The 1,153,433-nt window shown below is 44.6% G+C and overlaps 4 protein-coding genes across 5 annotated transcripts; 2 read left to right on the top strand and 2 right to left on the bottom strand.

Annotated features, from left to right (window-relative positions):
• Positions 1-31,078: 31,078 nt before the first annotated feature.
• On the bottom strand, positions 31,079-52,676 carry TFPI2 (tissue factor pathway inhibitor 2). Its single transcript, XM_085630941.1, has 5 exons — positions 52,413-52,676; positions 50,933-51,112; positions 42,356-42,535; positions 37,246-37,419; positions 31,079-31,391 (listed from the first exon to the last, which is right to left on the bottom strand). The coding sequence occupies exons 1-5, from the start codon at positions 52,486-52,488 to the stop codon at positions 31,318-31,320; spliced, it is 684 nt and encodes a 227-aa protein (XP_085487067.1). The 5' UTR covers positions 52,489-52,676; the 3' UTR covers positions 31,079-31,317.
• A 73,705-nt stretch (positions 52,677-126,381) lies between these two features.
• Positions 126,382-135,821, top strand: LOC146789295 (guanine nucleotide-binding protein G(T) subunit gamma-T1-like). 2 transcript variants are annotated; one of them, XM_085630038.1, is made up of 3 exons: positions 126,382-126,492; positions 126,607-126,705; positions 135,369-135,821. In XM_085630038.1, the coding sequence occupies exons 2-3, from the start codon at positions 126,610-126,612 to the stop codon at positions 135,492-135,494; spliced, it is 222 nt and encodes a 73-aa protein (XP_085486164.1). In that variant the 5' UTR covers positions 126,382-126,492; positions 126,607-126,609; the 3' UTR covers positions 135,495-135,821. The 2 variants fall into 2 exon arrangements, with proteins under 2 accessions (XP_085486164.1, XP_085486163.1); XM_085630037.1 differs by lacking the exon at positions 126,382-126,492 and having other exon boundaries at positions 126,535-126,705.
• A 139,849-nt stretch (positions 135,822-275,670) lies between these two features.
• On the top strand, positions 275,671-859,731 carry LOC146789294 (putative acyl-CoA dehydrogenase 6). Its single transcript, XM_085630940.1, has 9 exons — positions 275,671-275,869; positions 404,274-404,394; positions 539,842-539,971; positions 568,092-568,198; positions 646,915-647,082; positions 754,188-754,361; positions 766,216-766,377; positions 768,593-768,743; positions 857,121-859,731. Exons 1-9 carry the CDS (start codon positions 275,690-275,692, stop codon positions 857,212-857,214), a joined length of 1,287 nt encoding a protein of 428 aa, XP_085487066.1. The 5' UTR covers positions 275,671-275,689; the 3' UTR covers positions 857,215-859,731.
• Positions 859,732-1,106,763: 247,032 nt separating this feature from the next.
• BET1 (Bet1 golgi vesicular membrane trafficking protein) lies at positions 1,106,764-1,134,081 on the bottom strand. Its single transcript, XM_085630939.1, has 3 exons — positions 1,133,827-1,134,081; positions 1,123,524-1,123,580; positions 1,106,764-1,106,927 (listed from the first exon to the last, which is right to left on the bottom strand). Exons 1-3 carry the CDS (start codon positions 1,133,947-1,133,949, stop codon positions 1,106,772-1,106,774), a joined length of 336 nt encoding a protein of 111 aa, XP_085487065.1. The 5' UTR covers positions 1,133,950-1,134,081; the 3' UTR covers positions 1,106,764-1,106,771.
• Between the last annotated feature and the right edge of the window lie 19,352 nt (positions 1,134,082-1,153,433).

Below are 1,153,433 nucleotides of genomic sequence, written 5' to 3'. Positions count from 1 at the left end.
ATGCAAACAAAAGACAAGAACTAGAGGGTCCTGATATTTGCATGATTAGAACACATCTGATCCCACCAAAAATTAAAGCAGCAGGAACAAAAGGGTAAAAACCACATTAAAAAATAGACATTGAAAATTCGTCATGTTAAAAAAAAAAGTAAACGTAAGTTATCTCCTATTGGGATGGAAAACTTGTCTTACTATAATATAATATACTTGACAGTCCGGCTGGAAAACATTGAATCAGGCCTAAGGACAATTTTTGAAAACCAGTCTGGCCATACAAAAGGGAATTATACATAAACATGCAGTCTGGAAGTGTGTACCTGAACAATACACCTACAATAATAAATGGGCTGACTGGTGAAAGGAATACGGAAAAGGGAATTGGAACTAGGACACAACTAAAATCCCCAATAACTAAGCATGATGTGACATTGGTCAGGGGAGAAGTACCAAAAGAAAAAAAAAATCTATAGGAAGACCAAAAATTATTTGGGTGATAGTCAGGCATGTGACACAACACCAAGAGTACGGGTGATACACAAAGGCCAAAGTTACATACATTTTAACTCTACTGCTGGCGGCTACACCATATACGGTAATCTTAGGTAATGTTCCAGTTCCTTCTTCAGGGAAAAATGAAAACCTAGTTTTCTTTTAAGGAACAAAAGCCATAGGCTACTTAGGAAGCAAAACATCATTAACTAATGTAATATAGAAATTAGGCCACCTTGAGTCACAGATCTATAATTTCATCCTTGGGTCCAATCAAGGATACATAAACGTAGGGCTGCCTGTTCCTTTAAGGGAAGGGGCAGTAACGTGACTAACTACAGGTGACAAACTTCGATCCTGTATATCTCTTTTATTTTCCTTACCATTATAGCCAAATAGACATGCACTGGTGAAGTGTTGTCTCTCATGTTCACAGCATGAAATATCATTAGCTGTGGAATTTAGTAACCAGAACAAGTTCAACCAACTGTTGCGTAGCGATGGGCAGCGTCATGACCATCCCCTCACAACACAGGTAAACTTGTAATAGTATCAAAAGCAGCAACAAAAACAACGAAAACATGCAAAAAATAATAAAAACGCACAAAAAGTCAAGCCATCAGATATACTTGCTGTATATCAAGCACAAAAAGCATGGACAAAACAATAGCATATGTAAATAAGCGGTGACACACAACACCATGTCATGTACTTTTATGCACTGTAAACCTGCAGCCCAAAACCCAATATACGGGCCTTTTTAATTTGTCAGGTTTAAAATCTTTACCCTCCTTTTGACAGCAGATCACCAGGCAATGGAAATCTGCTGTCAAATATAACTTTACTGTTTCTCTTCTAACGTACAGGACCAGCAAGAACAATTCATGATAGGACCAAATACACAAAAATAAATTTCCATTACTTAACTGTTACCCTCTTGTCAGTTACCTGGCAACATCAGCCACCGTAGTTTTACCTTTCTGAAAGTAAAAATCGTTACATGACACTCCATATTAATTTGGCACCTACAGTTTCTACTGTGAAAAAGAAGTCTTAATTGGCGATACGTTCTCACTTAGGCATGTAGCCTTAAAACTTTTAGAAGTGGGCTGCATCTTTAGAAGTGGGCTGCATCTTATTTTCTGTCTAAGACTTAATGCAACACTTCGTTTTCTGTTAAATAACACAAATGTATCTGTTCTGCAAAGCATTTAACATGATGTTTGGGCTTTCAAAGAAAACCCCTTTTCTATATTTTCCCTTTGGAATTAAGTTCTTTAGTTTTAGTGATGTTGTTATGGAGAAACAAGAAACCCCACCTTTAGAGGCCCATGTAGCAAGGTCATTCTGCATTCCACAGAGGCAAGGCCCTAATTTAAACGGTCATAAATGTCAGGAAAACTAAAGATAGTCTCAGCAGCGTAATGTGAGCCAGCCTCTGCAGCTCTCCTTAGCCCCCAGCTTCTGCCACTCTGAATTTGTCAAAGCCAGAAGGCCTTCCTAATTCCTCCTACCTTGCAATAATTCACTCTATTTTGTAAAATAATTTCTCCTTTTTAGGCACTAAAAAATTATCTCTATTCCCAGATTATTAAACTACATGTACTGTGAATAATTCACAAAACTTAATAACACCCATACCAGTTTTTAGAATGAATGCTCGTTGTAATCTTATGCAATGGTACACATTTAATCAACCTCAAATTAATGAACTTCTCAGTAGGCCCAGTTTAAGTTAGAACATTCAACCTTGATATTGAAACAAGCCGTTGTACTGGCACATTGACTCATTGAATCATAAGAAGGCACAACCTGTAAATATATATCAAACCTAAATGTATGTATTTACTGAAGCCTGAGACACTTTAAAAAGTACTCTGAATGAAAGAAAATGCAGTTTAAACAGTGTTTTTACCCAAATTCGACTTTGATATTTCAGGCATTAAAAAATGAATATCCTACAATTTTCTTGAATAATATGCATTACCAGAATGTCTATTACATAACCCATGAGTCAGGCATTGGAAATAATAACTTATACTTTATAAAAATGAGCTTGTTTGCGCCTGCGCCAAGGGAAAATTGTACACGCGAATGCTTGTCATTTTAGTGATGCAACACAACTTAAATCAAATTTTAATGCTAGGAGGTCATAGTATGAGTATTAAGCTTTATAAATATCAAAAAACGATTTTGAAAAGCACTTATTTTTTTAAAAATAATTTTTCCATCATTAATAATTTTCTTTAAAAAAAATCCCAATTATTCGTTTTTGTGATAATTCCATGTATAACAAGCAAGCTGCATCTCTTGCCTATCATTTTGGACACATTACCTCACAAGCCTAAGCGCATAAGCCCAACTTGAAACGCGTCACATTTTTGCGCCACTTTCATTTAAAAGAACGGTTATGCAAAATTCCACCCGTGTTCAACTGGGAAGGTGCTGGCTGAATGAACATTTCTATCAAATATACTGCAGCTGAAAAGTTTGCCTGTGAACATCTAATACAATGCATCTAAGGAAAGTGCTGTAAATTTATTTTTATTTTTTTTTGCAAAAATAGATAATTTCGTTTTTGGGGCCTTATTTACATCTACTGAATGTGTTTCTAATTTGATCCTTTAAGCATTTAACGGCAGTTTTGTATATGTTAACAAACGCTCATTCTATAAATTAAAGAGCACCATATAGCTATTTTAGCACATCACATGGTTCATTTCTGGATTTCTTTTCTAAGTTTCTACTTGATATTAATTAACCAGCAATTTACTTCACAGACTGAAAACATCAGAAGACCCACAAACACACATTGAGCTCATTTCAGACATAAACGGAAAGGGGGTCAAACAGACAATACAGCGCGCTTTAGCCATTTTTCATAAATAGCGCCGTCGCAATTTACTTACAGAAGTTGCACTAATGAGAAAACCACATAGACATTTAAACACACAGTTGACTTACAGATCAATACGCATGACAGAAAGAAAGAACAGCTCACAGACTATACTTGAACCAAACCATTTGCAAATACTAGTTGTACGTCATATTTACAAGAAACGCTTCTCAATAGTATTCCAAAAGGCCGCATAAACAGCCCAACAGACAGATGTATGTCCAAGAAGTAGTGAATGCGCTCAAGTCACTAGCTTTGCCTAGCAGAACACCACACAAAATCGTTCTGCATATCTTTATTCATAAAACTGCGCAGAACGAAGGATCCTAGTTTTGTATTATGTCATATTTTAATTCCCTGGGGGTACAAAATCACCAAGGAAGAAATATGTTTTCAAATCTAACCGATTTTAACTATGGTACCTTCCAAAAAGGCAACACATTTTTCCATGTGAGCTTACAAACAGGCATGTCAAAAATACTGCGGAAAACGCAAGTATTATAATCAAAATGGTGCTTAAGGTATTTTTCGTACGTGCACCGTTCAACTAAACCAAATGGAGAAATATCTCCTCATTACCTGCCTACACAAATTGCAATTCGCATATCCAAACCTATACAAATCAAAAGTTGGCCAACACAAATTTCACAGTTCCAAAGCTACATTTCAAACTTGCTAAGATCAGGCATCTTATAGCTCACTAATCTAGCTTCAAAACTTCAAGGGTTTATCTCTACCAATACACTCGCAAATATGCGAGACCCTTGGGTATGGTAATTGCAATGACCAAATCAACAAACCAAGAAACCAACCCCTCGGCTTTGGTAATTGCGATAACCAAATCAAAGACAAAGAACCAAAGCACTTAAACTTAATTCTTATTTTTACTAATCAAAAGGTTATCCAAATTCTAACTGTCAAGTTCTACATAACCAAACGTCTTTTATAATACTCACGCCAAAAAGGGTTCTAATCTGGAGTGACATCTTTTGGAGAGTCAAAGTCAGAAAGATCAGAGATATACTGGGCTGCAGAGACAAAGAATCCCCCAGAACCTCGGTGCTCAGAGTACCTGCTTAGTGGATTTCTGTCCTGTTCTTCCCAGTAGATTTCTGTCCTCTGACAAGATCGCTCCTCCAGATAGTCACTTGTATTGATGCCGTGCTGTCGGGCGCCAACTGAAGTACTGGGGATTTTAGGACCCCAGCGGTGCCAGGGGTAGCACCCTTTGACTTCGTTTTCCATGTTGGCGTAGTATTATAAAATTCCACTCTCATGGTAATATAACAAAGAACTTGGCAAAGAAGCTGAAATATGAAAAGACATCTTTATTAAACTCAAATGAGTGAGACTACGTCGCACAGAAGCCTTAGCAACTGAATGAGGCAGTCTCCAGAAAAAAAAACCCGTCTTCTCTTTTATACAGAATATTACGCTTTGGGCAACACCGCCCCTGTTTCACAAGTGGTCATTCACATATTTTGGCTTCAAAGAAAAGGCAGAGTCATGATGACAATCCCACATTCCAGTTCGTTCAGCCCACAATCTTTTAACCCAGCAAGGCTCAGAACCCTCATCAGATATCAGCAGACCCCAATAAAACGGGCACCTCCTGCTCGTAAAACAAGCCATAAAGAAGGAAACAGAGTCAGATGTGAAAGAGATTAGCCGGAGGCTTGTGTGGGATGAAAAGGCTTTATGGTGTGTCAAACCCTGATGCTAATCACAGGTGGCCGTAGGACGGGGAGCTCGTGAGACCGGACTGACCTGGGGCAGCGGAGCCAAGCTGCACAGGTCAAAGAGAAGTCAAACAGAAAGTACATGTGTTCTAAAGGCCAGTACTTGTTTTTAATGTGTAGCCTATGTGAGGGCAACCATAAGATGGCCACCGCTCTAAGATGGAACCCATGAAGTCAATGTATAATATCGTATACATAGTGCATTTATCGATGAAATGTAATGAAAAGCACTTGTACATAACGCATTGGCCATTCGCGGTTCACTAATACCCGAATAGACAGGGGTAGGGCCCTGCCTCCTACGCGGTCCCAAATTTCAAAGTACCACAATGTGGCAAATACAGAAAATTTATAATTGTGCGACAGTCGGTGTAGCCAAACAATTGCATAGTTCCAGTGGCCCTGCTCATACCTCTGACTAGGTCCAGAAGTGCTCCTCAGTGGTTCCTTCTTTTTTTCTCTCATTGAGTTTATAGTTTAGCTTCTATGGAAATGAGGAAGACTAAGCCTGGGGTTACCACTCCACAACATAGACTACCATACCACATAATTACTCTCCAAAACACATAATCCCACTCTACTTAATTCCTATACACGAAATACCAAATACTTTCTATCCACATAATTTCACTGCACAACATACCACACAATTCCATTACACACAACGTACATCCAATCCACGCCAAAAAACATTAGTAAAAAATGTTTACATTTACAAAACCAATAGCTCTTACTCTCGCAAATACGAACACTATTACATTGCAAATGCATCTTTAACTAGTAGTCGTGTTTGCAGAGTGGTGGAAAAGGGCGCTGGGCCTCCGACCAGCACTCAGGAATTCCGCTGCGTAGGACTTACAGGAGTTACCAGGAGGGCTTCTTGGCCCCCAAAGTCCCTCAGGAGTAAAGTAGACTTCATCTCCCAACCTGTAGTGTGCCAGGAGGCATGTTTGCAGAGTGGTGGAGAAAGGGGGTGTGGCCTCTGAAGCCCTCCAAGCAATCCCACTGTGTGGGATTTACTGGAGGTAACAGGAGGGGTAGTTGGCCCCCCAGGACATCTTTGGAGGCCAACTCCCCTCCTATTACCTCCAGTAAGGCTCATACAGCAGGATTGCTAAGTTCTCATAGCAGGCCATGCCCCCTTTGCCCACCACTCTACAAACTCACCTCCTGGCACACTCTTGGATGGGAATTAAAGTCCCCTTCGCTGCTGGGGGTCCTTAGGGGTCAAATAACCTACCTGATACCTCCAGTAAGCCCCAGATAGTGGAATTGCCGAGTGGTGTAAAAAGGGGCGCAGCCTCTGACTACCTCTCAGCAGTCCCACTGTGTGGGGCTTACTGGAGGTAAGCTTGTTGGCCCCTAAGGACCATCAGTAAGGAAGGGGACTTCACCCCCAACATAGAGTGTGCCAGGAGACACGTTTGCAGAGTAGCAGTAAAACGGGGTGGGGCTTCCACAAGTTGCGGGGCTTCTGTTATTTTTTTATTATTTTAGGAAGCGGAACCCTGTGGCCCCTCTTCCCCTGATCCTTTTGGGCCACAGGGACCCTATCCCCCGGGGCTTGGCCATTTAAAAAAAATACTCTCCTGGGCCATTTTTTGGCCCGGTACCCCATCCCGGGGCATGGCCATCTTTAAAAAGACTGCGGGGAGCCTGATGGCCCCCGCAATCCTGGACGGCTCCTGCCTTCTGCGGGGGCCGACATTGCTTTTTACCCCCAGGGAGCTGCTATCATGCTGCTCCCTGGGGGTAAAAAGCAAAGTGTACTCTCTATGAACAATCAAGATCAAAGTGCTCTGGCTTGTTCAAAGCAAGTACACTTTTTGCTATGAGAGGGCGGGAGCGATGCTCCCGCCCTCCCATAGCAAACTGCAATATCGCAAGGGTGGGCACCCCAGGACACCCTGGAGCCGGCCCTTGGGGGTGGCGGTCCCAGGGCCATGAAGGGCTCCTGGAGGAGGGCTGTGCAGCCCCCCTCTCATTGTGTTCAAAGCCACCCGGGGTCAGGGACCCTCAACTTTTCTTAATTAGTGCCCTGGGGAGGTGGTGGTCCCATGGGCTTGTGGGGGACTCAACCCCCACACGATACATACTTTTTAAAAGCAGAGCCATGAGGAGGTGGCGGCCCCCGGGGCTGCATGGGGGGGCTGGAGCCCCCTTGCATTTTTTCATTACAAAAAAGCACCGGGGAGGTGGCTGTCCCCGGGCTGCGGGGGGGGGGGCTCATGCTCCCCGCATTTAAATGAATATCGCCCCAGGGAAGTGGTGGTCCTCTGGGCAGAGTAGGGGGCAGGAGCCCGTGCTGTTTTTTTTTACAAGCCCTGGGGAGGTGGCAGTCCCTAGGGCTGCAGGGGGGCCACGTGCCCCCCATATTATTAATCATGCCCCAGTGAGGTGGGGGACTATCTCCTCTTCTGAATTATAAACAGCACATTTCAACAGATATCAACAGCATAAAATTCAGATAGTCAGTAATAATAAATAACTTTTCTTATATATATATGTAGTCAATTTATAAATATAAACTCTTTCATTTATTAAGCAACTCTCCTTTCTATTCATGAATGGTATACTCCACATTGAAATAGCTGAGCATAGCCCTACTCTTACCACCATCATAAAATTTTAACAAAATGGTGTGTTCTAATACACCAAATGTCCAACGTAAATCACAGGTCAAAAAATACAAAGGGTATAAATCTAACTGACTCAAAATGATAGACTTTGTGCTATGCCTTTTCCATGCTGCCGCGATTTCTTTTACTGTCATCATAATCCATATGTGCTTTTTTCTCGTCTCATAAAGTGCTGATGTACTACAATTGCACGTATCCTACAAAGTGCAAATGTGAGATAAAGTGCTATGTGTTTAATAAAATGCAATAAAATGTTTCCTTATCCTACACATATTTACATGAAGCCTCGTATTGATGACAAACCAAAATGCATACAGTAATTGTAACATATCCAGCACTTAACACAAAATTACTCTTGTGTTCATCTGTACAAATACATATTTTGTTTCTCATTTTATTCTAACTTGCCTTTATCATACTAAAGTGCCTCCGTGCCTGTGCAAAATACAAAAAGTGATTGCCAAATTATCCAGCGTACCTAGGAGTCATTCTAAATTGTACTGATACATCAAACTAACTGATCTCATTTCCATTCAATAATTATGAATTTGGATTCATATTTGGAGGTTATGGCAACCGGTCACCTTCTTGTATGGAGCTGTCAGAAGAAATCGCAATAAACTACAGGAAATTAAAAAGGTCTTCACTCATATTTAAACCGTTTGCCATTTTGGGATCTAATTTGATGATAAATTCAGATTCTAACTGCCTCAACAGTTTTTCCCTGTTACCTTCTCTTCATAGTATGAGGACAGCTCCAATCACAAAATTTTTAAGGTCCCTTAAACTGTTGTGATGTACCAGTTTGAAATGCCTTGCCACCGGGTAGCTGTGGTCGGAGTTTACAATAGCCCGGATATGTTGCAGGATTCTGTAATATACTTGTAGTTTAGTACGACCCACGTACTTCAGTCTGCAGGAGCATTCAAGTACATATACTGCAAAATAGCTCCTACATGTGTAGGGCCCTTTGATCTTTACTGGTTTGGCACTAAATGCCATAATATAACTTTGCTATACATATTAAGTGCAAATTTTCAGGCTCTGCATATATTTCATTGAAAAAAAATATTTTTCGGTGATAACCAATTTTGAGCAGAGCTGACTCCTGGGCTACTGCTTACTAATGAATCCCTCATCGAAGGTGCACATCTGAATGTCAAAGTAATTTTTATATATATATATATATGTATATATATATATATATACATGTATATATATATATATATATATATTCACTGAAAAAACCATAGGTTTCACACATGTTATAGTTAGCTGGACATTTTACTGATAAAAAACCAATGAAATTCCCCCGTTATAGTTACTGTAGGCAACTATAACTCACGCGACCGCAATCCTCTGCTGATGCTAATACTGTATTTAGACACTTATTTGCCCATATCTTCTTCCATTAAATTTTAGCTATACATATATTACAAATATTTTTTTTTCATAAAGACACATATGTCATCAGCAGAGGATTACGGTCGCGTGAGTTATAGTTGCCTACAGTAACTATAACGGGGGAATTTCATTGGTTTTTTATCAGTAAAATGTCCAGCTAACTATAACATGTGTGAAACCTATGGTTTTTTCAGTGAATTAGCAAGGTTTTTTAAATGCTATTTCCTAACTATAACGTGTGTGAAACCTATGGTTTTTTCAGTGAATTTGTACGGTTTTTTAAATGCTAAGTTACTTTACGCCATTTGTGGCGTGCGCGCCCACTTAACGCAGTTCGTTCCGTGCACGGTTTTTATCAACTTTAATAAGCCCTGTACATTTGGTGGCCTTCGGCCACCAAAAGCACAGGGGGTGAGGTCAATGTGGATAGTGTTTTTTTTATTTCGATTTTATAATTTCATGTTGCCAAAATTACGTTTTTTTTCTCTATTAATAAGCCCTGCACATTTGGTGGCCTGCGGCCACCAAAAGCACAGGGGGTGGGGTAAGTGTGGATAGTGTTTTTTTTATTTTTATTTTTTTACCGTAAGCGTACGGTAAGCTTACGGTAAGCGTACGGTAAGCGTACGGTAAGCGTACCCCGCGAAATTGCCGAAAAAAAAATAAAACCGTTTTTGCTCTTGGGGGATGTTTGGGGACTCCCTCAACATGACTATGTGGGAGGGAGTTGTCAAAACAGCCCCGTAACATGTTTTTGGCCATCATGTTTGATAAACAACACTCAGTGCGAGAGACAAAATGGCGGACGCCGCTTCCTGGTTTCGGCCGATTCGAATGTTTACTAAGATCTAAGAGCCAATCAGAATCGCGCTCGCGCACGCCACCGTAAGCTTACGGTAAGCGTACGGTAAGCGTACGGTAAGCGTACCGTAAGCGGGCTCAGATATATATATTGATTTAAAGGCTATTTTCTCAGAATCTACTGAACAGATTTACACCAAACCTACAAAAGGCACTTCCTTGACCTAGGGACTACCTCTCTGCCAAATTTCTAGTAATTCTGTTCAGCCGTTCGGGCTGTAGCTCGTTCTAAAGGTCCTATGGAAAAATGCATGGGAAAAACGCGTTTTGGGACCCCCCTTTTATCTCAGCCCCCGCTTGACGAATCCCCCCGAGACTTTCAGGGTAGGAGCGGAGCGTAGCGCCCCACCTATTTTGAGAAATTCGCGAGGATTCGTCGACCGGCGCCAAAGTTATTCAAAATAGAATGTTGAGGTTTTCCTATGGAAACGTGGTCCTAACTATAACTACCTACTGGCGACCGCCAGTAGGTAATATATATATACATATATATATATATCGCTCCCCCAACTCCGGTAAAGACTTCAGGGCTGTCGCGGGCGGTCCGAGTCAGGATACCGGAACTCCTCACGTAAACTCCACACTGTTCCCTTTGCGCCAAGGAAACACTCGGACACTCCATAGAAGGTAAATCCTTTAATTAAGCAAGCAGAACGACGCGTTTCACCATTACGGCTTTATCACGCTCGTAAGGTTAACACTACACCATGTTTAAATACACAAATGATCGTAAGTGTAACACTCAAAACAAAAAACGGACTTCTCATACAATCAATGTGAAATCAAGATGCAAATAGAATGGCCATTTTAAAGTGGTGAATATGTAAGAATATATATACACAAGTACGCTTATCCCGATCACTGCATATAAACAAACAGTAATCATACAAAGCAAAGAGTACATAATATTTCATACAAGTTAATAATTGAATACTCAAAATATGGAGAGATAACTTATGATGTGTTATAAACTCGTACACAGAATGTATTAAATACAAATACAACTGCAGAGACTGGAATATAGCGTTCTTCATTCACTTAATAAACTATTGGCGAGTAAAAACTATTCCCCCGTCATCGTCCAAGTGGACAATAATCACTCCATAATAAACATAACACATAAATGGCCTCATTGAGAATGTATATCGATCCAATGTATCTCGAAGATTATGCAAACAGTTACTAGCAAATATCGGACATCTCCCTGTGTAATAGTGATCATTACAACAGATATCAAGCAATATGAAATACATTTCAACTATATGACACCAGTAAGGCCCCAGTGGGCATGATAACTCAACACGAGTATACCAACGATATTTATAAATTTTTGACAATCTTCAAATACATGGTCCATTTGTTTAGAGAAGTTCCTAAAAAATAAGTAAAATATGATTAAAATCATGTAACCACATAAAGCAGACAATGCAAATTCATCTAATTGTGCAAATGCACAGCCAATTCTTCACTTAAATTCAGCCCCATAGGGGCCATACTGCCCAAATCAATAATATAACGGGATTCCAATTTTCTTAGAGACAATTCTCTATTACCACCCCTGACACCCAAATCTACTGAGTCTATTACCACCATACGGACAAGTGTGTTATCCTGCATATGTTTCTCAAAGAAATGCCTCGCTATGGGGTACTGTTTGTTGTTGTTGCGTATAGCACGGAGGTGTTCCAAAACTCTTTTTTTCGCTTCATGTTTTGTGCTCCCTATGTACCACATGTCACAAGGACAGATCAGAACATAAACACAGTATGTGGTGTTACAAGTAAGTTTCTTCCTGATTACAAACTCTCTCTTAGAGTTTGGTACTAGTAGTGAGTTGCAATCACTGCTGTTTTTGCATGCTTTGCATTTGCGACAGCATTTAAAACCAGGCGTTCCCTTTGGGGAATTGATCTCCCGTGCTGTGATGTGATTGTGACTAAGTACATCTCGCAGTGACCGTCCTCTTTTAAAAGTAATTTGAGGATTACTAGCCAGATCCTTTTTGAGATGATCATCAGTAAGCAACACATGCCAGTGTTTTTTGAGAATCTTACGTACATCTGAGGCCTGACCTGAAAATGTAGTGATAAATCTGAGACATTCTTCATGTTCTTCCTTCCGTTGGGGATATAGTAATTCAGTTCTAGATTTAGATTCTACTCTAGAAACCGCATCCTGGATGACCTTGTTACTATAACCCCGTTCTATGAACCTTTGGCACATAGTCTTCTCTTCCTCCTTATAAGCCTCCACAGAGCTGCAATTTCTTTTAGCCCTTAATAGCTCTCCATAAGGGATACTATGTATCAGGTTCCGTGGATGACTGCTATTGGCACTCAGTATGCTGTTGCCAGCAGTTTTTTTACGAAAAAGTTTGGTGCAGAGCTGGTTATCTTTCACTTCCAAAAGAACATCTAGAAATTCTAGTGACTTGTCACTGACATGTCCAGTGAACTGTAAATTTAGTTCATTATCATTGAGTTTATCAATAAAGTTTGTAACTGAACTCTCATCGCCACACCATATAAAAAAGATGTCATCAATATAGCGCAGCCACAGGGCCACCTTGCTGAATTCCGCCATTTCAGTAACAACCTGCTCCTCCCACCAGCCCATGAAAAGATTCGCATAGCTGGGGGTGAAGCAGGTTCCCATGGCCGTGCCCTGTGACTGTCTATATATGGTGTCATCAAAAATAAAAAAATTATTTTTGAGACAGATCTCAATCATTGTCAAAATCATCTGCGAGTGGTGTGTCAGTGAAATGGATCTAGACTTAAAGAAGTGACTGACAGCCCGCATTCCCAGGTCATGTTGGATGCTAGTATATAAACTGCTGACATCCAGGGAGACTAAGATGTAATCCATCTCCCAATGTATACCATCAACAGTCGTGAGAAAATGAGTGGTATCTTTCAAATAGGAAGGTAAAGCCACTACATACGGTCTAAGGAAGTAGTCAATAAATTTCGATGTATTCTCCAATAGTGACCCTATAGACGACACTATGGGCCGACCAGGGGGATTGCAGATATTCTTATGCAATTTGGGGAGAAGGTATAGGATGGGTATTCTGGGATGAGCACAATACAAATAGTTGAATTCTTCCCATTCAATCAACCCTCTCTCTCTCCAATCAACCAATGTTTCTCTGTACATGACATTGGACCTTAAAACCTCAGCCATATTGGTCTTACCATAGCAGGTGATGTCATTAAGTTGTCTCAGGCCCTCAGCCAAGTATTTCTGTTTATCTAAGACAACTACATTACCTCCTTTATCGGAGTGTCTGATAACAATACTCTTGTCTTCTATCAGATTATCAATGGAGGCAATTTGGGCAGCTGTGAGATTTTTCTTGCATGCCTGTAATTTCTTAAATCTTAATTTCCCCAAATCATGTAAGACACCCTTTTCAAAAATCTCTATGGCATCACACTGAATATTGGGTAGAAATACTGATTTAGGTTTAAACTGGCTCCCAGGATTATGGTCAAGATCGATACCCCAAGCTTCCAAATCAGGACTGGACATAACATTACTGGAATCAACATCTGTTGTAGTGTATAGTTCATGTAACAATTCAACATCATTCAGATTCAAGTTACACTCACTCTCTCTATGATCTGCGGTACATTGTATTGTAGGTTTAGTCCTAAACCATTTTTTCAATTTTAATTTTCTTGAGAACAGGAACAGGTCAATTCTAGTTTGTGCAAAATTCATATTAGATGAAGGACAGAAAGACATACCAAAGGAGAGAGTCTCAATTTCTTCATTTGAAAGAGACCGCTGGGAAAGGTTGATAACAGTCATACTTTCTGTCCTGCCCCTTGTCTCCATTCCCATTGGGGCTTTGTCTGCGTTTGTTCCTCCTCTTCTTGGCTTGTTGGTTCCTCCTGTTCTTCCTCTGTTTCCTCGTCCCCGTCCTCTGTACAAACCCCCCTCCTGTTGGAACTCTGTCCTGTTCTGATTGATCAGTTGAAACTGCAATAAAAAATGACTCGCTTTTTTCTGAGGATCTTGTGTTACTTCTTGGTTAGCCCCAGATGCCGAGACATCCGACAGATTACCGTCTGATACATCGCTTTCACTGATATCTTTTGATGTGTCAGTATAACTGGGTATTGAGACCATCATTGCTGTTTTCGTTTGACTCTTGTCAAACAGGCGATCGTATTTCTTTTGAAAGGTTAGTGTCCGCCCATTTTGATAGTCCTTGAAATCACGCAGGAATTTCCTTTGTTTTTTAGCAGTAATTTCCTCCTCTAGCTTATCTATTTTCAGCATCAGTTTCTTCATATGTTCTTCTAGGGCTTCCTTGGACATAAGTTGACTTATTTCCGCTATTATTTTATCAATTTCTTTCAGTAACTTAGCACGATCCTTCAGAGCATATTTCACTAAAATCCGCATCATTGTCATGGAGCAAGCTGAAGAATTGTCGGACCATTCTTCTAGCATCTCAGAATCAGGATCTTCATATGTGGGTATCGTAAAAATCCGCAGACCTCTAGGTACACGTTTCACCTCGATGTAGCGTTGTAGGGACTCAGCTTCCCACCATTTCGATAACTCCTTCCGGTGTAATTTCTCCAGGGTATTAAGCAGTGTTTGTAAATTGATCTCATCAGTGATGTTAGATGTGGAAATCGTTGTATCATTGTTGGGTCCAGCCTGCCCAAAGAATAATTTATCTGCTGTCTGCTTTCTACGAGCATCAAGACTGCTTGCCATATTCAGTTGTGCCTTCTACTGGTGCGCGGATAATAAGACATAATAGTCTCGTGTCGTTTCACGCTCCCTTGCCTCCTGGGTCGCACGTATCACACCGGTTGACCACCGTACTGCAAAGGCACCCCTACGTGAAAACAGGAACCTGCTATCACAAGAGAGTGCTTAAAGCGCCCGGCGGCGTTCCAGCGGAAGTGTCTTACTCGCAGGCATACACTGATGGTAATGATATTACGGTATCCGTATCCAAAAAGAATAATCCAAGATCAAACCAACAATGAATGATCTTTACATCAGCGTCACTACCCAGTGAGGGTCAGCCCAATGTCCATGTAAAATATCGCTCCCCCAACTCAGGTAAAGACTTCAGGGCTGTCGCGGGCGGTCCGAGTCAGGATACCGGAACTCCTCACGTAAACTCCACACTGTTCCCTTTGCGCCAAGGAAACACTCGGACACTCCATAGAAGGTAAATCCTTTAATTAAGCAAGCAGAACGACGCGTTTCACCATTACGGCTTTATCACGCTCGTAAGGTTAACACTACACCATGTTTAAATACACAAATGATCGTAAGTGTAACACTCAAAACAAAAAACGGACTTCTCATACAATCAATGTGAAATCAAGATGCAAATGGAGTGGCCATTTTAAAGTGGTGAATATGTAAGAATATATATACACAAGTACGCTTATCCCGATTACTGCATATAAACAAACAGTAATCATACAAAGCAAAGAGTACATAATATTTCATACAAGTTAATAATTGAATACTCAAAATATGGAGAGATAACTTATGATGTGTTATAAACTCGTACACAGAATGTATTAAATACAAATACAACTGCAGAGACTGGAATATAGCGTTCTTCATTCACTTAATAAACTATTGGCGAGTAAAAACTATGCCCCCGTCATCGTCCAAGTGGACAAATAATCACTCCATAATAAACATAACACATAAATGGCCTCATTGAGAATGTATATCGATCCAATGTATCTCGAAGATTATGCAAACAGTTACTAGCAAATATCGGACATCTCCCTGTGTAATAGTGATCATTACAACAGATATCAAGCAATATGAAATAAATTTCAACTATATGACACCAGTAACTCACTACTAGTACCAAACTCTAAGAGAGAGTTTGTAATCAGGAAGAAACTTACTTGTAACACCACATACTGTGTTTATGTTCTGATCTGTCCTTGTGACATGTGGTACATAGGGAGCACAAAACATGAAGCGAAAAAAAAGAGTTTTGGAACACCTCCGTGCTATACGCAACAACAACAAACAGTACCCCATAGCGAGGCATTTCTTTGAGAAACATATGCAGGATAACACACTTGTCCGTATGGTGGTAATAGACTCAGTAGATTTGGGTGTCAGGGGTGGTAATAGAGAATTGTCTCTAAGAAAATTGGAATCCCGTTATATTATTGATTTGGGCAGTATGGCCCCTATGGGGCTGAATTTAAGTGAAGAATTGGCTGTGCATTTGCACAATTAGATGAATTTGCATTGTCTGCTTTATGTGGTTACATGATTTTAATCATATTTTACTTATTTTTTAGGAACTTCTCTAAACAAATGGACCATGTATTTGAAGATTGTCAAAAATGTATAAATATCGTTGGTATACTCGTGTTGAGTTATCATGCCCACTGGGGCCTTACTGGTGTCATATAGTTGAAATTTATTTCATATTGCTTGATATCTGTTGTAATGATCACTATTACACAGGGAGATGTCCGATATTTGCTAGTAACTGTTTGCATAATCTTCGAGATACATTGGATCGATATACATTCTCAATGAGGCCATTTATGTGTTATGTTTATTATGGAGTGATTATTTGTCCACTTGGACGATGACGGGGGCATAGTTTTTACTCGCCAATAATTTATTAAGTGAATGAAGAACGCTATATTCCAGTCTCTGCAGTTGTATTTGTATTTAATACATTCTGTGTACGAGTTTATAACACATCATAAGTTAGCTCTCCATATTTTGAGTATTCAATTATTAACTTGTATGAAATATTATGTACTCTTTGCTTTGTATGATTACTGTTTGTTTATATGCAGTGATCGGGATAAGCGTACTTGTGTATATATATTCTTACATATTCTTACATATTCACCACTTTAAAATGGCCACTCCATTTGCATACATTGATTGTATGAGAAGTCCGTTTTTTGTTTTGAGTGTTACACTTACGATCATTTGTGTATTTAAACATGGTGTAGTGTTAACCTTACGAGCGTGATAAAGCCGTAATGGTGAAACGCGTCGTTCTGCTTGCTTAATTAAAGGATTTACCTTCTATGGAGTGTCCGAGTGTTTCCTTGGCGCAAAGGGAAGAGTGTGGAGTATATATATATATATATATATATATATATATATATATATATATATATATATATATATATATATATATATATCACCAAAAGTTGCCCTGCATCTGAGCCCGCACTCCACAACAGGTAAAATTGGAACACCAATATTTATTCAAAAGCAAAGCAGGCTTTTCAGTTTGAAGCTTTTCCAGTTCACTGCTAGTCTCTTGCCTCAGTTTGTAGCTTTTCCAGTTCACTGCTAGTCTCTTGCCTGACGCGTTTCAGAGAACCTTTCTCCGTTTTCAAAGGCATGTGAAGTTTTCAGCTTTCAAAGCACCACAGTTACCTTCCTGCTTTTATTCAATTAATGAGCACCTGGTGTGCTGCTGCCTCCGGTGTGCTTTTTTTTCCCAAAAGCCTGTTGGTCTCTGTAGTGCTTGCAAAATCGTTTTTTTTAAAACAGGGAAACACAGACTGAAAGTCCTGCTTTCACTTCACTTTTAAATTACCTGCTCGTCATTTTCTCCTGGCATAATTCCAAGAAAAATGCTCATTAATTGAATAAAAGCAGGAAGGTAACTGTGGTGCTTTGAAAGCTGAAAACTTCACATGCCTTTGAAAACGGAGAAAGGTTCTCTGAAACGCGTCAGGCAAGAGACTAGCAGTGAACTGGAAAAGCTTCAAACTGAAAAGCCTGCTTTGCTTTTGAATAAATATTGGTGTTCCAATTTTACCTGTTGTGGAGTGCGGGCTCAGATGCAGGGCAAACTTTGGGTGATTTATACACGGCAGGTCCAGCCGTGGGGCCGACGCACCTCCCTGAAATGTGAGAGGGATCTTATCTTGGAATTATGCCAGGAGAAAACGACGAGCAGGTAATTTAAAAGTGAAGTGAAAGCAGGACTTTCAGTCTGTGTTTCCCTGTTTAAAAAAATTTTTAAAAAAACGATTTTGCAAGCACTACAGAGACCAACAGGCCTTTGAAAAAAAGCACACCGGAGGCAGCAGCACACCAGATGCTCATTAATTGAATAAAAGCAGGAAGGTAACTGTGGTGCTTTGAAAGCTGAAAACTTCACATGCCTTTGAAAACAGAGAAAGGTTCTCTGAAACGCGTCAGGCAAGAGACTAGCAGTGAACTGGAAAAGCTTCAAACTGAAAAGCCTGCTTTGCTTTTGAATAAATATTGGTGTTCCAATTTTACCTGTTGTGGAGTGCGGGCTCAGATGCAGGGCAAACTTTGGGTGATTTATACACGGCAGGTCCAGCCGTGGGGCCGACGCACCTCCCTGAAATGTGAGAGGGATCTTATCTTGGAATTATGCCAGGAGAAAACGACGAGCAGGTAATTTAAAAGTGAAGTGAAAGCAGGACTTTCAGTCTGTGTTTCCCTGTTTAAAATTTTTTTTAAAAAAACGATTTTGCAAGCACTACAGAGACCAACAGGCCTTTGAAAAAAAGCACACCGGAGGCAGCAGCACACCAGATGCTCATTAATTGAATAAAAGCAGGAAGGTAACTGTGGTGCTTTGAAAGCTGAAAACTTCACATGCCTTTGAAAACGGAGAAAGGTTCTCTGAAACGCGTCAGGCAAGAGACTAGCAGTGAACTGGAAAAGCTTCAAACTGAAAAGCCTGCTTTGCTTTTGAATAAATATTGGTGTTCCAATTTTACCTATTGTGGAGTGCGGGCTCAGATGCAGGGCAAACTTTGGGTGATTTATACACGGCAGGTCCAGCCGTGGGGCCGACGCACCTCCCTGAAATGTGAGAGGGATCTTATCTTGGAATTATGCCAGGAGAAAACGACGAGCAGGTAATTTAAAAGTGAAGTGAAAGCAGGACTTTCAGTCTGTGTTTCCCTGTTTAAAAAAATTTTTAAAAAAACGATTTTGCAAGCACTACAGAGACCAACAGGCCTTTGAAAAAAAGCACACCGGAGGCAGCAGCACACCAGATGCTCATTAATTGAATAAAAGCAGGAAGGTAACTGTGGTGCTTTGAAAGCTGAAAACTTCACATGCCTTTGAAAACGGAGAAAGGTTCTCTGAAACGCGTCAGGCAAGAGACTAGCAGTGAACTGGAAAAGCTTCAAACTGAAAAGCCTGCTTTGCTTTTGAATAAATATTGGTGTTCCAATTTTACCTGTTGTGGTATGAAACCTATGGTATGAAACCTATGGTTTTTTCAGTGAATTTGCAAGGTTTTTTAAATGCTAATTCCTAACTATAACGTGTGTGAAACCTATGGTTTTTTCAGTGAATTTGTACGGTTTTTTAAATGCTAAGTTACTTTACGCCATTCGTGGCGTGCGCGCCCACTTCAGGCAGTTCGTCCCGTGCGCGCACGGTGCGTTTCGCGCACCGCGCGCCCACTTTACGCAGTTAGTGCCGTGCACGCACGGTGGGCACGCGGTGCGCTACGCGCACCGCGTGCCCATGTTACGCTAGATCGGCTATGTACGCACGATGCGCTTCGCGGCGTGCGCGCCCATTCGTGGCGTGCGCGCCCACTTAACGCAGTTCGTTCCGTGCGCGCACCGTGCGCGCACAGTGAGCACGCGGTGCGCTTCGCGCACCGCGCGCCCACTTTACGCAGTTAGTGCCGTGCACGCACGGTGGGCACGCGGTGCGCTACGCGCACCGCGTGCCCACGTTACGCTAGATGGGCCATGTACGCACGATGCGCATCGCGCAACGTGCGCACATGGAGGAAATATGATGCGCTTCGTTGTGAAAGGTAATATTTTAATTTTTCACATCTGTGATATGCCATGCACAAATGGTGCTCTTCGGGCACCATTTGCACATGGGGTGGGGAGAGTATGGATAATTTTTAAAAAAAAATAAAAAATTTTACCGTACGCGTACGGTAAGCGTAATCGGCGAAATTATCGAAAAAATTAAAATTCCGTTTTTGGCCTTGGGGGTTCTTTGGGGACTCCCCCAACATGGCTAGGTGCTTAGGAGCTGTCTAAACAGCCACTTTACATGTTTTGGTCCTTTGTTTTTTAATCCCCACTCAGAGTGCGAGAGAGAAAATGGCGGCCGCCGCTTCCTGGTTTCGACCGATTCGAATGTTTACTAAGATCTAACAGCCAATCAGAATCGCGCTCGCGCACGTCACCGTACGCGTACGGTAAGCGCACCGTAAGCGCACCGTAAGCTGGCTCAGATATATATATTGATTTAAAGGCTATTTTCTCAGAATCTACTGAACAGATTTACACCAAACCTACAAAAGGCACTTCCTTGACCTGTAGACTACCTCTCTGCCAAATTTCAAGGAACTCTGTTCAGCCGTTCGGGCTGTAGCTGTGTCTAAAGGTCCTATGGAAAAATGCATGGGAAAAACGTGTTTTGGGACCCCCTTTTATCTCAGCCCCCGCTTGACGAATCCCCCCGAGACTTTCAGGGTAGGAGCGGAGCGCAGCGCCCCACCTATTTTGAAAATTTCACGAGGATTCGTCGACCGGCGCCAAAGTTATTCAAAATAGAATGTTGCGGTTTTCCTATGGAAACAGGGTCCTAACTATAACTACCTACTGGCAACCGCCAGTAGGTAATATATATATATATATATATATATATATAATATATATATATATATATATATATATATATATATATATATATATATATATATATAAATGTATTACCTATATTACCATACGCCAGCAGGTATTTGTAGTAGGAATGCAGTTTGTATAGGGAGAGCGTTTGTTCATTTGACAATATCTTTAGCGTTGTTTGACAGAACTAATGAAACTTACAAAAACAGTTTGACACTCACTTTAGCTGCTGGCTTGCAAATTTTGGGGTGATCCATCAAGTGAGGACCGAAAAAAAGGGGGGTCCAAAAACGCTTTTTCTCCATGTTAATTTCCATATGAAACTTTAGACAGGGCTACAGCCTGAACTGCTGAACGGAATTAGACTAAATTTGGAAGAAAGGAAGATATTGTGCAAGAAAGAGCCTTTTTTGTTAAATGGTGTAAATCCGTTCAGTAGTTGCAGAGAAATGTAAAGAAATTCCCAGTTGTATATCTAGGGAGGCTGCGAAACCTCCCAATCTCGTTTCTGAGAACTGATTGGCTGCCAACACTTCAAACCAAAGTGTTGGCAGCCATCTTGTGACTCGGTTAAATCGAGTCAGAAGAAAAAACTTTAAAAAAAGAAAAGGGGGCAGGGTAGAAACACCCTGACCCTCATGGGGGGGGAGGGTTCCACAGGGACCCTCTAGGGCCAAAACAGCATTTAAAAAAAAAATCAACTGGTGTCGTGTTGAATTCCCGAATCCCCCTGAAAATTGAAAGAATGAAGCACGGGCTCCCATGCTTCATTTAATTCAGGCCCCCAGGTGGGCCAGGTCCTGGGGGCATTATGAAAATAATGATGGGGGCCCCCCTAGGGCCCAGGGGTTCCCCCACCTCCCCAAGACTGAAGACAAAGAAATGCGGGGGACCACACGGCCCACCCACAGCCCCAGGGACAACCACCTCCCTGGGGCTGTTATATAATAATGCATGGAGGGCTCATGCTACCCCCATGCAGCCCCAGGAACCGCCACCTCCCCGGGGCACTCTGTTTTTAACTTAAAAAAATGCGAGGGAGGCCGTAAAGCCTCCCCCACTGCCCCGGGGGCCCCACCTCCCCGGGGCACATAGATTATAAAAACAAAAGCAGCGGAGGGCCCTATGGCCTCCCTGGCAGGCATGGGGACTGCCACCTCCCTGGGGCACAAATTCAATATTTAAGGGGGTCATTGCATACCCCTGGGGACCACCACCTTCTCAGGGCTTAATTCACAAAGAAGGGGTCCTACATGGCCCTGGGGTCTTTTGAGATGTCATCAGTGATGTCACTGACCAGGACATGTTTGATGTAATATGTGAGGTCATAAACAGTGCATTCCAGGGGCGAGTTATAGTTAGCTCACTAACTGTACCAGATTAATTTCTCGGGTTTTGTATGAGTGAAATCTGACCCTAACTTCGAGGTCACTCAATGTCCAGCAGGACAGCCCCTTCCAGTCTTCGAGATGCTGATATACCCCAGAGGCTCCCTGCACTAATACTCGGGGTACCAGAGCCTGTTGCAAGCACCAAGGCTTGATTGTGATCAGTCTGAACACCACTGCCACCAAAATGTACCTGCATATCAAGGGACATCAGAAGAGGCCAGCTCCATGCCAGAAGTAATCTTACTGTGTTGCTTTTCCTTTTTCTACAGGTGCACCGAGAACTGTGTGAGTCTTAAACTCGCCGACCCGCCGAAAAAACACCTATGCACCTGAGCACCCCAACCTGAGTCCTTTGAAACCAACTGTGCCTCTGGGGTCGTAACATCCTCAAGAGCTGAGCTCCCCTTTGGGTTCACTGGACTGGTCCCCAATCCCCAATTGCAGCCTTTCTTCAGAAGTACTGTTCCCCATTGACTTCAATGTGCAGCGTTCGAGGCTACTACAGCTGAAAGCACCTCTGCACCCGGACACCCCAGGGCAGGTAACCTTGAACTCTTTGTACTTTCCTGGACCTCTGCCCCTATTTACCTTAAGACCGGAAGAACAGTCTGTAAGTTGTTTGCAAGTGACCCTATGCAGTGTATGTTCCTCCCATTGGATACCATTATAGCGTTTGAGGCTCATGCCTCAAATTTGACAGCTGCATTTTCTAGGTTTCTAAAAAACAGGAAAAGTGCTTACCTGGTCCTGAAGATCTTGGTGTCTAAAATGATGTAACAATCTGTGTTATTTTTACAAATTGGTGTTGAATTTTCTTATTAAGTGTGTGTGTTTCATTTCTGTTTGGAAGAAATGCCTAACACTGCCTTATGATAAGCCTAAGGCTGCTTGAACACACAGCTACAAATGGTGTTCAGACAAAATATATAGAAAACAATATTGAGATGGGAAATATCGATGTGTAAATATTGTAATGCACACATATTGAGTGAACAAATATTGTTGACAAGTTTATCAATTTTCAAAGGTAAGTAAAATCGTTGTTAAAAATATCTCAATTGTTAATATAATTTACAAAAACATTGTTGTTAATAATATCATTTTTGAATCATTGTATGTATTTTAGTATATATATTAATTGGACATGTCATAAGTTGTTTGTATAATTATTGTTAATGTTTTTTAAAATTGTTTGTACATTTGTAGCTGTTTTTGAATTTAATTCAATAGTTTATTGTCATTTTTTGTTGTAGTTGGTTGTGATGTTTATAGGGGTACAGGGTGGAAAGTAAATTAATTATAATTAGTTCACAATTATTTTTGTAGTACTATTAATTATTTAATTGATAATTTATTATGTAAATTATGCAATTACTTTTTTCAAGGTAGGTTTTAGCTCTGGGTTGTGGGGTCTGTAGGGGTATAGGGTGTGAAGTAATTTAAATATAATTAATTGATAATTCAATTTGTATTATTAATAATTATTTAATTGATTATTAACTATGCAAATTGTGTATTTAATTTAATTTTAAATTTATATTTTTGGTGCAGGTTGAGGTTTTTGTAGTGGTTAACGTTGGGAAGGAAATTAATTATAATAATTAATGTTAATTATTGGTAATTATTTCATTGATAATTAATTATGTAAATTGTGCAATTAAGATATTTTTTGAGTTATATATCAGGTGCTGGTGGCTGGGTTTGTAGGGATAAAGGCTTGGGATGTTAATTAAATAAAGGATGGGAAGTGATTTGAGTAATAATAAATGTAAAAATAGTTATTCATTCATTAAAAATTTTGTTATTTATTATCTTAAGTGTTAATTCTGTTATGCTTTTCAATTGTCAATTGTAAATAACATTATATTAGTTGGTTGTTATGATTGTGAGAATACAGTGCGGTATTTTAATTATATTAACACTATTTGTCTTAATTTATAATATGTATTAAACATAGTAATAAATATGTAATTGTTTATTTTTTTATATTTATATATATATATATATCTTATATCTAAATATTGATATTTCTTGTTATTTAATATAGCTGCTAAAATATTTTGTATGTTTGAAGTGAATTGCTCTCTCTCTACTCTCTCTCTACTTTTGCACAGAATGGAGCGGGAATAGTAAACTTTACCCCTCTGTAATCCAACACTTTCCCTACTGTTGGCACTGACTGGAGTGGGAATAGTAGTTTTTACTCTTCCTGGGTCCAATGCTTTCCTTACTGTTGTACAGACTGGAGTTGGTATAGTACATTTTACCCCTTGCAATCCAACACTTTCCCTACTGCTGCACTAACTGGAGTGGGAATAGGAAATGGTATCCCTCCGGAGTCCAACCCTTTCCCTACTGTAGCACTGACTGGAGTGAGAATAGTACATTGTATCCCTCCTGAGTCCAACCCTTTCCCTATTGTTGCACAGACTGGAGTGGGATGGTAATTTTTACCCCTCTGGAGTCCAGCACTTTCCCTACTGTTGTACAGACTGGAGTGGGAATAGCAAATTTTACCCCTCCGTAGTCCAACACTTTCCCTAATGTTGCACTTACTGAAGTGGGAATAGTAATTTGTACCCATCCTGAGTCCAACGCTTTCCGTACTGTTGCACAGACTGGATTGGGAATAATAAATGTATCCCCTCCTGAGTCCAACACATTCCGTACTGTTGCACAGACTGGAGTGGGAAGATTAATTCTTACCCCTCCTGAGTCCAACCTTTTCCCTACTGCTGCACTGACAGGAGTGGGAATAGTAAATGTTACCCCTCCAGAGTCCAACCCTTTCACTACTGTTGCACAGACTGGAGTGAGAATGGTAATTTTTACACCTCTGGAGTCCGGCGCTTTCCCTACTGTTATACAGACTGGAGTGGGAAAAGCGAGTTTTACCCCTATGCAGCTCAACACTTTCCCTACTGTTGCACCGACTGGAGTGAGAATAGTAATTTATACCCCTCCTGAGTCCAACCCTTTCCCCTACTGTTGCACAGACTGGATTTAGAATAGCAATGTGTAACCCTCTTGAGTGCAACTCTTTCACTACTGTTGCACAGACTGGATTTGGAATAGCATTGTGTACCCCTCCTGAGTCAAACGCTTTCCCTACTATTGAACAGTCTGGTTTGGGAATAGAAATGTGTACCCCTCCTGAGTCAAACCTTTTTCCTACTGTTGCATTGACTGGAATGCGAATAGGAATGTTCACCCCTCCTGAGTCGAATGTATTCCCTACTGTTGCACCGACTGGAGTGGGAATAGTAATTGTATCCCCTCCTGAGTCCTTTGCCTTCTATACTGTTGCACAGACTGAAGTGGGAATAGTACATTTTACCTCTCTGCATCCAACAATTTCCCTACTGTTGCAGTGACTGGTATGGGAATATTAATTTGTACCCCTCCTGAGTTCAACGCTTTCCCTACTGTTGCACTGACGGGTGTGGAAATTGTAATTTTTACCCCTTCTGAGTCTAACCCTTTCCTTTCTGTTGCACAGACAGGAGTGGGAAGAGTCATTTTATCCCTCTGTGTAAAACCCTTTCCCTACTGTTGTGCAGAGTGGAGTGGGATAAGGAAATTTCACCCCTACGCAATCCAACACTTTCCCTACTCTTGCACTGAATGGCGTGGCAATAGTAAATTGCACTTTTCCTAAGTCCAATGCCTTCCCCAGTGTTGCACCGACTGGAGTGGAATTAGTAAATTTTACCCCTCCTGAGTCCAACTCTTTCCCTACTGTTGGGAATAATACAATTTACACTTCTTGAGTCCAACTTTTTCCCTACTGTTGTACAGACAGGACTGGGAATAGTAGATTTATTATTTCTACAATTTTATAGTTTTGTTTATATTATTTCAATTTATATTGTTATGATTTTTCGTGTATTTAAAATTATATTATTTTTATTTAGTAATGTTTGTAATATGTAATATATTTTTTGTTGAAAAACTTTTTATATTGTTTACTTTTTTAGGTGAAATTAAAATGGCATGTTTTTTATATTTTTTCTAGTTCATTTGTTACGGTTTCTATTATATTTATAGCACGGTTACCCCAGATGGGTATTGAAAAAAGCAGCTCAAAACGTAGATACACGTACCAGAACTGAGATTCTGTATGGACCAGGCAGGGAAGTGGAGATTGACAGTGACAAAGGTATGAGTGACACCAGACTTATCACTAGGTACAATGCCAAATCAAGGAGCATACAGGAGATTCCTAATAGAAACTGGGATCTCCTACATTGTGACCCAATAATAGGTGACACAATTGGGGATAGGCCCAAGATCACATACCGAAGAACTAGATCCCTTAGAGACATGCTTGTGAAACCTGATGTCTACATGGAGGCTAACACATGGGATGTACTGGATAGACCCCAGCAGGATTTCCATATATGTGGGAAAAGCAAAGCCTGTGAACAATGAACCAACTGCAATGAAATCCTGATTTCAGGCCCCAATAAGGTAAAACCCATCACCAAGTGCATTACATACAGTACACCATATGCAATATAAATGCTTGCGGCCCCTTGTGGGCTCAGGTATGTGAGCAGTACCATACATCCGGTACACAAAAGAATCCTTCAACATACAAGAGCTATTACCAACTAGGATGAACATTACCTAGTTGCCAGGCACTTTGCCACACATCACTACAGTGATAGGAAACATTTAAGGTTTACTGGGATTGACCACATCACAGCAGACCCCAGGGGGAGATATTGTATCACCACACTCAGGAAATGGGAATCTAGACTGAACATTGAGCTTAATATGAAGGCTCCACATGTTTTGAACTAAGATGAAGAGTTACCTGTCCATTTAGACTAATTCAATCTATTTGATGTGACAACTGGTATAAGGATTGCTTGCTGGTTAAACTTAGTTTGCTGTGTATAGGATTTTAAAAGCTCCCTCTGAATTGTGTGTCATCTTTTTACGTCTTTTATTTTTCAGAGAGAAGAGGAAGGGACTCTCACCTGGCACGATGGGTTCGACAGGGGGCCCCGGCCGGGGCACCCTACTCTTTTCTTCCAGTGCATTTGGAACACATGGGTGCTATTTACACTTTTTCTGATTCGGATTTTATGGACTAGTAATGTTATTGTGCATTATAATTTGGTTCATTTGTTTGTCTCCACCTTGCTTGCGATACTCCTGAGGGCACTCCTTTAATTCATATCAGGACCACTTGGGCAAAATTGGACATTATTGGCCTCCATAAGGGACCAAACACTCACTTTCTTCAAGCCTGTATTCAGAGACATGTTCGAACGACCGATTACGATGCAAGGAAACTGTTCAGGCTGTCCGAATCGGTTCCGATCTGCATTTGGACGCACCAAGTCATTTCAGAGCTGAATCGTACAGCTCTATGGACACTGTTTCTGACCAAGTAATTACGATGTCCAATTCTGACAGCCGTTCTGAATTGGTTTGTCCGACATGAAACAGCTGTTGGATTCAGACTTTGGGGGCCCGTAGCAGGCCCCCCTTCACCTGTAGGCTTCCGGGTGGGGCCCATGGGGGTACCCATGGGACCCCTCTTTCCAACCAGGCAGCCTGGCAGGCACCATAGGGTGCCCGCCAAAGAGTGCAAGGTTTTCCCCAAAGACCCCTTTTTGCAATGGGAGCCTGTGTTCTCCTCTGGAGCACAGGCTCCCATTGAAGTCAATGCGAGCCCGACCGAACGATGTTCGGGAGCATCGTAATTGGTCGAACGGTCTCGCAGAATTCAATTTGGCCAGAAACAATTCCGAAACCGATTCGGTCGGAAGAGTTTCCGAACTACATCATAATCGGCCCCTTAATGATAACTATTTTTAAATATATATGTTAAAAAACAATCTTATGTAATAATAGATATCAGTCAATAAACAATATTTTTCTTCAAATATTTTTGTCATTTACATTATAGGTATAGGAAAACGATATTTTTGTGTTCAATATTTTTGACTCAATATTTATATACCAAGATATTTAAGGTTTTAATATTTTGTTAGTGAGCCTCCACAAATAGAGCACATTGGGACTATTAAAGAAAGCCCCTGTACACTAGTAAGGGATACCTGGACTCTCTATACAGTGCACCTCATTTTGGTACACTATATCAAAATCCATCTTGCTAAATTGGTGGTGCAGTGGTGGGATACAAGACTTTGGATTTGTTGTACCACTCTGTTAATAAGTGATTCAACTAAGGAACCCACAATTGCCTTTAGTCCAAAATATTTTTTTGATTTTATACTAGTAGTTAGGCTTCAAAAGACTCTTTTTACAATTGTTGTTGATTCTCTAAAAAGGTTCCTACTGTACTAAACATGTCACCTCAGAGGAGAGAGTCGAGGAACTCAGTCAGACTCCTTATCGGCAACTTAGTTTGAAGTAGTTAAAGAACCTCTGTATGGCTTGTAAATGTGCAGCTGGGCCTAAACCAACAAAGCACAAATCCAGGAGTTGCTGGCTACGTTTAATAGAGACCAGGAAAGAGAAGAAAACTCTGACAACACTGAAGATGACCTAGTCAGTGAAGATGACACTGAAAATTGTACTCATGGGGATAGCTCCCCTTCTGATACCCCAAAAGAAGAGAGCCCCTTCAGGCCCATAGACAAATTAGGAGATCCAGACCAAGAGCTGGAAGACTAGCCAGAAAAGTAGCCCTTGAGGCCACAATCTTGTTCAAAAAGAGAGAAAGGATTGAGATGGGTCTAACACCCATAAACGGTAGCAGAAATAAGGTAAATAGGGAGAGAGAGGAAACGTTTTACCCTTAAATCACAAAGAGGAATGTCCCTAAATATGTTGAGGGTGAAGATATCACAAAATGGTTTACAGCCAATGAAAAGGCTTGTAAAATGAGAAAGCTCAATCAAAAGTATTGGGGCTCTCTACTCTGAGAGCTTTTCTCAGGCAAGTGCAGGGCTAGACTCTTAACACAAAGGGGCCAATTACGATGTCGTTCGGAAAGGCCCCAAACAGAACTCGATTAGTTCGAATCTGATTCAGAAGCCTTGTTTCCGACTGACTCTGAAACATTTCCAAACAACCGATTTTGATTTTCAGAAACCGTTCAGATTGTCCGACTCGGTTCCGAACGGCATTCGGAGTAACTAAGTCGTTTGGAGCGTAATCGTAGCAGTCTACGAACCGTGTTTCCCAACGCGCGATTAGGATGTTGAATTCGGACAGCCTTTCCAAATCGGTTGCTCCGACACAGATCGGCTATCGGAATCTGACTTTGGGGGCCCGTAGCAGGCCCCCCTTCACCCGAGGCCCACCAAATGGAGCTTGTGGGGGTACCCATGGGACCCCTCTTTCCAGCCATGCACAGTGTGGCAGGCACCCCATGTGCCTGCCACAGGGTGCAAAATTTTCTACACCCACCTCTTTCTTCAATGAGAGCCTGTGCAGTCGGTCGGAACACAGGCTCCCATTGAAGTCAATTCGAGTCCGACCAGACAATATTCAGAAGCATCGCAATCGGTCAGTCCGACTCGCAGGACCAGATTCGGTTGGAAACGATTCCGAAACCGATTAGGTCCGAAGAGTTCCTGAACGACATCATAATTGACCCCTTAATGAGGAAGATGCTAAGTCCTATGACCACATGTAGGATAATGTGATTGAGGGCTTTGGACTCACCCCTGAAGAGTACAGGATTAGGTTAATGGAGACTCACAAAACCTCAAGTCAGTCCTGGGTTAATTTTGTAGACTTTTCAGTCAAAACACTAGGTGCCTGGTTGAAAGGCAGTAAGATGCAAGAATATGAAGGACTTTACAATCTGTTGATGAAGGAGTGCTTGTTAAGTAATTGTACATCAGAGAAACTGCATCACTACCTAGTAGATGTAGGGTTAGTCTCTCCCCAAGAGATGGGAAGAAGACTGGCCATTGGCCAAAACAAGGGTATCCAAGAAGACCCATGGTGGGGGTGACCAAAAGAAAGGGGTTGATAATTCCCCCTACAGGGAAAAATGAAGGACAGTATAAAGAAAAAGGTAAAGAGTCTGCTAAAGGCCCCCAAAAACCAGTTCAGAAGGGTGGGTCTAGAGGCACTTCACAATCAAAGGGCAGGGACCAGGATAAACACCGGGATCCAAAAGCTCAAAATGCATTCTCGCTCCCATTCTTGATGCAAGGAGACATTTTGTATTTAAAAAAGCACGAAACGCAGAATCACTCTTCTTGCATAACTATGCATAATCTCGCAGAATTTTTAGGTAATTCCACCTAATTACACTAGACTGCATTATGCGAGTTACAACCACCCCTAATTGTAGGTCATACACATTTCCAGTTAAAATAGCACCATCTGATTCTGAGATTAACGGTTCACGCCCTAAATTTGAAACAGATTATACACATTTATGACACATGGCATGGGAGTACTCTCAGAGAGACAAATTCAAAGGTTATGTTAGATGCTATTTCGGATGAATGTAAAATAAAGCAATTAATCAGTTAACTGGGCCTACTGTAGAACAGAAAAGTATAAATTATCACTACTGGGCAGATTTCTAACACTAGACTATGGGGGTCATTTAGATTTTGGCAAATGCTCAGCATCTGCCAAAAATTGGCGGATGTCCTGTCTGCAATATTTAAAGCGCATACCTGGTATATTAACCAAATAGGGCGGGGTTCTTAAGAGTTTGAAAGAGCCACATCCACCAAATTCCAAATAACCACTAAATGTATTTTTGACACATACAAAATCCCAAATCAATATTGACTGTAATTCAGCATTGCCATGGTGAACTATTGAGGACTAAAGAAATTATGATGTTCATTATAGCATTCTTAAAAATGATCGGCACACTTGATTTCCCATTATTTATTTTTTAACAACAAAAGGGACGTTTCTTATTGATTACCTCAGACGTTCTACCGACCATTTGATAAACATAATATTTTAATGATTCTATAGAGATTTTTTTGGGCTCCTTAGACCAGTGAATTATTTGTTTTCAAGTGTTTAAAAAAGAACCGGAAGGTTGGCGTATTGTGTCAGTCTCTTTAATAGCACATCGTCAAAAATAACACTGAAAGAGGAAACAATTGACACTAAAAATGTTTTCCAATAATGTGCCATATTAAAATGTACAAAATACTTTCAAAAATAAAAAACATTTTCATGTATAATATAAATTAGAAATACACATGAATCGTTATAAAAATAAATATTCAATAAAAAACTACACTGCAATTTACATATTTCTTTGAGAAAATCGTGTTTTTATCATTTAGACTCTTTCTGTGGCGTAGTCATCCTCAGACTTCTGAAAGTGTTCTTAATCTTTGGCTTTCTGGATCCTAGAAAGTGAAAAATCAAGTTCATGAATGGCATAGCTCTACGAAAAACATTTTCAACAGGTTGATAAAAAAAAAGTGAAATCGGTAATGTTTCAAAATACTAATTTAAAATGCACAGTTAAACTAGAATTCAACATTTTCCCAGAAGTATGTCACATCAATATCCCACTTCAAAACGTCCAAATACAGAAACCATCCTACTAAACTGATGAGCAATTTTCACAGAACAGATAATAATTGTTCTGGAATTGTCCTGTTTTCAATGAAAACATACAGAGTAGTAGTTTCTTATTGGAAGCCCTGCATCTCTTCCAAGATTAAGTAAGAAATGTAATAGGTAGTTGCTGTTACCATGGTTATGGAAGTGTTTATCCTAATGAATTGTCTTAAAGTTTTAAGAGTAGTCTACCACATTTTAGTCATTAAGGGTCGTTTTTATATTTTCAGATTAAGGAGCATTTTTAGATACTACGAAATATGCCTGCCTAGATAATTCGAGTTAAATATTAAACCACAGACCCACATTACCCACAGACCAGTGAACCAAACAAGCACCACTGGATGCCATGACTACACATACCACTGGATGAAAGAACATTTCTTCTGCCCAATGGGAGTGAAAACACAGATCCTGATGCTGGGACAGTCAAAGCATGGCAGGCCTCTTTTGATCTGGTTCACAAGCCGCAAACACCAACACTTCTAGTCACATTACACAATGCAAAAAAACTGGTACTCGAAGGAACTATTCAGTGGGATGGCTGCTTAAATAATGTACACGGGATCTAAAAACAAAAACTGAGCCTACAATCGATCCTGAGATCACACCACTTTGTCCCCCCTAGTAAATAATAATATTCAAACTCAAGACACCACCCACAAGCACTGGTTTCGTATGGAAATCCAGCTCCCCATCATACTGCCAGGCAGCTAGGTTCATCTATCTTGCATCTCATCCACCAACAAACCTCAAAGCAACAGAAGCACAGAGACGGATCACTGAAAGACCTGGGACCCACACTGTGGAATCCCTTAGGCCCTAACGTTAGAGCAGAACTAAAACACGTCTACTTCAGAAACCTGTAAAAGACTGAATCCTTAAGGCTGCCATCAAACTGAAATCTAGAAACACAAGGGCGAAGACTGAGAAATGTCAAGTAGACACAAATCTGTCATCTTGTTGGATCACCCGTAAACTGTTCATCGACTCCTGTACAGCTTGTTGTGCACCTTAGTGCACTGTAAAGACCACAAGCAACATTTGACCCTCTACAAACCTCTAAAATAAGTAAATAAATGCTTCATATTTGTGTTGCATCCTATCTACTGGAAAAAAGGTGATTTACGGAATGCATCAATATCCTCACAATATAATAATATACAGTATTGTTTTCATCTGGGTTCTGGTCTGGCCAAGGTCTAGAGACTGCTTTTACTTGCCATCAGCATAACGTGTTGCCACTCTTCATTCTTTGACAGATTTGATTGAGAGCCACTCCTGCTCAGAAGTGATACCCTGCTACGAAGGAAGTGCATTGGACTGGTTCCCACATAACATATTTAATACAACCCTTTTCCTACTGATCCTTCTTTCTAGCTCGTCAGATCAGTCACCTCCTCCCTTTTAAGGTGCAATGTTTACACACATCCATGGACTTGAAAGTTATTTTCATGCCTTTAAAATGGATGTGTACAACACACATGCCTACTTGCAATTAGACCATGTATATTAGTGGCTGACATCCAAGCAATTTGAGAGGGTATGTCTCTATACTACAACTATATGGCTCATGTATCAATTAATGCATACATTTAAAGGAGAGAGAAACTGTTCCATAAGTTTGGCTCCCACCATTGTGTTGATGTACTACCCTCATCTATTATGTTAAAAACGTTAATACCTCCCATTCTAGTCCAATATTAATCAAGCAGCAAAAACACCCCTTTTTCATAAAAGTAGAAAAATGGTGTAACCCTTAAATTAAATATATTAGAATGGTAACCCAGAGCTTTATGATTTTGTTAAATAGGCCTGGTCTTAACTACATATTGGTTGTTCAAGATTCAAACTGCTGCAGTGAGAGGAGTAGCAAGCAACTATAAACTCTGAGACAGTCCAGAACAGCTCAGACTAGAAACTAGAAACAAGAAATCTTATGCTTGTAACCCAAAATTAAGTAGATGGCACACCAGGAAAGAACGACTATACACAGTGGTGGCCAGCACAGATCGGGGGGACGGGGTGGGGGGTAAGTGGTTGTAAAGAAAAGTGTTTATAAAAAAACTAACCCCTTCGTCTCGCCTCATTTCTCCTCCATCATCACTCTGTCGTCTCTCCCGGACAGAAAGGAACAGGAAGCACCCACGCTGAGACTCCCCTGAACCAATCACGATGCTGCATTGCAGCGTTGTGATTGGTCTGAGCTCTGTGGTTCAGCACTCAGCCAGGGAATGGGAGCCTAAGCATGTTCTCCACCCAGACTGTAATGCAGCCCGGGTGGAGAACAAGCAAAGTGCGCTTTACTGTTTGGCCAGCCCCAGACAGCTGACCAAACAGTCATGCACACTTGCAGAGGGCCACCACACCTCCCCTGCTCCTGTCTCACCAGAGCAGCCTCACCCCGCTCCCAAAGCTGCTGCAGCAGGAACAAATAAAATGATAATAACCTCCAGTTATTATCCTTTTATTTTGCATTTATTTCACTTCTGCAAAGCAGTGGGCGAGGCTTCCTCCGCCTTAGCGGAGCAGCTGGGGAGACATTGTTTACCACGCATCCATTTCAACGTGGTACTATTACATTGTGGTTTTCACTACGCAAGTCGTTACATCGACTTGCACTGGAGGGCGCTGTAGACTAAGTAATAGTGTAAATTACTGTTTCCAACACCTTCCCTAGTGTATGTAGACTGGAGTTGGAATAGTAATTCACACTATTCCGAAGTCCAGCACCCCTCCAGCGCAAGTCGATGTAACGACTTGCGTTGTGAAAACCGCGATCGAACAGACCGCGATGAAATGGCCCGCGTTGTATTGTCATACATCCAGCAGCTGCCACTGACTGTACAGGAGGGTTATAATTCTAAACAAGAATTCTGAGAGTTTCGAAAATTGTACTACACCCCATAGCAAGACCTAACCGCACTCAACTAAGAAAAAAAAAATCTGAAAATATAGGACGAAAATGATATACCCTTGTGCCCTTGGAATAACCAAGTTCCCGCATAACCAGAGTTCTTAACACGCACATTCAAATGCAAGTAACTTGTTCAATGAACTCCACTCCCGCATTTATCCCGAGCTAAATTTGTCAACTTACAAAGTAGGTAGTAGTAGTACCTATCAGTGCAAGAGAATTGTAAATGCAAAAGTCAACGTGAAGAAGTTTATCGCAAAATACTGCTCGAGCTTTCCAGAAAAACGAACTCAGGACTGCTAAAAAAATGAAATATATCTTACTTAATCTATTCATTCCTTGACACGCTGCTTTACTTTTGACTCCTAATAACTCCCAAACTGCCTTGGAGCAAATGGGGCTGGTTCATATTATCCACTATAAATCAAACTAAATACATCAACTACATCAAGCTCTTCGAAGAACTGGTTTTATGAAGGTGAATAGGTCAGCGAATATCCAGGTCTCGACAACTTACTCCAAGGACCACAAAAAACTGCCCTAATGAAATTGTTTTCAAATATTAAAACTGGACCGTGGTGTGCCAGATACCGCGCCAGAGGACGAAGCCTGTGTCGGGAAGATGTGATTTCCCGTTTACAGAAAGGGCTTAAGGATCAAAGTTAAAATGTGTAGGTCTGCCCAGTGTGCTGGGGGCAGCCAGCCGCGCTCTTCTGAAATCCGGTTTAAGATTGCCTCATTTCCTAAACCCACAGTGGAGTGAGTCAGTCCATTTAATTTTGTCGGTGAAGGGCTAATTGAACCCCTGGGTCTTGGCATGCAGTCAGCTTCCGCAGTTCTGTCTTTAAAAGTTACAGCAGTTGTGTCACAAAATATAGGTACTGAGAGAACTGTGAAGCTTTGAGGCTTTTTTGCTTGAAAATGAGATCAGAAAGTTCAGACAACTGTATAAACGACGCCCCCAGAGCTACTGACGCAACGGCGCAAATAGACAGCGTAACTCTTTTATCAGAGAGTTAAGAGTTGGGTACATTTAATAAGGCATCAAATTGAACGGAGTGCTTAAAATTCAGATTATCTTCTCTGACACAGCATGGACATAGTGCCGGTACGAATGATCTAAAACACATGGCCTAGCAAATTACGCAATTTATTACATCGCTGACAGATATGACGTATACATTAGCTTCACTACAGACTTGGGGCCCATACACAGAGAAGGAAGTATTTCCAAACGTTGCCAAATCTTGATGTTTTAACATATGAGGCTAGTGTCTAATTTGTAAAACAAAATCGTACCAGGGCCCTTCTGAGAGACCACTGCAGCTTGCACCATCCATTTCCCATGCCAACAGTGCCAGTACCAACAAAACCATCCCACTCCTGTAAGAGTGACAATTTCAGCCCACCCAAAGTTATAAGAATGGCCCGGGCGGCGGGTATTACACATTTTTTATCAATAATGAATTATTAAACTCTGTTGTGCTCTTCTCAAAATTAGACAAACATCGCCACCATGTGGTGGACTGTCATGAGTGTGGATGGTGAGCATTAGGTGCTGGTGCTGAGCATGGACAACCACCGGCTCAAATTAAGCACTGCGTGGCTTCTTATCCCTTGCTACTTTTACTTAAAATACTGAGTACATTACAGCCTGCTCCTGGTGGGTCCTCATCTTCAAGAACTGAGCGCAGATGAAGCACATTCTTAACTTTGAACATTTAGCTACTGAACTGCAATAACAAAAGACTGTGTTCTCTCTTCTCTGTTCCCTAGAACTGCTCAAAAGGAACTACAGTGGAAAGTACGTGCCGAGTGCTTCTTCCAGTCAGCAACCTCAGTAGGAGACAGAGGACAGTGTGCACTCACACCTCTCCACAGTATCTATGACGTGTTCAAAGGAAAGGAGCTGGAGTAGTTTAGATGGAAGAAGCCGTGTGGCGTATCTATCAATAGTTTAGCGGGTGCAGTAGCACCAGGGCTCAGGGGTGCGAAGGATCCTCTGCACCCCAATTGTGGTTATCATTCACTTAACTAACGGGGTCTGGGGGGTCATTTTCTCTGCTTGCATTAGGGTCCATGGCACCATTGCTACTCCCCTGAATAGGCCTTAAGTCTCTAGATTCTTAAACATTTTTGTACACCTAGGCACAATTTATGCACATAAGAAGGCAGTTACGAGCCTTTATTACAAAGAGATCCGTATTGTCTGCCATATTTATTTCACATAAAACACTTCTACTACACTTCATTGACCAGTCCTAAACGGGCCCCTGTGCAGTTGTGGGTAAACCAGAAATCCTGTTTTTGCCGATATTAAGCTTATACACAACGATAAAATTCAGGAGCGCGTGATTATATGCGGCGGGCGGGGACTGACGGACTGACAAAGAAGTCAAAAGAGGAAGAAGTACTGTGGGAAATGAGCTTTCCACTATGGATTTCTTCAATAAATGATGGAATATGTTGTACAAACAGTTTTGCTCTTCAAATATTTAAACTTAGGGCATGCTTTTCAAACAGACTTGTAGACATTCCACATTTTGTCAACTGTTTTTCTGAATATTGAGAATGTGGCACACCACAATTTGTTTTAAAGTTCACACTTTGTTTATAAAACAGCTTTATTTTTAAATATTTTTAGATTGTCGGTCAACTTCTATTTGTAACATGACTAACCCGTGCCCCTTTGTGCACAGATGTTCAGTACAGGAGCTTACCTTTTTTGCACACACTGTTACAATCTTTCAAAGACACAAAGTTATTCGAATTTCCTCCACATCCTGTGTAAGCAAACTCTTCGCAGGCCTTACTTTGGGGGTTGTAGAAATACCGAGTAACCGAGGCGGAGCAAGATCCCTCCTCCTTTGGGCTGTGGCAAAAGGAGGGCGAATCTGAAAAAGAAATATCACCTAGGTAAACTAAAGGCACCTCTGATGGCAATGAATGAATGAATGTCAAGTGAAGCATTGCATGGATAAAGGCTGTGCTTTGCGGTGAAGTCCCTTGCAGCGCTTTAGGAGGCTTTGCAGCACACATGCAGCATTCCACATGATCATTCATTCACATACCTATGTCCCGGTGCAGGTAGAGGCTGCGCGTAAGCATCCTCATGCTCTGCGCAATCGATGGTCTGCGGAAAGGGCAGCGTGCTCGGAGGTGCCCGCTGCTCTGATTAATATTAATGGGGGAAGCGCACACGGTGCTCAGAGATTCCAGGAGAGGTCACTGTTACAATCAAAGATGTAGTCTCGCAGGTTACAAAAGATGTAGGTTTATTAGTGTTAGGTCAGGTTACAGGTGAATAAGGTAAAGCCCCACCAGGGGCAGCATCCTGCTGCTCGGCCCTTCTCAATCCAACTGTCCACTCACTCAAGCACAAGCACTCTCAACATTCCAACCATACCGTGAACTCACTCACTGGCTGAGCAGCGAACATCAAGACTGGGGAGAATGCCTCGGATAGCAAGAAGCCACAGTCATCTGCACAGGCGCACTGCTGGGGGCGTCAAGGGGAGGCGGGGGTGAAATACGCCTTTGCGCCCAGCTTTCCCTTGTAACGTGCACTGTATTTGCAATGGCAATCGTGAATTAGCACTTTGCATTCATTCACAAAGTCAGCTATGCTGACTCAAAGACTGCAAAGTGATTTCATGACGCATGAATACAGCACACTTACCTGGTGCTTTTCCAGGGTGGGTAATGAAGCACAAGGAACTGTGCAAGTGTGTGCAACTTATCGAAGAGGGCAGCATGCTTCTCCCTCCAAACATCTCTCTAGGACACATTCTGAAGTCGAGAAGCAGTGCCTTCAGCTATTCATTAATGAATATGTTCGTGCTCTCAAAGAATGATGGGAAATGACTTACACCCTGTCCCCATACAAAAGAAGGGTTGTGGAGTGTGTGTCAAGGTTTTTGCATATCTCTCCTTCTTCCCAAGCTACCATTTCTAGATTTTTCAGGATTTGGTCATGAATAGTGGTGTGGCAAAGGTTTCAACCACAACCAGTAATATCAAGCATGAAATATATCTGCAAGCACGCACTCACGCACTCACGCCCACACACACATACTATTAAAAATCACTTGACAAGAGCCTCTTCAGTACCCGAAGTGGTCATTTACATGAATCTTTCTATTGTGTTCCCGAATGTGTAATGCTGTGACAAACAGATGCTATTTTCTTCAAGGCTGAAATGTCACGCAGGCATAGGCAAGGGCATATTGTGCGTACTTCCTTTTATTCACTAATGTATATTTTTTCTGGTTCCCATTGTCTGCCCTTCCTTGTAAACAACTGCAAAACACATTACATTTTCCATGGCGGATATAACTGGTGTGTAGGAAACACACATGTAGCATTAAGATATCTGTGTGAACTCCTACCCACGAATATATATTTTTGAAAGCGCCTTACCCTCCACCCTCTGCCAGGCCTTTCTTTAAGACTTTCTCTGACTGGGAGGAGCTACCCAAGCTTAGAAATCAGCAGCATTTCGCCACTGTGTTGACCTCCCTACGACATCCTCTAGTGTGCGACAGTCTTGGCCAAGAATAACACAGGTTGCCTTCCAACTATGTAGAGAATACAATCTCTGCCCAGCATGATGGGGGCTGGTGGCACACATGGATCTCGTGTTCATTACTGGAAGAGAAAGAAGGTGGCACTGACTTGGCAACAGAATTTCAGATGGCAGCTCTTTTCTGCCAGACTCTGGGAAAGCATCTCCCAGATTAATCTGCTGTAATGGAGGGATATGCTGGAATATGTTTAATTTTAAACCACTTAAAGGAGCAATACAAAAAGGGGTGATTAGGAGTGAGGGCTTACTTTCTTGTATAACAGTACTCGAAAATGCACTGCGCGGACAGCTAATAATAGGGATACTTTTTGCTTCTCCTGAGGGAAGGGCACAATTACTTTCTTTCAGATGAAATTATATCTGGGATGCTTCTGAGAAAAAACATAATTCTGCATTGGCAAATCCACAATTCTATTGGGCCACCATACAGATGTCACAGACGATTTACACAATTCTGCAGGATGAGAACTTGCGCTGAGATAGAAAACCAGCTATAAAAAAAGAACTGGGCTAATGGTCAAAGACCTCTATATGTGAAGTAAGGAACAATTGTTTTATGTAGAGGTGGAATTACAGAAATAAAAATGTACTCCTGGACAACTTTCTGTTGGTGATAGGATAGGACAACTTGAAATATTACTAAGTGTCCTTCAGTTCATATGTCTGAGAGAGATTTATGTCATTACCGAGAGGCAAGACAGGGGACTGAATTGAAAACATTTTGTCAGTGAACCATCATGTGCAAATGCCTATAGGTCAAAGTTTTAGCAGTAGTCTATTAATACACCAAAATAAAAAAAATACATTAATGCTCATAGTGCTTGGGGTACAGACAAATTTGTGCTGGGCCAAGCCATTGCTTTAAAATTTGCTACCACTGGAACTGAGATCCCAAACAAAAACGTGTGTTGCCGAACTCAAAATCCATACGTTAAAATCCCATCTCATTCTTTAATGGCCTCATACGCAAGACAGCGACGCACAGCACTTAAAGGTGATTCAATCTGCAACACTGTATATTCCCGGGCTTTGTTTCTGATTTAATTCACTATGTTATGTTATGTCATGTTATGTTATGTTATGTCATGTTATTTTATGTTATGTCACGTTACGTTACGTTACGTTACGTTATGTTATGCTATGCTATGTTATGTTTTGTTATGTTCTTTTAAAGAAATTCTAGAGCATGCCAAATGACCACAGGGCAGCGTGGCACTAACTGAAGGGGAAAAGAAGCTAAACAGACCTCAGGAACCAGAGTCCTATTGGAGAAAGAGGATTTTTTATTTTTTTTCCCAGAATGCAGAATGCCAAGGTATGGAGTTCAAGGCAAGAAGGGGAGAATTCTAGAGCTTGGAAGCAAAGTGTGAGAAAGAGCAGCCGTAAGGCAAACTCAGTATTCGCCTCACTTTTTACTGCACATACCATTCTTCAGTGGAAATAACCCCATTTTTTCCCTTCAAAAACAAGCTGTAATGAAAGCTTGAGAGTTGGGGTTGGCTGTGTTTGCGGGCCCTCAACAATGATGTTTGCTGGCTGAACAGGAAGCAGGAAGCAGGGCATTGTAACTGAGTGGGATCGTGATCATTTTTTAAAAGGTGGCAGTCTGTCACTTGCCCCAGGTTTGAGGAGGGTTGAGGCAGATCAACAGTGAATATTTTGTGTTGGACAGGAAGCGGATAAAGCTCTTTTTTATATGTGTGCAGCCTCTCTGAATGACTTCCTGAAAGTGCAGACTGTAGGGATTTCTGCTGGCTCCCTTAGGACAACATGTGCAGAAAACACCTTATATGTGGGCAATCGCGATTCACTCCTTCTGAGACTGCCATTCAGGCCAGTGATTCTTGTTTGACTGTAGGGTTGGCCACCATAAGTCTTCCTCTCAGTTCAGCTCAGGCAGATTTCATCTGAGAGGGCGTGTCTTCATTGCACACGGCCAGGGCCGGCTTTAGCGCTGGTGGCGCCAGGTGCGACAATCATTTTTGGTGCCCCCACGCCCCATAACCGCCTCCCCAGATTCTCTCACTGCCACCGGGCAAACATGTCTATCATCCCTCCAATCATAAGTTATTGCTAAACACATCAACCCCCTGAGGTCAGCGCCCCTTCACAGGTCAGTACCCAGTGTGACCGCACCCGTCGCACTGCCCTAAAGCCGGCCCTGCACAAGGCCCTACTCTCTTTGTAGGGCAGTGTCTCAGGGGCACATGGACTAGCCTCAAACACAGAAATCATAGCCCCAGCACTCTAGCCCAAAACTCACATATTGGGCACCTTTTGCACCCATTCTGTATGTTGCTGAGCTGCACAATAATAGACCAGGACAAGCTGCCTTCCTCTAGTCCAAGATCTCTCTCCCGGTCGTGCAGTCTAACACGATATCAGTTTTCTTCCATGTGAAAGACTGTGAACAAGGCCTAACTTGTTTAGGGGCACTTTATTTGGAAGCAGGGATTGGATCTGATCAGCTGGGACACGAAGGAGCCATTTCCTGAGGCAAACTGAGTCAGAAAGAGGATGTTGTTCACACCTTCTCGTCTCTCCTCCCAAAAGCCAAGAGAAAACTCGTCCTACTTTCAAAACCGCGTCATCGTGTAACGTGCACAAACACACACACAGACACACACACACATATGTCTGCGTATCTTACCTGCTGGCCCTCTGGAACAACATAGTTATAAGAACTGCCCAATAATCCTGTGAAAACTTACCAAAAGGTGGCAGCACTGCGCATGCTGAGAGAGCAGTCTGCAGGATGCCTTTAGACAGGCGTATTGCAGCTTAAATGTCAAAGTTTTCGTTTTTTTATTTTAACCGATCCCATCCCTACCAAGAGTGCACACGAGATTTCGAATTTGCCTGTCTTGCCGGTTAGGGTACTAACATGGTCTGAGTCGAAATTTGAAACAGCTTTGCCATTAGATTCTCCTATCTAGCAACAACACGCGTGCTCCGGTCTGGTGGTGAGGAGGGCTTACTTCCAGTGCAGTGCCATCTCCTAAACCCGAGAGGACCCTTGTGAAATATTCTCAGGTGTCATTTGTGTAGCTCATTATTGCCCCTGGTATGGCCCCGAGGAGTCTAAACCTCAAAGACATGCAGGTTCATGCACGTGTGAACGTGCAGAATGATGTGTGCCAGCAGTACATAGGATGAGGGGCTCCCTAGCAGCTCAGCACCAATAGTCACAGCCTTCAACATTTACATTAATGGTAAACATAGAGGGTCTTCATTGAAATCCTTACTTCTTTTCGGAGCACAGTACTCCATGCAGGAGGCCTCATCTTCGAAGTTGTTGTCGTTCCCATAGCATCCCCCGTACGTGAATTCTTCACATTTCTGTGAATTGAGGTTGTAGAAATATCGTTTGAAATATCCTCGACAAGGGCCTTCATCAAAGTCCATCCGGCATTTTTTGGGAACTTCTACAGAGAAAAAACACATGTAAAATGTATCAACTATTGCAGACAGATGTTCATGAAAAACACTGTGCACTCTTTTTAGCATGTCCACTTACACGTGTTTTTAGAATTGTATATTGCTTTAGCACAGACGCCTAAATACCTGTGAATGAACAATATTGTTGCATAATTCTCAGCCTATGAAAAACACCTGTTGACAGACTGCAGCCGAAGTTACATTGTAAACTTGTGGTTGGGTTCCAGCCTACCGCAGTTCAGCAGTGGGTGCATGGACTAGAAGCAGAATCCTATAGGAACATATATTTTAGTTTTGAAAACTCTTCCATCGAATAGTGATGCTAGAATGGAGGGGTTGTGAACTGAGCATTATTGTCTCATAGTGTGGACAATATGCCACACAAGCTGCCATAGTCTTGCCCTGCATACAGTGTCCCCATTTCTTTCAAGCTCTTTTGTTCTCAGTGTCCTTTCTTCACTTTGTTCTTACCTGGTGCTTCCATCTATATGTATCTATATTTTACCTTTCTTTGCCTCTCTTCTTCAATCTGCGTCTCGTTTAGCTCCCTGCTGCCTACACACATACACCCTGCTCCTAACTGTGCATCTCTCCTCTGGCAGGCTCCCCCGCTTCCTGATTCAAGGCCAGACACAATCTCGTCTGCACCCGCTTGGGGGACAGCCAGATGGCCGGTGTTGCCCGTATGTTTCTGTCCATCCTGATCTGACACACTTTCCAACAGCAATTTTAATATAGAAAATGGCCGCAGGATTCCACAAACACTGGGGTCCAACTCAGACAAGCAATCTACTATAGGAGCAAAGCAATGCTATGTACAGAAAAAAATCCCAGGGAGACATGGATTTGAAGGACAGTAAGTAGGAATTGTGGACAGATGTAACGCCTTCTGGCGGGACAAAACCAGGAATTCGCCTACTGCCGGGCTTCATGATCGGAAGAAGGCAAGTCGCAATGAACTAAAGGTGCACTGCAAGTAAGAAAAGGATTTCCAACTCGCCACTTGCACTTGATGACTCGTTACAATTCAGAAGGTGCAGATGGCGTAAAAGAATGTCCCCAACCTTGTTCCAATTTGTAATTACATATATTAAAATTTTGCATCAGTAGTTGCAATAAATCATTGATTGGATATTAAAATGTATAATGTGGTGGTATCGTTTTGAAAAGTGCAAAGATAGACAGTTTCCACTCTGTGAATGTGAGCTGATGTATTTTGCGGGCTGGCCAGGGAGGCGTTAGAGGTTTGGAGGACTGCTGCATTCTTTCTTTCTTAAGTGCACTCACATAATTTGATTTTTTTTTTTCTGATTTTTTTTTTTTTTACAGAAACCATTTTCACATTAATCGACTGGGCCTGCTATTTCATTCTGCAAATGCAAGGATAAAAATCTGGAGCCTTTAAATAGGTGCGCCATGCGCAAACAGGGAAAGTGCACCCTATTAGCATTAATTTGCTGCCCCCACGGCAGCCACAACTTGTGCTGCCCTGGGGGCAGCGCATTCAAGTGAACTGTGGAGGGCCTGCTCTAAAGAGATCCCCTTGCAGGGGGGTGCAGTGAGTGATTGCACCCACCTGCAGGGGGATATCTTGGGGGTCCATGAGACCCCATTTCTCCCATACACAGGGCTGCCTTTGAGAGATGCAATGAAAGTGCTCCACCTTTTTGTGGCGCACTTTCAGTGCACCTCCTAAAGCCATGTATGCCTCTGCGCCCGCATCCATAATTGGGCGCAGACTCAGAGGTAAAGTGAATCCCTCATTTGAATGGGGTCCTGTACCCATGCAAATGAGGGAACACCCTCTAATAATAGCGCTGGCGCTCCCTGTGTGCCAGCTCTAACTGCACTACAGAAAGCATCTGTGGCCCCATCTGTAATACCAAAGTGACCCGGGGACACACAGAGCGGGCGCACAGTGTAATGCAGCCCCTGTTGTCTCTCAAGTCTCTTCATCCCCGAGTTTGCTTACTTATGGAAAGAGCAGTGATGCAAATCTCTGCCGCACTGATATTAATGGGTCGGGAGTTTTGCGAATCCCAGCATATGCCATTTTTGCACTATAAAGAATCAATGCGTAAATCACAGCACAAAAATAATCTGGGGTCACATAGCAGATGTTTCGCAAGGTGGTATCTACGATGCCACCCGGGCCTGAATATCTTTGATCATTTCAACAAACCCTACAGCACTGCATATTTATCGATGAACAAAATGTGTCCTCCAATTGTTTATGGCAGTTTCCCAAACTGCCGGTTGGAGCTAGATTTTGGTGGGTCATCAACTTCGAGGCAATAAATAAAGATGCCTCTAAATTCTGTAATTATTATGTCACATTTTCAACGCTTCAAAAACAAAGGTCAAATGTCAGGTTATGTCTTCTGCTGCTTATTTTGTAACACAGAGATTTGTGTTTATGAACTCCTCTCACTTTGCAGTCAGAAAGAAAAATAAAGGGAACTATGTGACAATCCTGCTGGGGTACAGGGAGTATGAAAGGACAACTGCAGGGTGTCATTTTTTTAACACACAGCAAAATGTCAATACCTGTAAAGGAACTGTACATTCAGCAGTCCGGAATGCAAAATGAAACATATCGTTTTTTATAATTCTGATGTGTGATGTAAACAAAGATTTTAGTAAGATCAGAACAAATCAAGATAATTTACTCCGTGATGCACAATTGATAAATATTCACTGAAACCCGATTCCCACACTTTACGATTTGTGTGCAATATATTTTATCAGTAAAACTGCATGTCTGTGCAAAAATAGTGGCTATTTCAGTGGAAAATTATTTGTCTACAAATAACAATATGCTACCACACGATGCTTTATTACACTAAAAAATCACCACCTCATGTCCATTAAAGCTAGGTGGGCCGCGAAAGCTTATTGTACTAAAACGTGGGTCGTGGTTCCAAATAATGTGGGCAGCACTGGCTTATACCGTAAGCAATGTATTCATTGTGTGAGCTCAAATGAAACTATAAATTAATTACCAGCAATATATAACTAACCATGTGAATAAGTGAAAGGCACATCAACACAATTCAAGCAAAGTGCACTCTTGTGTGTGCTGATTCAAAAAACTCTAAAGAGTTCTAGCCAGCTCTGTTCTGCAGTTAGACATTATATGTGCAAACACTTTCTAGCTTTTAGAGTAAACATCTCCTGTGTGGTGCACATGTGAGCATTAATCCGCCTCGGTTCTCTTGCTAAGCCACCCAATAAAACCCATAACAAGAACAGAGCAGAACGTGAGATCTATTCAATAATTACATCAATCAAATTATTAAGATATTTGTATCACAATGCGTTATAGCTACAAAGGGGTGGCAGATTAATTCTAAATTATAGTTTTAAAAATGATGCACAAAACTGAAGGGTCCAAAGAATATTGTGCAATCCTAAATGTAAACCAAAGGCCACACAAATTGAAATAAAAAGGCAAGATGGATCCGTGTTTTTTTGCAGATCTCATATGGTAGTCTTGTTATAAGCCTGGTAATTAGCAGCAATTTATAATGTAGCCTCTTTACAATCCTACCACTAGAAAAAACATTTGGGTACCAAACTTTCAGACATATGCACCACCGAGAGTCAATCAACAGGAAGGGAACGGGTAGCCAGAGAGCCTAGACCGAGAAGAAACTGAAGATTCTTCAAATGTGTTTCACTAAAAGCACTTGATAGTGGGTTTCTCAAAAGCGTCTATAACATATTGACAGAGTTCTTTGGAAACAGAAAGCTTGAGCAGACTCTATTTGACAATGATGCTGGTTCTTTAACTATCAGTTAAAGTAACATATATATTAGAGAGGATCCCAGCTGTGACGCGCCTCACCTTTGGAAAATACATGGATGAGTAACCCACTGTGCCAATGCTAGAATCCTAAATGCTGTCACTAATTAACAGAATGCATCCCAGCAGATAAGTGCTGCACCACCCTCTATTGATCCCTATAATCAGGAAAATGCTCTTGAAAGAAAAAACAGAGCTCGATGTGTGCCTCTGTTTGCAAGTGGTTCACATCAAAAATCATTGTTGGGAGCTGGGGCCGATTTTTCATCATTTTTCATCATCAACTGACCCAGAACAAAATCAAAAGACAGAAAAGAGAGCAAGGGGAGAAGATAGATATGAAAACGGTTTCGAAAGGAGATATGAAAAATAATATGCAAGAGTGAGATAAAGAGGAAGTGTGGGGCGGGAAGTGTGGAGCGGTGGACGAATGCGGCAGGTGAATCCAGATTATGTAACCAGTGGCGTAACAAAAGCCCTTGCAGCCCCTGCAGTGCGGGGGCCCCGGGAGCCCCCTCCAGCACTGGCAGGTCCCTGGCTGGAGAGCTCCGAACTAGATCTGGAGTCGGGGGGCCCCCTGCATGTATTTTCCAGGTGAGACCCCTCAAGTTTCGTTACGCCACTGCATGTAACCCTGTTATTCAGCAATCCTGGCATTCCACAGCACAAGCAACAAGCTCCATTATAGAATGTTGCTTTGTTTGATAATGTCGGGTTGGGTTCTGAGCTGTTTTGTGACATCATTCACAGGATGATTCAACCAAAGCATGGATTATAAAAAAAGAACTACCCACAGCCGCAGCCGGTGCAGGTAAGTGCGGTCTGGCGGAGGGGGCGGCGAGGGGGGGATGTCGACAGACAGTGGCATAGGATTTATTTATATAATTAATTTTCCCTATACCATCGTCTGTCGACTCCACCACTCCCGCTTCACTCCACCCTACCTCGCTTACCTGCACCGGCCGCCGCTGACTACCCATGGGTTAAAACAAAAAATGCATTTTCAGTTTTTTAACCTGCATAAGGGTCTCCTAACTGGACTGAGAATCACTTTCTGATTCCCTAAATAAGTATTTAATTTCCAACATCAAAAGTAAGGAAGAAAGTCCTACTTCAAAAGCCTATCTGGAACCCCGACATGAAGTTAATATTGTGGGATTTATATGATACGGTGTGCATTCTGTGCAGTGGACAAGTTGGAATTCTGTTTTCCCATCACCAATGAAGTTGTCCAATTGGAACGATGATGTCTTTCTGCGGCCTGATTGATGCAGACGCGTTCTAGTCCCAGTGCCCCGCGGCACAGCCTTCAACAGCACAGGCCTTGCAGAAGATAAACAGGCTTACCCTGTGGAGACTTGCCGAAGATCACACCTTAATGCTATTCAGTGGGAGGTATTACCCTTTGAGACACCGCGGCGGTGCTGGCAGCATCCTGCACCTACTAATGAAACAAGTATGAGCTTCCCTGGTAATCTGCCAATGATCAGGGGAAAATTCCTCACAGAATACGAACTATGCGCCCGGCATTTTGCTTGCTTCCAAAATAACTTTCTCTCAGCTAATCGGACTGCGGTTTGTGCTTCAAAACTCGGATGCACCAGCAGGCATCGCTCCATGTTAATGGAAAATTGCATAGCGCAACGTTAGACATTTCTTAGGCCTCTTGGCCCTTTATTAATGAAGGTGAGGCCGCTTTTCACAAAGCTCAGAGTGCTTGGGTGGCTCCCAGGAGCGCGGGCAGGACCAGGACGTGACGTACAGCGTGAACATCCGCTGACGAGGATGATGAGTCAGAGGTCATCTTTGCTCCAGAGTGCTTACTTTGTTCAATGCCAAATCAGCCGCATTAAGTCTCATGATTGATTATGCTGATCCTATGTGCAGAAGCGCATTTAGTTTTGTATTTGCATTGCAATGTCACGTCCCTTAGTCACGGGAAATGCAAGATTTCCTATGTGTGGTGCTTGAAAAGCAGTGCCTGCAAACGTGCATTTTTGAGCGAGAATTCGATAAATTAGTCAAATCTTACCGAGAAACCTTTAAATTGCTAGATTAAAAAGGCTATGACCTATATAAAAAGTATGGCTCCAGTTCACAAAGCCATTTTCAGTCATAGAAATTACAACCGAAAAAGTTTAATTTAGGCTATCAGTAATTCGTAGAATGATTCTGGGAAGGGCATATATATATACATATAGATTTTTTTTAGAGTTTTATATAGCGCGAACTTGACCCAAAGATATCAGGTATCCGGGCACTTTTCATGAGCAGAACACACTCATTTTTAGGTCTCGCCTGACCCAGGGCATGCGCTGGGCTGGCGAGACTTATTGAGAGGGCTCCAAAAAGTGCTACCAGGCCAGCCTAGAGCTACAGTGCATGTGCGCGGGTGCGCGCGCTTTACAGCAATTACTTTCACTTTCGCGGCCGCACAGCAGCTTTGATGTTTGATCGTGATCGCGATCACTTTCACTTTCGCCTTATAAGTATTTAGTTATGCAACTGTTGCATGGCTAAACACTTATAAGGTCCCAAAGGCGAGACCGATTGGCTATGCCAATGCTTGTTTTGTTAGGCACGGGGAGATTAAGTGATTTGCCCAGAATGTTGAGTGTGGTTGCCGAGACTCGAACCCAGTTCCCCAGCTTCAAAGTTGACCACTCTAGCTGTAAGGCCACATCCTATGGTTTTAGTACTGCAGAATTCACTGACATAATTACAAACCCTGTCCTGACTCCTTCCGGGTCAGGAGTGGGTACATCAAGGTGTGTTTTGCCTTCAGAATTTGCAAATGGGCATAAATATGTAAGTTTGTAGGCATTAGTTAATTCCAATATGAGCCTTTCCTACCCAGAAAATGGTCAATGTTTTACACCAGCAAACGGCTGGAGTAACTCCTTCACCACAGTTGGATGGGAAAAGGATCACCCCTGATCGTCCAGCTGATGGAAATGAAAGAGTTTCCCCACAAGGAAAAATAAAGAAAATAAATGTTCTTTTCTTTGTCTGTCCTGCAGCCCGCTAAGATTTTTTTCTCCATCCTGAAAGCTCTAAGAACCAATCCCTCATACTTCATCTTCAAGAAAGAAGCTAAAACCCCACTCTTTCATCGCCTCTTCCAATCATAATATGACTCTATTCTGCCGCGATTTAAGAAGTTGACTGCAAAAGTCGAGAAATTATTGCAATTGAAATGTGACTTTTGTGGCCACTTTTCATTAGCTTAGATCACATTGCAACTTAAGCTCCTAAGAAGAAGCTTTGTTCCATTTATCACCCCACTCGTGACTCCTATTACAAACTGTAGCATTCAAAATATACATGGACATTTACCCAAACCAGCTGTTAAACCCCTACATCTTGTGCAATCCAAATCTTTTCCTCTCTGGATTCTTTGCATACCTGTAACTTAACTATGTAAAGCACTCTGCTACCCTAGTGGTTCTGGCTAGGCCCGGAAGTAATTTTAATTACGCCAGAGTAATCGGGGTAATTTTGGTAATTCCGCTCTACTTTTTGACACAGAATTACCAGTAATTTGATTATACCTACTCACGAAATAAGGGAGGAACTTGGAGGAAAAATCTGACTGTAAGAGAGCATTGAGCAAGCTTGAGCAGTTGCTTGTGCTCGCTATTCGTTTTCTGTTGCATTTAGAGCTATTTCTTAGCACAAAAGGCATCCTCACGTCCATTTGGGATGGCATCTCAGTAATTTTGTGTCATTTCTCTGATTTTGTGGGGTAATTCCACATGATTATGCTACACAGAGTTTCGCATTACGCCCACCCCTAGTTATGGCTCGCACTACATAAGGCTGCACATAAATAAAAATAATTCTGCATTCAGGAAATGGATGGGAACTCATAGGCCATGTCAAAAGGCATTCCATGGGGTAGGCCTGAAAAGCTGCACTTGGCACTGATTTCTGCGTTTACGCCGAGAATGATGCATCCATTGGTAAGAGTCCAACTATGGGTGTAGATTCACTATTTTACGTTGTGAATCAGGCCCTTTCGGTCACGGAATAAAGTCATTCTCATTGAGGCCTCGATCAGCCTCAGCTCAGGGTCTGGTTCTCTTCTAGTTCTATGCGGGTCCTCGTTGGGCTTTGTATAGGCACAAAGCGACCACAGCATAGATGGTTCCTAAACAACTCTGGGAAAAAGAAAGCAAGAGATGCGGAAGAAAGACAGTGCAGGTGCTTTGCTGGGGCCCCTGCGCTCTTCTGGTGCAGTCTGAGGTCCCTCTCTTTCAGGTATCTTCTCAATTCAAAAGGACAACATTGTGCCAAGATGAATGATATGAACGTCAAGAGAACCAATATCCAGCAAAAGGGATGTGACATCATCTAGTACCAAGAGGTGGGACATCACCCACGTTTCTATGGTTCTTCTCGAACATATGTGCGAATAGATTTATTTGCAGCACCTGGCATCTAAGGTTACATGGATATCTCTGAGCATTCATCCCCGTGCTGTTGCAGACTAAGACCTGCAATGGGAAACTAGTAAAGCGCCTCCTTGCCCCAGTGAGGTTCTAGCGCTATATAAGGTAACAAGAAAATTGTGACTTACTCTTGATCATCCAGCAAGACTTTTCGCAGTCCTCGAGCGTCTCAAAATTGTTGTCATTCCCATCGCAGCCGCCGAAGGTGAACTCCTCGCAGCTCTGAGTGTGTCTGTTGTAATAGTATTGAGAAATGAGAGCCCTGCAGGGCCCCTCGTCCGGCGGGAGGAGGCACGTCGCTCTGTTGTCTGGAAATAAAGTCAAAAGTTGTTTATAGCCCGAGGTCTCGAAGAGAGGATGTTACAATCAGAGACAGTGAGACATTCTGAATACAGCCAAACCTCTCTGACTACCCACCTACCCTCCTGATGCAGGACCCACATCTGTACAAAAACACATGTATCTGACATGGACAGAAGTTTTTGCAACGAGTGATGTATATAAAGTAGGTTAAAAGAATCTGCCTTCGTGCTGGGTTACTATAATGCAACTTTACATTTCATTTGAAAGCTTGTTTAACATTGGGGCATGGTTCAGGCAGCCGAGCACTTGCGGCTGTCAAATGTGGCAATCTGCTGAGGACACTCGCCCTGTCATTCTTTTGAGGTCACTAAAGGTTTACAGCGCTTAGAAACCGCAAACGCGAGGCATGAATAGTTATTAGCATAATGATAGCGATTATTATGCAGTTTTTAAAATGTAAGCACGGTACGGAGTTTGAGCTTTACTCCCACAGCCTCCCATAGACATTTGGACAAAAAAATCATAAATGTGTAATTTCTTGTGTTAGATATTTTTTAAACGACAGTATTTAAAGCGCGCCGTAGTAACATTTCTAATATAGAACGTGTGGACCACAATACAGTGGCCATGTTCAATTAGAGGGCCGTGTTCAAATGGGAAAAAAATCATCAATGTGTTAGAAAAAAAGGATAGCGCCAAGAAAAACAGGGATATTTCTGTTCAGGGTGTATTCAAGCAATGTGAGTAAAATAAGGGTACAGAGAACTCCCTGCTTCGTCCCTCACATCCCTCTGACTGAAGCCTAAAAAACACTCGTCAGCTTTATGGAAGTTTCCCCTTGTTGTTCACCCCCGATGTCATTCACCCACATGTGTCTGACATGGAATCCGTTGACTCAAAACAGGCCCAGACGCAATTACAGGGACCTCACTTGTGCTGGCCTCACAATTTGACTTTTCTTATATTGTGAGGAACGCTTAGACTTATATTGTATTTTATTGTGTTTTGCATTTATATAGCGCTTACCAACTCTGAAAATGCGTACATATTATCTATGCCTAATAACGTAAGACATGTACTCTGTCACAGACAGGCTCAAGAACTCAAAATGTACCTTTCCCGTCTGGCAGACAGAGCGGTTGCACTTATCACAGGAAGACCTGTCTGTAAAGCGCCGTGCTCGTCGTCTGTGAAAGATGTACGTTCTAAAACCAGTGCTAAATTATTTATCTTTACTCTTACGCCGTGCTTCGCGCCGAACTCTTACGCGAGCCAGTGAGAGTCGCGTAAAGTGTCCTTCCTTACCTTTCACCGGTGTCCCGGACGCGGACAGCCAGAGGAGCAGGAGGCAGACGCCCACAGGAGCCAGTGCTGCGCACATCTTCGGGCCGACGGGAGATGCTGGCGGCGGGAGACTTGGGGTGCGCACACAAACCTCGCTGTCCGCCCGCTCTTATATCGAGGGAAAGGGCCCGGGAGAGCCCCGGCCGCACCTTCCCGTGTGCGCAATGTGTGGGAGGGCGCCCGTGACTCACTCTCACTTCTGGGCACTGCTGGCTCCCACTGAGTGAGTGAGCTGGAGGAATTTGTACAGAAATGGTCAGCGCGGGGGTCCTACGTGAGCACGCTGCACTCCCAAAGAGGCCACGCCTGCTAAGACACCGCGCGGTGGATGTGCGGGGCACTGGTCGCTCCATGACGTCTGGGTGTTAGCGCTGTGATACAACAGGGGCAACTCGGGAAGTACCCCAGCAGAGGACTGGTACGGCCGGCACGGGCTGCTGCTTGAGCACAACAAAGTAATGGAAAAACCTGCGCTAACCACCGGAAAATCCTGAAAACACAGGATTTCAAAATTTTCCAATACCCCTCACCTGTTTTCCTCCTCATAGTCCTTACTAATGGCTTACTCACTTCAGGGGTGAATACATCATTAGTGCAGCAGGTGTAGTGACACTGGAGCACAGGGGTTTGAAGGGCAAACTGTACCCAGCTACCACTGTCTATATCCAACCAGCAGGCGGCTTGCTGGCACATTTCCATGCTTGCAATAGGCCTCCTGGCGTTTACTACTCCATTGGCACATTTAATACTGACCTATCCGAATTCCCTTTCCATTTTTCACGTTGACAGTTTTTCAAAGGCAGGTGTCGAGGGAAAACTATATCTGGATTGCTTTCTCCCAAGATGTCCATTTTGTCCATAAACATAGGGAGCCCCCAAGTTGTACTGTAGCACTCAGGGCTGCCTTAACCGCTAGTGGCACCTGGTGCCACAATCATTTTTGGTGATGTCACAATTCCATGACCACCTCATCGAATTTTCTCACTACTACCAGGCTATAGTGCCCCTCAACTCTCCAATCATAAGTTATTGCTAAACACAACGCCCCCCCCCCCCAAAGTCATCGCCCCTCTACTTGTCAGCACCCAGTGCGGTCGCACTGGTTGCGCTGCCCTAGAGCCGGCCCTGGTAGCACTTGCACCTCACACCTTTGATAGGACTCTGAAGAGCTTTCAGTGGTTGAGTAGAAGGCTTCTACTTGCTGTGCATTGCTGGTCGAGTGTGTGTTTGTGTAGTGGCCTGTGTGGGAACAAGTTTGGTGTAAAGCATGCAGCTCAGAGAGATACGCCTGACATGTTGTAATGGACTAGTAACTGCTTTCATGCATGGCATGAAACATAAACATCTAACAGAGAGGGCCATATTTGTGTATTCTTACAATCTTCGAGTAAGAAGCTATTTCATTTGCGGTGCATGGCTTGTAGGTTGTGTGTTAGAACTGGGGGTCTCTAGTTGGCTGAGGTAGGTACCTTAGTCCAAATAGGGACCCTTGCTTCTAGTCAGGAAAGGAGGGACACCCTCTTAGATAACCCCTGCTCACCCCCCGGTAGCTTGGCACAAGCATCCAGGCTTAACTCCAAGGCAAGGTGTAAAGTATTTGCACCAACACTACCAGTAACACAGTGATAACACTAAAAATGGACACCACACTGTTTTTTATAACAAATAGGGACCCTTGCTTCTAGTCAGGAAAGGAGGGACACCCTCTTAGATAACCCCTGCTCACCCCCCGGTAGCTTGGCACAAGCATCCAGGCTTAACTCCAAGGCAAGGTGTAAAGTATTTGCACCAACACTACCAGTAACACAGTGATAACACTAAAAATGGACACCACACTGTTTTTTATAAAAATAGCGGTACCTTTATCAAAAGGAATACGATGAGATCAAACGATAGAAATCCAACATATGCGTATTCGTAATCTTTCACTTTGCCGGTTATTAGGCCAGCAATCACTTATAGGTTCTTGAGGTATTAATGAGCAGTTCACAATGATCTGTTGCGATCCTAATGCAAGGCTATGCAGTTCGTACTGCAGTTCCTAATGTAGTAATAACTCAGTCCTTAATGCACGCACTAATGCAGTTCGTAACGCAGGAATAATGTGATTCGTAATGCAAGAATAATGCGATTCGTAATGCAAGAATCAGGCAGTTCGTAAAGCAGGGAATAATGCAGAACGCCAATCTGCGGAGTCAACTCGGGCCTCCACTACGCTCCAACACCAGAGACAACGGTCATAAGCTTAACGGGATGGCCCCTGGTACTGCTGGGCAGGTATGGGCCGCTCAGGGACTCATCGCGTCTAACGCGGGGCAGCGAGAGAGAGCTCGGAGCACTCCTGTACTCCTCCTGCACGCATCCCCAGGCCACACACGCTTTCGGCTCCCGACCGGAGTCCAAGCCTTACCTGGGGGAGTGCGCTGCCTCGCTCTCTCTATCTGTCCCCGCTCGTCGGATATCCTGCTGGGCGGCCCCGATGACAGTGGAGCTCCGCTGTTAGGCGACGCTGTAGCCAGATGGGTTACAGCGCTGCCTTCTCCTTCATGACAATCTTGGGCAGATTCCTCTCGGTGAAAAACGATCACGATCCCTTTCACCTTGCAGCTTTCTTAGCTACAAGAAATCCTTTAGCCCGTTGAGGCTCGGGCCGGCGGCGGTGATCCTTACTCTCAGACTCAGTTACGATGATGGCTCGGGCCACAAACAGCAATACAGCAGTGTGGACGATGTTTCACGCTGTGGGGGCAATGTGATCATGGGGCACCTCATAATCAGTACCACGGACCACACGGCAGTCTTCCTGTAATCCTGTAGCACGTTGCGGCTCGGGCCGGCAGCGGTGATTCTTACTCACAGCCTCAGTTATGAGGACGGCTCGGGCCACAAACAGCGATACAGCAGCGTGGACGATGTTTCACGCTGCGGGGGCAATGCAATCACAGGGCACCTCGTAAACAGTACCACGGACCACACGGCAGACTTCCGGAAATCCTGTAGCATCTTGCGGCTCGGGCCAGGTGCGGTGATTCTTACTCACAGCCTCAGTTACGATGACGGCTCGGGCCACAAACAGCAATACAGCAGTGTGGACGATGTTTCATGCTGCAGGGGCAATGCGTACTCGGGTCACCTCGTAAACAGTACCACGGGCCACACATCAGTCTCACGCATGCACAAGCACCATGCACCAAGCGCCGCTGAGACACGGTTGGAAACTTTTATGTTCCTGAGTTTCCACAACAGGGGACCAGCTCTCCTTGGACCCTTGGAGACACACTACTTCAGGACACAGCACACAGCAAAGTCATCACAAGCAGGGGGACACAGCACACAGCAAAGTCCCTTGGCCTCTCCTTAGTCAAATCAGCAAACTGCAGGCCAGCCCCAGAACGCACAGCAAGGGTAGTTCTTCTCTTCAGTCTCTTCAGCTGTTCTTCTTTGGCAGAGGTTCCTCTTGATCACACAGTAGGTTCAATCCTTTTTCAGTCTGGATTTCAGTCTTGAGTTCAGGGGTTTCAGCTCTCACTTTGATACCCCTAAATGCATTTGAAGTCTTTGTGTTCAGGGGACTCTGAGCCCAGTCCAAACCAGACCTGGGTGTCTTCCTGCTAGTGCACACTCTCTTCCTTTGATAGTCAGGGTCTGGGGCCCAGACCCTAAGCAGGAGGTGGAGCCATCCTTTTGTGGCAGCAACACAGCCCTTGTCACATCCAGGGGGCTACTCCTCCCCCCACATCAAATGCAGGCCTGTTGCTGTCTCACCTTCTCCTCCCTGGGGTCAGGACACTTGCCAGACCCTGTCACATCCAAACCCAGATCGTCAATACACAAACAGGCAGCGGCACACAGGATGGTTTAAGACAAGAAACCAGCTACTTTTAAAACATGTTTTCTAAGCACACAATTCAAAAACTATCTTCACAAAAAGATTTGTTAATAAATTCTGAGCTTAGACACACTAAACTCCATTCCTCTATCTTATGCCTATGGGAAGATATGCTGGAAAGATGGGACACAGCATTCCCCATTCTGTCCTATGGGCAAGTTGGCCTTGCAACAGTGAAAAACAAATTTGGCAGTATTTCACTGTCAGGACATGGTACACACCTCAGTACATGTCCTACCTTTCACATATTTATTTATTTATTTATTTATTTATTTTTGCGATTTTTACAGCGCGCAAATACCCAGGGGTGTCTCGGCACTTTGATGATCAAACTGAACAGGTAAGGCAATTATTGTGCAAACAGCCACGTTTTGAGTTGTTTTCTGAAGCTAAGCAGTGTAGGGCGTGTCTTGATACTGAGGGGGAGTGAGTTCCACAGTTTGGCAGTGGCAACTGTGAAGCTTCTGTCACCCCAAGTGACCTTTTTTGTGCGTGGCACGTTGAAGAGGTGGGCTGATGAAGAACAAAGTGTTCTAGATGCTTCTAAAGGTCTAAAGGCGTGTTCCAGGAACAGAGGACCAGAGTTGTTAATGGCCTTGTATGCTATGCAGAGGGCCTTGAACTTAATGCGGCACCTCACAGGGAGCCAGTGGAGTTTGCGAATGGAGTGGGAGATAGAATTGTGTTTAGGGATGTTAAGCAGAAGCCTGGCTGCGGCATTCTGTACCAACTGAAGTTTTTTAAGCACCTTTTCCTGGGCGTTGAGGAATAGGGAGTTACAGTAGTCGGTTTTTGAAAATACCAGGGAGGTGATTAGGGTCTTTGCAGCTGAGGTTGGGATGAAGGGTAGGAGCTTTTTAATTTTCCTCAGGGTTTAGAAAGAGGCCGAGACAACATTATTAGCATGATGGTTAAAAAGAAGCCGATCATCAAAGATGACTCCAAGGTTTCTCACTTTAGTGACAGGTGTGGGAGGAGTGCCTAAATTGTTTGGCCACCACTGAGGGGACCAACAGGGCTCCAGTTTACCAAAGGTCATGATCTCAGTCTTGTTGGAATTCAGTTTGAGACAGTTGGCCGCTATCCAGGAACTGATGGCCAACATTCCCTCTTGGAAATTGGCGGCCACCCTGTCTCCGTCCTGGTGTATTGAAAGGACTAACTGAGTGTCATCAGCATAGGTAGTGAGGCCCAGGGGGGTACCTTGGGCCTACTATAGGGGTGTCTGATGTGCATAAAAAGGGAAGGTAAGGCCTGGCAAGTGAATGCACTTGTCAGGATAACAAGGCAGTTAAAAAACTGCACACAGACACTGCAGTGGCAGGCCTGAGATTTCTACTTCTGTGGGTGGCACAATTAGTGCTGCAGGCCCACTGGTAGCATTTGCATTACCAGCCCTGGCACACATAGTGCACTTTACTCGGGACGTTACTAGTAAGGCAACCATACCAATTATGGACAACCAATTACCATAGCACTTTATACAGGGAGCACTTGCACTTTGACACTGATCAGCAGTGGCAAAGTGCCCAAAGCATCTAAGTCGGCAACATAATGTCAGAAAAGGTCTAGGAGGAAGGCAATACGTTTAAGGAACTTTAGCCAAAAAGGGCCAAGTCCAACATTGTGTATAAAGAGTGGCCCTGTGGGAATGGATTTGGTGTCATGTGTGTGGTTTGGAGGGGTGCAGTGAACACATAACTGTACCTAAGCATGATGTAAGACAGAGAGATGTAAGATAGTGTGTCACATTTGCACATATGTACCATACCTACTAACTTTAGTGGATTGGCAAGGGGCTAGCCCTATGTTTGAGTGTGGATAGTTTGACATGTGTTTGCAGTATGGTCTGAATAGGAAGTATTCCGTGGAGTGCATATGAAGCTCCAGTCATCTACATGGTCCTGTTGTGTGGTGGGGAAGCAATTAAAAGAAAGTCCCATTTCTAAAACAGATGAAGAGTGAGACGCTTCTATGGGGACACTGGACTGATGCAGTCGCATAAATGTTTGTTTTAGCCAGTTTCAATTTGTTTTACAGATCTTGAGCTGTTAATTATAAACAGCTTTGTGCAATTCCCAATATACATTTGTGTCATTTCCTTTGACTAGCATTTTATTTTTCAATTAAACTTCTTCAAATTGTTAATTTTCCCACATGCACTGAAAAGCTGCAAATATTTGAACTCCTTCCAGCACTTTCTGCATTACATATGCCAGAATCGCTCAAGTCTAAGTGAAATGTACATCAGAGGGTGCATGCCTAGCATGCCTAGCACCAAAGGAAGATGGCGGCATTCGAGTGATCCTCCTCGAAACGGCGCAGACATCGGCAGCCTTGACAACACTTCTAATGCTTGCAGACCGCTGATAATCGGGTCGCAAGCTCTGTGGACAACAGAGATGGCACTGAAGTGAGTGTTTCGCGTCTCAGCACCTCACAAACCAACAACTTTGTTTTTCTTTGTACGCGCGGCTCTATCGAGTTAGCCGACCACCATCTTGAGGAGCTGCACAGCTGAATAAACAGATGTCAGCACGTCAGTACTTTCGTCTGGAAGTTTAGAAATTGGAAATGGAAGTTATTCTGTTGCATGTCATTCCCCAGAGATTAAGAGGAACGTGGCTTTCATTTTCGGTGTAACTTCTCAGACGCTGCATTTTATGAGGTAACGACCGCTTGCTAAATAGCAGCTTGAACCGACGACATTCCAAATTTCTGCTTGCTCACATCGACGCTGTTCAGATATATTCTATGTCGCACCTCCTCAAATCAAGTTCTGATATGTTGTTCTTCACTTATCTGAATAAGGGATTTCAGAGACTTTCTTTATGAAACTTAAATATATGCTGTGATATTTCAACTAAGTTACTACATGGATTATTATAAGGAGATATCTATTCTGAAAGTATTCTAACCTGCTTCTTACTTCCTCCTCATATGGGCAGACTGAAATAAACAAAAACTTTGCTGACGCCTTTTACTCACAAATTGAAAAATTGCCCACATTTTCTCACACATCTTGCCTCAATATAGCCTCTATGACCTCCTTGCCTAAAGGTGCTTCCTCATCCAATATTAATTAAGGCTTCCAGTTTTCAGTTTTTACTGATTTTTACAGATAAATACAGACAGAAAACAATCTATTTCCTGCCTGTACTTATTGTTAAAAGCGGAAAAATACAAAAATAAATTGCTTCTTGTGAGTGACTCTCCTTGTTGTCCCTCATAAATTCCAGACCAACTGCTAAGCAGATAGACACCATGGGGATTTAAAAACAGGATGAGATTTCCTTAAATACAGGCATATGTTAACATATATTTGTATATAATGCTAATATTCACGTGTCGGAGTAGTGTTTTGTTATATTTGGCTACTTACTTTGCTAAAACGCGATAGGCATCAAAGTATGAGTGCATGTTTATCAGTTAAATAAATGTGAAAATATAAAATTTTAGGACTCAATTTATTCTCAAAATATCAAATAAATATGGATAAATACCAATAAAATGGGCAAAATAGAAATATGGATAAATACAGACGCAAATGTTAATAAAATAAATACCATGAAACCAGGAGCCCTAATATTAATCTACCTCCTGCAGCTGGCAAGGCACCCACTAAACGCCTGAAAACAGATCCTCCTTATCCTCCAAAACAGTTCCCGACTGTCTCTATGGATCTTCTTTTGGAAGAGATTCGTGCTCTACGCCCCTTTGTAGAAGAGACCAAAACTAAATTACAAATTCTCACAGATAGATGGACACAGATGGAAGAAAGAATCAGTACAGCCGAACAAAACATTCAATCAATCAATCAGAGATTTGTGAAGCCTGCTGCTCACTCGTGAGGGTCTCAAGGGGCTGGGGGGAGGTGAGGGCATGTAGCTCTGAATCAGACAAAGAGCCAGGTCTTGAGGCTCTTCCTGAAAGTGTGCAGAGTAGGGGAACATCTGATGTTGAGCGGGAGCTCGTTCCAGGTCTTTGTCGCAAAGTAGGAGTAGGCTCTTCCACCTGCTCTGCTGGGTGATGTGGTCATGTCATGGAATGTGGAGCACGGATCTGGCAGCTGTGTTCTGTATGGTCCGGAGTTTTCAGAGCAGGGATTTGTTGATTCAGGCATAGAGGGCATTTCCGCAGTCCAATCTGCTTGTTATGAGTGCGTGGGTGATAGTCTTTCTGGATTCGAAGGATGCTAAGGGTGTTGAAGCACCTGGAGGGGACTGCGCTGATCTGACGGGTCATGGTGAGGCAATAGTCGAGTATGATGCCAAGGTCATTGGCATCGTCTGTGGTTGTGGGGGGGTTGCCGAGGGCAGTGGGTCACCAGGTGTTGTCCTATGCTGTTGGGGGGTCCGAGGATGAGGACTTCTGTCTTCTCCGAGTTGAGCTTCAGACTGCTGCTGCTCATCCAGAATGCAAAGTCCTTCATGCCTTCCTGGAAGCTGAGTCTGGTGGTGTCGGGTTCCTTTGTGAGGGAGAGGACGGGCTGGATGTCGTTGGCGTAGGATACTATCCTGAGTCCATGCGGTCTGACATTGGCAGCAAGGGGGGCCATGTAAATGTTGAAGAGCGTGGGGATGAGTGATGATCCTTGGGGTACTCCGCAGTTGATCTCTGTGGGTTCAAGGAGGAAAAGTGGGAGTCTGACTCTTTGGGTTAGGCCGGTGAGGATAGAACAGATCCAGTCAAGGGCGGTTGCCTGCATGCCTACGTCGCGGAGTCTGATGGTGAGAGTGCGGTGGGAGATGGCGTTGAAGGCTGCAGAGAGGTCCAGTAAGATGAGGGCCACCGTGTGGCCCTGGTCGAGGAGAGTGTAAATGTCATCAGTGGAGGCGAGGAGGGCGGTCTCGGTGCTGTGGTTGCTGCGAAATCCGGATTGGGAAGAGTCGAGGATGGACTTGGCTTCGATGAAGTTCATGAGCTGGATGTTGATGATCTTCTCTGTAACTTTATCAGTGAAGGGGAGGAGAGAGATGGGTCTGTAATTTAGGAGGTCCGTTGGGTCTGTGGAGGGCTTTTTGAGGAGTGGCTTGACTTCTGCGCATTTCCAGTCGTCGGGGAATGAGCCGGATTCAAAGGTGGCTTTGATGGTGCTTCGTAGCTCGGGTGCAATGGCGGCAGTGGCTCTGTGGGTGATGTGCAGTGGGCAGGGGTCCATGGGGGCTTCTAAGTGAATGCTCTTCATGTTTGTGGTGGTGTCTTCAGTGCTGACCGGGGTCCAGGTGGCGATGGTAGGCTGGCTGGCATTGCTGGAGGTAGGAGTGGTTTCAGTGTCTGGAGCCTGTTCATTGAAGTTTTTGTAGAGAGACTTGATCTCGAGATGGAAGAAGGTGTCGAGTTTGTTGCAGAGGTCTTGGGAAGGTGTGACTTCTAAGGCTTTGCTGGGGGGTTTGGTGAATTCCTGAGTGATGCTGAAGAATTCCTCCGAGTTGCTGGAGTTGGTGAGGAATTTGTCCTGGATGAAGGTCCTTTTGGTGGATCTGATGCATTTGTGGTATTCTGTCAAGGCGTTCTTGTAGGTGGTCCGAGCTTCCTGGGTTTTGCTGTTTCACCATACTTTCTTGAGATATCTGCAGGTGCGTCTGGATTCTCAGAGATTGGTGGTGAACCAGGTAGCTTTTATAGGGCGCTGTCTGTTGGAGTTACGGAGGGGGACAAGCTCTTCGGCGCAGTTGGTGATCCATCTGTGTAGTACGTTGGCTGCAGAGTTGATGTTGGTCATGGTGGGAGGGGGCTCATGGTTGAGGGTGGCGATGAGGTGCTCCTCGGTGAACATTGAGTCTTTGGGGTCAACAACTCTTAAGGTAAACGCCCTTCAATCTCAGGTTTCGTCTCTTCAGAAACAGGTCAAAAACCTTAAAAACAGGAACAGAAGGCACAATCTTAGAATATATGGCATAACAGAAGGCTCTGATTCCACTGCCTTTTTTAAATCATTCCTTCCAAAAGTTCTAAATTTACCAGAAGTTACTCTTCTTAATATTCAGCACGCCCACAGATTAGGTACTCTACAAGCAGCTGCTTTCAACGCGAGGAAACCGAGAGGGATCATAATGTACTTTCTAGAATATACTGACCTACTGAAAGTTTTGTCAACAGTCAGATCTATAAAATGGGTTACATGGTCGCACAATCCTTTATTCTTCTCACGGGATTATGCAAAGGATACGGCTGACAGACTCAGAGAGTTCCTAGCTATGAGACCGTATCTTCGCTCTACTGGTGCACGCTTTGGCCTCTTTCATTCCTGCTTGTTCAAAGTAACCTACAAGAACAAGACAACTACCTATGAAGACCCTATCAGACTAAGAAGCTTTCTCAACTCTTGCAGGATAGACACTATGGACACCTCTCTAGCACATACTAAATAGCTTGTATAATTATTCCTTATTTTCTCTTAAAGTCATATCTGATATCTTTCAACGATCCCTTATATAAGAATATTGAAAATGTTTTTAGTTACAAAACTTAGTAGGTGATAATAATCTTTTTCTCTCCTTACAGGTACCACCTCCTCGTTGTATGACTTTCCCTTTTTCATGTTGTATGTGCTGCAGTCCGTCCTGCCTTTCCCCATGGAGTCTGGATGTGTCATCTATTACATGTGGCCTCATCGCCCGACCCCTCTGTGTTTCTTAGTTTTTGTAGGTATGATCTACTTTCTTCTTTTAACTCTAACATCAATCTTTTCCTCTTCTAAATCTAATTTGTTTCTTTTTCTTGAGTCTTTTTCTACCCTATCTCTTACTATCATCTTTATATCTCTTATCCTCTTTCTTTTTCTTCTCTCAGTTTATTGTTTTTTAATGTTATTATATTCGTACTTGTATTCTGGATTATTCCGATATATCATTTCTAGGTTAATTTAAGTGCATTCTTTCTATGAGCATTTTATGTCTTCAAAATTTGTTTCATGTATTTTAGAGGCTTAAACTCCCTCATCAAAATTTTTTATCATATTTATCCAAATTGGAAGTCAATATAGGCTTATTGCAAGAACCACACCTTACAAAGTCTGAGTCACTAAAACTAAAAAGAAATTTGGTAGGTGAAGTCTTCTTTCCACCTGGTGATGGCAAAAGAAACAGTGTTATAACCTTATGTTGTAAGGCATTAAAAGGTAAGCTTATATCTCAAGAATTTGATGATGAAGGCAGATGGTGTTTCACTTACTTACTGATCAGGAGGAATCCAATCTCTTTATTCAATGTACATGCCCCTAGTAATGGTGATGCTCCTTTTTGGTCCCAAATTTCCCAGTTACTCACAAAATACTTGATTGCATAGGTGACTGCAATCAGGTAGTTGATCCATTTCTAGATTGAAAATCCAAGGTTTTTTTTACCCCTAATAAAGCACATAAATGTTTCCTACACACCATAAAGCAACAAAACCAAATGGACGCACAGAGGCTTTGCAACCCCTCTTCACAAGAATTCATTTATTTCTCCCCACCTCATCAGTCCCAGTCCAGATTTGACTACAATTTCATTTCACACAATGTCTCTCAATCTCTACGCACAGCTGATATAGGCCACATTCGCATATCTGATCATGCGCCTGTTTGGATTCAGCTGGATATTTTACCTCAACCTGCACTTCCCCAAAGGTGGCGTTTCAATAATTCCTTGCTTCTAGATCCTAATTTTAATTCTTCTTTTGTCTCCTTTTTTCATGAATATTTTCATTTTAATCAAACTGACAATATTCCCTTCCACATAATTTGGGATGCTTTTAAAGTTGCTGCGCATGATTTCATTATCAGATATGTTTCCAGCAAACGACAAAAGTCTTGAATATCCAACACTGAACTTCTAGCTAAAATAAAGAGATTGGAGCACTCCTTTTATACAGTCGAAGGAATGTCTGTCAGAACTTGTGAATGCTAAGATTCAATTTAATAAGGATTCCACGGATAACGCCTCTTCATATTTATGAAAACTAGTGCGAAATCTTACAGGGGTCAAAACAAGTTAGGTAAATTATTAGCTAATTACCTCAAGATTAAGCATAATTGACTTCAAATCAAGTCGATTACAGATGCAAATCAAGCTCCAAAACATAAAGACTCAGAAATTTTACAAGTATTTGTACTATTCTATAGGTCATTATGCACACCAGAGAACACACCTTCAGACACAGATATATCCCACTATATCTCTACCATCCAAAAATCAGCAGACTCCCTGACAAACTCAGACCTTTTAGAATCCGATTTAACACAGACAGAACTGCTTAATTCATTGAAGGTTCTCCGAAAAGAGAAAGTCCCAGGCCCAGATGGATTAACAATCGAATTTTATACACATTTTGTTCAAATACTCCTTCCACAACTACACACTCTCATAACCTCTTTTCTCAATTCACACAGGTCGTTCGGCTCCTTTTTAGAAGCTCTAATCTGTCTCATCCCAAAAGAGGGAAAAGATTTGCAATACTGCAAAAACTATAGACCCATTTCTCTATTGACTATAAAACTTTCTCCAAAGCTTTAGCCCTCCGACTGGAATCCTATCTTTGGGCTTTGTCAAAGGGCGTTACATCACTGACAACACACGTTTATTTTTTGATATTTTGTCCGAAACATCACATTACTAGGAATTCCCTACAGCAATTGCCTTGGATGCTGAAAAGGCTTTCGATCGAGTTTATTGGCCATTTAATTTTCACACACTTAAGAGGTTTGGATTTGGTCCAAAAATCATTTCGCTAATTGTTTTACTCTACACTGAACCCAAAGCTGCTATTTTCTCTGATGGCCTTACTTCCCCTCTATTTTACTTTACATAGAGGGGTGCACCAATGTTGTCCTCTATCCCCTTTTCTTTTTAATTTGGCACTGAAACCATTTTTCTCTAAAATACGACAAAATCAATCCATAACTGGATTCACATCTAACACCCATCAGATCAAGTTAGCAGCCTATGCCGACGATGTCCTACTGTTCCTTTCTCGACCTCATTCCATGCTCCCATAATTTTTGAAGGAGGTTGACTCCTATAAGGCGGTATTCAGTCATAAATTAAACAATTAAAAATGTGAAATACTCCCTCTGACCAGATACTTTTAAGGAGGAGTTTTTAATCTCTAATTTTACATGGAGCCCCCAACACATCAAATAGTTTGGCTTATGGTTCACCCCTTCTATGAAAACATCTATTTCCCTAAATGTTGACAAATGCTTGGAAAAAATAAACTACACTTACATCAAAATGACACCCTCTTTACTTGTCCTGGTGGGGTCGCCTGAACACTAGCAAAATTATGCTGGCCCCTATCATACTTTAAAACATATCTAATATCCCACTATCTATACCAACTAAGTACTTTCATAAGATTAATTCCATTCTTTTATCTTTTTTATGGAATAACAAAAAATCTAGAATGTATTTATTAAAATTGTCATGCCCAAAATCGAAGGAAGTGTAAATTTCCTTGATTTTCCTAAATATCATAATGCGTTCCTATTAAGACAATTATCCACATGGATGTCTGACCCCTCATTAGACTCCCCATTATGGGTTGACCTTGAGAACTCATTCCTTTGACCTTTCTCATTTCAAGAATACTTATCTTTCCCTCATAAACCACAAAAGATATCCACACCAGTTCCTAAACACACCTGTAAGCTATTTAATACTATCCTTCACTCTACACCGAAAGATCTTGATACTTTTCTCACTTCCACCATTTGGTATAACAAATGTATACTCATCAAACATAAGCCCATTTACTGGAAAACATGGAGAAATAAAGGATTACTTTGGGTACGTCAACTATTTGAACAAGGCACGTTTCTCACATTCTCACGGGTGCGCTCTCTTTTTCAAGTTACCCCTTTCTTTTCAACACAAGTTTTCCGTTTTACAAACTGCAGTACTTGAAGCACATACTCACTTTCAATCCCTTACCCCTTCATCCTCCCCGACTGACTCTAGGTGGTGTAATATTCTCCTTATAAATCCTAAAGCTTCTAGTATTTATTCTCGCCGGACACACTCTTTCATTGATAGGGATAAAACAAAAGTAGAACTCTCTTGGGAAGCTGATTTTGTCACAAAATGGTCCACAAAAATTAGGAAGTCATCTAGAGCAGCAAGCACTACACAAACACTTTTCTTCATTTATAACGAGCTCTTATTAACACCCTTGACCTTGCACAAAATGCATGCCAAAATTCCTGACACTTGTTGGTCGTGCTGACTTAAAACATTTACTTTTCACATTTCCATTTGTACTTAAGTTTTTGAAGCAAATCAGGACTCAACTCAACACAACTTTTCATACCTTAAACCATTTTCACTCAATAACATTTTTGCGGGGAGCCTATCTGCCGAATGAAATATGGGTCAATCTCAGGTGCAAATCATAGATTTGTTGTTAGCAGTTGCTTTTCAACAGATAACAAAGAATTGGAAGGATACGTCTCAGTTATCTTATCTAATTTGATAGTACGCTGTCTTTCATAACCACAGATTGGACGCCACATTTGTTTATCCTCTAGCTCTTGCTAAGAAACGTTTACATTTATGGTCTCCTGTTACACATTTTTAGATAGTAGCGCAAAACCGTCCTTTGCTCCTGTTCCCCTGCTACAAGAAATTGTTCAGCCCCCCTGACTTCCCTTTTATCAATGATAACAATGTTTAACATGTTATTTCTTGATTATTCACACAATTGCTTATTTATATTATATTAAGTATTTCTTTTTTCTTCGTTTCTTTTTACTGCTTACATGAACAAGCTTCTTGTTTTCCTTAAAGTATATTATTTCTCCTTCCCAGACGGAATACTTAATACTAAAGCTGTTCCTTATGTATTTGTTAATGTTTAATTGTACGAAGCATTGATGTTTTATTATATATATATTTGTTTCAATAAACTAACTTTTGTTTTAAGTCAGATGTACAGATATCTTTGAGAAGTTCAGTACTTTATATTTGTGGGTACAGACAAAGTTAACACTGTGGGGGTGTTCACTTCATTTACATCATGTTTCCCTAATCACTCCTTGAAACTGCGAACCCTCACAGATCTAAATGAATTTAAAATCTATGTGTGTAAACTTAACTCATCAGTTTAAACAAAACACAGGGCACAGATATAGAAGGCACACAATTAGACAGATTGCACAGTGACATGACACAAATATTCTGAGCTTCTTTTGTAAATACCTATGTTTGCATACATTAGCACACTATAGCTAGATCTTTTTGTGATGATGATGCTTGTTTTTAATGTGTTTGATGTTTCTCGATTTCACCATTGAACCAGGAATTTTTAATTTAGCATACAGTGTTTTTTAATTACCATTACATTTCCTAAGCATGTAAAAAATGTGTTATTGTGCAATTTTGTATGTGTTATCAAGATGAATTAGATGTGTAAATTGTTTGTCAATAAATACTGCCCAAGATCTTTAACGCTCTCAGTTCCCAAATGTTAGTGAGATTTCAGGTCTTTTTCATGTCTGGGGGAGGGTGAAGTGTGTAAATACTGGGATCGTGGGCTCAGCGCATCCCCAAGATATAACAATTAGCTGGGCAGCAAGTCTTTCTCGCTTACCAATCATGGAACGTGACACTAGAGAGTGGGGTATTGGGAAGGAATAGACAGAAGGAAGTTAAAAGGTACCATAAAAGAAGCAGAGGAGTCAAAGGGAACAAGCATTAGCAATGCACATAGGTCTCGCCTTTAGGCAGTATGGCTTTGCCAATGGTTTTTTCTGATGCTGTTCAGCAAGGCTAATAAACATGAACAAGCATTGGCATAGCCAATAGGTCTCACTTTTGGGACCCTATAAGTGTCTAGCCATGCAACAGTTGATGTTGTTGCACCAATGATACTGCATAACTAAATACTTATAAGGTCCCAAAGGCGAGGCCTATCGGCTATGCCGATGCTTGTTATACTTCTTAGTGTGCTCTCACCTAACAATTTTAAGATTTAACTAGGGAAAGCTCACCAACGTTTGGTTAGGATCTCAGCACAGTTCAGACTGACTCACTTCTGCATATGATTTTGGTATGAACCTTGGAATGATAAAATACAACCCAGTGATTGATCCAGATTGTGTAACCAGGCCCAGAACCAGTCCCCTCACAGGTCTGACTCTACCCCAGCCCTGCTTGAACTTTGCAGGCACCTGCTTGTTGGGAAAGACCCACTTTCCATTTGGGCCTGTCTGCCTCTGTCAAATATAAGGTTCTGGCCAATATTCTTGTACAGACGTCCAATGGTGTCATCATACGCAAGTCATCTAAAGGATTTAACACAGAAATTCCTTTGCTTCACAAATGAAACAAGTTGGTTTGTTAAGGCTAAGGAGCATAACAAAAACAAAACACCCACTAGGCGTACACAACAAACTTTTCAATGCTCTGACATCTAGGCTACTTACCTCGGGTGTGCCGTAAACCAGTGTTGTAATGCAAAACGATGCCCCCATGCAGAATGTGGAGAGGGGCCGCAGAGTTTCCCATATCTCACAGATATTTTTTGCCTTTCGCTGAATGGGGTCCCCTTGAAGGCTTGAGGAGCCACCTTGCAGTGCAGGGGCCTGCGTTCCATCCTTGTCAGTAATTCCTTGCACACTCATACAGCACTATTGCCAAATTAGAGCGTGGGACCTCTAGATCGGCATCAATAACAACTTTGCATTGTAAAGCTGCCTTCCATGGCATGTTTGGCAGACTTAGGACTCATTCATGGGGCAGCCATTGCGACCAAGGCCCGTGCCACATCTGAGGGCACAACCCGTGATCGTGCAGGTTAAATTAATCCTTAATACATATAATCCTGTTCAAGTCACTAGGTTCCCGAGGCTGCTGAGGAAATCCGAACAATAGTGATTGAAAACAACTCACGCTTGGCACACAGTGACTCTTTCTGGTGCATATCAACATCCGTAGAACATCAAGATAACCTCACCAAACATCAGTCACCACCATCAGCCAATCCTGGCTTACATTAACGGTACGTGACCCAAACAAACATCGCCAGACCATTGCACAAAACGGACTCTGATCGCAGTCTTAACAGATACCGCTGTAAGCCGGACCATCAGCTTTGCTAAAACTCTGTGATCCATTCAACCTCACCATGGCCCCAACCAATGAGAACACAATTGGAAGCATAGGTTGATTTTGTAATACTCATTGTGGCATAGAAAATAGAATTCTCATTTTGGCGACTTTCTCTTCATTTATAAAGTGCACAATTTTTTGCATAAGGGGCTTTTCAAAAAATCTGCGCTGATTTCTGTCAACATTGGTTGCGTTGGGGTTTACTCTGGTGGCAGGCCTTTTGCAATCTATTCTCATCAATCACCATATTATGTCAATCTTCTGCATATTTTTGTGTAGAATGTTTAAGGACTGCACTGCCTTTCTGTAAATATGTTTACGAATCCTGACCACGTTTATCCAAAACTTAAATAAAATAGAAAGCAAACCTAATATATATTGCATTTCTAGCAGTGACTAAAAAGTCAGAAATGCTGTGAAAATCTGAAGGTGCACTTGTGCAATATCCCAACAATATTACACGGCCCACAAAACTCTGCAGAAGAATAAAGTGGGCATTATAATACATAAGGTCATCTACAAATTGCTCTGCCTCAACCTCAAGCCTAAAAACAGCGAGTACCAACATTATGCACTTGAATGTACTGCATCATTTCATATTCTTCAGCAGGATCGAATGTGCATGGGCTGATTTGAATCGCTCTCCGCAGCAGGCATATTAACCCACGGTACTATACCACGAGCTCCAGAAGGGTGGTTGCTGGGAGAAATAAATGAAAACAAACTGCTGATGCTGCCTGCGGGTCACCGTAATGCAGGCTGATGGCTGATACGCTCTGCTGCAGCACCAGCAGAGTGCTCCGAGCAGGGCGGCCGCACCCGCTCCCGTGCACTGCCCCGCCCCTCCCTCCCACCTCTCAAGTAAAATAGGTCAATGTCAAAATTCTTTCTGACACTTCTCAACAGCTTGGTTTATGGATTTCCTGCTGATACAGGACTCGCCTGGTTTACGCTCTCCTCCCTCGTCGATGCAGTCCACTGCGCTCCCATGTCCAGCTCACAAGCAACGCCTCAAATCCCTAAAATGGCCTCCTCTGTTTCTTATTATTTGCCACCGCTTTCTTGCTCTTTTAAAACTAATTTTTGCATTTATTATGTCTGTATGGCAAGCTAACATAACAGTGGGTTAATGCGTATGCTGCAGAGAAGAACTGTGCGCAACCTGTGGGACGTGGGTGCAAGCGCCAGAAGGGCCTACCCAGGATTTAATTTGCCTGAGGTCGATGAAATGAAAGCTAACGCGAGACCCCTTTTTGAAGCATATTGCGCCATAACTCAGTGCTCTGCTCATTGGTGTGACTATGACATCATTGCATCTGGCAGCGCAAGACCGGTTTTCCTTGAAGCACGGTGCGTGCGCACTGCAGGAATGCGAGGTATGCAGCTGGCACCTGGCCACGCCGCTGCTCACTCCCGAGCTCCCTAGGCCAGGGGAGAGAGAAAGTGGCACGCTTTACCACCGGTATCTATGAAGTAAGTGTTCTTCGCCCACAGCGCTACAGAACCCAGCATGTCATTGCGCAGCGCGCATTCAACCAACACACGCAGTAATTTCCATTGCACTACCCAGTACCTTCACTCAGTCACTAAAACGTTAGCAAACACACCCGTTTTAGTTATTGTTGCACTTAGTCACATTAAGCACGTGTAAATCCAGGCGGTATACCCTCACTGACTCATCCCTCCCTCCCTTCCTCAACAGTGCTCCGTGACCAAGGGCGTCCCAGCCCGAAATGCATAGGAGATCAAGATTCATAGATCTGCTAGTATGGATTACAAATGAACATTTGATATGCCAAACAATATCGAATTGAACTAATTTGCTGAATAAAAGCATTTAAAAACACGCATCTTAAAAGGATTCACTTTTGCATGAATCAACTTAGTTTGATTACCCATTGGAGTGCCTACCCAGGGGATGTACTTGCAGATCTCTGCAAGACACTACTCAGCTGAGAGAGAAAGTGGGACATGCACCCACCTTTAGCCAATTGTGTGCTGTCTTTCTTAGAAAGACGCACGTAAAGGCCAATAGCGTGAAAGCAACAAAAAAAAGCACGCGCTCCGAGTTGAAAGTCCTTACTAGAAGCCCCGCAGAGCAGCGCATGCGCGCTGGCTCAGGCGAGACCCAAAAATGCCTATGCTACAAGTTTATTATATGCCCGGACCACGCAACAAACCAAAAAATAAGGGAACCTAATTGCAGTCAGTATCCAGTCTCATTTGGTGCCTAAGTCAGGGTAAACAGATCAACAGGATAAGAGGATGAGGTGAAAGTTTAGGGGCTATTTGGAACTAGTCAGTAATGGGGGCAGGGGGGGCCTAGGTAGAACACTCTGGGAATCTGGGCCTCCTGCACAGGGCACATCGTTGTAGGAATAGGATTAGTGGATATATTTTCTTCTCTGCACTATTATCTTTTTAGAAATTGCCAGGAGGTGTGACAGTAAAATTACACAATAACCATAATTGTCTAGTGTCCTCAGCGGCCTTTTGCTGCCAGAGTGGATGTGCAAAATGAAGACTGCTGGTAAGTACATTTATGAATCCTGTTGAATCGGTGTCCATTCCAACAACAAAAAAATAATTAAGGACAAAAAGTCTGCCTGACTAACACCACGAACTCCTTACCCTTTACTTGAACCCCAGCATTACCACAAGAGAGGCCCTGTGCATGCCAAAAGTCTGCAAGGCTAGAGAATTTTCCATGGTTTGTCTAGGTGAAAATCGACTTCTACTGGTATTTTTACTGAAGTGTGCCCTTACTAAACTAAATAGGAGAAGGAAGAGGAAGGCTGGGGTCCCATTACAAATGCATGTTATGCCTTATCCCGCGGTTGTGATATGGACGTGCTTCTAATGTGCAGCACTGACCTCCATTGTTGCTGGATGGTGTTGTGGGTTATTGTTTATAAACTGCCCAACTTCCTCTTTGTTGGTTGCAGTACAAGACAAAGAAATGTGAATGTACACATGGGGGGGGGGGGGGCATAGAGGTTGCGTCCACAACCCATGATTTTGTATAGGTTCGTCAGTTAATATCTTAGCCAGCTTCGCTAAAACACTTTATATGTCGAATGATCAGTTTTCATGTACAATACATGACACCCTTAAAACGCCAACATCAGCTGGCACGCAAGACCAAACCGGTGTCTAAACGCCTACTAGGGTTGACTGAGGATGGCCAGGGATGCGACTGATAGAACGTGCTTTTTGAAATATACTTTTGAATCTTTACAAAGAAAGGGGCAGACAAACATAAAAAAGGCCATGTATAGTAGAAATCGTGTCAGAAAGAAATGAACAGCGGAATGCAACACATAGGAGGAGGAATCCACAAGCCCTCACGCTGCAGTCCTCCGTAGTACCACGTGCAACTTTCGCATATGAACATCCTTAGTCCTTTATTTCATACACATACACGTCACTAGCGTGTGTAGCTACTTCTGAATAGTAATACATTGAATTTGATTTTACATTATAGTTACTCCATTTTTCTAAAAGTTTACTTGACGTCAGATCGAGCTATTATTTCTGGAGCAAAATACAGAACATGACAATCTTGTTAAACTTAAATAATGACGTGTGACCAAGTTAAGTCAGACATTTCTCTATTCCATATTAGTACTTTGTTGATGGTTCGACTTTTGCATTACAAACACAAAAAACACCTGTAACGCAAAATAACACTGTCTATTTTATATAGGTGGCAACGGTGTATGTAAAAGGCCAACAAACGAATGGCTGAAAGTTGACAAAAAAAAGCGCTATGGCTCGTTTCTGTGAGAACCGGGCACGCAGCGCTCTGAGATAGAAACTGGCCCGAGGTGTGCAGCGAGATGTCTTCAAATGCCCCAATGAGCTATAAAACCAGGGACATGCTTGCATGAGAATGTTCCCATTAGTGCCCCATGATGGATTGATCTGGTTCATAAATAGTACCTTCAACAAATACTCATTTTAATGATCGTTTCTGATGAATGCACATGAAAAACACAAATAGGTTGACTCAGAGAAACAACAATGTACACAGGAGGGCTTTGAAGTATTCTAGTCAACGCCCCTGTGGAGCAAAACAATACACGGGATACTCAAAGCTGAGTTCACTTCCTTTTGGAATCATTCTTGGTGGCTGCAGTCCCTCGGTTCTCTTCCTACCCCGGTATCGAAAGTAAGGAACTTGTGAATCATGTTTTAATCCAACTTCACTTTTATTGCTCAGACAAGTCCATTTAGGTCTCCATGTTTCTTCATTCTAAAAACTCTGAAGAAACTTCTCCCCTTCTTACCCCTTGATCTGCAGAAAACAGTAACCACTTCTCGTGCTATCAAGGCTGGACTACTGCAATGTCCTATACTCTGGTGCACAGCAAGGCATTTTTAAACAAGCATTTGCAATGCAACCGGTCTCGCATTTGTGAAAGCTAGAGCTCTTGGTGTTGAAAATGACAATGTTTTTTGCTTTTGTTTTGGTATGCAGTGGAGTGATGATATATGCATATCGCTATTGCCATTTATATGACCTCCCGGCACTGGAGAACCAGAAAATGGGAAATAGGTTATGACTCATGAGGGAGGGAAGACAAGAGTAATATGCTGGCTGAAAAAAAAAGTAACAACAATGGAATTATATACTCCTGAAGCTACAACATTTTAAACAAGACTATGTATTTCAGATACATGACACATAATCCACAACATAACGCATAATCTCAGATTAGAACAACAAACACATCATAGCTCGAGCGAAAGCAAAAAAGAAAAGCATGATACTTGGTGCTGGGCACTGGCATCTTCTCTCCAAAGTTTAATCTGTCACCGTACAGTTGCTGATTGTTGAATTCATGTACTAAACTGGTACTGATTAGGTACATTTTTTCCCTAGCCAGTATTTATTGTTACAGATATTGTTCTTAGTAAATCGATCTCACCCACCCACTGGTCCTTTTATGTGCACTTAAAAAAACTTACATTTAAACATAGATCCACAGATAGACACAGAAATGTGCAAGCACAGATACAAAGAAACACGCATGCACAGACGCACACACAGACATGCACACATCAACACAGCCACCTGCAGCCGCAAAAGACAAACAGATGCAACACACAAGCATACATACACACAGAGACTCATGTACACAAACACATGCAGGCATGAACACATACAAACACAGACACACACACACACATAGACATGCACATAAGCATGCATGCACAGACATATACAGCATTACCAAGAGGAGATACATTTACACACTCACAAACACATGCACATATACAAGCACACACACACAGACACAACTACAAACCTATGCAAATGTGCGCATGCAGACACACATGCATGCAGGCATGCACATGCACATATACACGCACACACTCTTGCGTCTCTTGTCTCACCCCTGCGAGGTGGCTTCAATCATTTGCGTTTGAAGTGTTCTGACTGGGGCAGGGGGCAGGTAAAAGCAGCCTCAACATGGGATGGTGTGGGTGGCAAGTGGAAGTAAGGACAAGGGGAGGAGGGGAGAGAGCTTGCTAAAATATGTACTCTAATGGAGAGCGACAACACTAAAAATGTAAATTAGTTAATCAGAGTCTGCAGTGATGCAACGTCAATTTTTTACATTGCATCATGTATTTTGTCTGAGCACCAAACTCAGATAAGATTACAGGCGCTACACAATTGTGCAGTTGGTTAAAGTAGGGTCAGGGGGAGGAGGGCGAAGATGGTAGCCGGGCTGAGGATGGAGCGCAGTGACCAGCATTACTAGGAGAAGGCTGCGGGTATCACAGAGCCCTCTTCATCCAAACTATGTAGAGGTCTTTTCTATTTCATGAACCACAGCTGTGAAGGTTCAGAAGACCCTGCCGTTCATTGGTCTGTAATGGGAGATTTGAAGCATCATGATGAGAAGAAACAAGAGATTTTAAGGACGGAGAGCAAGATGGGGCATCATGGGTGGATGGGTAAGGAGAGAGCGCAAGGGGAGAAAGAGAGATGAAGACACAGAGGTGAGTGGGTAAGGTCAGAGAGAAGGAGAGCAAGAGAGAGATTGGGCGACTTGGGTGAAGAAGTAAGATGAGGGAGGAAGAGAGAGAGGGGGATAGATAAGACAACAGGGTGGGTAAGATTAAAGATAAGGGAGAGAGATATTGTGTGACAAGAATGGGTGGGTTAAATAAGAGAGTTAGAGAGAGGGCTAGAGTCGACTGAAAAGACAAGCGGATGGGTAAGGTGAGAGAGGCAGAAAGAGGGGAAGAGAGAGATGAGGAGACACGGGATAGGGAAACGTGAGAGAGAAAGAGAAAGGGAGGAGAGAGAGATTGGGAGACATCGGTGGAGTGTAAATTGGGAGAGAAAGAGGGAGGATGGTAGAGCGAGATTTGGAGAGAGAGAGAGAGGGACACTTAAAAAGAGAGCACGATAAAGTGAATGAAAGACAGGGAAACAGTGTACTGAGCGATAGAAACACGGATCAGCTAGAATAAAATGTCTGCACAGAGCATGGGAGGTAGAGTGGGGAGCTTGAATGAGGTGTGACAAGTGAGAGTTGAAGGCGCAAAGCCACTGCGCGTTTCTCCCAAATACTGCACTGAGGCAGGATCTGAAGCTACGGCAGAGTTTTTTTTTCTCTTCTAGGTTTTTAACAGGCATGTACAGACAATGATATAGAAGTTCACCCCTTGTGTTTTGGGAGTGAATTTGTTGAAACTAATTGATGCATTGCAATTTTATCGATGCAGTTCTCTGGTGGGAGTTCCCACCTTTGTAGAAGGGCTCTCACGGATCATTACATGCACACAGAATATGATTAACAGCACATACAAACACACACCAACATGATACACACCACTCCCAGCACAAATGCAAGCGCAGTCAGGCATCACACACCACAGGCAGAAGCACGCACATAAAAATTCACAGAGGGGCACTCACATAACCCAAAAATACACCCTTCTGAAGTCAATAAAACATCAAAAAACAAATCAACCTCAAGCGCTTACACAGAGAAGGCAATAAATGCGTACAAACAAAGATGCACACACGCTGATTGTTTTGTAAAGTTGAGAAAGGCATACACATGGAGGGGATGGAGTGGAAGCAGCGACAGAGGCACTGGGAAGCCAGTGCATTGTATACCTTGGAAGCTATAATCTGTTCTCAGGCATTGCAAGAGCGACTCCGGGAAGCAAATCACAATGTGAGGGAAGCAGGGGAGGGTGGGGATGAGCAGAGGAGGAGGGGGCGGGCAGTGAGCTGAGGGCGGGGTATGGATAGCTAAATAATGAAGATCGAACATTGAGACCCATGACCCAAACTAAGAAGTTCCTACTAAAATAGAAACTTAGAAACCCTACTAGCAAGCCATCCATTCCCCAAGACTTCTAAGCTTTTCCTGTTTACCCTTTGGCACCTGTTAGAAATGGGGGTCTATAGTTGGCAGAGGTAGGTACATTTGACCAAATAGGGACCCTTGATTCTAGTCAGGGTAAGGGGGATACACACTTTAGATAACCCCTGCTCACCCCCTTGGTAGCTTGGCACGAGCAGAAAGGCTTTTCCCAAAGGCAATGTGTAAAGTATTTGTACCAACACTCACAGTGACAAAGTGAAAACACCACAAACGGACACCACACCAGTTTAGAAAAATAACATATCATTATCTAAACTAAACAAGACCAAAACGACAAACATCCAACATACAGATACTTAGTAGAATGTCTTTAAAAAGGGTTATTGCAAAAATAAACTTGTAGATGATAAATGCGACACTTTAGTCTCAAAGTATCTGGGATGCGTAACGCAAAACAAACAAAAGGGTTGCAGAGAAGGTGATGCGTCAATTCTTCCTGCGCTCTGGTTATGATGCGACAAGATGGCGTCTCGATGCGTTGCGATGATCCGTTGCGAGGCGTCAAAATGCGTCTTTGCTGCGATGCGACAACGTGGAGAAGATGCGTGCATGCCCAACGGCAGTGCGGCAAACTCGGTTGTTTTCTGAGCCGCGACAGGCCCTGCGACACGCTTCCCCGGTGATACGACGACACCCTCGGCGCTAGCTTCTCCGGTGTGGCGGCGGCGATCAGCAATAGGCACGCTTCGTCAGCGATGCGACGGCCTTGCGACCCACTTCTCCGGTGATGCGACGGCACCCTCTGTGGCGGCGGCACGCTTCCTCACTGATGCGGCTGCTGTGGCGGCGTTATGCTTCTCTCTCATTTCGTCGCGCTTCCAGCTCCCAACAGCAAAAAGGCCTCACACACAGTTACAGGCCCTCCTGGCAGACTGGAACTCCCAGCAAGGAAGTTCAGGGAAGCTGGGGGTGAAGTCCTTTTGTGCCTGAGACTTCAGAAACAGGAGGCCAGCTCTTCTCAGGCCCTTGGAGACTTTTCTTCAGATGTACACAGCACACAGCAAAGTCCTTCTTCATGCAGGGGACACAGCACCCAGCAAAGTCCCTTGGTCCACTCCTCAGTAGAAAGAGCAAACTGGAGGGCAACCCCAGACACTCAGCAATTTGATGATGAAGGCAGATGGTGTTTCACTTACTTACTGATCAGGAGGAATCCAATCTCTTTATTCAATGTACATGCCCCTAGTAATGGTGATGCTCCTTTTTGGTCCCAAATTTCCCAGTTACTCACAAAATACTTGATTGCATAGGTGACTGCAATCAGGTAGTTGATCCATTTCTAGATTGAAAATCCAAGGTTTTTTTTACCCCTAATAAAGCACATAAATGTTTCCTACACACCATAAAGCAACAAAACCAAATGGACGCACAGAGGCTTTGCAACCCCTCTTCACAAGAATTCATTTATTTCTCCCCACCTCATCAGTCCCAGTCCAGATTTGACTACAATTTCATTTCACACAATGTCTCTCAATCTCTACGCACAGCTGATATAGGCCACATTCGCATATCTGATCATGCGCCTGTTTGGATTCAGCTGGATATTTTACCTCAACCTGCACTTCCCCAAAGGTGGCGTTTCAATAATTCCTTGCTTCTAGATCCTAATTTTAATTCTTCTTTTGTCTCCTTTTTTCATGAATATTTTCATTTTAATCAAACTGACAATATTCCCTTCCACATAATTTGGGATGCTTTTAAAGTTGCTGCGCATGATTTCATTATCAGATATGTTTCCAGCAAACGACAAAAGTCTTGAATATCCAACACTGAACTTCTAGCTAAAATAAAGAGATTGGAGCACTCCTTTTATACAGTCGAAGGAATGTCTGTCAGAACTTGTGAATGCTAAGATTCAATTTAATAAGGATTCCACGGATAACGCCTCTTCATATTTATGAAAACTAGTGCGAAATCTTACAGGGGTCAAAACAAGTTAGGTAAATTATTAGCTAATTACCTCAAGATTAAGCATAATTGACTTCAAATCAAGTCGATTACAGATGCAAATCAAGCTCCAAAACATAAAGACTCAGAAATTTTACAAGTATTTGTACTATTCTATAGGTCATTATGCACACCAGAGAACACACCTTCAGACACAGATATATCCCACTATATCTCTACCATCCAAAAATCAGCAGACTCCCTGACAAACTCAGACCTTTTAGAATCCGATTTAACACAGACAGAACTGCTTAATTCATTGAAGGTTCTCCGAAAAGAGAAAGTCCCAGGCCCAGATGGATTAACAATCGAATTTTATACACATTTTGTTCAAATACTCCTTCCACAACTACACACTCTCATAACCTCTTTTCTCAATTCACACAGGTCGTTCGGCTCCTTTTTAGAAGCTCTAATCTGTCTCATCCCAAAAGAGGGAAAAGATTTGCAATACTGCAAAAACTATAGACCCATTTCTCTATTGACTATAAAACTTTCTCCAAAGCTTTAGCCCTCCGACTGGAATCCTATCTTTGGGCTTTGTCAAAGGGCGTTACATCACTGACAACACACGTTTATTTTTTGATATTTTGTCCGAAACATCACATTACCAGGAATTCCCTACAGCAATTGCCTTGGATGCTGAAAAGGCTTTCGATCGAGTTTATTGGCCATTTAATTTTCACACACTTAAGAGGTTTGGATTTGGTCCAAAAATCATTTCGCTAATTGTTTTACTCTACACTGAACCCAAAGCTGCTATTTTCTCTGATGGCCTTACTTCCCCTCTATTTTACTTTACATAGAGGGGTGCACCAATGTTGTCCTCTATCCCCTTTTCTTTTTAATTTGGCACTGAAACCATTTTTCTCTAAAATACGACAAAATCAATCCATAACTGGATTCACATCTAACACCCATCAGATCAAGTTAGCAGCCTATGCCGACGATGTCCTACTGTTCCTTTCTCGACCTCATTCCATGCTCCCATAATTTTTGAAGGAGGTTGACTCCTATAAGGCGGTATTCAGTCATAAATTAAACAATTAAAAATGTGAAATACTCCCTCTGACCAGATACTTTTAAGGAGGAGTTTTTAATCTCTAATTTTACATGGAGCCCCCAACACATCAAATAGTTTGGCTTATGGTTCACCCCTTCTATGAAAACATCTATTTCCCTAAATGTTGACAAATGCTTGGAAAAAATAAACTACACTTACATCAAAATGACACCCTCTTTACTTGTCCTGGTGGGGTCGCCTGAACACTAGCAAAATTATGCTGGCCCCTATCATACTTTAAAACATATCTAATATCCCACTATCTATACCAACTAAGTACTTTCATAAGATTAATTCCATTCTTTTATCTTTTTTATGGAATAACAAAAAATCTAGAATGTATTTATTAAAATTGTCATGCCCAAAATCGAAGGAAGTGTAAATTTCCTTGATTTTCCTAAATATCATAATGCGTTCCTATTAAGACAATTATCCACATGGATGTCTGACCCCTCATTAGACTCCCCATTATGGGTTGACCTTGAGAACTCATTCCTTTCACCTTTCTCATTTCAAGAATACTTATCTTTCCCTCATAAACCACAAAAGATATCCACACCAGTTCCTAAACACACCTGTAAGCTATTTAATACTATCCTTCACTCTACACCGAAAGATCTTGATACTTTTCTCACTTCCACCATTTGGTATAACAAATGTATACTCATCAAACATAAGCCCATTTACTGGAAAACATGGAGAAATAAAGGATTACTTTGGGTACGTCAACTATTTGAACAAGGCACGTTTCTCACATTCTCACGGGTGCGCTCTCTTTTTCAAGTTACCCCTTTCTTTTCAACACAAGTTTTCCGTTTTACAAACTGCAGTACTTGAAGCACATACTCACTTTCAATCCCTTACCCCTTCATCCTCCCCGACTGACTCTAGGTGGTGTAATATTCTCCTTATAAATCCTAAAGCTTCTAGTATTTATTCTCGCCGGACACACTCTTTCATTGATAGGGATAAAACAAAAGTAGAACTCTCTTGGGAAGCTGATTTTGTCACAAAATGGTCCACAAAAATTAGGAAGTCATCTAGAGCAGCAAGCACTACACAAACACTTTTCTTCATTTATAACGAGCTCTTATTAACACCCTTGACCTTGCACAAAATGCATGCCAAAATTCCTGACACTTGTTGGTCGTGCTGACTTAAAACATTTACTTTTCACATTTCCATTTGTACTTAAGTTTTTGAAGCAAATCAGGACTCAACTCAACACAACTTTTCATACCTTAAACCATTTTCACTCAATAACATTTTTGCGGGGAGCCTATCTGCCGAATTAAATATGGGTCAATCTCAGGTGCAAATCATAGATTTGTTGTTAGCAGTTGCTTTTCAACAGATAACAAAGAATTGGAAGGATACGTCTCAGTTATCTTATCTAATTTGATAGTACGCTGTCTTTCATAACCACAGATTGGACGCCACATTTGTTTATCCTCTAGCTCTTGCTAAGAAACGTTTACATTTATGGTCTCCTGTTACACATTTTTAGATAGTAGCGCAAAACCGTCCTTTGCTCCTGTTCCCCTGCTACAAGAAATTGTTCAGCCCCCCTGACTTCCCTTTTATCAATGATAACAATGTTTAACATGTTATTTCTTGATTATTCACACAATTGCTTATTTATATTATATTAAGTATTTCTTTTTTCTTCGTTTCTTTTTACTGCTTACATGAACAAGCTTCTTGTTTTCCTTAAAGTATATTATTTCTCCTTCCCAGACGGAATACTTAATACTAAAGCTGTTCCTTATGTATTTGTTAATGTTTAATTGTACGAAGCATTGATGTTTTATTATATATATATTTGTTTCAATAAACTAACTTTTGTTTTAAGTCAGATGTACAGATATCTTTGAGAAGTTCAGTACTTTATGTTTGTGGGTACAGACAAAGTTAACACTGTGGGGGTGTTCACTTCATTTACATCATGTTTCCCTAATCACTCCTTGAAACTGCGAACCCTCACAGATCTAAATGAATTTAAAATCTATGTGTGTAAACTTAACTCATCAGTTTAAACAAAACACAGGGCACAGATATAGAAGGCACACAATTAGACAGATTGCACAGTGACATGACACAAATATTCTGAGCTTCTTTTGTAAATACCTATGTTTGCATACATTAGCACACTATAGCTAGATCTTTTTGTGATGATGATGCTTGTTTTTAATGTGTTTGATGTTTCTCGATTTCACCATTGAACCAGGAATTTTTAATTTAGCATACAGTGTTTTTTAATTACCATTACATTTCCTAAGCATGTAAAAAATGTGTTATTGTGCAATTTTGTATGTGTTATCAAGATGAATTAGATGTGTAAATTGTTTGTCAATAAATACTGCCCAAGATCTTTAACGCTCTCAGTTCCCAAATGTTAGTGAGATTTCAGGTCTTTTTCATGTCTGGGGGAGGGTGAAGTGTGTAAATACTGGGATCGTGGGCTCAGCGCATCCCCAAGATATAACAATTAGCTGGGCAGCAAGTCTTTCTCGCTTACCAATCATGGAACGTGACACTAGAGAGTGGGGTATTGGGAAGGAATAGACAGAAGGAAGTTAAAAGGTACCATAAAAGAAGCAGAGGAGTCAAAGGGAACAAGCATTAGCAATGCACATAGGTCTCGCCTTTAGGCAGTATGGCTTTGCCAATGGTTTTTTCTGATGCTGTTCAGCAAGGCTAATAAACATGAACAAGCATTGGCATAGCCAATAGGTCTCACTTTTGGGACCCTATAAGTGTCTAGCCATGCAACAGTTGATGTTGTTGCACCAATGATACTGCATAACTAAATACTTATAAGGTCCCAAAGGCGAGGCCTATCGGCTATGCCGATGCTTGTTATACTTCTTAGTGTGCTCTCACCTAACAATTTTAAGATTTAACTAGGGAAAGCTCACCAACGTTTGGTTAGGATCTCAGCACAGTTCAGACTGACTCACTTCTGCATATGATTTTGGTATGAACCTTGGAATGATAAAATACAACCCAGTGATTGATCCAGATTGTGTAACCAGGCCCAGAACCAGTCCCCTCACAGGTCTGACTCTACCCCAGCCCTGCTTGAACTTTGCAGGCACCTGCTTGTTGGGAAAGACCCACTTTCCATTTGGGCCTGTCTGCCTCTGTCAAATATAAGGTTCTGGCCAATATTCTTGTACAGACGTCCAATGGTGTCATCATACGCAAGTCATCTAAAGGATTTAACACAGAAATTCCTTTGCTTCACAAATGAAACAAGTTGGTTTGTTAAGGCTAAGGAGCATAACAAAAACAAAACACCCACTAGGCGTACACAACAAACTTTTCAATGCTCTGACATCTAGGCTACTTACCTCGGGTGTGCCGTAAACCAGTGTTGTAATGCAAAACGATGCCCCCATGCAGAATGTGGAGAGGGGCCGCAGAGTTTCCCATATCTCACAGATATTTTTTGCCTTTCGCTGAATGGGGTCCCCTTGAAGGCTTGAGGAGCCACCTTGCAGTGCAGGGGCCTGCGTTCCATCCTTGTCAGTAATTCCTTGCACACTCATACAGCACTATTGCCAAATTAAAGCGTGGGACCTCTAGATCGGCATCAATAACAACTTTGCATTGTAAAGCTGCCTTCCATGGCATGTTTGGCAGACTTAGGACTCATTCATGGGGCAGCCATTGCGACCAAGGCCCGTGCCACATCTGAGGGCACAACCCGTGATCGTGCAGGTTAAATTAATCCTTAATACATATAATCCTGTTCAAGTCACTAGGTTCCCGAGGCTGCTGAGGAAATCCGAACAATAGTGATTGAAAACAACTCACGCTTGGCACACAGTGACTCTTTCTGGTGCATATCAACATCCGTAGAACATCAAGATAACCTCACCAAACATCAGTCACCACCATCAGCCAATCCTGGCTTACATTAACGGTACGTGACCCAAACAAACATCGCCAGACCATTGCACAAAACGGACTCTGATCGCAGTCTTAACAGATACCGCTGTAAGCCGGACCATCAGCTTTGCTAAAACTCTGTGATCCATTCAACCTCACCATGGCCCCAACCAATGAGAACACAATTGGAAGCATAGGTTGATTTTGTAATACTCATTGTGGCATAGAAAATAGAATTCTCATTTTGGCGACTTTCTCTTCATTTATAAAGTGCACAATTTTTTGCATAAGGGGCTTTTCAAAAAATCTGCGCTGATTTCTGTCAACATTGGTTGCGTTGGGGTTTACTCTGGTGGCAGGCCTTTTGCAATCTATTCTCATCAATCACCATATTATGTCAATCTTCTGCATATTTTTGTGTAGAATGTTTAAGGACTGCACTGCCTTTCTGTAAATATGTTTACGAATCCTGACCACGTTTATCCAAAACTTAAATAAAATAGAAAGCAAACCTAATATATATTGCATTTCTAGCAGTGACTAAAAAGTCAGAAATGCTGTGAAAATCTGAAGGTGCACTTGTGCAATATCCCAACAATATTACATGGCCCACAAAACTCTGCAGAAGAATAAAGTGGGCATTATAATACATAAGGTCATCTACAAATTGCTCTGCCTCAACCTCAAGCCTAAAAACAGCGAGTACCAACATTATGCACTTGAATGTACTGCATCATTTCATATTCTTCAGCAGGATCGAATGTGCATGGGCTGATTTGAATCGCTCTCCGCAGCAGGCATATTAACCCACGGTACTATACCACGAGCTCCAGAAGGGTGGTTGCTGGGAGAAATAAATGAAAACAAACTGCTGATGCTGCCTGCGGGTCACCGTAATGCAGGCTGATGGCTGATACGCTCTGCTGCAGCACCAGCAGAGTGCTCCGAGCAGGGCGGCCGCACCCGCTCCCGTGCACTGCCCCGCCCCTCCCTCCCACCTCTCAAGTAAAATAGGTCAATGTCAAAATTCTTTCTGACACTTCTCAACAGCTTGGTTTATGGATTTCCTGCTGATACAGGACTCGCCTGGTTTACGCTCTCCTCCCTCGTCGATGCAGTCCACTGCGCTCCCATGTCCAGCTCACAAGCAACGCCTCAAATCCCTAAAATGGCCTCCTCTGTTTCTTATTATTTGCCACCGCTTTCTTGCTCTTTTAAAACTAATTTTTGCATTTATTATGTCTGTATGGCAAGCTAACATAACAGTGGGTTAATGCGTATGCTGCAGAGAAGAACTGTGCGCAACCTGTGGGACGTGGGTGCAAGCGCCAGAAGGGCCTACCCAGGATTTAATTTGCCTGAGGTCGATGAAATGAAAGCTAACGCGAGACCCCTTTTTGAAGCATATTGCGCCATAACTCAGTGCTCTGCTCATTGGTGTGACTATGACATCATTGCATCTGGCAGCGCAAGACCGGTTTTCCTTGAAGCACGGTGCGTGCGCACTGCAGGAATGCGAGGTATGCAGCTGGCACCTGGCCACGCCGCTGCTCACTCCCGAGCTCCCTAGGCCAGGGGAGAGAGAAAGTGGCACGCTTTACCACCGGTATCTATGAAGTAAGTGTTCTTCGCCCACAGCGCTACAGAACCCAGCATGTCATTGCGCAGCGCGCATTCAACCAACACACGCAGTAATTTCCATTGCACTACCCAGTACCTTCACTCAGTCACTAAAACGTTAGCAAACACACCCATTTTAGTTATTGTTGCACTTAGTCACATTAAGCACGTGTAAATCCAGGCGGTATACCCTCACTGACTCATCCCTCCCTCCCTTCCTCAACAGTGCTCCGTGACCAAGGGCGTCCCAGCCCGAAATGCATAGGAGATCAAGATTCATAGATCTGCTAGTATGGATTACAAATGAACATTTGATATGCCAAACAATATCGAATTGAACTAATTTGCTGAATAAAAGCATTTAAAAACACGCATCTTAAAAGGATTCACTTTTGCATGAATCAACTTAGTTTGATTACCCATTGGAGTGCCTACCCAGGGGATGTACTTGCAGATCTCTGCAAGACACTACTCAGCTGAGAGAGAAAGTGGGACATGCACCCACCTTTAGCCAATTGTGTGCTGTCTTTCTTAGAAAGACGCACGTAAAGGCCAATAGCGTGAAAGCAACAAAAAAAAGCACGCGCTCCGAGTTGAAAGTCCTTACTAGAAGCCCCGCAGAGCAGCGCATGCGCGCTGGCTCAGGCGAGACCCAAAAATGCCTATGCTACAAGTTTATTATATGCCCGGACCACGCAACAAACCAAAAAATAAGGGAACCTAATTGCAGTCAGTATCCAGTCTCATTTGGTGCCTAAGTCAGGGTAAACAGATCAACAGGATAAGAGGATGAGGTGAAAGTTTAGGGGCTATTTGGAACTAGTCAGTAATGGGGGCAGGGGGGGGCCTAGGTAGAACACTCTGGGAATCTGGGCCTCCTGCACAGGGCACATCGTTGTAGGAATAGGATTAGTGGATATATTTTCTTCTCTGCACTATTATCTTTTTAGAAATTGCCAGGAGGTGTGACAGTAAAATTACACAATAACCATAATTGTCTAGTGTCCTCAGCGGCCTTTTGCTGCCAGAGTGGATGTGCAAAATGAAGACTGCTGGTAAGTACATTTATGAATCCTGTTGAATCGGTGTCCATTCCAACAACAAAAAAATAATTAAGGACAAAAAGTCTGCCTGACTAACACCACGAACTCCTTACCCTTTACTTGAACCCCAGCATTACCACAAGAGAGGCCCTGTGCATGCCAAAAGTCTGCAAGGCTAGAGAATTTTCCATGGTTTGTCTAGGTGAAAATCGACTTCTACTGGTATTTTTACTGAAGTGTGCCCTTACTAAACTAAATAGGAGAAGGAAGAGGAAGGCTGGGGTCCCATTACAAATGCATGTTATGCCTTATCCCGCGGTTGTGATATGGACGTGCTTCTAATGTGCAGCACTGACCTCCATTGTTGCTGGATGGTGTTGTGGGTTATTGTTTATAAACTGCCCAACTTCCTCTTTGTTGGTTGCAGTACACGACAAAGAACTGTGAATGTACACATGGGGGGGGGGGGCATAGAGGTTGCGTCCACAACCCATGATTTTGTATAGGTTCGTCAGTTAATATCTTAGCCAGCTTCGCTAAAACACTTTATATGTCGAATGATCAGTTTTCATGTACAATACATGACACCCTTAAAACGCCAACATCAGCTGGCACGCAAGACCAAACCGGTGTCTAAACGCCTACTAGGGTTGACTGAGGATGGCCAGGGATGCGACTGATAGAACGTGCTTTTTGAAATATACTTTTGAATCTTTACAAAGAAAGGGGCAGACAAACATAAAAAAGGCCATGTATAGTAGAAATCGTGTCAGAAAGAAATGAACAGCGGAATGCAACACATAGGAGGAGGAATCCACAAGCCCTCACGCTGCAGTCCTCCGTAGTACCACGTGCAACTTTCGCATATGAACATCCTTAGTCCTTTATTTCATACACATACACGTCACTAGCGTGTGTAGCTACTTCTGAATAGTAATACATTGAATTTGATTTTACATTATAGTTACTCCATTTTTCTAAAAGTTTACTTGACGTCAGATCGAGCTATTATTTCTGGAGCAAAATACAGAACATGACAATCTTGTTAAACTTAAATAATGACGTGTGACCAAGTTAAGTCAGACATTTCTCTATTCCATATTAGTACTTTGTTGATGGTTCGACTTTTGCATTACAAACACAAAAAACACCTGTAACGCAAAATAACACTGTCTATTTTATATAGGTGGCAACGGTGTATGTAAAAGGCCAACAAACGAATGGCTGAAAGTTGACAAAAAAAAGCGCTATGGCTCGTTTCTGTGAGAACCGGGCACGCAGCGCTCTGAGATAGAAACTGGCCCGAGGTGTGCAGCGAGATGTCTTCAAATGCCCCAATGAGCTATAAAACCAGGGACATGCTTGCATGAGAATGTTCCCATTAGTGCCCCATGATGGATTGATCTGGTTCATAAATAGTACCTTCAACAAATACTCATTTTAATGATCGTTTCTGATGAATGCACATGAAAAACACAAATAGGTTGACTCAGAGAAACAACAATGTACACAGGAGGGCTTTGAAGTATTCTAGTCAACGCCCCTGTGGAGCAAAACAATACACGGGATACTCAAAGCTGAGTTCACTTCCTTTTGGAATCATTCTTGGTGGCTGCAGTCCCTCGGTTCTCTTCCTACCCCGGTATCGAAAGTAAGGAACTTGTGAATCATGTTTTAATCCAACTTCACTTTTATTGCTCAGACAAGTCCATTTAGGTCTCCATGTTTCTTCATTCTAAAAACTCTGAAGAAACTTCTCCCCTTCTTACCCCTTGATCTGCAGAAAACAGTAACCACTTCTCGTGCTATCAAGGCTGGACTACTGCAATGTCCTATACTCTGGTGCACAGCAAGGCATTTTTAAACAAGCATTTGCAATGCAATCGGTCTCGCATTTGTGAAAGCTAGAGCTCTTGGTGTTGAAAATGACAATGTTTTTTGCTTTTGTTTTTGGTATGCAGTGGAGTGATGATATATGCATATCGCTATTGCCATTTATATGACCTCCCGGCACTGGAGAACCAGAAAATGGGAAATAGGTTATGACTCATGAGGGAGGGAAGACAAGAGTAATATGCTGGCTGAAAAAAAAAGTAACAACAATGGAATTATATACTCCTGAAGCTACAACATTTTAAACAAGACTATGTATTTCAGATACATGACACATAATCCACAACATAACGCATAATCTCAGATTAGAACAACAAACACATCATAGCTCGAGCGAAAGCAAAAAAGAAAAGCATGATACTTGGTGCTGGGCACTGGCATCTTCTCTCCAAAGTTTAATCTGTCACCGTACAGTTGCTGATTGTTGAATTCATGTACTAAACTGGTACTGATTAGGTACATTTTTTCCCTAGCCAGTATTTATTGTTACAGATATTGTTCTTAGTAAATCGATCTCACCCACCCACTGGTCCTTTTATGTGCACTTAAAAAAACTTACATTTAAACATAGATCCACAGATAGACACAGAAATGTGCAAGCACAGATACAAAGAAACACGCATGCACAGACGCACACACAGACATGCACACATCAACACAGCCACCTGCAGCCGCAAAAGACAAACAGATGCAACACACAAGCATACATACACACAGAGACTCATGTACACAAACACATGCAGGCATGAACACATACAAACACAGACACACACACACACATAGACATGCACATAAGCATGCATGCACAGACATATACAGCATTACCAAGAGGAGATACATTTACACACTCACAAACACATGCACATATACAAGCACACACACACAGACACAACTACAAACCTATGCAAATGTGCGCATGCAGACACACATGCATGCAGGCATGCACATGCACATATACACGCACACACTCTTGCGTCTCTTGTCTCACCCCTGCGAGGTGGCTTCAATCATTTGCGTTTGAAGTGTTCTGACTGGGGCAGGGGGCAGGTAAAAGCAGCCTCAACATGGGATGGTGTGGGTGGCAAGTGGAAGTAAGGACAAGGGGAGGAGGGGAGAGAGCTTGCTAAAATATGTACTCTAATGGAGAGCGACAACACTAAAAATGTAAATTAGTTAATCAGAGTCTGCAGTGATGCAACGTCAATTTTTTACATTGCATCATGTATTTTGTCTGAGCACCAAACTCAGATAAGATTACAGGCGCTACACAATTGTGCAGTTGGTTAAAGTAGGGTCAGGGGGAGGAGGGCGAAGATGGTAGCCGGGCTGAGGATGGAGCGCAGTGACCAGCATTACTAGGAGAAGGCTGCGGGTATCACAGAGCCCTCTTCATCCAAACTATGTAGAGGTCTTTTCTATTTCATGAACCACAGCTGTGAAGGTTCAGAAGACCCTGCCGTTCATTGGTCTGTAATGGGAGATTTGAAGCATCATGATGAGAAGAAACAAGAGATTTTAAGGACGGAGAGCAAGATGGGGCATCATGGGTGGATGGGTAAGGAGAGAGCGCAAGGGGAGAAAGAGAGATGAAGACACAGAGGTGAGTGGGTAAGGTCAGAGAGAAGGAGAGCAAGAGAGAGATTGGGCGACTTGGGTGAAGAAGTAAGATGAGGGAGGAAGAGAGAGAGGGGGATAGATAAGACAACAGGGTGGGTAAGATTAAAGATAAGGGAGAGAGATATTGTGTGACAAGAATGGGTGGGTTAAATAAGAGAGTTAGAGAGAGGGCTAGAGTCGACTGAAAAGACAAGCGGATGGGTAAGGTGAGAGAGGCAGAAAGAGGGGAAGAGAGAGATGAGGAGACACGGGATAGGGAAACGTGAGAGAGAAAGAGAAAGGGAGGAGAGAGAGATTGGGAGACATCGGTGGAGTGTAAATTGGGAGAGAAAGAGGGAGGATGGTAGAGCGAGATTTGGAGAGAGAGAGAGAGGGACACTTAAAAAGAGAGCACGATAAAGTGAATGAAAGACAGGGAAACAGTGTACTGAGCGATAGAAACACGGATCAGCTAGAATAAAATGTCTGCACAGAGCATGGGAGGTAGAGTGGGGAGCTTGAATGAGGTGTGACAAGTGAGAGTTGAAGGCGCAAAGCCACTGCGCGTTTCTCCCAAATACTGCACTGAGGCAGGATCTGAAGCTACGGCAGAGTTTTTTTTTCTCTTCTAGGTTTTTAACAGGCATGTACAGACAATGATATAGAAGTTCACCCCTTGTGTTTTGGGAGTGAATTTGTTGAAACTAATTGATGCATTGCAATTTTATCGATGCAGTTCTCTGGTGGGAGTTCCCACCTTTGTAGAAGGGCTCTCACGGATCATTACATGCACACAGAATATGATTAACAGCACATACAAACACACACCAACATGATACACACCACTCCCAGCACAAATGCAAGCGCAGTCAGGCATCACACACCACAGGCAGAAGCACGCACATAAAAATTCACAGAGGGGCACTCACATAACCCAAAAATACACCCTTCTGAAGTCAATAAAACATCAAAAAACAAATCAACCTCAAGCGCTTACACAGAGAAGGCAATAAATGCGTACAAACAAAGATGCACACACGCTGATTGTTTTGTAAAGTTGAGAAAGGCATACACATGGAGGGGATGGAGTGGAAGCAGCGACAGAGGCACTGGGAAGCCAGTGCATTGTATACCTTGGAAGCTATAATCTGTTCTCAGGCATTGCAAGAGCGACTCCGGGAAGCAAATCACAATGTGAGGGAAGCAGGGGAGGGTGGGGATGAGCAGAGGAGGAGGGGGCGGGCAGTGAGCTGAGGGCGGGGTATGGATAGCTAAATAATGAAGATCGAACATTGAGACCCATGACCCAAACTAAGAAGTTCCTACTAAAATAGAAACTTAGAAACCCTACTAGCAAGCCATCCATTCCCCAAGACTTCTAAGCTTTTCCTGTTTACCCTTTGGCACCTGTTAGAAATGGGGGTCTATAGTTGGCAGAGGTAGGTACATTTGACCAAATAGGGACCCTTGATTCTAGTCAGGGTAAGGGGGATACACACTTTAGATAACCCCTGCTCACCCCCTTGGTAGCTTGGCACGAGCAGAAAGGCTTTTCCCAAAGGCAATGTGTAAAGTATTTGTACCAACACTCACAGTGACAAAGTGAAAACACCACAAACGGACACCACACCAGTTTAGAAAAATAACATATCATTATCTAAACTAAACAAGACCAAAACGACAAAAATCCAACATACAGATACTTAGTAGAATGTCTTTAAAAAGGGTTATTGCAAAAATAAACTTGTAGATGATAAATGCGACACTTTAGTCTCAAAGTATCTGGGATGCGTAACGCAAAACAAACAAAAGGGTTGCAGAGAAGGTGATGCGTCAATTCTTCCTGCGCTCTGGTTATGATGCGACAAGATGGCGTCTCGATGCGTTGCGATGATCCGTTGCGAGGCGTCAAAATGCGTCTTTGCTGCGATGCGACAACGTGGAGAAGATGCGTGCATGCCCAACGGCAGTGCGGCAAACTCGGTTGTTTTCTGAGCCGCGACAGGCCCTGCGACACGCTTCCCCGGTGATACGACGACACCCTCGGCGCTAGCTTCTCCGGTGTGGCGGCGGCGATCAGCAATAGGCACGCTTCGTCAGCGATGCGACGGCCTTGCGACCCACTTCTCCGGTGATGCGACGGCACCCTCTGTGGCGGCGGCACGCTTCCTCACTGATGCGGCTGCTGTGGCGGCGTTATGCTTCTCTCTCATTTCGTCGCGCTTCCAGCTCCCAACAGCAAAAAGGCCTCACACACAGTTACAGGCCCTCCTGGCAGACTGGAACTCCCAGCAAGGAAGTTCAGGGAAGCTGGGGGTGAAGTCCTTTTGTGCCTGAGACTTCAGAAACAGGAGGCCAGCTCTTCTCAGGCCCTTGGAGACTTTTCTTCAGATGTACACAGCACACAGCAAAGTCCTTCTTCATGCAGGGGACACAGCACCCAGCAAAGTCCCTTGGTCCACTCCTCAGTAGAAAGAGCAAACTGGAGGGCAACCCCAGACACTCAGCAAGGACAGTACTTCTCCTCAGTCTCTTCAGCTGATCTTCTTTGGCAGGGATTCCTCTTGATCACAAAGTAGTCTAAAGTTCAGGGGTTTCAGCTCTCAAAAGTGTTCGTTCTCTATGTGTGAGGGGTCCTGGATCCAGTCCTAACCAGTTCTGGGGGCACTCTGCCAGTGCACATCTTATTTCTTTGTGAGTGTGGGCCAGGGCCATCAGACAAACCGCAGGAGGTGGAAGGCAGGCACAGCCCTATTCAGGCCCAGGTGCTACTGCTCCCACCACTCCAAATGCAGATAGGTCTATTCAGCCTAGTGCTGACTCACCCAGACTCCTGGAGCCACTCCTGGAGCCACCCCAGCCCCTGCCACTCTCAAACCAGACAGTAAATCCACAAACAGGCAGAGGCACACAAAAAGGTTGAACAAGAAAATAGCCACTTTCTAAAAGTGCTATTTTCAAACACAGAATTTAAAAACCATCCTTCCTACAAATTGTGTTATTAAATTCTGAGTTCAGGGATTCCAGACTCCAATTTTCAATCTTGCTCCTATGGGAAGATATGCAGGTAAACATGTTACACAGCATTCGCCATTCTGTCCTATGTGCAAGATAGCCTTTCAATAGGGAAAACCGAAATTGGCAGTATTTCACTATCAGGACATGATACCCACACGAGTACACATCCTACCTTTCACATACACTGCACCTTGTCCAGGGCGGGTACCTTGGGCCTACCATATGGATGTTCAATGTGTAAGAAAAGAGAAGGGTCAGGCCTGGCAAATGGGTACACTGGCCAGGTCAACATGGCAGTTAACAAACTGCGCACAGGCACTGCAGTGGCAGGCCTGAGACTTCTTTTAGGGCTACTCATGTGGGTGGTACAAACAGTGCTGCAAGCCCACAAGCAGCATTTGAATAACCCGCCCTGGCACACTTTGTGCTCTTTACTAGGGATCTACTGGTAAAACAAGTATGCCAATTCTGGATAACCAATCACAATAACAATTTACACAGAGAGCATATGCACCTTAGCACTGATCAGCAGTGGTAAAGTGCCCGGAGTCCTATAGCCAACAACCACAGGTCAGGAAAAACAAACGAGGAAGAAGCAAAAAGTTTGGGGATAACCCTGCAAAAAGGGCCATTTCCAACACAACCCCCTTTCAGTCTAAAGCCAGGGTAGACCAATCGATACCTCAATGGGATTCCCTGATTGGGGCGATAGATCACAGAACCTGGCCCGAACAGCAGGGGTCTATTCCTGTTCTACGCTTTCCTGAACCCAGTTGGATCCCTCTATCTATACTCTCAGGGCCCACCAGGCTAAACCACGGGGGACCCTTCTCCTCACCTGGGGACTCCATCTGTGCAGCGCCTAAGCATACTTTGCTCACAAATGTGACTTCACTGGTAGACAGTACCCACCTGGCCAACACAGCGGTGTGGCCCAGTCCACCCCCAGGGTGTGACTCCTGCCCCCCTCCCAGGGGCAACTCTGTCCACCAGGACAACCAGCCACAGTAGCCACTGACAGTGTCAGTGATGCGAGCCAGGCCTCATGCCTTTCAGGTTTCTCTAACCTCTGTGGCGTCAGAAAGTTGGGGGCAGTAGCCCCAGGTGCCTGGCACCTTTTCTCCACTCTCCCTCCTGCGAAGTCAGGTATGGCGTCCTGACACTAGCCTGCCAACCCAGGGTCTGTACCCTTAGACTGACCAGAGGTCACGGGCGAGGCTCTCCTCCCCCTACCTCTCCTTCTGGGGTCCCGCACTCTCCTCCCAGGAGAGGTGCCCTCAGAACACAACTCTCCCACCAGTTCAGGACCTTTCTCCTGCAACTGGTCTCCCAACCTAGGACCTAAGTCCTCTGGTAGGACCGGGGTCAGAGGCAAGAAATTCCTCCCTTCGCACCCCCTTCCAGAGTTCCACACCCTCCCACCTGGAGTGGTTCCCCTGGAAGACAAACCGGTCAGGACAGTCATCCTTCCCCCCAGGTCAGGCTGACCCTGAACCTGGCCTCCCAACTTGGGGCTGTACCCCGCAGCGGAACACTTGCCTGGCACACCAGGACTTCTGGGGATTTACACAGTATCCCCCGAGGGTAACACATGACTCATATGTCATGTGACAGTCGACCTGGCACAGATCTCCCGACTCCTGTCCATCTGACAGTGCCCGAAGATCCCCCCGGACAGAAGTGGTGTCACCATGGTCACTCCTAGGAGGCTCAGTCCTTCTGGTTGGCCCCTGACCCACTTGCTCTCCCACGGGGAACACATCCCCCTCTCACCCCTCAATCTGGACTTCTGCACCCTCCACTTAGGAGCAGCACTGCCAGACACCAGAACCACTGGAGCTCCATTTCCAGATGCTCCACGTTCTCCCGACACAAGGAGATCCCCCTCATATGGCCTACTAGTACAGCCTAGGCCCCCATCCTGGCGTTCCCTTAGAGAACCCACCAGGCCCTGAGACTGGGTTTCGGGCACCTTGGGACACAGCCCACTCTCACTCCTTCTCCACTTTGACAGGACGTGAGCCCCTACACCCCTCCCACTACACCGGGACCTAGCTGGGCTACTCTGAACCTCTCCCACCACACAGGGGTGGAAGATACCTGAGCCAATCCTTTTAGGATCACTCCCAAAAGATTCTTCAGACCCTCTGGAATCCACCAAAAGGTCTGCCTCCAACGCATGCTCCCTGGAATCAGAGAACTCACACTCCACCGGGTGTTGGCATAGCTCTGGAAAACAGGGACTTAAAATATGCTCTCCAACAAATGAATCACACAGCCCCCCACAGTTGTTAACCAAGCTACCCTTTGCCCCACCATCCAGTGCCTCACACAAGTACCCCACACCACTCTCCTGAGATTGGCAAGACAGTGTCTGCGTGTCGCTGTCACTCAACCCACACTCTTCTGGGCGGTCTTCACACTCACACACCAGGACTTCTACCATGGGGGAACCCCTCTCCCTGCACCTCTGATCTAGAGTCAGTAGAGTTTCCCTCCCACCACTAGGAATATGATCCCCTGTGTCAGTTCCCCAATCTACGTCAGGGACAATACACACCACTGGAGCTAACTCATAAACCTGAACCCCCTTGTGTATGTTAACCCCCTCTCTCAAGTCAGGCGCCACTTTTCTGGGTGTGTGTACTTCTCCCTCAGCACTAGATAACACAATCTTGCTGCCACCATCTGAGCTGGACTCCACCTCCAACTCAGCAAAGCTCACTTCCTGAGCTACACACATCTCTTTTTGCTGGGCTGAGACCCTCATGGCCTCAAGCCTCTCGAACTCTACATCAAGCTCCCTCTTTCTTAACTCATGTGCCAAGGTCAATTTCAATTCTTCCAAGGCTTAAATCTTCTCCTTGAGCCTCATGACCTCCAGCTCATGCTCTCCGATCCTCTGGCTCTCCTCCTGCTCCTCTCGGGAGAGACTTCCTGTGGAATGGACACTGGCAGCCCTTTAGGCTGCCATTGGCACAGGCAAATCCTGTGACCTGAACCCATCCCCTTGTGCTTGCTCATCCACTTCTATATCATTTCTCTCTTCATCTCCTTTGGCCTCCCACCAGGCTTTTAAGGCCTTCTGTAGCTCATCCTGCTTAGGCTTACTCCTCGTGGGACATCCCAAATCCTTGCAAAATTGTTTGGATTGATCTACCTCATAGGAATACAAATCCTCAATGTGAAACTCCAATTCTGCCTTCTCACTTGCTGCTTTACCATTTTGAGATATGATGCGTGGATGACTCAAGGATCAGATCAAAAATAGAACCAAAAAGAAAACACAGTATGTGGTTGCATAGTTGTCTGCACTAATCTAGTGATGTACACCAATCACTGTGGGTCAAGTACAAATACAAGTTCAAATTCTCACCGCTGACCACCAATGTTAGAAATGGGGGTCTCTAGTTGGCAGAGGTAGGTACCTTTGACCAAATAGGGACCCTTGCTTCTAGTCAGGGTAAGGGGGATACACACTTTAGATAACCCCTGCTCATCCCCTTGGTGGCTTGGCACGAGCAGACAGGCTTATCCCAAAGGCAATGTGTAAAGTATATGTACCAACACTCACAGTGACACAGTGTAAACACCACAAATGGACACCACACCAGTTTAAAAAAATAACATATCTTTATCGAAACTAAACAAGACCAAAAACAACAAAAATCCAACATACAGATACTTAGTAAAATGTCTTTAAAAAGGGTTGTTGCAAAAATAAAATTGTAGATGATAAATGTGACACTTTAGTCTCAAAGTACCTGGGATGCATAACGCAAAACAAACAAAAGGGTCGCGGAGAAGGTGATGCGTCGATTCTTCCTGCGCTCCGGTTATGATGCGACAAGAGGGCACCTCGATACGTTGCGGCGATCCGGTGCGATGCGAGAAAATGGCGTCTTTGCTGCGATGTGACAACGTGGAGGTGATGAGTGCACGCCCGACGGCCGTTTGGCGAACTCGGTGGTCTTCTGAGCCGTGACAGGCCCTGCAACATGCTTCCCCGGTGATGCAATGACACCCTCGGTGACGGCGACATGCTTCTCCGGTGTTGCGGCGGCGATCAGCGATGGCGCGCTTCCTCAGTGATGCGACGGCCCTGCGACTCGCTTCTCTGGTGATGCGATGGCACCCTCTGTGTGGCGGTGGCACGCTTCCTCGGTGATGTGACAGCAGCTGCTGCGGCGGCGTTACTCTCCTCTTTCATTGCGTCGCGCTTCCAGCTCCCAACAGCTTACACGTACCCAGAAGGAACCTCCGCTCCGCCGACCTTGCCCTGGCAGAGGTCCCCCGCATCCGCATCCGCAGAGCAGGTGGGAGAGCCTTCTCCTACATCGCGGCCAAGACTTGGAATGAGCTCCCTGCGAAAATCAGATGCTCCCCGACCTTGCACATGTTCAGGAAGGACCTCTAGACCTGGTTCTTCAACTGATCCGGAGCTGCTCCCTCCCAGGGCCTTGAGACCCTCACGGATGAGTAGCACGCTTTACAAACCCCTGATTGATTGATTGATTGATTGATTGATTGATTGATTGAACAGTAAAAAGTCCTCACACACAGTTAAAGGCCCTCCTGGCAGACTGGACCTCCCAGCAAGGAAGTTCAGGAAAGCTGGGGGTGAAGTCCTTTTGTGCCTGGCACTTCAGAAACGGGAGGCCAGCTCTTCTCAGGCCTTCGCAGATTTTTTGTCAGATGGACACAACACACAGCAAAGTCCTTCTTCAAGCAGGGGACACAGCACTCAGCAAAGTCTCTTGGTCCTCTCCTCAGTAGAAACAGCAAACTGCAGGCCAACCCAGACACACAGCAATCTCTTCAGCTGATCTTCTTTGGCAGGGATTCCTCTTGATCACGAAGTAGTCTAAAGTTCAGGGGTTTCAGCTCTCAAATGTATACCCCAAAAGTCTTTGTTCTCTATGTGTGAGGGGTCCTGGATCCAGTCCAAACCAGTTCTGGGGGCACTCTGCCAGTGCACATCTTCTTCCTTTGTGAGTGTGGGCCAGGGCCATCAGACACACTGCAGGAGGTGGAGCCAGCATTGTGGAAGGCAGGCACAGCCCTATTCAGGTCTATTCCTGTTCTACGCTTTCCTGAACCCAGTTGGATCCCTCTATCTATACTCTCAGGGCCCACCAGGCTAAACCACGGGGGACCCTTCTCCTCACCTGGGGACTCCATCTGTGCAGCGCCTAAGCATACTTTGCTCACAAATGTGACTTCACTGGTAGACAGTACCCACCTGGCCAACACAGCGGTGTGGCCCAGTCCACCCCCAGGGTGTGACTCCTGCCCCCCTCCCAGGGGCAACTCTGTCCACCAGGACAACCAGCCACAGTAGCCACTGACAGTGTCAGTGATGCGAGCCAGGCCTCATGCCTTTCAGGTTTCTCTAACCTCTGTGGCGTCAGAAAGTTGGGGGCAGTAGCCCCAGGTGCCTGGCACCTTTTCTCCACTCTCCCTCCTGCGAAGTCAGGTATGGCGTCCTGACACTAGCCTGCCAGCCCAGGGTCTGTACCCTTAGGCTGACCAGAGGTCACGGGCGAGGCTCTCCTCCCCCTACCTCTCCTTCTGGGGTCCCGCACTCTCCTCCCAGGAGAGGTGCCCTCAGAACACAACTCTCCCACCAGTTCAGGACCTTTCTCCTGCAACTGGTCTCCCAACCTAGGACCTAAGTCCGCTGGTAGGACCGGGGTCAGAGGCAAGAAATTCCTCCCTTCGCACCCCCTTCCAGAGTTCCACACCCTCCCACCTGGAGTGGTTCCCCTGGAAGACAAACCGGTCAGGACAGTCATCCTTCCCCCCAGGTCAGGCTGACCCTGAACCTGGCCTCCCAACTTGGGGCTGTACCCCGCAGCGGAACACTTGCCTGGCACACCAGGACTTCTGGGGATTTACACAGTATCCCCCGAGGGTAACACATGACTCATATGTCATGTGACAGTCGACCTGGCACAGATCTCCCGACTCCTGTCCATCTGACAGTGCCCGAAGATCCCCCCGGACAGAAGTGGTGTCACCATGGTCACTCCTAGGAGGCTCAGTCCTTCTGGTTGGCCCCTGACCCACTTGCTCTCCCACGGGGAACACATCCCCCTCTCACCCCTCAATCTGGACTTCTGCACCCTCCACTTAGGAGCAGCACTGCCAGACACCAGAACCACTGGAGCTCCATTTCCAGATGCTCCACGTTCTCCCGACACAAGGAGATCCCCCTCATATGGCCTACTAGTACAGCCTAGGCCCCCATCCTGGCGTTCCCTTAGAGAACCCACCAGGCCCTGAGACTGGGTTTCGGGCACCTTGGGACACAGCCCACTCTCACTCCTTCTCCACTTTGACAGGACTTGAGCCCCTACACCCCTCCCACTACACCGGGACCTAGCTGGGCTACTCTGAACCTCTCCCACCACACAGGGGTGGAAGATACCTGAGCCAATCCTTTTAGGATCACTCCCAAAAGATTCTTCAGACCCTCTGGAATCCACCAAAAGGTCTGCCTCCAACGCATGCTCCCTGGAATCAGAGAACTCACACTCCACCGGGTGTTGGCATAGCTCTGGAAAACAGGGACTTAAAATATGCTCTCCAACAAATGAATCACACAGCCCCCCACAGTTGTTAACCAAGCTACCCTTTGCCCCACCATCCAGTGCCTCACACAAGTACCCCACACCACTCTCCTGAGATTGGCAAGACAGTGTCTGCGTGTCGCTGTCACTCAACCCACACTCTTCTGGGCGGTCTTCACACTCACACACCAGGACTTCTACCATGGGGGAACCCCTCTCCCTGCACCTCTGATCTAGAGTCAGTAGAGTTTCCCTCCCACCACTAGGAATATGATCCCCTGTGTCAGTTCCCCAATCTACGTCAGGGACAATACACACCACTGGAGCTAACTCATAAACCTGAACCCCCTTGTGTATGTTAACCCCCTCCCTCAAGTCAGGCGCCACTTTTCTGGGTGTGTGTACTTCTCCCTCAGCACTAGATAACACAATCTTGCTGCCACCATCTGAGCTGGACTCCACCTCCAACTCAGCAAAGCTCACTTCCTGAGCTACACACATCTCTTTTTGCTGGGCTGAGACCCTCATGGCCTCAAGCCTCTCGAACTCTACATCAAGCTCCCTCTTTCTTAACTCATGTGCCAAGGTCAATTTCAATTCTTCCAAGGCTTAAATCTTCTCCTTGAGCCTCATGACCTCCAGCTCATGCTCTCCGATCCTCTGGCTCTCCTCCCGCTCCTCTCGGGAGAGACTTCCTGTGGAATGGACACTGGCAGCCCTTTAGGCTGCCATTGGCACAGGCAAATCCTGTGACCTGAACCCATCCCCTTGTGCTTCCTCATCCACTTCTATATCATTTCTCTCTTCATCTCCTTTGGCCTCCCACCAGGCTTTTACGGCCTTCTGTAGCTCATCCTGCTTAGGCTTACTCCTCGTGGGACATCCCAAATCCTTGCAAAATTGTTTGGATTGATCTACCTCATAGGAATACAAATCCTCAATGTGAAACTCCAATTCTGCCTTCTCACTTGCTGCTTTACCATTTTGAGATATGATGCGTGGATGACTCAAGGATCAGATCAAAAATAGAACCAAAAAGAAAACACAGTATGTGGTTGCATAGTGGTCTGCACTAATCTAGTGATGTACACCAATCACTGTGGGTCAAGTACAAATACAAGTTCAAATTCTCACCGCTGACCACCAATGTTAGAAATGGGGGTCTCTAGTTGGCAGAGGTAGGTACCTTTGACCAAATAGGGACCCTTGCTTCTAGTCAGGGTAAGGGGGATACACACTTTAGATAACCCCTGCTCATCCCCTTGGTGGCTTGGCACGAGCAGACAGGCTTATCCCAAAGGCAATGTGTAAAGTATATGTACCAACACTCACAGTGACACAGTGTAAACACCACAAATGGACACCACACCAGTTTAAAAAAATAACAAATCTTTATCGAAACTAAACAAGACCAAAAACAACAAAAATCCAACATACAGATACTTAGTAAAATGTCTTTAAAAAGGGTTGTTGCAAAAATAAAATTGTAGATGATAAATGTGACACTTTAGTCTCAAAGTACCTGGGATGCATAACGCAAAACAAACAAAAGGGTCGCGGAGAAGGTGATGCGTCGATTCTTCCTGCGCTCCGGTTATGATGCGACAAGAGGGCACCTCGATACGTTGCGGCGATCCGGTGCGATGCGAGAAAATGGCGTCTTTGCTGCGATGTGACAACGTGGAGGTGATGAGTGCACGCCCGACGGCCGTTTGGCGAACTCGGTGGTCTTCTGAGCCGTGACAGGCCCTGCAACATGCTTCCCCGGTGATGCAATGACACCCTCGGTGACGGCGACATGCTTCTCCGGTGTTGCGGCGGCGATCAGCGATGGCGCGCTTCCTCAGTGATGCGACGGCCCTGCGACTCGCTTCTCTGGTGATGCGATGGCACCCTCTGTGTGGCGGTGGCACGCTTCCTCGGTGATGTGACAGCAGCTGCTGCGGCGGCGTTACTCTCCTCTTTCATTGCGTCGCGCTTCCAGCTCCCAACAGCTTACACGTACCCAGAAGGAACCTCCGCTCCGCTGACCTTGCCCTGGCAGAGGTCCCCCGCATCCGCATCCGCAGAGCAGGTGGGAGAGCCTTCTCCTACATCGCGGCCAAGACTTGGAATGAGCTCCCTGCGAAAATCAGATGCTCCCCGACCTTGCACATGTTCAGGAAGGACCTCTAGACCTGGTTCTTCAACTGATCCGGAGCTGCTCCCTCCCAGGGCCTTGAGACCCTCACGGGTGAGTAGCACGCTTTACAAACCCCTGATTGATTGATTGATTGATTGATTGAACAGTAAAAAGTCCTCACACACAGTTAAAGGCCCTCCTGGCAGACTGGACCTCCCAGCAAGGAAGTTCAGGAAAGCTGGGGGTGAAGTCCTTTTGTGCCTGGCACTTCAGAAACGGGAGGCCAGCTCTTCTCAGGCCTTCGCAGATTTTTTTTCAGATGGACACAACACACAGCAAAGTCCTTCTTCAAGCAGGGACACAGCACTCAGCAAAGTCTCTTGGTCCTCTCCTCAGTAGAAACAGCAAACTGCAGGCCAACCCAGACACACAGCAATCTCTTCAGCTGATCTTCTTTGGCAGGGATTCCTCTTGATCACGAAGTAGTCTAAAGTTCAGGGGTTTCAGCTCTCAAATGTATACCCCAAAAGTCTTTGTTCTCTATGTGTGAGGGGTCCTGGATCCAGTCCAAACCAGTTCTGGGGGCACTCTGCCAGTGCACATCTTCTTCCTTTGTGAGTGTGGGCCAGGGCCATCAGACACACTGCAGGAGGTGGAGCCAGCATTGTGGAAGGCAGGCACAGCCCTATTCAGGTCTATTCCTGTTCTACGCTTTCCTGAACCCAGTTGGATCCCTCTATCTATACTCTCAGGGCCCACCAGGCTAAACCACGGGGGACCCTTCTCCTCACCTGGGGACTCCATCTGTGCAGCGCCTAAGCATACTTTGCTCACAAATGTGACTTCACTGGTAGACAGTACCCACCTGGCCAACACAGCGGTGTGGCCCAGTCCACCCCCAGGGTGTGACTCCTGCCCCCCTCCCAGGGGCAACTCTGTCCACCAGGACAACCAGCCACAGTAGCCACTGACAGTGTCAGTGATGCGAGCCAGGCCTCATGCCTTTCAGGTTTCTCTAACCTCTGTGGTGTCAGAAAGTTGGGGGCAGTAGCCCCAGGTGCCTGGCACCTTTTCTCCACTCTCCCTCCTGCAAAGTCAGGTATGGCGTCCTGACACTAGCCTGCCAGCCCAGGGTCTGTACCCTTAGGCTGACCAGAGGTCACGGGCGAGGCTCTCCTCCCCCTACCTCTCCTTCTGGGGTCCCGCACTCTCCTCCCAGGAGAGGTGCCCTCAGAACACAACTCTCCCACCAGTTCAGGACCTTTCTCCTGCAACTGGTCTCCCAACCTAGGACCTAAGTCCTCTGGTAGGACCGGGGTCAGAGGCAAGAAATTCCTCCCTTCGCACCCCCTTCCAGAGTTCCACACCCTCCCACCTGGAGTGGTTCCCCTGGAAGACAAACCGGTCAGGACAGTCATCCTTCCCCCCAGGACAGGCTGACCCTGAACCTGGCCTCCCAACTTGGGGCTGTACCCCGCAGCGGAACACTTGCCTGGCACACCAGGACTTCTGGGGATTTACACAGTATCCCCCGAGGGTAACACATGACTCATATGTCATGTGACAGTCGACCTGGCACAGATCTCCCGACTCCTGTCCATCTGACAGTGCCCGAAGATCCCCCCGGACAGAAGTGGTGTCACCATGGTCACTCCTAGGAGGCTCAGTCCTTCTGGTTGGCCCCTGACCCACTTGCTCTCCCACGGGGAACACATCCCCCTCTCACCCCTCAATCTGGACTTCTGCACCCTCCAATTAGGAGCAGCACTGCCAGACACCAGAACCACTGGAGCTCCATTTCCAGATGCTCCACGTTCTCCCGACACAAGGAGATCCCCCTCATATGGCCTACTAGTACAGCCTAGGCCCCCATCCTGGCGTTCCCTTAGAGAACCCACCAGGCCCTGAGACTGGGTTTCGGGCACCTTGGGACACAGCCCACTCTCACTCCTTCTCCACTTTGACAGGACGTGAGCCCCTACACCCCTCCCACTACACCGGGGCCTAGCTGGGCTACTCTGAACCTCTCCCACCACACAGGGGTGGAAGATACCTGAGCCAATCCTTTTAGGATCACTCCCAAAGGATTCTTCAGACCCTCTGGAATTCACCAAAAGGTCTGCCTCCAACGCATGCTCCCTGGAATCAGAGAACTCACACTCCACCGGGTGTTGGCATAGCTCTGGAAAACAGGGACTTAAAATATGCTCTCCAACAAATGAATCACACAGCCCCCCACAGTTGTTAACCAAGCTACCCTTTGCCCCACCATCCAGTGCCTCACACAAGTACCCCACACCACTCTCCTGAGATTGGCAAGACAGTGTCTGCGTGTCGCTGTCACTCAACCCACACTCTTCTGGGCGGTCTTCACACTCACACACCAGGACTTCTACCATGGGGGAACCCCTCTCCCTGCACCTCTGATCTAGAGTCAGTAGAGTTTCCCTCCCACCACTAGGAATATGATCCCCTGTGTCAGTTACCCAATCTACGTCAGGGACAATACACACCACTGGAGCTAACTCATAAACCAGAACCCCCTAGTGTATGTTAACCCCCTCCCTCAAGTCAGGCGCCACTTTTCTGGGTGTGTGTACTTCTCCCTCAGCACTAGATAACACAATCTTGCTGCCACCATCTGAGCTGGACTCCACCTCCAACTCAGCAAAGCTCACTTCCTGAGCTACACACATCTCTTTTTGCTGGGCTGAGACCCTCATGGCCTCAAGCCTCTCGAACTCTACATCAAGCTCCCTCTTTCTTAACTCATGTGCCAAGGTCAATTTCAATTCTTCCAAGGCTTAAATCTTCTCCTTGAGCCTCATGACCTCCAGCTCATGCTCTCCGATCCTCTGGCTCTCCTCCCGCTCCTCTCGGGAGAGACTTCCTGTGGAATGGACACTGGCAGCCCTTTAGGCTGCCATTGACACAGGCAAATCCTGTGACCTGAACCCATCCCCTTGTGCTTCCTCATCCACTTCTATATCATTTCTCTCTTCATCTCCTTTGGCCTCCCACCAGGCTTTTAAGGCCTTCTGTAGCTCATCCTGCTTAGGCTTACTCCTCGTGGGACATCCCAAATCCTTGCAAAATTGTTTGGATTGATCTACCTCATAGGAATACAAATCCTCAATGTGAAACTCCAATTCTGCCTTCTCACTTGCTGCTTTACCATTTTGAGATATGATGCGTGGATGACTCAAGGATCAGATCAAAAATAGAACCAAAAAGAAAACACAGTATGTGGTTGCATAGTGGTCTGCACTAATCTAGTGATGTACACCAATCACTGTGGGTCAAGTACAAATACAAGTTCAAATTCTCACCGCTGACCACCAATGTTAGAAATGGGGGTCTCTAGTTGGCAGAGGTAGGTACCTTTGACCAAATAGGGACCCTTGCTTCTAGTCAGGGTAAGGGGGATACACACTTTAGATAACCCCTGCTCATCCCCTTGGTGGCTTGGCACGAGCAGACAGGCTTATCCCAAAGGCAATGTGTAAAGTATATGTACCAACACTCACAGTGACACAGTGTAAACACCACAAATGGACACCACACCAGTTTAAAAAAATAACATATCTTTATCGAAACTAAACAAGACCAAAAACAACAAAAATCCAACATACAGATACTTAGTAAAATGTCTTTAAAAAGGGTTGTTGCAAAAATAAAATTGTAGATGATAAATGTGACACTTTAGTCTCAAAGTACCTGGGATGCATAACGCAAAACAAACAAAAGGGTCGCGGAGAAGGTGATGCGTCGATTCTTCCTGCGCTCCGGTTATGATGCGACAAGAGGGCACCTCGATACGTTGCGGCGATCCGGTGCGATGCGAGAAAATGGCGTCTTTGCTGCGATGTGACAACGTGGAGGTGATGAGTGCACGCCCGACGGCCGTTTGGCGAACTCGGTGGTCTTCTGAGCCGTGACAGGCCCTGCAACATGCTTCCCCGGTGATGCAATGACACCATCAGTGACGGCGACATGCTTCTCCGGTGTTGCGGCGGCGATCAGCGATGGCGCGCTTCCTCAGTGATGCGACGGCCCTGCGACTCGCTTCTCTGGTGATGCGATGGCACCCTCTGTGTGGCGGTGGCACGCTTCCTCGGTGATGTGACAGCAGCTGCTGCGGCGGCGTTGCTCTCCTCTTTCATTGCGTCGCGCTTCCAGCTCCCAACAGCTTACACGTACCCAGAAGGAACCTCCGCTCCGCCGACCTTGCCCTGGCAGAGGTCCCCCGCATCCGCATCCGCAGAGCAGGTGGGAGAGCCTTCTCCTACATCGCGGCCAAGACTTGGAATGAACTCCCTGCGAAAATCAGATGCTCCCCGACCTTGCACATGTTCAGGAAGGACCTCTAGACCTGGTTCTTCAACTGATCCGGAGCTGCTCCCTCCCAGGGCCTTGAGACCCTCACGGGTGAGTAGCACGCTTTACAAACCCCTGATTGATTGATTGATTGATTGATTGAACAGTAAAAAGTCCTCACACACAGTTAAAGGCCCTCCTGGCAGACTGGACCTCCCAGCAAGGAAGTTCAGGAAAGCTGGGGGTGAAGTCCTTTTGTGCCTGGCACTTCAGAAACGGGAGGCCAGCTCTTCTCAGGCCTTCGCAGATTTTTTTTCAGATGGACACAACACACAGCAAAGTCCTTCTTCAAGCAGGGGACACAGCACTCAGCAAAGTCTCTTGGTCCTCTCCTCAGTAGAAACAGCAAACTGCAGGCCAACCCAGACACACAGCAATCTCTTCAGCTGATCTTCTTTGGCAGGGATTCCTCTTGATCACGAAGTAGTCTAAAGTTCAGGGGTTTCAGCTCTCAAATGTATACCCCAAAAGTCTTTGTTCTCTATGTGTGAGGGGTCCTGGATCCAGTCCAAACCAGTTCTGGGGGCACTCTGCCAGTGCACATCTTCTTCCTTTGTGAGTGTGGGCCAGGGCCATCAGACACACTGCAGGAGGTGGAGCCAGCATTGTGGAAGGCAGGCACAGCCCTATTCAGGTCTATTCCTGTTCTACGCTTTCCTGAACCCAGTTGGATCCCTCTATCTATACTCTCAGGGCCCACCAGGCTAAACCACGGGGGACCCTTCTCCTCACCTGGGGACTCCATCTGTGAAGCGCCTAAGCATACTTTGCTCACAAATGTGACTTCACTGGTAGACAGTACCCACCTGGCCAACACAGCGGTGTGGCCCAGTCCACCCCCAGGGTGTGACTCCTGCCCCCCTCCCAGGGGCAACTCTGTCCACCAGGACAACCAGCCACAGTAGCCACTGACAGTGTCAGTGATGCGAGCCAGGCCTCATGCCTTTCAGGTTTCTCTAACCTCTGTGGCGTCAGAAAGTTGGGGGCAGTAGCCCCAGGTGCCTGGCACCTTTTCTCCACTCTCCCTCCTGCGAAGTCAGGTATGGCGTCCTGACACTAGCCTGCCAGCCCAGGGTCTGTACCCTTAGGCTGACCAGAGGTCACGGGCGAGGCTCTCCTCCCCCTACCTCTCTTTCTGGGGTCCCGCACTCTCCTCCCAGGAGAGGTGCCCTCAGAACACAACTCTCCCACCAGTTCAGGACCTTTCTCCTGCAACTGGTCTCCCAACCTAGGACCTAAGTCCTCTGGTAGGACCGGGGTCAGAGACAAGAAATTCCTCCCTTCGCACCCCCTTCCAGAGTTCCACACCCTCCCACCTGGAGTGGTTCCCCTGGAAGACAAACCGGTCAGGACAGTCATCCTTCCCCCCAGGTCAGGCTGACCCTGAACCTGGCCTCCCAACTTGGGGCTGTACCCCGCAGCGGAACACTTGCCTGGCACACCAGGACTTCTGGGGATTTACACAGTATCCCCCGAGGGTAACACATGACTCATATGTCATGTGACAGTCGACCTGGCACAGATCTCCCGACTCCTGTCCATCTGACAGTGCCCGAAGATCCCCCCGGACAGAAGTGGTGTCACCATGGTCACTCCTAGGAGGCTCAGTCCTTCTGGTTGGCCCCTGACCCACTTGCTCTCCCACGGGGAACACATCCCCCTCTCACCCCTCAATCTGGACTTCTGCACCCTCCACTTAGGAGCAGCACTGCCAGACATCAGAACCACTGGAGCTCCATTTCCAGATGCTCCACGTTCTCCCGACACAAGGAGATCCCCCTCATATGGCCTACTAGTACAGCCTAGGACCCCATCCTGGCGTTCCCTTAGAGAACCCACCAGGCCCTGAGACTGGGTTTCGGGCACCTTGGGACACAGCCCACTCTCACTCCTTCTCCACTTTGACAGGACGTGAGCCCCTACACCCCTCCCACTGCACCGGGACCTAGCTGGGCTACTCTGAACCTCTCCCACCACACAGGGGTGGAAGATACCTGAGCCAATCCTTTTAGGATCACTCCCAAAAGATTCTTCAGACCCTCTGGAATCCACCAAAAGGTCTGCCTCCAACGCATGCTCCCTGGAATCAGAGAACTCACACTCCACCGGGTGTTGGCATAGCTCTGGAAAACAGGGACTTAAAATATGCTCTCCAACAAATGAATCACACAGCCCCCCACAGTTGTTAACCAAGCTACCCTTTGCCCCACCATCCGGTGCCTCACACAAGTACCCCACACCACTCTCCTGAGATTGGCAAGACAGTGTCTGCGTGTCGCTGTCACTCAACCCACACTCTTCTGGGCGGTCTTCACACTCACACACCAGGACTTCTACCATGGGGGAACCCCTCTCCCTGCACCTCTGATCTAGAGTCAGTAGAGTTTCCCTCCCACCACTAGGAATATGATCCCCTGTGTCAGTTCCCCAATCTACGTCAGGGACAATACACACCACTGGAGCTAACTCATAAACCTGAACCCCCTTGTGTATGTTAACCCCCTCCCTCAAGTCAGGCGCCACTTTTCTGGGTGTGTGTACTTCTCCCTCAGCACTAGATAACACAATCTTGCTGCCACCATCTGAGCTGGACTCCACCTCCAACTCAGCAAAGCTCACTTCCTGAGCTACACACATCTCTTTTTGCTGGGCTGAGACCCTCATGGCCTCAAGCCTCTCGAACTCTACATCAAGCTCCCTCTTTCTTAACTCATGTGCCAAGGTCAATTTCAATTCTTCCAAGGCTTAAATCTTCTCCTTGAGCCTCGTGACCTCCAGCTCATGCTCTCCGATCCTCTGGCTCTCCTCCCGCTCCTCTCGGGAGAGACTTCCTGTGGAATGGACACTGGCAGCCCTTTAGGCTGCCATTGGCACAGGCAAATCCTGTGACCTGAACCCATCCCCTTGTGCTTCCTCATCCACTTCTATATCATTTCTCTCTTCATCTCCTTTGGCCTCCCACCAGGCTTTTAAGGCCTTCTGTAGCTCATCCTGCTTAGGCTTACTCCTCGTGGGACATCCCAAATCCTTGCAAAATTGTTTGGATTGATCTACCTCATAGGAATACAAATCCTCAATGTGAAACTCCAATTCTGCCTTCTCACTTGCTGCTTTACCATTTTGAGATATGATGCGTGGATGACTCAAAGATCAGATCAAAAATAGAACCAAAAAGAAAACACAGTATGTGGTTGCATAGTGGTCTGCACTAATCTAGTGATGTACACCAATCACTGTGGGTCAAGTACAAATACAAGTTCAAATTCTCACCGCTGACCACCAATGTTAGAAATGGGGGTCTCTAGTTGGCAGAGGTAGGTACCTTTGACCAAATAGGGACCCTTGCTTCTAGTCAGGGTAAGGGGGATACACACTTTAGATAACCCCTGCTCATCCCCTTGGTGGCTTGGCACGAGCAGACAGGCTTATCCCAAAGGCAATGTGTAAAGTATATGTACCAACACTCACAGTGACACAGTGTAAACACCACAAATGGACACCACACAAGTTTAAAAAAATAACATATCTTTATCGAAACTAAACAAGACCAAAAACAACAAAAATCCAACATACAGATACTTAGTAAAATGTCTTTAAAAAGGGTTGTTGCAAAAATAAAATTGTAGATGATAAATGTGACACTTTAGTCTCAAAGTACCTGGGATGCATAACGCAAAACAAACAAAAGGGTCGCGGAGAAGGTGATGCGTCGATTCTTCCTGCGCTCCGGTTATGATGCGACAAGAGGGCACCTCGATACGTTGCGGCGATCCGGTGCGATGCGAGAAAATGGCGACTTTGCTGCGATGTGACAACGTGGAGGTGATGAGTGCACGCCCGACGGCCGTTTGGCGAACTCGGTGGTCTTCTGAGCCGTGACAGGCCCTGCAACATGCTTCCCCGGTGATGCAATGACACCCTCGGTGACGGCGACATGCTTCTCCGGTGTTGGGGCGGCGATCAGCGATGGCGCGCTTCCTCAGTGATGCGACGGCCCTGCGACTCGCTTCTCTGGTGATGCGATGGCACCCTCTGTGTGGCGGTGGCACGCTTCCTCGGTGATGTGACAGCAGCTGCTGCGGTGGCGTTACTCTCCTCTTTCATTGCGTCGTGCTTCCAGCTCCCAACAGCTTACACGTACCCAGAAGGAACCTCCGCTCCGCCGACCTTGCCCTGGCAGAGGTCCCCCGCATCCGCATCCGCAGAGCAGGTGGGAGAGCCTTCTCCTACATCGCGGCCAAGACTTGGAATGAGCTCCCTGCGAAAATCAGATGCTCCCCGACCTTGCACATGTTCAGGAAGGACCTCTAGACCTGGTTCTTCAACTGATCCGGAGCTGCTCCCTCCCAGGGCCTTGAGACCCTCACGGGTGAGTAGCACGCTTTACAAACCCCTGATTGATTGATTGATTGATTGATTGAACAGTAAAAAGTCCTCACACACAGTTAAAGGCCCTCCTGGCAGACTGGACCTCCCAGCAAGGAAGTTCAGGAAAGCTGGGGGTGAAGTCCTTTTGTGCCTGGCACTTCAGAAACGGGAGGCCAGCTCTTCTCAGGCCTTCGCAGATTTTTTTTCAGATGGACACAACACACAGCAAAGTCCTTCTTCAAGCAGGGGACACAGCACTCAGCAAAGTCTCTTGGTCCTCTCCTCAGTAGAAACAGCAAACTGCAGGCCAACCCAGACACACAGCAATCTCTTCAGCTGATCTTCTTTGGCAGGGATTCCTCTTGATCACGAAGTAGTCTAAAGTTCAGGGGTTTCAGCTCTCAAATGTATTCCCCAAAAGTCTTTGTTCTCTATGTGTGAGGGGTCCTGGATCCAGTCCAAACCAGTTCTGGGGGCACTCTGCCAGTGCACATCTTCTTCCTTTGTGAGTGTGGGCCAGGGCCATCAGACACACTGCAGGAGGTGGAGCCAGCATTGTGGAAGGCAGGCACAGCCCTATTCAGGCTCAGGTGCTTCTCCTCCCACCATTTCAAATGCAGATAGGTCTATTCAGCCTAGTGCTGACTCGCCCAGACCCCTGGAGCCACCCCAGCTCCTGCCACTCTCAAACCTGACAGTCAATCCACAAACAGGCAGAGGCACACAGAAAGGTTGAACAAGAAAATAGCCACTTTCTAAAAGTGATATTTTCAAACACAGAACTTAAAAACCATCCTTCCTAAAAGATGTGTTATTAACCCTTTCCGTGCTCATGACGGAACCACTCCGTCATGAGCCACGGGTGCGCTGTGCTCATGACGGAGTGGTTCCGTCATGCTGCGGCCGTTGGCGGCCGCTCCGCCCACGCGGCGCTAATTCCCCGCCTGTGCGGGCGATTAGCGCAGTGGGCGGAGACGTGACGGAACCACTCTGTCATGAGCACAGCTCACCCGTGACTCGTGACGGAGTGGTTCCGTCACGAGCACAGCGACACCGCAACTGCCCCCAAACCCCCCCAGCGCCGCGGCGGAATTCCTGCCGCGGCGAAGGGGTTAAATTCTGAGTTCAGGAATTCTAGACTCCAATTTTCCATCTTGCTCCTATGGGAAGATGTGCAGGTAAACATGTTACACAGCATTCCCCATTCTGTCCTACGGGCAGGATAGCCTTTCAATAGTGAAAAACAAAATTGGCAGTACTTCATTATCAGGACATGTTACCTACACTAGTACATGTCCTACCTTTCACATACACTGCACCCTGCTCAGGGAGGTACCTAGGGCCTACCATAGGGGTGTCCAATGTGTACGAAAAGAGAAAGGTCAGGCCTAGCAAGTGGATACACTGGCCAGGTCAATATGGCAGTTAACAAACTGCGCACAGGCACTGCAGTGGCAGGACTGAGACTTCTTTTAGGGGTACACATGTGGGTAGCACAATCAGTGCTTCAAGCCCACTAATAGCATTTGAATTACAGGCCATGGCACACTTAGTGCACTTTACTATGGACCTACTGGTAAAACAAATATGCTAATCTTGGATAACCAATCAGAATAACAATTTACACAGAGGGTATATGCACTTTAGCACCCTTTAGCACTGATCAGCAGTGGTAAAATCCTATAGCGAACAACCACAGGTCAGGAAAAATAAAGGAGGATGAAGCAAAAAGTTTGAGGATAACCCTGCAAAAAGGGCCATTTCCAACAGTGCCCTACAGGGGAAGGAGCGCACGCTGCAGCTGCTGCCTCTGCAGTCTCCTGGGCCTAGGAGAAAGCATTAGTGGCAGGACCCACCTCACAGGCTTGCCTCTGATTACTGAAACAGAGAAGGGTAAATAAAGGCCTGCGGCCGCCATCACCTGGTACTCCGATGGAAAGAAAGACGCCAGGCCGCTACAGTTAAAGCGTGCCTTGCTGCCAAAAAAACAGAAAGAAAGGTGCACAGGCTCAATAGTTAACATGTGATGCGCTGCAAAAAAAATAAAGAAATTATATTGATGAGCGAGCTGCGCATTTGTAAACTATCACGCTCGACCGCCATTACTAATAAAAATATAAAAGTGGGCACCGTGCCAAAACCTAAAGCACGGTACCTAGAGTCAGGAGGGTGATAAGGAGCAGACAGTCAGCAGAGGAAAGGCGGGCACCATTACAGGAAAGCATGTTGTGTCTGCAATAGTAGAAAATCATTTAACAAAATAGTCCTCACAGACTGTAAATAAAACATACCGAGTAACAACACAAGTAAAAGGGCCAGTCCTCATGGGAGGTTACAAAAGTAGAAAAGGTGGTACTAAGGAGGGACTATTAAGCCTATTCGCAAATTATAAGTAAGCATAGGACAGTAACAATTACAAAGATGGGGGTAAGATGGGCTGAACTTCAAGTCCATACCTGAATACAGCATGTCTCAAAGAGACAGCACAAGCTCTGCTTAGGCGAGACCTAAAAACCTCTGAGACTGCAGCAATCTGGCTCCTTAGGAATGTCAGGAAATTCGAACCAGTCTGAAAAGCTATGGAAGAACTACTCTGGCTCCCCGTTAAAGAGAGAGTAGCTTTCAAGGCTCTCTGTATAGCACATAAAGCTCTCAATCACACTGTCCCAGTTTTTCTTAAGAACAAAATCTCATGGTATACCCCTAAAAAATGCGGTAGTTCAGCCACATATAAGAGAGTGTTAGTTCCAAAAATTCATTGAGCCTCTTAGGAAGGCAGAAGTCATCTACATTACCTCCCTTCTCTGGAATCAAATGCTGTGGCATTTGAGAAGTCAGCCAAAGCTGCAGATTTTCTGAAAACATCTAAAACTAGATTTAGACTACAGGCGGTCTCAGCCTTCAAGCAGATGGCAGTGCGAAGACTCCTATGGCACACGCAGCGCTTTACAAAATTTAAATCAAATCAAATCAATCAAACCATGTCAGGGAGATATTTTCTGTCCATGCCAGGGCAATATTTTCAGTGGTGTGTGTCAGTTTGAAAGCTAATAAGATATTTTCAGAAATTAGATGTTACTGTTGAGACCACAAACTGCACTAATTTAGCGAGCTTCAGAGACTTAATCATACAATCCACCGTTATCTATGTTATGTAGGACACCTACATAGTGATTGTGATACCTGATTGATTCTTAAGAACTGATGACTGGACACTGAAATACTACGGTAATCAGTCACAGCTAGTGGCTCATGCTGTGTTTCTGTGTCCTTATCTTCACCTGCAAAAGTTAATGGAGGGAAGGAAGATGTCTTTGCATATGGATTTTCAAGCATGTGCCTTTGCTTTAACATTCACCAAAGCCATGAAACACTGTGAGTTAGGCCGTTTTCAAAATCTTCCAAAGTTTAAAGTGAAGGAATATCAGAACCAGACAGAGAGATTAGATGATCCGCCCAGGATCACATAAAGAGGGGAAACTGGGACTATAACCAGGGCCATTGCAAATATGCGATAGGAGAAGACAAAATTATGTGACAAATAACTAAATTCTGCTCAAGAAAATGCTAATTAAGTGGCGTAATGCTGAGCAGTTTTACTTCACTACTTTGCTATTTGTAGATGTTAGAAATGCCTGGACAACAGACTTACCTCATTAGTATCCGTTTAACACCTAAATGCAGCAACCTACAACTGTGCAGCAGCATTTTCAGTAACTTTATATCTGTTTGATTTAGAAATAATGTTTGTTTTGTTACAAACTGCAAATTAGACAGATGATGGATAAAGTGGCAACTGAGTCAAATCCATACCTATGTGGAAAACACTGCAGTCTCAAATTTCCACTGGCCCCGACTACAACTCAATTCTCCTGGTTGGGAGTGTAGCACAAGAGTGCATGGGAAAACAGTTAATAGAAGATTCAGTAAGCACCTAGGTAATGCCAGCTTCTTGTGCCCCCACACACCCAGGAGAGGTGAGCTCTACTAGGGAGCGGTGGTGCTGATACCAAAGGAGTGATACAATCTGTTGCACTACTTCAGGGCATGTTGAGCAAAAATAACGATGGATTAAATCCCGAACTCTGACTGGGAGTGAGTGTTTGACATTGTTCAGCATTACATCCATCGATTGTTTTTTTTTCATCTGTTTACTTGGGTCACTCACAGTGGCACAACCAGTGCTTGAGGCCCTGGCCACCCCTTTAACTCTCATGCCTGTAGTACCCTTGGTACAGCTTACCAGGGAATTATGAGGGGTTTAACCTTCTTGCTAATTGGGATTACCAATTTACTTACATCGTTTTTCATGGAGAGAGCATTGGCACTTGGGCCTGGATAGCAAGCTCCAGTGCACTTTCAGAGTCATAACTACCAGCATTAGGGGAAAAGTGTGTGGGTGACCATACAAAAAGTTCACTTACTACACAGGTGCATCAGTAACTTTACAATTTTGACTGAACAGAAAAATGCACGTTCACATTTATTCTGCTTTTCCTTACTATTCATTCTATTTATTTTTACACTTTTGTTATTGGCATCAAAGTCAAAGTTTATATGATGTCACCTTCTTTGATGTCATCAGGGTCAAGGGGCATGAGATGTCACTTCAGCTACTCCTGGCATTTTTGTGAATCAACGTCTATGTTTTCAAGTGGATACAATGTCCAGATGGCAAGTTACCCTCAAAAATCAAAGAGAATTTGCGGTCGGTGGAAAACAGACACACAATGCATTGTGTAGAACTGGCTTGGTATTTATGTGTTGCTACTTCTTAAAGTTATCTGCATAAATGGATCAACTATTACATCCCAAAAACACACCACTTTATGAACATCACCTGGTGAAGTGGTTTGAGTATTGGCATATATCACATGTTCCTAATGTGGTACTTCAACATTATTATCACCAAAATCAAGCAATCCTCACATTTCCCAGAGCCCGATCCATTGTTTCATCTGAAAGAAATCAGGTGGGCAGTGTCACCACTCTGGCTAAACCTCACCATAACACCTTTGGTACAAGGATCTGCCCCAGCTTGCTTAACCATCGGAGCAGTCACTCCAATTCTAAACAAACATTGGCAAAATGTGAGAACATGCCACTTTTTGGATGGAATCACATATTTATTTGGACTGATGCTGTTGGTTTTTTCTCTGCACACTCGGGCACTGCTGTCCAGTTCCTAGTGTATAGGATCTGACCTCTAAAAAATGGTAAAATTGGCAAAATCGTAATTGGTATATAGAAGTTCCGAATAAGGCCACAATATATGGTGCAGGAAATACACAATTGGCATAGAAAAGTTAAAAGTCACCTGTGGACTGCAGCACATGTGGTGCCATCCACTAAGCTGACTAAGAAAACATCACTTCAGGCCTACCTGGGAAGCCTGATCCCTGCAGGTTTTTAACTGCAGGCAAACCCATTAAAATATCCCTTGTTGACAGGAATGAACCCTACTTTTAAATATTACAAACATTTAAAGTAGGCCTTTAAGGCCACAAGGTAAGGTGCCTAGTATTTAAAAGTGGTACATGCAAGAATTTAGTATTGGCATGTAACTACCATGTCTAGCCAAGTACTATTTCTAAAGTAGAGGGCTATAGCCATCATATGAGAAAAACTAGAGTTGAGAATAAAATCATAAGCCTGCTGTCTCTGGTTTCAGACAAGCTACTTAACTAATTCAAACCCTATTTTTAATGTCTATTAAAAATTCAATTCACTGGTGAAGTCAGATTTTTAATAAATGTTTAGGAAAAGTGGCTTTTAAAACATCAACCTTTGTGTGGAAATATTAAAATGTAGTTTTATCAAAGTGCCGCAGCTCTCTTTTGCAATGAGATTAAAGAGAGATTGGGTTTTAAAAATGTATGTCAAATTATGTGAGTGACTGTGAGAAAGTGCAATGCGCATAGTGCAGGTCCTGTTATTCATGCATCACGGGAGCAGTTGCCTGCCTTTAACTATTGAACGGTTCTCTCTGCAGCTTTGTCCATGGACTTTGAGAATCTCACTGTAAATCTAAAGTCTTTTCCCTGGAAGCAGTGCTGGATTGCCTCCTGTCAGGATTGAATGTTCAGTTCCTGGAATAGTGGTTTGAGCAACAACCTTCTTTCCAGGTCAAACATGGGGCAGGTGAACAGCACCTAGACCAAAGATTAGCATTAGCTTGTTGGCTTATTGCCCTGACAGTGCTTCCCCTTAATGAGAGCAGAAACTGTGGCCTAGGCCATTATCATAGGACGATCTGGATGTGAGGTATGTGACATATAAAAGCTCAGGAAGGGCATCTGGGGAGGTTCTGCTGAACCTCCCCAGATGCCCTTCCTGAGCTATAACTTGAAAGGAACCAGATTGAGGCATGTCCATTTACAGCTAAGTGTTAAGTGAGCCCTGGAGAAAATAAGCCTTTGGTTATGTAGGTCCCTCTGTTGCCAGTTTGGATCAGCCAGTGGGAGGGGGAGCTGGTCCTAGAACCAGTGTGATGTAGCTGAGGAGGAGGGAACTGCTCATTACCTAAAACACACTCCTGGCTGGCACACAAGCCACCCCCAAGGGCTTGTATTTTACTTAGAATAGAGCACTGAGAAATAGTTTGCAGTAAGATAAACAGGATGTGCTGCAAAAGTTGGGATGGTTGCAGCTGAGAACTTTTATCTCATTGGTTAATTGGTGCCCAGGAGTCACCCACTGGCAAGTGAAACTTACTAAGGTGGTACCTTACCCACAGCTTATCACAATGCTGTCTGGAGCTGAATAGAAAAGGACTGGACCTGCTGGTTGAGCCCTCTTTGATGGCCAGAAGGGCCGGACCTACCCCCAAATGTACCCGGGACAAGGAAATGGACTTCTAGGGTCAGTTGGCTGACTTCTTGCTTGGCAGGAGGGATGCAAAAACCTGCAATGGCCTTTTTTCATTAGTGCCCAGCTGACCAGTCGCAACTACACCTATATTGGACTCTGCTAGTGGCCTCTGCTATAGTCATTCCTGGACTTAAGTGATAATCTTGAGGTTCTGGGAGCATTAAAAGTGACCAAGAGGTGCAGCTCCATACAATTTCAGACTTCCAAGGTATCTGCACCATGAACTGGACTTCACTGAAAGGGCATCTGATTTGAAGGATCTTCATTGGTTACAGCTTTAGATTTTATTCACTAGATGGTTTTGAGGTTCATAAAAAATGACTTAGGGCCTCATTTATATCCTGGTTGCGGCCTGTTGCCCCGCCAGGGCAATTGAGTAAATTACTCTGTTCTCCTGGAAGTGGTACCGCCTGCCAGAATTAGAAATGACTGCCTAGCTGGAGGTTATTTATAAAGCGTGACAGTGGGTCCGGTCAATGCTTTTCGTAGTTCAGTGCAAGGCTCCAGCAACATTACAGATCCCTCATCAAACAGTTTTCTTTTTTATTTTCAAAACGAAAATCCAGGAGTTAGGCTTTCTTTTTGAAAATGAAAAAGTCAGTGCCCTCCTCGTCATTGGAGTCATCTCCAATGGCGAGGGGGGTATTATTTATTTTTTAGTGCCCCTTACTACCAGGGTTTGCCTGGTAGTTACGGAAAGTAAAAGAACTGCTATATATCCACTCCTACTATTTGGGCGGATGGACATGCATCAAATTCTTCAAGGTATAGTTGTCCCACATCTAAATCGGGAGAGCGGACTACCATGTTTGTGGGGAGGGAACTCCATTTCTATTGCGACGGAGTTCCCTCTTTGCCAGCATATAATTCATACCCTAAGTCTGACTGTAGTAAATTTGACCAGGCAAAGGCGGGAAAAGTATCTGTCCACTGCAAGGACCTTGGTAGCCTAAAGATTTTAATTTCTCCTGCTTTTCTCACCAAAACCAACAGCATTCAAGGGTCCTCATCAATTTGCTGACCAGCTCCAAGAGGACTTTGGCAGATACAGCTTGCAACCATGACCTCCTGAAGGATTTTGACTTCCACTGCAGAGACAAAGTGAGAAGGTATAATTTTTTACCTTCAGAAGCCCGCTTGGTGTATCCAAGTCGCACTCCATCTCTGTAAGCCTGAAATTTCACCTGCTTTACTTTACTTTTTCTTTGCTTTTTTTGTCTTATAATTTTAAAAAGTCATATCTCTTGATCCCCACATTGAACTTTTGTTGTTTTGGGGTCATTTTAGTCATATCTTTTTTCACTATTTTTCTATTTTTAGTTGTGACTTCTTAGCTGTTTTGTTACTGCTAAATACTTTATACATTTTTCTAAGTTTAGCCTGTCTGCTTTGTGCCATAGCTAGCAGGGGATGAAGCCGAGGTTTAAATTATCAAAACTGTGTTTTAGCCTAACAAGTATGTAGCATTATTCCTTGCGGTGGACTTCCATCCACCCCAAATGATTATTTACTTTCTTACAGAAAGCCAAAAGGTCTGGCATTGACTGCTAACCTTTTGACATTGTCATTGCTTGTTTTGTCAATGTCTTTGAAAAACCTATTTGTTGAAGAAGCTGCTGAGCCCTCATCAATCTAAAAAAAAACAGCTGCCATGGTAATCTCTGTCACTGAACAGAATTGCTTTGTGTATAGATGTGCTGCTTGTAAAAAGGCAGAATACCCTCATTCACAGTTACCTAATAGTGGAAGCTGTCTGACTCATTGCCCAATGATTTATGCTGTTGTGGGCAGAAGTGAAATGTGAATGACACAATAACAGACCAATGGATGAAGAGGGCTAGCTGAAAGCCTCTAGCTAATCCCAAGCCTACATAACAGGGAGTAGATCCCAAAGACTTTGAGAACTTTAGAAACTCACCGCAGTCTCTTCCTGCATGAAAATGAACAGTTAGATCATCTGTAGTACAGCTTTAGAACATGTTGCAGTACTGAAACTGCAACACTAAAAATAGTTGATGATGCCCTCCACATTTTATTTGATGATGACTCCTGCCTCAACATCCTACTAAATATTACAGTGGCATTCAACACAGTGAACTATTATTTCCTTTTAACAGTACTCAGTGCAAAAATGAGCTATGATGGCTCAGTCTTCAAATGGTTCTCATAAGTTCTGGAAAATCACAGCTAATGCTTCCATATCGCTAACACCATCTCCGATGCCTCAAACCTTCACCAAGGAGTTCCTCAGAGCTCAACAGTCCCACCCTAACTCTTCAGAATCTACATAGAGCTTCTTTCCTCTATCCTAAACAATTGTTTGTACCAATTACCGGAGGACATGCAGCTCTACTTAAAAATCCTATTTCCAAAAGACATACACATGCTGTCTCAACTACTCAGTGATGGTCAGCTCTAAATGTCTGACCACTGCCTAAAACACAATGTTCTAAAAACACAATGTATCCTCCTCTCACCCCCACCACCACCCCTCCCATTTGTTTTTTCCCAGTAGAATATTGGTAGTGGTACCAAAAAGATCAGCTCTTAACAGTAACAAAATGATTGAAAGACTCAGCAAAATGTGTGAGCTTCATTATGAACAAGCACCTGAACGTAGAAGCACACTCCAATAATATCACAAAAGGGGGCACATCTCCAAGTTAAACACATTAGAGCACAATATAGTTCATCTTACTACCTTATTTTATAGACCTCATTTAGGCCCTTGTGATAATATGACTGGGGTATGCTTTCGTCCATCAGACAGCAATTGCCAAAGGTTTCCTTGACCCCCCACAAAGCAACCCTTTAAAGCAGCCACCACTCAGGTCTCTAGGGCAACAGATATTCAACCATACATTTCCACCTTAATCTCATTGAGCAGGATCCCCATCGAAGTAAGGAATTCTTTCAGACTGATGTCTACTACTCAGAAGGCACCACCGTCACACCAGGAAACGACAGGTGTCATTAGGACAACAAATGAGGAGTCCTAAAACTTTCCTTCTCAAGAATCCAAATTTAAAGAAATGTAAAATGATAAACTTATCCTTCTCCAAAGCGCCCATGTAATTTGGAACTCCATCACTCCAGGTATAGTAATAATACCATCTTATGGCATATCCAAAAAGAACTGAAAGACCTGCTATTCAAACACCATTTCCACATAGAAATGGCATGGGCCTCTGAATCCTCCTCACCAGGCGTAGTCCTTCAGATGACCAAGTTAAAAGATATACTCTCTCCCAGCTTTAAATCGTTGGTACAATGATCCTGTACACCCTCAATTATAGAAGCCTGTACTTGCAGTCACGATGATCATTACCTACCTGTTATTGGCGGAAATGCCCAACCAATACAGAAGGTATTTTTGTACCTCTTACACTGACTGTAGGAAAGTTCCTTTTTTATATTGTCACCCCCACACTTTTTCCCCCAATGCTGATGGTTATGACTCTGAAAATGCACTAGAGCCTGCTATCTAGGCCCAAGTCAATCAATCAATCAGGATTTGCAGAGTGCAGTTGCATTACCCATGAGAGTCTTGAGGTGTTGGAAGATCATGCTACCTGTTCTCCGACTGGTTTAACATCCAGGTCTTGAGGTCCTTCCTAGACTGCTGGAGCAATGGCGATGCTCTGAGGTGCAAAGGGAGGTTGTTCCAGGCCTTAGCCAGCAGCTGGGAGAAGGAGTAGCTTCCGCTGTTTTTCCGGTGGTTGCTTTGGGTGGCTGCCAGGGAGATGGATTTCGGAACAGAGTTTCCTGGTGGGTTGGTGGAAATTCACTTGTTTGTTAAGGTACGCCGGTCCTTCGCTGTGTAGTGCCTTGTAAGTGTGGGTGAGCAGCTTAAACTGGCATCTCTGCATGACTGGTAGCCAGTGGAGTTTTCTGAGGCGAGAGGTGATATGTGTTCGTCTTGGGAGGTCGAGGAAGAGTCTGGCTGCTGTGTTTTGGCTAGTCTGGAATTTCCCCATTAGCTGGGTGGTGAATCCTGCTGTTGATGAGAGCCTGTCTGACTGTTCGTCTGGTGCTGGGTGGGAGCAATCTGAAGACCTTCCTGAGCATTCAGAGGGTGAGTAGCAAGCGGAGGAAATGGCACTGACCTGCTTCTTCATGGATAACTGGCTGTTGAGGATGATGCCGAGGTTGAAGGCATATTTGTTGGGTTTTGGGAGTTGGACCCAGCTCCAATGGCCACCATTCGTTGTTCCAGAGGGTGTCCTTGCCTTTCCTTAAGATAAGTACTTCTACCTTGTCGGAGTTGAGTTTGAGACAGTTGTTGTTCATCAAGGTGGAGACGTCTTTCATGGATCTTTGGAACATGTCCTTGGTGGTCGTTGGGTCATTTGTCAGGGATAGGATGAGTTGAGTGTCATCGGCATACAAGATGATGTTGAGTCCATGGCTCTTGACTATGTTGGCCAGATGTGTCATGTAAATGTAGAAAAGTGTTGGGCTTAGAGATGAGCTTTGAGGTACACCGCAGGTGATGTTCGCAGAGTAGGAGGGGAGGATGAACGTCTGTGTTATTCCGGTGAGGTATATGCGAACCACTTGAGGGCTGCTAATTGGATTCCGATCTGATGGAGTCTGTTGATCAGTGTGTGGTGGGATACAGTGTTGAAAGCTGCTGAGAGGTCGAAGAGGATGAGGGTTGCTGTTTCTCTGTGGTCTAGCAGCATTCTGATGTCGTCCGAGCTTGTGACTAGAGCTGTCTCGGTGCTGTGGTATGCTCTGAAGCTGGGTTGTGAGAGGTCCAGAAGGTTGTGGTTCTCCAGATGTCAGCTGAGCTGGATGGTGATAACTTTCTTGATGACCTTGGCTGGGAAAGGGAGCAGCGAGATGGGTCCATAGTTCTCAGGTTCTCTTGGGTTCGTGGATGGCTTCTTCAGCAACAACTTCACGTCAGCATGTTTCCATTTCTGGGGGGAAATGGGCCGTGATGATCAAGGAGTTGAGGAACTTGGTGAGTTCTCTGCTGATGGGTTGATTGCCAAGGTTGGATGTGTGGTGGGGACAGGAGTCTGTTGGTGCTCTGGAGCAGATGGATCTCATGATGGATGCTGTTTCCTTCTGCGTGAGGGTGTTCTACAAGGATGAGCTGGTGTGGGTGTGCATTATCGGCGTGATGCGTTTGATGCTGCCCTCAACCTGGGTTTGGGGTGCGAAGTCTTGGTAGATGATGATATTGTTGTGAAAAAAGTAAGCGAGGGTGTCACATAGGGCTTGCGAGGGTGTGATGTTCTTTTCGGTTGCCATGAGGTTGGTGATCCCCTTAACTATGTTGAAGAGTTACTTGCTGTTGTTGGAGCTGTCCTTGATGAGAGTGATTAGGGCAGTCTTCTTGGTATTCTTCAAGAGGTGGTGGTATCCATTGAGGGTGTCTTTGAAGTCTTCTTTTGGTCCTTGAGGGTCTTACTGGTGCGCCATCTTCTTTCCTTCTGTCTGCAGTTGCATTTCTGGGTATTCAGGTCTGCCGTAAACCAGTTGGGGTGTCATGTTCATTTCTTGGGGTTTGTGGGTTTCTTTGGTGCGACTATGTCAGCGCTTGCCGTAATCCAGTTAATGAAATTGTCCACTGCTTGTTCTGTGTTTTCAGTGATGGTAGGTTGAGGGATTTGGTCCATTGTTGCTCTGATTCCTTTGACCAGCTGCACCCTTTTTCACTGTTGGTGCAGGCAGGGGTGTTGGGGGGTTCCGAGATGATGAAGTGGACACAGTGGTGGTCGGTCTGGGTGAGCTCCTTAGGGTGGGTGTATTATACTCTGTTGCTGGCTGAGAAGATGGGGTCGAGCGTGTGGCCTGCAGTATTGGTGGGATCGATGACCAGCTGTTTGAGTCCGAGGCCAGTACTCTCTCCCTAAAAGACGATGTATGTGAATTGGTAATCCCATTTGGCAAGGACTTTAACCCCTTTATAACTTTCTGATAAGTGATACCAGGGCATGGGAGTTAAAGGGGTCACCAGGGATTGCAGCACTGATTGTGCCACCCTGAGTGACCCAAATTGAGAGATGACAGCAGGCTTGCAATTGCAGACTGCAGGACCAGTGCAAAGTGCTTCAACTAAACGTTGCCCTCACCCTGAGTGGCAAGGTCAAAGCACTATTTTTAAGATATGTAAGTCCTCCCGAAGGTAGGCGTCCTAAGCCCACGAGGAAGGGTGCTTTGTATTAAAGGTGTGGACACATATGTGCGAGCCTAGATATTGCTCTTGTAGCCTCTTTCTATTAAGGGCTAGTATAAGTGTTCAGGGGGTCATAGGATTACATAGGCTGGCACCCGGGCACCCTGAGGTTGCCAGATCTATTAAGGTCCCACTGAAAGTTGTCATGTTTGGTATCAAACAACTTGTCTCTTCAAGCCTGACATGTTCCCCATGTTGGATTTGATGTGGCATGCACCCAGGTGGCTACCTTAGAGGTTGCTCGCCTGGTTTCTCCAGCCTTTCAGGTGCCCTGACTGACAGCATGCAGCTGCTGTCACAAAAACAGGTATCTGACCTCCTGCCAGGAGGTGTGAACACTCCTAGGAGTCAGAAACAACAGCCTGCCTGGGCGGGAGGTGTCAACTCCCTCTTTGACAGGGTGGTTAGGGAAGTGGCACATCAAGGCGGTGTGCTTCAAAGCTCTCACTGCCTCTGATATGCAGCTAGGCTGCCTCTCAAGGGAGGAAATTGTCCCTCTCCTGCCCCCAGGCACAATTGAACCCGAGCAGGTGTGAAAATTAGGTAGTCAGGAGGAATACACCCCCAGAAACTTAGCCACATCCCTAGGGTGGGCGACCGGGTCTGTACAGCTGAGGATGGGTTCTGAAAATTTTAAGAGTGGCAGAATGGAGGGGTCTGTAAGAAAAGGTGGAATACACCCCCTGGATGTGGTCACCCCAGGGTCGGATTAGCTGTTGGGGCTAGTAGCCCATTGGCTACTTGCACCCACACCTCTAACACTCATAAATCTCGGACTTAAGGGGCACTCCTATCACCACAACCTCAAATCTGCTTGAATTACAACCAAGGACAAAGAGAGACCCGAGTCTGTGACTTCAGGACCTCCACAAAGCAAAGGCGCAATAACATGCACCTGTGGCCACCCTGCAACTGCACTACTGTGACTCGTCCCAGATTAGAGACCAGTTCTAAAAGAAAAGAGAACCATTCTGCAAGCCAAAGGCAACTTCAAAACTCCCTTGGACTAGAGGTACTAGTCCCCTGCAGCCCGCCAGTAAAATATGCTCCCGGAACCAAAGAATCATTTGCCATTGGACCCGCCAAAGGATCACCCTAAAGTAAATAGTCTACAGCATTGTGGGAAATGTGGTCCTGACCTTCAGCAAGTTTCAGGCAGCTACTGTTTTCCCCTTGACTCCAGGACGTTGTAGTAATCAAAAGCTGTGTTTGCTACTTCCAAGGCTTGTTGGTGGCCAGTCGGGCAACCCCTATCTTCGTTCGAGGCTGCACCTCGAGGGAATCCTCAGGCATCCTCAACCAGCCACCTCAGCAGCCCCGTCGTCGTGATTTTGCATCCTTTTCCTCACCCACACAATCCAAGCAGCAAAACTAGCAACGGTGGCTCCAGCTTTCAGCACCAGGGATAGTCAAGGAAAATCTGCACCCAGGCACTATGAGCCAAGTAAAATTGAACTGACTTTCAGAGCCTGGCCCTGACCCCCGCATCACCTTACCACCCAGCGGTTTCCACGGGACTCAGCCTGCAAGTGACCAAGTATTACTAGTGTGTTTTCCCATTGATGCAAAGTTATTGATTTGCAAAAGTTAAAAGCACTGATTTATTTTTCCCTTTAATATTCATAACTCCAGTTATACTCATCCGAATGTCTTTGTTTAGGTGTCTAAAATTATTTTAAAATCTGCTCTATTTTTATAAATTGGTGTTGGATTTCCTATGATTTGTGCCCATTACTTATTGTGCACATTGGTACTCTGAAATGCTTAACACGTGTTCCTCTTTTAAAGCCTGATTTCTCTGCGCCACACTACCAGGACTGAGCTAGAGATGTATTAGTGTGAATTCAAAGGACCTATTTGGGGTAACGTGAAGGTATTGCACAGGGAGGCCTAACCAGCCTCAGTGCCTACGCTGACTTAGGGTGAACATTGTATATTTTATACCTTCTATTGTCTACTACCTTGGACTATGTAAAGCTCTCCATCACCTGTGGTGTTCTCCGCTGTATTAAAAAAAATACTAAATAAATAAAGCTGCACTTGTTTCTCTTTTTTTGGCCCCACATAATTCTACTTGTACAGGCAACACACGTGTACATTCCTCTAGAGCGTTTGATATTGCTTTCTATGTGAACTCGTTATCCATTTACTTGTTTTTCATCCATCTTCACCTTTTTCTGCTTCATCGGTCACCCCATTTCATGAGCTATTGATTGCCACATTTCACTCTGTACCATTGCCGATCTTGAAGTGTCATATTAAGCTTATGTTTTGAAACTGGCCTCATTGTATTCCCTGCAGTGAAGTATATAATAAATTATCTATTGTACACACCTGAACATATATTCTAACGCCACCATACATTCTGTGACAACTGGTCTTTTAAACAAGATCGTTCATTGAACGCCTCCCTTATGCTTATATCCCTTCAATGAGGTAATAAATAATGTATGAAGTTGAACACAGGTACAAAGACTTCTAAAACAAGGGAAATGGCAACCCGAAAAGCAATTACATATTTTATAATGTCATTAAATATATTTGTATTAAAATACCTGATAGAATTACGTTTTGCCACAAGTCTGTTTTCTTCACACAGGTTTTTTAAGCCTACTAAAATATTGTAACTATGTAGCGTGATAGGGTTTTTTTGTTTGTCACTCACCTCTTATTTATATGGGACAATTAGGTATCAGTGTTAATACCAGATTAGCTGTGTCTGGTATTAATTGGATGAATCGGTAAAACTGATCTGACCTCAATTTTATTTGTATCGATTGGTGCATCAGGTATCACAGAAAGCACAAAGTACAGCTGCAGAAAAAGAGTTCCACTAAAAGTGCAAACTATATTGAATATGGCCCTTTATGGTTTGGTTTCTGCAGATAAAATAGAAATGCATTTGTAGAGCAGGGTCTTTGAGAAGTCGATCTAATCAGATTAGGCCAGATTAGAGGGATTACTTTAAAACACGGTGAGCGGCTATTGTGAGAGGCGGCTGGGAGGCAGGTGAGGCTGCTGCTGGTGGGGAACTTGCCACTCCAGGGAATCCGGACTCTGGGCCACTGAACCGACAGTAAGTCCATGTCCTTGGAGAATTTAATGGAGGGACTCTCCATATGTTGTCCTAGGCATGTCCGGTACCCGCAAAACTTCATCGGCATATGGTGTCCCTTTTTTTCCCCACCAGAGAATGCCGGTGATCAACATAGACGACCTCACGGACAAGGATAAGCTAAAGATGGAGGTGGAGCAGCTGAAGAAAGAGGTGAAGTTGGAGAGGGCGCTGGTGAGTGGATCCCAGTAGGGCAAAGATCTTAGGGAGTGTGTTATAGGGGTGGTCATCTCTCCCACACCTTTGTCCAGCCCTCCCACAATGCATTGTTAGCTACAGTTCAGTCCACTCACAATTCAAGTTATTTCGAATTGACTTTACTCGCCTTTTAAGATGAGGCAACATACCGTAAGTATTGTCATATAGCACAAGCCCTATATTTATTTAACGACCATTAAGGGAATAAGGATGTTTGTGTGTGCAAACTAAACGTGAATTGTGTTTTAAGGGCAGCAGCATCAGTCAATCTACCAAACTTGGAGCTATGTGGAATAATGCTGCACTTGTCTCACAGAAAATATCCGCCATTCCTAAAGACGGTGCTGTGCGCGCGGGCTTTACTGGACCCTAGGCCACCGCCTTCCATAAAGACAGGGCCGGCTTTAGGGCAGTGCAACTGGTGCGGTCGCACTGGGCGCTGACCTGGGAAGGGGGCGCTGACCTCAGAGGGGCACTGTGTTTGCAATAAATTATGATTGGAGAAATGAGGGGCACTTTTGCCCTGTGGTAGTGAGAGAATCCGAGGAGGTAATCATAGAGTGCGGGGGCGCCAAAAATGATTGTCGCAATGGGCGCCACCAGCTCTGAAGCCGGCCCTGCATAAGGATATTCATTTGGTTTGGTGGCAGCTAAAATATTAGGGGGCTTTGAAGACGTCATCTTGGCTCCCGTAGACACGAGTGGCTTCTGATATAGCATGTTGAGCATTTCTAGGTGGAAAACGTACATATGAGGTTTCTGAAACAACTGCATTTCTCTCTCAAAGCCAGCCGCAATCTGCACCTAGAATTGACTGTTAATTGTGAACGTTTTGAGCCATAGCATTTCTCAGCTCGTAGCGTCTTGAGGAATTGGAGGACATCTGAGAATTGCCTCTGGGCAGAAGGATGTAGTTGCATGCAGAGAAGTGACAAGTAGAAAGCCAGGCCGCCGAGCAGTAGTTTTTGTCACTAGCTGGTGCCTTTCCTCCCTGCCTAAGCAATTGTTAGTTGTAGGACAGGCGTGAACGCGTGCAGCACTCTGGCTAGCGTCACGAGAAGCAATTCCTCATCAGACATGGTGTCCTAGATTGCAATTATAGATTTGTATCCGTGATGAATACTCTCTTCATTGCGGTGCAGGCCTTTTTATATTTCAAATTCCACGTTGTCACAGACTTCGAATAACAGAGTGTCTGCGGGCGAAAGCGCAGGGAAAAATAGGAAGCTATTTACACAGCTTCTTGACTCAATACAGCTATTATTATATAATATCTACTGCAGAGCACGCCTGGAGGAGCGCCTAGGCAGATTGAACTGTGAAAAACGACGTTTGAATAGGAAACAGTCTTTCTCAATAAAACCATTCTACCCTAGAGGAATCGTCCTTAAAGCACGAAGTCTGGTTGAAATAACATATTTGTAAATAAAGTAGCACCTATCTGAAAATAAGAACACCGCAAAATAGCGCCAACCAGCACACAAGCACTTTATTATATATTAGTATTTATAAGCACGAATTTAGCTTGCTGTGGGTTGGTAAACACTCTACAAGATCGTGTACATGAAGCAGTGATTACACAAAAACATCTCACACATTACATGTCTCACTTTTAGGCACAGTGGGATTAAATGATATGACCGGAATCACACCATGTCGAGCCAAGCGCCAAGGCCGGGATTCATACCTACTGCCCCCGGTTCCCAGATCGCAGCTGTAACATCTTATGGCCTGATTCACAAAGGCAAACCTAGACTTTTGATGAAGTTTACTATTATGTGGTATTCACAAACTACGAGTTTAATTTTACTAATAGTAATTTCATGATTGTGCAGTCGGGGCGGAGAAATCCACATTAAAAAAATAGGCCTATCTTTGTATGCACAGAATCTACCCCATGAGTGTGGAGTCTCCGCAGTCGTAAAATTACTATTAGTAAAATTAAACGTGTGGTTTGTGAATAACAGAAAATAGTAAACTTACATCAATCAGGCCCTAGATCTTATACATGTTTCTCTTACTTTATTCCAATTTGAAAAGCAGCTCAATATATGGATATGCCCAGAAGCACACAATGTATTGGTAAGTTCTGAAGTCAAGATTAGTCAGCAACCACTAGACCACAGCTCTTAGTCAAAGATCTACTTACTAAGCCTGGTATATTTCCCTCCAGTGAACACCATGTTTACCTTTCACCTGAGTGCTGTGGTGATGCATTATGGGTACATCTGTAAGCCCTATTTACTTCCAACTAAATAATGTAATATCATTGTGACTCGTTTAAGAGTGATGAGTACACTTGGACTGAATGAGCCAAATGGAACCATCGAGAGGGAGCTCTTCTAAAGCTCCCGAGACTGAATGAGCTGCATCCGGGCACTGTTCCAGCTCCCTTACAAAGAAAGTGCACATTAGTGACAGAAAGTAGCCTGTTTCCTAAAAATGAACGACTTAGCTGTTTTGTTTTCTATTTGCATACAAATGAAAAGCATAGCCCTTTATTTAATCCTGAAAATGGGGGCTCCCAAATTTTGCTACAATTTTTGGACATCTGTTATATTGTGAAGTAATTTGCATAAATATTGTTTTGATGTATCCATTTGGCAATATGGCTGACACTTCAAACTTTTTAAAAAATAATAATTTTTTATTAAGTTTTCAAAAAAAGAGAACATACAGTAATCAAATGAACACATATCAAATAATATAAAAGAAGATATGAGTACGTAATTCATAAGAGGAAAAGATAAAGACGGGTAAGTAATTCAATAGAGGAAAAGCTAAAAAAAAAAAAAGATGTGAAGAAAAGAAAAAAGGATAGAGGAAAAGAAAAGGAAAGAAAGAGATATAGAGGAGAAGAAGAAGAGAAAGGACGAGATAGAAAAGAAGAAAACAAGGGGAGTTATAAATTAGGAGAAAATAAGAAATTAAGATGCAGGTGCATGTGAAGAAAGATAAGGTAGCCAAAGTAGGTAAGATTTAATATAAATATATAATAATACTTTATTCGGTATAAAAAAATACCAAAGTAGGTAAGATTTAATTTTCTGGGAAAGTGATAAAGAAGAAACAGTAGCAATTCTGTGTTTGTCACAAATATAGTTCCACCAAGTTAATAATGATAATTTAGAATTATCTTTCCAACAGGACAAAGTCACTTTAATGCTATAGCAATAAATAAATCAAACATCAAAGTAATATGATTAGGAACATCAAAATCAGGTGAGGAGGAACCTAGAAAAACATTTTGTATTGTTAATGGAATATTACATTGAAATATTGTCATACATTTAGACCACATAGATTGCCAAAACTTTAATACATTCAAACACTCTTAAAGTTGATGAACTAAAGTCCCAGTAGAGACAGAACAAGACCAACATAGGGTTGAGGAAGTAGGGGAAAACTTGGATATAGAAACAGGGGTAATAGCAGCTCTACTATAGATAAAGTAAAGGGATGGAGTAATACGTGCGGCACCAGAAGTTTTAAATAACTTGAGCCATAATGTATCCCAAGCAGGGATAGGGAGTGATAAAGATAAGTCTGCTTCCCACAGTAATTCGATATGGGATCTAGGACATTCAGTAACAGGGGATAACAAAATCTTATCAATAAAGGCAGCCTTAGGCCTATGCTCCTGAGAAACACTGTATAACAGTGAGGGTGAAGTGAGTACGGAAGAAGTTAAAGGGATATTAGTGGAAGATAGATAAGACTGCAAAGCTGTTAATATTAAAAGATACTCATTAAAAAATGAGTCAGGTAAACTATATTGTAATTGTAACTCATGGAAGGGAATAACAGACTTATGTTGCATTAATTGATGAATAAAAAGAATTCCCTTCTCCTTCCAATGTTTGTAATAAAATGATTTACGTTTATATTTGATGAATTTGTTATACCAAATAGTGGAAGACAAAAAACATTGAAATGAATCTAGACCATCAGAAAAAATATTATATAATAATTGTCTGGAGTATTTTAGAATGGGATTATCTGATATGAAGGTGCAGTTAGACATATATATTATGTCTCAAAAGGAAAAATCTTTTAGTAGGGAATGCTCCAAAACAATCCAACGAGGGATAGGGATATCAGCAAAATCATAAATTATAGCAAAAAATTGACTAATTAAAAATGCAGAGTGATAAACGTTAAACTCAGGAAAACGTACACCACCTTCTGTTTTGGGACGCTTATCTTTCATAAGAGCAATGCGGGGGTGTTTGTTATTCCATTAAAACTTTGTACAAATAGAATTAATCTGTGAAAAATGCGAAGCAAGAATCCGGAAAGGTAACATGGATAATGCATAAAGGACATGGGGTACAATCATCATTTTAATAGTATTAAGTCCACCCCACCAAGACAAATGAAGGGGAGACAAAGAAAGAAGTAGTGAATGTATTTTGGTAATTAGGACGTTAAACGTATAACTAATGGTAGTAGATAAGGTAGAGCAAAACCAAATACCAAGATATTTAATTTTTGTGGGACACCAGGTAAAATTAGTATTATTAAACATATATTGATAGCAAAGAGAGTTCAAGGGTAAGACCTCTGTCTTAGAAAAGTTCAACTTACATGCAGAGATGCTAGAATATAACCGAACTTCATCCAGAAAGGGAGGGAAGGAGGTATTAGGATCAGACATATATACCAGAATATCATCAGCATATGCTGACAATTTGGTTTCTATAGACTGATGTGAAAAGCCAGAAATACATGAATGAATTAAAATACATTCAAGGAAAGGTTTAAGACATAAAACAAATAACAAGGGCGAAAGGGGCGGGTGCCTCTATATAGTGGAAAAGATTTAGAAAAATGGTTATTAACAAAAATACTGGCACAAGGAAAAGAATATAGCAATTTAACACTAGAAACAAAATTTGGACCAAAACCAAACCATTTGAGTGTAGTGAACATGAATTGCCAGTTAATGCGATCAAAAGCTTTTTTGGCATCTAAGGACAATGCTGCAAGTGGGGATTTGAACTTTCTCCCGAAGGAGATAACATTAGCAAACATGCGAGCATTATCCGAGGCCAGTCTGCCCTTAACAAAACCAGTTTGATCTGTCTTAACCAATAGTGGGATAATACTCTCAAGGCGTGTGGCGAGGATTTTAGCAAATATCTTACAGTCATAATTGAATAAGGAAATGGGGCGATAATTTTTACAAAGGGAATGGTCCTTGTTAGGTTTGGGAATAAGGACAATTAAAGCCTCCATAAAAGAGCCAGATGCTTTGGAGTCACTAATGAATGAGTTAAAAAGGGTCAGAAGTTGGGGAACAAAAATAGAGGAGAAAGTGGAAAACAAATTCAACAGAAAGACCATCGGGACCTGGTGCCCGAAAAAAAGGTGTGTACGTTTTGAGCAGAAGGATTTGTATCATCAGAGTATAAGGATTGATAATAATCATGAAATGTAGTAGCAATATCTTCATTAGAAGATGCCAAATTATTAGTAAAGTCATTTAAAATAGGACCTATATTTTTATGTTCAGATTTAATTTTCAAATAATTGGCCAACATCTTGCCATCTTTATTTTGACCCCCGTGATATTTAGATTTAATTTTAAGAACAACATTACATGCATCAATTGTGGCAAGCTTGTTAAGAGCAGATTTAGAAGTAAAATAGTTATGTTCCAACAGTTTCAGTTGTTGTAATAACGTTGCATACTTGGATTTAGCTGTTTTCTTCTTTTTTGCTGAGTATGCAATAGCAAAAGCACGGAAGGAAGCATTAAAGGCATCCAAGTTATTAGTGATGGTGATGTCTAAAGGGTTGTTGATAGTAAAAAAAATGTTAATAAAGGTAGTAGTTTCAGTTACAAAAGCAGTGTCTGACAACAAAAAATTATTACGTTTTCCAACGACCAAATTTTGGAGAACTCAGGGAAAAATCAATAGCAGAAAAAACGGGGGCATGATCAGAAATAAAAATAGATCCAATTGACACTTCAAACTTAATTGTCTGTAGGCATTCTAGTTGCACTATGAAAACCAAATAGATTACAGCAACATATCAATGCATTTGCATAGTCCAGCTTTGAGTTTCTGGAGTTTTTTACATGCTTTCGTGATGCATTTGGCCAGCGAAAGGCAGGGGCTTCCCAAGCTGTCGCAGACGAAAAGCTGAACAATCCACTGATCCGATGTGTGGCTGGACCCTCTGAGACCACCACTGTCCTAGCACCATACTTCATCCATTTGGGTTCATTCAGGCTGCCGCCTCTTCCACCCTTGTTTATGGACAAAGAAGTCATCTCCTGGGTCTTTTACGTGCAGATCCTCCAGTGTGGCTTATACATACGAGTGAAATTGAAACACCTACCTCTTACAAGAGGACACAATGACTTAAAGAAACATTAAACAAAAGTAACAGTGGTGATATCTGAAGTAGGCCCCCACACTCAACCCTAATTTTAGATGCTTAAAACTTACCAGGCTCTAGACCCTGAGTTAGGCTAGTTAGAAACTAACCAAACCACAATTAAAATGCAAATCAAAAATTGTTTACTAGATTTTAAAAATCCACACTAAGGCATGGACGTGCTGTTTTACTCAACTTATTTTATCTGACAATTGTGCATTATTGTCAAGAAATAGAAAATCTGCTTAACATAATCATTCTAACAAATTGTCTGCTTTCAAATACGAAGAAAACATTTACATTAGCTAGCTATGGACTAGATTTGGTCCATCCGCCTTCTTTAGAGTCAACGTTATGCAATTCCACATCACTTTTAAATTTGGTCACATTTTTGCTAACATTTAAAGCTTGATAAATAGAATCTCTTCCCTAAAAGCAATGAAAAACAAAAGGTGCAATATAGTGTGGCCCAAATATTTAAAGCATTTATAGGGCATTTAACATAATAGTTTGACTGAAGTAATGTCTTAGAACAAATGCACCTTGTAAATAAACACCCTTTCAGCCAAAATGTTCTGTCCTGCAGATTAGGTACAGCACAGCAGAAAATAAATGTATTTCCCTAAGTAACCGAAACCCCAGAGCGTTTTAGTAAAACCATGGCAATTAAGTGTGCAACACAGTACCAATTCTACCTGGGGCCACAACAGCCTTAAAAAATGGCTGGCCTTGTTGGTGAAGGTAGGATGAACATAAAAATGTCCTCTCATCTATATACAGCAGGAGCATCTGGTTCCACCCCAGAATCACAGTATAAGGGTAAACCGTGAGTAGGCACCTTTTGGGAATGCCACCATTTGATAGTATAAAATTGGTGTCCAAAGTAGGCCAAGGAGGGCCAGATTCAAGCAAGCGCTACATATCTAGATAAAATAACATTTCACAAAATGAATTTGAACTTAAGAACTGAAGACCAGATCTACATAGACTTCCATTTGGGATTTCCTAATCGCAAACAGCTACATACAACAGTGTCTCAGACACTGTTTGCGATTCCCAATGGGTCGCAAATGAACCTGCCTCATCAATATTCATAAGGCAGGTCGCAAATTGCGTACCATTGGGAATGGCTAAAATCACAGGGATTGTGGCCTGCTGGGGTCAGCAGACCACCATGGTCTGTGACAGCTTTTTAAATAAAGCAATATTTTATTTGTAAGACAGCCCGTTTTCCTAGAAGGAAAACGAGCTGTATTACAAAAATAGAAATGAAAAGATTTCTTTTCATTTTAAAGAGTAGACAGTGGACCGTGGGACCACGGCCTGCTCTAAAATATTTTTCACCCACATTCACAAAAGAGAAGTGATCCATTGTGGGCCACTTCTTATTTGCAAATGGTTTACCGTCTCCTCTACTGATCAGTAAATTATTAATGTTTTGCAATCGCATTGCAGTCGCAAAACATTCATACATACCAGTGCTATTCAGTATTAGGAAGGGACGCCCTCAGGGTCGGACTGCCATAGCGGGCACCGGGCAATTCCCCGGTGTGCCGCAGGGGTGGGGGCCGGTTTTGGGCTCCTGGGGGCCATGTTACAGGGCCGTTTTTACAGCATAGCTGCAAAATCGGCCCTGTAACAAAATCGGCCCCAAACCGGCCCTGGCAAAGAGCTCGGCGGCACCCCTCAACCCCCGGGGTGGGGCGGCCGAGCACTTTGCCAGGGCCGGTTGTGGTTCCCAGTCCGGCCCTGGACGCCCTAACCATGCACCTTCCTAAAACCAAATTGCAAAAGCAAAATGCGATTCAGTAACAAGTTACTAAGTTGCAGTTTGTCTTTTGTACATGGCAAAATGCAGTTTACCGGTCGCAAACGGCACAATAGGCCGTTTGCGACCGGTTAAATGCTTCGTACATCTGGCCCATAATGTTTATCCTAAAAATTTGACATGGATCCTGCCCTCCTGGACACATTTCAAATACCCACTGTGAAAGTTTTCATACTATTTCCCAAAGTGATATAATAATCTAATCGTAGGCTTCCCAGTGTAATACATTGATTAATATCTGTATGAGCTGTGCATTTTTTAAATTTTATATTTTTGCTCTTTTTTCTATCACAATTGGGCCAATGATGGCCTTTGTCACTTTTGGTCTGTGTCATGGTAGTTTTATGATTTTAGGTTATTATTAGACACATCAATTATCACAGGATCTGATTAACCGAACATGTTTTTTTCATCCCTTATCCAGGTATCTAAAATGTGTGAAGAAATAAAGACATACATTGAGGGACAATCTGGAGAAGATCCACTGTTGAAAGGCATTCCCGAAGACAAGAACCCCTTCAAAGAGAAAGGAGGCTGCATCATTGCATAGATAACTTCCTGGACTAGCACCTGCTTCATCTTCATTGAACTAGATATTGTCAGTTCCAACAGATCCTACAAATCCCCAGAGTGGATTACGCAAGACCTGCATCAAACAAAACAAAAGCCAAAACCTAATGAAGAATCCCGAAGCTCTTGAATCCCGAAGCTCTTGGTACAAACTATGATACTTTGTAACAACATCCTACCTTCTGAAGCTCATTGTCGAAGAGGGCACGTTTTGCTAGTGAACAAGTCTTTCATTTTAGTATCCAAACAAATACTTTAGCTCCTTATGCTGTCCTTCAAAGTCTTTTAATAAAACATGTCTGTAAAACCCTCGCTTGCTATTACTTCACAAACAGAAATATTAACCATTGTTGTTGTGTTACTGCTTCCAGGGCCAGTCTTTGGCATGGCTGATGTGGAGAGTATCCCAAAATATATATACAGAGCTCACAAGCTATTGCGGTCCAGGCATGTGTATCTCACCCAATTCAGGTTTTTGAAGTGACCAGAACTACAAGTGCCTCCATGCGAAGGAAAAACGTAACTGGCTGCCGTAAATGAACCTGGAAAACTCAAGGGCTCCTAATATTGCAAACAATCATTTGTAATGCAATAGGTCTCGCATTTACGCAAGTTTGAGCTATTGGCATTGTAAATGACAATGCCTTTTATTTATGTTTTGGTTTTTAAAACATAAATAAAAGGCATTGTCATTTACAATGGTAATAGATTAAACTCTTGCAAATACGAGACCTATTGCATTCCAAATGCTTGTTTGTAAAAGCGCCCTATGCCGCACTTTCACTTTGATGGCGGACACGCCCCTTTCTTTAGACGACCCGCATCTAAAGAAAGGTGCGTGGCCACCATTAAAGTGAAAGCATGGTGTTATGCGCTTTTACAAAAAAAATCATTTTTCAAAGTTGTCAAACAAATGTTTCTTTTTGTAAAAGCGCCCCATGCCACGCTTTGACTTAAGAAGCGGACACACCCCTTTCGCAAGACGCAGCTCACGTAAAGAAAGTGTTGTACTCTTACATGAAGTACACACTGGTAGCCCTGATGTAGGTTTCAAAGTCTCCTTTATTGGTTCCAGTTCCAGGTAACATCAGACTAGATACAGCCATGTACCAGCTCCTGTTATAGTCCCTACTTAGGCCCTTGTTACAGCCCATATCACGGCCCCACCAGGAGCAGCCTGCCTAGCTGCTCAGCCCATCTCCAACTGTCATCACTCACCCACACAGGCACCCAGGCATTCCATTCATCACAGTCACACCAACATTCCGTTACCATCTCTCACTCTGGCTGAGCAGCTAGGAAGACCTAGGCTGATTACAATTAAATGTAATACTCAGGATATAACAGAAAGGTGCACAGTATGAGGCGCTTTTATAAAAAAATAAATTGTTTGTCAAGTTGACAAACAAATGTTTGTTTTTGTAAAAGCGCCCAATGCCGCGCTTTCACTTTAATGTCAGCCACGCTCCTTTCTTCAAGACACGGCTCGTCTAAAGAAAGGTGCTGTCACCATTGAAGTAAAAGCACTGTAGAGGGCGGTTTTTAAAATAAAAAGCATTTGTTAAGCAGCATTGCGTGTGTAGAAGTGCCGCGCTGTGCAGGGAGCATTTGTAAAAGATAAAAGCCCAGCGTCCATGATTGGGCGCCGCGCTGTCATGAAAATAGGGTGGGGTTAGGGAGAGCCTGATGTGCCTGCAAAACCAGCTAGATTAAAGACATTAAAGAAAATAGTGCTCATAGACTGTAGCTAAAACAAACTGTGTAACAAAACAAGTAAAATGTCCAGTCCTCATGGCAGGTTACAAATGCAGAGAAGGCATTAAAAAGGCGGGACTAACAAGCCTATTAACGAATCAGAAGCAACCATTTAGAAAGGACAGTAGCAGGAGCCAACTGAAAAGATGGGTGGAGAGTGGCCGGAGCTTCAAGTCCATACCTAAATACAGCATGCCTCGCAGAGCTCGACCTAAAATGGGCCGCTTAGGGGAGTCTGAGTGTAAAACAAAGTGCCAACTATACCTGGGGCCACAACTGCCCTCCTTAATGTCTTGTTAATGATTAGAGGCCCTTGGAATCCTTGCTAGACACCTAATGCGAAGAGTTAATGTTTATGAAAGATAACTCTGAAGATCGTTCAAAAAGATTAGTTGGTGTGGAAGACTAAATAACTAGATATTTGTAACAGTGGGATGCTGAGCATATTGATCTGTGTTAGCCTAAATCAGTGGTTTCCAAACTTTTTAGACCCATGGTTCAGTTTTTAGAGTAACAATTTTTCATGACCCACCTAGCTTCAATGTATATGAGATGTAACTAAAGCATCATGTGGTAGTGCACTGTCATTTACAGACAGCATATTTTCTATTGAAATGACCACTACATTTGCACAGACACACAGTGTTTTCTGCTAAAACTATATTGCACACAAATGATAATGTAGGGTAATCAGGTTTCAGGGAATATTTATCATTTGTGCATCGCCAGATCTCTTGATTTGTTTACCCGTTTACAATCCTTGCAGCCATCACACTTCAGAATTGCAAAGGAATATGCATCTTTGTTGCTTACCTAACTGCTGAATGTATACAGTTAATTTACAAGTATTTACATTTAGTTGTGTTACAAAGAATGACATCCTCCAGATTTTCCTTTCACACTCTGTGTACCCCAGCAAGATTGCCACATAATTCACTTTAGTTTTCTTTCTCTTACTGCAAAGTGGGAGGATTTTGTAAACACCAATCCCAATGTTAAAAAATAAGCAGCAATTTGACAGAAGACAAAGCCTGACATTTGACCTCTGTCTTAGAAGTCCAGCAAATGTGACAAGATAAAAGACATCTTTATTTATTGCTTGGACTTTTGTGACCCACCCAAAATAAGCTTGTGACCCATCCACAGTTTGGGAAATACTGGTCTAAATCGTTACAATAGTACGCAGAATACAGCTGGAGGGTAAAGGCTGTACCCTCTAGATGTACCTCAAGCGCAGAATGGAAGATTAAGTAAAGCTCTTTAACTCAATCAACTCATTGTCTCTTTCTCTTTTATCATATGCATGTTCAAAAGGGACTCTCCTTAAGAGTTTGCCTTGATGAGGGGCACACATAAAATCCCCCTCACCTTTCATAACACAGTAGCCACATACACAGCAGGAGCAAATCTTTACTTTCCGCAATAATCATTGGTTATACTTCTTTTAGTGCCATGTGGTGCTGCTGAGCATACCAGACAACATTGATGTTCCCTTTAACCATCAAGACTGTATGACTTGGGAGGAGCCTAGCGCTTGACCAAGATGGCCGCGTGAGCCTTGAGCTCCCGCTACCCTCGCGCCCTCCGGCAATCATCCTGTCATAAATCCTGATTTTCATGCACGGAATCCTGCAGATGAGTCACAGCTGGGGCGATTGACGTTGTCCGGGCTGAGATCGCCCACCGGGGACCGAAGTTGTGCATGGCGGAAGATTGCGGCCTACCTCCGAAGGATGCCAGGTGCTTGCGTTAGCAGGATGCCCGGCCACTAATTGAACAACAGCGGCCTAGGGAGGTGTGAACAGACGGACCGATGCCGCTGCACTTTCACTTTCGCTTTCTCGCCCCTTTGTTTGCGCTGGGTTGGGAGCGCTTCATGCAGATCCGCTGTTGTCTGGAAGACCTCCACTCGGTCCTGACTGGCTGCTGAAGTCCGAGTTGACCCTGTTTCCTCTAGCTGAGTGAGGGACGTCTATTTGCGACTGACCGTCCTGCAGTTCGGGATGTCGACCAAATCGGAGGCAGACAGGTCGAAGTCCAAGACTACCAGGCGGGGAGGCTATACCCAATCCAACAATATGGATCGTTATGCCCAGCAGAAAGGGTCACCTGGTGGATCAGGACAGTCGCTGGAGGCACAGAAGGCCGATTCGCCCCCAGCCTCGGAGTTATCATTGCAGGATATCAAGGGGGCGATAGATGGGATGCAAACATCGATTGGGCGACAGTTTGAGGCCCTGGCGCACAAGGTGGACACAATCTTGGTGGATGTTAACTTGATTCGCGCGGACCTGGGCAAAACCAATGAGCGGGTCAAGTCCCTGGACCTCAAGACTACTGGCCTTGCGGACGATGTCTCGGAACTCCAGGCTGAGGTTCGTAAGTTACGAACCGCGAATGACCTCTCCGCCCCCGCCGGCTTGAAGACTTTGAAGGTCGGGCCCGGCGCAACAATGTGCGCCTTATTGGGGTCCCGGAAACCTCAGAGGAGCACTCCGTGGATTTACTTGTCGAGGACTTGGTGGTGAATCATCTTGCGCCTAAGGGCCTCGGCAGGTTTTTTGCGGTGGAGCGGGCTCACCGAGTGCCTGGCGGACGGCCTAAGGTGGGAGCCCCCCCGCGGCCGATTGTAGCCCGGATCTTTAATTTCCGGGATCGAGACGCTATCCTGCAAGCATCGAGGGTGACAGGCCTGGTGCCTTTTCAGAATGCCTCCGTGAGCTTCTATCCTGACTTCACCCAGATGGTGCAGAAACAGAGGCAAAGTTTTTTGGGGGTAAAGCGGCGGCTTCGGGAGATGGACCTGAAGTATGCCATGCTTTTCCCCGCCAGGCTACGTGTGGTGTATGATCGGACTTTCTTCTTCGAATCACCGGACATGGCAGGGGACTGGTTGGACGCGCTCCCGCGGCGACAGCCTGGCCGGGACAGCGTGGATGGAGCGGAAGGAGACCGAGATGGCCAGAAGTGATATCTCCGGTGTCGGCTGGTTTTTGACTCAGCTCCGGACAGTGACTCGCACCTTACTGCAGTAATGGGAGGGCGGCGGGGGGAAGATAGGAGCTCTTTCCTCCCTTGGGATACTTTTCGTAGATTTGTTTTTGATAGGGCGACAGGCACACTGCAAGTTGGGGGGGCTTAGTAAGCTGACGCAGGGGTGCAGGGAGGGGGGGGGATTCGGGATGTGGGGGTTGTTGTTGGGGGTTGTTTTCTTTTCTTGCAAGGCGTAGCAATGGTTGTCAGTATTGTCCGATCGTGGTTCTCTGGGGGGGGTGGGGGTCTCTTTGTGTTCAGGGATGGGGGATAGGGGCTTAAACATAATTATCTGGAATGTTAATGGCTTAGGGGATCGTATTAAACGGGGGATAGTCCTGCAATTCTTGAAACGGACCTCGCCAGATGTGGTCCTCCTGCAGGAGACCCACCATATAGGGAATATGTGTTATGCACTTAACAGAAAGGGTTACAAATTCATTGCTCACTCGGGGTTCTCCACGGGCTCCAGGGGTGCGGGCATACTCGTCAGAGCTTCCCTACCATTTGAGGTTGACTCCACCATTGCTGATGACAGGGGGCGCTTTGTGGCTGTGGCGGGGAGGTGGGAGGGCAGAACGTTGGTATTGGTTTCTGTTTATGTCCCTCCAGCCCTGCAGGCCTCCACGTTTGCTGATCTGGGCAAGGCCTTGTTGGAACTCCCCGAAGGGCTGCTAGTGGTGGGAGGAGACTTCAATGCGGTTGGTTCTGGAACGCTCGATAGGCACCCGCCCAGAGACATCGGGGGTGCTCAGAAGTGGCTTCCCGACTTTATAGATACTTTTGGTCTGGTAGATTGATGGAGGCTACGGCACCCCACTCAGAGACAATATACCTTCCATTCCGGGGCCACGGGAGTCTCTCTCGGATTGATTACCTGCTCACTCTGGCTGCCCACGCCTCTTTGGTGTCTGAGGCTAGGCACATGGCACGGGGCATATCTGATCATTCACCGGTGTGGGCCCGTCTTGATAGTGGCCGGGTGGTGGGGGGCAGGGTGGCTCCCATTAACCCCTGGTACTTTCGTGACCCCAAGATGCGCAGTGCATTGCTGAAGACAGTTGACCACTATTTTCAAGAAAATCAGGGATCAGTTGAATTAGCGGTGTCCCTATGGGAAGCTTTTAAGACGGTATTGAGAGGGGAGGCCCTTTCCTTGGTAGTGGCCGCCAAGCGGCCGAGAGACGCTGAGGTGACGCAAGTAGAGGGCGAGATAGCGGCTTTAGAAGTGGCCTTGGGAGAGGATGTTGCAACTGCCACACTGCATAATTTGAGCTTGAAGCAATTGGAATATAGGGACCTGGTGACTAACGCTGCCAAGACCCTCAATAGAGAGCAGCAGGGTCGATTGTACGATGTTGGTGATAAGGCTGGGAAATTGCTGGCGTGGTTGGATAAAAAAGAGCGTGTTAATCGTGTGGTGCCGGAGTTATCGACGGATGGGGGAGAGGTTGTCACTGATCCCGACGGTATAGTTCAGTGTTTCTCGGACTATTTTCGTACGGTTTACACCTTGGTCTCGGACAGGCCCTCTGAGGACTCGTGTGACCTTCTGCGAGACATCACGCTGCCCTGCCTTTCTGCCATTGATAGGGATGACCTCGATGGGGATATAACGGTAGATGAAGTGGCGTGTGCTATCCGAGCGTTGCGCTCCGGTAAGGCTTCGGGCCCAAATGGTTTGCCGATTGAGCTGTACAAGCTCCATCCTGATAAGTTGGCTCCTCACCTGCGCGCCATGTACGTGGAGGCGCGGGTGAACGGGTTTCTTCCGCTCGATCAACGGCTGGCGACGATTGTGGTAATACACAAAGACGGTAAGCCCCGGGACAAGTGTGGCTCCTATCGGCCGATATCACTTCTCAACGCCGAGCCGAAAATCCTTGCTAAGATTCTTGCTAACCGCTTGGTCCGGGTGCTTGGCGACTTGATCCACCCGGATCAGTCGGGCTTTATCCCGCACCGTAACCCTGCACTGAATCTTAGACGCCTTCATGGATTGATTGCTAGGGCGGGCACGATACGAGAGCCGGCTATCGTGGCGTCCCTCGATGCCACGATGGCCTTCGATACGGTGGAGTGGGCATACCTATGGGCTGTGCTAGCCAAGTTCGGCTTTGGGCCTGGATTTGTAGGCTGGGTGAGGTTGCTCTATGAGGGGCCTCTTGCTAGCGTCGTGGTGAACGGGCGGGTGTCGACACCGTTCGAGCTCGGGAGAGGCACCCGGCAGGGCTGTCCCCTGTCGCCGTTGTTGTTTGCCCTTGCCCTTGAGCCGTTGGCGGCGTTGATACGATGGCACCCGGATATACGTGGGCTTCGTTGGTCGCCTGACCACGAGGACCGTATTTCACTCTACGCCGATGATATTCTGCTATACCTCGCCTCGCCTAAGAAATCTCTGATAGTGGTTTGTGACGTCTTGACTTCTTTTGGTAGGAACTCTGGTCTTGTCATCAATTGGGGGAAGTCATACTTGTATGTCCTGTGTGGGGATGTCCCACCTGTCCCGCGCACCTGCTCGATCCAGATAGCCCGGCAGGGCTTTTTGTATTTGGGGATCTATATTTCCACCGACCCCATTTTACGATACGAGAAGAACTTGCTCCCTCCCTTGGCACGTCTGCGACGGGACGTGGCGGGCTGGCGGCGGTTGCCGCTTTCCCCCCTTGGCCGTGCCGCCCTGTTTAAAATGATGTCTCTTCCCCGTTTCCTCTATGCCCTGCAGAATACCCTTGACTTGGTCCCCGTCAGTTATTTCCGTGAGGTCGAAAGCCACCAGCGCGCGCTATTGTGGGAAGGGCGTCCGCGCATAGCGATTGCTAAGTTGACGCTTCCGTGGTACGACGGCGGTATCACGCTTCCAGACATTCGACGTTATTACTGGGCCACCCAGTTGAGCGCGATTAACCATGGTGTGTATGGTCCGGCGCTGAGCCCTGGCTTCGCCATGGACCGCTGGTTGCTGCGTGGGGGCAATTACCACAGAGCGTTGTACTCGAAGTCGTCCGACTTAACCCTTACGGGGCCCACCAGGGTGGCCGTGCATGTATGGAAGGTGGCGACGGATTCACTGGGCTGGAAGGGTAAGCTTACCCTTGCCACCCCTCTGTTTGACTCCGATATTCTGGGAAAGCTTTGGCATACAAAAGGGTTTGCGAAGTGGGACCTGATCGGTATATCCAGGGTTGGAGACCTTTTGGTTAAGGGTAGGATAAAGTCATTCGAGGAGCTGCAGAAGGAATATGATCTAGGGAACTCGGAGTTCTTCCGCTACGCCCAAGTGTGCCACGCCTTGCGGTCAGTCCTGGTAGAAGGTGAGAAGGTGCCTGAGTCCTCCCCGTTGGAGGACCGGATCCTGGACGGCCATATGCCAGAGAGTACGATCTCGCTCATTTATAAGAAACTTATTAATGTTCGGGCGGATCTTCTTCTAGGGTTGCGCGACCAATGGATCAGGGATGGCCTTGAACTGGACGACGAGGATTGGCAGTATGCAGTTTCTTCTCCCAAAGAGGTCGCGATCCCCGCGCGCCTGCGGCTGGTGCAGCTTAAAATACTCCATAGGGTCTACGTGACGGGGCCTAGGCTGGTTCATATGGGTTTCTCTGAGGAGGGCTTATGTAAGAGAGGCTGTGGTATGGTGGGCACCTTCCTACATATTATTTGGGAATGCGGTGTGATCATGGAGTTTTGGAGGCTAGTACACGAGGTGATGGGGGAGGTGACGGGCATCGTCATGCAGCCTGAGGCGCGGTGCTGTCTCCTGAATGTTTGGGGTCCTACTGACCACGACGCGGCACAGACCCAATGGGTGACCCTAGGGAATATGGTAGCCAAGCGCGACATCACACGTCTGTGGGGCTCTAATAGGCCACCTACATTGACAGCGTGGATGGAAAACATGGATTGGAGCATGTTTAGGGAGAAGACAGTGTATTGTGCTCGAGGGCGCCCTCGGAAATGGCACTCTGTATGGGGGCAATGGAACCAGTACAGAGGGGGCATATGCCTGCCCCCAGACCCGGACCCGCCCGAGGAGCAGCTTTCCCCTTAGCCCCCTTTTTCCGGCTTAGACCTCTTTGCTGAATGTGTTTGTCCTCTTGAGTCCCTGAATTCCCCTCCTTTCCCTCACTATAAATCTGTGTCTGTTGGATGAAACGGGGCTCGCTCCCCCTGCTGGGAACCCTTTTGGTGCTTATGGTGATTACCGCCTTGCTTGTGTTCTGGTTTGGATTTGTGTTTATTTAAAACAGAACCTTTGCCTACCCTGTCAGTGAAATGTGGACACCCGTATGTGTTGTGTTTCTAAAGCTGCCGTACCTCCGGGTTGTCGGCTGAATAGCTGTGTCACTGATTTGCAAAATAAAGGTTTTGGAAAAAAAAAAAAAGTCTGTATGACTTCAGAAACATTAAATGATAACTGGGAAGATTTCCTCTTTTAAGAAGGCTGTTCTCCATGGATTGTTTTTAAATATTTTTTCAAGGAGATTGAAGAAATTCTAAACATGCAATGAATGCCACTGCTTGAGTCAGATTAGGAAGTATACGGCTATGTACTAATCCCATTTTAGGAGCAAGAATAATGGAATTCCTAATGGATGCCAATTCAATATCTGGAAATGGCATGTTGTAGGTATAACTTCCAAATAACAAATCATGGTCTTATCTATCAATGTATGACCAGAATCTCTTTTTGCATAACATTGAAAATTTTCCAATACCTCATAGAAGGTGGTAAAGCATTCCCTTGGGACGCTTTATCCTTTGTGAATGTAAAAAATACGTAGTTCCAAAATAAACTTTAAAAAAAGACAACGTTTTTTTAACATGCAGCAAGAAAACAGCATGCCTAAAAAAGGAAAACATGCTGTATTAAAAGAAAAAAGTTCCCTATTTTTAAAAGTAATCACAGACATGGTGGTCTGCTGATCCTAGTAGGCCACCGTTGCACTTGGGACTGCATTTCTCATACACCTAAACAGCAGCTAGATTGGTGGATAGTCTCATTTGAAAAGCTTACAATTAGTCTTTTCATATGTAGTGCATGCGTGAGAAGCTTAAAGGTGATTCTCTAGTTGATAGGTAGCCAGTGAAGGTCTCTCAGATGGCCGGTGATGTGGTTGTGGCATGGGATGTTCAGGATGAGTCTGGAGGAGACGTTCTGGATGGTCTGCAGATTCTATTGGAGTTTCTGGGTGGTGCCAGGGTAGAGTGCATTGCCGTAGTCGAGTCTGCTGCTGACTAGCGCATTGGGTGACCTTATTCCTGGACTCGTGGGGATCCACTTGAAGATTTTACGAAGGAGGCGAGGCATGTGGAAGCAGGCAGATGTGATGGCGTTGATTTGGTGATTCATTGAGAGCGAGGAGTCCAAGATGATGCCGAGGTTTTGTGTGTGGTCTGTGGGTGTGGGGGGATTCCAAGTGCTGCAGGCCACCAAGAGTCATCCCAGGCAGAGGGGTAGGTGCCGAGGATGAGGACTTCGGTCTTGTCTGAGTTAAGCTTGAGTTGAAAAGGCAAGGAACACCTTATAGTATTTCATGAATAGTTCTACAATAAGGAACACATGAAAAATTCAAACAACAGGATCATAAAGGTGTCAGAAGACTGAGATCATGGAAAAAGAAGAAGACAACCTTCAATTTGTAAAAACAATATAAACGTTTCAGCAGAGCTAGCTAATCAACACTTTCTTACTCCAGACACAAGGTGTGAAAGAGAGGCTCAGAAACGTCAGAGATGGGAATTTACTGTAGGCATTTGTTAGCATGAGCAGAAAAAACAACATGCCTGAAGCAAATTACAGGTATACTCTCGAAAGAAAAATGATTTCACACTGGGTTTGTGTGGCAAAGCTTAACCTAGAGTTCAACAAGTGCTGGAATGTTATCCTTTGTAGGTAGACTGAGTTTATTTCTAACCATTTCAGAGAGGTTTGTTGTCAGCATCTAATTAGCAGATTTTCAATCCCCCAAGTGACATTTCCTCAAGTTCATGGTGGTAACAAGCAGTCTTTGGTCTTCCAGAACTATTAAGCACAGTGTAGTCCCATTTCAAGGAGATTGGTAGGCACTTCTTATTTAGGACTGTTTTATCAATCAGGTTTCAGGTTGCACTCTTCAACCTTGGACAATATTTTAGCGCTGGCACACTTATCCACACAAGCGGTCAAGAAGAAGAGCCCACCAATATTCTGCTGCTTTATTGACTACAGCACCGCTTTGGACAAGATGGGCTGCATCAGACTGTGGGGGAAACTAACCACCTAGGGGATTTCACCTAAACTTCTGAAGACAATAACGTCGCTATATAACGGGACATGGGTCTGGGTCAAACAAGCCCTAACACAGTGCCCTCTAAAATTTCCACAAATAATGGACTCAAACAGGGCTGTGTATTGCCCCCCCTCCTCTTCAACCTCTACGCCACTGACTAGGGGGCCTGCCCTGCAAGGTGCCAGCTTAGTAGCTCCAAGGCTTGGTGGGGTAAGACTCCATGTCTTGCAGTATGCGGATGATACAGCAATGATGGATCACTTTAGGCTGGGCCTCCAGGCAGCCCACCACGTGCTGGATCGCTATAACCAGGATACTCATCTACTGGTGTCAAGTACCGAATCTTCACAGAAGCAGAACGGACGCTTAGTCCCAATGCCCGCCTACCGGTGCCACCGCACTAGATTGCACAGAGCAGTTTCACCGGCGAGGGGAAAGGGGAATGGGACAGAGAAGAGACAACTCCTTCTTCGGCTACTTCCCTCTACTGCTCCAAGGTAGTCTGCACTAGTTGTTCCCAGGAGGGGGGTGGGCAACTAATGCACAGAGAGACAAACGAGATGAAGCAAGCAATCAACCTCCCTACTTTACTACACTGCTGTGAATAAATGCTGCATACAGTTCTCCCTACCAGCTTTAGCAGGAGTATAAGCTTCTCTTCTGAATTTTTGCACAGTTACAGGAATGAGGATCTCAGTCATTAAGGATGCGCAACACCTGAAACTAAAAAGGACAGTATAAGTATGGCAACTATCAGGTGTCTCTACAGAGGTAATTAAAGTGTAACAGTAACGGTCTTTTAGCTATACCTCTATATCAGGTTTGGAATAATTTACATAACAACTCTATTTACAAATGTCCTTGCCCGGTAGGCAATAGTTCCCTTTTTGTATCCTTACGACTTAGTATGATGCTCCAACAATCCTGCTCCACATAGACTCTGAAGAGGGTTCGCCCAAAAAGGAACAAGGTAAGGAAAAAAGGGAGGAAAAGGAAAGGAAAGACGCAAGGAGGAAGGTGACAGGATATCAATCCTAGTACGTTAGTAGTCCTCAAGCGGTGGCTAATTCGATTTTGGTGCAGTCTATTAACAGGTTACACAGATAGATACGTCTTACTTTAAGGCGGTCTTCTATACTGTCATGCTTTTCTCAAAAAGCTGTGAAATACTGAATTCCACTCTGAACCTTATGCAGGAGAGTAGAACTCCAACGATAGACAGAACCACGGCTTGAACTCGTAGATAGTCTTTCCTGAAGAATGCGAGAGAGAAACTCCTCTCACGTTGGACTCTGAAATTCTCTGAACTGAACTCGATACTCCTAAACCGGCACAGAACTCGGAGATGAATATCCTCTATGCCGGAACAAAACTCTGAAACACCCGCTCTCTCACTCACAAGAGTTATGAGGAGAAGCGGCGAAAGCATGTGTACTCTGATTAGACTTCAGTTGAATTGCACAGCGGAATTGCGTGCACACCTCTTAACAATTAGTGGCATCACGGGAGTCCCTAGGAGTGCTTAAATTATGCTGCGAATGTGGCGGCCATTTTGTAATGTACAGAGATCCCTATGAAAGGTTTCTCCGGAGATTAACGAGGCAAGGTTTTACAATTACCGTAACCTTCCTCACTTTGCAGGGTTTATTCTGGCCCAATACAGTCGCACCAACGAGATTCCTGACAGTCCCCCCTCTCAAAGACCGATTTATCAGTCCTGGTTTGCGAGGATACTGTAAGTAAAATTGTCTCTTTAACTGAGGGGCGTGAATATCATGTGCTGGTTCCCACGATCAATCCTCAGGGCCATACCCCTTCCAGTCAATCAGATAGTAAAGTCTTCCTTTGGAGTATTTAGAATCTAAAATTCCCTTCACTTCATATCCTGGATGCCCATCTACCAACAGAGGGGCTGGGGGGTTTGACACTCTAGTGTGTGGTGTAGCTTTCTTGAAAAGAGAAACATGAAAGATGGGATGTATTCCTGAATTGGAAGGTAACTTCAACTTAACAGTGACGGGGTTGATATTTTCGGTCACCTTTTAAGTGAAGATCATGAGAGGACAACCAAACCTGACCTCCCACTCTGTACTCAGGTGCTAATCTTCGATGTTTATCTGCGTATTTCTTATAACAAATTTTGGCCTTTATTAAATTGTATTCTGCAGACTTGTGGATGAGGACCAAGTCTTTCATAAAACCCCAACTCCAGGTACCTCTAATTCTTCCAGTTTCTTGGGAAGCCCATTGAATCATTTCTTCTTGAGCTATACTCTTTTGCACTTCTTCTTGTAAATTGTTGAAAGAGATCGTACAAACAATCTTGGACTCTGGGATTATTGGCTTAGGGTCCACTGGATGTTCATGTATTTCTGTTTGGATTCTGGATAATGCGTCCACTTTTCCATTTTTGTTCCCAGGGCGAGACATAATTACAAAATCTAAATCAGTGAAGTAAAGGGACCAACAAAGTTGTCTGGGGGTTAAGGTCTTTGCTGTCTTCAAAAATTGAAGGTTCTTGTGGTGAGGGAATACAGTTACGGTATGTTTGGCCCCTAATAAGTAGTGTCTCCAGTCTTCAAACGCATCTTTAACTGCCAATAATTCCTTTTCGGCAATGGTGTAATTAATTTCTGCTGAAGACAGTTTTCAATCAATCAATCATTGGCATTTATAAAGCGCGCTACTCACCCGTAAGGGTCTCAAGGCGCTGGGGGGGAGGGGGTTATTGCTCGTACAGCCAGGTCTTGAGCTGCCTTCTGAAGGAGAGGTGGTCCTGTGTTAAGCGGAGATGGCTGGGGAGAGAGTTCCAGGTCTTCGCTGCAAGGTAGGAAAAAGATTTGCCTCCGGCGGTGGCTTTGCGGATACGGGGACGGCTGCCAGGGCTTGTCCGGTCGATCGCAGGGTGCGGGTGGGTATGTAGAAGGAGACGCGGTGGTTGATAAGTTTGTGTCCTTGGTTGTGAAGGGCTTTGTGTGCGTGGGTGAGGAGTCTGAACGTGATCCTCTTGCTGACTGGGAGCCAGTGAAGCTTTTCCAGGTGTCCGGAGATGTGGTGGTGGCTCGGGACGTCCAGGATGAGGCGTGCGGCGGCGTTCTGGATTCGTTGGAGTTTCTTCTGTAGTTTGATCGTGGTGCCGGCGTAGAGGGTGTTCCCGTAGTCCAGGCGGCGGGTGACGAGGGCGTGGGTGACGGTCTTCCTTGTGTCGGTGGGGATCCAGTGGAAGATCTTGCGGAGCATGCGAAGGGTGTTGAAGCATGCCGATGTGACTGCGTTGACTTGTCTGGTCATGGAGAGGGAGGAGTCCAGGATGAAGCCCAGGTTGCGGGCGTGGTCGGTGGGTTGGGGAGTGCTGCCTAGGGCGGGGAGCCACCAGGAGTCGTCCCATGCGGTGGGAGTAGGGCCTAGGATGAGGACTTCCGTCTTGTCGGTGTTAAGTTTAAGCCGGCTGTCCGTCATCCAGTCCGCTACTTCCTTCATTCCTTCGTGTAGTCTGGTTCTAGCAGAGGAAGGGTCGTTGGTGAGGGAGAGGATGAGTTGAGTGTCGTCTGCGTAGGAGATGAGGTTGAGTCCGTGTTTGTGTGCGATGTTTGCCAGGGGCGTCATGTAGATGTTGAAGAGGGTAGGGCTGAGGGAGGATCCTTGTGGGACGCCGCAGATGACCTTGGTCGCTGTTGATCTGAAAGGGGGGAGGCGAACTCTCTGAGTTCTTCCGGCGAGGAACGAGATGATCCAGTCCAAGGCCTTACCTCGGATGCCGGCGTTGTTGAGGCGCTGTATCAGGGTGCGGTGGCATACCATGTCGAAGGCTGCGGAGAGGTCAAGGAGTATGAGGACCACGGTCTCTCCCTTGTCGGTCAGGGATCTGATGTCGTCCGTGGCTGCGATGAGGGCGGTCTCGGTGCTGTGGCTGGCCCTGAAACCGAACTGCGAGGGGTCGAGTGATTCGTTGGTTTCGAGGAAGGTAGTCAGTTGAGTGTTGACGGTTTTCTCAATAACCTTTGCTGGGAACGGGAGGAGAGAGATGGGTCGGAAGTTCTTGAGGTCTGTGGAGTCTGCTGTCGGCTTCTTGAGGAGGGCGTTGAGTTTGGCGTGTTTCCAGCTCTCGGGGAAGGTGGCGGTGGTGAAGGATGTGTTGATGACGTCTCGGAGATGGGGGGCAATGATGTTGTCGGCTTTGTTGAAGATGTGGTGGGGGCATGGGTCGGCGGGTGATCCTGAGTGGATGGAGTTCATCGTGCGGGTGGTTTCCTCGGTGGTGATCGGGTTCCAGGCGTGGATGGTGGTGCTGTGGGGGGTGGGTTCTGGTGGTGGGTTCGCGTTTGTTGTGGTGAAGCTGTTGTAGATGTCGGTGATTTTGTGGTGGAAGAAGGCTGCGAGGGAGTCGCAGAGGTCTTGTGAGGGGGTGATGGCGTTGTTTTCAGCGTCGGGGTTGCAGAGTTCTCTGACGATGCTGAAAAGTTCTTTGCTGTTGTGGGAGTTGTTGTCAAGTCTGTCTTTGAAGGAAGATTTTCTTGCGGCGCGGAGGAGTTGGTGGTGTGTACGGGTGGCGTTTTTGAGGGCTGACATGTTCTTGTCGGTCTGGTCGAGGCGCCAGGTTTTCTCGAAGGTGCGGCATAGTTTTTTGGAGTCCTTGAGGGTGGAGTTAAACCAGGAGCTTCTTTTGTGGTTGGCTCCGTTCGCTTGGGTCTTCAGGGGAGCCAGGATGTTAGCGCAGTCGGAGATCCAGCTCGTGAGGTTGTTGGCTGCTTCGTTGGGGTCTGAGGTGATGGTGGGCGGGTTCTGGGAGAGAGCTGATGTGAGTTGGTCGGCGGTGATTCGGTTCCATTGTCTTCTCGGTGGTTGTTGAGCATGGTGGTGGGCTGTGGTTTTCCTGTAGCTGAAGTGGACGCAGCTGTGGTCCGTCCAGGAGAGTTTGGTGGTGTGGTTGAAGGAGATGTGTTTGCTGGAGGAGAAGATGGGGTCGAGCGTGTGTCCGGTGTAGTGGGTGGGGGTGTTGACCAGTTGCTTGAGTCCGAGGTTGGAGAGGTTGTCCAGTAGGGTGGTGGTGTTGTTGTCGTTGTAGTTCTCCAGGTGGAAGTTGAGGTCTCCCAGGAGGATGTAGTCGGCGGAGGGGAGGGCGTGTGGGCTGCCGAAGTCTGCGATGTCTTCGCTGAAATTGGTGCGTGGTCCGGGGGGTCTGTAGATGAGGGTTCCTCTGAGGGTGGTTTTGGGGTTGCTATGGATTTGGAAGTGGAGGTGTTCAGCGTCAGAGAGTGTGTGGTCGGTGTTGGTTGTGATGCGGATGGAGCTCTTGTGGACGATGGCGATGCCGCCTCCGGTGCGGTTGGTGCGGTCTTTCCTGATGATTTTGTATCCGTCAGGGATGGCTATGGCGATGTCGGGTCCCGAGGAGGGGTTCATCCAGGTCTCAGTGAGGAAGGCGATGTCCGGGGCTGTTGAGTCGATGAGGTTCCACAGTTCGATGGCGTGTCTGTGGACGGATCGCGTGTTGATCAGGATGCACTCTAGGTTGTGTCCGGGGATGTTGTTCTTGTGGGGTGCGTTGGGGGTCCGTAGGCAGGTGAATCAGCAATTGCGGCAGGTAAAAAGACCGTGGGTGCGACTCCAGGTGGTGCGGCAGCAGCCCGGCGCTCTGCCGGGGTTGAGTTTGGTCAGGGCGGCGGTGTCGTAGGTCAGGCGTGGGAGGTGTGGGTCACGGGGGTTAGGGGTCATGGCGCTGGGCGCGGTCCAGGCGCGGACGGGCGCAGACGGGCTTGCCTTAGGCGCGCCAGCTGCGCGCCCGCTGCGCACGTCAGCTGCGCGGTCTCGCAGCGGCCGCCATATATGGGGTAGCCGGGGAGGAGGGGTCAGCTGGGAGGCAGGCAGCGGGAGGGTAGGCGGGGGAAAAAACGGTGGGAAAAGCGGCGAGGGCAAAAAAGCGAAAAAAGACGGGAAGCGAGAGAAACGAAGCAAAAGGGGAGCCGGGCACTAAAAGGGGGGCACAACAACAACCGGGCACTCTGGGGGGCACGCACTCGGGAAACAAGGAAAAAAAGGGGGCAGCACTCACAACAAAAGCCGGGCACGCACTCGGGGAACAAGGAAAAAAAGGGGGCAGCACTCACAACAACAGCCGGGCACGCACTCGGGGAACAAGGAAAAAAGGGAGCAGCAGTCAGAATCACACAGAATCGCACAAAAGGAGGCAGGCAAGCACTGGTGGCGCTGCGGGGGCAGGGGAGCGACCTACCCTAAGGTCAAGGGTCGCTACCTCTGTCTTGCAGCGGCCGCCATATATGGGGTAGCCGGGGAGGAGGGGTCAGCTGGGAGGCGGGCGGCGGGCAGCGGGAGGGTAGGCGGGGGAAAAAACGTCGGGAAAAGCAGCGAGGGCAAAAAAGCGAAAAAAGACGAGAAGCGAGAGAAACTAAGCAAAAGGGGAACCGGGCACTAAAACGGGGGCACAACAACAACCGGGCACTCCGGGGGGCACGCACTCGGGAAACAAGGAAAAAAAGGGAGCAGCACTCACAACAACAGCCGGGCATGCACTCGGGGAACAAGGATCGATAAGCCACCGGATGGAGCTGGCCAGTGTTCCGATGACGTTGTGAAAGCACTCCCCCTTTTGCTTGGTCTGAAGTATCGGCTTCCACAAAGAAGGGTTCTGTGGGATCTGCATGCAACAAAATTGGAGCAGAGGTGAAACTCTTCTTTAAATACACAAAGGCTTGCTCAGCTTCTGTTGACCATTGGAATTTCACCCCTTTCTTTAGTAAACGAGTAATATGAATAATCAGTTGAGAGGAGCCTTAATGAAACGCCGGAAGAAATTGGCAAACCCCAGAAATCGCTGGACTTCTTTGACATCCTTTGGGGGTGGCCAGCTCTCCACAGCTTGCACTTTCTTTGGATCCATGGTAACTCCTTGGGGAGATAGGACAAATCCCCAAAATTCCACGATTGGAGTGCTGAACACACACATTTCTAATTTGACATAGAGGTGGTGCGTACAAAGACGATTCAGTACCAATCTAACATGCTCTGGATGTTCCTGAGGATATTGTGAGAAAATGAATATGTCATCCATCCAAGTAGATTACTGTGATTTTGTCAATCAAATCACCATTACATCATTGATGAAGTGCTGGAACACAGCTGGAGCATTACAGAGGCCAAAAGGCATCACTCGATACTCAAATAATCAAAATTTGGCCCTGAATGCTGTCTTCCACTCATTGCCCTCTTTCATGCGAACCAGATGGTAGGCCCCTCGCAGATCCAATTTGGTTAAAAATCTGAGCTTCCTTAATTTGATCTAAAAGAACGGAATTCAAGGGGAGGGGATAACGATTTTTGACTGTGACTCGGTTCAATGCGCGGTAGTCAATACACATTCTCAGAGTCCCTTCTTTCTTGGGGATGAAAAATAACGGGGAAGAGACCGGGGACTGTGAGCGTCTAATAAATACATTGGCAAGGTAACAATCCAAGTATTCCTTTAGATGGTTGTTTTCTGCTTCAGTCAATGCGTATATTCTGCTACATGGGCGCACCCCTCCAGGCTCATGATCGATGGCACAGTCGTAAGGACGATGTGGAGGCAGTTGTTCTGCTTCATGTTCACTAAATACTTCTTTAAAATCTTGGTAAGCAGTTGGGATTTCCATGGAGTTAATTACCCCAATAGATTCTCTTCCAAACGACAACAACGAGGCTTGGGAAGGTTCAGGAACTTCATCCGTAGTATGATAACAATGCTCTGAACAAAAGGTGGATTTCATTTCAATGGTTCGATTTTCCTAATCAATGGTGGGATTATGTATCAACAACCAAGGCAATCCCAGAATAAGCTGGAATTTAGGTGAATCGATAAGGTTGAAATGAAGTACTTCCCGATGACCATCGGATTGAATTAGTTTCAAGGGCTCAGTGTGGCTGGTGATAGGACCTGAGGAAAGATTGGTTCCATCCACTTAATCTTCATGTGTACAATCAAATGAGGAGCCAAAGTTTGTAATGTGTTCATTATCTGATGAGAGTCAGGGATCATTTTGTCTTCTTTCGCCATCAGAACGATCCCGTCTACTGATGGTTTTGGGCGTTTCCCTTCACTGGGAATTTAGGTCGTTTGGGACATTCTTTCAGGAAGTGTCCGGAAACACCACAATATAAGCACAATTTCTTTATCCGACGTAGTTCCTTGTCTTCTTTGCTCTATGGACCACGAACCGCTCCAATCTGCTTTGGCTCCACTTCAGAACTTGTCCCTGTAGTTCTTCCGCCTTCAGTTCTGGTTCGATCAAAGCGAGGAATGTACATCCTAAACTCTTTTCACCCTTCCGTTCAGAACAACGAAAGTCTATTTCCAACACCAAGTCCACTAAGGCAGATAACTCGGTTGGGCGATTGGGAATCTGAGCTAGCGTGTCTTTGATCTCTTCTCAAAATCCACAATAGAAGAGAGCAGCCCTCTTATCTTCTGGCCGGTTTGTCTTGACGATCAATTTATTAAATTGAGTCAAATAAGTGATCAGATCCTTTGAACCCTGACGGAGTTCTAACAATTCATTGTCTGTGGCCTGGGAGATTCGTCTTCTATCAAAACTTCTCGGGAATTCAGTCTTGAAAAAGTCTAAATCATAAAGAAAGTGGTCATCCCTAGATACCAAAGGCATTGCCCAATTGGCAGCGTCCCCACCCAAGTAGGACAGCACAAAGGCCACTCTGGACTGAGCATCGGGAAATAAAGTGGGTCAACACATAAAATGTAATGAACACTGTGTCAAGAAAAGTTGGGCCTTCTGTGGATCCCCATTAAATCTTTCTGGGGCAGCTAAGGGGATGAGTGGGGAGACTGAGTGAATTACCTGAGCTACTGTTCGTGGATTAGATTCTTTTGAAGAGTTTGCTGACGAGGACTAAGGAAGAGTGGGATCCCCATGGCCAACCCGTCTATTTTCTGTGATAATAACATTGTTTCTTGCCGTGAAGCAATTAATTTGTGCTTAAAATTTTTGTTTTCCTCCCTGACTGACACTATCTTTCTCTGGATACCCTCCAACATTTCTCCTAATGCTTTTAGATTGAACCCTTCCGTCATTCTGCTTGGGTGAAGAAACTTCGTGGGCATTTCAATCTGTCAAGTACCGAATCTTCACAGAGGCAGAACGGATGCTTAGTCCCAATGCCCGCCTACCGGTGCCATCACACTAGATTGCACAGAGCAGCTTCACCGGTGAGGGGGAAAGGGGAATGGGACAGAGAAGAGACAACTCCTTCTTCGGCTACTTCCCTCTACTGCTCCCAGGTAGTCTTCACTAGTTGTTCCCAGGAAGTGGGAGGGCACCTAATGCACACAGAGACAAACGAGATGAAGTAAGCAATCAGCCTCCCTACTATTCTACACTACTGTGAATAAATGCTGCATACAGTTCTCCCTACCAGCCTTAGCAGGAGTATAAACTTCTCTTCAGAATTTTTGCACAGTTACAGGTATGAGGATCTCAGGCATTAAGGGGGTGCAAAACCTGAAACTAAAAAGGACAGTATGAGTATGACAACTATCAGGTGTGTCTGCAGAGGTAATTAAAGTGTAACAGTAACGGTCTTTTAGCTATACCTCTATATCAGGTTCGGAATCATTTACATAACAACTCTATTTACAAATGTCCTTACCCGGTAGGCAATAGTTCCCTTTTTGTATCCTCACGACTTAGTATGGTGCTCCAACAATCCTGCCGCACATAGACTCTGAAGAGGGTTCGTGCAAAAAGGAACAAGGTAAGGGAAAAAAGGGAGGAAAAGGAAAGGAAAGACGCAAGGAGGAAGGTGACAGGATATCAATCCTATTATGAACGTTAGTAATCCTCAAGTGGTGGCTAATTAGTTTTTGGAGCAGTCTATTAACAGGTTACGCAGATAGATACGTCTTACTTTAAGGGGGTCTTCTATACTGTAGTGCTTTTCTCAAAAAGCTGTAAAATACTGAATTCCACTCTGAACCTTCTGCAGGAGAGTAGAACTCCAACGATAGACAGAACCATGGCTTGAACTCGAAGATGGTCTTTCCTGAAGAATGCGAGAGAGAAACTCCTCTCGCGCTCAACTCTGAAATCCTCTGTGCTGAACTCGAGACTCCTAAACCGGCACAGAACTTGGAGATGAATCTCCGCTATGCCGGAACAAAACTATGAAACACTCGCTGTCTCACTCACAAGAGTTATGAGGAAAAGCGGCGAAAGCATGTGTACTCTAACTAGACTTCAGTTGAAGTGTGCAGCGGAATCGCGTGCACACCTCTTAACAATTAGTGACATCACGGGAGTCCCTAGGAGTGCTTAAATTATGCTGCAAATGTGGCGGACATTTTGTAATGTACAGAGATCCCTCTGATAGGTTTCTCCAGAGATTAACGAGGCAAAGTTTTACAATTACCCTAACCTTCCTCACTTTGCGGGGTTTATTCTGGCCCAATACAGTCGCACCGACGAGATTCCTGACAACTGGTAACTCAGGGTAAGACCAAAGTAGTTGTGTTTGGGAAACATCCACATAAAAGACAAGCTCAACTGGGAGAACTGCAAATTGGAACAGTAATAGCCTACAATTACCTTGGGGTCTGATTTTCAGAAAGGGCCAAACACCCACCAAAAATATCTTAGCACCAAGACCAACAGTGTCATCCACTCCTTGAAACAACTGAGCCATCACCTGCTATGCCCATCCGCCGAGCCAATACTGGGAGTCCTAAAAGCAAAACTGATACCAGCCATCAGTTACGGCCATTTGGCCTTCCCAGGAGCACTGGATAGGCTCTTAATCACTACACAGACCAAGGTATACAACTCAGTGCTGCTCGTACTGTGGCAAGCCGGAAAAGCAAGGCTGAGATTAAAGCTCAGCCTTGGGAAGCTGGACCTGGCATCTTAGGAGGACCTAATAAAGCATTACAGCAGAATCCTGAGGGCACCAGCAGACTCACTTAAACATCAATTGAGGTTTGTTTTTGAGGAGGCACTTCAGTCTTGGCCAAGCCATTGACACCCTGAAGATTGATGCAGTTAGCCTACAACTACCTGACATTCCTCGATCCGCTTGGAAAAAAGCAGTGAACAAGCAGGTATTGGTAACATCGTTTGAAAAAGACGCTGCAACCCTCCATCCCAGCTCCATCACAGAGCCACTGGATAAAACATACATCCTGGGAAAGGCTCAACCCTATTTATGTGATGCTTTGACAACACAGGTCCGCAGGAAAATACTCTATATGAGACTTACCATGCTACGTAGCACAGATTTTAATCCAGCTTGGGCACGCAAGGGGGAAAATGCTTTGTGCAGCCTATGATCCTACTTTAAAGGATCTTGGCTCCACCTCCTTTGCTGTCACCCCAAACTGAACGATGAGGGATGGTGCCTACTTCAAGCCAATACTCAACGCAAAGCAATCCAGGACTTGCAGGGAGCATTTGGGCTTGTGCTTCAACGAATCCATGGCAAGCAATCTAGCCAGACTGGGGAATTTTATGCACCAAAACAGGACTGCTATTAATGAGGTGCGTTAGACCTGGCACCATTGGCATGGGTCTCCCCTGCATGTTTTGCCTTTGCCTTCTGTGTGTTTGCAGTATGTTGGACTTCGTTTTGCTGGTCTAAATGCTTTGGGCACTTAGCCCCTGCTGTGCAGTGCCAAATTGCAAGTGCTCTCTTTGTAAATTATTGGTATAGATTGGTGTTTTCCATAATTAACTATTTGATTTACTAGTCAGTCTCTAGTACAGTGCACTGTATATGCCCAGGGCCTGTAAATCAAATGCTGCTAGTGGGCTTGCAGCACTGATTGCGCCACCCACATAAGCAGCCTGTAAATGTAACTCAGATTTGCCATTGCAGTATCTGTGTGCAGTCTAGTACTGCCATGTCGACTTGGCAAGTGCACCCACTTGCCAGGCCCTACCCTTCCCTTTTCTTACATGTTAGTCACCCCTATGGTAGGCCCAAGTTACCCCTGGGGGCAGGGTACAGTGTATGTGAAAGGTTGGACATGCCCTGGTGTGTGTGGCATGTCCTGATAGTGAAATGCTGCCAATTTCGTTTTTCACTATTGCAAGGCTATCTGTTCCCATAGGATGGAATTAGGAGTTTGCTCACAACATCTTATAAGCATAACCACCCATGGGAACAAGATAAGAAAATAAAGTTTGATATCCCTGAACTCAAAATGTTAAAATACATCTTTTAGTGAGGGTGATTTTTACATTCTGAAAATACCACTTTTAGAAAGTAGGTATTTTCTTGCTTAGCCATCCAGAGTGCCTCTGATAGGTTTGTGTATTGCATGTCTGGCTTTGGAATGACAGGGGCTGGGGAGGAGCAGTGGCTCCAGAGAGTCTGATGAGTCAGGGCTGGGCTGAATAGACCTGGGCTGCATTTAAAGTAGGGGGAGGAGATTTACTTTCAGCTGAATGGGCCTGGCCTTTCAAAATGCTTTCTCCACCTCCTGCCAGGAAGATGCCCCAGAGAGGACAGAACTGGTTTTGACTGAGCACAGGGCTTCTCTGCCACCAGAGAACAAAGGATTTTACTGTATAAAAATAGAGACCCCAGACTTTGAGATCAGATCACTTCTGGGAAATCAAGAGGTACCTTTGCCAAGGAGAAGATCTGGAGAAATGAGGAGATGTAATGCCCCTGTGATGTTTGCTGTCTGGGGTAGGCCTGCAGTGGCTACTTTCTGCCAAGGAAAGGTAAAAGGACTTTGCTGTTTGCTGTGTCCCCTGCTTGAGTAAGATATCCAAGGGTTTGAAGAAGAACTTGCCTCCTGTTCTGAAGTCTCAGGGACACAAAGACTTCACCACCAGCTCCCGTGAACTTCCTTGCTGGGAGTGCTGTCCTGCTAAGAGGTGCCTGCTGTTTGTTTTGGAACTCTGAAGGCTGGTTGCCGCTGAGGAGCTGGAAAAGTAACCCAACTTTGAGAAGCGTGACGCATCCGCACCTGTTTCCGACACATCACCGAAGAAATCGTCACTGCACCTGCCCGAGGCTCGAATAATCGCCACACTCCGCATTGAGTGCACCGTTCGCCGAAGTACGAGATCACCGCGCAGATTCCGACGCAAGGCTTGCTGTGTGGCAGCAAGAATCCAAGCATCATCCCAGATCGTTGCATAGCATCGAGGCACCAAGTCTGTTGCATTGTTGGAGGATGCAGTAAGAAACCAATGCCTCACCTCCCCATGCAGTAAGAAACTGACTCATCACCTCCTCTCAGGTAAGGATCGACACATCACCTCCCCTGCATAGCAGTAAGGAACCAACGCATCACCTCCCCCGAAGCAAGGAACCAACGCATCACATTCCCTGAGTGTAAGGAACCGACGCATCACCATTCCCTGTGGCCCTTTTTGCTTTGTGAGTGACGCAGCCAAGGTAATTCGCGTGAAACTTGTCGCATCTGCAATTTGCTTTGAACTGAACTATTTCTACCATTTGAAAGTCATAATTTTATTACTGTATTGTGGATTTTGGTCGTTTTGGCCTTGTTTGGTTTAGATAAAGATGACTTATTTTTCTAAACTTTTGTAGTGTCCATTTGTAGTGTTTTCACTGTATTACTGTATGTATTCACAAATGCTTTACACACTGCCTCTGGGATAAGCCTGTCTGCTCCTGCCAAGCTACCAAGGGGGTGAGCAGGGGTTATTTTAGAAGTGCATCCTCCTTAACCTGACTAGGAAGAAGAGTCCCTACTTGGACAAAGGTACCTACCTCTGCCAACTAGAGACCCCCATTTCTAACAAGGCGCTACAAACTGAAGCTACTCCCCTGATAGGCTAACAATCACACATTTTTATTAGCATGGTGCACTTTGTTCCCTAACCTAAAGGGGGACCATCTTCTTTTATCCATAGTTCAACTCATTTATGTTGGTTTTTGTGCTTTTAGCACCCTTCCATCCGCATTTTTAGAGCTGGGATGAAATCTGAACAGGCCACATGGGGGTAAACAGTTTTTAAAAAAATTAAACCAGCGCTATTTGCACTTTATACTCTTCTAACATTCCTGCACAGTATATCTTTTTCTTGAGCAGATGAGATGATTGACAAGGGCCAATATGTTTTTCTGACCTCATTTTACTTGGGTCAGGAACTATTAGTCCCCCACAAATCTTTAGGACGTGGAAAGCCTCATGCAGGGAAGTATAGCACAGCCCAACTCGAGGAGGATCCTTTCTCACCAACAAAAGCCACACTTCTGATTCTCCACTTCCATAAGTAAATGCAATTAACTTTGAGTATTAGCACACAGGAGCCAGGAGACTATCGCTGATCCAAGGACATTGGAGGACATGGGGATGAGGGTAGGGTTGAACTGTTGTGAACATTTTCTTACTGTAATGATTTTAAATAATTGAACAATAAATAAAAAAAGAACGATGCCATATAGGACTATTTCACCAAACCAAGGAGACCTGTTTGGGTTCAGTGAAAGCAAGCTCTAAACCTATTGGGTAGATTAGGTGGGAGTCTATTTATTTCAGTGATATCTGTGGCTAAAACAACATTAGGGAATTTCAAGAAAATCAGGAAAAATCCTTTAATAACAGGACTATTTAGATTACTGCTGTTGAAAGGTGGTTTATAATTAGGTGTAGATAGGTACCTACCACTAGTAATAAGGCCCCAATAACAATACAAGGCCCAGTCAAGATCTCAATAAATTATTCCCTGCTCAAACCTTGGTAGCTGGCTGCGAGCAGGCAGGCTTAACTTAGCAGACAGGAGTGTAAAGCATTAAATAACACCAATATATTCAATAAGTAAGATACAACACACAATAAGAATCCTAAAACTAATTTATAAAATAGGAAATATTTTTATGATGGAAATGACACAAATACGACAGTAATCCAATGTAGGAAAACAGCGATATGATTTTCAAAGAATCTTCGCTTTCACGTGATTAAATAAAAAGCCAACTTGGGACATCTGGTCGTGGACAAAGTCAAAGTTTCAGGTCGACTGCAATGGAGAGTGGGTCAGATACAGTGAGCAGAAGGGCCCAGTCAACTTTTTACCTTCTGACTGTCACTTTTTGGAGCTTTTTCTTTTTTGTTCAAAATGCCCCAAATGATTTCAAATCTCTGGAGATGTCTCCAGAAGGTCTTTTTGAGGTTCCAAACTGTTCACAGCACCAATCCAAGGTTCCAGAACCTCTGAGTTGCACCTTGGGATGTTGGAGCTACATTTCCCACAATGCACGTCGTTATTTCCATTGAACTTCAGCTGAAGGTGGTCAGCTGGTTTCTTCTTGCTGGAGATGATGTAGGTCGAGGTCTTTTAAGCTGTTGCTGTCAGGAAGTCCACTCCTTAAGCTTTCAGTGCAAGGCAAAGAGCTTCTTTTCCTGCAGCTCCAAAGTGTTCAGCAGGTGCAGTCATTCAGAGTGCAGTCCTCTTGGTGTAGGCAAGGATTCCAGCAGGGCTGTCCTTCTTCTTATTATTTCTTCAGGCAGGAATCTGGGTTGCTGGGGCAGGTCTCACACATTTATCCAGGCTTCTGGGGTGACAATAAGGGGGGGCACCTTCTGGCCAATGGAATGCAGTGTGCCACTCTCAGGTATTACAACTTCCTCCAAAGTGTGGCATATTCTTGTCCCAGAAAGCACTGTTCTTTAAAATTCAAAATGGCAAAGATCTCTTTTGGAGTTTAAGGTCTGGCTAACCTAACCCAGTGGTGTGGCTAACTTTCCCGAACACTCCCCTTCCAGACCCTCTGCTAATTCAATTACAGGGGCTCCCAACTGTCTGGGGGTGCAGGAAGTGGGGGGTGGGCCTGTGTGTTTCCCTCTTTGAAGATCAGTTTGGCTACTCAGCCCCATTCTTGCCTTTTGCTCTACCACTGCAGATCTTCTTACACCAGTTATTGCTCATCAGAGCAGCTTGGCTCAGCCTGTCAAAAGCTGGTCAGTCAGGAGAGGCTACTCTAGAGGTGGATATAGGGATATCAGAAAAGAAAGTTCTATAACTTCTTTTCTGCCAGAGTTCCTGGTATTATTTTAGTTCACACATGTCAATAGGTAGACTTTAGTAAAGTTTAATAAAGCCTATCCATGTTAGCCTATGGAGGTAATATGCTAGAATGGAAAAACAAAACTGAGGTTTTTCCCTCACCAAAGCCTATAGAACATGTTTTATTATGTCCCTGCTTATAGTTACAAGGCACCCTACCCCTGGGGCACCTGGGGGAGACATTAGCAGGGACTTATATACAAAAATAAGGCAGTGTAAGACTTTGAAAGTACCTTTATTTCCAAAGTCAAATTTGCATATAATTGTTATTTAAAAGCAGGGCTGCCTTCAAAATGACAGCAGGCAACACAGCAGTGCACACTTACGTGCATTAAATCAACGGGGCCACTTAACCTACATGCTCTACCATATACTAGGGACTTACAGGTAGGTTGTTATACCAACTGTTATTACACCTAATTACCATATACCATTTACACAGAGCACCTGCCCTGGATCTGTTAGCAGAGCACAGGGCACGATTAGAGTCAGTTACCACCAGTATCAGTCAGAAAATGGGGATGATAAGGGCAAAAAGGATGACTTTCTCACAACTACTTATAATGTTTGGAAGAGTGAGCGCAGTTTCCGCTATTTCCTGGATCATGGTGTCAGAAACCAAAAAGCCACCATCTCGCCTGTGAGTTCTTTCAATTAAGGTAGATTTGGGTATATGTCGCTACTGTAAATATTTTCAGAGGAAATTGATGCAACTGTATCCAATAAATGCCCACTTGCTAAAACATGGTGAGTGGTGCAGATGGGTGACGGACGTGGGTGACGCTTCCAAATGAAGCTTTAAAGAGCACAGTTGCGTAAAAGACTTTCTCTGCATTTATCCAAATGGTTCATTATTTAATTCAGGGAAACTGGTAGGAAAGGTCAATGACTTAAAGGCTGGTGTTGAAAAGTTACTTCTTAAGATGAAGAAAGATGCTGAGGCTTGAAGTGGGAAGTCTTAGGTTTATTCTTAGTTGTAGGTACAAACAGCTCATCCACCCAACTATCAGCAGGTTAATGATCTCACTGCCCTCTAACATTCTACAGCTGGCTTGGTCCTGACATTCCAGAACACCAAGCATCCCAGAGTGAGATATACAGATACACCTTAGCACAGAAGAAGAAAGCCATTACAACACATCTCCCTCCTTTACACTACACAACAAAACATATAATACCCATAACAAATCTTCTATATATACATCTAACATTATGTGACATAATCCTTCAAATGAGAGGGAAGACGTGAAACCCTCTTGGGCCTCATGATGACTTCAAGAACCACTTTCCCCTCCGTGATGGTGTGACACAAACTTGTTCCAGCGTTTGTATTACATAGGGCAACACGACCCAGATTCCATACCCTATGATCACTTGTTCTAATAGCATTGTTGAAAACCCTAGTGACCCTCAAAGGTTCAGAAAATTTAGATCCAGAAACAGCAAAACCCGGCCTTTTAATTCGAACAAAATCACCCACCTTAACCTTTGTGGACCTAACAGCATGACGAACATCATAGTTCTCTTTACTTTTAGAATATCTCAAATCTTCCTTCTCTTGCCATGACATAGAATCAAAATCTTGAGACCTGCTAGAAAGAAACTTATTTACCCATGGTGGTTCTAAGAAGGTATCAGGGTCTCTTCCTCGAAACAAAAGAAAAGGAGACTTCCCTGTAGCGGTATGCGGAGCAAAACGATACACACACACCCTTTTTAAAACCTCATCCTGCCAATTGAGCCCATTTGCTTTTGCTAAAGATACAGTTTCCTTCCGGACTCTATTAAACCTTTCAAGCGTGCCATTGGATTCAGGGTGATACAAAGCACATCTTTTATGAATGATACCACAATCACTGATAAAGGTCTCCATGTCTCTAGAAACAAGTTGTACCCCATTATCTGTGAGTAAGGTCTCAGGAATACCTTCCCTGGCAATGATGTCTTTTAAGCAATTAATAACCGTATTGGTATTTATATTCTTTACAAAGAATATTTCTGGCCACCTTGAGAATAAATCCATGACAACAATAATAAATGTGTCTGAACCTTCTCCATGAATAGGCCCTAAGATATAAAGAGCAGTGTCCTTCCAGGGGCCACACGGACGAGTTCTTTTCTCCATGGGCTGTGTCCTGGTCTTCAAAACCTTCTCGCTAAGAGAACATTGAACGCACTCCCTAACCAAATGTTCAATCTGTGTATCAAGTCCCGGCCACCAATAGCTAGAGCGTACCCTCTCCTTGGTTTTGGATATTGTGGTAAATATTCTTTTACCTAGACTGAATTTCATACGGAATCTAAAATAAAGTAAAATAGCTCAGAATAATAAGAGGCAGAATCCGTGGTATAAGAGGTTTTCTGAATGAGCTTTATTCCAAAATGGCCGACTCGAGTGGCGGCCTTCAGGTTCCGTCACCACGAGGGTTCAGGAAGTGAAGTACAATACTTTATTGACAAGAAGTAACTTTTATAGGTCATACATTACAATGAAACGAATGTAGAGGGTGTAACAATTGATAAGAGAAATGACATAGTAAATACGTAATCGAAACTAGGCGTAATAATGAGCAAGAAGAAACATGATTGGCTCTGATTATCACACATAGGTGGATCTATAAGATAATACTTAACATAGATGCGCGCGCAGCAGCATGACGTGTAATTGACGTGCAACTAGGGGGTGAAGGGGACTTGACATTTAGCTCTACATGTGGAGACGAAAAGTCTGGGGGGTCAAGTCAACCTAATCCCAAATCATATCTAACATCCTATGTTTAGAGAACTATGTTATCCACAAGGAAGGACTCTCGGACAGAATCTATTCTATACTGACTGTGCGTGTGTGTACAAGCGTCTAAATGTCTACACTGAATGCGAGAGGATGGGAATATTCCATGGTGACAGGGCTATGAATTACTTGCATGAGGATGGAAAGGCCGAGTCCTTTGCTTGGAGCTAAAGGAAATGTTTGCCTAAATCACTAGACAGGAATGCATCGGCTGAAAAGCAAAGTAGATAATTCGAAGGTGAAATACAGCTTCTTGGCAGGCAGGCGAAACTGGCCGAGGCAGGCACCGTTAGCTGCACAGGGAGTAGGACAAAGTTCATGGATACAGATGCGAGCTCAAGCTGAAGCTGTCAGAGACAGAGAGCAGGGAAAGGCTTTGAGGACAGAATCGGGCCTATTCTGCCTGAACTGTAAAAATAGAGTAACTTAGCCATATAAAGTCGGTGGCCTTTCATACTTCATACTCGAATATCCAGCCCATTGATGGCGGATCTGACAGAGAACATGTTGATGGTGGACGCACATATGTTTGCGTCTTGGAAACTGGAACTGGAGGGAACATACATGTACTTGTAACATGCATATAGAATCGTTGGGGTCCAAGATAGGGGACATAACCGATCAGGAAAATCCACATTTCCACATTCCCTCCTTGTCCCCTACTTGCCCTTCAAGAGATATCAATCTTCATTATTCCATCGATTTGCTCATGGAGCATCATTTCTTCTTCCTTCTTCTTCCGGCATTTTGAACGAGAACCTTGATATGGAATGCACGATGTGGCACACAGACCACAAATCGCTGGTCCACATTGCAGGCATAAACAGCAACTGAAGAGCATAAGAAGGCCAATTCCTAGGAAGGATAGAACTCTCCATCCCCAGGCTGATATCACACTCCAAAACCACCCGGACCACGTCCAAGTGCCTGGATTCTCGTGTATCTGGCTCACAATCTTATGAAGGCGTGTTATAGCTTTATATACAGATGGCGAATTTTCTGGTATGAATATGCAGCAGCTGGATCCGATGACCCTGCAAGCTCCGCCCCTATCGGCCAGGATGACGTCAAGAACAAGACGATTCTGAAGAACAACAATTCTCATCGCTGATTGTTCCTCTGTCAGATTGCCTAGGGCGGCTATAGTCTCGTTTACTACAGCTTCAAGAGTCTTGGTTAGTCTACGTATCAGCTTACTATTTGATATTGTACCTATATAGGGAAAGATACCTTTATTGAAATCTACATACTTGTCCCATGCCGTCTCAGTATAATCGACAACTGGGAGATCTCTTCGCTTTCTATTGTGTACTAAATGAACATTTCGATAATAATCAGGAGGAGCTAGGAAAACAGGTGGCAAAAGGAATGCTATGTAACAGGTACCATCCCAATCTAGAGGCAGACGCATATATGCCGTCTGACCACATATAAAGTAAGAATGGCGAGAAGCTCTAAATGAAGATTTACCTCGATCACTATATTCTACTGTAGTAACGCATTGGCTATGGCCCATATATATGGAACCAACTTTTCTTACACATAATTCACCCTTAACTGGAAATACTGACATAGTGGGCAGAATTATTTCAACTTCGGATTTGACATTCAGAATCATAAGATTAGGTGTAAAATTACCTAATTTATACACTTCATTTTCTAGATCAGTTCCTGTTCTACTGGGGTGACCCTCCTTATTAGGGTGACAGACGTTGAATAAAACTAGATTCAGATTTCCCCATATCCAATGTTGTTGATAAACTGCTGTGTCTGGGTCTATGGAATTTAGTAAGCTAAACCATGCTCCACAGGAGCCATTATGTGTGAACGGATGTGGAAAGAAAGGCAGAACTCCTTTGTTATTCTGATAGGGAGGGAGTCGGCCACACACCCAACAATTGGTGGCATTACTAGTCTGATGGGAATGATGCAACATACTAATGAAAGTGTTATTGCGCAGCGCAAGTCTATAAGATAATTCATGTGGCGGTAGGTCACTAAAAGAATGTTCAGCAGCAACATTATAAACATGTCTAGAAATAGGATGATATATGTGCAAAATCACACTCGTAATAATTATTAAAAGACTCAATAAAAACAGAATTAATAATGTCCTCATACAGTAGCTACGCAGTGATTTACAATACGCCTGTCGTTTCAGCATTTCTCGGGTATTTTCTCTACTCAGGTCCAAGGGATACATGTCAGAGACAATTCAACCGCTTCACCTTGGAGAGGACTTAAACAATCAAATTGCTCGACTGTTTGGGCCTAAGCTTTAATTTATAGTTCTGAGAGTCATTCTGTTCAACAAAGGGAAGTTTTGAATCAGTCTGTGAGGGAGTGCAGGGCACAGTGTCTATATCCGAGGATAGTCCATGAAATTTCTTGATGTGGCTGGAATGTATCCAGCCCTTGCGGCCCTCAACTTTCACGGCTGTTCTTGTGGTCAACAGGACTAGCTTGGGTGCCTTCCACCTGGGCTCCAACTGGGTCTTGCGGTCGAAATTCCTCACAAACACCAGATCACCCGGAACAACGTCATGGGGTTTCACCTCAGTGTTGTCAGGAAAGGCTGCAGCCACCTGTGAACGACAAGATTGTAGTGCAGACATCAAGGAAGCCAAGTAATCTGTTAGCATATCACAATTAACATCAGTTATTTTACGTGGTATAGGCGTCCCCCACATATTTGGTGGTCTTCCGAAGATCACCTCATACGGGGATAGCCCTGTTCGAGAGTGTGCTACCATTCTTATGTAAAACAGTGCAACTGGTAAGGCTACTATCCAGTCAACACCTTTCTCCTTACATATTTTAGACAATCTGATTTTCAAAATTTGATTATGTCGTTCCACGAGACCTGCTGCCTCGGGGTGTCGGACACAGTGGAATTTCCACTGATATCCCAACAAAAGTGAGACATGTTTCATTAATTCGGATGAGAAAGGCTGGCCGTTATCTGAATATATAACACGTGGTAAACCGTACCGTGGGAAGAATTCTCGAACTAACTGTTTGGCAGTAGTCGGGGCCGTGTAATCTGATACTGGGTACGCCTCAGTCCATCGGGAGAGAGCGCAGACAACTACAAGAACATATTTAAATCCTCGACATCGTTCCATCTGGATATAATCCATTTGGAGTACTTCAAAAGGATGATCAGGAGTCTGAAATCCACCCTGTTCTACGGGAACACTTTTTCCTGGGTTGAACTGACAACATATCATACAGGTACGGACTTTTTGTTTAGCTGCTGCTCGTAAATGTTTATTGAACCAAATGTGTTGAATGCTATCTAGCATAGCTTTCTCCCCTAAATGCGCCGGACTGTGAATTGTAGCTATAATGGCTTGGACCATAGAGTCAGGAAGAAACCATACAGATTTCTCCTTCGTCATCCATCCTTGATCTGTCTGGATCCCTCCTAGTTCAGTCCATTTCTTTAATTCTTCTGCAGAAGCATGTGTCTGTATGTCAATTACGTCAAGTGCGGGATCCTTAATTGTCATACACTGTGTTGGTGTCTGAACTATTGGCTTTGTCATGTCGAATGTGCGAGTCTGAGCAGTCTGTTTAGCTGTTCTGTCAGCTAAATCATTGCCTTGAGAAATGATATCAGTAACCTTCGTGTGTGCTTTACATTTCATAATCGATATAGCAGTGGGTAGATGTATTGCGTCTAACAAGGCATGAATGAGGGGACCGTGCTGAATGTGGGCACCATGGGAAGTTAAATAACCTCTCTCTCGCCACAGCACGCCGAAGTCGTGTACAACTCCGAATGCATAACGTGAGTCAGTGTATACATTAACTTTCTTATTTGTGGCTTGAATACAGGCTTGTGTTAGAGCAATAAGTTCTGCTGCTTGGGCTGACAAAGTATCTATACAGTTTGTCTCAATAACTTCAGTGTCTGTTGTGACTGCATACGCGGCCACTAAATCTCCTGTACTTGTTCTCATGCACGATCCGTCTACATACAACGTCAGGTCTGGATCTAACAATGGAACGTCTGTCAAGTCTTGTCTAGGTTTCGTCTTTATTTCAATAATCTCAACACAATCATGAGCTAGTGGGTCTGTTCCAATTACAGGTAACAGTGTAGCAGGATTCAATGTATTACAACGTCGGATCTCTATGTGTGGCTGAAACAATGTCAGTTCATAACCGGTAAGTCTTGCTATGGTCAAGTGTTGTGTTTGCGTTCGGTTCACAAGAACCTCTACTGCATGTGGTACTTGTACTGTCAATGGATGTCCTAACACTATGGCATCGCTCTGTCTGATTGCTAAAGCTGTTGCTGCCACTGATTTCAGGCACGCAGGCAAAGCCTGAGCTACGGGATCTAATGTACTGGAAAAATAAGCGCATGGCTTGCGTGATCCTGCTTGTTCCTGAGTGAGTACTGACAAGGCAGTACCTTCGCGTTCTGTAACAAAGAGTGTAAAATGTTTGCTATAACATGGTGTTGCTAAAACAGGTGCTTGACATAAAGCTTTCTTTAAGCTTTCAAAAGCTTGTGTATGTTCCTGAGTCCAAGGGAGAACAGTCGATGTGGCTGCCTCCTGTGTGGTTAACTGAATGAGTGGTTTTGCTAGGAATGCATATTGAGGGATCCACTGCCTACAATATGAAGTGAGGCCTATGAAAGCCCGCACCTCCTTTTGTGTCTGGGGTATTGACATGTTAGCAATTAACTGGATGCGATCTGGTGTAAGCTGCCTTCCCTCCTTGGACAGCGAGTGACCAAGATAAATAACTCGCTGGACACAGAATTGCAGCTTAGAAGGAGACACCTTGTGCCCCTTGTCGGCTAGAAAATGTAAAACTGTCAGAGAAGCCTTTTCACATTCGGATTCGCTTCTCGCGGTGATCAGTAGATCATCGACATATTGAAGTAGTGCAGTATTGACTGGCATGTGGATACTGTCAAGTTCTCGTTTCAGTGCTTGGCTGTAGATGCTGGGACTTTCTGTGAATCCTTGGGGAGCGCGTGAGAATTTAAAACTGCGCCCATTTAAACTGAATCCGAACAAATATTGGCTTTCCGGATCTATGGGGACGCTGAAAAAGGCATTCTTGAGATCAATTACAGTAAAGAATGTTGCTTCGGAATCAATTGCTGTCAATAATGATGATATATCGGGGACCACAGGAAATTGTGGCACAATGCACTTGTTTAGTTCACGCAAATCAATAACCAATCGGTATACTGGCGGAGCAGTAGGATCAGTTCGTTTAAGAATCGGAATTATCGGTGAATTACATACATTGGAGTCTGTTTCTACAACTACTCCTTGGGCAATTAGCTCATCAATGATTTTCAGCAAAGCCACTACAGCATCTTGCGGTAACTTGTATTGTCGCATTCGTGGTAGTACCACTCCTGCCTTGAGTGTGACTCGATATGGTGTAATATTCATGCAACCAACATCAGTAGGGCCTTGTGCCCATAGATGTGTAGGTAAAGTCTGTAGTCGGGGATCCATGTCTCTAGACACATAGTGACCTTTAAAATCGCGTAAAAACAACCTTACTCCTTCCGGAGAACAACATATTATGGCTCCTAGGGCTTTCAGAGTTTTAATTCCTAACAGATTTTCTGGGCATGATTTAGTAAGCAATAAATCTGTAGTTCGTGTCAAAGGTCCTATCGTAAGTGGAAGAGGCTGTGATACTTCATTAACAATAGGTTTTCCTGAAAAACCAAGGGAGATATTCTGAGAGCCTGAGAGGGGTGCCCCTGGAACTTCACTACGTTTTATAGTTGTTCGACTTGCCCCTGTATCGAGTAAGAATTTTCTATCTTGACCTAACAATTCACTATGTACATAAGGTCCTTCTTGATCTACAGGAATCTCGATAAGGGGTAAGTCAACTTCCCTCTCTAGGCTGGCTCATGCGTAACGCTGATACTCAGGGTATTCATACTGTGCGGTCTGATACATTTGTCGTGTTGTGGTTTGTGTGGCAGTAGCAGGCAACGGTGGTGCAGCTGGCACAAACTGTATTGGCTGTTGTGCGGCTGGCATGGCCTGGGCGTGCTGCATAGCTCCTTGTTCATTCTGATCCTGTCTGAGTGGCCGTTGTCTTTCTTGTGTTTTACCTATGGCGATATTATGTTTTAAAACTGGACAATCGTGTACGTAATGACCTGGCTTTTTGCAATAATTGCATGTCCCTTTTACCGGTCCTGCTGAATCGGAATGTATCATACCCTTTTTATGTCCTTCCGCTGGTACTGTCTGAGACACTAGCATTTTCATTTTTGTATCTTTCATACGTCTTTGTTCGTGCTCTTGTTCATCTCTAATTCTATTGTGATGATACTGTAACATTTGTAGCATTTGTGACGGAGTGTTACTTTGCCAGGTACTCTCGAATTTCAATATTCTATTCTTTACTGGAGGGAATGCATTTTCTACTAATTTTGTCACAAATAAATGTGGATACGACTCGCTACTTGTTTTTATACCACTATTTATTCCAAAACATTTTTCAAATCGGGCATAATAATCACTTGTGTCTTCATCATGCTTTTGTTTACAGGCTGAGATTGCACCCCAATCTTCCTTTTTCGTAGTTAATAAACGTGGCAGTACTTGTACTAGTAAACCTGGTAATGCTTTAACTTTATCCCCGAGCCCTGAACCTGCAGTTCGGGCCTTTTCTTCCGTTTCTAATGCTGTCCAATCTATCTTTTGGTCGCCCACTTCCCACTCTTTTTCTTTCAGTTTTTCATAAATGCCAGCAGGCAAGAGCACCTTTAATATCGTCATAATATCAGGATAGGTATACTCTCCCATCAGTAACATGTCCTTAATTTCTCGGTGGAAACCCGCTGGGTCTTTGTCATGACTGGGTACTACTTTCTTCATTTCTAACAATTCAATTTTTGTTATGGGTGTGTATACAAATACACGGTGAAACTGATTGTCTTCGCCTTTTATTGGGTGCACTTCTCGTAAGGGATTTTGTCTATCCATATAATACGGCATTCTTTCTTTGCGGGACAGCGAGAATGAATCCGGACTTACAAAAAGGACATACTGTTTACGTGACACTAGTATTTCTTTAATTAACTTGTTACTAGAACCTCTCCATCTGTTCGCGAGTAGTTCCGTTAATATATTAGGTAAAGGACCAGGGTCAGCATGTTGGCTCTTATATAATATAAGGAGTTGCTGAATCATATAGATTCCAGCTAAACGTTGTTCATCTGCACTGAGGTTAAAAAACGTGTGTGCTACGGTCTCATCACCGTATTTTTCAGGACTGTCAATCCAGTGAACGGCTGATCTGGCTAATTCTTTCTCATCCATGGAATCGAGGAGGTGGTAACCCCTTCGTTCTCGTAGTATTTTATCTGCGGCTTGAAACAAATGTTCAGGAGACTTCAGATTTATTACAGGCGTCGGATACGTTCTGCTATTATTTGGACATACAGAGTGTATGGGATCAGAAAAGCATCTAGTATTATTACAGGATCTTCCTCTGCCTACGTAGGCTATGGTCTCTGACTGTCTTGCGGAATTCCCTGATTCGGACACTTCATCTTGCTCCAACTCGTCTGTTTCCAATCTTTCTTCATGAATACGTTCTATTTCTTTACGGATTTTTCGGCACATGGCTATTATACAGTTTTGCTTATCGTGTCTCCCTTCTGATATATTCTGGCTCCATCTTGTAAGAATAAGCATTACATTCGGGTCTACCCCTGGTCGGTCTTGATTTCTGATCATACAGTTTATGAGGAAACGTAACAGTTCCCCCTGTATCTCTACTTTCTGGAATTCCATAGCTCTGTTAATACATTCTGGATCTCGCCCTGTTTGAACAAAATGATATATTTTATCTAGATGCGCAGTCATTCCTGGTAACCTCGCTAAATACTCTGCGGCTCGTCTGATACGTAATGATGCCAGGACCATTTCGTCCTCTTTACCGACCACCGGGTCATATCTACAATCTATAAGGAGTTCCTTAAGCGTACGTTCACTTACGAATTTGGGTGTACGTGAATGCGCTGACTCTTGAAAAACAAGTTTATTTATTCTAGGTGGCGTAAAAGTATTGCTAGCACCTCCCGTGGCCCCATCTGGGGCGTCGGGTGTGAATGGATTCGTCGAACGTGACACAGCAACTATAGGTGTCGATACCACTGTAGAATCGATTGCGGAAACAGATGCGGAAACAGATGTGCTTGCCGGAGCTTGTGTCGGGACTTGCACAGGAACAGATACCTGATCCTGACGTTGAACCCCTCCGCCAGACGGTCTATGTGGTGCGGGGTTGGCATACTCGGGAGCTGCGTCGTCTAGATATGAGGAAAGAAAAACATCTTCTGCGGTTCTGGGATGCCCTTTAGGATGTACCTTAATTGGAAATAATGGGGGTGGCAAGTCTTTTGGCATTTCTGGAACAGCCTTAGGTAGTCCTTCGGCTAGAAGGGGATACATACCATTCATAAGAGCATTTCTTTGTCTATCTACTTGTTCTGATTTCATTCGGATACCCTCCTCAATTAATAGATTTTCTTGAACTTCCTTTGAACTTTCTTTACTCCTCTCTTCTTGTCTACGTGCTTTTTCTGTACGTCTATGAGATTCTTTACGCCATAACTCAACAGCGTCTTTCTGTGACTGTCTGACCTTTCTTTTCCATAACTCTTCCTCCACTTTCATGATGCACTCTGCATCCCAGGTTCCCGCTGCGGGCCACCTTTGACTTTCTGGCAATCCCTTGGTATAATCTACCCATAAATCAAGAAATAATATGGCATCTAAGCCATGCTTGTGATACATAAAATGCCCTGGAGTGTCCCTAGGAGGAATAGGAACTGCTTCTTCAAGCACCCCTTTTCTAGTAGTAATCTGTCTTAACTTTGAGAAGAGCGGCATATTGACAACTGATCTGATACTTACTCTTGAACCCACTTAATACGAAAAAACACAATAATGAACAGTGAACAATGAACAATCATTCATACCACAATATGCAAGACATTTAAACACTTTAAACATTAAACATTAAACATTTTAACCTTTAAAAATGACCAACAATGATGACAGTCTGCATAACTAATCACCAAGCAGAATTCTTGACAATAACTAGATACTTCGGAATACTTGATATACTGCTAAACAGTACATATACACTGCTAAACAGTGCAGACCGGATTTGTGTACCCAAATCCGTCTTGACCGGCACAACCTATGTGCGCGTCAACACGCCTCCCCGGCGATGGTACTCACCGAGTAGCTCCTTGAAACGGAAGGCCTCAGAGAATGGACGGGACTCGATGACTGCGGACAGCGGACCCTCTGGACATCGGGACTTCGAAAACCTGGTGGGCCTCTGTATACCTCGGATCTTGCTCTCTCAGCTAGGCTCTGGTCGGGATACTTCGCACTTCTCACCGCCTCGTCTGGGTTGATCGCAGCCTCAGTCGCCCCCGCTTGACCGGAGGGAGCTACAGGAAATCCTGTTGGTACGCGTTATGGTCCGTCCAGCTGTGGCAGGAGACCGGGCCTGCAACGCACCGCCGGCGCGTGAGATGAGAAAGTGTCCCTGTTCGGGCACCATTATGTGGTAAATATTCTTTTACCTAGACTGAATTTCATACGGAATCTAAAATAAAGTAAAATAGCTCAGAATAATAAGAGGCAGAATCCGTGGTATAAGAGGTTTTCTGAATGAGCTTTATTCCAAAATGGCCGACTCGAGTGGCGGCCTTCAGGTTCCGTCACCACGAGGGTTCAGGAAGTGAAGTACAATACTTTATTGACAAGAAGTAACTTTTATAGGTCATACATTACAATGAAACGAATGTAGAGGGTGTAACAATTGATAAGAGAAATGACATAGTAAATACGTAATCGAAACTAGGCGTAATAATGAGCAAGAAGAAACATGATTGGCTCTGATTATCACACATAGGTGGATCTATAAGATAATACTTAACATAGATGCGCGCGCAGCAGCATGACGTGTAATTGACGTGCAACTAGGGGGTGAAGGGGACTTGACATTTAGCTCTACATGTGGAGACGAAAAGTCTGGGGGGTCAAGTCAACCTAATCCCAAATCATATCTAACATCCTATGTTTAGAGAACTATGTTATCCACAAGGAAGGACTCTCGGACAGAATCTATTCTATACTGACTGTGCGTGTGTGTACAAGCGTCTAAATGTCTACACTGAATGCGAGAGGATGGGAATATTCCATGGTGACAGGGCTATGAATTACTTGCATGAGGATGGAAAGGCCGAGTCCTTTGCTTGGAGCTAAAGGAAATGTTTGCCTAAATCACTAGACAGGAATGCATCGGCTGAAAAGCAAAGTAGATAATTCGAAGGTGAAATACAGCTTCTTGGCAGGCAGGCGAAACTGGCCGAGGCAGGCACCGTTAGCTGCACAGGGAGTAGGACAAAGTTCATGGATACAGATGCGAGCTCAAGCTGAAGCTGTCAGAGACAGAGAGCAGGGAAAGGCTTTGAGGACAGAATCGGGCCTATTCTGCCTGAACTGTAAAAATAGAGTAACTTAGCCATATAAAGTCGGTGGCCTTTCATACTTCATACTCGAATATCCAGCCCATTGATGGCGGATCTGACAGAGAACATGTTGATGGTGGACGCACATATGTTTGCGTCTTGGAAACTGGAACTGGAGGGAACATACATGTACTTGTAACATGCATATAGAATCGTTGGGGTCCAAGATAGGGGACATAACCGATCAGGAAAATCCACATTTCCACAATATGCCTACATGTGCCTCATGTGCTAAATCCAAAATCTCCTTCCTTAAAGAAACCGGAGGTACTAGCCTGTGCCCTCTCAGCAAAAACCCGTCACAACTTGATAGTTGATCCTTAACTAACCAGAAATCCTTCACAGAATCACCACCTTGTCCTTTATGGTACCAACCTTCACAAATCAATTTAGAGACATCTTGAATGATAGAATCATTCTTGCAATCATCTAGCCAGCGCTCACGAGAAATCACCTTATAATCTACCCCACAAACAAAATCATGAGGATGATCAAAAGATGGATCTGAATTTGTCTCTACGTCTGGTTGATTAGCTGGAACTAATCTCGAAAGAGTATCTGCAACAATGTTATCTGAACCAGGAACATGTTTAACAATACAATTAAAACCCTGCAAACCAACTACCCACTTTGAGATTCTAGGAGATACAGAGTCAATGCCTTTATTAGTCAGTAACTCACAAAGAGGTTTGTGATCAGTTCTTATGACGAATGACGTGCCCCACAAGAACTTTTTAAATTTCTTGATAGCCCAATATACAGCAAGGGCTTCACGTTCAATTACAGAATATCGACATTCAGCACCTTTCAAGCACCTAGAAATAAACATAATGGTGTTATCAGGCAAGACACCCCCTTGATACAGGACCGCACCAATCCCCTTCAGACTTGCATCCATAGAAATGATAGAGCGTTTGCTCGGGTCAAAATTCTTGAGATTAGGTGCATTCTGTAATTTCAGTTTTATGTCATTAAATTCTCTGTCACACAAATGATCCCAAATAAATTTCTCTCCCTTCTTTATTAAATTTCTCATGTTGAACGTGACCTCAGCAAAATTCTTTATGAACTTATTGTAGTACTCAGCCATTCCTAAAAACCGCATGAGCTCCTCCTTGGAAGAGGGAACCACAAGGTCCTTGATAGTGTTCACAAGATCAACTTTAGGAACAACTCCATCAGCACTTACGGTATGACCCAGATAATCAATTTTACTGAGGCCAAATCTACATTTCTCTCTTTTTATAGTTAAATTGTGAGTAGTAAGCCTATCCAGCACTTGTCTAACCCTTGTTTCATGTTCAGCCACGCTAGGCCCATATATCAAAATGTCATCTTGGTACACACAAACCCCAGGGATGTTGATCAAACCTTTATCCATGACACGCTGAAAAACTGAGGCAGCAGAAACTAGCCCAAACGGGAGTCTAATGAATCGAAATGTTCCAAACGGCGTGACAAACGCAGTCAGATCCCTTGAGGACTCATCAAGCTAAATTTGGTGGTACGCTGATGTCAGATCAATAGTATTTAATATTTTTACATCCCCCACCATACTCAACAGCTCTGATATGTTTGGAAGAGGATACTTGTCCACTAGCACACATTTATTGAGCTGTCTGAGATCAACACAGAGCCTCAAAGAACCATCAGGCTTCCTCGCGGCCACCACCGGGGCGAGCCATGATGTTCCTTCTACCTCCTCAATGATTCCTTGAGACTTTAGTTTATTCAATTCTTTGAACATATCCTCTTTGACGGTGAACGGAACATTACGGACTTTACAGGATACTGGAATTGAACCAGGAGAAAGTTTAATCTTATGAGAGTAACCCTTAAGACAGCCTAGCTTATCGCCAAACACTTGTGGATATTCACTTATCAAAAGAGTTTGTAGCGAAGAACTATCCACCACAGACTCTACGCTTCCTCTTTCTTTAATAATGATAGGAGGAATATTATTTGGGTCTAACATGACACCAAGATCTTTTTGGTGCCACCAGCTGATAATGCTATCTCCTTTTTTAGAAACATAAACTTTCCCTGGAGTGAAACGCTCTCCATACTCAATTAGTCCATTGAAAAACCCCTTTAATTCGATTGGATCCCCACCATATGCAGTGGGACGAATGTCTGGTTTTAATAGTTTGACTTTCCCACACAAATTATCATCAAAGAATTTACTAGAAACAATGGTGATCTTAGCCCCAGAATCAAACAACACTTTAGTTTTATGACCTTCCACAAAAATGAAATCAAGAGGTCCCTCACCACCAACCTGGACCACAATTTGTCCACACTGGAAATCATGGTGATCAGATAAGTTACCATCAGAAACTTCACTCACATTTTTTTAAAGAGATTTGAACCTGCAAGCACTCACAAAATGACCCTTCTTTTTACAATGAGAGCATGTAACATTTAAAGCAGGACACAACTTGTCGTTGGCCCAGTGTGAAGTGCTATTGCACCTATAGCACTTGCCACTTTTATTAAGGTTGTTACGAGATTTACTAGCACTCCTAGACTCCTTTTTTGAATTAATATTGGTATTCATTACTGACACCTCTTTGTTGAGATCTTTTTTGATCACTTTCACACATTGAAGAGAGTGTTCTATTCTCTTTGCTACTACTAAAACCTCATCCAAAGATGGTTCGTCTTTCAGCCAGAGCTCATCACGTACTTTCTCAGATACACAACCAAGCATAAACTGATCTCGTATCCTTTCATCCATTAGAGCATCAAATTTACAAGTGGACGCCATGCGTCTAAGCTCTGTTATGTAATTCTCTATGCTTTCCTCCTCTTTTTGCATACGCTTGCCAAAATGATAACGCTCCAAAATCGTGCTAACCTTCGGCAAGTAATGAGCCTCCAGTTTAAAAATTCATTGTTCATACTCGTTCAGACCAGTACCGTTAGGGACATCAGGCAAATGGTCAAAGACGTCTTGTCCCTCAGGCCCAAGACAGTGCATCAATAAAGCTGTCTTCCTCTCAACACTTAGAGAGGTACCACAAACACGAGCATAGCGCTCGAAAACCGTCTTCCATTTGGACCATTTGATGGGAGGGTCACCTGGGGATTGTAGAAAGAAAGGAGCAGCCGTGACGTTTTGCATGGTAAAATGTTTGTAAAGATCAGTAAGAATAAGATCAAATCACAGAAAGAGTGCAATGAATTGCAGAAACAGCACCAAAATAGTATTAGAGTACAAAACATATAACTTATTAGGCTGACTGAGCGTATGTGCAATCAGGAAAACACACCTGAGTACTTCTGAATGTATTACCAGTGCAAACAATACATCCTATATTCCGTAAAAGTCCATCAAAGTAGAATATGTATAAGAAAATTGTACTTCGTTCAAAACTTTATGAAACAGCTGTGCGTGTCAGCACTGTGAAGTAAAGCACGGTTGACACACAAAGTTTATGGGGAAAGGCTGTGCATGTCAGCGTTGTAGCGCTAAGCTGTGCGTGTCAGCGCTGTAGAGTAATTGACATTCGACATGCAAAATTTTATGAGAAATGGCTGTGCATGTCAGCGTTGTAGCGCTGAGCTGTGCGTGTCAGCGCTGTAGAGTAATTGACATTTGACATGCAAAATTTTATGAGAAATGGCTGTGCATGTCAGCGTCGTAAGGTAGATGTCGATTGAGAATTTTTTTTTTTTCTAACTGTGTGTCAGCGATAGAACCACAATTAAACATGCAGCGTTGTATCACTTAAAAACAAAAGAATTGACACACTTGAGTAAGGAATTTTGGAAGGTTATTTCCAAAAGTGAATAGATATCCTTAAATATTTGACATCCCTGAACACGAAGTCCGAGCATGTCAGCGTTAAATGCCCTGAAAGATAACGTTATATGGAGCATTCAGGACTGTTTAGCCTTCAGAGACACTGCGAGGATTGTTGGGATAGTGTTGCCTAGCAACGGCCAAACTCTCTTATTGCCGCATTCAGCATGCGCTTCAGCGAATGAGAATGAAGTGTGTCACATAACTAAACTCCCAGCCAATCAGAGCCAAGCTTCCTTAGTATCCAATGAGGGACACGCACAGAAAACGTGCAGCGTTGCGTTCCAGGCCTAGTTGCAGTCACAATGCGTTCCAGATAATGCGGATCTTGGCAAGTGACAAGAGAGTTATTCTGAGCGTTAAAGCATCATGACAACAACATGTAGGAGATCGCCGGAGAGAAAACGAAGAAGCGCGCGTGGCAGCGCGAGGGCTAACATGAGTTTTCTTCTTCGCTCTCTTTCAAAAAAAAAACGTGAAGATGTTATAAAAAGAGAAACATGATACGCTACACGTTAAACTTCCTGCTATTCTCTGATAGGAAAAGAGAAAGTAAACAAAACAAAAAAACGTAAATGATGCTAAGTTGACTCGTGAAGCGCAAAAGGTTAATTTGAGAGTTTGGAGGAAGCAGTCTGATCAAAAGAGTCTTAGGGTTAGAATAGTAGCGCTATGTAGAGTGGAGGCAGCAATAGTAATAAATATCCTTCTGAGCGAAATTTAAGTAAGGAAAGTTCTTACTTGATGAAATTGTCCTCTTGAGGGTAAAGGATGAACTCTGTTGATTTCACCAGAGAAAATGAGAGTTGGAGTTGAGCTGATGATGATCCCAGTCGTCGCCAGTGTTGAAAAGTTACTTCTTAAGATGAAGAAAGATGCTGAGGCTTGAAGTGAGAAGTCTTAGGTTTATTCTTAGTTGTAGGTACAAACAGCTCATCCACCCAAATGTCAGCAGGTTAATGATCTCACTGCCCTCTAACATTCTACAGCTGGCTTGGTCCTGACATTCCAGAACACCAAGCATCCCAGAGTGAGATATACAGATACACCTTAGCACAGAAGAAGAAAGCCATTACAACAGCTGGTTACAGAAATATGTTTATCACAAATGTCAGCCCTGCAGGTGCAAAAATGAGTCTTGCCAATGTGGCTTTTAGAAACATCTGTTATGAAAAAGGATACGAAACAAAATGATATTGGTGTAAGTGCTATATAAAACAAGCATTGGCAAAGCCAATAGGTCTCGCCTTTGGGACCTTATAAGTGTTTAGCCAGAATTATTGGCTTTGCCAATGTCTTTAAGCTATGTTGTAGAGCAGCATGTTGAAAAGTTATAATAAAAGAGTGTTATAAGCATTTTCTTACCCTAGATATAACCAAGATGTTATGTACAACTGAATTACCCAATTAAAAAAAGAATGAACATACAAAATGTTTATTTTTTTTTGCCTGTGCAATTTCTTCCTGTCTGTACTAATGTTTGTTTGTTATCGCTTTTTTTGCTATGGGGTGGGGGAGAGACATAAACAACAGGAGAGTGGAGGTTGAGAAATTGTACCTGAATGGCAACATGAGCAGCGGACGGACACTAGGGGAGAACCAACAGAAGCCAGATTCCGAGAGCAGACTGAGGTGGTGCTGAGTGATGCTGAGGTGGTGGTGTGCTGGTGCAGAGGTGATACTCAGGCGATGCTGAATGATATTCAGGTGCTGCTCAGTGATGCTGAGGTGGTGGTGTTTTGGTGTGTAGGTAATGCTCAGGTGATGCTGAGTGACACTGAGATGGTGCTGAGTGATGTTTAGGTGGTGCTGAGTGATGCAGTGGTGCTGAGGTGGCGGTGCTGCACTGGTGCTCAGGTGGTGCTGAGCTAGTTCTCAGGTGGTGCTGACTGATGCTGAGTTGGTGTTGTGCTGAGATGATGCTGTGCTGATGCTGAAGTGGTGCTCTTTTGGTGCTGACGTGCTGCTGCGGTGGGGCTGTACTGGTGCTGAGGTGGTGCTATGCTGATGCTGAGTTGGTGCTGTGCTGATTCTGAGGTGGTGCTGTGCTGGTGCTCAGGTGGTGCTGAGTGATGCTGAGGTGGTGCACTAATGCTGAGGTGGTGCTGCTCTAATACTGAAACAGTGATGCATTTGTGCTAAGGTGTTGCTGAGCGATGCTGTGGTGGCGATGAGTGATACTGTGCTGATGCAGAATCATGCTGAGGTGGTGGTTCTGATTTGGTGCGCTGGCATTGCTTAGCTGGAGCTCTGGTGGTGTTGAGTGATGCTGAGTTGGTGCTGTGCTGAGGTGATGCTGTGCTGATGCTGAGGTGGGGCAGTGATAATGCTGAAGTGGTGCTGCATTGGTGCTGAGTTGCTGCAGAGGTGAGCCTGCGCTGGTGGTGGTGCACTGATGCAGAGGTGGTGCTGATGCTGAGATGGTGCTGTGCTGATGTTGAGGTGGTGCTGTGCTTGTGCTGAGGTGGTGCTGCACTAATGCTGAGTTGATGCTGCACTGGTGGTGGTGCACTAATGAGGAGGTGGTATTGTGCTGAGGCTAGGATAGTGTTGTGCTGAGGTGGTGCTCAGGTGGTGCTTTGCTGATGCTTAGGTGAGGCTGAGTGAAGATGAGGTGGTGCTGAGTGATGCTGTGGGGGTGCTGAGTGATGCTGTGGTGGTGTTGAATCATTCTGAGTTGGTGCTGCTGCTCTCTTTAAATTAATATGTTACATACATATGAAGTGTTAGGCTAAAATATTTTCTGGGATATGGCAAATGTGAGAAGAAAGGATTAAAACCAAAAATGGATGTTTCCAAGGGCCTGATTATAAGTTGCCTGGTACTGGTGAAATGTGAACTCTGCATGCAAAAGTTGTGCTCACAGACACTGTGCCGGTATGAGTTAAACCACAGGCTGGGGAATAACTGTGGAACCAGAATTACTAGGCATAAAACCATGTGGAATTCCTCATTCCCTGTGGTTTGACGCACACATTAACCAGCTGCTCTGGGAGGGTGGTGAATGCGTGTGGCAGATTCTGTTGTAGGTCATGGTGGAGTGAAAGCGAGAGGGGAGGGAAGAGGTAGATTACTTCAGGTGGGGGTCAAAAAATGCTACCCTGCCAGAAGGCAAAGTCAGGGGATGAAGTTTGGCTGCTGTTGCAGCTAAACCAGCGGTGTTACAGGGTGGAATTGCCACCTGGTAAAATCAGTTCTGGGATTCCCACACCTCGGAAAACTAGGTGTGACAACATCACCCCACTCGTGACCGGATACAGTGGGATTGTATATGGTAATTCCGTTCTTCCTGACTGGTAGTCTGGCCGTAAAACAGGTACTTGAAAGCACAGACGTTGTAATAATCTAAACTTTTGTAGCGTTATCTCAATATTCCATTTCTCAAAGCACTATAATAGGATGGTGGTTAGTGTCATCCAACTAAATGGCAGTCGAAGGGTCGACCTCGGGAAAATGAACGGGCGAGTCAGCCATGCTATTATTTCACCAAACAAGCCGAGCCACAAACGGTGAGGTCAATAACTCAATATAACCTTATAAAATAGGGGCATTAGGTGCATGAACTCACCTGGGATGAAGGCCAGCATTACATGAGTGGACATTGATGTGTTTCAGCTGGAGTCTCTTAATGCTGCCCACGAGGCCTTGGCAGTGAAGGTGTTCATCACAGAAAGCCTACCTCCTGCGAGGGCTTCAGTGCGCCTGGAAGCAGCAGAGGTGGTGGGGAGCCAGACTCCAGCTCAAAATCCAATGTTTATTTTTGAGTATTGGATTAAACAGCCCGATCCCGCAGTATGCTTGGCGTTTGTCCAGCAACCATTGTGAAGGTTGGTGGAGCTCTTGTCCACAGGAGGAAGTGCTCCGTTACGAAAACAGTATTTTTCATAGGAGGGCGGTGTCAGTGCGAACAGGACAAGGCGCAGAAAGCGGACATTGCAGCTGCTTCCTACTAATTGGATTCCAGAAAGAGACCCTGGGTACGGGCGCTATGCTTGCTGGACAGTTGTTCATGAGCACTGAAGGCATTAACTCTTTCAGCGCTCCTTCATTTATAATGACGGAGCAATGAAAGAGTTAATGACCGAGTAAAGAAGGGAGCCCCTTGGACTAAAAACAAACTTATTCAAAATTGAAATCTTCCTAAACTCCATCGTGTAGGCAACCATACTCTCAACAAGCATTGAAAATGCAATAGGTTTCGCCTTTCAGTAAGTTAAAGCCATTTGCTTTGCTATACAATACCATTAGGAAAGCAAATGGCTTTAACTTAATCAAAGGCGAGACCTATTGCATTTTCAATGCTTGTTATCTCTATGACTGTGGCCTAGTCATTAATTACATATTATTGGAAATCTCAAAGCACCCTGTTTTAAGGTTGGCTAAACAAAATTATCAGGGTTATTAATGTATGCAATTCAGACCAGGACTGAACTGACGTTTCTTGAAATGCAGCAAACTTTTGTTAGAACCTTTTTTGGGGTGTCATTTAATGGGTTCAGTTTTAGTCAATATATGTGAATTGAACTAAATGACATTTTGCCACCTGTTCTGCAGGGGAAACAGCGTTTATAACGCTATCTTCACAATGCGGTACCATTACAACGTGATTGTTACAACGACCACATTGTTACCACGCATACATTTGCATCGCAAGTCATTGCTACGACTTGCTGTAGGGGGCGCACTGGTGTTGGATCTAGAATCCAACACCTTCCCTGCTGTTGCACAAACTGGAGTAGGGATAGTAAATAATACTATTCCTAAGTCCAGCGCACCCCCTACAGCAAGTTGTAGTAATGACTTGCGATGTAATTGTATATGTGGTAACAACGCGGTCATTCTAACGACTGTGTTGTAATGGCATGCGATGTATCCGCATGTGTAGTAACAGTTTATATTCCTACTGCAGCGCGCTTAGGTATAGAATGCCTATAGACGCATTGAGGAGGGCAGCAGGAACATGGGGCGGGGGAGGGGGTTACAACTGTGGGTTAATTGACATTAGAAACTTCCCTTGAGTAGTAGAGAGTAGTAGAGAGTGAGTAGTAGAGAGTAGCAGAGTGAGAGTAGTAGAGAGTAGAGAGTAGTAGAGTGAGTAGTAGAGAGTGAGTATAGAGTGAGTCCTCCAGAGTAGTAGAGAGTGAGTAGTAGAGAGTGAGTAGTAGAGATTGAGTAGAGAGTAGTGAGTAGTAGAGAGTGAGTAGTAGAGAGTGAGTAGTAGAGAGTAGTAGAGAGTAGTGAGTAGTAGAGAGTGAGTAGCATAGAGTGAGTAGTAGAGAGAGAGTAGAGAGTAGTAGAGAGTAGAGAGTGAGTAGTAGAGTAGAGAGTAGTAGAGAGTAGTGAGTAGTAAAGAATGAGTAGTAGAGAGTGAGTAGAAGAGAGTAGTAGAGAGTGAGTAGTAGAGAATAGAGAGTAGTAGAGTGAGTAGTAGAGAGTACTAGAGAGTGAGTAGGAGAGTAGTAGAGAGTAGTAGAGTAGTAGAGAGTAGTAGAGAGTGAGTAGTAGAGTAGTAGAGAGTAGTAGAGTAGTAGTGAGTAGTAGAGAGTGAGTAGTAGAGAGTATTAGAGAGTAAGTAGTAGAGAAAGAGCAGTAGAGAGTAGTAGAGAAGCAGAGAGTAGTAGAGAGTGAGTATTAGAGAGTGAGTAGTAGAGAGAGAGTAGTAGAGTAGTAGAGAGTGGGTAGTAGTGAGTGAGTAGTAGAGAGAAAGTAGTAGAGAGAGAGTAGTAGAGAGTAGTAGAGTGAGTAGTAGAGAGTGAAGAGTAGAGAGTAGTAGAGAGTGAGTAGTAGAGAGTAGTAGAGTGAGTAATAGAGAGTGAGTAGTAGAGAGTGAGTAGTAGAGAGTGTATAGTAGAGAGTAGTAAAAGGGAGTAGTAGAGTGAGTAATAGAGAGTAGTAGAGATGGAGTAGTAGAGTAGAGAGTAGTAGAGAGTAGTAGAGTAGTAGAGAGTAGTAGAGAGTAGTAGAAAGTGAGTAGCAGAGAGTAGTAGAGAGTGAGTATTAGAGAGTAGAGAGTAGTAGAGTGAGTAGTAGAGAGTAGTAGAGAGTAGAGAGTAGTAGAGAGTAGTAGAGTAGTAGAGGGTGAGTAGTAGAGAGTGAGTAATAGAGAGTAGAGAGTAGTAGAGAGTGAGTAGGTGTGAGTAGTAGAGAGTGAGTAGTAGAGAGAGTAGTAGAGAGTAGTAGAGTAGTAGAGAGTGAGTAGTAGAGAGAGAGTAGTAGACTGTGAGTAGTAGAGAGTGAGTAGGAGAGAGAGTAATAGAGAGAGAGTAGAGAGTAGTAGAGAGGCAGAGACCACTAGGACCCTGCACTAGGGTGAAGGGAGGGGCCAGCCACCAGACACCACTTCCGGTCAGGGAAGGGGGACGGGGCAAGATTGGGGAGACAAGGGAAGAACCAGGACGTGCCTGCGAGCACGCGACAAGGAGTGCAAATAAAGTAGGAGACAATCCCTACCTGTATCCCGGTGTGTTCCTTGGGGTCTGGGGCAGACGCAGGACATGACATTGTGCACTATCCATTAAGCATAATGGGGGCAAAAGAGACTGCATAGCTACACAAATTGGCACCTTGCTGTGCTCCAATCAGAGCCCTTCAATCAATAGCAGCACATCGGATCACCCAGTGATCATTCAAGAGAGAGACGCATGGAGGAAGATGATTGGGTAAATAAGATTCTAGACTCTGGTGCGCCTTTGCCTTGATTTAGCAGTTTGAACCCTACAAAATTCAATTCCTAAAACGTTAGAAAGCTGAACTGTTCAGAGCTGCCTTTAACCAAACTCAGTACTGATAGTGATCGTTATTGGAGAATTTCAGACACTGTTAATCACCTGTCCTCCTGGAATCTAACTCCCTGCCATTAGATTGCTTTTCTTCGAGTAGTCAAAAGAAGTCACTTGGTATTTAGTGCTTTATAAAACTTTTTAGTAAATAAAAATGTGTCTGTGTGCACTTTTCTGTTTGAGTCAGTGTTTGTGTGTCTGTGTGTGTGTGTGCCTGCTGTCAAGTAGTTAACATGTGAAAAGTATTTAACGTATCATGAAGATTATGGTTCATTAAGCACTAAAATACGTATTTTCATCCCCAAAAACTCAGAATAGGCATCCGATAAATAGCGTACCTGGGGCATTGTTTTTTATGAGGTGCCATAAACCCGGCCGATGAACTCGGAATCGGGGCCTTTGTATGCCGGGTGTCAATGTGAATACAGCAGTATTTGGATTCCTGGACAGCTTACAAACGTTCAGTGAGTGGGCATTGTGTAGACACGCCTGTGCCTCCTCACTCCCGGAGTGAGTGCCTTCCTTGAGCAGCTACAAATAAAATGACGCAGACAAAGGCCGCGGAACACATTATAAAACGAAATCCATTCTCCTCTATGCGGGCGTGAGCTCGGGCCCACACAGCCGACGCTGCAGCAAAGAATCATGGAATTCAGGAAGCTGAACTATCTTTCTCTACAGGGTGGCTGGCCCGGTATTAAAGAGGGTTCTCGGGTTCAGCCCAGGCAGGTGGAGTGTGTGAGATCTGCCTGCTGGTCGACGCCCAGGGGCATCCCTTAGAGTCGGAACCCTCTGCCTCCTCCCAAGGGGGTGGCTTCTGTGTATCGTGTCCCATGTGGCATCGCCCACTTGTCCGTGCATCTGCATCGATAATGGGGCGCAAGAACAAAGGCTTTCCCTCATCTGCATTCATGGATGTTCCTTTGTCATGGAGTGGGCGCAGAAGGTGCTGTCGTGTCTTTGGTGTCACAAAGAAGCAGGAGACAGGTAAGGATCTTCTTTACTTTATTTTCATTCACTCTGCTGAGCTGTACCCGCGCACATCTGCCCATGCTCTTCTCTCGATCTGTACTGTCCCCTCCCACACCGTTGACCGGATGTGGTGTCCGGTTCCCTATGTGTCCTTACTGTCCCTTGCAGGGTCCTAATGCCCTGCCCCAGGTCACTACAGGTGCCCCCCTAACAGTCAGTATCACAGAAGGGGGTGTACAAGCTTCTGCTGAACCATCTGTAATACGTAGTGCCCCGAGGGCATTTATGTAATATAGTCCAGGGAGACCTGTGGCATTCCCAGCCAAGAATCATGCCCACCCCTCAAAAAAAGCACTTTAACGAAACCCACCCTGTTCCATTGGTCACCATATCATAGTTTGCAGACTGGAACCCTTAGCAACGCCTTCTTAAAAAGGTCACCCGAAACGAAAATATTTTATTACAGCATTAAAACAACAGGGATAAAGTATTACTCTGCATACAAAACGCGTAGGCTTTGTTCAGCCAGCGTATCACACCCATCTCAATAGCTATTTGTATAGTGGAACTGCAGTGTGAAAGTCAATGGGCTATAATTCTAATATTAAAGGCAAACAACACAAATGCATTATTGCTAGCAACACGCAAATATCTTATTCTAATTACCTGTCTAGCGATTACAAGCAAGGAAAGTGAAAAGGAGCCAAATTGAAAACTGTTAACCTGTCTCAACGCGGCGTGAGTTGTGGTATTAACAGCCCGCGTAAAACAAGTTGATCTTAAACAGAGCCAAATCCGTCAGTGAGAGAGTTGGTTCAAATGTTAACAAGCGCTCGCCAGGCAGCCACGGTTTATTTTTGCATCTCGCTTTCACTTTAAGCGAGATGCAAAAATAAACACGCGGCGGAGCTTGTCTTTATGGGGCCATGTGTTTGAAACCAAACACATGGCCCCATAAAGATAAGAAACCTTTTGCGACGCACTGAAGGCAGATGAGCCAGTCCAAGTGGGACGGCTCAAAAAGCCAAAAGTGAACATCACAGAGAGCTCTTTCCAAATGGCTGGCCACCTTTTAGCATAAACGGTGACGCCGGCCAATGGGAAAGAGGGGCGGGGCTTAAAGCCCTTTACAGAAAATACCCAAAAACGTTAAATCTCGCCAGTGAGACTGCGCATGTGCCCAGCCCACGCCAGCAAAGACCAAAAAGGCAACATTTTAATAGAATATCCTGGCGTTTCGGGCCCTGACCAGAGAAGACAGCACTGGCATTGAGCCTGTTACAACAGGTACTTCGCTCTCTCACTGAGAAAATGCAGCGTATATTCTTGAGCTCAAAATGCAGAGAAAACGGATGTGCGTTTAAATGTATACTTACCGTTCTTTTGAACTTCGTAAAGGATGATGCATATAAAACCAGGGCATGTAAAGAATAGCGGAGTTTATCTTCAATTGCGATCTGAAGTATCCCTTAGGGGGAAATGCAAAACAAAGAAGCACTCATCGACTGCACATAGGGACTGCGTGCGCGTCCCTGCTCGTGCCCAAGGCAATACTCCATGGGAGTGAATTTCCCAGAAATGGTGGGACATGCACCCACGATTAGCCGTTTGCAGGCTACCATTTCAAGATGACACACTCAAAAGCCAATTCAAAGCATGGGAGGAGTCCGGCCCCACAAAGGAGAGATAACAGATCGCCTAACAGCGCAAGCACTGTATAGGCTCGACCTAAATAAAGGTTGTCATTGTAGTAGATGGTGCTCCGAGCTAATAATCTACTGTACATTAAAGCAAAGCAGCATTAATTAAGGTTTTAAAAGTGCATAAAGGTGCTGCAGCAAAGAAAATTCTTGTTGCTGACTGGAAAGTGAGTTAGCCATTAGTTTATATATTAGCCTAATCCATATTACTGTCTTCTGTTTATGTTGACATTATGAGCACACTTTGCAAAGCAAGTGAGGGTTTAATGACTAGAGACAAAACAATTGCGAAATTCGTAGATTTTATTTTACCTGTCTCTCTGAGAAATGAAGCCAATTACATCCCGTTTCCAAACGAAAATAAAGTATTCACGGTATTGCGTGTTGATATTTTTATTTCACTTGCCTGAAGGCAGGAAAAACTAACCAACATAGGCTGCAGGAGCAGAAGCTACTGAGCACGTACACCCTACTACATTTATTGCATGTCTTATAGCATCCACAAGTGCATTATTGTTGAATAAACATTCATCAATATATAATAAATGTGCATAGTTTTAAAGAATCATTAGAAGTTCACCACACCTTTTGTCTGCTTATAACGAATCTCTGAGCATATGTTTTGCTATCATTTTCATCACTAGAATTGTCCATTGCACAAATTTAATGTTCTCCTGAGGATTATGTCCTGGTAAAAATAGTCAAATATCTCCATGCATTCCAAAAATAAATCTGGCCCTTTCATCGCCATAAATAGCGATGAACTAGGATGGCGACGAGCGCCCCATCCACCCAGTCCTGGAAACTCGTACTCCTGGAATGAGCAATGATCAAAGAGAGGGTCACCAGGAGGTTGCTCTTCAGGATGGATGGGGTCCCACTGATTACTGGGTGGGACACAAAACATTTGGCTCTGGTGCCAGGCTCTCACCTCAAGCCTTCATAGACGAGGATACAGATCACACCTTCTGCGTGACACAGGGTCCAACATGAGCACGACCCCACGCCTCCTCACCGTTCACTTCATATTCCCACAGGGGCGGCTCCTCCATTTGAGTGGAGGAGTGTCTCCCCACAAGCCCCAGAGCTGAAAAATAAAATGATAATAACGTTTATTTATTAACATTGTATTTTTCAGTAACCCATCCCGAACTGTCTGTCAGGACAGGGCAGGGCCATTGCTCTCGAGTGGCAGCAGGGAGCTGTGCACTAATGTTTGAAATGCACATTTCTCTTTGGCCGGCTCTCTTGCGATGGCCAGCCAGACATGCACATTTTAAGCCTCTCTAACTCAGCGGCCTTACACAGCTGGGTTAGAGAAAGCCAGGCCTCCAGTGCTCCTGAGAGCGCAGAGTGAGGCCGCTCCCTCCAATCCTGGTGCTTCTCTCATGCTGGTGAGAGCAGCACCAGGATTAGCTAGGGTAACTGTCTGGGTCCTGCGTTGGAGCCTGCCTCAGGAGAGAAGACCCAAGCGAGGAGGACTTCATGCAGCAAGCCCGGATAGTACGTCTTTTTTTTGTGCCCTCACCCTCATTACATGCCATCCACCACTGTGTTCCCCCACATGGAAGGGGTACCCACACAGTGAGTAACTTGGGAATGAACAGAGCCCCCCTTCCCTGATGGATGTGAAATTGCCTACACCTACCATGCACCCACCCTCCTTGACAGCTGTTTTGGATCTAAGAAGAAAGCTGGGATGTCACGCTGTTGAGAACTGCTGTTATGTCCCACATGTTTATGTGTCGCCTGCAAAGATACATATGTGTTTCACAATATAATTGAAATTGTTCTCTAGAATCCTTGACAAATGAGTATAATGACTTGGCCATGCGGCAAGAGCAAGGTAAGTGGTTTTATTTCTTTTTTTATTTTATTTTTCTATTCCATCATCTGTCGACTCCCTCCGCCCCCCTTTTTCCTGGCTCTGCCCCACCCCACCACTCTTACCTGCACCTGCTGCGCCTGCTGGTAACGCTAGAGCTAAAGAATAAACAGATGAGTTTTTTACAGTTTTCAAAAGGCAGTCGCATTGTCATGTTTCTGACTTGAAAAGGGAGGGGATTCCAGATCTTGGTAACATGGACTGAAAAGGAACATCCTCATCTTCCTGATCTTTTAAAACGAGAAACCCCTATCAACCATTTAAACAGTTTTCGTATACATTTTTTCGTAACATATATTTTAAATCCAATTCTTACTCTGAAATATGAGCAGCTGCTGAAACTCGGTAATACACAGATTTCCCTCAGCTAATATCTCAGAGAAAAGAACATCTCATTAACCATATATGTTATGTTATATAGTTTTATAACGCACACGGCTACTCCAAGGAGTGTCCCGGCATAAAACCAAGAGGAGTAACCTAACTGACACTAGGCAAAGAGATATGTTTTTAGATGTTCTTGAAAGCCAGAGGCTCTTGAGTGTCACGAAGTGCAAAAGGAAGAGCATTCCAAGCAAGACTGGGCACTTGCACAGCAAGGGAACGTCCGCCCAGTCTATGGCGAAAAAAGCGGGGCACTTTAGCTGAAAGAAGTGCTGATGAGCGTAGTTGTCTCACCGGGACGTAGAAAGAAAACCGCTTCTGTATTTATGCAGGGCCATGACTATAGAGGGCATGATGGGCAATGACAAGGGATTTAAATTTGACCCATTCGGCTACAGGAAGCCAGTGCAGTGTGCATAAATGTTCGCGCACGCTACTCCTTTTGGAAATTCCAAGGAGGAGCCTGGCAGCCACATTTTGGACGACCTGGAGTTTATTCAAAGCATAACCGGGGATGCCTACATACAGAGCATTGGAGTAATCCAAGGGGGAGAGTATCAAGGCACGGATGACCGTCTCTTTAGCAGGCTTGGGAAGAAGGGGGAGGAATCTCCTAAAGGTTTTAAGGAGGCCAAAGCAGCTGCCTGCGAGCTTCTTAACCTGGGTGGAAAAGGATAAGTTATCCTCGAACCATACCCCCAAATTCTTAGCGGCTGTGCCATTGGAAGTTGGCAGGGGAAACCCAGAAGGCCAGATCGTGTCCCTGAAGCCAGGGGGGACCTTGCCATAAAGGAGAATTTCCGACTTGTCTTCATTACACTTGAGTTGCACGGCGGCAAACCACTTGAAAACCAAAGACAAGCAGTGATGGACATATGATACACAGTCGGCATCCTTTTCCCGGGTAAAGAGGAGCTGGGTGTCATCCACATAGGCAATCACCTTAGCCCCCAGGTCCTATGCCAAATAGAGCAGAGGGGTGACATAGATGTTAAAGAGGAGGGGGCTAAGGGAAGAACCCTGCGGGAACTCTGTGGCGACCAGCTGCGGAGCTGACACATCCGGCGGCATCCAGACCTGTTGCACCCACCCTTTCAGGAAGGACCTAAGCCAGCCCCAGGCAGAGCTGGAGATGCCAACCTCAGTGAGCCAGGCAAGTAGCAGTGAGTGTGGGACATTATACAGCTCAAAGGTTCTAATTAAATACAATGGTAAGAAAACACTTTCTAGGCATACACACTACAAAATGAGGAACTCAACATTAGTACATTGTTTACACATTGGAAGACACTATTATTTTTAGCCATGACTGCCTACCCCCCGCAATATAAAATGTTGCAATAAATAGATGCCAAGATATCTTATTGCGTCTATGTCTGTCACTCTTTCTATAGCATTATAGCCACCTATTGAAGAGTGAATGTTCTAAATTAAACAGGGAGAGGAAGAAAGATAAACATTAGAATGTTGGAGCAAAAGGTGTGTACCAGCCATAATGGAGCCTCAGCCACTCTGTTGTCTTCACTGGAGCTTCTACTATTCCAATATGCAATAGAAACACACTTGCAGCTTTGAAATGAGAGCATGCCTCAAACATTAACGTTTTGAGTAAGAAGCTACAGAAATTATTAGAATCAACTATTTCCCCTGGCAAAAGACAGGACTATCTAAAAATATATGATTTATTAGGTATATTTAACAGAAAGGTCAGGGCTTTAAGTGGGATGAAAAAACTGGGGGGTGGGTCTCTCAAAGGGGCGTGGCCAATGTCATTAAGGGCGTGGCTTAAGACCAGGTAAGCAAAAAATCAGTGCTTATCATAGTGTGCCGCCCGACTTGTATTTTGCTGTTTCTGTCATTGCATCCACATATATGATACAACAAGTAACATCATACCTACAACAAGTCAGGACTATTGGCTTTGTCAATGGTTGTTAGTTGCAGGCGTGCAACGCCCATTCGGCTCAAAAGGCTTCAGCCTCCCCCCACCATTGTGTTTGTCAGCCTGGGCTGAGACAGCTTCCCGGGCACACGTACAGCCACACCCGAGTACTTCACAGGTCTTTAAAAGACCATTTACTTGTTAATACGGCTTTGTTGTGTTTTCACCCCTTCTTAGAGCCCCTGCATCTCCACTCCGCCTATTGCTGGAAGAATCAGCCCCCCCCAAATTTGTATAGCTCCCCCCCCGAAATGTGGCTCTAGTTGCACCTCTGTGCTTAGTTGCAAAAGATAAATAAGCAGCAACTATGGCTTGTTATATAAAATATTGGGAAAGCTTCCTCTTAACGCCCTGGTGACACCACAACAATGTTGCTGCTCCCGAGTTTCAAAAAGAGATGGGAAATCCAGACAGAAATGACTTTTCCCTTCCCCTACAACACTCCCCTGGCATGACGTCATGCCATAACTTCCCCAGTAGTGAGAAGTGAGCAGTGTGAGCAGCGCACATCATTGTGCCTGCTGTCACTGCAGTCCGGGAAAATACGGACCGCCTGTGCACAAAACAGAGACCGAGAGAGAACTGTTTCGAGGCCTCCATAAAAAAACTGTCGGTGCTCAGACCCGGTGAGACCCAGCCCACTTAAAGCCCTGAGAAAGGTCAATTAAAAAGATCTGCATTTCAATGCTAACATGCTATTTGCATATCTATAGGTATTCTGAAGTAAGAGATGTAGCACTTTACAAACACTCAAATCAATGACAAGGAGTCTAAAATTACAATTACACCGCAGTGGGCTTTGCCCTACCAGATCGACATTCCTCTAAAACCTCACACAGAGATGGGCCTAGCATGTGGAAATTAGTGAACCAATCCAGCTCCTAAAACTTGGGGTGACAATTGCAAAAACAGCAGTTGATGGACAGAATGTAGAACAATGTCATACATTCACCCCAGTACAGAGATCTGGGCCTAAAGCCTGAACCGCCAAGCCAGGTCCTCCCTGTACTGGAAAGTTTCGGGGTTTCACCCTCTTCAGCCAGGATAGCTGAATTCTAGTGGCATGGAGAGCACGGGATCCACGTCTGGGCATTCCCGTCCCACTCGGGGTGACAAATGCAAAAACAACAGTTGATGGACAGAATGCAGAACAATGTCATACATTCACCCCAGTACAGAGATCTGGGCCTAAATCCATTGTTCTTTTGCTCACCATGCCTTTCCAGTTTGAAACCAGCCATATGCAAATCAGTCTTGACCCTGTGACTCATGGGACCAGTCAAGCAGTTGGCAGTTCGGGCTGGACTGTTCCCATGAGGCACAGGGTCAAGACTGATTTGCATATGGCCAGTTCTAAACTGGGGTGGCATGGTGAGCAAAAGAATGATGGATTCAACCCAGATCTCTTAACTGGGGGTGAATGTTTTGATTTGTTCTGCATTCCGTCCATTAATTGTGTGTCTTTTGCTTTCTCGCCCTTAAACTTGGAGCATGGTTAAAGGTCAGAAACCAATTAGTGAGGTTGGATTTCTATGGAGTATCCAGAGTTAGTGGAGAAGTTGTAATCTCTTTAGTTGCTTGGCAGCTAAGTATGTTCTAGACATGCACTCAGCACCTCACTGAGGTGCTAAGAATGTGTTCAGTCTATCCTTACATCCACCCTCAGGGGAAACACTGCTGCTCCTCCCTCGGGGCTACCACATTTGCCCCACTGGGGATGGCAGCAGAAGTTCTCTCACTGACACCCCGAACCTCCCTTGGCGAGATCATGACCTCAGTGTGCCATTTTGCTTCCAGCACATCTCCAGCCAGGACCTCAATTTGGTAAGAAAAGTCACAATGGGGAAAAGTAAGAGTTTCTTCTTTCCCTTGGTGATTCTCTTTTGTGCAGTCCTGTGCAGGGTCGGGACCTCTATTCCGCAGCAGGAATGTCCCACTGGATCACCAGGGCACCTTTGTTGATGGAGGAACAGCCCAGTGGCTAAAATCAATCATATGATAGGTCAACTACTTACGTTTTGTTTCTGACCCCCCAGGGGAGATAGGCCATTTTTTTATGCTGACTTGCCCTTTTTGGGTGTGGGTTAGTGGGGGGGCGGCTGAAAGCCTACTAGACACCAGGGATTTCGTTCTTTGCTTGGGGGGAGCGGCCGTGTGGCTAAGGGTCCCTCTCCAGAGGGGGCAACTATTTCATTTTTATTCCCGCCCTGAAGATCGGCTGTTTTTTTAGGTCAATCTGCCCCAAAGTGGTGGTGGAAAATCCACTATAGACCAGAAATCGTTTAGTTGTGGGTGCAACTATTTTGATTTTTGCCCCGAAGACAATCAGCCATTTTTTAGGCCTTTCTGCTCAGGAGAGGATGAAAACCCACTATACACCAAGGATACATTTCATTGTGTGGTGGAGCGACCCTGGCTAAGGGTCGCTCCAGCCAATATTTCTTTTCAGTTTAAACCAGCAACTCCCCCCTCTGGGTGCAGACCAGCCGTTTTTTGAGGACTATCTGCCCCGAGGGCCACTAGACCACCAGGTTGTACTTCATGGACATGAAATGCAGTCTCCAGCATAGGTTTTCTCCATGCTAATAATGTTTCAGGGGCATGGGTTCTAGCACCACCAGATCACCAGACAGGGGTGAATAATGCTAGTAATTCACTAGGTATTGTGATGCGTACTTTGTTTCCGCAGCATGTTTCTCAGTGTTGAATTTATAATCTGCTTATTTTTGGAATGTAGTAGTTTTGAAGGGGAGACCAGGACTACATTATCCAGATTGCAAAGGAAGCAATGTAGAGTAGATGGACCACGTTTGAGCGGGAACAAAGGCTGGAGTCAGGTAGTATGTAATCCTTGCTTAGCCCATCAGAGCTGTACTGTTGTTTTTTCAAAAAAGTGAAAAGAACCGTTTCCAGTTTCCTGGTACATTTTCACCTTACTTTCCTTATTAGAGATAGTTATTTGTCCCTCTCCTCTCTCGTTCTCTCTGTAGCTAGGTGTGTGGAGCAAATGTTTTTTCGTTATATTGTATGTTTGGGCTTCACTTTGTTCGGATTGTGCCACAGTAGACTTTGATATACTGCATTCCTTTTCCTCTGATGCCTTTGTGGATTTCGGTATTGTGCTTATCGGTCACGCTTGCCTGTGTTTTTGTGTTCCCTGTCTCCTTTGTTTCCTGCAAATGTGTGCTTGTAAATTGGTTGTAAAACTGAGTTACATTTTTTTCAGAATCTTTTGGAGCGTGTTTTGTTTTGAAAATGTTTCCTTTCTGTTCTGTCCCATCATTTGCATTTCTTTGAAAACTTAGTATTATTTACCTTTTTATTGTAGTGCAAAGCATTTAATATCCCTGGTGGCGAATACTGCCCTTGGTTTCTTCATTGGTAGATCTGAAGTTAGTGTAGTTGCATGTGTTTGGTAATTAATTGTTTTTGTAATGTTTACTTCAAATGATCATAGATAAAGTAGATCAAGGGATGGAGTCTTCTACTGCTAGTCAAAAGTCATACATCTGTTACAAGAAGATGGCGGCTCATTTGCCTCATTAATCATCCCTCAATGATTATGTTGTTTGAAATAATCTTCTCCAGATACCAAGAAGTCTTTTGTTCAGTTTCAGCAATCTGTAATAGTGAGCATTGTTGCAGCTTTATGTTGTTTTTGAATAACCTTGTTCAGGTACCAAGATGTCTTTTGTACTGTTTCAGAAGTCTGTAATACGCAGCCTTTTTGCAGTGATGTATTTAGCTGTTCCAAGAATCAGAGTTATTGAGGATGTAGCTAGATTAAATGATCCCCGAGCCAGTGTGCAAAAAAGAAGACATTTTGAAAAATGACCTCTGAATCAAATGATAGTATGGATAACTACAAATTCAATGGTATGCAAATAACCATTATTCTTATACTCAGTCTCTTGTGAACATTTCATAAATACATAGGTCTGCTTCATAGCCATCTTTCTTTAATTATATTTTACCATATGAATTGTTTTATGATCAATATACACTCCAAAATCATTATAAACTGCGGTTCATTCATGGGGCATGGCCAAGATGGAGGCCAGTGCAGGCACATGTGACTGAGCTCTGTGCCTAGCCTCATTGCATCCTGCCATTATCTTGTGCCTGGTGACCGGGGAGCCCAGCCCAACCCATGAGCTGGGGTTCCCACCCAGATTGATGTTGAATTGCCGAACTGGCGATTTGGCAGTTGCAGGGCTGTGTAGGAGTGGCGGCGGCTTGCTGCACATTAGGGCCCTGAGAGTGTGGTACCAGCTCTGGGTGTGGCCTTGCCCTGGCAGCCACGACCGGCCTAGACGGTGTGCTGACGGGCCTGAAGAACTGTGGCGGTTAGTGTTGATCGCCACCCTCCTGGAGCCCGCGACTATCCTTGGCTGAAGGGGCCTGAAGCAGAGGTGAGAGACTGTGGATGTGAGGCTGCAGTGCAACTGGGGGTTGCCAGCGCTGCCCAGATATTACAGCGCCCAAGGGGCCCACTGCAGAATGACAGGGTCAGGACTGGGCACAGATGTACGCCTCCTAACTCAGGGCCCTGATGCTTGGCAGGGCCATTTGGCAGAGCCACATTTGCTCCACTGAATGAGCCTTCTACATCTGGAAGCAGAACACCCTGTGGGCTGAATGTGGGTGCACCCGTGGCTGAGCTTTGTACTCTATGCTTCCTTCAAAGGCTCATCTGACTTCTCGGGCTGCCCACAGGCAGCGCAACCACTTGTGGCGCAAGTGGGTCACTGGAGCTTGGTCATTACAGACACATGTACTTATGGGAGTGGAACCCCGGCGGAGCTGCATCATTAGGAGTGATCAACCATTGTGGGTCCCGTGAGAGACGGGCCCTATGGATGCTAGCAGCAGACCTGAGGAGCCGACACTCTAGTTAGCTGATCTGCCTACACATCAAGGGCTCCTAGGGGCAGATGACTTGAGCCCCTTGCTGCAAAGGTGCGCGGCAGCATGAGTGGAGGCCTGATGTGAGAGGTGTGGTTAAACCTGGAGGGAGGGTCCAACCCCGCCCCGCCCCAAGGATTGGACTCAATGGACTGACATTGTCTGCTCCTTTTCTTCTTGTGGGGGTCTGTCTGAGTGCCCCCCTGGGACTGCCTCCTTGTTGAGACGTGTGATCTCTTGCAGAAGACATACTTGGTTGCTGGGGAGCTGCGCAAAGTGCAGGCACAGTGGAGGCGAAATGTATATGGGACGGCTTACATGGCCGTCTTCTGAGAGGTGCTGATCTGAATTGCTCCTGTGATCCCTTTTGTGGTGCAGTCCCATAGAAATGACCAGGAGGGCCCGTACATGGTACTGCAAGAGCTGTTGAATGGAGACCCCTTCACAATGGTGGCGATATCTGCCCCTAATGTACAACATTCAGATTTTCTAGCCCATCTGTCCCCAGCTCTACTGCTAAACCACATGGCAATATGTTTATGGGCGGGGATTATAATCATCTACCAGATGTTTCACTGGACTGAACTATTCTCCCCATGCGTGGGGGGCATGTCACCATGTGACCCGTCACTTTCAGGGGAGGATGGACAACATGTTGTTGCATGATGTGGGGGAGGCTACAACACCCTGACACCAGGGAATACCCATTTTATTCCCCATTGCATGATCTGCTAACACCCCTGAATCTCTTCCATTGTAGCGATGAGGTGTGCAGGCGCACAGTGACTATTGACTATTTGGTGTGCACTGTTTCCAACCACTGGCCGTTGTTGTTGATGATCGGCTGGGGTCTGGACTGAGCTGAGCAGGGATGGATGGTTTCCTGGTAGAGTATTGCGCATCTTTAAGCACGCTCCTCACTCCACACCTGCTAAGAGTTTAGGAGGAGGCAGCAGAGATGAGTGTGCTGACACCCACCCTCAAAGAAGCTTTGATTGTGATACTTTCCAAGCCTGGGAGGGACCCACAAGTCGATCGGTCATACAAGCCACTCTCTCTGCTAAACCTTGATTATAAGATACTGGGGAAGCTCCTGCCAAACAGCCTGCTGCCAGTTATTGGCAAAGTAGTCCATCCGGACCAGAATGGGTTTATACCAGAACATAACAAGTTTATGAATATCTGCCAACTGTTGAGCCTGATGGGGAAGTGTGATGGCGACCCTGAGGACTGCATAGCAGGGTCTCTTGTTATAGAAAAAGTTTTTGACACACTTAGTTGGTGATACCTGTTTGCAGTGTTGGAGTGCTTGGTGGATGGGCCCAGGCTTCCTGGGGTGGGTAAAGCCCTTATACAGTAATCCAATGGCACGAGTTAAAGCTGGCACGATTATATTTGACAGCATAGAAATACGTTGAGGCACTAGACAGGTTTGCCTGATGCAGATGCTTGTCTTTGCGCTCTCCATGGAGCCCCTGGCAGATTGGCTCCGCACTAAGGCCAGGACCTGAGGAGTGCTTTCCTCCAAGGAATCACATATAGTGGCACTGTATGCAGATGGTGCCCTGCTCTACTTGTGAGATGCCGACACGTTCTTGAGGCCAATCATGTCAAGGCTGGAAAGGTTTGGGGATGTACCTGGCCTGTGTATCAACTAGGAAGAATCCTATTGGTTCTCACTTCGGTGGGTGGCAGAGCACAGATAAAAGGCTGTGATTCCTACTACACTGGAGTGGAGCTTTGACACCCTTAATTATCTACGGGTATATGTCTATCATTCTAACTCAGATTTGGTGGGCAGGACCGTGGACAGGGCAGTCACCTCCACTTGTTGTTCCCTCCCTTTCTGATTTTCACTTCCAATGTCTCCAATTAGATGGGTGGTGTTAGAAATGGGATCTCTGGTTGGCTAAGGCTTGCGCCAAAGCCAGACAGAGACCACCACTCAAGTCAGGGCAAGGGAGTTACACACCAAAAATAACCCCTGCTCACCCCCTTGGTAGCTTGGCATGAGCAGCCAGGCTTATCGCCGGAGGCCATGTGTAAAGCATTTGCGCATGCACACAGCGACAACATCCCAGGCACACTACAAAAGGAACTCCACACAAGGTTATATCAAAAATAGCCTGTGTATTCTCATAATACATTAGAATAGTAAACACATAATATACATGGTGCCACCAGGCCCTAGGTCATATTTACAAGGGATTATATACACCTGACAGGTCCCCCTGGACCACTCTCAGAACCATCACAAAGCGAACTTAGTAAAAGTAATACATCTCATAAACGTGCAACCAGTATTCACTGGTAACCACTGTACTCAGCATCAGCCTGTAACATAAACCACATTATGCACAGTATCACATTTAGGCGTGAAATACATTCTGCGCCAACCTCAACAGCATAAACACATTATGCAACCCTCTCATAAGTCTAAATGCATTAGACCGTAACCTCCTAAGTATAATGCACATTAGGAAATAATCTCACTGGCATGAACACATTATGCAATAATCTCATAAGTCTAAACGCATTAGACAATAACCTCACACATAAACGCATTATGCATAAAACAGGGTGCGTAAATCATAGTACATGAATCACATTTCTTAGCACCTCATAAATCACATTAGGGCCTGGCACCCGACAAACCTCCCCGTCCCCCTGGTCAACTGGCCATCTCCAAAGGGGCTCAAACGCCCTGTGTCCAGAATGTCTGGGCTGCTGCCTAGCAGCTGAATTCAAAGAGCACCACTACACAAACCTAAATGTAGCAGCTGCCCACTACTTGCTGGGCAGCTGGGAAAACTCACTGGCACCTCTGTGCCTCTGGTCCCACTCAGGGACTCTCTCTCACTTGGGCCCAATCCTTTGCATAACGGGGGCCCGGCACCTCGGTGCCCTCTGGACCCCACGTGGCACAGAAACATATGGCCCTATCGTTGGGGCGGCCCGCTTTCTGGCGGGACCACCCAGGCACCGACAATGTGCCTCAATATGCCCCCAAAGACATGGGGCCCTCTGGGGCTCTTTCCTTTTATTGTGCCCAAGTCATGGTACTTTCCGAAAAGGGGGGCCCGGCACCTCTGTGCCTCCTGGGCCCCCATGTGGCATACAACATATATCACCCTCTTTGGGGCGGACCGCTCTCTTGCGGGACCACCCAGGCGCCGACAATGCGCCTCGCTCTACCCCCCGAGACTCTGGGGCCCACGGGGGCTCTCTCATCAAAGGAACATGCCCCCAAACATTGGAGCGGCCCACTGCCAGCCGGGGCCACTCAGACTCATAGCACTCACAAGGACAGGCGAAGGCAGGGCTCTGCTTTCTTCGCTGAGGACCGGCAGCACTTCGCTTGTTCTCCGGTCGCGGCGTGGGGCCTCCCTTCCCTCCGGGGAGTCCCGCGCTGCCATCGGCGCCCTCTGCCGCTTTTCTCTTCACCCGGGCCCCCTCCTGGGACCCGGGACTGTACCACGGTGCGTGTGGAGGCGGGGTAGGCTCTCGTCCTCCTTTCCTTGCCGGGGCTCCCATCGGCTCACAGGAGCCCCGGGCTGCAGCGCTCACATCACTCTGCCTGCCCCTCTAACCAGCGGTGTGTGCGGAACTTCCCTCGAAAAACCAGAAGTCCCGCCCGCCATCAGGCACCATGTTGCCTGACTTCCTCCCGGCTGCGGCGGTGATCGTTTTCCTGGCTCAGATGCGGGCTGGGCACCCGCGAACGCCGAAAACACGGAGTGGGCACCCACAGCATTATTCAACAGCAAAAGCGGCCATGTAGGGTGGGCACCCACCACCCAAAACAAATAATAAGCAAGGTGGGCACCCGCAACCACAGATCACGAGGGAGTCCCTATGCTGGGGACTCCCTCTCTCTCCCTCCAGGCAGCACGGCGCTGCAAAGCCGGCTCGCTCCTCCTCTGGGCAAAATGGGAATCCAGCACAGCGCTCATGAGGTACTTAGAGCCCCAGAAGAGTCCTTTTCCAAGATAAAGGGGCAATGCAGGGCCCAGGGAGGCAAGCCCTCCTGGCAGCCTCCCCCTGGACCCCAGCAGCAGCATGCCCCAGCAGGGACAGCACAAATACAGCACACTGAAAATTTTCATGGGGTCACAGCCCCTATATTTATATCAGACAATCCCTTTGTGTCACAGCACAGGGCTGAGGGGATACCAGTCAGAACTGCTTTAGAGGGGATTTGGAGCACTTTGTTCTGTCCAGCTCCTCTCCTTTGTCAGGTGGGGGCGCAGTGATCAGACATACCACAGGGGGCGGAGCCAGCATTGTGGAGGGAAGGCACAGCCCTATTGAGGTCCCAGGTGCAACTCCTCCCTCCCATCTAGATGCAGATCTCTCTATTCACCACTGGGCTGACTCACCCTGTCTCCTGGAGCCACCCACACCCTTCAGCTTCTGTCAATCACAAGCCAGACATGCAATTCACATCAGGCAGGCAGACACACAGCACACAGAAATGCAGACTTCTAAATGTGGCATTTCTCCACCAGTCGCCATAAATCTGCGCACACCATTGCGCAGCATTTATTCTCATGAGTTCATAAATACTAAACTCGCCCCTGCACTCCTCTCCTACCAGGAATTTCCATGGACACACATATCCCCCATGCATTCCTATGGGAGGGCAGGCCAATCTCACCACACACACTCAGAGCACGCACGCACTTTACACTTTACACTGTGGCTTACAATGGATGTCACAATTATGTTTGTGATGAAACAGATTTGTTCCCCCTGGTAGGGAGTAACGTCCCCTAATTTCATTCCTCAGAATAAATCAATCTTGGTATAGCTGAGTAAACCTGTTTTTCGTACAATTCTTGCAATGTATAATCAAGTGTTTGAAATAATATTCTTTTAATTTTCCATCAACATACAGAAATCTTCCTTCAAGGATATATAGTGTTGTGTCCTCACACTATGTCATTTTGGTATCCCATACATTTAATTATCCCAATGCATTTCGAGCCTAGCCCTTCTTCAGAGTGTATTTTCTGTGGGTGGTAAAAAAAAGAGTGACCAACTGGTTTTAAAATGGAGAATACAAGCAATCAACTAAAATGCAGTCTTTCCTCATAGGGGTGCTTAGTGAGCAGTGCTGTTGGTTTAAATCAGGTGCAATATTCATAAAAAAGGCATTCAAACTGCAAGCTAAATGGCCTGTAGACCCATGTTATACCATGTTAAGAGTCGGATGGCCAAGTTGAATGTGGCTTAATAAAGTGAATCGCTCTATGTGAAAAACAGAAGCAAGTCATTCATCTGATCAATCATGCGTTCATCTCAGTGCGCTTTCTATTCATATTGTGAAACGCTGCCCGTGAAACGGAGCGTTTATCAATTGCTGAGAGGATATCGCCGAAACAAACGTCACAATACACCTGGGGCTCATGCTTGATGATCTGTGTAGGAGAAACACAATTAAAAAGAGAGACGTGCCACTCATGTTGTGAAACGCTTATTGACAATAAACAGAGAGTGTGTCAATTGCAGTTATGACATGACATTGATCTGGTCGATCGTACTTAATGATCAATATGCAGTAACAAGGAAAAGCATGCCAGTCACATATTCAATCCAACATCCTACTTAAAACCACTGAAAGCTATCGCATGCGGTGTTAAATGCTGTGCCATAAGCAGTGTAACCCACAACTATAGGATTAGCCATGAAAGCCTTCTTACCTCACTACAATGTGTACCGGCTTCTACAAAGTCTCCAATGGCGTTCGTGTTCCTTTAAATGCAGTTGGTGTGCATAGAAGAAGGATGACCAGTTGGGCGTGATTACAATTAGCAAACAACATATTGGAACGATTTGATTCACTAAACTTGAAGTGACCAGTGAGGAAGAGGGGGAGCAACACAGAACACTGTCATCAGGATTGTGTGAAAAAGGCTGTTTTATTGAAACAGATGCACATCACAAAACAACCTAGGCCTTTGCTTCACAAAACTAAAACCTCACTATACAAGATAACTCACCTATTTTAAGCTACCCCCTCCCCTAAAATCTCCCACCCTCCACAACAACTTAATGCAGTAATATTGTACCAGCTCCAGATCTGCTTAACTGTAACTGTGGCCTTTAAACTCACCAACCCTTTACTACAACTATTATCCCTTACTCAAGTAGAGTTCCTACATAACCTTGAACTTCCTGTGACATCCAGGCGTGAACTAGTCTACCTGTTCCCTTTCAGCCTGAAATAGCGCTGTCGACAAGAATAAACTTTGTTATGCGATGACAACTTCTCTGCCAACCGCCTATGCTCCTGCTCCAAAGCGACAACCCTAATGAACAACAATAACCCCTGCTCACCTGTTCTAATAAAGACATCAATGTAGTATGTCACATTGACATGGCCCGTCTATTTGGTAAACAGCCAGTGCTAAAGGGTGCTAAAGCATTTAAACAGGGCTCACAATATGGAGCAGTCCATGGATAGTGCTTTATCCACATAACATTTACCTTCAAACTGTATCCCCAACATCTGAAAGTTGGTGGGGTGTACTGATAGCAAACAAAAACCAGACTCAATGTAGCTGTTCGCCATCAGCACCCCCATCCTACTTTCTCCACTAGAGATATGGCAACATCTACCGATGGGTACTTGACAGTCACCTGCTCCTCAAGAATAAAAATTAACTGACTAGCCCTCCAGCCAAGACAAGTGCTGAATAAGTAGAAATTGGTCTTCTTAGGAACCACCCCGATAGGGGACTCAATCAAGTCCTCCATTCTTCAAAAGACCTGCCATCCTAGCTTCTTGTTTTTCTTTACCTAGATTGTCCCTCTCTACCTGTTTGTGCTCACTGGCTGACTTCAAGTTATCTGCCCAACATCTCACTCTTGGCCCCTAGTACCCCAGTTTGAAACCCCATGTAAACCCTTGCAGTAAAACCTGAGCCTCATTGTGTCTGTCATATAAGGCAAGCTAAAAACCCAGTCTGCCTAGTTTAATGGGCACACCAGCCCTTCCTCGCAGGTCCCTGTTCTCTCCACCCTGACCTGTAGCCCCCTGCCTGTCCCTGCTGGCCCCTGCTATATCCCTGCTGCTATCCCATCCATGTTGAGGCCTGACCCCCCCCTGCACCAAACCAGTTAACCAAGGCGTGTCTGCCTGCACACTTGGAGCAACTCACAAAGGAATTTGCAATATTCCCTTGGGCTGCTCCCTTTGTTGTAATCCTAGCAGGTGCCAAAAGTGTTGGCCTGGCCTTTACCTGCTCCCCCCAACCCACCCTCTGGTGGATCGCCCATGAAAGGGCTGATACACAATTGGCAAACCGCTTGCTGTTAATTTTTTTTATCAAACTTAGCAGAGCCCATTGTATGCTGCCATAGGTACATGTCAATTTCTCCCCATTAAGCTTCTGTATCAAATGCAATGGGGGCCCTAAACTCCTTATCGTACTGTACCCATGCATACCCTCCATAATTGAATTGCGCCTTTCTAATCATCTCCATATATGTAAACATTGCGACCGACCTCTCCAGGTACTTTTTGCAGTATACACTACCATAAATAAGAAAGGCTGCCGTCCACTTCTCAATAGTGACCGGGACTTTGGGCCAATTGGACATTTCAAATTATCCCTCTTTGGGCTCTTCTTTTGACTGTAGCTCCCTGTGCAGCAATTTCATAATTTCAACGTATTCGCCTTTTCATATTTTCTTTACTGGCCTCCAGGAAATGTGCTCCCAAAGGCTTTGACGTCCCCATATAAATGAGTTTCTTCATTTTCAGCTCCTTACTCTCTAGCTTATCTGTCTCCTCCCCCTTTTTGTCTTGCTTTCCTTTGTGGCATCCTTCTACTCATCTACGTCTATGCTGGACCCTGCTTTTTCCTTACCTGACTCTACTAACACTACCTCACCGGAACTACTCTGGTATTTGACCCCTGTGCATGCAACACCTGTATCCCATGTGTGATTGTGTGTCCCCACACCTGTATCCATCACATATCGACCTTTGCTCAACCGGGCCTCCATGCCATCCTGAGGCACATTCGCTTCCACTCCCACTGATACCATTGCAGGGGTGTTTGTACTGTAACACGTCTTACCTGGCGCCAAAGTCGATGCCTTCATGGGCCCGCCGTTTCACCAATTAGGTCTCCGCCGGGTTCTACCAGTTCCGCCTTGAGTGCGTCAGGAACCTGCCGCTTGCAAGACACTACAGCCAGAACTATTAGTGGCACCTACACTCACTTCCTGTTGCTGCCTACCCTCCTCCTCTACTACTTGCACCTCATCATCATCATGTACTTCACCCTTGCCAAGACTCTCTTCATCAAAATCCAGTACACTTATATCAGGTTGCACTCCTGCATTTTGTGACCACATCCCCTGAGGGGTTGTATAAGGCCTTCCCAGCCAATTTGCTGACACAGACCTACCCCTCTTTAGAGTAGCACAGTCGGGGGTTGTACTCCACCCTCCTGCCCATTCCACCACTGAGGACGTGGCAGACTTTCCTGGGGCGGTGATCTTGCGGTCCACTGACACCTTCCCACTAGCCACACGTGCCAGAGCCTTCTCTTCACCTCGGGCCACTGAGCCCTACAAAACTCCCCTGAGTCCGCTACCACCGGCTCCACAACGACCTGTGAGCGATAATGTAGGCCCAGTGTGCTGGTACGTTCCCACAAATGACAACCACAGCCCCCACCTGAACCCCTCCTCCACATTATTTTCCTCCCTGCCAAATACCAAGTCTCCTACCTCACCTCTCACTGGCCCAAGGGTTTCCATCCAAATGAAGGTCCAGTTACAATTCCAAAATGAGGCAAACGCTGCAGTGTCGATAGTCAGGTTTTTCACACCCCTAAAATCAGGATGTCCTCAAAACAAAGCACCCACATGACCCCCAGTCCGTAGGGAAGAGTCCATCAAATTCATTAGGACTGCCTGCATCGGACCGATCACGAAGAGTCCCAACCGCACACCTGACTCTCGTCTAACACACAGCAAACAGGCACAATCCCAGTCATGCCCTGCAGAGCCATACAGGGGCCACAAACGACTTCCCCACTATGTCTGGTAGACACACACACATTTAACGAAAGCAGGCTACAGAGGAAATTACTCCCACCCCCATAAGATGGAGAGGGGGTATCAAAAGTACCCACAAAATAACACTAAAACAACTTAAACTCACCATTCCCTAAAATTCCTACCGCCTCCTTCCAGTACCACACTAGGAAGTCTCAAGCACAGTGAAGCTATAATGTTTACACCTAAAAAGGAAACACAGGATTTTTCCGAAAACTGTCTAATTATGTGTTTTTTCCAAGCTAACGTACAATCCACAGCTCTTATTAAATAGGTCTGCAATCGAGCAGCATGTGGACCATCTTACAGGAGCCCACCATCCCTTCAATTGAATCCCCAAAAGGACTTCAACAAGGCCAACGACTAAAGAACACAGGCTGCTATTTGACTTGATGGACATTTTTTTTTTTTACAAACATACTCTCTTTGCACTGTACCAAGACAAGACACCCCTGGGCGCCCAGATGACAGACATCTCCCCAGAAGTTTATCCCAAGACCTACAAATGTTCTTCAAATTATGTATTTTTGTATTCTTGTATCCTCTCCATTTGCCTAGTTTCATGGAATCTACTCCGACTTTCTTGCAATGCTTGAATTGAGACCACTTCCACCTCACTTACACCTTTGCTGAACCAAACACTAGCATTCCTCATGCACTACACAGCACACTCCTACACAACACATACTATCAACACATGACTGCCGTGAGCACTCAAACCATGAACAGGTCATGCTACATATGTTCACTGATACCCCACACCATAGGCACAGGTAGGCTTTACTTATCCGAAGTGATAGCTCCTGAGATACAAAACGTCTCATCTACCTGTACCAATGTAGGTTTAGAGCCAAGATTACACCCAATAGAGTCGAACACCTTTGAGCAGTAGTGAACATAACCCGGTATGAGACCAACGCCACAGAACTGTAGCTTTTTACCGAACCTAGCGACATTCAAGCCAAGCTGGACAGGATGGGCAGAAAAGGCACTATAAGGGAGGACATCTTTTTGGCCCGAAACTTCATAGAAAAGAGGTTTTTGGAGGAAGCAAGACCACTGCACCAATGCACAATTACATTCGCTCTCGTCTGCGGTCCAAGGGTGGCCTTTAACATATTTGGGGCTGCCTTTTTTAATAACAAGTGTACCCCACATATGGAATTCCAGTGGGAGGGGGTCAAATGCCAGCATAGACACTTCATGGAAATCTGGAATACTGAGATTAATAAATACACATTGTTGGAAGGAAAGGGGCGACCCTTGTAAGGAAACTTACACTGAATTATTTATGTTTCAGAGGCAAAAGAACCATACCGCTTGATTCAAATGAGAAATGTGAAGCACAATTGCATACACCAGATCTGCAATGGGGCACCTCCACGTTATTGGATATATACTGGCAATGTGGCAAGGTTGCCTATACCCAGCTCTTCCCCGGATAGCAAGACATCTGCACCCTCGTGAGCATACACCACCCAACCCTGGTCATTCCCTAGGAAGAACTGTCTGAGGTGTAGCAACATCTGTTACAGAAAAAAATAACTCTGTTGCATCAGGCTCAAAAAAGAAGAACTGCTGCTTAATTCTGGCTGGGCTTAGTACAAGAACATCCTAGAAAAATATTAAACTGTTTTCTGAGACTCGTAGGAAATGCTGAAGCTGATCAACAGCACTAAGCTCAGCCTAAACGCTATCAAGGAAGAACTAAGAGCCACCCACCTGGAGGGTGGGGTGTGTGCCAATATCGGTGCTTCCTGTTGTACGTTTCTCCCTGGAAATGATCTCAAAAATTGAATTCTCACTCTTGCCATCCCAGCACTGCATCGTCTACAAGCTGACAAGACGAATGAGGGAGGTGACCCTGACCAGGACTGGTTTCATAGTATTTTTTCCTGGATCTCCCTATGGGTATCCAAACTGTGGATGTCATTGCTTTCAGTTGTCATTGTTGTACTAATGTTGTGAGGTTTCCGACAAGTGGGGGTTTTCTGCTATAACAACACAGTCCTCAACTTAGGTAGTATGCAGATAGCCAATGGAAAGGATAACAGACACTACAAAAACACACACTCCTTCGAATAATGTAACTGTCATGACATATGAGACAAATTAAGTAGTTGAAAATTCATTTAGAGTGGGGAATGTTAATATCAGTGAATGTGATGTCAATGTACACCACAAAATATGCATGCTTAACAACATCAGTTCCAGTAAATTCAATATTGATGCAAGCCATAATCTATGCACGCAAAACAATGTCAATACCAGTAAAAACAATGTTGATGTATGCTATGACAAATGTACACATATTAATGAGAATGTCAGTAAAATGTATATCAATGACAGCCATGTTATATGTACAAGTAATAACAATCATTGCTATCAAATTCACCCAAGATGACCTCCCCATAAACTCTGAGTCATAGATTCAGCCAGGCCCTGTGACCCAACCTCAAACTTACCAATTGATAGGTCACAGGTGGGGTTACACTTAGCCTGAAGACAAACATGCAAACAAGGAAAACCCTGATCGATCCCAAAGATAGGCAGTTGCATCACTAACAGGTCTGAGAAGATTGGCACCAATGAAACATGCCTGGCCAGAAAACGCACGTTCCCAAAAAACAACAAAGTCAGATTCCACGTGTAGTTAAGAACACTCAGCCAATCAGGACACAGCATGCACACCACAAGTAGTTATCACACGCTCCCCATGCCGGACATCTGGACACATACAAACTGGCCCACACAAGCTCTCCCCGAGGTCGAGAGCCACCTGATGGTTATATTTATGGTTTATGACCAGGCCCAGATCTACATGCTTTCTAAGAATGTGAAATAGTTTTTTTGTACCTCATGATCTGTTTTTGTTTCTGAACAAAACTTCTGTACATTGAGAAGCTGCGCATAGTAGGAGCTGTGTAAGGAGACATGTACTTGGTCCATGCACTATGGGTGGGCCAAACACAAGAAGAGGGCATGACATCCTCATACCATGACTAATGGCATCAAAGAAAATGAGAGAGACGCTGAATTTTACCAATGGAGGAGGATGGGCAGCCTGCAAGCCCACAGATAGAATACAGCACGTCTCTTCGAGACAACACCCTGCACTATCTATCCGAGACCTAAAAACAATAGATTTCGCGCAGGCGAAACCTACTGGCTTTGCCAATGCTTGTTAAAAGCAACTGGTGGCAATGTAAAGTGCTCCAATATCTTCGGGTGGTGTATGGCACTATATAAACTGCAAAAAAGAGTCAAGAGACGAGGGGACCAGAGAGAAAAGGGCATCTGTGCAACGGGAGTTCAACGTGGGCAAGCAGCGAGGGGCGGGAGGTTGACAGGCAACCAACAGCAAATGCTGGCTGGCATGGGGAGATTAAGTGATTTGAGTTAGTTTTGTCTGTCCTTGTGAAAAGCAACTGGAGTTAATGTAAAGTGCTCTAATATCTTTGAGTTGTGTTGGCGCTCTAAAAAACGGCACAAAAAAGTAAATGGTGCTAATGCAAAGCACTCCAATACCATCAGGTGATGTTGATACTATATAAAACTGCACGCAAAAAATATTAAAACCAGAGTGGGGGAGGAGGGCATCTGTGCAATGGAGTTCAGCAGGGCAAGCAGCGACAGGCTGGAGGTGTACAGGCAACCAACAGCTAATGTGGGTAGCCATGGGGAGATTGAGTGATTTGGCCGTAATCACAAAATGTGGAATTGAAGCCAAGGCTAGGGAGACGATGTGGCATAAGGTTCACAGCTGCCGACTATGGAGCTAGGAAACCAGGTTTGAGCTTCAACGTGGCTTAACATCTTTGATTCTGGGCAAGTCATTTAATTCCACCTGCCTACAAAAATGTATGTGTCCTTGTGTAAAGGAATTGGTGCTAATGTAAAGTGCTCCAATACCTTTAGGTGGTGTTGGGCCTATACAAAACTGCACAGAAAATTAATTGGTGCGAATGTAAAAAATTACAGGCTGGTTAACAGTAGTGAACATGAGGAAATCGTATCGGCAACAACATTAAGAGGACTGCTTTTGCAATTGACAGTGTGGGGCAGGTAGACCTTGATGACATCAAGACTCAGCCTGGCTCCTTTGAAGAGAATTCAAGTTAAGCAACAATGGCCCATGGAAACACTTCACCAGTGAATGCAAAAAAGGAAAGAAAGTGACCCGACATTAGAAATTTGAGGAAATAGAGTCCCACCTATGAAATGAGGGGCAATAAGGTGAAACACAAACAGTTCAATCTTTTCACACAGGAAACATTTGGCTATGGAGTTACAGCAGAAGACACACATACTTTAGAAGCTCAGACATGCCCTCAACGCATAGCTGATTCACTTGAGGCCTTATTTTCCAGCTATAAACACCACTGCTGAACTACCACAAATGATCTAACACGCCCACACCTAGTACCCACAAGCACGTAAAATAAACAGAGTCTACAAATGTGCCAAGTAATTGCAGTCGTGCACAGATGCTCTAATTAGCACGTCAGCTATACTTAGGCTGACCGGAATTCGGTTTAAACCGATTGTGCCTGACAATACCCTCCCGGACGAAATTGAGCTGACTCGGTTTAAACCGAGTATCACTGAGTTTTCACATTTGCACAACTTGGCCACTTGAGGGAGCCAAAGCAGTACAAAACAGAACTGCACTGGAAGCAAACTGCAGGGAATAATATGTCACTCCCCATTTAATTAGGCAAGGTTGGGGGCGGGGTTCAGGTCCTATTTTAATTAATGTGCGACTATGTTGGTCCCCCCACACCTCACACTGCAGACGGCGACCGCCAGTGCTCCAAGATCGAGCAGATAAGTTCTGCAAGGGAGCTGTTTTAACCTGAGGAGAGTTCTTCCGCAGTGCCAGCATGTTTGGCCACTAAGATATCTCGGCGACTGGATGAGCCTCCTATGTAGATCTGGGTGCGCACTGCGGACACAGCGAATCCGCTAGCAGAGGAGGACTGGCCAATGTTGTGGTTGTGATTCAGGTCACTGCCTCTACAGTCCGTCAGAGTTGTGGCCTTGTCAGTCACTTCAGTTACTGTCAGACAACAGTGCCCCATTTTACAGGTGCATGAAAATTGCCTAGAAGCAGGCGCACAAAGCCCATTGGACTCACAGGGCTTCAGCTCCCCCGTTGTGTGTGACGCCTGGCCTGAGACAGCTTCCCGGGTGCACACACACACACAGACAGTTTTTGAGCTGCTGTGGGCTGGCGTCCGTTTTCTTGCAGCCGCACCCGAGCACTTCACAGGTCTTTAAAAGACCATTCACTTGCTAACGAGGCTTTGTTGTTTTTCACCCCCTCTTAGAGCCCCTGTATCTCCACTCTGCATATTGTTGGAAGAGTCAGTCCCCCTCCCTACCCCCCCTTTCGATATGTAGCTCTAGTTGCGCCTCTGCCTAGATGCCGTTAGTATACAAAATCTAACATATTTCCCAAGAGGCCAGTATATCGATGACAGACAGGGTCTACTCTGCTTTTCACCATTCCGAGATCGATAAAATGACTGCTATTTAGGTGAGTGTCCTTTCATTCTTTAAGCACTATTAGTATCATTTTAAGTATTGTAACGGAGATGGGGGTCGTAATGATTATCAATAATAAAATGTATGTTGTTAATCGACCAGATGCACTCACCTGATGCGATGCCACAGTAAGAAGGCCACACGTGCACCTGAATATAAATTGAGAAGAATCGCAGGTAGGACAGCAGTGCTGCGGGCTTCGCCACATTTCGAGAATGGGCAATGCCTATCATTTTAAAACATCTTCTCCTGTTCCCTCTGCACGCATTGCCCTTTCTGCTCGCACGCGGCCCTCTCTGCCCTTGCCCCACCTGCTCACCAGTTGCTGCTTGTGATCGTAGAAAATGGTGTGGTATAAAGGTTGTCTGGAATTCCAGCAAGCAAGTGAGTTAGATTTGTACGGGGGTTTGCTGTGAAAAATTAAAAAATATGGCAAAACCGTACATTTTAAAACACGATTTCTACGAAAATTTGCCAAAAAGTCATATTTCGTCAAGGAGCACTCCTGATATATTTAACTTTAATATTCGACTTGAAGGTATGGGAGCGCTTTACATGAGCAACAGTTACATTACACAGTGTACCCCCGACTCCAACTCTCTCCTCCAGTGCCATATTGCAAACCTTCTTTGGTGCCCGTTTTCCCTGAGTGTGTGCACAGGGCAGGCTTCCTTTGCAAGGTGTGTGGGTACTACCTGGCCAGGATCGCATGCTGCGTCCCAAGTGTATTTTCCTTGCAAACATCTCCTCCATATAAGCGGGCACCTGGATTCCCCAGTGTTTTGCCAGGTAGGCCGCAAGTGTGCGTGCTTGCTGCGAGTGGCACTTCCAGGGAAATCAATAGTAAAAACAGCTGGCTCGTGCCACGGAGTACATACTGTAACCCACGCCGCCCCAACAAAGCTTAAACCTCAAACTCGAACCAGACAGCCAGTTCACCCACCCTTCTCCAATCCTTGAGAGAAGTCCTCTTACACTAGCGAATCAGCCCATGCAATTACTCCTGCCACACCGCCTTTACATTCAATACAGGGATAATTTACATAATTTGTTGTTCTCTGACAGCAGCACAGATAGGAGAAGGGCAGACATGACGATTTGTAATTGTGTGTGTGTATGTATATATATATATATATATATGTTAATTGTAAATATATATATAGTGTATTTATATAGCGCCTACAACCCCTGATGAGGCATTGAGTTGGTGTTTTCCAGTTCCAAAAACCATCCCCTTCCCAACATTAAGCTACATAGTGCAGTTGTATGTTTAGGGGTGTAAACCGTAAATGCCATCACTAGGTGGTAACAAATTTCTAAATGTAATATGCCTACCATTGTTACAGAAATACACAGTACTCCCTTCATAACCCACTATAATACAAGGCCCAACAGTAGAGACTGTGCTAGACATTATAATAGCCGAGTATTTAGCATTACAGTCAAAGAATATTTTAGTAATAAAGCATTGGCAAAATCAAATGTCAGTTACCACAGCGAGCATCAGGCATTTCCAGGTCCCAAGATAAGATTAGATAACGCCCCCAAGACTAACGCCTATGAGCTACTATCTTAACACTTTACATAAAAATGCACTTCAAGGAAAACTCCAATACAAGTTACAGTTAGTATGCAAGGTCAGTCTCAAAGAATGATACCATGTGGGTCCCATGTTAGAATGCTTGCCATGCAAAGAAATGTTGAGGAGCAATTCAGGAAATGTTAGTTTACAATGCATGAGAAATAGCTTGCAATGATGCATAGGAATGTCCCTTCACCAGCCCTCCATGACGTACTCTGCACAAGTTCTAGATCCCTTCCGTAAAGGGAAATTTCTCAGGACTTTGAAAAGTACTGCTTCATTTTTGACCGCTTCAATAACTCTGAGGGCATATGCACCCAGTTCAACGCATATGTTGCAGAACTTGTCCCAGAGAATGTCAACCTTCTAGTGCACCAGTATTGTCATGGAAAGCTATGTCAGTGGCCAGAGTTGGCAAATTGTGTACTGGCTGTTTTGGCGTTGCCAGTCTCAAGTGCCAATTTCGAGAGGGCCTTTTCACAAATAAAAGTTTACATGGGAAGGAAAGAGAGAGCACGAATGACCAAAGACTCACTGAAGAAATATTGTATGGTGTACTACAATAAGTTCGACTTGTAAGATTGTATTTGGACCTCATATACACTGTACGTACACTGTCTATATACCATGCATCATTGAAGAAAGCAAGCAATTATAAAAGCAAAGCGTTCCATAAACACCGGTAAAACACTTTTTCAGTTGTTTTTTATGGCGCAAAAATGAGTAACCACTGAAAAGCACTGTTTTTTTGAGGTATTGAAATCACTGGAAAACACTGAAAAAGCACCACCAGAATTTACCAAAAATAGAAACTGAAAACAGGAAAGCCTAGCTATACTCTAGCAGGACATAAAAAGGCAGAACACCACCACTCACTAGAACAATATAGACTACAATGAGGGTTTAAAGCAGTGACTGGGTCGGGTAGTAGGATGTTTCTGACCTGGGGAAACACTGGGATGTGCGAGGGAGCAAGCAGCGATGGAAGTTAGGAGATGGGGGATTCAAAAAGCAGCTACAAAGGGAAAAGCAGTGACCGGGTAGGGGTTGATTAGTGAATGGGGCAAGTACTGAGAGGTGCGAGGGAGCAAGCAGCAATGGAAGGGAGGAGGTGGGGAAACGAAAAGCAACAACAAAGGGAAAAGCAGTGACGAGGAGCGGGTGATTTGTGGGCGGGGCAAGCACTGGGAGGCGCAATTGGAGCAAGCAGTGTTGGAAGGGAGGGGGTGGTGGGAAAAGAAAGCAGCAACAAAGGGAAAACAGTCATGGGGCAAGGGGTATGAGTAGTCTGTGGACAGGTCAAGCACCAGGAAGCGTGAGGGAACAAGCAGCGACAGAAGCGAGGAGGTGGGTGAAACTAAAAGCAGCAACAATAGGAGAAGCAGTGACGGGGAGGAAGTGATCTGTGGATAGGGCCTGAGAGTGGATGGGAGACAGAGCTGGTGAAAGCATGAGCAATGTGTAGAGTGCTGAAAAACAAAGAAATGGTTGCAAAAACGGGAGCAGGGGATGTTTGCAAGTACTTGGTCCATGCTCTGGGGGGAGGGATAAACACCAGAAGAGGCATGACCATGCATGCCAGGGACAAATGGTGACAAAGATATGAGACAGATGATGGAGCAAGCAAATGTAAAGCCTGGGGGTGGGATGATGTCTAGAGATTATACAAAACATGTCACTTCAAGACAGCGCATGCGCGGTCTAGCCAAGACCTAATGAGGCTAGGTGGGAAAAACTTGATTCATAATCTTGCAAATTATCTGAAGCCATTGTAAAATGATTATCTTACAAAATACTCAGGCTCAGCCTTGATGGTGTACACCTTAGCAATTATTAGTGCGATGACTCCAGGTTGGTTGTCAAATTGCCCTGCCTCAGTCAAGAACACAGGAACAGACAGTCCCATTTCATATAGGTAATAGGTTTGGCGATAGAGAGTGTGTTAGCTATTACAGATCTAACACAAAGGTAAATATCATATAAACGGTAAAAGGGGGTAGGAGCACACTGTCATCACGTCTCAGTGTCATTACCTCTGGGCATCTTGGTCGATGTAGTGCATCATTTTCAGTTCAGTTCAAAGTTTGTAGTTAATAATAAGCTAATGCCTTAATTTGTTATCGCGTATCCCTAGACACGTGTTTCTGGATTCCTCCGTCATCAGTAGGGAAAAGGTCGTAGGTTGCTGGACATGCTGCCGCTTAATTTTCACAGGCATTATTCCACTGAGGGCATGCAGGCGCTCCCAAGCTCGTCAGCTCAGGCGGCTCGAGGGAGCCTTTTAAACAGTAAAAGGGGGTAGGAGCACACTGTCATCACATCTCAGCGTCATTACCTCTGGGCATTTTGGTCGATGTAGTGCATCATTTTAAGTTCAGTACAAAGGGATACGCGATAACAAATTAAAGCATTGGCCTATTATTACTATGAACTTTGGACTCGGTTTTGGCTGCCATAAAACACTCATGTGTTTCTGTGGAAACTTGTCTGGGCGCTCTAGCCACTGAACCTCATTTTCTCCACGATGATCATCGCAAGCTTTCTAATAAAGTGTCGGATGGAGAGAAGCAATTGGCAAACCTACACCTTCTTACTATGGATAATCAAAGAGCCATTCGAGACCTGCAGGAACAAATTTGTCACCTGGAAGACAGAGCAGAAGATATTAAAGGCAGGTCACGATGGAGCAACATCTCCAAATTATGCCTACCAGATGGGGTTGAGGGCCAAGATCCCATTCAATACCTTGAAACCTAGTTCAAGTCCTTCACACCCCCTTCAGAACTCACGCCTTTTTTCAAACTAGAGGTCCCCACCTGCTGCTCTTCTCTAGGGTCCCCCCTCGACCTATGTTAGCAAAACTCCTTCACTTTAAGGATCGGGATGTCCCTCACTGAGCAGCATGACGAGCCGGCCCCCTCTGCATAGAGAACAAAGTGTTCATACTCTTTTCTGACTACACCAGAGAAGTCCAGCAACAGCAGACCTCCTTCCTAGAGGTCAAACGCTGACTACGCCAACATGGGGTCTAATACTCCCTCATGTTCCTGGCCCACCTGAAGGGCATCATTGATGACACCACGTTTTGCTTCAGTGATCCAAAGGAAGCTTGGGATTGGGTGGATCAACACTAAGGGACCACAACAACAAATCGCTCTTGAACCCCTCAACCCCGGCCCCAGCCCTGATGGAAATAGCATAAAAGACCCCGCACTGGAGACGCCCTGTGTCCGGCCCCAACATCTCATCCGAACCTTGTCCGAAGTCTTTCAGGAAGAATAAAGCACCCATATTCATCATTACTTCACAGAGAACCACAGTACTCCCCCACAAGATTGGTGAAATGCGACGTGACATTCGGCCTCGATGTACAACAAGTCGTAGTTGTTTCGCAAAACTTTAGACAAAGAAATAGCAGGGTCTGCGAAGCATCTCTCAGCTCTGCTGAGCAAGGAGTCAGATCGTGACTCTATGAAGATCCAACAAATTGCGACTGTGAAAACATTGTGGTAGTATAATTTACTATTCCAACACCTTCCCTACTGTTGCACAGAGTGGAATTGCAATAGTAAATTATACTATTCCTAAGGTTAAAGCACCATCTAGAGCAAGTCGATCTAATGACATGCGTTGTACAGGTATCGCGTTCTAACAACGTGGTCGTTGTAACGACTGCGTTGTAATTGAATGCGATGTAAAAGCATGCATTGTAGCATGCTATATTCCTTTTAGAGAGCCTCTGCCGCTTTAACTTCACAGCGCATGCAGCTAAAGTCCACAGGGAAAGGGACAAGACAGGCAGGCTCCTTGCATGGCTGCGTGGCAGGAACACGCAACAGCCTCAATATCAGAACTGATCACTCCCACCAGCACCTACATTCATACACAGGAAGACCTACTACAACTCTTTCACACCAATTATTCCACACTGTACCAAGCCCCACCTGACTCTTCCAAGGAGCACATCTACACTTTCCTCTTGGACATCACTTTACCACTTCTACTAGGCTTGCCGTCGATACCACAATAACCACAGATGACATCACACAAACTATAAGGCACCTGGACGCAACAAAACACTGAGATTTGACGGCTTACATCTCGAATACTACACCACCTGGCAGCCATGTATGAGGCAGCATTGAGCGTGGGCGAACTTCTCCAATCACTCCTGGAATCACTACTGTTGTCGATCCATAAACCTGGCAGAAACCCAATACAATCATCACTGTACCGACCCATTGCAATCTTAAGAACTGATTTCAAAATTCTGGTTAAAATACTGACGGACAGCTACGTCCGTGATCTCCTGGACCTTATTCACCTATATCAAAACGGGTTCATCCCCCGTGACAGCACCTCTCAAAACATTCACTGATTTTTTATATTCAAGACCGCATTTAGGGTTGTTTCCCCATGGCAGCCTATTTGATTTAGGACTTGGATTAGGCATTTGATACACTGACATGGCATTATCTTTTTCAGTTCCTAGCTCGAATGGGAATTGGTCCACGACTCCTTGCATATACTCGACTTCTCAACACCAACCCAAAATCTCAAGTGCACTTGGGTTGTCTGGTCTCAGCTCCAGTCTCACTGGGCAGAGGAACTAGACAGGGGTGTCCCCTCTCACAACTACTTTTTGCTCCCAAAATGGAACCCTTAGCTATATGTCTTCAGCTTGAGGGCCGTGAGTGAGGAATACCCTTGGAAGACAGAACTTACACGGTGTCCCTGTACTCTGATGACCTGCTCAGTGACTTAAATGGTATCACATCAGACCTTTCCCCATTGACAACATACTCAAGACATTTGCTGGAGTTGCTGGACTTCGAGTTAACTGGGGCAAATCGGCCATACACCGGCTCCAACTCAACTAACTGCTGAGCTATGTGTGCCTGGGCGAGCATCCACCTTCCCTGGCAGGGAGAGCCAACTCGTTACTTGGGAATGCGCCTTTATCATACCCCTACAGATATCTTCAATGGGAAACTTTGGGTGGTGCTGATGGGCATTAAACCGGAAATGCAGTATTGGCAGTCATACCGCTTTCCCTTATTGGCAAAATAGCACTGGCAAAAATGATTCTACTACCCCGCCTACTTTACTATTTCACTAATCTCCGTACATTTCTACCACATTCCTTTTTTGCAGAACTTGACTCCATACTGGGCACTTTTTTTGGGGGAAATGGACAGCGTCTTGGTTCCTCTGAAAACTGCAGCTACCTATCCATCTGTGGGGGAACTGGGTGCCTATTCTTTCGAGGCATATTTTCTGGTGGCACAGTTACAATGGCTTTCCCACTGGAAGAGAGGGAGGTATATGGGGGAGAACTGCAATGAACATGGTATTCTTCCACTGCCTGCACTCCACCACCTCTTGCTTCCAGGAACCACAACCCATTCTCACGACCCCTGAGGTGGCTATTAACCGGAGGTGCATAACAAGAATAAACCATATGGCACCGATATCACCGACTTATGGTCCTGCACTCACCCTGGTTGGCCTCTCTAAATTCCCTAGTTTTTTTACACATCGAGATCTAGCCCCTTGGCTGGAACACTATATCCAAATGACTTTCTTTGATTTTCTTAAACAGCCAGCTCTTCCCATTTGACAAACTCAAAACGGATTGTGACCTACCCCAAGGGAATTCATACTACACCATCAACTTACACACACATGCCGTACACCTCAGGAATGTCAGAGAAGTAGAACCAGTGACTCACCCAGAACTGCAAACTATAGTTACATTTGGCGCCGGCCATCACCTCATCACCTGAATCAATAAAGTCACTCACGATGTTACGATGCCTCCCTTAGATGCACCCCCACATTTATACACAAATAGGAGGACGAGTTTGGGTGCGCATTCCATGGCAAGGAGTGGGCCACAGACTTAGAGTTCTCTGAACAGGTGTTCCACAACCCGTGTTTCAAAAATCTTCAGGTCTTTATGCTACACCGAGAATACCTCACCCCAGCCCAAATAAATACCTTTTTTCCCCAAGCAGGTGCATGCTGACCACGTTGCCGAGTTCTCGGTGTGGTTTGGACCATATGCTTTGGTCCTGCCCTGCCCTCCACTATTAATGAGAAAAAGTACACGCCATACTACAACAGGTCATGGAACTCCCAGACATTGACACTTTGAAGACGTGCTCTCTTGGCTTCTTCAAATGACACAAACAGTACGAACAGTGGTGGCTTCTCCGCTAAGGTGGAGGAGTCTCGCCCCACTGCTCCAAAAGAAAACTACAATGCTAATAACGTATCATTATTATCATTTTATTTTTCGTATGGAAGTCAGTGGTTCGCGGGGCGGCTGGGCCTCGCAGAGGGAGGAGTGGTTTGCACTCCCTAAGTGCGCATGATTGCTTCGCCGGCCCTCTTGAGGCACTTTGCATGTTCCCCATAAGGCTGCATTACACAGCCTGGTGAGAAACATGCAAAGACTCCCTGTACCCATCTGAACACCGAACCACGGTGCTCAGACCAATCACAGCTCTGCATTGCAGCATTGTGATTGGCCCAGGAGAGCCTGCTGCCCAGGTGCTTCCTGCTGCCGGCCGGGACTGGGACCAGAAGATGAAGAGGACGAAGGAGAGGTGGCCGTCGGTCCGTTTCAGAATGTCGTTTTTTTCCTCCATTCGATCCCGCCCCCCCGCCTCACCACCCCATCCCACAGCAGCCGCTACTGAAAATACTTACCGGCTTTGTCTCCCTTGCACTATGTCTTGCCAAATGCACCCTCACCCTCCACTAGCGCACCCTGACTGGCTGCTTGGTATGGAGTAGTCCGCAAATGGGGGGTGGCAGAGGAGGACCCCCTTCCATACTAAAAGGTACGAAACCTCCACAAGCAACCCATTTCCTCTCACTGGGTTACCCTCCTCTTGCAGTTTGTGCAACATACTGGGAACGACGATCTACCCTCATGATATGTTCACGACAACACTGTTACTCGCTGCTGCTTCAACTACAACCCTCTATTTTTATCTGCGTCCAGCACACTCCATTCCTTTTTCTTTACCCAGGGCTTTAAATGGGCCGGTACTCACCAGTACTGAGTACCGGCACTTTCTAAATTTACCGAGCCGAGTACCGGCACTTCTCCACTGTCAAGGAGAGTACCGGTACTCAGGGTCGGATTAGATAAGGTGGGCACTGGACTGGTGTCCGAGGGCCAACTGCGTGACGTTTTTTCGGGCAGCATGTTGGCCGTTGCTGCCTGTCTTTATTATGCAGCTGTGGCAAGCTGCCTGATGCGGCCTTAACGTCTTATTGGTAGGCCTGTTGCACGGACAAGAAGGCCTCTGCTTCCTTCCTACCCAGATGGAACCTCTGCTTGTCCTCACTGTCCCCCTGCCAGGCACGATGCTGGGTCCGTGGAGGAACACAGGTACACAGGGCCATTTTCACCCCTTTGCCTCCCACTGGGGTCTGACTGTCTTTCTCCTGACTCACTTGTCCCTATGAATATCCCCCCCACCCGGCCCGCCTGCTGGGACATTGAGTCCATGATGGTGGTGAAGATGGCCTAAGCAGCCTCCCTGGTGCCCAGGTGAGGTGGGTGGAGGTCAACTGATCTTCCTACTGCAGGCCAGTATTGTTCTTCCCCTGACCTCTACCCTGCTGGACTCTGCATGTGCTCGGGACAATGCAGTGCTAACTGTCTGCCACTGCAGGCTCTCCGGCCATGGGGCCTTCTGCCAGGGGGACAGGAGGGAAAATGGGGGTGACGGAAGGTGAATAGTAAGGGGGAAGGAGCAGTGAGTTTAAAGTAGGAAAAGCTAGAGAGGCAGAAGGGCTAAGCGCAGATAGAGATAAGGAAGAGATCCAGACATCTATGGAAAGAGGTAGAGAGGCGGGTAGATGGCAGATTAGAAATAGGAGTGATGGTAGAGAGCGTGATAGGATACAATTGGGGTAAAGAGTTGAACAGTTGTGTGTGTGTGTGCTCTTGAATATTTAAGGATTGCACCAAATGCAAGCAAGTAAGAACATTAGAATTGTGCTGATATTAGGAAGCTGCAAATATTTTTTAAAAACAAGGAAGCATTAACATTTGGTGTTTGGCCTTCATTTTGTTTAACGAATTAACACGTTTTGTTTAGATTGATACATTTCTCACATGTTTTGTTCTGTTCTGCAACCATTGTAAGTGCCAGAGTCCCTCTCCTCCTAGAGCACATTGATTATTAGCCTGAAAGTGCAAAAACTACTGTTGATGGCTGGGCTCATTCAGGGTTTTAGCTGTTAATGTACACATATGGAGAGTTTGACACCACTATCCAGGGCTATGCAAATGAATGCTTAATAGAAGTGTTTTTGTATCATTATGTCTCACTTCGCCTCTAACCCCGCCTACTAGCCACGCCCCTAGCTCAATTTAATGAGTACCTGCACTTATTTTTTCCCATTTAAAGCACTGTCTTCACCACCAGACTTTAGCCACCTGAACAATGTTCACATGCCTCAGCCCTCGACATATAGCTCCCACCTTACCCCCACTACCTTGCACCGTCATGACAAAATACCCTTTACCTATTATTGTATGTATTCCTTGATACCCTGTACAGGGCATATTTTTCTAAATAATATATGTGCTGTTCCTTTATTTGCGTTCCTCACCCGAACGATCAGTACGAACGAACATGCACACTCGAGTGTTTCAATGTTGTGGACTGTATTTGTTGCCATGCTTATATACCTAATTTTTTTTAAATGCAGGTATCTAGTCATTAGTTAAAGGAATGTTTTTAGGAGGAAAAGAAATTGGCCTCAATACTAAGAAATATGTTTGTACCACTGGGGGTTCTGTGTACCCTACGGGAATTTAATGGGGAAAAAACAGCAAACCTCATACACATATCTATTACTTTGAATCTAATTATTTGAGTTAAATGGTGATGAGAACAGTAATTCCTAATGTTCACACACCGCTGGTCAGCAAATGCTCCGAGGGGCTTTTTAAATGTATTTTTTTCATTTACTTATGCGGTTTTATATAGCGCGAACAGGACCCAAAGACGGTAGAACAACATGAAATACATCCGATTATATTGTGACAGAAGCAATATAAGTTTATGACATGGCTACTGCTGGTGACATGAAAGTCAACACGCTGGCTGCATCAGCCATCTACCAAAACGTCGTTTATTGGTCGATTCTTTTCCCGTAATTAAAAAGCCTTTGGTAATTTCGGAGCGTGTTAAGGTTGTAGCTGGGAGAACGATCACAGTGTGTCAACTGAAATAGTTCCGCTTCGGTCTTTCGTTTGCAGCATCGGGCCACTGGCAGGGGTGTTTCTTGAAATGAATTTCACAGATGCCACAGACAAGCATGTTCACTCATGAGCCACCACTGGGGAGATCAATCATAATCGAAGTAGCATCTCATCTCCATATCGGTCCAAATATATTGGTTTGACCCTGAGAGTCGATATTTAACGTTTAGGGCTCTTGATTGCTTCAGAGGGGTAAATTAGCTCTATTCAAGTGAACAATGTTCTAACTAAGGGAAGTGATTTAGATTAACACTACACTAGTGAGCACGTTCCATGTGTTCACTTGCACCACTCTCTCTCGTTTCTGAGTCTGCAAGGCTTCCTCTCAAAGCATACCAAAGGGAAGAGGGGCTGGTGAACAACGCTAAGCAGGGATGGACTGGCCTATAGGGCAATCAGGCAGTGCCAGGAGGGCTAGTTTGACAGGTCAGGGTGTGGGCTTTTTGGATGCTTGTGGCTCTGTTTTATTTTCTTGTGCGCCGGTTTTTACGTCTCGCCTGACCCAGCGCATGCGCTGATCTGGCGAGACTTTTAGTAAGGGCTTCAAAAAATGCTACCATGGCCGGCCTACAGCTTGCGTGCATGTGCGCGGGCGCGCACTTATGAGCAGAGGCGCCATATGGCTTTCCTCGTCATGCTCATTAAGTACATCGCTCGCCGCGCTTGATCACGATCACTTTTGCGGCCGCGCGGCCAATGCTTGTTTTATATGTTGAATTCATTCCATTCAAAGGCTCAGTCGAGTCTGCCGACCGGCAGCCATTCATCATTATGGAAATGTGCTTGTACGCTTTCCTATTGGCTGCTCCAGGAGTAAGAGCATTCTGTGCTCTGCAGCTCTTTACCAAGGACATGACAACATTGGCCTTCTGTTTGTCAGTTTCAGGCGTAATCTTTTGCACATCATTTATGTTACACCACCTCCACTTTGATTACAGGAGATTGATGCGTGTGTGATTTAAAAACCATTCAGACATATGACAGCAGTGATGCTTTGTAGATCACACTCGTGTAATAAATAGTATGCATAGCTAAACACAGAACAATCATTTCCCCAAAAATGTTATTGGCTCAGCGTGGTACTTGGTTTTTTAGTCGGGCCATCGTTCATACTCTCTAGATAATGTACATTAATTAAAAATTTGACAGCCCTTTTCTCGAACACTGTCTTGAACTGTTTCATTAATAATAATATTAGTGAAATTGTCCTTTTCTGGCATGCCAAGGTAGGCAAAGCTTGCCAAAGGAAGCAGATTATTTACACAGAGTAGCAGCACAAGGTGTTCATTCATTATAGGCAGTGTTTGGCGTAGAATCTTCTGTTTCAGGGAGCAGTTTAATCTAGAGCACGCCAATAGATTTGCAATGCTCTTCACTGTTTCCCCAAGACTGAAATATAACCTCCTCTGCCGAGTAAGACACGTCTTCATCTTTTTCTCAGAATACACAATCACAGATTGCTGTGTATTGCGGCAGCGGCGGGGAAAGGCCTCTGCTTTCCAATTCATGCACACTCCACTCACCTTGGCTTTCCACATCGATCCTCTCATTTTTGCTAGCATCTGTTTTCTGTTCTGTAATCACTCAACAAGTAACTTGCAAAATGTATTTTGTGGGTCATAACATTTATCTATAGAGAGATGGTCCCGCCTGCTTTAATTTTGCTTTGATTTTTTTTTAACCCATCTGTTTCATAAACCAGCTCAGACCTCACACTGAACTTTGTCTGCTTCATTGCCCCTTCTTCAAAGGTATTGAAGGGGCAGGTAAACATTGTTGCATATGAAAATCATAGTTGCACATTGCGCAACCGCTAATTATCGAGTTGACAGTGTGGTACAAGTGGGTGTGCCATTTGCTCCTGATTCCAGGTTGGAGCTACTGAAATGGGAATTGCTAGCCATTCGTCGTTTCTATCCCTCACCTTTGTTATTTTCACACTTTATGGTTCCTCAGTATTCTGACCTCATTTGCATGTTACTGTGCACTTGCTCGAAGATTTCAGTTTTAGCATTTGCTTATCCTGTCATTTCAATTTATGGTTCCTTAACCTCCCTGCCTGTTATGGCGACCTTGCTCTCTGGACTCCCTTTTGACTTTGTCATAGTGCTGTGTTTTCCTCTTTTCCTTTCCCTTCACTGAGTTTGGGACCAAAGACACAATATAAGAAAGAGTGGTTCTACAGAAACTCTCTCTCTCTTGCCTCATTTGCAGAGGGGACAGACCCTCCAACTGTCTGTAATTCAGGGTATGGTGTATCCTGAATAACATTTGGCACTATGGAAACACATGTAGGCGGTGGTGGAGGTGCGTTTAGAGTGCTCCTCACTGGTGGAGGAATCCGTTGTTGGGGTGGTGGGGAAGCAGGTTGTCGAGCCATATTATACGGGGTGGCTTATATAAAAGGTCTGCTAACAAGCATTGGCATAGCCAATAGGTCTCGCCTTTGGGACCTTATAAGTGTTTAGCCATGCAACAGTTGATGTTGTTGCACCAAGGATATTGCGCTGGATAACTAAACACTTATAAGGTCCCAAAGGCGAGACGGTGACCTATTGGCTATGCCAATGCTTGTTATTGTTTCTTTCCCTGATATTACCACAAACATTGCCTGCAGAAAGCAAAAATGCACGCAGTCTCCCGTATCTTTCAAAACACATGCGCAGCTTGTCTTTGGAAGTTCAGAACTGCCCAGATTTGAAGACATGGGCAACTTTTTGTAGCTATCTAATGCACGTTTATTTTGGTGCCTGTGTCTATTTTGTGTCCCAGTCCGACCCTGACACCAAGGCTGTGCACATTGTGTCAGACAGTAATGACCATCGATTTTCCCAAACAGTAATGTATCAGCGACTCCCTAATGACAACACGACATAGTAGAGCCAGGCAATAATATTCATCAGTGGCCCCAGAGAATGTACACATCTGTGGTCGTTGGCCAGTTGTGCATCAATTAACTCAGATCCCCAGTTGCCGAAGCAGGGAATGCGTGGCTCTGGGCGTGAAATCTGCATCCACAGTCACGAGAGCAAAGTGAGCACAAAGAGGCAACAGTTATAAGCAAGCCCAGTTCAACTCTATAGAATGGTCCAAGGCACTTTTTTAGTGGTTGAGGGGTAATTGAAGACAGGCCACTCATTGGGTGTAACACACGCCATGAGGATGCTCTGCAGTTATTTCCATGCGAACAGCACATCATGATAGTGGTATTTGGCTTTTAAAATTTATTTTTTAAGAGTTTTATATAGCACGAACTAGAGCACTTTACATGAGCACCAGTTTCATTACAGATGGACACATTCATTTTTTTAGGACCGGGGAGATTTCGTGATTTGCCCAGAATCACAGGATCTTGAGCGTCGTTGCCGAGACTCGAACACGGTTCCCCAGCTTCGAGGTCGACCACTCTAGCCGTAAGGATACATCCTCTCCCATTTACAAACCATTATCAGGTATACTATTAGAGTTAGTTCAACTGAAGTAGAAGTTACAGGTTCCCTGAATGCACTTGAGAACCAGAAGCACAACAATGGAAATATTTTTGTTCTACTTTCAGAAATCCAGCTGGAAAGTAAACCATAAATGTTCTTTGTGCAGCACAAGCAATTATCAAAGCTGCTACTTTGGGGCGTTCACAATAACCCATTCTTGTTTGAATTACTGTCAGAATTGTATGGAAGCATTTGGCAGATGTCATGGCCATAACAGAATAACTGGATATAACTCTGCCTGGGTGTGGTGGCAAACTGGGCAATGGAAGTTAGACACAAGAAGGAGAACAGAAGCTCTGCTGTACACCCTCCGGGTTGGGCCGACCAGTCCCATGGTAGTGACAGTCTATGCAGTGAAAGTATGTAGGCGTGAGGTTAGCATAGAGAAGCTGCTTGGCAGTTTCCCGCTGTGTGCTTCCAAATTCGACCAGTTAAGCACTGTATTCTTTTGCTCTCACCTTTCTTCACATTCCCTTTTTCTGGTTCTCTTGTGTTAGTGGGGTAGACAGGGTTCTTGTTGTTTTGCTTGTTTATTCTGTTTGTTCACCCTTCATTTTGGAAGTACTGGCTCTCTTAGCATCCTGAGGTTCCATGCCTCTACCCTGTTTGGTGTGTGACTCAATAAAGGGTACTCTGCCAAGACGTTCAGTCAGGAAAGTTCAAAGCTAAATTGTTAATTGGTTATGGTAGCATCCTCCCCAGACCAGTAACATGTAAATGAATTACGCCACACACGGAGCTCGGCATTACACGTCTTTATTTCTAAATGTGCAACCCTTAACTGGCATGTACTGCATTATTATAAACAACCGCAATGGACCGCACTCCGCTAGCCCCTCCTCCGGGTCGCCCCAAGGGAAGCTGGTACATGAAGTTCTTGAGTGGTTCACCCCAATGGGTGCAAGTAAGTACTTGTTGAACTGATGATCTCTGATGGAGTTCTTGAGTGGTTCACCCCAGTGGGTGCAAGTAAGTACTTGTTGAACTGATGATCTCTAGACCCGATACATGTCCCGGGTTTTAAAATATCGCCCGAGACATGGCTCGGGTTTCGGGATAACTTCCCTCCTCAGTAGAGAAAATAGTTAGGGGTGGAAGAAAGGGCCGCCAAGCAACCGTCAAGGGCCTCAATGCCCGCACAGGCACGCAGGTGCGTCGTCCAGGAGCTCGTCAGCTCAAAGCTCGAGGGAGCCATTTTTATAAACAACCGCAATGGACCGCACTCCGCTAGCCCCTCCTCCGGGTCGCCCCAAGGGAAGCTGGTACATGAAGTTCTTGAGTGGTTCACCCCAATGGGTGCAAGTAAGTACTTGTTGAACTGATGATCTCTGATGGAGTTCTTGAGTGGTTCACCCCAGTGGGTGCAAGTAAGTACTTGTTGAACTGATGATCTCTAGACCCGATACATGTCCCGGGTTTTAAAATATCGCCCGAGACATGGCTCGGGTTTCGGGATAACTTCCCTCCTCAGTAGAGAAAATAGTTAGGGGTGGAAGAGAGGGCCGCCAAGCAACCGTCAAGGGCCTCAATGCCCGCACAGGCACGCAGGTGCGTCGTCCAGGAGCTCGTCAGCTCAAAGCTCGAGGGAGCCATTTTTATAAACAACCGCAATGGACCGCACTCCGCTAGCCCCTCCTCTGGGTCGCCCCAAGGGAAGCTGGTACATGAAGTTCTTGAGTGGTTCACCCCAATGGGTGCAAGTAAGTACTTGTTGAACTGATGATCTCTGATGGAGTTCTTGAGTGGTTCACCCCAGTGGGTGCAAGTAAGTACTTGTTGAACTGATGATCTCTAGACCCGATACATGTCCCGGGTTTTAAAATATCGCCCGAGACATGGCTCGGGTTTCGGGATAACTTCCCTCCTCAGTAGAGAAAATAGTTAGGGGTGGAAGAGAATCCTATGGGGCTACTTGCTAGTATGACGAGCGGTGTGCGACCCACTTAATGGTTGACTTTAAAGCTCCCTCGAGCTAAACGGCTGACGAGTCAGGATCCCGCACCCGCGCGCCGTGAAAGGTATTTAACCTTGTATATTTGGCAGTCTACCGGCACCCCACATACAGACCTGCTCCCTGCTGACGAGAGGCAACTACCTCGAAACACGTGTCCAGGGATGGCACTTATTTAACACTCGTAGCATAGGTGTACTCGCCGCTGCTACTTCATTGTCCAGAATCCTATGGGGCTACTTGCTAGTATGACGAGCGGTGTGCGACCCACTTAATGGTTGACTTTAAAGCTCCCTCGAGCTAAACGGCTGACGAGTCAGGATCCCGCACCCGCGCGCCGTGAAAGGTATTTAACCTTGTATATTTGGCAGTCTACCGGCACCCCACATACAGACCTGCTCCCTGCTGACGAGAGGCAACTACCTCGAAACACGTGTCCAGGGATGGCACTTATTTAACACTCGTAGCATAGGTGTACTCGCCGCTGCTACTTCATTGTCCAGAATCCTATGGGGCTACTTGCTAGTATGACGAGCGGTGTGCGACCCACTTAATGGTTGACTTTAAAGCTCCCTCGAGCTAAACGGCTGACGAGTCAGGATCCCGCACCCGCGCGCCGTGAAAGGTATTTAACCTTGTATATTTGGCAGTCTACCGGCACCCCACATACAGACCTGCTCCCTGCTGACGAGAGGCAACTACCTCGAAACACGTGTCCAGGGATGGCACTTATTTAACACTCGTAGCATAGGTGTACTCGCCGCTGCTACTTCATTGTCCAGAATCCTATGGGGCTACTTGCTAGTATGACGAGCGGTGTGCGACCCACTTAATGGTTGACTTTAAAGCTCCCTCGAGCTAAACGGCTGACGAGTCAGGATCCCGCACCCGCGCGCCGTGAAAGGTATTTAACCTTGTATATTTGGCAGTCTACCGGCACCCCACATACAGACCTGCTCCCTGCTGACGAGAGGCAACTACCTCGAAACACGTGTCCAGGGATGGCACTTATTTAACACTCGTAGCATAGGTGTACTCGCCGCTGCTACTTCATTGTCCAGAATCCTATGGGGCTACTTGCTAGTATGACGAGCGGTGTGCGACCCACTTAATGGTTGACTTTAAAGCTCCCTCGAGCTAAATGGCTGACGAGTGAGGATCGCGCACCCGCGCGCCGTGAAAGGTATTTAACCTTGTATATTTGGCAGTCTACCGGCACCCCACATACAGACCTGCTCCCTGCTGACGAGAGGCAACTACCTCGAAACACGTGTCCAGGGATGGCACTTATTTAACACTCGTAGCATAGGTGTACTCGCCGCTGCTACTTCATTGTCCAGAATCCTATGGGGCTACTTGCTAGTATGACGAGCGGTGTGCGACCCACTTAATGGTTGACTTTAAAGCTCCCTCGAGCTAAATGGCTGACGAGTCAGGATCGCGCACCCGCGCGCCGTGAAAGGTATTTAACCTTGTATATTTGGCAGTCTACCGGCACCCCACATACAGACCTGCTCCCTGCTGACGAGAGGCAACTACCTCGAAACACGTGTCCAGGGATGGCACTTATTTAACACTCATAGCATAGGTGTACTCGCCGCTGCTACTTCATTGTCCAGAATCCTATGGGGCTACTTGCTAGTATGACGAGCGGTGTGCGACCCACTTAATGGTTGACTTTAAAGCTCCCTCGAGCTAAACGGCTGACGAGTCAGGATCCCGCACCCGCACGCCGTGAAAGGTATTTAACCTTGTATATTTGGCAGTCTACCGGCACCCCACATACAGACCTGCTCCCTGCTGACGAGAGGCAACTACCTCGAAACACGTGTCCAGGGATGGCACTTATTTAACACTCGTAGCATAGGTGTACTCGCCGCTGCTACTTCATTGTCCAGAATCCTATGGGGCTACTTGCTAGTATGACGAGCGGTGTGCGACCCACTTAATGGTTGACTTTAAAGCTCCCTCGAGCTAAACGGCTGACGAGTCAGGATCCCGCACCCGCGCGCCGTGAAAGGTATTTAACCTTGTATATTTGGCAGTCTACCGGCACCCCACATACAGACCTGCTCCCTGCTGACGAGAGGCAACTACCTCGAAACACGTGTCCAGGGATGGCACTTATTTAACACTCGTAGCATAGGTGTACTCGCCGCTGCTACTTCATTGTCCAGAATCCTATGGGGCTACTTGCTAGTATGACGAGCGGTGTGCGACCCACTTAATGGTTGACTTTAAAGCTCCCTCGAGCTAAACAGCTGACGAGTCAGGATCCCGCACCCGCGCGCCGTGAAAGGTATTTAACCTTGTATATTTGGCAGTCTACCGGCACCCCACATACAGACCTGCTCCCTGCTGACGAGAGGCAACTACCTCGAAACACGTGTCCAGGGATGGCACTTATTTAACACTCGTAGCATAGGTGTACTCGCCGCTGCTACTTCATTGTCCAGAATCCTATGGGGCTACTTGCTAGTATGACGAGCGGTGTGCGACACACTTAATGGTTGACTTTAAAGCTCCCTCGAGCTAAACGGCTGACGAGTCAGGATCCCGCACCCGCGCGCCGTGAAAGGTATTTAACCTTGTATATTTGGCAGTCTACCGGCACCCCACATACAGACCTGCTCCCTGCTGACGAGAGGCAACTACCTCGAAACACGTGTCCAGGGATGGCACTTATTTAACACTCGTAGCATAGGTGTACTCGCCGCTGCTACTTCATTGTCCAGAATCCTATGGGGCTACTTGCTAGTATGACGAGCGGTGTGCGACCCACTTAATGGTTGACTTTAAAGCTCCCTCGAGCTAAACGGCTGACGAGTCAGGATCCCGCACCCGCGCGCCGTGAAAGGTATTTAACCTTGTATATTTGGCAGTCTACCGGCACCCCACATACAGACCTGCTCCCTGCTGACGAGAGGCAACTACCTCGAAACACGTGTCCAGGGATGGCACTTATTTAACACTCGTAGCATAGGTGTACTCGCCGCTGCTACTTCATTGTCCAGAATCCTATGGGGCTACTTGCTAGTATGACGAGCGGTGTGCGACCCACGTAATGGTTGACTTTAAAGCTCCCTCGAGCTAAACGGCTGACGAGTCAGGATCCCGCACCCGCGCGCCGTGAAAGGTATTTAACCTTGTATATTTGGCAGTCTACCGGCACCCCACATACAGACCTGCTCCCTGCTGACGAGAGGCAACTACCTCGAAACACGTGTCCAGGGATGGCACTTATTTAACACTTGTAGCATAGGTGTACTCGCCGCTGCTACTTCATTGTCCAGAATCCTATGGGGCTACTTGCTAGTATGACGAGCGGTGTGCGACCCACTTAATGGTTGACTTTAAAGCTCCCTCGAGCTAAACGGCTGACGAGTCAGGATCCCGCACCCGCGCGCCGTGAAAGGTATTTAACCTTGTATATTTGGCAGTCTAACGGCACCCCACATACAGACCTGCTCCCTGCTGACGAGAGGCAACTACCTCGAAACACGTGTCCAGGGATGGCACTTATTTAACACTCGTAGCATAGGTGTACTCGCCGCTGCTACTTCATTGTCCAGAATCCTATGGGGCTACTTGCTAGTATGACGAGCGGTGTGCGACCCACTTAATGGTTGACTTTAAAGCTCCCTCGAGCTAAACGGCTGACGAGTCAGGATCCCGCACCCGCGCGCCGTGAAAGGTATTTAACCTTGTATATTTGGCAGTCTACCGGCACCCCACATACAGACCTGCTCCCTGCTGACGAGAGGCAACTACCTCGAAACACGTGTCCAGGGATGGCACTTATTTAACACTCGTAGCATAGGTGTACTCGCCGCTGCTACTTCATTGTCCAGAATCCTATGGGGCTACTTGCTAGTATGACGAGCGGTGTGCGACCCACTTAATGGTTGACTTTAAAGCTCCCTCGAGCTAAACGGCTGACGAGTCAGGATCCCGCACCCGCGCGCCGTGAAAGGTATTTAACCTTGTATATTTGGCAGTCCACCGGCACCCCACATACAGACCTGCTCCCTGCTGACGAGAGGCAACTACCTCGAAACACGTGTCCAGGGATGGCACTTATTTAACACTCGTAGCATAGGTGTACTCGCCGCTGCTACTTCATTGTCCAGAATCCTATGGGGCTACTTGCTAGTATGACGAGCGGTGTGCGACCCACTTAATGGTTGACTTTAAAGCTCCCTCGAGCTAAACGGCTGACGAGTCAGGATCCCGCACCCGCGCGCCGTGAAAGGTATTTAACCTTGTATATTTGGCAGTCTACCGGCACCCCACATACAGACCTGCTCCCTGCTGACGAGAGGCAACTACCTCGAAACACGTGTCCAGGGATGGCACTTATTTAACACTCGTAGCATAGGTGTACTCGCCGCTGCTACTTCATTGTCCAGAATCCTATGGGGCTACTTGCTAGTATGACGAGCGGTGTGCGACCCACTTAATGGTTGACTTTAAAGCTCCCTCGAGCAAAACGGCTGACGAGTCAGGATTCCGCACCCGCGCGCCGTGAAAGGTATTTAACCTTGTATATTTGGCAGTCTACCGGCACCCCACATACAGACCTGCTCCCTGCTGACGAGAGGCAACTACCTCGAAACACGTGTCCAGGGATGGCACTTATTTAACACTCGTAGCATAGGTGTACTCGCCGCTGCTACTTCATTGTCCAGAATCCTATGGGGCTACTTGCTAGTATGACGAGCGGTGTGCGACCCACTTAATGGTTGACTTTAAAGCTCCCTCGAGCTAAATGGCTGAGGAGTCAGGATCGCGCTCCCGCGCGCCGTGAAAGGTATTTAACCTTGTATATTTGGCAGTCTACCGGCACCCCACATACAGACCTGCTCCCTGCTGACGAGAGGCAACTACCTCGAAACACGTGTCCAGGGATGGCACTTATTTAACACTCGTAGCATAGGTGTATTCGCCGCTGCTACTTCATTGTCCAGAATCCTATGGGGCTACTTGCTAGTATGACGAGCGGTGTGCGACCCACTTAATGGTGTACTGCATTATTAATTTTATTAATCACACACAATCACCTATGCCACTAAACTATGGAGTCATTAGGGAGCAGAGAGGGTCCCGTGCTCTATAATACACAAGACACTACATCCCACCCATTGTTAAATAAAAAATACAAACATTATATATACATTATAGTTCCTCAATGAGTTTTTGAGGCACTCAAACCACTCTTCCAAATCTTGTGGTGTGAGGCTGAGGGGACACAGTATAAACAACTGCAGCAGGCACTGGTGAGCTAGCCACTGAGGTAGTCCTGTTGCTCTCCTGGCCCTCTGATGACAGAGGCTCACTCTAGATGTTCGACAAACTCCGAGGCAGGTGCTCGAAATGTGAGGAATCCCATGTAATGGACTTTCCAGGATGGTGAGCAGTCACAATGTGTCCCTTATTAGTCACAACTTGCAATGGATCGGCATAAAATGGAGCATCAGATTTGAATTTTCGCCTGTGTCTGACAAGGACATGATCCCCTTTCTGAAACGTAATGTCCTGAGCCCATCAATGCTTGCCAGCATAAGTATTCATTCTGGACTTGTGAGATGAATCAGTGAGTCGAATTTTCTTTGCATTACTTGTTCTTTCAGTGGTCCACTGGGGCAGTTTGGTACCCATGGCTCTCCCGAACATCAGGGTGGCCGAGCTTTCAGCAGTAGTAGAATGAGGGGTAGATCTGTAGGCACGAAGAGTAGAATGTTCCTCTAGCACAGGGTGCTGGACAGCCTTTTTAAGAGTGCTCATAAAACGTTCAACCACGCCATTAGTCTATGGCCATAAAGGTGTGCTTTTCCGATGCCTCATATTCAAATGAGTAAGAAAGTCTTGAATTCCCAACCACTGAATGGAAGGACATTGTCAGATTTTAGAATGGATGGAACACCCCAGGTTGCAAATATGCCTTCTAGTCTTTCAACTACTCGATTATGAGTGATTAATGAAAGGTCTTCCACTAGAGGAAACCGGGAGTATTCATCTATGGCCATTTTCAAGGGGTGCAAAGAAGTCAACTGCAATTTTCTCCCAGGCCTGTTTTGGAAGATCCGACATGTTCAAAGTATGCTGTGTTGTTTTGGAAGATAAACAGCTTCCAAAATGACAAGCCTGGAGCTTTCTCTCAACTCACTCATCAAAATGAGGGAGCCAAACACGGTGACGGGCGGCTCACTGTCTGGCGACAATTCCACAATAACCCTCATGTGCCACTTCAATGACTTGCTATTGTAGACTTTCAGGAATGACAATTCTCGACCCTCGTAAGATAATCCCTTCTTATGTAATTGAGAGTTCATCATGCACTTTCCTGATTTTCGGATATTCACTGTTGTTTCAAGAGGCCGATCATGTGTTCTCCAGGACTGATGCATAATAATGTCTGTGAGGATAAGAATATTCCTACCTGCATTGGTGGCAGCACTAATTTCCCCCACGGACACAGCTGCAGGAGTGCGGGATCTCACAATGAAGTTAATGTAGTCCTTGAACACTTTAGAAGGGGTACACTGACACTGTATGGGCACTCGAGAAAAGTATTTGGCAGGGTTTTGGTCTTTTACCGGCAGGTGCACAATGGTGTAGTCATACTCTTGCAGTCGCAGCCCCCACCTCTCCATGCAAGGGACATATTGGCCTTTAGATTGCCAAAAATAGTGAGTAGTGCTTGGTGGGCAGTAATAAGTGTAAAATGTTTCCAATACAGAAACACTTGAAAGTGTTTGCAAGCCCACACAACAGCTAGGTTTTCATTTTCGGGCTGCGAGTAAGCTCGTTCAGTCTAAGACAAACTTCGGCAAGCATAAGATACAATACAACTTCATGCATTTGTATGTGCACTATGTTGGGCAAGACTCATGTACAAATCCACAGGGCTGGCACCCACAACAATCTTTGAAGGCAATTTCGGTTCAAAGTAAGCCATTTCAGTAGCATTTTCAATTGCATGTCTAATCGTCTTGAACATTTGAACACACTCCTGTGACCACTAAAATGAAACATTCCGTTTTGTTAACTCTTTCAAAGTCACAAATGTACCTGGAGCAGTAGCTGTCCATTTAAAGAAAGGAACGCAGCATGATTGCATCTCATGGAGGGAGGTAGATGATAAAGCCTGAACCTTGGGTGGATCTGGACTCATTGCCTCACCTGAGAAAATGTGCCCCAAAAATGTCAGTTTTTTTTTGTGAAACTCGCAATTTTCAGCATTCAACGTGACACCCACATCAGCAAGCAGACGTCACACTTGTGTAAGTGCTCTATCATGTTCTTTTCGTGTGGCCCCAGATGCCATTATATCATCACTGTGATTGAAAGCATGTGTGACAGTGTGTATAATAGAAAGAATGACATCTCAGAAGAGTTTGGCAGCTGAAGACACTCCAAAACTCTAACTTTTGGATCTGAACAAACCAACATGAGTTGAAAAGGTAGTTTTGTATTTGCAATATTCTTCCAATTCGAGCTGATGATATCCTTTTTACAGATCAAGGTTGGAAAACACTTTGGCACCTTTCAACTCGGTAATCATATTGGCAATGTGTGGACCTGTCTTGTTTGCATGACACATATCAACACAAATTCGCCCAGATCCTCCAGTGTCCTTTTTAGTTACCTCCACTATTGGCGACACCCATGGTGTTGGAACAGTAGACCACTCAATAATATCATGTTTTAGCAAAGTCTCATTTTCTTTTTCAACAGCCTCTCGTAGATGAAATGCAATTCGACATTGTCGTTGAGCAACAGGACAACTGTCCTCATTAATGTGGAGCTATGTCATGATGAGCATTGATATTGTTATTCACAGATATTAGTCCCATGTCAGCAGCAGTGCTGAAACTGCATGGGCAGGCACTTGATGAAGTGCCCTGAAAGACATGAATTGGGGCTTGTACTTTTGCCTTTTCATGTTTCTTAGTCGCCATAAATAAACCTTGACTTTGCAATGGTGGCGAGGCTGCCCACATGTATACTTTGGTTTTTGATGGTGTGAGAGGGGGCACCGGAGACAGTTTGTTGTACTTTTCATCTGGCATGATGTTTATTGACGCACCACTGTCTATGATAAATGGTATATAGCAACCATTAACCTTCAATTTTATTTTGTGGGCAATGTCCCATTGAATTTCGTGATCTCACTTGGCAATCCATTTTCGACTTGTATTCTTTCTTGCAGGAAGCCAAACCTACATGCGCACATCTTTCAATAGTCAGCATTGACATCACACACCCATCTTCTTCACTGTCGCTCGCCAGTGACATCAAAGAACCTCTCAGCAAAGAATTAGATGACAATAAGCCTCTTTCAGTTTCTACTTGCCTCAACTGATGTGCCGTTTACTTCCATAGGTGTGACTGGAAAACTTCTGTAACTTCCTGACAGTCATTTTGTCTTCAAAATGTGATGCACTGGCAGCCATTTTGTCTTCACGACGTGACACAATTACTTTTTCTCTCACTGTGCAACCTGTTATAAAATGTTTTTCTTTTCCGCAGCCTTTACATATCTGTCCAATGGTGGGACATTTACCTTCATGTGGAAAGAAAAATCTTCATCAAAAACACAGCTTCTTTTGCTTCTGAGACATCACTTTACAGCCTTCTACCTTCACGCTGATTCACTCTGTTTGTGAATGTGCCACCTTGTTTGTCTGCACTTTCTTCAACTTTTGCCGCCATGAGTATACTCTCCAGGTTGAATGTATCTCTCAGCTACCCATGGTGGATCGTGACTTCACGAGGTGTGTTGGTGTACTATTATCAACTCACGGCCCGGCGGATTTGCTTTTGTGGGGTTGGAACGTATGAGGGTACCTAAGGAGACTTGAGGACTTGTAATTAACCGGGTAAAACGCATCCTGCCCTGCTCAACACCAGCCCACGTGGATTTTCCCTTTTATGATTTCCCACATAATACCTGCCCGGTAATGATGTATCCTCCAATTGGATGCTCGTGTGGCCTCTCAACCGGGCCCAATGGAGGGCCATAAACATGGTCCTAAAACATTGCGAGTGTCCAGACCCACTGGAGGGTTTTTGAAATATGTAAAACTACCATTCCCAGCATGCACCGGGAAGGACTAAATGGCGGAATGCCGGGCACACCTGAGGCCCATTGAAGTTGTAGCATGCAGGGGAATGGCGGAGCTAACAACTATGAACACTCGCATTGGCCTCTGATGAAGGAGTGTGATTTCTCCGAAACGCGTCAGGCCACAGGACATTCAATGAGGGTTGTCAAGCTGCCTGTTCAATGGAATAAAAGTTGTATACTTACCCACAGTGGTGCGCATCTTCAATTGCTGAGCAACTTGGTTTTGAAATTTACACGGCGGCTTCGGGCCGCGGAAGATTGCAGTAGCTCCCAAAGCGAAGAGAGAAGGGGAGACCATGCGAGGGGAACCTCTTCCCTTGTACAATGGCACTGTGGTGAAACAATGTGGACAGATAGAGTCTCAACCGGGCCCAATGGAGGGTCATAAACATGGTCCTAAAACATTGCGAGTGTCCAGACCCACTGGAGGGTTTTTGAAATATGTAAAACTACCATTCCCAGCATGCACCGGGAAGGACTAAATGGCGGAATGCCGGGCACACCTGAGGCCCATTGAAGTTGTAGCATGCAGGGGAATGGCGGAGCTAACAACTATGAACACTCGCATTGGCCTCTGATGAAGGAGTGTGATTTCTCCGAAACGCGTCAGGCCACAGGACATTCAATGAGGGTTGTCAAGCTGCCTGTTCAATGGAATAAAAGTTGTATACTTACCCACAGTGGTGCGCATCTTCAATTGCTGAGCAACTTGGTTTTGATATATATATATATATATTCACTGAAAAAACCATAGGTTTCACACACGTTATAGTTAGGAATTAGCATTTAAAAAACCTTGCAAATTCACTTAAAAAACCATAGGTTTCACACATGTTATAGTTAGCTGGACATTTCACTCGTGAAAAACCATTGAAATTCCCCCGTTATAGTTAGTGCAGGCAACTATAACTCACGCGACCGGAATCCTCTGCTGATGACGTCAGATATTACATCACTGTATTTAGACACTTATTTACCCATGTCTTCTTTCATTAATTTTTAGCTATACATATATTACAAATATTTTTTTTTCAGAAAGACACATATCTCATCAGTGATGTAATATCTGACGTCATCAGCAGAGGATTGCGGTCGCGTGAGTTATAGTTGCCTGCACTAACTATAACGGGGGAATTTCAATGGTTTTTCACGAGTGAAATGTCCAGCTAACTATAACATGTGTGAAACCTATGGTTTTTTAAGTGAATTTGCAAGGTTTTTTAAATGCTAATTCCTAACTATAACGTGTGTGAAACCTATGGTTTTTTCAGTGAATTTGTATGGTTTTTTAAATGCTAAGTTATGTATTTTTTAATTTTTTTTAAGGTTTTTCACCGTGCGTGTACCGTACACGCACGGTGCGCTTCGCACACCGTGCGCGCGCTGAGGGCGCGCAGTACGGTTCGCGCACCGCATGCCCACGTTACGCAGTTCGCGGAATTTTTCCGTTTCTACCGTACGCGCACGCTACGCGCACTCCGCGATTTTTCGAAACAAAATTAAAAGAAATTTTGGCCCTTGGGGGTCCTTCTGGGACCCCCTGACAAAGGCTAGGGGGTCAGGAATTGTCCACCCTGCCTCCTTTTCACGTTCTCCACCTTTGTTTTTCACCCCCTCAGACTGCGAGAGACAAAATTGCGGCCGACGCTTCCTGGTTTCGACCGATTCGAATGTTTACTAAGATCTAACAACCAATCAGAATCGCGCTCGCGCACAGCAGCGTGCGCGTACGGTAAGTTTTACCGTACGCGCACGGTGCGCGCCTATAGATATATATATGCTTTTAAATGCTATTTTCTCAGGAAATACTGAACAGATTTACACCATACCTGCAAAAGGCACATCCCTGACCTGAGGACTACCTCTCTGCCAAATTTCAAGTAAATCTGTTCAGCCGTTCGGGCTGTAGCTTGGACTAAAGGTCCTATGGAAAAATGCATGGGGAAAATGCGTTTTGGCACCCCCCCTTTTTCTCAGCCCCCACTTGACGAATCCCCCCGAGACTTTCAGGGAAGGAGCGGAGCAGAGCGCCCCACCTATTTTGAAAATTTTGCGAGGATTCGTCAATCGGCGCCAAAGTTATTCCAAATAGAATGTTGCGGATTTCCTATGGAAACACGATCCTAACTATAACTATCTACTGGCGACCGCCAGTAGATAATATATATTTATTTATATATATATATATATATATATATATATATATATATATATATATATATATATATATATAGATATTTTTGCCTCATAATCCACAAAAAAGAGGTGAAACTGGCACTCAGAGAGTTTTTTCAATCTGGCTTTTATTTTTCAAGTGAATTCATATATATTACCTACTAGCGGTCACCAGTAGGTAGTTATAGTTAGGACCATATCATTCGAAGAATCTTCACAAAAGTTTCCAAAAAACGTCCTCCAGTGATTCTTGTTGCACATGGAAAGTTTTGGGCAGAATCGTAACGTGGGGGCTGTGAAAAATGGGATTAAAAACAAAGTGCATTCCCTATGCTAATTCCCATAGGACCTGTCAACATGACTACAGCCCGAACCACTGGACGTAATTACACCAAATTTGGTAAAATGGTAGATGTTGTTACTCAGATTGTGCTTTCTGATATTTGGTGCAAATTCGTTCAGTAGTTTTTGAGATATAAAAAGTTAGTGATATCCCTGGCCGCTAAGCCTTCATGAAAAAAGATGAGCTCATGCAGGGAAATTCACAGCTCTGATTGGCTGCCAACACTTCAACAAGGAAGTGCTGGCAGCCATCTTGGGACTTCACCGAGTACCCCGCAAAAAAAGTGAAAATGAAGGAAAGGGGGCAGGGTAGGAATACCCTGACCCCCAAGCCATGGTTTTGGGGTCCCTCTGGGACCACATCACGGAAAAAAAAGTTTTGTTTATTTTTGCAACAAGGTTGTGACAAATTCACGAATTCGCTGTAAAAGTGAAAAAAACACAAGCAAGGCCTCCGGTGCTTGTGTTTAAAAAAGCCCCCGGATGGGCAAAGTCCTGGAGGCATATGTAATAGCATGCAGGGGTCCATGAGGTCTTGAAACTCCCCCTGCAGTCCCTATCCTTAAAGAAAGGGCCGGGTCCCAGGAGATGGGGTTTCAGGGCCCAAATTGGTCCGGGAGGGAGGCTGCTCAACCCCCTACCATTCATTTATAAAAAACAGTTTTTAAAAAGGCCAGACCCTGGCGGATGGGGTCCCTGGGGCCAAATTCGGCCCTGGGAGATGGGCCATACAGCCCCCCTCCCACATTCAAAATAGGCCTGGCTCCCAGAGATGGGGTCCCCGGGGCCAAAATTGGCCCAGGAAAGGGTGTCACGTGGCCCCCCTTCTGCATAAAGAAATCGGACCGGCAATTTGCAGGAGGCCCCGCCCCTTTCACCACCAGTCTACAAAACCACCTTCTGGTGCGCAACTGTTTGGGGGATTGAAGTCTCCTTGGCTGCAGAGGGTCTTTGGGGGCCAACTAGCCCTCCTGTTACCTCCAGTAAGTCCGAAACATAGGGATTGCTGAGAGGTCTTTGGAGGCCACATCCTATTCTCCACCACTCTGCAAACGTGCCTCCTGGTGCACTGCTGGTTGGGGTATGAGGTTTCCTTGGATGCTGAGGGTCCTTGACGGCCAACAAGCCCTCCTGTTACCTCTAGTAAGTCACACAGAGTGTGATTGCTGAGAGAACTTTGGAGGCCACGTCCCCTTTCTCCACCACTCTTCAAACGCTCCTCTCGGTGCAGTGCTGGTTAAGGGATGGACTCCCCATTGGCTCTAGAGTATCCTTGGGGTCAACAAGCTCTCCTGGCACACTACTAGTTGGAGAAAGAAGTCCCCTTGGCTCGTAAGAGTCCTTGGTGGCCAATTACCCCTCCTGTTACGTCCAGTAACTCCCACACAGCTGGATTTCAAAGAGGTTGTCGGATACCATGCCCCCTTTCTCCACCACTCTGCAAATGTGCCTCTTGGCGCACTACTAGTAGGAGGAAGAAGTCAACTTTAGTCCTGAGGCCCTCAAAAGTAAATGGAATTAATTCCCCAACCAGCAGCGCGCCTGGAGGTGCGTTTGCAGAGTGGTAGAGAAAGGGACCGTGGCCTCCAAGTCCTAACTATAACTACCTACTGGTGACTGCAACACACACACATATATATATTTTACCTACTGGCAGTCGCCAGTAGGTAGTTATAGTTAGGGCCATGTTTCCATAGGAAAAACATGTTTTGACTTGCCTATATCTTTGGCACTGTTTGATGAATCTTCACAAAAGTTTACAAAGGAAATGCTGCGGTAAATCTTGTTGTACATGGAAAGTTTGGGGGGATACATCAAGTGGGGACTGGGAAAAAGGGGGTGCATAAAAAAGTGTGTTTCCCATGTTAATTCCCATAGGAGCTTTAAACACGACTACAGCCAGAACCGCTGGACAGAATTACACTGAATTTGGCGGAAAGGTAGATTTGGGTACGCAGATCACACTTTCAGTTATTTGATGTAAATATGTTCAGTAGTTTGAGAGAAATTAAAAGAAATCCAAATGTGTATATCTACGATTGTGAAACCTTCATGAATAATAATGAGCTTGTGCAGCGATCTGCAGAGTTCTGATTGGCTGCCAAACTTTAACCAGGAAATGTTGGCAGCCACCTTGAGACTCGTCTTCAGCCGAGGCCTAGAAAAAAATGAGAAAAAAAATAAAGGGGCCAGAGTACTTATATCCTGACCCCTTAGCTCTGGTCTTGGGGTCCCAGAGGGACCCCGCCAGGCCAAAAAAAAGCACTTTTTAAAAAGAAAATGTGACAAATTTGTGAATTTGCAGCAAATTTTTTTTTAAAAACAAGCACGGTCTCCTGTGCTTGATTTCAATTAGGCCCCTGGGTGTTCCAGGTTTGGGGGCATGCCTTCTCTATTAAATTAAAGGGGCACCACCACCTAACCAGAGCTAATGTTAAAGTTAATGCCGGGGGCCACACGAACCCCCCTGATCCTAGGGGACCACCACTTCCCTGGGGCTTATGTTTGATGTAATGGTGGGGCCACACAAACCCCCGGACCATGGGAAACACTACCTTCCCAGGGCTAAAAAGAAAATGAATAGGGGGAGCCGTGCGGACCCCCGAGTCTCGGGGACCACCACCCTCCTAGGGAAACAATTAACATTATTTATTTAGTTTGAAGTTTTTATAGAGCGTGAACAAGACGTCTTTACAGGCGTATATCGGGAACCAAACCGTTCAGTGAAAGCATACAATTGTAATATTAGTTGTATACGAAGTTCAAGTTACAAATAGTTCAGTGAACGCACATAATTGTATTATTAGTTATATACAAAGTTCAAGTGAATTTAAATAAGAGAATAGATTTCACTTCTTTTTTGAAGGAGATAAAAGACGGGTTAAGTCTGGTTTCTGAAGGAAGTGCATTCCAAATCCTTGGCGCCATACCAGAGAAGGCCCAGTTATAAGTTTCCTTCTTAGCGAATCGTTGTGGTTTCAGTAGAAGGTTACTGGAGCTCCTAGAGGATCTGTTTCCCAAGAGAGTACCAGTGTCTGTGCCAGCTAACTTGGAGTGTTGTGATGTATGGCCTTGTATGCCATACATGTGACTTTTAGGTGGATCCTGGCTTCGAAAGGTAGTCATTTGAGGGCTCTAAGGTCAGGGGAGATGTGACAGTTTCTTTTTGAGCCAGTGATGTGTCTAGCTGCTGTGTTGATTGAAGCTTTTAGGGGGGCAGTTGTTGCTTTAGGGAGACCACAAAGAGAAGAGCTCCCATATTCCACTCTTGGAATTACTTGTGCTTGAACTGCCACTTTGAAGTCATCTGCGGGAAGGAAGGGTTTGAGTCTTCTCAAGGTGTTCATTTGAAAGTGTGTTCCTTTTGATGAGGTGCTGACGTGTTTCTGCATGTTTAGGTTTTTGTCAAGAGTACCTCCCAACGATTTAGCTGAATCAATGATGAGGGGTTGGCAGTTGAGGGCTGCTAGGTGTACCAGCCAGTCTTGGATGATAATCAATTGGTTAGGGGGAGCGAATAGGAGGAATTCAGTTTTGAGAGTGTTTAGTTTCAAATGGTTTTAGGCCAGCCAAGTTTTGGTTCTCTGTAGCGTTAGGTTGAAAGATTTGATGTCCTCTAATGAATGGATTTTTAAATATATTTGTGTATCGTCTGCGTACATGTGAAAGTGGACATTAGAGAAGCCTAGAATTTTGGTGAGCGTTTCCATGAAGAGGTTAAAAAGTGTAGGAGAGAGGGACGATCCTTGTGGTACTCCTAAAGTGACTGGGACAGGCTTGGACAATGATTGGTTAACCTTGAATCTTTGGGATCTACTTTGCAGGAAGGAGCTGAACCAGTTTAGAAGAGTACCAGATAATCCAATTCTTTGTTTCAGGAGCTTTAGCAAGTTGTCATTATTGACGGTGTCAAAAGCCGAAGATAGATCCTGCAAAATTAGCAAACAGGCTTCGTTCTGATCAAGGATTTTTAGTGCGTCGTCTATTATGTGGGTCATGGCTGTTTCCGTACTGTGCCCTGCCCGGAAGCCAGATTGGTATTGGCTAAGCAGGTTGAAGTTGTCTATGTGGTTGTTAAGCTGTATGTTAGCACATTTTTCTAAGAGTTTGGACAGCGTGGGAAATTTGGAAATTGGGCGGTAATAATTTTAATCCGAGCGTCTGCTATCGGTTTCTTTAGGATGGGGGATACCTGTCCAGTTTTAAGGATTTCTGGGATGATTCCTTGCAGGAGAGAGGTATTTATAATCTTTGTCCATAGGGGCAGCAAAAAGGATTAAGAGACATGAGTGTTTTTAGTATAGCTTCTTCCGTGTAAGTGTTGAAGGAGGACCAAGAGGCGTTGTTTTTGAGGTCGAGCTTTCGTGAGCATTTAGGTAGGGCTCTTGAGGGGATGATGCTTTGTCCATGTGGATGTCAGTGTGGATTATTAAGTCGTTGAGCAATTCTGTCTTTATGTTTTCTGTCTTCTTAGTGAAGAAGGAGGCAAATTCTTCGCAGCTAGGTAGTGAGCCTGGGTTAGTTTGGGGGCGGTGAGGTGTATCCTTTGATTGAGATTTGATTAGTTCGAATAGTTTTTTGGGGCAGTTCTTGGCTTGGTCTAGTTGATTACTGAAAAAGGCTGCTATTGAATATCTGATCTTTCTGTAGTAGAAATTTCTCGTGGTTCTTAGGAGTGTGAGGTGTTTGGAAGAAGGAGATGATCTCCAACGTCGTTCAATTAATCTAAGGGATCTTCTGTCCTCATTGAGTCTTCCGTCATACCATGGTTTAGAGTCTTTTGTGGAGGAATTCTTCAATTGTAAGGGAGCGACTGTGTCTAGAACCAGGTTTATGGAGTGGAAGTAGTGTTTGGTCAGATCTTGACCATCTGCTAGGCCTTCAGGGGTATTAAAGAGGGGTCAGTGCGTATACCCAGCCCCAGGGACCACCACCTCCCAGGGCGAAATACAAGAACGGGTGGCCCGCCTCCCCCTCCTGGAGCCATTTACGGCCCTGTGGACAGCCAACCCCCTACAGGGCTGGCTCCTGCTATGTCCTTGGGTGCCCACCCCTGGACAAAGCTGTTTGCTTTTGCTTGGTGGAAGCTGACAGGTCTCGTCAAGCAAAAGCAAACACTCCGGTTCCAGTGGGCGGAAGCTGTCAAAGAGCTCCTGCTTGCTGGAAGGGAAGCGGAGGTTTCATCTCTTTCTGCGGGCAAGGAAGGAGATGAAAGTATTGCTCTTGCACACAGGGAGCTGCATTTCCAGCAGCTCCCTGTGTGCAACAGCAATACCGGCTCCCGCAGATGGTGGGGAGCCGCCTGGGACCGCGGAGGCCTTGAGGCTCCCCCAGCGGTCCAATAGCATCCTGGGTACCCTGGGTATGGTCCAGGGCACACGGAAACATGACCAGGCCCCTGGGAATAGGGTCTTGGGGCTGAAACCGGCCAGGGACGGGGGCTGTGCGTCCCCCTACAATTATGGCAAGGCCTCAGGGGTTGTAATTGGAACGGGGAGGGGGGCCGCTCAGCTCCCTCCCCCATTTTAGAGGGAAAACAAAGGGCAGTACAACAAGCAGAAAAGACAAAACAGAGCGTGGAAAAATGAGCAGAAAAGGCAAAACAGAGGACAGAAAAACTATCAGGAAAGGCAAAACAGAGGGTAGAAAAACAAGCAAAAAAGGCAAAATAGAGATGAGAAAAGCAAGCAGGAAAGGCAAAATAGAGCAGACAAGGACCCCGGGGTATGGGGTCCCCTGGGCTGAAATCAGACCGGGGAGTGGGGCCACTCGGCCCCTCCCCCATTTTAGAGGGAAAACAAAGGACAGTAAAACTAGCAGAAAAGGCAAAACAGAGAGGAGACAATGATCAGAAAAGGCAAATCAAAGGGCAGAAAAACAATCAGGAAAAGCAAAACAGAGGGCAGAAAAATTAACAAAAAAGGCTAAACAGAATGCAGAAAAACAAGCAGGGAAAGCCTTTACAGAGGGCAGAAAAACAAGCAGAAAAAGCAAAACAGAGGGTAGAAAAATGAGAGGTAAAGGCTTTACAGAAGACAGAAAAACAAAAAGAAAACGTGAAATAGAGCAGAAGATGGCAAACCAGAGAGTATTCAGACACTCATACACCTATACAGAGACTCATGCACCCACTCACAGACTCATTCAGGCACTCATGTACCCACTGACACACTTAAGCACCCACTCACAGATCCACACAGACACTCGTGCACCCACTCATAGACCCACTCAGAGACTCATGCACCAACTGACAGACCCACTCAGACACTCATGCACCCACTCACAGACCCACTCAGAGACTCATTACCTCACTCACTGAACCACTTAGACTCGTGTACTCACTCATAGATCGGCTCAGACACTCATGCACCCACTCACAGATGCACACAGAGACTTATGCACCAACTCCCAGACCTACTCAAATACTCACATATCCACTGACAGGCCTCTCAGACACTCTCACACCCAATATAGACATACTGAGACACTCATGCACTCATTCACACACTCACTGTCAAAGGTTAGTGGTTACAGTTAGGAAATAAAATTGTAAAAAACCTTAGAAATCCACTTAAAAACCAAAGGTTACAGGGATGTTATAGGTCGGAAACAACATAAAAAAACTTTATAAATTCATTCTAAAAACCAAAGGTTACAGGAACGATTTAGTTATAAAATACAATTTAAAAAAGCTTAGAAATTCACTGAAGATGACAAAGGTTACAGGGACATTATAGTTGGGCTCAGATTTCACTCGTACAAAACCAGTGAAATTCAGCAGTTATAGTTATATCAGAGGATGCCCAAGTCTACAGTTAGGCCTTGCCGTTGCAACTGAACATGCATCTGGGAGAGAGGCTTGCAGCATTATAGCTGCGTAAACGGGACAGCAAGCACTTTTAACTGAGTTTTAAGTGACATGGCTGCCAAATGTTTGAAAGAAAGGGGCGATCTTAAAATCACTTTTTGTGAAGAGGGAGACATGCCTGACAGTGCTGCCGCAGGAGGAATGATAGGTGTTATAAACCAGTCAATGAATGGATGTGCATACCAAATCAAAGTGGCTACAGAAACATTAAGAGAAACGAGGTTTCCAAATGATGGAGTGGGTCATCGAGAGGATTTTGCATTTTCAACTGCACTCATGGGGATGGGCACATCAGTAATGACATTAATTTTAGCTACATTGACTCTGTGCCCTGCAGCATCAGGGGAGGTATCAGAGAATAGTGACTGACATGGCTTGAAATCCTGTTACAAATTTTAAACCACAACAGCAAAACATTCTATAGGCTTGATTATTGATGAAGCATCTTAAATGGACTGCATTTGTTCTTTCAACTGTCGAGTTATATTTAGATCAGGGCGTCATAGGCATTCAAGTCGGTTTAATTTCATTTTCAGTATTGCTTTAGCACAAGTTTATAAATATATATTATTTGCATTGAACCGAGGTATTGTTATTATTCTCATAGCTCAGTATGACTATTTAACCTTTTTGGACGGTCAGCTAAATGGTGCCTTTCTGTAGCTGCTAACATCACGGACATGAAAGAACAGGCGAACTGCTTGTGCATTAGGGTGAGATTGCCTCATTGAATTTTAGGGTTTAATAGCATATGATTTATACATAGGGATAGACCCTTATTACAGCTCTTTTTCTTTATTTTCAGATAGAAACAGGTTGATATCCGTATAGTTATAATAACAGACAGGGTCTCATTTGGATTTTGACCTACTTTCTGCCCATTTATTGGGAGATAAATAGACCTAATCAGGTTTATATTTTATTAACTTTTATAATCATTTGTAAAAAAATCCTTTTCACTTATTTTCTTTATATATTGGGCACCTTTCCGATTTCGGAGACCCTTGCTTGTATCACAGGCTTATTTGGTTAAGTCTTTTCACCATTTTATTGTTTGGACTCTGATTGTTGAATCACTTGATGTTCCTTTTTGTCTCATTGGGCTATTTGACCATTTCTAAGACAAACAATATAATTCCATTATGTCAAGTAGCATGACAGTCAGGGTATCTCTTTTATGATATGCATGAGATAACTATCACACCCTATGGATGGCTGCGATAAGATCACATTTGCCTCTCTCTAGCAACAGTACTTGGATTAAGTAACACTTAAAAATGTTATTGAAAATACATTTTTCTCATCCCCTTTATCTGTCCGTTTCACCATTAAATGTGTCTCATTTTTTCAGATTAACCCCACCCAACACTTTTTTGAAAATTAATCGAATCAAAACCGGTCCTGATGAAGGTGGTTTTATTAGGGTTCCACCGAAACGTGCGTTGACCTATATTTAACATACGGGAATCCTATCAGAGACACACACAAGAGAAAAAACTGTTGGGACGTATCTGCACAACGTAGTTATACCATCAGTGTCTCAATTCCGATTTATTGGATCCCGCATATGCTTTGAACTGTTTTGTCATTATCTTTTAGTGTTGCATGTATGAGTACGGATGAGTTAGTTGATAGGTATGATTGCAGGTCTGATGGATGAGTGTGGGGTTATCTTTATCTTTGTATTTGTCTTTTCTGCATTTCTATTGCTTATCTGTTTTTTTATGATATTGCACTGTCTGTTTCATTTAGTCATGTTAGTCATGTTTAGTCATGTTAGGCTAACTGAAGTATTAAGCCATTTATCAAGCCAGGCGCATAAAATGTACTGAAGTATTGATATTATTGGATTGTTATTTATGGTGTTTGTTTTTCTATGTTTAGTATCAATTTATAGCAATGAATTTTTGAAAAAGAAAAAATATTTCTATAAATAATAAATACAGTTTTATGAACTCATCTCGGTCTAGAAGATAATTTGGGGATACGTTTGATGTATGAGCCTTATTGGCCAGTTGTATAAATGATTTAGGTCCTTTTAAAAGTTTCTCTTAGTTTCTTATTCCTCCCAGACAGCCACACAATAGATGGACACAATTGGAATGATAAGCCATTCAAGCAGGATGTGGGGGGCAGAGCTGTGCACAGCCCTACCTGTACTTCAAAGACCGTGCCTCAGCTCACACATAAGGAACTGCACACTTTGCACACTAGCCTATTGTGCTCCCAGACAGACTAGGACCAGGTCAGGGAGGCAGAAATTTCCAGACACTTCTGGGGGGAGAGGGGGGGAGGCGGAACTCCAGAGGTTTCTTCCACTTCAAAACTGGCATCAGGTATACAAAATGAAACCCTCAGACCCAGTCTTCAATGCACTTCTGGACCTGAGGAAGGACTTTCAGAGGACTGCCTTACTGTCTGTGGCCTGCTGTGTACTTCAGAGGACTGCCCTCCTGCACCAAGAAGACTGTCCTGCTTCATGGAGCCTGCTTTGTGCCCTCAGAGGCCTGTCCTAATGCCTGAGAACTGCTTTCCTGAGAGAACCCAAAACGTCCGAGGGCTAGTTGGCTGGCCTCCTGACCACAGCCTCAGGGACAAAGAAGGCTCAAACCTTATTGACCCCACACCTGGACCCAACCTAAGCGAGTCCTGACCCTCCAAGTGGTGCGTATTCACTCCTGGACTCTTAGAAGTGGTACTAAAGGTGCCCACATAGCCCAAATCCAAAACTAGGGGCACAAAAAACTTTCTGCCAAAAAGTGTTCGGGAACCATGGAGACAGGGATCTACCTGCATGCCGATCCCCACAAGGTGCATTCCTGGTGGCCTGACTTTGCTGCAGCTTCTTCTCCCCAGCAGCAAATTGTGTTCAGCTGCTCCTTGCAGAAGGGGTATCCAGCCTCGTAGAAACATCATGGAACTTCGTCCTGCTGGTGATTTTTTACTTCTATAAAAGAGGCTAAGTCTGAACATTGAAATCTTCACTGCAACTTAGTCCAATGGCTCTCCGATGACTAAACTTTCTCCTTGAACCCAGCAGGCTACCTTGCCTCGCTGAACTTTACCTTCTCAGACATTTTCCTTTAAAAAACTAAATCCAAAGGTAAAGAGAGAGTGGGCTCAATCCACTTTGTGTATCCAAACCGCGCTGCACCGTGGTCGGCCTTAACTTTCTACTTTGCCCATGCCTGGCACGACGAGATGTCTGTGGTGGGCAGTTTGATCTTTTGGGTGCTATTTTTCACTTTAAACTTTCAAAATTTCATAACTGTGGTTCTACTGATTAGATTTTTGTTGTTTTGGTGTTAAATAATTCCTTACAATTTCTAGTGTTGTGTTTTCACTTAATTACTGTTTAAGGGCCTGGCCTTTTCTAGGAGTAGATCTTGGTTTTTTCAAATGTCTTAAGTCAGATATTCATCCACTGTACGAAGGTCATCATTTTGCTCAAAAATAATAATATATTGCCTTGTCAATGTGTGTTACAAGTATGATGTGAATGAAAAGTGCACTTCCTTAAAATAGCTGTACAGGGCTTCTTTTTGGTTTTATTTGTGGATCAAGCCGTTAAAGTATTGGAAATTAACTAATCCATGTTCTAACATGTAAAGTCACAGCATTAAGCTGATCTTAGGAAACGCTTGACTTTTTTGGCAACCTTGGATTTTATATAGTAACAATTAGCATTTTTTTTGTATTCTTATTTATTGAACAGTCATACAAAATAAATGACACAATACCTTGTCGCATATCAGGTATAAGGAAGGAGAAACAGACAGGAACAGCCTGCTACAGAGACCAACAGAATAAACAACTTATCTAAGCAAATTGTGACATAGAGGTTTCACAGGACGGTAGTATCGTAATAATTACATCAGTCCACCACGGCATCCACAGTACCAGTCAGGGGTTCACACAGGCCCCCCCATATTCATTCCAACCGCAACATATTTTATTCCACTTATTCGTGCAGCTCCCACCCCCATAGACCACTCTCTCTGCCAGCATGCACCAGGCCATGTCTTTCTTCCATTCCCTCAAGCTTGGACCCAATGCAGCCCTCCACATGCCAACTATATTTCGCTTGGCCACCATTAGTTCTAAGGTGACCCAAAGCTGATCCATGCGGATAAAGTCTGATTCCTCCCACGCATTAAGTAGGCACCATTTGGCAGACAATGTCAGAGAACTTCCCACCACTTCGCCGAAACAGTTGGGCACCCCATTTCAATGGTCCTGAAGCACGGGGCAACTCCATATCATATTGAAAAAAGAACCCTGCTGGCCACATTCCCTAGGGCACCCAGCATCGTCGGATTTGCCCATGTTAACCAGGGTAGTGCCTGCGTAGTAGCAACAATGTAGTATTTTCAACTGAACCAGTCGGAATCTTGAACGTATGGCCACCTCTCTAGGGGAGGCCAAGGCCTACTGCAATTCATCCTCTTCCAAGTCTCCTAGATTATTCACCCAACTCACTTGAAGTTTAATCAGGCGATATGGAGCATTATTAATCAATTTTCAATAGGTAAGTGTGATAGCCTGTTTTGGCATATATTCCTCAAACAATATGTCTTAAAGTGGCGAGGACTCTGGAAGGCCTGTCCCCCTAGGAATTGCCCTCCAGAGTGCACTTCTGACCTACAAGTAATGGAAGGTTTCGGTGGGAGCCAAGAGGTATTCTCTCTGCAGTTCAGGAAAGGAAAGTATATTCCCTCCCTTCCACAAATGACCAACCTTTGACATCCCTATCAAATCCCATTTCTCAAATCCACCAAGCATTGCGAGGGTGCCTAATTGAAATGTATCCCACAAGGGGACGGCCTGTGTAATTGTATCTCTCCACCCCAGGCAGTGAATTGCAGTGTGTCAAAGGGCTATTGTGGCAGCAGTTGGGCTATGTACGGGAGCAGCTTTCGGGCCTCCGTAAAGGGCTCTAAAACCTGGCTTCATGTTCTCCTTGTCAATTTTATATGCTGGATCTTCCCTTGGTAAATGAACCCAATGATTTATGGTTGTTAGCTGTGCCACCCAGTAGTTTTTTGTATGGATGGAAGGGCTATGCCACCAACAAACCAGCTCTGAGTCAGTTTTTGGAGGGCAATTTGTGGGGACCCCCGTCCCACAGGAGGCTGAGTAACTCAGCGTCAATGATCTGGAAGTAAGACTCAAAAACCGGATGGGGTGTATTATGGAGCACATATCAAAAGCGGGGCAGGGCCATCATCTTAAAGAGGGCTGCTCTCCCCAAAAATAGACAGTGGCAAGGTTCTCCAATGTCAGACATCAACTCTCAGCCTATTCAACAGCGGCTTCAGATTGCGAGTATAAAATACCCCAGGGTCACATGTAATGAAAACATACAGGTACTTAAATACCCCAACCACCACCACCTGGGTCTCACAGGTATTTGGCAGCACTGGGCTAGGTCTGGCAAGGAAGTGTATTATGGATTTGTGCCAATTGATGGTATATCCTGAGTACTTCCTGTATTTTCTAAACACCTGCATAAGCCTATTAAGGGGCCTTGAGATGTCCGCCACATACAGTAGAATATCATACGCGCAGAGGGAGATCTTGTTCTCCCACTCCGTAGTCCATCTCAGGCCTCTACCCAACGGGTCCAATATTTTCCATGTCACTAATGGTTCCAAGACCAGGGTGAAGAGTAAGGGGTAAAGAGGGAAGCCCTGCCTTGTGCCCCGTCGCAGCGAGAACAGTGGGGACATAGCACCATTCATCTCCATTTGGGCAAGTGGGTCTGAATACAGGAGCTGAATCCCAGATGGAAAACCACGGCCAAATCCAGGCTTTTCCAATAAAGCATAAATAGAGGGCCGTTCCACTGTATCAAAGGCCATATGTGCATCCAATGACAATATAATGGTATCTTCCTTTATCTGATCTGCTCGCCCCAAGACACCGTGCAAACAATGCAGATTCAATGCAGTACTTCTCCCTGGCATAAAGTCAGACTGGTCTGGGTGAACTAGTGGGTTAATCACCTGAAGCAGGCGCGTGGCCTAAGGTTTTGCTAGTATCTCGACTTCCACATTTAACAATGAAATGGGCCTGCAAGAGGCACAATCGTCGGTGGCTTGACTTCTTTAGAATCACCACTATGGTGTCCATGTGTTGGTCCCATGGTAATAGACCAGACTTCTGGCTTTCCCGGAACATATGCAAGAGGTGGGTCACCAACACGGTAGTAGCAAGTATTTATAACTCTATGAGGAGTTTATTGGGCCCCACTGCTTTACCAGAATTGAGGGCCCTAATGATGTCTACTACCTCCTCCTCTGTCGGGTCTTTATCCATTACCTCTCTCTCAGCCTGCGACAGGCACGGAAGTTGAATGTCTCTCAGAAAATCTTGCGAATCCTCAAGGGTACTTGTGCCAGCCGAGGCATACATTTGGGTGTAGTAATTGGCAAACACCGCCACTACTCCCCTTTTATCTCTCACATATTTCCCAGCATCATTCAAGACATCGAGGACCCAGTGCGATTTTGCCTCCCTCCTATCTAAACAAGCCCGAAGTTTCCAGATCTGATCACCTACTTCGTACAGGCGATGTTGCTTGACTCGGTGACAGCTCCTGGCTGCCTCCATTGCCACATCCCTGTAATCTCTCTGCTTCAATGCTAGGCTGTGGCTGAGGTTGCTTTGACTTCCCTCAACCATACGGGACTTCTGCACTGCAATTTCTCCCTCGAGTTTCTCTAGACAGGCTCTCATCTCTTTATTGTGTCCTGCAATCAGTGCTATACCCTGACCCCTGATCACAGTTTTGTATGTATTCCACAATGTCTGGCCTGAATTCACTGAACCCTCATTTTCTTTGAAGTAGGATTCTGTTGTTTCATGAAGACTGTCACGAATATGACGTATCTTCGGGTACCAAGGATCCATCAGCACCCGCCGATAATCACTGCCCACCGTGTGCCCATAAATTGCAAGGATTGGAGAATGGTTTGAAATACCCCTAGTAAGGTGCAAAACCTCTCTGAAGCAGGGGAGTTGATGGGCCGTGGTCAATATATAATCAGTGCGAGAAAGACTCCTGTGTGCCCCAGAGTGGAATGTGTATTGTCTTGTTTTTGGGGTGAAGGGCCCTCCACAAGTCAATGAATACCTGGGCCTCCATAAATTCTGCCATGGGCCTAAGCCCTTGGCGAGGGGGCCAGCAACCCACAACTTCATCATGTACCAAGTTAAAGTACCCCCCCACCCCAAGAGAAGTCCACTCTCGGGGAGGGTGTGGAGCAATGTACAGAAATCTGAGAAGGCACTCACATTGAGTCGGGGTGGAACATAGAGGGAAACAATATTGATCATGGAGCCCTCCCATTGCCCAGTCACAACTGCGAATCACCCATGGGAATCGGGCCATGGCCTTACGCAGGAGAATGCCCCCTGCGTGAACCACCATCTTGTAGCCTCCTCTGTCTAGTGCATGGTAGGTGTTCCCTTGTCGGTGCGTCTCCTGAAGGAGGACCACCTTTGGGAAATGTCGCCTAAGTTACTGTAGCAACACCCCTGCTTGATTTTGTTCCCTAGACCATTGCTATTCAAAGAGAGGATGGTAAAGGTGGGAGGCTGCTGTGCATCACCAACAGGGCTTAATATTACAGAAGGCATCAACAGCACCACAGTCAAACATCAGATCACCACCCTGGGGGGCCGGCTTGAAACACCCCCCCTTTCATATCCAATCCTACTCCCCAGGGGCATCCAGTCACGGTCCCCCCAAAGAGTAACCATGTCACAATTAAAACAGTATTGCCTCCATCGTAGCTGCAGTAGATAAAGAGTGCCACCCACATTAAGACATAATAACAAAACAAGAAGAACTTCACCACAATAACCCCCCCTCCCTGCCCTCCCTGCATGGAGGACTTACAAACTGCCCGTCCCCCCATTTGTGCAGAGCACCTGTCGCCCCAAAATATTTAACTAACTTAGGGGAACTGGGATTCTTGCCGTACCTGTGCACAGCCACTTCCCAAGTAAAACAAAACAGTGTATTTACTGCTGACGTGAGTGTTCAAAGAGTCATAACGGTCGTACTCAACTTCGTTCTCAGGGGGACCCCAAGACTCAGGGTGTCCTTATCCAGGCAGTTAGCAGTAGCATTCAACAGGCTGATCACGGTGTTGAAGGCCTACTAATCCTATGCCTGACTCTGAGGATCAGCGCCATAGTGTCACCTGTTTCTTCGCCCCCAGGATCCTGTTTCCCCAACCTTCTGCCAGCCATCTAACCAGTCCCATTCCTCCTCTGGTGTCGTAAAGTAGAACGTCTTTACCTCCTGCATCACGCATAGTTTTGCTGGAAACATCATGGAGTTTTTCACCTCCCTCACCCTGAGTGCCTTTTTAACCTCCAAAAAGGAGCGCCTCTGCTCCTGAACTTTAAGAGTAAAGTCGAGGAAGAAGGAGATGGTATGGTTTTTGTGCTGAACTGCAGGATAACCTCCCTATGTCTATAGTTGAAGATGCGTGCTACAATCGGGCATGAGGGCGTTCCCGGCTTTGGTGGAGTGCCAGGGACCCTGTGCACCCTCTCAATGGAGAAATAGTTCGAAAGGCCACAGGGTTGGAGTCGTATGAGGTTCTCAACAAACAGGTCAACCATTGGCCCATCGGCAGGCTCCCGGACCCCTATTATCCAGTCGTTATTTCTCCTGGAGCGGCTTTCATAGTCCTCTAAATGGGCCTGTGGTGCACCCTCAGTTGTGGTCAACCCCTTGACTCTTGTTTTAGGTGTTTTTGTCTCCGCCTGTATGGCGACAACCAATTCCTCTGTTTCTTTGACTCGAGTTCCCATGTTTAGCAGATCCTCTCTCATCAGAGTGACATCCGTAGACACCGCATCTATCTTCCCGTCCAAGGCAATGCAAATTCCTTTTATTGCAGCCATGATATCCATTAGGGTGGATGTCTCCACTGCATCCGAGTTCTGCACCATTGTTGCCTGCTGGTCCCCCAGTGGTGATGTAGAAGCAGCGTCTTTAGGGAAAGCAAATTTATCCAACTTGTTTTGGTGCACAGTTTTCTGCCCTTTCCCCCCTGACATTGATCAAGTCGATGCTGCCACCACTTGCACCTAGGGCCCCCTTAGGTACCGGGAGAAGGGGGGCCAATCACCGCCGCCAGCCAAGGAAGAACAGAAAGGGCCCAAGCGGCCTGTTGCCCCCTACCTACCCACAAGTCCCCAATAGAATCTGTGGTGCCGCACCCCCAGTGCGGGGCTCCACCTTCAGTGTAGGCTCCCACTTTCAGAACAGACCAGCTTGATCCTCCTGGTCCTGAGAGCCCTCCTCAATAACCCCTCTCCACCAGGGAGTCCCAAGGATCAGGCAGTCAATTACAGGCCAAGTTAGGGGGATCGCTGGGAGGCATCACCCCACTATCAAGTCTCCATCCACTACTTCTGCCAAAACTGACCGGGGGGAAATCCCAGCAGTGAAGTGGCCTTGAGGGCCCCAGCAGCACAACACATAATTAACAGGTGTCCACGATGTCTCTCTGCTGCAACAACCGGGATCCCAGCCCCCGCCGCGTCCACAAGAGATTACAGCACACTGCGGCGGCACTGCACCTCGCGGTTGCCACCCAGTGTCACACCACCTCTGGTCGCACCGCACAAAAAGCACAGAGGGACGAGTGGTGCTGTCCCTGGGGCCCAATTCGGTCAACTGCGGCAGCCGGAGGAGGCTTCCTCACTCCATTTCAATCCTTGCGGCCGGCGGGCTAGATCCTCTGTGCACCGATCCAGGCACCTGGGCTGTACGCCATATCCCACCAGCAGCTTTCGGATTGCAACCCCCTCTTTGGCACTTAGAGCTCAGAGGTCGTCATTCAAAGTGCAGGTGAGGCCACCTGCAGCCCATTAGTCACGCCACCAGTCTGGAGACGCACACCACTCCAGGTGGGTAGGCCTCTCCGCTCCTCTCACCGATCAGGGTCCATGATGAGACCCCGCTGAATCCTCCCCACTGACCACTGGACACCATTAAGCCACTTAATACCGACATCAGCTGGATAATTATACAGATATTAGGGGATTAGTGTGGCTGGCTACAGGAGCCGCTTTAGAAAGCGGCCATCTTCCCTTCGGTAGGCAACGCCGTCCCAACACTTTCCATTTTTGGGTTTTTGAGACCCAACTTACAATATCAAAAATTAACGACATGTCTCGGAATGAAGCATTCTGGTGAATGGAAAGCCAGGATTGTTTGAAGGTGTCACACGATCCTCAATCCAACACCATATACGGAAGCCCTAGCCCTAGTCTCCCTCCTTGTGCCATCCCACATCCTCAGCCCACTCTCCCCTCTTGCACCAGTCCCGTTGTTGCAGATGGAATCGAATAGACATCTAGTGCTACGGAAGGAGCAGGTATTCTGTAGGTGCCTTTGTAGGAATATATGTATATTCATGAGAGTTGTGTAATTTTTATATGTGCAGAGTAAGAAGTGTTCTCATGTAAGTGCTGAGTGATGGTGATAGTGAGTGTAGCATGAGTGATGCGAGTTTAGGGTGAAAAATGTGTGGATGTGAGACTCGGGTAAGCTGCATGTATGCAATGTGAGAGGAGGGCCCATGTGAGTGCCTGTGTGTGGTGCAGGTTGAGCCGCAAGAGTAAAGGATGATCTGCGTGAATGACTGGTGAGTGGATGGTGAGAGGAGTTACTGCAGGGTGATGGTGTGCCTCTATGAGTTCCGGCAGACTATTGTCTCTGTGAACAGGCAGGATGAACATAGTGCCTGTATGAATGCAGGCTGACAGGGTTGTCTGTGTGAGTGCAGGGTGAGTGCTGTGCTTGTTTGTGTGATGTGAGTGCAGGGTGAGTGCTGTGCCCATGTGAGTGAAGCATGAGCTGTATGAGTGACAGGAGTGCCTATATAAATTCATGGCGAGCAAGGCATCAGTGTGAGAGTAGGGTGAGAGGAGTGACTGCAGGGTGAGTGATGTGACATGAGATTGAGTGTGAGTGAAAGTGCAGAGTGGGAGAAATTAATGCATGGTGAGTGTTATGCTTGTTTGAGTGAGATTGCAGAGTGAGCTGTGAGAGTGACAGGTGAGTGAAGTGTCACATGAGTGCAGGGTGAGTAGGGTACTCGTGTAAGTGCAGGGTGAAAAGCGTGAGTGCATGGTGAGTGGTGTGAGTGCAGTGTGATCACTGTGAGTGGAGTGTGAGCGGTGTGCTCATGTGACTGCAGGGTAAGTGGAGGGAAAATGGTGTGAATTCATGCCAAGGTGAATGAGTGCAATTTGGTTGCTGTGAGTGCAGGTTGAGTGGAATGCTTGTGTGAGCGCAGGGTAAGAGGAGGATGAACAGTGTGAGAACAGGGTAACTGCGTGAATGCAGTGTGATCAGTGAGAGTGTAAGGTGAGAGGTGAAAGTGACAAGTGAGTAAAGTGTCATGTGCATGCAGGGTGAGCAGTGTGCTTGTGCGAATGCAGGGCAGGAGAAGGGTGAATGGCGTGAGTGCATGGTGAGCAGTGAGAGTGCAGGGTGATGGCTGTGAGTGCAGGGTGAGCATGAAAGTGAAGGGTGAGCAGTGAGAATGGAGTGAGTTCTCTTAGGGTTTCAGATATAAGCTAAACTATTGCTATCATGGCATCAATCAGGGATCGAGGAAATAAATAATGTGCTTATCCTGCAACAAACTTTCAGTCTCCTGATGAGGGTTGCCAGCTGATCGGATTTTTACAGGCACCACCGGTATTTTGATGTCCCAGTTAGTACAAAAATAAGTAAAAGAACCTAAAGCCGTTCTTTTTAGCACTTATCTGTGCATACTTCAAACAGGAAATATAAATAGAAAGCACGTTTAAATGTGTTCTAAGGCTGCATTAATGATTCATGACTAATAATTAAAGAAAACAAAGACAGAAAAGTCATGTTACAATATATGCCATTTTATTTACAAACCTATTTAGTGTCATGGCGAGGCCTTTGCAGACTCTTCAAACAGCAAATGGCCAGTATTTTTCTTTTGAAAAGGTGGCATCCCTACTCATGAGATTCCTTTTCACTAAATGCATTCTCCCACAGTGGCAGTAAAAATAAATTATAAATGTTAGGAATAGGCAGAGTAGGGACCCAGGGGGTACCGGAACGAGCAAAAAAACAAACCGAGCCTCGTTAACCAGTTCACAGTCTTTTAAAGACACAAGAGAGAAAAGCAGCCCCGAAATTTAAAGCTGCACCGCCTGGACTAGTCAATTCGAAAAAAAGGGGGGGATTGCCCACCTCAATGGTCAGCTGCCCGTTAACCATCCAGTAAGAAATAGTTTTACACAATCATTATTTGAGAGGCAACACATATATCTCAGTTAAATTACAGTTACCTCTACGTCCCTCGTCCTCGACCCAGTCATTACTAATGAGGTATTCCACCCTCCCGTCAGGGGCTATAATTACACAGCAAACAGAAAGCACATCCTGTTTTTTTTCCTGTCAGTGGACCTGACAGGGACGCTGGGGTAGGTGCTGGGCATGGACCTGCTTCGTTGTGTCCTGTAGTTTCCTCCACTGCTGGGCTCTGGGGGCGCTCATGGACCTTCGTGTGAGTTCCTTGAGTCAGGCTGCTGGGCTTCCTGGACTCCTTCAGGCTCCTGGTTGCCGGTTCTGCTGGGCTGCGCTGGTTTCCTGGGATCCTGCTGCTGCTGCTGCCACTGCCTGGTGAGTCCTTCCCTGCTCTGGGGCCCCGCCGCTGTTATGGTGCTTTAATTTCTCTGGTGCGTTGCCGCCCGGTCGCAAACCTTTCAGGAGCGCCCGGGGTGGGGTCCGGGCGCTCCGTGTGCGGGCTGATTTCCCTACTTTCCGGAGCGCCTGGGATGGGGTCCAGGCGCTCCGTGTGCGGGCTGTTTCCTGCCATTTTCGGAGCGCCTTGGATGGGGTCCGGGCGCTCCGTGCGATGTGCTTCCTGGGGAGCGCTCGGGTTTTGCTCTGAGTGCTCCGCGTTGCTGTTCTGCCGCTCTGGCGCGGCCTTTGTTGCGGAGCGCCCGGGTTGGGGTCCGGGCTCTCCGTGTGCGTTGTTTCCTTGGGAGCGCTCGGGTTTAAACCCCGAGTGCTCCGCGGTACTTTTCAGGCCACTCTGGACGCGACCTTTGTTTCGGAGCACCCGGGGTGGGGTCCGGGCGCTCCGTGTGGGGCGATCTCTCTGGAGCACTCGGGTTGGGTTCCGAGTGCTCCGTTTGCCTTGCCTGGGTCCCGCTGTCAGTTTGGTGAACCCGGGTGGGCTCCGGTTGCGCTGTGCTAACGGGGTGCTCCCTGCCTTCGGGTGCTGTTTGGTGCCTTCGGCGGCCGCGCTGTGTGAAGTTTTATGGTTGGAGTCCTGACCACGCCCCCTCCCGCCTCGCTTTCGGTTCTGCTCAGCTGTTTCTTGTTGGGGCGGTTTCCTGCTTCTTTTTTTTAAAAGGGGGGGGTCGCCTTCTGTTCTGTTCCTGCCTTTGATTGGCTTGCTGGGTTCTTGTCTTTGGTGTCTGTTTCACTTGCTGGTTGTTCGTGATGGGGAAGCATCACAAAAAGCGGAAGCATGTGTCTCCTGTTTCCTCTTCCTCTTCCCTTGCGGACAGTGGGGATTCTGCCCCTGTGGGGAAGCGAGCCAAGTTGGATGACAGGAGATTGAAACCTTGCAGCGGGTGGTTCCTTTGATTCAGGCCGGCTGGGTGTTTGCTACACTGGATCTCCAGGACGCTTATCTTCATGTGCCTGTGGCTCTGGAGGATCAGATGTTCCTGCGCTTCTGCCTGGGGGGTCGTCATTGGCAGTTCTGTGTCCTTCCGTTTGGTCTCCGGTCCGCTCCCCACGTGTTCACCAAGGTGGTTGCTTTCTTGGTGGCCCATCTTCACCTCCGGGGTGTGTCGGTGTTCCCCTACCTAGACGATTGGCTGCTCCAGGCTCCTTCCCCGGCGGTCCTGTCTCAGCACCTGTCCTTGACCATCTGTACGCAAGAACAGCATGGGTTTCTTGTGAACTTTCCAAAATGCCAGCTCCTTCCTGCAACTCGGCGGACTTTCATAGGAGCCGTCTTCAATTCAGTCCTGGGCAAGGTGTTCCTGCCGGATTTCCGGCTTCAGCGTCTTCAGTGCCTGTTGCGGAGGTTGTTGTCCCGAGCTGCAGCTCCCCTCCTTCAGTGGCTCAAGGTTCAGGGTCAATGGCTGCTACTGTCTTCACGGTGCCCTGGGCCAGGGTTCATCTTCAGCCTCTGCTGTGGCATCTTCAGCGTTGGGTGCCGTTTCCAGTTCAGGACTATGCTCTCTCTCTGCCGGTGTCTCTGGAAGTGGTGTCCGCTCTCCGGTAGTGGCTGGATTCCTCCAACCTCTCCAAGGGGATGTGGATTCACCTGCCGCCTCCATTGGTGTTGACGACGGATGCCGGTGCGTCCGGTTGGGGGGCTACTCTGGGTCAGTGGTCTGTTCAGGCTCGTTGGCTCCGGATGGAGTCCCGCCGGTCGTCCAATTGGAGGGAGCTGTCTGCAGTGGACCGTGCTCTTTGTTTCTTCCAGGCTCGTCTGCTGGGGTGCAATGTCCTGGTGAGGTCCGACAACTCCGTGACTGTGGCTTACATCAACCACCAGGGCAGTACTCGCAGTCCTTCGTTGAATTTGGTGGCCTGTGCAATTGCGGGTTGGGCGGAATGTCATCTTCTGGCCATCTCTACACAGCATATCCGGGGTGTGGACAATGTGGTGGCGGACGCCTTGAGTCGCAGGTTTCCGTCTTCTCTGACCCTGTGTCTCTCCCCCAGGCTTTTCCGGATGATCTGTCGGAGGTTAGGGACTCCCCAGCTGGATTTGCTTGCCTCCCAGGCCGATGCCCAACTCCCCCTCTTTTGTGCTTAGACTCCGGAGTTGGGTGCTTGGGGGGTGGAGGCGTTGTCTCTTCGGTGGCCCCCTTGGTTGCTGTACGCCTTCCCCTCCTCCCCCTGATTCCTGCCTTCTTGCTGAAGGTCCAGCGGGTGGGTGCCTGGGTGGTGGCTGTCTTACCTCACTGGCCGCGGAGGTCCTGGTTTCCGTTGTTGTTGAGCCTGGCGGTGGTTCCTCCTTGGATTCTTCCCCGCTATCCGTCTCCCCTGAGGTCTCCCTCTCCCTCCCTCCTGGTCCCTCTCACCCTGGCGGTCTGGAGTTCGAAGTGGTTGTCTCTTGTAGTCCGGGGTTTGCCTGATCACCTCATCACTGTGATGCAAGGATCCCGTAAGAGTTCCACTTTGTCCTCCTACTCTAAGCATTGGGCTTCTTTCTCCTTCTGGTGTTCAGGGCTTGGTCTATCTCCTGTCTCTTGTCCTATCGCTTCTATCCTTCATTTTTTTTTGGTTGGGTTTCAGAAGAAGTATGCCTTGTCTAATCTGAAGGGGCAGTGGGCTGCTGTTCGGGCTTTCCGGGATCCGGCTTCGCTCCAGTCTTCGGATGGGTGTTTGTTTCCCGGTTGTTCCGGAGTTTCTCTCTGTCCTCTCCTTCTACTCGTTCTCCGGTTCCTCCTTGGGATCTTTCTTTGGTCCTGGGTGCTCTGCAGTCCTCTCCTTTTGAACCCTTGGAGTCTGTGGACCTTAAATTCCTCTCTTTTAAGGTGGCTTTTTTGTTTGCTGTTACTTCTGCTCGGCGGTTGGGTGAGCTCTCTGCCTTGCGCTGTTCTCCTCCCTTTTTGCGTTTCTTGGATGACGCGGTGGTCCTTTCTTTGGATCCTAGGTTTGTTCCGAAGGTTCGTTCTCGGTTTCATTGCTCTCAGGAGTTGATTCTTCCTTCTTTCTGTCCTTCGCCTTCCTCGCCTGCTGAATTGTTGCTTCTTTCCCTGGATGTGACACATGCGTTGTCCGTTTATGTTGCCCGCACTGCGGGGTGTCGCTCTTTGGACTATCTCTTTGTGACCTTTGGTCTGGCTGGTCGGGGTAAGACTGCCTCCCGTCTTACTCTGGGTCGCTGGATCAAGGCTGTCATTTCTCTGGCTTATCAAGGCTCTGGTTTGCCTTGCCCTTCTGGGGTTCAGGCCCGTTCCACTAGGGGTGTTTCTGCTTCCTGGGCTGCTTTTCATGAGGTTTCCCTTGATGAGATCTGTCGGGCTGGGACTTGGGCGTCTGATTCTACTTTTGTACGGCACTATCGTCTGAATTGTGCTCTGCCTGACCGGACCAATTTTGGTTGTGGTGTGTTGCGTGCTGTGAGGGTTGTCCCCTGTTGTAAATTGGCTGCGACTGGATTAGCATTAGCGTGATCCATCTCGTATTTAGAGGCTATCTTGTCCATTTTGTGGAATCCATTTGTATTTCTGGCAGCCATTTTGCCTGCCATGTGCTCACCAAGAGCTGTTTCCTTCTTCACTGTTGTTTTCCCTTGTGCTCTGATTAAAGGACTGGCTATACTTAGACTCTGCTACTCTGCACATGCGCAGAAGAGTCTAACTGTCCATGCATCTGTTTTTAGTCTGTAGCTGTCAGGTTGTTTCTACCAGAGTCAGCAACTGCTAGCTCCTCCTTTACTGTTGACTGTGCATTTCTGTGTGACCATCTATGTGCATAACTCTTCTCATGTATACTTGTACCGCCTTTTTTCAGCCCCTGTGTGGGTATAAAAGGACCATGCTCTTTCTGTTCAGTGTGCTACTTCACTCAATACCGAAGGGTGCTGTTTGAATGTAGTTCCACCTCATGAGGTTTATTAAACTTTGTATTTTCTATTCCAGTTTCTGTGCCAACTTCTTCCTATTGGTCTGAGGACTCTGTGCAGAGAAGGGCGAACCCCTTGCACTGGTAGGCCTAGCTGAGGTCCACTTCTACAAATTGGCGCCCAACCAGTGGGGCTCATCGGCGACTCGGATGCCCAAAGGATTGGTCACGAAGAAGGATTGGAATCTCGCTCTGGATGCGATCGCTGCCCGATGAGACCCGAGTCTTGGCAACCACGGCGTTTTTCCTTTCTTTCTGATCTGACCATCCAGGTAGTGCCGGTCCTCGACTGAGATCTCTTCTGTTGACCCGCCGTGCAGTGACCATTTGGTCGATTTTAGAACTTGGCAGTTGGAACCTGGAGACCAAGTGATTGGTAAGTGTCCCTCTGCGGCGCTTGCTGTTGGTTTTGATGCCTGGGATTGGTAAGGTAGTTTAGTAACACTTACTGTGGCTTTTGGATTGCGCATTTTGTGTTGGCCAACTTGGTTTGTTATGATATATATATATATATATAAGTTGCAACCTATATAGGCAGGTAATGAGGAGAATTTTCTCTATCTGAATTGATTTGAACGGCACATCGTACTAAAGGTACCTTAAGTGCTACTTTGATTATAATACTGCATATTCTGCACTATTTTTGGCATGCCTGTTTTTAGCACACTTCGTAGGATGTGTTGCTTTTGTAGTGGTACCAATTTGAGACTCGATGAAGCACAACCGCCCCCCCCCCCGGAGGGGACGCCTAATAGGGATATGTATATTAAGCATGGTCTTTCTTCTATAATGTACAGCACATTATAGAATAAATACACTCGTAAGGATCCTGAGTTGCGTTGGCCTATGTATGGGTCATTTGATTTACGAAAGATTGAGTATGTGGAACAATGTCTGTGTAAGCGAAAGACTAGGCAAGATATGTTTGATTGTGTACGAATGTGGGAGAAAGAAGTGCGTGAACGAATGAAGCGTGAGCAAGCTTTGATTGGAAAAGAACAGCGAAAGAACATTTATGTGAAAGCATTAGAGCTGAAGAACAAAGAAATAAAAGAGTTAAAAGAGAGAGAAGATAGGGAGCTCAATTTACGGGTAACTGGCCAATACGCTGTTCGGCGGCCCCTTTATCCTATACTTAATAAACCACAAGATGATTCCTTATTATTAGATCGCCCTCCACCTCCGTATACTGTGCCGTCTGCCCCTCATGAGTCAGATGAGGACTCTAGTTCGGAGGAAGATAAGGCACGAGAAACTCGTTTTATGTTGACTGCTGCGCGTTCGTCCCAGCTCCGATCTGCTGCTCGTAAAGCAGTTTATAGCACTGCCCCACCTCTGAACTTCTAGATAGTATGAGAGGGTGGTATGAAAGGGAGCAGCTGTATTTTACTGAGGTGTTTGCCGCAGAGGTCCTTGAGCTGTTTAGGAAATATTCTGAGGAGTTAGAGCCTGACAATATAGCAGATAATTATAAACAAATGCGTGATGGTCTTTTTGTTTTCTCCCAGGTGGCTGATACAATCAGGCGTTTGGTTAAACTGCGTGTTGATGCAGTCCGTTTGCGAGAGGAGAAAAAGGCTGCAGACGTAGCTGCACAGACATCTCAGACCGGCATGGCACAAGCTTTTACCTCCGGAACAGATAAGACTATGATAGTTCATGCGAAACCTATGCGGGAGGCCGCGCCTTTGTATGTTCCTCCTAAAGGACAGGGTACAAGTGATGATAAGGCCTCTATTGATGCGAAGGGTTATTTTATTTAAAATTGGGTTTACACTCCTTGGAATAGGACGGATGTTATGGCACTTAAAACTGCATTGCCTGATCCACGGAAAAATCCAGCCGCTTTTTATGAGGAAGTTGAGCGTGTTATTAGCTCTTGCACTATGACTTTGCCTGATATTGATTTATTTTTTGGATTGATATTACCACCTGATATGTGGAGAACTGTTCGTAAAATTGATGATCGCGCAGCTTTTGGGGCGTTATGGAGAGACTTAGAACAAATGGATGTAGAAAGGGAACCCGCACAGAAGCCATGTCAGTTAATTTTAGATCTTCCCGCAGCTATATTAGTTAAGTTAAAAACGATTATTCCCCCTAAAAACATCGATTGGACTGTTTTAGCATCTTGTAAGCCAAAGGCAGATGAATCGGTCTTGGATTTCTTTACACGCTTTGAAGAAGCATTCCACGATTTTAGTGGCCAGTCATTGACAGATGACACAGGCAGACATCTGTTTGTCGATAAATATGTCGCAAACCTGTTGCCAGGAATAGCTAGTCGCCTAAAGGCCAGTGAGAGTTCATGGACTACCTCTTCCCCGGTTTCTCTCTTGACTATGGCTCAGTATTATGAACGTCAGGAATTAGAAGCAAAGGGTAATGAGGATAAGAAGACTAAAGAATTAAAAATGAAGGTTATGTTGGCTCAGGCTTATGGTCCACCTTTTAGAGGTAGTGATAGAGGTGGACGTGGATCTTATGGTTCGCCTTTCCCTTCTTATACTCGTTCGAATTTGTCTGCTGACCAGTGCGCGTACTGTAAGAAATTCGGGCACTGGGTTTCCGATTGTCCAGCACGGCGTGCTCAGCAGTGTACACGTGGTAGGGGACAAATGAGAAAAACGTCCAGGATATTCAGGGCCTAGAGGAAGCACAGGTGATCGTGCTAGGTTTGATGCTAATATATGTGGGCAGGATGGGTTCAACACTTTTGATAGAAGGAACCAATATCAAATGTCTGACTATGTGCCATCTGATTCTCAAGATTCTACTTATACATAGGATTGCCTAGGATGGGGTAAGGAATCAGTTGAAGTTCCAGTAGATCAGAGGGGTCCCTATGTTCCAGCAAATGTTTTGTGCTCCACTGATCAGTTTCTGGTTGATACAGGAGCTACTCGTAGCGCCTTGTCTAAACAATTGGTTCCAAGGGCTCCCCTGTCTGGCTTAACCATTACATCGATAGGCTTCGATGGAACCCCTTCCCTTAGCCCATTGTCGCAACCACTTGCATTCCATGTGGATAAATTTACTGCTCCATGTCCATTTTTGCTTTCCCCAAATACACCAGACAATATTGTAGGTCTTGATATGCTTAAGTATTTCAGGGCTACGATACGATGTTCTCCAGAAGGTGTACGTGTTATCTTGAATGACAACCATCCTGTGATGGAGAGAGCTTGTCTTGTTAAAGAGGATATTGCATTAGCTTCACTCCCTAGTACTTTGTGGGCTACTTCAGACACTGATGTAGGGCAAATGGTTATTCCACCAGTACACATTAGTGTCAAGGAGGGCGCTGTGCTGCCACGTTTGCCTCAATATAAAATTTCACAGGAAGGTGAAGAAGCACTCATACGTATTGTCCATGATCTCATTGAAGTGGGGGCTGTTGAGGAAGTTCCTTACAATGTTTGTAATAGTCCGATTCTTCCTATTCTGAAAAAAGATACTGACACTAGGGTTTACAGATTTATTATTGATTTGCGAGAAGTTAATAAGATTGTAGTACCACAATACCCCGTGGTTTCTGACATAACGACACTTCTTACTTTGGTTCCCCCGACAGCGACTACCTTTTCTGTGATAGACTGGAAGAATGCTTTCTTTTCGATCCCTATTCATCCTGATAGCCGATATTTGTTCGGTTTCACTTTGAATAATCGATCGTATAGATTCTGTAGAGTTCCTCAAGGCTATACTGAGAGTCCTAGTATTTACAGTCAAGCATTAAAAAGACAACTTCATTCTTTCATTTTGCCTGAAGGAGTGGCTCTCATACAATATGTCGATGACATCTTGTTGGCAGCCGACACCCCTGAGCACTGTGAAAAATGTACTTTGTCCTTGCTGTCTTTTATTGCTTCCCATCATCACAAAGTATCACGAAAGAAATTGCAATATTGTAGACCAAAGGTGACCTACTTAGGTCACCTTCTGTCTAAGGAGGGCCGTGCACTCACACCAGATCGCATTCAAGCTATTTTAGACACACCAGTGCCCCGTACTCAGAAAGATGTCCGTGCATTCATTGGTCTTACTTCTTTTTGTAGGCAATGGATATTAGGATTTTCACACATTGTTAAACCCTTGCCAGCACTTTTGACCAAAGATACTCCAATGCCCCTCCCATGGACAGATGAATGTGAGACTGCTTTCCGACAGTTACGACAAGCTCTTTGTTCAGCACCAGTGTTAGGTACTCCAGATTATACGAAGCCTTTTACATTATATGTACACGAGAAAGATGGATGCGCATTATCAGTTTTAGTACAGACACACGGTGACAAACAGCGTCCCTGTGCATATTTTTCAGCAGTACTTGATCCTGTTGCTCGTGCGTTACCTGGATGCTTCCGTTCAGTTGCAGAAACAGCTGTGTCAATATGTCAGAGGGAAGGGATAGTTTTGTCACATAAGCTGTTGGTGCTAGTACCCCATGCGGTTGATGCCTTTTTAAATCAGACGAAGATGCAGCATTTAATTAGTGCTCGTCTGACAGGATACGAATTGACATTGTGGGCCCCGCACATTACACTAAAGAGATGTGCGATACTAAACCCAGCCACTTTGTTGCCATACCCGGCGACTCAGTCTCAGTCACAGGAGTCTCATGATTGTATATTCCTTACTGAGGAACAGACAAAGGGTCGTGTCGATTTGCAAGACACGCCCCTTTCAAGTGTTGATGAGGAACTATGGGTTGATGGGTCCTGTTTGAAGTTACCAGATGGTACAACGTCAGCTGCATATGCAATTACAACACTTCAGACGGTAGTTGAGACAGCTCGTATTCCACAGAAGTCAGCTCAGGCAGCTGAGCTAATAGCGTTGACACGAGCGTGTGAACTTAGTACTGACTTATCTGTGAACATTTATACAGACAGCCGCTATGCTTTCGGAGTGGCTCATGATTTTGGGCTACTCTGGAAGGAGAGGGGCTTTCTTACATCCCACGGGGTGCAAATAATGCATGGAGAATTAGTACATAATCTCTTGACTGCTTTAACATACCCGAAGAGGATAGCAATTGTTAAATGTAGCGCACATAAGAAAATAATTGATAAGATAGGACAAGGCAATGCTTTTGCAGACCAAACAGCCCATGGAACTGCCATGCAGCGAAGCACCACGTCTATGTACGTAGTGAAGTCACAGGCCGAAAGCTGGCATGATACCAGACAGGAAGTGCTAGATATGCAGAGATCTGCTTCTGCAGAAGAAATTGAGCAATGGTCTAAGGAGGGAACATTGGATGATGAGGGCTGTTGGAGGAATAAAGAGATGAGCAAGTGGAGATTGCCGACAGCTTATTTACAACCTATGATTCATATGGCACATGGGCCGGCACATGTTGGAGCCTCCTCGATAGCGAAATTGCTCAAGCAAGTTTGGGAGCATCCAGGAATTGCCGGTACAGCTAAAAAGATGGTGCAGTCTTGTCTGATTTGTCTTCAGCATAATCCTGGTAAAGGGACACGAACTCCTACAGGAGGGTTTGCTACGTCAACCGCACCTTTTGAAGTTTTGCAAATGGATTACATCCAGCTTGAGCGCTGTAATAACTTAAAGTATGTTTTGGTAGTGGTATGTGCCTTTAGTAAATGGATAGAGGCATACCCTACGAAGGACAATACAGCTCTCACTACAGCAAAGGTGCTTTTGAAGGAATTTTTCCCTAGATTTGGTGTTTGTAAACTTTTATGGAGTGATAACGGACCCCATTTTATTGGGCAAGTTGTCAAATATGTCCTGAAGGGGTTAGGGATAAAGCAGAAGTGTCACGCTGCTTTTCATCCAAAATCAGCAGGGTTAGTGGAGAGGTATAACGCCACACTTAAATTAAAACAGGCGAAAATACTAGCCTCCACATCCCTGAATTGGCCAGACGCATTACCTTTGGCACTGTTGTCCATTAGATCAGTGCCACATTCGCGGTCTGGTCTTACACCTTATGAGGTGGTATTTGGGAGGCCTATGAACATTTGGGGAATTCCTAAACCACGTCCCATACATGATGTGCCATGTGTATTGATGAGTGACTACCTATCATAATTGACTGACAGTTTGGTCTCTATTCATCAACAGGTTCGAGAAGCTCTTCCTGATAGGTCTGCAGGTGAAGGCCATGGACTTCGGCCTGGAGACCAGGTGATGATCCGATCGTTCCAGAGGTCGAGCAGCTTGGAACCGAGGTGGCGCGGCCCGGAGCAGGTGCTGCTTTCAACGAGAACTGCGGTTCGAGTGACGAACAGGAGGAACTGGGTGCACTCCACCCACTGCAAGAAAGTGCTGTCTACCTTGGTGGATCCTGTTGCTTTGATCGACCATCGGGACATCCTGGATACAGAGAAAGGCCAAGCCATATCACCTGACGAACCTGAGGAAGTCTTCCCGGACCACACAATTTCTGGAGTATCCCGATACCAACTGAGACAACGGAAAGAGCCTGCATTGCTGAAATAGACTGGTTGAGCAACCTCCCTGGGTTAGTGAAACGGAATGCCGATGTGGCAAGGGGGGAGGATCAGTTCTGTGTAGTGTAGCGACACCCGTCTTGACCCTCGGTGAAGAAATCAATGGCTGCCCAGGGATAAGAGCTCCAACGATTGTTTTCAACAATAAACTGATCATGTCCACAATGAGATCAACTGTTGCTAAGATAAAGATCATTTGTGCTATAGGGTTTGTTGTTGCTATGGTGGCTGTAGCAGTAATAACATGGTTCGTTGAGAAAGTGGCTCCTGCTCGAGAACTTTTGATCGCTACTACTCCAGTATCAGTTGAACACCACTACTTTACGCTTCCCTACCATGAGCAGAAGCATCGACAATCCTACTTAAATAATACATTTATCCAGGTGTTGCATCATACTCATAATGCCACAAATACTACCAACTGTTGGGTGTGTGGGATGATACCTGCACATCAAAAGAAAGGAGGAACACCTTTTATTCCTCTTCCCTTTTCTCATAATGGTTCTTGTCAAACTTGGTATGCGCTTTTGTTTGCATCTGGAAGACGCACAGTAGGCGGGCTTCTTTTTCGCCTCAATAAAGTATGCTATCAAGATAAAGATGGTTATCCTCAAGCCAAAGGGACCAAATGGGAATGGGAAGAGTATCAACTGGACAATATTTCAACGCCATATATCTTCACAAATATGAGAACTTTTACCAGTAATAAACAATTTGTGATTTCTGTTACTAGAGCTAAAGAAGATTTATGTGTAAGCAGTATTGGAAGAATTCCAGTGGGGAAAAGTGAATGTACTGTAATTCTGTCTATTGAAGGTATAAACAATAGCACTTTCATAGCCTCACACAATACTTATTTTATCTGTGGTAGCCACGGATATTATCAACTACCTGCTGGGTGGTCAGGCGTGTGCTATGTGTCCTTTCTATTGCCCCCTGTGATTCTGGCACCTGCATCCTACCACCGGGACCTTAAATTATTTGACGATATCTCTAGGAATAGATACAAAAGGACAATAAGTGTTGACGAAGTAGACCAAACTGATACCACTCTGTAACAATATGTCGATTTTAATTTAGGTTTGTTCTCCTTTGTGGGTGCTGCATTAAACAGTAGGAAAGTAAGACGATTAACTAGAGTTGTGGAAGCTGTTACCAATCAGACAGCTATGGCACTCGGGAACATTACGGAGGGCCTGCAAATTGCAAGGATTGTAGCTCTCCAGAACCGAATGGTCCTAGATGTGGTTCTGGCTGATCGAGGTGGTGCATGTCGCATCATCGGTAGCAGCTGTTGTGTATTCATACCGGATCACTCGCCTTCAGTATATGACGCAATATCAAAGCTGCATAAGATTGCTGCAGAAATTCATCCAGAGACTGGTACTTAGAGTCTGGCTGGATGGTTTTGGACTCTCGTTTCTGCTTGGGGCTGGAAGTTACTAACTATCCTGTGTATAATTATTTTGATACTTTTTACATGCTGTGTATGTATCCAATGTGGTCCAATGCTTTGCTCTATTTGCATTTCTGTCTGTATACCTGTCAAAAGGAATATTGCAGAGACAAAGGCCCAACAAATGTTGAATAAAGAAGTGGCCGAAATAATGCTAATAGATGTGCGGGATGCATATTTAGATTACCCCAGAGGAACAGATGTCTTCAGCTAATGCTAAAAGGGTTGTCTGTTGTAAATTGGCTGCGATTGGATTAGCATTAGCGGAATCCATCTCGTATTTAGAGGCTATCTTGTCCATTTTGTGGAATCCATTTGTATTTCTGGCAGCCATTTTGCCTGCCATGTGCTCACCAAGAGCTGTTTCCTTCTTCCCTGTTGTTTTCCCTTGTGCTCTGTTTAAAGGACTGGCTATACTAGACTCTGCTACTCTGCACATGCGCAGAAGAGTCTAACTGTCCATGCATCTGTTTTTAGTCTGTAGCTGTCAGGTTGTTTCTACCAGAGTCAGCAACTGCTAGCTCCTCCTTTACTGTTGACTGTGCATTTCTGTATGACCATCTATGTGCATAACTCTTCTCATGTATACTTGTACCGCCTTTTTTCAGCCCCTGTGTGGGTATAAAAGGACCATGCTCTTTCTGTTCAGTGTGCTACTTCACTAAATACCGAAGGGTGCTGTTTGAATGTAGTTCCACCTCATGAGGTTTATTAAACTTTGTATTTTCTATTCCAGTTTCTGTGTCAACTTCTTCCTATTGGTCTGAGGACTCTGTGCAGAGAAGGGCAAACCCCTTGCACTGGTAGGCCTAGCTGAGGTCCACTTCTACCCCCCCCCCGATTCTGTTTGTTTAATAAAAGTTTTTTCACTTGCTGCACTCCCCTTTTTGTGTTCGGTCTCTGTTCTCTGTGTGGTTCGCCAAAGGCCTGCTTGTGGGGTTGCTTTGGTATGCCTCATTAGTTATGACTGAGTCTAGGACGAGGAACGTAGAGGTAATGCTATGATTACTTACCGGTAATCCCCATTACTCTTAGTCCTCCTCGTCCTCGACCCAGTCATACTTCCCACGCACCCTCCCTGTTCAGGCCTTTGTTGCTTGGTATGTCAGGATGTGCTTTCTCTTGGCTGTGTAATTATAGCCCCTGACGGGAGGGTGGGTGGAGCCCAAAAGCGTTTCCTGTTTTGTTTCCTGTCAAGTAGAATACCTCATTAGTTATGACTGGGTCGAGGACGAGTAGGACTAAGAGTAATGGGGGTTACCGGTAAGTAATCATAGCATCAGTAATATGTATTTCAAATAGAGTTAAAACTCGTGGTTCTTCGTTGTTTTCGTATTTATATAAAAACGGTTCCAGGACTAAATGTTTTCTCTGCTGGGGCTATGGTTGACCTGAAGTAGAAGTACCACTTGTGAGACTAATTAATGAGGATATTGTTGATCTCTACATTTTGTCTGTGAAGAATTACATTTCGTACAAAGCTTCTTTGATGCACATCATATCTTTCTTGCCCTGATGAAGCCTTGTTAGGTGAAACGCGTTGGCTTCGACTTTCTAAATAAATACACAATAAAGATCAATATTGACTTCAACAGTGAAGAACCACGAGTTTTAACTCTAAATGAAATACGTATTACTGATTGTAATTTAACTGAGATATGTGTTCCCTCTCAAAAAATACTTGTGTAAAACACAGTCTTTTAAAGACCTGTAAAAAACCCCGGGTGCGGCGGAGATAAGACTCCAAACACTGACCAGCAGAGCCCAAAGCAGTTCAAGCTGAAGCAACTGGGGGGGCGTCTAAAGCCCTTTTAGCCCCATTGCCTGCATGCAGTCTTCCATTTCCCGCAGAACAGATCCAGCAGGGCAGACTTGTACCAGCTTTCATTGCTCCCAGAATATGTACAGTTAAGGCATGATTTCTGGAGTGGGTGCTTAGGACACGGAGGTGAATGTATAGATGGATGAGTTAGTGAATATACCAGTTCTGACACCGTTCTTGCTTTGGAGATATTTCAAGTCAGTCTCCTGAAAGCCCTGCTGATTTCATTTGGAGACCTGATGGTTGAGTTGTGTCTTTGATGTTCCACATAGTAGCCGCCACCTAGTATTCATTGTTATTTTTAGCTGCCTCGCCACAGATATAATAACTATGCTCTAGACAGGCACCAGCGTCTAAGACAAAGGTTGGCGTGCATGCACACCAGCCACTGTGCTTTCCTAGTTTCGGGACTGCACCTGTTCAAAGTGTTGAGGGCCGCCAGACTTGCCAACCCGCATGAGGTAAACGGGAAATCACTCCTAGTGACTAAAAAGCCAAACGTCACTGAGGAAATAAATGTATTTATTTATTTATTTATATAATGTAGTTTTATATAGCGCAAACTTTACCCAAAGGTGTCATAGCGCTTTCAAAAAGAACCAGGTAAGTTACAAAAGGTACACAAGATTGACTAAACACGATAACAAGTTACATTTATACAGTTACAGGTACACAAGATAGGCTAATCATGCTAACATGTTACATATATGCAGTTACAACGCTAACAAGTTGCATATTTATATTGTAAAAAATATAGGTGTTAGCGTTAGATATAAAAACAGGAGTAACAAACATTTACAAAGTTGACCTCATGTGAGTGCCAGGTAAGTTACAAAAGGAACACAAGATAGTATAAACAAGCTAACACGTTACATATATACAGTTATAGGTACAAAAGCTAGGCTGATCATGCTAACATGCAGTTACAAGGCCTGGACACTCTCGAGCGCAAGTGAACCAGAAAATAATTCTAGTGTCCGCTTCTTCCGCTCTCCAGGCTATTTTCTTCTTCCAAGCTCTACTCCTCCTTGTATTATTTTACCACATTTTAACTCGCTCATGTATTATTCCATTATATTGATCTTCCATTTCTCGATAAGGGCTCGGTTTATCTTCTTCCTGTATTTTATATTTTGTTTTCTGTACTGATTTTTCCTTTCTTCTTCTCGGTATTAAATAGTATCAACGGGCAAATGTGGAGCGATTTACCAGCCTCTGAGGACAACATCGTGTGTGTTCCAAATGTTAAGCAGAAGGGACAACAAATCTCAGCTGTTGTTTAGCTTAGGGTCCTACTGCAGCCAATGGGGAAAAGCAGACTGGCTGTCAGCCAATCCGCTGCCCCCAGAATGGAAACCAAACAAAATGTTCACAAGTCACGTGGGCAGGAAGTTGGTCGACTACGCATGCGTACGGGACTCGCAAAGCTACAGGCAGCAGAGCGGAACATGAGTTGGAAGCGTTTCGTGGAGTTCGGCACCGTACCCACTCGGGTGCTCAGGTGGCAGCTGCCCCGGTGCAGGCATGTCTCAGGACAAGCGTCTGTCTCTGGAAACCCAGCTGTCTCCAGCACAGATCACATCATATACAGCCAAGAGCACTACGCCCTGAGGGACTCTCTCAGAAAGGTATTATGTTCCGTCGGAATCTTGGACCCGTGTGTTTTATTAGGCTTTGGCATTGAGAGTATGGTTTGCTGCTTGAACGTCAAACAAGCAAACAAAAAGACTTACGTTGGCAAGGTTGGGCGTCTGTCGGAGTTCGAAGGCTGCCGCCTGCTCCTCCTCTCACGTCGTTTATCTGCTGCCCGCTGCACCTGATGTTTGGGCATTCCTGTACATAAGCACTATGACCTCCTGCCAAGGTCTAGATTGAAAAAACTCAGTATTTCATACTCAGTCAGTTATTGACACGAGTGCCTCTGTAATTATGTGCGGTTGATTATATTGCAAAGCAAGAAGAAAATCCAAGCTATGCACATATTGTGTTAGTATTACTTCTTTATTTGGTCATTTTTACATAGTTTAAGTTGTCTGAAAAAGGTTTTCAATTCATTAGTACCTAGTGTGACCAACTGGCATGGGTGCATTCAGTACATTCAGATTAGAATTTAAATATATGCATGCAAAATTTCATACCAAAGAAAAAGATGATCTATTAAAATACACCTCATTAAGGGCCACAAAATTCATGAAAAACAATACAACCACTAAACCATTTCATTATCTTGCACAATACATCCACCAAATCATTTAATTTTCTACACTGATCAGTATTTCCCTAGTACAGAGAACCTTTGCAAAAAAACACGGCAACATGTTTTTTTGTTTTTTGCAGAGTTTTATATAGCGCGAACTTGACCCAAATCGCGTATCAGAGTGCTTTACATAGCACCAGTTACGATACATGAGGACACACATTCATTCTTATTAGACACGGGGAGATTAAGTGATTTGCCCAGACTCACAGGATGTTCAGCGTCATTGCCGAGACTCGAACCCAGTTCCCCAGATTGGTCGACCGCCCTAGCCGTTAGGCCAACTACTCTCCCCATGATAGCACACTGTTACATCATTTAATTCATATAAGTACTGGAATGAGTCAGGGTAATTATTTTTTCATTCTTTTAATAAACTAGTTTAAGATCTTGCTTTCTGTGTGCCAGGTAAAATCTGCAAAAAAGTGCTGGGTCGACTGTTCAGAACTATTCTCACAGAAGAAGTTTCAAGTCAAAGGACCCTCACCCTTCATTCTTTGGAAATGATACCAAGCAATGGATGTTGAAAAAACGGATTAGGTGATATCTGTGGTTAAGTATTACAAGTTAGATCAATATACAATTTGCATCCAGGCTGATCATTCAGTGCCAAATATCTTACCGCAGTTGCCTTATTTTGGTCAGACAAATTCCTATTCTCTTGACAGACTTTAAATATATACTCCTTAAGGTCCCTTTTGGAGAAACCATATATATTCTCCAGATGTGTCCAGGGATCCCTCTCTGTCTGTCCAAACCCTCTCAATGTTCTCTTAATATACCTTGACTAGGTATGTAACATCATTTGGTTAAGTCCTAAAGAATCTTTAATAATAGTTAAAGTGAAATGTCTCTTCTTTGGACCACACAATGTCATAATAAGAGGGGTTTCGTTTCCAACATATCTTGTAATAACCCAACTCTCAATCCACTATGGATGATGGCGTCAAGATTGGGGTACAGCTAGTCTTCTAAAAAACGTATTCTCCTATATTTTAATGTTTTCTTTTATACCCAATGCCCCAGATTCTTGCACTGTATATTACAGCTAAAATCAATTTGCATTATACAGGGTCAACAGCTCTATGATCGGCTTGGTGTCGAACTTTGAGGCAAATCTAAACATGCCTCCATTATTTCTAGACATTTTGGAAATGCTCGTTTCCCTATGATGCTTCCACCCCCATTTGAGGAGAAATGTATCCCTAAATATTTAAAAATGTTAGTTTTTTTTTTATTTTATTCCCCTGAAGATAAACATTATTCGTTTTTCCCCATGTTTGGCTACAACTCATGGTGAAGGTTTTCCCTAAGTTAATTTCCAAATCTATTGTGTCTGTAAAACGTACATTTTGTTCCGAACTTTTGTCCTGAATTTTGACCACCTGTTCTGAATATTTGTCCTGAATGTGGACCCTTTGTCCTGAATTTTACCACTCACCATCCTGAATTTGCACCAGGCCCGGCTTAGGAATTTTTATTTGGGTGGGCCAAGGGTGCATTTGGGTGGGCCACTGCGGGCTCGATTTGTCACATATATGTCTGGGCAGGCCTGCTTCAGGGCCCTCCTTTATCTCTTCTTAGTCTTACAAGGCCCAGTAAAACACACTCTTTTCCAAATCTCTTTCTAAATGTTATCACTCTCAAAAAGTGTTTTTTCCATGTAATGTTCCTGTGATGGGAAGAGGAGGTTTTTGAGGTGGGAGTATCGGGCAAGTGACACTTCTCGGGCTCCCTCTGTGCCAGCCTTCAGGGAGAATCCTTCTTCATTACTACCTCCAGCTGACCACTGGCTCTGCAGCGCAATCCCTTACAGGCTTGATTATCCACTGCTGTTCTCCAGTGCACCTTATCTCACAGCTGACCGTGGGCCCCAGCCCCATATCAGGTACTATTGGGCTCCACTTTCATTTTTCCTGGTAAAAACATTAGTAAAATCACCTTCAAACTTAAAACATTGAATATAGCAGTAAATATAATTAGCACGCACTTTAAGATATGTTCAACAGTAGCCCTTATGACCCGACTGCTAATTAAATTTAAAAAAACAGAACAGGGCAGGCTTTAGCGCTGATGCGAAAGTTTTTTTTGCCGCCACACCAATAACCTCTATTCTCTGTAAATACCTTTACTATCCCCTTCCTACAGTGCTCCTCATCCCTCCATGCCCCCCCTATTGACCTCCTCCTCAGATTTCCTCACTGCCACACGCGCCCCTCATCTCCCCATAGCCCCTCCCCCTTCTGACCTCCTCCTCAGATTCCCTCACTGCCACCATCCAACAGTGCCCCTCATTGTATATTTCACCTCACAGTTCTTAAAGCCTCCATTGCCACCGAAGCTGCACTAGCCTCGCCACTCTATCCCTCCAGTGGTAGCTTTATTTCACAACCTCCAGCTCTGCTTCCCACCAGAAAATCACCTACCTTCTCTTGACCATCTCCATAGCCTCAGCAATGGTCTTTAGCTTCTGTTGGAGGTCGGCTTGTAGTGTGTTCATGGTTCTCAGTAACATCCTCTCACGTCTGGCCTTTTCAGACTCATCTAGGGAATCCTCGGCGGTCTCCTTGTGACCCCTTTTTCACTTGGGGTGTGGGCCCTGTTTAATGGCCATGGATCTTCTTTGCTTACAAAGTCAAGCTGGTCCTCAGTGTAGCGGGTTCTGTAATTAGCATCTTGGTCCCCCTGCTTGCCAAAGGAAGATGAAAGATCACTTGAAGTCTCCGAATTCCACAGGTTCACCTGGTCAATGTGCTTCTTCTCAGGGAGAAGCTGAGGAGTGCATGCTTATTCCCCAGTGGCCTTGGCAATTTGGTGTGCAGCAGTTTGACACCAAATATCGGTTGGTGAGAGTCTAACATTGTGGAATAGTGCAGGTGAGAAGCTGGTAATGTGTTAGGTTACCTGAAAGTCTGACTTTAAGATGAGCCGGGAGCCTGACTTGTGGTGACATGGGGCAGAGAAAGTAGGCTAGAGTCTGACCATCCAATTTGGGATGTATTGGGTGGGAGCCCTCCAAGTTAAATGTGGCATAAACGGCTTCTCAACAGTCTGGATGATCCGTGGATTACTAGGAGAGACTCTGCCATGCATGACTAGTCATTGTGTATTCAAAACTTTGGGATGCTTGAGCAGGCAAGCTTTCCTCTAACAGATGCCAGCAGGAATCAGCCGTGCATGCCCCTCGTACACACAGCACGGGCATTGGATCTTCCCTCCTCCTTGAGGGGAGAACAAATACACCAAGAGCAATGGTTGTGCAAATATCCCACTAACAGAAGAGGTATGACACCAGCACGACAAGCAGCTCTCACATACACATTCATTTCAGCCGGTGTAGCAGCAGTGTAAGCAAACCTTATACATACAATCTAGATGCAGCAGAATAATCAAATATCGCATACACTCAATAAGTCGAGCATGAGTAGCAGCTGAACAGATCCATCCAAGACCACAGTTCTGTAAGCATCCCTGAAATAGTACAAGTACAGTGCACCTTGTGATCTCCTGGTGATATCAAATGGTTGACTGCTTGTCTCAGGCTTGGCTAACAAATCTTTCTTACCTGCTGCTGAAGTACTAGGGAAAGATGAGGATTGGAAACTGCAGAATCTAAGGTAGGCTTTCAGAGTTTTTTCTCTGTTCGGTGACTACAGATACAGCACCTTTGAATCATGAGCTCCAGTGGTGTTTTTTAAAACAGGTATTCCTATATAAGGGCAATATTACCTGTATTTTTGTGGTACAATGATAGTACACATCGTCAGGGGCCTAGTCATGGGGTGGAGGCTGGAAATACATGCAGGGGGCTACCCAGTAATGCCAGCAGTATATGATAACTTGCCCCGACAGGGGACCGGGCACAGGGCTGATGAGGGGTCTGTTTTACAAACCGAAGCCAGCGAAGAGAGGCCAGCCTTGCCATGTATCAGTCTTCCCCCGGCCTCAATCCCATATGTCATTATTTTAACTGGAGTACCAGAGCTGAATAAGAGGCAAAGGGAATCACACTTTGAACTGAAGAATACTTGTGTATATTGGCTGGCCAAGCAGCAGCAGTTTTCTTACAAAGACGCAGGGTTGGATGGGTGGATTGGCGGCTGAAAGATATGCCAGGGGATTTCATTATCATCAATTTCAGAAACCCATTGGTTGTACAAGTTCTCTTAGACTGGAACCACCTCAGACAGAAGGGGGGCATAAGGTCTCTTCCGCTGGGTCATTTTTAGGTCTCGCTGGCGTTGCAGCGCGAAGCGCTGCCGCCAACGAGAACTATTGTTGCCCTGATGCCTCTCAAGGGAGACAGACCGGGGCACGCGCAGCGATCGGGGTCTGTGGACGCGCTTCAGGATGCCTCTCAAGGGAGACAGACCGGGGCACGCGCAGCGATTGGGGTCGAGGTCTGTGGACGCGTTTGTTTTTAAACAGCTGGTATTCTGAACTCGCGTCTGAAAGTGCTTCCATATGCGATAATGAAAAAAAAGTGTTTTGGTGAATATTTGCACAAAATCACACAATGTAACTGGGGAATCCCTAACTTATCCAGGTTTTCTGATTTCACTTTGCATAAATGGCTTCCCATTTATCTTTCCTTATGTCAATGCTTTGTTTTGACCTCTTGGGCATTTTTTTTATATAGCGTGAACTCGAGGCGAGCACTTTACATGAGCACCAATTCCAGTTACATTACCCAAGGTTACATTCATTGCTTATAGGCATGGGGAGATTAAGTGATTTGCCCAGAATCACACAATGCTGAGACGTTGCCGAGACTCGAGATGATAGAGCTGAGTGTAAGTGCAAGTTTTAAGTAAAAGCAGATATACTTATTTTTCAAAACACAAATAAAAATATGGATTAACGAAAATAAGCTGGCCAAAAAGAAATATAAATACACACAGACGGAAATGTAAACAAATAAAGATACCACAAAACCGGGAGCCCAACTCATAATGCTCACTCGCCACCCGAGATGCGCTTGCTCTGTTTGTCCGCTTCAAGCCTTCAGGGCGTAGGGGGAATATAAAGCAGGACCTCCCTCCGTCCGACCAGCAGAGTCAGTTTGCCCAATCAGCACCAGCACGAGCGGGCACGGGCAACACGCACGTGCACCTGGGGGTCGCCCGCTGTCTCAGCGGACCTGGCCTGCTGCTGCTCCCAACAGGTGTCCTTTTGATGAGATCAACGACACAAGGCGGTAGAAACTGTATTCTGCGTGCTTTCTGTTTCATGTACTAAGAAACGAAACTTACGACGTCCACAGCCCGACGCTACCTAGAAACTTCCACAGTACGTCGTTACTAATCCGTCGTAGTAAATCGGACCTCACCCCCATTTGAGAAAAGCATTGGCAAAGCCAGTAATAGGCCTGACGTTAGTTCAGTGAATAGCCTTGTTGTGATATAGTAGACCAGAAATAATTAACATGAACACACATGCAGCCAATACAATAAACTGAGAAAGCCTGTTGCATGTGAGCTGCTCTGTTGATAATGTTTGAAGCCTGTAGCTCTAAAAGGAATAATATAAAAAGTCAGAGATTTGAAGTAGCTTGACTCAAACCTGAATATATGATAACATATCAAAATACAATAGGTTTCTTGTCGGCAGACAGCTAAAGCTGTGAGTAGGCAAGACCTACAAAAAACAAGTATTTGCAATGCAATAGGTCTCGCATTTACCAGAGTTTAAGCTGTTGACATTGTAAATGACAATGCGTTTTATTTATGTTTAAAAAAAAAACATAAATAAAAGGCATTTCATTTACAATGCCATTAGCTAAAACTCACGTAAATGTGAGACCTGTTGCATTGCAAATGCTTGTTACCCCTTAGGGTTTGACCCACAATACAGAAAGCGGGGAGGCCACGAAGTGGGTGATGTGGAATCAGAACAACCAACATTCAATTTTGGGCCAGGATCAACCCAGCCCATTATTTTCAATCTACCATTATCAAATCGATTTGTGACCTTAGAGTCAGTAGATTGACTTGAACCTGCACGGCTCCCGATTGAGAAATACGATCATCAAAAGGAGACCTTGGGTATCCTCACTCAATGGAGCGAGTTCTCTCAGCGGAATGGGCATCTTAGGCAGGAAGGAGAACCAGCGAAGGTGTGTGCTGACGGAGTAGGAGGAGTTAAGTGACGGCTGGTACAGGGCTTCTGTTAGCCAACCCTTTACCTGATCCACCTCATGAGTCCATGCAGGCACTTAATTGCCAACTGTGGGTGACTTCAAAAATCCCCATCCCCCACATCTGACCATTATGCTATCAGCAGCGGTTTAAGGCCAATGGGGGTGGAGACGATCAGCCCTCTTTAACAAGAACATGGCATACTAGTGACCGGTGGCCAGTCTCACAACTTAGATAACTGTACGGGCCCATCTAGGCTGCGGGTATTATCTTGGAACATTGCTGGTCTCACTACTAAACTGGACAACCCAAAGTGGTGGGCATTTATAGAACGTGAAATCTGCATGTTGCAGGAAACCTGGGCTAGGGTTGACACGCATAGACTAGACTATGTGTCATTTAACTTAGCAGCCACCTTCAGGGGTAGGGGAAGGCTGTGACTTTGTTCCTGGGTTGGTGTGCATTTGGGTTGTGTAGCGAAACCGATAAACCTCTCCATGTGATATCCTTTGTATTTTTCTGATCTTTTCTACAAAGGTCAGAATTGCCTTGATAAATGTCTATTCCCGACCGGTTGGCTATAGTCAAGAGTTAACGACTCTTGATCAGTTGACCACCTTTCTGCTCACTATTCCTGATAATTTCTTGGTGATTCTCGGTGGTGGTGTTAATTGCCAGTTCCGGCCCCTGAGCAGCCTGAATGCAGGTAACCCTAGTGATGCTGGTTTACACTGTGCCATTCCAGAGCCCAATATTTTGCCAACTAGGTGCTTCAGATGAACACCCTCACATTGAATCTTTTATTAAGGGCATGTTATGGTCGCACAAAATGACTCGCTGGGGAATCACACCTTTAGTAGAATAGGACATGCCTTTATCTTGGATTATATTCTGGTAGATACACATTCCTGGCATAGGGTGATAGATTTTAAGGTTATGCCCCGTTATGATAGTGACCCTAATGCTCTTATTTTAGAGGTGATCTCGCCTTGTGACAAGAGTGCATCCCAATCAAAACCTCCACCTGACTCCAGATTAATATTGACTACTTGCAGGAGGAGAGTTCAATGGGGGAGTAATATGCCAATCTCAAGTAAAGCTGTCCTCTATATATCAAACCTTTGTTCCATTCCTTATGGCCTTGAATCAATCTATTTTGACCAACTGCATCTCTAGCTCCTTCTCTACAACCATCAAGTCTTAATATCTACTATGGCTAATATTTTTCATCCCAATAAAAGAACAAGGGAATATATAAGATCAGGAGAGCTGCGGTATGGCCATGTCAGCTCATATGTCTGCTATTAAACTTAAGGATAGGTTGCTAATAAGAGAAAAAAGGGCAGCCTACAAAAGCATCATTGACCAGGAAAAAAGAAGATGGGAATGTGATAAGTAGGACACCCTGAGAAGCGCCTTAAGTGCCCATGACATGAGGACCTTGTGGAATGTGGTAAATCCAGGCTGCTCGGAAGGTAAACTGGCTGTAGAACCCAATATAAGGGCGAATGCATGGAAGGCCCATTTTGAATCTCTATATTTAAGGGTAGAGGACGATGATGGGCTAGCTGGAAACAAGCTCTCCCCTTCCCAGTCAATCTGCTCTGACGCTCCCATAATTTCCCTTAAGGAGATAACTGATGCCTTGAGCAGGGTAGCACCATCTGAGGCTCCAAGGTTGGATAAGATCCCTGAGGACGTCTTCCGTAGTGAACCTTCTATTTGGTCCCTCTACCTGTGGACCTTCTTTAATGCTATTCTGCAGGGAATGTCGATCCCCATCACCTTGGCGGGGGAAGAAATTATACCAATATATAAAAAGTGATCACCACTCCTACTTGTTAACTATCGACCTATTGGCCCTATTGACGTTATCCAAAAAATATTTGCCAGCGTACTGTTGGGACGACTCCAGAGCTGGATGGAGGAATACAATGTCCTTAGTCCTCTCCAAGCCGGGTTCAGAGTGAAGATGTCCACAATAGACCACATTTTTAGGTTACAGCTCTTACATTAGAAAACAGTGTGCATAGAGGGTGGCAGTCTTTATTTGATATTTGTGGACTTAAAATCCGCATTTGACCTGGTGCTGAGGGACACAATGTGGGCTATTTTATTGGACTTGGGGCCCCCAGCCTATCTTTGCCATCAGCTGAAATGACTGCATGAAGGCAATTTTGACCAAATGGTGCTTGGCAAAAATGGTGAATTTACCGCCCCGTACCTGTACACAGAGGTGTATGCCAAGGCTGCGTCCAAGCCCGACCCTTTTCTGATTTTTCATTAATGGCCTAGTTGAGGCTATGATTGCATGGAAGGATATTGAAGCCCCCCAAGCTGGCGGACCGTAAAGTACCTGCCATGTTGTCCGCCGACGACACCCTTTTGCTCTCAAAGTCGCCCATGGGAATCCAGAAGGCCATAGACAACTTTTATGTTTTTTGTAAAAATAGGGGGCTGAAGATTAATTTGCAGAAAACCAAATGCAGAAAACCAATGCAGGTAATAGCACCCGGCCAAATCCTCATTTAGATGGGAAACCCCTTGAGAGGGTGTCCATTTTGAGTATCTTGAAATCCTGATCACAGAAAAAATGTACTGTGGTGTCACATTAAGAATGCAAGCTTAACCCCTTGCGTGCGGGTGTATTTCTCCCGCTCTGCGGGAGTAATAAACGGCGTTCGCGAACATGACGGCTCCCGGCCGTCGTGCGCACACGCCCGCCATAATGCACGATGGCCGGGAGACGTCGTGCGCACACAAGGGGTTAAAGCTTGCCCAGATAACGGGGGGAATGGCAAAGGTATACAGGAGTTGTACCCATAAGTCTATTGGTCCAGTGGTGGAAATTTATAAAGCTCAAGCAAGGGGTGTTGCCCTGTATGGAGCAAAAATTTGGGGTCACCGTCCATCTGGCTCTATAATAAAAATTGAGAATTCCTTCGCCGGGCAACTAGTGGGCCTTCCCTCAAGCTCCCCGCTTACACCGCTTCGCATGGACCTTTGCAATGAATGTGCTTTTCACTAAAAGGACACACCCAAACCCTGCACTTCCACCTGGGAGGCAAATTTACCACTGCACAGCACTTCCCAAAGACGAGGAAAGGACACAGCACTCCCTTCAGGCAAGGCAAGAAAACAAATTCTGGTGCATTTGAAATAACACACACAAGTTTATTAATGCAATGTTTGGAACGGTAGGCCAAATATATCAGTGAATGCATATTCCCACGTATCAATTACCTACAATGAACTATTAAATGAACAATTGAAATAAAATGCAGTATTTACAAATAGCAAAGAGTAGAAAATATATACAAAATGGTTAGGAACACCTCACCGACAGAATTTGCATCATCCTTGCCAACTCAAGCTGGGAAAGCTCTTCAACAGCCCAGGAAGGAGTTCAGTCAGGACTCGAGCTCCGTTACCTCCACAGCAATACGTCTATTGTGTGGCGAGTTTCCACCTGGCCCCCGAAGGCTCCCAGCTTAAATATCATTACTCAACGTGAGTCGAAGCTTCTAGAAAACCTCACCCCCTTCTCATTAGAAAAAAACGAGCAGGCTATACCAGTCTGCGTGAAGGCCAAGACGGAAGCTGGCCAAGCTCCTGTATTTTGACTCTGAGGCAGAGTTGTACATTCTCACATTTTCCAGCCTCTATCCTAACGAAGCTCCCACAAGGACTTCCAGAGTATATTAAACAAAAGCAATCGCTCAGAAAGACCTTGAATGTGAAAAACCCAAACAACTTGTGAGCACTGCTGTGCACGCAGAAGAACTGCAGCAAGGCAAAGCCAGGGAAAAGGATGACATGAGGCCTTGTCAAAGCCAATAGTAAGCACTTATAATTCACAAGCAAGGCAAAGTCAAAAGACAAGATGACATGAGGCCATGTCAAAGCCAATAGTAAGAACTCCTCATTAAGCAAGGCAAAGTCAGAAAACAAGAATGACATGAGGCCATGTCAAAGCCAATAGTCATAATTCTCACCAATGTACAACACCGAGCACGTGTGCATCACTGCCCACAACACTGCACTTCGAAACCAAAGAGTACATTCCACACCTCTCTCTCCCTCTCACACTTTCAAATGCACATCCCACACCTTCTATTCTTGACAAAACTATTCTACTCCATGACAGCTCCCACTGAAAGACAGCAAGATTACAAGAAAAAGAGAAGCGGGCATATGCAGGACCGTCTCATATATCCAGGCTAGGGTAAAATAACACACTAAAGTCAATTAAAATGGTGGTAGTTGAAAGTCCTCATAGGGTGCCAAACCACAAGAGTGGCTTTTTCACTACAACCTTGGGATTATACCAATTTCAGACGATGCCGCTCTTAGACCTCTTTTATTCTGGCGATGACTGTGGAGTAACTAAGAATTAGTGGCATATAGGGAAGAGCTGAGTAAGGTGTTGAGCTTACATTGTGCAAGCAAATTATCATGGTTGGCTTTCATCAAGAACACTTTTATGTCCTTGGGAAGGGGCGACTTGTGGAATAATGCAGAATAAACCTCTTCGATAACATCTAGGATGACCTGATAGAGAGCTATATGGAGCATAAACGGGCCCGGTTACAGGGGAGCTCTATGTCTGGCTCTCTGGCTAAAGTTTATTTAGAAATAAAACATCAGTACAGGCTTGAGCCTGCCCTGGATGATATCCAGCCGGCACTTGCCAAGAAGTTATATCTGCAGTTTAGGCATGTGGTACTCCTGTTGCATGCTTTTACAAACAAATGGGCGGGTCCATCCAATTTGGGGTGTCCGGCCTGTAGCAATGCAGTGGAGATGGAATATCATGTAATATTTTTCTCCCAAGGATACAAGAAGGCGAGAAACCAATGGCTATTACAGCTATGCAGAAATCTAGGATCTAAGCACTGCACTGAGGTTTTTAGGATACTTAAATATGACACCCCATGCCCATTGTGTTTTCAATATCCCGTTTCTTATTTTCTATGTGGTGTGTACGTAGAGCTATCCTAAAGACGAGCCTATAGGCTCTGCCTGACCATTTTATCATATTTTGTTAACTGGGCCTGGTACATTTTTAACAAGTATGAAAGTATTTTATGATCTTTAAATTAGTATCTCTTAATCAAATTATGTTGTATACTTCGTTTTTTGTACCTTCTTATCTGCATATTTTTTTTAATGTGATCACGTGATGGCAGAGATGTTAGCAACATGAACTCAGGTTTCTTGAAAATTGTTAGGGCATTAATACTACCCATGTATTGCACGCACACTTTATTGGACCTTATACCCATAGGACAATTTTCGGACCTTGGAGGGTAGCATGCTGGATAGTAGTCTTTTATGTAATACCAATGCAATGCGCATGTGATTTTTGAGTAACTCTGCCCCTTACCCAGAGCAATGATAGTTTTTATCTTTTAGAAAGAAAAATTGAAGTGAATGAAAATGTATTGTGTTTTTATCTGTCCTTTTTATGGTCATATTGACCGAAATAAAGATTTTTGATGATGATAATATGGTACACACAGTTGCTCGAGGATGATGTGATGAGCTCTCCTGTTTTCTGATAGCATGAATAGCTCCTACAGTCCAGGATTTTTTTGTCTTGTTTGTTTTATAATCTTCAGAATTGAAAACTACTATTTTACAAAGAAACAACAGAAGTGCATTGTGAAGCAATGTATAAAACACAAAATATTGTTATCAATGCATAGAAAGCAAACCTGGGCCCGATGAGATAACCACGTGTGGAAACTGACATGTGTAGAACTCAGGATGTGCCAGGGAGATGCAAGTGTGTAATATTAGACAATGAGGTTGTTGATCTTTTCGCAAATCTTAATCGAAGGGGCTCAGTAATGTGGATATCCATGGCAGTACTGTGAAATATTTGACTCCTGTGTACACGTAAAGCTCTGCCTCTACATTTGTTCTCAAATTAAGGTACCTCAAATCGGAGCTAGAACCTAGACTTTGGAGCACGTCACGGAAACGATGTCACAATTGTTTTCGATAAATCGCTCTGCCCTTAATCATAAAATATTTTTAAATATATACAGGCAAATATAAAAATATGCATTTTTATACTAGTAACTAGCACAGTTGTTAGATGTGGGCTATTACTTGATCGAATTTCTTTAGATTGTCAGTTATAGCATTTTGTATTTTGTTTTGCAGCGTTTTGATAGTTTGATGTCCCCATGTTGATTGAATTACAAGAGTCAATGTAAGATTGGATAAAAATGTTGGGTACTCTGAGTCTATGGAGAAAGACCAAGAAAAGGAACATTTGTTGCACTTGTGGTACATGGAGGTAGCAGGACTTGATCACCCTTGAAATCCGATGATCACATTTAAGATTAGCATCCATAATCCTTCTTAAATTCCCAATTACAGGTACTGTTTCAAGACAATTGCCCAGTGAGCCTGGCTATAGAAAATGTTCAAATTAATTTACTTTGCTGCTTGAGAGCAGAATTTCTTATTTCAGTTGGTTCAACCTTAAAAAGTTTGTGTGTCCAGATTCGAATTGCTTTCAGTGAGGCCTGGAGATCAGTGTCAAAGTTATGTAGATTTTGCAAGTCAATGTCCAATTGGGTATCACCAGCATACATGTGTGTGACTGCGTGAAACGGGAAGTGAACTGACTAGAGGTGTGAAGTGTAAATTAAAAACAAAAGGGCATAAGGATGAATGCGGAAGAACACCCCAAAATATAGGTTTGGGATTGGAAGAAAGAGCGGTGACTTGAACATTTTGCTTTCTATCTTCAAGAAAATATTGTATCCAGTAAAATTGCATAAGACGCTGAATGAGCAGGACTCCTTCTGGCATGCATTGGGTGGGTCTTTTGAAAATATAGCTTGCACATTTCCCTATTCAAACCAGAACTAGCACACCAAATCAAATGCAAATGACCTCGCACATTGCATAACCATACACAAGGACTTCACATCCTTAAATTTAAACACATAAACGGAGTTAATTTTGTCAGTAGTTGTCATTCGTAGCGTTAAGGTGCTATATCGCTGGTGGAATCATCTGTGATGTCATCCTCTACATCAAGGGTGAGGTCATAAATTTGGTGTGTGAGTTACATTGTGCATAGCAGATGTGCATGCGGGTTTACAGAGTTAACTATTTCAGAGGATTATCAGGATTTATTTTCATTTTATTTAATAAGCGTAACTGCACATTCAATTTTCAGTGAATAACAGACTTTTTTTTTAACTCAACTAAGGTGAAATTAAAATCTAACTATAACTTAATTTTAACTGTAATCTTTTAGAGTGAACAACATGTCCATTATATTCATATATCGCTTAGAACCACAGTTAAAGAACACTTATGAATCTAGCATTTATTGGGTCTATTATGTATTTAATGATGCTGTGCTTTTAGGTATTGCTTCTTAATTGTTGTAAATGTTTTGAGGTCATAATAATCTACTGAGTCAGATTTTATCAGGGAGAGCTATTTTTAGGGACTGCTTGCCCTGTCTGGTGAGAGGGATTCAGAAAGTAAATGGGCAATAAAGATGCCTTTAAATCTTGTTTTTATCTTGTTTTTATCTTGTTACCTTTGCTGTGCATTCAAAGACAGAGGTCAAATGTCATCTTATGCCTTCTTACAAAATGCTGCTTATTTATCCTGGAGATTGGTGTTAACTTTATTTTCTCTGACTGCAAATGTAGAGGATTTTGTAAAGTGAACTATCTTACAATCGTGCAGGGGTAAAGGAAATTTTAATGAAAGGCTGTAGGATGTTGTGAGTTTTTTTTTTTCTAACAGTTAACATTTAAATAGGTTGTACGACTACTCTGTGTCCACCTTTTGGATAGTAGCTAGGAAGGTGCTTTTTGTTGGTAATTCTTAAGCATGATAGAAACAAAGATATACGTAGGATCAAAACAAATGAGAACTATTTACATGGTGATATGGAAATAGAAAAATAATTGCTGAAACACAATATCCACTCATTACCGATTGTACACTAAAGTTTTATTCATTGCGTGTCAGTGGGAATGTTTCTGGCCATTACAATGGAATATTCGATGTCTGTAAATGGCCACAGGCTACCATATCTATTTATTATAAGTGAGATTTGTTTTTTTAAACATGAACTGAGAAACATGCTGTTCGCTCTGATGATAATGATATTAGTGAATTAAGAGGCAAGCCAGGGATCATGTGTACCCCATATGTAAGCTGGATTCTTATTATTCGTGGAGCAAAAGTTTAGTTTAATAAATAAACCTCGTTTTTTGTACAGCAGACACGTGGAACTCACATTTTTGAAGGGATTCGCATATGTGATAATGAAGGAAAAGGCGGTTCAGTGAAATAAAATATTTGCCTAGGATAACACAATTTGAGTGAGACCAGTTTATAGGTCAAGCGCTTTAAAGTTAAGTCGAGTAGGTTATTCAAATCACTAGACAAGCACTTTTGTGCCGTTTATGGATTGTGGAGCTGACAATAACTGGGGAATTTCAGTCTTTTTTCAGTTTTAATTCATAAGCACAACTGTAACTGTTTTCATTTACATATATAGACTAAAGACGCAGATGTGGTCACGATATAGCGATTCATGATATTTGACTCTCCATTATATGACATACAGCCATGCCCTTAATTGTACAATACACTGAGAAATATATTGTTAATGTGCATCAAGTCAAACTACGATATGGCCAAAGATAATCAGAAATACATTTTTGTTTTTTAGTCAGTTTTTTTTTTAGTCAGTCGCAGCGCCGGCATATTCAGAAAAGTGAGTGCTCAATGTGTAAGGTGGACACTCGGTGCATGCAAAAATTGTATGTACAGCGCAAACTAGTGATGAAAAGGAAAAAAACAGCGGAAAGAATGTACTAATTTTACAGCGGGTGCAGCTAATTTTAGGAGCTAACAATTCGTGAGTATTCCATTGCACAACGTTCAATTAAAGAAAAAAAACCCTTTAGCCGGAGTATTCTCTAAGATATGACCGGTCATAATCAGGACAAGAAAATAGTTTCACATAAAGAGAATTACATTGCTCGGAGATGAGTTGCGAGGAAATAAATGAATCTTAAGCATGCCTGATCAGAATGAGGTGGAGGCGTGAGGGCTAGTGGTGCCCAGGGTTGCCAAAGAAACTCTGGATCAGTGCTGACACAAGTGGAATTACCGTTGTTTAGGTCTCGCGTAGCATTGCAGCGCAACGCTCTGCGAGACCTCTTGTGAGCAAGGAGATTTCAGAAGGGGACTTGAAGCCCCGCCCCTCTTTTTCCATTGGCTGGCGTCACCGTTTATGCTAAACAGTGGCCTGCCATTGGAAATTAGGTTTTTTTTGTTGCCGCCCTTTTGCCTTTTTTTCCGGCCCATCTGGACTGGATCGTTTGCGTCACAGCTGTCATGAAGCAATTTCTCATCTAAAGTAGGCTTGTTATCTAAACAAGCCGTGAAACAAAGGATCCAGTCTGGATGGTCCATCCCAAAAGGAGGAAGGGCCTGCAGGCAGGCAGGCACAATGGGCATGGCACGTTTGCACTTTCCAACTGCTTTCACTTTCCGTGGCGACAGCTTGTTTGTGTAAATGCGGTCCATGCTCATCAACATACCAGCTTTGGGTGAGACCACTCATGAAGCAGCACAGACAGTGTGGTAAGTGTAACAAAAGACTGCTATAATGTGACTGGTCCGCGATAACGCAGATAATCCCTAGAAAAGACCTACTTGCAATACACATGAAATGAATAACCACTCTTCCACCCGTAGACATCTCCCACACACAGGTAGTCCACAGCCCCTTTCATGTGCCATCAGTCCTATACAAACTGCTTTTCAACTAATCGTCCTAGACCTTATTTTTTAAGAAAAGGAGGAGACGGACCCTTGCTTTCACTGGCCCCCCCCCCCCCCCGGAGGCCTGGGAACCAAATGAGGAGGGGTGAAGCTGTTGTAAATATGTTCAGGTAGACAACAGGACACTTCTTAGTAGTTATGAGTTAGGTTTATTAAGTTACAGCAGAGCAACACACCTCGCCAGCTGACCAGACCCCAACCGACAAGTGTGGAACCTCCAAGTACAACATAGAATGTACACAGGCATTCTGGGAGGCTTAGTAAGTGGAAACCTAGAGGAAGGTGTAATGGCCATGTTGGGAGAAGAACTAGTTTACTACACATCTTCCTCCTTTATCTAGAAAAGACAAATCACCGCAAATAGCCATGTTGGGGAAGAGCATTTGTTTACTGCACATCCTCCTCCTTTATCTAGAAATGTATTACACACCCATCCTCCTTCTCAATAATAGAAATTAAGATAAAGATAGAAAAGATAAACGAGCGTTAAAGGGCAAAGAGTGTTGAGAGTGAAATGTGAGGTGAAACACACCACCCAAAACAACTAATAGGTATCACCACCACCTATTCCCCTTAGACAAACCAAAACAGGAAAAAATCAGTCCACTTTCTCCTATCAGTCTTTGACCAGCAAAAGAAACGTAAAGAGATAGTTCACTTTCTTCGACCTGTTATGCGCTCCAAGATGAAAATAAAGGTTAACTTGAAAATACAATTTAACTAGAAGTCCCGTCTGGTCTGGATCCCTCTAATAATTGCTTGACCTCTTTCTTAACTATTGGATCCTTTGCTCTGATCGAGGACCTCAGAATTAGATTTTATTTTTGGACTCTTAAGTTTCGGAACATTTGTCCCCTCCTGGTTCACAGACAAGGTTAAGAGCTCCCTGACCAGCTTCCAGATGTGGAACGTTAAACCCTGTTCTGGGTCCGCTGACCCACTTCTGATCGCCATACCAGTCATAGACATTGTGCTCTCTTGGATGACCTTTTTCCAGTCCTTGCCTCCTCTTGGACAACCATTGTCCATTCATAGTTGTGGGACGACCTTTGCCCCTTCGTGAACGACCTTTGTCCACTCTTGGTTCTGTGACGACCTTTGTCCTCACTTGGACGACCATTGTCCCTTTCTTGTTCTGGACGACCATTGTCCCTTTCTTGTTCTGGGATACTTTTGTCCCCACTTGGACGAGTTTTGTCCACTCCTTGCTCTGGAATACCTTTGTCCCCTCTTGGACGAGTTTTTGTCCACTCCTTGTTCTGGAACGACCTTTGTCCCCTGTTGAAAAACCTTTTATCCACACCACGTTCTGGGACAACCTTTGTCCACTACTTTGTCCTACTCCAGTTTTAGAACCTTAGTCCCCAGCTGGCTCTGGAAATATTGTCTTCGTCTTGGTTAAGACCAGCTTCCAGTTGTAGGACATTTGTCCCTGGTTTGGATCCAGCGGACCACTTATGGGCTCGCTATCACTTAATTGACCTCTTTGCCCTGTCACTGGGCTCTCTGTGTGAAACCAGTACTAGTTGTGTTTGTGAGTAACGTACCAGTAATGACAATTAGTATTTGGTGCTGGGAGTGCCTTCATTTCATGCTCTTCAACAGGTGGTACCAGGATGGCATGGGCATCAAGCCATATAAAACTGTTGTATAAAACTGTCATTTCCTCAATACATAGTTTAATTCCGTTTCTACTATGCTCTTTGACACACTTCTTGACTTTGCTCAGTTCTCAGTTATGATTACGAAAATCCACTAGGTGGCACTGTTGTCAATGAGTACACAGGCCCACAGCTCTTTGACCCGTTTGTGTGATCCGTTACTTTACTTTTTTTTTTTTTTTTTTTTTTTTTTTACAACCACGTTCGTTTTATACCATGAAATCAGAATATCTACGTACATCGTGAAACTACAAATGCTTAATAATTGACTGCAAAACGAGCATGGCATACTCCCGCATGTGTGCGATCTCCATACCTCTTAACCAAAACGCCCACGCATCACATGGACACTCCTTACGCTACCCTCACCTCGTGATCTTCGGGCAATGCGTGCATGACTATTCCCTTCTTTGTCCACACGTAGAGAGCAGGCTAATACGAAGATCCTTAGCGCTCATGCCGATGTCGTTGGAGCACAGCTACGTACACCGCACTAGGGTAGCGTTGCGTTCCCATAACCATGGAAACGAAGACACACAGTGGCTGCCGTTTGTAAACTTGATGATGCCGGTAAACAGAACGACAGCGACGCGCTCAACAGAACGCGCTGCTACTGCGCTAGGACCAGCGGAAGTTCTACAACGTCATCAGTATAGAGATGACAGCACCGCAGAAGGATCATTAGGGCTGGCAAACGATAAGAGAGGTCAGTCAATCAGTTCCGGGCAACCAAGTACTACGCTTAACTTCTGTCATCATCAGTGTCCATTGCCAAGTTCCCTCCATCAGGGCTGCCTCACATAGATTCCCGCATATATTCTCGCATGTCGCCCAATCTCCTAACGATCACTCACAAGGCTTGCCTCCGCTGCGCATAACAATTGTCCAACACGCGCACCAACGGTTGACTTACAGTTATTTAGGATGACGTCAGGGTGCTCAAAACCAATTTTCCTCTTTTTTTTTTTTAGCCAATAACCTACGAAGATAGAGATCATGACTAGTGGATGGCAGCAGCTGGGCTAAACACGATGAGTTTCTTATTCTGGGCAGCAGTGTTCATGCAACTTAATTTTCTGGCATTACGTGAAGCTGATTTCTTGTTTTAAATCCCATTAATGGTAGCAGTGTGACAGGAACCTTGGGATTTCACTCGTTTGAGTTGTTTTGGCAACAGCTGGTTTCTCACTACCTTCCGTTTCGTTCTTCGTCTTCTGGCGTTACTCTGGCTACACGTTTCTTCTTCTTAAATTACTGTAAGCAGATGAGCTGATTCTATATCTTCTTTTTGTTTGGTTTCATAATACATGCTGGCGTTTCACGGGTTTCAGGTTTCTTTACTCCTTATTTCTTGCTGAAGTTGGGTGAAACGCCTTCTTGGGTTCTTGGTGCGAGGTGCTGCTCGTGCTGCGCTGTTCTTCTTGGTCTGCTTGTCTGGTCTGGTCAGCCAAAATCGTCGCCAAAATGTTGTAAATATGTTCAGGTAGACAACAGGACACTTCTTAGTAGTTATGAGTTAGGTTTATTAAGTTACAGCAGAGCAACACACCTCGCCAGCTGACCAGACCCCAACTCACAAGTGTGGAACCTCCAAGTACAACATAGAATGTACACAGGCATTCTGGGAGGCTTAGTAAGTGGAAACATAGAGGAAGGTGTAATGGCCATGTTGGGAGAAGAACTAGTTTACTACAGAAGCCTGTACTCATGTGGACATTTTGCGAACCCCTAATGGACCCGGCTGCAGGAGCGGGGTGGCTTTCAACCACGACCCCCAGGTGTCTTTGTGATGCTTGCAGGGGTGTACCTGAGGCTGTCTGTTCATTTCTTCATCCTCTGAGGGATGAAATGCTGAGCCAGCCTCAAGAACCTTGGAACCTTGGACCTGCCGGGTGCACACTAAGCTCCACAGCAGGCGGATAGACCTACTGCAGCGGACTGTCCGTATCCGACAATCTTTAATTGGATCTCTCCAAGGTTGGACTTGGCGGCCCGGAACCTACTGGGCATCGGACTTGGCACCTTGTTGTTGAGAATCTCGGCCCGCCCCCGGTTGGCACCGGCACCCTGGCAGCTCCTGCCCAGCCGCATTCCTGGGGTGGCACACCTGTGTCACCAAGAGGAGGCAGGGAGTGTATCCTAAGAGACTGATAACTCATTGATGCCCCAGCTCCACTCAGGGGTGTGTGATGCCGCCATCCCACTGGTGAAACCACTCCTGCCAGTCACTAGGTGCTATGTTCTGCAGGTCCTCGATAATGAACGCAAACAAGGTGCTACATTCTGCTCATTGTCTACAGTGCCCGCATAAAAGCAGGGTCTACATTCAGTCATCCTGTACACCCAGGGAACGAGGCACCGCATTCTGTCCCTCGTGTTCCGCGAATATGACTGCGAGGCGCTACACTTTGTTCAACGTGTGAAGTGCGCTCCCGCAGCAGTGGCCCGGGTTGTTTCCTATTTCAGCCTCTCTTTTGTAAAGGGTCAGAGACTGGGGTTGCGGCGTCTGAGGCTCTCAGTGAGAGGACGTGCCCGCCCTCCCTCCCGTGGCACCCCAGAAGGCACACGCAGTCTTTAGTGCCCAGGCAAGCGACCCACAGGCGGGGGCGAGGGTGTAAACATGCGCATGCCCCGACATGCCTATTGTGGGCATAAGTCTCTCTGGGAAGGGGGTGTATGTGGGAGGGCAGGGGGGCCCAATTCCTTTCAGGGGGATACAGACAACAGCTCTCGCCCCCAATGGGTTTCTGTCAGACATGCCCCACAGGCAGAGCGGGAAAACCAGTGTAATGAGGGGGGGCTCTGTGATTGGGCAGTGTCAGTGAATTCTTAAAATATAACGACCCATGTTTCTTTTGGCTTCTACAATTTTTTAGGGAAAGATATGGGTGTTATAAGCCTATACATGTATTACCATCATTTTGTTAGTGTGTATAATGAGCGTGTTCAGAAAGCATAAATGCACAGGGCCAACAGCTTCTTTGAAATGTAGTAGGTCTCACATTTACAAACGTTTGAGCTATTGGCATTGTAAATGACCATGCCATTTATTTATGTGTTAATTATCAAGGCAGGTCAATAAAAGGCATTGCCATTTACAATGCCAATATCTTAAACACTCGCAAATGCGAGACCTATTGCACTGCAAATGCTTGTTTTTAAATGCGGAGGTTGACGTCCTCTATCAGTGTTCCTGCGACGGTATTATAGTCAGAGTGGATCTCGCTAAGTTGAGTTATAGGTAGCTCCCTTGTCTGTGAATCGTATCTAAACTTGAGGCAAGAAAAACCATGCTTTGGAGATGTTCCAGATGTTAATCTGGGAAATGCCCATTACAAGAATCGGTCAAAGAACAAGGCTGTCTTTTGTACAAAGCCAGTTCTCCTGCGTATGGAAGCATCTGCTCTTAAAATCAGACGAGAGACATTTGTACAAGTTTATTTTTCAGTATAAACCATGAACTGTTTAGAAGCCTCAGTTAAGTTCTACTAGTTTTGCACGTTAGCTATGATCATAGTCGAGGACACCCATTAGGTGAAATTGCTATGACTTTTTTTTCATTATCAAGGGAATGTGGGTAATTTCTGTAATTTTAATAAGGTAGCATGCATTTTGTATGTCTGGCGTGACAACGCACCAGTTGCTTGACTGTTAGAAATGAGGGTCTCTAGTTGGCAAGGGTTTGCACCTTTGTCCAAGTAGGGATCCTTCTTTCTCATCAGGGTAAGGGGGATACACTCCTAAAATAACCCCTGCTCACCCCTTGGTAGCTTGGCGTAAGCAGACAGGCTTATCACAGAGGCAGTGGGTAAAGCATTGTGAAAACACTACAAATGGACTCCACACCAGTTTAAAAAAATAAGTAATCTTTACCTAAACCAAAACAAGACCAAAACGGCAAAAATCCACAATACAGTACTAAAAAATATATATATATATATATATATATATATATATATCTTTTTATTGACAAGAAAGAGCAACATGAAACACTCTATAATAAAGTTACACAGTGCATTAATAACGTAACAAAATTGAACCATCTTCGCAGCCCAACATCTCTATCACAATACAGTCCTTCAATGATAACATCTTGACCAATAATATTACTAAGCCATATCTTTGTGTGTAAAAATATGATTCTTAAAAGCTAGAAACAGTTCTGTTCCAAGAAAATGTGGGATGTGACACTTTTACACAAAGTACCTGGGATGTGCCAAAAAAGGTAAGCAAAAAGGGTTGCAGGGAACGTGATGCTTCAGTTCCTTAAACACAGGCAAGGTGATGCATCGGTTCCTTGCTCCGGGGGATGTGATGCTTCGGTTCCTTACTGCTGCGCCGGGGAGGTGATGCGTCTGTTCCTTACCGGAGAGGAGGTGATGCCTCTGTTTTATACTGTGTGGGGAGGTGATGCGTTAGTTTCTTACTGCGTCCAACAGACTTGACTATTCGATGCGATGCGTGACGATCCGGTATGATATGATTTCAGCCGCGTCCCCTCGATGTGTCTGTTCTTCCCCAACAGGGCCTGTGTCCGAAGCCATGCAGTGATCCTGGACGTCGGAGATCGGTGCACCGGATTCGTCCCATAGCAGACACTTCAGCCGCGAGCATGCGTTGCTCCGATTCTTTGGTGCCAACGTGTTGAAAAATTCTTCTTGCACCGCTGCGATGCATCGGAAACGGGCAATGTATTGATTTTCACAGTTCTTACAGTTTCGAGGCCCAGAACACTGACTGGCACCTCTCGGCAGGTCAGAACTCCCAGCAAAGGATTTCTGGGGGATCTGGGGGGGTGAAGTCTTTGTGTTCCCCGGAGACTTCAAACCGGATACAAGCTCTATTTCAAGTCCTTGGAGATCTTCTTCAAGCAGGGGACACAGCACACAGCAAAGTCCTTCTCCTTTCCTTGGCAGAAAGTAGCCACTGCAGGCCAACCCCAGACAGCAAACACAGGGGCAGTATTCCTCCACAGTTTCTCCAGCTCTACTCCTTGGCAAATGTTCCTCTTGATTCCCAGAAGTAATCTAAAAGTCTGGGGCCCGGGCCCCTCTTCTTAGAATACAACATACTTTGTGCTCTGTGGCATTGAAGCTCTTTGCCCAGCCAAAACCAGTTCTGTCATCTCTGGTGCAGTTTTCTAGCAGAAGGTGGAGACCGCATTGTCAAAGGCAGACCAGGCCCATTCAGGTGTGAAAAATCTACCTCCCCCCCCCCTCCCCCCCCCCCCCCACTCTGAATGCAGCCCAGGTCTTTTCAGCCAGTCCTGACTCACCCTAGAAAGGCAGAATACACCTCAACCTCACAAGTGACTGTCTGAACAGAATGCACATCCCCGGCCCCTGTCACTCCAAAGCCAGACAATCAGTACACAACCTAGCATAGCCATACTGGATGGTTAAGCAAGAAAATGCCTCTTTTCTAAAAGTGGAACTTTCAAACCCAGAATGTAAAAATCACCCTCACTAAAAGATGCATCTTAACTTTCTGAGTTCAGGATTATCAAACTTTATTTTCTTATCTTGTTCCCATGGCCAGAAACACTCCTAAGATGTTATGAGCAAACTCCCCATTCAATCCTATGGGACAGATAGCCTTACAATAGTGAAAAAACGAAATTGGCAGTATTTCACTATCGGGACATGCCACACACATCAGGGCATGTCCTACCTTTCACATACACTGCACCCTGCCCACAAGGGTACCTTGGGCCTACCATAGGGATGACTTGCATGTAATAGAAGGGAAGGTTAGGGCCTGGCAAGGTGGTGCACTTGGCAGGTCGACATGGCAGTACTAGACTGCACACAGGCACCGCAATTGCAGACCTGAGACTTTGTTGCAAGGCTGCTTGTGTTGGTGGCACAATCAGTGCTGCAAGCCTACTAGCAGCATATGGCTTTCAGGCCTTGGGCACACACAGTGCACTATACTAGGGACTTAACAGTAAACCATATAAACCAGTCATGGGAACACCAATCCATAATTACAATTTACAAAGTAAGCACTTGCAGTTTGTCACTGAACATTAGTGGCAAAGTGCCCAAAGCATCTAGACCAGCAAAACTATATCCACCGCACTGTAAAAATACAGGAGGCAAAGGCAAGAAATGCAGGAGAAACCCACTCCAAGGCTGCCAGGCCTAACTCTGACCTTATGTGATCATTGGAACAAGAGCTTGAAAAATCACTACGGAAAAGACCATTGTCTCCGCCCACATTTTGGCCATCCTGAGTACAGCATATGATTGGGCATAAGTATTTCTCTTCTGTAGTAAAAGAGCTTATGTTACACTCCTGTTGGCTCGTGGATGGTTTCCCCTTATCTAATATAGGCACTGGGATCAAAGTATAAAGACCCAGCGGAATGCCTTGGTCCTCCAATTTGCTTTAATCCAATTCACTATACCATTACTTAATGCTGCGTAAGAAGCTTCATTCAGGCTGGCTGAACGCTGCTTGCCAGAATGTGTAGTTGATTTAGTTTTTAAAAGCACTTTGGCGATATCGACTTATAAAGGCAAGAAACCTATTGTCCCACCTATACACCCAAAGTTGTAGCTGACACAGATCGTTATCTTTGACAGCATTCACAATTTTAAACCAGACTGTTAGGGTATCACTCAGTCTCTTTTAAAACGTCCTATCCCTCACACTTACCTAAACTATCAGCCCGCACTCATACCCACACTTCACATATGGCAAAAACAAAATATCTTTGTCAAGAGTCCCCTTGCAGGTGCCCGTCCGGCACTGCCAAGGAATATGCCCTATGATGAAGCATGACACCGTTTGGCTGTGTGAGGGCTTTTACTCCTGAGCAAGCAGACTCCAACCTAGCTGATTCCTCAGCCCACTACTGACCTGACACCCCTATAGCTCTTCAAAAGGAATTGCTTACCCCTTTGTTGTTTCAACAAGACCTTTTTTCAAGGACCTCACATTTTTCTTGCCGAAGGATGTGTTGATCTTCAAATTAGGGGATGTATTGTTGCAGGGCTTTATTTTCCTCTGTTTATCGATGAAGGTCTCTGTCTGGGCTGCCCACCAGACCTCTCCCCTTCCTAGGTTACCATGTCACCATTGTCTGGTTGGATTGCACACAAATCTTGTTGGAGATCCATCTTACCTGCCTTAACATTGACTTCCTGAAAAAGGTGAAGGAGCGCGTCTCTAGTAATAAGTCGCGTCTGCTCTCCCGGAGTTTGACAGGATTTCTTGGATTCTGTCGGTGATAGTTAATTTTCCTTTGACTTGTGCTGGGATGTCTGTTGGAGAAAGGTTTTATGTTGTAGTCTCTTTTGCTGTGGCCTCCTGTCAAGTCTCTTCATATGTTTAAGGACTTGCCTAGTGGCAAGTTTGTGGATATTAAAATGCACCGCAGATTTAGAGGGGGCACTAGCTATGTGAAATGTGTTGTGGTACCCACTCGAAGTCATGAGTGGTAGGCTGGTTGTTGCCTCTTTAGTCAGTCCTTTCCAGATTAAGTCTCTGGGTACATGAGCCCTAGGCTGTGCAGGTTTAGGTCTGGGCCTATTCCCTGCTTCAAAGAGCTCTTCCAGTGGCGTCCATCTGGGCACTTATATGTGTCTGAGTAAGGATTCTGGGTCCCCATAAAAATGACCGTAAGGTTTCAGCACTACCAGTCAATTCTCCTGATTCAAGGCTAGGGTGACCTAAGCAGATGTATCAGAGCAGTTGCCAAAGGTCAAGGCCCCAACTGCCTCTTAGAGTGGTAAAGATGTCTGGGTGAGTATCTGATTCCATCTTGGGGCACCTCTTTAAGAATGATGAGGGTGCTGTGGGGACCTTAGTTGACTCCGTTCCTTCACCTGAATTCCAAGTCTTGGGCACTCGTGGGCTGATGTTCAACACTTGAGAACCCATTCCCATCACCTCCTGCCACTTCCATGCAGGACACACGAAGGCACCAGTTGTTTAGGTCATAGTCCCACCTAATCTAATCTCCAGGCCATACTGGTTTGCAGGTCTGCTGAAGGCTCGACCCAGGAGGCCAGGAGCCAGTTGCTGCACATGAAGGAATGCTGTGATTTTGCATAGGGGCTATATGGCTTGGGCACTACTGATGTGTGGTCGCCCGGTATCTACTCACCACAAGCCAGGGTCTCTAGGAAGAAGGGTGCCAGAAAAGCACAGGGGCTGGTGGGCAGAGGCCTCTGCCATGCCGTCCTAAGATGTACCACACACTGCCTTGGGCCTAGCTCTAAATGTGCTGAGGCTGCAGTTGATCAAGCGAAGAATACTCAGGAGGGAGAAAATAGAGCCACCCTCATCCCCCAACACCACCCTCCCCGAAGTCCAGCTGAAACTGTTCAATCTAGTGTGGATGACAAGGGGCCAATTAGGCCTGATTGGGAGCCCTAGAGCTGAATGCTCACCATCTTGCTAGGGGTAGATTACAAGTTTGCCATCTTGCTAGGTGCAGACATGCCCCCAAGTGATTCGTTTTTTTTTTCAAAAAAATGTTATTGTCCAGCCACAAATATTCTGCAGAGCCCTGAAATCCAGAGAACGTCTGCCACATATATGATGCAATAAAAGCATTGACATTTATGCTTTACAAATTATAAGGCAACATGTAATAACAGAAGAAAAGCAATAAACCCCCACCCCCCAATGCACTGTCAATATACCCTCCCCCAGCAATTGCAACTCATCCCTCACAGTGAGAAACGAAATCATAAGGGAATACAAAGGAAGGCCCCGGCCAGGCCGAGCCACTCCCGAACTACATTGTAACATACCATCTTCAGTGCGCGTCCATACCAAGTGAGACGGTTTCCAACAAAAGTTCTCTATAATCCGCCCACCGCTTCCAGATCTTTGTGCTTACGCGGACATCCCCTGGCCTTAAAAATTGGAGGCTCCAGACCCATATTGAAGTCTAAGCCATTCTCCCATGCCGCCAAGGGGGGTGAGGCAGCCGCCTTCCAATGGCGTGCAATGTCGCGGTTAGCTAGCGTAAAACTCAAAAACATTAGGTGGCGTTTGTAAATGTTGCCTCCAATCCCTTCCATAACATGTAGGAGTGCAAGCCTAGGTGAATAGGGAAGGTCCCATCCCAGAACCTCCGACAGGCATGCCAACACTTTTCGCCAGAATCGCACACTCACCCCACACTGCCACACTGTATGGAAAAAGGTTCCATCTTCTTGCCTGCAGCGCGGGCAAAGCAGAGAGGCTATCAGGCCGGCCCTATATAGATGAACACGGATATAATACACACGGTGTAGATAGGTGAATTGAATTAAGCGGAGTCGCATAACGATGGCAGCCTCTCTGGGGGAATAGAGAGCCTCTGTCCAGTCTCCGCTTTCCAATGGGCCTAGATCCTCCTCCCAGGAATCCCAGAGTCTACCCAAAGTGGTGGAGCTATTCGTCACTAAGGACTGGTATATTTTGGAAATGTTGTGATCCTGGAGATCCCCCATGAACAGTTTGGCTTCAATAGGACTGAAGTCTGGAAGGGACTTAAGTTTAGAAACACTAGGGAGAAGAGCATGGCGGAGCTGCAAATATTTGTAGAATAGGGTCTTGGACATAGTAAAGTCCTGCTGAAGTTGCGCAAAAGACTTAAGAGTCGTACCCTGCATCACATCTCCAAGGGTGGAGATCCCGATGGCATCCCAGTCTCGGAAGCCCGCCAGACCAGCCAGTTGGGGCAGCAATCCATTTGACCACAATTGGGTCTCCTTGGTAAGTCTACCCCACCATCCAATTTTGTGCAAGGCTTGCCTCCAAACCTGAAACACCACAGTAGTATTAGAGGGGAGGATCCGATGCATCGGTGCCGAATAGAGTATGGTGTGTAAGGAGTGGGTTCACATAAGTGTCCACTCCAATAAGTAGGCCGGGTCAGTGCGATTTCCCCATACCACCATTCATTCAGGACAAGCAGGTGAGAGGCCAGATAATGGGACAGGATATCGGACGTGGCCAAGCCAGCGCAATAGGTAGATTGGAAACACGTGCGTAGAACCACCCTAGAGGACTTCCCAGCCCACAGGAATAGCCCCAGCACTGAGTTCACCTTGCGAAACCACGACAGAGGGATACAAAAAGGGTAATTTTGTAGTTGATATAATAAACGTGGCAGGGAGACCATCTTGAAAATAGCCGAGCGGCCCGGTAAAGAGAGGGGCATACAGGACCATGTTTTCAATTTATCCCACACCCGCAACCATATCTGTTGAATGTTACGTTCCCATAAAGTTTCAGCAGAAGATGACAAAAAAAAACCTAGATATTTCATGCCAAGCGTGGTCGTCTGTATCATAGAGGCCCAGTGGCCAAGAGCCGGCAGAGGGCCAAGAACCCAAAGAGTGGACTTATTAGGGTTCATATATAGCCCAGAGGTCTCTCCAAAGATCTCTATAATCCGGAGCAATCTAGGGCCAGTCCTATTAACATCGGTCAGGAAGAGAAGGACATCGTCCGTGTATAAGGCAATTCGATCAGACACCCCCTGCGCCCACTCAAAGCCTGCCACCTGCACCATCAATGCGTACCCATGCCGCCAGGGGCTCCATGGCCAGGGTAAAGAGGAACGGTGACAGTGGGCATCCCGGGCTGGTTCGTCTGCCCATCGAGAACGTTGACTAGACGGAACCTGCAATACGGACTGAAGCTGTAATATTCGTATACAAATGTCCTAAATAGGATAGAAACCGCGGGCCTTAGTTCAGTCGGTCCAGTAGAGCAAATAAATACGTCCAGCTGAGTGAATCGAATGCCCGATCCATCTCCGTGAGGAAGAGGGCTCCTGAGAGACCGAGTCGTTGGATAGTATCTACTGCGACCTGGGCGCGACGGATATTATGCCGTGTCGCCCGATGGGGCATAAACCCGGCTTGGTTTGGATGAACAACGGAGGTAATATAAGGCACGAGGCTATTGGCCAAGGCCTTGGCCAATATCTTGGCTTCAGTGTTGAGCAGCGAAATAGGTCGATATGAGGCATGGCAATCAGGGGGCCGACCAGGTTTATGGATGACCACTATTTCGGCGTGTCGCCTATCTAGTGGCAGATAACCAAGCTCCCTCGCCTCCTCTATCGTGTTTAAAAGATAGGGCCCTAATTTATTAGAGTATTGTTTAAAGAATTCACAGGGATATCCATTAGGGCCCGGTGCCTTACCCGAGTTTAGGCTGGCCAATGCTACCCCCAGTTCGTCAACCGTAAGCGGACAATCCAGGCTATCGCGAGCTACATCAGAAAAACGCTGAGGCAGGATGGCATCCGAGAACTGATGAATCTGCATCTCGGACACCTTTTCCCGAGAGGTTTATAGCATTGCATATTATTGCGCAAAGTTTTCAGCAATCGCATGAGGATTGTCTAGGGGTTTGCCTCTCTGCCCCACTATAGCGGGGAGGGTTAGGGGACAGACAGCTCCCTGACAGAGATGATGTAGTAATTTACTCGATTTGTCTCCCCATTGAGATATTCTGCTACGGGTAGCCAGCCACACCAACATGGCCTCCTGCATCAATAGATCCGCATGGGTTTGGTGCGCAAGGCCCAGCTGATGGTGCGCCAGCGCACTGCCTTCCTCTGTGCTCGATCGCTCCAAAGCAAGCAGGCGAGCCTCAGATTTCAGCAATTTTTCCTTCCGTGTCCGGCGGGCCGCAGCACAATAAGAGTTGTCAACCCCGCGTATCGTGGACTTCATAGCCTCCCAAAGGGGTTCCGCCACCTCCACAGATCCATTATTCATCTCGAAGTATTGATCAATGGCCTTATCCATGTGTGTATGATACTGCTCGTCCTGCAGGCTCCATGTGGAGAGACGCCATCGGAAAGGTGGGCGTTCCGAGCCGAGTTGCAATGTTAAGGCTACCGGGGAGGGATCAGAAAGGCCCACCGGGAGAATATCTACCCCCTGTACCCTATGGATGGCACCACTCGGGACAAATATATAATCCAGGCGGTAGAAGGACTTATGAACAGAGGAAAAATAAGTGTAGCCTCGGTCCAGGCCGTGTAATGCACGCCAGGTATCCATCCACCCCATACCAGTCGCCAGAGAACTCAATTTAGTGGAGAGGTAGGCCATGGGCAGGCCCCCCTGTCTCCAGCGGTCTCGGGAGACATCTATCACATCATTCCAGTCGCCACCAATAACGGCTATACTAGGGGGGGAGGGTGTCCTCTCAAAGTGTCAAAAGGCGTTCCACTAATGTCCAAGACAGGGGGGAGGGGCCTAGTGTCACTTGTTCCCCGTAGCTGGAGACCCGTAGTTTAATGTACCTGCCCTGTGGATCCACCCATGCTCTGGAGTGTAGATATGGAACCCGTCGGTGGATAAGGATGGCCACCCCCCCTGGAACCCCTGGAAAAGCCAGAGTGGAAAACCTGTGCAAAACCATAGCGGAGAAGAGGGGGGGGGGGGGCTTTGGTACCCAGCAGGTGCGTTTCCTGGAGCATCAAGACATCGGCATTATTGCATTTGGCCTGTCGGAGGATAGCACCCCTTTTGATTTTATCAAGAGCCCCCCGCACATTCCAGCTGATTATGCGAAAACCTACAGTATTAGATAGCGGAACCGCCATAGGAGAAGACCTGTATAGGTATCATTGCAGAGAAAATTGAACCATGGGCTGGACCACCAGGACCCGCCTCTATAAGACGGCACTTTAAGAATACAATAACATATATGGTGTATAATAGATGAATGCAATCACTACATAGAGGGGCAGGAGCAGTCGAGGTACATATATTCAGGACAAAAGAGAAGCGACTGTGCATAAGGAGTCCCATCAACCCCCACCCCCCTGCCCGCCCCCAAAAAAATACCTCCTAACCATTAAAGCATCTGTCGCGGTCAAGACAGCCTGGGGCCCCAACGGGAGCACTCCAGTCATTTTGCCAGTGGATCCCAAAGAGCTCATGTGATACTTGAGCCCTGTCCCCTGGACCTCAAACGGTCGAACAGGGGAGACCCCCCACCATGGAGCCCCCCCCCCCCCAAGTGATAGTTTTTAAACAAGATTTTGGAAACCTACCTGCCCCCCCAATGATCATACCATTAGTGACCAAAGAGGCAAGTGGGGTGGTGGTGTGGCATATCACCTGGAGCTGCTGTCCTTGGAACTGGGGGATTGGACCCAAATGAGAAATGCCTATAACTAATGTGATCCTCTTGTAAAACATTCTAATGTCCTTGGGCCACAATTGTGCTTTGGGACCCCCCGCACCCCTTTCCAATAAAAGTCAGTTCTCATGTGCACTCTACATATGGCCTAAATTCTTACTATCCTTGAAACATTTTAGTCTGTTAAATCACACAAAAGGTTTCTGTACAGCACACATCCTTGACTCATGGACACTGATAATGAATAAAAGGAGAGTAGATGAAATAAAAAATTTGCCTAGGATCACTCAAATTGGTAAAGCGGGGAAGACTGGATCTCATGATTTCCGTTTTCATAGTGTGCAATTCAGCAACTAGACTGGTATTTCTTTCCTCTTTTACATCAAAGATTGGTGCATAAGCTTAAATTGTTGGTGTAGGCATTAGCCACATAAAAGATTAGCTCATTTTGGGCTTGAGGGCTAAAGAGGACCTCGAGCTTAAGCAGAGTCTGGCATCTGGCTCGAGCTATAAGTAGAAACATATCTCTACCCTGCTTCTGAAAATATCTTAGAGGTGGATGAATTCTCTGAAAGAAGACTATTGAAAGTACATGCATGTAAATCTGTTGGATTTGAGGTCATAACAGTAAAGAAGATACATGGGTAAACAAGCATTGGCCTATCCAATAGGTCTCGCCTTTGGGACATTTTAAGTGCCAGAGCTAATGGCTTTGCCAATGTCTTTGAGTAATGTTGTAGAGCAGTGTGGCTGCTGTGAAGCATGTTGAAAAGTTATAATAAAGTGTTCTAAACATTTTTGTTACCATATATATAATCAAGAAGGCATTATGTACAACGGAACCACCCTAATTAAAATAAAAATGGACATAAAAAAATGTCTTCTTGTTTTTTTGTCCTTGCAATAGTGGCAACTTCTTCCTACCTGTTCTAATGCTTGTTTGATCTAGCTTTTTTTGTTAGGTGGGGGACATAAACAACGGGAGGGTGGAGGTTGGAAAATAGTACCTGAATTACAACACGAGCAGCGGATGGAGGGCAGACTGAGATGCTGGTGAGTGATGCTCAGGTGGTGCAAGGTGGTGGTGCGCTGATGCTGAGATGGTGGTGCGCTGATGCTGAGATGGTGCTGCGCTGCTGCTGAGATGGTGGTGCGCTGCTGCTGAGATGGTGGTGCGCTGATGCTGAGATGGTGCTGCGCTGCTGCTGAGATGGTGCTGCGCTGCTGCTGAGATGGTGCTGCGCTGCTGCTGAGATGGTGCTGCGCTGCTGCTGAGATGGTGCTGCGCTGCTGCTGAGATGGTGCTGCGCTGCTGCTGAGATGGTGCTGCTCAGGTGGTGCTGTGCTGATGCTGAAGTGGTGCTGTGCTGGTGCCGAGATGGTATGCTTTTGTGGAGGTGGTGCAGAGGTGGTTCAGCGCTTGTGCTCAGGTGGTGCTGTGCTGGTGCTGCACTGGTGGTGCTGCACTGATGCTGAGTGGTGCTGCACTGATGCTGAGTGGTGCTGCACTGATGCGGAGTGGTGCTGCACTGATGCTGAGTGGTGCTGCACTGATGCTGAGTGGCGCTGCACTGATGCTGAGTGGCGCTGCACTGATGCTGAGTGGTGCTGCACTGATGCTGAGTGGTGCTGCACTGATGCTGAGTGGTGCTGCACTGATGCTGAGTGGTGCTGCACTGATGCTGAGTGGTGCTGCACTGATGCTGAGTGGTGCTGCACTGATGCTGAGTGGTGCTGCACTGATGCTGAGTGGTGCTGCACTGATGCTGAGTGGTGCTGCACTGATGCTGAGTGGTGCTGCACTGATGCTGAGTGGTGCTGCACTGATGCTGAGTTGGTGTTGAGTGATGCTGCGGAGATGCTGCTCTGGTGCTGCTTGATGCTGTGGTGGCGCTGTATGATGCTGTGCCGGTGCAGAGTTATTCTGAGTCATGGTGATGTGGTGGTGCTGCGCTGATGCTGAAGTGATTCTGCATTGATGCTGAGTTTGCTGCTTGGGTGGGGCTGCGCTAGTGCGGAGGTGGAGCTGCGCTTGTGCACTGATGCGGAGGTTTGTGCTGTACTGATGAGGTGGTGCTGCACTGGTGGTGCACTGATGTGGAGGTGGCGCACTGGTGGTGCACTGATGTGGAGGTGGTGCACTGATGTGGAGGTGGTGCACTGATGTGGAGGTGGCGCACTGATGTGGAGGTGGCGCACTGATGTGGAGGTGGCGCACTGATGTGGAGGTGGCGCACTGATGTGGAGCTTGGGCTGTGCTGGTGCTGAGGTGGTGCTATGCTTGTGCCGAGGTTGTGCTGCACTCATTCACATGTTCCGGAAGGGAGGGAGTAAGTAATCAAGTAAAGGACAGGTAAACAAAATTAAACCTAGCCAGTGAACAGCAGATACGTGCGCAATGGTTACCTGTAGCCCTTCAAGAGACAAATGAAACCGTACTGGGATCATTAAATGCACAGAACACTGTACTGCTGGTCAAGGGCCTTTGAAATGCTGGAAGTTGGTACAGTATAGCCCCGCTGAAGCAGAGTCCAGTTACCACTGCAGACAAATGTCGCTCAATTGTACATTGCCTGAGAGAAGCAACTATACATACTCCTCTGCCTCTCAAAGTTCAGATTTAGATTTATTGTAAAGTGCTTTAGCTTTACTGTAAACAAAATCAACTTTGACACACGGAAAATAGCCACTAAACACAAATCATCACAAAGTATTAATAAAACCAAATAAAATCACGTTCATTAAAATCCTAAAATCTAGTGGTACAATATAAAATCCAACACTCGGGTGCTTTTAACAAAAAAAGTTAAAATCACACTATTGGAGAGGTGTGTTGCAACAGCCAGGGCAGCTGCCTTCGGAGCACACGGATCACGGTTCGATCCCCAGCTCCGGCCGCAGCTCAGCTCAACACAATGTGATTCTGGGCAATAGCTCATTTAATTTCCACGACGGGCCCCAGCGCCTTGAGACCCGTAAGGGTGAGTAGTTTGCGCTTTACAAATACGGATTTACATTTTTTTTTACATTTTACTCTCATTAAAAGCAGTGGAATAAAACCGTGTGATTTAAAAACATATATATATATATTTATGGTAGTAGTACAGCTTTAAATTCCTGCCAGCTTTCTAATGTTGAGTATTATACCTTTATTAAGACATAACTACTGCATAGCATATTGAAGTATGCGGGAGGAGTGCTGGAAAAAATTGATATTAAAGCTTGCAATCTTTTCAATACTTTTTAATAGGGGGTCGAAAAGTGATCTTCATTAACTTTTTTAAAGCTGAACTATTAAAGAAAATGCTAACCTCTTGTAATCTGGCGGCCTTAAAAAAAGAAAAGAAAAAAAAACGGAACATTGTTTTCTGGCTATACTTTTTATGCAGAAACTTCACAGAAAACCAGCACTGGCTTGGTTTCTCACCACTGAACCGCACTGTCCAGTGAGCTGCCTGTGCACGACCAATAAAAGGATGTACCTTAAATGCCGATCCAGCCATGACATCTGCAGCAGACCCGGACTCCACCCCCCCCCCCCCCCCCCCAACCCCTCTTCTTCCCAGGTTTTCAGGCCATCTGTGCCTTGAAACACAAAATTCTTGGCCTTTCAGGCTCTTTAAAAACTATGAGCCTGCTTGTGCCGTAGAGCAGAGGGCCAATAGCAAGATGTAAATGCAAACCCAACTGATTCGAAAAAATAGCATTTTAATCCTTATATGTCTGTAGCCTTCATGAGTCGGGACTTCTATGTGCTCTTTTAATGTCACACTGTGCTCCTTCTCTGACACTTCGGTGAATGTTAGCTGATGTTTGTAAATTAAACTGCCCTCTACCACTGCATGTCCTTAAACAAAGTTTGAGCACAGTTCCAGTACAACACGTCTTTATTATTTGCATAGCAAATAAATTAAAACAAACTCACAATTACAGGAGCATTTTTGAGAGAAGGCAATGGTTCGTCCTAAATGACTGTCCGGAATCATAATTTATACATAGAAAAGAGGTCTTCAAACTTTTGTAGGTTGAGCCCCCCCGAGCTGAATTTCTTTAGATGTTAATTAGTTGGTTGAGAGGCAATATATAAATACAAACCATTAGGTCCACAAGAACACATCAATAAAAGGCATTTGCAGGTCAACGTTTTCAGGTCTTTTTTTTATTCTCAGATATGCTTCATATGAGAGAACCAGCCTGACCTGCAAATGCCTTTTATTGATGTGTTCTTGTGGACCTAAATGTTTGTATTTATATCTTGCCTCTCACCCAACTAATTAACATGTTTATCTTGATGGTCTATAAGCTGCAGGCCATTTGAGGTGGGCAATATCTTTTACTAATTAGTGACTAGTTCTGGTGGTGCAGTTGCCTATGACCCAGCTGCTCCATCTCCCTCCTTCCTTTTCACTTTTTTTTTTTAAGATGTTTCCCCCCCCCCCCCCCCCCGACCACCATATAGAAATTTCTGGAATCTGGTACACTACATACTCGACTGCCACGTGCATATCACGGGCCATATCCTGCAAAAAATGTTCTGCACAATAAGGGTGTTTAGTAAACTGCAGGTTTGTGAGTGGTTGTGGTGAAATGACAGGAGGCTTATTACACAGCTCAAAACACAATATTCCATGATAAAATGTGCGCAAGTAATTTTTACTTGGATGCTTTGTTTTACACATGACATAGATTAATAATCACACCACCAGCATAAATGTGACGGGTGTGCCTGTTTTTCACCACAGAGACGGTCAATCTGTGGATGGATTTTTGCTACTGCCATCCTCAGGTTGTGCTTCACGTCTTGAACGGTGCTTAGTCTTTAATAACGCATGTGCTGAGAACCCAATCTCACATAAATAGGACGAGCTGAAAGGCTAGAGAGTTTTGATAGCAGTTTCTCTCAAAGCTGAATATTCTGCAGACATTTTCAGCCAAAACAGTGAATGTAAGGGAGACCGTGTTATCAGATTTTTCGAAAACTCCCTTGCTCCGAGTTGGTACACGAGAAACAATTCTTCTCTAGAAATCATTAACAAACGTTTTAGGCAGCATTATAATGGGATAATTGCCCACCAACCAATTATGGATCCGAAGACAGAGCTGAAAGTCCACAGAGAGGGCGCTGAACGAACAGCTAATTGCGAATTCCTTAGTGGTACGATAAGTTGCCTGCCTGAAGCAGTGGGGGGGGTTTAGGACATGTCGGGCTTATGTTTAAATAGAACTGATAATAAGTTAATGATGTTGCCTATTTTACTTCAGAGCAATGTTGTCTGACAGACTTTGTGGTGGCAGGGACATGTTAAAGATTTTGGGTGCCCTGTGCCAAAACTATTTTGGGGGCCCCTGTTCAGAACAGCTTTGAGTTTAAATGATTCACTTTCAGCTCTGCTATACCCTCTTTAGAAAGGCTACTAACGGTGCACAGGCACTATGGTCGAAATTCTAAAAGTGTTTACATCTAACATTCAGAGATAGTGATATGTGTTTTCACTGTTGTAACAAAGCAGCAGTCCACTAATTTTACAGCAAATAATATCTGCAATATCCGCCAATTTCTCATATGTGAGGACCCCTGTTGATCTAAAACAAACTTTTTTTGTGGTTGTTGCATGAAACAAACACATTTCTCTGCAAATAGTAATCGACTCTCTAACATCAATCAGATTAAAAAGAAATTAAACAAAACGGTATTTACAAGAATCTGTTTAGCAATTATTCCAGGCCATCAGGGCAAAAACAGAGCTGTCTCTATCAAGGGACCCCCTGAAAGGCTGGATTTTAGTGCATGTAAATGTGTCCTTTTGTAATTTAGGACGAAAACCTTGATGGGACACGACATGCCCATACTTGTGTACAGGGGCACAACTAGACCTGAACTTCGGGTGGGGGCAAATCTGCCCAGCCAGGGCTGGCCCTAGCACAGGTCTCACACAGTGCAACAGTCTGTTTTGGCGCCCCCTTCCCCATTTCCTCCTTCTCCATGAATTTCCTCACTACCACTCACTAACAATGCACCTCATCTCTCTAGAGCACCTTTCTGGCAAACATTTCATTTTTTTATTGCACTACTCATTGTTTACACAGTATTTTGATCTGCATGGTAAACGTTCCTTGTAGTAAGCACATTAAACCTCTGCACTGTGTGGGTGGCAGGAGTACCCATGTGAGTGCACGGTGAGCCATGCGGCAGTGTGAGAGTAGGGTAAGAGGAGTGACTGCAGGTTGAGTGAGGTGACCATATGAATTTGCGTGCGGATGAAAGTGCAGAGTGGGACGAATGAATGTATTGTTAGTAATGGGCTTATTTGAGTGAGATTGCAGATTGAGCAGTGAGGGGGACCGGTGAAGTGAAGTGTCACTTGAGTGCAGGTTGAGTAGTGTGCTTCTGTGACTGCAGGGTGAGGTACAGGGTGAACAGGTGAATAGTGTGAGTGCATTGGGATCAGTGTGAGGGTATTGTGATCACTGTGTGTGCAGGATGAGCGTGAAAGTGAAGGGCGAGAATGAAGAGTTGAGTTGTCTGAATGCAAGGTGCATTCCCAGACACTTGAAGTAACTCAGCAGGTTATTGATGGTGGCATTGGGTTTCAGATATAAGTTACATTATTGGTATTATGGCATTAACCAGGGATCAGGGTGGAGGAAATAGATATGTGCTGATCTTTCAACCAACTTCCAGTTTTATGATTAGGGTTGCCAGCTCATTATTTTGATGTCCCTGGTGATACACAAATAAGCAGTCACCTAAGGCTGTATTATCAGCACTTGTCTGTGCATACTTTGAACAGCAAATATAAATAGAAACCACTTTTGCTTGTGGTCTAGGGCTGTCTGAAGGACCCATGACTGTTAATAAAAGGGAACAAAGACCGAAAAGTCAAAGACCGAAAAGTCACATTACAAATGAATACATACTTATTTATTTGTAACCATATTCAGTGTCAAAACAAGCCATTTGCAGGCTGTTTAAACTACAGATGGCTGGCTGGCATTTTTAGGTCTCGCGAGCCAAAGGCCTCGAAGAGACATTTTATATGTGGGATTTTCAAAGTGCTACCCACAGTTTTGGCTGGCCTAAACCTTGAGTGCACGATCACATGCACGTGCACAGCTGCTCCCACTCCCCCCTCCCTTCTCTATAGCTTTGGCTCCTTTGAAGCACTTCAAAGGGTCCGCTCCCCTGCCCCCAAGCGCTCGCGCCCACGCTCCGCCGGGCTTGTTATTATCGCCTCGGAGCACACAAAAACAGCACGTCCTGGCCCCTGAGTCCCCCGGTCACTGCGTTCATGTGACCTGTGCCTCCCAGCAAGACACAGACATCTCCGGTCCAGGCTCCACACGCAGCTAGTAATTATTTTTATTATCTCCTCGCTTCACACAAAGCCTCGCTGATTGCTCTTTTGAATTTGCTAATGAACCGGTATACGCAGTCATAGCAGTGCTTGTTGGTGTTGCGTGCACTTCCATCACTCCCACCATCCCTCTGAAGACCGGAGCAACAGGTTTGTAGTATTTTCATAACGTAGCCTCCAGTGATGTTCACGGTTCCTTCCTGTTGCAGCTAACAGTTAGGGGGTCATAGTACGATTCTGGTTGAAGCAGCAGCATTAACACTTTAAAGTCCACTAAATGTACGAGGAATAACAATTGCTCTGCTCTTTGTCTTCTTACTGAAGGTTCTTCCGAGCCGTTCGTCTTTTTTGTAACTGACGCTTCCATGATGAAACCAGGAAAATGTGTGGATAAAACTGGCGTCCTCGCTGACAATGAGCATGTTCAGGACCTGCACTGTAGCAGTGTTTTAACAGTCTTGTGTTTTCCTTTAAATCAGTGTGACTATCTAGAATCTTAGCTATCTGACTTTAAGATTGCGCTCATCTCTCGACAGCAGGTTTGTGGTTGTGCCTGGTTTTGTCTGACTTCATTTATAATATTTTCGGTTCTTGTGAAGTGTATTGCATTGGTGCTGTTGTTTTGTCCCACAGTGGGGATCTGTGATGTTTTGGGAAGATGATTATCAATGTTGTGTTCAGGTCTTTAGGCCTCTGTCTCTCAGTGCCACCCTCCTCTCACCTTCGGATTGGTCAGTCCCTTTTGTTGACCATTACCGGAAATTGGAGTTTGATTTCGCAGTGTTGTGGCACTGATTTTACTGAAAATCTTAGTACATTTCTTCTCTCTACTTCTTACGGCGCTGTGTGTTCTTACAAGGTGTGAGGTTTCCAATGTTCGAGAGGAAACAAACTGGAGAAAGGGGCACGTGCAATCAGATACCACTAAAGTTTACATCAAGATCAGTTTGTCATCGGGAAGCTGTCAACCTTTAGATGTTCTTGTTTTCTAACTTTTAAAAAGCCTAGTTTTGCCTGCCGATAGTGGAGTTGTAAGCTCTGGATGTCACCTTGACAGGCCCCTAAGCCACACCCTCTTCAGCGCATGTTTTGAAGTAGACACAATTCTGTTATATTTCAAGCACTTGGTTATCATTAATTAGATATTGCTACAAGTTGATTGCATAGTTATAATGTGTCTATACTCTGAGTCTTTTCCGACACATTATTTATTGAATAAGCTGTCCATCCTAACTGTGTTTTCTGTCAAAGTTCGTCAGTGGTTTGTGAACCACCTTATTCAAAACATTGCGATAATTCAGCCATACTTGCTTTCAAAATTCAAAATAAATCTGAATAGCACAATCTGCTAATTATTTTTCAAGATGTAGGGAACATCGGGATAAATAAAAAGTACTATAATTGGCCGTCACATGTTCATGAAGGTAGGACTTTTCAGTAGCAATTAGCAATATGGGTGTCCAGGTGCTTCCACTCACTTACTCTCTTTAAACATATATCTGTACGTTGATGATCTTCTCTCATAACAGTAACAAAATATAAATAGTACTGATGGACTCGTCCAGCCACTCCGTGGTTATATCGCAGCCTCAGCCTCTTACAGTATTTAGTTAAAATGGTTCGAAGAACATGTTTGACTATGAGTATTAACTTTCTTCTTGACCCTGTGACTGGTAATGTATTAGGCCTCGGCTTACAAAAGGTAATCGTTGTCTGCCACTACCAATACCGCCACCACCAATACCATCACCACCACCAATCCCCCCACCAGTCCCACCGCCAATCCCGCCACCAATCCCACCACCACCAATACCGCCACCACCAATACCACCACCACCAATCCCAACCCCCAATCCCACCACCCCACCAATCCCAACCCCCAATCCCACCACCCCACCAACCCCACCACCCCACCAACCCCACCACCCCACCAATCCCACCACCCCACCAATCCCACCACCCCACCAATCCCACCACCCCACCAATCCCACCACCCCACCAATCCCACCACCCCACCAATCCCACCACCCCACCAATACCGCTACCGCCAATACCGCTACCGCCAATACCACCACCACCAATCCCACCAGCATCAATACCAGCACCACCACCACCAATACCAGCACCACCACCACCAATACCAGCACCACCACCACCACCAATACCGCTACCACCACCACCAATACCACCACCACCAATACCAGCACCACCAATACCACCACCAATACCACCACCTCAGTGCCTCTCGCTCACTAGTAATAGCAGGGGTACTGTACGAGGCTGCAGCAGAGACCATCTCTCCCTCCCTCCATGCCTGCCATAAAGCACAGCCCGCCCTGCACCAGGAGGTGAAGCCCAGGGCCCTACTACGGCTGGAGTGTTTTTTATTAGGCCAAAGGTAGCAATGACATTTCGCAATACCGCACTGCACACTCAAATCACGGAGAGGGCAGGAAATAGCCCCCCCCACTCTTCCTCCTGAGCCGCGACAGTGTAATCAAAGAGTGAAAGGTGTTGGAGCGCTTTGTTAGTGTTTACAGCTCAGATCATATGTAACTCTCACTTCACACTTTGTGTCTGTGTAATTTACAACACTTACATATCTTCTTCGCTGCACTATTTATCACTACCGTGAAGAGGTCACAGGCCGGTCTCTTCCTCTGATATTTACAATCAAACAAGCTTTCGAGAAGGCCCTTTATTTCAATGCAATAGGTCTCGCATTTGCAAGAGTTTAAGCTATTAATATTGTAAATGATAATGCCTTTTTTTTAATGTTTTAAAACCCAAAACATAAATAAAAGGCATTGTCATCTACAATGCCAATAGCTCAAACTTGTGTGAATGCGAGACCTATTGCAGTGCAAATGCTTGTTCTTTTGGCAACTTGAAGCCCTTTTAGCCTTGTGGTGTTGCACGCCTGCCTGTGTAATTTTAAAAGAAACTTTGACTCCTCTCTGCTATGAGCTAACCCTCCCAGGACTGGGTTGAATTGGTAGAGCTGAAATGCTTCAGCTGCATTGGGATGCAGGATGTCTCCTCTGCTAAAACAGAAACAAAGTATTGTATTGTAATTGCATTTTTATATATTGCGCTTACTACCCCTGACGAGGCGTCAAAGCGCATTTTCGGTGAGTAGCCGCTGCTCCAGGACCCATAAAGGATTAGTGTTGAATTAGTATAGTGAAATATGAAAGTAATTAAAGTGGTGGGTAGGTTAGTCAGTTATTTGGATTCGGAAGAATAGCGGAAGGATAGAAGAGGGAAAAAAAGGTTTATATTTATATAGTGCTTGTTACCCCTGATGGGGCGTTGAAGCGCCTTTTTTTTTTTTTCTTGGGCAGTAGCATGCTACTCCGGACCCCATAAAAGGATTTTTTGTTTAAACATTTTTTTATTATTTTCGTACCAACAACCAATACAATTCCCTCAGGTGCCCCAGCACCCCACCGGAGAGTGTTACATACAACAGTTCGACTATTTATGCATAGGAAAAGTTACCCTTCCCGCTTGGGCTCCCCCCTCACACCCGGACCCCATAAAAGGATTAGTGTTGAAAATAGTAAAGTGCAATATGAAGTAATTTGAGTGGTGGATATGTTATTCAGTTATTTGGATAGAGAAGGGTAGCGGTTGGATAGAAGAGGGAAAGAGGTTTCTATTTATATAGCGCTTGCTACCCCTGATGGGGTTTGAAGTGCTTTTTTTTGGTGAGTAGCATGCTACTCTGGAACCCATAAGGATTAGTGTTGAATTAGTATAGTGAAATATAAAAGTAATTTGAGTGATGGATATGTTAGTCAGTTATTTCGATAGGGAAGGGTAGCGTCAGGATAGAAGAGGGAAAGAGGTTTGCATTTATATAGCGCTTGTAACACTGATGGGGTGTTGAAACGCTTTATTGGCGAGTAGCACGCTACTCCAGAACACATAAAGGATTAGTGTTGGAAATTAGTATAGTGAAATATGAAAGTAGTTTGAGTGGTGGTTGTGTTATTCAGTTGGATAGAGAAAGGTAGCGGAGGGATAGAAGAGGGAAAAAGGTTTGCATTTATATAATGCTTGCTTACCTCTGATGGGGGTGTTGAAGCGTTTTTTTGGCGAGTAGCACGCTACTCTGGGACCCATAAAGGATTAGTAATGAATTAGTATGGTGGAATGTGAAATTTGAGAAGTGAACATGTTGGTCTGTTATTTTGATTGAAAAGGATAGTGAAGGGATAGGAGAGGGAAGGATTTTGATTGACTTGTTTTTTTTTTTTTTTTGGGTGGTCAAAGTAGCCCAGACAGAAGCAGTGCAAACGAGACAGACATCACTGACTGCAGCAGTGCAAGCTTCTCCCACACACACACACCAGGTGTAGCATGGACAGAAGCAGTACTAAATGAGACACACAACGACAGCCGCAGTGTAAGCTTCTCCTACACACAGAATAATGCAGCACTGACCGAAGCAGTGCAAACGAGATAGACACATCGCCGACCGCAGCAGTCCAAGCTTCTCTCACACGCACAGAACAGGTGCAGCATGGACAGAAGCGGTGCAAACGATACAGACACATCACCAACAGCAGTAGTGCAAGCTTTCCTCACACACACAGAACAGGTGCAGCACAGGCAGCAGCAATGCAAATCTCAGTCACATAGAACAAGTACTGTAAAAAAGGCACAAATGTATTTCTCAGGTAGGCGGTGTAAGCATAAACAGTCCAAGCTTTCTTTACGCACAACGAACACGCACGATATCAGAAGCAGCACTGTAAGCTTACTTATGCAGAGACAGATACACCCCAGAATGGAGCAGTGCAAACTTTCATTAGCCAAATAATACAACTCGCTTTGCAGCAGGAAATACTTTCCTCAAGCAAAGAACAAGTACTGCAATTGCAGCAGTGAGCCAAGTTTCCTTAGCCAGACAAGACAGGCAGAGAACAGGCAGCAACACAGTAAGATTGCCTCACACGTGGCAGGACAGCACAAGCAGCAGCAGGGCAAACATGGAATGTCCAGCATCAGCAGAGCCTCAAATATCCAAGGAACCAGAAAAGCACAATCGAGAACAGTAGAGACACCCCTCACACCAGAAACAAGTACAAGAAAGGAAGCAGCATCAGTCAAGCTACTACCACGTTCATTGCAGATAACAGATGCACAAGGCCAGATCATCCTTCCACAAAATGAGGAAACTTTGGCCAAGTATGTAGGGAACACAGGGAATGAAGGAGGGGAGAGGCACTTAAACACCCACTTTTCCAAAGGAGGAAAAGCAATACTTAGCAGACGCTGAGGCCTGTCTGTAGAGAAGTCTTCTAGAAGGGTCTACTCGACTAATGGGAAAGAAAGGCCGGTGGGATGGGGGGGTAGACATTTTTTCCTGAAAATCGTTACTGTATGGGCTCAGCAGTGCAGACAAACCTGCCATCGCTAGTCTTTAAAGGAATGCATACTCTGTGGCGGTCTGCATCTTAAATAGAGTGTAGATGCAGCAGTTGGGCATTAGTAAAACAAACCTTGGTAAAGCCTATTGTCTTGCGTTTTTTAGGTCTATATGTTTGTTGGAATGGGTGTATGTTGTTTGATAATACGAGACACAAAATCAGAAACCACACTTCCAGAGATGTACATGCAAACATACCACTCCCAGAAGCAAACATACATGCAGAGCAAAACACACACAGATGCACATGCAGCCAGAAAATTCATATTGGCACTAGGTGGATGTTGGTTAGATACCTGGATGGATGGATCGATGGCTGAATGACTGTATACAAGGACAAATGGATGGCTGCTTGAGCACAAAATGGATGGGTGTGGTTATATACATGAATGGTTTCAATGTGTGTGTGGATATAAGTTTACTTGTGGGTTGATGGAAAAATGGGGGGAATGTGAATGGATGGTTAGGTGCTTGGGGATGAACCAAACAAAAGTATGATCAGTTTTATATACTATCACTTCATGTTCAAGCAATATATACATGCATTTAAATACGAATGATAAAATCAGACATCGGACATCTCGCTTAGTATCAATCATTTCAGATGCAGTGGTAGGCAAGGAGTCTCCTCTGCTATGAAATCGAACGCGAAGGAACAGGAATGTCTGTTGGTTTGCTTTCGGTTTTAGCAGAGGAGTATTCCTGACTCCCACTGCAGCTGAAGCATTTCAACTCTAACAATTAACCCCCTCCTGGGAAGCTGAACTGTTAGCTCTTAACAGACAAAGGCATGGGCACGTCGTGCCCCGTGATTTCCCCTCCCGCCCCCCCCCACCCCGACCCTCTGTTACCGGAGTTCTCTAATGAAATAAAATTCCCATTTGAAATGGGTGAAGACTTCGACGCAGGGTCAGTGGAAGACAACAAAGCTAAGATTTTATGGTGGAGTGTGCGCCCCCCAAGATGGTATCGTGCCCCCCTGGGGGTGCGCGCCCCACAGATTCAAGAACTCTGCCTTAGAATAACACTCTGGCAACATAAGTCATCCTGTTCTGGACATGGGGCCGCGTGCAGTTGAGGGAAGAGGTGTGGGGTTGTAGTGCTGTTTAAGACATAAAGCAGTGGGGAGGCTATGTAAAGATACACTGCCGCCTGTGTCTGGAAGTGAAAGCAAAGTTGGGACAGCCCTAGAGCTGTAGGTGCGTTGGTGTGCTCCCTTGTCTGCCACATTATCCAGGATGCGAAGTACAGGCGTGGGGGCAGGACTAGCAGCACACAAGGGAAACAGTAATATGGAATGTGAGGTGCACTGAAGCACACTGTGCTTGAGAGCGACAAGGAGCAGGGTATCAAGCATACAAATGAGACCATTGTAAAACATGCACTCATGCATTTCGTAAACAAAAAATCCCCAGCCTCCCAATTATTTTGTGATTATTAAAAAGCCTACACCCCAACACGGCATGCCTTCAAGTTTCCTTAACAGAGAAGGTAGGAAGAGTCAAGGAGAGGTGCTCCCCTGCCCTCTTGGAAACATGCTCCCCTGGAAACAGGAGGCAACCTGGCTCCTCTGCTAGTTTCAGTGAGCTACATAAGATTTAAAGCCCTGATTTCACAAAAGTGAAAACACAGAGCGCTCGCTTCCAAAAACAGCCTGAGCTGGGCTGGCCTGAAAGAAAACAAGCCGAGCCCGGGAGCTGACTTTTGTTAGGGTTTAATGGGGAGCAGATGTTTGAGGAGCCACAGGGTGAGAGCAACACCTAGGTGAATGCTAAAGAATGTCCGGGACATGGGAGGAGGTGGGAGGGCCGAATGGTGCAATAAAATGCATGAAGCTACAAGCCTGAAGCTAAATAAGCACCCACAGTGTAAAATGAGCAGGAAAGAAAGAAGAAAATAGTCCCTCAAAGAACTAAAAAAGAACCACAGCATAAACATACTGTAATCAGTCTCTGCTCTGTGGGAGGAACTAAAGAGCAAAAGGAGGGACAAAGAGGCAGGACTGACCACTAGCAAGCTTGGATTTTTAAAGGACACAAACAAATGAAAAGCAAGGGGAATGGCTTTAATCCCAAGAGAAGTATGTGCTAAAGTAAATACAAGAGGTCTCGGATGCTCGACCTAAAAAACACAAGGGAAAGAGTGGCAGTGAAAGTCATTAAGCCTCCTCAAAAACGTGCCCTACCATTGGTATAGATTGCAAGAGCTTCAGTAAACATTTTGTAAGGGTGTATAGATATGTGAAGAGAAAGCGGATATTTGTCAAACCAAAAGTAGCATACATTTTGGAGAGTGGTGAACCACTGAGTTGAATTAAATGTGGACTCAGAGGAAGGTATGGGTTTCTTGTTGTTGTTGAGTGACCGAAGTAGTGAGGAGGATTCTGAGGGAAAGAGAGGGCCACCAGAGTGTTGGGTAACATTGCTAGGAAGGTATATTCCCGTAGTTGTTTGTATAAAGGTTAGGGGTCTCATTGGATTAAAGGGCTTGGAACAATCTGGCATTGATGCTGAAGCTTTCAAAGGGCATCGTGCAGTCTTAATGAGTTTTGTAAAGTGAATCAAATTGAAGAGTAGGGATGCCAATATTAAGTTGTATGTTATGGGTAAGGCAATGAATGCCCTTGGTTGTAGAGATCAGTGGAATTAGTTGTCATTATTAATATGTGTGGCAAAGGGCAAGTATTGTTGAAATGCAAACCTACTTAGTGACTGAGTGGGTGTGCTAACAATTCAGTGAGAAATTATCCGAAAACAAATCACTCATCAAGATAATGCAAAAAGCCGGGGCAATTAGACAAAAGCTAAGAGCAGTACCAACAAGTGTGATGAGGGTGGAGTTGAAGGATATGTTAGACAAGTTGGCCAAAGAAGAAATTATGGAAGATGTGGTGCCCTCTAAGTGGGTGTATCCCGTAGTGCTAAATATGAAGGCTGATAGGTCTTTGACTATATGTGGAGATGAGGGCACTCTGTGGCAAAATTGTAATAGGCACTGTCTGCAAAACATTAATGAAATTGTGACTTCCTTGGACCGGGTAAAATGTTTTCTATGTTGGATCTACCATTCGTCTATCTTTAGATTGTTCTGTTCTCAGAATCTGAACCACTCAGAGCCTTTTTCACTCCCCAAGGACTGTTCCATTTGAAAACAAATGACATTCAGGTTAGCCCTCAACACCTCTGTATTCAAAGGGCAATGTGTTGCATGTTTGTCTTTGAGGCATTTTAAGGTAGGTGTGTGTGTGTGGGTGGGTGGGTGTGTGTGTGTGTCTGTCTTCATTTTACAGCTCGGACTTTGCTGTAGAAATGGCAAAAGACTTTATCCATTTCTATCTCGGTGTGGATAGCACTGTGCTAATCCTATGCTTAAAGACTTTGATAGAAAAGCAGACCTTTGAGGTGAGCAGATCTAAAGTGTCGCTGGTGTTGAGAGTGCTCTATACAGGAGCTGCTTTCCACCTAAACTTGAGAACTACCCAGAGTTCTCTGCTTCTTTTTTGTGTGTGTGTGTATATGTATGTATGTGTATATATGTGTATATATATGTGTATATATATATATATATATATATATTTTTTTTTTTTTTCACTTAAAAAACCATAGGTTTCACACATGTTATAGTTAGGTGGATATTTCACTCGTAAAAAACCAATGAAATTCCACCGTTATAGTTAGTTCAGATAACTATAACTCGCGCGCCCGCAATCCTCTGCTCATGACGTCACATATTACATCACTCATGACATGGTCAGTGACATCACTCTTGACATCACTGATGACATCATCCTTGTGATAGAGTGGCGGTCGCGCGCGTTATAGTTATCTGAACTAACTATAACGGTGGAATTTCATTGGTTTTTTACGAGTGAAATATCCACCTAACTATAACATGTGTGAAACCTATGGTCTTTTGAAGTGAATTTGCAAGGTTTTTTAAATGCTAATTCCTAACTATAACATGTGTGAAACCTATGGTTTTTTCAGTGAATTTGTACGGTTTTTTAAATGCTAAATTATGTATATATTATATTGAATCCTACCATTATTCTGCTAGGAACACAGACCGAGTCCTCCCAGATGAAAAGAGATGGCTTAATTTTCATAGCCATGACTGTTTGGAGGTTCTGTGTGGCCTCCTCCTGGCTAGATCCAGAACCTCCATCGTTCTCACACTGGTTAGCCCGTTTTATCGCCACATATTATTTAGAAATTGCTATATATGCAAAGAAGGGAAGAAGGGGACGGAAGAAGGGATTAGAGATTTGGGAAAAAATGAGCCTATGGCTCGCTCAATCAGGATAATGTTTGTGCTCTTTCTGTTTCTTTTTTTTGTTGTGTTGTCGTCGTCTTTTCTTCTTTTTCTGTTTATTGTGTCTTTTCTTTTTTGTTAACCACACGCAAGTTCTTCCTTTTGGGGCGGGGGGAGGGGCTCCTTTTTCTTTTTGTAACGTTTATTGTAACTTTCCTTTGTTTTGTACTGGCAAAAAAAAAAAAAAAAAAGGAAGCAATAACGTGAAAAAAATAAATAAATAAAATGAAATATATTGGTCACGAAATGTGCATTCACACTAAGTGAACTACAGGAGGGGCCACTGTCTGTCTTTTTCTCTCCACAAAATGTGACCAGTGGGATGTATATGATGATGCTGTGTTTATTAAAATGTCTCGAGATTTTAATTAAATGAGACAAACACTGGCTTGCTAGAAGGACTACCAGGGGATTCTGCGTCTGTAGGAATTCAACAAGAAATGCAGAATATTTGGACAACATATTTGTTTGGGAGTCCAATCATACTCACCAGCCCGCAACTTAATTTCTAAAGTGGTACATTCATGTAGTCTGCTTTCAAATGACAATATTGATTTTGCTGGCTTCTTGTGCATAGCGAAAAGGGCTCCATGAGAAATCTGGTTCAACGAAATAGCCAATGCTCAATTATTTGAACTTTGTCTTGAATTAAATGCCCTAAAAAAAGTTCTGCTGTACATGTCATGCAGATTTCCCATCTGAAATGCTGCAAAAGAATAGGAGTGCCTCAGATCAGATTCATTAGTGAATGGGAAAGTAAGCAGCTAAAAATTGGCAATACATTAGAAATCTGTTCAGTTCTGAAGTTGCGTTATTCTCTGAAATGGGTGACCAAACAAGAGTCCAAAATGTGTGCAATTAAAACTTATTACAGAACAGTCGAATTAGAAAGTTGGCTTTTAATTTGGGTTACCATTACCAGCTTAATAAACCCACCATCATTATGCCGCAACACATTTCTCAGTGCAATTCAACTGACAATTCCCTTGAGAAACGTGTGTTGACTTCAAGCAATACCATCAATTTTAAAGAGAAGAAAGCAACACAGAAAAATTCTCAAACCGACTTAAAGAATGTAATGAGAAATAGGATCAAAATGATCAAAACTGAGTAATGAGTACCAGAGATTCATTTAAAACCAAAAAAACAACAACAAAGAAATTAGGGTATAAAGCACCTAAAATATGAAAACACTGAAGTAGGGATTAGGCTGGCCTCAATGAAGTAGAGGTCCTCTACACAAAACTGGTCATATCAGTCAATTCTTTTATTGTAGGACTTACTCTACTTTTTGTTTCCCACAGATGTCTGGTGGAGCAAGGGCCAATGCTGACTAAGGCAAGAGTCGCTTGAAGTCAGATATGTCACCCTCAAGCTCCCATTGAAGATCTTGGTTTTGGGGCAAAAATCTGAGAAAGTTGGAGTTTGTAGACACTGAGGTTACTTCACCGCTGGGATAGATTTGCTGCCTTACAAAAAAAAAAAAAAATACAAAAAAAAAAACAACTTGAGAACTACCCAGAGTTCTCTGCTTCTTTTTTGTGTGTGTGTATGTATGTGTGTGTGTGTGTGTGTGTGTATATATATATATATATATATATATATATCTATATATATATATATATATTTTTTTTTTTCACTTAAAAAAACCATAGGTTTCACACATGTTATAGTTAGGTGGATATTTCACTCGTAAAAAACCAATGAAATTCCACCGTTATCTGAACTAACTATAACGGTGGAATTTCATTGGTTTTTTACGAGTGAAATATCCACCTAACTATAACATGTGTGAAACCTATGGTCTTTTGAAGTGAATTTGCAAGGTTTTTTAAATGCTAATTCCTAACTATAACGTGTGTGAAACCTATGGTTTTTTCAGTGAATTTGTACGGTTTTTTAAATGCTAAATTATGTATGTATTTTTTTATATATATTTATTTTTCAATAAACTTTTTTTTTTTATGTTTTTCACCGTGCGCGCACCCCCGGGATTTAAAAAAAAAAAAAAAAATTAAATGTTTTTTTCTGCCTTCGGGGTCCTTCAGGGACCCCCTGACAAAGGCTAGGGGGTCAGAAACTCTCTACCCTGCCCCCTTTTCACGTTCGCCACCTCCTTTTACACTCTCGCACTGAAAACAAACGTAATGGCGGCCGACACTTCTTGATTTCGACCGATTCGAACGTTGACTGACATGTAACAACCAATCAGAATTACGCTCACGCACGGTGCGCGGCTATAGATATGTATGTGCTTTTAACTGCAATTTTCTCAGGAACTACTGAACAGATTGACTCCATATATGCAAAAGGCACATCCCTGACCTGAGGACTACCTCTCTGCCAAATTTCAAGTAATTCTGTTCAGCCGTTCGGGCTGTACCTTCGACTAAAGGTCCTATGGGAAAATGCATGGGGAAAACGAGTTTTGAGACCCCCCTTTTTTCTCGGCCCCCGCCCCCGAGACTTTCAGGGTAGGAGCTGAGCGGAGCGCCCCATTAGTTTTGAAAATTTCGCGAAGATTCGTCAACCGCATCAAAGTTATTCAAAATTGAATTTTGAGATTTCCTATGGAAACACGGTCCTAACTATAACTATCTACTGGCGACCGCCAGTAAATAATATATATACATATATAATTTTCTTCTTTAAGGAATGGGAATGAGTATTAGGAATATATTAAAGTAGTCTGCTTTAGGCTGTGTGAAAACTGACTGGCTATTTGGGGCACACAGTGCCAGGAAGACGTGTGGTACCAAAATCATTAGTTGAGATAAACCAGAAGGCCCCTCTGCCAAATATATATTTTTTAATTCTCCTGTCCTTTGCAAAAATATCTGATGATTATAACAAATGTGTGAATAATTTTACTGAAAATCTGGAATAATCCAAAAAAATGGTAATGTGGACTTTGAATGGTTCGGTGAACAGCAGAAAGTGTTTCAAAGGATCCTTGAAGATATTGCTTTTGCTCGCGCATTGAAACCTTTTTGTATGAGCGAGAGTTATATTGGGACTGTTGATGTGAGAATCTATGGGTATAGGGGATGTACTATCCCAAAAGGGCGGGAAGGAAGAGTCTAATACTGTGTTTGCCTCACATATTTTGTCACATAAAGAAAATATGCTGTCATAGATAAAGAGTTGCTGGCTAGTGTGTGGGCAGTTGACCACTTCAGGAATTATATTTGGATTGTCAGTTTGTGCTAAGTTTAAATCACAAGCAACTTGTTGGTATTTTGCCTCCTGGCAGGGGATAGGATTCAACGGCATTTAGAGACCATTTGTGCTCCAGATTGAAGAATACTGTGTACCACGGGAGTATTCTCCCTAGAAGAACAACATTTTGGGTGACACGGACTATTTAAAATTCCACATGATTCAGGGCATTGTGTATGAAATAGAGAGTGCAATGACTTTGAGGTAGTGGACACCGTAGGAGAGTTTATTTCTGAGAAATCTATTGAAATTAGTGCAGATAAATTGATTTAGACGGACAGCAGAGCTGACATTCTCATGGTTGTGGAGAAGTGGGTCATGCAGGAGTGGCCAGATTGTAAGCCTATTTTTCCAGAGGCTATTTTATTTATGATGGCTATAGGTAGGTCACTGGTAGTTATGGGAAACAAAAGGAAGAAGGGTACGAAGTTCCTTGGTACCTTAAAAATCTTGGTCAGAGACCTAGTTATAGTCACTTGAGGCAGGTTGACCTGTCAGTTGAGTAGTGGGAGGAGAGGAATTCCTCCTTTCGGAACTAGTGCCCTCACACACCCAGCAAGCTAGGTGTCATGCTTCATCATATGGGCCTGCTCCTCGTCGGGTCGGCACTGCAATACCCGACGGGCACCCATAAAGGTGCTCAACTGACAGGTCAACCTGCCTCAAGTGACTATAACTAGGTCTCTGAACAAGATTTTTAAGGCACCAAGGAACTTCGTACGCTTCTTCCTTTTGACAGTCTAGGGCATGTACGCTGGACCTTACCAAAAGCCCATTGTCCCCTCTCTTTGGAATAGTTATGGGAAACGGCCTTTACAACGAAGGCTGACAACAAGATGCCTTTACAACCAGGGCATTATAACGACAATGTGTTTACAAGGATTTTTTTACCACGAATATGCCTTTATCATTGATGCATTTGCAACAAAGTTCGCTGTAAGCGCGTGAATGTTTAACCTCTTCAATGCCTATGACGAGCTAGTCTCGTCATGGGCCGCGGTTGCGCTGTGCCCATGACGAGACCAGCTCGTCATAAACCCCGCCCGCTAATGAAAGCGCCGGCACAGGGCGGGGAAAGGGGCGGGCACTGAAGGGGTTAAGGCATACTCTTAGTAAAAAAATGACATGTAAACGTAAATATTAAAGGTAAATATTGTGCATTGTTGTGTGTGTGTGTGTGTGTGTGTGTGTGTGTATATATATATATATATATATATATATATATATTGTATATAAAGGGTGTCAAGGGTGTTTTTTAGGGATTTAGGGTGGGTGTGGGTATTTTGTGTGGCAAGGACATTTATTGAGTTTGGGATGTGGGATTTTGGATGAGAAGAGTCATTTTAGGGTGGGTATGGTTTTTTTGGGTGGAAAAGAAAATCTTACGGTTTAGTGTGTGTGTTTACCAAAAATGTCTATCATGCATGCTTTAAACACTAAAATGTAAGTACTTTACAGGTAAGCACTAACCCACATAGGTTTATAGTTACCTATAAAAAACATAATTGTTCGTGGTAAAGGCATAGTTGTAAAAACTTTCATGGTTCAGACTAATTTGTTGTTGAAGCGTCATTGCAAAGACTATCGTTCTGGCAGTCGATGTTCCATTAGATATCCGGTAGATCTGTGCGAGACCTGGGTCGATGTTCCGTCATATATCCGGTAGATCTGTGCGAGACATGGGTACTAAGAATTGCCCACAAGGGGCATCCTTTGTTGTCCTTCATTAAAATATTGTTGTGGGTGGATTTTTGGTGGTTAGATTTAGAGTCTTTGGCCGGTAGATGGGTGCGAGAGTGCAGTAGCAGTGAGCGGATGTTGAAAAGTAGATCTGCTCCCCTTACTCCTATATTTTGGCCTGTTCAACATTTGCAAAAAGTGGCTTTGACATTTCTTGACCTTTTCAGCAAATGACCTTTTTATTCCAGGTTTGCTTTAGTAATTGTTGTTTTATCATTCAAAGTGTCCAGCAATTACTTGTGTTACCCACATCACCCTTGAAGTTGTCATTGAATTCTTTAAAGAAGTTATTGCCAGAGTTTTGCACCCCAAACTGCTTGTGAATGACCGTGGCATCCAGTTGAAAGCAACTGGGATGAAGGAGTTTTTGCCAGTGTGTGGCATTAGGCACATCACGTCCACCTTGTATGAGCAGTCAAACTGGTGGGCAAGTAAAACTGTTTAATTGCGTGATCAAGGACAACATTGTTTGAGCTTTCTCCAGTGGGCTAATTTGGAAGAAATGTATATGGGAAGCTGTGGTTGTACAGATGGAGATAAGAGCCCATTTACATTGCCTTAGTTAGGGTTTGTACTTTAAAAATGTGTCCATGGTGGTGTGGGGGAAGTGGGTCATCCTTTAAGGAGAATTGTTTCAAATTGTTTAGTGAAGGAAAAAAGGTGTTGAAAACTAGGCATGATTTTGAGAGAAGTGTTGGTCTTCCGAATTTCAGAGAAGGTGAGGTGGTTAAAATGCTGAGACCTGGCTGTTTTTTTTTTTTTTTTTAACCTAAGTATGTTCAAAATATGGCAAAACAGTGAAAATCAGGAAGGTTAACCCTTGCAGTGTTTTGACCCAAGATGGGTGAGTGTGGAATGTTATATATGTGGTGAAGTGCACTGGTTTATTTATTTAATGTTTTGTATAGCGCGAACAAGACCCAGAAAAGGGTATCGGAGCGCTTCACATATACATAGAAATGTCGCATTTAACAGTACCAGAGTGGATCAAAAGTGTGTGTATGTATGTGTGTGTGTATATATATGTGTGTGTGTGTGTATATGTATGTATATGTGTGTGTGTGTGTATATATATATATATATCCATCCCATCACGATGTGCCTGGTGAGAAAGCGAGGAACTTCATTAGAGTCTGGTAATGGATGAGATTACATAGAGAGGTACTCCCACGGCTTGGGTGGGTAGAGTGATTGTCTGAATGAGGCTTCTAGGACATGTAATGAGCGGGTTACTGTGGATTAAGGGAGGAATTTGCTCATTAGGAAGGACTTGGCTTCTTTTTTTAATGTAGAAGTAGAGGAGATTTTTCTGATGCCTGGTGGGAGTGAGTTCCATACTCTAGGTGCAGCTCCAGAGAAGTCTCTCTATGTTCTTTTCTTACGGAAGAGTGGAGGTTTTAGAAGAAGAGCGTTGGCGCTCCATGAGAGTTTGCTTCCTCCAGAGATCAAGATTTTCTGTGTTAGGCACAGTGGGGTATTGTGATAGATTGCCTTATGCGTTATGCAGGCCACCTTTAGTTGGATTCTTGCTTCGTGAGGGAGCCAGTTGAGGGCTTTCAGATGCGGGGTGATGTGGTCGAATTTTTTAGACCCAGTTAAGAGTCTTGCAGCTGCATTAAGACCGGCTTTAAGCAGGGCTGTTGAAATTTTGGGTAGTCCTGATAGAGTGGTACATCCATGTTCAAGTCTGGAGATGACTAAAGCCTGAACAGCAGTTTTGAGTGGTTCGATGTATGGTTTCATTTTTCTAAGGTAATTGAGGTGAAAACGGGCATTTTTAGCCATCAGGTTGATGTGTGATTGCATATTAATGTTCTTGTCTAAAGTGATTCCTAGCGACTTGGTGGAGTCCACCAGGGTTGGAGTACAGTTTAGTGCAGTGATTAGCTTAGTCCAATCTATTTTAGCTGAGGATTTTTTTTGGGGGGGGGAGATTAGAAGTAATTCGGATTTTTGAGAGTTTAGTTTAACCCTTTCGATGCGCATGACGGAGCGGTTCCGTCATGCGCGTCGGTTGCGCTGTGCGCATGACGGAACCGCTCAGTCATGGCCTCGCCCGCGCACAGAACCTTCAGCACAGCGCGGAAATCCGCGCCGCGCTGAAGGGGTTAAGGGGATTGTTTGTTAGCCAGTGGATGGTCTTTTTTAGTGCTTGGTTTATCGTCCTAATTTCTTCCAGGGAGGTGATCTTGATATATAGCGGAGTGTTGTCCGCATACATGTGGAAGGAGATGTTAGTCTGCTGTAGTATTACAGTTAAAGGTTCGATATAGAGATTAAATAATGATGGTGAGTGTGTTGAGCCTTGTGGTACTCCTAGTAGGTTAGGGGAGGGTGTGGATAGATTTTGATTCACCAGGAATCTTTGCGTTCTGTTGTCTAAGAAGGATTTAAACCATTTTAGGGCCGTTCCTGATAAACCCATCCTGTTCTCAAGTCTCTCGAATTTTTGCCATTGTTAACTGTGTAAAAAGCAGATGAGAGGTCAAGTAGTATAAGCAGACATGATTCATTACGGTCTAATGCTAGTAGGGTGTCATCCACAATATGTAGGATAGCTGTTTCGGTGCTGTGCCCGGGTCTGATGCCTGATTGGCAGGTGTCAAGCAGCTTGAATTCCATAATGTGTTGGTTAAGCTGTTGTTGACACATTTTTCTATACCTTTGGCTCACATAGGATTGTTGGTTATCGGTCGGAAATTGTTTGGGTCCGAAGGGTTATCTGTAGGTTTTCTTAGGATGGGGATGACTTGGCCGGTTTTTAGGCAGTCCGGGATGGATCCTTGCGAGAGTGATGCATTGATTATCTTGGTCCCGATGGGGATATTAGTATGCTTGATAGCTGTCCGACAACTCAACGGGAGGGGGTCGTTGTAGTGGTTGTTAGGTTTTATAGACAATAGGATTTTAGTGATGTATCTATGGTCATAAAGTTTGAAGGAGGACCAGTGGGCTTTATTTTGGGATCCTGACTGAGTAAGTTGAGTTGGATGAGTGATTGGAGAATTTTTGGGGGAAGTGGAGTTATCAGCGGTAGTCTTGAGTTCCTTCTCCAGGAAGGTGGCTTTAGCAGCAAAGAAGGAGGAAAATTATCCGCTGCTTAAGGGAGATTTCGATGCCAGGGGTACGGATTTGTCCAGTTTGTTTGATTGCTGCTTTAGTATTTTGAATAATTTCCTCGGTCTGTTTTTGGCGTTGTCTTGTTCTGACCAGAAGAAGTATTTTTCAGATTTTAGGATACTTTTGTTGTAGGAGTTTCTGGACTTTTTTAGCAGTCTTAAGTGAGAAGAGGAAGGAGGTTGTCTTCATTGCCGTTCAGTTAGTCTCAGTTTGCGCCTTTCTTCGATGAGAGAACCATTGAACCAAGGGTTTTTGTCTGTCTGGTATCCTTTTGAGTTTTGGCGGTGCTAGATTGTCAATGTTTGTCATTGTGGAATTGTAGTGTTCCGTGAGCTCGTTGACGTTCTCCATATTGGTGGGAGGGAGAAGTTCTTTTTTGTATTGTGTTAGTAATTCCAACATATATTTTTTGAGTGGTTTGTGATTTAAAAAGGGGGAGTGCTCATACTCTTAGATTGTTACATGAATTGACTTCATTCAAGCCGTTTGCATGAACACTCTCAAATCCCTTCCCCTGATAAAGGGCAGTCCGCCCGAAATGCATTTGGAAAATTAAAAGGGGAATCATAATTGTGACTAAACTGTATTGATTAAGCCATAATTTAAAAGCATCATGGAACTTGGATGCTCCGTGAATGAAGTCAATTCATGTAACAATGGCTACAAATATATCGGATGAACCAACCTCTTTTTGAAATATTGTCATTCTTTCGAAAAAAACATTTTCTCAAAAAGATTTAAAGCCTCAGTAGAGGATCTTTGGTGCCTATGGGGACATTCCCCTTGGAGGGGGGAGGGGAGAGGGAGGGGTGCAACTTCAAAAGATGTGACCTTCTCATATGTGCTCTTTTAAAATGGAGCATTTGAAGAAACCAAGAAAAAGCAATATAACCGATAACATTAGTGGCATGATGACTATCTCACCATATTGTAGTTTTAGACATAGACTGTATAGTTAAAGTAATGCTCGTGGTTAGTATCTTTGTACATCTAAAATGAGCTTTGGCAAATCCAATAGGTCTGGTGTTGGCTGCAAGGCTTACTTTTTGGCTTTGAACGCCGGTTTTGTGTTGTCTTGGTTTTGGCAAAAATATTATTGGGGAAGCTGCAGGATGCTTGTAAATCTAAAAATGAAAAACATTTACTAAATGTAAAAATATTTTTGGGGTCTCAAAAAGCACACATCTTGATAATAGTCCTCGGTACTGATCAATTTTGTGTGGATTTGCTCCTTCTGAAAGGACAGAATGCTGTCACTCACAGTGAAGTTAGCCAAGTGGGCTGATACAGTGCTTCATGCTGTGTGCTGCAATGTGAATGTCAACATAACAGACTCGTGGAAGCAGAGGGCTGGCTGTAATCCCCTGTGAGCAAGTATATTACACATCAAATTAGTGTGTGTATCAATATATGTCTTTTTAAAGCGACATTGTCTGCACTTCCTATGAAACCATTCCAGGTTGGATCAGTTCTCCAATAAGAAACTAATTACATTAGCTTCATCCTTATGGGGGAGCTTACATCTCAGGCTTACTTGTTGACACGCCTAAGCATATATGAGCTGGCTATATTTTGCTTTCATTTCCTTGCTCTGTATCTTATGACAAAGTTACTTAGGAGCAAAAATGTATTTGCGTTTGGTTGCTGCACACTATGCAGATATCGTTCTGAAGATATTGTCCACATACTTTGAGCTGAGCAGAATATTTAAAAAAATATATTTTTATTAACATTTTCAATTATTACCAGTGCTGTAATACCACAAGTTTTCATTGTTGCATACATCACATTAACGGACAATAGCCAAACCATGAACTGCAAGAATTTGTCCACATACATTTCGGGTTTTCTTTTGCACCCTCATCTTTGCCCACATTTAAACATAGTGTATTAACATTTTCTGTTGACACCGTAACTAGTCAGTATCTTCTGATAGAGATTCTTCCTGCGGGGGATCACAAATGTTTCCCCGATACAAATTCCATTTTCCCCATACTCGTGGCTTTTTAGGGCATCTCCTATGCACATACACTGATTTTTCAGTCACCATTAATTCGTCCATATCTCAACACCATCTACCCACCGTGGAGGTCTGTCTGGCTCCCCATAATTGTGCTATCTTCCTTTTCACTAATGCCATACGTAGCGCCCCCAAGTTTGAGCAGCATGATTGAGATCTGTCGGTTCCCAGATGTTTGTTGCAGGGATTCTGCTCATGCACAGAACTACGCGCAGGAAACCAGGACCTCAGTGAATTGCGGTGTACCAAAAACTCACCTCAATACCCAGAACTCCTATCTGACTAGCATCAGTGTCTCATTCGCTCTCTGTATCATCTCGAAGCGACCAATGATTAGACAACCCAGAACACGCGACTTAGAGTACTCTCAGGAATGGTGGGAATTAGAAATACCTGTTCGTTATTATTTTCATATCAGTCCACAACAAGAGTAATCAGACACACAGTAAAGTTTAAAACGTTTATTTTATAAACTACGTGTCCTAAGATGCAGTACTTTGGCTAACATAAGCAGACAAATGGTTAAAACTAAAACCATCAGCATTGTTACAATACCATAGAAAATGAAGGGAGAAATCATATTACAAATGATAGTGGAAAACAACCACCCTCCCTTCGCTAGTAAACTAGTATTATTAACCCCTTGGCTGCGGCAGGAATTCCGCCGCAGCGCTGGGGGGGGGTTTGGGGGCAGCGCGGTGGCGCTGTGCTCATGACGGAGCCACTCCGTCATGAGCCACGGTTGAGCTGTGCTCATGACGGAGTGGTTCCGTCATGACTCCGCCCACTGCGCTAATCGCCCGCACAGGCGGGGAATCAGCGCAGCGTGGGAGGAGCGGCGGCCAACGGCCGCAGCATGACGGAACCACTCCGTCATGAGCCCACGGCACCCGTGGCTCATGACGGAGTGGCTCCGTCATGAGCGCTGAAGGGGTTAAACTAATAGAAGGTCTCCAGGTTTGAATGGGGAACCCCATACCGTAAATATCAGCTTAGGTGAATCACATCACAGGATCAGCTTTGCTCTGTGTCTGGAAAAAGTCTTCTCCAAAGAGTGTCTCATGCATGCAAACTGCAATATTAAAGGCGCTCGAGTTTCAGATATTTGCAGCTGTGTGCGTGTTATGGCTAGAGCCTGGGCCGATCAACCTGAATTCAAAAGCATACATTGTTTGTTGGCCCTGACTGTTTCTGCACACAATGCTCAGACCAAGGTCGCGGTGCACGTCTAGGGATGTGAACAACAGACCGTTCTCATGTGAAGAAAAGGCAAGCAAGCAGTTTTCATATAATAACATCTATCTGTAGTGTTGTGTGAAAAAGCGGCAAGATGGAGTGTTAACTTCTAAGACACTTATGCTAACATAGCAATGTGTGTACCTGGAACTCCGTCTCCACTACATGTTGAGTAAACATCTTTTCGGTTCCGGTTTAACCGTTATTCTTGTTACCTGCGAAATTGTGTGCATGATTGCTTTCCAGTACAGGGATATTTCTACGCATTGCCAGATTGTATGCCAGAATGTGCCTTGCTCTCCACACTGCCGGAGGCAAAGTGGTGTATCTGTCTTGTGTAATTCATATAGCAGCGTTCTGATATAATATTTGCAATGTAGGACCTTCAGTTGTATTAGTTTGAATCTGGAGGGGATCGCTACCTCCTTACGAGATGCCAGTGCTGTCTGCCTTGTCTAGTTCACCCAGGATATCCTCCCATCTAGTTTTCAGGATTACTGTCTGGTCCGGTTGGTGGTTAATTATATTCTTATAAGTCAATGAGATGGCTTTTTACGGCATACGATCAGTGAGTAGTCTATCTTCTAGGGGTGACGACTCCGGTAGTTGCGTGCCTTGTGGGATCAGTGTCGCGAGTGCATGTCTAATTTGCATGTATCTGTAAGCCTCTGAGTTTGCTAGGCCATAAGTCTGTTGTAGTTGTGGAAACGGGATGGTTCTGCCATAGGTCCCCAACGTTTGAGATGCCTATTAGTTCCCATTGCCTAAAACCTTTAGCATTGCGTAACTTGCCTAACTTTTTCGTGTCCCACAGTTGCGTAGCCTGCGTCATGACTCCCTCCCATCCCTCTTTGCGCCTCATGCCATATCCTGATTGTGTGCGCTGTCGGCTCTGTTAGTGTCTTTGTCCTATTCTTATTGTATAGTTACCCCATCTGAGCAGAATATTTAGCTTTGACCACAGTTAGGGGGCATTTCTTCCATTGGGGAAAACGTGGCTCGCAGCATTCTGGAAGACCGTTTTTAGCATATGGGCAGAATTATTAACTTTCTGAAACTTGGTAATAAAAGCACAGAGAACGCTCTGAAGTCTGTCCTTTTGTAACTCTCTATAATACGTTTAGCTTCTATTTTTTTTTTTAGTGTTTTTATGTCCCTTGTAATGTTTTGCTTTTTATTTAATCTGCTCCATGGTCACTAAACAATTTTTTAGGTTCTGCATTATTAGTGACTTCTTCCGAATGATTTTAATGTTGTTTGACTTGTTGTATAGATACATAATAACATATTGTAATGGATGTCATTCACACAATAAAAACATTTAGACTACTTTTCTAGTGATATGCGCAAGACATTCAGCTTTGTTTCTGACTTACCGCTCGGTATGGAAGAAGTACTTTATTTAACCCCTTCAGTGCCACACCCTTTCCCCCTCCTGTGCCGGGCGTTGCATTAGTGGGTGGGGTTCATGACGAGATAGTCTCGTCATGGGCACAGCGCGACCGTGCTCCATGACGAGACTATCTCGTCATGGGCACAGAAGAGGTTAAGAAGTTTTGAATGATCTGGATAAGGTTCTAATGGAATCATACTTTGTCATGATAATGTAAGTGTTTCAGCTAACATTACTTAACACGTTGCAGCGAAAAGGGTCCTTCATCTTTGTTTTAAGTTTGAAAGTCCATTCAGTTGGGAAATCGTTCTCGAATCTGTTGCTCCCCTTTAACCGTTACCATGCTTTAACTGCCCCAAGGCCAAGCACTTTGATGCGGTTTATTCATGTATTGATTGTCTTTTCTAGACACTGGTGTCTTTATGTTCTTTTATTCAGTGGATTGATGTTTTTAATTAGTTGCCAAACACTGCACTCTACCCCTTGAAGCACTGTCCCTTTAAGTACTAATTACTTCATTTGTTAGCTTGAAAACGGCTCGTAAATAACCACACTTTGTTTCCTTTTTTTTTTCAAAATGTCTTTGATGTGTTGTCTATAAACTCCAGCTTTTCATCTTCCTCTTGTTCTAATGAGCCCTTCCAGCCATTCATTTATTTTGCATACCACTTAGTGCCTTCACTATCTGTTAAGTAGCACAGAAACCCAAACTTTTGCAATGAACTATTTTGCATTCTCAGTGAGGGGTTATTTCCGTTGCATCTTAAGTTTTCTGAATGCATATATTTATATACTAGATTTCATAACAACTTGAATTTTTCAAGTCAAAATTCCAATGTAGTCAATACATAAGTATTACATCTGTTGCAGTGGTATAATGTTAGCCAGCGTATCTACTTAACAAAATTAATAATGATGCAATTGCCACCTTAGAGTTGAAAGGTTATAATGAGATCTCTAGATGAAAATCGTCATTACCCAATCAAACATCTGAATGTAATACCACCACCGTCCACTGTTATATAATGGTATATGGGGCGCCAGTGATATTTTAGTTACTAGGTACCAGGGGCTTTCGGAGTTTATTAGCATAACGAAACTGAAACCAGGTGCTGAGGCATAAAGAATTCTACTGAAGTATTGATGGTTGGGCTAAAATATAATTTGGGTGGCCAAGATGGCGCCGTGAGCGGACTCACTTTCCAACCGCTTCGTCCTCACCTTGTTATTAGCGCCCGTCGGAGCTGCTGGGACTGTGCCCCCTTGACTGGAGGTAGGAGACTGAGAAGTCCCGGGCCGAGGCAGCACAGTGAAGCGGCCTCCGTGCTCCCAACTCCGCAGCGGCAGACAAAGCATGCACCTTCTCGGGGCTGCAGTCTTTCTTTGATGGGCCCTAGCTGCCCGGACCCTGCGCTGTGATGTGGAGGGGTAATGGGCGGAGCCTGTTGAGAAAGTCCGAAGGCTGCTCCTGCACCCGGGACTCTTGGACGGTGGGACCCTCCCAGGCGAGCTGGGAGATGGCGGCTGCGTTGGGCCTATTCTGGGCCTGCTGTTCCCGGCAGGATCCATGCCTCCTGCTGGCATAGTCTGAGCGGGACAGTTCCGGACCCGGGGGCTGGTGGCCCCTGCCACCCTGGGGATCGCAATTGAATGCAGGGGCCTGGAGTGAGAAGGGTGCAGTCCGATTGCTAAATGAAGCCTGACTACAGCCTGGTGGGCCGTCTCAAAGTACACTGGAGCTGAAAGTGGGCTGCACCAGGAATGACTGGAACCTTTGTCTTGGAGGCTGAGCGCCGGGAGGCAGATGGATGGTATTGCATACCTGAGTGATGACTGGAGGACGGAGGGATCGCTCCGGTAGGTGGGGGGTGAAGTCTATTCCACCCCTGCCCTTTCTTTGGCCCCGGCGGGACATCACTGGGCTAAGTGCATAATCCTATGTCCCTCTTCGATTAATACACCAGGGGACTTCCTGGCTTAGGAGTCTGGCATACAGAGTGGGTCCCTGTTGAGATGCGGGCAGGGTTCAACCAACTTAATCAGATACCTGGTTCGCCCCTTGAGGCCTCAGTCCTTGGTCCCGGTTGGACCTGCAGAGAGGAAGCCCCCCCCCCTCCCGTCCTCCCCCCCCCCCCCCCCCCCCCCCCCAAAATTTGGACTCTCTGCTGGGGGCGGACGAGGCTTGTGGTACTTGGTCAGAAGATGTTAGCTTCCTGACCCCACGAGCACAGGACAGGGCCCACACGCTAAACTATCCATAATAAAACTTTGAATGGGGTAGAATATGTGCCAGTGCATAACTTTGATCGCGCAGAGAGACAGGATCTAGGGGCTACCTTGCGACCCCCCTCGAGTGGAGCAGCAATTGTAGGGATGCTTTGTTAGACCAGGGCTCCGGCGAGGTCCGCTCTGGCTAGACTCATCGCTGTGGAAGGAACATCTCCACTACATAAATTGCCATACTTGGTGGTTGCCGGTAGCGAGCTGTGGAGCTCATCTCAATATTACCCCTGGTCTGACAACTGACACCCCCTGGACATTTACTGGCGGTGTGGAACCCTCACTGAAATAGGTTTGAAAGGCATAGCCTCGGCTAAGTCAAAGAAAGACAGCACCATACTTCGACATGCTAATTAAGTCTTCTGGGAGACCCCCGGCGAGAAAGTCGGAGTGGCTGATCTGAAATCTGAGGGCGGCAGAGAGAACCCCTAAACTCCCGTAACCCGCGAATTCCTGGAATCTTTATTAGCCTCATTATGAGAAGACTTACAGGCGGTGAAGACAGATTTTGCCTTCGAGCTGAGGGAGGCTTGACGAGACATCGATGAGGTGGGAGAATGAGTCACAGCCCTGGAGGACTGCACCACAGCGCGCAATGAGCTTGAGAACCTACAACAAGAAATAATTTGTCTTCAAGAACAACATATCGAGCTACAGGCACATACTGAAGACCTCAAAAACAGGTCCAGAAGGGTAAATATCTGTATTCGGTGGGTTCCAACTTCAACGGAAGGCTCAGACTTGGAGGAATATGTGCAGGCCTTGTTCCGCTCGGTTTTGGGCTCCACAGTGGAAGGGGGAATCAAGCTTGATAGATGCCATCGGGTGGGGTGGGCCCGCCCCGCCCGGCAAGTCGAAGCATCCTCCAGCGGACATCCTGGTCTGCGTACATGACTTTGAAACCCAGGAAGCCACCCTTCATAGGTCACGGGCCGCTCAACGACTACAATTTTGAGGCCATTCACTACAGCTATACAAAGACCTAGCAGCGATCACCTTACAGAAATGAAAGGAATTTCGCCTGGTCATGGCTCACTTGATAAAGATTGGCACATCGTATTCTTGGGGCAATCCCTTTTGCCTCAAATTTTGCATTGAAGGCAATCCCTATCAGATACGATCTGTCAGAAGCATGCAAATTCTTAAACCTCGACCTTGCAGAGCAGGACTCCCAACCCCCATCAATGCATGATTGCCCTGCTGAAAGGCACCGGCGCAGGGTGCGCCACAAATCCACTTCAGAGGGCCACAGCCCTGACCTAGACACAATCACAAAGGAAAGGTCAGCTGTCCTTTGTTCCCTGTTGGTTGAAAGAATGGATAATTCTGGCACTTTTCTTTGAGGTCTCAATGGGCTTTGCAAATATGGTGGACGGTATGTAGTGTGCGGGGGCGGGCGAGGAGGCCAAAACATTACTACTTTCATGTTTCCAATCTTAATGGACTCTATTTTACTGCAATCCATTTATTCATTATTGTTGGGGTTTTGAGTTTGTTTAGAGGAACTTCCAACATGGTTTCTCATTTACATAAGGAACTTCTGAGGGTATGAGCGACGTCCTACGTAATATGTTAGCTTTTGAGAACCCCTTCGCTGCCCTGGCGGATGGGAGGGACCGATATCCGCAAACACTCTTTATTCGCTTATGCAGAAGATTACATTGATGAGCCTCAATGTTAGAGGCTATAATAACCCAACAAAGAGGTCTGCCATCCTCTCCTTGCTTGAAAACGCGAATGGAGATATGACTTTTACAAGAAATCCACCTACCCCCTAGTGACATACACAGGACGTAAACCAAACGATTCCCTCAGCAATACTGGTCTTCCGGGTCTGTGAAAAAAGACAGGGTGGCCATTTTCTACTCAATGTGCTTTTCGGGGACAGTGCTAGGTATTGTGGTGGAGATCAAGGATCCCTTCCGGACTGATTCCTTGGCCAGGGTACTCCAATCCCCGGATGCAGCTGTAATCATAGGGGGTGACTTTAACATAGTGATGGACGCAGAGCTGGATCGCTCGGGCATAGATCTGGTCAAACTGGGGCCTTCTCTTCTGAAGGTTTTGCCTGGCTTGCTGATTGCGGCTAATGCGATGTGTGGTGTGCTCAAAACCCTCGAGATAGAGATTACACCTTCTATTCTGCGGCCATAAGACGTACACTCGACTCTATTATTTCCTGGGCTCCCCCTCTGTGTGGGAACGAGCGGCGTATACTACCATTGAACCATGAACACTTTCCGATCACGCACTTATCACTCTAACCCTGCGCTCACCCCTCTCCCTCTCTCAGCAGCCTGGCGGCTCCAAGATACTATGCTTCATTCTCCCACAACAGTGAGTGTGTTCTAAAAAACCCTCCAAGAATATCTGGCTTTTCACAACATGGGGTTGACTGCTTTACCATCGGTCTGGGAGGCTCTGAAGCTGGTAGCATTGGGGAATTAATTGCACGTGCCGCAGGCCAAAATCACAAGCAACAGGATAAAAGAACGATTTGAAAAGAGGGTTTTGGAATTAGAGGCCATTCACAAACACACGGGTACACCCCAGGTATGGAGAGAGTTCGAAAAGGAGCGTCTGCAACTGAGACGCCTAGATTTGGACAGGGCTGAATATGCTATGCTATGCTCTCAAGCATAAATTCTATTTAGGGGCTAATCGGGGGGGGGGGGGGGGGGTGTTTGCTGCCACACCTATTGCATAGCAAATAACGTGGGATCAGTAAAGTCGATCATGACGGATTCTGGGACAGAAGTGAAGGATACGGAAAGTATTGCTGTCACTTTCCAGGCGTATTATGCAAAGCTTTATTCTGTAGAGGAAGGCCCACCCATTGACTATCAAGCCTACCTTAGTGGTACAGCTCTTCCACCAGCTGAAGCCAAGGCTTTGGATAGGCTCATTCGCGTGGAAAAAGTGATCTCAGCGATTGCCTGATTGAAACCCCTCAAATTCCCAGGCCTAGACTGGTTCAGGACAGCGTTTTAGAAGACCTTCTGCCGCCGAACTGGCGCTCTTACTCTCCCGACATTTAATTATTTTTCCGATTCAGCTCCCTCTTGCCGGAGCCATCCATCATGGTAATTCCTTAGCATGGGAGAGACCCATAGAAACTTGGATCTTACCGACCCATATCGTTAAAATAGACGCAAAACTCTTTGTGAACATCCTGGCCCATCACCTTAACCACCTTATGCCAGAGCTTATTGACCTAGGCCAAGCGGGTTTTATTCCCTCTTGCCAATGCGGTGGTAACAAAAACGCATCTGTTATCTTATAGACAAGGCGCACTGGTCATGGCCAGAGGCTTTGCTGCTCTCCATTGATGCAGAGAAAGCGTTTGATCGGGTTCACTGGCCTTACCTGTTTGAAACTTCGCGGCGATTTTGCATTAGGGAGCGTTTTGGATGATGAGGTCAGAGTATCCATAGTGCTCCCTGCGTTGCGGTTAGAGTCAACGGACTCCGGTCCATCAGCTTTTCCATACACGAGGTACCTATCAAGGTTGCCTGCTCTCTTCCTGCTTCTTTTTGCTCTTTACATGGAGCCTCTAGCGCAGAGACTACAGGACAACCCAACGGCGTTTGGCATCCCATTAGGTCAGTTTATATGTTGACAATGTAATTTTCTTGGTAACGCAACCCCTGACTTCTCTGCCTGCTATTATTATGTGACGATTTGCGGCCTTGGCCCCTCATTTCTGGAACTCATTTCCCTTTAACATCAGATCCTCTACAAGTTAACCTCATTTCAGGAGACTATTAAAAACGTGGTTCTTCTCCCGTACATATGAATAATCTAACGAGCAGCAGGCTACCTCTTTTACTTGGCGTCAATTAACCGTATGGTGTACATGCGCCCTATAAATATTTTTAACATAACATAAACTGCAGACCTTCAGGGCGATCTCCGTTTAAGTGAACATGCACACATCCCACATTTTAAACTTCACAGTGGCCCATGAAAGTGAACGCACTCTGAATATGCAGTTTGATTTTCAGTGGTTTACCGAAGTCCTTCCATATCTTGGCCTAGCCTTGGCTTCTAGTCTCTCCAAGACCGCGGCGGCAAACTATGCATCTCTGATCATCCAAACCTGTAAGGATGTGGCAAAATGGCAACGGTTACTGCTATTTTGGCTTGGCCGAATTGCAGCTGTGAAAATAATCATCCTTCCTCGGGGGCTCTATATATTTCAGACACTCCCTCTGACCGCATCACCTAGTGCGATCAGCACACCTCAGCCAGACATTGAAAACTTTATCTGGGGAGTTAAAAAAAAAAAAAAAAAAAAAAAAAAAAAGAAGAAAAAACGTAGACTTCAGAGACAACTCCTGCATTACACAAAGCAGGAGGGTGGCCTGACAGTGCCCATACTGTTGAGATACTACCGAGCAGCCCAACTCCGTTATCTCGTTAAATGCAGCTGCCCTCTCACTGAGAAACACTGGATATTCATGGATCAAGCTGGAGCTCGCTCGCATATACGAAGGGCGGCATGTCTACTTCATCGTCACAAGGCTGGGGGCCTTTATGCCTCCCCCGTGACATGTTTGACTCTTAAAGTGTGAGATATGGTGGTAGTTATTGTAGGCTTGACTGTTTCCATCGTCCATGACTCCTCTAATTGCTAACCGGTACTTACCTCCTGGCCTTACACAAAGCAGCTTCCGACGTTGGACAGGAGAAGGCTGACTCTTTGATGGACTGATTACGTTTGACCAACTCAAGAGTTCTTATATGCACAATTGCGCCACTGGGTATTGAGGCCTGATGTAGACAGTGGTGCAAGCCGACTGATTACCCCCTTTTAAAAATGGCTGTTCCTCAAGACGGATGACAAGAGGCTGATCACAGAGATTTATGCTTACTTGACTAAGGCGGGAATACCTATCAAAACTTTTGTCCAGAAGTGATGGGAGGCTGAAATGGGTAGATCCTTTGTGGATAAAGAATGGGAAGACCTTTTTTTAGAATCCATCACACTGCACATACAATGGTACACACCGAAAGAGATTATTAGATAATCTCTTATTAGTACTATACGCCAACCACATCTGGAAATGTTATGTTATGTTATGTTAAACTTTTATTTCTATAGCGCACGGCTACTCCGTGGAGTGTCCCGGCGCTTTATCGAGGCAGCTCAGTAAAATCGAAAACATAAAAACAGACTAAAGAAAAAAAGACAAAAAAAGACAAAGACACCCTACAGGTTTAAAAGCCACGTCTTGAGGCTCTTCCTAAACAGAAGGAGAGAAGAAGAGGACCGTAGGTCCAAAGGCAGAGAGTTCCACAACTGAGGGGCCCTCAAACTAAAAGAGCGACCCCCAGTGCGGGCCTTCCTCACCCGAGGAACCACCGCGAGAAACAAAGATTCCGACCGCAGAGATCTAACTGGGCGATAGAAAGACAATCTCTGCTTTAGATACCTCGCTCCGGTGCCAAATAGCGCTTTATGCGCCAGGGTCAGTGCTTTAAACATAATCCGCTTCCGGATAGGTAACCAATGAAGCGATCGCACCAGACCCGAAGCTCTCGCTCGCCTATGAAGGCCAAAGATGGCCCGGGCCGCGGAGTTCTGCACAACCTGCAGCCGCTGAACCAGATATTCCGGAAGACCTACATAAAGGACGTTCGCATAGTCCAATCTCGAGCCTATCAAGGCTTGCACAGTGATCTTTCTGTGCTCTTCTGAGAGTAAAGGCAGGAACTTCCGGAGCATCTTAAGCATACCAAAGCAGGTACCCACCAGGCCAGAAGTATGTGAGCTCAGTGACAAATTATTGTCAACCTTCACTCCCAGATTCTTAGCCACAAGCGATGCCTGGACAGGGCAATCCATACCTAATGGCCACCAGGCCTGCCAATCAGGGTCCAGAGAGCAGCCGAAGAACAGCACCTCCGATTTACTGGAGTTTGCCTTAAGGCCGTTTCGCTGGAACCAGCCAAAGACCAACTCCAAGCAACCCCGGATGTTCTCTCCATCAAAAGCCTGGCCTTTCCCACACGTGAAAAGCAGTTGAGTGTCATCAGCGTAGGATACGATCCGGGCCCCAGAGGACTCCACCAGTGCCGCCAAAGGTGTCATAAAGATGTTAAAGAGAGTCGGGCTCAACACAGAACCCTGTGGAACACCGACTCCCAATGGCGACATCTCGGCGGAGCTCGGAGAGGCCCAGACCGTTTGTCGGCGGCCTTCGAGAAAAGATGTAAACCAATTGAACACCGTCCCCCTCAGACCGATGTCATAAAGTCTGGAGAGGAGCACCTCATGGGGGACGGTGTCAAAGGCCGCCGACAAATCCAGCATGACGAGCATGACCCTTCCTCCAGAATCCAGTGTCTCCCTGATGATTTCCGACACTTCCAGCAGTGCCGTCTCCGTGCTTAAATTAGGACGGAAACCGGACTGCGATGGATGGAACAAATCATTGGATTCGAGAAAGCTGGAGAGAACACCATGTACATGCTTCTCTGTGATTTTAGCCAAGGCCGGCAAAAGGGAAATCGGCCTATAATTGGCCAAGACCTCCGAGTCCAACCCAGGCTTTTTGAGGAGGGGCATCACCATAGCTCTTTTCCATGGCACTGGAACCCTCCCCTCCCTCAGGGAAAGATTCACCAAAGGGTTGACTAGTGGGTTAACCACGGCCGCCATCTTGGACAAAAATTTGGCAGGACAAGAATCCAATGGTGAGCCCGATTTAAGGTTGGCCAGTAGAGCAATAGAAGCATCGGCCGAGACAGGAGGAAACTCAGCAAAAACCGCACCCTGCGCGGGCGGGAAGGACAATCCGGCCATCAGACTGGAACACACCTCCACAGACCTCACTGGGAAAGAGTCCTGGATAGATTTTATTTTATCCGTGAAAAATTTGGCCAGATCGCAGACCCAGCGCTCCAATGGAACACTGTGGGCTACGTAGGATCTAGGCGCCGTAAACTCCCTTACCACAGTAAAGATCTCTTTACAAGAGTTGGAGGCAGTCTCAATCCTCCTGGCCAGATATTCCTTTTTCTCCCGGAGAATATCCTGATGATAGGATTTAATCATTATCCTATAAGCCGATCTAGCTTCCGGGTCATAGCGAAGGCGCCATGCCCTCTCGGCGACCTTACACTGCGCACGAGTAGCATACAATGCCTTCGTGAACCATGGGGCTGAGACCCTCTTAGCCCTATCCCGAGGGGCCATTGCGGGGGCCAGATCGTTCAGCCTCTCCAACAGCCATCCCTGCAAGGACTCCACATCCTGCTCTAAATCCCCTGTAAGAGGGCAGGGATGGTCTATAGCAGCCTGAGCCAGCAGCTCGGGTGTGACTCTATGCAGAGCCCTTTGAACAGTGCCATGCTGTCTGGGGGCGCTGCTGAATAATTTTTCGCCACCCAATACACCAAATCTGGCCAATCTATGGTCGGTCCAGAGCACCGGAAGAAGCTCCACATCAACAAGAGGAACCGAGGAGAAAACCTGATCTAAAGTATGACCCTTGTGTGTGGAACCAACCAAAAAAGGGACAAGACCGAGAGGAGCCGTAATATCGAGCAGTTTTTTAGCATCCGGATCATTGTCCTCGTCCATATGAAAATTAAAATCTCCTGCCAGAAGACAATGCTCCGTACTTAATGCCATACCAGATACGGCCCCCTGAAGATCATCAAAAAAAGAGCCCACTGGTCCAGGAGATCTATATACCAGTAGCCCTTTCAGAGCTTGATGAGGGGTTAATCTGATAGGGAAGGCAAGGGATTCCGCTCCTGCAATGGTGTTCAAAGAAGCGATAGAGCAGGTAACTGACTTTTTCACTACTACCGCCACCCCTCCTCCCCTGCCTTTCACTCTGTCCTGACGAAAGATTGTATAATCAGGAGGAAAAGCCGCCCTAATATCCGGATTGGACGTCTCCCCCAACCAAGTTTCTGTCAGCAGGAGACAGAGTGGATTCTCTCTAACAAGGAGATCAAAGATCTCCAAGGCGTGCTTCCCTACCGATCTTGTATTCAGCATTAAGCAGAGATGTTTAATGCAGACCTCATCTCTCCGTAAAGGAGCGGCCGGGGCAAAACCTGGCGACCAGCCACAGGCAGGGCACAACCGTTTACCTCTGTAACGGCCCGGGAACACGGAGCGGCAAGCACAAGAAAAGCTTTGCAACGCACGTAGTTCCCTAGCAGTATAACAAATCATATTACCCGAGCAAGGACTTACAGCCAGGCACTCTCGCCGCTCCGCCGCCTCCGGAACGCTGACGGACGCAGACGGGCAGGACTCTGGCAAGACTCAGGCAAAAGCGAGGGCAACCCCGCTGCGCGATCCCGCTGCGCTAGAAGGAACGGTTTAAATAGGACCTCCAGATAAGGTCCTCCCAGTCCCAGAAGGACGCTACAAGATGGCGCTACCAGAGCGCCACTGCCCGATCCAAAATGGCGCCCAAAATCGGAGCGCTGCAGATTCAAACTACCAGGGAGCCCGGACCCGCTAAGAGCGGTGAATCTCCATTATTATGTGCAGGTAAGGGGGGAGTCCTATCATCCAGCAAGGAGAGAGAGCGCAGTAAATAAGAACACTAGAAAAGGCTAAAAAGCGCTAGCAATCCGCGCGAGCGTGCTTTAGAGAGCCACCCCTCCGGGCAAAAGCATCCAACGAGGACAAGCACACCCAAGAACCGCCTTAAATAGGTCCTCCAGATAAGGTCCTCCCAGTCCCAGAAGGACGCTACAAGATGGCGCTACCAGAGCGCCACTGCCCAACCCAAAATGGCGCCCAAAATTGGAGCGCTGCAGATTCAAACTACCTGGAATGAGAAGTGTTCAGGGGAATGCTGGCGAGGAGGTGGAAACCCTGGGACGTTGCTTCATATCCTATGGGACTGTCCAAAACTAACTACCTACTGGGATCAGATCCTAAATGACATTGATACCGCCTTTAACACCACCATGCCCCGATTCCCAGCCTATACAGTCTTAAGGCTTCCAAATGCACTGACATTCCCACTGCGCTCGATTAGAGGGAGGCAGATAGCCCTTGCACTGAACGCAGCTCACCGTGTTATACTATCATCCTGGGGCACAGACAAATCGCTCGACCACATATCGTGGTTGTACTAGTTCTGGCTGCTTCTAGACATGGAACGACTATCCATGGCTGTTGCATCCGAAAGCTCTTCTTATGCGGAGCTATGGGCCCCATTTATCTCAATTCTCGCAAACAATTCATAGAGCTATCATGATCATCATATCTTCGTATCCTAAGACTGATCCTGGAACCCCCATGCTCTGAGGAATGAGGGGTGTTATTGGCAGACTAGGTGGAGGGGCATGGAAGGAGGGACGTGCAGGGTGCGCACACATCTCCTGTTATGGTGTTCGCTTGGAAGGGAAGTGGGAGGTAAGGGGGAAGGGACGTTTTTATTTTTTTTTCTCTTTAAATCTGTTGTTACGTGTTGTCCTTAATTAGAAAATCAGTCCTCCTTATGTAACCTCTCTAATCGCAAACAGCATTTTATTGTGTAGAATAAATGCGGCCGGCCCGTTTGAGTTGTAGACGTCTTGCTGTGTTAACAATGGCCTTGACATATATCTTATATATACCCATCCAGCCCGGACTGGGTTGTAGGCAGCATGCTGTGTACAAGCATGGACTTAGATAATAATAAATAGAATTGATCCTAAAATAAAATGTGGTCATATATTCTTGCCTTTTAGGCTCGGCTGTGTTAGAAGGGATATCCTTTCATGATCTTGTGAGTGAGACAGAAATCCAGGAGATACGCAGGGTTAGAACTGGAAGAGTCTGGTCTCTAGAGCCTTACTAAATGGGGGAAGCTTGAGCGATAAGTCTCATATTAAGTGGTTGAATATTCTAGTGCATGGCTGGAAGACTAATTCGATGTGAGGTGATCAGGGCAATAATTAGCTTATCTTAATTCACTCATATGCTGATATCGAAACTTTCTGTTCCTTCAGGAGACTTGGCGGGTTTATGGAAGGTCTGATGAGCATGATAGAGCAGCTTAAAAGTTGCTCACTCACAGCAGTCAAAGTAGTGATTTTAATGCTGTGATAGACTTTGATCTGTTAGGTAGGCTGTAGGTCAGCCTGGCTGCTGCATTCTGGGTGACTAGTAGACATGAATGGAAAATGCCCCATACCTACTTAAAAAGCGTTACTATAGTCCAGGTGACCGATAATGAGTGCCTGGACAGTGGCACAATGACGATTCATTGGCAATCAGCTGAAAATCCTGAATAAAAGACCAAGGATAGAATAGCATTTTCCACATACCACTGCTTCCTGGACTTTCATAAACAATTTGTTGTCTATGATAATGCCTAGGTTCCTTGCAGAGCTCTTAGGAGTTGGAGCAGGACCAAGAAAAGGGGGCCACCATGTGATGGAAAACATGGAATCGTCTGTCCCAAATAGTCACCTCAGTGTCCTCTCCATTCAGCTTCAGCCAATGATTCTGCATCCATATTGACACCTCTGTAAACCTTTCCACAAGATCATGTCTCATTGCTTTGACATTTCTGCAGTTGACACAATTAACTGTATGTCATCTGCGTTTGAAAAAATGACACATTCTATGGCTCAAACTAAAGCTTCCAACGGTGCCATGTATATATTAAACAATGGTGTTCCTAAAGATGACCTCTGTGGAACGCTACAGGTGGAACCAGTTATTAACAAGGTCAAAGGTGTGAAACCTAACATTATTTACAAACGAGGCCAAACCCCAAGGAATATTCTTAGTCCGAGCTTCTTCAATCCCAAAAAACACAGAAGGATCTCAAATTGGCTGGTACACCTCCAATTGGATTCCATAAATGTGGCCACTGTTCTGTCTGCCCCCACACTTTGGATACAATTAAAAGCTTTAAATACAACACACAAATAGAGTATAAGATCAACTCATTCATGAACTGCAATACAAAATTAATGGATTAGACCGGTGAAAGAGAGGATACAGGAGCATTTACGGGCCATTAGAAATGGAAACACAAGTTATCCGTTAGCAGTACATTTCAATGCAATGCATGGCCCGGCTGAACTGTCCCGTGTAAAATTCCATGGGCTGGAGACAGTTATGGATAATCCAAGAGGAGGGGACAAAGTTCACTGCTTACGTAAACTGGAGCCTCTTGGATCTGTAAATTGTGAACAGTAGAACAGGGTCTTAATATCGATAAAGAAATGTATGTATTTCTCAGAGATTGAGTTTTTGTTGAGGACAGCACGTATTTACTCTCTGTTCGTAAATAGCATTTTGAGTAATGATAAAAATGTTCATAGTACATTACTCCTGTATGATATATAGAATTTTCATACAGTACACATGTAAGAGCAAATGTTAGTACCATATGTGAAATCTTATGTGCCTTTTTGCTTGTTTTCAAATTGGATATTTGTTGGAAAGAAGCTATGTCATATCAAAACAATACTGTAATTTGTGGCATTGTCTAACTGTAAATAACTGATATGTATATTGTAATGGAAGAAGTGTGGCGCCGCGGCCAGGGCGACTCACTCCGAAATCTGGGGATCGCGGTTCGATCCTCAGCGCCGGCGGCAGATTAGCCCAGCACCATGTGACTCTGGCCAATAGCTTGCTTAATCTTCCCGACGGCCCCCAGCGCCTAGAGACCCTTACGGGTGATTGTTCGCGCTTTACAAATGTGGATTATTATTATTCATAATAATAATATCGTTTTAGAACATACAATTTATATCAGAGATTTGATATCAGAAATGCTTTCTCACTTCCACTTTTTCATATGGTTTTGTCTATTTGATTACCTTTTCTTGCACCCTTTCTTCTAATATTTCATCCCTTGTATGGTGCCGGTTAGGATCTCATTCAGACTCGCTTACATTGCTCATAGGTACGAGTATCCGCACTTTGTATGTATCCCAATCTCGCACTTATTTATCCACATGCTACTGTGCTTCACTTATTTACCTTTGAGATACTAATTTTAGTTCGCTTAACCGTGTTGCTACAGATGGGCATTATGAAGATTAATATTTGATGTTGAGACATATATGCGGTGACATCGGGGTAAGGCACATTCACAGTTTCTCAGTCTTGGAATCTCCCTCTGAGGGGTAGTTGGTGTTCTACGACATTCTGTAGTCCTGTAGGATACTGTGAACTAACAAAATTGACGCATCACGATTTTTTAACCGGAAGCATTACGTGAACACGTTCCGTCGCGCAATTGACACTCGAGGGATACGCTCAGTTATTTTTATGGTGTTTCCCTAAGGTGGATTTACTTCACTTTTCGGGATGTGAGCTGGAAGCTGGAATTTGTTTTTCTTTGGGTACGTTTTTGTGTACTAGACACTATCGTACCCATAGGTAACTGCTACTGGGTCTTAGAGATGCTAGTTGTATAACATATTGATGTTACTTTGTAGATTACGCTTTGAAGAACTCTACCTTTACTGGGAGGTTTCTACTTTATGACTCCCTTTCGTTTTCCAGACTCACTGATCTCATAGCAGAGTAAGTTTTACAAGTATAACCATTAATTTGCTTCAGCTATTTACCGTTTGACTCCGGCATTACTCTGCGACTTATGTTAATATGGATCGTTACTACAGCTTAATATTTAGGATGACTTAGTAGCTGTTATTTACCATGTGTCATAGACGGTCTACCACTCTGTGGGTTCTGCATTCCTGTTCTGTTTTTCGACAGCTACGGAGTATATTTTGAGTGAAGCATACTATCTTTGTGGCAGGATGTTATTCCTACTAATTGGTTGCGATATTTTAAGGTTCTGTTATGTCTTGTGGTGCAAGATCGTATTAGCACCATAGCTTCTTCTGGTTGTTAAAAGGGGTGTTGCAAAGCTACATTGCTTATTATCTAAATTTGTCTCTCTCCTAGTGACTCTTCCAGTATATTGCGACGAACTAATACACATCGGAATTGCCTCGCACCTTTGATATCTTCATACAAGAGAAAAATAGGGTACTTTTGCTGATTTCCTGTATATACAAATTACCGATTTAAGGTACTTCTGGAACATAATTTTCTTTCACTCCTCTACGTTTTCATCTTAACACGCATGAGTATGGTTTTGAATAGGTAAATTCGACACGGGTGTTTGGTTTGAATTTTCTGGTTCACTTTTCTTGCCCATTTCTTCAATCTTTTATCTATTAACTGCCTAATATCTTATGGTGTTTGGGCGTCCTGATGAACACCGACTATCATTCCTTCTCACTTGGCATTGTGTTTCACGTATGTCGGGATTCAGTTGTTTTTTCGGGAGCTTTTTCTTTGGTGCATGTATACACTTGGAGTGTTTGACAATGTAGATTGTAGTGAGAATTCCCTCTTGTTTTGACATTAAAGAACTTGTCATACTGTTTTGTCAACAGCCTTGAGAAAGTCATCTAACGACGAAACACGTGGCAGCTGTTTGTTTTCCATATGTACATGTCAACACTTTGGAGATCAAGATTACTGTATACTGATTGTTTAATCTATTGTTTTGTCTGGAATCAAATTCATCACTGTTTAATGATAGTCAGATAATACTTTTTTGTGCTCTGCTCTGTTTAAATTCTCATGTCTGGTGGTGGCAGCCTAAGCAGCCACTCAGTCAGGTCACTAGGAGTTGGTCGAGTTTCAGGGGGAAGCTCTCAGATGCCCTCTGTTGTGAATTTTACATTAAATCCCACACTGGCATCAGTGTGGGTTTAATGTGCTGAGAAGTTTGATACCAAACTACCCAGTCTTCAGTGTAGTCATTATGGTGCTATGGAGTTCGTAATGACAAACTCCCAGCACCATATACTCTTAATGGCAGCACTGCACTTACATTGCCCAGGAATGGACTTGGGCACTATAGGGGTACAGGGCTCATGCACCTGTACCCTCACCACTGGCATAGGACACCCAGCTAGTGAGGTGACTGATGTATGCCGGGGCAGTGGTTTGTGGGCATGGCACACAGGGATGTGTGCAATGTTGACTCTTCACTTTGTTCTGCACCAAGACACGCAGCCTGCAAAGGCAGTGTGTGAGTGTCGGGGTACAGGGCCTCTAAGGGTGGCAAAATCAGTGCTGCAGCCCTTAGAGGCATTCTCTGGTCACAGTGCCCTGGGTACCTGTGGTACCATTTGCCAAGGGCTGACATGCGGCCAAAGAAGCCAATTGGGTTTAGGCTTCAATGCAGTTTTAGGGAAGAAACATAGGCCCTGGGTGCCAGATTAGCAGGAGCCCAGGGCACACTCGGTCAAAGAGCATCAGCAATTCAGCAAAAAGTGGGGGCATACCATGCAAGAAAGAGGATACTTTCTCACACATGTCCATTGATTGGTGTGGGTGTTTTTTTAATAATGTTAGTACCCGCGCTTTCTTTAACGTATCCAGAAATGTAGCTGTGGCCAAACCAGTGGTCTCAGCCCTCATCTGTTTACGGACCCATTTCTACCATGCCACCAGGAATGTAGGTAATGTGTAAGCTTCTAGTGTAACTGTCATGCACGTGTCCGCAAGCAGGTATATGCCTAGTTCGATAGAAACTCCTCATAGGTGGTAGTTGAATGCAAAGGTAGCAGATCTAGGCTGAGTGCAGAACACACGACCTGCAGAAGTTTCCAACTTTAAAGGGTATATTTTGCAGTTTGGCTGTTTGGTATTTTTTCATGCATCTTCCATGCCAATGAGGATATTTGCCGCAGCTCACTTCTAGTTTTCTTTCCATCGCCTATTTTTTTTTCATTTTCTGAATTAAATCTGGTTTCACACGCCTAACACTTCCTTTCCCTTCCGCAAGCCAATGCAACATCGACCCCAACTTTATTTCTTTGTTTTGGATTCCTCTGATTTACCGTATCGCTGTCCGTATTTTACCGTACTTCGCAATCTTTTATGGATTCCTCTATTCTCCTAATTTTCTGAAAACCCTCTGTCCTTCCATTCCAGCAAATTCCCAGGAAATTCTCTTTCTTCGCTTTCTCCCAAGCTTCTTGAGTGCATTGATTCCAATCCGCTCCCCCACTGGTACAATTTTCACTCTCACTTCTCCTGCGCAGTCTGCTTTTTGCCCACAATGACTAAAAGTGACCTTTTTTCAGTCTGCCTCTTCCTTCTGATCTTCATTCTAAAGCCTCCTCTATTCGACCTCCTCTGCTGTTTTTGATAAAGTTGACCACTGTATTCTACTTTCAGCTGTCTGTTTTCGCTAGTCTTGAACATCTCTCCCTTACCCATTATGAGATCTAACTGCACAATCTTGTTTTCAAGGTTTGGGCCCAATTCCTCTTCTCTCTGTTCAGTTTCTTCCCCCTCACTTGTCCACCCCCAACAAAATTATGTTCTCTGATGCTTTATCCATGCACACAAATACTTTGGTCTTGGTGTCGTTTAACTTATCTTTTTTTCATTTTGTTGTAAATGATTACTAGTTTGTTAATTTTCTTCAGGCCTTTTCCTGCTAATCTGTTATCCAATCATGGATGCTTGAGAACTTCCATGCTTGCTTTCCCCATCTCATATTTTAGATCCCCGTTCTCTTGCTCTCTAGTGCTCTGCCTGTAATTTATGAGATCTTTGTCCTCTCACTCTCCTTGTCCCACATTTTTTAAGTTGCTCAAGTGGTTTGTTACCAATTATTCAATCGTGACAAAATCGGCCACTTCCTCACTTTTGAAACCATTGTGGTTACTCTGTCCCCTTCTCACTTATATACTCATCCTTCTTGATCATCCAGCTTGTGCTTCATCTCTTTATTTTATTTTTTTCACAAAAATATTTCAGCAATTTGACTGGCTTTTAAGCTGCATCCTGCTGCTCTCACGTTTCCTTCACATGTATCCCTTTCTTGGCTTGCCTTGTAAGCTTATGAATGTTACTGTTATCATCTGTTCACTATGTATAGTATTTAAGTTTTGTCTTGTGTTAACGGTCCATATAACCAGCCCTCCTTGGTCCTAAACTCTGGAATTTCCTACATTTTCACAACAGAGCCACTGTTTTCTCTCTGTGCTTTTATTAGGGACTAGGATATAATTGCTCATATTCCCATAAATGTTCCACCTATGTTTGATTTTCTTACATTTGTTAAATTGTACTTTTTGATTACGTTGCCTTAAAATTTCTATAAAAAATAAAAAGGCATCATTGGCAAAACCAATAGTTTTAGGCTACTTTAGGTTTTATTTATTTTAATGGCTGTATGTGGTGCTCCATTTGTAGTAGTAATGGTGGTCCTGAGTAGAAATGGGTTTGGTGCAGTGTAAATTACCCTGCTAACTGTCCTGATATAGTTACAATTATCATATTTTCTCTTCTAGGTAGCTTCTCTTTTAGGCTACATTTGTTAATCATTTATGTATGTATGACCAACATAGAATGCATGTTTGTTAGGGGTCACTTTTTGTTACAACATAATTCATTTTGCTCTAATATATTCACAGTATTAAATCTGAGCTTCGTTCTCTTTTCTAAAATAATTATTGCGGAGTTGTGAACAAGGTTGCTGTTTAAAGAGCGCGGTTTCACAGAATGGAAACGAGTGAAAAGAGCATCAAGCCACTTTCTGTTAGTGGTTTATTCTAAACGATCTAACAATGACAGATAATGTTATACAAGTCTGGAACAGTGTGAAGAACTAGCGAGGAACTTCATGCCAGGAGACCATCCATGCAGAATTGCTTCCTCTACTTTCGATGAAGGCTACGAGAGCGTATTCAGCCTTTCCTTGCTGGAGGCTTATCCGCTTTCCCTTGCTGGAGGCTTATCAGCCTTCCTTCAGTGGGGACGAGAATAGCAAACTATGTTTGAATATTTTCTGCTCTTCACTTAACTAGCAAACGTTGCAACTACTATTCTGTTTTGTCTTTATTTTGTCTTTATTGTAGTTACAATTAATATTGTATGCAGTAGGATGGGATTTTATTATAAATCTTTACGGTGTATCTATTGTTTTCTTGTGTTCTGTTTGTAACTTTGTCAGTTATCTTCCCTGTGGTTATTTCACAGAATTGATCGTTACCTGAAATGCATCTCATGCAAGTACATCTCAGTGGGTTGCGGGTGGTTGCAGCCCACCTGGCTTTTTGTTTCCAGGTGGCACACTGACAAAGTCCTTAGTGCAAGGGGATTCTAAGAAGATATATCAATATACGTTTAGCCTTTCCAGCGCAGATTGTTCTCTCTATGAATCTAAATAGAAATAAGCTGGCTGTCAGTGCCTCACAACTGCAGTGCTGTCAAATCTTGACCTGCCAACAACAGAGGCAAACGGGAAATATAAGTTACCTTTAGGTGCCTAATGTGAAACAAAAGAGCCACACACGGCTGTACCCCGGATATAATGAAACCTAGCCTTGAGACTCCATGGTGTGCGGTTGGAACATAGCCTCGTGAAATTCACACGCTACACACTAATTTCAGGTACTTTCACTGGTGTCATGAAGGGAGTCTGCTTTCAATAGAGAAAAGCAAGCGCTAAAAATGAGTTTTCGTAGCGTTTGGTATAGCAATGATGCCATGTGACCTAATGCAAGCATTGGAAATGGGACCCTTTTCTAATGCTGCCTCTTTAAAAATTCCATTTAAGGTGCAGAGGTCTCAACTTGGGCATGGGCCCTGTACCACTGCACTTTCTGCACTATTTACAGCTACCCCCTGATCGAGCAATTGGTATGGGGTGGGAGGGGACAATTATTTCTGGTTCCTAGACACAGCAGTTTTTTCAGTAAAAATACGGAATAACCTGTAACCCAGATTACAGAAATTCAATGTAAAAAGCACTGACTGCGTAGACTACGGAATCAAGGGTTAGACTTACATGATCCAAGCTTCCTTATTAATTAGATGTAGTTACTTAACAGGTGTTCCGTAAACCCTTACAAGCAATTAATATATTTTAAATAGCAAGACACGTATTCCATGGCGCTCATAAATGAAAGACTTGCTGTACATCGTAAAAGAACAAAGCTTGACATGCAGCGCTGAGAGAAGAGTAACAGAAAAGCTTTTTTTTAAATGTTAATAACCTAATCCTTCTTTAAGAAACGTAGCTTACCATGAAAGCGTGCTAGCGCTGTACGATCCCACCACTACAGTTCCTTTTAATTTACTTCACTGGGCGATTACCATTGATGCAGAAAGACCCTTTTTTCCCCCTAATGCGTTTAATTGACTTTGGGAGGTGCTGCAAGGGAATGCTACCTTGCAGCCTTTCAGATATTTCAGTATGGGAGTAATATTTTAAAAGGGATGTTTTAAACAAGTATTTTCTTACTTGGGATTCCTGGGTGATGGGGGTAGAACTAGACCCAGAGGTCAAGAAGGCTAAGGCGTGAAACACTGCAGGTGGACTCAATGCAGAGTCTGCCTCAAATGCACTTGTGGGTGATGGCACTACTGTTGTGGTACAATGCATAGGAGTAATTGTTATGGATAATATGTGACAAATACCACATTTTAAATCGCAGTGTGCCAGTAACCGTGGACTAATCACACCATGACTAAAAAACCTCTACTGGAAATGTAGGATTCTCCTTCAAGGAATTTTACCAGAACCAGTTATAAAGTGGCATTTTAATTGAGCGGTCCTAATTATAGTTTTTTGGGGAGGGTTAGAATTAAAAGATACATTCCAAAACACACGGGACCAGTAGCACTATTTTCAAATCAATGGGCCTTCAATTTACTTTTCAAACATATATTTCGGCTTTCTCCTCGTCATACCTTAGACTCACCTCTTTCCTATTTGCTCTCATGTGCTCCACCCCTTGCCTTCACTTGCCAGTTCTGCTTCTCATACATTCACCTCAACCCTCTTGCTCTCTCCTCACCCTCTTAAATTTTCTGGCTAGTTGTGCCCCACTTGCACGTATCTACTCCCACTTCACCTCCTCTAAATTTTAATCCTTGATTTACCTCTTACACCCACCACTTGAATCAATGCCCCACTCTTCGACTTGCATCTATTCTCTCACCTTCTACCTTTTCTAGTGGCTTCTACCCCTTTTTCATACACCTCTCCAATCCTCTTTCTCTCTCTGCCTCCAGCCTCAAAAGTTCCCATGCCAGTTCTGTCCCTTTTATGTCATCTGCTGCCCTTTTAACTCTATACCTCTCATCTGTATCCCCTTCCTCTAACTTTCTTTAGCTCGTTCTGTCTATTTTACACTCGCCTTACCCATTCCTCTTTTCCTGATTCCCTTACCTCTTCTGAAATTCTGCACCTTTTTACATCAACTTGTCCCTGACCTGTTCTAAATGTTTCATCTTTCCACCAGCCTGTTGTATTATGTATCTGGTTCTGCCCTCGGTCTACCTTTTTCCTTCCACTCTCACTTTCTCCCTGTCCTTGTACATTCCCTGCTGGTCCTGTTCCTCTAACATCCACCGCTCTGCTTCCGCTCTCTGCCCCAACTTATTACCTTATCTTGTTCATTCTGCCCCTCTTACATCCACCCCTGCCTTCTGTACGCCACTTGATTATCATCGCACCTGCCACCCTCTAACCTTCGGTCACTGGTACTGCCCATCTTACATGCATCTCTCATCTCAATCACCGCCGTTTTGAACTTATTCTGAATAGTTCTCTTTTCTTAAATCCACATCTTCCTTCCTTTCTCTATTCTTCCCCTGCCCTCTCTCAATCTTCTTTCTAAGATTTTCTCTTGTTTTTCCTCTCCTATATCTGTACAAAAAGAAGGAGGGAGAGGGGGACCGGGAGCTAGTTATGGTCCAGTGTCTGTGCTCCGAGTTATGTCTATAATATTCAAATGGAGACACTGTTCCTAGAGAGATAAAGAGAGATATGAAGCGAAAAAGTCTAGGCTAATATTAGGCCCAACTGCCTAAGGATAGGGGAGGGCATTCCTTAGTTTCTCATGTTGCCCTCACACACCCCGAAGGATGTCATGCTTCATCATTGGGCGTTTGCTCCTCGTCGGGCCGGCGCTGCAATGCCCTACGGGTCCCCCGAAGGGTCACTTTAGCGGAGATCTTTTTGAGAAAACGCCGTTTGGTGCATGCGGGTGTGTGGTTTGGGTCCTAATAACAAAAGAGCTGTGTGGTGGTGGAGTGTGTTAGTGAAGTGGTATCCTAAAAATGTCTAAGGGTTACTGGAATAAAGTTTAATGTGAATAGCACCCTTGACATAATAAAAGACCCGTAGGTCCGGTGTTACCTTATTGAAATTAATGTATCAATGGGTAACTTGTGTGTGGTCAAGCGGTCGACATGTTTCGCGCCCCAATGGTCCAAGAAAAGGATCCCTGGCGCTTCTTCAGGACCAAAAACGAAAAAGTGAAGGTGAATGTGCCCTAAGGGATACTACCCTCAGTTTACTATCCGGGCGAACACTATGAAGTAGCACTGCTCTCTGTATGAGAGTCAGGTCGCACCAGGATAGACAGCCTAGGAGAAAGTGGAAACAAAGAGAGAGGAGAACATCCTACCTATTAAAGATTGTTCACCTTTTCGAGACATTCAAAAACGAGTGCATCATCAAAGTATATACAAATTATATACAACAGGGATATCACCTCCACCCACGGGTGGTGGCGTAATGGGGTCTCGACGGTAAGCTAACAGGTGCCTATGCCAGGAGAAAGACAGCCCGTCGCCGACCGGGGTCACCCATATATGCATGCACTAACCGTGGTAGAGGTTGAACCAAACGTCCACAGACTGAAGTGGCATATACTCTGTAGGTCTTTCATTACGATTCTTACTTTGATATGTTCCAAGCACTCACCTAAAGGCACGGAGAATAATGCTCCATAGGTTAGGGGACGAGCGTACACACCTTCTAGTACTGTGAACAAAGGAATAAATGACAAGCAACTGCTAGTCAATCCAACTTCTATAGATTCCAAACTGGTCTGAGCTGTCTCGTACACTATGTTATAATGAATAGCCAGTTTCCTAAGTACTCATAAGAGCGTTATTACTCACAGTTTTGCTCCGGCGTGGCCTCTGTACCACCTACCCCAGTCGTCCTCCTACCTGGAATGGAGACGAAGACTACTCCGCGTTTCTACCCTCTGCGCATGCGCAGAGGGTAGACAGCTGAGCTAGGCGCATGCGTGTATCTAGAGAACGTGGTGCCGGCTCACGTCTTGTTGTTGCCATGGTTATGTGTCTGTGAAGCACTGAATGTTATGTATAATCAGCTGAATAGTGCTCGTAAACTATCAAAAAACGCTTCGAAAAGACCCATCAGGTGTGGTAAACGAGCGGTAATAGTGTGAGTGACTCGTATAATAGTAAGCGCAGCTAACAGACACCAGCGAGAACACAGCTGCCCCTCGTTTGAAGACCGGACACAGAGCCCGCCCTAATTAAGCTAACACGGGCAGTACTTAAGAAACGCGGAGTAGTCTTCGTCTCCATTCCAGGTAGGAGGACGACTGGGGTAGGTGGTACAGAGGCCACGCCGGAGCAAAACTGTGAGTAATAACGCTCTTATGAGTACTTAGGAAACTGGCTATTCATTATAACATAGTGTACGAGACAGCTCAGACCAGTTTGGAATCTATAGAAGTTGGATTGACTAGCAGTTGCTTGTCATTTATTCCTTTGTTCACAGTACTAGAAGGTGTGTACGCTCGTCCCCTAACCTATGGAGCATTATTCTCCGTGCCTTTAGGTGAGTGCTTGGAACATATCAAAGTAAGAATCGTAATGAAAGACCTACAGAGTATATGCCACTTCAGTCTGTGGACGTTTGGTTCAACCTCTACCACGGTTAGTGCATGCATATATGGGTGACTCCGGTCGGCGACGGGCTGTCTTTCTCCTGGCATAGGCACCTGTTAGCTTACCGTCGAGACCCCATTACGCCACCACCCGTGGGTGGAGGTGATATCCCTGTTGTATATAATTTGTATATACTTTGATGATGCACTCGTTTTTGAATGTCTCGAAAAGGTGAACAATCTTTAATAGGTAGGATGTTCTCCTCTCTCTTTGTTTCCACTTTCTCCTAGGCTGTCTATCCTGGTGCGACCTGACTCTCATACAGAGAGCAGTGCTACTTCATAGTGTTCGCCCAGATAGTAAACTGAGGGTAGTATCCCTTAGGGCACATTCACCTTCACTTTTTCGTTTTTGGTCCTGAAGAAGCGCCAGGGATCCTTTTCTTGGACCATTGGGGCGCGAAACATGTCGACCGCTTGACCACACACAAGTTACCCATTGATACATTAATTTCAATAAGGTAACACCGGACCTACGGGTCTTTTATTATGTCAAGGGTGCTATTCACATTAAACTTTATTCCAGTAACCCTTAGACATTTTTAGGATACCACTTCACTAACACACTCCACCACCACACAGCTCTTTTGTTATTAGGACCCAAACCACACACCCGCATGCACCAAACGGCGTTTTCTCAAAAAGATCTCCGCTAAAGTGACCCTTCGGGGGACCCGTAGGGCATTGCAGCGCCGGCCCGACGAGGAGCAAACGCCCAATGATGAAGCATGACATCCTTCGGGGTGTGTGAGGGCAACATGAGAAACTAAGGAATGCCCTCCCCTATCCTTAGGCAGTTGGGCCTAATATTAGCCTAGACTTTTTCGCTTCATATCTCTCTTTCCTCTCCTATATCCACTTCTCCATTTCTCTATTTCATTCTCTCACCTTCATTCACTTGTTTCACTCCTTTTACACTGATTAAGAATATATATTTTTGTAGAGCGCTGCTATCCCATCTAGTCTCCTGGCGCGAACAAAACAGGCTGTTTGGCTAAACAAATTAGACAAACTGGGATGAGCACAAGAGAAAAGGTTTTAGGTGCATGTGGAACAGCAGTTTGAATTCAAAACGCAAGGATAATGGGAAACTATTCCAACTGTTAAAGCAAGGAAAGATAAACACCTACCACCCATTGGAATTTTGTGGGTATTGGTGATCTGAAGTGGCATCAAGGATGATGATTTAAGTGTTTGTAAAGGCTGTTAAAGGTCAAATACAGTGCGAAGATATGTAGGGCCCACACCATAAATGATCCTATGACAGAAGAGTGCCTAAAATATACAATGATTTTCATTGTGGAGACAGTGAAGCAGTACTAAACTCTTGGAAATTTGGCACAACGTCCTTGGAAGAAGCCAGACAACAGAATTCTGGACTTTCTTCAGGCTGTAAACAGGATATTTGGGAAGGTCAAAATATATTGTTTGCATAATCCATCCTAGATAAAATGACTGGCTCCGATAACTGTCTTACAGAGTTGGTCATGAAGGAGATGGATAATCTCTAGTAAAAAATACATGCTTGCTTAATTTGGGAGGAGGAAGATTACTGAGCATCAAAATGGTTTCTCAGATTCTTTTCTGATTGAGTAGGAGCAAGAGAGGAGCCTAACTCAAATGACCACAAATTTGATATCCAAATGTCCAGAAGATCCATACAAAAAAAGTAATTTCAGTTTTATCTGGTTAAGTTGCTGGTTGAAATTCATCAAAAGAGCCACCTCGATAAGGCAAGCATACAAATTAGTGTGTGCCTGCCTGGAAGATACACAAACAATACACAAAACAAATTGCATATCATCAGAACACACCATTACCTTAAAGCCAAAAGAAGCAATATGCCTAGTTTAAGGGGCAACATAGACATTGACGAAACAGGACGAAAATGATGTTAAGGAGGCACATTGACAGCCTGAGAACAATGCCAGCCATTGGAGGACTTTGCCTTGGATGCCAGTCACTAAGTGAACTAGTAGGATGATATGAGCCTCTGTGTCAAGCGCCACCGGCAAGTCATGGAGGTCTAGGATGACCATGCCTTCTTCCTCCTCCACCACCATCCCAGTATTGTCTTCTACTGAGAACAGAATGGATCTGGTTACATGGAAAGGGCGGAAGCCAGACTGAATGTGGCCAGTTAAAGGCACTTGCTTCACAAAAATAGGATAGTTACAAAGCGATATGCCCACCCCCTACACCACTCCCCCCCTCCCCCCCCCCCCCCCCCAAAAAAAATAAATATATATATATATATCCAAAGAACCTCCTCCAGAAGAAAGAGCAGAGGCCACACGGGGGACAAATCGGAAACACCTTTAATGAGTTTGCGGCATAATGCATTTCGGCCCGAATCGGCCTTCTTCAGATGCCTTTAGTGTTCAGGAGGCATTGAAGCACCTTAATTAGTAAGTCCAGCTGATTCCCCATTGGTAGGGACCCGCTCCGCCCCCTTCCACTAGTACGTGCTCACCATTCCGCAATTCGTAAGAACTGCAGGTCCCATGTTGCACCTGTGATCCAGGTAGGTGCTGCAGGGGGGATATACAATCCAAGTGGAATGTCGGGGTGCAGGACGAACAACGGCGCAACAACAATGCCAATTTCCTGCTTGGGTGATTCTCTCAGTGCCTCCTCAGGTCCCCAAACACTGCTTCAGCCCCATATTCCACGCAATATTTTAGGCAGAGGCAGGAGTATCGATGCATCCCGCCCTACGTATCGCCGCCATCTAATGTTTTTGGAAGTCAGAGGTGGGCCGCGGACCATCCGATACCTCGGAGCACAAACAAACTCTGCCGGAGCAGCAGCCAGCAAAGTCCGTGGCCAACTTGTGTAGCAGGGCCTCTGTAACACGTCACTGGCAGACGTGGACCATATCCAAAGAACCTCCTCCAGAAGAAAGAGCAGAGGCCACACGGGGGACAAATCGGAAACACCTTTAATGAGTTTGCGGCATAATGCATTTCGGCCCGAATCGGCCTTCTTCAGATGCCTTTAGTGTTCAGGAGGCATTGAAGCACCTTAATTAGTAAGTTCAGCTGATTCCCCATTGGTAGGGACCCGCTCCGCCCCCTTCCACTAGTACGTGCTCACCATTCCGCAATTCGTAAGAACTGCAGGTCCCAGGATGCACCTGTGATCCAGGTAGGTGCTGCAGGGGGGATATACAATCCAAGTGGAATTTCGGGGTGCAGGACGAACAACGGTGTAACAACAATGCCAATTTCCTGCTTGGGTGATTCTCTCAGTGCCTCCTCAGGTCCCCAAACACTGCTTCAGCCCCATATTCCACGCAATAGTTTAACACCCAATATTTACACTTAAAATGTAAAACAATGTGCAAATGTTTATTTAAAAAAAATACCAATACTTTTTGCACGGATCAATCCTTTTTATAGTTTGTTTAGTAAGCGATTTAGACTACCGATGCATTTTATGTGTTTGTGCTGCCACCACATGTTTTGCATCATAATTCATTTGACACATTTGCCACACATTCCATCATCTGCTAATTTCAAAACGTTTCTAGTTTAAACGGTTCAAAAGTAAAAAAAAAAAAGCTGGGAAGCTGGGACATGTTTTGCTGCACAGCAGAAGTCCCTTTGCAAAGGTTGAGGGGTCACATTTCTGTTGCTTGTTGGTATATTTGTGTGAAAACTGGTACTAATAAGGTGCAACTAATGCCCAGACAGTGTTAACCAGTGTAACGAGCATTAGCAGAAGCCAATAGCCCTCACCATTGTGACCTATTGGCTTTGCCAATAGTTTTTAGCTACTCTGCATTGCATCTAGCTTGACTTCGATGTCAATGTGAAATAAGGTATGACACTATAACATGAGAAAGGATCAACTAGAACTCATAAACGCGGGCTTGGTAAGTTGAAGTGAACAAGCTTACCTTCCATTTCAGCTATTTTTCTAAGAGCTTCGGAAGTAAAAGTCTTGCACAACCCCAGTTCTCCACTGAACAGATCTACAACTGGAATCTAAATCCAAGAGGTGTACAACATACATGGGAGACTGGAATTCCTTTCAAACGGCAAAGTATTTAGGTATCATTTGCTGACAAGTCACAGATGCATTCAATATAGAGAGGCCACGACATTGCATCCACGTTAAACAGCATCATGACATAGGCATTCCCTATTTCATGCGTTTTGACCATAAATGCTGCCAAGTAATGCCCAAAATACTATGGACTCGTTTTTTGGGCTTAATCACACAACATTCAAACATGCCAATTTAATTTTAAACATGCCTGATTGTATCCTAACTTTATAACACGTTTTGTTTGCACAGGCCCTGGTAACAGCTGGAGGAATGAGGGTGCTATGTTAGATCAGACTTTATCTACCCCCCCCCCCCCACCCCCCACCGCCCCTGGATGAGAGCCAGAGCCTAACCAAGCGCAAGTATGGTGATAATTATCTGAAGTGCCCCAAGGGATCGACTTAAAGATGTGCCAAATACAGAGATAAAATGGGTGCGCTGACTCAATATCATGCTGGGTTTTTTAAGAATATGCAGTGGCAACAAATGATGGACTGAATGCTGAATAAATCAAACATTCACTCCCAGTCAAGAGATCTGGGTTAACTCCATCTTTTGTTTTTGTTGTGCTCACTACGCCACCCCAGTTTTGACCCAGCCAAGGTAAACTACAAAATGGTCACACAGCAAATTAAAAGAGAAGAAGAGTAACACAATCAAAAAGAGAAGCAACCCACAAAGCAGGACCTACTGAATAAACAGCCAGGGTTTAAGATCCTTTCTAAAAGCAAGTAAGCTAGTAGCTCCCCGCAATTTGAGAGGCAGAGAGTTCCACAGCTGTGGCGCCAGTAGACCAAAGGAACGACCTCCCAAGCGCGCTCTCACTACTCGCGGGACGGAAGCCAAAAACAGATGTTCTGATCTCAGAGAACGCGCCGGTCGATAGAAGGCAATTCTCTTTTGGAGATACTTAGCTCCCGTCGCATGGAGAGCCTTAAAGGTCAGGGTCAGAGCCTTAAAGGCAATCCGCTTGCGGATTGGAAGCCAGTGCAGGGTCTGGAGCAAGCCCGCAGCACTGACACGTCTGTTCAAGCCAAAAATCGCTCTCGCCGCAGCATTCTGCACAATTTGAAGCCTCTGTAGCAGGTAGTCTGGCAGGCCCAGGTACAGAACGTTGGAATAATCTAACCTGGAACCTATCAGAGCCTGCACAACCAGCCTCCTGTGCTCCTCCGCTAAAAGGGGAAGAAACCTCCGTAGCATCCTCAGGAGGCCGAAGCAAATGCCCGACACCCCCAAGATCTGAGACTTCATAGTCAACCCATTGTCCATCTTAACCCCCAAGTTCTTAGCCAGTTGGGATGAGCAGGTAGGGGGGAACATATTGGCAGTGTGTGATGGAGTCTGTGAGTGGGTGTATTTTTATATTTTTTAATCAGTCCTGGATCCGTGAATTTGTCGCAGATTTACACAAGGGCTGGAGCCACAGAGCCTAAGCGCGAAAAAGAAAACATTTTCCCATACTTTTTTGCCCTTTAGGCATCCCTCACAGACCCCTCAATAAGTTCCAGGGGGTTACGCTATCTCTATCCTGACTCCTTATATCCTATTGTTACATACATTTTATTTCTTTAATAACTCCCAATCTACTGAGTAGATTTGCACCAAATTACCAACAGCACTGTTTCTGGATGAAGATCTAGATTTTTGCCAAATTTGGTATAATTACGTTCCAGCGTCCTGTCTGAAATCTCCATGGGAAATTGCTTGGGGAAAAACATTTTGGGCCCCTCCCTTCTTTTGGAACCCCCCCTTCTTTTGGGCCTCCACTTCACAGATCACCCTGGAACTTTCCAGACGGCAGCTGATGTGAGTGGCCAACTAGTGTTTAAACTTTTGTGAAGATCTGTCAAACTGTGCCGAAGTTATTAGCAATACCAAAATTCTTTCCTATAGAAGCTAGGCCCTAACTATTAATTACTCACTGGCAACCGCCAGTATGGAAGTTTATCACATGCCAAATGACATTTGTTTCAATATTCCGTGAGGTTGAAACTGCACCAAGAGGGGGCCTGTTTTTTACTGAATAGCAGCGAAGGCTTGCTTTCAGAAGCTTGTTTTTAGATGCCTTTTGGATGTTGCCAGACTAGATTGCTTACGTACATGATGCGCATAGAACGTTTGTTTCACAGCTGACTGCAATGGTGCAGACTGACTTCAGACAGTCCAAAGAACAATGGTCCCTCATTCGAAATCATAAGAAGACATGTCAGTATAGTAAAGCGTTAATAACCTAATATAAAAATCATAAAGATGAGTTCAAATTATCAAATAGAAAAAGAGGGTGCATCTGTCAGGTGAACTTGCTCGAAAAATTGACACCAAAACTCACAATGAGAAAATGTGGAAAATCAAATTGAGGGTTCCTAAAGTGATTCCCAAGATACAGCAAAAGGGAATGGTGGGAGGGTGTAAAGTCCATCTGGTAATTAGAATTAATACTTAAGTATACAGAAAAATGGATGGCTAGCCAAAAAACTTAATTGTGAATGAGGATACCTCCACTTCCATTGCTAGGTCAGGCTCTAGGACCATCTAAATCGAGCGGTCACTTGAGCGAGTAAGCCAAAACGACGTATAGTTAGACCGCAATATATTTACCTCGAAAGGGTGGCAGCCATCTTGGGAATTTTCTAAAGGGATTAAAATGAGAGGAGAAGAAAACAGAGTAAATCAAAGTGAGTGAGTAATATCAGTTATCTGTGTATATGTATAAAAAATAAGGATAAACTAAATGAAAGGAGGCAGAGGGATCGGCAGGGTTCCCAGAGTCCTCCCCGAATTCAGGTGTCCTTGAAACCATAGGCATCATAGAACAAGCATTGGCAAATGCAATAGGTTTTGCCTATGTGATTATTGACAACTTTATTTTTGTGCAACTTTTAGCTTGGTGAGCAGCTGTGCAATATATGTGAAAGAAGCACCATAAGTGTCATGAATTTTTTAGACCTGTGCAAAATCTATAAATTTTGTCAAGGTTTTTTTTCAGACCTGTTCCCCAGCAGGGCTAGATGTTATGCAGCATGTCTCATAGTAAAAAAAAAAAAAGAAACCTACAAAAAAACTGTTAACCCATATTGGAAACGTGAGGCTGCAGCACTGTGGTAATAGTAAATGTGATTGATAACAGCAACATATAAACCACTTCTGTACTTTCATGTGATAATCCAATGCAGTCTGTGATAAAGTAATGCTGTGTTTCTATTGATCTAATTAGACTAACACACCTGAAAAGAACAATTTGCATGTGAAGCATTCAGGACTGGAGGCAGTTTGTATAGTGTCCTGGAGTTAGGTGGTCATGCTAGTCTGTTGCGACAACATGCAACAACTGATACAAACTAGGACCAGCTCCTAACAGTAGAACCCACTCCAAAAGTATTCATAATTATAATGGTCCAATGCTGCTTTTAAATGAAATAATTGTAAGTTATAGTGCAATCTATGGAAGTAAATGCTTCTCCAACATACTAAGCCAATTCAGGCATTGGTGCTATATTGAGATTGGACGACATGCCCCACCTCAGGGGTGTGGAATTTTCCAAATAATCTTGTTGTCCAAGGGACAAAATGCCACTGAGATCTACATGTCCTGTAAAATCCACTTGTCCCACCTACCTCCGTTCCACATCAAACCTAAGGGCTCCGGCTGACAGAGAAACATTAATATATTTTTGCTTTATTAAAATCAGTAAACCACTGAATGCTGTGCAATAATAATGCTAAAGGAAAACTTTTGGTAAGTTGTATCGAAAAAGAAACAGCAAAGTTGGGAGCTTCCTTTAATAATAAGAATCGTTTTTTCACCAAATGTACCCTCTTTGCAACATTAATCAATTGTATAATGTATATTTGTCGGTGTGTTTACGCAGTTATGGGCTGAAAGTTAATAGCTCACTATTCTATATTAGGACTTTAAGTTATAAATTGCAAGTCACCAACGGATGTCTCTTTTGAAAGCATTAATCTGCAGATCTGTTTCCATCCTATGCACTCTGTAATCGACTTTGTACATGTTCTTTGCAGCAGGCATATTAACCCTCTGCACTAACTTCACCGCGGTCACAACCTCAACTATACAAAACACGGATCTCTTTCCAGGATGGTAATTCATCACACGAGTTTTCTACACATTTCTGTGAGGCCTGGTAATTGCCGGCGGAAAGAAACGCTGCAGCAGGTGCTCCGACAGCTTTTAGTGCTGGCTGCGCCGTGTGGGACAATGTTTTTTTGCCCATAAGCCAAAGGAGTGAAAGTGTAGGAGTCACATGTCACCCATACTGGTAGGCAGTAGTTTAAGAGTGCTTGGTGTGGAGAAGCACAAACGCAGAGTCGAAAAAGAAACAGCAAAGTTGGGAGCTTCCTTTAATAATAAGAATCGTTTTTTTCGCCAAATGTACCCTCTTTGCAACATTAATCAATTTTGTAATGTATATTTGTCGGTGTGTTTATGCAGTTCTGGGCTGAAAGTTAATAGTTCAGTATTCTATATTAGGACTTTAAGTTATAAATTGCAAGTCACCAACGGATGTCTCTTTTGAAAGCATTAATCTGCAGATCTGTTTCCATCTGCGGTATGAAGGCTCCGGACCCGCGATGTTAAACCCGCGTTGCGATGGCAGCGCGTGAATCTGAATTCGTTGTAATGGGTGTTTCCCCCAAGAAGCGGTGGTAGCGCAGCGCGCCTGCTTGCGATACGCTTTTTTGACGTCCTCATCTGAGGCGCCGAGGCGGGCCAGGCCTAGGCTTTTGTACTAATTAATCTACCCACGCACGGTTGCTAAAAATATAAATCAAAGAAAATCGCAGCACCTCCGTCACAATATCACACAATTCAAGCGGGCAAAACTGCTTATTTTACCTGAATGCTTATTGCAGGCCTCGTGGCGGCCACGGACTTCTGCTTGCAGAGGCTGAGTGACGTTTCACTCCCCCAGCCAATCACTGGCTAGAGCCCAGTCATGGGCTGCTAACCAATCCGATGCCGCCAAAGGCTCTCTGCAAGCTTCGGATTGGCTGTGAGCCCCAGAGTGCCCACAGCCTGTTGTTTTAACGTGACTAAAACATGATTAATGTCTACATGTCCTTCGGACATAAATAGACAATAAATCTTCTTGCCCGTCAATATAAACAACATGGTTCGGGCGTCTGGTGATATGATTCCCCCACCCCTGATTAATGTATACAAATTCACACCTACCAACATAACAAATACTAACTTATTTTAAAAAATATGTCTGTGCACCCTGCGTTTATTCAATGTGTAGAGAAAATTGTATCACATCACGCCAGTGACTTGATTCGTGCGTGCTGGTATTATTTTAATATCTTATTACTGTGTGTTGAACGGTAAAAATTGTATTCTGTTAAGTTAGCCTCTACTCCTCTTCCATTTTGTCTACCAACCCCCATTTTGTGTTTCTGTGGGGCCTCTTTTTGCAAAGTCAGAAGTTACATGTTCACTGAAAGCTGGTTGTGCTGATAATGCTTAGGTGCCAGAGTAGAGGCCCTGCCCAGAGGCCCCGAGCATGCAGATGTTCCTATCTACAAGCCCACCAATGCCTGTACCCACCCCTGCCTATCTATGAAAGTGACGTGGGAGGGGGTTTATCAGGATTCAACAGTTCAGCATGTATGCATTATGTAACCATGACAAAGGGGTTGTGTAAGCATTATGTAACCATGATAAAGGGGTTTTAGCGCTTGTCTTACTGTACCTAATTTGCATAAATATCGGGTTTGAAACTGTGCTTATCAGTTCCCTCTGACACTTGCAGTGTCTGTATGATGGAGAACTCTCATGAGATGTAATAAACTTGTGTTTGGTTCCACTCCAGTGTTGATCCTCATTTTGTGAACCCGTAGACCAAGGGTGTCCCTGGACCAGTGAGATGGATAAAAATCTCACTTCCACATGTGGACATCGATTTAAAAAAAAAAAAAAAAATTCTTTATTTTTTTTTCTTTTTTCTTCTTTCCCTGTTACACTGGTATCAATACAAATTTCTATCAGTCAGCATTTGTATAGCGCAGCACTGTCACCCCAAGGGTATCTGGGCGCTGGGGTGCAAGGTCTCTATCGAAAAGCCAGGTCTCGAGTTTCTTTCTGAAGTCGTGGGGAGGAGGGAGGGGCGCTGGATGGCAGGAGGAGGGAAATGGTGGGACGAGGGCAAGAGACTAGCTGAAAAAAAGCAAAATGGAGGGTAAGAAATGGTGGAAAAGGCAGAAAGAGGGCAAACAACGAGTTGAAAAATGCAAAACAGAGGACAAGAAATGAGCAGGCAGGGCACGAACAGGACAGCAATCGACAAAGCAGCAAGAGGGTAGTGGACTGTGGGCAAACTGGACCGGAGACCTTTTACAGCGGGAGGTGGCATGAGGACCTGCTCAATTGGTTGCGCTGCAGCCTCCATTGAGTAGGTCGTGGGTGGAGGAAAGGTGGCTGGGTAGCGGTAGGAGGGAAACCATGGGAAGAGGGCAAGAAACCTGAATACTGAACATAGTGTCTTCGTGAGGCAAGTACAAAACGAATATATAATGTATAGTAACGCTCTGGAGAGCTGTTTCTTTATAAAAAAGAGCCATTCCCAGAGCCCCCAAATTGTGAACATGGAATAATATGAAAACAAGTTTAATACTAGAACTTCAATTTGCTGAATAAAAGAGGGAGATCTGTTTTTACAAGAAGCAGGCACAGGTAGCTTTAGTTTCTGCCTGGCAAAATTCTGCCCATGTCTTACTGACACAGTACCTTGGAACTCAAAATAATTGTCATAAAATACATACCTGTGATCCAGAACCCAGGGTTGGACTGGGGCAGAAAATAGGCCTGGGCAACAAAATAAAAGTAGCTCCCATAAGTAAACCAAATAGCATTTTTTTTTTTTTAAAGTGTCCCACGTTTGCAAACCAGGGCAGTTTTGAACTTATAAAGACATGGCATAGAAGTGTTTTGCAAGGTAACTAAACTGCATGCATTTGTGCTTGCTGCATGCAATGTTTGTGGCAGTATTAGGGAAAAACAGTAAATATTGGCCACCTTAGACCGCAATATATTTACCTCGAAAGGGTGGCAGCCATCTTGGGAATTTTCTAAAGGGATTAAAATGAGAGGACAAGAAAACAGAGTAAACAGCTAAAATAATGATCCACACACTGGCCTGTCAGACCAGCCCATCAGGCACTGTGTGATTGCCCTGCAAGCTAGCCCGACACTGACAGGGCCATATAGTAAATCCTCCCGGATAATCTTGTCTTCTATAACAACTTTATTCCAGTGGCCCGTTACGCAGGCAGGTTTCAAGTTCGTAAAAAAAAAAAAAAGGTTAATGGGCCATAATAAACAGTCAAACAAATTCATCTAAAACTGGCTAAAGGAGATGCTCAAAAGCCAGTTCCAGTTAAAACATTTGCAGCTGGTCCACTGGAATAAAACACAGGATCTTATGCAGGGGTTTGTAAAAGTGCCTCACATGCCTAGGTTACTCTTATACAGTAACTCTGTTCTTCACTCATATTATGATGGGAAATGTATTCGAATATGGACTTTTTTACATTTAGACTGTTTTTCATGATGGGGTTTTTTTGCAATCCACACAGTTTACATTGAGTTCGGGCTGGGTCTGCCTGCGGTTCTTAGTAGAACTGTTACACATATGCTTAATGATGATTCTGCCTGTGCCATCAGCTTGTAAATCAATTTTACACAGTGCCTACAATGAGCTGCTTTAAAGGGCTGCAGAACACTGGCATCCTGGCAGAACACACACACTTTATAGAAATTCAGCATGCTTCAAGAGACACTGGCATAGTTTTATTTGAAGAGCTTAAGCCCAAAACAAAACTTCAATTAGCATTGAACTGTTAGCCTGTGAACTCTTTTTTTTTTTTTTTTTTTTCTTTTTTTTATGTGAAGAAAATGCAATTTAATCCACATACCATACAACAAATTACGGGATCGTGGGTGAAGCGTGAGCAGCTGCAGGGTCTTAAGTGAAGGTTTGTGTTATAACAGTTTGCTACTTTTTCAGATCGTTGTTTTCATGTCTCTGGTCGTGCTGTGTAAGTTCTGCTTGAGCACTCGTGCATACACACATGTGCCAAAACATGGCCTTGTGCTTCACTTTTTAAATAGCTGTTGTCTTGTTTTAAGTGTCTAGCCCTAGAATTCAGATAAGAGCAATGTGGGTCAGTCTAGCTGGTAGCACACGCAACACAAATGTTTGCCGTTTATGCCAAAAACCTCATGCTAAGATGCGTGCTTTTGAATTAGCGTGTATTTGTTGAAATACCATGTCTTTCTTCTAAACTATTCCCTCTGTGAAGAAAAAGATATCTGTCTGCAATGTTGTACAAAACAAGAGATTAAACCTAATTTATATGTGCTTCATTATGTGAAAAAGTGCAGTTAAGCTCACTTTAGGTTTTCCACATTCCATCCCCTTTGTACTCTACTGCAGGCTGTGGACAAATGTGGGTAAGTTTGTTACGGCCACGGCGGCGTCTCTGCAAGCGCTGGCTGCTGTTGCTTCACGAGTTGCTTGCAAACAAAGGGAGCACTAGAGTGGGTCTCTGTTTCGGCCCTGGCTGGTGAGTGCACGTTGCGATCGGAGTGTTGACTTTCAACAAAACACATGCAGATCTGGGATCACGGGGTCTCTATTGAGACCAGCGCTGAGTCCACGGCGCTTGGGCAGTGCTGTAGCTTCAAAGCAAGGATGTAGATCTTGCAGTGACAGCGAATGTACTGACATGCTTATAAGAAGTTCCAACAAAGCGGATGAAAACAGTACTTGGGCCTTTGGACACTGATAAGAGCAAACACACGAGGAACAGGAGGAAAAGTATTTGGCAAGCACACAAACCAATGAAGAGTAGGAGCGTGATGTACGCCCCTTTAAAGATTTTTATTAAATACATTAGATTTCACAAGCACTGTGCAGGCGCTGTGCAGGTGAAACTTAAGACGGACCGGTCTACTAGATTTCTTGATTTTGAGATTCAGTTGGAAGTATAGTTAGGGAACATCTACCAGAGATATGTGGAGCTGTTCTCGAGCTTGAAGATGGTAGAGTGAATTGTGAACTTTATTCCCTGCTAACACCAACCATTTTGTTCCTTTCTTGGCTGGGATGATGGTTTCTTTTGATTGAAACAGAGTCTGCCTGCATTGTTTTGCCATCTGGGCAATGTCTCTTTATACTGGGTCAACAATGAAAAACACTACAGTAGTCCACTCACAATAATACAGAGGCCCTGGTCAGTTCAATACAATAAGGCCACTGAAGCAGTGTATTGATCTTTCTCAGCAGCATGACATGAACATTTGTTTTGTTTATCAGTGCAAGATGTTGAATAAAAGAAAGATCTGAGGAGAACTTTAAAAAAAAAAAAATCTTGCTCAGACTGGTTCGCCGAAGTGCCTACTTCCAGATGAGGAAGAGGCTGACATGAGAGGTGTTTCAAGCTGCAAGGAATTTTCTTTTTTTGACACATTCAAGTAGAGCTCTTTTCTGTAAAAATAAACTCAGCTGGTAATGTTATGGCACACTTCATTGTAGTTACCTACACAAATATGAAGCATATATGTGAAACTGTTGGTAGATTTGGAGTTCAGCTTTGCAAATGGTCCCATGTATAGGTTTTGTAAAAGAGATGTGAGGTCCATGTGGGACTCTGCATGAGATGGATAAAAAAATCAATTCTAATTGGATAATTAGTCTGTTGAATACTGGAGAGCTTTTCCAGAGGCTGCAAAGTTTTCGCCATGCTTTTCACTAAAGCATTACAATCCTTAGTATTTAAAGCTGTGGAGTGGGCAAGGTAGATTGATTTCTGATTTATCAGAGTCTCAGGATGCTAGCAGATCCTCAATGTCCAGGCTCTGGTTTCATCCCTTTACTTATTCTAAATCTTGATTGTCTGCTCTTAAGAACCAAATTGGATTATATTAATTCTTCTAGTTTTTGTGTTCTCTCCTCTCCCATAATCCTACTGATAAGTGGGAGGGTGGGCATGTAATTTTGGCTTTCCATGTACTCGACTCTGTCTCTTCAATAGAAACCTGTTTTTGGAATGTTTGAGTGCTGATGATACTTACCTTCAAAGCATGCAATAGAAGGCACTTCGTGTAAGTCAGAACTCAACATTCTAAGCCTGTCTTTAACTCATCCTTCCCACGGTTATGCCACCTGCCGGTGAGAACCAAAAGAGTTCCCTTTTTATTACAACACACTACATATCCCGCTTTGTTAAATAATGTCACAACTTTCAAAAATAGATAAATATACAAATAAATACATGACTAAATAGATACACACGCGATTACAGTTCTGCAATTAAGCGTCATGACGCCTGAATCGCACGTCCTGTCTGGTCACTGGTAATCGGGAACTAGCAGTCAAATTGTCCATGATCTGCACAGGTGAGGTGGAATTATCAGCAGACACAGAATCCTCAACAGTCTGGTAGACCCATTCTCTTCATTGACATTTATGTTTGGTAAGTGATGGGCCACATGTTGAAAGAGCGAGTAATCTCTCGCAAGGGACTTCCCAGCATGCTGGGCCGTGACCATGTGTCCTTTAGTGTTTGTGATAGTAAATTGTTCAGCCTCAAAAAGAGCATCAAACTTTCTCCTTCTGGGTTGTCTGACCAGCACTCGATCTCCTCTTTGAAAGGTGACATTTTTACAAGATGTCTATCAGCATATATTTTCATCTTCAGTTTGCGAACAAAGTCTGTAGCATGAATATCTTTCTCATTCTTGGATCTGAAGTTGGTCCACGGGGGTAGCTCGTCATCATGGTTCTTCCAAACATAAGAGTTGCAGGCCTTTACCCTGACGTTGAGGTAGGGGTTGAATGGTAAGCTCGAAGAGTAGTGTTTAAAACAACTTTGTGGACGGGTTTTCCAGTGTAGCACATTGAACAGCTTTCTTTAGAGTACTCATGAACCGTTCTTCCAGACCTAGGCTTGGGGCCAAAGAGGAGTGCTTTTTTGTATACTTTATATCGGGGTGATTTAAAAAATCTTTGAATTCTCGCCTATTAAAAGATGGGCCGTTGTCAGATTTTAGGTACACCCTATATCTCCAAGATGCTATCTAACTTTTGAATCCTTTTAATGTGAGTAGATGAACCAATGGAAAACGTGAGTATCCATCAACAATAACTTTACAGGTTGAGCCCGGCATGTGCATGACCTTGTTGCAGCACAATGGCCCATGGTGCACTGTGAGCTCCACAACCAAGCCACATCGCTAACCGTGTACCAGTGCGAGGTGATTGCAAGAATCATCCCTGCAGAGCTGCCGCAATAACTCCCAAACTGCCAAAGCGTGTGCTGCAGTGGAGAACCTTATACTGCTGCTTCCCAACACTCCAAAACTGCATTTGAGATAAAGGAGTGATTCAATCCTTTACATTGCAAAACAGTTTATGCCTTGCCAGGCATTGCTCTGCAGGATGGATTCTGCTGAATTTGGTCATACATTCCTCTACTTGGTTTTTTTTGTAGCCCATCTTTTACAGAATTGGTTGCAGATACTCTGAATCCAGTTTTACTAGTCCTGGTGATGACTTGGAGTTCTTTCCATAACTGTTGAAATATCGACTTGCTAAACTGCAGCAATGAGATGGCGGCCAATCACTGATCTATGTGCCCCCCAAAAATGTTTTCTCTTTAGCTATAATTTCTCCTTCAGCATTTATTTCGATTATTAACTATTCTTCATTGTTCACTAATGTTACCCAACCAGCACCCAAATCATGGGAGTGAATTCAGTGTTTAAACTGTGAAAATACAATTTTAGACTAAATATGTGAATAATTATGCTACAATCCATCTTTGATCATCTGCTTTGATTAACAAGAAATCATTCATTGTTTTGGGCAATTTCTATTATTTAAAAGTGTTTCACAAATGACCATATCAGTATATGTTATCAGAATATGAGATGCCGCAAGATAAGCCTCAGTTTTAGATATCTGTTTCCTCGGCAGAGTGAGCATCGAGCAGTGCATGCCCTTCATGCAAAAGCTGCCACCCGCAGGATAACTGTACAACTCACAACCCTGGCTTCAAGGAACAAATCCTGCATGTGGTTACAGATCCATGTGATTATTGAATCCCTGTTTTCATGTGCATGGTTCTCCTGCTGCACGCAACAGAATTGCAGAATAATTTCCACTTTAGGCAGAAGTATTAGCAAAGTCATTGAACATATTACATTTACTGAGCAAATCATCTTAAAAGAAAAGTCTTTTTTTTTTCCACAACAGGATAACACGACTCACACATTGTTGATTGCGGGTGATGTATGCGGTCCTTAAGCTAGACGTTCTACCCCTTACCGCAAGTTGCAGGAGGGCAGGATGCTGGAAGTTCTAGCTACAGGTCTGTGCATGGATAACTGATGTCATCGTGAGAGTAGGACAATCGGCAAACGCTTGGAATAGGAAACAACTGGCATGCAAATGCTAGAGGGAGGCTGTTGTCCAAAGTGCTGAGAGTTACACTGTGCTCCTGCTGTGTGGAAAAGGACTTAGCGGGGTTCAAGACAGGAACCAGGTTGTGGGATTGGGACTTGGCAACAGGAAAGGCTGTAACATAGCACAGTAAAGCCTGGGCTCAGCACAAGAATGGGGCGGCAATACTTGCAGCCAACATACTTTGGAAGTGGGTGCTAAGCATCGGCTTCAGGTGGCTTTGCAGGCTATAAAAAACATGGTTGATGGTGCCCTGTGCTGCACTCACGTTAAGACACTTCGCACAGGACACAAGGATGGAGGATCTTGACATCAAGTGGTCATTTACAAGACATGTGCATTTAAAAGTTATGAACAGCCATGAAAGTATACTACGAGATAACATTCTATTACATCCCATGGCTCCCTGAACCTGGACTAGAACCAGTTTCAGATCCATATGGTATTCTTCACTGCTTTTAGGTGGCCTGTATAAATGCCGAGGTGCTCCAGACATCCCATTCATTTGGACCACTTTCTGTCTTTCCTGCAAACCGAGGTGCTCCAGACATCCCATTCATTTGGACCACTTTCTCTCTTTCCTGCAAACCGAGGTGCTCCAGACATCCCATTCATTTGGACCACTTTCTGTCTTTCCTGCAAACAGCCTATACCTTTTCAGTTCCTTGGTATTTCAAGTATACTTATGGGTTTTGTATTTTGCGTGTGTATTGGAACGAGAAATGTAGTATTAGATGGAAAAAAGTACATGGTGGCATAATTCCAGAAAAAAACACTAAATTAATACTGCAGCTAGAGGAGCACTTCTCAGGACCGAAGCAGATAATGGATTTTGTTTGAGATTCCTCCGGCAAGCTAGGACATGGTAAGTACTATAGACGAGGACAAAGACATCGGTGAACCAGCATCTCAGCTCTGTCTCTAGACGCAAAAGGAAAGGTCTGAGGATTGTGGATTCCACATCTACAACAGTGCCAAAATGTGGGTCTTTCGCTACCATATTTGCACCTCTTGCTCTAGTTGTTGCAGACACTACCCCCAGACTCCTATCGTGCTTCCTAACATGGAATTAGTAGAGCTAAGTGAGGGAAACCAGGCTAGAGCTACCATTCCTAAAACAGGCACAGAGATTGTAATTGCCAATATCCAAGCCAATCTAACTGTTGAAAATCAAGCTCCCAAAGCTACTAGAACTGCACTTTGACACCGTTTTTAGAACGGTATTACAGCCATGCTCACATGTCATCCAAAAGCTGACATGAGGACCATTCCAGCAACTCAATATCTTCAATGCCGGGTAATAAGGGCAGCAATGGTGGTGGGCACATGAGGACGTCTATATCGAACAAATATGCATGCTCATGAGAGAGAGCAGAAGGAAATGTCATTTTTACTGAATTCCATCTCTCTGCTAATGCTATGATTTCTGCTAGCTGTGCAAATTTAGCTCTGCTGCTGTCCTGACTTCTGAAGGCCTCGACTTGCCAAACGGGAAGTAGAAGCAAGAAGGTGTGACATCAGATCTCAATTTTTGGGATCACACAGTTAATTGGTAGAGGCAAACAACGCCCTAAACATACAATTCATACAGGGGCTGGCAGTACTGATAAAAGCGTTTTAATCCAGGTCAAGAATGTCTGAAGATTGGAAATGAAAGTGATAAAGCGTCCGAAAATGGCCTAATAAACTAAACTGAATTAGCAGGCCCTTCTTAACTCACTCACTCACTCATCTACCCCTCCTCATCTCAAAATTTCGATCCAGCTTTGGTCCTGTCCTGGTATATGATTACAACAAATGTGATATGTTCAATGTGAGGAAACCGCAAGGAGATCAGGCAGCTGCTTTTAACCCCCTTTATTGCTGTGGGCAGAACAAAAGCATGTTGGGATTGCTGGATTTTTTCAAGTAAAAAAGCGAGATATTTTTACCCTAGTCTGTTTATACAGGCGCGAAGCAGATTCTGACACATTCTTTGCTCTTCAGCTTACTAAATAACACCAAACACTGCCTGAGTACCAGCACGGAAATAAGACGTACCTCCAGCATAATTAGAAAGATGCTTTTAGTCTTGTGTGTGAGATCTATCCTCTAGAAAACAGCCTTAAAATATTTACAACAATGCTGATGGCATTATGTGTGAGGTTAAAAGTAAAGCATGTGTTTGACTGTTCGTTCCGAGGCGGTGGTAAATAATTTTAAAGAACTGTGATCTCGTGGGGCGGTCAAGCTGTGTTGGCGGTGGGAGAGACAAATAAGAAAAAAAAAAAACAGACCTCAGACAGGTGGTTGGGGCAGGCACGCAGGGAGGGGGTGAAGGAGTGGAGCTGGAGCCAAGGAGGGGGAGCGAGTGTTAGAAAATATGAAGAACAGCTGTTTATAATTACAAGGACAGGGAGTAAGCATGTGTGGGAGTTACTTCCTGACCCTAAATTAAAAAAAAGAGCTCGGGCAGTAATAAATAACATGAGCGGTAACATCACATGTAAGAGGGGCTGTCCTCATGGGAGGTTCGAAAGAAAAAAAGGCAGTACTAGTCTCCATATTACCCAATAAAACGCAGCCATTTACAAAGGACAGTTTAAGGAGCCAATTAGAAAGATGGGTTTTGCTTAATGCCTACATCCTTTTATACTAAGCCTAGCTGATGAGGGGTGTTAGCCCGAAACCGGTCCCAGGATGCTTGTTTCCAGTCCAGGAAAGACATGGGGTGGCAGTTTGTGCTGGACTGTTCCCAGTGAGGCACATGCTCAAGACTGATTTGCATATAGCTGTGTGTGAACTGGGGTGCCGAAGTGAGCTAAAGAACGATGATGGATTCAACCCAGATCTGTGACTGGGGGTGAGTGTCTGAAAAGTTTCAGTGCTCTGTCCATCATCTCCTTGTGTTTACATCCTTAATACAGCGTGTTTCGAAGAGACCGCGCAAGTGCTGCCTAGGCAAGACCTAAAAATGTGAAATACAAGTAATGGATGATGTGCTGACACACAACAGTGACTACTCATGTCCATTATATCAGAGCTGACATTTTAACTGATAATTTCAATTTTATATTTCGGACTAATATTTTATGCACCATAGTTATGAAGGTAATAATGAACAAGTAACTTACCTTCGGTAAGGTTTTATCTGGTGGAGACTATCTAGCCGTAGATTCCTTACCTTAGATTAATTGTCAGGTGTCAGACTGAATCTGGTAATTGAGTAGTACCCCTGCACACTTGAGTGGTGCAGAACAGCTCCGCATGGGCACAGTCTGCGCCAGAAGTGACTTGCACGGTGCCTACATAGGCACCATTCCAGCATGTGGATGTCTCTTTCTATACACAAGTTTCCATGCCAGAAGCACAGAGCCACGAAGAATGCAGGGACACTCCTGTCTTAATGTTTCATTCATATTGCTGGAACCCATTTTCATTCCCACACTACAACGTAGTCCCGTGACATAAGGGTTGAAGAGATGAGTTTGGCAATAGATGGACTGCATGGATAGAGATTTGAACATTTCATAGATGCAATAGATTAAAAACATAATAAAAAGATTATAGCATATTTGAAGAACATGACTGGTGAAGGATTGAAAGCCATGACAAAGATACCACAAGACTGAAGTGACGTTCGATCAAATCAAAACGGGCTTAAATGTCATATTTAATCCAAAGCCAATTGTTGATTATGAAAGGTACATATTCAGCCAAGAACGCATGACCAGGTGAAACGATCAATGACTGTTGAGAGACTGGACGTTCTGGTGAAACACTAAGTTTAGTGAATTTAGTGATGAAGAAGCTATCTGCCTTAGAGTAATTGATGGATGTTTGTCAGATTCCTTTAGAAGATGAATGGGGAAAGAACTTCTGAGCCTAAAACAAGTTTAAAATAAGTCCTCAATGCTGCCCACGCTGAAGAGTGTGCTGGTAATCAAGCGAATGATATGAAGGCCGGAGGCACTCAAAGTGCGTCAGTCAGGAGCATAAAAGTAAGCCAAAGTACTAAGCCAAGGGACACAAGTTGATGACTTCGGAGAAAAAGAAGACGTGTTACAGATGTGGACTGCCGTTTCAACATAAAGGTAAACGCCCTGCCATTGGACAGATATGCATTGGCTGTTGTAAAGTGAACCATGTCATGAAGACTTGCAAGGCAACGAAAAATGTAAGTGTGTCACAGTGTAAAGACAACATGGCTGTTAGATTTGGAGATCTCTAGTTGGCAGAGGTAGGTAACTTTGAACAAATAGGGACCCTTGCGTCTAGTCAGGGTAAGGGGCTACACTCCTAAAATAACCCTTGCTCACCCCCTTGGTAGCGGGGCACGAGCAGGCAGGCTTATCTCAGAGGCAGTGTGTAAAGCATTTGTGAACACATACAGTAATTCAGTGACCACACTACAGATGGACACCACACAGGTTGTATTATAAAAATAAGTATTTTTATATAGACTTATCACAAGACCAAACAACAAAAATCCACAGTACTGTACTCAAAAATAGAGTCTAAAATAGTAGAAAATAGCTGAGTTCTCTCAAGTGGTAAATGCAACACTTTACTCTCAAAGTACCTTGGATGCGTAACGCAATGCAAATAAAAGGGTCGCAGGGAAGGTGATGCGTCGGTTCCTTACACTCAGGGGAGTTGATGCTCGCTTCCTTACTGTGTGGGGAGGTGCTGCGTCTGTTTCTTACTGCTCTCCGGTACGATGCGACAAGATGGCGCCTCGATGCAATATTCTTCTACTCTTCTCTGGTGCGATGCGACAAAATGGCATCTTGCTCACGATGCAACAACGTTGATGCGATGCGTGAACGCCCGACGGCCGTGTGGCGAATCGATTATCTTTGGAGCCGCGACAGGCCCTGCGACGCGCTTCTTCGGTGATGCGTCAGCAACCTCTGCTGCGGCGGCACGCTTCTCCGGTGATGCGTCGCACTTCAGCGATGGCAGCAGCACGCTTCCTTGGCGATGCGCAGGCAACTGCTGCGGCGGCGACACGCAGTCTCTCAGAAGGCCCAGCACAACAGCCGGCACTTCAATTCCTAGCAAGGGAATTCAGGGGGGAACTGGTTGGTGAAGTCTTGTATCCCTGAGACTTCAGGGAGGAGGCAAGCTCAAGTTCAAGCCCTTGTAGATTCTTCTTCAAGTTGATGAAAAGCACACTCAGTCCTCTTCTCGTTTCTTTGGCAATGAAGCAGCCACTGCAGGCCAACCCCCAAACACACAGCACAGGGGTAGTCTCCTACTTCATCTTCCTGGTTCTTCTCCTCAGCAAAGGGTCTCTTGATTCCCTGAAGTGATCTTAAGTTCTAGGGTATGGGTCCCCCTTTTTATACACCAAAATCCTTTGTCTCTGAAGGCAGAGAGTGTCTGTACCTAGTCCAAACCAGTTCTGTTCAGTCCTGAAGCACATTGTTTACAAGACTCCTTCTCTTCTTTGTCAGGGTGGGCCAGGATCCTCAGACACACAACAGGAGGTGCAGCCAGCATTGTGGAAGGCAGGCACAGCCCTATTCAGGCCCAGGTGTTACTCCTCCCACCACGCTACATGCGGGTGGGTCTATTCAGCCCTGTGCTGACTCACCCTGTCTCCTGGAATCCCCCAGCCCCTGTCACTCACAAACCAGACATGGAATACACAACCTAGCAGAGGCAGGCTTGGATGGTTAGGCAAGAAAATACCTACCTAAGTGGTATTTTCAAACCCAGAATGTTAAAACCAACTTTACTAAAATATTTATTTTATCATTCTGAGTTCAGGCATACTAAACTCTAATTTCTACTATGTTCCCAGGGTCAGTTAGGGTTTTAAGGTGTTATAATCAAACTGCCCATTCTGGCCTTTGGTGACTGGTAGCCTTGCAATAGTGAAAAACGAAAATGGCTGTAATTCACTATTAGGACTTGCCACACACGTCAGGGCATGTGCAACTTTTTACCTACAATGCACCCTGCCCTTAGGCCTACCTTAGGGGTGTCTGATATGCAGAAAAGGTAAGGTTTGGGGACTGGCAAGTGGGTGCACTTGCCAAGTCAACAGGCAGTACCAGACTGCACACAGGCTCGACAATGGCAGGCCTGAGACACAATTCACAAGCTGCTCCGGTTAGTGGCACAATCAGTGCTGCAAGCCCACCAGCAGCATTTGATTTACAAGCCCTGGGCACACGCAGTGCACTGTACTAGGGTCTGACAAGTAAACCAAATAAGTCAATCATGGAGTCACTAATCCATACATCAATTTAACATAGGGAGCACTTGCACTGTGGCACTGAATAGCAGTGGCACAGTGCCCAAAGCATCTAAAACCAGAAAAAACATCAGAGACAACAGCAAAAAATGGAAGGGAGACCCACACCAATGGTGCCAGGTCTAACAATGGCCAACAGAATGCTACTTCAGAGGAGTTCGAGGTGCTCCCACAAGGCAAAGCGGTCACAACATATGAGGCAAACAGACACCAAACAAAGTCGACTGTTGTCTAAATCATCGTCCAAGAGTTCCTCAGTATCAGTTTCCAGTGAAAGTGATAATGACCATTGTTCAATGTTGATCGATGTATATGCCTGAGGAAAAGTAGCAAGAATTTTCTCCATTACCACAACTTATGAAGTCACAGACTAAAGTATACACATGGGCTGCCTCAACACCCTTAAAGAGTCAAGGATTATTTGTAGCCACGATGAAACATAAGAAAACCGGTGGTACAAGTGCCTATTTATTTACTTCAAGGAATAGGTTCAAGTGCTGTTTGCCAAGTTTCTACACTGCTGCTTATATGAGACTGCTACCAGTGAACTACAATATGAATGCTCATCATGAAACTTTAAGTCCATTTCCCTCATTTAATGGGTATGGCAAACTCAAAACAATGAAAGTAAAGTTACATATACATAAGGATGTTTATCCTTTTGCTCAAAGACATAGATTAGTTGTGTTTCACTTGCAAGAAGCTGTCAAGAAGGAACTTAATTTGTTGCTCAAACATGACATTATTGCACGCTCCACTTATATGACACTGTGGGTTTTGCTAATTGTAATAGAGCCAGTGAAGGAGCTGTTCGCATAAGCTTTGACATAGCAGGCCAACAAGGCAATTGAGTGAGACAGACATCCGGGTCTGTAATTTGCTGAGATAATACAATTGAATGGTGCGAAGTTCTTCTCTTGGCTCAACCTAAATAAAATAGATCACCGATTGGAGCTTGAAGAAAAATCCAGGTACATTACAACCTTTTTTTACACATATTGGTTTGTTTCCCTACATGCTAATAAAATTTGGTATATCCTGTGCTGTCGAACGTTTCCAAGACATCTTTTTACCTATTATAGAGCCTGTAATAAACGTGTTTAACTATAGTGATGACATCTTGTTTTTCAGAGCTACACAAAAAGAGCATGACCAAGCTCTCATGCAAGTATGTTGGTTGATAACTGATGCAGGTTTAACTCTAAATGCTGACAAATGTGAATTCCACAAGAAAAGCATGAAATGTTTTGGCCATGTCTTTTCTGATGGGTATGAAACCTGATACAGCTAAAGTACATGCATTGTCTACTTCAATTCCCCCACAAGACGTTTCTATTATGGTACTATCATTTCTTGGAATGGCCAGTTACTTTTCTAGATACATACAGGACGTTGCTACGGTCAGTGCACCGTTACGAGAACTAACAAAAAAGAATGTGTCTTTTCATTGGTCATAAGAATGTGAGAAGATCCTCAAAGGATCAAGCAAGCTATTGCAAATGTCACTGAAAGGGCCTACTTTGATCCCAAACTTCCCACAGAGGTTGTAGTTGACGCTAGCATTATCAGGTTAGGCGTAATCTTTGCACAGCACAATGGACAGCCTAAAGTCTGGAGACATATTGTGGCATATGCCAGTAAAAGCTGGTCACAAATGGAACATGCTTACCCGCAGCCTAAAAAAGTTTGGCAGTGGTCTAGGTTTGTAAATATTTCCATGTGTTTTTCTGCGGAAAGCCCTTCACAGTAGTGACTGATCATCAAGCATTGTTGACGATATTTGGCAACCCCACAGCCAAAATGCCTCCTAGAATTGAACATTAGGGTTTGAGGTTACAAGAATACAACTATACGATTCTTCATCACCCAGGGAAAGATTAGAATCCTGTGAATTATTTTTCAGGAGTGACATTACAATGCCCTGGTACCCGTTCTAAGATAGCAATACATCAATTTTACTATGAAATTGAGCACACCAGCTACCATGTCTTTAGAACAAATTGTCACTGCCACGAGCCAAGATAGTGACATGTTAAAGTTGAAAGACATTGTATATCCGTCATAGAACCAGCACTCTAAACCTCTCACTAATGCTAGTGAGTATGGGAAGTTCAAGAATGTAAGAGATTAACTTTCAGTGTCTCAAGGCGGCCTCATTCTGCAAGGTACACACATTGTTATTCCCGATAGTCTCCAACAAGTAATCGACGTTGCCCTTGAGGGACATCGAGAAATAATTGCCACTAAGAGAGCTCTCCGTGATAGTCTTGTTTCCGTTTCTTGGCAAAAGGGTCAAAAAAAGAGTTGAAAACTTGTCACATATAGAACTGGCTTTCGTCTCAAGTTATTCATCAGCATTTGAACATGTAAGAATTGCCACATCATGCTTGGGAGAAAATTGCTATTGATTTCTTTGTTCCTCATGAGAATGGACATAATCTTTAGTTATTGTTCTTCGGAGTGTTGAGTTCAAGCTGTAAGGACTTGCAAAGGGTGATGGCCCATCGAACCACAGTCACGTGGCAGGGTCAGACATGTCAGCTACATGCCTTTTATTTCTCAAGCGCTGGGCTGAGAAAAATCCGCTTCCTTGGGTTGTGGTAGACTCTGATAACAACTGGCAATCTCTGCATAACTTATGCAGCACTAAGTCCCTAACAGCAGTGTAGACCACAGCTGGATTTCAGACTCCGCTGGTGCATGGCACATTTTGAGTACTCTAGGTAGTCTGCCTCTATTTACAACCCAAGCTCAACGGCATAGACATTGTCTCAAGCTCTAGGATTATAGTACTTATTTCCTCAAAGGAAGAAAGATGAGTATTCTGCCTCTGGACTTCACCTTCCTCTAAACCGGTGTGCAGACCTTCATCAAGTGAAAGATTAGCAATGAATAGGTTATGGTGGCAACTTGAATCCAGTCGTTGGGCAGTCCCCAAGTAGGGTTGTACTCAGTAGGCTTCTACCCCACTATTACATTCAACTGCTTCCCACCAGTAATTGTGGCCTAGTCATGAGGGCAGTAGCCACAATTGTCAAAGGAGTACCACTTTGGCATGACCCCAGTTGCCCAAGAGAGCCTGGCACTCTGTTGCTGAACAATGTACTTGAGTGTTTTAGCGCCGAGCCAGGAGACTTGTGATACAGGCCGGTTGCACCACAAAACAGACCGCAGCTTTCAGAGCAATAAAATAAAGAGTAGATTGCAACATGTACACAGCACTTTGGACATTTGACACTACGCTGTCAGCTCTACTATGTACTCGTCTACCTTGTTCCATTGGCTATCTTGTGAAGATATTGCTTTGTATAAAAGCTTGTGATTAATGGAAGCATGCCAGCAGCTTCTCTGCCTTAGAGAGATTAAAGATTAACTATATCCAGCACTTTAGGAGGCTTGATAACACTTTCTAGTGATAACATTGTCCATATACGTGATAACCCAGTAGCTTCACTTAACCAATAATCTTAACTTACTTGCTGGGGGGCGGAGCTTGCCACAGCGCAAGAAGGCCGCGTAGAAGACGAGCTCCGCGAGCCATCGATACCAAGCAGCATGACTCCTGGCAATCTCAACAACAAACTGCCTGGCAGCACACGCATCTGATGCAGCTGAGATCAAGGCACCGAGCGATACCCCTCTGGTGGAGATTGAGGCCGTATAACACCCGGGGGCTGCATCTAGCTTGGGCCGAGGCAGGTCGCTGAACAACTACTTGCGGCGCCATAATCAGACTGTGACACCGCTGCAGTGGTGTGAGTACAGGGCAGGAAGCATCAGACCTCACAGTTCGGCATTATGAATAGTAGGCTTTATTTCCATTCAACAATTATTATTACAGGGAGAGCGCCGGGAAACGTCTGACTCGTTCGCGGGCTCAGCGCTTACTATCGGCTTACAAAATGGCCGCTGCGCGTCTACGTCATCACACAAGTGAAGACTAGAGCGCAATTTTACATATCTCCCTTTTTTACAGATAACACAATCAACAGGAATACTTTTACTTGCGTGCATACTCCCATCCGTCTCCCATCTCAAAGTCTCTAAACCTCGAAGGTCTCACCACCGTCCTTCCGGTCCGAGTGCATCTCACAGGGGTGCAAGTGGCGTGATCGGTACCCTCTTGGGAGGTTCTCACATCTCCCCCTTCGGTGCTTGGGGGAACTCCTTTGTTTGGGAGATCCACAGTAGTTTTCCAAGAGTTCTGAGGTACCCAGTTCACTACCATCACGTGCTTCTGCATCTCCTCCCCTTTCTCTTGGGCTGCCTGTGTTAGTGTCCACCGGGATGGTTTCAGTCCCTTGTGTCCGGAACGGTATCACCTATCCTCTTTCCCTTCCGTTCCATTGCATGATCTTGTTGCACTTGGACATTCGGTCCTGTGACCACACCTTCCCGTCACTAAGTAGGGCTGACCGGTTATACACTTCTTCCACCTGCAACGGTGCACTGAATTTACTGTCCCCTTTTTTTCGTAACTGGGCCAGTTTGACTCAAACCCTCTCTCCTTGCTCTAGCTCAGTCTCTTTGACATTTTTCCTTTTGTTGTAGTGTTCCGCATATATCCTCTGTGCTTTCTCTAGATTGTGGCGTACTACGGCGGGGGACCACTTGCTCGTGATGGTGCGCTCCTTCCAGGCTACATTATCTTTCGTGAAGGGGTCTCTACCCCTTAGGATCTGGAAGGGGCTGTACCCCGTGCTGGTAGGTGTGATCCTATACGCCCATAACATGCTCTTCAGTTCCTTTTTCCAGTCTTTTCCACTCACAATCGCCGCCTGTACAGACCCCATAATGACTCGGTTAAATCTTTCGGCCAGACCATTCCCTGCAGGGTGGTATATAGACGTGTGTTTAATCCTAATGCCATTCCTTACCATGTAGGTGTTCCATTTCTCTGATACAAATTGGGGCCCATTGTCACTTAGGAGGGAGCGTGGAATACCTTCTCTAAGGAAGACAGCCGTTAGGAACTTTAATATTTTGTCCGTATCCATGTCTTCTTGTACATCCATCTCCGGCCACTTGGAGTACCTATCAACAAGTACCAACACATATTTTTGGATGCCCTGATTGTCCAATATCGGGCCTAGTATGTCTATGGCTCGGTCCTCCCATGGGTTCTCTGGGTTGTCAAATTTCCCTAGGGGTGGTCGCATCAGGCTCTGAGACTTGTCCGCTTTTTGGAATTGGCTACACTCCCGCACATGCCTCTCTATCTGGTTGTCCATCGCCGGCCACCAGTGCATCTGCTTTGCTCTCATTTTAGCCTTTACGATGCCCAGGTGGCCCTCGTGGATGAGAGTTAGAAGGTGAGGGATCAACTTGTTAGGGCGAAGTACTTTCTCTCCTCAGGAAAATCCCTTATCCGCAAACGGACAACTCTTCTCTTACTTCGAAGAATTTCCTGAGCGTTGCCTCCATGTGCCTCTTTTCCGGCCATCCTCTTATAATGCATTGCTTGACTGCTTCTATGTCTGTGTCTGTCTCGTACGCTTCCCTCCACTCTTGCTCGCTTATCACTTGTTAGTGATCTCCCATGAACGCTACCTTACTGTCCTCGTCTTCCGACGCCTTTGGTGCCTCCTCCATGGCTGACGCTCGGCTAAGGTAGTCGGCTACTTTGTTCCTTTGTCCTGGGATGTGCTCCACATCATATCTGTAGTCTAACAATTTCAACGTCATCTTCGCGATGCGGGGCGTCGCTCTGGCATGTCCTGATGATGTGAGGACTTTGATCAGGGGCTTGTTGTCTGTCCTCAGCTTGAATCTCGTGCCCCATAGGAACTGACGGAACTTGTCCATGGCCCAGACTACTGCCAGCATTTCTTTTTCTATGACGCTGTACTTTTGCTCCGTGGAAGACAGCGATCTGGATGCGAAGCTGAGAGTATACAGTTCTCCTCCTTCCGATTCCTGCATAAGGACTGCTCCCAGGCCCCACTCACTGGTGTCTGTCGTCAGTACTGATCCTGCTCGTGGGTCGTATCCACTCAGCGGGACGGCTGTGCTGATGTCCGTTTTTATCCTCTGGAACTCCTCTTGTGTTTCCTTGGTCCACTCGAATTTGGTCTTGTCCCGTATAAGTTGTCGCAAGTGGTGTGTCTTCGTAGCGAAGTGTTTTATGGATGTGCTATAAAACTCGGCCATGCCTAGGAACGACCTTACTTCCTCCTTGGACTTGGGAGGTGGAGCATCGCATATCGCCTTGACGTTGGACTGTTTGGGGGTGATGCCTTGGTCACTGATCACATGCCCCAAGTATGTGACTGACGTCATCCCAAACTGGCACTTCTCCCATTCTGCCGTGAGTCCGTTGCGTTCCAGCACTTGTAGAACTTTGGACAACTTGGCGTCATGGTCTGCTTTGTCCATGCCCATTATCAGGATGTCATCTTGAAAATATTGCACTCCTTCTACCTTGCGAAATAGTCTGTGCATTACCTTATGGAATACGGCTGCCGCCGAGGCCAGTCCGAATGGCATTCTGCGGAACTGGTAGCAACCAAAGGGAGTTATGAAGGATGTTAGCTTCCTGCAGGTACGGTGTAGTGCGATCTGGTGGTAGGCGGACGTGAGATCAATTGTCGAGAACCACTTCACTCCTTTGGTTTTTGCTAGCATCTCGTCTATCCTTGGCAAGGGAAACCGTTCTACGATGATATTTTTGTTCAGCTCCCTCAAGTCCACACATAGACGTATTTTTCCATTTGGTTTCATGGTGACCACCAATGGAGCCAACCACTCGGCGCTCATTATCGGTTCTGTGATGCCGTTTTCTTCCAGCCTATGAAGTTCTTGTTGCACCTGTTCTCTGATAGCCAGCGGGATGTTCCTCACCTTGTGACACACTGGTTTGGCATCCATTTTGAGATCGATCCTGTGCGTGAATTTTGTTAGTTTTCCCACTTTGCCCCCGAACACGTTGGGAAACTCTGTCTTCAGCCTTCCTGCCTCTGGTCGTTGTTCGTTGCCGGTCATTAAGACTTGTGTGATACCACTTGGATTCAACTGTATACCTAAATCTCCTTGGTCTACCCATCCTAGGACCGATGGACCTTTTTCTGCCGCATATAATTTGCAACTGGCATGTCGTTCCTTGAATTCAAACTTCAGGCGGCGGTATGCTACCATCGGGATGGGGTCTCCTGTAAAGGATGTCTGGAGGCTCCAGATGGTCACCAATGTGGTTCTTGAACTGTTCCTCCCACACGTTGCGTTGTATTATGGTATAGGGGGATCCTGAATCAGCTACCATCTGTATTGGTACTCCTCCAATCACCAGGTCACATTGTGGTTTCTTTGATCGGTTGCAATTTATTCCCAGTACGTGTTCATCTATGCATAGCACACTGTTGTCATCATCCTCCTTTTCCATTTCTTCCTCCTCCTCTTGTGCGATATATTTGACTGCTATTTTCTTCTGCTTGCGGCGACATACTTTCTCATAATGCCCTATTATTCCACAAAACATGCATTTGGCTTTGAAGGCCGGGCATCGCTTGTCGTACGCTGGGTGTGACAGACTGCCGCACCTGTAGCACATGTTCTTGCCCTCGATGCCTGGTTTCCTCGCCGGAGACGGCCTGGGCGTCCACTTGGTCTGTGTCCTTGTGTCCCCCGCTGCTCCTTTGCCTCTCTCCGGCGGTTTTGCTTCCGTGACTTTGTTCACCATGGGCCTCGGGGTAGCCTCCTTTTTCGCTGCTTCTGCGCATCTCTTCGATAACCCTGCCTTTTTCACCATGGCTATCACCTCCTTTAATGTCGCATCACTGTTGACCCACAACTTGTCCTGTATCGTCGAGTTGGTGGTGTGCATGACTATTTGGTCTTTCATTAACTCATCATGCAACGTGCCAAATTTACATGTGATGGCTAATTTCCTCAATGCCGCTACGTATTTGTCTATGGACTCTCCTTCTGCCTGCTTTCTTTGTTGGAAGTTTTATCTATCAATGGACGTGCATATCGCTGGCCTGTAGTGCTTGTTTAAGTCGTCTGGAACATGTCGTCCTCTGCCGCCTGCCTCGGCGTGGGGACTATATTCTGATTCCTTCCGGTCCCAGATTGTGCAGCAAAATCCTTTTCTTCCTTTTGCTGGGGAATGCGTCTCCTGCCTCGTCTTCCAGGGCTTCTACATAATTCATGAAGTATTCTCTCCAGTCCTCCCATTTCATCGACGGTTCTCCCGGTTTGGGTAGGAAGGGGATCGGTGTCGAGAGTGAGGATCGTTGGACGCAGATTTCCGCTCTTCCCCTCGGTGACTCGTCTTCTCCCCTGGACTGCCTGGCGCGCTTTGTCTCTGCCGGCGTGGGGGTCTCTGGTGTGCCGCCGCCACTGCTTTGCTCTGCCTGCTCCGCCAGGGCCTCCCTCCTCCTTTTCCCGGTAGGTGCCTAGAGGGTCGCTATTAATTGTGTGCCCCCCGTGCCCATGTCCTGAACAGCCTGTCGCTCCTTGCTTCAGTGGCCTGAGAGGATCACAGCCCTCCCCCGCACTGCCTGCTACGTGGCGTGCTGCCTTGGTTGGTTAAGGCTGATGTCGCTTCCACCCTTTATGCCATGTGGCTTGGACTCTTGCTGGTGGCTCTGGGTTCGCCCTGTGCAATCACGACGTGCAAGCACCCATTAAGTGGTGCTCGAGACCCAGGCGTCCCCTCTGCCGCACTCTCCCTCCTGAGTACCTGTGTGGGTCTATTGTGCTGCTTCCCTGGTTCCTGGCCACGTGTTCTCAGTGTTCAGGCTCTCTTTGGTCTTCCCTGTTTTTTTATTTTTTGATCCCAGTCCTAGTAGCCATTTGTAGTGGTGTGAGCACAGGGCAGGAAGCATCAGACCTCACAGTTTGGCATTATGAATAGTAGGCTTTATTTCCATTCAACAATTATTATTACAGGGAGAGCGCCGGGGAACGTCTGACTCGTTCGCGGGCTCGGCGCTAACTATCGGCTTACAAAATGGCCGTTGCGCGTCTACGTCATCACGCAAGTGAAGACTAGAGCGCAACTCTACAACCGCTATCTGCGATTCTGACTGGAGGGCTCCGGAGGACCTCCAATGCTGATCGCATGGGTCGCCAGCCCTCGGCTGCCGCGGGGGTCCCTTGCTCCCGTCGCGGAGTCCTGCTGCCTGGGAGCCTGGATGTGCTGCACATCATATCGCGCTGTAGCGGGGCTCGGCCATGCTGCAGTCCTTTGGGAGACTGCGTCGGGGCCTCCTGCTTCACGAACGCTGACTTGGCCGCCCCATCTGCTATCTGCGGGGAGCCCACACCCCTTGCAGGTGACGGGGTGTGCCCCGTGTGGACGGGCCTTCGGGGAAGGGGTGAGTGGACCCCTCGGGGGCGTGCGGATTGCCGGGGCTGGGCCTTCCCCTTCGCACAGCCTACCCGCCTACTGGCTTGTGCGCCGGGGGTGCTGCCCACCCATACTGTGGCCTGTAATTTGTGGAGAAACTTACGCAGATTGGAGGAGAGGCCCTATAGCTGGTCGTGTCTCCGCACCACTATCTGCAGGCCTGCAGTGTGGAACATCACGGTCCCCCAGCCACCGCCATACTTGGTAGAGGACTTCGTGGGGGGGTTGCCCCTAGAAGGTGAGGCGTGCTCCAGCTATGATGGCGATTTGCACCCCACGCCTCTATCACAGGCAGGTTTGGAAGGGACGACTCTGCGGTCCCCCCTTGTGTTCCCTGCCTGCTTGTTTTCTGGCCACTTCCTATTGTACGGCGGCCCCCTGGCGCTATACAGACAGTGACCTGCATAGCATTTGGACGCCTCGCTCCCCATCTACATTTTGAGAGGACTGCCTCTGCTCTTTCCGGTCAGGAGCCAACACCATGGGTAGGGTAGACAAGACCCAAACCCGACTTCCATTTGACGTTAAAGGCACTAAATCCAAAGAGGCGGAGAGGGCGCGCTCTGCTGACTCTGGCACGGACCACTCAGAGGACGATCCGAATGAGGCTAAGCAAATGTTTGCAACCATACAGAAAAGTCTGTTGGCAATGGATGGGTAAATCGACTCTCTGGTATACCGAATGGATCGGATGTCGGAGCGTCTTGATAAACAAGCAGAACGCACAGATATGGCCGAACGCAGGATTACGGAGGTCGAGGAGGCCCAGACCGAGACAGACCAGGTACAGAAACAAATGGCTAAAACCATCGCCATACTCCAAGACAAAGCAGAGGATTTGAAGGCCCGATCCCGAATCAGCAACATTGGTATAACGGGCCTGCCGGAGTCCACCCCAATGGGCAACACGGAACAATTCACGGAAAAGTTACTCATCTCCTTACTGGGCTGCGACACCTTCTCGGACATGTTCGTGATCGAAAGAGCTCATCGGTCGTTGGGCCCGCGGCTACCTCCAGGCGCCCAACCACGCCCAGTGATAGCCAAGCATCTAAACTATCGAGATCGGGACTCGACTCTACGTGGAGCCAGAGAACTAGGGGAACTCCGATATGAGGGCTCAGCTATCTCACTCTACCCAGACTTTACAAGATTCAGGAAGCTCGGCGTCTCTTCAATCCCCTCAAGCGGCAACTCCGTGACCACAACGTCACTTATGCGAAGCTGTACCCGGCCAAACTGAGGGTGAATTTGGAGGGCTCCTCACGCATTGTCATGGACCCGAAAGCTCTGCAAAAGGCTCTGAAAGACATTCTGAAGAAGCCGAGGCGGAGGTGGCACATGGGGACTTGGCGACGGGGAGTTTACAGGAAAGCTCCCTTGAGAACAAGGACTAGAACAACCAGTTAAGGGAACCTTCCAGTCAGCTAAGTCATGTTCCACTGCTCCTCATTAACCGGGGTTTTTTGCCTGCGGTTCCTTGGGGCGGTGCGACCTCTCCTCATTATTGTCCCTAGCAACATCCGGAATGATCGCCCGATGAAGCCACCCGTTGAACACTCTGCAAGTATTTGAATTATATATTGCGGTGCCGTGTGGGTATAAAGTTTTTAGGCACGATAGACCCATAAAAAAAGGCGGTGTACTTGCAATAATTCACAAAAGTGAACTCCTAGTGCATTGCTCAACATTTCCCTCTCCAGATTGCGAGGCCCTTTTCTTTAAAATTAGCGCCTCTGAACAGGAAACCCACAAAGGATTATTAATTTATCGCCCACCTGGCTCTAAAATTAATTTTTTAACAAACCTGTCTTCTTTGCTAGAACTGGGTATTCAATCCAGATGCTTCACCATGCTGGGGGATTTGAACTTTCACTTGGAAACACTAGCTGATAAAGAAACTCAGGAACTTCGAAATATCACATCGGATGTAGGTCTCCAACAGCTAGTCAAAGGCTCCACACACCAAGCAGGTCACGCCTTGGACGGTGTGTTCACGAACAATCCAGCCATATCTATTGCATCTATTCTCCCCCTTACATGGTCCGATCACCACGCTGTCCTATTTCATTGGGACGTGCCTGGTTCCATAACTACCAATACGGCTTGCAATAAGCTCGCTAGGAGAGCCTGGCACAATATTGATTCAGGTGTACTAGAAACCCAGCTAATACAAAGCATTCCGGTCTCAGAGTTGAAAGCAGAGGGATCAGCTAGAAGTTATACATCCTGGCTAACTTTGCCAAACTAGCCCCTGTGACCGAGGCAAATAGAAATAAAAAAACTCCATCTGCTCCATGGTTCCCGAAAGCCCTAACTAGACAAACAAGCCTGCAGGAGGCAAGAGAGAACATGGCAGACTATAAGAAAAAAATAATTACTGAGAAAAGCCAATATTATACACTGAAAATAGAGATGGCAGGCAACTCAAGTAAGGAACTTTTTGCAGTCCTAAATAATTTGACGACTGCTAAAAAGGATGCTACTGTGAATTGCACTCAAGATTTCTGTAACACTTTGGCCCAGGCGTTCAAAGCAAAGGTCGATCAAATCTACAATCAGTTTGCCTCACATACTCTTCACAACGCTGGCATTGATCAGGAAGTTAAGGCCACAACGCCTTTATTACATTTTACCTCTACTTCCCCAGAGCAGATTGCTACCCTTTTCCTAAAGACTAAATCTGGCTCTCCGGATGATCCTTGCCCTCCGAGGATACTGCATAATATTCGTATCATCAGTCCCCAGCTATCTGGCATTTTTTATCAAATACTTTCACAAGGAACCTTCCCAACACTGTGGAAACAGGCCTGTATATTACTGTTAATAAAAAAGACCAGTCTTTATGTAACGGATCCGGCCAATTATAGACTGATCGCAAGACTCATGTTGCCTGCAAAAATATTTGAGATAATTGTTAATATGGAACTTTCCACATACATTCTAGATAACGTCTTAGACCACAGCCAATGTGGTTTCCGATCATGCCACAGTACCGAGACAGCCTTAATTAAGACCACGGAGGAAATTCGCACCGCACTAGATGGCGGCTGATCAGCAGCTCTGATCCTCTTTGACCTGTCTGCGGCATTTGATGCTGTGGACCACAACTTACTGATAGAACGGCTAAAAACTATTGGTCTAGGAGGAAAGGCCCTGTCGCTTTTAACATCTTGCTTAGCAGATAGAACTCAGACAGTGCAAATAGGCGATTTTAAATCCGCACCTTTTATCCTGCCTTGTGGGGTGCCACAGGGCTCTTCCTTGAGCCCTACACTTTTTAACATGTATGTTTCCGAATTAGCACCTTTGATCAGACGTTTTGATCTAATTCCGACCTCGTATGCTGACGATAACCAGTTGGTTATTTTTTATTTCAACCATAGACCAGGATGTCGACCACTCTAACAAACTACATGATTGCATGGTCTCCTTGAGTATTTGGATGAGCAGGCATTGTTTGAAGCTTAACTCAAGCAAAACCGAGATGGGGCTTTTTGGAAAGCTTGCTCCCCTTTGGTCACCAGTTTGGTGGACAAGCACATTGGGCCCCCTTCCAACACCGGTAGTAAAAGCTAAAAACCTGTGGGTCATAATAGATGAGAAGCTGAATTTTAAATCACAGGTTTCTAAGGTGGTGTCTCCTGCCTTCTTCACCATTAGAGCTGTGCATAAAATTCTTCCATTTATTCCGAAAAGCACAAGAAAAACTGTTTTAACTTCCCTGGTTTTATATAAGTTGGACTACTGTAATGCCTTATATATAAATTTACAGTCCAATCAAATTAGAAGATTGGCAGCAGCATTCTGTGCTGATTGTAGATTGGTGCTAGATGTTCCTAAACATCAGTCCATTAGGGCCGGGATACAAGAGTTGCATTGGCTGCCAGTCGCCCAACGCGTGAAATTCAAGGCACTTTGTATAGCACACAAGGCACTTTACAGAGTAGGTCCACGATTTCTATCTGGGGGAGAATGTATGCATTGTCAGCATTCCGTCCATCATTTGTTTGTTGTAACGCTTTTCGCCCTAAGTGGGATGGGTATTCCCAGACGTGGGACCCGTGCTCACTACGCCACTGGAGTCAAGCTATCCTGGCTGATGACGGCTGATAGCCAGAAACCGGTCCTAGGATGCTTGATTCCGGTCCAGGGAAGACATGGCTTGGCAGTTCGGGCTGGACTGTTCCCATGAGGCACAGGGTCAAGACTGATTTGCATATGGCCATGTCTAAACTGGGGTGGTGTAGTGGGCAAAAGAACGATGGATTTAACCCAGATCTCTTGACTGGGGGAGAATGTATGCATTGTCAGCATTCCGTCCATCATTTGTTTGTTGTAACACGATTTCTATGGCATGCCTTTAGTTGGTACTCTCCCAGCAGACAATTACGATTGGCTAATTCCTTCCTGATGCCCACTTCCAGAGTCAGGACGATGAACTGGGGGGGTGGGGAAGTTTCAGACATAGCACCATTAGGCTATGGAACTCTCTTCCGCTCGCTCTTAGGAAGATATCTTCTCTGACTGAGTTCAGGAAAAATCTTAAAACATACTTTTCAAAAACTAATTTCCCTTTACAGTATGTGGTCCGTAAGCACCTAGACACCTAAGGTTATTAGCGCGCTATTAAAGTTGTTATAACATATGCCTTTGGGAGGAATGGGATATGCTTTATTACCGGATTGGTGTAGTTCCTTTTCCTTGTGTTCTGACGATATCTACTGCTGAGCGGTCCCCCATCTCACCGTACATTGTCAACTGCACTGCGCCTGTTATATGCATGCCTTTTCAAGTTGTTCTTCTCTAATAACTGATTGCCTAGGTACGCTTAGTATTACGTAGTTAAGTTCTGATGGTTATTTGTAGTGCTTAGGTAACATCCGCCCCTGTGTGTTAACCACCACATGGCTAGTTGCCATACTTATCTAAGGGTTGGGGAGAGGTGGGTTAGCTCTGTCTGTGCCACGATTGGGGTCGCAAGGCATGGGAGGGGTGTGAAATGGATTGTTGTGGGTTTTTTGTTTGTTTTCTTTGCTTTCCTTTTTGGTTCCTTTGTGGCGCTATTGTATGAGACACACACACAGAGGTATACACGAAGATATTGCTACATATGTGGCCAGCTCATCAGATGCCATCGAGGTATTTTTTTAACTGCCTTAGCTGCAATTCTCCACCTTAGGTAATGGAGTCTAAGTTGAGACTCTTGCCCTAGAACGTTAGAGGCCTCAATGACCAACGTAAGATCAGGAAAGTCATGTCATACCTCACTAGGCACAACATAGATGTCGCACTCTTACGGGAAACCCATCTCCCTGTGGCGAATCTCCCGCAGACTCTGGGCAGGATTCGCGGCACGTTCCATGCCACGGGCTTCACCTTGCACACACGAGGAGTCCTCACCTGGATTAACCCCAAGGCCCGCCTCAACCTCGAAGAGCTACACACTGATATCAATGGTAGATACGTGGTGTCTAGATGCAGGGGGAAATGTCTGCAGTGCATAATCGGCAATGTATATGGCCCTAACCATGACTGTCAGCAGTTATTCCACGATCTGTTCTTACTAGCGTGGCAACTATCCGATACCCTGCAGTTATTAGGGGGGGGGGGGGAATTTTAATTGTACTCTCAACCCGGATCTGGATCGGTCAGGGGGGCCCGACGCAGCGCCATTCACAGGCGGCAGAGACTATTTTAGATGCACTGATGGCGATGAACATGGTAGATGTCAGGTGCTCGCGCTCGGGGCTAGCCGGTGGCTTTACGCATTATTCAGCGCCTCATAATCTCCATACCAGAATAGACTATTGGTTCTTGGCGGGATCGCTTAGAGGCCACGTGCGTGAATGCGAAGTCTTCTCCCGCACTTGCTCGGACCACTCCCCTCTACTGTTGACGTTGGCTACTCCCACCAAGCGCCCCCCCATTCATGTGGTGCTTTCCCCCATACGCATTATTAGATGAGGCTTTCAGGGCGGAAATACTGGAGGCAATGGAAACCTTTTTTGTCACCAATCTGGGCTCTGTTCCACACTTTGCCACAATCTGGGAAATTTTCAAGGTGTACGTCCGGGGAATTGCCATCTCTAAACACTCAGGGGTTCTGAAATCGATTCGGGGAAGGCTGACCTTTTTAGAACAAAAACTCGCTGAACTAGAGAGAAACAGGTTAGGAACTAACGACCCTTCGATTCTGACCACCCTTAAGGTAACACTAGAAGAATACCACGCAGAGAGAGATCAAGTAAATGGGTAAATATGCAGTTGCAAGGGTATACGGTGAGGGGGAGCGTCCAGGTACGACCTTGGCGACCTCATGAAAGGGCGCCGAGCCGCTTCCCAACCCATAAAATTCACCACTGGTGAGGGGCAAAGCATCGAGGACACTGACGGTGTTGCAGAGCAATTCCGCTTGTACTATGCCGACCTATACAAAGCTAGGTCTCACTCTGCACCCTCAGACATGTTAGAATACATCAAACTGCCCTGGCTGTTTGACCACCACAGAGAATACTTGATGCGTCCCCTTGAGGCATGGGAGATACATTTGGCCCTTTCCACTATGCGCTCTGCCGGCGCCCTGGGGCAGGATGGGCTCACGGTGGGATTCTATAAGGAATTCAAGGAACTCCTAACCCCACATTTAATGACTTTATTTGAAGAGATGGCCGAGGGTGGTTCTATGCCCCCCTTGATGAGGGAGGCGCTCTTGGTCGTTCTTCTGAAGCCAGAGAAACCCCCACAACACTGCTCCTCCTATCGACCTCTTTCTTTATTGAACGTGGATACGAAAATCTTCGCTAAAGTACTAGCGAATAGACTTAGCCCTCTGAATCCAGTTCTAGTGGGGGCGGCGCAGGCCGGTTTTATACCAGGCCATACACTCATACACAAATTACGTAAAGTCTTTGGAACAATTAAACATACCAAACCAGACACCATGGCCTCTTGAGTTTTTTTGGATGCATAAAAAGCATTTGACTCTGTGTAGTGGAATTTTATGTTATTGACCCTGGAGCGAATGGGGCTTGGAGTCTTCTTCCTACGCCTGATCTTTAAGGACCCGGTGGCCTTGGTGTGGGTGGGCGATACTGTCACTGCCCCCTGCGGATATCCAGAGACACTAGACAAGGCTGTCCGCTCTCCCCACTACTCTATGCACTGGTAGCTGAACCGCTGGCCTGCGCGTTGCGTGAATACCGTAGCCACAGGGGGATCCGGTTTACTGGGTACAATCTTATTGTCTCGGCGTATGCGGACGATACCCTTCTATATATTTGTGATCCCATCCAAAATGCATCCGTGGTTCTGCGTGGGGTGGTGAGATTTGGCGAATATTCGGGTTTGAAAATTAACTGGGAGAAATCGATCATATTCCCCCTTACCCCTGTGATGCGCCCTGAGGAATTGGACTTCCCCCTACAGTGGTCCACAGACCCGGTGCGATACTTGGGAATTCAGATCCACACAGACCCTGAATTAGTGTTCAGAGAAAATTACGGCCACGCCATCACTAAACTAGAGGAAGATATAGCGAGGTGGCTCAGACTTCCCCTTTAAGGCAGAATATCCCTCATGAAAAGGATGGTCCTCCCCAGATTTTTATTTCTATTTCTCAGTATTCCGATGGTATTACCGGCGCACTTCTTCAAATCTCTACGAACGCTGCTGATTAAGTTGGCCTGGGCCGACAGCCGCGGGCGAGCTGGAAGATCCTAGTCTTACCATACTCTATGGGGGGGCTTGGTGCCCCCGACCTCGAACTATACTACCGGGCCACCCAGGCCTCACACGCATATCACTGGGTTCATCCGCAATCTCTTCCTCCGCACCTGCTCATAGAGCGACTGTCGCAGGCCCCTGCTCATTTGGCGACTGCCTTGTTCCACGCACCACGCCACACCACTGGGGTACTGAGCTCGATTAACGCCACCACACATGGTTGGCAAAAACTTCTTAATCGGCAAACACTCTCCATATTATATTCTCCAGTCACCCCATTGCCTGGTGTGATTCGCTCCCGACCCTTACTGCTCCAGAAATGACAGCGGCATTGCACTCCCGGTGATTGGACACAATAGGCTATTTCTTTGAGGACGGGGTGGGTAGGGATAGAGACAGCTTGTTAATGGTCGAACCTACACCAACCGCTCTAACCACATTTCACTATTTTAGTGCCCGAAGTGCACTGCAGGAATTGCTTGGGGACGAGTTACAGGAGCCCCCGGAAGTACATTCTTTTACTGCTTTACTACGAGCAAACTTCCCGAAGGGGCTGGTATCAAGCATATAGTCTTAGACACAGGCATATACTCTAAGACTCCGGACCTGAGTCAAAACCACTATGTCAAAGCTAGGCTTGTGTGGCAGACTGACTTAGAGCTCATCATAGAGGATAACATGTGGACCTATTGCTGCGAGGACACCAAGCGCATTTCTCTCAACGGTCGGCACCGCCTCATATAGTTCAAATTCCTTAACAGAACCGATCATACACCTGTGCGGATGTTAAGATTTGGGCTCCGCGATATGGCCGACTGCGAGAGATGCGGGAGGAATGAGGCCGACTTTATACACCTGGCGTTGCTGTGCTCCGTTATTGCGACCTTTTGGCTACAGGTCTTTGCTGAAATAAGTGCAGTCACTCAAGAAGCGCTCAGCCCCGACCCGCTGTTAGGCCTGCTCGGCTATTCCAAAACATTGCAGAAACCCATCAGACGCCTAGTTGACATGGCACTACTAGTTGCTAAACGCATCCTAGCAATGCAATGGTCCCGGGGCCCCACTCCCCTTAGCGCAATGGTCTAGAGACATGATGTAGTGTAATACTCAATCAGAAGCGTATAGTGAATTAATACCGCCCCAGAACCGGCCAAAGCACTTTTGAAGCTTATACACCACCTACATCGAGGCTCGGGCTCGAGAGTCGCCTCCCCCTCCTACCGCCATAGAAGGGTCATAATAGCCGTGTTGGCCCCTATGGATATTGGAACTCCTAAGGCAGGTCTGTGTATCAAACAAGGGGTGATGCTGCATCCACACGGAAGTGTCTCTTATTTGATTACAGTTATTTGATATTGTTATGTGCATGGTCTCCTGATTGTAGTTAATGGTCTGCTTTTAATTGATTTCCTTAAGTGTATATTATAATTTTGTATGGTTTCGCATATCACAATTTTTGGTATGTCGTATGTATTTGTTTATTTTGTGCTGTATTAATAAAAAGGAAAAAATAAAATAAAGATGGCACATTTAAGTAGGTAATCATGTTGTTCCTGTAGCGACAGAATTTACTTCAAGTGCCTCGAGAAATAGCAGCTTGGAGTTCTATTTCGCAAACTTCATTAAAGTCTTTCTATCCTTCAAAAAAAAAAAAAAAATCTTAACATACTTTGATTAACTTTTTCCTTCGACAACAGCTTCGTGGGCACGTAGCCCAACTTAATAAATCGCTGATGCAACTCAACTCTTGCTTATGTCGATAACTATGAGTATGTACACCTAGTGTTGCATAAAGCACTTCTTACTGTTTCGAGGCCCAAAGTCCCAAGGCTAATTAGAAATATGCCACAAAGCATACCAGAGCAAACCTAATTTGTCATATGAATGCACAGAAACTAGATACCATAGATTATCAACTAATTGCATTTTAAATTAAGACATTACAACTCACGTTTTAAATGACCAGTATGATACCATCCTATCATTTCTTCTGTGCTCTATCTACATTAATGGTGAATATGAATTTAAAGTAAGTACTTTGGAGGGATACACCTACAGAACAATCAAGTGTTCTTTTATATGCAGAAGTATCAAAACCGCATCACAGATGGGCACCAATCTAAAGTCTAAAGGGTAGAAAATATCCACACAAATATCAGCTGAAAAAAAATGTTTTTTTAAATTTATTTACTGTGGTATTTATATAATGTTAACTAACCTCCAGAGGAAATTAAAATAATGCACTAGTTAATGATGCATGATTGATATTTAGAAATGTCAGCATTTAAACAAGTCCTACAAGTGGCAGCTTAGGAGGGGATTTGGGGCATTATGGGACTGCTTCATCCTTTTACCTGCTTACTGCTCCAAAAGAAGCAATGTCTGGCAAACACATTGATTTCTGAATAATAAGTGTAAAAACGTTAAGATAACCATGTTGTTCCTGCATACATTTCACATGCTTCACTTAATCTTGCATTCCATATGAGTGTCTGCTTTTTCCAGGATGCTGTTACTTTTTTTCTTTTAATCAGGCAGCATATTCCTCTTGCCTCCCTCGTATCTTAGTTCCCATTTTCTGGTTCTCCAGCACCGCCAGATCATACAAATGGCAATATCACTATGCAAATATGATCACTCCCCCTACAAGTACAAATCATTGCCCTTTTCTACGCCAAGAGCTCTAACTTTCACAGATGCATTGCATTTACTTGTTTAATTTATGCATGCACTGATCTGATATTTCTAGTTATTGTGCTTGACATTCATATGTTCAAGGTATCTTTTGAAGTGCTTTTCATACACAGAGCTCTCTGGTTTCCTATTTAATGTATGAGAAGGTCATCCGTGCGTTTTATTTTCTTTAAATTCTGATACGTGTATCCCTGAACGCATAATGAAGGAAAATGGACTAGGAGTACAAGAAGGTCTAGTCAAACATAGACTGGATAGGCTACACGTTCTTGGAACTGTGAGCTTTTTATTTTTCCTGTTTTATCTCACCCTTGGCCCATGTTTGTTAGTAGTAACCAGTAGAACAAGTCCCCAGAACATTTTGGCTCAGCAAAAGACGTGATGTGCATCAGTCAATGAATGACAACTACGGTAGACAATAACGCTGATAACTTGGTGCACATTTATGCAAATAAAATTTCTAGATTGAATGTTGGACTCCTAATCTTAAAATAAACTGTTTTATTGAAGACATATTTATTTTTCTCATTTCACCAAAATGATGTTTTAATTAACATATCATGGAGTAACATTTTAATGTTTAACTTTTTTTTTTCCCAATCAGATTATTGACAAGGAGATTAACCCTTTCGTTGAAGCATGGGAAGAACAGGGGCAATTCCCAGCACACTCTTTATTCAAAATCCTTGGCAAGGCAGGTTTCCTTGGAGTCAGCAAGCCAACAGGTAGGAAAACCTTCATTCTTAATGTCTTTAACCATTTCATTGTCCAGTCTGTGCTGTTACTTATAAAAAGTAAAAAGTATTTTATTATGCACAGACTAGAAAATACTCATTTTGCACCCTTCCACAACTGTCTGCCTCGGGCACCTTACCATCGAGACGGCCTTCCTGGTGGCAATGACATTTGCCCTAAGGGTCAATTAGCTTCAGGCCTTGCCATCCAAGCCTGCATACCTGAACATCTACCCAGACAAGCTGGTACTGCAAATAAGATCTTCCTTTCTGCCGAAAATCATCACTCCCTTTCATGTAGGCCAGTCCATCACCCTGCCTACTTTCTACGGTGTGCCTCATCCCTATAAAGAAGAGGAGCGACACGGTCTGGACCCAAAAAGAACATTGTTGTTCTATCTTGACTGCACAAAAGAGTTTCGAGTGTACAACCAACTCTTCGTTGTTTGTCTGAGCGAAGAAAGCAAATGCTGTGCAGAACCGGACTATTTTCTGATCGATTTTGCTCTGCATTAAAACCTGCTACTCACTGGCCAAGAAGCAACCCCCTGATGGTTTGCGTGCTCTTTCCACCAGTGCCAAGGCTGCGACCACTGCATTATCACGTGGTCCCAGTCTTGGATATCTGCCAGCGAGCAACTTGTGCTTCCTTGCACATGTTCACAACACACTACTGCCTAGACAGACAGGTTCGTCGGGGATGGGTACTTTGCCCATTTGGTCCTGCAGGATTTTTTGGTATAAAATTGTTTTGCAGACAGACCGTTGGGGAGGTACTGCTTGCCTATCTATTCTAAGATAAGGAATCTATGGCTAGAAGTTTCTATCAGATGGACAAGTTACTTACCTTTGAGACTTTATTGAGCTGCAGATTCCTTACCAACCCACCCATTCTCCTTGCACTGCGAACGGATTTCTAGATACAGGGATTTCCCCTTTCTGGGCCCTAGTTTTCCACACCAGTTGACAGTGTTCTTCATGGCTCCGCTCTCCTGGCGTGGAAAGGGTGAAGAGTAGCTGAAGTCAGCGTGCTGGGATGGCACTTATATAGGTACTACATACGTCCCATTCGGCACGGATCATGCCACGCAGAGCCTATTGATGCCACCTTCTGGCATGTAGGAGTACTGCTCTCTAAAAATCTTCTGGCGCCAGTCTGATGCCTGGGGATAATTCTAAGGTAAGGAATCTGTGGCTATATAGTATCAATACGATATGGCGTTACCGAAGGTAAGTAACTTGTCCTTTAAGTGGGGATGGAAAGTTCCAAAAAGTAGAGTCCTGTATTGACACATCATTCCATCTCGTCCCAACCCTCCTGCCCAACATCTTAGGAAATTTTTCAAATGGTGGCTTGAAGTGGTCTGTTGAAAGTCCTCACAGAAAGCCTATAACCATGCCCATAACTGCCTGGTTCTGTTCCTCAAAAACGTCCAATCCTGTGGCTGGCCCCAGAGGTCCGGCTGCCCTCCGTGACTCGACTTTGCATGAACCCTCACAGGCCTGGTGCAGTGAGACTCCTCAGCACAGTCCAGTTTTACCCTCCGTCCTGCCCGTACCCTAATTCTGATGGCCCCTTATGTGTGGGGAATGCTTGTGATCCTCTAGCTGGTCTGCAGAGTTATTAACTTGTCCTAGCAGAGGAATTGGGCAGGTGGCTGAGAGAGTTATGAAGAACATGAAGTGTCGGAAGGAGTGCAGATTTGTGCGAATCCATATCATATTTGCCTTTGTGATCCTTGTTTATCCTAAAATTGGTACATCCCATTAATCTCTAGATGTGACTCTGGTGACTGTATTTTGGTGCTGATTTTGCCCATAATGTATAATACATGAGGCACACACTTTTTTCAGCTAAGCACTTCAGACATACACTAGAAATTCCCACCCACATTATAAAACCTAGACCAAGTAAGCACCACTCCTTTAAGAGTCTCTTTAGGCTACCTGTGCGTAGTAGTACCACATGCTCATGCGTGCGCCTACACATGTTCTTGTGCAGCCAACCCAGACCCTTTACCCCAACTGCATAGCAGCAGATCTGGTTAGGTCTCGCCTGACCCAGCGCATGCGCTGGTCTGGCGAGACTTATTGAGAGGGCTCCAAAAAGTGCTACCAGGCCAGCCTAGAGCTACAGTGCATGGGCGCGGGCGTGCGTGCCGTGCTTCACCGCGATTACTTTCACTTTTGCGGCCGCACGGCCGCTTGGCATAGCCAATAGGTTCCGCTTTTGGGACCTTACAAGTATTTAGTTATGCAACTGTTGGATGGCTAAACACTTATAAGGTCCCAAAAGCGAGACCTATTGGCTATGCCAATGCTTGTTTTTAAAGTTGGACACTGGCAGCTAGCACTCAGTCTATTTTGAGAGTTTACAGTGAGTGAGACTCCATCAGATTTCTGTTAAACTGAATGACTCGTTATCCATGACCTTCGAGGACCTGATGGAAGACAGAAAGAAGTGTAAGGGAAACAACCTCTGATTCTTGGAGTTCCCTGAAAGCTTTGAGGGGAGCCAACCCAAGAAATTTTGGAGTTCTGGCTGTGTTGCATTATTGCTGCAGACCAACTTACCTCTTGCTATATTGTGGAACTTGCCCATAGAGATTTGGCTTACAAACCTGATCCTAGTGCAGCGCTGAAACCAATCATTGCTCAGGTATGAAGTTACAAAGACTGGCTTGAAATATAGAAAATTAGACTGGAGCCTGTACACTGTAGCTCACATCAAATCATGATATTCCCTGACTACACTTGTCAGGTGCACCAGCAGAGTACATTCTCCGAAGGGAGTGAAACACAGAATAAATGGTATGAGGCTTCACTATATGCTTTTCTGCCCAGCCCGGATTAAGGTGATCCTTCGGTCCAAGCCATCACCTTTGACATTCCAGTGAGGCATTGGAATGGCTAGGAGAACTACCCCATCCATCTCTGATATGCAATCTATGCACAAACCTCTAATGGAATATTAACATGTTAGCACACTAATGTTTATCACGGTCATATATTAAAAACATTTATAAATGTATTTCTTAGACTTGAGGGTGTTTTGTAAAGCCGTCTAAAAGAAAAAGCGGATCGAATTTATGTATTCAAATATAATCATTATATTGCTTTCTTACAAGAAATCCACTGTAATGATACAGTGTTAGACGCCGAACACTAGGTTGGAAGTGTCTTATCCTCTTCCTGTATTGCTTGTAAAGATGGCATGGTATCACAGTAGCGCCTCGATCCACAGATACCCGCCAGTCCCTCTTGTGTGGATCTACACGTTCTCAAATCCTCCCAGGATTTGAAGACCCGCAGAGGATCCACAGATTCAAAAATAAATGTAAATGTATGTTACTGAAAAAAACCATAGGTTTCAGCGACGTTCTAGTTAGCTGGACATTTCACTCGTACAAAACCAGAGAAATTTGGCCGTTCTAGTTAGTTGAGCTAACTATACCTAGCGCCCCCGCAATGCACTGCTTATGACGTTACCCATTACATAATTCACAACATGGTCAATGACATCACTGATGACATCATCCACGTGATAATCTGATGCACCTCCTCACACCCTAATATAACCTTTCATACACCCACTCTAAAATACAGAATACCATTTTCAAAACCATAGACACGCCAATACCAGTTACTACATACCCATTCACTGATTCCTAGGTCTACACACACATCCACTCATTCACCCATACAGTCACTCGTACATGCAGAAACTCAATACAGCAGTATCATCTGCACTCATAGACCTATCTATATATATATATATATATATATATATATATATATATATATATATATATATATATATATTATAGAGAGACACACACACACCACACACACACCACCCCCACCCTAGTTACTCACACACCTGGTCAGTCATGCAATCAGTCACACTCCCATTTACTCACCTATATAGTTATACACACACCACCACACTTATTCATACAGATACTAACACTGACTTACTCTCTTATAAAATCACTGACACAAGCACACACTCATCCATAGCCACTCTCACAATCACTCATTCTCACATAGTCATTTATATACTCCAACACTCACATATACTGCCTTTCACATATGTAGTTATTCACACATGTACCACTGAGACATCCATTCACTCGCACTCGCACACACACACACACACACAAACACACACACACCCTCACAGATGCGCTCAAGAACCCATATGCCCAATGAATCACCCACTCGCACATCTAAGCACAGTCACACACAGACACTCCAGCACCCCTACAGATACTCAGACAGCCAATCAATAACACATATAGACACTCATGTAGCTACCTACCAACCCATGCAGGTGCTTACACACCAACTGACAGACTGATACAGACATTCACACAGTTTAGTTATTAACCCATGCATTCAGTAAGACACGTTTAATCATTCATTTATACAGTCAGTCACGCACCTACTAAATCATCCATTCAGACACTTAAACACCCACTCCTTCTTCAATACACCTTGGTATGTGTGTGTGTATATATATGTATATATATATATATTCACTTAAAAAACCATATGTTTCACACATGTTCTAGTTAGCTGGGCATTTCACTCGTGAAAAACCATTGAAATTTCCACGTTATAGTTAGTGCAGGCAACTATAACTCACGCGACCGCAATCCTCTGCTGATGACGTCCGATATTACATCACTGATGACATATGTGTTTTTCTGAAAAAAAAATATTTGTAATATATGTATAGCTAAAAATTCATGGAAGAAGACCTGGGTAAATAAGTGTCTAAATACAGTATTAGCATCAACAGAGGATTGCGGTCGCGTGAGTTATAGTTGCCTGCACTAACTATAACGTGGAAATTTCAATGGTTTTTCACGAGTGAAATGCCCAGCTAACTATAACATGTGTTTAACCTATGGTTTTTTAAGTGAATTTGCAAGGTTTTTTAAATGCTAATTCCTAACTATAACGTGTGTGAAACCTATGGTTTTTTCAGTGAGTTTGTACGGTTTTTAAAATGCTAATTTATGTATTTATTTATTTATTTAAAGTTTTTTCGCCGTGTGCGTACCGTGCACGCACGGTGCGCTTCGCGCACCGCGCGCGCGCTGTGGGCGAACGGTGCACTTCGCGCACCGCGCGCCCACGTTACGTAGTTCGCGGAATTTTTCCGTTTCTACCGTGCGCGTACGCTACGCGCACTCCGCGATTTTTCGTAAAAAAATTAAAATACATTTTTGCCCTTGGGGGTCCTTCTGGGACCCCTTGACCAAGGCTAGGGGGTCAGGAACTGTCCAGCCTGCCCCCTTTTCACGTTATCCACCTTTGTTTTTCACCCCCTCAGACTGCGAGAGACAAAATGGCGGCCGACACTTCCTGGTTTCGACCGATTCGAATGTTTACTAAGATCTAACAACCAATCAGAATCGCGCTTGCGCACGGCAACGTGCGTGTACGGTAAGCTTACGGTACGCGCGCGGAGCGCGCCTATAGATATATATATTGATTTAAATGCTATTTTCTCAGGAAATACTGAACAGATTTACACCAGACCTGCAAAAGGCACATCCCTGACCTGAGGACTACCTCTCTGCCAAATTTCAAGTAATTCTGTTCAGCCGTTCGGGCTGCAGCTTGGACTAAAGGTCCTATGGAAAAATGCATGGGGAAAACGCGTTTTGGGACCCCACCTTTTTCTCAGCCCCCGCTTGACGAATCCCCCGAGACTTTCAGGGAAGGAGCGGAGCGGAGCGCCCCACCTATTTTGAAAATTTTGCGAGGATTTGTCAATCGGCGCCAAAGTTATTCAAAATAGAATGTTGCGGATTTCCTATGGAAACACGGTCCTAACTATAAATATCTACTGGCAACCGCCAGTAGATAATAAATATATATATATATATATATATATATATATATATATTACCTACTGGCGGTCGCCAGTAGGTAGTTATAGTTAGGACCACGTTTCCATAGGAAATCCTCAACATTCTATTTTGAATAACTTTGGCGCCGGTCGACGAATCCTCGCGAATTTTTCAAAATAGGTGGGGCGCTACGCTCCGCTCCTACCCTGAATGTCTCGGGGGGGATTCGTCAAGCGGGGGCTGAGATAAAAGGGGGGTCCCAAAACGCGTTTTTCCCATGCATTTTTCCATAGGACCTTTAGACAGGGCTACAGCCCGAACGGCTGAACAGAATTTAATGAAATTTGGCAGAGAGGTAGTCCCCAGGTCAAGGAAGTGCCTATTGTAGGTTTGGTGTAAATCTGTTCAGTAGATTCTGAGAAAATAGCCTTTAAATCAATATATATATCTGTGGCAGCTTACCGTGCGCTTACCGTGCGCTTACCGTAAGCTTACCGTAAGAGGTAAGAAATTAACAAAGAATACATTTCACAAAGATGCGCAAAATATGTCCCCCATGTGCCGACGGTGCCCGCGAAGCGCACCGTGCGTACATGGCCTATCCCGCTTAACGTGGGCACGCGGTGCGCGCAGCGCACCGCGTGCTCACTGTGCGCGCACGGTGCGCGAAGCACACCGTGCGCGCACGGAACGAACTGCGTTAACTGGGCGCGCACGCCACGAATGGCGTAAAGTAACTTAGCATTTAAAAAACCTTGCAAATTCACTGAAAAAACCATAGGTTTCACACATGTTATAGTTAGCTGGACATTTTACTGATAAAAAACCAATGAAATTCCCCCGTTATAGTTACTGCAGGCAACTATAACTCACGCGACCGCAATCTTCTGCTGATGACATATGTGTCTTTATGAAAAAAAAATATTTGTAATATATGTAAAGCTAAAATTTAATGGAAGAAGACATGGGCAAATAAGTGTCTAAATACAGTATTCGCATCAGCAGAGGATTGCGGTCGCGTGAGTTATAGTTGCCTGCAGTAACTATAACGGGGGAATTTCATTGGTTTTTTATCAGTAAAATGTCCAGCTAACTATAACATGTGTGAAACCTATGGTTTTTTCAGTGAATATATATATTTATATATATATATATATATATATATATATATATTACCTACTGGCGGTCGCCAGGTCAAGGAAGTGCCTTTTGTAGGTTTGGTGTAAATCTGTTCAGTAGATTCTGAGAAAATAGCCTTTAAATCAATATATATATCTGAGCCAGCTAACGGTGCGCTTACGGTACGCTTACCGTACGCGTATGGTGGCGTGCGCGAGCGTGATTCTGATTGGCTCTTAGATCTTAGTAAACATTCGAATCGGCCGAAACCAGGAAGCGGCGGCCGCCATTTTCTCTCTCGCACTGAGAGTTAGGTTGTAAAATAAAGCCAAAAAACATGTAAAGGGGCTGTTTAGACAGCTCCCACACACATAGCCATGTTGAGGGAGTCCCCAAAGACCCCCCAAGGCCAAAAATGCAATTTTTATTTTTTCGCTAATTTCGCCGATTACGCTTACCGTACGCGTACGGTAAAAAATTATATAAAAAAAAAAACTATCCACACTCTCCCCACCTCGTGTGCAATTGGTTGCCGCAGGCCACCAATTGTGCATGGCTTATCAGAGGTATGATAAACTAGAATATTGTAAACAAAAATAATAAAAGAAAAAATTATCCACACATCCACCCCGTGTGCAAATGGTGCCCGAAGGGCACCATTTGTGCATGGCTTATAAAAATTACGAAAAATTAAAATATTACCTTTCAAAACGAAGTGCATCATATGTCCTCCATGTGCGCACGGTGCGCGAAGCGCATCGTGCGTACATGGCCCATCTAGCGTAACGTGGGCACGCGGTGCGCGTAGCGCACCGCGTGCCCACCGTGCGTGCACGGCACTAACTGCGTAAAGTGGGCGCGCGGTGCGCGAAGCGCACCGCGTGCTTACTGTGCGCGCACGGTGCGCGAAGCGCACCGCGCGCGCACGGAACGAACTGCGTTAAGTGGGCGCGCACGCCACGAATGGCGTAAAGTAACTTAGCATTTAAAAAACCGTACAAATTCACTGAAAAAACCATAGGTTTCACACACGTTATAGTTAGGAATTAGCATTTAAAAAACCTTGCAAATTCACTGAAAAAACCATAGGTTTCACACATGTTATAGTTAGCGGAAATTTTACTGATAAAAAACCAATGAAATTCCCCCGTTATAGTTAGTGCAGGCAACTATAACTCACGCGACCGCAATCTTATGCTGATGACATATGTGTCTTTATGAAAAAAAAATATTTGTAATATATGTATAGCTAAAAATTTATGGAAGAAGACATGGGCAAATAAGTGTCTAAATACAGTATTAGCATCAGCAGAGGATTGCGGTCGCGTGAGTTATAGTTGCCTGCACTAACTATAACGGGGGAATTTCATTGGTTTTTTTATCAGTAAAATTTCCGCTAACTATAACATGTGTGAAACCTATGGTTTTTTCAGTGAATTTGCAAGGTTTTTTAAATGCTAATTCCTAACTATAACGTGTGTGAAACCTATGGTTTTTTCAGTGAATATATATATATATATATCTCTATCACATATTTAAACTTGACAGAAACACACAGTGACTGGATGATGTCACCAGTGATGTCATTGAGATGTCATCAGTGAGGTCACTGACCATGTCTTGAATGATGTACTATGTGACATCATCAGCAGTGCATTGCGGGGGCGCAAGTTATAGTTAGCTCAACTAACTAGAACGGCTGAATTTCTCTTGTTTTGTACGAGTGAAATGTCCAACTAACTTTAACGCCCCTGAAACCTGTACTATTTTCTGTGAATTTCTAAGGTTTTTTAAATGCTAATTTCGAAGTATAACGTCCCTGAAACCTATTTTTTTTTCAGTGAATTTCTAAGGTTTTTGAAGGCCACGCTCCCTTCCTCCACCAATATGCAAACGTGCCTCTTGGCACGTTCTAAGTTGGGGAATTAAGTCCCATTGAATACTGAGGGTCCCTGGGGGCCAACTAGCCCACCAGGTACCTCCAGTAAGCCCCACACTGTGGGATGGCGAAAGGTGGCACAAGGCCCTGCCCCTTTTTACACCACTCTGCAAACGCACCTCCTGGCGCACTGCTGCTGGGTGGATGAAGTCCACTTCAGTCCCGAGGTGCTCCCGGGCCACTTTTGACCCCGTGGACCCCATCCCCCCGGGACCGGCCCTCCGTTTAAAAAAACAATTATAATTGAAGGGCAGTGGAGCTGAGTGCCCCCCCCCCGGTCACTTCTGGCCCCAGGGACCACATCCCCCGGGGGGAACCCCAATGCCCCCACGGTCCCTGCCGGCTCCCCACCTCTTGCGGGAGCCGGCACTGCTTTTGGGCGAAGGGAGCTCCTAAGATGCAGATCCCCTTGTCCAAAAGCAATCTGCTTCGCCTTATGGAAGCGAGAGCAGGTTTCCTGCTCTCACTTCCATGAAGTGAAGCAGAGTTTGCTGTGACAGGGCAGGAGCCGTGCTCCCGCCCTGCCATAGCAAACAGCAATGTCCCGGGGGTGGGCACCCCGGGACATTGTAGGAGCCGGCCCTGGGGGATGGTTGTCCCCAGGGCCATCAAGGGCTCCAGGAGGGTGGCCGCGAGGCCCCCCTCCAATCATTTGCATAGACCAGGGAGGTGGTGGTCCCCGGGGGTCCGTAACAGACCCCCGCATTTAAATTAAGTTTGCCCCGGGGAGGTGATGTTCCCCAAGGCAGTGTGGGGGGAGGGGCAGGAGCCCCCCCCCACACTTTTTTGTATTTTATTTTAGCCCCGGGAAGGTGGCAGTCCCGGCGATTGGAGGGGCCGCGAGGCCCTCCCGAACATAATTAAGAATGCCCCAGGGAGGAGGCGGTCCCCGGGGCTGCGGGGTAGCCGCATGCCCCCGCACATAAATAATAAAGCCCCGGGTAGGTGGTGGTCCCCGGGGCTACAGGGACCCCTGAGGCCCCCCGCTACATAAAGTGGGATTGCCCCCGGGACCTGGCCCACCCGGGGACTTTAAAAAAACTAAGCGCGGGAGCCCATGCTTCTTTTTTGGATTTTTTGGTCCGGAGTCACGCAGGGTGCGTGAATCTGTATTTCAAAAAGCAAGAGCGACCCATATGTCCTCGTGAACTGGGTATTTGCAAGAAGCAAGAAACAATGTTCACAAGGAACTCATTTTATACACCATTATCAATAGATCAAGCAGAATTTACTCGCAATTAGTTAAGTCAAAATAACCTAAAATGTATTGAATCACGGCAACAATTGATTACCAAATCTAATAATTCTAATATAATATACAGTTGAAGCCCAGGAAGAAGGTATTATTTACTTCAGCCGAAGTAAATACGATTTATTTCTTATTCATGAAATACAAATTTTACATTTATTATTACACTACAAGTACATATAGTGAAAAGGGTGAAGAAGTGAGTCCCAGTTAAGTGATCTTAGCCTAAAAAGTGAATTTCAGTGAAATTGAGAAAAGGTCATTAAAAGCAACAAAGAGGAGCTTCTAGTAATGTAATGAATCTTTCTCACCCTCTCTTTGTAATGTCGACGGCGTTTCGACCCACTCTGGTTATGGGGTCTCTTTAGGACAGCTTATTTGGGGACTAATATGAAGAGGAAATCCGTGCGAGTAGTGAGTATGTAATATTAGCGGGCTCGGGCGCTTAATGGCTTACCTATAATTTGTGTATATGGCTCTAAGTATTGTGCCCACAGCTGGGGAACAGGAACCTCTAGACGATGCTGGGTTTCAGCTGTATTATACCAATTTAATTCAGGGCCTACACATAAGAAACAAGGTAAATTTCAAATTGTACACGCATGGATTCATGCACATTAACCTAAAACTAACTTAAACTGATTGATAGCTCCTAATTAAGTTCTGTGTCTATTGAAAGACTGATTCTGAATATCTAATTAGAAAAATATAGATATGAAAACTGATAAGGCACGTAGTAGACCACAAGAATATGGTCTCCTAAGTTAAATCAAGACTGGCATATTCACTGATACTAATATGATACATGGTATCTCACAGTACTGCAATGATGGCACATCTCTCATCAAGGCCACGTTTATGCAACTGCTGCTCAGCATAGTAGAATTGTATCTTAACAATGAGGTATTTTGAGTAATTTACTAATAGGTAACCATCAGGTTTGTAATGCCGCCTCATATTCTGTCAATAATAGCGTGTCTTTTAAAGACCATAACTGTATACTATCTTGAGCACAACCAAAATGTAACCTCCAACGAATTATAAAAGGAACAGCCACTCATGGGTACATAGTACAGGATAATTCTAACTGGGTCATGGATTGAGCAGTATCACTTTCTCACATCATCCTATCCAAATAATGAGCAATAGAAGATAAAGTGAGCACCACTTACGCATTAGAGTTGGCGTAACTCTGAGGATACGGAATACGTAATGAGCGTATGATGATTCATACACTGCAAGAGACAAACATTAAACAACCAATTAGTGGGGAGTCAGGGTAGTCAACACCTACTTATAATTCACGGTATCACAGTACAAGTTGTAGAGGGGAGAATTGAATATAGACGCCACTTACACATTAAAGTTAGCGCTTCTCCTTAATTTATCAATTTTGTCATGAAAGACAGGATACACGGAGTAATGAACTGAAACGACACGTAAGAATAATTACTTAGAGTTCTAGATAAGAAGGCGGTGGACATGCTACAGGTGAAGTGTGCGCGTACTTACTTAAGCATCAACCGGTCGAGTATCTCGATGGAAGGTCCCTGATAGACTTGGAGACTACTTTAACCCGGAAGCTTATAACCTGAGTTCCGTATTTCGACACATGCGCAAAGGAAGCCGGCAGGGAAAAACATCAAGCGGCTATCTTGGAATGGTGAAACTACCGTTCTTCATCTAAAATATTAAGTATAGCCACATGGTGGAGTGAATTAAAACGTTGAAAATTTATACAAAGGTTAACGCTACTAAATTAATAAAGGACGGTCTAAGGTGACAAACTATATTGACGCATACAATATTATAATTTCAGGATGGAAGAAGGACCGAATATATCCTAAGCGTCTCGGATTTCTCAGTAGAGGGTCTCCATTTAATGAGGAGACTAATAGCTAACCGGAGATGTATAACTAATTGTCGTGTTAGTCGCACATGTGCAAAGCGAGCCGACGAGAGAGATTATCATATGGCCATCTTACAGAAGCCAGAATACCATTCTTCATATGAAACAATTCTAGTAATCTCAATTATTTAGTCGTAGTGATGTCATAAGCTAACATAGATCAAGAATTACGAAGGTGTCTGCAGATAATACAAATTTAAATGAACACATGTATACATTTGATTATCCATCATATACTTATGATTGTAAACATCATTACAGAAACATGTCATGCAAGTATATACATGTGAGCTTGTTTAGCAATTCATCATCCGTTTTCTTCATATATGAATAACCAAATTACTTATGTATATAAATAAACAAAATGAGCACTTATAGTGCATAATTTTTAAAAATCATCCAATGTGCCAATATGTACAGTGATTGACTCTAGAAAGGGGAAGAATTAGAATGCCGATTTGTTATTCAATACACTCTAATAACTTCTAATACAGCTAGTTCAATACATTTATAGTAGAGTCAAATGTCTACTACTAGTCAGAGCCCTGGCTAATAGAAAATGATATAGTGTACATCAGTGAAGGCTAATGAACCTACGCCATTCTTCTAGACTGTGCAAACCTCTCTGTGTAGATGCACATTTATCAATCCATATGCATTTTAAGGATTGCAAAATTAAGGAGATGTCACCCCCTCTAGGAGGTAGCCTGGCTTTTTCTATCACTTGCCATTTTATATCATCAGCTGAATGTGCTTTCTCTTTGTAGTGGTCTACCAGAGGGACATTATCTACCAAACAACGAATTCTACTTCGGTGTTGGCAGATGCGTGCTTTCACTGGTTGAGTAGTCTGACCTATATAGATCAGATCACAAGGGCACCAAATACAGTAGATGACATTGGATGTCAGACAGTTAGAGAATTCGCGTAGCGTGGCGTTTATGTTGCCATGTGAGAAAGATTTGGTTTCCATGGTAAACCTACAGGCTAAACACAACTACCACATTTGTAGTGACCTGTTACTGGAGGAAGAGACCAAAGATCATAGATAGTAGTTTTCGCTTTGGTAATACTGGTATCTGAATGAACCAGATGGTCTCTTATGTTTTTACCTTTTCTAAAGGAGAAAAGAGGTAGATCTTGGCAAGCATTAAGGGTGTTTAGGGCTGGCCAGTGTCTTTTGATGATGTTTTGATGATCTTTTGAACTTGTGTACTCTTTGGGCAAAAAGTGGTTACACAGACTGTCTGAGAAGTTGGAGCTTTAATTGTTTTCTGAAGAAGTGTTTCACGTGGGCTGAACCATGCTCTTTTCATAGAGGTTTTAACCAATCTTTTTGGACATTCTCTTTTGCGCAGTCTGGTACTCAATGTGTTTGCTTCTCGAAAGTGTGAATCTGGAGAAAAAAAAATGTAATGCTTTTTTTGGCCCTGGGGGCCTCTGTGGGACCCCATGACCAGGCCTAGGGGGTCAGGGTGTTCCTACTTTTTTAATGTTTCACCTTTTTCCTTCTCCCTCGCACCTAGTCACAAGATGGCCGCCAACACTTCCTGGTTTGAAGTGTTGGCAGCCAATCAGAGGCAAGCTCTTGCTCGGGAGGGCTCAGCCAATCAGATTTCACAATTCTCAAATATCGAGATCTGTAAATCTTTAAATATCTCAAAAACTACTGAACGGATTTACACCATTTAAAAATAAAAGTGTGCTTTCTGGACCAAGAGCTATCTCTCTGCCAAATGTGGTGTAATTCCGTTCAGCAGTTCAGGCTGTAGCCGTGCCTAAAGATTCCTATGGAAATTTACATAGAGAAAACATGTTTTGGGACTCCCCTTATTCTTGGCCCCCGCTTGACGAATCAAGACAGGAGCTGACCTGAGTGTACAATTAGTTTTGAAAATTTCGTGAAGATTCGTCAAATGGCGCCAAAGTTATTGGTAAATCAAAAAAACGCTTTTCCTTTGGAAACAAGGCTCTAACTAGAACTAGCAACTGGCTACTGACCGCAGATAAAATATATGTATGTGTCTGTATATACACATACACACACACACACACACACACCTCCTGCGGCCAACTGCCATTTGGCAGGCCATGTGCAATGGGGTTGACAGCCTGAGAAGAGATGGCTGCCAACCTCCAGCCGTACGCAACGTGGATTGACTGCCCACGGAGTGTTGGGCCTGGCCTACATTAGCCATAATCAGAGGTCAGGAAAAAACAAATCTATTTAGAATATGATAAAAAATACACAAATGACATGTTTGGGAACGTCCGTTTAATTTTTTTTTAAATGGGAAATTAGCTGAAAAAGCCAAAAGTTGATGTGATGTTCTAATTTGGTATGGTATTAACATCTTAACAGACATTAAAAAACAGGACTCAAACTAATAGTAATTTAAAGACCAATCTAATGGTCAACTATAATTCATAATTATTCTTTTGAAAATGCCACTTTAGGAAGTTGGGATTTTCCTGAAAAAGTCAAATGTGCATTTCTGCAAGTGTTCAGAGTCACCGGACTGTTTATCTTTCCTGTGATGAGATGTGTATTGCACCAAGACAGTGGACAAACAGCTTGGGTGTGGGGATATGCTTTCTCCCATGACAGGTTGGCCACTGAGATGTGCCTAGTAACTTAATGACACTTCAGAAGGTGCCTACCATGTCACAAACAGATGTAAGGCGCACCTAGGCCTGCCCTCTTCATTATCTGACTAGCAAGCCAGGCACCAGTCCCAGTGAGAGAGGAGTTGCCCTCAGAATTTGTTTTGAGTGACCAGAATAGAGGGTTTGCCCATGTAATATAGCCACAGGGAGCTCTCCACAAGAGAAGAAAGCTTCTGCCATGTTAGTTTTAGGTAGAGAGGGGCACTGTGTAATAACTTACTGTAAAACACACAGGAAGTGCTGCATAGTTGGTAGATTCTCCCCAGGAACATTTACTCCCTTGGTTAGGGTGTGGCCAGAAGTCCCCCGAACAGGCTGGCACTGGCATAAACTTAGCACCCTCCTTACCCCCTTCAGAACACATCTGGGCCTGTGGAAGACATACGGAGGGCTACAACTGCTGTTGGACCTGTGGAGAGAGACTGCAGGGGCTGGACCTGCTCCCTCTTTTATTCAGGAATGAAGTGGACTCCAATTTGGCTGACTGCCTATTAAGCTGCAGGGACACAAACTTTGCAAGAAGCCCACCTTCCTGAAGAGACAAGATGACTAGTTCCAACTGGACTGTCAGTGAACACTGCTTGTGGCTTTTACTGTAGTGAGTACTGATCCTCATGTGGTGGCCCTAAGGTCCTGGGGATCTTGGATAAATGTCAGAGTGTACTTTTCCTGCCTAACCCTAAAAGCTGAGACCTAAACTTTTTCTAGACTATTTGCATGGAGAACTGACAAGACAGAGGCCAACCTGACAATTCAATCTTACGAAGGTGCATTGCTGCTGGGCCAAAGATTCAGGTTGCTTCCACACAGAGCTTTTAGGCAGCAGCAAATCCATTTCAGCAGGAGATCGCAGATATGGTATCCGGCCTGGTGGAGCCCTGTTCAGCTACAACTTGCTGCCTTGCCTCGCTGGGGGAATCTGAGCTCCAATAAAGTGACTAAGTCCTTAGGTAGAAATCTTCACCGGGGAAAGGCACCAAAAGTATCCGGCCAGTAAGGGGGCTTCCTTGGGTGCGAGTTTTGAAATTTTGCTGCTTGGGGCTTTCCCAACAAAAGACGATGGAACCCATCTCTGCCAAAGCCTGCTTCCTTGCCCACCAATGGCTGTTTCTCCACGAGTGCAAGGGAGCATTGTCCCACCCCCGCCCTGTGCAAGCCGCCCGCAAAAAATTAAATTGGCAAATGAAATGAATAATTTCATTGAAGTTATATTTTTCCAATGTGCACGCCGTACGCAGTGCCCCCGAGCCAAGAAAGGGCCGTGTCATCAACTGCCATTTGGTAACATAGAATATTGGAGTACTGGCCAGACGCTCCAAAGTGCGCATGTCATTTTGGTCAGCCGTTTTGAGACGGCCAGTCTGACATGCGCACTGTGCAACTCTCCACTCATCTGTACACAGCTGGGAGGAGAGCAAGCATAGGTCTCTAGGGCCTAAAGGAGCGTGCGATCAATCCCCTCCATCCAACCCTGGCGCTGCTCTCAACCACATTAGAACAGCACCAGGATTGTTTAGGGGAGCTCCACAGCAGACTGCAGTTTCACTGAGGAGGACCAGATGACATGTGGCAGTTTATAAGTACCTTTTATTTAACTTTTATTTATTTAAAATGTTAGTGTTGTGGGTGGAGAGAGGGTTGCTTTATTATAGGCTTTTGGAAGGAGGGATTGTTTTACTTTGGACTTTTGAGAGGGGGTGTTTTATTATGGGCTTTTGGGGGGAGGGGGTGTTTAATTTATTTTTGGGGAAATGGGGCACTTAGCTCACCCCACAACTTTCAAAGGTTGCCAGCCCCTACTGTTGCCTGCTGAGAATTTTTGACTTCCACTTCAGAGAGTTGGTGTGGAGGTAAAACTTACGACCGGGTTGAACCTGGTCTCTGTCTATTAACCTGGTCTCTGTATATGACACTCGGTTCGGTTCGGTTCAAAATCTTTATTCGATTCATACAATGAATCATAAAAGCACAAAGTTAAAAAACCATAAAACACACAATTAAGATGATCCATCTATAAAACAATAATTGTAATTTAAAAATCCATCATACAGCATAAATACAAATCCCATGGCAAAATGCAGTCCTACAGCTAAATTATCCATAGCGTTTCCTAATCTGGAGTGAGACTCGTATGAAATTTAACATGGCACAACAAGTTTCAACAGAAGATAATGACAACAAGTAGTCGTAGCCTTCTTTATAAGTACATGGTTGCCGCCCCTTCAGGATAGGCTTAATAAATCTAATCCTTGGTTCCTGATATAAAGAACAAAAGAGGGCAACATGTATGGTACTTTGGCTAACTCTGTCATTGCAAGGACAAAGGGGTAGCCTCTCACACCAGCCCCCTTGTTTAGGAAAGGCGAAGAGAAAACGAAGGATATTTAGCCTAAATCTCGTAAAGTAAAACCGCCATTGGACATTAGTTGTGAAAGTTAGATAAAACTTATGCTGTAACTTAGGTACATAACTAGTTGGGCCTCCCAAACAAGGTGTCTAAAAATTTCCAATAACTTGCTTTAATTTGGGTTTTTATGTTTGCCTGAATATTTTCAGGATTTTTATAAACATAACCCAGACCTATCTTGTTCAGCATGTCACTGACATATGACAACCAGGGGATCTGCTTTGCATTATCCAGGCTCATACAGTCCAAAAGAATTTCTCTGGAAAGCTGCAGGTCATCAGATAGCCATATTTTACCCCATAATAATAGGGGCGACAGACGGATAATGTCAGTCACTTTGGTCATTCCCATTTCATTATGACAAAAACTGTTTGATGAGCCCGATGGGAGCAATAATACCCGTTTTAGGAATTTATTTTCCATCACCTGTATTACTGGGGGATTTTCGATCCCCCATACCCCTTTCCCGTGGGTGACCACAGATAAGCATTTGGATATATATAAGGTTTTAAGATGCGCAACAGGTTTTTGACCCAGCTTACCACAAAAACGGAAAAGACCTTCTATGGAGCGGATGGCACTCTGGACTCGAGCCTTCATTAATGGGGCCCAACTTAATTTGTTGTTGAAAAGGTTTCCAAGGTAATTAAAGTTATCCACCTTTTCAATGGTAAAGTGATTCACCACAAATTTCCTTGATTTTGACCCTTTTGGACCACAGACCATTGCAAAAGATTTTGCAAAGTTTACCTTCAGGTCAAGGTCCAGCATGAAGGTGTTAAAAGCATCTAGGCACACCTGCAAACTATTTCCAGTGAGGGTCATTAAAACAGTGTCGTCTGCGTATGAAAGTATGGGAATACTCCTACCATTTACCTTTGGAAAGTCACAACAGTGGTCCAACAAATACTTCTCCAATCCGTTTGTGTATACTAGAAACAAAAAAGGCACCAAAATGCAGCCTTGACGCACCCCCTCAGTTGAGGGAATGGATTTTGTTGTTTCACCCCCAGGTCCAAACCTTATGACCACGGACGTTGCTGCATGCAATCTGCGGAGAAGTGTAACCAGGGGTTCCTCAAAACCCATGTCGTCCATCATCTGCCACAACTTACTTCTACAAACAGTGTCAAAGGCGCTTGACAAGTCCATGAAGGCAAGGTAAATTGCAGAACTCCTTGCCTTCGTGTACTTGCCAATAATTAGCGCCAAATTCAGACCCTGTTCAACTGTCCCCTTCCCACTTCTGAATCCATACTGGGAATTCACAATTAGACCAACAGAGTCTGCCCATGTTTCCAATCTGGCCAAAATGACCCTTCCCAATAATTTACATGATGCATCAATCAAGGATATAGGGCGGTAGCATCGGGGATCACACCTATCGCCCTTCTTAAAAATCGGCACCACCACTGCCTCCTTCCACGATACAGGGATACGACCAAGAACAACAGCCCTAAAAACGTTCAACAGTAATGGGGCCCATACTTCAGTATTGTGTTTAAAAAAGTCCAAAGGGACAGCATCAGGGCCCGGGGCTTTTAATAATATACCTTTTCTCAAGGCTTCTTCAACCTCTTCCAATGTGAGCGAAGAGCTAAGGAGCGAAGCTGTGGATGGTACCACCAAAACCCCTGCATCATCCAACAGATCCGGGGGTAATAATGCTATGGGATTAAAAATTTTACCAAAGTGAGCTTCCCAAGATTCACCAGTAACCTGCGTCACTATGCTTTCCTTGTCGTCACTTTTAAACAGGGGACGATTTACTACTTCCCAGAAGAGCCTACTATCTTTTAACTCAGAGGCCTTCTCTAGATCTTCCCAGGCACGGTTCTTTAACTCCTGCTTCCTCTTTGTGATGGCCTCTTTATAGGCCCTTCTAGTCGATCTTATCAATTCTTTATTTCTTGGTTTTTGTATGAGGGCCGCTTTTAAGAATTTATGTGAGGCGGAGCATGCGGAATCAAACCATCTAAAACACCTTAAATTCTTTTTCCCCACTGGTTTTTTAAGGTGCTCAGCCACGTGCCCGCATAATTTTTCGAAACTCCCAATGACCTTGTCTGAATCAGATGTTGGCAATAGGCATGAATCGATCTCAGTTTTACAAGCATTCAAAATCTCCGCCTCTAGGCCTACAGCATCTATTTTCCCCCACTTCATGGTAACACCCTGATTTTTATTATATTTTATGGGTTGCTCCCAAACCGGATGTTTTCCACTAGCAGGAGCACACAAAGATAGCATTAAAGGGTTATGATCACTTACAGCATTTGGTATTACCTCAAGCCTATTAACATAATGGAGAAAATTACTGGACACAAATACAAAATCAATAGTGCTCATTGCACCTCTTATTCCCTGAAAAGTTGGTATTGGCGATATATTTGGGGCGACCCAGGGCTCTACCATACATAAATCATTTAAGACAATATTATTTAAAGCGTCCCCCTGGGGCGTGTGTTTAAAATGCATCAAGGGCTGTTCGTTTAGGTCCTCGAAACCACACACATTTGAACCACCATATTTGCACAATGAACACATAAAATCGCCAACCCAAATAACAAATAATAGAGGTCGTTCACTACGAGCCTTACATATTACTTCCTCCAAACTCTGAATTGTGGATACATCATTCCTATCAAAAACATTGTGGTACCAATTAATTAATAACAAGGGCTCTGTGAACAAATTTTCCAACAGGAGCAACTGGTACCAGGGAGTGTCCACTATTTTTGAAGTTATCAAATTCTTCAATTTGATGGAGAGTGCTGTCATTATCCCACCCCTAGCCCTCCCAGCTGGTGATGGCATCGCCAAGACATTAAAGGATTGAAAACCATCAATTTCCCCACCCGTTCTGCTCCATGTCTCCTGGAAGCACAGGATATCCCGGCCACCAACATAATCCAGCCAAGCTTCGTCCTCCAATCTACCCGCAAGACCTGCAATATTCCATGAGATTAGGCACAGCGTAGGTTCCCCTAGGTTATCATCCACAAGCTCTTTTGGAGTTACCAGGTCGTGCCCAATAATAGGTGGGTTTGGCTCACAGCCTAAATTACTGACAACCTGAGTGTCCAAAGGTATATTAGGCTGTGCATTGTGGTTAAAAACATCCACCTCCGAGTTATCCTTCTGCCTTTCCCCCTCATTCTCCCCCATGGCCAGATCTGGAGTAAATGAAACATTTTCCTTTTTCTTGTCTAATGGTCAATCTAAACCCTCCATTCCCGCCAGTGGGTCAAAACGGTTTCTTAGAGGAATATTGTTACTTGGCATCCACCCTAGGTATTCTTCCCCCTGAAATCTCATTCTTGATTGATCATAGGACAGTTGCATGAAATTATTAAAACTTGTCGGCCCCGTGCGACATCCATCACCCTGGTGCCACAAACCAGGATGATTTTGGGGAGGTCGAGATGCAGTATTACTCTGTGTCCACCCAGAGTGACTGTTGCCCTGCAATCTTGACCCAGGGTAACGAGGATTAAAGGGAGCATGATACAGGTTGGGGTAAAAATATTCAAGGTCTATACATTGAATATCCCCCATTCTGGCAAACCTTGCTTTGTTACAAATTAAGTCCTTGACCCACCTGTCCCTAAAGTTAATAAGAATACAGTCCCCCTCTAAATCCTTCTTGCTTGGACCAACCCAAGGGACCCTTCGTACGCTTAATATTTTTGTAGCAGAAGCTGAGGGAAGTGGTCTATTATTGTTGAGCCAAAATGTAACTTTATTTGTTAAAGCCTGACTTGATTCATGTTTATTCGGTGCGACCACCGGGACACCTGTCAGGATGGCCATAAAAGGGGCAGAATCATGGGGTATGTTCACACAGATTGATTTGCTCGGAGGTACCATTTTACCCGGAACTAATGAACCGCTCAATGGAGTTAATTTAACTTCAGGTGCGGCCACTAGCTTAGACGTAGTTGAGCTCAATGTTGATGCTTTAGCTGTAATAGACATTGACTGAGAGCCCACATCAGCCGCCAATGTAGATTTAGTTGAAACTGACTGTACGGGGATTTGCTGGGAATCAGCAGATACAAAAGCCTGGGATGGAGTACTTTGGTTTTGGGTAGAATTTTTCTGAGCCCCCTTCTTTGTTATAATACGATTCCCCAAGAACTCAGGAGGTTTACTATTGTTAGCCAGAATTTCCAGCGAATGTGTGTTAACTGATATTAAATGCTCTAATTGGTCCAATTTTAAGTTAACAATTTGTGTTCTCTCTATAAGGGGCATCAAAAGACTTTTTACCAACTTCTCAATGTGTATTAACAAATCTTCGTTGTTATTATTTTGGCAGCAATGAGTCAAAGAACCGGGATCTCCCAATCGTATTCCCCTTCCCTTCATGTGACCTCCCCCTCTTTTACGTTTGCTAATTTTTGTAACTGCCTGAACAGGATCCGGAACTTGGGGTTGAAAGGGAGTAGGCTCCAACAAGTTCATATTAGAGTGTTGGTTCCCATCCCCAATGGTACTCGATACAGTACGATCTTCTATTGAGCCGTTCGCTACATCATCCATAGGTATTTCTTGAAAATCTGGGGTTGCGACTAAATTTGGGCTAGCTTCCAAGTCATTACCTATACTCTTTTCAGGAGTGACCACAGAGGCAAACCGTCCCAGGGATGAACGTTTCCCCGTAACTAGGTCCAGAGACAAACGCTTTACTGTGAGGGCAATTTCTTTATCCAGTATCCCCGTGGCCCGGATAATGAAATCATCTAGGGTTCCAGTGGCTTTACCGCTACTTGACTTTACTGTGACCCGCCTACCCTTCCCTGATAATGAGGACATCATTAAAAAGTATATACAATTTAAAATACAAATGAGACAAAAAGATAAAACTAAACTTACACACAGTGACTACAATAAATATCTCATCACATTCATATCTAAAACATACTTTGAGTCCTCAAGACCGCAATTGAAAGAGAATGTGCCCGGCCCGTCCCTGTACGCCCTTGGACGGCCTTAGACGGCCCGCCCTTTGCCCGGGCTTAGCCCCGGGCGCCGCGCTCCCGCGCAGCGGGGGCAGAGGCCAGTAATAAGGATAGTAGTGAGGCGGGGGCGGGGCAGGCAGGGAGAGCGACCCAGGTGTTACGGGTCTCGACCTCACGCAGGGACTCCTGGTACATTGAGTCCCAGCGGGTCAGCTCGCAGCCCTGTGGACCCGCACACACACACGCACTCGCAGCGACAGTTTGACAGAGTCAGCTCAGGAAAAGAAGGCAGGCTCACCGCCAGTCAGGTAGACGAACAGCGAAGCGGGACCCGCGCAGCGGGTCCGGCGAGGAGCTATGGCGAAAAGTATGGGCAGATGAAGTCCCCACTCTGAGGCTCCTAAGAGACGGCAGGCTCGATTCAGCTCTTGAGTCCCAGGTAGGCATAAGTATATGACACTCGCTCCATTGGAGTCGGTCTTACCTTTTGATGATGGCCCAGTCTAGCGCGACCAGTTGCCCATGGTTGGGCCTTGTAGGGGGCAGTTTGTCAAGCCAATTGTCATTGTTTAAGTTTCCTGTTGTGTTTCAGTTTATTAAATGGTTGATACACGTCCCTGTTCCCAACCCCCAATTGTTTGTGGTACCACAGCGAGACCTTAACTTTGTCTTGACATTCCTCATGTGTATGCCTTTCAAGCCTATGCGTAACTGCTCGCTGTGTCTTTCTTGTTGTGATTGTCATCTCATCCTGTGAGTGAACTGTAAATGCTTTCAGTGTATCTGCCCTACACCAACTTTTTTCCTGACAAATTGGAGGAATTGGACGGCCTTGTTGCATGACTGTGTTCCACACTGGGTAATCAATCACTCTACTGGCGTTCTTTGATCCCCCTTGAAAGAGGACGAGAGGCTTCATTGCTTTGAAATCAAAGGGGCTTTAAGGCTTTACACAGATCATACCAAGGACCATTGAGTGACCGATGTCTTTTGTATCATTGCTTTTTTTTTACTTTACCATCTTTCAGCCTCTTTAGTTTGCTCGACAGATCTTGAACATCTCTGATCATCTGCTCCCTTTTTCCGTTGCGACTTGTCTCGTATACCCTGCAGTGTTTTGTTAGTGGTGTCCATTTGATTCATTATTTTATTCAAGAAGGGATTGGTAAAGATTCAGTTGGAGAAAGTTTTTTTTTTTAATATACTTTTGGACTTGGCCTCGCTAGGATTAGCACAATCTTTAGATGGGGTATACTTTCTGGAGAAATTGAGAGCAGCCAATGTTCTCTCCTTCCCAATGATGAAGCCTAAGGGGATGATGAATTATATTATTATCTGTGCAATGGAAACACAGTACACGGGCAAGAATATGAGATCTGTTGGAAGAGACAGCCTCATATTAAACCTGAACATCACATCAGTTCGAAGTGAGTTTCTTTAATACATTTTTATATATAACATTATATTAAAATGGCAGCAGAACCCACACTTCATTGAATGTAGTACTTGAGTCACAAAACAGCAGAAATGACGATCCTCAAAGTAGACAGAAAAGCTTTAAAAAACTCCCACCATGTAGAACCTGGAGCAAGGCTGCTCAGCAGCAAGGGCAGTTCTAGTTCTGCGCCCTGCAAGGATCTGCCTCACCAAAGCGAAATGAGCCCCAGCTGCAATCTTCCAAGGGCTCCAAGCAACACCGCCCAGAGGGGGATCACTTGAGCAGGCCTCTGCCGCGTGCACACGATCGAGAGAGAACACGTGAGCGCTATTAGAATGAAAATCCTCATGTTAATAACAGCTTCTAAATGATTCTGAATGCTAAAATGTTCATGCTATTTAAATTCGACAAGGAGTGAGTGGTAAGCTTCAAGAATACCAACATTAGTTTTACATAGCGCTTCAAGCCACACTTCTGTCTATAATCCTTGCAAGCAGCGCGTTTCTGTTCCCGGTGTAAGGTCCTCCTTTCATGACCTTGGCAGGATTATGACGGGCTGCGTCAGCACTGCTGGGATTCAAAGTCCTCACCTGTGGACCTGGGCATGTGTCCCCGGCGCGCGTTCCACCCACCGGTCCATCCGAGCAGCTGTGCTTGGCGTTTTTCAGCCTTTGGAATTGATCGTTGCATGTGTCATACAAGTGGCTTTCAGTTCCACTCATGAACGTGAATCCGCTACAATGTGTAGCCACAGCAGCAATCTCTTTTAACGGGGCGCCATGAAACGTATCGCAACAGCCAACTACAGACGCGCGTATTCTAAGGGGTTTTTAATACATCTCCATATCCTGTATCCTGGAAGGGACCTCCGCGGGAAGCAGGGCTGGTATTTTCAAGGCAGGACTGAAGCGCACACAAAAATCTTGGTTTGAGGAGTAGTGTTTGACGGCGGGATGAAAGTCAGGTGAAATAACATTTGTTTTGCCATGCACGCCTCAGGCCTGTTGAAAGAACACTGCAGGACTACATGCTGGCGGTCTTATTGTATAACTGCAATAGTGCAAAATGAAGGTTTCATTTATTTTAATTTTATTCAATTTCCACTCGCATGAGTCATTTTTATTTACTTTGCGTGTTTGCTAGGCTTCTTTAATGGAATCCTTTCTGCTCTTTTCTCTAACTTTGTTCCAGGGTTGGAGGAAAATAGGATAGCTTTAGTAAGAAACGAGTGCAGAAAAAGTTACAATAAAAAGAACATTGAACGAATTTTTGAATTGGGAAACGCTGCACAGTTTAAGACCCTATTAGTAAGGTACAACATTTTTTTTTCCCGAAATGTCTTCTTTGTCAGCTGGACTAACATTTGGGAACCTTAATGCTATGTACATGGAGGTACACCGTCTTGGCATGATACTTTTTGAAATTGTTTCAAACTTGATATGTTACTACTTTGTTAGCGGATACAAGAACTATATGTTTTCATTATGTTTGGCTCGGAATACATACTTCTCTTTACGGGGACCTGAAGATGATCAGTTGTATAAATAACTGCAGTAGATGGCACTGCATATTACTAATTGTTGCATAATACATTTTAGGCCATATTGTAAGCCTTGCAACAGCCTGCATAGTTTAATAAAACAAGAGTTTGCTATTCTGAGGGCCTGCCAGTGATCTGGCCACAGCACCTCAATCTGTTCGCTGTTCAATTAGATGTTCTGTGCTTTGTATTTTAAAAATATAATGTACAAGCCCTCCCTCCCTTCAGTAATATCATGGTAAATTCTTAATGAATGGTATTGCCATGCCTCTTTGAACATACTTGCAACCAGGGCTTTAAGTGGGATGAAAAAACTGGTGGGTCTCTCAAAGGGGCGTAGTCAATGTAATTAAAGGCGTGGCTTAAAACGTAAGCTAATAATCTGTGTTTAGCATAGTGTGTAGCCCGACTTGTATTTTGCTGTTTCTGTCATTGCATCCAGATATAGGATACAACAAGTAACATCATACCTACAAGTCAGGACTATTTGCTTTGTCAATGGTTGTTAGTTGTTTAAGATAAATAAGCAGCTAGTATGGCTTGTATATAATATTGACAAAGCTTCCACTTACAGCCCTGGTGACACCACGAAAATGTTGCTGCTCCTGAGTTTCAAAAAGAGAAGTGAAATTCAGAGAGAAATGACTCTTTAAATAGGGGAGAGGATGTAGCGATCGACCTCGAAGCTGGGGAACCGGGTTCGAGTCTCGGCAATGACGCTCAACATCCTGTGATTCTGGGCAAATCACTTAATCTCCCTGTGCCCAACAAAAATGAACGTGTCCTTCAGTGGTCGAAGTGGGGAAAAAAAGTAGGGGAACTGTGGGTGGAGAATTAGAGGGCGGGAATAACCTGTGGACTGGGTCAGTGGGCGGAGTCAGAGGTGTGGCCAGAAAGAGCTAAACATCCCAGTTTTTAGTATGTTTGGTATTTCACTGACCAGTTACCACTTACTACATTATTTAATTCAACCAATGGATATGCGTTTATTTAAGGTTTAATATGAGTTGTTGACATTAAAATACATTCACAAAGTGGGTTACGCTTACATTCGCAGAATGACCCAAATACGCTTAAAAGTGGAAGCACAAGCAATTTGTCTCCGAGCCATGCAGTTTGTCATCAGCACTTCTCTTCCATTTTTCCTCAAGAGCAGTTCAAACATGAATAACAAAATATCCCAGTTTGCAAATGTTTTCCACCTAATTATGGCTCTGCCATATTTGCCACATAATACATCATCTGCTGCATAATCTGATGATTTTAACTAATAAATTGTAAGTAGCTCAAATGGATCAAAAGTTACTAAAACATTTGACTTGTGTTGCTGCAAAGTGGAGGGCCCTTTGCAGAGGTTGACTGGTAACATTTCTCACTGCTGCATTTGACTGTTAAACTGGTACTAATGAGGCAAAATATTTGCAGAGACTTTTAATATGTATAAAAATGTCAAAATAATGAAGTATCATAAAATATACCGCATTACGCTGCAGCCTTTTTGTTTGCTGCATAATTTAGTCAACACTGTGGCATAATTTTGTTCTCTCGCTGCATAATTCCAGTGTCCCCAAAGCAGGCAGCACATGTTAAAAGTGCTTTTGCATGGAGCAGAGAGGCTGTGAAGTTTGCAAACTTAGTTTAGTGTGAATGAAAATCCTGAATTGCCAATCCCTGGTGAGTTGCACTAGTACTGCTGAAACAAGGCCAATTGAGGTACCAATGGGTGAGGCGGACTGACTTCAAGGGTCCTGTGACCTCAGAGTCACTGTCACTCTGCGGTGTGTTGCTTCCTAAGACTGCCCGCAAGACTGGAGGTGATCTTCAGCATGGATTGTGATGGACCGGCCTTCAATGTTAACCCACACTTGTCACTGGTAGGGTTCACCTGCTGGTGCTAAGACATCATGGCTTCTGCAGTCTAGCTGGGCCTTCTAAGGTCAAGCATGGGAATGTGCTCTCTCAGGGTGAGTGGTCTGGTGGACTGGTCCTGAAGGCTGAACCTGGTTCCCCAGTTGTAAATTCAGGTGCTCTAGCCATAGTGCTACATCCTCTCCCCCACCAAACACCATACCAAACTCGCACTGCCTTCAGCTATAACCCAATTGTGCTGCGCTATAAACACCTGGATGCGACTCAATTCAAATTATGCAATAGACGAGTAATATGCTGCCTGGAAAAAAAAGTAATAACATCTTGGAGAAAGCAAACACTCCTAGGGAATGCAAAATTAAGTAAAGCATGTGAAATGTAAGCAGGAACAACGTGGTCTTAACAGGGCGCAACGAGGAGAAATACTTTATTTCTCTTTGTTTTTGCTGTTTTTATGTGTGCTGCATTGTACAGCACACATGCAGCACACATGAAAACAGCAAAACGCCATGCATGATTGTTTATGTACAGTAAGGTGTCCCTTCCTGCACATAAATAGTCATTCAAAAAATGACGAGTTGCAACTTCTATATGTGCTGCACAAAGCAGCACACATAGAAGTGACAAATCGCCATTTAAGATTGTTTATGTGCAGGAAGGGACGCCTTTCTGCACATAAACAATCATTCCGCCACAACGTAGGCACCCTTGCACTATGGTGCAAGAGTGACTGCGTTGGCGCTAGGCAGCTGACATTTTCACCAGCGCAGGTGGAAACGCAGGGCTGCACCATATTGTTATAAATTTGGTGCAGTCCTGCATTTCAGAAGTGGCGGAGCGTGGAGTTAAGCCAAGAAGGCTAACGCTGCGCTCTCTCACTTCTTTGTAAATATGCCCAGTTGTTTAAAGTTAGACGACAAAACAAAAGTTGGGCTTCACTGGCAAACTCTGTAAAGGAACCTAATGTGTTTTGGTGTGAATAAAACCAATCTGGCCACTTTGCGACCACTCTGACTTGCTTTATTTATTTTTCCTATTTTTAAAAAGTTCTCTCTCAGCCCTGAGTCTGCCCTATGGAATAGAAAAATGTCAGAAAAAGACATTGTGGCATGCTAGGTCAGTATTTCTTCTCTGTTAGGTCTATTGTTATGGAAGTTGAAATTAGTAGGGCTATTGGTTCCCTTCATGTACTAGTTCGGAAATCTGTTGTGCCTGTTTGAACTCTACCGGTCTTCGTGCTCCAGGGCCCTTGGTACCCCAGTTTATCTTCAGCCTACAAATAAAAAACTACTAAGTTCTTTATGAGAAGCGTCTTCAATACATTAGAGACATTTGCAGCAAAAAGGTTTCTTTCTTTTTTGGATCCATTTCACAGGGGAACAAATAGAGGAAAGAGAGGGTTTAGAGCCGTTTTTGAAGTCACGGTTTTCAGCAACTGAAAAGACAGAAAGAGGCAATAAGGGGAAGACGTGAGAGATGTGGAAAGCTGCCAGCGGCAGAGCGGAAGCGGACACTGTACTTTTCCTTCTCTGCCCACCCCGCCCGTACCCGAACAGCCACGAAGGGCCAAACCTTATCTAAAGGCTTTCGCTATTCCTGCCGTCCTGGGACGCATTACTAGAAACAGAAAAGTAGGGGAACGGATTGCATAAAATTGACAAAGTAGGGGCACGCCGTTCCGATCCCGCCTACTTTGACCACTGGTGCCCTTCTGTAACGAAACTGGTACTATGTAAAGCGCTCTGATACCCCATGTCTCGGGTCTAGTTCGCGCTACATAAAACTCTAAAAAAAAAAAAATAAATAATAATAAAAAAAAAAAAATCCTTTCCCCTACAAGGCTCACCTGGCAGGACGTCATGCCGTACCTTCTCCACGAGTGAGAAGTGAGCAGTGTGAGCACCTCACTTCGATCTGCCTGCTGTCACTGCAGTCCGGAAAAAACTGACCACCAGGGCACAAAAAAGAGCCCAATAGAGACCCGTTCCGAGGCCTCCTTTAAACAAGCATTTACAATGCAATGGTCTCGGCATTGTTAAAGTTAGAGCTATTGGCATTGCTCATATGTTGTATGTAGTTAGAATTGTTTTATTAGCTGTGTATTAGTTTAAAGCATAGCGTTGGTAGGAAAAGAGCAGTGTTTTAGATTTGGGAGGTGAATGAACAGAAAAATAGTATGTGTTAATTTTGTATAGTGAGGATTACAATAGCATGGGGCAGACGAAAGGTGCGAGGGGACAGCAAATATATGCACATATCACAAATATACACTTAATAATGCAAAGCTAGAATACAATACCATTAGCAAAGCAAATGGCTTTAACTTAATCAAAGACTAGACCTATTGCATGTTCAATGCTCTACTGTACGCCCCTGCACTCTATACCATTTCACTCTGTCACTTTACTCTGCACAAGTCTATGCCACTGCGCTCTACGCCTCTTTATTCTACTCTGCACCACTGCGCTCTACACCACTCCAGTCTAGGCCACTCCCCTCTACTCTGCGCCACTCTATCCTATCCTACTCTGAACCACTGCAGTCTAAGTATGCCACTACTCTATTCCACTGCACTTTACCGTGCACCACCCCACTCTGAAACAATCTACTCCATGCCACTGCACTCTACGCTACTTTATACCACTCTGTCACTCAACCTTTTGCTACTGCACTCTGAGCCAATTCACTCAACGCCAACTACTCTGTACCACTGCACTCTATGCCACTACACTCTGCATTACTCCATGCCACTGTAATATATCTGCACTGCTGCACTCCATGCCACTGCACGCTACACCACTCCACTCTCTCTCTACACCTCTGCACTCTACCCACCAGCACTCCATTCTACCCTGAAACATTGCACTCTACACCACTTCACTGTACTCTGAAAGAATCCACTCTGCACCACTGCACTCCACGCTGCTGCAATCTACTCTGCACCACCCTACCCTACGCTATTGCACTCTTCCCCACTGAACCCTATGCTACTGCCTCAGAACCAAAGCACTCGATGCCAATCTAGTCTCCACCACTGTACTTTACGCCACTTAACTCTAGGCCACTCTACGATAGTCTGACGTTCTACTCCATTAAACACTGCTCTGCTCCACTCTGACCCTACGCCCTTCCATTCGACGACTCTGTACTCCCTCCTTTTCACTTTACTCCACCGCACTCACATATACTCTTCACCACGCTACTCATTACACTCCACCCCACGCCACTCACATTTAACCTCGCTGAACAGCAGCCACGCAGGAGTGCAGCATGGCTGGAAGATATTGACAGCGCTAATAACTCTTCTGTAGGCGAGACCTGTTGGGTTTGCCAGTGCTTGTTCCATTTCATGGTGTTAAGGTCAGCACTGTACAGTTGTTTGACTTCCTGGGTTAGAAATACCTCTTGGAGTCAGGAGCCCTGCGCCTCTTTTAATGCCAGCATCAGTCACTGTGTCCCTGCTGCCGCACCGTGTGATCACCGCCCGGGTTTCTGATTCAGTGACTTGAATTTTCTGTCATACAATACATATTAAGTACCCCTCTGTTTGGGGCTGGTGTGCAGTTCGATTGATTGGTGTTTTCTTGTTTATAAGGAATTGAAGGATCTTCTTTAGAGTGGGTGGGTGAGCCCCACCCCCCCCTCAGCGGAGAGAGGTTCTTATGATAAATGAACCCCTGGGCTGTGATATTCACCTGGCCCTGGGTGCCCAGCTGTGCTCACCCTTGTCTTCTGCACGCCCTGGGCATGGAGGCCTTGGCACAAAGCTCTGCCAGGTGTTGGACGCCACCCCCTGGGTTGTGAGCCCAGGGTAGGAAGGTAGGTTTGGGAGCTGGGGTGGGTGGGGGGGGGGGACAGTGGTTTGCAGTGCCAGCTGTTGAAGGCATCACAGGTGTGAGGCGATCAGGTAGAACCCCTGGCGTGCCCTCTCCGAGGCTGGCATCTGAACCAGCCTGGCATTGTCTCACAGGCCACTGGGATACCAGCCTCTGACCCAGCACTACCGTTCTTTCAAAGGCACGGCTGCAACACGAGGGTCAGAAGCCAGTGTTGCATTCTCGGACATGGATGAAGGGTTGAATACTCACCCCAGAATGAATGACTGAGTGTTCGTCCATGGATGAAGGACTGAATGAATACTTACCCAAGAAGGAATGAATGAGTGCTCGTCCATGGAAGAAGGGTTGAATTCTCACCCCAGAAGGAATGACCGAGTGCTCGTCCATGAATGAAGGGCTGAATGAATGCTCACCTCAGAAGGAATGAGTGCTCGGCCATGGGTGAAGGGCTGAATGAATTCGCACCCAAGAAGGAAGGACTGAGTGCTCGTCCATGGGTGAAGGGCTGAATAAATTCTCACCCGAGAAGGAAGGACTGAGTGCTCGTCCATGGATGATGGGCTGAATACTGGTCCGTGGGTGAAGCTTGCACATTCACCCCAGGCCACTGACCTTGCTTTGCCCTGTGCCCCCACCTTCCTGTGATCACTGTGGAGCCCCCCCCTTCCTCCATAGATCCTGTTTAAAATGCTCCATTATTTCTTAAATGAAAAAGTGAAAATGTGTGTGGGAAGATTGGAATCGGCGGCGGCTCCCGGGGGAGCTGCAGATGGTAAGGTCTGAGGAAAGGGGGCTTCTAGGGGGGCTCCGGGCTGCATCAGATAACGCGTGTCGTGCGGTGTGTGTTCGAGAGCAGACTTCTTAACGAGAGGTAGGCCTGGGGGGCAGAGGGGGGGATGCTGGTAGCATCAGTATGCAGCGCCAGGCCTGTATGGTGAGCACCAGACTGCAATGGCAAAGCATGCCACTGTGCTGCTGCTTTTTATAGCACTTTATACCCCTGGCAAGGCAGCGAGGCACGTTAGCGGACTGCGCTGTGTGCGCCAGACCTGTATTGATTGCAACACTATACATACATGGCAAAGCGCTGCACTGCATTCTAGCTGAATCTATATAGCGCTTCATATCACGGTTTGATAGCCTAGGAGCTAGTCTAGAACGGTGTCTTCTGTTCGGTGGGTGTCTGTGCCATTTCACTTTCATGAAACATTTGCCTCTGCCAGGAATGGCCCTGTGTGAAATGCAGAGTGCCTTGAAGTCGCAGCGCCTGGTTATAGGGTGCAGTGGAGTGCTTCAGGCGCTGGAGTTTGTACAGGGGCGAGGTGTTTATATGGGCACTGTGTCTTAGATCATTTGCCTTTTTCGGGGTAGGGAGAGCACCTCTGAGGAGCACGGGGCAAAGGGTTACTTATATAGTTCTGTGATTTTATGTAGCGCAACCATGTCCCGAGGCATCGGGGCGCTTTACAATAAAGCCAGAACACACCAATCACAAATACACAATATGGTGTGTAAAGCATCTTTCTAGACCGCCCCAGCCCAATCCCTGACCCCCCCCCTTCCTTTACAGTCTGTACCTCTGACGCTCCACCCCTAAAGGTGGTGCGCCCTCACTCTGTGCTTTTGATCCTGAAGTCTGGACTGAGGCCCCAGCCTGGGGAGTCTCGTTTTCAAGAAAGCAGAAGGACCGCCGTTTTCAGAGACGAGTCTTTTGGAGAGCTGGGACAGCCGGTAGCTGCTAAGGCTTAAACTCCCGTGGCTCGGAGGAGTGAAAAGGGGTTGCGTGTTCTTTCATCCTGTCCGTGACGCGACACGCACCGTTCAACCAGCCCACTATATTAACCTGTCTTCGCAGCTCTCCGGCCAACCACTCCTAAAACAGCCTTTCTTTTTTTTTTTTTTTTTTTTTAAACTTATTTTTATTGCCATTTTCATATTTCACACAGTGTACATTATACAAAGTTTCGCAGAGTTAAGTCAATTGTACATCCAGTGGTGGTACCGTTCATCTCATAAAACAGCCTTTCATCCAAACATTTTTATGTGCAAAAACTTTGGCGACACAGCGAACTGGCAGCTGGGATAGAACTTTGTCACCTGAGATGCGTTGCTGTAGTCAACGGGGAGCCTCAAACAGCGGAAAGTCAAAGGGAACGGGGGTGTCAAAGCGACAATTGTGAGCAGAGCCGCAGCAAAGTAGATTGCTAGTCACTCACTGCTCCCTGGAACAGCAAGTCAGGCTTAAAAGTTTTTATTAAAAGCACTATGATGCAGCCTGCACAGGCCACATCTTAGCACTTTTTTCTTTTTATAACTGGCGGGATACATAAACAAGTCTTACGTGCTGCCGCGGAGAGCGAGCCCAGCTGCCAGTCGTTGAGGGGAATCTCCCTGACCACCACCGCCTTTCTCCGAGGTCAAGCAGAAATGCCTCGGAGAAACGCAGCGGCGTTTTCGGATTCGGGGGCGTGTTTTTCTTTTTCTCTCCTCTTGCCATTGGCTGGAGGAGAGAAAAACACGCCCAGCGAAAAGTATTGAAAAAAAACGCCCCCCGAATCCGAAAAGGACGGAGCTTGTTTTGCGAGACAAACCTCTTCTCCAATGGCTGGCCAGCATTTAAGAGGCCAGCCAATGGAGAAGAGGAGAGAAGAGGGGCAGGTTCAAGCCCCTCTTCTCCAAGTCATTAAATCTCGGAGCGAGACTGCGCAAGCGCAGCCTTGGAGCCGAGACCTAAAAAACTGCCGGTGCTCAGTACCGGTGAGACCCATCCCACTTAAAGCCCTGCTTGCAACACAAAATGCTAGAAGCACGGGGGTCAGGCGTCTTGTGTTAACAAGCATTGGCAAAGCAGCAAAGGGCTGGCGGCAGAAGAAACACGGTGGTGGAGAAATACACGAGGGAGAAAGCTGAAAAACACGCACTTTGGTAGGGGCTTAAAATATTGAGAATAAAGTAGCGCTTAAAAAATGAGCAGTGGAAAGAGACAAAAATGCGCTCATGCTCCAGGGGAGCGACAATCACACACAGAGGATGTAAACCTACGCCAGCTGACCTAGAAGAAGCAAGCAAACGAGTGTCTATGAAGCCAGGTAATGGAGCCCACTGTGGGGGGAAATAAACATGATTGAAAAAGACGGTTCATGTGCTCTTTCAGCTGAGACCTACAAATCAGCAAGGTTGGCCTTTTTACGAGAATAGAACGATGCTTATTTGATTGGGAAATGTGAGGCATTTAAACCTTATTACTAATAAACAACGTGTTTTACTATTTTCAGAAATGCACAAGGGCGTCGTGTAAGCGGTACCCGCGCCTGATTTATTGTACTAGCCTGTTCTGGTATCAGCAGTGAACGAGCCCAAAGATTTCACAGTATGGATGAAGTCTGCTGCGGATTGTATTCCCTGCTGGCTGCCTCCAGTGTTCGTAATATCTTGTGGGATTTCAGGGTGTGTTTGAGCCTTGCAGAATAAAACTGCTGCTTGCAGCTTGCGGGTACGATAGAAATCCGGCACTGAAGTGGTTAACTCTGGACAAATTATGAATGGCTCGGCTCTTCATTATTTAGTTCACTGAAATGTTAAACCTGGATTGCTTGACAAATCCAATTAGCGGTTATCGACCTGCTGTCTCATGCTTGCAAAACGCTGACTGAGCAAGACAAATGCGCAGGATCTTTAAAGGGCAGAGGAGATTTCAGCGACCAGAGGTCGTAGGTGAAGTTCTGCAAGCCACAGTTTGTGCCAAAACAAATGACCAAAGAGAGAACTCGTCACCACTCATTGTTAAGTCATTTTGAGAATCCGGAGACTGTTTGTGTAACTTCACTTTCCCCTTTCACATTCAGCCATGTAAGAATTGTACGACCTGCCACATTAATCACTCTCGATATGGGCGTGACGTTTGGGAAAGTTGTGAAACGGTGGCCTGCAGTTTGTGATCACTTGTAGAGATGGAATTAGGATTTGATGTTGGCTTTTCAACAGAACAGATGTATTTTGTTTGAATGTTTGCAAAAGTAGCTATATTTTAAAACCTGCATTTTTATTTTACTATTATTTTGAGTTTTATGCTTTGAATTGGGAGGATCTGGAGTCCTGGTTTTTATTTATCAACAACTGATTCCCCGTACAGCTTGACGGACTTTCCGCTTTCTGTGTCTGCGGGGGCGGGTGATCAGCTAAAATCCTTAATTGTTCAATAAACTGGCTTTGCATCCGTTTAGCCGTCCTTGTATGCAGTCTAAATGTTCCTATGTAAAGAAATTCCATATGAGGTTTCTTGGTTGAACAACGCGCTAAGCCTGTGAAAAGACACGATACCGGTACACTATTGGTGGCCTTACCTGTGGTGTAACATCATTGGATGCCTGGATTGGCTTTAACCTTATGCCCAAGGCCATGTCAAAGCATTCGTGCATGGCAAGGGCTATAGGTGTATTGAAAGTGGATGGATGGATGGATGGATGGATGAATGGATTGATCGATGGGTATATGGAGGGATTGGTGGACTTGGGTGAAGGAAAGGGCGGACAGGTGGATGTTGAGGTGGACTAATAGATGTGCAGGTGGACATGCAGGCAGGACCTATTATAAGTTGCTTTGTGATAGTGAGGTTAGTTATGTCCCCTCTTTAAACAGCCATGCTGTTCATATCTCTGAGGTAGAGCTTTATCACTTTAGGGAAAGTGTGCATGGCAGCAATGATGGAAGATCAAAGCGAACAGCCAAAACTTCATAAAAAGAGGGGGAATTGCATTTGATTGATTTTGGCCATTGAAATAAACCTCATCTACACACTGGATGCGTAAATATGCCAATTACTGTTCGGTTTCTCAGCCATTGGAAGATAAGACTGAGTCATCCCAGTCAAGGTACAGCCAGTTAACCACCAAACACACCCACACGTCCCTAAGCAAACGCCTACACTAACACCCCTACACACACACACACAGCGAACCTTCACTATTCGCCCTCACTCCTTGCCCTAGAGGACCACTACACAACTAATGCTCTATTTCTATACTACTTCCTGGTGTGACTGCGGAGTGGCATTCCTTCTTTCTTGTGTGATGTATCATAAGTTCTGTGGTGAGTCTCCTGTTTCAATCTCTAGTTGATCCGTGACCATCACCAATATGATGGTAACTGGAAGAGTCGCTAGTGACCATACCATTTGGGCAAAGACTTAAGAGCTGTATCTTTCCAATTAATTAGGATCTGGTTTATTGGCTTTCCTGTCACTCAACTGGTTACATTTACTTGTTATGATGACGTTGAATAACGTTTGAAGGTGTAGGCATAGGTTGAGGGCCTCTTCCAGGAAAAAGATATTGCAGCCTGGTGTTTTGTAAACCACTGACACTACTATGAACAAGCATTATTTGACCAACAAACCACTATGGTGTCAAATGTGGTGCTCCTGGTGACAGGAATCTCTGTGCAGGTTATAGTTCTGTGATAAATTCTGGATACTTTTTTGGTAAGTACAATTAATATGTTTGGAGATCAAGCCTCATTCCATCGTCCTTTTCCATGAGATTTAGGAACCTTTTGGACCTTCTGGCCTTGCCAATGTAATCCACCTTGGCAAAAAAGAGAAAACTGCACCGCTGTCTGACTTGCATTTTCACTTATATGTGAGAACTGTTGCTTTTGCTAATGTTTTTAGAAATGCTGTCAATCCAATGTGTTAATTAAAGGGGATGCATGTGCTCCCACGGTATTGTATTTTTATTGGCAATATATAATTGGAACAATAAACAACCACATTAACACTAGTATGTTTAAAACTAGTGTTTTTCATAAGCTCTGCATTGCAGGCTACTTCCACTCACTTATCACAGTGCTTTCCTTTAGGCACTGTCTCACAACTCTGACAGTGTTTTCTTTTGCATATCTGACATGACGAATTTCTCTTACAGAATCATTTTGTACCACCATTACTCACTTGACAGGTTAAGCTGCACAGATGGCAATAACTGAGTAGTCCTCCCTCATACAAAAGACATGTGACCGTGGCAGCAGTAATGCAAGCCTCTATTGGCTGCAAAACAAGCACACCATAGGAAGAAGCAATACATGCTTCTCATACAGAAGTGTCAAAAATAACAGCTCAGAAAACCTTCATCACAAAATAGGTGGAGTATGGGAAGCAGCCTTGCATCAATTGCTTGTTCAAAACCTACAACAAGGGAAGCAGCTGTAAAACCTCATTCAAACCAAAGTGCAGAAGCCTGGGTAGCAGCTGGCCAAAGCTGCCATGGCTAGTGGGTATATCTGCATTACCTCCTCGTCCAGTCTTCCTCGCCACAGTATTCACATATGAGCCTCCGGCTCCACACAGAACTCCAAGTAAAATTAAAAGAGCAGCGCTCTAGTCTCCCCTCCCTCCTCCAATATGGCCCCCAGTGGCTTCAGCCAATCCCATAAAGGGATACATACCAACCATCTCGACCTGTTCTTTTTTTCTGCACTTCTCCGAGTGCTGTGTTGCATGTTGATCAGGTGAGTGGGGCTGGGTTCCTGCTTGAGCGGACCCGTTATGCCCTAGGGTATCTAGTTTGGGGGTAGTAGTAGGTTTTTTCATTGTTGGTAGTTTAATTCTTTTTAAAATGTTTTTTTACCTCCTACTACTACCTTCGCGCCTCTTGTCCTGCTTCAGCGGACTTTCAGTGGCGTTCGTTTCGATTGTGACAGTGAGTCATACTGTGACTCTGGATTCAGCCTCCTGACTGTTGTCGGTGGTTTGTTTCATTTACCGGCCGCGCGTCCTGCTAAGCGGACGTAGCGCGGCCGGATGCGTTTGATCTGGGGGCCGGAGGCTCCCGGTAGCGTTCTTACCTCCTGACGGGGCCCCGTGTACTTGCTGTGGGGGCGGGTGACTCCCGTACGCATTTCTTCAGATGCAGGTTCGGTGCACGTTCCTTAAAGTGGTGGGGCGGAGTTCGATCTGTCTCCGACCTCGCAAGACGGTCTCTGTGTTGCATCCACTGTCTGTGGGCATGCGCGCGGCTGTTTCGTCTGACATTTATGTTGATTTGTCTGATTGCATGTACTGGCTTGTTAGGTTGCCTAGCAACCCCGGGGCCTTTTATGCCAGGCGTGTTGTCTTCTTCCCTGCCTGTGTTTCACTTCATGCGTTCACTGGTGTATGACTATGATGGAGAGTGGTTCTGTGGCTGATGCTGCTCCTGAGGCTTCTGGTTCTGGTATACAGATCCCCTCTATGGACGTGTTGCAGCAGATGATCAATTCTGCTGTGGCTGCTGCTATGCAAGGTCAGATGCCTGTTCCTCCTGCGAAGCGGGCTAAGGTTGATGGTGCTGCGGCTGCTGATTCTGACATTGAGGAGGAGGTTGATGTCAGAGGTCGTTTTGTGCAGGGTGCCGACCTGAAGGAGGTGCTGGGTCACATTAGAGAGAACTTGGTGTTTCCTGCTTCTGTTGTTCCTCTGGAAGACGATCTATTTGCGCAATACCAGCGTCCTGAACCTGATTCTTTGCCTCTACACTCTTCAGTCTTGAGGATCCTGGAGAATGAATGGAAAGATGTGGACAAGGGTTCCTTTCCACGCTTTTTGAATAAGAGGTACCCCCTACTGGACTTTGATGTGAAATTCCCTTCCTCGGTGAAGGTTGATTCCTTGTTGGCCAGCATGGCGTCTCATGGGACTGTAGTTTCTGAGGATTCTTCTCCTGCTGACCAGGTTGACCGTAAAGTGGATGGTGCGGTGAAGCGCACTTTTGCGGCTGCGAATTTCTCTATCAGGGCGGCTGCCTATGCTTCTTACACTATACAATCCTTGCTTAAGGATTTTCAGTCTCTGTCTGAATTATTGGACCAGGGGGAGGATGTTTCTTCTACCCTGGCTATGATGGAGCAACAAGTTCGGTTGCTTTCGGATGTCTCCTTTGACTCTTTGGGAGCGGCGGCTTCTGCGGCTGGGTCTTCGGTGGCTGCGAGACGCCAGTTGTGGCTTTGTTCATGGAAGGCTGATGCTGCGCAGAAAAATCTCCTGATGAAGATTCCTTTTTCTGGGGTTAAGCTTTTTGGGTCGCCTCTGGATGACATGGTTAAGAAAACGGCGGAGGACCGTAAACTCCTGGCACCTGAGAGGGTGGGTCACTTCCGTTCCTTTGGTTCTCAGAGGGCTTTTGGCCCTTCTCGGAGGGGTCGAGCTGGTCAGCCCTTTCGTGGGAGGGGGCGTGGCCGGGGTGCTCCTTCCTTTGGAAAAACCCGGTTCTTCTTCCTCCTCCACTCCTGCACCGAAGTCGTGACTGGATCGCTCCTGGTATGGGTCCGGTTGGGGGTCGCCTCAGTTTCTTCCTGGAGTCTTGGAGAATGACTATATCGGACAAATGGGTGCTGCAGGTGGTTTCAGAGGGATTGCGTGTTGGATTTATCCAGACTCCCCCAGACTGTTTCAGGGCTACTCCTTGTCCCAGAGATCCTGTAAGGAGATTGGTGCTTTTGGAAGGCATCGAATCCCTGGTGGTCAAGGGTGCGGTGATTCCTGTTCCCATCGATCAATTGGGGTTGGGTGTGTATTCCATCCTATTCCTGGTGTCAAAGCGCACTGGGGATCTTCGGCCAGTGATAGACCTGAAGTGGGTGAATACTTACATCCCTCACCAGAAGTTCAAGATGGTTTCCCTTCAGTTGATCCTTCCTCTGATATCTCAGGGCGACTTCCTTGCATCGATAGACTTGAGGGATGCTTATCTCCATATCCCTGTTCATCCAGACTCTCAGAAATTTCTCCGGTTTTGCGTGATGGGTCGGCATTACCAATTCTAGGTAATGCCCTTTGGACTCTGCTCTGCTCCCAGGGTCTTTACTGAGGTTCTGGCTCCTCTTATTGGACTTTTGCATGGGGAGGGCATTAGTGTTTTTCCTTATCTGGACGACATTTTAATTTCTGCTTCTTCTCTTCCTAAGGCGGAGTTGCATGTCCAGAGAGTGTGCCATGTCCTGGTGCGTCATGGGTTCCTAGTGAATGTACCGAAGTCCTCCCTGGTTCCTGCACAGGAATTGACTTTCATTGGGGCTCTGTTAAGGACTCGGTTGGGTATGGTGTTCCTGCCACCTCCCAGGATTCTGTCCCTGGTGTCTGCAGTTCGTGCCCTGTTGGTGGGGCATTCTCATCCTGTGAGCCTATGGCTGAGGGTTCAGGGTCTGATGTCGGCGTCATTGTTGACGGTGCCGTGGGCTCGACTCCACATGTACCCGGCGGTGTCCCACGTTTTGTCGCATTGGGACCCCTGTTCCCTGGATATGACTGTTTTGGTTCCTATGTTGGAAGAAGTTCGGGTGGTCCTGGGTTGGTGGTTGGACGAGGGTCATCTGTCTAGGGGCCGCCCCTTTCTGATTGTTCCCACCCGCGTGGTCACTACCGATGCCAGCCTGTTGTGGTGAGGTGCTACTCTGGGGGATTCGACGACTCAGGGGGTTTGGCCTTAGTCGGTGTTGTCATGTTCCTCCAACTACAAGGAGCTGAAAGCCGTACTTCTGGGTTTGTTGGATTTCTCGGATCTGGTTCAGGGTCACCATGTACAGGTCCGAACGGACAATCAGGTTGTGATGTCGTATGTGAACCATCAAGGAGGGTGCAAGGTTCGATCCCTCAGTTGCCTCAGCCGTCGGATTTGTTGTTGGGCAGAGATACATCTGGAGTCCCTATCTGCCATTTATCTACCTGGCACGGAGAACACTGTGGCGGATTGTCTGAGCCGGGTGTTTCCTTCCATGGGATCTTTGTCCCTGACACATGTGATGTTCAGGAGGTTGCGGCGGATGTTTGGTTATCCGATTGTCGACCTCTTTGCTTCCCAGGACAATTTCAAGATCCGTTGCTTTTGCACAATTATGCCTTGCCGGGATGCATGGAGGGTGCCCTGTCGTTCCCTTGGCCGACGGGTCTCTTGTATGCCTTTCCCCCTGTTCCCCTGATTCCGGCGGTCTTGCAGAAGATCAAGAGGGAGGGATCCTTTGTGCTTCTCATTGCTCCGGGTTGGATAAGTCGCCCTTGGTATCCCCTGATGTTGGAATTGGCTGTGTCTCCGGGGTGGGCCTTGCCATTCAGTCCTTATCCTCTGTTGGGTCCTCTTCTTCCTCTGCCTGTGTTCCGTTCCTTGGGTCTGCGGGCCTGGCTCTTGAGAGGGATTCGTTGATGCGAACTGGCTGTTCATTGGCTGTGGCTGGGGTCATTCAGCAATCCAGGAGACCTTCTACTCTTAAATCCTATGCGAAACACTGGGATAATTTTGTTTCTTGGTGTCTGTGTCGCGATCTGTCGGTGGCTTCTTTGGATCCGGCTCGCATTTTGGATTTTTTGAATGATGGATTTGTGCTGGGCTTGGCCATTTCGACTCTTCGGGCTCAGTGGGCTGCGATTCAGGCGTTCCATGTCCTCCCTTTAATTTCTGTTTCGCCATTGGTTGCTAGACTTTTTAAGTCTCTCTCTTTCCAACGCCCCCGTCCTATCATGTGTCCTCCACCTTGGGACCTGCCTTTGGTATTGCGCTCCTTGCAGTTGGCTCCCTTCGAGCCTTTGGAGTCGGTGGGGTTGAAGTTTTTAACACTCAAGGTGGTGTTTCTTCTGGCGATTGCTTCTGCCAGACGTATGGGTGAGTTGGGTGCCTTCCTTCGTTCTGCTCCTTTTTTGTTGGTTTTGTCGGACCGGGTGGTGTTGCGCCCTCATCCTACGTTCATTCCGAAAGTGGATTCTTATTTTCACAGGTCTTCTGAGGTGGTGCTTCCATGTCTTTGTCCTGATCCTTCCTCGTATGAGGAATCCCTGTTGCACCTCTTAGATGTTCGTCGTGCTTTATTGATATATTTATCACGCACGTCTTCCTTTTGCAAAGTGGACAACTTGTTTGTCAATTATGGTTTGTCGCGTCAGGGACTGAAACCCTCCCTCTCGACGATCAGTCGCTGGATTAAGGAGGCCATTTTGTTGGCGTATGCTTCGGTTTCTGAAGTTCCCTCCCTTCCTGTTCAGGGGCGTTCCACCCGCTCTGTTGCTGTGTCTTGGGCCTCCTTCAAAGGGGTGTCCATGGAGGATGTTTGCCGGGCTGCTACTTGGTCTTCACCTCATACATTCATGTCCCATTACCGCCTCCAGGTTGGGGGTGGGGGTTCTGTTTCATTTGCATCTTCTGTTCTGACTGCGGGGATGCCTTGAGAGGTTGTCTTTGTTTGCTGTACCTCTGTATATTAAATTTTGTTTTTCACTGCACTTTGGTGTGGTCTTTTCCTTACATGAAGCTGATTGCTTTGGTATCGGCTCATATGTGAATACTGTGGCGAGGAAGACTGGACGAGGAGGTAATCCCCCGATTACTTACCGGTAATCTTCATTACTCCGAGTCCTAGTCTTCCTCGCCACAGTATAGTTTCCCTTCCCTCCCGGCCCTGGTGGTGGCTTCATGTCTGCGGCTTTGTTTATCAGGTCGAGATGGTTGGTATGTATCCCTTTATGGGATTGGCTGAAGCCACTGGGGGCCATATTGGAGGAGGGAGGGGAGACTAGAGCGCTGCTCTGTTAATTTTACTTGGAGATCTGTGTGGAGCCGGAGGCTCATATGTGAATACTGTGGTGAGGAAGACTAGGACTCGGAGTAATGAAGATTACCGGTAAGGAATCGGGGCATTATGTGTTATGCCTTCAGCCAGTCCAGGCTTTTTTTGACGATATTCCACGTAGTTTCAAGATTTTTTAACATTCACTGAGGGGGTGGATCAGCTGCTATTTACAAGGGAGACCGCTTGATAAAACATGCACTCTCATAGAACACTCATGGAAGAACACAAGGAGCAATCACACAGGTGTTAAATAGGCTATACTTCGCAGGAGGGACAAAGACTTGCTAAAGTAAATCGAGTCTGCGAATAGAAAGTAGGCCGCTGTCCGTAACAAAACACAAAGCGAATGGTAAGCAATAGATGGAATGCCTTCCTATGTAAGCTTTCAGCCTGTCCTCAATAGGTCTCTGGTATGGTAGCTTTCGACCTTAAAAGCTACCCTGTCATGCACAGTTTTTTGCCGTTATGACTCTGGACTTCCAGATGCGTTGGATCTAAGAAACCCAGAAAGCAGATGGAAAGGTAATTCTAGTCCGTGCATCAGGGATTTAGGCGAAGGAGACTGTCTGCAGGTATAAGTGAAAAGGAAAGTGGTACCACTCATGGAGAGAAAATGTAGTGAGGAATGACAGTAGTATTACTAAAGCGGGAAATCAAAAGGGGGAAGAGAAAGTGCATGAACCCACGTGGAGATGTTGAAATGTGCAGGGCCCCAATGAAAATGGGTGAAGGGAAAGGGGAGCTGATGGAAGTCACAAAAAGTAAGATTGTCTACACGACAAGAAAGAAGGGGTTACCTGTCAGTAAATTCTAGGAGAACAATAAGAAACCAGATAGTTCAAGTGCTTCATTGTTTGACTCAGTTTTTGGTTTTTGTCAGGTCTAACGTTCAGCCATTTTGATAATCTGATTTTCTGACTTTGTTCTGCTTACACTGATTTTGCTCAGTTTGTTTATAGCGAGGTTATGTGTGTTGTGCTCTGTACTGCTGAAGTGGAGACTTTACGCACGTTTTATTAGAGAGAGAGAGTGGTCCCGACCCGATATGGATGGCTGTTTATAAACTGGTTTAGGGCTTTCAGGTGTTCAAGTAATTTGTCTGCTGCTTGATTCTCTTTTGTCAATAGTCAATACATTTATTGTTTTAGACAATAAAAAACATAAGACAATAAAAATGACCTACAGTAAAACCAGCACAGAATATACCCATTAAAAAAGAATCGTAGGCTAAAAGAATACATTTATTACCGCGGCTGTATTACTTTCATTTGGTCTCGGGTGGATTCCGATCGTAAGGGGCCTACTACTCTTTGATTGTCTCGTCCGCACACAGATTGAAATTATCCAGTATCAAAATTGTCAGGTTCGTGGATTGCAAATGTAGTACTTCATCTATATACAGAAAGGAAGCGCTGTTTTGCAATAAACCACTATTACATCGAATGAGGTATTCGGGTTTGTGGAGCAATGCTTGCAAATGCATTAAAAAGATTTTTAAGTTTCGGATCTCGTCGTATTTAGACATCTGATTCTACTACTTTTTTGGGATACTCCTTCTCTGCTTCTATATGTGGCCTTGCTGTTTCGTTGGATTCTATTGTGGGCTGTCTTTTCACCATTCCAACAAGGTGGCATTTATGATAATTCATATTATGAATTTCAAGGGAATTTGTGGTCTGAAATGTTGTGAATTAGCCCCACATTCACAATTATGGCCTTTCACCTCTCCGGGGCTATTTCTGTCTTTTAGGTTACTCCTGTAGATCACTCCTTTGGGTTGCATTGGGGATTTAATGCTGTGGATGGCCTGCACAGTGGAGTGCATGTTTTTGAGAGGCTCACTTACAAAATATCACTTCAAAAACCTATCGAGAACACTTGCCCGATTGGTTCCGTCATAGAGATACTACTTCTGTGGGCATTAACTGGGACTGGAAGGAGCATTGGTGAATGAGACAAATGAAGACCCCTTTGGCAATGGGAGTTAATTTGCACCCCTCGAAGGATGAAAGGCTGCTTTGGGTGTGTCCGGATATTTGCATGTGACCTGCAGATCATTCCTGAGGTCTGCAGTGAAAGCTTAACCCGCTGAGGCCTAATACTGCTTATTTAACTTGTCTTCTGGACCTCGAGGAGGTCGTACTATTTTTAGGTCTCGTGCCTAGCGTTGCAGTGCGTAGCATTGCTCGCGCAGCGAGAGACCTCTTGTACGGGGTTTCAAAATCGCCCTAGGAAGCGCACACGCTCGTGCGTGTGCTTTTCCTTTTGGGCCACGCTATTGGCCTTTGTGTGCGTCTTTTTTATTAAAGACAGCACACAATTGGCCAAAGGCGGGTGCATTGCTCCGCCCATGGCCTTTTGGTGTCTATCACGTGCGCCGCCGGCCATGTGGTTTCAATTATCGTGCCCAGACACGTGCGCGATAATTGAAACCACATGTTTAGCTGTGGCGTGTGCATGTTTTACAATAGTGATTGCTTTCGCGATCGCTTTCACTGCAGCTTGTTAACTGGCCTGGTGAAATTTCCACCAGGGGAGCATGTTTTCACAAATTAAACCATGCTTTGAACAACGTTTGTTTTGGGGTAACATTGATTGGTTAATGGTAACGAAGTGCACTGAGCTCTCAGACTGGAAGTTTTGCTTTTCATACCGACCTACAATGATCGATGTGACATGTTGGTTTGAGTCCTAAATCTCGACATCTCCAGAAACAAAAGACTTTCCGGCTGCTGGTGGCTTTTGTCTGCTGTAGAAAGGTAGCCGTAAGGGCTCTGTTTATATCCCTTTCACTCAGGCCCCTGCACCAACCATCACAGCTGTCAGTCAGGCAGGCTCTTCACCCAAAATGCTACCCGACGGACTGAGGCTATAACGCTGAATAGACTCATTTCCGCAGTACCACTCGCCCCCACACACTTTCACAGAGACATGTGCCATCTTTCCACAGCACTTTAAAACACATTTGCTGCAACTGCAGAAACGGGCTGCCAAGGGTTCATATGGGACTGTAAGTAATGCCCTTTTGACATACAAGAGAAAATGCCTGCACAACGCGTGCAAAAAAAACCCTCCTGTTCAAAAAAATCCCTGAAAGTATGTTATAAAAGGTTCAGATGGCCTGCTCAGCAGTCTTTGAAATGTATTTATTCCTTACTTTTGTTGGAGTTCGTTAGTGAAAACTTACACGGTGACCAGTACCATAGCAAGGATGCCATGTGTCATTTGGCAAAGCAAAGAAAATGGCCCCATGCCACTCCTGCTGGGGTAGTAAAATATATCAATTACCAGGGTTCAATGTGCCCCGGTGCTACGGCACCTAATGCACCAATGGTATCGACTCCCCTGATGACTACAAAGGAATATTTTGTCTTAAATATAGCATTCACGTCCTTACTCTTTGTTGCGAATCTATTAATATTGGCCGTAATCTCTCGCCGTATAATAGAATGTTTAAACAAAATGCCCTCTGCGTTTTCAGATGGGGCTCTAGGGGCCATGTGATGGGATCCCCTGGCTCAGGGCAGATTCTAGCGCCTTTCATGCGCCTGGAAGGTAAAGTGAATTCATGTAACTCGATATTTCGCTGCCTTAGGGCCTGATTTCAGTCAGGTAAGTAGGGTTTGCTTGTTTTTGGGCTATGCCATCGAAAATAAGGCACTAACTCAAATAATTTATGGATTAAATCAATTCTCTTTAGACGCTAAGGGGCATATTAGCAAGGGCAGTGTCTCCGCTTTAGCGTCCCTTTTTGCAGCTAAAGCGGCAATATTTTTATCGCCCTATTATCAAGCAATAGGTCTCGCATTTACGTAAGTTTGAGCTACTGGCATACTACTCCTACCTTGACCAACACAACAAAGGACAACAACGCACACAAAAGGTATGTATATAAAAAGGTATGCAAGCATATGCTCAGCCTCTAAGCGTAGCAACCCATGTCCAAGCGCACATCTTCTAGACTGCCAACTTTGGTGCTGGAAACCAGGGTTCGAGCCTCGGGGTCAGGGACATCTTAAGGGTTTTGGGGCCCTGGGCCAAACATATTTTGGGGGCCCCGGTTCAGAACAGCTTTGAATTTGATCCAATTTGAGCCTCTCTTTCGCATGCAGTTTCTGTTTCCTCAGCTGCGTTAGTGATCCAGTTTGCATTGTAGGCATTAGCCTATATATTCCTGATGTAAATGGACGCGCGCAGCTGACAGCGGTAGGATTTAGTGTTTCCTACCCTGCTACTAAGTTTTTAATACTTTTTAAATTGTATATGTGTGGCTGAATTACTCTGTGCTTATTAACAATTTCTCCTACCTACGCGCACTTGCACTTTAGTTGATTCTGTTTGCCTACACCCCCTAAGCAGCTCCAATTTGCATCTCGTTTTTCCTCCAGTCCTGGTCCGCCGCAGCTGATATGCCGATTGTGCGGAGGACTGGGGCTACTATCTGGCTGCTCACTTTCGCCCACCCAGTTTCCACTTCCTCAACTGTGTTAGCGATCCAGTTTGCATCATAGGCATTAGCCTATATATTCCCGATGCAAACGGACGCACGCAGCTGACAGCGGTAGGATTTTGCACTTTACTTGATTCTGCTTGCCTACACCTCCTTAGCTGCTTTGATTCGTATCTCGCTTTTCTCCAGTCCTGGTCCGCCACGGCTGATACGCCGATTGTGTGGAGGGCTGGGGCTACTATTGGGCTCCTCACTTCTGCCCACGCAGTTTCCGCTTCCTCAGCTGCGTTAGCAATCCAGTTTGCATCATAGGCATTAACCTATATATTCCCAATGCAAACGGACGCGCGTAGCGGACGTGCTGCTGGTGCGCCGAACGCGTGCCAAAGGCAAGCCCGTCTGCGCCCGGAGGTGTCTGGTGCCGGCCATGCTGTCCAGTTCCCCTCCGGTGAGTTTCTTCCACTATATTACAATAAGGAAAAACTGCTTAGCCTTAGGCGGCTACTATTATGTCAGTGTACAGTGGCTGATCCGAGCTTGGAGGTAGACTTTCGATGTAATCCGTGCAACTGGTCTCTCCTCCAGCCCAGGAAACTCATACCCAAAATCCTCCCACACAACAATAAGTGTAAAAACAATAAGAAAACAAAGGACTTAAAGGCCACACTTTTAAGTTGTCGCTCTATGCAAAAGCATGAACCACACATTTATCGCCTACTTTTAGACGAACAGCCTGATCTTTTATTTCTCACTGAGACCTGACTGTCTGAAGCCTCCAACCCTACTATCACCTCGGCCATCCCTACAGGTGATTAAATCTTTAGGAGGGACCGACCGAGCGGTGTCGCCATCATTTAAAAAACTAGACTGCTCTGCCATCCCAGTGGAGAACATTGAGGGCGCAGAGTCCTTAGTCTTCCGCTGTACCTTATCCCCCATCATAGCATAGCTGTTTTTTTGATTTACAGACCTCCCAGTGCGATAGGAAATTTTATTACTACGCTTAATACAGCCACCACCTCCCGGGCCTTAAATTAAACAACTGCTTTATTCTGGGAGATTTAAATATACATATGGACAATGGAAAAGACCCTCAAGCAAATTCCTTGTCGGAGACGCTGCAGGCCTGCAACATGTTCCATCTATTACTTCGGCCACCCATGAGAAGGGCCATACCCTAGACCAAATCTTTCACAACTTGGACATATCAGTAAGCCTACCTCTTCCCATGACCTAGTCTGACCACCTCCTATTAAAATTCGCCATTCCCAACTCTGCCACAGCCCCTCGGGCTAACACAGGGCAGAGGGTCCCTAATTACAGGATGTTCCATAAAATATCTATCCCGATGTTAGCAGATGCCCTCGGTCGTTCCTCACCGGAGCTGTCTGGCTGCCCTGACTCGGATGCCCTCTCAATAGATTCATGGCTCCGAACCAACATTGATGTAGCGGTACCGGTTGTTTCCAACTCCTCAAAGAGGATGCCCCCCCTCCCCCCCCAGCTCCATGGTTTAACGATTCCCTCAGATCTAACAAAAGAAATTGTAGAAAAATGGAATGGAAATGGCATAAATCCTATCTACCTGAGGACAGGAAGGTGTATAAAGATGCATTAAAAGCTCATTACATTCTTGTGAAGGCAGCCAAATAAAACTTCTTTCAAACCAAGATAGAAAATGGCCAAATTTAGCATAGTTAAATCCTTTACTGCCCCGAAAGCCAGCACTAAAGGAAGGGCCATGCACGGAAGAATGGTCTAAGCAAATAGCTTAATTCTTCCACAAAAAGATCTCTGTGATCCAACAAGCCGTCACTAACATCTCAGAGGAAGAACTGACCTTCTACCTTAGTTCTAATACCAAATGTCACCTCTTCGATCCTCCATTTCTACTAGCTTTCCATGAGTTTCAGCTTGAAGAGTCACTGACCCTTCTCCAAAGCATTAAGTCTGGCTCTCCTACGGATCCATGTCTAGCAAATATCCTGAACCTATTAGCTCCCACCAAAAACCCCACGGTAAACCAGCTCTTCAATGCTTCCCTCTCCTCAGGCAACATGCAGAAATATGGAAGAATGCTAAGATTCTTACACTGATAAAAAAGACTAATGCCAAACCGACGGACCCTGCCAACTACTGGCCAATTTTCCTTCTTCTGGCCCTCTCCAAAGTATTAGCGAAGCATGTAAACAAGGCCCTCCAAAAACACATTGAAGATGGGAAGCTTCTTCATGAGTCCCAATCCGATTTTAGGGCTAGCTACAGTACGGGGTCCGCTCTGCTGAAAGTGACTGAATTTCTCAAGGGTAAGCTGAACCAGGGAGGCAAGGCTGTTCTGATCTTGGCAAATAGATCTCAGGACATCTGGCTCCTCCTTTTCTCATCCCCGGTTCCGGCCATGAATGTAGGTGTCCCTCAGGGCTCCATTCTCAGTCCTAACCTTTTTAATATATATCTATCCCCCTTGCATTTCTGGTAGAGGAAGAGGGCACCAAAATTGTTTCCGATGCTGATGATACTCAGCTGATTTTTACGTGTGAAAAAGGAACCAACTTTGACGGAGCAATGATTAGGTCTTGCCTCACAAAGGTTTTTAACTGGCTTTAGATCAATCAGCTGAAGTGCAATCCTGACAAAACTGAAGTTGTTTTCTTTGGTAATCCAGAAACGCCTGACTGGAGCTTTTGGTGGCCATAAGAAATTGTCATAGACAAGACACTCTCCATGCGCTTTCAAATCCAAAATCTAACTGGTGTTTGCTTTGGCATACTCTGGATTCTAAAAGAAATCCTGCCACTGTTACCACTTGAGAGCAGAAAGACTGTGGTACAGGCTCTGGTGACATCAAAGCTGGACTATGTCAACAGCTTGTACCTCGGTCTTCCCAAATCCCTTATCCAGCGCTTACAAGTGGTACAAAACGTGGCAGCCAGAGCCATCCTGAGACCTAAACCCAGATCTAGTATGACTCCTATTCTTAAGTCTCTACACTGGCTCCGCATAAAAGAACGGATCGACTTCAAAGCGATGACCATTTTCTTGAAAGCTTTCCAGGGCTTATCTAAGTAAGCGCGTTAATCGCTACACAACATCTAGACCCCTAAGATCTTGCAATGTCAACCTGGCCATCGTGCCCAAAATATGCTGTGCCCGCACTGGAGGCCGATCCCTCGGCTTTCTAGGCGCAAAATTGTGGAATAGCCTCCCTGAGTCTTTGAGACTAACCACAGACCTATTCCCTTTCCGGAAGAACTTAAAAACCTGGCTTTTTAATAACTGATGGATCTTTTACACATGTTTTCCACCCGCTGTTACACGTCAGGACACTCTAGTCTGAGTAGCTGCGCGCTTTATTAAATACACTATTTTATTTCATTAGGTCCCTGACAGTGCAAAGGAACACTCGTCCAAATTCTAAGGGCCTTATTTATGAGGCCTTGCTTCACTTTTATGCTGCCGGTGTGTCACTTTTTGTGACGCACCGGCAGCGTGATAAATGTGCAATGTTGCGTCCATTTACAAAGTGTTGCATCTAGGCGGATGCGTCACTTTGTAAAACCCTGCACCGCATTATACCTACACCAGGTATAATGTATGCACGGTGGGTGTTGCCCCGCAAGCCTTGTAGAAATCTATGAGAACTCAGTGCGCCACTTCTAGGACGCCTTACGTCAATATCTTACACCTGCCTCACAGCAGGCGTAAGACTGATGCAGTCCCTTTCACATGGGGCTTGCCCCATGTGAAAGGACACATTGTTGGAGTTGCGTCTATTTTCAGGCACACCCCAGCAATGCATCACTTTTTGCATCACTTTTGCGCTTAGATATGTCAGAAATACTGACGTATCTGTAACTCCTTGTGACATGATGCGTCATACAGTAAATATGACTCATCCATCATGTCGTAAGGAGGGCGCACTAAGAAGTGACGCATCCCTGTTTTCACACAGCAATGCATCACTTCTCATAAATAAGGCCCTAAATGTGTATACATTTAATATTCAGGGATAGTTGTGTGTTTTCAATATTGTAACACAGCAGCAGCTCACCAATATTACTGCAAATAATCTTTGTGACGCCCTCCCATTTCTTATATGTTAGGCCTTGTTTTGATGTAAAATAATTTTTTTTTATGTATATTGCATGAAACATAAACAAAACATTTCTCAGCAAAAGGGCTGTACTAGACTATACTCTCGCACATCAGGTGCATAACAAATAAATTAAAGGAAAACAGTCTTTAAAACAATCTGCTTAAGAAATATTCAAGGTCATTAAAGCAAAAACCTGGGTTCCTGGGCCAGAGCCCACTTTGCCCATGCATTAAAACGTCTCTGTTCGGGGTCGCGTCCACATCCTGTGTTTCTGGGTAAATCACTTAATCTCCCCGTGCCTGAATGTGTAACGTAACCGGTGCTCATGTAAAGCGCTCCAATACCTTCGGGTCGAGTTCGCGCTTTATAAATATGCAAAAAAAAAAAAAATCATTTTGTAAATTCTCTGAGCACCTCGTACTTTAAATGCGCTTGGACATGGGTTGTTACGCTTAGAGGCTGAGTATATACTTGCATACCTTTTTATATACATACCTTTTGTGTGCCTTGTTGTCCTTCGTTGTGTTGGTTAAGGTAGGAGTAGTATGCCAGTAGCTGAAACTCACGTGGTGCATAAACATGCACTTTGTACTTATAGTCCTTGCTTACAAGAAACAAGGTTGGCAGTAACCGTGCCTCTTTTACTTCCAGCCTTGCTTATCGTAAGAAAGCACTAGAAGTACAAAGTGTATGTTGACGCACTGCTTGCAGGTTTAATAAAACATAAAAATAAAACGCATTGTCATTTGCAAAGCCAATAGCTCAAACTCTCGCTAATGCGAGACCTATTGCATTTCAAATGCTTGTTTTTCACTGCACACAATTCTGAACAAATCGAGTTTCTCGATCTTAATCTACCCTGGTTTCAGATATCCTAACTCGATTTTAAATAATCAGCAGTGACCATTCTTAACTTGACCTCCATGGTTGGAATTTGAACATCTGGGTGGCATTGAAAGGAACAGCACACCGCTGATTCGTGAATAGAAAAGACCACTGCCAATGTTCACATTTGTAACCTTTAAGGGCTTTGTAATATTCCACAAAACAAGCGAGGATCAAGGTAAAACTGTGCCAGAGAGGGAAAAGGTTTTGTTAAATCAAATTACTCTTGAAACAGTTTTGATAAGAGTCCGCCGGTAATGTGCTACTTTAGTACTCTACTGTTAACAGAAACCCCAGTAGGTCAGTGGCTCGTTGGCATGTCGGCACACAGTGGTATTTTCTCCTTATATTCTTATATAATAGGAAACATCTGGTCCAGTGGAAATGTTCAACCTTCCAAAGCTTTGCTTCCTGTAAAAACATGCTGCAGAATTTTTGAACAATGACTTTTGTAGCGACTGTTTGGAGATGTTTTGGACTGCGTTCAAAGAATGTTATTTTCTGAAAGTGATTGATGCTCATGGTTAGTTTACATTTTCTTAATGCCATATTGAATCACCTCTAAAGAATAAAGTCCTCCTTATTTGCTTGACGTTTTGGTAATCTTTAAAAATATTCTTACTGAGGGCACAATTAACGCACCCATTTACGCATAAAAGTTTAATAACTTTAACCAGTGACTTGCTTTACAGAGTTAATTTAACCTTTTGTATTCTTATAAAGGATTCAGAGTTATTTATTCCACATACCATTTTACCAGTAAGATCTTCAGTATGAGTGTCCGGTTAATATTCCCCGGTAATAGGAGGGCCGGATTTACAGTGGGAACCTGACAGTCTCCTTTAAAATATGAAATTACATGGGGAATTTGTAATTCCAGTTCAGATTCCCAAAGTATTCTACATTTCGATGATTTTCCCATGGAGCAGCTGAAATCTTTGTGTAAATATAAGCAGATCTGCGGTGTTCCAACTGGTCAATGGAATTTAAAGGCCCCATTGAAATTAAGACAACACTTTTAATGAGCGCTGAAATGTCACAAACAAAATGTCCTCAAAGCGGCAAGAAGCAAGAGTTCACGCATGAAGTTACCCTGGAAAGTAGAACGACTCTACCAGAAATCCTCAAGTTGTGGCTTGTCACAAACATTTTCACCATGTCCTTTCATATAGACGGTCAGAGACTTGGGCCGGTCTGGAAGGAGTATATACATGTACAGGGTGGTACCAAGCTGGAGCAGTTGGTGGTTTTGTTAGGAGCAAGATAGTTTCTCGAAGAAAAAACATTTTCCCTGTGCAGTTTTTAGGTCTCGGCTCGAAGGCTGCGCGTGCGCAGTCTCGATCCGAGATTTAATGACTTGGAGAAGAGGGGCTTGAACCCGCCCCTCTTCTCCCCTGTTCTCCATTGGCTGGCCTCTTCAATGCTGGCCAGCCATTGGAGAAGAGGTCCCGTCACTCCGATCAGGCCCCGTCCTTTTCGGATCAGGGGGGCGTGTTTTTTGCAGAAAGTCTAATTATCTCCTCCAGCCAATGGCTGGAGGAGATAACAGCAAAACACGCCCCCGAATCCGAAAACGACGCTGCGTTTCTCCGAGGCATTTCTGCTCTGCCTCGGAGAAAGGCAGTGGTGTCCCGGCGCATTTGTTAATTTCCAATACTTTGCCTATGGGTTTTGTGGACAGCCTGCTGTGAATAGACTCGCTTGTGAGCTGGTTTTTTTTAGCGTGGAAGATTTGTCCATTTGTGCGCGGTCGGAGCGGGACGTGGGGTCGCCTCTTCCTTGCTGCTGGATCGGCGTTTCAAGTCCGGTGAGTACAAGCGTTAAGGTAACTATGTTGTTCCTGCTTGCATTTCACATGGACCCTGCGAGGTTTTGTTGCTCTGGTGAGGACGTCGAGTAAGACGCGCGGCTACAATATTTCTCTCTCCGTCCCCACTTTTCATTTTTCCCTCCCTCCTAAAAGCACAGCCCCTGGGAACCAGCCCCAACAAGAGCGCTGACTAACAGCCCCCTCCACCAATCCCCGCTCAGGCTTCCCCTTCCCTCCCACCCACAGATCCTCGCACGACTGGTAAAGTTTGTTCCGTTGTTGTTGCAGCCATGAGTCGGTCTCAGGGTGGGTCTAAAGGCGGCAGCTTGGATATACGGTGGCCTGCTTCGATCAAGTGAACTCATTTACAGCCGGACCAGGATCACTGCTAAAGTTTGATATATGGACGCCCTTAGCTAACCTCCCTTTGAAAAGAATTGCGCCGCTGGGTGGTCGTTTGATTTATCCCATGTGCCCTGCTCTGACTTTCCAGTACTGTTATGTTTGGCTTTTTGTTATTGCCTTTGTCGCACCCCCTCTCTACCCCTAGCTTGCCTGGCTTATTTATAGTTTTAATTTAAATATTTGTTACCGTTGTTTGTGAATACTATTTTGGTGGATACAGCCATGCTGGCGAAGGGCTGACGGGACTGGCTCCTTCTCTGTTAATCAACAGGCAGCCAAGGAGGTGGTACATGATGCGTGGAAGCAATCTGGGGCAGCTTCTCTCGGAGACGAACCCCCTCCATCCCACCCACCCACCCAGATCTCAGCTGTGGCAACTCGAACTAGAACACCTTTCTCAGAGGATGAGTGTCTGGTGGGGAGGGGTCTTAAAACCTGTCTCCACATGGAGCACCTCGCGGAGTTGTTTGGGGGGTTAGCTTCGGGGAAGCACGTCTGAAAAACGGGAGTCCACCCCTCCGAGTAGAAACGCACAAACATAATGGGCAGTGTACTGTAGAAAGAAACGCGCTGGGACTACCATAGCCAAGGTGCCAAGTGCGAGGCTCTAACTCCAGAGACCACGCTGCCGAAATGTTCCGTAAAAAGGAAGCATTTTTCTCAGAACAAAATGCATCAAACGATTATTGAGGCCCTCTGCACCCTCCCTTCCTTATAACGCTCCCTTGAGGACAGAATTCTGTGCAGGACTGTTTTTCAGAGTGGTATTTGGGTAACTACAATCCATTCTCCTTTATCCTCCTCTCTTTCGACATCATTGCTGTGCAGCTTTATTGCCAGGTAATTATGAAAAATGGAGCGTTTTTCAGTTTCCAAGATCCTGTGCAGATCCTAGACACCCCGCCCCCAAACAGTGTGGTGTTGTGGAGGTGTTTGTGGTGTTGGTACGGCACAGTCCGCTTCACGCACAAGAAACTGTTCAGTAAGATGTGCCTTCACCGTTCTTATCCCCTGACACGCTTTATGTGAGTGATAGGAACTTTTCCCATCTAACCATTTCTGTTCTGAGGCTTTGCAGCGGGTGGAAAGGTGTAATGTGTAGCTCTTAAGAGACGTTTCTTTTTCAACACCTTCTCGCTTTGTAGTGCTGGCCTGTTTTTCATAGATGTTTGCAAGTAAATTAATGTTTTAAAAGCGCTTGCTGCCTCCTTCCTGGCCTCCAGCAATTTTCGGCAACAATAAAAATGTCAAGATGACTCTGGTGTTTAATGTTCTTCCTACAGAGAGATATGAGTTTTGTCTAGTGGACGTTTTGCCTCCTGGAAAGGTAGCACATAGGGTTAATGTGCCTGCAGCAAAGAACATGTACCATACAGATCACAAAGTGCACATAATGTAAATAGGTCAGTGGGCTACTGCGTGTGTGTGTGTGTAGGTGGCTCTGTGGGTGGCTCTATTTGTGTGTGGGTTGCTCTATGTGAGTGGCTCTGTGTGTGTGTGTGGCTTTGTGTGTGTGGCTCTGTGTGTGGGTGCAAATGCAATAGGTCTCGCAATTGAGAGTGATTAAGCTATTGACATTGTAAATAACAATGCCGTTTCTTTAAATGTTTTAAAAACATAAACAAAAATGTCATGAGCAATGCCAATAGCTCTAACTTTAACAATGCCGAGACCATTGCATTGTAAATGCTTGTTGTTGTGAAAGTATACGCCAAATAGTATTACTGATGTTATGGAATATTGAGTCTGTGTACTTGCAAAATACCTTCCACTATGAAAAGTTAATAGCAAATTGTCATTTCTGTGGGATGGCTTCATCAGTGATGTCTTAAGTTATGCCATTTAACATGTCATAAGTTAAGTATTATGTGATATAAGCTGTGCATAATGGGGGTGCAAGGTATAGTTAGGTCAGTAAAGTATAACTTGAATATCGGGTTTTTTTATTTTAAAAACATTTGTTTTTATATTCTTTACAGCACCTAACTATAAATTCACTTTAACCTTTTTTTCACTGTGAGGCTGTTTTTTTTTTTTTCTTTCTCTGACTGGCGAGTTTTTCTCTGGAGAAAAAAAATGTTGAGCCTATTCTACCCTCCCTCATCCCCACCCTTCTCCCACAACTATTGTCCATAGACTCTTCCGGAGTGGGAAACTGAAGAAAAGGAGTCATCTCAGAAGGTCCTGGATAGGTCCAGAGCCCAGGAGCATGCTTGAAACAACATGTATTTTGCCAACAACACAAATGCACAAAAGAGTTAAAACATAGCAAGTGTCATGAGTAATTGCGTGTTGTGTTCGTTCATAACTATTATTGACGACTTTCAGTGGTTTTAAACGTATGAGCCCCGCCCCCCCCGTGAATATAGTCAGTGAGTTCTGCCAATTATGTGCTTCAGCGGTACTGAAAATTGTAGTCCTGTGTCTGGAACATGTCCTTGTTTATGGTTTTCAATATCTGGTCAAATTAACGACTAAACAAATACAGGCACATAAAAAGGCTGGGAAACATGCAATGTGGCTCAACCAGAAAGGCACATAGTTGAAGACACTACCACGTATATCCAGGACTCATCTATAACAGAGTACCCCCACCAGCCGTGTAATCATGGCTTGATATAACAAATCACAGCTTTCTTGAAAAGAACATCCTTCCCTTCTGTGCACTTTGCAGTGTCCCGCGTGAAGAAATTTATAGTCCCGGCTTTTTGTTCCTAACAAACAACGATGGAAAATGACCCTCGGTCAAGAACTCAGAACCCCTTACGAGTGCGCAATAGGTGGCCCCCTGAATCAAAACGTATTTTCTCACACCTCTGGTCCATGGTTACCCACAGGCACAACATAGACATAACTAACACCATAAGCCAATCTCCCAACGACAAGCTCTCTCCTTCCCAGGACTACCTCGCTCAGGACAGCCCGAACCCAGACTCCCCCAGCCCCTCCTCTTCAGAGACGACTGAGGCTTGCTCTGCTAGAACTCCAGCTAGAAACGGTAATACTGCGCCTCAACAAAATCCTAAAGAAAGTCACCGCATCCCTGGCATCTACCCAACGCCCACACTCTACACCCACATTTAGCAACACTAAACACTCAATTCCTTCCAACGGTCAATGGCACAGCTGAAAAACGACCTCCCTCCTGAACCAGCCACAGAGACCCAAAAGAACAAGAGCTGCAATGCCCATGGAAGAGGCGATTTATCTTGCCATCTCCTATGACACAGTCTCTGGTGTCACCCCGAGTTCCAAGATCCAGGTTATCACTGGATTTGGAAGAGACCGCTCCTCTCCTGGAACATCAAGACCCCCAGCCTTCCTCACCAATATCCCCAGGGCCCCACTGGAAAAGAAATTCAATAACAATGGAACAACCAATTGCATGCTTATAAATTGTAGATCGGCCACCAAACATGCAACAGAACTGGCAGAAACCATCCTTACCCATGACAGACATCGCGTTCATCACTGAAACATGTCTAAATGAGTTCTCTTCCCCAACCATCGACATGCTTGTGTCCCCGGGCTTCTCAATCATCGCAAAAGACAGAATTAAACAGCGAGGAGGGGTCATCGCTATCATACACAAGAGCAACATTTCCGTAACAAAAACTGACTCCTTCAAATACAACACGTTTGAATATATAACATTCACCATTAAGGGATAACAAATCACTATACTGCCATCTCCTCTACCACCCGCCAGCCAACACCACCTCATTCGGAGAACACCTTAGAAACCTGATAACTCACTGCTCACTCCGAGACAACATTATACTAGGTGACCCCAATCTGTATTGGAATGAGGAAAACAACCCGTTGATTCAAACCCTGACCGAACTTCTACACAGCAACAACCTTACCCAACATTGCACAGAGCAAACCCATAACAGAGGCTCAATCCTAGATGCCATCATTGGTCAAGTTGATGCAGTCCCCATCGACCACACCCTGTCTGTTGACTGGTCAGACCACCATATCATCCTATTCCACATCAAACAAACGATCCCTTGCCTGCCTATTACTCCGGACCCCCCCCCCCCCCCCCCCCCCCACTGGGTGAGAAATCTAAGACAGATTCCCCTTGCAGACCTGGAGGAAATGTTAATTTCACTCCTTCCCACCCCCACAGACGACCTGTCCACAACAGAACTCACCTCACACTACAACTCAACAATGACCTCGATTCTGAACCAAATAGCTCCCCTGAAACAAAAAAGAGCCAGAAAACATTCCATCTAGATCTTGGTTCAACACTGACCTAAACTCTGAAAGAAGACAACTAAGAGCTGCAGAAAGACTCTGGCAAAACAAACCGTCCGCAACCCTTCTTGATCGACTCAAATCAGAACGCAGGAAATATAAACAACACATCAAAATAGTAAAAACATCCTTCTTCTGTGATGCCCTAGACAATGCTAAAAATAGGCCCAAAGAACTCTTCAATTTCATCAGGCTACAAACTTCCAAGCCCCCTACATCCTCAATGCAAGCCTCCAAAGACCTTTGTAATAATTTTGCCAATTTCTTTAATGATAAAATCGACAACATTGAGCTCTCCCTGGACGGTCACAGAAGTCCCCCCCAACAGAAGCTTGCCCCTAGGGACAGAAGATACCACACCCAAGCACCCCTCAAACAGCTGGAACTTCTTCAACCCAATCTCCAAAGCATAGATCATCAAAATATTCTCCAGCTCCAAACCATCATCGCACTTTTCAGACCCCATTCCTGCCCAACTGGCCAAAAAGCTCAAACTCACCCTAGCTCCGCTCTGGACCAAGATTATTAATAGCTCCCTGAGAAACAAAGTCATGCCTGATTGTCTCAAAATTGGACAAGTCACGCCACTACTAAAAAAAACGGGTTCTGACACAAACTGTCTGAATAACTTCAGACCCGTCTCCAATCTCAGATTCCTAGCTAAAATCCTGGAAACGTGTTCTCCTTCAACTCACCCAATACTTGGACAACACCAATCTCCTAGACCCCCACCAATCGGGTTTCAGAAAAAGATGCAGCACAGAGACAGCGATCCGGAATGTGATAGATGATGATCACAAATCACTCAATACGAACTGTTGCTGTCTACTCCTACTCCTGGACCTATTGGCAGCCTTCGACACGGTTGACCACAAACTACTCAATAAGGTACTCCAAGAAAGAGTTGGAGCAGAAGAGGTGGTCTTCCAGTAGTTCACCTCCTTCCTGCAGAAACTCACCCAATGAATAATAATCAAAAACCTCACGTCTGACCTACTACCCATCAGCAGGGGGGTCCCCCAAGGATCAGTTCTCTCTTCACAACTCTTCAACATCTACATGGAACCCCTCACCCCCTTCCTCAAAGCCAGCGTCCCCTTCCACCTCTATGCAGACGATACACAGATCTATCTAGAAACCTCCTCCATTGATGACATTCAGAGACTAAACAACACTCTTGGGGAAGTCCAACACTGGCTATCCCTCAATCACCTGAAACTCAATCAAGATAAAACGGAAATCCTCCTCATTTTCAACAAAGAGCAGAACCCCCAATTTACAGAATGGCTAAAAGCTTTTGATGCGATCAACTGCAATGTCACCCTGGCCGATTTCGTAAAATCGCTGGGAATTACGCTGGACCCAAAATCCGATATGGCCAAACACATCAAGGACACCGCAAAGAGCGCCTTCTTAAACCTAAAAATACTCAATAAAATAAAACCCTTCATCACACCCAACGACCTCCAAACTAGGTACTAAATCCCTAGTACTGTCCAGACTAGACTACGGGAACGCAACACTCACAGGATCAGCAAAATCTCACCTAGCTCCCCTCAGATCAACTCTTAATGCAGCAGCCAGAAAGATCACCGGAGTGAAGAAATATGAACACATCTTGCTTGCTCTCACAGAACTAAAATGGCTCCCAATCGAAATGGGGGGCCAACTTCAGAACTGCCTGCCTCATGCACAAAGCCCTGCACACTGGGAAACCTGCATACCTGGCCTCCAAACTCAAGAAGCCGGCCAGACAAGGAACTTTAGTACTACCACTCTACTCCTCATCCCTCCGAAAACTCACAAAAAAACCTATCTCGATCCTTCTCAGGAGATGCGCCCAGAATCTGGAACTCCATCCCAGTACATATCAGAACTACCCCCTCCTTTTTTGAAATTCAAAAGGCAGCTCAATGACCTCTACCTCAATCGCTCTCTTCCGAATGGATAGCTGCCGCCCAATCGCTGAATCTTGCCCACTGCAGCTCACTGCCACTTTATCACTAAAACTGGCACCCCACCCACCACCCGATTCGTTCCTTGGTCTCCCCCTCCACCAAACGGACATAGTCACGAGCCAAGGTATACACTACTGTTATATTGTGTGATTTCTCTGAGAACTGACCTTGTCGCGAGTCAATGTTTATACTACTGTTATATTGTGTGATTTCTTTGCTATTAATTTTGTAAAGATCTCCAATACTTTCGATTCGTCACAAATCAATTGCATGCAGTACTGTTATATTGTGTAATTTCTTCGACACTATTGTAAAGCGCTCCGATACCTTCGGGTCTAGCCAGCGCTATACAGAACTCTAAAATAATAAATGTAGTCTCTAAAGTCCTTTTCTGCTTTACAATTTCAAGGGACTGGAATAATTAATGGCAGTGCCCTGTGCCTACTTACTGTGTGTAATGCAGAGACACATTTCTTTTCAATTAATCTATGCAGTGCAAGACAGGATACATTTGTTGACACCTTTCTACCAGATTTCATCAGTCCCAGAGCTGAACTGCTAATCTTAAGTATGCTAAACGGCATACTATTTAAGAAAGAAGTGAAGTCAGTCTAAAGATGCATTTCAATGCAGAGTGCATTTTCCAGTGGTCGTAGTGGTTTTTAGTTCCTATTTGGATAATGGCAACTTGTGAGATCCTGATGCATAACATGCCACAACGATGTTATGTACTGGACGACATGCAATGAAAAGCTGTATTTCACAGAATGGTGTTTTTGTTTGGAGGAAATACAATACAAATACATGGCAACAAACATTTGTTAGAGTTGAATGGGCCGGCTTTTTGCTCTGGCTCCTAGTCTCATTGGAGTACTTGGGCTGCTATAACATCTGCAAATTACTGTTTGCAGCAGCAGTGGGTCCGTCCTGGAAACGCTTGTCCATTTAATTCATAAAATATTAATGCACACTTATACACCAAAACCGATGTGTAATAGTGCACAAAGAAACGGTACTCGTCTTAGTACTACATTCATAGCTGAAAAAAAGGCTTTACATCACCGTTAAAAGGGTATTCGGTTTTTCTACAATGTAAGCTGCATAATACCTTGTGCCATTGCGCATATAGATGGTTTCTAGGAATGTTGCCCTTTTACCCTCACTTCCGTCTGCTTGTGACACAGGCCAAATGCAGTTGCAGTCTCCTGTGTATTGATTGCAGTTTCGCATTCCTATAGGAGTTTTATCATGAATCATGTTGGCACATAATGCCACTGTTTTATACCACCCAAAAATACCCTCAGGAATGTATACTGACAGAAAGTCACAACAATTTGCTTTTAGCATCAGACCTTCAATCCGTGTATTTCATAAACTTGCTTTCAGCGAGCGACCTTACTCCGTCCTGCTGCTTCTTTAACCGTCTGGATATTCATTGATTTTCAGTGCTAGTCTCAAAAGTATGGTGAACTCTGGCACATGGATTTTATCCTCCCTTTTCTTTTACATTTTGTTGTTAAGATATCCATGACTTTGTCAAACCATCCAAACTCCTCATAAGTATTTTTGTAAATGGGTTTCTTAGGTTTACACTTCGTAACTGATAAAAGTCACGATACTGATTTGAGATGATTTTGAAATCTTGAAAATGTTCCAGTCGGGGCGTGGCTACGACGCACATGGAGCAAACCGTGCCTTGCTGAGTCTCCGCTTTGTGGTATCCCGTAATCGCCTTTAATCCTGACCACCAGGCCTGTTATTGCAGCTGACGATCTGTCCTGCCGCGATGGTGTGGCGGAGGTGACCTGTCCGGCGGGGGACTGCCAGATAGACCCTTTGGTACTGCGACTCTCCGACGACCCGAGGCGTACTTCCCTTCAGGCGCCATCTTGGGTGACAGCGGCGCCCGGCAGATTGGCGGCCCTGCCCTTGGGCGCTGGGGAAACTTGCCTCCAGCGAGATAGTACCGGGCGCTGCTATCACTGTTTGGCTGTCTGGGCCCCCGCAAGCTGATTGGGGCCTTCCCTTCTATCCTCACCACCTGGCCCGGGCGCCGGTAGAGGCCTCTCTGCCGGCTGGTGTGCTTCCCTCCCGGGGACCCACAGCACCCGAAGACCAGGTACAAGGGAGGAGACTGTTGCACCCGCCGGCGGCTGGGTGGGCCCGCTGGTTCTGCCTTCCCGGCCCTGACTCCCTGCCCCAGCTGCGACCAAGGCCTGTGGTGCCTCTGCCTCGGCGCCAGCACACGCCGGCCTGGGCCATGGATTTGGGCCCTTCCCCTTGTGGGGGTCTACACTGGGGTTCCCTGCCCTACATCTTCTGACTTCACCCTCCTGTCCCCCCCGCCCCATGACTGAGACGCTGCCTGAGGGGGCCGGGGGTGCCTGCACTTGCAGTGGACTGTACGCAGAGGGGTGCTGCTGCGCAGCTGAAGAGGGCCTCAAGGACACCCCGGGGCCTATCTACACTCTGCCGCCCTGTGGAGCACCCACCTCTTTGAATTGGTCATCGGCTGGCTGCCCCCTTGCCCTCCTCACTGCCTGGGACTGACGCCAGTGAAATTCTCCTGTGCCGGCTCAAGCGTCCCTTGATGGGTGGCCCGTTGCATCTTGACGACAGGTACGGGGGGAAAAGGTGAGCCTTGTTGATCCCGGCCTCCTGGTCCTGCCTTTATTCGTCCCGGCCCAGACTGCGGCCTAAGGTGACCTCGCTTTCGCCCCAGTGATAGTGCCCATGCTGCTGGGCCGCGGACTTGGGCGGCTCCTCGAGTGGAGGCCCAAGCAGAGACCACACATCCAGCACCGCCTGGCTTGCCCTCCCTGACCCCCCTGCTCTTTATTCACTGTACTTTCGGAGGGGCTACACGGAAAGGGGTGCTACCGCACAACCTACGGGGGCTCCAGGGGGAGCCCAGAGACTCACTGCATACTACAGCCCCGCGGTGCACCCCCTCTTCGCTGGATTGCTCGCCTGGGCCCCTGGCTGGGGTCCCCCCTGTTTTCGAGATGTGGCGGGGGGGATCCTGCCTTTGGCGAAGTGCGACGGCCATTCACTGCCACTAACTGGTAATCTGCCCCCCTGCCTGGGGGCGGTCGGCCTCTCGAGATACCCCTCCTGAAACTGGCCCTGTGGTGTCTGGCATGCATTCTTCCTCCTGCCGGGACCGGCTCTGGTTAGTAGCATATTGAGGGAGGCCTCTAACCTCTCGACCCATCGTCGTCACCCTCCCCGAAGTGCGTCTCTTTACTCCTTCTCTACAGCTGGGCCCTTGGCCTCCCCGTTCCCAGCCGTCATGCCTCCCAAAAACAGGGGCAACAAGGACACGGACTCTAAGGCTGCCCGCGACAATCCAGTTACTTCTCTATGGTCTAAGGCGACCCCGCACTCGCAGGACTCCTCTAATTCTTCAGCGCTTGCTGGGTAGTCCGCCTCTGATGTACTGATCAGCCAGGCATTTATGTTGTCCTTTCTGTAGGAGATTAAAGACGAGATCGGCACCCTCCGACCGGATTTTAAGACCGGGCTCCAGGACATCCACAAAGAGGTCATGAAGATGGGCAACAGGGTGGATGGTCTTGAACGCACGATGGACACCAGGACGGAGGACCTTGAACACCTCTGAAAGAAGGTATCCGAGCTCGAGGACCAAAACTTCACCTTACAGCTGAAGCAGGAGGATTTGGAGAACTGCAGTCGGTGGAATAACTTGCGCATCAGAGGTGTTCCTTTGGGATGGAGGGGAAAGATATCCTGACGTACACCGCGGACCTCCGGCATGGTGTACCTGGTCTCTGCAAACGCCCGACTTCATTCCGGACATTATTACGAGAATCCACTTCTTTGCCGACAAAGAGGCCATCCTTTGAAAAGTGCAGGGAGTCAAGTCGGTATCCTATAATGGACTGTCCATACAAATCTTTCAGGACCTGGCTCCCTCCACACTTCGGAGGAAGGAGTTCAAACCCGTAACAGACAAACTCAGATCTTGAAATTAAATGCCAATGGGGCCACCCGTTTGCTCTTGTGTTTACCTGGGAGGGCCGACGGCGGGTCCTCCGGTCCCTGCGGGAGGCACAGCAGCTCCTCCACATCCCTGTTGAGGCGGAGGACGAGGACCTCCCCCCTCCTCCTGAGCGTGACTGCCTGGTGCTCTTCTCCCGGAGTGGTCTACAGTTCCTCCTCCCAAATCCAGACGCTGATCATAGGGGCTCGAGTCCTCGCAGGCCAAGCAGGAAATTATCAGCCACATCCGCTCTTTGAGTGGCTCCCCGTCACTTACGAACTAGACACCTTGATTTATGTAACTCTTCTCATTGCGGCCTCACCTCTGGCCCCCGTCTGGTGATCCCTGTAGCCCGGGTCTGGTTGCTCTTCGCTTAATCCACTGCCACACAGGATGCGGACGGCGGTGGCATCCGACTCCCTGGGTCTGTTGCCCCCCCACAACGGAGTCCCAGAGGAGAGTGACTTCTCCGGAATGGTCCACCTTCGGGATCCTGGACTGTCCCATTAGACTCTGTACTCACTTGGCCCAGTTGGCTGGTTGTTTATTTTTCTTCTATATTTTCTCCTTATCTTCTTTCACATTTCTCTCTCTATTGACCCCCCCCCCCCCACCCCCCTTTGAACGTGCCTCGGATAGGGGCTGTGATGTTGCAACCGTTTGGTGGTGGGTTGAGGGGTCTTCTATGGCCTGGTGAGTTCAATTGTTCTTTTGCCTGTGCCCCCTTCCTAATTCTTTCCCTGCCTCTCCTGTCCACACGCCGACCTTTATTTGCTGCGCGTCCATGGGGGACTGAGCCCTCACAGCTCTTGGGAGTTGCCTTACGGCATCCCGTTGGGGGTGCACCTGACTGGTGATGAGACCTGGGCTGACTTGGACCCCGGCTGGGCGGAGGGGGCGCAAGCTACTCCCTTTCCTGTAGTATGACAAGTACGGTTACATTTCCCTCTCTCAATGTGAAGGGGCTGAACTCCCCTAATAAGCGTCGCCAGATTTGGCGTTACCTGCTCCAGCAAGACCCCGATGTAGTTTTCCTTCAGGAAACCCACCTGCTCTCTGACACCCGCCTTATGTCTCACCGTAGGTACCCCATCCAATACTGGGCATGCTCTCCTTCCAATACTTGCGGAGTGGCCATTTTCTTTAAGGCAGGCAACCCCCAAAGGTACAGCTGACAAAGCGGGGAGGTTTCTCAAGGTCCATATGGTCTGGGGGCGAGGTTCTTGCACTTTCATTAATGTGTACGCTCCCAATCAGAAACAAGACGCATTCCTTTGCTTGCATCTGGGAGCCCTCCTCCGCTCCCTCACTACCCCTATTGTCCTTGGCGGCGACTTTAACTTGGTTTGGGACCCTGAGAGGGATCGTACTGCGCAGGCACACCATGTGGCCGGGACGATGTCAACGACGCTGCGGGATTCCGTCACCGACTCCGCCCTCGTTGATGCCTTGAGACACCTACACCCAGACTCCCACGATTACTCCTTCTTTTCTCACGTGCACCGCTCCTATTCACGTATTGACTATTTTTTATCGCTTCCCCTGATCCATAAGCTACGTTGTGCGGAAATCTCCGATATATCTATCTCAGCCCACGCTCACGTCTTCCTTACGCTTCAACCTCAGGACGCCCGGCGAGAACCTCTCCCTCGGTTGCGACTGCCCCCCCCCCTCCCCCAAGTCCTCCGCGATCCTGTCGTTGTGGCGGACGTTCACAAGGAAATTGAGCCCTTTTTGGTTGCCAACTCTTTTCGATACCCCTGAAGACATCCGCTGGGACGCTTTCAAAGCTACCATTCGAGGGGTCATTACCTCATTATCCATCACCCAGTCCAGGTAGACACACCTGGTTGAATCCACCCTTTCCAGGGATATTAAAGATTTGGAGCACAACCGTCCCTTAGTAACAAGAGATGCGTCGCAGACCTCCGCGGCCAGCTACGTCTGCAGCGAACCAGTAAAGCGAAACGGCTCTTAGTCACTCTCAAACAAAAGTTTTATACAGGCGGGGACAAGGTCGGGGCGTGCCTTGCAAGGCACCTTCGGGCCCAGACTGCTCGATCTCACATCGCTAGGCTCAAGAGACCGGATGGCTCCTGGGCCATCTAGGAAGCTGACCAGAGCCTTACGCTGGAGGACGTCTACAGGGATCTTTATGCACCTGCCCCTTTACCCCCCGGACTATGTTGCGGATTTTCTGGACTCGTGTCCCTGGGATCCTATCGATCCATACTTCACTAAGTTGCTCGATGATCCGATCTCCCACGAAGAAATAGCAAAAGCACTGAAACTGCTCCCAGTAGGCCGAACCCCGGGCACTGCCGGTCACTTTTTACCGGGTCTTTTACCCACAACTGCGGGACCACTTGCTCCACCTCTTTAATAGCTTTACCAATCGATCTGGCCTCTCCCCCACGTTGAACGAGGCAGAACTAGTGCTTAAACCCAAGCCAGGTAAGGATCCAACGCAGCCCGCCTCCTTCCGTCCTATTGCCCTGTTAAAAACTGACGCCAAAATATTCACAAATTCTGGCGAATCGCTTAGAGCCTCATCTACTTGGTCTCATCGACCCCGACCAGGTAGGGTTCATCCGCCACCGTCAGGGCCCGGACAATATTCGCCGGATAGCTCACCTAGTAGAGAAAGCGAGCATCAGAGATATCCTGGCCTGTCCGGTGTCCCTCTACTCCGAGAAGGCATTTGACCGTGATGACTGGGACTTCCTTATGGCGGTTCTTCAGAAGGTGGGCCTGGGACCTAGATCTCTAAATTGATGGCCCTATCACTCGCATTCGGTTTAATGGCTCCTTAACGGCCCCCATCCCCATCCCCATACATCGCAGTACCAGACAGGGGTGTCCACTCTCTTCCCCCCCCCCCCCCCCCCCCTACTATTCGCCCTGGCGGTTGAGTCCCTAGCTATTGCTATACATCACAACCAAGATATACGGGGCACAGCAATGGGTGGCATAGAGCATAAAGCCTCCCTCTTCGCTGATGATTTTCTCCTTTCTTTGTCTAACCCATCGACCTCCCTTCCTGTGGTGGCAACACTTCTGGGGACCTTTGAAGCCGCCTCTGGCTATCGACTCAACCTCGCAAAATCCCATGCCCTCAATCTTATGCTCCTGGCCCCGGAGATTCAGGGATTGTGGGACCTGCGCCCGGTGCAATGGACCGACGTTTCGATTCGCTACCTCGGTCTGGATCGAACTCCTACGCTGGCGTCTTGGACCTCGTCTAACTGGCCCAGATATAGGAGGTCCATTCGGGAAGAGATGTGTAGGTGGGAGGGTCTTCCCCTGGCATGGTTAGGGCGACTCAACACTATTAAAATGTCTCTTCTTCCCAAAATTCTTTACCTTTTTCAATCTCTTCCTACTCCCATACCACAAACGGACATTCTGGCCCTACAGCGCAACTTCACTAAAGTCATCTGGGGGAGATCGCGTCCGCGCTTCTCTCAAAAAATTCTTATGCTCCCTAGATCCCAGGGGGGTCTTGATTGCCCTAATCTATTGGAATACTACTGGGTCTTTCATCAGTGTTTACATAGCCACTCCAACGAGAACGGTCCTGGAGATCTGGGATAAGTTGGCGATGCCCCGGGGCCTCACGACATCTCCTTCTCCGAATACGCCTTTAACATGCAACCCTATGTTCCCCCCCGCCCTAGCGCCTCAAGCTTTTGAGGCCTGGACTGTGGAGGGTCGCCGAGTCATCAAGGATTTCTTCCAGGGCACTGCCCTTCGAACCTTTGAACAGTGCAAACAGACTTTTCGCCTCTCGGAAACCGTGCGCATGCAGTACTACCAGTTGAGACACTGGCTCAGCTCTCCGGCTTACCCCCTTTTAATCCTTGGTCCGCAGATTTGACGGTTCAAGGGGTCGGATCTCCAGAACTTATTCTGCCCTGCAGCATTCCCAACAACTCCCACCTCATGGTTACCAGACACGATGGGCTTCTGACCTGGCCGCTGATATCTCTCCGGAGGAGTGGGATCGCCTGTGGAGGGAAATCCCTATGGTGTACCGTATAACACCCCAGTGCGATTCAGCGTACAAATTGATGACACGGTGGTACAATACCCTCACTCGCCTTCATCGGATGTTCCCGAACCCCCCTCCGCTCTGCTGGAGATGTCCGAGTGCCGAGGGGGACTTCCTGCACATCTGGTGTTCCTGTCTGGGCCTTGCTTTGTTTTTGAAGGAGGTCCTTAGCCATATCAAAGAAGTTTTGGGGTTCCCTATCCCTCCTGCCCCGTCACTAACGATTTTAGGCATTAAACCCGACACACTTAAGGCTATCACCTCTGCGGAATGGCACCTGATCCTTCACTTACTGGGGGCTGAGAGACAGTCCATTGCTGCCTGCTGGAAGTGGTCCCAACATGTCAAGTCCCCCCCTCACCCTCCTCTCCCCCCCCCCCCCCCCCCCCCCCCACCATCGCTGAATGGTTCATGCAATTGTGGGACGTCGTGTCCCTCGAATTACTCACAGCACACCTTAATCACGCGGACACCCGATTTGAGCGTATTTGGCAGGCACTTATACAACACTTTACTAAAACTGAGCACGCTCGCCTCATGCCCCCCAGGTTACGAGCCCAGCAACTGTTTGAGGACTCCCTGGAACTCTTTTCCTGGGGTCAGAGTCCCCGGGCTGACCTACTTGAACTAGCGGGCGGGTTCCCCTACCCCTGGGTCCTTTGGCCCCCACACTAAACACCGGCTCCTCATGGCGCATCTGGCATTGACCCCCACCCCCCTTTATCCACCTCCTCTTGAAAGGGGACTCTTTTTCTTCTTCTGACTTTCTCACTTTGTTTCTGTACTTCTCTCTTCTCTGACTTCTCTCCCCTTTGTTGATAGTTCTTGTTTATTTTATATAATGTACAGACTATTTACTAATGTCGTGATGTTAGGTAGTTACTCCCTGGGTGGGGATGACGTCTATGATACTGGAGCTACAGTTACTTAGACTCTATTTCATTTCCAGCCACTTTGCTATGTCATCCTTCTAATGGATGTTAACATTGTAGACTGGCAGCTAAACCCTGACACCCCTCACGAGATCTCCTTGGACTCGGGCACTTTGGCCTTGCTGTTTGAGACTCGGGAGGGCTTCACACCATGCCTTATGTTAACTCACCATGTTTTGTGGGAGGGGGTCTCTCTGATGGGTAGAAATATGCCCTTCTAACTCACTGTCCAGCCTAGCCTGTGATGCTCCCTCATCGTATCTCTAAAGCGACATGTATGTATTAATTGCTTGATTTCAGTAAACAGACTTTAAACAAAAATCTTCCAGTCAATACCTTTAGAAAGAAAGAATAAAAAACCAATAGCAAAACAACTAACCATACAATTGAGTGCAAATTTTGTGTATATTGTTCTATAATGAGGTTGAATAAGAAAAAACAATATTTGATTTTCGTTTTGCTTCGGCTCTGGTAGAGTCTTATGTTCACATGTGAATAGAAATACCCAAACTCACATTTTAGCCTTATTTTCCCAAGAAAGCTAAATAAACCTGTACGCAAATCTGAACTCATTTAAGCCAGAATACTTTAAATTGCTCTTCCATTGAAACCGTTGCTACGTTAGAAGACCCAAGGTCTTAAACAGTCTTAGAACAATGTAGAACAAGCCTAACTATGAGCCAGCAAGCTCTAAAAATGTACAACCAATTACGAGCACCAAAAGATGACTTGGTATTTCCCTTTAGGAACTCTCTTACTCAGTCGATGGTGGTGGTGGCTATCTTGATGCTTAAACCATTGTGCTCCTTTAAAGTCCAAGCAGATTAAATGCTTAAAATGCCTTAAAAGAGGCGTAGTAAGAGGTTACTAGTGGTTTGATGGCTCAAGATGGTTGTTATATTTTATAAGGAAGGAAGTAGAGGGTATGTCCCTGAAAACTCATATTCATGAACAAAGATAACTATGCCTGTATAGTGTCAGCATGTGGATGCATTTGATACAGCCATTAAAGTGAAAAGCATGGACTAACTTTTGTACCGAAGAGTGTGGGACTCTACTGACATGGAGCGTTATTGTGACAGAAGGTAGGTCGCATTGTGGACATGGATGTGTATCTTTCACAATTGGAAATGCAATAATAAGGCTAGTAGGGTTGGAGCTGCGGTAATGAAGAATGAAAGCCCAACATCGGTTAGACCATGTGAGTACCTTTTATATAAGCCAACTTCTCAATGAAAAAATGTTGACAAGTTTCTTAGACAGCTAGATTGTGCACTGTGCATGTGCACTGCAAAGGTACTAATATGATGTTGCGAAACATTTGCCCCCTTCTTTTTTGAGAACACTAAGTTAATTGACTTTGATCTCCGGAATGCTGTGATTCTCTTACCAATTGAAGTCCCACCACTTCGCATTTCCATATTGCATGAAAAATGCCCTGGTAGTCACCTTCTCAAACCTATAAACAATCCCTCCTGGTCCATCTTCCAGACATTTGACGAAAATGACATCTTAAAACTACTGACTTCTATAAAATAATCCAACCACTTCAATGACCCTCTTCCTTCCAAACAACTCAATCAATCAAAGGCTTGTAAAGCGTGACTACTCGCCATTAAGGGTCTCAAGGCGCTTCGAGGCAGGGGGTGGTGATGGAGCTGAAGGTCCATCGAGATGCTATGTTTCAGTCGAAGAGCCAGGTCTTGATGTCCTTCCTGAATTGAGGCAGTGACGGTGATTTCCTGAGGTGGAGAGGCAGGGTGTTCCAGGTCGTCGCTGCGAGGTAGGTGAAGGATCTTCGTCCGTGGTCTTGCAGATATGTGGGACGGTAGCCAGAGCCAGTTGGGCAGAGCGATGTCTCTGGTGGGTACGTGGAATGCGAGGCAGTGGTGGAGATGGAGATACGCAGGGCCTGAGTCGTGTAGGGCTTTGTAGGCATGTGTGAGGAGCTTGAAGGTGATTCTTTTGTTGACTTCGAGCCAGTGGAGTTCTCTTAGGTGGTGTGGCAGGGAATGTTGAGGATGAGTCTGGCGTAGTCGTTCTGGATGTTCTACAGTTTCTTGGGGTGTTTCTGGGTGATGCCGGCATATAGTGCATTGCCGTAGTCTATTCTGTTGCTGACGAGTGCGTGGGTGACAGTCTTCCCGGACTCAATGGGGATCTGTTTGAAGATCTTTCGAAGCAGGTGTCGCGTGTGGAAGCAGGATGAAGAGACTGCATTGACCTGGATCGTCCAGGATGATGCTGTGGTTTTGCACGTGGACGGTGAGTGTGGGGGAGGTTCCAAGTGCTGCTGGCCACCAGAAGTCGTCCCAGGTGGAGAATGTAGAGCCCATGATGAGGACTTCAGTCTTTGAGTTGAACTTGAGGCAGCTGTTTCTCCAGGGGCGACAGCCTTCATCCTGTCATGAAAGTTGTTGTTGGTGACTGTTGGTGAGAGAGTGAATCAGCTGGGTGTCGTCAGCAAAGGAGACTATGTTCAGTCCGTGGTTCCTGACGATGGCTGCGTTCGGGGCCATGTAGTTGTTGAAAAGCATGGGGCTCAGGGAGGAGCCTTGAGGTACCCCGCAGCTGATCTCTGAGGGTTCTGAGAGGAACGGAGGTAGTCTACTACTAGTCCATGAACCTATTCCCCTTCAACTTCCTTTATGGACCAGGATTATCAACACCTCTATTACACAAGGGTCCACGCTGGACTGCCTAAAATGTGGCCAAGTCACCCCTATATTAAAAAAGCCTGAACTCGACCTTTCCGATCCCAAAACTCTTATCCAATCTCCAGCATCCCAACCCTAGCCAAGCTCTAAGAAAATGGTGTCCACCAGCAACTCTGCTATCACATTGCCCAATTCCAGCTCCTTGACCAATACTAATCTGGCTTCAGACTGGGTCACAGTGCTGAAACTGCCATGGTTCACATTGTCAATGATGCTTTACGTTTACTCGATCAAAACAAGTCCTGCTTATTAATCCTACATGACCTATCAGCAACGTCATGCACGAGATTCTCGTGAACCTCTTTGAACACAGGATGGGTATCTCCGGGTCTGTGTTAAAATGGTTTTCTTCATTCCTGAAAAACAGATCTCAGAGGCCTGATGAACCACACCCTGTCCGACCAGATGCCACTCTCGATGGGTGTACCACAAGGTTCCACGCTTTACCCCACCCTGTTTAACTTGTACTTGGAACTCCTGACTGAAATGCTCCAACATCTCCGACCATAGGTATACTGACTGTACACAACTTTACATGAAAATTGCATCACACAAAGACATCAAAAACCGAAGACCTCGCCTTGACTAAAACTCCACATTGGCTGACTCTCAACCACCTCAAACTTAACACCTTTAAAACTGAAATCTTATTATTTTCTCCACCTTTAACATCAATGACTGGCTCCCACTTCTTACAGCCTTGAACTGTACCCCACCTATCATCGATTCCGCAAAATCCTGATGAATTATACTGGACAACAACCTCTCCATGCTGAACCACATCAGCGCCTCCACTAGAGGGGCCAATCACCAACTTCCCACATTAAGGAGACTTAAACCCTTTCTTCGCACTGCAGGCCTCAAATTAGCGGTCCAGCCCTTATGATCTCCTAACTCGACTATTGGAATGCTACCCTTGTGAGCCTTCCAAAAATAAAATGAGCACCTTGAATGCGGCTGCTAGTCTCATCGCAGGCACCACAAAAGTGATCATATCACCCCTGTCGTACATACTCAGAACTGGCTACTGTTTGAGGCCAATATTCATCTAAAAATTGCCTGCATAATTCACAAAGCCATTCACCACAACACTCCTTGCTACCTGGTCCGGAAACTGTTTCTATCTGCTGGGAATAGACCTTCTAATAGCACCAGCTCATTACTTCTGAAACCCCAAAAATTAAACAAAAAGAAAACCTACAAGCGAACCTTTTCCAGAATTGCCCCAAAACGGTGGAACTTTTTTCACCCGGAGATCAGAACCAACCCTTCAATAACCATCTTCCAAAAAGAAGCAAAAACGATACTACTGAATAGTTCCCTTCCTCTCTGGATTCAAGCTGGTTTTCTCTGTTTTACCTTGTCTGACATTCTATCGTTTACCTTTATGACCCTGCCAATGATCTTCTTACCGTTTTCCCACTCACCACAACTTATGGGTCCACTGCTTTGCAAAGGCTCTGCTACCTGTAATAGTCTTGCTTCTTGATATCACCCTATAACTCTGTTACTTTGTGTAAATGTCATTTTATTCCCCATTGTACGGCGCTTTGCCATCATTCCTATGAATCCTTGTATTACCGTGTGTACATTCTGTTATTTTCCATTGTACAGTGCTCTGATACTGGAAATAGTTGTGTTCGTGCTATATAAAATGTCATAAATAAAATGTACTTGATGGCTGAGCCCTCTAAAAGGAGAAACCATCCAAATGTGCTTTGTCAAAAGGAAATAACTCTACTGATGAACTCTTCTGCTTAGCTGGTTCTGCCATTAGATGTCTTTGGGTCTTTCTTACTGTAGTTTTCTTTAAGGATTGATGGACATTTGTTGTAGCCACCACTACTAGTTGAGGCTCATGTGATGTCTTCTCTCATGTGTGTCTGTCTCGTGGTGGCTACCACAAGACTCCAGCAATGATAGTGGAATGTTTAATGTTGAATGGGCGTGAGGATTCCATGGCAATTGAGATCTCCTGGAGGAGCCAACTGGGGTGAAAAGAATAAAGCTGGTTTGTAACCCATCTCATCGGTGTCCTATGGACTATTTTACACTGGTGAGGAGGATGAAAGTGGCCATTTGGTACATGACAACACCCCAAAGGTCTTTACTTAAAGAAGTCTCTACCTGGCAGCTGTTTGGGGATTAGGTGTATGGCAACAAGTAAAATGTGTGCCAGTTGACATCAGAGGATTGATCGGCTGGTAAAGAGCACCTGGGGACTGGCCAAGATGATTTTGTGTCGTTGAGAGACTGGTTGCGAGTCGGCAGCGATCTGGTGGGGTATTGCTGTGGTAAAACGCATCTGCGTTTCAAAGATGATAACAGTTGTAGAAAGCCCAATCAGCTGTAGACACTGACACATGTATCTAGTGTGTTTAATGAAAGCCCAATTTCCTGTAGAAAGTGACGTGTCAATGCATTTAGTCCTGGGAGCATGAAAGGTCTACTGCCTCAGGAAACAGAAGTTTTTACGTTGGCGACCATCTTGACAGTTATCCCAAAGTTGCTTCTGGTGTTAATGCTGATGTTCAGTACACCAGCCATTTTGGGAGTTTGGTAATCTTGCATCAGAGTTGTTATTTTTCTGGCAAAATAAGGAATGTTTGATTATGAAAAACAGAACCATCTACTTGGTGATAGGCTCATCCAAAAGAGGAAAAGCAGTTGCCTGTCACTCTGTCAGGAGAACACAAAAGTGGAATAGCTTTGTTCTGTCATTCAGTTGTGAGAAAAATCCGCAAGTATTAGACCTGTTAATTGGTGACAGGCCCACATAACAGAACCATCTGCCTGTCACTTGGTGATGGCAATATTATTAAATGTGTGTCAGGAGTGCCACCTAAGAAAGAGTTGATTGATACCGTAAATAATTTGAAAAGAACCATGGTGCAAAGAAGAGTTAATTTCATTTTTGGGAATGATGGAGTATTATAGCAGATTTATCAAAGGGTATGCAAAGAAGTCTGTATCATTGAGAATGATACTGAACAAAAAGGGGAATTTTGCTAAAGTGATGCTTGTTCAAAGGAATTGTGGCTGAAGAATGATCTCACGTATGCACCTAATTTGCAAGCTTTTGCAACCTGGGGACGAGACATTTGTGATCACAGTTGCCAGTTCAAAGGGTTTGGGGGCCATTCTTCTAAAGAGGAGGGGACGTAAAGAACATTTGATAACATGTGCTTCTCAGTGTTTAAAAAGTGCGGAGAACTACTGTTATTGAAAGGGATGCACTTTGGGCTTTAAATACATTTCGGAATTTGGTATAGAGCATGTCTCTTAAAGTTCTCCTAGACCACAAACCCCTGAAGAAGGTTTTTATGAAGAAAGAATTGGATCAAATGTCCTCAAGAATAATGAGATCGGTTGTCTCTCTGCAAGTGTTTGATTTACAGTAGAATATGTTCCTGGTGTTAGAAATCAGCCTACTGATTGTCACGTTTGGTGGAACCAGTGTATGGGAATACTGATTTGGGCTAGTGTCAGCAGAGTGATGTCAAAGATGATTTGAGTGTGTGCAGAATAACCAGTGGAGTGATAACCAAAGAAGAATGGATGTCAGCATTGAGGGAAGATAAGATTTTGAGCAAAGTTGTCGATGGGATTGAAAAAGGAACAGTATGTTCGAGGCATATGAGCTGCAGATTACACACTTTTGCATAGATCACCATCTGGTGTTGGGCCCGGATGTTTGTAGTTTGTTTTTCCTCTTGGAAAGTCTTTGGAAGTCACGAGGTCGGTGACTCCTCCTTTGGATCGTATTGCGCATGGGCTTCGGCTCCATCCTCAGATTGTTTTTTTCCGCCATCGGGCTCGGATGTGATACCGGTTCCGAACAGCTTCCAGTTCGACGATTGACGCGCAATCCTCACCCCAATCGCTGTATTGTTTCGATCACGATCTCTTCAATCAACGCGCCTTCTCATCAACCCAAACCTTCGGTTCCAGTCGTCGACAGCGGCCTTCGGGCCTACCCAGACTCCGGTCCCGGCTCATGGAAAGAACTCCATTTAAAAAGTGCCCTCGATGTGGGTCAAAATTTCCCCACACCGATCTTCATGAGGTATGCAACCTTTGCCTCTCCTCAGAACACGAGGCTCGAGACTGTCCGGCCTGTAAGTCTTTCCGATCTAAAAAGACCATTCGGGACCAAAGAGCTAGAAGGAACATGGCACACTCCTCGACGTCCATTCCAGTCGACATCTTCGGAGACGACATCGACGATCCCGAACATCATCGTACTGAACAGGACCTCGTCAGTGCTTCCGAGGCCGACGAGTCGGATGTGGAGGACATCACCACGGCGCAGAGGGTCGTGAGTACCAATCTACCCCCTCTCACACCCACGCCAAAAAGGCTTCGGTCACCCCTTCGCCTCCGGGCCTAGGCAAGACCAGAGACACTGCTTCACACACCCCACCTTCGGGCCCGGTGAAGAAGCCAAGTAAGCCTTCCGGCGGCTCGGGCTCGAGCCAGCCTGCCAGCGGTGTCGAGAAACACACTTCGGCACCGAAAAAGAAGACTGCCTCCACCTCGACACCGAGCTCCGCACCGAAGCCCTCGGGCTGAAACCCAGCCCTTCGGCACCGACGCCATCTTCGGTGCCGACCAAACCACACAAGGCCACCGGCACCGACACTCCCAAGCCGAAGCATATCTCGGCGCCGACCAAGAGACCGGAGGGTCCCAAGCCGGGTTCTAAACATCAAACCGGCACGGAAAGACCTAAAAGAGCATCGGCCCGACGCCTTCGGCGCCGACGGACCAAATTACCTCACCAGAGCTATTTACACCGGATCCCTTGCAAAAAAACTCTTACCAAGGATCCAAAAACTGGACATTTGACACACTCTACTAAGAAGAGACATTTGGAGAAGCCTGCTCCGCCTCCACCTCCAAAGAGGAAGGACTCTGCTACCTCTCCATTCAGAATACCTTCCCCTCCTCCTCCTCCACCTCTTCCTCCTTCCCCACCTCCACCCCCTCCACCCTCCCCACCCCCACCTCATCGTTCTCCTACTCCGTCTCCAGACGATGATGATCACAGGGACCCATGTTATGATACAGGAGATGTGCCACAAGACCCCACCCCTACAGGATCTCCAGATCCATGGGACGATTACCATATACCAGATATCCCCAACGTCCCACAAGACGATATTTACCCTTCTAGACCATCTCCACCAGAAGATTCATTAGGGTTTAACCATCTTCTGCAAAGAGCAGCATATTATCATGGGGTGGACATGCATAATGACCCTGTGGAGGAAGATTTCCTCCTAGACACATTCGATACTACACAGAGGTCCACCTCCATACTGCCCATGCTCAAAAGGGTGGTAAAGCATGCGGCAGAAGTTTTTAAAGACCCAGTTAGAGCCAGGGTCCTTAACCCACGTATCGAAAAGAAGTACTAACCTGCTCCCTCAGATCCCTCTTACATCAGAGGACCAGCGCCACTAGATTCCTTAGTGGTCTCTACGGCACGTAAAAGGGCAAACTCACAAGCGTCCGGTGATGCACCACCACCTGACAAGGAGTCAAAACTGCTAGATGCTTCAGGCAAACGCACAGCATCCCAGGCCGCCAACATATGGCGTATAGCAAACACTCAGGCACTGCTGGCCAGATATGACAGGGCTTATTATGATCAATTAGAGAGCATAATGCAACATCTCCCTGAAAGATAAAGTAAAACCAACGAGTTGATTCACGAGGGTAAAACAATCACAAACACATCTATACGTTGTGCCCTAGATGCAGCAGACACAGCCTCCAGGGCCATTAACACCAGCGTCCTTCTCCGTCGTCCTGCTTGGTTAAGGGTATCTGGGTTTAAACCATTAGTACAAGCCTCTATCCTTAACCATCCCTTTGACCAGGAACATCTATTCGGGCCAAAGGTGGACGAGGCCTTAGAAAAGATGAAAAAGAACACGGATACCGCAAAATCCATGGGGGCCTTACAGTCTCACCCGCCCAGACGCTCCTTTCCGCTCATCCTTTCGGAGTGCATCCAGAGGCTACTCCTCTCAGACAGCGTCCACATCGTACAAGTCCCCTACTCAGACCACCTTTACAAAAGGTTACCAAAGAGGCGGCTACAGGGGTAACAACAACAAGGGCAGAGGCAAAACAAACAACGCCCGTTCTGCCACACCTACTACCCAATGACTTCCCCCCCGCTCCCCCCAGACCATTCCACTCCAGTCGGGGGCAGACTCACAAATTTCCTCCATGTCTGGGAGACCATCACCTCAGACAAAGGGGTGACCGAAATAATTCAGTCAGGATTCTGCCTGGAATTAACATCTACCCCCCCAAACATTCCACCCAGGCAACACCCAATGTCACAAGAACACTCAACATTGCTAAAGCAGGAAGTAATCTCCCTCCTACAAAAACAGGCAATAGAACACGTTCCTGTCAATCAGCAAAATCTGGGGGTCTACTCCCTATATTTTCTAATACCAAAAAGGGACGAGACTCTACGACCTATTCTAGATCTCCGGCCCCTAAACACATACATACTCTCAGACCGTTTTCACATGGTAACGCTTCAGCAGGTACTTCCGCTCCTTTCCCAGAACGACTTTCTCACCACACTTGACTTGAAAGACGCATACTTCCACATTCCAGTACACCATGCTCACAGAAAGTACCTCAGATTTGTAGTGGACGGACAACACTAGCAATTCAAAGTGCTCCCGTTCGGAGTCACAACAGCACCACGGGTATTCACCAAGTGCCTAGCGGTGGTGGCGGCACTCCTCAGAAGACAGCACATTCACGTCTTCCCATACTTGGACGATTGGCTGATAAAAGCCACTTCATTCAACCAATGTGTACACCACACCGCTACCACAATCCAACTACTTCACCAACTAGGCTTCACGGTGAACCACCAAAGTCCCAGCTAACACCATCCCACATAAAACAATACCTCGGTGCCACCATAGACACCTCAAAAGCAATAGCCTACCCCAATCCGGCCAGGATTGCAAGCATTCAGGCTTTGCGACAAAAATTCATACTAAAACACTCTCTTCCAGCACGAGTGTTTTATGCAACTGATAGGGATGATGGCCTCTTGCATTTTTATAGTGCCCCACGCAAGACTCCAGATGCGTCCACACCAAGAGTGCTTAGCACGCCAATGGAATCAGGCCCAGGGGCAACTGACAGATCTGGTGTTGGTAGACGGTCGCACTCATCGCTCTCTGCAGTGGTGGAACACCACAAACCTTTCCAAAGGTCAACCATTCCTGGACCCAGTTCCCCAGATAATACTAACAACGGACGCATCGCTCTCCGGCTGGGGAGCTCATCTATTACACCTCACAGTGCAGGGCACATGGACGCCGCAACAAGAGTTACTCCATATCAACCATCTGGAGTTACTAGCAATCTTTCTAGCCCTGAAATCTTTTCAAACACAGATTTCAGGCAAGGCAGTCCTCATTCGCACAAGACAACATGATGGCCATGTATTATTTTCATAAACAAGGCTGCGCACAGTCTCCACAGCTCTCTCAATTAGCACAGAGCATATGGAGATGGGCAATTCACCACAAAAAATCTTTCTCCTAGCTCAACATCTCCCAGGAGTCCAAAACACCGTGGCAGATCTGCTCAGCAGACAGACACAACAGATCCACGAGTGGGAACTTCACCCACCGGTTCTTCATCCGTTCTTTCAAATGTGGGGGCATCCACAGATAGACCTCTTCGCCACCCACGAAAACACTAAATGCCCAAGCTTCGCCGCCAGATACCCACACCCATTGTCCAAAGGAAATGCGATATGGATGAACTGGTCAGGCAAATTTGCGTACGCTTTTCCGCCTCTCCCACTCATTCCATTAGTGGTGCGAAAGCTACAACAGCACTCCCTCACACTGATCCTAGTAGCTCCAACGTGGGCCAGACAACCGTGGTACACCACGCTGCTGGAACTCTCAGTAGTACCGCACCAAAAGTTACACCTCTCACCATGCCTCCTAACCCATAACCATGGAGAGATCAGACACCCGGACCCAGCTCAGCTCAATCTTGCGATCTAGCTCCTGAAATCCTAGAATTTGGGTACCTAAACCTTCCCCCTGACTGTATGAACGTCATCAGAGAAGCTAGACGCCCTACCACTAGAGCCTGCTACGCTGCCAAGTGGAAAAGATTTGTTGTTTATTGCCATAACAACACAATCAATCCTCTAGACGGGTCTATACAACACATCATATGCTACTTACTCCACCTACAAAGGTGTAATCTAGCCTATACATCCATTCGGCTACACCTCGCAGCAATTGCAGCTTACTTACAAAACAGCCAGCACCTATCGCTTTTCAGAGTACCTGCCATTAAAGCCTTCATGGAAGGCCTCAAACGAATAATTCCCCCCAGAGTACCACCCTCACCTGTGTGGAACTTAAATATGGTTCTCACAAGGCTGATGGGGCCTCCCTTCGAACCTTTGCATAAATGCGAACTGCAATTCCTCAAATGAAAAACAGCTTTCCTTGTAGCCATCACTTCCCTTAGAAGGGTCAGTGAGATACAAGCACTTACCATACAAGAACCTTTTCTTCAAATGCACCAGAACAAGGTTGTTCTCCGTACCAACCCAAAATTCCTACCTAAGGTCATTTCCCCTTTCCACATAAACCAATCTGTAGAATTGCCAGTATTTTTCTCGCAACCTCAGACCGTTGCAGAAAGGGCTCTGCACACGCTAGATGTCAAACGAGCCTTACTTTACTATATCCAGAGAACACAACCTTTCCGAAAGACCAAACAACTGTTTGTCTCTTTCTCTCCACCACACAAGGGCAACCCCATCTCAAAATCAGGGATAGCTAGGTGGATTGTAAAATGCATCCAGATTTGCTACCACAAAGCAAAACGAACGCTTTCTGTTCCCCCTAAAGACCATTCTACACGGAAGATAGGGGCTTCCATGGCATTTCTAGGGAACATCCCACTAGATGATATCTGCAAAGCAGCTACATGGTCAACACTGCACACTTTCACTAAACACTATTGTGTAGATGTGCAAACCAAGCAACAAGCTAGTGTGGGCCAGGCTGTACTGAAAACACTATTTCAAACCACTGCAACAGATACCGGTGGTCGCCGCTAAGGTTGGGAACTGCTTTATAGTCTATGCAAAAGTGTGTAATCTGCAGCTCATATGCCTCGAACGGAATATGCTACTTACCAGTATGCATCTGTTCTTGGCATGTAGAGCTGCAGATCTACACACGCCCACCCGCCTCCCCGGCTACCTGTATCTGTTCCAGTCTATCTTATTTAGATATAACACACATGGGTTTCTACACTGTGGTTACTACACTCCATCTTTCCCTGCTGGCGAAAACAATATGAGGATGGAGCCGAAGCCCATGCGCAATACAATCCAAAGGAGGAGTCACCGACCTCGTGACTTCCAAAGACTTTCCAAGAGGAAAAACAAACTGCAAACATCCGGGCCCAACACCAGATGGCGATCTATGCAAAAGTGTGTAGATCTGCAGCTCTACATGCCAAGAACAGATGCATACTGGTAAGTAGCATATTCCATACCCTTGGAAAGTTGTGGGTTTTAGTAAAAGATGAACTATTGGTGTACAATTATATGTTGCTGTGAGGGCCTAGATACATTCCACCTGAATTTCTTAAACAGAATAATTTTGCTGGCTCATGGAGGCCATATGGGGATTGTAAAATCAGCAGAGATTGAGGTTTAATTTCTGGTGACCTCGCATGGACGCATAAGTTGAAACAACTGCTTGAGATTGCATTGAGTATAATACTAGTGACAAAATTCTTGCTACAAGACATACACCAATGGATGATGACTCATGTCCTTCCGATCACCCATGGATTGAAGTGGCAATAGACTTAGTGGGGCCTCTGAGTGGTGAACAACAAACTCTTTCTCATTGGTTTGCTTGATCTATATTCCAGGGTGGTTGAAGTAACTTGGGTAAATGACATTTCCTTGACAAGCATTCTGAAATTTTTTAAGGAAGTGTTTGAGAGAAGGCTTCTCATATCTAATGCAACAGAATTGTTTTTGCCTTATAACTTGTCACACATGCAATAGGTCATGGCAAAGAAAGACGTAACTTACACAATGCATAAATTAGAATGTTTTGACAAACTGCCCCTTACCGTAGCTGAGGTAAACTTGAGCAGGAGCATTTTCATTATGCTCCAAACTGTCGCACTGCGGATATGGGGCAGTCCCTCCAGTGTATCATTTCATTGAAGTAATCAATATTTCACACATTATACCAATTTTTTTTAAATACTTCTTGCTTCAAGACTTGTGAACTTTACTTTGAATCACTGCGAAGACAGCATGATTGTATCCAAACGCTTTATTCAATAACTTCTCATGCGTTGTGTGCCCATCCAGGCCTCATACAACAACACGCTTCGGTTGAAGCCAATCATTACGTGGAAAAGACATGTGTATTTTTTATCCGATGCATTTCGAGCCTGTGAGGCTCTTCGTCAGGGATCTACACAATAAAAGTAAAGAAAAAACCACTAAGCCAACATATCATGAGACAGCCATTCAATCATAAACAATGTAATTAAGCGCCCAAGTTGTCCACCCTCATCCCAAACTCCACCAAAATTCTAAGCGGGTACACACTCATTTCCCCCACAGTAAAAAATATGAATGAACATAATCCTACACCAAAATTATCAGAGCTACAAGTATAACCAAAGTGCATAATATACTCTCAAACCCCTTAATTCCTCCCAGCAATATTTTAAAAGCTTCCCTCCACCCGTATCCTTGAACTATAATGCTCGGTTAACATTACCTAAACCAACCGCCTCATGTTTTCCGTTGTGTTCGTGTCAACCCTTCATAAACGTGCGCGATACTCATTAATTACCCTCTCGTGAACTGAAAGATTACCAACACCTGTTAAGTCAAAATATCACGTGACCTCTATCTCTGTGACTATGCTGTGTTCAAATAGAAACTCTGTGTGGAAAAAACTCAAATTCCCACATTGCCTTTCGCAACGATACCTGCAAACATCAAAACACTTGTGTATTACCCCAATACTGAAATGAAAATAACACTTGCTCACTGGAAATTAAATTCAACATATCACCGCTCTACAATGTAAATGCATCAAAAATAAAAATAATCAGTTTAGTAATGATGAATCGAAAATCCAAGCATGACAGTCACATAATCAATTTGTTGTGGTTTCTTTCTTATGTTGAAACATAACTTTAAGTGTCTCGGTTCCAGTTGGTCGCTGTCTCCGGAGTGACGATTTTTACAAGTACTCTGTGCTCCATAATCCAAGGTTTCATGAACTGGGGTGCATGCCTCATGGAGGCGAAAGTAATTGCTAAGCAGAAAATGTCAAAGAGGATGCACTCCTTCCCTTTACTTAGAAAATGCTGGTTTAAATTATTCGAATCAAAAGTGCGTGCGATCAGTAACTGTGAAACGCCTCCAGTCACAGTGAATACTGAAGTAAACTTGAGCAGGAGCATTTTCATTATGCTCCAAACTGTCGCACTGCGGATATGGGGCAGTCCCTCCAGTGTATCATTTCATTGAAGTAATCAATATTTCACACATTATACCAATTTTTTTTAAATACTTCTTGCTTCAAGACTTGTGAACTTTACTTTGAATCACTGCGAAGACAGCATGATTGTATCCAAACGCTTTATTCAATAACTTCTCATGCGTTGTGTGCCCATCCAGGCCTCATACAACAACACGCTTCGGTTGAAGCCAATCATTACGTGGAAAAGACATGTGTATTTTTTATCCGATGCATTTCGAGCCTGTGAGGCTCTTCGTCAGGGATCTACACAATAAAAGTAAAGAAAAAACCACTAAGCCAACATATCATGAGACAGCCATTCAATCATAAACAATGTAATTAAGCGCCCAAGTTGTCCACCCTCATCCCAAACTCCACCAAAATTCTAAGCGGGTACACACTCATTTCCCCCACAGTAAAAAATATGAATGAACATAATCCTACACCAAAATTATCAGAGCTACAAGTATAACCAAAGTGCATAATATACTCTCAAACCCCTTAATTCCTCCCAGCAATATTTTAAAAGCTTCCCTCCACCCGTATCCTTGAACTATAATGCTCGGTTAACATTACCTAAACCAACCGCCTCATGTTTTCCGTTGTGTTCGTGTCAACCCTTCATAAACGTGCGCGATACTCATTAAATACCCTCTCGTGAACTGAAAGATTACCAACACCTGTTAAGTCAAAATATCACGTGACCTCTATCTCTGTGACTATGCTGTGTTCAAATAGAAACTCTGTGTGGAAAAAACTCAAATTCCCACATTGCCTTTCGCAACGATACCTGCAAACATCAAAACACTTGTGTATTACCCCAATACTGAAATGAAAATAACACTTGCTCACTGGAAATTAAATTCAACATATCACCGCTCTACAATGTAAATGCATCAAAAATAAAAATAATCAGTTTAGTAATGATGAATCGAAAATCCAAGCATGACAGTCACATAATCAATTTGTTGTGGTTTCTTTCTTATGTTGAAACATAACTTTAAGTGTCTCGGTTCCAGTTGGTCGCTGTCTCCGGAGTGACGATTTTTACAAGTACTCTGTGCTCCATAATCCAAGGTTTCATGAACTGGGGTGCATGCCTCATGGAGGCGAAAGTAATTGCTAAGCAGAAAATGTCAAAGAGGATGCACTCCTTCCCTTTACTTAGAAAATGCTGGTTTAAATTATTCGAATCAAAAGTGCGTGCGATCAGTAACTGTGAAACGCCTCCAGTCACAGTGAATACTGAAGTAAACTTGAGCAGGAGCATTTTCATTATGCTCCAAACTGTCGCACTGCGGATATGGGGCAGTCCCTCCAGTGTATCATTTCATTGAAGTAATCAATATTTCACACATTATACCAATTTTTTTTAAATACTTCTTGCTTCAAGACTTGTGAACTTTACTTTGAATCACTGCGAAGACAGCATGATTGTATCCAAACGCTTTATTCAATAACTTCTCATGCGTTGTGTGCCCATCCAGGCCTCATACAACAACACGCTTCGGTTGAAGCCAATCATTACGTGGAAAAGACATGTGTATTTTTTATCCGATGCATTTCGAGCCTGTGAGGCTCTTCGTCAGGGATCTACACAATAAAAGTAAAGAAAAAACCACTAAGCCAACATATCATGAGACAGCCATTCAATCATAAACAATGTAATTAAGCGCCCAAGTTGTCCACCCTCATCCCAAACTCCACCAAAATTCTAAGCGGGTACACACTCATTTCCCCCACAGTAAAAAATATGAATGAACATAATCCTACACCAAAATTATCAGAGCTACAAGTATAACCAAAGTGCATAATATACTCTCAAACCCCTTAATTCCTCCCAGCAATATTTTAAAAGCTTCCCTCCACCCGTATCCTTGAACTATAATGCTCGGTTAACATTACCTAAACCAACCGCCTCATGTTTTCCGTTGTGTTCGTGTCAACCCTTCATAAACGTGCGCGATACTCATTAAATACCCTCTCGTGAACTGAAAGATTACCAACACCTGTTAAGTCAAAATATCACGTGACCTCTATCTCTGTGACTATGCTGTGTTCAAATAGAAACTCTGTGTGGAAAAAACTCAAATTCCCACATTGCCTTTCGCAACGATACCTGCAAACATCAAAACACTTGTGTATTACCCCAATACTGAAATGAAAATAACACTTGCTCACTGGAAATTAAATTCAACATATCACCGCTCTACAATGTAAATGCATCAAAAATAAAAATAATCAGTTTAGTAATGATGAATCGAAAATCCAAGCATGACAGTCACATAATCAATTTGTTGTGGTTTCTTTCTTATGTTGAAACATAACTTTAAGTGTCTCGGTTCCAGTTGGTCGCTGTCTCCGGAGTGACGATTTTTACAAGTACTCTGTGCTCCATAATCCAAGGTTTCATGAACTGGGGTGCATGCCTCATGGAGGCGAAAGTAATTGCTAAGCAGAAAATGTCAAAGAGGATGCACTCCTTCCCTTTACTTAGAAAATGCTGGTTTAAATTATTCGAATCAAAAGTGCGTGCGATCAGTAACTGTGAAACGCCTCCAGTCACAGTGAATACTGAAGTAAACTTGAGCAGGAGCATTTTCATTATGCTCCAAACTGTCGCACTGCGGATATGGGGCAGTCCCTCCAGTGTATCATTTCATTGAAGTAATCAATATTTCACACATTATACCAATTTTTTTTAAATACTTCTTGCTTCAAGACTTGTGAACTTTACTTTGAATCACTGCGAAGACAGCATGATTGTATCCAAACGCTTTATTCAATAACTTCTCATGCGTTGTGTGCCCATCCAGGCCTCATACAACAACACGCTTCGGTTGAAGCCAATCATTACGTGGAAAAGACATGTGTATTTTTTATCCGATGCATTTCGAGCCTGTGAGGCTCTTCGTCAGGGATCTACACAATAAAAGTAAAGAAAAAACCACTAAGCCAACATATCATGAGACAGCCATTCAATCATAAACAATGTAATTAAGCGCCCAAGTTGTCCACCCTCATCCCAAACTCCACCAAAATTCTAAGCGGGTACACACTCATTTCCCCCACAGTAAAAAATATGAATGAACATAATCCTACACCAAAATTATCAGAGCTACAAGTATAACCAAAGTGCATAATATACTCTCAAACCCCTTAATTCCTCCCAGCAATATTTTAAAAGCTTCCCTCCACCCGTATCCTTGAACTATAATGCTCGGTTAACATTACCTAAACCAACCGCCTCATGTTTTCCGTTGTGTTCGTGTCAACCCTTCATAAACGTGCGCGATACTCATTAATTACCCTCTCGTGAACTGAAAGATTACCAACACCTGTTAAGTCAAAATATCACGTGACCTCTATCTCTGTGACTATGCTGTGTTCAAATAGAAACTCTGTGTGGAAAAAACTCAAATTCCCACATTGCCTTTCGCAACGATACCTGCAAACATCAAAACACTTGTGTATTACCCCAATACTGAAATGAAAATAACACTTGCTCACTGGAAATTAAATTCAACATATCACCGCTCTACAATGTAAATGCATCAAAAATAAAAATAATCAGTTTAGTAATGATGAATCGAAAATCCAAGCATGACAGTCACATAATCAATTTGTTGTGGTTTCTTTCTTATGTTGAAACATAACTTTAAGTGTCTCGGTTCCAGTTGGTCGCTGTCTCCGGAGTGACGATTTTTACAAGTACTCTGTGCTCCATAATCCAAGGTTTCATGAACTGGGGTGCATGCCTCATGGAGGCGAAAGTAATTGCTAAGCAGAAAATGTCAAAGAGGATGCACTCCTTCCCTTTACTTAGAAAATGCTGGTTTAAATTATTCGAATCAAAAGTGCGTGCGATCAGTAACTGTGAAACGCCTCCAGTCACAGTGAATACTGAAGTAAACTTGAGCAGGAGCATTTTCATTATGCTCCAAACTGTCGCACTGCGGATATGGGGCAGTCCCTCCAGTGTATCATTTCATTGAAGTAATCAATATTTCACACATTATACCAATTTAATGCCTTATAACTTGTCACACATGCAATAGGTCATGGCAAAGAAAGACTTAACTTACACAATGCATAAATTAGAATGTTTTGACAAACTGCCCCTTACCGTAGCTGAGACATCTTCAGATATATGGTTAATACATGGTTTTGTTTCTTTGAGGATCTCTACCTTTCATTTCTTGTCTTATCTGAAACACTTTTAAGTATACATATATGAATGGTTGGGTAGTAACTTTCAGTATGAAACTTGGTTTCTTCCTTTCAATTACAAATGTGTGAATGGTGATAGAGGGGTTTTTCATAGTGGGAATGAATGTGGAGTTTCCTTGATGCATTTGTTACTTTGTAAAGAGATAACCCTGCATGGAGTGTGCAGTGCGTCCATGGCCATTTTGGCATGTTATTTGAAGGGAGTTGCCATCCCCTTGATCAAGCCACGTTTTTATATTACTTTCTAATTAAAGTTACTTGATTCTTAGCGACCGATGTTGTTGTTGAAAGAAGCCAGGTATCTGAAAGAAAAAGTTAGATTCCTTACCTTAGAATTACCCCCATGCGTCAGACTGGATCCGGAAAGTTTTTCGTCAGCAGTACCCCTGTGCGTCAGTAGGTGGCATTGGTTGACTACGTCGGTGTTGTGGTCGCCGGGATGGCGTAGCAGAAGTTACTTAGACGACGCTCTTGCGCGCGGACGTCAGTTCTTTCTTTTTCTGCGCCAGCAAGCGCAGATCCGGAGAGACCGGTACCCCCAGTCACTTTTTGACTGACTTTTTTGCGACTTTTGTCGACTTCTTTTCGAGTGTAATACCGACTCCTGGCGCACAAGGGAATCCTGTACTCGACTGATGTCGGTGACGGATCCGCACCGCGTGTGCCTCTACTGTCCGGAGCACGACCATGACCCCAAGTCGTGCTCTGACTGCCGAACCATGGCCCTGAAGTCTTTGCGGGAGCGGTCCCGAAAGCTACTCAAAGCCCGGCAGTCGGCTCCGTGTCGTTCATGGTCCCGGTCGCGTGGGAGGTCGAGGAACTGATCATAGGGCCATCATCACTCCTCGTCTAAGTTTTTGCACTCAGGGTCAGGTCAGTCGAAGCACAAGAAGAAGTTGAAGAAGCATCGTCTCTCTACGACTTCCCCTCGTCCGTTGGCCTATGCAACGAAGGGTGCGGGTGGTGCTCATCCCGTGGCTCTGCGTGCGGAGCCTTCAGGGTCGACTGGGTAGCCCGACTCTGCCAGTGCACCTTCGGGCCCCGCGTACTTGGCTGGGGGACCTAGGCCTTCAACGCCGGCGGCTCCTCAGGGCCCCCTTGGATCCAGGCCTGGATCCGTATCGGCGCCGGTTGACCTTATTACACCTCCACCAGCACCAATTCCACTGGCATCACGTCCGGAGCCGATGCTGGCTGGAACTACAGCTAGTGTCGAACCCGGCTTCCACCTCGATGTGGATACCAAGCCGGACCGGCGCTGGATCCGGTGCCGATGGGTACTTTTGGGCCTGTATTCTACCCTGGCCATTTTCAACCAGTTTGGCAGCCAGAGGAGGGTGAAGAAGACTGGGAGGGATCTGGTGACCTACGTTCCCTTTAAGGTGCGTGCGCGCGCACCTTTCCCGACGTCAGCGCGCACTCCCGGATGTGGAGCGCGCACAACGATTCCAGGACGTCCCGGGGGAGAGAGGCGCCGCCGCTTTAAGAAGCGGGCGGCGCGAAAACCAGGCACTTTTTTCAGCGGTGCCGGCGAGGAGTCGTGGAGAGTGCAGGTAAGGGGGCTTGTGGGGGCTTGAGGGCTTGTGGGCTTGTGGTGGCTTGGGGGAGGGCTTGTGGTGGCTTGGGACGGCTAGTTGCGGCTTGGGGCGTGTGGTTGCAGAGCGCTGGGCTGATTGTGGCCTTTTGTTTATGTATTGATGGTAATCACAGCCCGTGAAGGGGCTCCGATTACCATCAATACTTAAACAAAAGGCCACAATCGTCCCCGCGCTTTACTAACAAAACAGTAGAGTCGGTTTAAAATCACAGCGTGTACCAAAGTACACGCTGTGTTTTGAAACTGGCTCTACTCTTTTGTTAGTAAAGCGCGGTGCGGGGACGATTGTGGCCTCTTGTTCAAGTATTGATGGTAATCGGAGCCCCTTCACGGGCTGTGATTACCATCAATACTTAAACAAGAGGCCACAATCGTCCCCGTACCGCGCTTTACTAACAAAAGAGTAGAGCCAGTTTAAAAACACAGTGTGTACTTTCAGAAAGTACACGCTGTATTTTGAAACTGGCTCTACTCTTTTTGTTAGTAAAGCGCGGTGCGGGGACAATTTCAGGCAGCAACTTTGGGGCCAGAGGCCAGAGTTCGAGCCTCGAGGTCGCGCCCACATCCTGTGATTGTGGACAAATCACTTAATCTCCCTGTGCCTGAATATGTAATGTAAAGACGGTATTTATTTGAAGCGCTCCAATACCTGCAAGATGTCGCACACAGGTACTCCTACCATGTACCAGTGTTTGCGTGTTGCTTTTTTACAGCAAGTTAGATGTTGCCTCCCGTGGCAGATTTCTTGGTAGACTCTGTTGTCTACCAATAAAACGTTTTTTTGTTTTCCTGGCAGCTCTTGCCTGGTGTTAACTTGTATGTCCGGTGACTTCGTCTGTACACTGACCCATTTTCAGGTCACGCTCTGTGGCTGAAAAGCACTTTTTGCCATCTTTTGGGAGAGTGTGCCAGCCTGCTGTCAGCGCCATGTCTGTTCCAAAAAATGTACGTCTCATTGACGTGTCATGTTTTATACATGGGAGTCAACGAAGGGACAGCAGTGATGCAGCAGGAAAAAAAAAAGCAGTGGGACAGTAGTAAGTGGGGGCGGAGGGGTAGACTGACAAATGGGGAGGTATTGGGCAGGTTTCAATTATCTCATGTAGAACGGAGTGTTAATATACCTGCTGCAAAGAACGCATACCATGTATTTTATGTGCATAGGTCAGTTGGTTACTGCTTTTGTCACATAGATTCTTCTGTTACTCTGCAGCTCATAAGAGACAATCATAATCTAGCACAGTGACCTATAAACTGTCATCAAAGATCTGCTTACACATTGCATGGTACAAATTAGTAATTTATGTTTTTCCCTGTCTTTCATTATCCTGATGCTGCTAAAGGGGTTTGTTTGGGTGGAAATACATATTTATTGTGAAAGTCAATGCTAACCACTGTTATGTTCCGAATCCTGAATTTGTGCTTTTCCAGACAAGCACTCTTTAAAAATGCCTACCAGTTGAATGACATGTGACTCCTACACCTTGTAGTCCCCTTTGTATGTAGCATTTTCTCTACACTGATTTACACACATGATTTATTGTCTCTGTGTGTGTGATGTAAAGTGCTCTGACATCCTACAGTGGTATGAGACAGTGGTTCCCAAACTGGGGTCCACGACACATACCCAGGGGGGTCCGCAGGCAGCAGTTTTAAAAGCAATGCAAAGTTCCTTGTATAAACAGCAGTTTTTGGGCAGCAATAAAAGGGTCAAGATAACTCCAGTGATTAATGTACCTGCTACAGAGAGATAGGAGGTTTGTCCAGTGGCAGCTTTGAGTCATCTCAGGAAGCCCAGATTGTTAATATGCCTGCTGAAAAAATGTCTACCACGCATTTAAAAAAAAAACAGTATATTGTTTTATGCATAGCTCAGTCAGTTCCTACTTTTGCTACAGAGACTCTTTTGTTATTATGCAGTTCACAAGTTCCAATCACATTTAGCACACTGAGCTATGAACTGACATCAAAGAGCAGCAAGCAAACGCGTGGTACAAGTTAGTAAGTTATGCTTTTTCACAGTCTTTCATTAACCCGATGCTGCTAAAAAGGTTTGTTTGGTTAGAAATAAATCCTTATTAGTAAAGTCAATGCGAACCCCTGTGTTATGTTCTGAATCCTGAGTTTGTGCTCTCCAGACCAAGCACTCTTACAAAATGCCTACCAGTATGGATGACTTGTGAATCCTACACCTTGTAGTTCCCTTTGCCTTAAGTAACATTTTCTAGTCACTGATTTACAGACGTATGATTCTTTCTGTATGTGTGTGATGTAAAGTGCTCTGACACCCTACAGTGGTATGAAAGGTGCTATAAAACAAATTAAAGACATGTGACAGTGGGGCTTTGGAGAAATGAGAGGCACTGTTGGAGGGTAGTAGTGAGGGAATCGATGAAGATTGACAAGAGATTGTTGTATGCTGGTGCATAGTAATGTCATCATTTCAATTCAATATATAATGACAAATTGGTTTTAAAATGCAGAATTTCCCCAAAAATTTTCTTGGGGGAGAGGCCTCCAATGCCCCATTTGTAGTGGTTAGGCTCACTTGGTGTGCACTGTATAGGGACTAGTCTGCCAACATTTGCCAGAGCAGCTTTAACCTCTTCAGTGCCCATGACGAGATAGTCTCGTCATGGAGCACGGTTGCGCTGTGCCCATGACGAGACTATCTCGTCATGAACCCCACCCACTAGTGCAACGCCCGGCACAGGAGGGGGAAAGGGCGTGGCACTGAAGGGGTTAAGTTTCCAGTCCAGCCTTGGCAGGAGCCCCAGGCTGTGAACTAAAACCACACAATGGAAAGTTAGTCGCGAGATGCAGAACCAACCTTCCCATTAGGATTTTTCTATTTTTGCAAATATTTTAATATAAAAGTACTAAAATCTTTAGTAATTTAAGTCTAGTCTTTGTTTGATGCACACATGTGGTTTTTTTCTTCTTCGAATTAGTTTTAATGTTTGACATTTAAATCTTACAAATTGCCTGGGGGCCCTGGCTGCCAGTAGTGACTCAATGGGGGTCCCCAGGAGTGAAAAGTTTGGGAACCATTGGTATGGGAGATGCTATAAAACAAATGAAATACATGTGACAGAGGAATGAGAGGCACCGTTGAAGGGTGATATTAAGAGAATCATTGAGGAATCCCAACAAAGATTGTTGTATGCTGGTGCATTGTAAGATTGTCATTTACTATTCCTTAAAAGCTAATAAAAGTCAATATATAATGATACATATATTGTAGAATGCACCATTGATTCCTAATTTTCTTGGGGGGAGAGGCCACTCACTGCACTTAGTGTGCACTGTATGGGGACTGGTCTGAAACCACTCTGGCCCTGGCAGGAGCCTTGTACTGTGAAAGAAAACTAACTATTTAAAACTTAATCACCGAGATGCAGCACCGACCTTCCCATTACATGTTCCCGTTTTTGGCAAACTCTTCCAATATAAAATACTAAAATCATTAGTAATTAGTTTGTTTTTGTGTGCCCATGTGTTTATTTTTTTCGAATTACTCTTGTACTGTTTACATCATACTAATAATGAAACACATTGGCACACGCCTGTTTGTCCTAGACTGGAATCCCAGGTAATTACTTGGTCATTTTTTCTATTGGGGTCTCTAGACCGGTAAATCACTATAAGTATTCCCACAATGGACCAGTCGGCAGTGGAGACCTCTGCTACCAGATCAAGTGTTGGTATGCCCTATTTGAAGTGAATAACACCACCTAGGGGTGGGGAAGGAGGCACGTCCTTTTGTTAATATTTTCCCTCACACACCCTAGGGGTGTCATGCTTCATCATTGGGACACCCTGACGCCTAGAGGTCAGGGTGGACTCAACCAATATTCCAGGGAGCTCTTGATGAGATGATTTTTTGGCCAGGGGGTATAAAGATTAAAAATCAGTGTCAAACCCCAGTTTCCCTTTATTCTTGGGCTTGGCACTGACATTAAGATATAACGAGAAGGGTTACTAGGGGTATTATGGTCCTAGGACCCTATTGCCAACATGTTTCTGTCCTTAATGCCCCATAAAGGGTGCACGGACATTAGTCAGGGCTGGTGCCCCCTGCGTGTAGGGAAGGAAGAAAGAGAAGTTCCCTATACTATTGTGCAGTAAGGGCAGATAGCTGCTCCTTATTAAAATGTTGTTCCGTATTTGAAATCACTCCATCTGTAAAATAAAGATTGACAAACAACATATATAGTGCGTCAGTTCTTTTTGGCAAAGAGACATATCAACAAGGACATTGTGTATGTCTCTGCTCATTCCACATCATCATACGTGAAGAAAAAAGAAAATAGAATGTGCGCTTGATTAAGGCATAACCACTCACTTTCCGTGACACACAACATTTTTTGGTGTGTATCTGATTTATTGTGGCGGAATTTTCCGCATTCTATATGCACCCATAATTATGGTGTCAAATTCATAAGGTGGCGGTTCTGTACCGCATCCTACCATTACACATCCAATTGCGTGTGTATCTGAAACCACATCTTTTGCCAGAACTTCCAAAACGTCAACACGAGTTTTAAAACGCACCACTCCTTTCTCATGCATACGTCCTGAATATACATTCACTCTAGTCTTTAGATACACTCTAGTTTCATAGTACGCTTACCCCAATTTAGGAGAGGAAACGCTTCTAGTGGGACCGCTACACGTAGGGTAGCCCTGTAGTCACACACTATATATTCGTATAAGACATTTAGTTACATTCGAATTGATGAATTTACGGTCAAATGCCAGGAGGGTAGGGAAATTTGCCGTGGAGTAAGATGAGAGTCCAGACCCATACGTAGTGGCCGCAATATGTAAGGGAATCAAACAAGAAAACGAGAATGAGGTGTGGAAATCACACACACGTACGCTATCATGCTGTATCACGACTCGTTCTCTCAATCACCCACCACACATTTAAGGATTACTCACGCCACCAAGGGTTCTGCCCCGTGTCAGCACCTATTTGGTCTGGGTTCCCACTGTTCGGAATCATTGTTGTGACTGCTGCCGTGATATTTAAGCCCGTCTTGATTGTTGGTTCCGTTGCTTTCCGGGATCTCGTGACCACTCCTACCACGGAAGTAAATTTTGCGCATGCGCCGATGTGAACCACATGGGAATTGTAGTTTTTAACCCAAGTGTAGTTCGTATCTGTAGGCTCGTAATGAAAAAATATAGAATATATAATTGGTTCTGATCAGCGTTACCCTGTTAATCACCAGGATGGTTCTTTATCTTAGAAGTGGAGCGTGTTTAGGTTGTTACAGACACAATCGCTAAAAACTACTACAAGTTCTCATACGTAGGAGTTGAGAAGCAATGTAAAAGTTTGCGTAAACCGGGGGAAATAACAGATACCTGGAAAGTGCATTCACTGAATGTCGTGCAGCAATAAATACTCGTTAGTCGGTGGACAAAACCACGTGCCCATGAGTGCATATATACTGGGTTCTATATACATATCTCACACAACCAATATAAACATGTATTTGCCTGTGTGCACGGTTGTTTGTGAATTATGCATTTTTCTTTTGATCTGAACAGGGGCTCACTTTGTATGGGGTTATCCTACGTGTGTCAGTACCAGATTATCAAGTCTGGATCAAAAACATGGCTACATATGTGGTTATTATTATAAGGACCCAAGTATGAGCACAAAAGTAGGGACGTTTTATGTAATGCTTATAAACCAGTTTTAAACTAGCGATTTTTATTTAGTTGGTTCCAAGGAATATGGTCATTAAGACCAATTATGTGGATTTTTAATCTCTGGACCCATCTTTGTTCACGTTCTAAGAGAGTCTTGGACCTGTTCCCATCCTCTTTAACTTTCTCAATTACAGACCACCAGAGGTCACTGTCTGAGTGTCTCTTTTCTACATAATGTGCCGTAAGTTTGGTAGCTGTTATGGATCTTCTGATGGTGCTTCTATGTTCGTTGATACGTATTTTTACTTTTCTCCCTGTCATGCCTATGTATAAAAGTTGGCATGGACATTTGATGACATATATCACGCTTTCCGAATTACAATTGGTATGAGATCTCTGTTCCCATTTGTAATGCATACCCAAATTAATCTCTTTTGTGTGTTCTGTGAATGCACATGCCACACACGACCCACATGGATAATGACCAACTACGGAAGGTTGATTCCATAAAGTACTTTGAGTGGTTTTCACTTTCCTTAAGTCTGTATGGATTAGTGTGTCTCTCAAGCTTTTGTTCCTTCTGAAGGAGAACATCGGTTTTTCAAATTTTAATTTGTTTGAAGTTAATATTGGCCATTTCTTGTTTATAATATTCTTGACCTCATTGGATGATGCATTGAAAGTTGTCACACAGATGAGGATGTTGGGCTCATCCCTTTTATGAGTCTCTAGTAGAGCTTCTCGTGGGGTATTCCGGGATCGTTTTTTGTGCCTTTTCAATAATTCTGTTTGGGTATGCTCTTTCTGCCACATTATGTAGAAAAGAGACACTCAGACAGTGACCTCTGGTGGTCTGTAATTGAGAAAGTTAAAGGGGATGGGAACAGGTCCAACACTCTCTTAGAACGTGAACAAAGATGGGTCCACAGATTAAAAACCCACATAATTGGTCTTAATGACCATATTCCTTGGAACCAACTAAATAAAAATCTCTAGTTTAAAACTGGCTTATAAGCATTACATAAAACGTCCCTACTTTTGTGCTCATACTTTGGGTCCTTATAATAATAACCACATATGTAGCCATGTTTTTGATCCAGACTTGATAATCTGGTACTGACACACGTAGGATAACCCCATACAAAGTGAGCCCCTGTTCAGATCAAAAGAAAAATGCATAATTCACAAACAACCGTGCACACAGGCAAATGCATGTTTATATTGGTTGTGTGAGATATGTATATAGAACCCAGTATATATGCACTCATGGGCACGTGGTTTTGTCCACCGACTAACGAGTATTTATTGCTGCACGACATTCAGTGAATGCACTTTCCAGGTATGTTATTTCCCCCGGTTTACGCAAACTTTTACATTGCTTCTCAACTCCTACGTATGAGAACTTGTAGTAGTTTTTAGCGATTGTGTCTGTAACAACCTAAACACGCTCCACTTCTAAGATAAAGAACATCCTGGTGATTAACAGGGTAACGCTGATCAGAACCAATTATATATTCTATATTTTTTCATTACGAGCCTACAGATACGAACTACACTCGGGTTAAAAACTACAATTCCCATTTGGTTCACATCGGCGCATGCGCAAAATTTACTTCCGTGGTAGGCGTGGTCACGAGATCCCGGAAAGCAACGGAACCAACAATCAAGACGGGCTTAAATATCACGGCAGCAGTCACAACAATGATTCCGAACAGTGGGAACCCAGACCGAATAGGTGCTGACACGGGGCAGAACCCTTGGTGGCGTGAGTAATCCTTAAATGTGTGGTGGGTGATTGAGAGAACGAGTCGTGATACAGCATGATAGCGTACGTGTGTGTGATTTCCACACCTCATTCTTGTTTTCTTGTTTGATTCCCTTACATATTGCGGCCACTACGTATGGGTCTGGACTCTCATCTTACTCCACGGCAAATTTCCCTACCCTCCTGGCATTTGACCGTGAATTCATCAATTCGAATGTAACTAAATGTCTTATACGAATATATAGTGTGTGACTACAGGGCTACCCTACGTGTAGCGGTCCCACTAGAAGCGTTTCCTCTCCTAAATTGGGGTAAGCGTACTATGAAACTAGAGTGTATCTAAAGACTAGAAGTGAATGTATATTCAGGACGTATGCATGAGAAAGGAGTGGTGCGTTTTAAAACTCGTGTTGACGTTTTGGAAGTTCTGGCAAAAGATGTGGTTTCAGATACACACGCAATTGGATGTGTAATGGTAGGATGCGGTACAGAACCGCCACCTTATGAATTTGACACCATAATTATGGGTGCATATACAATGCGGAAAATTCCGCCACAATAAATCAGATACACACCCAAAAATGTTGTGTGTCACGGAAAGTGAGTGGTTATGCCTTAATCACGCGCACATTCTATTTTCATTTTTCTTCACGTATGATGATGTGGAATGAGCAGAGACATACACAATGTCCTTGTTGATATGTCTCTTTGCCAAAAAGAACTGACGCACTATATATGTTGTTTGTCAATCTTTATTTTACAGATGGAGTGATTTCAAATACGGAACACCCATTTTAATAAGGAGCAGCTATCTGCCCTTACTGCACAATAGTATAGGGAACTTCTCTTTCTTCCTTCCCTACACGCAGGGGGCACCAGCCCTGACGAATGTCCGTGCACCCTTTATGGGGCATTAAGGACAGAAACATGTTGGCAATAGGGTCCTAGGACCATAATACCCCTAGTAACCCTTCTCGTTATATCTTCATATCAGTGCCAAGCCCAAGAATAAAGGGAAACTGGGGTTTGACACTGATTTTTAATCTTTATACCCCCTGGCCAAAAAATCATCTCATCAAGAGCTCCCTGGAATATTGATTGAGCCCACCCTGACCTCTAGGCGTCAGGGTGTCCCAATGATGAAGCATGACACCACTAGGGTGTGTGAGGGAAAATATTAACAAAAGGACTTGCCTCCTTCCCCACGCCTAGGTGGTGTTATTCACTTCAAATAGGGCATACCAACACTTGATCTGGTAGCATAGGTCTCCACTGCCGACTGGTCCATTGTGGGAGTACTTATAGTGATTTAGTGTTTATCCACGGGAGGGTGTACTCCCTCATTGTGTTCCTCTCTGCCCCCAACCTAACTAGGGATCTATCCTAATTTAGGTTTGTGTAATATGTCTCTAGACCGGTCCCATTCATAGTTTGTGATTCTTCAAGCGTTTGCTGATTATCTTGTCTTCAGTTGCAGGTTTCCAGTCTGTAAGGTATTTGGATACGAGTGGTCAGGTGCGAGTACCCACAAGAATATTTATTAAAATCTTATGATGGTACCACCGTTTGAGTCTTGTGCTTTTCTAAACTTGAAGTGTACTTGCCTGTGTAACCAATTCATGTCATGGAGTATTTATCCAATTTGGAAACTGCCCTTAAGACACTTATTGTGGCACTGTATGTGTGAAAATGCACCATCTTTTCACTTTTTAAAGTAAACGTTCTGAGTGACATTTGGCGCCGCGCACACGCGCGGTCTGGTTCCTGGCGCGCATAGCCATGGTTGCAGCGCACTGAGACCCTCCTCTGCCGCACACAGAGGAAAGAAATTAGAGGGAACATTGCTGGTGACCCTTTAACTGACCAGTTGCAGCATGACCAGGGCTGGAGAGAGGAACTGGGGGATGCCAGTGGTCTGGACACCTCACCAGACCTTGGCATGTTGCCTCCTCCTACCGTGGCTACGGAGGAGGGTGCTTCTTACGCAGTGGTGTTGCGTATGGCGGCCGAGGCCGTAAACCTTGAGCTACCTACTCTGGCAGTCAGGGCTTACCTCCTGACAGAGGTGCTTCAGCCGGCAGCGAGCTCTTCAGAGCCCCTGCTGCCGTTTAATGAAGCCCTCATGGAGAGGCACAACACAGGGGCTCCTGTGGATAGGATGGTTGCCCAACGCCACCGCCCGGCTCCGGGTGTCCCCACTTTCCTCTCCCAACACCCCTACTCTGAGAGCTTGGAGGTCCACGCTTCAATGTCCCAAAGTGTATTTCCTAATGCACCACCGGACAGGGAATCCAAGAAGCTGGATCAGCTTGGGAATAAGTTTTCTTCCTCCAGCTTAGGGCTGCGGTCGGTGAACATCACATACCTCTTGGGCCACTATTCCCACTCCGTGTGGAATATGGTGGCGCAGGTGCTGCCTCAGTGTCCGGAGGCGGCACGGGCCGTACTCTCCCATGCTATTGCCGAGGGGAGAGACGCAGCAAAGTTCGCTATCAGCTGTGAACTGGACACTGCTCACTCACTGGGTAGGACCATTTCAACGTCGGTGGCGCTTCGCCGTCATGCCCGGTTGAGAACGACTGGCTTTTCTGGGGATTTCCAGAACACCTTGATGGACATGCCCTTTGATGGCCATTGCCTGTTCGGCGACGAGGGAGATAGTGTGCTAGAGCGCTTTAAGGACTCTCGGGCTACGGACAAGTCTTTAGGCCTCTCCACCATGCACGGTCTGCCTTTCGCCCCTTTTGTGGTCATGGAATAGGTGCCCCAACACGTTCCTTTCAGAGCCACAGGCCAGCACAAGCTGTTAAACCTCAGCGCGGCTTGGGACGTGGGAACCACCATTGTGGTTCTGGGGGCCAGCGGACGGGCCAGTCCACCACTGCCCCCTCTGCAGCAGCCTCCAAACCCTCCAAGCCTGACCTTTCAGACCCATCAAACGCCATTGGGCCGCAGGATCCACCATCCCTTCCTCCACTGGTTCACCATCACGTCAGACAGGTGGGTTTTGTAGATAGTCCGAAGGGGCTACTCCCTCCCCTTCGAGACTATCCCTCCAGCCATACTGCCTCAGTACCATCGCATGACAGGGGATCATCTGGTCCTTCGCCGACAGGAAGTTACAGCTCTCTTGGCCAAGGGAGCCAGCAAGCGCAATCCTGCCCCAGAAGTAGGTCGCGATTGCTATTCCCACTACGTTCTGGTGCCCAAGAAGGACAAGGGCCTGCGTCCTATCTTCGAACTTAGTGACGTCAACCGCTTCCTCCGGAAGGAGAAGTTCAAGATGTTGACCCTGGCGCAGGTTTTGTCTGTCCTCGACCCTGGAGACTGGATGGTAGCGTTGGACTTGCAGGACGCTTATTTTCACATCCCCGTCCTGCCGGCCCACCGGCGTTACCTGCGGTTCATGGTAGGCCACGAGAACTTTCAGTTTACCATGCTCCCCTTTGGCCTTACCAGCGCCCCTCGGGTGTTCACGAAAGTGATGGCGGTGGTCGCAGCTAATCTGTGCAGATCAAAGGTTCCAGTCTTCCCTTATCTCGACGACTGGTTGTTGAAGGCGGGCTCGCCCCAGGCAGTCGTCTCCCACCTCCAGACTACGGCCGACGTCCTGCATTCACTGGGGTTCTCCATCAACGTGCCAAAGTCACACCTGACCTCCTCTCAGAAGCTCTTCTTCATCGGAGCGGTTCTGGACACAACGCATTTTTGGGTTTTTCCTCCCGAACATCGAGTCTGGGATATTCGGGCTATGATTCCAATCTTTCAGCCTCTATCCCGGGTTTTGGTCAGGATGACCCTGAGACTGCTGGGCCTCATGGCCTTCTGCATCCTGCTGGTCGATCATGCTAGGTGGCATATGCAGGCTCTGTAGTGGGACCTAAAGTTCCAGTGGGCGCAGCATTAGGGGATTCTCTGATTGCGTCCAGATCTCGGAGGACACTGCACAACAATTGCAGTAGTGGCTCAGGAACCAGGATTGGGTCAACAGCAGATCCCTCTTCAGAGCACACAGTGGTGAAAGACACATCCCTTCTGGGATGGGGTGGCCGCATAGGAAAGGCGGAGATCAGAGGCCTCTGGTCTCCGGCAGAGTCTAAGGTCCACATCAACCTTCTGGAGCTTCGGGCGATCTGTCTTGCACTGAAAGCATTCCTTCCCTCTGTTTGGGGAAGAGTAGTACAGGTGTTCACGGACAACACCGCCATGTGGTACTGTAACAAATGAGGCAGGGTGGGGTCGTCGACCCTATGTCAAAAAGCCCTCCGTCTCTGGACATGGCTGGAACATCAGGGCATATCCCTGGTGGTTCAACACCTGGCAGGTTCACTGAACGCCAGGGCGGACAAACGCAGCCGCAGGTGCATGATGGATCACGAATGGCGTCTTTACTCGGAGGTGGTGTAAGGTCTCTTTCAACAGCGGGAATAGCCTTCGTTAGATATATTCGCCACCGAAGAGAACGCGCAATGTCAGCAATTCTACACGTTGGAATTGGAGTTGCGGTCTTCTATACGCCTTTCCGTCTATACCACTTCTTCCCAGAGTCCTAAAGAAGAACAAGCGCGACCGGGCCCAAGTCATTCTTGTGGCTTCGGATTGGGCACGAAGAGTCTCGTATCCCGAGCTGCTCAACATGGCCATTGATCCCCGATCCGACTGCCTCTTCGGGAGGATCTTATGTTGCAGCAGCAAGGGACGGTACACCACCGAACCTGTCCAGCCTCCACCTCCTTGCGTTGAGATTGAGCGGCGGCAGTTGACGTCTTTTGACCTGCCTCCTGAAGTCTGTGATGTATTCTTGGCTGCCAGGCGTCCCTCCACTAAGACGGTATATGCCTGCAGATAGAATACATTTGTGGCATGGTGCCCAGCAAAGGCGGTGGATCCCCTTTCTGCCCCCTTTTCTGAGGTTCTCTTGTTCCGCCTGTCTTTAGCTCAGCAGGGCTCTGCTCTGGGCACTCTTAAGGGCTACCTCTCGGCCATTTCAGCCTTCCTGATCAGCCTTCTCTTTTCAAGTCCCCTGTTGTAAATAGATTTCTCAAAGGCATTATTTATCTTTTTCCTCCTGTTCTCTGCTTAATGCCTCAGTGGGACTTGAACGTGGTTCTTGTATATCTGATGTGCGCTCCCTTTGAGCCGCTACATAACTGTCCTCTCAGATTCCTCACTTTTAAAACTGCTTTTCTTGTGGCCATCACCTCTACGCGCAGGGTGAGTGAGCTGCACGCTCTGTCTTCCAAGCCTCCCTTTTTGGCTGTTCATCTGGTCAAGGTCGTCCTTAGACCAGATGAACCAGACCTTTCAAAGGTGGTCATATTGGCCAAACCATCACTTTGCCCACCTTCTTTCCGCATCCTTTAGAAGAGGAAGAGAGGCTCCACCGTCTGGATCCAAAGCGTGCACTCTCCTACTTGAATCGCACCAAACAATTCCGGGTGGATGACCAGCTCTTTGTTGGTTACGTGGGTGCTAAGAAAGGTAGCGCCGTGCACAAACGGACCATCTCTAGGTGGGTGGGTCTCTGCATCACAGCCTGTTGCTCTTTGTCTAAGAAGGAGCCTCCAGTGGGGCTGTGCGCCTATTCCACCAGGGGAACGGCAGCTACTACTGCTTTGGGACGAGGAGTCCCCCTAAATGACATCCGTCAGACAGCTACGTGGGCATTGCTGCACACGTTTATGAGACACTACTGCCTGGCGGCCAAGTCCGGAGAGACGGCTTCTTTGGTCGTTCTGTTCTCCAGGACTCTCTGGTGTGAACTTGGTTCGCAGACCCACCTCCGGGGTTGGTATTGCTGGGGTATCTATTCTAAGGTAAGAAACCTAGAACTAAATGTTTCTTTCAGATGAACAAGTTACTTACCTTCGGTAACGATATTTCTGTAAGAAACATAGGTTAGTTATAGATTCCTTACCGCCCCACCCATCCTCCCCGTTTTGCGAACTGATTTCTAAGGTTATGGACATTCTTTCAGGGCCCTAGTTTTGTGCACCAGTGGTCAGTGTCTTGCATGGCACGGAAAGTTGTGTACAGAACTGGGGTCAGTGTGCGAGGGCAGAGTCTAAGTAACTACCGTGACTATGTAGGAGGTAGCTTCTTATGCTGTGGTGTTGCGTAGGGCAGCTGAGGCCTTGGGCCTCGAGCTTCCTACGGTGGCTGTCAGGACTAACCGCCTGACTAAGGTGCTTCAGCCAGCAGCAGCCTCTTCGGAGCCCCTGCTGCCTTTTAATAAGGCTCTCACTGACCTCTTTCTGGGCACTTGGTCCACGCCCAGCACAGGGGCTCCTGTGGACAGGATGATTGCCCAACGCCACAGCCCGTCACCGGGCGACCTACTTTTACTCTCCCAACACCCAACCCCTGAGAGCTTGGTGGTTCAAGCCTCATCCTCAAAAGGCACGTTCCCTACTGCTCCCCTAGATGGGGATTCCAAGAATCTGGACCATCTTGGGAAGAAGTTTTCTTTCGCCAGCTTAGGGCTGCGGTCGGTGAACACCGCATGTCTCTTGGGCCGTTATACACACACAGTGTGGGATACGGTTGCACAAGCGCTGGCACAGTGCCTGGAGGAGGCCCGGACCGTTCTCACCCCCGCTGTTGCTGAGGGTCAAGATGCAGCTAAGTTCACCATCCGGTGTGGGCTGGATACCGCAGATAAACTTGGTAGGACTGTTTCCTCGTCTGTAGCCCTGAGACGCTACGCCTGGCTGAGAACGTCTGGCCTTTCTGGAGATGTCCAATCCACACTTTTGGACATGCCCTTTGATGGCCGTCGCCTGTTTGGTACCAAGGCAGACCAGGCGCTCGAGCACTTCAAGGACTCTAGGGCCACTGCCAGATCCTCGGGCCTCGCAGCAACTTCTCTCCCCATGCAGTCTGCCTTTTGCCCCTTTCGTGGCTATGGAAGGGGTGCCCCACCACGTTCCACCCAGAGCCACAGGGCCGTGTAAGCTACCCAGTGTTTGCTTGCCTGGGGACATGGGACCCAGCTTCACGTGTCTGGGGGTCATCGGGCGAGCCAGTGCACCAATGCCCCCCTGGAGCAGTCTCCAAACCTTCCTAGTCTGACTTTTCAGGGCCACCAGTTGCCGGTGGGCGGCAGGATCCGCCATCACCTCGCCCACTGGTTCACCATCACGTCGGACAGGTGGGTTTTGCAGATAGTCCGAAGGGGCTACTCCCGCCCCTTCGAGACTACCCTTCCCTTCATGCCACCAAAGCTCTATCGCATGTTGGAGGATCACTTGGCCCCTCTCCACCAGGAAGTTACGGCTCTCCTAGCCAAGGAGGCTATCAAACGAGTCCCTGTGCCAGAAGTAGGTCTTGGTTCCTACTCCCACTACTTCCTGGTACCCAAAAAGGAGAAAGGCCTGCGTCCTATCTTAGACCTCAGGGATGTCAACCGCTTCCTCCAGAAGGAGAAGTTCAAAATGTTAACCTTGGCTCAGGTCCTGTCTGCCCTTGACCCTGGAGACTGGATGGTAGCGTTGGACTTGCAGGACGCTTATTTTCACACCCCAGTCTTGCCTGCCCACCGGCGTTACCTTCGGTTCACGGTAGGCCACGAGCATTTTTAATTTACCGTGCTCCCCTTTGGTCTTACCAGGGCCCCTCGGGTGTTCACAAAAGTGATGGTGGCGGTCGCAGTTCATAAGCGCAGCTCAGGGGTTCCAGTCTTTCCCTATCTCAACAACTGGCTGTTGAAGGCGGGCTTGCCCCAGGCTGTGGTCGCCCATCTCCAAGCTAAGGCAGACCTCTTGCATACGCTAGGGTTCACTGTCAACATGCCAAAGTCGCACCGGATTCCCTCTCAGAAGCTCCTTTTCGTCAGAGCAGTTCCGGATACCGCGCAGTTTCTGGCTTATTCTCCCGAGCAGCGAGTCCGGGAGTTGGAGCTATAATTACCATGCCTCTATCTCGGTTTCCGTTGAGAATTACCCTCAGGTTGCTGGGCCTCATAGCCTCCTGCATCCTGCTGGTGGATCATGCCAGATGGCATATGCAGGCTCTGCAGTGGGACCTGAAGTTCCAGTGGGCGCAGCATCAGGGGAATCTTTCCGATGTCATCCAGATCTCAGAGGGGACTGCGAGTCAGTTGCAGTGGCTAACGAACCAAGATTGGGTCAACGGCAGATCCCTCTCCCTCAGCCAACCAGAGTTCACAGTGGTGACAGATGCATCGCTCCTGGGATGGGGTGGCCATATGGGACAGGCGGAGATCAGGGGTCTCTGGTCTCCGGCAGAGTCTGGGCTCCACATCAACCTTCTGAAGCTTCGGGTGATCCATCTTGCACTGAAGGCTTTCCTTCCTTCTGTCAGAGGAAGAGTTGTGCAGGTGTTCACGGACAACACCACCGCCATGTGGTACTGCAACAAACCTGGCGGGTGGGGTTCTGTCAAGAGGCTCTTCGCCTCTGGACATGGCTGGAATATCAGGGTATACCCCTGGTGGTTTAACACATGACGGTTCCCTGAACGCCAGGGCGAACAAACTCAGCCGTCGGTGCATGATGGATCACGAATAGCGTCTTCACTTGGAGGTGGTACAAGGTCTCTTTCAGCAGTGGGGAGACCCTTGGTAAGATCTATTCGCCACCGAAAAGAACGCCTAATGTCAGCTGTTCTGCACGTTGGAGTTTCCAAGGTGGCACTCGCTCTGCAACGCTTTTCGTCGCCAGTGGAATTGCGGCCTCCTGTACGCCTTTCCGCCTGTACCACTTCTACCCAGAGCACTGGAGAAGATCAAGCGCGATCGGGCCCAAGTCATTCTTGTGGCTCCGGACTGGGTACGAAGAGTCTGGTACCGGAGCTCTTGAGCATGGACATCGATCTGCCGATCAGACTGCCTCTTTGGGAGGATCTTCTGTCGCAGCAGCAGGGGACGGTTCTCCGCCCAAACCTGTCCAGCCTCCACCTCCTTGAGTGGAGATTGAGCAGCAACAGTTGACAGCTTTCGACCTGCCTCCCTAAGTCTGTAACGTCATCTTGGCAGTCAGGCGTCCCTCCACTAAAATGGTATGCGCCTGTAGATGGAACAAATTTGTGGCATGGTGCACAGGAAAGGCTGTGGATCCCCTTTCTGCCCCTCTTTCTGAGGTTCTTCTCTTCATTCTTACTTTGGCCCAGCAGGGCTCTGCTCGGAGCACCCTTAAAGGCTACCTTTCGACCATTTCGGTCTTTCTTCCCCTTCCTGATCAGCCTTCACTTTTCAAGCCCCCTATTGTTAACTGATTTCGGAAGGGCATTACTCATCTCTTTCCTCCTTCTCCTTTCATAATGCCTCAGTGGGACTTGAATCTTGTCCTTACTTATCTTATGTGGAGACACAGCTGAGTTTACATGCCGTGTTAAGGCTCGGGGGTTCATTTCTGCGACTTAAACAGTTTTTTAATATTATTTGGAAGGATTTTAAACCACCTTTTTAAACTGTTATATTGTGTTTTGCCTCCCTCGTCATGCCTTGTGAGTACTTGCACTGACACTTTAACGGAGTTGTGTTAAAGCTCCAGGGCGCCATTTTTCCTCTTTGGCACAGAGGTTAGTGGTCCATTCCTAGGACGCTACCGAGCTTGCCCAAGATAAAAAGGGCAGATGACGCGACTGCACAGCGGGCGGGCCGCTGGCGCACCAAAGGCAATCCCGTCTGCACCCGTCCGCATCCGGAACACAGCCAACACCAGCCATGCTGCCCGTTTCGGTCAACCTGCCAGAGTAGTATGGTCAAAGGAGCAATTAATGGCACACAAGCCACATAGATGTTCTGATCCATCTTGTATAGACTTCTGTTTGTTAGGCCAAGAAGAATTAGAACAGGAGTTTAGTTGCAAATTCTGCTCCTTCAAGTTAGATGAAGGACAGAAGGTAGCAGAAGACAACAGGGGCTCCCCTATAGTATTAACTCCCACAGCATGCACTGTGGGAAACCTGTTCATATCTAATTCTGCCTACAGGGCCTGCTTAGTCAACTGCAGGTCACTCCCCAAACACGCAGAAGATATTTGGCTTGCCCTCGAGTCTAATCATTGGGATATAATGTTCTTGACCGAAACTTGGTTAAGAGATAGTAATAACCCTGATATATCATTGGCGATTCCACAGGGCTATAGGATAGCCACGATTAACCGCGTGAATAATAGACTGGGAGGTGGACTTGCTGTAATCTTGAGAGATGACTGGAAGATTACGCATAAGAGAATAGAGAATATAGGGTCGATTGAGGCTCTATTGTTCTGTATAAAAATCTCTCCTGCCTCTTCTATTACTGGAATGTTAGTCTATAGACCACCAGACTCCGCGGCTGCTCACTTGATAGCACTATATGACATAATTGCAGACCTCTCACTGAGGCATGCTAATTTCACAGTTTTAGGTGATTTTAATGTTCATATGGATAATGACAAATGCCCCCTCGCCTCCAAAATGGCTGATAATTTTATAGGGTTAAACTTAACCCAAAAGGTAGTATCACCCACCAATGTGGCAGGTCATATACTTGACTTAATTTTTACTAATGACCAAACTTTAAAAGTTGAGGCCCCTAAACAGTTAACCTGGTCGGATCACTGGCTTATCCCATTTAACATGACCTTGACCTCTGGTCTTAATCGGAGCGGGTCAGTGTATGAGTACAGAAGAAACTGGAGAAAGGTTGTACCCGAGTCCCTGGGACCAGAACTACGAATACCTTTCCAGAGCTCACAGGTGATCCAAGCCAGGGTGCTTCTGACCTCAATTGCTGGCTCACCACCGCGCTTGATAAAATTGCCCCTATCAAGTCCGTGAAGCTGGCCAGGAATAAACCCTCAGACCCCTGGTTCTCTACGGAACTTCGTTTAGAAAAATATTTATGTAAGAAGCTTGAGCGTGTGTAGAGAAAAAATTATGAAACGGAGGCTAAATGCATATATAAAACTGCGCTAAAAAGTTTTTCAGACACTAAAGCGTAATACCATTAGAGATTATATGGCAAAGCGAATTAAGTCCTGCAAAAGAGATCTTTAATATAGTCCAGGGATTTATTAAACCGCTGGCATTCAAGAGCTCGATTGCTCCTTCAGCTACCCTCTGTGAAGATTTAGCCATTTTTTTCTAAGAGAAAATCCGGGCAATTTATTGTACCTTTCCCCTGACAGAGCCGTTAGATAAGCCTCCACACACACACACCAATTCTCAGAAAGATGGGCAGAGTTCTGCCCTTTTAGCCCTGAAGCGTCCCTGTTGGAATTGAACAGTATTAAATCAGGTTCGCTGGCCGATCCATGCCCTGCTAGATTTTTTTAAGTTATTGGCCTCTTGGCTCAATCCTATACTGAACTCCATTTGGATCTCCTCTCTGAGATCAGGCTCCTTCCTACCCCTTAGAAAACAGCATTTGTTAGACCTATCCTCAAAAAGGAGGATGCTGACCCGGCAGAACAAAACATTTTTAGGCCAATCTCTTTTCTCCCAGTGCCGTCCAAAATTCTGGAAAAAGAAGTCCAGACACAACTGTCGGCCTTCCTGGAGTCCAATAATCTTCTACACTCCCAGTCAGGCTTCAGGGCGAGTTACAGCACCGAGACAGCCTTGCTCGAGGTGGCAGAGGCTATACGTGCCACCGTGGACCAGGGAAGTTATGCAATACTAGTACTGCTGGATCTCTCCGCAGCCTTTGATACGGTATCTCACCAGATCCTGTTAAAAAGGCTTGTACTTCTGGGAGTGACGGGAACCATCCTAGCCTGATTCAAATGATTCCTTGATGACCGGTCACCACAAGTCTCTCCATCCTTACGTCTCAGCCACCAGACCTCTGACATGCGGTGTTCCTCAAGGGTCGGCCTTGAGCCCCACCCTTTTTAATGTTTATCTCACCGCTCTGGCCTCGCTAGCTGAAAAATGGGGTGTGAAGGTTGTCTCTTATATTGATGATACTCAGCTGGTGTTCTCCTTTAGGGAACATACCGAGGCAACCTTGACTAATTTCAAGCAGTGTTTTCTTAACATCTCATCATGGATGACTGACAGCTGTTTGAAATAGAATACTGAAAAAACTGAGGTACTCTTTTTTAATCAGGTGTATCCCCCACAGGGAGAACTTTGGTGGCCAGCAGAATTAAACCCCCCTCCTTTACCAGCGGAGTCCGCGAGGGACCCAGGATTTAAATTTTGATTTTAAATTTACAGGTAGAGCCCAGATTTGTCAGGTCTCCTCCCAGTGTTTTTGGAAACTAAGAGTTTTGCGGAGATTCCTTAATTTCCTCCCAATGGATTGTAGGAAAACGGTAGTCCATGCACTGGTCACATCACAACTGGACTATGCTAATAGTTTGTACTTGGGTCTTCCTGCCTACCTGATCAGGAAATTGCAGATTATCCAAAATGCGCCAGCCAGACTAATCAGACATGTACCGCTTCGTCATCACATCTCCCCCCATCTACGAAGCCTTCATTAGCTGCCGGTAAGGAAAAGAATAGAATTTAAGGCACTGACCTTAGCCTATAGAGCAATGGGAGAGAATGGCCCAAAATACCTGACTTCAGAAATATTCCCAGACAAGGGTCCTAAGGTCTAACCAACAGGAACTGCTGGTGATTCAACGATTCAAAAAGGCCAGAATCGGTGGGCGTTCGTTCTCAGTAAAAACTGCTTCTTTATGGAACTCTATGCCTGTACATATCAGGAAGGCCAAGCCACGACTATTTAGAAAACACTGAAAACTTGGCTCTTCGGCCTCCCCTGAATCCCTTCACTAGGCCTTGAATCCTGGCTGCTGTTGCCATTGCTACCGCCGGGACACCCCCGGAGGTAGCTGTGCGCTCTATAAATGGTAATATTAATAATAATAATGTGTGCTCCCTTTAAGCCACTATATAATTGTCCTCTTTGGCTTCTTATTTTGAAAACTGCTTTCCTGCTCGCAATAACCTCTGCTCGCTGGGTCAGTGAGCTTCAGGCTCTTTCTTGCCAACCTTCCATTTCTTGGTGTCCATCCGGACAAAGTGGTCCTCCATACTAGGCCTTCTTTTCTGCCAAAGTGGTTACCTCTTTCCACATAGGCCAGAGAATCACATTGCCCACCTTCTTCCAGCCTCCGGATCCTTGCAAGGAGGAGGAGAGACTGTACTGTCTGGACCCAAATACATGCGCAGTCCTTCTACCTTGACCGAACTAAAGACTTCCGGGTGGACTATCAACTCTTTGTGGGCTATGTGGGTGCCAAGAAAGGTCGGGCAATGCACAAATGTACCATCTCCTGATGTGTTGTCTTCTGCATTAAGATCTGTTATTCTTTGGCGAAAAAGGATCCTCCAGTTGGACTGCGCGCCCTCTCTACCAGGGCGATGGCAGCCACTACTGCTTTGGGATGTGGAGTTCCGTTAGTTGACATCTGCCAGTCAGCCACGTGGGCATACCTGCACACGTTCACAAAACATTACTGCCTGGACAGCCAAGTTCGGAGAGACCGCTTTTTCGACAGTTCTGTTCTCCAGGATTTCCTGGTGTGAACTTAGTTCACAGACCCACCACCGGGGTTGGTATTGCTGAGGTATGTATTCTAAGGTAAGGAATCTATAACTACGGTCTCTTTCAGATGAACAAGTTACTTACCTTCGGTAACGATGTATCTGTAGGAGACATTAGTAGTTGTAGATTCCTTACCGGCCCACCCATCCTCCCCGTTCTGCAAACTGACTTCTAGGGATAGGGACTCCCTTACAGGGCCCTAGTTATGTGCACCAGAGGTCAGTGTCTTGCATTGCTCTGTGCATCTGCCGTGGAAAGTCGTGTCAGAACTGACGTCAGCGCGCAGTGGCGGCGTCTAAGTAGACACCCCGACGGCATCCCGACAACTAATGCGGAGTCGACCGCCACCACCTACCGATGCTTGGGGGTACTGCTACGAAAAAATTTCTCCAGATCCAGTCTGACGCCTGGGGGTAATTCTAAGGTAAGGAATCTAGAACTACTATTGTCTCTTATAGATACATAGTTACTGAAGGTAAGTAACTTGTTCACCGCAACCTTGTCTGCAGTATCCTCAGCCAAAAGAGAAAACAAACATTAGCAAGAACTAACATGGTTTAATTTTTCATATTGTTTACCATTCTAACAACGCTGATTACAGTGACATGTTTCATCTTTCTAATAATTGCAGCTCATGCTTTTTATGCAAGAATGCGATCATTTCAATTAATGTTTGAAAATGCATTGTCGGATCTTGAACGTGCAAGAGTGACCAAACGTAAAGGTAGCTCTGTTTCCACGTATTCCTTGGAATTCAGAGTGTCATGGTCAAGGTTTCCAACAACATCTGTTACCCTGATTGGTTTAGGGGTTAGAACTGGTACTGTGAACCCGCTATTTCTCAGATGGTTTTTGTGGACTACTTCTCTATACTATGATGTTTGTGTTGGTTTAATACAGTGCTTCTATATTTGTAGGAACCATATAACAGCCTCTTCATAGAGCTTCAAGCTTTTAAGGGTTCTGGGTCCCATCACGCTAAGTGGGTAATGCTTACATAAGAGGATGGCCATTCCACTGTACCCCCTGTAGAACCCTGGATGTAAGACACGGTCATAGTCAAATCTACTCAGGAAAGGGCAGTATGAACTAAATAGGTGAGTCTCCTGTACTAGCAAGACTGCAAGTGGATGTATTTTAGCAAACGGTAGGACTGCTGTGTGCATGATCCAATCTAAAAGACCATTGACGTTCCAAGACAAAATCTAGAATGCAGCCAGGTGGTTAATGGCTTAGTGAATTGTGAGAGTTCTTCGAAGGGGAGCACAATATTCCATTGAATAATCCAGTGGCACAGGGTATGCAGACTGAGATGCATAAAGGGACCACATAACACAACCTATTGCAACAGGCATAAACTGGAAACGGTACAATCCTCCCCCCAAACTTCAACCCCAGAAGTATCTGTTGCCCCCAAACCCCAAAACAATGCTACATTGCTAAAATACATAGGGCATTGGAGGTGGACCTCCTCTTTTTAATCAGGATCCTGAGCAGTCATATTCCAAATGTCTGCAAAGCGCAGTGTTCGTTCCGGACCTAGACCACTTTGCATTCATGGGTCCTGACCGCCCAATAGGGAGGATGACACCATATATGTTTTAGTATGTCTCCTGTTTGGGGAATCCTCGCCTGCAACAGTCGCTCCAAGTGAGGTGTCATGGGCAATTTGGGTCAGTATGCGCTTCTATAGTGGATCAGTATCCATGAGGCAACCCTCGTCGGCGTCCAATGAGTCCAGAGATTGCATACACTGCTTGCATCCCCTCCCGAGACCTTGAGCACCTCCGTGGGGGGTCACAACAGTGGATCTCCCACTTATCCACCATACACTCCCATGCCTCCTTAGGAGTATCAAAAAAGTAAGCCTGGGAGTTGTGCAGCACCTTCAGTTTCACAGGGACAATAAACATGTAGTGCAAGGAAATTTTTATTAGTTTTGACTTCACAGCAGCAAATGATTGGCAGCGTTTCTGGACTGTTGTGCTGAAATCGGCAAAGATTATGATGCATGCAGACTGCAAATAAAAGGTCCCCTTGGTCTGCGCTTCTCGCAGGATAATATGTTGATCCTGAAAGTTTAGAATCTGGGCAATCATGGGGGTGCCACCGGCAGAGGGCCTGTGGTCAAGGCCCTGTGCAGAAGGCCCTGTGCACTGCTTCAGCCCAAACCAACGAGACAGGGTTTCCTTTGGAATGCAAGACCTGAGCCAGGTATTTAGGTACATTTCTGGGTTCGAGGTTTCAGTCCTCTCCTGAAACCCCGCAAAGCCTAAGTTGTTGCGGCAGGAGCAATTTTCTGCATCCTTTGCACGGACCTTCAACGTATGGGAAGCAGACAGCAGGTCAATCACCTTCACCTTGAGGTCAGCCCCATCGTCCTCTAGTTGAGGCCCTCCCTCTGACCTCTTTGACTCGCCTAGCCACATTGCGAGGATTCTGACAGAGCAAGGTAACTTCTACTGCCACCTCTCCTATTTTCATTTCCACTGCTACACAGGAGGTGAGTAGGATCCTTGCCACTTCAGACTCCAGCGGAGTGTGCAACATCCAGTTTCATGTAGTCGACAGAGGAAGTAATATATCTGTCCGTTTGGACTGGGGATGTTGTGGAGGGCTTTATCCTTCCCCCTTTTTTTGCGGCCAGTGTTCCCAATGCCCACCATCCAGCAGGCAGACTAACCCAGGGGGGCCCCTAAAATTATTTGGAGGCGTCGATCTGAGGCTACTCCCTCCGATCCATTTTCCAGCCACCAAGTCTGCTCTTTTCCCAGCCTGCCAACTTCCGGACCATCCTTGAGGTAGCACGAGCAGCTGTGAAACCCTCAACTCAGTCCACTTACGCCGGTGTGCAGTGTCCCTCCAGCCTCCCAGAGCACATGTTCTGCAGCCCATCCGGGTCTCACTGCTGCATGGGATGGTAGGCAGGAGGGTGCTTCTCGCTGTCAACAAAGGCCAAGTGCACTACTCCTGCAGGTCGCGTTTGATTAGGCCCTAGCACAGAATCTCAGCTGCCGGGCCCCCTCGGCCCCAGGTGCAATGTGAAGCTCTTGCTTCGAGCCTCAAAGGCCCCCTGTGAGTCTCCACTATGGGCCAAGCAGGGAGTCTTTCTTCACCCCCTTTCGGGATGTCCATTAAACACTGGCTCCCCTCTAGTCCCTCCAGCAGCAAGCAGGGGGAAGGGGCACAGAAGCCACTCGTGCTTCTTCCCTCCTCCCACAGCAGCACAGACCCCATTTGAGGGGTGGCCGCGGCGCGCAGACTGAGTGCTCAGCCTAGGGACTGCACCACCCCAGTCGATCACCGCGCGGGTCATGTACTCCACCTCGGTCATGCAGCTGCCATCTTGTCAAAAGGTGTTGCCTTGTGGACAAGTATTGGGCCGGAGGCAGGGATTTTTATGCTGAAAGGTTTTTGATGGTGGGATGCTTCTGGGTGGTGGAGGAGGTCCAGGAGCAGTCTTAGAATGTGTCTGCCATCTTGGCATGTTGGCCACGCCCCCGATTGTGGTGTCAATTTGGTGGAAATATTCACATTGACTCTCTTTCATAGCTTAGTTGAGAAAATAAGGACTAATGACAAGGAGAATACAGTGTAACATAGCTAAGTAGCATCAATAAAAATATAATATCCAATCCGTTATTTTGAATAAAAATAATGCTTTAATAAAACATTTGAAGATGCATAGGTGCAGAGTGTAATTTTCTATTCATTACCAATGCTCAGTATAAGGATGGGCAGTAACTCTCAGTAGGGGAAGCATCAGATAAATTATGCTGCCCCTCCCCCCCCATAACAATGATTATAATTAGAAAAATACACAATGCACACCTGTATATGTGGTTTATGCCATGCTGTTCTTTCATATGCATTAGTTTTAAAGACCGCTATTTAAGCAGAGCTAGGGCTCAATCTTCAATATTGTGAGCAGTGATGCTCAAGATTTTGCAAGTCCAGAAGGCTCGCCTCTAGTGTAGAAATAACATGAGATTTCACTTTTATACTGAAGTAATACATTTATGAATGTGCATTTCAGTACGCTATATTCAAATTACACTTTATTCAAGTAACCTGTTTTACTGGGCAACATGTATTCCCTTCTTTCATGGCGTAAATCTAGGCCCACTATGAAGATTAATAAAGAGATCGTCAGCATGTTACACGTGGCAAACAAATGTTGAGAAAATAACAATTGTAAACCAACTGTAGGAGCATAAATGTGATATTGAACAATAAACAGTACTTTTATGTTGTGTTGTCGCTTTGACTTGTTGAACCATGCAGCTGTAAAAACCCTAGTTTTTTAACTTAGGCCGCGGAGGGTAAAAGTCTGTGCACGCATTAGTCTTGTTAGTCTCCTTTGTTTTCAAGAAGGATCAGGTAAATGAGAAAGGACGACAAGCAGCAGATGTTGAAACTGCACCTGTCCTCAGCTCTGTGAGAATGTATTCATGCTTTGATAAGATTCATGTCAGTGTTTTCCTTTACCTTAACTTACAAATTTTATTTTGTGCACACATGTCTAACTCGGCTATTTCATTATAGGTCAATGATATTTAAACTGTATAAAAGGATTGCGCAAGCTGTGTCAGGCAGAGTATACTTGGAAGCTGAATACTTTGTATCTCTCAAGCTTAAGCTTAAATAAATATACCCCCGCGAAGTGTACCTGATTTGTGCGTTCACAAACTGGGGACTCGTTTGGGATCCACCAAGTTAATCCAGATGTACCAGAAGGAGTCTCGGTCAAGGGGACTCTGCTGGATCTAGACAACTCCGAGACAAAACAGTCTTCAAGTTCTGATAAGAAGTACAGTTGATGAGGCACCATAGCCCGATTTGCAGGGCCGCTGCAGCTTGCAAGCAGAGTGCGCAGCCCAGGGACCGCACCAGTCACTCACTGTGCAGGCGATGTCCTCCACCTGGGCCAGGCAGCTGCCATCTTGTCCAAGGGTGCTGCCGGCAGCTAGGTCAGCTCGAAGATGAGTATTGAGCCAAAGGCTGGCATTTTTCACGCAGCTAAGTCGCTTCCAGCAGTGTGGGACCTTGTTATTGGTGGTTTCTGTTGAGGGGTGGGCGCGGCATTCAAGCCGAGTGCTCAGCCCAGGGACTGCACCGCCCCAGTCGATCACCGTGTGGGTCATGTTCTTCACCTGGGCCAGGCAGCCGCCATCTTGTCCAAAGGTGTGGCCGGCATCGCAGTTGCATGGTGGACAAGTATTGGGCCGGAGGTGGGTTTTTTCATGCTGAAAGTTTTCTGTGGGAAGTAAAAGGAATTCACTGCAGGATGCTTCTGGATGGCCGAGGTCGTCCGATAGCATTCTCAGCATGCATCTGCCATCTTGGCCATATCGGCCACACCCCCGACTATGGTGTCATTTTGGTGGAAACATTCACATTGACTCTCTGGCATAGCTTAGTTGAGAAAATAAGGCCTATTGCCAAGGGGATGCAGTGTTTAGTACAGGGAGGGGCTGTAACTCTCAGTAGGGAAGCCTCAGATGAGTTATGCTGCCCCCCACAACAGTTGTAATGAATGGAAGAATAAACCATGCACACGTATGTATGGTGTATGCCATGATGAGGATACCACTGGATCGGATCAAACTAAGGTCGATGGGTGTTCCGCTGCGTACTTTCACTGACCCAGGTTTCCTGTTGCTGTCACTATGCCTAGCCACACAAGTGGGGTCGCATTTTTATCGTGACAGAGAATACTGGGTGTTAACAATTATGTTGATCCCTCTGGATTCCAGAAGCTTCCATCACAGAAATGCAATGAAAATTCATTTTTTAAAGCAAAGTTTTAGGTTTGCAAGGCATTGTGGGTAAGAAAACCTCATAGGATCCACACAAAGCACACTACGCTGGACCCTTTCCGGGTGTCTAGTTTTTCAAATGTGTTGGTTTGGTAGGTTTCCCTAGGTGTGCTGCCGAGCCCTGGCCCAGTTAACGCAGTTACCCCTATTACCAAATCAGGTTAGTTTATTGACAGGAAATGTTGATGATTCCACATTTCATTTTGGGGCTTTTCCTGCTGTGGACACTAGTCCCAATCATACACGAAAGGTAGTGTTTTTTATCCGAACAATTCGGGGCATGCTGGGCAGTAGGAATTTTGTGGATTCCTGTGTATTCTGGATGTTTACATCACAGAAATGCAAGTCAAATGTATTATATAGGTTGGGTATGAGATATGCAGAGCATTGTGGGTAAACGTCATTGAATCTATGCAAGGAATACCATCATGGATTCCCCTCGAAGTCTAGTTTTCCAAAACGGGCTGAGTTTGGTAGTTTTCTCCCGGTAGTGGCCTATGCAAGCACAAAAAGTGCAGCCATTCACTGTGGCAAGAGGTCGATATTGAGATTTAGCCCCATTCTACTGGCCTATATGTAAAAACAACACCTAAAGGAATAAAGTGTAATTTTGCGTGCCTGTGGGATGGGATAGGATAGTCTGCAGGAGGGCAGAAAGACTGTTAAGGCTGTAGGGTTGATGGTAGGGCCTGAAATGAGGCTGGACCGGACCCACTCCATTATTTTATAAAAACTATAGTCCTGCCATCTGGTGAGTTTTCTGCCCCTCGCGGCAAACCCACTCTCTGCCCTCCAGGAGGCCATAATTGTCATTTGTCCCTTTTGGGTTGGAAGTTTGGCCAAATGGCTCAATTTTGTTTGTTTTGCAACCAATTTGTATTCCTTGGTGTGTAGTGGGCTTTCTTTCCCCCACACGTTCAATTGGGGCAAACAATGTATCTTCCCTGGGGAAGGAGGGGGGCAGGAATACTGCTTTGTCACTGCCAGAATGCAATGCCCGCACCCCTTTCTTTTGCCCCAAGTTCAAAAGGTCAGGTTTTTAATGGGCTTTCTTCCCCTACGGGGGGCAGATTGGGACAACTTTCCCAACTTGGACAAACTTCTTATTGTCCACCGGGGTTGGCAGGAATACACTATTGCCCCTTATGGGGTGAGGGTATGGCATGATGCCTAGGTAGACCGGCACCTTGTTTTGTTTATGTGCCATTTTCAATTCTCTGGTATGTAGTAGGCTTTCTGCCCGCCACAGGGGCAAATTGAGGTTAAACCCCCTGTCTGTCCCTAGGGGGCTAAGAAGACTGTTTTTTTTCGCATTCCCCAGCACATGCAATATCAGTAGACTCCAAGCCGCTTCCAGTAATTAGTTGGTATCCACTTCTTTATTGTCCTATTCAGGCACACTTAGCTACAGTAATATTAGGTATGCTTTTCATTCGGTCCACACTTGGCAGTTAGATAAGAATTCCTCCTATTGAGCACTTGATTTCTTTCCACACTTAGGATTAGATTACTTTGCATGCCATGACACGAGGGTATGGTGGGCATGTCTGTATAGGATGTATAGCCACAAAAAAATTGGGTTTCCATGTTTTATATAGACTCATTGTGTGAGTAATGTTAATTTGATGTGACAGGTCACTTGGAAGTGTTAGTGATTTCATTTTGTATATAATTTCTTAGCCCTGAAGAAGTCACGTTATTCATGACGAAACATGTGTTGGCTGAGAACAGAAAGAATTGAGAGGACCATAAAGAAGTGGATACTAACTAATTACTGGAAGCGGCTTTGAGTCTATTGATATTGCGTGTGCTGCCGAATGTGAGGAAAAAATGTTAAGTTGGCCTATGCCACAATTTTGAGAGAGGGGTGGTGCTCTCTACCCATAGGCACCGCTTAAAATTGCATTTGTTTTGCAGTAATATTGTGAACTTCCCGTTAGGGTGCCAATACCTTATCAAAGTCCACCCAGGAGTACAGGGCTAAGACGACTGGTTTATCCTTATTGGGATGGGGATGTTGGCACTGCTAGAGTGCAACACCTGCACCCTTTTCTTTTGCCCCAAATTCAAATTTTAAGGTGTCTAGTGGGTTTCCACCCCCCTCTTCTCTCCCCCCCCCCCCCCGGCAGATTTAGGGCAACCTCCCCAATTGGGACAAAATTATTCTCTGTACCAGGGGGGCATAAAGACAATCTGCCTTGTTTGGGTCGGGGCATTGCCATATTCCATGGAGGTCAGCCCCCCACCACTAAATGTTTTTTTAATTTCCCTGGTGCCTACTTGGCTTTCTGCCTCTCGGGGGGGAGGCATGTTGGGAGTAATAACCCCCCTCTGCCCCTAAGGGAGGCAGAAGATATCAAATTAATAGGGGGGAGGGGCATGCCCATGGCGGGCAGCCAGCACTGCTACTTCTTTTTTATAATATTCCTTGCTGCCTAATGGACTTTCTGCCCCCTTGGAGGGCAGATTGTGGGTAATCACCCCATCCACCAGGTACGGGGAAGAAAGACTGCCTTGTTGTTTGGGTGAGGGCATGGCCCCGCTCAAGGTCGGCAGGCCCCACCCCATAATTTTTAAGAAAACATTTTCCTAGTGTGTAGTGGCTTTCTGCCCCCTTGAGGTGCAGATTGGAAGTAATCCCCACCATCTTCCCTCCAGGGGGTCAGAAAGACTGTCTCAACTGTTATTTGCCATAGAGGATGGGGATTGGCCATGCCCTGGTGGACAGCCCACACACCTATATTTTTTATAAAGCAAAAGAAAATCCTAGTGTCTAGTAGTGTCGGTCCCCCAGGCAGCAGATCGGGTTAATTACTCCCAACAACCCCCAGCGGGGCAGAAAGACTTGTATTTTAAGGGAGTGTGGGGAGCATAAGGCTTTGCCTACGGCCCCACTGTCCCTATCCCTGGTGCTTAGTGGGTTGAAGTAATTAGGTCAGCTTGCCCTGCTCACTGATCATCATTACAAACGAAACAACAAAAAAGCTTAGCTGTTCTTCCCAAGCAGCCTGAGTCGCTCTTCCCAAGCAGCCCGAATTGAAGTATTTAAAGAGTACCTCTGGTGCAGAGAACCAGAGGGCCCTTTGTAATCCTCCCTAATGTCTGTCAATGGCCGACAGACGCACTGGGGAGTGGGTGTGGGTGCCGACCATTGTCGGCCACCGCACCAAAAGGCATAAACTGATTTGCTGTTTACACTACAGTGATACAAAGAAACCTAGAACTGTTTCCTTACCGGGTATTGTCAAACCGCTAAGTATTGTGGGGTACTTTACTACCCTTAATATAACAAGCTAAATTCTGGAGCCTGTCAGAATTTTGATTTTAGGGGCTTTTATATTTCCATGTCAAGCCCAGAGCAAATACATCGGGGTACGTGGCCAAGAGCGAAGTATGCCTGATGCCAAGTGCCAATTAAAATAGTTTAAACACTTGAAAATCCCTAGTCCCCTACAGTTAAACACTTAGTATAATCCTTTTTGATTTGAAGTATTGAAGACTGTAATTGAAATGTAAGTCTAGAATGAATCTCATTTGTATCTCGTATTCCCATTAACAGCTATGCTTTTAAACAGCCTTGTCCTCTTTGCATATATCTAATGAACACGGCCTCCGGCTTCTAATTATTTTATGTGAAGTTAGAAGTAAGACCTCCAGTCACTGGATGATGAAATATTTTACTGTAAATAGATTGGGTGTAAGGGTAGTTTTAAATGTATAAGATTCCAAGATCTAAGAGCAAATACTAAACCTACCTCATATGGAGTGATGGAGGCCCATGGACAAGATGGCTTTTCATTAAATATGAGATGTAATATTTAAAAAGAAAAAAAACTCTGTAGAACTGACCTCCGTCATAAATCCGGCAAATTAATCATGTTGATAAGGTATTTGCTGCGCAACTGAAGATGGGAAGGGCCCCGGTTTAAATTTGAGGTTTATTGCCGCTCTGAACACCCATTACCCAATGCTGCCCTGCCCATGAGCATTACCCCACCAAAATAGAATTGTATTGGTATGGAGCACGTGTGGACAGCGGCCTGGGCAGTCTTGCTGATCACTGCTTCCCCCTAGTGTCAGCTCATTTTCATTATTTCCCAATCTCCTTCATTTTTTTAAGGTAATCAAAGATGGATGGTTCATGGTTAACAAGAGATTATTCTTTAGTGCGAGTATTAATGGGCCATAGTGGTAGGCCCCTCTTCGGATGGATACCTCCTCATTAGTCCCCTGTGACCTTTCTGCCTCATGGGGAACTCGCTGACAGGTAGGCCTTAGATTCTTCTGTGCCAGCATTACAGACTGTCTTTATCTACTGGTGTGGCTAAGTTTATTCACGCATGTGGGTCCCACAGAGCTACGCAGCCCATTTCAATTGAAATAGGTATGTCCCTTTGCTACCACTGCTCATTTTGACTAAGGCGTCTCCTCTGGTTTATAGAGAAAACATATTACTGACATCAGAGTGATCAAGCAGGTGAAAGTGGTTATTAAGGTAAGGCAGGATGGTAGATCCCCAAATTCCTTCCTCAACGAAGGATGAGCAGTCTAAGTTACTTGCATCTCACCAAGGAGAAACCAGTTAAATGTTAAAGGCTGACTTCTTAGTTGGATACTCTTGGTAACTCAAACACACCATCAGGAAGAGGTGTGGTGCCGCGGCCAGGGCAACTGACTCCGGAATATGGGATCATGGTTCGAATCCCGACGCCGGTGGCCGATTAGCCCAGCACCATGTGACTCTGGGCAATAGCTTGCTTAATCTTCCCGATGGCCCCCAGCGCCTAGAGACCCTTACGGGGGATTGCAGAAAATCGAATAGCCTCTACAAATTGGCCCATCGAGCCCAAAATATTTAAATCTAAAGCTGTTGCCCAATTACGGCACATTTTTCTGCTGCCCTGAGGTTCAGAGGCCGCTCTGTGCTTCTGTGGATCTAGATAGGATCTCCTAATCAGTCCCTTGGAGCCTGGGTTCCCTAGAGTGCCAGCACATCAGGAGCGCCATTGGGCTCAGTGCCAAATTATTGACCTTTGGAGTGGGTAGCCATCTTTTAAGTGCCGGCAGCCCCTGGGGCAGGGCAGAGTGAATTTCTCTCACCAGGGAACACACAGGACCCTATCCTGCTAAGGCCAGAACTGACAATGAAGTCCAGGACAGAATCAGCAGGACTGTGCTGGCAGTTGAGCCCTGTGTTGGACCAGTAAAGAAGTGCAGGGGTAGACGTGTGAGTACAAGCCTGAGAGCACCAAAATAAATTGTCATCCTGCAAGCCGACAGACACTGTTGACAACAAAAGAATTGTCTTCCACATTGGTACCTGTTTCAAAGCACCGGACAGTCGCACACAAGTCCATGAGGAGCTTATCCGAATTTGCATGTTTGGTATGCAGTGCTTAAAGTGTACGGGAGCACTGCTTCAGTGGGCGGGGGCACTGCAGAAGCGGCATACCAGCTTCGGGGACCCTCCAGGAGTAGCTGTGGGCACTTAAATGCCACCCTTATTTTTTCTGGATTCAGTCATCCTAAGTCTTCGGGGTTGTTAAGAGGTTTGTGGTACATTTAAGCACAATTAGGGTTGTGGCTTTGGCACAAAGACCATGATGTGTAAGACTTTGATATTGTTGTTTATTGGTTTATTGATTTATTATTTCAAGATCATCAGAATTATAACAAATAACAATACACATTTTCAAATCTTAGTTTAGAAGTGGTACTGGCCTAAAGCATGTACAAGCATTGTCTTTCCAAAGATTCAGAATAAGGGATTTTCTTTAACTTTGGCCACTGATTCTGTCACTTCACCTGTTCAGATAAGAGTTACAAAAGTGAAGAGCAAATTCCACTAAGTCCATTTGAAATGGGACTTAATTGGCTTTAAATACCTTTAATGTTTTAGACACCTTGTCTACTCAGGTAGGATTCTCAATTTCGTGTTTGTCACTACCAGTGATTGCCTATGGAGTCATGTTCTTGAAGTCGATTTGTCAGGCATTATCAGAAGAGACACGACCTATACACCAGCACGTTCTAAAGCATCTCCTTATCATTAATGTTTATCTGGTTAGCATCAGATTTTATCTCCTGAATGTAGCAGTAATTAACCACCACTTTCAATTGGGCTAATATCTTGTCTGGTTTGATTTCTTTCTTGTAAAACTGGTTAAGTTCAAGTAAGTTTAAGTTTAGTGCAATCATGTTTTTAGACTTTTACAACATTCATTCTCCCATGTGCCTTGTGTATTTTAACCCCAAAGTTGTTAACCACAATGTTTTACTTGCTGCACCAGTTCAGTTTACAGCCTCTTTTTTTATAGCTTGATACGGTCTCATTATTCATTATGTTGGCTAATATATGTATTTGACTGCTCCCCCTTAGAGCCGTAACTACATCCCATGCAATAACATGTATAATCCTACTCCCTATCACCATTTAGTCTGAAATATTCCTAAAACTGATTGCCTAATTCCCTGTTTACTTAGTTTCAAAATCCTTATCGTTAAGTATCCCTTTAAGTGAACTCATTTTTCAGGGGTAAAAGATCTGTGCCAAGTTTTGTATTGCTCCCTAGTTTAGCCCAAGAGATATGTGGAGAAATGGCTTATGGTTTTAAGTAATCTACATATGGTTGTGTCCAGTAATCTTGTGAGAAAATACCGTCTACGTTCTGTCTGTTTACCACACTCCAGAAGTTCCTAAGGCCTAGTTTGTGTAACACACAACAGGTGATGGGAGTTATGCTTGCAGTAAGTCTAATCACTAGCAATTCCTTAGTAGTATTCCAACCCATCTTTCTTTTGCCCACCATGCCACTTCAGTTTGGCTCCTGCTGTATGCAAGTCCGTCTTGACTATGCTCTAATAGGAGCATTCGAGCCTGAACTACCAAATTAGGTTCTCTCTGAACCAGAACATAATCAACCTAACACTGGTTTTGTGCTTATTGCGGTTCGTCAGTTAGGTGTAGCTTGGATCCAGTGGTGCAATCGGCCTGGATTCCATGTCCGGGCATACGCTTGCCACTGAGGGTAGTAGATCTAACACATAAAAGGTACTGGGAGCAATGCTTTCAGTAAGTCTAACCACTGAAAATATCTTGGGGTAGCATTTTAACCCATTGTTCTTTTACCCTCCTTGCCACTTCAATTTGATTTGAACCCAGCCATAACCAGCAAATCCGCCTACACCCTGCTTGAGTAGGAGCATTCCACTCCGAACTGCCAAGCCAGGTCCTCTCTACCGTAAACCAACCAAGAAGAATATCCTGCTAGAATACTCCGGTTTTCATCCTTGATCATTAAGGGACTCTTTACCTTTAAGTCAATTTATGAGGATATGAAAAAACACCATCACAAATCTATTTTCTTCAGCGAGGCAGAAATACTGAATGACAAACTTACAAGGGTATATCCCAAAGATTTAGTGAGAAGTTCACTTAAAGAAGCATGGTATTGTCCCAGAGACGCACTTCTCACACCTAGAATCGGGGAAAATGTGTCTAAGCTTGTATTTGACAACTTTTTCTCCCATTTCCACTTTGTTTCCTCAAAGTATTAAAAAGCATTGGATGGTACTAATAGTAGGGGTCCTTGCTCTGGGACTGCCAATGTTTTCCTATAAAAATATAGAAACCTAAAGGACCACCTTGTCAGGGCAGCTTATTACCCCTGAAAAATCAACGGAAACCGTAAGTGATTACTGGGGATTATCTCCAGTGATTGGACATTTCAAATGTGAGCACTGCAGTGTGTGTCAGTTCTGCACTGAGTCCAAAACATCTTCTCATGACTGTACTGCAATACTGTTAAGAAGCTTCTCAAACTGAAATATTTGTAATGTGATTTACAACATAACGTGCCCATGTGGCAAACTTTAAATTGAACAGATAACACAAAAGATCAGAATCCACATTTGTCAATGCCACAGCTGTATTCGCTGAAGGGTTTCCACATATTTTGTTAATGTCTTGTCTAATTTCCTCAAGCTATGCTTCTATCTTCTTCCAGGCCACTTATTAAAGCGGGCAAACCTGGGGTGGTTCCATTTTATCGGAGCTGGCTGAACCTGCTCCACAAGCGTCCAGCTAAGAATGTTCACAAATTTGTTTACTTACAAGTTTACTTCCAAATTAATCTTCTCCACTGCGGAAATATATTCTTTTCAGTTTGGAGAAAAAATGGGAAAGAACACCACAAATTCAGAGTACTGCCTAGTGTTAAACCACGGAATGAGATCCAAAAAGAAATTTGCTTTTTAGACTTTACCCATTTTGTTGCTTCCACTTGGCCCTTTATAAAGCAATTTTTGTAAGAGCTGCCTGTTCCGATAGAGGAGATGAGGCTGAAAGTAATGTGTGCTTTTTTTCAATACTTAATTAGCTCTGCATTTATTCCATTAGCTATGTTGTATCAAGTAAGACCTTAAAAGACAAATAGGTCATGCGTTTTTGTATGGTTGTAAAATAATGACCTGGAGTAGTTGAATGTTAATACTTTTTTCCTCTGATGTAGCTGGTCTGTTTACTGACTCAAGCTGAATCAGCATCGCAAAGTTTTCATAGTAATAGGTCAGAGACGTTATACAAGAACATTAGTTTTATTGTGAAATTGCATCATTTTCTGGAATTGTGCCTGAACCGCACAAGAATTGTAATTTATTATTCCTACCACAGAATGTCTGTGAGAATTAACAGTAGGTTATTTCTGCAGAAAAGAACTTGACTACTGCCTTACTCAGCTAATTTAATTACATTTTCCAAGTTTTCTGCTAGAATTAATTTCCAATTTTCTGCAATGAACCTTAATAGTAGTACTTTAGCAGATGTTCCTTGTTAGAAAGCCTCATACACTGAGAAGCGAGCTCATCAGAAAAATAATAGTTAAAAGTATTACTAAATAGGTTTCATTTAAATAATATTTAGGGTCATAAGCCTAATGGGATCTTGTGGCGACAGTCACATTTCATTGACCATTTTCACTGTGTGCATATCGTACAATACTTATCGATAAGTACTAACTGCTGCTTGTCCCCCCCCCCCCCCATTTGTTCGTATTTTTTCTATTGGATGTTCACCTGCACTTTACATCTAGGTAGTATTAATTTCACGTATGCTGAAATCTTGTGGCTTTCAGATATTTTAAAGCAATTAAACAGTTACGTATGTTTTATTATAGCCCCAAAGCATTTGTGACTTGTCTAGGTCCCTTCTGGAGGACAGTAACAATTGCTTTTCATTATCAACATTGTTCTATGATACAGACAAGCAATTATGTTATGGTTATAAATGTGAGTGTTCTGCTCATACTTAGATTACTTTTCAAAATACCATTGTATATCTCCTTGAGCCTTTCATTTTCTTCAATCCTCTACTTTCTGATGCCATTTATCCTTTTGATAAGTAATTTTGTTCAAATCCTGGTTACAATTTAAAAAGCCCTCAATACTACAAAAGAATCTTTTTTTTCTCAGTGTGTATTTGTTTCTTTAACAATAACAGTTGAAAAATATGCTGTGGTTAACCAAATTTTTCATAAAACCCTTTTACACCAGACTAAACGCATCGGATTTAAAATCCTACAGACGTTCACCAATGAAGGGAGTACCTATAGACAAATCAATCCTCCTATATATCTGTATGTATATGGCATTTCTTTACAGCAAAACTAGCCATAAGGTAGCGAAGAGTAAAATTTAATATTTAAAATGGCACCAAAATGACAAAATTCAATCCGTAGAACCGAGGAAATGAATTTTTGAATTTCGAATTAAAAGTAGTGCCACAAAGCGCTAACCGCGAGAATCTGGTTGTACCTGACCGAGTCAAGGTCAGAAGTTAATGCAGAGTGCGATAGATAGACCGTCAAATACAGGGACCAGGTTTGTCCCAGTAGAAAGTTTACCTTCTAACTTAGGAACTTTAAGGGAGAGAAAGTGGTTGTCGACAAGCTACTGGCGGGGCAAGCTAGATCTAAAGTGGGGCTCGATGACAAAGGGCTTCTGAAGAACGCGGGTTCCTGGTGCGATCTTCTGCGAAGATGGGAAATCTCTGAGTGTGTGAAGTCTGTGCGCAGGAAGGCATCAACAGTGATCGGATTCTGCCCAAAGTCTTTCTTAGTGAACTTAATTGGAAGTTGGATCTCCTTCAGCTGGGCAAACTGGGCAGTTGAGGCCGACCAGCAAATTGACGTTGGTGGCTGCGGCTTCGAAGGTGATCTCCATCTCAGTCGGTTCTCCAGGTAGAAAGTTGGCAAAATGTTTCCATGTCCCACTTCTTTGCAGATTAGAGAGAGGAGAAGAATATTCGAACACCAGTCATGGATCCAGGAACTGAGGGACACCGCTTGGAGTGAGGACTCACTCCAACCGAGGCCAGCAGAAGGATCCAGGGCAGGTTCCGTTGGAACTGGTCAGTTGGGCAGTTCATGGAGAGGTGCCATTGAAGCGTTTGCACCTGTAGCTCAAACAGTCATAAAACTGCCCTAGCAGTCGCTTCTGGTGTTTTTGTTTGAAAGCAAGCATGTCCTTCATGTACAAGAAAGTACGGCAGTCCTTCTGATTCTAGGAGTGTTCTGAGGAGAGGTGTGTATGCTCCACTTTTATGCCCAGTGTGTTGTAAACTGCTTTGATTAAGTAATGCACCTTTCCTGCCTCTGTTCCTTGCCTGATACGCTTACAGTATGATGTCATTTGGAATGTGCGGAATGATTGTACTGATGGGAGAGCAGTTGGAGAAGATGAGCTGAGTAGCCAGGAGGCTGCTCCTGGTGGGGCTTATATTAAGACTTACATTGGAAATTAATAAGATGTAACTTAAAGAATAAACTACAACTACAAGAGCTTGTCTACGAGACTTCATTTATTTCTACTTTGGCGACGATTAAGAAGCAAGAACCTACGTGTACCACCTAAAGAAAACTGAAATTACCAAATATAAGTAACAGTAACGGAAGTCAAAGTGCATTCAAAGGTAAAATAATTTTTTACATAAGTTAAAAACATTTGTTTAAAGTTATCTGGCACTTGGTCCCACCAGTGACCCCGCAATCGGTCGCCCTAAGACCCATGAGTGCCAGAGCCAGCTGTCATGATCAAGGTCAAAAGCCAGTGTAAGAGCCACAGAGTAAAGTTATGACTACTGGTGTTGTAAGATTAGAAGTCTTGACCTTTTAAAGTGGTGTTAGACAGCAACAACCTGAAGCTACGGACCATATTTTATTGTGGGAGGCTAGGATCCCCTAACTGTCGTTGTGCTTGGGGGCAAAAGTGTTTTGCAGGGATATTATACACCATGAATGTGTTCATCAGGTGCAAAGATCGGACTCTGATTTGAAAATGCTGATTGTCTTTACACACTCACTTGTGATCGGGGGCAAGGATCGAGTCCTGGTGTGAAGTGTTGTTCGGGGGCGAAGATCGGGCCCCAGTATTGACTGTGGCTGGTGACAAGGATTAACGTGCCGCCATCTTGTGGTTGGCTGAAGCACATGAAGCTCAACGTACTCTTTGGTGTTCTGCCTTACATTTCAGTTTGTTTTTGCCAACAAAGTCGTTTTTATTTTTTAAAAAATTAAGTTTTGACATTCAACGTGACCAGAGACGTTGTTCGATCTGAGTGGACGGGAGTCAACGTTTGGTAATAACCCTATGAACACTGTGACTCTCAAAGTGGCATTATATCACAGGTTTGGTTTTATTGAACAGCACAGTTTTCCATTGCCAATAAAGTTAATGAATACATAGCTACATGAAGATAGACAGTAAGTCAGAGATCCCATAATCCAGAATGTCGACAGAGAGCATGACTGGGACAGCGATCTCAAAAAACCTGACAGACGATGAAATGGGACAAAGGTCCCAGTACTGGAAGCGGGTCTGAGAGCCCATGTTGGGGACAACAGGTCCAAGAACTTGAACTACGACAGAGAGCCAGAAAATGGGGACAAAGGTCCCACAACCTGAATTGGGAGGGGACAAAGGTCCCAGTTATTGAACTACAACAACCAGGTCGGAGTGTTATGGGACATGAGATGGCTGTGAAGAGTTAAGCCACTCATTACAATATCGTTTTTATGTCTTTGGAATGACTGCACTGGATGATAGTATGTGAATAGGTCACTTTCTCTTATTTTTATCTGCTTAGTTTCTCTTATGTGGAGATGAGTGTGAGCGCGCGACCTGTGTGTCGTGACCAATGTCACAATTACAAGTTCTATATAGTGTTTCTACACTTGATTGATGTTTCCCTGTCACGCCGTGAGTTGGGACCCTTTTGCCTCTTGCTGGCCTGGCCAGTCGGCTTGATTGGTTTCTCGGGTTTTGTATGTCTTGTGCTGGCGTGGTGGTGTGATTGTTGCTTCGGCTTGAGTTTAACGTGTATGTGAGATTTGTCATTTAGTTTGAGAAAGGGAGATGTGGTGAATGTTAATTGCTGGTTTGTGTGATGTGATTTGGTTTGGTTTCCGTGAACTATATTGCGTGAGATGATTGTTAAGTATTAAGTGCATGAGATGACTGCTACTCAGTGATACTGTGTTGAACTTGGCTATATGTACCAATGTTATGTACATCAGCTTTTAATTTGCAACGTGATTTAAGTAGATTTTTTCCCCTTTGGGAGGTTAGTGTGTGATTGTGTGTATGGTTTATAGGGAGGTGGATTCCCCCTTTTGGAGGTTATTGTGTGTGTATGGTTTATAGGGAGGTGGATTCCCCCTTTTTGGAGGTTGTGTGGGTATGGTTTATAGGGAGGTGGATTCCCCCTTTTGGAGGTTATTGTGTGTGTATGGTTTATAGGGAGGTGGATTCCCCCTTTTTGAGTGATCTTGCAAAAGTGTGCAGTAGGGGTAAGTGTACGGTATATTACTGTGCGTGCAGTAGAGGGCATGTGATCTTCCCTGATCCTGCTATTTGTTTACATTTATTATTTCTATTTTACAGTTTGCTTGCATTATTATTACTGCATTACTATTATTACATTTTACATTATTATTATTATTTCTACATAAGGAGAGTTTTTCTCATTTTGTTACTGTGTTATATTACGTTTATTTCTGGGATGTTTATCTTCTCTTCCTTTGTTTATATATGTGTATACTGTTTGATTTTCTTTAATCGGTATAAAGGGGAAGATGTGTAGTAATCTGCTTTGATTAAGTAATGCACCTTTCCTGCCTTTGTTCCTTGCCTGATGCTCTTACAGTATGATGTCATTTGGAATGTGAGGTATGTTTGTACTGATGGGAGAGCAGTTGGAGAAGATGAGCTGAGTAGCCAGGAGGCTGCTCCTGGTGGGGCTTATATTAAGGCTTACATTGGAACTTACTAAGATGTAACTTGAAGAATAAACTACAACTACAAGAGCATATCTAAAGACTTCATTTATTTCTACACAGTGCCAGCCTGTGAGTGGAGGGCAATAATTTTTCCACCCTCTAAATAAGTTTGGGTTAGTTATTCCCCTATCACTGGGTTTGGAGCCAGACTGAGTAGAGAGACAAAGGAGAGGCAGGTGTGAGCTTCAGCTGCCACCTTTGAAGCTCTGGAGGGGACTGTTAAACACAAATAGGGTGTACTCTTACTGATAACCTCACAAGGTGCTGAGTAAGCAGCAAAATATCAAAATCAACAGAATGCCCTTTGTGCATTAAATAAATCTATTAATGATTTAAATCCTTATTTGACATCTTGTATTATAAAATACAAAAATTAGAGGAACAAAAACAAGGTTTTGATTATTTTGTACTTTAATTTGTGTATGAAAAAAACGTTATTTAAATACCCTATCTTGACATATCCCTTCTGGGGTGGAGTAAGCAAACTCCCATCATGTCACTCTAAAAAAAAAAAAAAAAAATATATAGACAAAATAAAAAAACACACAATAAAGGAAGGAAGCCACAGGGTCAAAGGATGGAATGTCCTGGAAGTCCAGCATTTTTGATTTTTAAAAGGAGGCTCTATTATCTTCCATTATCCTTATGCAGTACTGCCCTCTATAACTCATTTTCAGTCGACATTTCAGCTCCCTTTTAGCCAGTCATAGAGTCCATCTTCAGGACTTGATGTAGATTCAACAGTTATAGGGTCTACCGTGAAATGCAATTTCACCAATTAATCAACAGTCTGCAAAAATCCTCTCCTAGAGGCAGTGCATCATCAAAACTACCAAGAAACATTTTGTAGTATCTGGTTTTGATTAAATAATTTACAACCCACTAATTATTCACAAAATGCTTTCTTAGCCCGCCGCATGAAAAAGCATGAAAACAGCGCTACTCGCAGTATGCACAATAAATTGCACGCATGTGGGGGGCTAAAAAGCTGAGTTTTTTGTTAATGATTACGTTGTTGAATGTATAATGTTTTAAATGTATTGGGTATTTGTTTACAATATTGATTCCGTTTGAGGGTGCACACAGGAGTTATTCTAATGGGGATGATGTTGTTATCCAGCATTTTGTTGTGAGGCATTGTGAACGTCCTTTGTCTATAGCAAGTGGTGTTCAGGTGCTGCTAGTTGATCGTGCCTGTCCGATAGGCCAGTTTTTGGTTTAATTAGCATCCTCGTTCAGACGCGCTTTTCTTTCCGACTCTTCGAGGATGAAATGCGGTTTCTGGCAGTTTTAAGGATAAGGTGAGAGTTCTAAGGGCTATGGAAGGATCCCCGGGGATCATAAGTTTTCAGCAGTATGTTTTTATTTTTAATTATTCTAGTTCCCTTTGTTTTTGCTGTTTCCTGTTCCTAGTAACCGACTGGCGAACAGAGGGGAAATTTAAGAATGTGTTGGTATAACCTTACAGCAAGTAGCATTGTACGGCTGAGATACTTTAGCCTTGTTCAAACTTCCCGATCTGGGTGATTTTTAACTTGTTTTCAATTCTGAATAATATGTTACATGTGGGTTTATGTAAATGATTTCAGTTGCTGTTTCCTTCGTTTTTCTTGTAGATCAGTTGTAATTTATGTGACAAATGATTTATAGTCCGAGGTTTTTATTTTATTTCTGATACATATTTTGTAGAAGGTATTAGCTCAGAGGTGTTAAGGCAAATAATTATCTTGAGCACTGCCTCCCTGGTTCTAAGGGAAGTCTTTGTGTGTTCCCTATTTTATTTCTGTTTTTCTTCTTATCTCCATTTTTGTTTTTCCTTTTCTTTCACTTTAAGAATTAATTCAATTAACGTTTCATTGCTGTTTGCCAACTGTTTAGTATTAACAACACTAATGCAATGATTCTGAGATGCAATTACTTTTGAAGATGTACATCTAATTACTTGCCTACTGCTTCAGAATGCAAGGTTTTCATTGTTTCGAAGACAGTGACACTGTGTGATATAAAATTATAAATGTTAATTAGTCTTTGATAGCGTGGCACTGAGGTTTGTTGTATTTGACCTATTTTTTCACCTAAATGGACAGAAAACAGATATTCACATCTCCACAGTTATTTCAATGCTCCCACCAAGACCAGTGGGACTACATTTCCTTTGCGCTTGTTTTTTGTTTGTCTTTTACCGTCCAGGAGGCATGTCATGACCGTAGCTGTCCAAAGACTCGGCACAGGCTTTCTTTAATCCCTCATCAATAAACACTAATGCGGAATAGATAACTCAAGGCACATCTTGTGCCTTGGGTAATCACGCATAATGCCACTGTGTACGCTCAAAAATAAATGACTGATTCTCTTGAATTAAGGCAACCCTTTTTTTTTTTTTTTTACATCTTTACATCACTCAGAGTGTGACAAGACATTAATTAATTTGCGTAGATTTATCTCCTTCAAAGTGTCTACTTATCTTTTCCAAACTTTGTAAGTCCTGGGAGATAAAAAAAGGATAAAAAGAACTGCAGTGTCAGCTAAGTACCAGGACAGAGCGCGCCGAGAGGAGCAAAGGCATATATATGTTGAGGTTTGTAGCCGTCTGCTGTGTTGTGAGCGGGATGTGTAGTAAGTTTGTTGGTGTATGTCCGCAAGTGCCAAAGTGTTTGAAACTTTGGCGGTTGTTCATTTTTGAGAACAGGGAATGCGGGCAGTGGTGATAGAGGGTTGAGTAAGAGGTATTGTTTATTTTGAGGAACCAGTAGTTAAATCATTATTTTGTCGGGAGCAGAATCGATACTGTAGATATCTTTTCTCGAAGTAGTTGATTCAGCAGCGAAGAGATATGAACTTATTTTAAGATAGTATAGTTGGCTAAGTAGAAACGTTATTCCTAGTTTTTTAAGAAATAATGGCCAGTTCATTAGTATAGGTAATGAAGCACATTTTCAGGAAACCGTGTTTGACACATAAACCGGTTTGAGTCAGTTTATTTTTATAAGGCAATATTTGCCACAATAGCATAGTAAACTATTATTTTATTTTCATGAAGCCTTAGTTCTCTCGGGTAGCACAGTTCGCTCTGCAGAACTTTAATAGGATATACATTTCATCACATCATACTGCAGGAGGTTTTCTGACAGGGTTCTTCATTATGAGCTCAGCTAGCAACTCTTTAAAACCAGGATAGCCAGCAACCACTTTCCTGAAAGCCATGCGAATCGAGAAAGCACCACACTAATGCGCTGTGGCATTCTAAAGACAAATTTATAGTTTGCAGGATATGGGATATCCTCGCATGTATGGCATCTTGTTGCGTTGCCCATGAAAATCCTGGAGTCGCCTTCGTCTTGAATATTGTATTGTAATTGCCTTTAGACAGCGGTTAGGATGCTACTTTAGACACAAGGTTATTAATCTAGTAATTTGTAACTCATTCAGATTAATCTTGTTTTCTCAGGAAATTATTGCATGCATTTACTCCATTAGAGGTATTATCATTCTTGTGAGTTCATACAAAAAAGAATATATGATAAATGGAGGGGGTTAGATACTATTTGATTGCAAAAAGAATAGTTACACAGAAGTAGAGTCTGACTTTTGAGGAGAGGTATGGCCAGAATTATAATAGTCAGTAAAGGAGATAGACGTGCAACAGAGTAACCAGCACTCTAGGACAGTAAGACATGAAGAGTGTAGGGGTAAGGACAAGATCATGCAATAGATAGGGAGGAGAGAGAGTAATTAATAGATTTAATTCAAGTGTAGTTGTCATGGTTGGTTATAAGAATGTAGTGCGAGCAGCTTTTTAAGAGTGCGTGCAATCTGAGGTTGTATAAATTGTAGAAACAAAGGTTGATTGTTATCATGGCGACAGGTGCTGTCTGTGATGTATAGCATCTTTGGTTCTGTTTGGTTGACGAGTTTATCTTTTGATAGGTTACATTCGTAACGAAGATTCTATCCATTATTTGCCACTTTGTACTTGGGTCTTTTTGATGTATATGTATATCCTGATAGGTGGTCCTTAAAGTTTGTCGGGTAAGATTCGGAGAAGAGGGCCCTTTCTGTGATTCTCATCTTTCATTCTGTTATGTATTTGTTTGAAACGAGCACTTGTGGTGTTTGTAGGGAGATCTGAAACTAACCAGATATTTGTAAGGTAGTTGTTTGAAAAGGGATTGTGCTTCTTTGGACCTCCGTTGATCTTAGAGGGTCTGTCTGTGACGGTGAAAGCACTCGTTTTTGTGAACAAGACCATTTAGAATTTATGATGGATAGCACTGATAATAACCAGGTCTTAACCGTCCTTCTGAACCCCAAGTGACTTATTTGCTCGAATTTAAGATGGGGAATTTCATAGTTTGACGGCCTGAACGGAGAAGATATTGTCACCAGTAGTTTTTTTCCTGTAGCATATTTTGGTATTCTCATCTTGCTCTTAGCCTCTTTCCTAACAACGTTTGTGTTTTTTTTACAGCTTTTTTCCTTGTTTGCTATCCAGATTTGTGGGTTATTAGTAGTCTTCTATCACTGTTGAAAAAATATGCAATTTGTTGTTTTTCGAGATCTGGTTGCCATAAAACATAAAATGTTGCATCACTCGTGCAACTCCATTATATTATTAAGCTCCTATAAAGCACACTCATTCTTGGTTCAATGATTGCTGCATTTCGTACACAAATCTTGGGGCCTGATGTACTAAAGTCTTTGGCGTTCACACACCTTATGATTTTCAATATCACAGGTTTTGTGGCCGCAAAATTACATTTTAATATTTGCTGAGCACATTTGCGATTTGCATCTGCATTTTACAAGGTATTTTGCGGCTTATACCGGATTGCCAATAGGAAGGGGCAGGAAAGAGCGCCTAATGGAGATTCCATATGAGATGTGTCAGTGGCAACCATTGAAATGTTACCAACTCCTCAGGGGAAGCGGTAACAGATTCGCTAAGGAAAAGCTGCCCCCCTCCCACCCCCAACACCCCTCGTTCGACAGCTTTCCCTTTCAGAATCTGGCGGGTGATGTTGCTGGGGGAGAAGCTAGTGGTCCACCCTGATTTCGTTCCAAACGTGAAACGTACGTTTTTAAAGCATCACAGCGTTTTTTTACGAAACACTAGCTGCTTCACAAAAAAGAAAATCCCTTTTGGAAAAGCAGAAATGCAAAGCTGGGTGGTTGGTCTACTGTCCCTTGCAGGCCTCTAAGCCTGTGTTTGCAACCAGTCACTGAGTCACAAATCGCGACCTGCCTAAGGCAGGTGCGACCAAGTGCGACTTGAGGTTTTTCCATGTGATCTACGTAGTTCGCAGACAGTTTTTATGCAAACTGTGACCACTGTTTGCAACTTGTCTCGTTTTGCATCGAGACCTTGGCCTTCATAATACTACAAATATAAGTAGGTCATTTTAGAGCAAATACAGTTTATTATTTTTTAATATAAAGCATTAAAACAAATTCTCAAATAAAGTGTGCCGCCAATTAAGACGCAAGCCATTACTAACCACATTTCATACGAGTCTTGTTATTTAAAGTTCATTCCCTATACAATTAACCCTTTCCTCACATGTTCATTCCACTGTTCTTACTATTACTCTTCAAGCAGAGAGATTATTAATGCCCCACAGGTCCGTATTTCTGACTCCATAATTAGTTGTAGCACAAGATGCAGATAAACCATAATTTACTTTAATATGTTTTTGACTTTAGCTCTTTTAGCTTTACTTATATTACGTTTTAGAATGCCTTTATTGCCAATATATCAGTTGACCGTTTCTATAATCCCATGTTTACAATAAGAAACTGGCAGTACAGTTTTGGACTGTAATCTGCTTTTGTGCTGTTGCATCGTAAACAACTACACTGCCTATTTTAAAATCGAATGTTCAGTACTCATGCAACCAGAATGCTGGATTTCCACATTTTCTGTAGTCCTCTGTTGCAGGAGATTCATTTTAATTTTGTTCCCCTCTAGAGTATGGTGGAATGGGCCTGGACTTTACCTACTCTATAGCAGTGGCAGAGGAACTGGGAAATATTCGCTGTGGAGGTGTTCCCATGGCTATTGGAGTCCAGTCTGATATGGCAACACCCGCCCTTGCAAGGTAATTCTTTTGTACTATTTTCAGTTTTTTAACCCATTTTGATACAGGTTTACTATATTCCTTGAAAATGTCAATACACCAAAAATGATAAAATAGCTGTCATTCACTGAATTTAGATTACTTTGGCTCTTTTTACAGCAGATATAGTGCTATTTGGTATTCAGTTTTTTTTCTAGCTTTGATGATTATTTGGGCTATCAGAGTGATGCTTGCCAACGGTGGTCACTTGGAAGTATGTGCAGATGACATCACATTGTAGACTCACGACCATTCCAACAAAACCTCTCATTGCGAATTTCCCATACTTTTAACAAGAACCAACGTATTAAATATTCTTTCATCAAAGTGCATAAATCTGAATGGCCGCATCATCCTAGCTATTAGCTATAGCCCTAATGATTGCATTGAACGTGGGTTTTTCACAACCATACATCCCCACACTCCTATGGAAATTACTAAAATGTTTCTATCTGTGAACATACAAAGAGGCAATGCAGGCATGGTGATTAATATATACTCCTCTGCTCAAACTTTTACATCAATGTCTACGAGCAACAGCAAAAGTAATCTATCCTTGTAAAACAATTACACATCTATAGGATTTTGCACTAGAAGAAATTCTGCTGGTGGTAAATTATGCTGCATAAATGTTACTGCTTTACCAAATGGTGACATCAATCTGATTGGTGTTGTATATTACCTAAACCTACCTGTTAAATACTACTGGTCGAAATTACAGATAAGGGTCAAATTTACCAACAGCAGAACTTTATCATACTCAAGTTAATGGATTCTTTTGTCTTTTTTTTTCTTTTAAGAATACTTATACAGATTTGTCATGGCAAATACATTACAAATGATACAATCACTTTCTGTAATATCGTCACAAATAATTCAAAAGAGCATGATAATTTTAACAGATCATACAAAGAAAAAAGAAAACAAAAAGAGAAGAGACAAAAGAAAATGCGGGTGGAAGAGTATGCCAAAGGAAAAAAAGGAGAGCCCTCTGTGGAGCTGGCCCAATGCCAAAGCTTGTTTTACTCCAGCCATCTGAAAATTAGGGCCCACATTTTCCTACCCATTTCACACCTCCTGTGACCTTTCAATCTGTATACAGCAGATTCCATATTATATACCGCTAATAACCGTGCCCGCCAATTAATAAACATGGGAGGGTCAGGGCTAATCCATTGAGAAGTTATACATAGTCTCACAATAGCCATTGCGATGAACACAAATCCAATCTCAGAGCTTGTCCGAACACTAACTGCCGAATAACCTTCTAAACCCAAAATGATTAGGTCTGGTGTTAGAGTTAACGGGAGATCAAGAATCAGGTTAAAAAAAGATTCAATATCCTGTAGATATTTAGCTAAATTAGGACAAGCAAAAAACATGAGTATAATATTAGCAGCCCATGTCCCACATCTACTACAAGAGCTGCCCCGTAACCCCCCCATTTAGAGACCTTTGCAGGAGTATAATATAAGTCAAAAATGGACATAAAATGTTGGGTCCTCAAGCTCCCTATCGTTACAATTTTATTAGCTAACCCCAGAGACCCCTCTAGAACCACAGATTCTATTCCAAACTTCCTCTCCCACCTAATATTCTGAATGCTCAAATCATCAGGGAGGCCTTCCAATAGTTTTTGGTATATTACCCCTATCCGAGATCTATTCCCTGTTATATCTACCAGAGCGATTTTGCCCATATTTACATCTGGCCGTTGCATGATTTTACCCAAAAAACTCCTAATCTGCAAAAACTTAAAAAAATCATTCCTGGAGAGACCAAACTTCTCTTGCCAATAGTTAAAAGAAAGATTTGGCCTTTCCAACAGACACCCCCAAGGGTATTAATTCCTAAATTCTCCCAGCTGAAAATAGTATGGTCTTGAAATATTGATGGTAACAGGGCATAAGACGAAAAGGAAGTATATACATTAATGTTCGGAATCCTAAACCTACGTCGTATCTTTCTCCAGATTGAGTAGGCCGACTGAATTATTTTAAATTTTGTCTTTTTATAGTAGCTCGGCTCTAAAATTTTAACTAAACATTGCCTAGCATCATCCCCCAAGGCTATTTCATATATGGTTGTGACAGCTGCAAACGGATCTTTTGCCTTTGCCCCTACCAGCAGTATCCCCATATATTGTAAAAGAACGGCCCAATGATACAGAAGAAGACTGGGTACACCCCAGCCGCCCCTCAATCTTGGTATCCTCATCCATTTGCTGGCCCTTCTAGATCTGCGGTATCCCCATAAGAATCTAAAACATGGTCTTTCTGCTTTGGCAACACAAAATGATGGAATTTCCAGAGGTATTGTCCGGAACAAGTACAAGAAATTCGGGAGGATCGTCATCTTGATGATGTTATTCTGTCCATCATCTTTTTCTGTTCTTTTATGAAATTACATACCTGCCACGCCCTGGATTGGCTGTAAAGGGCGAGAGCTCTGTAAGTAGGCACGGCCAGTTTTAGCACCTTCTTTGTACCTAACAGAATAGACACAAAGTGTGGTACCTTTAAATCTGGCTACTATTGTTAATTGTTTGGTGTCATATACTATTTTAAAATTGCCCTATCTACTTCACACAGATTTCACACAACTATAAATTGGTGTATATTTTTATTGTCTTAACTCTCTGATGCTTCAAACATTTCTAATCGTAATTAAAAGAAATCGGCTTTCAGTGTTCCGCTTAACATCAAAACAATTACTGTCTCGGAAGTGGTTGGCCTTCTCTGGTACCAGAACAAGTGATAATTGTTTGGCTCATGATGTAAATGTAAATGTGGGTGTACTTGTAAAGCGCACTGTGACTCCATGGAGTATCCTGGCGCAGAAGACCGCTGGGGAACCCGTCCTAGTTTTCCCTGTGAGATGGTCCCTTTCTGGGTATCTCCATGGTGAAACCAGGCATCCCCGGCGTCTGTGGGGGGCCGTTGTAGAGATGAGGCAAGCTTAATGCCCAGAGTTGCTGAGTGTGTTCCTGGTTAGAGTAGGTACCGAGGCGAGAATTATCGAGTCCGTTTTGACCCTGGTCCACGACCCTGCCGCGTCTGGAATTGAACCCTGGTCTCTGGCCGATTCTCTGCTTACGGGTCTGCCGCCTCTAACCAGTGAGCCACACCTCTCCACATGATAACAGGGATCTAATGTATTCAGCAACTGTATTGTCAGCAGTGCTTATATTCACACTGGCACTCTTGATATGTGTTTTTCCTTAGGTACCCTTCTTGTGACTAATCAGTTCTTAGCAAAGGCAAACTCGTTAGTTTTTTAGTATTTGCACGTATGTCACTGTCAAATCTTACCAGCAGGTCTATTCCTATTTACTTCTAACTCCATTAATCCTACGTACAAAATTTAAGGAAAGGCAGGGAATTAATGAAAATAAATTATTAAAAATACCTAAAACAACTTTAAAAAGAGGTAATAGCTGGGTTTTTTAAATAGCCCTTGATCTGATCTAAAACGAGTACTTGGCTCTATATTAATATTTAATAAGCTCACCCGCTTTGAGTGTCAAGGGCCTATGCTGTTAGATAGCTCCATTATTAAGTGCCGAATGGTAAAATGTGATTGTCAGTTTTTGAAGTAGCAGGTAACATTCTGGCAGGTCTTCCTTTCTAACTACAAGGTCAATTACATAGCTATCGTTGAGTAGTAACAGTTTGTTGCAGCGCTATGGCATACAGCAAATGTGCTTGCAACTAACATATAAAATATACATAGTTAAATATACTGAATGACTGCCTGATTTGTTTTTTCTCTATCGATTGTCAACTTTGGTTACCCAAAATGAACAATCTGCTATTTTATCATTTGTGATCGCCACCACTACTTGGGGACCATTCATAAATACATTTTGGAGTATATAAAGTGGTAATCCTTTAGTACTCTTTTACATTCTTTCACATGATGTTTGAAGTGCCCTCAAAACATCTAAAGCAGGACTAAGTTAACATTAATTATTCTATTAGTACAAACAGGAGTTACGTTGCCCTCTGTGTACTTGTACAAACAGTTGGAAGTTTCAGGGCCTATTCACAAAGGCATGTGAGAATACATAATAGAGTATTCCTGTAGTGCTAATTCCCACACCTTTAAATATTTTTATGAATCTGCCCCATTGTGTTACATCTTCAAACATATCAGGCCTTAGAGGTTGGAGGATTGATGTTGAAACAGTGTTATTAATAGGCCTTTCATCTGTATTTTTCAAGTGTCCTGGTCGCTATCCCGAATTTATTTTCAGGGTTTATCAACGTTCGGATTCAAATCTTGACTACCAACAAGAGTTGTCCTTGAGACTGTTTATTTGGATAAGGTTCAGCCTAAAGTGCGTGGTTACTTTACTTGATATTACCATTTACTATAACCATAAGAGACTTCTTTTTTATGTTTAGGTTGTGGGCATTTCAAATGAATCCTCTACTCCATTTATATTGATGAAGGAAAACATTGATCTTTATGAAGATGATTCTAATACTCCCTTTAACCCCTTCAGCGCGGCGGGAATTCCCCCGCGGTGCTGAAGGGTTCGAGCGCGGGCGGGGCCATGACGGAACGGTTCCGTCATGAGCACAGCGCAACCGATGCTCATGACGGAACCGTTCCGTCATGGGCATGGAAGGGGTTAATCACTATGATGTCTTTGACCCTATTGAGTTTTTCTATAACAAGAAATTCTCATAAACAAATGTTGCTTGCACTTTTAAGGCTCCACTGTCTTACTCAGCTTTTCTTAAAGTTATATTGCCCTATAATCAAAACATTCTCCTGCACTGCTCTCCCTCTTCAACAAGAAGCACCCCACTCTCCACACTTGCACATCAATATCTCCGTTTGCTTTTCACAGAAAAGGGCATCATATGGTTTATGGTTTTGTCCGTTTTTGCTACCATTGCCTATCCCTCTATCACTTCCCTCCTGTAACCCTTGAATTCCTCTGTGCTTCACACAAACACATTCAAGACCCTGGGCCTGGAGGGACATGACCAGTCCGGCCTACGCATAAACATATATTCTAGAAATGGTTCCCACACTTCATATGTTCCCCTGGATGTTTCTAATTAGCTGGTTCACCACTAATATGTTACATGAATGCCAATGCTGCGTTGCGCTGCATGGAGTTATTTCATTTTCCACTGGACTGCTGCTGCCAGATTGGCTGCTCCAAGCATTGCCAAACCAATGCCTTGTCAGTTTTCCCAGTGCAAGCCACAAAACCACCACTCCTGGTTAATCCAGAGAAGAATAGCCCATTATCTGTTTCGCAACAGTTTCCACCTCAGTCCGTATGGATTCAGCGTAGAGATTTACACTACATATTGAGGCCCTTTTCCGCTTGTCCACATCCCCTCCAGCAAAGCGTGCTCACTGCTGACAAAATCTTGAGCAGTCTTATGGGGTGTAGTACCAGCTATACAAACGTTTATAGTGCACTTCCTATTTCGAGTGCTCATTGAGCTGTTGTGGGTATCTCGCCATACCACCTTCCATTCTTTAGAGGAGATCCCTCCCCAAGTTACGTGCCAATTTCATTATTTAAGTCTACACAAGTATGCTAGTGGGTTATGGGGTGATGAAGTACACCTTTAAGATTGTGCCTTTAGGGGTGATGACTGATGAAAAGACACTTTGAAATGAGTTTTGGTGTGTGGCTGCTTCCTGCAATAAGGAGTTGAATGTTCAATGCCTGAACTGAGCATAATGTAATCTTTCAGATTCCTCAATCTTGAAATCCTGCTCGGACCAGAGGACGAATTTTATGTTTTCTGTATGTAGCTAGTTAGTCTACTCCCTCTCCCCTGCCATTTGTGAAAGAGATCGGCCGTGGTGGCTTGTGACATTTGAAAGTGGTGGGGCGTAAAAGTTAGGTACAAATGTTAGATTGCTAGAGCGTGAAGCGTACCAGCCCGACTATCAGAAAGGGTGTTTGAGGGTTCTTCCTCATAGAAATGTTTGAAATCAACAGTGGCAAATGGTACATTTTAAAGCAAATTTGAGAAGAAAAGGTTTATAAAGCAGTTGTGAATATGTAGTGTTGAAATATTTAAGCACATCAAAAACTTGCTCTATTTTTTACTGCATTGAATACGTTCAACAGTTACTGCAGTGAGCCACTTGTACAATTGAACATAAGTTCTCTGAAACTATGGAAATGCAGAACATAAGCAATTTGGAGACTTGACAGCTATAGGTAAACAGTTTGACTGTCACATCATAGCGCAAAACCTGCCTTTGAGAAAAGATGTGCCCCTGCAAAGCATGATTAACAATTAGTTATTATGACCTTCGTCTTAATGTTGTTGAGTCAAATGTAGAGCTGCAATGTAGTCCTGCTGGAGTGTGTAGAGCGAAAGTAAACCTGCTTATTGCTACACAGACATGAAAAATGAAAATCTTATCTTGAATATTAGATGGTGACATTCATATTTGGAACAATTGAATTCACCTTCTTTAGGTTTATAATTGTCAACTCACAAAAAGCAAATTCAATTGCTTCAAATGTCAATGTCACCATTTTAAATTCAGACCAGCTATCCCTTCGCCTTTGTTTTCACTCTACACACTCCAGGGAGGAACACATTCTAGCTCACAATTTATGACTTCCCAAAAATAAAACCAGTTGTTTACGGAGCTTTTGGTTGTGACAATCAAGGGTTCCACGGTTTGGACAAATGCCAAGCACCTTCCCAAGCATTCATACAAATTAAATCTCTTGGCTTCCCAAGACTCTATAGCCTGCAATATTTATGCCGCCCGCGTGCTGTATGCAGAGCAGGGCTCTTTTATCCCGCTCTCAAGACAGCGCAGCAGTGTTAGATAAAGACAATCATTGCACTGAAGAAATATCTCTGGGCAGTCAAACACGGATTAGTTCAAAGGGAGCCGCGTATACACCAGGAGCTGGGGAGCAGCCTGTGAGCAGTGCCTGGGGTACACGTTTTATCATACCTGACTGGACACCACACAACAGCCTCTTGTATACAGCTGTCTGTAGTTAGCCCTAAAATGTGCTTTCCACCTCTCATGACTCTCTGGTATAAACCACCAATCTGGTCCGCCATGTGGTAATTGTTAGTTGAGGGCTTGGCTGCTGGCTGTGTGATTGGGAGATATGCTATACAGGAAGGAAACAGAAGGCATGCCTCTCATTTTGTGGACCCTCCAGAACGATTTTCTAAGCTGCATTTAGCTTCTTCAAAGGCATGAGCAGCTGCATTCCTCATGATAACCTCCCCACGTTGTGTACTGCTATTTTCAAATCCTAAATCTTCTTGTTTATAATAAGATTCCAGTTGATCGTAGCCCCGTTGGCAAAGAAACGCACACTGACGGCATTAAACTGAAAAATACACAGGAATTCAATAGTAATCACGAAGGCCGAGCGATAGAAAGCGCTGCTCGTGTTTAAGAGGTTCCTTCTTAAGAAATCAAGCACTATAGTCAAAGGCGACAAATTTTACAGAAATATTGCTGGGTATGCAGGCCCAAAAAGTCTTGTGCCTGTGTCCCTATTCATTAAGAAAAAACAACAGTTGATGGACAGAATGCAGAACAATGTCATACATTCACCCCAGTAGAGAGATCTGGGCCTAAATCCATCGTTTTTTTGCTCACCATGCCGTTCCAGTTTGAATCCAGCCATATGCACATCAGTCTTGACCCTGTGCCTCATGGGTACAGTCGAGCCCGAACTGCCAAGCCAGATCCTCCCTGGACTGGAAACAAGCATCCTAGTACGGGTTTCAGGGTTTCACCCCTCTTCAGCCACGATAGCTTGATTCCAGTGGCATGGAGAGCACGGGACCCACGTCTGGGCATACCCTTCCCACTCGGGGTGACAAATGCAAAAACAACCGTTGATGGACAGAATGCAGAACAATGTCATACATTCACCCCAGTACAGAGATCTGGGCCTAAATCCATCGTTTTTTTTCTCACCGTGCCGTTCCAGTTTGAACCCAGCCATATGCAAATCAGTCTTGACCCTGTGCCTCATGGGTACAGTCCAGCCCGAACTGCCAAGCCAGGTCCTCCCTGGACTGGAAACATGCATCCTTGGACCGGTTTCGGGGTGTCACCCCTCTTCAGCCAGGATAGCCTGATTCCAGTGGCAGTGGGTGAATGTTTTGCCAATGTGAAACATTCAGTCCATCATCTTGTGTGTTTTGCTGTTCACCCTATGTGGGAAGGGTATGCCCAGACATGGGTCCCGTGCTCACTACGCCACTGGAGTCAAGCTATCCTGGCTGAAGAGGGGTGAAACCCCGAAACCGGTCCTAGGATGCTTGATTCCGGTTCAGGGAAGACATGGCCAGGCAGTTCGGTCTGGACTGTTCCCATGAGGCACAGGGTCAAGACTGATTTGCATATGGCCATGTCTGAACTGGGGTGGCGTGGTGAGCAAAATAACGATGGATTAAACCCAGATCTGTGACTGGGGTGAATGTTTTGCCAATGTGCAACATTCCGTCCATCATCTTGTGTGTTTTGCCGTTCCAATTCATTAAGACCATAATTGAAAGTATTATAGACAAAATGTGCTTGAGCTGGCAACTTTTTGTACTTCACATTTTTCATAATAAGTGGAAAGAATTTGAAAGTACAGACTTTACAGACTTACAGTGAAAATATGTACATTTGAATACACGAGGCAAAACGGAGGAGGGAAAAAAGAAAAAAGCACTACCCGCTGCTAGAGTGTCCACTCTTGCTCTAGTATATCCTGTGATTCCAGAAAATCGCTTAACCTCCTGGTGCCTAACAACTTTTGACCCCATGTATTTTGCATGCCAATACATTTGGCTATATAAAACGTACATATGGGCAGAGACTGAAGCAATCATTCAAAAGTGAATGCAAATGGCAGGAGAGGAACGAAGAGAGCAGCCAGGCGCACCCCTCCTACAGCCCACCCTCTCTTGTGATGATGGTTCAAATGTTGCCACCCACTACCCTGTTCTCTTTTTCACCCTCCCCTACAGGGGCGGCTCCTCCGTTGGTGAGGAGGAGCACCACCCCACTTACGTGCTCCCCAAAGCCTCGGAGATGAAAAATAAAATGGTAATTCGTTACCATTTTTTTTTTTTTATCGTCCAGTCCTGATCCCAACGTCAGGACGGGGTAGGACCTGCTCAGTGAGCATGGATGAGTGGTGGGCAGTGGGTTGCCTTTTGCACTTGTTTAAAGTGCGCATGTGTCTTTGGCCGGCAATCTTGAAACAGGCAGCTACACATGCACACTTTAAACCTCTCAACCCAGCTGTCTTTAGACAGCTAGCTTGAGAGCAAGTGCAGGCATTCAGTACCCTTGGGAGTGCAACAGAGGCCGCTCCCACCAATCAGGGCACTGCTCACATGCTGGTTAAGAGCACTTGAGCATTCCTGGATTGATGGACTGGATCCTGCACCCCCTCTACCCCTTGCGCCTTCAGACCCTTACGGGTGAGTAGTCACGCTCCACAAACGCCTGATTGATTGATTGATTGGTCAAGGGAATTTGCTGGGGCCCGCACTGTAGTCCCAGCAGCAGACAAAGACTGAGTGAGGAGGACATAGTCACAGTTGTCCGGATCGGACCTGTAAGTGCATTTTCTTTTTCTTTTGTTTGCCCGCCCCGCCACCCTCAATAGATGCCAGCCACCACTGCTACCTCCACCATTTAAATAAATGGAGTTCAGTGAACTCCTCCGAGCGCCATTGTGTACGCACCTGAAATGAAACTTTATCGATGGCATTGTAAACTCGGCATACACTCTGCCATGATGTCATTGCTGTAGCTTGTGCCTGCAGGTTGAAGAATACCTCATCCAGCAGGCACATGCACAGCAGTAGCAGGACGTCTGCAAACTTTATCACAGCTGCCCCATTAAAAGTAAGAGCAGCCAACCGGTGGTATATTCTTTTTATTTCAGTCCACCCCACTCTAATCTAGTCCACCCCACTCCAATCCACCCCACTTAGTCTGATCCAGCAGCCCACCACACTCCAATCCACCCCCTGCAGTCCAGTCCACCCTCTCCACTCTAATTAACCCTACTCCAAACCACCCTACTATAATCCAATCTACCCCACCCCAATCCAATTTACCCTACTGCAATCCACCCCACCCCATTGCAAACAACTCTACTCAAATCCACCAAATCCGGTCCACTCTTTCAAATCCACCCTACTTTTCATTCCAACCCACTGTACCCCATTCAAATCCACCTCAGTCTCTCCAATCCATCCCACTTCCCCTAGCCACTCCAAACCCCTCCACCAAACTCCTCTCTGGGACACTGCACTCTGACACTGCAGTCTACGATCCTCTCTGCCACTAAACTCTACAATTTTCCGCTCCCACCCCCCCCCCCCTCCTCTCTACGACACTATACTCCAGAAAATCCAGTCTGACACTCTACTCCCCCCAACTTCACTCTAGGAAACATCACACCTCTTACTTATAGCCATGCTGAACAGCAGCCACACTGGTGTACAACAAAGCAAAAAAACATTGCCTAACCCGGTAACTCCTGTAAAGGCGAGACCTAATGGCATTGCCAATGCTTGTTTTTCTGGTCATTTCCCTCCTTATACCATCATGATCGTACAGCTGTACTTGTCTTTGCAAAAAGCTCCATCTGTGCTTCTTCTTTACTTCTGCCCATCATCAGGTCCACACAGAGATCTTTGAGCTGGTGGTCCATTAGTGAGCATTTTATTTCTGATTTCTCCCTTAGCAAGTCCTTGAAAATACATTTTACACGTATGAAAAGCGTGTAGGGTTGGAAACGCGTAACATTGGTAGCCACTGCAGAAGGTGTTTTATTCAGCCAGGCCCATCACTGTTTTTAGCTTCGCTAGGTAGGTACCAAGGGGTTCAGGCTCGAGCTTTTTAGCGATCTCTGGGCCTCCTGCATCATGGAGGGGTGAGGTGGCTCCCGTTTCTTTCATTTTCAGGTCTGTCAGAGCGTGGTACTATGCAGGGCGGCCTCTTATGTTACAACGAGGTACTGACAGAGAAATAAAACAACCCAATGCAAATCTTTCTCTTCCTTTCATCCTAGTGGTCACCTCCCATCGGTAACTACTTGGGACAGTCAAGTAGAGACCGTTTTTCTCTGCCTCTGTGATAGTGTTGATAAATCTTTTGCCGCTTTTTTAAAATCTCGTTTCCCTTGGCAGTCGCTCTGCTCCATCCTCCTTTGCTTGACTTCGATCCCCCCCTCCCCCCCCCCTCCCCCCGCACTGTGGCCAGCATTGAGCATTGAGGTTATTAGTCACCCAGACTCCTTTTTGGCTTGCTGAGGAACCGGAAATGATTCCACACCACAGCTCTGCAGTGGTGCTGCCATAGATCGGAAGGCTTGCCCCATCGAGTCTCTTCCCTGGCAGCTGTCAATATCGTTTGTGTTAAGTTGTTGATTTAATGAAGCTTCACAGTTGTTCAGAGAAAATGGAAAGGGGTCCGTGGAAGTCTGAAGAATATTAGGTTTAGGAACAAAAGGAAGCAGGTTGGAGTTGGTAATTTCACTCTACACAACATTATAATTTTACCTTTAACAGTCTTTTATGCCTGCATAAATTCGCTTATGTTGGCTCCACATCTGTCAGTCCAGTTCCTATGGCAATATTCAAATCTAGGTAGCTTTTTTCTGGATATGAATTTACTAAGATCCCAGTGGTAATGGAATTCCCATCAGGCACTCTTTGACCCATAATGAGATCACTGAGTTGTTAATTGCCCCACTCTTAACCCCTCATCAGCATTCTGCTGAGGGGCTCGTGAAACTATAAGAGGTGCACATTGCAGAAAGTAAATGGGATCTCAGGAACCTATTAATGTGCCGTCTATGGCATGCTTTCACCACCCCTGTGATCCAGGGCAGTGCCAGAGGTACAAAGGAGCGGGCAAGAGGGAGACCCAGGTAACTGCAATTTGTATCCAGAGCTTTATACCAGATGACTAGTGTACATGCTGCTTAACTCTTCCTCTCGCTCCGCCTGTGAAGTAATCTTACCCAGATGGTTACTATCTTAATCGGATTTTGAGAATCACCACTTTAAGAAATATAGTTTATTTCGTAAATTTCAAACTTTTGTTATTCCCTTTCATTCCTGCAGCATTTCTCCAGTACGTGCTAGCCCGACATTATTTTGTACGTTCTTATGTGCTGCTAATAATATTCCAACTGATTCACAGTTTATTTCTCAAGTTTCAGAAATGCAAGGTGGGAGTGATTGTATTCCTCTGAGGTGCCCGCCCAAATGTTTATTCTTTCTGTAAATGCATGGATGAATTTGTAGGTCCTCTAAGGACGGACTCCTGTGACTTTATTCTCGATCAGCTGAATAGTTTGTTGCTGTGTACCCACATACTTCAGTTTCATGAAGTGTCCCTGCTTGATTTCAAAGAGGTTTGTGCTTTGTAAGTGGTCCCACTCTAAACCCGCGGTACAATCTAGTCCTAATCACTGTGGAAGCACTGGCTTCCTTTTTAGGTCTCGCCTGAGCCAGCGCTTTAGCGCTGCTCTGGCGAGAGCTTTAGTAAATGGGGGATTTGGAAGTGCAAACTAGTGCTTTTCAGGCCTTCAAATGCAGTGCATGTGCGCCGGGCGCGCGCACCATTTGGCAGCCTGCCTGATCACTTTTGCGGCCGTTTTGATGATCTCAGTGAGCCGCGCGGCCACTGAGAACATCAAAGCGGCCGCGAAAGTGATCACTATTTGCCACCCCCTCCCTTATCCAACTTCCTGCTTGTTTGTTGTTGTAAATCTCAATTCTCGAGCGGCGCAAACTGCCGTCAACTCTTTGGCCATTTACTGCATTAACTTGTTGATAATATTGGTTAGACCATACCTTCTCGAATTAAGCATTGCCTCTAAGAATGCATTCGCAAGGGGACATATCTAAAATTATATTAAAAACTAAAGCGATCACACTTGAAAGCTTTTTTTTCCAAACCTGAAATCATGCCATATCTTTTGTTCCTGTGAGAACGCGTGTGGCTCGTTTGTTATCTAAAATGTGTCGAACAATTCATCGACCGTTTCACATTTTCTGAATGTCAGGAATCTGGTTTATGTCGCGTTTTTCTCATGGAAAAGTCTTAAAATTCTTTCACTCGGAAAATGAAATCAATATTTCTGTTTATTTGAAAAGCGGCTGGGCGGTCGCAGTTTTAAGACTGTTTAAAGGTGGAGAGTCGGAAGATGGTTGTGCAAGTGTCACCATTTTAGTAAAATTCCATATACCTGCGTGCGTCACACTTTTACTCCTCCCACAAGCACCCCCTCCCCAAGAAAATGAAGAAACTGTGCTAAGACATTATTCGTCACTTCACTTTGCTCAAGAAAGGAAGGAATATAGTGCACAGGGAAACGTTTTGCACGACATTTTTAATATATTTTTGGGGAAAACTGATCTTTTGAGTGACGATGGCATGTATATTCCTTGGAGTGACAATCTGAATTGGGTAAGAATGCCTTTGCGTGTAAAATGCATGCATTTGTATGATTCTGATACATGGGGCAGTGGTGAGCGCGCTTGTGAAATTATATTAACATAAATTGGTATGAGCCCCTGCTTCCATTTGTCAAAAACTTTGATGCACTTGCTTTTGTTATGATGTTTGTGTTAAGTGTACCAATAATATAAATAACATTATTGTGATTACTTCAATATTTATTACTGCAGTTTTTAATGACCTTTTGTAATTTTTAACCTTCTTTTACGTCCCTCCATGTATTTTTAATTGTTCTGGATTGAGCTTAGGTATCCTTTATGTTGTCTAACCCATCCAGTCTCCAATACCCGTCTATTGTTACAATTCCTACGTATTTATGTTTGGAAATCTCTGGCAAACCTCGTATCTATCTAAAGTAGATATTTACGAATTGCCAAGCCTGATTGTGTAGGTTTTAGCCCTTCCCAGCATGTTTGTGTATTATCTGAACAGCTCCCTGCAGCGTTTATGCAGTCTCTTTGCAGTGGGTGGATTTGTGGTTGTGTTCCTGTGTATTGTCTTTTCAAAATGAATAATATTGTTTTGGTTCAAGACCACCAACCCAAGGAGCTTTAAATCATAGGATGACAATTTTGAGTGAATACAAAGAAGGTACTTCTATGTGAACTTTGTGGTGTTTTGCTACCTCTTTCTTACTTCTAACCATGGACTACGATTAATTATCGGGCATCAAGCTGTCAATGTTAGCACATGTATGTAACCTGCTGACAGAAGTGATCGTCTACCAGAACGGTGTAGCTTTCTTGAATTGGGCTTGGTATTCTTATTTTTTGGTGGAAGATGTAACTTGATTGATTTTACTCTATTTGGCAGCTGTAGTCGTACATTCCATCCATGTAGTTGGATGCTGTCTATGGAGACACAGGTGGAGGTTAATAAAATATCCCAACTCCACCCGTTTGCACATAGAAAGTTGTTGGTAACAGAAGATTCTGAGCTATCATTCACCATAGTAGAATAGAATAAAACTGAATTATGTAGGCCTTTGATCTAACATTCAGTGAGTGGCTTTTGTTGGGTTGCCTGCTCAAAAGGTGAACTGTCAAACATTCGACTTAAAAAGCCAGACAGTCCATGTTTTCATACCTTTTGGACTAACTGAAAAACGATGGTGCAGTGCATTAGCCAAATAACGTGATCAATTGGAAGTTCAGCATAGTGGGTGTATTTGTAAGCTTCGCCTCCCCCCGCCCCCCATGCCCTAATTCATTTGTAACATCAGGGTTGGTGCAGGAGTCTAGCATGGGGAAAGTACAAACTTATTTATATGAAACTTGCTGATGCAATGTTCTTGTCCAGATTTGATTTCACTGTTCTGTCTATTCTGGATTAAATCACAGTACAGGTGACAACTTTCGTGAATAATTTCTCATTTTAAAGACGTGTTTTAAGTTTGAAACATTTAAATATGGAATGCACAGCTTTCATTTGAAAGTATGGTACCACATGTGCACATACATCGATTAGTATGTAAATGGTAACCAAAGAAAAAGTAGAATATTGACGCCTTATGTTAAACAACATTTTGCATCAAGTGTCGACTGAGCTCAACTGCAATCATGTGGACAGTGATGTTCAATATTGGTTGGAAACCAGATGCGCATTCCAATAGGACTCTCTACTTTTTGTGACTTAACTAAGCAAGCGTCTACAACTTTTCTCTCCCTGCATGAATGTCGCGCTGTGTTGCTCTTCTGACCTCTGCATCCAGGGCAGGCCTCCTTGTTACCTTTGGTAGGATCATGGTCTCATTGCCATACACAAGTGTTTGTGAGTTGTGGCGAGCATCCTGTCGGTCTAGATTTGTGCCTTTTGGCCCCTAAACTCCAACTGAGGGCAAGATTTAAAACACACTTGCCAATAAATAGCTTTCTCTTGTACCAACAAGTCTCACTATCGCCCCCTGCTGCAGTGTGTCAAACCCTACAGAAGTCTGAGAGCTTTACAAACTGAGGCAAATATAATTCTCGTTTTATTCAATTTTTTTATGATACTCTGAACTATTGTATTTCTTTATAGCATAGCAAGGAAAGCATTAATGATAGACAAGTAAGAGTAAGTGCAATTTAATTGCTCCTTTGCATGCTGAGATAAATGCAATTTCGTGTTTCACGCTTAGTGTCCTGTAAAATTTCCATGTTTTATTTCATTTTTTTTTCTGTTTCTAATGTGAGAACACGTCTTGCCTTTTACGTTTTGGTTGAGCTTTAGTGTATGGTTACCTGGTGATTTACTAATGTCTCTTGTGTGGCTAGTGAATAAAATACCTTCAGGAAGCATTGCTTTGCTGAGCGCTAACAGAGCTTCCCTGTGTTTTTGTGGTTCCCCAACTTTGAACCTTGGCAGCAGCTGGCAGGCAACTGTTAAAATCTAAATCACGTGGGACTAAAACAGTTCTGTTTGGAAAGCTTACAATAAATGCACCGTTCATGGGCTTTTTCTCCTGTGCCCGAGTAAAAGCTGCTCGCCTGCTCTTTGGAGCAGCAGGAAATAATTGAAGTATTGCTAAATTGCTCTAACTTCAGAGCAGTGAAAACGCGGATTGTTTTGACCTGGCTATGCTCTATCCACCAGTATCCTAATGAGCTAAATTGTAGACTTAGGAGGTATGGTGTTTTTGTTGGGGTTGCCCGGAAAAAAGGCAGGTATACATTTGTGCTGGCTTTTTTGAAGAACGTTGTTTAATGCAGACTGACTTTGTCTGAAGAAATGTTAATATTAGCCAATCAAAGTAGTTCTCCCTTTTGCTGTTTTTATTCGGGGATGAATTGCCTAATGCCCAATATTTCTGCTGCTTTTCTGGTCATTTTAGGAAATTACACATTCTATTTAGCTGAAATTCTTCACCAGACCTTCAAGCTATCCACATCACTATTTTGTTCCAGTAGAAGGTGCCTTTTAATTTGCCGATGACCGCCGTCGTCAGCACCTGGCCCTTTAGTAGTTGTAAGAATAAACAAGCATTGGCATAGCCAATAGGTCTCACATTTGGGACCTTATAAGTGTTTAGTTATCCATCACAATATCCTTGGTGCAACAACACCAACTGTTGCATGGCTAAACACTTATAAGGTCCCAAAGGCGAGACCTATTGGCTATGCCAATGCTTGTTATATTTAACTATATGTTCTTTCAATCTCCCACAGCTTTAAATAGTTAACCCTTGCTTTATAGCTCCTTTGTACCAAGGGACAGACCATTCAATTTGTCCTTCATCTTTTCCAAAACTTGCTTCTTTTAGTTTTTCCTACATTTACTTTTTTTATAGTTCTGTTTTTCAGACCACAGTGCGTGTCAGTTTTGTTTTCATTCTACTTTAAAAACAAGCATTGATAATGTCAGTAGGTCTGACATATGAATTAAAGTGTCTTTTTTGTCATCATACATGCACTCAGTCTGCCATCTTTACTCTCAATTCATTCATCCATCCACTGACTCATTCTTGTATTCACGTGCTGGCACAACCACAATAAGAAAAACGCAATCTCAATAAGATACAGTAGACAAATTAACAGAAAACAAGTAGAAAAAAGCCTGCTGCTGTCTGAAGACAGCGTGCTTTGCATGTAATAACAAAATGAAGTGCACCAGCAGGTGTTCGTCTTGCAGAGTTACTGTACATAGTCTATCGTTGTTTTAAACTCCCAGCATGGCCGTCACATTTAGAAACAATGTATTGGCGCTCTTTGAATAGTAAAACAATGACACACTATGGACAACACCATTCCATAAACGTCTCTTGGTTTAAAGGAAGTGGCCACGTGGGATGCATTGCACTGCAGACGAAATGTGTGGCAAGCAAGCGACCTGTCAGTGCAGCCTGAAGAGCTGCAGTGTCCTTTTAATAAAACTTAAGCGAAGAAACAAAAGAGTAACTATAAAAGGAGGGAAAATTGAAAACTAAAGGACTGACAGGCTAGCCTTGGCACCGAAGTGTTCTCCTTTTTAGGTGGATGTGCACATTTGAAAAGAAAGTGGCATCATTCATAAGGCAAGAGAGCCAATGACTAATGTGAACTGAACCATTATCCCATGCAGTGTGCTGCCATTAAAGGAAAGTCCTTCTATGTACCTATATGGATATATAGTTATATCAGTGGTCTTCAAACTTTTGAATGCCACGCCCCCCGTGGAAATAAAAAATAATTATTGGGACCCCCTCAGAATTTGTTGCAATTATTCTATGAAATTGGCAATGTTTAAATATTTCTAGACATATTTCAAAATTGCAGTTAAGTTCTGTTTCAGTTTTAAATGCAATCAAATACATGATTGCCAAACTTACTATTCAGGTCAGGCAGGACTTATTAACGTGTGAAAGTATCCACAGCGTGATGAACTGAAATGGGGCGGAGAATATTTGGAGTCCCTTCGTGTTAGAAATTGGGTCTCAGGTTGACAGGTTTGTATCCTGTCCAAGTAGGGACCCATCCTTCTAGTCAGGGTAAGGGGATTACACTTTTAAAGTAATCCCTGATCACCCCCTTACTAGCTTGGCAGGAGCATTTAGGCTTATCTCAAAAGCAATGTGCAAAGCATTTGCCCATAACACACAGTAATACCGTGAAAAAATTTCAAAAGGACCATACACCAGTGTTAGAAAAATAGGCAATTTTTATCTCTGTAAAACAAGAACAAAACTATAAAAAACCAATATACAGTCATTAAAATACAAATATTGCATAAATAGCCCTAAAATGCAATTCTTTGAAGTCAATAGCTCCGTCTGCGGCTACCACAGCGTTGTGAACTAGCAAATTCAACAATTCAGGCTGGCTGCGGTGTCGTGGGCCAGTTACGGTGTTGGTAAGACCCGCAAACAGAACCTTGGAAATGCAGGGCATCATGGACCTTGCTATGAGCTCCAAAGAAGGGGCTTTGGTCCCATAGGTCGGTGCAGGAGTTGTCTGGCCCTTGGAGTCGCATGCGTTGCACATCAAACTCTGTGAAGTTGAAGTCAGGAATGCTTGCAGTAGTCGAAACTGCAGTGCGAAGTGGATCGATGCGGTATGTGGTGCCCGCAGGTTGCGGTGCAGGAAGCGGCTCAGTGGACGCACCCAGTGGCATTGGTGAGAACAGGACTGTGGTGCGAAGTGGGGCGATGCTCATTGCGGTGCTAACACCTCAGGGTGCAAGCATCAGCGTCTTGTTGCTGAAGCACTGTCATCAGCTGACGATCTGGAGTCGATGGCGTCGTCATCGCTGGGCCAATGCTGTGGTGTGGGACACAGCAATGCATCAAGCAACTTAAGAGCGGTGCTCCCAGGCCACGGTGCAGGCAGCAGCATCGATGCCGGCAAGAAGCAGCGTCATCAGGGATACCAGGGCGGTGATGTGAGGCGGTGCGAAGTGCAGTGCCCTCAGGTCACAGTGTAAGAGACAGCTCAGTGGCGTCGGTGAGACAAGGAATGCGGTGCGAAGTTTGGGCAGTGCTCTCTGCATTGCCATCAGGTCACGGAGCCGGCAGCGGCGTCGTTGACTGCATCGGAGTGGTGTTTCTCATGTTGCAGCACAAAACACGCAGCTCCCAGTGCTTTTGGCAGATGAACCTGAAATCTTTGATGTTCCTGAGACTTCTTGCACAGGGGGCAAGTTCTACCTCAAGCCCTTGGAGAAACTCAGGAAATAAGTTGCAGAAAGTTTAGTCCAGTCGTTTCACTGCCCCAGACAGAAGTAGCAACTATAGCTAAAAAAAAACAACACACATCAAAGGGGTAGTACTCATCCTGGTAGCTAGCTCTTACAGCTTCTTGGCAGGTCCTTAGTCCCAAAGAGTTCCAAAGGTCTGGGGTCAGGGCCCCAATATTTATACTACTTCTGCCTTTGAAGTTGTAGGCAGAAAGTGCCTCTTGCTCAGTAAAATCTACTTCTGTTATCCCTGGTCCAGCTTCCCCACAGGAGGTGGAGACAGCATTGTGCAAAGCAGCCACAGCTTATTTAGTAGTCAGTGACAACTCCTCCCAGCACTCTTTTCCTGGATAGCCCATCAGTATATGCAGGGCACACCTCAGCTCACTTTGTGTGAGTTTCTGGAGTGAATGCACAAACCACCCCTGTCAGTCTAAAACCAGACCGTGAATCCACAAGCAGGCAGAGGCACACAGGATGGTTTTGCAAGAAAACTCCCACTTTCTAAAAGTAGCATTTTTAATCACAATTTAAAAACAACCTTTATTAAAAGAGGTGTTAGGAAATTGTGAGCTCCATCTTTTCCCAATTAGAAGTTATACTTGTAAAATGTTTCAAGGTACCTCCAATGACCACCTATGGGAAAGACAGCCTTTCAATAGTGAAAAACGAAATGCACAGAATTTCACTATCAGGACATGTAAGACACACCAGCATGGATCCTACATTTCACATACACTGAACCCTGCCTGTGGGTCTTACATCGGCCTACCTTGGGTGTGACTTACATATAAGGAAAGGGAAGGTTAAGACCTGGCAAGTGGGTGCACTTGCCAGTTGGTCATGGCAGTTAATACTGCACACATACACTGAAGTGGCAGGTCTGAGACTTCTTTGAAAGCCTTGTGTGGGTGGCACAACCAGTGCTGCAGGGCCACTAGTAGCATTTGATTTGCAGGCTGTGGGCATGCATAGTGCAATGTGCTAGGGACTTAATGTACTAAATCAAATATGCTAATCATAGAAAACCAATCATAACACAATTTATAGTAGGAGCACTTGAACTTTAGCACTGAATACCAGTGAAAAAGCGCACAGAGACAAACCAGCAAAAATGAAGAGCTGTATACCATCAAAAACAGGAGGCCACTAAGCAAAAAGGCAGGGGAAACGCACCAATGGATGTCAGGATAGAAATTACAAAAGATGTTGGTGATGGCCCATTAGGGAGAGGCTTTTCTCGGTCTATTTTCACCCCGATTAAAACAAAACAGTGTTCTCAACATAATTCTTCTTTTGGTCAGAGCCGGACTCCCCCTCTGGCATCCTGTGAAGCACTCCCATGGCCCCCCCTTTTGAAGAGTTATATATATGAATGTATCCATTATTTAAAGATTTTTAGATACTAAATCCTGGCAGGCCTTCTAAAGAGATTCTAGCAAGAATTATCACACTGCAAATCTTCTACACCTTGTGTTTATCAGAGGTGGTAACCAACACCAAAAGTCTTCCAAACAAAATTTGATGTTTCATGTAACAGCATACCTATCTTTATGCTTAAATACAGAGAAATAGCAATGCACCTTTAAATGCCTATTGACTTTGACACATGCTTTTTATAGTATGTCGGGCCTATTGCCTACATTGTAATTTTTCATAATAAACTGTTCAAACCTATGGCATTTGAAATCTTTTACTGTAGAACCAATCAGGTCTCTAGCTGTTATTGCCTTGTTACCATAGCAAGCCTCCGTAAGCTTTCCCACAAGGCAGCTATCAGCGATAGTCATAAAATTGCAAATGTATATAGAAGTTGGCAAAATACTATCTCTCCTCAGAGTGCTTAACGAGGATTCTCACAGTGCAAATCTTCTATACCCATTGTTTGTCAGAGTGGGTAACCAACACCACTACGCTTGCCTACTATGGTAATCTGTGAGATACCATATAGCTTAAAAAAATTATTTGTGCTTTAATCCAAAGTGATAACGGTCACCCTTAAATGCCTATTGACTTTAAAATCTGCTTTTTACAATCAATGTCAGGCCTACTACCTTTATTATAACGTTTCATAATAAACAGTCTGGCCTATAGCCTTTATCATTGGCTTGACAACCAAATTCTTGCATACAGGCTTTGGCATAATGTAATAACCCACCCTCAAAAACATATTGCTTTTAACACTTTGCTTTTCATAATAAGTCAGTCAGGCCTACTTATGTTGTCATAACTCTTCATTAGAAGTCATACCTAAGTAATCTAACATACCTTTTACCAGTTGACCTCTACCATTGGTTTGCCAATTAATCCAGCTCAGGCCCACTGTATTGCACATAAACTGGCAACTATCATGCATACAGATATAAAAATAGAAATACGTACAGAATTACAGTTGGAAAAACAATATACACCCCCTGTGAGTAGGACCTAACTGGAATCATCACAGTAACAATTTTTTGTTTTCTGAATGGGACATCCAAGGGTTGTCAGAGTGGGTGACCAACAAAGAAACACTTGTCTATTAAGGTAATCTGTGAGGTTGCATATAACAAAATCAGCTGTCTACAGCCAGTGACATAGTTGGATAGCCATTCACTGTTAGAGGGCTATTGGTTTTAACAAATGCTTTCCCCGATAAACCAGAGCAACTCTGAGTCATACGTTTTCATATAAACAGACTAGACCTATAACATTCCCTGCCTACCAATCAGGCTTATTGCTGTTCTCATTAGCTTGCCATCCAAACCATATTAGGTACCCTAAACTGAGAGTGAGCTTTACCCCAAGGCATCTATCAGGCATTCATCCATACAGCTACAAACCTGCAAAACATAGTTGGCAAAGCAAAATACTATCTCTCCTGAGAGGGTTTAACAAGGATTTGCACAGAAAAATCTTCTTTATCCACAGTTTATCGTTTCATGTTATGGGGTGACTAACATCAAAACCCTTGTCTACCACAGTAGTCTGGGATATTCCATGCAACACTTAGTATAGAGTAATACCAATGCATGCTTAAATGCTTATTGACATCAATAAATGTAAGGTCTATTGCCCTTATTGTAACATTTCATAATAAACATGACGGGCCTGTAACCATGATCAGTGGCTTGCCACCATACTCAGCCCTACTGTATTGCCACAGGTTGAAACGTGCAGTACAAGCACTTTTTTGTGATAGTACAAACATTCGGCCCAATCAAATCTTGTAATAAAGGAACCAACATACAGGGGAGCCTAAAAAGTCAATTTCTCAGTAGCACTTAAATAAACTTTTTTTTGTTCACATAAGGTCAGGCAACAGCTGTGCTGTCAACCTAGCACTAAAAATCTCTGCAGATTAGTTGTAGCCATGGGCATCCAATACTGCTCTCAAACACGACACCCTGAAGTTTAATGTTAATAATGGAAGGGGATGGTGCTGGTACTAGAAAGCATTCCTCATGACTGACCATCTTCCATCTGTGCTGCTGCTAAAAAACAACAACACTAAGTTATCAGCTTATTTAACACACTGTACCAGCATTACAGTGCAATATGTGTGCCTTAGGGTGGTCATGCTTTTATCCCATTGTAAACTGATGCGTTATTCGTGTTAGCGACACTTCTCCAGGAAGCTATACTCCTGCAGACTCGGGCAGCTTGATAAACAAACGGAATATTCACAGCTGCCAATGGGACAAGCACTTTTTTCCCCCATGGAAGCACACGCCTTCTCAAACCATTCAATCCCACAGTGTGTGTGTTGTGTGTGTTGTGTGTGTGTCTGTGTTGTGTCTGTGTGTCTGTGTGTGTGTTCCCGCGCGCCTGCCTGTGTTGACGCTGGAGACAACAAAGAGAAAACTTCACCAATCCCACCTTTCAACACCAACAGATGATGTACTGGCCAGGCGGATACATCCCACCAAGAACCTCCGATGCCTCAATCTATACCCTTTTACCAACCCAGTCACTCCAACGAGCATTTTTTAGGGTTTTGGAGGACAAGGAAGAAGTAGCCGGCGAGGCGGACCATTAGTCCAGTGGAACGACTAGGTAACAGAGGGGGCCAACACCAGGAGCCGGACTAGTGAACAAGCACAACCGGGCCCAAACAGCCTATGAATATGGGGGTTAACCTGTCCAACAAATCCATCTCAGAAGATGAACTTACGGTTCTTAATAAAGGACTAGGATTTATCCCCACAATGGAAATGGACAAGTTCAGTACCAGATGTGAACTTGCGAAGTTCTTGAGCAAAGATCTGAATTAAGGCTTTCTTCATGAACAACCTCCCACCAGAAAAAGAAGAGGGATATACCGACCTCAAAAAAGTCTAGATTTCCCCCTCCCTTCTTCACTATCCCTCCAGAAATCCTGGCTCTTGTGGAGGCAGTATTAAAACATTGAAAAGTACACACCCAAACATAATTAATTCCACAACCCTCTCCAAACTGGTGACAGCTGCCCTGAACTCTCCAAGTACAAGAGAGAACATTGTGATAAAACCAGTAAACACTGTGATGACATCACTGCAAAATAACCCCTCCTTTTTCTGCCAACCCACAGAGAAACTGTAGCCCAGAATGGTTCATTCAGAAGACTGCCTATTAGGTAACAAGTCCGTCCTGAACTAAAGAGACTCAAGTGTCTATGAATATACTTGCGGAATGTTGGATATTTTCTGCTAACAGTCCAGACAGAGATGCCACACACTGTGGCAAACTTTCCCGGGGGTATGACACGCTGACCCCTCAGAGCCTTCTAAGTGAGCCCCCTTTTTTCAGTTAATTTTATTTGATTTAATCTATTTATATACCAACTCCACGGTTCCAAACAATCTCACATACTTATTTCCATGAAGAAGTGCCGAAAATAGCTTTACAGGTTTGCTTCCTTGTGTAACTACTACTCTCCCCATATGCATCATCATTTACAGCAGGATTCCCTACTCGCGTGAAATCCCCACACGTATGTTGGATCACGCTATAAAAAAACAATGCCCGACACGTCTGCTACCACGAAGATCAGGATACGGTCCTACAACGGGACACACAGCCGAATCTATGACGAGGGGGATTGACCTCCTGTAGCTTGTGCCCAGTAGCACTTCTGCTACTTTAACAGGAATCAAGAACCTTTGAGGATGCGTGAGAAAAGTCACGTTCCCTCTGACTTGGAGTAGTGCCCCCGCTAGATATCCAATACCAGTGCAGCCCCGGAAAAGAGGTGTGGCTGTGCTAGCAGCTTCCGGGGCTCCTTGCACATGCAGAGATAGGGTACTTAATCAAAGCAGCCACACTCGGAAACAGGACAAGCAGGGGAGCAGAGCACACATTGGGTCTCAAACAGGGATGGACCTTTGACGAAGTAAGTGCCTAATTCTTTTTTCTGCATGGCTCTTGGCACACAAATACACCTTACGTTAGTTTCTCACCTATTTTTTTTCTTACAATACCCTGGCATTATGTTTTCTCTGACATGCAGTGAGTGACAACAAGGCCTCCCCCCCACATTCATCCGTTGGGAGCTGATGCCCTGTTAATGTGGGGTGAGTGCCATCTACTGCCCATGATTGAGTTTTTCTGTGATACTAGTACTGTTTTGTATATGTGTGACAATGTGTAGCAACACTAATAGCCCCTATGGTGTTTTGACGGCCACCAGATCAGAGCACTGCCCTTTTCTGGTGTACTCTACACAATACCAGGCACCTCCACGGTTTCTTTTTTAGGGGACAAGACTATGAAGCTTGACAGCAGCAGCATGCCTCCATCTGGCTTTACAGCACATACGTTACAATTTGTATATTGTATGTGTTTGTGCCCTTTTTCTTTTTCTCTTTCTTTTACAGGTAATTCCTCTTAGAAAACAGCTGCAAGTATTAGACTTGTTCTAAAAAATCCTGCAATGCGACACATGTAAATTGCATGCCCACTTAGCACTCACGTCCTTGGGGGAAGTAACTTCATTGAATCCCACCCTGACTAAAGCCCAGGACCATCTTTAGGCTAATAGAAAGGGCTGAAACATGTTGGTGTCTTACTTAGGGTCATAGGACCATTACATCCTCTAGCCCTACTATAGTAATTTTTAACCTTCCTATCCACTCCACTAATAAAAGATACTTTAAGTGTGGGTGAGGAATTTTATCTTTAAACGTCACGCCCCCTTACGCAAAATGTTCATAAGTGCTCCCTGAAATATGTTTGAGCCCACCCGAACTTTAGGTGTTGGGGTGAGCCCGATGATGAAGCATGTCACTGTTACAGCGAGTGACGGCTATAATAAGAAAAGGGTCTCTTTCCCTTCCCACCCACAACAGTGTGTAGGCAAAAGACTGGCATAGAAACTCTTAGTACAGTATCATCTCAACCCTCCTCCCCTCTTATTTTTCCCTCTGGAAGGAACCACCCTCGTTCCAGAAGGGATACTTAGTTGTTTTTGGATATAACTAACAGGACATATCCCTCCTACCTCTTTGGTGAGGAACTCTCAACCCTTTTAGGGCCTTTCCAGGGCCCACTAATCTTGTGAAATAGAGTGTGTATATATAATACATTCTCTGCAGTGCATTGCAGGGGTGTAAATCATAGTTCGCTCATGTAACTATACCTGCTGTATTTTTTATGATTTTGTACGAGTGAAATTTGAGTCTAACTAGAATATCCCTGTAACCTTTTCTTTTTGCAGGGAATTTCTAAGGTTCTTTACATGTTATTTCCTACCTGCAACCTGTGAGAGTGTGTGTGTGTGTGTGTGAGTGAGTGCATGACTGCCACAGTGGGTGTGTCTCTAAATGGGTGTGTGAGTGTCTGAGTGTGTCTGTGAGTGGATGTGTGGGTCTGTGAGGGAGTGTGAGTGCCTTTGTGGGTCTGTGACGAACTGTGAGTGGGTGTGTGAGGGGCTATGTGGGTCTGAGTGGGTGTGTCAATACCTGTGTAGGTCTGTGAATGTGTGTCAGTAACCTGGCAACAAAGCTATGATTGGAGAAGACCCTTTCTATTAACCTCAAAATGAAGATCCCACCTATTTATTCATTCTTGAAGGTTCTAGTGGGTATTTGCTTCTTCCTTGGAAGTGTGCTGTACTAATTGTGCAGAACTCTGCTGTGGGCTTTTTTTGGTCATTTTTTACAACCAAAATGGCAACAGGAAGCAGTGAGCAGCAGGAGGTGCCACTGCAACCAACTGAGCAGGGGGCAGAGGAACAGCAGGAAGATTCTGGCGATGAATGACCAGCCCCTATAGGGCTAAGTATTGCCTGGGAGTTCTTCACAATTCCATCTTGCAAATCCAAAACCGTTCCAAAGTTTGGGAAATGCAGCTTGTGCAATAAGACCCTTTCGGTTAGCACGGCCAAAAACATTCTTGTGGTACAAGTATGAAAGTGCCAGCAGAACTGGATAGATGACAGCAAGAAACTTCTCCAGAGTTAAGACGCATTGGGACATATTGCCTTGACTGCAACACTACCCTGACAGCTGATTAGCAGTCTGTCGATGTTATTCTGGAGGCAGGAAGCAAACATACCTATTAATTTTTTTCTATAATGTATTTCAATTTTTCCACTGTTTTGTGTTCATGGTTTGAATTTTTACCCCCTCATTGCCATTTTGAGAGGAAAAATACAAAATGATAGAAAAAAAAAAGCACAGTTCCAGAAAAACAGAAAAAACATTTCTTGACAGAACCACCTTTCATGGTTAAAATATAAATAAACTGTGTGTATATATAAAGAGGAGTGGTTGTACACGTGTGACTGAGTGTGTTAGTGGCTGCATAGGTGACTAATGGGTGTGTAAGTTGCTATATAGGTGTGTGACTGGCTGTATGAGAGTGATTGGGTGGATGAGTGCCTGTATTAATGTGTGAGTGACTGTATGACTGAGTAACTGAGTGTATTATTGGGTTTGAGTGACCGAGTGGGTGTATGAGTTGCTGTATTAGTGAAATAGTGAGTGTGTGTGTGTGTGTGCGCTCGCATGCTTGCTTGGGTGAGTAAGTGGCTGCATTGACATGCTAGATGGGTGTGTGAATGGCAAATGGTGAATAGGTCTGTATGTGAGTAGTTGTATGGGTGAGTGGCTGTGTTGGTGAGTGATTGGTTGTATGAGTAGTTGTATGGGTGAGTAAATGGTTGTGTGGGTCTTTTTGAGTGAGTGGGGTATGGAGGAGTCATTGGGTGTGCAAATACTGGTATGGGTCTGTGAATGTGTATGAGAGTGCTTGTATGGGCATACGAAAGGTTGTATGGGGAGAGAAACAATATTCTCTATTGTTCCCTATTTTTCTAAACCTGTGGAGTCTTTTGGTGTGTATTCATTGTGTTACTGGGTGTGTGTGTGTGCATATATATGTGTGTGTGTGTGCGTGTTGCACAAATACTTTACACATTGCCTCTTTATACAAGTCTGACTGGTCTGTGCCAAGCTACCAGAGGGTGAGCACAGGTTCTTTTAGTGTGCATCTAGCTTACCCCGACTAGAGTGGTGGTTCCTGTCTGTCCTTGGCGCATACCTCAGCCAACCAGGAATCCCATTCGTAACACTGCTCTTTCCCCATCGCACATTGCCTCTGTAGAAGTTATTAGCTGACATTTACTAGTATCTAAAACTTTGCGAATGTGTAATGCAAATTATATAAATGTGTATATATATGTGGATATATATACACACACCTATATAGTGTATTAATCTAAAATGCTATCTAGTTAATATATAAAGCGTTTCTGATAGGAATTCTTTCTGTTTTCCTACTATTTCTCACCACCAAATTTGTCACAATCTACTTTTTCTGTATGCAGCCTTGTTGTTCTACTTTTATATCATAAATAATTGTTACCTGTCCTCTTTGGTTTTGGTTCAGTTTGTCAAGTATTTCTACTGTTCAAGGTAACTCTCATGGTTATCTCTGAAGCGTTTTCATACCATCTTGGTTAAGCTGCATTACAAACTACATTGTGTTACCTTGATTTCAGGTTTGGCTCTGATGAATTGAAACGCCAATTCCTTGCTCCTACTATTGCTGGAGATGTGGTAGCTTGTTTGGGCGTCAGTGAAGCCGACGCAGGTTCCGATGTTTCAAGTAAGTGGACTGTCCGATTTCCATTTATTATAAATCCTCTGGACCTCGGGTTATACTCTTAATTGCAAGCTATTTCCATGTGTACACAAAAGAGGCCGATTAATACTGCATTATTTTGAAAGTAATTCGCTGTGCATAGTAAGCCATCTTACGATGGGTGTCCAGTTACTTTGACAAGGTAGTGGTAGTGGCATCTAGAATATGTCAGTGTCATGCAGCTTATTTGGTGTCCAGTTAACAGAATGAGATAACCTCATTATATTTACAGGTGAGGCCATTAATTTGATGCAAATGCAAAAAAAGTGAGACATTTTAGGACTTGGAGTCTAGAAATCAGGTGCAGTAGCTGAGAGATGTTCACTTAAGTGTACTGAATCTGAACATTCAAACCTAATGTAAATAGATTTTATTAAACCTTATAGTCTCAACTAAAGGGAAAATACTGGAAATTCAGCCTGTGTTCCAGGGGAGTTAAGATAGGGGCTTAGAGACTGTTAGACAAATAAGAAGGTTGGTATAATGTGAATCCTCACAAAAAAATATAAATGTTGTATACATAAATGGACTGAAAGAAATAGGGTTATTAGTTGGGGAGAGAACACCCCTACTAACTCAATAAATACACTTAGGTTAAAGCAGAGTTCTCAGATAATCTCACCGCAACTCCCGGTAGCTACAGCACAAGCAGCAAGTCGTTCACAGAAAGGTGTGTGCTCAGGTCAAGCATTCCTATCAGTTCCTAAGTAAAGAACACCATACACTAAAAAAGGAAAATAGAGAAAATAGTGGGAGCTTTTTCAGGCCGACTGCTGTGGAGCAGGGATCGGATGCACCAAGCAAGTTGTCCTATTCAAAGGTTTTACCTTCAGGCTTAGTTTCCAACTGTTGTGAAAGCTTTTTCTGGTCAGTCTCACAACCCCTAGCTCCTCCGGCTTCTGGGCACCAGGTCTCAGTCCTGCCAGGCCTCCTGTAGAGTCCAGTCCTCTTTAGACAGCTGGTCCCTCTCTGAGTCATGGGTCCTTCTGGTTTTTGTATCCCTGATTCAGGTCAACAAAAGATCAACCATTTGATACAGTTCTGGTCCCTGGGTTCCAGCAGTTTTCAGGTGTCCTTGAGACCTTGTAGGAGCCCTCGTCTTCCAGCAGAAGTCAGGATTTTTCTACCAGCAGGACCGCCTTCTTCAGATGGAGTCTCCCCAGGTCCAGTGATGTTCTGAGTAGTGGTGGCTGAGGTGCCAGATTTATCCTGTGTACGATCTAGTGACTGAAGAAAATCTACCACCCAATCCTATTTTCTCACCATACCCCCACCTTCTTTTGAGAGAGTCTTTGTCTTACTATGATGTGGACCAGAATCCTCATTTTCAGCATGGCATTACCCAGCTGCCACCTGCCAGGCCAGCCTTCAGCCTCTTGGCCACTCCCCTACCCAACATGATAAACTGTTTTTCCTTCTTATTGTTGCTGGGGCGTGACATCTCCAAGTCAAAAGAGGCAGTGCAAACGTTGCAATGTGGTCTAACAAGTGTTCCGTCCCCTCCCTGCTAAGTGGTCAACAGTAAACACCTATTGTCCTGCCCTGGATCCAGAGGTAAGCCTTTCTCAGCTGTTGCAGAGTTGTTAACTCTGCCAGCCAAGGATGTGTATTCTTCTACTGGTGGTTTGAGGAGTGTCAGAACTGGTTTTAAGGCAGTTCATGCTTAGACACCTTCAAGTATATTTTTGCAAAGTTACTTTTCTGCTGGTTATCAGAAATCTGCCTATGTAGGGAGAAGCTTAGCAAGATCTAATATGTAGTGTGTCCTATTTATTTAAATTAGCACCCTGGCCAGTGTGCTTAGGGTGCACAGTTTAGGGGTGATTCATGAATATATAGCAATAGGCTTTTCCTACATGGCAAAGGCATTTCTCCCCCACCATGTGTCACTGCATTGCCTTTAAATCACAGCCCAGCAAGAGCACAATTATGTTCCTGGTTGACATATAATTTTGTCGGATATATGGGTGGTTTGAATACAACCTGCATCCCTCATATGACAATTACCTTTGCTCTGAAAGCTCTATTCCTTCGGCCAGTTTCAAATCTAAGCTTTCTGAATTGAACAACGAAATTGCAGAACATAAGGAATACCTTATGAAGCAAAAAGTAGTAAAACTACAGAAAGACATCTGTAAATTTGACAAGGAGAAAGTATATCCATATCTGAAACATGACTTTGTCCCTCCAGACAATAACACCTCAGACACAAGCTCCAATTCAACCAGGAGGGGCTCATCCAGTAACTGTATCTCCAGCACAGAGAACTGAACTAGCAACCACACTAGAAGGGGTGGTCGTCAAGTCTTCCAAGGGTTCCCCATACCCCATTACCAGTGACCAGCGTATTGGCAGTACCCTATGGTCCCTCAGGGCCCTCAACCTTTTCGCCCCCAAGGCATGAGCCAACCTTTTTTAGGCAGAGGTTGGGGCAGAGGGCGCGGGCGAAGAAGAGGCAATCAACCAGACAAGAGGGTACAATGGGAAGAACCACGGCAACGAGTGGTGGAGACCAGGAGCTACACCAAGAAGAGACCCTGATTGTGAATCTATCTCCCAGGGTGCTAACAGAAATGGAAAATAGAGTCTTACAAAAAGGTTTGGGGTTTGTACCCACCCCCAGGGTGGACAAGTTCAAACAACATTGCAAATTACAAAAATTATTTCGCAAAGTACGGCTCAGAGCCTTCTTTGGCGGGACGCCCTCCCAAGAAGTTAGTGACTCCAGCCTACACAATCCCTCCACATTTATTCCGAACAGCAGTATGGTACCCCATGAGGTTATCACTTTTGAACAGGCTGTTCTCAAAGATCTACAGAGGGAATCTGACTCGAGGAAATCCTGCAACATTATAAGTGGAGAGTTGGCGGCTGTCACATCCCTGGCGAATGACCCTTCTATCACAATAAAACAAGCTGATAAGGGTGGGGCCACAGTGATTATGGCCACAATTGATTATGGCCATAATTGATTATGACATCGAGTGTTTAAGACAACTGGGTAATCGACGTTATTACACCCCCCTTACCAGTAGTCCAGTAACACAATTAACCACAACTATAACTGCACTTGTCTTTGAACCGAAACCCAAGGCTGGATAAGCAAGAAGGAAGCTGATTTTCTCATGAAAAAAGACCCAAGGACCCCCTATTTCTAGATTTTACCCAAAATACATAAGGGGGTCACTCCAGTACCTGGCCGCCCCATTGTATCGGGCATCGACTCTATACTTGAACCCTTATCGCCGTTAGAACCAGAATAACTGCAATTAAGAACCTTCATTTAAATAGTGGCAGAGTCGCATCCTGGCTCACCTTTCCAGGCAAACGAGTACTGAGAGAATCTGCTGCTATGGCATCAGAACAAATTGATTTATTATATTTAAAGAAGAAATCATCGATTAGTTTCTCGTTTGCTTCATTTGGCCAGGATAGTGCCTTCCCTTATCTATCACGGTTACCAGACCCAGGTTTGAGAAAAGAAATTTTAAGGGTTCGGGTGGGATGTAATCCAATCTATTCATCCCACCCACATAGGACTGGGGTGCAGAATAATAGTGGTCTTTGTCCCTGCCCTTTGAAAGTCAAATGTACTCTTACGCATATTCTTATGGATTGCGTTTATCTCGCAAATCGGATCAAGTTTTTAAGACCTTTGTTTTTTAAATATGACGCTCTTCATAGGAACAAAGCGGTGGAGATATTGTCTGAGATGCGATATTTAGATGTGGCAGTTGGGATTGCTTGGTTTTTACGATCTGTTAAACAGAATTTTAAAAATGAAATGTAATGGGGGTGGGGTGGGTTAGTGAGGAGGGGAGCTCATTTAAAGGTTTTAATTGTTAAGTGTGCTTTTAGAATGTTTTATGGATAATAGTCTGAATAAACTTGTATTTGAACCTTGAACCTTCTCACAATTTTGTGATCATTTTTTGCAACCATTGGTCAGACAAATACCATCCTATATATAGGACACGACTGATGTACTACGCTTACTATCAGAATTCCAGCCTACGAGCAATATTGATTTCCTCATCACTCTAGATGTAGAGGCGCTCTACACCAATATCCCACAAAGAGCAACTCTAGATGTGATAGAGGAGACATTGAGCTCGGTACCTTGGCACTCCCCTACTCCACCTAGTTTCATCCTTGAATGTGCCACTCTGGCACTTACCTAATTTTTTTTCGAGTTCAAAGGACAGTTATACCACCAAACGCAAGGTACTTCCATGGGGAGTACCTTCGCTCCCAGTGTAGCCTGCTTGTATATGGCGGCTTTTGAGGGCCAGCACATTTTTCATGTTTCGAATTCCTACCACCTGCATATACGCCTGTGGAAGAGATTCATAGACGATATACTTGGCTTTTGGTCAGGTGACTTAACATCATGCGAAGAATTTTGTATATGGATGAACACACTGAATCCGTGCCTGCATTTCACGAGCACCATCTCCCACAACCAGATACCATTCTTGGATCTCACGATCAAACTTGAACAAGGGAGGTTAAAGACCACAATGTACAGAAAAACAACAGATCGCAACAGTTTGTTACTCTTTAGTAGTGGCCACCACCGTGCCCTGAAGGCGAACCTCCCCTTTGGGCAATTTCTAAGGGTGAGAAGAAATTGTAGCAACATTGAAGACTACAGATTTGAGTCAGAAATATTAGCAAAAAATCTGGTGGCATGTAAATATCCCCCACGCAGCATAGCCCTGAGCAGAAAGAGAGCGAGGAACAACCATCGCGAAGCACTCTTGGAACAGAGAGAGAAGCTGCCTAATGATATACTCACGTGTGTTACCACCTTTGCACCTGCTTCCAATACACTGAACAAAGTAATCAGGAAGCACTGGGGCATACTTAATACTGGTTCCATGACCTTGGAGCCCCCACGTTTCGCTTTTAAACCCTCACGCAACTTGAAAGATCTGCTGATTCACACCAGGCCCAAGACATTGACACCAGCTGTCCAAAGAACTTTGTGGGATTTACCACCGGTCAAGGGCCACTATCCTGGGTCGTGCACGGCATGCACGTTTACCTCAATACACAAGACAATCACCAACTCTTTTGTTTGGGAATTGCAGGCACACACCAACTGCAATACATCTAACTGTATTTACCTGATCACTTGTCCCTGCAGTTTGCAATACATAGGGATGACGACCCGCCCTATTCAGACACGGATTGCTGAACACCGCAGCAATATTCGCTGCCAGAAAGTAAACACGGAAACGTTCTCCCCCTTATTTGAATTGCGCCATTCTCCTGATTCATTAAAATGGGTAGTCCTAGAGACGTTCACTAAAATCACCAAGAATGCTCTCTTTCTGAAGGAGCAAAGATGGATACATCGATTATCCTCACACACCCTAGGACTAAATGATGATATACCTTGGGGTGCTTTGAGGGTATGATCCATCACTGTATCTTCTTCTGCATTATACACCTGTATGTGCCTTATACTTTGAGGACACCCGTTAAACATAAGTATCATTTGATATTGATTATGACCCTCCGGTGGCCGTGTGTATGACATCACCCCCGGTGTAATCGTCTATTCTGACTCTAATTAATTATACACCCGTTTGACATAATGGCAACCTCATGGGCACGAATATGGGTAATTCTTCTTGCTCTATGATGAACAGTGACATTACGTTTTACATATCCCCCATTGTCATCACCTTGAGGGGGCACTCATATTCGTAATGTTGAAGATGATTGCGAAAGGACAATAGACATAGTTTAAGTCCTTTATAACTACAGTTCACACACACCGAGAGGCTACAACACTTTAAACCACACTCCATAATATGGTTTGACGCTTATATGCAACACTCCAACATGTCTGCTCAATTTTTTTTATCCCACATATTGTTCCCCCATAATGGTGGACTCGAACACCGCACTGGACGCACTCGTTCCTTCCGCCCCTCGCCTCCTGAAAGTAACTGCTTGCGAGTGTATTGAAATATGCTAGCGGCTTGCAATTCTCCACCACCCGGTCCCGGTAGTAGAGGGTAGGTCAGCTGGCGACGTGCTACATGCACAATAGTGAGTATTGAGACCTTGCATGGATGTGGTACACTTTGGGACAGTTAGCGGTCACAGACCAGTTGTTGTGGATTATGTGATGTTGGTGCCATTCACGGCGTACCTGCGCACCACGCCACTTTTGCTGACAACAGGAGCACAAGATACTACTCATGCCACTCTTCCATAAAATTAACAGACTGATTTGCTCACACGTTATTTTCACAAAAGCGCGAGCAACTTGTATAAAGTGTGAATGGATACTATGATTTTCCCACGGAGGATTCCTCCGGTTTCTTATATTTGAGGGGTGTGTCTTTGCAAGTATACCCGTCACCTCATTGCTCTATATGGGTTACTGTGTGGTTGCGGAACGTGGAATACCCCTATGGCATGTCAATTTCACTGTGCATAGCATACTGTTTTATCTAACATTATGTGAGGGGTTGTACTCCTGGCTGTAATTAAGACTTCAGTGTGTGTACAATCAATAACTGATCGGTCAACTCTACTTCCAGGGCTCATGACCTACTGCTGTATGACAATAAAAATCACTTGCATCTGTTATTACCCCATGTTCTTTTAAGCTGCCCTTAGCTTTGCCTAAATGTCATTTAAGCTATTACTCCATAATTTTTCTTCCATGCTGTTACCCCAGTACATCAGGAACTCCTTGTGTTGAAACCTACCGGGTACTGTGATGCCTGGTTAGTTCACAACTTAGGGTGAGTACACGTGCTCTCTCTTCTATGCTGCTGTGTACCACGATGAGTGAAGTTCACTATAGTTCACCGTGTGGCACTTTGCTTTTAAATGGTTTTATGCTCATCACGATAGATTGAGTCAGTATTCACAGGGAATACAAGAGAATACGCATACCTACAACCGTAACATACTAACCTATGTGTTCTCTTTCTGTAGGTAGTTCCAGTACTACCAGATATCTGACTAGTGAGTCGTATGGTTGTTGTGAGTGTGCAGCCACACACTATTTGATTTTTTTTAGTTGTAGATAGTTTAAAACCGCTTTTTGGTCCTGACAAATCGCCCGCACATTAGTCGTATGGCGAGAAACATGTTGACCTTTCACATGTAAGAGCAACATAACAAGAGACATAATCCTCAGCGGAGCGCCTTATATCACTTCTTTTACTTAGGGTAGGAGGCCTCTTGATTAAACTTACCGTCCCTGGTACTCCCAACCCTATTTTAGATTCACTACAAACACCCATTCATCTTCACACAATAGATCCCTCACCCCCACATCACCTTACGGCTGTTGGTAAAAGATCTCCGTTAAAGTGCGCCTACTATAGGGGAGCCCGTCTGGTATTGCACCGCCGACCCGACGAGGAGCAGCCCAATGATGAAGCATGACACCCTACCAGGTGTGTGAGGGCATTATAATCCAACAAAATGGATTCCCAACTTTGAACCATTCTGGTCAGGTTGGTTTATATTCCCTTTTATCTGACTCTCTCTTCAAAGGAACAGCATTCATCTTTTTTCTAGACTTCTGTTAGGGCATTTATGCTGGACCTACCCAAAAGCCCTGTTGTCCCCTCTTTGATTACTTAATTAACTTTGCATGCCATAAGTACACTAAGGCATCATGTACAATGGACTTATTGAGAGCTCAATTAGGTCACACCACCCCCCCACGCACACCCCACCACCACACATATACATACCACCCCCTACATACACCACACACACCACCACACACATACCACCCCATCACACACACCACTCAACCCCCAACATTCACCACACACCACATCACGCACACTACCCCCACACATCCTCACTCAGCACCACCTGCACACGCCCCCCACACACACCACCTGCACACACACCACCTGCACACCCCACACACCATGCCCCACCCCCACCACCCCCACACACACCCCAACACACACCTCAACACACACACACACCCCCACCCACACACACACCCCCACCCACACACACCCACACACACACACACCCCCACCCACACCCACACACACCCACACACACCCACACCCACACACACCCACCCCCACTCACACACACACACACACACACACCCACACCCCCACACCACCCCCACACACACTGCAACAACCACACCCACCCACCACCTACCTACATACATACACACCCACTACCCCTACACACACCCACTACCCCTACACACACCCCCACACTACCCCCAACCCTAACACTGCCTTCAACCCTCACACTGCCCTCAACCCTCACATACACCACCCACCCCCCACCCCACACACACACCCCCACACCCCACACACACCCCCACACCACACACACCCCCACACCACACACACACACCAACACCACACACACCACTCCCACACCACACGCACACCCCACCACATGCACACCCCACCACACGCACACCCCACCACACGCACACCCCACCACACGCACATCACCACACACACACACCCCACCAGCCCCCACACACACCCCACCAGCCCACACACACACACCCCACCAGCCCACACACACACACCCCACCAGCCCACACACACACACCCCACCAGCCCACACACACACCCCACCAGCCCACACACACCGCACCAGCCCACACACACACCATAAGCCCACACACACACACACCATAAGCCCACACACACACACCACCAGGCCACACACACACCACCAGGCCACACACACACCACCAGGCCACACACACACCACCAGCACACACACACACACACACACACACACACACACACCACCAGCCCACACACACACACACACACCACCAGCCCACACACACACACCACCAGCCCACACACACATACATACCACCCCCTACATACACCCCCCACACACACACCCCTCAACCACCAACATTCACCACACACCACATTACACACACTACCCCCACACGCATTCTCACACACCACCACCTGCACACCCCCCCACACACACCACCTGCACACCACCTGCACACACACACACCACCTGCACACACACACACCACCTGCACGCACACACACACCACCTGCACACACACACACACCACCTGCACACACACACCACCTGCACACACACACACACACCACCTGCACACACACACACACACCACCTGCACACACACACCACCTGCACACACACACCACCTGCACACACACACCACCTGCACACACACACCACCTGCACACACACACCACCTGCACACACACACACACCACCTGCACACCCCCACACCACCTGCACACACACCCCCACACACACCACCCCCACACACACCCCAACACCCCTTAACACACACTACCCCCACCCCTCACACTCCCACCCCCACGCACACCACCCCTTATACAAACCACACACCACCACCCCCCCACACACCACCACCCCCCCACACACCACCACCCCCCCACACCCCCACCCCCACACACACACACCCCCACACACACCACCCCCCACACACCACTCACCCACCAGCCACACACCACCCCCACACACCCTACACACGCCACCCCCCCACACACCACCCCCCCACACACCACTCTCACCCCCCCCACACCCACACAAGTACCCCCACAGACACACATACATACCCACACACACACACCACCCCCTCCACACACAAACACACGCACACGTGCACACACACACACACACACACACACACACACGCACGCACACACATACACGTGTTACCATCCTTGTGGGGACTATGTGTGAATACCTGCCTTGTGGGGACTAACCTTTCCCAATGTTTTGTAAATATAGCAATGGCAGAAAAATGTTAAGAAAAAATTCATGATTCATGATCCTGCTTCAAATTTACAAATATATTGTTATTTAATCACGCGCACAGAACTATCCTTGTGGGGACTTAAACATGTGCTACCATCCTTGTGGGGACCTGCTTCATAATCATCATTTCTGATTCAATACAGTCAAAGGTGCATGCCTAAATGTTCATTTTATCAATAATACATATAAATAACATAATAATCCCTTCACATTTGAATTGATGTATTTATAGGAGACACAAAAGGTGGACTATGCCAGTGGTCCTTAACCTTTTGTATTTTGTAGACTACCATTGAATCACTACTGAATTCAAGGGACCCCCATCGAAGCAATTTCTATGACTTGATATTAAAAACAAAAATACAGAAACAAGTTTATATCAATCAAAATTAAAAATGTATTCAATATTTTATTACATTCATAAACAAAAGCAGGCAAAAATCAAAGCTGTAATTTTAATTTGAAGGTTGGAGAGTTTCAAAATGCAGTAATTTTCTAAAAGACAAAGCAATATATAGGATGCTAGCATATTATTTTGTTTGTGTGCTTCAACTGCTTCCTATTTTGGTTGGTGTATACCAAAGCTTCATTTGAGAACATCAATCATCCATACAAGATTCCTTTTACTATATTTGCACAGCTCCGAAAAACTGAAATCGGTATACTTACTTCCGCTATAGCCCCCAATTTTTTTTAGTTCCTTCAATTTTACAATGAATTTTAAAAATGTTGCTTTTTATGTATGTATTTTGCTAATTTGATAATATTATTTAATTTTTAAAACAGTTGCGGACCTCCTGAGAAAGTGTTGCAGACCTTTAGAGAGTCCCCGAACAACAGGTTTAGAATCAGTAGATTTTTCTAAAATATGTCAAAATATGACATACCATACTCACAGAAAGGCACTTAAAACTGTGTTTAATCCATTGCTTAGTGCTCAAAGGCTGAGTGGATTCAAGAGTTTCATTAGGTAATTACATTTTTGTCAAAGTAAATACTATAGCATATCTCTCTAGGAATGGAATGTTAATGTCTGCATACAAATGGTGTGTGAAGATACCAACAGAATTGGTATGCGATGGCTGTATAGGAATGGTGTGTAATGACGTTCACAGAGATGGTATGTGATCACAGAGGCACCAGAGTATTTACAGAGATGATGTCTACAACTGTGATGGAAGTACGAACAGAGGTAGAGTGTGAAGATAATGATAGTCAGATCAACACAGATAGTATGTGGTTATAGAAATGTTCAATTACTTACAGACATGACATTGGAAGGTAATTATCTCAAAGTCCCCACAAAGATATGCATGATTATAGCAATGTTAATGTCCCCACAGAGACAACAGAGATAGGATAGTATGTGAAGATACATGTTTTCAAGACCTGTTGAGATAATGTATAAAGTTATTGTTTAAGGCTCCACACAGATAGTGTGAATATAATGATTTTTAATGAGTGAATATTGGGATTTTTAAGTCGCCGTAGACACAGAGTGTGAAGATAGAGTGTGATGACAATTGAGTTAAATTCCCCACTGAACTAGAATGTAAAGATAATGTTCAAGTCTCCACTTACACAGTGTGAAGATAACGATGTTCAAGTCCAAACAGATAGTGTGTGATTGTAGTAATGTTCAAGTCCCCACAGAGATGGTATGTGAACATAATTATGTTCAAGTCCCCTCAAAGATATTGAGTGATTATAGTGAAGTTCAAGTCCCCACAAGGATAGTGTGTGATCATAGTGATGTTCAAGTCCCCACAAAGTTGGTGTGTGATCATAGTGATGTTCAAGTCCCCACAAAGTTGGTGTGTGATCATAGTGTTTTTCAATCCCCACAGAGATAGTATGAAAGTATAGTAATGTTCAGTCCCCATAAAGAATGTGTGTGATCACAGTGATGTTGAAGTCCCCACAGTAATGGTGTAGGATTATAGCGCTGTTTACGACCTACAAACACAATGTGCAATGTTGGTGATATTCAAGTTCCTACAAAGATAATGAGGGATTAGAATGATAGTGAAGACCCCACATAGAAAGAGGATCATTATTGGGATTTTCAAGTCCCCATGCAGATTGCTTGTGGAGATAATGATGTTCATTTCCAGAGATAATGGGCCTGAGTCACAAAGGTAATTTATACTTTTGAGTAAGTTTACACTTTGAGTACGTTTTCAGTATTTGCAAACTTCAAATTTGTAGTATATTACACCTCTGAAAAAACCTGCACTTTTATAAAAGGTTGAGCACTACTCAACACCAATCACTTGTACTGTAACACCATCCTATAGAAAATATTGGAAGTAGTGAATTATTACAAAAGTGTAAATTACTACAAAAGTGCAGTTTGTGGATAGCACATTGTAGTATGTTTCGTAGTACTATTATAGTACTACAAAACATACTACAAAGTGCAGTTTGTAAATCAGGCTCTTAGTCTTTACATTGGCATGTTCAAACCTCCACATACATAGTGTGTGATTATAGGTGTGCTCAAGTCCCACAAAATAGTGTGTGCATGTAATCATGTTCACACACCCAGAGCGATAATGTGTTAAGTTAATGTTAGAGTCCCCACACAGTGCTTAAAAATATTGATGCTCAAGTCCAAAGACAGTGTGTGATTGTAGGCATACTGAAGCCTCCACCTAGAGAGTGATTGTTGTTGTGTTCTCAACAGATATACTGTGTGATTATGGGGATATTCAAGTTCTTAAAAGATGGTGTGTGAAGGTAATGCTCTCTACATCCCCATAGAGATAATGGATGATTATAGGAATGGTTTGTGAAGGTAAGTATGTTCAAGTCCCTGGAAAGATAGTGTGTGATTATAGTGATTTTCAAGTCGATGTTCAAGTCCCTATAAGGATAGTGTGTGGTTATAGTGATGTTCAAGTCCCTACAAAGATAGTGTGTAGTTATAGCAATGTTCAAGTCTCCATTAAGATATTGCTCCCTGCATGAAACTTCAAGTAGTCGAGAATAGGTTCTTGTGCATGTTTCTGGCCATTCCCAGAAATTCTTTGCGTCTCATTGCACACCTGGAATTGGGAATAGGGTCAATGGGGGATAAGATTTCCATGGCACCACTATTATTGTGGTTAAAGCTATGGAGCTCCCCAAAGGCCAACTTTTCAAGGAACGTGTTGATAGATTGTTTAAAACTAGATAACAAGACTGCTATCCCATGGCAGGGTTATGTATGAAACACCTTTTACAGCATGGGGTACAGTCATCTTTAGTTCAAGTCTCTCACACACACACACACACACACACACACACACCCACCCACCCAGCAAAAGAGGCATGAGGAAAAGGATGAAATCACTACCATTAATTCAGGAATACCCAAACAAATAAAGTAAACTTTAAAAATTCCCAAGCCTTCTGGAGGCAGCTAACATTACCCACCAAAATGCACTATAAGACCACAGTAAAATGTAAAATACACATACCACATACCCGCCACACATACCACCCCACACACACACCACCCCACCCTCCGCCACATACCACCCTGCCACACATACACCTCAAACACCCCCATCCCCCACACACTAATCACCCACACACCCCCACCCTAACACCACCCAAACACAGACCACCACCCCACCAACACACCCCACCCCCCAACACACCCCACCCCCCAACACACCCCACCCCCCAACACACCCCACCCCCCAACACACCCCACCCCCCCAACACACCCCACCCCCCACCCCCCAACACACACCCCCCCCAACACACACCACCCCCCAACACACACCACCCCCCCAACACACACCACCCCCCCAACACACACCACCCCCCAACACACACCACCCCCCCAACACACACCACCCCCCAAACACACCACCCCCCAAACACACCACCCCCCAAACACACCACCCCCCACACACACCACACCCCACACACACCACACCCACACTACCTCCACATACTACCCCACACACTACCCCCACACACTACCCCCACACCATCTCCACACATACACACCCCTACAAACACCCCCACACACACCACCCCCACACACACCACATGCCACCTCCCACCCCCCCACACGCCACCTCCCACCCCCCCACACACACATTCACCACCACCCCCCCACATTCCCCCCCACACCACCCCCCCACACACACCACCCCTACACACACCAGCCCCACATACACCACCCTCACATACACCACCCTCACATACACCACCCTCACATACACCACCCTCACACACACACTACCCCCACATTCACCCCCACACACTATACACACCACTCCCTCTATACACACCACTCCCTCACAAACACCACCTTCACCCGCACCACCCCTACATGGACCACCCCCCCACACACATACCCAAACACCCCACCCCCCCACACACACACACACACACCCCACCCCCCACACACACACACACCACACCCCCCACACACACTACCCCCCACACACACCACCATCCCCACACACCACCACTCCCACACACACCACTCCCACCCACACACCCCCCACACACACACACACACACCACCACCCCACACACACACACACACACACACACCCACACACACACACACATTTGGCCAGCAAAGTAAGAAGGCAAAAGATTAAATCATTACCATTAATTCAGGAATACCCCAAAAAATGAAGTCAACTTTAATCATTCCCAAACCTTCCGGAGGCAGCACACATTACCCCACCAAAATGCACTTTAACACTGCAGCAAAAAAGTAAAATACACATACTCCCACACAAGACACACACCACCCCCAAACACACCACACCCCACCCACCCCACCACACACACCATCCCACCCTTCCCCCCACACACCACCCTGCCACACACATCGTGCCACACACACACCAAACACACACCACCTCCAACATACACCTCAAACACACCACCCACCTCACACACACCCCAAAAAAACACCACACCCCACACCTCTTCACACACACCCCACACCTCTTCACACACACCACCCCTCTTCTCACACACCACCTCCCCACATACCCACCCACACACACTCACACCACCACACACACCACCACCAACACAATACCCCACCACACACACCCCCACATCACTCCCACATCCCCCCACACTCCACCCCGCACACCACACACATCACACTACCACACCACACCTTACACACCGCCCCAAACACCTCCCCCACACACACACCACCCTGCCACACACACACAACCCACACACACCACCTCCCCTCACCCTCATAGCACCCCTCCACACACCCCCACACCCCCACACACACACCACACCCATACACACCTTTGGCCAGCAACGTAAGGAGATAGGGGGAAAAAGAAGTAGGCCCCAGACCGAAAATAAGCAAAATGGCACAACATTAAAAAAAATCACACACAAAAATGGAGAAAAAGTACTTTAAATCTATGCTCAGGCCTCCAAAAATTGTGCAAACTTTACCCCTTAAAACAAAAGTAAATGCAAAATACACCCCTATTGCAAATCCAGACCACCCAAGAGCTACTTTAAAAACCTTTGAAAAAGGTTAAAAATATACTGGTGCGTTCCTTCCATCAAATAGCCTTATCTAAAGTACTTTAACTTTCTTGATTTCTCACAAACAAAATTCTTAGAATCTAATGGTATATGGAGCAGGGATTGCAGATAAAAAGAGTGATCCTTTTCCCTCCAAATGAAAATTGACCAAGGCATGGACAGTGCAACACAGAAAGGTGATGGAGAGAATGCTGAACATTGTCAAACATTCACCCCCGGGTCATAGATCTGGGTTTAGTCCATCTTTATTTTTCTCACCCTTGCCATTCCCATTTAGACCAGCCGTATGCAAATCAGTTTTGACCCTGCTCCCCATGGGACCAGTCCAGCCCAGTCTTTCAGGCCGGGTCCTCCCAGGACCAGAAAACAAGCATGCTGAGACCAGTTTTGGGCAATTACCCATCATTAGCCAGGCTAGCTTGAAACTGGTGGCATAGTGAGCATGGGTTCCACATTTGGGCATACCCTTCCCAGTTAGGGTGAAAATGTAACACAAAAAGATGATGGACGTCACAGTCGCATATCTGGGTTAAATCCATTGTTCCTTTGCTCGCCTCGCCATTCCAGTTTAGACCCGCCCATGTGCAAATCAGTCTTGACCCTGTTCCCTTTGCTCACTGTGCCACTGGATTCAAGCTAGCCTGTCTGATGTGGGGTGATGGCCTGAAACCAGTCCCAGGATGCTTGTTTCCGGTCCAGTGAGGACCCGGCGTGGCAGTTCGGGCTGGAATGTTCCCATGAGGAGCAGGATCAAGACTGTTTTGCATATGGCTGGGTCCAAACTGGGGTGGCGTAATGAGCAAAAGAACGATGGATTTAACCAAGATCTCTTTTTTATTTGTTTAAATCTTTTTTTTATTAGCATTTTGCACATTTTTAAAGTAGACAATCTCACCAAAGCCCGTACATCATGAATAAATGCTTGCCAGTAGTACAGAAACGAGCTCTCAACAGGAGAGGGTGTAGCAGACGAATTGTATAACAATGACTACAGGAAGTCCAATGACTGCGCCAATCTAGAGGCGCTTCAGGGCCAAAAAGGTAGTAGCACTGATCGGCATGTAAATAAGTCAGACATGGTACAAATTGCAGCAACTGTGGACATAGGATACAACAAAAGGAGGACAACATAATTCAAGAAAGGGGTAGGAGAGTCGCTTGAGACCTGCTGCCGTGACTGGTGTAGCCAAGGGGGGGGGGGGAGGGGAGAGTGGGGCCCGGGTTTATCAGGATACGCAACAATGAGGTTCTGTAGTCGACGGGTCAGAGTGTCTTGGAAGTCAGTGCTATTGACTGGGGTGAGCGTTTGATTTACTGAGCATACCGTCCATCATTTGTTGCTGCAGCACAAGGCGTGGACAAAGCACTGGAAGGAGCCTTTTGGACACGAAGAGGAAGTTGGAGTCTCGGTGGCACTTTCTTTCTGTTGGGAAAAAAAACCTTTTCATGTTGATTTTGTTGCTTCTAGAGTAGAAAATCTACTCAAAAAACACCCCTGCTAACTGCTCGCGACCTCCCACATTAGTAAATGACACCGGAAGGCTTGCTAGCAACCCTGAATCATGCTAGGGAATGGCAAATCTTGCTAGTGCTCGCCAGCTCACTTGCTGGAGGCTCTTGTTGTTTCCGTTTTCATTGAGTTGCTCAAATGGGAAAAACAATCCGGTCTCACAGTGATTGGCAGAATTTGACCAGAATTCTACATTAAAAGAGTCCCCAAACTCTTCCAATTCTACAGTTGACCAATGTGTACTTCTGGAATTGTAAGTTTGCCCGAGTGTGTGCTTGGGTTTTTGTGAATCTATGAAAAACTAACCACTACAAAGGGAATTATTCCGCCTCCTATTGTTTAAGGATATCTTGGTCCTGACGAAGGCCTTATATCCCGTCCATGCAATTAGCAACGGCCATATCATGTAGGGAGGTAATGTCCATTATTACCCTCAGACGTCCATATTAGTACTAGTAATAACTGACCACCATTAAATAATGTAAACCTGGTTACATCCTAGATACTTTAAAAATGTCTTCATCCCTACAATATCAAAGAGCTCCCATATCCCTGGTTGAGCCCACCCTAATACACCGTTGTTGGACTTGGCCCTTTCTTCAGGGTCATCCCCAGACTTTTTGCCTTCTCTCCTCCACTTTTTGTTGCTGAATTAGTTTTTGTTGGCACTTGGACTCTTTGCACTTTACCACTGCTAACCAGTGCTAAACTGCTCTCCTTAAAATATGGTAGAATTGGCTTCTGCAAAATTGGCATATTTAATTTACTTCTCAGTCCTTAGTAAGGTGGCGCTACATGTGCCCAGGGCCTGTAAATGAAATGCTACTAGTAGGCCTGCATTACTGATTGTGCCACCCACTTAAGTAGCCCTTTAAACATGCCTAAGGCCTGCCGTTGCAGCCTATATGTGCAGTTTTTAAACTGCCATTTTGACCTGGCAAGATGCATGTTTCGCCAGGCCCAACCCGTCCTTTTTAATACATACAAATCGCTCCTAAGGTAGGCCCTGGACAGCCTCATGGGCAGGGTGCAGTGTATTTAAAATGTTGTATGTACTTCGAAGTTTTATATGTCCTGTTGGTGAAAAAGCTCTGTGTTTTTACCTTATTACATTGTCATTTCAAAATAGGAACAGGTAACCCCTTCATGTTTAGTGTCTCTGAAATCACCATTTAAAATCCTAACTTATGGTGAATATATACTGGACCTCAGACACCACTACTTCTGTACACTTTTGAACCTGTGAATACTCTGCCCGGACGGACGACTGCTGTGCGCTTTCAAGGACTGCCACTCTGCTGGACTGCTCCTCTAAAGGAACTGCTGTGCTGACCTGTTGCCCACTTGCCTGGGGAAAGATAACTGGACCTGCAACTTCAACTGGAACCCAGGACCCCAGAGTGACTCCAAGGGCTAGTCTACTACGCTCCTGAACTGAGCCTCAGTGACACACAAGGCTTCCCAACATCTTAAACCAGCCCTTGGAACAAGCTGCAGTGAGTTCCTGACACCCAAATGGTGCCTATTAGGTCCTGGACCCTTGGTGTGGCTCACTGGTGCTGAAATCAAGCTTTTGGGCTCTTTGCAACTGCGAATAGGCCCGTTCGCACCAACACCTTGTCGCTCGCTCTGCTAATCAGCCTGACTCTTTCAGCTGCCGCAGCTACTGCTCGTGGAGACGGGCACTGCAGCAAAGCTCCAGCAATAACCGCATGCTGCGCCGGATGCCCCCTCACACTGTGGTGACAGCCTCCCACGACGGTCTCCCTGCTCCTCGCACTCCTCTGCATTGTGAACAGGACTCTTGGCGCGAACTTGAAAAGGCAAAACTTCAGCAGTGCTAACCTGGGACTGTATCTGACCGGCACTCAATCTTGTTCGACTTGAACATTTGACTTTGGCCTGGTCCAGCGTGACCAGATAGCTGTGGTTGGCGCTACGTGCTTTTAGGCACTATTTTACACTTAATTCTCTAAAACTAATAATTGGATTTTTGCCATTTTGGTTCTGTTTTATTTATTAAATTCAGCTCTATTCTAACCTAGTGTGGGATCTTTTTGTGTGGTGTTTTCACTGTGTTACTTTTAAAGTATTGCACAAATACTCCACACATTGCCTCTTAAACCTGAATGCTCTGTGCCAAGCTCCTAGGGGGTGCCTTACCCAGGCAAAGATTGTAGTTGCTGCTTAACCAGGGCTTACACCCCAGTCAACCAGTAACCAACTTTTTTTAAACAGTCATTCTCAGTGTGAGGGTCCAATGATGAAGCATGCAATGAAGTTTCTTGGGTGAGGACCCTTTTACAACCTCACTAGTTATGCATGCAGACTTTACAAAATAGTCCCTTGACTCATTCTGCTTAGGGGGACCTTACCTTGTTTCACTTATGACTGCGACTAGGAGGTGGTAAGGCTCCTCAGAATTGTCGTCTCCTCCCCTCTTTTGTTTCATACCTTTCAAAACTCTTATTCACCGTTTCCTCTTAAGTTCAAAACTGTCCCAATTAACAAACACGGATAACCTTTTTTAGCAGTCTTATTCACTAATGGGGCCACTTTTATTTTTGTGCCAGGTCTATTTTCTGCCACAGTGCTACCCTCGAAATAGAACACTTACCCACCGCATTATCAGTCGCAGTTTTAAAATGGCGGAACTAAACAGAAATGTTCTCACTATCAATGGGCTTAATAAGGAACTTAACTGGTAATAAAGGGCAACGACCTTTATCAACGTCCTGGGGACTATGATTTTGCAGGGCAGGCCATGCATCAACAAAGGTCAGTTTCTTGAGAAAATAAAATTAGGTTTCTGTGGAAGCAAAAATGTTCCAGCACATGTGTTTTTTTTCGAAGATGATAAAGTACATTAGTTTAAAGCCACTGCTGGGAATTCCTTTCCGGTGATGCATTGCACATCAAACCTTGTCTGATTCTTGCAAAAGATCCGCGGTTGCATGACCGGCTGGCGCGTTACTAAAGAGCGGTTTGGGCTGGAAAGAAGACTATAACTTTTGAATCCCTCTGCCCTATTGCCACATCAGTTACGAAGGCGTGCTGATTGTTTTCACCAGTAACATTTCTTTTAGCTTTAAGAAGTGGAAGTGCATTTTCTTTGCGCGTGATGGTGCTTTTTTCATTAATGTCAATTTAAAGCCGTTTTAATGGACAGGTGTTGATCTCCCAAGGGTTTTGTTACTGCTCAACTGGATTTTGCAACAAATTATTATGCAAGCTGTAAAGCACATTAGCCTTTCCAATGAAAATGAGACAAATAATAAAGGAAAACATGAAAGTTTATTACATTTTCAAATCATTACAGAAGGCAAAATAAATGGTCAAAATCAATACATTGGTCAATTTAATCAAGAGATGGCACGAAACTCCGTTTAAAAATTAATCAATAATCAAACAGAACCAGGTCTAGTTAAGTTCTAGTAAATAAATGAGTCATGGCTCAGAGGGCGGAGAATGAGCGGAACACCCCCAAGAGGCTTCTTTTATAATATGTGGAAGGCATACATTCAGTGCAATTGTGCAAGAGTCACATTGTTTGAACCAATCACATTATAGAAAGAACAATACAGTTTCTGAGCTCACATTCTCAACATAATCCCCCAGATTTCCATAACACAGTTTCCATCCTTGGTGCCTTTCAGACACCTAAGTTGTTAATACAGATCTTGTTAATATACAGTGACAAGTTCGCTTGAAGAATGACACTGTGGTCCCAATTAGCACGACCTCTAAAGTATTACCTCTCAGAACAGCATGCTACAGGACTAAATAAAAGAAACATTATGTACCTGGGAGAGTGACAATACATCCCAAAATATTGTTTACAAAGTTACATGTGCATGAATCGTCTGTGTGCAGGGTGAGATGGATGCAAAAATATGATCACATATTGAAAAGATGGCTGTAAGCAGCACCAGCCATGGCCTACATTGGGGAATGTTAGCTTTTCCTTAACATAATGTCTGTTTCCATTACATGTTAATCATGTGTTAATTATTTTCTATTGTGCATCTAATTAAAACTCTTTAAATCTGATGCATACAGCTGCTATTTAAGAGGCGTGGATTTTGAATATATTGGTGTAGTTTTTATGTGAAAAATAGGCAGTTAATTGGCAGACTTTTTTACTGCAGTTCCAGGTCTCACAGCACACTTTCCACAACAAACATACATAGTTAACTTCAAATAACATCTCAGAACCCTGCGTGTGGAGAAACTGGGGAATTTTGTCCCCTAACTATAGGACGTCACCAACTGGAGTGGAACTTTCAATTTGAACACTGTATATGATGACATCATTCACATCTTTTTAAATTACGGTTCTAGTACAACAACCATACAGACACACCTCGCCCTGAGAGGATAAACGGCTGGTACTTAATACAAACCATAGACCCAAGGATTAATACAACTATATCGTTTAGCCAAATTGAGAAGAATTTTTACTGGGAGCCCTGAAGAAGTCTGAGAGGATGGGATGCTTTGGCTACAGTTCTTAATCGAATGTGAAAAAGAAGATAAAAGAATAAAGGAATATAAACTGAATATGTTCAATGGATGTTTTGTATTGAAAAACATGTATTTTGTGTCGCATTATTTAAAGTGTTTTGCTGAACTCCTACCCGATGTAAAGTAATTAGCCTCCTACAATTTTAGGTGCTGAACCATTGTATATTGATTGACGAGTCAGGGTGGTTTTTGTTAAACTCAGGAAGTTTAGGGAAGTTGAACTTCCGGTTCTATGCACTAAAATAAGTATCTACCTGTCCCCATTGTTGTGTGAGTGCGGTCTTCATTGCCTCAATCCCCTTGTAGTCAAATAGTCTTAGATAACTATGATTATATGCTAAACACAGCCAAAATATTGAATAACCTGACTAGGAAAGGGAAGATTCCACCCATCGCTGGAGCAATTAAAAGGACCGCATGATTCTGGGATTTTGTACCATGGGTCATTCAGTGCTCAAAAAAGTGTTGTGTGGCGCTTTCATTTTGAACAGATTGCTATTAGGACCACACAGGTTTGCAACAAATGATTACCACACTTTCATATCTCCTGGGCTCTGGGAAAGCATATTTACTGATAAGACCCTGACCCCTGGTGTCACCTACAGTTCAATGCTTATATACTCTCCCAACATAGATATATCACCCACACTACTTACCTCACATCTGCACAGACTGAATCAGACTCACTTCTGCTGTTGAAATGGGAGAACCATTTAAAAAAGTCTTGGCACTTTTTATGCTTTGACAAAGTTCGGGACTGGCTAGACTGCAGGGACCAAGGCCATAGAAACAATGACAATCTGTTGGGAGGTAGGCCTTCTGGGCTACAAGCATAAACCCCACTCCCCCTCAGCCTTTACCCGTGCAATAACCCTCCTACAGTGAGGGCATCAGAATGGGTTGACTGGCAGATATGGAGTCGGTAAAACCTCCCTGTAGCTTACAAATCATAAATATAAATGAAAGAAAAACAATTCCTCCATTTCGTCAGTTAATGCAGCGTGCCGTTATGACAGACCTTAGAAACTGGTAAAAATGACAATCTCAAACCAATAGCTCATCTCTTTTTTGTCCTGATGCTTCCAGAAGCAGTGTATTTGCATCATTTATCTCTGAGAAGATTAAAAAAATTAGAAAGAAACTTGACATTTTTAATCCCATATCCTCAGTCACAGTAGAACTCTCCAATATCTCATTTCTTGTTTCCTCATGCCCTTGTTGCACACTGTCAGGCTCTAATTCAAGTTCTTTCTCTCCCATCTCATACATCCTTCTCTCCATGATCTTGGATACAGAGCTCTCATTAAACTCTGATGGCCCTGCTCAAAAGATGTTTTTCAATGTTCTCCCTCATTGTGTGGCTCCTTCCTCTCTTTGAAATGATGTTGTACGCAACTGCTGAAGAACTGCACATCAACCCCCATCCTAAAATACATAACCATGATCCCCCTAATGTTATGAACTATCAGCTCATCTTTTTTTGCTCAGGAAATTGTGAAGTGTGTCTCCTCTCAGCTTGTGAAACATATCCAGGGAAATGTCCTTCTCAGCATATAACACTCTTCTTTAATGAAAGATCACGATTCTGATTCTGTAACATTAACGGTGATCACCAACTTCCTCCTCGCCTTTGACCAAGGCCCCCCGTTTTTCCCATTGGACTTAACGGCAGCACTCAATGCTGTAAAATGTCAAATTCTCTTGAATCCTCTTAAAAATAGAATGGACTTGAAGGGAACCATTGTTTTTTTTTATTTAAAAAAAGTCTTTTTATTAACTTTTCTCATGGTCTCATACAGAATACAACCAAATTCGCAAGGCATAGTCCTTGCCGCCACCCGCGATCACTCGGGGACAGCGGGCGCCATTTTCTCGTTGCAGAAGGCACCGTCCGGGTCACAGCACCCCTGCCGCCAGACTCTCGCAGGCTACCAAAGACCATGCCGATTGCTGCCTGCCACTTCTCCTCAACTTTGCGTGCTGGTAGGTATCCTTATTTCGACGGATAATGCCGGATTTAGGGTGATTTGCTGCGGTCTGCTAGCGCAGCTCTCTTAGTATGCGGCCATCTTCCTTGGCTGAAGGCCACGCCCCGAAGGGAACCATTGTTGAATATTTTCTTTCTTATTTGAGTGCTCTCAAGTAATGACTATTGGTTACTCCATTTCTGATCCCAGCCCTATCTTTTGTGCTGCATCTCAGCTTGATCCTGCTACCCTTCATATTCAATCTCTAGGTTGAACTATTCAGTGAACTTCATAAAGATATTGAAATGTATTTTCATTAATATATTGACAACATTAAACTCAATCTCAATTGGACTCAACTGAAATCATCTTCAAGGTGAAGTCGTCATTGCATTGACTATTGAATGGAGCAAAAGTACCAAGAATGCTGTGCCTTAAAGACTGAGTTTCTTCCGTCTGTTTTTCAGTTTTAACTGACCACATGTCTGTTGTTAATTGAATCTTTAAACTCGGCTAATGTCTCTACCAAATGGTCTCTTACTGTCATCCTTTTAAGGTCTTTTCCAAGTCATGGTCTAGTGTGCTAGATTTGACCATTATATAATGCAATATTTTAAAGAATTTTATCTCAATTGACTTTAAACTCGCAGTTGAGGCCACATTAACCTTGCAGCATGGTTGTGGGTGTGCTTTCCCTCCCAAGCCCCCCCTTTTTTAAAAAACAGGCTGAAATCTTTGAGCTGATCTCCATGCTGTTGCCAGGTGTCTCTAAATACTATGAAACAAGACCACATCTCACCTGCTCTTACCTACATCCAATGATGGCTCCTAGTTAAGGCCCACTGTTTCAAGGTACAGAAGTTTGAATATCCAAACTCCCAAGTATTGGTTCCCAGAGATGCCTATATCTGGATACCTTATACTCACGTTTTGCTGCATGCAATTCCTCCTAATATTCTCTTGTCTCCAGCAGTCTGCTTCAACACTCCATACTTGTCACTTGGTCTTGAAGGTGATCTGTATCTTCTATTAAGCTATGATGCCTTTCTCTATCTAGTTTACTTACTCCACTTGTACATCTCCTTTACTTTTTTTTTTTTAATTTACATTTGTATTTATAAAACCTATGTCGATTCATATTTCTATTGATAGTTTTCCATAACTGATTTTCTATCAAGTGGTCAGAATTACTACAAATATGCTGTATACGTTTCCTTAACTATTCACATATGATCCACAGTTTTGTTTTGAATGGAAAGAGCACTGTTCTTCGAAAGCTGACAGAAACAATTTACCTTTTTTTATTTTATTTAAATACTATAGAAATCCATACATTCATAAAAAATCATCTCTAATAGATATTCAGTTTAACGTGCAAGAGAGAACACCAGTCTCACAATTGTGTACATATATGTATGATGTAAGGCATCTTAGCCCTACAGCTATCACTTTAATCTTCCCTTTGTTAAAAGGCTGCCTTCACCATTCGTTTAAAACTATTGTAAATGTATCACTTCTGTCTTTAGTCTTCATATGTTAGGATAATAGTATTTCCAGCACCACACGCCATAATAAATGTGTTATTTCAAAGTATGCCTTTTTCCCATGCCCAAAATTCGATCTGCATCTTAAGGTCCATCTGTTGAATAGTTTTTCATCCATCCAGTTCATGTCTGAGATGTTTTTGAATAACTGGAAATGTGTGCCTATATTTTTAGTACTAAAAATTAGCAATGGCAAAGTCAATAGGTCTGGCTTGTAACCATAAATGCATGCCACACCTGTAGACTTTGGTAATGCTCATCAGCAGAGAGGCAGAAGGATTCTCTGGGGGAAACAAATGTGCAGGTAAGTGGTTAGTATATGTGGGAGTGAATGAGGGAGCAATGTACTAATTGTGGTAAGTTGGATAAGCATATTTTATAAATGTGTTTGCATTTCTATCACCTGTCGGAGATCCTTGTTTGCTTTACATCACATTCTGTTGTTTTCCTTGTGATTATAAATAGAGGATGAGCCATATGACCCTATTCTACATATTCATGTATGGACCAAGTGACTAATGCCTTTACAAATGTGTGCACAGATCTTTAAACTTTCTGTGTCCCTTAATGATTCTGAATATGTTGGCGAAATAAGAATCAGTGGAGTGTGGTATGAACTACTCTATTAGCTGGAGTAACTTATTTTTAGGTCGAGCCTAGTGGTAGCGTGTATGTGCTGCTCGCTCTGCAAGACTCTCCTCCCATATTTTTCATTGGCTCGTGTCATTGTCTTTCGTAAATGCTGCCTTCGGATTGGTTAATAGGCTTGTTAGTCCCTCCTTAGTACGGCCTTGTCTTCATTTGTAATCTCCCATGGCTACTGGCCCCTTTACTTCGGTTGTTATACGGGACCTGGTATTTAGTCTGTAAGCTCTATTTACTTTATTGAGTTTCTCTTACTGCAGGCCGGACATACGCTGCTAAAGCTGAAACCGATTGTGGTTTTTTTAAGCAGCACAGCTGCCCCAGTAACACAGAGGCCTGCTTTCAATCACTTTAACTCGGCATTATCTCTTGTCAGTTTCAACACCCCACCCTCCCCGTAAAATGGTTTTTGTAATGATTAGCGAAAGTCATGTGAATTTCAGGTAGCATATAATCCTGTACTAATGGGCTGAATCTGACAACAGCACATCTGTGTTACATGCCATCTGTACTAAAGCCACCTGACTGGTTGTTTTAAAAAGCCGGTTTTATTACCACCACCAATACCACCACCACCACCACCACCAATACCACTATCACCACCACTAATACCACTACCACCACCAATACAACCACCACAACCAATACCACCATCTCCACAAATACCACCACTACAACCAATAATACCTCCACCAATTCCTCCACCACCAATGGCTATGCCAATACCATCAATACCACCAATATCACCCCAATACCACCACCACCAATCCCGCCACCTATATCACTGCCACCATTATCACCGCCACCAATATCACAACCACCACCAATATCACAATCACCAATACCACCACCAATCAAATTCCACTATCACCAATGCCACGATCACCAATGCCACTACCACCAATACTACCACCACCTCTACCACTAATACCACCACTACCAATACCACCACTACCAATACCACCACTACAACTACAACCCCCAATACCACCACCAATACCACCAATGCCACCACCATTACCTCCACCACCATTACCTCCATCACCAATACCTCCACCACCAATACCTCCACCACCAATACCACCACCACCCCCAGTACCACCACCACCACCACCACCAATACCCCACCACCACCACCACCAATAGCCCACCACCACCACCACCAATACCCCACCACCACCACCAATACCCCACCACCAATACCCCACCACCACCAATACCCCACCACCACCACAAATACCACCTCCAGCAATAGCACTACCACCACCTATACCAATACCACCACCTCCGCGCCTCTTGCTTACTAGTAATAGCAGGGGCACTGTACGAGGCCGGAGCTGCAGCCGAGACCATCCAGCCCTCCCTGCATGCCTGCCATAAAGCACAGCCCACGCTGCACCAGGAGGTTAAGCCTACTGCAGCTGGAGTGTTTTTTATTAGGCCAAAAGTAGCAATGACATTACGCAGTGCCACACTGCACACTGAAATCACGGAGAGGGCAGGAACTAGCCCCCTCCCCCCCCCACCCCCACCCCCCCGCTCCCCTCCTGAGCCGCAATATTGTAATGACAGAGCGAAAGGTGTTGGAGTGCTTTTTCTTTTAGTGTTTATAGCTCGGATCATATGTAACTCACTTCACACTTTGTGTCTGTGTTGTTTACAATACTTCCACATCTTCTTCACTGCACTATTTATCACTGCTTTGAAGACGTCGCAGGCCGGTCTCTTCCTCTGATATTCACAATCTAACAAGCGGTCAAGAAGGCCCTTTATTGCAATGCTATAGGTCTCGCATTGGCGAGAGTTTAAGCTATTAGTATTGTAAATGACAATGCCTTTTTATTTCTGTTTTAAAACCCAAAACATAAATAAAAGGCATTGTCATTTACAATGCCAATAGCTCAAACTCGCGTGAATGCGGACCTATTCCATTGCAAATGCTTGTTGTTTCAAAGTTGTACCTGTGCCCTTGAGTCACATCTTGCTGCTTTGACACTTTCTCCTGCATAAAGACAAATCCTACCTCTAATTTCCACAGATTCAAGAGAGACCTCCCCCATTTCTTCCACTGAAAAAATGTAATCCATAGTGCATTTTTACTTCCACGCATAATTATATCCTTTTGCCAGACTGCCTCATGGCGAGAGCCAGCCCTGCTCGGACTCGTACTTACCGACTTAGTATTCCAAGGTAACAAATAATATATTTGTCTGTTAGCTCCAAGATAGACGAATCCCTCCCTGGGTCTGAATGTACAAGTGTTTATGACGATCATGAAGGGGTGGGGAGAAACGGGATGTAAGAGGGCAATGTGACTGCAGGGAGGGAAGGAGTTACCTCAGCTGGGTTTGGTAGATGACCGCGGTAAGCGGTGAAAGAATGGTCTAAGGAGCAGTGCTTTAAGTGGGAAAAAAAAACTGGGGGGCTGTAAAAGGGGCGTGGTTAATGTCTTGAAGGGGCGTGGCCTATCCGAGTAGGGGCATGGTCTAAATCAAAATAACCAGCACTGTGTGCTTAAGAAAATCATGAGTACCGGCACTTCTCCGTGTTCTCCCATTGAGTACCGGGACTTCTCCTTGTGTTAAGAGAGTACCGGTACTCCTAGTGGCATGCTGTGGTCAGTCTCTAGGTTATGGGTGCTTGACAGTTAATGTCGATTGGATTCCGGCGCTAGGTTGCGGCTGCAGCCCTACACTCCAAGCCGGCATTTGATAAGATAGCGCCTTAAGCAGAGAGAAATTTGGCGCCCTTGCTAATAGAGACTGAAATGCGGCAGCAGGGGGTCCTTTTTGAGTTGAGCTAAGCAGTGACTGCCCCCTGGCCTGAACCCAAACGCCTCGGGACCTCCCCAGCTCACCTAAATCACCGATAGTTTAGCTGCCTCACGGTGATGGGTCTGTTGGTGTGTGTATCAGCAGGGGTGAGACGGTGAAAGGAGCGCGAAGAAAGGGACAATGAGGTGTTAAAACAGGCCGGCCCTGCTCACACCCTGACAGCGCAACAGGACAGGAAGACACCTGTGTTTTTCTAAGCTAGAGGTCTCGACATTGGAACTGTCGCGCTGTGAGTTATAGGGAAAGTTTGCAGATCCGTTGTCTGTCAGAGTGCCTTGAAAAAAAAAAAAGTCTGCTTTCGCGTAAAACTTCTGCTTCTCATGTTAATGCCCTCGGGCTAAGTTCACGCCATATATAGTTACAACAAACGCTAATTACACCCTGCAGCTATGGGCAGAACTTGGCCAAAGGCACTTTGAACAGTGAAGAAGAAAATGCTGATAGTGTACAAGGCTGCCTTGAAGCCACGCCCCCAGAGACGCACCTCCCAGGCTCACCCCTATCAATTTGGTGAGTACCGGCACTTCTCTTTTTCCATTTAAAGCACTGCCTAACAGTGCAGCAACAGTGGGAAGAGTCTGAGCACTGGCAGTTTTTTTTTGGGCCCTCAAAACGGGTCCGGAAAAAAAAAAACGGACTACCTCTAGTAGCCACGAAAATAGAGCCCGATAGAGACCCGTTTCGAGGGCCCCAAAAAAAAACTGCCGGTGCTCAGACCCGGACAGACCCGGCCCACTTAAAGCCCTGCTAAGGAGGAGATTACATTAAAATGTGTGTGGTTGCAAGTGGATTATTTATAGACAAGGTAGCAGGTGGCTCTTAACTGGAAATAATGAAATGAGTGTGCAACAGGCAATAAAACAGATGGAACGTGAGAAATTGATCGTACAAAATCAAGTTGCACACTGATATGCAAAAGAGTGAAAGCTAAGCTGAAAGGATTAAACGGGGCAGGGAGGCTATAAAGTAATGTTCAGTTACCATTTGAAATGGTTCACTCCTTGAGGGGCAAAGGAGGAATCTGGAATCACTGTCTCAAGAAAAGTCTAAATATTCTGCAAATATTTTTACAACTCCACAATTTAAAACTACTGTGGTAGCAAGACTTTCAGTTAGGACCTCTCTGCTGTAATGCATGACAAATGATTTTAAATCGTATTTTAATACTCCGTTCACAATGGAGACAAATTCATTAAAACTAAAATGTATTAAAAAGCAGTTAAGCTTCGCTTAATCACGGCGAAAGCATTTGCAGTTCTGATTTTCTAAAGCAGTAAAATGTCTTTGGCAACCCGTTCTGGCATAACTCTGCCACAATAATTATCTGATTTCTTCGTTCCAGCTTCACTAAGTTTTATTGCTGATTAATTAAGTTTGAATTCTCAGTACATTATTAGTTTGAAGATGCAAGTCTTTTATAAACATTGCATAGCATCGTTTTTGCAAAGATATGCGGTTGTCCCCATACCCCAGCTGCCTTCTACAAAGCAGTAAAGTTCGCTCTTGAGTTACCCACCTGTTCGTCTCCCCCATCCACTTTAAGTGATACGGTTCTTTCAGTACTTTTTTTCTCTACTGTTCTCTTATTTCAGCCATTGTCGTACACAGGTACCACCTAACCCCAAAAGTACCAACAATGAGCTAAACATTTGTACCATTACTAGTTTCTCTCTACCTCTGTGATTTTCCAGTCCAATTTGCAAATGCACGTAATTTCCCTCCAAATGTTGCATGTTACAATTTAGATATTTTAATGTATAGAGAGGATATGGTTTTATTTGATCTTATTGCACTAGGGCTGCAGCGCAATTTGGAAGTTTCAAATGAGTACAAAGAAAAAAATTACTTTAAATGAACATCTCAAAGACTAAAATAATGGCTTTTACAGGAAGAAAACACTGCTACACATTCAGTTGACATATAGGCGGAACACCATTGAAAATTGTAACATTTCATAGGTATTTAGATAAAAATCTCGATAGCCTACTCCATTATACACCTGTAGCACAAAAAAGGCCATGGGGCACAGCTGTCGTAAATCGATTTTATAAATCCTCGGGCAAGAGACATTTTAAACCTCTATTAGAAATATATACTGCAAAAATCCCTCTAACCCTCATTTATGCTCTAGAATATACACTTTTAAGGCAATGGTCATTTTTGGACCACTATGAAGGAAAGATTCTCCGCAAATTGACCTCAGTATGCCGATCAGTCCAAGTTCAGGCACTGTGACTTGAATTTGGCCTTTCAAGCTCATTTTTCGCTGCAATGGCAAATATAGTGCAAGGGGGGGTATAGCCTATATCACGCAACAGAAGGCACACTCCGAGACATAGTTTGGCAGGAAACCCTTATAATACCGGAAAAAAACAACACTGTCTATGAAAATGTAAAACTAGTCTTAATCTGGAATGTAAAGTGGAATGCCTGGACGCCTGCACAAATTAAGCTCTTTTTTTTTTTTTTTATAAGACTCCATCCTGAGATTAAGTCACTTAAGCAGCATTAATGTATGAAGTTAAAACTATGTAAACCCTTGCTGATTTCTGGGGGAGGATACATGCTTTTTTTTCTTAAAACCTTTATATTTCAGTTTCAATAAACAGTCGGCAGCAGTACATTTATAACATATCTGCATACAGGTTGAGTGCACGCCACAACAACTTCTTATGTGAGAAATCTTACATGCATTCCATTTGCACGAGGCACCACAACATACATTCTCATCTAGCCAATACTTTAATGCATTTGATCTTTCTCTTGTGGAGGGCAACCCCTCACACGCACCGTCCTCTTAGGAGAATACATACTTAGATAAGTACCTATCGTTCAATTTACATCATGGAGCTAGGCGGTTTATATTCTCCTTTAGGTTAAGGGTGCTTCCACTAAATGCCAATAAGTGCAGCTGGTAGAATTCCTCAGGATCATTTGATCTATACCAGGCAGTGATCTAGGACTTGCGACATCTACTCACTATTTGTCCCGCAGTTTCAGAAGCCTGCCGCCGATCTATAATTCAATTATATTTTAAATTGAGTATAACAAGTGCAGAAGAAATGTTACATTTTATAAGGTCTCCTCCAAATGAATTTGTGAATTATAAAGGTTTTACATTTTTTTTTTTTTTAATTCTGAAATTGTTTTAAATTATCTATTTGTACAATTGGTTTTAGAGTATGATTCCAGAAACTTCATCTTATATTGTAGATCCCTGCTCGGGTCATCATCAATAAAACTTTTTGACTTGGGGTACCATATATGCCTACTAGTTAAATGAATAATATGTTCTGCTCTAATTATTGACTTAGAGCACTTTGTTAAAACTCTTATGGAATGTATGATCTAAATATCCATGCAGAATGGTTTCGTCAGGACTGTTATGTGGGTTAGTAATGACAGAAGCCTTTTGGCTCCTGGTGGACTGCTTAGAACTGTGATGTAAGTGTTAAAGCGTAGTGAAGTGAATGCACGTTTAAAATCTTGAGTTCATACTTACACACAAACGAATAAAGACTTCTGACAACAAGCTCCATGTGTGTTGTAGTTCTTAGCGGGTATCCATACTGGGGAGGATGCTACAACTGGTGACAAGGATGGAATAAGTATCCTGAAGATTGACAGTGCTCTCCTAGAGAGTTTGTCGCAGTCCATAAACTGCTCATGCGTGCCGCGTGTGCCTCAGTTGAAGTGCAGAATCAGCCTTTGGCTTTGTGAAGTCAAAGGGGAACTCCAGCTAGTGTGAAGTATTTGAAGATAACAAAGGCTTCAGTGAGAAGTCTACACATCGTTTGCCAAGAACCTACTGGCAAGGCCGTAAAAAGGTAGTGTGCTACTACCAGCCTAAAGGTATACATCATACGGAGCAATAACGTTAAAGACAAATACAACCAGGCTTTGAAAGAGCAGCAAATAGTGACAGCAAATTGCAAGATAGCGCTAAGATCAGAAGCATTACGAGGCAGAAATCAACCAGATGTCAGGCAGTACTAAGAGACTCCTAAAAGCAAAGTAATTCAGATATATGAAGCAGACATCTGCTTAGCAGAACCAGTTAAAGAGAGTCCTTATCCACAGCGTTGGCTGAAGTGGCACACAAAACAGTGGCTGAGGCTGTGCTTGTGGAGCCATCCATACACAAAGCAGCACACCACCAAAGCCGACTGATGGCAGCTCAGAACAACTCCAAAAGGTCTCCAGGAAAGTGAAGGGTTCCGATGGGGACTGAGAGGGAGGTCAAAGTTCCCCAGACTGTCCAAGATAACCCAGAGGCCAACACAGAGGCCTTAGAGATGGCATGGACGAAGCAGGTGCTAGCGGACAGAAGACCGGGTCAGAGACCACTCCGTATCAGCCAATCCCATAAATGATTACAATGGCGCCGCTTTCCTGAAACCACCACCACCATTCGATACTACCAAAAAGCAGAATATGGGCGACAGATGTTGGATAGAGACATTTGATTATATCATTGATGTGCTGGAAGAACCAGATAACAAGAAGATTATCAAATACCTTAAGAATTTTGCTGGTGAAGGTGTAAAAGAAGTCATAAAGAAAATGCCATGAGCAGCCGGAATTACACACCGTCAAATCAAAGAAGCCTTGTATCTCATGTTTAATCCAATGCCAAATATAAATTATGAAAGGTACATTTTCACTCCAGAATGACAAAGGTGATAACCATCACCATATTTTTGAGAGATTGTATACGCTCAACAAACACTAAGTTCCATTAATTTAATGATGAGGAAGCTATACGTCTCGGAGTTACTGACAAATGGCTGTCAGATTCATTCAGATGAAAAATGCTGTGAGAAAAACTTAGTCTGGTGCGAGTTCTTATGGATGCCGTAGCTGAAAAGCATGATGATTGACAAGCTGCTGACATGGAGGTTAGAGGTGCCCAAAGTGGGTGTCATGAACATGAAAATTAAGCAAAAGCACAAGGCAGGAGGACACAGTGATTTCTCCACTGATGATGATGGATGTTCGTTCCCACGCAAGGGTAAATGTCCCACAATTGGACAGATTTGAATAGGTTGTGGGAAGAACCATTTTGTAACAGTATGCAAGGTGAAGGAAAAAGTAAGTGTGTAATGGCGTGAAGACAAAACAGCCGCCCAGACGTTACAGGAGCGACCACGATGCCAAGCGACGCCACCAGCAGAGGCAAATCGACACCAAACTAAGTCGATCGACATCTAATTCAGCAACAAAAAGTTCTTTAGTATCAATATCAAGTGAAAGTGAAAAAGATGGTTGTGCAATGTCCATGTTTACCTCAGAAAAATCAAGGCATGTTGGACTGGCCGAATTGTGAAGAAAACTACAAGTCAAAGAAAAGTCTGCATTAAAAAAAGTACCAAAGTCATTCAAACGTTGTCTGAAGGTTACACTAAAAGTAAACGGTTGCTCAATACCTTTGATTTATCAACAGTGGTGCGTTGGTAGACATCATGCCTGTGGAGAAATACACTGAACTATCTCCATTGCCCTGACTTAAGCCATTGAATACGAAAGTTTATACATGGGCTGCATCAACGCCATTAAAAAGTCAAGGTTCATTTGTAGCAACGATGATACACAAGAAAATAAAAGTAGAAGCAACCATTCATGTACTTCAAGGTAGGGCGTCAAGTGCCTGTCTCCTCAGCTTTAGCACAACTGCTGATCTGGAACTGATATCCGTTAACTACAACATGATTGCTCATCACAAAATAGTAAGTCAGTTCCCTTTGTTGTTTCATGGGTTAGAAAAACTCAAGAATATTAAAGTACAATTACAAATCAATCAGGGCGTCCGTCCTGTTGCTTGAACACACAGAAGAATTGCATTTCATTTACAGGAAGCAGTTAAAAAAAAGCACTCAAATCATTACTTAAAAATGATATAATTATGCGTTCCACTTGTCCACTGCCATGGGTTTCTCCCATAGTGGTAGTACCCAAAAAGGACCATGAAGGACATCTGTGTTGACATGCGTCAAGCGAACAAGGCAATTTGAAGAGAACGACATTCAGGTTCACATATTGCTGACATGATAATACAATTGAATGGTGCAAAGGTCTTCTCTCGCTTTGATTTGAATAAAGGATATCATTTGGAATTCAAAGAGAATCGCAGGTACGTTACAACCTTTTCTATACATATTGGTCTGTTTCAAAATGAGACAATGTTTCGGTGTGTCATCAGCTGTGAAACTTTTTCAAGATGTCATTCAATGTATCATACAGCCTGCCATGAAAGCTTTCACTTATAGTGATGACATATTGTTTTTCGAAGCAACACAGATGGAGCACAATAAACCTCTCATGCAAGTCGTTTACGTGTTGATGCAGGTTTAACTTTAAATGCTGAGAAATGTGAGTTCCATAAGGCAAAGCTAAAATTCTTTGGCCGTATCCTTTCTGATAGGAGTACGACACCCAATCCAGCTAAAGTGCAAGCTTTGTCAACAGATAGTCCCCCACAAGATGTTTCCATGTTTACATTCATTCCTTGGCATGGCCAGCTACGGTTCTAGATACATACAAGACTTTGCCACCGTAAGTGCTCTGATGAGAGACTTCATGGAATAGAATGTTTCATTTCATTGGTCACATGAATGTGAGCAAATCTTCAAGAAAATCAAACAAGCTATTGAAAACGCTACGGAAATGGCATACTTTGATCCCCAGCTTCATACTAAGGTTGTTGTTGACGCTATCCCAGTCTGGTTGGTGCGCAATCCTTGTAGAGCACAGTGGACATCCAAATACTTGAAAACCTATTGTGGCATATGCAAGCAGAAGTTTGTCCCAAACTGAACTTGTTTATCACAACCTGAGAAAGAAAGTTTAGCAGGTGTGTAGGCTTTTGAACATTTTCACATATTCTTGTATGTAAAGCCTTTTACGTTTGAAAAAGATCATCAAGCATTGTTGGCCATCTTTGACAAACCAAAGGGCAAAATACAGCCTTGCATTGAACTTTGGGATTTATGATTACAAGAATACAACTATACAATCATGCACGGTCCAGGCATAGATCAAAACCCAGCCGACTACTTCTGAAGAGTGCCTATACAGTGCTCTGGTACCCCTTCCAAGACGGCTAAAGCCTACATAAATGTTAATGTGAAATCAAGCACAACACCTTTCGTTTCATTAGAACAAATTGTCACTGCCACGAGTTAAGCTAGTGACATGTTATAACTAAAAGACAGTATTACACATCAGTCTTGGTACCAGCACTCCCAACCACTTACCATTGACAGTGAATACCAGAAGTTTAAAAATGTCAAAGATGAACTGTACGTTACTCAAGAAGGCATGATCCTGAGAGGTTCCACAATTGTTTTTCCTGAGAGTCCACAACACCAGATAATTAAAGCGGCCCATGAAGGATATTGTGAAATCATTGCCACAAAACAAGCTCTCTGAGACCGAGTCTTGTTTCCTCATCTCACTGATAGTTGAAAGAGAATTGAAGGCCTGTCATCTATGCAACTGCTTACCATTGAAATCCTCTCAACACACCTCAAGCATGTCCGAGTTGCCAAAGCATTTATGGGAAAGAATTGCCTTTGACTTCATTCCTCTTGACAATGGACGCCACCTGATGGTGATTGTTGCTCAATAATCCCATTTTCCATTGATGCAAGATCTCTCATCTATCACTCAGTCATCGAAAGATTAGATGGCATCTTCGCGACGTGTGTTCCTGTGATCTTAAAATCTGACAATAGTCCACCTTTCAACATTTGAGAATACAAACACTTTTTCAGTCCTCTTAATGTGAGGCATCAGAAAAGCAAACTCCGTTGCCTACAGGCCAATGGCATGGTCAAACGTTTCATGAGTACTCTTAAGAAAGCGGTTCAGAGTGCTGTATTGCAAAAGCTCAATCTTAAAACTGTCTTGAATTTTATCCTTTGAGATTACCGTTTAACCCCTTGCTCAACCACAGGTGAAAGCCCTGCAACCATGATGTTCTGGAGAGCCATAACGACCAAGTTACCTCAATGGACCAACAGAAGATCAAGTACTTAGAAAGACACCTGTATAAAATATTTGTATCGTAATAATATAATAGAGGGTTATACTGATGGACACTGACATGCAAAAGACGTTACTTTCACTTGAGGAGATCGAGTTCTTGTCTGTCAATCGAGAAAACAAAAATCTGAGGCTCCTTTCGATGCTGAACCATTTCATGTTGTGACCAGCAAAAGGACACATGGTGACATCCCAATGTCCTCAGAAGTCTATTACATGAGATTCCTCGCATTTCCAACATGTGGCTCATCGCTCATCAGGCACTGATGCCAATTTAGAGGCTGGATCTGAAAGAACAATTGAAAACCCCTGACTGCTGTTGCTCCCACATCTCCAACGCAGATCATGGACACTTCTACTGCCTGTGCCCAGTTTCCAAAGACATTAATGGGACGCTTGATCAGAGCACCACAAAGCCGCTTTGAAAAGCTATGATTGTATATGTATTTGGGAAAAAAATAATGATTTTTTTATTTAACAGTGGGAGATGTAATGTTGTGTGAGTTAGCAATGAGGGAACCCTTTTGGCTCCTGATGGACTCTGTAGAACTGTGATGTAAGTGCTGGAGTGTAGTGCAGGAAATGCAGGTTTAAAATGTTTGCCATTACATGCAGGTGAATAATGACATATAATACCAAGCTCTGTGTGTGGCGTAGTCATTGGCGGGTGCCCCTGCTGGGGTGAACGCCACAAGGAGCAGTACTAGTGATTTTGGGGCTCAGGGCAGAAAAGGAATAAGGGAGGTCCTTCTAATTTGCAGATGACATGACTTCTCAGGGAGTGACATAGGTTGACCTTTAATACTCTGGCATCAGTGAAGCGACTTGGCAAGAAGCAAATTCCCTGGTTCTGATAAAGGTACAGTGGCTAAAATTGAGAATTATAACCCATCTAAAATAAGTACATATATTTTAAAACTCAATTTAAAATACATAACATTAGTCATTCTGGATGAAAGTGATAGGCTCTGGTTTTTCCTAAACTGATATAATTACTCCAATGTTTACTACAAATTCATATGAGTGCATGATCAGAATTCCAAGAAAAATTGTTTCACATAATACTGGATTAAGATGGTTCCCAGATAGATATGCTGCAAATACTTTTTTGGAGACAGACGGATATGAAGTCAAAACACAAATTAGTTAATACTAAAGGCGTCACTCAGTTCTCATTAAAATTAAGTAAATGGATCTACTGAGACAAAAATGTATGTGTCTTTTTTTATTTGAGATTATAAAGCACCGATCCGACTTAAGAGACAGATAACCAAATGCAGTTCAAACAAAGCATTATTATTTCTGATAGAGGCTTCTAACTGCAGATTCCACACCTTGTGAATTTTCCCCAGGTGCCTGACTAGATTGCTATTAAAATTTTGCTATGTCCTCCCGTGTCGACAGGTGGCGTTGTACAACTCGGCGTATGTTCCGGATGTGATGTTGGGGGCACTATAAGAACATCTTCACATGCTGTCCTTTGCTTTCTTTCTGCAACTTCCGATGGGGGTTTGGAGCTAGCAGTCCTGTCTCTTGACAGAACATTCCCTCAGGAAAACCGTTTTTTTCCCACAAAACCTCCTTGTAGTGTGCAGGGTTCAAACAGTGTTGTGATTGCTAACAACAGATGTCTGTGACAGACACACACAGTGCCACACATGACACAGTCACGTTTGTGCTGTGCCAAAATGAACCAGAAAGGCCATTAAACACTTGCTGAGCTCTGAAAGACGTTAATGTTATGTCCCAGACCTGGTCGAGAGTGCAGTTATGGTCCCACTCTGGGGCCGATCCGAAGACCACTCCACATCTAGATCCAGGTGGTCAGGCAAGTCAAAGAAATAAACAAAAATTGGAAGTAGAAACCTAGTCATCCGTCATGCCATTGCTCCCACCAATGAAATTTGTGACTCTCCAGGTACTTCAAGGCCTCAGAGCCGCTCCACGGAGCTAACTACACAAGCGCTTCTGCTCAACCTTGTTTCTCCTCAGTGGACAGTCATGGCAGACGAGATGTATCATCATTGCAATACTCTTCAGTACCCCATGACTGTCCATCTGGAGTGCCCTCTGGCCCAAAATAATCAAGGTGGCAACCTGCCAGAGGCTAGTCGGGGGATCCTTCTCTAAACCAACCATGCCACTCGAACACCACCAGAGGTCCAACATGCCTTCGAGCATGGCCCACTGGTTCCAGCTGTGGTGCAACAGTCTATTCCATCCCCAGTGCAGAAACAGATGCCACATGCTAGAACCTTGACATTGCTGACACTGGTTCATGATAGGATCACTCTATCTGGTTCAGAAGCTTCACCCTCCACATTCCCCCAACCTGAACTTTTTTGCCTTCTTGGAGAAGATCAGCAGTTTTATGATCAAGATTCTGAAGGGGAGACATTTTATGATAAGGACAATGTGTTCAAGGACCTACAAGATACCAGTGAATTAGAAGCCTCCCTTAACACAATGAGCATTTATGAATCTGCCTCCTTTGCGACAGTCTTTAACCTACTGATGAAAGCAGTAGGGACTCATTTCTTAAAGAGGTTCTTAACCCAGCAGCTACAACTCCGGATGCTCTGCTTCCTTTCAGTGAGTCCTGTTAGTTGTAATGTTGGTCACCTGGGCAAAACCGGGATCTTGCCCACCAGTTAAAACACAGGTTGCAAGATGGCACAGACCTGCTCCTGGGGACCCAGACTTTCTCACTTAACGCCTCACCCTAGAGAGCTTGATGGTTGAGGCATCATCCAGCCACCAAAAACCCCAACTCCATCCGATAGCAAATCCAAACGCAGTGAAAATTTCGCTAAACATGTTTTTTCAAGTGCCATTCTTGCCCTGCCGTCCCTCCTGGGACAGTATTTGCACATCTTATGGGGCAGTGATAGATGTTTTACTGGCTATCCTTGAGGATGTCAGACTCTCCTTGAAATGACTGATCCATGATGTCCGAAGAGATGCAAAATATAAGATTCTTTCTAGCCTGGACTCAACAGACTGCCCTGGGTATGGCAGTCTGGCCAGTGTGGTGCTTAATTGCCATTCCTGGTTTCGCTCCATGGGCTTTCTTTCGGACGTCCATTAGTCCATAATGGCCATCCTGTTGGATGGCTCAAAACGTTTTGGGGCAAAGGCTGATTACATCTTCAAAAGTTAGAGAAGAAAGCCACAGCTTGCTCTTTGGGCCTAGGTCAGCCAACTGGTCAGTAACCTAACAACAACGCCCCTTATGAGGCTTTGACAGATAACATATGCAGTGGCATTATGAGCCTCTGCAACAACGTGGCTCCCAGCTATTTTGAGAGTGAGACAGGGAGATGGCAGACAAAATTCAGGCCTACAGGGGCAATGATCTATCCAGACCACAACTACTTCCTATGCAGCCACAGCAACAAAACTACTGTGATTTGCCCTTGTTGCCACACAATCACCCAGCAGGAGGCCAGGCCAGACTAATGGACTCTCTAGATCGTAGGGTGCAGTTATGCCCTACCCTTTCTGCCCTATTCACTAGATATGCCACCCGCACCGCATCACCTCTTGGTGGACCACTTGTCTATACTCCATGAAAAAGTCCAAACTCTCTTGGCCAAGAAAGCAACTGAGAGGGTGCTGTCATACACAACCTTCAAAGGATGGCCAGCATGATAACACCATTGGGTTTCTCCATTAGTGTGCTGAAATCACACCGGTCTCCTTGACAGCAGCACCGCTTGATTTGAGTCATCTTGGATACACTGCTTTTTCAATCTATCCTTCCCCCTCAGTGAGTCAAAGATATTCAGGCTATGGTCCCTATGTTTCAGCCCTTGACCAGGGTCTCAGTGAGAGCTTCTTTGAGGGGTTTGGGCCTCTTGAACCCCTGCATCCTGCTTGTGGACCATGCCAGGTGACACGTGGGCCCGGCAGTGTGATCTAAAGTGGGCTGAATATCAAGACAACCTATTGAACAATATCCAGATGTTGAAGGAGACTGCAAAATCAGAAGTGGTGGCCGCTCGACTGCAGTTATAGCAGCAGCAAACCACTCTCCTTACATACCCAAAGCCATCAGTTGAGACAGATGCATCATCGCTGTGTTATGTAGGTCATCTGGGAGAGGGGGCGATCAGGAGACTCTGGTCTCCAGCGGAGTCTTGCCCCCATATCAAGTTGCTTGAGTTGCAAGTGATTCGCTTGACACTAAAGCCATTTCTCCAACTCCTCACTATTATGTGGGTTTGGGTGCAGGTTCTCACAAATAGCACAACTCCCTTGTGGTATTACAACAGGTCAGTGTCGGGTAGTAGGTCCTGTGCCATGAGGCTCTGTTTTGGGTGCACACTCAGGACATCTGATTGCCCAGCACCTGCCAGTATCTCTACACTCCAGGGCGGATGAACACAAGAATGGCAATTGCACTTGAAGTTACACAGGACATTATCCAACACTGGGGAGAGCCCTAGAAGGATCAAGTCTCCGCCCTAGAGAACGTTCATTGTTCAAACGTTTGCACTTTGGAGTTCCCAAGGCAATTCTTCCTGGGAGATACCGTCTGTCTGCTTTAGGGATCAGGACACATGTATGCCTTTCATTCATTCCCTTTCCTGCTCTGACTGCTGGAAAAGATAGAAAAGAATGGGCTCGCGTCATTCAAGTGGCTCCAAACTGGGCCAGTAGAATGTAGTACCTGAAGCTTCTAGCCATGGGCATCTGTTCTCCAATCAGGCTGCTCCTTAATGAGAATCTTCTGTCGCACCAGCATGGCTGGGCCCTGCACCCAAGTTTGCACAACCTACACCTTCATGCGTGGAGCTTCAGCATCAATAGTTGATGGCATTTGATCTTCCGCTTAAAGTAGTTGGTATCATTCTGGAAGCCATACACTCTTATAATAAGTCAGTAAATTCAGGGCTGTAGGAAAGTAGGATCTGCTTTCATGGCAACCCCCACTTTTTGCTGGTGCCATTATATTTTACTGACTAGTCTAACTGGGAGCCTGCTAATCAGGACCCCAGTCTCTGTGCTTCTTCCCTAAATTGGACATGGTGAGTGCTTAGCTACATTCCAGATTGGCTACTGGTGTACCCTTGTAAGTCCCTAGTATATGGTACTAAGGTACCCAGGGCATAGGTACACCAGGCGTCTCTCATGTGCTGAAGCATGCATTATGCCAGCTGGGAGAGACCACTCAAATTGTGACTACAGGCCTGCCATTGCAGCCTGTGTATGCTGGTGCTAGCACCACTTACGACAGATATGTTTCCTTATGTCTGAGGTCACTAAACTTAAAACCTGTAAGCCAACCCTAAGGCAGGCCTTTCAATCCTGAAGGCAGTGTGCTCGGTTCTAAGTGTGAGGGTGCCCCTGCATGAGCAGGACACCCCTACAACCTTCATAGTCCCTTCTGTCGGCTTGTAAGTCCATCAGCCATTAAGATGCATAGAGTGGCCATGTGTCATTACGCGATTGCTATCTAAACTGGCTGTAACGAACCCTGTCGTGTTTGGTATCAAACATGTTGGAATCCTACCCGGTGTCAGAGGTATGATTCCATGCACTGTAAAGTTTCTCCGAGAGACCCTCTGTGCTTCTAGTACCAGTCTTCTAGACCCGGACAGCAAACTATGGCTGCTGCAGACCAGAGATCCGATTCTGACCTCATGCTGCTGAACCAAGCTCGAGCAGGGGAAGGCAGGACAATAGGTTTCCTGTCACAGGGAGGTGTGACCACCTCCCAGACAGGACTTAGTGTATTGGGACAGGGTGGGAGTGCTTGCCAGCGCCACTAGACTGCTTTGAAGGGCACATTTGGTGCCCTCCTTGCACACTCCAGTTGAAATCAGTTCAGAGAGCCGTTGGCTCCTGCTCTGGCGCGAAAATGGACAACGGACATGGGAGTATCCTCTACTTTGTCCAGCCCCTCCTCTGGGAGGGACCCCTAAATCGTCCCAACCCTTTCCTTAGGGTACTTAAGGGCTTACCAGTGGGTGGGTCCCTTGATTAGTCATGGGACAAGAGTCAGATCTAATACTACTTCAGCTTCAACCATCCGGGCACTCTGGAGATCGCTGGACTTTGCGTTGGGAACTGAGACTGCAACTGGAAAGAATCCTGCAGCTCCTGTTCTCGTCGTCCTGCAAGTCTGCTGCAACGTCTGTGCTTGTGCTCCATACAGGTTCTTTACAAGGCTTGTGGGCATCCAAGACACCAAAAGGAATCTCCCTTTGAGAGATGGAGTCACTCCCCTGCGTTTGCAGGCACCACAAGGCAGCTGACCAGTCTGCTGATCCTGGGCTCCTACGGACTCCGAAAGGCTCCGCAACACCGGTGGTGGTTCTGCAACTCCCTCGAGGGCTGCACTGTCTTCTCACTGAGTTTGAGGATAGTATCCCGCGTCGGAACTACTGGAACAGAACCCCAGTGCGCCGCATCATCTTGCCGTTGCCAAGGCTTGTTGACACTCTCCTCCAGAGATCTTCTGGCTCCAAGAAGCTCCAGCCTCAAGCATCTCCTGCAGCCAAGATCTTTGTCTGCACCGCACCCTGTGCACCGTGGACCTTCATCTTTTGGTGAGCTGCTCGAGGTCCTCTTGCGACTCATGTGCCTTCGGCCTGTAGGTCCTCTTGAGGGTCTGATTTGGCTCCAGTGGCTCTCCTGCTTGCTCGGGCCTGCTCTGCTTGTGGTGAGACACTTGAATCTTGCTGATCCCTACACTACACCACTATGTTGGTTGGTGTTGCAAAGGCTTTTTGGTGCACCTGCCGGACACTGACCCCTTGGTTCTTGACATCCGACGTGGGACAGCTCATAAACGGCTCCTGGTCTTCCACAGCGACGCCTGGTCCGTACAGCTGTAACTTCAAGGGCACCGTCAACTCACCTGCATCTCTGACATCGGTGGTCATTCGTTTTCCGTGCCTCCTGGTCACTCCTGAGTGGCATAGACTCTGTCCCCTCTGCTTGCAAATACCTCTAATCTTGAATCCACCTTTGGGTTCCACCAGACACTTTCACCTTTTTTGAAGTCCTCCATTTTGGTCTACGGCGGTCTCCGACGTCACTTCGTACCTATGCATCCGCTTAGCTGGTGTAAGTATCCTGGTTCCTGGGGTATCCATGGGTGGGGTGACTCTCCAACCTTCCATCTGCCACGTGGTTTTTTCAAGGTCCGCTGGGAAGGGTCCTTTTTCATTAAAACTGCAACCGCGACTTACCTATTAAAACTGCAACCGCGACTTACCTATTAACTAACATTGATCACGCTGTTGTGTTCCCACTCTGCACACAACCTCAGTGGAATTTCTCGATACTCCCCTTGGGTGGTTCCTTAGGTCCCCGGCCCTTCTATGTCTTCTGGGTCCATTCTCAACTTAGGTCGTGGTTCGCATTCCACTATTTTAGTATATAATGTGGTCTCCACCAGAGACCACTGTGTATTCTGTGATATGTACGTATTCTATTGACAAAGTATTGTGTGTGTTGTGTTTATATCACCGGGTAGGAGATAATACATCGTGTTAGTGAGTGTTAATAATTAATACATATTTTTATAACTACACTTTATGGTTCTTTTTCACTTAACTCATACCATAAGATTAAGTACTGGTAAAACGTGCTGCATTACAGTCATTCTTCACTAAGCCTGAAGGTAGCTCTCCACGGCTACCACTTAGAGAGCTTCCTAAGGTTGTCTAAGACCCCTAAAATCACCATAAAGGCTGTTTGTATTAGTGCAGGGTGCCACACTTAAATAAGTGTGCACCATATAGTAAGCCAGCTTTTAACAAGGGTGCTGAGAGAAGTTTGTTGATTGAGGTTTACCCAGTCATGTTCAACACTGGCAAACAAGTTTGTCAGACATCCTTCTGTTTTCTTTCATTGGCCCAGCAAAACTTTGCTGTGGCAACTGTTAAGGGTGATTTGTCTGCCCTTTCGGTCTTTCTACAATTACAGGATCAGCCTTCCCTCTTCAAGTCACCCGTTAGGATGTTTTTTTAAGAGGGACTGACCCACAAGTTCCCACTAACATCTTTTATAATGCCTTAGTGGCACCTTAATTTTACGCTTATGTGATATGCCTTTCAAACCTATGCTCAATTGCCCCTTATGCCTCTTAACGATCAAGACGATCTCCTTTGTCGCAGTCACATCTGATAGGCAAGTGAGGGAACTCTAGGCAATGTGTGTCCAACATCCATACACTTGGTACTTAACGGACAAACTAGTCCTCCAGACAAAACTGGCTTTTCTGAAAAAGGTGGTTACAGATTTTCACATGTGGCAATTCATTACTGTGCCAGCCTTCTTTGCTCTACCTCATTCTTCTAAGGAGGAAAAAGGACATCTCCAGTATTGTCTTTCATAGATTCGCATGCTTGAATCTTCTCTGTCATAGTCCCACTGTAACAGTAATACCAAAGCAATGCTAGTCGATGAGGTTTTAAAAACCTATTGAGAGTAATAGACCTTGTTAACCTATTGACATTGTTTTAAAACATCCAAACTTCAGCCAATGAGAGATTAGTCCCAGAAGCAATCTTCCCAGCAGAGCCACCATACCTCCGATTCCTTACCGCACGTTGTGTGTTGGGGAGTCTCCCTGAGCTCTGCTCAATCTGTGTCTCAGCTTTGACTTTTTGACCTGCTTGCTATTTTTGTGACTCTTGAACCTCCAGATACATCTGAGGTACAGCTTAAGGACTTGGTTTTCCTATTACTTTGGATAATGTCTGAGGGTACCTAAAAAAGGCTTTTTAGGCTTCACAAATCCTGTGGAAAATCTAAGGTATTCATTGAAGACCCCCACAAGGAGGGTTTATGCTGCCTGTATCCTCAGCATAAACCCAAGGAATTTGTGTACTGCAATAATTTTTTCTGCCAAAACCCTGAAGGACTGAGAGGCCAGACTGTTTCTCTGGCTCCAGATAAGGAAGAAAACTCAGCCAGACTCTGATTCGAAAAGCGATGAATCCCATTCCAGGCAAACTTGTTCTGAGAGGTTGAGTGATAAGGATCACTCTAGACCTTCCTCGCACAGGAGATCTCCATCTGCACCCGCTTACGTTCCTGTGAGACCTTTTAAGGAACCCCCTGTGCAAAAATCTCACCCGTCTACAGATCCGGTTACGAAAACCACTCTGTTGTCGAAAACAACTCCATTGATGACTACCTCATTGTTGAGAGTGTCAATGGTCCAGTTAACTGCAACGCCAGTCACCACAGCTGCGTTGACAACATCCACTATGAAGACGTCAAAAACCACCTGGTCGTCTTCCACGAAGCTGATAATGACGACATCCCTAATATCGACTGGTATACCATCGACGAAGTCTACCCGCATCCCATCGGCGAAGATTCCATTGACATCCACATAGTGGACGGCGATGAAGGAGAACATTCTGATCTCTGCAAATAGCATTCCTGTGTTCCCTACAGGCTGACATATACAAGGTGTCACCTTTGCCTCCAGCAAGGCTATTTGAGTTACAGGTGCTATGAAACAGAAGATGAAGAGGTTGACCAGGATCAGCCCACTTATCTTCATGGTGACTAATCTTTTTAAGGACATGATCAGAGAGGTTGCTCACTGGTACAATATCTTCGAAGAACATTATCACTTCTAGAAACCAGAGGAAGAATGTTGTATCCTGTGTAGCCTGGGTGGTGCTGCATACACCTTTTAAATGCAGGTTCTATGGTCATGTGTTCTACAATATTATGATGTGGTGGCATTCTCTCTTGGACCAGTGTTTAGCTGACTTGAGAGGGAGCACCACCTACAGTCGCTGTGTCTCAAATAAACATCCGTTTCATGATACCCGGTGTGGACTGTATCTTCTCAGAATTTGGTGACTAATTATCTCATCTGTTCGAGCCAGCTACGACGACTGTGCGTGGAGTGGTGCAGAACCCATGGTGTGACATTGAGTTACTGGTGTGAGGGGAATGAAAAGCCACGGTGGATTTTTAGAAACCCCCTTGCTACATTCCAGCATGGGGAATATCGTGCTGGATCACTGTCGGGTGAGTGGAAACCTGTGTGTATACATATTAAACCACAGTGTGTTTCAAGCACATGCCGCATGTGTTCCAACCTTCTCGGCGTGTGTCGATCGGAACTCTCCTCCCGCTTACCTTTGTTTCACGAGGTGTGCGTCAGGGTCCATTGTGGAAGTATACACTACTGAAACAAATGTAAAACATCGGAGCTGACACTGAAGTAAGATAGCAAGGCTTATTTCCCGATGAAAGTGACATCAGGGGTTATGCTGCCTCCGGCCATTTTGCATAGTTGGGAAGTGTCCGGTCTACTTTGGCCAGAGTTGATGTTGCCGGAGGATAGTGAGACATACCTCCTGACGAAAGTAACTTGCATTGTGACAGCTATGGTGATGGGCTGACCTTTTAAGTCTGTGCCTGTATTGATTGTCAGATACACTTTGGTTAGGTGTTACGGATTTTGGACCTTTTAAAAAAAAAAAAAAAAAAATTGCTTTCGTCCTTCTGATACTGATACATATTCTGTATGTGGGTAGTCATAGTCATGGAAGCAACTATTATTCACCCCCCCCCCCCGTATTTCTTGCTCAACCTGGTAATCCACCCATCGAATGGGAAGAATGGGTGGAGAATTTTGAAAACTATATTGAGGCATTTGATGGGAGGAAGTTTAGAAATTCCAGAAAAAAACATTATTGTTAAGCACGTTGGGAAAGGCGGGTCAACATGTTTTTAAGTATTTATTGGTGGAAGTAGGCAACAATATTCAACCAATTGCTGACATGTATTTAGAAGCAAAATGAGGCTACAGAAAGGTGGTTTGCTATGGAAGTTAATATAGTTATGTGTAGGCATACATTTTACACCCAACCGCAATAGGGCAGATGAGTTAGTGGATCAGTTTGAGGCAAGATTGCGCAAACTTTCAATTAAGTTTCAGTTTGGGGCCATGAGAGAGGAAATGATCCTGGACCAACTGATAGTACAGTGCAAAAATAAAAAATAAAAAACACAGAGGTTGTGGTTGGCGAAAAACCCATTGTTGCATGATGCAATTGAGATTGCAAAAGTTGTAGAGCAATCAGATCAATGTATGGAGGAGATGGAGAAAAAAGAGTAGTGCTGGAGTGTCGTGCATTGTGGGGGAGTATTAAGCACAGGCAAAGCGAGCGAGGTAAAGAAAGGTGAGTTTCTTAAAAAGAGTAACAGTTATGCTTGTAAAGCGACTCCCACAAAACGGCAAGATAAACAGTGTACTAGGTGTGGAAGTAGTTTTCATACTGTGGATTTCAAAAACTGTTATGCCATTGCGAAGGAGTGTAGACCATGTTGACGGAGGGGACATTTTGCATGCATGTGCAAAGCAGACTAGAAAGGCAAGGTGGGTGGAAGATATGAGGGTGATGGCGATTCGCTTGTTGATGGAGTTGTGTGTGGATGGTGTTGATGAAGAAGTTAGGAGGTTTAGGCCCGAGGCTTCTTATGTTATAGGAGAGGAGACTGTCCAGCTTTTGGTGGATTCAGGACCGTTTTATACCATTGTGCTCAAAAGTAGGTTTCTTGCTCATTGACCAAAAGTTTGTTTGTTGCCTAAGGACATTAACCTCAGAGAGTACCAAGGTCAGAAAATAGACTTATTTGGGTTACTTAGTGAAGGATATTAATTTCCAAAGGCAGTGTGAGGGGAAAGATTTATGTGGCTGAGAGTGGCCCCCTGATTTAGGGCTGGCAACACCAATATGACTTGGGTATAATTATTAACCCCCACGCACCCAATCAGTTAATGGTAGTCGATGAGGTAACAGTAGCCTGGGCCATCGACAATCACCTCTTACCCTTTAACTAGACTGGGTTTGTGGCAAAATCAGGAACCACAACAAGCCTGCTCGCACTATCAGTACTGACGGAGAAAGCATTGGCCTCAAGAATGCCACTCCATTGTTGCTTTGTTGACTTCAAGGCGGCCTTCAACCGTGTGCCCAGGGATAGTTTATGGCTCAAACTGCAAAAATGGGGGATGCCCTCTGCCCTCCTAAAGGCCATAATCCAGCTTCACTCTAACACCTGGATCCGTATAAAATTGGGAGACTGATCCCACATCCCAACGAAAATACAATAATCCTGTGGGGTAAAACAAGGGTGCCTGTTGGCACCCCTTCTTTTTAGCCTCTTTATCTCAGATTTATCACAGCTACTTGACGAAGTTAATTCCCACCCTCCAAAACTTGGCGGTACCCACGTAAGCAGCCTGCTATACGCAGACAATCTCGTCTTGCTCAGCCATACAAGGGTCGGCTTGCAGAGGATTCTCGACCAGGTGCTCCCCTACACAATCTGAAACGAGCTGGAATTAAACCTATCAAAGACAAAGATAACCTTTGGGAAAAGGAAGCTGCTAAGTGGAGGGTGGTGTTTCAAGGGCAAAAGCATCGAAAATAACGCCTCCTATAAATATGTGGGGATCTATCTGGATTTAAGGGGCACTTTCTCCAAACAGAAGGAAGTGGTCAGTGCAAAGGCACTGTAAATCGAGGTAGTACTTACGAAGCAGGTGAGGCAGTTATCTGACCCAAGTTTGTCCCCTCTTTTAACCGTCCTGAAAGCCAAAATCTCCAATTATTTATCTTCTAGCCAGGAGATTATGCTGGGGAAAGACTCCTGTCTGGTGAACAAGATAACAATAAATCTTCAAGCGAGCATGGAGTCTACCGAAATCTGTATCCCCAGCTCAGATAAGAATTCGGCCTTCGAGCGGTTGGGGCCGGTGCTTTCATCAAGTTGTGCAACTAACTATGCACTTCAAGTGAAGGAAGCCTGGAGGCCATACTGTGGCAAGAAATATTAACTAGCCAAGTGCTGCTATTTAGAACACTCATTGCAAATGCTGGACACAACTGAAATTTTGGGAATTAACCCATCCCAGCAGGCCCTCAAAACATACATTAAAAATAGAGTCCTGCTCTGGTCCTTTCACTCTAACAAGGCAAAACGCAAACACGCCTGGGCGGTTTTATCGGGGTTTAAGCCAGGGACCACAGTGCCATATCTATCTTGCACCTATGGAGTAGCGTGGAAAAAAAGATTCCTGGCCCTCCGGATGGGTGAATTGCTTTCTTTCACCATCTACCAGATTAGTGCCGCTACACGATAATACAATGTGTAGGGGGTGTGGGTGTACTACGGAGTCGATTGAGCATGTGGTGTGTATTTGCCCTGCGCATGTGTTGTGCATTTGCCCTGCCTTACTCAACGATCATAGGATGCTGCTACAGCGTGTTTGTAATAAACTTGGTGTTCACTCCTGCCGCCAAGCCATCGTCGCATCCATGAACCCAGCAAACCAGATGCTCAATATCCAGTTCACCAAGTTCGTCACAAGAGCGGTAAAAAGATTTAACGCAGTGTGAGTGCCAGTAACCAAATCCCTATCTTATTGGACTGGGTAACCGTACCCTTATAATTACAGTCAGACGCTGCCTTTTTGTTCTCTGGATCAACATGTTAATGGCCGTGGGTGGTTCACCGGCTGCCCACTTCACTTCATGGCCTGAGTCTTTTTAGCAGAGAAACCAGAGTCTCTTTCCTTCTCCATGTAGGGACCATCCTCCTTTTTAGATAGAGCCTTAAAGTGAGTGGATCAGACAGTTGGACTTTTCTGGACTGGTGCTTTGTCCGTCTCTTTTTCTGTGTTTTAACACTGTGGCTTCTTTTTAACAACAAAGTAATTCTGCCCCTCAAGGCAGGTTTTCTTTTACAGAAATCACGTGTCCGGAAAATTATGAAAAATTAAATGCGGTACCCTCTCGGCTCTATGTAATTATGCTTCGTCAAACATTTTACCTTTTGTATTACCGAATCTTTTTATAACTTTTTATTATCAGAGTTTCTTTTTTTTTTCTTTTTTTATTTATTGTTGACTGATCACTCATGTTGACATACATAGCTGCGCGCCTACAACCCTGAGTCCGGCTGCTTTATCACTGAAGAGCGCAACGCATCTCCGCTTATCCCACATCCCGGAGGCTGGGCATCACTGTGTTCAAGGGTTGCAATTTGGTATATCTATCAAGGATTGCAGTCCTGTATGCCATTTCTTACAGTCTTTTCCCCATAAGGAGCACAGAGTTTTCTTCTTAAAACATAACACATGAAAAACCAACTCCCTCCCCACCCCCTACCCACAACTGTTGAGGTATCCTGCCAGCTGCCCACATATATATATCCTTATACTCAGTGCCTAAACATGACGTCTCCTCACAGAAGAGACTGCCATACCTAACTTCTATACCAGACAGGAGAACATTAGTGAGTGGCCCTTTGTGTCCTCCCCTCCACAATCAATCCCCTGGAATATAAGAACTCTCCTACCCTACCATCCACACAGCACCACCAGCTTCCAAAGTTCGCCCTTCAGTTTGCACCGGGAGCGCCTGGCTCCGGGGCCGTCCCGCCGTCCGTCCCAGTCATTAGCCCCGCCGCCACCCCGCCCCTCCCAAGATAGTCAGCATACAATCCCCAGAAATTCTTTGGTCTGCTTCGCGGAGGAAGCAGTTCGCTAAACGTCTCTGACTGCGTACAGCAGTAGAGCGCATCCCGTGCCCACTGTGTCACTGTAGGCAAGGGACCTCGCATCCAACACAATGCAACTCTACGCTTTGCTATCAACATACCCATGTCTACTAGCCTATGTGCTGGCTTTGGCAGCCCTCTCGAGTGTCCCAGCAGCACCACTGCAGGGTCCGGGGTTAGACCTAATTCAACTATTCCTCCTATCTGCTGAAATACAGCCTCCCAAAATGTATTTACGCCTGGGCAGTCCCACGCCAAATGGATGAAATCAGCCGCAGGGTGGTCGAATCTCTCACAAGACGACCCCTCACGCAGGCCGTACCGGTGCAGCCTCTCCGGCGTATAATACTCTGTTTATGAATTTAAAATGAATCAGCCTATGCTTGCCATGCAATGATACGCGACGTATACCTGCACAGCAATATGCCCACATGGCGTCTATTACTGTGTCCAGGTCCCTTTGCCAGGGTAATCTAGCCTTAGTATATTTCTGGGATCTCTGTGACATCGCTATGCCATATAACTTAGACATCATCCTACAGGGACTAGACATCATCCTACAGGGACTCTTGTGTTTGATGAGATATGACAATTCCGGAACCTCAGGGGGTTAGACCATATCGTCCCCTAGGTGCTGCCGCCATGCACCCCTCACCCTGTGGAATTGAAAACGCTGTAGCTGAGTAGTGTTCTCCACTGTAGCTGCCACCTCATCCCATGTTTTAGCGATGCCATCCGTGAAAAGGTCCCCTATCAGGTGTATACCCAGCTCACGTAGGGACTGCACCACCCCACGATCCCTGCAAGGGGTCAACCTGACCGCCCAGTCAAGTGGCATTGCCGGGGAGTATAATAGTGCCCCCGCCGTTTGCTGCAGTATGCCATTCCATGCATGTCGAGTTGAGTTTAGTGAATCTAAGAATCCCGTTCTGCGGTCGGTCGGCTCAAAAATGACCGCAGGCAGCGGGAGAGGTGCTGCAAACAATCTCTCTAGCTTTAGATATGGGACCGTTTCCTCGCCATGCATCCAACTATGCGCCTGAGCTCCCTGTGCAATCCTGTAGTATAGCTCCATATCAGGCGCTCCTAGACCTCCCATATGGTAAGGCAGCGTCAAGACGCGCCAACTAACACGAGGCTGCTTCCCCGCCCACGCCAGGCTCAGCAGCGACCTAGCTAGCCTAGCGAAAAAGGCGCGCGGCAACACAATTGGGATATTGGTAAACAAATATAAAAATCTGGGAAGCACCACCATCTTCATAATGGATATCCGGCCCACCAGTGACAGGGGCAGCCCGATCCAGGTCTACACATCTTCTTCTAGTTTATCAATGGCTCTTCCATAGTTCTCATTGATTACTACTTCGGCATCCCTGTGCAGTTGTATCCCAAGGTATCTAACCGAGTCGTCCGACCACTGAAGCGGATACTCCATTTCGAACGGGGTAGTTGACGGGGTCAACGGAAAAGCAATGGACTTAGTCCAGATTAATTTTAGCCCAGAGAGTGCCCCAAACTGCACCACTTCCCGCAGCACCGGTGCCAAGTTGTCCTCAGGTTCCCTAACATAAAGCAGGGTGTCGTCTGCATATGTGGAGACCACGATCCGGTATGATGGAAAGCTCACTCCTCTAAGGCTATGGTATTCCCATAGAGCGCACGCCAAAGGTTCCGCTATGAGAGCATATAATATGGGCGACAGGGGGCAGCCCTGGCGCGTTCCCCTCGAAATTGGTATAGCGTCCGTAACCAGGTCTCCCAATCGTATCTTCGCAGTGGGTCCCTTATATAGCACCCCAATCATTTGCAAGAAGACCGGGCCCAATCCCATTTTGGTCAGGACCTGTCGCATGTAAGACCATTCTACCGAGTCGAAGGCCTTCTCCATATCCAGGAAGACCGCGAGAGCCCTCGAATCTTGCCGAACATGCTGGAAAACACCAAACACCGTCCTCAAATTATACGTGAGGTTCCTGCCAGGTACAAACCCAGCCTGCTCCGGAGCAACCAGCTCCGAAGTGAGCAGGGCCAGGCGCGTGGCTAAGACCTTCGCAAATAGTTTAGTATCGACATTTAACAAAGATAGCGGTCGATAAGAACTGCACTCCTCCAACGCCTTGGGGATAGCAACCAAAATGGCCTCTCTCATAGACTGTGGCATGTAGCCCGTAACACACAGATCATCAAACAGTGTCGATATATGTGGGAGCAGCAGGTCTGTAAAGGATCTATAAAAGGCAACCGTGAGGCCATCCGCTCCCGGAGCGCTATTCGCCTTCATGCCCGCCAACGCCTCAAGAATTTCATCCTTCTCTATGGGGAGGGCCAGAAACTCCCTATGCGCATTGGAGAGGAAGGGTAACTGAATATGATCCAAGTAGTCACGTATGCTTTCTTCCATATCAGTCTGACGGGAAGCATATAGATTAGCATAATATGACTTGAAACACGTAGCTATATCTGCTTCCTCCGTTAACATTACTCCTTCGTCTGATCGGACCTTGGTAATCACGGCTCTGCCCCTCCGGGCTTTTAGTATATTGGCTAGCACTGAGCCAGGCCTATCGCCCTCCCCATACACCCTGGCAGTGGCATACTTCCCCAAATGCTGCACTTCCGCGTCCGCCGCCTCATGATATTCTGCTAACAATACCTTCAGCTCTTCTGCTATGTCTTCCGTCGCTTCAGACTGCTGCCTTGCCTCTAAGTCCCCCAGTTTGCACTCCAATGTCGACAGTCTCTGCCGAATAGAGCGCAATACCCCGGAATGTTTGGCAATTGCCACCCCCCTAATATAAACCTTAAATGTTTCCCAAACCGTGAAAGCTATCCACTGAGCCAATATTGGCGTCGAAGAACGTTGAGATCGCCTCCTCCATTTCTTCTTTAAAAAGGGGGTCCAGTAGTGAGTATGGGGGAAACCGCCACGTAAATGATGGTATGGTCTTTCTGGGTGTAGCTAAAGTCAGCAGTATAGGGTAATGATCCGACCGGGTACGCTGCAGCACCTGGCACGCACGAACCTGAGATACAAGTGACGTCGATGCAAGCCAGTAATCTATACGCGTATGAAGGTTATAATAAGCAGAGTAGTGCGTAAAGCCCCCCTCCGTAGGGTAGAGGGTTCTCCACACATCCGTAAGGGCTATACACAGCATCTCCCTTCTAATTGTTTTAACTGCAGCAGCCTGCGTTCTGGTCGGGCCTCCTGATCTATCAAGGCCTGAATTCATGACCATATTGAAATCTCCTCCCCACAGCATTTGTGTTGCGCCACAGTCCCTGACTTTGTTGGCTAGCTCTGCATAAAACTCAGGACAGTCATAGTTTGGGCCATAAACATTCACCAATAATAAGTCCAGTCCCCTACCCTGGCATTGCGAAAGCACAAACCTGCCTCCTCCGTCCGCTGACAACAAATGCGCCCTGTAATCCGACTTAGGGTTGAACCAAGTCACTACCCCCTGGCGTGAGTTGTGAAGCCAGCTGCATGTGTGTTTCCTAGAAACCCTCTGGTACGCAGCATATGGCTCTGATTGGGGAGGTGTTTCCTGTAGAAAGGCTATATGAATAGCATGTCTATTGAGGTAGTGTAACACCTTGCGCAGCTTCCGGTGATCATTCAGGCCTCTAACGTTCCAGGTCACCACTCTTACTGAGTCAAGCAACCCGCTTGTAACAGTTTTACTAGTCATTACTATCCTGTCTGTAACGCATAGCGTCTACCTCTGAGTGCTGTATGTGACATGTACAATGGAAAATGCACAGCATAGCATACTGACAGAACCTCTTAGAAAAAAACAACTGAAACCCGCTCCCCTCCCCCCTCTCACAGCAGACCACCCACAACTCGGCCTTGCCACGTCCCATGTAGGGACTACTCACACTCCCCACCACCCTTCCCTGAACAAATTAACCCCCGGAAATGGTGGTATGCCCTCGCGGGCGGAGGTCGCTCAATCCTCAGTATATGACGGTTTATCACTTTATACCTAGTTTCGACCTCCAAGCGCAGCAAGCGAATCTCTGCCCTCCGCCCTGTACGGATCACATCACCGCATACCTCTCTTCACAAACCGCAGCCCAAATCTGCGCGAGCAACCCACGCACCCACTCCCAAAACTTCAAATGTTACATTGGCCACCAGGGTCTAGGCCTGTATGCCCGCCCTCGCTCCCCACCTCGCAGCCTATAGGATATTTTGCTGTCTGTTTCGCATGCAGTGTGACATTATTTCAGTAAGCTTTTATCTCTCCATCGCGTTATGCACCTTGCACCCTTGATTCCCCCCACCATCCCCTCCGTCTGCAGCTCCCCAAGTACGAAGTAACTGCAACACATGCTTGCCAGTCCGCCAATGTCAGTCCTGAAGCTCCAGCGAGCTCTCCGTCTCCGCTCCCCGCTGCTGCCTCTCTGGGCTCCGCTTCCGCTCTTTATTCCAGTCCTTTAGCGCCTTCTGCAGTGCCTTTGGGTCCAGGAAGATGTGTGATTTCCCTTGCCTGTTAACACGCAGCTTGGCCGGATACAGCATCGCATAATCCAGACCCAGTTCCCGCAACTGTTTTTTAGCTGGCGCAAACTGCCGCCGCGCCTCCTGCACTCTGGCAGTAAAATCCGGATATAGCGAGATGGTCGACCCCACGTATACTAGTGTATTTTTCTCCCGCGCCGCACGCAGGGCCGCATCCCTGTCGCGGTAGTTCAGTAGTTTCGCTATGATTGGTCGCGGTGGCGCTCCCGGAGGGGGCCTGGGTCCAATGATCTGTGCGCTCTTTCCACCACAAACATCCCTGAGAACACCTCCCGGCCAAGCAGCTCGACCAACAGCGACTCCACAAAGCACTCCATTCGTCCAGTTGACGTCGTCTCCGGTAGACCTTTAATGCGCAAGTTACAGCAACGAGTACGTGACTCAAGGTCCTCTGTTTTATCCTGTAACACCTGCATAAGACGCCCAAGTTGCTTGTGACTCGCATCCAGCGAAGTTTGAGCTTCTTCAACTTCGGCAAGGCGTTGGTCCGACTGAACCAATCTCTCCGCATGTTTATCAATGCGCTCCCCCATACGATCCATTCTATATGAAAGTGCGTCAATCTTTGCGCCCAAGGAGCTGATACCATTCTGCAATCCTCTCTCCATGGAAAGCAGTAAACCCAGGATATCCTGTTCTTCTTCCAGCGGGGCAGAAGCTCCACTAACAGCCTCTTCAACCGGGGTCTGGGATTTAGGGCGTTTCTGCTCAAATGTTAACTTTGATTGGGACTTGTCAGACTTGCCCATCTTGGCAACTGCCTCCGAGTGGCGCCGCACACCTCGTCCTGAAATACACCCAAAGGTTCCACCTGGGGCGCACAGATGTGCAGAATGTCTCGCCCGGCGTAGTCTTCTCCAGTCTCAAATCCTGGGGCGTGACACTAGATGTGAGTATAGCACCATCGTTGGCTCTCCCCCTATAGATTATCACCACCCGGCCTCTCTATGATGGGACACTGTATCACTACTAGCGCAGCAGTGCTCTTACTGCGCCTCGCCTCCCCCTTAAGGGACAGATGCACTTAGACAGGGGAGTCGCCGCTATGGTTCCCGCCAGGTCAACACCCGTCGCGACCTGTAGGTCCGCGCCGCCGTGGCTGTCCAACACTCCCAGCGTTCCACGCACTCCAGCTTCAGGCTTCGTCACAGGCCCCTCTCGCCCTTACACCGTTCCACCTCCTGTCATTGACACCCCCTCAATGTACCAAGCGGCACCGCTAAGCAGCCCTTGTGGCGCCGACTCCCTAGTACCTCTGTCGGTCGATCACCTCCGCGTCATGGGCCCACCACGGCCGACTGGCTTCTGATCCAATGTTCGCCGCCCAGCCTCACTACAAGGCCGCTCCCGACACGTTCCTCCGAGGTTTCCTGCGTCTGTCTGCTCGCATCTGCAGGGTGCCCGCTGATCAAAGCCCCAGGGCACACTACAAATCCCCAGGTACATCGCCTCACAGCTCCTGGCCACAACGTGCGCAGCTCCTGCCGCCGCCCGTGTTCCCCGTAATAGTGGTGAAGTCGTCACCGCATCCAGCACTTCCCGGCCCAGACTGGCAGAAATGCAGAGGAGACCGCACTCACAAGTGCCTCTCCCGCTTTACAGCTGATCAGGGAGGGGCTCTCGCCGTGCTCCTAGCGCCGTACCTGCCTCTATGCCCAAGTCCGGGCCACAGCAGCGGGGGTCGATGCAACGGACCGCGGCCTCTCCTGGTCTCGTGCCGCACGCACAGCAAGGCTGGCCCGCCTGAACTCAACCCGACGTCCGGGGATTAGCGGCCCAGCGCCGCACACAACTCCGTCAACCGCCCCTCAGTCTTCGCAGCGTTTTCCGGTTCAGGAGTCTCAACGTCAGGAAGCGCACCCAGCCCGGCGCTCAAATCTTTACTCGTACTGCGGTTTCAAGCAGTGCAGGGCTGGATTTATGCAGGATAATTGTGCTGCGTGCCGGAGCCCAAGGCTCAAGCAGCCATCTTCGATGCGAGCCAAGCTCCGCCCCCTTATCAGAGTGTTTATTTTTGTAAAGATTTTAATTAATCGAACAATAAAGTGTCTACTTTAAAAAAAAAAAAAAAGAGGTAACTGTAGAGGAGAAAGTGGAGGGTGCAAACAAAGTATTTTCAGGAAATATTGGTGAGCTGAAGAATTATATTCACAAGATAATGGTTAAACAACAATCTGTGCCGGTACAGCACAAGATATGGAAAGTTCCCATCATCGCCAGGCAGGAAGTCAAACTAATGCTGGAAGAGATGGTAGGCCAAGGAATTATTGAACCTATAGAAACTTCCAGTTGGGTTTCTCCGATGATCATCACGAGCAAATCGGATGGAAGTTTTCAGTTTTGTGTAGACTTGTGCACTCTTAATCAAAACATTTGTGGTCGGCAATTATCCTCTCCCCAATATTGACGAGTTAGTGTTGTCATTAAAAGGGGCAAGGATTGTTTTCTAAACTGAATTTGAAGAAAGCGTACCATCAGATTAAGCTGCACCGGGAGTCCCAACATCTTCTGCCGTTTATTACCACCTGGGGTGGGCTTTTCAATACACCAGGATGCCGTTTGGTCTCCCGTCACTAGCTAGCGTTTTTCAGAGGATGATGATTCAAGTCTTGAAGCATATAGAGGGAGTTGTATATTTTCAATACATTATTTTGTTGTTTTGGGGAACTGTGAAATAGCCATTCCATGGTGCTGACAAGAGTTTGACAAGATTACGGAGGTTGGTTTGATGCTCATAAAAGATGCATTTATGTTTTGTGTTGAAGAGGTGGAGTATCTAGGATACATATTGTCAGCCTCTGGAGTCAGACCGAAAAGGGATTTGATGGAGGCCATAAGGAAAATTCCTGTATCAGAGGACAAAGACCATTTGAGATAATTTTTGGGTCTGGTCGAATATTATGTGAAATTCATCAAGAAACTTTTCTGAATAGAGCACATAAAAAAATTGTTTAGGAAGGCGTGCAAGTTTATGTGGTCTGATGAGCAACAAGGTGGGTTTGAGGGTATCAAGCGTGAAATTTGTGAATCCTAAGTATTAGCTTATTTTGACACAAACCTCATGTCCATGCTCGCGGTGGATGCTAGCTCGTGGGGGCTGTTTTTCTACAGGTGCATAAAGATGGCTAATGTACAGTAACTTTTGCTTCCCGCTCATTGACTGATACAGAGAGGAATTATTCAGACACAGAGAGGAAGGCATTGGCTGCTGTGTGGGCAGCTGGATATTTGAGAGTGTACTTATGGGTACCTTCGTTGAGAATATTGTTGCCTGGTGAGACTGGGAAAGGGTCAGCGAGGTTAGCCCGGTTGGCAGCCCCTTTGCAAGAATTTCATTACAGGTTAGAATACATACCTGGGTGGAGGAATACACAAGCTGATGGTTTGTCGAGATTGCCGTTACCTTGGCAGTAAGTTGACCGGGTGAGTGTGGAAGCGTATGGCAATGAGGGGGCTGTTGCGAGTGTAAATGATTTTGTCGAGGTTAATGAAGGAACCTTCAGGAGAGAGGGAGAGAGCGATAGTTTCAGAGTATGAAGGAGGATAATGTGTTGTCACAGGTTGTGGAAATGATTTTGAGGGGTGTTAGATGAGAGAGTGCGGTATCCCTGACGGTTCGACCATTCGTGAAGCTCATTGATGAGTTGTAAGTGGAATCTTATTTCATGGGGTGAAAAATGTGTCCCTCCACATAATTTGAGGGTTGTGCTCTTCAAATTGGCTCATAAGGATCATTAGGGCAGACCCTTACCAGGAAGAGACAACAGGACAGACCAACAGAGGACTTGAAGAGTTGCAATTCACTGCTCCATTCCTTTTGTAATGGTTTGGGAGAGAGTCTACACGCATGTGCACATCCAACTCCTGCACCTGCCGTTGTTGGGTGCAAACTGCAAGGCAGATCAATAAATGGATGAAAGTGGAGAGGTGCACCACTATATTGTCTTTTGAAAAGATGTAAACAGACAAAGATCCTTTGTATTGGATTTCCTTTATTTCAACAATGTTTTAACATGGTCTCCAGCCAACGCGTTTCATTCAGTATAGATTTACCTTCATCAGGGCTGAAAATGACAATGTAAAAAACATGAATATACACATACGCAAAGGTGAACATGACATGACAGTACACATGACATAAGAGACATGTGGTATGACAAACACAGCACATTTTGGTAACAATCCCATAGACCACAGAAAGAAATAGGAAACAATAAGAAATAACCATCGAAACGCGTCGACGCCCTTTGTTTTTGTGTGGAAGAATCTGTGGAAACACTTTGTCCTGCAGATGATACAATAGAAGCTCATCCAGGCCCAGTGCATATATTGTTCCGTGTAATCTGTCCAATTGATGACAAATTGTAGTGTCTTACAATACATCTTTTTTCTCCCTTTGTTAATATTGTGTTACATTATAATGTTGTTTTTATATATTGTTGATGCATTGCTTTTATGAAAAAAAAAATTAAAAAGAGGACTGTGTCACTCAATTGATGTGACTTGTCTATATATGAGAAAGTGCAATAAAATGTATGTGATCTAAGTGTTGGCTGTGAGAATAAGATTTTCTTTTAACAATTAAGTAGAGCATGTACAGGATATAATATCTGTTGATAAGATTGGTTTTTGTATAATGACACAAGGGATATATTAATTTAAACTACACATGACATAAGAGACATGTGGTATGACAAACACAGCACAATTTGGTAACAATCCCATAGACCACAGAAAGATTTAGGAAATTTGCATAAGGAGACAGAGAGCAGAAGTGACATTATGAAAAGAAAAGGTACAATCTAAAAAATTACAATCTAAAAAACATACTCGTGCTGTGCTAGACATAAATATTTACAACACCTGTACAAAGATACACATAACCTGTGATAATCATGTTAAGAGGCCAGGTGCGTACCACGTAATTAATAAATACGGATGAATGTGTGGCATCATAATTAGTAAAAGCAAAAATCTGGGGGGGAGGGGGGGGACACAAACTCTGATGTGCCCCAATGTCCGGTCATAAAGTGCATCACAAATTCAAAAACATAAACACAAGGAGAATACCGGGTGGATGCTCTGAATAAGAGAGTGCAAATATGGGACACACCCACCCTATTCCCTGTGGTGAACATCATGACTCAAGAGCAGAAAGAGTGCGTACCTTGAAAAATATACGAATTGCAGATGGTAGATGATCCAATGGGGTGTCGAGAATGATGAGCAAGTACAAGTAAACTGTAGAACGCATTATTACCCCAGTGTTCCATGTGTGGGAACCAGTAACTGTTATATTAAGAACTGTAGATATACCATGATTGGCCTCACAAGTAAGGGCCCAACGTTAATACCTGAATGGCAAGAAAAGAAAGGTGATTAAGGATAATAAGCGGAGACACACAACAACGGAATGGTTAATCAGATTCAGACACGGTTGTAAAGTAGTATGCCTCATGCACGGGCTACATACAACAGACCTATAGACAAACCAGCTGCCCAAAGATCCTGGTAGTGGCCAAAATTGTACTAAAACTGATTCAAAAGGCGCAGCTATACGCGCTACAAATTCATGATCACCTCAAGAAAGACATCGTGAAATGCGCTAATGTGCCAAAGCGCTGAGTGATTGGTTGCGTAACAGAGAAACACACAAGGAAGACAGTACACCTGTATGCTTTCCCACTGTGTCTTGTCTGTGCTCAGGTAATGCATCACTTAAACAAAGACGTGCAAGACAAATCATAACAATATCGCGCGTAAAACATGTGTAGGTCACGGGGAGACAAGGAACAAGTAGTTACATGACAAACACAGCGCTAAAGATAAAGAGTATGAAGCACCCAAACCCTGGCAGGCATTATGACGGGATGTTAAAGGAGTGGCAGGTGAGACAGGTTCAGTACGGCCAAACAAACGTGAGTGAAAAAAGGGCTCACGGTGGTGAGGGGAGGCAAAACTAACCTAAGTATAATGCGCCCCTAAACTATAGCAAAAATGAGAATGTGGTATGTTGAAAATGGTGGCAGATAAACCCAGTCCATTGCAGCCCGACTGTATTATCATGGCAGCCTTAGTGAGCGTATATGGAGAAATGGGACATGCACAAGTACTACCGTGTGCCTTCATGCTCACAAATTAGAAGAGCAGTGTTCGCCCTACCTCCATGTAACTAAGAAGTATATGAGTGCGGGACACAACAATAAGAGGAATAAATGAGGCACCGCTAGATAGAGAAATGCCTCAAACTGTATGAAATGGCAGCAAAATTATATTAAACATGCCACAAAAAAATAAAGAGAGAGAAACCAATAACACAACATAAAAGCAAGCGATACACAAAAATGCCGCCAGTTGCAAGCCGTGTCAGGTACCTGGGACGTGTACGTAAAACGTACTCTCCGTTTCCAGAATTCAAAAGGCCGGCTTCGGGCACGTCCTTCATAAAGTGACGGGCGAGGTAACAGAAGGGGCGGCGTGCGGCGCAGGGAGGCAGGTGGAGTGCGTGTGAGATCTGTATTCCACAGCATGACCTGCGCAGCTCCCTGCGGCCGTGTCAGAGCCAGTCTTTGAAACCAGCATTGGCATAAGCCAATAGGTCTCGCCTTTGGGACCTTATAAGTATTTAGTTATGCAGCACAATATCCTTGGTGCAACAACATCAACCGTTGCATGGCTTAAACACTTATAAGGTCCCAAAGGCGAGACCCATTGGCTATGCCAATGCTTGTTCCAACAGTGTTCAACTCAATTCAAAGTGTGACATCCCTGAAGCAACATTAATCAATGACTTGCTTTAATCCTGAATTATATGTCTCAACATATGACAATTGATTTATTGATTTGTTGCTGTTAAAACCGAAACAAGTACTGCACAGTGATTCATACAAGAGAAGACTAGTCAAGGGCCCTTTAAAAAACACATGTTCTTGATCTTCAGAAAGTAACAGAATTCGAGTAACAAAAAATTAGCACTGCTTCCTGTAAATGATGTAGGTCAGTGGAGATGCCAATGCTGTATTTACTACCTCCCCCAGCTTTTTACATGGGCTGGCGGAAGAACAAAAATGCACAAGTACTGGTAAAGGCACTGGGTCTGCCTAATAACTAAAAGTGCCTGGATGCTTCCATCCAGTTAGTAATCCATTGGTCCACGCACTCTAATCACTATTCATACACAGTCACTCTTCATTGCACTCCTAGGTCTACTCATCCACCCACTGACTTATTCTTGCAATGAGTCACTTGTTCATCGACTGAACCAGAAATACACTCCTCAGTCCATGAAGAGGCATTTCCAGGTGTCAACTAAACATATTGTCTTTGCTGCTAGATTGTGAGGGCTGCGAATGTGTGCGGTAGTGAATGACTGCTAGGGTGAGACTGTGGTGTTGGACTTTTGCTCAATGATGGGTGAAAGTGCTCTCAGTAGTGCGTGACTACCATTCTGTGATGGGTGTGAGTACTACCAGCAATGTGTGACTGCTACTCTGATGGGCGTGCAGTCTGTAGTGCAAAACGGCTAGTATGAGGGGATGTAAAAGTGCTTAAATGTGTGAAAGATAGTCTGTGAGGGGTCTCTTCCTCCGCTTGTAAGCCTTGACTGTTTGCTTTCCCTAATGAGACTTCCCAAAGATGGGAGGGGTATTAAAAATCCAGATTGTGCATTTAGTTACTTTCAAGAATCAGTGCTCAGTGACTGCTGGCAGGTCGCCCCTAACTGTTGCTACACAAATCACCGACGCCCCTCATGCACACAAATAGCCATTAGCCATGCACCATTTGCACCAGTGAACAGTTTCAACTCCTCTTCCAAGACTCATAAGTGCTCTGTCACCTTGTGAAAAGAGACTCTGCTGCCGAGCTGTCAAGTGAGACCACAGACAGTTTTTAGCAGATTCTTTCCCTGGCTGACAGTGGCTCCAGGGCACCAGCCTGCGGATTCTCTTCAGCTTCCGAGGCGTGCACACTTTGTGTGCATATGTAGCAAAATTCCTTGTTCTCATGGGCAATACACTAAGCTAGACGGGAGCAGCTGGTCCACCATGAGGCAGATTACACATGTGCAGTACAGTGAAAGAGCACATGCTCGAGCATGCACTGAAGTGTGCCACCTCTTCACTAAATAAACCAGCGTAGTGCAGCACAGACCTCACAGCCGATTATCACCAACTGGGATGGAGGGGAGTATCAAGCAAACTGACTCAGGCTCGACATGAAGAACTTAATTAAGAATTCACCCCGACGCAAGACGAGATAGTATAATTGATGTGTGATTCAGGGTCAGGAAATTTTTTAATGTATAGATTGAGGTGGGTGCTGGCATTAGGGCACACACCCCACCTCTGTAGCCCAAGTAGTGTTTTTGGATCACAGGGTCCAGAGCATTAATACTGCAGCCATCCCCATAGCAATTTAGAGGGCATTTGGAATCCTTGGGCATTGTTTTGATGTGTGAGTCGGCAGAGATGGGTAAAACACCAAATTCTGCATTCCGTGGGTGGCAGAAAGCTATCTGATGCCTTGAGCTAGGAACCAAACCCAAAATGGGCCGGTGCCAAGACAGACCAATGCCTCACACAAGCGGGAAGAATAGGGCCTTACCACCTCGCTGCCGGCTCATCAAGACTAACCCCACAGAAGTCCCAATTTCCTCTAACTTGCCATCGGAAATGGCTATAGTTTTTGGTGTCTGGGTGAGACGGCAACCAGGTAAGCTCAGTAAATCTTGGCATTTCAGAAATCTAGCGACCCATGGGAATGCAGAGTGGTGGGGCTGGCATGAATGCCTCACAAATGGGTCAAAAACACTATTTCCCCATATTTCTGTGAGACCGAAATTTCAGGCCCTTGAAATATTACAAAGTGGCATTCCCACATTTTTCTCAACTGAGTGTTTGGGTGGGCCTAACGCACATCAACAGAACGGACCAAAATTGTAACCATGTGAACACCTCACTGAAACCACACTGGATTCACAAGTTTTGACTGGTTCCTGCCGAGGGTGATAGGCTTAGTCACACGTGAAGTACTGCTGTCATCGCGTGAAAGCAACAAAGGGAAGTACACAAGGACGAGCCCAACATACAGGGGGGCAGGGAGAAGCACATGGGCAACAGATAACACAGTGCAGATGGAGAGTAGTACATGAGGGAGACAACGGGGGAAAAAATGCACTCCCATAGAGTGTATAGACTGTGTGGTAGACGAGATCTATAAGTGAAAAAAGCATCACTGGTTTCTGGTTAAAAAAAATGGAACTGTCAAATACGTATTTTCCGGTTAAGATGATGTTAAATTTTACAGTTGTTTTATATTTAAAATTGCAAGGAAAGGCCAAACATTTCCTCAATGTTTTTTAGTTAGGTGATGGACTTAAACTTTTTCGTTCCGATTAGAAACATATGTCTGCCTGACACAGGCGCAAGAGGCGAAGAATGAAGGAAAGGATTTATGAAGCACAAATCTCTTCCCACTTGTGTGCAAAGATTACCCAAACCCCCCGCCCTCTGTCCCGAAGTGCTTTCAACCCCATGCCGAAAAAAACACAAGCACTGCCAAAGGTACAGTACATTCCTTGTCAAGCAACAAATCAGCAAATTATAGTCACATGGAGGGTCAAAAAAGTATAAAGATCACTGCTGCGCTGCTGGAAGCACACAAGAACACGGGAGAAAGCATCCTGCGTCCTCCGTGTCTCTGGTGCTGAATGGTTTCAATATTTGTCCTCACCATTCCAAGCTCAGTGTACCAGGCAGGGGTAGAATTTCATTAGCAGCAATCCTGCCGCGCAGGCTACAGGCAGGGAGAGTTATATTAATGATGGCAGCTCCCTCCAGACCCCAGGTCCCAATGCTGGTGCGGTTTCATCTCCAGTACTCAGAATATCTGCAAAGCGGCATATATCCAGAACATGAAGGGGACTGTCCAAAACTATTCACCCAACAGATCCAATCACTGCTCGCTCTCATAGGTTGAGGGATTCGAGCTGCTGGATTCCAACACCACACTGCAGGGTTGTACCAGAGTTGAGGAATTCTCGGTGTAGTCTTTAAACGCCCAAATAAACGAGAGGGTTAAGTGACGCCGGCCTGACACTGAAGTGAAACCACGTGCATCCAAGTGAGAGGCAGCCCCTTCATACACCAAACATTTCCCAAAAGCATAGTTCTTCCGAAAATCAGGGTGAATAAATCAAGCCCGTGAGTGGTGCGCGCTTGCGCTACAGCGAGCGATCTGTTTTCAATTATCGCGCCCACGTCGGGGCATGATAATTCAAAACAGATTTCACCCGTGCGGGTAACCGCAAGCAATAGGCCATGGGCGAAGCAAGGCGGGACGTGCACCAGCCTTTGCCCAATTGCGTGCCGTCTTTCTTAGAAAGATGCACGCAAAGCCCAATAGCGTGTAACCAAAATCTGACCACACGCTCGTGCGTGTGGTCAGATTTTAAAGCCCCTTACAAAAGTCTCGCCAGAGTAGCGCATGCGCGCTTCGTAGGCGAGACCTAAAAAGCCGGTCCCGGGTAGCGCTGCCCCTTAATGACAAAAGATAACGAAAACGACTAAACGCGTGTATAAGAATCATTGGTGGCCTATTGCAAGACTGCCCAAAATAACAAATCGATGGTTAAAGGTGCCCCATAATAATAAAAAAAATTGAAAAAACTGAGAATAACAGAAAAGAATAAGAAATAAAATTAAATGACAAGACATAAATATTGAGCCACATCAAGACGTAAGAACTAAATTAGTCCCGCTGTTAATCTGTTGAGGGCACACAAGGCTGTTAAAGTTGAGGCCCAATATGTTAAAAAAGGCACACATTCATGCATATATGTTGTGTTTTAGACTTTATGTATTACTCTCGATTATAAATGTATCGGACAGCCATCTTGTTTACGTTCTTCTTGGGTGGCGCATCTTTCTAACTAACGTGTCTCCAACATTGACGCCCTTATGAGTCCTCTAATTACTCACGGAGGCACTAGCGTTGTTTCTTCTTCATGTGGCATTATACCCATTTCTTTTCATTTTTCATTTTGCCTTTTTTAACATATTGGGCCTCCAACTTTAACGGCCTTGAGTGCCCTCAACAGATTCATGGTGGGACTAATTATGTTTTTTCTTCTTCATGTGGCTTAATATTTGTCTTGTCATTTCATTTTATTTCTTATTCTTTTCTGGTATTCTTAGTTTTCAAATTTTGTATTATCCGGCACCTTTAACCATCGATTTATTTTGGGCGGTCTTGCATTAGGCCACCATTGATTCCTGTACACACGTTTAGTCATTTTCGTTATCTATTGTCATTACAGGGCCACGCTACCCGGGGACCGGCTTTTTTCAAAGACTGGCTCTGGCACGGCCGCAGGGCATTCCATGATGTATATCGCTTGCTTTTATGTTATGGGTTTTGCTCTATATATTTTTTGTGGCATGTTTGATATAATTTTGTTGCCGTTTGAGGCATTTCTCTGGCTAGTGGATCCTCATTTATTCCTCTTATTGTTGTCCCCCACTCATATACTTCTTAGTTACATGGAGGTGGGACGAACACTGCTCTTATAATTTTGTGAGCACACAGCAGTACTTGTGCATGTCCCATCTCTCCATATACACTCACTAAGGCTGCCATAATAATACTGACAGGCCGCACTGGTCCGGGTTTATCCGCCACCATTTTTAACGTGCCGCATTCTCATTTTTGCTGTAGTTTAGGGGCGCATTATACTTGCGTTCGTTTTGCCTCCCCTCACCACCGTGAGCCCTTTTTTTTGCTCACGTTTGTTTGGCCGTCCTGATCCAGTCTCTCCTGCCATTCCTTTAACATCCTGTCATAATGCCTGCCAGGGTTTTGAAGGTGTGAAACACAACTGTGTAGGTGATTAGAGGACTGCATAGGCATTTAAAGCAGTCCATGTGCTAAGAACCGGCTCAGTGCATGAATACTTAGCCACTGACTGAATGATTAGAGTACTGCAAAGATAGTATCTTGGTGAATTTATAAGTGTTTGGGTTTTGGCACAGTGAATGGATTAGTACATAGTGTTGAATGGGTCACTAGAAGACTGCAAAGGGAGTGACGAGGTGTTTCCTGGAAGTGTATGGATACTGACTAGGGAATTGAAGGTGTGAATGACAATTGTGTAGGTGGTTAGAGGACTGCATGCATCGTGGATAGGGGTTTGAAGCAGTCCATATACTAAGGCCTGGGTCACTGGATGAGTACTTGGGTACTGACTGAATGATTAGAGTACTGCAAGGAGAGTGTCTAGGTGAATTTATTAGGGTTTGGCGCAGTGAATGTATTAGTACATGATGCTTAATAAGGTCACTAGAGGAGTGCAAGGGGAGTGACAGGGTGTTTGCTGGAAGTGTATGGATACTGACTGGGGAATTGAAGGTGTGAAACACAAGTGTGTAGGTGGTTAGAGGACTGCATGCATAGTGGATAGGGGTTTGATGAAGTCCATGTGCTAAGGCCTGGCTCAGTGCATACATACTTAGGCAGTGACTGAATCATTAGAGTACTGGAAAGAGAGTGTCTTGGTGAATTTATAAGTGTTTGGGTTTTGGCACAGCGAATGGATTAGTACATGGTGTTGAATGGGTCACTAGAGGACTGCAAAGGGAGTGACAGGGTGTTTCCTGGAAGTGTATGGATACTGACTAGGGAATTGAAGGTGTAAAAGACAAGTGAATAGTATGTTAGAACACTACATGCATACTGCATAGACATTTGAAGCAATCTATTTTGGTACTTAGAAACTGACTAAATAATCGCTCTACTTCTAGGACAGTGCTTAGGTAAAAATTTAAAATTTTCAGTTCTGCCACAGTGAACGGAATAGACCATGGTACTGCACCTTAGTGTCAAACCCTGACTCATTTTATCAATGCATAAGCAAAGACTAGCTTCTAATGCTACTAAAACTTGACAACATGACAGGTTTTAAAAGAGTCATATGCTAAAAAATACACGATGTTACCAAATGTTTCTCTCACAGTGGTTCCCAAATGCTCACAGACTCAGTGTGATTCTAGACAACAACCACTATCCTTAGGAGTTTACCAAAACGTATTTACTACTATGGAAGTGGTAAGGGAACTGCACACAATGTGCATATTTCAAAAGTGCACTTTTGTGTCAAAGCCTGACTCATTTAATCAACGCATAAGCAAAGACTGGCTTCTAATGCTACTAAAACTTGACAACATGACAGGTTAAAACAGTTATCTGTCAGCAAATACACGATGTTACCAAATGCTTCTCTCACAGTGGTTCCCAAATGCACACAGACTCACTGTGTGATTCTAGACAAACAACACTATCCCTTGCACTATACCAAAAGACATTTCTTCATCTAGAAGGAGTACTACATTTTAGTGTAGAAACATCTCATTTCACAAATTCATAAACAATTACTGGTTTCTAATTCTACCAAAATATAAAAACAGCAGTTATCTGTCTGCAAACACATGAAAAACACAAATGCTTATCACAGAATGTTTTCTACATGCACACACACTGTCAATAAGATTGTAGAGAAAAAAAGTACTCCCTACACTTTAGCAGGAGAAATACATTAGTCTGATTAAAATCAAAATAGTCTACATACATCCCCTCACAATTAAATAACTCATCTTTCAAGTTCTTTTGTAGATTAAGAAGTATATCAGTCACTCACCATATTTTCTTTTACAGAATCTCTGCACTGTGCACCTCTCAGCAAAAACAAAGAATGGAAAAGCTTCCCTTTCATTTTCCACACATATACATGTAAACATCAAATCACAATCCTTCGCACATAAACTCAAAAGTAAACACACATTTATATTGGTTAAACATTTCAACCCTTTCCAACTGAAATACATTTCAACCCTTCCCCCAATCTGCCTTCTGCCTGTTACCATAGAAACAGGTCATGGAACACTGCACTGAGCTCACAGGTCACAAGTTCAGCACACAATGTTCCTACACAGGACAGTAAGTGTGCTTGACTTTTCAACATATCAGCTTATCATATATAATGTTCCTTACAATCTGTTTTTGTTAACCAATAAGAATCATACCTTTAAAAAACAGAAATATACACCCTACCTTTCAGTGTAGAAAGTAGTCATACAACCAATGATTTCTTGTCTTTGTTCAAAAAACATTTCTGTGGATCCGCGCACCCAACGCGAGAAAATCCGCGCACCCAACGCGTTAGGATGCGCGCACCGTGCGCACATTTCGCCGTTTTTTTTTTTAAAAAGGGGGGCCCCAGGGGGTCCTTCTTGGACCCCATAAGCACCTCTAGAGGGTCAGAGTATTTCCACTCTGCCCTCTTTATATGTTTTACACACTTTTTCCCCTTGCTTCTTCAGCCTCGCTTCTACCGAGGCAGAAAATGGCCGCCAACAGTTCCTGGTTTCGAATGTAGAGAGACACTCGACAGCCAATTAGCATTCAGCGCGCGATCGGGAGGGTACGCGCTTGGTTCGGGGAGGGTGCGCTTACGGTGCGGGTAGGGTCCGCGGATCCTCTCCGGCCATAGATATTTATGTACTTTTAACTCTAATTTTCTCAGGAACTACTGAACGGATTCACACCATATATGCAAAAGGCACGAGTCTGAACTGAGGACTACCTCTTTGCCAAATTTGGTGTCATTCCGTTCAGCGGTTCGGGCTGTAGCTGCGACAACAGATCCTATGGGAAATTGCATGGGGATAACGTGTTTTGGAACCCCCCCTTTTTTCTCGGCCCGCGCTTGACGAATCACCACAAAACTTTCAGGGTAGGGGCGGAGCGGAGCTGGCCAAAAGTTAGGAAAATTTCGCGAGGATTCATCAACTGGTGCCAGACTTATTGGGAATAGAATGTTGCGGATTTCCTATGGAAAATAGGTCCTAACTATAAATATCTACTGGCGACCGCCAGTAGATAATATATTGTTCAAATCAGGTAAATAATCTGAATGATGCATGATTGTTTTTACTTTAATGTACAAGAAATAAAAACATTTCTACAGATTGATTTGCTGCAACGTTTGAAGGATGTAAGTCGTTAGCATGCTTGGCTTTACCACATATTCCTTTACCACCCATAAATTATTGAATGTGTTAGTGATCTTATCCATGTGTTTCAACTATACTCCATATTGTCTGTATGATTTATTATCACAAACTCTCTAGTACCAAAGGGTTAAACTATGAAGACTTATGTTTTCTGATGGGCGATATGACTTTACTTGGACATTCTTATTTATATTCCATGCTAATGACATTAAAGGTATTGTGAGCGATTACTCCAGTGTTCCCCCATAATTGTTCATCTAAATAATTACTACTGCATTGAAATTGTGTTCTATAAAGTCAGCAGTGTTTATTTAGACAGACAAATTAAACTTCATTCATGACATACACTATTATTCTCAAGATCCAGGGTCATCATAAAATGTTTTTACCACATTATCATCTCATTCCTAGAAAGCTCCCAGACGGGCTTTCGTCCAGGTCAGGGCATTGACATCGCCCTCCTGGCAGCGGTAGAGGAGGCCAGAGCACTATTAGACGGAGGAGGATCAGTGGCAGTGATCCTCCTCGACCTAAGTGCGGCATTCGATACCGTCAACCACCAACTTCTCATTAAAAGACTCAAGAGAGTTGGTGTGGAAGGCTCGGCCCTATCCTGGCTCTCATCCTTTCTAGCTCAACGGACCTATCAGGTCTGGGAGAAGAACGCCTGCTCCTCCGAAATTCCCCTCCAATGTGGTGTGCCTCAGGGCTCCTCCCTGAGCCCCCCATTATTTAATATCTATATGTCCACATTGGAGGAGGTCATCACCCCATTCGGAGTGAGCGTCGTCAGCTATGCTGACGACACACAACTAGTGGTGTCTCTATCTCACCCCAGACAACAATCAGCAGACTTATTTAACTGCCTTACGCAGGTCCACTGTTGGATGAATAACTCAGCCCTAAAACTAAACGGGACGAAAACTGAAGTCCTGCTTCTCGGCCCGAAAGGGCTCTCACTCTCCCCGAACATCTGGCCAGCTTGTCTGGCCCCCCCCCCTGATCCAAAAGAAGAGGTAAAAAGTCTTGGTGTGTGGCTCGACACTGATCTTTTGTTCACTGCGCAGGCAAAGAAAGTAGCCGGGACCTGCTTCGGGCTCCTGAAATCATTGAGGAAAGTCCTGCCCCTCCTGCCCTTCAACTCCCAAAAATTGCTAATTCAAGGCCTAATACTCTCGAGGCTTGATTATAGCAATGTGATCTACCTAGGCGCTCCTGAAGCGACCCTTAACAAGCTTCAGAGAATCCAGAACACCGCGGCCCGGATTATCACAAACACCCCTGCCAGAAATTCGGCTAAACCTGCCCTAAAACTCCTCCACTGGCTTCCCATAAGGGAGCGGGTCAAATTCAAGGCCCTGTGCCTAGCCCACAAACTACTACAAAATCAAGGCCCCCCTGTTCTCAGGAATCTCATTACACCCTATAAATCCTCAAGATCCCTCCGTTCGGACTCAGAAAACTTCATCACCACCCCAAGATTCAAGAAAGCCCGCATAGGAGGAAGACGTTTTTCAGTCCATACTGCACGCCTCTGGAACTCGCTCCCCCGCGACCTGCGACTCGAACCACAATACCTTCGCTTCAGGAAGCAGCTCAAGACTCACCTTTTTCCCCAATGATTCATGCTTACCCATAACCCTGATCTTCTGTCGTCCCCCCCCCCCCCCCCCCCCCCTTTTTGCTTTGCCCTCGGCCCGCTGAACTGAAGAGATAGGGTTTTTTTTTTAGCGCTGGGATACCTCAGGGTGACTACGCGCTCTACAAAAAAATAAATAAATAATAAAATAAATAAATTCCTAGATAGTACATTTATCTGTTAAAGTGGCTACTAAGTTCCTCTTCAGCATTTAATCCTTTCAGATGTTTCGTCTCTACTGAGAAGATGTCTATATTTTAGGTGTCTGTCTGGTGGGTCTGTCTCCTCCTCCTCTTACACCCTTGATTTACAGTGCTAATGGCGCAATATACCATTCGTTCTGCATTGCTCAGATGTTGGAATACAAAGTGTCTGACTGGATGAGTGAAGTCTTTGATTGTAATCGCCTTTTGTGATGTAATATTCTGCCTTTTACTGCTAATATGGTGCTTCCCACATATCTTAATGTACATGGGCATTCCATGGCGCATACTATATATTTGTTTTTGCAATTTATGTACGATTTTATCGGAATGTTTTGCCTTTGATAGGGCACCTTATAATCCTTCACTGTTTTCCAGTTAGTGCAAGCCTTACATTTATTGCTGGTAAAAATCCATTTGTTCTGTGTAACCAGTTTATTCCCGTATTGACGCAGAAGTTCATCTGCACCAGGTTATCTCTTAAGGTACATGATCTTTTTTCTACACTTGACCTGCTCCCCGCCACCATTACATCATCATCTCATGCACCAGATATTTGTCTGCTGTTTTGGTTATACTCTGATTAAAGATTTCCTTTGAAGTTTCCTTTTGCTATAGTTTTGTTAAATGTTCACTTTGTTTTCTTTTCTGCTGTGTTTTCTGCTATCCGAAGGGTGTTGTCTTGATATCCTCTGGCTTTAAAGCTAATACCATATAGATTTCACTCTCTGATAATCACTGCCCACATTATAGTTGCTCTTGATGGTGCTTAGTTCTCTGTATGGTATCCTAGATAAAAGTTGCACAGGATGGAAACTGGAGGCATGCAAGACACTGTTTCCAGCAGTTGATTTTCGAAACAAGCTGATTTTTAAAGATCCCTCCTTTACATCCATTCTTATGTCAAGGGACATTATTTTGACTTGGCTCATTACTGTTGTGAACTTCAAATTTAAATAATTGGTTTCATTATTTGCATAAATGTATTGCTAAATCCATTAGCCATGACCAGAAGAAAAACAGGTTTTCCATAAACCTGTGCCATGCTAGCTACATGTTCCTTATATTTTTCCATCTATTCCTTTCAAATTACCCGTTTCTCCCACCATCCCATGTGTAGGTTTGCATAGCTGGTACCAAAATTATTCCCCATGCTGTTACCTCTTTTCTATCCATAGGGTTGATCTGGAAACAGAAAGATATTATTCCTAAGGCCCAATTTTATCATCTCCAATATCACCTTATTGTGGTTTAGATATTTTATCGATCGCCTGTTCAGAAAATATTCACAAACCCTTATGCCAACCCACTTCATTCTCTTGTATTAAATTCATGTTTGTGGAAATCTCTTTCCTGTGTTTCGTCTACCCCATGTGTGGTAATTCACTAAATACCATCAAAGTTTATAATTTTGTTGTGTCTCCAGCTTCCAAAGTTCCTTTTGTTATTCTTATTTCTTGACCATTTCATTTTTTGTCTGGTAGCCGTGCGCATTGTTTAGCTAGTATTTTTCCTCGAGTATTTGAATATAGTAATCACTTGTGTCCTCGTAATCAATTATTTTTCTTTTCTTTGGGCAGAAGGCAAGTCCCAGTTTCAATGTTCCTCTCCTCAGTTGTCAGAAGGTGGTTTGCAAAACATACACACGTTCTCCATCTACCTTCAAAGTTTCATGGTGATCCGTCGAGCAGCGGCCAAGAAAAAGTGGAGGCCCCAAAATGCGATTTCTCCATGCAATGTCTATAGGGAGTTTTAGTAACTGCTACAGCAAAATGGCTGAACGGATTTCCACTGTATTTAGAGAAAGCAAGCTCTTTACCCAGAAAGTGAGTTTTTTTTAACAGTGTTCAGTGGTGTTTGAGGAAAAATTAATGTTCAAACTTCTTAGATATCAGGACAATTGGGTTTGGAAGTCTTTTGCAGTAGTCCCATACACACACCACTTCAAATATTAGAGCGATCTGATAAGCTGTGTGCTCTTTTTTCCCTTCGACTGCCTCACTCCCGCAGAACCTCGAGTTCTGATTGCAGACTGCAGCATGAAGAGAAGTTGCGGTTGCCATTAGAGGACATGGAAACTCTGTCCCAGTGTCCTGAAAATTAGAAAAAAGTATAAAGGGGCAGGTTAGGGATAACCTGATTCCCTGGATCTTGTTGGAGGGAAGAGTTACCAGGCTAACTTTATTTTATTTTTTTGTTGGTGAAGTGATCCTTTTGCATTATTGGAGTAGCAAGTGTGGCTCCTTGTGCCCCCGAGAGAGTCTTTTGGGACCATAGGGGATGCACTGGCCCCCACGAGAACATTGCAGGATTGGAAAACAATAAATAAAAGAGGCGTGGGTGTCTATGTTGGACTGGCCCCGCATGCTTGTGGAGCCTCACGCCCTGCTCAGCCTGGAGGGGTGACTGCCCTTGGGGAGTGTTGGCAGAGGCTGGCCAACCCCACGGTGTGCATGGCGGAAGACCCTGTGCAGGAGGTTGACGTAGTTACATATGGAATTAAAATCGTACTTTGTTAAAAAAAGAAATACTAGAAACCACTGGAACAAAGACAAAAGATAAAGTGATGTTAAAATTAGTTATGCCAAGAGTATCTTACTTTACATTAAAAAACAATTGAAATTCACTTACAAAACCAAAGGTTAAAGTGACGTTCTAGTTAAGTGGAAATATCAGTTTAAATGTAACATTTTAAACTCAGAAAATCTTTTTAATTTACCGTGTATAGTTAACTGATGTAACTATAACTCGCTTCTGTAGGAAGCTGGCTCTATACATGCTATACCAAAGTGAGGTATAGTGTGCACAGAGTACAGTGGAACCCCAAAGGTAGGCTGAGGTAAAAGTAGAGGCTTTATCAGAGGGTAGTGTTAAGCATTTGTTGAACACACTCAATCAGCAAATGATTGTCATACACTCAAAGACTGAACTCAGACCAATTTTGTTTGTATACATTTTTTTTATTTTAGTCATTTTGTTTCCTAGAACCTAACAAGCCTGACACAAGTAAGTAATTTATACTTTGCAGTAAATACAGTTTGAAGTGTAGTAATAATACAGTTTGACTTGCAGTTGTATATATACTTTGGTTTTATTACAGTAGAACTACTAGTAATGCAATGCTTTGCAATATTATATATGTACTTTGCATTGGCTTTTCCATAGAATGTCAAGTAGATTACTTTACAGATTACTTTTCTTACATAGTGTAGTATACCTGGATACTACACTGGGACATCCTGTAAACAGGTAAGTAAAAGAGTTTTGGTTATTTGGTTACAGTTTTAGAGACTTTTATAGATTTTCCAACTTCACACTTAGAAACTTTTTCATAGAAAACAGTCAATGTTATCCTATGGGAGAAAATAGTGTTATTGGTTAACAGGTAAGTACTTTGTTGTGGGAGTTGGGTTTCTGGGGTTAGACTCAGGGGTCCCCCAGGGTCAAGGGTGCATTCTTGTTATACCCTCAGTGGCACTAGGGCAGCCGGGTGCAGAGTGCTGAGGACCAATGTTCTCCAATAGGGGATAGGGGGCCTCCGGTTGGTGGCTGCTTATGAGCAGGCCACAAGGTTATGGAAGCAAATCTCCTGGACTTAAGATTAGGGCAAATGGGGGTTCAAGATAGCACCAAAGGTACACCCTCAGCGGCACTAGGGCGGCCAGGTGCAGGGTGCTAGATTGTCGTCGGGTGCCCTGTTACATTCAATTGGGAGTCTCCGGTTTGCAAACCCACTGCAGGCTCGGGAACGAAGATCTTCTTGGTGCGACCACCACTTGGAGAGGTAAGTTGGGATTCTGGGGGTAGTCTAGACACCGTGTGCAGGGGTGTCTTTTAGGGTTGGATCTTCTTACCAGCTCCTGGTCGCGGTTGGGGGACCTTCCGGATTGAGGCTGCAGGCGTCTGCTGGAGGCAGGTCAGGAATCACTGGATCTCGGGTCAAGATTGCCGGAGAGACCTCCTCGTGGTGTTGGGCCACTCGAACTCGGGCCTTAGGCAGTGGGTGCATCGTGGTGCAGACTCACGGATTTTACATGAGCTTGAGTCTGTGGGTGAACAAATCCGGTGTTCACAGGAGACAAAGTCTTTTCCTCGGATGGCAGAGTAGGTCCTTGGGGTTTTTGAGGTTGCTGGCTGCAGGATATACCGGAGTTTCGCTTCTGCAGGTTCGAGGTGGGGGCAGGCATGTAGGGATGGGGCCAAGTCAGTGGGCATCCTCCTCTTCTTAGCTTTGGCACGGCTGTTCAGTCCTTTTTCTCCTTCTTGTAGTTTCTTATCTGCAGAGGCAAGGTTCAGGGGTGCCCCTAGATACTAGCTTTCGGGGTTGTTACAGGTAAGTAAAAAGGTTGGAACCAATGGGTCCGTTCCCTGGGGTGTGTACACCCCCCTATAATGCAACCCTCCAGTGGGAGTGGGGCGTATACCTCACTCTGGTTGGCTAGGTCCCACCATCTGCAAGATGGCGGGGACTGAGAGTTGTGCTTCACCTCCTCTTCCCCCACCTGAGGGTTGGAGTTGGCAGAGGTGGGCACACCTCCCTTCCTCACTTGGTTTTCCCCCTGTTTCGCCCGCACAAAGTGGGGGTCAGAACCAGTGGGGACCAGTTGCTGAGAGCAGCAAAAGGCCTGGGGAAACTCACAAAGGCAGAAAGCGTTTAAAGCTTCCCCTTCGTGGACCCTGCCCATCCTGGGGGAGGAGGCTTGGCACCGCTTCCCAGGATTTGCATTGTTTCAGACCCCCCGAGAGCAGCAGGCTCTCGACCCAGGGGTCTAGAAACATGTCTGGTGGTGGCAGCTGAAAGCAGCCACTCAGCCTGGACACTAGTGGTAGGTCGTTTTTCAGGGGGTATCTCTAAGATGCCCTCTGTGTGCATTTTTCATTAAATCCCAGACTGGCATCAGTGTGGGTTTAATGTGCTGAGAAGTTTGATACCAAACTTCTCAGTTTTCAGTGCAGCCATTATGGTACTGTGGCGTTCATAATGACAAATTCCCAGCATCATATACTCTTAATGGCAGCACGGGCACTTACAATGTCTAAGAATTGTCTTACACACTGTAGGGATACAGGGCTCATGGACCTGTACCCTCACCAATGGTATAGTGCACCCAGCTAGAGGGGTGACTGACCTATGCCAGGGCAGTGGGTTGTAGGCATGGCACACAGGAATGTCTACTCTTCACTTTGTTCTGCACCACCACACACAGCCTGCAAAGGCAGTGTGTTGGTGTTAAGGTACATGACCTCTAAGGGTGGCACAATACGTGCTGCAGTCCTTAGAGGCCTTCCCTGGTCACAGTGCCCTGGGTACCTGGGGTACCATTTACCAGGGGCTGACCTGTGGTCAGAGAGTGCCAATTGGGTTGGGTCTTCAATGCAGTTTTAGGGACAGAACATAGGCCCTGGGAACCTGATTGGCAGGAGCCCAGGGCACACTCAGTCAAAGTACATCAGCAGTTCAGCAAAAAGTTGGAGAAACCATGCAGAAGGAGGGCACTTTCTCACAACGCCCTCCCCCTGCTTCTGACCTCACCTATTGCATCACTTATGCCATGTACTATATCATTGATAACAACACTGAGCAGACCTATTAGCTTTGCCAATGCTTGTTAAAATCCTACTTTGGAAATATTTTTCATAATCACCTGGTCGGTCCAAGATAATAGACCACTATCATCCTGGGTATACAGGATTTTATTTTTCTTGCTACTTCATTGACGCTATCTTTGATTACAAATGGGAAGTCCTGTGCTGTTTTAATCCTGTCAAATTGGAAGAATAAATTGCATAGTGTAGGCTTGGAGGTAATATTTTAGGTGCACCATAGACTCCAACATTATTTTTAAGGATATTGCCCATACTTTGCTTATTTATTAAAACACTGTGATTAGGTAATTTAAAATATTTTTGCACTGAGACTTGATGTGGTGCACTTTGCATTGAATTGCGGATGTTGTTTTTTTTCATCCTCACATTTGCTATGTTTGGGTAGTACAGTTTGCTCTCACATGGGGTGGAGAAAGATAAAAGCTTATAGAGTTCCCAGAAAACCTTGATCAAGGAGAAGACTGCATGTTTTGTGATTTTGTAGTGATCTAGTACCCTAGTTATGTTTTTGATTCCTTATGGATGTATGTCATTTGTGTTCCTATATGCAAGATGATTGTGGTTTTTATGATAGTTTCACTGTTTACTGACTTTCTATGGAAAAATATAGTAAGCTTTATGGTTTCTATATTTGAATGATAAACTATTGTTTTCATCATAGACATTAAGACGACAGCAGTCAAAAAAGGGGACGACTATGTTATTAATGGTGGGAAAATGTGGATTACTAATGGCTGCCAAGCGGACTGGATGTGCCTCCTGGCAAATACAAGTGATGGATCTCCGCATAGGAACAAATCACTCATATGCTTGCCAATGAATCTATCAGGTAAAATGTTTTGATGAGTTAAAATATGTGTCCGATACTTTTCCTATTCATGTTGTGAAATGAAAACTGACTTGTGTTTACTTTCAGTGACCCATAATAGTCTTTGCCAAGAAACAAATGCTCTGCAATGTAAGTGCCTGTCTTTGGAAGAAAAAGATTCATTGCATTAATGCTTGAATGAAGGATACATAACGCCCTGTGGCCTCTTTAGATTAGTTCCTACACATTGAGGGTGTATTTGCAAATGGACGAGGCAGCAAGAGAGCTTTGGGGGTGGGGGGAGTTCTCGTATGCCTGTCTGCGTTGCATATTTAGATGGCCAAAGTTTGTGTTCTCAATGATACAAAAAGGAGGATTAAAAAGAATGAGGGGCAGGTAAGACTTTTATTAGTAAGTGGGAGTAAAGAGTCTAGGCTAGTTAGAGTAACCAGCGCTCATCAATCTGTGGTCATATTTCAGTGCAGGGTACCAATCTGGAATCAATGTTCTTTAGAGCATGCTAAGTTTCAGTAGTTTTCTGAAGAGTATGTGTATATTTGCTGTGGATTTATTTGTTCTTTGACTTCAATCTAAAGCCTTCGTGCCCTGGGCTGCACACTAATATACCTTCACGTTTTTGACAATAACATTTCTGTAGCCCAATATGGTCAATTAGGAAATGGGAGGGACACATCAGTATGTCAGCCTCCCCAGATGTCTTTTTCAAGATATAAAAGAGTTTGAAATTTGCCAGAAATAGGTAGTATTTCAAGGTGGCCATTGGGTGCAACTGCCTTTGAAGGTAATGTTTAAACTACTGCAGAATGCTAAGTGATACCATACTCCGGAGAACTTGGCAGTCATAAATTTGACTTCTTTCCTATGGCTTTGTAGGAGTGATTGGATTCATTCTACAAGAGCCCCTGAGATTCCCTTCCTCATTATCGGCTACTTATCAATCCAGTTAACTAAAGCTGTAGAGAGGTCAAAGAGTGTGATTTATGGTTGTCTTCTTATATGGAGAATCTCTTTGCTTTCTTATGCAGCTTCCTTACTTAAAGTGGGCCTGAAATTCCTTTCTGTTGATCGTGGAAGTAGTTGTGTTACTTTAAAGTTGGCTTCTCCAATGAGTAGCTTGTGAGCTTCTGGTAGCTCTCTACCTACCTGTGAGTTGTTCTCCTGTGTGCAGCCCAGCCTACTAAATTAGATGCTTTTACTTGATTGACTATATGTATACCAAAAATGAGAGGATGTATTGGAGATAAAAATGTATATCTTTCAGAACTCAATAGCTGATGTTTTGAGAAAAATGGCTCAATTTTCCAAATATATGTAAAGCTGATATGAGTGATATATCATGAGACCTTGGGAAAACTTTTTACTAATATCATAACCTTGGTGCCATGAGAATTTCCTCTATCACTGCTATGTAATAACCCAGTTGAGGCATTTGAAATTGATGCAGCATTTTTTACATTACTGCTGGCAATCCTGGCTGATGTACTGAGGTGATAACTGCCAATAACCCTGCATATGGTGGCCACTAACATAATCTTAGCTGATGTGGTCACTATTACAACACTAGTTACATTAGTTGCTCTGGATGATTTTCATTGAACAAAAATATCTCTTGTTACTCAAAAGGTTAGAGAAGTGTCGGAGTTCTGTGATTGGCTGTTTGCTGCACTCTCTCAGACTTTGTCCAGGTACTGATATTTAGAACTAGCTTGATTGCTTGCACCTAATGACTGGCAGGGGGTTTGGTAAGGCTAGAGCCGATAATTGTTGATGGCAGAAGTGAGCTTCACAAGCAATTTGTGATATTTATACACCCAGGGCTTTCAAGGTAGGTAATAGTGAGAAATAGGTTTGTTGGTTGAGTGGGGTATTAGCCCTGCTCAAGAAGCAGCCTCAGTCCCTGTCATGGTGAACCACAACGTCACTAAATTAACCTGTGCTTAACCCTCCAGTTGCTTGGTACAAAAGCAGTCAGGCTTAACTTGGAGGCAATGTGTACAGTATTTATGCAGCACACAAACAGTAATAAAATAAAAACAAAACATAAAAAAAATCCACACCAACTTAGTACATTTTAATAAATTATTTGACACCGAAACGACAAAAATCCAATCAATAGAACCATAGGTATGTATTTGTAATGTTTAAGGTAAAAATTAGCACCTAAAAGATCAAAGCTCCAACCACGGAAATCTGGTCGGGAATACAAGGGTAAAGTCGAAAAATATGACAGATCGCGATGGAACACATGTCGGATACAAAATGTGGACTGGCGCTTACCTTCGGACTAAAAATAAATTTCAAAGAAAAGTGTTCAGACGGTGTCAGAGAAACGAGCGTCGTCGTTGAGGAGCTGCTGGGCAAAGTCACAGTGAAGATTTCTTCGGTTTGGATTTAGCCACATTTCTGCTACTCGAAAATCTCCAGTGGGACAAGCCTGGAGGCTGAAGCCAATGAGAGTTCCACAAGTTCGGATAGCCCTTTGGCAAAGGACCACTGAAAGGATTTGCTGCTGCAGAGAAAAATGTAGTGGGGGCTGCTACAAAGTCTGGTCGACCAGCGTTGCACCGTGGATGGACAGACAAACAGGTTGGTCCTGGTCTCCTCTCAGTTGCCAGAGCAAATTTAACCCCCCAAAATAATCTATGGGCCAAGTTTTGGATTTTGGCTATCCGGGCACCTTTAGCAGCACCACCAAGGATCTAGAGGACTCTGATAGTCCTAGGTTCAGCAGTTAAACAGTGTTCAAACAGCAGGGCATTCCTCTGAAGGTTCAAGGCAGGCACCAGGCAGAAAATCAGTTCTTCCCGGTGCAGCAAAGCAGTCTTGTGGGGCACACAATTGGCCACATCAGCTGGCAGTCCTCTGAGACCTTTTCCAGGTCCAGAAGTGAACTGAAGCATGGGTCTGAGGGTCCCGTTTTCATACCTGATGCATTTCCTGTAGGAGAAGTTTCTAGAGAATTCCCTTCAAAGTGTTTGAATTTTCCTACTTCCCTGCTCTGGTTCAAAGCTGACTCCATGAACAATGCAGTGGGGATATGTTCTGTTTGTGAAAGCAGGGCACAGCCTATTCAGGTGCAAATGGGGCTGTTCCCAGCTCCTCTCCCCCCCCCCCCCCCCGATCCTTCCAGTGGTGGGTTCATCCATGTACACTTAATCCGTCTTCCGGCCTCCAACTACACCCATCCGTGTGTCCCAGTAACAGGCACCAAATAGCTAGAGAAGGAAAAGGGCAACTTTCTAAATGTGTCATTTTCAACATTGTATCTTAATATCACTAAACTATTGAAGAGGATTTCTAATTACAATTTCTCAGACATCAAACATGAAACGTTTACCTGTTTCCAATCAAATGTCCGTACTTATTAAATGTAATACAGCACCCAATTTACCTTATGGGAGAGGTAGGCCTCACAGTAGCAAAATCTCAATGTATGGGTTTTTATTATCAGGAGAGGTAAAACTTTAAAGTACATGCCAAACCTAGTACTCTCAATGCACCCTGACCTATGGCTACCTAGGGCCTAGCTAAGAAGTAACTTATATGTAACATAACTGGAGTTTAAGGCTTGGCACGTGGGTTATTTTGCCAAGTCAAATTAGCTGTTTAAAACTGCATTAAGGCTGCAGTGTCAGACCTGGGACATATTTTAAGGGACATATTTTAAGGGGCTACTTACCTGGGTGGCACAATAAGTGCTGCATGCCCACTAATAGCCCTTAATTTACAGAACCCGATATATGGTATACCACTTTATTAGGGACTTAGAAGTAATTTAAATATGCTAATCAGGTGTAAGCCAATGTTACCATGTTTTAGGGAGTGAGCACAAGCACTGGTTAGCAGTGGTTAAGGACACCGCATCCTAAAACAAATTCAGCAAAAATAGAAGGGTTGAAGGCAAAATGTTTTGGAATGACCTGCAGAGAGGCATAAGTTCAACAAAAATGGTATTTGTAGCCTTTTCATTTGTTATGTAGGGGGTGCCGCTAACAGTGAGTTGCTGTAGTCAAGCCACAATTTGACATGCCCAGTCTATACCTTGGCATGGTGCTCCTGGGTGATCATGAATGGCAAAGTAACTTTATCGCTTTATCTGGCGAAGGTAGTTACTACTACCAATTCTAGTTTGTTGCTTAGCTAGAGGTAGTCATCCTTTACTATTGTTGGATTTCTTTCTTTAGCTTTGATGGGGACTCTTTCGCCAAAGATGTTTTTTCCTCTTTAAATAGATTTATGTCCAAAAGAGCAGAAATGGTATGCGCGGCGGAGGCCCATGAGGAGTGTGATGTATATTTTCTAAATCAGAGGGAATTAATAGGAGCCTTGTGGTACTTCATATGGGACAGGCCCTAACGTGTCCATCTCTACCCAACCACAAGCATTAAAGTAATAAAATTCTCTTTTCCCTTCCTATAAGATTCCAGCTGGAGTACCAAAAAGCTAGCAACAAGAGCCCTGAGAGTGTGAAATATTTTAGTGCCTAAAATTAAAATACAAATCTTAAGTTTAATAGTTTACAAATGCACACGGAGTCACTGTTCAAGCTACCTATGAATGTGGTTCACTTTTTTCCTCATGTGTGCTTATATACAGAGAAGACAGAGGTGTTTGTAAATTTCTCTGAAAGCCAAAGCACCTTCCAGGGAATCTGCTGCTGATGGTTCTGCCATGAGCAAAAAGGGAGCCTACGAAGGTTTTGAAAGAAAGCGGCACACAAAGGGAGTTAACCCTCCCCCTTGTTCAAGGTGTGTGCAGATTTCTTAATAATACAATACCATTTCTTGATGCCCGCTGTACATGTACGCTAATGAGCGGTCATCTTGAAATTGGAAAAGGGAAGGATGTAGAACATAGAGGCAAGCTAGGATCCGCAAAGGAGGTAACACGAAGAGCAAGTGGGTGGCGTTAAAGTGTAGAGGGAAGCCGCACAAGGGTGTGAGAGCATGTTTACACATGCACCCCCATTGAATGCTTAAAGGCAAATAAGAAAGTAGTTCTCTGAATCCAAACAGAGCCAGCAGTATAAGGTTACAAGTCAACCAGCCAGAACACTGAGACCTAAATGCTCCTGGGAGGTACAAAGAATAGGGAAGAAAGTCGCTGAATCAAGAAGAGACAACTAAGATAAAAAACAAAGCCACATAACCATGCGTAAAGGGCTGTCCCAAAACGCACTCTGTGTATATTGGAAACAAGAGGTCTGAACAAAAGGCAGCTAAAGCTGTAGCATAGACCTAAACATTGGAGCACAATATGTCTTGTGTTAATATATACTAGAGTTAATATTTATTTTTATTTGTAGTAATTATTCGTTAAGGCGTTTGGTGTGTAGGAGCCTTTGCAAACTGAGTGGCATATCGTGCTCTAGGTCAGTATGTGCTGTCCTAATGCTTTAACCTTCTGTTGTATGTTGGCACTGTGACACCCCTTGATTTGGTTTGGCTTTGCTACAGTGTTGAGATGAAAGGATCTGGCTTAAGTACAAATTGAAAATGTCCCCATATCTTTGCCCCTTCGAGTGACAAAAGTACTTGTGGTAAGGATCATGGAGACTTCCTGGGCAGACGGAACTAAATAAATGCAGATTTTGCATCTTATTGACCTTGCATTTATTGACCACTTGTGTATGTTAACTTAATCAACTGAAACAAAATTTCATGGAGTGATGTTTAGCACAAGACATCTTAGTGCGAGGTCTTCGGAGCAAAATGTATTGGGGGGGACCTGTACTCTTTCTTCTGTTACACTCCATATCTGATATTCGGAGCATCCCTTTTTCAGGAGCACAACTAAACAGTAGTCACATTAACTCTATCCAGGTGTCCAATTACCACACGGACAATGGGTGACCGGGGCTAATAGTCATTTCAGTCTCTTTCTCCCATCTCTTTAAAGAGAAGAATGTAAATGTAAATACGGTGACTTACAAAACGAGACAAATACTACTCTGAAATAGCCAACGTTAGTTTGGTCGTCATATTGAGATGTCCAGAAAAGCATGCTTCTGAATTCACTTTATGACGGTGTGCATAGATCTGCTCAAAGTATAGTTAATCTATTGTACTTTGCTCCCATTTAATGTTATGTAGACTTGTGGATAGCTGCAAAAAGTATTTGCACCTAAACCTTTCCAGTTAGTGCTCGAGGAATTATGCCTCGATTTAGACTTGTATAGTTAGGCCCTGCTGCCATAGACTTAAATTTGTTTGAATTGTTCAGGTGTAAACACATTCAAAAGACTCCATAATAGTATTGTTTTTCTTCTGATTCACTATAACGTCATGTAAAATGCACTATACCTTTACCCGAGCCTATTGGCATACTGATTATTCCAAGCTCCGGGCAGAACTTCATAGGAAATTAAAAGACATTAGAAGATGAAATTACTTTCTAGTGTTTTATCTACAATACATATAAAGAATAATTGTGGACTTTGTCTTAAGGGAGTTAATATTTGCAGGCAGTTCAACTTTTTCTCAAAAGGACCTCAGTTCTTTTAATTTGTTTTCTTTTTGTGTAATTAATGTTGACTTATGCACTTGAATTCTTCCAAGAAAGTGCCCAAATGTGAGGTTTGAGAGCGTGTTTTTGAAAGCTATTTTCAAAGGAGCAATCGGGTTAATGCCTTTTCGCTGCTAAAAGAAAATTGGAAACCATGGTATGCACTGTGAGGAAATATGATATGCAGCAGATAAGGAGTCAAGAGTTCATCCGTGCTGGCTAGTCGTATTTCAGGCTCTTTACTTAAATGTCTAACGATCCTATATTCTTATAGGGAATCATTAATATTGTTAACGGGAAACAGCAACAATCACAGAGAACCGGATTCATAAAGGGTTTTGAAAAATCAAGGTGGACCTTCGGGCTGCATGCAGGCTCGTAGCCAGGAGTGTATATTTTGGGGGTTCTGGCCCCCAGTAATGACAAGACAAAAAAGAAGGCGCCTGGGGGCAGATTCAATCACTGATATTTGTGGAGAGAAAGGAGCAATAAGTATAGGCCTTAAAGCATATTATGAATTATTGGTGTTACTCAACTGAAATAAATAGGGGGCCTCATTTACAAGCGGCCTGGCGCAGGCTACGAGGCCACGCAAAGCCACCCTGCATAGCTTCTCATGGTCTCGTAGATATGTACGTTGCCTCACACTGCGTCAGGGTCGTGTGCCATGCGTGTTGCGGTGGGCGTTCCCACGCAACGCACCTGTATTTTGACACATTTCCAAATTTACAACAAAGCGTAAATCTGAGTGCGTGAAATCCATGCACTACTCCAGAGGTGATTTAACCAGGAGAAATGACTTTGTCCTCGTTTTTTCCACTTTCTATGTGTGCTGCACTTTGATAGAAAGAGGAACATTTCTCCAGTTATTGTTTTTGTGCAGGAAGGTCCCCCTTCCTGCAGAGAAGCAAGGGTGCAAGGGTGCCTACATTGGCAAAAGGCAGCCATTTGTGTGTCGGCGCAGTGCAAGAGGACAGGAGTGCTCTGTATCTCATAGATATGGCGCATTTCTGCCCTTTTCTTCTGACGCAGGGCAGCGCAGCAAAATGACTTAATGCGCTGCCCTGCATCACACTCTTGTAAATGAGCCCAGAGTATTTTCAAATAATGGTACCTTATAAAGTAGAATTGACCAGTGACTGAAATTATAGGTGTGTGAAGTTGGCTGACCTTTAGGTTGAAGTACCTTCTTTTTTAGACTAATTGTAAGTTTAATGTATTTCATATTTAAAACCAATTTTCACTATTTCTGCCCTGTTCGTGTAGGAATTTCTGAAGCAGAAATCCTCATCGGCTGAGGGCCTAAACGTCACCTTGCCTAATGTCTGGGGAACTCCTGCCACATTGAAAAGAGTGAAGTTTGGCATTTTACATTCAGTTTAAAAAAAAAAGAGTACTTTGCAATAAGACTAATGGGAGATCCGTCACATTTGTGACGGAGTACCCATACACCAAGCCCACATTAGGGTCTTTGTTACAACATAGGCATGCCCGGGAGCGTGGCCTAACAAGATAGCCGAGTAGACGTTTCTACCGGTGCTCCCTTCCACAGCTCAGCAATCTGCCACTATCCTACTTTATCCTGGCTACTCTACCAGTTACCATGGAGGGACAGTAACACCTGCTTCCCCTGGTGCTATACGGACACCGCCGATGGCCTAGCACAAGGGAAAGAGCCCGCATCATGGGGAAGGAGTTGGCAGAACCTTGGCGCCATCTTGAAACGCAAGGGTTCTGCAGCAGCAGAGGCCTCGTAGAGGACAACATAGCACTGGCACGAGATGGAACCTGACAGAGCCGGAAGGCTTTCAGCTGCACCTGCAGACCAAGGAGCTACCAAGGGGCTGCGAGGCCTGGAGGTGAACCTTCGTTACCCCTGTCCAGCAGCGAGAGGCCTGCAGATTGTGGGCCCTCGGGGCCTGGTGGCACCAGTGGGAGTAGAGACCTCGGGTGGCCTGTGGTGCTTGCCTCTGAGTCTGATGGGCGGCGCCCGGGGGGAAAAACACATCCCGCATATGAGGGGATGCCAGTGGACCTCGGCATTGACGCTGCATAGGAAGCAGACTGCGCGGAGGACAGCAAAGTAACGAGCTCCTATATCTCAAAAGACAGGGGTGGGGGTGTAATTGGTGGATTATTAAAAACCAGCCGGCTCTGGCGGTAAATTAAGTCCAAGAGACTCAACGGCCCGCGGTGGCGAGTATTAAAAAACTAATAAAGTACTTCTATGACGAGCCCCACCTGGTTGACACCGCTCTTCCGACTGATAATAGTAACATCTCAAGTGGCCTAAACTGCACCGCACTCTGTGATAAGTGAGTCGCTCGAGCTGCAGCTTATAGAGGGGGATCCCATGGGACACAAAGGCCACCCCAAAATAAATGTTGCTAAACAGAAGAAGGTGGGAGCACTATTTACTGCCGGCCAGTGCCAGGTGAAAAATAAGCAGCGGAGGGGCACTGTGCGACACCCTACAGGTGCTGTACAAAGGACAGACGAGGCGACATTATGAAAAAATGTTAAAGGAGAAGGGCCCCAAAACTCGAAGAAATAAAATTTCAAATCATGCACAACCCCTACTTCAGGGACCAGAAGACAGGGAAGAGAATGCAAGCGGGGGAAGCGGCGCAACAACTTAGGAAGTAGGGGACCCCCATCACTGGTGGACGTGATGCAGGGGATTCAGTCAACCAGGCATGACATGGTGCATTGAATCGACGTAGTAGCCATTGATGTGAATCTGCTCCTTTATGACCTCTGAAAGGTGGTTGACAGGGTGGACACCACGGAGCAAAACACTACAGAAGGAAGTACGCACCCTTCGATACACTGTCATAGATCTCCAAAGAGAGTGGTGAAATTAAAAGAAAAAGTGGAGGATTCAGAAGGATGATCATGAAGAAATAACCTGCGATTTGTAGGCTTTCCAGAAAAGTCAGAAGGCCCCTTAGCTGAATTATTCCTGGAGGACTCGATAATCCAGGTGTTTGCCCCCAAGAGACTCTTGAGTCCTTCAATGTAGAAAGGGTAAACCCCCCCCCCCCCACCGCCGCAGCCGGGAGCACCCTGAGGCCATTTTCACCAGGTTCTTTAATTATGGAGATGGAGATACGATCCTGCAATCCACCCCGGGTAAGGCACCAATACTATTTGAGGGCCACCCCATATCAATATATTCGGACTACACCCAATGGGTCCAGGACCAAAGAATAACCTTCCTGGCAGTCAAGCGGAGGCTACAAGACCTCAACATAAAGTACAGCCTCCTGTTCCCTGCAAAACTTCAAGTGGAGGACGCAGGGCGCTCCTGGTTTTTCTTCTCAGCGGCTGAGCCAAGTGACTGGCTGGACTCCAGGGGGGATGTGGGAACCTGCCTGGTTCCATCAACTGGATCTACGAGATCATCTGCGACGGGGGACAGAACCGCGATCTGCGAAAGATAAACCAACAACAGATACAGAAAGGAAACGTTAGTCCGGGTCGGATCCGAGTCAGCCCTGATGATACATTGCAGGCCTCGGAGATGGTGCTGGAATCCGACACAGGATCCTGTCATAGACCCCAGCTGCTCCAGGAACACAGCCAAATGAACTTGGATAAGGGGAAGGGGACATATTCGTAGTGTAAGGTAGATATAGACTATTATATTTTCTTGTGCATAGAATTGACATTTACCAGATATGAACTGTCGACGGGGGGCTGCCACCCCATAGAGGTTGGAATCAGTGTGGGGAGCTTGAGGCCTTTCCTCGCACCTCAACGTCTACCAGTCCACCGGCAAAGCAACACTACAATGAGACACCTACCCACACACCCATTATTGCAAGAAGAGATGCATACATAGTCCCATCACTGGGGTTGTGAATTGTTATTTGTGGATGTTGGGGGGGGGGGGGGGGCATATGCAAGTTACTGTTCTACACCGAAAATGGAGAATAGGACTCACAAGGTTGCCCAAGGGGAGGAGGGGTAGAAGGGGACAATTCAAATGGTTATGTTTTGAAATGTTTGGGGATATTAATATGTCTGGAAATTCGGTATCGCAATCAATCACAGGGTGTGGAATGGGAAGGACTCAATATGATGAAGGGAGGTAGAATGAGTGGCATTGGGTATCCAAACAATGGCGACAGTTACTGAAATTTACTACCTGGAATGTTCAGGAATAGCAGTCCTTGGGAAAAGGCGAAGGATACATACCTTTTTAAAACGATATTGGGTGGCGGTGGCCTGTTTACAAGAGACACATATATGGGGGGACACTGTCCGGAGCATTCGTAGGAGGGGGCAGCTATCTGCCACCTCATATTCTGGATTCGCGAGAAGAGCACTTATATGGGTGGCGCCTGGAATCCCCTTTCAGCACCTTCACCCTGTGCTAGACCCAGAGGGTCGGTACGTGATCTTACATGGAAAATGGGAGGGAAGGGAATTATGCATTATTTACATATACACCCCTAACTCAGATTGCCCAGTTTTTGTTCCAGGGGTCCTTAAGGTGGCGTTGTCCTAGATAGGGGCAGAGATCCTCCTAGAGGGAGACTTTAACTGCGTCTTCGATGCATCGTTGGATAGGGAGCCCCCACGTGATAATACTAAACCGCAAATGTTGGCGTCCCTGCAGGATCTGGTGCAGGGTCTACAGCTTCGGCATGAATGTAGGGTTCGTAACCCACTGAAAAGAGTGTTGTCCTGTCATACACCCGTGACTAAATACTTTTAGCAGTATAGATCACTGCTGTCTGCTACGGTAACTGAGCTGTCATATTTACCCCATTATTTGTCAGACCATTCGCCCGTTCTGCTGGCCATAAAGAGTGATAAGGGACGCCCGGGGATACCCCTATGGTGACTTAGAGCTAAGGCGTTGACAGACCCCCCCCCCCCCCATTTGCAGCGACAGCCTCTGAAGCTATAGCCTAATACTTTGAGAGAAATTGGGGGACAGCGCCTTGTATATCAATGAAGTGGGAGGCCATGAATGTGGTAATACGGGGGGTTTGCATAAAGACAACATATGGGATATGACAACAATTAGAAAGAGATATCCAAACACAAGAACACCAGCTGAGTAATATGGAGAAGACCCTACACACAACCCCCCAAGGAATGGGAAACGGGTGCGCCGCCCTTGAGGCTTTATTAGAATCCTGGCGCAGACTGAAAAAATGTCCATATACGGCGTACTTACAGCCACTCCACATGGAGAGAGACAAGACGGGCACACTCCATGCGAGATTCGTCAAAACAGAGACAACTATGCCTCCCATACTCCGGCTAAAGAATGACATGGGTGACAATATAGGTACCGGAAGGGCGATCATTAATACATTGGCTGGACACTTAGCCTCGGTATATCGGAATAAACTTATCCCGGCCAATAAAGCGATAAGTGTTTTTTTTTTTTTTATAGAAAAGTTAGACCTGACAAGACAAAAACAGGCGACAGTGGATACTCTCGGGCACCAATCACAAAGCAGGAAATACTAGCTGCCATCAGAAGTCTTAAACCGGCTGAATTTTATCAACGTTTTGCCCTGTTGCTTGCCAACCAATTTTTAGAAGTCTGTAATGAGGCACTGGAGAGACGGTCCTTGCCACCAACTATGCAGGAGGCGGTGGTGACTGATACTGAAACCAGATCAGAACTCCCTTCTACCGGGCTCCTACATGTCTATCTCACTTTTAAACTTAGATGCTAAGCTCCTGAGCGGGATAATGGCGGCCAGCTTATGGCCACACGTGCCCTTGCTCATATACCCCGACCAAGCCGGGTTTATACCAAGGTGGAACACTACTCAGAGCTTACATAGACTGGCACGTGTATGGCACGCCCCGTGATGCTGACCTAGAATTGGGTGCTTGATATCGAGCAAGCGTTCAACTCAGTGGAATGGGAGTATGTCTGTTCGGTCTTGAGGAGGATGGGTGTGGGGCAGGGGTTCATTAAATGGGTCCACCTACTATATAAAACAGCTCAGATACGCCTTGGGTGAATGGTGTCGGAACAGGGTTGCCCCTTGTCCCTGCTCCTAGAGTTCACTAGGGGGACACTAACCATGTGATCTCACTATATGCAGATGACACACTGATATACTTATGCCAGCCAGGAAGGACAGCACCGGTGCTTCTCGGGGAGCTGGGAGAATTTGAGGCTCTCTCTGGACTCCACATTAATCCAGGAAAATCTAAACCAGTCCCGATGGGAAGCCTGGCAGGGGTGGCGGTGGATGACTTGCCAGCTGTGGGACTGCCTTGCGTGTCAGAAGGTGTAAAATACCTTGGAGTTCGGTTGATGCATACAGCCCTGGTATACCTGGAAAATAACATAGGGATTGTAATAGATTTTGGAAAGAGTTACCTCTGTACCTAATGGGAAGGGTGGCAATTATAAAACAATTATCATTTTGCCTCGATGCCTCAACGCCCTTCAACATTCCTTCTACAGGGTACCAATCCAGTACTCTAGACTGGCTTGTGGTAGAACTCTTGTGGGGAAACAAACGAAAATGCCTAAAACTAGACACCCTCCAGAAAAAATGTGAAGATGGAGGAATGGCGGTACCTCGCTTAGAGGTATATTATATGGCCTCACAGCTCCAACATACAGTTCCCTGGATAGAGGAAAACGATAACTGGGAGAAGTGGCTCATGGCGGGGCCTACCTCCCAGAGCTTAGATCTGGGGGTCTCTAGTTGGCAGGGTAGGTACCTCTGTCCAAGTAGGGACCCTTGCTTCTAGTCAGGGAAAGGGGGATACACTGTTAAGATAACCCCTGCTCACCCTCTAGGTAGCTTGGCCTGAGCAGTCTAAGCTATCAAAGGCAATGTGTAAAGTATTTGTACCAACACTCACAGTAACACATTGAAAACACCACAGATTTACTCCACACCAGTTTTAGAAAAATAAGGTATCTTCCCAAGACCAAATACTACAGAAAAACCAACATACAATTAAAAAAGATTACTTTAAAGATAGTTCAAGAGTTTGCAGAAAGTACTCCAGGATGTAAAAGTCAGTGTCCTGCACAATGCGACTCTCAATGCACAAAATGCGACACTCTCGTACCCAACAGTACCTGTAGTTGCGATAAGGTTCCCAAAAGCTATAACAAGGAAGATGGCAAAGGCGATGCGATACTCCTGAGATCTTGGGGAGGCTTTGCAGCAGCCCTGCTTCACGCAGCAGAGGTGGATGCGCCGGCTCCGATCTGTAGGGGGAGGATGCGATGACTTTGGTTTTCGTTGCGTAGGTTTCTTAGGGGGAAGCTTCATGCACAGGTGCGATGCGACGATCTTCGATGCGGCGCGATGCGCGGCGCAGCGCTGACTTCTGGCTCAGCAACCTTCGATGCGTCACGGGACGGGACTCTGCATCGACACACGCAGCGACTGGATACTTTCACGCACCGGCAGTGGTGCGGCCCGCAACTGGTTCTGCGACGACCCTCGCAGCGTCGGGAATCTTCACGCACCGGGACGATGCTGGACGCACTCGGCGATGCGGGGACTCCGGGTGCTGCGATGACGCCGCGATGAAATTCTCCTCGCACTCTCGTTCTTGCGACTCGCAATCGGATGATGCGTTGGGTACCAGTTACTCTTTTTCACGCTTCTGCTTCCCAGCTCCCAAACACAGCAAAACGACCTCCTGAGGCCCCAAGACTGGGCAAGCACTCCAAGGCAGGTCAGAACTCCTTCAGCAGAGTTCCAGGGGAGCTGGTGGTGAAGTCCTTTTGTTCCTGGGACTTCTTAACAGGGAGCCAGCTCTTCTCAGGCCCTTGGAGATCAGAATCAAAAGAAGGGGACACAGCAAAGTCCTTCCCCTCTCCTTGGCAGCAAAGCAAAACAGCAAGCAGGCAGTCTTCTCCTCTTCAGTTCTTTTCAGCTTTCTCCTTGGCAGAGGTTCCTTCTTAGTTCCACAGTGATCTAAAGTGTAGGGGTCTGGGGTCCTCTTCTTATACCCCTCCAAGTCTTTGTCTCTCTTTGTTTCAGTGGGGGGGGATTCCCCTGCTCAAACCGGTTCCTGGGTGTGCTCTGCCCTGGAGCACCTGGTTCCTTTCAGAGTGAGGGGCAGGGTCGTTAGACGCTCAGCAGGAGGTGGAGCCTTCTTTGTGCTGGCAGAGGCAGAGTCCTCAGCCTGGCCAGCAGGGGGTGGAGCCAGCATTGTGCTGGCAGAGGCAGCCCTACTCAAACCCAGGGGCTACTCCTCCCACCCATCTAAAGCAGATCTCCTTATTCACCCTGCTGCTGACTCATCCAGACTCCTGGAGCCACCTAGCCCATCACATGACACCAGTCAGCCAACCAGCACACAGGCACACAGGAAGGTTAAACAGGAGAATAGCTACTTTCTAAAAAGTGCTATGCTCACACAGTGAATTTAAAAGCCATCTTGCTAAAAAGATGTATAATTAAATTCTGAACACAAAGATACCAAACTTGGATTTTCTATCTTGCCTTTAGGGGAAGATAGGCATGTAAACAGCCTCCCCCATTCTGTCCTATGGGCAAGATAGCCTCTCAGCAGTGAAAAACGAAAATGGCTGTAATTCACTACCAGGGCATGTTACACACCTCAGTACATGCCCTACCTTTCAGATACACTGCACCCAGCCCAGGGGGGTACCTAGGGCCACCATAGGGATGCCTGACATGTACAGAAAGGGAAGGATAAGGCCTGGTCAGTGGGTGCACTGGCCAGGTCGACATGGCAGTCCTGGACTGCACATAGGCACTGCAAGCAGGCCTAAGACATTATTTTAGGGCTACTCCTGTGGGTGGCACAATCAGTGCTGCAGCCCACTAGTAGCATTTGAATCACCAGCCCTGGCACACCCAGTGCACTTTACTAGGGGCTAACAGGTGAAACAAATAGGCCAATCATGGATAACCAATCAATATAACAATTTACCAAGGGAGCACTTGCACTTTGACACTGATCAGCAGTGGCAAAGTGCCCAAAGCATCTAAACCAGCAAAAACGAAATCCAGCATAGCGTCAAAAATACAGGGGGTAGAGGCAAAAAAAGTCGGGGGTAACCACACCAAAGATGCCAGGTCTAACAACTGGATAGAGGAAAACGATAACTGGGAGAAGTGGCTCATGGCGGGGCCTCCCTCCCAGAGCTCCTTATGCTTGGAGTGGGTGTCCCTAGGTTTACCCTGATGTCATACAGCACGTGGCTGCAGTCTTGGAGACAGCAGTCATGAAAGTGGCTAGGCAGATGCCCTACGCCCCGGATATGCCGCTGTGGGTAGTGAAATCCTTTAAAAGGATAGCAGACTCACTGTCTACCCGTAAATGGTTAGATGGAGGGTGCCTCACAATGGGAGACCGTTATAGCAATGAGCAATTTATCTCTCAAGCAGCAGCTAAAGTCACCTTCAATCTGGGGTCCAACCAATTCCTGCAATACGGGAAGATTGCAGAGGTGGCCCTCGAAGTATGACCTTCCTTCCCCCAGGAGCCTCCTGGTACAGCGGTACTTAAAACGATGCTCTACATGGCAGGAGGCCGCCGACTGGTGCCACACATCTATGGTGCCACACATCTATAGAGCACTTAGAGATGACCTCCCTACAGAGACCCTCCCGATACAGACAAGATGGGAGGAATCAATAGACAAGGCTATTAGAGAAAGAGAGTGGTCAAAAATACACGAAGGAGCACACAGGGTAAGCTCCATTGCTCAATTCAAATTGATACAAAACAATACCATTCACCAAGCATACCTAACATTGTCGACCCTAAGTAAAATATACCCAGAATGCACGAACATATGCCCCAGATGTGGTGAGTCAGAGGCAAAAAACCTACATATGATGTGGGAATGTCAAGCACTTAATCTGTACTGGGAGAACATACTGGACCGACTTCACACAGCCACGGAGTGGATAATTCCCAAGACAATGCGGTCTGTAATTTTGGGACTGCTGCCTACGTAAAGATAAAAAAAACGGAGTAGGAGATTTGTGCAGTTAGGGCTTGTGCTGGCAAAGAGTTGGATTGCAATCTCATGGTTAAGCCCTGTCCCCACGAAGATGGAGGGATGGCTGAAAGATATCTGTAAATGGGCGACAACAGAATTAATTCACATGAGGCAGGTTAGGAAAGATTATAGGGTTGAGGAAGATGCACAAGCATGGACAGCCATGATAACGAATGCCAAAAACCCTCCCACCCCTGTCGGTTGAAGAGAATGGTGGTAGGAATGAATAGAGCGAACGGAGGGAACAATGGTAGATAAAGAGCAGAGATTTTTAGGGAATCTACACCATACACTAGTACTTGAACCCTAAATGACACAATCATTGACTAGCGAGACCAATACATGAATGGGAAGAGGGGGATGGGAGTTGGTATGGTTATGTTGGCATAGACCTAAAGTCATGGACAAGGACGCTGCTAAAGAGGAAGTCAAGGGTAGACACCATAAAGGAGACAATAAATTACAGGGTAAATGCTTAGAGGGGGAGGAATATGATGACACTGTGTTTAATCCTGTCTATACGCCTTGCTGTTATATTAAATGCCAATAAACAAAAAATAAAACATAGGCATGCCCATCAAAGCTACGAGACTGTTGTTCTGAAGAGGCTGTAAAATATGAAATCTTCCTCTGACAGTCAGAATCATCATGGGTAAACATGAGTGCGAGTGGGTCACTGTGAGAGACTGAGGCAGGTCCATCTGAGGCCTACTTCTTGGATGGGAACATTAGTTTTATCTACAGCAAAAGCACGAGTGGGCTAGCCGAACCTGCTGCCACAAGACTCTGCTCTTGAGTAGTGAGTGCACAGTTAAGATCAAGGCTAGTGCCCTATGCTAGACTCTAAGCATAACTTTATTCCTGCTTGCATGATGCATTTCATTTGGAAAAGTATCCAACTAACACAAAACTAGACACCCTTCTATCATTCTTATGCAGCTGTATACTTGCTAATACCCCTCAAGGTGATTCCCATCAGGCAGCTAACTTGGCTTGTACAGACACATATATTTCTGCTTGGTAAATGTGGAAAGAGTGAGGTCCTTCCCACCTGTTCTGATAATATAAAATAAACGGACTTGCAGTATGACAGATGAGCTAACAAAGGCCATTTTCAGATTTCATTCAATGAGGCAGTTTGATTGGCTGCCAAGTTCGAATCCAAATTTGAAATTCATCATATCACCTCTGTAAAAGAACTGCAGCTTCTCAAGATATCCAGTGTAATTTTCAGTGACAATACCAACTCTTCGTAGCAAGACTGCCATACCTTTAAAAAGAGAGTCCAAAAAGTGAGTGTACTAACAAGTAACATGGAAAAGTGGAGTGCCATTGTTTAGGGAATTGTCAAGAAGCACTGTTGGAAAGGTATCATTGGGGAGACTTTTAACAGAACTTAAAGTATTAATTTACAAGGAGATTTTTGGGTAGTGTCCTACAGCCAAATTCAGAAAATGAGTTAATTTTTTCATTTGAAAGCGCATTGGGTCACTAACATTGCTCAAAACCTGACAAACCTTCATTCAATTCAGCCTGAAGACTCTCATATCTTATCTTCAATTGCTCTCTCACTCATTATTTTGCTCCTTTATTCTCACTCTTATTTCTTTATCAAATTTCTTCTTAAAGTCTATCCATTCAGCCTCTCTTGGCCTTTGTTGCTCTACCTTTCTCTGCTTTCCTCTGTAGATGTCTTTTCCTTCTACGCTCTCATGTTCTCCCCACCTCCCTAATTTTCACTGTTGCTCCCTTTTTCTCCCTTTCTTTCTCCAACTTTCTCAATCCTACTTTCTCCATCTTGTACATCGTTTACACACCCCGTGCTTCATCTTCTACTTTGTCTCCTATTCACCAACATTTGTCCCCTCTGTATATATGTTTAGGCTTTCTAGTTCCTTCTTTCTTACATCTATTCTTTATCTGCTACTTTTGCATGCTCTCTTGTGCTTTGCTATCTCCCTTTATCAATGACTTGCTTTCTCTCCTTGTCTTCTTTCCTTCTCCTACTTTTCCCTAGCACCTCTTCTTTGTCTCCTTTTTTTCTCCTTCTCTCGCTACCTCCCTCTCCATGTGCTGCCTCTCCTCAGAGTATGCTCCACTTGTATTTCTATTACTGTTATTCTTAATTTTATCCCAAGAGAGCTTGAGCTGTAAGAAGTCACTGTGATTGATTGAATAAAACTGCTATAATTAGAAAGGGTGTTCCTGAAATTTTTATTTCGTAACACCACAATGCATCACAGCATTTCATTGGAGTGCCCTTTCCTACGCAGCCCTGGTCACCGGTGCCTTATGAAATTGTGATCACCTTTGATTTCTTACTTTACTTTTCTGAGTAAAGGTACACAAATCCTCAAAATGATTGCTGTGATGGACAAAAACAGCGCAACAGCCTCTGTATATCCAAAAGAAGCAGTAAGACCTGCGTTGGTAGGTAAGAACAGGCTGAACTATTGAGCAGTTTTTTATCCAGGGAAAGGTATCAAGGCAGCATAACATGTAAAGCAGTGTTTCCCAAACTGGGGTCCGTGGACCCCCAGGGGTCCGTGAAACATTCCCAGGGGGTCAGCAGGCAGCATTTTTAAAAGCACTGCAAAGTTCCTTGTAGAATTAGCCGTTTTCGATCAACAATAAAAGTGTCAAGATAACACCAGTGATTAATGTACCTGCTGAAGAGAGAGGAGAGTTTTGTCCAGTGGCAGGTTTGACTTATCTAATGTAGCACAGAGGGTTAATATGCCTGCTGCTAAGAACGCGTACCATACATTTTAAAAAACTATATTTTATGTGCATAGGTCAGTGGGTTACTGCTTTTCTCACAGAGATTTGTTTGTTACTCTTCAGCTCATAAGAGACAATCCTAATATAGCACAGTGCCCTATACACTGTCATCAAAGAACTGCTTACACACTGCATGGTACAAGTTAGTAACTTATGTTTTTTCCCAGTCTTTCATTATCCTGATGCTGCTAAAGAGGTTTATTTGGGTGGAAATAGAGATTTATTGTTAACGTCAATGCTAACCACTGTGTTATGTTCTGGAGCCTGAGTTTGTGCATTTCCAGACCAAACACTCTTTAAAAATGACTACCAGTATGAATGACATGTGAATCCTACACCTTGTAGTCCCCTTTGCCTTATGTAACGTTTTCTCTGCACTGATTTACACGTATGATTCATTGTCTCTATATGTGTGTGATGTAAAGTGCTCTGACATCCTACAATGTTATGAGAGATGCTATAAAACAAATGAAATGCATGTGACAGATGTGCTATGGAGAAATGAGAGGCACTGTTGAAGGGTGATTATAAGGGAATCATTGAAGAACCCCAACAAAGATTGTTGTATCCTGGTGCATAGTAAGGTAATCATTTACTATTCTTTAAAAGCTAATACAATTCAATATATAATGACAAATGTGTTGTAGAATGCACCATTGTAACCTAGATTTTCTTGGGGGGAGAGCCTCCCAAACCCCCTTTGTAGTGGTCAGGCTCACTTGGTGTGCACTGTATGGGGACTGGTCTGAAAACATTTGCCAGGGCTGCTTTGGGTTTCCACTCTGGCCCTGGCAGGAGAGGTAATCCCGGAGATGCAGCACCAACCTTCCCTTTCCATTTTTCCATTTTTCGCTAACTCTTTCAATATGAAATACTAAAATTCTTACTAATTAGAGTATTTGTTTTGTGTGCACATGTGTTGATTTTTTTCGAATTACTCTTTTAATTTATGAAATTTAAATCATACAAATTGCTGGGGGTCCCCGTCTTCCAGTGGTGAGTCAATAGGGGTCCCCAAGAGTCAAAAGTTTGGGAACCACTGATCTAAAGCAAAAGGCAGATTTTTAAAAGCATCAATAAATGTAATTAAAACAAGCATTGCCAAAGCCAAAAGGTCTAGCCTAGAAGATCTGTTGGCTTTGCTAATGTTTTTATACATCCTGTAGATAGAACATTACAGTTGCTGTACAGCATGGCTTGAATAAAAAGAGACACAATGACACGATCACTTGGCATGCGTTCAACACACATGCATTCGCCTACAAAATAACACTTTTTTTTATTTACCAATCTAAGATGGCTCAGTACATTTTTTTAAAAGTTGCCCGAAAGCGCTTATTTAAAACATGGCAAAAAGCTCTGTAAAAAAGTGGATGCGCCAGTGTTGGAGGGAGGTGAAGCAACACAAATGCTGGCTGGGGAGAAGCAACAAGAGAGAGAACTTGGGTGGAAAAGAGCAATGTAGAACATGGAGACCGAAGTATATGGGTGAGAGAAATAGACACAAGTGTGTGTTAGGGAAGAGAAGCACAAGGGCAGAAAGAGCGGGGGAGAAAAGCACATGAGGGTGACAGCTGGATAATGCATGCTCTCTCATGGAGTGCTTAAACAAAAAGAAACCAGCATTTACAATGCAATAGGTCTCGCAACTGTGAGTTTTGGAGCTATGGGCATTGTAAATGGCAATGCTTTTTAAAGGCATTGTCAATTACAATACCAAAAGCAACACCTATTGCATTTCAGAGCTTCAGAGCGCGGTGTCCGTGAAGGAGGCGCCGCACTCACTAAAGTTAAAAAGAACGCTGTGTCCCTGCAGCAGGCTCATGACTAAAGTAAATTATTATTATTTTTTTTTTTTAAATGAACCCGAACGCGGTGTCCCTGAAGCAGGCGCCACGCTCTGTATTAAATTAAAGAAATAATAAATTGAGCGCTGTGTCCCTGAAGCAGGTGGTGCGCTCTGTATTAAATTTAAATAAACCGAGCCCGGTGTCCCTGAAGTGGGCGCCACGTTCAACATGCAAATACGACAAAATAAAGCAGCAGCCATTGACCCCTTCAGTGTCAATAACAAAATAGTGCTCACTCACTAGATAAAGCAGTCTGTGTAATGTGCCAAGTAAAAGGTCCAGTCCTTGTGGACTGTAACACATGGCGACAAGGCAGTAATAAGGAGGGACAAACAAGCCTCATAATGAATCGGAAGCCAGCATTTACCAAGGAGAATGACACCAGCCAATAAAAGATATGGGAGGAGAGTGGGCGAGGCTTCCACAGCATACTCTACTACAACATGCCTCCCATGCGCGCTGCCGCCAGGCCAGACCTAAAAAGCATAAAATTCCTATGAGGAGATATATTATTCGCGCAATAAGTTAAAAAACCCACCGAAGGGCGTCTTGGTTAACAAACCCGCAGGGCTCTAAGTTTCTTTTATCACATTAAAAATCCTTTTCTTTCTCACTGCTCTCCAGTTATGCTCTGGGCCCAGGCTAACGTTGCACTTTATCACAAAGCCCTACAGCTAAAGGTCAGAGGTCAACCACTTCCCTCCGGTTTTTCCTCCTACGGTTGGAGGATTTTATTCACAACTCTTATGGAACTTCCAAAGAATTTCACGACACCGCCTTGAGATTTACGACATTCCTATATTTCCAGGACTGCTCGTATTCACTAAGATTTGTCACACGGATTTTCGTATTCTGTGGCTATGATGTAGGATTATATAATAAGCAACTGTGTATTTGCATAAATGACTTGTTTCTTTCGCTCCTTGAAAAACGTTTCCCAGTGGAGAAACCGCTTCCCGATAAATATGGGCTTGTCCCCTTTCTAGTTTCACCTTGCAGATAGGCTTACTCCTGCCTTTCCCACACGTAAATCTGCGTGCATTTCTAGCATGTGAAACTATCCGTGAGAGATGTATGTCTCCACCATCCCCTGCCTATAAAGATCTAAACTCCATTAGGGTGACCAACTGGCATTGGTGCAAATTCAGGACGGTGAGTGTAAAAATTCAGGACAAAGGGTCAAAATTCAGGACACAAATTCAGGACAGGAGGTCAAAATTCAGGACAAAACTTCAGGACAGTAGGTAAGTTTTACAGACACATCAGAGGAGGTCGCGCAATAGTATATAAGTAAGCCCAGCCATATGCAAACCTATTCAACCATTTGCAAACCTATCCATCATGTATCCTTCCATCTATCATTTCACTCATCCATCCCTTCATCCATCCTTTCACCCATCCATCCATTATCCATCCACCTACCCTTTCACCCTATCCATCTGTACACTCATCCATCCACTCTTCTACCCATCCATCCACTCATCCATCCAGCCATTTACCCTTTCACCCATCCAGCCATCCTTTCACTTACTCATCCATCCACCCAGTCACTCATCCATCCACCCTTTCAGTCATCCATCCTCCCTTTCTCTCTCCATCGACCCTTTCACTTAGCCATCCTTCCTTCCATCCATCCACCCACCCATCCATCTACTCATCCACTCCTGAATCCATCCATTGACCCTATCACTCATCCATCCTTTCTCTCATCCATTTATCCTTTCACTCCTTCACTCATCTATTCATCCTTTTGTCCACCTACCCTCCCTTTCACTCACTCATCCATCCTTACATCCACCCTTTCACTCATCCGTCCATCCATTCACCCTTGCACTTATCAATTCATCAATCCATCCATCACTTCACTCATCCATCCACCCACTCATCATCCACCTTTTCACTCATCCATCCTTTCACTCATCCATCCACCCTTTTACCCATCCAGCTACCCTTCCACCCATACATCCAGCTATTTACCTTTTCTCTCATCCATCCTTCCACTCACTCATCAATCCATCCATCCTCTATCATTATCCATCAATTCAATCTTTCATTCATCCATTCACCCTTTCACTAATTCATCCACCCATCCCTTCACTTACTCACTCTCTCACCTTTTCATATTAATTTTGAGCTGAGCCTTTTTGAGAAGAGGCCCATCAAGAACTTCACCCTCGCTGCAGGAGCCATTCCAGGACTGGGACAGAAGCCACCCAGGACGGAGACAGGAATCACCACAGGCAGGGACGGACTGGCTGTAGCGGGCACCAGGCAATCCCCCGGTGCGCCGCACGGGTCAGGGCCGGTTTGGGACCATGGGGGCCGTTTTTGTTACAGGGCCGTTTTTGAAGCATAGCTGCAAAATCGGCCTTGTAACAAAATTGGCCGAAAACCGGCCCTGGCAAAGAGCTCAGCGGCACTCCCAATCTCACGCGGGGGTGAGGGAAGGGGGGCAGCCAAGCACTTTGCCAGGGCCGGTTTTGGTTCCCAGTCCGGCCCTGACCACTGGGGGGGGGGCAGGAGCCATCCCAGGCGGATGGGGGACAGGAGCCACCACAGGCGGATGGGGGACAGGAGCCATCACTGGGGGGGGGGGGGGGAGGGCAGGAGTCAAGCAGGGAGTGGGTGGAAGCCGTGACGGCTTTAGGGTGGTGCGATCGGTGCCGTTAAAAATTACGGACAAATGGCGCCCGTTAAAGAATCCTTCACGGACAACGGACAGACAGCCGAAATTACGGACTGTCCGTGATATTTACGGACGGTTGGTCACCCTAAACTCCATATCTACCACTAAATGTATGGTGGTGCAAGTGTGACACATAAGCGGGCTCTCCACTGTCATAAGTGTGAAACCCACAAATCAGACGTGGAACTTGCTAGACGTAGGTACCACTGTGGGCAGTGCTTAATTTGTAAAAAAAAAAAAAAAACTTCTTTCATTGCCCCTGCCAGGCTGCCAATGACAGTGCCTACAGAACTACTAACCATCACACTGCTAAAAGTGTGACAGTTCAGACTGCTTAGTACCCCCAAAGCTATAAGAATACCCTGAGCGACTGGTATTTGTTTTTAATGTTTATTGGATTAATAAACAACTTTAGTTCTGCTCATCTTTTATTTGCACGAACAGCGCCACCATGTGGCAGCTATCATAAGTGCGGTATTTACAATTATGTGCCTGTACCAGCCCCGGAAATCCCTCGCTCAAATTAAACACTGACTGTGGGGCACAATCTACAAAGCTTTACTCACATAAGTGACACTTAGCTGTGCAGAGATCAACACTTAAGAGTGTAAATAAAAATCAGTGACTCACTAAACATGAATTTGCACCCTGAAAAGGATTTAACAAATCTACTAGGCTACCATGAGTGTGAAATATATTTTCATATGGGTAGGTCTGGATGTTTCACGGAGTGGGTGTCTGCCTGAGTGGCTGAACATCCTGAGCAGGGATCTGGCAGGAACATTGGCACCCAGGGTACTGTCTCTGATTCAGTCCCGTTTATCAGTGGTGGTTCAAGGGAAGGGGTTGCTTTTCTCCGCTGGGAAGAAATACATTCCTGGATGTGGAACCTACCAGAAGTTTTAAACTGTAAATTCACTTTTGCGTACAGATATGTACAAGTGCACATGTCCTTGTGTGATAGCAGCCAGGGCCACTGGAATAATGCGACTGTGCGAGGGCTGCGTTTTTTGCATAATTAAGGATTTGCCACATAATCCACCATCTGCCTCATAATCTTCAGATTTTAACAAAAAAAATGTTTCTAATGCAAACAGTTAAAAAGCTACCCAAAAAAGCAGCGACTCAGGTTGCAGCGCAGTGGAAGGCCGAAGTGCAAAGGTTGACTGATCACTTTTCTGCTTTGCTTCTTCTGCTTTTCAGTTTGTGAACAGGACCCCACATATGTAAGTGTGTTGGCAATATAACCACAGAGGTGCTAGATGTCTTTCATTACTGCCTCTGACGGGGGCACTCTCGTGTTCTAGGGCAGATCACCACCTGATGGAAGTCTGTTTGTGCAAGGCCAAAGTTGGAACATGTGAAGCGGTCACAATAAGCACAGGATGACCCTCAGACTGTATTAGTACTGGCGCTAGGATGGCAACTGACTTCTCTTCTAGGTGTCTGCATCTTACCTCATCCCCATGGGCAAAAGTCCAACTTTCCCATAAACATAATTCTTGGTTCTGTTGTACAGTGCTGGCTGCCTGGCGGGCACACTGCTGCTGCCAGTGGGGCCAGCTTGAAAGGGCAGTGAATGGGACAGTTTTTGGGTCTCATTCAAGGGACCACAAATAAAAACAGCCACATATTGACCATTTCAAGCTGCCCCATCTGGAAGTGCTAGACTGCTTAACAGGCCTGTCCACACTGCTATTGTACACGAAAACATGTGATGATTAACAACAGCATGACCAACAGAACATGATGAAACTACCCCCAACAACTGTGATTATAAACATAAGGAGGCATAGGAGCTGCAGAATACATACTTGTGCATAGATCGCCATCTGGTGTTGGGCTCGGATGATTGCAGTTTGTTGTTGTCTTGGAAGAAGTGTTTGTAGTCACGAGATGGGTGACTCCTCCCTTGGACGATCGTGCGCATGGGCATCAACTCCATCTTTAGATTGTTTGATGCAAGGGAAGGGTTTGGATTTGTGCGGTATGCGATGGCACCTACTGGTGTGAATCTGTGTTTAAATGATATTTGTGCCGTACGGTGCTACAGGCGAAGGGATAACCCTGAACCCCTCAAACAGACACAAGGCCCACAAGTTTCTATACCAAATGCCTGTGCACACGTTATTGTAAAACGTAGCACCAATACTGCGTAATTTAGATTCCTGAGAATTCAAGCAAAATACTATTGTCAACACACAAATGAGTAAAATAATAGTAGAGCACTCCGGGTATCTCGTGTCCTTTGTGTTTATTGGAGATCGATTGCCCAGCCAAAACGTGTTCCATCAGAGTGTAAACCCACAACTTCTTCAGGGCTCTATGGCGAATAACTGAAATGCATCGATCACTCCGCCGGTTGTACTTCTGTCCCAGCTGGCGTAGGAATGTAATAGATTCCCAGGGTAAAATAAAACGAACAAGGACTTATCAAATACATGGTCCAATGTCACAAGTAGTGTGACGAAGAGTTGCAGCACCCAAGTGAAAGCGAGTCGAGTTGGGCTCAGTCCAGGGCGAGTAACCTGGAGAGGGAACGGGAGAAAAGTGAAAAAAGATGGGAAACCAGCATTTGCAATGCAATAGAACTCGTATTTACGCAAGACCTATTGCATTAGAAACAGTAGTGATAAGACAAGGGGAGGGGGGCACGGACAACAGGAGTGCGGGCCGGGGCGAGAAAGCATGGACAACGGGAGGGCGGGCAGGGGGGTGAAGGAGCGAGAAGGCAAGGACAGCGGGAGTGCGGGCAGGGGGAGGGGGGAAGAAGGCATGGACAACGGGAGTGCGGGAGGGGGTGAAGGCATGGACAACGGGAGTGTGGGCGGGGGTAGGGGGTGAGAAGGCACTTGCAACGGGATGGAGGGGGGAGTAGAGAAGGCAGTAACAGCACCTTATTAAAGAAAATAGTGCTCACAGTCCAAATAACATATACTGTGTAACGCTCAAAGTAAAGGTGCCAGTAACCATGAGAGGATACAAATGACGACATGGCCGTCATAAGGAGGGACTAACAAGCCTATAAACGAATCCAAAGGCAGCATTTACGAAGGACAAAGACACAAGCCAATGAAAAAGATGGGCGGGTGAGTGGGCTGGGCTTCCCTCATGTATTGAACTACAGCATATCTTCACCAGAGCAGCGCTTGCGCGCTGACTCTAGGCTCGACCTAAAAAGTGGTTCCTTAAAAGCAAGTAGAAGAAGCCAGCCTGGCAGAGATGGGAAAGAGGCAATGTTCTATGGGAGAGAGAAATGCAAGATTGAGAAAAAAAAACATTGAATAAAAAGTAGCCAAATGAGTGACAGGAAAGCCACCCAATGGTAAGAAATTGACGGCACCAAACCACTCCATGTTCCTAGTAAACCCACAATAAGTCTTGCGCATCTAGACAGCTTGTGCTGTCTGGGAGGTTTGACCTAAAAAGCACAGTGGATGCAAAATCATAATTCAAAGTCTTCAGATTAAAGCATATAAAAATCACAAAACCTACCCCTCAATTCTGAGATTTTGAAAAAAATGCAGATTTTTATGTTTTGTGTACCAAAATCTGCATGTTCCTGTAAATACCGGGCAGGCATTTTTCCCCTGATAAATATTATGTGTGACTTGCTGATATTTATCGCAAAACGTATAATTGCGTTATGTGCCTTAACAAGGGTTATGCACATATCACAATTAAGTGGACCGCTCGTATTGAAGGCCCCACGTAATGATTTAGTAGCAGGCATAATAATCTACAGAGCTATCTTTTATGTCCAGCTACCTCTGGAAAGACTGTAGACCGGAGCAATGCCAGTCAAATGAAAGGTTGATTTTAGCCCGGCCATCTTGATTATCAAAAGAATTCTACAATTTAACAACAAGTTGATTTTCTCATTGGACATGGCCGCTAAAAGATGGTAGGATCGGGACAATGGAAGCCACACGAGGTATGTATGCCATTGGAAATTTCATGAAAGAATTTGTTGGTTTGGGAGCACCATGAATAAATATCCCACACAGTTTTATAATCTGTTGACACTGAAAATCTTGTTTATCATGCCTGATCTGAAAGTTAGAGCGAAATAAAGACAGTGCAAATTGAATTTGCAGCCTTTCAGCTGAAATGGCAATTCGTTTTAGTACACAATGATTAACAGTACTGCAAACCTTCTGGGGTAAGTCAGTGCTTGAAATGGAAATGTAGAACTACAGGTATTCCTTGTTCCATAGAACATGTTTGCTGCTTAGAAGTGCCGGTACTTTCTTAATAAAATGATTGCAGCGGTGCTGAGAAGTGCCAGTACTATCTCTTCCAAATTAATGAAGTGCAGGTACTTAGTACCTGATAATATCTGCCTTTTTAAAGCATTGGGAGAAGTGCTATTAAACGGCATTACAGCACCAAATGAAAGGAGTTTGCAGATTAATGGTCTTCTAAGAAACATGAATTTTGTCCGAATGAAAGTGCAACAGTTATGCTTTGATGTGCTGAAACATTAAAATTAGAAGAGCCCAATGTGCTTGTGGAATTAACCACAAGGGATCGTAAGGATTACATGTAGGTCCCTTGGACTCCGCGCCAATCCTGGACCCACTTCCAATTTCAGGGCCAACACCAAGACTCCAGACTGTTCAGCTATACCCAGAATCCCTTGCCCCAGGAATGAATCCTGCACTCTTCCTCAATGCCATGTTTAATGTTGTGCATAGGACCATGGTCCTTCAGATCCTATTGGGTATGTCTTCAAGACTCCATATCCTGAAGCACCAATTACCCCATTCCTTCCTTTGCTGCCTGTGATGCTGGCCTCTACTCCGACTCCACCACTCACCATACCGGCGAGCTGTTCAACTTCTGCACCAGACCAGCCTTCACTACACAGACTATCGGCACCACAGGCGATGTCACCGGTGCTACAACAGTCTCCATCTAATCCCTTACCCCTGATGGAATTTCCTACTTCTAAGTCTAGGCAAAAGGTTCAAAGGCTTCTATAGGAAGGGCATCACTTTTTTGGTTTCTCGAACCCATGTCAAGATCCGTTTCCAGACAAAAATGACTGTGATGGACAGTCTGTGCCTGTGCCTGTGAATGTAGACTTTGCTACAGTCAGAGATGCAAGTGGTCTGAACACTTTTCCTGAATTGAAGCTCTACTCCACAACTAGGTTACCTCCTCCAGATGTCACCTTGTACGATGTCATGGTAAAGAAAGAAACTGGCTGACAGTGCTCTTATGTTCCTCTGTCAACACAGAGGAGGCTCTGCTGCCCCTCTATGAGGCCTTAAAGGAACTTATCCTGACGGTGTGGCAGAAGTCAATGTTGTCTAATGCTGTGAACAGAAGGTATAGAAAAGAGCAAGGAGACCCAACCTTTCGATCTTCATATCCCCACTGGAGAGTCTTGTGGTACAAGTGTCATCTTCCTCCAAGCTTTTACCTACTACTCCCTTGGACAGAGTAAAATATGATTCTGTCAAGAAATAATTTTTGACTGCAAGCATGGCATTGAAGTCCCTCCACGCCACCAGCTTCAAGGGTTGTGGTATCCATGCTCACCGAGACAAGGCCCAGTTGGTGGTACCTTACCTACTGGAACACCTCCAGCTACATCCCACAAAGCACAAACCAGGTTGTTCAGTCTAGTCTTGACACTACAGACTTCTTGGCACACTCTATGGGCACATCCATTTCACTTCATTTCCAGGCTTGCCTTAGGAATTCTAAGGTTACTCAAGTATTGGAACTTTCATAGATTCACATGCTTGAATCATTCCCTGTCGTCGAGATGGGAGTCTCTGCTATATAGAAAATAGCAATGCAAAGCCTTTACAAACCAGAAACCAGGCCTAGGCCCATTCCAGTTTTATCACATATCCACCTCTATTTGTAAGAGACCAAATAAGATCAACAACCAATCAGATCAGCCTCAACCTCTAGAACCCTCCTGAGAGAACCGAAGACCCTCAGATTTTCTACTGCAGGTTGTGCTAGGGAGTCTCCACTGAGCTCTGCTTTCGTTTTTTCCTTATTCCATTACTCTTGAGAGATCCAACTATTTTTCTTCACAACTACTACAGCTTAGATTTCTTTATCTGTTCCTCATGGCTGACAAAAGAGAAAAAAGTCCTTTTCAGAGCTTGTGCCATCTGCAATAAAAAAAGGCTTTATGTGGATGACCTTCACAAGGACTGCATCTATTGCCTGTTTCCTGACCACAAGGCCAAAGATTGCAAGGTATGTTGTACCTTTTCCAACAAAACCTTGAGGGACCATGCAGGACGTCTCCTGACCTGGCTCCAAAAGCTAAAGTCCAGGAGGGAGCCTGTCTCCAGTGACGATAGTGATGAGTCCTCATCTGCTTCGTCTTCAAGTAGATCAATAAAAAGGGGCGATCTGACCCTTCTTCTTCAGAGGACCCTCCGTGGAAAGCCTCTAAAAAGACCTCTGATGGGTCTGACAGGCTTAGTCCAAATAAATCTCCTCACCGAGGTGAAAAGGAGAAGAAAGAACTTGTAACATGAGGGACTGCAGTGAGAAAGTTGAGCTCTGTACCTCCACCATCTCCTCCTGAGGGAAGGAAAGCCTTAAAAAAAACCTCCTTTTCCTACTGAGGGAAAACAGGCTTAAAAACGTTCCACCGTCGACAAAGCTGTTTACAACACCGTCGACGAAACCGTCATCGTCGACGCGGAGTGAAAAGGTACAGTCTCCTCAGCTCACTTCGGCTCCCACAACGGGATCATCACCGAGAGCTTCCATGCTTTCAACTTCCCCAGTTCAACCTCCATCATCGACGTAGGCGATGACGGAGGCTGTGTCAGCAGTGACGACGACGGCGAAAATGATGATGACCGCAATGATGGCAACGGTGTTGACGGTAATGACCACGGTATTGGCGACGGTACAGAGTATGGCAATATCTACATCGTTGACATACCTTGTAGAGAGAAAATTTGGGGGAAATTATCAGGAAGCGTCATAACTCCTGAGCTCACTTCCCCTAGCAAAGTGACACCTCTACTACCTACGCACCTCCTGGAGAAAGAAGATTCAGATGAGGAAAGTCCGTTTGGTAATGTACATAGCCCTTCAGAACTGCAAGTTAAGTGCCAAGATATGGATTCTGAAGACGGATATGGAGAAGAACAGGACTATGATCTTCCCCAGGACTACCATAGATTTCAGACTTGTAGTTTATGCTCTCCGACTATAAACTGATATTTACAACACCATCTTCGGCTCAGGAACAAGGCTCAGTTTCCGCTGGTCCACCAGCTGGGCCTTCCACCCCCGGCTGCCACCACCACCGCTGCAATTGATAGAGGATCCACCACCAGCTGCTCCCCTTATCCAGGATGATACCTCTGATGACGACCAAGGTGATACAGCTCTCCCGGACCCACATAGTGAATCGGATGATTATATTATTCTTACCCCTGCTTCCACTTCACCGGTTCCCGTAGATTCTCCACCTGGGAACATAGGCAGTTTGCACAATCTGCTGGAAAGGGCAGCCAAAAGGTTCAATCTGCCTTTGCCTTCTGTGCAGTCTAAGTGTTTCTTATAAGACTTTAAGGAACCCTCTAAGAAGTCTGTAACAGCCATTTCCATTGTCTATCATGTATGGGAAGAGGGGCTTTAAGTCATGAAGACCCCAGCCAAGGTGGTCCCAGTGCTTCCTTGATTGGAATAGAAATATAAAACCCCGGAGGATAGCCTGGCTTGCCTTGTGAGTCAGCCAAAACCAGACTCAGTCATATCACAGGCAGTGCAGCGGAAGTCAAAAAATCCGGCAGCTGCTCTAACTACGCCTCCAGACAAAGATAATGTGATACATATGTTCGTGTCACAGTGGAGAACAGTCAAAACACATACAATTGCAGAAAGAGATGCTAGATTAATCAAAATTAAACATCACCAAAAAATTGTACAAACAGTGGTTATGAGATTTTATTTCATCACAAAGTAAGAGTTAATCAACTTATCGAACGCAATGTATGTCACGTTTGGACAATTTTAGATAAAGAAGGTGCATCCAAAATGGGGTGGTAAGTGCATGGGAGGGATTTGTGGTAGTGATGTGAGGAGGGAAGGTAGTGCGTATATATACAGGCACCAATAAAAACAGCGTGATCACTTCAGGCTGAAGATATGGAAGCTGGGCCTCAAACGCTCTCAGAATATACGCAGATGTTCGTGGGTTAGATTACGAGGAGCCACAGCTGATTAGTAACCTGTGGCTGCGGGCTGCTGACAGAAACCGGATTGGCAGCTGAAGTGATCACGCTGTTTTTATTGGTGCCTCCCTTTTACTTCAACTCAGTCCTGATGAAGACCCTACCCCAAGGCGCAAAGTTTCCTGTTTTCTTTAGGGGTCGAAACATTGACAGTTTTGTTGCTTCGTTGTCAAACCTGGATGACAGAGATTTGATATCTGCATTTATTCTGTTATGATTTGTCATATGTGTACAGGCCAGTCGCTCTGACTGGATAGGTTGTAAATATTGATTGCTGATGTATATATACACACTACCTTCCCTCCTCACATCACTACCACAAATCCCTCCCATGAACTTACCACCCCATTTTGGATGCACCTTTATCTAAAATTGTCCAAACGTGACGTACATTGTGTTCGATAAGTTTATTAACTCCTACTTTGTGATGAAATAAAATCATAACCACTGTTGGTACCATTTCTTGGTGATGTTTAATTTTGATTAATTAATCTAGCATCTCTTTATGCAATTGTATGTGTTTTGACTGTTCTCCACTGTGACACTAATTTATGTATCACATTGTACCCGAGTCCAGTGGCTTATCGGGTTAGCCCATTGCTATATAACTCCAGACAAAGAAGGCAGATGCTTGGACAATGCTGGCAAGAGGTTTTCCTCTGTCAAGCCTGCTCGTCAAAGCGGCTAACCTTTTTTTTTAACTTATTTTTATTGCCATTTTCACATTTCATACATTGTACATCATTCAGTCAAAGCGGCTAACCTTTAGCCATTTTGGGCCGCTACGACCGCCAGATGTGGTGTGATCGATCTCCTTACCTCGACCAACTGCCTGAAGACAGCAAGGCTGAAGCGAAAAAGATCCTCCAGGAAGGAGAGGGCCTCCTCTGAGGTGATCGATTGCGCAATGGATATTGCTACAACTGCGTTCCGTTCCCTGGCGGGAGCAGTGGTCCTTCATTACCAGGGATGGCTCCGAGCAACCTCGTTTAGACCTGTTGTCCAGAACAAAATATTAGACCTTCCATTCGATGGAGAAGCGCTCTTCGGAAAACATATTGATGATACGCTCCAAGACATTAAGAAAGACACATACACAGCGAAGTCATTAGGGACGCTTCAGTACCGCAAGGTCTCTTTTCGGAGAGCAAAGGGTAGAGGTCTTCCTTCATACAGAGGAGGGTACCAGCAATATTGGTACTCCTCGTATACACCTGCCACGCAGTCTTACGCCCACAGTACAATCGGCAGCAGGGTCAGTCCACAGCATATTCAAAATCAGCACCCAGAGGAAGAGCAGGACATCAGGGGAAGGATTCCTCTAGGCCTCAATAGCAGCTTGCAGGCTCTGACTACTGTTCCTCCCCCTCAGCAAACACCTGTGGGGGGCAGGATCTCCCTCTACTTAGAAAATTGACAACGGATAACATTAGATCGTTGGGTGCTCAACATTTTCCAATTTGGCCACACGTTGGAATTTGTTAATCATCCTCCAACCAACCCCCCTCGCTCCAGTTTAACAAAACATCTCCGTCTCCTGCGCCTAGAAGTCCAACAAATGCTGCAGAAAGGGACAATAGAACCGGTCCCTTTATCCCAAACAGGAGAGGTTTTCTACTCCCGGTTCTTTCTAGTTCGAAAGGTGGTGCCCTATTCTAGATATGAGGGAGCTCAATACCTGTCTCATCAAACAGTAGTTCAGAATGATCTCCTTACAGGACATACTTCGACTTTTAAATTCAGGAGATTTCATGGCCACTTTAGACCTGGAGGACACATTTTCACTTTCCCATTCATCCATTGCACAGGAAGTTCCTTCGCTTTACAGTAGCCAAGAACCACTTTCAATTCAGGGTCCTCCCCTTCGGCCTCAGATGTGCCCCAAGAATCTTTACAAACATGCTAGCGAGTTTCCTAAGAAAACAGCAGCACCAGGTGTTCCCCCCCCTACCTGGACCACTGGTTGCTAAAGGCTCCTTCCAATGCCGCATTTGAGAATTTTGCGGCAGTTTGTACAACGCTGTTCAAGAGTCTGGGTCTTACCTTCAACAGAGAAAAGTCAAATTTCTGCCCGTCCAAAAATGCCAAATTCATGGGTGCCACATTGGACACGTCTCAAAACAAGGCATTTCCGTCACTGGAAAGGCAATCCAAACTGATGTTGATGGGCCATCTACTTCTAAAAAGGTCACTTTCAGTTCACCTCTACAAGTCCCTTCTGGGAACCATTTTGTCCTGCATTCCTCCAATTCCTAACTGCAGGCTACGTATGCGTCCTCTTCAGGAGCAACCGGACTTACAGTGATGTCAGGTGGAAGGATCTTTCGAGGACATGATTACGATCACTGTGCCAGTGAAAGAAGTCGCTTCATGGTGGATTCACAAGGAGAACATTTCCCAGGGTCTCTCCTTCATGGTCACCTCAGATAATTACAACAAACGGATGCGTCTCTGGGGGGCTGGGGAGCTGTCTTACAGGACCTCCAGATAAACGGTCGATGGCTACATCATCATCGTCTTTTGCACATCAATCTGCTGGAACTCGGAGCAATTTGCCTAGCCTTACAGGCTTTTCTCCTGAGAATAAAGAATGTGTCGGTTCTAATAAGAACAGACAATACCGCGGCCATGCATTATATCAACAAGCAAGGCGGCACGAGATCCCGTCTGCTGTCTGTGGAAACTCAAACAATATGGTAATGGGCGATCCTACATGGGGTCTCTCTAAAGCCGGAGCATCTCCCAGGGAGTCTCAACGAGATGGCAGACACACTAGGCAGACTAAAGTCAGTCTGCCACGAGTGGGAGCTGGACCAGAGGACATTGGAGGAAATTTTCCGACTATGGGGCAGACTGTCCATAAATCTCTGTGCTACACCAGAGAACAAGAAATGCTGGTTCTCCGCAAGCTGGCATCACCATCTGGGATCCTCAGGGAATGCGTTTTCTATGGCATGGTCAGGCGCCTTTGTCTATGCTTTTCCCCCCATTCCTCTGATCCCGAGACTTCTCAGGAAGTTGAAAACTGAACCCTGCAGAATGATCCTATAAGACCGTCCTGGCCTCGCCAGTACTGGTACACAGAGCTTCTTCTCCTATCCTTGGAGCAACCGGTTCCCTTGGATCCTATTCCATCTGTGCTATGTCCCAGGGCCAAGTACTGCATCCGGAACCCCCGATCCCTGCAATTATCAGCATGGCTCCTGAGCACAAAGGGTTTCTCGACCTAAAGCTCTCCACAGAATGTAGATACATCCTTTCCCAAGCTCGTGCTCAAAGTACAAACAAAACCTACCGTATGAAGTGGAAGAGGTTCTGTCACTGGTGCCGAGAATCGGGAGTTCACCCTTTCTCTTCTTCGGCTCATGAAATCCTTCCTTACATCCTTTCCTTGGCTAAAGCATGTCTGGTTCATTCATCTATTAAAGTTCACCTCACACCCATCTCTCGCTTCAGAAGAACATCTTCAGGCCCTTCTCTTTGGTCAGCAAGGATAATTAAACAACTTATGAAAGGGCTTTTTCGAGTCTTCCCTCCAGTGAAGCCTCCTCCATCACTGTGGCACCTTAACATGGCCTTGGCTCAGCTCATGAAACATTCCTTCGAGCCCATCCATAAAGCGGACTTAAAATTCCTGTCTTGGAAGGTGGCTCTTCTTGCTCTGACATCAGCTAGAAGGGTTAGCGAGTTACAGGCGCTCAGTATCCAGGAGACTTTTCTTCAGTTTAAGAATGACACGGTAGTACTCGGTACTAACCCTAAGTTCATCCCGAAGGTGCCTTCGGATTTTCACTTAAAATGAACCTGTGGTCCTTAAGACTTTGTTCCCTCAACCTATGACTCCGGCTGAGAGATCACTTCATGCACTTGACATTCAGCGTTGCCTGAAATTCTATCTCCAAAGAACTAAAGATTTCAGAAAGTCACTTCTGCTCTTTGTGGATTACAGCGCTCCTCGTAAAAGGATTCCCCCTTTCCAAACAAGGGATTGCACGTTGGATTTTCAGCTCTATCCAATATTGTCATCGATTAGCTGGGAAGCCACTCAAGGGGAAGGTCTGTGATCACTCCACGAGGGCAATCTCTTCCTCTACAGCCCTCTTTGTTGCGATACCTATCCGGGACATCTGCAGAGCAGCGACCTGGAAGAGTATCCATTCCTTCACCAGACATTGCTGCTTGGATTCTTCGACATGCAGCTATACTGCAGTTGGCCAAGCAGTCCTGAGGAACCTGTTTCAGTAAGCGGTGAACTTTCCCTCTCATCCCTCCTTCCTGTTCTTCATAAGATCCTCGCACATTCTTTGATAAGTTTATTGCTTCAGACTATTTGTGTATATAATATCTATTTATCTTTCATGTATTTACTTTCGGCAAGAGAAAGATACATTTTAGCCCACATTAAGGTTTTCCGTCCTACATTTCTGGTATAATCATTACAAATATTTTTACATATTTTGTATTGATACTACTTACTTGGAGATTTTTTCTATGCCCTTCATCACAACCATCACATGACCTTTGAGTGCTATGTATATAAGGTTAACAATGGCTTTTACTTTGTGATCAAGGCCACCTTGTGGCCGAAACGCGTAATGACGTGCTGTGTTGGTGCTGGTGCTAATTAAATTCCTCTGAAGCACGACTGGTGTCCGTGTGCTTTCTTCTTCGCCTGCCTGGAAGTGGGAGAATGCGCCTGGTGTTTGTGTGTGTGTGTGTGTGTATATATATATATATATATATATCTTAGAACCAAGAGAGTTTGCCTGTTTAAGGAGAGTCCACACGAGGAGGTGAGTATCTGCCTTTTAATAACTGAAGGATGCAGTGGAACAGCAACTCGCAATACTTCGCTCAGGATTCCTCAAACCACCCGACGTGCTTCGTGCTCACACAGCACTTCATCGTGGGCTGAAAGCGATACTGGAAAAACGGCACAGCAGTTTTTAAAGCCACCTTTTGATAATTGAAATCCCTGCCTCAGTGGGCGTGGCCACATAGCTTTGTGTGGCGTCTTGGGACTTGTAGTGCTTCATCTCTTACCCTTGTGGGTCCCATGCCGTTCCCAGATTTACTCCAAATGTCACCACAGTGGGTTGCGACGTAATTGGGAGCCGTTGCACCACATCCGTAAATCCCTTCAATGGTGTCCTTGTCCGTATTCCACTTTGCCGTTTGACGCTGCAGCCGGCCCACACAGCAGTGTAGCGGGTCTTCTCCTGCGACTCAGGCGCAGCCGCTTAACATCAAAACCAAGAGTTTGCCTGTTTAAGGAGAGTCTGAGGCGGGGATTTCAATTATCTAAAGGTGGCTTTAAAAACTGCTGTGCCGTTTTTCCAATATCACTTTCAGCCCATGATGAAGTGCTGTGTGAGCACGAAGCACGTCGGGTGGTTTGAGGAATCCTGAGCTAAGTATTGCGAGTTGCTGTTCCGCTGCATCCTTCAGTTATTAAAAGGCAGGTACTCACCTCCTTGTGTGGACTCTCCTTAAACAGGGCATATAAGCTTTGATGATGTCTTTTATTTCCCAACTACTACTTTGAATTTTCGGTGGGTTAGACTTTTAATAGATCTTCAGTTTAAAATTGACTAAATGTTTTTCTTTTTCCTTTCTCTAATCTTATTGTTGCATTGTTAATGATTGTTCAAGATAATAAGAACAAAAAATGTGTTCATGACTGCTATCTACTCTGATTCAAGCATGTGAATCTGTGAAAGTTCCAATACTGGAGTAAGAAAACAAATTACTTACCTGTAACTTTAGTTCTCCAGTATTGGAAACTTTCCTAGATTCACATGTGACCTGCCCTCCTCTCTTGGGAAAGCTCGACCTTCTGCATCTTTATGGTTATCCTGTGACACTATGGCTACGAAAATCTGAGGGTCTGAGGTTCTCTCGGAAGGGTTGTAGAGGGTGAGGCTGATCTAATTGGTTGTTGATTTTATTTGGTCTCTTTTACAAAGAGGTGGATATGTTACAAAACTGGAATGGGCCTAGGCCTGTCCTCTGGTTTGTAATGTCTTTGCATTGCTATTTTATATATACACCGGGGACTCCCATCTCAACGACAGGGAATGATTCAAGCATGCGAATCTATGAAAGTTTCCAATACTGGAAAACTAAAGTTACAGGTAAGTTACTTGTTTTCTTCTCTCATGATGTTCAAGCCACCCTTCTGTGTATCTTCTTCGATGCAGTACGTCTCTTTGGGTAAGGCAGCCTCTGCTCTCGAGATTCAAAGAAGACAGGGTGACGGCTCGATCACTCTACCTACAGACACAGCAGAGGGACGATTTCTAGTTTAAGAACCTTTATGGCTTCTCGTGAGGTTTCACCTTTCGTGGAACATAGAAACACCAAAGCTCTTAACAGTGGCCAATTTGCTCTACAAACAATACCAGGGCCACGGCAAGAGAGGATGTTGCTCTCACCCTCCTTCTCCTCAGCCACTGCAGGGAAGCAGCCTAGTTCCCTCTTGTTAGAACATACGGCACCAGTTAGTGAACTGGTACTGGAACTGTCACTTGACTATACACTTTATCCTATACCTTAGATTCCTTAAGTTCCAGGAAAATTTTCATTGAATGGACCCAAATCAGTCTGATATCCCCCTATTGGCTGAGAAAGATGTAGTATGCAGGTCTCCTTGTGCACCCCAGTCTGTCTCCCTCGCAAGTTAGAGATCCTCTAGTTGGGGCAGGTACAGCATCCCATCCTTCATGTCTAGAGATTGAGTGGGCTAACCTGAATGTCTTCTCTTTAACTCCTGAAGTGGTGGATGTTATTTTATGTGCCCACAGACACGCAACAAAATAGTGTACTCCGCAAGATGGGGTAGGTAGTGAACAGGTGTATGGACAACTCCGGAGATAATCTTCAAGCCCACTTAACTGATATCCTATGTTTGGCCTCGTCATTAGCTCAACAAGTGTGCACAGTGAACACAGTCAAGGGATAATTATCTGGCCATCTGTCTCTCCCAGATCAACCCTACCTCTTCAAATCTCCAGCTGTTTAGTTTTTGAGTTCCACCTTTTCTATTTATAATGCCACAATGGGGCCTAAATCTGGTTCTCATGTTTTCAAATTGTTCCCTATCAAACCCTTACCTAGTTGCCAGTTAAGACTATGTACTTTCAAAACAATTTATCTAGTTGTAATCTCGTCGGCAAGACGCATCCGTGAGTTGCATGCACTGAGTATGAGCCTGTCTTCACTAGTTTTTTTGGAAGTTGGTTCTTAGAACCAGGGCTGCTTTCCTGCCTAATGTGGTTACACCCTCTCTTCTAGGTCACCATTTGGCCCTCCCCCATACCAATGAAAGTAGAGGAGACAGACTAGACCCCAAGATAGGAGTCTAGTTTTACAGTAAAAGAATCAAAGACTTTTGAGTTGATATCCATCTGTTTATCTGTTATGTAGGCTAGACAAAGGACAAGGCAGTCCACAAGAGGATGTTATCAAGATGGATCATCTTGTGCATCAAAATGTGCTATGCCTTGGCTCACAAGAAGCCACTGGAAGGCATCAGGGCTCCTTCCACCAGAGGGAAGTCTTCTACCTTTGTCTTGGCAAGTGGAGTACTGTTGTGTCATGTGTTTGCATATGAGGCTTCTAGTGGCCCTTGGCACACTCCTTACATAACCTGATGGGTGTGACTAAGTGTGGTTAATAAAGTTTGTGACGTAGTGCATTCAGTTAACGGTTGCATGCTGAAGAATAAAGACGTGCAAACCAGAGCTCAGTGTGTGGAGTTATCTGTTACGTGCTCCCATGTTGGGGGTGATGAGATAGGCTACACGTCCCTCCCCCCCCAAACAATACAAGATGGCTTTCCCTGACACTTTGCCGTGGTCCAGCAAACTGCTAGTGCATGCCAAGGAGCAGTTTGTGGCTGGTGTTATGGAATCAAAGCACAACTCCAGCTTTTGAGAGGCCCTCCAAGAAGGTCAGTGCCCTATGAAGGAGCACAGTCTGTAAACCTGCCAAAAATCTATTGGTAAGGTTGAAAGGAGTCCGCACCGATACGAAGCAGAAATGCTAAAGACACTGACAACTAAGTACGAAGAAGCGCGAAAGGCAGTGTCAACCAGGTGCAAGAAAGTGCTAGAGGAAAAGACAACCAAGTGCAAAAAAATGCTAAAGGCTTTGACAACCAGGTACGAGAAAGCGATAAAGGCAGTGACAACTGGATATAGAAAGTACAAACGTACTTATCCGTACGAGTGACAGAAGTTCCACACAACCTCGAATTGGGTGCGACGACCCAGCTCGGTTGAGCCGCCGATGTGTGAAAAGTGGCAAGTAGCATCTAGTACACCAAAAGGCCTTCGGAATATTGGCATTTTTCAATGGCTTCCAAAAAGAGCGCCAAATACGGCACAGTCAAGTTCCTGAAGCCACCACCTCCATTCAATACTGCCTAAAAGCAGAATATTGGTGTTATATAGACTTCCTGGATCGAAACGTTTGAAGACTTCATAGATCTTATAGAAGAAGCAGATGATGAAAAGATCTTCATATACTTAAAGAACCTGGCAGATGACAGAGTATAAGAGGTGTTAAAGAAGATATCAAAAGCTGATGAAGTATAATGCCATCAAATCGAGAACTATGAAAGGTACACTTTCAGCCAAGCGAGACAGCATCCTGGTGAGACGATAATGAGTTTGTTGAGAGACTTGATACGCTTATAAAGCACTGCAAGTTCAATGATGAAGAAGCCATGCGTCTTAGAGTTATTGATGGTTGCCTCTCCGATTCATTCGGACTATGCTTTCTGAGAGAAACGCTCACTTTGGAGAAAGTGCTTATGGCTCCAAGAGTGGAGGAATATGCGGATTGACAAGTCCTGATATGGAAGCTGAAACAACCTGAAATTTTTCTGCATTGAGCATGAAAAGTAAGCAGAAACACAAGGCAGGGGCCCACCGAATGATGTCGCCAAATAAATTGTATTTCTGCTGTGGATTCTCCTTTCCACATGAAGGTAAATGTCCACCATCGGACAAATATGCAAAGGCTATGGGTAAGAAAAGTGTTTCGTAACGGTTTGCAAAGAGAACAACAAACTAAGTGCGTCACGAAGAGACGAGAAAATAGATGCTAGAAAGTTCCAGAAGCAATCTACCCACTCCCACAAGGTTAAATGGCGAGTGGAAACATAACGAAGTCGATCGTTATCAAATTCAGCTTCCAACGGTTCGTTGACCTCATCGAGTGATGGTGAGAAAAATGGATGTGTGATGGTGATGTCAGTCACTGACCAATGTGCACATGTAGGATTGGCTGCTTGCAAGGAAAAACACAAATCTGAAAAGAATCGCCACTTGAAGCAACAAAGTTCATTTTTGACATTGTCCTAAAATCACGCTCTAAGTGAATGCTGGCCCTACAACTTTCAGTATAGACAGTGGTGCGTCGATAAACATCAAGCTGGCTAGAAAGTGCAAAGAAATGTCTCCGATACACCATCTCACAACATCAAGAAAAAAGGTTTACATCTGGTCAGCTTCTTCACCCTTTCAGACCAAAGGATCCTTTGTGGCGACCATGCGGCACAAGAAAACGACAGTGTAAGCGCCAACGCATGTCCTCCCAGGTACTTTGTCAACTCCATCCTTATTAAGATTCAGTAATGCTGCTGACGTGAGACGACTGATCACTATTAACTACAACTTGAATGCCCATTCTGAAATAGTGTGTGGGGGAAAGTACCTCTTTTGGACATGGTTAGCCCCCAATGTTTGCCTTGAAAATTAAGTGTTGACTGGAAGTGCACAGGGTCTCTGCCAACTGTCTCCTGTGCCAGATCTCCTTCCCTTAACTATACCTTTTGTTTTCAAAATTGGCACCCCTTTAACTCACACAGAAGTCCCTAATAAAAGGTACCCCCTGGTACAAAGGGCCTTGTGGTTAATGAGGGTCCCTAAGGGCTGCCGTACAAATGGAGCCACCCTGAGGGACCCCTTACTAAGCACATGCACACTGCCACTGCAGCCTGCATGTCTTGGTGCAGGCAAAGCTCAAGAGTCAACATGGCACACATCCTTGTGTGCCATGCCCACAGACAATGCAAGAGATATAGGTGAGACACCCCTCTGGCAGGACTTAGCCCTAAGGCAGGATACACTATATCTCCTGTGAGGGCATATCGCAATGAGCAGATATGCCCCTGCAATATCCTTATCTATTCCTGGATATTGTAAGTGACCATGGAATCCAGAGTAAGTGCATGGGCCAGACCCACATCATTACAAGTTCCCCAGCTCCGTGATGGTTTCACTGAAATATGGGATGTTTGGTGCCAAGCATCTCGGCTTAATAATCCTGCGCTGATTCTAGTGTCAGATTTATTAAGTGCACAAAGAGGACACCTTGGAGGGGTCCACTGCAACCTACCAATCCTTAGTGTTTTCACCAACTGACCTTGCCCGCCTGCTACCATCTGACAGTGTTCTGACCCCATAGGGGGAGTGCCTGGGCACTCTGAGGGCGAGAACAATGCCTTTCCTGGGTGGAGGTGTTCACACCTTTGCCCTGGTCTGGAAGAGCCATCCGTGACAGTGAGCTTCAAGGCCTTGCTGCCTTTGTAATGTGACCCCAGCCTCTCCTATTAGAGGGAGCAGGCCCCCTTACTGTCCTCACCCCCTTTTTGGCTGGAGGACAGATGGAAAAACGTAGGAATAGGAGTTGTGCCTCCCTTTCCCAACTGCACCCCTCAAGTGCGGGAAGCGAGATGAAGTACACTTTTCAGTGCCCACCATCTTGAAGATGGTGGGACTAATCCAATCAGGGCTAGGTCTATGTCCCCCTCCCACAAGAGGTGGGCATAATAGAGGGTGTCAACACCCCAGGTAAGGGACCCATTGGCCACTACTTGTCACTCAGTTGTAACGCCCCTAAAACTAGTATTTAGGTGGCATCCTCAGAACTTGAACTTCAGTTCCTGATGACCTTAGAAGAGCTGGACACTACAGAGCCACACCAGCAGAGAAGAGCGCAGACACCAACTGACGTGGCCCTATTCCTACCAGCCTGTCTGCAGCCCTCGACGATCCTGTGCCAAAAGACAACCTCTCCTGCAGTGCAGCGACCTCCAAAGCCTTGGGAGGATTACCTGCCCTTAACAAAGATCAAGACTCCTGAGAACAGCGGACCAAGCAACCATCTTCAAAGTAAAGTCTCTGTGACCTGAAGAACTGCAAAGCATGCCCCAGGTTCCACCTCTGCACCAGACGCCTCTGGCCCAAGATCAAGTAGCCCACCAGTTCCAGGAACGCTCCTCAGTGCTCCATAGCCAGAGTCCACTGTGTTCTGACCTCTCCTGGGCTCCACGACATTGCCTGCAGCCTCTGCACAAAGACCACCCCCCCAAACCACGACCTGCTCCGGTAAGCCACTTCCTACAACAAAAGGCACCCCTGCACCTCTTTGCCCTGGTCCTTCGTGAAGATGACCAAAGGTGTCCGTACCTCCCCAAGCATCACGATTTACCTGCCCAGCTGTTGGTTTATTTCGACCAGCCACCTGGCTTAAACCTGCAGCCTATTTCCGATTTTGTCTGTCTCCATTGCTTTGCATTGCTCCCAGATGCTTTGTTGGCACCCAGCCGCCCCTGTGCCGCTTGTGGTATAGTGTTGGTGCTACTTTGGGGCTTGTCCAGTGCTTGCTTCAACCCCTGTAAGCAGCCTTTGACCGATTGCCCCAATCCCTATTATTTGCATAATGATTCCAACCTCAAATTTGCATCCTGCCCCCGGCTGCTGGTGGTGCACTGTTGGTGCTGAACTGAACCTTACCAATACTGACCCTAACTTACGAAAACTGGTCTTGTAAGTTGATTTTAACCATATGCATGCTGAATATTTTCTTCCTCCGATAGGGTAACATTGCAAAGTCTGAAAATTACACTATCCATTTTTGAAACTGAAACGTATTTCTATTGAAAAATGTTTTTACCTGTGATGAAGTTCTGTGCTTGTACAAAATAAATATATCCAAGTCTATTTTTAAAATTGGTCTTGGATTTATTCATTGACTGAGTGCCTCATTTATTGCCTCTGTATGTAAAACAAATGCTTAACACTACCCTCGGATAAGCCTAACTGCTCGCCCACACTACCACAAAAGAGAGCATAAGTATTATATACTTTAGCCTCTAGGGATCCAATGGACTCTCTGCACACTATATCTCTTTTTGGTATAGCATATAGAGAGCAAGCTTCCTATATTGGTGGGCCATTGGAGAGGTACATGACTTTGCTGGACCACTCTGAAAATATGTGACCACAGGAATAAATCAAACAATTGCCTGTAGTTAAATTGTATTTTTGCAAATCCACTATTTTCCCAAATGTTTAAAATAATGGTCAGGACTGCATAACTGTTTTAAAAGTCCGAACCTTTCTGTAGTTAGGAAACCACTGTAGGTTTTCTTTTTCCCCCTTCCAAAAAAGTTCAGAACTTAGAAAAAATGTGTACCAGAAACAGTCCTCCAGAGGATCTGGTAGAGGTGGAGGAACTCGCACCTTACCTGTCCTGGTCAATGTAGCAGCTTAGAGGCCTGTCTAACCCTACCAAAGCACACCTCCAGGAGCTTTTGGCAGAGTATGACAAAGATCATCCAAAGGACACTGACAATGGGAGTGACAGTGTGACAACCCAAAACAGAGAAGCGCCCTCAGATGAGGACTTGCTCTGGAAAGGCTAGCGAGGAGTACAGCTCTAGAAGCCCAACTCCTAGCTATAGAAATAGGGAGAGATGAGATGGGCCAAGGATCCATCTCTTGTGGCTGCACAATCACAAATAGGAAGAGAGTAGATTCTTGTGACCCTAAAATCCCCATAGGGGTTGTCCTAAAATTCTTTGAGGGTGATGTGACCAAGTGATTCATTGCATTGCTTTTGAGAGTGCCTGTCTTAGCAGACAGGTCCACAAAAGGTTATGGAGTGCTATCATGTGGTGAATGTTCTCAGGAAAGTGCAGGGATAGATTCCCGACACTCAATGAGAAAGAGGTTGAATCCTTTGACCTCATGAAGGGTACCCTAATGTAGGGCTTTGGATTCACCACTAAGGAGTATAGGATTAGATTCAGTGAGGCTCGAAAAAACCACAGCCAGACCTGGGTAGATTTTTGTAGACTACTTGGTGAAATCATTAGAAGGTTGGTTAGAAGGTAAAAATGTGCATGACTTTGAAGGGCCTATTAATTTGATAATGAAGGAGCATCTTTTAAGTAATTGTTGCCAAGAGAAGCTACATAAATACCTGGTAGACCTAGTGTAGGAGGCTGGCTTAGTATATGGTTCCCCCTTATTTAAGTGAAGCACCTTGCACTAATTCAGGCAACCCTTATGGTGATTTTAGAGGTCTTTTCTAACCTTTGTTAGCTCTCAAAGTTGTAGCTGTGGAGAGCAGCATTCAGGCTTATCTTGGAGGAGTGTTAAGCACCTTGTTTTTCCAGGTTAATCATGTACTGTAGGTTAAAAGAAAAAGAACCACAGAGTGTATATATAACAATGTCTATTTATTACACAACACTCACTAACACATTGGTATATCTCCTACCCGGAGATATAAACACAAATACACAATAATACTTCAATTGCAACAAGGCAAGTAGCACAAAATGCAATGGTCTCCAGGGGGAGACCAAAACTTATACCAAAAAAGTGGAATGCAAACCTCGACCGGAGTCGGGACTTGGACCAGGAGACTCAGAGGAGCTGGGGACACAAGGAACCACCCAAGATAAGTTCCCAGAAACCTCACGGATGGTGTGTGCGGAGTGGAAACAGCCGCATGTCCACTAGAAGTCAAGGGGAAAGTTGCGGTTGCAGTTTTGGAGAAGGACCCTTCCCATTGGTCCCTAAAGAAACACTGTGGAAGACAGAAGGTTATAGAGTCACCCCACCCCTGGATACCCCAGAAATCAGGATACTTACACCAGGGAAGCTGGGTGCATAGGTGTGAAGTGACCTTGGAAACCGCCATGTACCACAATGTAGGACTTGAAGAAAGATGCTGCTGGAGAAGACTGTTCAGTAGTCCTGTGGAATCTAAGGGTGGATTCTTGAAGTGAAAAACCTGCAAGCAGGGGGGACAGAGTCTATGCCACTCTGAGATGAAAAGGAGGCATGGAGGAACAATGCCCACTAACGTTGGATGGTTCAGAAGTGTTGATGGTGACATTGTCGCTGCAGCTGTGAGGACCAGGCGACCCTGAGGAAAACCAGGAGCCATGCACGAGCTGTCCCACGTCGAAAGCAGAGAACCAGGGGAGTCGGCATATGGCGGGAGCACCAACAAGCCTTGGCAGCTGCAACATGCGTGGAAAGTGAAGGAGAAACGTTGAGACCAGCAAGGTCCAAGCGACTCATCTCAAGCAGGAGAGTCGGAGCAGGCCCTGAGTAAACAGGGGAACCCACTGAAGCAGAAGACAACCTTCAGGAGGACCCACAGGCCAAAGGCACAGGTGCCGCAAGAGTACCTCACGCAGCTCACCAAGATGGAAAGCCCACGGTGCAGAGGATGCTGTACTTAGCAGGAGGAGATGCTGGAGCTTCTTGTAGCCCGAAGAGATCTCTGGAGTGCAGAGCCAACAAGCCTTGGCAACGGCAAGTTAACGTAGGGCACAGGGATTTGGTCCCAGCGGTTCCGACGAGGGATACTGGCCTCACTTGCTGAGACAACAGGTCAGGCCTCGAGGGAGTTGCAGAACCACCACCTGTGTTTCTCAGCTTTTTGAAGTTCGTTGTAGGTCAGGAGCAGCAGACCAGTCAGCTTTGTTGTGGTGCCTGCAGATGCAGGGGAGTGACTTCTTCACTCCAAGGGAGATTAATTCGGGTGTTCTTGATGCCCACGGGTCTTTTGAAGATCCTGGATGAAGCACAGACCACGAAGAAGATTTGCAGAACAGCAAGTCCAGTTGTTCAGGCAGTCGAACAGTGATGTGGTTTCATGCTTTAGTCTTGTCCCACAACGAATCTGAGGACCCACCCACAGGTAAGCCTTTAAATACCCTATGGAGGGAGTTAGGATGACTCGGGGGGTCCCTCCTTAGAGGAAGGGCTGGACAGAGAGGAGAATACTCCCATGTCCTTTGGCCAGTTTCGCGCGGGAGCGAAGGACTCCCTGAATTGATTCAAACCAGAGTATGCAAGGAGGGCACCAAATATGCCCTTCAAAGCAGTCTGGTGGCGCTGGCAAGCGTACCCATCCCAGGCCAGTACACCAAGTCCTTTCCGGGAGGTGGGCACACCTCCCCTGTGACACAAAATCAATTGTTCTACCTTCCCCTTCTCAAGTTCCGCTCACCAGCAGGAGGGCAGAATCATGTCTGGGGTCGGCAGCAGCACTACCTTGCTGGCAGACCCTGAAAGGCTGTTAACTGGAGTACTGGGGTCTTCCCGGAATTGCTTCCAGTGCATGGAATCATACCTCCAACACAGGTAACGGTGTTGAGGTATGATTTCAGTATGATCCCAAACATGCTCAGGTTCGGCTCAGCCACTACATAGTTACCCATCGCGTAATGAAGGATGGCCACTATATGTGTCAAAATAGCTGCCCACACTTACAAAGCTTGAAGAATTGTGTCCAGGACTTGTAGAAGTGTCATTCTCATGCAGGGAAACCCTCACACTTATAACCCAGCACCCTGCCTTCAGGACTGAAAGTCCTGCCTTACGGGTGACTTAAAGATTTTAATTGTAGTGACCTCCAATATAAGGAAACTTATCTGTCGTGAGGAGTGCAATCACCAACTCACACAGGCTGAAATGGCAGGCCCATAGTCAGTTTGAGTGGTCTCTCATGGGTGGCATAATACATGCTGCAGCCCATTGGAGATACCTGGTGTACCTATGCCCTGGGTACCTTAGTACCATATTCTAGGGATTGACAAGTGTGCTCCAGTGGAGGTACACATGTACTTACTATGGTCGAATTTAAGGAAGCAGCACAGTGACTGGGGTCCTGATTAGCAGGATCCCAGTCGGTCTAGTCAAAAACACACCGACACCAGGCAAAAAGTGGGGGTAACCATGCTAGAAAGATCTTACCTTCCTACACCTAGGTCCACTTTCTCTTCAAGAGTTGGGGAAGAAGGCAGACCACTGGGTCAAGCCAAGGGAGACCAAGACTGCCACTGGAAACCAAACAAAGAGGCCAAAAGGTCTCCTTCCCCCTCTGAAGAGAAAGAGGGTAACAATAAAAATAAAGTCTTCTTCAGACCCCCAAAACTCTGTTCAGGATGGTGTGCCCAGAGAGACTTCATAGCCAAAAAGTGGGTACTAGGGGAAGAACTGGGACTTGGTGTCATGACTGTAGGTCACTGGGACCCCAACTGGAGACTCAGGTTATAAAAACAAGAAACGTGCCTCTAGTCCATCTGCAGTAAATGCAGTGGCCAATCTCTAGATGGGATCTCAGGAGAGCACTGGTCATGTGTAGGAAGGTGGAATCTGACTGCATGGTTGCCCCCACTTTTTTCCTGGTGTTTGAATGGTTTTTGACTAGTCTGGCTGGGATTCTGCTAATCAGGACCCCAGCCTATCTGCTTACTTCCTTAAATGACTGGTGTGCATATTAGATGCACTAGTGATTGGATACTGTGGTACCTTATGAGCCCCTAGTATATGGTACCAAGGGCATAGGTACTTCACAGGCCTACCAGGGGATGAAGCATGTATTATGCCACCCCTGGGAAGCAGGCTAAATCTGACACCACAGGCCTGCTACTGCAGCCTGGGTGAGGTAGTGTAGCACTCTTCACTGAGGTATAGGTTCCTATATCTCACCATACACACACATATAAACCTATCAGTCACCCCTAAGGCAGGCCCTATCAATCCTGAGGGCAGGGTGCTTGGTTTACAATGTGAGGGGGTGCCTCTGCATGAGCAGGACCCCGATGCAGCTGGCAGAGTCTATTCTCTGTGGCTGTTTGTGGATGCGGTTAAACCATATACTCTTAAGTGCATTATAACCTACTGGTAAATGCTAACTTTGGAATGACTGCATCAAAACATGTCGTGTTTGGTGTCAAACAACTTGAAATCATACCCCCACACCAGTAACTGGTGTGGGAGTATGATCCCACCCTTCTAGAGGGGACGACATGTACCTACTGTGGTAACACAGTAGAAATCTGAAAGAGCCCTGGCATCACAAAATGGATAACACACAAGATGATGGACGGAATGTTGCACATTGGCAAAATATTCACTCCCAGTCACAGATCTGGGTTTAATCCATCGTTATTTTGCTCACCACGCCACCCCAGTTCAGACATGGACATATACAAATCAGTCTTGACCCTGTGCCTCATGGGAACAGTCCAGCCCGAACTGCCAAGCCATGTCTTCCCTGGACCGGAATCAAGCATCCTAGGACCGGTTTCGGGGTTTCACCCCTCTTCAGCCAGGATAGCTTGACTCCAGTGGCGTAGTGAGCACGGGACCCATGTCTGGACATACCCTTCCCACATAGGGCGAACAGCAAAACACACAAGTGGGACGGGTATTCTCAGATGTGAGTCCCGTGCTCTCCATGCCACTGGAACCAAGCTATCCTGGCTGAGGAGGGGTGAAACCCCGAAACCGGTCCTAGGATGCTTGGTTCCAGTCCAGGGAGGACCTGGCTTGGCAGTTCGGGCTGGACTGTTCCAATGAGGCACAGGGTCAAGACTGATTTGCATATGGCTGGGTTCAAACTGGTATTATTATTATTACTATTATTATTATTGAATTTGTTAGGCGCACAGCTACCCTATTAGGGTTTCCCGGCGCAAGTAAGTCTAAAATTAGACTAAGTAACTAGGCCAGTTGCTGGATGAAGAGCCAGGTCTTAATGTCTCGATGGAATTTTAGATAGGAAGGTTCCTGTTTCACATGATTAGGAAGGGAATTCCAAAGTTTAGGTCCAAGGTACGAGAAGGAGCGTCCACCCATTCTTGTCGGTTTAAATCTGGGAAGCGCCAAGTTACCCTGGGTGGAAGAGCGCAAGGCGCGATGCGGCGTGTAAGGGCAAATGAGTTCCCGTAGATACACCGGGGCTGCGCCTTTCTTCATTTAAAAAATATGACAAAGAGCCTTAAATTTAATGCGGCTGCTAATGCAGAGCCAATGAAGATCCTGAAGAAAAGGAGTGACCGGGGCTCTCCTTGCAATATGACAGAGAAGGCGCACTGCAGAATTTGACCATTTGCAGCCTCATCAAGGGTTCCTTCTTGCAACCTAAATAGAGTATGTTCCCGTAGTCCAAACGGGAAATAACAAGAGATTGGACTACGGTTCTTTGTGTAGGAGAAGGGAGCATCCAGATTATTTTCCGCAACCATCTTAGTATGGAAAAACAAGTACCAACGGTGCTCACTGCTTGTTGCCGCATGGAAAGTTGGCTGTCAATAATAAAACCTAAATTACGGGCTTGGGTTACCGGCTGAGGAAATGAACCCATTTCTTGAGGCCAATGAGAATAGTTCCAGAGATGTTTATCTTTGCCCAAGATGATGACCTCCGTTTTGTCCCCGTTTAATTTTAGGCAGTTGGTATTCATCCATTCCGAAACTTGAAGCAGACCATTCCTTAAGGAAGATATCATATTGTCTTTAGAGGAGGATAGCGAAAAAATGATTTGAGTGTCATCTGCATAGGAGTATAGGGTGAGCCCTGCGTCCTCAACGATGGTAGCAAGGGGGACGCACATAGATATTAAAAAGTAATGGACTCAAGGTAGAACCCTGTGGAACTCCATATGCAGATGCATGAGAAGTGGAAGAAGAGCCGGAAGAAAAGACTTGAAATGAACGGTCGCTAAGAAAAGAGGTCAGCCATAGCAGGGCTGAACCTTCCACACCTGCTAACTGAAGGGATTTCAACCGAATAGGGTGAGACACAGTATCAAATGCTGCGCTCAAATCTAATAAGATGAGCGCCATGGTCTCACCCTGATCTAAGCAATGACTTAATTTTTCAGTTACTCCCAAAAGGGTAGTTTCAGTAGAGTGGTGTGTTCTGAAGCCCGATTGAGAAGGGTGCAGGTATCCAGACTTTTCAATATGAGTAGTTAGGTGAAAATTGACGTGTTTTTCCAGAATTTTAGAAAATACTGGTAGAAGTGAAATAGGGCGGTAATTAGCCAAGACCGAGGGATCGGCATTGGGTTTTTTCAATAGAGGAATCACCATCGCGTGTTTCCAATCAATTGGAACATGTGACTCGCGTATCGAGGAGGCCTCTACAGAGTCCCAATGTAGGAGGGGAAAGTAGTTTTAAAATATTAGCTGGTAAGGGATCCAAAGGGGAACCTGAATTTACCTTGGATAGACAGTATTTAAATGATTCCTCATTAAGGAGAGGCCACTGTGAGATTTTCACTGTGTCAGGAGGGGAATCCATGTGCATCATATCTATACCAGACGAATTTAAATCCTGAGAAAAAAAGGTAGGGACAAAATTACTATATATTGTTACACGTTCTCAGTAAAAAAATTTGCAATGTTACATTTGGTAGCATCTAGGGCAGGAGGTACGGGGAGAGTGTTTGCCCCGGACAGTTTTTTAACCATTGAGAACAAAACTTGAGGTTTGTTCAATGAATTAGTAATGGTCTTAGAAATGTACATTGCTCTTGCTGCCTTACAAGCGGCATGATATTTATGAAGCGCTGTCTTGTAATCAACTTTACAGTTAGGAGCATAAAGTTTTCGCCACTTCCTTTCTAGACCTTTACATTGTGATTTTAGAATCTTCAGGTCTTCATTAAACCATGGAACTGGGGTACGATGGGAAGAGCAAGTTTTCGATGAGGAAGGCAGGCAAAGGTTTATAGAGGAAAATAGCCAGTCCGATATTGCCTTGTTTAAAGGGGTAAGTGGAAGTGTCTGATCTGGAAGATTCCCTTCAAGGAGACCATTTAATGAGTCTAGATTCAACTTATGCCAGGGACTCTTACTCCACGAGTCAGATATTGGCAGAGACACTGGAGAATCGAGTACCATAAGTTGGAAGTGGACCGCAAAATGATCAGACCAACTTAAGGGCAGGGCAGGACAGTTACATACAAAAGAAAAATTAGAAAAAATAGGGTCTAGTAAATGCCCTGCTAGATGTGTAGGTCCCTTGTTGTGGAGAGACAAGCCGAGGGCTTCCAGGTCAGCTAAACGAATAGAGTTGTCCGAACTCGTTGGGTCTTCCAAATGGAGGTTGAGATCGCCCAAAATCAAAAAATTACCTGCTTGTAGAATGAAAGGGGCAATTAAATCTGGCAGAGAGGATGACCAAAGTCTTGCGTAACCAGGGGGGCGATAAATGAGTAGTCCAGAAATGGTAAGTTGTGAAGATATAGCGAGTTTAAATAAGGCGGACTTGCAACCTGGGAGGGATTGGGGCTCAAATTTACAAGAATAATCAGATTTAAAAATAATCCCTATCCCCCCACCTCTTCCCGTACTCCTATCGCTCCTGACAAAGACATAATCGGGAGGGAGAGCCTCAACAATATCCGGCCCAGAGCCATCATGAAGCCAAGTTTCAGTGACAAAAAGGGCGTCAGGTTTTTTCGATTGTAAAAAATCATAGATATGAGCCTTGTTTTTAGGGAGAGAGCGACAGTTTAAACTCCAGAAGTGAAAAACATTGTCTGCTCCTGGAAGTGACTTATTCTTGGAAAAGATCAAACAGAAGCATTTAAGGTAGGCTTCTGGCGTTTTTTAAGGCCGCGACCCAGAGCAAAATGGCAATTAGCACATATAAATCTTTGTGGTAGATGTGTGGCTACATTACAATTAGGAGAGGCCAGACCTCGTAAAGACCTCAGGTCAGCGGCAGAATATTTTATAAAATTAGGCATTGAAATGGCATGCAGAGAGGGCTTACCCGGCACTGGGCAGGGCGCGGACGGGCGCAGACGGGCTTGCCACTGGCGCGCCTCCGGCGCGCCATCGGCGCGCCCGCTGCGCGCTTGCATCCGGCAGTCCAAATAGAAGCCGGTGCGAGCTGATAGGCTTGTGAGTCACGTGACCCAGTAGGAGTCAGCAACTGAATGCTTCAAAACAGCGCCATGTTAGGCAGTGCAAATTAGCAATGATGAGGTTTAAAAGATGGGAACAAAAGAGTTCCGGTGAGTTTCTTTTTAAAGTGCGGGTCAGCAGAGTTAAAAACAATACAAAATACAATTTAAAATGATAGCCGTGCAACAGATACACAAAATCACGGACTAGAGTGTCCAAAAATAAAGTGGCATGTGCCCTAAAGTGCAGCAGTCATAACTAGTGCAAGAACAATCTCGCAATGGCAACAGGATCGTCTTTCAGCAAGCGGCATAAGTTACAACAGAGTGCGCGCTTGCATCCGGCAGTCCAAATAGAAGCCGGTGCGAGCTGATAGGCTCGTGAGTCACGTGACCCAGTAGGAGTCAGCAACTGAATGCTTCAAAACAGCGCCATGTTAGGCAGTGCAAATTAGCAATGATGAAGGTTTAAAAGATGGGAACAAAAGAGTTCCGGTGAGTTTCTTTTTAAAGTGCGGGTCAGCAGAGTTAAAAACAATACAAAATACAATTTAAAATGATAGCCGTGCAACAGATATACAAGGTCACGTACTAACGGACTAGAGTGTCCGAAAACAAAGTGGCATGTGCCCTAAAGTGCAGCAGTCTTAACTAGTGCAAGAACAATCTCGCAATGGCAACAGGATCGTCTTTCAGCAAGCGGCATAAGTTACAACAGGAATGGCATGGTGAGCAAAAAAACGATGGATTTAGGCCCAGATCTCTGTACTAGGGTGAATGTATGACATTGTTCTGCATTCTGTCCATCAACTGTTGTTTTTGCATTTATCACAAAATGGATGCCACCAGCACAGACACCGAGCTGCCCTCCTGCTGCTGACTGAAACTCGCAGTGGAGGAGGCCCAACAATAGGCATCCTGTCACATGGAGGTGTCACCACCTTCCAGACAGGGTTTAGTGTATTTGGGCTGGGTTGGTGCACTCCTAGAGTGCTTTGAAGTCCTGCACTGGGGGAGCAGTAGGCTCCTCTGTGCATATGCCAGCTCAAACCGTTTCAGGGGCTTACCACCTGTCCCTGCTCTGGCGCGAAACTGGACAAAGGGAAGTGGGTGTAACCACCCCCTAACCTGACCCTCCCAGAGGAGTGGTCATAAAGCTAGTCCCTCCCTTTCTTTTAGTATAAGATAGGGAACCCTTGCCATTGCAACCTAGATATCTCTGGACGATGCTTTAAAAGAAGAATCCTGGCCCTTCGACGTTCCACTACCTTTGGAAGACGGAAGAATCTCCCTTGGAGTCAGAGTGACTCCCCTGCGTGGCAGGCACCAAAAACTCTAATCAACGGTCACAAACTTTCCGCTCCTGCCGGAGTCCGAAGTCCCTGCAGCCCCGGAAGTGGATTTCCTGGCTTCTCGACGGCCATTGTGAGTCCCCAGCAGAGCTGAGGCGAGTGGACCCCTCGAGTGACGAGGAACAGCAATACCCGGGTACCATGCACTATTGTCTAGTGCAACCCCTTCACGACGTTCTACGAACTTGTGCATTGGACCATTTGTGGCCCAAGCCTCCAGCAGGTTGTGCACTGTAAATCAGAGGCCTACCCCGTCCCGAGTGACCGTGGGCTCCTGTAAAGCATTTCCTCACGAGGCGTCTCTGCGATCCCTTGCCGTTTGGCTTGTGGGTCCTCTGAAGACTTTCTGATCAAACCAAAGGGCTCCCCTGGTTGCTCCAGGCCTGCCCTCACTTACCCTCGCTGGGTGATTCCCTCAGACCTTGCTGGTCTGCACCGCTGACTTTATTCACTTTCCACGAGACTTGCTGTTGCCAAGGCTTGTTGGCTCCAATCCGGTTGTCGACACCCCAGTAAGCTGCAGACGTCGTGAGACACTCCGAATCCAGCTGCTGGTCATTGTCGATGCCTCCTGGTCCTCGTGAACGAAGAGTCAAAACACCCTTGATCACCTGAAATCACCCTACTTCCGTGTGCATCCATCTTCCTGGCCCCGGGTCACTGGCAAGTGACTGTGAACACTGTCCCTTTTGCTTTCAGGTCATCTTCATCCTGAATCCAGCCTTGGATTCCACCGGACACTTCTTCAGTCTTCGCAAGCAGCAAATCTTCTTTGGCTTCCGTAGAAAACAGCGACGCGACCCGACCCGACACCAAAAGACACCTATGCACCCGGCTTCCCTGGGTGAGGTAACTCGTGCACTCCGGTGCCCTAGTGTGTGTTGGCCCTCGAATTACTTACCTTGTAAGTGGCTTGCTTGTAGACTTCCTCGAAGTACCCTAAAACTTTAAAAATCCAACCGTGACTTGCTCCATTGAAATCAATAGAGAACCCGCGGCTGTGTTCTCACACTGCACGGGTCTTTTACTCACCTGCTTTTGCTGCATTAGTGAAGCCCCAGCGATTCTACAGGTCCTAGGCCTTGTCCCTCTGCAAGTCGACTTTCCTAAACCTCTTTTTTAGTATATGGTCTGGTATGCCCCTAGGGCCCCAGCCATATATGTGCTTAACTTATTGTGAAACGTTGATATTTGAATGTGTTCCTGACTTCTAATCTCATAAAGAGATTAGTAGAGTGTGTCTAGAAATAAATACATATATATTTGATATATATACCTGTGTGGTGTCCTTTCATTTCGTAATTCAAGAGATTATAAGGTAAAACAAGCTGCTTTACATTCCCCAGAGACTTAGCCTGAAGGCTGCTCTCCACAGCTACCACTAGGATAGCTTTCTTTAAAAGGTTGTCTTAAACCTATCTACCATAAGAGTCGAATTGGACTGGTGCAAGGTAGCCACTATAACTAGTGACCAGCATATGCCAGGCCAACTTCTCACATTGGTGGGCAGCGTGTGGGATTCCAGCTTGCCATTGTTTTACCAGAAAATCTCTATTTGAATTACTAACTGAAAACCACTAAAGGTACTCAAGGTACATATAAAAGTCAAGCTTAGTATCAATAAGTTCTACTGAACTTAGAGCTGTTTGTGAAGGGATAGCACGCCCTTGCTACAGCTCAAGCTAGGATCAGTAGGCCACAAACTAGTGTAGGTAGTACAACACTGCACAACACTAGAATGTCCTCAAAGGGTGGAGCCAGTGGGTCCATTCAGCCTCAGTATAAGGACATGACCTTCTTTGACTTGAAGGCCATGTGTGTTGCAAGACCTGAAGCTAGGACAGAGTCCCTCCACACTAGGCCTGATAGATCTGTTGACCACAGATGACCTTAGATTAGCTCTAGGAGCTAAGGGGTCTGAATCAGGGGGTGGGTCAGCTATAGTCTCTGGGTCAGATGATGAATATCAAGATGACCTGGACTCTGTGGTTGAAGGGCCAGACCCACATGGGTCTGAACAGGACAGAGGAATTCGCCCTAAGAGAACTGACAGAGTGGAGGAGAGGCCTAGGTCCCTTTCTAGGGACTCTGACCACTCATATCACTCTGGCAGAGAATCTGTCCAGCAGAGGAACTCGTACCTTCCTAGAAAGGAGACCTCCTCTGAAAGAAGTTACAAACTGCTGCAGTATGAGGAAGCAAGGCTTGCCCTCAGAACCAAGCAGTTGGCCTTAGATAGAGAAGCCTTTGAGCTCCAGAGAGCTTTTAGAAAAGAGGGGTTAGAACCCCCTGGTGGCAGCAACAGTGTCCCTGGAGTCAGAGATTATATTCCAGACCACAGGAACCTGTCCAAGGTTGTCCCCCCCCCCCCCCCCCCCCTCCCCCACCAGAGTGGGGATGATATCCACAAATGGATAACTGCTATGGAGAGGCCCTGTAGAGTACAACAGGTCCCCCAGAAACAGTGGGTAGCAATCTCGTGGCTCTTCTTTTCAGATAAAGGTAGCGACAAGCTCCTCACTGTTAGAGAAGAGGATGCTGATGATTATGATGTCCTGAAGAGTGCATTCATAGATGGGTTTGGCTTAACCACTGAACAGTACAGGTTGAAGTTCAGAGATACCCAGAAGGCACAGACACAGGACTGGGTGGACTTTGTAGATTGTGCTACCAAGGCTCTGGAGGGTTGGATAGTTGGCAGTAGAGCAACTGACTTTAAAGGATTGCATAATTTGATTATGAGAGAACAGATCCTTAACAATTGTCAAAAACAACTCTTACACTAGTACCTGGTGGACTCTGATCTGACCTCTCCCCAAGAATTGGGAAAGAAGGCAGACAAATGGGTCAGAACCAGGGTGAGGCCCAAGAACCAAGGTTTGTGACCAGAAGAAAGATTCCACTAAGCCCAAAGAGATAGGTGGGGATAATAAAACAGAAAAGTCCTCTGAAGGGTTCCAAAAATCCAGTTCAGGTGTGTGTAAAAACCAGAGCATAGGGCAGAGCCCAGGGTGAAAAAGAGCCGCTGGAGTCTGGAGCATTGGCCCAGCCCTTCGTGAGAAATGGCAGGAAGACTGGGGAGCCAGCTTCCAATCAGACACCAGCCCCTTCTCCTCAGTAGGAAGAAGAGTCCGCCCCAGAGGGAACTGATCCTCAGGAGGTGGAGCCTTACCAGGCTGAGATTTTGGGCCCAGGGAGACCCTCTTGGGAAGCGCTGTGCCAGGGGCAGAACACCATTCCCACTCTTGTAAGCCAGCGACAAAGAGGCTGCACAGAAAGGAGGTGAATTCAATGGTTCCCACAAGACCAACTGGGAGGAGGGAATATTTAACAGGCCAGAAACCCCAATACTGGTGCCACTAGGAGAGTGGTAGTGCCTCAGGCATTTGCGGAATTCCTCCTAACGTTGGATCAAAACATCCCCCTAGCTGGACACCTTGGCCAGACCAAACATTGGAGTAGACTAATCAGCCATTTCAACTGGCCAGGGATGCACCAGAAGGTGAAGGAGTTTCATAACTCCTGTCAAGCCAGTGGCAAGGCATTTGGGCCCCGAAAGCCCCCTTAATCCCACTTTAGGTGGTGGGGGTTCCCTTTAAAAGGGTAGGTATTGGATTTGTTGGTCCCCTTGACCATCCTACTGCATAAGGGAACAGATATATTCTAGTGGTAGTGGATCATGCCCCATGTATGCTATTGCTATTCCCTTTAGGATGGCTAGGGCCCTTATTGGTATCTTTACCAGGGAGGGAACCCTAAGGAGTTGGTGTCAGACAGAGGTACAAACTTCATGTCAGACTACCTGAAGCATATGTGGAAGAAGTATGGAGTGACCTACTGGTTCACTACCCCCACCACCCACAGTAGAAAGGCTGTATTGAAAGATTCAACAAGACCATGAAAGGCATGATTGGTGGACTCCCTAAAAAGCTCAAAAAGAGGTGGGATGTCTTAGTTCCATGCCTGCGTTTTGCCTACAGAGAAGTGCCACAGAAAGGAGTGGGGCTTCTCTCCATTAGAAATTTTGTTCGGTCATCCTATCAGGGGGGACACTATGCCTTGTGAAGAAGGGATGGTATAAACCTCTCATTGAACCTAAGCAAGACATAGTGGACTACGGTCTTGGCCTCTGCTCCAGGATGTCTGAATACATGAAAAAAGCAAGTAAAAACCTTGAGGCTGGCCAGGAGCTCCACTAGCAATGATATGACCAAAAAGCTACTATGGTTGAATTCCAACACGGGCAGAAGGTGTGTGTTTTGGGGCCACTGGCTCCTAGGGCTCTCAAAAACCAGTGGAGTGCGCCCTACCCTATCCTAGAAAGAAAAGGTGAGATCACCTATCTGGTGGACCCTGGCTCTGACAGGAACCCCAAGAGGGCACTCCACATCAACCACCTTGAACCCTACTATGATAGTGCAGATGAGACCATTCTCATGGTTACAGATGAGGCTCAGGAAGCAGAGTGTGAATCTCTCCCTGACCTCCTGTCCAACAATCCAAAAGATGGGTAGGTGGAAGAAGTGGTCTTGTCATACACCCTCACTGCCCACCAGCAGACTGATTGCAGGCAAGTCCTTAATCAGTTTGCTGAGCTCTTCTCTTTGACCCCTGGTCGAACTAGCTGGTGTACCCATGATGTGGACACTGGTTAAAGCCTACCTGTCAAGAATACAATATGCTGGTAATCTGATCATGTTGAAAGAGATTATCAAAGATGAAGTAAGCAAGATGCTGGAATTGGGAGCCATCGAGCCATCTGAGAGCCCCTGGGCTAGCCCAGTTTTCTTAGTCCTCAAGCCTCTCATACCCTGGTTGGTAAGAAAGAAATTAGGTGTTCGAGGCATATGAGCTGTAGATCATATGCTTTAGCATAGATTGCCATCTAGTATTGGGTCCAGATGTTTGCACTTTGTTTTTCTTCGAAGAAGTTTTTCCAGTCATGAGGTAGGTGACTCCTCCTTTTGGTGATAGTAAGCACGGGCATCGACTCCATCCTTAGATTGTTTTTCTCTGCGATCGGGTTCGGATGTGTATTGCTGCGCTCCGGTAAGGTATCGTTTTTCGATCGGGTTCAGATGTGTATTGCTGCGCTCCGGTAAGGTATAGTTTTTCGAGCATCTACGTGCAATTCTCTACCCTTGACGATATTGTCCTCGATCGCGGTTCCCCATTCGACACGCATCGTTTTAACTGAGAAAACCTTCGACCGAGAAACTCGAGGCTGGCCGTTGGGCCTACCCGTGCCAACCGCAGTAGCAGTCAATGGAACGGACTCCATATAAACTATGTCCCGGGTTTCGTGGTAAGTTTCCATGCATCAATTTGCATGAGGTCTGCAATCTCTGCTTATCCCCGGAACACAACGAAAAGGATTGTGACGCGTGTCGAACGTTCCAAACGAAAAGGACAATTCATGATCGTCGGGCTCGACACCACGAGATGCAACATCACAGCAGCTCTGTACCGGATATCTTCGGGGAAGATCCCGATATCCAGCATACAGTCGAAGGAGTCGAGGAAGAACAGGTCTCCGTGTCCGAAGCAGACTCCGACATGGAAGAAGAACAGAACATCACTCTGGGTCAGCGTACCGTGAGTACTGATTTCCCCCGTCTCCCCCCCCCCCCCCCCCCTCCCCCTCCTGTGCTCAGTCACAAAAGCTTCCATAACCCCTTCGCCTACGGGCTCAGGTTGGCTCCGACAGAAAGTTTCTGATGTCCCGCCCCCCCAGCCTGGCTAAGAAACATAAAGACAACCCTTCCGGCTCAGGCTCAGGCTCGCGTCAGCCCCATTCTTGTGCCGAATCATAAGTGGAAGCATCTATCGGTCACCACACCACCGAAGACTACGCTTTCGACACCAAAGTATTTGGAACCGAAAGTCTCCACGCCTAAAGGTTTGGAGCTGAAATCCTCCATGCCTACAGGTTCGAAGCCGAAATCCTCCATACCAAAAGACTCGGAACCAGGGAACCAGGCAACCCGCACTGAAACAATCGGAGCCGAAATCTTTACCGTAAAAAGCCTTGCAGCCAAAACCTACCAAACACAAAGACTTGCAGCCTAAACCTTCAACAACAAAAGTGCCGGTGCCGAAATCGGCACATAAAGAAAAGGACACTCCGTCCAAAGAACCTCAATCTGATGAACCCCCTTTGGATCGAAAGCAGAAAAGACTTGTCATTAACCCTCAAACGGGTCACATTCGTTCCACTCTTCCCAAAAAATGGAAGATTGATATGTCAGTGGACTCTCCTGTACCTCCTAAGAAAAAGGACATGAGTACTCACCCTTCTACCCCTTACATTCCACCTCTCTCTCCACTTCCTAATCCTAATTTGATTATCTCACCATTAAATTCACCACCACCCCCACTTTCACCTACCACACAGGATGAGGATTATGGGGATGGCAATGCAGACGAAGAGCAGGATATACCACAAGATCAGGATATACCACAAGACACTGACCCTTGGGAAAATTATGAAAAGGAACCGGATACAGACCACAACCCTGACCTTTATCCTTCTAGACCCTCCCCACCTGACGACAACATTGGATATGCTCAGCTCATTAATATAGCTGCCCAATATCACGGAGTGGAGCTCCATAAAGAACCTTTGGAAGAGGATTTCCTCTTTGAGACACTCACTCACAAAGATCTACTCACACTTTACCAATGCTAAAAGGCATGTTAAAGCACACATATGAGGGCAAGAATACTCATACCCAGAGTAGACAAGAAATATAAACCCACTCCTACAGATCCTGCTTAAATCAAAGGTCAGTTGCCTTTGAACTCTCTTGTAGTCTTGAACTCTCGTAAGAGAGCTAACTCTTAAACCACAGGTGAGGCCCCCCCCTCCTGACAAGGAGTCCAAGCTCATCGATGCCTCAGGTAAGAGAGTAGCTACACAGGCTGCAGAATATGGGCATATTGCAAACGCTCAGGCTCTGCTAGCACGCTATGATAGGGCTCATTACGATGAGTTGGAAAAACTCATGCAACACTTACCCGATCAGTACAAAGCAAAGGCTAACGACCTTATCCAGGAAGGCAAACTCATCACCTGTTCTTCCATTAAATGTGCACTTGATGCAGCAGACACAGCAGCTCGTGCAGTAAATACTAGTGTACTATTGCGCAGACATGCTTGGCTTAGAATTTCGGGATATAAACAAGAGGTACAATCCTCTATACTAAACCAGCCTTTTGATAAATAACATCTTTTTGGACCAGCTGTCAATACCTTGCTTGAGAAAATGAAGGACACTGACGTTGCAAAGTCTATGGGGTCTTTACAATTAACAACTAACAGGTTCCTTTCGCCGCTCCTTTTACAGGGGTGGTTCAAAGACTGTCAGCCGAAAATCCCTCCTCCTTTTACAAGTGTAATAACCAATCCCCGTCTTCCAGAGGTTATTTTAGAGGAGGTTATATGGGAAACAATAATAGGGGAAGCGGCAGAGGTAACTCCACACGCACTTCCCCTGCCAACAAACAGTGACTTCTTTCCGCTGTCCCCGATCATTCCACTCCTTTCGGGGGACGTCTCTCACAATTCCTACCTATCTGAAACTCAATCACCTCAGACAAGTGAGTACTACAAATTATCCAATATGGTTACTGCCTGGAGCTTGCCAGCACTCCCCCAACTATTCTTCTAAGACCACATACAATGTCACCAGAACATCTCGCCCTCCTAAAACAAGAAGTTCTCTCTCTCTCTTGAAAAAACAGGCAATAGAACCAGTCCCATTTCATTATCAAGGGGCCGGAGTATACTCCCTGTATTTCTTAATTCCCAAAAAGGACGGCTCTCTCAGGCCCATATTAGACCTCAGACAGCTAAACCTCTACCTTCAGTCAGACCACTTCCACATGGTCACACTCCAACAAGTGCTTCCACTGCTTCAGCAAGGCGACTTTCTATCCACTCTGGACTTAAAGGATTCCTATTTCCATATCCCCATTCACCTGGCTCACAGAAAATATCTCAGACAACATTATCAATTCAAAGTTCTCCCATTTGGTGTAACTACAGCACCCAGAGTCTTCACCAAGTGTTTGGCAGTAGTCGCAGCTCATTCAAGAAGACAACACATTCACGTCTTCCCTTACCTAGACGACTGGCTAATAAAAGCCCATTCACAACCCCGCTGCCTACACCGCTGCCTACGCCACACTCAGAAAACAGTTCAGCTACTTCACGACTTGGGATTCACTGTGAACCTCACCAAGTCTAACCTCCAACCATCCCACGCCACAATAGGTACTTGCAAAACTTTAGGATACCCCCAACCCAGTCAGGATACGCGACATGCAAAATCTAATATCACAATTTCAGCCTCAACACTAGTTACCAGCCCGAGTTTTTATGCAATTGATCGGAATGATAGCTTCTTGCATTCTAATCATCCCTTATGCAAGACTTCAAATGCATCCCCTACAGGAATGCTTAGCAGGTCAGTGGAACCAGGCTCAAGGTCAGCTGACAGATCTTGTTTTGGTGGACGGCCGCACCCATCGCTCTCGGCAGTGGTGGAACATACAAAACCTTTCCCAAGGGCAGCCATTCGTCGACCCGATTCCACAGATAGTCCTAACAGCAGACGCATTGCTTACTGATTTGGGAGCGCATCTTCAAAAACATATCATTCAGGGCATGTGGACTGCACAACAAAATCAACTCCACATAAACCTCCTAGCAATTCTTCTAGCATTGAAAGCCTTTTTAACTGCATCTAGTAGGAAAAGCTGTCTTGGTTCGTACAGACAACATGACCGCTATGTACTACATACAGAAATAGGGGGTGGGGGGGGCGCACTCTTTACAGCTTTCAAAACTAGCTCTAAGCATTTGGAGATGGGTCATACCTCAAAAGATATATCTTCTTGCAGAACACCTCCCAGGAGTAAACAACCAGATTGCAGATCTGCTCAGTGGTAAGCGACCGCAGAATCACGAATGGGAATTCCAACCTCAAATCCTCCTCCCATTCTGCAAATGTGGGGCTACCCAGAAATAGATCTGTTTGCCACACACCTTAACGCAAAATGCCCAAGCTTCGCGTCCAGGTACCCACACCCATTGTCCAAAGGCAATGCACTATGGATGAATTGGTCAGGAACATTTGCTTAAGCTTTTCCACCTCTCCCACTAATTCCGTTAGTGGTTCGAAAACTCAAAAAGCACTTCCTGACACTGATCCTATTTGCTCCCACATGGGCCCGATAACCCTGGTTCACAACCCTGTTGGAACTATCAATAGTTCCTCATCAAAAACTATACCTTTCCCCCAGGTTTCTCACTCAGAACCATGGAGAGATTAGACATCCAGATCCCAGTCATCTCAACCTTGCGATCTGGCACCTGAAGTCATAGAGTTTGGCTACCTTAATCTTCCGCCAGACTACATGAATGTCATCAAAGAGGCTAGGTGTCCTACCACAAGAGCATGCTATGCAGCAAAGTGGAAGCGGTTTATAGTTTACAATCAAAACAATCCACTAAATGCTTCTATACAAAACATCATTTGTTATCTGCTACAACTACAGCGTTCTAATTTAGCGTATACATCTATATGATTATATCTTGCTGCATACTTGCAAAACAGACAGCACTTGTCTCTGTTTAGAGTGCCCGCTATTAAAGCTTTTATGGAAGGACTTAAAAGAATCATTCCTTCTAGACTTCCACCATCTCCAGTGTGGAACCTAAACATAGTTCTTACAAGACTCATGGGTCCACCCTTTGAGCCATTGCACAAATGTGAACTACAAGTTCTCACATGTAAATTAGCCTTCCTTATCGCCATCACATCTCTAAGACAAGTGGGTGAGCTTCAGGCACTAACTATACAAGAACCAATTATTGCAAATACACCAAAACAAAGTGGTTCTGAGGACTAATCCCAAATCTTACTCAAAGTTGTCTCTACCTTTCACATCCACCAGTTTGTTTAGTTGTCTGTGTTCTTCCCTCAACCAAACTCAGTGGCAAAGCGAGCTCTTCACTCATTAGATGTCAAAAGGGCATTACTAAACTACATAGAAAGGACAAAACCCTTTAGAAAAACCAACCAACTTTTTGTTGCTTTTGCACCACCACATAAAGGCAATCCCATATTGAAAGCGGGTATTGCACGGTGGATTGTTGAGTGTATTCAAATGTGTTACATTAAAGCTAAGCACACGTTAACAATTCCCCCTAGAGCACATTCTACACGCAAACTAGGGACTTCTAGGGTATTCTTCGGGAATATACCCTTAGATGACATCTGCAGAGCTGCAACATGGTCTACACCACACACATTCACAAAACACTATTGTGTAGATGTGTTAGCAATACAACAAGCTAGTGTGGTCCAGGCAATTTTACGAACACTATTTCATACCACTGCAACACCTACAGGTTAGCCACCGCTTTGGGAGATAACTGCTGTATAATCTATGCTAAAGCATATGCTCTACAGCTCATATGCCTCGAACGGAAAATGCTAATTATCCAGTATGCATCTGTTTTTGGCATATACAGCTGTACAATCAAATGCGCCCACACGCCTCCTCGGGTACCTTTACCTGTTGCAGTACCATCTTACTTAGATACATTATACATGGACATCTCTTTTACTACTCTTACTAACTCCATCATCACCCTTTACGACGAAGCAATCTAAGGATGGAGTCGATGCCCATGTGCACTATCACTGAAAGGAGGAGTCACCTACCTCGTGACTGGAAAGACTTCTTCGAAGAAAAACAAAGTGCAAACATCTGTACCCAACACTAGATGGCGATCTATGCTAAAGCATACGATTCTACAGCTCTATATGCCAAGAACAGATGTATTCTGGGTATGTAGCATTTTCCGTTTTTGGACTATTAAGGGTTGCAATGGTATGACCGAAACCGATGCACACCCACTTCCAAGGGCAGATGAACTTGTTGACAGATTGGGATCAGCCAAGTATCGGAGTACCTTTTCAGAGTAGCAGATAGGCCTGACTCTAGAAGCAAAAGAAAGTTCTGCATTTACAACCCCAGATGGGTATGATCTGGGGTGCCCTTTGGTTTGAAGAATTCACCTGCCACTTTTCAAAGGTTGAAGAATAAAGTCTTGGCTGGTTTGGTATCCTTTAGTGCAGCACAACTAGATGATATTGCTGTCTTTAGCTTCACCTGGCAGGATCACCTGATCCAACATGGGAAAGACATAGAGGCTCTGAGAAGTGCAGGCCTCACTAACAAGGCAAGCAAGTGTCACGACAGGCGAAGGTTGTATACTTGGGTCATCTTGTTGGTGGAAGCCAAGTTCAACCCTTGCAACCCCAGATCCAGACCATTCTGGAATGGGTGGCTCCAACTACCCAGACTCAAGTCAGGGCATTTCTTGGCTTAAGCGGGTACTGGTTTGTGAGGTTTTAAGGTACCGTTGTGGCACCCCTCACAGAACTGACCTAAAAAAAAATGCCCAAAAAGGTGAACTGGACAGTGAACTGTCAAAAGGCTTTTGACAATCTAAAGGAAGCAATGTGCTCTGCACATGTTCTGAAAGCTTTAGATTATGCCAAGCAATTCATTGTGCAGACTGATGCCTCTGAACATGGGATTGGAGTGGACCTAACCCAAATAAATGATCATGGCCAAGACCAGTGAGTGGCTTTCATCAGTAGAAGCCTTCTCCCCAGGGAACAGCGTTGGAGTGTCATTGAGAGGGAAGCCTTTTCCCGTGGTTCGGTCCCTAAAGATGTTGAGGCCATACCTGTTTGACTCTCACTTGTTCAAACCGACCACAGGCATTTCAGATGGCTAATGTAAATAAAAGGTTAAAATTCCAAACTGCTCAGGTGGTCCATATCCCTCCAGAGAATGGACTTTGAAGTGGAACGCAGACCTGAGACTACCCATGCCAATGTAGATGGCCTTTTCAGTTTCTTCCACTTAGATGATGATGGCTCTGTAGGGGATGGTTAGTATCCTCCTCTTTTGTTTGGGGGGGGTGGGCATTTTGGAAACTGCCTCTTATGGATATGGTTAGCCCCCCAACTTTTTGCCTGGAAAATGATTTAATTTTGAATGGAAGTTCACAGTGTCCCTGCGAACCAGGTCCCCTGTGCTCGATCTTCTTCCCTAAACTACCTTTTGTTTCTACAATTGGCACCCCTTTAGCTCACATAGAAGTCCCTGGTAAAAGGTACCCTTGGTACCAAGGACCTTGTGGTTAAAGATGGTCCCTAAGGGCTGCAGTATGAACTTTTGCCTCCCTAAGAGACCACTCACCAAGTACATGCACACTGCCACTGCAGCCTGCGTGTCTTGGTGAAGACAAAACTGAAGAGTCGACATGACAACACAACCCTGTGTGCCATGTCTTCAGATGCTGCATGAGATGTAGGTAGGACATCCCTCTGGCTGGAATTAGCCCCAAGGCAGGGTGCATTATATCTCCTGTGAGGGCATATCTGCATGAGAAAATATGTCCCTGCAATATCCTTGTAGATTCCTGAATATTGTAAGTGGCCTGGGAAGCCATAGTAAGTACATGGACTGGACACTTGTCATTAAGAGTTTACCAGCTCCATGATGGCTTCATTGAAATATGAAATGTTTAGTACCAAGCATCTCAGCTTAGTAAACCTGCACTGATTCCAGGTTTCAGGGATGTTATAGTAAGGCTGACATTTCACTCGCTCTTGCATGAGAATTAAAGCCCCCTCTGCTGATGGGAGTCCTTAGGGGCCAACTAGCCCACCTGATACCACCAGTAAGCCCCAGATAGTGGGATTGCTGAGAGGTGGACACAGGCCGCGCCCCCTTTCTCCACCACTCTGCAAATGCACCTCCTGGTGCGCTCCTGGTTGGGGGATGAAGTCCACTTTAGTCCTGAGGTCCTCAGGACACAAGAGTACCTCACCGCCCCACCAAACTGCAATGTCCTGGGGGTGGGCACCCCGGGACATTGCTGGAGCCGGCCCTGGTGGGTGGCAGTCCCCAGGGCCAAGGAGGGCTCCTGAGGGTCCCTGGGAGCCAATTAGCTGTCCTGTCATCTCTAGTAAGCCCCTTACAGCTGGATTGCTGAGTGATCCGAGGCTACGCCTCCTTTTTACAACACTCTGCAAACGCGCCTCCGGGTGCACTGCTGCTCGGGGTATGAAGTCCAATTTAGTCCTGAGGTCCTCGGGACATGAGTACCTCATCGCCCCCACCAAACTGCAATGTCCTGGGGGTGGGAACACCGGGACATTGCTGGAGCTGGCCCTGGTGGGTGGCGGTCCCCAGGACCAAGGAGTGCTCCTGGAGGGGGGCCAGGGGGTCCGCAACGGACCCTTCATTTTTAGGTCAAGCCTAGAGCAGTATATGCGCTGCTTGCTCGACTTTTAGTAAGGGGGTTTTCAAAGGGCTACCAGAGGCTTTTGCTGGCCTCAAGCTGGCGGTCACGAGCGCGTGCACACGCGCAACCGCCATCTGTCTTTTCTCCGTCATGGGTAATTAAGTACATCGCGATGCACTTTCACATAAGTGCATCGCAATCGCAATGCACTTTCAGTTTTGGCGCCCGCTTGGCCAATGCTTTTCATGCGCGCTTGTTCTTTAGAAGATTTGGGGCCAGTACATGAAACCAAAGAAGCTTTTAAGCTTTACGACCAGATGTAAAATTTCGGGACGGAAAGGCTGTTCCCACTATCGATGATCCAGGGAGACGATAGATTGAATTATCGCCCCTATTTTTAACAAGGGAATGAGAGACATTGTTTTAAATCAAGAACGATTGCGTGTGATTTTTGACATAAGAGACCGAGACTGAATCCGACCATCATAATCATTGAGGAAAGAAAAAGAGGAAAACGGAAAATATCACTAATTCTTAATTCATTAATAGTAAGCTATTATTGCAACATCTTTGCTTCCCCTGAAGCATCATATATGTACTCCCAGTGAGAGGAGATATCCTTACCGCAGTGCAGCTGCACCGGTGGAACTGGTGCCAAATTTGAATATATATATGTTAAGGATAAAAATTCTTGTGTCCTGAAGAAGGTGGTGCTATGTGGATTTCTGCCACCGAAACGCGTTGACGCTTGCTTTTTTGTTTTAAGTTAAATTTGGTTTAGCTATTAGTTAGCCATAGACAGGGATTGGAGATTTGTGCCTGATACCGTCTATTGCGTATCCAAATTAACATATGTATGACAGTGTTTGTCTCTCAGTGCTCTCCTTTTTAGGTACATAATTGATTCCATGTAGGAATTATTGTGTTATTAGCATTGTTTTTATTTGTAATGATTTGATGTTTCATATGAACTGATGTTGATTATTAAAAAATATATATATTTGACATAAATTTGTTTTATGATAAGTGCTTCAAACGTGTTTAGTGAAATGCGGTGTTGAATAAGTGTGGCTGTGAATATTTGTGGTGTATGAAGTAACAATTTCGGAACAGTTTCCAAAAGGTACATATACTTTTATACTTGTATTATTGGGTGCTCCAACCTTTTGGATTTAAGAGCCCCCTCTCCTTGTTTTCAAAGAAATGCTTGTAGGCCTAAAAACACTGCTTTTAGTTCTAACAGGTTGATGTGCAGCTTTGCATCCTGTTTGTTCCAATGGCCTTGTATTTCCAGGTCTTGAAGATGTGCTCCCCATCACTGTAGGGAGGCGCCCGTTGTCATTACATAACTGGGAGATTGGGGCTCAGAGTAGGCTTTCTGAAAAGAAATGTATTTTCCCCCACCATGACAGTGCTTTCTTTATCAGAGGATTGATGGCTATCAGATCTTCGACAGATCCTTGATGTCGCACCCATTGTAGGTCGAGAAGTTCTTGAAGAGGCCTCATGTGAAGGCGGCAATTCGGAACTAGAGGGATGCAGGATGAAAGCATCCCCAGCATGGACTTGAATATCCTCACTGAAGCGAACTTTCTTTTTCTCAACTGAGGACTCAGTTTCAAGATTTTCTGGATGCACTCCTCCGGTGAGTACGGCTTTGCTTCTTTTCCTTTCAATACAGCCCCTAGAAACTGGAGAGTCTGGGACGGAACTAGAGAGGATTTTCCTACGATTATCTTTAAACCCAGGGATACAAAAAGGTTCATGCAACTTTCCAATGATTCTTGAGTGTCCTGATATGACGTACCCTTGACCCGCCAATCGTCCAGATATGGATATACCTGGTGACCTTCCTGATGTAAATGTGCTGCCACTGGTGCCATGCACTTCATGAACACTCTTGGTGTGGACCGGAGGCGAAAGGGCAACACTCTGAACTGGTAATGGCGCCCTGCCACCTCGATCCTGAGATACCGTCTGTGCTTGAGACGTGTATTGGAATATGGAAATTTTGCATCTAATAGATCTAAAGATGTCATATATTCTCCTCTGTTCAGCATCAGCAATATATCTTGCAGAGATAACATGCGGAAAGACTGTTTCCTGATGAATGTGTTTAAACCTCGTAGATCCATCACCTGCCTCCACTTGGTAGTTTGTTTTTTCCATATAAGGAAAAAGTGCGAGTAGAATCCTTTCCCTCCCTGTAGACAAGGGACCTCCTCTTTTGTGCCTTTTATGAGTAGAGAAAGAACCTCTCTCTTTGGGGCCGAAAGATGCTGCTGTTTTCTGGGAATGGGAGGTCGGTCGGGTGGTCTTTGGACGAAGTCTGCGGTGTGACCTTGATGAATAATGTCCAACACCCATCTGTCTGATGTTATTGACAACCATTGGTGATAAAAGCAAGAATGGTAATGGGTCTGGTGTGGATTGTTTGATATCGTGGTGGTTGGCACCTTGAGATTGTCATGGTCTCCTATAGAGTCCTGAGGTTTTCCCCTCGCAGAGGGCTTTCTTTTTTCCGTCTGCTGCTGATAAGGGGCACTAGATCAAAATGTTTGTGTATTGGAAAACTGCCAATACCCCTGCTGTTGATAAGACTGGTACCAATATAATTGAAAGGATGGTCTTTGTTGATAATGACCTTGTTCCTCGGCCCCCAAAGGACTGAAATCTGATCTGTTGCAGAGACCCTAAGGCTCGAGCCATATCTGTATCCCTTTTTATCCGTTTAAGTGTATCTTCCACATGCTTGCTAAAGAGATTTTCCCCATCAAAAGGCATATCAACAATTTTTGCTTGCACTTCCAGTCTGAGCGAGGTGGCCTTCAGCCACCCCTGCCTGCGGAGTGCCACGTCTCCTGCCATCTGTCTAAAAGCCAGTGCAGATATATCCATGGCTATGTTGATCATCTCAGAGGCCTCTCTGGCCCCAGCTTGGAGGATTTGTGCAGCCTTTTCCTTCTTATCTTCCGGAAGATATGATAATAAAGGTGCCAGATCTGACCACATTTGTCTATCATATCGGCTGACTGTGGCCAGCGCTTTAGAGGCTTTGATGGACGGGGCCGCCATGACCGCAAAACGCTTTCCTGCGCCATCCAGCTTTCTCCCTTCTTTGTCTGGAGGAGCTGAGTATGCAGTTGCCTGGTTTTTCGAACGTCTTTGAGCCGCCTGCATCACTACTGAATCCGGTCTAGAATGACCTATCAGGCATGCCAGGGACGATTCCGGGACTTTACATTTCTTTTCAACTCTCGGGATCGAGGCTGAAATGGAGGCTGGGTTTCTCATAATTTGTAAGCCTTCTTCCCATATATAATAGGCCACAGTAATAGTCCTGATTTACTTCCTAGCTGAATCCTTGAAGTCATATAAGTAACATTCTGTTTCTTTTACTGGCACAGGGAGATCAAATCGTTTTGAGGCTCTTTCCATGAGCTCGTGGAATCCCCCGATATCCTCCGGCGGGGTGTTTGATGGAGAGAAGGAGCTGATGTAGCAATATATTGGTCCCATTCATCGCCCACAGGATAGTCCTGTGTTCATTCTTCTTCCTCTGGTTGGTCTTCTACTTCGCTTTCTACATAGTCGTCTCTGATGGTTATCACCTTCTGAGGTGGCAGCTTCTGTGAGGTTTGTGGTGTTTGTACTTTCTCAGCCTGGGCTGCGCTGTGCGTTGTACTTGTGGTGTCAGACGAAAGAGCATTAGATTCCGGGAAGCGTCGGTAGTAATCTGTGATCATGTGTCTTAGATCCGTTACCAGAGATATTGGTATGGATATAGACTCATCCCTGGCCATTGTGGGGGGTTATCCTCTTCCTCTTCATACTCGTAAGAATCCTGAAAAGATTCATATCTCTTTGCGCTTGACAGAGGGCGATCTTTAAAAGAGAAGTCCTCTTGTACCACCTCGGATTGTTCCTCGTATTCCTCTTCATCTGCGTCTTGGATTTTTATTTTAAGTTGAGATGGACTGTAAGCGACCCAATAAGAATCATCCTCCTCTGACTCCTGCATTTCTAGCAGATTGGATGGAGTAAGCGGTGAAATTTATGTCCAAGATGAAACCTTTGATGAAGGCTTTCCTGCTTCAGGATTCAGCAGTGATCTTTTTCTTTCCATCGATTGCCCGTCGACGGTGGATACCTTTTAATTGAAATAGATGTCAATGCTCTTTGAGAAATTGGAGACTTGAAAGTTGTCGACGGAGCCGTAGTCAACGAGGTCGTCGTCAGAACAGTCGTCGACTGTGTCGTCGTAATCGGCGTCGACTAAGCTGTCGTCGTTGTTAGATTTGCCTTAGAGTACGCTGTCGTAGTCTAGGTCGTCGACGTCTTCGTCCGCGTAAGCACCATAGACACCTTAACTTTCGCCGACGGGTCCGACGACAGAGCCTTCGTCTCCGTAGTTTTCTTGTGAGGAGTGTGAGGCACTGAAGAGGATGCGGCCTCCTTGTCCTTAAATTTACTGATCTTTGTGTTTTTTTAGTCAGTTTTCGACTCAGAACGCTCCACCTTTCTTGTCGGAGTAGAACGAGCCTTTTCCTCCTCCGAACCAGAGTCCGATATGGCCTTCTTCTTTTGAAGCCATAAAAGCAAACCTGCCTCTCTATCCCTCAGTGTTTTTGCAGGAAAGGTCCTACAATGCTTGCACTCCTTAGGGACATTCTTAGGATGAAAGCAGTATAAGCAATCTTTGTGGGGGTCCTCTGAGAACAGGCTAGCCTTCTCACAAGATCTACAAGATCTGAAAAGCCTCTTCTTAGAGCTGTCAGACATTTTACAACTGAAGAAAAAAGGCAATACCTCTGTTCAAGAGCAAAACTGCTGCGAAAAAAACAGGCCAAAAGTTCACCAAGTAACAAACTGAGCAGAGCTCAGGGAGACTACTTCTCACACAACGTCGGTTGGAAATCTGAGGTATGGTGACTCTGCTGGGGATTGTGATCTCAGGGCTGGCGTCTCATTGGTCGGTATTTGGACCATAAAATGATGGTACTGGGTTACTAAGTATAATGCATTTGTATGTTATTAGTGCAGTTTCTTCTTTATACTGCTATTTATTTTCTATACCGTGAGACTCCCACCATGGCGACGGGGAAGATACAAGCGTGTGAATCTATGAAAGATTCAATACTGGAGAACTTTCAAGACAGAAGCTGACCGGGGCAGGGCATTAGTTTAGAAAATTTCGCGAAGATTCATCAAATGGCACCAAACATATTGGCAAATCAAAAAATGCTCTTCCTATGTAAAGTAGGTCCTAACTATAACTACCTACTGGCAATATATGTGTGTATATGTATGTGTATATGCATGTGTATGTATTGATATGTATATATCAGGGAGGGATGCTGCGTTTGTGTACGAGGCCTCTAGTGATCCTAGGCAGACTCTTTACAAGTATTACGTAATCTGGTGGGTGTGACTGGGTGTGGTTAATAAAGTTTGTGATGCAGTGGATTCAGTTAACGGTTGCATGCTGAAGAATAAAGATGTATAAACCAGAGCTCCGTGTGTGGCGTTGTCTGTTGCATGCTCCCTGGATGGGGAGGAAGCTACAAGTAGCAGTACTGCTTGGATTCGGAAGTATGAAGGGAAGGTCACTTCACACGTTCACTCCTTCAGGATTTCTTAATCTAACTAATGCACCCACCTCCTGTTCTAGTACTGGTTAGGAAATCTATCCTAAAGGTGATGAATATGCAGATAGAAGTATCCCATCAGAAGAAAAGATTCTTACCTTTGTCAACTATCTTTCTAATGGATATTCGATCTACCTGCAGATTTCTCACCGACACAAGTCTTTTTAATAAGGTCCCAGTTCTACAAATTATAATGCACCTAATCCGCTGATTACTTTATCATCATGTTTGCCTTGAAGGCGCATAAAAAAAGGGACAGGATACTGACCTCAGTATGCTGGCAGGATTCTTGTGGCTCTAGTGATGTCACAATGGCTTCGATTTCTGGTACCTTTGAACTCACACTACACACGGTAGGCCTGTATAATGAGGGTGCTCCTTTATAGGTCGAGGGTTTGAGACAAGGACCCACACCATAGATTGGAATGAACGGGTGGGCCGCCTTTTTGGGTTGTAGGAGAGGATTGGAGCTTCCAGGAAACTCTTGCTTTCATCATGGACAAGGCAGATTTCACATGAAGGAGGCCACATTGAGTCATTCTTATAGCAGGAATTTATCCTACCTTTGGCATAGGCCAAAAACTACTGGAAGGGTAGGGCGGGTCAGTACCCAGGCGTTAATGATGCCCCTAGGGGCTCCTATCGGCAACGTGGGGTGGTCCCCAATAATTATTTCCATGCGGGGGGCGCAAGAAAGGTTTGTGGTGCCTGCGGTCCCTACAGGGTATCTGTTGAGGAGGGGAGCTGCCCAGGCAGACCCATGGTGGTGGGTGGCTGTTGTATTCTTCATGTGTTCTATATGGTGATGTCACCATATCTTGTACCCGGCAACTGAATCCTAGCAACTACTGTTCCGCTACGAGAATCCAGTCTGTTGGAGTCACGGAGACGGAGGCAGAAGTGCACTGGATGACAGCTGTTGGGGGTTGCTGCAATTACTCTAAACCCGTTCCTTTGAATTTAATCAATCCTTATTCTTCAAAAATGGCGACGAGGGTGGGATAGACCATTAAAGAAGAAGATTAAGCATCTCTAATTAAAGAGAAATAATCATGCAGCTACATGTTTCCCTGAACCAATGAAGACCCTCAACAGAGAGTAAAAAAGAAAAAGAATTCCAGTGTTAACTTCAAAATCTCCTGTCAAGGTGTGATCTTGTGAAGACGCTCTGTATCTCAATCTGCGGTGTACAGACGGAGACAAGGTAATTCACAACCTAGGAGAACCGGAGATGCGCATTGAAGGATCATAGTGGCACTGATATTTTCGTTGGCGAAGGACCTTGGTATATTGTTTGTGCTTCAACTTACAAGTGCGGACGGAAACAAGGGAATTCAATACCGGGCAGATACTTAAAGAGTGCATTAGAAGATGGTTATAAATCTATGAGGCGCATTTGAAAATCATTTCCGCATTCCAACAGTGTTGTATCAGCGCAACTTTTATATGTGCAAGTTGATTTGTAATATCATCGGACCAAATACCAACAACATAAGTACAAAACACACTTACGTTTTATCGTCAATGGATGTGCATCAGCGAGACGAATTTTGAACCATCACAAGTAGAACACGCGATCACTGTCTCTCGCTCAAGGTGGAGTTCGAAGCTCAGGAGCAGCGTGCGTTGTCAGAACTCTTGCTTCAGACATTACGTGACCCACGTTGTGTTAAGGTCACGTCGTGCGTGCTGCCATTTTTAAAATAAATAACACTGATACAGGATTTTCTGTTCGTTATCCTGCTTGTGTATCGGAAGAGTGTCTGCAGACAATACATCATCCTTTTAAAGTGGGTCAAATACAGAACATTTTAGGTGAGAGTTTACATTTATGTAAATAATCCGTTTTGCTATTTAGTGCAATTTTGTGAAGGCCTGCCAGTTGTACTAAAGCATATTTGTAACAAAAATCGCCTGTTTTTGAGGAAATTCTTTCAACATCTATCTGCATTTTTAACAAAATACAATTCAGTGATTGACCCTATTGATTTTAACAATTATGTCCAATCAAGCCATTATTCCTCCTCCCACATTTTTACAAATACCTGGTGCCCCTTGCATGGCTTGGAAAGAGTCTTTCACCACATATTTGGAAGCAATTGGTGCAGAAGTTTATATTTCCAGTAGGAAATTAGCGATTTTGAAACATCATCTAGGCGTAGAGGGCAGGAATGTATTAAAAACCCTTCCAAAACCTTTAGCAGCTATAAGGAGTGGTGGTAATAACTCTAATTCGGATGATGATGATGACGAAGATGTATATGAAGTTGCCATGGTTATGTTAAAGGAAAACTATGGATAAAAATTGAGTATTGTGGTAGAAAGACACACATTTTTTTCACGTAAGCAATTGCAAGGAGTCAAAATAGAGCAATATGTAGCGGCATTAAGAAGATTAGCTACCACATGTAAATTTAAAGACTTACGTGATGAAATTATCAGAGACCAGTTAATGCCACGAGCAACAAGAAGGTTCAAGAAAAATTATTAGATCTGATGGATCCCACTTTGGACAAAGCTATACAAATTGCCAAACGCATTGAGAACACATCACAATATGTTAAGGAGTTAACAAGTACTGGACCTTCTCAATGCGAATCAAACGCATCCAAAGTTTGTGAAGCGAACGTCGGTGACAAATAGAGCAACAGAAATGTAGAAAACAAAAGTGAAAAAAAGAAAGTCTTTTAATGTTAATAAGATATGCTACAGATGTGATAGTAACAGACATTCTTCTAATGCTAGTCACTGTCCAGCAGCTAAAAGTAGATGCTACAAATGTAAAAGAATTGGTCATTTTTCTAGAGTGTGCAAAGCATCTAATGCATTTCATCCCAAACCAAACGTGAATGTGATTAGAGATGTGTCAAATAGTATATTATCAGAGGCTCACAAAGATGAATAGTGTGGAACATTGTATAATCATTAAAGATGGCTAAGCTTCGAGTTTGTTCATGGAATATTTGTGGAATTAATAATGGAAAGAAAAGGGGCATATGTAATCAGATCATTCAGACTATGAAGGCAGATATAATCTGCCTTCAAGAGACTCATCTTACGTGGAGTAGTAGACATTTATTTAAAGATTTGGGGTTGCAATTACTTGCCTGTACTAAGCAAGGAACTACTACAAAAGGGGTGGCAATTCTTATGAAGTATGGGAGAGGCTGCCTGAAACGCACCAAGGTTGATCAGTATGGGAGATGGGCGATAATAGAAATACAAATTGATGTTAAATTATGGACAATATGTTCAGTTTATGCTCCAAACTCAGATGATCCTGAGATTCTGAATTACCTGAGTGTGGAATTAGCTGATTGGCCCCCGTCAGTTATATTGTGTGGGGATTTAAACATACATCTTGAAGGGGGGGATAGACTTATCTGGTAATTCAGTATACTCTGGATCTAAAAAGAAGGTATTTAAAGCACTAAAAGGCTTAGCTTCGGAGTATGGGTTAAGGGATGTAGGATATGTAAAAAATCCTTTATCACCTGGATTCACTTTCTTTTCTAATCCTCATCAGAAATTTGTACGAATAGACTATTTCTTTTTAGATCCTAGACTTATCAGCAGTACTACACTTGAAATTTTTCCTCGTATAATATTGGATCACAATCCGATATTAATAGAAATAACTACGGAGGATAGCCCTATTTTAACAATAAGACCCACTCTATATTGATACAATGAAGAAATGGATCAAAGAGTTTTTTTTCTTTAATAGAGGTAGCACATCCCCTCAATTTGTGTGGAATGCTTTTAAAGCAGGTGTGCGTGGCCAAACACACTCCTATTCAATTAAGAAACAACGGCATATAAAAGAGAAAATAGACCAAAATATTAATTTAGTACGAGAATGGGAAAAAAAATTAATGACAGCCATTCTTAATCATCAAGACACTGAACAAATTAAGACTACCCTAGATATATATAAGGCCAAGGCCTATGAAATATTTGCAGATAAACTTGCGGAGCAGGTAGCAACATTTAGATCTCGAGTTTATGAAATGGGAGAAAATGCTGGTAAAATTCTAGCTAAGTGAACCAGAGAGAAGGATATTTCTAATAATATTAGCGCTATACAAGATGAAGCCGGCAAGATTCATAACCATCCGGATCAAATTCTAGAGGTATTCCGGCAATTTTACTCTTACCTCTATAAAGATGACGGCTTGTTATATTCCTCGGATTTAGTAATACATTTTCTCGGAGAAAATAATATCTCAAAATTGTCTGACCAACAAATTTTGTTTTTGGAAGCAGATATTACATGGGAGGAAATAGAATCAGCACTGCTTTCTTTGGCTATGGGAAAAGCCATGGGGCCTGATGGCCTGCCACTTGAGTTTTTTAGGATTTTTAGAAATATCCTACAGGAAGATCTACTGATCACATTTCAGGAAGCTCAGAGGGGGCATCCACCATCTTCTTGGAACCAATCTATCTTGATGGCATTATTCAAAAAGGATAAACCACCTCTGAACCCAGCGTCATTTAGACCAATTTCCCTGATAAATGCCGACAGTAAAGTTTTCTCTAAAATACTGGCCACTCGCATGTCAACAGTAATATCATCTATTGTGTCACGATGGAAACATGGGTTTATCCCCAATAGGGATACGGCGGACCATGTTCGAAGAGTCATCACTATGATGGATTGGGCACAAGTTACTAACACGTCATTGGGAGTCACCCTGTTGGATGCCGAAAAGGCATTCGACAGGGTGGCCTGGCCGTATCTCTGGAATATTCTGGCTTTGAAAGGCTTTGGCCAAAAATGATTGTAGCACTGAAAGCTTTATATCAATCACCAACATCATCTGTAAAACTTGGATCTAATATTTCTAGGTCATTTGGTATTTTTCGGGGCACCCGTCAAGGATGCCCATCATCTCCATTACTGTTTTCTATATATATTGGTATCTATCTCAATAAGCTAAACCAAGAGAGGGCATTAAAACCAGTGGAGGTAGCAGGTATTTCATATAGGGCATTGGCTTATGCTGATGATGTAGTGGTCCTTACTACAGATATTACAAGTGCAATGCCTAAAGTTGAAGAGATAGCGGCCGACTTCGGAATTTTTTCGGGTTATAGGTTAAATTCTTCAAAGACTCAGATTTTATTTGTTGGTCAGAATCCACCTACACATCTTAATATAGTTCCCACTGCAACGTATCTTGGAATTAAAATCACCACCCCGATTTCTGATATTCCTAAACTTAATTTTATCCCTATCCTTAAAAAAGCCAATACAACACTGGAACGTATTGATCATTTACATCTTTCTTTGCACGGCAGAAATAATGTTTTAAAAATGTTAATCCTTCCTCGGTTTCTGTATCTTTTTCGAACAAAACCCTTGGAGTTCCCCATAGAATTCTTTAAACAAATGGAAAGCATGGCTGGGAGATTCTTATGGGGATATAGACGTCATCGCAGAGCCTTTAAAAAACTGATTCTCCCAAAGGCCAGAGGAGGCTGGAATACTCCACATTTTTTATTTTATTATCTAGCTTCAATACTGCAATTTATCAATCCCCTAATTATTGGTTCCAAAGCTCCACTCAATGATGCACATTCTCCTTCTATATATGAATTTTTTTTGGGGGTCGAAGCTCGCGGCAGTCTTTTAAAAAATATAGAACCCAGTTATTTCAAGAAAATTAAATTTAAGACTGTAACTGCTGCATATCGGGCATGGAGAATTATTAAAAGATATGTGGAGATTCCAAAAATTATGATATATACTCCTCTTATATCCAAACATATCTTTCCATCTATTTTTAGGGATCAAATCATGAAAAAATGGAGCAACCTAGGAATTAATCATTTAGGTGATCTATGGGATAATCACGATGTAATCTCTTTTCAAAGTCTTCAAATTAAATTTACTGTTCCAAAATCTGATTATTTTAAATATTTTCAGTTGCATAGTTATCTTAAAACTTTATCACCTGGTGAGTGTTCAGGGTTAAAGAAAATACCTTTGATTGAGTCTCTATATATTAAAAGAAGGATTGTCTTTTTTTTTTATAACCAATTGATCGAACTTTGTATGGATGATATCCCTTTAATACTTGATCGTTGGTCACAAAAGTTGGGTATGACAAATGTGTTGGTTGAAGAGTCTATTCAGATGGCTAATGCTATCCTATTAACAGGCAGATCACGCACCCAGCATTACATGGTTATATTCGATCTATATCATACTCCGGAAAAACTCTTCAAATGGGGTGCAACATCTGGGACGGCCTGTAAGAGATGCTCTCTCGAAGCAGCTGACGCATGTCATATGTTTTTTCATTGTCCATGTCTTTCGTTAATAATCACTGAAATACAAACATTTTTGTCTAAAATTTTTGATAGTAATATTATATTAACTGCAGGATTGGTACTTATAGGGATCTCATCTGACAACATGGATGGTGATAGGAAAAAGCTGATCTTTATTTGCATGTCTCTTTTTCGTGCCTGTATTACTCAGGATTGGATAAACCCAGATCCTCCGCTATTTTATACATGGAGGGCACGTCTTTTGGTGAAATATAATTTGGAACATGCTATTTATGCGGTGAAAAGCCGTAATAAAAGACTTGAGGGGGAAAAAATATGGGCCCCTGTATTGCAATGGATTCAGGGAGAATTGGCGGTCTAAAAATTTTCCTAGTAAATGATATGATTTTTTTTTTTTTTTTTTTTTTGTATGTTCCTCTGGATAGTGTATTATATTGATATGTGTTTTGATTACTGTCTTCTATATTCATATTGACTGTATTCTGTATCTGATTTACTTGCAATAAAACTCAATAAATAATAAAAAAAAGAGATGTGTCCACTGCTGATTCTAATGAAAGTGATCTAGAAATATGTCATTGATGATGTTAATGATGTGGGTGCAAAATCTAGTGATAACTATAACCCTCCCAAATGTGACATTATTATAGAAGATAAAACAACTCCAATGTGGGCAGATTCATGTTCTCCGTTTACTCTCATTGACAAACAAATTTGGGCAAATTTGGGTTCTAAAACATTACAATCTACCGATGCTAATCCAGTTGGATACTGCTGACAGAAGATACCTGTTTTGGGATATTTTTCATCCATGATTAAATTCCAAGACAGGGAAACTGATGCTAAAATATATGTTGTAGAAAAAGGAAACTCATTACTAGGATGGAAGGAGCAGAAAAATGTAGACATTATTTTTAATCCTAATCATCCTGCCCAAGTACTCTTGACTGAATCACAAGATAGTGAGGTATGGAAATCTAAGTTTCCTAACCTATTTAAAAAAGACTTGGGTTGCCTAAAAAGAATTTAGACATCGTATAATTTTAAAGTAGGGAACTATTCCTTAGGTACATAAGATAAGGAATGTTCCACTGGCGTTAAGGGGTCCTCTTAAAGAAGAATTGAACAGACTATGCCAAGAAGGCATTATTGAACCCATAGAAGCGTCAGAGTGGCTAAATTCGAACGTTATCGCACGCAAACCTGTCACCATATCTTGTACCCAGCAACTGCATCATAGCAACTACTGTTCCGCTACGAGAATCCAGTCTGTTGGAGTCACAGAGACGGAGGCAGAAGTGCACTTGATGACAGCTGTTGGGGGTTGCTGCAATTACTCTAAATAAACCCGTTCCTTTGAATTTAATCAAGCCTTATTCTTCAAAAGTGGCCCAGTATGGGGATAGTTCCTGAGCAAGGAGCTTTAGCGGTAGGCCCTGAGAAGACAGAGTATGGTTAGTGAATGCTCTAGTTTCCCAAAGTGAGCTGGGGTCTGACAATGAGGGGATATGAGAGGGGTTGGGGGACTTTATTGATTCATAGTATGGGTTAGTGGTGGACCCTGAGATGACAGGGTAGGGTAGGAGATGCCCGAGTATAGTGAAAGATTCAATCCTAGAGAACATTTTGCCGGATTCTAAGGTGGCAGCAGTGGCGATGTCCAGCCTGGTGTTCAGTAGGGTCGGTCTTGTGTGGTCAGACCCAATGGATGAGGAGCGGAGGCCCTATAAACAAATGATGTGCAGGAGGTTGATGAGCCCACAGTGACCCAAACCTGGTGGCTGGAGAGGACCCCGGGCATCATTCTTGTGGAAGGAGACCATGTCTGTTGGAGAGTGCCTCTCTGAGCTTTCGGAATAACAGACTGCTGAGGACATTTCTTCGATGGGCTCCTGCCTGGTGCACCTTTGGTGTATCAGGCTTAGGGTGCAGCCCTGAGCCCCCCTGAAGTCCTGTCTTACCAGGCAATATTTTGGCAGGCAGGGGCTGAGACTCCTTTGTCGGTGTAGGAGTTGGGTGTCTCCATAGTTGCACAATCAGGTAGCCAGGTGGTATCTGCTCCTGAGAGAGGTGAAACTGTGCATTAGTCTAGGTTGGTGCTAGACACTTCTGTCCAAGATTGTAGCTTTGAGCTGCCTGACGGGCAGGTTATAGAGGATTCTGCCCAGCAGAATCCTGTTGGGTGCACTTTATGTTTCAGTTTTGCGATGGATGTCTTTGTGATGGAGGTCGGTGTGCCTACAGGTAGTGCACACTAGAGTGAGGGGAGACTAGGCATCAGTCTGCCCCAACCACATAGAGCCTCATGTTATACTCACGGCCACACACTAGGACAATAAGGTATCCACTTTGTCCCAAAAAAATTGTGTTGGACACATCTTTGTGGAAAAAAGTATTATGTGGATATGAATGTTGGACCTTTGACATAGATACAAAAATACTATGTGAATGTAATTGTTCATGTTGGACAGTCATTTCACTCATTTCATTGTTTAGTCCGTGTCATTACGTTTTTTATATTAATGTGAATACGTGTTGTGGACAAACCACATGTCCACAAGAAGGAACACTTCTTTTCTGCAATGCTTTGTGTGTTGATCAGGTCAAACTTTATTAGTATGTCTTGATTTAAATGTATGCAGTGCAAGTTTGCAGATATAGACGTGAGGATATAAAAAGAATTGTTCAAATAATAAACACTGGATAGTAAGAGCAGGCACAGAATAATCATGCATAATGACGTAACTCTTTAACAAATTCATGGTATAGGTGGTTTTATTTTGTATAATGATGTTTAGAAAGCTGGCATTTTCTTGCCCTAAACATTAGGTGCTTGCAACATGTGTCTTAGGTCACATGACTGTGGCTAGAGTGGCAGATGGCATTTGTGTATTTCTGAGACAAAGGTAAACTAGATGTTAGCAGGATGGGTCATCCTGTCAGGATGGGGGGCTGGGGGTGAGGCCTGTTGCCTGCCCTAATTACATTCCAAATGCCTGCCTCCTGCACACTCACAAAGAACCTGATACCAGACTTGTCACCCCAGACGTTTTGGAGCCTGGGCAATGTAGAAAGAAAAATTCCAGATCCCTGTGTGGGGGGTGGTCATCTAGGCGTTTCTTCCACTTCAAAAGCTAGGACCATGTATAAATATTGGACCCTCAGACCACCACTTTAGTTCACTCATGGACAGGCGGAGGACACCCAGAAGACACTACCTTGTACTTCGGAGGACTTCCCGGCTGCTTGAAGCCTGCTTGGAACCCTCTGAGGACAGTTCCTCTGCTTGAGGCCTGGCTTGCTGCTTGATCCCAGGACTACCAGAGTGACTCCACGGGTGAGTTGACAGGCCTCCTGTTCTGAGATGTAGGAACCCAAAAAGCTCCAATAACCTTGAAGCCACATCTGGACCCTTCCTGAAGTGAGTCCTGCCCACCTAGTTGTTCCCTGCCAGTCCTGGACCATTGGAAGTGGTGTTAAAGGTGCCCAAACAGAAAAAATAGAAACTTGGGAAATTTTTGACCAAAAAGTGGCATGAGAACTGACAGAAGGCGCACTTGCCAATCCTCTCTGTACATCGCCGGTCGGCCTGACTAAGCGGTAGCTGCAGCTATATTCCTCTCTGCAAAAGCAACTCCTGTTCAGCTGCTCCTCTTCGGAAGCGGCCTCATGGAGCCCTCATCCACTACAGCCTGCAGGGTCGTCACGTTGGAGATTTTCGACTTCTAAAAAAGCAACAAAGTCCAAACATAGAAATGTTCACAGTAACATCATCCAGCGGCTCTCTGATGATGAGGCCTCATCCTCGAACACTGCCAGTTGCCTCACCCGCTAAGCTTTACTTTCTCAAAATTTTTCTTCTAAGGCCAAAGGTGAGCTGAGACTGGGCCCAATCCACTGCATGCTTTGGAACCACGCTACATCGCAGTCGGCTGTAAATTGTGTTTTTGCCCAGTCTTGCACAACTAGATGTCAGCGGTTGGCACTTTGATCTTTTAAGCACTATTTTTCACAAAAAACTTTAAAAAAACATAAAGGTGATTCTACTGGTTAGGTTTAATCAGTTTTGGTGGCATTTTATTTATTAACATGTTTTCTATTTTTCTAAAGTAGTGTGGGATTTTCCTTGTGTTGTCGTTTGACTTTATTACTGTGTGTGTGCTTCGTAAATGCTTTATACTTTGATTCTAAGTTAAGCCTGACTGCTTTTGTGCAAAGCTACCAGAGGGTTAAACACAGGTTAATTTTGTGACTTTTGTGGTTTACCTTGAAAGGGATTGTGGTTGTTACTTGAGAAGGGTCTTTGCCCCCCTCACTCCAAAAAACAACAATTTCTTACAATTGGTTTTTGTTGGGCGGGGGAGGAAGCTGAGAGTAGAAAAATGTGACTTTTGCACCTAGGCAAGTCCTCTCACCAGTGGGATGCTTTTGGCACCTTCTCCCTCAAGATTTTTTACCTCCTTTTTTTTTTTTTTTTTTTTTTGAGCTTGGAATCCACCAGCAAAGTCACTTGTGGGCTATATACGAAGAGGGTTCCACGAGGCCAGATGCCTTCTCTGCAAGGTCTCACTAAAACAGATTTGTTCCCCTTTTAGGATTTATCCTTGGGTAGGAACGCCACTGGCCTGGTCCCACCCAAGGACTACAGGAGGGCTCAATTACCCCCAGGGACAACATTTTGGAAACTTGTTCGTGAATGTTGGCCCTTTGCCACTGGATTCAAGCTAGCCTGGCTGATGAGGGGTGTTACCCCGAAACTGGTCCCGGGATGCTTTTTTTCCGGTTCAGGGTAGACGTGGCTTGGCAGTTCGGGCTGGACTGTTCCCGTGAGGCGCAGGGTCAAGACTGATTTGCAGATAGCTGTCTAAGTGGGACTTCAAATGGCTCACGTGGATCGCCCTTTGGGAAAGTCTAGGGGGTACCAAGGTCCACCAACTAAGTAAAATCCCACATCTTGAGCACCGTGTAGGGCCTGGTTTATTCATCCCTGAAGGGTTCTGGGAGCCAAGTGTTCTACAACCCACAGTTTTTGGCCTGGCTGGTATTTCACCATGGTTACCTTTTCTTAATACCTGTACCTGATCAGCTCCTGACTATCCTCTAGGTTTTTTTAGTCCTCTTAATGTACACAGCCATGTGGAAGGCAGGCCCAATATATAGTAAACAATGTCCTGTTTGTGTTTTTTGAGAGCTTTATCCCATCCGTCTTTTACTAGGCTTAGCTGATCACTGACATGGTGCCCATACAATGGCTCAATGAGGGGAAGCTCCCTTTTGTGGGTCCTCCCTGTAGGTAACTATAACAGATAAATAGTAGGACATCTCACTTCCTACGGATTTTTTTCAGACAACCACACAATCATGCCTTTGAGTCTTGTTGAAACTCTCTACAAGTCTTTTGGTTTTGGGACAGTAAGGGGTGGTGAATGTATAAGTCAACCCACACTCTTCCCTCATAACGCTTGTCCCCTTATCTCACATTGCCTTCTTGGGGACCCCCAGTCTGGTAAAGATATCAAGCAGGGCCCTGATCACTATGGATACAGTCACTGTCATTAGAGGTATGGCCTCAGGGTAGGTACCCTGAGGCCATACCTCTAATGACCTAGGTGGCATGGTCCACCACCACCAAGATTAGCCTATCCTCTGAGGCTGCCTTGGGGTCTATTGCCTTAACTGTGTCAATCCCCATCCTCTCAAAAGGTGTTCCCACCACAGGTAGTAATATCAGGGGAACCTTGGGTTGCTTGCCTGTCTTTCCAATGACATGACAGGTGGTACAGGGTCGACAGAACTCCTTATCCTTTTCATCCATTTGGGGTCCATAGAAGTGCTTGAGTAACTTATCCCAGGTTTTGTTCTGCACCAAATACTCAGCCAAGGTAATATCATGGACTAGGTACTGGAGGAATCCCTTGTAATGCCTGGGGACTACCAGTCTTCTAGTTGCCCCAGTTTTGGGTCCCTAGCTTTGCTGTATAGTTCACCTTCCTTCCAGTGGATTTAATTGGTATCTCCCTTTTCTTGGACCTCATCCTGTAGCCAAAGTCTTTCAAGTGATGGGTACTCCCTTTGGGCTTGGCAGAATTCCATACTGGGTTCAAAATCATTTTTGCCTGTGGGAACTTTTCTGGCTTGTTTTCCGCGCTCTTGCCATTGTTCCACCCTCCTGGCTCCATTGACTTTCCTGATAGGCTGTTTAGGCCCTTGTGGTCACACACAGCTACTCGTGCAGACCCAAAAATTCTGCATGGCTCCTTTCCTCCTCCACCCAAGCAGAGGTTTCTAAGTAGTTTTCCAACAGGCAATCCACTGGTATGGCAGAGCTCACAGCTATCTTTTTATGGATAATAACCCCTCCCACTCCAAAGTGACCATTGGTATGGAATGGGATTTAACCTCTGTCAGCGGTGACTACCTTATGGATAACCTCCTGTTTGATTTGCTTTGGGGACTGCAGCCATTCCACATGGTCAGTCTGGGTCCTGCAGTGCTCAGAGCTGTGGATCTGTTGATGGTTTGCCATTACCTGTACGTCACCATTCCACATGGTCAGTCTGGGACCTGCAGTGCTCAGAGGTGTGGATCTGTTGATGGTTTGCCATTACCTGTACATCATCATGCTGGGTACAAACCCTGGTTTTCCCTGGGCAAACTTCTTCACCAATCCTAATGCTTGCTATCCCTTGTTACTGCCCACTGGTGGGATGCTTCTTGGCACAGACAGTCCCCCTTCTTCTGTCCTGACTTGTGAGGTGTCAAAGGGTTTCTTCCCTTTATACCCACCCCACTTAGATTTGAGAAAGGCACAGGACACACCCTCCTGATGAGATGTTTGGGTCATTTTGAAAACATTTGGATCACCCCCTGTAACTTTCCAGGCTGTCTAGGGTTAGTCAGCTTGGAATCCATTTGGTGCTGGAATGTTATAACTCTGAATGACAGTTACTCGAGATGTACTCCTTCATGATTTGATTTTATAGCCCATCATAAGAAGTGACTGTATTGCCTTTCACCCAGCCCTCCAGTACTTTTACTGAGACCGCTGCAATATCAACCCAGGATTGTTGTGAATATTTGTGTGTCCCTCCTGAACGTCTTCCAGTACTCCTCAGATGTAAGCTCAGCCTTCTGCTCACGGGCATTCTTCATGTGACTGTGTGAGTTAGCTACTCCTTGTTCTAGAGTAAGGAGTGTACTTATCCCCATTGTAAGTACTACATCCCATAGTAAGGCCCTCCAACACTGTTGACCTACCCTGTGAATTTTCAATGCACTTTTCGTAGGAGGCAAACCATTTGTCACGTCATCCCCTCCACAAAACTAGGCACAATACACTTGGGCAAGCGAAGGCTGTGCGACACCTGCCCCTCCCCCTCTTGCACCAGTCAATGAGAGGAGGAGGTAATATCTTTCAACTAGCCTTACCTCACGAATCTGCCACCAATCTCCAAGCCTTTATCCAGTGTGTGTGTGTGTGTGGGTGTGTGTGTGCGTGTGGTGTGTATGGATGGATGTGTATTTGTGCATGTGTGCTTTAAAAGGGTGTGTGTGTGTGCTTTTGAACGGTGGCTAGATGCGCGTGCACTTGTTAATGGATGGGGTGTGAGTGAGTGTGCTTGTGGATGGGTGGGTGCGAGCATGTGTGCACTTAAATTCGATGGGTGAGTGTGCACGTGAGCCCTCCCCACTACTCATCCACATTAATCTTATTTTATTTTCCTAACTCAAATGCAGGATACCACAAATGAATAAACCATTTAATAAGCTCTTTTTTACTAGCATTTCACAGCCTGGTGACAAATTTGGATGAAAACATATAATATTATAGATATAGGTACGTTGTAATACAATAAGATTATAGGTACCAATATTACACACCCATTATTTTTTTAATTTATAGTCCATATTTGGTTACATTTATGGCTCATGTGAGTGATGCCTCCCGAATTCTACTTGGTTAGTATGGCATAGCAGGCTAGGATCTCCTATTTCCTTTTGAATGAGTAGAGAGGCCTGTAAGCATCCCCCCAAAAAATGACAAAGTAACCCTTGATTCACGTGAGGATCTTCTTGTTGAAGTAGCTTTTTTCAATAATTCTTGTTTTAAAAAAGCGCCAGAATACTGTTTATAGAAATATAAAAATCACTCATAAGTACAGATTTTCACTGTTTTGGTGTTTATTTCCGGGAATTGGTTCAATAATACACCACAAGCCATGGGTACTGTAGTGTCTTGTGAGTTTATATAACTGGACCCTTTTGGTTCCTAATGGACTCCGCAGAACTGTGACTTAAATGTGTGGGTGCCTCTGATGGAGTATGTGATGAAGAATGTTCAGTTTAAAGTTACACGCTGAGGAAAATATGTGTAATACTAAGCTCTCTGTGTGGCATGATCATTTGCCTATCCGGGCAGGGGAGGATGGTACAACTGGTGACGAGATAAGGAATTACGTGGACCCGAAGTACCGAGAGTGATCTCCCGGAGAGTGTGCCATGGTCCAGCAAACTGCTCTTGCATGCCACTTGGGCCTCAGTCGAAGTGAAAATCGACGGGTGGAGTATGTGGAGTCAAGGCGCCACTCAAGCCAGTGCAAAGCCTGTGAAGAAAGGGAAGGCCTTACCGAAAGTTTTTTTGTGGTCGACTAGAAATTTGCTGGTGAAGTAGAGACAGGATACTGCACCACAGCCTAACTGAGCCGTCATTCACACAGTATGACCACGCTAAAGGCAGCGACAACCAGCTGCAAAAACGTGCTATAAGCAGTGATGGCCAAGTGCAAGAAAGTGCTAAAATCTGAAAATATTTTGACACAAGGAAACGCTAAGGACAGTAGACACCAGGTACAAGGCAAAGGGGTGAGCAGAGTGAAGAACCCGTGCAATAAACAAAGTTGCTACTTTCTGCCAAAGAACACAGTGCCTCACAACCAGAGAGTGGGTGTGACAACCCAAATGTCACCATGCGAGTAGTGCTTGACAAGGTGCCAGTCCAAGCAGGCAGCAGACGCTGCCAGAGCGAGCTCCGCCTCTGACATCAGAAAGTACCACAGATTATAATCATGCCACATTCCTAAAACCACTGCCTCTCTTAGATACTTCCAAAAGCAAAATATTAGTGACAGCTGGACTGCCTGGATCAAAACCTTCGATGATTTCATTGATGCGCAGGAAGAAGCAAATGACAAATAGATCATTAAATATCTGAAGAACTTGGCGGGCGAAGGAGTGAAAGAAGTAATAAAGGAAATGCCACACAGTGGTAAAGTGACATACCGTGTAATCAAGGAGGTGCTAAACACCAAGTTCAACCCAATGCCACATTTCGACTGTGTAAGGCACATTTTCAACCAAGAAAGGCAGAAAGCTGATGAAATAATGGATGAGTTTGTAGAAAGACTAGATTAGCTCATCAAGCATTGTGAATTTAACCAGTTCAATGATGAAGAGGCCATGCGATTCCTTGAGGCAAAAAATGCTGAAAAAAAAAACGCTCAGTTTGGAGTGAGTTCTCATGGATGCCAGAGCAGAAGAAAGAAAGAGCTGACAGATAAGCAGCTAATATGGTGGCCGGAATGGCCAAAAATGATTTGGCGCTGAGTGCGAAAAGTACTTACAAATAAGAGGTAGAAGGCCATAAAGTAATGTGTTTTAGATGTGGATTTCCCTTTTGACGTGAAGTTAAATGTTCTCCATTGGACAGGTATGCAAAGTGTGGAAATGTGGATTTTCCTGATCAGTTATGTCCCCTATCTTGGACCCCAACGGTTCTATATGCATGTTACAAGTACATGTATGTTCCCTCCCGTTCCAGTTTCTAAGACGCAAACATATGTGTGTCTACCGTCGACATGTTCTCTGTCAGATCCGCCATCAATGGGCTGGATATTCGATTCCTAAGTATGAAAGGCCACCGACTTTATATGGCTAAGTTACTCCATTTTTACAGTTCAGGCAAGTAGGCCCGATTCTGTCCTCAACGCCTTTCCCTGCTCTCTGTCTCTGACAGCTTCAGCTTGAGCTCGCATCTGTATCCATGAACTTTGTCCTACTCCCTGTGCAGCTAACGGTGCCTGCCTCGGCCAGTTTTCGCCTGCCTGCCAAGAAGCTGTATTTCACCTTCGAATTATCTATTTTGCTCTTCAGCCGATGCATTCCTGTCTAGTGATTTAGGTAAACATTTCCTTTAGCTCACAAGCAAAGGACTCAGCCTTTCCGTCCTCCTGCAAGTGATTCATAGCCCTGCTGCCATGGAAAGTTTTCTGCCCCTCGCATCTCATATAGACACTTAGGCGTTTGTGCACGCACACAGTCAGTATAGACTAGATTCTGTCCGAGAGTCCTTCCTTGTGGATAACATAGTTCTCTAAACATAGGATGTTAGATATGATTTGGGATTAGGTTGACTTGACCCCCCAGACTTCTCGTCTCCACATGTAGAGCTAAATGTCAAGTCCCTTCACCCCCTAGTTGCACGTCAATCACACGTCATGCTGCTGCGCGCGCATCTATGCCAAGTATTATCTTATAGATCCACCTATGTCTGATAATCCTAACCAATCATGTTTCTTTTATTCCTTATTACGCCTAGTTTCGATTACATACCTGTTATGTCACTTTTCTTATCAAATGTTACGCCTTCTACATTCGTTTCATTGTAATGTACTTATTATAAAAATGCATGTCTGTCAATAAAGTATTGTACTTCACTTCCTGAACCCTCGTGGTGACGGAACCTGAAGGCCGCGACTCGAGTCGGCCATTTTGAATGGAATAAAGCCCATTTAGAAAACCTCTTATACCACGGATTCTGCCTCTTGTTATTTTGAGCTATTTTACTTTATTTTAAGATTCCGTATGAAATTCAGTTCGGTAAGAAGATTTTATTTACCACATAATGGCGCCCGAACAGGGACACTTTCTCATCTCACGCGCCGGCGGTGCGTTGCAGGCCCGGTCTCCTGCCACAGCTGGACGGACCATAAACGCGTACCAGCAGGATTTCCTGTAAGCTCCCTCCGGTCAAGCGGGGGCGACTGAGGCTGCGATCAACCCAGACGAGGCGGTGAGAAGTGCGAAGTATCCCGACCAGAGCCTAGCTGAGAGAGCAAGATCCGAGGTATACAGAGGCCCACCAGGTTTCTCGTAATCCCGATGTCCAGAGGGTCCGCTGTCCGCAGTCATCGAGTCCTGTCCATTCTCTGAGGCCTTCCGTTTCAAGGAGCTACTCGGTGAGTACCATCGCCGGGGAGGCGTGTTGACGCGCACATAGGTTGTGCCGGTCAAGACGGATTTGGGTACACAAATCCGGTCTGCACTGTTTAGCAGTGTATATGTACTGTTTAGCAGTATATCAAGTATTCCGAAGTATGCAGTTATTGTCAAGAATTCAGCGTGGTGATTAGTTAGGCAGACTGTCATCATTGTCGGTCATTGTTAAAATATTTAATGTTCAATATTTAAAGTGTTTAAATGTCTTGCATATTGTGGTATGAATGATTGTTCATTGTTCACTGTTCATTATTGTGTTTTTCGTATTAAGTAAATTCAAGAGTAAGTATCAGATCAGTTGTCAATATGCCGCTTTTCTCGAAGTTAAGACAGATTACTACCAGAAAAGGGGTGCTTGAAGAAGCAGTTCCTATTCCTCCTAGGGACACTCCAGGGCATTTTATGTACCATAAGCATGGCTTAGATGCCATATTGTTTCTTGATCTATGGGTAGATTATACCAAGGGATTACCGGAAAGTCAAAGGTGGCCCGTAGCGGGAACCTGGGATGCAGAGTGCATCATGAAGGTGGAGGAAGAGTTATGGAAAAGAAAGGTCAGACAGTCACAGAAAGACGCTGTTGAGTTATGGCGTAAAGAATCTCATAGACGAACAGAAAAAGCACGTAGACAAGAAGAGAGGAGTAAAGAAAGTTCAAATAAAGCTCAAGAAAATCTATTAATTGAGGAAGGTATCCGAGTGAAATCAGAACAAGTAAATAGACAAAGAAATGCTCTTATGAATGGTATGTATCCCCTTCTAGCCGAAGGACTACCTAAGGCTGCTCCAGAGATGCCAAAAGACTTGCCACCCCCATTATTTCCAATTAAGGTACATCCAAAAGGGCTTCCCAGAACCGCAGAAGATGTTTTTCTTTCCTCATATCTAGACGACGCAGCTCCCGAGTATGCTAACGCCGCACCACATAGACCGTCTGGTGTAGGGGTTCAACGTCAGGATCAGGTATCTGTCCCCGTGCAACAGCAAGTCCCGACACAAGCTTCGGCAAGCACATCTGTTTCCGCATCTGTCCCCGCAGTCGACTCTACAGAGGTATCGACACCCATAGTTGCTGTGTCACGTTCAACGAACCCATTCACACCCGACGCCCCAGATGGGGCCACGGGAGGTGCTAGCATTACCTTTACACCACCTAGAATAAATAAACTTGTCTTTCAAGAGTCAGCGCATTCACGTACACCTAAATTCGTAAGTGAACGTACGCTTAAGGAACTCCTTGTAAATTGTAGATATGACCCAGTGGTTGGTAAAGAGGACGAAATGGTCCTGGCATCATTACGTATCAGGCGAGCCGCAGAGTATTTAGCAAGGTTACCAGGAATGACTACGCATCTAGATAACATATATCATTTTGTTCAAACAGGACGAGATCCAGGATGTATTAACAGAGCTATGGAATTCCAGAAAGTAGAGATACAGGGGGAACTGTTACGTTTCCTCATAAACTGTGTGATCAGAAATCAAGACCGCCCGGGGGTAGACCCGAATGCAATGCTTATTCTTACAAGATGGAGTCAGAATATATCAGAAGGGAGACACGATAAGCAAAATTGTATAATAGCCATGTGCCGAAAAAATCCGTAAAGAAATAGAGCGTATTCATGAAAAGAGATTGGGAACAGACGAGTTTGAGCAAGATGAAGTGTCCGAATCAGGGAATTCCGCAAGACAGTCAGAGACCATAGCCTATGTAGGCAGAGGAAGATCCTGTGAAAATACTAGATGTTTTTCTGATCCCATACACTCTGTATGTCCAAATAATAGCAGAACGTATCCGACGCCTGTAAAAAATCTGAAGTCTCCTGAACATTCGTTTCAAGCCGCAGATAAACTACTACGAGAACGAAGGGGTTACCACCTCCTCGATTCCATGGATGAGCAAGAATTAGCCAGATCAGCCGTTCACTGGATTGACAGTCCTGAAAAATACGGTGATGAGACCGTAGCACACACGTTTTTTAATCTCAGTACAGATGAACAACGTTTAGCTGGAATCTATATGATTCAGCAACTCCTCATATTATATAAGAACCAACATGCTGACCCTGGTCCTTTACCTGATATATTAACGGAACTACTCACGAACAGATGGAGAGGTTCTAGTAACAAGCTAATTAAAGAGATATTAGTGTCACGTAAACAGTATGTCCTTTTTGTAAGTCCGGATTCTCTCTCGCTGCCCCGCAGAGAAAGAGCGCCGTACTATATGGATAGACAGAATCCCCTACGAGAAGTGCACCCAATAAAAGGCGAAGACAATGAGTTTCACCGTGTATTTGTTTACACACCCATATCAAAAATGGAATTATTAGAAATGAAAAAAGTAGTACCTAGTCATGACAAAGACCCAGCGGGATTCCACCGAGAAATTAAAGACATGTTACTGATGGGAGAGTACACCTTTCCTGATATTATGACGATATTAAAGGTGCTTTTGCCTGCTGGCATTTATGAAAAATTGAAAGAAAAAGAGTGGGAAGTGGGAGACCAAAAGATAGACTGGACAGCATTAGCAGAGGAAGAAAGCGGCCGAGCTGCAGGTTCAGGGCTCGGGGATAAAGTTAAACTGTTACCAGGTTTACTAGTACAGGTACTGCCACGTTTATTAACTACAAAAAAGGAAGATTGGGGTGCAATCACAGCCTGCAAACAAAAGCAAGATGAAGACACAAGCGATTATTATGCTCGATTTGAAAAATGTTTTGGTATAAATAGTGGTATAAAAGCAAGTAGTGACTCATATCCACATTTATTTGTGACAAAATTAGTGGAAAATGCATTGCCTCCAGTAAAGAATAGAATATTGAAATTCGAGAGTACCTGGCAAAGTAACACTCCGTCGCAAATGCTACAAATGTTACAGTATCATCACAATAGAATTAGGGATGAACAAGAACACGAGCATAGACGCATGAAGGATACAAAAATGAAAATGCTAGTTTCTCAGACAGTACCAGCAGATGGTCACAAAAAGGGTGTGACACATTCTGGTGATTCTGCAGTTCCTGTAAAGGGAACCTGCAATTACTGTAAACAACTAGGCCATTATGTACACGATTGTCCAGTCCTGAAACGTAATATAGCTACAGGTATTGCAAAGGAGAGACCACGATTAGTTAGACAAGATCAGAATGAACAAGGAGCTATGCAGCATGGACAGTCCATGCCAGCCTCACAGCAACCCATACAGTTTGTGCCAGCTGCACCACCGTTGCCTGCTACTGCCACACAAACCACAACACGACAAATGTATCAGACTGCACAGTATGAATACCCTGAGTATCAGCGTTACGCATGAACCAGCCTAGAGAGGGCAGTTGACTTACCGCTTATCGAGATCCCTGTAGATCAAGAAGGACCTTATGTACATAGTGAATTATTAGGTCAAGATAGAAAATTCTTACTCGATACAGGGGCAAGTCGAACAACCATAAAACGTAGTGAAGTTCCAGGGGCACCCCTCTCAGGCTCTCAAAATGTTTCCCTTGGTTTTTCAGGAAAACCTATTGTTAATGAAGTATCACAGCCTCTACCACTTACGATAGGACCTTTGACACGAACTACAGATTTATTGCTTACTAAATCATGCCCAGAAAATCTGTTAGGAATTAAAACTCTGAAAGCACTAGGAGCCATAATATGTTGTTCTCCGGAAGGAGTAAGGTTGTTTTTACGTGATTTTAAAGGTCACTATGTGTCTAGAGACATGGATCCCCGACTACAGACTTTACCAGTACATCTATGGGCACAAGGCCCTACGGATGTTGGCTGCATGAACATTACACCCTATCGAGTCACACTGAAAGCAGGAGTGGTACTACCACGAATGCGACAATACAAGTTACCGCATGATGCTGTAGTGGCTTTGCTGAAAATCATTGATGAGCTGATTGTCCAGGGAGTAGTTGTAGAAACAGACTCCAATGTATGTAATTCACCGATAATTCCGATTCTTAAACGAACTGATCCTACTGCCCCACCAGTGTACCGATTGGTTATTGATTTGCGTGAACTAAACAAGTGTATTGTACCACAATTCCCTGTGGTCCCTGATATATCATCATTGTTGACAGCAATTGATTCCGAAGCAACATTCTTTACTGTAATTGATCTCAAGAATGCCTTTTTCAGCGTCCCAATAGATCCGGAAAGCCAATACTTGTTCGGATTCAGTTTAAATGGGCGCAGCTTTAAATTCTCACGCGCTCCCCAAGGATTCACAGAAAGCCCCAGCATCTACAGCCAAGCACTGAAACGAGAACTCGACAGTATCCACATGCCAGTTAACACTGCCTTGCTTCAATATGTCGATGATCTGCTGATCACAGCGAGAAGCGAGCCAGAATGTGAAAAAGCTTCTCTGACAGTTTTACATTTTCTAGCCGACAAGGGGCACAAGGTGTCTCCTTCTAAGCTGCAATTCTGTGTCCAGCGAGTTATTTATCTTGGTCACTCGCTGTCCAAGGAGGGAAGGCAGCTTACACCAGATCGCATCCAGTTAATTGCTAACATGTCAATACCCCAGACACAAAAGGAGGTGCGGGCTTTCATAGGCCTCACTTCATATTGTAGGCAGTGGATCCCTCAGTACGCATTTCTAGCAAAACCACTCATTCAGTTAACCACACAGGAGGCAGCCACATCGACTGTTCTCCCTTGGACTCAGGAACATACACAAGCTTTTGAAAGCTTAAAGAAAGCTTTATGTCAAGCACCGGTTTTAGCAACACCATGTTATAGCAAACATTTTACACTCTTTGTTACAGAACGCGAAGGTACTGCCTTGTCAGTACTCACTCAGGATCAAGCAGGATCACGCAAGCCATGTGCTTATTTTTCCAGTACATTAGATCCCGTAGCTCAGGCTTTGCCTGCATGCCTGAAATCAGTGGCAGCGACAGCTTTAGCAATCAGACAAAGCGATGCCATAGTGTTAGGACACCCATTGACAGTACAAGTACCACATGCAGTAGAGGTTCTTGTGAACCGAACACAAACACAACACTTGACCATAGCAAGACTTACCGGTTATGAACTGACATTGTTTCAACCACACATAGAGATCCGACGGTGTAATACATTGAATCCTGCTACACTATTACCTGTAATTGGAACAGACCCACTAGCTCATGATTGTGTTGAAATCATTGAAATAAAGACGAAACCTAGACAAGACTTGACAGACGTTCCATTGTTAGATCCAGACCTGACGTTGTATGTAGACGGATCGTGCATGAGAACAAGTACAGGAGATTTAGTGGCCGCGTATGCAGTCACAACAGACACTAAAGTTATTGAGACAAATTGTATAGATACTTTGTCAGCCCAAGCAGCAGAACTTATTGCTCTAACGCAAGCCTGTATTCAAGCCACAAATAAGAAAGTTAATGTATACACTGATTCACGTTATGCATTCGGAGTTGTACACGACTTCGGCGTGCTGTGGCGAGAGAGAGGTTATTTAACTTCCCATGGTGCCCACATTCAGCACGGACCCCTCATTCATGCTTTGTTAGACGCAATACATCTACCCACTGCTATATCGATTATGAAATGTAAAGCACACACGAAGGTTACTGATACCATTTCTCAAGGCAATGATTTAGCTGACAGAACAGCTAAACAGACTGCTCAGAATCGCACATTAGACATGACAAAGCCAATAGTTCAGACACCAACACAGTGTATGACAATTAAGGATCCCGCACTTGACGTAATTGACATACAGACACATGCCACAGCAGAAGAAATAAAGAAGTGGACTGAACTAGGAGGGATCCAGACAGATCAAGGATGGATGACGAAGGAGAAATCTGTATGGTTTCTCCCTGATTCCATGGTTCAAGCCATTATAGCTACAGTTCACAGTCCAGCACATTTAGGAGAGAAGGCTATGCTAGACAGCATTCAGCACATTTGGTTCAACAAACATTTACGAGCAGCAGCTAAACAAAAAGTTCGTACCTGTATGATATGTTGTCAGTTTAATCCAGGAAAGAGTGTTCCCGTAGAGCAGGGTGGATTTCAGCCTCCTGACCATCCTTTTGAAGTCCTCCAGATGGATTATATTCAGATGGAACGTTGTCGAGGATTCAAATATGTTCTCGTAGTTGTCTGCGCTCTCTCCCGTTGGACAGAGGCGTATCCCGTATCAGATTACACTGCCTCGACTACTGCCAAGCAGCTAGTTCGAGAATTCTTCCCACGGTACGGTTTACCACGTGTTGTATATTCAGATAACGGTCAGCCTTTCTCATCCGAATTAATGAAACATGTCTCACTTTTGTTGGGATATCAGTGGAAATTCCACTGTGTCCGACACCCCGAGGCAGCAGGTCTCGTGGAACGACATAATCAACTTTTAAAAATCAGATTGTCTAAAATATGTCAGGAAAAAGGTGTGGACTGGATAGTAGCTTTACCAGTTGCGCTATTTTACACGAGGATGGTAGCACACTCTCGAACAGGGCTATCCCCTTATGAGGTGATCTTTGGTAGACCACCGAATATGTGGGGGACGCCTATACCCCGTAAAATAACTGATGTTGACTGTAATATGCTGACAGATTACCTGGCTTCCTTGATGTCTGCACTACAATCTTGTCGTTCACAGGTAGTCGCAGCTTTTCCCGACAACACCGAGGTGAAACCTCATGATGTAATTCCCGGCGATTATGTTCTCGTCAGGAATTTCGATCGGAAAACCCAACTGGAGCCAAGGTGGAGGCTTCCTAAGTTGGTCCTGCTGACGACCAGAACAGCTGTGAAGATCGAAGGGAGAAAAGGCTGGGTGCATTCCAGCCATATCAAGAAATTTCATGGACTTCCTCCTGACACAAACAGTACTCCCCGTGTGTCTTCCCCCATTGACTCAAAGCTACCTTTGGCTGAGGCCAGTAGCACCGAACTCTATAAGCAGAAACTCAGGTCCAGATCCAAACTGTCGGACGATTTGATTGTTTAAGTCCTCTCCAAGGTGAAGCGGTTGAATCTGTCCCGACATGTATCCCTTAGGTCTGAATGATGTAGAGTCCAGAATCATAATGAAACGACATGCTTATTGTAAATTACTGCGTAGCCACTGTATTGTGACTTTATTAATTTTGTTTTTCTTGAGTTTTTTAATAGTTACTGCAAGCATATTGTTGCATATGTATTATCCTGTTTCTAAACGTGCTTTCAATATAACTGATGAACATTCTTTTAGTGAATTACCCCCACATGAGTTGTCCTATAGACTTGCGCTGCGCAATAACACATTCATTAGTATGTTACATCATTCCCATCAGACTAGTAATGCCACCAATTGTTGGGTGTGTGGCCGACTCCCTCCCTATCAGAATAACAAAGGAGTTCTGCCTTTCTTTCCACATCCGTTCACACACAATGGCTCCTGTGGAGCATGGTTTAGTTTATTAAATTCCATAGACCCAGACACAGCAGTTTATCAACAACATTGGATATGGGGAAATCTGAATCTAGTTTTATTCAAAGTCTGTCACCCCAATAAGGAGGGTCACCCCAGTAGAACAGGAACTGATTTAGAAAATGAAGTGTATAAATTAGGTAATTTTACGCCTAATCTTATGATTTTGAACGTCAAATCCGAAGTTGAACTAATTCTGCCCACTATGTCAGTATTTCCAGTTAAGGGTGAATTATGTGTAAGAAAAGTTGGTTCCATACATATGGGCCATAGCCAATGCGTTACTACAGTAGAGTATAGTGATCAAGGTAAATCTTCATTTAGAGCTTCTCGCCATTCTTACTTTATATGTGGTCAGACTGCATATATGCGTCTGCCTCTAGATTGGGATGGTACCTGTTACATAGCATTCCTTTTGCCACCTGTTTTCCTAGCCCCCCCTGATTATTATCGAAATGTTCATTTAGTACACAATAGAGAGCGAAGAGATCTCCCAGTTGTCGATTATACTGAGACGGCATGGGACAAGTATGTAGATTTCAATAAAGGTATCTTTCCCTATATAGGTACAATATCAAATAGTAAGCTGATACGCAGACTAACCAAGACTCTTGAAGCTGTAGTAAACGAGACTATAGCCGCCCTAGGCAATCTGACAGAGGAACAATCAGTGATGAGAATTGTTGTTCTCCAGAATCGTCTTGTCCTTGACGTCATCCTGGCCGATAGGGGCGGAGCTTGCAGGGTCATCGGATCCAGCTGCTGCATATTCATACCAGAAAATTCGCCATCTGTATATAAAGCTATAACACGCCTTCATAAGATTGTAAGCCAGATACACGAAAATCCAGGCACTTGGACGTGGTCCGGGTGGTTTTGGAGTGTGATATCAGCCTGGGGATGGAGAGTTCTATCCTTCCTAGGTATTGGCCTTCTTATGCTCTTCAGTTGTTGTTTATGCCTGCAATGTGGACCAGCGATTTGTGGTCTGTGTGCCACATCATGCATTCCATATCACAGTTCTCGTTCAAAATGCCGGAAGAAGAAGGAAGAAGAAATGATGCTCCATGAGCAAATCGATGGAATGATGAAGATTGATATCTCTTGAAGGGCAAGTAGGGGACAAGGAGGGAATGTGGAAATGTGGATTTTCCTGATCAGTCATGTCCCCTATCTTGGACCCCAACGGTTCTATATGCATGTTACAAGTACATGTATGTTCCCTCCAGTTCCAGTTTCTAAGACGCAAACATATGTGTGTCTACCGTCGACATGTTCTCTGTCAGATCCGCCATCAATGGGCTGGATATTCGATTCCTAAGTATGAAAGGCCACCGACTTTATATGGCTAAGTTACTCCATTTTTACAGTTCAGGCAAGTAGGCCCGATTCTGTCCTCAACGCCTTTCCCTGCTCTCTGTCTCTGACAGCTTCAGCTTGAGCTCGCATCTGTATCCATGAACTTTGTCCTACTCCCTGTGCAGCTAACGGTGCCTGCCTCGGCCAGTTTTCGCCTGCCTGCCAAGAAGCTGTATTTCACCTTCGAATTATCTATTTTGCTCTTCAGCCGATGCATTCCTGTCTAGTGATTTAGGTAAACATTTCCTTTAGCTCACAAGCAAAGGACTCAGCCTTTCCGTCCTCCTGCAAGTGATTCATAGCCCTGCTGCCATGGAAAGTTTTCTGCCCCTCGCATCTCATATAGACACTTAGGCGTTTGTGCACGCACACAGTCAGTATAGACTAGATTCTGTCCGAGAGTCCTTCCTTGTGGATAACATAGTTCTCTAAACATAGGATGTTAGATATGATTTGGGATTAGGTTGACTTGACCCCCCAGACTTCTCGTCTCCACATGTAGAGCTAAATGTCAAGTCCCTTCACCCCCTAGTTGCACGTCAATCACACGTCATGCTGCTGCGCGCGCATCTATGCCAAGTATTATCTTATAGATCCACCTATGTCTGATAATCCTAACCAATCATGTTTCTTTTATTCCTTATTACGCCTAGTTTCGATTACATACCTGTTATGTCACTTTTCTTATCAAATGTTACGCCTTCTACATTCGTTTCATTGTAATGTACTTATTATAAAAATGCATGTCTGTCAATAAAGTATTGTACTTCACTTCCTGAACCCTCGTGGTGACGGAACCTGAAGGCCGCGACTCGAGTCGGCCATTTTGAATGGAATAAAGCCCATTTAGAAAACCTCTTATACCACGGATTCTGCCTCTTGTTATTTTGAGCTATTTTACTTTATTTTAAGATTCCGTATGAAATTCAGTTCGGTAAGAAGATTTTATTTACCACAAAAGAATGCAACAAAGAGAACCATTTTGGAACAGCTGGCAAAGCAAGGGAAAGATCAAGTGTGTCACGTCAAACAAAATGGAGGAAAGATCAAGTGTGTCACCTTGAAATCAAAATAGATGCCAGAAAGTTCCAGAGACGTTCATACTAGGCCCACAAGGCCAAGCGGCAACATCAGCTGAGGCAAGTAGAAACTAAACAACGTTGATTGACGTCAAATTCCTCTGCTAAACGTTTGTCATTGTCAAGCAACAGTGAGGAAGGTGGGTGTGCAATGTCGATGTAGACCACTCGACAACGGGAGCATGTAGGATTAGCTTCTTGCAAGGAAGAATGCTGGTCAAAGCTAGGTCGACAAGTGAAAGTGCAAAATGAATTTGGTCACTGGCCCAAAATCACACAAAGTGAATGGGTGCTCCAAATCTTGATTATGCCAGCAGAGAAATACAATAAATTGTCTCCAGTGCCCTGTCAAACCAAAGTGTAAACGTGGGCTGCTTCAATGCCCTTGCAAACCCAAGTTTCATTCATAGCAACTGTGAAGCATAAAAAGGCGGAATTACAGGACCAATTCATGTCCTGCAAGGCACTTCATTGAGGTCATGTTTCTGTAATGCTGCTTGTGAGATGTTGGCCTGGTATATGCTGTCCACTACTTATAGTGGGCACCTTGAACCAGTCCAAATAACCCCTTATTGATAGGTTAAAGACAACCTTTAATGAAAGCTATCCTAGTGGTAGCCATGGAGAGCAGCTTTCAGGCTAAGTCTTGAAGGAATGTAAAGCAGCTTGTTTTGCCAGTCTATAATCTCTTGAATGGCTAAATGAAAGGCAACCACACCAGGTATATATAAAATATATGTATTTATTTCTAAACACACCCTCATAGTCTCTTTATGAGGCTAGAGGTCTAAACACATAAGTTACACTTCATATAGTACAGTAAAATAGCACAAATACATGTCAAGCCCTAGGGGCGAGCCAAACCATATACTAAAATAGTAGTTAAGAACCACGACTTAACTAGACACAAGGCCTAGAGCCTGTAGAATCGCTGGCACCCCAAGGAACCACCCAAGGTAGTGACATAGGCGACCCAAGGGGGTCGGGTGCAGTGTGAGAACACAGCCGCGATCTCCCGTTGGATTCTATGGGAAAAGTCGCGATTAGATTTTTAAAGATTAGGGACACTTAGAAATGATTCAGGACCAAACCCTTTAGGACTTAGGAAGTTCTAGGGTCAGCACCCTCGGGAGCACCGGAGTACTCGTGTTACCTCACCCAGGGAAGCCGGGTGCATAGGTGTCAAATGGTGTCTGGTCACGTTGTCGATTTCAATGGGAGCTGGCAAAGAAGTGCTGCTGCCGGGAAGATGCGAAGTGTCCGAAGAGATCCAAGCCTGGATCGAAGTCGCAAAGAACCTGAAAGCAGAGGGGACAGAGTCTGGGTCCCTAGCCAGTGACCAGGAGGACGATAGGCGAATGCCCACCGATGTCGGGTAATTTCAGGTGAAGAAGGTGAAGCTTGACTCTTCAGCCACGAGGACCAGGAGGCGTCTAGGATGACCAGGAGCTGGATTTGAGCTGTCCCACGAAGGATGTCGAGTGCTGCAGCGTCGGTGCCCAGATTAGACCCAACAAGCCTCGGCAACAGCAACCCACGCAGAAAGGAGAAAGATGCTTCGGTGCAGACCAGCAAGGTCTGAGGGACTTAGGGAGTTAGGGTACGTCTGGAGCAACCAGGGAAGCCCAAGGAAAATCAATGTTACCTTCACAGGGACCAACCAGTCGACGGACCAGGGATCGCGAAGGGACCTTGAGAGGAATCACAAAATGGCGGCTCACGGGTCACTCGGGGTGACTAGGCTGACAATCTTCAGTGGATTCTCTGCTTGGGGTGGGGGCTACAAGTAATCCCAAGCACGACTTCAAGAGACATCGAGAAGTCAATGCACTTACAAAAGTGTACGGTGACCAGGAGTTCCGGTTCCACGCTACTCACGAGGGCTGCGGGTGTCAGCTTTACTAGGGACTCTGGTCTGCCTCTGAGATGTCTGGAAATCCTCTTCCTGGGCTGCAAATACTTCGGAGTCCGGCGGGAGGTTCGGAGATGCAGACAGGCAAAATGCTTTGTTGGTGCCTTCCAAGCATGGGTGTCACTCCTTGACTCCAAGGGAGATTTTTTCAGTCCTCTAGTCTTGAGTAGAGCGTTGAAGTTCCAGAATTCAGCTTCAGAGTTTCGTCCAGGGATATCGAAAGTTCTGGTTACCGAGGATCCTTACTTATACCTAAGGAAGGGGTTGGACTAGCTCCGGGGACCCACCCATTTCCTTTGTCCAGTTTCGAGCCAGAGCAGGGGCTGGAAGCCCCTGAACTGGTTTGAGCTGGACTATGCACAGGGACACCAAATGTGCCCCCAGTGCAGGACTTCAAAGCACTAAGAGAGTGCTCCCGCCCAGCCCCAATTCACATAAGCCTGTCTGGGAGGTGGTTACACCTCCCTGTGACAGGAAACGTATTGTCCAGGCCTCCCCTGCCAGAGTTTTGGTTAGCAGCAGGAGGCCAGACCCGTGTCTGTTACTGCAGCATCCATTTTGTGATGCCAGGGCTCTATTAAGTTTCTACCGGGTATACCAGTACTGTCATGTCACTCCCACTAGAAGTGTGGGATCATATTCTCACATCAGGAATTGATGCGGGAGTATGATTCCAAGGTGTTTGACACCAAACACGACATGTTTCCGTGCAGTCAGTCCAAAGTTAGCATTAACCGTTTTAGATATAATGCACTACTGACAACCCCGGAGAAGAGATTCTGAAGGCTGCAGAGGGGCTCAGCTCATGCCTGGGCACCCTCTCACATATAACCAAGCACTCTGCCTTCAGGAGTGTTAAGGCCTGCCGTAGGAGCGACTGATAGGTTTGTATGTGCAGCGATAGGTGAGGTATAGTGAACCTATACCTCAGTAAGGGTTGCATGCACCACCTTACCCAGGCTACAGTAGCGGACCTGTGGTGTCATTTTGGAGAGCTTTCCAGGGGTGGCATAATACATGCTTCAGCCCCTGGCAGGCCTCTGGGGTACCTATGCCCTAGGTACATAGTATACGATATACTAGGGACTTATAAGGGCACATCAGAATCCAATCTGTGATGTACCTAGTGTACATGGAATCAATTTAGAGAGGAAGCAGCTAGGCTGGGGTCCTGAATAGCAGGGCCCCAGCCAGACTAAAGTCGAAAAACAGTGAAACGCCAGCAAAAAGTGGGGGTAACCGTGTGAAGCAAATCCTACTCTCCTACACTGCTGACATGGGACTGATTTCTGTAAACTACAATGTCAATGCCTATCATACTATAATGTATCGGTTTCCATCCTTGTTTCATTGACTCTGAAGACTTAAGACCATGAAAGTGCAACTTCTCATAAATGAGCACATTCGCCCTGTTGCTTAACGACCTCAAATTCCATTTCATTCACAAGAGGCTGTTGAGAAAGAACTTGAGACACTATTAAAACACGGCATCATTGGCTGATCCACTGGTCGGATGCTTTGGGTATCACCCATAGTGGTAGTGCCGAAAAAGGATAGTGGAGGAGCCGTGCAAACCTGCATTCCTATGCGGCAAGCGAACAAGGTGATTTAAAAAAAGAATGACATCCAGGTCTGGATATTGCTTACATGATTACACAGCTGAATTAAGCAAGTATTTTCCCGTCTTGATTTGGACAAAGGGTATCACCAACTCAAACTGTAAGAAAATTGCAGGTACATTACTACCTTTTCGTATCATTTTGGTTTATTTAGATATAGAAGGCTTCGTTTTGGAGTGTCATCAGCTGCAGAACTCTTTCAGGATGTCATTTGTCGCATAATACAATAGGAGCATGATAAACCTCTCACAAAAGTGTCGTATACTTGGCGATCCAGGTCTCACTTTAAATGCGGTAATGTGTGAGGTTCATAAAACCAATCTCCAGTTCTTTGGTCATCTCTTTTCTGATGGGGGAATGGCTCTGGATCCAAACAAAGTATAAGCCTTGTCATCCACTTCTCCCTCATAAGGTGTAACTATGCTGCAATCCTTCTTTGGTATGGTCAGTTACTGTTCAAGGTATATACTTTACTTTGTCGCTGTAAGTGGCCCATTGGGAGATTTAATGAAACAAAATGTTCCATTTTGATGGTCACATGAATGTGAACAAAGCTTTGAGAAAATCAAGCATGCAATTGAGAACGCCACTGAAATTGCATACTTTAATCCTAAATTGCAGACGGAGGTTGTTGTTGATGCAAGCCCAGTGGGGCTGTGTCCCATTCTTACCCAGCACCTTGAACGTCCCATTTCCCGAAGACACATTTTGGCTTATGCTAGTCGAAGTTTGTCATCTATGGAACATGCCTATTCACAAACAGAAAAAGAAAGCTTTGTGTGGTTTGGGCTTGTGAGCATTTTCATGTGTTCTTATATGAAAAGCATTTCACTGTTGTCACTGACCACCAAGCATTGCTAATCATTTTAATCACTCCTAAAGCCAAGATGCCCACTCACATTGAGCGATAGGGGTTGTGATTGCAGGAGTATGATTATATGATTGTGCATTTTCCAGGAAAAGATCAACACCATGCTACTTCTCAAGTGTACCAAAACAGTGTCCTGGCACTACTTCCAAAGCAGCTGATGCTTATGTGAACTTCATCTTGAAAATCCAAAACACCTGCTGACCTATCGGTGGAACAAATCATAACTGCCACGAGCACTGAAGAGAGATTTGCTAATACTCCGAGACAATATTGCATGTCAAGTTGTGGCAAAAATAATACTCTCCCTCTTCATGAAGACCTTAGATACCAGAAATTCGAAAACGTGCAGGAAGAACTTTCAGTTATCCCACATCATCTTATGAGGGTTGAGAAGTGTCCTACCCAATAGTCTGAGACAAGTTATCGAACCGGCCCATGAGGGACATTGTGCAGTTGTTGCTCGAGCTCTACGAGACGGCGTGTGGTTACTTCGTGTTGATGAAAGAGTTGAAAAAGAGTTATGGGCATGTAATTTGTGCAACTGCTGATCATCCAAAACAACCCCACAACCGCTAAACATGTCTGATCTTCCAAAGCATGCATGAGAGAAGATTGGAATTGATTTCTTTGGACCCCTTGACAATGGACATCATCTACTAGTAATTGTTGATGAATATTCTCGTTTTCCCTCATGACAGTCATTGAGAGATTACAAAGTATTTTTACAACATGGGGTGTTCCTTCGATTTTTAAATCTGACAATGGTCCACCTTTCAATAGACGAAAATGTAAACTTTTTCTCACTCATCTAAATGTTAAGCATCAGAAAAGCACACCTCCCTGGCCACAGGTAAATGGTGGTGTTGAGAGATTTATGAGCACCCTCAAAGACAGTTCAGCATGCTGCACTGGAAAAGCTTGAACTCAAATCAGTTCTTCAGTCCACGCTTCCTGCATGCAGGTTAACTTCGCATTTCATTACAGATGAAAGCCCTGCCACCTTAACATTTGTGAGAGATATAGGAACCAAATTGCCACAATGAATCCCCGAGAGATCTATTGACTGATTAACTCTGCACCACTGATTCATCTCACAAATGCAAAATGAAGACCAATGTGGACAGACACCACTGTGCTTGGAGCGCTGTGTTCAAAAGAGGAGACCAAGTTATTGTCAGGTGGAAATGGAAAGGCAAGTCTGATGCTCCTCATGACGCTGACCCACTGAGGGTTGTGACTAGTAAAGAACACATGGTGACTGTTCACTGTCCTGGAAAGTCCATTACACAAGATGTTTCGCATTTCACGCGCCTACCTTGACATTTACCAGCTCCAGATGCCAAAAGTAAGACTTGTCCACCTGAGATTCCAGAGAGCCCAACGACTGTACCAATGTCTGCGTCAGCATTCCCAGTCATGCACACTTCTCTGGCATCTCCGCAGTCTCATATGACCACATCTGGGCGATTGATTCGAGCACCAGAATGACTTGGAACCCTTTTGGTTCCTGACGGACTCCATAGAACAGTGACATAAGTGTGTGGGTGATAGAATTCATGATGTAGAATGTTCAGTTAACGGTTACAGGCCTAGGAATAATTACATGTAATACCAAGCTCCGTGTGTGGCATGACCATTAGCCTGTCCCCCGGCTGGGGGGAGGACGCTACAGGAAGAATTCTAATTAATATGATGTGGTGAGAAAGATCTCCTTGTGGGCGAAAATATGCAAAAAAGTGACACCACTAAAAACACTTCATTATACAGAACGCCATTTTTAAATGTGCCTATTCTTCGTTATTTGGCTGCTGTTTAATCATGAATGTGATGCTTTCTTTTTACCGTAGGTGTTCACATTGCTAAGAAAATAGACAAGATGGGAATGAAATCCTCAGACACTGCTCAGATCTTCTTTGACAACGTCAGGGTTCCCTGCAAGTACATTATTGGGGACGAAGGCATGGGCTTCACTTACCAGATGTTGCAATTTCAAGAGGAGCGCATGTGGGGAGCTGCCGGTGGTAAGTCACTGACTCACGTTATTACTGTACTCAAAGAACCAGTTGCATTTCCTACTTTAAACACTGATTCACTGTCGTCTTTTCCGTGATGAGCGATCTTTCGAAATGAAATTAAAAGGAAAACATCGAATGAATGTAGAGTGTAAAATGAACTCCGTGACACTAACGTTACCGGTATAGACGAACTTCGGGAATGACTTTTAGACTAATTGCTATTTTGCGTGGAAATAAGGCAATGTGGAAATAAAGGCAAAGCATGAAATTACACGTATAATTCTTAATCCTGCATGCTTTCTGGGTCTCGAAAATGCATGTTATCTCCGATTATTTTTACTGTAAAAATGCATGTCACTATTTTTCTATTGATGATTATGCTGATTCGTGTGTTATAAGGAAAAGAGTAAATTAGATAGTATATGAAAGATTACAAGAATGTTTTATTTTATGATTTTCAAGTCACACAAAAAAAGAGACGTGGACCAAAAAGCGCAGTTACCCCTCTGGGTGCTTTCAATAGCCAAATTAACCAAGTCTGGCTGCTGAGCTCATGAGTTTTTAAACTTCTGTGTTCATTTTGTTAGCTAAAATTTAATGAAATAACTGTCATGTAGCCTTCGTGGCATGATTGCATCATGGGATCTGTCAAGCAGTGACTAGCGATTTCTCCTGTTACTGTTTTATGGTAATAACGTCCAGTTGTACCCGTGCCCTGTCGCCATACATGTGAATGCAGTTTACATATTATACCTACTGCAATAACGTGTTTCTTTGGCTTCATTAACGTTATTGTTGGCATGACCTGAATATTTTCGATCTGTACTTTCACTTTTGCTTTCTCAACTTCATGTATGATCACTTACATTTTGAGATGAAGGCAGAACAGATTTTGCAGGTTGCTTGTAGAACGGGCAGTGGGTAGAGGTTTGCATATGAATGTGGTGTTACAGTAAGATGCCTGCTAGTGCCTGTTGTATTTGTGCCTGTTGGTCTGCAGAGCCCTGCTGCAGGAGTGAAGTCCAGTATAATGCACCCGCTGGTAAAAAGCGCAATCCCCACAGCAGTCCTTGTGTAGCACATATGAGAGAAAAGCCCAAGCTTACGTTTTACGTCGAATGCCCTGAGGTTAGTTTGATTATCTAAGCGGCAGCCATGTCTGCGCAGTCAGTGTTGGCCTTCTAAACGTCGGGCTTTGCAGTACATTTGGAGAAGATATTTTAGGAATGAGGGTTCATCCAGATAACGCTCACGGCACTGACAGGGTCAGTGTCACGTCACAGTGAATGTGCTGGCCCTGCGCGGCTCCGGACTTGTACGCGAGTTTATCTTCTTGACACCTCCGTGCTCTTTATTGCGAGGCCAAAATACAATAGACATTTTTCTTGCGCTAAACCGATGAACAAAGAATCATCGCTCTGGCTTCAGTTCCCTTTGTTGAACAATGTTCGCTTTATCTCTGTTGTTTCAGAAGCGGTTGGGCTTCTGTTGGATCAATATTATTCTTTTGGTAGAACACTTAATGTTTTTTGTAGCATGACCTCTGTTCTACTACTGTCCTGAATGATGTAATAACCGCACACATTTTTCCTTGATGAGATAAAGAAAATCACATGCGAGTTAAACACAACCCCGACCTGTCCACTTCACTCTAGTGTCTGTAACACAATGTGAAAAATAGTATTACTCCTTTGTTTATTCAAGTTGGCAATTTACTGGCATGACAATGGCAATTCTCCAAATGAAATGCAAAGAGAATCAAGATTTTATTAAAGCCACAGAGGCTAACATTATGCATACAACATTTAATGCCACTCTTCTGCAGCACCTTTAACCCCTTCAGTGCCCATGACGAGATAGTCTCGTCATGGAGCGCGGTTGCGCTGTGCCCATGACGAGACTATCTCGTCATGAACCCCGCCCACTAATGAAAGGCCCGGCACAGGGCGGGAAAAGGGCGGGGCACTGAAGAGGTTAAAGAACATTCAACATAAACAATCTAGACTTAATATAAAAAGTCAAAAATCCGATTGGCCGCACTCTGCTAGTCCTACCAGCGTGTTACCCCAAAGAATTGTGGTCCATGAAGTAGCGTCGGCGGGTACGCCTATGCCAAAAGTTTAAAATGAAAATAAGTGTCGCGTTAGCCATCCCTGGACACGTGTTTCGAGGTAGTTGCCTCTCGTCAGCAGGGAGTAGGTATGTGTGTAGGGTTGCTGCGTAGGCTGCCAAAAAATATTCTCAGGTAAAGTACCACTTAAGGCGCGCAGGTGCGTAGCCATGGGCTCGTCAGCCCCACCGGCTCAAGGGAGCCTGAATGTAAACAAAAATCCGATTGGCCGCACTCTGCTAGTCCTACCAGCGTGTTACCCCAAAGAATTGTGGTCCATGAAGTAGCGTCGGCGGGTACGCCTATGCCAAAAGTTTAAAATGAAAATAAGTGTCGCGTTAGCCATCCCTGGACACGTGTTTCGAGGTAGTTGCCTCTCGTCAGCAGGGAGTAGGTATGTGTGTAGGGTTGCTGCGTAGGCTGCCAAAAAATATTCTCAGGGGCAACTTGCTGGTGTGACGAGCGGTGTGCGACCTACTTTTTCTTAATATAAAAAGTCCCCTCCATAAATCTTTGAATTCTACTTATCTGGGCTGTACTCATTCTCTGGCTTCTGGTATAACTATCCTAAATGCATTGCCCTTTCAGAGCTAGACGACTGCGTGCCCTTGGCAATTTCATAATAACACATCCAATACTGATCCGATTAGCTGTCTATGCATCTCCAGTGACTAAAAGTACGCACACAGTACTCCGAGCCAGTAGACCTCTAAGTGATCTTAATTTTTTTTTTATCGTTTATTGACCTGCCTTCTCCGTATTCACACATGGTAGAAGGGCAATTGCCTGCCCTTCAGTGGAACTAAAACCGATATTCTTAGGCTTGTTCCTTAAGTTACTGATGTCTATCTATCTATCTATATTAATTACGTACTGGCGATCGCCAGTAGGCAGTTATAGTTAGGACCTAGATTCCATAGAAAAAGCGTTTTTTGTCTTGCCTGTATCCTTGGTTTTTTTTGACGAATCTTAAGAAATGTTCCCAAAAAGTACCCCAGTGATTCTAGTTGCGCATGGAAAATGTTGCGGTGATCCGTCCAGCAGGGACCAAGAAAAAGGGTAAGGGTAAAAAAAGACATCTGTTTGTCATGTTAATTCTCAGAGGAATTTTAGAAATGATTACTGCCCAAACTGCTGTACGGAATTAGACCAAATTTCACAGAAAGGTAGCTGTTGGTTCAGAAAGCTACCTTTTTTTAAATTTGACGTCAATCTGTTCAGTTGTTTTGGAAATATTAAGGAAAATCCCAATTTGTTTGTATAGGGATGTGGATCCGAAAGTACCCATGCTCAAATCTGACTGTCTGACAACACTTCATACCAGAAAGTGTTGGCAGCCATGTTGGGACTCTGCTTAAGCCGAGTCTCAACAAAAAATGTTAAAGCAAGAGAAGAGGACAGGGTAGGAATACCCTGACCCCCTAGGCATCTTGGGGGGCTGGGGGGTGTCCCATCTCTGCCAGGGCAAAATAACGTTATACAAAAACAAATTGTCGAGAGCCCCGGCTCCTGCCGGAAAAAACAGAAAAGCGCAGGCTCCTGCGCTTCTCTATTATTAAGCCCCCCCCCCCACGGGGACCGCCACCTCTCCAGACTAATAGAAGAAAAATGGAAGGGGCCTCATGGAACCCACCACCTCCCTGGGGCTAAATGTAGCTTTAAAATAGGAGGGGGGCCTCCTAGACCGTTCTCAGTCCTGGGGACTGCCGCCTCCCCAGGGCAGGCCCTACTGAATGAAAGGCCCCCCTGAAGCCAATAACGGCCCAGGTGACTGCCACCCCCCAGAGCCAGCTCTTGCTAGGTCCCGGGGAGCCCAGCCCCGGGACATTGCTGTTTGCTGTGGCATGGCAGGGGCTTTAACTGTTCCCGCCAAGCCACAACAAACACTCTGCTTCCAGCAAGCGAGAGGGGAGAAATGCTCTCGCCTGCTGGAAGCAGAGCATTTGTCTGTTTCCTTGCCTGATGTCAAGCGAGCAGGAAAACTGACTAATTGCTTTCAGACACAGAACGCTGCATGTTTAGCAGGTCCTTGTGTCTGAAAGCAATGCCGGCTCTCGCAGGAGGCTTGGAGCCAGCAGGGACAGCGTGGGTCTTGAGGCTCACCCCGCAGTCCCAATGCAAACTGGGTGACTAATGACTAGGCCCCGGCAGTTGGGGTCCCCTGGGCTGAAATCGGTCCAGGGAGGAGGGCCGTCCTCCTCTAATGAAAAAAAGAAAACACCGGTCCGGGGGGAAAGTCGCTGGAGGCCCTGCCTCTTTCCCAACAACTATGCAAATCGGCCTTCTCTCGCACAACTTGTTAGGGGATGAAGTCCCCCTGGCTGGTGAGGGTACGTGGGAATCAACCCCTCCTGTTTTCTCCAGTAAGTCCCACACAATGGTATGGCTGAGAGGTGACCCAAGGCCCGCCACCTTTCTCCAACACTATGCACATGCGCCTCCTGGTGCACTATCGTTTTATGATAAAGGCTCCTTAGATGCTGAGGGTCCTTGGGGCCAACAACCCCTCCTATTACCTCCTGTAAGTCCCACACAGTAGCATTGCTAGGAGCTCGTGGGAGGCCTGCCCCTTTCTCCAAACACACCTCCTGGTGCACTACTGGTTGAGGAATGAAGTCCCCTTGACTCCTGAGGGTCCTTGGGGCCAACACCCCTTCTTGTTACCTTCAATAAGTCGCACACAGCAGGATGGCGGAGAGGTCAGCTGAGGCCCCCCCTTTCTCTTCTACTCTGCAAATGCGCCTCCTGGTGAACTACTGTTTGACGAAATTAAGTCCCTTTGGATGCTGAGGGAGCGTGGGGGCCTAGAAGCGCTCCTGTTACCAGAAGTAAGTCCCCACAGTTGGATTTCTGAGAGTTGGTCGGAGGCCCCCTCCCCTGTCTCCACCACTCTGCAAACGCGCCTAGTAAATTAAAAAAAATATAGAAATTCGCAGAAAAAAACAAAGGTTACAGGGATGTTATAGTTGGGCTCAGATTTCACTGGTAAAAAAAAAAAAATTCAGCAGTCACAGTTGACTGAGCTAACTATAACATATGTCCCCTCCATGCACTGCTTTTGACCTCACATTATATCACTCATGACATGGTCAGTGGCATCACTGATGACATCACAAATGACATCATCCACAGAACCAAAAGGAACAAAAGATCGGAATGCTGAACAATGCAAACATTCATCCCCATTCACAAAGATCTTACTTTAATCCATCGTTCTTTTGCTCACCACGCAACCCCAGTTTGGACCCAGCCATATGCAATCACTCTCCGCCCTACTCCTCATGGGAACAGTCCAGCCCAAACTGCCAAGCCAGGTCCTACCTGGACCCAAAACAAGCATCCTGGGATTGGTTTTGGAGCATCATCCCTCATCAGCCAGGCTAGCTTGAATCCAGTGTTGCAGTCAGCACGTCTGGGCGTACCCGTCCCACTTACGGCGACAAAAGCGAGAGGAAAAATTGATGGACGTAATGCTGAACAATACAAACATTTGACCCCAGTCACATAGATCTGGGTTTAATCCATTGTTCTTTTGCTCACCACTCCACCCCAGTTTAGATGTTCTGATTCGAGGGAACTCAAATAATATAAATCACAAATAATTGTTTATGGAAGAACACATTTAACAAAAGGGGAGGGCACAAAAAGAACATACATAGAGGGCGTATCAAAAAACATACATTTTAATTTTTTTATTTCGCATCTTTGTTATGAAATGTAATTAAGACATTTAAAGCATTGTTGTACCAAGACGTTCAACGTGAAATTTAATGATTTACAGCGCTCATCTGTTAATTTCGTATCCTCATTCATTCACTCAAACACACCCACTCCTAAGACAAGGTACATTTAATATATACAGCAGTGGTTTTGTCATAGACAACGAATGATGATGTGGTAATAAGACTGTAAAATAAATGAATTTCATTTATAGTCAATCTTCACGTGGCTTTTAATCAATGTCTCTATGCGCATTTCGGCACTGTGCCTTATTCAGGAAGCCATGTGCTAATATCCAACATAAGTACCTGTAGTAGGACACTATTTTGATTTTGAACGTAATATACGATGCTCATACTAAATGTTAGGATGTGCTTCACATGGAAGGAATAGACTGGAGGTATTGGAAGAATTTCAGAAATGCCTCCCAAACCAAGATGCAACTCGGAAAAATTAATCCAGCTGTGAGGAAACCTTGAAAGCTTCAACTGATGCAGTGAAAGTTTGAGTGTCTGCTCCTCTTTAAATAATCTATATCATTTCAAACATGCCGAAAGTTTGCTTTTTTAGATCTGCTGTTTTTGAAAAAAGCAAATGCCATATGATATCTTTACGGAAATCTTTATTGGTTACATCTTTCGTTGTCCATACGTGATATTTGTATCTGTGCTCTGGAGGTGCAACAGCCGACACCTGTTTAGCCCTAGGTGGTTGAATAAATGGCTACAATTATGAAGAAAGGGCAGGACACTGAATATAAATATGTGGCTGGAACATTGGCCCGCTAGAATTGAAGCTAATGCGGCATGTTGACGGTGCAGCAATGTCGCATTTGAGAAGGGTACAACTCGGAGCGGACTGCAGTTCAATGACAGCAATCAATAAGGGGCATTCTCATAATGGAATAGAGTGGCACCTGCAACTCAAGAGAACACCTCGCCTACAGTTCCGCTGTCCTCTGTGTATGCTGGATGGATACGGCACGGCGTCCACCATGTCAGTCAGTTAGACAAAGGTCTTAATCATCAATTCAGGCTCCTATATAGTTGTGCATCACACATAATTAAGTGGTTGCATGCTGATCCACTGGTTACTTGAGACAAAGTTACCCACATAAAGACTACATTGTCAAGCAATAGGTAGTCAATCATGTTCATGCCACAGGGTCCTATACCGACTTAGAGATGCTAGTAGGCTACCTCAAGACACACAGGTGTCTGTTTCATAGTGTCAGTCAAAACAATTGAGTCACAGATTCTCAGTGATCAGGATGCAACATGTCCAGCCTACCTTTGGTGCACAAAAGCCCCAGTTTACTTAGCACAATCTTGACCACATCACACTTCCAGCAAAATCTGATCAATGATTAACTGTTCTTCAAAGAAGCATCTTGAAGTGTACATTGGCATCACCTGAAAGACAAATTAAAGCTTTGGGAGCAGAATCCTCATTAATAAGGATATCTCACTGATCAATGACAATGGGGAATTTACACCAGGCATCCATTGATTTTGAGGGTTTTTGTACAAACCAGCATTTCTGTCCTAAAGTTCTCCCACTTCAGAGCTCCCCTAGGTGCATTGATAACAAAATGGTCCACTGGACTCCTTATTGGGCAGTCCTGCTGCTAATAGTCGTTGGTCACAGAGAGGCAATACTGTGAGCACTGATGTCTCTTATGTAACATTAAAGAGCATCTCAAATTTCTCAATGAACGCAGTGGTCTCTGAAAATGCTATAGCCAGTTTTGTTTAAGTAAATCAACACATTATCAACGTACTCTTATCTGAGTTGTGGGACCCCATAGAATATTATGTGAATGTAATGTGGGCCTAGCAATACAGACCATCGGGTCTGCCACCAGTTCCTATTTCAATCAAGTAAGGGAGCAACCAATGCAAATATTCAGCATATGTTTCACAGTGTAAATAATCGTATTGATCTCAGCTCGGGCCACCGAGGAAGAAGATTATTGGTGGACCTGTTTGAGAGCTGACATTCCCAAACCACACTGTTTAATGCCAGTGATGAACATCTACAATCAGTATATCAAATGCCTTCTATAAATCCAAGCTCATAATGGTCAGGGACGGTGTCAGTGGGTGCATGTGACAAAGGAAATAACCTCCTGAGATTGACCATTGTACTCACTCTCTTTAAAAAACCTGATTGGTCATGGTTAACAAGTCTAGACAGCAACGCAATCACGAGACGTGAGCACCTTTACCAAGATCCTAGCATCTGCATGAAGTGAAACGGTTTATACTAACCATATTCCTTAGGACCCTTCTCTGGATTGTACAGAAGTACTGAATTTGCCTAGTGCATTGAATCCGACAAAATGTCAGACATTAACAGTTCACAAAATCAACAGTAGTTTGGGAGCATACTACATGGTGAAGTCTGCATACAATTCTGCCAGGAGTCCATCTGCACTGGGAAATTTCACCCCATCCATTGACAGAGCGGTTATCACAACTTCTCCCTGGATCAGTGAAGCTTCTAGCTTTTGCCTGTCAGCTTTAATGGGGTCCAAGATCCTCTGTAGACAATTTAAAATGTAACATTTCTTTCCAGTCCTGTTTCTGGCAATTGCAGGTTTAACTTCCTAATCAAAGTGAAATATTGACACATTTATCAATTCAGTGGTGGTGTGGTATATCGGCACTCAGCCACCCAGCAAAATTACTTCATCATGCAATATAACACCAAGTGGATCTGGAATCCCTTACATAGTGTAGATTTACAACTTGTGCATGAAGAAATGCATGCTGTATTTTGTATTGTCGGGAATGGTAGGTGTTGCTTCTCATTTGTGCCAGTAATCCAGAACCCTGCCCCCTCCTAGACATTTCTTCCTTTTCCCTCGTTGCTTCATGCAATAAAAACGTTTAAAAGGCTGGCAGGTATGTATTGCTGTAGCTTTCCTCAGCTTGGCCGCCAGCATTGTGTTAAACAAGTAGAGCTGAAAATATGGAGTGTGTTCACTTTTTTTAAAGTGAATTTTAAAAGGTTAAACATTGTTACCCTTTAGTAGCTACAGTCAAGAAGCATTACTTTGTAAACTTGTTGACCTAGGTGTACCTGAGTTTAGCCGGGTACTTCACAGCTATCTCCTCAATTTAACAAGGAGTAATAACTGTGCTAATAATGAATGGTAGTGGTCTCTGTTCTAAGAGGACCAACAACAGAGACCTAACAACACCACAGTGTGGCGTTCTAGTACCTTCCTCTGCACTTTGGTGGCCCAGAGTTTGGAGCCAAGATGGAGTTTAGAAGTCATTTGGCTGGTCCAAAACCATATCTCCTATTATTGCTGTAGAAAATTATCATATTTTGCCTGGTGTACCCCCCACGCCCCCAAGAGGTCTGCCTTGACTGTTTTTGCTGGCTACAGAACTCTGTGCACTTTTACCCCTTCTAACCAGTGGAGAAGTGTCAGTGCTCCCCCTTTCAACATGATGAAATTAGCACACCCATATTTGGCATATTTAACTTACCTATAGGTCCCTAGCATATGGTACAAAGTGTACCCAGGACCTGTAAGGTAAATGCCATTATTGGACTGCAGCACCCATTGTGCCATCCGCTACAGTGACAGAAGAAACATAAATGCAGGCCTACCATTTGTAGCCTGGCTGTTTAAGTTTTAAACTGCAAATGCAACCTTTTCAAAGTAACCAGTTTTGACAGGTCAAAAAATTCCTTTTAGACCAAAGGCTGCCTTTATTTTGCCACAAGCTAAATAGCGGAGATTATTAAATTATTTTTGTCAGTTCTGTCATCGCTCTGTCCTTGTCCCAAAGGGTGATTAATCTAGGTGACTTTCTCCAAGGTGAGGCAAACCTTTCACTGAAACAGGATCTCTTCAGCTTCTCTGTTTAGACCACAGTTACAAGTCTGCTGCTCTTGTAGCTTTTGACATACAAAGAGATCTTTCCCTTACACGCTGAAGCTCACAAGGTGTCCCTGTCCTAAACCCAGACATTTTCACTCAAGGTAGTGTCTGAGACCACCTTCCGTGAAATTCATGATACCTTGCATTCCGCGCCTAAGCAGGTACACGCGTCAGATGCTGTTAGAATGCTTGCATTGCAGTACCGCAAAAGCCCTCGATGTGGGAGCTCTTTATGGCTTTAAACACTTGGTCCTAAATCGAAACTGCCAAATAGTGGTTTAGGTAAAAACTGGCAATTAGAAGAGAATCAACCAGAACCTAGAGTGTCTCTATGGCTGAGATACAAAGGACCTGCTGTGTATCGACGCACAAGGCTCCTGAAGACCCTAAGAGATCAGCCTGCCCACATAGGTTAAAACACTGTTTGTTATAGAAGTTATTTTATACACTGGCGTGGCTCATCTGATAGTCCCAATAGGTCTCGATTGTGCTCCAGATGCTTGGATAATAATAATGCTCATAGCAAGGGATTGCTGTGATCTACAAATATTCTGGGAAATATTCTGGGAACAGTTGATATGTCATTAGTTAAATCGCATGGTTCGTGTCTTCATATTCGCTGGATTCGCCTGAAGCCCGTCTCCGATTGCGGACACTGCTCTAAATGAAGTAGCATCCTTCCATAGCCTTCGGTCAAAAAAGATGATGCAGAGCCTAATCTGCTCTGCGCCTGTGCCAGCCATCTTGAATGATTTGCAAGACTCTGCAGTGTCTTTGGTTTGTTTTTTAAATATTTGCCTCCACCCTGCTATATTTAATCCAGTTGCTGCTTCTAGGTTATATATAGACCTGTGCCACATACATCCTTCTCCATCTGGGCAAGAGATTTTGGAAAATTAGTCCTCTACTCATACTCTTACTACATGAGGTATATACCTTAATTAAGGTACACGAGGATAATGCTAACAGATGACTCAATGTTACCAAGGACGCATTACTCATATGCAGCATTTTCTTTAGTAGATCAATGTTTTTGGGTGCGTGCGTTCAGTTGGATCAACTGAAGTGAACCAGAACTACAATCTAGCACAAAACACATTGGTTTGTTCGAGTAAGAGACTGGATTTACGAGGCCTTGGTGACATGGAAGCATCTGTTAACATCAACCTCCATGTATCCTTGGCGATTGAATTTGAACTTTATATGCAGAATGAAGCTCTCTGCCTAACCGTTGCAGGTTACATTTTGCGGGCAGTAAAAAGAAGGAAATCTCTTGTTCACTTGGACCAACTAGTCTATGAAGAAGAATGCGACTGAGAATGCGACTGAAAATTCGAAAATGGATGTTAAGATCTATATGTTTTTAATACTATTTCAGCTTTATTGATGTGGATGTTGTTTGTTTTAATATTAGAAACCTTGAGATGTAACGTATGGAATTATTTTAAATGTTTTAAGAAATAATGTTTTTATAATGTACTTTTATGGACTTAAAACAAAAATCTGAATAAAGGTTATTTTGGATGTAACAAGTCTAAGGCTGACCCCATCTCCCCTCTCCACAAATAATGGCAAAGGCTTTCTCATAGAAAGGAGCAGTACCCAGTGGAAATGCTAAACATTATGGTCATTGAAGCATTTTAAACAATATTTTTGGGCTGTTTTCTTTTTCAAAGCCAGCCTAAGAAGGCGCGCATAATATCTGATTTCCGAATTCTCAGCCAAAGACGGCCCTTGCAGAAGCCTGTATCTTCTACCCCTAAAAGTGCATAAAGGCCTCCAGATGAGGTAGAACCTTCTCTTTTCTCTGAGAAATGAATTGCAAAGCTGTCCCTCACACTACATCACACACCGAAGAGGAAAGGCTGGAGACCAGCCCCTTCCAGCTGTAGATCGCATACGTTCAATCACTCTCCTCCTTGCTAACCTGCTCTTCCTGTTGATCCCTAATTGTGTTTTCGCGCTTTGAGTTTTGGGCATGTTTTAGACCTGATGAAACGCATATAATAATCAAACATTTGAAGTTATAAATGTATTGATGTTCGTCCGTATCTTTGAACATAGACGGTGAATGTGTTTGTGATTTGCCATGCTGCTGCTGTGCGTTCTCAACAGTGCTTTGGCTCTTCTAGTTCTGAAGCCGATGGAAAATGTGATTGTGGAAACCATTGAATACACTCGGCAGAGGAAAGTCTTCAACCAGCCCGTGCTGCACAATCAAGTCGTGCATTTTCGCTTAGCAGAATTGCAGACCGAGGTGGAACTTCTGCGCTCTCTGGTGTATCGTGCTGTTGGTAAGTACACTCCAGCCTTTATAGCTCTTTCTAGAACTTGCTGTGCGCCTGCTGGAGTTCTCCAGACACTCGGCATGGTAAGAAAGTGGGCACCAGCTGGGAATACCTGTATAGTTTGCACTCTAGCCCAGCCTGAAGAAACGCCTTCTGACATGCCTCTCCCGCTCTGTTGTTTTCGCTGACCGATCGACACTGCTGAAGGAGACGCCCTCACCTGGCTTTTGCGACGGATGTCACAAACACTGAGTAAGGCAGAGAAGTGCAGAGGTGGGCACTGTATTGCTTTGCGCTTCTATGGCCTCAGGCAGAAGCAGCCAAGTCCAGTTTTTCCTTCCTCTTCTGATGTATGCTGTCACTGAAACAGGCGTGCACACTCGGGGGCAGGGTTAAGCAACAGTTATCATTCAGTGACCTCAGGCTCTGGGGAAAGCCTGGTAAATGTAGCAGGGGTTCCGGGGTGCTTTAAACATCTACCGCTTTCTATCATCGCTCCTGCAGCTACATAATGATAGCTTTAGTAGGAGGTGTGTATCCAGAACACTGTATTTCTTGCCCAGAATGTCATTCTGTAACTGGAGTGCTGCTGGAGGAAGTTGGAAGCCGGTTCTTTGCTTGACAGTGGGTCGAGGAGGTTTCACGAGTTTGGTCATACAGCATTAGTTCCTAACATAGTGGACTCTACTATGTACAGAATGACCTTTCACTGCCATTAGTGACCCATCGCCTTTCACAGTCATTCGTGGCCCATCGCCTATCACAGTCATTGGTGGCCTTCGCCTTTCACTGTCATTAGTGGCCTTCGCCTTTCACTGTCATTAGTGACCCATCGCCTTTCACTGCCATTAGTGACCCATCGCCTTTCACTGCCATTGTTGACCCATCGCCTTTCACTGCCATTAGTGACCCATCGCCTTTCACTGCCATTGTTGACCCATCGCCTTTCACTGCCATTGTTGACCCATCGCCTTTCACTGCCATTGTTGACCCATCGCCTTTCACTGCCATTGTTGACCCATCGCCTTTCACTGTCATTGTTGACCCATCGCCTTTCACTGTCATTGTTGACCCATCGCCTTTCACTGTCATTGTTGACCCATCGCCTTTCACTGTCATTGTTGACCCATCGCCTTTCACTGTCATTGTTGACCCATCGCCTTTCACTGTCATTGTTGACCCATCGCCTTTCACTGTCATTGTTGACCCATCGCCTTTCACTGTCATTGTTGACCCATCGCCTTTCACTGTCATTGTTGACCCAGCGCCTTTCACTTTCATTGTTGACCCAGCGCCTTTCACTGTCATTAGTGGTTATCGCCTTTCACTGTCATTGTTGACTCATCACCTTTCATTGTCATTAGCGGCCATTGCCTTTCACTGTCATTAGTGGCCATTGCCTTTCACTGTCATTAGTGGCCATTGCCTTTCACTGTCATTAGTGGCCATTGCCTTTCACTGTCATTAGTGGCCATTGCCTTTCACTGTCATTAGTGGCCATTGCCTTTCACTGTCATTAGTGGCCATTGCCTTTCACTGTCATTAGTGGCCATTGCCTTTCAGGGTCGTTAGTGGCCCATCGCCTTTCAGGGTCGTTAGTGGCCCATCGCCTTTCAGGGTCGTTAGTGGCCCATCGCCTTTCAGGACCATTAGTGGCCCAGCGCCTTTCAGGGTCGTTAGTGGCCCAGCGCCTTTCAGGGTCGTTAGTGGCCCAGCGCCTTTCGGGGTCGTTAGTGGCCCAGCGCCTTTCGGGGTCATTAGTGGCCCAGCGCCTTTCGGGGTCATTAGTGGCCCGGCGCCTTTCACTGTCATTAGGGGCTCATCGCCTTTCACTGTCATTAGTGGCCATCGCCTTTGGCTCGGTTCCCGTAAGTGGGAAAATATGTCACAATCTGCTTCATTAGCCACTGTCACCGCAATAGATGCACTTAATCATCATAATTCCCGTGCAAGTGGATGTATTTTTTTCTTTTATGGATAAACACATCCGCCTTTAACATTTTGTGCTGAATCATTGATTAGGTGTCTACAAACCTTATGGATTGTCTTTGTGAGTTCTGAAGTGTACGGATATAGTAGTATCTGCAGTGTTAAAACAGGCATGTAAATGGCCAGGCTATGTGGAGTTAAATAAATCCTATTACAAATGATGCACCTTAATACATTTTATCATCAATGTTATAATTATTGAACTAACCAAAATCCGTGTTTTATTTCTTAGATTTGTATGTTAAAGGCAATGATGTGACCAAACTTGCTTCCATGGCCAAGTTAAAAGCTGGTCGACTAGTACGCGAGCTAGCAGACAGCTGCCTCCAGTTCTGGGGAGGAATGGGCTTCACTAATGAGGTGCTAGTCAGTCGCATTTACAGGTGAGCCTAATCAATTACTATATTCATCATGGTATTTTCAGTTCCAGTAGATAAGATGTCTGTGGGTCTGATTGTTAGCTGGCATTTTGCGGGTCTAAATACAACTTTAAGGCTGACTAGTTTATTGGCTAACTTGTATTCATTCCTGATGGTAACTTCTAACTATAGATTCTTCACCTATAAAACATTCCCAGGCACAGACGGATCTGGAATTATTTTTCAAACGTGCCTCCTGTGTTCCAGTTTGTGGCTCCATATGGCTCCTCAGTGACTTTACACTGTACCTTGAGATGGACCAGAGCTGCATGCAAGCACTGCCACCCCTAAATGCCAATGTCAGTACCTTTGTGTCCCCTTCAGTGTGGATCCGGAGCTCATGTCTCGATTTTGTCTTATTTTTTTTTTCGGCAACTCCGAATTTTGTCTCAAAGAAAGTGTACCACAGATGATGTCTCCCTGCAGTCAAGAGGATTTAGGCTGTGATGCGACTGCAGAAAACTGATGTCGATCACGGATCCGCACAATTGTGTGCCTATCGTGCTAGAACTCTGGTTACGACTTATGCACCCGCTTGCACCTGAAGGTAGTTAGGTAGCAGGAGTTAAAGCCTTTACGTTACGTAACATAAGAAGGAGTAGCGCTTGAAACAAATGTCCACTCCAAGTTGCAGCTGTTCTCAATCGTGGTCATGACATTAGTTCTGGGTGAAGTTCTGTTCCCGCTAAAAGTTTTCCAGTAAGTAAAAGTAAAAAATGTGCCATAAATGCAATAAAGCCAAGTGGGATCTGTCCCCATCCTATCACTCAAAGACTAGGAAGAAGTGGCTAGGGTCGTCACTTAAAGGGCCTGATATCTTATGACTGCGCCGAACCCAGACTTGGTCCTTATGCCCCCAAATTTCTGTGCTTTTGTCAATCACACAGGCAATAACGGCCTTTAAGGAGGCCATGCTGCAAATGTTTCAGAAGCAGCATCCTCCTTTTAGTGCACATCTGGACCCTATGGAGCCATAAGGGTCCCCAGTTGGACCCTCACCTGCAGGCCTTCCTCTGATACTGACTGTCCCTTCGGAACCAGTTCCTAGCCATATCAAAACCTGTCCAGGCTTCTGTTGCGGCTGTGGGGTCCACACCAGTTCCTTCCATGCCAGCGATTAATCCACTCGCAACACCAGTATCTGACCCTGAGCTGATGTGTGCTTGTGCCAGGCCTATGACATAACCTTCAGCCTTGTCCTCTGCCTCAACTCCAGTACCATCAAATAGCATAGGCCCTCTTTGGCTCCTTCTCCGATGCTGTCCAGAGCACACTCAATGTCCCCACAATGCAGGATGAAAAGGAGGTGGATCATTTTGCCACCTCTACCTCCCAATACTCTGATGAAAGGTTGTATTCACTTGCAAAATGCCAGTGGAGTAGATCTCTCACTGGAGACCAAGCTGAACTTGCCACCTGTTCCACCAAGGGAAACTATGCATTACCTTAACCAAGCATGCATTACAACGCATGCGTGGTTACCACGAATAGCCTTTACCATGCATACCTTTACTACGAGATACGTAGTAAAGGCATGTGTGTTAAAGGCTTAAATGAAAAAAGGGGGCTTGGGGGTTCTTCCCCCCCCCCCCCCCCCCTCCAAAAATCGCACCTGTTTCCGTGGCGAAGTGGAGGCAATCAGCGTCGTTAGAGGAAACGGAAAGACACTTCCGCTTTACGACGTGCAACGTCACAATGGAAGATCATGGCGAGGAGACGACGTGGAGAGGTAAGGGGAATTTTAGTTAAAAAAAAAAATATATATATGTGTATGTGTGTGTATATATATATATATATATATATATATATATATATATATATATATATATATAAGGTACAATTGTAAAAGCGGTAGTAGTGTTTGATTGTGTCGCACTTCAGTAATCAGTACATCATCAGACAAGGTAATGTGACAAACTTTCTTATTTTTGTAACAACAGCATTTATAGAAATGGTGCCACTAAGGGTTACAAATGCACCCTACTACCTTGGGTGCATATACACCTGGGTCTCGTAAACGTGGCCCTGTGATACTATGAACAATACACGTACCCCGGCACTCATATGTAATATTCTTATATAGTAAGAAACACAGTATTATGCAAAGGATTTCATTGTCATCTCGTACTAATTCAACACAGAGAGGTCTTTATGCAAAAGTATAAATATTTTTAATTTCATCAAAAAAGTTTTGGTATGTGATTCTGAACAAGACGTTTTGATAACATATTATTCCAAAGACAGAAACCAATGGAACACCTTTACATATTTAATACATTAGTATGTTGGAATTCATTTGTAGTTGGTGACATTGGTTCCGTAATCTTGATCTCAAGCGCGCTACAGCCGACACGTGTTTCGTCACGACAGTGACTTTCTCAAGGCTGTAAGGGTAATAACATGAACTTTTAACGTGTACAGAATCTGTCTTTGGAATAATATGTTATCAAAACGTCTTGTTCAGAATCACATACCAAAACTTTTTTGATGAAATTAAAAATATTTATACTTTTGCATAAAGACCTCTCTGTGTTGAATTAGTACGAGATGACAATGAAATCCTTTGCATAATACTGTGTTTCTTACTATATAAGAATATTACATATGAGTGCCGGGGTACGTGTATTGTTCATATATATATAAGGATTGAGGGGGTTGTGTTACGCAGGGGTCCGATTTTAGGGTTAAGGGCAGGGGAGGGGTATTTGTAAGAAGGGTTTAGGGGTGGGGGAATCGTGAAGGCAAACATTTTAAGGTTTCTGGGCAGGGGTAATTCTAAGAAGGATTGGGGGCTGGGGGTCGGGGGGGTCGCGAAGGGATACAGGGGAGGGGTATTTAAAAAAATAAAAATTAGAGAACTAGAGAGGGGAGGGCACAAGGGAGCACTTACAGGAAATGGGCAAGGGGTCTGAGATAACCTTTACCAAGAGTATGCCCTTACCATGCATGAATTTACAACGAAAATCGTCGTAAAGGAATATTCGTGGTAAAGGTTATGCATGGTAATAGCATTCGCGTTGTAACACATTCATGGTAAAGGCATGCTTTGCAACTGAATGCTTTGTAACGTCATACAACCTTCCACCAACAGAACAAGTGCATCTTTTGCTGTGGTAGTGCGAAGAACAGAACAAGCGCTAGATTGGCAATTGGCTACTTTGTAACCCAAAGCCAATTTATTGACTGAAATTCTTCAACCACGTGTAACTTCACCTGAGCCTTTAATTTGTAACAAGGCCCTGACAGACACTCTTATGACCACTTGGTTAAAGCACTTTTCATCCCCTCTGGTCAGCTAACCTGCGGTTAAACAGCCCTGATCAGCTTCTGATTATCCTGATTTTTTGACGAAACATCCAACGCCTGAAAGCCATGTGGTGCTGATATCAACATGTAAAATCAATTTAAATGCTTTGCCTTTAAACACCCCCAGATATGGAGTTGAAATACACCATGTTTTTGGGCAAAACACATGTTTTCCTCATCTAGCCTGGATTTACACAGTATGATCGCGGTGTGCCTCTGGGCAGGTACACCCATGCCTTAATGGACACAGCCAGCAAGAGTTTGCCAGCTGTTCTCCAGGGAGTGAGATAAATTATTTCCTCCCTGACTGTAGACCCATTACCTCAGAGAAATGGGTGTAAGAAATTGTTAAAAAGAGTTAGGGCCCATGTTTCATTTTGTCCCCAATCCCTATTCCTCGAACCCAGAGCAATTTTTAGCAGACCATGCTCTTGTCTTTTGATCTCTTGCTGGCCAACGGTGCTATAGAGTGAGTGCCAGGCTTGAAAAAGGGTGAGGGAGGCTATTTGTGCTGTTACCTTGCCCAGATGTAGGACACAGCCCTCAGGCCTATACTGGACTGTTGCATCCTGTTATATTTATAAGCACGTGCTGTTTTCATTTTCATCTGGTCCGAGTGTTCCACAGTAACATTCTTGTGGAACATTGAAAGCCAGAGGAGTTGGTGCTGCAGCCTCGACCTGTGTGGCTGCACTTTTCTGTGTCGCAGAATAAATCTATCTTACACTTGCTGACCTGGAACAGGATTTTTTACATGGGCCTTCGGGTATTAACTGTGTTTCTGAAGGACAAATTAAAAATGCACATTCTGGCCCTGATATTCCCTGCTGTGGATCCCGGGGACTGAATGGTGTCCCAGGGCACATATTTTCATATTCCTGGCCTGCAGTCACTCAGGTGTTCTCTTTTCTTAGCAGTAGGGTCAGAAAATGTTCAGTCTGTGTTTTGCCCTCAGAAATTATGGCGGTGGTCAGGAATGCTATTTCTGAAACTCGATTTGGTGCGGAAGGTGGGCTTGCCGCAGTCAGTCATAGGCCACCTTGGGACAACAATGGGCTTTGAATCTCCTTGGGGTTTTCCATTGATGAGTGGAAGTCCCAACTGAGTCGTGCACAGAGGATTCCCTTCATAGGGGCTATTATGGACACATTAGAGTTTAATACCTTTCCACCACTGCAGCAAGTTCAGTACATTCAAGATATAATTAACATGTTTTGGGCTCATTCCTGGGTCTTGGTGAGAGTGGTACTGAGGCTTTTTAGGCTCCTGGCATTGTGCATCCTCATCTCGAACGCCAAATGACATGTGTGGACTACCAATAGAACCTAAGGAGCCAGCACTAAGGTTGTCTCTCCTACATTCCATATCTAACTAAAAAATTGACTTCATGTGGTGGCAAACAAGCGCCAACTTGACCTGCGAAGACCACTGTTCCTCCTCTTTATCCATTCAAAACATCATGTTTGCCACAGACATGTCGGGCAGGCCTCTGGGGGATGTGGATATCAGAGGCTGTAGGTCTGTAGCAGAGAGACCGCACCACATCAGTGTTTTGGATCTTTGGGTGATCTGTTTTTTACAAACTATCAAAGACAAGACTGGTACACATCCTAACAGACAACTCAACCACCAGGTGGTACTGTCACGGGCAGGATGGGATCCTCTGCCCGGAGGCTGTACAACCCTGGAGGTGGCTTAACCTACACAATATTTTTGGGGTAGTCAACCACAAGGAGTCCCTCAACACAAGTAGAAGAGTTGAGAAGATGTCAGCTAGTGGACTACAAATGGCATGTCTATCCTGAGGTGACATAGGGCATCTGCAGTCTGTGGACTGTGCTTTGGGTAGATCTGTTGCCTCCATTAAGCACATGCAGTATCATTACCTCTGCACATTGGAGTTTCCTCCAAAAAGGTCATTAAGAAACACATTCCACCTGTGATGGGGCAAGTTTTTCCTGTACGTGTTCCTGCGACTGCCTGTTCTTGAGTTCTGAGGAAAGGCAGGACAGATTAGTCCGGAGTCATCTTAATAGCCTTGGACTGGGCCAGGATAGTGTGGTACCTAGACTTCATGAGCATTTACACTCCGATATGGCTACTTCTTTAGGAGGACCTCTTGTATCACCAAAAGGGTAGAACCTCCACAACTTACACCTCTGTGCATGGAGATTGAGCAGAGGCAGATCATTATTTTGACTTGCCACATCTGAAGTTGTAGAGGTTTTTCTTGTAGCCAGATGCCTGTCCACAGGGTCCATCTATACTGAGTACTGAGAACGTTTTGTGGCCTGCTGTGCGGTACATCATCTAGTCCCTCTGCAGGCCAAACTCTCTCATGTATTGTCATTTTGTTGGCCCAGTACAGCCTTCTATTGGGCACAGTAAAGGGATACTTGTCTTCACTTTTGACATTTTATGCTTGCCTGACCAACCCTTTTTATTTAGATCTCCGGTTGGGATGTGTTTTCTGAAGGGCACACGGTCAAGACAGTCTTTCTTCTCACCATTACTTCGGTGTGCACAGTGAACAAAATACAGGAACTGTCCCTGCAGACTTTGGCTGCCTTCTTACCAAAGATGGAATCACTTTCAAGTTGGTTAATCAATAACCTTGCTGCCATTTTTCACTCTCCCATATCCCTCGAAAGTGGCTCCACACAATTGTTCCTTAAGAGAGGTTTGAGTTTGTACATTGACTGTACAAGACCACAATGTAGATAATCAGCTCTTTGTGGGGTTCGATGGGACCAAAAATCACATGGCGTTGCAAAAGAGGACTCTACCCATGTGCGTAGTATTATACCTTACAATCAACTGTGCCCTGATGAAGGGACTCCCCCCAAGAAAGGCTGTGGGCTCATTCAACCTGGGCCTAGACCACTACAACGGCATTGGAAAAGGGATGTGTTGGTTCGGATGTCTGTTAGGCTGCTATGTGCGCATCAGTGAATACATTCACAAATCACTAATGTCTTAACAGCCAGGTCTGTCTGCATGGCTATTTTATCTGCCTGGTCCTCCAAGACCTCCTAATATAAGTACTCTCTTCACACCCTCCACCTTCCAGAAATACCACTGTGGTATCTTTTATTAAGGTGTGAAATCTGCTGTTAGAACTAGTTCCTTACCTTTGGAAACACTTGTCTCACCTTCCCTTCTGTGAAGTGGACACCTGTACATCATAACAAGGTCCCAGGTTAGCTTTTGGCAAACTGTCACTTGCAGTTTGTTTGAAGTGCTCCGCATCTGATAGCACCAAAGGAGAAAGATTAAGAAGCTGACATCATTGTGCAGAGATGGTAATTTTATGTGGTTTCAGTCCATCACTACTAGGAGGTGTAAAGTTCTGATGGAGACTTATAGTGCCACCTATCAGCACATGTGAGCATTACTAAAAATACATTTGTGGATCCAGTCTGGTGCCTGGGAATAGACAGAGTGTGGAAACTACAATTTGAGTTCTCACCAGAAAGAGCGTTACTAAAGGTAAGTCGCTTGTTTTTCTTGAACATGAGAGCACAAGATTGTTTTTTAAGGTTATGATTAGCAACTTGTTTTGCTGTTTCTGCCACGAAAAATTGATTTTGTAAGTTAGGAAGACTCATGTATGTTGTACAATGTGTTTCTCTCACAACCAAACCTGTATAGGGCAATGGAGCCGGCCTGGATAGGAGAGGACTAGCTATTTGAAATTGGTGTAGTCAATGAAAGTTTGAGTACTTCCAATCCAAAACACTGCAACTTGTCAATATGTGCAATAGTGCCCCTCAGTTAAATGACCCACAAAATATTACACAGTATTTTATTACTAGAACAAGTTTTCTCACCAATGCGGCTGTGTACACTGTATTCATAACAAATTGCCCTCTTGAAAGAGAAGGTTCTAACAAAAACTGTCTCGATCGCTGAATGGGGGAAAGCATTAAACCCAATGTAAGTGGAGCCAAACAATCCCGTTCTGACAATGTTATCCTTCACTCACTAAGTCATCCCTACACATTCACCCTGTAGTTGGGTTTGCAGTTCCTATTTAAAAGTATGTTGGATCCCCGCCCCTCCCAGGGAATTTTTCAGTTGTCAGATTTCACCTCACCTATTAATTGCCCTGTTGGTGAGACAAGAGGACCTCCTGAAGAAGTAGCCAGATTGAAGTGTAAATGCTCATGCTCTTGAGATCTGGGTATCACACTATCCTGACCCAGTCCAAGGCGATCAACATTACGTGGGCCTAATTTATCTCGCCTTTCCTCAAAACTCAAGGGTAGGCAGTGGCGGGAACGTGTACAGGAGAAACTTGTCCCATCGTAGGTGGAATGTTTCTCAATTACTTTTTGGAGGAAACTCCAGTGTGCAGAAGTTTTGACACTGCATGTGCTTAATGGTGTCAAACAGATATAAGCAGAGCACTGTCCACAGATGTCCTATGTTACCTCAGGATGGAGATGCCACTTGTGGTTAGCAATGAGGAATCATACAAATTGTACGAGTCTGTGTGGCGGTCCACACTGCGGTCATGAGTAGGCGGATCAATTGGACAAGCAAGATCAAAACTCCCTTGCAGGGAGACAGTGCTTCTGCTGCCTGGGTATGTGCCTTGTGTAATTAAATGCTTTCCCTTAGTTATAAATCTGGTTCCCAAATCCTGCCCTTTCACAAACGGGTTGGTAGCCCTATCAGGTGAAATTAACTACATTTCCTACTTACTGCTTCTTAAGAAGTGAGTTTACCTGGGTTCCGGTAAGTGCCTTTTTCCATTCCCATTATTAACCATCACAACAAAGATGGGGTAAGACAGGAATGCCCAGAGGAATATGTCCACTAGTGGCTCATGACAGACTAGTACCAAATTGTCTAATGAATGAATCCTGAGATTACTGTTAATTTGTGTTGCAAAGCTACACTCCACAATGGGACCCTCCCTCAGGACCAAGTCACGTCAACAACCCATCTATACTGTAACAGAGCCAAAGCCTAATACATAGGCCCATCTTGTCTGACTTATCTCGGTGTCAATAAGGGCAGTAAGCTGAACAAAGCAGTAGAAAGGGGAAGGTAGGAGAGAGAGCACAAGTGAGAGACATAAGCGCTGCAGTTTGGAGCCAACTTAGTTTCGTCTTCTGGTTTGCCATCTTGTCAGTGGTGTATACTTGTGTTGGACTTGGCTCTTTTTGCAGGGTCATCCCTAGACTTTTTGCTTTTCTCCTAGCCTTTTTTTCTGACATGGTGTTGGTGGTTTTAGGACTCTGGGCACTTTAGCACTGCTGTCCAGTGTAAAGTGTGTGTGCTCTCTGTGATAAACATGGTAAGATTGGTCTACACCTGTTTGGTCTATTTAATTTACCTGTCAGTCCCTTGTAAAGTGGTATCTCATATACACAGGGCTGGTATATTAAATGCTACTGGTGGGTTTGCAGCGCTGATTGCGCCACCCACCAAAGTAGCCTTTCAAACCTATCCCAGGCCTCGGCCATTGCAGGGCCTGTGCGCGCAGTGTTACTGCCGCTGTGACGTGGCACCTAAAGTGTGTGCCATGTCTGTGACCCCCCCCCCCCCTTTTTACTGCATGTCAGTCACCCCTAAGGTAGGCCCTAGCCAGCCCTATGGGCAGGGTGTATTGTAGGTAAAAGGTAGGACATGTATCTTAAGTGTGGGACATGTCCTGGTAGTGACTAACAGACATTTTGGTTTCTCACTACTGTGAGGCTGCCTTCCCATAGGAATGCATTGGGGATTATCTGATAAGTGTTTCAGTGGTAATTCCTGATATGAGAGAACCAGCATGGTCAAAATTGGTATGATTGGAATAGTGATGATAAATGCTATGCAATGGTGTGCACGGATTTATTATCACTATTTTAGAAATGCCACTTTTAGAAGTTGGCATTTCTGCGTGCTAAGTGTCTGCCTGACTGATGTGGATTGCATGTCTGGCTTTGGAGTGGCAGGGGCTGGTGAGGTGTGTGTGGCTCCAGGAGGGGCAGGGTGAGTCAGCGCTAGGCTGAATAGGGCATCTGCATCTGGAGTAGCGGGTGGGGTAGTCCCCTGACCCTGAGTAGACCTGTGCCTGCCTATGTGAATACTGGCTCCACCCCCCTGTGGTGTGTCTGATGGCAGAGCCCCCATCTCACAAAGGAGGGTGTGAGCACTGTACAGAAAAGTGCTCTACACTCCCCAGAACCAGTTAGGACTGGTTTCCCCCAAGCCCTGTGCCAGGGCAGACGAAGAGAATGCTGGTATAAATTTTGGGGTTGTGACCCCATGAAAATGTTCTGCTTTTGTGCTTCCAGGCGACTTGCTGCTGCTGGGCCCCAGGAGGAACCGCCACAAGAGACTGCCTCCCTGCTGGAGGGCTCTGTATGCTGGCCTGCTAGGGCCCAGCCTTTGCTCCCTTGGAACTTTGGACCTGAGCGCCCTGTGTGCGCTACAATATCTCTCCCAGGGTGGAGAGATTGCTGGTGCCTTTGCAGCGCTGAGCTGCAACATCTACAGAGGGAATACAGACGGTGAGATTCCCCCGCATTGCGTAAGGCGAGCGGAAGCCTACCCCGCGTTTATGCTGCTTTATTAGCAGGTGTCCACCTCGCGCCTGTGCTCCTCTAGTGGGTGCCCACCCCGCTTTTATGCTTATTTGGAAGGCGGGAGCCTACCCCGCACTGTGGCACCGAAAGGGAGAACCGCCGCGGCCCGGGCCGGAAGTCAGGCGGGGTTAATTCCCGGCCCACCAATCGAAGCAGGCCGGGAAAAGAAGCAGAGAGGCGCAGGAAGTCAGGCTGAGATTGCCTGGTGGTGGGCATAGCTACGCCGGACCGCACTCCGCACACAGAGACAGTGGAGAACTACCAGAGGCGTGGGGTTAGCCAAGAGCCTCACGGGCCCCGCGAAGACATCCCCAAGGACACCGGAGGAGACCAGAAGCCCCGGTGAGTAGGGCCTGTTTGCAGAGGAACTGCCAGGCCATCTGTTGCAGCGGACGGCTGCGACTTCCCCTGCCCAGCCCCCAAGGAGCGGTGAGTGGAGCTGGGCTCTGGTTGCTGTGAGGTGGGGGAGCAAGGTGTTGGCTTCCTCCCGGATTGACGACTGAGACCGGGGGAGGTCTCGTGCACAAGGGGGCACTTTGGTTAGGAGTCCCAGTGGGGCTCTACTTTGCACAGTTGGTGCCAGGGCTGAGTTCTTTTTGGGCCAAGTTGAGGCCCAGTACACACGCCCCGTTATGAAGGGGCATTGTTCTAGGAGTCCCCGAGCTGGATTCCAGAGGCACAGTAGTACCCAGACCTGTTTGTGCTCCACAGCTGCACCGCAGAAGCGCTGGAAGCTGCAATGTTGGGGGCCATGTTATTTTAGTGTCCCAGTGGGGACCCAGGAGGCACAGTGGTGCCAGGCCTAATTCCCAGCTGCCCCGCAAGAGAGCCAGTAGCTGCAACCAGGGGGCATTTTGTTTGTTGCCTCGTAATAAGAAAGGGGTGAGAAGCGCCCCCAGGGCATTGCACACTTTTGCTTTAGCTGCAAGTGGCAGCTTAGCACCCTGACATTCTGGACAGAGGGCATTTTGAGCCCAAGTGAAAGGCCAGTTGGCCTGGGGTCAGTTGCTAAGGTGATGTATGTACCTGGCAAGTGTACTGTGGTGCACTGCGTTTTATTGCATTATGTCATGCCTTGACACTAGCAACACAGCTCCTGTGCTCACTGTACTGCTCATATCCTTGTCAGTCCTCAAGGCTTTTGGATGGCTGGTGGGTAGGGTCCAGATGTGTGCTGAAGGTCAAAGGACGCAAGGCAGTGCTGTTGTGGGTGCTGCGGGGAAAAAGACCCAGCAGCCCAGTAGTGTATAAGGGTACGTACTTCTGTGAATCGTCTGTTCGTGACAATCTCCTCACTGACAACAAACAACTCCCAAATAATCTTCTGGAACTTTTGTTTTCTAAGTACTCACAGGCACACTGTGTACAGCAACATCTGGCTAACCTACTGTGATCTGGTCCAATCTAGATTTGCAACATGGGACTTAGTCTCTAACCACTCCACATTTATCAATGGAGATGACGTCCCTCTACTGCATGCAGAATGATAAATGGATAGCTATCCAAAGAGTGATTTCAGATGACATTAAAAACAGGGAGATTTGGGTTTCTGTATTGCAACTTGAACATCTGAGGTAGAAACTCTCCATAATTGATAGCTAACAATTTGACCTTTTTTGTTGTCTGTGTGTCCTACATGACAACACCCCTCTGTGCATTAATTAGATAAAGGGAAGCTGCATCACAAAGAAAGTAGCCTTCCACTCTCTATCTCACTTGGCTCCCCCTTGCCACCCACCCCAGCCACCAAATTTTACACAAAAGCACCTGCCGTCCTGCACCTCTGTTTGAGTTGCTGTCTGCACGGAGAATCCCAGTAAGGTATGTGCAGATGACAGAGGGGACCTTGTGGGACTATCATGTGGGGGTAGAATAACTGCAGCTCATTCTGCATGTTTCTCCCCCATTATTGGATCTTTTAATAGCCTCATATTGCACCTTCTATTAGCAGGGGGACCTACCTGCTCCTGGACTGCAGCTGATAAACTCAGATGATGTATAAGAGTGCCACCTGTAATACAATATGGATTACTGGGAAACTCAATCTTGCTCCGAGGATGGAAACTCTAATCTAACCTGTTTTGTCCAGTTTGAAACTTTTGGCCAACTGCTAAGACTTTCAAATATACTCTAAAACTTCCATCAAGCTTGCCAAATGTCATATTGTAGCTTGACGTAGGTGTGCTATATGGGAGTTAATCATTGTACAATGTGGTGTAGGGTGCTGCCCATGTCCTCTTGGCTTGAACTCTCCTGCTGCTGCTGACCTTGACTGCATGGAAGCCTCCATTTAGGTCAAGGATTCAGACGGAGTACCTTTGAGCTCTGTAACCTCTTATCAGATCCTGAAGGAGGGCTGCCTCAAGAAACTACTACAGTTGCAGCTAAACTGAGCGCTGACTCTTCTTTGCAGACACCATCCTCCCTTGATGAACTTTTATTATTTTGTACTTCCTTCCATTCTGCTGCTTGGCTGAGAAACATCCATAAAGAGAGAGTCCTGTGTTAAGTAATACCCCCGGTGCGCTTGAACTTATTCAGTGGCATCAGACTCCGCTCTGACCCCCTTCATCATCGAGGCTGGTCCCACATAAGTCAAGAGCCACTGACTCGTTGCCTCTAAAATCTTCATGTTGGGAGACATCCCCATTTTAAAGTGCTGACCCCACCTATATCTACATGTGGGCTTATTATCTTGGCTACAGTAGCTCGTTTTCCCGAACCATGAGACCTTCATTTTCATTGATGGTTACTGATGCACAATAATTTTGATTACAATCTTGTTCCCTTTGCAACTAATTTTCCAGTCTTTCTGATAAGTAGGTTCTCAAATAGGAAAGTATGTTCAGTTTTCACAGAAGGATAGCTTTATGCTGCAGTGTTGATCATTATTGATGAGTAACCTACCCTACTGCTATTGAGCCATGATTGTCTGCTTCTCCACATCTACTTGGTGTGTAAGGGGGTGGGGGGTTTGATGGACAAACGTTCTGTTGCAATCCCATCTACCTCCTGAGGCTTGAGCCGGGAGAGCTACATCCTCCTGAGGCTTGAGCCGGGAGAGCTGCTATTTTCCACATTTTGCACAGTCATTTGCTATTTTGCACATTAAAGCTGATTGAGAGAAGTGAGAAGCGAGCTGAGGTGAATTTTAAAAATCGTTTTATTTGGTTTGTAAAACGAATTTATTTTATGATCCATCATAGTTTTTTTAATATTGAGTATTTCGTCATCTGGGGCAATCTGTTTTAATTTAACATTTTAGAAAGGGAGGCACCTTGCCCGGTTGGGGATTGAACCGGGGACGTTGCGAGCTTTAACGGGGCCGCCATCTTGGGGGAAGTACGGTCAGCCGGCTAGTGGTTGCGCCCCTGACTGTACAATTACAATTGCCGACGCCACCGCGCAGAGGACGTACGCAGCGGGCGCACCAAAGGCAAGCCCGTCTGCGCCCATCCACGCCGGTTCAGCACCCAGCGCCAGTTCCCATGCCGGTGTTGAAAAGAGTGAGCCTGTAAGTTTGTACTGGTCAAGTGATCAGCTAAAAAGTTTAAATAGAATTGGCAGGCTAGCTGGATGTTATAGCCACAACTTGGGTAGGGGACTGCCTAACTGCCCCATATCATGTCCCAGGTGCAAAGTCATGCTTCCAGAAGTGCTATATCAGCCAATTCTGTCACAAGTCCAATTAAGTTTGACTCGTACAGGCAAGCCACAATCACAGGGACTAAAATGCATTCTGGTAAATGCCAGATCCTTGGTAAAACACAGCATAGAATGCGCCAGATTAATTGAGGATAAGGGCATAATGGTTGCCTTCATTACAGAGTCATGGATGGACGAGGCATCTGGGCCAGATTTGGTTAAGGCTACGCCCCCTGGCTATGTAAGTTATACTCTAAATAGGCCTTCTAGGAGAGGTGGGGGGCTTGCCGTCATTTATCACTCCACCATTAAGGCAACCTTCGAAAACGCTTCCATCTTAGACTGTGAGGCACTTGAATTCTGCATATACTATTCCCACCAGGCTACTTTCAAGGGAGTTCTCTTATATAGACCACCAGGCCCCAGGACGCCTTTTTAAACTTCGGTTGGAAATCTGCTTGAAAGAGGTATCTGTGCTAGTTCTTTTACTATGCTGGGAGATTTCAATTTCTACCTAGAGGCCTCGGCTGACCCAGATACAGCGAATCTTTTGAAATTTATGCAAAGTATGAACCTTGATCAACGAGCTGTTGGCCCCACCCACACTGCAGGGCATACTCTGGACGGGATTTTTTCTAACAACCCGCAACTTTCGTTTACAGACTTACTTCCCTTGGTTTGGTCTGACCATGTGGCAGTTTGCTTCGAGTTGGCATTTTCTAGTCAACATGATGAGAATAAATTGGTAAAGAAGCAAGTGGCTTTTAGAGCATGGAACAAAATTGAGGCTAAAGAGTTAGAAAATCTATTGAATGTTTCCCTTCCAAGCTTATCGATAGATATAGAAGAGGCAACCACCCAATACTCTAAATGGCTTGAAGCTGCCGGTGACAAGCTAGCGCCGAAAAAACTATTCTATTCTAATAGAACACGGCCTCCTGCTCCATGGTATGGACAGGAATTAAAAGATCTTCAATTGAAATGCAAGTTACTAGAGAGGAAATTGAGAAAAGGATACAAAGCCCTGGAGAAAGAGGCATATAGACTAAGTCTTGTGGCATATAAACATGCTCTCCAAGCGGTGAAGAAAACATTCTTCGCCAATCGAATAAACTCTGCTGTAAATTCAGCCAAAGAACTTTTTAAAATAGTAACCAGCCTGGCATACCCGGACCCTCCCAGTATCCCCTCGAGTAAGGAGCTCTGCGATACAATTGCCAAATTCTTTTTTAGTAAGGTGGAGACTATTTTTTCTACGTTCAATGGCCCTATAACAGACGGGAAACTAGATGCTGAAGAGAGGTACAAATTACGCGTAGGTTCATATCTTAGTCTAGATGAATTCATGCCTCTTCCCACTAGTGAGACTTATAAGTTATTGATGTCCACTAAATCTGGCTCTCCTTATGATCCATGTCCAGTAGCAGCCTTAAAACTAGCCCCAGAACCAATTACCATTGCATTGACCACGATCATAAATGCCATGTTTAAGCAAGGATATTTCCCGATAGCCTGGAAGTCCGCATCAATCCTGCCGCTACTTAAGAAACCTAACCTAAACCCGAAGGATCCTAATAATTTTCGACCCATTTCACGAATCCCCCTGCCATCTAAATTAGCTGAGAAAAGTATGAATGCACAACTCACCTCATACTTACTAGAAGCTCAAGTATTGGATCGGACTCAATATGGGTTTAGAGCAGGCCATAGTACCGAGTCCGCGCTGCTAAAATCTACAGAGGAAATCAGAATTGCATTAGATCAGGGAGGTAAGGCCGCAATGATCATGCTTGATCTGTCGGCGGCTTTCGATACGGTCCATCACGATTTGTTGATGGACCGGTTGTGGGAATGTGGAGTACAAGGAAAAGCATGGGAACTCTTGAAGTCCTTCCTCTCAGACAGAAAACAGACAGTGTCTCTCGGCACGTTCTGTTCTAAACCGTTTCCACTGCCATGCGGGGTTCCACAAGGTTCCTCGCTTAGTCCAACACTATTTAACGTTTATGTGTCCTCTCTTGCCCCTTTGATCAGGTCATTTGGATTTGGTCTTATATCATATGCAGATGACACCCAGATCGTGGTGTCTCTGCAACCAGGGCAAGAGAGGAGGACAGAACTACGTTTTCATGATTGCATGGACGCAGTGGGTTTATGGATGGCCCAGAACTGTTTAAAACTTAACTCAAGCAAGACAGAGGTCATCTTGTTTGGGAAGTTGGTGTCCGGTTTCACTGGGCTCACTTCCAACCCCCTCCAGGAAAGTAAAGAATCTGGGATTCTTGATTGATGATAGGCTCCAGTTTGAAGATCAAGTCAATTCAGTTGTCTCGCTACTACATTTGTCTTGAGATCCTGTAGGAAAATCTTACAGTATATTCCCAAGGAGAACCAACGCACTATAGTGACTGCATTGACTATGACCAGGCTGGATTATTGCAACAGCCTTTATTGTAATATCCAGGAGCGCCTGTTGCATAGATTACAACTTCTTCAAAACTCGGCAGCCAGATTACTTACAGGGACACCTACATTTGCCTCTGTTTCTGGTGACATTAGAAGACTTCTCTGGCTACCAGTTAAGAAACGGGTGCAGTTTAAGTCACTTTGCACCGTTTTTAAAGCTCTTCATGAGAATGGCCCAGAACATTTAAAGCAGCAGTTTAAGTGGTATGCTCCAAATAGACCATTGCGATCTCTAGGAGCTAAATTGGTGGCAGTTCCAGCCTTTAAAAAAACTGGCTGGGGAGGAAGGAGCTTTCGGGTGGGGGCAGCCAAAGCTTGGAATGCCCTCCTGTTTCAACTTCGTAACAGCATGGATCTCATGGCTTTTAGGAGGGCCTTGAAAACCTGGATGTTTAATGGGTAATATGTGGTTCTTTTGGTGCCCTTGTTTGCAGGAGGTTCTTTGTAGATAGCGCCAGGACACCTTCGGGTAACAGTTTGCGCTTTAAAAATATTATAACATAACATAACAATGACCAGAGCCTTTTCTCCTGTGATGACTACTTTTCGCTGCAACTTCAGGGGTCTAAGAAAAACCTGATGTGAGAAGGTGGCCTGGTACATGCTGTCCACTAATTGAAGTGGGCACCTTACACCAGCCCAAACGACTCTTATGATGTATGAGATCAAAGATAACCTTTAGAAAGCTATCCTAGTGACCGCTATGGAGAGCAGCCTTCAGGCTTAATCTCGAAGGAATGTAAAGCGATTTGTTTTACCAGAATATCTCCTTTAGTATTAATCAAATCAAAGGAGAACCACACAGTAGTTATAAAAATATGTATTTATTTATATAACACTCCCTAGTATCCTCTACACCTGGGTACAAAACAAAGTACACAATACTTTAGCAAAGAAACCGTTGTAAGTAGCACAATGCACAGTGAGACCAAACCATATACTAAAATAGTGGTATAAGAACCACAACTGGAGTCGAGACAGTGTCTTGAAAACGTAGAATCGCTGGGACACCAAGGAACCACCCAAGGTGAGTGAAAAGGGACCCCACGGGGGACGGGTGCAGTGTGCTAACATGAACGCAGGCTCCGTACAATTCTATGGGGAAGTCGCGGTTATCATTTTAAAGTTTAAGGCCCCTGCTCGGTAGACTTCGAGGAAACCCTTTGGAACTTAGGGGTTGGAGAGTCACCCCGCCCGTGGATACCGAAGTACCCCAGTTACCTATCCCAGAGGAGCCGGGGGCATAGGTCTGGAGTGGTGTTGGAAACCACCATCGTTTCCAATGGAGGGCTTCAAAGAAGCTGCTGCAGGGAAGGAAGAAAGTGTCCGTAGAAATCCAAGGGTGGATTCGTGATGGAAGGAACCAGAAAGCAGAGGGGACAGAGTATGGGTCACTTCAGGGAGACCAGGGGCTCGGTAGACGAATGCCCACCGATGTCGGGTGCTTCAGGTGCGAAGAAGGGATGCTTGACTCTGCAGCCACGAGGTCCAGGAAACGTTGAGGACAACCAGGAGCCGGATGCGAGCTGTCCCACGAAATATGTCGAGTGCTTAGGGGTCAGTATCTGGTTGGAGCACCAACAAGCCTTGGCAACAGCAACCAACGCAGGAAGGTCAAGCAGGTTACGGTGTAGACCAGCAAGGTCCAGGGGACTCGCCAAGCAATGGGGAGTCAAGGCACGTTTGGAGCAACCAGGGAAGCCCAATAGAAATCAAGATGGCCCTCAAAAAGACCCCCAGGCCGAATGACCAGGAGTCACGAGGGAACCTCGAGCAAGATCACAAAGTACCAGCCCATGGGGAACTCATTGCGAGGAGGCCGGAGTTCTTTGGTGGAAATAGAGCTCGGGTCAGGACCACACAGAGTCCAATGCACAAGCTCGGGAATCGCAAACAAGCATGTGCACTTGCAAAAGTACGTGGTGCACAGGGGTTCGGGTTATGCGGTCCCCACGAGGGATACTGGCCTCAAACTCGGTGAGAGGGCAGCTCGACCTCAAGGAACTTCAAAACCCACCTCCTGTGTTGCAGGAGCCTTTGGAGCATGCAGGAGCTCAGGATCAGCACACCAGTCAGTCAGGGGAGTGACTCCTTCACCCCAAAGGGAGATTGATCAGTTGTCCTTAGTGCTCTACAGGTCCTACACGGAGCCTGTAGGGTGCAAGGGCACAGACTGTGCTTTGGACGGAGATGGAGACGAAATCGGTCCTAGTCGAAGTCCAGAGTTTCCAGACGGTCGAAGGTTCGTGGTTTCTAGTTTCAGAATCTTGTCCATGTCAAATCTAAGGTTCTACAGCCATGTAAGCCCTTATGTATCCATGGGAGAGGGTTGTACAGATTCAGGGGACCCTCCTAGGGGAGGGTGAGGACAGAGGGGAGGTTACTCCCATGTCCTTTGTCCAGTTTCGCGCCAGAGCAGGAGCCAATGGCTCCCAGAAGTGGTTTGAGCTGGACCATGCACAGGGACACCAAATGTGCCCCAGATGCAGACTTTCTGGCACTTTGGAAGTGCACGCACCCAGCCCCAATACACTAAATCATGTCTGGGAGGTGGTCACACCTCCCTGTGACAGGATGCCTATTGTGCTGTCTTCCTCTGCTCGAGCTTGGATCAGCAGCAGGAGGGTAGAAATGTGTGTCTGGTCGGCATCATTCATTTTGTGCTGTCCGAGTTGAGAAGGCTGGCCCTGGAAAGACCAGTGACCCCACGAAGCTTGTTTCAGAAGGGTGGAATCATACCTCCCACACCGGTTACCGGTGTGAAGGTAGGATTCCAAGGTGTTTGATACCAAACACGACATGTTTTGTTTCAGCCGTTTTCGAGAAAGCATTTATCGTGCGGTTATAATGCACCTCTACCTATATGGGTGAGTCACAGACAACCTGGGAGAATGGTCTCCGAAGGCTGCAGCGGGGCTCTGCTCATGCAGGGGCACCCTTTCACATAAAACCCAGCACCCTGCCTTCAGGATTGTTAAGGCCTGCTATAGGGGTGACTTAAGTGAGTGACCTATAGATATAGTGAACCTACATCTAAAGTAAGTTGTGCAAGCACCAGCTTACACAGGCTGCAATGGCAGACCTGTAGTTCCAGTTTGCATGGCCTCTCATGAGTGGCATAATACATGCTTCAGCCCATGGGAAGTCTCTGGGGTACCTATGCCCTGGGTACATATGTACCATATACTAGGGACTTATAAGGGTACCCCAGTATCCAATATGGAGTGTACCCAAGTACATGGCATAACATTTTAAGGAGAAAGCAGATAGACTGGAGTCCTGATTAGCAGGATCCCAGTTAGACCAATCAAAACAGTGTAACATCAGGCAAACAGTGGGGGTAATCATAATAAGCAGATCCTACTTTCCTACACCATTTCACTTCTTCCTTCAGCTCGTAGCAAACCCAGTAGAGTCTCCGGATCATTGTATTTAATTCCAGTTTGGTTTAGACTAGAGAAGGTGCCTGTTACCATTTTATGTTAATGCAGTTGAAATTGAGTATTGCTTTCTGCTGCTGTTACATAATGGCTGCAAATAAGTTGATTTTGAACCCAGTATTTATTTTAAGCTATTGAGAAGGACTAGACATGAAGTAGCCCTGTAGCCACAGTGCGATGCTACACAGAATATTATACATGAAAGGTGACCGGTATGAAAATTAGGAGCAAAGCTCAATAGGTGAAAGACATCCTTTGATGATCAATTTAGTTCTTGTTGAAGATGTAGATTGCATTTGTGAAATTTGCAAGGGTCCGAAATCTCCTGGACATCAGGAAGCTGAAAACGGGCAAGCAATATACAGGACCAGAGATCTACAAGGGAGTTGTTCCACACTGGTTGATAATGACAACAAATAAAAGAAGATACTAAGGAAGGCAGATGAAGGAGGATAATCCCAAACAATGAATCGAATCTGCTGTGAACAATCAGGAATAAATATGCATAGCAAGAGGGATGATGAATAAGCAAGCAATTGCACTGCAACTCACCTTGCCAGTGGGGTAACAATAGCACCTGCAGCCTCTGTGGTGCTGGAAGGTGGGGCGGGGGGTGGGGGGGGGGGGGGCAAATTGAGGGGGTTCTCTCGGGCACTGTGAACGTGCTTGAGCCCCTGGCCGTAGAACTCCTGACTGTGTCCCAAGTGTGGGGGGCCCTTCATATACTTTGCAGGGGGGCCCCCTCAAGTTTCACTACGTCACTGCATCATGCCCTTTTAAGCTCTGCCTATGTTTTTATTATTACTCCTAAACAGAAACTTACCTCTTTGCTACAGAATCTGCTCAATCTTTGAATGGGAAAGTTCCAGTAACTCTCAAAGGAGATACCACTATCTTGGATCAGACACTTGTATTTTCAAGCTTTGACTTTGACTGGGAACTCACTGTCCAGGATTTTAAAAATATGAAGCCCAAGTTCGGTATTCTGTGCACCATGCAGATTTCTGAAGGCCCGCTGTCTGCCTGCCACACCATCCAAAACCCATAACAGATCTCTCTGGATCCGGGCAGGTGTGAAGGCACTGATACGACTCTGAGAAGCAATGCATTGAACAGTAGCTGTTATCTCATTTTTTAGGTCGAGCCTAGGCAGCGCTTGTGCGGTCTGCGAGAAATGCTGTATTCAGACTATGGGCTGTAAGCATGTCCATGTATTGCCATTTGTTCTTTGGTGTGCCATTCAAAAATGCTGGCTTTCTATTGGTCCATTGCTTTCAATTGTCCCTCCTTTGGGTGCTTGGTTCAGCCCAGGCAATTTCACTAAATTATAGTTTTGGTTAGCCATCACATGCTTCCTCCTCACACAGCACTCCATGGCCCCTCTTCCCGTCTGGTTTTAGTTTGCCTGCCTCTGATCGTGTTTTCGCAGGCTTGATGGAAGGTTGGCAGTGTTTATCAGGGTTGTCACGCCTTCCTCCCCCGCAGGAATGTGATTTGTAAGTACAGCTTAGTTGCTTTCCGATCACCACACACAGTCGCCCGAAATACCAGCTGGTAATACGTGCTGCACCGTCCTTATTGCGTGAGTTCAACAGGCTCCTTTCTACCCCCACAGGAGTGTTAGTTTAACTCGTGTCCGTACATGGCATTATTTACGTGTAGTGTTTGTTACCAAACACACTCTTAGAAGCACCAGTTGCGGCACAGCAAAGGTACTGTTTCTGCCTCAGGCAGGTGTCCGCTTGAGCACATTCTGTGCCCATGGCACTTTATTACTATTTAATTGTGATTGTAAGTCACGCACGATTCACCCCACTGTTTAGTTGCTGACAGGATATGCAGTTAATGGGTTATTCTGTGCCACCATTCTTACCCACCGCTGTTATAACTCACTCCACGCTGCTGCTATCTCCCACCTCTGGGCGGGCCGCTGTCTATAGCTCAGTCTCTGAACGAGGCTGGATGTACACACATTCGCACTTGCTTATTCCCTGGCTCTTTACCATGGGCCCACTCATCTCTCCGGGATGAGAGGCGAGATTCCCGTTTTAAACCAGGGAGGTGAGGGGCACAGGGCAGCTCTAGACAACACACGACCATTTTTGGTGGTGACCCAGCCAACTGTAGTATGTGTATCAGAGAGCAACGTTCAAGAAAGACGTAGACATAGCTTGCCCATAAATGTTTGAGTGCATTGATCAGGAGCAACGCCTTTTCTGAGTTATGCTTTCGAAGAGCATGGACTGTAACATTCTTTAAGTGAATTGTGTGTGTTTATAAATTTCTGATGGATTCTTCTGCCTGTGGATTCCTCAACTTTTGAATACCCCCTGCGCCAGCATTCCGCGGGTAAAATCTTTCCTAGCTCTCCCACGTCGACGAGGACGTCACAATTGACAGGCTCCACTCGCGGCACCGTATGATGTCATCGGAGCCACAAATGGACCTCGTCGGCGTGCTGACGTCAGTTCCCTTTTTTCCGCGCCATCGGCGCTTAACGTTTTTTTTCAGGGCTCTCCATTTTCATTGTGGAAAACTTTGTATCTCTTAGATTGTTTCAGAATGGCTACTTCCAGGAAGACCGGATTCAAACCCTGCAGAGTGTGTGGCGGGCACATGTCCATTACGGACCCGCATGATGACTGCCTGTGGTGCTTATCATCGGACCACGACGTAGAGGAATGCAGAAGCTGCAGGAAAATGAATCCGAAGGCGATTAAGGAACGTGAAGCCAAGTTGTTTATGGCGAAAGCCAAGAAGGAGAAGAGAGGTAGGAAGAGGGCGAAGTCTTCGTCTTCTCACACTTCGAAGTCGAAGAAGCACAACAAATCCAAGAGAAGACATGCCTCTCGTCATCGTTCTTCGAAGGCCAGGGTCTCGAGGTCGAAATCGAGGTCGCTGACTCCGGCTGAGTGCCCTTGGAGAAGGGACTTTATCTCTCCAACTCCTTCTCCTCAAGCGAAGCCAGTACCATCTCCTGCTGCGGCGTCACCGGTTTCAGAGGCTTCTTCGCTTCATGAAGATTCACCGGCGCCGGGTGGGTCCTCTCCAGGCCATGTGGCTTCACCTGTGCAGGCGCCGTCCCCGGCTCCGCAGGCTCCAGTGCGACCTCAGGTGACTCCCCTACAGGAAGGTACGGATTCATATACTCCTTTTCCTGCTCCTGGGGCTGACTCTTCGCATTTTCTCAATGCGATGTTTGGTTTATTTACTAGAGCCTCTACTCCATCCGGCGCGCCTTCGGGCCCCGTGGGTCCTTTGGCTTTCAACTTGGGTGTTCCTTAGTTCTATCCTCAGGCTTCTTTCATGCCATTTATGCCTTCGACTCCGGCTTGGCATTTCCAAGTGCCAAGATTGTCCACTCCGGCTTCCCGGACTCCTTCAGCTGCTGAGTCGGCTCCACCTCAAATTCGATCGATGTCGAGGTTCGATGTCGAAGCTCCTCCATCGACTCCGCTGCTGTCTTCTCTGGCACCGCGTGTGGCTCCACCGACGCCGTTGCCTAAGCAACGCTCCAGGAGAGAAGCTCAGAGATTGCTTGAGGAGGAGGAGTATTTGCAAGATCAGGAGGAAGGAGAAATTGTGGACTCTGTGGATGAGTTTGAAGGCCTTCAGGAAGCTAGTGGCCTATATACTTCCCATGAGTATGATTTACCATCGGCAAGTGGATGTGTTGTACAGGACGTTGCACCTTACCATGTAGTTATTAAGAAGGCTGCTGATTTGTTGGGCCTTAAACTTCCCTCTGCGGAGATAAAGTCCAACATACTAACATAAGTTTTGAATACTTCGTCAACTACTGATCCTCTACTTCCTTTCACAGATGCCTTAACAGATCCAATTCTGGAGGTTTGGCAGAAGCCTTTGTCTGCTCTGGCTGTATCTCGTTATATTTCGAGAAGGTACAGGGCTGCCCCTGGTGATCTGGCTTTTTTGTCATCGCATCCGACACCGGAGAGTTTAGTTGTCCAAGCTTCTTGCTCAAAGCAGTCTTCTAGTGCTTTTCCTACCATTTTGGGTGATAGAGACTCGAAGAAGATCGAGCAAGCTGCGAAGAAAGTGTTTCTTCTGCGAGTATGGCTCTTAAGTCCACTAATGCAACTTGCCTTCTTGGACGATACATTCATGCATTGATGGACTCTGTTGTGCAATTGGCTCCTAAGTTGCCTGAGGAGGATCGTGCCAACTTCTTGGAAGTCATTTCGGATTCGCAGGCCACAGCACGTCAAGTGATTCAGTCATGCATGGACACTGCTGACTCTGTGGCTCGTGTTATGGGGTCCTCTGTGGCTACAAGGAGACAGGCATGGCTCAAGTCTTCTGGTTTTTCGGCTGATGTGCAGGTGACTTTACTGGATTTTCCCTTTGATGGGTCAAGGCTCTTCGGTTCAAAGGCAGATTCAGCCTTGGAACATTTCAAAGACAGTAGAGATACCGCAAGATCTTTAGGCCTCCAGGTGCAGTCTCGAGGTTATGGTTACAAAACATATCTGGGCTTTGGGAGATCTGCTTCCTTTCGTGGCCGCCAGCAATTTCAGCAGAGCCAACAACAGCAAAACCCCTTGTATAAATCAGAGAATTCAGAGAAATTCAGGGAAGAATAAGAGAGGCCTCAGGGGTGCAAATCGACAACAGACCTCTTCCTCTACCTCCCCTCCCGCCACCGTTGGTACATCAGGAAAGCAGTTCTAGATTCCCCATCTTAGAACATGTTGGTCCAGTTGGAGGTTGGGTGTCCCTCTTTCTACAAGATTGGAGACTGATCACATCAGATTGTTGGGTCTTAAATCTAGTAGAGAATGGGTACGCCCTCCCATTTTGGGAGTTTCCCCCTCCTTATCCTCCTCGCCAGGGTGGTTGTTCAGAAGACCACATGCTGCTTTTGCAGCAGGAGGTTCTTAAATTACTCCAAAAGGGTGCGATAGAGGTGGTTCCGGAAAAGGAAAGGGGTCAGGGTTGCTACTCCCGATATTTCCCGATCCCCAAAAAGGATGGTCGCTGGAGACCAATCTTGGACCTCAGGATTTTGAACCTTTACCTCAGGCAGGAGAAGTTCAAAATGTTGACCTTGGCTCAGGTTCTCCTTGCGCTTCAACAGGAAGACTGGATGGTGTCCATCGATCTGCAGGATGCGTATTTTCATCTTCCCATCCTGAAGTCACATCGGAAGTATCTCCGGTTCACGGTGGGATCGCAACATTACCAGTTTGCAGTTCTCCCGTTCGGTCTCACTTCCGCGCCTCGAGTCTTTACAAAGGTGATGGCGGTGGTAGCGGCTCATCTCAGAAGGTCAGGGTTTCCTGTTTTCCCCTACCTGGGCGACTGGCTGTTGAAAGCGGAGTCTCCAGAGTTGGTTTGCGCCACCTACAAGTGACAACTAATCTGTTGTTCAAGTTGGGTTTTTCGATAAATGTACCCGAATCTCACCTGGTGCCTTCTCAGCGCAGCCTGTTCATAGGGGCAATACTGGACACTTCTGTGTGTCGAGCATTCCCGCCTCCGCAGAGGATTCTCGACATACAGGAAATGATTCCTTTATTTCACGATGGAGTGGTTGTTCCAGTCCTGAAGGTTCTTCGCCTGCTCGGTCTATTCGCTTCCTGCATTCTGTTGGTCAACCATGCACGCTGGCACATGAGGGCACTCCAGTGGTGCTTCCGCAGGCAGTGGTATCAGCCCAACGGAGATCTCGGGGAGAGTGTCAGAATCTCCAGAGAAGCTGCAGCGGAGCTGTCTTGGTGGTGTGTGCAGGGCAACTTGTCTCAAGAAAAGCCCTTTCAGCCTCCTCCGCCGGTGGCCACAGTGATCACGGACGCCTCCACTCTAGGGTGGGGTGCTCATCTGGGGGATTTGGAGGTCAAGGGTCTTTGGTCTCCAGAGGAAAGGTTGCTTCACATCAACCTTTTGGAATTGCGGGCGATTCGTTTGGCCTTCACGGTCAGTCAGTTCAGGTCCTGACGGACAACACTACCGCGATGTGGTACATCAACAAACAGGGAGGTGTAGGATCGTATCACCTCTGTCGAGAGGCTCTGCGACTCTGGTCCTGGGTTCAGGGCCAACGGATTTGTGTGTTTGCAAATCATCTGGCCGGTGTGCTGAATGTTCCTGCGGACAGTCGCAGTCGGCATTACTCGTCCGATCATGGGTGGCGGCTTCATCCGGAGGTGGTCCAGGTCCATTGTATCTTTCAGATGTGGGGATCTCCTCGGTTGGACCGGTTTGCCACTCACGAGAATGCACACTGCCCATTATTCTGCAGTCTCCAGTATCCGATGCAGGGAGCATTGGGGGATGCGTTTCAATTGGATTGGAGCTCACAACTCCTTTACGCGTTTCCTCCCATACCCTTGATTCCTCGGGTTCTGAGGAAGATTCGCCAAGACCGGGCCCAAGTTATATTGATCGCCCCGGATTGGCCAAGAAGGGTGTGGTACACAGACTTACTTCACCTCTTGTCGCACCCTCCGCTCAGTCTCCCTCTCAAGGCAGACCTCCTCTCACAGTTGCAGGGGCAGGTTCTACACCCCCACCTCCAGAGCTTGCACTTTCATGCCTGGAGATTGAACGGGGCAACCTGAGTTCTTTCTCTCTCCCTCCAGAGATAGTGGACGTTATTCTATCATCCAGGCGACACTCCACTAAATCTGTTTACTATTCCAGATGGTCCAGATTTGTTAAGTGGTGCGGAGAGAGAGACATTGACCCTTTAAAGGCCCGTTTGTCTAATATTTGAGTTTTCTCTTTCTTTAGCACAGCAAGGTTGTGCTATAGCCCCTGTTAAGGGCTATTTATCGGCTTTGTCAGCCTTTTTATGTTTGCCGGACCAGCCGTCTTTATTTAAGTCCCCCATTGTCATCAGGTTCATTAAGGGCCTTACAAATAAGTTTCCTCCCACGCCTTTCATTATGCCTCAGTGGGATTTCAATCTTGTACTCACTTTTTTAATGGGTTCTCCGTTTGAGCCTCTTCACTCTTGCCCGTTGAGGCTTCTCTCTTTCAAAACGGTTTTCTTGATTACCATTACCTCGGCTAAGAGGGTAAGTGAGCTTCAAGCTCTTAGTTCGAAACCTCCTTTCTGACCATTCATGCGGATAAGTTGGTTCTAAGGACCACGGCTGTTTTCCTTCCCAAGGTGGTTACCCCTTTTCATATGGGACAATCCATCACTTTACCCACCTTTTATCTTCCCCCTCACCCTTCCAAGGAGGAAGAGAGACTACATCGGTTGGACCCTAAGAAGGCTGTCCGCTTTTATTTGGGTTGGACTAGAGATCTGAGGCTGGACGATCAGCTCTTCGTGGGCTATGTTGGGAAAATGAAAGGCAAGGCAGTGCACAGGAGGACGCTTTCCAGGTTGATTTTCTTGTGCATCAAGATTTGCTCTACCGTGGCCAAGAAGGAACCGCCTGAAGGTATCAGAGCTCATTCCACCAGAGCTCACTCTACTTCTTCTGCTTTGGCTAGAGGTTTTCCTGTTCTTGATATCTGTAAGGCAGCAACTTGGGCCTCCCTCCACACATTTGCAAAGCATTATTGCTTGGACTCTGAGGTTAGGAGTGATGGCCATTTTGCTCGCTCTGTTTTGCAAGATTTTTTGGTGCGGAGAGAGAGACATTGACCCTTTAAAGGCCCGTTTGTCTAATATTTGAGTTTTCTCTTTCTTTAGCACAGCAAGGTTGTGCTATAGCCCCTGTTAAGGGCTATTTATCGGCTTTGTCAGCCTTTTTATGTTTGCCGGACCAGCCGTCTTTATTTAAGTCCCCCATTGTCATCAGGTTCATTAAGGGCCTTACAAATAAGTTTCCTCCCACGCCTTTCATTATGCCTCAGTGGGATTTCAATCTTGTACTCACTTTTTTAATGGGTTCTCCGTTTGAGCCTCTTCACTCTTGCCCGTTGAGGCTTCTCTCTTTCAAAACGGTTTTCTTGATTACCATTACCTCGGCTAAGAGGGTAAGTGAGCTTCAAGCTCTTAGTTCGAAACCTCCTTTCTGACCATTCATGCGGATAAGTTGGTTCTAAGGACCACGGCTGTTTTCCTTCCCAAGGTGGTTACCCCTTTTCATATGGGACAATCCATCACTTTACCCACCTTTTATCTTCCCCCTCACCTTCCAAGGAGGAAGAGAGACTACATCGGTTGGACCCTAAGAGGGCTGTCCGCTTTTATTTGGGTTGGACTAGAGATCTGAGGCTGGACGATCAGCTCTTCGTGGGCTATGTTGGGAAAATGAAAGGCAAGGCAGTGCACAGGAGGACGCTTTCCAGGTTGATTTTCTTGTGCATCAAGATTTGCTCTACCGTGGCCAAGAAGGAACCGCCTGAAGGTATCAGAGCTCATTCCACCAGAGCTCACTCTACTTCTTCTGCTTTGGCTAGAGGTTTTCCTGTTCTTGATATCTGTAAGGCAGCAACTTGGGCCTCCCTCCACACATTTGCAAAGCATTATTGCTTGGACTCTGAGGTTAGGAGTGATGGCCATTTTGCTCGCTCTGTTTTGCAAGATTTTTTAGTCTAGTCAGGTAGACACCCTCCTCCGGGAGAGGTACGGCTTTGGGAATCTATTCAAAAGGTGAGGAATCCACAGGCAGAAGTATCCATCAGAAGAACAAGTTACTTACCTTCGGTAACGCTTTTGCTGGTGGATACAATATCTGCCTGTGGATTCCTCACGCTCCCACCCACCTCCCCGTTGTCCACCTGTTTCTACCAAAAAATATTTTATTTTAATGTCTTAATCATGTTTATATTTTAATAATGAGAAATGCTTTTTCAGTTGCTATTTCGCTATACCTTTATTGATTATGCTTTTGTGAATTTATATATATGTATATATTTGGTATGCTATGTTTGCATTTGAAAATGTGACGGTCTGCCCGTTTGCCTCGGTGGCACAGAAAAAATGGGTGGAACTGACGTCAGCACGCCGACGAGGTCCTTTTGTGGCTCAGATGACGTGATACGGTGCCGCGAGCGGAGCCTGTCCATTGTGACGTCCTCGTCAACGTGGGAGAGCTAGGAAAGAATTTTCCAGCGGAATGCTGGCGCAGGGGGTATTCAAAAGGTGAGGAATCCACAGGCAGATATTATATCCACCAAAAAAAGCGTTACCGAAGGTAAGTAACTTGTTCATCAGGCGCATTGAGTCAACAAGAGCCAATTTTACTTAAAAACGTGTGACTTTAAGTCTAGCATCACCAGATCAGGCGGTCAGAATTTACATTGTGGCATATGTTTCATGGTTAGTCAGGCACGGAGTACCTTTATTTATTTACTTTGAAATGCAGAGTACGAGTAGCTTAACTTCTCAGCAGAGGTTCAGTACTTTCATTGGAATAATACAGAAACTTACTTCTGTGTAGCAGACCGGTTTATTGGTAAAGTGATTTTATGGCATGACACGGAGGCCAACATTATGCAAATCTCCTTTATTGCGCAGCTCACAGCAGCAACAATGAAGAGATCTAGAACTTCAAAACATTCTAACAGAGTATATAGTCCATGTGCACGTAGACATCTCCCTTCTTTGTTGCTGCTGCTCACAAGATAAGTACTTATTTTATCTACACTTGATTTATATTTGTTTGAACATGTTTATTGATTGATATGGGTGGCTAGTGATTGGGTGAATGTACCCCTTTTCCCCCTCCCCACCCTCTACGCAGCACTGAATTCGCCCGTTTCCTTTTGTTCATGCTATTTTTCCTAGGTTATGCTTGTAGCTTGTTTCATGTTCCTTCGCGAGCACTTTCGCCCCCTCTGTCGGGACTCGCGATCATTGTGCCCCTAATTTTTAAGAATTTTTCTTCCCCGATTTATTTTGCTTTCCCCATTACACTTGCGCTGTCTCAGTATCGAGACAGAGACCTTGCGTCTCCGCCTCTTAATATTTCCGCAGTTTAGGAAGCCGGACAGAGGCATTCTCACCTCCGTCCGACCCCTTTTTCATACCTTTCCTTGGCTCTTTCAGGCCGAGGAAAGCTCTTGTCACACGGGACCGGCGTCTTTCAAACGCCGATCCCGTGCTGAGTGTCGCGCTGCTGCTCTCGTCACACGGGACCGGCGTCTTTTAAACGCCGATCCCGTGGCGAGCGCTGCGCTGCTACTCCCGTCTCCGTGGTGACTCTGCGGCCTCACCCGAAGCTCGGGGAGGCCGCGCAGGGTTGCTATGGAGACGGGTCATGACGGAGATCTCTGCTTGAGATCACTTTGCTTCATCAAAATACCTTTTTAAATGGCACAATCTTACCGGATTGTCTTCAGACCTAACTCCACTCAAGGATTTCCGCCAGCCAAAGCATTCTTCATTTTAAAAAAAAGAGAGGGTGGAAGGCCAAACACCTCACTCTTAACTCAACCTTACGAAAAGAAAAGCACGACAAACAAGTTATCCTTCACACAAATAGAGAAAGGACTTACATAATATTCTACAATTACACCAATCAAAGGAAAGCTCCTTAGCACACAATTACATCCATTTAATATCACTGTTTCCATAACAACTCAACTCCCTTTTATTTCTTCTTGCTTGACAGTTGATAACTCAGCCTTCGCTATGTCTTCAGATCCTTCATCGAGCACTATGGAAGATAAATTGGAGGGACTCCTTAATAAAGCCATAGATAGGGTTATGGGGTCACTGGATGACACCATTAACAAAACATTTGAAAACTTATCTAAAAAAGGATGGCCATCTACAAGTCCTCAGGAGGACCCCGCAAAGGCTATATCGGCGCAAAGAAAAAGACAACTTAAAGTCAACCCTCCTAAAGGTACCAAAAAGCAGAGGAGCTCCAACCCTACCCTCCTGACTTCACGCTTTGGCGGTGACAATGACAGTCCCTCTGGAACAGTGGATGGGCAGTTCAAAGGCCCTAACCTTCCTATCTGCATCGATAGTGACGATGGACTAGAGGATGAGATTGACCTCTCCTGCTCCTCAGACATCAATTCTGAAGAGGAAGGCGAAATCACAGATACTTCAGGTGAGGCATCAGGGGCCTCGGGGTCTAAAATGGGAATCCTTGACCCGTTTGGGGGAATATATGTTCGACCCTCTCCTCATCAAACACCCCCTCTCTCCGGAATGGGTCCCATCTCATCATATTGGAGAATATCTCTCCTTCTGGCTTCGCAAAGAAATACCTAAAGAAGTCAGAGCTCGACTTGGTTCTGAATGTCCCCGCCCCTCCCTGCCAGGTAAGATAACTGTGACCCCCGATTTGGACAGCAAGGTAGTGGCATACAGCGGAAGAGACCCGAGAAAAGGACTTGACAAAGGACTTAAGTCATGTCAAGATAGACTCTTAGACATTACGGGTCCACTCACTAAAATCTTTGAATTAGCCGAAGGAGCTTATCTTAATAATACTCCCATAGACCCAAAGGAGCTGTGTCAATGGGCGCAAAGGGCGATTTGCCTATTGGGCAATGCAAACACTGCGCTTTCTAACGAAAGGCTAAAGAGTGTGCTATTAAAAATTGATCCCAAGCTAGTCGAGCTAGCTAATAAAGAAGGGGGAGCATCCTCTCAGGGCCTTCTTTTCGGAGAAGAATTTATCAAGGAAATGGCCAAATATGTAGGAGTCTTCAACTCCATCCAAAAATCTCAAAAAGTTTTTAAAAAGTCTTTAATAACAGAGTTTTTACCCGGGCCGGGAGGATGCGGGGTCGATTCCCAGGGCATGGAAATTTTTCATCAAGACCCTTCATGGGACGAGGAGGAAGATTCCTCCAATCTGGCTTCGCAACTCAGTCATCCTTCTTTCCCCAAAGGCAAAGATTCCAAGGAAGAGGCTTCAGAGGGGAAAGAAAGCAGAAAGGCTTCTCTACAGGTAAGTCCAACCAAAGACCTTTCAGATACCCCTACAAAGGTGGGAGGGAGACTAACCCTTTTCTCTAGAAACTGGAACATGGTGACTCAAGACCCTTGGGTACTGGACACCATCAAAGGCTTCAAGATAGAATTCATAGACTTACCCATTCAGGAGAGACTTCCACTGGAAATTCGATTCTCGGAGAGAGATTCCGCTCTGGGGACTCAGGAAGTAAGAGACCTATTTGCCAAAGGTGCAATCCGGGAGGGACAAGAGATCGGCTTTGTCAGCAATGTCTTTCTAGTAGAAAAGAAGGACAAAAAGATGAGACCCGTCATAAATCTAAAAGACTTAAACCAATGGGTGGTTTACCGCCATTTCAAGATGGAAGGAATTCACCTTCTCAGAGATGTCTTAAGGAAAGGGGATTGGCTTACTTGGCTAGATCTCAAGGATGCTTACCTAACCATCCCCATTTGGTCCCCACATCAGAAATTTCTCCAATTCTTTTGGGAAGGCAAACCATGGCAGTTTTGCAGCCTCCCCTTCGGCCTTTCGTCAGCCCCTTGGTGTTTCACCAAGGGCCTTCGTCCAATAGCAGGCTGGCTGAGAAGCAAGGGAGTAAGATTAATTCTTTATCTGGAAGATATTTTAATAATGGCTCAGTCCAAGGAGGTTGCTTCCCAACACACAAACCTTGCCATAAAACTCTTAGAACATCTAGGTTTCGTTATAAACACCAAAAAATCATTAACAACTCCAAGCCAAGACACACAGTTCCTGGGGTTTTCAGTAAATACAGTCCAAGCAGAACTGAAATTGCCAGGGTAAAAAGTCAGAAAACTCAGGAAGGAGTTAAGGAGAATTCTAAAGATTCACTCCTTTCCTCTAAGGTCCTTAGCAAGGGTACTGGGCCTGTTGTCCTCAACTATCCAAGCCATTTATCTGGGTCCCCTATACTATCTGGCCCTTCAGAGACTCCAAGCCAAAGCCCTCAGGAAGAATCCATCCTACTCTCAGATAGTTTGCCTGGATCCAGACTCCAGGAAAGAAATACTCTGGTGGTTGAGAAATGCAGAGGCCTGGAACGGCAGAGCAATCTTCGGGGAGGAACCGGACTTAGTAATAGACTCGGATGCCAGCCTAGAGGGATGGGGTGCCACATGTGGCAACTCTTCAACAGGGGGACTTTGGACACCCCAGGAGAGGGAATTATACATCAACTGCCTAGAACTACTGGCAGGATCCTTTGCAATCCAGAGCTTTACCAAGGACTTGATGAAGTGTTCAGTCATGCTTCGCATGGACAACGTATCTGCTGTGAGATACGTGAACAAAATGGGAGGCCCTCATTCCAAAGGACTCTCAGACCTAGCCAAGAATTTCTGGGCGTACTGCCTCAACAAGGGCATTTCAGTCATTGCAGAACATATTCCGGGATTGAACAATGGGGTAGCAGACTGGTTCTCAAGGAATTTCAAAGATTTGAGCAACTGGAAACTGAACAGGGAAATTTTTCTAACCATCCAGTCACTATGGGGTCCATTTGGAATAGACCTGTTTGCAGACAGTCAACACTCAACTCCCCAACTTTTTCAGCTGGAGGCCAGACCCGATGGCCTTGGGGATAGACGCGTTCTTTCAGAACTGGCTTGGTTTGAGACCTTGTGCATTCCCGCCTTTTGCCATGCTTCCACGTCTTCTCCTTCAAATTCAGAGAAACAAGGAAATAGTGGTAGTAATAACCCCCCTCTGGAGATCCCAGGCTTGGTTCCCCATCCTGTTGGAGATGAGTGTGGACTTCCCAATTCTCATTCCTACCTTCGACGAAATAATCACAGATCCTCAGGACGAATGTCACTCCCTTGTTCTTCAGGGGCTCATGTCACTGATGGCATGGAGGATTTCAGGAGACAATGGCAGCTCCCGGGACTTTCGGAGAACGCTTTCAGACTCATGTCTGAACCCTGGGCACCTGGAACAAGGAAAGCCTATAGATTGGCTTGGCATAAACGGGTTTGTTGGTGCCTTCGACGGAATTACGATCCCATTTTAACTGATGTAGCTCAAGTTCTCAACTTTTTGGCTGAAATCTTTGCCTCAGGTCTGGCTTACCGAACTGTTAACGTCTATAGATCGGCCATCGCAGCAGGTCACTGCTTGATAGATGGTACCTCAGTAGGTCAGAACTTATTAACTAAAAAACTTATGAGAAGTATGCGTGTTTTAAATCCACCTTTGCCCAAATATTCTAAACTATGGGATGTAAGTGATGTCCTTAGAATAATTTCCGATTGGGGTGAGAACTTCACTCTCTCACCTAAGAAACTGTCCTATAAACTAACTGTTTTACTGTGCCTTGTCTCCTTCAGACGTACGTCGGATGTTAAAGCCTTAGATATCTCTACCAGGGCTTATCAACCTGAGGGAGTTTGTTTTTTCCTTAAAAGGCGAACTAAAACTATGTCATCTTATGTCTTCTACCCCTCTTTTCCTCAGAACAAAACTTTGTGTGTGGTGAAGTGTTTGTTGGAGTACGAAAAGAGAACCTTAAGGTTAAGAGGTCTTGTCGATCAATTATTAATATCTCACAGGTTTCCTCATAGAGCAGTTTCCTCCCCCACTTTAGCTAGATGGGTTAAGGATGTTATGAAAGAAGCTGGGATTGATATTTCAGTTTTTGGTGCTTATTCTCTTAGAGGAGCCTCGGCTTCCAAAGCATTTATTATGGGTGGTAGCCTTCAAGATATCCTTAACCCCTTCGCCGCGGCAGGAATTCCGCCGCGGTGCTGGGGGTTTTGGGGGCAGTTGCGGGTCCGCTGTGCTCTGTGACGGAACCACTCCGTCACGAGCCACGGGCGAGCTGTGCTCATGACGGAGTGGTTCCGTCACGTCTCCGCCCACTGCGCTAATCGCCCGCACAGGCGGAGAATTAGCGCCGCGTGGGCGGAGCGGCCGCCAACGGCCGCAGCATGACGGAACCACTCCGTCATGAGCACAGCGCAGCCGTGGCTCATGACGGAGTGGTTCAGTCATGAGCACGGAAAGGGTTAAGGCTGCCGATTGGTCAAATTAATGCATTTTCAAAAGATGTTACTTTAAACTTGTTTCAAATGTTATTGATAATGTTTTGAACACACTTTAAACTTGCATAATGTTGGCCTACGTGTCATGCATGAAATTTAGATTTTTCACAGCCTGCTGGGCAGAAAATCTGGATTTTATTAAGGACACGGAGGCTAAGATTATCCCTCCTCTACTGATCCCACCCTGGGAATATAACTTATTTTTGTTCTCTTGACTTTCAGATTAGATATTTCAAGAGATCTTTCGGACGTCTCCAGTAAAGTTCTTTCAAAGAAATTATAAAGTTATCTTGTTCGCTGCACAAAGAAGGGAGATGTCTACGTGCACATGGACTATATACTCTGTTAGAATGTTTTGAAGTTCTAGATCTCTTCATTGTTGCTGCTGTGAGCTGCGCAATAAAGGAGATTTGCATAATCTTACCTTCCGTGTCCTTAATAAAATACAGATTTTCTGCCCAGCAGGCTGTGAAAAATCTAATTTGTCTGTACTTCTAAATTTCCTATTCAAGCACAGATTTAAACAATACAAAAATGTACATATTGTAGAATGGAATTATCAGATGTATGGGCATTCAAGCGGTGGCATGCATAAACAGTGTCAAAGGCCTTTTCTGATTGGATGAAGGAAATCATCTGTGCTATAGAATGAGTACACCCAACTGACTAAACAATTCACGTTTTAGATTCTAAACCTTGCCCTAAATTTTTTACTTAAACTTACAGCTACCCACCTCGATTACCAATTACAGTCTATTTGTGGCGCAACTTTGCACCTGAATTACAGCACGGTGCAAGAAGTGTTGATTAAAGAATGCAGTTATTGTTTCTGTATACATTCAATTTTCTGCACGTGCTTTTATTCCCAATTCAGAGGTAGTGTTGATAAGTATAAAGCTATAGAAAAGGGAAATTTAAATCACTCTTCCCTCTAAATTTGTGCTAATGATAAAGTCGACAAATCCCATTTCTACTCTCCAAAAGTGCAGCATGATTCTCATAAAGAGCCACAAGGGGAAGGGTGTGTAATGGGTGTTACCCTTTTTGTTGTGATTCGCTGTGGAGTGTGTCAGTGCTTTGCAGACGCAAACCATTTATAAGTTTCCAACTCCCAAAATTACCAGTCACTAAATGTCAAATTTATTTTTGAAAGGAGCACCTATCCCTTTGAGGGACATGAGCTGGCTGTTTATCCACATTCAGTAAATGTGAATGCAGAGATGACATACATTGTCTGGACTACTTAAAAACAAATGTCAGCATTTAATGACGGCAAATGCAGAGAATTTTGGTCAGATCCTGACATTTGCAAGGAGTTGCACATTTTCACCTGCAAGGAGTTGCACATTTTCACCTGCCTCATAAATGTTATAAAGCAAACACAAGGAGATGATGGACGGAGCACTGAAACTTTTCAGACACTCATCCCCAGTCACAGATCTGGGTTGAATCTATCATCATTCTTTAGCTCACTTCGCCACCCCCGACCAGACCCAGCTATATGCAAATCAGTCTTGACCCTGTGCCTCATGGGAACAGTCCAGTCCGAAATGCCAAGCCATGTCCTCCCTGGAGCAGGAACGAGCATCCTTGGACCGGTTTGGCGTAACACCCCTCATCAGCCAGGCTACTTGAATCCAGTGGCAAAGTGAGCAAGGGACCCATGTCTGGCCATACCCTGCCAACTTAGGGCACACAAAGCAAACACAAGGAGATGATGGACGGAGCGCTGAAACTTTTCAGACACTCACTCCCAGTCACAGATCTGGGTTAAATCCATAATCATTCTTAAGCTCACTTCGCCTCCCCAGTTCAGACCCAGTTATATGCAAATCAGTCTTGACCCTGTGCCTCATGGGAACAGTCCAGCCCAACCTGCCAAGTCAGGTCTTCCCTGGACCGGAAACAAGCATCCTGTTAGAGGCAGTATTTTTTGTGACTCCCTGAAAATAAGAATTGTGCGCTCATTAGTACATCCATCCATGCATTCATGCAGAAAAGCCAAAGTACTTGTTGGACTTTTCAGCATAAACAAGTGCGCATCAGCCAAGAACAAATTGGTATTGTATGGTCATGTGGCAGGTATACACTTGTGAGCTCCTACAATCTCTCTGGTATTCACCCGTAATTTCCATGGTGTTTTACACCTGGAAAGCCCACAGAGTAGTACTCCTGCAAAAAGGCTCGTCTAACAGTACTTTCCAGGTTCGGAAAGCGAATGGAACACATAACTTTTAATAGTTTAGTAGACTGCACAGTCAGATTTTTGGGGAGATACACAGATGTTATTCTTGTAGAGAAAAGAAACTGTAGTTATAGCTGCTAGGACACACATTTAGGATATTTATTCAAGTGCATTGATTGACCTTCTTTTGGACCATCTTCATAGTAAATATGCTGCGTGAGGGAATGTAGGATTAACACTAAAGACAATATTGAAACCTATTGCAGTCTCAGGAAACAAACAATATTCTCTTTCAGGCATGGTTTTGATCTTTTCTTTTAGTAGCTCATCGGTGAAGATCTTACGTTCTTGGAATGGGATGATTCTAAGGGTTATATTTGTAATTTGTTTTCTTTAGTTCCTGCTGGAGAGCACTAGGTTACCAAGTTAATCACAACGGAAAACAAGAAGAAAGATTATTTTGCACAGGGCACTATAAAAGTTCAGACTTTAACATTAACAGTGGTGCTAGTGTAAAGAAAAAGTGATTTGTTACAAATGTAATACAGTATAACGTCTTTATTTATTTTTAAAAGTCACTAGTGTACAGACTTCCATTTCTACTGAGTTGCACACATAAAAACTTAAGAGAAAAATCTATGCTTCCATGTCTATATTCATTTCTGAAAATCAAAACTATAGAAAGCACGTCTAGGCATTGACTGGTTCTCCTTGTTGTCAGTCATGAGTGCCAGGCCAATAGCTATTTAACTTGATAGCATGGGGAGTTGTAACATATTTGTTAGTGGAGTTTAAATAGCTGCAAATTTTCTTGCATGTTAATATGCAAACTTTTTCAAGAAACGTTTATTGCTGTGTGTAATTGAAGCTCTGAGAATCTGCAATCATCCAAGCCTAGTTCAATAAATGTGGAAAAAACTTGCAGCAAATTACGTGTTTTATAAACCAAATATAAATGAGGATACAGAGGTGTGAAGCACACAAATAAATGGGGCTGGATGCATATGGAAATATCAAAAAAGAAATACCCTAAAACCAATCCCTAGTTTTAATTGGTGTGGTGATGTCATAGGGGCTACATGCCATACATGCTGCTTCAGGGCACTAATAGGCAATTAGGAAAGGTGTATAGAAGGAGGCTGACAATAATAAAATTAAAATGACAACTATTATTTGGACACTGAAGATGCATTGAAGATACATTCTATAGTTTTTTCCTCCCTTCAAAGTTCAATTTGTATTCCTCAGTTTATACATCAAAGATGATCTTTATAGGGTCTTCATTTCAACACAATTCCACAGCACACCATGCCACACATTTCCACTGCACAACTCCACTCCACACTATCCCACTCCACACAAATCCACAATAAACAATTCTAATACAACCCATCTCTACGTCACACTTCCACAAACCCTGTCATCTCTCCCCCACACACCCAGTGCACCTCTCATCTCTCCCTCACACCCCCACTACCCAGTCATTTCGCAATTCCACTGGCCCTCTCATCCTTCTCTCACACTCCCTATCTCCTCCCTATATTGCTGACTCACACATGTACCTTTCTGTACCTACTAGCGCTGTGCACTGGTCCACCTCTTGTCTTGCACCCCTCCCCCGCTGGGTGGCTGTTCCATTCGTCCCTCTCTCTCACACACTGTTCCTATTTCATATTGGCTCACTTCAGATCTTCAAAGGCAGTTTCTTTCCTCTGCCTTCTCAAGATTTCCTGCCCCCCAAACCCACGCTCTCTTGTTGGGGTGTCTTGTTTGTGGCTGTGGCCTGCTGCTCCTCTGTCTGGAGTTCATTCACCGCTTCGTGCACAAACTCTACCTCTCCCTCTCTATCTTCTTTCTATCTATTCTGTGCAGGTCACCCCTTTCTATTCACCACGTAATTCCACTATAACACTATTGTTCTACACAGAACACAATTCCACCTGCACAATTCCACAACTGACAATTCCAAACCAACTCGCATAACTCCAGTCCAAACCACATACACTCCACTCCAAACCAAAAGACATGGTTAAAATACATTGTCCTTTACAACACCAATAGCTCCAACTCTCGCGAATGCGAGACCGATTGCATTGCAGATGCTGTTTTTTTTTTTATCCTTCGAAATCTCCATGAGCCCGGTTAAGCTCTAATCTTTTACTTAAACACTAGCGCGACAGCCATCTAAAACACCGCGCTATGTTAGACTTTTGTTTTTTCTTTGTAAAACCCCGCCAGACGGATATATCAGAACATTTTCAAGGGAGCGAATGACAAATAGGATATGGCGTATTTCACTTTGAGAAAAGCAGTTGTAGTGTTTCTCATTAGTTGAGCTGGCACTATTTCTCAAAATGCAGTCATTACTGCTCATGCACCTTTCACTTCCTTTTGCAGTCTAATTTCATTCCCTTTGCGGCCGCAGTACGTGCAATCCAACGACCTTACTTCCCCTGTTACTCGCACTGTCCTGGTAACCGTTTACGTCACGTGATACTTGAAGCAAGTGCGTGTTTTTCAGTAACACCGCGGCCTGTTTGGACATTCCCACAGGGATGAAGATTTTGCAGCGTCAGCCCTTTCAGTCTCCAAGCAACGACCATCGCGCGTCAGAGTGATCTCTGCAGCTGGCGTCCTGTGCCAGACGTGATTACATTCATTCTTAACATGCTTTCTTATTACGGCTGGTACGACGTTCAATTTGCAAATAGATATCCAACTTTCATAATGTATAAGCTCTTCCAAAAGATGTTTTGGACAGGTGGGATGTACTTTGCGGGTATTGAAACCTAATACTCCCAGAACTGGTGATTTGCTTTTAGGGAACACGTATACTGTTCAGCATTGCCCTGTCCTCTTGTGTGTGTTGTGTCAGTGTATGCCTGTGCTCCGCAGAAGAACGCCCGTGGTTTGCCAAGAATGTTTCTTAAGCAGCTGCTGTGTTTTTCAGATCAGTCCTAGCATCGGTTATCTGCACGAAAGAAGCTGTTACTGTCAGATGAACTAATTCATGGCTGTAGCGTGGGCATCGTCGGTGTAAGTTCACTCACCCTGTGTGCCCTCGGTGCTTCCTGCCTATCTTGTGCAGAATGCAATGGAAGTAGAGCCACCGGTCATAAGGAAAAAGTATAGCTTCTGTCATGTTCCATAGCCGCATTTTCAGTAAAATGTGACTCAAAGGATGGAGGCATTCCTCAAGTTTAAATATGTTTCATTTTAAGATATATTGGTGTAATGTGGTGATGAGATGGTATTTGAATTCAACTTGGCATGCTCTGAATACATTTTACTGATTAAATATTACACCTTTCTGGTAATTAGCGAGCAGTCAGCATTGTAAAACGCTTCCATTGGTGAAGAAGACGCACAAGTATTCAATAACAGCTGGAAACGTATTCATATTGGACATCTGAAGTATTTGTAAGAGCCTTGCATCTAGAGGGTGTGTTGTGGGACAGTACGGTGTTCCATAACCCCCGCACTCTGCCCACTCCCAACTTTCCATCCCTGTATTCCTTGTCATAAATACGCCAACGTACACTTTCTTCTGTGTTGGACCTTTCTTGGCAGCAGTTTTTATTAGGAATACACGGATATACATATTGCCTATTTGTTGTGTCTTCTGTCATAAATCGTTATTGGTGAGCTGTCATCACGTCATACATTGCGTTTGCATAAATCATATATATATATTGTACAGTAGCAGATTAGACTGACAGTTCTTTGTACAGGTCACTTGTAGGCTTACATTGTCTTTTGTCCCTGCTGGGTTGTTGCTTAGTTCGGTTGGATTTGCCCTGGCAGGGGGTGTAGCTTCCGTCCCCGGAGTTAGGCCGCAACTCGCTACCATGCCGATTCTTGTTGTGCCCTGCCATCCGGCGGGGGCTGGGCAGCGAGCGCCGTCTCCGTTAGCCACCCCCTTTTGTTGTAGGCCAACTCACCCAGCCGTAAGGCATCCCAAGGTGAGTGGTCCTATTCCGGCACACCGCACTCCGGTGTGCCTTGGTACCAACCATTGTCCCTGCAGGTGCTGCTCCCCAAAGATAAGAGCTAACCTGGGGGAGCAGCGCTTATATCTCCCCCCCCCCCCCCCCCAGGTGCCTGGGCGCTCTCTGCGTGGTCTCCCCCATTGGGGGGTTCGTATCGCGCCTGGCTCCCCATTGGCCGGGGGGCCGGCACCTCTCTGGCAGTCACAGCTGGGGTGGAGGGGGATCGAGGGAGCTTCTCTGCTCCTTGGTGCGCGAAAACCAGTTTTGTCCTGGGGCTCGGCGTCGGTTATGGCGCCGGCCCTCTAGGCCCCCTTTGGTGGCGGCCTTTACTATTATCGCTCCTTGACACTGGCCGTTCTACTTGGATACATGTTCCTACAGCCTGAGGAATTTCCTCTACATCAATGTTGTATTGAAATGCACTCCTACACGTGAAGTGCGAGTGGTGTATTTATTGAAGTTAAGCATGTACATCTAGGATGCATCCTGGCCCAAGGGAACCAATCAACTGTCTACATTCAAGGGCAAGTGCACAAATTCCACAGTAGAATGACCACACAACCAATCATATGACTGGGACCTATAGTAGTGCATCATTCATGCATAGAAAGTAAAGACCGGGAGAGCATGCAGGATGCCACAATCAGTTCGATAGCAAAATTCATGCGCTTCCGTTTACCTCCTGATGTTGTGTCTTATAAATATCTCCCAAAGGTAGGTCTCCTTGTGTGCAATTTTTTACTGCAAAGGAACATAAAGTGCATAATTGTATCAGATCTGCCTGGACCGCAGTCACGCTTATCAGTTTTGTTCTCCTGCTTGTTCCAAACCCTGATAAATGAAAGAACTTGGAGAGTTCCTAGTCTGAATTTTATGTACATGTATCTTTTAATTTTTCAAGAAACTGCTCTTATGAGATACATTTTTTATTAATCGGAACTGTCTGAACAGGACCCCTCCTTTCACTGAGTCGCGCCTCCTCACAAATGCCCAGAATTGGATCTTTATTACGGTCCTATTTCCGGATGTTAAGCTCTCAGGGTGGGCCCATAGCTCCTGGAAGTATAAGTATTTTAGCAACATCTGAACAAAGGTGCAGATTCATAGGCGTATTCCTGTGTAAGTCATGCAAAGCTTTCAAATGGACTGAAAGGGCTGGTTTCGATCAAAGGAGGCTTGCCCTATAATATACTACAGGTTGGAGGGCGATGTGATCCTCTATTTTATGGATTCCTAAAACTTCTCTTAGAGGTAAAATACAGGAGCTCTGGCCAAGGTTAAGTAGACTTTGGAAGAAATTATTTTCAGTAATTTGAATAGTTGATGTACTATTATAACCCCAAATCTCGGCTCTACAAAAGCATGCAGATTTGTTTTATTAAGGAGGAATAGCAGGGCTGATGGATTTGTCTCTGTATTTGTTTGAAAAGTGTATAACGGCTCTGGCAGGTTGGCTTAAATTATTACTGCTTTGGAGAGATGATCCACCCAGTTGAGCTTTGCATAAAGACATAGCCTCAGGTAATCAAACATGTACACACACTCAATATCTTTGTTGTCGATTTTAAAAGAATCTTCTGGTTTGGACCTTTGCTTGAGAATCAGAAATGTTGTCTTTTAGGTGTTAATTGCTTTTTATGTTCACAGAATAACTCTTAAGCCTTTTAGGGGGTGATGCGTAGCAATTAGAGTACTAACCAGTAATATTGCATCATCTGCAAATAAAAGAAGAGCAGTTTCAGAATGTCTAGGTTTAATTCAGAGTAGTTAATACCCACATTGTTTAGGTTCAAGTTAATCAATGTGGTTGCCAAAGTGCATCCTTGTATTGATTCCTAAGGCCTGTGTACATTCCCCTTTGGAGCTGTATTTCATCCTAGCTGAGTAGTTGCTATGTAATTTGACCAGGATATTCAACTTTGTCCGGGATGTCCTGTTACTCAAGAGTGTTCATAAGGTTGGTCTATCCACGCATTCAAGAGCAGTTTGTAGATCAATAAAGACCCTGTTCAAAGAAACTATTTTTAACAACACATTTGCGGCAGATTAACTACAGTCGCATAACTTGATCAATGGTGCTTTACTCTTTTCAAAAGTCCACATGAAGATGCGTGACAAAGTACTCTTTATGTTTCCAGCCCTGACAACATTGTATTCCCAAAGATATTACCTACTACATCTAAAAGGGAAATTGGACGGTGATTAGTCTGATCCTTCCTAGGCCCTTTCTTATGGATGAGAACAATTAGAGGGGTGCTCCAAGAAGCAGGTAAATTCTTGTGTAGCCATATAGAGTTAAAGACTGATGGCAGGACGAATACTTTGGTGGGGATTTTACCCAGGGCTGGGAGCTTTCATTGTTTTTTGACTCTCAATCTCCTCCTAGACATTTTGCTCATCAAGCTTATGGTGCCCAGGCTCTGAGAGATTTTCCCTGGCTGTAGGCAATAGATGACGATTGATCTACACTCCAATATTCCTGGAGCCATTTTGCTCGAAAATGGCAAGCGAATCAGACTATGGAAGGCCTGTGTTAGTATGGGGCTGGTACAGTGTGTAGAAATGATAGATCCATGCCTCATGTATGAATCCAAGTTGTTGTGAGGTCCCCAACAACCCCTATCTTACCAACTCCCAGAAATATTTTAGTATTCTTCTCTGAAACATGCCTGGAGTGCATCTCAAGCTTCAAATTGATGTTGGCCTTTCTTGAATTTGATCAACTGTTTATAGTTCTTTTTTTAGTTTCATGTAGCACATTTTGTCATGTGGGATTATGTCTGTTTTTTCAATGCGCTAGCAAGGGCTCTCTTGTACTGATGGCATTCTTTGTCAAAACATTTCAAACAGCTGAACACGTTATTAAGAGCATTATTTGGATCCTGCCATGAATGGGCTGTTTGGGCCAGAATGTGTTTGAATTGACAAATCTTTGCAACTCCTTGGGAACCTGTACTGCTTGCTATAGAACAAATGAGGTAGTCTCGCTTTCTATGTGCAAGTGTACTGGTAAGTTTTTGCAGCATGAATCTCCAGGAACTTTGAGGGGGCTAGGCCTTCAGCCGATGGAGACGGACGCGAGCTAGAGAGCTCCGACCGCGGTCTCCCCGTTTCTAACTATCCCGAACCCCTGACGCTGCGGGGCAAGCTGCAAACCGCATTGAAGCCCTTCGGAGGGTGTCTGCTACACTCCGTGGAGGTTTCCGTGGCGTTACAACTGCTCCCGATGAAGAATCGTTGCCCGTTCCCTCGGCGGCCCGAGAACTAAGATGGCGACCGTGTGCTGATCACTGCTGCCGCACCTCCGCTGTGTGGCGGACGACCATCCCGAGGCGTGGTGAAGCTTCAGTGCCTTTTTGCCGGGCGTTGGCCCGCTCCTGAGAAGGTGAGAGGGGGGAGCGAGATCCACTGACTTACAGCGTGGCCCCCTGAGCTGCCCGGGTAGCTGCAGAAGAGGGCGGCCAAGTGGAGGGCGCACTGTGATGTCGACGGTGGGGAGCAGGGACCTGCTTGGAGGGATCCGGCTATTATATCTCCTGTGCCTGACTCGGAGGTGGTTTCTAGCAGGGAGAAGCGAGGTCGATTGAGGATCCTGGGGGTACCTGCTGCGAGAACTGTGCGGAGCTCCAAGCAAAATGGCGCGGTGTGCCTCGTAGACGAGTCTGCATTCCTTTCCCTGTCAAGGCACTTGAAGTGGAGGGTGGTGTGGCCCTGAGTGGTGGAGCTCCTCTTTCCCCCGCACACCAGTGGAGTCCGGGGCCCATACTCTGCCACTGTCACAGGGGACGTCTGTTGCTGGAAGAGGTGTGCTCATCCCACGGGGGAGGCCTTGCCCCACTGCGGCGCACTTACTACAGCAGGGTGCTGCATTGGCCGTGCTTGGGGGGCCACGAAGAAAGTCTGCACTTACCACCTCGCGCCCCCACCGGGGGCTCGGAGAGATCAACGTCCTCCGCCCGGCATATACATACTGTACTTGGGCACCTTTACCACATGTGCGGGGCCGATGTCAGAGGTCACCTTGCTAACTCTCAGTGGGACACCATTGTATTCAACGGCAACATTGGGGCGCCGTAACAGAGGGGAGTACTTGAGCGGATGAACAGGCCTGACACGGTCTACAGAGTAAAAGCGGTGTGAAGCAGCCGTGAGATGTGCTAGTAAGCAAACACTGCGGAGAATTGGTTGGATCTGCGGGCTGAGCGGCGGTTGCTCGATCTCGGCGAGACATCTCGGCTCGTGCCGTCACTAGTCGCCAACTTCTCGTGGTGAGGACGACAAAGGCTCTCCGAACCCAGGAAATCCCACAAATTGGAGGCTGCCTTGTGAATTCGGTGGTTCTGAGGAGCTCCCCTCCGGGAGATCACTGAGTTCCCTCGGACCCTGGGCTCGCGGACTGGGGCCTCGCAATGGGGAAATCACAGAAGAAGTGGGGCTTAACCACCCTTAGGGGGGATGTTCCCGGTCCTCACTCCGATGAGGAGGAAGATTTACCCGAAACAAGTGAGGACCTGCCCTCACGCAAACCTACATTAATGGACATAATGCAGGCAATAACGGCCTCCAGGGAGGCACTGGAGGGGAAGATAGATGCCATCGGCACAGACCTCAGCCTACTCAAGGACGACCGTAAGCTTAAAGATAGGGTGTCCAACACCGAAAAGGAACTGTGTGGCCTGCCGGACGATGTGCGTGAGATGCGCCGGTCTCTCACTGCCCTAGAAAGTAAGGTGAAGACCCTCGAGTTGCGTGCCGAGGACAGTGAAGGAAGGTAGCGGCGGAACAACATCCGTGTCATCGGGATACTGGAAAAAGAGGAAGGGACTGACATGGTCCCCTACTTGGAAGACTGACTCTGCACTGAGGTGGCCCCATCAGGGCTGTCCCCCTTCTACACATTGGAGCGGGCTCAAAGAGTACCTGCAAGGCCGCCAAAACCGGGAGCCCCCCCCTCGACCTGTGGTGGCTAGACTCTTACATTTTCGGGACAGAAATCACACATTGCATTGTGCCCGCCAAAAACTTGCAGCAGTTAAAGCTAAGTTGCGCCAAATGAACCTGCCCTACGCCATGCTCTATCCCGCTCGCCTGCGGGTTGCTGATCCAGCAGGAGCGCGCTTCTTCAATTCTCCACAAGAAGCCTGGGAATGGCTAGAGGCCCACAGTTCCGCGGATGCCCCAACTGCTGCCTCAGGGACGCCGCAGCGAAGCCCCTGTGTTCAGGGGGCGGGCTCCGGAGCTCCTTCGCCCAGGGAACTCAGTCTTGAACGACATAAAGCACTGCAGGCAGTAGTGACACACAGCCAGGCCTGCCCTGGCTCCTCTCCAGGAGGCAGCAGACGCCGTGATGGTGGTTGAGATCTCGCCGGACCGTAGCGACAGCGACACCTTGAGAAGAGGCATGCCAACGGTTACTCCCCAAACAGCCAATGAACTAATGTAAAGTATGGAATTTACTATTCACCAAGTTGACTCTACTGAGACCTTTCATCCTGGCTCTGTGGGTGCGGACCGGCCCTGGCTATGCTGCAGGCAGGAGCGAGCGCCGTACTTGTGGAACGTAGTCCACACCAGCCAACGGCAGCGGGGGCACCTCGGGAGGGACCTTGCCGGTGATTATGATCTGAACGGCTGATGATCTGGTGTGAGGAATGTGTCTTGTCGTCCAGCCTGCAGATCCTCTTGAGGCCAGACATCCCTGCACCATCGAAGCAACCTCTAAGTACTTGTGACTGCCCACCTTTGGACTTCTAGGTAACATCCAGCCGATTTAGGGATTGTAGTAGGGATCAATTAGCGGGGAGGCGGCACTAGAGAGTACCTTGTGAGGCTCTTAGCGGGAGGCCTCCCCTTCCTATGTTACTAGACACTGGTTGGTGCTCTCACGGTTTGGATGGGGATGCCTCGTTGGATGCCTGTCCTGGGGAAGGGGAGTTGGGTATGTTCTTCTAGTTGGGGTATTTTAAGGGGATCCAGGCATGTCACGGGAGGGGGGGGAGAATTCGTAAGGACGATGCAAGTAGATTACAGCAATGGAACCCCCACTAGGCTTGGCTTGTATCTCATGGAATGCAAGGGGTATGCACTCCATGATTCAGCGCCACAAGATGCACACATACCTGATTCGTAGAGGTGTTCAGATCGCATTCCTCCAATAAACTCACCTCCTGGCACACGAAGGGAAGGCCTTACAGCGCCGCTAGAGGGGTCAAGTTTATTACAATACATACTCTGCCTTCGCGAGAGGAGTATTGATATGGATACGGGCGGGAGTACAATTCCAATGTACAACACAGGTGATTGACCCGGAGGGCAGATTTGTGGTAGTAATGGGGAAACTAGACGGCAGAGACATTACCCTGGGTAGCATATACGCCCCTAACGTGGCCCAACCGGCTTTCTTCTCATTACTCTCACGAAGACTAGCTACTACCCTCACGGGGGTCGCTGTTATTGGGGGGCGACTTTAACTGCACCACTGATGTTACCTTGGACCGCTCTCACCCCCCACTACCTAACGCACCTGCACACAAGCTAGCAGAATCCCGCTGTAGCTGGCAACAGAAATGGGGATTAATTGATATCTGGCAGGTGGGACACCCTTTAACACGAGATTACTCCTTCTCGGCCCTTCATGAGTTACATGTCCGCCTAGATGCCATACTATGCACACCCGATGTCCATGAGGGGATTAGCTCCAGCGACTACCTCACTAGGTCACTCTGACCACAATACTGTACTGGCTCGACTGCAGTGGGCGCGCTCACGCCCCACAATCCCCACCTGGAGAGGTGTGATGCAGCGGCCAGGACAGCTGACTTCGGCACACAGGGCTCACGGTTCGATCCCCGGCTCCGGTGGCAGCTCAGCACCTTGTGACCCTTTTGCATACACGGAGCACGGACCCTGTGGTTTTGACCATATTACACGATCAAGGCTATCGTACCTTTTTTTCTGTACTTCCACATCATACAAATATTGGGTTTTGCCTATACTGAGATTTTAGACATCTGACTACATAATTACGGAAAAGAGAAAATGGGAAAACTTTAACTTATGTGGATTTTTTTAAAATTATTGTTCGCGAGCCTTGAAGAAGTCCCGTAGGGACGAAACGCGTCGGCTATGAACTGGCTATGAACTGTATGCTGTATTTTTAAATGAAAAATTTGAACTACCAAATAAAGAAAATTTCATCTTCAAGACTTCGAAGTTTATCGTAAATCTTTGGGGATACATTACACATCTGTTTGTTCATTGATTGTGACGAATAATTTTGTCCATTATATCCGCATTTAAGTTGTGTGCTGAGCCACTTCTGTCTTGTACCTTGTGACTCTGTGCAATAGCTCACTTAATTTCCACAACGGCCCCCAGCGCCTTGAGACCCGTAAGGGTAAGTAGTTTGCGCTTTACAAATACGTATTTAATTTTTTGTTTTTTTACACCTGGCGCTTGTGTCCTGAGGCCCTCGATGACCAAGTTTTTCGCACCACTATTGGAACAGTTATCACTGAATAATTCCAGGCTAATGAGGGTGCGGCTACATCCACAAATGTGCAATGGGACACCTGCAAAATAGTGCTTCGAGGGCGGAGCATTTCTGACCTGGCTTGGGTTAGGAAGGTGCTCCTTCAGAATATTCAGTGAGAGGATAAGCAACAGCGTGCCCTGAAACGGAACAGACCCGAAAACCAGGGTAAACTCCGGGAGTTGCTGGAGGCGCGGGAGGTAGTGGCCGCCCATGTGGAGCGCCTGCGCTGCTTTGAGTATAAGACCTATATCACGAGAGCGCATTCGGAAAGGGACAAGTCGGGAGCCCTCCTGGCTTGGTTGGCGAACCCAGCTAGGCAAGGTTCAGTTATACTGGAGCTCAGAGACCAGGGGGGAGTAGCTCGGTACGACCAACAGGGGATCAGTGATATATTCTTTGATTATTATACTGAGCTCCACAGAAGCCGACTGGCCCCATCGGAGGAAGCCCTCCAGGAGTTTACACGAGAGGAGGATGAGGCATCTTCCTTGGGACGTGAGATTGAAATACGGGAGGTGCGTAGCGCCATCTAAAGCATGGCCCGCAACAAAACCCCTGGAACGGATGGCTTACTAATAGAATTCTACCTCGCTCATATTGACCTTCTTGCTCCCCAACTTACACGATTAAATAACGAAGCTAAGAGTCCTGGTAAATTACCAGTCTCCACTAGAGGCGATCATCATTCCCCTGTTAAAACCGGGCAAACCGCCGTTGGATAGGACGGCATATCGCCCTTTGTCCATGCTCAATCTCGATTAAAAAATACTAAGTAAGATTCTGGCCTCACGATTGCTACCCTAAATGACCACTTTCATACATGCGGACCAATCCGGGTTCATCCCCTCTAGAAACACAGCCCTAAATGTGAGACGGCTTTTACATATATTAGAGGCAGATTCTTACAATGTTAATGCCGCCGTAATCTTCGCAGTGGACATAGAAAAGCCTTTGACAGCTTGGAATGACCATACCTGTTTCATGTGATGCGAGGGATGGGGCTGGGTCGCGAGTACGTGCAGTGGACACCTCTTTTATACTCTGATTCCACCGCCAGGGTCAGGATGGGGGGAGTAATCTCAGAAGCCTGCAAGGTGGGATGGGGTACACGACAGGGGTGCCCCCTTTTCCCTCTGTTATTTGCCCTGGTGATGGAGCCTCTAGCGGCACATGCTAGGTCGGCACGGGCATACTTAGGACTTGATGTACATGGTCAGAAGCATCATATTGCCCTTTACGCAGATGACCACCTACTTTTTCTTTCTGACTCGGAGGAGGCCTTACTGGGGGCTAAACACCTGCTTCGCGCCTTTGGCAACATAGCGGGATTGAAGGTGAATTGGTCCAAGTCATGCCTGTTCCCGGTGCGTGGAGGTAGAGTCGGCCCACAGAATACAGACGGGGTGAACTGGGAGAACAGATTTCTACCTTACCTGGGCACTCTCATCTACCACAGACAGGAGGATATCCTCGAAGGTAACATTGGAAAGGCCATCAGAAGGGCAAAAGCCAATTTTGAATTCTGGAGTTCCCTCCCGCTATCAGTGGCAGGACGGTGGCACTGCTCAAAATGGTGACCCTCCCGTGGCTCCTCTATTTTTTCGGAACCTTGCCGATCTGGATCCCAACTTCCTACTTCAGGCAGCTCCGCACATTGATCACTGCTTTCTAGTGGGGTAAGGGCAGGCGCAGGGTAGCCCTTAGCACACTCATGCGTCCTCGAGCAGAGGGAGGTCTAGTGGTCCCAGACTACGAAACGTATTATTTTGCAGCCCAATTTCAATGGCTCACACAATGGGTAGCGAGGGCCACCAGGGGGGAGGAGGAGCCCAGAGAAGTCTGGGGACCCCTGATGGTGCTGTCCCGCATAGTTTTGCGACTCCCAATTGGTCCTACACCCCTCACCCTCAAATTCGCCACAGAACGGAAATGTTGGAACAGGTACTTGCGGAGGGCTTCTATTAAATGCCCCTATGCACCGGAAATACCATTGCAGTTGTGCAGAGCCCTGCCACATGGGGGCAACTGGCAGAAACTGGAGGCTTGGGCGCAGCGAGGGCTGACCTCCATGGGGGACCTTTATGAAGAGGGTACCATGATCCCGTTTGATGATCTACGGGCTTGATACGACTTACTGGGGGGCGATTTCTTACAATATACGGCCCTCACGACGGCCATCAGGAAGCATTGGGGGAAGGAATAACAGAACCACCCACCTCTATGGGGTGCCAATATGTGGTGATGGCAGCGGGCACCTTCAAAGCGGTGACATGTCTTTACAGACGCATGATGCTGGAGTCCTTATCTCCCTTGTCTGCCTTGAAGCTTAAGTGGGAGGCGGACATAGGAATGGTCATTCCGGACAAGGCATGGGGCGAACTAGTGGCAAGAGCCTGGAAGAGCACGAGGAATGCGAGATTTCAGCTAGTGCACTTTCATATTCTACACAGAGCATACCTTACCCCGGCAAAATGACACGCATATTTCACGACCCAGTCAGCGTCCTGCCCGAGATGCAATGCAGACAGCGTGGATTTTAAGCACATGCTGTGGGATTGTTCGCTTCCTGATAGCTATTGGGAAGAGGTAACGGCTGTATTGACAGATCTCACTGATAGGGACCTAGATCCATCCATGGCTCACTGCATCCTACACTGGTTTCCCCACACCTCAAAAAACTAAATCACTAGTAAGGTTATAGATTTGGGCTTTCTTCTGGCTAAGAGAACCATCACCACTCACTGGAAGGCACAACAGGGCCCTAGTGTGGCTGGGTGGAGGGCGGACTTTCTGAGGTGGGCTGAATGTGAGGGAGTAATTCAGGTACAAATCGCAAATCGCACCGGGAGCGACAAAGCATTGGAGAGGGTGAGGGCCTGGGAGAGGCTTGTTGTAGCTCTCAAATCCCCGGCAGATGAGGCGTAAGGGGCACCTGTGGCTGACCCTGTGGCCGCCATAGCTTAAAACATACTGAGCCTTGCAATCATCATGTTCTGTTTTCTCTCGATTAGTAGGGATGCTTGGTAGGTTTGCTTGATGTCATTCAGCTCCCTCTCATTCCACTCAGTTGCCCTATTGAGGCATAATCTCTCCTGTCCTTTTGGAACCAGCATATAAGTGATACGCCTGGGGGGGGGGGGGGGGGGGTAGATGGGGTTTGTTTGTTCATGGGCTTTGCCGGGGTGGGTGATATGAGTAGGTTGCGGAACCTCATAAATGTTAATCATCACCTGTTTTGTCCTATATCACTGACACACAACTGGGGACTGTAACTGCACCCCCTTTTTGCCTTTTGTTCCTCAGTGGAAACAATATATATATATATATATATATATATATATATATATATATATATATATATATATATATATATATATATATGTGTTTCCAAAGGTTTCCCAGCTTTAAGAACGCACTCCACAGCAGGTAGGTTTCATACCCTTTATTAGCAGATGAAAGTGAAATGCCATTCCGATCTTTTTCAATCCTCCTGCCTTACGCGTTTCAAAGCACTCTTGCTTCTTTTTCAAAGGCATCCGTGATTGCACAGCAATGTTCCTTGATCACCGTATTCTGCGTGCTCCTTCATTTATAGGCCTCCGGTGTGCCTTCCTTGATAGGTTCAAAAATCCACTGTTGCACGCTGGTACTTGTGGTCATATTTGGCGACTAATTTTGCCTTCCAGTAGGCTCTGTGCACTTCACGCTGTTCAAAAGGACAAATTAAGCCCTCCAGTGGGCCTCGGGATGGAATTTCACCTTCTCAATTCATTGCACTGCTGAGTCTGATCCGGAAAGGAATTTTCCCTCCAGCAGCCCCTCGTTAGCTTTAAGGGCGGTGCAGTCCTCCACGGCACCGCCTTTGAAAAAGAAGCAAGAGTGCTTTGAAACGCGTAAGGCAGGAGGATTGAAAAAGGTCGGAATGGCATTTCACTTTCATCTGCTAATAAAGGGTATGAAACCTACCTGCTGTGGAGTGCGTTCTTAAAGCTGGGAAACCTTTGGAAACAGAGACACACGGCCCTTCCTGCGAGGAATACGAAGTTACTACAAAGACCAGAATGCCACCTGTTGTGGCTTCGCCCACTGAGGCGGGGACTTTTGTTACTTAAGTGCTTCAAACAATGTGGTGCAGTCTCATCGAACTTCAGCCCGCAGCCCATGATTAAGTGCGTCAGCACGAAACGCGTCGGGGAGCAGGACTTTGATTCAGAGTGGCAAGACTTTCCCAACATGTACAGCAACCTCCATTAAAGATATTTCAGCAAATCTTACCGGATTTGGGCTCTTCCTCAGCAGGCACCTCGTTGTTTTGATGTTTAGCGGTTCCGCCTGGACCGCGGAGGAGCCCTGCTGTTTGTTCAGACCAGCCGCAGCGTCAACCGGCGTTGCAAGTGGCGGGGATGGTAGCTGTTTTGGAGGATCGAGGTGCTGTTGTGAAGGGGAGTGATGTGACCACAACCCACTTGGGTAATACTCCATTTCATTTCGTTTAGATTGCACACAACCCACTGAGGAATACGAAGTTACTACAAAGACCAGAATGCCACCTGTTGTGGCTTCGCCCACTGAGGCGGGGACTTTTGTTACTTAAGTGCTTCAAACAATGTGGTGCAGTCTCATCGAACTTCAGCCCGCAGCCCATGATTAAGTGCGTCAGCACGAAACGCGTCGGGGAGCAGGACTTTGATTCAGAGTGGCAAGACTTTCCCAACATGTACAGCAACCTCCATTAAAGATATTTCAGCAAATCTTACCGGATTTGGGCTCTTCCTCAGCAGGCACCTCGTTGTTTTGATGTTTAGCGGTTCCGCCTGGACCGCGGAGGAGCCCTGCTGTTTGTTCAGACCAGCCGCAGCGTCAACCGGCGTTGCAAGTGGCGGGGATGGTAGCTGTTTTGGAGGATCGAGGTGCTGTTGTGAAGGGGAGTGATGTGACCACAACCCACTTGGGTAATACTCCATTTCATTTCGTTTAGATTGCACACAACCCACTGAGGAATACGAAGTTACTACAAAGACCAGAATGCCACCTGTTGTGGCTTCGCCCACTGAGGCGGGGACTTTTGTTACTTAAGTGCTTCAAACAATGTGGTGCAGTCTCATCGAACTTCAGCCCGCAGCCCATGATTAAGTGCGTCAGCACGAAACGCGTCGGGGAGCAGGACTTTGATTCAGAGTGGCAAGACTTTCCCAACATGTACAGCAACCTCCATTAAAGATATTTCAGCAAATCTTACCGGATTTGGGCTCTTCCTCAGCAGGCACCTCGTTGTTTTGATATATATATATATATATATATAATTTTTTTTTTTTTTTTTTTTTAATTAATCTCCAGGAACTTTTTTTCCTATCAGGATTAAGGATGATATTGCTTGATGGACATAGTCTACCGCTTTGCTGGCCACTCAAACCTGCTAATGGCATGGATAATAAAAGTTGCTTCCACTGGCCTTTTGGAAACCAGATGCTAGACCTCTCATTACAAAATGACATAATCAATTGTATTTTCTCAGTTATCTGCTCTAATGGTGCTGTACGCTAGAGTGACAAAGCATACAACCATTTAGAGGGCATCATGTAGCTGAAATTAGTAAAGTGCTCAAAAGTTTTTGCTTGCCTGTTCAGCCAGAATAGTTTGCTGGTGAGATGCCCCAAGTCCGGTCTTCTTCCAAAACGGACCACTCTAGAAGCATCTGATGCAGTTTAGTATTTAGGTCTCCACAAATGCATATTGTGTTGGTGCATATTTTTTTTTCGTTCTACTCCCTTAGAGACCTGGAGGTTTAGTGATCTCTTTTAAAATCATGCCTTATATTGCCAAGAAGTCTCTTGAAAGTGCTAAACACTGGTAAGGTTTCCTATGCTGTGCCTGGTGGGAGATATATATTAACTATGTCCAGAGTCCCATTAACTTAGTTAGCTTTAAATATGTGATATTGTTGCTTATTGTGGCGAAGGAATTGCCAATGTGTCCTGGAAACAGTAGATGTCTTGTTTTTGTATGAGATGAGACCAGTCCTTGTCCTCCAGCTTTTTATTGAGGCCTGTGGTATTCCAACATTGATTTCAGAGATTTTTCTCTTTGAATTTGGCAGAGTCTTTGAGGGAATGGCTAAATACTAGGGGTTACAACTAAAGGGCCCCTGGTTAGATGTTGAGGTCTGCCATGTCTGTGGTTGAAGCCCTTAGTGAGTTTGCCGTTACATACCTGTGGAGGGAGAAGGACTTTTTGCTTTGATTTCAAACTACTTGTAGATTGAAATCTGATTTTCGAATTTTTTGTTTTGTTTTGTTTGGGAGCTCCATTGAAGGGCCTCATGCAGCTTTCAGGTCCATTTAAAGATGCAACATGGACTTGCCATGATTTGTGAGCTGTTGCTTCAGTGTGAAAGTGGGTAAGGCTTCAGTCTGGCTTCCATCACCACTCTGCTCCATGCTGCTAGCTGGTTAGTAAAGCCCAACAATTGGAGTATGAGTTGTTTATGGTGCCAGGAGGTTAGTGTAGCTGCTTCCCCGTGTGGTGGTGGTGATGGCATGAAGCTTACCCAGTATAGATCACTTGAACATGTAAGATGGAGACCAAGAAGTGTCCTAATTATTTTGAGTAAGTTGCCTCTATTGAGGCCGTCATGACTGCCTCTAGATTGGTACATGTGTGTAAAGAACAGAGTGAATTCCTCAGGCTCTGGGATCAGACAATGTTGCAGAAAATTAGGAAACCAGCTTCCCCTATCTGTCATTAGGGCAGATTCTTTAGTTTGGTGCTCAGTATTTTGGTGTTGTCTGATCATATCATTTGAGTGGTCAAATTCAGAGGGCTGCATTTGTCTTTTAATTTCTGCCACATTGGGAATTGCAGGAAGAGCTTTGTTCCAGGGATTTCCTAGGTGTGGAGATGAGTCATGCTAGTTGCTTGGAGAATATTTAGCTGGGTGTTTAGTGACTTTTGTCAATACAAGGTGCTGAGTAACAGGACTACCAAGTATCAGCTGGCTGGTGGTGTTCCTGACTCTTTGGGGACAATTGGTTTATCATTTGTACCGGGATATACTCTGGATCAAAGTGGATATTTTGTTTTGTTCAGTATAATTACTCTGCAGTAAAAGTGGTGGAGATGGTGTTCTTTCTTTGTTCCCTGATTATCCACAAATACCTGGCTTGATGTAAGCAGATGCGATGCCTGATCATTAGAGTAATAATCTGATTGCATGCTGACCAAAATAGTATTTGCTTTGCTCGTGGCAGTGGGATTTGTAGTAGAAAGCTTTCTAGGGCTGGTTGGTAAGCTTTTCTTGTGTGTGTGTGTGAATGATACACATTTTGTTAAACCTCACTGCAGAATTGTCATTAATGATGGTATTATTTCTGTGACACTTTAACTGAATCCGACTCACCTTAATACTAGCCTCATGTTCTTCATGAGTAATAATTAATTGGTTGGTGCTGACGTTGGTATCAGTAAGCCGACTCTGGTCACCTTCAATTTGTACTGATCGACCTTGGGAGTCAATTGGCTAAATAGTACTCCCAACCGTGGCCCTGTCACTGAAATACTGCTGTATTTACATTTTTGTTTTCTTTTTATGTTTCCAGTGTATCATAGTAAGTCTCAAAATTCATTTTTGGCTCTGCCTTTTCCTGGTAAGTGCTTTTTTTATTAAGGAAAGTGGGGCTTCACATCTCTCCTCAGTTACTCCGCCCACTAGATGGGCTACGAGTCTGCTAGGTCCACCCTTCTACAGTGCACCTTGCTCCAAGTTGAGCAGCCCATTCAATTTTATTTGATTTTTGCAATTGGCAGTTATTGTTTTTATAACATTTGGAACTTCATTTAATCTTTCTAGGATGGTTGTGCAGGTACGCTTGTTAGAACTAGAGTAGGCTGTTAAGTTAGCTTTTACTGCTGCTTTGATGGTGTGCATCCTGGTGTCAATGCTACTAAGGTTGTCCGATTCATGTAAGGCTACATTTTGATCATCCAGTTCTGCTGACTGTTTCAAAAGTTATACATATTGTCTTGGTAATTGCAGGTATTGGTTGTGCCAATGGTGTTTCAAGCGCCTTTGATGGATTTTTGAGAGAATGTTTCTCTAAGAACAAGTTTCTGCACATGGAACTCGTCACCAAGATGCCTTGGGGATCTTAGGACTATCTGCAATGGTAAAAATATAAGGCTTCTTGACAGGTGACGTCCGGCTTCCTCAATTAGGGAGAAGAAGGACAAAGCCAGCAGGGGTGTTTGTGGAAAAATCATTTTTAATAAGACAGTGCTATGAGTGATTGACATTAGCTGATAAGAGGGCATGAAAGCAACAGTTTTTCCGTTGGTTATTTGATATGGATTGTTGCTCATTTGTCAACATTTGTTACTGTATCTCCTGAAAAAAGGTTCCTTCTGAGTTTATAGGCTGCAGCTTTGAGGTGGGGTTGTCACTTTAAAAAAGATAAACCGATGTTTCTTTTTGGTCTCTGAAGACTTTCTTTAGGGAATTGCTAGGACATAGTGAGGTTGAAAAGGGGCTTCCTCTTGAATGACTAACCTCAGACAACAATGAGGAGTTCAAAGACACTATGCAGGTTCAAGGCCTCCTCATTAGGGTTGATTAGACAAGTTGCTATGTTGTGGTTTATTCTGTTGTTTGTTGTTGTCGCTGTTTTAGCTTTTATGGCATATATTGGCCCGGTCTTTTAGTTACCTCTTGCCCTGGTGTTCCTTATATTTGTGCAAGGCTTAGATCTTCTGGTCTTCGCTTATTGAAGGGATAACTAAAAGACAAATCGAAAGAAAACTGTAGGTGATGGACAATTAAGCGAGGGGTGGCTGGATGGTATACATGAAACAATTGTGGCAAAGAGGGAGCTATAGAAAGTTCCCTCTAAAACATTCCCCTTCCTTCAATAATTGATGAAAGCAGTGGATTAAATCATGAAATGTATTGTTCTGAAGGAGCACGAGCAGCCCGGGGTCAGCACAGCAGCAACTTCCACTTCGATTCTCCTCACTACATTCTAATTTTATTCTACTTTCCAATCATATTCTACTTTACATTGCTGGGTGGTTACATAATGAATACTGAAATACAACACGCACCACTTTCTATATAAACTCTTAACATAAATTATTTACAAATGTAACTCCATTTTCAAATTCCAATAAAAATGCAATATATATTAACCTACTGATAATGCTTAATTTGTCAAATGGATGCACTTACACTTGTGAAGTTTCAAATAACTGAATGAAACATTTAACAAAAACTATCACACTAAAGATCTCCTTGAGCCTTTTATATACAGCCACTAAATTTCAGTAGTGGATTTATATGACGATTACTTCTGCGTAGAGGTAACTGGTCAGGAATCCTTTCCTCTCTTTTCCTTTCTGTTTTTTTTTTTATATCCGTCTTTCCACAACTTGCTGCATTTCTCAAATTTAATTTCCTGCCATCTTCCAATATGACAGAATATAATATATTTTCACTCCTTGAACCCTTTTGGTCTCAGACCATTTAGACTCTCCTCCTTTAACCCCATTGAACCGTCTCACTCGTACAAAATCGCTCAACATCAAATTCACCACACCAGATACATTGTCTTCTGTACCAACTCCATATTTCTTCTGTTTATCGCATGCAATTTTCCTTACATAACCATCATCTACTTTCCGTTCTCTTCCTTTATTCATCCATGCTCGCACTGCTACTGAATACAGTTTCCGAACTTCTAATAACACCATTTTCTTGATCTCTTCCTTCCAATCCAGTCGGCTATTGCACTGAAAGTTGAGTATTCTCTCCCAGCATCATGTTGTATATCTCAACAAGACCATTTTCATGTGGATGATAAACAGATTTTCTTTTGACACATGTCATATTGCTCCATATATGTTCCAAACTCCTCTGAAACAAATTGTCGACCATTATCTGTTATCATCTTCCCTGGATACCCCTCTTTTCTAAAGACTTTTTTTTTTAAACAAAATTCAATCACAGCATTCTTTTTTACTTCATTAACAAAAGCATTCTCCGGCCACATGGAATAATCCATTAATGCAATAGCATATTTTTATTTGAACCTAACACCTCATAAAGCCCATACACATTGAGTCCCAGTTTCTGCCAAGCTTGTTCAGGAAATTGCATCGGTGTGACAGCAGTTTCTTTCACAATGTGATTTATCGCTGCACGCACAGGCTACACATCCTCTGACATACCTTTCTACCTCCTGATTTAACCGTGGCCACAAAGTCTAGCCATACCTTGCATTTCATGGAAGACATCCTCCCGTCATGACCCTCATGTACAGCAGATAGTACTTTTGCCTGTAAACCAAATGGTACCAACAATCTAGCTCCTCTCTTTAGAATCATCTCTGACCACACGTATGTATAATTAGATATTGTGCTGATTTTGTTAATCTGTAGTCCACAGGTCTGACAAACCTCATTTCTTTTTAGTTCAGTTTTACATTCTTGCTCTGATATTGCGTTCAAACGGTCTTGTTCTACATCTTCCATCAACCAATCATCCTACATTTCTCCCTCATATTTCAATGGTAAAAGTGATAGTCCGCATTTACTATTCTTACACCAGGAACAGATTCCATTGTAAATGTGTATTCTTGCAGCCTGAGCAACCACTTAGCAATGTGAGGTGTTGTCTTTCCTGGACCTTTTTTTAAAATAAATTAAAGGTTTATGATCAGTCCTTAATTCAAATTCAGTGCCCCAATTTAAAATTTCTAAAACAAACCCATTGCTTTTTTTGATGATGGAATAGTTAATTTCAGTACTCTTTAATATCCCAGAAGGAGACAGTCACTCTGCCATTGCCTCCTTTAATCTGCATGAGTTCAGCACCCAGCCCATGTATCCTCGTATCGTCACAGTAAGTGAGCTATCTTTTATATTAAGCGGTTTAACTCTACAGCATTAATTATACCTACCTTGATTTTCTTGAAAGCTTTCTGGCATTCTTGTGACCATTCATACATTTTGACCTTTTTCATCAGATACCTCACAGGATATACTCTATCTACGAAAGGGTCTACAAATTTAGCATTTTATCCTGCTAATCCCAATAACTATTGGAGTTGGTCTTTTTCCTTGGGGCATTGAGCATTTTCTATGGCATCCATTAACTTCAATTTGGGTTTAATACTCTGGCCTAAGTTTATGCCCTAAATATTCCACTTATTGTACAGAAAACGTGCGCTTTAACTCCAAAGTAAGACCAGATTATTCCAGTATGTCAAGTTCATTCCTTAATATCTCATCATGTTCTTGTTTGTTAATATACCAAACCATGCCATCATCTTGGGGGAAAAAACTTGTTTTAACTCACCCAAGATTACCTGCTGGAAAAGAGCTGATGCGGAGGCCAACCCAAAAGGGATCCTAATAAGACTAACCCCCTTCCCTAGTAACAAAAAATGTCAAATGTCTGGAACTAGAGTGTAATAAGATCTGGTGGCACTCACTAACTAAATCTGTAGTAGAATAATATTGACCCTTAGTTACACCAGATAGTAACTCTTCAATATTAGGGAAGGGTTGGCGATCCACCCAAATATTGTTTAAATCTCTCAAATAAAAACACACCTCCTTACCTTTCCACTGGGTTTGCGCACTATAACTATAGGACTCAACCATTCTGATGGCTTTAGGGGTTCTATTATGTTATTTTTGCACAATCTCTCCAATTCTTCTTTCAATAGAGTCTTTAATGCAGTGGGAACACCCTGCAACTTATGTACCATTGGTTTAGCATATTTCTTCATAACTATTTTGTGGACAAATATTTCCAAACATCTGAGCTTTTGCCCACATAACCTAGGAAATTCTGGAACTCAATTTGATGTACCCTCTTCTGCCGCCACCAATACATGTTCCTTCTTATTGGGATCTAATATCATACCTAATGCACTCTGTTCTCTCCAGCCCAACAGTTCCCCCTTCTTCTGAAACATACACTTTGTGTATGTTCATAAAAGATATCTTTGTCTAAAAATAGCCTGTAATAGGTAATTTATAGCCACAGTAACCTTCTGGTTCAACATGGGTCTCACTTAAATTTCCACTACGTAACCTCACTCATGTTTCCTTGTCAATGAATGTGTGAGGTGAGCATGAATCTGCCTACATCCAAACATTCTTGCCACATATATTCACCTGACATTTAGGAGGACGATATGGCTCATCGTGACCATCATCTCCTTTTTAATTGTGTTCAAAACTTCACACACCATCAGTACTTAAGTATCAACTTCTGTATCTGCACTGTCAACCGTACCTCTTCCTTAGCCATCATCATGATATAATATATTCTCAGAATTTCTGATTTTCCACACTCACTAATGCAGACCCTTGCCATTTGTCCACCTTTTTTACACTTAAAAAACTTTTATGTGAGGGCAATTACTCTGTTGCTATATCCTTTACACTTCCAAACGCTTCATGTTCCTGTACTTATTATTGAAAGACTTTGTTCTTTTCCCTCCCTTGAATTTTCACATCTACTCTATTGTAATTTTACAAATGCTCACGTGCAGTCAAACCTTCCATATAACATGTCTTCTCTATACCTTTGGCTTCTTTATTAGATTTTCCTAAGGAAGGTTCTTTGATTCCTAGCAATTTCTCTTGGGTTTTCAAATCATTTGTGCAATTAATCACAAATACTTTCTCTTGTAAATCTTTAAATTTACATGTGGCAGCTAAATTGAGTAACACTGCTACATATTGATCCACAGATTGATTTGAGCCTTGTGCTCTGGAGCAAAATGTATGTCTTTCCACAACTACGCTTAACTTTCTCCCAAAGTTTTCCTCTAACATGTTTTTTGCACACACGGATATCAGATTTGTCGTCTTCTCATTCACTGTTAATGACAGGCAGTGTTTTTTGCCCTCCACACCTAAACTGTTTCAGCATAGCTAACTCCCTTTTTGGAATAAACACGTCACCTTCTATCACCTCCAGATAAGTTTCAAATGCCTCTCGCCAATCTTCCCATGGCACTATAAGGTAATCTGGACTAGTCAGGAATGTAGGTGGTGCTGGAACAGACTTTGTTTAACTACACAATCTTGAATGCAGTTAGAAAATGTCAAATTCTTCTTTTAATGTAACTTCACACAGGCATAAACAATTTATCATATACACATGAAAACAATGCAAAATTGAAAAAAAACAACTAAACAAAACTTTAGTCACCATTGTCATGCCGTTTCTCAAGCTTCTAGATTAACAATTAGCATCTCTTCCATTGACCATGCAAAAATCCCTATCCAGAATATTTAAACAACTCTACACAATCCAGTCAGCTTCAAGGAAAAATGTCTGGTGTAACCAATACAAGATGACAGCCGGCGAAATGTTGGTGGGCCCAAACCAAAATGGCATATTAGAAAGGGTATGTTTGAGAAACAAATACAGTCCACCTATTTCCACAAAGGCACCCACTTTACAGCAGACATCAATTATCTTCGAGGAAGGAGCAGAAGAGACCAAACTCTGTGTGCATGCGTTTGGACATCCACCAGCCCGGTAAGTTTAATTGTGCCACGGGCGCTGTAGAAAACACGTCGCAAGCCCTAAGCGAGCCTTCTCCTGATGTGGCCCTGGTGACCTTCACAATCAGGGTGCTCACACTAGGCACTGGGACACCCTGTTACTGCAGTTCCTTACGTGCTGCAACAGGCAGGATCCCCATAGCAAGTTTGAGCAGAATCCAACTGCTTGGATCCTGTAACCTGATCAGCACACCAACTTTCAATATAATTCATTGCTAGTGATGTGCCAAAATTAAATCCAAGCACTCACCACCACCACCACCCGTATCTTCCTTCTTCCCAGACTTAAGTCCACAAAACAATGTCCAATTTCATCAGCTGCATCACAATATGGGTGTCCACCAGTAATCGGCGGATTGGGCTGGTCCTAGTAATGGTTGATGGATGCCATCCTCATGGCCATTAAAACATTCCTCTTCCTTCAATAAATGATGAACGGAGTATATTAAATGAAGAAATGTTTTGGTATAAAGGAATGCAACCTGCAGAGGGTCAGCAGATTCTCCTCCCCATATTCTACATTCCATTGCTTGCTGTTCACATTACGAATGCTGAAATACAACACATGCTTGATTCAGTTTAAAGTGTTACAGCAAACAAATGATGGACGGAATGCTGACAATGCAAACATTCTCCCCCAGTCAAAAGATCTGGGTTAAATCCATCGTTCTTTTGCCCACTACGCCACCCCAGTTTGGACCCAGCCATATGCAAATCAGTCTTGACCCTGTGCCCCATGGGAACAGTCCAGACCGAACTGCCTGGCATTCTGTCCATCAACTGTTCTTTTTGATTCAGTTTAAAGGCTGAAAGCTGTAGTCTCTGGTATTCCAAAAATTGTCGTGCTACACCAGGAAAGGACCATCAGTATTAGACAACCTGAGTTGGAGGCCCACTTTATGCCGTAAGCGATAGATTGCAAACCCCACTGGAGCACTTTACGGCGTCTTCAGTTACTTTAGATGTGTTTTAGGTTCCTAGTACAACTGTGCCTTTTTATGTTCTTGCTCAGGTAGTCGCTGACAAATTGCTAGCCTTGGGTTTCAAGGTGCACCAATGTTGCCATAGTGGGCGACGTGGTGACACCCCGCCTCACCTCCCATGTTCACCCCCAAGCTCCACCCAATCCTCCAGGCTGGGAAATGCAGTGGAGGAGTCTCCCAGTAAAGGTCCGGTGACTTAACAAACCTGGTCTCTCTTTCTGTTTCCACTCCGTCTGCTTCATCCATTTGCATATGGCTGGATCCAAACTGGGGTTGGGTGGTGAGCAAAAGAATGATGTATCAAACCCAGATCCTTTTGACTGGGGGTGAATGTTTGCATTGTTCAGCATTCCGTCCATCAGTTGTTCCTTTTGCAGTTTTCTACTTCAAACTCAGCTAAGCATCCAGCAGTAGTCAGCCTAAACCTTTCAAGTATTTTTTTTAAAAAACGTCAGCAACATTACAACACATTGGGTGTCTTTAAGTGACCTGCTCTATATTAGGAGATACCACATCCCATAAATATAGCTGCAATGTCATATTTATCAAATGTGGTATTGCCTACCCATTTCGATTTCTATACCTCAAAATGAGGTATAACATGATAATAGCACATTATGCCCTGTACCAAGCTGCAAATCTTAGTATATTGACCTATTCCCCCTGCAAATTCTGCCTCGTTTTACCTGACAAAATTGAGCTGGGAAAAAGTGCAGTATATTCTCACAAGTTGCAATCCTGATAAAAAAGGAAGTTTCTGAACAATAATGCACACCTAACATTTTATTCAAGTATTTGTTACTGTTCGCACCAAATGCAGTATTGGACCTTGCACAACTCTCCCCACTGCTCCCCCAGTAAACTGAAAACCCTCACTATGGTCATTTGCTTATGGATTTTCACAACTGTTTGTCTTTAGTGAGTTGACTCCAACAAGGTGATGGGTGGATTGTTTGAATTAATCTCAACCACTGGCAATCTCTCAGGCAGCATTCTATCCCATTTTTTTGCCCACCATGCCACTCTAAGTAAAGGCCTGCCTTTTGCAAATCAGTTTCAACCCTGCTTCGCATAGGAGCATTTCCCACCCCAAACTGCCAGATGAGGTCCTCTCCAGAAGGAACCACAAGCAAACCCAGACAGGTTTGGCCCTACTTGGTGCTCGTCAGTAGGTTGTAACTTGAGTCGAGTGGCACAGTGAGCACAAGACCCACGTCTGCGCATACACGTCGCAGTGCAACAAAAACAAGGTGGTGAATGCAGTGCTGAATTAATCTGAGCCACTGAAACTAAGCTACACTTCAGTGGCAACCCCCAACAAATGTGAAACCGGTCTTTGGTTGCTTGTGTTCTAGTTCAGGCTGGACTGTTCCTGTTGGAGCAGGATCAAGGCTGATTTGCATATGGCTTGCTAATCTGAGGTAGTAATATCAGTAAACAAACGGAGGACTGGGGATGCAGCCCTGAGTTATTGCCAGTTGCTGAGATTAGTTAAAGCATTACACCAGTCACTCTTTTGTGTACTTCAATGCAACACCGTAATTGTGACGGGTATGCACATATATGGGACCCCTGCTCACTTTATCACTGGAACCAATCTTCACCCAGCTGATGATCCCTAACTGGGGCAAAACTGGTGTTGGGTTACTTGTGTATTTGTTCAGAGAGGACCTGGCTTGGCAGTTCGGGCTGTAAAGCTCTTATTGGAGAAGAAGCAACGCTGATTTACATATGGCTGGTACTAATCTGAGGTTGCATTGTAGGTAAAAAACGATTATGGGCTGGGATGCAGCTGCAATACATTTCCAGTGGCTGAGATTAATTCAAGCATCTCACCCATTACGTTTTTGTATACTTTCGTGAGTTGAAATAACTTGCCAGCACCCCACCTTCAAAATAATTCATGCATCTTAAGTTGGTACAACCGTACCTTGGAGAGATATTTAGGTGGGATTTAGGATCTTATGTGATGTTCTTCAGTGAGTGGCAGTATTCAAATGGGTTTTGAGGTTAGCACTTGTGGACCCGTGCTAACATCAGCTTTGGATAAAAGTCACCATAAAGAAGGAAACAAATGACAGGAAAATACCATTACCAGTTTTACTCTTTTATGAAAGATCAGCAGCGATTGTCCCTGTAAGTATTGCGTTAGTTCCAATCTTCCCTTTTTATATAGGAGGTCTTTCTTGCAGAAAGGACTCTAGACTAAGTGTAAAATGAGTGCAGTCAAGGGGACTCTACAATGTTACTTGACGCTTGGGAAGTATGTTTTTAGAGATTGTGGGAAAAACTATTTGCAGACTTTCATATTGCTGCATTTACCAAGAAAAATTAAATGAATTGTTTTGAAATGTTTAACCAACAGTTGAAGCTAAATATTCAGCATATCCATACCCGTTCTTGGAATACCCTTAAACCCTTGTGCAATTGCAACTTTTATTTCACACGATTTCATTCACATAGAAGCCACTGTTTTCCAAGTGCCATGCTGTTGTAGAACAATGCAAAAACAACAGTTGGTGGACAGAATGCAGAACAATGTCATACATTCACCCCAGTACAGAGATCTGGGCCTAAATCCATCGTTTTTTTGCTCACCATGCCATTACAGTTTGAACCCAGCCATATGCAAATCAGTCTTGACCCCGTGCCTCATGGGAACAGTCCAGCCCGAACTGCCAAGCCAGGTCCTCCCTGGACTGGAAACAAGCATCCTAGGAACGGTTTCGGGGTTTCACCCCTCTTCAGCTACCCATCAATTGTTGTTTTTGCATTTGTCACCCCGAGTGGGACGAGTATGCCCAGACGTGGGTCCCATGCTCTCCATTTGGGCTGGACTGTTCCCATTGGGTGCAGGGTCAAGACTATTGTGCATATGGCTGGGCCCAAACTGGAATGGCATGGTGAGCAAAAAATCGATGTTTTTAGGCCCATATCTCTGTACTGGGGTGAAAGTACGACATTGTTCTGCATTCTGTCCATCAATTGTTGTTTTTGCAGTTGTAGAACAATGCAGCCTAAGGAAGACTGACATTTCTGAATTTTGCTCTAGGAAAAAGATCGCCTGCTGTTACAGTTGAAACGTTCTGCCATTAACCAGCTAGTCTTTCTTATCGAAGTCATGTCTGTAAATGATATCAACGTGTAAAGAAAAAGCGACTTCAGAAAAGCAAACCACCGTTTCGGGAATGTGATCGCCATCAGATCAGGTGTATTAACCAGGAACTATTTAATAAATACTGCACCTCGCACTGAAGCAAAATAATTGTAAAGGGATTGTAACAGTGCAGAAGCAGATGCCAGTGTTAATGATGTTTCCTATCTGGAAACATCAAGCGTTTAGAAACGGATTAGAACATAATAAAAACAAGCTGTGCAATGTCTTGTACAATACAATTCTTTTACATCAGCACGGATGTTGAAGACTGTGGACTGGATCACAACACGTTTTTGACTGGTGCTATTTGTTATGTGGATTTGTATGGCGCAGCTTATCACCCATGTGGGTATCCAGGCATTGGAACAGGAGCATGGACCCAGCGGGGCACCTAGTTGAACAGCCAGGTCTTCTGCTTTTTGCAGAAGTTGAGAAGTGGTGTGACAGCTCTAATGTGTTGAGGAAGTGCGTTCCAAATTTGGGAGGCTATGAATGAGAAGGGGGGTGCCCTCCTGTCTTGCTTCTGCAAATATGGGGGATTTGTGCAAGGTGGAGTGTAGTTGGTGTGGAGGGTTTATATAGTTTGAGTTGGCCGTTGAGGTAAGTTGGTCCTGTGTTGTGAAGTGCTCTGTAGGAGTGGATGACCAGCTTGAATTTGCAGGGTTTCTGAATAGGTTGCCAGTGTACGTAAGTGACGTAATGAGTGATGTGGGCGCTTATGGGGGCGTCTAGGATGAGTCTGGTAGCCATGTTTTTGGATGGTCTGAATTATTTGTGCGAGTTGTTTGGAGATGCTGATATAGAGTGCGTTGCCATAGTGTAGTCTGCTGGTCATGAAGCCCTGGGTGGCTGTCTCTTGTGTGTGCGGGGAGCCTTTTGATAATCTTGCAAAACATTTTGGAGATGTGGCAGCAGGATTCAGTCATGCCATTAACCTATTTGTTCATCGCAAGTGTGTCATCAAGGATGATACGGAGGTTTCTGGCGTGATCTGTGGAGATGGAAGTGGGACCTGTTTGGGTGGTTACAAAGAGTAGTCCCAGAAGGAGCTCTTATTTCATGGCCTTGGTGGTAAGATAATTCATTGCTTGCTGCAAATTTCTCTTACCACCGTATGATGTAAACAGGATTCTGGAGGTGGCACTTTTTAAAAAGAATGTTTGCGCATGTTTGTTGTGTAGTATTTATCTGTGGTGATGTGTTCTGTTCTTTGTGCTGCTTTGTTTTACTGTAAAAAGTTTTCAATGTGGTGTTGTTGTACTGCAATTTGTGTTAGCATTCTGCTTTGTAGTGACTGTTTCTTTAGTTTTAATTGTGTTACATTTGCTTTTTGTGTCATATGTTATGTTGGCTTCGGGTAAGTAAACCAGTGTTGGTGCATTTCTAGTCAAAAGCACCACATGCTCTGTGATAAACAACCATTTACCCTTATCCAAGGTGGTAAAATCGTGCTGCTCCAACTCTACAGCTACACCAGTCAGCCCAAACTGTGACAGAGACAGTCTTAAATTTACACTCCCAGCGACAGCTTTGTGATACAGCCCATGATCTCCTCTATGTGCTGTGTCTCAGTGGCAATATAATGGCAAATAGTAGTTAAGTTGGCCGCATCACACACCCCAAGACTGGCATAAACCCGCAATTTTTTAACTTTTGTATTTCCTTTATACTGCAATTGATAAACATTTTGGAAGTGATCAGGTAAGAGAAAGGTGATTCAGGAAAGTGTAGGAGGCACATTCATAGCTTCCAAGTGTTCTCTTTGCCTGCATGTCACACTTTGACTAACACTCAATGGTTGAAGGAGTAATTGTGATCATATCACCAGACGGATTTCATATATTTACCTGTCATTTAGAAAGTGCCTTAACCCCTTCGCCGCGGCGCTGGGGGGGAGCGGGGTGAGCGCGGCACCGCCATGCTCATGACGGAACCACGCCATCATGAGGTCACGGGCGTGCTGTGCTCATGACGGCGTGGTTCCGTCATGACTCCGCCCACTTGCATTGATCGCCCGCACAGGCGGGGAATCAGTGCCGCGTGGGCGGAGCGGCCGCCAACGGCTGCAGCATGACGGAACCACACCGTCATGAGCACACGGCGCCCGTGGCTCATAACGGAATGGTTCCGTCATGAGCAGGGAACGGGTTAAAACAGCCTCTAACTATTTCCATGTTCCAACAGAGTAGCACTCTAAACTTTCATGGTGTGATAACAAATGTAATCCCATTATTATCTTATAATGCAAAAAGTTAGGAATGAAATGCCGCATGCCTGGGCAGTTTGTAAACATGAGCAGGCAGAAGTGTGTGTTAGAAGGAAGCAGCACAGATGTAACACAAAACACAGCTTTAGAAACAGTTTATATCTGAAAGAGACTGTAGTTAGAGATTCCTTACCTTTAGAATTACCCCCAGGCGTCATACTGGATCCGGAGATTTTATCCTTAGCAGTACCTCAGCACCGGTAGGTGGCGTCAGTCGACTTCGCGTCTGTCGTTGGCATCGTGGTCACCAGAATGACATCATGGTGTCTACTTGAACGCCGCCCCTGCCCGCTGACTTAGTTCTTTCTTTTTCTGCGCCACCCTAGCTCAAATCTGGAGAGAGCTACCCCTTAGTTGCTTTTTGACTAACTTTTTCTTGACCTTTGTCGACTTCTTTTCGGAGTCTGTCTAAACCTGCTGTACGAGGGATGTCCCATCATCAGACTGGGTTTAAACCGTGCAAGGCCTGTTACCACCTGATGTCTGTTATTAACCCCCAACTCGTGTGCCTTTGGTGCCTGGAGCGCGACCACGACCCGAAGTCGTGCTCCGACTGCTGAGCCATGAATCCAAAGTCTGTGCGGGAGCGGTCCCGAAAGCTCTTGGAGGTCTGGCAGTGGGCTCTGTGTCGTTCGAGGTCCCAGTCGAGAGGAAGGTCTCAGGACCAGTCACGGACACACCATCACCATTCGACATCCAAGTCTTCGCATTCCTCGGGTAAGCCGAAGCACAAGAAGGCGGCGAAGAAGCATCGTCACTCTTTGCTTTCGCCCTGTTCGGCAGCTGATATGACGTGCTACCCAGAGCGTGGTTGCTCTCCAGCTGCATCTCAGAGCCTGTTCCTGGGACGGCTCTGCTCTCCTCTTCCTTTCCCGGAGCCGGAGCATCCCCTGCCCTGCTTCAAGCTTTCTACGAAGCACTTCAGGGCACCTTTGGGCAGCCCAACCCCGTCGGCGTGCCTTCGGGCCGCAGAATATCCAGGCCTGGATCTGGATCGACACCAGTCGATCTCATGGTACCTTCCCCAGCGCGGATTCCAGTGACGGAGCCCCCTGCGCCGGTTGTGATCCTGACTGACGCCGACTGACATGGTGCTGGACCGATGTCGACTGACATCGGTACCGGCACCAAAAAGTACGTTAGTGCCTCTGTTCATTCCTGGTGTTTGTTTCAGGCCTGAATGGCAACCAGAGGAGGTTGAGGAGGAATGGGAGGGGTCTGTGGACCCTTTGGCTGACCAGCTTGAAGAGCCGGACTGGCAAGAGGAACTGGGTGAAGCCAGTGGTTTGGATACCTCCCCAGACCTTGGCATGATCTCCCCGCCCCCCCCCCCACCGTGGCTACAGAGGAGGGAGCTTCATATGCAGTGGTGTTGCGTAGGGTGGCTGAGGCCTTTGGCCTGGAGCTTTCTACGGTGACAGTCAGGACTAACCTCCTGGTGCTTCAGCCGGCAGCAGCCTGTTCAGAGCCCCTTCTGCCTTTTAATGAAGCCCTCACCGGCGTCCTTCTGGGCACTTGGTCCAAGCCCAGCACAGGGGCTCCTGTGGATAGGATGATTGCCTCATGCCACCGCCCGGCCGACTCATTTTCCCTCTCCCAACATCTGACTCCCGAGAACTTGGTGGTCCAAGCCTCGTCCTCTAAGGGAGCATTCCCTACTGCTCCCCCAGATAGTGAATCCAAGGAGTTGGATCACCTTGGGAAGATGTTTTCTTCCGCTAGCTTAGCGCTGCGGTTGGTGAACACCACATGCCTCTTAAGCCATTATACCCATATTGTATGAGATACGGTTGTGCAAGTGCTGCCACAGTGCCCGGAGGAGGCCCGGGCAGTTCTCACCCACGCAGTGGCAGAGGGTTGAGACTCAGCTAAGTTCACCATCAGATGTGGCCTGGATACCGCCGACTCTCTGGGCAGAACCGTTTCCACATCAGTAGTCTTGAGGCGCTACGCCTGGTTGAGGACGTCTGGTTTCTCTGGGAATGTCCATTCCACGTTACTGGACATGCCCTCTGATGGCTGTCGCCTTTTCGGTGACAAGGCGGACTCAGTGCTAGAGTGCTTCAAGGATTCTAGGGCTATGGCCAGGTACTTGGGCCTTGCGGCAACCTCTCGCCCCACACAGTCAGCTTTTCGCCCCTTTCGTGGCAACGAAAGGGGTGCCCCAACACGTTTGACCCAGTCTAGCCACCGGGTCACGCAAGCTGCACAGCCTCAGTGTGGCTGCAGACATAGGACCCAGCTATGCGGGTCTAGGGCCAGCGGGCGGGCAAGTCCACCAATAACCCCCCTGCGACTGCCAGTAGGTAGCTATAGTTAGGACCCTGTTTTGCTAATATCTTTGGTGTGGTTTGGTGAATCTTCACGAAATCTTCAAAAACTGGTTTGCCACTCACTTTAGCTGCTGTCTCGCAAGTTTCGGTGTGATTCATCAAGTGGGGGCTGAGAAAAAGGAGGGGGTTCCAAAGTGCATTTTCCCCTAGCAATTTACCACAGGTCTTTTAGATAGCCCGAACCGCTGAATGGAATTGAACCAAAGTTGGCAAAAAGCTAAATCTTGGTGCTAAAAGAGTTATTTTTGTAATTTGCTGTAAATCTGTTTAGGGGTTAAAAATTTAAAATATTATGTATATCTGAACACGCGTATCCACCGCGGTGGCTCTGCGTATCCACGCACCAACAGCACACCCCTGATTGGCTGGCCACGACCTGAGAGAAAAGTTGCAGCTACCCTTTTGTGCATTCAGGGCACATAAAATCTAAAAAGGATATTAGGGTTCAGGCTATAGGTTCCGGACACCATGGGACTGATGGTGGAAGTCTGTGACCTTCCCCTCATGGGCAAGAAATTGTTCAGAAACATTTTTGGGGTCGCACGAGGATCTGTGGATCCATTGCAGTGCTCAGCACCGTCCCCATGTGAGTCCACAGCTGATCTGAGGTCCAGACCCCAATTTAGAAAAACACCCACCCACTTAGACCACTCACACACCTACTCACTCACCCATTCACCAGATCACACCCCCCTACAGTCACTCACACATCCTCTCAGATGCCTAGAGAACCACTCACACCCACTCACAGACCCACACAGCCACGTACACAGCCATTTACCCACTCATACACCCACTGCACACAACCACTCACACACTCACTCATACACATTATAGGTAGGAAATAGCATTTAAAAAACGTAGGTTACAGGGAAGTTATAGTTATGAAATAGAATTTTTAAAACCTTAGAAAGTCACTGAAAAGACCACAGGTTTCAGTGATTATAGTTGGGTTCAGATATTACAGACACTCAAGCATAGAGATTCCGCAGTTCTAGCTATCATAGGTAACGATAACTCACGCCCTCGCCATGCACTACTAATTACCCCACATATTACATCAGTCGTGACATCATTGATAATATCACTGCAACATTTGTAGTGAAATTATTGATGAGAAAACCGTGCATGGCGCGGGTTATATTTATAGTTTCTTGAGATAACCAGAACTATAACTGCTGAATTTCTAGTGTTTTGCGTTTGTAAAATCTGAGCCTAACTATAACGTCCCAGTAACCTTTGATTTTTTTCAGTGAATTACTAAGGTGTTTTTCATACTATTTCCCAACTATAATGTCCCTGTAAGCATTGGGTTTCTCAGTGAAGATATTTTTATATATTTATTTATATTCCTGATTGTGGGCCTTGCCCAGAGTCACACTTACCAGGAGTCATAGTGATACTGGGTATCCTCGGAGAGGCCCTTTCACTCAGGGCTTACCTGTAAATGAGGGTTCTCAGACTCCATAGGCCCTGCAATGTATGAAGAGCAGACGGAACAAACAGGAAGTGTAAGGGGTTTCGGCCCTTCTTATTACTATATTGGTGGAAGGGACCTCGAAGTGGAGGGGTTGGTTTCTCTTCAATTTGTTTTAGGCTAGCTAGGTCACCAGTTGCCTGGGTGGAGGTTAGACACCTCATTTATTAAGTAGTAGTATGAGAAAATGGGTTGAAGAGGTAATGGAGTGAGTGTGTGTTTTCCATTGTTAAAGAAAACAGGAGTAATTTAAATTAACAAGTAAAGCTGTCTAGCAGCCAATCGTGGCTACTCTGAAACTAGGATGAATAGAAATTAGAAGATGCGAGGAGGATTGGGCTCTGCCCAAGTTAGGTCTATAAGAACACAAAAGAACCCCCTTAGCAAGGCAATTTCCAATTCCCCGTACTTTTTAACAAACTACCGGGGAAGAGAAGGCTAGGTCAGGCTTCAATGGAGCATCTTTACATGATTAACACTCGCTATCTAAAAATACCCAGACAGGGAAAAAACTTTTCTTTCACTCATGCACAATCCCAGCACAATCATTCCCAGGGCTAGTGATGGGGAAGCCATGGACAACACAGCACCTCATGCAGATCTGGAATTTCAAAAGAGATACACAATAGAACTATAGTATGCGAAGTGGTATAAGTAAAATTATGTCTAGTCAGATACAGATCCAGAATATGAAATAGTAGGCTGCAGTACAGTGTCCTCAAGCTGGTTATGAATAACCTTTTTTCTTGGGAGTAAAGGAAATTGTGCCTTGGCTGGGTCGGTAAATGCAGTACAAAGCTTTAGAAAGTACTGAAGCAGAAAAAAGGTTATCTGGTAATGACTTCTAGCGGCAGATTCCTTACCTTAGAATATTCCCCAGTTAAACTGGGTCCAGAAATTTATCATGAGCAGTAACACCCCAGCATGCCGGTAGGTGGCATAGTTTAGGCTCTGCGCTGGCAGTGACATTCGCAGTGCATATATAGGCACCACCCAGGGGAGCTGCCACCCAGTTCTTTTCTTTCAACGCCAACCAGCACAGATCTACAAAGAGCTGCCGCTTAGTCACTTTTTTACTAGGTATTTTCAATATTTTGTTGGTCTTTTTTCAGGTATACCTCCTGGTGTTGCAGGGATGTCATTGAAGAATGCTGGCTTAAAGCCATGTGGGGCTGTCAGCTACAGATGGCACTGACTGACATCTGTTGGGACTGACCCCCACCTTGTAAGCCTTTCGTGCCTTGAGCGGGACCACGGCCCGAAGGCCTGCCCCGACTGCTGCGTCATGCGATCCCTCAAGCTTATGGTAGCTTGACGTGCACCGATGCGACATTCATGATCCCGTTCGAGAGAATGGTTCATGGATTGGTCGTGGTGCCCAAGGTCATTGTCTCATTCGAAGTTGTCGAGCCATTCGGATAAGTCAAGGTGCCACTGAAAGAAGTCGAAGCGTGCTTTGACTTCTCATCCGTTGGCTGACAATACGATGGAGTGTCACCACTCAAAGCCTGGCTCTGCGGTTGAGACAGCGTCTGACTCTGCTACGCGCCTCCCTGAGCTTCTGGGAGCCAGAGTGATCCCCATTCAATTGCGAGAATATTATGAGGTCATGCACCTCTTTTTTGGCAGCCAATTCCCTCCGGCATGCCTTTTGGCCCCGCAGGTTCAACAGGGGTCCATACTGGATCCACACCAGCAGCTCCGGTGCCAGTTGTGACCCTAGGATCCATGGATGGATCCGGCTGGTCATGCCACCGCTACCTTCCCTGATTATGATGCCTATCTCGAGGCCAACGCTCCTAGCACCATCCCAATTCTCATCCCAGACTCGGACACTGAGCTGGATGGGCATCGTCTGATGCTGCCTGTGGCGCCGACTGGAGCCATGCCTTAAGGGCCTGACCCTGAAACCCATTCTTATGGGCTAGTACTCGGGAAGGATTGGGAGGAGTTGCTGGACCCTGAAGGATACCAGCCTTATGAAGAACAACTGGACTGGGTTGAGGATCTGGGTGAAGCTAGTGGAATGGATACTTCTCCAGATACTAACATGCTTTCTCCCCCCTACCATGGCAACGGAGGAGGGAACTTCCTTCGCAGTAGTGTTCAGGAGGGCAGCAAAAGTCCTTGACATCAGCTTGCCATTGGCAAGCAAGAGTAATGTTTTGGCGGAAGTGTTTCAGCCAGGAGTGTCCCCTTCAAAGTAGTGCTAGAGGCAGGGCATCGGGCCATTTCAAAGACGTGGAAGCCTGTATTTTAACCAATTTCAGGGTGGAGTTGTAATGCTCCACCTAGCCTGCTGATTGTGGGTGAAAAGCGGTATGAAATTTCTGCTTAATCCCTAACCCTTTCATGACATATTCGACAACTTGCCCAATGAAATGAGGTCCGTTGTCACTCCATAAGACCCGACAAATGCCAAATCGAGGAAAGAACTCCTTTTGGAGAACTTTCGCTGTCATGAGAGCTGTATTATCCATCGTAGCATAAGCCTCCACCCATTTACTGACGGCACAAACCAGTACTAGGACATATTTTAGGTTATTACAGCGCTCCAACTGAATGTAGTCCATTTGCAGGACCTCAAAAGGTGCAGTTGGTGTTGCAAACCCTCCTGTTGGAGTTTGCGTTCCCTTTCCAGGGTTATACTGGAGACAGACAAGACATGACTCGACTATCTTTTTACCAGTGCCGGCAATATCAGGATGATCCCAAACTTGTTTTGCCTTTGAGAATGCACCAACATGTGCTGGCCCATGTGCCATGTGAATCAAGGGGTATAAGTAGGCTGGGGGTAACTTTCATTTGGTCATATCTTTATTCCTCCAGCAGCCCTCCTCATCTAGTGTTCCCTCCTTAGACCATTAGTCTAGTTCGTCAGCGGAGGCAGATTTTTGCATGTCCAGTACCTCTTGCCTGGCATCATGCCAATGTTCAGCTTGTGACTTCACCACATACATGGAGGTGGTACTTCGCTTCTTTGCGGTCTCAGGCTGTATGATCCACAAAGGCATTACCTGCTCTTATATTATCAGTCACTTTCTTGTGTGCACTAGATTTAACAATTGCCACTTTCTTAGGATAGGTTACGGCAGTATGAAGAATATGCACTAATTCTCCATGCGTCCCGTATGAGGTGGAGAAGTCCCTTTCTTTCCACAAGCGACCAAAATTGTGTGCCACCCCGAAAGCATACTGGCTGTCAGTAAAAATGTTAACAAGTAAGTCTGTACTAAGCTCACATGCTCTCGTCAGTGCAATCAGTTTGGCCGCTTGGGCCGACTTCTGTAGGATGCGAGCTGTTTCCACTATTGTCTGAAGTGTTGTAATCGCATAGGCAGCAGATGTAGTGCCATCAGGCAGTTTTAAACACGAGCCATCAACCCATAACTCCCCATCTATACTAGAGAGAGGTGTATCTTGTAGGTCAACGCACCCCTTTGTTTGCTCGTCAGTGAGGAATATACAATCATGTAACTCTTGCGACTGAGACTGAGTAGCTGGAAATGGCAATAGTGTAGCAGGGTTTAGGGTCCGACATCTTTACATCTTTCCAGTGTAATATGAGGTGCCAAATGTGTCAATTCATATCCTATCAAACGAGCACTAGTCTAATGCTGTGTTTTTGTTTGATTTAGCAAAACATCAACTGAGTGGGGTACTAACACAAGCAATTTATGTGACAAAACTATTCTTTCACTCTGACGTATTGATACAGCCGTTGCTGCCACCGCTCAGAATCATCCAGGCAGCGCAAGGGCGACTGGGTCAAGGACAGCTGAGAAATATGCACAAGGACGTTGTTTATCACCGTGTGTCTGTGTTAAAACCAAGAGGGCACAACCTTCCCTCTCGTGTACGTAGAGTGCAAAAAGTCTTCGTGTAGTCTGGAGTTCCTAATACTGGTGCAGAGCAAAGAGCTTGGCGTAACTGTTGAAAGGTATTCTGACATTCAGTAGTCCATGGGAGGGGCATCGGAGTGTCTTTAGTGAAGAGGGCCAACAAAGGTTTAATAATGTGCGAAAAACTGGGGATCCACTGCCTACAAAAAGAAGTAAGGCCAATCAGTGCACGGACATCTTCTGAGTACGGGGCACAGGAGTATCTAAAATAGTCTGAATGCGGTCTGGTGTGAGTGCCCTCTGTTCCCCACTGGGACTCTAACAGAAAAGATGGCCCACACGTTGCAGCTGCCGGTATCTGCTGCGCAGCTGTGGTGACACAAACTGCCCTGGCACTATCTGTGCCTCTGGCGCCCAAAACAATGCCTCCCAAGCAATGAGGACAGGCACTGTGCACATGGGAGTCCTGCTCTGGGACTCTAAAAATAAACTATGACCCAAATGTTGCAGATGCCCACTGTCACGCGGGGCAACTGTAAAGAAATCTTGCCAACACGGGGAAAAGTACGGGCCTCTCGTTGGAGATTAGAAACTTGAGAAGGGCCCAAAACGTTGCAGCAGCCCGCAACTGCGGCGCAGCTGTGCAGCAAAATGAAGAACGGGCACAACTGTGCCTGGGGGCCTAACTCACGGGGCTTTCCTGATGCCAAACACGGCACTGGTCGGGCTCAGAGGCAGCCCCCCCAACTCACCGGGAGCACTGCAGGACTCCGCCATCTCCTTCTCCGGTGCCGGTCACAGGACTCCGCAACCCGCGGTCTCCTCTCTTCGTTGGGGACTGCACGGGGTTGTCATGCGGCGGGGGACGGCCCCAACAATGTGCCTCGGGCCCCCTCCGCCTCACTCCCAGACAGCTGCGGCGCTTGCGGGGCTCTCCCTCACATCAGGGAGCTCCGTGTCCACTACCAGCCATAACTCCACCCACAACCAGGCAAAGCCGCCTTACTTCCGGGTCGCGCTGGCAGCGACCCGGCAACTTCCTCTTGATGCGGCAATGTGGGGTGGGCACCCATAGAAACACACGAGCACTGTAAATTATGCATAAGTGCGGGGTGGGCACCCGCTTTCCTCCCAAAATGCGGCGAGCAATAACGCGGGGTGGGCCCCCGCCGATAATTAAAAATGAGCACCAAAAGGCTGCTGAAACGCGGCAAAATAAAGGGGCAGTGTGGGGGGAATCCCACACGTTGCAGCTTCGCGCAGCAGGCCACCAGTGCTCTTTTAGATAAAAGTGAAGAGCACTCGGGGATAAAAGTCCAAAGTAAGCCCTTTAGGATGAAGGGGGACAAAGGGCTGGGCCCAGGCAGGCCAGGTCACAGGGCCCTCCAGCAGGAAGGCAGTCCCTGGTGGCGGTTCCTCCTTGAGCCCAGCAGCAGGCCCCCCTCAAGTCAGGAACAGCACAACACACATGGGGTCACAGCCCCTACATTTATACTTCGTTTTCCTTTGTCTGCCCTGGCACAGGCCTTGGGGGAAACCAGTTAGAACTGGTTCTGGAGCACTCTGTTTACCAGGCTCCTCTTCCCTATTGTGAAGTGGGGGCTCGTCATCAGACACACCACAGGGGGGTGGAGCCAGCCTTCACTAGGGCAGGCACACTCCTATTAAGGGACCAGGGACTTCTCCCACTAATAACAAGCATTGGCATAGCCAATAGGTCTCGCCTTTGGGACCTTATAAGTGTTTAGCCATGCAACAGTTGCGTAACTAAATACTTATAAGGTCCCAAAAGCGAGACCTATTGGCTATGCAAAGCGGCCGTGCGGCCGCGAAAGTGAAAGTGATCGTGATCCGATCCGATCAAACATCAAAGCGGCCGAAAGTGAAAGTAATCGCGGTAAAACGAGGCGCGCGCGCCCGCGCACATGCACTGTAGCTCTAGGCTGGCCTGGTAGCACTTTTTGGAGCCCTCTCAATAAGTCTCGCCAGACCAGCGCATGCGCTGGGTCAGGCGAGACCTAAAAATGTAGATGTCCCTTTCAGCCTAGCGCTGACTCGTCCTGCCCCTCCTGGAGCCACCCACACCTCACCAGCCCCTGTCACTCAAAAGCCAGACATGCAATTCACATCAGGCAGGCAGACACATAGCACACAGAAATGCCAACTTCTAAAAGTGGCATTTCTAAAATTACCACAATAAATCTGCATTGTGCAGCATTTATTAACACCATTCCACACATATCAGACTTGACCACACTGCGCCTTTCATATCAGGATTTACCCCTGACACACATTCATCAGGGTCCCCCATGCATTCCTATGGGGAGGGCAGGCCAATCGCACTACATGTAACCCAAAGCGCACACACTTTACACTGGACAGCAGTGATAAAGTGCCTAGAGGCCTAAAACCACCAACACTACACAGGGAAAAGGCTAGGAGACAGGCAAAAAGTTTAGGGGTGAACCTGCCAAAAGGGCCAAGTCCAACAGTAACCTGCTGTCTACAATATTGCAATTTCTTTCGCGAGACTTTGTGATTATGAGAGGCGTGAAAGGATAACCATAACAGTGATCCTTCTTCACACTGCACAAGGGTTTCTACAGCCAACAAGATGTCGTCAATGTACTGGATAAGAGCCACCCCTTTTGGTACAGGAAAGGAATCAAGCTGTCTTTTTAATGCCCGGCTGTAAATACTAGGACTCTCTGTATAGCCCTGTGGAGCTCTACAGAACTGGAATGATCTATTTTTCAATGTAAACCCGAAAAGATAGAGGCTTTCAGGGTGAATGGGTATTGAGAAGAAAGCATTCTTCAAATCGATCATCAAAAATGTAGTGGCAGTTGGAGGGACCATAGTGAGAAGTGTAGTGATATCAGAAACTACTGGATATTGGGGCACTACAATTTTATTAACCTCTCGCAAATCAATAATGAATCTGTAGATTTTAGTGTCAGTGTCCTTTTTTCAAAATAGGAAGGATAGGGCTATTGCAAGTATTATAGTGGACTTCTCCCACTACCCCCACTTTAATCAAATCCTGAACAATGTGTACCAATCCTTCTTCACCTTCTCGGGATATTTTGTACTGGGGCAGTCGAGGCAATAAAACACCCTTCTTTACTTGGATATGCACAGGTGGAATAACCATTTGACCCACATCAGTATCTGATCTAGCCCACAAAGTACTAGGTAAGGACGCCAGAGCGACATCCTCATTGATAAGACAGGATCTCTCAACCATTGGATAGTTGTCATTCAAAATAACATGCACAACTTTCGGAGAACAACGTATTGTGGCACAAAAATATTTAAGCATATCAATACCCACAATGTTGTCCGGTGTGGTAGTGGAAAGCAAAAATGCACATGCTGCAGTGAATTTATAAAGTCCGAATTCAAGTGGCTGTGAAAGTGGGCTAGGTGTAGGTGTCCCATCGAATCCTATCGATGTTATCATTGTGCCGGACAGGGGTGCCATAGGAACCAATTTTTTAGACAGAGCACTACGGGTAGCCCCTGTATCAACCAGAAACTGATCTGTAGATCCCAAGACAATTGCGTCAGCATAAGGACCCATTTGATCTACTGGCACCTCAGCCGGTTCCCTACCCCATCCTAGGCATCCCTATGCATAATTGGAATCTGCAAGGACATCAGCAGCGTAATCAGACATTTGATATTGATTTCATCTATCAAAGGTATTAGAGTAATTTGGTTCTTGTTCAACTGCTTCAAATCTGGGGCGAGCTCCTGTACCTCCCCTGTTTCCTGAATTCCCTGGGCGTCCTTTTATACTTCCCCTCTCCCGCTGGTACTGCTGACCTCGCAAAAGAGGGCACTCAGAACGCCAACGCCCAGTCTCTTTACAATAAGCACACTGATCAGGGGACAAATTTGCTCGAAGGAGAGGGGGCACCCCAGGTGTATACATTGCACGTCCGCCTCTTCCACCTCCCCTAAATGGTGGACCATATACTTGAGCCAGTATAACTTTTGTCTTTATTTCTTTAACCTTCTTATCCTCCCTGCCTTTCGCTTCCTGTTCCTGACGTTCATAATATTGGGCTATAGTCAAAAGTGAAACTGGGAAGACGTGGTCCAAGAACTCTCGCTGGCCTTTAAGCGACTAACTATTTCTGGTAACATATTAGCGACAAATTTGTCAACACAAATGCTTACCCGTATAATCGGCCAATGACTGGCCACTGAAATCATGGAATGTCTCCTCAAATCTTGAAAATAAATCCGAAACTAACTCATCCTTTTTCTGTTTACTGGACGCTAATGTAGTCCAATCTATTTTCTTAGGGGGTATGAGTCTTTAACTTAGTCACAATAGCTTTAGGAAGATCTAATACCTCCTTCTGAGGTTTCTGCGCAGGTTCCCTTTCAGCATCTATTTGTTCTAAATGTTCCCTGGTATCACCATATGCTACATTGTCATCTATTTTATGTATTGTTCTCCACATATCAGGCGGCAAAATAAGCCCAAAGAACATATCGATATTTGGCAAGGTCATAGTGCAAGAGCTAATGGCTCCTTCCACCTCCTCATAGAAGACGGCGGGATTTTTCCGGGGGTCGGACAAAGCAGCCTTAAGAGCCATCACATCTGTTCTACTCCAAGGAGTATAAACCCAACAATATATAAAACACCGCTTTGCATCATCCGAAGTTTTATCATCATTTGTTGCCGCACCCTTAGGAGGAACATACAGGGGTGCAGCTTCACGCATAGGTTTTATAGCAACTGTACTACTAACAGGTGCAACCTCATCCACCGGAGCATCTACTTTCTGTGCTGGGAATTGAACTGTTTCTACACCTTTCTGTTTTCTAGCTAATTCTTGCTCCTTTCGTAAACGCAATGTTGCGTCTCGTATTTTATCCACTCATCTAATCATAACAGATATGGCCGAAAAAGGTAAAGTCCCATCTGTTAATCGTTTAAAATCCGTATTTATATCCTTTGGCTCTAATTCCTGAGAAATGTGTCTATAATCAAATATTACCTCCCAAACAAATTGTTCTACAAAATAAAATTGCTCTATATTTTGCCACTGTTTAACCATAGCTACGATGACAGATGCAGTGTGAGGCCGACAAGCCTCCTCTCTAGCAGCGGTTTTTAATTGATCCTTTTCTGCTTCAGTCAAAGTAGAGCGAGTCTGCCGCCCTTGCTGATCTTGCTCTTTTTCGTCTGAAGACAAGTGCTCGTCGTCAGAAACCTCATCGGGGGCACTTGGAGTGGGACATTTTATACGGGGGTGGGAGGCGTTCTGAAAGGATGCAATCATCCCGAGACGTATCAAGTAGGGAATAGAGAGGGCGCCTAATAGGATACTGGCCACTTACCTCTAATCGACGTTCTCTATCTTTTTTTCTATTTTTACCTTCTTTTCTTTATTTTTTAATTCTAGCGCTTTTTGATATATCATTTTCCGCTGTTCTTTTTCTGCTATAGCTTCTGCTCTCTTCGCTCTCTCTCGCACTTCTTTCTCCCACATACGCACACAAACATATCCTGTCAACCTTTTCTTTTAAATAAACACTGCTCTACATATTGAACCTTTTTAGAATCGAATGACCCATTCACTGGCCATTGCAGATCAGAATCTTTATTTGTGTATTTGTTCCACAGTGTACTGTACATTATGGAAGAAATAACATATTTGACATACATGTCTGTATTCGGTGTCCCCTCTGGGGGAGCCGGCTGACTTTGTTCCAAGCTCACTTTGGTACCACACGAGCAGCAACACCACTTACGGAGTGTGCTGAGAACAGGCATGTTTTACAAATATGTAAAATATTACTACTCCAAACAAATATTCCAAAAAGGAGAAAAATCTCCACATTACATGCCTTCAATTTTTGCAAAAAGTGAATAACAAATCCAAACCAAAAGACCTAGGCCAAACAAATCAAGAGTGCCGCTTCAGCGACCTTACCAAACAGAAGTCTCCAACTCCCAACTGTCGACCTAATGGTCACTGCAAAATTACGCTAAAGAAAACCCCAGTCAAGACCGGCCACCACCTGGAGGGTCAAATCAGGAAACCCGTCACGTCGGCCTGCAAAAACAAGGGTCTCCTCATGCAGTGCGCTTCCTCAGTAATATTCGATCCTCTGTCGAGACTACTCCTTCGGACGGCCGCATCTAAGATGGGGCCCCTCGTATCGGGCGCCATCTGTGGAAATGTGCCTAAAAGTGGGTACACTGGTGCAGGGTTACCCTCTTGTCCACGGGTCCAATGACCAACAAAATAAAGATCGGCACTGGAGTTGGAATAAATAACAAGTTTATTAATCACTCATGAGTGGGACCACATCCACACAACACTCTCAAGTTCTGCAGGAGGTAGTACACTGAATTCACAAACCAACGTCCCTTTTATACCATTTATACCATTTTGTTGCAGTGTAAGCATGTGAATAGAAATGGAAAGAACAGTTTTAGAAATAGCTATAAGCAAACAAGGGCAGATGAATAACCACTTGGTCAGCAAAGTGGGAGGGGGAGCAGGAATACTTATGGCAGCAGTAAATGGCTAACAGTTAACATCTACGACCAGGTGCACTAGCAGCTAAAAACCACCAGCATGTACATTGCTTTAGCTGAGTCAGGAAGTCAACTGAAATAGAAAACACAAGCAGAGTGAAAAAGACGAGCAGCAGAGGACGGAAGAATTATGTAGGAAACTAAATGGACACCACAGCAAAAATGACTGTTGCTTATGGCAAGTAAAATATTACACGTTTCCACAGGGTCAGGTGCAGATCCCTCTCTCTTCCCCAACCTGATCTGACAGTAGTGACAGATGCATCGCTCCTGGAATGAAGTGGCCATCTGTGAGAGGTGGAAATCAGAGGCCTCTGATCTCCAGCGGAATATCGTCTCCACATCAACTTGTTCAGGCTCCTAGCAATCCGATTGGCATTGAAGGTCTTCCTACCTTCCATCCAGGGAAGACTAGTGTAGGTGTTCACGGATAATATCTCCACCATGTGGTACTGCAACAAGAAGGGCAAGGTGGGGTCGTGAAACCTTTATCAAGATCCCTTCTATCTCTGGACATGGCTGGAACAGCAGGGAATATCCCTAGTGGGTCAACATCTGGCGGGCTCTCTGAACACCAGAGCGTACAAACTCAGCTAAAGGTGCCTAGAAGATCATGAATGGCGTCTCCATCCAGAGGTCTCTTTCAGCAGTCTTGAGCTGTTGAACATGGCCATCAGTCCTCCGATCAGGCTGTCCCTTCGAGAGGATCTTAAGTCGCAGCAGCAGGGGAGGGTTCTCCATCTGAACCTGTCAGTGCTCCACCTTCGTGTGTGGAGATTGAGCAGCAATAGTTAATAGCCTTCAACCTTCCCCCGAAGCCTGTAATGTTATCTTGGCAGCCAGGCGTCACTCTACCAAGAAGGTTTACTCCTACTGTTGGGCTAAATTTGTGGCATGGTTTTCAGAAAGACACATTCCTCTTTCTGCCCCCCTTTGTCAGGTGTTTGTGTTTGTTCTTTCCCTTCAGGGCTCTGCCCTGGGCACTGTTAAGGGATACCTATCAGCAATTTTATTTTCTTTGGTTGCCTGACCAACTTTCCCTTTTCCAGTCCCCTGTTGTGCATAGGTTTTTTAAAAGTTGGCATCATATGTTTCCTCCCACTCTCTTCATTATGCCCAGTGGGATCTCAATCTTGTCCTTACCTTCCTTATGTAGGCTCCCTTTGAGCCTCTGCACAATTTTCCACTCAGGCTCCTTACCATCAAGGTGGCCTTTCTTGTAGCAATCGCATCTGCCCGTAGGGTCCAGGAGCTTCATGTCTTGTCATCCAAACCTCCTTATCTTAACATCTACCCAGGCAAACTGGTGCTTTGTACGAGAGCTTCCTTTCTTCCGAAAGTAGTCACTCCATTTCACGTGGGTCAAGCGATCAGTCTGCCTACTTTTTACGCTCTGCCTCATCTCTCTAAGGAAGATGAGCAACTTCCCTTCTGGACCCAAAAGAGGGCTGTCGCTCTACCTTGACCGCATGAAAGAGTTACAGGTGGACAACCAACTCTTCATGGGGTATGTTGGAGCGAAGAAAGGACGGGCCGTGCAAATGTGGACCATCTTCAGATGGATTGTGTTATGCATCAAAATCTGCTATGCATTGGCCAAGAAGCAACCCCCTGAGGATTTTCCGTGTTCACTTCACCAGAGCTATAGCTGCAACCACTGCATTAACTCATGGAGTTCCGGTCCTGGATAGCTGCCAGGCAGCCACGTTGGCCTCAATGCACATGTTCACCAAACATTACTGTGTGGACAGTCAAGTCCGTAGAGATGGGCTTTTTGCAAGACTCCCTGTGGGAAATTGGTCTGTAGAACCACCTACGGGGAGGTAGTGCTTGGGTATTTATTCTAAAGTAAGGAATATGCATCTAGACGTCTCTATCAGATGAACAAGATACTTATCTTTGGTAACACCTTATCTAGTAGAGACTCTTATCTAGCCGCAGATTCCTTACCGACCCGCCCATTCTCCCTTCTCTGCACACGCATTTCTAGGGACAGGGTACTTCCCTTTAAGGCCCTAGTCTTCCACATCAGTGGTCAGTACTTCGTGGCTATGTGCTTCTGGTTGGAAAGTTGCAAAAAGTAACTGATTTAAGCGTGCTTGTGTGGGGCCTATATTGGCACCGCGAACGTCCCTTCTGGCGCAGACGATACCAACGATGCTACGCGGAGCCGAATGATGCAACATACCGGCATACAGAGCTACTGCTCATGAAAAAGTTCCAGATCCAGTCTGACTCCTATGAAATATCCTAAGTTAAGGAATCTGCTGCTACATAGTCTCTACCATATAAGGCTTTACCAAAGGTTAGTAACTTGGTTTTTTAAACATAAAGATTGGTTGTAGTAGTTTCCAAGGGCAGCTCATGCACTTTGAAAGCAGTGGAGCATAATTCTTGCCACAACCTTGAGTGAACAAACAACGGGGGACGAGGGTGTTTCTTCTCATCTTCTTCTCGAGTAGAATACAAGATGATGATTTTTGAGCGTGGTGGGGCACACGCCTATAAAGAAGTGTAACTGGTGAGCCAGACTGATGCAAGGTTTGTACGAAGGGGTAGGAGATATGGTGTACTACCCCAGAGTACTTGGAAAGAATGGGGTGTACTCAGCATTTTAGTGTACATTATCCACATACTTTTTCTAAGACGCAATATTTAATTGCAATATTCCTATACTTTCATGGTGGGCCAGCTAAAGCTGACCCTCCTGCAAACTGTTGCAGGGTTGCTCAACCTATGGTGGCAAAATAATAAAATGTTAAGAAACATTTCCCTACTAAAATTCTACAAAGACTTTAGTGATTCACATAGTTCAGAAAATGCAAACACAATATTGATCATACTGCCCCCAAACATTACTTTTCTGTTTATGACAATATAGATATCTTGTTATCCAATGTGATTCCTGCACATATAAGCTTTCATTTTCAAGAAAAAAAAAGTTTTTCTTGTCCTGAAATACCCCATTTTAATTTTTAGTAAATACATGTTTGCGGTTCAGTATCATGTTACCTTTTGAATCATATCACTCCACGGATGCCTGCAATACGGCAACATTTACCACTATTGTGCTAGAGTCAGAAACATACAAAGTGTGAAAAAGCAAGTAATTGCTACCATTGTGCCTGGGTTAGCATTATACCAGGGGTGGGGGCACAGTTACGTTATTGGTGTCAGGAAATACCACCATTTGTCCTGGGCTAGTGATGTACCAGGGTGGGCAAGTCTGCATGAATTCTCATCTTGAGCCAAGCATTACCTCGATGGCATGGCTTGGAATACTAGGGGCGGCGCATATATGGAATCGAAGCTATCAGTATGCCAAGATTTACCACCAATGTGACCAGCCCAGAATCTTGCTAGGGGTGGGCATCATCATCACCACCACCATGGATATCCACAACATGCCGAGGATTACTGCCAATATGCCCGAGCCAGAACCTGGTGTAGCTTTTGTTCCCCAGGTTTTGGTTTCCCAGGACCAGCACTTTATTCAAGTAACTAGTCAATACATTATGAACTGTCCCACTAGTGTCTGGAATTCATCCCTATCCATCTGTGAGGTCTTGTGTTTAGCCGGTCATACAAATTGCCTATCAGCAGAAATCCAACCCTGACATTTCAGCCACTTTTTTAAATGCTGGTTGCCCTTACAGGAGGGTATTTGACAAGTAGGGAACAGCGTTAACTACTCTGTATAAGTTTCTTTCTTAATGGCATTGGCCGCCAAAAAGTGCAGTGGAGGAATAAAACCTGTGCAATGAGACACTGCTATCTGCAACTACTTTTATCAGTTATTACTAAACAAAAGACCTTCCTGAGAGCTAACCTCCGATAACAATTGAGTAGTATACATTAGTTCTTTTACTGGATAGATTAGCTCCAGATCATAAAGCCAAAGCTTTCCCTGATCCGTATGATTCAGTAACTTAGTTGGAGTCACTCTACTTCTACCGCCTACTCATACATACCACTATTGGAGATTTGTCAGATGCCTGAAGAAAGACTTCCACTTTATGATCAGGAATAGCATCAGAACTACTAACACTTTGGTTAAGACCACTCTTTTCATTACGACGACCAAGAGATTCCTCCAGAAACTCAGAGCTTCATAGTATCACCATTGCCTTGCTGAGATCAGCCATTTTCATTTGGTCATAATTGCATTACCCACTTGTTTATCCATATACCGTTATGTATCAGGAGTGGAGGGATCAATTGATTATTCTTCCTGCCTGACCAGTTGATGAAGTGGAAACAAGCGTGACTTGACACTCCAAGTCTTGAAACCAACCCAAATCTCAGCACTTGAAAGGAATCAGACCTCTTGCCATAATTTTACTGTTGCAAAGTTTAATAAACCTTGATCAATGGGGTTGTAAGTCCCGAATTTGATAATTAAATCAGCATTCCAAAATAACATTCCAAAATAGATTCGTTTGAAAATGTTATCCAAAATGTCAATCTCTGTTCAGCAGAATATTTGGTTTAATGTAAACCCCGGTTTGAGCGTATGAGATTGAAATAAATAAATTTGTTCGGAATAAAACCCTAATCCAGACCCCAGCTCACACACGGACCAACCGGAACTATGCTTTTATATTTTTCAAAATGTTGTCTTAAGAATTTAGGGGCCAATGTACTAACATACAGGTCACAAATATATACTAATCTGTCACATCGCAAAGTGTTCATTTGCAGGGGGTCACAGAACAACCTGCCTAATGTATATTTACTGGGCCTATTTTCTCACTGATATGCTTTTCATTCCAACAAAAGGTAATAAACTGTCATGGCCTGGCACTTTCAATAGAAGGCGCCATGTAAACTGGGATGGCAATTGTCATTTGTAGACTGTGGTAAATATGTTTTCTTCTAGGACGGTGTGGAATGTGTCATGGCAATAGTACCTTACATACTGAGGCTAGGTAGAGACAGGCTTGGCACTGGAACTTCACATACTGCAGCAACGTCAAACTTGCAAGGCAAAGTATACTTTACATACTGAGGCAATGTATAAACTTGCATGGAAAACAGATTTCAGTCTTAGCACTAAGGGAATTGATTACATGCAGTGTGCATGAACACGGAAAGATTGAGACGGAACACACTATAAAGTACTCGGGAAGGAGGTTGGGAGTTTTGTGGAAAATAATGCGATCTAACATATGTCATACATTTGAGATTAATTTAAATATATTAAATTTGTAGTAAGTGTTTTTTCCACTTTGACAATGACCTTATCGCAGAAGTGCCTTTCTGCGCTGCAAAACGCACTGTACTCACCAGTTCGATATTGCAGCATCAATTGATTTAATCACTATATAGACCGGTTTTCAAAGACAAACAAAAAAAGGTGTACAATTGTTTCCATTGAATTACTTTGAAGTACGAGCAAATTTCCAACACTTGGAGGTTATCACAAAGGATCCCTGGTGTTTACTCAATGAAATTTGAAAGTTGTTGGTCTCCTTTAAAACTGAATGCGTATATTGTATGCAACCAGATATTTCACTCTAGAGAAAATATTTTTTTCGGGGAGAAATCTAGTATTCTGTGCTCCCGTTAAATTTGGGTGTCTGTCTGATCCTCGAAACACACTGCTTTTGATAGGAGCAAATATGAGTCTCTTCAGTGTAGGAAACTGGCTACCTAGGGTATATCACAATCTAGAAAATTAAGCAGTGTTAGATTACTTTTAATTGCAACCCACAGAGCAGTACCCCCAAACCTGCCTCTAAGCCTACCTTTGCAGTTGAATACCAACTATATTGGCAGTTCGGCAACCATAAATGCACTTTGGGATTATAACATTCCACCACTGCCTGTCCTCGAAATCTGTTGGGCCTCAGTGACACCCAGGATTTTTTAAGGTTCTCTCTACATTATCCACAAAAATCAGATGGGTTATTGACGTGTAAACTAGACCCCGTCTGAATCTAAAAAACCCTTTTTGGTACTTGTCTGACTGCTTTAGTAATATAACAAATATCTGAATATTGTTAGAACTAAAAATACATTTTTAAAAAGTGCCATTGTCGTCATTTTATATTTCTGTTCTCATTCTTTCTGTTTTTTCGTTTCTACAGAGACCTAAGATTAGTATCGATAGGAGCTGGAGCAGATGAAGTTATGCTTTCGATTATTTGCAAATATATGGAAACCCTTCCGAGCAGAAAATAATGATGTTTTGAAGTCTATGTGAAAATGTGTCCTGTAAGGACAGCATGTTAAGATACAAATCATGTTAATAAAAACAAAAAAAGGATAATAAAGGAATAAGCAATAATGTCTATTTTATATTACAAAGACTGAAAACATGGTAATATTATAATAATGGAAGACTTTTTTGCGTCATATTAGCACAGTAATAAAAGAACAAAAAAGTAAACAATTTGTAGGAAGAATGTATTCTTTCAGTTTCTATCCAACCAGCGCCGATTTAGGTACTAACCATGGTAATAAGCAATTCAGCTCAAGAAAAAGCAGTGATGTCACCTGGCAACATATTTATGTATTTTAGATGCAGTTAAAACCATAGATGTGGCCTTGCAAAGGAACAGTTCTGCATTTGAGATATTAATGTCATCAACAGAACGTCATGCCTTCCCAACAACAGTAGTAAGTCACTCATCAATATCATCAACAGACAAAGCATAGACAGGACGCTACGTGGTTGGTAATGGCCTACAAAACAGTGCGTTTGTAACAATTCCTCTAAGGTATCCCAGACATTTACACTAAATGAGAGCTTGGCTTGGAACCTGAGGAAAACATCTAACTGCTTACATGGCATGTAGGTAGTAGATAGAGATTATATACCAGTGAGGGATTCCTCCTAGATTTAGAGATCAGAATATTTAACTGGAAGAGTATGTTTTAAAGTAAAAGCTAACACAGGGAGATAATGGGCGGAGCTAAGCATTGTTGCACCGGAAGTGCAGTGTATTTTTGCAGCCGGCCTCAACATAAGGTAAAAATGGACACACAAATTGTATTTTAAAAAGCCATGGTATAGAAGCAGGGCAACCACAATACTAAGTAAGCAAGGAAAAAGTTGGACAATGGGCTTCAATTAGAATTTGGATGGAACTAAATCCTCCAATTTCTGGATAAAACTCTAAATATGAAGTAGATTAAACCGGTTAAATGTATTGCTATCTCTATGATGGAGAATATTCAGCCACTGGATTCTATCTCGGCTTAGTGTCTCGTCCAGAAATAAGAGGATGTTTAATCTGTACTCTCAATGAGGGCCTGTGTCACAGCAGTAGGCTGGGTGATGAGCCTACTTTTCTACTGTCAAATTCAATGTTTGATATGTTAGAGCAAAACGATTAAAAAAAATTGTAAGAATTAACTATGGCTATTGGACCAAAAACACATCACCCATTTTGACCTAGCAAAGAACAAATTAGCCTCACACAAGGCATTTAATTAAGAACGAGAGGCTGAAAAACGCTATTGAATGACCTTCTCGAGTGCCCAAAAAAAGGAAAACTCCTCTCAGTAGCCACGGTGCCGCCCTGTACTTTTTAGTAAACTAAAGGGTGTTGAGTGTCTCAAACTAGGTGGAGAAAACAAGAAATGGCATAAAGCCTTCTTTGCAATCTTGTAGCTCTTGATTTTAAATTAAGGCTAATGCGGAGGTTCCCCTCGTCATCAGGGGGGAGGAAGAGCTAGTTAAGAGTAGAAAACCATTAGAATCTATATCTACAAAGGATAAAAAAATCAGGGTAAAAAATAGTAGGAAATGGGCGATGAACACAACAAACTAAGGAAATGAAGGCATTGCAAAATATCCATCAATTGTATGTAAATTCCTCATTGTATTTGATTTAAACAGGAGCTGGATTTTCAAGAAAAACCTTTTTTCCATCTTGGGATTGGGAATGTTGGATATGATTACCTGTAGAGATCAACATCTTGGAAAGGGTATAATGCTTGTCCATGCCTTCGTCCTGGAACTCATGGCTTTAGTTAGGAATGCAAACAAGCCCACAATTGACATACTTCGTCCAGTGTTTTACTGTGCTGCCGCCCTTCCACCCGATGCTTCTCACTGCTAGTGGAACATAACCCCTACATGACCCTGAGCTCAGAAATTCTCTTGTAGTCTTCGCAATTGGAGCACCCACGTATGTGCTAAGCACAGCTTTCATTAACACACCACCCAAACTCCTGCATATTCTGCAACTTCTGATAAACTCTTCTCTCTTACAGACTTAACTGTCATTCCTCTCGCCATTCTTGGTACGAATGTAACAGAATGCCCCACTGCTGAAACTTTGGGTTTGTCAGAATGTAGTTGAAAGATGTGACATATTAACAAAGCAGCATGCTCCTACGAATCATCTTCCCAAGAAATCCCACTAAGAGGATGACCTTTCAAATGAATCAGAAATTAAAGACGACCTATAAAAATTTGAGAATCATAAATTTCTTTTTTAATAAAATTCCTGTTGGCATTGAACCATAGCTGGCAGACTGTTAGATGGAAATCTCTGATAACATTCTAGAATATCCGGCTTCATCTGAGATGAAAGAATTGATCTTTAAAGAAGAAGGCAATCTCAGTCAAAAGACCACAAGATTGATCTTATGAGTAATAAGTGTAACCCTAGCAGTGACTGAACAGGTAGTAAATGAGAACACAGACCAGAATTGTTTCTAGGAGCAAATAAAGATGATTTTAATTGATCAGCATGTCTTTGTCCTGATTTTGGAATGGTGCAAACTTTGAAAAATATTTTGTGCTTCTACAACTGATCCAATGTATCTGGTCCTTTTTTGTTTTCGGCAGTAGCTAAGACAGTGAACTTTAAAATTACAAATATACACATTAACTCCCAGCTTCCCATGCACAGATGAATCAAAGAACCTAATGTTTTTATTACCTCAGTTTTGGCATTTTTGAAAGAAGTAGCCCGTTTTTCCTATTGCTTTGTGCTCTCAACATACTTCCAGTTTGTGGTGCAAAGTAGTTTGAAACCAATGGGTGATCCAGGAAAGATATACATTTCGGAAAAGTAGGCAACATTCTTAATTCAACAAGGGGTCATATATGTAGATCCTTCAAGGTGTTCCTAAACAAACAAACTGTTGGAATACAGAAATATTGAAAACCAGTAGGGAAAAACAGCCATTTGTGACAATGTTTTTATTTGTAACTTTGTCAAAATGGCCGATTTACAAAAGGAATGTACCATTACGTTTGCTAGACTTTTTGGGTTGTGGGGATGTTTGTAGGTTCTCCAATAACTTGAGGTACCCAGAGTCAACAACTGAGCTGCACCGTACAATACTTTTCATTGTGTACTGAGTATAGACCATTTCATATGGTGAAGTATGTAGAGTGAAAAATAGGTATCAAGGTAAACTATGTCATATTGCAATGGGCACAGGATATGGCGATTAAAAGCAGTGGTTATTTGTACGTCTCTGAATTTATTGGTACCCATACGATCATATGATAAGGGTATTTTTCAACGTATCTAATGTCTTACATGCCCTCTTACTTTTAGAAGGCACATATGAAGTGACATCCAGTTGGTAATAATAAATATCCTACTATTCTGTGTTCTCACATGTCTTCTGATACAAAATGGTGCCTCACTTGTGCGGGTAGGCCTAGTGCCCTTGATAAGATATGGGCCAAAAAGCAACATGGATCCATCACCTTTTTCCACTCAAACTGGCCCTTTTTTTGCAAAGTGGGTAGCTGTGGGTTTTGTGCCCTAGCTCAGCGAACCAGTACTTTAAAAAAAAAACTGTACATGTAAAGGAATCCAGGATGGGGTGACTTGCGTTGCTCTTACCAGGTTGTTTTACCCAGAATTCAATGCAAAGCTCAAACGTTCACAAAAAAATATTTTCCTCATATTTCTGTGTTGGAAAGTTCTGGAACCTGTGCAGAGCAAGCCACAAACTTCCTTCCACCCAGCAAGTCTTCTGATAAAAAAGGTACCTCGCTTGTGTGGCTAGGCTTAATGCCTGCAAAAGGAAAGGGCCTAAAATACAATGTGGAGCCATCAAAATTTCCTGTCACAAAAATGATCTGATTTGGAATTGGGGGTACCGGCATTTTTTTGGCCGGGGATAGATGACCACCCTGAGAAACCTGCTCAACCCAGAAATTTCTGAAAACTAGAAAATGCCTTGTATCTGCACACAATGAAGGGCAGAAAATCTGCAGGGGGTTGTATGGGTGGGTGTGGGGTGGGCCTGTTGCCCGGAAGGGTCGTCCCCACCCATTTTGCATAAAAAAGTTGATTCCTGATGTTTGGTGAGCTTTCTACCAATTGCGTGTAAGAACCTCCAATCTGAGCAGAAAGACTTTTGGGCCTGGGAAATGGGGGAGCACAAGCATATTACCGGGGCTCGCTTCCCTCTCCACATATAATCCCTGGTGCTCTAGCGGTCTTTCTGGGGGTAGCAACCTCAAAGACTTTGAGCCTGGGGCGAGGGGGTAGCATTAGGCCATTGTGAGGGGGCCTCTCCTGTATCAAAAAATAGTCCTTGGGGTCTATCAGGTGGATTGCGGCTTGAAGATCGCCCTCCTGCGGCGATCCCCAAGGGGGGGGATCGACTGGGGAATGGTAGAATTGAAAAGGGGAGATTCTCCCCCATCTGAATTTGTGCTCGGGGCTGAGACCAATGCTGAGAAAATGAAATGAGACGAAAGTCTCATTTCACTTTCAATATAATTACCTCTGCGCACCATGCACACCTATCATCATTGGATTGTGACAAAAATAATGCCTCGGGCTGCTGAGGAAGCTCTTCCCACAGCTCCTGTGGCTGAAATGAAAAAAATGAAATCCTTGTGGTGCTCACCCCAGAGGAATTTCCTGCCTTGGGTGCGAGGACGGCTTGGAGTCGTCCTCTGCACACAAGAACTGGTGCAGAGGACCGCATGAAGCCTTCCTCTGCTCTAAACAGGTTAACTAAGAAAGAAAGCTTACAGAGCCTAAACAATCCAGACAGAATGAGTACTGTGAAGAAATGTTGTGGTTGTGTTATCTCACCGTGTAATAAATTTACAAACCAGTGTTGGGTCAATTCAGGCTCGTTTGGAAAGCCTTAGTTCAACCTTCGGTAGATGTGGCTTTGAGCAGTCGGCCTTAAACAAAGGAACAAGTGCAAAACATTTAGAAGAACCGAAACAGTTGAATAAGAATAAGACATGACATAGGGAAAATCAAACACCGAATTTATAAAAATGTATTTTATTTTTATGTATTTGTAGACACCAAAACAAACAATCTACCAGAAGGCTCTGGTGATATAAATTATTAAGCAAATAGTAAATCACTGCTTTTTATTCAAATCCCAAACAGGCATTTGCAACTACTGCGGTCACTTTGAAAACTTTTGTACAGTTGTATGTGTTACACCAGCCTGCTTTGGGTGACCAACACCAACAGGGAGCGAGTCACAGGGGCCAAAAAGGCTTGGTAGGACAGTTCCCTTGAAGTCTCCAATCCAGTTCCAGGTTCTGGATGGGGCGATATTATATAATATAATGAGCGTTGGTGGTTTTTGACAAAGCATTCTCCCTCCACCCATTCCAGATCAAAAATAAATGTTTGCTACTGGGTGCCAGTACTTTTGTGTTGAATCTGTGGGAGAACCGCCATAGACTGCGATGGAGTAGTCCTGGTGCAAGGGATATAGGATGCTGATCCGTAATGGTAGGCTTCCTGAGGCCACCCCTCAGTCCACTAACTCAGTGGGGCGATTTCAGCCATAGGGGTCGATGTACAATAAAGTCCAGCCAAAAACGAGTTGCCATTGGTCTCCGGTGACAGTGAAACCTGCTGTTCCCTTTAACTGAGGCTAGTGTCTGTTATGGACTACCAAGCTGCACTCTGATGACTCTGCCTGGTCCAAAAGACTTGGGTGTAACTTCTGAAGGTCGGGACATGGTCTTCCGTGCTGCAGTCCGATGGTCAGCAGCGGTCAAACGATTGTGGTTACTGACTGGCCAAGGCTGGCTTCTTCAGCTTTTGTGGTCCTGTATCTGTAACAGGAAGTCAGTCAACTTACTCTTGTAGTCATTTCTTCTGTCTGAGATGCGGGGACGACTTTTCTTTGAGCTGAGCTCACCAGGCACAGTCCTCTCTTTGCTAACCCAAGGATCAGCAGGTGCAGCCCGACTTTGCTGCTGCCTCTCTTTGCCATGTAAGCAAAAACAATGGTTCTGTCGGGTGTAGGCAACTATTACTTATACAGTTAATTAAATTATTTTTATTATTTACTGCAATTCACACGCTTGGATGTCAAAGCAATTTTGGACATGCGGAACACAAAAAACACAAAGAAATTACTGGGTGGTAGGTATTATGTTTTATATAAATTCCATCATTTATATATACCCACACAATTGGTAAATTGCTGTCAATACAATGTGACATTTAAAGTGCTGCGTGATCATGTGACATATGTGCCCAGTGATACAATTAGTGCAAGAAATATGTACATGGGAGGCCGGAGTGTCTAACGGGAAAAACAATGGCTCTGCTGCTTTATCCAAATTAATCTTTGCACACAGAGTCATGATCTGGACCAATATATGCGTTATCGAGTGGTCAATACGGGTCTTCATCAGGACAATGGTGGGTGAAGAGGGGTTGACAGCCTATCAGTAACCAGAGTGAATCCTGGTTAAATAGTCAACAATGGCAAGTGTGGGTCTTGTCTGCGTGCTAAGGCCCCATCATGTTACATCAAGTTCAAATGACATGGTAACGGGTTAATCTGTTGAGACCGCTTTCAGCGATATTTGAAACGCCCAGAAGCGCGCATGAATCTCAATTATTTCAAGTTCAGGCGGGTTGATCGACTGAAACCGCTTTCAGGGATATTTGAAACGTTCAGAGGCGCACTTGAGTCTCAATTATTTCTATTATAGTTGTCCTCCGTGCGAGTTCGATAATTCAACATTTAGTGGGGCTTGCAGGCGTGTGTCCTGTCAAAGCGCTTGCCAGGCCCAGGGAATATCAGGGCAGTCCTTCTGTGCTCGCTTCAGTGCAGACATGATCTGAGTGCCAGGAGAGCATTTTATGTCACAACGTGCCCTCTGGAGATGCAGTGGTTCTAGCCAAATGGATAGCAGGGCCCCTTCCATGCTATAATGCCTTCTTTCAAAGTGTGGCATCTCGCTATCCCAGAGTGCAATATTTTGCCCACTTCAAAGCTGGCAGAATCTCTGTGTCTGTGTAGCATGGTAGCCCACCCTAGAGGTGGGGCTACCTGAGGGATGCATGCCCACAGGAAAACTGGTTCACCAGCAGTTTACCTCTCTTTGTCCCTGACGCCAACCTGTCTACCAGAACAAAAGAGGCAGCCCTCTTCATCTGTGTTCACCATTTGCCCTTCAAAAACAGCTTCCTTTTGAAGCTCACTGTTTGGGCTCGTACCCTGTTTGGCCTTCCTTCCAGGGAGAGGTAACACCTCTTCCAACGGCAGGCCTGTTTTGTTTTTTCCTGGAAGTCATTTACACATCTCCCCAGGAGGGTAGAAGGCTGTTTCGTGGCCATCAACTGCAAACTGTCACTGGAAAACTTTGGCAACAGAGTGACAAGTTTCTAAAATTGCAATTTACTTAAAAGTTACATTAAATTGGACTTGGGCTTCAAGTCGGGTTCAATGTAACAATTCTTTTGATACCTTGAAGTACCAACTTTAGTAGACCAGTTCAGAAGTTTGTGCAGCTGAGTTGTCCAGATGGAACCCTGAACTCCTGCCACAATGGGGCTACTAGCATTTCTACAGCGAAAACTACAATTTACCAACACATGTCCTACTTTTTAATATGCAGCATCTTGCCTTAGGCTCAATAAGCCTACCTTAGGGATAACTTTTAGATATATTTATAAGGAAGGTCTGGATATTGTGATTAGTTATAATAATAATAATCCAGTATTTGTAAAGTGCGAACAATTACCCCTAAGGGTATCAAGGTGCTGGGGGCTGTCGGGAAGATTAAGCGAGCTATTGCCCAAAGTCACATGGTGCTGGGCTAACCTGGCGCCGGCACCGGGGATTGAACTGTGAGCCCCCGTGTTCCGGAGTCAGCCGCCCTGGCCGCTGCACCACACCTCTTCCAAAGTTGAGTTAGCAATTTGAAAACCGCTCTGCCAGCCACCAAAAGCTGGGAGTCTTGACATGCTTTGTCACACTGGTGGTGATGCAATAAGTGCTGGAGTCCACTACAGGCCCTGGGTTCCCCTTGTACCCTATACTAGGGACTGAAAAAGTAATTTAACGTGTGCCAGTTGTGGTTGAGCCAATCGGAAATACGCGGTTTAAGAGTCAAACAGCAGCATCGGCCTAAAACATTGGTAGTGAATATGCAAAAGATGAATTTCCTTTCAGGTACCAATACAGTTCTAAAATATGTTACAAACATGCTCGCAATCTGGTTAAAATCTTTCAATACTGGCATTCATAACTGCATTCTTGATAATCTCAGTTAGTGGTAAACTTGTTAGCTCTTTTTTTAGGATTAGCCAAGCAGACCAAATATATCCATATACAGAGAAATATATTAGAGTTGTCTGTTCTATAGCAGAAATGTAGTGTATTAATACATGTTGGCATATCAAGAAATTTGGATAGCGGAGCAAGCCATTTATATTGAAGAGCCAGTGCCTCTGTGCAGCAGTCTTTCTTGACCTCTAAAGTTGTAGTCACTCAAATCATAATTCATGGGGGCCATATTCTATTTTGCCACATAAGATTTCATTGGAGGAGTACCATGTCTAAACTTGACATGTAAAGAGTGACAGTCCTATGACTCTCCGTTGAAGAGACTGCCCATACCAGTTTACCTCCTTTATGGAGAAATAGGTGGGTGCCGTGGAGGCTGTCCGTGTGCCTGGAAATCATATTCTGGCACTGTATTCCTCATTGACTAGTTTGGCTACATCAGAACCAGCGGAGGCAGGGTTAGCCCAGATGTGACTATGAGAATGGTTCTCACATGAGTTTGCCAGTAAATATTAGTGGCTCTCTTGAGCAAAGACCTCTAATATGGTTTTTAAAAAGGAGTCCCATGATAGTGTCTATTCAGCCTTAACCAAGACAGCACAGGGCTTAGTGCAATATTATCAGAGATGGGCTTGATGCCTAGCTGTATATACAGGAGTTGTAGAGGGGCCCCTAGGCCTAACTCAAAGATCTCAAGAAATTGTTATCAATTATTTGGAAGTCCCTAGTCTTCATGCAACCTCAAAGTTCTACGCCATACATTACTGCAACTATTGTTTTTGTTTTCAATACACCTTAAAAATTATACTGAGGAATTAACTACTGATCTTGTGCTTAAATCTTAGTACGTCGTTGTTTAATCACTTGAATACTTTTATGGCATTTTCCAGATCTGCTATCCAATACAGTTACTTTTTGAAACGTATACCTAGATAATCAAAACTGGTTACGCACTGAAGCTTTATAACATACTAAAAGGTTGCCCCTTCAAAATAAGAGTTAGTTTTATTTACATAGTCTTAGTTTTGGCAACATTAATCATCAAATCTCTCTACTTACAGTAAATCACAAATTTCTCAACTACACTATACATAGCATTTTCTGTCAGGGTGAGCAGAACAGCATCCTCTGCATAAAGTAGAATAGGAACTTTCTTGTTATATAGCTTTGGGATGTCAAGATAAACTTTGGCTAGGTAATCTTCAATGTCATTGATAAACAAGCTAAATAAGAGGGGAGCTAGGAGGCAACCATAGTGAAAGTCTGTATAAACGTAAAAGCTGTAGCCACTTTCGACCAATGGGCTATAGCAAATTTGCATGTTTGTTCATGTACGCAAACGTTTTACTACTTGTAACAATGCTTTATCCACTCCCATCTGGGTTACAGAAGACTATAATTTAGTTTGATTGACCAAATCAAATGCAGTCTTAGGTCTGTAAATTTCAAATAGAAAGTATTTTTTTGTTATACTTATGTAATGAATAGCCAAATTTCCTGATCCACTTTCCCTATTCACTCTCCGAAGCCTGCTTGTTCATCAGTCCAAATGGTTTCTGCATAGTCACAACTCTGCAACTGGTTGAGGAAAACTTGACCAAAAATCTTGCCAACTCCATCTCATAAAGAAATTGGTCTACAGTTAGCTGGGTTGCTTTGGCATACCTGATTATGCAAAGGCACCATGATTGCAGACTACCATGATGATGGGCTGCCAATACTGAGTTGAAGTCTTTTGTTAGGAGTAACCCTTATTTAAAATCTGCACAAACCAGATTGATGGGAACAGAATCAGGGCTTTTTATAATGTGCTACCCAAGCTTCGGCACTAATATGGGGCCCCTTTACACGATCGCCATAACCATTTAAAATAAGGTAGCAGAAGCTTGTTGAGTCTTTTTTTCCCTTGGCAGCCAGTCTTAGCTTATTTCAAAGCAGTTCTTGGCCATCACCCTATCAAGGCCTTATAATTCTTAAATTTCTCAAAACGATTTTCGAGGTGTCTCATCTTTAGTACATTTGACGATTCTCACTTTTTGCCGCTACATTCTGTCAAACCATCTATATTTCTTATGAATCCGTTTCCTGACTGGATTTGTGGTCGATCAGTGTTAAACCTGACACCCTTGGGTGTCTTACCCCAAACCTCCATTTGTCTGATCTTGTTTTTGCTGGTATTAGGGTTCTGCACACTTTGCCACAGCTAATCAGAGCTAAAGTGCTTGTGCTCTCTCCAATAAACATGGTAATATTGGTTTGTCGCAAATTGGCATGTTTAATTTGCTTATTTATAAGTCCCTAGTAAAATGGTAATCCATGTACCCATGGCCTGTAATTTATATGCTACTGGTGGGCCTGCAGCACTCATTGTAACACCCACTTAAGTAGCCTTTTCACCATCTCTCAGGCCTGCCATTGCAGAGCCTGTGTGTGCAGTTTACACTGCCATGTCGACCTAGCAAAATAAATCCTTTGCCAGCCCAAACCTTCCTTTTTATAGTTCGCGCTTGAGCCAGCACGCATGCGCTGCTCTGCGAGGCATTTAGTTAGGGCTTTAGAACTCTGAACACACGCTCGTCCGTGTGCTTTTCTTTTTATTAACCCGCAATTGGCCTGTGCGTGCGTCTTTCTTAAAAAAACAGCTCGCAGTTTGTCCAAGGCGGGTGATTGTCCCGCCGCCTTTGTTCCCTGGCCTAGTGTGCTCGGGAGCGAGCATCAATGCCATCTTTTTCCAATTATCTCGTTCGCGTTAATTGGAAACAGATGGCGGTCAGCGCTGGTCGTGCTGGTTTTTCGCCTGCAGCGGCGGGCACAAGCACGAGCACGCTCCACTCCTGGGCTTGTTAATGTATATTGCCTCAATTTAAGATGGTGTCCACACGTCATGCCTAATGACATAATTAACGTCATGATGAGGCGGTCTTGTTTATTTTGCTGTTGCTTTTTAAAAAAAATTCTGTCGGGTATGAAACGATGATGGGCACGCCCACATAAAGTCCTGCTTACAACAATCCTGCGTCCATAGATTTGAGCACCAACTGCTGTCTTGCTTCGGTTAGAATAAATTGTAGCTCTGATAGCTGTTTGCGCTTTACACATATGCCAATAACGTATAAACCCCAGCTGCCACTTTGCCTTAACATTAAAGATTTACGAACTCCCACAGATGGTTATAGTGTGTCACTTCCTTCTGGGAAATAAAGTTCAACCACTGTTGAATTACAAAGCTCAACACAGGCTGCAAAACTAACAGTCCCAGAAGCCACAGCGATTATAGCAGCCGAAAATTATTTTCAGCCATTGGTGGTGATGTCGTGCGAAGTGCACTGTGGGAAACATGGTCTATTATGTCTTTACATGTAGAAACAATTATACCTTGGTGAAAAAAAAATATTAGGTCACTAAATACAATACTAAATCTCAAAGTACCCAGCAGAAAAGTGTGTAGCCCATGTGGTAGATCTTAAAAGGTTACATGCACAACAATTGTTTTTATATTTTAAAATATATTGTTTTATTATAAAAAAATCACAGATATCACGACAATAATTAAAAAACACTATAAATAATAATTGCAGTACATTAATGTCGGGTTCTTATACAATTAAATCATGTATCCTATGCAAAAGCCTCAAATTCATATATTCTTATTCATGCATACCAATATAAAATCAACAGAGAGAAAAAAAGACAGTACATTGTCATTAAAAAACATATCCGATCTGAACAATTATGTTGGTAATCCTTGATATAATCAATTTTCTTTATCTACAGAATTAGCTAATTCCACGAATTATGTAGATGTAGCGTCCACGCATTTCGATGGTTCTATTGATATCCCATCTTTTTCAAGTCTAACCTAAATCTCTCCTATTGGCACTGTTTGGTTGCCTTTGGTCTGAGTCCTTGTTTAATTTTATTGATTCATCTATTCACTTAATCTGCATGGCATGTTATCGGCCCATGGTCCAGAAGGTCTTTATGTGCTGCTCCCACTTTGATAAAGTTTCTTATTGCAATCGTCATAACATTTTTCCTTTGTTTAAAACCCTTTTTTACTACTTCCTTCACCAACCTGGATTCGAGTAATATATACAAAATCTTCAAGGAATGGCAGTCTTTTTTTTTTGATAAGCAAGTTTATTGTTTTCAAACACATAAAACATATCAGCAAATGCACGGAAACCATTAGGACAATTTCGAGCATGTAAGTAATATATCCCACAATCGCAGACCCCAGAAAAAGTACACATTTAAAATATGAAAACAAATTAATCAGAACCCTCCACCGTACCCAACCACTTCCCCCACACCCGCCGATATTTTTTCCTGCATCCCTTTGCCATGTACAGGACTTTCTCCTGGGTCGCACACCAGTCCAATCCTCTACGCCACCTCCCCAGGTCAGGTAGGTCAGGACAGTTCCAAGCCGCCGCTATGTCCCGCTTGGCTACAATCATAGCTGTATTAAAGAATAGCTTCTCATTTCTGGACCCATCCGTGATCCCCAATAATGAGTGACGGGGATCGTGGGGAACCTCCCAGCCCAGCACCTTTGTAAGTCCCACCTCGATAGCCCCCCAGAATTGTCCCAAGCGGGGGCACGACCAAACCACGTGAAAGAAGTCTGCCGGGGCATGGTTACATCTCGCACATGCCGTGTCCGGGCGCAGGCCTGCTAGAAGCGTAAGGGGGTAAGGTACGCAGCATGCAAGAAGTACAGCTGAACCAACTTAAGTTTGGCGGAAGCGGTGACTGTCCTGGGGGCCATAAGAGCATCGCACCAGTCCACCTTGTCGAGAGGGCCCACCCACTCCACCCACTGTTCCCTCAACTTATCCAAGAAGGTGGGGGTGTTATTAACTAAGGAGCGGTATATGCGGGAGATGCCCCCCTTGCCTAAGTCTCCCATCATTGTCTGGGCCTCAGTGGGGCTATATTCGTGGAGCCTCGTGCCGTCCCTGATGTGTGTTTGGAGGGCATGACGCACCTGCAGGTACTTGTAGAATTGGGACGAATGTAGGGAGTAGCGAGTTTGGAGCTCCTGAAAGGAAAGCCTATGGCCTTTAGCCCATACATTCCCTAGCTGCAAGATGCCAATGAGGTCCCATGTTTTAAACCCCTGTAGCTCACTAACCTCCCGGAGCCAGGTCCCCTGCCAGAGGGGCGTACATTGGGTCAGCTTAAGTGCCCAACCGGTGTGGCGCAAGGAGGCCCGCCAGGCCAGTAACACGGAATGTGTCACAGGCAGTCAGGATGGGATGGGCCCCCCGTACATCATAGCTTGGATTTGGGGTATCCCCAGCTAACTCATCTCAAGCCTGTAGGCCGGGTCAGACCAACCCACATTGAACCAATCGTGGACCACCAGGAGACGTGCAGCCAAAAAATAGAGATATAAATGTGTCATCCCCATGCCACCGTCAAAGGAGGGAATCCGGCATGCAGACAAAGCCAGGTGTGCCCTCCCTCAGCTCCAAAGGAATTTGGTGGCTAAACTGTCCAGTTCCCGGAAGCAGGTCCTAGGAAAGCAGAAGGGGACATTTTGAAGGACATAACGAAACCTGGGAAGGATCATAATTTTAAACAGTGCCACCCTTCCTACGGGGTTCAAAGGTAATGCTTTCCATTTATGGAGGTCTTCCTTGGCCTTCTTCACCAATGGAACCAAGTTGAGGGACCAGCCCAGCTCGGGAAGGAGGGTAACCCATATCCCCAAGTATTTAAAGGACAGTCGCCGAAGCGGTATGGTGGACTGCCAATCAAAGCAGTCCCTAGATTGATGCCGAGGGACCAGAACTGACTTGCCATGGTTCAGCAGCAGACCTGAGGCCTGCCTGCTCGAAAGATTGCAAGATCTGTGGTCCCAAGGAGGCTGGTTCAGCCAGGAAGACCAGGACATCGTCTGCATATAATGCAATCTTGTCCGTTTCCATATTGGGCCACTCCCAGCCACGGATGCGGTCCTCAGCCCGTATCAGGGAAACCAAGGGCTCCATCGCCAGGGCGAAAAGCAAAGGGGAAAGAGGGCAACCCTGCCTAGTGCCCCTGGCAATGGGAAAGGCCTCCGATAGCACCCCATTAACCAGCACCCGTGCTCTCGGGTGGGCGTAGAGAACTTGAACCTATGCTCTGAATTTTGGGCCAAACCCCATCTTGGCCAGCACCCCTTGTAAATATGTCCAGCCTACTGAATCGAACGCTTTTTCAAAATCTATGGACAGGAGTGCTAAATACGGGGTAAGCAAATGCCGGTGGGCTAGAGCCAGTTGTAGCCTCTGGAGTCATTGACTGGTCCCGCGCTGGGGCATGAACCCACATTGGTCCGGGTGGACCAACAGGGTTAAGTAGGGCTTTAATCGCTGAGCCAAAATGGTGGCATATAGCTTAATTTCAGTATTGAGGAGGGAGATGGGACGATAGTTCGCGCATCTACTGGAAGGAGGCTGGGATTTCGGGAGAACCACAATGGTGGCGATATCAGTTTCTGGCAGAAAAGAACCTCTCTCCATGGCTTCATGAAATAAGGCCGCTAGGTAGGGCATTAGGGTTTTGGGGTATGCCACGTAATACTCTTGGGGAAGGCCGTCAGGGCCCGGGGTCTTGCCTGAGGAGGTGAGGGTGATCGCTTCTTCGATCTCTTTCCGAGAGATGGGGCGGTTCAGGTCTCTCTAGGCGGCCGGTTCTAGCTTAGGTAGGCACACCCTACCTCAGTCAAGGAAAACTGGGAGCGGCAGCTCCAGGGTGTGCGCTGTGTATAGTCGATGGTAGTAGGCAGCGAAGGTGTTGGCCATTTCCAATGGGGCTCGATGCACCGTTCCAGCCTCGTCTACCACCTCTGGGATAATACAGTTCGCCCTAGGATATGTAGCCAGCCTGTGCAAAATCGTACCATTTTTGTCCCCCCAGCCATAGACTCTCGCCACCGATGATCTCCAGATGAGCTTAGCAGCATCTAGGGATAATTGTCTAATTTCGTCCCGAAGGTGGGCAAGTTGTCGGGCCTGAGCGGCATCGTCTGACAGAGACAGCAGCTGTTCCAAGCGGAGCGCCTGCACTTCCCTCGAAATCTCACGTAATTGTCTCTGGGTCTTAAGCTGCCCTTTAGCGACGCCTCGTATGGTCGCCTACCCTGCCTCCCATTAAATACCCGAAGAGGCTACGGAGCCGTCGTTAGTAGTGAAGTAATGTTGAAGCTCCTTCCCCACCACTTTTTTAAGAGTCTTTATCTTGGAGAAACCATGTGTTCATCCTCAATGTTTGACGTGCCGAGGGAGGGAAGGCCCCAGAGCTAAGGAGTACTGGAGAGTGGTCGGGAATGCCTCTAGGCAGAATGCGGACGTCTAGGATCCCAGAGCAGTCGAGTGCAGGTACAAAGATGGCGTCTATACGTGCCTGTGTGTGGTGGGCCGCAGACGTGTGTGTAAATTGGGTGGTGTGAGGGTGCCATATGCGCCAAGCATCGCAGAGTCCTAGGGACTCGGACCAGTTCTGCAGCTGTTTCACGTGTGCCATTTGGGAAGTGGAGGGAGGACCCGTTGTGTCAAGGGCCGGGGATGAGACTGGGTTAAAATCACCCGCAACAACCGTGTTACCTATAGGCATAATGTTCAGCAGGGCAGCGGTCTGCGCAAGTGTGGATGTAAGCATGGACGGGGGGCATAAACCGACGTAAGATTGAGGGGGAAGCCAGCCAGTGACCCGCATACTGTCACAGACGACCCCTGAAGATTATCAATCACCTGAGACAGTACGAAGCGCAGGGTTCGTCGTAAAATGATGGCCACCCTTCGGGAGCCCCTGGAGAAGCCTGAGTGCCATACTCTATCGTACCCATAACGGGCCAAAAAGGGACAACAGTTACCTAGGAGGTGTGTTTCCTGAAACATAAGAATATCTATGTGGAGGCGTTGCGCATAACTCAGAACCGCCCTACGTTTGTGTCGGTCCAATAGGCCGTTGACATTCCACGACAGCACGTAGAGAGACGCATAGTATTAGCGGTTATGATGATAGGTGGTACCTGGTCTATGACGTGTAGTCAGACAGAGGTGTGAAAATGCGCAGGGAAACACGCAATGACGTGAATAGTCGCGTGCCATAAGGGCATACCCATCCCTGGTAAAAGTAGCGTGTCATTCCATGATAGCTGAAGCAAAAAACAATTACGGGAAAAAAACCTTCTCAATTCCCCCCCCTAACCCCTTCACCCTACACTTCAGGAACGGAAGCATCTGTCAAACCCCCCCTGTGAAGAATACCAAACTAAAACGTTTGTGTTGGGAGCGTGGTGGACCCCCTCCAGGAGAACGGATCTGAAACAGAGCGGCATCAGAACAAGATGAATAAACTTATTAGTCTACCAGGACTACCACCAATGGAGCGACCTTTCCCATTGTTGAAAAGGAGAGCATACCGAGCCCGGCATTCCCTCAGAGGGTGGGAGTGCGGGAAAGGTCGGAATCTGGACCAGGAGATCCCATCCGGGTTGGCGATGTGGACTGTCCGGGAGGTCCCTCAGTAGAACAGTGTCTGTTGTAAGGTGGGGAGCCCGACTGGCTGGAGGAGTCTCTTTTCCCATGAGCCGCCGCACTCGGAGACCGAGACGTCACTGTCTGTGCCCGCCGCCCCCTACGGGACCGTGTGCGGTGCCGACGCCGGCCCCCCGGCGACCGGGGCCCTTCAGGTTGGGAACCTGCAAATCCCGGAGAAGGGTCACGCCTCTGAAGGAGTTGTCGTTCCTCCTCAGCCATGTCCATGCTGCCTGGGGTGAATCGAAGAATTGTGTTTTGTTCTGAAAAAATAACTCGCAGGCGTGCAGGGAACTGGAGCTGATATTGTAATCCTAGGGCCCGCAGTTTCTTCTTAACATCCGCGTAGGAGCGCCGGAGTTCTTGCACCGCCTTAGTATAGTCCGGGAAGACCATAATGTTATGGTTCTGATATTTGAGAGGGGCAGCAACATGTGCTGCTTGCAGGATGGCGTCCCGGTCCTTGAAGTTAAGGACCTTCAGGATGATGGGGTGAGGCGGAGTGCCCGGGGGCAGCCGGGGTGCAAGGGGCCTGTGAGCTCTCTCCACCACAAACCACGTTGATAAGGTGTTTACAGGCATCCATGATTGAAACCAGGTCTCGATAAATGTGGCCACCTGACTTGTTTCAACCCCCTCCGGAAACCCCACCAGGCGGAGGTTGTTACGGCGAGCGCGGTTTTCGGCATCCTCAGCCCACCGGTGGAGCTCCTGGGTATGAGTGCGGAGGTGGGCCACTTGGTCTTTCAGTTGAGCGATGTCATCTTCCGCCGTGGATATGTGGGACTCAGCTTCTATCAGCTTCGCAGTGGCGTTACGAAGGTCTTGTCGGAGGAGAGACACATCCACCTTGATTTCTCCAACCTTTCCCTCAACGGACGCTTGTGAAGCGCTAATGGCCTGAAGGTTGGTGTCGAGATCCCTGCCATGTGGGGAAGAAGGGCCCCCAGCCGCCTTCCCAGGGGGTTCCTGCTCGGAGGTAGTGAACCGGTCCATTTTCATCTGCGTGGGGGCAGGTGTGGATTTAGGAACCTTGTCCCTGCCCATGGCTGATCTTATCGGTGGTTGGGTGGTAACGGTAAGCTGCGTGGGGGGAGCCCAGCAGTCAGGAGATGTTCCCAGAGGGCCAAAACCCCCCTCAGCTGACCAAGAGCACAGGTCGGTGCTGAAGGACCGCAAGGATAGCCACCCGGCAGTGAATGAGCTCAGTCTGATGGGGTGGACCACGGATACGGCAAGTCAACATGCCCAACACCGCCCACCCGGTATGCTGTGCCACTGGCCTCGCCCTCCCCCACACAACAGATGGCGCAGGAGATGGTCCCTCCAGCACCATAAGGGACACCAGCACCATGACCCCGGGCCCTGATGGGAAGGGGGGGTTCGAGAGATGCCCTACAGTGCTAGTCCTGCATAAGGGGGCCCGCCCTTCACACTCGCCGCTGTATGAACTGATAGCCGGTCCCTACCGCGCCCACCAGGAGTGACGAAGTCTGCAGGCCAGGCAGGAGGACGGCCGTGTTTAGTAGGTTGTCATCGTCAGAAATGGAGTAGGCCCAGACCCACAAGCACTGGACTCCGCACCCCAATCCTCAAGCAAGGTCAGTGGAGCACCCCGGCAATCAGTCGCACCCCAGGGAGGGGGCAAAGAGTGCCACGCAGAGCCAGGAGAAGGGGGGGGCACTCACATCAGCCTGTGCCGCTTTCCGAACCAACAGCCGATCTCCCTCCCCCTCTCTGGGGGAATTCACAGTCCACTCCTGCAACCCCGGGCCGGCCCGGTTAGATGATCCACAGGTGCCCCCTCACACCGCCGGCTCACAGGTGCCAGCCGATATGCTGGCTGAGCGCCGGGTGACGTGGGACCCAGACCACGAGGCCGCCGCCAGCAACTCCACAGGTATCCCGGGTGGAGCCAACTTGCTGCCCGAACTATGCAGCTGATCGACACCCACACCCCCCTGGCCTCTACACACCAGGAATGACCCGGCACCAGGGGACTCTCCAGCTCAATGGGCTGCAGCACCGCAAGTTACAAGGAGGAGGGGTGGGAAGCCTCAGCGCGACCCCCGCGCCACTGCCCGATGCAGCAGCCGATCCCCACACCCGACCCCACTCACCAGACAGTCCTTCTCCAGCAGGGTCCCAATGCAGCCTTAATCAGTAGGCGCGGTACAGCGAAACTACACAGGATATGCCGCCCAGCAGCACACCCTCAATCACGCCGCAGCCACCGCCCCGTGGGCAGGACCAGGTCCACAGAGCCCCAAGGCAGATGCCCGTTTCAGTAGTTAAACGGCCACGGGCGCCAGAGGCCGCCATTTTACATACGGGATCTGCAGAGGAATCAGCATCACAGCAGGCCGTCAGGCGTCCAGAGCAGTATTTGGTGGCCGGTTGATGGTTCATGGGGGCACCAAGAGACCAGGGGATGCAGCGCTGACTGGTGCCCCCCGGGGGAGTGTGTCGCGGTCACCTTCGGTTTGCAGCGACGTCTGCCTTATTGCTGCCCCAGGGCCTCGAAGGAGCCAGATCCCAGCAGGGCCCTCGAAGCCCCGAGCAGCAGTCTGGACAGATCAGCGGATAGTACTTCGACTGGAGGAACCCTACGAGCAGGTAGGAGAGTCGGATGACAGCCACATGTGTCTGGATTCGAGGCGGATGACGGAGGGGTCCGGAGCACTCTTAGAGTGCGACCGCCATCTTGACGCCTCAGGCCACGCCCCTCAGGAATGGCATTCTTTAATTGTGCTTTTCAGTCATATACGCTTAAAGTTCTCCGCTAGTGAGGCTCCAAACAATCCTTCCGCCACGGGCAAGCTGACTAGTCAGTAGTACCCTATTCCCCTGGTTTGGTACAAGGGGCCCCTCTCTTCTTTTATTATACTATTGTCTTTAGCCACTGTCTGTACAAACTAATAAGGACTGCATCAGTCAGCCACCTTCCTTCTACCAAATCAGTGCCAGGGCTCTGTGTGCGTCATATACTTCACATTTTATGCGCAGTGGCCTCGGTGGGTGCAGGTAAGTGGATATCTATACCCCTGAGGAGCTCACACCTCACGGGGCAGATGGCTTACTCTCTGTCCCTCTGGTTTTCCCTCACCACTCCTTAGCCGCGCCTGGCCTTTCCAAGCTTGCTTTGATATCCTCAGTTGCAGTGCATCTCAATTAGGGCCACATAGTGCTGCTTGTGAGTCTGAGATGCCTCTGTTAATTTTTAGGAGGGATATGGCTGAGGTTTGGGCAAGATGATTTCTTTTGGGTGTTTTGAGGCTGATTTTTTGGGTCACGTCTGTAAAGATGTCGCAAAGAAAAACGGAATGAACACAGAGCCATCGCCACTGTTTAAGATTAATTCCAGTATAGCAATCACATTTTCATCTTTAACAGTTGAGACACTTCAGAGTGATTCATTTTTGCTAGCCTCCTTTATCAATAATAAAAAAAGTAAATAATATATATATTCAAACATTGATGGGCTTCGTGTCAGCCGTCTTCATCTATCTTTCTGTTGATCTGTCATTTACATTTTGGTTCTGCTCACTGCATATAACGAGGCAATTCATGAGCCCACTTCAGGTATTGTCTCGCTTGTACAGTGAATGGCAGCAGTTTTCCCACGCACATCCACGTAACAAGCTCTTTTTTAGGTTTCACCGACAGTGCAGTTGTACGTGGTTACAGTTGCAGAGACATATTTTCTATTACTTCACAAGCCCAGTGGCCCGAGGCAGTAGAACGGAAGAGAGTGTCATCTATACCCCGCCCTAATTGCTAACGCAGAATCTGCGAATCACTAAATTGCCCTGATGTGTGTGATGTGCTGCTGGCTGGAACCGTTAGTTTTGGGAACCATGTTTTCAAACCTTCCAACCCTCCCATCATTGTTTTAGTAATACCTCCCACCCGCCCATCGCTGCTCTCAATTCCCCTCATCCTCCTGTAGTTGCTTTCAGTTCTCTCTCACCCTCCTGTTGTTGCTTTTAACTCCAAAATTGATTGTGCAACTTAAATGCACTCCACATATTACCACTCAATACCACATAATTACAACACACATAATTACACTCTACTCAATGCAACTTAAATACACTCCACATATTACCACTTAGTGCCACATATTTACACGCCACATATTTACACTCTACTCAATACAACATAAATACACTCCATATAATAACACTCAATACTAAATAATTACACACCACATATTTACACTCTACTCAATGCAACATAAATACACTCCACATCATACCACTAAATGCCATATAATTACACACCGCATACTTACACTCTACTCAATGCAACATCAATACACACCACATAATACCACACACTGCCACATAATTAGGTGCTACATAATTAAACTGTACTCAATGCAACATACACTCCAAACACCACTAAATTCCACATAATTACACACCACATAATTAAATACAACATACACTCCACACAATACCACTCAGTGCCACATAATTATATACAACATAATTACAATACACTCAATGCAACATTCACTCCAAACAATACCACTCACTACCACATAATTATATGCTACATATATACACTGCATTCAATGCAACATACACTCCAAATAATACCACTAAGTGCCACATAATTACACACCACATGCAAGTACAAAAAAAACTAGAAGACATTTTTTAAATAAAATCCTTTTTTTAATAAGGTTTTTCAGTTATATATAATGTCATCTTCGTTTCAATAAAGGTAACAAAAATGCTAAACACTTTTTATTATCACTTTTCAACATAATGCACAGCAGCCACAATGCTCTACAATATAGTCAACAATTCAGCCTAAACACATAAGGTCCCAAAGGCGAGACCTATTGGCTATGCCAAAGCTTGTTATAAATATGTCACCCCTAAGGTAGGCCCTGGACAACCCATAGGGCAGGATACAATGTATTTAAAAGGCAGGACATGTTTGAGTTTTACATGTCCTGGTAGGGAAAAATTCTCAAATTCGTTTTTCACTTCTGCAAGGCCAATCTCTCCCATAAAATAACATTATGATTACATTATTACTGTTGTAAGGTTAATTTCCAATTGGGACGAGATAACCCTTCCAGTCTGGTGTCTATGGAATCGCAGTTTGAAATCCAAACATATGGTGAATTTGTGTTTTTAAATGGCAATTTAGAAACAGGTACTTTTAAAAAGGTGGCATTTTCTTGCTTTAGCCATTTTGTGCTTGTATCCTGATTCTGATCACATGACTAGGTGTAGTAGGCAGTTGGGCTATGTCCATTCCTCCTAGACAGCCACCCACAATGGGAGCTTATATGTATCTCAATGGCCATCTCTGACAGTATAGGAGGGAGGAGCTGGGCACAGTCTCACACTTACACCTGAATAGGCTGCGTCCTGTCCGCACACAAATGCCTGCATACCCCCCTGTTGTGAGTCTGGCGCTAGGGCAGAAAGGGAGGACATCTATGCACTTCAAAGGCATGTCTTGGAAGTCTCCCCCACTTCAAAGGATCCACTAGGTATAAGTCCTAGACCTCAGACTCGTACACTTCTGGACCTGCGATACTGTACCAGGAAGAATGACTGCCACTCTGCTGGACTCCTGCTTTGCTGTGCTAATCTGCTGCTGGCTGCCCTCTGCCTTGATGAGAAGGACTGGACCTACATCACTTGCACACAGAGTGACTCCAATGGCTAGTTGGCTGGCCTTATCTGAAGCCTCGAGACATAACAGGCTTCTAACCCCTGCACCTGGATTCTACTATCTGCGAGTCGTCCCTATCGTCCCAGTCCTGGACTCTTGGAAGTGGGCCTAAGGTGTTTGCCAGCTAAACCGATGCATCTTCTCTATTGAGTGATGCATCCCCAATCAGAACCAATGCATCTCCTCGGCTGATATACACATCCCTGAGTAGAACAGATGAATTGCAGCTGCTGCAAGGATTGGACCAGTCGCAAAAGGCTTGCATCGCTGCATCTTGGAATTAATGCATCACCTTCGGAACAGCCGCTGTGCAACGGTATTCCCAGCGCAAGCTCCTTGCATTCCTCGTCTACAGCAGCTCTGATGATGCTGGAACTCCTCATCGGAAACAACGCATCACCTCCCCTGTGCCTCACATCCTCAACACCGGACTTCGCATCTCAAGCCCCCTGACAGAATTCCCAATGTCTACGCAACAAGACCTCACACCGCAGCCTCATCGCTTCTCAGAACCAACTCATTGCATCAGCTGCACAGCGCATCTTCAAAGTGGATCCACGCAAAGCTCTGCAACCAGTAAATAAGATACGCTGTTCAGCGGGCCTAACTGGGCCCCGGTATCTGGCTGTGCTCGATCATGAATGGCCTGAACTTGTGACTTTGTCCTGGTTCGGTGCGAGCAGATCTCTCCAATAGCCCTGTGTGGTTTTTGGTGCTATTTTCTCTATACACTTTCAAATTCAGCAACTCTGGTTGTACTTATTGGATTTGTGTTGATCTTGCTTTATTTATTAAAATCAGAGTTATTTTTCTGAACTGGTGTGGAATAATTTTATGTGGTGTTGTCACTTCTTTACTGTTTGAAGTGTTGCACAAATACTTTACACACTGCCTCTAACTTATACCTGGCTGCTCTGTGCCAAGATACCAGAGGGTGAGCACATGTTCATTTGGGGTTTGCTTGTACCTTATCCTGAGAAGAATTGTGATTATTTTTTTCTTGATCAATGCTTATACCCCAGTCAAAAAGTAACCCAATTTCTAAAATTGGTGATCAGCGGTGGGTATAAGACTTGTTTGTGCAGTGGCATACAATGATTTTATGTACACTACCATTCCATTACCAAAGACCAATTGGTTCTTTTTAAATTCTCCCTAATTGGCCTTTTTACTTTTCAAAATCGTACCTGTTTGATCTGAAACTACGCAAACACAAGGAGATGATGGACGGAGCGCTGAAACTTTTCAGACACTCACCCCCCCAGTCACAGATCTGGGTTGAAGCCCTCATCATTCTTTAGCTCACTTCGCCACCTCAGTTCAGACCCAGCTATATGCAAATCAGTCTTGGCCCTGTGCCTCACGGGAACAGTCCAGCCCGAACTGCCAAGCCAGGTCTTCCCTGAACCGGAAACAAGCATCCTGGGACCGGTTTCTGGTTAACACCCTTCATCAGCCAGGCTAGCTTGATTCTAGTGGTAGGATGCTTGTTTCTGGTTCAGGGAAGACTTGGCAGTTCGGGCTGGACTGTTCCCATGAGGCACAGGGTCAAGACTGATTTGAATTTAACTGGGTCTGAACTGAGGTGGCAAAGTGAGCTAAAGAATGATGATGGATTCAACCCAGATCTGTGACTGGGGGTGAGTGTCTGAAAAGCTTTAGGGCTCCGTGCATAATCCCCTTGTGTTTGCTTTGTTTGCCCTAAGTTGGCAGGGTATGCCCAGACATGGGTCCATTGCTCACTTTGCCTTTGGATTCAAGCTACCCTGGCTGATGAAGGGTGTTACCCACAAACCGGTCCCATTATGCTTGTTTCCGGTTCAGGGAAGACTTGGCAGTTCGGGCTGGACTGTTCCCATGAGGCACAGGGTCAAGACTGATTTGAATTTAACTGGGTCTGAACTGAGGTGGCAAAGTGAGCTAAAGAATGATGATGGATTCAACCCAGATCTGTGACTGGGGGCGAGTGTCTGAAAAGCTTCAGCGCTTTGTCCATCATCTCCTTGTGTTTGCTTTGATCTGAAACAACACCTACAAGCATGCAATTTGAACTGGCTAACATGGAGCTCTACAGTGTAGCCAAGCTCAAGGACTTCTGCAAGGAGTTTGGACTTCCTGCCAAGAGCACCACAGGGGAGGTTGAGTTGCAAATGGCAAAGACCACAGGAGAGGATGAAGAGGATCCACCTGCAGCAGAAGGGCAAGATTTTACCCCCAGAATGGAACACCCTGACAGGGCATTGAGCAGCATCTCCTCACATGACCTGTCCCCCGAAGACCTGGTGGAAAAGGAGGGAGCAGAGGGAATTCAAGCTTTAAATAGCTATATTAATCATGAAGGAGAAAAAGGCCAAAAGAGCCTGGCTCATGAACTGAGTCTGAAAGAACTGGTCAAAGCCAGGCAGGCAGATTTCAGCAGTGGTGGTGGCAGCATACTTGCAGTGTCTGAGTGAGACAAGAGTTCTCATTCCCATGGATTTGGTGCCCAGTTATGTAGTGGAAGATGACAGACAAATATTTTTCTGCCTAAGAGGTAGCCCTCAGGGTCCACAAGGTGTGGTTGGTGGAAATACATTCCTACTTTGAGACAGGACATACTTCTAACACAAGAGGTTGGGGACCAATGGTGAAAGCCATTTTAATTGCAAAGTCTGGGCTGACCCTTGAAAGTACTGTTGAAGGTTCAGGGGCAGCCAGAAGCTCCCCAACCAGGCCTGGATATATTTTGCAGATTACTCCAGCAAGGCACTGAATGGTTGGATGTGGGGCAGCAGAGTGTATGATTACAATGGGTTGTTCAATCTGTTTATGAAAGAGCACATGCTCCGTTTTTGTTTTGCAGGGTTGCAACAGCACCTAGTTGACAGTAAACTGACTGACCCCTGGAAGCTTGCTGAGGAGGCAGACTTTAAGCTAGCACCAGAGGTCCAGAAAGGTATCTGGGGTGGACTCCCATTAAGGGGGGTCAGGGTTCCAACCAGAAGAATGAGAGGGGGAAGTACAACTTAACAATAGGGAGTTCTCTAACAGCCCCCCAAAATAATTTTCAAAGGAGTGATGGTAACCAGTCCAACCCTAAGAAGAAGGGGTTCTTTGATAAGACAGGGAGATTTGTACCCCAATGTACTGAGTGCTGCAAGAATGGACACTCCAAGGGTGACTCCAAATGTCACAAGAGAGCACAGTCTCCCACCGGTGGGCAGACAACTGTGATGGCGAGTGTAGTGCTCAGGGAGGAGATGGTCCCAGTTAACTTTGGGGAATAGATCAAAGTAAACCTAGTGTCCCTGGGGGATAAAGAAATGGTGCCTAAAGCCCATATGCCTGCCACTACTTCCAAGTACAGGCAGTGGGCCACCATCAATGGGAAACAGGTGGAGGGTCTGAGAGACACAGGAGCCAGCATGAATACTGTGAAGTGTCAGCTTGTGTCCTCGGAGCAGATTCTCCATAACACATTCCACCAAATCATAGTCGCCGACCATCATGAGAGCTATCTACCAGTGGTCTAGTTCCCTTTGAGTGTGGGGAGGTCTTGGGTTCTCTGAAAGTAGCTATGAGCCTTGCCATGTCTGTAGATTGTCTGTCTGGAGCACACTATCTGTAGTTCAGCTCTTTGGCTGCCCAAGAAGGGCGTTTGAAGCCTGGAACAATGGCCCAGACACCTTCCAAGAAAGAGAATGGCTAAGGGTGTGCGAAACCAGCATCCTGAAGTTCCCACAGTCGATATTGATGGGGCAACTGAAGAGGGAACCCCCGAGCCAACCGGGTAAGACCTTGTCACTCTGGGTGATCTGCCTGAGCTTGCTGGTTGGCAAGTTGAGTGTGGGTCCACCAGGGAGGAATTCTGCAGGATGCAGAGCGTCCCCCACTTAAGAGGGCTTGAGGGGCAAACTGAAGCCCAGGCAGCAGGTGACACCTCTTGGTATCACCGGAACTATTGGGAGAATGACCTCCTATATCATGAGCCTAAGGCTCTTGGTGGTCCCCCAGTTTTACAGGACCTTCCTACTGGGTTTGGCTCATAACATACTTCTGGCAGGACATCTAGGGCAAGACAAGACCTCTGGCAGGCTTGATGCCCACTTTTATTGTCCCCGGATGAAGACTGCCTTAGATGCATTCTGTACGTCCTGTCCAACCTACCAGGCCAGTGGGAAGTCAAGGAAAAAGCCAAAGCTTCCATGACCCCATTTCTTGTTGCTGGCACTCCCCTTGAAAGGGTAGGCATCTACATCATTGGACCCTTGGACATCAAGATGGCCTTGGGCAACATGTTTGTCCTGGTCTTGGTGGACCATGCCACCCGTCACCCAGTGTCCATCCCTCTGAGGTTAGTGATTGTACCTGTCGTGGCCAGAGCTCTGATTGGGATTTTAACCCTTGTGGGTTCCTCAAGGAGTTAGTGTCTGACCAAGGCACTAACTGTCAAAATACATAAAGTCCATGTGGGATCAGTGTGGAGAAACCTACAAGTCCACCACACCCTAGCACCCCCAAACCAATGGTCTTGTGGAGAGATTCAACAGGACCTTGAAATGCATGGAAATGGGCCTACCTGAGGCATTAGTGGAACGTCCTCCTTCCATGCCTTCTCTTTGCCTATAGTGAGGTGCCACAGAAAGATGTTAGCTTTAGCCCCTTTGAACTCTTCTATTGCCACCCTGGTAGGGGACCTCTGAGCTTTGTGAGGGAGGGGTGGGAGCAAGCTCCCAGGAACCTCCCCAGGATGTGGTCAGTTCCATACTGGCCCTCCGCAACCAGATGCACAGCTCTTGAAAGAAGGCAAACAGCAACCTTGTGGCCAGCCAAGAGGTTATGAAGTTCTGGTACATTCAGAAGGCTACTCTGGTGGAGTTTAAGCCTGGCCGGAAAGTATGGGTCATGGAGCCTGTAGAGCCCTGAGCTCTCAGGATCGCTGGACAGGCCCATATGAGGTGAAAGAACGAAAAGGGGAGTTCACCTGCCTGGTGGATCTCCAGACCCATAGAAACCCCTTAAGGGTGCTACACATGAATCCCCTCAGGCCTCACTTTAAGAAGTCCGAAGTGAGCATGCTCATGGTGACAGATAAGGGTGTGGAAGAGGAGAGCGAGCCTCTCCCTGCCCTCCTATCTTTCCAGAAACACGATGGGTCAGTGGAAGGTGTCAACCTCTCTTCTACCCTGACCCCAGAGCAGCAGAGCAAATGTTAAGTTATTGGAGCAGTGTGCCTCTCTGTTCTTCCCCACCTGGAATCACACACCTGCGCCTCCATGTCGTGGACACTGGAGAAAGCCTACCTGTGAAGAAAAAAATTTACATGTCCGACAGGCTGAGGGTCAGTATCAAGGAGGCTATCTCTAAGATACTGGTGTTAGGGGTGATAGAGCCCTCCAACAGTCCCTGTACCAACCCTGTTGGGCTGGTACCAAAGACATCTCCACCGGGTGTCACTCCAGAAAATGCGGTAATTCTTGATCTGCAACAACCACCAATGAGTCTTTGCTCTTGAAATGTTTATGGTCTCGAGGTTTTTGGGGCATCTAGAGGCCATTTCATTCCTGCAAGGATTTGACATTTTGATGTTTCAAGAAACATGGAGGGAACAGAGTTCTCTAATTATTGGCTATCAGGAGATCCCTATTAAAGCTACATGTTTTCCACCTAAAGATTAGGCAAAATGTTGGTTAGCCATTTATATATCAACATAAATTGATGCTGAACACCAATCACTCTTTTGACCTGGCATAGCTGCAGTGTATAAAATTCAAATGTTCACCTCTGCTACTCTTATTAAATAGTCACATGAGCACGAGGCTGGCTACAAAAATAACTCCATTAACCATCTTAATAGTTAAATCACTTTTATCTCAATAGCCTAACGCGAACATCTTTATTTCTGGTGATTTTTATATACAACTTAACGTTGCCAGTTCAATAACAGCCACAATGCACTTTAAGTCCACCAACTCCATAGTTCAAGCTGCTATGATCAGCTTCAAAGATTTGCATTCTTGTTGCTTAGTAAATGTCCTTTTAACACCTGCTTCATGGTTCCAACATTTAGGTCTTTTCGGCATTGTTCAGTAACAGATCACACTATTATTTCAAAGGGCTTTTTAACACATGTCTTTGGATTTTCCATAATACCAAGAATTGAAAGTGATCATAAGACACACGTTTTATCTTTGAATCTTTTCTTCTGTGGTAAGCTGAAATCGAACCTCCTCCTCCAAGCTGTTTCTTTATACAACTTAAAACATTTGGTCTGGCGGTCTAACACCCAGGACAAGAACGTTCATAAGAGTTAGATGTTCTGATTCTGATGAAAAAACATCCATAGTGGTTAAGTGTAATAGTATCATACATTGCTTAATTTCAAAGTTTGTGCCCAAAACTTCGAGAAAGGCTAACCTCCTTGTTAAATCAACTATGAAGTGGTACACGCCAGCCTTGTATCAACATGGGAAGGCTCTGAATAGTGTGAGCAGCTCAGTTTTTGCCATAGAGTTTTTGTTCCTTAATCGAATGTTAAACAACTTAACAATCTCCTAAAAGCAAGATCTAGGGAACAAAAGGAATAACTATTTTCAGGAGCTATGGAATAAACTTATTTCTGCTAGTAAGCTAAAAAAAATAGCAGGGCCTTTTGGTCCATCATTAATGATATTGAAAATGATGGAAATAGGGCCCATTGTGCTGAACTTACGGAGGCCATTTGGGTTGATTATATATCTGACCTGTATAGCTCTCGATCAGTAGTCACTACTGATCCAAGGGCATCAAGAAGGAATCTATCCCCGGGGATAAAGGATGACAAATTCAGAGGCTAGCCCCATGAAAATCAACACAGCCCGATCACGGTATCCGGAAGGTTCCCTACTTTGTATTCCTCTACAATGCAGTTGCTAAAAAAAGAAGAAACATTAGCACTCCTCAAACTGATTAGGAGTAACGGGGCGCCATATCCAAACAACCTGCCATCTTTATTGCTGACCCCGATCTGTGGTCATTTGTGTTGAATGCCCTATACAATGAAGTCATTTTGACTATGTCTGTTCCAGAGTCATGGCAAGAATGCATTGTGCAACCTATCAATAGGATCACTCACAAATTTTCACTTAATTGCTATAACAGACGCAGAGGCAAAGGTTTTTACCTCTCGTCTATTAGACCTGGAAGCTTGGGCAGCTGCAGCACAGCTTATCCCACTGAATCAGACTAGATTTTGTAAGGGCCTGCCGAGCTCTGTAAATCTGCTTGCCCTGACGTTTAATTGATTGGAGGGCAGCCCTTAACACCATTCCCTTGGGTTTTGCTCTGGCAAAATATAGCCTCATAGGGTGCCCCAACGAAACTGGGTCCAGGTCAAGTAGGGGGATGGAACATCCCTCACCCGGAGAATTGAAACATCAAATGGTACAAAACAGTGGTACATTCTCGCCCCGTTTATTTAATCTCTTTATGGCAGATCACAAACCACATTTGCCCAAAAAACAAAACTCTTACCCTCCGAAGATGCCAAATATCCCATTACAATATCTTCAATATGCTGATGATGCTGTTTTACTTAGCTGAACACCTATAGGTCTGCACCATTTAATCAACTCCTTTGATGAATATATATTAGCCAACCATCTTGAGCTTAACATTAAAAAAAAAATCTCCATTTAAACCACGGTCCTGGTATTCAAGAGGGAAACTAATTGAAACAGTTAAAGGCTATAAGTACCTCTAAATTTTGTTTGACAAATCCTCATTCAGAAGCCATTTTGACTTACTCAGAGTTAAAGCGGTTATTAACATTTTTGCCTTTAAGACTCTTTGTGATACATTGGCATGTCCATCTTGTGAATATATGGTCAGCAAAATTAATTCCAGCTTTAGCATATGGTTTTTATTTTTCAAGGGAAAGATGCCAAACTATTAGATCTGTTAATAGGTCAAGGCTGTAAAATCTATTTTTAGGATTCTGATGAATATTGGCCAGGCTCAAATTCAATTCCTTCAAAGGCAGGCCTTAGGGCCAAGCAGCTTCTCTGAAATATTTGTATCCCTTGGCTTCTTCGGAACCTGGTTCTTTTGCCAAAATGTGCGCAGGCCTGGTTTACATTACAGATTCCCTCCAAGTCTTTGGCCTGCAGGTTCAGTGGCCTGTTCATATGACTGCAGCATGCTTCAAGCCCTCCCTGAATCAATCAACATTTATTTTGCTCCATTTGGACAAAGGAGTCACTGCATTTAAAAGGCGTGCTTGGTAAATAATTACCTCTCATGAAACTGGGCATTTCGTCTTACCTGGCCACACATTTCTCTCCAGGTATACGAGATTCATTCCTGAGGTTCAGACTTGTCGCCTATCCAACTAAGGATGGGACTCCAAAATGGTTACATGATTGGCCAAATAATAAATGCAGGCTTTGTAGCAACGTGGAGGAAACGTTATTACATATAGTACGTATTTGTCCAAGATTATTAGACTGCCTCCGGAATTTGCTAAGGCCTTCTTTTTTTTTTTAAAGCTGGGGTAGGAGCGTGCCGTTAAGCCCTTATTTTATGTTTATCAGGCAATTCTACTCAATTTATTTGCGGATTTGTGAAGTTTTTGTCTGAGGCCGAAAAAGAACTTTCAATTTAATTGAGAATATTGCTGTTTGGTGATAGCTTATTAACTGAATCAGTTATCTTCTCGGCTCTTTAAGTCACTATTTCTTCTGAGCTTTGTTATCCAGGGGTTGAATAGGGAAAATCATTCAGCAGTTTGCACTTCATCATGTTTGCACATGTTTTGTGAATGTTTTTCCCATGCCTTGCTGTTAAGTAATGCTTGACTATAATTTTAGTTTACTTAGAGTTTTGGACTTATGAAATTATTTGGCTATATGTATTGCAGCAAATTCGTACAATTAGTTAATTAACTGGTTTTAACTCTGTTGCTAAGTAATGCCTAGATCAATTGCTTATTTATGTGCACTTTGCAGATTCATGACTTCAATCTGTACATTTTATCTTCAATGTCGAAACTTTGGAAAAATGTATTTTGCATTTCAACCCTGTTTAGAGTAATGTTGTTTATATATGTGAATTAGTTTTGTTTCCAGGCTGATCAGGTCATACTAATTTTGTCAGGGTTTTGAATTACTCAAGTATTGAATAGGAAAACTATTTGACAGTATGCACTTCAGCACTTATGATTTGTTTATGTTCTACCGTTAAGCAATGACTGGTTATAATTTAGTGGATTTAGAGTTTGAATCATTACATCACTTGAAAAATGTTTTTTGCTTTGGACAACCCAGAGGGCAGGATGCAATGTATTTAAAAGGCAGGACTCTACTATTGCAAGGCCTAACTCTCCCATAGGATAGCATTAGGACTACCTTAATACATTTTATAAGTGTAATTTCCAATTGGGAAGAGGTCACCCTTAAAGTCTGTAGTCTCTGGAGTAGCAATTTAAAATCCAAATCTATGGTGAAACTGAATTTTAAAATGCAATTCTGAAACTGTCACTTTTAAAAAGTTGGCATTGTCTTGCTTTAGCCATTTTTTGCCTGTAGCCTGTCTGACAACATGGCTGGGTGTAGTTGGTAGCTGGGTGTTGCCTATTCCTCCAGACAGACACACAAAATAGGAATACGATGCGCATTTGGTTAATATAGTACACTTTTCATTGTACATGCGCAGTACCGTTGTTTCAGCGAAGCATGTGGGTGTATGCGAGGCGCATGCGCTATACGTAGTATCCCCATTGTGCACAGGCGCATTGACATCGATACAACTGAGCATGCGTTTAATGTGTCCCGAGCCTCACCAGCTGCCAATTAGCAGAGGGTGCTGATGGGTATATCAGATCATGCCTCCCATTCAGCACTCACCTCCGGCAGCAGGCTCTCCTGGACCAGCAGTACCGACTGATAGATGAGTGTAGGGGTGTCCGTGTTACTATTTTCTGGGTCCTAAAGATCGCGTTGTGGGCTGTCCTCGTAGACAGTGACTGAATGTTGATTTTCTCCAGTCACTAGCACCACGGTTATATTTTCAAATTATATTTTCAATCTTTATAAATGTAACAGACACTGTTTCTGTATATAGTGTTTGTTGGTTTCAGCTTTTGCTTTCCCACACTCTAGGGTGACTAGTGAACTATGTTTAGATACCAGGTGGTCACAGTGGTCCTTATATTACTATTTTAGAGACGTTGTGTTGTCCTTGCACCTTCTCTCTGATTGGGGGAGAAGGGTTGCTTTGGCATTAGCCCTCTGACACATAGCTCTCTTTGTTATACCTATTTGGATGGATACCGAGTACTGTTTTATATGTCCATTATGAAGTTTCTCCTGTGGGAACCCCTTCCTTTTGTCAAATTAATAGCTTTACATACCGAGTTGGTCTCCCACGGTCTATGAAAGTAGTTACTTCAACTATTAGATGATTGAGTGATTTTGAGTTTTTATTCATTTAGACTCACACTCTACAAATTTTAACCTTTTTGTAGAGTGGTGCTCCCTTCCTGAGCGGTTGCCAGGTAGAGGTGAGGTCCTGTACCCAGCTTTGGCGGGTAAGGTGTTGACTTTTTCTAATTACTTTTTGTGTGGATTCTTTTCTTTGCATACTCACATTGCTGATACAAATTTGTATATACCTGATGTTTGTTATTTCTCCTTCGTTACAGGTATCAGCACTTTCTGATAGTGACCAATGACATTGCATTGGTCTCATATCCTTTTCAGTTTTTCTTCACTTTATTATGAGCAGCAGTTTTTTCCGCAAGGTCCTGACGAAAGCCTGATCAAGTTTGGGTCTTCTAGGGCTGAAACATGTTGACCATCTAACACCACACCATAGCGGTTTAAATCCATACCGCTGGTGCACTGCTTTTTTAATCCTGACAGTAGGCATATCTGTATTAAAGTATGGTTTTGATGCCTACTAGCCAGTTTTAACTATCACACTTTCCCACATTCTCACAATTCTCTCTTTTTTTTGCGCTGCATCCTCACTCATAAATCCTTGCTCATCATATGTGGATTTAGTAGATCCTCTATACCCTAACATAAAACATCCCTGAGCTCCTCCCTCTCAGTGAGGGGGTTGTAGCCCTCAAAGGAACTAGGGTTTTCCTTTGGGAGGAGAGTCCCTATGATGAAGAATGTCACCATTGGTGAGTGAGGGATAACGTCCTGAAAAGGGATCTGCCCTTAGATGTACTTTGAGTATTAACTATCACCAAACAGGTTGATAACTACCTCACTGGTTCATGCAATAACTTGGAGGTAGTGTTATTTGTTCACTGGCACTGTTGGCACGTGTGTAGACCCTAGGATTTCTATGTTTGGTCACAGCCTCACTCATACCTGAATAGCTGTGTCCTGTCCACGCACAAAGGGCTTCATACCCCCCTGTAGTGAGTCTGGAGCCAGGGCACATCTGTGCACTCGAAAGGCATGTGTTTGGAATCTCCCCCACTTTAAAGGCTAGACTGGGTATAAGTACTGGGCCTCCGATACCACCACTTTAGTACACTTTTCTTGTGGTTACTCTACCAGGAAGGGGGACTGCCACTCTGCTGGACTGCACTCTGCTGGACGGCTGCCCTTGGGTGAGAAGGACTGGGCCTGCATCACATGTACTCAGAGTGACTCCAAGGGCTAGATGGCTGGCCTCCTGATCTGAAGCCTCAGTGACATAACAGCCTTCCAACCCCTTCACCTGGACTCTGCTATGTGTGAATCTTCCCTGCCAAGTGGTGCCACCGAAGTGCTGGACCCTTGGAAGTTGGCCTAAGGTGTTTGTCGATGACATGGATGCTGGAACTCCGCATCACAGCTTCACCTCACATCAGAGCAGATGAATTGCCTCTGCTGTGCCTCGCATTCTTGACACCGGAGTTTCCATCGCAAGCCCTGTCAACAGGATCCTCGACCTCAACACAACAGGACCTCGCACTGTAGCCTTGCCGCATCTTGGAACCAACACATCGCAACAGCTGCACAACGCACATTCTATGCAGAGCCATGCACCGCTGCGCAACCAAGATTTAAAGTACTCTGTTCAACTGGCCTAACTGGGTCCCTGTAGTCACCTGCAATACCTCATTAATGGCCTGAACTTGTGACTCTATCCCACTCCGGAGTGACCAGATATCCCCAACAGCACTTTGTGCTTTTTGGTGCTATTTTTCACTAGAAACTTTAAAATTAATATCCCCTGTTCTAATGATTGGATGTTTGTCATTTTGGTCTTGTTTTATTGATTAAACTCAGAGCTATTGTTCTAAACTGGTGTGAAATCATTTTGTGTGGTGTTTTTACTGTTTTACGGTTTGTAGTGGCGCACAAATGCTTTACACACTGCCTCCAAGTTAAACCTGACTGCTCTGTGCCAAGCTACCTGAGGTTGATAACAGGTAAGTTTGGGGTTTGCTTGTACCTTACCTTGACTAGGATTGTGGTTATTGCTTGACCAGTAACCCAATTTCTAACAATTAGTACGAGGCCATTATAGCCATTACTCACTGTATGAATCTAATATGGTCTTTGTAATCCCTGTGAATAGCTGTTATAATTACTCAATATTTCTGCGAGGTTATTCATAATTAATGGATAATATTCTGATTATAATATTTGTCCCACATACAATTCAGTAATCTTGTGTTGCTCCCTGAAGCAATATATTTTCTTTCTTTAAGCTTTATTCGGCACATATAAATGACCATAAAAGCACAGACATAAAAAACAACAATACATTTTAAAGGACATTTCAACTAAAATTTACAACTAATAATTACAGTCAATAATTCATGAGTCAATTCATATCATTTAGATAAACATATGAAATTGATAGTCAAAATTCATTAAAACTCATACTTTTCCTGGAGTTGATGCACTGATTTAAAAATGTAGCAGTATAAAAACAAGTATCTGCCGATTGCAAGTTAAAAATTAAAGCCATAGCATGTTTAACTGTATATACTCCGTATTTAACAAACAGAGGTTTAAAAAATGCTATACGAAAACTCATGTACAGTTTGCAAAACAGCAGAAAGTGCACAGTGCTCTGTGTGGATACATCATCACACCTACATGGCCCAATCGGATATTTCTTAATGTTTGGATGGGCTACTAAACAATGTGCCATCCCAAATCTTAGTCTGGTTAGCACGAATTTGTGTGAATGCCTAGTCACCATAGATAGGTAAGATGGAAAACCCTCCGCTAAATTATATCTATTATAAAAAATGACAGTAGACAATGATCCGGTTGCGATTGCTCGCTTCCTTTCCACGTATGTCAGAAATATACTTTTCATTTCCGATTTGGAGAACAATGATGCTGCGCTGGGATCATTTAAAATATTCAAGTTAAAAATGTCTGAAAAACAGACAACAACATATTTAACCCAGGGAATATCTCGATATTTGTCCAAACGTAAACAATCCTCAACAATAGCTCTATTAAATAACTTCTCATCGCCAAGCCAAAAAGACCGCCAAATCATCAGTGGCCTAAGCGATAACAGATCAGTTAGGTAATTGATGGCTAGTTCTCGGTGGCTTAATTCAGTTGAAGCTGAAGCGGGCAAAAACAGGAGCTTTTTAAAAAACATATTTTCCTCTAACTGTAAGTTGTGAACACAGCTATAGCCCCATACTCCTGCCCCGTACAGTGCTATAGTCACACATCTAGCTTGGTAAATCTTGAGCATATCCCTGGTACTGCGGTCCCCAACCTTTCCAGCAAATCTGTATATACCATGGGTATTCTTTACCATTTTGTTCCGGATATTATTAAATTCATTATTCCACTTCCTGTCATTAGAGAAGGTAATACCTAGGTAACAAAATTTGTCCACCTGTTGCACCTTTTCACTATCTATAAAAAAGGCATTTAACATTTTAGCTTTAGCCCCACAAATCATAGTGTACTTTTTCCCCTTATTAATTACTAATTTTCTATCTTTGATAAAGGAGGAAAAACTATCCATTAGTCGCTGTAGTCCAACAGAGGTTCTAGAAAGTAAAACAGCGTCATCGGCGTATAATGGCACCGGAACACCATTGATCTGGGGGGCATCAGCATTAACTTTTTTTAAAATAGCATCAATTCCATTAATAAATAAAATAAATAGGAGGGGAGCCAAAACACAGCCCTGCCTAATTCCTCGTTTAACACAAAATTTTGGGGTACATTCTCCTCTAGTTCCAAAGCGTACACTGGTTTTCAATTTCTCATATAGCCTAGCGAGAAAGAAAATTATGCCTTCTGGTGCTCCTAGCTTTAGCAAGGTTGGCCACAGAATAGAATGATCTACCATGTCGAAAGCACTGCTCAGGTCTGCAAGGAGCCTGGTTTCGCTTCAGTATATTTCCCGATCAGTAAATCAAGATTGATGCACTGGTCGAGCGTACCCCGGCCCTTCCTATATCCATACTGGCTCTCGGCCAGTATGCCATCCTGCTCAACCCATTCCTCTAATCTCACGAGCATAACTCTGCTCATGACCTTGACTGATGAGTCAAGGAGAGAGATCGGGCGGTAATTCTTAGCGTCAGACCTGCTTCCCTTTTTATAAATTGGCACAATAATCGATTCGCCCCAAGTTACAGGGGCCTCGACACACACAGCTGTATTAAAAACAGTAACCAGAAGAGGACCCCAAACATCTGGTGCAGCCTTGTAAACATCTATAGGTACCCCATCCGGGCCCTGGGCTTTCCCTCCTTTACTAGCACGTATGCCATGTTCAACCTCACTCACAGAAATGTCCAGGGGCAAAACAGCCCACTTATTGGGGCTGGCATCAGTGACACTGTTAGAGTCAAAAATGCTAGAGAAATGGGCAATCCAACCCTCACTTGATACATTAGAAGTCAGCTCGGGTATTTTTTCATCCCTTAAAAAGGACGAGTTAACCATGGCCCAAAATAAGGTGCAATTAGATAACTCTGCTGCTTGGTTAAGAGAGTCCCAAGCCTGTTGCTGTAGTTCACACTTCCTCTGTTTGAGCACACATTTATATTCCATTCTCAGTTTAATTATCACATTTTTGTCCCTGGGATTCACTGCTAATGCCAGCTTGAGGGCAGTTAATGTGGAAGTGCAATGGTGATTGAACCAACCCGGTCCATTCCTACGTTTCCCGCTATTACGCCCTGTGAACTTGGCATCAATAGCTTTATTAATTTTATTAAAACAATATAAAACCTTCTCAGAATCAGAACTATTTTCTAAAATAGAAACTATGTCCAGCAGGCTCTCCTTAATTATGGAGCTAATTAATTCATCAGCCTTTTCACCTGTCCATCTTAGCCTTACACCATTAATCCTGTGTGGTTCTACATTAGTAACTGTAGTTCCTACATCCATCGAGCTACCTACCCAAAGAGTGGTGTCCAGAATGATGCGGTTATGATCACTAAATGTAGTTACTTCAATTCTGGGTGGGTCACAGTAAGAGATAATGTTGGAGGATATGATCACATGGTCAATGACAGAGCTGGTATGCCAATTTTTAAAAGTGGGAATGGATAAACCATTAACATCTTTACAACACTGCACTAATTCCAGGTCATAACAGCCCATGAGCTTGTGCAATGCTTCCCCATAACTGCTATGCCCGAAATGCAGGACATCCCAGCCAGCATTATTAGTAACCCCACAGACCTTTTGTGTAGACAATTTGCACAATGTAGTATTAAAATCCCCTACCCAGATAAAGTCAAATACAACATTCTCTTCCAAACATACATTTTCAATAGCACCGGCTAAGTCTGTTACTACTTTGACCCGTGTACCATCAAAAATATTGTTGTAGTAGTTAATCAATAGTATATTATGGTCTTTGTCCTCGACAAGCCAAAGGATCTGCACAAGATCACCTACAGGTATATACTTTTTAACCACAATGGGGCGACAAATCGTTACAAGTGTGAGGAGGCTCCCTTTGGCTCTACCTATACCTCCTCCCAATGCCGGTAAGTTATAGGAGACGAATCCCTCATAATTAACTTCATCTTTACACCATGTTTCCTGGATACATAGGATATCATGGGCATTAATAAACGTTAACCATCCCGGGTCCCTCTCCTTCGATTTCAACCCTGCCACATTCCAACAAACGATTGTAATGCCTTTACCCCTGACACGATCGCTATCATGCATCAGGCCGTTATTTCTTCCCCCATTCTCATTCTGATTTAAATTACATGTGTCCCCGGATTCGGACAGTGCCCTTACATCCGCCACCAATTTAATATCTGTTATAATGGTGATCTCTTGGGCCACAATATTATCTTTACAGGCAACCACATAGGGGCTAATAATCTCCTGGGGTAGACACTGTCCTGTATACACACTTGAGAGGGAGGGACAAGGAGCATAAAAAAGAGAGAGGAGTAGGTCCTGTACCAATGCTCCGAGAGTAGATACACGTACAAATGAGGTAACAGTTCCTAAGGAAAACAGGGCCGCTATGGTCTACTGTGAGGCAAGAGAGAAACAGAGCAAGGGGTCGACTGAAAATTAGGTTAGAAGATGAAGGTGTAGTGAAGACCAGATACTCCTGGGTGGTACTAGAAGTGCCCTCACACACCCTTGCGGGTGCAAAGCATCATCATCGGGCGGTGCTCCTCGTGGGGGTGGCGCTGCAGTCCCTCACGGGCCCTTCAAGAGGGCTCTTTGTCGGAGATCTTTTAGTGGAGTAGCCGTAGTTGTGCATGCAGGTGTGTGGGGGAGGAAAAAAAGTGTAGTGGTGAGGCTAAAAAGACCGTATGGTACCCCACCGATTTATTAGTGGATCCGTAGGGTCTAGTAAAATCTAACGGGGAATAGTGCATAAATGACACTGTGGTGAGTAGGGGGAAAGCTAGATGTCAACAAGTCCCACTGCTCTCGACCCGTATGTGTAAAGGTTAGAGTGAGAGAGAGGGTGTGGAAGGGGTGGTCAACATGTTTCGCGCTGCCCGTGGTCCCTAATGGATCCTTAGTGCTTCGTCAGGACCTTGGTGGGGAAATAAAACGTAGAAGCAGGGAAAGGGATTCAGGACAAAAAAGGAGAATATCCTATAATCCCAACTCAGCATAAAGGAACACGTGTTGTTCATGTCCCAGGCGTCAAACCTACAGGGAGAGGGAGAGAACAGAGAAGTAAGACACATAAGAAGCTCATCTCGGACTGGGACTAAGGTACTGTACACCAGTGTGGAGAGCGTGCCAGCTGGATATTCTCCTTTTTTGTCCTGAAGCCCTTTCCCTGCTTCTACGTTTTATTTCCCCACCAAGGTCCTGACGAAGCGCTAAGGATCCATTAGGGACCACGGGCAGCGCGAAACATGTTGACCACCCCTTCCACACCCTCTCTCTCACTCTAACCTTTACACATACGGGTCGAGAGCAGTGGGACTTGTTGACATCTAGCTTTCCCCCTACTCACCACAGTGTCATTTATGCACTATTCCCCGTTAGATTTTACTAGACCCTACGGACCCACTAATAAATCGTTGGGGTACCATACGGTCTTTTTAGCCTCACCACTACACTTTTTTTCCTCCCCCACACACCCGCATGCACAACTACGGCTACTCCGCTAAAAGATCTCCGACAAAGAGCCCTCTTGAAGGGCCCGTGAGGGACTGCAGAGCCACCCCCACGAGGAGCACCGCCCTATGATGATGCTTTGCACCCGCAAGAGTGTGTGAGGGCACTTCTAGTACCACCCAGGAGTATCTGGTCTTCACTACACCTTCATCTTCGAACCTAATTTTCAGTCGACCCCTTGCTCTGTTTCTCTCTTGCCTCACAGTAGACCATAGCGGCCCTGTTTTCCTTAGGAACTGTTACCTCATTTGTACGTGTAGACACTGTCCTGCCTGATTAAGTCAATCATTTGCATCCAGAGAATTTAAAGGCTGGAATCGATTTTGCATTAAAATGTCAGGGTATGGCCTATGTGTAACTGGGCAAAATCTACTTCTTCTACTCTCACGAGGGGCAATGTTAAGGTGACTATAGAAGAAAGCAAGCGAGCGGGCACACACATTATTATCAGTAATCTGTAGTGAGGCAGCTCTCAGTAATACAGTGGCAGCATGTTGAGGATGTTTAAAATGTATAATAACACAGTCTCCCCTAAAACTTTTCTTAGAGCTCCCTATCCAGTTAACCCTTCTAGTAGTCAAAACTTGGTCAGAGAATACAGTTGGGAATCCACAATGTCTATGCAACCAGGAAACCGTTTTATTTTTTAAAGACTCGTGTGTTTCCTGGTAATTCCCATTCTCGGCAGGGGGGACATTAGTTAAAACTACCACATATGGTGCGCAATCAGGGGGTAGATTAGTGGCGCGCCTTCGCCTTACCTCAGTCCAGCCCTCACTTCTATTGAGTGTTGCTACAGCCTGGCTATCATTACTGGCTTGGAGCTGGGCAGACGGGGATTCTGTACATCATTCCCACTAATACCTTTATCTATACCTCCCCCGGAAGGGGCAACCTGAGTATCACAATTACTTGTTAATGGAGCTGGTACGCTACCCACTTCCTCCACAGACTTTTTAAGTAGACCACCTAATCTATTAACCTCTGCGGTTAGCTGATCGATTTTTGCCATAAGAGGTTTAATAATACCCTTAATCTTTAAATCAATAGTGCTTACTAAGTTTTTAATTTGTTCAGCATCCAATTTAACAGCATCATTATTTGCCGTAATATCCTCGTCCTTATCTAGGTTCTTAAGGGGGCTAACTGCTCTTTTTCGTACAGGACGTAAACCCCCGCGTTTGGTCTGAGCTTTCCTGCATGCTCTGACCACTCTAGGCACAGGGCTCGGTAGGTGCTGCACTGTGGATTCTGTAAAATCATCTAGATCAACTATGGTGGAGGTATTCTGCTCAGGCATTTCCCTAACAGAAACATCAAGATTATTATAGACACTACTACTGTCGTCCAATACCAATGAAACAGATGGGGGTTGCATAATAGGTGGAGGGGAAGAACTACTTAGCCCTAACGACTGTCGCCTCTCACTATTAATTTTGCTCACAAACTTCAATAAGTAGTTATCCAAGGTCTGCGGCATTGGGGGGGCCTTTTGCTTTGACATAGTTAACAATGAACAATGATCAGTAAAAGAACTGATTAAAGCTTTTCCGAATTACACACAATTGACAAACCGCCAGCTATTGGCACAGGGTTTTAAATAAACACTATATATATACGCAAAGTTAAAATAATAAGACCTCACTGTATACGGGGCACAAGGTCCAACAGCATGTGGGGATCAGAGTCTAAGCCCCAGCCCAGTCGCGTCCTGTCCCGGACTGTCACAGACTGTCCGCCCTTTGTCCGCCCTTCGTCCGTCTCCGTCCCGCGCTGCGTTCCGCGCTGCGAAGACCGGAGGCTGTTCTTATAGGCCGGTGGGGATGGGGCGGATCTCAGCACAGGTGCGCTGGTGCACGGACTCCTGGTCCTGGGAGTCCCGTGCGTCTGAGCCTGAATGCCCCCAAAGATGTTTGCGGTCAATTGCAGCCTTCAGCGTTTGACCCCGCAGTGGAAAACAGCACCTCTGCTCCCGTTCACTTCTCCAGCGAAGCGGGACCCGTGCCAGCGGGTCCGGCGAGGAGTTTTACAGGCCGGTGGAGATGGGGCGGATCTCAGCACAGGTGCGCTGGTGCACGGACTCCTGGTCCTGGGAGTCCCGTGCGTCTGGGCCTGAATGCCCCCAAAGATGTTTGTGGTCAATTGCAGCCTTCAGCGTTTGACCCCGCAGTGGAAAACAGCAGCTCTGCTCCCGTTCACTTCTCCAGCGAAGCAATATCAATAGCCGTTATGAGCCAGACAGGAGGGGTATAATTGGCCACAACTCGTCATGGTCGCTTTCAACACAGCCTATAACCTTGTAATATAAATACAAACAGTGCTGCACAAACATTTAATGTTCATATAGAGGAGTTCCAATAAGTATTTAGTACGTTCCATATCTTCTTTATTTTGCTTGCATACAAAAAAGATTCCAAATGTTACAGCCAGTGCGGTTCGTTCACAACAAGTCTTCAGGGCTGTAACAATAATATATACACACCACCAGTGGTTAATTTGTAAACAAATGAGTACCGGGGCTCTCTTCAGGAGGCAGGTTGCACCAGCCTATTTCTCCTGTTAGCGTCGCCTAAAACAGAACCAACTACTAACCAAGAAAGTGGGGAAAGGATGTGGTGTTCTTTCCTCAACATCCTGTGATTCTGGGCAATTCACTTAATCTCCCCATGCCTACCTACCATAAATGAATGTAACCCTAACTGGTGCTCATGAAAAGCGCCTGTGTTGATGATTAAATGCCACAGGCTCAAATTAAGCACTGCACACCAACCTCAAGGACAAATACATAAAACGTCATACAAATATTCGTGCCATGATATATATACACCAAAACACATGTTTTAAAATTTGTTTAAAATATTGTGCAAAGCTACATTTGGGTGTAACTTATAAAAAAAAGTCACCCACATATCCTGTGTTATTGAGTACGGAAATAAAAAATATATACAAAAGGTAACCACCATTCAGTAGGCTGTACAGTTACAAAAATATATGTAATAAAAAAAATACCAAGATATTGCATGAGAAACACAAGCCAAAGGTCAATTCGGCCATCCATAATACAACCCTATAATACATATCACAATCCTTTCCATAACTTAGATGTGTTATATCTCACAAAATCAATAGATTGAAATATTTTATTTGGAGAACAGAAAGAAGGACAACAAGACAGAGATGGCAAGAAACACAGAAATAGTAACGAGGAATAGAAAGAGAGAGATAGGTAGATATAGAGATGGAGAGAGAGACGGAGAGAGATCGAGTTGAATTGCTTAATTTCTAAATTTGTAATCCCGACATGGGATATTCCTTTCCAAATATGGGCTGAAATTCAGTCCAGCTTTGAGACAGCAGTCCCTTATGTTTCAGCCCACATCTGCCCCCATGGTTGATACCTAATGACACACTGTGTGGTAAGTATCATTTGCTTCCTAAGGAAATTCTCTTAATTACACAAATTATGTATACAACCAACATAGTAAGAGAGAGAAAGAGGAAAGGGAAGAGAAAAACTGGAGAAATAGCATGAAAATATCAGGTACTTAAAATGAAAAGGAACTGCCATATAACTTAATGTCCAGAAAAAGGCCCCGACAGCGAAGACATACTTCAAATGGTATACCTCTCAAAATGAGTAATATTGCCAGTCAAAACCCATACACACTCTAATAAGCCACATGGACAAAAGGCATTGCCCCAGCATGATGCCATACCATCAACAGTGCGCCTTGACTTCACATGCTAAAGAGTGCACCTACGCTTCCCACTCATTTACCGCATCTCGCTGTGTAGCGCAGCTTGCAACCGCGTATCCCTGTGTTTCTAATTTCAATTACTGCCGCATCCCATCCACATGCTACGGCTCTTCAAAACATAGGACCTCGTTTCCCAATGGATTACGGTCCTCCTCGCAAAATGCACAGTGTAACCATTTCCTAGGTCTTGCCCCCTGTCGCCCCACTTCCATGTATGTACATCTCAAATCCATTATCCACCCCAGTTAGACGTATTGCACCACCGTAGCATCAAACCATGCGTCTGGGCTTCAAAGGCTAAATAATGCACCATCGTTTTCTACTCACTCGCTATCTGGTGCATTTTGCCTCAATATATCACTCTCTTCCGCGTTCCTATCACTGTCCCATCCCATCGCTGCGTGCACCGCTATTCCAAACGTACAACCACATTTCCAAAAGGGTCATGGCTCGCCTGTGTCTAGCACAGTGTTATCATATTTCAGATCATGCCCTCCATCGCCGTGCTTCCGTGCGTATAAATCGAATCAATTCCAGTCAAACATACTATACATCAAAACATTATGTATGTTTTCCGAGCTTCACAGGCCGTCCCCACGTATGCTATTTTACATGCTAACGGTTTTAAACTTCTACCCAAAACATGTTTTTCTAGTCTATGTCAACAACCACACGCCGGCCGTCATCCGCTACACGTAAGCTGCTTACATGCCAACAAAGTTTTACACTTATAAAAAAAAACGTGTTTACCTTAGTCCGTGACGGCAACCGCACTCCCGCCATTAACCATCATTTGTGAGTGGGAAAAAACAGGGGAATCGCAAGTCAAGACACTGTCAATCTAGTTCCCCCATATTATTACCATGTCACCGTGTTGTACAAAATGGAGCTCAGTTTCATAATCTGGCCGATACCCAGAATAGCAAGTCTCATTTTCCTATTATCTCAAAACCAGCAGAGACAAGTAATATTGAAATTCCCAGCTTCTTTACATTAATAATATAGCATCATAGTGTGAGGAAGTGCCAGCGCCTCCACAATATGTTGTAGCTGGTCTCACTGTGCATGGTGTACTTGGTGATAAATGCCAGTTGGCCTTGTTTCTTCACATCTTGTTTTGTCTTTTTCATGAGTGTGTCTTCCCTCGTGACTCGCTGTATCCTGTCCTCTGCCCTTTCTGATACTCTGTTGTCACACCCCCTAGCTTTAAAACGTTGTTTTACATGTTCAATATTGGGAGTTAAGGTCTCTGTTTTACTACAGTTGCTTCGCCTAATGTGCACCATCCCCCCAATGTTATGTTGTTGATCACTGATTTCAGGTGGGCACTTGCGGTTTGCAAGATGCTGTTACAGGCTGTAGCTTTCCTAAACATGGTACTCTGCATTGAGCCGTCCTCCACGTAAAACTGGATGTCCAATAATGCAGTCCTCTTTGTTATAGCTCATTGTCAGTCTAATATTACATGGATTTTTATTGAGGTATGTATGACATCCTATAAGTTGATCAACCGATGCCTTCCACAACAAGATGACATTGTCAATATACCTCCCCCCAAAAACAGATTTAATCCATCCAGGGGGTGGCATACCGGCCCCAGGCATGCTCCCTCTACCACCAGCCCATGAATAGGCCAACATAAAAGATCGCAAATCCATAACTTTCACATCCAGGACACACTTTCAGGACTCAACGTTGAGCACAATATAGTTAAGATTTTTCCAATTTACAGATTTGAAAGTTGAAGATGCCGGGCTATAGGGTTCCGCCATTTAGATGCTCTTTGATTATCCATTAAATTTGCCACTTGGGTTGTAGCATTGTTTTTGAGCTCTTTTACTCTTTACCAGATTTGATATTCTTAATCTTTATTGGCCCTATCAGCATTACATGATGGTTTGATTTTACCCTCATTGCCAGTACATTTAGGTACAAATGCACATCAATAAAGGTTGCTCCATTAATTGACAGTATGCTAACCTTAGCTTCCAAATTTGGTTGGTGAATTGGGATGATGTCTTTTAGCATTGTGGTGTCTGATGATTTGCCAGACTCGGTCAGTGCTTGCAAGATAAAAGTCAAGTATGATAGAGCTATGTTCAGTATAGAACCTAATTTCTTTTGAGCCCCTGCAGGGATTCTGAAATGAAAAAAAATCCTGGTCAGGTATATTAGGAGTTTTGCAGAGCTAACTTGTTCCTTATAGCAGTGCTCAGATTTCTCAGTAGGCTGCTGCTGGCTATTTTCAACCACCAACAAATATTGGCTCTAATATTTATGCACTTTGTCGAACAGCAGACTCCATGACAGGCGGCCCAAAAATTAAAAGGACAGGAATGTGGACGTCAGTGAATGTATAGTCGGTAATTGTGCAAGAGCTTACTATAGGGGAGGGACTAGTTGATATGTGGCTAGAGGGGCCAAATGTGACTTTCCCATTGGCGTGATGAGGACACTAGGCTGCAAGCTTGAGCAGTTCATTTCATTCTTCTGCTTGATATTTTGATCCCTACTATTGGAGCTTGTCCCAGAGCTTTTTAGCATACTGAGTTTACTTGCCTTCTTGCTCCTAATATGCAACTGCCCATCTTCCTCTGGTCAGGATATAGCTGGCATTGCGCTATCTCCGGTTTATAATATACCCTCTGCCACTGATTCAGTGGTCGCCTCAATAAGGGAGAAGTCTGTGATCATTTGTGGCAGTGATTTAGTCCCTCACTTTTGATTTAGTTATAAGTTCTATTGCCGGCTCCATCATACCATGTAATCAGGCCTTCTAGTGGTCTGTGGGCAATTTCCTGTTGTAATATTTAGTAAATTACAGTTAATATGTTCCTACTCCCTTCCCCCATTAGAACATTCTGACAGTTGGCCTGTGAGCGTGCCTTAGAATATTTAGACCACGCAACTGATAGGGATGGAGCAGTGGAGATGGGAATAAAGGATTTCAACTGGTGCTTGCATTTGTAATAATTGTAACACTGACGACGAATTGGGTTGAGTGAGGGGGCACCTGCCATCTTCTCCTCTATTGGATGCTCCATCCTTTTACTTTCGACATTTAGTGTCCTCGCTACGACCCTGGAAAAAAAGTTATTGTAGGATTTCTGTTAGACTGGTGTTTAAGCCTTATGGTATTTCATTTAAACACTGGTCAGTGTGGCTAAGGCTATTGCTCTGCAGGAACTTCCTTACCTGGGATTCGGCTCTGCGGGAAGCTTCTTATAAGTTGCTGCAGATGTTCGTGACCGGCGGTAAGGGGCAGTAAGCAATTTTGTGAGTCATCCCTGACTAGCATAGTGTTGTGGGTGCTGGTTGTGCCTCTGCTGCTATCGAATTCACTGGAGGCTTCTTTAGTGGGGCACCACCTGGCAGCTTCATTTGTTGATCTCTGCTTTCTGGAGTTGTTTGCTGACAGGCACAGGTCTGGTCTCCTTACCCATGGTGTATTTGTGCTTTATGGACAGGTGCAGATCCTGTTTGGTTTGGGCAGCCTCGAGCTGTCAGTCAGGAGTCCTTGCCTGCCCTCTTGTGAGCACTCTGCTGACAGGCACAGCTCCTGCTCTCATTGCTTGTGGTGTGATCGTGCTTCGCTGACAGGCACAGCTCTTGTCTTGTTGGGCAGTTGGAGCTGTCGGGCACGGAGGGTCTGTGGTGATTGCTTGTGGGGAAGGGAGCAAGGATCTTCCGTTTAGCATTTTGCTGACTAGTTCAGTCCTGTGATAAACTGCTGCCTGCGCAATCAGGCACCAGTGGAGTTCTGCCTGTCCTTCACTTCTGGGTCCACTGGGCTCTTTTGTGCGGATATTAGCAACTTTATCAGTACTGATAGTCACAGCTTGACATTATGGGATATTTTCAGCCTGTCAGGGACCTTTTGATGTGGTGCTGTGTCGACTTTCCCTGGCATTCATATAGGGAGATTCCTCGTTGCTCTTCCGAGGTTGACTCCACCTTTTAGGTTGGGCTTTTTTCATCCTTAGGAGGCTAGTTCGCTCAAGCACCTTTTTTTCCTCAGAGATGCGCACACCTTGTGATTTCAGCATATTAATATAGTCAATGAGTGCGACATCCTTTGCTTGCTCACGGTGATGCATACACCTTATGGATTTTGAATAAACACCTAAGCTAATCTATGGTTACTGGCTCGATCTGAGGACTCTAAAGTTGGTTATTAACTTAGTGTTTGGATATCATATGCCTCTACGTGACCTCTAGTGTGCTTTTAGGAAAATCTGTTTTAACAATTAGTCACTTCTCTTCTTATGTGAAGGATAATCTGAGAGTCTGATTCTAAATACTTGGAGAGTCTGATTCCAGCCAGATATATGCAATTTTTTTCAGTCCAGTTTATTTTGTCTCAGGATATATGTCCCCTAGTATAATGTCCTTGTTTATGGTAATATGATTTGTGCAACTGTAAGTTGTGCAACTGTAACTGTGATCTAGGAACTGTAGTTCAATAACTTTTGCTTGCTTCACAAAGCACCTTGTTTTGAGTGCAAATTCAATTTCTATGTTATGCCATACAATTGTTCTATATATAAAAAGGTTAATTAGGACAAAGAAATGTATATCTAAAATGTTGTCACTTATTGGTTGCTTCTCCTCTATTTATGATGGCTGTAGCAGGCATGTCTCAACCTATTCCATTTTTAAATGAAATAGGGGAACCTAACACCCCATGGAAAGAATGGGTGAAGCCATTTGAATCCTACCTGATAGCTATTGGGGGTGAGAAATGTACCCCAGTAAGAAAGAAACACATGTTACTCCATAATTTAGGCACACATGGCAGGAAAAATTATGAATCTCTTCCTAAACCGGAGTTACCTCAGAATGAGGATGATGAGCCTGACAAATATAGAGTCACTTACAGGAAGTTAGAAACTCAATTTTAGGACAAAATTAACATTGCTTTAGAAGATCATAAGTTTTTCTGTTGTACTCAAGCCAAACAAGAAAATGTAACAAACTATATAGCTGCTATTGGAGGGTTGAGTACTATATACAATTTTGGGGAATTGAATGATTCTCTCATTCAAGTTCAGTTAGTACGATGTACCAATAATATCAGAATTTTGGAGAAGTTACTGCAAAAACAACCAGTGCTACGTGAAGCTTTAGAAATTGCTAAGTCTATTGAGCATACAGCTATGTGTTTGAAAGGGATCAGATCTCAACACACTTGTGAACTGGTTTCCGAGATTAATGAGGAGAAGTCAGATGTGGAAATATTAAAGTTAAAAAACCCTAATACGTCCCACTTAAAAACAGATGTGGAAAACATCAAATTAAGGTGCTACCGGTGTGGTAGTAGCAGTCACCCGGCTAATTCCTCTAACTGCCAAGCCAAACCAGCTACTTGTAGGTGGTGAAAAAAGAAAGGTAATTTCGCAAGGGTAGGCAGGCACTTTTCGAGAAATGACAAATGATATGAAAAAAAAAACTGTGGAGCAGAATTCATAAGTTGTTAAGAACATTATTTTGCAGGTTAAGGATGAGGATTTGATCCAACAGGTCAACTACCCTGAATGCATTGAGGGAATGCCTATTAAAGTATTTAATGACTTGTGCTCCCCTTTTACTCTCATATTTCAGAATTCAATAATGACAGACAAGAAAGTTACAAATCTGCGTAATCCTAATATTGCTCCTAGTAGACACAATAAAGATTCAATTCCTCTCAAGGGCATGTTTAAATCTTGCATTACTTTCAAGGACCACTCCACAGTGGGCAAGGTGTATGTGGTTAAGGAAGGAAGGATCCAATTTGTTGGTTTGGCAGCACCAGAAGGAACTTGGATTCAAATTGTATCCCAATAACCCATAATAGTTAACGGTAGTCAACTAGTCCATCACAGGTGACCAGATTTGTAACAAATTTACTGAACATTTTAAATAAGTTAGGTTTACTAAATAATTTTTAACACAGAATTAAAGTCAGATGCCAAACCAGCTGTAAACATAAAACCAGACCCATACTTCTCTTAATGAAAGAACCATTAGAATAGGAGCTCAGCAGAATAAATTTGACATAATACAACCTATTGAAAGTTAGGATTCGCTAGCATCCATTGTTATTGCAAAGAAAAACCCGGGTAATAACATTAGACTACGTGCAGATTTAGGAGACCTAAATAGGAACATTTGGATTGAAAGACACCCGCTTCCTCGTACCCATGAAATGTTTAGCGCCATGGGAGCAGCTGTGAGCTTCTCAGTTCTTGAGCTTTCCAATGTCTACTATCAGGTGGATTAACATGCAGAGTCCAAATGGCTGACTGCATTCACCACTTCAATGGGTCCTTTCATGTTTTGCAGGATGCCATTCGGGTTGGCTTCTGCTACTGCTGTCTTCCAGAAAATAATGCAGCATGTTTTAGAAGGAGGTCCTACAACTCTATGCATTCAGGATGATCTGATCTATGGGGCCGCTGTGGAAGAGCATGATACATATTTTAGTCCATTCTTGATAAACTCAGGGAAGCAGGACTTACGTTAAGAATAGAAAAGTGCCAGATTGGTATGTGTGCTGTTGAGTACTTAGGGCATACCATTTCCATAGACTGATTTAAGCCCAAGTTTTGTTTGCTGGAGGCTGTGAAGAAAACTAATGCTCCTAGGAATAAGGACAAACTTAAATCTTTTTTGGGTCTAGCTGAATTCATGACAATGTATGTTAAACGTTTTGGATCTTGCTTACATCCTAAGAGATTTATTAAAGAACCATGTCCTTTACAAGTGGTCTGAAATCAAACAGTTATCTTTTGAAAATGTAAAAAAAAGCTATCTTGTCAGTTCCCTATCTGTGCAATTATTAACACAATAGGAAAACAATACTTAAAACGGATGCCAGCAATTGGGGCTTAGGCACTATGCTGTCTCAAATCATAGACTACAAGGAAAAAATTGTAATATTTCCTCTCGTACCCTAAGCAAGTCAGATCCTAACTACTCAGTTGTGGAAAGAGAGGCACTGACATGTTTCTGGGTCGTTAAGTACTTTTAAGTTTTATCTGTGTGTATTTAATTTGATATCTGAATGGACCACAAACCCCTTATCTATATGTTTTTGACCAAAGGGTCATACAACAGCACTCCCCGGATTGCCAGATGGGTCCTGGGCTTAGAAAACTTCTGTTGCAAACTTGAATATTTACCTGGTAATCAAAACACTGCTGCTGCTTTCTTATCAAGAGCTCCTTTAGACATAGAGGAAGAGTTTTAAACATTTCAGTATCCTGTTCTGGTAATCAACTCTCCTGCAATTACCGATGATGAGTGGATGGAAGCTATTTCAGAGGATGGTACATTGGTTAAACTTAAGATGTATGCTCTGCAGGGGTGGCCAAATAATAAAAGTGAGGTGGATGATGACATCAAAGGTTTTTGGGAAGCTAGATTTAAAATCAATGAGAATAACCACTTCATCCTAAAGAATGATAAAATCATACCTCCCACTAATTTGAGAAGTAAGATAATTGCCCTTGCCCATTAAGGTCCTCTGGGTAGGAGCCTTACCAAGTCATGCATTAGGGAACGTTATTGGTTCCTGAATATGGATTCCATGGTCAACGTCACAGTCAAGGATTGCTCCATATGCGATACAGCTAACATTGTCCATTAAGCTCCGATTTTCCCGGGATTCATCCCTGACAAACAATTGGAAAACTGGCTTTAGATATAATTGGTCCAATCAATCATTATGGAGTGGTGAAACGTATAGCATTTATTTTGGTAGATTACCATTCTAATTGGGTGGTCACTAGGATGGTCCATCAAATTACAACAGAGTCACCTATTACATTTTTAAAATACACTTTTTCCACAGAGAGTGTACCAGCTATCCAAGTTACTGATAATGGGGTTTAATTGACATCGTTGGCGACAGCGGCTTTCCTTTCACATCTCAACATTTTTCATCACAGAAGAGCTCTGTACTGTCCACGTGTCAATGGCCTGGTAGAGAAAGTTAATTGAGTGGTGAAAGAGTGTATCCAACTGGCTAGTATAAATCACTTGAATGTGGAGAATGCTATTCAGGATATGCTATGAGCATACCACACTACTCCCAATTCTATCACTAATATATCTCCGTTCTCTGATTTGAAAGGCAGGAACCCCAGCACCAAACTTGTTCCCACCTGGTTGGGAGGAGGGGACAGGTTTGGGCACAACTTCACGTTGGTTAAGAACAACATTTCCCAACACCAAGCAAGATATAAGAACTATAATGACATCAAACATGGCACTAAGCATCAACTCTGGAAAGTGGGTGATTGGGTGTATGTAAAAAAACCTGTGGGAAGAGGTGGGGTGGATTCTAAGTATTTTTTTTAACCCATGTGTATTGCTAAAGTCAAACAGAATTTGGTAATAATGGACAATAGCCAGTGTTGAAGCATTGACAGACTGGTCTAACAAGAACCTTCATCTGATCCCATTATTGACGACACCCCAGGACCAATTGATACGGATGTCTACTCTGGAGTAACATCTGGAAGGCAAGTCAAAGCTCCTGTATGGCATAAAGATTACATTGTGAGCAGGTTAACATGATGTTTTATGTTAATATTTTTTGAGCATTGGTTATGTTTTATGATTTTTTCTTTTTTGTTTTACTTTTGGTATGTTCTACCCCAAACTTTACCTGACCACGTCTTGCAAGGTATGTGGGTGCATTTGTTTTCACATATCCTTGTTCTCAAAATTAGGTGGAAAGATGTGTTGTAATATATAGTAATTTACAGTTGGTATGTTCCTATCCCCTTGTAGAACGTTAGGACATTCTGATAGTTGGCCTGTGAGCTTGCCTTAGAATGTTCAGTGCGAATAAAGGATCTCAACTGGAACCTGCGTTTATACTAATTATAACATTTCCTTTTTCCTACCCACTTTCAGCAGGGTTGCTAGATTATTGTAGATCTGCTTAGAGGTTTGAATTTTATTTTTCAGTTTAATTTTTGTGTCCCAGATCTGTCAATACTATTCTGGAACAGTTACAACTGACCATAACAGCTGGCATGACCCAGAATGAACCAGTAAGCAGTGATATTGGGCCCAATAATAGATTCTAAGCAGGTGCTAAAATGGCAACTTTAATAATAAATATTAAAGTGTCAAACAATCAAATAATGTATCAAATGGAACTGTAAAAGTGTTAATTGTGCAGTCTTCAGCTCACAATAACCTTTTAACCCGCCTTTACCAGTCACCCAGTGAATAAGCTCGTACAGAAATAGGGTGACTAGGAGGCAATATTACAAAGCCACAAAGATTGCAGGTAACAAATAAGGTATGTGCACATTAAGGAGAGAACAAGTGAAAATTATACCTTGAACAGTGTAAATCAAGGCAAATATAGACCATGCACTTTATGAGCCATAAATGAAAAGTAACATATTGCTATTTTACTGGACCTGCTAGACTCTGCATGCTTCAATAAAGAGCCAATGAACCAATGGTCTGGTTGACTAGTATGGCACAGCATAATGACTCATCTCAACTCCACAGTGGAGTCACATGCCGCACCAGGCACTTCAGAGGCACAACCATAGCTGTACACCTGCGTCCCTGCACCTGGCCCACTCTTTATAAACCCTCATACCGCTGTGGTGCCTCTGGTGGGACAGAAAGCGGACGCAACCACCTGAAAGAATCAGGGACTCATGGACTGCTAGGGTGAGTCCTAGCTCTGGGCATTAGAATCCCAGAGCAGCAAGCAGTGGGTAGAGTGAGGCAGCACCATTGATAGCAGTAAGGGTTTTAAGCTATAGCAGGTGGGACCTCAACAAAGCCAATGGAATGCCTGAGCACACACATCATGCAGTGCGATTAGCATACGGAGACTTCTGAAACAAAAGGATTAAAGAGGAGAAGGAAAAATAATTGGATAAAACCCCAACTTACAAAAGAAAGTGGGAACTTTGATGACAGTATGAGTTGCATTATTATAAGTACATTTTGCCATTGGTAAAAAAGATATCCAATTATCTTAAGTTGCAATACAGTAACCTCGCAAGTATTGCTCTAGGGTTGACTTGGGACGAAAAGCAGGAAAGGCCCAATGCATTAAACAAGGTACAGCAAAAATGAGAAAGATCGAGTATCTCTATCAGATATGATTGTATGATGTAATTCACGAATGAGAAAAATATATTGGGCCATTTTTTTCAGCTGAAGAAAATTTGCCAATGGTGAAAAAAGAGCTATCTTTAAAAAAAAGTATCTACTGTACCCATTATTACACAATATTCTGAAGGTGAAAAATCAGTTATAAGGACTGTAGAAATCATATGTCAAGTTTCTGGTGCCAAAGTTAATGCATGGAAATATCCCAAAAGCATACAACATAATGATTTATGTTGAGCAAAAACTGAACAAGCAAGAGCATATTTTAAACATTAGAATGAACATTTGATTAACAAAACTATTGTGATACTAAAGTCAATGTAGTCTTGACTGCTATCTGGACAGAAATTACTTCAGTCGTGACACATTCTTATCAAATGCACCTGTAGTTTTTTGTTGCCAACAAATATAGCTTGCTGTCTAAAATATAATTTATTTTGTCAAACTAAAGGAGTCTTTTATTGAACATCTAATACTTTTGGATCCACTGGCTTTTGAGCCATCTTTACTTTGTATAAAAAGAATAAAGTGTCAAGAAAAAAAAATCACAGGTTGCTCATAAGTGAGTGATTTATTTGAAGAAAACGAGAGAAAGAATCAACCAAAGGAATTAATGTAATAGTTAAAGCATACTGTGCAAAGTATGGTTGCAGGAGAATCCCCTTTCCTGCATGGTCACTGCCTTTCTGTGCCACAGTGTGTGCTCTGGCCATAAAATAGTATTGGTAAACTTAGTTTCACCCGATTAGTCTGTTTAATCTTTCTGCAAGGCCATTGTAGATGGCATAGAAAGTGCACTAGTGGTATGGGAGGTAAGCGTCCTATGTGGGCAGCAGTTTGTATTTACAACACCAGCAAGTGCCAAATCTCCATGTCTGACAGCTGCACCACTGTGCTCTGGCAGGGCTGCAGATTAAAAAGGACAGCAGTAAGACATGACAAGGGAAAGTGCATTTGCCCTGTAGGAAAACCTATTTTAATACATTAATAAGTCACCCTTAAAAAAATGTGATTTATAATCCAACAAGGCATGGTGACATACTGTGTATTTAAAAAGTGTGCCCTCAAAGTGACCAAATTTGAGATCAAAGAAGCAAAATCTTAAAAGCGTGTGGAAAAACAAAAAGAAGGAAATACCAGAAGACAGTGCTACCTAACTAACAAACCCAAAACCCATGTACAAATAATCAATTTCAATTTAGTCTTTATTTCGATTATTTCAATCATTAAAGACACAACAACGCAGTGCAATACAAACCTACACAAATACATATTATATAATTGCAGAAAGTGCTAAAACAGTACTCTTTAAAAATTCATAAAATGATAAAATGTTAAAAAACCAGTAGCATAGAGTTGGTTAACAATTTAATATGATTGCGTAACACAGACTTGTTTCTCGGTAATATGTTTTGATGACCTAGGTAATACACATTTCCATAATCTCATTTACATGGATAGGTAAAGCTGGAACATGTTCCTGTTACACATCAATGATGACCAATGGATGGTATAAATTATATACTTAACATTTTTATTATGTGGAGTTGCCACTCATTGCAACTTGTTTCTTCAGATTGTGTGATCGAATGCCCCACGACCAGCTCAAGAACTTGGCTGTAGCTATTGCTATATGTTCGTGCATATTGGTCATAAGAATACAAAGTGAATGTTGACTGGCTCTTGTGCCCAGGTTTTGACAGATCGGCTTGAGCCATTTGCCTCTGGGAGATTTGTACGCTGGACATGCGAACAGAACGTGAGGGATTAACTCATCAGTGATTTGACGTGATGGACAATTGAAGTCTGTTGTATTGTGCCATTTAGCGGTGAATGGTTTTATCGGAAGTGAGCTAACCCTAAACTGATGGTACAATTTTCTGTCGCAAGGTTTGGTTATAAAGTTCCAATAAGTCTCAAACTGTGTATCGTACTTGTGCTCCAAGAATTTACCCGATAGGGAAGTATTCTGGACAGATGATAACCACTTTGTTTTGGCCATGTTGCTATAGGCTTCCTTATAAACATTTTTGGGTGGGAATGCGCTACCTGCTGGATCCTCCCACAAATGACTGAACCCCATATCCACCAATGTGCCCTTAATTCTGTGTAGCCATGTAATTTGGTGGGATGTGTCCGCTTCTCTTACATGATTTAATGCATTTGCATAGGGTAACAGCTCCGGAGTAGTCCAGAGCCTTCTCCAATATGCTATGGGCTTGAACCGAGCTAGCTCCTCTATTTTGCACCAACCCAAGTCTAAATATAAAGGTTTGAGGGGGGTGGATTGTGGGAGTCCTGTTAGAGCTATCAGGAATTTGTTCTTTGCTGTTGTTAAAGGTGTTATGCTTTCAAAACCCCAGAGCTCGGCGCCATATAAAATCGAGGCCCTCACTTTGGCATTGTAAATCGTTAATGCAGGGCCTACCGGCTTTGTTTGCGAGAGCCGGTGCTCTTTTAGTAGGACACCTGCAAGTTGGGCATGCCTTAGGGCCAGTATGTCTATCTGGGGCTTTCACTTAAGCTTCTTTTCCAAGGTTTCCCCCAAGTACGTAAAAATGTCAGTTTTTTCCAGCTGGGCATTGTCCATGTGTACTCTCCCTTTCACCACTTTGCGTTTTTGTAAAACCATAAATTCTGTTTTGTCTACATTGACTATGAGATCGTGATCGCTGTACAAGACCTTAAATCTGTCAAGAGCTCGTTGCAAGCCTTTCTGTGTTTTGGATATCATGAGAGTATCATCAGCGAACATTAAAAGGGGTACGTTCGTGCCAGCAAGTGGGGGCGCATCTGTAGGATATGTGGTATAGTAATTAACTACCCTGTTAATAAATAATGTAAAAAGGGTAGGGGCAAGGATGCACCCTTTGTTACGGGAAACCGATCCGTAATTATTCCCTTGGAGCCCCAGCGTACCTGAGCATAATTAGACTCATGCAGTTTGACAATTAAGGCAAGGAGTTCTAGTGGCATCCCTGATTCTTTCAGAGCCTCCCATAGCTTATTACGTGAGACCAGGTCGAATGCAGATAAAAGATCTATGAATGCTGCATACATGGTACCCCCATCAATGATTACAGTGCGCCAGTAAAGCAGCATAAATCTAAACACCTGGTCAATAGTGATGACATGCAAACGAATTCCAGCCTGAAATGTTGATAAAATATTGTGTTTGAATATCCATGTTTGGGTTCGATTCAACAAAATTCAACAGATTTTTTGGACTGAATCTTTTAGGCTGATAGGCCTATAGCTGCTTGGGCGTGTGCGATCCCCCTTTTTGTAAATTGGTATAATCTCTGCACCACACCAGGAGGCTGGGATGAGGGCCCCCATGGCTATTGCGTTTACTAATATATGAATATACTTGAGCCAGTTAGCTCTATCGTACCTAAATAGGTCGGCCGAGATGCAATCAGGGCCAGGGGCTTTGCCCTTGGGAATTGCATCCAAGAATAATTTGACCTCTCTAATCCCAAAGGTCACAAAGGTATCAGAATCTAATATGGGTTGGTGATTTAAGCTGTCTGATGTAGCTGCAAATTGGGCCTCAAAAAACGAAACCCACTGATCTGGTGCTACATAGTTATCTAGTGCTTGGCTAGGTTCACCACTACCCCGTTTTACGATCTTCCAGAATTTCTGCATTCAAGTGCAATATTAAGAGTGAAAAGAAATTTGAGAGCAAAGAAGCAAAATCTTAAAAGTTTGTGGAAAAAGAAAAAGAAGGAAATACGAGATAGTGCTACCTAACTAATAAACCCTAAACCTATGTACAAATAATCACTTCTATATTTATAAATGTCTGGTCGGGTCTGGTGGCGCAGTGGACAAATGCATCCACTGTAGGGGCCTGTGTTCGACCTCATGGTCACAGGTTCTAATCCTGGCGGGTCCACTCAGCCTTTCATCCATCTGTGTTCGATAAAATTAGTACCATTGAGTTGGGTAACAATATACATCTGTTATACAGCGCCTTGAGACTTTCGGGTGATACGTGCGCTATACAAAAAGTAAATGTTGTGTTATTATCAAAAAAGTGTTTGCACATAAAACATTAATGGCGCTCACAAAGTTACACAAACAATGTTACAATTATAAACAGTGACATGTGTAAACAAACGGAACGTGGCAGAGGAAGACTACAAAAACATAGTTCAAAACAGAAACACACAACAACAATGTATCCTCTTCATTTAAGGCCACATAGTAGCTTCAACAGCTTTTCAACCCATAATTAGTTCAAGGGTCATCATCAGGACTGAACAGCAAACATAAGAGCGTCCACTGGATATCAATAAAATATCTGGAATAAAATATGGATATGTGTATCAGAAAACTAGGATTATTCATGACCATAAATAGAATAACATAAGTTACTCATATGACCCCAAAAAGTGAAAAGCTGAATATATGGTGTACCCAAAGAAAATCAAGAAATAAAGGGCAGAAATAGAAAGAGCGTCTCACCAAATAGTGCATAGAAAAATGATAAATAAGTGCAATAAATGCAGTTCAAGATACAGAACATAATTAATAAATGACCTTTACTGAATGAGATCTCCAATAGAGAAGGGCATAGACCATGCAACCTTCAAAGTGGCGATCACGAATCAGAATAATCTGTCAAAGTTGGAGACTGGGCAAAATTAATATAAGCCCATGATTCAAGGTATACAAGAGCAGAAAATGAAATACCTGTGCTTGGACCTACCAATAAGATATAAGCAATACCACTTAAGGAGTAATTAATACTGGTCCTGTAAGCCTTTATCGCCAGGAATATGAAAAAAGTAGAAATCTAGTCAAAATATAAGGAAAAATGTCAGTGGTCCACCAATAAATGCATCCGGCGTAAAGATTGAATATAAAAAATTCATACTGTACGAAATCATCAATTCAATTGATACCCCGATCATACTGGGAGTGGAAAACCAGTCAGTGTGCTCATATAAGCTAGGAAGGTAAAAAGGGAAATGCAAATCAAAGCAGATCCCACATACCCGCAAAGCTACATGAATCCTCCAGGGCGACCCATAGTTTCTGGCTGTGGGTCGGTCCTGGAACCATTATGTAAATATATTGATGTCTTTATTAAACACCTTGCAGTTTAAACTAGGATCTAGGTAAGGGACAGTGGGGCTATTATTTCTCAGTTAGAACCGATGCACTTTGACCCTGACACTGAACTATTGGTTTGTTTGGACATTCAGTCTTTATATACCAATATACCTCAAATGGAGGGAATTGAGGTTATTAGACATGTATTGGATACACGATCAGGTCCGGTGATCGTCCCTACGGACTTCATTATCGATCTATTGACAATTTCTCTCACTCGTAACTATTTTGAGTTTGATGGCACTTTTTATTTTTATTTACAAATAAAGGGAACATCAATGGGGGCTTCTTACGCCCCTAATTTTGCAATACTGTTTGTAGACAATTTTGAGCAGGATTACATTTACAACCAGACCGCCAATCCATACTTTTTGAATATCCGCAACTGGCGGCAGTACATCGACAATGTTTTCTTTATTTGACTGGTGATACACTCACTCTCAATTATTTTTTAGAGTGGTTGAATGCATGTTCTCTGGATCTTAATTTCACCTCACAATCCAGTAACGAGAGTGCTGATTTTTTAGACCTAACAATCATCCCCCATGAGGGGCAATTAGCAAATAAAACCCTATACTAAGCCAACTGCATGAAATACCCTCCTTGAATATACTAGTCATCATCCGAAAGGCCTGAAGGATGGTCTTCCGTTTGGTCAGTTCTTACGTATTCGCAGGAACTGCCAATTTCAGGTAGACTACTTTCGGGAAGCAAATATTTTGGCTAAAAAACCTGAACATCGTGGGTATCCGGAGAAACTGATCACGCGTGCCTTAAAGAGGGCTTGGTATGACCACCGGAAGTTTCTACTCACACCTCGTATTCTAAAAACTCTTGATCATATACCATGTGTGACTACTTTTAGTACTAAAAGTAATCAAATTTCCAAAATTGTGAAAAAGCACTGGCCCCTTATCCAAGCTATTGGCATTACTAATGACCTACCTCTCTTCTCTTTTAAAAGAGAGAGAAACATCGGTGACCATTTGGTCCGTGCAGCTTTACCTATTTTGGATCCTCTGGATCTGACAAAATTGTGGGGCATTAACAAGATTGTGGGCCATTACTGCGGTAATTGCCTTACGTGTGACTCCACTTCCAATACCAAGCAGTTCACTCATGGCACAATAACTTACGATTTGCGTGACCACACAAATTGCAATTTACATAATGTGGTGTATGCCATTTGGTGTCCGTGCCAACTCATTTATGTGGGACAAACAACACAATGCATAAAAACTAGATTGTCACAACATGAAAGCGGCATCAGGTGCAAAAATGAACATGCACCTTTGGTAGCCCATTTTATTGAACACAACCATACACCTTCAGATTTACGTTGGCAGGTGATCAAAATGATCAATAAACCACCTAGGGTTGTGATATTGCAATGTTACTGAATAGAATTGAATGGCGCTGGATTTTCTGGTGTGACTGTATTAACAATGGTCTGAACACTTTAGAGGAGTGCACTGCTATAGTTTCTGGTTGAAATCTGCCCTCTAATTTCTCCTTATTGCCTTCCTATCTTCCTTGCAATGTGACTGCAGCTTGCTGTTGATATGGTCATATGCATGGTTGTTATAATGTTTTTTACGTATTCACGTTAGCGATTTTTTTGAACGATGTTATGCTTTGCATCATATCCATTTGTATTAATTGCAATACCCAAGTGGATGTATTATGTTTAGATACATACTAACTGTTTACGGATTATATCTATTCAAAAAATGTGGAAGGGTATATGGGCAAGTTATGCTTTTACTCTGACTATCGATATCATAATTGAGAGAAATTTGTTTAATTAGCATTCTATGAAAATATTGTCCTTGGCTAATTATATTTATTCTGCTCATTTTGAGTTGCACAATTGGTTGATCTTGTGTATGAATTGTATATGTAATTTTTATTGATGAACATTTTAAAAAAAATATTCCCTATCTAAATGTATGTTTTATTCATGGCTTTGAACAGTTTAAATCTGTTCATTTTGAAAGGATTTATTCCAGCTGAGATTTTCAGCATTCTTTATTATAACATCCCTTGGGGTTTAGGTATTATTTTTTCATTTTTCTATCTATTTACTTTATATTTATTTTGGGTCTCTACATATGTCAGCTGCCAACCCATGGATTGTCATCCCGCTTTGACATTAGCCATGCTATCATTACAACTTTTGTAGAAGTGAGCCATTTTATTTCCTGAAATTATTTTCATGTTCTTTGATTCCCAATAATCATGTGTAGTGGCGGGTCTTCACTCATTGGCCAGCTAAGTTCTATATTTTCACCATTCAGTTCGTTCGTTCGTTCAAAAGCTTTTATTCGATTTGTACATACAAATCATACAAGCAAAAACACAATTGAAATATTAAAATCACCAAATAATCTTTCCTAAAAAATGGAAAAAGCTAAAGTGCAGCAAGTGAAAAGTAATCATGCCTCTATAGATCAACATGTTTTTATAAATACACGACGTTCTTACATAGACTAACTGGGAGTCAGTAGAAATTACTTACTAGGCCTTTACTGGGAACTGTATATTAAAATTATTAAATAATCATTCAATACTGTGGGGCACTGCATAAATACCTTAATACAGACATTGATATAAAATTCAAAGAGAAATAAAACATATGTATACAGACAGGGATAATAACATTAATTTCATCATGAATAAACCCTGGCAGCTGTATAACACAAGTACAGACAGGTCAGTAAACAACATTAAAGTACAATACTTTTCCTGGCAGCTGTACATTTTAAAATAAAAGTAGCCAAGAAGAAACAAATCTCCTCGTTCACTAGTAAAGATAAAAATATCAATGCTGTTTGTGTGGTACAGATGTTGTATTTAATAAAAATTGGTTTAAGGTATTTAAGCCTAAAATACTGATAAAATTTACAAAAAAGTAAAAAATGGCAACTACTCTGACGAGAAGTACCGTCACACGGACAAGGTGTGTTTAAACTAGTCTTTGTGTTTGGAAAAGCAACCAAGTGGTGTACTATACCCAATCTGACCCGTGTTAATACATACTGGTGGGAAGGGCGGGTCACAAATACAAGATAGGATTGTAGTCCAGAAGCTAAATTTAGATCTTTGTAAAATTTCAAAGTAGCAAGATTTCCAACAGCTTTGTCTCGCTCAGCCTTACGAAAATTAAGGAACGTTATCTTAATTTCTTTTTTTGAAATGGATACAACCTTTTCCGGCTCACGGAACACATTAATGTTGAACAAAAGTAGATACCAATGATGGATGTATCTTAACCATAATACCCGTGAGGAATGATCCAAACCTATACAGTCAAGGATAATATCCTGAGTGAATCGGGTCTCCGGTTTAGCCCAAATAGATCGCCACAATAAAAGTGGCCGAACTGCTGCTAAGTCAGAGATGTACTCGATCCCAACTTCGTCATGGATCAACTGTATGGAGGCGGAAGGGGGAACACATAATAACCTCCTTAAGAACTTGTTTTCCTCCTTCTGCAGGGAAATACCCTCACAGTGACCCCATACCCCTGCCCCATACAGAGCAGAGGAAGCGGGGAACTACCTTTACAACGCAACTTTTATAACGCTGTGCTATTACAACGCATTTTTTACAACGCTAAAACTTTTACAACGCATGCTTTTACAACGCGTTCTATTATATGGTAAGTACCTTTACAACGCATATACCTTTACAACGCATTTTGTGGAAATGCTTTTACAACGCATGTATTTACAATGCATGTGTTTACAACGCAAGATGTTATATTGTAAGTACTTTTACAACGCATATACTATTACAACGCATTTTTTTTTGCAAAATATTTATCTAAATATTATTACTTGGGTAGCATTAAAATTAAAATTAATACTTGAGGTTTTTTTTTATTATAGCAATTCTAATTAAAAAAAGGGCAGTAGTTAATCAAAAAAATAATACTTGTGTATTTTTTCTGGTAGAAATGTTTAATTAAAATTAATACTTGAGTATTTTTTTTTTATATAGCATTTCTAATTAAAAAAAGGGCAGTAGTTAAAAAAAAAAATAATACTTGTTTTTTTTTTCTGGTAGAAAAGTTTGGTTGGTTAGTAGTAAAAAAAATACTTGAGTATTTAAAAATTTAAAAAAAAAGCAATATTTATTTGAAATAAGTGAGTAGTTTATAAAAATAATAATACTTGAGTATTGTGACTGGTATAAAAGTTTGGTTTGTTTGGTGATAAAATAATAGTTTAGTATTTTCAAAAAAGTGAGTAGATAATCAAAATATTAATGCATGTGTATTTTATTAAGTAGAAATGAGTAATACTTGAGTATTTTAAATTTTAATACTTGAACATTTAGTTTAGTGTTTTAAAATATAAGAAATAGATACTTACTAAAAACTTATTTTAAATGTTGAGTATTTATCTACTTAAAAATAAGTTTTCTTAAACAATAAAGAGTATATAATATTTAAATATAAAGAAAAATGATTGAGTACCTATTTTTAAATACTAGAGTATTTTTATCACATATGAAAATACAAGAGTATTTATATGTTTAAAAGAAAGTGTCCTTTTAAAAATAAATGGAAGTGTATTTTTGATTAATTTTTTATAAAAATAAATTAATAATATATTTAAAAAATTAATATCAATATTTAAAAATATTTATAGTAATAATTATACAAATTTAACATTTATAAAATTAATAAAGGACATAAAGGAAAATTTAGAAATCAGAAATAACAATTATAACTTACTTTTTGAATTTCTTTCCCACGGTTTTGCATTGAAGTCTATGAGCGTGTTTGTCCTTTATTTATTTTGGCAGCCTCAGCATATACAGCCCGCGGAACAAGAAAAGAAAGTACAGAAAGTGCAGTAAGAGGAAGTTTTGAAAGGAAAAGACAATAGAGCCAAGGTAAGGAACATATTAAGTAATTTTACCTTTATTAAATTACAATATTGGAGATTTAAAAACTTAATTAAAATTAATGACAGGAAACAATTATTTATTTCACATTTTTATTACATTTAAAAAACATGAAAAAAATAAACATATTTTTCATAATTTTTTCAAAGTAAGTTTTATTTTTTAAACAAAAAATAAATATTTTATTTACATATATTAACATTTATTTACAGTTGAATGTAAAAAAGTAGTCCGCCATAAATACAGAAGCACGCGATGACGTAAGGACGTGTGCGTCGACGTAATACGCCATTTTGCAGAGCATCGGAGGAGGAAGCAGCAGGAAGCTGATCTGCGTCCAGGTAGGAAATATTTTATGTTTATATTATAGAATAAACCAATTTAAGGGATACATATATAGTAAGGAAAGAATAAGGGGAGGTTGCTGGAAAACTAATAGATGTTATAAAAGTTGTCAAACATGTCCACATTAATGTCATTAATACATGCCTATGTCGGGTCGCTGAAAGTAAGTTAGTTATTTTAAAAAAGTATGTAACTCTTTCTAAATAAAAAGTTACGGTTTAGACAGTGGATTTCTCCGGTTCCGAAGATAAAGATGTACTGTCGATCTTCATTTCTTGTTACAAAAATTGTGCGTAGTTTAATATTTTGTCAATCTTATTTTGAAATACAAATGAAAATTCAGCTGCAATGTGTATTAAGGAATATGGTTGATTTTCTATTTTATAGTTCGGATTGAGTTTTGGAGATTGGTTTTGACGGAATTTAATTTTGATTTTTTCTATAATTTGGAAAATGGCGTAACGATAATGATAAAAGGTTCGAAGACTATGGAACAGTAAATTTTTCAACATTGGTTTAGGTTGGATGAAATGAAGATTTGTTTGAAAAAATGGAAAAAAAACCCGACTTGTTAATTTGAAAAAAAATTTTAAAAAAAAAATCTTTGTATGCCAATTAAATCATTGTAATTACTGTAATTTTTAGCAAAGCAGGAAAGTAAGCAAATTCATTGTTTTAAAAAGAAAGAATGTTAGAAAGATTTTCGAGGTAGTCTATAGCCACACACAACGAAAACTGTTGTAGAATTGCCAATAGTCTCTCTGACATTTCCCTTGTTTTGACTGTAACTCGTGGGTTTAGACTACCTGCGAGTGTTTGTGCTAATCTCATTTCTTGGAAACTTTGCTCCTTCTTCAAAGTTTCCAAAAATGAGTAGAAGTTCGGATGAGGTTTTCCTATTGTATGATTGAAGGAGTTATGCCACCCCTCAATGGCATTGTTTGTTTTGGCCTCTCCCTCTAAACAACTCGTGTAGCAGTTCCACCACTCCACATGGAATCGTGGCTTCCTCCTGCGACCCGATCTGCTTAGGTGTCCAATCCATGTGTCCTCAAAATAATTTAGAATGGGTGCCAATTTTTCCTCGTTACTCGTATAATAAACAGATTCTATAATTGCAGTGTAGTACTCGTCCACACTTTCGGGAGGAACAAAACAAAGTGCAGTTAATTTTTTTAGTTCAAACTGTAATTTGCTATCCCGAGAATATTCTGCAACTAGGGATGTTTTTTGTAGTTTACGCCAAAATGCCTGCGAAAAATGGAAAAAACATCCCTGAATTTGGGTATCCGTGTACGTTTTGGTGATCACATTGATCATGCTCAATTCAAAATCGATTATTATTTTTCGAGGACTTGCAGATGTTTTGCTTTTAATCACTGATAAAAGTTCAGTGTATGTTGCAGAAGTCTTATCAGGTAGCAAACTATACACTAAAGGAATTACACTATTGTTAATCTTAGCATGTATAGTGTAAATTTGAGTGAAAGGATGGGGTGTACTTTTAAACGTCCCATCCATCATCCAAATTTCACTACTTTCTAACTTAGCAAGGTTACGGGGGGTACTAAAAATTAAAATACGTTTCTGAGGGTTTTCGTTGTCATGCAGAAGGAAAGGTTCATCAGAAAAAGAAATAGAAAGATCATGAGGAATTCTAATGTCAGAAAATGTATGTGGTGTAGACAATTGAATATTACTTGCCTGCTTTTGTCTCTGAATAATTCTTCTCAAATTGGGTATTATAGGCATGTTGCTAGCAACATGACTGGGGACATGCTGTGCAACCTCCCTTAAAATGGATCCTGTAGAATCATTGGAGGTGCTTGCAATAGCTTTCATTTCATTAATTGTCTCTCTGATTTCTACATCCATTGCAGAGGCAGAGTGGTTATGTTCTGTGGTTTTCACAACCAAATTATCAACAGTAACCGCTCTGCCACTGCAATGGGTAGTGTAGTATTGCACGCACCTCCAATGATTTCTAGTTAAACTTATTCTTTCCTTACTATATATGTATCCACCATGGTTTAACAGATTTTTTCCCTTCCTAGATTTAATGAAGTTGGCTGCTCCAAGGCTAGACATTATCTGAAAAAAAAAAAAAAAGAAAAAACATTTAGCTTGATATTTAATAATAGTTGTATACAAAACATAACATGTACTCAATGCTTTCTTTTGCCTACTGATGCATCTTCATGGAGTAAGAATAGCACATTGTTACCCCTACACTATACAACACTTACCCAACTGCTGCAGCTTCCTGGAGTTAGAATAGTAAATTGATACACCTACACTATCCACAACTTTCCCTACTGATGCACCTTCCTGGAGTTAGAATACTAAATTGATACCCCTACACTATCCCACACTTTCCCTACTGATGCACCTTCCTGGAGTGAGAATAGTAAATTAATACCCCTACACTATCCCACACTTTCCCTACTGATGCACCTTCCTGGATTTAGAATAGTAAGTTGTTACTCCTACACTATCCAACACTTACCCTACTGATGCACCTTCCTGGAGTTAGAATAGTAAATTGTAACCCCTACAGTATCCAACACTTTCCCTACTGATGCACCTTCCTGGAGTTAGAATAGTAAATTAATACCCCTACACTATCCAACACTTACCCTACTGTAGCACCTTCCTGGAGTTAGAATAGTAAATTGATACCCCTACACTATCCCACACTTTCCCTGCTGATACACCTTCCTGGAGTTAGAATAGTAAATTGTTACTCCTACACTATCCAACACTTTCCCTACTGATGCACCTTCCTGGAGTTAGAATAGTAAATTGATACCCCTACAGTATCCAACACTTTCCCTACTGATGCACCTTCCTGGAGTTAGAATAGTAAATTAATACCCCTACACTATCCAACACTTACCCTACTGTAGCACCTTCCTGGAGTTAGAATAGTAAATTGATACCCCTACACTATCCCACACTTTCCCTGCTGATACACCTTCCTGGAGTTAGAATAGTAAATTGTTACTCCTACAATATCCAACACTTTCCCTACTGATGCACCTTCCTGGAGTTAGAATAGTAAATTGATACCCCTACACTATCCAACACTTTCCCTACTGCAGCACCATCCTGGAGTTAGAATAGTAAATTGATACCCCTACACTTTCCCACACTTTCCCTACTGCTGCACCTTGCTGGAGTTAGAATAGTAAATTAATACCCCTACACTATTCAACACTTACCCTACTGCTGCACCTTTCTGGAGTTAGAATAGTAAATTGATACCCCTACACTATCCAACACTTTCCCTGCTGATGCACCTTCCTGGAGTTGGAATAGTAAATTATTACCCCTACACTATACCACACTTTCCCTACTGCTGCACCTTCTAGGAGTTAGAATAGTAAATTAATACTCCTACACTATCCCACACTTACCCTACTGCTGCACCTTTCTGGAGTTAGAATAGTAAATTGTTACCCCTACACCATCCCACACTTTCCCTACTGCTGCACCTTCCTGGAGTTAGAATAGTAAATTGATACCCCTACACTATCCCACACTTTCCCTACTGATGCACCTTCCTGGAGTTAGAATAGTAAATTAATACCCCTACACTATCCAACACTTACCCTACTGCTGCACCTTCCAGGAGTTAGAACAGTAAATTGATACCCCTACACTATCCAACACTTTCCCTACTGATGCACCTTTCTGGAGTTAGAACAGTAAATTAATACACCTACACTATCCCACACTTTCCCTACTGATGCACCTACCTGGAGTTAGAATAGTAAATTTTTACCCCTACACTATCCAACACTTACCCTACTGATGAACCTTCCTGGAGTTAGAATAGTAAATTAATACCCCTACACTATCCAACACTTACCCTACTGCTGCACCTTCCTGGAGTTAGAATACTAAATTGATACCCCTACACTATCCCACACTTTCCCTACTGATGCACCTTCCTGGAGTGAGAATAGTAAATTAATACACCTACACTATCCCACACTTTCCCTACTGCTTCATCTTCCTGGAGTTAGAATAGTAAATTAATACCCCTACACTATCCCTCACTTTCCCTACTGCTGCACCTTCCTGGAGTTAGAATAGTAAATTAATACCCCTACACTATCCAACACTTTCCCTACTGATGCACCTTCCTGGAGTTAGAATAGTAAATTAATACCCCTACACTATCCCTCACTTTCCCTACTGCTGCACCTTCCTGGAGTTAGAATAGTAAATTAATACCCCTACACTATCCAACACTTACCCTACTGATGCACCTTTCTGGAGTTAGAATAGTAAATTAATACCCCTACACTATCCCACACTTTCCCTACTGATGCACCTTCCTGGAGTTAGAATAGTAAATTAATACCCCTACACTATCCCACACTTTCCCTACTGATGCACCTTCCTGGAGTTAGAATAGTAAATTAATACCCCTACACTATCCAACACTTACCCTACTGCTGCACCTTCCTGGAGTTAGAATAGTAAATTAATACCCCTACACTATCCAACACTTACCCTACTGCTGCACCTTCCAGATTTTGGATAAGACAAATGTTACCTCTACAGCATGGTAGATTTTAAAAATTGTTGCAACTTACAATGTTTGACTAAATTACCTTTTTTTCCGAATTGGTTTTCTGGCAGACTCCTGTTCAGTGGTATTGCTGAGTCGGTTTGTGTAGACACTTTTGAGGTGATTTGTTGGGGAATGGGTAAATAAATGTCTGGAAAAGTGAAAAAAGAAAAAACTTTGAATACAGAACGATGTTGAGAAATGTGTTTAGTAACATTATTCCACAAAAATTGCACATGTGATATAAGTTGCTGCACATAACTATTTCCTTTATGATAAATACATTCTTTATATATGAAATATAAATCTAAAATTTGAAAATTTAATCATAATTACATTGATTATTGCTTGAAATTTACCTATGTGATAGTTAGTCAAATATTTTAAAGGTAAAGAATCCGTGCTGTAAAAAAATACCTTGATTTTGAGAATTTGTTTTTGTGGATGAGGTGGTAGAGGATGTTTTTCTTTGTTGGCTCAAATTTTTAGTTTTGAGAAAAAAAAATCTTTTCTGTTCTGGAAAAAAGGCGAAAAAAAGATAATTAACGGTGGGTAGAAATGTAGTACTTGAGTATTTTTAAAATTAAACAGACATACAATATAACTAGTACTACATGATACTGTCCTAATTAAAACACATTACTGTAGTAGAAATAGAGATATGTACCCCTACCCTACACAAAAATATCACTGATGGTGCTTTTTCCTACAGAAAAAATTTAATATTGTTTCTCAAAACTATCCATTACTTTTCAAATTAGGGACGAAACAGGAGGAATAATTGCAAAAGAATGGATTAATAATGTATCGTTATAATAAAATGGGAAAGAAAACATACCTTTTCTAGTAGGTATTTTGTTATCGTGCCTTTATCCTGATGTTTGCTGGAGGTTAAAAGGTTTTTGTGGAAAGATGTTCACTGTTGGAGAAATAAAAAAAAAATTGTTCCTTTGTCAACGTTGGTTATAAAAAGAAAATTTTGATTTCTATGCGGTGTGATTGAGTATTAAAAAAAATACACCATTGGCATACATGACTTTATGAAATTTTTAAAAATAAATTTTACAAGTAGAACCATGACACAAAAATAACATTTACCTAAACAATTGAGTTTGTCAGTCGTTCACGTGGTGGGGATGTCCAAATAGGTTCAGCTGCTGTGGAATGTAAAAATCTTCAGATTTTCTGGTTGTGGAAAATAAATTACTTGTTTTAATTTTGAGTTTTATTTTATTAATAATATATTGGAAACAGTTTATTTCTTAAGTTATTATTATTAAGTGAAAAAATATTTTTTCTGGTTTAAGAAAATATATTTTTCTAAAAACTATCGTTAACATATATATTAATAACTTACTAGTATTTGCTTTGTTGTAAATTCCGTGCTCTCTCTGAGGAGGTCGCAGTGCAGGTGACAGAGGGTCAGCTTATTACGTCTGCTCTCTCTGCTAGTTGATAATCAACTGAGTGCAAAATGGTGTCTCACTTGTATTTATAAGTTTTACTGTGTGTCACTTTTAATTTTTTTAAAAACTGCGTTCGTTGTGTTTTTTTTAATGCTTTGTTTTACTGTGGAAAATGATATTTTAAAAATGCTTTAAAAGAAATAATGTTTTTAATCATTTGCTCCGTTTTGGCATCCATCTTGGAACATGTCTTTTGGTATTGTTTACATAGAAACTGTGGTAGGACAAATTTTACAAGTGAGATGGGTAAAATGGCGCCTACGTGTATGTGTGTTATATTTTCGTTAGTTTACTTACTTTGCTTACTTTGCGATCTATTCATGTTAAAAATGTGTATGCACTGTAATTTAGTTTTTCTTTAGTATTTAAAAACTTACAAATGTCCTAAAACTGATTTTTATGGGGAATTTTGAGTATTAATTTTAATACTCGAGTATTAATTTTAATACCCGAGTATTAATTTGGTACTTCTTTTTAGTCGATTTACGTACAGTTCTTCTCCACGTTTTAATACACTTCCCCACCCTAAAACCCCTAATTTCCCTGCATCCCGTGCCAGATTTTATTGTACTTTTAATTTAAAAAAAAAAAAAAATCGCGTTGTAATGGTATGCGTTGTAATATACTTCGTTGTAACAGCACTTTTCATTATTGTAATAGGTTTGGCGTTGTAACAGAATTCGTTGTAAAGTAATGCGTTGTAATAGTACTAGCGTTGTAAAAAATGCGATGTAAAGGTATGCGTTGTAATAGCATGCGTTGTAACGTCATACATCCAGAGGAAGCACAACATACGTTATATATGTTCGTCATATCATAGATACTTCGTGAGCCAAGTTTAGAGGCAAAACGAAAAATACTACTAGTGGACCGTAACATTTTTATTTTTACGGCATCAAATTCCGCATTCCAGGACCCACTGTTACTATATGTTATTCCCAAATAACAAAAAGATTTAACAGAGGTCAGTTTTTCCTTATCTAGAAAGAAAGTATGTTTTACCTGCTTGGCTGCCTGACCACATGACATTACGTATGTCTTAGTTTTATTCACACGAAGCTGCCTAGCTTGTATAAACTGCGTGAAATTATCAATAAGGCGCTGTAGGCCCAACTGTGTTCGAGATAAAAGAACAGCGTCATCCGCATAAAGTAACAGCGGAACAGGTTTACCACCAATCAGGGGGGCATCTGCTAAAATGTTGGTCAAGGATCGGTCTACACCATTAATAAAAAGGGAAAATAAAAGCGGGGCTAAAACACAACCCTGACGAATGCCCCGAGACACTTTAAAGAACGGGGTACATTCGCCAAGGGTGCCATAGCGGACTTTACATGAAAGTTTTTCGTATAGTCTGGCTAAAAAATACACTATTTCCCTTGGTGCCCCTGCATCAAGCAGAACCTCCCAAAGAATACTATGGTTAACCAAATCAAAAGCGCTGCTCAAATCAGCAAAACATAAAAAGAGGTTGCCACTTTTGGCCACAGTATATTTACTGATTAAAAGGTCTGACTGATGTGAGTCTATATACATTTCTCCGATTTTTTTCATCTTCTCAAGATGGCCGCTGCACTTTTCATTGCCATTTTGTTTCGTTTTGCTTATCCCGGTCTTTTTAACTAAATCCGATTTTCTGAGGTTCCACTTCTTTAGTTACCATTTAGTCTTCAGGTATGATTTATCATTTATTTTTGAATTCTCATCAGGCCCGTCCTGCCTGGATAAGAAACCACCAGGTTCATTTTTAGTTTTACGTGTGATGTAGTCCTCTTTTGATGGCCATGCGTTGGACACTATAATTGCGGCGTGCCAACCCCCCCCATCTTCCGATCTCGGTGGATGCCATGATTCGGACCAGCATGCTGGCGAAACGAAGCGGTGTTAATCTGGCAGTAAGTCTCTTTCACTCCCCTAAAATCCCTCTCTTCTTGGTTGCTTCAGTAGTTTCTGTACAATTGTTTTAGGCTATGGTAAACTTATGGATGGCAATGTTATGTTGCTCCCTTTAGATAACACATTTCTGTGTTTAGTTGAGTTCCTCCCGAACGATGGTGGCTATATTTTGAGGGCTGTACTGGCCTGTTGTGATCCATTTATTCACTATAGCATGTGTGACTCCAGTTATTGTCAGTATCACTCAAACGCTTGTCTTATTATGGGAGTTCGAATCTTTAGTTTCATTTGTAGTCTGTATAGTTTTCTGCATCGTTAATACCACTCTTTGTATTGTTGGAGATAGCTACTGTACACAGCATGACCGATATGAGTCATTTTAATTGCTATATGTGTGTATATATATTCTTTTGCTGGTCACCCCATATGTAGCTTTGCGGGTATGTGGAATCTGCTCTGATTTGCATCTCCCTTGTTTTACCTTCCTAGCTTATGAGCACACCTACTATTTCCACTCCCAGTATGACCGGGGGATCAATTGAATTGATGATTTGGTAAAGTATGAATTTTGTATATTCAATCTTTACACCTGACACATTTATTAGTGGACCACTGACATTTTTCCTTATATTGTTTTTTCATATTCCTGGCTATTAAGGCTTACAGGACCAGTATTAATTACTCCTTAAGTGGTATTGCTCATTGCTTATTGGTAGGTCCAAGCACATTTATTTCATTTTCCGCTCTTGCATACATTGAATCATGGGTTTGTATTCATTTTGCCCAGTCTCTATCTTTGACAGATTATTCTGATTCGTGATCGCCACTTTGAAGGTTTCATGGTCTATGCACTTCTCTAGTGGAGATCTCATTTTTTTCAATACAGGTCATTCATTAATTATGTTCTGTATCTTGAACTACATTTACTGCACTTATTTATCATTTTTCTATGCACTATTTGGTGAGAGGCTCTTTCTATTTCTGCCCTTTCTTTCTTGATTTTCTTTGGGTACACCATATATTCAGCTTTTCACTTTTTCGGGTCATATGAGTAACTTAAGTTACACTGTTTATGGTCATGAATAATCCTAGTTTTCTGATACCAATGTACATATTTTATTCCAGATATTTTATTGATATCCAGTGGACACTCTTATGTTTGCTGTTCAGTCCTGATGATGACTCTTGAACTATTTATGGGTCGAAACGCAGTTGACACTATGTGGCCTTAAATGAAGAGGATACATTGTTGTTGTGTTTTTCTGTTTTGTTTTGACCTATGTTTTTGTTAGTCTTCCTCCGCCACGTTCCGTTTGTTTACACATGTCACTGTTTATAATTGTTACATTGTTTGCGTAACTTTGTGAGCGCCATTAATGTTTTATATGCAAAAACGTTTTTGAATACATTTATAAATATAAAAGTGATTATTTGTACATGGGTTTTGGGTTCATTAGTTAGGTAGCACAATCTCTGGTATTTCCTTCTTTTTTTTTTCCACACACTTTTAAGATTTTGCTTCTTTGATCTCAAATTTCTTTTCATTCTTAATATTGCACTCACTGTTTGGATTCCAGTATTATTTAACCCCTGGTTCTTGTTCTAGGGTTGCCCCTGTTGTTTGAAACTACCTCAAAGTGACCAAAGGCCCAAAAATGATTTTGCCGTGTAGGTTCAGCTGCATTTTACATAAGACTATGTAGGTGTGATTAAGATACTTAATACATCTCTGTCTATGATATGAAAATGCTTGAAAAGTAATTCTAAGTTATTTCCCACTTAATTATCAAAATCATATTTAATGGTAACATCTGATTTTTAAAAAATAAATTTGGTGTAAAAGTAACTTTATGAGAATGTAGTTTTGGCTTTGTGAGCTAGAACTGGCTTAAAACAGTTTTGCTAACCATCACCTCTGGAGCTGGAATACGCAATCTTGGCTGGACAGAGCTGAAATGCATAACTTTGGCTTCAAGACCTAACAGCCCTGGCTCAGAAGACAAAGACCTGCCTCTGAGCCTAGGAAGAACTTCCAAACAGACTCCAGTCACAGTGGAGGAGAGAACCAGTTTTGAACCCTGCCAGGTCAGAGAAGAGTTCATCTAAGTAGGGAAGTAGTAAAGGAGCTGAAGAGAGTACTGCCTGGTGGCAGAAGGGTTATTTCGTATTGAAACAGGGACTTCTGTAATTTTATAATAAGGCAAAAAGGAAGCGACTGCGAGACAATAGGATGGGTGGCAGCATTTTTCCAATCACTGGTTAGTGCACAATTTGTTACCCGTAACTCCATCTTCTCAGAACAGGGCTGTTCCTTTGTTTGAGCATTAGGGCTTCGCCCCCCTTTTATTTTTGATCCCTTTGCCCTAATTACATGTAAATACATACAAGTGTTAATAATCAGCCTGGGGCAGTCAGCTGTAAGCTGCCGGCTGGCCGGCCGGCACATTTCCCTTTCTAGTCTCAGAGTTCGTCCCCCTGGGTTGGTGGGGCTTAAAGAATATTATTGACAGCTGAGCAGACAGTGCTCTGCTCAACCGTCACAACCAGTAAACATCAAAGTGTGCATGTCTGGTGGGGCGGTGACTTTCCCTGGCCTGCCCGACATGCACTCTTTTGAGGAGTCTCATCTGCACAATTAATGAGCATGGGGATCAAACCTGCAGTCCCCCGGTCTCTTGACCTGCCCCTGCCAATCCTGGCGTGGGTCTAATGAGTCATGCTGGGTTGAAGCGAGTGAGAAGCGGCTGGATTGGATCAAAGACGTGTTTGTGGCTACTAGGGCAGGCAGGCACCTGGTGGGGAGGGAGGCTCAAACCTGTCAGCATAATTTCCAATTACTGTACGGCTTTACTGTGAAGCCGTGCAGTGATTGGCCATTCTGCCTTTGCTGCTCAGCCTCTCTCTCCCTCCACTGTACCTGCATGTTGCCTCAGCGACATTGGAAATATGGGAGCGTGAAGATCACACCTGACCACCTCGTGGTGGCCTGCCTGAGCCTCCGAGCCTGATGGATACAGTGTACAAAATTAAATAAATACAGCGGCACTGTTTAGGATGTCACTGTTCGGAGAAGCAGCCACCCTGCGGTGTATATAATAAAAAACTATTTTGATAGGCTGGAAGTAGGACCACTACTCACTTGCAAACCGAAGTGTCAGGCACAAGGTACCATACAATGGTGCCAACCCTCCAGCACTCTGAAATCAATGAGATGTGACTTTAAAGGAACTAAATGAAAAAATGTGCCGGCATGATTAACAATTTCACTGATGGATTGTGGGAGGGAGGGGTGGGGGCCGATGGGATTGAATTGTAATCCGTGCACACATATGCTAATCATACATGGAGGACACTGATCGCACAGATGTTTTACTCTTAAAACTGAAACATTTGGTGCTGGTGTATCGCTTGGAGCGATACTCCACCAAATGTCTTCGTTTTTCTTGCGTGCACGTACTCTGCAATGAGGTGTGAACTGTGTGAAAACTAGAGTGCATGTGTGCAAAACGAAAACATTTGGTGGGTGGAGTATTGCTCCGAGCAACACACCGGCACCAAATGTTTTAGTTTTTCATGCACGCACTCTAGTCTACACACCTCGTCAGAGCAGAGGCTGTACACCCCTGAAGGCCCTAACTATCACACAATACAGAAAAGGAAATTTGTCGTCATTATGATTTTAAATAATGCTTGATATCATAGCGAAGATGCCCTCTATCATTCACATGAATGTCAAACAATTTTAAAATTGATGGAGAATGAAGGACTGTGTAATGTGTGGATATGATAAATTTAACTGAGGCAGATAATTTGTGGGCACAGTTTGCAGCTAGAAAGGCTTACTGTATATCACATCAGTCAAAGGCTGCTTTAGAATTTCTCGCACGGAGGCTATCTCAAAGCCTCTGGAATTTGTTCGAAACTGCAGAATTCAAGTCTGCGCTTGGATCAATACACAATACTGCGCAGTGTCAGTTGGAAGGTCAGCAGATTAACTCTACATGCATAATCCGGGTGGGAGGAAGTCACAAGTAATCTTGCAACGTGGCTAACTGGGGGATGAGGTAATCAAACGATTCCAAAGGGGAGGTGGATTATGCAGTGCGCCATGTAGTGTTGCCAGTCGTGCTTGAAAAACGAAGTCAGTTGGTGGAGTGTTTCTCCGAACATTACACCACCAAATGTTGTAGTGTACATTGTAACGTCCTGGGTCCCCAGGGAGGAAGGAAACTGTCACACTGTGAGTTGCAGGTAAGTAAGATAATATTTATTCATGGTACACAATCAGGAGAGCACTGGGAGCCCTTTGCATTGCTCGCAGGCTCCGCGCTCTGTCCCCGCACCTAAAATGGCCACCGCGCTCTACGTCATCACGTAACACCGCGAAGACTAGAGCGCGACGCTACATATCTCCCTCCTTTATGGATATACATTTCACACATAAGATAATGTCTCTCAGTCTACCTGCTGGTGGGCTCATTCCCGTCTCCCATCTCAAAGTCTCTGTACCTCAACGGTCTTACCACAGTTCTGCCGGTGCGGGTACGCCTCACAGGAGTACTGGAAGTGTACTCGGCAACTTCTTGGGGATTTCTTGCTCCACTTCTTCCTATACTCAGGGGAACTCCTCTACGAGGTGATCCACTGGTGCTTCCCGAGAGTTCCAAGGCACCAGGATCACTCCCCATCTCTGCTTCCTCCTCTCTTTCTCTTTCTCTAGTATTTCCCGTTCCTTCTCCCACCGGATTGACTTCAGTATCCTGAGTCTGGGGAGTTGCTGTCTGTCCAACTTCTTTTTCATTCCATCGCAATATCTTGTTGCATTTGGACATCCTGTCCTGAGACCAAACTTTGCCATCGCTCAGCAGGGCTGCTCGGTTGTAAACCTCTTCCACTTGCATTGGTGCACTGAACTTGATATCACCTTTCCTTCTTAACTGGGCTAGTTTGACTCAAACCCACTCTCCTCTCTCTAACTCCGTCTCCTTAACATTTCGTCTTCTATTGAAGTGTTCAGTATATATTCTTTGCGCCTTTTCCAGATTGTGGTGCACTACTGCTGGAGACCACTGGCTCGTGATAGTGCGCTCCTTCCATGCAACATTGTCCTTCGTGAATGGGTCTCGACCTCTTAGGATCTGGAAGGGGATGTATCCTGTGCTGGTCAGGGTAATCCTGTATGCCCACAACAATGCCAGAAACCGGTCCTAGAAAGCTTGTTTCCGGTCCAGGGAAGGCTTGGCTTAGCAGTTCGTGCTGGACTGTTCCCATGAGGCACAGGGTCAGACTGATTTGCATATGGCCATGTCTGAACTGGGGTGGCAGAGTGGGCTAAATAACGGTGATGGATCAAACCCAGATCTGTTGACTAGGTGTGAGTGTTTGATTGGTTCTGATGCTCCGTCCATCACCACCCCCTTTTGTACCGCTTTGTTTGCCATAAGCTGGCAGGGTATGCTCAGACGTGAGTCCCTTGCTCACTTTGCCACTGGATTCAAGCAAGCCTGGCTGAAGACGGCTGAAATGCCAGAAACCGGTCCTAGGAAGCTTGTTTCCGGTCCAGGGAAGGCAGGGCTTGGCAGTTTGTGCTGGACTGTTCCCATGAGGCACAGGGTCAGACTGATTTGCATATGGCCATGTCTGAACTGGAGTGGCAGAGTGGGCTAAAGAACGGTGATGGATCAAACCCAGATCTGTTGACTGGGTGTGAGTGTTTGATTGGTTCTGATGCTCCGTCCATCACCACCCCCTTTTGTACCACTTTGTTCGCCATAAGTTGGCAGGGTATGCTCAGACGTGAGTCCCTTGCTCACTTTGCCACTTGATTCAAGCAAGCCTGGCTGAAGACGGCTGAAATGCCAGAAACTGGTCCTAGAGCTTGTTTTCGGTCCAGGGAAGGCATGGCTTGGCAGTTTGTGCTGGACTGTTCCCATGAGGCACAGGGTCAGACTGATTTGCATATGGCCATGTCTGAACTGGGGTGGCAGAGTGGGATAAAGAACGGTGATGGATCAAACCCAGATCTGTTGACTGGGTGTGAGTGTTTGATTGGTTCTGATGCTCCGTCCATCACCACCCCCTTTTGTACCGCTTTGTTCGCCATAAGTTGGCAGGGTATGCTCAGACGTGAGTCCCTTGCTCACTTGTCCACTGGATTCAAGCAAGCCTGGCTGAAGACGGCTGAAATGCCAGAAACCAGTCCTAGAAAGCTTGTTTCCAGTCCAGGGAAGGCATGGCTTGGCAGTTTGTGTTCCCATGAGGCACAGGGTCAGACTGATTTGCATATGGCCATGTCTGAACTGGGGTGGCAGAGTGGGCTAAAGAACGGTGATGGATCAAACCCAGATCTGTTGACTGGGTGTGAGTGTTTGATTGGTTCTGATGCTCCGTCCATCACCACTCCCTTTTGTACCGCTTTGCCCACAACATGCACTTTAATTCTTTTTCCCTGTCCTTCCCGGCTCCGATCGCTGACTGTACCGAGCCCATGATGACTCTATTGAACCTCTCGGCTAGTCCGTTTCCCGCTGGATGATCTATGGATGTGTGTTTGACCTTTATACCATTCCTTCACATGTACGCATTCCATTTTTCCGATGGAAGCCCATTGTCACTTAGGAGAGAGCGTGGAATACCTTCTCTAAGGAAAATGGTTGTGAGAAACTTTAATATTTTGTCGGTGTCCATGTCTTCCTGTATGTCAACTTCTGGCCACTTGGAGTACCGGTCTACGAGTACCACCACATATTTCTGGACTCCCTGAGCATCCAATACTGGACCCAAGATGTCTATCGACAGACCCTCCCAAGTGTTAGCGGGGTTGTCAAATTTTCCTAAGGGTGGGCGCATCAGGCTTGGTGACTTGTCCGCTCTTTGGCATTGTTCGCACTCCCGCACGTGCCTTTCTATCTGGCTATCCATAGCCGGCCACCAGTACATCTGTTTCGCCCTGAGCTTCATCTTCACAATGCCCAGGTGTCCTTCATGTATGAGGGCAAGTAAACGTGGCACCAACGTGTTGGGAGGAACTACGATGTCTGAGTCAGTCTCGTATGTTTCCTTCCACTCCTGTTCGCTTATCACTCATTCGTGATCTTCCGTGAGCGCCACTCTGGTGTCTTCATCCTCGGAACCGCTTGGAGCTTCCTCCATGGCTGCGGCTCGACTGAGATAGCCTGCTACTTTATTTTTGGTTCCCGGGATGTGTTTTACATCATACCTGTAATCCAATAATTTCAAGGTCATCTTCGCGATGTGGGGGGGTCGCACTCGCATGTCCAGATGATGTGAGGACTTTGACCAGAGGCTTATGGTCTGTTCTTAGCCTGAATCTCGTACCCCATAAGAACTGGCAGAACTTTTCCATGGCCCAAACTGCCGCCAACATCTCCTTTTCTATCACACTGTACTTCTGCTCCGTATGCGACAAAGATCTGGATGCAAAGCTGAGGGTGGCCAGTTCCCCATTTTTTGTCTCTTGTATTAGGACCGCTCCTAGGCTCCTTTCACTCGCATCCGTCGTTAATACTGATCTAGCTTGCTGATCATATCCACACAGAGGAACTGCTGTGCTGATGTCCGCTTTGATCTTCTGGAGTTCTTCATGTCTCTCCTCCGTCCACTCGAAGGTTGTCTTGTCCCGGAGGAGTTGGCGCAAGTGGTGTGTCTTGGTGGCGAAATGCTGTACAAATTTGCTGTAAAACTCGGCCATGCCTAGAAAAGACCTGACTTCTTCCTTGGTTCCCGGGGGTGGTGCATCACATATCGCTTTGACATTGGATTGTTTAGGTGTGATGCCTTGGTCACTGATCTCATGACCTAAGTATGTGACAGATGCAATTCCAAACTGGCACTTGTCCCACTCCGCCGTGAGTCCATTGCGTTCTAAGACATGTAGGACTTTGGACAACTTAGCGTCATGGTCCGCTTTGTTCATGCCCATCACCAAGATGTCATCTTGGAAGTACTTAACTCCTTCTACTTCCTTGAACAGCTTGTGCATAAGTTTCTGAAATACGGCTGCTGCCGAGGCCAGTCCAAATGGCATCCTGCGAAACTGATAGCACACGAAGGGGGTTATGAACGATGTCAATTTCCGGCATGTGTGGTGTAGGGGTATTTGATGGTAGGCTGAGGTGAGGTCGATGGTTGAGAACCATTTCACCCCCTTGGTTTGGGATCTCGTCTATCATTAGTAGGGGGAATTTTTCTACTGTTATGTTTTTGTTCAATTCCCTCAGGTCTACACACAGACGCACCTTGCATTCTTCCTTCAGTTTTTCGATGTCCGGTTGTTGTTCGTCGCTGGTCATCAGAACTTGTGTGGTGCCATCGGGGTTCAGCTGTATTCCCAAATCTTCTTGGTCGATCCACCCAAAGGACCGAAGGACCTTTCTCTGCCACGTATAGTTTGCATCTTGCACTCCGTTCCTTGAATTCAAATTTCAGGCTTCGGTATCCTACCATGGGAATGGGGTCTCCTGTGAATGAGACTGGACGAATATCCGGGGGTTCCATGTGGTGCCCCAGGTGGTCTTTGAAGTGTTCGTCCCACACCGTCCATTGTATTATGGTGTACGGGGATCCGGAATCTGCTACCATCTTTATCGGTATTCCTCCTATCACTAGGTCGCATTGGGGTTTCTTGGAGCGGTTGCAGTTGATCCCTAGTATGTGTTCTTCTATGCACAACACGCTGTCTTGTTCTTCTTCGCCTTTTCCTTCCACATCTGACTCTTGTGCGACGTACTTGACTGCCGCTCTTTTTTGCTTTCGGCGACATACTTTCTCGTAGTGCCCTACGATCCCACAAAACATGCATTTGGCACGAAAGGCTGGACACCGCTTATCATAGGCTGGATGAGACAGACTGCCGCACCTGTAACATGTGTTCTTGCCTTCATTGCGCGGTTTCTTCGCCGGTGCTGGTCTGGGCGTCCATTTGACCTGTGCCCTCGTGTCCCCTGTTGCTCCCTTGCCTCTTTCCGGTGGTTCTGCCTCGTTGACTTTGTTCACCATGGGCCTGGCGGCTGTCTCTTTTTTTGCCGCCTCCGCACATCTTTTCGATAGCTCTGCTTTCTTCACCATCACTATGACTTCCTTCAGGGTCGCCTCTCTATTTACCCACAGTTTGTCCTGGATCGTCGAGTTTGTGGTGTACATGACGATTTGATCTTTAATGAATTCATCGTGTAAGGTACCGAATTTACACGTGACTGCCAATTTCCTCAACGCTGCTACGTATTCATCTATGGACTCCCCCACTGCTTGTTTACTTTGTTGGAAGTTGTATCTGTCTATGGACGTGCACACCGCTGGCCTATAATGTTTATTCAGATCATCAACTGCATACTGGAACACGTCGTCATCCGCCGCTTGTCGTGGGGTCGGGACTATATTCTGGAACACTCTGATGCCTTCAGGACCTAGGTTGTGAAGCAATATCCTCTTCCTTCTTTTGCTGGGAAATGCTTCTCCATTCTCGTCCTCCAGGGCCTCCAGATAGTTCATAAAGTATTCCCTCCAATCTTCCCACTTCATCGAGGGATCCCCTGGTTTGGGTAAGAAGGGAATGGGTGTTGTGAGCGAGGATTTTTGAGCACACATTTCTGCTCTTCTTCCAGGTGGCTCTTCCTCTCCCCTCGGACTGTCTGGCGTGCTTTGTCTGTGCAGGCGTGGGGGGCTCTGTTGCGACGCAGATCCACCCCCTGTGCTGTGTTCTGCTTGCTCCTCCAGGGCCCTAGGCGTTCCTTCTATCTTCTTTGAACGTGGAACCACTGACTCTGTGCTTCAATGATCGTTGTCTTGGCCTGCTGCTCTTCTCACCAGTGGGCAGTGTCTTTCCTGCTGTGATCACCCCCTTCCGCGTCCTAGCATGCGCCTTGGGGTGGCGCGCGATCACTATTTCCTTCCCTTCCTTGCCTCGTGGCAGATCATGCTGGCTACAGTCAGCTTGGTCGCAGCTACTGTGTTCAGGACTGTTCCTGCGCATGGGTGGCTGCTTATGACGGCGAGCGTCCCTTCTGCCGCGCTCTCCCCTTGGTTCCGTACCAGTGTGTGGTCGGCTGCTGCCCCCTTGGTTGCTGGTGTAATGTTCCTGGTTATATTTTTCTTGGATCCCGTCCTCGTCGCCAGTTGTAACGTCCTGGGTCCCCAGGGAGGAAGGACACTGTCGCACCGTGAGTTGCAGGTAAGTAAGATAATATTTATTCATGGTACACAATCAGGAGAGCGCCGGGAAACCTCCGCATTGCTCGCGGGCTCCGCGCTCTGTCCCTGAACCTAAAATGGCCGCCGCGCTCTACGTCATCACGTAACACCATGAAGACTAGAGCGCGACGCTACATACATGGTAGATATCTAGTCTGAACACCTCGTAGTGTCAACATTAGGTGGTATATTGCAACAATTGCTTCGATTCAAACTCCCAAAGAGTGTAATTAAAAAATGGATGACTGTTTTTTTCTCAAAGCAAAACAGACTGAGTTTAATTTCTTCCTCCCCCTCTTATATATCATCACTTTTGTAAAAGTGGGAACATTTCTCGTCATTTTGTATTTGCCTTCACCCATAGTTCATTTTATTTTCCTTTGTTATGTAGTTAGCGTTTTTTTTTCCACCAGTTCACTCAGTTCTTTGTCCTCAAGAGCCAGTAGGTTTTTCACAGAGATTCCGCTCGGTGGCTACAATCCTGTTTAAACCATGTGGGTGTGCAGTGTGTACACCTCCGAGGATACAGTCGCTGGCGCCTTTTCCAATGAGCTGCAAACACAGCAGAAGGCATTGAATTGTTATCTCAAAGTCTGTTATGACGTTTTGTGGCTATACTAAGTAAGCAGCTACCTACATCATTATCATATGAAATCTCTTTATTGATGTTGTAACTACAGTTTCACAGTTGCCTAATTAACCACCTTGCTTTCTCAAATGTACTTAAAAGTGCACCATTTGCCCGCTCTTATTAAAAATTTTCCTTTGGAGAGAACTCCCTAATGAATCCCCCATTATGACAGACGGACTCGTACACTGCACTCGCTCGCAACATGCTGCTCATCCTGAACTATTATGCTCACCACTTTCAAATGCCACGAGCCGCCACTGCCTCAGAACATTCTTGGACTAGGGATGACTCTACCTAAAAACACACTTTTGGAAGAAAGAGGACTTGTGATCCTGCTAGAACAAGTGCTACTCTGGTTAGCTAGTTTCTGCTAGTACTGGTACCTTTCGTGCACTAGCATGCAGAAAATAACCGTTTTCCTGATCTTCGATGGACATCATCGCTCACCTTGGAGGTTTCTTCTGCATGTGGACTTTTTCCTTCAGTTGGGGCACCTTCTCTCCAATGCATCACTCCTAGGTGTTTGCTATATGGGGAGCACCGTATCTACCGTAGGGCTTCACCCTAGCCTTGAACAATCCAAACCATGAAAAGAAAGAATCATTCAGCTCCGGCCCTCGACCGAGAACTAGGTTTGTCCTATTCAGAGCTTTTTGCAGCTTTGATAATGGGCTTAGCAGGTTCTTTCCGTAAAGGTATGTGACCTTGTGGAGACTTGTTTGGCTACAGCTTCCAACTTTGCCATGCTGAAATATTTTGAGATGCAAAAAAGGGATTAAGATAAAAGTCTAGATAAGATAAGAGAGAAGATCCGCCTCCTGATTAGAATCAGGAGGCGGATCACTTGCGTGAGTCTCCAGATACCTCTGCCTAATATCGATCTTTTCTTTTAGTGGAAAAAACGAATATTTTTAATACATAATAGTGGTTTTTAAACTGTATAGCATTTGAATCTGTTTGTAGTGCTGGTCACTGGGGGGAACAGAGCTGTGTTCAATGCTCTGCAGCGCGCACCTTCCGACTTCACTTCCGTTTCTCTGATCGCCAGGTCAGCAGTCTAGTGGCTAGACCTAGGCGGCAACTTCCTCCCCACTTTGCATAAAAAGCGCGTGATGACGCGACCGCGCAGATTTGATTAGAATCAGGAGGCGGATCACTTGCGTGAGTCTCCGGATACCTCTGCCTAATAACGATCTTTCCTTTTAGTGGAAAAAACGAATATTTTTAATACTTAATTGTGGTTTTTAAACTGTATAGCATTTGAATCTGTTTGTAGTGCTGGTCACTGGGGGGAACAGAGCTGTGATCAATGCTCTGCAGCGCGCACCTTCCGACCTCACTTCCGTTTCTCTGATCGCCAGGTCAGCAGTCTAGTGGCTAGACCTAAGCGGCAACTTCCTCCCCACTTTGCATAAAAAGCGCGTGATGACGCGACCGCGCAGATTTGATTAGAATCAGGAGGCGGATCACTTGCGTGAGTCTCCAGATACCTCTGCCTAATAACAATCTTTTCTTTTAGTGGAAAAAACGAATATTTTTAATACTTAATTGTGGTTTTTAAACTGTATAGCATTTGAATCTGTTTATAGTGCTGGTCACTGGGGGGAACATAGCTGTGTTCAATGCTCTGCAGCGCGCACCTTCCGACCTCACTGCCGTTTCTCTGATCGCCAGGTCAGCAGTCTAGTGGCTAGACCTAGGCGGCTCCTTCCTCCCCACTTTGCATAAAAAGCGCGTGATGACGCGACCACGCAGCGGACGCGCGCAGCGGGCTGCCGCTGGCGCGCCGAAGGCATGCCCAAGGCAAGCCCGTCTGCGCCTGTCCGCGCCCGACAGGGTCCCGGGGCCGGAACCCCTGTCTCTGTTCTGTCTGGGCAGCATCATTACTCGTCTTACCAGCTCAGAAAGTTCAATAGAACCCCTGACACTCTCTGCATGCACTCCATTGATCCTGATAAGTTCCCAAGACATTGCCCAAATTGTAATTTTACTCTCATAACTGGCCGCTCTGAACCCCCCTCTTGCTCTGACCATTTTAGAATTCTGCTACTTAATTGCAGATCCCTCCCCAAACACTCTACTGAGATCCGGATGCTTTTAACAGATCTCAATCCTGACGCGCTATTCCTGATGGAAACTTGGTTGAATACCAGCTCAGAACCCGATATCGTCCAAACCCTCCCCCAAGGATTTGCCATCCAAAGAGCAGACCGTCTTACAGGAAGGGGTGGAGGGATAGCAGTTATATATAACGACAAATACACCTGCCGCTTGCTCTGCAATCCAGTCTCTGACTGTGAGAATGCTCAGTTCATCATAGAATTTTCACCTCGCATATCCTTCTCGGGTATCCTGGTTTACCGTCCCCCGAGTCCGATAGGGTCCTTTCACCAATCCATTTTAGAGGTTGCATCAAATCTCGTAAGTTCTTCACCCAATCTGACTATACTTGGCGATTTTAACCTACATTTCGATGCAATATCTGCCGCCAATGCAACCGAAATTAACAAGGATCTCACAATGCTCCAACTAACTCCCAGAATCACACTTACCACTCATGTAAAAGGCCACCTCCTAGATCAGGTGTTCTCCAGTTTAGAAAACCTGCAGGGGTAAGACCCCTCCCCTCTTCCATGGACCGACCACTCATTGATTGACCTCCTCTGGTCTCCGCCAAATACTGAAACCTCCATACTGCCCTCCTGGACACTCGGTCGCCGCTGGTCCAAACTTCCCTTAGAGGAGTGGATCCAAATGCTGGAACAAACAATACCCGAACCCAATCCCTGTCCTACTATAGCTAATAATGATTTCAACAACTGGATAATCCAATCACTGGACCTAGTCCTCCCCAAAACAAAACTTAAAAAGACTGAAGGAGCCCACAACTCTCCCTGGTTTACCCTTAACCTTCGTACCCTGAAGCAACAATGTAAAATCAAGGAAAGACAATGGAGGAAAGACTTCCTCCTGTCAAACAAAACGGAATATAGATCAGCTATCCGTAAGTATAAAGCTGAGATTAAAAAAGCCCAATCATCCTACTACGAAGATAGAATTTTAAAATCCCAGAACTCACACAAGGAAACTTTCGCCATCATTAACAAACTTCTCAAACTTCCTGCTCCTCGCCAAACCTTAGACCCTACTGGGCAACGCTGCAATACGTTAGCACAATTCTTCCATGATAAGGTTGAAACAATCGTTAAATCCCTTCCACAGAGGAATAATGTCCCAGAGCCGCCCATCAAGTCGTCTTCACCAAATACTACGCCCATCCTTGAATCCTTCCCCCCTCTGTCCCTGGAAACTCTCACGGCCCTTTGGGTTTCCATAAAGAGTGGCTCTCCCAAGGACCCAGCCCCCATGAACATTTTGAAACAGGCAATCGCCACCCTAGCTCCCATCTTGGTCCAATTGATCAATTCATCGCTTAGCTCCGGAGTAGTCCCGCCTAATTGGAAAAAGGCTATGGTCAGAGCCCTTTTAAAAAAACCTACCCTGGACCCTACTGACTTAGGCAACTATTGACCTATATCGCTCCTCCCTGCAATTAGCAAAATAACTGAAAAATATGTCAACACCACCCTTTCTGATTTTCTTGAATCACATAATCTTCTCCACCCATCACAAACCGGATTCCGCCCCCATCAGAGTACAGAATCCGCCCTACTAGCAGTCACCGAAGAGTGTAAAAAAAATTCTCGATGCGGGAGGATCCACAGCAATTATTCTCCTCGACCTAAGTGCGGCTTTTGATACCGTAAACCATTCAACTCTTATCCAGCGCCTTAGGAAAATTGGTGTCTCGGGCATTGTCTTACAGTGGCTCTGTTCCTTCTTGGAAGGAAGATCTTTTCAGGTCTTTGAGGAAAACACCCTGTCCCTTCCAGTGCCTCTACCTAGCGGGGTCCCACAGGGCTCTTCACTCAGCCCGACGCTTTTTAATGTATACATGTCCCCCCTGGCTGACATTGTAGCCCATTCAGGAATCAGCATAGTGACCTATGCGGATGACACACAACTAGTAGCGGCCCTCAATTCCCTTGATCCCAATGACAACAAACTCCACGCCTGTTTGGAAGAAATCTCCAAATGGATGGACCTATCCCAGCTAAAACTAAACGGGGGTAAAACGGAGATTATGGTACTAGGGAATCCACAGTGCCTCCAGTCCCACCTTGTGTGGCCCTCTAGCATGGGTCCCCCTCCTTCCCCCAAAACCGAGATCAAGAGTCTGGGAATCTGGCTAGAGCAGGACCTGAGCTTTAGGACACAGGCCAGGAAGACCGCAGCTACCTGCTTCTGGTTGCTCAGAATGGCTCGCAAAATCCTTCCCCTCCTGCCCTCCCCTGCAAGAAAAGTCATGGTACAGTCCCTCATTCTTTCTCGGTTGGACTATGGGAACGCCCTCTATTTGGGCTCCCCTACATCCGTGATTTCCAAACTTCAATTAGTCCAGAACTGCGCAGCCCGACTACTTACGGGATCCTCAGCTAGGCACTTAGCCAAGCCTTCAATCCAATCCCTTCATTGGCTCCCCTTGATGGAACGCATTAAATTTAAATCTATGTGCATCGCTCACAAAACACTCCTAGGGACGGGCCCTCCCATTAACTCATCCCTCATCAGCCTCCATAAATCCAATAGGGAACTGAGATCCGACAATCTCCGTCTCGCAAAAGTCCCCAGAATAAAAAGGGCCAGAAGCGGGGGCGGCTTTTCTCCTACAATGCCTCCAAGCTCTGGAACTCCCTCCCACTTCAACTTCGTACTACTCCCAATCACATGGCCTTTCGCAAAAGATTGAAGTCTCTGCTTTTCCCTTAGTCCCCACCTGCCTCTGGTCATTTCTATAGCGCTGGGACACTCCCGGGTAGCCATGCGCTCTACAAATGTTCTTTCATTCATTCATTCACAGCAGGGCGGGGAGGAAAATCTATAAGGCCCACGTAGTGACCTCAGCTGCCACAAAATCTAGCTTTATCCCACTGTGAGTGTTTGGGGCCCAAATAAAAGTCTGAATTGGGAGCTGAACAATGGCATATCTGACATTAGAGGGACCCTCGCTGTCTTCAGCCTTGGACCTTGCCCCACTGTAGGAAATCGACCTCCATTTCAGAGAATACGTCTCAAAGTAAAATATTTGACTAGGATGACTTTCTTTGTGTATCAAGCTCAGCCCAATTGCAGTCAGCCAGAAACTGCACCTATATCCCGATCAACCGCAGACTGTTTTTATGCAATGGTTCTTTACTTTTACTGGGTGCTTTTTGCCTTAAAACTTTAAATATCAGATCTTTGATACCCCTTATCCCATTTCAATGATTTTGACGTCTGTTTACTTAGTACACTTTTCTCTATTCTTTTAAATTGGGTTGGGAATTCATTGTGGTTATCTTTATACATTTCTAAAGTGCACGAATACCTCTGGGTGTCTTGACGCCGCTTTGACATAGTAGTTTGGCAAAAAAAGATGTAAGACTAGATATTAAAAAGCCAAGTTTTTTAGCAGTTTCCTAAAAATCAATAAGGTGCGAGCTGCTCTGATGTTTATAGTCAGACTGTAGGTGTAGGTGGAGAAGTGTGGCTCAATGATTAGAGCGGCAGACCCTGATGCAGAGATCTAGCCCGGGACCAGGGTTCAATTCCCCACCTCGGCGGGCCTTGGGCTCAAAAATTCCACGGACCTAATAATTCTCGCCTCGGTGCCATTCCAATCATGGAGTCCCACTCTGCAACTCTGGGCAATAGCTTGCTTAATCTCCACAACGGCCTCCACAACGCTAAGGATGCCTGGCCTCCACCTTGGGGGTGCCCAGGAGTGGACGCCTCACAGGGAAAGCCTGGATGGGTTCCACAGCGGTATTCGTACAAGCGCCTTGAGACCCTTGCGGGTGAGTAGTGTGCTATACAAGTATCAATTTACATTACATTACTGTGCCAAAGTGCGGAGACTTTTGAGGAAAAACAACTACCCACCCATTTAAGTCTTTTGAATCTGGGGCGGGTAACCAACACAGAGCTTTTAGATTGTAAGTCTATGCTGGGTACATACCAAGCTAGAGACTGCTTGAGATGAAGGGGACCTGAGTCATGCAGAGTCTTATAGGTGAGGCAAAGAGCCTTACATTTATTTTGGTTGCTCACTGACAACCTGTAGCGTCCCCTAATGGAAGTGGAAACTGGCTGGAACTTAAGGAGATCAAGAATAAGTCTAGCCGTCGCATTCTGCATGCTCTGTAATTTTTTCAAGTACTGTTTTTGGAGCTTTACATGGAGTCCATCACAATAGTCCAGTTTGGTGAGAATTAGTAGTGTGATGACTGTTTTCCTTGAGTGCAGGGGGAAAAAAAGGAAGGATCTTCCTGATAATTCTCAGGGTGTTCAAACTAGAGGAATTAACTGAGATGATATGATTATTAAAATTCAGCTTCTCATCTATAAGTATTCCTAGATTTTCCACTTTTTGAACGGGAGTAGGGAGTCTTTCTAGCTCAGAAGGCCAACAAGACGGGCTCCAGAAATGTGGTCTATTACCTAAAAGAATTACCTTGGTTTTATCAGAGTTTAATTTAAGGCAGTGTTTGCCCATCCAATTGCTGAAGGCTCTCGTACAGTTCTGAAACTGGGATGTGTCATTAACATTGTCAGAGGCTGACACTACGATCTGTGTATCGTCAGCATAAGAAGTGGGGGGAAACCCAAAAGATCTAATCAAGGAAGCCAGTTCGGTGACATAGATATTGAAGAGTAAAGGGCTCAATGAAGATCCCTGAGGGACCCCACAAGGAAGAGAAAACGACCTAGATGAAAAATTCTCCAGCATTATTGAGTGTTCTTTCCCGTCAAAAAAGACTGGAGCAGAGCAAGAGCTTTTTTGCTAATGCCAAGTTTTTTGAGGCGAGAGTGCTGCAGAGCCTCCTCTATCCAGGATAGTTCTTAACTCATTGGTGGTCTTTATTAATGCCGTCTCTGTACTATGCTCAGCCCTGAAGCCAAATTGTGCAGGGTCCAGTATATGATTTAAATGAATGAACTGTATCAATTGAGTATTTATTCGTTTTTCGACTATTTTTGCAGGAAAGGGTAACCTGGAAATGGGACTATAGTTTGCTGGGTTATCTGGGTCCAAGTTAGCCTTCTTAAAAAGTGGTAGAATAGAAGCCTTTTTCCACATGTTAGGAAAGATCCCAGTGCTGAACATCCCGTTAAAGATGTTGGTCAGGTACGAAGCAATAGGATCGGGGATCTGTTTAAGAATAGAGAGGGGGCAGGGGTCGTAAGGCGACCCAGATTCGATGGATTAGAGTCAACAGTGCTAGAGGAAGTGAATTGATTATAAATTTGACCAACTTTGTCATAGAAGTGGGAGGCTATTTTATCACTGCAGAAAGATTGGCTATAATTTAATCCTTTTGCTTCTGGTGCTTTGGTAAGTTTATGACCTGGAAGTGTTCTCTAGTAGAATGCTTGGAGGATTCAATTTGTTGTGGGAAAAAGGTAGATTTTTCATTGATAATGACTGTCTGGTACTTGGCAAGGGACAGTTTATAGATATCTTTGTCATAGGAGTTATAGTTGGTTCTCCATTTCCTTTCGAGCCTTCTCCATTTTTGCTTTTCAAGGCGGAGTGCTTTCGGTGAACCAAGGTGCAGATTGTTTCAATCTGCTTGGGCGGACGTTTTTACTAGGAACTGCTTTAGAAATGGCAGAGCTTAACCTGTCTGTGTAGTCGGCTGTAGAATGATTTGGGTCGAGTGACAGTGCGGAGTCAGCCTGAGAGAGATGTTGTCACATTATATCATCATTGGTTTTAGTCCAGAGTTGATGTGAGGTGGGATTAAAGTCTAATGCTCTGTTCTGAATAAGGGAATGGAAAGTTAATGCAAAGATAATAGCTTTATAGACGGACCATGTAAGAGGGAGGAACTGTAGTAATTGAGGAAGATTGAAAGCATTCATGATATCTAGGATGGCCTCAGTATCCTTGTCCTCCACGCAATCCAGATGGAAGTTGAGGTCACCTAGCACTGTAAAATCTCTAATACAGGTTGAGGTTCAACCAGAGTATTTATGGATTGAAGGAAGTCGCATCTTAGGCCAGGGGAACGATAAATAAGCAGGCCTCTAAATGAGTAGTTGTTAGCTCCAAACAAAAAAAGGAAAACGCGCATTCCAGGTTAGGCGTGGGGTCAAGTTTACACTTAAAACCGTTTTTGTAGATTATCCCTAGCCCTCCTCCTCTTTTGACCGGTCTGTTTGTTCTGGCCATAGAGTATCCTAGAGGTATTGCGATTAGAAGATCAGAGCTAGAATAATTATTTGCCCAGGTTTCTGTGATGAATATAACATCTAGCTGATGACTCCCAATGAGTTCAGCAAGTTCATATACGTGTTTCACCTATAATCATGCGTTGATAAGTGCACAGCAAAATTTGGGGGGAGTCTTATAGAGAACATTCTTAAACTTAAATGGTTTTGGCATTAAGCGATATTTTATGGCAAGGGATATGATAGCTACAGTTGTTGCATTTAGGTCTTTAAGGTCCCTGACTAGGGTCAACTCACCTGCAACAGTGATCAGGTTTGTTAAGGGAGTGAAGGTCTTTACCTGACCAGGTGATATGAGTCTACTTTCCTAAGTTAAAAAGGGCAGCATCTCCAGCCCTCAGCATGATCTGGGCGAGGACGGGCGCAGACGGGCTTGCCTTTGGCGCTTCCTCTGCACGTCCGGCCCAGCATGTTATTTTATAGGTTGTGTCTGACAGAACACTAGACTGTGACCCCAATCGGAAGCTAATTAAGCGAGGGAGAGGGGCTCTTACCCTCCGCACAATCGGCAGGAACTGCCGCAGCTGACCGGGGAAGCAATGAGAGATGGCGATGGTGAGCGAGAGGTAAGAGGGATTGAGATTACGTAAACAAATTGCTTAAACAATCTTTATAATCGCTAAAAAACTATCACTAAAACAGACCTTTTATTCTGGGGGAGTTACCTGCTGCTTATGCTTTAGCTAATAGGGGTTGAGCAGAGATTCTCTCTGAACTGTGTTTTGGGTTAACCAAATTGTACTTATGTTGGTAGGGGATCACCTCCTCCCAAATCAATAACCCAATATCTGACACCCATTTAGCTTGACTACTATTCTTGCTTTGTAGATTCACACTACATTTCGATGATGATTTCAAATGTCCCATGGCTCTCTAGCGCCCATCTAAAAATTCTCCATTCAGTACAAGCTGGCTAAAAGTTCCCCTTCTAGAACTGAGTAGTTTTGCTCTGATTCTGAAAACAATTTGAGAAAAATAAGACTGGGGTACTATTCCATCGTCCTCATCTTTTGTAACAAAAGTGATCCAACTGCTCCCACTGAAGGATCTACCTCCACACTAAACTTTCTTGAGGTATCAGGATGATAAAATTGGAGCCTGTGTAAAGCTTGTACAAAAAGCCTTTTCTGCTTAATCCTCTCAATAAAATGCTCTTGTCATGTTTTTCTTCTTTAACACTTGAGTTAGCACCATAAAGGTCTTAATAAAAATTCAGATCCCATTAATTTTTCAATCTTTTTAACATTAGAAGGTGAAGGGCCAACCGGAAACAGCTGCAGCCTTTATTGGAAATGAAATAAGTATTTAATCTAAATCCAAGATATTCAACTTCTTCATTCTTGAACTTGCACTTCTCAGGTTGATGATCTTGCGGACTTCTTGATAGTGCCTAATTCACATAAAACAATGAAAAATGCCAGGAGCATTTCACTATCCAAATGGAATTACACAATACTCAAAATGTCCAAGTGGGGTGTGAAAGGCCATTTTTCCAATCTTTGCCTTCCTTTATTCTTAACAAATGGTAATCTGCTTGTGAATCAAGTTTTGTGAAAACTTGTGCTCCAATAAATAATTCCAAAATATCCTTTAAAAGAGATAAAGGATACCTCTCTTTGATCGTGAACAGATGGTAAAGGCAATCGTATTAAAGACATAGGCGTGGTAATGACACAAGCATTGCAGTGGATGCGTGGTAAGTGAATGCGTGGCAAACACTGCATGGTAGTGGATGTTTCCAGTTATGATGGATTGGAGTGCTGTCCACTGTCCATCTTTATAAGATAAGGTCTGCTGCTGTGCGTCTGAGGTAAGAGGCTCTGGGCTAATTGCAGGTGAACATGTGCACATGTGTGGGCTGAATGTGTGAGACTACCGACTAACTCAGCCTGGTATCTGTGCACAGGGAACCTGTCGCAAAGGGACTCTTAATGGATTGGTGCTGACCTTGACAGGCCTTAAATAAAATGAATGGGTATTGATAGTGTGAGTATGAATACCTGTAGTGATTCACTGAAGTATGTAGAGTGCTTTACTGTAGTATTCATTTGAGGTGAAATCTGCACCAAAATACAGTTGAGCCTCAATATTATGATAAATCAGGATCCCAAATGCAGATCTGACATTAATTTCCACATATCTGCATTCAGTCTGGCACTTCAAGATTCCTCTGTTTTCTATGACAGCACCTAATGAGATTGAGCCTTTGAATCAATCTGCTGAGCTAAATTAATTACTCTGCGGGCCAGCCAGGGAACCAAAGGCCTGCCATAGCCAATGGCCATTTGCCTGTAGTTAAGCCTACTCCTTGGAGTGAAAAGATGGGAAACATAATTGAATGTGCCAATTACATATCATTCTGCACCTGGCATGGGAAGGCTGAACCCCACAAAAAGAAAAGAGGGCAACCAGACCTCTAATACCAATCACAGGAGGGGCTGACCTATGAACTATTGGAGGGAATGCACCAGGCAGCTCTGGCAGTTGAGTGCAGGGCTTAGACTCTCAGAGAAAATCTTTCAACAGACCACTTGGCGAAGCCATTTTGGAAAGTCTAACAATGCTGTGCAGGAAGGTTGGGGCAAGAGTGTAGTGATTGGACAGAGATGTCAAACTTTTGCAACTTTCCAACCCCCACTTGAACACTCCTGCTCAAGTACAGACTTTTTAAGAACAGTCTGGACCTAAAGGGAAGTCGTTCTGAAGGAATGTACAGCTGGAGGAAAACAAGATACCTGACCCCCACCCCACCCCCAAGACACACTTCAAATATAGGCATAAGGACTTCTGATTCCAATTGGCAACCAGGGACTAGGATTTGTTTCTCCTGGGTCAGTGGCTCTGGCCCCTACATCCTCTCGGGGGACAGTAGAGAGATTGAGCTGTTGGGGGGACCTTAGGGTCCTAGAGGGTCTCCTAGTCTATCTTCTGTGGACTGTACGTGCAGGTGTGTGAAGCGAGATGGCCCCTGACCCCTACTGATGCATGTGCCTTGCAAGTGGCATGGAAGCTGTAGGACCTCGGGAGTGCAAGGCAGGGCAATTCCACCAACGCACATCCAACAATTTACCTCAGCCCTGCCAAGCTATCCATAATGCATGCTTTTTTTTTTGCAGAGTTTTATATAGCGCAAACTTGACCTGAAACGGGTATCAGCATAGCACCAGTTACGTTATATTAGGACACACATTCCTTTTTGTTAGGCATGGGGAGATTAAGTGATTTGCCCAGAATCACAGGATGATCAGCGGCATTGCCGAGACTCGAACCCAGCTCCCCAGATTCGAGGTCGACCGCCCTAGGCGTTAGGATAACTCCTCTACCCTCAATGTTAATCAATGTAAGATCTCTAAGCACGAACTGAAATCATATCTACGACCTACTAGTGGACATGAAACGTAAAACCTTTTACAGCATTGAGAGCTGGCTTAGCAAAGATATGAGTCCTATACTACAGGAAACAATAGCTGATGGATATTTGACCATCTTCAGAAATTGGCCTCATTTGAAGATTGGTGGGGAACTACCACTGGGCCACAAAACTCCTGTTTTCATCGGTCAACAAGACCTTCACTGTCTCAGAATGCAAATTAATCCTAGTTGGCTGATCTCCTTTTGCAATATTCATGGCCTCATTCCTTAACCGTCGACCTCCTCCACACTACCAACTTTCAGTTTTCACCCGTCATCTGTTAGTCGATGTTCCCTAGGTCTCAACTCTCATACATATATTCTTCAGTTGTTTACCTAGCCCCCCTTTCTTGAAACTGTGAATTCTTTCAATCTCACCTGCTACAACTACACTGATGACACGTGAATCATCTCATTACCGATACAACCCTCAAAGGTCAAAACTTCAAGTTTAACGAATGCAGGTTTGCTGAGGAAAAATGGATGGTAGAGAATCATCTCAAACTGAACTCCTTAAAAACGGAAATATGTGTGATTTGTGGCAAGACCATAACTTCAGATACAACTGACCCCAGGGTATAGGGCAGGCAATTACCACTGAATACAGACAACTTCTCTCTTCAATTTCAAGTCAACAAAGTGATGTCAGATTCATGCTAAAGAATGAGAATCCTATGACATGTTTACAGATACTCATGCCTGATACATAGCACTAGTCCCAGAGATGCCTATATTGTATCAGGACTGGATTATGCAAATTGACTTTACATTGATCTCAAAATGAATTTCCAAACAATAGAGAACACTGTAGCTAGGCAAGCCGTAAACCTAACCAGTTATATACATTTTACTCCTGCCCTCAAAGCTCGACTCCAGCTTCCTGTGACCAGAAGAATATCATTCCATGCCCTCTGCTTTGCACATCGGGAAATCCATAGGCTGGGACCTACCTTTTTACAATCAAAATTTAGATTTCACAACCAAAGAAATGTTCTTAGAACTTATCATGAATCCTAAATTGGAGGTACTTTCTTTGCACTATAGACCTGTAAACTATGGAACAAACTGCCAAAGAACATCAGATCTATCAGCAATTATTTACAATTCAGAATAGCCAGGAAGTCCTGTTTTTTCTCATGACCTTTGGAGTACACTTCAGGCATCACAACACCAATATGAAATATTAATAGATGACACCACTACAAACACTCTTCTTTCATCCATGCACCCCATAATGACAACCAATCTTTGCGACAGCAAAGGGGGCACAATTCCGGACTTTTAGAATGGCGCAGAAGTGGTGCCAATCTACAAGAAGGGAGGCAAAGGAGACCCAGCATATTTTAGGCCAATTAGTTTGATTGATATTTCCCAGAAGCTATTTTCCAACAGCTGCGAGTGAGTGTCCAAAGATGGCCGGGGAAGGATCAGGTCTTTCCCCGCTCCAGGCGGATTTTAGAGCGAAAACGAGCACTGGTGACCAATTATGTTGTTTTATTAATATTGTGGTCATGAAGAAGGAGCATATATATGTAGTGTTCGTATACCTATGGGCAGCTTTCGATCTTATCCCCAGGGAAAAAATGTGGGTAGCACTCGAAGAGATGGGGATGCCGAGGGATGTGCAGTGAGAGGGGGAAGGAATGATACGCTGACAGAGCTTATTAGTGTAAACAGAGGATGTGTACTAGCTTCGACTCTGTTTACCTTGTATATTAACGGGTTGATCAAGACACACTCTGACTGTCATAGCAATTCACAGAAACTCGCAGATCATTTGGTGCCAGCTCTGCTATTTGCAGATGGTACGCTATTGGCAACAAAGACTCCTTTGGGGCTCCAAAATTTACATAACCGAGTTACATCTACGTGCAAAAGATATGGCCTAAATTAATGACTTTCAACCCACACAAGACATTTAGAGGCAGGGGAAAGTCAGGGGAAGCATACTTGGAACAAGTTAATAATTTTGATTATCTAGGAGTCAGAATAGCAAACATGCTCATGCGGGTATCTCAGTTAACCGAAGGCCAGCTGACTTTACCACATGCAGGCTCCACTATAGTTAAAAGGTTAAAAAAACAAGCTGCAAGTCAGTTACTCCGCCCTTAGAAATCTATGGTGCGAGAGTCTCTGGGGCTGTGGAGCAGAGAGCAGGGTTCTCAACTATACAAGGCGTCTTGAGAAAGAGTAAACTAATTTTATGAGATTAGTACTTGCCCTGCCTATGCACCTAGATCTCGGCCTAAAGAACACAGTGCCCGTGGCAGCTTTTAAATCATTGGCCTACTGGTTAAGGGTTTGGACCAGGAATTCAGCTCTTCCTTTGAGACAATCATTCAGTAAAGTAGGAATGCTAGACACAATGGGGCGAATAACTTGGTTCATGCATATCAAAACCTGCTTATTTAGGCTAAGTATGAGTGAATATTGGGTCAATCCTGAACAAATTAAGAATAATAGTCTGGCATGTTAAAAACGGAGGTTTTGCAATTATAGTAATGAAAAATAGTTGTACAATACTAATGCTGGTTTGTTATCAATGAGGTTTTTAGATTTTAAGGATAACATGCTGTTTGAACCATTTCTGAATCGAATATCTATCTTTTTAGAAATTAGGTACAGAATTCTGTCTGCAAACGATTTTTGTAGCAGATGGAATGGTTGTAATGTTCAACCAACTTGCCCTTCTTGTGAGGCCAGTGTTGACCCAAAGGAACATTTTATTTTCTTCTGCCTTGCATATTCTACACATAAAAAGGCATAGATAATACCGATCGGTCGCAGTTTATCTATGCCGCACATGAAGGAAGCGATTAGGATACTAAAAAGTGATAACACAGAATGGCTAGTTTTTGCACTTTTTAGATATTTAGTGTATACGCTTGGCGACTGAGATGCAACAATATAGCAGACCTTGATCATAATTTTAGTATGTTTCTCATTTAGCGACCATCACACTTTTTTTAAATGATGTTTTTTTTATTTGAATTTTAAACTATGAATGTGATGACCTAGATTTTCTATATTTATTCAATCATGGTAGTCCAAGAAATTTAGTAATTAATGCACTTTTAGTTTTGCCGCAAATCGCCAGACTACTGTCTCAAAACTAGCCAGATTTTTTTAATGACCTTGGTATCAAGTTGTGCTGCACTTAGTTGCACTTTTCAAAAATATGTTAAGGCTGGCACTTTAATGCACATGCACTTTAAAGATTCTGCCTCCATTGCCAGCTTACTGTACCAATCTGCGCTAAGTACTTACACCTGTATCGACACTGGTTCTAACGTGTTGTCAAGCATTTACCAAATTAATCAAATGTGTACAGGGTTGGGATGTCTGTACGGTATGTTTACTGGTTATTGAATTAGCTGGTTTCCTGTATTATGTACAATCGTGAAACATATGCTCGAACAGAGATGAACTGTGACATGGTCGGCTAGGCGTTAATGTAATGTGCCTTTCATTTTATTGTTTTAAATACATATGTATGTTTTTATGGTTTACTTTTAAACCAAATATAGAATTGACCACCATTGACCCCTAATCTGTAGGGTGCTTTCGCAGAGTTAACTGAAATAATCTTTTTGATAGCCTTTCCATCTGTTTTCTTTGCTTTGCGGGCTGTTGGTTTGTGCTGCTTGCCTCGGGCTGCCTGCTCGCTTCAGGACTCCCTGGTGGGATGAGGATCCCAGGGAGATGTCTTCTTCGCCCAAGCGCCTCACCATTACCCTGGGAGAGGACTGCAACTCCCAGGGTACAACTCTGCCCGCACAGCTGCTGCGAGTGAGGGGGAGGCGTGTCCATCACGCATAAAGCGTTACCTCTCCCCCCGCGGCGCGGGACGCACGCGGGACAAAGCCCGGACCAAGGGCAGGCCCGTCTGAGCCCGTCAGATCCCGGAGGTGGCCGGGCGGGGCCACTCCTCTAAGTCCTTGTGTTCGAGGCCGATTTCTGTAATTTGCAACCTGTTTGGCTGTGCCGGTACTTAGAACATCACTCGCATACGGATACCACCATAATGAGTAAGCGAAGATTAAACAAACTCCAGGGGGTTGCAGGTACTCTGGACGCTTTCCTTCAGAGTACCGAAACAGTACTTATAAATTAAATTAAACTTACAGAGCGGAGGATGTCACTGGAGCCTGTACCCCCTTCTACTAGACTCTATATGACGCCTGTACTCACTGAACCCAGTGTGATGATCGATAATGAGGTATCTCCATCCCGGCCGGGTTCAACATCACACGCCGCAGTAGATCCTTCTGTGGATATTGTGTCTTCGTCTTCTTCTGAGTTAGAGCGCAGTCCTGCTAGGCCTACAATTACTACTAGAGGGCAAAAAGCTAAGCCTAAAATAGCCCCTACTGTTGAACCCTCTCTTAAAAAAAGGAAGAGCAAGAATACTCGGAAGCAGAGTAAACCCGGCCTAAGATCAAATGGGAAGACAGCGAATACCCCTACCAGCTCTAGAGAACTTAACGAGGGACAGCCGAATGGTATCAACTCTAACGAGTTAAATAATCCTGCTGACAGTCTGCAAGATGGGAACTTCTGGGGCACATTCGAAATTATGATGACAACTCTGTTGGAACCCACCCTGTTAAAAATAACTACCGTAGAAGATAGGATAGCCAAGGTGGAGGAACTTGCTACACCTATACACTCAGCCACTCCATCATATAGTCTTAACCCATGCTCCTGTGCCATAAATAATAGAGAGGTAGACACGGGGCCGGGTCATACTAGTGGTATCATAAACTAACAACCACAGGGCGGGAACAACATCAAATATAAAGACCCAAGTGTAGTAAATATTGCAGCCCACATTAGGCAGTCTTTTCGTCAAAAAGGAACTTCTGCAGAACATCCCAGAAACTCTTCTGATACAGTGAGTGGAGCACTGACTCTCAAGATGCCTGGTATGCATAAGGATTGAGAGAGAGGTATAACTTCTAGTGAGTATCCTGAATCCCCTCAATGCCCTTCATGTAATTTAAATTTGCCTCCAGAAGCTACTCCCTATACAGTGGTCCTGGCAAATATTCCTCCCTTACCTCACAACACTTTTGAACATTGGGCGGCTTTAAGGAATAAGTCACTACATTTTTTAGGTCTGAGAGCTGGTTTAGAGCATTCTCTCTTCTCTGAATTCAAAATGGCTCGAAGAATAGGATGGTTTGGCCCCTCAGGTAAGTCATTTCGAGGGGATTGTGTTGTGTTAACCTTCAGCTCACCTCTTTTGGTGCGCACATTCCTGGAGAGGGTTAATAGTGGGCCCTTTAACCCTAGTGAAATACACATCCTACCATTAGGTTATTTTTATAAGCCACTGAATCTTCTTAAATCTTGATGCCCTACTTTTATGGGAGGTAAACCTAGGGGTATTGGGCGATCCCAGTGTCTAATCGCTTTGAACTCATTGGAGAACATAGACTGACTGGACACGGGAACTCGGGCATTCCCAAATTTTGCAGTGGAAGTGCCCAGTGATGGGCGAAATTCCCGCGTTCGTAGAACAGGAATAGACGGCCTCTATCCCAGCTGCACCAATATATGTGATAGTAAAGTGGTCCAAAGAGCGACAGAGGTAAAGACTACTACATCGGATGAACCCCCAGACTCCCTAAATGTTTCTTTACCATCTAATAACATATTAGAGGATCTAACTAGGATAGCTACAGTTAATTATTCTGAGAGAAGTAAATCTGGCAATTGCAACCTTCTCTTTTGGAATGTCGCTGGCATCTCCACCAAGCTAAATAATCATTTGTGGGGAGAACTTATTAGCCAGTTCGAGATCCTGTGCTTTCAGGAAACTTGGTCCAAGGAGGCGGTCCATCTGAATGGATTCAGGACTTATCATACCCCAGCAGTTAGTAGTCTGAGAGGTATGGCTAAGGGCGGTCTTTGTATATATATATTTCGAGCAACATAAATTCCCAAAAGATAACATCACTTGCACATGACAACTACTATCAGCTAGTTAAACTGTACCTAGACCCCACGCACTCCATCGTTGTCATTAATTTTGATAATAATATTGCTCCCGACAAAGTAAGAGCTGTGATTCAAAACATGATCAAAACGCTGAAAAATGCTGGTAGAAGTAAAGACTCCATGTTGGTTTTGGCAGGAGATTTTGGTTGCACTTTATGTATGAATGCTGGGGATAACTTATGTGAAGCGCTAAATTATGATGGGGCGTGTGTGTCTCATTTTCGACACTCAGTTTTGGGAGAACAATTTAACAAGCTCATCCTTTCCCTCGACCTAGGATTTGGTAATGAAATATGCCCAGACCCTGTTTCCATGCCTTGGACCTGTAATGGCAGGGGTCTTTGCTCCGCTATTGATTATGTTTTAGTTTCCATTAGCCACGCACACTACCTCCATTCTTTTTATGCGTCCGATAATTCCCTCAGTGATCACTTCCCTCTATGCCTGGCGTTCTCACCACCGCTTAATATAACTTCAAGAACGAGGAAGAATAACCATATCTTAGGAAATTTAACTATAGAGAGTACCAGTGGGTACTCCCTGCATTGGAATATGGTGGACCAAGTTGCACTAGTCAAAACAGTGGTGGGTAAAAGTAAACTAGCATTTGAGACATGCCTGAGTGAAATAGCCACTCCAGAAGATATTTTGGCTTCATTTCAGGTTATTTCTAACGCGATCAAAGAGTCTCTCACTAAACACAAAAGCACCAAGGGCCCTCATAATGGCTGGTTTGACTCCAGGTGCACCCAAGCCTATTCTCACCTAAAAAAGGAGTTACATAAAACACTGAGAAATAAGACTGATGTAAAGGCGGCTAGAGGTGCCTATAAACAAGCTATCAGGGACAGGAAAGCCCCTATAAAAAGGAGGTGTGGGATGCACTACTTTCTGCCTCAGTGCTCAACAATAGCGTGGCTTTTTGGAAAGTCATTAGGGCCCCTTTATTGTCCAGAGAGGCTTGCCCATCACTTGAAATAACAATAACTGAGGAGCAATGGATTAAGCATTTCTCCAAAGTATATCAGGGGGAGAGAAACCCTTCTTCGATGGACAGCCCCATCCTGGACGTTTGTAATCTGAATTTCCTCCCACAAGCTAACGCACTATTGTTTACCTTGGATGAGGTAGAGCGAGCCTTGTCTGTTAGTAAGGGCGGTAAAGCTCCTGGACCAGACGGGGTGACAGTAGACTTGTTTAAGTCAAATACTATTTTGTGGGGACCCCTTTTGACACAGGTTTTAAATTCTAGTTGCAGTGCAATCTTCCCACCCTCTTGGGTGGAATCAACCATTGTCCCCATTTTTAAAAGGGGGGACAGACAAGACCCAGCATGTTACAGGCCCATCTCATTACTGGATGCCATAACTAAAGTAGTGGGTAGAATAATATTGGAACGCCATCAGGACTGGGCGGAGGAGAACTCTGTCCTGTCGGACCTACAATACGGTTTTCGAGCCGGTGTAGGGACTGTTGAGCAGGGTCTGAATCTGTCTCTTTTAGCAGGCAAATATTCCAGGGCCAAGGTGGGAAACTTATTTTTAGCCTTTGGTGACCTTACAGCCGCATTTGATTGCGTGATGTAACAAACTTTGGTCAATTTTAGAAGGGATGGGGGTTGATTCACAGGTTATTTATTTTCTTAAATGTTTTTTATTGCAATGCCAATGCACGAGTGCGCTGCGGTCTGCAGGGTGAATGCTCGGCTCCCTTCCGATCAGAAGTGGAGTCAGGCAAGGCTGTGCCCTGGCTCCATTTCTTTTCAATTTGTATATAAACGGTTTGGGGGAGGCCCTCCTAAAAGATAACCATGACTTCCCCCACGTGGCAGGACACCTATTCCAGCCTTTTTGTATGCAGATGATGCGGTGTTGATGTCCCGCACCCAAGTAGGACTTCAGAGGGTACTGGATAGTTTTATTAATTTTATGAATGAGATAGGCCTAAGAGTTAATTCTTCTAAGACCTATATCATGCGCTGTGGTACAGGCATCAAAAAACCTATAGACATGTTTGTGACAGGACAAAAGATTGAGATTACTAAAAAAAAAATCATATTTGGGCATCTTTTTTTTTTTTTGTAAATATTTTTTATTGAAATTTGAACATAAAACAGTACACATTGGCATCAGGTTCAATAGAATAACTGTCCAGTGAGAGTGCAATGAAACATTCATGACATTTTGAAAAGCAGTGAGCTCCTTTTGGCTTCGTAAGACAGTTTTTATCACATTGCGTTTTGGGGATCTTTTTTTCCCACAATGACTCCTGGTCACAGGCAGTGTCTGCGAAAAAATTAGCATTACTGCGTACTACATCTGCCCTTAGTGCTTTTGCCAAAAAACTAAGTAAAAGACCACCTCAGGAGCTTATCAAGATATATAATGCAAAATGTGTCTCGGCATCAGTTTATGGGACTGGGGTTTGGGGACCGGTTGACCTGTTACCCATCCAAAGAGTAGAAAACTCTTTTTAAAATATATTTTATCTGTCCCGAATGGCACTTCTGCTTGTATCTGTCATGCAGAGTTGGGCCTCTCCTTTATTTCAGACTTAACAAAGCTTGAGCCTGTGCTGCTAAGGCACAGACTCTGGACAAAAGAAGAGACAAAATTAAATAGAGACATCATTTTGGACGTTATGAAATTGGATAGGGTCCTGAGAATTCCATGGATAAGCTATGTTCCTAAATTCTTACAAGATCTTGATTACCTAGAGTACTTTTACTAATCCCAGTGTCATCAGGGAAAGAACTAGGAAGGATTTAAAAGCAAAGGGCTTGTTATTGCTAGACACTGCCAGACTATCATCTGGAATTGTAAAACCTTCTGTCCTACACAATCAACTGGTTTTAATTACTTTTAATATTCAACCCTACCTCACCTTTGTCCTGAGTGAATATGACAGGTTCCTACTAACCCGATTTCGACTGGGGGTTTTCCATAGATTAGTCACCTTTCCAAAACTGAATGACTGGTGTCAAGACCTCCAGTTGTGCCCCTGTGATAACATCTCTAAGCAAACTACGATCCACGTCACTTTTTTCTGTAGATATTATTCTTATGCCAGGAGAATGAGTAAAGTCCCTGTGTTAAAATGGTTTGGGCTTCGTCAATGTTGACCTGCCCTTTTGACACTACAACAACTTGACAATGTGCATAGTGTTTTTAGGATGGTAATCTTTCTGAAAAAAGTTCTGTGTAAAAGAAAACAAATGCTTCTCTTCTTTTTTAATTCTTAGAAAGCTGGCTGAGTTTAATAATGTTTTATCTTCTTACCGAATTCCAATTAATTTCTGGAAATGTATTTTTATATGAAATTTTATATATGAAATGTTGTTACTATGCTTTTATGATTGTTTGTCCACAATCGAATAAAGCTTTATTGATTGATTGATATACACGTACACTGCCTCAAGCCAGGGAATGCTCGTAAATAATCATAATCTCCTGTCACAAATATTGCAGAGCCCTCTGTGCTATGTTACTTAAATAGTACAACAATCATCCCCATGCCAGTTTGTCTCCTGCCAAGCAAGAGCACATCCACTTGTTGGAACAGCGCTCCTCTCCTTCTATGAACATGGAAGCATTCAGTTCATCATCATCATCTCCACAACGTTTCACCTTAATCCCACATAGCATCTGAAATAATCTGAGCAATTACAAGGGCAGCATCTCTAATGTGGAAGAGAATGTAGTACCCAACACACCTACTACCAGCTACTGTGAATCCTCTTAAAAAAAGCCCAATGTTAACCATGATGATTATTATTATTATTATTATTATTTATTTTTATAAAGCGCATAGTCACCCGGAGGTATCCCAGCGCTAAAAACCCTAATTCAACAAATCTGAGGCCCGGGAGCTAAGAGCAAAAGAGAGGAAGGGTGGGAAATCAAAACAGGGGGGGGCATGGAAGCTAGGGAAAGAGATGTGTTTTTAGCAGCTTCCTGAAGCGCAGATATTGTGGTTCAAGACGTAAGTCATGGGGGAGTGAATTCCAAAGACAGGCAGCTTGTACCGAGAAGCGTCTTCCTCCTGATCGGACTTTCCTGAATCTCGGGGTATTGATGAGGTTTTCTGCGTTAGAGCGGAGGGATCTAGTGGTAATGTAAGGGGTGACAAAATTGCTGAGGATAGGGGGGCCTTGGTTATGGTTATGATATGAAAAACTTTCGTCCTCTCTCAATCCTGCCTCCTCCAGCCAAAATCTTGGTGAAATTACTTAATCAGGAATTAGGGAAGCTCATCAATGCATGCAACATTCGTGACCCCTCACAGAACGGCTTCAGAAGTTGCCATAGTACAGAAACATTACAGGTGGCTGCCACGGTTACTGTCAGGTGCCATGTGGATTAGGGTGGGGCAGCTGTCCTGGTACTGCTGGATCTTTCAGCAACCTTTGACACCTTCTCACCCGTGCGCCTGGTGCAGTGTCTTCATCAGGCAGGTGGCAGTGGGAAAGTCCCTAATCTCCATCATTCCTTCCTCACCAACAGGGTGCAGGTTGTCAGCTATGGTGGCTTTAAAGCCAAGGCTTTTAGTCTTACTTGCGGAGTCCCTCAGGGGCCCTCCTTGAGCCCTACTCTTTTCAATCTGTATGTCGCCCCTTTCGCTGAATTGTAACGCTCCTGTGGTTTTCCAGCACTTTTATATGCTGACGATATGCAGATTATCATAGCCATCACTGACAAGTGGCCTCAGTAGCTAAAAATGTTAATTCTTGCATGACCAAGATTAACATCTGGATGAAAGAAAATTTTCTTAAACTGAATATGAGAAAAAACTCAGTTGCTGGTGTTTGGTGCACAAGAATCCATTTGGTCTAGCAGATGGTAGCTGGAGGAATGTGCCCTTCAACCCACTCCTGTTAAAGGGGCTAAAAATCTTGCTTTGGGTATTCTTTGATACCTTCTTGAACTTTGCGTCTCAGGTCAACTGTACCATGAATACCTGCTTCTACATAATTAGGACTCTTAGGAAAATCTTACCATTTATTCCTGCTGAACTGAATCATTCGGTGGTCATTGCTTTAGTCTCCTCCAGACTTGGTTATTGCAATGCGCTTTATTTGAATATTAATGCCTCTTCATTGAATAAGTTGCAAGTGGTGCAAAATGCGGCTGTACGCTTTATTCTTAACACCCTTGTCAAGTGTCTGTCAGTGACGGAAGTGGAGCGCTGCATTGGCTCATGATTAGGAAGCACATCGTCTCTAGGGCTATTTGCCTAGTCTTCCTAGCCCTCCTAGTCTTCCTAGCCCTCCATCATAAAGGGTTCAAACATCTCTTGGCCCTCTTCAACTGATACATTCCAGGCAGGTCAATCAGAACTTCGGCAACTAGGAAAGTCGACATTCCCAGATTTCTGAAAGTTAGATGGAGCGGCCGGTTCATTTCTGGGGCTGCTGCTAAGTTATGGAGTTCTTTACCCACCCAAATTGCTAGACTTGACTCATTTGCCATGTTTAAGAAATATTTGAAAACCTAATGCGCTCTATAAATACATTTTTCATTTCATAGGATGAAGTCAAAAATGCACCATGAGCATAAGAAAGCTAAGCAGGTCTCAACCCCACCGTCCCACTTCAAATTAGGCAATAAGACACAAGGGTTGCAATTGAAAGATCATACCTCAAAAGCATTTTCTATTCCCAGAGGGTCTACAAATTTGTTAGGCCATTGTTGACTCTGCAGGTAAATAGCAGCCTAAAAGGATGCCTTGTTGCAGCTCTTTCAGATACTTCGGTCTCCCTCTGGAGAGCATTTAGGTTCCACAGAGATGCAAGGGTCTCCAGTTGGACTTTCTCAGGCAGGCTCTCACTTGGCGCTGACCATCAGTCTCATTCCCCTGTCCCGTGTTGAAGCCGGTTCAAACTTCCACCTCAGCCTCTGGGTCTACACCAGTCTCTTCCATGCCAGTGCTGCTACAGACTCCACCAGCATAAGCCCCAGAACCAACTCTGATGCCATCTCCGACTGTGAGAAATCATCATCTTGCTCCAGTCTTATATTTCCAGCACAGTGTGTCTTCTGGGCAGGTACCCAGACCTCGTGGCCTCAATGGGTCAAATGATACTTGATGGCCAGGACGCAGTGGAGTATGTTTGGCATGTTTGCGTGCACACCACAGAATGTGTTTTCAGAGCTATTGGAACCAGTGTAGTGCATAGACAGCACACCTTGATGAGGTCAACTGGGTTTTTGAGAGATGTCCAAGTGACCTTGATGGATTTAAGAAAGATCCGGAACACACCTCCAAGTGAAGTACATGGGTAAAGTACCAAGAATTACGATTACATTGGGTTAGGTAGCATATTTAATGAACAGATTAAGTGCACAGACAAAATCAGCTCATGTGTACAGGTTGACAAAATCTAATTGGAATCAACAATAGAATACTTCAAAAGAAAGCAATCAGAAAATCAAGCATTTGGAAAGGCGAAAAAAAGCAAATTAAGAAGAAAAACGTTTGCCATTGGGAGGAGGTGGAACCACCACCATGCAGATCTTCGTGAAGACCCTGACAGGCAAAGAGTGAGTAACCTGGGGCCTCTGGTAATAATGCAGGCTTGTGTTCTGGACCGGTATGATGTGACTGGGGTCCTGGCACTGAAGCTCGTGTGCTCGACTCGCCCTAACTAGTTCCTGATCTCAGCCAGACCTGTGGCTTTTGGCTTAAGTCCCTGTTCCGAAGCCTTCGGTGAGACCAAGATTTTCAAATAACATGTGCATAGCCAAGTCCACTAGCTGCTGTCACCTTTCCTTCACAGGATGGCATTTCATAATTGTGGGTTATTTTACCCTACTGTATTCTTTGCATACTCTAAGCCAGCATTTTGTTCATCATAAGGTCTGTCACTTGTTCGAAGTGTAATATTCTATGTCGCTATCAGAGTGACCTGTGCTCATCTGTCCTTTTTGCAATGGTTCTGGACCAGCTTGCTACTCAACGAAAAGCGCATCAACACCTCATCAGCGGTAGCAAGCGTTATATAAATGCAAACCTTTTCCTCTTCTATCCCGCCACTATGCTTTTTGATCCAAATAACAGACTAACAAATCCACTGCTCAAATTAATTTCATATATCACTATACTAATTCACCACTAATCCTTTTTGGGTTCCGGAGTAGATTGCTACTCACTGAAAAAGCACTTAAAGGCCTCGTCGGTGATAGTAATCCCTGTATAAATGCAATTACAATACAATACAATGGGTGGGGGACGTAGTAGTATAGGCAGTTATAGAAAGTATTACGGACTACAAAAAGACTTATTGGATTTAAGGAGACATGCAATGTGTAATCAAACATCAAATTAATATACTGAGCCACCAACATTATTATACAGCTTGAGAGCTATATTGATAATAAGCAGTACGCAACAACGAATTTGGAAAATCATAAGTGTATTATATCTTAAGGGCAAAAAACATATGTTTTATAGGTAGGCCTATTTCAAACAGTCATTAATTAGTGATGTACAAAATCCAAAGACATTCAAAAAGGTGACCAGCAGTTATCCCCAATAAATTACACACTCCACTTGTCCAAGACACATGACCAAACAAGTTGTAATCATGCATATAGAATTGACAATATTATCGGACCACCATAATTAAAAGAAAAAGTAGAAAAGGAGCAAAAGATACAGATAGCGCTGGCGTAGATGGAAACCAATTGTCCCACTAGAGCAATGACCTGCTTTTAACATGCTAAGAAATAGTGAATTTCTCCATCATGGTTGAGACTCCTGTCTACTGCAGGTAATTTAATGATCCATTGGGCCTCTGATTGTTGTAGCAATAGTACCTTGTTGCCATCATGTGGATGATTTTTGGTGAGCCCCCATAGTATGGAATCTTAGCTATAGGGTTTCCCAATTGGGACCTTGATGGACATGCCCTTTGACGGCTCTAGATTGTTTGGAGAGAAAGCTGATTCAGTGGTCAAATAGTTTAAGGAAAGTTTGGACACAGGGCATGTTCCTTAGGACTCTAGTCTCTCATTCCAAGCAGTTCCACTAATGGTACAGAAGGTTTAGGGGTTATTCCAAGGGACTAGCTTACAGACAACACCAGCCCTCTTCAACTGTGCATCATCACAGATCCAGTCTTCTCAGGGCAGATACTGTGGCGGTGACAGAGGCCAATCACACTGGCAGGTACTGCTCTCCTCTCACTCTTCCTCCACTGCAGAGACGGTCAAGTCACTTTAACTTGCAGTCACATTCCTAAACTTAACCAGTAGGAGGCAGGATATGACATTTTCTTCCCAGCTGGAGATCCATCACATTGGACAAATGGCTCTTGCAAATCATTCAAAGGGGTAATGCCATGTCTTTTATTTATACCCCACCCTGTTTTTCTCCCCTGCCAGAGCTGCTCTCAGCAGACCATTCCATGATCAGCCTTCTGCTGGCCAAGAGTGCCATGGAGCAGGTGATGGATTCGAAGAGAGGAAAGAAGTGCTATTCATGCTACTTCCTATGTCGAAGAAGGAAGACCTCAGGCATATATTGGACCTCTGCTCACTGAATGACTTTTTAAGGGGAAAAAAATTAAGGATCCTCACCCTGTCTCAGAACTTGACTGCCCTGGACACAGGAGACTGGATCGTTCTCCTTGGATATGCAGGATGCATAGTTTCATATAACTATCTTGCCATCCCAAAAGAATTAGCTGCAGTCAACAGTGGGGTCGGAAGACTTCCGATGTGCTGTGTTACCCTTAAGCCTTACCTCAGCACCTTGGATTTTCATAAAAGTGATAGCTGTGGTCACTGCCCACCTTTGGGGATTGAGGATACATATATTCTTGTACATTAACAACTGCTGCTCAAGGCGGGCTCACCAGTCAGTCACAGACCACCTCCATTCAACTGCTAGGCTCTTGATCACCTTTGATGTTTTCCACAGTGTTATATTTGTTACAAAGTAAGTGCCAGGGTCCTTCTTAGTAGGCAACTGCAGCCTGCACCATCCATTGCCGCGGCCAGCACTGCAAGTGACAGTAACAACACAAGTACTAACCTCTGCACTCTTACACGTTTGACAATTTAGACTATTCCAGGCCACCCATAGCTATAATAATGGTATGAGCTGCAGGTATTATAAATTTTTAATGTATATTGACTTATTAAACACTGTTTTGTGCTCATCTCGAAATTAAACAGACAGTGCCACCATGTTGTGGACTGTCACTAGAGCCGGTGCTCACAATTAAGTGCCAGGCACCACAAACCACAGCTCAAATTAAGTGCTGGTTTTCCATCACCGAGTCAATGTCTCTCCTGAACCCTGCGCAGTGGATTTACTTCATAGGGGCTATCGTGGACACAGTGGTGTTCAAGGCCTTTCCATTGTCGCAGCAAGGCCGAGACCTTTGGGGTTAGTCCTGGGTCATTATTTGGGATCAATCATGGGTTTCAGTGGGGACTGTTCTTAGACTTCTTGGACTTCTAGCCTCATGCAGCCTATTCACCCTGATCACCAAATGGCTTATGCGGGCACTACAGAGGAACCTCCAACTTCAGTGGGCCCAACATCATGGCTGCCTCACTGACTCCATCCAGATCTTGCAGGAGACAGCCCAGGATCTTCTATGGCAACGGACAAATGACAACCTGTGACTGGCCATTCTCCAATCCCAGCCCAAACTTCATGTTTGTTATGTATGCATCCATGCTCAGTTTGGGGGGTGGTCACCTTGAGTAGGTGGAGATCCAAGGCCACTGGAAACCAGTGGAGAGCTGGCCCCATTTCAGTCTTCTGGAACTTTGAACAATCTTCCTTGCTCTGAAAGTCTTGCTGCCATCCATCAGGGTAGGCTGATCAAGGTCCTCCTCGACAATAAGAGAGCCATGTGGTAATGCCACAATCGGAACAGGTGGGGGTCCTGGACCCTAAGCAAATAGGCTGTGTGTGTCTATCTATAGAGGGGGTTGGACTATCCAAACATCTTTCTGATAGCCAACCATTCTGCAGGATCTCTGAATGCCAGTGCAAACAAGCTGAGCAGTCTTTGCTGCCAGATCTCCACCCAGAGGTTTTTAGGGGTATCTTTACTCAGTGGAGCATTCCATGGTTAGATCTCTTCACCACTGTAGAAAGCGCACTTGTTCCAACTACTGTACTAGAGTTTCCTTCAGGAAAGTCACTGGGAGACATATTCTGACTGCAATAGGAAACTGGTCTCCTGTTTGCTTGTTTGAGTGCTCCACGTCTGAGTGTGCGGGAGGAAAAAGATTAAGAAACTGATGTCCGTGTGCAGAGGTGGCACTTATGTGTGACTCCATTCTGTCACTTCTGTGATAGTTCAGAGTCATTGTGAAGCTACCCTCCCCCACCTATCAGAGAGCAGGAGCATTGCTGTCAAATTTGTCGGTTCTAGTCTGGCACATGGGGATATTTTAAAGGTAAGGAATCTACAGTTAGATACAGTATCCTCCTGAAAGAGTTTTACAAATGCTAAGTAATTGTTTGATTTAGCTTTGCCTTTTGTGTCTGTTCTTTATCTTCTTTCCTTCCTGAGGTGCCCTATATATCACAAATTCCTGGCTTCTCACCCCTCCAGTTATTTCTTTGATTTTGTTTCCTTCCATCATCCCTTTTTCTTCCTTTTCTAGGTATTTATCCAAAGTTTTACGCCAAACAAATCTATTATGTGCCATTCGCTTCCCTTGTTAGGGCTCTCTCCTCCTTGCGGTTCTCATCCTTTACCTTCCCACTTCCAACCTGCACCCTTAGTACTCACACTGCAGCGACTCCTCTCTCCTGGAATCTCCAACAATCTGTGAGCTTATCTCTCCTAGAGACGCTGCTACCTCCTGTGTATGGCCAAAGTTTATTGGCCACTTTTTTCTTGTATCTCAAGCCATGCTTTCTCCCTTCTCTCCCCTCCTAAATTTGCACCATTTAGACCGCTCTCAAGGCACCATGGGGCACTAGAGGTTCTCAACTATCCTCCATGTCACATTTCCAGGTTCCCCTCCTCCAGAAGCTCAAGCTGGTCTCCATCGCTTTCACGGATGCCTCATCATGAAATGTTTGTATGAGATTTTGGATGAATTGTGTCTGATATTTTAATTATAAAGTCTCATAGGCATAAAGAAATCTTAAGAAGCACGAATACACTTTATACATTAAGTTATCAATGATTATAAGGACACAATACAAGTCTGCTCTATGTATAGCTTCTTTAAACGGACTGCACAAAGACACTTAAATTATTGGGCTGAGAGAGGCTCCTAAGACTGATCGTAAGGATGGTTTTATCGATATACAGAGACGTGGTGATCAATAATGAAATGTTCTTATTTGGCTATGAATGAAATACTGATTTATGATATTTTATGCAATTTCAATGGTGTATTATGGTATGTTATTTCTTTTTTTGTGTTTAATAAGCTTTATTAAATAGATAACAATTACAGAAGAATAGGTCATGAAAAAACAAAATATCTATAGTATAATAGAAATATAAAAAACTGACAATAAATCAGAGTAGAAAGCTGTTTACACTTTAACAATAATAATAGGAGAGGAAAAGGAGGAGGGAAGGGGGAAAAGAAGGGGTATATAATGCAATGCTATAATGGAAGATCATGAGAATATAGTACAGACGTATTAAACCTATACAAATTATTAATGTTATTATTCTATTTAAGCTTATCATATCTTATCTTATCCAAGAGGCAGGTAAACTGTTAAAAAAAAAACAAAAAAAAATACAATATATGAGAAAGGTGGGAACAGTAGTATAGGGGGGAAAACCAGTAACTAAATGATCTATGGAGGCTGGAAATTCCCAGAGCGATTACGTGATGCATGCGTTGAAATCTTCGTTAAATAATTGGATGATGGTAAGCAAAATAAATCCCTATTTACATAAGGTTTAACAGAAGAAGCAAATGGCATGTCTAATCTATGGTAAGGACAAACATTATTCCAACAGGATTTCACTGAGAGTTTAGTTGAACATTTCCAATTAAGTGAGATCTGCTGAAAAGCTAAAGCCAACATTAAATCAAATAAACTCTTCTCATGTAAAGACAAACCCAAGGATTCCAATAAACTGCCAACAAAAAGGTTAATTTTTGATAAAGGGTTCTTTAACTTAAAAATGTGTGAAAGGTGCTTCCAAACATCCTTCCAGAAGGAAGCGACAGCGGGGCAAGAAAAAAGGAGGTGCATCAGATCAGCCAGAGGCTATTGACAGGTCCAGCAGGTCTCATCATTAGAGTGTATAAACTTAGCTATAGAAGAGGGTGTGTAGTATAATCTTTGATAAAGAAAAAACATGGACTGAGTGGTGGAGGCAGACCTAGAGACCTTGAAAGATCTACCCCATAGTTTGTTCCAAAAGTCAATGCTCCAATAACAGCCCAAATCCGCTTCCCAAGCAACCTCTATTTTAGATTTAGAGCGAACAGGATCAGGAAAAATGAGAAATGTATAAATCAATGAAGCTCTGGGAACTGTAGTTAAAACTTTGAGTAGGGGATCTGCTATGGAAACGGGTTCAGTAGAGGGTATAGATATAAACAAATCTAAGATTATTATCTTAAGAGTAGAAAATTGTTCCAGAACGAGCGAGGACATTTAAAGATGGTTTGAAATTCAGGGAAGGAGCATGGAGATAAGCCATCAAACAAGTCCTGAACCCATATAATCCCCTTAAGTCTCCACGATTTCCCAAAAATAGGTCTGTTGTTGAAAGTAATGAGACGATTGTACCAAACAGGAGAACGAAAGAAAGTATTCCTAGAGATGATTTTCAATTGATAATGAGGATTTAATAATGAAAGAGTATGTTTAAATAAGGGGAGAGAGGTAATGTTAACCTTTGTTGAGAAAGAAAGGACTCCTTCAAAGAGAAGGGTGAAAACAAGCAATTGTGACCCATAAAGGTGTAAAGGGGGAGACTTCGGAAAGGAGCCATTTAGAAGCTAATCGAAGGCAAAAGGCCTTACGATACAGTTGAAAATCTGGAAAATGCACTCCTCCAATAGGTTTAGTTTTACGAAGATGTGCCAGGGAAAGTCTAGATTTTTTATCATTCTATACAAATTTAGAGAGCAGGGGGTACATTTAGACATTTTGGGAGTGAATAGGAATCATAGAAAGAATATATAATAAAATAGGAGTAATTATAATTTTAATAAAATCCAGCCGCCCCCACCAAGAAAGAAGGAGAGGGTTCCAGGAGGAGAGGAGTTTAGAGATACGATCTAGCACATCCTTCATGTTAATCTTAATTAAATCTAATATGGAGTTATTAAACCAAATGCCTAGGTATTTGATTTTAGAACTATTCCACTGGAAACCAGTGGCATCAAAATGTTGTTTAAAACAAAATTTTGTGATGGGGAGAATTTCTGTCTTGTTCGAGTAAATATTATAACCTGAGACAAGGAAGAAATCAGAGATTTCTTGCAGAAGAGGAGGGATAGAAGTTTTGGGGTGAGAAATGAAGAGTAAGTTATGATCTGCGTAAGCAGATAATTTCAAATGTTGATCACCATATATAAAACCAGAAATGAATGAATTCTGGCGGATATGAGATAAAAAGTGTTCAAGTGATAGGATAAAGAGAAGGGGCGATAAAGGGCAACCTTGACGTACATCGAGATTTAAACTAAAAGATTAAGAAACAAGACCATTAACAGTTACAGATGCTTTAGGGGCAGAATATAACAAAGAAATCAAAGAGATTCATTTAGGGCCAAAACCGTGCCAATGAAGGGCTTTAAATAAAAAGGACCAATTAACTCTGTCAAAGGCCTTCTTTCCATCAACAGAGACAGCAGAAAGAGGGTATGAAAGAGAATAGTCAGATGTTAATCTGCCCTATGGTATGTTATTTCTAACCCAATACTTTTAATGAACATATGTAATAGGTCTGTTTTATGAAATCTGTTGTTTTTATTGGAATTATTTTTATTAATTGGACAATAAAGAATAGTATTTTTTCACTCTAAAAGTCTCATTGTTTAACAATGGTTTAAAACACTTTTAGATTTCAAAATTTAGCAGTGACAATTTGCCCCGGTGTATTATTATACAGATTCCTTCAATAACGTTAGTGACACACAAGTAATTGAATTCGAGTCAGACGATATTCCTTAAATAACATAACAAAAACGTGATTGTATCAAATCTGGAGTTGGAACAATGGTTGTCCACTCCAGGTGCTAAGCTTGTGTTTGAAAACAGACCTAGCATGAGAACTAGTTTGCATTGTCCACGTCACTGGCGTAATGAAAATTGAGGGGGCCTCCCTGCACGGTATGTGGTGAGATCTCATCTGCCTTTTTTTACGTCGTCATATTTATCAAAAACTTGCTAGCCTCCACGGTAAAACTGCGAAATAGTTCAAAGGGCGCCTATGTGGAAAAAAGTGTTATAAACAGGAAATTAAGAAGATTACTGAGGCCCCCAATGGGGCAGCCTGCAAGGATATAGATTTGTGAGACAAACAAAGGCCGATCGATAGATGGCAAAAAGGATTCCATGCCTTGCGCCTATGTTGGAGAATTGCTCAGACACGTTTTATGTAATTGCAGGCTGAAAAGAGGAAGTATTTACAGAAGTTCTGACTGGGAAAGGAATATACAGTCTTACACGGAAGCGACTGTGCAGTCCCTGGGTGGTGAAGATTTACAGCAAACAGCACAGTGGCAGAGTTCTTGGAACAGGTAATAAAGCGAACATATACTTTCATAATTAACTGTTTTAATGAACATTAATAATCTGGAACAGTGGGGGCGTGGCTTGGCGCCTGAGGGTGATGGCGGCGCTCGAGTAGAGCTCCGAAGCGGCGCTGAGAGACGAGCCGGTTCCTGCTTACGTCTCCTGAAGGCGACCGACTGAAGAGGTGTCGGAACATGTCCTGACCTCGCCAAGCGTCATTAGGACTCTTTTCATGCCTTCGTGACACGGCAACTGGAACTTGTAAGTTCTGACAAGATTTTCTCGTATGCGGCCGCCATCTTGGATTCGCTAAATGACGCGCGTTTTGTGGCAGTTATTCCACCGTTAGCCCAGCGCTTTGAATGCCTAACTACACACTTTTAATGGGCTCATAAGTTACCCATCTGCTTCTGCTCCCTTGCACCAAGTCTCTGCATTATGGAACTGCTCGTCCTCTGCGCAACGCAGCCATAGCGTCCCTTCATGAAATGCCCCTGCTCCACATGACTGCTACTAAGCTGGTCTCCAAGGCATAATTTCATAGTTCTTATATCTACGCTGCTCTCTGAATCCGCCTACGAGTGGTGAGGTGTCTATATGAAGCATGCCTGGTTGCTCTCTACTATTGGTACCATTACTCACTGCGGATTCCTGAGAGGTGTGTCACGAGGCGCTTCATGTCATCCTTTGTCATGTGGATTAAACCCGCTTTACATTATGCGGTAAGCTGATGCCAAATCTCTGCAATATATGCCGTTTACATAATACCTTGATTTCCCCATGAACGGCTTCATTTGCTTTTTCATATATGCTTTGACGACTGTTCTTACTTAAGTGCTATGGAATTGGCTGCATCCCTCTCATAAAATATTCAGTTTCCCCCGTTTTACTACGGTGCTATATCTTGTGTTGTTTTCATTTTTGCTCCTGTGACATCTACTGTGTCAGTCATTCCGCGACTTTACTACATGGGTAGACTTAAATCAATGTCGCACCTGCCTCGTTCGACCAAACCCCAGCTTGTGAAGAACTCTAAGGTTTTCTCTGCTTTTTCGCAACTGGAAGACTCTCTTAATTCGTCTGGCTCAGACACGCCAATGGATCCTTCCAAGAATACGCCGGATAATTCTAAATCTACCACAAAAAGACTCAAGTCAAATTCTCATTCACTGCCAAAACACTCAGGACCAGTATCCATGGAATTGCTGTTAGAAGAGATAAGATCCTTGCGTCCTTTCATGGAAGAAACCAATATTAAACTCCAGGTCCTTACGGATAATTGGTCGCAAATGGAAACTAGGGTAACTTCGATTGAAAAATCTGTTCAGTCATTGCAAGAGACATCCTCTGTGGTCTCAAACCTAAAGTCTCAAGTCTCAGACCTTCAACAACAAGTGGAACAGTTGGAAAACAGGAATAGGCGCAATAACCTCCGTATTTATGGCCTGGTTGAGGGACTTGAGGGATCTGATCCAATCGCCTTCTTCAAGTCGTTTCTTCCCAAGCTTTTGCATCTGTCATCGGACAAGGCCCTTAACATCCAACGTGCTCACAGGCTGGGTCGACCACCTTCTTCTGCTTCTTCCCCACAGAGACCTAGAGGGGTCATTATTTACTTTTTGGAATACACTGACCTCTTGATGGTTCTAACGGCGGCTAAATCCTCTCCGAATTTAGCCTGGTCTGGCACGCCCTTGTTTTTCGCACAGGACTATGCTAAAGCCACAGCCACCCGTCGTAAGGTTTTTCTGAGCCTAAGAGCAGATCTACGGGCGATGGGTGCGCGATATGGCCTGTATCACCCATGTCTATTTAAAGTTACCTATAACAACAAGACTACAACCTATGAAGACCCAGTGCGCTTACAAAGTTTCATCAATGCGCACAAGTCGTCTGCCATGGATGCCTCCGGATCATCATCCTCTGCCCATGGTTGACTAATGCTTTCATAATCCTTATATGGCTGTTGCATTTAATCCTGTACTTTTTCAGAGACTCTCTCTTAGTTGCAGTTCACTCGAATTTGTCTGATTTTCCAGAAGCTTACTTTGCTGACCTGTTCTTGTTTATGCATGATGATTGTCCCTTGTTTTCTTGTTAGTCATGGTTCCCGCATGATTTCTTGATTTGTTTCAATTCTTGCTCTCCTTTTTCGTCTTACAGGAATTTTTCCCCGTGTTTGATGATGTCTCTTGGTCCCTGCCTTGCTGCTCCTGGATGTGCTGCCCCACCCATGTGGCTCCTTCCCTCCTCCACCCTTCCTCGTGCCCTTCCTTCGTAGGTATGTTCTTTCTTTATTCCCTTATTTGTTTTCCTTGCGCATTTGATGGTTTTTCCCTTTATCCTTCCCTTCTTCCTCTTCTCTTGTTCGTATTCTTGTTCACATGTTTATATTTTAGCATGCTATCTTTGACTGAAATCTTTTGCTTATGTAAGAGTTACATTCCTTTCTCCCCCTGGTGCACCTGTTCTTCAGTGTCTCATTTATCCTCTTCTTCTCTTCTTCTCCAGCATATCTACACTGGTTCTCTCTTTCTTCTTCTTTCTTTTTGTCTTTTCTACGATACATGGGCTTTTCATTCTTTGGTCATGTTTTTTCACATTTTTTGTAGATAGGTTATTGTTATGTCCTTGAATATCTTGTCATGGAATGTGAAGGGTATTAACTCCCCGATCAAGCGTCAAAGAATTTTGTCACACCTAGCCAAATTGAATGTTGATATTGCATTCCTCCAAGAAACGCACTTAAGTGATGTAGAGTCAGTTAAGCTCAAGCGTGGATGGGTGGGTGAACTCTTTTACTCACAAGGTGATGGCAAACGGAATGGTGTAGCAATCCTTTGTCGCAAGTCTCTTTCATTTCAGGTTCTTACCCAAGAATCGGATGTTTCGGGTCGTTGGGTTTATGCCAAGCTATCACTCAGAGATGTTCCAATTTCCCTTCTTAATGTTTATGGCCCAACTACGGGTGAGCCCTCCTTTTGGGCTGATTTTTCTCCACTCCTAACTAAATTTATGGATCACAATTTTATTTTGGCGGGGGATTGTAATCAACCTCTGGATCCCTTTATTGATAGGAAATCCATGGCCCCCTATATTCCCAACAAGCCCCATAAGCTATTTAGCCATGCTATCTCACAGCATAAGTTGGTGGACTCCTGGCGCCTTTGCAATCCCAAACTGCGGGAGTACACCTTCTACTCTCCCTGTCATCGCTCCCAGTCAAGACTTGATTATGTTTTTGTCTCCCACAACCTTGCTCAATCACTATTACATTCCGAGATAGGCCCGATATTACTTTCGGATCACGCTCCCGTCCTTACGAGCGTTGATGTGTTCCCTAAGGTTAATGGTCCCAGAAGATGGAGATTTAATAACTCGCTCCTAACTGATCCCAAGTTTACGGCTAATTTCACTTCCTTTTTTGATGAATTTTTTCTGATTAACGATCACACCGATATCCCGGAACACACTATCTGGGATGCTTTTAAAGCGGCTGCACGTGACTTTATCATCAGTTACGTTGCGAAGAAACGCAAGTGTCGGGATGTCAGCAGCACAAGGTAATTAGGCGAGCCACTAACCTGCGAAAACAGCCAGCAGGGACGACAGCAGCGGAGAGAGGCCTCCCTATTCGCCCTGATACTGCCTCCCACCCAGGGATGGTCACTGGTATGGAAGGAAGCACCGTGGGGAACAGGGAAGGGAGAGCAAATCAGGAAATAGCGGATGTGAGTGTCGGGCGAAAGTTCCCGTTCCACACGGCTGGGAGTAACTGCGGAGAAATTAAAACATAAGCATAAGTATCGTGTAGGGAATGAACATGACCAAGACAGTACAGTATCAGCAGTGGGGGATCCTACTACTCACAAGTCTGTTGTGTGGGTACGCTATGGCGTAGTGGGTTCCACTCCTCCCTGTGGCTGCTCTGCGCCACAAATGTCTGGGATGAGAGTCAAGGTAATGTACTTTGGAAATACGATGGCTTCGTACCAATGCGAAAGCGAACAGCGTGTACTCCGCTTTGTAGTGAAGCTCGGCAAAGTAACAGGTATGTGAGCGTCTGAAAACGGCGTTGTTTAACACGCACTTAGCGCCCCTTACCAGTCACCGTTGGCTGTAGTCGAGTCCGTGTCCGTGAGTAAAGCTTGGGATGGTTCCGTATACCGAAGCGGGTAGGAAAGCGTCCGCCTTCGGAATACCTTGGTCACGCTTCCGACAGCTCCAGCGGGAAGGAAAGCGTCCGCGCTGCGGCAGGGGCGTGTGTGTAGATGGCGGGAATTGTGGCTGGTCCTAGCGGGAAGGCAAGCGTCCGCGGTAGGCTGAGGTCCCAATGGTGACACTGGCTCTGTGGCGGCTCGTAGCGGGAAGGCAAGCGTCCGCGGTAGGCTGGGGTTCCAATGGTGACACTGGGTCTGTGGCGGCCCGTAGCGGGAAGGCAAGCGTCCGCGGTCCTCTGGGAATCCTAGGCGAAGGTAAACCACAACGAAGCCTCGATGCAGTCTTCTGGTTCCGGTCGGATTGTCAAGCACTCACCTTGTTTCAAGGTGGAGCTTATATAGGGGCGGGTTCTTTCCTGGTTCCCGCTCTTTTCCCGGCCCTGCCCCGTGGTGTTATGGGAGTTGTAGTGCGTGTGTGTGTGTGCACTGCTCCCGTCCTTTTCTTTTGGTTGGAAGGGCCTGATACGCGTGAGGGAACTCTCGTCCATGCCTGTCTCCCTGGATAATCGCTACAGAACCCCCTCTCAAGGACCGCCGACTCGGCGGGCGACCAGGTTTCCCAGGATTGTTTCTATGGAACTGGTCTAGCAATTCAGGGCGTCGGAGATTCTGTATGGGTTCCCAGGTCCTGTCTTCCACCCCATACCCCTTCCATTCAACCAGATATTGCACTCTCCCTCTCACCAATCTGGAATCTAATAGTTGGTGGACCTCAAACTCTTCTTGGCCATCAATATCTATGGGTGGAGGTTTATCTGGCAACCTCATGGTAGTGGGGCAGGGTTGGAGCAAGGACACGTGAAACACAGGGTGTATGTGCCATGCCTCGGGTAAAGTCAATCTCATAGCAACGGGATTTATTACTTTCTCAATATAGTAGGGACCGATGTATTTGGGTTTCAGTTTTCCCACTCCCTTTAAGTGTAAGTTTTTTGTGGCCAACCATACCCTGTCCCCTACTTGATACTCAGGTTCTCTTGTTCTCTTCGTGTCAGCATAGCGTTTTTGTGCTGCTTGAGCTGCGACGAGATGCTGTTTGGCGTCTAGTAAAACCGCCTTCAGGTGTTCATGATGTTCCTTTATACTGGGAAGGTTGGTGGTAACAGGCCATTCAAAAGGTAGCATGTTCGGATGGTATCCATAGAGACAAAAGAAAGGGGAGCATCCCAATGTTGCATGGTCCGCATTGTTGTATGCGAACTCCGCCATCCACATTAATGTTACCCAATTTGCTGTGTTTTGTATAGAAAAACACCGGAGATACTGTTCTAGAGTCTGGTTGAGGCGCTCCGTCTTCCCATCTGTTTGGGGATGGTAACTGGAAGAAAGGCGCGCTTCTATTCCCATTGTTGTGCATAAGGCCTTCCAGAAGCGGGAGGTAAATTGAGTTCCTCTGTCTGTGATGAAGACGCTTGGTATACCATGAGGTCTCACTACATGCTGTAGGATCAAAAGAGCTAGTGCTGAGGATGTAGGCAATCCTGTCAACGGTACAAAGTGGCCCATCTTAGTCAAATGGTCCACTATTACTAGTATTGTTGTGTATCCTTGACAGGGGGGCATTTCCACAATGAAATCCATTGACACTGTATGCCATGGTCTAGGAGGTATAGGGATTGTTTGAAGTAGTCCAGCGGGTTTTTCATGTCTCGCTTTTCCTTGGGCGCACACCGAACAGGTCTGGACATATTCCTTGGTATCTTCCTTCAGTGATTTCCACCAGAAGGCTCTTTCCACACAGGCGATTGTTTTACTGATTCCTAGATGTCCTCCAAGGCTGGAATCGTGTGCACATTGCAATACTTGGCGCTGCAGGTCAGGGATGGGTACGTATAAAGCATGGAAGTGGTAGAGTAATCCAAGGTTCATGGTTCTATGGTTTGGGTTTTCCTCAATCCATTCTTGCTCATTTACGTCTATTACTGCGGTTCTGATTTTGTCTACGAAGTCGGTTTTGGTTAGTAGGGCTATGGACTGTTGCCGGAACACGCCTTCCGCCAATATCGAAGGGATCTCGGAGACGTCCATAGGTGTGTCACTCTCTGTGTTCAGACTTCGTGAAAGGGCATCTGCCTTGCCGTTTTGCGGCCCTGGCCGGTATTTTATTACAAAGTCATAATCGGCAAAAAAGAGAGTCCAACGCAACTGACGGGGTGTGAGGGCCTTGGCGGTTTTCAAGAACAGCAGATTTTTGTGATCTGTGTAAATTTCGACTGTATGATGGGCCCCTAGTAGATAATGCCTCCATTCCTCGCACGCCCTCTTTATCGCCAGCAACTCCTTGTCTGTGATAGAATAATTTACCTCACTGGGGGTGAGTTTTTTCGAGAAATACGCCACAGGATGTATTTGTCCGGTTTGGGGATGTCTTTGGGATAACACCCCTCCAAGTGCGTAATGGGATGCGTCGGTTTCGACTATGAAGGGGAGTTGCGGGTCTGGGTGTCTCAGTATTGGGGCTTGTGTGAATCGTGTCTTGAGAAGTTGGAAAGCCTTTTCTGCCTCTTCGGTCCAGTCGAATGGCGTATTTTTTCTCAACAGACTTGAAATGGGATGTATTATTTTTGAGAAATCTTTAATGAACCGACGGTAGTAATTTGCAAACCCCAAAAAGCTTTGTACTGCTTTTACGTGTTGGGGGGTTTGCCACTGGGTAATGGCCTCGATCTTTCCCGTTTCCATTTGGAATCCCTGGGCGTTGATGACGTACCCTAAAAAGGCTACCTCTTGCACATGGAAAAAGCATTTCTCCAATTTTGCGTAGAGCTCGTGAAGACGCAGTCTATTTAGGACGGTTTTCACGTGTTTCACATGATCATGAAGACTAGCGGAATAAATGAGTATATCATCTATGTAGACCACACATATGGTATCCAGCAATCCCCTCAGCACTTCGTCCATGAAATATTGGAAGGCTGCCGGGGCGTTGCAGAGCCCAAAGGGCATTACCTTATACTCGAAGAGTCAGAACTTCGTTCGGAAGGCTGTTTTCCATTCATCCCCACTTTTGACTCTCACTAAATGATATGCGCCTCGGAGATCTAACTTTGTGAAGTAACGAGCTCCCTTGAGCTGGTCCAGTAAAACAGGAATCAAAGGTATCGGGTATCTGTTCTTTACTGTTATACTATTGATCGCTCGGTAATCTATGCAGGGTCTTAGCTCGTCGCAGTCCTTCTTCGGTATAAAAAAAAAGTGGGGAAGAAGCAGGTGAAGAGGACGGGACAATGAATCCGGAGGCCAGATTCTCCTTCAAGTAATTTTGTAGATACAGTGTCTCGGGTTCGGTTAGTGCATATACTCTGCTACAAGGGATGTGTGCTCCTGGTATCAAGTCGATACGACAATCGTATACTCTGTGGGGAGGAAGCCGTGTAGCCTTTTGTTTATCGAAGAGAGAACGATATTCTTCATACTCCTGTGGCAATGTGCTGTTGGCGAGGATCATCTCTTGTGTGTTGGCTATAGCAAGCAGGCATGCTTGAGTATCGGGGGAGCTGGTCCCCGCGAAAGGGTCTTTACGACAGTTCTTGGAGCAGTACTCTGAATCCAGGGTCACTGTTCTATCCCCCCATCTCACTGTGGGATCATGGAGGGTCAACCATGGCATACCAAGGATGAGGCGGAATTGAGGTGCATCTATTAAATCGAACTGTATATACTCGTGGTGCCAGGCGTTAAAACGCATCAATAGAGGCACCGTATGGGATGTCACTGGGCCTGAGGTCAGCGCAGATTCGTCGACCGCCTTCACGAATTCTGGTCTTTCCTTTTTCTCCCATGGCACTCCGATGCTCTCGGCATATCCTTGATCCATGTAATTTCCCGTAGCACCCGAATCCAATAGGGCATCCACCTCTCGAGGTTCGTTAGCGGAGACCCACAAGGTAACGTTTACACAGAGATGTGCCACCGATGGCTGCAAGGTATTCGCTAAGACGGAAGAGATCAAATTTCGTCGTTCACCCGACCCAGCGATCTCCTTCTGGCTCGGGCTCTTCAGTTTTCCGAAGGGTCTTGTATTCCCATCACGGATGGTTGTCTGGAAGAAGACGCCCGTTCGGGTAGCTGGGCTCTGGCTCTACATTCTCGAACGAAGTGTCCTCCTTTCCCACAATAAAGACACAATTTCATCTTGCGTCTTTTTTCCTTCTCTTCAGTGGTGAGGGGCCCTCTAATGCCTCCTATCTGCATGGGTTCAGTCCCTTCCACCGCTTTATGCGGTTCATCCGTGCTTGCTTTGGGTTTCGGGTACCACCCTCGAGGATCACTTTTACCCTTATCTCCTTTTCTTTCCTGCAACCGATGGTCCAATTGGACGGTGAGGTCGATCATGTCTTCACAGGTGGCAGGAAGCTGTACTACCTGTGCCAGTACGTCCTTTAGTTCCCCTCTCAGACCCTGATAGAACAGAGTGGTCCGTTTCTCTGGCGGCCAATCTGTTTCCACTATCAATCTATTAAAGGAAGTGATGTAGGACAATAAATCCTGCGATCCTTGCCGCAGGGTCAGCAATTCTCTGTCCAGGGACATCATGTGCGATTTGCGATCGAACAGTTTTCTCATTGCCACACAAAAGTCAGGGAAGGAATGCAGCGTTGGATCGTTTCGTTCCATTAACGGTATAGTCCAACTGGCAGCATTGCCTCCCATGTATGACATCATGAACGCCGTTTTAGCAACATCCGTTTGGAAGACTGAGGGTTTGCATAGGAAATGGAGTCGGCATTGATTTAGGAAGGTTTCAAATTTCTTCGGGTCTCCGTGGAAGCGCTCTGGAGGTGCCAGGGGAATCCCAGTGTTTTGTATTACGTGCACTGTAGGGTTCGTGCCGGAGGAGGTAGAGGAGACAGGAGGTACCACAAAAAACCCACCCTCACTTGTTGGGGTTGTCACCGGGGTGGGGGCTACTGCCCCTGGTGAAAGAAGGGTAGCTTCACGAATATAGGATCCTGTCCCGGGACCCCTACGTGACAGTCCTGCTACCTCCCTTCGTAAGGTATTCATGTCTTTTCTTAGGTCTTGGTTTTCTACCCTTGAGGTATGCACTTCCTGCTGGAGTGCCGCAAGAGTCTCCAGCAAAGAGGACAAAACCACATTGGTGTCCATCGTCCAGGCCGGTCCTTTTAACTTGGGCTTGACAATCTGTCGGGATGTCAGCAGCACAAGGTAATTAGGCGAGCCACTAACCTGCGAAAACAGCCAGCAGGGACGACAGCAGCGGAGAGAGGCCTCCCTATTCGCCCTGATACTGCCTCCCACCCAGGGATGGTCACTGGTATGGAAGGAAGCACCGTGGGGAACAGGGAAGGGAGAGCAAATCAGGAAATAGCGGATGTGAGTGTTGGGCGAAAGTTCCCGTTCCACACGGCTGGGAGTAACTGCGGAGAAATTAAAACATAAGCATAAGTATCGTGTAGGGAATGAACATGACCAAGACCGTACAGTATCAGCAGTGGGGGATCCTACTACTCACAAGTCTGTCGTGTGGGTACGCTATGGCGTAGTGGGTTCCACTCCTCCCTGTGGCTGCTCTGCGCCACAAATGTCTGGGATGAGAGTCAAGGTAATGTACTTTGGAAATACGATGGCTTCGTACCAATGCGAAAGCGAACAGCGTGTACTCCGCTTTGTAGTGAAGCTCGGCAAAGTAACAGGTATGTGAGCATCTGAAAAGGGCGTTGTTTAACACGCACTTAGCGCCCCTTACCTGTCACCGTTGGCTGTAGTCGAGTCCGTGTCCGTGAGTAAAGCTTGGGATGGTTCCGTATACCGAAGCGGGTAGGAAAGCGTCCGCCTTCGGAATACCTTGGTCACGCTTCCGACAGCTCCAGCGGGAAGGAAAGCGTCCGCGCTGCGGCAGGGGCGTATGTGTAGATGGCGGGAATTGCGGCTGGTCCTAGCGGGAAGGCAAGTGTCCGCGGTAGGCTGAGGTCCCAATGGTGACACTGGCTCTGTGGCGGCTCGTAGCGGGAAGGCAAGCGTCCGCGGTAGGCTGGGGTTCCAATGGTGACACTGGGTCTGTGGCGGCCCGTAGCGGGAAGGCAAGCGTCCGCGGTCCTCTGGGAATCCTAGGCGAAGGTAAACCACAACGAAGCCTCGATGCAGTCTTCTGGTTCCGGTCGGATTGTCAAGCACTCACCTTGTTTCAAGGTGGAGCTTATATAGGGGCGGGTTCTTTCCTGGTTCCCGCTCTTTTCCCGGCCCTGCCCCGTGGTGTTATGGGAGTTGTAGTGCGTGTGTGTGTGCACTGCTCCCGTCCTTTTCTTTTGGTTGGAAGGGCCTGATACGCGTGAGGGAACTCTCGTCCATACCTGTCTCCCTGGATAATCGCTACAGCAAGGCTGCCAGATGGTCCACCAAACAGCTCCTTTTAAATATTAAGAAGCTGGAACACACATATTTTACCTCCCACTCTGAGGATAGCTTGACAGCCCTTGTTGCTGCAAAACTGAAATTTAATGAGAAATCTACGGAGGACGCCTCCCTATACTTGTTAAAATCTACTGCTAAATTTTATGGGGGTAGGAATAAAGCAGGGAAGCTCCTAGCTAACTATTTAAAGATTAAGCACAATAAGTTAAATATTGAATCTGTTTACGACTCTAATGACACCCTGAAGCATAAGGATGTTGATATTCTGGCTGCGTTCTCTCATTTTTATGAAACATTGTACACATCTGAAACTCAACCCTCTCCCAACTCCCTTGCTCATTTTTTCTCCACCATTCACACGCCGCCCACTTTTCCTCTTGACCTCTCCTCCTTAGAATCTGACATCACACAAAAGGAATTGCTCACTGCTTTGCAACACCTTAAACTTAATAAGGCTCCTGGCCCCGACGGTTTTACCGTTGAATTCTATCTTCATTTTTCTAAGTTGTTGATTCCACGCCTGCATTCCCTTCTCCATACTTTTATTGCTCAAGGTGCTTCCTCAGGGACGTTCTCAGATGCTCATATCTGTTTAATACCTAAACCTGGGAAAGATGTACAATATTGCAAAAATTATAGGCCCATATCTTTAGTCAATATTGACTATAAACTTTTTGCTAAAGTTTTGGCGGTCCGATTGGACCACCTTCTTCCTGATCTTCTCGGTGAAGAGCAATCCGGGTTTGTTAAGGGCCGACATATTACGGACAACACTAGACTTTTATTTAAAATTCTATCAAAGTCTTCCCGTTGTCAACACTCACTTGCAGCGTATGTCCTTGACGCCGAAAAGGCGTTTGATCGAGTTGAGTGGCGATATCTTTTTCACACCCTTACTTGGCTTGGCTTTGGCCCTAAATTTATTTCTTTAGTTTCCCTGCTATACTCGCACCCTAGAGCCGCAGTAGTTGCCAATGGCCAAATTTCTTCTTATTTTAGTCTGGGTAGAGGCGTTCGTCAGGGTTGCCCCCTTTCCCCCTTTCTTTTCAACCTTGCTTTAGAACCCTTTTTATCCAGAATACGTCAAAACCCCGCTATCCATGGCTTTCAGGTTGCGGACCTTCATCTTAAACTTGCTGCTTATGCAGATGATATTTTACTTTTTCTTTCTAACCCCGCGGAATCTGTCTCTGCTTTTCTGGATGAAGTTCGAAATTATTCCTCCCTCTCTGGGTATAGACTTAACCATGATAAATGTGAGATCCTACCCTTGACCAAATTCACTTTCAAGCAAGAATTTTGTGACTCTCAATTTACTTGGTGCCCCACCCACATTAAATATCTGGGGTTATATATCACCCCCTCTATTCCTGACACTGTCTCTCTATGTTTGTCTAAATGCACACAAAAAATTACGGACCTTACTGCAAGGTGGCACCCCCTATACCTCTCCTGGTGGGCCGCCTTGATACTATTAAAATGATGATTTCTCCCATTATTCTTTATACGCTATCCAATATTCCGGTATCTATTCCAATGAAGTTCTTTAAAAAGATTAACTCAACGTTATCTTCATTTTTGTGGAGTTCTAAAAAACCCAGAATGTCTCTTGCTAGACTTATTCGTCCCGCTTCTGAGGGTGGTGTTAACTTCCCTGACTTTCCTGCATATCAGAAAGCCTTTCTGCTACGTCAAGCCTCCCTCTGGTTACAAGATATTACTGTTCCTTGCCCTTTGTGGATTAAGGTTGAACGCACTCTCCTTTCTCCATTTTCTTTTACAGAGTATCTTGCTTTTTCTCGTAAACCTTCTTTGATTCCCACTCCTATTCACAAATTTACCCTTAAGCTCCTGCTATCTGAGGCCCCTGGCCCTCCCACGACTGTTGCTGATTTCCTCTCTTCCACCATTTGGCATAATAAATATCTTCTAATTGGTAATAAACCCTTCTACTGGAAAGCATGGAGATCCCGAGGTTTGATATGGATTTCGTAGCTCTTCTCTGATTCCATCTTTTTCTCTTTTTCTGATCTCAGTTCTTCCTTTGGCCTACCTCTATCTTTTGTCCCTAAATACTTATTACTTAAAAATACCATTCTAGAGGTTTATGAGAGGCTCTCGGGTTCTTCTTCTCTTTCCCCTGTTCAACAACCCCACACTTTCCAACTCCACTCTCTCCTACGTACAATTCCCAAAGCATCCCTTATTTATAAATATCTTCACTCACACCAATCACTCAGACCTAAATCCAAGGTTGAGATTCAATGGGAGACTGACTTTGAAACAGAATGGCAGATATCTCTTAGGGATAAGATATGGGCAAAACTCCGTAAAACTTCCAGAGCAGCCTCCCTGACGCAATCCTTATTTTTTATTTACAACAGATTACTTCATACTCCTTCTACACTACACAAACGCTTTCCTACTACCCCAGACACATGCTGGTCGTGTGGCTCCCCCAATGCTACCTTATTTCACATGATATTTCTCTGTAAATATGTGCATGACTTTTGGTTACAGGTGTGGGCTCAAGCCAATGTTATTTTTCATGCCTGTTTTCCTTTTTCTCTCACTCATCTTTTCTTGGGTAGTCTATCCCTAGATTGGGATAATGTAGATATGTATGTTCGCATTGTAGATCTGTTATTAGCTGTAGCCTTTCAGCAGATTACTGTTAATTGGAAAAATGCATCTAATATTTCTCTCAAAGGGTGGTGGTACAATGTCTGTCACAATCATAGACTCGATAATGCTTTTGTTTTTCCTGTTCAATTAGCTACTAAACGAGCAGAATTATGGCTCCCCATTACATTGTATTTAGATAAATGTACTGCCCATTCATCTCGTCCAACGCCTGCTCAACAAGAGGTCTCTAAACCACCATGATACCCTTTCCACATCCAAGATTTTCTAATATACTGTTTTTTCTCTTTTTCTCTTCTTTTTCAATGCCCATGTTCAAATGTTCAAAGGCTCAAATGCCCATGATCATTGTTTTTATTGTATATTCTCTCTTACATGCTACATTCTTTTATTCCCCTTTTCCCCTTCTTCCCCACCTTCCCTCTCCTTTCCCTTTCCTAATTGATGCTATGTATTGATTTACTCTTTTTCATTGACTAATAAAAATTTTATTGAACTTAAAAAAAATAATCTGGAACAGTGATGATTAATGGCGGCATTGGCTCCTGTTGATAGTGGTAATATACTTATGTTTTATATTATTGTATCTTTTGTCGTGCAGGGCCGACATTCCCATACACTTAATTGAATTTTGTGCGTTACTGACTGTGATATTTGAATCATGTTTTATTAATTATAAAGTACTTTTGACTTATCTACAGGGGTTGCGAGAAAGAATGTTATTTTGTGCATGTACATGGGGAAATATTATTGTGCCTCGAAACACCAGCCTTTACCCAGATGCAGTATTGGTGTGCTCTGATCCAAGGTGCTCATTTATAAGAAAGTCACGCTGTGGAGAGCGGCAATCACCTTGCTGCATGACAGGTAAAGGCAGGTGCGGACGGCACAGGTAACAGTGGTGGGGCGGGGGCGGAAGTCGACAGACAAGATCGGTAAAATAATATATAAATAAATAACACTTACCTTGCGCTTGCTTGGCTTTATTTATTTTATTTTATTTGACCTATCCTGTCTGTTGACTACCCGCCTCACCGCTCTTACCTGTGCCGGCCGGGCCTGGGTAAAGGGCAGGAATGAGCTTTATTTAAAGCAAAACAGCACATTACCGTCCTTTCCCCTGAGCTGGAGCCCTTTTAGCTGCCTAGCACCAACACAGGCACCCTTGCACCATGCTGCAAGGGCGCCTGTGTTGCATATTGGATTGTTTTTGTGCAGAAAGGGGCACCTTCCTGCTTAAAAGCAATCCTGGAAGGCATATTCCTTTTTCTATGTGTGAAAGCAGCACACATTGAAAGAGAAAGAAACGAGGAGAATTAGAGAAATTTCTCCTAGTTATGCCTCCCATGGGAAGGTGTAAGATTTGGGCGCATTCCCAGGTTTACATGTTCTTGTAAATCTGGGAATGCATCAAAAACCATAGGAGTTGCGTGGGAAACCCACGCAATGTCCATCAAATGCCTTCCCAGAGCAGAGTAACTCAACGCAGCGATTTGCGTGCTGTTGCATTACTCCATATTTTTAGGGCCATGCAAAGTGGCTTTGTGTGGCTTCAAAAATCAGACTTAGAGGTTTGTGACACGCATACACCACGTTGCATGGTGCAAGCACAATGCAAGCCTATGATAAATATGCCCCCAAGTCTTCATTGTCCTCAAGCATTAATGTACACTTTTTGAACAAGTAGAGCTTTCGATAGCATGTACATCATCATCATCTATTTATCTATGAATCCCTTCAAAGCTGAATTACATTCCCTGTTCCCTTTCGAGATCTGGAAACAGCCTGAATGCACAGCATTCCGTTTCTAAAAAGCCTAACTTATTGAACAACATCTTAAGATAGGTAAGTGCACGTACTTTGCAAAAACTCTGTCTGTTGTTTATCTGGACCTTGTAAACAGGAAATGGTTAACCATTACAGAAGACAATATTTGTTGGAAATGTGATCAGATCAATACAAATTAAATTGACCTGTGGCAAACCTGCCCTTTGAGAGAACCTTGACGGGAAGAAGTTAAATTACACTTCAGTCTAGGCACTTCCTGGCACAAAATATGAATTCTACACAGTTGTACATCTTGAACAAAGGATTGTTAAAGGCTTATCCTAAAAAAGTGGGTGTGCGAGATTTCTGCATTAGCAGGCTGCGATTAAATCTCCTTTACTAGTCTGGGGAAAAAGTCTTAAAGCAGAGGATGACAAGAATGGGGCACAACGAGCGAATGTCTGCAGCTGCTAGGGAACTGCAGATGCACTTATCTGACTTAAGTTACAGTTGTACTCACGATTCTATACTAGTTGGGATGCCCTAGAGCTCCGTCCTTTGTCTGTCCCTTCATCTGCAGTGCTCCTCGGAAATATCTATTTACAATACAAGGGGTTCTGCAATCCCTGTATTGGAAAGCAGGGTCTAATATCGTTATTATCGGCGACTTCTGAGCACCTAGTTGCCTTTACTGAGCATAATTAAAGCAGCCGTTTAAAGCAAGGAAAACCAAACATTGTGTTTCGTTCTTCTGCTCTCTGTTTTTTAACTCTACAGTACCAAGTTGAAAGTAGGTATTTATGGCAACATGTTTATTTTTTGCACTCCGTGGGAAACTATAGAAAAGTTAGACTATTTCTGCATGTTTCTGCTGCACCTTTTTTTTTAAAACTGACTTCTCTTCAACTGCTTCTAATATCTTTTTCCAACAACTAGCTAATAATTTTTTTTGTGTTTAATTTTGCACTAGTGAATCTATTTTTATTTTACATATTTGCAAACATGCTCTGTCTATTATATTATAGACCTATGCACCAAGGATTTCAGTAGGTTGTGATGATGGTATGACCATGCATTATAAAGAATAAAGTTTCCCAGGCCGTACATGATAAGGATATTGCAAGTCACCTCCGAGTTCCGTAACCATAGAAAGGAACTCTGACTTCAGCCTTGTTTCTCTATAGGGCCATTGAACTCCTCAGTGACTTGCAATACTTTAAGATATGGGAACTTTATCCCACACCTTATTATTGGGTTATCTACCCCTGCCTGTTGTTCCTAAATTATCAAAAACTCCACTACCAACTGAGCCCCAATTTCAGCTTTGCCACTTTAGTATTTTTCCAGGTACTTTTCCCTCCTGACATCCTTATAATGGATCAACCTTCTCCTGAACCACAGGGCAATAACCTCCCTCACCACCTTAAAGATAAATCTCAAATAGCACTTCTGTTCTCTCAAAGGGTATCCTGCCAACACTGGAAACCAGGGAGGGTGGCCTGCCTACATATCTGTTCCCAGTGTCGGATCCACATCTTACAAGATATAGTAATTGTAGGAGTTTAATATCAACAGTACAAGCACTGTAAATACTGTTTTCCTTTCTGGGTAGTTGCAACACAACACAGAGTTCTGCTACCATATGTTGCAAAAATCCAAGGGCAAAGCTGCCTGATTAATTAGCCGAAGGATCAGTGGTGTAGCTAGACCTTTGGCGCCGGCGTTTGCCACCCACGGCGGCATATAAGAGCGGGGGGGTGTTAGCAGATTCCCGCAATGGCCTCAAGTACGAGCAAGGGGGTGGGGGAGGCTGCTGCCCCAAAACTCGTATCGCCTGGGGCAATCTGCCCCCCGCATCCCCTTTACTACACCACTGCTAAGGATAGACCTTGCATGGACCCCCGTTCGACAGACAAAACCTGAGTGATTTAAGTAAGCAGAGATCAGCAATGAAAGTGTGCAGATCATGTAAATAAACAGAACAAATACTCACAAGTAGTAGCCACAAAGCTCCTCTCAAACTTATACCAAAGAAAAGAATACCCACAACACCACAGGTCCTTTCACAGCCCCACATTTGGTTGTCATGTCAGTCCAAGATGGCTGTCATCTTGCTTCTGTAAAAAAGAGAATTGTGTGGTGAGTATAGCAGTGACCAGGTGCTAGCGCCTAAAGGTACCTGGATGGCACTGCTGTGCTGCAGCCATGGAGGAAGTAGTTTATTTTCTCCAAGAATGGCTCAGAGGATGGACAATGAAAAGCAATACATGCAGAACAGTAGTAATCCAGCCAGGCAGGAGGTAGGGTCAAGGAGGCAGGGAATAGTAGATTCTATGAGATTTCATCCACAGAGCAGTTTTAAATGCTAATCCCAGAAAATGCAATGACCAGATACAAGGGAAGAGACTGCACAGCAGCATTTCCACACTCACCGAGGCCTTTGACAGAATGGACCTCACACTGCAAGGTCTTTTAAGAGTATTACCAAAGAACAACATTAGTGCACACCTGCTCTCTCCCATATCTTGCCCCCAACAAGAAGCAAAAGCAATAGAAATGAGCACCCAAACAAGCTACCTGCATCAGCAGTGACATATGAAAAATAGTACTTTCTGCAAGATGCTGGCCAGCTCATTTTCCTCCCTATGCTTAAAGAAAGAGTAGACGGTGGCCATCTACAGAGGTGTTCATTCTCATAGATAAGGATTAAGATAAGGAAAAAAGTAGCAATTAAGGTTTTTCCTGCAGACCTTAAACATGGTGGTGTATTCCATGCCATAAGTCACATTAAATTACATCTGGGTATAAGTTGCAAATACACTATATGTATATTTAATACTAATACATTTTTATTTGCAATTTAACTTTTCATATCAATTTGAAAATAATGTTTTATAAAGCGCTACCTGTTAACTGATAAGGGTTTTCCTGGTGCTAAAACATTCGGTAATATTCTGCTCAATTGGTACTGAGCTGTTCAAATACATTGGTCTCAAAAGCCTTTTTGTAGGTGAGATATGATTTTATCCCCTTCACAAAGACGAGTATTCCAAGCTTTAGTGACGAGATAACGCAAAGAGCAGACTCCAGAATTGACAGGATTGCAGTGAGGAATACTCTAGTTATTGTCCAATGGATGCTGAACCCAGCAAGTCAGGATATTGTTGTATAGAAGATTACAGGTCTACAACAGTTGTAGATGGGAGCAAGCTTTATTCAGTGCGGTACTGTACTATTCCAGCTAGTAATGACAGCCTAAGCATTGCATACACCCGCTCCACATGCTAAATTCCAGAAATTCAACAACAGTTCTGTCAAGGTCTCACCTATGTTTCCGCAGGAAAGTCATGGACATGAAGGAAGGTCCACAGCTTCGCCAAATCACCTATTGCACCCAAAAAGGTCAAAGTGACAATGGTAACATGGGGAAGAAGGGAAACAAAACAAGGTCACACGTCGAACCCCAGGCTGCGATAAGACCTAGCAAAAACAAGGCACAACAGCTGTAGACAAGAAAGAAGAACAAAACACAGGTAAGTATGTAGTAGGGTATCTCTATCTTTAATCTCTCTAATGGTTTGTTTAATACCTTAAGGTTTCCCTTCTTCGTAGTATATCAAATGGATATGGTTGTCAAGCAAGTGTCTGGTTCTGGTAGGAAAAAAACAATAGGGAACTATTAGTTGGGGGGGAGACTAAAATAAGGGAATGGATAATAAAAGGCCCTAGGCTAGAACCCACCTTATTCACCAAACTCCTGCAGGACAATATCCAAAACTAAAGGGTCAAATTGCGAAATTAAAATAGCCTTAATTTCCAGGCAATAATCTAATATCTTTTTCTTTCTTTATACTCAGAATACAAAATCCCAAAGAGAGAGAAGGAACGAATGTCCACAGCGCAAGAATCACCAGATCAGTATGCAGGGATGAGAATATTTGGAATAAATAGCAGCGCAAAGCGCTGAAACCGACGTGGCAGTAATGCAGCTTTCTGTATTTCTTTTCTTTCTTTCATTAGTGCGCCGAGACGAGGAGGACAGATATCAGAAGCAAAGGTGGCGCACTGAAATCAGGAACACCAGGGGTGAGAGAGCGCCAGGACGAAGACGAGCACCACACAGAAGCAAGACGCGGAGGGTGCTGAAATCAGGAACACCGCGGAGAGAGAGCGCCAGGACGAAGAGCAGCACCACACAGAAGCAGGATGCCGAGAAAATTCCCAACGTCCCGGTAGTGACGTGAAGACCTGGAAGGTAAGCCCCAAACTCCAAGGACTGGAACGCAAAGCATTGCTGCGCGGGGATGGCTGCGCTTTGACCTGTTTGGTCCGCTACTGCGCATGCGAGTCCACGTGCGGCGGCCATTTCTGTAGTTCTCGCACACCAGTCCGGCAGCCGTGACAAGTTCAACTGCTGTGCTTTAAAGGAAAATATGTCTAAGCATAAATAACACATGTTAAACTGTTAATGAGATAAAACACATTTTACCCTGTGAACAAAAACAAAATAAAATAATTAATTAAGCAGAAATTCCACCCAGATGGAAAGACTACACAAAGTCTCCCAACTTCCAGGGTAGACATCTCACAAAAGTATACATTTTCACTCATGAAGCTATTAAACCACCACTTATAGACACATCAGAACCCCTGTCTACAACCTCCATCCTTGTGTTACCTTCAGGCCTTGACATTGTAAATTATGTTGATGTATTGGTAGTCTCCGGACTCACCTACAATTACATGTAGTGACCACAATGGTGCCTGAAGATGTGAGAAGTTGGCCTGGTATATGCTGTCCACTAGTTATAGTGGGCACCTTGCACCAGTCCAAACAACTCCTTATTGATGATAGGTTAAAGACAACCTTTATTGAAAGCCATCCTAGTGGTAGCTATGGAGAGCAGCCTTCAGGCTAAGTCTTGAAGGAATGTAAAGCAGCGTGTTTTACCAGTCTATAATCTCTTGAGTGGCTAAATGAAAGGAGACCACACCAGGTATATATATACAAGATATGTAATTATTACTACCCCTCTAGTCTCTTTATGATGCTAGAGGCAAAAGCACATAAGTTACACTTCAAATATTACAGTAAATTAGCACAATACACGTTAGGCCCTAGGGGCGGACAAAACCATATACTAAGAAAGTGGTAAAAGAACCACTACTTAACTAGACACAAGGCCTAGAGCCTGTTGAATCGCTGGGACCCCAAGAAACCACCCAAGGTAGTAACACAGGGGACCCACGGGGGCCGTGTACAATGTGAGAACACAGCAGCGAGCTCCCATTAGCTTCTATGGGGGAAGTCGCGGTTAGAATCTTAAACTTTAAGGACACTTAGAGGTGGACTGGGAACAAACCCTTTTGGACTTAGATGGTTCTAGGGCCAACACCCACGGGAGCACCGAAGTACTCGTGTTACCTCACCCAGGGAAGCTGGGTGCATAGGTGTCAAATGGTGTCGGGTCGCGTCATCGTTTTCAATGGCAGGAGACTGAAAAGTGCTGATGCCTGGAAGAGGAGAAGTGTCCGAAGAGATCCAAGCCTGGATCGAAGATGTGAAGAACCTGAAAGCAGAGGGGACAGAGTCTGGGTCACTTGCCAGGGGCATGATAGACGAATGCCCACCGGTGTCGGGTGTGAAGAGGGGAAGCTTGACTCTTCAGCCACGAGGACCAGGAGGCATCGAGGATGACCAGGAGCTGGATTCAAGCTGTCCCACGAAGGATGTCGAGTGCTGCAGCGTCGGTGCCCGTATTGGACACAACAAGCCTTGGCAACAGCAACCCACGCAGGAAGAGAAGAAATGCTTTGGTGAGGACCAGCAAGGTCCTGGGGACTCCCCAAGCGATGGAGAGTCAGGCACGTCTGGAGCAACCAGGGAACCCCCATGGAAGTAAGAGTTGCCTTCACAGTGACCCACCAGTCAATGGACCAGGGATCGCGAAGGTACCTCAAGCGAACATACACAGGGCGACTCACGAAACACTCGTGGAGTGTAGGCCAGCAATCTTCAGTGGAAAAGGTGCTCAGGGTCTGGGCTACAAGTAACCCAATGCACAGCCTCAAAGGACGTCAAGAAGCTGATACACTTGCAAATGTGCGCGGTGACCTGGAGTTCCGGTTCCACATTGCCCACGACAGCTACGGGTCTGAGCTTTGCTGGGGACTCGGGACGGCCTTGGGGAAGTCTGGAAATCCACCTCCTGTGATGCAATTACTTCGCAGTCCGGCGGGAGCTTTGGAGATGCACACCAGTCCGATGCTTCGTTGGTGCCTGCCAAGCAGGAGAGTAACTCCTTTACTCCAAGGGAGATTCTTCAGTCATCTGGCGTCGTGCAGATCATCGAAGTTCCAGGATTCAGTTTCAGAGTTTCGTCCAGGGATATCTAAAGTCCTGTAGTCAGGGGTTCCTTCTTTCTACCCAAGGAAGGGGTTTGGACTAACTCTGGGGGCCCACCTATGGGAGGGTTTGGAAAGAGAGGTGGCTACACCCATTTCCTTTGTCCAGTTTCATGCCAGAGCAGGGGCTGGTAGCCCCTGCAACCGGCTTGACCTGGACTATGCACAGGGACACCAAATGTGCCCCCAGTGCAGGACTTCAAAGCACTCTCAAAGTGCACCCACCTAGCGCGAATACACTAAAGCATGTCTGGGAGGTGGTAACACCTCCCTGTGACAGGAAACCTATTATGCATGCCTCCCCTGCCGGAGTTTCGGTCAGCAGCAGGAGGCCAGACCTGTGTCTGTGGCTACAGCATCCATTTTGTGATGCCAGGGCTCTGTTAGCTGGTACCTGGTATACCGGTGCTGTCATGTCTCTCCCTCTAGAAGGGTGGGATCATACTCCCACACTAGTTACTGGGGTGGGAGTATGATTCCAAGCTGTTTGACACCAAACACAACATGTTTTCGTGCAGCCAGTCCAAAGTTAGCATTTAATGTTTGGTTATAATGCACTTAAGAGCATATGGTCAGGCTGCATCAAGAGATTCTGAAGGCTGCAGAGGGGCTCTGCTCATGCATGGGCACCCTCTCACACAAAACCAAGTACCCTGCCTTCAGGATTGATAAGGCCTGCCATAGGGGTGACTGATAGGTTTATATGTGCAGTGATAGGTGAGATATAGTGAACCTATATCTCAGTAAGGGGTGCATGCACTACCTTATCCAGCCTGCAGTAGCAGACCTGTGGAGTCATTTTGGAGGACTTCCCAGGGGTGGCATAATACATGCTTCTGCCCCTGGTAGGCCTCTGGGGTACCTATGCCCTGGTTAGATAGTATACCATATACTAGGGACTTATAGGGGCACCTCAGAATCCAATCTGTTGTGTACCTAAGGTACTAGCAATCAATTTATAAGAGAAAGCAGATAGGCTGGGGACCTGAATAGCAGGTTCCCAACCAAACTAAGTCAAAAACCATCAAAATACCAGGAAAAAAGTAGGGGCAACCATGTAGTCAGATTTCACCTTCCTACAGAAGATACCTCCATCATATCTCACAAACTGACCTTCCTGCTCCTGGTCAGTGCTTATTTTATCACCCCTTCAACACTTTGCCAGTCTTTTCAATTCCAAACCTTCCCATCCTGGGTAACCACACTCTTACATACTTTGCCTAGTTTATGCACCTTCACCCAATCACTGAAGGCAAAGAAGGAACTTTGACCTTCCAGTTGGCATCATAAACCTCCTTAACTTTCCGCTGCTTCCCCTTCTCTCTCTCACAAAGTTTTACAGTACTCACTTCTTATTGACACCTGCCTTGTTTCTTTTTAAAGCACCACAGACACAATTTTAAAACAGGATGAGTTCCCCTTAACCTCTTGAGTGCCCATGACGAGATGGTCTCGTCATGGGCCGCGGTTGCGCTGTGCCCATGACGAGACTATCTCGTCATGAGCCCCGCCCGCTAATGAAACGCCCGGCACAGGGCGTGGAAAGGGCAGGGCACTCAAGGGGTTAACAACCTAAAAGGACAAACCACTGTGGTACTCTGGGAAGTGTTCCGATACCACCATAGTTTCTCTGTTAACTTGTCCCTTCAATTACCACCACATGCCCAGACAATACTATCTTTCAACACATGGTTAAATCTCTCAACCTGTCCATTCCCTTGGAGTTCATACAATGCTGTGGTAACATGCCGAATATTGTTGTATTTGAGAAAACTTTTCATTTCTTTTGACATCAGCTGTACTCCATTGTCCAAAATTAACATCTCTAGATATCCCTCTCTTGCAAAAACATTCTTAAATAATGTGACAATGACACTAGAAGAGGCCAGGGAGACCAATTTCACCTCTGGCCACTTCAAGAGGTAATCCACCAGAACCAATGCAAAACGGGTTTCGGAAGGTAAAGAGAGAAATGGTCCAGAAATGTCAAAACCCAACTCCTGCCATTGAGAATCCAGCCAAAGAGAAGCAGACCTTAGAATACTTTTCACTATTAGCAGAGACCTCACATTCTCTTACCACCTTATTGTAGAGGGAACACTCAGCAACTTGTCTGCTATCCTGTCAAGTCCTGGCCACAAAAAGCATGTATGTACAAGCCTTTTCATGGAGGACATACCTGGATGCCCTTTATGTGCTAACAACAAAATCACATCTCTCATACCTTCAGACAAAATAAATTTTCCATTTTTGAATAATCACCTTCCATCTCCAACCACTTTCCAAAAAGGCATAACCTCCTCTGGTACCTTTTACTAGGCCACCCATCCATAACATATCTTTTCACAGTTTGCAATAACTTGTCAACTCTTTCACATTCCCTTCATTTCTCCTCCTCAATACCCTTGAATAGGTTTGCAAGATACATGGAAACAGAGGCCACCACATAAAATCCAACATTATCAACACCATCTTTGGATTTATCCTGGGGCAAGTATGATAAACCGACAGCCATAACATAACTTTTGCCTGGCACATGCTCAACTGTGAAAAAGTACTCCTGTACCCTTGACATACACTTCACAATCCACGCAGTAGCATTCCATCCACCTCCCAGGGAGAGAATACCAACTAAAGGTTTATGATCTGTGCGAAGCTCAAAGCGTGAACCACAAATGTAGTTTTCTGAAAATTTTCAATTCCCCAGATACGGGCAATAAGTCCTCCTCTATTACTGCGTATCTTCTCTCAGTGTCACAGAGTGTGAGGTAGGGAAATGTAATGTTCCATATCTCATTGCCTCAACTCTGGGATAAAACCCCACCAATGCCATACATGCTAGCATCCACCATAACAATATATTCCATATTCACACGAAAAGGTTTTAATGTGGGTGCTTCAACAATTTCCCTTTTAATATGCTCAAAAGCAGATTGCTGCACTTCCTTCTAAACAAACTCCATATTTTTTCATGTAAGCTCCCTGGGAGGTTCCATTTTAGTAGAAAGTATTTGATGAATTTGCTGTTCACCTCATATAGCCCCACAAATGACCACAATATTTCACAATTATCAGGAGCAGGAACTTTAGTGATAGCACCTACCAGTGACCTCTTAGGTACCACCCCTTCTCCAGACACAGTGTATCCAAGATACTCTACAGATCTGGAGAAGAATTGACATTTGTTTCCTTCAACGCTAAACCATTTTTCTTTAACACTCCACTAATTTTCCTAAGATGATCTAAATGTTCCTTTTAATTTTTTAAGAATATGAGTACATCATCTCGGAAACATTTTACAAATTTTTCCATATCTTTGAATAAATAGAAGATAGCCCTCTGCAAAAACATACGCAGCAGAGGCTAATCCAAAAGGCATTCCCTTAAACTGGAATAGCCCCTGCGATGTAAGAAAAGATATGAGGTGGCAGGAGTCTTCAGTTAACTCTGTCTGATGGTACTCTGACCTTAACTCCAGAGTGGAGAAAATCTTTGCCCCCATCCTTCATGCACACTACCTCATTTATATTAGGCAGGGGGTAACAATCCACTACAATATTAGCATTAACTGCTCTGAGGACCACACACAGCCTCAACAAATTATCCACCTTGTGGGCCAAAACTATCAAAGACAGCCAATCAGAAGTCTCAACCTCCTCTCTAACACGTTCATCTGCCATCTCCCTCAGGTTTTACTACAATTCTTCCCTCACACTGATAGCTACATTTCTATGTTTGTGCACAACAGGTTTGCCATTTGCTTTCACCTTTAATTTATGGCCATATCCTTCCAATTTTCCAAGCTTTTCCGTAAACACTTCTGGAAACAGAGATATAATCCAATCCTTCTCACTGCAGTCCTCCACCACCAACACTGGCTCTCTGCTTCTGGGATTAAATATAATTCCCAAATTCCATTGGTCTCTCCAATCCAACACGTTCACACCCTTGGGCACAACATACAGTTTTATCCTTGCATTCCTCACTTTGAACTTTATATCAACTTCAGTGTAAACCACAATCTGTATGCCAGTACCATCGAAGCATGCCAATATGTCAGACTCCCTTAAATCCTCCCTGCTCCACAGTTTCTCAAACTTCTCCTGAAAATGTCCACTGAGATCATGAATCAGCCATAAGCTCAAGATCTTCATCCATTACACACACTTTACACTTAGGAGGATTCTTCACACCCATACTCTCCTCTTCACTTCACTTCCATACTCTCCTCTTCACTTCACTTCCATACTCTGAAGAGATAACACCATATCCCCTCTTCCACTCTCATTGTCCATGCTGCATTCACATTCACAGTCACATTTCCCTTTTTCTGAAGGTCATACCTCGTTCACATATGACACTTTGGTTTTCAAATTAGTACTGTTCTTCTTAAAACCCTTGCACACAAGGGCAAAGTGTCCAATCTTGCCACACTACACTCCTTTCCTATAGCAGGACAGCGAGGTAAAGATGCAAACTATTTTGCTGTACTCCCACACCAATAACATGATGGTCTGTCATGTTTATCATACTTTCTCCCTTGCTTACTGGTACTGGAAGTTTCCACTGGCCAGCACACACACATTCTCACACACATCCTTATTTCCTTTCTGAGTATCCTGCACCAATTTCATCCACCTTTATTATTGCTCAAGAGCTTTGGCAGTGGTTATGACATCCTGTAGATTAGGATCCCCTGTAACCCATAGTTCCTGGACATACCTACTCTTTACATGCACAATTATTTGATCTCTAATCATTTCATATGACATGACACTAAAATTACAATGCACAGAGATTTCCCGTAATGCAGTAAGAAACTCATCAAATCTTTCCTCATTTTTCTGAGCCCTATTATAAAATTTTAAAACTATTGAGGACTACACTCAACTTAGGCTTGAACTGATTCTCAATTCTCATCAAAGCCTCCAGGACCAAATCTTCCTCGTCTTGTTGTGTCAGTACTTGTGGTAAGGTCCAGGATACCACATGTCCCTCTGAACCCAAGCAATGGAGCAAAATGTTCTTTTTACAATCCTGTGACATCTCATCATCATCAATTGCCTTCATGTATGTTAAAAACTACTCCTTCCAACTAATCTACGGAATAGGTGGTTCTCTCTTTTGTTTGAGAAATGTAGCTGGTGCCTCTAATTGCAATTTGTTAGAAATGTTCAAGTGTGATTTCCAGTTAAAAACAGCACCCCGATGTAAGCAGCACAAAGGCTGACAAGATACAAAATGGGATGATGATACCAGCAAACCCACAAAAATGAGAAACAAACTTTTTTCCAAAATATATAGTACATTTAACCAACAGCAACCGCACCATAGCCGGGTTCCTTGTCCTAGAAAAGCATTCCACACAGTGCGCCATCTTAACCCTCAGCAAGCCTGGCTATGGTGACAGAACAGGCAAACAAATATGGCGGTGTCACACACACACGCGTAACATGAGCATCCTCATGTGGTGACTCCGCAGGTGACAAAGCCAGAAACAAGAGAATACGGACGCGCTCAGACTGCTTGATGCGACTGACAGCCATGAAGAATGAACATGCACAGCAGTCTTTAAATAATGCAGATAACAACTACAAGCCCACACGGTAAGCTTCAAATGATGGCCTGTGTAAGCAAATACATATTGCGTCACAGCATTTCCCAAATACTTGCCTTGATATTTACTAAGGTTGTACTGTTACATTGTCCATACAAATATAGGTTATCCAGTTTGGATCCAATAATGTGTCTGTTTATGAAGTGGTGCTGCGTACTCCAAAGTAGTTTCTCCACACGGTTCAGCAACACTGGGTTCAATGGAGACAAAACTGCGCCTGTGCTGCTATGTAGCAGGTGTTTCTCCATATTGTCGCCACTTGTTGTATAGAAGATCACAGGTCCACAACAGTTGTAACGGGAGCAAGCTTTATTCAATGCGGCAGTCTTCCAGCCGGAAATGACAGCGTAAGTATTACAAACACCCGTTCTACATTCTAAATTCCAGTACTTCAACAACAGTTCAACTGCAGTGTTTTAAAGGAAAGCATGTCTAAGCATAAATTACACATATTAAAATGTTAATGAGATATAACAGTGCACTTTATTCTGGTGATACATGGGGCATCATGTGTTCTCAGTTGCCTGATAAACCAAGCCTAGCACTTGAAACTGAATTGTTTTATCCACCGGGTGCCAAAGAACTTCCTTCCAGTGGGAGGAGCCATACGCCTATTTTGGTAGCCTGAAATACGGTGATACTGCTGAATTCGGCATTACTTGCAACTTCTTAATCTTGGTCTTATTTAATCCCAAATAGTGATTGCTGCAAACATCTATCCTTGGTAGTATAATATCCTGTACTGCCATCTTTCTCCCTCTGGAAGAAAGAAAAGGGAAACTTGTCTTCAACAGCCTAAGATGAAACATACACATGGATATTGCCTTGTTTATTTCATTTCAAAATGAAAGTTTATCATCAAAGTAAACCTCCAGGTCATTGATCACTGTTTTGGGGATGGCATTTGGGTCCAAATTTAAGGGACGGCATGTGTCTGTCCAAATTTGTTTGTCTGGTCCCAAGACCCTAACCACTGTTGTGTCTGAGTTGAGATTAAGTGTTTCCTCTCTTATCAATCTGGATATCTCCTGCGTGCAGATTTTGAAAGTAGAACAATTCTGATGTTGGCCACCCCCAGTCAGATAACCAGCCCAGTACTATTTTCATACCTCAAGAGAAGAAACCCAAAAGAACCTATGAGTTTTGTCAGCTGAGTTGCATAAATATTAAAAAGTGTAGGGTTCAAAGATGAGCCCTGTGATACTTCAGATTTAACTGGGAATTCTTCAGGCAGTGTGGGACCCATTTTTACTTTCAGGTGATGAAACGTAAGATAGGAAGCTATCCATCGCAGAGCCAGGCCCCTGTCACCAGTCTCCATTGATCTAGTTAATAGAATGGTGTGGGAGATGGTGTTGAAGGCTGCTGATAGATCCAGCAAAATGAGAGCTGCACAGACCCCTGCATCCAAAGTATATCTCAGTTTATCAACCACATCAACCAGCACCGATTCTGTGCAGTATCTAGGTTAAGACCTTTTGATGTACTGGGTCCTGTACTGACTGGGAGTCTATAAAAGTCATCAAAAGTTGTTTAAAAAATGTTAAAACCTTTTCACTGTAACTTGCAATAATGACACAGAATGAACATTTGCTATGACTTCCTGGTCTGCCATGGGCTTCTTCAAGATGGGCGTTACTGTGGTGACTTTCCTGCTCTACGGTACAACTTCTGCATATTACACAGTGAGGCAATCTCAGAGCTCATCTCATACAAAACCACATGAAGAGTTTTGCAGCATAAGGTTGGAAAACAAAGTCAGGTTTTCAAGTCAAGTCAAGTCAAATGGTCTTTATTCGGATAAAATATCCATAAAAGTACAAATCATCACCACCAATAAGATAAGAATACAAACATAAAACAAGAATAAAAACATGATCAATTTCATAATAATACTGTTAAAGCATGGGCAGAAAGTGCGGGGTAGCAATAAAGTGCAAGTAAATTCGCTTATATAGCCAAGGCATTTTGTCAATATCATAAAGTTGTGCAAACTAGCAATAAGGTGCTCACAATTTCAGTGTACACACTATGCATACAACAGTCTAACTATAACCATGTGCAAATGAGCAAGCTGTAAGCAATAAATTGAATACCAGGAACAACAGGTATAATACAAACTATAAGATATCCATTGTTTTTCGTGAGCGAACCGCGGAATATAAAAAAGAACTTACTCTAAAAATCATCATATCACTTCCTAACCGTAGTATTTCGTTATATGCCCTTTTATGGTCAGTGATAGCAAGTGACTTAAAATGAGGAATAAGATACTGTTTAGTGTAACTATTATAAAAGTTACAGAAAAGAAGGAAGTGTAGAATTGTTTGTTTTTGACCGTTCCCACATGGGCAGAGTAAATGCTCTAAATTTTTGTTAAAACCAAGAGGGAAGCAAAGGGAGTATTTTATACTTCCATCCCTAAGGCGAAAGAGCAGGCTCCTATTCCATCTTCCGATACTCTTTTTAAGATATTCCTGTAGTGTATCTTTCTTATAACCTGGGCTAGGCGAGATGGAAGTATATCTGATTATTGAAGATTTAAGAAGCTCTGAACGTTCTCTTTCCCTTCGGTATGAGTCAAATAATGCCCCTCTCAATGTCTTAATATTCACGCCCTCTGTGTTTGAACGTTCAAAAAAGATGTGTTCCAGTTCTACACTGGCTAAACTTTCCTTTACAGCGTTAAGCCACGGTATAGAACTGCCCCTATCACATTTGAGGCAGTCATTGATTATTTCCTGTGTTAAAATTGCAGCCGGATTTTGCCATATCTTCAGCCAGAACAAGTCTGGCCGGGACTTGATAAAATCCTCAACATAATACAAGTTTAGCTCTTTATGGCATATGTAGGTGGGTGATGAAATTTGAGCCCCCAAAATCTTTCTACAGAATCTATTTTCTTCTCTTTGGATGCCACTACTATTAGTGTACCCCCACACCTCAGCGCCGTATGTTGCGGTAGGTAGGCATTGAGATTTGTAGATCTGTATTAGGGGCATCATAACCTCAGCTCTCTTTGGCTGTTGTAAGCTAATAATAGAATTGACTGCCTTTGCGAGTTTATTTCTGCCATGCGCTACGTGTGCGGCCCATGAGCCAGTGTCTGAGAAAATCAGGCCCAGGTACGGAAAAGTGCTGGTGCTTTTTAGGATGTTCTCTCCTGAGGCTATATGATTGATGCGATATTTAGTTGGACCGCACGACATGATATATGACTTTTTAAAGTTAGTGCATAAGTCCAAACCAGCCATGAAGGAGACAAAGCCCGTGATTAAAGTGCGTAGTGCTTTAGGTGTACGGCCCATCAGGACCGCATCATCTGCGTATAACAATACTGGGAGTAAGTTACCATTAATTTTCGGCACATCGCATGTGTATTTAGACAGGGATTTGTTTAATTCGTTTATATAAAGAATAAAAAGTAGGGGGGCCAAGACACAACCTTGTCTGACCCCCCTACCAATTAAAATATCCCGGAGACCTCTCCATCATTGTTTATCCTAACGCGAGCTTTGAGGTCTCTATGCAGATGTGCCAGGAAGTAAACAAGTGACTCATCTAATCCGTAATTTAGGAGAATCTCCCATAGTTTTGATCGATTAACAAAATCGAACGCTGATAGTCAGGTTTTACAGATAAAAATTGCTTCCTGGTCCCTTCTATAGAGAACTGGTCAAACTCCTCAAGCACAACAGGGTTAGGAGGAATGCCTATTTTCCATTGTCTGTGCCAGACAAACATACTAACTGATGGCTTAATTTCAAATTCTGCACATATCTTACTAATTGTTCTGTAAAAGAAAATTGCAAGTTTATTGCTTTTATCGTGGGGGTCCAAGATATCTATAAATCTACAGCTAAGATTTATAAATATGTGAACAGTTCTAAATACATTATTGGACAGATTGTCAGTCCTTAAAATCTGAGAAGAGAAAATGCTTTTTTGGCTAACCTGTTTTCTATAAAATATAAGAGCCACTGCATACTTCTCTGTGTACTAATTTGTATAATTCTTTCGTCATTCTCTTTCCAACTTTTTGCACCTTTTCTTTATCTCTAGAAGCTCCTCAGATAAACAAAGCGGCCAGCTTTTTGAGATCCAGGGCATCTCACACGAGCCACTTCATTGAAGGTGGCAACAGTCCAACTCTTAAAAACAGAAAACATGTCTTCTATTTTGTTCCAAGGGAAAGCAGATTAATTCTCCTCTAATTGGTTAGAGTATCTTGAGACTTTGTGCCAGGCCTGCAAAATCTCTAGTTTGAGAAAAGCCCATTCCTTAGATTAAGATAAATGAATCGATTTAAAACAAACTAAATAGTGATCGAATAAAGCTAATGGTAACTGTTTAATATTCTGAATATTCTTAAGTGCTGATAAAATTCAGTCCAGATAGTGACCCTTCTTGTGTGTAGCACAGCACATTGAAGCAACCCGAAGGAACCACAATTTTCTAAACGGGATCCTGCCTCCCTCTCCGAAGGGAAGGAGGAAGTGTGAATGTGGTGATTTTGGCCTCTTTTTTCCCAGGAAGTACTGGGGTGTAAACCCAAATATGAGCAGCATTAAATAAATCAGCATGCAGTGACAAATCCAATTGGTCTCGCTTATGAGAGAGCCATTGGCTTTGGCAATGTGTTTTAGCCATGTTGTACGCCAGTGTGACTGCTGTTCAGCATGGCTAAAAGTTAATGGTGTGGTGTAGGGTAGATTAGGGTAGATTTCAGTGGGATAGAATGGGGTAAATTGGAGTAGCATGGAGTGGGTAGATTAGGGTAGGATTGAGTGGGTCAGATTGGGGTACAGTGAGGTCAAATGTGGTAGTTTGTAGTGGGGTAGACTGAGGTAGACTGGAGGGGGTAGATTATAGTGGAGTAGAGTGGGGTAGATTAGGGTGGAGCGGGGTGGGGTAGATTGGAGTGGGGTGGGGTAGATAGCAGTGGGGTTGATCGGGAAAGAGCAGTGTGTTTATAGTGGGGTAGAGTGGAGTGGGATGGACTGTATTGGAGCTGGGTGGATTAGAGTGGGGTAGATTGGTGTAGAGTAGAGTGGGGTAGATTGGAGTAGAGTGGGGTAGATTGGAGTATAGTGGGGTAGATAGGAATGAAGCAGGGTGGATTGGAGTGGTGTGGATTGGAGTGGGGTGGATTGGGGAAGATCGGAGTGGGATAGCTATGGGTAGACTGGACTGGAGTGGAGAGGGGTAGATTAGGGTGTGTTGGGGTAGATAGAAATGGGGTAGATCCCAGTAGATTGGGGAAGAGTAGAGTTGGTATATTGTGGAACATTGGAGTGGAGTGGGGCGGAATGGAATAGGGGGGATTAGGGTAGATTTGAGTAGAGTGGGGTAGATTGGAGTGAGGTAGATTAAGGTGGAGTGGGGTAGATTGGGTGGATTAGGGTAGGGTAGATTATGGTAGATTGAAGTGGGGTAGACTGAAGTTCAGTGGGTTAGATTGCAATGGGGTGGAGTAGATTGGAGTGGGGTAAATTTGAGTGGATGGGATGGGGTAGATGGGGATGAGGTAGATTGGAGTGGTGTAGATTGGAGTGGAATCGGATATATTGGGGTAGAGTGGCTTGGGATGGATTGGAGTTGAATGGGGTAAATTGGGGTAGATTTGAGTGGAGCTGGGTAGATTGGAGTGGAGGGGGTTAAGTAGAGTAGAGTGCCGTGACATGTCATAGAGTGTCTTAGAGTGAAGCGTAGAAAGGAGTGGCATAGAGTGGAGTTAGTGTTGTAGAGTAAAGTGGAGTGGCGTAGTGTGAAGTATTCATGGTGTGGTAGCTCACTGCCATTACCAACAACACAATTCCAGTTGAAATGACCATTACGTTTTCACAGACATACAGTTTTACTGCACACAAATGAAAATGTGTGGAAATGTCTTCACCTCGCGTATTGATGTGCTTTGGTCATATTAAAATATTTGTTTCCACCACACGTCAGAATTACAAAAAATGGGCTTCATTTCTACTTTACTAATACTGATATAGTCTGAAATATCAGCAGTTAATTATGTTGGGTGCTAGAGAAGATGCCATCCTACAGCCTGTCCTCTCACAGGGGTACTTTGCAGGATGGATTGTCACATAAATTCTCTCACCTTGAAATCAGCAAAGGAAAAGTAAAAACCAAGCTCCCTCACAATAAACAGACTGACAGTTGACCTCTGTCTTTGAAGACCCATCAAGTGTGACAAGATAAGAAAATGGCTTCAATGCCTGTTTATATAAAACGAGTGCTTGGAATTATACAGGAAACAAGGAATGCTTATGGGAGGGAGGAACCCAGGACAGCCTAAAACAAATGAAGCGAGCAAATAAAAAAAAGTAAATGTGAGTTACAAACCAAAAACCTATGGAAGCTTTCAGAATGCCGACAAGAAGTCGTAAGGAAACCTGTCAGCTGCGCTGTCTGGTATTCTTCATTTTAAAAAAGGCTCAGCCTCACTTGCCACGAAGAGGGACACCCAATTCCTACTGGCTTTCCAGAAAGCTGTATTACATTTGGTGGCTGAAATTCCAGCATTAGATATGGAAATGGCAGCACTTAATTTGCCAAGTGCTCCTCCATTTGTGGAGACAATCACTTTGATGTAAAACCATCTGCTATTAGAGTAGTGAACTATATCTGGTAGATTTCCACTACCAATGCGGTGGAGGATCTACCTCAGCCACATTTGCAGATATGAAATCAGCCACCAGCCTGTAACATGGGTCCTAAGTTTGCCCAATGCTACATCAGCATTCTTGCCAACTAAGCCCTCATTTAAATAATGCTGGAAAATGTAGTATTATGATATTTCAAAGAAGCAATCCATAACATGGAAAACTAAGGATCAATTAAAACAAAAGTAATTGAGTAAGGGTAGAAAAGAAACATGTCCCTATTAACACTGTGTAAATTCCACATATATCTCAAAAGAAAACAAACTGCATTCATATACTGGCAAAAATATTTTAAGAAACGTTGGTATGTGAGACAGCATAAACTGCATTTATGCAAAAAGATGTCAATGCAAAAACTATTATGTGGGTATGAAAGAAAGACCTGTAAAACTAAGATTAAATGAACACCGATCCATCATCTGTGTAAATCAACAGTCACTAGAAACTTAGTGGAAGGAAATAACTTTCATCGAATTTGATTCATTTTCATACAAATTATGCTACCACCTTTGAGGGGTAGGTAATTTACGAAATAGCATGCAATTAGCTAATTTGAGATGGTTCAAAAGCTTGGACTTGATTGGCCCACCAGGCCTTCATGGAATCAGAATATTATATGCTGTGCATAATTTTTTACATTTCAGATAGTTCAAATATGATTTTAATTGAATATACTGTATTTGCCTTGAAGATTATAGTTCTCAAATAATGAGCTTTGCATTTTATGGAAACCACAGACACAATATATTGTTATGCTATATCACTTTACAAGATTAGCTATATCATCCCTCAAATATCTGTCTTAATTACTTTAATTTGCACAAAGATGACTTGTAAGGGATAGCAAACTACAACTAGGCAGTTTGTACGGAGTAGGTGACAACCTTAAGCCAGTCCCAATCTAGTGAGATCGTATGTGCTTTCGTTAGTTCTCTTGACACACAGAGGATGCCTTACAATTTATAGGAGATAAGATAATTTAGCATCAAAGAACTACTTTAACTTGGTCAAATGGTTTACTGGTAGTCACAATAAATATAGGACATAATGAGTCTGTTACGCAGACACCAATAGAAATACAGATTTATTTGGTAGGTTTGTTTTCTTTCCTAGTAAAGAGGACACAAATAAACTGGATGTTAGGACAATGGAATTTGAATCTCTCCCCATGAACAGGTCAGTTATTGTAATATCAGAGGAAAAATATTAAGTACAGATTATGGTTGTATGTCTCAAACATGAATATTAATGTTTTTGGTTCACTTTTTATATTTGGGGAGTGCAGAAAACTCTGCTCCACTGGCCGAGTTCACAGAGTTTCGTCCTCTCCTCTTGGAGCAAGGAGTTCGGAAAAAACTCCGCCAACCACCGTGTGGTGGAGTTTTTGTGGCATGTGGATCACCAACATTATATTGGCATGTGCGAGCAAGAAAAAGAGAGCTATATTGCCTCCCGGCGAGATTTCTCAATGCGCAAGTTCGCAGCAGGTCACTACCGCTTGTGTTGAGAAAGCTGCCGCTCACGTTGCAAAAGCTGCTGCTCAAGTAAAAACCTACTTGAGCTGCAGAAAGAAGCAGCACCCTCTTGATGCAGCGCGGAGTACAAAATCCCTCCCAGCTGCCATGAACTAAATGATCTCACACACACTCACTATCCATATATTCGCTGGTGGGGCCCATAACACCAACACACACTTACCATTAATCCGTGCAAGAGGCGATTATCCTTCCAAGCGCAGAATAATGAGGGAGGAAGATACCACTTTACCCTAATGAGCAACAAACCTACAAACCCTTTTCATACTCATTAGGCCCTAGATTCCACATTTGGTATTATCCTCCCAACCGGGACGGATCTGTTAGTTGTAGTTAAGTGAAATCCTAATTCTCTAATTAACCTTTACATTAACAAATTTTAATGAATAAACAACCCGACTCATTTCTGTAGATGTTCAAATCCAATGTATATTAATATTGCAGCTTAAAATCATTAGTTTGATCAAATTGCCATTCATATTTACCTTTTCTGGCTAAAGTCGTCCTCTATGTCAAATCTGGCAGTCTCGCAAATCTATGCCCATCTATTATAGCAGGTTAAGTTCATCAGGATTTTGGGCATTAATTCAGTCCATCAAAGATTCAGGCTAACAGCTGTCCTGCAGTGTTACCGTCCTCTCCATCAGCATATCATCAGGAAATCAAAGGAGCGACGTAATTACCTCTCTATTCTACCATAATTTATAGTAAAATTGATGATAGCAAGTAACAAAATTTGGGCATCCGAGTTCGCTGATTGGACGATCAGGGATCATCCTTTTGGGTTCTCACAAAAGTGTCTTTTGGGTTATGACCCTTGCCAGTTCCGGTTCACACAACAGTCTTTGTTCAAAATATTTGGCTGACGTCCCAGGCTGTCCTTGGAAGGTACATGTTCATCTGGGGTCAGGTCCAGACCAAAGTTGCTAGCGGTGACGCATGCGCACTTCACCCCGAACCTTGAGCAATGGAGCCGGTTTCATCAGATACAGGAGTCAGCCATTTTGTGGCCACTCGAAATGGTCAACTTAAGCAAAGAAACACAAAAACGTAATTAATACATAGAAATGACTAATTAAATGTTATTCCCTCGCTAAGACCCATATGTGTATGTATTTATCTAGCAAAAGCAACACTCAATGCGGTTTAAACTTACAAAATAAAGCACGAATCACATCACTAAAGCAACTTATATCATGCAACATTCTATTTATCTATCATTAGTATGCGTACGAAATTTAGTTCACGTCATTAATTAGGCCATGCAGATGCAAATCCCACGTGTATTTCGGTCATTAATAAGGTTGGTTAGTTATTTTCATATCACTTCAAACCATTAGTACGATTATAATTAATTAATTAATCTAATTAATAAAACGACATGCAAAATGGGGTGGGTATACAAAATTTTGCATATCCTGCTCCAGCACGTGGTGCTGTTTGCGCTGATTGTACAGTGTGAGACAAGCTCCCAGTGCTAAAAATCAGCGCGATCAGTGAAAATTACCAAAATTCCATCACTCGAGTTACTCTGCAGAATCTCGCTGAGTTTTTAAGTAACTCTGTAGAATTTTGCTGAGTAAAACACCGCAGTTCCACCCACATCTATTTATATTATGTAGCTAGGTCTCCTATGATGGTTTCCAAAACCAACAATAATTGGGCTTGATTGTTCACGTGATTAAACTGAATGTAGTAAAACAATGTTCGAATAAAATGGATTCAAGGATACACGATGAAGTAAGTATCTTGAACATTAAGAGGACACTTGCTACAATACATGCAAAATAAAAACATTGGAATTCAACGTGTGATGAATGTTTTCACATACAGAATGAAGATCGTGCAGTGCTGAAAAAGACACCACTGTACATTTCTTTTTGTTCAGATTGGGGCATTATTCCTCAAAGACGAGTACCTTATTCATGCTTAGATATAGTTTTGCTATTAGAGTATTTTCTTTTGTACTTTTTTAGAGTGTGGGGTCTTTTTAGGTCGATGGTAATACTTTATCTTAATTCGCAAAGAATGGTAAATGTGTAGTAACCGGCTTAGTACACTTTTAAGGCTGTTTTACACACGTTCATCTCTCTCAGACCTTTGAATATACTTTGAGCTAAAATTATCCCGTAAACCCTTTGTTCAAAAGACCATCACAACAAGACCAGCAAAATCAACAAAGAGAACATTTTGATACAGAAGATGTGTTTTTATTGGACACCCGCTGGATATTAGGGCACTCTGCTGGGCTCTTAATTTGCGTAAGAAGGGAAAGAGAGCAACCTTAGTGCCAGTGTGAGAACGTTCTTTCAATCTTTTTTCTGCAACATTTCCCACTGGGAGCTTTTTTATTTTTTATTTTCAAGGTTCCAAGCGTTCTCAGCACAGAAGTAGCTGAGTCAGTAAATCCCTATATCTAATTCCAGACAGACAGCCTTAAATTTATCAAAACAAGTAATTACTTAAGCTATATCTGCAGAGACCTCCAAATTAAAAAACACATGTTTTCGTGACTTTGAAAAAATTGCATGCATTTTCGTGGCCACGCTGACAGTTTCCCACTATTGTGGCAGGTTGCCACATCCAGGATTAAAGGCCACGAGTAACCCTAGACTCACGAAAGAGTCCCTTCCCATCTACTCAGGCTTCCCACATTTGTCAGCTCATGCAAGTCACTAATATAAACTTCTACTAATCTTGATTATCTGAGTAGCGATTTCTAGTTTGCATTTGTAAAGTGATAATTTTTCATGTCTAATTTGAGTTTAAATAGGATTCTAGCCTCAGAGGAAGAGACACTCTATTAACAAGTGTCAAAAAGGGAAGATCTTAGTTTCCTTGTCTGTTAACTCACAAAATATACAAGTGGATTTGCAGAAGGAGCCGTTCCTAAAAAATGCAAAAGTCGCTTTCTAAAAAGCGTTTAGGCATAAATACACCTTGATTTGGAAGAAGACGTATCTAAAATTTTGAAATAAATGTTCTACTTATTCGAAGTGCAAGCAAATTGGTAACTGGAAATAGATACAGATGTCTAGGACAGATGCAGCTATTCCAGCCTCAGGGAATCCGGCACGCTACTGGTATTCCCTCCCATATTTTGTGACTGGTGTTAAAGCCAGGAATTTGTATTCGAAGAGTAGGTTTCATGCTATATGTAGATATCTCTATCTCAGTGGACGTCGCCACTGGGAAGTTATAATTAGGTCAGCATTTCTATAGGAAATGCCTTTTTTTATTTTGCTAATAATGAACTTTGACCCCAATTGGCCAATTTCCAAGAAACGGTCCAAAAAGGTGTTACTTTTTGACTAGTTTGTGCATAGAAAGTTTTGGGTGACCCATCAAGCGGGGGGGGGGGGGTGGAGAAGGGGGTGTCCCAAAAAGCTAAATCCATGCATTTTCCCTAGACTTCTTTTGGCAGGGATACAGAAAAAAAGCATTTGAACATAATTACACCAAATTTGACAGGAAGTTTGACCTTGTTCTACAGATCCCTGAATTTTTAAAAGGCCCTGGAGACCCCATCCCCCAGGGCCGCTACTATAATTTAATGGGTGGGAGGCCAGGTAGCCCCCCATCGTGAGTCTTTAAGGGCCATGGGGACCCCATCCCCCAGGGCTGGCTAACATTCTGTGCCTCAGGGAGACCACCCCCAGGACACAGCAGTTTCCCTGCAGAACATGCACCGGCATGTGCAGGGAAACATGTGTTTGCTCCCGCCTGGCAGGACATTTTTTAAACTCATGCCAAACAGGAGCAAACATAAAGTCTGCTCCCAGTGGGTGGGAGTTTAAAAAATGCTGCTGCCAACTGGGAACAGACTTTTTTCCCTGCCTGCACTGATGCAGGCAATAATACAGATCAAGACATTGGTCCTGCCCAGAAGGGGCAGCATAAATATCTACTTTCTGCAGGCGGGAGCAATGTTGGCTCCTGCAGCATGCGGGGAGCCGGCTGGGACCATTGAGACCCTCTGGCTCCCCCCACTACCCCCAGCGAGCTGCATGGTGGGTGCCCTGAGTGGGCACCCCCTATATTAAACGGAGGCTCCGGGATGGGGTCCCTGGGGACAGAAAATGTTCGGGGATGAGGCCACTCAGCCCCCCACCCCTTAAAAATATACAACCCTGGGGAATGGGGTTCTCAGGGCCTTTTTAAGGCTCGGGGAGGGGCGCCCCTCCCCTTAATTGATAGATAAGAAATGGCACTGCCTCCGGGTGTGTTGCCCTGCTGTGAACGACCAAAGGACGTGCTCAGTGTGGGGTTGGCCCTGCGTGTGGTTGGATTTACGTATGGTGATAAAATATTACTTTACATTAAAAAAAAGACCTGGAAATTCACTGAAAAAACAAAGGTAAAAGTAACTCTATAGTTAGGTGAATATGGCTGCAACAACATTAATGTTTTGAACTAAAGAAAAACACAGATATTCACCAGTTATAGTTAGCAGAGCTAACTATAAGTTGCACCGCCGCCATGCACTGCTTATGACCTTATATATTACATCACTCATTACATGTTCTATGGCATCATTTATGACATCACTGCTGACATCTCAAATTACAACATCGATGAAATCACTGATTACATCATCCAAGCTTCATTTGTGCACATTACTATGTAAACTAGTATGGCATTAGAGGCCAGAAAGTAAGTATAAAATACCTGAGAATATTATGAAGCATCATTAATGCCATCACAGATACAACTCCCTTGGGTGCAGCAAGCATGTGTTATGTGCGACACTGACCCGGTTCCATACACTTCACATGTAGCCTTGTTCACATTAATAATCAACCACAGATAAATGGGAAGCTCTCATTGCACATGGTGTTCAAAATGTATTTAACTATTTGGAGAAAGCCACTGTTCCAAAATAAATGCCCTTCTATTGACAGCTTTTATCTGTATTAAACCCCTGACAGTCACCAAATCTACCTTGAGAAATGAAATTGATATGAGTAGAAAATGGGTACTGTAAACTGCGTTTACTCTATGAAGAGAGTTTACTTTTGTACCACACTTTTTGCAGACAGTGAAACTCTTATGAGAAATACACCACAGAGTATTAAAAAATATCTACTAAGAAGAGTGTACACTCTATGCAACACTTGTTAAAAAAGATTATTCGCTTAAAAAATCAAGGTCTGAAGGTGCTAAACATTATACTAATTGCAGCCTTCATACTGTGGTAAAAACTTTACTAATAGCGCATCTTCTGAAGCAAAAGAACCTACCTTTGTGCACTTAAACGTTATGTAGAAATTGTTATGCTGTGAGTCTAATAACGCAAGGCTGCTTACAATACTTAGTGTGTAGAACGTAAACTTGTGTGGAACATGCAGAACACAAGTCGTCAACTGTCACCTGCATGCAGAGCTACTCTTCAATGAAAAGATAACAGGCTCAATACCTCTACACACTTGTGATGGATTAGGACCCCTTTTATTTTAAAACACTTAAACCCATTAGCTGGACACAGACTGTACAAAAGTAGGTAGAAAAGTAATATGGTAGCTACTCGCCACTATGTAAACTATAAAACAAACTAACATACTCACTGGATGATGTCATTGTTGAAGTCATCAATGATGTCACTTGAGATGTCATCAGTGATGTCATAAATGATGTCATGAGTGATGTAATATGTGAGGTCCTAAACAGTGCATGGCAGGGGGGTAAGATATAGTTATCTCTGCTTACCTTTAACTGGTGAGTTTCTGTGTTTTATTTTTGTTTAAATGTTAATTTTGTCACTGGCAAGGTTCACCTAACTATAATGTTACTTTAACCTTTTGTTTATTCAGTGAATCTATGTATATATATATATATATATATTATCTACTGGCGGTCGCCAGTAGATAGTTATAGTTAGGACCTATTTACCATAGGAAATCCGCAACATTCTATTGGGAATTTCTTTGGCGCCGATTGACGAATCTTCGCGAAATTCTACAAACTTTTGGCCAGCTCCGCTCCTACCCTGAAAGTTTCGTGGTGATTCGTCAAGCGGGGGCCGAGAAAAAAGGGGGGTCCCAAAACACGTTTTCCCCATGCAATTTCCCATAGGATCTGTTGTCGCAGCTACAGCCCGAACCGCTGAACGGAATGACACCAAATTTGGCAAAGAGGTAGTCCTCAGTTCGGACTCGTGCCTTTTGCATATTTGGTGTGAATCTGTTCAGTAGTTCTTGAGAAAATTAGAGTAAAAAAGTTAGTGATATCTATGGCCGTGGAGGATCCGCAGACCCTACCCGCACCGTAAGTGAACCCTCCCCGAACGGAGCGCGCACCCTCCCGATCGCGCGCTGAATGCTAATTGGCTGTCGAGCTTCTCTCTACATTCGAAACCAGGAACTGTTGGCGGCTATTTTCTGCCTCGGTAGAAGCGAGGCTGAAGAAGCAAGGGGAATAAGTGCGTAAAACATATAAAGGGGACAGAGTGGAAATACTCTGACCCTCTAGAGGTGCTTAGGGGGTCCCAGAAGGACCCCCTGGGGCCCCCCTATTTTTTTTTTTTTTTTTTAAAGTGGCGAAATGCGCGCACGGTGCACGCATCCTATCGTGTTGGATGCACGGATCCTCTTGCGGTGGGTGCGCGGATCCAAGGGAAAAAAAAATGAAATTGTTGGGAGATAAAGATTAAGCTTAAGTGTTTTGTTCTTGAATGGCTCTAAAAAGAGCCGTTGTGTTCATTGAGAATTTTTGGTACTTATAAGTAAGTACCTATACAGAGTCTAAAGTTGTTGAGGAAGACTCTGTTTCCTTCATCAGTAAAGTGTACTCCATCTCTCCTATACATCTCTTGCATATGAAAGCGCAGATTGTTATTGTAAATGGACCACATTCTGTAGTCTCGGAGAAAAGCAGAAACAGATTTATTCACATGTTTCCTAGCTTTCTCAATCTGTGGACAAAAATGATCGGACCAGTTCCATTTCTGCCTTTGGCATATGTTAGAGTACACAAAGGCAGTTTTAGGGAAAAGTGAAATCAGTTGTGCAAAGGTGTCCTTCATAAGCATTTCCAGACCTACCCCAGTCAAAGTGCCTAGGTCATTGCCACCACAGTGCACTATTATGAGGTCAGGGTGTTGGATTTGCATGAAGGATTTCACCAATGGCATCAATTGGTGCCACTTTAACCCTCTCTGTCCAATCCATTTAATGTCTACATTTGGCAAACCTAGGTCTTTGTGAATGCCTTTGTTTTCTGCATACCTTTGACTCCAGAAAATGTAGCTGTGTCCCACAATCCACACTGTAAGCATCTTGTAAGGAGGTCTGGATGCACTCAGATGGTCTCTGTAAATGAAATGGCAGTTTGGAAAGTAAGATGTTTCTAAAATGGTGGCTAAGATGCAATTTTGAAAAAAGACAAGAAATAATTTGTTGTTTGACAACCTTCTACACTGAATGGTAGGGTGCATATTTCCGTTTTTTAAACGCTTGATTCTTATTGGTTAACAAAAACAGATTGTAAGGAACATTATATATGATAAGCTGATATGTTGAGAAGTCAAGAACACTTGCTGTTTTGATTAGCAACATTGTGTGTGCTGAACTTGTGACCTGTGTGCTCAGTACAGTGTTCTATGACCTGTTTCTATGGTAACGGGCAGAAGGCAGATTGGGGGAGGGGTTGAAGTTTATGTCATTTGGGAAGGGTTGAAATGTTTAACCAATATAAATGTGTGTTTGCTTTTGAATTTATGTGGGAAGGAATGTGATTTGATGTTTACATGTATATGTGTGGAAAATGAGAGGGAAACTTTGCCATTCTTTGGTTTTGCAGACAGGTGCACAGTGCAGAGATTCTGTATAAGAAAATCTGGTGTGTGACTGATATCTGGTGTGTGACTGATATACTTCTTAATCTACAAAACATCTTGAAAGGTGAGTTATTTAATTGTGAGGGGATGTATGAAGACTATTTTTATTTTAATCAGACTAATGTATTTTTTCTGCTAAAGTGTAGGGAGTATTTTTTTTTCTCTACAATCTTATTGACAGTGTGTGTGCACGTAGAAACCATTCTGTGATAAGCAATTGTGTTTTTCATGTGTTTGTAGAGAGATAACTGTGCAGTTTTTATTTTTTGGTAGAATTAGAAACCAGTCATTGTTTATGAATTTGTGAAATGAGTTATGTTATGTTTCTATACTAAAATGTAGTACTACTTCTAGAGGAAGAAATGTGTTTTGATATAGTGCAAGGGATAGTGTTGTTTGTCTAGAATCACACAGTGAGTCTGTGTGCATTTGGGAACCACTGTGAGAGAAGCATTTGGTAATATCGTGTATTTGCTGACAGAAAACTGTTTTAAAACTTGTCATGTTGTCAAGTTTTAGTAGCATTAGAAGCCAGTCTTTGCTTATGTGTTGATTAAATGAGTCAGGCATTGACACTAAAGATCAGTCGTGAAATATGTAGATTGTGTGCAGTTCCCTTATCACTTCCAGTGTAGTGAATGAGTTTTGGTAAACTCCTAGGAATACTGGTGCTTGTCTAGAATCACACTGTGAGTCTGTGTACATTTGGGAACCACTGTCAGAGAAGCGTTTGGTAACATCGTGAATTTCCTGACAGAAAACTGTTTTGAAACCTGTCATGTTGTCACGTTTTAGTAGCATTAGAAGCCAGTCTTTGCTTATGTGTTGATTAAATGAGTCAGGCATTGACACTAAAGAGCAGTCGTGAAATATGTAGATTGTGTGCAGTTCCCTTATCACTTCCAGTGTAGTGAATGAGTTTTGGTAAACTCCTAGGAATACTGGTGCTTGTCAAGAATCACACCGTGAGTCTTTGTGCATTTGGGAACCACTGTGAAAGAAGCGTTTGGTAACATCGTGTATTTGCTGTCAGAAAACTGTTCTAAAACTTGTCATGTTGTCAAGTTTTAGTAGCATTAGAAGCCAGTCTTTGCTTATGTGTTGATTAAATGAGTGAGGCATTGACACTAAAGTGCAGTCGTGAAATATGTAGATTGTGTGCAGTTCCTTTACCAGTTCCAGTGTAGTGAATAAGTTTTGGTAAACTCCTAGGGATACTGGTGCTTGTCTAGAATCACACTGTAAGTCTGTGTGCATTTGGGAACCACTGTCAGAGAAGCGTTTGGTAACATCGTGCTTTTGCTGACAGAAAACTGTTTTGAAATCTGTCATGTAGTGAAGTTTTAGTAGCATTAGAAGCCAGTCTTTGCTTATATGTTGATTAAATGAGTCATGCCTTGACATTGATGTGCTGTACTTAAATATGTAGATTGTGTGCAGTCCCCTTACCCCTTCCACAGTAGTGAATGAGTTTTGGTAAAGTCCTAGGATAGTGTTGATTGTCTAAAATCACACTGTGAGTCTGTTTGCATTTGGGTAAGGATTGTGAGAGAGGCATTTGGTAACATCGTTTATTTACTGACAGATAACTGTTTTAAAACTTGTCATGTTGTCAAGTTTTAGTAGCATTAGAAGCTAGTCTTTGCTTATGTGTTGATTAAATGAGTCAGGCATTGACACTAAAGGGTAGTCGTGAAATATGTAGATTGTGTGCAGTTCCCTTACCTCTTCCACTGTAGTGAATGCGTTTTGGTAAACTCCTAGGGATAGTGGTGCTTGTCTAGAATCACACTGTGAGTCTGTGTGCATTTGGGAACCACTGTCAGAGAAGCGTTTGGTAACATCGTGCATTTGCTGACAGAAAACTGTTTTGAAACCTGTCATGTTGTCAAGTTTTAGTAGCATTAGAAGTTAGTCTTTGCTTATGTGTTGATTAAATGAGTCAGGCATTGACACTAAAGGGTAGTCGTGAAATATGTAGATTGTGTGCAGTTCCCTTACCTCTTCCACTGTAGTGAATGCGTTTTGGTAAACTCCTAGGGATAGTGGTGCTTGTCTAGAATCACACTGTGAGTCTGTGTGCATTTGGGAACCACTGTCAGAGAAGTGTTTGGTAACATCGTGCATTTGCTGATAGAAAACTGTTTTGAAACTTGTCATGTTGTCAAGTGTTAGTAGCATTAGAAGCCAGTCTTTGCTTATGCGTTGATAAAATGAGTCATGCTTTGACACTAAAGTACAGTACCATGTAGTATTGTCTTTACTGCCCCAGAACTGAAAATTTAATATTTTTACCCAGGCACTGTCCTAGAAGTAGTCTGATGATTTAGTCAGTTTCTAAGTACTTATGTTGTGAACCATTCATTACCAAATAGACTGCTTCAAATGTCCATGCAGTATGCATGTAGTTCTCTAACCACCTATACAGTTGTTTTTCACACCTTCAATTCTCTAGACAGTTTCCATACACTTCCAGGAAACACCCTATCACTCTCTTTGTAGTCTTCTAGTGACCCATTCAGCACCATGTAGTAATTCATTCACTGTGCCAAAACCCAAACATTTATAAATTCACCAAGACACTCTCTTTCCAGTACTCTAATGATTCAGTTACTGTCTAAGTATTCATGCACTGAGCCAGGACTTAGCACATGGACTGCTTCAAACCCCTATGCACTATGCATGCAGTCTTTTAACCACCTAGAGATTTCTCTTTTATACTTTCAATTCCCTAGTCAATATCCATATAGTCCAGCAAACATCTTGTCACTCCCTTTGCAGTCTTTTACTGACCTTTTTAGTACCAAGTACTAATTCATTCCCTGTGCGAAAAGTCTACCAGTTATAAATTCATCCAGGCAGTCTCCTTGCTGTAGTCTAATCATTCAGTCAGTACCCAAGTACTCATGCAGTGAGCCGGGCCTTAGCACATGGACTGCTTTAAATGCCTATCCAGTATGCATTCAGTTCTCTAATGAGCTACACAGTTGTCTTTCGCAGCTTCAATTCCCCAGTTAGTATTCATACACTTCTAGCAAACACCCTGTTACTCACCCAGTGTGTCTCTTTTTAGTACTGTAATCATTCAGTTAGTTAGTATGTAGTCTTTTTGTGAGGTAGGCTTTAGAGCATGAACTGCTTCAAAGTAGTATGCATTATGTATGTAGTGTTTTAATCATCGTCACACTTGTGGTTCAGGGCTATAGTTTTTTAGTCTGTTTTTATATAAAATGTGTTTGTACAGTAATGGAATATTGTAAATTTGAAAGTTATTAATATACATTTATTTGTGACTCTTTTTTGCAGATACTGTTTTTCAACGTTAAAATCGAGAAAGTATGCCAGAAGAAAAAGAAAAGAACAGAGAGAGGAGGATTATTTGAAGAAACATCAACCACAAGTATTGAATAAAAAAGATAATGTGGCTAAAAGGAAAAAATCTTCTGGTAAGATCACAAAGCAATGTATTAAAAATGTTTGTAGGAGCAAACAGAATGTAGAGAATGCTGCAACTTCAAATAATTTTTTGAGTAAGAAAAAATATCAAAATAAGAGGAAAAGTAAAAAAGCAAATGTTCAGTCAAAGGAGATAAAGTATGGTAAAAGAAGACAAAATCAGTATAAGGAATTACGCAAAAAAATATTTTACAAGAGACTAGTGCATAATTTGCTGAAAGATGTAAAGAAATATAAAAAGAGAGCTTTATTTTATAAAAAGAAGCATATTGAAAGCTTTATTTTAGTGTTGAACAGAATTTGATCACTAGATAAATCAATATATGTAATGAAGGCCAAAAGTAGGAGGAAAAGAGTTATTAATAAAAAAAAAAATTGTGATCTTTTTTTGGGAGAATGGAAACACAGTTCTAGTTCAGAGCCTTTTTTTAATGAAGAGAGTTATTCACTAAGTGAAAAATTATTGTACGCAGTTGACACCAGTGGTAGAGGTTATGAGGTTAGTGATGGTTGTCCAATGGAGAAAGAGAAAATGGTTGAAAGAAATGCAGAAGAAGTGATAGCTGATGAAGTTTTAGGGAGACGTGCTAAAAACCCTGTGTACACTTGGGATTGCAGTAGTGTTTGTAGTGTACGACAGGAATCTATTGAAAAATTCTGTAGTTTTTTACGAGTCTATACTAAAAAAAGTGTAAAACAAAAGATTAAGCTATTGAAAGGACTAGACCCTTGCAGAGTGAGAAAACATACTGGTTTGCAAGGTCATTCTCTGGCTTGTCTTTCTAGGAAAGTTTGTGAAAGTGTTTTTCACCATTTTAGAATGCTGGCAGTACATCATACTCAAATGCGGAAGTTAGTGAGAAGGTTGTATTATGCAAAAAGTCCAGCACTAAAGTTAAGTGAGTTGAATAGTGCTCTTTTGCGTGGGTCAGTTTCAGATGTGAAGCAGGTCTGTGAGGATATTGAGTTTTGTTACTTTGGGCCTCAGCAAGAGAGTGAAGAATCTGACACATTAGTAGAACAAAATGTTGAAGACAATGTAGAACCTGTAATTACAGAAAAATTTGAGGATGAAATGACAAAGTTTAAGGTAATTTCAGGTGAAAGACCAAATGTTTCTTGTATTTGTTGTCGGCGAAGTCACTATAAAAATCAGACTAGGGGTGTCAATCTGTATTTAAAAAGTGAAATAGAAGATAATGATAAGTGGATGGAATTTGCAACTTATTTGTTGGTAGAGGATTGTTTTGATTTGGGATGTGAGCAGCGTATTTGCAAATATTGTTATAATAAATTAGATGAGAATAAAATGCCTGCTAGAGCTGTTCATAATAATCTAGAGTTGGTTGCTATTCCTCCAGAGCTGATGGATTTAAATACGTACGAGTCTATTCTGATACAATGTGTTCACCCTTTTCAGGCTATTGTTCGTATGGAGCCCAAAACAAGTAAATTACCTCCATCAGAGTTGCAAAGAGGATTGAAAGGAAGAGTTGTGTATTTACCATTAGATTTAAGGAAAAATGTTGAAACTAGTGGTGTAGATCATGCAGAAAATGAGCCACTAGTCATTCTAGTTATTGGTGTTCCTACTAAGAATAAGAAAATCTGGCAAGAGTTAGTGGATGTTAGAAAAGTGCAAAAGGCATCATTGTACCTGATAAAAAATAATGAGTACTATAGAAATGTGTTTGTTGGAGAAGAAGAAATATATTTAGCAGAAGATAGTGAAACATTAAGTGGACAAATTGAAAAAGTGGACATGTCCAGATGTGAAGAGATCTATGAACATTACAGTGTACATCCACTTCATTCCAAAGAGGTGATGGGGAATACAATTGAGCTGCTTCAAATGGAAAAAGCAACAGGAAGTCCCATGAGAGTATGGGAAGAGAGTTTGGAAGCTCGTTGTTTCCCGCAGTTGTTTCCAACAGGAAAAGGTGGACGATATGATGAACGTCCTGTGCAGATTCCTGCATCTGAATATCGGACAACAAGATTATATGCAGAAGATCCAAGATTTCAACAATGTATCCCTTATATGTTTCATCTTCTGTTTGAAAGTGACTTGTCTGGACTTTCATATGCAGTAAATCACATTTTAAAAACTGGAATACATCTGCAAAATGTAACTGCAAAGGATTTTATGGATAAAGTGCATCAGAGAGATGATCATTTAGAATCTCAGTTGATTAATCTGATGGCATGTCAGCGTGGGACTAATGAATATTGGTACCGTCGACATGGAGAACTGAAATGTATGCTACGGAACTTGAGAACTCCTACATGGTTTGTTACACTAAGCTGTGCTGAGTATGCTTGGGATGATTTACTTGAATTTCTTAGAGAGGCAAATTCCAATATAAATAATATTGAATACAAGACACCTGGAGAATTGTGCTCTTTGGATCCTGTCAATGTATGCAGATATTTCAATCATAGATTTGAAGCTATGATGTCTTTCATCTGCAATAAAAAGAATCCTCCTCTTGGAGAAGTTGTGGATTTCTTTTGGAGAAAGGAGTATCAAGCAAGAGGTGCTCCTCACATACATATGTTGCTATGGGTCATGGATGCCCCCAAATTTGGAACAGATTCAGATGAAAGTGTTTTGTCTTTCATTGAAGATTATGCTACATGTGCTGTACCAAATAGCAGAGAAGACAAAAACTTAAAAGAACAAGTCTTACGATTTCAAAGCCATAGGTGTGGAAAATACTGTCGACGAAAGTACAAGTCAAAGGATAAGTTCTATACCAAATGTCGTTTTGGATTTCCACGTCCTGTATTAGCCAAAGGAAGAGTGAACAGCTTCATGTCAGCTGTATGACATACCATCACAAGAAAGTCTCCGAAAAACACCTACAACGTAAGAAGAAGCGAAGAAGCGAAATACATAAATGACTACAACCCAGTTATTTTATCCATGTGGAACGCTAACATGGATATTCAGTATGTGGCGGACAATTCTATTGCTGTTGCTCGATATGTAACGTCTTACATTACTAAATCAGAAAAGACTGAATTGAAAGAAATGTGGGAAGAGATTTCTCACGAGAAGAGTCTAAGTAAGAAATTATACAGTTTCAGTTTGAAAATGTTAATACATCGTGAAATTGGAGCATATGAATGTTCAGATCGGTTATCATCTGCAAGTCTATATTCCAAAAGTAGAAGAATCATTTGGGTGAGTCTAGGTCTTGCAGGAATGCGAAATCGGGTACTGAAATCTGTTCAAGAAATTGAATATTTAGCAGAAAATGACCCTGAAAGTACAGATATTTTAAAAAACCAATATGTTGGATACATACTATCCAAAAAGAAGTCATCATCTTGAGAACATGTGTCTCTATGAAGTGTTGCAAAACTACACTTTTCAACGGAATATTACAGAGAACATCAACAATGGAAAATATGGAGTGATTGGTTCTGAAGGATGTCTGGTGAAACAAAGGAAAGGAAATTTAATTAATCACAAAAAAATGAGTTGCGACACTGTTGACAAAAGGGAATTTTACTATTTAGCCCTTTTGCAAATGTTCAAACCATGGCGTTCTGAACTGGAATTACTTGGAGATTTTCCCAGCTATGAAGATTCATTTAATGCTTGTAAAGATAGCATACAATGCAGTGCTTTCGCAAATTATGTGAAAATGTTGAATGATTAAATTGATCAAGAAGCTACAATTGCAGCTGAGATTGCTAGAGACAGTTCTCAAGATAGTCAAAGTTCTGCTGCACTGAGTCAAGATCCACTTGGACAACCAATTGTTGAAAATGAAGCAGCGATTGCTATGAATGAGGTGGAAACAGCAATGTATCAAGCACAAGAAGATGCAATACAGTTAGGAAACTTGGAAGAGCAACTAAATGTTGAACAGAAACAAATATATCAACAAGTGAAAGAGCAGATTGACCATGGATTACTTCATGAAAAGAAAGACTGCTCATGTACATCATTTCAACCTATCCGAATGCATGTGAGTGGTCAAGCTGGAACAGGAAAGAGTTTCTTAATTAAAGTAATTACAAGTTATCTGCAAAAAAAAACTGAGTCGCATTTGTCTTGTGTTGTCACTGCTCCAACTGGGTTGGCAGCACATAACATTAAAGGAATTACTTTACATCGTTTACTAATGCTGCCAGTAGAGCATGAGAACAAATTGGAATACCACAAGCTATCTGGAGAAGCTTGTTGTGAAGTTTCAAGAGTCCTGAAGGAAATGAAACTTCTCATTATTGATGAGGTGAGCATGGTCTCAAACTTGATGCTTGCCTTTGTGCATTTAAGAATGCAGCAAATTCTTAAAACAGACTATGACGTGTTATTTGGAGGAAAACACGTCATAGTTTTTGGAGATCTACTGCAACGGACACCGGTAAAAGGACAACCGGTATTTAAAACACTTGCCCATGAAGATACCAGAAAGTCTCTTGGCAGTGTTGGTAATGTGAACATTTGGAGTGATTTTGAATACAAAGAACTGACAACAAATATGCGACAGGCAAATGATGCTGAATATGGAAGTATTCTTCAAGATATAAGAATTGGAATTCTTTAAAAAAAATGGAAAGAAGCTTTGGAGAGTCGATTACTTTGCAATGTCTTTCCAAATGAAAATGCAGTTGCTGCAAAAGTGTACGTGGAAATTGCTAAAAATAAGTCAGTGATTTGCTTAATGCCAACACTGCGTGAGTGTTCAATATTCAACGAAGAATTATTAAAATTGGAAAATGAAGAAATTGTCAAAATGGAAGCCTTCGATAAAATACTACATGAAGGAATCACTATTATTTTAACGGGTAAGTTGAGATCAAAACTAGATTGTTTAGAAAAAAAAATATCTAAAACTGCTGGTTTGGAAAAGACACTGTATGTGTGTGTAAACTGTCGGGTAATTTTAAGGCGTAATTTGGATGTAGAGAAAGGTTTAGTTAATGGTGCAATGGGCAAAGTGGTGGATATTGTGAATTATCAGAAAAAAGAAGGAATTGAATTTTTAAAAATTAAATTTGATCAGATTGATGAAGTTGAAGAAATTGGTCGTTGTTCAGTTCGTTTTTTGCTTGTTAAAGATTTATATGTCCGTAGGAAACAATTTCCATTTTCTCTGGCATATGCAGTGACTATTCATAAATCTCAAGGATTAAGTGTAGACAGTGCATTGGTGAACATTGGATCTACTGTATTTAAAGAGGGTATGGCATATGTTGCTTTGTCGCGAGTCAGAACATTATCTGGTTTGTTTTTGATTGATTTTGGTGAGACAAAGGTTACTGCAGATGCAAAATGTGTAAAAGAGTATAATAGGTTAAGAAGGGTGTATGCTCCAAATTTAGGTCAATATCCTGTATTTGAAAAGCGTGTGGTTGGTCGAAAAAGAAGGTTAGAGAATATCTGTTCTGAAGGTATCAAGAAAAGAAAAGAACAAGATAATGTTGTGATTGCAGGTAAAAAGAAATTGGACACTGTTGAAGAGATTGTTGGTTATCAGTTTGAAAATAGTTCTGGTGTCAACTGCTATGCTAATGTAGTGGTCAATGTTGTTTTTTATCTTGAAGATTTGCAAGAGCAAATTATGGAGAAAAGGCAATAAAGATTTTGTTCTCTGTTGCACTCTGTTTATGAAAAATTGACAACAGATAGAAGTAAAATACAATCTGTTTCAGATGTTCGTAGTCTTTTGGATGTGTGTTCTGGTTCTACACAAATAAACAAAATATCCAACAAGATGCTCAGGAATTTTTAATGTATATGCTTACCATTTTTGAAAATGAAGGTGTAGAAATAGAAAATATTTTTGGCCTTTCTTACAAATGGGAACATCATTGTGAAAATTGCACGTATACATGTAGCACCAATGTAGACACTGAGAGATTTCTGTATTTAACATTACCAGACTGTAAATCAGTGGCTTTCAATAAATTAGTGAAAGGTGCAAATCAAAACATGGAGTGTAGCCAATGTAAATCAGAAATGTTATCCACATTATTGTTAACAAAATATGGAAAATACATAATTTTAATGATACAACGTTGTACAGCTGATGGAAGAAAATTGGATACTTTAATAAAACAATTTGTAGCAGCACAAATATCAATATCAGGAAGGACTTTTGTAGCAATTGCAATAATTTTCCATGATGGTCCTTCCACCACATCTGGACATTACACTGCCTATCTAAAATGTGACAAAGGTTGGACACTTTGTAATGATGCCCAGTTGGTTTTCAAACAACGTTTGCCTAGGGAATTACAAAATTCCTACCTAATATTTTTGAAGCCAAAGTTTTAGGAAGCTAATTTACTCTCTGAGGAATTTATTATTATAATTTAATAGAACTACCATTGGACAGTTTACATAAAGAAGAAGTGCAAAAATACCATTTGGCCTCAAGGAAAGGTATATTTTTGAATTTAGGACTTTTTGGTGGTCATTTTTTCGGTGATTATTTTAATGTGGCAACATTTACAGTTTTTATAAGTTAAAGTTGTAAAATTTTGTAATCTGTAAGCATTTCATATGTGTATGATTTGTATTTTCTGGTATTTTACTGAGATTAGTATGTTGTTTTTTTTTTAACAATCTTTCTGATTGTTTTTTTTTTTTGCCCGCTGTTAAGTGATGAGTACCATTGAAATCACTATTTTGAGTGAAATTCAATATATTCTGAGAACAGCAAAAAAGGCAAACAAATTACTTTGTGGAAATTATGTTGTGTTGTAAAAAATGTATTATTTTATGTTATAATTTTTATTTTATTTTCTTTCACAGATCCACATTTTAAAATGAACAATTTTTAAGAATTTATATTTATAAGAAAAATAGGCAAAAATTAATAACATTTTTTATTCCTATTACTGTGAAGGTAAGTTTAACTAAGTCTCAATATGGAGAATGAAGAGGCTTGCAAGAATCTACAAAGTTGAAACACGTTTCTTAAAACACTTTGTTTATGTAGTTTTGAAATTTGACCATAATCAGATATCAAGTCACCTGCAAAAAAAGAGATTTGAGGGGTTCATAATATTTCATTTTTTTAGCTGTTGAAGGACCGCAATTATTTCAATCATTCTTCTTTGAACATCTTTGCAGTCAAAATTCTGTGCTTACCTTCTATCATTCGCAAGGAAATTTAAAAATAGAAATATGTCACTTTTTGTAACATAGTTATTGTGTAAGATATTCTTTCATATTTTCAAAGAGAGGAAAAGGCACTCTGTGCACTTTTTATACTCCATGAAAATAAAACTTCATCATGCAGACCACTTTCGGATGAAAGGGTGTTCTATAAGTGTTGTTGTGCATGATTGCACTTAATACTCATAGAACAAGACACATGTCTAGATTTATTAGAAATCGTAAATCTCGATATGTGTGTGAATGGTGCACCATTCTACAATTGGTGTAGGAAAGCACAACAAAGAGAATTGTTTTAATTTCTCCACATTTTTATTTCTTCAATGCATGCTGAAATGTTCAGCATACATTGAAGGAGAAAAATGCATTTTCTCATTGTTTTTGTACAGGAAGGTGTGTCTTCCTGTAGAAAAACAAACAGCACATGACACAGATATCCTTGCACTATTGTGCAAGGGTGCCTGTGTCACCACATGGCTGCAGTTTAAGCAGCCGTGCAGAGAGAAGCATAGATTTGCAACATATTTATGTACATATGTTGCATCTCTGTGCTTCGGAAGTACTACAGCACACAGCAGTTAAAGCGGTTACTGTGTGATGCTGCAGCACTTCCTTATAGTTCTGCACTGTACCATTCACCATACGCTACTAATGCATTCATTCAGTCAATTACGTACTACACATACATTCATCTAAACTTTCACACACTAACAAAGAAATTTAGCTCTTTTTTTAAACCAGGAAACTTAGTTCTTTTAAGAACTTTTTTTTTTCTTCTTTCTTCTTTTATGTTTTTTGGGGGGTTTTCTGAACAATTTTGTGTTTTTTTTGGTTTTTCTGAAATGAAAAAAAAAAAAAGAAACAGGAGAAACCAAACAATGAACTTCAGGGAACAGTAAAAAACAAAAACCTAGCAAATATGACTTTCCTGCCGGCGGCAGATGAGGTCGATTGACTGCTCACCATAGCACAAAGTCTTATTGCACTTAGTGCAGAGCACTTTTAAAAATTTAAATTGAGGACGTATGTCCAAGGTTGAGTCTGAGGGATGCACTCTTGACGTGCTCGGCTGCGATGAGGTGGATGGCGCAGGAGTGTCTCTCATGCGTCGGCACTCTTCACGTGCAAGATTGTTTGGATGAAGGCTCCTCATGTGCTTCATCATACTTGCCGTGCCGCAAGAGTATTTCTTGGTGGGATCCCCTCTCGATAAGACTCTTTTGCAAATCTTACATGTGATCAAGGTGGCATTGGTCTTATTCTGTCCTTCAGGAAAAGTAAAAAATGTCCACACCACTGAAGCAAAACGTTTTTTCTGTGGTTCCTCCGGCAAAAATTCATCCTCAGAGGTTTGAGGTGATGCAGGTGATGCCTGCTGCCCTGAAGCCATTTTTGGTTGCAAAAAGTTAGAACTGAGTGTATACTTAGTCTAGAAAAATCTTCTTCTGTCCAAAGAGATGGTTCTCCAAAGAAGCTCAAAGAAGAATGATTGAAATGGGTGGGGTCTTTCAGTAGTTAGAACAGGAAGTGTAATGAACCAATCAAATCTCTTTTTTTTGCAGGTCACATGGGATCCGCGCACCGTGCGCTTACGCAACACGCACCCAGCGCGCATCCGCGAAATTGAATTGAAAACAAATATAGCATTAGATGTCAAAATATATTAGTTTTAAGACTAGTTTAGAGTTTAAACCAAAGGAAATGATGGACGGAGTGTTGAACATTGCAAGCACTCACCCCCAGTCAACTGATCTGGGTTTAATCCATCACCGTTCTTTAGCCCACTCTGCCACCCCAGTTCAGACATGGCCATATGCAAATCAGTCTGACCCTGTGCCTCATGGGAACAGTCCAGCCCGAACTGCCAAGCCATGTCTTCCCTGGACCGGAAACAAGCTTCCTAGGACCGGTTTCTGGCATTTCAGCCGTCTTCAGCCAGGCTTGCTTGAATCCAGTGGCAAAGTGAGCAAGGGACTCACGTCTGAGCATACCCTGCCAACTTATGGCGAACAAAGCAAAAACCAAAGGAAATGATGGACGGAGTGTTGAACATTGCAAGCACTCACCCCCAGTCAACTGATCTGGGTTTAATCCATCCCCGTTCTTTAGCCCACTCTGCCACCCCAGTTCAGACATGGCCATATGCAAATCAGTCTGACCCTGTGCCTCATGGGAACAGTCCAGCCCGAACTGCCAAGCCATGTCTTCCCTGGACCGGAAACAAGCTTCCTAGGACCGGTTTCTGGCATTTAAGCCGTCTTCAGCCAGGCTTGCTTGAATCCAGTGGCAAAGTGAGCAAGGGACTCACGTCTGAGCATACCCTGCCAACTTATGGCGAACAAAGCAAAAACCAAAGGAAATGATGGACGGAGTGTTGAACATTGAAAGCACTCACCCCCAGTCAACTGATCTGGGTTTAATCCATCACCGTTCTTTAGCCCACTCTGCCACCCCAGTTCAGACATGGCCATATGCAAATCAGTCTGACCCTGTGCCTCATGGGAACAGTCCAGCCCGAACTGCCAAGCCATGTCTTCCCTGGACCGGAAACAAGCTTCCTAGGACCGGTTTCTGGCATTTCAGCCGTCTTCAGCCAGGCTTGCTTGAATCCAGTGGCAAAGTGAGCAAGGGACTCACGTCTGAGCATACCCTGCCAACTTATGGCGAACAAAGCAAAAACCAAAGGAAATGATGGATGGAGTGTTGAACATTGAAAGCACTCACCCCCAGTCAACTGATCTGGGTTTAATCCATCACCGTTCTTTAGCCCACTCTGCCACCCCAGTTCAGACATGGCCATATGCAAATCAGTCTGACCCTGTGCCTCATGGGAACAGTCCAGCCCGAACTGCCAAGCCATATCTTCCCTGGACCGGAAACAAGCTTCCTAGGACCGGTTTCTGGCATTTCAGCCGTCTTCAGCCAGGCTTGCTTGAATCCAGTGGCAAAGTGAGCAAGGGACTCACGTCTGAGCATACCCTGCCAACTTATGGCGAACAAAGCAAAAACCAAAGGAAATGATGGACGGAGTGTTAAACATTGCAAGCACTCACCCCCAGTCAACTGATCTGGGTTTAATCCATCACCGTTCTTTAGCCCACTCTGCCACCCCAGTTCAGACATGGCCATATGCAATCAGTCTGACCCTGTGCCTCATGGGAACAGTCCAGCCCGAACTGCCAAGCCATGTCTTCCCTGGACCGGAAACAAGCTTCCTAGGACCGGTTTCTGGCATTTCAGCCGTCTTCAGCCAGGCTTGCTTGAATCCAGTGGCAAAGTGAGCAAGGGACTCACGTCTGAGCATACCCTGCCAACTTATGGCGAACAAAGCAAAAACCAAAGGGAATGATGGACGGAGTGTTGAACATTGCAAGCACTCACCCCCAGTCAACTTCCCATGAGGCACAGGGTCAGACTGATTTGCATATGGCCATGTCTGAACTGGGGTGGCAGAGTGGGCTAAAGAACGGTGATGGATTAAACCCAGATCAGTTGACTGGGGGCGAGTGCTTGCAATGTTCAACACTCCGTCCATCATTTCCTTTGGTTTTGCTTTGTTCGCCATAAGTTGGCAGGGTATGCTCAGACGTGAGTCCCTTGCTCACTTTGCCACTGGATTCAAGCAAGCCTGGCTGAAGACGGCTGAAATGCCAGAAACCGGTCCTAGGAAGCTTGTTTCCGGTCCAGGGAAGACATGGCTTGGCAGTTCGGGCTGGACTGTTCCCATGAGGCACAGGGTCAGACTGATTTGCATATGGCCATGTCTGAACTGGGGTGGCAGAGTGGGCTAAAGAACGGTGATGGATTAAACCCAGATCAGTTGACTGGGGGTGAGTGCTTGCAATGTTCAACACTCCGTCCATCATTTCCTTTGGTTTTGCTTTGTTCGCCATAAGTTGGCAGGGTATGCTCAGACGTGAGTCCCTTGCTCACTTTGCCACTGGATTCAAGCAAGCCTGGCTGAAGACGGCTGAAATGCCAGAAACCGGTCCTAGGAAGCTTGTTTCCGGTCCAGGGAAGACATGGCTTGGCAGTTCGGGCTGGACTGTTCCCATGAGGCACAGGGTCAGACTGATTTGCATATGGCCATGTCTGAACTGGGGTGGCAGAGTGGGCTAAAGAACGGTGATGGATTAAACCCAGATCAGTTGACTGGGGGTGAGTGCTTGCAATGTTCAACACTCCGTCCATCATTTCCTTTGGTTTTGCTTTGTTCGCCATAAGTTGGCAGGGTATGCTCAGACGTGAGTCCCTTGCTCACTTTGCCACTGGATTCAAGCAAGCCTGGCTGAAGACGGCTGAAATGCCAGAAACCGGTCCTAGGAAGCTTGTTTCCGGTCCAGGGAAGACATGGCTTGGCAGTTCGGGCTGGACTATTCCCATGAGGCACAGGGTCAGACTGATTTGCATATGGCCATGTCTGAACTGGGGTGGCAGAGTGGGCTAAAGAACGGTGATGGATTAAACCCAGATCAGTTGACTGGGGGTGAGTGCTTGCAATGTTCAACACTCCGTCCATCATTTCCTTTGGTTTTGCTTTGTTCGCCATAAGTTGGCAGGGTATGCTCAGACGTGAGTCCTTGCTCACTTTGCCACTGGATTCAAGCAAGCCTGGCTGAAGACGGCTGAAATGCCAGAAACCGGTCCTAGGAAGCTTGTTTCCGGTCCAGGGAAGACATGGCTTGGCAGTTCGGGCTGGACTGTTCCCATGAGGCACAGGGTCAGACTGATTTGCATATGGCCATGTCTGAACTGGGGTGGCAGAGTGGGCTAAAGAACGGTGATGGATTAAACCCAGATCAGTTGACTGGGGGTGAGTGCTTGCAATGTTCAACACTCCGTCCATCATTTCCTTTGGTTTTGCTTAGTTTAGAGTTTGTCTTCAATTAATATTCACATGCAATACATAAATATGTGTTTTTAAATGTTACATACTTCGCGGGATCTGTGCACCCATCGCGTCACGGACGCATATGACGCATCGCGGAAGCGCGTAAACGTCGCGGTACGTACATCGAACATGTCGCGTATAGGCTGGGAGTCGCATACCGGTCGCATAGTGATCGCGCACTAAACACGTACCCAACGCATACCATGCGCGGACGCTATCACGTAGGAATCGTGAACGGTGCGCTTAGGGTGCGCGGATCCAAAAACATTTGAAAAAAAATATATCTAAAATAAAGTTTTGCACTTATAGTTGAAAAAATATTTTGAAAAATATAAAAAAATATGTTTGAAAAACACATTAAGTTCAAATAATATTTTTTAATTTTTAAAAGAATTAATTGAAGAAATATGTTTAGAAAGTGATGATAAATAAGTATTTTAAAAAAAAAAGAAAGAAATTTACACACTGAATTTGAAAAATATAGAAATGCAATCAAAATCATTAAACATGATATCTTTAGAGATAAGTTATAGATAGGAATTAGCATTTAAAAAACCTTTGAAATTCACTGAAAAAACCATAGGTTTCATGCATGTTATAGTTAGGAATTGGCATTTAAAAAACCTTTGAAATTCACTGAAAAAACCAAAAGTTTCAGGGGCGTTATAGTTAGGAATTGGCATTTAAAAAACCTTTGAAATTCACTGAAAAAACCATAGGTTTCAGGGGCGTTATAGTTAGGAATTGGCATTTAAAAAACATTAGAAATTCACTGAAAAAACCATAGGTTTCAGGGGCGTTATAGTTAGCTGCACATTTCTCTCGTACAAAACCCTAGAAATTCCCCTGTTATAGTTAGTTCAGCTAACTATAACTCGCGCCCCCGCAATGCACTGCTGATGACGTCACATATTACATCCCTCATGACATGGTCAGTGACATCACTGATGACATCACTGATGACATCTCAAATGACATCACTGATGACATCATCCATGTGATACATTAGTGCAACTTCTCACACCCTAATATAACCTTTGATACACCGACTCAAAATTTCAGACGGCCATTTTGACAACCATAGATACTCCAATACCAATAACTACTCACCCACTCATTGGCTTTTAGGTCTACATACATCTCCACTCACTCACCTGTACAGTCATTCATACTTACAGTCACTCTGTGCATTTATGCACCTATATAGACACTCACACACCGCCAATCATCCGTTGAGGTACTGATACATCTAGTCAGTCATGCAAATAATTAATCACAGTAAAATTTACTCACTTATACAGTTCAAAACACTCAAGTTCACTTACTCATAAAAATACTAACAAATTCTGTGTCTTCCTGCAGAAAAACAAACAGCACATGACACAGATATCCTTGCACTATGGCGCATACAGCCCCTCCCAAAATCACACACTCTCATATATAGATAGTTATATACTCTTACACACATATACACTGCGTTTCACATATATAGTTACTGACACATGTACAACTGAGATATACATTCAATCACTAACACACCTATACATACACACACCCAACCATACAGTCCATCACAGATGCACTCTTAAAACATGCACCCACTGAATCACCCACTCACACATCTAGTCACAGAGTCACACACACCCTACCCATACAAACACTCAGGCACCCATACGGATACTCAGACAACCAATCAATAACCCATATAGACACTCATATAGCTATTCACAAAACCGTGCAGCCACTTATACACCAACACACAGACACATACAGACATTCACACAGTTTAGTCACTAGTCTGCAGTAAGATACATTTAATAACTCACTTATGGAGTCAGTTACGCACCTAGAAAATCACCCATTCACACACTTATACACCCACTCATTCTTCCACAGGCCTTTCACTATAAATATATAAAACATATTTAAACTTTTAAGAAAAACACACATTCACTGGATGATGTCATCAGTGATGTCATTTGAGATGTCATCAGTGATGTCACTGACCATGTCATGAGTGATGTAATATGTGACGTCATCAGCAGTGCATTGTGGGAGCGCGAGTTATAGTTAGCTGAACTAACTATAACAGGGGAATTTCTAGGGTTTTGTACGAGAGAAATGTGCAGCTAACTATAACGCCCCTGAAACCTATGGTTTTTTCAGTGAATTTCTAAGGTTTTTTAAATGCCAATTCCTAACTATAACGCCCCTGAAACCTATGGTTTTTTCAGTGAATATATATATATATATATATATATATATATATATATATATATATATATATATAAATACAAATAACCATGTTTCCGCAGGAAAAGCATTTTTCCACTTGCTTATAACTTTGGCTGTATTTGATGAATCTTCACAAAACCTTCCAAAAAAAGGTCTCATCCACCTCAGCTACTTCTTGTAAATTGTCAGGGCGATTCGTCATGTGGGGGCTGAGAAAAAGGTGTTATGCCCAATTTATTTTACCATCATAAATTTAGACACATCTACAGCTAAAAATGCTGAATGGAATTACACCAAATTTGGCAGAAAGGTAGATCTTGGTCCAAAAAGTGTTCTTTTTCTCAGTTGGTGTAATTCCATTCAGTAGTTTTTGAGAACTTAATGCTCAAAAACTCTGTGTTTTTCACACCGTTGAGGATATGTGGGGCCGACTGAAATTTGAATGGTTACCACCACATCAACAAAGATGTGGGGTTAGCCATGTTAAAACTTGAAACCTGGTCTTCAGGCACTGAGAACCCCATCTCCTAGGGTTGCACTACAAATTGAGGAGAAGGGGACATGTGCAGCCCCCGAGTCATACTATAGCCCTGGGGACCACATCCACCAAGGACGGCTCTGTTGCCATGTCCCCGGGACCTAAACTCCGGGATGCAGTAGTTTCCCTGTTCATGAGATTTGGCCGGGGAAGTGTAATATTGTCTTAACCAGTGGGAGGACAAACTTTTTTGCCGCACTTGTCGGCAGGTAAAAATATAATTGCTCCCACCTGGTGGAAGCAAAAAAGAAGCTGCTCCTGCCAGATGTGAGCAAAGTCTGCTTCGCCACACCCAGGATGGGTGCTGGCAGGGTAGATGGCAGGGCTGCAGCGGCCTTGGGCCTCCCCCTCAGGCCCCAACATTAAAAATGCAGAGAAACATACTGTGTCCCAGGGCTTAGGGACGCTGAGAACCTGTACCTGAGCCGGCCCTAGGGTCCCAAGGGCCTTTTTTAGGCTCAGAGGGGGCTGCTCACCCACCTTCCCCTAATTTGTTTCACAGTCTGGGCCTTTTTAGGCATGGGGAGAGGGGCCATGCACCACCTCCCCTTCAATAAGCTATCAGCCCTATGGTTGTGGTCCCCAGGAGCTCTTAGAGGCTTGGGAAGGGGAGGCCATACACCCTCCTCTCCCCAGGGCTGGACAGGCCATAGCAGGCATCGGGCATTTGCCGGTTTTGGAGCGGTGGGGGCCGGTTTTGTTACTGGAGACAGGTGTTGCAGCGATGCTGCAATATCAGCCCCCAGTAACAAAAGCAGCAGTGGTGGGGGCCGGTATTGTTAAGCAGCAGTGCTTCATGCTTACCCAGCCCACAGGGGTGGGGCCCGGTCGGACAAAATTGCCAGGGCTGCTTTGGGTTCCCAGTCTGGCCTTGCACTCACCCAACATATGCACTGCCCCCAAGCCCGGGTCCATCCCTGGGGTATGTTATGGAATCGGGCCTGAGCCTGTACTTTTGTTTAAAAAAAAAATTATGTTAGTGGACCGCCCTAATAGCCCCCCCCCCCCTTTTTCTTAATTCCAGCTGGACAGATTCTTCTGAAACTTCCCAGCGAGGAAAGTTTTGGGAAGATTCGTGGGAGGGCGCCCAAGTAATTAGCAAAACAAAAAAGCTTTTCCTATGGAAACTATAACTACCCAGTGGCGACCGTCACATATATAATTTTATGTAGGTATACACGTTATGGTTTAGATTATCCCAAATATTAAACACTTTATGATTAAAATGAAAGCCATTGGTGGAAGACACCTTTAAGCAAGCATGCTTTTCAAATAACTGAGATGAGAGAGAAGACACAACTTCACAGAGAACAGTAAATAAGTACACATGTAGAAAATTCTCACAGTTTAAATGCTTTGCAGGAAGGCACTTCGTTCTCATGCTCTGCTGACCCCTGCTGTTCAATTTAAACCATGAAGGACAAATAAATTCACTGCCTGGGAAAATAAATCCCCGGACTTCCATCTTAATTAAAAGCTTAACAAAACAAAGCTACAGTACGTGTTTTGCGCTAAATGTAGAGCATTCCACACAAGGCATAACTTTAAAGTACACAGTTCCTTCAATGTGAGAAGATTATACTGAACTTGCAAATCGGTAAAAAAAAAATGAAAAAAGAATTACTTTCCACTCCCAAGGAGGTGTCCCTCTTCTTTGTTAAAAGCGAAGGCTCCAGACGCGCAACACCCTTTTCCTTTTGTTGTTAAATCCGCTGGAAAATCTGAGTTTTCAGAATGTGAGCCATTAATTTATCTTCCAGAATCCAGTTTCGCTTTTTATGTATTGAGAAGTGATATTCGAAATGTTTATTCACCCGTGCCTGTATTTCAGAGGAAAGTGCATGGAATTAGCAATTGATCAATCCCGACCAATAGAGGGTACATTTATAATAAAATAATTATGACATCAGACACTATTTTCCCCCAAAAATTGTATTCATTTAAAAGACAAAAATAGCAGATCTGCAATTGCCTTTCATCCTTTTAGATGTGAGAGGCACAGGGGGTTGTAAAACTCATAATATATTCCAGCAAAAACGTCTGGAAACTGCACCCAAAAAAGCCCTCTTCCTCGGTGACCACAAGCTGTATTGTATTTTATTTATAAATATGCGCCAACAAGTTTTTTATAGCGAAAACTAGTCCCGAGGTTAGCAGAGCAAAGTGCATCAGCACCAGAATATGATACTCATTTGATCAGGTTTCGCCTGCACAGTGCTTGCGAAATCTCTTGTAATTAAAAATAAATAAATCTCAAAAGGGGCTTAACTTTACTTACCATTGGTTGATTCCAACGTCGCTCTAATGTACATGCTTCTGATTGGGCAGCACGTCTTCCTGCTCTGCTTTGCCTGTCCATGCTGTGGCGTTTGGCCCAAATACAGGTTTAGGACAATGGCTCGTGTCCTTCCACAGGCTACGCACTTTGAAGGCACATTTAAAAAAGAATTTTCATCGAGCACTCCACACAAGTGCATCTGCAAGCCATCTTTTCTACTCCCTGGCATGTTAACCCGCCACTCCCTCACTTTTAACCCACCATGTCCTACTCCCTGCTCTCTGTTTTGTTACCCACCCTCTTGCTTCAGCTACCTCTTGTGCCTTCACTCGTGTCCGAAAGGTATTGGAGTGCTTTACCTGAGCACCATTTACATTTCACGCATTTTTATTTATTTTTTGCTATTATGCACAGGACAATGGAGTGATTTGCCTGGGATCACAAGATGTTGAGCTAATGCTGAACTCCAACCCTCTTGCCCAGTTCCAAGGGGGAGGCATAAATGAGAACTACCCACAAATGAAGAGGGTCTGCTTTCTTTTGATAACTTTTCCATGTGTATTATGTCTGATCTCGGGCCACGTGCATAACGCTCACCACACCTGCAAACACTCTATCCTTACGATCATTCATGTTGACTCGTCACTCAGGTCTGCAAAAAAGCTTCCACATTTAGATTGGTTCACCGCGCTTGGATGAGAATTAAGTGATTTGCCAAGGATTACAGGATGATGCACTTTCGATTGGTTCACCGTGTTTTTTGCTTATTAAGTGATTTTACCAGGATCACAGGTTGTTGAGCCGATGCCGAGACTCAAACCCACTTCCCCAGTTTCAAGTAAGAAGCACGAATGAGAACCACCCCAAAATGAAAGGGGTCAGCTTTCTTTTAATAACTTTTCCATGTGTATTATGTCCGTTCCCGTCCCATATGCATAAGTCACTGCACCTGCAAACACCCTATTTCAAACATTGTTCATGTGTACTTTTTGCTCAGGCCTGCAATAAAGCTTTCAATTTTAGAATGGTACACCGCACTTGTGTGAGGGTTAAGTTATTTCCTCAGGATCACAGGTTGTTTCACTTTTTGATTGGTTCACCATGCTTGTGAGGCTTCAGTGATCTGCCTAGGATCACAGGATGTTGAGCCGATGCCAAGACTCACAAATGTGCTTCCCCAGTTCCAATGAAGAGGCATGAATGAGAACCACCCAAAAATAAAAGGGGTCAGCATTCTTTCAATAACATTTCCATGTGTATTATCCCGCCTCACAAACATAATGCTCACCGCACCTTAAAATAAACCTATTCCACCCATTATTCATGTTTACTTGTCACTCAGCCCAGCAATAAAGCTTCCACTTTTAGATTGGTTCGCTGTGCTTGTGTGAGGACTAAGTGTTATTCCAGGAGAAGTACTGAACCTCTGCTGTGTGTGCTGCCGTGCAACGTGTCGATCACCGGATTCCCGAACTGTGCTCTTGCGTCTGCACCCTTGTCACACGCTCACTTCCTGGAATGTGACACGAGACGCGGAACTGCCGGAAGGCTGAACCGCCTCAACTCTGCGAGTGCAGCTAGCGCGGAACTGGAAAATGTACCCAACTGAGCTACCACATAGCTGGGAGTCGGCAGGTGTTTGGCAGAGAGCCCGTGGTTGGGGCCCCTGGGGGGGGGAAGGAAGGAGGCACCCTATAAAACCAGGGAGGTGTAAGGAAGTGTGGGACCAAAAGGCCCCAGTCCAAGGCAAGACTACCCCCCTTCCCCCTCCCATGCCAGAACCTTTCGCCAGAAACTATTCTCAGCAGCCCAAGACTAGCAGCCTCAATAAGGGGCCAATCTGCACGTAAAGCGCTGACACAGATGGGAGGTCTAGAGTTGGCAATATCCTGGCACCCTGGAAGTTTGTAAAAGGGTGAAAAGGTGCAAATAAAGTGACATTTGGAAGAAAAAGTAACACCTCTGAGGCTCCTCCAAGGTTCCAGTCTGAATCACAGTCAGCCAGTCATCCCACAGCATAGGTAAGTGCTTTCGCTTTTGCATGACAGGCTACTATTGATATTTAAAAGCCATCAACCATTAGTTACGCCAGATATTAGTCTGAAAGTGCAAGGGCGGTGGAGGCAAAACAGTGGAGTAACTTATTGGTGGAGGAAGCTGAATACTCATATCCTCGACTTAAACTGCCCCACACCCTCACCCCAATCAACTCTACAAATATACGGGACACAGAAGGGGACCCGATGAGATGGCACTGTGGAAGCCAAAAACAAGTAAGGGACGAAAAGACCACCCTACAGTAATCCATGAGTCCACAGTCGAAAACAGGACCTTAGTAGAGAGTATGGATGGCCCTGAGGAGAATGCAAAGAGGGCTTCAAAGACAAACACATAGAAGAAAACTTTAATCGACAAATCTCAATCCAATGTGAAAGGGAGGGCGCTAGTGTCAAAATCAATAAAGGACTTTGTGGGCAAGCACTTCAAGAGGATGCATACGCCCGTGAGAACTCAAGACCCTAATAAAGATCAGCTAAATGAACAGGAGGTCCCTGAACATTGTGCCCCAAATCTAGACGAATTGATCCCATTCTGGAACCAAGACTTTCCTCATCTCCTCGGATATTCTCTATGACCGGAGCCGAAGAATCAGAATATGAGGGGAATGCCTCAAATGAATTAAAGAGGGATCAGAGAGACAACATGGACTCATCTACAAAGACTAAGATCTATAAGAGCACGGGACATTCTGTGAAACAAGGATCCGAACCCTCTGAAGAGTCAGTGCGCAATATCACATTGGGCTTAGATATATCTGCAACACCTTAGGCCTCAATGTTAAACATAATGTTGATGCTGCAAAAAACCTTGCAAGGTCTTCTAGAAGTCACAATGTTAAATAATAACACACTAAAAACCTATGAAATTCAAATTAAAAAATGTGTAGGTGAATTGCAAGGGATCAGGGGCCTAATGCCATCAGTGGTTAGACCGGTGCCTAATACCTCTATTCAGGGTAGTGCCAGGGACCCTGAGCAAGCAAATCATCTGCAAAACGTTCATATCTCTAGATGCCCGATGTTGATTAGGAGACAGGGAGATCACACTTGGTATAGGCGCTATAAACCTCGGAATAATATAAGAAGGTTAGTGCAGCAACAGGAGAAACAAAATGGTTTAAAGAAAGGAAGGGGTAATGGGGCCGTACATCGAGCAACACCACAAGAGAGAGGAATACCCTTTAAAAGTAGGATGTTAATGAGGAATTTAGAGAGCTCATTAAATATGCATCTGTTGAACTAGGGGGGGGGGGGGGAATCAACATAAAACCACCGCTGAGATTTATAGGGTGGATAAAATGATGAAAATACGCGAAGGGGGAATAAATCCTTAGGAATCTAGCTGAAGGAGGAAGAAAACCAAATATAATAACCAGAAAGAAGAATAAGCTGGGAAGAGAAAACTTGGTTACAGAAGCAATAGAAGTCAGTGGTAAATTGCAGCTATACTTTGAACCCTCCAAAATTGAGAAGGGGAGGAAAAAAAAATCAAGAAAAATCACACCTTTAAATTGTTCCCAGCTCTTATTCTAATTTTCAAAATGCCCAAGCCTGAGAGAAATTGGGAGAAAAAATCTGAGGCAGGTAGTATTTAGCCACAATATCAAAGGCAAGGAAATCCCCATGGTCCAAGTCTACTCAGGGCTGGTAAAGGTGGCAATTTTAAAAGCCCAAAAGGAGATATTAAAAGAAGGGATAAGGATAATGCCAGAAATAGAATTGGAAGGGGATAACCAGCAAGGTAGTGCCTTTTTAAAATGTCATGCAGGCTTAGGGAAAAGGCAGGTAAGACTGCTAGCCGGGGCATGCAGGGAAAAAGTAAACAGCAACATAGCTTTCGATAACCCGGAGCCTAGTAAAAGTTGGGGTAATTGGAGCCCAGAAAGTAGCTATCTAGGCACATCCCAGTGGGATTAGAATGAGCCTGATCGCCTCAACGATATCGATTAGGGAAATGGGTTGTCGCATAGCTTGAAAATGATATCATGGAATATAAATGGGCTCGGAGGGCAAACAATAGTTGGGGGATCATGACACTCACTTCAACCAGGATTGCAAAAAAAGTTACGTTAATTAATACATCATGCAAATGGTTGTTTGTTTGTAAGGTATGCCTACTGGTTACAGAACTGAAGACCTGACCACCTGATACTTGTGAATGTTTACATACAGTGGGGTTCCCAAGAAGAGTACGAGGTGGAAATGGGGCATTTCAAGGACGACATGAATGTTTTGTGTGAAAAGTATGAGAATTTTCTCATGGTCATAATGGGAGATTTTAATCACAAACTAAATCCCCAAAAACTAGATGCCTGGTTCAGAGAACTTTTGAGCTCTAACGATATAATGCCAGCTGACCTTCCCATTTGCACTCCCACTAGACCAGATGAAGCACTTGGGAAATACTTGGGATCAAAGGGATTATTTAGTTTGAATGGCAGGATGGAACCCGACCGCCCAGCCAAACAGACCTTTAGGATAGGTACCCAATACTGCCCCATTGACTATGTGTTTATATACGCCTGGAACTATGCCTTAGTAAAAGGATTCCAGGTAACCTGGCGTAAAGACAGTGATCATAATGCCCTGTACTGTGAATTATTAAGGGGGCCAATAAGGCACCGCAAAATAGTCCTTCCCTAACAAATGGTATACCCTAAACACCTGACTACAAAACTAACAGATTAATATTTCGAGAAACTGACAAGTTTTCAACAAAAATTAAATATGGAATGATGAGAAAGTAGCATGGTTTGTGGGAAAAATAGAACAGGTTGTACAGTGCCTTAGAGTAGATCTTAAAAGCAAGACAAATGGCACCTCAGACATGCAATCTCGACAAGGAAGGCAATTAAGGTGGTTCAATCTAGAGAGGAAAAACAAGAAAAGGTTACTACGGAGAGAAGAGAGATGCCTGAGGATAAGGTATGATCAGGGTAGACTAGCTAACCTGATTAAACTGCGATAAGAATATAAAACACTAGTTAGGAATCAGAAGAGGACTTTAAAAAAAAAATTTAAAACTTGCTGGAAACAATTGAAGCAAAAAATGTAAAAGGCTTTTGGAAACTGATACAGGATGCTTCCGGTCGGACCGCGGGAACCATGAGCTGCGGAGTGGACGAAGCAGTTTGGGAGGAGTATTTCGGAGAATTATTTGAGGCAAGTGAAGTGCCAGTAATAAGTTAAATAACTCATTGGGCTAGGGCAGTAGAAGAGCTAAAAACATCCTTTGCTGTAGAAAAAGTAAAGGATATAATAGGGAAGTTAAATTTAACTCGTGCAGCAGGACCCGACAATTTACCTGCTATCATAATTAAAACACAGCTAAACTGGTGGGCTGATTTCCTATCCCATATGTTCTCAGCCATATTAGACTCTGGTCATATGCCTAAGTCCTGGAGGGGGCAGTAATTAGACCAATGCATAAGAAAGGTGATAGGAAGGCCCTAAAGAATTACAGATTGATCAATCTGCTGGATGTTGGTGAGAAGCTCTTTGCCCAAATAAGAACCATGACCAGATTGAAGTATTGGGTGGAGCAGTGGTCGATCATGCCAGCAGAACAAGTAGGATTTAATGAGGGACACTCTACGATTTACCACTGCTTCGACCTATGGGCAGTGGCGCGGACATCTATGGAGCAGCAAGGTAGGCTGTATTGCTGCTTTGTAGACTTCCGAGCGGCCTTTGACCTAGTGAATAGGAAATGTCTATGGGAGACCCTGAGAAGGTATGATGTTCCTGAAGATCTCCTAAAAGTAATACAGGAGTGGCACAGCTAGAATTGGGCCCAGGTTATTAAGGACACGACGAGGGGCTTGACACCTGAAATAGCGATTAATAAGGGCCTTAGACAGGGTTGTGTACAGGCCCGCTACTTTTCGCCATATTCTTAGCAGATCTCCCATCTTTTCTGGCAGCAGATAGAAGTGCTAGCTCAAACGTGATTAGGAAACAATTATCCTGTTTACTGTATGCCAACGATTTAGTAATTCTCGGTCAGGCATAGATGGGCCTACAAAGGAAGCTAAACGCATTTAGCATATGCTGTGCGGTAAACATGGATAAAACTAAAATCCTGTGTTTTGGGAAGAGAGACCAGAAGTTTAATTGGTATTTGGGACAAACCAAATTAGAGATTGTAAATGAGTACAAATAGCTTGGGATATGGTTTGACAAGCCTCTAAAGTGGTGCACGCACTTGGAGGCACAGAAAGCAAAAGACCAAACATTAGTGTGTGGGCTGAAAAAATGTAATCGCAGTTATGGTGACATGTCCCATAGACCATTGTTAAAGGCCTACAATGCAATGATACCTCCGCAACTACAGTATGGAGCAGAAATTCTCTGCTTAGGTGGTAAAAGCAACTGGGATAGCGAGGAAGGAAAATGCATAAAATCTTTAATTTCACTGCCTAGCTCATCTATGATTCAGGCAGTTAGATTGGAGTTGGGCATGACCTCATGGTGGAGTGGGCCTACTAAGATTTTGGAATCGATTGGGGACAGGAGAAGATATTTAAAGTGTCACAATGGTCTAAGAATGAGATTCAGCATAGTGAACTAAAATGGGCCAAAGCGGCCAGAAAGAAACTCTACATTATTTGTGAAAATTTTGATGTGAAAATTGATCCGCAGACTCTGCATATGGAAGCAACAAAGAGCGCACTCAGACCTTTAGGGAAGGAAACGTCTAGATTGGACGATATAGAGTACCTGAGAAAGAAAGAATCTGTGAAGTTTCTGAGAAATAGCTGGGTGAAAGAAATCGGGTACCCCTATCTAGATATACTACCTAACGAATGGCTTAGATTAGAAGTACTAAGGTTGAGAATTGGTATCAATCCTGCTATGTCCAATGGTAAGATAAAAACAGAATTGATGCGACCGGATGGTAAATGCACGTGTAGGTTGGGTAGGAAATGTAATAGTTTACATATCCTAATGGACTGCAAAAAATTGTTAGCTCTACGGAAACAGTTTTGACGCCTTATCTTTTTAAAATATGGTACTAGGTTGCGTGCACAAGCAATTGAACTCCTCACTGACATGACAAATCTTGAAATTGCAATAGCCATTGCAAAGTATATACAGGCTGTAAAAAAGTTTTTTTATGGAATAGGAAATGGTTGGCTGTAAGCTAGATTGAAGCTATGATGTATATGGATTCTAGGGAAATGTTATTTATATATCTTTTTAAAATATTTTAAAATAGGATTTTTACTATTTTTTGGGTTATATACGTGGATATATGGGTGTGAATATGACTTATATATGGCGCAGTGTGTAAAAATTGAGAGGAAATACATGAAAATCGGGCTCCTTGAATGGCCTTGGTTGATGAATTTGTATGATTTCAGAAAATTTATATAAAAAGTAATGTTTTTACGTGGTTTAAAGACCAATGGTCTAAATAAGTTTATTTTTGACTTGAGGATTAAGTGATTTGCCCAGGATCACAGAATGTTGCACTTTTAGATTGGTTCACCACACTTGTGTCAGTATCAGGGGTGTAACAAAACTTGAGGGCCCCCCCTGCAAGGTACAAGAATGTCCCACCCTTCAAACTCAACCAGGAGGAATCAGGCCAGGGTACTGTGCTGAGGGGACCCCCTGGAGCTCGGGCCCCCCTGCACCTCGAGGCCCTATGTTATGCCACGGGTCAATATTAATATTTGCCCAGGATGTTGACCCAAAGCCAAGACTTGAACCCAGAGAAAACTATAGAACAGCTGGATTGGAATTTCTGAGCAGGGAAAGCTCTCTTAAAAGCTTGTACAAATGAAAATGAGCTGATTTGGTCTCTACAGTTACTTGAGTATCAACACATCGGGAAGAGTAAACAAGCATTGGCATAGCCAATAGGTCTTGCTTTTGGGACCTTATAAGCATTTAGTTATGCAGCACAATATCCTTGGTACAACAACATCAACTGTTGCATGGTGAAACACTTATAAGGTCCCAAAGGCAAGACAAATTGGCTATGCCAATGCTGGTTTATTTTTACAAATTAAGCATTGCTTCAAGTACACATCTACACACAACAAGCAAGGCTGAGTCCTAGAGAGGAAACAAAGAACCAATCCGTGCTTACAGCCTGAACGGCAGTAAACACACCCGGCGTCAGTGCTCTACCTACAGAGTTAAAATACTGTGTCCAGTACAACAGACGCTGGGCTTTGAGGCCTTTGAGGTGAAGGACGGCCTTGGCGCGAACAAAACAAAACTGTGAAACTGGAAGGCAGGACAAAATCTCGCAAGTGTAAGGAAAGGCGCACGAAAAAAGATGGGACGGAAGAAAGAACGGGTGACAGGAGGAAAAGAAGGAAAAAGGGAAGGATTGCAGGTGAGGTAAAAAGGAAGGCAGGTGAGGGAAGAGGGAATATAGAAAAGACAGACGGAAGAAAGGACAGACAGAAGGAAGGAAAGAGTGAAGGATGGAATAATGAAAGAGAGGCAGGAAAGAAAGGTGGGAAGCAAGGGAGAAGGGAAAGTCCGGGATCCTGGGGCAAAAGATGGAGCAGACAGGGGATACTATGGAGGGACAAATAGAATGAGGGAAGGAACGACAGGGAACGTGAGAAGGAAAGGGAGGGATGTAAAAAAGGTAGGGCAGAAGGAAACATGGAAGGTAGGAAGGATGGACGGAAGAGGAAAGGTAGGGCGGAGCAGACCGAGGGAGGGGGAAAGAAGGAAGGTGGGCGGACGGGGAAAGAACCTAGGGAGGGACAGAGAAAGGGGGCCAAGAGGGAAGGAATAAAAGGAATGAGAAAATAATGGGGCAAGAGAAAGAAGGATAAAGAAAAGGATGAGGGAATTAAGAAGGCGAAGGTGAAAGAACAAAGAAACAAAGCGCAGGGGTGAAGATGCAGTTAGGCATGGGGAGAGAGGATGAAAGATAGGAAGAACTAGTGGCATATTCACGAAGAGCCGTCCAATATAGCTTCACATCTCTGCACTCACAGCGCTGTCACCCTTCTTATACATGTGTGTGAATTTATTAAATATATTGTACTGTGATGCACCACGTATGGTAATTAGCCCACATTTTCCCTGCATGCACTGGCTCAGGAGAGACCTAGAAATCTTTAGTTATCAGGCTTCTCCAAAGGGGACAGAAACATCAACAAAGGGAGTTAAAAAATAGCGCAATCACAGCAAAAGGGTCAGTCTCCTCAACAAATGACATGAAAGAAAGACTATTCCAACCCACAAGAGGCAGAGTCCTCATCAAAATAAATGAAAGAAAGACAGGCCAGACTTAAAGGGACAGAATCCTCAAACATGAGCTGAAAGAAAGATAAACCTATGCTAAATGAGCAGAGTTCTCAGCAAATAAAATAAAAGAAGTACAAAAATACTCCTCGAATGACAGGGTGTCAAGACCTGTTGGAATGGGGGAAACTTTATGGCGTGAAGCTCTGGAAGGCCCATGGGTGCTGTCCCGAGTAGGAAGGAGGAAAGAAGACAAGGGAACACGAGGAAGACACACGCCTTTAGCATTTGGTAGAGTCAGGCTGTGACACATCCACAGGAGTGCCAGGACACTTCCTGCAGTCCGAGTGCCTCAGGAGCACACACGCGAGGTGGAAGACACACACAGCACACGCACTGCCAGACAACAAGGTCGACACAGGAGAAGTGGGCCTGAGAATGCGTAAGTGCGAGGGACTGAGGAGGGGCAGATTAACAGATGTGAAGAATGCGAAGCTGGTGATGGATCTAGAGCGAGTACAAGGAGTCAGAACACCTAAACAAAATGTTGACAAACACCATGGTAAAGGTTCCTAGCCTCTTTGATTAACTACTGCCTAGTGTGTGACCCGGAAATACTGTGTGGCTTCAGTTTTAAAGAGCCAGATAACCTGGAATTGTTTCTTGCCAAATGTGCTCGTCTTTATCCTAAGGCGATAGCCCTGTTCTCCAAAGCCCAGGCCCCAGCCTCTTCTAAGAGTTCCCTAATGTGGTCACAGTGCCATGTAAGTACGGATTATGTCTCGCCTCGTACAGTGTTTACACACCTGTGTATCACGTATGTACACAACAATGTTCTTGCCATGGTGGTTGCCTTGCACCTTTTGTGTGTGTGCTTGGCGCCCCTATCCGCATCCTGGAAGTTGTGTGCGCGCGTGCGAGCGCTAAAAGAAAAAAACGGACGCGAGTGGTGCGCGCGCGACTTTAAAGTGAAAGCAGGATGGAGAGTGGTGTGCGATGTGCGCGCACCATGACGAGAGAGGAAAGCCAGATGGCGCCTCTGCTCATCATTGTGCGCGTAACCGCACACTCAATGCCAGTCAAAAAGCTGTGGTAGCACTTTTAAAAGCCCACACACTAAATGTCTCGCCAGAGCAGCGAATGCGCTGTCTCAGGCGAGACCTAAAAAAAGAAGAAATGCCCTGATTTGTGGCACCTGTGTCTGTGGAAGAGCTAGATCTAATTCTGTCAGCTATACAACGCCACATTAATGTTTCTTGGTAGCACAGAGTAGAATTTGCTTTCTGCTTGCATTCAGGTGCAAATAATTTTAATCACCCAGATACTAGACATGTGGTAGCAGCTGCAGGCTGGCTTGGGAGATTTCTCCTCAAAATCGACTAGGGTCTGAATATCCTCGGTTTATATTTAAAACCTCAGACTAAAGGGTGCTAGAGGGATCATATAAGTGTTAAATAAGAAGTGGAAGAATTCATTACACTGGTACCCTCCACAGGAGCTAATCTTAGGATCAGATATAAATTCAACCAACTGAACACACTATACGAGTAAAACAACAAAGTGGATCCTATCCAGTGCACTGTCTCTCACACTCTGTTCTTGATTTAACCTCTCACGCACAGCCCATGGTCCATGATATCAATGCCACTGATGGATCTAAGAGGAATAAAGACACAGAGTAGTTGTTGTCCTGTAGTTGCAAAATTTGCTCTTTGATGGAGTGAACTGTAGGGAATGGGGTGTGGGCCATGGTTGTCTGTCAATAATTTGCACCATGGTGAGGCTTCACAGAGACTGCTGAGGCTTGATGTTTTTTTACATCCTGGTAGTTGCAGAAAGATCACAGTGCATGTGCATTTTACCCCAATTACTGGAACAGATGGAGAAAAAGGTATTAATTTTCTCTTGAACTAACTTGCCTGGTTTCGGTGTCCATCCCACTGCAGCAGTAATTCCAGCGGTGGGGTGCGGAGTCTTTTATAGTTGAACTTTAGTGTCTTACAAATTCTGCAGTTGTTTGACATGTGACTGGAAATGCAATTCCATCCACCTGGGGACAAGGAACATATACTTTAATTCAGGACAGGATAGCATATTGTGTGCATTTCTTTAGTAAACTTCGCTGTAGGTTATTCATTACTTGTGTGCTAGATAAGTTAGAATACTATATTCCTGTGCTAAATAAATTGGCAATCAAGCCTTACTTGAACGTGATATTTGCCCTCTTGATTATGTTATTACTCTGGAGTTAGATAATGATTTAAGACTCAGAGCTGCAGACTCACAAAAGAGACATTGGAGTTTTCTGATGACCCAGCAATGGGTGTGTTTAGGAAAAATGACGATTCCCTTCCTCCTTGGGACCAGTTGCCACTCCTACAGGGCGGTTTCCAATCTGGGTACAGTTAGCCCAGCAAAAAAAAAAACTCTTTGCCAGTCTCCCTTTACACTTCACTAATAATGAGGAGGCCTCACCATGGCCCTTTCAAGTTAATGATGCTCCTGTATCCTTCCCATTCCCTTTCCTGAGCTGAAAAAAGTCACATTCCTCAAACCCAAGTCTTCTTGCTAAAAGATCCAAGTCATTGTTTCTGCTCTGGGAGCAGTTTTAGCATCTCATTAAGGGGAAGGACTGTCAGAGGTCAGCTGCTGGCAGACTAATACTAATTAGCATTACTGGAGTTACCTTTCCTAAATGTTTATTATGAATCTGAATTCCCAAGTGAATTTGATTTTAATGAATATTAAAATAGTGGTTTATAATTCTTGTAGCTTTTTCCCAAATCTAACTATGCAGTAATAGTATTTTATTCGGAACCTTTCTAACAGTCACATCTACAGCTCTTCATAGAGAAAACAGCTAGGGGGGGAGGGGGTGCTAGTCACTTTAGGTACATTTGAACACTAATTTCTTGCATGTACCACTTTAAAATACTATACTATAGCTTGTGGGCTACAAAGCCTACTTAGGGGGTGTATTATTTAATATTTAAAATGAGGGTTCATTTCGGTCAAAATGAGTTATTTTGACAGATTCACCAACTAGTTTAAGCACTGAAGCAGTCAGGCTACACGGGTTTCAAGGTGAGACTAGTGCTTTTTGCTGGTCCGTGCTCCTGCCTCTGTGCTTCTCTCACCCTCCTCGGCCTGACGCTTGGCACCAGCATGGGTACTGGATGCGGTGGCTGGAACTGCTGCTCCTGTAACCGTTGGGCACCAAAAATGGATACGGCCCGTCAATGCCCTGACTTTGACGGCGGGAGTGAAGGGGATTTGAAGCCTATGCAATTTATTATTGTTGACTCCTGAGGAAGTAAAACAATCAAGGGAAGTGCTGTGAAGCACCCTTGCAACACAAGTTTGGAGAGTATCTCCTTCTCAACAAGGGACAAACTAACCCCCACCCCCGATATGTCAGACCATTTCTTAACCCACTTCCCATTCAGGGCCTCCCCAAGGGGCAGTGAACAGATACTATTTTTATCAACAATAGCAACAGGCTCTGCGTCAAAGGACTGCCCGAGGAACGTCTAGTGATGATCATTTAGAAGAATAGGGGTGCCCTGGAGGGGAAATTTAAATGATAGCGTCTGCATAGTTGGTAGACAAAAGGGTCCTTACATTCTGGGAAAAGTAAAAGATCACTATATTAAGTTTCTCATAGACACTGGTGTCAGTAACTCCGCAGTATCAATTCATACAGCTTCCCACATACCTCTCTTGGGAGGGAAATTCTTCTGTGGGGATTTCAAATGTACTCATCTCAAATCCTGTGAATCAGCCAGTAATGCTTAGTATTGCCTCATTACAGACAAGCACTGTTTTGTGGTTTCTAACAAAAGTATGCTAATTTATTGGGCCTTGATTTATTGAAAAATGAATGCGGTCATAAAATGTACACTAGAGGGTGTTTTCTTTGAGATATGAAAGGGTACTCATCACTGCATTCAAATGTGTGTATGTTATACCAACATTTATTCTGACATTTGGGATAATGCGTGCAACAATTTAACAGTTGATGTTTGGGTTCTGAACATATGTGAGGTGAGAAGAATATTGAATGTCAAGTCTAGTCATGTTGTTTTGAACTACAATGCTGGGCTACCCCCAGTTAAACAGTACCATATTTCAACGGAAGGGGAGATAGGATAACAGGCAATAATATCAGCACTGGTGAAAGAGGGAGTGCTGGTAGAAATAAAGGGTAGAGTATGTAATTTGGCGATCCTCGCCGTGGTAAACAAAGTAAGGACCCTACTAAACCTGATGAATGGCATCTGGTGCAATATCTACAGGAGGTTAACAAGATACTATAATCCAGGTTCTCAGTAGGACCAAACCCCATGACCATTCTCCAAATCCCTACATCCAGATAGTCAACATTTTTTCTCCTTTATTTTACAAGTCTGTTTATTTTTGTAGACATGTACTCCTCAGGGGTAAACAGAATATCCCTCTATATATTCACAAATATTAAAGGCAGATCTTGATCAACATATGGTGGAACCAGGTGTATCACTGATACAATTTGTAGATCATAGCAGCTGACATGGAGGAAAAGTGCAGAGGACCACTATAAATTTGGTAAAAATGTTTGCATCACAGAGACACAAGGCATCACCTAAGAAATTGCCATTTTTGAGATAACCGGTGTCCTATTCAGGTCAGCTGATTTCTGAAGGAGAGAGGAGAATATCACCTGAACAAATTTGTGCTATTATGCAACATCCTACTCCCATGACAACATGCAATATGTTAATTTCTGGGGAAGGAAGAGTATTACAGACAGTGGATACCAAATTCCCGCTCATTTCCAAACCTTTGCAAAATTTGACACATAAGAATGCTACCAAGCCTATCCCCTGAATGCAGATACACCAAGATAGTTAGCAAACCATTAAGAAAGCGCTTTGTGAGTCTCAAGCACTAGAAAGTCTAGATTACACTAAAGATTTTCACCTATTTACGTATTAGCGAAAAGGATGCGCTCTTGCAGTACTTACCCAGAAACATGAAGGTCTTAAAAAACCCTGTGCATATCTGTCTGCTATACTATATCACGTAGCAAGGAAACTCCCTAAATGCCTGAGAGTAGCAGTATTGGTAGAAGAGAGTAAAAGCCTGGCTCCAAGGAATACATTGAATTATATGTTCCCCATTCTGTTGATGTGCTGTAAAAACTTGTAGACCGCATCTTTCCGATGCCAGATTGAATAGGTATGTACTGACCCTACTGTCAACTGAAAATATTACTTTACACCGTTGTACTTCTTTGAACCCAGGCACATCGATGCCTCTACCTGTGGAAGATAAAATGATAGAATTACATGATTCCATTTTGTTAATGGAACACCAAACTAAAGGTAGAATAGACATGTGAAAAAAGCCTATACCAAAAGAGATGCAGACTTATGGGTAGATGGGTCAAGTTTGCGATTGTCAACAGGAAAAACTAGAGTAATTTATGCTATAAACACATTGCAAACTGTAGTGGAAATGAGACATAGATCACAATTGTTAGGACAGGCAGCTGAAATAGCCCTCACACAGCATGTGAATTGAGTGCAGATTTGACAGTGAATATCTACACCGATAGCCAGTATGCCTTTGGAGTTGTGCACGATTTTGGTAGACTATGGATAGAAAGAATATTTTTGACTTCTAGCGGTGCTATAATAAAACATGGCACCTTGATCATGCACCTCCTCAATGCATAGGCTTTGGACAAGGGTTTAGTGATTATTAAATGTGCAGCCCATCAGAAAGTAACAGATGATGTTAGTAAGGAAAATTATTTTGCTGATCAAACTGCAAAAGTGACTGCCTTAGAAAAAACAAATACTATGTATGTAGCTCAGTCTGAACAAATGTCAGAGATAGCATGTAATGTTGGCATAGATTCTCGTATGTTGTAACAGAGTGCAACTGAAGAAGAAAAGATTGAATGGCAGAAGGAGAGAAATAATATTGATGGGATCTGGCTGGGACTGAATGGAATGATCAGGTTGCCCAATGCTTTGGTATATAATTTAGCCCTTACCATTCATGGACCGGCACATTTGAGGCAGGATGCCATGCGTATGTATTTTTCCCAATTCTGGTACACTAAAAACTTTCAAAAGATACGGAGACTATGTGTCTGAATACGAGTATAATTGCAATTTATCACACCTGATAAATAACGATACCCTGGGCTACGTTATTTATTGGGTGCAATAAATATGACCTATTTTGAGTTTCTAGGGGTTAATATGCAGATTTTGGTGTTTATAACACCATTATCTGCATGATACAGTAATTACTGTATGTTTTCACCAAGTCAAACTTGCTGAAAGTTAACAAATGTTGGGTTATTTACCGCATCCAATAATTATTAAATGCGTTAAATAAAACCTTGTAATTCTGACTCTTGTGCAAACAGGGGTTTACGCAGGGGTCGTAAAATAAACACTCACTCCTAATATATGCCCTATATGTCAGATTTGCATCACTTGTGGACTATTCAATAGCAGTAAGGGAACACCTATATCATCATGACATTTTACAACCCTGAGGTGACTTTCGAACATTTACAGATGGACTTTGTGGAGTTTTCCCTGACGTCCAAGTGTAGGTCTTCACTGGTAGTTTCTGTGTGTTCTCTGGATGGTTAGAGGCTTATGCTACAAAGAAGACAGATGCCCAAACAGTGACTAAATGTTTGTTGAAGGAGTTGATCCCAAGATTTGGGGTCTCATAAATGATTTTATTAGATAATGGATCACTTTGTGAATAAGGTGGCAATGTAGGGACCTGGTTGTCAAACTGAAATTTCACTGTGTGTACCATTTACAGCCAGCAGGTGATGTAGAAAAGAGAAACAGCATTCTTAAAGTGAAGATTGCAAAAATATGTACAGAGCCTGAACTGAATTGGGTAGATGCATTGCCTATAGCATTTCTAAGTTTGCACAGTACTCTGAATGCCATCACTAAACTGAGCCCTCATGAAATGATGACTGGCAAATTGATGGTAATATAGGGGGCACCCTAACGAAGACCCACTGCACACATTGATGATGCAACAATGAGAAACTATTGCACTGCCTTGAGTAAAAGAGTGAGGGCCTCATTTACTATATTTTGACACACGGCAGTGCAGCAAACCTTCCTGCTGTGCTGCAGTGCATCAAAATCAAAGGATAGGAATGTGCCGTATCTACAAGATATAGCCCATAACTGTCCTTCTCCCTTGTGCTTGCACACAAATAGCAGACACGCACCAACACAGAAACCCTGAAGCTATGGTGCAAGGGTGCCTGCGTTGCAGGGATGATTATTTATGTGGAGGAAGGGACACCTTCCTGCACATAAACAATCATTAAAGACGATTTGCTCCTTCTATGTGTGCTGCAGAATGCAGGACACATAGTGAGAGCAAACAAATGAGTAGAAATAAAAGTATTTCTCCTTGTTACGCCACTCCCTAGGGAGCCGTAGGATTCTGACGCATTCCCAGGTTTAAGACACTTCGTTAATCTGGGAATGTGTCGGGTTTCATGGATGTTGCATGGGAACACCCACAGCAACACCCATGGAATGCCTCTTTCACTCAGAGTAATGCATGAAAGGGGCCCATATTTACACAAGGCCATGAAAAGTCACACACTTGTAAGTATTGCCATGCACACTGTGCCGCTGGTGCGTCCAAAAAAGTGATGCACCAGTGGCGCAATGGGCTTGTAAATTAGACACAGCACCTTTTGTGCAATCAGGTAATGGACGCTCGCTCTGTCTGTATCTGTATCAAACACAGTTGTGGCACACGATCTGCAACCTCGAGAATCGGTATACACTAAGAACTTCCAACGAGGACATTTTCTCCAACATCAGTGGAGGGGCCCTACATGGGTACTTACAGCTATCAAATGCTAAGGACATAAAAACTAAATTCATGCAAGCCATGTGAAAAGAGGACTTGCACTGACCTGTCACGAACATACAGAGCATGTGCTAGACATACAGCAAGCAGTGCATACCAATAAACCAATACACTTCAATATAATTTGTGACCTAGAGTGTCTTCTGGGCTCAACCAATGGTGTTGACAAGCCAAAAGCGAGCCCAGAGTGCCTTAGGTGCTGCTACCCTCTGAGGCACCTAGTGGCACTGAAGATGTGGCCCCGGAAAAATGGATTTCCTCAATTAAGATTTCTTTCCATTATACCTTATATCATCATTCCTGTGTATGGCAATGCAACTTTGAGAAGAACACAGGAAAGACTGTTTGAAAAGGGCATTGCTTGTTATGCATTTTATTCTACAGTGGCACTAGACAGCTTACCCCCACATCTGTTGTTCATCACAAATGCAATACACCTCCTAATTTCTGTCAAGCAACCAGACACATTGGGCTGGCCTATGATGGACCAGGTATATACAAGTGGACTCACACCAGGATAGCATATCCTGGTTGTAACAAAAAAATATTTTGTGAAATTGTGTAGTTTGACCAAGAAAATGTAACTTTGACCATATTCTCTGATAAGCAAATAATAGTTAAAGAAAATGGTTACTATCCTGTCTGTTGTGACATACAAATCTAACAATACTCATTTGAGATTGAATTGTTCTGGCCACTGGAAAGAGAAAAACATAGTAGGTGATGTCCAAAGGTATAGTATAGTAATGTATGAGGGGCCTATGTATGCTCACCTGGGGTTCTTTTTCCTCATTAATTGGACCTATTCAAAATGTTATAATGGAACAGAGGACATAGCTTCATGTATGGTCCTACATTTGGAAGTCCCGTTTACAAATATGAAACCTAGAGTGTGCTGGGCTAGAACATTGAAAAGAGAATTCTGTGATGGGGTGACAGACCTGATAGAAGACGATGGCCAACCTGAAGCTCCAGTTAACTTGACTCTTTGTGCTACAGCGAAGCAACTCTTTACGATACAGCGATGACAGCCCATGCCACCTGGCTTGCTCTCCCCACTACAGCAACAACAATCTGCAACACTCTCCCTGCTCCTCATGGAATCCTCCACAGAGAGTTGAACTCTTCATGCCAGACTTTGAGAAGATAACATTTTCAGCTGGACTAACCTGGTCACTGTATTTGGCCCACAATCCATTGCAGTTGGCCTGTACTTGTGACTTTCTCCCGGTCCAGCATGGCCAGATGACCGACATTGGCACTTTGTGTTTTTAGGCGCTATATGCTCCAAAAAAGTTGAAATTGCATATCTTCGGTTCTACTTATTGGATGTTGGTTGCTTTGGTATCATTTTGTTTTATTGAAACGTACTCCATCTTTCTAAATTGGTGTGGAATTTTTCTTGTGTTGTGTTTTCTCTTTATTACTGTTTGCATGTGGCATAAATACTTAACACATTGTCTCTAGGTTAAGCCTGAGTACTTTATTCCAAGCTGTCAGAAGGTTAAGCACAGGTTAATTTAGTGACTTTTGTGGTTCACCCTGACAAGGATTGTGGTTGTTCCCTGAGTGGGGCTTCTACCGTCAACAACCAATACTCCAATTTCTTACAAATATATAGAGCTACAGAAATCGTGATGGAAACGGTTTGTCCTTAGAACCTTGTGTACTGCTGGTTTCTAGAGTCTAGAGAACTACTTTGCTGCTGTAAACACACTTTCTCCACTAAACAGTGTTTGTTTGGTACAAAGGGCTTTGGCAACTCTTTTGGACCAGAGATGAAAGGATTGTTGTTAGACATGGCATACTTGGTGTGGTTTCCCCTTGTCTTATTGTCTTCAAACCTCCTGTTTTGTTGACTTTGTTTTGATGGCCTTGACTGTGCAAACTTTACAACTGAAAATTAGTGCTAAAGTGCTTGTGCGCTCTCCTTAAAACATGGTAGAATTGGCTTATACCCAATGGGCATATTCAATTTATTTCCAAGTCCCTAATAAAATGGCACTACTTCTGCCCAGGGCCGGTAAATTAAATGCTACTAGTGGGCCTGCAACACTGATTGTTCCACTCACTTAACCCTAGCCCTTTAAACATGCCTCAGGTCTGCAATTGCAACCTGTGTGCCCAGTTTTAAACTGTCATTTCGACCTGGCAAACTAAATCTTTTGCCAGGCCCGAACCTTCCTTTTTAATACATATAAGTCACATGCCCGGTTAGTGAAAAAACCCTTAGATTCATTTTTTGTTACTGCAAGGCCTACCTCTCCCATAGGATAACATTGAAGTTACCTTACCACATTTAATGAGCTGTAACTTCCAAATGAGAACATGTAACCAGTTCATGTTTGGTGTCTTTGGAATTGTAATACAAAATTCTTTCTTATGTTAGTCAGATTTTAAATTACAATTTTAAAAATGGCACGTTTAGGAAGTTGGCATTTTCCTGCCTCATCCATTTAGTGCCTACAGACTGTCTCTGGGTCATTTGACTGGGTGCAGCTGACAGTGGGCTTTCTGTATTCTTTCTAGACAGTCACACACAATAGAGAGTTAAGGTGTGCCTGGATAGGCCATCACTGCCAGGATGGGAGGGCGGACCTGGGCACAGCGCTTTGTACTCTTGAATAGGCTGTGTTCTGCCTCCACACATAGGGCTGCATACACCTTGGAGCTAGGGGAGACAGGAAACCTGTACATTTCAAATAGAAACCTCTAGAAGCTTTTCCCACTTCAAAGGAGGCACCTGGCATAAATACTGAACCTTCAGTTCACTTCTGGACCTGTGGAGACTCTGCTAGGAAGAAGGACTGCTGTGCTGCTGAATGTACTGTCACTCTTCTAGAATGGTGCCTTGATGGATTGCTGCCCTGCTGTCTGAGCTTTGGAGGTGCGTCTGAACCAGGACTCCCAGAGTTTCTCCAAGGGCTAGTCTGCTGGCCACCTGTTTAGATCCACAGGGAATTAACAGACTCCAAACCACCTGACCCGGCATCCTGGTCCAGTTGAAGTCATCTCCTGATCCCCAAGTGGTGCCCCTCAGATCCTGAACCCTTGGTGTGGCCTCAGTGGAGCTGAATTGAAGTTTGTGGGCGCTTTGTGACCGTGAATGGCCTGTAGGTTCCAAAACGTTGTAATTTGCACTGCCTGCCAACATACAGTTCCATCAACCTGACTCATAGTGCTACAGCAAAGAGCACTCACAAGGAGCGCCACCGCAAAGCTCCGGCCTGACTGTCTGCAATGCCAGGCCTGCTCTTTGCGCTACATTGACGACCATCTGGGATGCTTCCCTGCTTCTCATAGCTCCCTCCACTGAGAATGAGACTCTTCATGCTGGACTGAGAAGGTAGCTTTACAGCAGGATGCACCGGGTCTCTGTATTTGACCTGCACTCAATTGTGATTGGCTTGAACTTGGGACTTTCTCCCTGCTTTGCATCACCAGATAGCTGCAAGATGAGTTTTTTGGCACTGTTTTAACTTAAATCTTATTTTTGTCGTTTTGGTCTTCTTTTATTTATTAAACTTTCCTCTATTATTCAAAATTGGTGTGGGAGTTTTCATGTTTTTTCACTTCAACACTATTTGAAGTGCTGCATAAATGCTTTACAGATTGCCTCGAAGTTAAGCCCGACGGGAATGCTACCAGAGCGTGTAGCATAGGTTAATTGGGATTTGCATTTGTCTCACCCTTGTCATGTGGCCCAGTACGGCCTAGTAGGAAACATTGCTATTTACACAGCTCTTTCCTTCAGTTGCCTTCACTTTTTCACATTGACTTTTGACACACATTTGCATTTGTGACACTTGGGTTTGTTTCTTGGAAACACCGACCTTGCTTAAACAAATATATATATATTATCTACTGGCGGTCGCCAGTAGATAGTTATAGTTAGGACCGAGTTTCCATAGGAAATCTCAAAATTCTATTTTGAATAACTTTGGTGCCGATTGACGAATCCTCGCAAAATTTTCAAAACTAATGGGGCGCTCCGCTCCTACCCTGAAAGTCTCGGGGTGATTCGTCAAGCGGGGGCCGAGAAAAAGGGGGGGTCCCAAAACGCGTTTTCCCCATGGATTTTTCCATAGGGACTTTAGTCGCAGCTACAGCCCGAACGGCAGAACAGAATTACGTGAAATTTGGCAGAGAGGTAGCCATAAGTTCCATGAAGTGCCTTTTGCAGGTTTGGTGTAAATCTGCTCAGTATTTCCAGAGAAAATAGCATTTAAATCAATATATATATCTGTACGCGCGCAGCGTGCGCGCTGGGTGCGCGCACCTTGCCGTGCGCGAGCGCAATTCTGATTGGTTGTTAGATCTTAGTAAACATTCGAATCGGTCGAAACCAGGAAGTGTCGGCCGCCATTTTGTCTCTCGCACTCTGAGGGGGTGAAAAACAAATGTTGAGAACGTGAAAAGGGGACAGGGTGGACAGTTCCTGACCCCCTAGCCGTGGTCACGGGGTCCCAGAAGGACCCCCAAGGGCAAAAAGTTTTTTTATTTTTTTTTCAAAAAATCGCCGAGGGCGCGCACCTTGCGCGCACCACCCAAACGGAAAAAATTCTGCGAAGTTCGCGCAGCGTGCGCGCACTCCATGATTTTTCAAAAAAAAATAAAATTATTTTGCCCTTGGGGGCGAAGCGCTCCGTGCCCACCGCGGGTGCACGGCACTAAATGCGAAAAGTGGGTGCGAGCCCACTGTGTGCCCACGGTGCGCGAAGCGCACCGTGTGCGCACGGCACGAACTGCGTAAAGTGGGCGCACGGTGCGCGAAGCGCACCGTGGGCGCGCCGAGAAAAAGTTTTGTTTAAAAAAATATATTAATAAATACATAACTTAGCATTTAAAAAACCGTACAAATTCACTGAAAAAACCATAGGTTTCACACACGTTATAGTTAGGAATTAGCATTTAAAAAACCTTGCAAATTCACTTAAAAAATCATAGGTTTCACACATGTTATAGTTAGCTGGACATTTCACTCGTGAAAAACCATTGAAATTCCCCCGTTATAGTTAGTGCAGGCAACTATAACTCACGCGACCGCAATCCTCTGCTGATGACGTCAGATATTACATCACTGATGACATATGTGTCTTTCTGAAAAAAAAATATTTGTAATATATGTATAGCTAAAAATTAATGGAAGAAGACATGGGTAAATAAGTGTCTAAATACGGGGATGTAATATCTGACGTCATCAGCAGCGGATTGCGGTCGCGTGAGTTATAGTTGCCTGCACTAACTATAACGGGGAATTTCATTGGTTTTTTACGAGGGAAATGCCCAGCTAACTATAACATGTGTGAAACCTATGGTTTTTTAAGTGAATATATATATATATATATATATATTTTTTTTTTTTTTTTATTTTTTTTTAATTGAGAGGTGCGGAAGCAGCAGATCAAGGAAGCTTTTATAAAAGCCGACTGTGAGGCCGTCTGCCCCCGGAGCGCTTTTGGCTTTCATACCAGACAGTGCTAACACTATTTCATCTTTTTCTGGTTGCATAAGGAACAGGGTCGCATAAGGAACTCCCTGTGCGTGTTAGTAAGAAAGGGTATTTTAATATATTCTAAATGGTCCATGATTTCTTCATCTGAGCCGGACGACCGCGACGTGTACAATTCCGCATAGAATTGTTTGAACCTTCCCGCTATTACTGCCTCATCTGTAGGTATTGCACCCTCTGCAGTCTTAAGTTCAGTGACCAGTGTTTTACCACTTCTCGCCTTCAGTATCTGAGCTAAGACCGAGCCCGGCCTATCCCCTTCCCCGTATACACGCGCTATAGCATATTTGCCAAGATGTTTGACTTCGCTGTCTGCTGCCTCTTGATAGTCCTCCAGTAAGTTTTTTATTTCACTCGTTATTACATCATCGGCACTCGCCTGCAGTCGTTTTTCCAGGGCGCCCAGTTGCCGTTCAAGATCAGCCAGTCTTTGTCGGATAGAGCGCAAAACTCCCGAGTGCTTGGCCATAGCCACCCCCCAGATATAGCCCTTAAATGCCTCCCATATGACCTGGAAGCTATCCACAGAACCCACGTTAGTGTCAAAGAAAGTTTCAATAGCTTCAGCCAAGTCTTCTTTGAAGGCAGGGTCCAACAGTGAGTAAGGCGGAAACCGCCAAGTGAATGGGGGAACTGACTTCCTGGGAATATCAATTACGAGTAATATAGGAGAATGATCCGACAATGTACGAGGAAGCACCAAGCAATCCCAAATGTGCCCCATGAGTGGCATATAGATCAACCAGTAATCAATACGAGTGTACAAATTATGGTAAGCGGAGTAGTGCGTGTATCCTCCCTTATCCGGGCTTCTAACCCGCCACACATCACAAAGATCCATGCTTAGCAGCACACAGTCTAGTGCTCTGGCCGCAGCGGAAGGCCGTCTAGGCGGTCCCCCCCCGATATATCCAGATCTAGATTCCTGACCAGATTGAAATCTCATCCCCAAAGAAAGCAGGCCTCCGGATACTTAGAAGTAGTGCAAGCTAGGGATTCATAAAATTCCGGGCAATCATAGTTGGGGCCATAGACATGAACTACTATGATATCCAGTCCCTTCCCCCGGGACCTGGAGATCATAAATCGGCCCTCTCTGTCTGTGTCTAACTGTACCATTGTGATGGCCGACCTGGGATTAACCCATGTTAGCACCCCTCTAGAATGTGTGGTGAATCCTGGAATGGCGACGTTATTCAGCAGTCCTCTACTGTGCAATAATACACTATTCAATGGTAAATGGTTCTCCTGTATCAGAGCTATGTCTATGTTCTGTCTGGTGAGGTAGTTCAGCACCTTGCGTAGCTTACGGTAGTCATTAAGTCCACGTACATTCCATGTAATTGTACGTAAGGAACCTGGGGGCCCTAGCGAATGTGTCTCACCGCCACCCACCGCCATGTGAAGTATATCTCATTATGCTTCCAGTCCAAAGCAACAAAGTGCCATCATACATTATGAAATCGCATAGACGTAAGGCTGTAAACAACTGCAATATCCAAACTGTCCCCCCATTCAAACCTTCCCCCACCCACAACAGACCACCCCCAACTCGGCTGTGACTCATCCCCCAATGTCCCAAAATTACCCACCTCTCACCTCCCCCAAAATACAAATCTCCTCCCACTTGTGTGATGCACTCGCAGGCAGATGTTGCTCGTCTTGCTATGGATAACAAGGATAACACAACTTCAAGCAGCCCGCCCCCGTGCATTGTCAAAGGCTAGATGTACATTCCCACATACTAAACATAATAATTTCATAATTCTTACATAACCTTAGTTAAGAAGACGTCCCCCCATTCCCAGTGCAAGCCGTTCCCAGGAGCTCTTCCATAAATTGCAACCAACCCCGCACAACCCCTCTCCAGCTTCCAGCCGCCCCGCCTGACCACCTCTCTGAGACTAATAGCCCCCGTAACGGAACCCAGTTACATTTGTACCCTACAAGTGCCACCCCGCTCACTGCTAAGGACAGGTATCTACAGCCCATATTCGAATCTTCCTGTCTGGACACAACTCTGCCCCCACCATTTTCACTTCAGCAATTTAACCATACTTATCGTCCAGCAGCCAATGTTCTCCGTCAGTCCTGCTCCTCTAGAGATCCCCCAGCTGCCTCGTCCAGCAGCAGCCGGTCCAGGTTTGACATTGCTCTTTGGACCATTCTTTCATTGCCTTCTGCAAAGCCTTGGGGTCATTGAAGATATGAGATTTGCCCTGCCTGTTGACTCTGAGCCTTGCCAGATCCACAAGGCATAATCAATGCCCATGTTTCGCAACTGTTTTTTCATAGGGACAAACTGGCGGCGAGCCTCTTTTACGCGAAGTGTAAAGTCAGGAAACAACGATATCTCTGAGCCTTCATAGTGCAGCGACCCCTTTTCCCTGGACAGCCTCAGGGCAGCGTCTCTGTCCCGATAAATGAGTAGTTTCGCAATAATTGGGCGTGGTGGTGCCCCGGGGAACGGACGCGGTCCCAGGGAGCGATGCGCCCTTTCCACCACGAACATGGCCGAGAAGACTCCCTCTCCGAGCAACGAGCGTTACAGTTGCTCTATGAATTGCTCCATGTTACCGGTCGGAGTGGACTCCGGCAAACCGGTAATACCGAGGTTACAGCGTCGCGAGCGAGCTTCCAAGTCCTCTGTTTTATCTTGGAGTACCCGCAGGACCTTCCCCCATTGCTTGTGTTCCCGAGTCTAATGTGGTATGCGCTTCTTCGACCTCTGTTAATCTCCGTTCCGACATATCTAGACGCTCCGCATGTTTGTCTAACCGTTCCACCATTCTGTCCATACGGTAAGAGAGGGCGTCCATCTTAGTGCCCAGTGATGCGATGCCACTTTGTAGGCTTTTTTTCATGGCAACTAGCATCCCCCGAATATCCGAACTAGGCTCGTCGGACATGGGGGTGGTTTGGGTTCTATCAGCCCCATCTGAGGCAGCGTCGTGAGATTGAGCGTTTCTGTTCAAATAAAAGCTTGGGCTGGGCCCAGTCAACTCTGCCCATGTTGTTGTTCAGCGGATCCTTCCACGCAGGTCACACCAGAACTCCAACCCAGGAGTTATGCACTGCGAATGTCCACCAGGACTCTATGGCGCTCACAATAGTACCAGTGTTCACCGTTGTCCCATTATACACGGGGTAATATCCTGCATCAGTGTGTGCTCGCCAGCAGTCGGGTCCCTAATATGGAGCGCAGGAGGGCCCCCCGAGCAGAGGCAATCAGCTATAGGTAGCTAGACCAGGCCCTCGACTGTGTCCGATAGTGATCTTCTTCTCTCTCAGGGTTCACTGCCCCTTGTACTTGGCTCTCATAATGAAGACTATAATGCCGTAGTCCTGTGCCTCATACGTCGTCAGGCGTAGTTACAAAAAACCACTTCCAAGAGACATGTGCATGAGTGACAAAATAACAGAGCCACAGTAGTCCCCAATGGAAGTGACACTTCCTCTGCTGAGATTCACCGAAGACTAATACTCAGGCAGGCGCCGATCGGTACACCACAGGGACCAATCCCCCGGTATATAATCTTAGCAAGTGCCCTTTATGTGTGGCCCCCAGTCTGCACACATCCTGGGCCAGCTCCCGCCGACTCCTCAGTCACCCGCACAGCTCGAAGCTCCAAGCGCGATATTACTCTCATCACAAAATGGCGGCCTCAGGGGGTGGGGGGGAAGAGTACCTCTCAGCAGCGTCGTCACAATGTCGCTTGAATCCAGGGCCCCCAATCGTTGCGTGCACCGCACACCAGCTCCGCTATCTCGCAATGATATTACAGCAGTAGGTGAGACCGCACGCCAGTGCGTGCTCTCTCCTCTAACCGCACACGGCCCAGAATCAGCCGGCCAGTCCCAGGGGTCCGCACTTCCCCCTCTTAACGCACAGCTGCAATTAGGGTGTTCCGAAAGTTCCCCTGGGACGCCGATCTTCAGTCCAAGCAGGGCGCTAAGCAGCAGTCCTCAACCGAGCGTGATGCAGCGGGCCGCTTCCCAGCCATACGGCAGCTCGCGATATCGCAGCTTCCGCCGACCCACTGTGGCTCAGGGATCCGGGCCTTGCGAGGCAGACAACCTCTAGACGGAGCCGCCACTCTTCTCCCGGTCCTGGAAGAACTGGAGTGCAATCACCTAGCACCTGAGACGTTCCCGCACACAGGCCATGGCTATGCAGGTATACGTCACTGTGGGAATGTCGGATAATTTTCCGGATTGTGTTGAGATGCACGGAGCTATGGGCTCAAGTGGCCATCTTGGTCGCGAGCAAGCTCCGCCCCCCTTAAATGAATATTCTTCAAGAGAACAATATCACACTGCCATAGCATTGTGTACAAGGCCTACAAGTACATTGTGCAAATATGTTTGTTATTTCTGCCCATATGGCAGCACAGCTATCTGCAGAATACAAACAATGGCAGTCTGATCACAATCTCGGCCGAAGGCAAGGATGCCTTTTCCTATATATAAACATCGGTTTCCGGGTATAGTTAGATGAGGCAATTCTGCTAACTTAGAAGCTTTTGCTCAGCAGCTGACTGTCATCTCCATGAGGGATGTCCAGTTCATGACCAAGACGGGATCCTACATTCTTACCCACCAGGTAATCGGGTTGGATCATCCAGCAGGGCATTTCTTGGCAGAACATCTAGAACCTACTCATAGGTTAAGGTTTGCATAGTAGGAGTATGCTAGACTGTTATACAATTACTGTGCGCGTGTATATATCATGCTTTAGCTAGATGGTGGAACGGTTTGTTCTATTCACTGTTGTGATGCTCATTATAACTTTCATTTCCTTCTGTCTATTGCTCATTGCAGTACATATATTCTATGCCAGAATCACTTTGGTTCAATAAATATTGAAAACTTCCCTTTGTGTACTCTTTGAATATTTCTCTGAGCAAACAAGTGTATGAGCGAAAGGTTCTAGATCTGTCACCACGATCCCGGAGGGGTCTGGGTTGTCATGTTCAGTGGTTGCCAGAACTGTTTGCTCCCTGTCTAAGGAAGGCTTATGGTGGCACTGTAAGCTAGCTGGTCCAACGGACAACATATCCTGTGGGGGTGCACGGAATCAGTCTGGCACCATCCCAAAGTCTGTCGTCAACAAACATGTAGTTCCTACAAGAGTGGAAACTACACAACACCCTAACAAGGATTGTGGTTGCTGCTTGAGTAGGGTTTCACCCCCGTCAACCAATACCCTATCTCTCATCGAAAATAAAATGCAAATTTTGTGGAAACAGCTGCAGTCCCCTTTTCACAAATATTGGAGCAAATCTTAGGGAAGGAACAACATTGCATGGACGTTCCTGAATGTTTGTGTATACAGCTCCATATTCTGAAGCCTTCCTTTTATGTGAGCTTCCAACATTTTGCAGACGTACTGTGTGCAGATAGGTTTTAATGCATGGGCAAAGTGGGCACTAGCCAAGGCTCTCAACTTCCTTGGGTCCCCTTAATAAAGTGAAAGGTACAGTAAGAAGACTCATTTTATTCATTTCCTCTATATAACCTTCTCTCTAACTGCATCTGCCTCAGTCCCTACCTATCTCACCCCTCTACTTAGCCTTAGGTCACATATATGTTGAACTTTCATCTCTCAACCTACCTTGCTTGCCTCTCTTTACCTGTCCCTACTTTTACCTCCCTCTAATTTAGTTGTTCCTCTATCTTGCCTCTCTTTCTGCCTCTCCTGGTTCAACCCAGAGCCTAATCCACCCTCTTGCATTATGAGACTTCAAAAATTAGGGCACCTTGCCGGGGCACTGGCTCCTCAGTGCTGATTGGCTGTGCATTCTATGCAAGCCCCATTTAGTGCTAGGTGATGCACAGAGGGGTATGCAGGCCAGAAAGAGTAATTTACACTGTAATTAAGGGTATTGTCACCAAATAGTACTTGGGCAGAGCTGTGCTTTTGGGGAATATATAATAAACACATGCTTTAGCACTTTTATCTACTGTGTACCTGTTTCGGAAAGGTTAAGATATATTGGAATCTTGGCAGCTTGAATTAGCTGAAAATGGGCAATAAATGTAAAGTTGGGATGAACGGGGATCCCAAAATATGCCTTTACTGGATCCCCCAAAAATCCTTAAGATGTGCCTTATTTCTTCACGTTAGTCTGCGGCTTTAGTTATTAACACCACCTTCTAATGTTCTGTGATAGCACACGCCATCGGTGCAGGGGCAGTATGTGTTTAACTGCTCCATATTCTGAATCCTTCGTTCAATGGAGCCCACAACACTTCACAGAAATATTTTTTCCATGTCAGGCTGCTGCATTGTTTGTTGAAACATCCCTTTTAAATTGGTCTTTGGGACCAAAACTAAAATTAAAAGTTGTTGCCTGATTTTGGGTTATTTCGAGTGGCTTATGGAAGTGGTGCTCAAATATCCCCATCCTTCTGCTGGTATAGCTCCAGCGCACTATTTTAAATTGGTGTATTTATGGTTCATGCTGCGCCAAAATGGATACCTTTTTGTTTCACTACTTAAATACAGCCGCAGCATAGGTGCTGATATCTCAAAACATGTGTATGCGTTGTCTGAGGGAGTGCAAATACGCGCTGGCAAAGCCAATAGGTCGGCATTTGTCTTTTAAAGGCAAGACATATTGGCTTTATCAATGCTTATTTTTTGGTTTGAGTACAGTGTTCTAATATCCTGCAACAAGGAAGTATGTTTCTTCACTTACGAATAAAAAAAAAGTAGTAACACAGCAAAAACTCTTTATTGGATTACACATTTTACAAGTTCAAATAGAAGTAGCTTCAATTGATTAAAGTAGTAATATAGCCAGGAGAGGGTGTTAATTCAAATTACAGAATGGGCAGTTAACTTTACAATAAAATATTCATAACCAGATCACCTCTAGATTACTTCAGAAAACTTGAACCCAATTCTAATTCATCAAAAATATAATACCAGAATAACACCTTAAAACCTAAGCAACAACACAAGCTAACTAAAAAACACAATTGGCAGGCACATGCAGTGGTTGTATATGCTGTAGACGAAAATCAGATTGGATCAAGTTATTTTATCATAGTCTGGAGGTTTTTCACTTATAGGTAAGGAACATGAAATATTAATGTAAAAACAAAAGGTCCAATTTTCAAAAACACCGATATGCACAAGTTCAACTTGCTTGTCACACGGCTTGATATAGGTAGGAGTAGAAGTTTGTGTTTTGTATTCACAGAATGTAAATTTATGCACATAAATACATATGCCACTGTGTAATACTACACCTGGGTAGGAGTACGGGTTCTTGCAGGGCATCTGCCCCGAGTAGTGTGTGCATATTCACAAACGTGCGAGTTTAGGGCATTCAGAAATGTTTTCTTGGCCCATTCCCACTCTGGAAAAAGCCAGATATCTACTCCTATCAAGGGAAAGAATAAATCCAGGATGGGAATCGGCAAACACCTATGAATATCGCAGGGGTTTACGCCAAGGGGGATTCTACAAAGTAGAAACATGTTTCTCATGGAGAAACCAGGAAATGAAAGCCAGCCAGTACATGCAGACGTGTGAAAACAGAATTTGCAAAGAATTTCTAGGGAAAACTGCGCCAGTTGTAGCTTCCCAGGAGTCATCCTAGAAACATTCACAAAGTTTCATTCAAACGCAGGGAGAAAACTTGAAGGATTGCGACAATTTTTGAGAATTAACACCAAAGAATGCTAATCATTTACAATTATCTTCTAAGAATTAACCAAAGTAAGAGTAAATGTAGTCGAAATTGCAGACTATATATTCGAATTTACTTTAAAACCATTAATAAAATATAACTTTAAAAATTATATAAAAATCTTCACTTCCTCAAACTGTGGAACATCGGTGGTTGGAGAGACATCAACGGTGCTAGATGCAAACCACATCTGGCAAATGAGTAAAAATAAATAAAAAGGAAATATAATCACAAAAGTTATAAAACAGATGGAGGTTTTACAATCATTCCCATCTTTTAGAATTATAAAAAAAAACGTTCATAATTCTAAAAGATGGAAATGAATGGACGACCTTAATCTGGATTAAAATTATTCAATAATGCACCGTGGGGTAAAATACAGAGGTGATGGTGGTAAATCATGTAATCATTTAAACTGTACTTTCTCAAAACCTATGTTCTTTGCGCTTCCCACAAAGATCCCTGTTTTGTTTAATCAGAAAATCTAAATTAAATGAAAAATGGATCTAGTGCTAAAAACGGCAAATTTGCCAATCATAAATTTGAACTGAGAAACAGTTTTTTCCTGCGAGTAAAATTTCCAAGGCATTGTCATTTTAAATACATCGGGTAAGTAAGTTTGAAATTAAATATGTGGGGGGGGGGGGGGGTGAACAGATCAATGAACCTACATTCACAGTGTTAATAGTTCAACTATATGTATGTCATTTTAGATAAACCCAGAATATTAGAGAAAGCAATTTGAACCAATAAGATCATAATAAACCAGACCTTGTTTCGCCTGACACTTTACATGAAATAGTAACACTCACAAATATAGCAATTCTTCAGTCCAGCACATTTTGGTGCGCTAGCAACCAAAGGTGAAAATGTCACACAAGAATGACTGAAAAATTGGTTAGGGCAACTTGAACCTAGTATGATTTAGCACAATGTTGGGCAAAGAAACAAATCCTGGTCAGAAATACCTATATTAAAACCTTGCAAAAAAGGTGAAATGGTACGTCTCTCAGAAAATACAAATCCATACTAGGAAATATAGGAAATAAATAAGACAAATTACGAGAAGTATTCTAAGATGAAGAAACCAGATGGTATATGTCACAGCCCATAAATACCCGCCACAAAGAAAACAAGCATTAAAAATGCAATAGGTCTCGCCTTTGATTAAGTTAAAGCCATTTGCTTTGCTATACAATACCATTAGCAAAGCAAATAGCTTTAACTTAAAGGCGAGACCTATTGCATTTTCAATGCTTGTTCTTCTAGCAGTCCGTGAGACTAAGGTACATTGTTGCTCTCTCACTTATGTACTGCTTCCACCTTTGAATTCACCCACCCACTGTCTGAGTTGCTCCTCATGGCAGATGTTTTTAACTCTCGCTCTTCCTTGCCTGGCCAAACATCTACTGTTCGCATTGATCAGTGGCATTTACATCCTCTTCCCACCCGATCCAACATTGCTCCTCCACCCCCCTCTAATTTGATTTAATTTTTTCTTCTTTGTGAGGTATGAAAGCTGCAATTTGCTGCCAGGCCACAGATTTCTGCACTTCTGCACACATTGTATACATTTGTATTCAGCACTCTTAGATAGGCATCCATCTGCCATCTTGGAAAGGTAAATAAATACTTGACAGTAGTGTCATGTTGTTCGCCCTTTTAAAACTTTTGTGCACAATAAGCCTGTGACAAAAGGACAAGTCACATGAGTATATTCTGTTGAGTGTGGTGCACCCATTGGAAGTATATGTCATGTGTAGATTTCAAATAATAAAATGTATAGAATTTTTTTAAAATGTTTTGACAATCGGTCCACAGAAATCCATGTGATGGCTAAATATATCATTACAAATTGCCCTGAGCAGTCTTTAAATTTACGAGGTGCATCACCAAAATGTAGGGGGTGGGCAAAATCATCTATACAAATTCATAAGCTTCTTGGTTGTAGGGAGACACAACAAATGCTGGGAAGAATAATCAATGAAATGTCTTCCTTAATACAGCACTTCTTAAAAAAAGAACATGTGCTGAAAAGAAACCAACCAGCAATTGTCAAAGGTTTCATTCAAGCTGGTTGCCATGGCTCATGCCCTATTCGTCTCATGTTGTCCACAACACCAGATGAAAGACCAGCCAATTAAAAAAAGCCTCTGAAGTAATGAATTTGGTTCAGGAAAGACCAAAATGCTAGCTTCTTTGAGGATATAAATCTTGCACAAATCACCCTCCTTGAGAGAAGCCCTCCAGTGCTTCTGGATGCAAAAATACAACTACATGAAACGACTCACATCGAAAGGCTTGTTGTATTCGCATGACTACATTGGCACAGTGACGCATACACATACATGCACTCGCAAAAATAAACCACCTACCAACTTACAGACACCTCCTATATACAAACAACTCCATATGTACTTATTTGTACACATTTATACACCAAGAAATACACAGATACACAAGTACTTATGCACATGTCAAAACATACAAACACAAACGTACACATACAGACTCTTACTCAAAGACTTACACACTTAACCACGGGCAAACGCAAGCAAAGACGCGTACGCAGGCACAAATACACACAGACTCACAGGCACACAGACTCACATACACACAAACTCATAGATCCAGACACACCATCCAACACACTAATGCACACGGCACACACACACAATCACACAGGCACACACTCACAGATCCAGACACACACCATCAGACAAACACACATAGACCCGCACACACACACACACAAATACAGATCCAGATACACAGACAGGCCCACGCATGCACACACACGTGCATACACGAACGCGAGCACACATGTAATCAGGCACACACTAAGATGCAGAGAAGAGAGGCAGGATGAAGTGTGCAGATTGGAGGGGGATAGGCAGATGCCCTTCCCACCCTCACCCAGTCCCTATAAATCATTCAAACATGGACCCACTCTCTGGGCTGAGACCCTGGGTGACCCCATAAAAGGAGCAGCAGGAGACTCCAAATACCAACTTGGGCACTCTCCTCTGTGCCAGCCCACGCAGACACAGGAGCCGCTGGCACCGCCGAGTTCAGAGGAGTCATGCAGGGGTAATCCAAGGCAGATACAGTGAATGTATGATGCAGTGGTACTCTAAGGCTGATACACAGTGAATGTATGGCTGTGTCAAAAACTGGGGGCACCACACAGGGGCTGCCGGGGTCAGTGGTACAGGGGTGGGCACTCTATGCAGGCGGAGGTGGGGGCAGCAGACTGGACCTGCTGGTGTCCCGCAGAGGTCAAGGTTTCCTGCACTTAGCGGTAGCTGTGGACGGTACCAGCAGCCCAGGTCCTGTCTCTATGTGCGGGGCCCAGAGTAGTAGCAGGCAGAGCCCCGGGCGGCAGCTTGTGGTCCAGGTTGCAGCCATGCGCGCAGCCCGCGTGCCCTGGCTCCAGCAGCAGGAAGCCCCCGGCACCTCTTGTGTAGCTTCAGCAGCAGAGCCCGGCGCACACTGCCTTCCCCTCCGCTGCACACACGCATTTTTCACACGCTCCTGTCACCCGCTTTGACAGAGGTTTGTGGAGAGGAGAAAAACAAGACCTCGCAGGCATTACACACTGGTAACACCAGCCCAACTTCCCCGATTGCCTTGTGGCAGCCCACAACTTTCCTTCAGAAAACACAAGCATAAACCAAGCACGGCCGCTAAAGTTCGCGGACCGCGCTCCAGCAAAGTGTGTAATAAAAGCATAGATGTTGTATTTGCAAACATAATTATGGGGCCACTCGTAATAAAGCTCAGCTGCAGCCACTGCATGCTTCTGTAAACCATCATGCTTCTTTGCGTGCCAGCTGTTTTAATTCAATCACTACAGCTTCCCCAGTAAGAGAACAGCTCCCGGCACTGCTGCTGAGCTGGCATAGATTGAGAACCCTGCTGTGATTTGGCAAAACACATTGGGAATTAAATGTTTAAAGACAACAAGTGTTTCCAAATGATTTCTGAAACCAAAACAAACGTCTTCTATTGTACTGGAAACAAAACAAACAAAAAAAAAAGTATGGCCACGCGAAAGTGAAAGCGATAGCACTAAGGCCATGCTATTTAAAAGCACGGCGCCATGCGCGTGTGCGATGGGAAGACCCGAGCTATGAGAACAAAATGGCGTGGGACTGTCCAATGTCCCACGGACATGCGCATGCTGTGTGTATTGGACAGATGGCGAAAGCAGCCATCTTTGTCCATGCAGGCGCATGCATGAGCCCACGGGGAGAATTGATTTCAAAAGGTCCTCTCTGGCGAGAGCAGCGCGTGCATATATGTTATTATTTTTTTAAGCGCTGGTTTTCCATCTCCTAAAATGTCTGGATGAGATTCCTACTGAGACACTTGGAAAATAATTTAACTTTAAATTCCTAAATTGGACTGTACTAAACTTTCTGGTCAAACCCTTTCTTCAGCAGCCCATAACCTCTGGATTTCTTTGTCCTTCTAGTCTTGTTTTTCGTGATGTTTGAAAACATAAGTATTTTCAACTCAGACTGTCCAGCTGTTTGCCAACTGTTTGCGTTTTTATTGTGAATGTTAATCTTGGTTATTGTCATTTGTCTTGTTGTTTTTTGGCTTTGCCATTTACTTTAGTTTTCTTTTCTGATTAGTTATTTGTTCTTGGATTTTTAAGTTGCAATATTTTAAAACTTTTTCATTTTTTAAAAAAATTGTTCTGCTACCCTTCGGAGTTTGGTATTGCACTTTGTTAAATTAAGAGAGCTTACTAGACAAAACTGGGTTACCGTCTCTCGGCTAGAGGCGGTCCATGCTGGATTAGAAATGTGGCCAACTAATTAGGAGGTAAGCAGTGCCTGCTTCAGGATAGAAGTTACATTCAGGTTGGACCCTTGAAGCAGCAAATGTAACTTACCCTTCACCCCTCAGCTAGGCTGAGCAGAAAAAGTGAGTCTAAGATTCTGATGGTCCCCGGTTTATGACAGTGTAACTGCTAGGTGTCTCTGTTTTTTGTTGCTGAGCTCAGGAGTATCATCGCCTTTTCATATGGCACTTTGTGTTTGAGTTGCACAGGCTGTTGAGTTGTTGTCCTGTGGGACAGGATGAGGACTGCAGAGGTGACCGGAGGGTGGAAGTGTCTTGAGTTGTTGTTGTCGTCACTTGCAGGACAGGACGATGACTACAGGTTTGTCCTGAGAGTAGAAGTATCCAGAGTTTTTGTCACTTGCGGGGCAGGAGGAGGACTGACCTGAGAGTAGACGTGCCCTTGTAAATTGAGGGGTTCATTATGTGTGCTAGAAAAGTCCAGCTGCCTGTGGGTGCATTATTGATTGGCAAGGGAGGTTTTGTGACAGGGAGGGGGAAGGCCTGTCAACATCTCAGTTTTACTGAGGCAACCACTGCTTGAGGGGATAGTAAGCCAACTCTCGTTTCTGCCAGAGTCAATGGTCTCCCACCTAGGGCAGGAATGTGCCTAGAGCGGACCCCAGGAGAACACGGTTGGTGAGTAGGGTGTCCTTGATAGGGATAGGAGGCAGACTTGGTGTTGTGCCTGGCAACAGGAGTCTTCTCGCCATTCTGTATACCTGCTGCTTCCGGTGGGAGGCGGGTGTATGCTGATGGGGATGGTGAGATGAGTCAGTATGTCTGTGGTTTAACTTTAATGCTGGTGGGCACGAGGGGTGGGCACAGGTGCAAAGTGTACACACATCGGGTGTATACAGCTGTCAAAACGGCTCTGCTAACAGGACACCATGTACGAAGGCCTTACTCCTTTTACAATTCATGGTTACCAGACTTTACCAGGTGATTTCAATTTGGTGGAGTTAGGTGAAGAAAATGGAGACGGCAATTCCCAGAATTACCTGAACTGTTAAAGTACTGATTGATTAGAACGTGGTGTCTCACAAAGCTGGTAACTTCGCATTTGTCTCCTTCGTCCAGTACTGTGTTAGCTAAAAGAGTGCTGCATCCAGGGATTCACAAGCCTGTACTTCTAAAGGTAGATACTAAACTACAAGTCCTAGAAAGCAGAGCGCAGCTAGCGGGGGGGGGGGGGGCGGTGCAGTTATGGTGTTAGTCTGTGGACATGAATTGCGGTGCTACATTCTTGTGCGAGTCAGATATATTGTCCTTCCTGTTTCCGCTTACTGGAGCATGAACTTAGTTTCTCACATAACATAAGCACAGAGCTCACAAGCGTCCCAGGTCTCTGTGTGAATAGCTCACCCAGTCAAACAAAAAATGTTTATCACATTCTGAGACGTGTAGTTCTGTTTATCGCATTCTCAGGCTTGTAGTTCTGCTTATTGCATTGTCTATTAAGGACTACAGTTTCAAGAATGCAAAGCGAAAACATGGACTATGTGAGATACTAATAAACTGAACGTGGGAAATTGATACCACCGCAAACAGTCACAGGCTGAATTAAGTTAATTAGATTTTGGGGAAGAACAGAAATAAATCGTACAGCAAAATATCGCAAGACGCCCCAGCACTCAAGTGAGTTCATGTGCAAATGAGGGTAACAACGAAAGGAAAGGCCATTCTTCCGCAAAGGCAACTTCCTTCTCTTGTCCACACCCTTCCCCACCACTGAATCTTTCTCTCCAAGAGGAGCGAACTTGAAAGTTAAAGAAAACAAGCGGCAGTGAAAGCGATCGCTTTTTCGTTGCTATGGCTACGAAAGCATCACAAGACGGCGTCGGGCTGACCACAGTCCGATGGGCATGCGCATGCTATCTGCTATGGACACATGGTGAGGGCAGCCATGTTTGCCCATGCAGACGCGTGCATGCAAGCCCTCCGCAGAATTGATTACAAAAGGTACTCGCAATAGCGAGAGCAGCGCATGCGCTACTGTCGCTAGGCGAGATCTAAAAAGTGGAAGAGTCTAGGTACATTCCTCTGTCACTAGATAGGGAATACCTCAACATAATATAGTTTAGTTGCCAAGAATTATATGAATAGTGGTGGCATGCTACAAGTTCCCAAGGAAGGAGATGGGTGTCCAACACAAATGAACAGAAATGGTTCCCTGCATTGATGCAAAATAAAGATATAGCAGTAATGAGATCTGTTAACCACTATGTTTAATGCCAGGCAAATAGAAGCCCCTCAGTTCTGTCAAATGTTCTGCATGTAATTCACAAGTGACCGTAAATTCTGAGAGTAGCGATAAATCGGCATCAAAGCAGATGTAAGACAAAGGCAGGTACAAACATGATATTTGATTTCTAAAGAGCAGGTCCAGACAATACGAAAACAACCAATGGAAATGCCCCATGGGAAACACTTCATAATAAGGTTAGCCCTACAAAGCTGAGAGATATTGACGTATGAAAAACATCACACATTTAATCTAATCCACAGATAATTTATAGTATTAAGATGGAGAAAACTGCAGCCAAGATTTAAAAAAATAAGGTATAAATGAAAGACAGAACTCGATTTCCATTTGAAAAAAAGAATACAATAGTCAGTGAAAATGTTTTGCAAAAGCAAGAAACAGCCAGACAAATGTTTAAAACAATGAAGTCTGGTGTTCGGGTAAAGTCACAATAAAATGTATACAACTATATCAATGTAACGAAAAAAATTAAACAAACTTTAGAATATTCGAATGTTTCGCTGAATTCAACTACTACCTTCTTAACTACCTGTTAAAGCACAACATGACCCACACTATGCTAATAAGTGTGCAATAAAAATGACAAACGAAAACTGGCGACAAAGTAATGTCTCAATGTATTTTACAAAATGATGACACGACCCACTTTCACCTCATAAATATGCAATCAAAGGAATGTAAGGCATTGAAGTGGAAGCTTGTTGAGAAGCGGTGTGAAGGCTTGGGACATTCAAATATACAAAGCAGTCTGGCCAAACAAGATACACCTACAGTCCGCAGGAAACAAGAACTATTAAAGTTGCTAGTAAAGATCTTCCAGAAATCTTTGGGGCTCTAGGGACTAAATAATTATATATTTAGCACAATTTTCAAAACATGTAAAGTAAACAAAATTGGAAATTACAGCACACCAAAAAGGATGTCATGAGTGCTTTAAACAGGGCCAACTAAGAAACAAGAAACAGATGTGTTTGTGAAAGACAGGGTATATCAGGATACAGAAACCTGTCGAAAAAGACAGGTAATGCGTATAAAACGTGTAAGTGCAGAAATCATGGAAAACTGGATTGGTGCATGGAGTACAGCATTAAACTTTGCTGAATGCAAATCATGCACCTAGACATACAATTCAAGATACAAATACAACATAGCCAATGGATGAACACTTTGTTACAGTCCAGCGAGAGTTTCTTGTACGTGATAACAGTATGAATTAAAAGCAACCAAAGTAAGCACACAATACGAGTCAGTATCAAAAGAAAAGTGCAGCATTATGTCGTGGGGAGTACACCCAAGAAAATATTAATTTAGTACGTTCGTTTATTGGTAAGACTTTCTTTAGAATAGTGTGTCAAACTCTCTTGCATATGCTATTAGAAAATATATAGTATGGTGACACAAGTACATAAGGATTATTGGTTCTGCATATGAAGAAGACCAGAGGCACTTTTTTATAGGCTAAAGTGGGAGCTCTATAAATGAGTAAATACATTGCATTCTTACTCGTTGCTTAAGGTAAGGCTAGTCCTCAATGTGGCTCTCAGTTCTACATTTCAATGCCTGTGAGGAAGCCCATGAAAACCTACGACTTTCTCATCAATTTTTCATGATGTACGTGAAGTGTATTTCAGCAACATTCATGCTCTAAGAATGAGCGTGTTTGAACTAAAAGCTTCAAATGAGCAACTATTTTTAAATGTCCATGTGCTATTTAAATGCACCGTGAGATTTTACAAAATGGTAGGACAAAGAATGCCAGTTCACGTTTAAAATATAATAAAGTGAGTTCGCTGTATTTTTGTTCCGCCAAAAAGCCAGAAATGTATTTTAATCCTCACTTTACATAGCTTGTTAGCTTAAGTGTAAGTGTGAAACAAGCCTGAATCACTTTGATATACAGCTATACTTAAATGTGAATATTCATAAAATAATTTTTAAAAGCACAAGACTCTTATACACGTTCGTGTTTTCTAATCATCAGCAATATAGGCGTTTGTCTTGCTCTATATTTACATTTTGAAACAACTTTTCAAGTGTCTGCTGTGTAGGACTTTTTTTTTTTTTTTAAATATGTTTGACATTTTCTTAATTGCAATACAAGAACAATAGTTACCAGCAGAACATAGAGACACGTCCAAGTGGACAGCAGCATCTTATCCAAACCACAGTAAAGGAGAGTCAGATAACGTTATCATGTACCAAAACATTATTGTGAGCCCCATCCTTCCCCGCCAACCATGTACCCAACCATTTGAAATCATTGTGAATCAGAGAGCGAGGGGCCATAGTGTGTGAGCCAAGGTTTCCATATTTTCCAAAACTTTTTAGGGCAGCCCCGCACTTTAGAAGTTGTCTTTTCCCCTAGTATATACATGTCCATGCTCTTTCTTCATTCAACAAGAGATGGACTTGCCACAGACCTCCATGCCCTAGCTATCTCACGTTTCGCAACCACTAACCCTAGCTGCAGCAAGGTCAATTTAGGCTTGGGGAGGTCAATCTCTGTGGATATTCCCAATAAAACAAACGAGGAGCTAAATGGAATCGTCTCCCCAGGACACTTCCCATCTCCTCCATCAGAGTTATCCAGTACCTTTGTATCTTAGAACATTTCCACACTGGCTGTGCAGGACTTTTAAACCTTTACAGAACAATGAAATGTTCAAAAGCGGTAATAACTTAGTTGTACAATGCGACGTATCAAGCAAAACTTCGCGATAATTTGCATCTGCATGTTATTTCTAGTTTGTTTCATATTAAATCTAATATGTATGAGGTATGAAAATTGATCATGTCTGTCTTATGAATAGCCTCCCCTCTACAATTCACACTATAGTTTAAACAACAGTTTGGTGGATACATACCTGAAAATCAGACAACTCATTCAGAGGAACTGGAGAGTATACAAACTGCTTGCAATTAAAAAAACTACTCAAATAGCAAGAAGGCCAGGGCTATAGAAACACAAATAACATTGACTACAGAATAATCGAATTGTTTTCCACTGAAACAGGAGAGGGGAAATGGCTAGACAGACTAGAAACCTGTCCTTTGAAAGATTCCACAGTGGAACACTATTCCATGGAAGCAATGTAGATGCTGAAGCCTGACCCACTATCTCCAAACCTGGAGTTGAAGATGTAGAATGGTCTGAATAGGGAGACGAGACAGGCAAACACACGAGGGGCACATTGGTAAAACACAAAGGAGGGCAGTGCCAGTTTGAGGAGAAACAAATATCAAGGTGCCAAGCCACACCTGAGCCATCAGAACTAGATCGGCCTACTCAAAGTACAGTGTCATAAATACCAGAGACAGATGTGGAATGCATGGAAATGTGTAGACAAGCCCCCTTGGCTAAGGAAGAGAGAGGACATCCACCCCAATGCCTGGGAACAAGGAGATAATATGCAGAAAAGAGGAAGGGAATCCCTTGGTGAAGCAAGCAGGTCCATCTGAGGGTTTCTCCTGCTCAACACAAATTAGAAATATTTTGCTGAAAATGTGTGTGGACTAAGGGCTGGGACATAGGTGGTCGGCAAGTCTATTCTCCATCCCATAAGCCGCCTGATGCAGGTACACCTAATCCTCAACCACCCTACAGTAGTTTGTGTAGGCCTTGAACAACTGGTGGTTTATCCTTACAAGCACGGTCTAACTGCATAGAGAAAAAAAGGAAGGCATCATACGACTGAACTCCACTCTACAGAATCCCTGAAGGGGACCATCAACCCTGGGTTGAAAGGTCCCTACTTGAAGCCCTCCCCATGATTGACATCAGCACTAAATGGCCAGGGGGAAGAAAAGACACCCACTCAACAGATGGTCCTTGTGCAACCAGCAAGTGAGGGACTCCCAAAGAGCGTCTGCAGTCTCTAGACCTGTGGTCTTGTGCAGCTGGAGATCCTGCCATCTGGATATCATTTTCCAGGGACTTGAGACAGAAGCAGGCCAAAGGAACAACATGAGTCGTAGCGTTTAGGAAGACCTGAAGGCACAAACAGTCTTGCTCAGACACCTGGCCCTTCTAACACAAAGGGGTCAGATGAGACATGAGCCGAATAACCCAGTTCTTGAGCAGAACCCAATAGCCAAATATGTACAGGGATCCAACTAATATCAAATCCTATAAAAAGGACAAGATGGGAATTTGTGAAGTTGACCAGGAAACTTTGACCCTGCAGCACTGGCACAAATAAACACCTTCCTCGTGAGCCTTGGAAAAAGAGACCGCAATTAATAAATCACCTGAATAAGAAAACGCCTGTGAAACACAAAAAGTCTGCGACAGGAACCAGCATTTCAGTAAAAACATGGGTCAGCACCTCAGTAACATAAAGACTGGTAGCAAGATTACCCAGTGGCAAATCCCAGGAAACCTTGATAACAGGAATGAAAAGGCATGTCAAATTAAGTATCTCTCACATCCAGGGCCATAAGGAATTCCCCAAGATGTTTTAAGAGCGGGAGGAACTGCAATATCCCCATCTTGAATGACTGATAAAACATTTATTTGTTGAGGGATTTGAAACCCAAAGTTGAAAGAAAATCTCAGCTGAGTTTGCCTGCCCAAAACAGGATGCAATACATGTCCTACTTCTTTTAGCCCAGCAGGAACAAGAGGAAAGCACCGCAATCCAACAAAAATGGAACACCTATCACAAGCATTTTTTCAAGTCGCCTGAAAACAACATCAAAGTCACATTTTGAATTCCATACAGTACCCTAACTCCACCACTTACAGAGCCTCCTGTTCCAATTCTGACTCTCCCCAACATCTCAAAAAGTGGGACAACCTGCCTCCTCCTCCCCCCTGAAAGCACCAAGGGACCAAGAGGGTTCTCCACATAGTCATGTTTTGGGGTGGGGAGGATGGGTGGAGGGTGGAAGGCAGCAGCAGACTGGAATCTGTCATAGGAAAAGGGTTCTGGGAGTCACTAGAAACCCCATGAAAGGGCGCCCAAAACTGCTGAAACAGTTGATAGTGCCCATTGGCAGAAAAGTGGGGAGGGCCCTGCCAAAAAAGCAACAGCCTTTACAATCTTCCAAAGATTTCTTGATCAAAGTCTCAAAGGGAGACCCCCAAAACACATCACACCAAGGCAAGAAAGGTGAAGGAGCAAGATGGACTGGGCTGAGTCCAATTTCAAAGTATACAGCCAAAGGTAGAGGTGGCACCCAGGAAATGTAGTCACCAAGGTAGCACACAGTACATCAAGGGTCACATCCGACAATCTGTTGGACTGAGAATGCGTCTAGCCGACTCCTTCTAGCATTGTGCGAGATAAGTTAGCATTTGTGGCAACATTTTGTATTCAGCCGCCATTTTGTACTATGATCGCAAATAAGCTTCTGTCACATACTGTCTGCCTCAGCAGAAAGCTGTCTCGATTGTTTCTCCTTAATCTTCAAGGTTGAGCTTCACTGCACTAATGAATAGATCATTCTGTTTTTGCATGCCTTTCCAGTAGGTAGCTCAACTCCCTCTCTCTGAGAGACTGGCACAGGCTGAGTAACCTTGAAACTAATATAGCATGTACCTGGTCTCAGGATGGTAGCTCGTCTTTCTGTACCTCCTTTGTTCATTAGCACCCAGACTGGAAAATTCCAGTCTGGGCGGGTCTTTGGAGGGCTGGAAATGTATATCTGACATTACCATGTTGGCGGGGGTCAGTCCCGCCTACAGCATTCTCAGAAGGCTGGTCAGATTGGACTCCGCTCGAGTGTATGACTAATAAATGACTTTGGTTTGTATTCTCTACTGTCTGACCGACTGCTCATTTGTATGGAAGGCTGAGAGGTGGTCGCGAGTGACCTGGGTGGCCCTAATCGGGTCACTTCCTTCAAATCTGACAAAAATCTAACCTTCCTCCGTCAAAGTTGAGAGAGGAACTGGGACTTCAAAGTTCTGCAGACCCCTCAAAAAGCCTGACACAAGCCCCCTACAAGCACCACAAAATAAAACACAGAATAAGCACATTTAAAGGCAACATGACAGAGAGAACCTTGGAATCAAAACCATGAAATTGCTATATTTTGTGCCAGAAACCTGCGGAAACTCAAGCTTTTCAATACCCCGCTACTTTTTCCCCAAGTTCTTAACACCAACATCAAGAGACTGTATAGCAGGTGCAGACTACCAGTGCATCAACAAAAAAAAAAACATCATCCAGCAATGAACAACCGCAGGAGGCAGCAACCCCATGAATCTCAGGTTACCAGAAACATGTTGCATAAGGGTTACCAATTCAGAACCCTGCACATATCTATCCATGGGCTCATCCTCCTCTGTGATCCTCGCTATCCAGACTAAGATGGGGTTAAAGAGCACTAATCGCTGTTCCATCAATAATGACCAGGAGCTTGCCCGCAGCCAAAACAAAGGAAAGAGTAGGCGCACCAACATCGTCCACCTGCTCCTCAACATCGCTCTGTGAGAAGTGGATTGTTAGTTGGGGTGGATGATAGTGACAACAGAACAATGCATTAACCTATATCTTATTATTGGTAAATATATTCTCTTTAAAGTTGGTCACCTTCCCCTATACTTTGTAGAATTAACAAGTGCATTTGATTTGGTTAACCACATACAATTATGGGAGATGCTGAATAAAATGGGTTCCCCAGAGAGATCATCATTTACCTGTCGCAAAAAACAAATATATGACTGTGTGTCTACCTGGTGTGTTATGGGATAAGTACAACACATTTTAGGGTCATAAGTGGGATTCGACATGGTTGTGTACTTGCTCCCCTTTTGTTTTCCCTTTACATTATGGGGATGATGAGTCCCTGCAGAAGTTGAACACCAATGTTCCTAAGGTCAGCAAGCGACTAACCCATGTTCTACTGCATGCAGCTGATGCAGTTCTGTTGTCCAAAACCACAAATGGCTTTCAGTGCCTAATAGAAAACATCTCTGCATACATTTAAGAAGAAGATTTGAAGTTAAATTTTGAGAAAACAAACATAGTGGCATGCGGGAAAGGGAAACCTAAAAAAAAAGAACCCATTGTATTAAGATGGAGCAACTAGCCGAAACTCACACCTTCATGTATCTGGGCATACAATTTCCATCTAGTGGACATTGGGGTCCGCAGTAAGAAATCAGTAAATTAATATTTCTATGCTCAATAGAGGCCATTTTTCGGCCAAAATGGGAAACAAGCCAATTCAAGAAATACTGACATTATGTAAGAGCATGTGCTTAACTGGTGCTTGTTATGGCGCTACACTGTGGGAAATGTCTAACTGGACTTTACTTCAGACTCAAGAGGATCTTTTTATGCACAGACTACTTGCTGTTTCAATTTCAACTCCATCTTACATTGCACATAAAGAGCTTGTGGTTCCCTATATTGAGGACTGCATTAGTGTGAGCCCAGTTATCGCTTGGTATTTGGAGCAAAACTGGAACCAAGTTTACCAAAGAAATTATAGCTAATTAACTTTTGGCCACAGTAAAAAAAATCCCATTGTTGGTATATGTCAATAGTCTCTTATAGGAGCTTGATGAGAACATCAATATTAGTGACCCTACTAATGTCCTGTGTTGTAGCAAAAAAAGAACTGAGGCCAGGTTTTATAGAGGCCAGAGAGTCTGTAAGAGAAGATTGTGAATGTGTGAAGACTACTATAAAGATTTACTGTGACTGGCCAACTGAGCAAGGAATTCAAAGGTATCTGTTGCTGGTATCAAAACTACAACATAGATTTTATTTTACCAGATTATGAATGGGTACACTGCATTTTATGCTAGCCTTGCCGGATATGGGTAAATGGAATGAAAAGCTACCAAAATGGCAGTGTGATGGCAACTCACACCAGTCAAACTTACATTTTATTTTGTCATATTTATAGGGACATTAGGAAGCAAATTTTACGTCCCTTTTTTTATAATGAGAAAATATATTTCTATAAAGATGCATTTAATTTTATCTGTGGTATTGAAAATGAGGAATTGTGTTATGCTGTATCCAATTAGCTATTAAAATAAGGAAGGGCTATTCACATCTTGATTCCCTAGCTTATGAGATGGATTAAAATGTATAAGGCTGGGGAAACTGCTGTGACTCAAAAGTACGAGTTGGATCCCTTCTGATTATATCTATGTTAAGCACTTTTGCACTTTATATTTTATTTTGAAATTTGCAATTGATTACGAGTGGATCAGAAGCAAAATGAAATGCAAGATGATTTGTATAACATTTGTTCCTTTCTGCATAGCGTACGCGAAACGCAGCCATGGGGAAATTATTTCAATGTACTGTTATGTGATATTTCTGTTTATATATTGTAAATCTCTTTCATGGATTTTTATCCAAATAAAGATTTTGGAATTGGACCTGAAGCTTGCCCGCAGCCAAGGAGATGGAAATAATAATAATAATAAAAGACATTTGTAGAGCGGGCACCTACTCCAAATGGGGTGTCTCGGCGCAATAGCAGACAGTGAGCAGGGCAGAGGACACGCAAGACTAGTCTGACTAAAAAGCCAGGTTTTTAAGGCCTTTCTGAATTCCTGTTCGGACTGCATCATGCGTAAGTGAGGAGGGAGGTTATTCCAACATTTGGTGGTACGCACCTCAAACGTTCGGCCACCCATTCTTGCTTTTGCAAAGCGCGGTGTGGAGAGTGGATCTTAAAGGTCTGTCTTGTTGGTAAGGGCGGAGTCTCCTAAGCCCTCTCCCTTTGTCTGCACGAAAGGCAAATGTCAGGGCCTTAAATTCAATTCATTTGGCTATAGGCAGCCAGTGTAGTCGCCTGAGATAAGGAGTGACGTGGTGTCGGAGCGGGGCCCCGCATACCAGTTGGGCTGTCGCATTTTGAATGAGCTGGAGTCTATGGATCAGACCAATGCGGGAAAACCATGTACAGGCCGTTCGCATAATCAATGTGGGAGGTGATTAGAGCGTGGACCACGGTTTTGCGGGTTGAGTCGGGTAGAAAATGTATACATTTCCTGATGGTTTTGATTTTGCCAAAACAAGCTGCCGAAACAGATAGTACATGGGCCATGAGAAATAGATCTTTGTCCCATCTCAAACCTAGATTTCTGACTGAGTCATTCGGGGTGGGTGCATCACCCAATTCCGATGGCCACCATATATTGGTCGGGGGTGGGGGGCCATCGGTTGATTAAAAAACAACAGGACCTCAGTCTTGTCCGCATAAAGTTTCAAAATATTGCTGTTCATCCAGTCAGGAATGTTTTTGAGGCATTCTTTTAGCAGGTCGAAGGTGAAGTCTGACACTCCCCTTAACGTAAAGAGCAGCTGAGTATCATCAGCGTAGGATGTCACCTTAATCCCCAGTTTGGTGATAAGCTAAGCTAAAGGTGTTGAACAGACATTAAAGAGCAGCGGGCTCAGGGCCGAACCTTGGGGTACCCCCCATTTCAGAGGTTTGGCAGACGAAGTAAAGGGGTGGGTCAGGTCCTGTTGGTTACGACCGTGCAAGAAGGATGACAACCAGTTCAGAGCTGTTCCCTGAATGCCTATGACCTTCAGGCGATCTAACAGGATGGGGTGAGAGACTTGAGTCGAATGCTGCAGATAAATCTAGCAGCACCAACATGGCCTTAGAGCCTCCATCCACTGCCCAAAGTATGTAATAAGCCATTTCAATCAGAACAGATTCTGTACTGAATCCTGGGCGAAAAATCAGACTGAGACTCATGCACAAGGCTGTTAGACTCGATAAATGCTGTCAATTGCTGGTGTACTAGTTTCTCTAAGACTTTCGCCGGGGCGGGGAGCAGAGAGATCGGCCTATAGTTGCTGGTTACTTCAGGGTCAGCATTAGCTTTCTTCAATATTGGGAGAAGAAAGGCATGCTTCCACGCTGAGGGATAGACTGCCTGTCTGATAGAAGTGTTCCAGATGGTGTTCAAGTGGGGGTTAAGACAATCAGCGAAGGCACTGTACAATTTGGCCGGCCAAAAGTCACCAGGGGACCCGGATTTGCATTTCTGAAGCTCTATCAGCGATGCAGCCAAAAAAATATCAGCAAATTCTGAGAAAACTGGCCTAGGGATCTGCACCAGTTTGCGAGTAATTGACACCTCAGAAAGTCAGGGAGATGCCGGAAAGGACGTGTAAATCAGAGCGATTTTCTCCTCAAAAAAGTCCGAGATTTTATTACAAAGTTTTTGAGATGGGGAACAAGCGTGAGAGAGCGCGAGGGGATTCGTAAAAGACTTCACCATTTTAAAAATATCCCTGGAGGAATTCTTAGCATTAGTAATACGTTCTGCAATGAAGTCTCTCTTTTTCACAATAAGGAATTTGTGATACTCTTTCAGGGCTGCACGATACCAGGTTTTGCTATCCTGCGAGAATGTTAATCTCCAACTGCATTCCAATCTTTTACATTCAGATTTTTTTTGCTCTGATCTCCTCAGAAAACCAGGGTGCAGAGGGGGATGTTCTCGCAGAGTTAACCGGTGTCAGGGGAGCAGGCACACCAACATCGTCCACCAGCACCTCAACATATTGCCACAGTGAGAAGGTGTTTGTTAGTTGGGGTGGATGGTAGTCCACCACAAGTAAACTTGTTACTATTCTAGTTAGGTCCAGTAAGGGTTTCAGCAATACGAGAACTCCACCCCTGCTAGCTATGGCACAGAGCAGGCAGGCTAAACTTAAGAAAAGTGTGACACATTTAGTAGTGCCAAAACAGATAAAAGTCAAAAAGAACAAAAAAACAATAAAAATCCAACTTCAAATTATAAGAAAAAAAATAATAATTTATTGAACAATAATTTATTGAACAAAATGACACCAAAACAACAAAAAATTCGATAGGGGGAACCAGAGCTATAAATTTGTAACCCCTTCGGTGCTCATGACGGAATGGTTCCGCCATGTGCACATACGCACTAAATCCCTATGCTGCAAACAGCAGATGGATTTCCTATTCTTTGGGGAGCCTCGGGAGGTGGAGGGGGTGGGAGGGTGAGGGAGGGGTGAGGGCTTCTTCAACCTCCCGAGGCCTGCTTTCTATTTTCAATGTAATGACGATCATGCGCATGGCGCGCTGCCGTAATTTCATTGAAAACGAAACAAACTTAAGTTTTAGTTTCAATGTTTCGGTGCTTGTGGGGATATTTCAAACCCCCAGCCCCCAAGCACCGAAACACTTGGGAGAGGTATTGTTGGAAAGGGGAGAATCTCCCCTTTCCAATGGTACCCTTCCCTGGTGGGTCCCTCCTTGGGGATCGCCCCAAGAGGCTGATCTCCAAGCAGGGTCCACCCAGTAGCCACCAGGGAAGGAGGAGCGGGCCCTTGGGCAAGTGCCTTTGCTCCCCTCAATAAATTCAGGCATAACCAGTCTTTCTGCCCCCCTGGGAGGCAGTAGCCCCTGATCTGCCCCCTGGGGTGCAGAAAGCCCACTAGGCACCAGGGATTTTTTTTTTCTGTACGTAGGGGTGGGGGCTGCCCAGAACAGGCATGCAAATGCCCCCATCCAAAATGAATTGCTACAGTCTTTCTTCCCCCTCTGAGAGGCAAAAGGGGGCATTAGGACACCAGGGATTTTTTTTCTTATAGGCCAGGGGTGGGGGCTGCCAATGCCCCACCCCCAAAAAAATGCCACAGTCTTTCTGCAATAGCTTCCGATCTCCCCTCCCCCCCCCCCAGGATGGCAGAAAGCCCACTAGGCACTGACTGTTTTTTGTAATGTGCATACCTGTGAATTTCGGTTCCTAGAGCAGCCGGCACCTAAGGAAGCCTAGCATACCGATACATTTTCGAAAACTAGACACCCAGGAAAATCCAGGATGTGGCGATTTGTGTGGCTCTCACTAGGTTGTTACCCAGAATCCCTTGCAAACCTCAAACTTTGTGGAAAAAAAACCCACATTTTCCTCACATTTCTGTGATGGTAAGTTCTGAAATCTGCACGGATCCACAAACTTCCACCATCCCAGTATTCCCCAGAGTCTACCGTTAAAAATGGTACCTCACTTGTGTGGGCAGGCCTACTACACGCGACAGGAAACGGCACAAAACGGAACGTGGATACCACATTTTTCCAGAGAAAACTGGCCCTTTTTATGCAATGCACCTAGATGTGGATTTTGGGCTCTAGCGCAGCCGACACTGAGGGAAACCTAGCAAACCTGTAATAAAAATTAAACTAGACACCCTGGGGTATCCAGTACAGGGTGACTTGTGTGGCTCTCACCAGGGTACATAGAATCCATTGCAAACCTCAAACTTTGGGAGAGAAAAAACAAAATTTCCTCACATTTCTGTGATGGAAAGTTCTGGAATCCAAGGGGAGCAAAAAACTTCCACCAGCCCAGCATTCCCCCAAGTTTCCGGATACAAAATGGTACCTCACTTGTGTGTTTAAGCCTAGTGGCCGTGAAATGAAATGGCTCAAAATGTACTGTAGAGACTTCAAAATTATCGATTACAAAAAGATCTTGTTTTAAGAGGGAGTCACCTGCGTTTTTGATTTTGGGTTCGGTAGCATCTAGGGAAATCTACCAAACACACACATTTCTGAAAATTCGACACCCAGGGGAGTCCAGGGAGGTATGGCTTGTGTGGACCCCCGTTTTCCTACCCAGAATCCCCTGCAAACCTCAAATTTAGCTGGATAAAAATCATCACATTTCTCTCACATTTCTGTGTGGGAAAGTTGTAGGATCACTAGGCTGACACAAATTTCCTACCACCCAGCATTCCACCAGGTCTCCCGATAAAAATGGTACCTCACTCCCGTGGGTAGGCCAAGTGCCCACGGCAGGCAAGGGCCCAAAATGTATCGAGGAGACATCTATCAGAAAACAACCTGGTTTTGCAAGGGGGGAGGGAGGGTCACCAGGGTTTTTGGTCCCAGGCTCAGCAGCCATGTAGGGAAACCTACCAAACCCACACATTTTTTGAAAACTAGACACCCAGGGGAGTCTAGGGCGGTATGGCTTTCATGGACCTCCCAAAGTTGTCCTACCCAGAATCCCCTGCAAACATCAAATTTAGCTGAAAGAAATCAACATTTTCTACATATTTTTGCGTGGGATCACCGTGCCGGCACAAATGTCCTACCACACAGCATTCCTCTCAGTCTCCAGACCTAGGGTTCAAAATCTACAACAAGGCACTTTGAAAAAAGGGTCAGTTTTAACTGTAAAAATATGGTGTGTCCATGTTGCGTTTAGGCCTGTTTGCTGTCGCATGCACTAGGCCTACCCACGCAAATGAGGTACCATTTTTATTGGGAGTTTTAGGGGAACACAGAATTGTAGAGCAACAGTTATTACCTATTGACTTTCTATGCATTTCTGCCTTCCAATTGTAAGAAAATGTGTAAAAAAAGAAGTCACTTTGAAAAATGTCCTATAATTCACATGCTAGTACGGGTGCCCACAATTTCGGAGAGCTGCAAATAGCTACTGTTTCTAAACTTTATATTTTGTTCCCGTTTCGGAAATACATAGGTGTTTTTGATACCCATCTGTCACGCTTTGTATTTTACCAAATGAATTGCTATATACCCAGTACACAATAAAAAACCATTGCAAGACGCTGCTCAGTTATTGGCTCTGGGTTCCTACAAGTCCTATATAGCCCCACAACCAGAAGGGTCTAGCGGATGTAACAGTATATTGCTTTAAAAAAATCTGTCATACTTAGAAGAAGTTGCGGTGAACACGTTGGCACAAATAGCTGTTTTATTCCAAATCATTTTCAATTTTTCAACTGTGAAACCTTGAAGGATCTACACAAATGACCCCTTGCTGAATTCAGAATTTCGTCTACTTTTCAGAAATGTATAGCTTTCCGACATCCATTATTGCTTTCACACCCATTTCTACCATTTACCAGAAGGAGGTTGAAAGCACAAAAAGTAGCAAAAATAGGCTATGCCCCAGTAAAATTCCATAACTATGTAAAAAAATGTTGGTTTTCCGACAAAAGTCTGCTTGTCCCTGAAAGCTGGGAAGATGGTAATTTTAGTACCACAACCCCTTTGTTGATACTATTTGAAGAGGAAAAAAAAAAGCTTTCTTCTGCAGCACTTTTTCTCCCATTTAAACAAAATCCCTGGGTACCATTAGAATCCTCAGGGTGTTGGAAAAAAAGGGCACAAATTTGGTGTGGATACCTTATGTGGACAAAAAGTTAGTGGCCTAAGCGCAAACTACCCAAAAAAGGCTTAGCGCAAGGTGTGTGTCGGGGAGGGCGGGGCTAGCAGCGAAGGGGTTAAAGTTTTTAATAACAATGGTGCCAAAAAAAGCATTTAGCACCAACCAAGGTCATATGGCTGTGCTTGACCAGTAATTATGAGCAAACGGAGGGTGAACGCGATGGAGCTCAGATCAGATACAGAAACCCCATTTGTCCCAGTCAGAGGTTTTACTTTCTGACTTAAGGTCCGATTCAGAGTTTGGGTTTCAGTAGGAGTACCTTCTCTGCTAAACCTAAAATCTACCTGCCCCATTTAGAGAAAGGGGGCAGGCCTTCAGTTGTAGCTGGGAGAAGCTACACCGTCTCCACTGCAGATATCCCCCTCGGATAGCCCAACAGAGTAATGCCCATCTGAGATTTTACCATGTGTCTGCCAGCCTTATTTAGAGTGGGCTAACAAATGGGAAGTTTTCAGTCTGTCAATGCAAGGTAAAACCTGGCATTAAGGCGCAGTGAAAACTGCAAAATTACCCCCATGCCATGAGATAAAACTCCCATGGTTAAGGATTTTGTTTTTGAAAATAAAAGTTCAACATTTGACGTACAGCTCCGTAATCTTGTAATCAGTGGAGAGGTGTGGCTCACTAGGTAGAGGCGGCAGACCCGTAAGCAGAAAATCGGCCATGGACCAGGGTTCAATTCCCGACGCGGCAGGGTCGTGGACCAGGGTCAAAACGGACTCGATAATTCTCGCCTCGGTACCTACTCTAACCAGGAACACACTCGGCAACTCTGGGCATTAAGCTTGCCTCATCTCTACAACGGCCCCCCACAGACGCCGGGGATGCCTGGTTTCACCTTGGAGATACCCAGAAAGGGACCATCTCACAGGGATAGCCAGGACGGGTTCCCCAGCGGTCTACAGCGCCGGGACAACCCGTTGCTGGGGTAGCGGTGCGCTTTACAAGTCTACAACATTTACAAGTCTACAACATTTACAATCTTGATGGAGCTGTCCATCAAACTATCAATACATTTTCAGGAACCGCTGTGATGGAGGTTCCTGCAGATGAAAGATGTCTGTTGGGCCAGGGCACTTTTCTAAACTTAGCAGGTGGAGTACCCTTGCCATGGTGGAAATAAAGTACCACAGCAATGGTACATACTCGCACCGCCAAACTTGAAATCGGGACCGTAGTCTTTGAAATGGAAGTCAAAAATTCTCAGCAAGGCAAAGAAGCAGGCTGTGTCTGAGAAGGGTACCATGAGGCTGGATAGCTGTTGGACGAGGTCTCGGTGAAGCAGTTGACATTTGGTGGGAAAGCTCGGAGCAGGAAAACTTAAAATTTGCATCTAAGGAAGGTCCCTTACCAGCCGGAAACTTTTGACACCTTCGCCCTGTGAAGATTTCAACGCTCACACGTATTCACTTTTTTGAAATTCAGTTTCCTCCAGAGTGGCAATGCTTTAAGCTGTGGCCAAACCGGTATCTACGTAACCTTCTCAGTTGAACCGCTGAAACAGATTTGCTGCTGTGGAAAAGCTCTGTGTGGAGCGATCTGAATCTTTGGCTCAGTGGCAGTGCCTCTTCGTTAAATTGACTTTGTAGGTTTATCCTGGTCCTCCAGAGGTCTCTGGTTGCAAAACGTTTCAATGTCCCAGATTTTTCAGGCGGTTAGGAGGGATACACATTGACACAGGCAAGGGTCCCAAGACCTCAGAAAAAGCACTTGAAAGGCTAGACTCACTCCAGCAGAAGGCACCAGCAGGTTCCAGGGCAGGTTTAGTTGGACCTGGTCAGCTGGGTTCTTTGGAAAAAAGGAGTCTAGATGCTTATCATGTTCCTGTAGCTTAACAGGAGGTAGGAGGTCAACCTCTAACCCTCAGAGTTGACTTATTGGTCCTTCGTAAAAGTGGGAGCAGGTCCAGCTTTCAGGTCTCCAGGTGCAGTCCTCCTTCTGTCTTCCACAGATCCAGTAGTTTTCCGAAGAGGGAGTCCAGGTGTTCCAAATTTATACCTGGAACTAGCCTAGGGGGGTGACTCCTGGCCTCTCCCTTACCAATAGAGAAAATATTTAAATATTTCCAGGGGTAACTATTCACTTTTGCAGCAGTTCTTGTACGCCACTACTGCAAACAATCACACAGAGCCCCTTCTCTACCTAAATGCAACATGGATGAACCTTCCCTCCCCTGTGTAGAGTTTCTGTGCCCACCCTGAAGGTATGGTCAGGAAAATGAGCAATCCCTCTTCTGTGGTCGCTCAAAGCCAGTTCTGGGGGCAGCTCCTCCCCACTGGGATTAGTGCCTGGCCGACTAATGAGGCAAAAGGAGGAGACTGGCACAAGTGTTAATTTCATCTACCTGAGACACAGTGGGTCTCTTTGAAGTTAATTACGTTCGGAGCACAGCCCAGATGGTTAACCTGCCAGAGGAACAGATGTCCCCCCCCCCCCACCAAACTCTATGCCTTGGTCTCCGCTCTCTCTGGGAGCAAGTTCCCACCTCATCAAGTGGCCTATTCAGCTCCTGGGTGACAGTTAAAAGGTCAAGCAAATAGGCTTTAAGCAGAGAAGAGGCGACTTTTTGTTAGTACCTTTTCCAAAATGTTTATTACAACTGCACCAGTGTACTGTAGTAATTATTTTAAGTCCAAGAACGGACACTGTAGCTGTTTCCTAGGTGGAGATAACATTCTTAATGTTAATATTATTTCCCAATGCATTGCTACGGAACAGCTAACCTTGCCACAGGGAAAATTGCGTTTAGGACCTAGTCACTAAGAACATGTTTAACATTAACCTTTCACAGGTTCTATTTTAAATGTGTCAAGGGCATTAAAACCAACTTGGGGGGGACCTTCATATTTAAAAAGAGGTCTTAGGCCTGTCCAAAAGGGTTATTTTAACAGGTGTAATTTGTAGTGTTAAAACTACATAAACAGGCTATGGGATCAGGCTGCAGTCCTGTTTGGCCTGTCATTGTAGTGGATGGTACAATGGGTGTTCAGTCCACTAGTGACATTTAACTGACAAATACAATGTGTAACATCTACAAGGGACTTATAGGCAAGTTAAATATGTCAACTAGGAGTATAGCCAATTTCAATAGGTCATAGGGGTTGGAGCACATGCACTGGGTCTGGTTAGGAGAGTTCCAGTGCAAGGTGTCAAATAAAAGGGGGTGAGCCAGCAAAAATAGACATTTTCCACTTTTATCTGACGTTGTTAGACCAATACCAGCAAGCAATAAAACTGCAAGATCTTAAAAAACTTCAGAACTGCGGTCTTTCGAAACCATAGCAACCTGATTTGTCAGCACTTACCTCCTAAGTTTTAAGAGATCAGGATACCCATAGCCATGACAGGGCCAGGCAAATGTCACTTGCCAGGCCAAAAGGTACCACCAGGCCCTCCAGATGTCTGGAAACATTGATGCTCTATAACATGAGGCTGGGGCAGGTGGTGCCCCTGTCTAAGGAGTCAAATACCATCAGCTCCAACCATCCAGTGGATCTCAGTGGAAGTAGGGTGCAGGAATGCCAGGACAGTAAAAGGTAGCAGAACTGAATCCTCACCAGCAGGGAACCTACTCAATGCTCCACATCAGCTGAAGCATGACACCCGAAGCAGCCACTACACATGTATCAGAAACAAGGTCCACAGGGTAAGCAAAGACAAAGACATAAAACAATGAAAGCACACTTACCTGAAAAGGGGAGCATAGCAAATCTGTCTCCAAAGATGATTTGCAAAAACACAAAGTATTTAGGGGTTAGTAGCCTAGTATAGTCAAAGGGAGCAGTTTAAAAAACAAAAGGACAAGTGTACAGCCTTCCTCCAGATGACAGTTCACCTCACAGATAAGAACTGGGACAAGGAAGGCAGACAAGGTGGTAATGGCTCTTTTAGTCCGAAGTAATTTAGGTCATCTTCACAGCATGCTAGATATGGAATGCTGGCGTTTCTCAATTCTTTGACCAGCCATCCGTTGAGACTTTCAAATGAGAGAGGAGCAATGGAAAGTGCCAAACAATGACAATGGATTATTCAGGTCTAGGTTGATATACTTAATTCTAACCGAGGAGCCTCCATTAGGGTTGCATGGTATAACCCTAAAAGGCACTGCTAAAAGATGCGCTCCAGTTTTTTTTTAAACATTTTGGTAACTTCATTTACACATACATAAGCATTAAATGATTTATAGAATACCTATCGGTGCCCTGAAGAAGGTGAAAGGCTATCTGGCCATATAACACCAAAACATGCATCGGCAGCAATACAGGGTCTGACAGATGTTAAAAACTAACATTTAGACATAAGTTATCAACTGCAAATGTAGGCATCATAGCAAGGCTCTTTAAACACACAGCATCTAATATCAGATATAATACACTGTGAATCAGACATGCAATTACATAATTTGACTGAATGACATTATTCCCTGCAAAGTTAAAGAACAAAGTTTGAAAACATCAAAACAGAGGCAAGGCAAATGACTGATTTTTGCGTTCTGCGTTGCCTGGACCCTAAATGTGTCACGATTTTATTGAGGGATTTTGTGTGGTTGTGTTTGATTGCAGCTGAATCACTGGTATTTTAGAGTAGAATTTTGAGGGAGGGACGGGGGTGGCATGCGAACATGCGTAATAATGACCGTATACAATTTGACAAAAAAAAAGTCTTGGTATTGTAAAGTATGGAAATAGAATTTGAGTGAAATAAAAAAATATTAGTTTGCCTCTGTATGGATTAGATTTATGGATTATAAGGTGGGGTTGCCTATATCTAAAAGTGATACAGGGTTGGCGGTTTTGTATTGCAATTTGTATTTGGTTCCCCTGTTACGCAACCCTCGTTGGGGATTCCAGGGCCACTAAGTAACGCTTATGTGTGTCCATTGCAGACCTTGCTTGGCCAACAGCAAAAGGAACAAAGGGGCAAGATAATAGACCCCCCACATCGGGCCACAACAGGTTTCCTACAGTTGTGGCCTGGCTTCAATTTGGTAATTTTAGGGGAAGACAATTTTCTAAGTACACTGCCTGGATCATTATTGCATTGTCAGGAAAATTACAAAGTTGGGATCAAAAATTCAGATCCATGTTGAAGGGCGCAAAGATTAAAAAAAACATATACCAACTGCAGCAGTGGTGGTGGTACATATATGCAGCTCTGCTCACTCACTTTCGATGTCCTAGGAAGGCATCATGGAGCCATATGGTACCACCTTCCAGTGCGAGGGAGCACTGCTGTAAACATAACCAGATCCAGTCTGACGCCTGGGAATATTTTAAAGGTGAGGACTATGCAGTTTCAAGTATCCCTATACTTTCCCCAGCACCCAATAGGAGGTTGTTGATATTCAACTACTTTCCTAGCATGGCACGGGGGATGCGGTTTTGGTCTGTACGAGTAATCATACTCTCTCATTGAGATTAGTCTGCTGCTATTGGGGAGGTTATCACAAACTGTAGCATCTCATGCGATCTTAATGAGAACCCGGATCGGACACCCACATTTAGGAGGGATCACCTATCTTGAAATTAGAGACAGAAGAGACGATGATGTTGGAGGTATATCTGAGGCCCTTTACTGTGACGGATGGCGGTCCCTTATTGTAACAATTGGTCCAGCTATGTGGAGCGATATATACTTTTCTGCGCAGTATTTCTATAGTTAATATTCTGGCTACAATATACTAGTATCAAATTATTAAAAACTCGATATTCAGGTAGTACACCTCTTCTAAAGCTATACTTCAGCCTGATTTTCAAGCCATGTACGCATGCAATCCGTGCACACCACATATCAGGAAAATATGGAAACATGTGTAGCCCTTTCCACCTAAACCTATGTACCCATGAAATAAGGACTGAAACAGGAGGGTAATCGATTGGTGCATGCAAGACTAATCAAATAAATTAGATGCAGACTGGTCATAAAATGTTTTTTTAAACTATAGAAGATCGGGATAGAATATCTGATACCAAACTATTGTTTATGGGTCTACATATGAAAACGTAGACTTCTTGAAATGGATACATGGGGTAAAGTCACATGCTGCAGAACGCAGAGTACCAAGCGAATCATAAGTACCACTTTTTAACAGAGGGGCCAAGACTTTAAAAATTAAGAAAATTTGGGGTGTGGCCAGCTAAGATGGCAGTGTGGAGGTAATCCGCAAGGGCTCCATTGTTGAATATTAGCAAACTGAAGATATAGAAGCAATATCCCCAACAAACCCCCGATTTGTGTCCGAGGGGCCTCCGCATGAAGTGAGGAATGTGTTGAGCCGTCCGAGAACGAGTAGCGCCGAGCGGATGGCGATTGATTAGAAGAAGGCTGAAGCGGGACAGCCACACCAGGAGAGCCAGCCGGAGTACAAACTGGAGAGGGTCATGCGTGGGATTGTCGTGATCCCCTCCTGCGCAACGAGCTGAGACGAGCGATCGTGGCGCCCCCCCCTCCCAGTGTGATCCTGGGTGGCCTCCTTATCCTTACCGGTGAGTGGACGATGCGTGGCTCCGAGCGTATGGGGAAGGCTTGGAGCATATGACGGGGGCAGCTTACCCCGGGAGTCCTGAACCGGGAGGAGAAGCAAGGGCCCCCCCCTGGAAATAGACGGAGCAACGCCTCAACGGCATCATCACAGGGAAGTCTAGGCATCGGAAGGGGGGCCCCCAGCGGAAAGTTTTAAAGCGGACCGGCGATACGAAGCTTCCTGCCTGACTCTAAGATAGCGCTTGCTAGGGACATGGCATACTCGGCAGAGGCAGGGGGGAGAACGGTATACCATGAGATAGCTCCAGGGCCATCAGGGTTCAACACAGACAGTGGGCATGAATGCTGGGCACATCCCTATTCGCCCACCCATTGCATTAACCGTGTGGCAACACCCTGTGCCCCAGAGAGATGACAAAACGACAACATGACCAAAACAACAGGGAGGGGTACAGAGAACACATAGAGAGAAAGTAGGAGACGCAGAGTGCTGATGAGCATCGGGTAAAGGGTTTCCCTTTAAGTTGAGCAAAGGAGAGGCGGTGATATGACATTCATCCTGGATAGCCTTCCAGACACAGGCCGCAAGCGATAACGCGTACCTTGCTTTGAGGCTATCAAGCTGACAGTTAAAATAACACCAGCGGGAACTGAAAGTCTCGCATTACACACGGATGCGGTGGGGGGGGGGGATCGTAAGCCGAAGCGACACCACACAGCCTGGGAGGTCAAAAAGTGGTAAATCCGCACAGGTGAAATTGAAAGTCTCTCTATGCCGTCCAAAAACCAACAGAGCAACAGAGTCTCCTCATACTTCACCCCTACTGCTACAAAGGACCCATAACTAGCCACAGGCAGGGAGACAGTTATGGCGCTTTCCAAAGAAGATCTACTCGCCTCCCTGAGGGTATTCAAACAGGAGCTACGGGAGGAACTAAAAGCAGAAATGGCTCAGTCTTTGGACTAGCTGCAAGCTGAACTCAGTGGCAGACTCGCCACACTTCAACAGGACGTTGACTTGGTAGGAACCAAGGTGATGGACATGGAGGTTAAAACTACAGTTCTTGAACAGCGAACAGACCAATTAACTGTGACCACCAGAGAACTTCAAACTCAACTCCAAGTAATGCAGCTAAAAAATAAAGACTTGGAGAACCGAGCGCTATGCGACTACATTAGGATTCACAACCTGGAGGAAGGGGCAGAAGGGCTGGATCTCGAGGCCTTCATTACGGGACTCTTCGCTGGAACCTTGGGAACACCAATCAAAGTTAAGCTAGAAAGAGTGCACAGAGTGGGGAGGCCTAATCAAGGTGAAAAACGTAGACCACGGGATATCCTGGCAAAATTACACTCATTTAAAACCAAAGAGGCCATATTGCAAGCCACCTGGAAAATAGATGCGGTGAAGTTTCAGGGGTTCTACTGTGACTTTTATCAGGACATTGTGCTGGCGACCCTCATGCGTCAAACAACTCAGGCCTGTAACGGAAAAACTCAGACAGGATAACATAAGATACTGCTGGACCTACCCTTTTGGTCTAGGCTTCGAATACCAAAATAAAGCACATCACATCACACTTAGAAGATACCTTGGCGAAGGCCTCTAATAAATCGCAGACTCTATTCAAGCTGGTTAACAACCTATCTAACCCGTCTTGTACAGTACCAGCCATTCCGGCTTCCCAGGAACTTTGTGATTCTTTGGCCCTCGCGTTCGAGGAGAAAATTAGGACCATTCTGAATGGACTTTCAGTACCCGGACAGTCTGTGCCGTCTTTATCCCTCCCATTGGAATCCCCCTGCCATTCGGTACCCGCATGGGATAACAACAAGGTAGACTCCTCTCAGATGTCTTGTTTTCCTATTCCCTCGCTAGAGGAATTCTGTGTCTTGGCCAATGGCGTAACCTCAGGTTCACCACTTGATCCAATGCCTCATAAGATCTGGAAGGCATTCCAAGATGAGTTGTTTCCTCCACTCTATTCCATCTGCTGCCAGTCATTGACTACAGCGCTAGTCCCAGACAGTTGGAAGTTGGCAATAGTAACTCCACTGCTAAAAAAGGCTTCTCTAGACCCTCTATGCTCGGCCAACTATATACCCATCTCGCTTTTACCATTTGCGATAAAAATTCTCGAGAGGTGGGTCACGAGAGCCTTGTCCAACTTCCTGGAAACAAATTCCTGTCTGGATGCAGCCCAATTTGGCTTCAGACCGGCCCACGGCACTGAGACCGCATTGGTTACCGTGTTGGACGATCTACGAACGCGTGTCGACAGGGGTAAGTCAGCATTCTTAGTGCTGCTTGACATGTCGGCTGCGTTCGACACGGTGGACCATGAGGTTCTTCTGGGCCGCATTCAAAGCGTGGGAGTAAACGGTCTGGCTCTAAGTTGGCTAACATCTTATCTCTGCAACAGACAGCAAGCTGTGGCGTTACCACCATTTCGATCAGCCACACGACAGGTGAACCATGGTGTCCCCCAAGGGTTGGCGGTCAGCCCGATCCTTTTTAACTTATATCTCCGACCCCTGGTAGACCTGATCAAGCCGTTTGGCATATCAGTGATCAATTATGCCGATGACACTCAATTGATTTTTTCATTTGAGGGCACTGAGATAGTTTCGAGGGACAACTTTCACCCCTGTATGTCGGCTACAGCAGAATGGCTGCGAGCTAACTCACTCCAATTTAATGGGTCGAAAACGGAAGTGCTCCATTGCTCCCTAGACCGTCTCCCTCGTGTGCTACCGGATGACTTTTGGCCAACCTCTATTCCGGGCTCGGTGGAAGCCGCAGAATCGGCTCGTAATTTAGGAGTTTGGTTTGAACCCAATTTACAGCTGGATGCCTCTGTAAATAGGACTGCAGCGACCTGTATGGGCCTGCTTCGTGCCCTACGTAAGATGCTACCAATACTCCCCCGGGGAGCCAGAGCAGAGGTAGTGCGAAGTTCTATTCTCAGTAGGCTAGACTACTGCAACGCACTACTTCTGGGAGCTCCTAAGATCCTGATCCTAAAGTTGCAGAGGATCCAAAACATGGCTGCTAAATTGGCTCTATCTCGGCCACGTTCTGCTTCTTCATCTGCAGCACTAGCCGATCTGCACTGGCTACCGGTCCAGCAGAGGATTGCCTTCAAGGCTTCATGCCTTGTATTCAGAGCTCTGCATGGACTAGGACCAATACCACTCCAAAATCTTTTCTCTTGGTATCAAGCTGCCAGACCTCTGAGATCCTCCTCGGCGTTCCTGGTGAGGATTCCCAGGATTAATAGAGTGAGGATGGGCGGCCGCGCTTTTAGTTTCACGGCCGCCACATTATGGAATACTTTACATCTGGCATTGAGGAGTAGCCAAGATCTGCCCTTTTTCAAAAGGGATCTTAAGACCTACCTGTTCCCAAGAGCAATGTAATACACCTCACCTGATGGTTAGATACGGTCTCAGCGCCAGGATACCCTTTCGGGTGACAGTTGCGCTTAATAAGCATTAAATACATACATACACATCACCGAGGTCAAGGAGGCTTTCACTCTGCTGGGCCTGCCGATACCGGAGACCGACACAGGCGCGAGTAGCCAAGACGAACAAGACGTCACCCCTACTGGAGGAGGGAAAGGCAACTCATCGCAGCAACGCCAAGCCCAGAACACAGAAACCATGGGGCTTTCCTGAGACAACTTGAGTCCCCCCATCAAAGTCTGCCCATCAGAAAACATCTCACCCATGCTAGGGCAACACAAAACTAGGGCAGTAATGGTCCTCGGCCCCGCAACATGGAGACACGATGACCCACGACCCTGGTATTGTTACAGGACCAGGATGCCACGAACATTCACGATCCTTATGGCTGACAACCTGCTTGAAACAGTCCATCAGGACACAACAAGGAGGACTAGAGTTTATCTTCCGAAATAGAATTATCACAGGAACTTCAGCAATGCACTATGGTCCAATTCGCCTCAAATGTTTGACGAACATCACAATGGTGTTCTGATCTGGGGACATGTTGTCCCAACGTTAACTTTGTTGAAACTCTGATTTTCCCTTTATTTTCTTCCTTTTTGGACCTGGACGATGGGGGTGACGAGGAATACATGTACCTTGGCAACAAGCAGAGGAACATACTCAAAAGACCGGGGCGGAGGGAGTGGGGGAGAGGAAACGGGAGGCTAGACAGGGAGAAAGGAGTCAACATGAGCTAGCAAACCAGTACACACGGTTACTATGGTGATCACCACGCTGTCATGGAATGTTAGAGGTATGAATGCTCACTCCAAGCGTCAGAAGATCTGGAAATACCTCACAGACCAACACTATGATATAGTAGCTCTCCAAGAGACCCACCTCAAAAGATCAGAAGACCATAGGTTAAACCACAAGACATACCATTTGTTATATAAATCCTCCTCCCCCACCACACAATGGAGTGGCTCTCCTTTTCCACGCCTCCCTCAAGTTCCAACCAGACGGTTACAAAACTGGCAAGGATGGGAGGGTACAATTGGTAAAAGGCTACATTCCGGGAAGACAATGTACAATTGCATCGATATATACGCCCAACACTAATCAGGCTGCTTTCCTTCACAATGTCCTGTCCTTATTGGGAGGATTTACAGTTAGAGACATAATTCTAATGGGGGATTTCAATCTCACCTGGCACTCAGAGGCCAACAGCACACACCCACACAGATCACCCACAGGGAGCTTCACGAAAAACCTGAAAACAGACCATTCAAGAGATGGGTCTCAAAGACACTTGGAGGGAAGAACACCCGGAGGACGCAGACTATACCGTCTTCTCCCACATTCATCGCAGCTATTTCAGGCTCGACTATACCTTTATGAGCCAAGCCTTAAACAAACACGTCCGGGAGGCTGTTATACATCCCAATATTATCTCTGATCACGCGCCCGTATCAGTCTCCCTGGAATGGTCCTGTCCAGAGTCTAATTTTAAAAGATGGTTCTTCCCCAATGCACTAGCCCGCGACAAAGAGCTACGTGAGGCGCTACGAACAACCATCAGGGTATTCTTCCAGCTTAACGACCCCCCAGGACACATCATTGGAAAACAACTGGGACGCTTTTAAAGCCGTGTTGAAGGGACAATGCTTGACACTTATGGCTGCTCTCAATAAAGAGAGAACAGCAGAAAGACTAACCCTGGAAGGGGAATTGAAAACATTAGAACACACACACACAAGGCCAATCACACGCTAGCACTCCAAAGAAAAGTCACGGCTCTGAAAGGGAAACTGCAGGCGATATACTCCAACTGGCAGAGTTGACACTCCTCAGTCTCAAACAGACAACATATGCCCAGGGCAACAAAGTAGGAGCACACTTGGCGCGACAATTGCGTATGAAAAGGAATACAGTGGAACCATACAAGACCCTTCGGGCACATAAACACAAGAAGAGTCAGGGAAAGCATGCATTTTTAGGGATTTCTACTGTGCATTATACGCAGCCTACCGACCCAACGCTCAGAACAACTACCTTAGTACAGTAGAGCTCCCTCGGGTTACACACACCCAGAACGAACAGTTGGGAGAACCTATAACGGAAGAGGAGGTCCGAAAGGCACTCAGGGGCCTGAAGCTGCATAAATCGCCTGGACCGGACGGACAACACAATTTTATAAAAACCTTCAGTGAAGAACTAATCCCCCATCTGACCACTCTTTTTAACCACACAGCGGACTCCAAACAGATAACACGCACTAGGAGTGAGGCATTGATCACTGTGCTACCCAAACCTGGGAAAGACCCACAGCAATGTGGATCCTACCGCCCCATAGCACTCCTCTTTCTCGACGCCAAATTATATTCTAAAATATTAGCCGCTCAATTAGAAAATGTGATGCCGGGATTGATACACCCGGACCAGTCCGGCTTCATGAAGGGCAGAGAGATGCACGATAATGTACGCAGGGTATTTCACCTAATAGAAAAAACACCCAAAAACAGATTCCTGCGGTCCTTCTCGGTTTAGACGCCATGAAGGTGTTTGATCTGGTGGATTGGCCATCCCTTTTCCAGGTCCTACATAGGTTTGGCTTTTGTGAGACGTTTATCAATATGATAAAGGCCAACTTTGCGGCCCCTAGTGCCAGAATCTTGATCAAAGGGGTGGCCTCGGAGCCTCTTCTCCTAGGGAGGGGAACGAGACAAGGTTGTCCGCTTTCCCCGCTCCTCTTTGCGCTTAGCATTGAACCTTCAGCCACAAAGGTAAGAGAGAACTCCGAGATAAAGGGGCTAAACTTTGGACCTGACAAGGATAAGATTTCCTTGTTCGCCGACGAGATCTTGTTGACATTGCCTGACCCGCAAATCTCCTTAATGACACTTCGGGAGGATATGGTCCGCTTTGCGTTTGTGGCGCGGCTCAGGATTAACAAAATCCTTCCTCCTCAAACGGACACTAGCGGAAGCAGAAATTAAGGGTTTCGTGACCTCTACCCCATTCCAGTGGGCCAAGAGTGAATTGACCTATTTAGGGATAAAGTTGACCCTTAAGGTCTACTGACTATTTGTGGCCAACTATCTGCCGCTTCTCCGTCAACTTCAGGCCGACCTAAAACGTTGGGCGCCGCTGTATCGGTCTTGGATTGGTAGAATACATGCAGTCAAGATGGTGGCCCTCCCTAAGTTCCTACACTTATTTCAGAGTTTGCCCATTGACCTAGAGAAAGGCTTACTACACAGAATACACACACTGCTGAAGAAATGTATCTAGCAAAATAAAAGACCGAGGCTCCCCTTCCATCTCCTACGGAAGGCCTCAGACGAGGGAGGACTAGCGATGCCTGACTTGACACTTTACTATAAAGTGGCACAACTCGGAGTCATAGTTGAATGGTCCCAACGGGAGTCAAATAAACACTGGCTACACATGGACCGAGCAATCACGGAGAGGGTGATATGGGATCTTCTGTGGAAGCCAAAGCCAGATCGTTCTGCAAAGGCCTACATTAAGTACCCCCACCAGAAGGACTCAAAACCTGGAATGCCACACTGAGACAGACAGACTGGACAAGGTTTCCATCACCGTTCACTCCCATACACTATAATCCAGCTTTCCCACCGGCAAGGGAAGGAGGTAGCAAAACCCTGGCTGATCTATTTCATAATTGGGACATTCTAACATCTGAACACTCCCAAAGAGACTTCAATCTACCTCACACTGAATACTTTCATTATCTCCAACTACGCCACTTGGCCCTACTACCCAAGATCAGAGAGGGGGCGACAAGAGGCCTTATGACACTAGAACGCTTTGGGAAAGGAGCTGGATCAGTAAAAGGGGCTATCTCCTTCCTTTACTCCCTACTACTGCATACCTTGCCATCCCGGCGCCCACGATATCTCGAGTTCTGGGAATGCACATTAGATCATGATATCACAGACACACAATGGAAAGCATTATGGAGAGACATAAAGCACCACAACCACTCACTAGCCCAACAGGAAGCGCACTACAAGATACTATACGATTAGTATCTATACCCTACCAAACTTAAAAAGATATTCCCTAACACAACCGACCTATGTTGGAGAGGGTGTGGCCTTCTGGGCGACTTTAATCACATCTGTTGGGACTGCCTGACAATTATCCCCTTCTTGGTAGAACAAGCATTTGCAATGCAATAGGTCTCGCATTTATAAGAGTTTGAGCTATTGGCATTGTAAAATTACAATGCCTTTTATTTATGTTTTGGTTTTAAAACAAATAAAAGGCATTGTCATTTATAATGTCAGTAGCATAAACTTGCATAAAAGCAGTGTGCGGCGTGCAGCAGTGTGCGGCGTGCAGCAGTGTGCGGCGTGCAGCAGTGTGCGGCGTGCAGCAGTGTGCGGCGTGCAGCAGTGTGTGGCGTGCAGCAGTGTGCGGCATGCAGCAGTGTGCGGCGTGCAGCAGTGTGTGGCATGCAGCAGTGTGTGGCGTGCAGCAGTGTTTCGTGAAGCAGTGTGAGGCATGCAGCACTGTGTGGCGTGCAGCGGCGTGCAGCAGTGTGTGGCATGCAGCAGTGTGCGGCGTGCAGCAGTGTGCTGCGTGCAGCAGTGTCGTGCAGCATGCAGCAGTGAGTAATGCAGCAGTGTGCAGCAGTGTGTGGCGTGCAGCAGTGTGTGGCGTGCAGCAGTGTGCGGCATGCAGCAGTGTGTGCAGTGCAGCAGTGTGTGGCGTGCAGCAGTGTATCGTGTAGCATTGTGCGTCGTGCAGCAGTGTGTGGCGTGCAGCAGTGTGTGGCGTGCAACAGTGCGTGGCGTGCAGCAGTGTTTCGTGTAGCAGTGTGCGGCGTGCAGCAGTGTGCTGCGTGCAGCAGTGTGTGGCGTGCAGCAGTGTTTCGTGTAGCAGTGTGAGGCATGCAGCACTGTGTGGCATGCAGCGGCGTGCAGCAGTGTGCAGCGTGCAGCAGTGTGCGGCTGCAGCAGTGTGCTGCGTGCAGCAGTGTTGTGCAGCATGCAGCAGTGAGTAATTCAGCAGTGTGCAGCAGTGTGTGGCATGCAGCAGTGTGCAGCATGCAACAGTGTTTCGTGTAGCATTGTGCGGCGTGCAGCAGTGTGTGGCGTGCAGCAGTGTGTGGCATGCAGCAGTGTGTGGCGTGCAGCAGTGTTTCGTGTAGCAGTTTGCAGCGTGCAGCAGTGTGCGGCGTGCAGCAGTGTGCGGCGTGCAGCAGTGTGCGGCGTGCAGCAGTGTGCGGCGTGCAGCAGTGTGTGGCGTGCAGCAGTGTGTGGCGTGCAGCGGCATGCAGCAGTGTGTGGCGTGCAGCAGTGTGTGGCATGCAGCAGTGTGTGGCATGCAGCAGTGTGTGGCATGCAGCAGTGTGTGGTGTGTAGCAGTGTGCGGCGTGCAGCAGCGTGCGGTGTGCAGCAGTGTGCGGCATGCAGCAGTGTGAGGCGTGCAGTGGGAGGGGGAGTGGGAGAGGGGGGGGAGGGAGAGAGGCGGGAGAGAGGTGGGAAGAGGGAGAGAGAGGGGGAAGAGGCAGGGAGAAAGAGAGAACAAGAAGAAGAAGAGAGAGAGAGAGTTAGGGCGAGAGAGAGAGAGGGAAGATGGAGGGAGGGAGCGAAAAGAGAGAGTGATTGCGTGTGTGTGTGTTTAGTTAAGTTATGCTGAATGTTTGCCCAGCACTTTATGCACTCTGTAAGATTAACTCAAAGCCTTCAGGAGGGACAGGCGAAATGAAACAGAGGAACAGAGACAGGGGAAAAGAACAGATATGGAACTGAGGAAGAAAGTGCAACCTTTAGGGATGGAGTGGTTTTCTCCAAAAAAAGGTATGGACTTGTCTGAAGCCTGGGTGTTGCTGAGAGTTTTGTTCTGCGCCTGCGTTTGCCTAGATCTTACACAGAGTGTTTTTATATCTGTTAATTAGTTCTTCTCATTAATACACTTAAAATGTTTCAGTGAAAAATAAATTATCATTTTATGAATCAGTTGTTTCCTAATAGACAGATACCCCAATAACATATGTGAAACAAGATATATACAATATTGCACGTGAGGTGATTACATAAGAAGGAAGAAACTACACGTACCCACAGGAGTCAGTAAGAAAAGTTCACTCGTGTGTGCATTAAACGTGGGCAAATCTATATCACAAGGATAGAAATCTGACCACTGTGCTAGGTTTTTACTCCGAAATATTTTTCGCGAGGGCAGTGGGGCGGGGGGGGGGGGACAGTGAATTGTTGCACGCAGGGGGCGCACGTGATTAAGGACAGCTGGTAGGCTGCACTAATGTACGGTTTCCCCTAGTTTAATGTTGTACCTGATAATGTGAGACGGAGAACTCCGCTGCAGAGCCGTGCTCAGCACACCCCCTCCTCACCCCTCCCCCGGGCAGCCGGGCTGTGCGCACTGTGTGGATATACCTGGACCACGACATCGGTGTTTGTAACAAACTGAGACCGGTCATACACTTGTCACACACCAGCTGCCATTAAAATGCCATTATCCCACCTTGATCAACACTGATCAGCACGGCACGTGCTTCATTTACTTAACACAACATATAGCGCTGCCGCCTCTCGTCAGGGGTGCCAAGCGCTACATAACTGTAATTTTAATGCAGTTCAATGCAGCGCCTAGGCGGATGCCGTCTTATTTCAGGAAGATTTGGAAATATATGCTATTTCCAGGAAGCCTGTTGTAGGCACATCAATTTCAACTATATCATGGAACAAAGAGATGGTCACGAGACGTCCTCGGGAGGCGCGTGCTGCCTCCTACCTGGCGATGTATCCGAGTGTGGGAGAAGTCAGATACTGCAACGACGCACAACTTAAAAAATAGGAAGAGAGAGGCTTAGATGGAGGCAACGGGGGCCTGGATGGGTTAAACAGAGAAGGGCAGAGAGAGAAACAAAGCAAGGTAGAAAGGGGAGGTGAAAAGAGAGAAAAAAACGAGCGAGGCATGCAAAAAGAATGGGAGAAAAAGAACAAGGGAAGTAAGACAAATATAGAGCTCAAAGAAAAAGGAAAGAGTGTGAGACAGAGAGCGAAGAAAGAGTAAAATGGAGAAAGTGAAATACAACCAAAGAGAAAAACAACGAATACCAGCGAAGAAAGAAATATAGGGGTCAAAATGAAGAGAAAGCGTGAGACGGAGAAAGGAAAGAAATAGAGAAAGTGGAATATAACGGAAAGAGGATGGAGTAAGATACAAAAAGAGAACGGGGAAAGAAGATGCAAAGTTAAAGAGGAAGAAAGAAAACAAGCGCGCACTGAAGCTGACGGAGTGGGAGGGGGAGTGGGGGCGGGCACGCAGGCTGCCAAATGGTGCGATGAATCACGGCTAAAGTGAAAGCAAACAAGTGGTTGCAGGACTCCAAATGGTGCGCGCGCCCGGACGGGTCACATGCACTGTAGTTGGAGGCCTGCAAAGCCACTGTTTGCACTTCCAAAACGCGCTTACTATAAGTCTCGCCAGAGCAGCGCTAAAGCGCTGGTCAGGCGAGACCTAAAAATGGCCCAAATTAAAGAAATACTGGGATATCCCAGACTCTCCCGACTTTGCGCTTCTGGATCTCCGAGACCCAGGATTGAAATACCAAACGAAAGCTAACCAAGCCATAATGTGGCTGTGTCTGGGGGCGGCCAAGACAGCAATTGCAGCTGCCTGGAAGAAGAAAGAAGCTCCAGCTATAACACAATGGCAAACTTGCCTGTGGCAAGTGCTCACTATGGAGCGCATGAGCGACATATACAGAGACGTGTTCAAAACTTTTGAATACACCTGGGGCCCCCTGGTCAACTACTTACCTAGAGGTCTCCCACTGATACTTGTCCCACGAGAGTTCGAGCGCTGCACCGGTTTCAATTTTAAGCAAGGTCACTACTCATGCTAGAGTCCATCACAAGACCCGCATCACACCACCAGGTCACCCGGGATCCCGGCTAGTATACTTTTTTGTTGTTGTTGCTTTTTTTGTTCTTTACTTCCTTTTTTGCCTACTTTATTTTCCTGTTTAACGTATCTTTTCATTATACTCCTGCACTCCTCAGTTTTCCACCCATGTGCGGAAGCAGCATCCTAATTACTTTTTACCGGAAACAAACTCACGGGGGTATGGGGAGGGAGGGAGGGTTCACTGTTATAGATAATGTTTTTTGAGATGTAATGTATACTTCAAGGTAATCCCTAATCAGGTATTTGGAAGGGAAATGACTCGGATCAACCGAAACACTCAGTACAAAGAAATAGATTTGTCAAAGCTGTATGCAAGTAGTACGATTGAATCTATTACCATGTTCTTTGATAAAGGTCTTGGAAAATTAAATAAAAACAAGTTTGACAAAAAAAAAATAAGAAATTCAAATATATTATATAGTGTTACATTACTACCCTATTACAAAGTGCAACTTTTAGATCATTAAAAAAAAAAAAAGCACAGACGTTGCAACATCTCTAATGTGTAGAGCTTGCCGATCTAAAATGAGTGGTTGGTTGACGTTAGCAGCACACCGTTATTTTTAACACTGCAAAAGTTCTGTAAAATCGACTACTGTTAGCCTGTTATGTGCAAGATGCTTCTGTAATACGTTAAGATCTGATTTTAAACATACATTTTTAAAATTTAAATTTTATGAAATTATGTTTAAAGATGTTAGACGTATCAAAATAGCAACAAAAACAAATCTCACACTTTCATCACCTTAATTTAATAATCCAGTAAATAATAAAAAAGACAAACAACACAAACAGCATCATATAGCAGAGCAGCTTTGATTGGCTTCCTCTGGATAGTATTTTGAGCCTTCCCATTGTTGCACCCAGCAAGCCACCTGTATTGTCAAAGTCCGAATCCTATTAAAAAGGATATAAATAAACAAGCATTAGATCAAAAAGAGGAATTAGAACAGTAAGCATTATTTAAATACTATTAAACAGGAGGATTATTTTTGCTCAAACACAGACTTTTTTTTTTTACTTGTTTTTTTATTGGCATTTTTGTAATCATACATTTTGACATTAGTTTAGTTTGTGGGCATTCATTAGACATGCGGGACAAGTAAGCATTGTGAACATGGCAGACACAGAACACAGCAATTCGTATTTCTATCTAGTAAATTACATCAGAGTTAACCTTGAGGTACAATCGCATTGAGCATTAACAATACAAGTACATGAGGGGCAGCCGTGTGACACATGGAGGCGGTGATGCAGTTGTGGGCTATGCGGAAGGGTATAGTATACTCTGCTCAGACGCCCTCAAGCCATGTGAGGAAAGGCCCCCATGTGTCTTTGGGTCTGGATGCAATGGGCATTATTTCCCATAAGGCAGTGAGTTGTTCCTGACAAAATCCAATCTTTAGCAGGGGGGATTCGACCTGCCCCACCGCATAGCAACTCTACGTTTGGCCAGCAGCAATAACATAGCCAATAGCTTACGGACCTCCACCGGGGCATCCCGGACATACCCTAGTAGCCCCACTACAGCCATGGGCTCTGTGTGTCATGAGTATGTCGCTGATCTTTAGAAAAATCTCTTTCCAGTATGCAGCTATCTGGGGGCAGTCCCAGGCCAAGTGCAGAAAGGTTGCTTGGTCTGTGTGGCATCTCCAGCACTACGCATTGGGCTGAACGCCCATGCGAAACAGCTGTATCGGTGTTCTGTAGTATTGGTTTAAAAATTTGAAATAAATTAATCAGAGTTTGTAATTTGGGGACAGTTGCTCAAGCTGCGCACAGAAGTGCCATTGCTCTTCTGCGATCGGTGGATGTATCTCAGTATTCCACTGTTCTCTGCGTTTTGGTGTATGTACAGGGCAATGCGTGCGTTTGCATGGACGTGTAGATTCTTGTAATGAGCTTTCGCACCGATGGGAGTAGTGAGTATGTGTTCTAAAGCTTGCAAGACTGGTGGAGGGTTGGGAAACGTGCTGTGTAACTGGCAGGAAGTGGCACGTCTACGGAGATACAACAGTATATCCGAGAAATTTGGGGCTGGCTATCAGTGGGCGCTGGCGGTCCAATAAACCCTTCCTCCTGATACAAGTCTGCGTAGCTGGCAATACCTAGTCGTCGTGCTCTTGCTATGTTGCCTTTGTCTTCTAACGGAGGCATTTGTGGATTTTCAGCCAGGGGTATTGAGGGGGCGTATAGTATTTCTATTTGTGCTCTCCCCAGTAGGCCGTCCCAGGCCCATCGTAACATTTCCGTGGGGTCAATGGTCTGGTGGGGACGTTTGCATGGCCGGTATTGTACTACCACTATGGGTGTAGGTGCAGCTATGTCTGGTTTGACTGCAACATGGGGCTAGAAGGGGGTCGGGTTTACCCAGTAAAGTAAAAATTGCACTTGTACGCAGTATGGGTATAGAGGGAAATCTGGCGCATCCAGTCCTCCCTGGCTTTGTGGAAGTGTAAGTGTTCCCAGGCGATTCTGGCCTGTCCCCCGGCCCACACTACTGAAATCATCAGCGAGCGCATAGTACTGAAGAATGTTTGAGTGAGTCTAAGAGGGACGTTAACAAAATAGTAAAGGAACTTGGGGAGGACTATCATTTTAGCAATTGCTATTTTTCCAGCTAAGAAAAAAGTGGCAGCGTGGACCAGATTCGGATCTGACTCTTGAGCCAGGTCATAGTGCGACCAATGTTCATATTCGATAGTACTTGGGTGTCCCTGCTCAACCAGATCCCCAAGTATTGGACAGGGCCTTCGGCCCATCAGAGCGATAATCAAGTTCAAATGGGTTGGCGCGGTCTGTCAGTGGAAACGAGATAGATTTCTTCCAGTTGATCTGGATGCCTGATATACCGCCAAAGTGTGTAATTTCATGTAGTGCTAGGAGCAAGTTTACCTCGGGGTTATTAGTGTACAAGGTAATGTCGTCCGCAAATTGTGATATTATACCTCGGGAGGAGAATCCCAAAACCCTGGCTGCATGATGCTGCCTCAGCCGCGCTGTGAGTAGTTCCATCGCAATCGCCTAGAGCAAAGGGGCTAGGGGGCATCCCTGCCTGGTTCTGCGGGTAATGGTAAATGCATCAGCTATTTGGCCGTTTACACAGACGCGCAATGGGATCAGTGTACAGCAATTTCATTTGTTGTATTAATAGCGGGCTGAAGCCCAATCTGGCTAATACTGCAAATAAAAATGGCCATTCCAAGGAGTTGAATGTCTTAGTGGCGTCAAGTAGTGCCGCCGTGGGAAATTGAGGGTCTAAATAATGAAGGATCATGAAGATTGTACACAGGTTGTGTGCAGTCGACCTCCCTGGAATAAATCCTGATTGATCTGGTCTGGCAATGAGCAGCAGAAGCGCCTGGACTCTATAGGCCAATAGCTTGGCATATATTTTGTAATCCGTATTGATTAGAGAAAGCGGACGATATGCATCGCAAGATTCTGGAGCTTTGTCATGCTTACGTAATAACAATATGCTTGCTTCCCTGAGCTAGGGGGGTAGACTACCATTTACAAGAGATTCCTGATAAACCGCCATGAGGTGAGAGGCAGGGATTGATGTGTAGCATTTATAAAAAGAGGCAGGGAGCCCATCTAGCCCAGGGGCCTTGTCAGGTGGTAGACTATTAATGACCTGGATTACATCTTCCTCAGTGAAAGGTTCGTCCAAATATGTTCTCTGCGCTCTGCTCAGCCATAGCAGCTCGACTGACTCGAAGTATGATTGAATGTTTTCTGGCAGGCCAGTGCGTTGTGCGGTATAAAGATCAGAGTCAAAATTTGTGAGATGATTCATTATCTCCTGTGGGCCTCCAATTGTCTGTTGTGCCTCATCTCTCACTTCTGTGATGTAGTCTATGGTGCGGGAGGGTTGGAGTAGTGAAGCTAGTTTTTTCCCAGGTCTGTCGCCCTCTCCGTATCTCCTAAGTTGTGTATGTTGGCCTAAGTAACGGACCTCTCTCTGCTCCTCCTCTTCATACTCCTCTAGTTTACTTCTGATTTGGGGCAAGAGCTCGGGGTTGCTAGATTGAAAGTAGTCATGTGCTCGAATCTGTGTTTCTAGGTTTTTGAGTGTTTGTCCAAGGGCCTTGAGTACTCCAGCTTGCCTAGCTATACACTGTCCACGGATGGCCACCTTGAATGCCTCCCACAGAGATGATGGGGAAGATACTGAGCCCTCGTTGTGTGAGAAGTATCCGAGGATATCACTTTTTATTTCCTCCATAAAGGTAGCATCCATTAATGCTCTGGGCGGGAGTTTTCATTGAAATGCCCGATTAGGTGTGTATGTAATAAGTAAATGAAGCAGGCATGGTGCGTGGTCTGAGAGGGTTATAGGGGGGTGCTTAATGTCTGTCGTCCATGACGCTGCATCTCTGGACAGAAGCCAGAAGTCAATGCATGACCAGGCTGAGTGCTGCGCTGTAACGCACGTGGCCTCTTTTGCGTCTGAATCATGCCATGGTCTCCATATAGCTACTAACACACCTTCTCTCATGATAGTGTTTAACGCAGTGCTAGCGTTGGGATGCAGTTTGCGGGTTGCGCCCATTCGATCTACAGTCGTCCAGGATTGCATTAAAGCCCCCCCCATAATATTGTGGCACATCCTGTTTGCACTATCTTACCCCATAGCTTGTTAAAAAATTCAGGTGTGTCAGTGTTAGGGCCGTATACCGCAACCAGCACCACCCTCAATGCTCCAAGTACGCCCTCCCTCAAGATGCCTCTACCTTCTGGGTCAGACAGTGATTTAATCTGTTTCCAGCCTACACCCTTACGGACGAGGATCGCAGTTCCCCTAGCATAGTTTCAGTAGGCCGCCGTGTATACATTTCCCCAGTGTCTGTGTTAGAGCTTAGTACTCGCCGTGTTCTGAAGATGCGTTTCCTGAAGAAAGCATAAATCTATTTTGTGTCTAACTAGGTATGCTTGCACTAGTCTGACCTTTATATTATCGTTGAGCCCTCGTATGTTCCATGTCAGACAATTATATGTGGTCATGTTTTATTTGTGCGAATAAGGGGTTTAGTAGCGATCCTGTGTCCTATGTGACCCCACATCCATGTCCCATGCTGTCTACCTTGGTCTACCATGTTGCGTACTGTGTTGCCACTTATGTTCCATTTGGTGTGTTGCAGAATTTGTGCCAGTTTTTGTTGCTGCCTGTTTTCTCTCAAACTACCAACTCCCTCGCCCTTGAACCCTCCCCCACCCACTCCAACCCCCCAAATAGGTTGAGACTGTGAAACCCTCCCAAAAACTAACTTAGCAGAACAAACAAAAGTAAACTTAGACATCAAGTCGGAATAATTGAGGACGTGGGAGTTCTCCCTGGGGGCGTGGAGGCACCAGCGTACAACCTAGTTGGGAAATTGGGTGGCAGAGTACAGTAGTTAAACGGTGCTATATGTACACAGTCACTTCCCAATATTGTGGCGCACCACGTGTGGGGAAGTGAGCCATGGCAGTTAAAATATTATTTAGGGGAATCTGGTGTACGGGTTTGCTCAGTGCGTGCAGGGTTATATTCAATGCCTTGTGTCAGTCATTGTCACTTAAGTCGTGATCTTTAGCTTGCTTTCTATTAGTCCCCGTTGCTTGCTTCTTGGTTCCTTCGATATGCTTAGCATATTTCAAAGCAGATTTTGCATCCGAGAAGAAGTGTGTGTTATTATCGTGTGTGACCTATAACTTGGCAGGATACAGTAAAGCATACGTTATACAAGCCTGTTGCAGTAACCACTTGGCCGGAGTGAATTCGCGGCGCAGCGCCTGTACACTAGGAGTGAAATCCGGGTAATAGGATATATTGTTCCCTTTATAGGAGATTTGGCCACGTTCCCTGGCCCCTTTCAGAGTATAATGTCTCCGTCTCTGTAGTTCAAGATTAAGGTTCCCCGTTTTCCGTTTTTTGCTTTTTGAGTAATTCTAAATACTTTCTGCCATGACAGCCAGGCCAATAGATGTTTGGATTGATAGATAAGCGGGCTAAAAAAGTAAGATATTTTAGAAATGAGGCTTTAACAGCAGTAGATATGCACCAGGTTGATAGTGAAATTTGTATTTTTAGGTCTCGCCTGACCCAGCGCATGCGCGGTGAGACATTTAGTAGGTGGGTTTTGAAAGTGCTACCCATATTTTTGTGCTGGCGACAAGCTAGAGTGCACGATGGCGTGCACGCGCACAGCTGCTCCCCGCATTCCCCCCTCCCTTCTCGCCCAGCCATCTGCCTTGCCTGCGCCAGCCTTCAGCACCATCTCCGCCCCTCCCCCGCTGCTGCGCACGCATCCCTAGTCATCGCGATCGCTTTCACAGTGATCGCGATGACTTTCGCTTTTACGGCCGATGCTAGTTTCTTTTCCTTCCTTGTATTTTCCATTTCATTCAGCTCCAGTTCTGTTTTTCTCGTCTCCCCCTGCCTTCCCTTCGTCCTTTAGTCTCACATTCTCCTTTCCTTCTTCTCTCACGCTCCTTCGTATCTTTTCTATGCTTCCATTGTTCCCTCCTTCTATAATTTGTTCCCTTCCCTTTTTTATTCGCTTCTTCCCCTTAACTACCTACCTCAATCTCTTGTCTCCACTTTTTCTCTTCCCTCACATTCCTTGTTCTCGCTTATTGACTCCCGGGCTGGCTGCTACAGCTTTTCCGTTCACTTTCACCTACAACCTTCCTTTCACTGACTGGCACGACCTTCCTTCCACTGCAGCCCGGGCGCATAAAGTTCCAGTAACAGGGAATACAATAAGGAGCGCACGTTTTCACTTACTCTGAACGAGTACGCCGCTATCTGCATACTCATCTACAAATCACTGTTCAGCCCATCTAATCCCACTAGCCTTGCTAAAGTGTACACCAACACTGCACACACCGCCTTCCCCAGTTCTACATCCAATCAGCAACGGTTTCCTGTCTGAGCATGATCGGTTGGGGTCATAGGCGCGGCTGTCATCACATTAGGCACAGATTGGTCTAATATTTGTCAGAGCGAGGCTTGAAACGCAGAAAGAAAAATTGTGCTTCCTGGACCACTGCTCCTTTGATCGAGTTTGAATTGATCGCTGCTGTCATTATTTGAGGAGGCTCGTGACCGACAAGAGCAGCATGGCAACCCTGCTGAGATTTGATGGGAAAGTGGTCCTTGTGACAGGAGCTGGAGGAGGTAAGAGTTCCTCCATAGTGACTGTCACTTCGATCAGCACTGTTGGTGGATACACTTTTAGGGACACTTCTGTGGTCTTAAAACAACACTATACAGTGGCCAAAACTGGTTTCTTCTACCCGATTCGCCCGGTTTCAGACTACACCAAGCAGTACTGAACCAAAGGAAAACCTCACTATTCACTGTAAGAGGAATTTACGTCTCCACGCTCTGCCAGTAGACTGGCAGCAATGTGCATTTTATAACTAAACACGCACACACTCTCACACACACCTCTCCGTCTCTCCTGTGTGCGCAAAACAAAGTCACATGATCTATTATACGCTAACAGTCAGGTGGCATTTTTGTACAGTCATTGCACTAAAGCTTCACGCATCGCTATGCACTACTGACCCAGTTGGTAGCGCATTGTTCCACACGCTAGCGACTAAGAGATCATTATGCGTTTGGAACACAACACCACAGTGCACCACAGACTGCCATACTGTGCTCTCCAAGTAGCACAATGATGTGACGTGGAAACTCACCTCGCCATCACGCACAACTTTAGGGTACACCATGCTCCCTCCTATACAGTACTCTCAGCACCCGATTGTGAAGTGCATCGATCTGTAGGGAGCCCTCCTCAGCACTACACCCAGAAGGCGTCCTGGTGCTATGTAATAGTAAGGAGTTGCCAATGGGGAACATTTGCTTAATTTCCTTTTTTTCTTCACAATAAAACACCAGTACTAATCAAGGATGTATATGCATTTTGAGAGCCCGCCCTGTTTTTGCTCCTTTATGCTAAGAATTCTTGCCTCTGGGGCACGTTAGTGTGCACTGTGTAGTTTGCATACGTGTTTTTAGCGAATCGGGACATGAGTATTTAGTGAACTTCTTAGTGCAAGTTAAAGCAAAGTTTGCGAATATACCCTGCCTCTGTCAGTTTTATTTGTGCCATGGACCTATTTACTTTGCACATTTACGCTACACGCTCAATTAAAGAACGGGTTTTAAATGATGTTCACCTTAATTTAAAAAGGATAGGAGCAAACGTTTCAGCGTGTGCTTAATATGCGTATTTCAAATGCAGTTAAGCAGTTTATTCACAGATGATCAGTCGTGCAAACAGGGTAAGGTTCACTTATTTGTGGTTTAAAATGTTTTCACGTTCATTTGAGATCAGAATGCTTATCTGAGTGCCAGTTCGAGACCTCTACAATGAGCAGAAGACTGTCTACAGTTGTGCAAAGTAGGTTTTAGAATTTGTTATGTTTTAGAAAGAGCAGGTAACCCTGCATGTGTTAAAGACTAGGCACACTACCAAGATGGCTCAGTTACAGATTTTCAATTAATTAGGATGAAAACATCCATTGCAGTTATTTTGTCATGCAGACTTTCATACCAGTATATTTATCAAAACAATTTGCAATGTTCAAGTATATATTTGCAATGGGTTTTTATTCTTCAATTATGTCTTTTAATGTCCTATAAAAGCTTATTACGGGATAGAAGATACTGCCTAGTTGTTAAGTTGAACAACTTGGTTCCAAAAGACAGTGGTTCTAATCTCGATTCCATACTTTACCTTGTTTTTTAGTCCTGGGTAAATTGCTTTGCTTTCCAGTGACTCCCTTGTCCTGAAATAGTTTGAGATGGCTTACAAACTAACTAGCCACTGTAGTAAGCGCTGTTTAAATAATTGAGTTTAACTGAAAACCGTTTGTGTTCTAAAGATTGATAAAAAGTGCATTGAATATTGTGCACCTTCATGATTTTTGTAGGATTTGTACATAAGAATACTAAATTCGCTCAGTTCAGGGGATTTTGGATAGTTCCATTTGACACTTTACATTTCGCCCTTTATTTGGTAGGCACCTCATTCACAAATGTACTTATTAGCTCCGTGTTGCTCTGTTTGAACAATGTCTGAAAAAAGATCCTTTCAACCAGTTCTCTTCATGTTGTTGACCCTTGGACTGGGTGAGACAGCAGATCCCGTGTTGCTGCAGCTCTCGCTGAAATGCTTTTTCTTTGCAAGGTATCTTAACTAATTACTAAATTGAAACATCACAGTGCATTTAAGTTAGTTATATAATAATAACAACATGGTAAAAATAATAAGTTACTCTTCAGGCACCCCTAGGGAGCAGAGTGACTCTTTGAAACAGTGAGGACTACTGAAAAACAAGCATTGGCATAGCCAATAGGTCTCGCCTTTGGGACCTTATAAGTGTTTAGCCATGCAACAGTTGGTGTTGTTGCACCAAGGATATTGTGCTGCATAACTAAATACTTATAAGGTCCCAAAAGCGAGACCTATTGGCTATGCCAATGCTTGTTTCATATAAGTGCACTGATTTATCTTCTGCAGGTGCTCACAGCACTGAAACCTGGCAGACATTCAAGCATAAGTGCATATTTATCGGTTAAATAAATGTGGAAATATGCTAATTTTAGCTTACATTTTCCACAAAACCCCAAATAAATACGGATAAAATTTAAAAAAAATTAATATGGATAAATACTGACAGAAAAATAAATACCATAAAACCGGGAGCCCTATTCAAGATCTTAGCAAATATTGGTCTAGGCATGGCGCCCACTGGGGGTCTGGGGCGCAGTGAGCGATGAGCGCGCTCAACTATGAACATTTGAGACCACTCTGAGCCAAAAATTTCTTATCAGGTCTTCCACGTAGAGTTCTATCTTGCCTGTGGCTGTGGTCTCGGGGATACCTATGATTCGTAAACTGTTCCTTCGGGAACGCGCCTCTAACACATCACTTTTTTTTCTCTGATGTCCATAAGCACCTCCTCCATATTAAGCATTTGTTCCTTTATTTTGGAATTCGTGTGCTTCTGAAGGCCCGTTCTGAAGGCCCGTTCTTAAGTCGATCTATCCGCAATTCGTACGTATCCACCAGTTTTTTTGACCTGGTCTAGTTGGGCGGTAAGGATGTCTAGTTTGGAATCGATGTTCTTAAGGCTGGATTTCATTTCCATTAACAGGCCGCACAGGTAATCATTTCCACCCCGTGCTTTTTCTGATGCCGTTTATTCGTTTGAGGTCTGGGTCTGCTTTTCCCCATTATGCCTGCCCTGTGGACTTTTCCAGTCAGGGGAGGGGGTACAGCCGGCCACGGATTACAAGTTCCTCGCTTTCCTGCCTCACTCAAAGCAGCGTTGCGTGTCATGCTTATTTGCAAGGGGATTTACGAAGTCTCCCTGCCTAGTGCGTGTTTTGTAGGCAGCTATGTGGTAAAGGCTTGCATATTGCTGCACTGTCCTTGCAGGGTGGTTTGTTTCCTGAAGCACAGTTGACCAGAAAAGGGGGGTGGGGGAACCTCTGTACACCCAGTAAGCCGGTGTGGCTTCAGTCATCCCCTTTAACACCCACTGCACACCCTGTATCTCTGAGTTAATACAGTATGGCTCTGTGAGGTTGCTCTGGGTCATTGGGGACAGTACACCGGTTCCGCAGACACTCCCCGATCTATGCGCCTGCGGCGTGTCTAGGCCGTTTATTCCTATGGGCTCAGTGTGCTTCAAATGAGTGTCTGCGGGGGATGAGCTTGCAGCTAAATACTCCCGCTCGGTCTCTAGTCTGGATTGTCATAGTCTGGTCTTTGTACTGGGCACTGCCCCTTAGATTGTTGCTGGGTGAGGTCATTAGGGCTCAAGGATCTGTCGGGCCCCCTGAGCAACCGCAATGTCCACTGCTCGGATTCCCCGTCCCCCGCGTAGTCCACTCTCTATCTCCGCGGGCATCAATGACTGTTTCCGCAGCTGCCGGTCTTCCCCGCCACTTTTATGCTTTTCCCCCACTGCAGCACTTACTGACAAGTCGCAGGGGTCCGGCCTGCGATCTCCTGCCCAGTACAACCAAGCACAACCAAGCGGCCCCCGGCACAGCACAGGCCTCGGCCTCACGCCCGGAGCAACCACGCAGCTGATCAGGGGGAAGCTCAGTCGGCAGCCCCTCGCGCCCTACTCCTTACTTGTCGTGTCCGGATACCCTGCCGGGCAGCTTTATTTTCCCTCAAGGATCTGCTGAGCTGGCGCTACTCCACCGCTCCTCAAGTCAAGCAGCTCAAGAACTCGGCGGCAGGGTCCAGGCCTGCACACAAGTCACGCCCAGGCCTGCTTCGCCTCCTTGTCCTTCAGCTGGATCGGGACCGCCAAGATGCACACCAGCTTCTCGGTCTGTTTCCGCACCGAGCCTTATTTATTCAATTTTCGGCACGCATGCATCGGGATTTTGGTCGGATTGTCCCTCGGCCGGCAGAGCCCTCTCAGCGTGCGGCAATCTTGCTGCTCGGCAAGACCACATCCCCAACGCTGTCTTATTTAACCACGTCTGAACAAACTGAATTAAAACAGAAAAAAACTAGATGCAAATTTATTAAGTTTCCTTTTGTGGAAGTTTTACTTGAAAATGACATAAGTTAAGAAATATCTGCTGTGTATCCTAAAAGGTACATTTTATTTGGAGTTATGCAATCCAGAGTCATATAGAATATGGAGAGTACAGCATCAGGGCAAGTATACACAGTTGCATACAACCATCATGCCTGTTTTTGCTAGTCATTGAATGAAGCAAAAAGTATCAGTCACAAATGTATCTCAGTCACAGGCAACTACCATAGGGCTGCAGACTAGCCCAAAGTTTTTTGCTTATTGTGCCATTTCAGACAGACAGCAATCATGTCCAGCCTGAACACATCCACTTTAAACACCATACATCAGTTTTGGCTTTGCTGTGCCTGATAGATGAGGTGAAGCATGAGTCCTATGGCACCGCGAACCAAACACCCCCACACCCCCACCCCCCTTACATTTATAGGGTCACTGACAGAACAAAAATTGCAACCCTCAAACGAATTGCAGGTCTCAGAATAATTATCTTGAAGTACACTAAAGAAATGAGCATGAGAGAAAAGGGAACTTGGAATCAAACCACAATATTGTTTGATGTTCTTTACTATCCGACAAACTATATAACATATTGACAGCAGTACCTAATTCTTAAGAGACATGTACCCATCATAGACTAGTACAAAATCCTTCACTGCCTCTGGATTAAATGTAAAAAAAAAAAAATGAATGAGTATGAAGCTCACTTGTACAACAAACATGTGCAGCCTCTAAGTAGTGGATTGGTGTGGGAAGTTTAGGTCCGAACATGCCTATATGCGAGACCCTTCTGGTCCATAGCTTTTCAGTCATGTTAGTATAACTAATTTCTTTTTTAAAAGCCACGCATACAATAGTCTCCCGGTTTTCTTTTTTACTTCCATAAGTCACGACATGCTCTAAGATAACATTTACAAAATCAAGTTTAGTTAAGGATCCTAATATATTAGAATCATGGATTCTCTCTAGGCATTTCTAGGTTAACACAACCTTCAGCAACAATCTAGAAAACAGGGTCTGTGGGAAAGTCATCTGTCCTACTGTTACCTGTTTTCATGTCTCGCCTAGGCAGCGCTTGCACGGTCTCTGCGAGACAGGCTGTATTCAGGATATGGGCTTTAAAAGCCCCTCCCATTTTCATGGACTGCCCCCGTTACATGCGTTGTTACTCAGAGCTTGTGGGCCCCCATTTCTTTCTTTAAGTTGGAGCAGTTGAGACCAGTGCTCATGGTTTACAGAGCTCTGTTGTAAACAGGGCTGTAAATCTTGCTCTCATTTTGCCACACTTGTTGTGCATTTAAAGATAGAGGTCTATTTTGGCTGCAGCTGCCCCACCTCCTCCCTCCTGTTTTTGAAACATACTGCCTGGCGTCACGGACCCCGACTTCCTTCGCTGCTGAGGCTTCGCTCTCAGAGCTCAACAAGCATTTGCAATGCAATAGGTCTTACATATGCGAAAGTTTGAGCTATTGGCATTTTAAATGACAATGCCTTTTATTTATGTGTTTTGAAAACCTGCAAGTGGTGCGTGAACAAGCACTTAGTACTTACGAGAAGCAATGCTGGCAGTAGCTGCGTCTCTTTTACCGCCACCCTTGCTTCTCGTACAGTGTAAAATTCTGCTAAAAAGTTAAAAAATAAAAAGTTTTAAAAAAAAGGAACAAAAAAAATATATATATATATATATATATATATATATATATATTCACTTAAAAAACCATAGGTTTCACACATGTTATAGTTAGCTGGACATTTCACTCGTAAAAAAACCAAATGAAATTCCCCCGTTATAGTTACTGCAGGCAACTATAACTCACGCGACCGCAATCCTCTGCTGATGACGTCAGATATTACATCACTGTATTTAGACACTTATTTACCCATGTCTTCTTCCATTAATCTTTAGCTATACATATATTACAAATATTTATTTTTCATAAAGACACATATGTCATCAGTGATGTAATATCGGACGTCATCAGCAGAGGACTGCGGTCGCGTGAGTTATAGTTGCCTGCAGTAACTAGAACGGGGGAATTTCATTGTTTTTTTACAAGTGAAATGTCCAGCTAACTATAACATGTGTGAAACCTATGGTTTTTTATGTGAATTTGCAAGGTTTTTTAAATGCTAATTTGTAACTATAACGTGTGTGAAACCTATGGTTTTTTAGTGAATTTGTACGGTTTTTTAAATGCTAAGTTATGTATTTATTAATTAATTTTTTCAGGTTTTTTACCGTGCGCACACCGTGAACATTTTATTTTTATTAAATCGTGAGGTGCGCGCACCCTGCACGCACGGTGCACTTTGCGCACCCACGGTTCGCAGTGCCTGCCGTGCACGCACCTCGCGATTTTTTAAAAAAAATAAAATAGTTTTTTTCTCCCTTGGGGGTCCTTCTGAGACCCCCTGACCAAGGCTAGGGGGTCAGGAACTGTCCACTCTGCCCCCTTTTCACGTTCTCCACCTTTTTTTCACCCCCTCTGACTGCGAGAGACAAAATGGCGGCCGACACTTCCTGGTTTCGACCGATTCGAATGTTTACCGACATCTAACAACCAATCAGAATTGCGCACGGCAGGGTGCGCGCACGGTGCGCGCGTATAGATATTGATATGCTTTTAAATGCTATTTTCTCAGGAAATACTGAGCAGATTTACAACAGACCTGCAAAAGGCACTTCCTTGACCTTATGGCTACCTCTCTGCCAAGTTTCAGGTAATTCTGTTCAGCCGTTCGGGCTGTAGCTGTGTCTAAAGGTCCTATGGAAAATAACATGGGGAAAACGCGTTTTGGGACCCCCCTTTTTTCTCGGCCCCCGCTTGACGTATCACCCCGAGAGTTTCAGGGTAGGAGCTGAGCGGAGCGCCCCATTAGTTTTGAAAATTTCGCGAGGATTCGTCATCCGGCGCCAAAGTTATTCAAAATAGAATTTTGAGATTTCCTATGGAAACTAGGTTGTAACTATAACTATCTACTGGAGACCACCAGTAGATTATATATATATATATGCATATTTTGATGAGGTTTTCATCACTAATATTTAGAAGTAAATGCCCAATAAAACAACAAAAAGTTCCCAATTACAGTGGATTTGTATAATCTTTTTATGATTTTCTGCCTTGTTCTACAGGAGTGATACCTGTGCATCCTTGATCTGTGTTACTGACATTAGGACCTTAGAATGAATAGGCTGTGTGACAGCAGAAGTAGGTGAGACAGGATAGCAGCCATTTGTCCTCCAATTTTCCATTCTCAACCAGCTGAAGACATTTCCGTGAACCCAATTGAGGCACACAGAAAGAAAACCACGCCTATGAGAAACATAAGTCAGGCAGTAATGCCTTCATTTTAGTCCCATTTGTGTTTCTATGATTTAGAAACATATGCAAAAGGTATAATGAAGCCAGACAAGTTGATCCTCACAATACCTGGAAAGTCTTCTTGCGACAACAACAAGGTGATGGATGGAATGCTCGATTTAATACCTGCCACTGGTGATCACTCAGGCTGCATTTCGATTGTTTCTCACCCACCATGCTATTATAGAAAGAGACCTGCTTTATGCAAATCAGTACTGACTGCTACTCATGGGAAAAGTCCACGACGAACTTGCAAGAATGGCCCTATCCAGAAGGTAAGGAGCAGCTTATGTCCTATGGGACAGAAAGCATGGGAACCCAATACTAGGCATACCCGTCACGTTTTTCTGGTTCAACGGGGTCCCGGCGTTTTAATCTGGACTAGACTGTACCTAATGGAGCAGCACCAAGGCTGACTTGCATACAGATGGTTCCTGTCGGAGGTGGCATGGTAGGCAACAAAATGATGGGCTGGGATGTCGACCAGGTAATTACCAGTGGTTAAGATGAATTCAAGCATTCCTCCAATCAGGTTTGTGTATTCTCAGTCATGCCCAGGCATGGGTCCTGTGCTCACTGCCAAACAGACCGAAACCAGGCTGAGTTTGCTTGCATTATTGTCCAGTGGTTCAGACGTGCATGGTGAGGAGCACAATGATAGACTGGGATATGGCCCCTAGTAATTACGAGATTTACTCAAGCACTTCACCCATTACATTTTTATATTTCTCAAAATTGTAATATTTATAGAAAAAGAAAAGGGCCAGCATAAATAAGTGCACACGCTTCTGTAAGTAAATAAGTTAGTGTTCCTATTTACGTCTTACCATGAATTAAAAGATTGCAAATATGTGCCATAACTGTACAAAATAAATATTATAAGGTTGCACATTTTATTTACTTAATGCCACACTCTATTCAGAAAATAAAATAACAGATAATGTAACATAACATAATATTTATTACGACTCTTGACATTGATTATGTTATGCAAACACAAGGAGAGGTCATCGTTCTTTAGCTCACTTCGCAACCCCAGTTCAGACCCAGCTATATGCAAATCAGTCTTGACCCTGTGCCTCATGGGAACAGTCCAGCCCGAACTGCCAAGTCTTCCCTGGACCGTAACCAAGGATCCTGGGACCGGTTTCAGGGTAACACTCCTCATCAGCCAGGCTAGCTTGAATCCAGTGGCAAAGTGAGCAAGGAACCCACGTCTGGGCATACCCTGTCAACTTAGGACACACATAGCAAACACAAGGAGATGATGGACAGAGCGCTGAAACGTTTCAGACACCCAACCCCAGTCGCATGTCTGGGTTGAATCCATCATCGTTCTTTTTGCCCTAAGTTGGCAGGGTATGCCCAGATGTGGGTCCCTTGCTCACTTTGCCACTGGATTCAAGATAGCCTGGCTGATGAGGGGTGTTACCCCGAAACCGGTCCCAGACCGGTTTGTAAGGAAGACCTGGCTTGGAAGTTTGGGCTGGACTGTTCCCATAAGGCACAGGGTCAAGAAGGATTTGCATATAGCGGAGTCTGAACTGTGGCGGCGAAGTGAGCTAAAGAACGATGATGAATTCAAGTCAGATCTGTGACTGGGGGAGAGTGTCTGAAAAGTATCAGCACTCCGTCCATCATCTCCTTGTGTTTGCATTTACTATGTGATGCCAGTGAGGGAAAACTTCTTTTCAAGACTGTTACCATGTTCGCTAAACAGCCCATAGCCCACGCTAAAAACAACGCACCTCATGCATTTCAATGGAAGTACTACCTTGGTAGTTAAATAATACACTCAATGTGTGGAAAGAGATGCATTCCCCTCTATGCTGATCCATGATATGTTTGACAAAGGCTCAAGGTCATGGCTGAAGGGGGTTGACCCAAAGTCCTCAATCTAATGGTAACAATAGGTCATGTAAATGGAAAGCACTGACAAGCTAGGCCTAAAACTAGGCCTGGCTACACAGGGCTCTCAGAGAGGCAGGATGGTGCACAAGGTACACCCCAGTTTGTAGTAAACCAACTTTTCAAATGTTCTGGTATCTCTGCAAACTAATAACTGCCCCATCAGTAAACCTCCCGACCCTGGACTGTGGCTCCTATAAATACCCATGCATCAAAATCAAATGAATACGTCATCATATACATGCACATATTTCACAGTCCGCTCAGTCATCTCAACATTTTTAAAATGATCGTCACGCCACTTATGAGGTTCAAATGAGTAGTAATCAGTATCAAACATAAGAACAATTTCTCTACTTAGACCCAAGAGAAAATGCCAGTCATGGTCGCATCACATATGATACAATTGCCTAGTTAAGACACAACCTTGAATACAGTTGTCAGTAGAGAAAGCTTAATAGGCTTCTAAATTATTTTTTCAGCATAATTCAAAATATAATCTGATCTGGATCACCACAGCCTTGTAACTTAAATATTGTTCAAACAAGTATTTGGTTACACTCTAGTTCTTAAAAAGAGAAGCCGGTCGCGCCGCGTCCCTATATTCAATATAGTTCTCTATTTGGTGGAGTGCCTGCATTGAAAATTAGTGCCTTACCATTTCTGACAACATTTTATTTTGATTTTTAACTTCTGTTCCCATGTCAATAGAAATCTGTAAAAGAAAAAGAACACAATTTTTGTTTCATATCATTTAAGTGCTACTCTCATATGAAGTGTAGGGTAACAGAATTGTGCGTAGAGGGCAGTTTACCAAATAAAATATCAACGAGATTTTGAAGCACGTCTTATTAAGCATTATAGTTCTCAGCTGTGGGAGGTCTCAACTTAAAACCCAAAAAGTATGGCTGCTAACCCAAAAGTAAGGGTGTATGTTGAGCAGGATGGTCAATTAACAGCACATGTGCAATATGGATTTTAACATCAACTCTCCCCTCTCCCAGACGTGACATCACTGTCCCAGTATGCTTCATATTCCGGTCCCAATCTTACACTCAGCTCATGAAGTCTTACATCAACAGTAATTATCATCCACATTCTTAACATTGGGATTAGCCAAATTAATTTTTGCACTCTACAAGATACTAAATTACGCTGATCAAATAAAAAGGTTGCGGCAATGATCTCTTGCTACTAGGTTTGCAGTTGCAAAAGAGATAAGCTTGTGAATAGACTTCACAATAAATACCAATGAAACAGCAGCATTTGGGAGTCTTGCAAGCTTTTTGTATATCATTATCAACGTGCTCATCAACAAGCACACAATGTTGATTGGCATGTGGTGATAAATATACATCTGTAGCACATTAGAAAAAGGTGGTAGTACAATATTACATAGGACCTTGAATTAGCAAAATACGTTCAGGCACCTAAAGCTTACAACATCTAGGGACATGATAAATGACTTCTGGAGGAGTATTACCACGCACTAGCATCCATTCACTTTAGCAAGTTTGGAGTATCAAACTTGCAAGCAGTGGCTCAAAATTCCTTACTTTTTCATGTTTAATATTTTGAGGCATCAGATAGACAATGGGCCACAAATATCCTGGGGTCTTGCGGTAGTAGGTTTCAACAATGTATCTACTTTGGTCCCACCATGCAATAAACCATATCCTGTAGGTCTCCTACTTTGTTTGGAGGAGGGCCATACAACCAAGCCAAAGACGTTCTCCTTTTAGAGCCTAACAAAACCATAACTTTAATGAAGCTCTAAAGACATGGAAAGTTTGGAAAACTGCAAAGTACTTTCAGTTTCTCTTTACCATGCTGCCCCCCAGCCTGGATTATGAGAGGAAGTCTAACAAACACACGACGCCACAAGAAAGAAAAACATTTGGTTTCAAGGGGGAACAGTTTAGGAGGCATGGCTAGAGGCTCCCATCGAACTTACAGTGTTGTTAAAAATATAACAGTGGCCCATTTTACATTAAATGCATTGAGGTGTTTCCTAGAAACACAAGGAAACGAAAACTAACAGGAAACAACTGCAACAAATCCACGATCAGAACTCACCCATGTTCTTATGTGCCTCGACTAATGCTAGCAATCCTCTTTTTTTGCCGCTTGCAGACAGTCAAGTACCAGTGACAGTTTTTTTCCATATTTGGACAGTTATGTTATTTAATGACCAGTTATGTTCATTATGGTGCACCTTTTATTTCTGCATTATTGTCTTTATGAGATGAAACAGTCCTACATTTTGCCTCCTTTCTTTCTTCTCTTTTGCATCTCTCTCATTTTTTGAGCAATCTGGCGACGTTAGCTGCATCTGTAAGGTATCTCCTTTACGCCTACTCATGGGTAAATTTGCATGCGCAGTTCTCCCTCTGGATAACAACTTCAGATACTGGCTTGCACTTCTTCTCCTTTCTGCTGTCAGATGGGTCTCTACTTTAGTGCCACAGTGTCACGGATGCCATTTCACAACCGGCCTCTTAAGATATTTCTAACACATGGATTGCATGATGATTACTTCGGGCCCATCCTCTCCATTTTTCCTACACAAAAAAAGTTCAATAACTTAATCAAGACAGATTAAAATTAGCAAACTAACATTCTGAAGCAACTGTGTTCCTACCACCAGCTAGCACCCATATTTTACATGAAGCGTTCAACGAGGACAGTTACCGTCTGCTCTTAATAATTCAGTGGTCCCATGGTGCAGAAAGCAGTGTTATGGTACAAGAAATATGGCTAAAGAAACACAGGAACCCAGAAAAATTCAGTGCAATTCGTCCATTCTGATTTCTTGAACCCGTTATAAGCGTAGAAGCACTACAGAACGAGGGGAGTTGCTTCAATCAAACCAACTCTTTCACCATTTGGTAGATAAATAGACAATAAAGAGGCCAAGTCTCGCCAAAGATGGTACAGACAAATATTCTGGTGCTGGAATAAAGACTTCTACTACTCGCCAAGATGCAAGGGACGAAACAGCCCTTCATTGGTTCATCTCCCCAAGAGAAAAACACCAGCTTCTAGAACAGCCACAGAAAGCTTCATAAACCAATTTTGAGCCTTCATTCATTTAACATCCAAACTCTAGAGAATGGGTCCTTAACGGATATGCTTCCGTTTATGTGAGGAGGCACGTATGGTCTCCTTTAGATAAGTAGGTAAGAAATAAATTAAAGACACTATCCTCACCTGTCAATCCTAGATATAAAGCTGCCACACTAGCCATTACTCTAATATATTTGGAAAGAACCCTAAAAAGTCTACTGCCAGGACAAACTAATCAAGGTCATATGTCCCCTTAGTAAGATTTGTATTCTGATCGAGGAGGTAAAGATGACTGAATTGCCTAACACAATGAACAATTTGTTTCCTGGGGAATGCCACTTCCACCGTTTTTCAAAACTAAGATCTGGCTACGTGTGAGGCATGCACTTCAGCCCAAAGACTGATACTCAGAGATTATTTCATTAACCAAATGTCCTAATATTGAATAGTCTTCGCATAGTTTCCAAACAAAAGTACCTAGAGAGATACCCCCAATATTGAGGGTTTCAACTTGTATTCATGAGACCGTTAAAACTTCTTCCAGAAAATAAGCAAATTGTTTAAAAAGATGCCTGGATCCTTCAAAATGGTGGAAGACCTTCACAGTTTTATCAAACACCAATTCAAACTGCTTTAACATTACTATACCCCCAAAAGGTTTCCCAAGCAATATCTAGAACGGTTTCATTAAGTAAATTTTTTTTTAAAGGTATACAAAAAAAAAAAAAAAATAGTCTCTAGTTTTAGCATAAAAATATGGATTTTTATAGCCAACAGTAAAGAAAGTACTCCATTTACTAAAAACAAACGGCCACATACTTCTCCAGCTTTATCTCTTTTTACTAATTCCCCTTGTGAAAAAAATGCCTTCAAATTTCACAGTACAACAATAATAATGAGCTCAGTCTCTCCCTTTAATTTCCAATGTTAACTCCTTGACAACAGAGCAGATCGTGGACCTGAAGGTTTAAAGCTGAGAAAAACCATTACTGAAGGTAGAACTTCCTTTCCTACGTGGTAACTTCTAAATTGCTCTTGATGAGAAAAGAGGACCTGTATGTTAGAGAACATGAGAGGACTTTTTACACTTGATTCAATGGTAGTTTTTTCCCCTCAGAGATGCTATAAATATGCACGTCCTTCTGTTTTGTGCAAAGCAAGTTACTTTCAAACCTTTAGTAGGATTAGAAGCATAATACCATTTTAATAAAATCTGAACCCTTTCACCACTAGCAAGGGAATCTGCGTTATGTTGAGAAAGTCTAGTTTAGGTGGCTGCAGGAAGTTCCTTCAGTCCAGAGAAAGAAACCTGCAAAACACGTGAAAGTGTGGAGGGTGGTGGATAAGTTACACAACAGAATAATTCAACCCTGTGAGTTCATATTTCAGGTGGATCACACTCCTTTCAGTGCATTGAAATGGATGTGTTTTGAGTATCTAAGTAACCATTTGATCAATAAAATTCCATTTAAGCTCTGCAAAAATGCATAAATATACTTCTAAAGAATTGCAGCATTTAGATTAGCTTATCCATACCGAACTGGAATAAAAACTATAGCAACTCGTACATATGGTTGAGTCTCATTGACAGTGCAGCACAGCACAGTCCAGGGATAAGAAGTACACCCAGTACAAATGAAGGAAAACTGACAAAAAAACCTTAGCTGATACATAAACGATGCAAACTAAAGAAACAATTTGAGAGGAGGGGCTCAATTTCTGGCATTACTCTATGTAGCCAAAACATTTTGCACTTTTTTTTTTATTAGTTCACCCTCACTAAATGGTACAATTGTGTCTTTTCAAAGGACAGGACCCAATTTGATGCAGTTGAAAATGTTGGATGACCAGGCAGAGATCTTTCATAACATTGCCAAGCAGTGTGGCCCACTGAGCACTGCAGGATTTTAAAGTCAAATCTTACAGGTGCACAAGGTTCTAGGTGAGTGGGCAGACACAGTCTCAGTGTGTCTCACACACTCTCTCTTATAAGATGAGATACAGTAGTGCTACCAGTGATGCCATAGCGTAATACATTAGTTACCAGAGATCACCCAGGACAGTAGGTTTGTCTTGTGCTGTGGGGTAAATCCAAATGGGGTGAATTGTGAGCAGATAGTTAATTTAATGTCATGTTATTAGCAAGTGTAGCAAAACAGGAAGATGCCAGAGGCAAGACTGTATCTAGCTGGATGCAGCTGTAACAAAAGGGATTTTCCAATTTGACATGTAATGGTGAAAGAATGGTTGCTTATTTCAGGGTGCATAACAGTCACCTTTAGCTGGCAATCAACTAGAAAGGTGGTGAACATTATTCTATTTTTCCAAAAGACGCATGTGGGCCAACAAGGAGGAAAATGTCTTACGTACTGAATAAAGCTAATACTTAGGCGTGTGCCAATACACTGAGGATCACAATAGTGGCCTTATGAAACGGGAGTCAATGACTGGTCTTTGTGAAGCTTGGAGGAATTAGTGAATGTATTTTTTTCAAAGTGTGCCAAACTCAGCAAATCTCAGAGGAAGGTGTTTTTGGTGGAAGTGTGCAAAGAAAACGGTTTAAAAAGTTGAAAATGTTGTTGGGGACAATGTAGTGGCTAGAATTTGAAGTTATGCTTCATATCCATTTTTCATTATACCTACCTAATGAGTAAGTTATTAAAATATTTAGAACAGCATGAAACATGCACCAAACATTTTCAAGGAAGATACAAACCATCAAGAGAAACATTAATGCAAGAGTATCTTGAGTCCTAAGTGTGAATCATTCTTTAGTATGCAATGTATGAGTACAAGAATCAAACTGAACACAAATCAACCAACCAGATCTTCAAATGATCATCAATAATTGAAGTTTTGGGGTACCCTCCCGAGATATCTTCTCTTGTTCATAGCACTTTAATATTTTTTCTATACAAAACATACACAACACACACAACACACCTTGCTTTTTTTTTTTTTTAAGTGAACCAGTGAGTTTTCTATTGCCCTAGTTCCCAAGGAATTATTTGGTTTCATCCTCTTCATATTAATGATATTCTCCTTTACACCTATTCCAATGGAGAACAGACACACAGAGGGGGGCAGTGAGTGTAGTTTAAGTGAAAATGAAAAGCCAGCAAAAGTTAAAAATAATAATTCAGTGGCCTAAGGTCCATGGCTTTAATAGAACAAGCGAGTCAGTGCTCTCCCTAACATAATACAACCCATTTCAAGGACATCGGTGGCATGATTGAAAGAGTTCTAGAACACTGAAAATTAAGGAAACACTTCCTAACCCATTTGTATTTCAGATGGCAAGTCGCTTTTGAGATGCCCAAGGAAACTGGTCAGCTGGGGCCCGAGAGGCTAAAACCACCAAACAAAACTGTCATACCATTAGAAACATATTTATCCACACTAAAGATCTGTCACTGCCATGTTTCTTTGGATTCTCTCCTTTAGCTGAGCATTAATGGGGTACCCTTCAGATGAAGAGAGGTAATCGAATGCATTTGACCAGGTAACCTCTACAATATTTTGGGGATTATTGTTGGTTGGGGATCTTTCTCCACTTTTCATTCTAATCGTTGTTCTCAAAATATTTGTGCACATGCAAGCCGGAAGAAGTCTGGTCATGTATGGTTTTTATTTTTTATAAATGAGACAACGTGTTCCACAAATTGTGTATACGGCTACCAATCTTTGACGGTCAGTATAAATGTCTGTTTCCACATTATCTTTCTGTTCTATATGCAGAGTGACTAGTCATATTTCCGGTCCTTGACAAATGCCCATTGAACCCTGTTGGGGGTCGAATAGAGGGCTGAAACATGTTGACCCAATAATAAGGGTATATTTGTTGTTAACCCTTAGTCCTCTGAGTTTTTAACCCTGCCCCAGGACACCACTCAATAAAGTTATTTGGTTTCCTGGAGACAGTTCTAACGTTTTTCACAGTTATTTTTTTTCATTTCTGCACTCTGCCCCCTCACTCACCGTGGTTTTTGGTCCCCTCTATAAAAACAAACAAATAAATAAAACACCTCAGCTCCCCTTCCATTATTTTTGGAGAGTTGAAGCCCACACTGGGGACCGTGTGGCCCCAGTGTGAGGAGGGAACCCTATGATGAAGCATGGCACCTTCGGGTGAGTGAGGGTTCTCGTCCTTAAAAAAAGAATTCCCCACTATTCTGTACAACACCCTTGAGCTTTCCCTTGATATGAATTAATGCAACTGTATCTGTTGTAGTATGGTAGAGACAGTACCTAGTGCGAGTAATCATCCCATTAGAAACAAACAGGTTGAAAAGGAAACGTCTTTCACTATGTACTTCTTTTTCTCCAGCCGTAACACAATTTTTAAACATACAATGATACACACTATCCCAGAGCTCTCTACACAGTTCCAAGGCACTAAGTTAGTTTAGGTTTCCAACTTATTCAATGCGCATATAATCAAAACCTTTCTAACGCATATGGGATTTCAGTGCACAGTACAGGCCCAGGTTTTATCACACATCAATAGAGGCTAAGCCTACTTACTGGACTCTTACAATCTTCACTGACACAAATCGCATATATTCTTCACAGTGGGAAAACTAATGACAAACCAAGGCAAACGACCCCTACTCTGATAGAACTACTTGGGTTCCCCCTGCCTACCAGCATCCACTTATATGGATATGTTGTGTGACTGAACGTAACCCACTTAAGTAAACCTGACCCGTGTCCAGTAGCACCAGCAATATAAGGAATGCATACTTGGCCAGGTTTTAAAATCCAAACAACTTACAAAGAACACACACATCCCAAGATGCTTTGTCTGCATATTGTCAAAAGGCTATGGAACTACTTCCCCCTTCACCTTAGATTTTCTCCATCCTTTGTAAAATTACCGAAGTGTATCAAAACCTAGCTCTTGACAATCATCCTACCAAGTGAGACTGCATTCCTTCCAACCCTCACCTCTACCCATTAAATTATTTTGTTTCTAATCAATTCAGCGCACTTTACTGCCCTTTGTTCTAACTGTAAAATAACTTGTATGTTCTGTATCCTTACATGTTGACCAAATATCCTGTTACAATGTAAAGTACATCGCTGTCTTTTGGGTCTTGTTTCAGACTCTATAAATGCAAGCATTGGCAAAGCAAATATGTTGTACACCATTGGCCAAAAGTAAAACATTATTATTATTTTTTTGCTTTCAAATGTGCACATGCATGGTGCTGTATGTGCATGAATGTGTCACCACTCATAAAATAATGAACTGCTAGAGTGGAGGGGGCATACATTTTTTTTTTTTACAAAAATCGGGGGAGGGGGACAAAAAAGGATGGAGAAAGCAACACAGAAGGAGAAGCGGGTAAGGGGAGAAGCACAGAAGGGAGAGAACACGGAGGAGGGGAAGAAACACACAAGGGAGAGAGCTCGAAAACACATGTATTCCCATGCAGAGTTTAACCAAAAACAAAAAATGTAGCTCCCCAAAAGTGAGTACTGGAACGGCGCATGTCAGCCAATCAAAAGGATGTTAAAAGGGCTATGCTCCAGAGGAAGGAAAAACACAAGATGAGGAAGGCAAGACTAGGTAAGCCAACGAACAACAAGTAAGCTAATGAGAGTGACAATAAAGCCAACCAATGGTAAGCAATGGGCAGATTGTAAGCCCACTGTAAAGTCAAGTCCACAATAGGTTTTACGCAAGCAGGCATCTTTTGCTGGCTGGTAGATGAAACCTACAAATGGCTAGGAGTGTGCCACAGCTGTGACTATTAAACAGCTCAGAATATAGCATGACACACATAAGTGACCCCCCCCCCCCCGACACCAGGGTTCTGAGAACAACAAAAAACAGAGTGTAGCACAGTCATGTCATGATTTTTATTTTAATTAAGGCTTGAGTTATGCCAGGGTTCTGTTTATGCCACCGTTATGACTCTAGAATGGTTCTGATTAGATGATACAAGAACACAGCGAGCAAGGGACCTATCTCTGGGTATATGACTCTAGAATGGTTCTGATTAGATGATACAAGAACACAGTGAGCAAGGGACCTATCTCTGGGTATACAATTAGCCACTTGGGGCCTTAAATCAAACATACGAAAAGTGATGGGTTTGAATGCTAGCTCGAGCAATGGGCAGTGGTTAGACTTACTGCAAGCATTCCTCCCATCACTGTTTGTGTGTCTGCTGTAATGCCTATGTGGCCCAGAGTATGCCCAGACAGGGTTCCTTGCTCACTGGGGCAGTGATACCAAGCTACACAAAGCTGATGAGCCCCAATAATGGCGAAACTAGACTTTGGTTGCTTGTATTCCAGTTCAGGGAGGACCTGGCCTAGCAATTTGGGCTAGACTTTTATTACTACCCAGTGCCTTGAGACCCTTAAGGGTAAGTAGTCCCGCTTTACAAGCCACTTGCTTAATTACTGGAGCACGACCAAAACTGATTTGCATATGGCTGGGTCTAACCTGAGATGCCATGGTGGGCAAACGAGCATTGGCTTGGAATGCTACCCTGAGCGATTGCCAGTGGTAAGAATTATTGCAAGCATTCCTATCACCTTTAATGTGTTTAATGTAACGCCCTAAGTGGCTGTGAGTATGCCCAGACATGGGTCCCTTGATCACTGACCAAGCTGCATTAGATTGAGAAGTCTCAATCAGACCAAAACTAATCTTGGGTCGCTTGGTTTTGGTTCAGACAGAACTAGGCTTGACAGTTCAGGCTGGATTGTGCCATGGTAGGCAAAAGAACAATGGGTTGGGATGCTACCTTGAATGATTGCCTGTGGTTGGATTTATTGCAAGAATTCCTCCTATTACCTTTTGTGTGTTTGACTAAGGATAGCTGCCTGACTCCAGTCCCAGGTGGGTGGACTCGGCAGGGAAAAGTAGCTCACACGATGCACAGGAAGCTATTAATAGAAGAGGGTGGGAAAGGCAGAAGCCAAAGCAATGTCCTGGGCTTGCCAATACCGTTTTACATACTGGGGCAGTGCACTGCAAATAATGGGTCGGAGAATGGATTGTGCATACATCAATTTGAGTGCCTCACTGAACTTTTAATTTAGAAACCCTGGGATGCCTCTTCTTTCCTCCCTGTATGCCAGACCCCCACCATCCTCCACCAGCAATCCCAAGTCAGAGCTTCTAGCTGTGCCAAATCCACCTTCAATAACTGGCTTTGTGTGTGTGTGGGGGGGGGGGGGGGGGGGAGAGACTATGATTCCTTCTGCCTGGGCTTCTCTATCCCAGGCATCCAGGTAACGGGTTTCTTCGTTTTGCAGCTACCGAATTTGAAGAGGTTATGATCTTGAGCCACAGTGTCTGCTCCTTGATGTTCATGATGCACCCCCAACCCTGCTCCCCTCCAAATTATCGGTCCTAATAAGTATGCCCCACCTACAGCATCAGCCTGCTACCACTTTATTAGTATTGTACTGCAGCATTTGGAGAGCAACAAAGAGTACCAACTCTGGCTCCATTTAACCAATGCATATTAGATCCTCTGTTGTCCGCATGGTAAGTCTAGACATGGCATTTATCTTTGCTACCTGTAACCAGTACATGGGCTGCTTGCTCTTTCCCTTCTGTAAGGCGTTTTTGCCGGGTTTATAATTTAATTTCTGATGACATGATGTAAAAAGTGGAGTGATTTAGCTGCCTCTCTCATCATGGTCAAAGTTCACGTAGCATTTCTTAGTGGGTCCTATTATCTGATCATAATTTCTGAGGAGAACGAATAAAATGCCTCAATTCCAAAGGACTCTCGGTGAAAAGTTATTATTTACTATGATCCTCTCACCATCGAACCAAAATAGTGAAAGAAACTGTCAGGTTATGGCTTCAGGAAAGCATAGGCACAAATTGGGTACCCACAAAGTAAGGTTTCCAGACTGCCACTTACTGTCTTAAGTGCTTTAGCTTTCAGCCTTAGGCTCTCGGTCAGCCTCTCGTTGTCCTCCTCGTACATGCTACCACCGATAAGGTGCTGATGCTCATTCTCTCGACTTTTCCCCCTCCTCTCCATGTTAGAGAATATCTGTCCACTGAAACTGTTACCTGACGGGGAGCACGGACCCTGTCACAGGCAACGTCGAACAGCGCGCTGCTGTCACTGATGACGTGGCCAGTGCGTGCGTTTGTGTAACGTGTTCCCTGTGCGTTTTACCCATGCGCCTCAAGAAGTTGCAGGGTTTGGCGCCTCCCAGTGAAACAGACCTACCCGGAAGTAAATCTAATAAACTTAGAGCATCAGTTTGGCATTATGGTCGTTGTGTACAGCAAGCATATATCAGCGTAATGCACGGATTGACTGGTAGAGTGAGAGGTTCATGAAAGTAAGGGTTCAATCGTGAGACTCGCGTGGGAAAGACGCAGTGGCAGAGATGGGTTGTTAAAGATCAGGAATGAGAGGACCGTGCTGCGAGGAATAAATCGGTTATATGCTAAGATGCGTATGTCACGTCCAGTGAGCGACCAAAGCGTAGGCTGATTTTCACCATGCTAAGGTGGGCTCCTTATTACTTTTGGTCGGCACCCCCACCCCACAAACGCAGACTACACCGGACTATGGGGCATATTATGAAGCCAGGCGATAAAATTATCGCCGCTTTAGCGACAGAACACTGCCGCTAAAACGGCGATAATGGGCTTGATAATATGCTCTATGGAATTCCAATTGAAGCCCATGTTAGATGTCCTTCACATCTAACATGGGCTTCAATTGGAATTCCATAGAGCATATTATCAAGCCCATTATCGCCGTTTTAGCGGCAGTTTTCTGCTGCTAAAGCAGCGATAATTTTATCGCCTATGCCTTAATCCTTCACCCCCACCTCCTATATACACAACCCCTAAATTTGAAACATCACAGTCTGTTAGACTCCCCGCAGTTGAGTCCCACATGCAAATAATAAGTTGACACAAGCACACACAGGAATACACTCATGTACATGGAAGCACAGCTTTATTACTAATGACAAAGACACAAGTAGATTGCTCGAGCGTAACAATCCTGTCATGCTTGCGCACTCTAATCGTGCACACCATGTGCGTGCTTCCATTTAGTCTACTTTCTTTTCTATTGGCCTCCGTGTCACGGTCTAGTTGTAGTTTGCCACAATATTTATGTAGTGCAGTATGTTGTAATTAGAGCCAAAAGACGGAAATACTTCTTGATCTGTATTTATTAGCCACAGCCTCAGCAGTCCACAGGTAACTGACAAATATAGAATCTACTACTTCCAATGCACATTTTAATATTCTCCATTCCAGTGAGGTAATGCTGGAATGTTGTATACATGAGATCACAACAATAACTCCCTTTCTTTACTATAAACAAAAACAAAACAAATAACAGTAAAACATATTTAAAATGTAGCAATCCACTACTTACATTCACAGCATAGAAACATAAAGAAAAAATCATTCACGAAACCTTAAAGGTTTAACGATATTTCTGCTACTGCTTCTTCGTTCAGAAACAGGATGAGAAGAATGACTCGACTCAGAAACGTCAAAAGAGGAAGATGGAGAAGAAAAAACACAAGGATGCATAGACAAATTAAATGGAAAAGAAAGATCATGAGGATGCACATCACAAGGATGCACCTTCACAACTCTTCCTTTATTCCACCATTCATTCCTGCTTGTTCGCCCTGCTTTCCTGGTCACAACTTCAATTCTGTCTGGAGGTTTGAATTTCAACATCCCTTTAGGAACATGATTAGGATCTTTAACACGGACCCAATCACCCACACGTAGACCTTTTTCTATAGATTTGACTCTATGTATAGTATCATAGTGACTTTTCATTTTAGCTTTAACATTTCTCAACATTATGTCTTACAATTTTGTCAACACTTAACATGGAATCACTCTTGGTCTGATACTCCCGCAACCAAGCAGGACACAACCTGGAAGCAGGAGGACGTCCCCGTAGAATTTCAAATGGTGAAAGACCAGAAACAGCATTAGGGCATGACCCGTGAGACCACAACATTTCTTCAACAGCCTTACACAAATCAATCTTGTTTTGAACAGCCCACTGTATACACTCCTCCAGAGAGCGGTTAATTTTTTCTACTAGGCCGTTGGCTTGAGGATGACATAAAGCAACACATTTGTGTTTAATGGCATTGGTATCTAGAAAACTTTTAATTTCTTTAGAAATAAATTGGACACCATTGTTGGAAACAATCTCTTTGGGGAAACCTCTCAAAAACAATTTTTTTTAGAAACTTGATAACACCAGGCGTGTTTGGCTCTTCTACAAATTTAACTTCCCACCATTTACTATAATAATCAACAACTACAATGGCAAATTTAAACTTGTGTGGTATAACACTGAAAGGTCCAATGAAATCAATAGCCAGCTTGGACCACACAATTTAGGTAAACTGACAGGCTGGAGTGGAACCGCTTCAGTCTTGAGTCCTTTATTACTGGTAGCACAAATGACACATGCTCAAACGCTAGCAATGACAGCAGAATCCTTCCCAGGCCACCAATAACTGTCTCTGATTTTCCTTTTAGTTATGGTCTGGCCTATGTGTCCCTCATGTCCATACGTTATAATTCTGTCTGTCAAACAAACAGGTGGAATAAATGTACCCCCCTGTACCAACATCCCATTTTCTTCAATTGACAATTCATCAGAGACCTTAAAATAAGCTTGTAGAGCCTGAGGTAGTGTCTTTTCTTTAGGCCATCCATTCATCACATATTTCCTTACATTTGCCAGTTCAGCATCTTTTAAAGATTCAGAATTTCACTCTTGTTCAGTGAAAGTGATGTCATGACAAACATCAACACTTGTAATAAGACACTCTTCATAATTTTCATCATTATTCTCAGGATAATCAGTAAAACTTAAGTGTGAGCGAGACAGATAATCCGCCCTAATGTTCTTACCACCAGGAATATGTTCAACTGTAAAATTATATTGTAAACGTTTTTAACTCAATCTTGCTATTCTTGGTGTGTGATCTTTAATAACAGAATCACTTAAGATACTTACTAAAGGTTTATGATCAGTCTTGAGAACAAATTTCCTCCACCAAATGAAACATTTAATTTATTCAATTGCCCAACAACAACCCAAAAGTTATTTTTCAATGACAGAAAAAACTTTTTCATTTGACCTCAAAGACCTAGAAGCAAAACCAATAGTCACTTCATTTTGTTCCTTTATCTGTGCAATAGTGGCTCCCAAACCATCATTACTCGCATCAACAGTGATGATGCACTCCTGAGCAGAATCGAAAGGTGCAAGAACACCTGCTGATATCATTTCGTTTTTCAACCTTTCAAATTCTTGTACATTTTTTCCCCAATCAAATTTTTTCTCTTTCTTCAACAGTTCTCTTAACATAGCAGTTTTAGCAGAGAAGTTTTGAATGAATTTAGAATAAAACTCACAAAGGCCTAAAAATGAGGCAACATTCTCTTTACTCTTGGGAGTGGGAACACTGGCAATTGCATCTACTAATCCAGGTCTAGGTTCAACCCCCTTCTCGGAAATTACATGACCCAGATGTTCAATGGTATTTTTGGCAAACTCACATTTCCCAAGATTGGCAACAACTCCGAACTTTTGTAACCTCTCTAAAACTGCACACATGCGTTTGTCATGGATGCACACATTTTCTCCCGCGATTAAGATGTCATCTTGGAAAGTTATGTTCTAATAAAAACCTTTTGCGTTCTGGGCGATACCTAGTACCCCCAATGGCTCCCAAGTTCTTGGTAAAAGCCCTGTACCAATTTCTACAAGATACAGGAGGATCACCAGGAGTTTCAAAAAATGGTGGAGGAGCATTTACATTCTGCATGGTAGCCATGACAAAAATAATAAAAAAATAAAAGAAATATCAAACTAAATCTACTGTTAATGAATCATTAAACTTATTTTGTTTTACGGTAGATAACACATTTGATAGCATGTGTACATCATGGGTGTGGAAACAAGATGTTCAAACACATGACGAACATGGAAACCTGTAAAAATATAAGCAACTACACATTAATGCGTGTGCGCATCACTGAAGTGGCAGTTCGCTAATACATATACTTGAATAATTTTCTGCAGATGTTCTTAGATGCATTGTTGATTTTGACTATGTGTGCACATCACAGATGTGCAAGTTTCTCTTTATTAAACTGTTAACTTGGACTGCGTGTGCACATCACGGACGTGCAAACTTGTATAACTTAACTTAATATCTTCTTGTAATTAGATGCAGTGCTGGACGATCCTTAGCTGTGCACTTTGTTTCAATGAACTGTACTTTTAAATTGTACATAAATGCTGTGCTGGACGATCTTTAACTGTGCACTCTGTTTGAATGAACTGTATTTTAAAACGTTTCTTTGCACTTTTCCAAAATCCACTGGATGGATGTTCTAGTTGTTAAAACACTTACTGGCACTTCTCTTTAATAAATAAGTTGGCGTTCTATTTGTTGAGCTGAGCTGTAACTTCATATGTAAACACCTCAGCAACGTAATTAACATTTGCCAATAGTGAACTTCAACATAAACGGCAGGACGCCTTAAACAGGAAAATGTTCAAACGCTCCTCTGTGTTACGATGCTGCTCACATAGTCCCGAGCATAAAGTAAAAAGAATTCAAAGACTTTGTTATTATTCAATGGTATTTTTGGCAAACTCACATTTCCCAAGATTGGCAACAACTCTGAACTTTTGTAACTGCTCTAAACTGCACGCATGCGTTTGTCATGGATGCACACATTTTATCCCGCGATTAAGATGTCATCTTGGAAAGTTATGTTCTAATAAAACACTTTTGCGTTCTGGGCGATACCTATTTCCCCCAATGGCTATGCGAGGCCGAAAGGCATCTTCTTGAATTCAAAAGTACCCATTGGCGACACAAAAGCTGTAAGATGATGTGATGACTCATCAAGTACTACCTGATGGTAAGCAGATGCTAAATCAATCTTGGAGAAAAACTTAGCACCTGAAAATGTACTGATGATGTCATCTATTCTAGGTAGAGGATGAGAGTCAATCCAAATAACCTTGTTAAGGCTTCTGAGGTCAACACAGACTCTCAACTGCCCATTCGTCTTACTAGCAATAACTAAAGGAGACAACCATAAAGAAGACTCAATGGTTTCTATCACACCTTCATTACACATCTTCAGAATCTATGCTAAGTCCTCACGCACACTAAAACGTAAATTTCTCAACTTGTGTTTCACGGGTGTGACATCATTTTGTACTTTAATCTTATGTTTGAAACCTTTAATTCTACCAAGTTTGTCATCAAAAACTGTGGGAAATATGCCAATCCACTTAGAACTGTTATCAACATTGTCATGACAACTTTTATTTTCTTCACAGTCAGTTACCAATGAAACATGAACATCTTTACCAGGTCTGAGGGTCATGCCAAAAAGGCCTTGATGCTACCACCCAAGAATGTTAAGACCTTTTTTAGCAACATATACTTTCCCGAAAATAGTTCCAGTTTTAAACTTGAGATAACACTCAAAATACCCAGACAGTTTGATTTTTCTCCCATCATAAGTTACAGGATTTCTGTTAGGTGGACATTGTAGGAAGGTGGAATCTGACTACATGGTTGCCCCCACTTTTTTCCTGGTATTTTGATGGTTTTTGACTTAGTTTAGCTGGGAACCTGCTAATCAGGTCCCCAGCCTATCTGCTTTCTCTTACAAATGGATTCCTAGTACCTTAGGTACACAACAGATTGGATTCTGGGGTGCCCTTATAAGTCCCTAGTCTATGGTATATCATGTACCCAGGGCATAGGTGCCCCAGAGGTCTACCAGGGGCTGAAGCATGTATTTTGCCACCCCTGGGAAGCCTTCCATAATGACACCACAGGTCTGCTACTGCAGCCTGGGTAAGGTGGTGCATGCACCCCTTACTGAGATATAAGTTCACTATATCTCTCCTATCACTGCACATAGAAACCTATCAGTCACCCCTATGGCATGCCTTATCAATCATCAAGGCAGGGTGCTTGGTTATATGTGAGAGGGTGCCCAGGCATGAGCTGAGCCCCTCTGCAGACTTCGGAATCCATCCTCTGGGGTTGTCAGCAGTGCAGCCTGACCATATACTCTAAAGTGCATTATAACCAAACGGTTAATGCTAACTTTGGACTGGCTGCACGGAAACATGTCGTGTTTGGTGTCAAACACCTTGGAATCATACCCCCACACCAGTACCTGGTATGGGAGTATGATTCCACCCTTCTAGAGGGAGACACATGACAGCATCGGTACACCCGGAACCAACTTAAAAGAGCCCTGGCATCACAAAATGGATGCTGCAGCCACAGACATGGGTCTGGCCTCCTGCTGCTGACCGAAACTCCGGCAGGGGAGGCCTGGACAATAGGTTTCCTGTCACAGGGAGGTGTATCCCCCTCCCAGACAGGCTGATGTGTATTGGGGCTGGGTGGGAGCACTCTCAGAGTGCTTTGAAGTCCTGCACTGGGGAATATTTAGTGTCCCTGTACATAGTCCAGCTCAAACTGGTTCAGGGGCTTCCAGCCCCTGCTCTGGCATGAAACTGGACAAAGGAAATGGGTGTAGCCACCCCTCTTTCCAAACCCTCCCATAGGTTGGTCCCTAGAGTTAGTCCAACCCCTTTCTTAGGTATAAGTAAGGAACCCCTGGCAACAGCAATTTAGATATCCCTGGACGAAACTCTGTAGCTGAATCCTGGAACTTTGATGCTCTACTCAAGACTAGAGGACAGAAGAAATCTCCCTTGGGGTCAAGGAGTGACTCCCCTGCTTGGCAGGCACCAACAAAGCATTTTTCTGGTCTGCTTCTCCGTAGCTCCCGACGGACTCCGAAGTATCTGCAGCCCAGGAAGAGGATTTCCAGACTTTTCAGAGGCCGACCTGAGTCCCTAGCAAAGCTGAGACCCACAGCCCTCGTGAGTAACGTGGAACCGGAACTCCTGGTCACCGTGCACATTTGCAAGTGCATTAACTTCCCGACGTCTTTCGAAGTCGTGCTTTGGGTTACTTGCAGCATTGCACCCAAAAAGTTAGGTGCATTCTCATGGGGAACAGAGGTGGGCCCTAGTTTAGACAGGTCCCCCTCACAAGCCTCCTTAGTCTGTGTTGGTGGTATGAGATTTGCCACTTTGACCATGGGTCCCAACCCTTTGGACAAATACAGACAGGAGCCCTTGATCAATGGTCAAAAAGCTTTGGCATTCAGGGACCCAGGGGCTAGTGTCACCATGGTGACAGGGAAACTAGTCCCCCCTCAACAGATTTTACCTGAGTTTAAATACCAGGTGACCAACATAGATGGTATCAGGACAGATCATCCCATGGCCATAATCAATCTCGGCTGGGGAGGGGTCACTGGCCCAAAGAGAGTGGCAGTGTCCCCAAATTTGCCTGTAGATTGCCTGTTGGGCAATGATCTGGAAATTTCAGCCTGGGCTGAAGTTGAGATACAGGCCCATTTAAGAATGTTAGGCCTCCCTGAGAAAGCTGAGGGGGATGTGGTAGCCACAGCCCAACCCCAGGGAAAGTTTGGAGTGATGGAGCCTGAAAGAAAGGCCCACTCTCCTTCACAAGAGAGCACAAGGGTTGAAGAAAAGTCTTCATCTCCCCAGACTTTAGGTAAGGGTCAGCCTCCTCAGGGAACTGATCCTACCCCTAGTGAAGGAATTGCCCCAGAGGTAGTCAGGCTGTCCTGGCAACACCTCTGATGGCAGGGGACCCTTCCAAGGGGGTACCCAGTCTAGAGCAGGTAACCTACCCCTCTCTACCCTGCCTCAGTCAGCCCAGGGCTGCATCGGTCAGGTAAGTCAGTGGACCCCACAGGGCCCCCTGTCCGGAGGAACACACCACAGGTAGTAATTCCCCATGGTGGAGACCCTCTCATACCCTTAGGGTGAGGGATAGCTTAGTGGACCATAAGACAGGGGGTAACCATGCTAGTGCAGGTACTTCCTTATATGGCCACTTAGTCATTAAATGTTCAACTGGCCAAGGTTAGCCTTATCTTCTTTCATTTGGGGGGGGGGGGGGTTATGTAGGAAGGTGGAATCGGACTACATGGTTTCCTCCACTTTTTTCCTGGTGTTTTCATGGTTTTTGACTTAGTTTGGCTGGGAACCTGCTAATCAAGTCCCCAGCCTATCTGCTTTCTCTTACAAATGGATTCCTAGTACCTTAGGTACACAACAGATTGGATTCTGGGGTGCCCTTATAAGTCCCTAGTATATGGTATATTATGTACCCAGGGCATAGGTACCCCAGAGGTCTACCAGGGGCTGAAGCATGTATTATGCAATCCCTGGGAAGCCTTCCAAAATGACACCGCAGGTCTGCTACGGCAGCCTGGGTAAGGTGGTGCATGCACCCCTTACTGAGATATAAGTTCACTATATCTCTCCTATCACTGCACATAGAAAACTATCAGTCACCCCTATGGCATGCCTTATCAATCCTGAAGGCAGGGTGCTTGGTTATATGTGAGAGGGTGCCCAGGCATGAGCTGAGCCCCTCTGCAGCCTTCGGAATCCATCCTGCGGGGTTGTCAGCAGTGCAGCCTGACCATATACTCTAAAGTGCATTATAACCAAACGGTTAATGCTAACTTTGGACTGGCTGCACGGAAACATGTCGTGTTTGGTGTCAAACATCTTGGAATCATACCCCCACACCAGTACCTGGTATGGGAGTATGGTTCCACCCTTCTAGAGGGAGAGACATGACAGCACCGGTATACCCGGTACCAACTTAAAAGAGCCCTGGCTTCACAAAATGGATGCTGCAGCCACAGACACGGGTCTGGCCTCCTGCTGCTGACCGAAACTCCGGCAGGGGAGGCCTGGACAATAGGTTTCCTGTCACAGGGAAGTGCATCCACCTCCCAGACAGGCTGATGTGTCTTGGGGCTGGGTGGGAGCACTCTCAGAGTGCTTTGAAGTCCTGCACTGGGGGCACATTTAGTGTCCCAGTGCATAGTCCAGCTCAAACCGGTTCAGGGGCTTCCAGCCCCTGCTCTGGCACGAAACCGGATAAAGGAAATGGGTGTAGCCACTCCTCTTTCCAAACCCTCCCATAGGTGGGTCCCTAGAGTTAGTCCAACCCCTTTCTTAGGTATAAGTAAGGGACCCCTGGCAACAGGAATTTAGATATCCCTGGATGAAACTCTGTAGCTCAATCCTGGAACTTTGATGCTCTACTCAAGACTAGAGGACAGAAGAAATCTCCCTTGGGGTCAAGGAGTGACTCGCCTGCTTGGCAGGCACCAACAAAGCATTTTTCCGGTCTGCATCTCCGTAGCTCCCGACGGACTCAGAAGTATCTGCAGCCCAGGAAGAGGATTTCCAGACTTTTCACAGGCCGACCCGAGTCCCTAGCAAAGCTGAGACCCGCAGCCCTCGTGAGTAAAGTGGAACCGGAACTCCTGGTCACCGTGCACATTTGCAAGTGCATTGACTTCCCGACGTCTCTCAAAGTTGTGCTTTGGGTTACTTGTAGCCCAAGCCCCGAGCACCATCTGCTCCGAAGATTGTGGGCCTACACTCCACGAGTTGTCCGTGAGCCCGCTTCTTGCATTACCGCTCAAGGCTCCTTCGCGATCCCTGGTCCGTCGACTGGTGGGTTCCTGTGAAGGGAACTCTGATTTTCCTTGGGCTTCCCCGGTTGCTCCAGACATGCCCTGACTCCCCACCACGTAGTGAGTCCCTCAGACCTTACTGGTCTGCACCAAAGCATTTCTTCTCTTTCTGCTTAGGTTGCTGTTGCCAAGGTTTGTTGTGTCCAATCCGGGCACCGACTCTGCAGCACTCGACATCCTTCTTGGGACAGCTCAAATCCAGCTCCTGGTTGTCCTCGACGCCTCCTGGTCCTCGTGGCTGAAGAGTCAAGCTTCACCTTCTTCACCGGAAATCACCTGACATCAGTGGGCATTCACCTATTGTGCCCCTGGTCACTGGCTAGTGACCCAGACTCTGTCCCCTCTGCTTTCAGGTTCTTCTCGACTCTGATCCAGGCTTGGATCGCTTCGGACACTTCGCATCTTCCCGGCAGCTGCACTTCTTCGCTGGCTCCCATTGAAAACAACGATGCGACCCGACACCATTTAACACCTATGCACCCGGCTTCCCTGGGTGAGGTACTTCGAGTACTCCGGTGCTCCCATGGGTGTTGACCCTAGAACTTCCTAAGTCCAAAAGTGGTTGGTCCTACCTCACCTCTAAGTGTCCCTAATCTTTAAAAATCTAACCGCGACTTTCCCATAGAAGCTAACGGGAGCTCGCGACTGTGTTTTCACACTGCACACGGCCCCCGTGGGTGCCCTGTGTCACTACCTTGGGTGGTTCCTTGAGGTCCCAGCGATTCTACAGACTCTAGGCCTGGTGCAAGGTGCCCACTATAACCAGTGGACAGCATATACCAGGCCAACTTCTCACAGAAATACCTCTCGTTTCCCCCAGATCTCAGCAAACAATTCATCAGTCACCATTGTCATTCTGGCACCAGAATCAATGAGAAGTCTTAAAATGTTACCATCCACTACAATGTTTTCATAAGGGTCTACACAATTAGACTCATCATCCTGTACAACAACCATGTCCCTCACACCTCATACAATTTTGTTCTTCATTCGAACTATCACACAAATCTCCATCAGGGATTGAGTTGACTTTGTCTCTGGGTGACTGGCATACTTTTGCAAAATGTCCAATTTTCCCACATAGCTTGCATTTTACACTTTTTGTGGGACAAGGCCAACCATTAGGACCATGGTTAGGATAACCACACCTAAAACAAATGTTTTTCTGTGAGAAAAATCCACCTTTATACTCTTTTTTTTTTAGTTTTTTTTTAAAATTATTGTTTTGTTTTTAAACTGTATTCTCATTCACTACAGACATACTACTATTGTCTTTACGAGTAAGCTCCTTTAAAGCTTTCCGTGAAACTTCAATACTTGACTACATCTATGGTTTGCAATAGATTTGGATTTCTCATAGTGAGCAGTCTTTCTTGGACTTTTTTGTCCCAACAGCTTACTACTATCTGATCACGGATAAGTTGATCTGTTAAATTTTCAAATTCACTTTCCACAGCCAGCATATGTAACACAGCAACATAAGTGTCAATAGATTCATCTTGTAATTGCTCCCCAGTAAAAAACGTATGCCTGTTAACAATCAAACTTGGTTGCACGTCAAACTGTTTTTCCAATTTTTTAACAGCCAATTCATATTCATCTAATTCTTCTTTGTCCTGTTGAATATGATACGGTGGGAGATGTTCATAGATAGATTGCCCTTCAAGACCCAAGTTATGTACTAATAAAAACCTTTTGCGTTCTGGGCGATACCTATTACCTCCAATGGCTCCCAAGTACTTTGTAAAAGCCCTGTACCAATTTCTACAAGATACAGGAGGATCACCAGGACTTTGAAGAAATGGTGGAGGAGCACTTACATTCTGCATGTAGCCATGACAATAAACTTAAAAAATGAAATAAATATCAAACTAAATCTACTGTTAATAATGAATCATTAAACTTGAATTTTGTTTACGGTAGATAACACATTTGATAGCATGTGTACATCATGGGTGCAGAAACAAGATGTACAAACACATGACGGGGAAACCAAAACTTAAGAGAGCCCCTGAAAGCAACATACAAGGGGGAGAACGGCAGGGGAAATAATCAATATCAAACAACGAAGAAATCCCCCTATTAATTTTTTTTCATTGGTAATACATCCAAAATTTTATAAACAGACCTCATTTAGCCACAGAAATGTTTTTCATTTTCATTTATTTAATGTCAAACAATGATAGAAAAATAGAAATATGCAGCAATGTATATTCAATTCAAATCATAACCAAGGACTCTATATATGATAAGCGAGCCAATGCTCCAAATGTCCTTAGTAGGCAATACAAAAAAGCATTACACCTCACAGTACATATCTAAACAACATATATTGGCAACAATACATAGTAGAACAAAGAATAGAAGAAGGTAGAGAGAGACAAAATACATCACAGAGTTACAGAGAATGTACAAAACTATTTAAATAACACATAAAAGACTACAAATAACAAAGGGAATCCTTCATTTCCAATAATAAACAGACAAGACGCCGACGCGCGTTTCGGAAAGGACTGAGGTCCAACAAGTCCTTCGTCAGGGCGCAGAGGATCACAGTCATAAGGTAGTCATAGATCCAATCCAATATTTGTTTTAGTAGAATATGAATGAGACCTGCGAGGTGGAAGGGCTCCTTAGAGACACAGTATATGACTGGCTATAATTATTTAGGGGCCCAGTCACTAGTAGCCAACAACATAAGAAAGATCCAGGGTGAGGGCACGTAGCCTCAAATTGCAAATCCAAAAGGAGACGGCATTTTCAGGAATCAAACCCAAGTTTTCGTGTTGGAAGATCTTCTTGCCAGTGACTCCAAAATAACAAAGAGATGCTCTTCATTCAATTGCTGACTTCAACTTGGTTTCACTTTCCTATCGTTTCCAGGTCGCAAACACATGACGAACATGGAAAACTGTAAAAATATAAGCAACTACACATTAATGCGTGTGCTCATCACTGAACTGGCAGTTCGCTAATACGTATACTTGAATTATTTACTGCAGATGTTCTTAGATGAACTTTTGAATTTGACTATGTGTGCACATCACAGACGTGCAAGTTTCTCTTTAATAAACTGTTACCTTGCACTGCATGTGCATATCACGGACGTGCAAACTTGTATAACTTAACTTAAAATCTTCTTGTAAATAGATGCAGTGCTGGACGATCCTAAGGTGTGCACTTTGTTTAAATGAACTATACTTTTAAACTGTAAATAAATGCAGTGCTGGACGATCTTTAACTGTGCACTTTGTTTGAATGAACTGTATTTTAAAACGTTTCTTTGCACTTTTCCAAAGTCCACTGGATGGACGTTCTGGTTGTTAAAACACTTGCTGGCACTTCTCTTTAATAAATAAGTTGGCATTCTAGTTCTTGAGCTTAGCTGGAACTTCCTTTGTAAACGCCTCAACAACATAATGAACACGTGCCAATAGTGAACTTCAACATAAACGGAAGGACGCCTTAAATAGGAAAACGTTCAAACGCTCCTCTGCATTACGATGCCGCTCACATAGTCCCAAGCATAAGGTAAAAAGAATTCAAAGACTTTGTTATCTTTTTAACACACGCTTGACTGTACATAACAACGCCCGCTCATAGATGTTATCCATTGCGCTCGAGAAAAAGACACGCTCTTACATAAACAGAGACACACGCAGTGCGCTCGCGTCTCGTGTTTGTTTGTTTACTGTGCTCGAATTTCAGAATGCCTCACGAGCAGAACCATGCGCATTGCCCATGAGAAGTTGTTTGTCGTCACGCGCAGCACTTGAATAACAAACGAGAAAAATGTTATCTTCTTAAAATATTTCTCTCGATAGAAAGTACATCCTTCGTTCATGAGCGAAATGAAATACCACAGTCTCCCACGACAATCAGTCTTGTGCGTCACCTTTAAAATGTTGCTTTCAACAGGCACAGCTTCCCTTTTCTTCAATGAAATATGCGATAACTTATGTCTCTTCTCCAGTGTCCAGTAACATGTAGTGCAGAAAACTACTGACAACGCAGCGCTTAGCTCGCACTCTTGAAAAAGATATATACTGGCCTGATTATCTTCTCAAGCACGATGTATACTCCTTCTCTCTCCGTTGGTCACTTAAAAACAATAAGCGGCAGAGGCTCTTTGTAACATAGGTCCTTGGCTGTGGCTAAATCGTCGCCAGATTGTAGTGAAGTATGTTGTAATTAGATTCAAAAGACAGAAATACTTCTTGATCTGTATTTATTAGCCACAGCCTCAGCAGTCCACAGGTAACTGTCAAATATAGAATCTACTACTGCCAATGCTCATTTTAACATTCTACATTCCAGTAAGGTAATGCTGGAATGGAGTATACATGAGATCACAACAGATTATCATGCACGTAGCGCTACGCAGTCATTACGTCGCGTCATAGCGTGTATGTCTTTCATGGTAGAATCACTCTCCTCTTCTTGACGGACCTAAAGGCTCTCGTGCCGGGATCTACACGTAAGTTGCTTTACCACCCTCACTGTAACACTGCAGCTACTGTCAACTAGCTTTACGAGAGTCCGCGACGCTCGTTATTTGAACTTTGTGCTGCTTTTTGAAATGAGTAAGATTCATCATATCTCGGCCGCTTATCTAATCTTTACCCAGTTTGGCCGGCACTACAGATTGTTAAGACTAAGGTTATAACCGACCATTTACCACCATCTCTGTGTCTCGCCATGTTTTTAAACCATAGTACTCGTGATGCTGTAGCTATTCCCGTGCCTCGTGCTTCACCGCTTACTTTCGTAATTGTTTAAAGCCAGACTTATTACGAAGGCCAAATCGAGGTTCAATATCTGGGCCTGCCTCCTTAATTTCTTCCTTTTCACGTGATCCTCATGATTAATTGTTTGTTTTCTCAGAATTATATCATTTATAGACTTTATATAGAACCATTTGCAGTTACAATTGACTCTGTAACGGTGTAGAGTTGGATGTTCATTCATGGACATTTACCTAGACCTATTGTAAGTTTCACTTGTCTTTTGTTCCTTGTAGAGTGAATCATTTATTTATAGGCTATCTATTGTAAAGAAGCGACGCTGAGGCAAAGTAAAAGAGAAGCGTCTTTATTCTCAATCATCCGCTCTCCGCAACTGACAACTGCCACCAGGAACGTTCTAAGGTAAGCTCTAAAGGAACCTTCCAAAGAAGGGAGGGGGAAAGGGATGTACTAAGGAAGGAAAGGAAAGGAGGGAGGGAAGGAAGGGGAAGGAAGAAGATTACAACACATCTCCCAAAGGCCTATGGTAAACAAGGATTCTATTGATAACAACACTTTTACAAGGTTATCACGCTCTTAAATTGACATTGTAACATGAAGACATTTTAGTTAAGAAAATAAATCGTTACTTTAGTCAACATCAACTTTTACAAGGTTATCACCGCTCCATGTTTGACCATTGTTAATCTGAACAACATTTTTGTCAACCTTTGTCACCTGATGTGTTGGGTAAAACTTGCTGTGATTTATCTTCTCTCTGGTTGGTATTTTGACTAATACAGAGTCACCCACTTTCCAATTATGTTCCTTGACACCATGTTTAGTTTCATATCGACTTTTATACTTAAGTTGATGTTTTTGTATCCTTCACTGATTTCCTGTGTATTGGTGGATTTCCTTTACCCAACCATAGAGGATTTATTTTTGTACTAGGCTCTCACCCCCTGATGGAGACAAAAGGAGATATTCCTGTTACTAAGTTGGGAGAAGTGTAATGCGACCAAATGCAGTCATGTAAAGATTTGTCCACGTCATGACCATTTACAATAGCCAATTGAATGTGTTCTTTAATCATACGATTTGTCCTTTTAACTAGGCCATTGGCCTTTGGACAATATAGTGCAGTTTTCATTGTTTGATGCCTAGTTCTTTTAGGAATTCTTTCATTTCCAACTAAGTGAATTGGACACCATTGTCTGTAACTAATGTTTCAGAAATTCCTTCACTGCTGAACAAGTCTCTCAAAAATTCGATGAGAACATTTGTAGTAGTGCATGAAACAATTGTATACTTTATCCAGTGTGAAGTGTAGTCAATAAGTAGGATCATGAATGTCTTTTGAACACCCAAGTATTCGATAGGACCAATTATGTCCATGGCCAATTTGCTCTATGGTGCACTTGGTACTTCTACCTGGGACAATGGCACTTTACGCAATATTTTAGTTTTATCACTCTTAGCACAGCTCATGCAACTTTTTGCTTTGTGCTCGACCATAGAATCCATGTTTGAAAAACAGAAATTATTTCTTATTCTGTTTTTCGTTATGCTCCTGCCCAGGTGTCCTTCATGAGCTAAATCTATGATTTTGTCTCCAAGACCAACAGGTAGCGCAACTTTACCATTTCTACATATCTCTTTATTGAGTACAGTTAGCTCATGTCTTACTTCCCAGAATTTTTTCAATTCTTCTGCAATGTCTTGATGATCAGGTCTTTGAGCATACACAAATTGTTATCATTGCACATACAATTTAAGTTATGGCTGGTAATTGTACAGCAAAAATAGGAATATCCAGAGGTTCGTCCTGTACATCCACTTCTAAGGATGCACTAGAAAGAAAATCTGCAATTATATTTACTCCACCCGGTAGGTACTAAATTTTGAAGAAATAACTTTCCAAACCTAATATCCATTTGGATATTCGGGGGAACCATAATGTGGTTTTTTTAACAGAAAACATGAATGTGAGGGTGTTATGGTCAGTACAAATTATGAATTCTATGCCCTAAAGATAAAACTTGAAATGTAGGACAGCCCAGAAACAGGTGAGAGCCTCTCTCTCGACTACAGAGTAGTTACGTTCTGCAGTGGTTAAGCAAAGTGAAGCAAAGGCAATAATGGTTTCACCATTTTCCCCTTTTTGTGACATTGTGGCTCCCAACCCTTTGTTAGAGGCGTCTGTAGTAGGGATAGTCTTTTTTGTAGGATCAAAAGAACCTAATGTAGGTGACCGTATTATTTCATCTTTTAATTTGTTTACAATATCACTGTGCTTTGACTTTTCTTGAGAGATCACAAAGACATTCACACTTTTCAGAGAAGTTTTTAGTATACTTAGCCATGTATTCAATTAAACCCAAAAAGGATTTTAGGTTATCTTTGTTTTTTGGGTAAGGCCCATCCTTTACAGATTGAATGAGGCTGTGTTTAGGCCTGAATCCTTCATGTGATATGGTGTGCCCCAGGTAATCTACAGAACTAACTTTAATCTTGCATTTGTTTTGCTTTATAAACCGAAATCCATAAATTTTTTAAACACTGCTTTTAAAATGTGATCATGTTCCTCTACAGACGACCCATAAAGCAAGATGTCATCCTGGAAGCAAAAGGTTTTGTCTATACCACTTAAAATCTTGTGCATTATTTTCTGAAAAACTGCTGCAGCAGAGGCCAGACCAAAAGGCATTCTCGTGAACATGTATGCCCCAAAGGGAGTGGAAAACGCAGTAAGGGGTCTGGACTCGGGATGAAGCTCCACTTGATGATATGCCATGGATAAGTGAATAACCGAGAATATTTTGGCATCGCCCATGGTACTTAACATCTAATTTATATGGGGAACAGGCAATCTCTCCACCCATATATTGTCATTTAGGCTGCGTGTTGGACTTGGCCCTTTTTGGCAGATTCACCCCTAAACTTTTTGCCTTTGTTCTGACATGGTGTTGGTGGTTTTAGGCCTCTGGGCACTTTAGCACTGTGGTCCAGTGTAAAGTGCATGTGCTCTTTGTGTGCATTTGGTAAGGTGGGTCTGCCCTCCCATAGGAATGCATTGGGGATTCCCTGACTAAGTGTGTCAGTGGTAATTCCAGGAATGGGGGGAGCAGCGTGGTCGAATTTAGTTTGTATGAAATTGTGAGAATAAATGTTGCACAATGGTGTGCGCAGATTTATTATGACTGTTGGAGAAATGCCACTTTTAGAAGTTGGCATTTCTGTGTGCTATGTGTCTGCCTGCCTGATGTGAATTGCATGTCTGGCTTGAGAGCTACAGGGGCTGGGAGGTGTGTGTGGCTCCAGGAGGGTGAGTCAGCACTAGGCTGAATGGGACATCTGGGCTGGGAGCAATGGGAGGAGTGATCCTCTGACCCTGAATAGGCCTGTGCCCCAGCCTGGACAATGCTGGCTCTGCTCCCTGTAGTGCGTCTGATCACCTAGCCCCCACCTGACAAAGGGGAAGAGGAGCTTGTAAAACAAAGTGCTCCAAATCCCCCCTGAACCAGTTGCATCTGGTTCCCCAAGCCTACACTATAGACAAAGGAGAGAAGTGGTATAAATATAGGGGCTGTGACCCCATGAAATTGTTCAGTTCCATGGTGCTGTGCTGATCCTGCTGGGGCGTGCTGCTGCTTGGGCCCAGGAGGAACCACCGTGAGGGCTTGCCTCCCTGGGCCCAGATATTCCCCAGGGGCCTTTTACTTCCTTTTATCCTCAAGGACTTGATGGGACCTCTCGCGTCCTCTGAGCGCTTTGCTTTTTTTTAATTCCAGAACCTGGTGGACTTTGTGCTGCTTCTAGCACCTTGTGATCGCTATGCTTTATTTTAATTTTCCCGAAGAGAAGGAGCATGAGAGCTCCACAGCGCTGAGCTGCCCGTGGAGGAGGGAATCCCCGGCGTAGGGATTCCCCCGCATTCTTGTCATGCCGAGCGGGAGCCCACCCCGCTTTGCAGATTTGTCCAATTCTTCATCTTCTTCTTCTAAGTATGGTTCAAGTAATGTCTCGTAAATTTTCCTACCTTGGATACCTAAATTATGCAGTAAGAAGGAATCAATCCTAATTGGACAGAACTGAGATCTAAGGAATAAGAGAAAAAAGAAAAAGAAAAAGACAAACAGTGGTAAACACGTTCCATCCATCAGTGATGACCAGATAGACAGAACCAAAGTTCAACTGTTGCTACTCAATGGGAAGTACTTACTAGATGAAATTCAATCTATGCGTATGAGGAGACACAATGAAAGTTATGTCCAGCGGATATAAAGTGAGGCTGTATGATATTGTACAGATAATGACTGTTGTAAGCAGAGAAGCCAAGGCAATGAAGGTGTGGTGAATGTTGGTCCGCGAAAGGGACTTAAATGGAGAGGAGTACCGAAAGGGGAGATGACTGGCTAGTCCCCTGCACCTGATTGTCGCCAGTATTATAAAGAAGAGACGCTAAGGCAAAGTAAAAGAGAAGCGTCTTTATTCTCAGTCATCCGCTCTCCGCAACTGACAGCTGACAACTGCCATCAGGAACGTTCTAAGGTAAGCTCTAAAGGAACATAGAAGGGAAGGCGAAAGGGATGTACCAAGGAAGGGAAGTAAAGGAGGGAGGGAAGGGGAAGGAAGAAGATTACAACACTATCCTTGGGCAATCCTCACGCTTTGTTATTCTGTGAATCTCTATTTTTACTGTGAGGAACAAGCCCTGTTCTGAGAAGGTTTCATTTCCACACACAACGTATCTACCATACCAATATTCAGGTAGAATGAACAACACGCTGTTCATGTCCCCTTAGTTTTAGTTATGGTTAATTTGTGATTTTGCTTTTATCTATATTCCTTTACAGTTAGCCTTATTACCTTTCAGTCGTTTTGGATACATTCCTAGCTGGAGCTTCGACCAAGACTCAAGGCAGCTTGGGCTCAAGCGCCTAGTGATACCCCTTGAGGTAATTCTATGCAGTCTGTATCCTATACCCTAGTAAAAAAGAGCCTCTGTTGTATATCTGTTTCTCTGAGGTTCACATGATTTACATTTATCTTTATTTTTAGAGTTTCCACACACTTTTCACGGTCCACATTCTTCCATTTTCCTCTGGTTTGTCCATACATTAGCCCTTGT

This window comes from Triturus cristatus, chromosome 10, assembly GCF_964204655.1.
Source record: "Triturus cristatus chromosome 10, aTriCri1.1, whole genome shotgun sequence".
NCBI classification, from domain to species: domain Eukaryota; kingdom Metazoa; phylum Chordata; class Amphibia; order Caudata; family Salamandridae; genus Triturus; species Triturus cristatus.
Note: the sequence above shows the minus strand (reverse complement) of the source record. Positions and strands in the feature narration are given on the sequence as shown.

Excerpts from the sequence above, each read along its gene's own strand:
- LOC146789294 (XM_085630940.1), top strand. The coding sequence starts at position 275,690 with ATGAGTTGGAAGCGTTTCGTGGAGTTCGGCACCGTACCCACTCGGGTG. Across the intron at positions 275,870-404,273 it reads TGAGGGACTCTCTCAGAAAG|ATTATTGACAAGGAGATTAA; the intron begins GTATTATGTTCC and ends TTTCCCAATCAG. Across the intron at positions 754,362-766,215 it reads CATGTGGGGAGCTGCCGGTG|TTCTGAAGCCGATGGAAAAT; the intron begins GTAAGTCACTGA and ends TGGCTCTTCTAG.
- TFPI2 (XM_085630941.1), bottom strand. The coding sequence starts at position 52,488 with ATGTGCGCAGCACTGGCTCCTGTGGGCGTCTGCCTCCTGCTCCTCTGG. Across the intron at positions 51,113-52,412 it reads GTCCGGGACACCGGTGAAAG|ACAACAGAGCGACGTGCCTC; the intron begins GTAAGGAAGGAC and ends CTTTATTTCCAG. Across the intron at positions 42,536-50,932 it reads GTCTTGCTGGATGATCAAGA|AAGTTCCCAAAAAATGCCGG; the intron begins GTAAGTCACAAT and ends TTTTCTCTGTAG.
- LOC146789295 (XM_085630037.1), top strand. The coding sequence starts at position 126,550 with ATGTCCGGTACCCGCAAAACTTCATCGGCATATGGTGTCCCTTTTTTT. Across the intron at positions 126,706-135,368 it reads TGAAGTTGGAGAGGGCGCTG|GTATCTAAAATGTGTGAAGA; the intron begins GTGAGTGGATCC and ends TCCCTTATCCAG.
- BET1 (XM_085630939.1), bottom strand. The coding sequence starts at position 1,133,949 with ATGGAGAGGAGGGGGAAAAGTCGAGAGAATGAGCATCAGCACCTTATC. Across the intron at positions 1,123,581-1,133,826 it reads AAGCTAAAGCACTTAAGACA|ATTTCTATTGACATGGGAAC; the intron begins GTAAGTGGCAGT and ends TTTCTTTTACAG. Across the intron at positions 1,106,928-1,123,523 it reads ATAAAATGTTGTCAGAAATG|GATTCGGACTTTGACAATAC; the intron begins GTAAGGCACTAA and ends CCTTTTTAATAG.